Source organism: Sus scrofa, chromosome 13 (assembly GCF_054392235.1).
Source record: "Sus scrofa isolate SSC_HxYL_T2T_F1_AM1 chromosome 13, Sscrofa_HxYL_maternal_Yorkshire_Landrace_v2.0, whole genome shotgun sequence".
Lineage (NCBI taxonomy): Eukaryota > Metazoa > Chordata > Mammalia > Artiodactyla > Suidae > Sus > Sus scrofa.
Genome location: NC_139395.1, coordinates 143,837,769 through 144,991,201, shown reverse-complemented (window position 1 = coordinate 144,991,201; position 1,153,433 = coordinate 143,837,769). Strand labels below are relative to the sequence as shown.

At 39.4% G+C, this 1,153,433-nt stretch overlaps 3 protein-coding genes and 5 long non-coding RNA genes across 26 annotated transcripts; 6 read left to right on the top strand and 2 right to left on the bottom strand.

The window, feature by feature from the left end:
* Nucleotides 1-238,905: 238,905 nt before the first annotated feature.
* On the top strand, nt 238,906-361,824 carry MB21D2 (Mab-21 domain containing 2). 2 transcript variants are annotated; one of them, XR_014824546.1, is made up of 3 exons: nt 238,906-239,473; nt 358,725-361,049; nt 361,272-361,824. XR_014824546.1 is itself a non-coding variant. In XM_001925559.7 (2 exons), exons 1-2 carry the CDS (start codon nt 239,263-239,265, stop codon nt 359,987-359,989), a joined length of 1,476 nt encoding a protein of 491 aa, XP_001925594.3. In that variant the 5' UTR covers nt 238,906-239,262; the 3' UTR covers nt 359,990-361,824. The 2 variants fall into 2 exon arrangements, 1 of the variants encoding a protein (XP_001925594.3); XM_001925559.7 differs by having other exon boundaries at nt 358,725-361,824.
* On the top strand, nt 299,668-308,308 carry LOC146397675 (uncharacterized). The gene is made up of 2 exons (XR_014824547.1): nt 299,668-307,500; nt 308,151-308,308. It is a non-coding gene; the product is annotated as an uncharacterized LOC146397675 (long non-coding RNA).
* Nucleotides 361,825-375,764: 13,940 nt separating the features above from the next.
* LOC146397674 (uncharacterized) lies at nt 375,765-408,968 on the top strand. 3 transcript variants are annotated; one of them, XR_014824538.1, is made up of 6 exons: nt 380,176-380,333; nt 395,795-395,958; nt 396,982-397,116; nt 400,613-400,730; nt 401,598-401,732; nt 405,438-408,571. It is a non-coding gene; the product is annotated as an uncharacterized LOC146397674 (long non-coding RNA). The 3 variants fall into 3 exon arrangements; XR_014824539.1 differs by lacking the exons at nt 380,176-380,333; nt 405,438-408,571 and adding an exon at nt 375,765-375,885; XR_014824540.1 differs by lacking the exon at nt 400,613-400,730 and having other exon boundaries at nt 380,126-380,333; nt 405,438-408,968.
* A 10,655-nt stretch (nt 408,969-419,623) lies between these two features.
* On the top strand, nt 419,624-997,582 carry FGF12 (fibroblast growth factor 12). Of its 3 annotated transcripts, XM_021070057.2 has the most exons (6): nt 419,624-419,681; nt 419,863-420,005; nt 777,741-777,851; nt 810,092-810,195; nt 975,855-976,053; nt 995,951-997,582. In XM_021070057.2, exons 2-6 carry the CDS (start codon nt 419,993-419,995, stop codon nt 996,067-996,069), a joined length of 546 nt encoding a protein of 181 aa, XP_020925716.1. In that variant the 5' UTR covers nt 419,624-419,681; nt 419,863-419,992; the 3' UTR covers nt 996,070-997,582. The 3 variants fall into 3 exon arrangements, with proteins under 3 accessions (XP_020925716.1, XP_020925715.1, XP_020925714.1); XM_021070056.2 differs by lacking the exons at nt 419,624-419,681; nt 419,863-420,005 and adding an exon at nt 611,573-611,685; XM_021070055.2 differs by lacking the exons at nt 419,624-419,681; nt 419,863-420,005 and adding an exon at nt 733,321-735,612.
* Nucleotides 552,409-558,945, top strand: LOC146397673 (uncharacterized). The gene is made up of 2 exons (XR_014824545.1): nt 552,409-552,701; nt 554,658-558,945. It is a non-coding gene; the product is annotated as an uncharacterized LOC146397673 (long non-coding RNA).
* LOC146397672 (uncharacterized) lies at nt 606,439-611,618 on the bottom strand. Of its 13 annotated transcripts, XR_014824528.1 has the most exons (6): nt 611,268-611,616; nt 610,752-610,838; nt 609,518-609,623; nt 609,364-609,435; nt 607,952-608,011; nt 606,439-606,691 (listed from the first exon to the last, which is right to left on the bottom strand). XR_014824528.1 is itself a non-coding variant. In XM_084990720.1 (4 exons), exons 1-3 carry the CDS (start codon nt 611,594-611,596, stop codon nt 607,988-607,990), a joined length of 459 nt encoding a protein of 152 aa, XP_084846846.1. In that variant the 5' UTR covers nt 611,597-611,618; the 3' UTR covers nt 606,553-606,691; nt 607,952-607,987. The 13 variants fall into 13 exon arrangements, 2 of the variants coding, with proteins under 2 accessions (XP_084846846.1, XP_084846847.1); XR_014824527.1 differs by having other exon boundaries at nt 609,364-609,623; XR_014824526.1 differs by lacking the exon at nt 610,752-610,838.
* Nucleotides 922,059-927,913, top strand: LOC146397671 (uncharacterized). The gene is made up of 2 exons (XR_014824544.1): nt 922,059-925,345; nt 927,248-927,913. It is a non-coding gene; the product is annotated as an uncharacterized LOC146397671 (long non-coding RNA).
* Nucleotides 958,311-1,033,677, bottom strand: LOC146397670 (uncharacterized). Of its 2 annotated transcripts, XR_014824542.1 has the most exons (8): nt 1,033,323-1,033,677; nt 1,007,527-1,009,246; nt 1,006,480-1,006,578; nt 1,001,287-1,001,309; nt 999,509-999,692; nt 995,383-995,474; nt 989,805-989,934; nt 958,311-959,827 (listed from the first exon to the last, which is right to left on the bottom strand). It is a non-coding gene; the product is annotated as an uncharacterized LOC146397670 (long non-coding RNA). The 2 variants fall into 2 exon arrangements; XR_014824541.1 differs by lacking the exons at nt 958,311-959,827; nt 995,383-995,474 and adding an exon at nt 979,917-980,202 and having other exon boundaries at nt 1,033,323-1,033,662.
* Nucleotides 1,033,678-1,153,433: the final 119,756 nt, after the last annotated feature.

The following is a 1,153,433-nucleotide window of genomic DNA, read 5'->3' as shown; positions in this document are numbered from 1 at the left end:
CAGGGGGCAAAGCTTAGCACTTCCACACTCTCAAAGTGATAGGGATGGAGTAGGTACAGGTGGTCGTAGAAGTCCCAATAAAGGATCATAGATAAAGAAGGAAATCTAGGGGACTTTGAGAGATCACTCTAAGTTAATAACTGCTCAAGAAAGCCATCAGAAAGAGGCAGCCTTGTTTGACTAGCAGAGGGGCAAGACTTTGGTTGGAGGATGGGGTGAGGCCTGCATTCAGATTGAGACCAAGGGTAGGAGTTGAGAACCACCCTTCGGCTGATTTGAATACACAGCTTACCAGACACTAAGGAGGAGCTACTGCTTGAAGAAGGAGGAAGAGGAGGTCTTCTCTGACTCCCACTCCCCTTGTATGATAAAACTGTAGCCCACCCACCAGATCCTGGGGGCAGAGCCTCCTTGCCTGCCCCCTTGCATCTCTCAAAAGTGTCCTATCTTAATAAATCTATTTCTTGCCTATTACTTTGTCTCTCACTGAATTCCTTCTGTGCGGAGGCATAAAGAACCTGAACCTCAGGAAGTCTAGACATCGGGTGAGTGATTCTAATTTAAAATGTGTGTTCAAGTCCCAACCTGGGTTCTGGCTAGGTTTAGGCCATTAGTGCTGTCAGTTGCAAAAGGAGGTGTTTTTCAAATGAAAATACAACCTGGAAAGAATATGTTTTTAGTAACATTTCTTCTCTATAAAATGGCATTTTGAAAGATATTATCTAAGTTTTTACTTTTCTGATATGTTGGCTTTTTTGTGAAATGTGTATTATTTTGTAATCAGAAAGACTGCAGACATGTAAGAAATAGAAATAGTAAAATGATAGATGTGGAACTAGGTAGTTTCCTTAAAATATTGCATTTAGTTTTTTTTCTTTTTTCTGACATATAATGTTATACTCAGTAAATGTATAAATCTTAAGTGTAGAGCTGGGGAATTTTCCCATATGTTCCATTCCAGCAACCACTGTCCAGATCAAGATAGAGAATATTTCTGTCACCTATGAGAGTTTCCTCCTACCTCTTTCCAGCCAATTCCCCACCAAGGTCACCACCACTTTGATTTGTATCACATAGATTAAGGCCAGGAAGTAGCCTCCAGCTCTGACTTGACCACTAATGTACAGAGTCCCTCTTCCCCTGTGCGTCCCAGGAAATAGACTAAATGACCTTTATGGATCTTTCAGTTCTACTATTCCAGGAAAGAAATGATAAGTAAGGTATTTTCCCCAAGGGCCCTTAGTAAATGAGTACTAAAAAGCATTTCCAAACTCCCAGGCATAACTCCATCTACTAAGCCATGGGGCCTCTGCATAATTTAGCTCCTAAAGCTGAATCAAGTTGAGTTTATTTAAAGGAGAAAGTAATAGTTAATTTTGAAATATTAGCCTAATGCTTCATTCATTTGGTTTTTTTACTCTTTACTATACGCTAAACATCACTTCGGCAGGGAGTCAGCTCAGCTGGGGAGGCAATGACTATCACAGCAGTGCCCACTCCTGGGTCTAGCGGAAGAAGGCAAACACAGACCCAATCTCACATAAATGTGGAATCTAAAAAAAACTAAACTCATGGATATGGAGAATAAATTGGTTGGCAGAAGCTGGGGGTAGGGATGGGCAAAATGGGTGAAGGTGGTCAAAACTTCCACTTACAAAATAAACAAATCCTGGGAATGCACACAGCATGGTGACTGTAATTAATAATACTCTATCACATGTTTGAAAGTTGCTACAAGAGATCTTAAAAGATCCTATCCCAAGAAAAAAATTGTAACTATATGGGTGATGGATGTTAACCAGAATTATTCTGGCAATCATTTCACAATATATACATATAACAAATCATTACATCAGCTACCTTAAATAAATATAGCATTATATGCCAATTATAGCTCAATAAGACTGGAAGAAGAAAAAGAAAAAACATGGGTCCAAGTGATTATAATAGAAAGAAGAAATTCTTGGGGCCTCAACAGAGAAACCAAGTTGTAAGTTCTAAGAGGGGAAAAAACACACTTCCACCCGTGAGATGAGCACAAGCTTCATGAAGGGGGTTGACCAGAAAGCTGGACCTTGAATGAAAAACAACAGCTGAGCACAGAGAAACAGGGTGGGCTTTTTTTTTTTTTTTTGTCTTTTTGCCTTTTCTAGGGCCGCTCCCACAGCATATGGAGGTTACCAGTCTAGGGGTCGAATAGGAGCTGTAGCCACTGGCCTACACCACAGCCACAGCCACAGCCACGCAGAATCCAAGCCGCAACTGTGACCTACACCACAGCTCACGGAAACACTGGATCCTTAATCCACTGAGCAAGGCCAAGGATCAAACCTGCAACCTCATGGTTGCTAGTCGGATTCATTAACCACTGAGCCACAAGGGGAACTCCGGGATGTGCTTTTCTTACATGAGGTTGATAGGCTCCCTTCTCCAGAGTATGCACAGGATACTCTTTTTTTCAGCAAGATTAATGGCTTTGTGCTGAGGTCTCCATAGATTCTACCTGATTTATATCTGCACATGAACAAGTCACCATTAGGGAAACTATGTTTCTGTAACAGATTGACATCAATAGATCTTTCATATGTTGAAGCAAAAAACCAGGATGTAGAGAGAAAATCACGTGTCCACAGAGCCACTGTAAATCAGCGATTCTGCTCACAACCCTCTAGGCTCTGCTGTGTCCACCTGAAGGGCTCTTTCTGGTTGGGCTGGACAGCTTCACCAATGCTACAGGAGTCACTCTTCTCCTAGAGGAAAAGAGTTCATTGTAAATGCTGACTCTTCTGTTGTTGGTGTGAGAGCATCCCTTATGATATGACATTTGTATTATTGACTCTAAAGCATTGAGTGATGTGAGACCTCACTTCTTCAGCAATTTCCGTGTTGAGAACCTTGTCCTGAAATCTTTGGACTTGAGCTCATGTAGGGTGTGCCTCTGTGTAAAAAAAAAAAAAAAAAAAAAAATCCCTTCTGAAGGCAATGGACCAAAAACCACATGGTTGGGTCCTTGAGGGAAGTTTGGGAAAGGACAATACAGCACAGTTTATTTTCTTGTATCTATTTATTCAATTTAAATAATACATTTTAAAATTATTTATGCTAGATTACTCAATTCAAATTGCATTATCTGAAATTCTTTGTTGCTAGTAAAAGGGAATCATTTCCTTTTTAATAAATATGTACTGAGTTCCACTTATGTGCTAGGAGTTGATAATCTATGAAAATGTAAAAGACAGGTCAATTTCTCAGTATCATATATCGGAATTTTTTGAACAGTGATCAAGCATCCTCTACGTCCAAGGTACTTTTCTAGGGGAAAGAGATAGGTGAGCCAGGGATCCTCAGGGGTTATTTCCTACAATTCCCTCATTTTGCAGAGCCCAGAAAAGAATGTTCTCTCCTAGAGTACTAGGTTTTTCCAATACAAAAAAAAAAAAGCTTTCTTCATAGAAATAAGAACAAATCTGACAGTTGTTTTCCTGAAATAGACCTGTGGTTTGACAGACGAAGAACTGTTGACTAAGGAAATTGTATTAGGAAATTTTATTATCTCTTCTCAGTAAAACAGTATAGATGACATTGGATCCACCCAGATTTTGCTCAAATGGAGTCAGTTTGCACAAGTTGGATGGGAGAGTCTTACTCAGCCTGCTCAGTTCATTAGGAAAGAATATATATGGCAGGACATTTTGTTGTGGCATTCAATTTGTAAGAATGTATTTATAACAAGTAAAAATGAAAAGAACCAGAATATGATCTGTTCCTAAAAGGGACGATTGCTACTCATTGTATAATGGCAGTTGCCCTAGGTCAGCTGCATAACTGGGACCAGAAAGAGTTAGAGCCAATTTTTTTTGTTTCTCTTTGCATCCTACTCCAATCTCCATTAGTTGAAATGTGACTGCTGCTCTCAGCCAGGCCCTCTGTTTATCCTCTACTTCCCCCAAGTTTGGGTCTGATTTAAAGAGGAGGCTAGCCCACCTTCCTCATACAGCAGCCTAAATGTACATAGAATCATGTATTACTTTTTAAAAATTTTTTATATATTATTTTTTCCATTTCTACTGTACAGCAAAGTGACCCAGTCATACATATGTACATATATTCTTTTTCTCACATTATGCTCCATCATGTTTGTATTACATTTTGGGGGGTAGAGTCTTTTTAGGGCCACACCCATCGCATATGGAGGTTCCCAGGCTAGGGTCGAATCAGCTGTAGCTGCAGGCCTATGTCACAGCCACAGCCATACTGGATCCGAGCCACGTCTGCAACCTACACCACAGCTCACGGCAATGCAGAATCCTTAACCCACTGAACGAGACCAGGGATGGAACCTGCGTCCTCATCAATCCTATTCAGGTTTGTTAACCACTGAGCCATGCTGGGAATTCTGCAATTCACAATTCTTAAAGGTTATAGTCCACTTATAGTTATTATAAAATATTGGCTACATCCCCCATGTTGTACAATATATCCTTGTAGCTTATTTTATACCTAATAACTTGTACCTGTTACTCCCCTACCCCTATATTACCCCTTCCTTCTCCTGACTGGTAACCACTTATTTTAGAACAATGGTTTTTAAAGTGTGATCTGGAGTTCTCTCGTGGTGCAGCAGGTTAAGGATCTGGTATTGTGACTGCAGTGGCTCAGGCTGCTGCTGTAGCATGGGTTCAGTGTTTGGCCTGGAAACTTCCACATACCATGAGGCCAAAGAAAGAAGGAAAGAAAAGGAAGACAGAAGGAAAGAGAGAAAGAAAGAAAGAAAGAAAGAAAGAAAGAAAGAAAGAAAGAAAGAAAGAAAGAAAGAAAGAAAGAAAGAAAGAAAGAAAGAAAGAAAGAAAAAAGAGAGAGAGAGAGAGAGAGAAAGAAAGGAAGGAAGGAAGGAAGGAAGGAAGGAAGGAAGGAAGGAAGGAAGGAAGAAAGAAAGAAAGAAAGAAGAAAAAAAAGAAAAGAAAGAGTCATCTGTGAACCCAGAGTTCACTGAAAGTCTTTTTTTTTTTGCTATTTCTTTGGGCCGCTTCCTGCGGCATATGGAGGTTCCCAGGCTAGGGGTCTAATCAGAGCTGTAGCCCCCAGCCTATGCCAGAGCCACAGCAACGTAGGATCCGAGCCGCATCTGCAACCTACACCACAGCTAACGGCAATGCCAGATTGTTAACCCACTGAGCAAGGGCAGGGATAGAACCCACAACCTCATGGTTCCTAGTAGGATTCGTTAACCACTGCGCCACGACAGGAACTCCTCACTGAAAGTCTTTTGAGGGGCCCACAGATCAAAATTCTTTTCATACTAATACTAAGCCATTATTTTTTTTATACTAATTCTTTCATGAGTATATGTATTTTCCAAAGGCTATAAAACATGTGATGTAGCAACACACTGAATGCAAAGCAGATGTGAGAATCCCACATTCTATTAAGCCAGACAGTAAAGATATTTGAGGAAATGGAAAGCAGCACTACTCTTCTCACTAAATTATTTTTGTTCTTAAGCAGCTAATTTTTTCATAACATATATCATTTATGTTAACACAAAAGGGTTAGTATATTTTAAGCAAATTAATAAATATTTGTATTGCTCAGCTCTAATTTCTAATAGTAAATATTAATAAAAGCAATGCACAAAAACAAGTTATTTGGACCCTCCACAATTTTTAAGGATGTAAAGGAGCCTGAAACCAGAAGTTTGAGACCTGCTGCTCTAGCATTAACATTAAAGCTCTTTCACAGGGAACCTCCTACACCATTAATGGGAATTGGTGCACTATGGAAAACAGTATGGAGGCGCCTCGAAAAACTGAAAATAGAGCTATCATCTGATCCTGTAATCTCATCCTGGGCAGATATCTGAAAAAGACAAAAACTCTAATGCAAAAAAGCACATACGGAGTTCCCATCGTGGCTCAATGGTTATCAAATCTGACTAGGAACCATGAGGTTGTGGGTTCCATCCCTGGCCTCGCTCAGTGGGTTAAGGATCCAGCGTTGCCATGAGCTGTGGTGTAGGTTGCAGATGCAGCTTGGATCTGGCGTTGCTGTGGCTGTGGCATAGTCCAGCAGCAACAGCTTCGATTAGACCCCTAGCCTGGGAACCTCCGTGTGCCACGGGTGCGACCCTAGAAAAGACAAAAAAAAAAAAAAAGACACATGTGCCCCAATGTTCACAGCAGCACTATTTACAATAGCCAAGACATGGAAGCAACCTAAGTGCCCATCAACACAGCAATGGATAAAAAAGATGTGGTACGTATGTACAATGGAATGTTATTCAGCATAAAAAATAATGAAATATTGCTGTTTGCAACAACACAGGTGACCCTAGAGAATATCACACTAAGAGCAGTAAGTCAGAGAAAGACAAATATTGTATGATATCACATATGTGGAATCTAAAAAAAAAAAGCTACAAATGAACTTATTTACAAAACAGAAACAGACTGATCGTCATAGAAAACAAATTTATAGTAACCGAAGGGGAAAGGGAGGAGGGGAGGGATAAATTAGGAGTATGAGATTAACAGATACACACTACTGTATATACAGGAGGTAAGCAAATAAGAACCTACAGCATAGCACAGGGATCTATATTCAATATCTTGTAATAATATATATTGGAAACTAGTCTGAAAATGTATAAATATAATTGAATCACTTCTCTGTACAGTTAAAACTAACACAATATCGCAAATCAACTATATTTCAATAAAAAAAATTAAAGCTCTCAGTTCACACTTGGTCTTTAGATATAAAGTCCCCTTTTGAAAAAAAAGAAAAAGAAAAAAGAAAGAAAAGAAAAGGAAAAAAAAAATCCCTTTTGCACCCAGAACTTTCCTTAAAACACAAGAGAAAGAGCTGCTAATATTTATTGAGTATTTACTACATTCTAGGCATACTGTAAACATTTTACAATATTTTATTAATCATCTCAAACAAATTTATGAGATGGTGAGATGGGTACTTTTATTATATCCACTTTACAAAGAGGGAACCAAGGGACAAAGCCATGAAAATTTATCCCAGGCCACACAGCTAGTACCTGGTAGAGCTGGAATTAGAACCCAAGAAGTCTCACTCTGCAGACAACATTCTTAACTATCAGTGGTAATTTATATGCATGAGAAATAAACAAAGATTTAGCCTTAATGCTTTGTGAACCTCACTTGCAGGGGATCGCAGTAGCTCCAACTGGCTGCTGGATAGGGGTGGGGGAGGCAGGATGCACTAAGATATCACGTGGCAGGCAGAGCCAGAAGATGGGTGAGAGTCCTGTCTAGGAAGTGCTGAACAGCAAGCCGTGGAAATTCACTTTGGCCAGCAAGTCCCACAGGCGAGCATGAATCAGGATGAGGGTCAAGGTCACAAGGTCCAAAGCTGCTTGGGCACTAGAGACAAAGCAAGGAAAGGGGTACAGTTGGTACTTCTGTCCCATCTCATGTAAGAGATCAGTCATCTCTCAGCATTGTGGCTCCCTGCCTTTCTGGTTCTCAAAAGAGGGGCATAATCTCTCTCTCTCTCCCCTCCACCCACTCAAGGGTGATTGAGTGAGCAAGCGGATTCCAGATACATAATAGGAGAAGGGCTAGAGTGCCCAAGACTCAGCTTCATTTACTGAAGGATGCAAGATTTATAGGTGAACCACCTGGTTTCATGGCATCAGGTTGAGGAAAACACTGACACCAGAGTAAAATTTGCAACAATACACTTTACTCGGTGGATTAAACAATCACATGGGGTCTATAGACTTTCGCTTGAAGAATCATTTAAGTGATACAAAAATTCCTAAATGCACATTACCATCAAGTATAAAGGCCAGAATCAATAAAGAGCAAAAATTAAATTATAGTCTACTGAGCATAAATATCATTTATAATAGGAATTTGAAAAATGGTGTTTAAAGTTTTTCTGCTCAATGGAATGAAGATACAATTTCCATTTTGTGGATAATGTAAGTGCAAGGCGAAAGAGAAATTTTTATTTATGAGAACCCATAGTCTCATCTGCCACAGGACGTATAACCTCTCTCTCTCCCCCTTCCACTAAAGTGAGTTCAGCCTCACAGGGTATATACTATGCAAATGAGTAATGGACGAGACAAGGAAACTCAGAAAAGCTTTCTTAATTTGTATTGGAAAGAGGTAATAGGAAATGGACTCATTCCTTTACAGGTAGCTTTGAAGACCCCTGGACAACATTGCCCCTCCCATTCCATCCTACAAAGACAACCTACAAAACTAAGCTCTATTTTCATAGTCTTGCCATATATTTGTTTATTTTTCACAATCTATTGTTTAACTTTGCATGTTTTGAACATTGGGTAAATGAAATCGGGTTGTACGTGCTATTCCACAGTGTGATTTTTATACCCCCTATCAGTTCCTAAGATTCGCCTGTGTACTTGGGCATTAGCCATATATGTATATTTTTAATCTTTATAGGGCCACACCCTTGGCATACGGAGGTTCCCACGCTAGGGGTCTGATCCAAGCTGTAGCCACTGGCCTAAACCGCAGCCACAGCAACACAGGATCCAAGCTGCGTCTGTGACCTACACCACAGCTCACCGCAACGCTGGATCCTTAACCCACAGATCAAGGCCAGGGATCGAACCCGTGTCCTCATGGATGCTAGTCAGATTCATTTCCGCTGAGCCACAACGGGAACTGTACCCATATTTTAATCTTTCTATTGTGTAGGATTCTACTACGGACTTCCCGCACATTTTCTTTGCTCATTCTCCTTTGGACCGATATTTGGGTGGGTTCCAGTCTTTTGCTTTCTCTCTGATGCTTCTGTGAGCCACCCCGTTCATGCATCTTGGTGCACACATTTACAAATGACTTCCGAGTATGTATCTGGGACGAGCATTGCTGAGTGGCGGGAGGGTGCATATCTTCAGCTACACACCATAATATCATTTGCTTAATCAATTACTGAGGGAAATGAGCTACACTCTCCCATAGTGATGATGCATTTTAAAATTCCTCTTTGCAGTTCTAGCAGTTTTGACTTTAGCTTTAAATTGAGAGATGATTCTCTTCACATTTACTGGGAATTTGTGAATAAAAGCATGCTTGAACTTATTTACATTGCTTGATATTGTCTTCTTTTTGCTTTTTCTGTGGACTTTCCTCCTCTTTTTTTTTTATTTATTGAAATTATGGAGGAATTCTTGTCAAAAATATGATGCAATTATATCTTTCCCTGTAAGCAAATCCCTTTGGCAATAAGACTGTAATTCTTTCTATTAAGAGGTGAAAGAGAAGCTAGTGCCCGTTCCAAGTCAAGGAGGCCTGCGGTCTATTTTTGTAAGTAAAGATTTATTCCAATACTGCCATGCTCATTCACTTACAAAATGGCCATAGATGCTTTCTTGACAAAATGGCAAAGTTGAGTAGTTGCGACTCTTGTGTGGTCTAGTCCACAAAGCCTAAAATATTCACAGTGCGGATCTTTACAGAAAATGTTTGCCAATCTCTGGTCCAGGCTTTTATTTATCCTGTTGGAACTTGTCTAGTTGCCAAGTGAAAAGAGCAGGCTTGTCTGAGAAACCACCTAGGGCAGAGATGAGTTGTAGTAGGTGATACCAGCTCAGACTAGCCAGCTCCCAGGCACCAAGCACCTGATGACATGGTGTAAGAGATTCCATTCAAAAACAGCTAAACTAGCCCAGATTAGCAGAACTGCCCCATTAATTCACAGTCTCATGCGCAGTAACAGATGATGGCTGTTTTAAGTTACTAGTTTTAGGATAGTTTGTTACACAGCCAATACACAAGGTTTTGCTTTGCTTTGTTTTTCCCTCTCATGTTATTTTTCCTTTTAGCAACTGGAAGTTAAACCCCCGGAGTTCCCGTCATGCTGCAGCAGAAACGAATCTGACTAGGAACCATGAGCTTACAGGTGTGATCCCTGGCCTTGCTTAGTGGGTTAAGGATCTGGCATTGCCAAGAACTGTGGTGTAGGTTGAAGATGCGGGCTCGGATCTGATATGGCTGTGGCTGTGATGGAGGCTGGCAGCTGTAGCTTCGATTCGACCCCTAGCCTGGGAACCTCCATATGCCTCAGGTGCGGCCCTAAAAAGGAAAAAAAAAAAAGAAGTTATGTACCCTGTACTACCTTTTTTTTTCTGTTAATGCTCACTAAATTTCAATATGCAAAGTTGAATCATTATCTTTTCCTTCTTCATAAACAATGCAAGAGCCTCAGATGACTTTAACTTTGATCAGCTTCCTCCCAACTGATATGCTGTTATTGTACAGAAATTTGATTCTACTTTATACCCTTAACTCTAGAAATTAGACATCATTACTATTAGTTATTATTGTATACTATTGATTTTTGTTTAGATGTATTCCCGTATTTATCTATGTCTTTGCTCATTATTCCTTCTTGTATCTCAAACCTTCCATACTTTGAATACCTCTTATTGAGGGCTGGTTATTGTCACATTCTCTCAGGTTTTTTATTTATTTATTTTGCTTGTTAGGGCCATACCTGTAGCATATGGATGTTGCCAGGCTAGGGGTTGAATTGGAGCTGCAGCTGCCAGTCTACGCCACAGCCACAGCAGTGCCACATCTGCAACTTACACTGCAGCTCATGGCAACTCTGGATCCTTAACCCACTGAGCAGCGTCAGGGATCAAATCACATCCTCACAGATACTAGCTGGGTTCATTTCTGCTGAGCCATGATGGGAACTCTCAGGGTTTTGTGTTTTTTGTTTTTTGTTTTTTTTCTGAAAACGTTTTCTTTTCCCTCATTATTGGAAGATACTTTTATGAAGTATACAATTCTAGAATGAGAGTATTTTCTCTCAATACCTTGAAGATATTATTCCACTCCTTCCTGGCTTCCATTTTTATTTTTTCTTGAGACACCAACTACCATTTTAATATTCATTTCTTTTGGAAAAATCTGTCTTTTCTCTCCAAATAGGTAGGCAATCTGTCTTCTCTCTCTTTTTGTCTTTGTGTTCCAGGATGCTGGGTCCACTTGTAGATTTTTTTTTTTTCTTATTTATACTTTTCTGAATTTTTCCAGTTTTCTGAAATGAAGGCTGCCTTTTTAATACCTTTGAAGTTCCTCACATTTGAGCTCCTTCTATCACCTCTATGCTCTTGTTTGAAACTTCAGTTAGAAGAATGCCATGCTTCTTCCTTCTTCTCATGCTTTCTTTCCTATCACTTATTCTCACTGTCATACTTTTTGTTGCCTTTCCTCTCTGAGAAGCATTTTGAATATTTTTTTCTATCCATTTCCAGTTTACTGCTTCTTTCATATTTATATTAAAACTTTGACATATATCAAGATTTTAACCTTTTTTTTTTTTTTTTTTTTTTTTTTTAAGGCCACACTCACAGTATATGGAGGTTCCCAGGCTAGGGGTCGAATTGCAGTTGCAGTTGCCAGCCTTCATCTCAGCCACAGCAACACAGGATCAGAGCTGCATCTGAGACCTACACCACAGCTCACGGCAAGGCCAGGGATCAAACCAGCACCTCATGGTTACTAGGCGGATTTGATTCTGCTGTGCCATGATGGGAACTCCAAAATTTTAAGCATTTTCATGGCCTGAAAAAGAGATCCCCTACCCATCAACAGTCACTTCTCTTTCTCCTCTCCCCTAGACCCTTGTAATCATTTTTTTTTTTTTTTTTTTTTTTTTTTTTTGTCTTTTTGCCTTTTGTAGGGCCGCTCCCGCAGCATATGGAGATTCCCAGGCTAGGGGTCTAATCGGAGCTATAGCTGCCGACCTACGCCAGAGCCATAGCAACACGGGATCCAAGCTGCATCTGTGACCTACACCACAGCTCACGTCAATGCTGGATCCTTAACCCACTGAGCAAGGGCAGGGATCGAACCCACAACCTCATGGTTCCTAGTCGGATTCGTTAACCACTGCACCACGACAGGAACTCCGACCCTTGTAATCATTATATACATTCTTTCTCTGCTAATTTGACTGTTCAGGAATCATGTAATGTTGGGCCATTTTTGTCTTTCAGCTAGCATTATGTCTTCAAGATTAATCCATGCTGTAGCAAGGATTAAAATTTCATTCTTTTTATTGCTGAATAATAATCAGTTGTACGGATCAATCACCTTTTGTTCATTTATTCGTTAGTTGATAAGCCCTTATGTTGTTTCTACTTTGTAGCTATTATGAGTAAAAATGGTTTTGATGGCTATGAATATTAATGTACAAGTTTTTGTTTGGACATATTTTTTTTTTCTTTTTAGGGCCACACCCATGGCATATGGAGGTTCCCAGGCTAGGGGTCGAATTGGAGCTACAGCTGCTGGCCTACACCACAGCCACAGCCACATCAGAACCGAGCTGCATCTGCAACCTACACCACAGTTCTCGGCAATGCCAGATCCTTAACCCACTGAGCAAGACCAGGGATCAAACCTGCAACCTCATGGTTCCTAGTCAGATTCCTTTCCCCTGAGCCACGATGGGAACCTCTGGGCATATGTTTCTAATTCTCTTGGTTATATACCTCAGAAGGCAATTGCTGGGTCATACGGTAACTCTAATATATTTAGCTTTTTTAAAAACTACCAGTTTGTTTTCCACAGAGGCTAACCATTATACATTCCCCCAGCAGTACACGGGGGTTCCAATTTCTCCACATCCTTACCAACACTTGTTATTTCCCACTTTTTTAAACTAGCCTTCCTACTGGTCATGAAGTAGTATCTCATTGTGGTTTTGATGTGCATTTCCCTAATAATGAATGATGTTAAACATCTTTTCATGTGCTTATTAGGGTATCTTCCTGGGAAAAATGTCTGTTTCAGTGCTTTGCTGATTTATTTAGCTGGTCTGTTGTCTTTTTGTTGTTATATGATTTCTTTATATATTGTGAACACTTCGCCTTTGTCACGTATATGATTTTCAATTACTTGCCTTCATTCTGTGGGTTTCTCACTTTCTTGACTGTGCCTTTAATGCTCAAAAGTTTTTAATTTTGACAAAATCTAATTATCTATTTTTTCTTTTGTTGCTTGTGCTTTATTGAAACCACTAGAGCATAATATTCCTAAAAACTGTTTCCATCTTGAAATTACACATATTTTTCATGCAAAAAAGATTTATTCAATCATTTGAAAGGACAATTAGTTGATCAAGTAAGGAAGTGTTTAACTTTCAGAACTTGCAAATAAATGAATCAAACATGATAAAAGGTACAAAAGCACTATAAAAAGCACAAAAGCCCTAGAAAAACAAAAGGAATTATTTTCATTATCAAGGGTATTAATATTAAAATTGATAATACTGACTAGCAAAATAAGCACTTGGCATTTGCTTTTATACTTTAGGTCAGTTATAAAAGCTAAGAAAGTAGTATTTTGAAGAACTTTCTGTAATTATTGCAACATTTCTAATTAACATTATTTCCTTTATACCTGGAGAGCTAATACACTACAGCAGCATTCAGAGAAGTAAGAGCCTATTTTGCTTTTAACCCTCACCTATGAGCAAGTTCATATGCCATTGAGGAGACAGGGATGAAGCTACAGCATGTATTCACAACTCTGAACTTGTGCTATGAGAAAAGAAAAGAAAAAAGAAAGAAAAAAAAAGGAAAAAAAAAAAGAAAAAAACTCCCCAAGGCCAAATAATTAAGACATGACTCATATTTGAAAAACTACCTGCAGCTCCCTATTAGTATGTAAGTTGCACTCGCTATTCTTGGATGTGACATGGGGAAAATCCCCACCATCCACATTAGCCTCTACTAAAGTTTTGTTGAAAGCTCTCCCCAAGGAGTCCTTCTGCACTTTGTCTTTGGGCTCATGCTCAAGGGTGGTAAATGGATTAACACAGCAGTCTCTGATAGTATGATGGATGGAGTAGGAAGAGTGATTTTCTAAACACCCTTTCCTTACTTGATGGATGTTTCCATTGCCATCTCTTCCCTTGGGGCTCTTTGTGTGCACAGTCTTTCTCCTGAAAGGAGGTTTTGCACACTATTTGTACCAAGTGAATTTACGATGTCCTTTCTTGCAAATAGTCTGCCATTCTGCAGGTAGAATCTGCTCTGATGGTCTATGTGAAATGATGTCCTGGCACTCTGATCAACAGCTTCCACTGTGTTAACATTTTTATCTATGAGACACAATTTAGCTCCAAAAAACAACACTCATTTTCTCCTAATTAGACCCAAGTGCAGCCAAAACTTATCATCCATCTAGAAAAGCACCTTCTTAGACATTTACCTGAATCATATGTTACTCCTTTGTTATCTCCAGGACCTCCATCGATAATCTTACTTGGTTCCATCATAAACATCAACTGGGGCCAGAGTATAAATTTTTATTAATCAGCATGCATTTCTTTGCCAAAACCCCTCTCATTTGAACCTTAAAGCATGTGGGTCCCTTTGATGATGAGAAAGAAGTTGCCAAGAATAATGAACAAGGATATCAAATGTGGGAGGAAGGGTTTTTTTGGAAAACAGTCAAGGCTTTGAGTTATATTTAAGGTAAAGAATGTGAAAATAGTTACCATCCACCTGAACCATTTTTTTCCCTCTCATTTTTTCTCACCTTCTTTATCAAAGAAGCAGAAAGTTAAGAAGGTGGTTAAGTGTTTAAATTTTGGGAATTGTAAATAGTAGGCAGGTGACACAGAGATAAATATTTTTCTGAAATTCAGAAAATCCCAGAGCCAACTTCCAACTGAGGTTTGTGAGAACAATTTCTTTTCTGGCAATCATCTCCACACCCACACACCCTGGCCTTAGGAAAGAGCAGTTAGGTGACAGAATAATGTAGATAGATAGGACAGGCCTGAGGGCAGCCCCTTCCAATTTTTTTTTTTTTTTTTTTTTTTGGAAACTCGCAAATGCTGAGAAAAAATCTAAAATTTCATGCTCACAAATAGAATAGGGAAATTTACTGTAGGTGAGAACCTTTACCTGTCCAAAAATTCTTTAAAAGAAGTGAGGAAACTTACATTGAAAAGTCACTGGCTGGGAAACGCGGAGCCGAAATCTTTTAAGTACACTCCTAGTGCAGAGTCAAGGTCACCATGCAAGACCCAGAGGACAGACCAAATGTTATGTTGGTAGCAGATGCCATAGAGATGTTTTCAGGGACCACAAGCTCACCACTGCTCCTGCCCTTCCCTGCAGGAGGTGGAGAGGATGTCGTGGAGCTATTAACTGACTACCTCTGTACTTGGATGCTAAATAGAAACCCAGAGACAGAGTTGGAGGAAACAGAAGAAGAAGCTTTAATTGCCAGGCAAAAAGGGAACATAGCAGGCTAATGCCTCAAGGACTGTGCCCCTCTTGGAGGGGTAGTGAGGAGTCTTAACAGTGTTCAAGAAGCAGAGTGTGATCAGCTCATGGACATTTTCCAGACTGGTGGGTGGCGAGGTAATCGGGAGTCAGCATCATCAAGCTTCTGGTTCCAAATGGTCTGGGGTCTACCTGCTTCTGGGCAGAATACAGTTGACTTCCTCTACCCAGTGGGGGCTTTAGCACCTGCAAAACAGCTCCAAGGACATGGCTCAGAATATTATCTGTTGGCCTTGAAGAGGAACTAACTAAAGATCCTTGACTTTGTTGAATAGCTAAACTATTCTCATTCTATCTTAATTGACTGTTTTCCTTTTGCTCTGTATTTTCTCACTTCTCTGATTAAATTGATTCTTTGACTCAAGTTTCTTTATAGGAGTTCCCCACTGGACTCAGGGGAAACGAATCTAACGAGCATCCATGAGGACAAAGGTTCAATCCCTGGCCTCACTCAGTGGGTTAAGGATCCGGCATTGCCCTGAGCTGCGGTGTAGGTCGCAGATGCAGCTCGGATCTGGCATTGCTGTGGCTGTGGCATGGGCCAGCGGCCACAGCTCCGATTCAGTCCCTAGCCTGGGAACCTCCATATGCCACGAGTGCGGCCCTAGAAAAGACAAAAAGGAGTTCCCATCGTGGCGCAGTGGTTAACAAATCCAACTAGGAACCATGAGGTTGCAGGTTAGATATTTGGCCTTGCTCAGTGTGTTGGGGATCCGGCGTTGCTGTGAGCTGTGGTGTAGGTCGCAGACGCGGCTTGGATCCCGAGTTGCTGTGGCTCTGGTGTAAGCCGACGGCTACAGCTCTGATTAGACCCCTAGCCTGGGAACCTCCATGTGCCATGGGAGCGGCCCTAGAAAAGGCAGAAAGACAAAAAAAAAAAGAAAAGAAAAGAAAAGAAAGAAAGAAAAAAGAAAAGCTGCCAAGATAATTATTTTAAAGATTATTTAAATGTTTGCCATTTTAAGAGAAATGGTAGATTTAGAAAAAGGAAAAGTCTGGATGAAAGCCAAAGAGAACATGACCTGGGACTGTTTATCACTGAAAAAGTAATACACTAGAAGATTTTAAGAGCTGAGTCCAGAAAAGCAAAAAAGCTGTCCAGGACAGCTTTAATCCAAATTAAGCCCCAATCTCTGTGGGGGAAAAAAAAAAAGTATTCGCTTTGAAATGCAGAAGAAATAAAGATGAATTAGTAATAAACTGTGGAAGCTTGAACTGCCCAAGTCCACGATTTGCCCAATTTTTACCTTTTGTAACATGATTCTGTCACAACACGGTTTGTGAACTTCAGTTGATTCACAAGCGACTCATAAGGGCAGAAGAATATTCTAAGAGCCCGAGCAAAGGCTATCTGCTGGGTGGAAATTATTATGTAAGAGAAGGAATTCTCAATTGCAATTCTCTGTTTATATATTTCTCAAGGTTATGCTTTATTGAATGTTATCATTTTACCTTCTGCACCCAGGAAATGTTAGTTTCCAAGCTTGTTTTCAATGGACTGTGAAGAATGGAACAATAATTATTTGAAAATAATTTCAGCTCTGGATTTAATAACCAGAAACTCCATTTCTCAACATATTATACTCTAGGAGCAACTGGAATTTAACAGCTTGTCTTTTTTAAGATCCTAATTCCAAAATTGAATGCAGCTGGTTATGTTTTATTGTTGTCTCGAATATTCTTTTATTCATGTATTTCAACAGCTTTTGTTTTCTGAAAACTAAGGAAGGGAGTAAAATAAAATAAAATAAGCCCCCAAAAGGCACCTCGAATGAACTTCTCTTAGACATTTCTAGCACGTTAACTCCATTTGGTACGAAAACGTGCAATTTATAAAATATTGTAGGAAAATTTCAGCCCTATTGCCTCTTTCTTTAGAAGGTAAGAGCTACTTCCGTATGATTATTAGGTGTTATTTTGTATCACAAGTTTATTTTCCTGAGAGATAGATTAAGTCATTGTCTTGGGAACAAAGTGAACACATTTTTTCACCATTGTATGGAAATTATGGCAAAGTACCTAAGAAGTCTTTAACACCTCAGCACTCTGAATAGCACACTCCACGTCAAAATATGCTCAATAGAAGGGAGCAGGGCAGAAAACAATACTACTAAATTATCTTAATCACCAGCGCTTTCAGATATATTTCATGAGTGCTTGAAAAATTAAAATCACAAAGAACTTTTCAAAGAAGAAACATCTTCATCATTTACGTTTGTTGTCAAGGCCTTTACATATGGTGCTAACTCAGGGCTTTATTATTGTAATCAGTAATAACAAACAGAAAATGAAGTCCAAAGAAAACTCCAAACAGAATGAAACATTGGTAAAAGAAAAGGCTTTCAGAGGTACCAGCCATATTGGCAAATGGCTTAGCTGCCTGCGATTCTCACTTCCTCTCCCATCTCCTTCCTTCCACCCAATCTCTTCTTTCACCTTCTATTATAAAACAAAAACAGCTGCCCTGTTAGGAACTTCCTGTAACCAAGAGCTCTTCCTCATAATCAATTTTATAGCTTGTTTTTCCCCCAAACATCTTTCACCATCTTATATTTTTTTTAATGGTTGATTTAGATTTTTTTTTTTTTTAATATTTTAGATTCCTTTATGGAATTGTCTCTAGCTAAACCTCACTTTGTAGATGAATCCTGGCCTTTGCACACTAGCACCAATTAAATCTCAGTTGACGAGTTTTGGGTGAAGCAGAAAGAACAGCTTAGCCAGGCAAAGGAGGCCATGGCAGGCTAATCCCCTCAAAACTGTGTCCTCTCTTGAGAAGGGATAGCAAGGGGTCTTAGAGGTTTAGCTCAAAGAAAATCAGGGCTATTGATAAAGATTAGGATGTCTGCATTCTCCTCCCTCCATAGATCCTTTCAGAGTCATCAAGGCCAGAGTCAGGTGGTCCAGGGACAGTTTCTGGTGGTCTTTGGGGTTATCGCACCTTGACTTTCTCTCTGCAGTGAAGATTGCTCACAAAAGGAAGGGGATGTTAGGCAGGGTTTCAAAGGAAAAGAAAACCCTGGGTCCACGATATAACTCTAGCTAGAAAGCAGCCATTAGTAAAAGAAAGCAATTAAACAAAGAAGAAATCATTTGTGAAAAGCTGGTTAGAGTGAGTTAGCAGGCCAAGCCAGGGCATCACATAATGATGACTATTTTAACCAGTTTTTAGTTGTATCAATATTTCCTAATCATCAATCTTGAGTTGGCCTTTCAAGACGGAGGCGAGGCCTGGGAAGCGAAAGGAAAAGCCTTTTACTTCAAAACACAAAGACACAGGGGCTTGTACAAGATTTCAACTTTAAACTAAGGCCCCGAAAAAGTGAGATTAAAATGATCACAAAAGTCAAACTAGTCCTTTCACAAAGAAGTTACAATGGACCGGTTAAATATTCTACCTGGTGCTAAATTCTTCCACTTATTCAGGTCTCTGCAGGCTCTCACCCACTTACCTCCCCAGCCTCTCCAATAATCTCAACTCCTATCTCTGACATTCTTTCTTTCCTACACTGTAGTCCACATCAAAACTTCTTCAAATACAATAAAAAATAAATCATTGGTAGGAATATTGTTTCATAACATTACAGAATAATTTGATTCAACTTCTTTGTAGTGCAGAATAATCCACCCTTTTTCTAAATTTCAAGTGACAACCAATACCTAAAAATCTTTGTATTTCCCTTATTTTCAATGGAAACAATGTACATATATTATAATATTGTTGCTGAAACTCCACCTCTGTCCACCAGTGCCAAATAGAAATGCGGAGACAGAGTTTTGGGCAAAAGAGGAAAGAATAGTTTTCATGGCTTTGCCAGGCAAAGGAGGCCACAGCAGGCTAATGCCTTAAAGACTGTGCCCTCCCTTGGGAGAGAATAGTTTGGGAGTGGAAAATAGGGCCTCAGATAAGGATCATGGTAGGTGCAAGCTTGCATTCCTCAAAGCTGGATTTTAGCGGCCCCTGGACAGGTTCAGGTAGTCCTCCTTCTCTCTGGAATGAAGAATGCTCCATCAAGTGCTTAACATCTTTCATTTGTTAGGGGGTTTTAGTTCTGCAGAAGAGCTCAAAGATACTGTTCTGTGTATCTCTTGACGGGAAACAGGACCCTGCCCCAAGACTGCACTATTGTTTCTTGACTGCTCCTCCCTTGTCTCAGCATCCACTCCATTCCCTGATTAGCAACAGTCTGAACCTGCCCTTTGGAACTCAGGCAAGTTCATGGAAGCTGAAGCTCATTCTCTAAAAACAAGAAATGGGGGACACAAAGGCTTTTGTGTCCAGGAATTCCACAGGGCCCCGATTGGTTTCAATACTGCAATTAAACCCCTCATACACCCTTTTTAGAGTCCACGCAAGTAATTTCTCACCAAAATTAAGACTATTCATTAGAAATATGTTGCATCTCTTACCCTTTCTGTTCTAAAACAGAGGAACCATGTATTTGGAAATTTCATGAGAATGAATCTGATTAATGTAATAAAGTTTGCTTCAGTTCAGCAATCATTCAGTGTTTACTACATGGAAATGACTACATTGGCCAAATTAGAGAATATGAAGAGGCTAATGTACAGCTTCTGTCCTTTAAGAATATAAACTCCAACAGAGGAAAGAGATACAAACAAATATTAGTTAATACATATACACTGGAGGAGAAGAGAGATGAAAGACAGATTTATTTTGGCTGAACAGAGCACTTAAGGATTCTTGGAGGAAGCAGGATTTAAGTTGGCCTTAAAGGATTTGAAGGATTTTATAAGACAAGGTGATCCTGACAGAGACAAATACAAGTGTATTTCCCAGAATCACATCACATTGCAACTAATCACATCATATTCCAGTAAGAGAAAAAGTTACTAGGGGAGAAAGGTACATAATCTACCTGAATATTAGTTCCTCTAAGATTGGCATCATAGCTTACCTATTTTGCAACACTGCAACAATATTTTATACCTTATTAGTTTTTTAGCAAAGTCCTGATACATTGTTAAGTTCTTCATAAATATTTGCTGAATTAAACAATTGATGGCTAGTAGGCTCCTTGGTACAGGAGGAGCCTACTAGCCATCAAGGAGATCACTTCGTGGCTCAGTGGTTAATGAACCTGACTAGGATCCATGAAGATGTGGGTTCGATCCCTGGCCTTGCTCAGTGGGTTAAGGATCTGGCATTGCTCTGAGCTTGGTGTAAGTCACAGACATGGATCAGATCTTGTGTGGCTGTGGCGTAGGCCAGCAGCTACAGCTCCGATTTGACCCCTAGCCTGGAAACCTCCATACGCCCCAGGTGAGGCCCTAAAAAGGAAAAAAAAAAAAAAAAAAAAGGCTGTACCAAAAATCATGTTCAAAATATTAAATACCAAAAAAGCATCTCTACTAAAGGCTGATTCCCAAATTGTCTCTGTATTTCCACAGGAGTAGAGCTTATATTGACTCCTCATTCAGAGCCTTGTAAGCTGTGCTAGAGTACATGGGTTCAATTTTTTTTAATGTATTTTATTAAATTATAGTTGATTTAAAATGTTGTGTTAGTTTCTCAACTTAGAATAGATTTACAAGGAGATCCTGATGAGTTGCATTGAGAACTATGTCTAGATACTCATATTGCAACAGAACAAAGGGTGGGGGGAAAAATGTATACATGTAAGGATAACTTGATCCCCTTGCTGTACAGTGGGAAAAAAATAAATAAAAACAATAAAAAATAAAATAAAATGTTGTGTTAGTTTCTGATATAACATGGGTTCCACCTTGAGATGAGAACTGGGTGTCTGATTTTTTTACCTTCCCTCTAAATTCTGAGATCAGTGTGTACTTTCAGGGAGCAGATCTGCAAAGCAAACCTTACTGTAACTTAACACTCAGTTGCCAATTTCAAGAGGATAGAGAAGAAGAAAGAAATGTGGTTATGTCTGTATCAAGGATAAAGACCCTATTTTGTTTCAATTTTTAATTATTTTATATTGAAGTATACTTGACTTACAAAGTTGTGTTAGTTTCACATGTTACAGCAAAGTGATTCAGTTATGTATATACTTATATCCATTCTTTTTCAGATTCTTTAACCATATAGGTTATTACAGAATATTGAGAAGAGTTCCCTGTGCTATACAGTTGATTCTTGTTATCTATGTTATATATAAAATGTATATCTAGTTTATAGATAGTAGTATGTATCCCAAACTCCTAATTTATCCCTCCTCCACTTTTCCTTTTTTTTTCCACAAGCTTGCTTTCAAAGTCTGTAAGTCTGTTTCTGTTTCGTAAATAGGTTCACTTGTATTATTATTTTTTTCGACTCCACATATAAATGCCATTCCTTTAAAAATTAAAAATAGAGCTATCATATGATCCAGCAATCCTACTCCTGGGCATCTATCTGGAATAAACCATAATTTGAAAAGATACATGCACCTTACTGTTCATCGCAGCACTATTTACAATAGCCCAGACATAGAAGCAACCTAAACATCCATCGATAGACAGACACTCTTTATATCAGTAAAAGGAAGAGAGGGCAATAATCGGATTCACCATAATCTTTAAGGAATATTGATAAATATAGCCCAATGAATGTTCTGGATTCTGACCAACGGCTTCACTCTTTTTCCCTCAAAGGAGCAAAGTTAACAAGTGTGTGATCATGGTAAGAGGAGACTAAGGTACCTATTCCCTCTACAATATGTATCATGTTCATGTGCTTAAAAGCATTTTCAATTATACTTGTCTCTCCTGATATGCACTTTCATTCACTCATTCAGCCAATATTTATCAAGTGTGTTTATGTGCTAGGCACCCTGGCAGACACTGGGCATGCAGTGGTGAATAAGAGTCAAGTTCCCTGCCTTAATGTAATTTGTAGTCTAATGAGGAATAATAATAATAATAATAAAACTAATAAGAGATTACAATACAATCTAAAAGTGCTGTGACGGAAAAAGTACAGGATGGTATGAGGGAAAAGAACAGGGAGAACTAGTCTAGAATTGATGGTATGGAGATAGCCAGGAAAACTTCATAGTGGAAGAATAGTCAAGCTGACACTTGAAGAACAATTAGGAGATAGTCAAGATCTTTTTTTTTTGTCTGATCAGCCTCCATTCCTGATTTCCCTTTGGGCAACTACCCCTCCCCGACTGCAATTCATGTGGTATGAATAAGGTTGACAGCAACCCCACACCACGGGAATCAGAGAATAGTTCGGATCTAATCCATCAGAGTATATCATCCCTCTGGTCTTCATGATTGATTCAGTTACTTGCATGTTATCTAAGTGAGGCCAATGACTGAGTGATTCTAAGGGCACATGTTGAAAATCATTAGATGAAAGGCCCTCTCTGTGCATTGGAATTGCCAAGCTAGTGGACTGTAAAGCTGGAGCTCTGCAAAGACAGATACGGCATCACACGTATGTCTGAGGCAGAAAACAGAAGGAGTGAGACCTCTGTCTTCTATCAGGAAGGCAAAAGCTCTCTCAGAAGCCACACTGAAGACTTTCTATTGGTCTCATTGGCCAGAACCTGGTCATGTGGTCAACTCTACATGCAAGAAATGCCAGGAAAACAAGGACTAGGATTTTAAGAATTGTCTTAAACCAATCATGGTCCAAGTGCTGGGTAGATTGCTATATCCTCCAAAGAACAAAAACAAACAAACCAAAAAATGAGTTCTACTAGTAAGGAAGGAGCAGAAATTGGATATTGAAAGGAACTACCTATATTGGCTATAGTGTATAAAGACATTTTTAAAATTCATGATCTATGTATTTGTTCTCTAGGGGCACCATAAATACCACAGATTGGGAGGCTTAAGCAACAGAAATCTGTTTTCGCACAATGCTGAAGGCTGGAAATCCAAAATCCAAGTGTCCATAGGTTTGGTTTCTTTTGTGGTCTCCTTGTTTGCAGATGGCTACTGCCTTACTGTGTCCTTACGTGATAACTCCTCTGGATCCATGCCTGGTGTCTGTGTGTCCAAACCTCCTCTTTTATAAGGAAATCAGTCTGATTGGATTAGGGCCCACCCCAGCAGCCTCATTTTGGCTTCATCATCATTGACAACATCATTTGACAACCTGAAATAAATTACCTGCACAGAAGTCCCTTTCCAGCCTTTGCTTTCAGAGGCTAAGACATCAGTAAATTATTTTTTAGTTATATCTTTTTGGTTTTGTTACTTTTATCAATGTGTTCCATGAATGTTTAATGTATCAAGGAAATCAACCTTTTGGGACAATGTCAACAGAGTTGGGAAGGGAAAATATATCCCGTGAAATTTATGTCACACCATGCTATACTGGAAATCAAGAAAAAATATTCTTATATTAATACTTTAAAAATGTAATATCTAACAGTATCCATTTCATTTTGCAATTTCCACTGGCATTTTTCACTTGGAAATCACATTTGTGCCTCTGTACAATTCTGCCTAACGCAAGGTGTTTCACTTGTTAGGGATATTGGTTTTAGTTTTAGAGACTGGGCACCACTTTGAATTGTGTTGAGAACATGAGTGAAATAGTTTCCAAACATATTGTTTCTTCCAATGCATCAGTTTTTGGTGGAAAGCACCCCTCACTCTTCTTCGGGATCCATTTCCTTTGAACTGCAGCTTTAATCGTGCCCAGGTTCTATGCTTTTACTGATTATTCCTCCATAGAGAAGAAGATCTCTGCTTTTCCAGAATTAGCTTATATCCCAATGTGCATTCTGTCAAAATTGTTGGGTTCATGCCCAAACTTTTATGGTCCTTCAGTTTCCAATAATTCTGATTCCTGGAGGCATCATCTGATGTGATAGTTAGATCTGAGGTGGAAGTCCTAAGTCATTTTACACCGAATTCAGAATTCAGCGGGCCAAGAAGAATGAGCCAAGATGAGAAATAACTTATATAGAGAGATACTGAATACAATTCCTGTGGGAAAAGAAAGGGCTTGGTAGCTGGAGGTAGGACTGGATATAGAGGCTTAGTAGTTAAATAGATTTATTACCCCTAGTTACAAAAGTCAAGGGAAGAATCTACATTATTTTACCCTCCCAGATTATCCTTGTTTAAAATTCAGTCAATTTCATTTGAAAATAATTAGCAAACATCTGGTGTTCTATAGCTATTTCCCTCCCCATGATATAGATTCTTCTCACTTGGCTGAACATTAATGGGACTCCCCTGTAGTGACTGCTCCTTTTCCAAGGAGGATTTCTAGAAGCAGAAAAACCACAGTTGAACTGGGTGCTGGTTCTTATAGAAAGAGATGATCTATCTTGCTCACCTATGGCTCCAGTGATAAAGCTGTGAGTTCATTCTGCCATTTCAACTGCCACTGATCATGATAATCACAAGTGTGACTTTGCAAATGTGTCACATTTTGTTTAAGGATGCAGCAAGGAAGTAATCAATCTCCTATTCATTCCGTCATTTCTTTTTCATAATTTTAACTCTCCTCCTTGATAGGCACTTAAAATTGGAGTTTTGAGCTGAGGCAGGAGGTACTGAATCATAGATCCCAGAGTTACATGAAAAAGAGCATTTTTACAATACAATACCAAAAAAATTACAGAAAGTCCAACTAAACAATTGATTTGAAGACTCTAAGATAAGAGAATATTGAAGGAAAAGGTGATAAGAGACACCGTAGCAAGACAATAAGGATACCTGGTAGCAACCAAGACACTGACTGCAGCCCTAGACCCTAGTGGCAGAGTCTCCAAGCCCTTAAACATGAGTGGGGATAGGATTATGAAGAGCTCCAATCCCATTGGGACATTCCCTCTCCTTTCATGGTGGCTTCTTGGCCTCTTTCCAAAAGCAGATTACCACATGAAAAAATAACACGATATAGAGGAGAGAAGAGAGCAGAATTAACAAGCATTACTGTTATCTGATATGAACTAAGAACTATCATTGAGCAAGAAGTTGGTCTTAATTTGTTGGTAGCTAAAACAAAAAGGATAATATAACATTGTAGTTTGGATTTTGGATACAAAAGGGATATAAACTTGTGTGTGGTGACTTTCCCTTTGTGATTATATTTGTGAATATCATAGGTGGATCATTTAGCAACATAGTGGAAAATAATATCATTCTTTGTGAATTGGGAACATTTCCATTCAGATTCTTAAAATTTCTTGAGCCATTATCTCCATGAATTTTGCCTGTTGATGGTGTAAAGCCTGAATAGCCCAGGTTGAGGTTTTGCATCTGTTTCTGCAAGATCCACATGGTCTTATAGGCCTGGAGTAACTTTTAATTGTTTTTGTTGTTGTTGTTTGGTTTGAAAGTGTCCAGACCACAGAAGTAACATACATTTGAACCAGGTAAGTGCCAAGTCCCTTTCTTGTCATTGAATTATGTTAATGTGTCAATTATTCCAGTCCATTCTTGGACTAAAGAAACAATAGCGTTAAACAGTAGACATTTTGGAATCTAGCAGAGAACAGTCATCATTCTGGAGTTCCCTGCATTCTCCGTGGTGAAATGCATCCATACTCATCAGCCGAAATGGGATGAGGAAGCATGGTCCTGTCCTCAGATGCCTGACCTGGGCTGAGCCTCAGAGGCAGCACCCAAGAAAAACAGACCCTAAAAACTCTACTTTGTAATACTCTGGAACTATTTGTTTCAACTCCTCACTCACTCAGCTGACTCATCTGCTTCTGGTGATCTTGGCTTTTGAAGCTTAGAATAATTTCTCTCTTTTTTTTTTTTTTGTTCTTTTTTTTTAATTGAATAATTTCTTATATCTGGTTTTGTCTCAGGACTTATTCCTGAAACCTGTTTCTGCTTATCTTGCTCTGATTTCTGGATTCTTTCCTTGACTGCAATTCGCATTTGCCAATTTAGGTAAATATTACAACTAGTTCAACACCATCCCAAAAATGCTACACACAGGTACAGGACTTCAGGTCTGTCATTCCTGTTAACACACTTGCAGATTCAGGGAAAGAAGCCAGTCCAAGCAGAGCATGGAGGGGGCTCCGGTCTTGAAGGGGAGACTTGAGAGAAAGGCAGGTCTGGAGAGTGAAAACTTGGCATTTGAAAGAAGCCTGAGAATCAATGCTGAGAGATCACAGGGAAGATAAGAAGAGTTGAAATTGGGAAGGACACCCCCGAATTGTTCCTGAGAATGGCAGTCTGCCATAAAAGAGATAGGGCAAAATAGAAATCTCCTAATCCCACCTGGGATCCTACATCCTAGGCTAGAGGAATCTGACAAATCCAAGTCTCATCAAAAGTAAATTTGACCATATGATACATGGATTCCACCCCTGGGTATCTACCCCAAGGAACTGAAAGTAGGAACTCAATAAGCTATCTCTACACTCATGTTCATAGCAGTATTATTCACAATTGCTAAAAGGTGAAAGCAACCTAGTGCCCATCAATAGATGAATGGTAAACGAAAGATGGTATATACACATACAATGGAGTATTTTAGTCTTAAGGAAGGAAGTTCTGACACATGAAACAACATGCCATGGATAGATTTTGAAGATACTATTCTAAGTGAGACAAGCCAGTCACACACACACACAAATACTGTATGATTCCACTTATGTGGGGTACCTAGAGGAGTCAAACTCAGAGAGACAGAAAGTGCAATGATAATTATCAGAGAGAGGAGGAAAATAGGAAGTTCTGGTTTACTGGATACAGAGTTTCAGTTGGAGAAGATGAAGAAGTCCTGAAGATGTTTGGTGGTGATGATTGCACAGCTTTGTGATTATGCTGGGAGTTCCCATAGTAGCTCAGTGGTAATGAACCCAACTACTAACCATGAGGATGCAGGTTCGATCCCTGGCCTCACTCAGTAGGTCAAGGATACGATATTGTCATGAGCTATGGTGTAGGTGCAGATGCCGCTTGGATCCTGAATTGCTGTTGCTACAATGTAGGCTGGCAGCTGTAGTTCTCATTCGACTCCTAGCCTAAGAACATCCATATGCTGAGGCTACAGCCCTAAAAAGAAAAAAAAAAAAATTGTGATTGTACTGCATGCCATTGAATCAAACACTTAAAATTGTTTAAAATGGTAAATCTTGTGTTCTGAAAGTTTAGCACAATAAAAAAGAGAAAAACAGAACATAAGTGAGTCGGGGATGGGTGGGTAACTGAGTTGTTAGCATCTGCCCTGGTCTTTTAAGGAGGTCATCCCTGAGAGTATAGATGGACAAGCATTATTGAACTTAGTCGTGAGGGGTAAAAGAAAACCGTTAGAGGAAATTTAGCAGGGTTCAGTTCTTCATAGCTATTGCCACAAAAGGCCAGTGATAGGTGAATGGGTTCCACAAATAATCTAAAGTTGCTGCATTGATTAGTGAATGCTGTCTGAGATGTTCAAATATTGACCATATGCTGACCACGTGCTGACCACAGACATTACACAAGTCCTGCCCCTGGCAGGACTGTGTAATCCCATAACTTGCTGAATGGGAATCTGTACTTACTCTGTCCTTGGCTCCCTTGGCTTGTCCTTGGGGATGCCCTATTGAAAGGTACCCTAAGGTACCATGTGAGCAAATGAGTGGACCAACCAATGGGAGAGACAGCACTAGAAGTAATCAAGAGCTGCCAGTGATGATGGAAGAGCATTGGATTCCACTCCAGGGCCTCCTTAAGCTTGTGTTCAGGGGTCTCCAGATAGGCATGCAGCAACATAGAACTTCGGCCTCCAAATTCAACCAATATCTGCTCCTCAGTTTTGGCTTCAGCCTCAGCCTTTAAAAGGCCAAATAGCTAAATCCCCAACTATAGCGTCATTCCTAGCATCTCTGAATATATGTGTGATCAATGGTCATTACCCTCATGTCTAGTCAATGTCTCAGAATCAGTAACAGGGGCGCTCCCATGGGTCTAGCAGTTAGGGACTCAGCATTGTCACTGCTGTGGCTCAGGTCACTGCTACGGAATTTCTTCATACCACAGATATGGCCAAAAAAAAAAAAAAAAATCATGTCACACAGAAAAACAGCCTATCACTTAGATATATTGTTATTGTTGGAATTTTCACTTTTAAATGTGGGTATTTTAGATGTAAGTAAGACGACAATTTTCTTGTTATGTTTTAGTTTTTGAGATTCTGTCAGCTGAAGTATAAATATATATTTATGAATTCAGAGTAAAATGTGGGAATAATTAATGTTGATTGTGAACACCACCTTCATTTTATACTGAAAAATAATAGTTAAATAGAGAAATATTCAGTTCTTGAGTTTGCCTCGATGAAATTGCATCATTATCATTGACTAAATTATCAGGCACAGGAGTTGAAAGGCACAAAGGCTTTGCCTCAGTCATCACTATCAGAAAATATAAAGAAAGTTGGATATCTTGGTTGCCGTGCAGTAGAGCAGTGCCTGTACCGGCAGCGTTAGCCCCAAAGACCTTGTTCCTCCACTCATTTCAGTTGAAAGTAAAGATCTAGTCACAGCCCCAAAGTGTAGTTCAGGGACCCCACTCTTGATCCGAAACCCAACAGTATTGACCCCACGCTTAACTTTTAAATCTTGAGAGTTGAAACTCTGAATAATTAAAATGTATACATTTCAGTTTTTCTGACTCTCAGGTATTCATTCTGGGAAGATAAGAAGGATTGACATGTCCTGGGTTGCCTGCAACTGAGGGTGTTCCTGGACATGGCCTTGACCAAATTAGGAACATTGGGGCCCACGGGATGAGTTAGTCACCTAATAATGGTGTTACATTCAAACTCTGCCTTGGATTTGATGTTATGTTTGATGTTATGTTGGCTTTGACATTTAACCAAAAATCTGTATTCAGTGTCCTTCTGCCACTAAAACCTTGCAGAGTTTCATAGACACACACTAAGTAATATGATGCTGACCACTGCTCAGCATAGGAGAAGCTAGGAGACCAGGTCTGGAGGGAGAATGGAGAGCTCTGCAGTGACTCATCAGGCTGCATGTCCTGTACCCACTCCCAGTTCCTCATGGACTGATCTGATCCCGAGTCCTGGGGCCCCAGGAATGAGCCCTGTCTGCTTTCATCAATTTCATCAATTCAGAACTTTCTGTTCTCCTTGTGGTTCTTATGGTTGACTTTCCTACAGGACAAGTAAGCTGCCTGGGTTTTTCCTTCTTAGCCTGCCTGGTACTCCAGTTTGTAATTGCAAGCCATATTCCTTGATTGAGTCCTTTAAATAAATGTTTTTGTTAGTTGAAGACAAGCCAGCAGATTGCCTTGGAATTTTAAACATTGCCTGGATTAATGAGCCAGGACCATATTCTGCTTTCTCAATGTGCTGGAACACACTGCCACAGATCGGTAGGTGTGTTACTGAAATGGTTTCTTAGATAAAAGTTCATTTGGATGAAACGCAGTCTTCAGTTTGTGAAGGAAAAAAAAGCTGGTCAAATGTCCAATAAGATAATAAAGTCCCTTTTGGGGGGATTTTAAAAGATTATTCTTCCTAAAATTAGGAAGATGGTGTTCCCGTGGTGGCGCAGAGGTTAATGAATCTGACTAGGAACCGTGAGGTTGCGGGTTCGATCCCTGGCCTTTCTCAGGGGGTTGGGGATCTGGCGTTGCCATGAGCTGTGGTGTGGGTCAAAGACCTGGTTCGGAACTGGTGTTGCTGTGGCTCTGGCATAGACCGGTGGCTACAGCTCCGATTCATCCCCTAGCCTGGGAACCTCCATATGCCATGTGAGCAGCCCTAGAAAAAGGCAAAAAGACAAGAAAAACAAAAATAAAAATAAATAAAATAAAATTAGGAAGATGATGATGGGATGATGATAAATAACCAATATTATTATGATAATGTCCGGAGTACTTTACCTGTGTTAACCTACTTAATCTTCAGGCAACTTAGATAAGTACTGTTATTAGACTCTAAGATTGTAATTAGTACTGATATTGGTTGGGAAACTGAGACCACAGTCACAAAAACTAGGAACTGGGAGAGTCATGATTCGAATCCAGATACTTACGCTCCATTACACGCTTGCATTATGATGATGGATAGAATATGCACAATTTTATAGCCAGAGTGCAAAAGAATATTTTTTAATTATAACTTTAAAATTAAAATTCATTATAAATGAATTTTATTCACCCAAGACATTCCAAATAAAAATTACACATGATCACGGAATGATCTTCAAGAGTTGTATGAGATTCAGCAAACAGCTACTGATGATTTGAATCAATGCCAGTGTTCTCTTGGTGGTAAAGAAACATATAACCCATCCTGTATGGCAGGAGGTGGGGTGGGGGCAGGAGAACAGACGGGAAGGTAGGTGGAAATCAAAGAACCTGAGGCTGTTTGCTTCGACTATTGTTTCATCTAAGAGAAGGAAAAATCATGATATTTTAAAACAACTCTCCACAAATACTGTAATAAATTCAAGATTCACCATCTGAATTTTAGGCACAGATAGCCTTGTAAGGAGGAAACCTCAAATACATCTGCTCAGCATTCTAGACCCAAAGATACTTAGCATAATACAAAAGACTCAATGATCACTCAGATCTTTTCTGCTCTAGAATTTGATGATTCTAAATCAAACGGCTTCATTACTTGGCTGCATTCTCTACTGCCCAGAACAGCAAAGAGAGGCAAGGATCCAAGGGGCTGTTTTCTAGACTGCTTGGAGTACTATCTAGCCTACAAATACCTAAGTTATAAAATGTTATTATTGGTTATAAATCAAAGATCAAGATGACTTACCACTGTGAAAATTAATAGCAATAGCTTTGGTTGTATTAGAACTTTTTTGAGATATCCATAGCACTCTCGTGGAATCACTCAAGGCCCAAAACACCCTGAGAGTTGGGAGTTATTATCTCCAGCTCATAAGTAAAGAAAGGGAGAAATAGAAATGTCAAGGTTCTCTTTGGAGACACAGTATTTGATTGCAACTTTGCACTGTACATAGACTAATAGTTAGAACTGCACACCTTAGAAAAGAACAGAATCCTTTCTACTTGTGATATTAGAGGGAGGCGTCAAAAGAAATAACCGATACTGTGGCATAAAGCTAATTTCAAAAATAACAAAACAGGATTGAAAATATCCTGTCGTTAATTCCTCTTGCCAACACTTTTTATCCCTCATAAGGATGTGAATACAAATGTCATGGCTTTGGGAATCTATGTCAGATCAGCGGTCAGTTTCTTCGCTTGTTTTGTTTGGTTCTGTTTATTTATTTTTTTTGGCTGCTCCTGCAGCATGCGGAAGTTCCCAGGCCAGGTACTGATCCCACACTATAGCAGTGACCCGAGCCGCAGCAGTGACAATACCAGATTTTTAACTTGCTGAGGAGCCACAGAGGAATTCCTCACAGGTGTATTTTTATTAGATAGATAGATAATTATAATATTATTATTATATTTAACTTTAAGGTGGACAGAACACCTGCATACAGAATTATATTTAAATGAATGGTTTCCATGTTTAACTGTTTTAAACACCGAGGTGTTTTGTGCATGCAGTGTGCTTTGCAGAAATATTCATCATAATGGAAGTGATTCAATGAAAGCCATGCACTGTCATACCTATGTTATTTATTATACTGTTATACCCATATTATTTATTAAAGAAAAAGTTTCATTTGCTAAAAATGTAGAAAACAGCAATCCATTTTACTATATGCCTAGATAACTGTTGCCAGGGATAGCTCATGGTGTTGACTTCCATTCTGCACATAAAATGCATATTAAAATTGAAAATTACAGAACAAATAAATATTCTATTCATTGTCATGTTTACATTTGGGAGGTAAAGGTCTACAATTTGGTGGAGAAAGGAAGATTGATGTGGAAATAACATCCCTAATAGAAATGGAAATTCCCCAGCCTAACTCATTTTTCCCCTTTTATTCTATCACCAGACCTGAGTGACTTGTCAATACTGCCTGAAGTTGGAGCTCTGGCTGCACCAGTTATATTCACCTTGGACCAAAGAGATACTTTAACTCCAATTAAAAATCATTAGAAAGCAAATAAAAAGTAATTAAGATCAGGATTCAGCTTCTTTATATGTATGTACTTGTATTTATATTTTTTCTTTTCTCTTCTTTTCTTTTTTATGGCCACACCCATGGCATTTGGTTGTTCCTGGAACATGGATTGAATCCTAGCCACAGCTGCTACCTACCCTGCTGGTGTGGCCACACAGATATTTTAACCCACTGCACTGGGCAGGGATCGAACCCATGCTGCTGCAGTGGCCTGAACTGCTACATTTGGATTCTTAACCTACTGTGCCACAGCAGGAGCTCCATATTTATATTTTTTCTTTATATATGTTTCCTGTTTTTGTTTGCTTATTTAGTTATTTTAATTATATTTATTTGGATTTCTTTAGTCTCATATATTTGAATAAAATGCTACTCAAAAATACTGTTCTCAGTTCCTAAGAAAAATGTAAAGCTAAGTCCACTTTTACCACCACTTGATCATTTTGTTTACTGTGACCAGAAACCTAAGAGATTTCAAAATATGTGGTGGGATGAAAAACAAACCCATTAGCTATATGTCTGGGGTGTATTTTAATTAGCTGGACATAAAATTGTGAACTTCCCAGTAGTTCCTGTGATTGATGCTAACTGATTAAACTATCAAATCAAGGTTTTCATTTTGCTTGTGTCATAAATGTTGAGGGAAACATTTTTTTCTTGGATTACTTGTAACTATGATAAGGCTAATGGAGAAATTTGGACAACATTTTCAAGGATATAAAAACCCATTACATGAGTCACTAGACCATGATATCTAAATTTTAACCCTGAGTCTGATGCTCATAGTTTTTTCATCTTTTCACAGAGACCTTTTCCTTTTTGGAGGGGGAAAAAAAATCCACGAATCGTGTCCCAGTCATATCCATTGAGAGATTGTAAAAAAAAAAAAAAAAAAATGCAGTGTAACACATAACATTGGATTTTTTAATTTCAGCATTGCTGATTCACCAGACACACACAGATTATTCATCCCAGTACTGCCCACAAAACCTAGTGTAATGCTTTACATATAGTAGGTGCTTTTTAAATGTCTGATTATGTGTTGAATCTATAAGCTAACACTGTCCATCCTGCCAGTGTCCAAACTGCTCTCCTGATAGATTTTGGTAAGGGTAACATCTGCTTGTCAGAGACATTTATTCACACGAAGTTGCTTTTATCCTGTTACCCTTGACAATACAGGGAGTTGGACTTAGCTGTCATGTTTAGAACAATATATAAGATTAGAATAATAATATCAGCAGGCTGTAGCCCAGGAAACATGAATGGCTATGGATCACAAAATAATGATAAATATTGAGGAGTTCCCATCAGTTTGGGTTAAGAATCCACTATAGTGTCCATGAGGATGAGGGTTCTATCCCTGGCCTCACTCAGTGGGTTAAGGGTCCAGTGTTGCCATAAGCTGCAGCATAGGTGGCAGATGTGGCTCAGATCAGTGTTGGTGTGGCCATTGCATAGGCCAGCAGCTGCAGCTTCAATTTGATCCCTACCCTGGGAACGTCCACATGCTACAGGAGCAGCCATAAAAAGGGAGAAAAAAAAAAAGAATGCTAAATATTGATGCTACCTTAATAGAGATAGAATTAGGGTTCTCAGAGAAATGGAATCAACAGGGTGGAGAGAGAGAGAACAGAGAGGGAAATTTATTATAAGGAATTAAATCACATGATTATGGAGGCTGAGAAGCTCCAAGATCTGCAGTCATCATGCTGAAGACCTGGAGAGAGTTGATGGTATAGTCTCAACCTGCATCTGAAGACCTGAGAACTAGGGGAGCCAATCATATACATTCCAGTCCAAAAACTGGTTGGTTTGAGACCCCAGAAAAGAAAAGCTACAAGTAAAAGATCTATGCTCTAGCTCAAGCAGTCAGACAGAAGTTCCTTCTTATTCATGGGAGGGTCAGATTTTTGTTCTATTCATGCCTTCAACTGATTGGGTGGGGCCCACCTACAATGGGGAGAGTAATCTGCTTTACCCAGTCTACCATCTCACATCTTAATCTTATCAAGAAATACCCTCACTGACATACCCAGGATATTTGACCAAATGTCTGGGCACCCTGTGTGCTAGTCAAGTTTTTTATTTTTATTTTTTTCTGTTTAATTCATTTATTTTGAAACAAACTTACAAGAAGAATTACAAGTATGAAAAATAAAACAAACACATGAATATAACAAAGCAGAAAGAGATTCACAGGGAACAATCCAGTGGTTACCAGTAGGGAGAGGGAAGGGGGAGGGGGAGGGAAAATATAGGAGTAGGGGATTAAGAAATACAAACTACTATGTATGAAATAAGCTACAAGGATTCTGTGATAATTTATGTGGGAAAAAAATCTGGACTGTGTGTACATGAATAACTGAATCACTTTATTGTACAGCAGAAATTATCACAACCTTGAAAATCAATCAGACTTTAACAAAAGTTTTGGAGTTCCTGTTGTGGTGCAGTGGAAACAAATCCAATTAGTAACCATGAGGTTGCAGTTCCATCCCTGGCCTTGCTCAGTGGGCCAGAGATCCAGCATTGCCATGACCTGTGGTGTAGGTCAAAGATGTAGCTCGGATCTGGCATTGCTGCGGCTGTGGCGTAGGCTGGCAGCTGCAGCTCCGATTTGACCCCCAGCCTGGGAAACTTCATATGCCACAAGTGAGGTTCTAAAAAGACAAAAAATCAAAATAAAAAAATAAAACTTTTAACAAAATAAACTACAAGGATGACTATAAATCACGTGATTTATAGCTGTTTTATAATAATGTTATAATAGCATTGTTTTATAGTAATGTTAAATGGAGTACAATCTATTGAAATATTGAATCACTATGTTGAAGACCTGAAACTCATCTAATATTGTAAATTAACCATACTCCCATTTTTTTTTAGCACAAAGAACTTTTTTTGTCTCGAACCATTTGAAACTAAGTGTAGAACTGATTGGGCTAGTCAGGTTGACATATGAAATTAACCATCATAGACACAAAGGATTTTATCATTCCTTTCATCTATCATATTTAATTAATAGTATTAATAGATTAATTCTCCCATTCTTTCAAGAAGGAGAGAGAGAGAGAACAGCTATAATTTTCAAGGTGCCATGGTTGAGCTGTGGAGGATAAAAAGTGTCTAATAAAGAATCATTGCCTCCATGGTGACTTTCTTCATCACTGGGGAGACAAAAAAAATGCAGTAGAAAAAAAGAACTAATAAAAAGTAGCCTGTTTTGTGTTAGTATCACAGATCGTGCTTTTGTTTTAGAGAACATTATAGCTCACAAAAAACCTTAAATATGTATTTAATATCATTGTCAGGTTATGAAATGTTATGAAAACCTGAGCCACCTGAGAGATGTTTAAATTTGAGATAGCTTTACCATTCATTCTATTTATAAATATAATCCAAGTACTGTACAAAATATTCAGAAGCCTCTAAAGAAGAGAACAAACAGCCCTGGAGATTTCATCACTCAGAGATAGTAACTATTAACATTTTTTATATAACCTTCTGTATTTTTCTACACAAATATGGATATAGACATAATTGAATTTCAATACATGATATTTTCTGACCTGTATTTACATTGCATTGCACCCAAAGTACATTGAACAATTGCAGCATACTGTGAATATTTTTTCCTGTGCCTAATTTTTTTGCATTCATAGTTTCAAATAGCATTTCAAAGCTTATAATGAAAACTATTGGTTTCTTAACCACCTCCTCACATGAATTCTTATTTTCTAGAGCTGTTTTTTCCATGTTTAGATATTTCTTTTAGCACACAACTCATTTTTTCTAAATCATGAGATTATAGTGTTATTTCTTTTTTCTTTTCTTTTCTTTCTTTTTCTTTCTTTTTTTTTTTTTTTTTTTGTTTTGCCACACCCATGGCATTTGGAATTTCCCAGGCCAGGGATGAAATCCAAGCTGCAGTTGTGACCTATGTTGCAGCTGTAGCAATGCCGATCCTTAACTCACTGTGCTAGGCTGGGGATTGAACAAGCACCTCAGCAACAACCCTAGCCACCACAGAGGTAATGGTGGATCCTTATCCCACTGTGCTACGGTGGGAACTCCAGTATTATTTCTTAATTTTTCTGGTTGGTTTTTTTTTTTTCGGAGTTCCTGTCTTGGCGCAGCAGAAACGAATTCGACTAGGAACCATGAGGTTGCAGGTTTGATCCCTGGCCTCGCTCAGTGGGTTAAGGATCTGGCATTTGCATGAGCTGTGGTATAGGTCTCAGACACTGCTCAGATCTGGCATGGCTGTGGCTGCGATGTAGGCTGGCAGCTACAGCTCCAATCAGACCCCTACTGGGAACCTCCATATGCCTCAGTGCAGCCCTCAAAAGACCAAAAAAAAATTTACTTTTTTTGTTTTAACATGTGATTTCCTACAAGATGAGAATTTTATTCTTTACGTCTTCCTCTATCTGTCTCTGTCTCTCTCTCTCTCCATTATAGCTCTAGGATCTTTCTTTCAGTTCAGACAATCACTTACTCCATGTTCCCCCCTAAAACAGTGCCTAAAGCAAAGTTCTCCATGCTTATGCTTTATTGCAGGTAAGATCTCAAGATGCAAGAGTGAGGAGGTAGGGCTGACAAGGAGGGAAGCAAATATAAGGAGAAGGACACTCCTGAGTCACTGTGGCCGTAAAAAGCCTGGCCCGTAGCTTGGCTGTATATGAAGCCTCCAGCATGAGAGATTAGAACATTCAACCTCAGAACTATCTGTTCTACAGAAAGCAGAGTAAAGAATTTGTCAGCTTCTTCCCATTTCCTGTTTTTCATGAGTCATCAGAATTAACCCTATAGGGCCTTACTTATTCTGCCCTGCCAGGTGTGTTATCAGCCCTTCCATTTGGAGGTGATGTCCAGCTCGCATACTTGGGAGAGGCTGATATTAGGCGATATCCTGGTAGCCAGCACTCTCCACTGAGCAAGTAGCCAAGTCTCGGGGTGAGGGGAGATGAGGAACAAACCTGGGGCCATAAACTGGGTTCTGTGCAATCAACATTCAGCTTTTCTTATTTTTGAGACTCAACAGTATTCATAGTGGAGTCATATATTATTCCAGATTACCTTTTCTAGTATAATTTAAATTTTTCCCTTCTTTTTAAAATTTACTTTCATTTTCTTGTTTTTATTTACCTCTCATTAATTTATTCCCAAGCCCTGGCAGAATTGTAAATTTCAGTCTGTTCAAGCATATCACGTATTCTCTTAGACATTTATCCTTCCATAGATGTGATGCCGGGGAGTCCTTTGACCTTTCTTTTTTTTTTTTTTTTTTTTTTGTCTTTTTAGCTATTTCTTGGGCTGCTCCCGCGGCATATGGAGGTTCCCAGGCTAGGGGTCAAATCGGAGCTGCAGCCACCAGCCTACGCCAGAGCCACAGCAACGCAGGATCCGAGCCGGGTCTGCAACCTACACCACAGCTCATGGCAACGCCGGATCGTTAACCCACTGAGCAAGGGCAGGGACCGAACCCGCAACCTCATGGTTCCTAGTCGGATTCGTTAACCACTGCGCCACGAACGGGAACTCCCCTTTGACCTTTCTTTACTGTCCACATGTTGGTTTCAAGACCTGTTCAAATCTGGCACTCTGGGATGTCCCTTTCCCACCATTTTGAAAAAAAAAAGTTTGAAATTCTTTGATTTCTCTATATGTGGCCCTCTGTTTCTTGAATTTAGGGTCTTCCACTTACATAGTTTATGTTCCGATTTTACTGGCACAAATCTTCCAGGAGCATTGTGGAAAAGGTAATATTTTTGAGGTCTTACATGTCTGAAGACATCTTTATTCTTCTGCTCACACCTGATGGATGGTTTAGCTGTGTACATATTTTAGGTTCCCTTAGAATTTTGAAGGCATTGCTCCATATTCTTTTTCTTCCCAATTTACTGTTGAGATCTTTATAGCTATTGTGAGTCCTAAAGCTTTGAGGAGACTCTTCCTCAACCACATATACATGTAATATTCATTGTTCTGGAAACTTAGCAGATCCCTTCAATTGGCAAACTTGTGCCCTCCATTTCTGGTAAATTCCACGTATCATCTCTTTATTAATTTCCTCTCCTCCTGTTTACATTCTCTTTTCATGAAACTCCTGTGATTCGGACAATGTTACCACTGACTGATTTTCTAGAATTATTTATTTTCCTTCTAGTTGCTTCATATTCATTTTTTTTAAATTGACATTACAGGAGATGCACTGATTTCCTAGATTTCTGATCTTTCCTCTCCCCTTTTCTATTTCTTTTTGTTTTTCTTTCTGACAGACTTCTACAACTTTATCTCCCAATCTTCCATTGAGTTATTTTCCTGCTACCAGTTTTTTGGGGTTTTTTTTGGGGTTTTTTGTTTTTTGTTTTGTCTTTTTGCCTTTTCTAGGGCCGCTCCCACCATATGGAGGTTCCCAGGCTGGGGGTCTAATTGGAGCTGTAGCTGCCAGCCTATGCCAGAGACACAGCAATGCAGGATCCGAGCCATGTCTGCAACCTACACCACAGCTTACAGCAACGCTGGATCCTTAATCCACTGAGCAAGGCCAGGGATCAAACCTGCAACCTCATGTTTCCTAGTCGGATTCTTTAACCACTGTGCCACAACGGGAACTCCTCCAAAGCCCTTTTTGATAGAACTTTTACACTCTGTATATTCTTTTCTTGGAGCCCCTCTTCCTTTCCTGGATGCAGTTCTCCCTCTCCATCTCCTTTCAACCTCTAACCCTTTTAGCTCTTTAAAACATGTAGCTGTTTATTTATTTGTTTAAAATATTTAACTCTCTGCTTTGTTCACATGTTTTAACTAACTATTTAAAACTTTAACAAACTATTTCAAACTTTTCTCTTCTGTAGACAAATTCTCTCCTTATGTGGCCTTATTTACTTCCATAGCTAAGTACCATCTACATGTGGTAACTCCAGCCTTTTCTGACACATTATATGAAATAGCCCTCCTTCCCCACTGCTATGTACCCCATCACTTTTACAACTTTCCCTTCCTGTATTTTCTTCATTGTTCTCATTCCTATATGATTCTAATATATTGTCTAGGCTATAGCGTAATATGTATAAGCCCTTCGAGAGAATGGTCTTTGTCTATTTTGTTAAATGTTAAAACTTTGGTACCCAGAAGGGTATTTGCTACCATGCTACATAAATATCGTTTAATGAATAAATATCTTCGAGAATATGAAGTCAGCTTTTAAAATGTTTTCTTCTGTTCTTTATTTCTGTTTCCTCTGAATTCCCTTTTCCTAATGGATTATTGAGAGGGGAACAGAGCCTTTTATCTCAGGTCTGGATATCCTTGGTGTTTCATGTAATAAAAAGAATCTAAAACACGGATGGAGAATGAGGAGTACGGGAGGAGCTTACTGCATAGTAGGCTCCACGGTGGGGTGACAGGCAAGGTAATTTTGTTGGGGGATCCCAAATGTCTGTATTTATGATCTTTTCTATTAGGTTAATCCATTCAACCACAGAACATTTTCCTTTTTTTAATCTTTTGTGGATATAAGCAGAGATGCTATTTAGAATGTATTAAGAATTTTTTTTGTCTTTTTTCTTTTGAGGGGGCCACACCCCAGGCTAGGGGTCTAATCAGAGCTGTAGCCACCGGCCTATGCCAGAGTCACAGCAATGCCAGATGCCAGATCCAAGCGGTGTCTGCAAACCACACCACAACTCACGGCAACGCTGGATCCCCAATCCACTGAGTGAGGCCAGGGACCGAACCCGCAACCCCATGGTTCCCAGTCAGATTCCTTCTTTATGAATTTTGAAGGGAAGCAGAGCCAGCCTTCTCCATATAAGTCAACAAGAACATATAGTACTTTTCCCAGCCGTCTTTGCAGCTAGAATATGAACACATAACCTAGGCTGGCCAATCGTGTTCACCCACATGGGAATTTGAATCAAGAGCCAGTGATGCAAAGAAGTGGGGCTTGGGGGAGTTCCCATCTTGGCGCAGTGGTTAACGAATCCGACTAGGAACCACAAGGTTGCGGGTTTGATCCCTGGCCTTGCTCAGTGGATTAAGGATCTGGCATTGCCGTGAGCTGTGGTGTAGGTTGCAGATGCGTCTTGGATCCCTCGTTGCTGTGGCTCTGGCATAGGCTGGCGGCTATGGATCTGATTAGACCCCTAGCCTGGGAATCTCCATATGCTGTGGGAAGCGGCCCTAGAAAAGGCAAAAAGACAAAAAAAAAAAAAAAAAAAGTAGGGCTTGGGAAAAGTACAATTCGCTGGCAGCAGTGGCGGGCTGGCCAGGGGCTGCATCCAGTGACCATGGCAAAGATGAATTCTAGTGTCATCTCTCCATGGAGGCCACAGCATCCTCACCAGACCAGCTCTTCCTTTAGTTCTGGCTCTGCTTCCCCAGCCTTCCTGATAACTCCATAATATGTTTTTTGTTTATTTGTTTTTCTTTTCTTCCACACCTGCAGGACATGGAGGTTCCTGGGCTGGGGCTAGGGGCTAGCCTGAGCAACAGCCACAACAACACCTGATTCAAGCCACATCTGTAACTTATGCCACAGCTTGTGGCAACACTGGATCTTTAATCTATTGAGTGAGGTCTGGGATCAAACCCGAATCCTCACAGACACTATGTTGGGTCCTTAACCCAATGAGCCACAATGGGAGCTCCTTTTAATTTTTTTAGTGAATTACTTTTCTGTGGAAATCAGACAGATTCAATTTATCTTGCTTAAAACTAAAAAATGCTAATACTCAAACACTGCCTACACACCACCAACCCTTTAAACTACAAATGTGTTATTATTGGGAAAGACTGGAGTTCATCAAGAACTGGAGTGAGCTATGTGAACTACATTAGAAACTACATTAGAAACTACATTTTTTTTTTCTTAGGGCCACACCTGCAGCACATGGAGTTTCCCAGGCTAGGGGTCAAATCAGAGCCATAGCCACAGGCCTAGGCTACAGCCGCAGCAACGCCAGATCTGAGCCGCGCCTGGACCTACACCGCAGCTCAAGGCAATGCCCGGTCCTTAACCCACTGAGCAAGGCCAGGAATCAAACCTGTATCCTCTTGGATAGTAGTGAGATTTGTTTCCGATAAGCCACGACAGGAACTCCAAACCCTCCATTTTTGATGCTGTTCAGATTCCCTTTCTCTTAGAGTATATTACAGCCTCAATTTAGGGGAAAGTAGCCCAGTATTTGTATGATCCTGAGGTTTGCTAGATATCAGTGAAGCAATCTATCTTTGGCTCCAATATGAAGAAAGCAGGCAGATTCATCTAGGATTTTTTCAGAGCATGATGTCAATAGTCCACAGAATGACTTATAGATCAAAATGAGACTCCCCAAAATAGCCATCTTCAAATTGGCTATCCAGTCCGTCAAAGGCTGCATTTGCAAGCTTACTCTTTCTCCTTGCCTGTGTCCTCAGCTGTGATGAGAGGAGGACTGTTGAGGTGGAGGGAGTGGAATGAATCAGAAAAGCATATAAAAGGTGTCACAGTGTGGACAATGGTCTGTATAAATCTCTGTGAAAGCTTTCTCCTTAGAGCTGTGCTTAAGATGCTAAACTGCCTTGCTCCCATGATGTTCAGTGGGCCCTGTGAGGTCAATATAATTCCCTAAGATTAGACAAGCCAGCTAGACCCTGGTACCCAGGAACTTGTCAGCTGCTAAATGAGGTCCTTAAGGCTCAGGAAGAAAGGAGAGGGGATTCACAAGGGCTGCCAATGGTGCTAAAAACCAGTAGAGTAATATGTAAACACAAGGACAACACTTGGCAAAGTCCAATGTCATTAAATGTGGTTCACTGTAATCGGCTTACTGTCCAACCATGACATGTAATGAGAAGAATGTTAAGTGTTTGGGCCAAGGCTTTGGAGCCAGTTTCCTGGCTCAGTGCTGGCTTGCCTCCTACTAGCTGTCTGGCCTTGAATAAGTGACTGAATCTCTCTGAACCACAGTGTCCTCATCTACAAAAATGTCCTTCAAAATCATAGGTTCATAGTATTTTGAAGATTAATGAAAGGAGATTTATTTATAAGTCACTATACACATGCCTGTCACGTGGTAAGTGTATCCCAAATTACACCAATCACTGTTAGGATGGACAGACTCTAGCTTGGGCCCTATTCTGTAGTAACTTCTCCAGGGCTGGTGTCTGACTGGCTCTCTGTAAGTCGGCTACAGGGATGTGTCATTCCAAAGGTTTTCTGTTTTGGCAGTCACTTCCCTTTACCATTTGGCTCTATCTTCCATCTCCGGTACATACACTCCCTTCCTTCTTAAATGTGTCCAGTCCTGGATGACCAGTTTCCATGCCCACATCAACTAGAATTTCTGTTGTAAGAGCCTGTGCTCTTGGAAACGACGATCTAAAATGTCTTTTCCTATCACTCTACCTTTATGACAACCCTCGACCTGTTTCAATTCTCACAAATGCCACACAGCCCATGGCAGCAAAGCCAGAAAACCAGTAGAAGTCCAGCCTGGATGATTTTTTCTTTTTTTTTTTTTTGTCTTTTTGCTATTTCTTGGGCCTCTCCCGCAGCATATGGAGGTTCCCAGGCTAGGGGTCGAATCGGAGCTGCAGCCACCAGCATACACCAGAGCCACAGCAACACAGGATCCGAGCCGCGTCTGCAACCTACACCACAGCTCACGGCAACGCCGGATCGTTAACCCACTGAGCGAGGGCAGGGACCGAACCCGCAACCTCATGGTTCCTAGTCGGATTCGTTAACCACTGCGCCACGACGGGAACTCCTCTTTTTTTTTTTTTTTTTTTTTTTTTTGCCTCTTTAGGGCTGCACTGGCAGCATATGGACGTTCCCAGGCTAGAGGTCAAATCAGAGTTACAGCTGCCAGCTGCCAGCCTTCGCCAGTCACAGCAATGCAGGATCTGAGCTCTTTCTGCAACCTACACCATGGGTCACAGCCACTGAGCAAAGCCAGGGATTGAACCCCCATCCTCATGGATCCTAGTCGGGATCATTAACCACTGAACCACGAAGGGAACTCCCAGGATGGGTTTGGAGCCCTTTCTCTCCACCAGCATGGAAGGCGACAAATTGCCATCTTTGCCTCTGAGGCTATTAAACCAACTGCTAACTTAGGCATCACAAAGCTTCTAGTTTCCAAGGGACATTGCAAAGATCAGTTGATATGCAAATAAACTGCCTGTTTATTCTCATCTGCTTTTGTTTTTTTTTTTGTTTGTTTTTTTTGTCTTTTGTCTTTTTGTTGTTGTTGTTGTTGCTATTTCTTGGGCCGCTCCCCCGGCATATGGAGGTTCCCAGGCTAGGGGTTGAATCGGAGCTATAGCCACCGGCCTATGCCAGAGCCACAGCAATGCAGGATCCGAGCTGCGTCTGCGACCTACACCACAGCTCACGGCAACGCCGGATCATTAACCCATTGAGCAAGGGCAGGGACCGAACCCGTAACCTCATGGTTCCTAGTCGGATTCGTTAACCACTGCGCCACTACGGGAACTCCTGCTTTTGTTTTGATGTCACCTCCAATCAACCCCAAACTTGGCATCTTTGGTTTCTTTGGATTTGTTCTAATACTTAAATTAATCCTCAGACTTCTCACATTGACTCCACCTTGGCTCAATCTCCTGCCCCAGGTGTTTCTATTGGGTAAAAAACAAAACAAAACAAAACAAAAAAACCTGTTCTATTTTCAAAGAAAACATAATCCCTACCTTCAGTCCCTCTTTAGGTGGGCAGGTGGCAATAAATAGGATCATCCTAGGAATCAGTTTGTATGGATTCAAGTCTTATTTTTTCACCTTCCAGCTATGTGACCTTTGCCAAGGGCTTAACCCATTGAAGTTTCCATATTTCCTCTAAAAGTTGGTGTTGATATTGCTACAACTATAATATGAAGACCAAATAGTTACATAAACTGAAAAAGTGCTTTATAAACTCCCAGGAATTGTTAACTATTCAACACTAAAATTAAAAAAAGGCTTAACAAAAGGATCAGCAGGGAATAGGAAGAACTATAATCTCCCTTGTCCAAATTAAAGATCCATTTTTCTTAAGATATATTTCTTGAATTGGACCCTAATGTTAGACCCTTAAAGCAAATAGAGGTAATAATTTCTAGACTTGGAAAAGAATCTTTGCTGCTTTTGTTCATAACATTATTATGCTTAAACACTATTTAGCTTCTAGGACTTAACATGAAAATTGTAAATTGCCTCTTTGAAAATTAGACTTTGGTTATTTCCACATAGAAAATGCATTTATTATTTTAATTAAGAAAACATGTTTATATATAAGTCTTTCTCTGGTCATATCCCTGATGACACAAAGCAGAGAGCCGTTCCCTTCTTCTGGCTGGGGTAATGGGCAAGGCAAGTTTCCCATGAAATGTGAGAGTGCCTGACCTTGGTAAAAAGCTGTAGAGTGGGTCACCTCATGCCAGGCAAACTCATGCCAAGACTGAATAAAAGAAATAGTTTTCTATTTACAAGTATAGATCAACTTCTGTTCATTCAGGACTGCATCTGACGTCTGAATTGCCAAGTAAGGACCTGTGATCACATTCACAAAAATGCTCAGTTCCTTCCAGAACAAAGAAGAGAGAGATTCGAATATTAACATCTGAGTTCTCTATAAAACACCCTGTTTCTCAAAGCCGAAGGAAAGAATTGATTCAACTGAGAATCAAAATGTTCTCTAATTATCCTATTTGATAGGAAAACATAGAGCAATTAAGGGATTGATCTCATTACACAGTATACACACTCCCACCAGTTACATAGCTAACTTGACATTTGCTGTTCCGTCCCAGAGCCTTTGTTCTCTCCAAAACCCTTTTACATAGCTCTTCAGGCAATTTGATTTCTCATAAACTGTACCATTGCCAACATTTCCCTGAACATTTGCTTTTTCTTCCCCCCCCCCCACTGTGAAATTAACAAATGCGTACTTGAGCCAGTGCTGCTCTCTGCATGTGTGTATGTTGACTGAGAGGTGGTCTGTCACTCTAGGATGTCATCTCTATGTACTTGGGTGGCATTCCATGTATCCTTAATCTGGACAACAGAGAAGAGAGTGTGGGACACTTTGGCCACAGACTTTATAGGCTTCATAAGGATGGCCAATCATCTCTATTTCCCATGCCAAGTGCAGCATTTGATGGTCGCTGCTGGAACATTGTGGGGATTTTGAGATTGGGTCCAAACTCAGTTAGGAAAAAGTGCTATGATATATTAGCAAAACTAGCTGAGGGTACAAGAAGGAAAAAAGCTGTACCTGTATCATGTATATCCCTTCCCAGTGAGCACTCTCGGCCCTGAGTGTTGCAAATCTATCTACCAAGACAGTAGCATCATAATTCCTTGTGTCAGAAGGTTCAGAGACAGAGGAGCACAGGATTTAAACGTGGGACATTTATATAGCCCTATGCCTTTTACAAAGGGTTTTCTCCATAGAGGGTCTTCTTTAATCTCCCCAACAATCCTATGAGGCAGATATCAATTTTATCTCCATTTTGTAGCAGAGGGATTAAAAGCTAAGAGAATGAAAATGGTCACCCCAAGGTCATACTTGGCAGACTCACTATCAAAGCTCACTACCTAAGATGTTCTGATTCGGAGCCCCGGGCTGAAGGGCCATGAATCCATCAAGTCCTAAGTTTCCCCTAGAGTCAAAGGGTGGACCTGAAGGTCTGGATTGGATTTGTGCCATTTCTGAGGAACCTCCAGAGGTCAGCAGAGAAGTGCAGAGTGCAGACTCAGAACAAGGATGGACACACTCATCTTCTTTCCTTTCAGATGGTTTTCTTTGTGAAAGCATTAGGACAGGGGTCATTACACAGAGCCAGGAGAGGCAAGAAGTTGTCGCTAAATAAAATATAATGTGCTTTATGTGAAATGGCTTATCTGCTTCTTCGGTAAATTGATGTTAATTCGACTGCTCAGTCTCATTTCTGTAAGCAACATTGATGCCTTCACCGTTTCTCCTCTGCAGCCAGAAAATGGAGTGGCTGTTTTGGAAAGAATTATCTTCTTCCCGGAGGGCAAAATCCTAAATTCCTTTCCTTAGATTCTTGCCAAAGGTTCTAATTAGGACATGCAAATATACTTATGCAAATGAAGGCATGGATCGCTGAATTTTGATGCTTTGGGGAAGAGTTTGGATAAAATAAACTCCCTCCATGATTAAAGTCTTGCTTTTTTGAAATAAAAAAAAAATAAGAAATTCCTCATTCTCCTACTTTAGTATCATGTGTTGGAGAATGACAAGAACTTACATGAGTGACATCAGTGTGCACAGTGATTTTGTCAATATCAGATGTGAGTCTCAAAACAACCTATGAGGTAAGTACCATTTCCTCCTTTTGTAGATGAGAAAACCAATGCACAAAGAGGCAAAGCAGTGATTTGCCCTACTCCAGATATCTGAAAAGCAGTCAAGGCAAAACGAAAACCTAGCATTCTTTTATTCCTTATCTTCAGCTCTTGTGCCTCTAGTACACTCTCAACAGAAGTAAATGCTACCTCACAGGTACCCAGCACTTCACCGTTTATGAATCCCTTTTATCAAAATATTTCAACCCAAACATTTATTGAATCTACTACCTTAACTCAAATACTTACTTTCATTGTTATGTGCTTGCCAGACCTAATTTCAAGTACAAGCTATATAAGGTCCCTTCTCTATTAGTGTTTCTGTTATTGATTGGAGAGAGACAGCTAATAACAAGTAAGCAACAACAAATCAGTAAAAAAAATTTGAATGGTGATCACTGCTATCAAGAATGTAGAACAGAATAATGTGATAGGCCATGACAGTGTAATGGTAGGAATGGAGTCTATAAGTGTAAAATCTTTGATAACATGGATGGAGAAAGTGTCTTTGGAAAATACCTCCTATGAGCTGAGACCTGATGGAAAGGAACAAGTAGGGAATGTCAGAGAGATTACTTCAGCCCTCATGTGGGAGAGATACTAATACGGAGCAAAAGAAAGAAGGTACACAATGCAGCTTAATGAGCAAAGAGAGAGAAATAGAAAATACTGAAGAGATAGGCAGGGGCTAGATCAAGAAGAGTCTCTTAGGCTACTGGGCCAAGATCTTATTCTAATTGCTAAGGGATTAACTTTGCCAGATTTGAAGATACTGTTTCCTCATCTTTAACTGTGAAAACAATAGCACATCATTGATACTGAAGCTATGAATGCACAGACTGGGAAGATTTGAGTAAGTGAGGTAAGTATTATCCTTGTTTTACAAATCAGAAAATGGAGATATTTGCAGATTTGCCAAAGGATACCCAGCAGGTAAGCAGCAAGGTCCCAATTTTCAGGGTTCTCTTTCTAGGCTTATATCTCTATCTACTGAAGGTACTGGAAAGGAACACACATTGGAGGAAACCAGCACAACGACAGGTGGCTGTTACACTTCCGTGAGTGTAACAGATGAATTCCTAGGACAGACCAGGAGCTCCACTTTTTCCTGGAAGTCCTACAGCTATTTGGGTCCATCTGGAAGGAGATTCTAAATCTTTGGGGGCCTTGGCTCAGGCTTAAGACAAATATGCTATTGAAGCCACTACTGTATATTTGGCATTAATGAATTTCTCCTGAAGTCTAATTTGCTTGACGAATTGCTTTGGGAAAGAGGTGGTGAATACCAAAGACTAGGGGATGAGGAACTGTCACAGTCATCAAGGCATAGCTTTGCTCAACTTCCCTTTCCATCCCAGCCTCCTACCCCACATTGCTGACTGATGGTTGGAAACCCATGAATGTACGAGGATAAGATGGAAATAGTCATTCCAGAATGTCCTAAATCTAGCTCATTCATACATTACTCATAATATAATTATAGTTAAACTCTCTCTTTTCCTCACCCTTGCTAAAGCAAATTTCATGAGATTAATTACTCATCCCTTCATGGAGTGTCTACTGCTCCAACAGACTGAGCCCCCTAGGAGGTATCAGAATGTCAATACCACAGTCTGGGCTCTTAAGGCTCTCACAGTCTAGTGGTCTCATATCTCTTAAGTCTGCCACCCCTTGTAACTCCTTTAGTCTTTTTTTTTTCCCCCTTTGGTCTTTTTAGGGCTGCACCTGCAGTACATGGAAGTTCCCAGGCTTAGGATCAAATCAGAGCTACAGCAATGCCAAATCCTTAACCCACAGAGCAAGGCCAGGGATCAAACCCACGTCCGCATGGATATAGTTGGATTCATTACTGCTGAGCCACGATGAGAATTCCTGTGACTCCTTTAGTCTTATTGTTCCCTTGAACCCAATTCCCTCTGTACAAAAGTATTGCAGGTAAACAGAGAAGTACGATTTGTGCTTTGCCATAGACCCCTGAGAATATTACTAATTGCCATTCAGAGTTTAGGATCTTCAGAGGCATTGGTGAGAGAATAGAGATATGGTCCCTTCATTGTCTAGTTTCTGTAGGTTAAAAAAATAGCATGTACTTATTATCTTGCATTTCTCTGCTGTCTCCACACCTTCACTTTCCAAAATCTTTCCTGTGAAATTGGTTTCCCTCCTCTTTCTCACTTAACCCGCTTTCTAGCACTCCTGTGGCTCTTGTCCAGAAGAGGGTGAGATCACCTTTGTCTCTTAATATTCCTCTCTTTTTTTGCAATTAATTATGATTCATTGGTCTTTTGATTGCTCAGCTTTGCCTCCTGAATTAGAAAGCTGAAGTCCTTGATCCCTCTCCAACAAAATTGATACTATGGGTATTTTGATTGCATTATGTGGTTTAAGAAAGGACTGGTGAGACGCTCTTAAGAATGGCTAATAATGGATTCTAGTTGAATGAGAGAAACTTGTGAACAGCCAGAGAAGAACTGTGACTGTAACCTTTTCCATGCATTTGTCATTATGGTTTGCTAATACTCAGACTCATGGAATGCTTTGCATGAAGGAGCCTTAGAGATTAACTAAAAATATCTTCATTTTATACAGAGGACGTTTGAGATATAAAGCATAAATATCTTAACCACTGGAACTGCTATACCTTTAAACTGTGGAGGGAAATGACTATTCCATACAAATGAAAAATTGTAACTAAGGGGAGGCTATAAGAATATTACTTGGGTTTGTCATGACATCTCAAGTCATTTATTTTCTGTACACGGTCCTTCCTCTTCCTAGAATGGTCCAGTCTGTGACAACAAGAAGGCTCTGTTCCATTTACTCTCCGTTTCCATGAATGGACGGCACCATCTCCAAACCTCAGTCTACTCAGTTGGAGCCCTGAGAATCTACTTAGCCCTTGCCATCCACCAGGGACAAGGACAGGGCAAGGGAAAACCTCTACCCCATGTTCTCAATCAATGTCACTAGCCTGCTTCAAAAAGACCCTACTCCCTGGAGTCATGAATCAATACTTTCCCCTCTGTTCTCATCAGAAGCATAGCTTATCACCCACAGATTGGATGTTATGCTTAACAGAACAAGTCTCAATATAAACATATACACACTACTATATATAAAATAGGTTAATAAGAACCTACTACATAGCACAGGGAAATGTGCTCAATACTGTGTAATAACCTATATGGGAAAAGAATCTGAAAAGGAATGGATATATGTATAGGTATAACTGATTTAGTTTGCTGAAATTAACACCACTTTGTTTTGTTTTTGTTTTTGTTTTTGTCTTTTTGCCTTTTCCAGCATATGGAGCCACTTCCCGCAGCATATGGAGATTCCCAGGCTAGGGATCTAATCGGAGCTATAGCTACCAGCCTATGCCAGAGCCACAGCAACTCGGGATCCGAGCCGCGTCTGCAACCTACACCACAACTCACGGCAACGCCGGATCCTTAACCCACTGAGCAAGGCCAGGGATCGAACCCGAAAACTCATGGTTCCTAGTTGAATTTGTTAACCACTGCGCCACGACAGGAACTCTGAAATTAATACAACTTTGTAAGTCAACCACCTTCCAATAAAATAAGTAAAATAGTTAAACTTATTTAAAAAAATAGAGTAAAAAGATGTTTGCCAGCGACTGGAGGGAGAGGTAAGTTACTCTTCAATAGGTATAGAGTTTCAGTTATGCAAAATGAATACATTCTAGAGATCTGTTGTACAACATTTTGCCTAGAGTTACTGTATTACACTCCTAAAAATTTAAGAGGATATATCTCACATTAAGTGTTCTTACCACAATAAGAAATTTTTAATTTACAATTTTTAAAATGTTTCCCAAAAAGTGAGTTGTATATGTGAATAAGAGCAGTGTGAGTTCAGTGAAAGAATATGTTCAACATGCTTCAGTGAGTGGAATAATAAACATTTTGAAGCAAAAAAACAAAAATATCAATTATACACAAGTTTTTACATTCAGGTTTTTATAGTCAAACTCCTGGTCAGGTCCCCTCTCCCCAAAAGTGCATCCTGAGGGCTATGTTTACCATTTTCCCAATCCCAACTCATTTTCCTCACCCTTGTCCTTGTTACTGAAGGCCAAGCAAGCCATAGGCAGAGGTCATACAAGTTATAATGGTTAAGAAATATATTGTGGCTCAAGGGGTTAAGGACTTGATGTTATCTCTGGTTCGACATTTGGCCTCTTTTAGTGGGTTAAGGATCTGGCATTGCTGTGAGCTCTAATGTAGATCACAGATGCAGCTTGGATATGGCATTGCCATGGCTGTGGTGTAGGCCTGCAGCTGAACCTCTGATTTTACCCCTAGCCTGGGAACTTTAGGTGTGACTCTAAAAAGAAAAAAAAAAAAAAAAAAAAAAAAAGCTTAACTTCTAGGTAGAGACAAGGAACCATTCTTGCCCAAGTTATTCCGGGTGATGCTTTCTGTTCTCTTTTCCTCTGCCTTTGCCACTGCCTTGAGAAGGCATATCAGTCGCTGATAGTTTAGCATCACTGTCAGATGTTCTTTCTTCAAGAGTGATTGATACTGTAAGTCTTGCTCTTATCCTTTAGTGCCATGGCTCACAGTCCTCACTGTGCATTGGAATCAATGAGAAATCTTCTCACTGATGCCCAGGCCTATCATGGCTCATTAAATCTGCATCTCCAGGGCGTGGAGCTAGGTATTAGCTTTGCTTGAAACCTCTCCAGGAGATTCAGAATTTCAGCCAAGGTGGAAAACCACTGTCTGATTTAAAGAAGCCAGGGTTTGGAGCATTGTGAATATTGAGTGGGTGACATTTCTTGGGCAGAGCTCTTCTCCGGATACCCCTAAAACTATACTACATGAACTTCTACATACTCTGCCCATAGTCTAAACAAGTTTTACTGCAAGTCTATATGCAAGTCTAGGGAAACTTTCTGACGTCTTTCTCAGGAGTTTCTGAAAGGAAAATTACTTTGGGTTTTAGAAGGGAGCTTAAAATATTCCACCACTTGGCCCTGGCTGAGGACGAGAAAGAACTGGTAAGATCTTGGAACAAATAGAAGTAGCAGAAGAAATCTCAAAGATGGAAGCAGACATCACGTCCAAAGAGAAGTAGGTCAGAGATCCTGTATGGTTCAAATGTGAAAGCAAGAACCAAAAGAAGTTTCGCCTATGGGAAGACGGTAGGATTATAAAATGGACGTAATAGGAATATAGGGCATAACTGGTCCATTTAAGGACTTCATCTAAGTATGAGGAAGGAAATGAAAGGAACTGTGTTTGGAAGCAAGATAGTCATGGAGGCCCATGGCAGCTGATCTGGGCAGGGGATAGACCTTTATTTTAGGCCACCCAACTTTGAAGAAATGAAAACTCAAGTACACAAGAGACTAGAACAGAAGGAGACATGGAGATTTTTCAACAGTGGAAAGATTTCTACTTCAGAGAGCTACTTGAACTGGCATGTTGAGATTAATTCCAACTCCAGAAATTCCTTGGAGGAAGGTCATTGACACGCTGATCTGTCGTGCCTGAGTTGGCCCCAGGAGAAGAGACAAAGTAGCCAGCACAGAAGCTGAAGTTCATTATTAAGAGCTGAGATGGTATTAGGCTGAGGCAGAGCTTGACTTCCAGGATACCGGTGGCCAAGGGATTTACTGAGCTTGCCACACTATACCAGGTGGGAGCTACAGCTTTCTAATCTGGATATTATATGGAGAACTGACAATGAAGCCTAGAAAACTTGAGAACTCATGGAGACAAATGTCTGGATGACAGAATCTAAATATACTTTGATATTAGGAATGAATAAAAAAATTTTTTAGCATATATGTAGAACAGCCAGAATGTCACTGTGATGGAGAGTGAGTCAGTTCCCTGTCACTGGAGGCGTTTTGGTTAAAGTTGAAAGATGGACCACATGCTCTCCTTTGTGAGGCACCATTAAGCCACTGTAGGATGTTCTACAACCAGACAAGGAAAGAACACCAAGAAAGAAGAAAAAAAGACTTGAGAATCAGGAGAAGAACACAGGGAAGTCCTGGGATGACAGTTGGAACACACTCTGTCCATATTGTAGGGAGAGGATGAAGAGTTTAGAATGATGGTCTTCAGGAGAAAGGAAGTGAGGGAGAGGGACTCAGTAGACTGTAATAGCATCAGATATGGTGGAATGTCTAAAAATGCTTTTTTTGTTGTTGATGTTTTTGCTTTTGGGGGCTATACCCACAGCACATGGAAGTTCCCAAGCTAGGGGTTGAATCAGAGCTGTAGCCAACGGCTTACACCACAGCCACAGCAATGCCAGATCCGAGCTGCATCTGTGACCTACTCCATAGCTCATGGCAACGCTGGATCCATAACCCACTGACCGAGACCAGGGATCAAATATGTGTCCTCATAGATACTAGTCAGATTTGTTTCCGCTGAGCCACAATGGGAACTCCTAAAAATGTTTTAATGTATGGAGTCAAAATTTATACATTCACAATGTTTTGTTTTGTTTTTTTAGCCATAACCCATGATAAAACTGTATTAAGAAGATGGGGTTGGGAGGACGTTGAGTGTTCAAAAGAGCACTCTCACCTACAATTATATAAAGTCAAGGGCTAATGTTTATAGTGAAGAAATCAAGAAATATGTAGTATTAACCTACTTACAAAAATAAAAATGACTATCAGAAGAAACTGCTTAAAGGGATAAGGGGGTTCCTTGGGGAGAATTGAGCTGCGTGGTAGGGACTGTTCCTTTTTATGAACATTTTGTCAGTATTATTTCATTTTTGTTTTCACTGGTGCATGGATTCCTTTGGTAAATACAATTTTTTTTTTTTTTTTTTGCCATTTTCTAGGGCCCCTCTCGCAGCATATGGAGGTTCCCAGGCTAGGGGTCGAATCGGAGCTGTAGCCACCAGCCTACACCAGAGCCACAGCAACGCGGGATCCGAGCCGCGTCTGCGACCTACACCACAGCTCACAGCAACGCTGGATCCTTAACCCACTGAGCAAGGCCAGGGATCGAATTCACAACCTCATGGTTCCTAGTCAGATTCATTAACCACTGAGCCACGATGGGAACTCTGGTAAATACAAATTTTAATAAGAGTAATTTAAGAATTTTTTTTAAGGTTAAACAAAATAAAGGAGTTCCCATCGTGGCTCAGTGGTTAATGAATCCAACTAGGAACCATGAGGTTGCAGGTTCGATCCCTGGCCTTGCTCAGTGGGTTGAGGATCCGGTATTGCCGTGAGCTGTGGTGTAGGTCGCAGACTCGGCTCAGATCCTGCGTTGCAGTGGCTCTGGCATAGGCCGGTGGCAATAGCTCCAATTAGATCCCTAGCCTGGGAACCTCCATATGCTGCAGGTGCAGGCCTAGAAAAGGAAAAAAAAAAAAAATCCAGAAGAGGTGGATCAACTGGTTGGCGATGGAGATATTGAAGAGGAAATTTCAATGGTAGATGCACCAGGAAACAAGGGAGGTTTTTTGGTCCTTGGATGCTTGTGTTTCTAGGTTCTCTCTCCTTTTTCTTAACATGGTGAGTTCAGTTCAGCCCAGCAAGTGGACTGGAGAGGTTGCAAGTGTAGGTGGTCAACTTAAGTTGTGTGGGGAGGGAGTTCCCGCCATAGCTCAGGGGTTAATGAACCCGACTCATAACCATGAGGTTGAAGGTTCGATCCCTGGCCTCGCTTAGTGGGTTAAGGATCCGGCGTTGCTGTGAGCTATGGTGTGAGTTGCAGATGTGGCTCGGATCCTGCGTTTCTGTGGCTATGGTATAGGCTGGCAGCTACAGCTCCGATTACACCCCTAGCCTGGGAACCTCCATATACCACAGTACAGCCCATAAAAGACCAAAAAAATGTTGTGTGGGGAGCACAGAAGCTTGGAGTTGGATGAAATTTTGCCCCAGTTCACCCCAGTGCTCAAGCTGAAACCCAAATCAGGGTGCCAGGCGATATGAAAGCCCAGCCCAGAACTGTGTGTGTGTCTGGGAAGAGCTATGAAAAAGTTCCCACAGGTGATCAAGTCATCTCCCAATGGTCCAGCTCTAGCATTGTAAAGGTAACTTTGATGACACATTGGTAATTTAAGAGATCACCCCTTGTCTTCCAGGTGGCGCCTCTGTGGTGCTGGCAACTGTTATCCACAGAGACATGAGTCTGGTAACCTTAGCTATATATGGGTCAGTGGTCACATGGCATTGTCAATTGTTCGGTATAGTGCTCCAAAAATGTTAGCACTAACCACCAGCTTTCCTACCACCCCAGTCCCTTGTTCCTCCCATGTCTTATCCAGTTAGATGGTCCTGACTAGACAGCTTTCTTGAATGGTGCAGAGCATACTACCTTTATTCAGTACATGCTAATTATTATGGTGACCAGCTAGATGATCTGGCCAATTATCTCCTTTCTGGCAGTGAGACTCTATCATGGAAAGAACAGCAGGAGTTCCTGCTGTGGCATAGAGGGTTAATGATCTAACTTATCTCTATGGAAGCACCAGTTCAATTCCTGACCCAGCTGGCACAGTGGGTTAAGGATCCAGCATTACTACAGCTATGGCATAGGTCAAAACTCCAGCTCCAATTTCAGTCTGGTCTGGGAACTTCCAAATACCATGGGGGCAGCCAAAAAAGAAAACAAAAAAGAAAGAAAGAAAACGAAAGAAAGGGAGGGAGGGAGGAAGGGAGAAAGGAAGGGAGGAGCAAAATCTGTCTACTCTGCAGAAATGTGATGCTGAGCACCACAGCACTTTCAGAACCCATCCCTACACAGAGAGTAGAAATGCTGGTTTCCCTGAACTTGTTAGCCATGAAAACACTTCTGGATTTGATGAGGCTGAAACTTTTGATGCCTGAGAAAGAAAAGCTTGTGTTGACTTTAAGAGCATTGATGTTATGCCCTGTGTGCTTCCCAAGGGATTGGAGAGCAAAGAGGGTCCAGCCACCTTCTGAGTTGCAGAATAATGGAACCATCTCTCGAAGAAAGAAAACTCATTACATTCATACACTGCATGGCCTCACCTCTCCAGGAGGTCATCAACACATACATTCACTCTGTATCCAAACCTCTCAGCCATGGTTTCCCTTGAAACCACAGAGATCCTGACTTCATCTGGCTCCTCACCTTTTCCTGGTTCCTCCTTCCCAGGTGTGTCAAGCTTCCCTGCCCATCACTAAAGGTTTTCCTTATTGCTCTGAGTGTCTGTGCACATGCAATTCTGGAAGGACCCAGCAGGGCAAGTCTTCCTGCTTTCTCCCCTTCCTCTCTACTCAGGCAGCCAACTTTAGGGGAAGCAATGTCACCAAAAATCCTCCTACCTGTCACAGCCCTGCTCAGAAGCAAACCTATTTCCTTTCTAGTCTACCACGCCCTCCGAACATTCTAGCAGCAGATATTATTTGTGTATGACATTCCTCTTGGAGGAGTTTTACATTACTTTATTCCCATTGTAAATCATCTGCCCCTGGATATCTCCAAGTTCTCCAGCTTTCTGGTGTTCCTCTCTCTTTCTTCTTTTACCAAACTAGAAATGCTCAACCCCCATTCCATTTGCTCTGAAAACCCAGGACATCATACTTTTTTTTTTTTTTTCAGGAGGGGTTTATGTTGTTTTTTTTTTTTTCAGGAGGGGTTTATGTTTTACTCAGTGTTCTTGGGCTGCCTTCTCTTCTATGTCCCTTGAGATTCTTTGGCTACATTCTTGGTCCTTAATTTTATCTCACTCCTGCAATTGCCAGCCCCTTTTTATACCACTTTGTCCCATCTAGGTAGCACTCTTCTTTCATTGCCTTAAATCACCACAAATTCAAGCTGTTGTGTATATCAAATTTGTACTAAAACTGTGGAGTAACCTAAGATTCTTACAGCAAACATAAACTAGGTCAACACAGAAAGGTCTTGACTCTAACAAAGTTATTTTTTTACTCCCTCATTAGGGACAAGATATTCTAAAATCGTAGTTCATGGCCAAATGTATTACACAGACATATTCTGTTGACCAGCACTCAATATAAATTTAATTAGTTTTCAACATTTCAAAATGAGGAGTTTTTCTAGATTTCTAGCTCTTCTTGAAAGCCTGGAAGATCTGATGGTGCTGGGCATCAACCCCCTGAACAGAGAGCAGCTGCCCTTGCCCTGGCCTTGCCCTCTGCAGTACTGTCATCCCTTCCCACATCAGCTCCCCCACCTGTATTACTAGCAGGGAGACTGCACAGCTGGTAAGTTTTATTCTACAGTTTCCTTCTCTGTTTTTCCAAGGGCCCAATGTCTTTCTCCGACAAACAACTCTAACATCTCTGTCTTTTATCTTGCAGAGCGTTTTCCATTCTCTTTGCGGCAACCCTGGTCATCTCAACCAGCACCACCACCTCATCATTTCACCACTGGGACAGCCCACAGAGAGCTTCAAAAATGTTTTCCTCAACATAACTTATCCTCTTGTTGAGGGCAACAAGCACCTGTGGTCATTTGATTTATGAATGGCTCCCAAACCATAGGGCTCATAAGTAGCAAAGCCAAGATTCAAACCCAGTCCTCCTGACTCCCCACTCATATGAATCCCCTTTGATGGAGTCCACAAACTGGAGAGCTTTTTCATGGGAGGCTGACTGAGAGAAGAAGTGGAAAAGGAAGGGTCTCTGCCAGCTGGTGTTCATGAGTATTTATCATCCTGTGTATCTTCTCCCTTTAGCAAGGGAGTAGGAGATCTACCACTGTTCATTTCTACAGTCTTTGGCTTTCTCTGGTGACTATTTAAATTGCAGAACAGCCAAGATGCTGAGGAACCTTGGAGACCACCTAGCACAACAACCAATTTTATTTTATTTGTCTTTTTTTCCCATATGCTCCTGCAGCATATGGAAGTTCCCAGGCTCCTGCAGCATATGGAAGTTCCCGGGCTAGGGGTTGAATAAGAGCTGCAGCTGCAGTCCTACACCACAGCCACAGCAATGCCAGATCCTAGCTGTGACTTTGACCTACACCACAGATCATGGCAATGCCAGATCCTTAACCCACTGAACAAGGCCAGGGATCAAGCCCACGTCCTCATGGATACTAGTGAGATTCATTACCGCTGAGCCACCATGGGAAGTCCACAAACCTACTGTTTTCCAGGGAACTCCTAACAACCCAATTTTAAAAATGAGAAAATTGAGACTGCCCATCCTTCTGAGCTGCTCAAAGTTTCTTTTAAAGCAGAATATGCTCATTTTGCCTATAGGCAGATTACTGAACAAAGTGCAGTAGGTAGTTTGCCATAAATCTTTAAGTAGAGAATTTTCAAGATGGATTTGAATAATGGCAGAAAACACAGCAAAACAGCTTAGGTGATAATAACAATAAGGCACACTAGAAACTATTTTATTGTTTAGTGAACTGTGGAGAAAGCAATTTTACTTCTCTTAAAGTGCTGTCAGGCATTAACTTATTAATCCTCAAAGTTGTGAAGAAATTTTATTCAGAAGCACCTACTCTCCTAAGGCCACTGAAGGCCAAGAAAAAGAAACAGTGTCCTTGTGAACATTTAGAAAAATAACTAAGTAGATTAGCAAAAGAGAGCATGGATAGGTTTAACCCACATTGGTGGTATAAGAAATGAATGAAACAAAGGAAAACACCAAAATCTAGTTTCAGCCTGCACTCACCATGAATCAAAGTCATTCTGAGCCCAGAGCTCTTGAGGAGACTGGAGCAGAGCTGCTCATTAGCTGCAGTGGAAGACTGGTTGTCTGATCCCCCCACATAGGGTTTCCAGATTCAGGAAATAAAAGTACAAGACACCCAATTAAATTTGAGTTTAGATAAACCTAAGATAATTTTAGTAGAAATATGTCCCATAAAATTCTTGGGACATAGTTCTATTAAAAATATTATCCATTGTTGTTTGTAATTCAAATTTAACTGGGCTTCCTCCATTTTATGTAGCTATCCCATTCCCAACCCCAGTTCATCATGGAACAATACCTAAAATCACGAAATGACTGCATGTGACCAGCTCACATCCATGTAACTCCTGCTAGGTTGGAAGACGGGTCTGTACCCTCTTTATTGAGATAAGCCAATCAATCATACGCTGGGGTGTTAGGACAATGTCAACTTGCTGTTAAAAGTTGTAAATGCTTGTTCTCAACTTCTATACCTGTACACTGAGGACTAGGAACAAATACTCTGCCTATGGGCGTTGGTCTGTGCAGCACATTTTGAGCAGCTGTGGGCAGGAAAGGTGGAAGCTCCATCTACTTCCAGCCCCAGCTCTTGTTAGGTAAGCAAGTCTGGTTAAAGGGTGCATCTTTCCTAATTCCTGATGGTCTCTAAAATAACAATGGCAGTAATTGTGTTTGTGTTGGATTATCCTATGTGCAGACTAAAGTTCCCCCACGTATTTGAGACAGTAGCAATGGAAGAGTAACTCCACATCCTTCAAAACACCAAAAAGGGAGAGAAATGAAAATTTAAATATTTGATTTTATAGAGAAACATCAATGTAGTAACTGTAAGAAGATTCAGAATTTCTTAGAATTCTTGTATAGAACTTGTATAGGGCTCTTATACCATCATACTATTTATTTTTAAATTTTATTGAAGTATACATGATTTACAATGTCGTGTTAATTTCTGCTGTACAGAAAAGTGATTCAGTTATATGTCTATATATTCTTTTTCATATTCTTTTCCATTATGGTTTAATCACAGGATATCGAATATAGTTTCCTGTGCTTACAGTAGCACTTTTGGCTTATACATCCTATGTATAATAGTTTGCCTCTGGTGATCCCAAACTCCCAATCCTTTCCTCCCCACTCCCCTCCTCCTTGGTAACCACAAGTCTGTTCTCTGTATCTGTGAGTCTGTTTCTGTACTATAGAGAGGTTCACTTGTGCTAAATTTAGATTCCACGTATGAGTGATATCATGTGGTATTTGTCTTTCACCTTCTGACTTACTTTGCTTAGTATGCTGCTGAAAAAGGCATTATTTCACTCTTTTCATGGCTGAGTAATATTTCATTGTGTATATGTATGTGTGTATATATGTATATATATATACACACACCACATTTCCTTTATCCATTGCCTTCTCGATGGACATTTAGAGTGTTGCTATGTCTTGGTTATTGTATCTACTATACCATTCATACATTTTTTCATGTTGGAGGCCATGTGATAATGGGGGAGTGAATGAATACCTCAATCTTTGAGACAGTAGTGATTTTAAAGATCCTAAACTAGCCCCAATTATGGTTTTTTGCTTACTTCATGTAGATGTAAGACTTAAAAATTATGTGAAATGTTAAATGCTAATGTGTTCATTCCTTCCAGGCAAATGTTGGCATAGTTAAAATTTGGCTTTCAAAAGAAAAAGATAAATGCCAGTCTTTACCATCTGATCTGGCACATTTGTTTATACACACACATGCACATGCACACTCATACAGCCTCTGGATTCAGAGGATGGCTTCATTTTGGTTCTGCCAGTTACTATTTGCAGACCTTAGACAACTTTCTTAAACTTTTGAAGTCTCAGTTTCCTCATCCATAAAATAGTGGTATTTCTCTTATGGAATTAGTGTGGAGGATTAATTGTTCAAGTAATCTGTGCAAAGCATTTAGAATATTGCCTAGTCCCTAGGAAGTATCAAAAATGTTATCAATTGTTTCCTTATAACTAATTATGACTACAAAAACTGCTTTATCTCTATAGAAGGTAATATAGGAGCATGTAATTAAAGCACCAAAATATGCATAACAAAATTGGATATAAGAATATTCATCATTGTTTCTACTAGCATCAATTAGGTAGAACCCAAATGGTCAATATTAGGGTTTTTTTTCTGATAAATTATGTATGCATACATATACTCAGATGTATCATCAAAATTTAGGATGAACATGAAAACCAAATCTTCATCTTAACTTTGGTTATTTCTGGATAATATTTTCTTATTTTTCATTTCTAATTTTTCTTTGGTGATCGCATATTACTTGGGTAGCATATTTTCTTTAAAAGATGCTAATATTGTGGCTTCTTTTCTTCTCTGACGGGTTCATCTCTCTCTCTTGTTGGTAGCCCACCACTCCCATCTCAAGGATGATAAGCCATCTCCCCAGATCTCACTTCCTGTCTACCAATAAAAATCTGCTCAATTTTTAGATAGTTAAAAATCTATTAAACATTTTTTTTTTTTTTTGGTCCAGGTGTCTAGATCGTATTAGGTGCATTTGGTGGGAATGTTTGGGGTTTTATCCAAAGGGTGGGAAAACAAGGATTGATCTTAGTTGAGTTTTCAAAGATGGATAACATTAGGGAGATGTCAAAATCATAATACAGGAGGCAACAGAGGAGTCAAATTCAAAGAAAAAGCAAAGGCCTAATGGAAGTAGCAAAGTCAGCCAACACTTAGAAGAAACAACCTGAAGTGAGGGTCAAATCAAGGGGTTCTGAATTTGTGAATGAGCATATATAACAGGGAGCCCCAGTTTTGTGATTCTTTGCACAGAGTGGAAACACAAGCACAACAGCTTCAAGCAGAATTTTCTGCTGGATAATAGGTATAAATGATTGAGACTGTATTAAGATTAACTTTAAGTGAACAAAGTGCTTTTTCCTTTTGCATTTCCTCATACAAAACCTCTCCTTTATTCAACCAGAGGCATCCATGGGCGGGGGGATGATTGATATAATTGTAATCAAAATGCAAAGTGAGCTGGTGTTCAGGTTTTGAGTTCCAAGAAAGGTGCTTGATGCCCACTTCAGAGGCAATAATTATGAAAGCCAAAGCTTGGAGCTTTATATTTTAAAGGGAAAAAGATGTTTTTGTAAATCATAAGGCAAAGCCCTAAAGGAACTAAGTACAAAATATATCCAACACTACAAACAACAACAAAAAATAATGGAAAGAAAATAAAGGTGGCATCGGTTTCCTATCACAGGAGGACTGGGTTATTGAGAATATCTCTCCTGCTAAAAGCATGTAAAAGTGTTAAATAAATTTTAAAACTTTAAAAATATCTAGTTGAATTTGAAAAAAAGGAAGTCTACTTTCCAGCATTCAGAAACAAAGACAGGACTGAAAATCAGACAAGTGTCAAAGACAGAATGTACCAGACAATTAAGGAGAGGATTTTATTCAAGGTATTGTAATAGGGAGACAGTCATTAATTACACCTCAAAAAAGAAAGAAAGAAAGAAAGAAAGAAAGAAAGAAAGAAAGAAAGAAAGAAAGAAAGAAAGAAAGAAAGAAAGAAAGAAAGTAAGTGCCTGAAGATTTATAGAGGTACATAAAAGAGTTATTCCTGAATCGTATGGAGATTATGAGAAGGGTGGAGCCTCTTCTTATCTGAGTCATTGAGGAAAAAAGGAGGTGGGTTTTATCTTGAAATACACCAGCACCTGATGATTTTATGCAGTAAGATGGCTAGGATTAGCTTTTCTCTTCGTGCATGAAAATCTTGGTGGGGGGGATTTCTTAACTGTCACGGCTTTTTTTTAACAGTGTCAGTATTCCCTTTCCAAACAGCTCAGAGGCAAAATCAGAAACCTCCTTATTGGGTGAAGTAGAGTGTAAGAAATTACTTCCAACTATTGGTAGTGGTCCTGTAAATTAGTTGAAATAGCTGCTTAGAGTTGGTGGCAAAGATCAGTCATTTTGGGGTCCTGCTGATCAGGCATCCTAAAAGAGAGATGTCTACAAGGGAGAGGAGAAATATAAACACAAAATATCTGCCAGTATGGTCTCAAAGTTGTCCAAGTGATGTGATACCATCAGAAGCCTGGACTCAGGGGACCTAGCATAGTCTTCTTTCATGGGTCTCTAAGAAAGTCCTTCTATGTTGTAGACAAAGCATTCTGGCCTATAGCTGATTGCAAGAGTTTTTAAGGAAGCATCAGAGCAAAACCAAAAAAAACCTGTCTGTAGATGACAAGAGACTTAAAATGACTGTGGTTAACTTCTTACTGTAATTTCCCAAAGTGAAAAGCCTGATGAGGGTTTCAAGAACAAGGCAACTGACAAGTTTGTTGCTTCTGTGGCGTGCAGAGTAAGAATAAAATCAGTCAGAAATTTGGGCAAAATATATCTAAACATAATGATAACCCTATTTTCACAAGAGTGAATGTTATCTCTATTTTAGAAAAATGGATGAATATCAGCTTTTACAGAGGAAAATGTGTTTAGATATAACATACAATAATCCTGAGACATAATACACAATGGATATACCAAGTCTGGAGTTAGACTATAACGAGAAAATATTAAAAATATCAAAGAGGATTCCCTGGTAGTCTAGTGGTTAGGACTTAATGCTTTCACTGCTGCAGCCCAGGTTTGATCCCTGGTCTAAGAACTAAGATTCCACATCAGTAATACATAAAGCCACTGTGTGCTGTGACAAAAAAAAAAAAAAAGAGAGAGAGAGAGAGATTCTATAAATCTAGTGAGTCCTAAGGGTCTGTATATTAATAAAATCCCATATGTAAGTATGTGAATCTCCAAATGAAAACCACTGGCCTGGATGATGCCAGATTCAAATTAAAGAAATAAAACTGAGATTAAGTTAACATTTTAAAAAACAATTAAAATTATGACTTATAATATTATATTGTTGTCTGATACCAGGGAAAGTGGCATCAGGATTCTTTTTTTGTTGCTTTTTGGGGGGGGCAGGGGGGTTGTTTGGTTAGTTGTTTTTTTATTTTGCTTTTTAGGGCCACACCCACAGCATATGGAGGTTCCCATCCTAGGGGTCCTTTTGCAACTTCTCAATAAGAGCAAGACCAGTACTCCAAGACAAAGGTCACTTCAAGAGAGAGAAAAACAAATTCTAGTAATACATCAATATAATATTTGATATAACTCTTTTTGAAAATCTTATAAATAAACTAATCAAACTTTAGCTTTGACCAGGACAAAGTTCTCTGTCCATGAACCTTCTATTGCTTTCTCTATCCATACACATCTCTTATAGAACAACATCTCGGTGGGGCAAAAGTGAACACTTTCATTAAGAGATTACAATACAGAGCCTCTCTATACCACATAAAAATCAAAAGCAGAAAGTATAAGTTAAGGAGTTCCCGTCGTGGCTCAGTGGTTAACAAATCTGACTAGGAACCATGAGGTTGCAGGTTCGATCCCTGGCCCTGCTCAGTGGGTTAAGGATCCAGTGTTGCCATGAGCTGTGGTGTAGGTTGCAGATGTGGCTCAGATCCAGAGTTGCTGTGGCTCTAGCGTAGACCGGTGGCCACAGATCCAATTTGACCCCTAGCCTGGGAACCTCATATGCCACAGGAGCGGCCCTAGAAAAGGTAAAAAGACCAAAAAAAAAAAAAAAAAAGTTAAAATTACACTTAGAAATTAATATATCTAAGTATTTCATCTTACCGAGAAATGATCTAAGCATCTAGTGGCTATCCATTAATTAAATTGACTTAATATAAATCCAAGATTTTAAATTACCTAAAGATCTTGGAAATGATCTTCAAGCTGCATGCTACAAAACATAATTACCGTTGAAATAAAGTTTGCCAGGGGAGTTCCCACTGTGGCACAGCGGAAACGAATCCAACTAGGAGCCATGCAGTTGCGGGTTCGATCCCTGGCCTTGCTCAGTGGGTTAAGGACCCAGCATTGCCATGAGCTGTAGTGTAGGTCACAGATGTGGCTTGGATCTGGCATTACTGTGGCTGTGGGGTAGGCCGGCAGCTGTAGCTCCAATTAGACCCCTAGCCCGGGAACCTCCATATGCCGTGCGTGCGGCCCTAAAAAGCAAAAAAAGCAAAAAAAGAAACAAACAAACAAACAAAAAAGAAATAAAGTTTGCCAGAGTAATGATTCAATCTGGCTAAACACGAATTTACATTTTGCATAATTTTAAACTCTAAATTGAAATGATGCTGGCTTATTTGACCAGTGAACTTGAATAAGTTTAGGAAGAACATATCCAAGTAGAATAAAATTACATATGTGTTATACTTAACACTGACAAATCAGAGGAGGTATAGTTTTTCATTAGACCAAAAATATTAAAATAGTTTTATTTGCCAAATAGTTCCCCAAATTATATAAGCTTGGTTTCTTAAAACATTTAAGCTAGTCTTTATTAGAATTTTTAGTGCATTTCAAGTCTTGGAAGTCAATTTCTTTCATTTCTGGAAAATTGAAGGCATATTCAATTTATATAAATACTTATTCATTTTTAAGGCAATCAGCATAGAGCTTTTTAAAGAGATTTTTATAATCTCATTTATTAGAAATAAACAGAAAAATATAGCATAATCATGCAAGAGGCAAAGATATTTCTTTTTTATTCTTTTACAGGAATTTTTTTTATTAAAGTATAGTTGATTTACAATGTCATGCCAATGTCTGCTGTACAGCAAAGTGACCCAGTCATACATATATATATATACATTCCCTTTCTTACATTATCTTCCATCATGGTCTATCCCAAAAGGCTGAATACAGTTCCCTGTGCTGTACATCAGGATGTTATTGCCTATCCATTCTAGAATTCCAGACATATAAACCTACAGACAAGCAGAAATGGAGCGCATATAGATCAGTTCTAAAATTTCATCCCTGGATCAAGAATAAAGACAGGTTTACAAAACTCATATCAAAGAGCTATTCTTTTCCCACTGGATATGAATTATCAGTTGATTTGAGCCCAAAATGGACAAACAAAACAGGTTAACAAACCATATTCTCTGCTCTCTTTCACCCAACAGAATCAAGATCTCCATGAATCACATATCCACTTACAGAGATTGCCAAATGGTCAGAACATGAAATCAAGAGAAGCAGCACCAGAAATCAAGTGAATCTTCAAAAATTATCAAAACCAGATCCTTATCGTGCTACTAACAGACAAGAGTCCAGAACACAGGAAGAGGTGTCATACATACATTAGGTCCCCAGATCTCCAGTAAGGAACAGAACACACGGGTCTCTGAGAGGCCACATTACGGGGATAGAGTCAACAGGATCTGTAGGTAAGGTCCAATCCCATCTGAGTCGTAGCACCAAACTCTCAAGACAAAATACACCAGACAATTAAGGAGATGATTTTACACATGCTACAACTACTGGAAGAAAACTCACTGATGGGAATCATGTCAAAGAAAACAAAATGGGTCTATGAAGGTACAGGTTAGCAAAGGATTAATCCATGAGTTTTATGAAAATGATGAAGGATGAAGACAGATCCTACCTTAGAATACTGGTAAGCTGATGTCCTTTTAGAATTAGCCATCACTGATGGATTTCTTTACCAATGTAGTGTTCCAGAAACACAAGGCTCAGGTGAAGTTCAACATTATTAAAAGTAAGCTAGTGAGTTATAACTCCAAGTCAAACTTGATTTAAATTATAATTGCTTGGAACTAGGTTTTTAATGCTTATTATAGTGAAAATAATGTGGCTTGCATATGATGGGGAACTAGAATTGAGACTCAATTGAGTTAGCACCATAGGTGGCTTCTTGCGAAATGAGAACTAAAATATCTCCATGCACCAGTCTAGGGAAGCTATAAATAAATGTGTCTATGTTTGGAGCTGTAAATGGAAAAAGTCTTCTTTGAGTAACCAAAATTCATTAGTTAAGTAACCATATGGAGCCTCAATCCATCCTACATGTATAGTGTGGAAATCTCCCAGTAACAAAAGTAACATGAGCTCTGGACAAGTAAATGAAACCCTGCAGAGTTTGGAGAAGTAATATGGCCTCCCACACAGAAATAATGACAAAACCTCTCTACTGAAGAGCTTACAATTTTTTTTTAAATACAAAAGAAAATTGTTTACCATGAAAGGATCGGCAAACATAATAAGAATTTAATATAATAGAAAAATAGGAAAGAAACTGTCAAATAGTATGTTTTAATTATTAAAGAGCTAAATGAGGGAATGTGAACTTTAATAGATAACAGACTATTACAGAAAAATAGAGAGACTTGGAAGTAGAATAACTTTGAAAAAGAATAAATGATAATAGAACACTTAAAATTCATGGATTGTTGAAATAACAGGTTTAATGCAGATGAAGAGATACACAGGTATCCTGGAAGATGAATCTGGATAAATAGCTAAATTGCACCATGATAAGATTTTTCAAAAGATTGGAGTTCCTGTCATGGTACAACAGAAATGAATCTGACTAGGAACCATGAGGTTGTGGGTTCCATCCCTGGTCTCACTCCGTGGGTTAAGGATCTGGCTTTGCTGTGAGCTGGGGTGTAGGTGACAGATGAGGCTCAAGTCCTGTGTTGCTGTGGCTGTGGTGTAGGCCAGCAGCTGTAGCTCCTATTAGACCCCTAGTATGGAAACTTCCATATGTCACGGGTGCAGCCCTAAAAAGACAAAAAGACTAAAAAAATAAAACAAAAAAATAATAATAATTTTTAAAAATTTCAAAAGATTAAAAATATGATAGACAGTTATTAGATGTAGAAAATAGAATTCTCAAAAATGGAAACCCGAATAGTCAATAAATATAAGAAATGATTGTTGTCTTACTAGCAATCAGGAAGATGCAAATTAAAATAAAAATAAGATGGCATATGACACCCATCAGACTGGAGAGTTAATAAACTTGATAACATGAAATTTTAATGAGAATATAGAGTAACAGGAACTTTGAGCATGGCTGATTGGAGTATAAACTTATACAACAATTTTAGAGACTACTTTGTCAACAACTCATACATTGACACTTACAGATTTATATTACCATTTGGCAGTTTAATATCTAATAAATATTTTAGAGAAATTCTGGCACATGTGTACAAGGATATTTGTTGCAATATGTTTGAGACTGTTTTTTGTAAAAAAGTCAGTAACCTTGTTTTGAATCTATGAGGATAGGCTAAATTAATTGTAGCATATTTTACTCCAGTATTCATTTATACTGTTCAATAATTTCCTGTTTTCCACTTTCTAGGCACATAGTAGGTTTGAACTTCCCTATCTACTTAAAGTTTGGTATGGCTATATGACTTGCTTCTGCTCAGTAAAAGTGATATTTGTCACTCCTAGGTAGGATTTTAAGGTCACTGAAGAATTTCCATTGAAACATGCAACAACATGAAGTTTTCATTAACACAGGTCCTTGAATGACTATGATGAGCAAAGCCAACCTGTTAACATACAGATAGGTGGCATGATTACAATGTAACATTTGGTGGTTATTTTTTTCTCTAGGAATATCTTTATTTCCCAAAGAGGAATCCAAGGAGCTAGGCAGAGAGTCTAAAAGACTCTTAAGGCTATGAGTACAAAAACAGATGTCTAAGGGCTACAAAGGATTGGGGCCCTGGTAACCAACTCCTAGGATTAAGGTTAGAACCCTCACAGACAACATTCTAGGAAAATTTAAAATAGAGCAGTCTTGGAGTTCCCGTCCTGGCTCAGCAGTTAATGAATCTGACTAGCATCCATGAGGATGCAGGTTCCATCCCTGGCCTTGCTCAGTGGGTTAAGGATCCAGATTGCCGTGGGCTGTGGTGTAGGTCACAGATGCGGCTCGCTCGGATCTTGCATTGCTGTGGTTGTTGTGTAGGCCAGCAGCTATAGCTCCGATTCACCCCTAGCTTGGAAAAAAAAAAAAAAGACCAGTCTTCAGAGATGTTGAAATCCAATTTTAAAGTAACTGAATTTCTGCTGCAATTAAAGTGATTATTAGATTTTCCAGCCATCTACAAAGCAAACGTGATGCCCTCCAAAAGAAGAGAGCATAATTCTAGGCTTTAAATTATTTCTCCTAAGTTTAAGTATGGGACATCTGGCATTCAATCAACGATAAGCACACATAAAGGAGATAAGATAGTGTTATTTAAAAGCCCTAACGGGGGAATTCCCGATGTGGCGCAGTGGTTAACGAATCCGACTAGGAACCATGAGGTTGCGGGTTCGGTCCCTGCCCTTGCTCAGTGGGTTAACGATCCGGCATTGCCGTGAGCTGTGGTGTAGGTTGCAGACGCGGCTCGGATCCTGCATTGCTGTGGCTCTGGCGTAGGCTGGCAACTACAGCTCTGATTAGACCCCTAGCCTGGGAATCTCCCATATGCTGCAGGAGCGGCCCAAGAAATGGCAAAAAGACAAATAAATAAATAAATAAATAAAAGCCAAAAGGATCAATGGTCAATAGCAACAGAGCCACAGAGTATCCAGAGACTGGATTTATCAAACACAAACTTTAGAATTATTTGAATATGTTCAAGTGCCGCAGAAAGATGGCAAAATTCAGCAGAGGATTGGAGATCTTAAAAAATTGAATATTCTAAAACTGAAAAATTTAATAGCAAATTAGAAAGAGCTGAAGATTCAATTAATTCTTAATAGATCAGAATAAAATATTCACACAGAAGCTCCAAGGATCAAAAAGATGGAAAATAGAGAAATAAGTGTAAGGCATACATGGGGCATAGTTTCTTTTTTAAAAAATCTAACATAGGCATTTCTAGAATCTCAGAAAAGAACGAGCAAAAATGAGGCAAAAAAAAAAAAACCTATTTGAAGAGACAGTAAATGAGAATTTTGAAAACTGATAAAAACAAACATCAAGCCGTAGGGGTTCCCGTTGTGATGCAGCAGAAAAGAATCTAACCAGAAACTGTGAGATTTCATGTTCAATCCTTGGCCTCACTCAATGGGTTAAGGATTCAGCATTGCTGTGAGCTGTGGTGTAGGTTGCAGACATGGCTCAGATCTGGCATTGCTGTGGCTGTGGCGTAGGCCAGCAGCTGTAGCTCTGATTTGACCCCTAGCCTGAGAACCTCCGTATGTGGCAGGTGCAGCCCTAAAAAGAAAAAAAAAAAAAAAAAAAGAAAAAAAAAATCAAGCCATAGATTAAAAAGCACTAAGAAACCCAATCTGGGTAAAAATAATGTAAATTAAACATATGTAAATTAAAGCTGAAAATTAAAAGTAAATCCTAAAATACTCAGAGGGGAAAGGAGCCACTAGGCAAACACTGTCTTATGCAAGTGATCAAAGTTAACATTGTAACAGGAAGAAAAACTGATTCCATACTGGATCCTTGTCTCTTACTTTAAGCTTTTGTACTCTATTGCTTTTCCTACAGATTAATCGCTGAAGGGATGTTGCCTACAGCTTAAAGTATACATAATGGTCCATCTCCAGGAACCCTGCCTCCCATGCTCAAACTTAAGCTAAAATACCTTTGTACAGCTCACGGGAAACATCCTGACCAGCTCCACCTGTGAATGGCTGCAGGAAAGAAGAAATTAATACATTCCCTCCAAAGTCGGGCCGGAACCAGGAAATATTTGCAATGACATAATAGCCTTTTTAAATTTACCTCCTCAGCTCCCCCTCTTTGCTCTATAAAAGAAACTTGCATTCGAACCTGGGGAAAGATGGTTCTTTGGAATGATAGTCCACCATCTTCTCATTCAGCTAGTTTTCCAAATAAAATCTCTATTCCTTGCCCAAACGACTTGTCTCTCAATTTGTTGGCCTTTTGTGAGGTGAGCAATAAGAGCTTGGACTCAATAACAACACCCCTAGTCTTGATATAATGTACTACATTATTCTGAGGGGAAGAGAGGCACATCACCTCTTTGGTATTCTTCCTAAAAACTCAAAACCCCAGTGATCATGAAAAAAAAAAAATTAAGCAAACCCAAATTCAGGGACATTTTATAAAATATGTAACCAATCAAAACTGCCAAAGTCATGAAAAACAAGGAAAACTGAGAAACTATCACAGACTAAGGGAATACGATAAGCAAATGCAATGTTGTGTCCTAGATCGGATCCTAGAGCAGATGAACTGCATTAGTAAAATCATCATCATCATCATCATCTCAGGTTAAATCTGGAGTTATTTCATAGTAATGTACCAACATTAATTTCTCCATTTTGAATAGTGTGTCATGGTTATAAAGATATCAGGGGAAATGAGCGTGGGGCATAGAGGAACTCTCAATACCATCTTTTATCTTTTCCATAAATTTAAAAATTTCCAGAAGAAAAAGAAAAACATAACCTCTACCTACCAAGGTGAATGATCAAAACTGAAAAGACTGGCATGCCCAACCATGAAGGAGAATATGGAGCAAAAAGAGTCCTCAGATAATGTTAGTTCAAAAGTAAATTTGTACAACTACATTAGAAAACCATTTGGCACTATTCTTTAAAGTCAAAAATAAGCATAAATTTGAAAATATACATACCATTTGACCAAAAATTCTACCTCAAGGTGTACATTGAACATAAAATGTGTACATGGGCCTCAAAAAACATATTTACTAATATTAATATTTTTTAAAAAAACTTTAAAAAATAATTTTTGCTTTTACTTTTGAAGATACTTGCTTTTTTCAGCTTTACTGAGGTATAATTACAAGTAGGAAATGTATATATCTAAGGTGTGCAACGTGATATTTTGATATATGTATACTTTGAGAAATGATTTCCACAATCAAGATAATTAACATATCTATCACCTTACCTAATTATTATTTTCTTTTTTTTCTTTTCAGATCATATAAATCTTTTCTTCTTTAACTTTATACCTATTGAATAACTCAGTCCTACCCACCCACCCATCCTCTTGGTAACCACCCTTGGTAACCACGATTCTACTGTCTACTTTCATACATTTGACTATTTAAATGTCTCATGTAAAGTATCATGCAGCATTTGTCCTTCTGTGACTGATTGATTTCACTAAGCATAATGTCTTCTAGGTTCATCTCCTTGTTGTCATAGTAGCTTTATTTGTAATAGCTGGACACAAAAACTGGAAACAAATCAAAGGTTCATTTACACCAGAGTGAATAAATACACTGTGGTAAATTCACTTCATGAAATGTTATACTCAGTAAAAATAAATGAATTACAACTATATATAACAATAGCATGAATAATTCTCCCCCTTGATTTCTGAGTCAGAGAGGCCAGGCACAGATAAATACACACTATGTGATTCTGTTTATAGAAAGTTTTTTTTCTTTTTGTTTTTTGTAGTTGTACCCGTGGCATATGGAGGTCCCCAGGCTAGGGGTCAAATCGGAGCTCTAGCTGCCGGTCTACTCCTAAGCCACAGCAATGCCAGATCCGAACTGTGTCTGCGACCTACACCACAGCTCACGGCAGTGCTGGATCCTTAACCCACTGAGCGAGGCCAGGGATCGAACCCACAACATCACATTTCCTAGTCGGATATGTGTCCGCTGTGCCACGACTGGAACTCCTATAGAAAGTTTAAAAAGAGATTAGTCTATGGAGTTAAAAGTATGGAAACTGTCTGTGGATTCTGTGAACTTGGGCAAGGAAGTGGTGTGGTGTAGAAACTGGGAATCGGATTGGATTTATAGCATTCTTAGTTATACCTCTTTTTCTCAAATGTCAATGAATCACTGCTTCTTTCTCAAATAAAAGCAAAATCATAGACCTATCTTAAGATGAAAACAAAATTAACAAATAAGATCATGGAAAAAGCATCTAGTTGATGGAGCAATCAGGTTTCGATTATATAGGATTCACCCCAGAATATTCAAAAAGTTAGAACTTCTTCGTACAAGTCCATGTGACACTCATCAAGAATAATAGACATTTGGATTCTAGGAAAACACATGGATATTTCATTGTAATTCTCTGGTAGTTAAGAATTACAAACAAGGCACAGGTGGGTGAGAAACCCTAATTAAGGGTATTGGGGGAAAATTGTAAATTACACATTGTAAGCCTGAGGAGAGAAGGCACATTATTCCAAATCCTTCTCCAGAAGCATCAACACCAGCACACATAACACACACGGTTGGCATATGGAAGTTCCCAGGCCAGGGGTCAAATCAGAGCTACAGTTGCAGCCTACACCACAGCCACAGCAACACCAGATCTGACCCACATCTGCAGTCTAAGCTGCAGCTTGTGACAACACCAGATACTTAACCTACTGAGCAAGGCCAAGGATGGAACATGCATCCTCACAGAGACAATGTTGGGTCTTTAACCTGCTGAGCCACAAAGGGAACTCCAAATTTCTCTCATTTCTTCTAATATTAAATAGGTAGCATTGAGAAAGTATCCCAGGCCTCTTCAGGGTGTCAGCTGCTAGTTCAGACAAAAATTTTGTCTTTTTTTGTATTTTTAGGCCCACACCCAGGGCATATGGAGGTTCCCAGGCTAGGGGGTTGAATTGGAGCTGTAACTGCTGCCCTACACCACAACCACAGCAATTCGGGATCCAAGCTGCATCTGTGACCTACACCACAGCTCATGGCAACGCCAGATCCTTAACCCACTGATTCAGGCCAGGGATCGAACTTGCATCCTCATAGATGCTAGTCAGATTCATTTCCACTGAGCCACAATGGGAACTCCTAGTGCTGATAAATTTATAAAATCAATTCCTACAAATAATGTAGTTGCAGTCACTGAATAAAAGTGCTGTAAATGTTATGGATGTCCTCTTTGACTGTGCCCTGGATATTAGATGCAGAGTCCAGATTGTCCATGTAGAGTTACTGGTCTAGGACAGAACACAAAGCCTGGCCTGGGTCCAAAAATCTAAAAAAAATGATGACCCAGACTTTGTTCAAGGTTTTGTGTCAATTAACTATGAAGTAACACCAAGCAGAGCAATGAATAAAAGTGAAATGTAAACTCAAGTGAGTGGATGTGGCTTCCCATTGCTTCTCCAGCTTTTCTGGAAGTTCACTGGCCAATGTAACCAGTGCAGAATGTGAACCTGCTGGGGGTGGCAGGGGGAGCTCAGAAATCTGGCCTCTCCCTTTGGGTAGACAGGGAATCACCTTAGCACTCAAGCCTCTCCAACAATGCATGAGGATATTTTTCTTCTGCTTAGGCTGGGGAAGGGCAGTTTCAGAACTGAAATATACTTCCTAACACATAAAAGAATCTAGTCCTGCTACAATTACATATTTCCTATTGCATGATCGGAGTTACTTACAACAGGACTAGCCATAGTCTCCCAAATACTGCCAAAGAGGGATTGCTTTGGAAGTCCAGTGAGTCCAAAGGACAGCAGCAAAGACCTATCGACCTATGCGCTTGGTGTTCTTGCTACAATAAATTTCCTTTAGGTAGGAATCACTACTAATTTAAGTGACACTTTGTTGGGATGTTACTTTTACCATTAAATTTCCATTGGGATGGAAATTTAACATTTATGAAAGGAAAAAGATACAAATACCAAGAATAGGACTAAAGTCCTAACTTCCAGGTAGGAATTTTAAGAGGAGACTATCATTTTTATTAGACATTCCCATGAGAACATTAAATAGGTGAACAGGAAGACAGACACTATGAGTCACCATACAATCATTACCATTTTATAAAAATGATGGATTGGTTCCTATCATGACTGAAAGTCAAATGAGAGCAGGATTATTTACGTTTGGAACTGGATTATTTTTTGCTGTGGAGGGCTGCCCTGTGCATGATAGGATGCTTAGCAGTATCGCTGCACTCTACCTGAAGTAAGAGTTTTAACTAGAGAAACAGCCCACAACCAAGCAGAGGAGGCAGCTAGGTGCCTGACAGCAGTTTTGCTTGCCCCATACCACCTTCTTGTAATCTTGTAGCAACTATGTGCCTTATGTCCTTGCTAGCAGTTCTGCTAGCCATGCTCCAAGCATTGCTTATCAGTTTCATTTTTGTAATCTTGTTTACTCTTAGGCAGGAACACTGTCTGCTCAGGGAAGGGGGGTGCTGGGCTGCTTGGGGTGGGGGGACAAGACCCAGAACTCCGTATTGTATAAATGCTGCCCAGAACAAAGACCTGGTGCTCAGTCTCTGGAGGTGACTCCTCTGAGCCCGCACCGGTGTTGAATAAACCTGGCTATTCAGCATCTCCTAGTGCCCCTTGTCTCTTTCCACTGCCAAGGTTTCTGCAACATACCTATATGATGCCAATAGTGACATTCCCTCATCATGACCATCAAAATGGTCTCCAAATATTGCTGAGAATATTCTCAGAGTGGAGAACTCATAGAAGTCACCCACCCTGGGGTAGATGGATGAAGTTGTTAAAATGGATGCAGAGAAGAGGAAGCTAGGAGAGGCTGGAGCAGAAACCCAGACACAAGGAAACCTAGGCAAAATCACTCCCTGTTAGGAACCACTGAAGTAGAGGAAAGATCCAAGAGAATAGGATTAAAAAAAAAAAAAAATCAGAGGAGTTCCTGTCGTGGCCGCAGTGGTTAAGGAATCCAACTAGGAACCATGAGGATGAGGGTTTGATCCCTGGCCTCGCTCAGTGGGTTAAGGATCCGGCGTTGCCCTGAGCTGTGGTGTAGGTCGCAGACTTGGCTTGGATCCTGCATTGCTGTGGCTGTGGCATTGGCCAGTGGCTATATCTGTCACTAGACCCCTAGCCTGGGAACCTCCATATGCCAAGGGAGCAGCCCTAGAAAAGGCAAAAAGACAAAAAAAAAAAAAAAAAAAAAAAAAAAAAAAAATTAACATTTCTGGCAATGAGCTACTTAGCTTCCAAGAAACCACAGCCTCACCCCGAAAAAAGGAAGATAAAAAATTAAAGTCCTGTTTAGCCCTATCTAGGTTAAGGAGTTGTGTTGTCAATGAAAGACTCTGATCTACTAAGATTGGTAGAGCTAACACTCAAGTATTTTCATTAAAAATTAAATTTAAACAATATTATAAGTTAAAAAAAGAGTAAATCAGAAGAAGGCAATAACCTTAGAAATAAAGCCTCATTAAAGCTAATTATGATAAGGGTTTCCTTTTCCGAAGTGAACTTTTCAATGACAGGAGACTTTGGATTAGCTAATTATCATATTTCCTGTGGAATTTTGAAATGGCAAAGAAACTGACTTTATAGATTTTGTGATTTACATACAGTGACAAATAAATCCAGGGTAATCTGCCAAAATCTTGTACAACACTTCTGTGCTATTATCTGTGAATGCTTCTTAGGGAGTTTGTTCATACTAGAACATGTGTCATCCATTCAACTCATTTTAACTGCCTGAAATAAGCCTGCAGGGATAACGACATGCTCAACACAGTTTATTGGCCTCAATGAACTCACTCTCCAGGGATAGACATAGAAATAACTCTGATATAAGTATTAATTTGTCTCAATGAAATTAATTTAATAAGTTATAAACAAGAAATAAGGATGACTTTGGAAATCCAAGGAAGAAAGCATTTAATTTCAGCTGACTGAGGTTGGGGGGGGCCTGTGGGATGGAGGGAGTTAAAGGGTTGGATGCTAATTAATACAGGCTCAGAACTGAGCCTTAAAACTGGTAAGAATTCAACTGTAACTGATGGAGGGTAGGCACTAAATGATATCATAGGTGGAAGGAAGAGAAGTGGCAAAAGCTGAGAAGTCAGAGGCATAGGCTGTACATGTGGAATGATGAGTTAAGCTATTATGACTGTAGCATGAAATGTATAATTACAGAGGTGGTATTGCTATTGTTTTGTTGACTGTAGAGAGCTTTGAATGCCATTGTAAGGCATATGTGATGATTCTGCCTTATTACTGTGGAATTTTAGTTTTAAGTTATAGACTATTCTCACTGCTTCCATCTCTAGATATATTGATTATAAATAAAGAGTACATTGTTACTAAATTAATGTTTTAAACTTTTCAGAAGCATAAATGCATCTGAGATGACTTGACTAGTTAGTAGTAGTTCCAGCATTTATACAATAACAAAACGGCTTTTCAGTCTTAGCCCTGATGTTCAATTTGTATGGCAAACAAGCCATTTTTACTAGAATTATAAATCCATTTGGAGTGGCTTTGAAAAAAGACTGGAGAATATAAAGTGACTAAAGTTTTCTGAAAATCTGTTTTAGATACTACCATTGTACTTGAATAATTAAGAAGCTAGTAAGTTAGAGATTAAAGACCAGTGTTTTTGTTTATGCTCTATATCTAGGGATAAAGCAAAACTCAAGACATTTATTTTTTATATACACAGAGACTAGAAGAATAGGGCTCTTTGAATGTTATGGTCCACCTTCTCAAAAACAGATAAAAAGGCAGAAGAAGCAAATACATCATGTTATCAGATAATTTACTTTAAATAAGTAAACACCCTAGAGTTAGCCTCTAAACCTTTTACCATCCCCAGCAAGTTTTGTCTTGTGGATTTAAGAATCAAGGTTATAACTTAGCGTTGCTAATGTCAAAAAGAAACTCACAGTTTTATCAGGAACTTTCCTACTGAGGGGCTCACCTCTGAAAGCCCTTCTGTCAAAGAGAATTTGACCTACCCCGAAATAGTCTGAATAATCACTCCTCTAAGAAAATAAAAATGCCTTTGTGAAAGGTGTCATAAAAATACAGTTATGTAGATTTCATTATCATTGCCCTTGCTCTATTAATAGCATATTTCTGAGACGCTTCATGTACACAAAATCTAGACAAGAGGTTAAGGTCTACTTGAATTATTGAATGGAAAACAGCATGCCATCCTAAGGTCACAGTTTTTAAGTGTCTTGACCAAGCTACCTAACGATTTTTTATTTAAATACAAAAACATGCCTATATATATATTTTTTAATTTTTTAATTTTTTTTTTTTTTCCTTTTAGGGCCATACTTGAGGCATATGTAGGTTCCCAGGCTAGGGATCTAATCAGAGACACAGCAATGCCAGATCCTAACCACTTCTGTGACCTACACCACAGTTCATGGCAACGCCGGATCCTGAACCCACTGAGCAAGGCCAGGGATAAAACCCGCAACCTCAGGGTTCCTAGTCAGATTTGTTACCTCTGCACATCGACGAAAACTCCTATATTTGTTTATTTTAATCCAAATCTTTCTGTGCCTTGTAATGAAGCTTGATTGAAACAGCATTCCTTATTGAATGATATTGTGAGTCCCATACACACCAGCCTTTTATTCTAATTGTGTATATATATTATAGGCTGTCTTGTATATGAAAGTTTATACAACAATACCTAGCTCAGAGGAGCTAGTAATATTCTATTAAGGTTAACTTTTTGTTTAAATAGGTGGGAATTATATTGAAAATAAGTGAAATTTCAGTCTACCCTCATCCAACTATACAGGAAATTCCTTCTGGATTGGGCCTGCTTATCTGTGCTCAGAAAATGTTTACTCCATAATGAAGATAGTTCTTAGTCATAATTCCTTCTCCTTGGCCTACTCCTATTTACCTCAATGTGTTTATTTGGTTAGTAGTCTGTGAGATACAAAATGTCCACCTCTGAGAAAAATAGTTTATAATAGATATCCAGGAAGTTCCCTCTGTGGCTCAGCGGTAATAAATCCGACTAGGATCCATGAGGGTGTGGGTTCAGTCCCTGGCCTCACTCAGTGGGTTAAGGATCCAGCATTACCATGAGCTGTGGTGTAGGTTGCAGACACAGTTCAGATCCCATGTTGCTGTGGCTGTGGTGTAGGCTGACAGATGTAGCTCCAATTCAACTCCTAGTCTGGGAACTTCCATATGCCACAGGTGCACAGGGAGGAAGGGAGGGAGAAATGCAGTGAGCTTTGTGAGAAAGTGGATTCTGGTTGGAATTCTGCTTCCATTACTTGTTACTGAGTCCAAGCTAGTTCTGCTCATTACGTGACAAGCCAGTAAGTCAGGAGACCAATTGCTGGGGCAAGGAATAACAACTTTTCACTAGAAAGCCAGCAGACCAAGAAGATGGCAGACTAGTGTCTCAAAGAACCATCTCCCCTCAGTCAGAAACCAGGCTCCTCTTATACAAGAAAGAGGAGAGGGCCCAAGGGTGGAGGTGTGTGTGTGGGGGGGGTAAATTGTTGCAAACTTCTTCCTGCAGAAATCCTTTCTTCTTTTAGCTATCCATGTAGGTCAGGGTACCATCAGGTCACTATGTTCCTATAAACCTCCAGCTATACAAGTGTTATTCTCTGTTCTGCAACTTTTTATCTAAAAATGTAACACTTTTAAAGGTCATAGCCTTAAGAATAGGCTATCCTGTATATTTCCAGCTATAGGCAGCATCCTTTTGCAAAAGGTGCAGAGCCAGAATGACTAAGCACAAGTGACAGAGGACAAAGGTTAAAGTAAGGTTAAAGGAAAAGGAACAGATATAATATGGAGTCAGATTTGTTCTTCCCTGTTACACCTCTGTGTCCTAAAGAAAGTTACTTCTTTGAGTTTTTGTTTCCTAGTTTATGCAAACAGTGCCACCTCACAGTGTTGTTGAAAGGTTTCAATGGAATGTTCACCTAGATCCAGTCCATCCTGAAAGTGACAATTGCAGAGGCTGCTGTTGTTAACAGGATGAGGCTGGAACTGGGCTGTAACAAGTCAACAGTGTCTGGATCTGAGTCCAGTAGTGGCGGGGGGAGCTGAGCGCAACAGACAACTCTTGAGTGAGAGCTCTCAGAAGCCACTCCTCCGCAGATAGATGGAGTTATCAAAGTGGAGATGGGGGGGGGGGGGAGGAATAAAGGAGAAGCTGGGGCAGATTCCCTGAGATCCTGTAGGAAAAGGAAGGAGAATCAAATCAATATCAAGAATGGAGCTGGGGGAGTTCCCTTCGTGGCTCAGTGGTTAACAAATCCGACTAGGAGCCATGAAGTTGCGGGTTCAATGCCTGGCCTCGCTCAGTGTGTTAAGGACCCAGTGTTGCCATGAGCTGTGGTGTAGGTCACAGATGCAGCTCAGATCTGGCGTTGCTATGGCTCTGGCGTAGGCCAGCAGCAACAGCTCTGATTCAACCCCTAGCCTGGGAACCTCCATATGCCATGGGTGCGGCCCTGGAAAAGACAAAAAAAAAAAAAAAATTATAAGAAGAATGGCGCTGGGCAATTGAGAGAGACATTCTGAAGAAAAGTTTTCCATAGCAGAATCAGAAACTAGAGGATACAGCAAATCAAGGAATCCAGCAATAATAACACTAACCTCTCACAAGGGAACTTTACATCTAGAAGCTCTGTGTTCTGGCTCCACACACATTGCAGGTAGCAGGTCGTACTTTCTGGCTTTTGTCTCGTACACCTCCACGTGGCATTATAGTCATTCAACACTGGACTGGGGGAATGTAGTCACAGGATCTAGTTCTAGTTCTGCTTTTAATAAACAGTTTGATCTTGGGCACTTTTCTTGCCTCTCTCTGCCTTAAACTTCCCATTTATAAAATGGTTTGGGAGTGGATGGAATCATAAACTTTAATATCCTTTCTGAGGCTAAGATCCTTTACTTCTAAATTGTGTCATGTCTCAATTATTTCGATGTAGCTTGTAAAAACTGAGGGCTACAATCCTCTCAGTACTTCTATCTGCCATAGGCCAAGGCTGAGGCTTTTTGAAGGACACAGGGTGATTAAATCCATCCTTGTTTCCACTACTCTCTTCTGTTGTCTGCAAGGAAGTGTGCTTTATGGCAGCTTTTACCTCCATGGTCCTCCAGGGATAGAAACAGAGGCTGGGTTAGCAAGAAGGATCTCTTCTGTGGCCTGCTTCATTGAGAATGACTGGCTCCCCATTTGTCTTTGTTGAAAGAGCCAATCAGCACACTTGGTTCTTTCACATTCTTTCTTGGCTGATCAGTGATTCATAGAGTCCATTAAAATGCCTGAATGACCAAGAGCTCAATTTTCCCAGACGAAGCCTGCTTGACAGTGAAGAGGCCATTTCTCCCTCTTAGCAACCACTGAAGAGTCAGCATTTGTAGCCTGGGAGGAAGTACATCTCAGGACATTATATTAACCTTTCTGGCACTGCCTGGTGGCCCTGATACAGCCACTGGCCAGTCAGCATTAGGGTTTACGATACCTCAGGCATTGATGAGTGACCATGCTGATGATGCAGCTATGCTTAGGAAGGGGGTTCATTGCTTCTAGGCTCTCTAGGAGAACATGTGATGGCTATTTATGATGAGTCCTTCTCGTATAGATTGGAAGTCTGGGCAATTACATGCTTGCCTTTTCCAATATATGACTAGAAATATAGTGAAGTGATTTCTAAAATGTGAAGGTTACAAATTTATGGATCAGTGGGTTTTTCAGGTTTTCTTCTTTCTAAACAGTGAGGCTATAGGCTACAATATGCACTTAACAATGGAACTCCCTCACCAGGAACTCACAGATATGAATGTGCTATATAATCTTCCTTCTTTCCTTTCTGCCCCCCTGCCCAACCCCATCCTTCCTTTTGTTTTTTCTTTCACAGCTTATAAAATGAATTGGCTTGCATTTCCTCCCTCTCTAGATTCTCAAAGAGTTTGTATAAGGACCCTCTTGTGTCATTCCACTTTCAGAGATCAAATGCCTGAAAACAGTTCTCTTATTATTTTATTCTCCACTTTTATAGTTGTTTGCAGCAGAAGGACAAATCTGGTCACTATTTCCCTGCCATGGCCAAAAGTAGAAGTCCTGCTGTCTGTGTAAAAATCATACTATCCAGCTACCTGGTATTTTCCCATTTTTAGCACAATCATCTAGCAACCTTTATGACATTCCCCCAAAGCCAGGACTTTCAGACTCAGTGTAGTCTTTGATGCCATGATTATATTTGAATATCAGTCCTGCTGTTTCCATCTACTTTAGCCATGCGAAGCCACTTACCTGCTGCCTTAGTTTTCTCTGTGTGGCAGGAGGACAACAAAATTCCAAGGTTTTGTTAGGAATTAAAGGACATAACTCACCTCACACAATAGCAAGCACACGACAGGTATTCAACAAATGGCAGTTGTGTAGAGGTTTAAAAGAATGGCAGAATCCATTGATCATCCAGAAGAATTGATTTTGAAAACTAGTTAGAGTTACAACAAATAATCTATGTCTGGGGTAAGATAGCCTCTCTAAGCCCTGATTTCTCAATTATAAAATAGAAATGGTGATAATAGTCACTACCTCATGAGACTGGGTTGAGAAAAAAATGAGAAAATACACACCAAATACCTCCTGACCTCCCTAGCATGTGGTGGATCCTCAGTAAATAGTGCACGTTGTATTCTTATTCTCTTTCTTACCCTCTTTTCTCCACTCATCCTCTGCATCAACAGAGGCTGAGTTCTCATCACATACATCATTTGTTCCATGAGATCCTCTGGCCTTGGATAGCCCCATTACTCCACTGATTTCTCACTCTGTTCTTCTCCAGCAGCTCACACTCTAGTTCCAACTTGTACCAAAACATTTCCTAAATGTCATTCTTTCCTTTTCTTTCTATCTTTTTTTTTTTTTTTTTTTTTTTTTTGTATTTTTAGGGCTGTACCCACAGCATATGGAAGTTCCCAGTCTAATGGTCAAATCAGAGCTGCAGCTGCCAGCCACAGCCATAGAAATGCCAAATCCAAGCCACATCTCAGACCTACACCGCAGCTTGTGGCAATGTCAGATCCTTAATCCACTGAGCAAGGTCAGGGATTGGACCCACATCCTATGGATACTAGTCAGGTTTTTAACCCCTTGAGCCACAATGGGAACTATAAATGTTATTTTTTTCTAAAAGTTTTAATTTTAAGTTTCACCTCTTTAATTGCAACCTCATTTATTCCCACCTCTCTCACTCCTCAATCCCAATTTCCCTGCTCTCCACATAGTACTGTCAGGTCTAGTTGTAAAAGTAGGATTTAGGACAGCAAGACTGGCATTGAATTAAGATAACAGCACCACATCATCAGGGTTTTTGTTTTTTATTTTTTAAACTATTGTTTCCTTTAAGTTGCTCAGCCTTAAAATAAGACCTACAATCTGGCCAAGCCCATTTGATCACTGATGGTCTAATCAAAACATCAGCATCCCTAAGTGGTTTTGAAATCTCTGTACTCCACACAATTGTCAGGTAGATTGGGGAAGCATCATTCATGTCTACACATTTTACTCTTTGACTCTGTGCACTCTTGGCAGGAGGAAGAACCTGAAATATTGAAAGTAATCAGGTGATTTTGTGTCATGGCATCAGTAGCAGGGATGTTGTTGCTTTCATCCTTGGCAGCACATTAAAACCTGGGGGAGTTTTTTGCCTGTGCCTCTATCCCAAGAACTTCTGATTTAATTGGGTTGGGATGAGATCTGATCATTAGTGTTTTTAAATGTCACTCTGATGATTTTAATATTCAGCGAGAGAATAGAGGGGGGAAAGCAGATTATTAGAACAGTTTCTTCTCTCTAACCCCAATAACTCACTTACAGGAAATTTACTCTTCATAGTGTACTAGGACTGGCTTGTGTGGCTCATAACAACTGACTATAAAATTTCACAAATTTTGCTGGCCGGTTGGTAGATTGAAAGTGGTCATGTAGGAGTTCCCGTCATGGTGCAGTGGTTAACGAATCCAACTAGGAACCATGAGGTTGTGGGTTCGGTCCCTGCCCTTGCTCAGTGAGTTAAGGATCCGGCGTAGCGATCCGGCATTGCCCTGAACTGTGATGTAGGTCACAGACGCGGCTCGGATCCCATGTTGCTATGGCTCTGGCGTAGGCTTAGCAGCTACAGCTCCTATTAGATCCCTAGCTTGGGAACCTCCATATGCCAAGGGTGCAGCCCTAGAAAAGGCAAAAAGACAAAAAAAAAAAAAAGGAAGTGGTCATGTAGGAGCATTTACACATTGGCAGATACTACAAATCACAGTTTTCCCCAGATATGGCTATCTACCCTTAAGTGGAATTATTGGATGGATTAGAGTTTAAATTTTATTGCAATTTTGGAATTTTATTGAGACTCTTTAATTAACTTCCCTTTCACCTTGAATCAGAAAATTACGTGTAACTAAAAGCACACTTCTTATAATATTATTTCAGATGAAAGTTTGTTTCCTATGGTTCACCATGAAATTTTTCTGCTTCTTTTTCTTTAAATAGAAATGACTGCCCAGAGTGAAGTTGATAAATACCTTCAGAAACTGACAGAGGTGAGGAGAAGACCCCACTTACTAGGAAAGTCTATTTACTCTCATTTTCTCATTGGTCTGATAATTTATAGATTTATTGATCTGTCAGATCTATTGATCTCATTTTCATACATCTCCAGACCTGCCAGCAATTCTTCCTACTACAGCACAGAAATTATTATTTTCCATGTATTTTATTGCAAATGTGTGAAAGAAAATAAAACTTAACCTAGGCAGACAGGATAGCACAGAATATCAGAGAAAAAGACGGCCTTAGAAGTCATCTAAGCCATTTTTGTAAGTGGTAAAATGGGCCCAGGCAGTTTAGGTGACTTGCCCTCAGCCATACCTCCAGTTAGTGACAAAGCCAGAATTGTACCTAATTTGTGTGTCTTCATTATAAGCTATTTGACTTTTTTATACATCCTTGAACCTCAAAGTGTGATCAGCCCACCAGCAGCATTGACATAATCTGGGAGCTGCTTAAACTCCACTACAGACCTACTGAAAAAGAATCTGTATCTAAACAAGAGTCTAAGGTTATCTGCATGCAATTAAATTTTGTGGGGTTTTTTGTTTTATTTTGTTTTGTCTTTTCGTCCTTTTTAGGGCCACACCAGCGGAATGTGGAGGTTCCCAGGCTAGGGGTCTAGTCAGAGCTCTAGCTGCCGGCCTATGCCAGAGCCACAGCAACACCAGATCTGAGCCATGTCTGTGACCTACACCACAGCTCACGGCAATGCCGGATCCTCAACCCACTGAGGCTGCCAGGGATCGAACCTGCAGCCTCATGGTTCCTAGTTGGATTTGTTAACCACTGAGCCACGACAGGAACTCCTACATTAATGTTGATGAAGCATTAAGTCATCCAATAATTTCAATTTGGAGTGTACCCTCAAAATAATTGAAAGCAGGGTCTCAAAGTTATATTCGTAGCCGTGTGCATAGCAGTATTATTCACAATAGCCAAAAGGTAGAAACAATGCAATTATCTATTGATGGATGAATGGACAAACAAAATGTGATACACACAATGAATATTATTCGTTCTTAAAAAGGAAAGAAATTCTGACACATGCTATAATATGGGTGAAACTTGAAGTCATTATGCTAAGTAAGATAAGCTAGTCACAAAAAAGACAAATACTGTATGAATTTTACCGAGAGTCAGGTTCATAGAGACAAAAAGTAGAACAGTGGTTGCCAGGGATAGAGGAAGGGGAATGAAGAGCTGTGATTTAAAAGGGGCAGAATTTCTGTTTTGCAAGATAAAAGTCTTCTACAGATTGGTCGCACAACAATGTGAATGTACTTAACACAATTGCACTGTACACTTAAAATGGCTAAGAAGATAAACTTCATGTTATGTGTATTTTATCATAAAAACAGTCTTTACTTAAAAAAAGAAAGAAGCACTCATCCATATCAATTTGATTCTGGTTTTCTGGGAGGTTTGAGTCAATATCGGAAGCAGATATTAAGTAGAGATAAAACCAAGTTGGAAGACTATGGAAATGAGTTGAATAAAAATATTTTTCATTTATTTAAAATTTATTTTGATTAGGCTTTCTGCTGGCTGAGAATCCTCTCAACAACCTTCAGGTAGCAATTTATTCTTTATTTTATTTTTTTGTCTTTTTTTTTTTTTGTCTTTTTAGCGCCACACCCACAGCCCGCAACTTCACTCTTCCTAGTCCAATTCGTTTCCACCGACGACCGGAACTCCCGATTCAAGTAGCTCTTTAATCCTCAGGTTATTACTACGGTGACCAATTCGTTCCCGGTTGCCTGGGAGTCCCACTTTCAGTGCGAAAGTCCCATGTCTCAGGAATCCCCTCTGTTCTGAAGAAACCAGAAGTATTGGCCACTCCATTTATTGATGAATCTTAGAGGCGATGCAGCAGCTAAGCTGAGCCAAGATTCAAACGCAGATCTGGCTGACAGAGGAGCCAAATAAACTCCAATTAAATAAATGAAAAAAAGAAAGGTATGACCATAAAATCTCTCTGCTGATGTCATCATAGCATGGTAATATCACTATAATCTCTCTCTCGAAATTTTAGCTTTAAATGTAAAAGAGGGAGTTCCCGTCGTGGCGCAGTGGTAAACGAATCTGACTAGGAACCATGAGGTTGCGGGTTCGGTCCCTGCCCTTGCTCAGTGGGTTAATGATCCGGCGTTGCCATGAGCTGTGGTGTAGGTTGCAGATGTGGCTCGGATCCCGCGTTGCTGTGGCTCTGGCGTAGGCCGGTGGCTAGGGCTCCATTTTGACCCCTAGCCTGGGAACCTCCATATGCCGTGGGAGGGGCCCAAAGAAATAGCAAAAAGACAAAATAAAATAAAATAAAATAAAAATAAATGTAAAAGAAATTTAATTGGTCATGCCAAACATTCTTAGCTACCTGGCTTCTCTGTCCCTATTAAAGATGTCATTATGACCATTACTATTCTGGAAAATTTGCAGGATGCTGCTCTTGTAAAGCAAAGACAAAGTTCTGATTTTTACCTTGTGTTTAGAATAACTGTAAAATACAGCAAAGAAACAACAGGTAATAGCACCGAGACATGGAGTATCATCAGGGCTGTAGTGGTAATTGTCCAAAGCTTTCTTAATAAAGGACTTTTGATCCCTGTAAAAAAAGAAATCCTGGAGTCCCTTCATGGTGCAGCAGAAATGAATCTGACTAGGAACCACGAGGTTGCAGGTTCAATCCCTGGCTTCACTCAGTGGGTTAAGGATCCAGTGTTGACGTGAGCTGTGGTATAGATTGCAGGCCCATCTTGGATCTAGCATTGCTGTGGCTATGGCATAAGCCGGCAGCTGTAGCTCCAATTGGATCCCTAGCCTGGAACCTCCATATACCGCGGGTTTGGATCTAAAAAGACAAGAAAGGAAGGAAGGAGGGAGGGAAGGAAGGAAGGAAGGAAGGAACGAAAGAAGGAAAAGAAAGAGAGGAAGGAAGGAAGGAAGAGAAAGAGAAAGAAGGAAAGAAGGAAAGAAGGAAGGAAGGAAGGAAGGAAGGAAAGAAAGAAAGAAAGAAAGAAAGAAAGAAAGAAAGAAAGAAAGAAAGAAAGAAAGAAAAGAAAGAAAAGAAAGAAAAGAAAGAAAAGAAAGAAAAGAAAGAAAAGAAAGAGAAAGAAAGAAATCCTTGTAACTGGTAATGTTCAAAATATTGGCGCCAATTGGATGGGCAAAGAAAGATGTTTGGGTTGCAGTCAGAGAATGACCCTATTTGATTTTTCCCTAAGTGTAAAAGAGAGTAAGCAAATATGGGCAAGGGGAAAGGGAAGTCAGAGGAGTGGGGTTCAACCTGAGTCCCAATAATCCATTTGAGCTGAGAAATCTCAACGTTCACAAACTAATGAGGTCTGAGGAAATTCTGTCACCACCCCATATTGCTTTGCTTTGTTTGCTTTCCTTCTGTTTACTCACTGAGGTTAATAATAAAACCCTTGGGACTTCCTGTTGTGGCTCAGTGGTAATGAACCCATAAGGATGTGGGTTCAATCCCTGGCCTCACTCATCTGGTTAAGGATCTAACGTTGCCGTGAGCTGCAGTGTAGCTCAAAGATGCAACTCAGATCCCACCTTTCTGTGGCTGTGGTACAGTCTGGCAACGGCAGCTCCGATTCCACCCCTAGCCTGGGAACTTCCATATGCCACAGGTGCAGCCCTAAAAAGCAAAAAACTAAAATAAAAAATAAAACCCTTCAGTCACAGTTAAAGGGAAGAAAGCTGGTGAGACCATGTACTGCTCCAATACTATCTCTGGATTAAGGTGGGTAGAGGGTTGAGACAGAAATCTCCAGGGAGTATCAGTGAATACAAGATGATAGAATCCTAGCGTCCAGGAGCCTGCAGACGAGAAAATGTGGCTCTTAGAGAGAGCTGGCCTCTAACGAAACAAAGCAGTTCACAGGACTTAACCCAAGGCATTCCCCTTGGAGGTACACTGAAAAATTCTCTTATCCACTCAGAGACAAACACTGCCAAAATAAGGGCAGCCAAGTGAGTGATAGAATGGAACTACTCCCAACCTTTTTCCTCTACAACACACTTGACAAATGATGTTCACGAGCTGGTACACTCCTGTGACTGCCCCGAGGGCTCTTTCATATTGCCAGTGTGATTTCTGGAAATTCACTCGTGCAAAATAGGATGCCAGTGCGTGATGGAGATGTTATGTGGCTATACATTGATTCTCCTCAAATTTACTATACAACAAAAAAGACGGCTTAGCTGCAAACATGAATGTTGTTACATATCAGGTCAAGAATGACTCCTCTCACGCAAAGTCTGTACACGTATATTCAAGGCATCATTGTTCTCTATGGCCAAAAAGTGAAAACAAATGTCCGTCAATGGATGAATGAATAAACAAAATGTGGTGTGTCCATGAATACGATTCAACAATAAAAAGGGATAAAGTACTGTACATGGATGAATCTCAAAACCATTAGGCTAGGTGAAAGAAGCCAGACACAAAAGAACATGAATTCTCTGATTTCATTTATATAAAATGTCAGGCAATGACAAATCAGACATAGAAAGTAGATTAGTGGTTGCCCTGGGGCCGGGGAAATGGGGAGGAATTGTAAATGGGCATGAGGTTTCTTCTTGGGCTGCTGGCAATCTTCTAAAACTAGATTTTGGTGATGGCTGTCCAACTCTGTAAATATACTAAAATTCATTGAAGTGTATACTTAAAAAACAGGAGACTTTTACGCTATGTAAGTTACATCTCAATAAATTGCTTTTAAAGAGAAAAAAAATTATTGAGGAAGAAAACAGGCTTGTGACATTTCTGTCAACTAAAAAAATCCACAGCCTGAAAGTTGAGAGGTAAGTTTTATTTGGAGTGAAATTAGGACTTAAGCCCCAGAGAGAGCATCTCAGGTAGCCCTGAGAAACTTCTCAGAGGTGGTGAGGGAGGAGCTAGAATATATAGGAGTTTGTGCAACAAAGGAACCAAAGAGGCCTGGGCTCGCTGAAATCATTCCTTTGATATGCACATCAGCTACTGGGGCCAGGATCCTGTTTTCCCAGCCTGCAGGACTCATGGGCTCACCCCCTTGGAGGTAACTGCATTTACAGATGACTGTGACATTCTTTATCCTTAACTGTAGACCGGGATGCAATGCCATCCAAGGAGGAAAATGGGGAATATCATAATACGGTAAAGGTGAGGGGGGAGATGCCTGCAGCACACACACATTTTACAAGAGTTTGTTGCTGATCTCCTGAAGGTTACTGCCAGTTACAAGCAGCAGACATCACCATGAAGGATTTTAGTGTTTTTCTAGATGTGAAGAGATGCAAGAATGGGGCACTTAAAATCCTCTGAAAATATCTTTATCTGAAGGCCTGTCCTTCCAGTTTTCCTAGAGCAGAGCAGCTCACTCCTGGTCTTCACCCTGAGCTCCACTCAGGGGGTGCTGTGGGTTTGCAGCTTCAGTGGTTCATGTTTTACTCCATGTAGGAGGCTGATGGCAAGTGCCAAACTTCAGTTCACACGCCTAACCATAGAGACTAGCCTTCCCTATGTCAGCCAAAACCTCCTGCCTCCAAAGTGGCTCTCTGCCATCTCCTGGCACTTGGTTTGAGATTTAAAAAAAAAAATGGCTCTGTGTCTCATTCTTTATTGGTAAAAGTTTGGCTCCATCCCCTGTGGCATATTATCACATTTTTATAAAGCTAATTAACCTCACTACATTTGCAGGATTGCTTGAATCCAAACAATCTATCCTAGAAGCAGAGAAACCAGGAGGTATTTGTGCTGAGCTTTGTCTCAAGGACAAAAGACAGGAAACACAATATAAAATATGCTGTCCTGACTTTTACCTGTTTTGTATCCTTGGGGCATTTTTCCCACTGAGGGAGAAAAAAGGATAATGATAATGCTTTCTGGACATCAGAGACTGTATAAAGAATGTTGTATATGTGTGAAATGACAATATAAAGGTGATATTTTCAATTGACATTTCATATCAATTATACTGTATTGAAAATGACCTGAAAACTCAGTTGGTTTTTTTTGTTTGTTTTTTTTTTAATTGTTATTTCCCCAATACAATTTTTTTTCTACTGCACAGCATGATGACCCAGTTACACATACATGTATATATTCTTTTTCCGCCCATTATCATGTTCCATTATAAGTGACTAGACAGAGTTCCCAGTGCTACACAGCACCATCTCATTGCTAATCCATTCCAAAAGCAATAGTTTGCATCTATTAACCCCAAGCTCCCCATCCATCCCTCCTTCTCCCCCTCCCCCTGGCAACCACAAGTCTATTCACCCAGTCCATGATTTTCTTTTCTATGGAAAAGTTCATTTGTGCCATATATCAGATTCCAGATATAAGTGATATTTCTGATTTACTTCACTCAGGATGAGAGTCTCTAGTTCCATCCATGTTGCTGCAAATGGCATTATTTTGTTCTTTTTTATGGCTGAGTAGTATTCCACTGTGTCTATATACCACATCTGCCTAATCCAATCATCTGCCGATGGACATTTGGGTTGTTTCCACGTCTTGGCTATTGTGAATAGTGCTGCAATGAACATGAGGGTGCATGTGTCTTTTTTAAGGAAAATGTTGTCTGGATATATGCCCAAGAGTGGGATTGCTAGGTCATATAGTAGTTCTATGTGTAGTTTTCTGAGGTACCTCCATACTGTTTTCCATAGTGGTTGTACCAGCTTACATTCCCACCAACAGTGCAGGAGGGTTCCCTTTTCTCTACACCCCCTCCAGCATTTGTTTTTTGTGGACTTATTAATGATGGCCATTCTGACTGGTGTGAGGTGGTATCTCATGGTAGTCTTGATTTGCATTTCTCTGATAATCAGGGATGCTGAGCATTTTTTCATGTGCTTGTTGGCCATCTGTTGTCTCTCTTTTTTTTTTTTTTTTTTTTTTTTTTTTTTTTTTTTTGCTTTATAGGGCCACACCCATGACATGTGGAGGTTCCCAGGCTAGGGGTTGAATCAGAACTACGGCTGCTGGCCTACACCACAGCCTCAGCAACACAGAATCCTTAACCCACTGAGCAAGGCAGGGATCGAACCTGCGTCCTCGTGGATGCTAGTCAGATTCATTAACCACTGAGCCAGGATGGGAACTCCCGAAAACTCTGTTTTAATAAATCTTTATTACTATATAGATCTGAAAACATGTAATAAACAGAGTATAGATTTATAATAAGTTTTGCAGTCATTCAAGGCAATGAAACAAAGCTTAGCATGTCTAAATGTTATTCAGCTCACATCTCTGATTACAAATTTTTTGAAAATCTAAAATGTAGAAGTTGAAGAATTCCCACTGTGGCTCAGCAGGTTAAGGACCCTACATAGTCTCAACGAAGATGCAGGTTCAATCCCTGGCCTCATTCAGTGGGTTAAGGATCCCGCATTGCCACAAGCTGTGGCATAAATCACAAACCAGGCTCAGATCTAGCTTGGCTGTGGCTGTGGTGTAGGCCAGCAGCTTCCACTCAGATTTGACTCCTAGCCTAGGAACTTCCATGTGATGCAGGTGCAGCCGTAAAAAGAAAAAAAAATATAGGAGTTGAAAGGGCACTAAAATATCATCTAGCCAATATCCCTGTCTGAGAGAACAAAGGAATATGATAAATAACTTACTCCAACACTCACAGAAGAGTGAAGGCAATAAAGTATGTAGAGACCAGGTCTTCTGACTCACTGTCATATGTTCTTTCCATTATAACTGTACTTCCTAGAGTGTGCACAAGAAGGTTACAGACTGGATTAGCAAGAATACAGAGGGGCTTCCTCTATGAGGCCACCTCCTATTCCATTAGAAAGAATTAACTAGAAGTGGCAAACTGAACATGAACTAAATCCAGCCCATAGACAAGTTTGCTTGAGCAACATGGATTGTTTAAATTTTTAAATTAATCATCAAATTGTTTATATATAAGATAATTAAGATTTTAATTTCCCCCTTTTTTGGTTTGTTTTTAGAATACGGGAACTTGGGCATCACAGGGCCAGTGATCTTCCATGACAGCACCTGCTGGAGGTGAGTAGCTGTTGCCCCATTTAGAAGGTGCTTTCCCTCTTTGGTGTGGATTTCTTTTCTAACACCTCCTTTCATTTTAATTACTCAGACCCTTGTAGGCATTTTGTGTGTGTGTGTGTGTGTGTGTGTGTGTGTGTGTGTGTGACACTGAGGATCTTGGAATACTGACTCCTGGCATATATATGTCAAGATAGAACTTTTGAGACAGATGCATGGAGCTTGAGGCTGGCTCAGTTCTTAGTCTCTCTAGTTGAATATAATTTATGCAGAGCACAACTGTTGGGAATACATATCAGCACCAGATTCATTAAGGATAGATATCCTGAAACTGACTTAGGAGTGGTGGGTTTGTTTCAGAGCAAGGGCACTGGATACCCTAGGACAGGTTTGCTCTCAACATTGTGGGGTCTGGAGTAAGAATGCAAATACAGGCTCACGTACCCAATGTCTCCATTTTCAGAAATTCCAAACTTAGACTGCTCAACAAAATAAGAATCTGTATTCCATTGACAAATGTGCCTTTATGACACAAAGGCCAATTTTAAATTTAAAATTCTCAGATACCTTGGAGTTCCAGACCAGAGCAAGAGAACATGTGGAGAATGGGCTGCAAAATCCTACCTATCCATCTCTTCCTCCATCCTCTACAGGAGAGCTCCATGCACTTACGTATAGACACCCAGTCTTCATCATAAACTCTGCCTCCTCTCCAGCAGCATTTCCTGGCCACTTCTTGGGCCCAGGAAATCCAGCAAAGGTGATCAGAATGCACCAGTGAGCTATGACTTGTGGACCAAACCCCAGCACACAGCCTGTTTATATATGGCCCAGAAGCTCAGAAGAGATTTTGCATTTTTTAAAGAGTTGTAAAAAAAAATACAAAGAAGAATATGTGACAGAGACTCTAAATAGATTGCAAAGCCCCAAATAGTTAGTATCTTGCCCTCTGCTGAAAAGTTCTTCTACCCCTTTCTGAGGTCCCAGGAAGGATTTCCTCTTACTTTGACCTAAGAGCAGTGCTAGCCTAGGTTAACCCAGATACTCTATGGAGCCAATTCTAAGTCTACCTGCCTTTTCCAGAATCCCTCAGTGACCCTAGAACCAGCCCTCTAATCCTCCCATTCAAAGAGGATTCATGGTTCTAGTCGGATTCGTTTCTGCTGCACCACGACAGGAACTCTGCAAAGAGGATTCAAGTGGGGTTGGGGATAGGGGCTATGGGCAAACTAGTATATGTAACACCTATTAGAGTCAGGCACTTTGCTAAGTTTTTTACAGATATTATATTATTCAACCCTCTCAGGTCAAATCCAGTGAAAAGTAGAAACCTAAGCCATGCAAACAAACCTAGTGACATGAAAAATCTCCTGTTTGCTGAAACTGGCGTTATCGTCCACATCGTTTTAGTTTAGTTTGATGGCAATGATGATGGAGAGAAGACTCAATCCTTTTAAAAATAAGTAGAGTTTGGAGTTCCCTGGTGGCTCAAAGGGTTAAGGATCTGGTGTTGTTATAGTTGTGGCTCAGGCCACTGCTGTGGGGCAGGTTCGATCCCTGGCCCGGGAACTGCCGCATGCCACGGGTGCAGCCAAAAAAAACTACAGTGGAGTTAAGTGCAGAAATGACTCTTTTTCTTTCCTTCCCACAGCAAAGGGATTGGAGCGCTTAGCTGAAGCTCAGAAGTTGGGAGTTGAGTAGCCCAGAGACTGCGGTGATTAAATTCCACCTTTACTTCTCCCCTGTGTCCCTCTAAGGAGAGAGACAGATGGTGTGTCAGGAGAAAGAGGATCATGTGGAGATGAATATCTCTGACACCGGCTCAGAGGCAGCTTTATAGGAGGCCAGTGGCCTAGAATGGAATCAAATACTTCCATTAAAGAGAAGGCATCGCGGAGTTGCCACATCTTGGATCCTGGCACCTTTCTTTACAACCTGCCCCGGGAACTATGATCTGCTATTTCCTCACACACATAAAGCAGCACTTTCCCAAAGGAAAATTGGCTCTTCCTTCACACAGAAAGGCATCATTTCAGATCCCTGAACTGGGTTAAGAACAAAGAAACCTCAGAGAAAGTCAGTGATGACCTTTGAGGCTTATCTGATTTTCTTATTCACAGCAATACAGATGGCTTTTATTTTTTTTTTTTTTTATAAGCAAAGGCAAAAGGCTCACTGAAATTGAATGAATCAAAAGAGCAGGAGGTTGATTTTTATTGGCTTTCTTCAGGAAGAAATAGCTTTATTACTAATACAGAAAACCTTGGGTGTAATCTAGTAGGGAATTGGGAGGAAAATTCCAGAATCAGAAATGTCCAGAGAACAATAAATGCATGTATACTCATCACCCAGAAGGAATAAGATTTTGTCGTAATTGCTTCAGGTCTTTTTAAAACATAAGATAAATTAAAATACTACTTTACCGTAAGCCAGCTGTAATGGAAATAAAATAAAATAAAATACTACTTTTCAAGTTGAACTCCCTGTTTTACCCCCATCTTCCCACCATCCCATTAAACTTGTTATCTGATAAATTACATTAGCAGAGTTTTGATGCTGAATCTTTGTTCCTTAGAATAAATATATTTGCTTAAATATATATTTCTGTAGTACTATGTGTATCAAATTCTGTTATGGTATCATTTATGATTTGTGCATTTATGGTCATTAGTATTTTTGTCTATAACTATAGACTTTAAAAATGAGTTAGGTATCTGACCCCCTTTTTCTAATCTCTGAAATAGTTTTCATATTAAAGGAGTAATTTATTCCAGTTAGGTTTGGAGAAATTCACCTACAAGACTGTTTTGTGTTAGTAAGATTTTTTGCTCTTAATCCATTTTATTAAATTTTTGTTTTAGTTTTTAACCATCTTCTTTGGTCAATTTTTAAATTTACATTTTCCACCACATTCAAATTTTTTGATTTATTGGCAAAGTTGTTCATGATATTTATTTGATGAATCTGAAAACTTCAGCTGGTGGAGTTCCCTGGTGGCTCAGTGAATAAAGGATCTGATGTCGTCACTGCTGTGGCTTGTGTTGCTGCTGAGGTGCAGGTTTGACCCCTGGCCCAGGAAATTTTGCATGCTGTGGAAGCTACCAAAAAAAATTCCACTGTATTTGTAATATTTTCTCTTTCATATTTCTTTTAGTATTTATTTATGTCTTTCATTTTCTCAATTAATTTTGTCAGATATGTTTGTTTTCTTATTCAAATAATCAGTTTTTTACTTTTGATAATTTCTTTCTCATATTCTTTACTTCACTAATTTATGGTTTTAACCTTTTCCTATATTCTTTCTGTTTGCTTTAGTTTTTTTCTTTTCTAGCTCCTTGGCTTGAAACCTTATCCCATTTATTTTCATTATTGTTTTTTAATAAGTGCAACATCACAAAATTTTAACATGTAATTCCTTTGTTTTGTTCAAAACTAAATATTTTACATTTTAAATTATGATTACCCCTTTAACTTATGAGTTATTGTATTGTCTTGCTTTCAAATAAATTTATAGTTTAAAATGTTTCAATTAATTTCTTAATTGGTTTTGGTAATAGAGTGCATGCAATCAATTCTTTGGAATCTGTTAGGACTCCCATTGTGCCATTATAGAAGGTCAATTTGGGAGAATGCTTTTTGTCCATGCCTGAAAATAATTTAGGTTCTTTGTTTGATGCTAAGTTCTGTATAGGTGCCGAATTAACCTAATTAAATGCATTAGTCATATTACTAGAGTGCTACTATTTATTTCTCCATGAGCCATCAACTTCTGAAATTGTTATACTAAAATCTTCCTCTGTGATTATATTAATGTAGTAAATTGCATTGATTGATTTTCTACTGTTAAACTACCCTTGCATTCCTGAAATAAATCCTAGTAGATCATCATTATTTTTCTTTTAATCTGCTAATAATTTGTTTAAGATTTTTGTTTCTGTGTTTATAAGAAAGATTAGCCTGTATAATTCCTTTATTCTAGTATCTTGGCAATAAAATAGGAAATATTCCTTTTTCCTTTCTCTGGAAGGTATTTAGTAGGATTGTTGTTATTTCTTTACCAAATGCTTGGAAATTTATCAATAGAGAAAACTTTAGGGCCAGTAGTTTTCTCTGCAGAAAGTCTTTTAAAAATTGATTCCATTTTCTTGGTATAAGAATCCAGATGTTCTCTTTCTTCCTAGGTTAGTTTTGATAAATCCTATTTTTCAATGAAATTGTTGCATTGGCATAAGGTTTTTCATAATAATTTTACTACCTGTTGAATAGCCATAGAATTAATAGTCATGTTCTCACTTTTATTTCTAATATTAGACCTGAGTTTTCTCTTTTTCTTCCTTAATCTTATTAGGAGTTTATCATTTGCATTAATTTTTTTTAACTTTTGACTTTTTTTGTATTGTATATCTTTCTATTTCATTTATTACTATTATCTCTATTATTTTCTTTCTTTTATACTCTATGAGTATGATTTGCTATTCTTTTTCTAGCTTCTAAAGTTAGACAATTTATTTTCAAACTTCTTTTCTAACATATGCACTTGGAATCACAAATTTCTCTTCAAATTTTGTTTTAACTTAGTGGCACAAGTTTTGATGTATTGTATTTTCAGTATTACTCATTTGAAATATTTTCTAATTTCCATTGAGATTTTTCTCCTTAAAACATGAGTTACTTAAGATTATATGACCTAATTTTCAAGTAATTGGGAAATAATTTTTGTTACTGATGTATAACAGTTCTACTCTTGTCTAAAAACATATTGTGCTTAATTTTAATTCTTTTTTTTTTTTTTTTTTTTTTTTTTTTTTGTCTTTTTGCCTTTTTCTAGGCCCACTCCCAAGGCATATGGAGGTTTCCAGGCTAGGGGTCTAATCAGAGCTGTAGCCGCCGGCCTACGCCACAGCCACAGCAACTTGGGATCCAAGCTGCGTCTGCAACCTACACCACAGCTCACAGCAATGCTGGATCCTTAACCCACTGAGCAAGGCCAGGGATCGAACCTGAAACTTCATGGTTCCTAGTCGTATTCATTAACCACTGAGCCACAATGGGAACTCCGCTTCATTTTAATTCTTAAAAATTTGTTAAGACTTGCTATGGCCCAACGTATGGTCTCTTTCCACTAAAACTTTCACGTGCACCTGGAAGAATACTGTGTATCCTTCTGAGGGATGTAGTTTCTAGAAATGTCACTTTTGTCAAATTAAATAACAATGTTATTCAAATATTTTCTCTTCTGACTACATTATTTTTAAAAATCTGTTTGTTCTATTAGTTACTAGCAAAAGTATTTTAAAAACAGCAACTATAATTATATTTTTCCACTTCTCTCTTTAGTAGTATCAAATGTTTCTTTATAAATTTTCAAGTAATTTTATTAGGTATGTACAATTTTTTACTTTTTTCTTGCATTTCTTTCTGTGAAACTTTCAGTACAATGTTAACCAAAAGTGGTAAAAACAGTATTCCTGTCTTATTCCACATCTCAAAAGGTAAGTTTTTAATATTTCACTATTAAATTTGATGTTTGCTATAGGCATTTTAAAATACTCTCTGTCAACTAAGTTCCCTTCTGTTTTTAGTTTGTTTATTTTTTATCATGAATGGAAGATAATCTTTATCAAATAATTTATGTATCTAATAAGATCATACAATTTATGGTTGTCTTCTATTAGTGTGTTGAATTATATTAATTGATTATTTCATATTACCCTCTACTATGTTACGATGTATACCTTTTTCTAGAGAGCTTAATTTCATTCGCTAATATTATTTTCTGTATTTTTGGACTCAAGAATTTTTTTTTTTTTTTAGGGCCACACCTGAGGTATATGGAGGTTCCCAGGCTAGGGGTCTAATCGGAGCCACAGTTGCTGGCCTACACCACAGCTACAGCAACCCCAGATCCGAGCCATGTCTGTGACCTACACCACAGCTCACTCGCAGCAATGCCAGATCCTTAACCCACTGAGCAAGACCAGGGATCAAACCTGCGACCTCATGGTTCCTAGTCGGATATGCTTCCACCACACCATGATGGAACTCCTGGCCTTAGGATTTTTGTCAATAGATTTTTCTACATTTTTTTTTCTGGTAATATTGTTGTTAAGTTCTTGAATCAATGTTGTGCTAGCCCATAAAGAATTTAGAAGAATGCACCAATTTTTAAATCTCTAAAAGAGCTTTATGTGATTGTTTTTTTCTTCTTTATACATTTGGAAAAAGCCACCAGTGAAGCCATCTGGACCTGGAAATTTTCTTTGGGTTTTTAAAATTGATTCAATTTGTTTAATAGATACAGGAGTATCAGGTATATTATTATTTCTTGGTCAGATTGACAAGTTGCATTGTAAAAAATCTGTCTATTTCATCTAAATTGTCCAATATTGGCATAAAATTGTTTATTAAATTCTTTTATTTTTTAAAATACCTGTAGTATCTAAAATGATGTCCTCTCTTGCATATCTTCTATTGATAATTTTATATATTCTTTCACTTTTTCTTGATCAGTTTTCTTAATGGCTTATTAATGGTATTAATTTCTACAAAGAATCAATTTTGGATCAAATGATTTTCTCTATTATATGTATATTTTCACCTTTATTCTTTTCTGCTCTTATCTTTATTACTTTTTTCCTCCACTTCCTTTGGGTTAAATTTGCTGTTTCATTTCCAAGCATCTTAAAAATGGAAGCTTAGAAAACTGATTCTAAGCTGATATGCTTTCTTTCAAACATATGCATTTACCCTATAAGCATCCCTATTCCTTTCAGCACTGCTTTAGATGTTATTCCATAAAATTTTATATAACGTATCTTTGTTATCTTTCAGTTAAAAACTTGTTCTTATTTCATTTTTATTTCCTCTTTATCCCACAAATCATTTCATAATGTGCTATGTAATTTCCAAGCAATTGGAAATCTCTTGTTGTTTTTGTTTTCATGATTGAATTATAATAATCCAATTATGGTCAGAGAAACTATTTTGAATGATTTAAAACCTTGGAAATTTCTTGAATTTTACCTGATTACCTAGAATATAATCAATTTTAGTGAATGTCAAATGTACTTGAAAAGAATGAGTATGCTGTCTCTGTGTGCAGTGTTCTATATATGTTCATTATGTGAGGTTTCTGATTATTTTCAAATCCTCTATACCCTTACTGAATTTATCTTTGTTTGCCTGTTCCATTATATATTGAAAGAAATATGTTAATCAATCTATGATTGATTATAAATGTATCCAGTTCTTTTTTTTTTTTTTTTTTTCGTCTTTTTGCCTTTTCTTGGGCCACTCCCACAGCATATGGAGTTTCCCAGGCTAGGGGTCGAATCGGAGCTGTAGCCACCGGCCTACACCACAGCCACAGCAACGCGGGATCCCAGCCATGTCTGCAACCTACACCACAGCTCACAGCAACACCAGATACTTAACCCACTGAGCAAGGCCAGGGATCGAACCCACAACCTCATGGTTCCTAGTCAGATTCATTAACCACTGCGCCACAACGGGAACTCCGAGTTCTTATTTTAATTCTATTATTGCTTTATATATTTCAAGGCTATAATACTGGATACTTGAAAATTTGAATTGTTATATCGTATTGGTGAATTAACCTCTTTATCATTATAAAATGTTTGTCATTGTCTCTAGTAATGCTTTTGTCCACAAAACCTTCACCTGACATTAATATTTTCATACCAGCTTTTTGGGTTAATGTATATATGGTATATCTTTTTCCATTTTTTTAACTTTGAACCTATCCATGTTTTTGTATTCAAAGTATGCAACTTGTAAATAGTATATTATTGAGGTTTTTGAAATTCACTCTGACAATATTATCTTTTAATTGGAGTATTCAGTCCATTTATATTTAATATAATTAATGTTTTAGTTGATGTATTTAATGAAATTAGGTTTAATTCTACAACCACTCTCTGTTTTCTATTTGACTTACTTATTTTATCTTCCTTTTTATTTTTCTTGCCATTGTTTTTGACTAATCAAAATACTTTATTATTCTATTACTTTCCCCAATAAGTGGTAGTTATATATTTCTTTATACTTTTAGTAGTTACCCTAGAGATCATGGCATACATCCTTAACTTATTATAATCTAATACAATTTATCACTTTTAACTACTTTTCCAGTATTGCTAGAATCTTGAACTTTTTTTTTTTTTAAGGCCTCACCTGAGGTATTTGGAGGTTCCCAGCCTAGAGGTTGAATCAGAGCTACAGTTGCCGGCCTGCACCACAGCCTCAGCAACGCAGGATCCGAGCCACATCTTTGACCTACAGTACAGCTCACAGCAATGTCAAATCCTGATCCCACTGAGCAAGGCCGAGAATTGAATTCGCAACCTCATGGTTCCTAGTCAGATTCGTTTCTGCTGCGCCATGAGGGGAACTCCCATAATCTAGAACATGTTAACTCATTCTTCCTGCTTTTGCTTTTTGCTTTAGTTTCTCATGAATTTTAATCCTACATATGTATTTTTAACCCCACAGAACATTACTATTTTTGTAGTTACTATTCATTTAAATCTGCCCCACACATTTTCTCTTTTCACTATTCCTTTTTTTGTTGTTCTGTATTTCTACACTCCCATATTATTTGTTTTAGTGTAGAGTGCTGGGGACAAGTTATTTCTTTATTTTTCTCTTGAATATATGTATCTTTCATTTCTGAAGAAAATTTTTGCTGAGTATAGAATTACAGATTGCCAATTACTTTCTTTGGGTAGTTTTTTTGGGGGGAAGGAGGTTGGTTTTTTGTTTTTTTGGGTTTGTTTTTGCTTTTTTTTTTTTTTTTTTTGTCTTTTTAGAGCTGCACTTGCGGTATACAGAGGTTCTCAGGCTAGGGGTCTAATTAGAGCTTTGGCCGCCAGCCTACACCACAACCACAGCAACACCAGATCTGAGCCATGTCTATGATCTACACCATAGCTCTTGGCAGCTCCAGATCCTTAACCCACTGAGTGAGGCCAGGGATCAAACCCACAACCTCATGGTTCCTAGTCAGATTCATTTCCGTTGCTCCACGATGGGAACTCCCTCTCTAGGTACTTTTAAGCCAACATACCATTGTCTTCTAGCTGTTATTATTTCTCCTAAGAGGTCGGTTGCCAATATTTGTGTTGTTCCTTTAAGGTGATATTTCTCATTTCTATGCCACACTATAAAGCTTTTTTAAAAATTCATTTTTCAGTGGTTACATTATGATGTGTGTAGATGGGGGTGGCGGTTATTATTATTTTTTTAAATCCTGTTTAGAGTCTATAGAGTGTCTTCAGTCTGTGGATTGATGTCTTTTATCAACCTGGGAAAATTCTTGGCATTACCTGTTATCTCTTCCAGTGTTGTTCTTCTTTATTTTCTCTCCTTTCTTCCTGGGACAGCAATTCCACATACATCCTATCTTTTGACTGTGTCCCATGTTTTGCTTACACTCTTTTCTCTATTCCATTTTTTTCCTCTATGTTTCAAACAAATAAATTATTTTATCTCCTCATTTACTTTATCTGTTTTCCTATTTTATTCTACATAATAATGAACAATGCGGTCTTTGTCTTTTAACTCCAACATCTAGTTAACCTATAGGTCTGCTGCTTCTCTTCCCACTTCTGACCCTGAAACTTGACTTTAAGTTTTGTGTTTTATGGTCCTATATCCTGGTGTGCTTGCTTTATTCGTTTTCTCTTAGGTGAGTTCTGGATATTATGTATAAAGAAAATACAAAATCCTTGCATCTTCATTTGATGCTACTGTTCTCCAAAGGTTTAATTCTGGTGGTACAAACAGATCACCATGATTCAATGGGTGTTTGAGAAGTTTTGAGGTTGTTTCAGGCTTTTTGATAGTTTTCCTATTCTCATTTTGTATTTACCTAAGACATAACTCTTTTGTCATCCCACCAAAAGCCTTAGGTATATTCCAAGTCCCTTTCTCCTTGGCAGACCCTTAACGCTCAATTTTCTCATTCTGTCTTAGCTCAGGCTGCCATAAAAAGTACAATAGACCAGGTGGCTTAAACAACAGAAATGTATTTTTTCACTGTGTGGAGGCTGGATGTCACGTCTGAGATTAGGATGCCAGCAAGGTTGGGTTGAAATGAGGCCTTTCTTCTTGGCTTGAAGATACCTACTTTCCTGATGTGGCCTTTCCTCAATGCATCAGGCAGAGAGAAAAAAAGGTGTTTTGAGGGGGTGGGTTGTTGCCTTTTTTCTAGGGTGGTACCCACAGCATATGGAGGTTCCCAGGCTAGGGGTCTAATCAGAGCTGTTGCCACCGGCCTATGCCAGAGCCACAGCAATGCCAGATCCAAGCCACATCTGTGACCTACACCACAGCTCACAGCAATGCCGGATTCTTAACCCACTGATTGAGGCCAGGGATCGAACCCACAAGCTCATGGATCCTAGTCAGATTCATTTCTGCTGCACCACCACAGGAACTCCAAAAAAAGGTTTTTTCCCTCTCTCTCTCTCTTTCTTTTCTTATGAGACCAATAATTCCGTTGTGAGGGCCCTGCTCTCCTGATTTAATCTAACCCTAATTACTTACCCAAAGCCCTATTTTCAAACCCCATTACATAGAGAGTTAGGGCTGTGCCATACAAACTTCAGAGGGGACACAAACATTACATCCATCATGCTCCACAATCTAGTAAGATTTTTGCGGGATGTTCTGTTGCATATAATCCTCTGAGCAGCTGCTTTGTGTTTGGTTTCTCTGCCTCTTTCCCTACCTATATGCAGCTAAGAAATCATCAAATGCCTCAATGGAAAATTATGTTCTGGGCTGACTTTTCCAAAGCCTCTTTTTTTGTCACTGTCATGAATCTGCACATCATGCCTGCTTTGGTTGCTCCCTGGTTTCAATATCTATGTTGTATATTTTATTCACTTTCATGGTTGTTTTCAGCAAGAATTTATTCTAATACAAGCTACTCTTTTTTACCTATAAATATTAGCACACTCTTTGTTTTCTGAATTGCATGAGTGAGAAAGAATATACCAGTACAAGAAGGACATTTTTTCCGCTTGTGTTCTCTCGGAATTTAGATGCAGATGGTATCGATTCCTTTCTCATTCGCTCTCTTTATTTACCTCCAATATTTAAATGAATCTCATTTGGGAACTATTTGATCAGTAAAATTTTACTTGCCCTGTTGCTTGATGTGCAGCAAAGCCAAACTACTGACACCGAGTTATGGTTAAGAAAAGTACAGAGTTTATTGCAGGGCACAAAGCTACTGGTTAGTAGTCATGCTCAAAAGCCCCAAACTCTCTGATGGCTTTCAGGAAAGGTTGGTTGGTTGATTGGTTGTTTTTTGCCACCCCACAGCATTGGAGTTCCTAGGCCAGGTATTAGATCCGAGCCACAGTCTCAACCCACACCAAGATGTGGTAACAGCTGATCCTTAACCCACTATGCCAGGCCAGGGATTGAACCTTCATCCCAGGATTCCCAAGATGCCAAAGATCCCATTGTGCCACAGTGGGAACTCCAAGAAAGTGTATTTAAAAGTAACATGGGGTGAGGGTTGCAGGTCCCTGATCAGCTCACACATACTCTTCTGACTGGTTGGTGGTGATGCAACTGGGTGATATTTTGGGTATTAAAATCATCAACCTCCTGGTTCCAACAGGTCTTGGGTCTATGTATTTGTGTGCAGTTAACTTTTTCCACCTGGTAGGGGTTTTGGTATCTGCAAACAGCTCAGAAGTTATGGCCCAGAATGTTATCTATAGCCCTTGAGGAAGAACTAAAGGTCATTGACTTCATCTTATGTCTAAACTCTTATTATTTTGTCCTGCTTGATTGTTTTCCTTTATTTCTGTACTTTCTTACTTCTCTGATTAAATTTTCTCTTTGTAACTCAGGGAAGGCATAGGAGACTAAAGCTTTTTTGCAAACTAGACCTGGTGGTGGGGGTTGGGGGTTGTTCCTGGAAAGGCCCCATAGTGTCCTGCTCAGTTTCAAAACTGTATATTTACTCTTTTTTTTTTTTTTTTTTGTCTTTTTGCCATTTCTCGGGCCGCTCCCGCGGCATATGGAGGTTCCCAGGCTAGGGGTCTAATCAGAGCTGTAGCCACTGGCCTACACCAGAGCCACAGCAACACAGGATCCAAGCCGCATCTGCAACCTACACCACAGCTCACGGCAACGCCAGATCCTTAACCCACTGAGCAAAGGCAGGGACCGAACCCGCAACCTCATGGTTCCTAGTCGGATTCGTTAACCACTGCGCCACGACAGGAACTCCCCTGTATATTTACTCTTTAATTATATTTTATTGAATGTCATGTAGATTACAAAAGAGGGTTAGAAAATAAGTTTAGACTAAAATGGCCAGGGATGTATTTGATACATTCTTCTCATGTAGCTGTTATGAAGCAAGAGAAAAATTTGGAAATAAGTCAGTTATACATAGCAAGATCACAGATTTTGGACTCCAATGTCTTACTGTACATTGGTATTTCCATGTTTCTGCAATACTAGGGCTCTATGCTAAAATAGATGATAGAAAAATAGATAGATACAGAACGTAAAGAGATATGAACTCAGGTGTAAGAAGAATGTTTCAAATTTCTACCCATTATCCCACCAAGAACGGAAATTTACTAAACTTTCAAGATCATGTCTTTATTAGCCAGTTAATTAGGACATTAGATGTCAAACAACTATCATATACTATCAGAGAGTTTCAACATGTATGTCCAATCCAAGTACACAATCTATAAGTAATGGACTATGCTGTTTTATTACCATTACCTGTCAGTTTCATGTATTATTATGTTATTTCTTGATAGTCTTCAACAAATTACTGTCACCTACATGGTATTAAGATAATTTCTTATTGGCAGTAAGTAGCCAAGAGCAAAACTACTTAGCACTTGACTAGCGCTTTACATAGATTCATCTGTGCTTGGAAAGTATTATCTTGTTCTCCTTTAACAATTGGGAAAATGGAGACAAAGAAAGATGGACTCTGTATAGGGGAATTAGCAACAATAGCTTAAAGAAGTAATTTGCCTGGATAGTCATCCCTCTCTGTTAGTTTATTTATTTATTTATTTATATTATTTTTTTTTAAGGACCACACCCATGGCATATGGAAGTTTCCAGGCTAGGGATTCAATTGGAGCTACAGCTGCCAGCCTACGCCACAGCCACAGCAACTCTGGATCTGAGCCGAGTCTGCAACCCACACCACAGCTCATGGCAACACTGGATCCTTAACCCACTGAGAAGGCCAGAGATCAAACACACTTCATGGATACAAGTTGGATTCATTTCCACTGAACCGCAACAGGAACTCCCTGTCATTCCTCTCTTGGATGTACTTGCTATGCCAAAATGAAATCAAACCATCAAACTAAACCAACCAATGAAGTAAATAAACACACAAAATAACTCATTTGAATAAGGCTTTATAGATTTGTTGTTAAACACTTGATAGAGAGAGACTGGAAAAATGCCGTTTATAAGATGAAGATGATTTCCAATTTCTAAGGAATAGAGGCTTGAATTTCTGGGGAGACGGACTCCTTAGTTCTGGGGAGGGTTCTGTGAAGAATCCTCCACTAGACAGGATAAGGATGTGTACGTTACCACTGGGAAGACTTTTCATGTGCAATGTAGTGACCCAAATACTGATAATTCAGATTGAGAAATTAAGGTTCTGGTTCGTATATAAACAGGATCAATTTTTTAGCAGATCTTTGTCATTCCAGATTTTGTTAGTTGGCTTGAAGCTCATATATTATTCATGGATCCTGGTAGATGTGAATGCTATTATTCAAATTGTTGCTCACAGGAGATCAGAATAACATCTCTAGAAGACTGGGAAGGTGGTGTAGGCCTTGTCATCACATCATACTGGATAAATTCTTGTATGGAAAGGTATTATTGCTGAAGTTTATTGAAGGGTGGAAGTCTGATGGATGGTGTCATTCAAAATTGAACAACCTAGACATTGAGGATTATACAGATGCTGAATAAGTATATGTGAGATGTAGATTGATGAAAATTATAATAAATCATATGATCTGATTTCTTTTGAGTCAAAATGGCTAAGATCTTATCACTGTGTATAAAGCTGAAATTCCTTCTCAAGGGAATTGACATTCCTGGTGACAGTCATCTTGGATGAGGTAGGAATGATCGCAGGAGGTGGGACTTTGGGGAGGGGAGGAATAATTTGCTTTCTGGGATGCAAGGAGATAGAGGTAGGATTCTGGAGAAGAGAGTATGATCAGGGGGACTCCCACTGGGGAAAACCAGATCCACTCTATCTTAGCTGCATCCTAAAGATTAAATAGCCTGGCCAACTTTCAAAACAACAAGACCACAGATAGCAAGACAAAAAGTTGCATAGGAGGCTGTCCGTGATAAGGATCCCCGTCTAAGAGCAGTATATCCATGTTTAAGTTATCTTGCTGTAATTTCCTCCAGTGGTTGACGAGTCTTCAGTAAGGTCCTCTAACTGCTCTAGCGTGCTCTCAATGGCAGGGTCTCTGTCCATGGTCTGGCTGAATTGGTGCTGGGGGAACAACTGCCTGAAGGACTGAGCAACGTGTTCAGGATTGCAGGAAGCAAGGCTCTCAAGCAAGAACCAGGCAATGGACAGCAAGCTAGGTGGAGTGGAACACCTAACACTCCCTGGGGGTTTCCAGAATTTCATGGGAAGGGTGGGTTTGTTGAAGTCTGGATTTCCTGCAGATAAGTTATGAGACCCTGGATAGAATGATTTAGGGAACTGCCAGACTGAGGAACTCAGGGATATTTCAACACAGTTAAAACCACAGTGTAGACTGTAAAAATAAACAAAAACTTACTCCAGGCTTTTCATTATTTTTTTGTGATACTTTGGGGAGTTTTTATTACTTCAGCCTTTTTTCTTTTGTAACACAATGATCAATTTTTACTTTTAAATTAAGGATTTTTTTTCAGACTTACATTCTGTCTGATTAGAGTAGTATTTTAAAACAAATAGCTGTTCTTTAATGTGAGAGTCAGAGACGATATTTCTTTTCTTTGGAATTACAAGTATTTCATTTCTTTGACCAAGTATAATGAATAATCAAAGTTATGAGCTGTTGGTCTTTACACATATTTACACTTATCAGACTAATACATCCATACTCATACACACGTGTACTTTTGATTAATAGTAATTTTACTTGTTTATTTCAGCCAGTGTTTTTCAAAATTCCAAGGATTCCCTATTTTTTATTTTTTTGTTTTTTTGTCTTCTCTAGGGCTGCACCCGTGTCATATGGAGGTTCCCAGGCTAGGGGTCCAGTCAGAGCTACAGCTACCAGCATATACCACAGCCATAGCAGTGCAGGATCCGAGCCACGTCTGCGACCTACACCACAGCTCATGGCAATGCCAGATCCTTAATGCACTGAGGGAGGCCAGGAATTGAACTGGATTCATTAACCACTGAGTCAGGACGGGAACTCCCAAAATTCCAAGGATTTAGATTATAGCATAATAACATGCAATGTATATTAACAATACAGATTCCTGGGTCATAGCCCCATAAATTCTACTTCAGAAGGTCTAGTCTGGGGCTCAGAAATCTGCATTTTAACAAGCTCCTTGGCATTTACTTTGTGAATAATGTTTGAGAATCATTGCCAGAGGCTTCTCCATATGTTGAACGGTTATCACTTAAAAAATTCACAGCTTTTTCACTCGTAGATGCTCAGGGCTAAAACAGCCAAGTTTTGGGGGGTTTTTTTGTTTTTTTTAATGTAAACAAAAAATCAAGACCTGAGAAAATGCAAGGAGAATCACATTTCTTACCAGTACACTAAAAGCATCTGAACTGTGAAATTTTGGCCCTACTTCATAGCATTATGATATCACTTGAGATAAAGTCTTAAGAAACCTCTGCCCATCCCCATGAACCTATCCCTGGCTCGTAACTGCACCATCTTTAAAACAGCTCTCAAAGGGGTGGAACTAAGAATTCCTCCACTTTGTGCAAATCCTGAGAACCGATGCCTCTCCCTGTTCTCTGACCCCTCAGGTAGGGTGAATGTGTTTACACCACGGAATGATGGTTTTTCTCTTAGACCGAGAATTTTCAGCCGGTCGATAACATTTGCTAATTACTATTCATCACTTTTATTTCACTGGGTTGTTTGATCAACATCTGCTGTCACATTGGATTCACATTACACTCTGATTTTTTCCTAAATGCTAAGTAGACGTCCTGGTTGGAATCTTTCTTCTGGCATCTTGGCTTAGTTATTTGACTGCATCTCTCTTTCCTTTCTCCCTTCCTCTCTTTTTCTCTTCTGCCTTCCCTCTTTCCTCTCATCCTCATTTCCTCTCTTCCTCATTTCCTTTCTTTTTTCCTCGGAAGATCCCCAGGAGCTATACAAACTGTCTCAGGACTTCCCAGGATTTGCTCCTCAGAGCATGAACTCCTGCATATGCGGGAACGAATCACAGGAAGTGAGAGGCACACATGAGGGCCTGAGGCCAGGCTGTGTCAGCTTGCACCCACATGAAGCTGGTCAAAGCCCTCATGGAACCACTTTAGCAATTGAAATGAAAGACTGGTTAGGTAGGCCAAGAGGTGTTTTTTTTTGTTATTGTTGTTGTTTGGTTTTCTTTTTTTTTTTTTTTTTTTTTTTTGCTTTTTTTAGGCCACACCCATGGCATATGGAGGTTCCCAAGGTAGAGGTGCAATCAGAGCTACACTGGCAGCCTACACCACAGCCACAGCAACGCCAGATCCTTAACCCACTGAGCAAGGCCTCATGTTTCCCAGTCAGATTTGTTTCCCCTGCGCCATGACGACAACTCCAAGGCCAAGGGATTTTAAAGTGATCCACCAGAGATGCTGATACAGGTGGCTTTGAAGAGATGAGTCGAAGTTACCAGGCAGACAAGACGTGGTAGGTTGGGGGACTCTAGGTGGAGAGACTAATGTGTGGAAAGAAAGCAAGGCATGAAATAATAGGTTGTGTTCAGAGACCCATAACCAGTTCTTGTTTGACGGAAATCAGATATAAGGAGGTAATGACAAGAGATGAGGCATTTCCTTGTAGCCCTTTATGGAATTGAAACTACTGTGTTATTGGTTTAATTTTATGTGTGGTAGAGTTTATTATTTGTTTAATCTTATGGGACATTTTATGTCCTTTAAAGGTAAGGCCATGACTGTCTCCTCTGTCATAGCCCAGGGTACAGTAGGCACCTTGAGTGAAGAAGGGTGCAGGTTGTCAAGAACCCTGTATTCCATTCCAGGAAGCTCCCATCCCTCTGAGATGCTTAAGGACAAAGGTCACTTCAGCCTCATTCTCTTCAGTGCCTAGTGCAGAGCTTTCTACTGGTAGACACTCAGAGATTGTTTGTTGAAAGAATGCTGTATTCCTTGATTCCTGAATTATGTTTATTTAATGGGAAGGTATGGAAAGCATAGGTCTGGTTTGAGAGGCTGCTGCATTATGAGAGAGATGTCAGGAAGCAGGATTTGAATAATTTGAAAAATGATTGAAGACCATTTGGACATCTAGCTATTTTCCAAACTCTCTTGATGAGACAACTCATTCATAACCCTCAAAGCAGTAACTCATGCTAGCCCATCCAGCCTCAGAATTTCTTTTCTGGACTCTGGCATATGAACTTCCCAAGATATTGGAGAAACATTTGCTATTTATTTATTTTTTTTTAAGTATAGCTGACATACAATATTGTATTGGTTTCAGGTGTATGACATAGTGATTCTCTAACTTCATAGATTATGCTCCACATAAAATTATAAAACATTGGCTCTATTCCCTGTGTCGTACATTACAGGCAAAGAAGATAAAGAAGAACAAACCATGCTGTACAGTAGAAAAAAATTACATTGGTGAAATGACAATTTTAAAATAAATAAATAAACAAATAAATATAAATAAATAAATAAAATTAGTAGTTATCAAAGTAGTAAGATGTTATGTGACTTTTGAATGTAATTGCATTTAAAGATATTAGTTGATCATTGATATCTGCTTTTAGATACAGTGTTGTCAACATAAGCATCCAAATGAAGATATGAGTCCCCACAAACTAATGATTCTTGCGTCAAAGCCATAGGACTCCTGCAGGTGTGTACCTAGAGCTGCGACACCTCTGACAAAAATCCAAAGAAAATGTGAGAACTAAATAATATAAGGGATAGCTTTTCGTGGGTTTTTTTGTTGTCGTTGTTTTTTCTTTTCATCACAACGACTGGATCTAGCCTAGAAAAGACCCAAAGTGAGAGAAAATCTGTGAGTGACTCTGCAGAGGTGCTTGAGATTTGGCAGGGTTTTTACATGGTTCATGAAGCTCATCAGTTCTTTGGAATTTCTTTTTCCTTCCTCCTGCCTCCTCCCCCTTTCTCTCCTTCTTCTTCATAAAAGCCTAAAATGTTCTGTTTACATAAAGGCTTGATAATTTGAGCAAGAGTAAGATAGTCAACATCTGGAAGAAAATACTGATGAATTCTTGCTACCTAAATTACCTACTAGGCAATAGGATCAAAATCTGGTTTTTCTAAGAATTGATGGCCTATAGAATGAAATCTGACCTACAGATAGGTTTTCTTTGAATTACACTTGTTTTTTACTCCTTCTCCCCTCAAATCTGAAGCCATTTAAAACTAAAGCTATTTTCTTCGAATGTCTAGATTTGACACTTCTCTTCTATGACAATACCGGACCTTATCTCCACGTGGCCACCATAACCTGGAACTGCCATCAGTTGTTCCCTGCAGAGGAGGCTTTACTTCTCCCTATGGGATTCTACCAACCCAAGTAGAAGCATTTAGCTTTCCGGCGTGGCCTGGAGAGGCATTTGAACTTCTGATTTCTATACTAGATTATTTATTTATTTGTTTATTTATTTATTTATTTTAGGGCTGCAGGTGCAACCTATGGAAATTCCCAGGCTAGGGGTCAAATTGGAGCTACAGCTGCTGGCCTGTGCCACAGCCACAGCAATGCAGAATCTGAGCTGCATCTACAACCTACACCACAGATCACGGCAACACCAGATCCTTAACCCACTGAGAGAGGCCAGGGATCAAACCTGAAACCTCACGGTTCCTAGTCAGATTAATTAACCACTGCATACATGGATACTAGTCGGGTTCATAACCTGCTAAGCCACAGCGGGAACTCTCTGATTCCTGTACTAATTTAATGCTAAGGGGTATTTTCGCTCTCATAGCTCACATCCCTGAAGTTGAGTCAGATACATTGTGGTTTTTTATCTAACATGGGTAATTTTTCTTCAGTGTAGTATTGTCTGACAATATAAATATTATAATTTGTTTAACATGTTACAACTTTAAACTAATTAGGGATTTACTCCTATCTAGTGCAATTTGCTTGTAGCAGTTTAATGTTATCTTCTCAGTCCATATGGCAAATACCAAATTCTTTTTCAGTATCTTTTCTTTTCAAGTCAACTTAAATATATGGGCAACAGACCAGGAAAAGACCCATTCAACATATATTCTCAGATTAGTTTTTATTCTGAGTGTTTTTCAAACTATGATACCAACTTGAATTAGGATTAATTTTTGAATGGCAAAGTAGATGACAATAAACGCTCTGCAGTATAATTGGAAATCTAATGCTCGCTCATGATAAATGATCTGACCTACTTTACAGAATATTTGTTTAGCCAATGCTTATCATATTTCACAATCTCTAGGCAAAGGGCAATTAGGGAATATAAAGGTGAATGAGACATGGTCTCTGCCTTCCAAAGAACTTGCATTCTGATCAGGAATACAAATGCATCAATAATTCAAGGCAGAGTTCCCGTAGTGGTTCAGAGGAAACAAATCCGACTAGGAACCATGAGGTTTCGGGTTTGATCCTTTGCCTCGCTCAATGGGTTAAAGATCTAGTGTTGCTGTGGTCTGTGGTGTAGGTCGCGGATGAGGCTCAGATCTGGCATTGCTGTGGCTGTGGCTGTGGCATAGACCGGCGGCTACAACTCTGATTGGACCCCTAACCTGGGAACTTCCATGTGTTGCGAGTGAGGCCCTAAAAAAAAAAAAAAAAAAAAAAAAAAAAAAAAAAAAAAAAAAAAAAAATTTCAAGGCAGCTGGGGTAAAGGTGGGGGAAGGGAAGGACGCCAGGGTGCTGATCCAGTCTTGTAACCCAATGACCTGATGGGTTTTAGAGAGTTTACCCAGGCTTTGGACAAGATTCCAGACCAAACAGACACTGAATGCTGCCCCCAAAGTCCCTGGTTTTAGGCCTTGGTCTTGTCAGTTGAAATTTTATTTTTATCAGCTTAAATCATTCTGTGAAAATGCAACTTGAAAGAGCTAAATATTGGCCTCAAAAAGAAAAACAAAAAAATAGAATACTAAAAAGAGAAATGAACTATAGTCTGCCCTTCAGTTTGGAGATACTTTGACTTTTTTTTTTTTTTTTTTTTCTTCTGTATTTTTAGGCCACATCCAAGGCACATGGAGTTTCCCAGGCTAGGGGTCCAATGAGAACTGTAGCTGCTGGCTTGCACCACAGCCACAGCCATGCAGGATCCAAGATATGTCTACAACCTACACCACAGCTCAGAGCAACGCCGGATGATCCTTAACCCACTGAGCAAGGCCAGGGATCAAATCTGTGCCAATCAGATTCGTTTCTGCTGAGCCACGATGGTAACTACACTTTGACTTGTTTTTCATAAGGGCTAGTGTAGGTAATCCAGGCAGGCAGGTTTGAGATGGTTATAACATTTGCTAAGAGGAAAGATAACAATCCTCTTAAACACTGAAAAAAATTGCTTGTTCCATAATGAGTTTCCTCTGGAGGTAAAATCAGCCAGATTTTACCAGGTATCATAGATTAAAAACAAAAAAATAATCAATCACAGTAACTGTTGAGCTAAAAATTCCCCTCTTTGACTTTTGCAGATTCTGCTATTCGGGTAATCTGATGACATTAAGAAATCTCATTTTAAATGACAGAGACTTATTTTGTATCTCAGGGCATGGAGATAGGAATGAAAAGAAATAAGGAGTGCCATAAATATGGTAGAATGCAAGCTTGGAATTGCAGAGCTACTGTAAAATGTCATTTCTGATTATACATTGTATTTTCCCAGTAGTACCAGCCAGTCAAACACAGACAGGAGAAAAGTGGGTAATATCGTCTCCCACCGATAACTTATAGTTGTCTTATCTTTTGTTGAAACCATTTTTCCCATCTGCTTTTGTGCTTCCGTTGGGCCTAGGTACTTGATTATTTGTCTCTTTGCCCACATTGCTTAGGTCAACTCTTTTTTTTCCTTCCTTTGTTTTTCTTTTTTTGTTATCATAGGGCCTTTCCTGAAACAATCAGTGAACGATCCCTTCCATATTTATTTAGTAAAGTTAAGGCAAAGCACTACACCAGATACACAGGACATAATGACGGTAAGATTCAGTCCCTGCCTATGACATGTTTAGAGCATAGGAGGGAAGAGAGAGAGGAAGAAGGAGGGAAAGTAATTCTTGAAGAAGCTGTAACTTCCCAGCCCTATTATCTTAAGTAAGCCCTCCAGAAGCTGTTAAACTTCTTTGTATATTTAAAAAGGTGTTCACAGAGAGGCCAAGCTAGAAAATAATATAACCCCTCCCGAACAGCCCTTAATCTAGTAGCTTTTGTTTCTCTCTTTCCTATTGCACCGCCTTCTATGATAGTTAATTGTGTTCATCTGTTGCAGGGACCAAGCACTGCATTTCCTTATCTCCAGTTCCTGGCCGAGGTCGCATCTGGCTCATAGTAGGTGCCGGGTGAATATTTATTGAATTAGTTGAATTTCCTTAACTAAAAACAGAGGGGAGCTTATACTTAGTGTTCAAAAGCTCTGATTTAAGTCTGCTCACTACAAGGTTGGAGCACTTCCACAGAAGAGGCAACACACCTTGCCATTAATTACGGAGCAATTTCCCAGGTCATCAGTTTTTCCCCAAGGAAATACAAAAGTGCAAGTTACTTTAGCTTCACTTGATGGATGCTCTCAGTGTAGGAGCGAACCTCACTTTAGGAAAACCTAATGTGGATATGACTGGATGGAAAAAGCTTTTTAAAAATAGAAAATTTCCAAGTTGGATTTCTAGTGCAGTGTGAGATGTCTGCTATTTGTGCTGGTCATATCCATTGTGAAACAATGGACAAGGTGCTTCTGTGACTCTGTGAGTCCACGTGCTCTGTGGCCACTGTCCTGGACACACAGTCTGGCCCCCACGTATCAACACCAGCACTCTGACTTCCTGTGTCATCTAAGTTCAGGGTTTTTTTGTTTTGGGGGCTGCCCCGGTGCTATATGGAGGTTCCCATGTTAGGGGTCGAATCAGAGCTGTAGCTGCCAGCCACAGCCAAGCAACACGGGATCCAATCCATGTCTTCAACCTACACCACAGCTCATGCAACACCGGATCTTTAACCCACTGAGCAAGGGCAGGGATTGAACCTGAGTCCTCACGGATGCTAGTCAGATTTGTTTCCGCTAAGCCATGATTCGAACTCTTAAGTTCTGTTGACTAAGCACATTTTTAGCACCATCAACTTTAGTGAAATTGCCATGGCCTCTCTGAAATCATGTGAAAAATGTATCAGTGCTTACGATTTTTTGGGAATCATCTTGAACTCAGAGTACACAGATCTTACTTCTGCTGTCTTCCAAAAATCTCCAGGCTCCTCTCTACTCCATCTCCTCTCCTGGACCCCTCAGTATCACCCCACTACCCAAAGGGAGAAATAGTGCAGAAATAAAGCTGTTAAGATCAAGGCTATCTATCAGTTCCTGTGCTAACCAGGACATTGTGTGTGTGTGTGTGTGTGTGTGTGTGTGTGTGTGTGTTTTCCCTCTTGGTGGTCTCCGTCTTCCTTCATTTCCAAGGCTGCCAAAGTAAGACAGGTTTAGGATTACCCCAGTTTTAGTAACTACCGAGCCCAGAGTCCTTCCATTAGGTCAATCTAAGTGGCTTACCAAGGGCTGGAGGTGAGATGATCTGCCCCAGGTCCAGATAATAAATGTGTGAATTTTAAAGTAATAATAAGAACAGTGTTAAACCTGTTTAATATCACCACACACCAGCAATTCTAAACAATGTCTGCAATCAAATACTCCTCTTGACCTGGAAGGGGCAGGGTGATGGTTCCCTGTGCCCAGCCCCCTGAAACACATTGGGCCAGCCCTGCTCTGGAACTTCAAGAGCAGTTCCCTTCCTTGGCTTGCTTTTCTCCCTTTTCCTCCTCACAGGGGAATGGTAAGCAGAGTGGACATAAGGCAGCACAAAACACCATCTTTGAACCACTGGTGGTCTCTGGTTCTTTAGATCTAGCGAGCTGGCAGTTTAAAAGGAAAACAGATGAAGCAATATGCTTTTTATATATCTGAAAGGATTTGTTTTCCCAGGAATCATGTTACATCCTTCAAATTCCTTTCCTAACCTCTACCCACTGCCTCTAATGGTGAAATTGGCTGTTCATCTCAATCAACAGTGTATAGTTTGTTTAAAAAAATATTTTCCCATCATTTGCATGTTACTGATTTTGATAAAAATTAATGGTGTTAATTAAATGTTGCTTTACTTGCTTTGAATATGGCTCCAAAGTGGGTCATTAAAGCATTAAAATAGTCATTTAAAAGAATATAAATACAACTGTAGTGACTCTGAAAGGTGCATCCAGAAAAAGAAAAGCCACATAGGAAGTCAAGAGTGAATATTTGAAAATCAGATGTTACTGAACAAGTGATCCATTTGCTCCCTGTAGCCAGTTTTGTTGTCTGTGACATTGCCATTTAGTGGCATGAAGCAATGAGATGTCACATCATTCTAAAACAGGGCAGCAGCCTTTCTAGTATACCAATCACATTTTCTTGGAATGAGCACAAAATAATGGTTTGGAATAGCAAGCCAATTGATTGATTTTGTTATTAAAGTTGGGTATGAGACAATATTACTCATGCATCTAAACTACTCAGGCATCAAAATAAGTAATTTTTATTACATATAGCGAAACTAGGTATTTTCTATTTCCAAGAAGTATATAAAAACAGAGACAGAGTCATTAACAATATTTTATTTGGAGAGAAAGCAGAATGAGGTCTGGGCAAACTTATTGAACGGTACCTTTTAGACATTACATATTGTCAGTGATATATGATGTGACAGAGCAATCAGCCTCCCATGGGCGTACTAGGAGATGCTACAGTGAAATGAAAGCCTTTTTTTTTTTTTTTTTTTTTTTTTTTGATCAGAGTGTAGCTCAGCTTTTGGTAAATGCACTTTAAATAAGGGAAAGTACCCAGTAGTGTCTTATTCTGATTATCCCTAAAAACACACTCTCCAGAAGAAAGACTTCTCATTTAGAGAACACCTGTTTGATGAGCCATGTGGTAGGCAGGAAATGGCACATTGGGGTCCGAATTGAAGAGGTACCTGCTATGTGGTAGCAAAGAAGGATAAGAATTAAAGAAATTGCTCTATAGTGTGCAAGGACGTACAAGTTCATTCACAGAGAGCAGGTGGCTGTCAACAATATAGCTCCTGATGTTGATTTCATGTTGAAAGAATTAGAGAAACCTATGACCATGATTCAGCGGTAGACTTTGAGTATATGTGTCTTTGGCCTGCTGTTTAAAGGAATAGGCAGCAAGCCTCTCTCCAGATACAAGATTGCTGGTTGTTGAGGGGAGATGTGCTTATAAGGAACGGTTGAATAAGGTATGAAATGAAATACTTTTTTCATGGCACTGTTAAAATCAGCAAAGACTGGAGTTCCCTGGTGGCCCAGCAGGTTAAGGATCGGACATTGTCACTGTAGCTGCTGGGGTGGCTGCTGTGGGGTGGGTTCAATCCCTGGCCCAGGAATTTCCACATGCCATGGATCTTATAAATAAATAATATAAATATAAATATGTGAATAAAATAAAATAAACAAAGACTATCTCTGCACTTTTAGGTGATTTGCTCAAAACATTATATACAATAGCCTAATACTTTGAATCTATAAAATATAATTTTTAATGTTTAGGAAAATATATCACATTTATTAAAAAGATTGATTTGCCACTGGGGATTTGAGTCCTTCCAGAATTTGATGATTTTTTTTTTTTATCCTGGCCAAAAAAAAAAAAAATTAGTAATATATAATTGAGCGTTTTTTCAAAAACACATGCAAATGCTATAGTCAAAGACTATATATTAAGAATCACAGCAAGCAATTATTAGCACTGCTGCATGTTCTTTACAATAGTTGTTAACAGAGTAAATCCTGAGTTCTTATTATAAGGAAAACATTTCTATTTTTTTAATGTCATATTTATATGAGATGATGGATGTTCACTAAACTGTGGTAATTTCATGGTGTATATACATCAAGTCATTGTACCGTACACTTTAAATTTACACAGTGCTATATGTCAATTATATTTCAATAAAACTCTAAGGGAAAAAAAAAGTAAAGCAACTGGAGAGTGGATCATTAATTTACCTCCTGGCATGTCCCAAATTAAAGCATCCACAGTCTTCCAATTTTAGACATGATATTCCCAGTTAGGATGTGGTAGAATGTTGAAAGTAACCTTCAACGAAATATCTCTCCATCCTGCTGGGCTCTTCACTGATCCTAATATCCATATTATTTGACATTGTCACCAAACACTTGCTCCATTTCAGATGACATATAATTGCGAAGATTTTGTAAAAAAAAAAAAAAAAAAAAAATTAAGAATGCAACCCAAGTAGATGTGAAACATGACCAGCCATTCAAGGTATGTTTATCCTAGAGCCAGGTGTCCATGTCCTGATACTTTGGTGAAAGATAGAAAACTATATAGTCTGTTATACTGAGAGGAAACCAGAATTATTAACTTTTAATTTTACATTTTAGGTAATATTTAACATATTGAAAAGATGCTCATTTATCATTATGTATGCACTGACAGCATAAAAACTTGCCGATGCTAAGATGAAAAAGACACAGCTTCATTCTACTTCAAGTCTGGATAAACAAAATCAGAAGGAATTACAGTGAAGTTTGGAATAAAACACTCTGAGAGATAAAGCAGGTGGCTTGGACCTTTGCCTGCAGATCTCTGAGGAACCCCTTCAGAGAGCATGGAAAAGATGTGGGAGGAGCCTGTAGGAGATCAGGATTGAAGGATCCTGGGTTTCTGCCCATTTCCCTTCCTTCATCGTAATTTAGTAGGATGATTTTAAACTTTGTTTATACATATCAGTATTTTTTGGGGGGAAAAATGTTACCTAATGGAGGATCTTTATGCTAACAAAATTAAAGGCTTTTTAATCTCATGTTTTAATATCTAAATATTTAAATAATGGCAACGCTTCCTACTGTCATTGTCTACTGAAACTTGGAATTTCATAATCATGCAGTTAAATTCTCACAATTGTTATGCCTCTGTATATTCCTATGCAGAACATTTTTATTGCAAATGTCTTCATTTCAGTAATGCAAGGGTAAGCATTCGTTTCCAATACAATTGCAAGCTGTTCTTCATGTAAACATCAGTATTCCATCAACCTTACAAATCCACAAGCCACAGCACTTCAGTAAGCATCAGCATTCTTATCTCTATTCCTCCAGGGAATACATTTTCACTTTGGTAATTTTGCCTATATTTTTAGGATTAATTGTATGCTTCTCTCACATTGGAGTGAGGAGGGGCACGCTCATTTATCATTAAGCAGGCAGTCTGTCTTCTAACACTTAAAGAGGGAAGGGAAAAAAAAGAAAAAGATTCTGCTGTCCAGCTTCTTACAAGAGGTTTTCTAGCATTTGGGACCCACCAATGAGGGCCCATTTCATCTCTGTCCATGGTAGTATATTCCAGGCTGCACAGATTTTAGGGGACAGTATATAGAGTAGAGAAGAAAGGTATTTGTTTCTCTTGTCAAGGAACCAATCTAGTTCTTGGTCCTACCACTGCTTTAGCATCTGTGGCCACCATTAAAGTGTTAATTTCTAGAGAAGATTAGGAGTTAAAGGGATGGGTTAGGGCAGGTGGTAGAAGGTAAATTAGAATAGGAGCCACTTGCTTCCTTTATTTTTTTCCCTCTCTCTGTTTTCAACATTTGAGCCCAATGCTGTTTGCCAGCAAACCATGTTACTAACGCTACCACTCCCTAATAGTAATGAAGAATAAGTATAATTTAGTAAGTGCATACCATACACAAATAACTGTGCTAATGATACATATAGTACTTCATCTAAACCAGTTATAACCTCTAGGAAGTAGGTATTACTTCCTCTAATTTCAGATAAGGTCATTGAGGATAGAGTTAAGTGGCTTGCCTGAGGTAATTCGGCAAACACATGTGGAGCTGTCATTCTAATATGAGCCTTTGAGGCTCCAGAGCCTTAATGAATGTAATGTGATAGACCAGTTCCCTAAGCCTTTATGTTATTTGTTCTATAAAAAATTTGATGAGTCCTTAGAGAAGAAAAGCTTTATAATTTCCTTCAATCAACATTAACTAAATAACTTATTTTATTAGGCTCTCTAGGGCAGGCACATGTGAGACATGGATTTTTTTTCTTCCAGGAACTTGGGATCTAGAGCTAGAGATGATACAGATGCAGAAGTAATCATAACATAGCCAAAAATAGGAAGTATCACTAAAGAAGAACCGATGAGTTTGGTAGAGAATTAACTTCCAGCTAAGGAGATCAGCGAATCTTCATAATACCACCAGACACAGCCCGACAGAGAATGCAAAAGTGGAGATACGTGTTGACAGGCAAACATGGATACCCAACACAACTGCACATTTAGAAGTTTCCTCCAGCCTCCATCAGACAACAGGACTGGCAGATGCTATGTGTCCTTGAGCAAATTCTGTGCTTTCTTTGACCCTGTGTCACCTATCAATTGAAGGGAATGGCCCATAGGACCAAAAAGGGCCACACCTATGTCTCCTTATTCAGATCCTGATTGGATTGGCTGCCAAAGGGAGAAGCAATCCAGAGGAAAGAGGAGATATCTCTTGCATATTCCTCAACAACTATTTCAGAGGGAAGGCAAGGAGGACTTTGTAAAGCTGAGAGAAGATGGAAGCTCTCCAAGAAGCCCAAATTAAGGCCTGGTTCTGGGAAGAAACGGCGCTTGGCCATGAAAAGATAAACGCTTAATGTTCATCTTGTCCCTCGCCTTTGGGGAATGTATTCCTGCCTTTCCTTTCATTTACATGGTTTACATGGTAAAGGGTTTACAGGGTGGTCTTTGAATTCAAGCTACTTCTTGGAGTTGGTTGGTTGGTTGGCTGCCTGGATACAGATGACCTTCACCCATTAGATTTCTAGGGGGAATGGACATAATGCTAAAATTCAAGAGATACAGATGAAGTGCCAAACACAACACTGGTGCATACTAGGTATCCAGTGAATATCTACTGGAAATCAAGAAAGATGGGCTTGGTACAAACCAAGGGCATATTCCAAATGACCTCTTTTTTTTGTTGTTGTTGATAACAATTCAGGGACCTTGCTAGAGATTTGAGACTTTCTTTCTCATCAGCCACTTTTTCACACATTACTGGCAAAAAGTTACTGTATAATTCCCAAAGGGAACCAGGCCATAAAAAGACATTGAATCAATGGACAATTAAGCATCCATTAATATAAATATGCAGACTCTGTTCTTAGAAAAGTGCAAATGAAATAACAGTAAGTGGAAAAGTCAAATAAAAATTATTATGTACAGTCTATAATTACTATAATGGTTTCACATGGAAAGATTTAAAATAGGCCAAGGAATAATGAAAATAGTTGTTTAAGCAAAAAGAAGAAAGATATAATTCTTCGTGAAACTGACTTAATAATATAGCCCTTTTCTGATGAAAATATCATTGAACAAATTTGTCTCATTGTTGCTAAAAACTCAGACCATGCAGAGAATATGAAAATCCCTGAACAATCTCACCCCCTAAGGAGGTAACCTCTTTTAGCAGATTGCTGGAATACTTTCAGATTTTTAATGCGTGTATAAATATACTTAAACATATTTCTCCATGAATGGAACCATATTCTCCATTCTTTTTTATATTTTTTTCTTTTTAATATCAGTGGGATTTTTATGACAGTAAAACAATATAAGCTTATACAATCTCCAGACATAATCTATATAGATACAAATAATTCTACAAGTTCAAACACAAACAATGAGGTAGAGTCTTCTCCTTAATTGCCATCAAGATTCCTATCAGGTGGACCTAAATGCAACAGCCTAGTGACAAGGCTGTGACTTCCAAGGTCAGGGGAGCAGACAATAGAGGAATTTGGATGGAGTAGGAAAAGGGCAGTGGGACTTTAGCCCCATCCGTCCTTTTGTGTCTGACCTATCAAGACAAGGCTCCATGGACTTCTCCATAATGAGGAAGGGAGGGAAAGTTGCCTCTTTTGTTAATTAAATAGATGGGGAGCCCAGGGAGTTGGTAAGTGAGTCACAAAGAAGCAATGGGCGAGAAAGCTGTCACATATGTGTCAGTGGATCCCACAGGCTTGGCTTTGATTTTCTGAGTTTACTCTACTTTCCAAGGAGACCCACGATCCATATTCTCCAGGTCTCGAGTCTGTGTGCCTTCTCCCCCACGGGATGCTTCTCAGCTGACAGAGGTTATTATTCATCATCCTCATGTCATCCGAGCTAATAGGACTGAGGTTTTCCTGAGGTCACATGGCAATGCTGCACCATCTTTGAACCAGGCAGCCTGGAAAAATGCCTTCTCCTTCTGCTCTGTCACATGAAAGTAATGAAATAACGTGAGGTTAGGCAGCTCAGCATATGGTGCTTCCTTGGAGAGAAGAATCGCAGGAATGGAGGCCTAGGAAGTTAGTCTTTACGTAAAACAGGCTCCCTGAAGCCTCCTAGAGACACTGGAACTGCTATTTTTAACAGAGGCCTCATGGGTTTGGGGAGCCACGTGTGCTCGCTAGTATAAGCATTTGTGGGTTTTTTGAGGTCAGAATCTAATGCATGCATCAGAGCCTCACATTGATAGGGATGGAGTAGGACAGTTACACAAGTAGTTGTAGAAGTCCCAGTAAAGGGCCTTGGATGGAGAGGGAAACCTAGGGAACTTTGGGAGACCACTGTAAGTTAATAATTGCTCCCGAGAGGGCCATCAGAATGAAGCAGACTTGCTAGACTTGTGGAGGCTTGAGATATGCCTCAAGTCATTGGGCAGGGGATGGGGTGAGGCCTGCATTCAGGTTCAGACCTAGAGCAGGAGTTTAGGGACAGCCCTTCTGCTGATTTGAATAATCACCTTGACAGTCCTAGTTTGACTTTATAGGGTCAAATATTCTCTTACCAGATACCAAGGAGGAGCTACTACTTGAAGAAAGAGGAAGAGGCGGTTTTTTTCCCCAAGGCCCCTTGGATGATAAAACTGTAGCCCACCTAATCCTCGGGGCAGAGCCTCCTTGCCTGCTGTCTTGCATCTCTCACAAGCACCTTATCTTAATAAATCTATTCCTTGCCTATTATTTGTCTCTCACTGAATTCCTTCTGTGCTGAGGGACAAGAAACTTGAACCTAGGTATGTCCATTTACCAGGTGAGTGATTCTAGTTTAAAAACCGTGGGTTCAAGTCCCCATCTGGCTTTGGGCTGAATTTGAGTCCCAGCACATGGGTTCAAGTTCCAATCTGGGTTTAGACTGAGTTCACATCATAAGTGCTATCATTTTCAGCATGATTTGTGATGCTCTAAAATATCCAAAACCCCTTGGTTATAAATCCTAGACCTGCCATGCCAGACACCATTGGCACTCTGGCCAGATCCTCTCAGTTTCCTTGTACTGTTTCAGCACACTCTTCCCCCAGTTCCATTGTGCTTTTGCTTCTAAAGTCTCCCAACTGTGACTCTTTTCAGATGTGCTTGCCTTCCTCATTCAGAAAGCTGAACATCTGGACTTGACATCCCCCTGGGATGGCTTTTGGCCAATGACAGAATGGGGAAGAAGCATGAAAACCAGCCCCCTCCTCCAGTGGGGCAATCCAAAGTATGTTACACCCTAGGGTGGCTGTGGATTCAGGCTGGAGTTGGACGTGGCCAGAAATTGTTGGGCTTCTTCCCCTTCCTCATCCAATTTTCCTCAATACCTTGCTAGGTTCTCCTGGGATAACTTTCTTAATATCTCAGTTACACAGTCCTGGTCTCAGGACTTTCTGGGGAACCCACCCAAAGACAACTGCATACAGAATGCCAGCAGGATGGGGTCAACCATCTCTTTTGCCCCTGAGTCTTTCACAACCATGAAGTTGAGATGGGTTGTCATCAGCAATCTGCTGACATAGTAAGAGGCAAAGAAAGACTATGAGCAGATGGATGGGCATAGATGTAGGACAGAGGAAAAGGAGCGGGAAGAGGAAGAAGAATGTTTGGTAAGAAATAGGATGATCACTCGTATTATTCACATGGTATCATGCTACACTAGAAAAGTTTTAAAATAAGAATGAATGGATTTAGGTTCTTGTTCAAACTTCATGAATTATTAGCTGTTTGGCCTCAGACAAGTCACGCAAATTCTCTGAGCTTCAGTTTTCTTACTGCAAATCAGGGATCATAACACCTAATGCATATGATTGTTGAAAGGATCGAATAAAATAGTGGAAATGGAAACACAAAGTTATAAAGTATAATTAAATGCCTTCTTTACTAAATTTTTGAGTCTCGTGATTTAGACTACAACAGCTATAAAAAGCATTTAAGATATACTAGCATACAAGAGGTTTTAATCAAACTAAAGAAATAGCTAAATAACAGATAAGTGTGTTTATAAATAAAAATATGTAGGCAACAAGGGCAAAAAAAAAAGATTTCAGAAGATGGTGAGGATGGAATTGCCCTGAGGGAAGGACTCATGTATTAAGTCAATTCCCCCCACCCCCATCCCGCCCATGAGATGCTTTCATGACACCTGTTATCCTTTTTGGAACATTCCTCCCATCATGTGAAATTAGTTATTTAATGTCAGGCTTTTCCACCATATTGTAAAGTACAGATCATACCTGAGTTATTCACCTAAGAATCCATTGTCTAGCACATAATTAGGGCACAATAAGTGTGTCTTTATGAACAAGTGATATGAGGTGGACATTTTAAGGTATATAGAATTTGAACAATTGAAAACTACGTCGCAATGTGAATGTATGTAGAAACAATGGAGAAACGTATTTAGACTCGAACAGGCTTCATGCTCAGCATCGTAGGAGAAAAATTTAGAACTGCAGGGTAAGAGCCACACTATAAAAAGCTTCTGACTGCCAAAATGATGGTTGGGCCTTAGTCCAGTGGGGAGTCATTGGAGGTTTTGGTGCAGCATCCTGTGATGGAATATGTTCAATAGGAAGATGGTTCTGGCATCAGGTGTGGGATGCGCTGTGGGGATATGTAGGTGGGATGGAGCCCAGTTAGAGGGCTGAGGCATGTTGGGAGGTGAGGAGTTAGACTAAGAACTGCAGCTGTCAGGAGGTGGAAATCATTGCCACGGCTCACTTATCCTTGTCTCAGCTTCTCTTGCACAACTTAACCGGAGACTAAAATTTTTTTTTTTTGTTTGTCTTTTTGCCTTTTCTAGGGCCGCTCCCGTGGCATATGGAGGTTCCCAGGCTAGGGGTCCAATAGGAGCTGCAGGTGCTGGCCTACGCCACAGCCACAGCAATACAGGATCCGAGCCATGTCTGCAACCTACACCACAGCTCACGGCAACGCCAGATCCTTAACCCACTGAGCAAGGCCAGGGATCGAACCTGCAACCTCATGGTTCCTAGTCAGATTCGTTAACCACTGCGCCACGACAGGAACTCTGGGAGATTACAATTTTTAAAAACTAATTTTTACTGAGATGTAGTTATACAATGTTATGGAAGTTTCAGGTGTACAACATAGGGATTCATGTTTAAAGGTTATCCACTATTCATAGTTATTATAAAATATTGTCTGTATTCCCTATGTTGTAGGTTATTTATTTTAAACCTAATAACGTGTACCTCTTTAATGTCCTGCCCCCCTCTTGCTCCTCCTTCTTCCCTCTCCCCACTGGTGGTACCACTTGCTTGTTCTCCGTATCTGTGAGCCCGTTTCTTTTTTGTTATCGTCACTAACTTGCTTTATTTTTTTGATTCCACTTATGAGGAATAGCATATACCATTTGTCTTTCTCTGTATGGCTTGTTTTGCTAAGCATAATACTCCTTATGTCCATCCACGTTGCTGCAAATATCCCAATATATAAAAAATCTCTTGGAGTTCCTGTCATGGCGCAGTGGTTAGCAAATCCGACTAGGAACCATGAGGTTGCGGGTTCGATCCCTGGCCTTGCTCAGTGGTTAAGGATCTGGCATTGCTGTGAGCTGTGGTGTAGGTTGCAGATGCAGCTTGGATCCCGCATTGCTGTGGTTCTGGCATAGGCTGGTGGCTATGGCATCAATTAGACCCCTAGCCTGGGAATTTCCAAATGCTGGGGGGGCGGCCCTAGAAAAGGCAAAAAGACTAAATAAATAAATAATAAATTAAAAAAAAAAAAAAAACAAACATCTTCTCAACCCAGTGGTCTGTTGATGGGCACTTGAGTTGCTTCCATGTCTTGGCTATTATAAACACTGCTACTATGAACAGCGAGGTTTATGTATCTTTTCAAATACAAAAATCTTTTCAGTGTTTTGAGGGTTTTTTCGGGTATCTACACTTGAATGGGATTGCTGGATTCTATTTTAGTTTTTTGAGAAATCTCCACACTGTTTTCTACAGTGGCTGTACTAATTTTCATTTCCACCAACAGTGTATGAGGGTTCCCTTTCTCTGCATCCTCACCAGCATTTGTTATTTGTGTTCTTTTAAATTTTAGCCACTCTGACAGGTGTTGAGGTGATATCTCACTGTGGTTTTGATTTGCCTTTTCCTAATGATTGTTGAGCAGCTTTTCAGGTGCTCATTGGTCATTTACGTGCCCTCTTTGGAAATTGTCTTTTCATTCTCTTATTCATTTTTTAATCAGGTTGCTTGTTTTTGGATATTGAGTCATATGAGATATTTATATACTTTGGATATGGACCCCTTATCACTTATGCCATTTGCAAATATTTTCTCTTATTAAGCAGGTTGTATTTTGGAGATTAAACTTTTGTGTTAAAGAAGATATGGTTTCAATTCTTCATTATTTTCCAACAACTGAGTTGTCAGAGAGTAGATTTACATAATAGTAGAATGTGAAGTCCACCTGCACATCTAACACAATTATTTAAGATTTCTTTCTGCGAAGTATTTGGCCTATGCTTAAAAACCTCCAAGGTCAGGAGTTCCCGTCGTGGCGCAGTGGTTAACGAATCCGACTAGGAACCATGAGGTTGCGGGTTCGGTCCCTGCCCTTGCTCAGTGGGTTAACGATCCGGCGTTGCCGTGAGCTGTGGTGTAGGTTGCAGACACGGCTCGGATCCTGCGTTGCTGTGGCTCTGGCGTAGGCTGGCGGCCACAGCTCCGATTCGACCCCTAGCCTGGGAACCTCCATATGCCGCAGAAGCGGCCCAAGAAATAGCAAAAAAGACAAAAAAAAAAAAAAAAAAAAAAAACAACCTCCAAGGTCAAAGAGCTCACTACATTCTAAGGCAGCCAGTTGCATGTTAACAAATGGAATTACTGAAACAGGACACACTGACATGATTGGCCATTTTTTTCAAGACACTCAAAAAGAATTAGCCTATCCCCTTGATATAGGACTGGCGGTCAGAAAACTCTTAGATTCTCTTTGTAAATGTGTCATTACATTGCTAAGGGGACACAAGTAAATCATTTCTTCTAAATGAGCAAGTTATTTCTTCTAATTTTACTTTAGTTTTCTTCATCTTAAAAATGATAAAGGTGGGGGGGGGTGTTCCCTGGTGATCTGATAGTTAGGACTTGACATTTTTCCTGCTGTAGTCTGGGTTCAGTCTCTGGTCTGGGAACTGAGATCCCACATCAAGCTGCTGCACACTGTAGGCAAAAAAAAAAAAAAAAAGAAAAAAAAAAAGATAAAACTAGACTAAATCATCTATTTTCAAACCTGGATAATCTTTGCAATCACCTAGGGAACTTGTTAAAACCAGACCAAACTTCCTGAATCAGGAACTGGGCCCAGCAATCTTATTATTAACAAACTCTCAAGTGATCTTCTGAAGTCAGCCTTCACCTGGTGCAGGTAGAAGCATTTGGGAATCAATGGATGAGCTGATCTCTGTGGTCTGCTCCCTCTCCCCAAGTTGGGATTAAGAAATTTGTTCTGGGATTCCTATGTTAAGAGCAATACAAATAGTCATATAAATGTAATCTTCTTGGCAGAATGTACCAGCCTAGATTTTAAAATAGGGATAAGGGTCGGGGGAAGGGTGTTCCTAACAATGTGAAGATTACTGCTCTAACTCTACCCATTCCTGCTATTTGCAGATGCTGCAATTTTCCTAGTATGTAGCAGTTCATTGAGGCATTCCTTCATTCCTAGTACACCCCATCTCAGTTGCAGTGTTTTTCTGCTCCTCTCGGTTTCTGGCTCTGATGTGTGCTCCTCTTCTCCCCTGAAATGACATATATGTCATCTCTGAAACCCAAGGACTCTTCCAAAATCCTTTTTTTTTTTTGCCTTTTTGCCTTTTTGCCATTTTCTTGGGCTGCTCCTGCGGCATATGGAGGTTCCCTACGCCAAAGCCACAGCAACTCAGGATCCAAGCCACGTCTGCAACACATACCACAGCTCACGGCAACACTGGATCCTCAACCCACTGAGCAAGGGCAGGGATCGAACCCGAAACCTCCTGGTTCCCAGTCGGATTTGTTAACCACTGAGTCACAATGGGAACTCCCTCCAAAATTCTATCATGGTGCTACTGTACCTACTGTGTCCTGCTGATGGTAATCATACTATGCGGTGCCAGTGGTGCCTCTGTGAGTTAAAGCCACTAAGCCTGCTGAGATGGCTGATGAAAGGGACCAGAAACATCACTAAATCACAAATAGGTCAGATGGGCTTCCTCTCCTCTGCTAATTCAGACCAATTGCTGTTGAGAATTCTGAGGCTGTACCAGGATTGGGGAAAATGCCATGACCTATCAATTACATCTGTTATGGGTAATGAAAAATGATGGTGTGCTGAGGATTGACCATCCCATCCAAACCCCCTCTTTTATCTTTGGCTGTTTGTTTTCTTTTACAGATGAGAACATGGAAGCCCAGAGAAAGACTTACCCAAATTCCAAATTTCTACAAATACAGCAGAGACTCCAATTCCCTCATGCAGAATTTTGGTTGGAGGGGGCTGGCCAATGTCCAGGACTTGAGACTTGTGGTATCTTCCTCTGTGTGTGTGTGTGTGTGTGTGTGTGTGTGTGTGCATGCATTCCTTTAGGAACCTAGATAATAATAATCCACATTGCAAGGCCTCTCATGCACAATCTTTGTGAGCTTTCCGGCTGTTTATCTTTTCCAAGTTAAAAAAAAAAAAATCTTCATACAGATTTATCCAGGCAGCATCATCTCAGAAGATCTACTTATTGCATTTTCTAACAGTTGCTATTTCCCCTTTGTTAAAGGGTCAGCTGTAAAATAACGCTTCCTTTGCAGAAAGCCCATGCTGCCGGCTGGATTAGATAACTCAGGGGATTTGCAGCAAACAGTGAAGCCTTTGACCCCGGGTCACTCTTTCATCTCTCACACCGATTAGTCCTGACAGCTGTTCGGGAGCCTCCTTGGAAGGGAATGGCCAGGGATTGTCTTCAGAAAATCAGCCCCAAGTAATGGATCCTTTTGGAAAGTCTTGAAATACATGTTGTCATTCCTTTTGCTCCCACTGTCTATCAAACCACAAATCAACAGACATCCCCAAAGTCCGGATGAAGTTGAGTTGGCACAGCCCAGGGAGGCACCGACCACTAAAACGGGCACTGGGTCTGGCTCCAAAGCTCTGTCCATGACACAAAAAAATTTTCCCCACATCTAAGCCTAGTTTCATGAGGCTGCTGGAGAAACATCATTTCTTGAGTTGAAGAAAACATTCTCTACATTTCAAGAGAGAATCTTCTTCCCCGCCACCCACTTCCAGAGTGGTCCCTAGTGCAGTTAGTTGCTCTACATCTTGTGGGTTAAAGTTGTTCAATGTCTTGATTGATTTTGACTCACTCAGAACTATAACATAGAATTTGCTGCAGAAAATGCCGGGAATGGAGACTTAAATGGAAAAGAATATATTATAAAAGGGATTTTTTTAAAGTTTCTGACCTAGATCGATTATTCACATCTTTTAAAATTAAAGGACACCCCATATTCAGAAACCCCTCCACCCACAGCTGTGGTCATGCTTTAGTATTCATGGAATAGCAAGATCTTTATATAAGTACAGATCTCTGGAATACGTGTCATAACCCTCAATCCCCCCAATTCTCCTTCTACTTCCTCTAAGTTTCTCGCAGATCAGGAGCCTCTAACCCAGAGGATTTGTGCCTGTGTGCATTCTTGGAGGTAACAGTCTCTGTTGAAATAGCCAGTGGCCTCTCTGTTCCTATAGTTATGCTTTATTTTCATAAATGTACAACAATCCTAAGAATAGAATGTACAAAAAATCAAGTCAGTGATCATTTCAACCCATAACTGTCCATTTATTTTTATTTCCATCCCAGGAGACTAGGACAGTTCAAATGATCCTTGTGAAATACTGGCTCTGATATTGCTGTTGCCACTGATATTATTATTATTCCTTCTAATTTTATAAATATTTTCAATACATATTTGAGGATAATCATCGAGTATTCTTTGACTTTTCTTTATTGAAGGAAGGTGTTATGGGGATTGTGGTATAATGAAGAGAACATTGGACTAATAGTCAGAAGATCCATTCAGATTATTAGGCTGAGTATTTGGCCATGTAGCTTAATCTCTCTAAGCCTCAATTTTGTCATCTATAAATTGAAAAGCATAATTCCTGCTCTTGCCTCACAGTATAGTTAGTTACAGAGCTCAAATACATAATATACATGGAAGAAGCTGCACGCTATAAAGTTTTGTGTGTTACTTAAACATATTTTTGATGATTATAAAAGTACTGATTTCTTATTATGGAAAAATTGCTAAACTGTAATAATGCATGGAGTAAATTAACATAACTCATAATCTCACAATCCAGAAACATCACCTGTTAAAATTTTGTCATATAAACTTTCACATTATTTTTAATCTGCATGCATATCTGTGTGTTTAAAAAAACGAAGTCATATTAACCCTTCTACACTGCAGCTGGGAATGTACGTTGGTAAAATTGCTATGGAAAACAGCATGGCGGTTCCTCAGAAAACTAAAAATAGAACTACCATATGATCCAGCAATCCCACTCCTGAGCATATATCCAGAGAAAACCATAAATTGAAAAGATACATGCACCTTGATGTACACTGCAGCACTGTTTACAATAGCCAAGACATGAAATCAACCTAAATGTCCACCAATGGAGTTATGGATAAGGAAGATGTAGTATGTATGCACAATGGAAGACTACTCAGTCATAAAAAAGAATGAAATAATGCTACTTGCAGCAGCATGGATGGACCTGGAGATTATCATACCAAGTGAAGTAAGTCAAACAGACAAAAAAAATATCATATGATATCACTTAAATGTGGAATCTTAAAAAATGATATAAGTGAATTTATTTACAAAATAGAAACAGACTCACATACTTTGAAAATAAACTTATGGCTACCCAAGGGGAAAGTTTGGGAGAGAAATGGATTGGGAATTTGAGACTGGCCTATGCACACGATTGTATATGGAATGGATGGTCAATGGGGACCTGCCGTATAGCACAGGGAATTCTACTCAATATCCTGTAATAACCTACGTGGGAAAAGAATATGAAAAAGAATGATTATGTGTACAACTGAACCACTTTGCAGTACAACAGAAATTAACACACTGTAAATCAAATATACGTCAACAAATTTTTTTTTTTTTTTTTTTTTTTTTGTCTTTTTGCTATTTCTTGGGCCGCTCCCGCAGCACGTGGAGGTTCCCAGGCTAGGGGTCCAATTGGAGCTGCAGCCGCCAGCCTACGCCAGAGCCACAGCAACGCGGGATCCGAGCTGTGTCTGCAACCTACACCACAGCTCAGGGCAACGCCGGATCGTCAACCCACTGAGCAAGCGCAGGGACCGAACCCACAACCTCATGGTTCCCAGTCGGATTCGTCAACCACTGCGCCACGACGGGAACTCCAAAATTTTTTAAAATGAAAAAAATTGAAGTCATATTATAAACATGATTTTATGATGTACTTTTTTTTTTTCTGTCTTTTTCTCGGGCCGCACCCACGGCATATGGAGGTTCCCAGTCTAGGGGTCAAATCAGAGCTGTAGCCACTATCCTATGCCACAGCCACAGCAATGCGGGATCCCAGCCTTGTCTGCAACCTACACCACAGCTCACGGCAACACCAGATCCTTAACCCACTGGGCGAGGCCAGGGATCAAACCCAAAACCTCATGGTTCCTATTCGGAATCGTTAACCACTGAGCCATGACGGGAACTCCTATGATGTAATTTTTTTTTTTTTTAACTTAAGATCTCTTGTGTGTTACAGGCTAAAATATGCCCCTTCAAAATTTGTATGTTGAAGCCCTAACCCACATTATGACTGTCTTTGGAGAAAGACCGTTCAAAGAGGGAGTTAAAGTTAAATGAAATCAAAAGGTGTGCTAATCTAAGGAGGACTCACATCTTTTATAAGGAGAGGAAGAGACACCAGGGATACCTACATAGAGGAAAGCCCCCATAGGATGGGGGGAAGTTGGCCATCTGTAAGCCAAGGCCAGAACCATAAGAAATTAGTATCTGTTGTTTAAGCCACCCAGTCTGCGGTATTTTGAATGGCAACCCTAGCAAACTGATACATTGAGCATTTCACTTTTAATGTTCTTTCTTTTTTTTTTTTTTTTTTGATGGGTTCCTTATTGATTAAGAACTAATGCAAGTGTGGAAATTTTTATTTTATTTTTATTTTTTTGCTTTTTAGGCCCACGCCCGTGGCATATAGAGGTTCCCAGGCAAGGGGTCTAATCAAAGCTACAGCTTCCAGCCTATGCCAGAGCCACAGCAACGCCAGATCTGAGCCGCGTCTTCGACCTGCACCACAGCTCACAGCAACGATGGATCCTTAACCCACTGAGCAAGGCCAGGGATCAAACTGCAACCTCATAGTTCCTAGTCAGATTCGTTTCTGCCGTGCCATGATGGGAAGTCCACTTTTAATATTATTAAAGAATTTGATTTTGATTGATTCTTAAAGATTCAATTTTTAATTTGATTCTTAATTCTTTAAGAATTTGATTATCATTTTGATATACATAATACATTCTCTATAATATTTAGGTCGCTCTCAATTTTTGTTATAATAAAGAAATCCTCTAATATCCTTGTGTGTTGGCAAATCATTATTATATATTTAGATACAAAATGCCCTCCAAGAAGACTGTAGGATATAAGGTAATGGGAATAAACTATGGGAATTCTTTGTACAGCTTTTCTAAGTTCCAAGTTGTGTTTTAAATAAAGGTTAAGTAAAGAGAGAGGGAGAGAGAAAGAGTTCATAACAAGGCTGGAGTAGCTCTGGAATATTTATGTGGGTATTATTCTGCAGCTAATATTATTCAGTAAAAGAACAGACAAACCTTCTTGGAGATCAATATTCTGATTGCAAATACATGGATCAAACAGGGACTTTTAACAACAATGCTTTCTGTTAACAGGAATGTAACATTTTGGTGCACAAGTAGAGATGGGGGGAAAGAATGCACACCAAGAAGCATCTTTCTAAACAGTATTGCTCCTGCACGGAAGAGAGCAAATACAGGAGTGTAGGGGGTTCCTGTCTTTGGTGATCCCTTCCCTGATTTTATAAGCAATGACATGGACAACTGTCTCCCTATGTCTCTCACATTATGGAAACAGTCTACCCTGGATCTTATAATCAGGGTAGTGCTTTCTGACTTTTCTGGAGTTGTGAAAATTCAAGTCAAATATCTACTAAGCACCTAATGTATTTTGGAAGTTAGAGAAATTAATAAGGATGAGTTCCTACCCTGTAGGTGGACAAACTAGTGAGACAGAATAACAGAAAGGAAAACAATGAAGTATTGTAAAATCTGAAGGAAATAAGTGCACTGGTACTTAAAAAAAAGTACTGAATAAGTATTAAAAAGATCATAGCATCAATTGTTTGACATCATTAATTATTAGAGAAATACAAATCAAAACACCATTCACCCCAGTCAGAATGGCTATCCCTAGAAATGCTACAAAAAACAAATGTTGGAGAGGGTGTGGAGAAAAAGGAATGCTTGTGCACTGTTTGTAGGAATGTAGATTGGTGCAGCCACTATGGAAACCAGTATGGAGATTCCTCAAAACATTGAAAATAGAACTACCATATGATGCAACAATACGACTCCTGGATATATACCCAGAAAACAAATGAAAACACTAATTTGAAAAGATACATTCACCTCAATGTTCATAGCAGCAATATTTACAGTAGTCAAGACATGGAGGCAACCCAAGTACCCATGAACAGACAATTGCATTAAGAATATGTTTTGAGGAGTTCCCGTCGTGGCGCAGTGGTTAATGAATCCGACTAGGAACCATGAGGTTGCGGGTTCAATCCCTCGCCTTGCTCAGTAGGTTAAGGATTCTGCGTTGCCATGAACTGTGGTGTAGCTCGCAGACACGGCTTGGATCCCACATAGCTGTGGCTGTGGTGTAGGCCGGTGGCTACAGCTCTGATTAGACCCCTAGCCTGGGAACCTCCATATGCTGCGGAAGCAGCCCTAGAAAAGACAAAATAAATAAACAAACTTCTAAAAAAAAGAGTATGTTTTGTGTGTGTTTGTCTGTGTATGTTTATATATACAATGCAATATTAGCCATAAAAAGAACAAAATTCTGCCATTTGCAGCAATATGGGTGGACCTAGAGACTATTATGCTTAGTGAAATAAGTAGTACAGAGAAAAACAAATACTGTATATCTCTTACATGTGTAATCTAAAAAATAATATAAATGAATGTATATACAAAACAGAAAAAGACTCACAGATATAGAAAATAAGTCTGTGGTTACCAAAGGGGAGAGGGAAGGGACAGAGGGCCAAATTAGGGTATGGGATTAACAAGTATAAATTGTTATGTGTAAAATGGATAAACAACAATGATATACTGTCTAGCACAGGGAATTATAGCCATCACCTTGTAATAACCTATAATGGAATATAATCTGAAAAAATACTGACTCACTCTGCTATATGCTTGAAACTAATATAATATTATAAATAAATTATACTTCAATTTAAAAAATTTTAAAGATATCAAAGCATCATTAATGGAAGAGGTATCATTGAAGGATAAATAGGCTACTGCTTAGTAATCAGAAGAAGAGTTGCTAAAAATACCTAATACCTGAAAAGGAATTTCCAGGGTCAGGTGAGATAGCCTACAAGGGGTATGTAGTGGAAGATGAACCATGGTATGGAATCCATGACTATTGTAGTGCGGATGTGGGGTTACAAAGAAGCCACCAAAAGGTAGGCATTCAGTTTGTATTTGAAGATTACTGAAAAAACTGTAAGAGATAAAAAGAGTAGAAGAAAATCTATCTTGCCCTGTTCAAGAGTGATAGAAGAAAAAGATTTGTTCCTCGCTCCAGTCCACCAAAACTCAGCTCAGGAAGATGCTGCTGTGAGAGTTATGCATCTATCACATATTATAAGACAGTGAAATGTGGTGATTAGACAAAAGAATCCACATATTTCTGCTGAAGCCTTGGCAGTTACGTTCAACATGAGTCAAAGCATGGAATAATGGGTCACTCCACTTGTATTAGTACATAATGCATCTTCATTTGTAAGGTTTAAGTCCTACATATGCCAAACACTATGGCTTTCTAAAAATTACATACCCTCTCTGAACCTCAATTTCTTTCTCTTTCTACGGTGGGTAATGATACCTACTTCATAAAGATCTTGTAAACATTAAATGAGACCATGCATGTGAAAGTGTTTGTTATCTACCAAGTGTAATACAAATGGTATTGTTGGAGTTCCCATTGTGCCTCAGTAGTTAATGAATCCGACTAGGAACCATGAGGTTGCGGGTTCGATCACTGGCTTTGCTCAGTGGGTTAAGGATCCGGCGTTGCCGTGAGCTGTGGTGTAGGTTGCAGAGGTGGCTCGGATCTGGAGTTGCTGTGACTCTGGCCTAGGCTGGTGGCTACAGCTCCGATTGGACCCCTAGCCTGGGAACCTCCATATGCTGCGGGAGCGGCCCTAGAAAAGGCAAAAAGACAAAAACAAAAACAAAAACAAAAAACCCAAATAGTATTGTCGAAATAATTCTTTCTTTGTTCTCTCAAGGGAAACGACAAAATTAAATATTCTGTACTATTTTACCAGAAGGTGGCAGCATGGTGTTTGCTAGGTATATGCTCTCTCTTTTAACTCTAGGGGGGGTATTTTTTGGACATTTCTTCCAGCAACCATGGAAATTTCATGGGATAGTATATGAGTTTGAAGACCCCAATATCTTCTTTTTTGACTTGTCTTATTTTGTTTTGTTTTAGACTATAGGGGTACTAATACATAGAAAAGTTACTAGAAGCGAATTCTTCCTAGACGCTCAAATAAGGAAAAGACTTTTGTTCTCGGCCCCACCCCTGCAGGGTGTGCAACATTCCAGGCCTCACATTTGTTTGTAGCTTTTTTGAATGCCATCCTTGTTGTCTGGTGTTTGAAACAGGGACTTGTGCTTTGGTTTTGATTCTGAGTAGTGCTCTTATCTGATTGTCTTGTTTCCTGCAGGTAATTCCATGTCCACATATTCACATGCATCTAGTGAACATTTTTTCTGGCTACAGAAGTGATCTGTAAAACATTTCAAAAAATGGTCGTCGGAGTTCCCGTCATGGCGCAGTGGTTAACGAATCCGACTAGGAACCATGAGGTTGTGGGTTCGGTCCCTGCCCTTGCTCAGTGGGTTAACGATCCGGCGTTGCCATGAGCTGTGGTGTAGGTTGCAGACACGGCTCGGATCCTGCATTGCTGTGGCTCTGGCGTAGGCTGGCGGCTACAGCTCCGATTAGACCACTAGCCTGGGAACCTCCATATGCCGCGGGAGCGGCCCAAGAAATGGCAAAAAGACAAAAAAAAAAAAAAAAAGGTTGTATCCTTCAAGATCTTACACTCAGTCTTGTTGGGAAGACCAAGCAATTAGAAGAGCTTGAAAGCAGTTACTTACATAATAGCATATCCACATGAACAAAAGCACTACTGGCTAGATATCTTGGAAGTCCTGCAAAGTACAGGGATGGTCAGAGGGAGAAAGGTGATGAGGCTTATGGCAAAAAACAGTGTACATATTATTTCAAATCAAAATGCCTTTGTAATGGTTCACATCTTTTTCTACCCACACACACCCCCAAAACAAACCTAACTCTGCCCACCACCAATTCCCCAAAATGCTCTGTATATGTATATGTATTTATATTCTTAGAATAATATGGTTTTTTGACATATTTAAAATGTATTATTTGTCATGTCTTATAATGATATAATACAACTATCTGAATATATTGAAAAACCAAGGCTTTCTAGAACAGAATATCTCAACATCTCTGTAGCGTCCAGTAAAACAAAATAGCTTTGTGGCAAGCAATTTTGTTGATAATGTAGTGATTTAATTCTATGTCAAACCCAGAAACAGTTTTAACTGTCTTTTTAAAAACTGCTCTCCAATACTCAACTTGGATGACCAATGTTCCCCAGCCTGGTTTTGCTTTCCGTCTTGACAATGATGATAGTACAACATTGCTGGTGCTGTCAGGAAACACTAGTTGACTATGAAGTATAATCTGATTGATACCTCTTGGGTTTAGAGGGGGATTTTTTTTTGGCCACACTGCTACATGTGGAAGTTCCCCAGCCAGGGGTCAAACCCCAGCCACAACAATGACAATACCAGGACTTTAACCACTAGACCACCAGGAAATGCTGATGCTTATGGCTTTTTAAATCAAGTGTTGGGATGATGAAAGAAGGTTTTTGTTTTTTTTTTTTTTAATTTTAGGAATTATTTCCTAAGTGGCATGAGGCACATAGCCTTGTGCCTTCGAATCCAAAATTGACAGTATATCATATTTGTTTTCCAACAAATGTGGACAATATGAATGCCGCCTCTAATGGTGAATGTCACTAAACTAGGGCATTTATTATCCATGGGTCAGCAAAAAGAACATTTGCACTAGAGGATAGAGCTTCAGTTTGAGACCTAGCTCTGTCCTAATTTGGCTTGGAGTTCTTCAACATGAGCTTCAGTTTACCCACATTTAAAATTTAAGAATATGGAGTTCCTCTTAGCTCAGCAGTAATGAACATGACTAGTATCCATGAGGATTCAGATTCGGATTTGATCCCTGGTCCCGCTCAGTGAGTTGAAGGATCCGGCGCTGCCATGAAATGTGGTATAGGTTGCAGATGCGACTGGGTTGCTGTGCTGTAGGCTGGCAGTGGAAGCTCTGATTCAACCCCTAGCCTGGGAACTTCTGTGTATGTGTCCCTTAAAAAAAATAAAAAATAAAAATAGATAAAATTTAAGAATAACACCTAACTCTACCGGCTCCAGGGTTCCTCAGGTGACATAATAAATGTGAGTTTTTATAAAGGTGATTTCTTATTTTATAAAGATGATGATAAAGTTGATTTTTATAAAATTCAACATTACTTGAGAATCTACAATGTGAAAATGATATGGTTTCCAAGGACTCTTCAGGTTGTTTGAGGGGAACAGGAGTGTGGCAGGCATGCAAAAAAGGTGACATTAAAAAAAGGTTAAAAGTTAAGTCTATACTAGGAGTACAAAACGACATAAGCAGATTCAATATTCATGTAATTCACCTTCACCACATTAACAGAGAACAGAAGTTAAACCATAAGAAAATCTGCACAGGTAAGGACTTAGTACAGAGTAAAAAAAGTTTTGTGAGGCTTTTTCTTTTTCTTTTTTTTTTTTGTCTTTTTAGGGCCGCACCTGCAGCATATGGAGGTTCCCAGCCTAGGGGTCAAATCAGAGCTGTAGTTGTCAGCCTACAACACAGCCACAGCAACACGGGATCCAAGCTGTGTCTGAGGCCTACGCCACAGCTCACAGCAACGCCAGATCCTCAACCCACTGAGCAAGGCCAGGGATCAAACCCATGTCCTCATGGATGCTAGTCAGGTTCATTAAACACTGAGCCACGACTGGAACTCCCGAGAGGAAAAAAGTTTTGATAAAAGTCAACAGTCCTGATTAAAAGCCATCAGAAAATACTAAAAAATAAAATTGAAAACAAAAACCTAAAAACCGCCCAAGCTAGAAAAAGGCCATATTCCAGGAACCAAAAATAAATGTCATAATAACGTTAGAAACATTCCCAGTTAAATACAAAACGAGTTATAGATGCATACCACAATTAGCACCTTTTTAGAGATCTTACCCAATAACATAAGACAAAATGAAGGAACAGGCGAACATATTAACAAACAGGAAAAGAAATGAAAAAAGTCTCCTTATTTGCAGATAATATGATCACCTATCCAGAAAATTCATGAGAATCAATTTTTTTTAATTACGAAGGTTGAATTCAGCAATATGACTATATTTAATATCAATAGCTTTTTTAGACATTAGCAAAACCAATTTGAAAATAAAAACCACAATTACCACTGCAACCAAAAGTATAAATTTGCTAGAAATGCAAGGACCCCATGATTTATTAAAATGCATAAATAAAGACCTGAATGAATGGAAAGAGAAACGGTATTTGTGGAAGGGAAGACACACTGTAACTAAGCAGTTACAGGTGACAGTTGAAAGAATAAGGCAGTTCCGTGTGAGCCGACATGTAAAGATTTTTCGAGACATTTTAAATGAAAATCATTATCATAGAATAATATTACGGGAAAGGATCCTGTATTTTAAAAAAAGACATGTATTTCCATGTACATGAATTCAAGTAAATATTTAGCAAAAATTAATGTGGTTACCTCAGGGAATGAGGCTAGGATTAAACACAGGAAGGGATTCAGCTTTTTCTGTATTCTTAGAATTCCGTTTAGTAATATGTATCTGTGTCTTAATTCCAGTGAGGTATTAATACCAACGAGGAAAATAGGGAAGATTGGGGTAGAGGAATTTCTTAAAGCAGCACTTTGAAAGATGAGGAGGAGGTTTGCAACAGGTGGAGACAGACGAGGGGCAGAGCATTCCAGAATGGAGGAAAAGCCATGAGGAAAGGCGGGGAGCATACACATGAAGATTTGCCAATTCCCAGTTCCCGCTGTGCACATGTACAGTTTACAAAGCACATGTCACACAGCCTCTCGTATGAGTGATGCTCTACTGTAGAAAAACACCAGTTCTGGGGAGTTCCAGTTGTGGCTCAGCGGTAGCAAACATGACTAGAATCCATGAGGATTTGAGTTTGACCCCTGGCCTTGCTCAGTGGGTTAGGAATCCAGCATTGCCGTGAGCTGCAGTTTAGGTCGAAGATGCTGCTTGGATCCCGCGTTGCTGTGGCTGTGGTGTAGGCCAGCAGCTGTAGCACCAATTGGACCCCTAGCCTGGGAACCTCCATATGCCTCGGGTGCAGCCCTAAAAAAGACAAAAAGAAAAAAGTAATAAAACACCAGTTCTGAATTTGGATCCCAGATCTGCACTAGCTGGTTGTGTGACCACAGGCAAGTTACCCAACTTCACTGAGCTTAAGTTATCTCATCTCTAAAGTTATGCCAGGAGTTCCCGTCGTGGCGCAGTGGTTAATGAATCCGACTAGGAACCATGAGGTTGTGGGTTTGATCCCTGGCCTTGCTCAGTGGGTTAAGGATCCGGCATTGCCATGAGCTGTGGTGTAGGTCGCAGACGCGGCTCAGATCCAGTGTTGCTGTGACTCTGATGTAGGCCAGTGGCTACTGCTCCAATTAGACCCCTAGCCTGGGAACCTCCATATGCCACCGGTGCGGCCCTAGAAAAGACAAAAAGAGAGGGGGAAAAAAAAAAGTTGTGCCAATAAAAGTACCTGATTTATAGTAACATCCTAATAAATGTACCTGATTTACAGTAACTTCCTAATTAGAAAACCAAAAAGGAAAGGAAAATTTGAACCAGGGCCAGCTCTTTTAGGACATTATAATCTTTTCTAGTCTACTCTGAAATTTTGGATAATTTCTTTTTCCGTATGAAAACACCGTATTTTCCAATTTTCTATCATGGAAATCATTATTGTTTTTAATAAGAATAATATCTTTATTGACCTAATGAGATAGTAATGATATGCTTTAGCATCTGCACTAGACAAACACACATTGCACTGAGCAGGGTCATTCCTTTAATGCATAGGAGACTGGTCACAGAAGATACTACAAAGTATTTCTTTTCTCTCTCATTCGTTACAGATGGGACCCTTTCTCTCCTCCTTGAAAGAAATGTTGAAAAGGATAAATGAGAATTCATAAGGCAAGTCAGCTTCCAAAGGAAAAAAAAAATCAAACCTAGATATGAAGGCAGACCTCCCCCAGCACGGTTGCAGGTGAGACAGAAGTCAGTCACCATGTTTAATATTTTAACAAGGATGCAGGCGTAAATAACATCATTACAAAATGTGATTCCATAAACCGAAGAGGCTGTGCCTGTGAGTTTTTGCATGATTAGGCTTTTGGAGAAGGAAGAAAGAAGGCAATAGAAATGCAGTCAGAATTTGATTTTTATCATCTCAGAATCATAGCAAAGAAATAGTGAGCCAGTAGAGCATAAGAATTAGTATTCCAATCCCTAAGGGAATTCTTTATGTTTAGAAAAACCCATACAGATTGTATACAATTAAGAAAGTACCTTCCATGAATTATGCATATTGGACTGAATCTTCCCAAATCTAAGTGGGAGATGCATTGATCTGTAAGAACACAGGTTAAATTCTGCGTTAGCATCGGTTTATTTTTCCCACTACTGTTCTTACATATCCTACAACACTCACCCCTAGGTTCAGGAAAATAACTCAGTGTTATCCACAGCTACTTTTTAACTTTAAAATCTCTTCAAAGGCCTATCTAGTCCATTATGTAAATGTCAATTAATTTTCAAAGGTATTATTTGAGAATATCAAATGAGAAACTGAACAAGTTTACTTCTCTGCTCATAATCCCCCAAATACGTGTATCAGGTTATTCTCTTTAATGCTAAACCTTCTTTGTTAAAAATTTCATATCATGCTCTTACAAAAAATAGCATATTAAGTGCTAGAGTAACAAAAGATCTGTGTCTAGTACATTTAGCTTGTCCTTGCACACCTGCTCTGAGACTTCCCTCTTTGTTCCACTGCTCCTGCCTTCACAAGCCCAGGAGGTTCTCCAATAGCCTCAGGCTCCTCAAAGTACCAGATTCCAAGAGAGGCTGGAGAACGCTTTCAGCCTGGGTCTCTCTCATTAGCATCCCTGACTCATGGCTTCATCCTGTCACAAGGTCCTCTGTGAATACCAGGGCCAAAGCATTGAAGTCCCCCAGAGCAATGGCTACATTATACATTATACTTAGTGGCTAATAAATCATGCCACTGGCATCAAAAGCATTTTTGAGCATCTTTTGCCAGAGGCAGTATGTCATACAGACTGCTTGCTATATTGGTCTGTATTTCAGTGGCCGGCTTGGGAAATTTTTCTGGAGCAGTAGGGTCCTTGAAGGCCTTGTAGACTTAATGGATTGTCACAGGTCTTGGCATCACCAAGTTGACTGGTGTGATCAATGCTGAGTCCAGCCATAATGCAGAGTGGCAGATGCCAGACCTGTCTGAATCCAGAACGAATATGATAGGAGTCAGGTTTGATCCTGTCGGAATCAGAAAAGTTTTGCACAGACTCGGCCACACACAGTAACGCTGGGTCCAGCTGGTCATCTACTGATACCTCTTCTTGCTCACGATGGGGATATCTGAGAGCGTATGAGTGACTTCACAGTCTCCCATCATTCCTGGGGACAGAAGTAAACACTCTCATGGCATGTGCTCTACTGATAATGTGAAAGGAATACTGGGCTTGGAGAGTTAAGACTTGAATTTGAGTTTAGGCTGCCTGCTCACCTGCATGTAGCATGGGCGAGACTATTAACCACAATGAATTCAATTGTCTCAACTGTAAGATGAGAATAAGGACAACCACCTACTTCACAAGGTTATTGGAAAGCTCAAGCTTGGTAATCACTGCGAGAATGCTTCTCATAAGATGCAGAAAATTATACACACATATTTGGAATTATTTGTGTTATATTATCATCTTTATTACTGGTGCTGATGGGCATAATTAATGTGTCTAAGATCCACCTGGTAAGCTTGTTAAAATGCAGATTCTAATTCAGCAGGTCTGGGATGGGACCCAAGAGTCGGTAGTTCTAATAAACTCACAGGTGATGCCAATACTGCTGGCCTGGGGACCTCACCTTACATAGCAAGGACGCAGGACAACTTAGGACTGTTAAAAGTGATGCATGTCTAAAACGCTTCCACGTATGACTCTGAGAATAAGGATCTGAATATCTTAGGTTATTTATTCTACTTTGGACATAAAGGCAGTTTTGACTTTGCACTGACTGCATGAGCTGAAGGCATAGGAGTCTGTCTCATAACAGCCGTTGTAGATGGTTGGCTCCTGCTTCCGTAAACCATAAATGCAATCAAGGAATATTGATGAATGTCTCCCATACATTTTTTTCCCCTTTAGAGATTTTGCTCTGCCTAAATACTCAGCTACCCTTTAGAGAAAATTCAATTTGGCAACTCACTCTTGGCAGGCCTGAGAAATGATGTTCAGTAGAGAAGAGGGATAACTGGATGGCTAGAAACGGGCCTTTCCGTTCCACGCATCCACCAGGCCCAGCAGCCTCTCTGCAGCTGTGCTCACTGTGAAATTCATCTTTGTCACAAATAGCAAATCACATGCTATGGAATATCACAATCTCATTATGGGATGTCATCTCGCAGCACAAATACATTATTTTCACCAGATTTACAGACAGTGCAGCCCATGTCACCACCAGCCTGTGATGAATGGGCTCTCTCTGGATGTATCTGGGTGCGTGATTTGTACATGGCAGGGCCCTGACAGACGTGGACGGAAGCCAGCCCCACAAGGGCTCTTGTTTCTCCTTCACAGTCTCTTAAACACAAAATCCAGTGGGCGGAAAATGTTGTGGCACTGATGTTAAAGGAAAGAAATAGAGACCATCACAAAAGTCTTACTGTAACACTTTCCTCGGCTTCCTGTATTAAAAGTTAGACCTCACAGAAAGGGGATGTTGCTGGAATTCACACGAGACCCCACGGTGGGGGGGAGGTGGGAGAAAAGAGTTCCCATTGTGGCACAGCCACAAACCCAACTAGTATCCATGAGGTTGCATGTTCAATCCCTGGCCTCGCTCAGTGGGTTAAGGATCCAGTGTTGCTGTGAGCTCTGCTGTGGCTGTGGTGTAGACCGGCAGTTGTAGCTACAATTTGACCGCTGGCCTGGGAACTTCGTATGCTATGGGTGCAGCCCTAAAAAGAAAAAAAGAAAGAAAGAAAGACCCCGCTGGAAGGACCAACAGAGAAACTTCCAGCATTAAATTCCATTCTATAGGAAAACTTGTCTAACAAGGCAGTGTGTCCTTCACAAGAAGCCTCTGCTACGGCATTTTGGAATTTCTAAGGCAAGCAAGTAATCTTACCAGGAGGGTAAGACATAAAGAATTACATGCACTCTTTTACTTGCGGCCACTTTATCTCTTTGGAAAGAGAGGACCAGATCTCAGGGAGAAATGAACAGTGTAAGTCTCAGGATGGAGAATTTCAGTATTAAAGGGGATCTAACACCCCTCATAGCTTCTACTCAGAGCTTTAATCCCTTCCCCATGTTGTAGTTGGCCCAACTCCACCTGAATCCTTGGGGTATTGAGGAGATCATCATCTCTCCCAGTTTTTCTTTTTATTTCTGAAAGATTTGGGCTGTTGGAAAGTTCTTACACATTGTTTGTCCCTCCGATTCACACCCACTGGTCCTTGTTCCAGGTCTGACTCACAGAATCAATCTATCTCATCATTTTCTCTGCCTTTCACCTCTCCAGACTGCCTTCCACCAACAAAAGCTCTAATAGCTAATATCTCTAATACTGTGTTTATCTCAACGGAAATTTTAATTTTATGAAGGAGCAGCATTTGAAGCTGCAGCCTACAACCAGAGCCATTGCCACAGGATCCCAGATGAGTCTGTGACCTACACCCCAGCTCTTGGCAAGGCCAGATCCTTAACCCACTGCGCGATTCCAGGGATCGAACCCATATCTTCACGGGTACTATGTTGGGTTCTTAATCCATTGAGCCACAATAAGAACTCCCTGAATTTTTAATTTCTTTCAAATTCAATTGCATGTGCATATCAGAAAGAGATAGACACAGAGAGAAAACCAGAACAGCAAGCAAGAGAAAGAGTGGTACCATCCTATGTGAAGCTAGTGACTCTCTCTGCCACTTGCCCCAGTGAGTGCACATCCCAGGATAATTTAAGAATCTGTTTCCTCTGTTGGCTCAGTCCTAGGCATCTCCCACAGCAGAGGCAACTTAACCACTCTGTGTGTGCTTTAATGTTATAACATGTCACTTAAACATGAGCCAACTACTTCATTTGGCAAAGTACTAATATTTGGCAAGCAATTAATCTTAAGCTAAGTGTATTACTTTTCTACTGCTGCTATAACAAATTATCATAAGCATAGTGACTTAAGATGTATTATCTTATAGTTCTGGGGGGTCAGAAGTCTGAATATGGGTCCTATTGTCTAAAATCAATGTGTCAGCAGGACTTTGTTCATGCTGGAGGCTCTCGGGGAGAATCATTCTTTGCTTTTTCAGCTTCTAGAAAAGCTGCACTCCTTGCCTCATGGCCTTCTTCCAACAAGGGCATCATTTCAACCTCTGCCTCCATCGCCACCTCTCCTTCTCTGACCTTCCTCCTTTCAGGACTCTTGTGATCACATTGGGCCCAATTAGAATAATCCAAGCTATTCTCATCTCAAAGCCCTTAACTTGACCACATCTGCAGAGTCCCTTTGGCATGTAAAAATAATACATTGACAGGTTTTGAGGATTAGGATGTAGACCTCTTTGGGGGAGGGGCCAAGGGGCATTATGCCGCCTACACTAAGTTAAAGCAGAGGCAATTCTGTACTTTCTGAGATGTGTGCACCTTCTGACCGAATAAGATGGTGGAGTGAGGAAATCACAGGTGCCCCAGATTCTGATTTTAGCATCTCTCCTCTCACTGCCTGTGTAACTGGTGGTAACTCACCTTCAGAGTTGGCAGTACAGTGAGATGAGGCCCCCAGGGAGCACATCAGAAGGTGGTACCTACACACAGGCACCAACCTGTACACACACAACTCCCAGCATGAGGGCTTCCTTCACGCTCTAGCTACCTCGCTTGCCTCATCATAGGCCCTGCTTCTCTTCATCTACCTGTGGGGGCCCCCATCACTTTATCTATCTATGCCTGGGTTTTCTCATCTGCAAAATTGGCGTATAAAGTTCATCATCATCATCACTCTATTCTACCTTGCTTTGTTTTGCTTTGTTTTATAAGAAACAAATGAGCTGGTGGACATGAAAGCACTTTGTCAACAGTAGAACGCTATGCTCACATTTGTGACAGCTAAGGGTTTTTTTTTTTTTTTTTAAGCATGAGGGTAAAATTAGTGATATTTTTCACTCAATTCATGTAAAAGTCAATTCATGCAAACAAAAAGAATTAACATACATGTTTACAAAGATTAGATACAGTTCCAAAAGCGACTGTATTAATTCACAGCAATGGTTCTTCAACCTTGGCTGCACATTGGAATCACCCAGGGAGCTTCACAAAGTACCAATGTCTGGGTCTCATCCCCAGAGACTGTCATTTAATGGGAATGGGGTGCAGCTCAGGCACTGAGATTTGTAAAACTCCCCAGCTGATTCTAATGTGCAGCCAAGGAAGGCTGAGCAGCGCTGGTTAATGACTTCTTTAGAAGCCTCAGAAATGTGTTCTGAATTGATTTAAATTTTATGGAGAGTAGAGAACATACTTTTCTGTTTGCAGAATAGATTCCATAGAATCAACGTGACAGGAAAAATTCACAACATCACATTCTGACTCCTATACAAATCTCTTCTGTTAATATATAGGAGGCATCTAAACATCAAAATGCAAGAAAATGCTTTTTTTCCCCCCACCCTTTGTTATACGTTTTTTCCCCCCACCCTTTGTTCTGTTGCAATATGAGTATCTAGACAGAGTTCTCAATGCTACTCAGCAGGATCTCCTTGTAAATCTATTCTAAGTTGTACCTGATAACCCCAAGCTCCCGATCCCTCCCACTCCCTCCCTCTCCCATGGGGCAGCCACAAGTCTACTTTCCAAGTCCATGATTTTCTTTTCTGAGAAGATGTTCATTTGTGCTGGATATTAGATTCCAGTTATAAGTGATATCATATGGTATTTGTCTTTGTCTTTCTGGCTCATTTCACTCAGTATGAGAGTCTCTAGTTCCATCCATGTTGCTGCAAATGGCATTATTTTGTTCTTTTTTATGGATGAGTAGTATTCCAGTGTGTATATATACCACATCTTCCGAATCCAATTATCTGTCGATGGACATTTGGGTTGTTTCCATGTCCTGGCTATTGTGAATAGTGTGACAATGAACATGCCAGTGCATGTGTCTCTTTTAAGTAGAGTTTTGTCTGGATATATGCCCACGAGTGGGATTGCGGAGTCATATGGAAGTTCTATGTATAGATTTCTAAGGTATCTCCAAACTGTTCTCCATAGTGGCTGTACCAGTTTACATTCCCACCAGCAGTGCAGGAGGGTTCCTTTTTCTCCACACCCCCTCCAGCACTTGTTATTTGTGGACTTATTAATGATGGCCATTCTGACTGGCGTGAGCTGGTATTTCATGGTAGTTTTGATTTGGAAAATGCTTCGTTTTGACACAGTGTATTGTGGTGAAATAAAAAACAGTCTCACAGTGTTTCCTTTAGAACATTCTTGATCTTGGCCCCAGGCAATGGTTCTAGGTCTTTCTGGCACATTAGAACCAAGTAGGAGGCTTTAAAACTCTAATGCTCTATGTGCACATTGGATCAATTAAGTTAGAGCCACTGAGGGTGAGACCCAAGCATCAGAGTTTTTAAAAAATTTCTCCACATGACATCTATGTACCAATCACAGGGACCTGCTGTATGGCACAGGGAACTCTACTCAATATTCTGTGCTAATCTATATGGGAAAAGAATCTGAAAAAGAATGGGTATGTGTATATGTATAACTGAATCACTTTGCTGTACAGCAGAAATCATCACAACATTGTAAATCAATCATACTTCAAAATTTTTAAAAATAAATAAAAGGCAGAAATTGTCAAAGGGGATCAGGAAAAAAAAAAAAAAACAGAAGACCTCTAACTTAATTCACTTAAAATCAAAACTGGTATGACAAGCACTTATTGAGATCAGGCCATTCATTATCAGGAACTGCAGAGAACTTACTTCCTACCCTCAAGAAGCACCAGTCTAGTGAAGGAGGCAACATAAGCTCATCAAAGGTAAGAACAGATGCCAAGGGGCTCCCATTGTGGCTTAGTGGGTTAAGAACCTGAAATAGTGTCTAAGAGGATGCAGGTTTGATTTCTGGCCTCCCTCAGTGGGCTAAGGATCTGGCATTGCCACAAGCTGTGGTGTAGGTTGATGATGGGGCTCAGACCTGGCATTGCTGTGGCTATGGTTGCATAGGCCAGCAGCTGCAGCTCCAATTCGACCCCTAGCCTGGGAAATTCCATATGCCCTGGGTGTGGCCCTAAAAAGAAAAAAGAAAAAAAAAAAAAAAGAATTGATGCCAAAAGCATTAAGGAAGGCAAGAATGCCATTGCTCCTTCAACAAGACAAGGGAAAGAGGAGTCAGACCACTATGAGGTTTAGCAAGAGATTTTATGGAGGTGAGATTTGAACCAGGCCCTTGAGAAGGCATTCTAGGAAATGATCTGGCCTGTGCAGAGAATCAGACACCCAAAGGAAAGTAGTTGAACATACTGTGTAGGATGACTCATTTTCTCAGAGTTAGCCCAGAACTACCTAAACAATGCCTTCTTGATGAAAGAGCTTTTTAGCACTCATCAGATTAAATACAATTCTTAAAATACGACTCAGCAATAAAAAGGACCCAACTACTGATAAACACACAGGATAGATCTCAAGAGAATCGAGTGGAAAAAGTCTGTCTCAAAACACTCTATACTCTATGATAGCATTTCTATAACATTCTTGAAATGATAGAATTACAGAAATAGAGAACAACAACAACAAAAAAATGAGTTCCCGTTGTGGTGCAGTGGTTAACGGATCCAACTAGGAACCATGAGGTTGAGGGTTCAACCCTTGGCCTTGCTCAGCGGGTTAAGGATCCGGTGTTGCCGTGAGCTGTGGTGTAGGTCACAGATGTGGCTCGGATTCTGTGTTATTGTGGCTCTGGCGTAGGCCGGTGACTAGAGCTCTGATTAGATCCCTAGCCTGGGAAACTCCATATGCCTCGGGAAGAGGCCCTAGAAAAGGCAAAAAGACAAAAATAAATAAATAAATAAGAACTAGAGAACAGATTAGAAGTTTCCAGGGGTTAAGGATGAGCAAGTGGAGAAGAGAAAGCAGTATGGTGATGAAGGAGTAGAAGGACAGAGATCATCAAGGTGCTGGATTAGTTCTGCATCTAGAAGAACTATATCAAGAAGTTATATCAATCGCACTTGATTAGATGGCATAGAACACACTCACACTGTGCCAAGGTCAATGTCCTGAGTTTGGTGGTATACTCTTGTTCAGTAACATGGAACCAGTGGAGGAAACTGATGAAGGTGCACTGGACCTCTTTTTTGCAACTTCTGGTGACTCTGTATTTCAAAATAAAAATATTTTGTAATGAATTAAGAAAATAAAATACATTGTTGGAGTTCCCGTTGTGGCTCAGTGGTTAACGAATCTGACTAACATCCGTGAGGACACAGGTTCGATCCCTGGCCTCACTCAGTGGGTTAAGGATCTGGCGTTGCTGTGAGCTGTAGTGTGGTTGCAGATGTGGCTCAGATCCTGTGGTGTGGGCCAGCAGCTACAGCTCTGATTTGACCCCTAGCCTGGGAACCTCCATATGCTGCAGGTTCGGCCCTAAAAAGCAAAAAATAAAATAAAATAAAATACATTGTTGAAAAAGAAAGCCCACAGTTCTAATACTTCTATGATTCAAACAGCAGTGTAGGGCCTTGAAAAGAGACACAAAATATGTTTTGGTTTTCCTTTTATTCCTTTGTTCTCTCTTTATTCTTCTACCACTCTCCGTTCTGTCTTGCTTTTTTTCCTTCCTTGCATTCTCTCACTTTCTCTTTTCTTTTTCTTCCCATTCTAATCTCTTTCCCAAAATCATGTCTTGAAAAATGCATTTTAAGATTATTCCAAACAGCAGAAAGAAGAAAACAATAAAAGGAGGGGGAGGCTAAATGATACAGAAAAATGAGTGATATTCAATACATGTCAGTTGCTACTAGGCTGCAAGCCCATTCTGAAAATTTATAGCTTACACAGCAGGACACTCATATGCTGCTTTATTAATATGCTAACTTCAGGCTAAAATAAGAACCAAATAACGTCTCAATTACAATCTCTTTAGCTTTTTTAATCTGATGGTGACCTATCAACAACAAAGAACAAACTTTGGGGATGAGAATGAAAAATGCAGCTAAAATTGTTGTGTTTAGAATGTTTATATATTTATGAAGGTGACTACAAGCAACTATTTAAAACTACATTTTGCTTAAAATTTGTTCATATAACAAAAATAAAATGGTCCTTTATGGAGTGAATTCCTGTACTAACCCCACCAATATATCTAATAAAGATAGGCATTTTTTTTTTTTTTTATGGCCACACCTGCAACATATGGAAGTTCCTGGGCCAGGATTGAATTGAGCCACAGCTGCAACTTACACCACAACTGCAGCAACACTGGATACTTTAACCCACTGCATCAGGTGGGAATTGAACCCACAACTCTGCAGTGACCTGAGCCACAGCAGCTGGACTCTTAACCCACTGAGCCAGGGTGGGAACTCCAAGAAAGGCACTTCTGTTGTAGCAATGTGTTCTTGAGAAACTACCTATAAAGCAAATCAGCAAATCACATTTTTCTTTTGATTTCCACATTAACCACAAAAATATGTTTGTTTGACCTAGCAGCTCTAGCCAGTGAAAAGTGGGGTGATCAGAAGTTACCCCCAAGGACTGGTAGCAGACTTAGGCCTTGGTCGGAATCCAGACCCAAGTATAAGGAGCCTCTGCTCTTGACAGTAGACAGATGCTGAAACTCAGAGACTGCAGCACCCTCTCTGTGAGGTACCTGTATGTGGAGGTTCCCAGGCTAGGGGTTGAATCAGAGCTGTAGCTGCCGGCCTACACCAGAGCCACAGCAACTCGGGATCCGAGCCGCATCTGCAACCTACACCACAGGTCACGGCAACACTGGATCCTTAACCCACTGAGCAAGGCCAGGGATCAAACCTGCAACCTCCTGGTTCCTTGTTGGATTCGGTAACCACTGGGCCATGACGGGAATTCCAGTCATTCCTTGATCTTTAAATGCTGTGATACTTATAGCTCTAAGTAAAGAAGAAACATCCACCTAAAATCATTCAAAGGCTTTAAGTGGGCTGTGTTCAAACAACAAAAAGGAAACAGAGCCTTTTCTTTTACAAAGGAAATCACATACTTCAGAACACCTAAAAATATCTTTTAATTGAAACACATATGAATATCCCTTAAGGAAAAAGAAGTAGCTAATTATACTGAGATGTTTAATGAGATTATCATGTAGTTTAATGGTTCTAGAGTCACTGTGGACTTTTTTTTAATTGTTAGGGAAATCTGTACCTTTGCTGACTTAAAGAAAATGGGTAATGGCCCACCGGGTTATTGGAAACCACTTTATTGAGTTCTTCCAGCTCAAAGCAATCAAATGAAGGTAAATCATGACAAATCTCAAAAAATAAGTCGCAAACTTAAAAGAGGACCCGAGCCTTCCTGAAAGTGAAATATGAAGCCAATGTGCCAAGAGTTACTTTCAAAAGATGAACCCCTGGACCAAGTTTCAAATCATTCCTAGGATGAACAGGCAGCAACTTATGCCTGAGTCTCTTGCTGATAGTGGTGTAGTGTGAAGTGATGGGGAGCCAAGCTCAAAAGTGCCTGAGGGTCAACTCTGTCACTGGAGATCTTCTGCTTCTTGGTGGAGACTTTCCTTCTAGACTTTCTCTTGTAATTTCCTGTGCAGCTCTCCTCACTCAATTACCCTGGATCCTCTCTAGTCCAGATCTCACCTGGCGCTCCCCATTCTCTGTACCTTTCCCACAGCATGCATCACCTCTGCTGGTAAGGCTCCCTCACTCCCTCACTCCCTCACTCCCTCACTCCCTCAGCATGCATGTGTTGAGCATCTGCTATCTGCCCAAAGCAGAGAAAAGATAGACGAGATTCTTGCCTTGATAGAGATTAACTGTAAGTGGGGTACGCAGATAATAAACAAGTAAACAAATAAGTAAACAAGATAAATTTGGCTTCTGATAAGAGCTGTGAAAGAAATCAACAGAGCAATGTGATAAAGAGGAGCTGGGGCAGAGAGGCTGGGCTTCAGGGAAGACATCTCTGAAAAGATGACAATAAACGAAGAATTGAAGAATAAAATGGAGCTCACTGCACAAAGAAGAGGAACAGAGCTTCCCAGGCAGATGGAGAGAAAATGGGATGGTTCTGTGGTGGGAGCAGAATTGGTAAATTTAGCCAATTGAGTTGAAACAAGAATGGCTAAAATATCATAAGTGATCCTAAGTGGGGCAAAGAGGTAGGATTGCCTAGGATCACGTAGACTCTATAAAGGCTGTGAGAAGTTTATGTCTTATTTTATTTTTTTATTTTTCTGTCTTTTTTAGGGGCCGCACCTGAGGCATATGGAAGTTCCCAGGCTAAGGTTCAAATCAGAGCTGCAGTTGCCAGCCTACACCACAGGCATAGCAACGTGGGATCTGAGCCGTGTCTGCGACCTACACCACAGCTCAGGGCAATGCCAGATCCTTAACCCACTGAGCAAAGCCAGGGATGGAACTTCCTCATGGATACAGTCAGGATTGTTACCGGCGAGCCACTACGGGAACTCCCATGTTTTATTTTTAGTGAGAGGGAAAGTCATTAAAGAATTTAAAGCATAGACATAACATGATCAAATTTGTATTTTAAAAATATTACTCTAGCTGCACTAGAGAAAAAACATTTGAAATGGAGGGGAAAGAGAGAAACAGGAAGCTCTGTTTGGAAGTTATTGCCATAGACCAGGTAGGAGAAAAGGGTGCTTTAGACGAGGTAGAATGGGGGAAATTGAAGAAAGTGAATGGATCCTAGTTATAGTTTTTTGTTTGTTTGTTTGCCTTTTCTAGAGCCGCACCTATGGCATGTGGAGGTTCCCAGGCTAGGGGTCTAATAGGAGCTGTAGCCACCAGTCTACACCAGAGCCACAGCAACGTGGGATCCGAGCCATGTCTGCAACCTACACCACAGCTCACGGCAACGCCGGATCCTAACCCACTGAACAAGGCCAGGGATCAAACCTGCAACCTCATGGTTCCTAGTCGGATTCATTAACCACTGAGCCACGACGGGAACTCCAATTCTAGCTATAGTTTGAAGGTAGAACCAAGAACACTTACAGAAGCATTGGTCATGGAGGGCAAGAGGATGTTAGCGATACAGGATGACTTTAGGTTTGGGGACTTGAAACCTGAGATGCTGGTGGCACCATCTAATGAATTGGGGAAGATTAAGGGGAAAAAAAAAGGGTTTGGGGAGGAAAATAGGCATCATATTTTGGACTCTGAAATATTTGTGAAACACCCAAATGTAAACATCAAGGAGGAACTTTGATGAGTATGAAGCCTAAAACAGGAGTGGGTTCCAATCACCACTGATAACATCCCATCCATTCTATTTTCTGTCAACATTTAAAGCAAAAATTCTACTTCTGGGTGTCTCTCCTCCAGGAAATACTGACCTATATGTACAAAGAGCTATGCACTAAGATATTTACTGTAGCGTCATTTGTGATAGCAAAAGCTGAGATCAATCTGATTATTCACAAAAAACGAGAGAGTGCTTCATAGGCTATAGCACATCCATACCATGAAATCTCTGACAGTAGTTGATGGAGACATCTAGTATTGTGAAATGAGAAGATGGAAATAATATACTTTCTAGTCACAAGAAGTCAAGCTATAGAATTATATATAATATAATCTCATTGATGAGAAGAGGGGTATTGTACAAAGATAAATTCATATGTAAGCAAATCCATAAAAATGTAACCACATAGAATTATATCCGAGGTGGAGAAGAGGGAGTGTGTGGGGAATCCAACTTGGGCTCCTTATTCTACTCAAATGCTGCTCAAATTTTTACCAAAAGGCGTACAATGCATAATTTTAATATTTTAAATAATACTTAAACACTGCATCCTATCCATCGACTTCAAAAATAATGGAACACTACTCCGTTATCTATCTTTTGGATGTACCTGCAGCATGCAGAATTTCCCAGGCCAGGGATTGAACCCATGCCACAGCAGTGATAATGCCAGACCCTTAACCCACTAGGCCACCAGGAAACTCCATCCTCCTCCTTTATTTTATGGAGAACCGAGGACCGGGGAAGTTGAAGCACCTTATCAAAATTGCACTGGACTACATCTCTGTGCTTTTGAATTTTCTTTTCCTTCTTTGTATTTCATCCAGCCTGCAGCTGGTTCTTTTAAGTTGGGGATAAATCAGGTATTATCCCTGCTACAGAGACTTCAACTTGTTTCTCAGGGGTACTATCCTGGGGCCTGGGAGTGGGAAATGCTCTTCCAGGCTTTCCCTTCCCCAGGGGGAACCTCACTCCCAGAGCAGCCCTCCTTTTTTTTTTTTTTTTTTTTTTTTGGCTTTTTGTCATTTTAGGGCTGCACCCACGGCATACGGCGGTACCCAGGCTAGGGGTCCAATCGGAGCTGTAGCCGCCAGCCTACACCACAGCCACAGCAACACGGGATTCAAGCCATGCCTGCAACATACACCACAGGTCATGGCAACGCCAGATCCTTAACCCACTGAGCAAGGCCAGGGATCAAACCTACAACTTCATGGTTCCTAGTCGGATTCGTTAACCACTGCGCCACGACGGGAACTCCCAGAGCAGCCCTCCTTTCCTTCTGCTTGGGTCTTGCTCCTCCCCATGGAGGAGGGGTGACTTGTCTGCTTGGGTGGAACTTAGAAACGAATCTCCAAAAGGTTCTTCAACTCCTTTACCACTTGGAGATGTGATCTTTCTGCCAGAAGCCTGTATTCTGCTCTACTTCTCCATGCCCTGAGTTATACAAAGGCAGATGTTCTTTACAGGGCAGGGTCTGAGTGCAAAGCCTTTCTAGGACTCAGTATGACTGGCCCACAGACAGAAACTACATTCTTTGTCCTGAGCTTCACTGATAATAAAAATACTATGTTGGCCTCCAATCTTAAATCTTATATGTCCCTTGGTTCAAGACCCAAAGGACAAGAGGGGGCTATTTACTGGGGCTGCTCAAACCTGAACCACTATCCATAGAATAGCAGAGCACAGTCCTCTGGTCAAACAAGACTTAGTGCTGGTGACTTGGGACATTGCAGGAACATACTGCCTGACACCAGTCTGCCAGGAAGTGTTCAAGTCAGAAGGCAATTAGCAATGATTTTAGGGTTTATTGAACATATATCACTGTAGAAATCAACATTGTGTTATTAGATATTTGTATGCATTTAATGTCATTAAAATATTTTTATCGCAATGGAAGAAAAGCTCACTGCCTGGATGGCTTGAAGTTTAAGACATCAGGTCTTCCCTGCAGTCCCCAGGAAGATGTGCTTTCTCCTGCCTCGATTCCTAAAATGCATCCTTTGTATCACTCAAGCCACTTGCCACAAATAGCAGCAGCTGCGAATATGCCTTTGCTCTCATTTCTGGTGTTGTTAGCTCCTGCAACCCAGGAACCTTATCATAATCATGGCTGTGTGCTTTTCAGCATCTATAATAGAGACTTGAAATTTGTAGATAGCAGGGAAATGCAATTTGAAAATGTTTAAAAGGAAGCAGATAGTAAATCAAAAGGCTTGGAGTTGATGGCAAATCATATCATGTACTTATCCTCTCTTCAGAGCCATTTAATTACATATTTAAAAATCAATGGACACCAAGGACAGTCTTAAAAGGAGAAATTCCTAAAGAGCAGCCTTAGGCTATTGAGAAAGGCAGAGGGGCAGTGCCTCTGTGTCCTATGTTATTTCATATTTTTCACTATTCCTTAACTTTAATAACATATTTCTCAGGCTCTTGCACCCCACCAGCATGATACAGGAATCCAGCCCCCTATAAAACTCTCACCTCCCCATCATCATTCCCAAATGGGAGGCTCAGAAACATTCCTCTGAATGTGGTCTCCTGCTCACGGAGCTCCTTGAGTGTCATGTGGTACCTCTCCTTGCCACAGCTGCCTCAGTCCTCAACCAAGGATCCTAAACCCTTTCTCTAAATGTTCCCAAAGATGCAGCCTCAAGCTACCAGATGGGTAGAGAGTTAATGGATCCTCAGAGATACTGAGGAAACTGCCTGAATTTTAAAAATTTATATTGGAATATAGTTGACTTATTACATTGTGTTAGTTTCAGGTGTATAGCACATTCAGTTATACATGTACACATACCCATTCCTTTACAGATTCTTTTCCCATATAGGTTATTATAGAATATTGAATGAGTTCCCTGTGCTATACAGTCAGTCCTTGTTATTTATCCATTTTATATATAGTAATGTGATTATATTAATCCCAACCTCCTAATTTATCCCTCCCCCCTTGGAAAACTGCCTCATTTCTCCATACCACATTACTTGGGTTCAAAGAAACGATGCCTATATTCATTGGTCTCCTGGAGAACTTCAGAAAAACAGTTCCTTCAGTTTCTGCCTGGAGTCCTAAGCTTTCTACACATCCCTCCACCTGCTGCATTCATGTGCAGACTTCTTCTTCATTCTCTTTCAGAAGAAAGAGTGAGCCCTCGTGAGAATTCACACTTGGAGATCATGCTTTTACCTCAGCTCTGCCCAAAAGCTCTTAAACAAGAGCTTCCTTATATCAGCCATTCACCGCTTCAGACACTGCCTTATCCTACCCTGACTGGCGAAAGAACCAGCACAAAGGAGTTCCCATTGTGGCTCAACAGTTAAGAACCCAACATAGTGTCCGTGAGGATGTGGGTTCAGTCCCTAGCCTCACTCAGTGGGTTAAGGATCTAGTGTTGCCACAAGCTATGGTGTAGGTCGCAGATGTGGCTTGGATCCCAAATTGCCATGGCTGTGGCACTGGGCGGCAGCTGCAGCTCTGATTCAACCCCTGGGCCGGAAACTTCCATGTGCTGCAGGAGTGGCCATAAAAAGAAAAAGGGAGAAAAAGGAGGAGGTGGAGGAGAAGAAGCACAGGACCAAAAAATCCCCTGAGAAGTTGGCATCCCCTGTTGTGGCTGAGTGGTAACTAACCCAACTCGTATCCATGAGGATGCGGGTTTGATCCCTGGCCTCTCTTAGTGGGTTTAAGGATCCATCATTGCTGTGAGCTGTGGTGTAGGTCGCAGACGGGGCTCGGATTCTGTGTTGCTGTTGCTGTGGTGTAGGCCGGCAGCCGTAGCTCTGTTTCAACCCCTTAGCCTGGGATCTTCCTATGCCACAGGTGCGGCCCTAGAAAGCAAAAAAAAAAAAAAAAAAAAAAAAAAAAAAAAAAGTCATCTCAAATGAAGCATACACTTCACCCAGCTCTGAGCCTAGGGGCTGAGAAAGTTGCCCTTTCCGGGCCCCTCTCAACACTCGTGTAGGCAAGTCATCCTGTTCCATCCACAGTTCAGGCTCAGCCACAGTAGAACAGGGCTTGATGAAGGAGGGTGAGAGTATGGAAAGAGCCCCTAGTGGCTCTGAACCCCATGGTCCCTCACTCTGGTTCCAGCTGTGCTGGAAAAGCAAATGACTCCCTTTACTTATTTCTCAGTTTTCCCACCTCCATGTGAGGTGGTTGAACCTGATGATCATGTTGACATAGTAAGAAAAAAAATGACAGCTTATCCAATAGAAATACTAAATACTAATTTTTTGGCCCTGGTTTAGCCTCATTTGATCATTTGGACAGGACCCATATAATTTCATGCTCATTCAAGTATTCAAAGCTTGAGCCCACATAAGATGATACAGACCCAAAAATGCTAATGTCAGTAGCCCTATTCAAATCTATTTAAGAAAATAGCTCATTATGTGCTCACCTACTGCTCTAAGACAAAGCCCAGGGCTGAGAACCAATTCAGTAGAAATAACATTTACTGTTGCTGGTGAAACACCAAACTTGCAGTAGAAATTCAGTAGCCAAGGAAGAATTTCTGCTTTAAGCCATGATCTTTTTCTCTGCAGAAGAAATGCACTGAAGCACTGGGATTTATCTGACACTCAGGGAAACTCATGTTGCAAAAGGAATGATAGAGCTGGGGTTTGCTTTGCAAAGTGGCAAAAATCAGTCCCTGTCTTAAGCTGTGGGAGGCCTAGCCAGTGCACAATTCACATGTGTGATAAATTGGACCCCTTTCTTCTCTCGCTGAGAAGCTAGGCTCAGATCCATTGCATTAATTTTGTTGATTTACAATCTGTGCAAGATAATAGTCATGTGATTATCACTAATGGCCAACCCTAGTAATATTCCGTGTTCCTTGACAAGCTTTCTGATAGATTTAAGAGCTATTTTTTCCCTTTAGGCCATATCTCAAAGAGCCACCCTGAGCCTCTTCGTAGGAGTTCAGGAATTCAAGAGATATCACAGGTTGCCCACCTTCATCCTCTTCCCCCAGCACAATTGATCACACTTTCTTAAAACCTCTCTAAGTATCACCCAACTTAGGGGAACACATTTAAGTGGCAGGTAACTCGTGACTTCTTCAATCAACCCCCTTAGCTTTTGAATAGCTTCTTCCATTGTCAGAAAGTTCTAAGAATCATGAGTCCAGGAGTTCCCTGGTGGCATAGTGTGTTAAGGATCCAGTGTTACTGCAATGCCTTGGTGTGGGTTCGATCCCTGACCTGGGAACTTCTGCATGCCAAGGGTACAGCCAAAAAAAAAAAAGAAGAGGAATCATGAGTAAAAAAAAAAAATCTGTCTTCCTATCTAGATTCCTCAAGTTTACATTAACTTATAAACTCTTAGCCTACTTGGTCTCACTTAGAAAATATATGATAAATAGTATGACACAAGTATCATTCTGAAGTAGTTCACTATAGTGCACTAAGATCATGGATATCAGAGTTTCTGTCATGGTGCAGTGGAAACGAACCAGACTAGGAACCATGATGTTGTGGGTTCAATCTCCGGCCTTGCTCAGTGGGTTAAGGATCTGGCGTTGCTGTGAGCTGTGGTGTAGGTCACGGACACAGCTCAGATCTGGTGTTGCTATGGCTGTGGTGTAGGCTGGCAGCAACAGCTCCCATTGGATCCCTAGCCTGGGAACCTCCATATGCTGTGGGTGCGGCCCTAAAATGACAAAAAGAAAAAAAAATCATGGATATCAAGGGCAGGCAGACCTGAGGTGAGGTGTAAGCTGGGGTTGTACCAAACACAAGGCTGTGTGCCTGATGCATAGCTAGACCAAACAACACTGAAACATCAGTGTTTAGAGCAGAGAAAGGTTTATTGCAGGGCCCTGCAAGGAGATGGGAGGCTTGTGCCCAAAAAGTCCTGAACTCCCTGAAGGCTTTCAGCAAAGCCCTTTTAAAAGCGAGGTGAGGGAGGGGCATGGTTGGTTTTTGCAAACTTCTTGGTGCAGAAATCCTTTGTTCTTGTAGCTATAGGTCACCATGTTCCTGTAAATCTTCAACAAAAGGAATGTTATTCTCTGTTCTGCACCTTTTTATCTAAAAATAGGACAGAGGTTAAAGTAAGGTTAAAGTGAAAGAAACTGATCTAATATGGAGTCAGATTTGCTCTTTCCTATTACAAGATAAATGATTCTCTAAACCTCAATTTCCTCATCCATAACATGTGGAAAAGAATAGCTCCTCACTTACAGTGTCGAAGGGATTAAATGAGCTCATGCAAGCCATGCACTTAATACAGTGGCTGACAGTCAGCACTCAGAATATTTAGTTAGTATTCATATTATCATCAATAATGATTGCTGGCGATTCTCTTTTATCAGCACCACCCTCTAACCAACTGAGCTAACCGGCCCTTTGGCAATGCTCTCTTTGGTTGAAAAGCTATCAGGCATATACACTGAAAGGAGATGGATGAAATAATCTGTTGGGAGAGTTAGCAATAGAAAACCTCCAGTTGTTGGCCAGGACTCCTAGTCCAGCTCCTGATCTCTGTATATAACATGGTTCTTTTCTATATCCTTTGGAATATTGGGCTGATTTCACTATTGCTTGTGTAGATGGGCATCACAATCTATCATTTCTACCAGTCAGTGGTCACAGAGTTGGGAAGGTCTTGGAGATTAAGCCTCCCTTCTATCATTACCATATATTGAAGCTAAAACCTAGAGAGAGGGAGTAATATGGCCAAAGTCATCTGGGTTTTTATTAGCACTAGACCCCCAAAATAACTTCTGATTCTCAAGTTAGAATTTCCTAGATACCAAGAAATACATAAATGGCATTTCTGAGCCCTGTTCTGTGAGGGAAACAAGATGAGGAGCCTCCTTTGATTTTTGTGGGGGGCATTTAGAGGGATATTAGCTATCTTTTCCCTCCTGTTTCTCCCAGCCCCCAATTATTCCTATAGATTTTCTCTTAAGTCATATTACTTAAATGAATTGGGCCTCTTTGAATGCAGATGAAAGAATACCAATTCAAAGTAATTAGGGCAAAGGGAAATTATTAGGAAGACTGGTAAAAGGCTTCTAGAACTGAAGTGTTGCCTTTGGAAAGGAAAGAGACTTCTGGGGTTCATAGACCTTCTGCCCGAAGTATGCCATTAATGCAAAGTCATTCCAATGACAGCCAGCCTCTGTCTCTTTTGTTCTTAGCTTTAAATGAGACAGAGAGACAGAGAGACATACAGACAGAGAGGGAATAGATGGATCCAGCTTGGATCCAGGGTCTATCCATGGACCGATTTGCTATTGTGAGATTTGGAAAGTTACCCACATTGCATGGCTCCTCTAGAGACCTCTCTCCCCTGGGCACAGGAGGTTCTCCATAGAGAATATAGAATCATTGTGAGCAGAGCAGCAGCCCCAAGAAGTGTGTGCTGCATTCCCCTATGTGTCCCCAGATTGTGAGTTTCTGTTATTCAGGGATTCTGTCAATTTCACCTTGATTCATTATTTTCAAACACCTCCCTGGTCTTGTGTGTAGGAAGCATCCAATGAACATTTGTGGCATTGAATATATTAGATCTGCAGTTTTTCTTGGTCCAGGCATACAACCCAAGCTGAGAATGCTATGGTATCCAACTAACAAAAAATAGGCCTCTGCGTGGTTTTGCTCACTTGGAAAACATACATTATTGACAAGTACCCAAGTGATACAACCAGGCTCATACATCAGTAATATGCACATCCTGGTTCTAAGAAAAGCTGTCCTTACTGTGCTTCTCTCTCCAGCCTCCTGGAAGGATAAGGCCCCTCTTCCTCATGCAGCCTTCCTCCTGGAAATGTCTCTTCCTGACAGTCTGGCCCTATCCCACAGCTCTGTCTTCTCTGGCTGAAATGGAGCCCTGCTGTGCTCAGGTCATTAGGATTCTTCATCTTCCCTCCTCCTATGACAGACATCAAGAGGACATGTTCTCTTCTCCTGAGAAAAGGCCCCAATTAAATATGCTCATTAAAGCCCTGTGATTTCTCCTGCTTTCTTCAAATGCATAACAAAAATGAATCACTTTCTGCTGACCTGAAGCCTGGCCAGGGAGTGCTTGGCCCAGGCCGAGGTGTGGGCTGACTGCCAGAATCTCGTGGGATGCACTAGGCAGTGCTCACTGTCAGATGCCAGATTTTTCACTGCTGCCCCTCCAGCTGGTTATCGGATGCTGGCAGGCAACTGCCTAAAGAACCTGTACTTAAAATATCACAGTTTACCCCAAATCAAAAGAGTGACAACAAATTAAGGAGAAATTGTGTTCAAATCTGCCTGTTCCAGCCCCTAATTGGCCACATCTATCAGGCCTGGCTTTTAAAGTATAGGCTGAGATACAGCGTGGTAGGTACAAGGCATAAAATCAGAGCCCCTCAGTTGGCCCACAGGCCCTGCCATTAGCTAGTTGTATAATCTTTCTGCCTCAGGTGCCTGGTGTGAAAAAAAAAAGACATTGCTAAGGCTTTGCAGTTCACAGGCTTCCTTTTAAGGTATGATCCCAACAAAATGTACTACCATTGATATAACCACCACTACTAGCTAATATTTATAAAGTATTTACTCCAAGTTTGACACTCTGTGCTTAAGACTACATATAAATTCACTGAATCCTTAAAACAATTCATTGAAGGGATTTAGTAATATTATTCTTCCTATTTTACAGATGAGGACACTGAAATTTAAAGGGTGAAATAACTTGGCCAAGGTTATATCAGCCAGTCAATGACAGAGCTTCAGAAGTCATGTGTTTCATACCTGTGGTACCCCAATAACATTTCAGGGACCAAAACCAATATGATGGTGCTTAGCTTCCTTTTTGGCTTCCTCTGCCTCAAATGCTTGGTTTCTTGTTCTAAGTCCATGATCTGATCTCCTTCAAATTGGTTCACTCTTTCTATACTCACTGACCATTTCTGAGGACTTTATTCCACTTAGAAATCAGCCCATCTTTGCCTTCTAAAAACCACCAAGGTATAGTTAGTCTGTATTTCCTCTTCTCACCATAAATTCACTCATCTGCAATTCTCACTGCAGATATATTGCCTCTTTAAGTCATTACTTTTACTATTCTTACTTATCTCTTGATCACTTTTGCTCTTCATGTCCTATCTCACCAACCAGATTGAATACCTTGAGGATGAGAACATGAGTCATACTTGTTTGCATTGCTCTTAGCCTCTAGCGCAAGGCCTTGGGCCAATCTGGGTTTGGTATAGCTTCTCCTCCAACTTCAGCCTGAACTCTACTCCTCATTTGTCAGTGTCTCTATGGCTGTAGGTATCCTCTTTGGATACTATGGCCTTAGAGTTGTCAGCCAGAATCCTGATGACTTTCATTTCTTGCATTGTACTTTCATTACAAGACTGGGAAAGGGCACACTGACCTATGCCCATGCCAGCAGAGGTGTGTTTCTTGTGCCAGAGTCTCACTATGTGTGTATACCTCCATGTGTCTGATGGGATCAGGACAAGCTATTCTCATGATGCCAGCCAAGAAGAAACAGCTGGCAAATGTAGAAAAGATGGGACCAGGCAACTGGCCCACTAAGATCAGCTTTCTGTGCCAATTACACATTTTGTATCAAGGCCTACACTGAAAGTAGGGAGTGACTATATCTACTCTCCTCTCCAAAAGCTGGTTTATGGGTGCCAGTTTCATAATGGTCATCTGCTGGGCTGTCTGTCCCCAGCACCTGCACTTCAAACAACCAAATCCAGAGGTTGCCAAGATCTTGGCACTCCCGGGATATTATAACAATGCCAAGAGCTGAGTGGGTAATGAATGTCCAAATTATCTTGTCACCTCCTCTTGGAGTTTCCAACACCCTAGTGCTGCAGAAAAGCTGAAGGGTTTTCCAGGTGCGTTGTATTTTATGAACATCATGTATTTTAGCAAACAGAGGAATACAAAATGATGCAGCAAATTATGAAGAGCTCAATAATTATCAAGAGGGATGAAGTCCTTTTATTGCTTCTACGATCCTGAGTTATTAACAAATCTCAAAGTGCTTTGAATAGCCAGCTGCTCCCCAGTTTCATTGACAAGTTAAGCCAACTTTGGCTACAGCAAGAAAAGAACGTTTGAGCCATAATTTTTAAATTGCACTCCTTCTAGGACCTCTTTAAAGAGGTGGTGAGAAGGAAGGCCTCTGAACAGGGGAAATGATAACGCCAGGAGTAAATACAAAAACATTTCTATTATTATTTAAATCTCTGTAAAGATAATTGACATTTTAAAACAAAAACAATAACAATAAACTGTGGGGCCTATAACATAAGTAGAAATTAAATGTATGACAACAATAGCACAAAGGTCAAGAGGGGAGAAATGAAAGAATACTCATAAGTTTAAAATACCTGATGTAAAATAGTGTAATATCATTTTAAGACAGACTGGAAGAAGTTTAAGCTAAATATCATAAACTCTAAAGTCATAAAAATAAAACAATTATAGCTAATTTGGCAACAAAGCATATAACAAAATAGACTCTTAAAAACATACTCATGTAACCACCAGAAAAGAGGGCAGGAAAAGACTAGAAGGGGAACAAAAAATAGATGGGACAAATAGAAGTAAAATGGCAAGTATATTTAAACCCAAGTGTGTCAATAATCACAATAAATGTAAATGGTTTAAACATCTCAATTAAAAGGCAGAAGTTATCATATTGGATTAAAAAGCAAGATCCAATCATTTGCTGTCAAGAAAGAACAAGGGTAAATATAAATGTATTAAATGAAAAATCACGGAAAAAGACAAAATATGCTAATATTAACTGAAGGAAAAAAAGGATGGAATGGCTTAATTAATAGCAGATTAGGAAGATTTCAAAGCAAAAAATATTACCAGGGATAAAGAGGACCACTTCACAATGATAAATGGACCAATATGTTACAGAGCTGAAAAACCAATGGAGTTATAAGAAGAGATAGACAAATCAATAATTATAGTTAACGATTTCAACACTCCTTTCTCAATAATTACTAGGACAAGTAGACCAAAAATTCAGTAAAGATATAAAAATAGTAAAGATATCGCAGAGTTCCCCTCATGGCACAACGGAAACGAATCTGACTAGTATCCATAAGAATGCCAGCGGATCCCTGGCCTCACCCATCGGGTCAGGGATCCATGTTACCGAGAGCTGTGGTGTAGGTCACAGGTGGGCTCAGATCTGATGTTGCTGTGGCTGTGGCATAGGTGGGTAGTCTGGCAGCTGTAGCTCCAATTCAACCCCTGGCGTGGGGAACTTCCATATGCCGCGAGTATGGTCCTAAAAAGAAAAAAAATAAAAAAATAAAAAAAAAAATAAAACCACAATTGATTGGTTTGATTTAATTGACATCTATAGAACACGCCACCCTAAAATAGCGTAATACACGTTCTTCCTAAGAACAAATAGAACTGAAATAGACTATATTCTTGGTCATGAAAAAAGTCTCAATAAACTTAAAAGGATTCACCACACTATAATTAAAATAAAAATCAAAAACATAAAATTCTGAGGAAACCCTAAACAAAACAAAAAGATAACCCACAGAAGGGGAGAAAATATTAGCAAATGAATTGACTGACAAGGGATTAATCTCCAAAATTTATAAACACCTTCTGCAGCTCCATACCAAAAAAATGAACAACCCCATCCAAAAATGGGCAGAAGATCTAAACAGACAATTCACCAAAGAAGACATACAGGTGGCCAAAACACACATGAAAAGATGTTCAACATCACTCATTATTAGAGAAATGCAAATCAAAACCACTCTGAGGTACCACCTTACACCAGCCAGAATGGCCATTATCGAAAAGTCTACAAACAAGAAGTGCTGGAGAGGGTGTGGAGAAAAAGGAACCCTAGTACACTGTTGATGGGAATGTAAATTGGTGCAGCCACTGTGGAAAACAGTAGGGAGGATCCTCAGAAAACTAAAAATGGAATTACCATTTGATCTAGTGATCCCACTCCTGGGCATCTATCCAGAGAAAACCATGACTCGAAAAGATAACATGTACTCCAATGTTCATTGCTGCACTGTATGCAATAGCCAAGACGTGGAAACAACCTAAATGTCCGCTGACAGAAGAGTGGCTAAAGAAGATGTGGTACATATACACAATGGAATATTACTCAGCCATTAAAGGAAAGAAATAATGGCATTTGCAGCAACATGGATGGACTTTGAAATTATCATGTTAAGAGAAGTCAGTCAGTCAATGAGACACCAACATCTAGTGCTATCACTTACATGTGGAATCTAAAAAAAGGACACAATGAACTTTGCAGAACAGATACTGACTCACAGATTTTGAAAACTTATGGATTCCAAATGAGACAGGTTGGGGGGTGGGGGAATGCACTGAGGGTTTGGGATGGAAATTCTCTAAAATTTGGTTGTGATGATTGTTGTACATCTATAAATGTAATAAAATTCATTAAGTAATAAAAAAATTTTTAATTTTTTAAAAAAACATAAAAATTTGGAAAATCTCCAAGTATTTGGAAATGAAATAACATGTTTCCAAATAACCCACAGGTCAAAGAAGAAATCAAACTGGAGGTTAAAAATTGTTTTAAATTAAGAAAATGCAAACACAACTCATAGGAGTTCTCGTCGTGGCGCAGCAGAAACGAATCTGACTAGGAACCATGAGGTTGCAGGTTCAATCCTTGGCCTCACTCAGTGGGTTAAGGATCTGGCCGTGAGCTCTGGTGTAGGTCACAGACATGGCTCAGATCCTGCGTTGCTGTGGCTATGGAGTAGGCCAGCAGTTGTAGCTCTGATTTGATCTCTAGCCTGGGAACCTCCATATGCCGCAGGTATGGCCCTAAAAAGAAAAAAGAAAAAAGAAAAGAAAACACAACTTACAGAAATAGATGAGAGGCAAGTAAAACAATACTTAAAGGGAAATTAATAGTATTGATCGCCTGTAGTAGAAAATAAAGTCTCAAATCAGTGACCTCAGCTCCCATCTTAAGAAATTAGAAAATTAAGAGCAAATAAAACCCAAAGAAAGCAGAATAAAGAAAGTAAACATTAGAACAGAAATCAATAAAATAAGACTAGAAACATAATAAACTCAAGAAAATCACAAGATGATTCTTTAAAATGATTAATAAAATTAATAAACCTCTAGCAAGTCTAATTAGAAAAACTGACAGATACAAATATCAAAGATGAGAGAGGTGACACCAACCACAAATTCTAGAGATAGTTAATGATGATAAGGGAATATTACGATTAACTTTTTTTTTTGTTTGTTTGTTTTTTGTTTTTTGCCTTTTCTAGGGCCGTTCCCACGGCATATGGAGGTTCCCAGGCTAGGGGTCGAATTGGAGCTGTAGCCGCCGGCCTACACCACAGCCACAGCAACTCGGGATCCGAGCTGTATCTGCAACCTACACCACAGCTCATGGCAACGCCGGATCCTTAACCCACTGAGCAAGGCCAGGGACTGAACCCCGCAACCTCATGGTTCCTAGTCGGATTCATTAACCACTGAGCCACAACGGGAACATGGTTAACTTTATGTCAATAAATTCAACTTGGATGACATGAAGGAGAAAAAACAACAAAAACTTAAATAGTCCTATAGCCATTAAAAAAGAAATCGAATTTGTAGTTAAAAATCATAGCCGCAGAAATCTTCAGGCCCAGGTGGCTTCACTGGGGATTTCATTTAGACATTTAAGAAAAATTAATACCAATTTTAAATAAACTTTTGCAGAAAACTGAAGGGGAATGAATAGTGCCCAAGACATTTTATAAGGCCAGTATTTGGTAGTCTGTTATCAAAACCAGATGAAGCCATTTTAACTACAGAAAAATTCAGACTTTGTATTCCTCATTAATGTAGATGCAAAAATTCTAAATACAAGTGTTGAAGATTGAATGCAAGAATATATAAAAATGATAGCACATCATGACCAAGTAGAGTTCATTCCAGGAGTGAAAAGCAATTAACACTTAAAAATCAAGTCAGGGAGTTCCCGTCATGGTGCAGTGGTTGACGAATCCGACTAGGAACCATGAGGTTGCGGGTTCAGTCCCTGCCCTTGCTCAGTGGGTTAACGATCCGGCGTTGCCGTGAGCTGTGGTGTGGGTCGCAGACGTGGCTCAGGTACCGCGTTGCTGTGGCTCTGGCGTAGGCTGGCAGCTACAGCTCTGATTGGACCCCTAGCCTGGGAACCTCCATATGCCACGGGAGCGGCCCAAGAAATAGCACAAAAAATAAATAAATACAAATAAATAAATAAATAAAATATTTTTAAAAAATCAAGTCAATGTAAAAGAACATATTAAGAGCTTTTAAAAAACATAATCATCACAATTGGTATACCCAAACATATTTGATTAAGATCCAACTTCCATTCCTGACAAAAATTCTGAGCAAACATAAAAGGGGTTTTCTTCAAATGACAAAGGACATCTAAAGAAATTCAAAGCTCTACAAAGTTTTAGGTTATAAGATCATAACATGAAAATAAATTGCTTTTCAATATGGTGTATGTAAACAATAGGAAATTGAAAATTTGAAAAACAATACCATGTAGAATACCATCAATATTTACAAAACACTTAAGGATAAAGCTGATCAAAGAGGTCCAAGATTTATAGTCTGGAAAATACGAAAAATTTCTTAAAGAAATGAAAGGAGACATAAATAAGTAGAGCTGCGTATTACATGTTTGCTCAGACTTTTTAATCAGGAATGGATGTTGGATCTTATCAAATATGTTTGGACTTATTTATTGAAATAATCATATGTCATGGATTGGAAGTCTAAATATTATTAAGATGTTAATTCTCTTTGAATTGTTATATGAATTACAAGCAATTTTAATTCATTTTTCATAAGGACTTTAAAAAATTGACTAGCCGACTCATATGAAAATGCCAAAACAACTTTGAAGAAGAACAAAGTTGGAGAACTTATATTATCTGATTTTAAAATTTACCGTAAAGTTATAGCATTCAATATGGTTTAGTATTATCATAAAGATAAACAGAAAAACACAGAAGAATAAGGAGTCCAGACATAGCCCTACACAAGTCTGGTAAATGATTTTTGTTTTGTTTTGTTTTTTGTCTTTTCCAGGGCCGCACCCACGGCATATGGAGATTCCCAGGCTAGGGGTTGATTCGGAGCTGTAGCCACCGGCCTACACCACAGCCACAGCAACGCCAGATCCAAACCGCATCTGCCATCTACACCACAGCTCATGGTAATGCCGGATCCTTAACCCACTGATCAAAGCCAGGGATCAAACCTGCAACCTCATGGTTCCTAGTCGGATTTGTTAACCATTGAGCCACGACGGGAACTCCGGTAAATGATTTTTGAAAGAAGAGAACAGGTAACTCAGAGGAGAAAGGACAGTCTTTTCTACAAATGCTAAATCGGATATTCATAGGCCAAAAAAAAAGAACTCTGAAAGGATCAGAGACATAGACATAAAAGGTAAAACTGAAAAACTTCCAGGAAAAAAAGATCTCTGTGACCTAGAATTAAGCAAATATTTCTTAGATATGACATCTTATGCAGGATCCATTAAAAAAAAAAACCTTGTAAAATCACTTCATCAAAATTAAGATATTATACTCTCTAAAAGATACTAAGGAGTGAAGAGACGAACCACAGACTAGAATAAAAATACCTGCAAATCATATAACTGAGAGCCTATTTGTATCTAGAATATACAAAGAATGCTGCAACCTTAAAAGTAGAAAGACAAACAACCCAATTTTTCACATGGGGAAAGTATTTAAATAGACTTTAACCAAATAAAAGAAATGGCAAATAAACACATTTTTAAAAGTCCAACATCACTTGTCCTTGGGCGAATGCAAATTAAAACCACAATAATGCCACAATGCACCTATTAGAATGGCTCATATTTGAAAAATTGAACAGGTCATTGGTAGAGAGATGGAGCAACTTGAGCTTTTACATACTGCTGAAAGAACATAAATTGTATGGTAACTTTGGAAATAGTGTACACCTTCGGAAACATAACCTTAAATATACCTCTATCTTATGACCTAGCCATTCAAAATATTCACCCCAAATAAGTGAAAAGTTTATATGCAAAAGTTCAGAACAACTTTATTGTATCATAGCAAAGCAGGGTTAGCCATACAATAAATTATTACTCAGCACTAAAAAGGAATGAACTACTGACATGTGGAACAACAGCAATAAATCTCGAAATATGCTCAGCAAAATAAGGCAGATCAAAAAGAGTACATGATTCCATTTATATAAAATTCTAGAAAATGCAACTTAATCTATGGATAGAAAGCACATCAGTAGTTGCCTATGGGTGGTGATGGGGGACATGGGAGGGCAAGAGGGATGGATTACAAAGGGTCATGAGGAAAATTTGGGAGGTGATGTTCACTTTCTTGACGATGATGATATTCACAAGGTGTATACATATGTCCAAACATATCAAATTATCCACATTAGATTTGTGCCATTTTTGGTCCCTTTTTACAGCTGCCCCTGCGGCATATGGAAGTTCCAAGTCTAGGGGTTGAATCAGAGCTGCAGCTGCAGACCTACACCACAGCCACAGCAATATCGGATCCAAGCCACAGCTGTGACATACACGCCCAGACTGCAGCAAGGCCGGATCCTTAACTCACTGAGGGAGGCCAGGGATCAAACCTGCCTCCTTCTGAAGACATCTTCAGGTTCTTAACCCTCTGAACCATAATGGGAATTCCCCTGTGCCATTTATTGTGTATAATTTTTGCCTAAATAAATCTGTTATGAATACACACGCACATCTGTACATGTATGTATAGATATATAAAAACTGGAGAAAGTTGAAAATTCATGGAATAGATCAAGCAAATACCAGAAGTGTCATAAATATGTGCTAGCATGACACATAAATCACAGTTTCAATTTTGCTTTCCCAGCTCAGCAACTTGTTTCTGTGATTCTAAGGTCACTTGTCTGCATCTGTAACATTTAAGTGGATGTTACTAGTTACTAAGAAAATATAATTCCTGGTTTTCCTGGAATGATCCTTCTATTTTAGTGGGGGCAGACTGGAATAATATGAAAATGTTTCTCAGAAATTTTCCCAAATAGGATATGAAATAAATTCTAGTGTTGCTTTCCAGTTTTCTAAATACATATTTCAACATTAACACTCATCTGAAAATAAGCTCAGAAGCTGCTGAGCCAGCCCCACCCAGGACAGCTTACGTAGGCTGCACAAGATTAAGAAGTAGCCTGGGGAGTTCCCATCATGGCTCCGTGGAAACGAATCTGACTAGTATCCATGAGGACACAGGTTCGATCCCTAGCCTCGCTCAGTGGGTTGAAGGATCTGGCGTTGCCGAGAGATGTGGTGTGGGTTGCAGACGTGGCTTGTTTCTGGTGTTGCTGTGGCTGTGGCTTAGGCTGGCAGCTACAGCTTGGATTCAGCCCCTAGCCTGGGAACCTCTATATGCCTGTGGGTGCCGCCCTAAAAAGACAAAACAAAAAAAAAAAGAAAACAAGAAGTAGGCTGATTGATTAGCAGTCCTGGCAAGTAAGTGAATGAGGAATTTATCACTTGGTTTTGAAGACTGAGGATGAAGGAGTCCATAGAAATCATTTAATGTCCCTGAAGTCACCTTAGGTCCAATGATTTCTAAATTCATGCCCCCGGTTAATGAGCCAAATCCCTGGACTATGCATATCAGAGACTATACTTGTCACGACTGTAGGGGAACGAAGAAGTCGTGATGGCCACTTCAAGGAATTCCCCATCTAGCTAAGGGATCAGGCCAAGATTGCCCTGCAAAAAGACCAAGTAGAAAGACCATGTCCTGAGCCATGTGAACCTGGGTAAGTCCTCTGATCTCTTGCCTCCGTTTCCTCAGTGCCTCTCACTCACTGAGTTCCAGCTACACTGGCCTATTGTGTTTTGGGCTTTTGTCTTTTTAGGGCCACACCCATGGCATATGGAGGTTCCCAGGCTAGGGATGGAACCAGAGCTACAGCCGCTGGCTTACACCACAGCCACAGCAACACGGGATCTGAGCGGTGTCTGTGATCTACACCACAGCTCACGGCAAAACCGGATCCCGCACCCACTGAGGGAGGCCAGGGATCAAACCCTCGTCCTCATGGATACTAGTGGGGCTCATTCCCGCTGAGCCACAGCAGAACTCCCTGCACTGGCCTTTTGCTTCTTCAACGCACCAAGTTCTTTTTTGCCTCAGTGCCCTTGAATGTAGAGTTTCCTCTACTGGGGACAATTTACTTTTCACGTAATGGAGCCCTTCTTCCATTTCAGGTCACCTCCTCAGAGAAGCCTTCCTAGAACCTTAGATAAGGTTCCTTCCCCCCTTCATCCTACTGCACCCTGGTGAGTGTCTATTACAGACCTTGACTTTTTCTTTCCTAAAAGTTCATCACAATCTGTAATTATTATGCTTTATTTGCCTATCTGCTTTCTGTCTGTCTTCCTATAGTATATCAACTTTCATAAGAGCATATGAAGGTTAGATCAAGCATTTTAAAAGTTGTGGTAAAATATACACAATGTAAAAGTTACCATTTAGCAGCATAAAAATGTTTTGAGGGCAGAAACCTTACCCATTTTTTTCTGTACCCCAGGGCCAAGAAGAGTACATGGCAGGTCTTAGGTACCCAAAATCTATTTGTTGAATTAATAATGTGTAATAGGGAAGAACCTTTGTATTCTATCAGAAGTTAATCACTAAAGGGATGTTACATATAAGCTCACATTATATAAGATGGCCCATCTCTGGGAACCCTGCCTCCCAGGTAATGAGCTAAAATATCTTTCTTTAGCTCACAGGAAACATCCTGACCAGGCCCACCTGTGAATGGCTGCAGAAGGAAGAAATTCACACATCTCTGGAGTGTGGCCAGAACCAGGACTTATCCCCTCCCTTTTTAGCGTAAAAGAAGCCTGAATTCTTTTTTTTTTTTTTTTTTTTTTTGTCTTTTGCCTATTTAGGGTCACCAGGCTGGGGCCAAATTGGAGCTGTAGCTGCTGGCCACAGCAACATCAGATCAGATCTGAGCCACCTCTATGACTTACACCAGAGCTTATGGCAATGCTGGATCCTTAACCTACTGAACGAGGCCAGGGATCGAACCCGCGTCCTCATGGATACTAGTCAGGTTTGTTAACCACTGAGCCAGAATAGGAACTCCAAAAGAAGCCTGAATCCTATCTCAAGGAAGACAGTTCTTTGGGACACTAGCCCACATCCTCTTGGTCTGCTGGCTTTCCAATAAAAATCGCTATCCCATGACCCAACAACCCATTTCTCAATGTATTGTCCTATCATGAGGCAAACAGTATGAGCTTGGACTCAGTTTAAAAAAAAAAAAGCATATATTAAAAAGAGGATAATTTCTACCCTGCCTACTTCACAGAACTCTTATAAGAGAAAAAATTACTCTGAAACACTATCCGCTCAAAATATAAAGGTATCGATATTTTTATTGTTTTCAGTGTGATGCAGCTGACAGCTCAATACTGATTAGGTGATGGACACAGTTGAAACTGGGCTGGATGGATCAGCACAGCTTTCTTGAGTCTGGGTATAGTCTAAATCGCAGCAAAGGAACCGTATCTTGCCTGCCAGCACGTGTCTGGATCTAACTTTGAGCTCTTTCCCCTTGTGGCATCACAGGTAATAATTTCACTGCTGCCTCTTATTAAGGATGTTCTTTCCTTTTCCCTCGGAAGAGCAGGTGAGGTTGGCATTTCAGAGGGAGCAGGCAGGGAGCATAACTCTAGGCACAGTTAGAGAATTCTGATGACTTTGTGTTTTTCCTTGAAGGGCTCACAGTTTGCAGATTTCCTCTACATTTAAATAATGACAGTATTCAGTATATATATATATATATACCGAATATATATATTCTTTTCCAGATTCTTTTTCCTTATAAGTTAGTACAAAATATGGAGTATAGTTCCCTGTGCTATATAGTAGGTCCTCGTTGGTTATCTGTTTTATTTATAGTGGTGTATAAATGTCAATCCTATACTCCTAATTTATCCCTCCCCCCTTTTCCCCTTTGGTAACCATAAGTTTGATTTCTCTGTGTGTGGGTCTGTTTCTGTACATGTGGAAACTAACACAATATGGTAAATCAACTGTGTTTCAATTTAATTTGTTTTTAGTTTTAAACAAAATTTTAAGTAAAAAAATAATAATGACAAGGAAGTTCCCTTGTGGCACAGCAGGTTAAGGATGCAGCATTGCCACAGCTGTGGCACAGGTTCAATCCCTGGCCCACGAACTTCTACGTGTCATGGGTGTAGCCAAAGAAAGTAATTTATGACAATAGTGAGACAAAACCAGCAATGAACTTGTGGAGAAGGGAGAAGCTCTTGGTGTTGCTGAGAATATGGCACCTGACTCATCACCTCACATCCTTGAGGCTTGCTGGAGGAAACTGGCTTTCTCTTGAAACCTGAAGGCAAAAAAATGCCTTACCTAGGCAAATGCCACTTACAGAGAGAGGAATATTTGGTGGTGGGGTAGGCAGTAAATAAGAACCCTAGATTCATAGGCACAAAAACCAGACTCTGATTGGGGGGAAAAATGTAAACAAAGTAACACACAAATCAACAGGATGCAGTTTGGGTGGTAAGGGAAATCCTGAAAAGAGGGTCAGAGATATATGTGTCCCACCTCTGGACCTCACTGTGTGACTCTAGACAAATTATTTCCCATTATAACTGGGTTTAGCCTACTGAAAAAAAAGGAGAAACCTAGGTCATTATCTCTCAGTTCCTCTCTGGCTCCACTATTCTTGTGAAACTCATCCGTCCTGTGAAACTCATCCGTCCTGTGAAAGTCAGAGTCAAGAGTCCTAGAGAGCCTTTGGCCACATTCCTCTAATTACCTTATCCGTGTCAAGAAGTTAGGATGAAGGATTCTCCTGACCTCATTTAATCTGGTTTTTCAGAGTTCTTATGTGCAGAATGGGAGGGTGGGGGCACCATCTTAGAAAGGAGCTCATTGAAAAGGCAGCTCACGGAATCACAAGAAGGCTGAAGCAGAAGGAGGGGAACTGGGACTTGGGGCCAGCCAGGACCACAGCCCTCATACTACCCATCCAGCGCTCTGAGGACCCCACACTCCGTCCACAAACACTGGATGCCAAGCAGGCATCACCCTACCCTTCAACCTTGACACGGGAGACCACAACGGTCAGCCCCTGAAGCTGCCTCAGCTGCTGCCACCACCTGCCTCTAGAAGGGCCTCAGCTGAACCTGAACCAAGTAAGATGCAAGCTCCCAATTCAGTCTTGGTGGCTGGGATGAATGGCCCTCGCTTCCACCATGTAACCTAGTTCTGGGCCCAGGAGAAAGGGGAAAGTGAATATTTGGGTGTTTTGATGTCTGTAGTGGAAGAGAAGTTCCATTTCCCACCAAGATTTATGAGGTGGGAAATTCCCCTCACAGATGCATGGGTTCAGATATGTGGCCGTCGCAAAAAAAGATAAATATATAGAACTTATCAGTAAAAGAACATGTCTCCTTAGAGTGCTCCGTATCATTTAGGATTCCAATTTCTAAAATCTAGACCTGGGAAATAGACAAGAGGCCACCTAACCCAGCCTCTTTTGTTTTCCAGATGCAAAAGCAGGGCTTTAGAGAGAAATGATAACCAGTCCAAGTTCAGAGCTGGACCAGAACTCAGGTTTCCTGTTTGGGGACCAGTTGTCTTTCCAGTACACCAACCAGCCTCCCAAGACAAAGAAGAGAAAGCCTGCTTTGTCAGATGAGATGTGATGCCAAATGTTCATAAAAAAATTTATTTTTGCATCTTAGCTTGATTTGATGTGTTGTGAAGATTCTAAGATTAAACAGATGTAAACATGATTCCTCCCCCTCAAGATTCAGATTCAGTTTGTATTTATTAGCCACCTCTTCCAATGGCAGACATTGAGCTGGTGTTTTCCTTAATATCACAGGAAGTTTAGGGATCAGTTTGAGCCTGAGGAACACCTGGTGATGGGGACCAGAGCCCTGCAGAGCTTTTCTCACCATCTGTCACCTCTGCTTCTTTCTAATCATCATTTTATTCTTTTCAATGGATACCTCTACATCTGGTCCTCTTGCCTAAAACAAGATCTGAAACAGCTGTGGAAGGTTATGTTACAGTGTCAGTAAATGGCCCTTGGTCCCAGTACCAAATTCCCAAGGAAGAAGCATGTGGCCCAGGATATCCATCCCTAAACCATCGATTGTAGCCAGGGGATCAGAACCACCTTGTACAACATGGCTACTCCGGGAGTAACTACAGGAGTGCAGAGGGCACTCCAGGAAAACCCAGGAAACGCTCAGACAAAATATTGATTCCAGGACATACATGTGAATTAATTTAACAATCTCAGTAGCCCCATACATTCATTTATTCATTACATATGTATTGAAAGCTGCTTTCTAGGTCCTATTTTAGATAATAGGGATAGAGCAGTGAGCAAAATAAGCAAAGAAGGCAGAAGAAAAAAGATAAATAAGGAAATCTACTGTGCATCAGACAGCGGTGAGTTTCGTGGGAAAAATAAAACAGTGTTAGGAGTAAGGATGGGGGTAGGTGTATGTGCACAGACATCTATTTTATGAAGCATGGACAGAGATAGCTTCACTTAGAAGACAATATTTGAGCTGAATTCTGAAGAAAGAGTGGGAGCAAGCCGTGAGGCTATGGGGTAAAAACATTCCTGGCAGAAAAACACGTGCAAAACCATCAAGCTGAAATGTGCCTTCTGTGTTCAAAAAATGGTCAAGAGGAGAGAAAAGTGTCAGGAGGTGACAGCCCTCAGGTGAGAGGCGCCAGATGAGGTAGGGTCTTGGGCGTTGTAAGGACTTTGGCTTTTACTCCGAGTGCAATGGAAAGCCACTCAAAGGTTTGAAGATGAGAAGTAACAAACCCTCCCATATGCCCATTGTGTTGAGAGGGTGGTAGGAAAACCAGGATGGTAGAAAGAAGGCAGTCCAGTTTGGGAACTATTTTGAAGGTGGAACTGACAAGATATGCTAATCGATTGGATATGAGAGATGAGAAAAAGAGGAGACTTAACAATGAGTTTCGGCTCATGCTAAATGAAGGGGCTGGGAGAGGCCACGTTCAGTTGGATCCCGGCAGCAGCTGAAGCGGCTCTTGTCTTTTCTGGCTCTCCTTGCTATTTCCTTTTCGCTTCCAGAAAGGTGGCCTCCGGTGTGGCTGTCTCTGATGGGGTCCTCACAGTGTTTAATGACATGAAGGTGCATAAGTCTTCGACACCAGAAGTTCGAGGCAGTAAAAGAAAGTGTGAAGCATAAGCAAATGGGAGATTAGATGTACTAGGGAAATTTAATAGTATTTCCAGGCTTCACAAGGCCCTTTTGCAATGTGATTATGAATTTGAGTGAGATTTGACAGCATGGTGAATTTTTTTTCCCAGCTTCATTTCATGCTGCATGTGTGTAGTCACAGCGTAGGTGGAGTAATGACTTTAACCAGCTTTGAGGTCTTGCCAGGCAAATTTGACGTAAGGAGAGAGAGAAGGGGAATTGAAGATGTTGAGAAGGGAGTGATTATAATTATGGGCTATGGAAACTAAGCTGGGTAAAGTGGGAGAAGAGGACATGAAGGGGCACAAAAGGAGCAACAGGGTGGAACGTTCAATGACTGTAGATCTCAATGGGGTTGAAAATTGATTAGAGGTGGAATATAAGAAGTGAGCTGCCAGTATGCAAGCTTAAATCAGAGAGTGGAATGCATGTGAGATATTGAAACCAAGAATTATGATTAGGAACATGTGTAGGTTTAGTAATTCACCTTAGATCTGGTGAGTGGAGGAGCCAGTTTCTATTCTAGTCAATCCAATTGCAATGACTTGGCCATCATCAACATTCCCCTGGTGTAACCATCATTGCTAATATCTTCTCTGCCTTCTGGCCTTTATTCTTCCTCCCATTCCCCCTTTTCTCCTAATTTCCTCATCATAGAACACTTCCTACATTCATAACAGGAAGCTGAAGTTCGGAGAGGTTAAGAGACATTGGAGTTCCTGTCATGACTCAGTGGTTAAGGAACCTGACTAGTATCCATGAGGTTGCGAGTTCCGTCCCTGGCCTCGCTCCATGGGTTAAGGATCCAGTGTTGCCGTGAGCTGTAGTGTAGGTCGCAGACAAGGCTTGGATCCCGAATTGCTGTGGCTGTGGCCTAGGCTGGTGGCTGTAGCTCCAATTTGACCCCTAGCCTGGCAACTTGCATATGCTGCAGGTACGGCCCTAAAAAAGACAAGACAAAAGACAAAAAAAAAGAGAGAGAGAGAGAGAGAGAGACATTGTCCAAGACAGAAAAGGAAAGAAAAGAAAGAAACAGCTAGAAAGTGGAATCCTTTGCGACCCAAGAGGTAGCGAGAAACATGCCAGAAAGCTGAATGCCAGAATCAAGAGAAAAATGCCTCCTGTGAAGCAAATAATAGTGGTGAGGATTCATACCAGGCAAGAGCAAGTTTTTATGGCAGCCCCGGTGTTGTCATTTGCCCATTAATGTTGTGTGGTGAGGGATTGGCAAGGGTGGGAACCTTGAAAGATTTAATAATGATTTTGTAAAGGTCATTACCAAATACTTTACAATTGTTCATCTTTATCTTTTAATTCCTGTTTTTGAGAAACAGGAAGAAAAATAAACAGGAAAAAGGTACATGAAAATCCCCGACAGGATTCCATTGAATAAAAATAGTGCTGACAGGAAACAAACATCTTAAAACTTTAAAAGGGGGCAGAGGACACTGCGTATTGAGAAATCCTACAGGACTGATTATTTGGCATTGCTATTAAAGATTAAAGGAATCAATTACTGTTGGATGAAACAGTGACCAACATTTGGGCAAGAGCTTATCACCTCCTTGCACCCTTTTCTGCCATGTTAGATCTTCCCTCCCCCCTCACCGCCAAACTGCTATCTGCCAACACCCGTAAAGGAAAGAGACTCAGACCTGGCAGGGCCTCTGTTCCAGTTATACCATCCTATCTTGGCCTAGGAAGCAGGTGCCTAAAAATAAGAGCTAGCAAGTATTGAGAGTTGCTGTGTGTCAGATCCTGGGCTATGGGTTTTACACGCAAGATTTGAAAGGGCTTAGAAAAATGGCCATACCTGAAACATTCCTCCTTCATTTAAAACATTCCTACTGTATCAGTTTGAATCCTCAATGAGCTTGTAGTGACTCAAATGTAAACTACATCAGCAGATGACTTCAAGTTGACATGAACCCTTCTAGAATGCTACTGTCTACAGGGTGTCCAGGATTGTCCCTGTCAACCCAGAGATAGACAAGACAGAGCCTCCCAGGAGTTAATGAGCTGGTTAAATATTACGGTTAGGATTTGTCAAACCTGTACTGTAGTGCTGCCTATTGCGTTTTTCTTACTCAAAAGGACAATTGACTGGAAATCAGGAGATTATATTCTTACTCCCTCTGCCATCAAATTTATCAACTGTGAAGACCACAGGTGAGTCATTTTCCCCTCTTCAGAACCCAACTGCATCTCTTAAAAGGAATGTTTTGGCCCGTAGTTCCTATATTCTCTTCCAATGCTGACAATTTGTGAGTCTACTGCTGTTTTGGGTTTTTTTTTAATTCATTCAACAGACATGTCTAGCACTATGTGCCAGGTATGTTACAAATATTAACCTTCTTATTCCTCATAGTGATCCTATTATGTAGATACTGTTATCATCCCCAATGATATAATTATATTAACCAGATAGTAAAACTATTAATATCCCCTTTTACAAATGATTGAACTGAGGCACAGAGTCACTTAAAATCCTGAAGATATATTTTACTCTTAAGACAGAGTGTGTTTACTTTTGCTTTGCTGAGTGATTTGTAAGCAGTCTTGGAAACTGCATTACAGGAAGAATGAGGTTACCAGTTTCATAGGATCTTTTTCCTACTTGCAGAACAGCTGCAGTGGTCCCACTGAGAGAGTGGAGGATAAGGGGTCTGTGTTCCAGTCACAAGCAGTGGGAGGCCCCTTCTTATCCTTTCTGTCTCCCCACCTACACTCTTTCCCTTTCTTGAATGAGAGAAAGCAGGTGAAAGTGCCTGACAGAAAGCGGCTCATTTTATAAAAATTAAGGAAAAAAAAATGCCCTTCCCCTTGCCTTCCCTCCCTCAACTTTCCTTCCTCTCTCACACTCAGCCTTTTAATCCTATCACTTTTGTAGTGATGTTCGTTTCTGCCTTTCTCATCATTTTCTACATGAGTGTGATTGCTGATTTTTACCCCCAAAATTGTCTATGTGTCTGGACCACTAAACTCCTCTCGACTCCCCTCCCATCTGCTTTCTGAGTCTATTTATTTACCACTGCTGTGATCACCCCACAACTGGATCCTCCATCATAGCCCTGTAATATAATCCCAAGGACCCCACATTTTCTGTTATCACAAGGTCCCTCTCCCCACCTCCATAGCCCAGCAATTCCAACTCTCTCTGTTTCTTCCATGCTTTGAAATGTCTATATCAAAGGACTCTGAAAGGATTAGGCTTGACCTGATCTAAACCTTCTCAACTTATTTGACAGCACAGAGTAGAGTTTTATCATTGTGAGTTCATTAATATGTTATTGAAGGATTGTAAAAAGATAGCAGTGTTAGACACAGGAGCACATTCAAAGCAACAGTTTTTACAAGTCACTTAATACTTATAATATTTAATGACATTTACAACTTTTCAAAAGTCAAAGAGGCAAGATAATACATATATGAATGTGACTCTTGGATTGCAAGAATCAATATTGTCAAAATTGCCATACTATCCAAGGCCATCTACAGATTCAGTGTAATCCCTATCACATTACCAATGGCATTTTTCACAGAACGAGAATAAAAAATTTTTAAATTTGTATAGAAATACAAAAGACCCTGAATAGCCAAAGAACTCCTGAGAAAGCAAATGGAGCTGGAAAAATCAGGCTCCCTGACTTCAGACTATACTACAAACCACAGTCATCAAAACAGTAGGGTACAAGCCTGAAAATAGACACATAAATCAATAGAACAGGATAGAAAGCCTGGAAATAAACCCACGCATCTATGGCTAGTTAATCTATGACAAAGGAGGCAAGAATATACAATGGAGAAAAAAATCGTCTCTTCAATAACTAGTGCTGGGAAAACTGGACAGCTACATGTAAAAGAATGAAATTAGAACAATCTCTAACACCATACACAAAAATAAACTCAAAATGGATTAAAGACCTAAATGAAGGCCAGATACTAAAGGAAAACATAGCCAGAACACTCTTTGACATAAATCACAGCAATATCTTTTTGGATTCGCTGCCTAAAGTAAAGAAAATAAAAACAAAAATAAACAAATGGGACCTAATTAAACTTAAAAGCTGTTGCACAGCAAAGGAAACCATCAACAAAACAAAAAGACAACTCAGAGAATGGGAGAAAATAATATCAAATGAAGCAACTGACAAGTGATTAAGCTCCAAAATATACAAACAGCTCGTATAGCTCTACATCAAAACAAACAACCCAATCTAATACTGGACAGAAGATCTAAATAGACATTTCTCCAAAGAAGACATTCAGAGGGTTCCTCCCTTTGCCTCTCTACCTGTAACTGACCGACAAACATGGCTCCTAGGCTCCACCCCAAGTGTGTGGGACAGTCCTGAGATGCAGATGGACAGGTCCGGCTGGGTAAATGCAGTGCCTGGGCCGGCATAAACCCAAGGCCCAGTCCTGGGATCCCTGAGTGCCAAAGTTGCCCTTCAGGACAGGCGTCCACTACCTGCCAAGCCTCCTGTGGGTACCCCATCTGTGGCTGCCAAGGCTTCCAGAAACAACAGGTTCCCATGAGTCATGCTGTAAAAGAACACAGGGAGGTCTGGCCTTCAGCATTTCTGTCCTGGCGGTCCATCTGGGTGTCTCCACTTGTCTGTGCACCTGCCCTTTTACCACATCCACTGGGATTGCTGTCACACTGCTGCTCCCTGGCTGGTGGAACTGAGCTTTCCTCTTCCACTCACACCCTCCAACCCCCACCAAACCTGGGATCACCTAATTTGTGTAAATTCTGCTCTTACCCACAGATCCTAGCTCTCTCTCCACATTTTCTTTGCATCCTTTCAGAAGCTTTCACTCATTTCTTCCTGACTACCTTCTTCCTTCCTACTTTCAATAAACTTTTTCTTAAGGATTTTTATTGTAGACTTTTATTTTATTTTATTTTACTTTATTTTATTATTTTTTAGGGCTGCGCCTGCAGCATATGAAAGTTCCCAGGCTAGGGGTTGAATTGCCAGCCTACTTCACAGCCACAGCAACACCAGATCAACAACCTGTCTACAGATCCTTAACCCAGTGAGTGAGGCCAAGGATCAAACCCACATCCTCATGGATACTCGTTGGGTTCTTAACCCACTGAGCCACAGTGGGAACTCCCCAATAAATATTTTTTGAGCACCAACTATAAAGACATCCAGATGGCCAAAAAAGCACATGAAAAGATGCTCAAAAATCACTAATTATTAGAGAAATGCAATCAAAACTACAATGAAGTATCACTTCACACAGGTCGGAATGGCCATCATCAAAAAGTCTACAAATGATAAATGCTGGGGAGGGTGTGGAGAAAAGGGATCTCTCTTACATTGTTGGTGAAAAAGAAAACTGGTACAACCACTGTTGAGAATAGTATGGAGGTTCCTTTATAAACTACAAATAGAGCTACCATATGACCCAGAAATCCCACTTCTGGGCATCTATCCCATGATGTCATTCTTGAGCAGTAGGGGTAGTTGATGCCGTCTTGCTCTCTCTGGCATTGTGCACAACCCTGGCTATGCCCCTGGGAGATCCTCATTCAGGGGAACATCAACCGTCATAGTGGGAAAAAGGTTTCAAACTACTGGGGAAGGAGAAAGAGCATGAACTTCAAGTTAGATTTAGGATTAGACCCAAGCTTTTCATGTACTGACAATTTAACTTTGGGCAACTCACTTCTTCCATTTAAATCTTGGTTTTTTTCATCTGTAAAATGAAGATTGCATTTAATCTAATGTGTTAAAGTTCTAAGATTGTTTTGGAGTTCCTGTTGTGACACAGTGGTTAACGAATCCGACTAGGAACCATGAGGTTGTAGGTTCGATCCCTGGCCTCCCTCAGTGGGTTAAGGATCCAGCGTTGCCGTGAGTTGTGGTGTAGGTTGCAGACGCGGCTCCGATCCCGTGTTGCTGTGGCTCTGGCCTAGGCCGGTGGCTACAGCTGATTGGACCCCTAGCCTGGGAATCTCCATATGCCACGGGAGCGGCCCTAGAAAAGGCAAAAAGACAATAATAGTAATAAAATAAAGTTCTAAGATTGTTTTATTCTAAACGTATTGCCCAAAGTATCCAAATATCCAATTTTGTCTAAATTGCATATAATAGTAGCAATTTCTAAACTCCCTACTAAGGGGCCCTCAATGATGAGTACCACTGTGCTAGGGAGGGTCTGAGGATATGAAGAGAAATACATGGTTTGTGCCTTCCAGGTGTTTCGATCTATGTATGGAGAGAAAAATTGATAAGGATAACTAGCATGAATAAGGGGGAAATAAAATTAATGCTAACTCTATTTCGACCTAATATTCAGAGTCATAACTGGCAACTGGAGTGATCATGACGTTGACTCCCAGCTGAACTTTATGGAGTGGGAAGATTTTGATTAAAGGACAAAAGAAAAGACTTTGGGGTTCAAGAAAAGCCAACAATGAGTATTTGAAAGAATGCATGAAAATGTGTTTGGATAATAAGCATTGGACTATATTATGGACAGTTTAGAGAAAGCCAGGCAGAAAATTCCAGATTTGTTTCCATGCATGATTGGATGCCATTGAGATTTTTTTGAGCAGATAAGTAATAATAAATGTACAAACCAAATAACAAGTGAGAATGACCAAATATGTATCTATCCTGGAAGTCTTAAATGTGGCAGGTTCCAAAGGCAAGGACATGTTAGAAAATTTTAAATATAATGAAAGAAATAAAGGAAAAAGAGAATGAAAACCTCCTGCCTCTCATTTTCTGGTGCTCCGATCTGGAATCTATTAGCTGAAGCATTTGAGAGTTTTAATTGCCTGTTAATTGACACTGCACAGGGAGGGAAGTGATTGCTAAGGTAACCAGGTCCCAAGCCATATGGGGCTTTGCAGTCATTCCAACACCTTGAGCTACCCTTGGAAATGAATAGGCAGTCCTGTTAGGCTGTTCAGTCCATGGCAGGGCCCACACTCCTGGTATTCACTCAGAAGAAGGCAGTACTTCCATATAAGCTAGTCTGCATTCCGGGGTGGTTTTGGGTCTTTTTTTTTTTTTTTTTTTTTGTCTTTTTGCCATTTTTAGGGCTGCTCCCTCAGCATATGGAGGTTTCCAGGCCAAGGGTCTGTTCAGTGCTGTAGCTGCCAGCCTACGCCAGAGCCACAGCAACTCGGGATCCGAGCTGCATCTGCGACCTACACCACAGCTCACGGCAATGCTGGATCCTTAACCCACTCAGCAAGGCCAGGGATCGAACCCGCAACCTCATGGTTCATAGTCGGATTCGTTAACCACTGAGCCACGACAGGAACTCTCCTGGGTGGTCTTAAAAGAGAAGTTTAATGCTGAAATCTCATTAGGAAATGTGAAAAGATCAATTTCTCCCACAGACCCTCAATCTCTTTGCTAAAACAATGTAACTAGGGCATCCTAGAAATTTCTCAGAAGTTAGTAGATACAACTGTTAGACCTAGAATTGCCCTTAGTTGCCAACACCTTGATTTGTCAAATGGGGAAGTCAGACCAGAGTGGAGAAGGACATTTTTCAAGTTCAAATTTCATTTAATGGCCCACCCGGAGTTAAACCTCACATTTTCCAGCTCCCAGGCACAGTCTCTTTCCAGTTCATCAGATGGTCACTCACATTATTGCTTGTTGAATTGTAGAAGGAATTCCAGACAGGCTTTGAGATTAGTATGGTAGTTAGCAATGAGGAAGATTCGGATGGGAGTGGGTCTCTAGTTCTTTGAAATTCCCATGGCTGTAAGGTACTGTTTGTGAAAAAGACTCTTCAATTCCACCAGTTTACTGTTACTACAAAGTTGAGGAAGACCTTATCTTTGCTGATCCTGTAAGCAAAAGTTAGATTATTCCTCAACATATCAACTGATAGACTTCTGGGTATTGTGATAAAATCATCCTATTTAAAATCCAATTTTTGAAATTCCCGTCGTGGCTTAGTGGTTAATGAATCCAACTGGGAACCATGAGGTTGGGTAGGTTCGATCCGTGGCCTTGCTCAGTGGGTTAAGGATCCGGTGTTGCCGTGAGCTGTGATGTGGTCGCACACGTGGCTTGGATCTAGCATTGCTGTGGCTCTGGTGTAGGCCGGCAGCTACAGCTCCGATTAGACCCCTAGCCTAGGAACCTCCATATGCCACAGGTGCAGCCCTAGAAAAGACCAAAAAAAAAAAAAAAATCCAGTTTTAAAATTATCCTCTCTTTCTCCCTCTCCTCCCTTTACACTCCTCTACTTCTTTTCCCTGTAGGACTTGGGACTTTCTGATTCACCACGTGACTTTTTATTAAACTTCTTGGTTATTACCTGAATCCTCACACTAGAATACACATTCCACCAAGAATCTTTGTCTGCTCAGATCACCTGTGTATCCCAAGGACTTGGAGTGCTCAGTAAGTATTTCCGAGTGACTGGATAACAACTGGATCTACCACTTGAACAATTAGCATACATTTAAGTCATGATTTCTCATCTGTAACATGGGCAGAATAATTTCCACCTTCAGGGATGTTATGGGGATTAGTATGAGAAATATTTTGCATAGTACTGAACCCAAGGTTGTACTCAATGACTACTGGTTGTCTTCCATGAGATGTTTGAGATCACAAATACCCATCTCTCAGCCCTCCTCCTCTTTTACCGAGTCAGACCACAGCAGGTACTGTACATCTTCCTGCTAGATGCCTTAACATTCTTCCAGTGGCTTTAGGCACTAAGGAGGAGGCTTGGTGGCATATTGGATAGAGGCAGTATTGATACCTGGGGCTTAGGGAGGAAGCACTGGCTTTAGAAGCAGATCCAGTGTTGAGTCTCACCTCTTCCTAGCTCTATGACCTGGGAAAGTGATCTCACTTTTCTGAGCCCCAGTTTCTTCCTATGAAGAACGGGGATAATACTTCACAGAGTTTATGAGAGTTGCAGAGGACACAATGTCTATAAATTACCTCGGTAGTCATAGATGCGTCAGAAAAAAAAATGAATGCACCTATTATCCCTGAAATATAGATGGAATTATTAAAAAGTTGTCTTTCAGAAAGAAAACTTATAAAACAGCATATCTGAATTCCTCCATGATTGTGTGCTGACAATCAAGGAGGAATTATAGAATCCTCATCAAGGATTGCATATTTAGGAAATAGAGAATTCTATAGCCAGACTCTCTACTTACATATCTCATTTTGCAAATAATGAAAATTGCAGAGAATGCTAGTATAAAAAACTCAATTTACTGAAGAATATTTTTTTTTAAGAGGCTCTCCGGCAGCATATGGATATTCCCAGCCTAGTGGTCAATTGGAGCTGTAGCCCCTAGCCTACATCACAGCCACAGCAATACCGGCTCCTTAACCCACTATGCAAGGCCAGGGATTAAATATATGTCCTAATAGTTACTACTCAGATTCGTTTCTGCTGAGCCACGATGGGAACGCTCTGAAGAATTTTTTTAATTGAAACAGCTCATAGATGTGAAAATCCTCGTAGTTTTCAAGGCACTTTATAGTTTGCAAAACACTTTCATATCCTTTGTCTCATCCAACCATCTTCGCAAACCTGCACAATCCGAGTTAGAATTCTGATTTTATGCCTTCTCCAGCATCCTTCCTATTTTACTCTCTGTATGTCCTCACACGCCAAATATACTGGCCTCCCCCCATCCTCAGATCAGGATTTGTACTTGTCGTCTTTCTTGTTCCAGACCTTTGCTCAAGCTGTTCCCTCTGATTGGAATGCCCTCTTTCTCCTAGATCCCCAAACCTACTCTTTAAAGTCCTATCCATTTATCAAGGCCTAGCTTTAGTCCTTTCTCCTCCAAAATCTTCCCCACTTCCTTTTAGTAAATGTCCAGATAGGACAACTCTAGTTTTTACCTGTCTAGTATCCTTTCTTTCTTCTTATGGTTTCAATAAACCTTTGCCAAGTGGTTTTAGTGGGAAAATAAAATGCAGTGACCAGTTTACCCTGTCTCTGCCCTCCCAAGCCCTACACCATCACCACAGGCAAGCACTCAAGCTGGACAGAAATCCAAGCCAAGCAAAAAGGCTCCCTCCTGAGAATGTGGATGTGAGTCATAGGGCAGGGAGCTATTCATCTGTTAGCCCTTGAGTCTTGAGTTATTCCTATAACAGAATCTTAAAGACATTATCTGCGACTTCAGGCCACTCAGCTCACAAGAGTTGACTTTCTGTTCCTGTCTTTCCAAGACCTTATTGTTATCAACACTTCCTTCCATTCCGAGAATTATCCAGTCCCCCTCAACAAATTTTCCATCTTATTTATTTATTTATTTGCTTTTTAGGGCCATACTCATGGCATATGGAGGTTCCCAGGCTAGGGGTCCAATCAGAGCTACAGCTGCTGGCCTACACCACAGCCAGATCCAAGCCTCGTGTGCAACCTACACCACAGCTCATGGCAACACCGGATCCTTAACCCACTGAGCAAGGCCAGGGATCGAGCCTACAACCTCATGGTTCCCTGTCGGATTCGTTTCCGCTTCGCCACGATGGGAACTCCAATTTTCCATCTTATTGACTTAAGCGTTGGTCGTAAGCAACCAAGGAAATTGAACAGTTACATTTGCTCAAATATTCCAAGACTACTTTCTGGGTCACCCGACACTATTCCTTCCATTTCTGCTTTAGGCAGAAGTCATTGAGATATGCTCCTCACTAGGGTCTGCATCTCCTTCAGTTACTACTACCATCACTTGCATGCCTGGGTCCTCAGAAAGTGTTCATTGACTTCAAGTTGAGAAAATACATATTTTCTTCAGATTGCAAACTGGTTCAAATCCTCCTACACCCTTAGTTCCAAAGGAAAAAATGTCTCAGATGCTTAGGATAATTGAATTTTAGGACCGTAAGTTTGATAGCTGTGATTCTATTTTATTATTATTATTATCATTATTTTATCTTTTTGCCATTTCTTGGGCTGCTCCCGCAGCATATGGAGGTTCCCAGGCTAGGGGTCAAATCGGAGCTGTAGCCGCCGGCCACAGCCACAGCCACAGCAACGCGGGATCCGAGCTGCCTCTGGGACCTACACCCCAGCTCACGTCAACACTGGATCCTTAACCCACTGAGCAAGGTCAGGGATCGAACCCGAAACCTCATGGTTCCTAGTCAGATTCGTTAACCACTGAGCCACGACGGGAACTCCTGGAATTTCTTAATAAAGTTTTGCTTTTCTTATTTTCTTTGAAAAACATTTTATAGTCATAGATAAGCAAGACACGTTTTTGGAAACTTATATAGCACTTTACAGTATACAAAATGCTTTTCACATACATTATTGCATGTAATACTTACATCTAACTTCCATCTTATGGGGATTATTTTACAGATGTGAAAATGGAATATTCATAAATGTTCATATACAAGTTCACACAGCTATTATGTTGTTAGGATCTACTCTATAATTTGGGTCTTACAAGTCCGAAACAAGTGCTTTTTCCAAAAGGATCATGGCTTTTTTCCAACTATCATGCATTGCAAGAATTACCATACTTATTATTTTAATAATTAACTAGATATTTTATAGATGTACGGTCTTCTTGGTTTGTTTTAAAGGTAGCATAACAGGAGTTCCCACCATGGTGCAGTGGAAATGAATCCGACTAGGAACCATGAGGTTGTGGGTTCGATCCCTGGCCTTGCTCAGTGGGTTGAGGATCCAGCATTGCCATGAGCTGTGGTGTAGGTCCCAGAGGCAGCTCGGATCCCACGTTGCTGTGGCTGTGGCATAGGCCGGTGGCTACAACTCCCAATTCAAACACAAGCCTGGGAACCTCCCTATGTGGCCCTAAAAAAAGACAAAAAGACAAAAAGAAAAAAAAAAAAGGTAGCATAACCATCTTCTCCCTACTTAAAAATTATAAGGAAAAAGACCAACGATTACAGCAGTCAGCAAAAAAATTATTCAGGCTAGAATATTCATTAAATTCAACTGATTCTTTTTTTTGATTAGTTTGCTCAGATTTAAGCCTTCAGGAAAGTATGAAGTTAAGTTTTTCCAAGAACTGTAAGGTATATATCATACCTCACCTATTAGAATATTTTGCATATTACATCTTGCCCATAATGTGGCAATATTAAAGAACTTAAGTATCTCTACTTGTGATTGTTTTAAAAAACTAATCATTCAGTATATTATAAACTATGCCCTCAAATTATTTTATAGAAATCTTATTACGAACTACCTTGGCTTTCACTGAGAATGATTTCCTCAACCAGAGTCCTTAAAGGAAAATGAACCAAGTTGACTAAACTAAAAATCTCATATATTGCTGGCGTCTAATGTACATACCTGTGATTTGATTTTCGTGTCCTTATCGCATCATCCATGTGAGAAATGAAGTACAAATCGAAAACACTGGAATCAAAATGGGCAAAGTGGCTGTCATCTCACAGTCACTGGGAGGATTACTCTTTCCCTCTTCCAACAGTCAAGGGCAAGGCCAGAGCCAGGATTGGTGTAGAAGGAAACAGAAGAAACAGGAATCTATAGTCCCTTGAAGAAGCAGAATAGACCAGAGAAAGTTGTAGATTTGGTAAAAGCCATACCAAGATTTTAACTTGCTTGAGGGCTTTCACTCTCACATACATTTAAAGATTTTTTAAAGATACATCTCTGGGGGAGTTCCCATCGTGGTGTAGTGGTTAAGGAATCTGACTAGGAACCATGAGGTTTCGGGTTCGATCCCTGGCCTTGCTCAGTGGGTTAAGGATCTGCATTGCCGTGAGCTGTGGTGTAGGTCACAGACGCGGCTTGGATCCCATGTTGCTGTGGCTGTGGTGTAGGTCGGTGGCTACAGCTCCAATTAGACCCCTAGTCTGGGAACCTCCATATGCCAAGGGAGTGGCCCAAGAAATGGCAAAAAGACAAAAAAAAAAAAGGAAAAAATACATCTCCGCACTGTAGGAGGGAAAATATAGGGCAGGGCTAACAGACTCCGATGGAGCCAAGAGTCTGGAGAAGCAGATTCCCCAGAGAGGTCTCTAACTAGTCCTGCCTTGGCATCAGGGCAGAAAGCTGGATGCATTTAATGTTCTAATGGAATTTCTGTCTTTTCTGTTTTCTTTTCAACTTGATTTCATTTCAAGCTTCAATTATCATCAGATGGCATTTCTTTTTATTTTTCTTGGATGCTCTGTTCTCTTGATTTATAAAACCCCGGATGTAGCCAATATATATTTTTCCAACATTGCATTAAAACTTCATCATAAAATCTGATAAATGATGTCTCTCCATCTAAGAAATAAATCAATATCTTAATTGGACTCTTGAAAATAATAGTCTGTAGATAAAATAGATTAACATATAAATGCATTTAATATGTTAAAAATAAAGGTCATTTTCTTCTTTATTCCCCCACTGAGCCACAACAGGAACTCCCAAGGGTCATTTTCAAATATATAAAATAAGTTTATCCTCAAGCACATTTAACATAGGAAATATAGGAGGACAGAAAAGGAAAAAAAAAAGAGAAGGGAAAAAAGAATATTTATTTGGTGTCTGATATATGTGATACATCATTGTTTTACAAATGAGCTGACTTGCCTGTAAAGGTGGTTGAATGAAGCCAGCTAACAGATGCTCTCTTATTCAATCACTTTTTTGATAGGTTTTTTTTTAATTAGAAAAACGTTCATGATCAGCAATGAAACCAGGAAAGGAAGCTAACTCTAGGTCATTCATTGAGGAAACGACAATCAAGGAAAGAACCTGATTTCTGGCCCAGAAAAGCACAGAATGCTGTAGCTTCTCACTGTGTTCTCATCCCCACAAACCAAAAAATACCAAGGAAGGATGCCAAGCCCCAAATCCCTTCTGATTTGGAAGAAGCAAACTAAGAGGGTGAGGTATTGGCCCTGGGAAAATTCATGGATGCTTTTTTTTTTTTTTTTTTTTTTTTGGCTTTTTAGGGCAGCACCACGGGTACATGGAGGTTCCCAGACCAGGGGTTGAATCAGAGCTGTAGTTGCCGGCCTACACCACAGCCACAGCAACACAGGATCCAAGCCGCGTCTGCAACCTACACCAAAGCTCATGGAAACAATGGATCCTTAACCCACAGATCAAGGCCAGGGATCAAATCTGCGTCCTCATGGATGTTAATCAGATTCATTTCCACCGAGCCATGATGGGAACTCCCATGGAAGCATCTCGAAGAGTACTGGATACTCCTTCCATGGCAGGGCCTCCATCTCTGCAGGAAGGGCTTGCAAAGCTTGCAGCCATTCAGAAGGCTCAACATGTGTTGAGCTCAAGATATGAGGTGCAGGTCCACAGAGTGGGGTACCCCCCTAGCTGGGTAGAAGGGGCCCACACCCCAGTTAGGAAGAAAAGAGGTCAAGGAGAGTCTGTCTTCTCTTTGTCACTGCTTGTGGTTATTCAAAATTATGATTAGAACCTCTAGTTTTATTCCTTAAAAAAGACACACATGCCCAGCATGTTCATTGCAGCACTATTCACAATAGCCAAGACATGGAAACAACCCAAATGTCCATCTACAGACAAATGGATTAGGAAGATGTGGTATATATACACAATGGAATACTACTCAGCCATAAAAAGAACAAAATAATGCCATTTGCAGCAACATGGATGGAACTAGAAACTCTCATCCTGAGTGAAGTAAGTCAGAAAGAGAAAGACAAATACCATATGATATCACTTATCTCTGGAATCTAATATACAGCACAAACGAACCTTTCCACAGAAAAGAAAATCAGTGACTGGGTGAATAGGCTTGTGGTTGCCAAGGGGAGAGGGAGGGAGTGAGGTGGATTGGGAGCTTGGGGTTAATAGATGCAAACTATTGCCTTTGGAATGGATTAGCAATGATATCCTGCTGTGTAGCACTGGGAACTATGTCTAGTCACTTACGATGGAGCATGATACTGTGAGAAAATAGAATGAGTTCATGTATGTGTAACTGGGTCGCCATGCTGTACAGTAGAAAAAAAAATTGTATTGGGGAAATAACAATTTGAAAAATCAAAATTAAAATCAAGAAAAAAGAACCTCTAGTTTTATTAATAAATTCATAGAACTTATGTACTCATTAATAAATTACAATATCATCTGGAATCATTAACAAAGATCTGATTGGGGTTTCTTGTGTGTTTGATCAACAAGAGTCAGTGCCCCTGAATTAAACTGCCCTTGTGTGAATGGACTGAAAAAGAAATTACCCATGGGTGTAGATGAAGTCATATGCAGGCCAGTGGGAGGCTGATCAGGATGCCCTAAATCTGTTTTGGTACAGTGGTCTCCTCTCCACAATCAATGTCCCCAATACTAATATTTCAATTTAGGTCCAAAAACATCAGAATGTCTGCTCTCTTCCACCACCCACTAGCACAAAGTATTATCAACTTTTCTGATCTTTGCCTTTTTCATAGGTGAAATTTTATGTTTCATTGTGTTTTCAAACTGCACATTCTTAAATGACTACTAGTAAAAACCGTGACGAATCTACAAATAAGATAATTGGGGGATGGAAAAGGTCTTTTATTTATTTATTCATTCTGTCTTTTCTAGGGCCGCACCTGTGACATACGGAGGTTCCTAGGCTAGGTGTCTGATCGGAGCTACAGCTGCCTGCCTACACCACAGCCACAGCAATGAGGATCTGAGCCACGTCTTCGACCTACACTACAGCTCACAGCAACACCAGATCCTTAACCCACTGAGCAAGGCCAGGGACTGAACCCGCAAATTCATGGTTCCTAGTCAGATTTGTTAACTGCTGAGCCACAATGGAAACTCTGGACAAGATCTTTTTAAACATGAAATAAAACCCAGGCTTGGAGTTCCCATCATGGCGCAGTGGTTAATGAATCCGACTAGGAACCATGAGGTTGCAGGTTCAATCCCTGGCCTTGCTCAGTGGGTTAACGATCCGGCATTGCTGTGAGCTGTGGTGTAGGTTGCAGACGCAGCTCAGATCCCGAGTTGCTGTGGCTCTGGCTGGCGTAGGCCAGTGGCTACAGCTCCGATTCGACCCCTAGCCTGGGAACCTCCACATGCCGCAGGAGCAGCCCAAAGAAATAGCAAAAAGACAAAAATAAATAAATAAATAAAACCAGCCTCATAAAAGAGTGACAAATTTAAGCACATAAAAATTAAAATTTCTGAGTGTGGAAATACATTAAGAAGGTGAAAAATGTATGACTGGGTCACTTTGCTGAACAGCAGAAATTGGGACAACACTATAAGTCAACCATACTTTAATTAAAAATACAATAAAGTAAAAACAAAGCTAAAAACAAATGATAAATGATTTAGCAAAAGACATAAAATTAAAAAGACTAATTTTATTAAAGAAAGAGCCAGAGTTTCCATAGTGGCTCAGTGGAAACAAATCTGACTTGCATCCATGAGGTTGCAGGTTCAATCTTCTGGCCCTTCTCAGTGGGTTAAGGATCCAGCATTGCCGTGAGCTGTGGTGTAGGTCATAGATTCGGCTCAGATCTGGCGTTTCTGTGGCTGTGGCATAGGCCGGTGGCTGCAGATCTGATTCGACTCCTGGCCTGGGAACCTCCACATGCCGCCAGTGCAGCCCTAAAAAGACCAAAGAAAAGAAAAGAAAATGAAAGAAAAAAGAAGAGTAAACAGAAAAATGGAGAGAAAGGAATAAAAATATTTCTAAGTGCAAACTCAGTTTCTCCTCTTTTAACAGTCAAATAATTTCACACCATTCTTGGAATGAAAGTCAGAATCCTTTTGTGGCTTACCATCCCATGCATGATCTGGCTCCCCTCCACCTCTCTAATTTCATTCCTTATCCTTCTGCCCCACGATTCCCTACTCCAGATATACTGGCCTTCCTCCAGTTTCTTGATTTCTTCATGCATTCTCTCCTCTTGGAACACACCCTCCTCCTTAAGTAAAAATAAGATAAAATCTTTATCATTACAGACATTCAAATCCTACCTTAAATGACACTTCCTTGGAGAATTGAGCATTGCAACCACCAACCTCGAGCTAGATGAAGTTCCCTATTATTTGGTCTCACATTTCCCTACCCTTTCCCTTCGTTGTACCACATAGTCCACTAATATATATCTGTGCTGATTGATGTATCTCTCCTCCACTAAATGGTAAGTTCCCTGAGGAGCCAATCACTCTATGCCCAGGACTTAGCATATTGCCTGACAAAAAAGGCAGTTGAACGAACACTTGTTGGGGAGTTCCCATCATGGCTCAGTGATTAACGAATCTGACTAAGAACCATGAGGTTGCGGGTTTGGTCCCTGCCCTTACTCAGTGGTTTAAGGATCTGGCGTTGCCATGAGCTGTGGCATAGGTCGCAGACACGGATCATATCCCACGTTGCTATGGCTCTGGCGTAGGCCGGCGGCTACAGCTCCGATTCGACCCCTAGCCTGGGAACCTCCATATACCTCAGGAGTGGCCCTAGAAAAGGCAAAAAGACAAAAAACAAAAACAAAAAAACGAGCACTTGTTGGGAGTTCCCGTCTCGGCACAGTGGAAATGAATCTGAGTAGGAACCATAACGTTTCTGGTCCGATCCCTGGCGCTGCTCAGTGGGTTAAGGATCTGGCATTGCCGTGAGCTGTGGTGTAGGTCGCAGACATGGCTTGGATCCCGCATTGCTGTGGCTGTGGTGTAGGCTGGCAGCTATAGCTCCAATTATACCTCTGGCCTGGGAATCTCCGTATGCCGTGGGTGCAGCCCTTAAAAAAAAAAAGTACTTGTTGAATGAATGCTTGTTTTACTGTTCTTGCTTCTCAGATCAGATTGCTAAGTATTCCTCACATGGCTCCTTTATGTATTATTGCATTATCTCAAGCAGGGATTATCAACATATGGTGAATACAGCACCAATATCCCCTGGGAACTTGTTTGAAATGCACATTCTTGGGGCCCCACTGAGATCTACTAAATCAGAAACTCTGGTGATTCTGATGCAGCCCAAGGTTCAAGAACCACTGCTCTAGGATGTCACCAGCTTCAGTAACCAACACACTCAAATATCAAATGGCTTTATCTTTCCAAAAGTTTATTTCTCACTTGGGTAACAGTCCAACATGGGTGCTCCACAAAGTCATTCAGGGACCTAGGTTGACAGATGTCTGTCAGCTTCAACATGTGACTTCCAGTGTTGCCCTGGACACTGTATCCAGTGGAGGAGAAAGAAAGAGATCGTGGAGGTGGTGCACCAGCTTCTTAAGCACCCCGGCCTGGAGGAGGTGCATTCGCATTCCACTGGCCACAAACAATCATGTGGCCCTGTTTCAAAGCAAAGAGGTTGGGAAATGTAGTCCTCTACTGGGCACTGCTTCTCAGCAACAACTCTGTACCATGGAGGAAAAGGCAAATGTTTAAAGCACATTTGCCCATCCCTGCCACAGTTATAGTCTGAAGACATCACTTTTATGTAACTAGAATTTTTTAAGTGACTATTATTAACTCTCTGCCTCAGCAAAATCCTCAGGGGGCAGGTTCGAAGTCTCCCTTTCTGGTTCTCGTGGGGTGATTCACACATGCTAGAAGGAGCTCAAGTCAGCCATTTCACCCATACGCTGGTAATTGCTCCTGCTCACACTTGGTCCTGGCTACAGCTTCAGTTCCTGAAGCACCTTTGTCATCAGGCAACTTAGATTCTCCATAAACCATTCACCCACTGCCTGATAGCCACCATCACAGCCTAAGAGTGGCCTCCTCCAAACCCACATTGGTTCCTTTCCCCCTAGTAGAAGAACAAAATGGCTCATGTTGGTCAAGGTGGGGCAACAAGCCAGACACAGATCTCCTTCCTCTTCTCCCTTCTTATCTCACACTCCAACCATAGACCACCAAAGAGAGGGGCATTTGGGATTTGGGTTTATTGTTTTGAATTTTTGTGTGTTTATTGTTTTGTTTAGTAATTTCCAAATTCTGACATACATGCCAAAGCACTAGGTTGAAAGATAATCTCAATGGCCTATCCTTAGGTTTAGCTGTTTTCCTCCTATCAGAACAGGCTTGCTCCCTCTCAGGCATTCTGTCAGCAGCTGGCAGAGTATGGAGGATGGAACCAGACTTTGGCTCAGACCTACTCCATCTCTATCTCCCCCATAAAGCTCATTAATCCCTCATCTAAGATTCTCCCATAGCATGTGTGTGTGCCCAAAACTGAATCCCAGAGTGAGACATCCACATGCAAAAGACCGAAGTTGGACCCCCTACCTCACACCATCTATGAACATTAACTAAAAATAGATCAACTACCTACACATAAGAACGGAAACATAAAATTCTTAGAAGAAAACACAGCAGTAAATCTTCACACTCTTGGATTTGGAAATAGATTCTTAGAGATGACACCAAAAGCAGCAAAAGAAAAAATAAATAAATTGTAGTTCTTTTGTTTTTCAGGGTCGCATGCGTGGCATATGGAGGTTCCCAGGCTAAGGGTCTAATCGGAGCTGTAGCCACCGGTCTACACCACAGCCACAGTAACACGGGATCCGAGCCTCGGCTGCGACCTACATCACAGCTCACAGCAACACTGGATCCTCAACCCACTGAGCGAGGCAGGGATCATGGTTCCTAGTCGGAATCGTTAACCACTGAGCCACGACAGGAACTCCAAATTATAGTTCTTATATTAAAAACTGCTTACATGAAAGAACATTACCAAGACAATGAAGAAACACAGGACAGGAGAAGACATTTACAAAGAGTATATCTGACAAGTGTCTAGTGTCCAGAGCATGTGAACTCTTACAACTCAACAAAAATAAGGCAAACCTACAAAAATATGGGCAAAGTATTTGAAAAGACGTTTCTCAAAAGAAAATATACCAAGAGCCAACAAACACAAGAAAAAAATTGCAACATCATTAGCCAGATGAATTACAAATTAGAACCACAATGAGATATCATTCCATACCCACTAAGATGAGGATAACTAACCCCCAAATACAGAAAATAGCAAGTGTTGGTAAAGATGTAAAGAAATTGAAACCCTCTTACACTGATGGTAGGAATGCAAAATGGTGCAGCTGCTAAGACAAATAGTTTTACAGTTACTCAGAAAGTAAACATAGAACTGCCTTATGATCCAGCAGTTCCAGTCCTAAGTATATATCTGAAAGAACTGAAACAGATGCTCAAACAAATACATGTACATGCCTATTCATAGCAGCACTATCTACAATAGACAAAAGGTGGAAACAACCCAAATGTCTATCAACCAGATAAATGGGTAAACAAATTGTGGTATAGACACACAAGGGAATACTATTCAGCAACAAATAGAAATGAAGTATACTGGCACATGTTACAATGTAAATGAATCTAAAAAAAACCATTATGCTAAGTGAAAGAAGCAAGACAAAAAGTTTCCATACTGAATGATTCTAGTCATATGAAATATCCAGAGTAGGTAAATTCAGAGAAACAAGAAGCATACTGGTGGTTGCCAGGAGCGGGAGGGGGAGAGGATGGGGAGTAAGTGCTTAATGTGTACATAGTTTTATTTTGAGGAGATGAAAATGTTTTGGGAGTAGATAGAGGTGCTGGTGACAAACAGTGTGAATGTACTAAATGCCAATGAACTGTTCCCTTTAAAATGCTTAATTTTATATTATATCAATTTGATCTCAATTAAGAAAATAACTGGAGCCATCACCCTAAAATCGCAATTAAAAAATAATAACTGGGGCTGTCATTTTAAAATCTTGAGTACATTTTTATGAGTTGATATTTAATCACTGGTTTAAGAAAATAATATGCAAGAGTTCCTGCTGTAGCTCTGTGGGTTAAGAAGCTGACAGCAGTGGGCCATCCCCAACCTGGCACAGTAAGTTATAAAGGATCACAGCAACTGCTTAGGTTGCAGCTGCAGCTCGGATTCAGTCCCTGGCCCAAGAACTTCCATATGCATGGGTGCAGCAATAAAAATAAATAAATAAATAACATTCAAAACAAAAAAGAATGCCTCTTTTTAAACAAAATTGCTTCTTACCTGGTGCTCTGATCTGAGCTGTTGCAAACAAAAATTCTGGCACTAAAAAGCTGTAAGAAATATTTTCAAACAAAAATACATAAAAGCATATTAATAAATTAGGATTTTAAAAATCACAGGTCAAAAAGTTTCCTTCTTCATAAATGTTATAAAAATGTTTTTAAAAAATAAACTTACAGAGTTCCCGTTGTGGTGCAGCAGAAACGAATTCGACTAGGAACATTGAGGCCTCGCTCAGTGGGTTAAGGATCCGGGCTTGCCACGAGCTGTGGTGTAGGTCTCAGAAGCAGCTCGGATCCTGTGTTGCTGTGCTGTGGTGTAGGCCGGCAGCTGTAGCTCCAGTGTGACCCCTAGCCTGAGAACCTCCACATGCCATGGGTACGGCCCTAAAGAGCATAAATAAATAAATAAACTTACAACTTATTATGAGATCCTGAGTTGTGCTGAGACCTTATCTTAATATTTTGACATAAATTGTTACATAACTATGAAAAACCAAGAAAAATCTATGCCAGCAGATGGTGCAGGGCCATGTTTGGGTAGCAGAGGTCTATTATGAGCATAATGAGAGATCTGAATTAACGGAGGCCTCCTGGAGGTCCCAGAAGTGGGTCTGAAGTATATCTAAGTCTGTGCTACCAGGAGCAGCTCTGCAGAGACTGGGCACCTGAGCAGAGTAACTGCCAAATCCGATGCTTGCAGTGAGGTAAGCGACCAATCGTTATCAGCTACTCCTGGACCAGCGATGGATCAGACACAGTGATATCCACTGACTTGAGCTCCAAAGGGTGAAACTTCCTGAAGATTGATATTTTCCCTCTAGTCCTTACTGACTCTATGGGGATGCATGCACCCAGCTTCCTCAGAAGTGGTGATGTATTATAACATTATCAGCAGCATTCTGCAGGACACCCTTGCCTCCTCCATTTATTTCTGAGCTCAGACTGACAGAATCTTTTTCATGATCTTCATCCCTTGCCACTTTCTTCCTCCTCTTTTTTTTCTTCTCCCTCCAGGACAACAGATAGTTTTGATGCCAAGGGTTGAAGGAGGATGTGTTCTAGTTTGTACCCACTGTTCAAAAAAAAAAAAAATCAGACCTGAGTAGGGAGTCAGGGCAGATCTTAAACTATATGGAATCAGTTTGGTTTTTCCCCACCAAATTTAAATTTAAACTAACTTTTGGTTATCTATGAGAATGGATGAAGATAATCTATGATAACCGGTAAAAGAAAACTTAGATGTTACCACTAAAATTTATCTTAGGCCCTCATTTTAGTGTACTCTTTCCCAAATGTTAACATGGGTGAATTTTAGAGTTTTTCCTCTTTGCAACTTCTGAGAACTATAAATGAGGTGTGAAATGAAAAGGGAAAAAGATGAAAGAAAATAAATAAGGTTTGGTCTAACCACAAGTGGAATAATCAACTGCTAAAAGACTCAGCATGAACATTTTTGAGCTCCTGTCTTAAGCCAAGTCATGACCTTGGCCCCTGGGGTGGGTGGGGCAGGGGATGCCAAAGTGAATAAAGATAAAGAAAACATGGTCACTATCCTCTGAGAGACAGAACTTAAGCTGGGACTTAAAGTACATGATTTTGACAATTGGTGGGGTGAAGTGTGGTGCTGCAAAACAGTAGTAAGCTTACAATACCCGGGATAAGAGACTCAAAAATTTGGAGTTCTGGAGTTCCCATTATGGCACAGTGGAAATGAACTCAACTAGTATCCATGAGGATGCAGGTTCTATCCCTGGCCTCTTTCAGTGGGTTAAGGATGTAGCATTGCTGTGAGCTGTGGCATAAATTGCAGATTTGGCTCAGATCCCACATGGCTATGGCTGTGTTGTTGGCCAGCAGCTGCAGCTCTGATTTGACCCCTAGCCTGGGAACTTCCATATGTCTCAGGTGCAGCCCTTAAAAAAAAAAAAAAAAAAAAAGGAAGCAAAAATTTGGAGTTCCCACTGTGGCACAGTGGGTTAAGAATCAACTTCAGCGGCTCAAGTCACTGTGGATGTGCAGGTTCTATCCCCAGCCAGCACAGGAGGTCACAGCTATGGCTTGGATTCAGTCTCTGGCCTGGGAACTTCCATATGCCATGGGTGTGGCCATAAAAAAAGAAAAAAAAATTAAATTTGACTCTTGCTCATTTAGAGGCTGATTACCTAGTCTGTGTGTGGTCTTTAGTCATCTTAGAATTTAAGCTTTTCTCTCACTGCCACAGATTTTCATCATTCCAGGTTTGCATATGTTTTGGAGATTTAGTACAATCTTAAGTTCTCTGCTGATTACAGTTAAACTGATTCTTCCAGGCAGAGCAATTCACTTCTTCCTCTGAGTTCCCACAGTGCTCTGTTCACACCTTTATGAAGCAGAGATTACACTGTATATTAATTATCTATTCGCTTTTCTGTCTCCTTCACAAGAGTAAAGACTGTGATTATATCTTGTTGAAACAGAGAAACGGCAGTTAGGCGTTTGGGCTGTCAGCTCATTCTGCCCAAATTCAAATCTCAGCTCCATTTCCTGTCTTGCTGTATAACCTTGGACAAGTTATTAGTTTACCTCTTTAGGTTTTCACTTCTTCTTGTAAATAATAATGAACCTATCTCATGAGGATGTGTTATGAGCATTAGACTAGATATATCAGGCTCTTTCTGCAGTGCCTGGCACCCAGGGGGTGAGCAATAAATACAGGCTCTTATCCTGTAACACACAGCTTCTGGCAGTCAGTAAGTATTTAATAAAGTTAATAGAAATATTAAATGAATAAATTACTTTATAAGAGCTGCCTAGATCAGAGAATACTTTTAGCCTATTTTTCCTACCCAAATTTCCTTCAGATAAAAAGAGATATCCCTTTTCAGACTCCATGATGCTGGGGTGAATTACTCATTTCCCTTTGGTTTAGTGGGGAAATGACGGTCACTGTTCTTCCTCATCCTGCCCAGAAACTGCTGGACTCAGCTGAGAATAGAAGACAGGGAGCATTGACCAGAGGTACAGCTGAAAAAAACAAAAACAAACTTGGCCTTTCAGTTCTCTGAGGGCTGCTTCTGCTCAAGAATATACTGCGGTTGAGTAAAGAGTTTCAGGATCTCTGCAAGAAAGATGTTACTCACAGGAAAAGTTGGTTTTCTTTGGGTTTGGGGGGTTTGGTTTGGTTTTGGCTCTATCATGGCATGTGAAAGTTCCTGGGCCAGGGATCAAACTTGTGCCATGGCCTTAACCAGAGCCACAGCAGTGACAATGCTGGGTCCTTAACCCATTGAGCCACCAGGGAACTCCAAGAGAATTTGTTTCTATGTATCTTTTTTTTTTTTTTTTTTTTTTTTTTTTTGTCTTTTATCTTTTGAGGGCTGCATCCATGGCTTAGGGAGGTTCCCTGGCTAGGGGTCCAATTGGAGCTGTAGCTGCTGGCCTATGCCACAGCCACAGCAACGAGGGATCCTGAACCCACTGAGTGAGGCCAGGGATCAATCCCGCAACCTCATGGTTCCTAGTCGAATTCGTTAACCACTGCGCCACAACAGGAACTCCATGTTTCTATATATCTCAATTTTGCTAATAAATGTAGGTTACCATCTGCTCCAACATGAGTCAGTGCTCCTCCTCTGTACTCCCATAACTTCTAAATCACAGCACTTGCTAACCTTGGCTGAGCCCTTACTACATGCTTGGTGTTGTTCTGAACACTTTGCATGTATTAACTCATTAAATCCACACACAAATCTATGAGGTTGGTGTTGCCCTGTTTTACAGGTGAGGAGACTATGACCCAGCAAGTTAAGGTAACGAGGTGGGATGTGAACTGAGGCTGCCAGAGTCTGATGCACGTTAGCAATATCTGAAACTGCCTCCCCATCTGTACTCATGTCACTTATTACCCTGTTGTGTAGAAATCCTTTAATCCAGTTTTCATCATCTGCCTTCCTAACCAAATTGTGAGCCTCTTGAGGGCACAGCATGTATCCTCTGATTCTCCAGCTCCTGTCTCAATGCTTGATGCAGAGTAGGTATTCAATACACATTAAGCAAATGAATGAATGCTTAGGCACATTGAGGCTGTGCTTTAGGCAGGAGATATTTTATTGTAAGAGAAGGGATAGGAAGCAGAGGAATCCTGGCTGCCTCAGGCTCCAGTAAATGGTCAAGATCCCTTCAAAAGGAGCCTTAACTCTTCCAGATCCAACAGCTCTGAGATGGTGAAACTGGAGCCCTCCTTTCCATACTCCTCAGAAAACATGTCAAATAAATCAAATATTTAACTTGCCTCTCCCCACATTGGTTTCAGATTTCCATAAGGAACCTTCACTAGAGGCTCTGAGCGGTTGGGTCCCCCGGCCTCTTCAGTGCCTCCTGGTTAGTTCAGTTTCTCCATCAGCCACAATAACTGAGACACCAAACAAGAGCAAAACTCTTTCAAAGGAAGTAGTCCTCAGTGGCTGGAGATGCAGTATGTCCAAGAACTGGGCTTGGGACAGTCTCCAAAGAAGCCCTTCCTGCACAGGTCTTCCTTTTGTAATGCTTTTACCCCCAAGAATTAAGCTCCTTTTCCCGTCTTTGGAGGTTTCTCTCCATAGACATCAAAGGACAGAACTGGGCTCTTCTACTGAGCTACGCTGATGGCTAAAGATTTCATTAAAAAATTGATGAGAATTCAAGATCCCAAGCTATTTTGCTGAAGAATAAAGCTTGGTTTATTGCCAGGAATCCAAGTGTTTGCAGCAAGCTTTTTGCAGACTAAAATAACCTTTTCTCAATAACCTCCCTCATTTCCCTCTGAGAGGTCTTGCCTCCCCTGTTCAGGCTGAGCCTTCATTGCTTTTCAACTTCTTATGACGATATGACTGTTAAACAGCGATCCTTCCTTCAAATAACAACAACAGTATACACCCACAGAGACACACACTCACACCATCATGTATTCAAGAAACAGCTGCCTCCAGGACCTACCCAAGTGATTTTGATACACATGTAAGAAAAGAGAAGAAGCCAGGCCATAGTATGCATCTTCAGGTAGCCATGGAAAGCATTACCATCATCAGCCTTCATAGAATTGAGTTCATTTCATGCAACATTCTCAGAAAGTATCTCAGTGTTATTTAATTTGTGAAGAAAAAAGACAGATGACCAGTTCACTTTAAAAAAATAATTTACTATTTTCCTCCAGGTTTTAGTGACAGCAAAAAATGAAAACAACCCTTTCCTTTCACCTGATATCATCAACTTTTTTTGCCCATCAAATATTTATTGACCCTCAGTGTGCAAAGCACAGAACACTATAGTGGTTCTTATCCATTGCTCTGAATAGCCAACTTAGAGATAAAACTAAAGATGAATTCATATTAATAATGGATTGCAACTAAAATTCAATGGAGAGATGGTACCCTAACAGGAAAATTTAGAAAAACTCATGAGACTATCTCTACGGGTAGTTTTCTAAAATTTTCTTTAGCTTCAAAAATTCCTGACATAAAATTTTAATTGGGAGTCCACTATATCAAGCAGGAGTCACTTCCTAATTGGTATAGCTGAAGCCCAGAGAGGATTCAAAATTGGCCAATACTTCCAAGCCAGTTCCTGGGGTACAGTCAGGTCTAGTCCTCTTACCTGCTGTCATGAAAGGTTGTGCTTTCCTGTTGAATTGCAGGCTCTGTTATTGTAATATGCTGAGTTTTACAAAGCTATGAATAGACTCCGTAGATGTTAAACTCTACATCCTGACTCCTGGATCTTGGTCTCAGTTGCCCACAAAATATCTTTTCGGATGAACACTCTTCTCAGAATTTAGTGAATATATCATTGTTTCAGAAAATCTTTCTGGATTCAGTGGGAAATATTTAGATCCCAAAGCATTTCAGTTGGGACTGGAATGGAATAGAGATAAAAGGATGGATTGCTCATATAGCATTAGAAAAACAGGTATATTCATATTATATGAAGAAATATAAAGCTGTAACTGTATCTTAAACCACATTCAAACCTGGGCTCTAGGTAGATTAAGAACCTAAATGGTAAAGATAAAACTATAAAACTGTCATATAAAGAACATGCAGGATATCTTTGTGAAACATATAGAAAATCTTCCAAGGAAGCGTCTCAAAGCACAAACTATAAAGTTAAAAGTTGATGGATTTGACTCAGGCAAAATTAAGAGTTTTGGCTCAGTAAAAGATGGGAAGAATGTATTTGCAACATCTCTAAGAGTTGAGGGATGAATGCATAGACTATATAAGGAACTCCTACAAATCTACAAAAAGGAAAAAAAAAAACAAATAGAAAAATATTAAAGAAAGAAAAGGAGTTCCATTGTGGCTCAGCTGTAACGAATCTGACCAGTATCCATGAGGACGCATGTTCAATCCCTGGCCTCACTCAGTGGTTTAAGGATCACACGTTGCCACGAATGTGGTGTAGGTCGCAGATGTGGCTCCAATTTGGCATTGCTGTGGCTGTGGTGTAGGCTGGCAGCTGCAGCTCCAATTCCACCCCTAGCCTTGCAACCTCCATATACTGCAGGGATGGCCCTAAAAAGACAAAAAACAAAACAAGAAAAAAAAAAAAAAAAAGAAAAAGAAAGACCTTAAATAGGTCATTTAAGAATTAAAGGAGGAGTTCCTTGGTGACTCAGTGGGTTAAGGATCTGGCCTTATCACTTCTGTGGCTCTGGTTATAGCTGTGGCACAGGTTTTATCCTTGGCTTGGGAACTTCTGCATGCCATGAGAACAGCAAAGAAAGAAAGAAAGGAAGCAAAATAAAGGAAGCGAAAGAAAAAGAAAGAAAGAAAGAAAGAAAGAAAGGAAGAAAGAAAAAAAGAAAGAAAGAAAGAAAGAAAGAAAGAAAGAGAAAGAAAGAAGGAAGGAAGGAAGGAAGGAAGGAAGGAAGGAAGGAAAGAAGAAAGGAAGGAAAGAAGGAAGGAAGGAAGGAAAGAAAGAGAAAAGAAAAAGAAAAAGAAAGAAAAAAGAATTAAAGGAAAAGATCCTAATAATCAGAAGAACGCAAACTATAGCAATGAATTCCACTTTATACCCACCCACCAAAATAGAGAAACAAGGAAGGAAGGTAATACTAAACATTGACAAGGATTTGAGGAGATGGGAACAATTGGGCACTGTTGATTTTTTCTTAAAACATACAGCCTTGTGAAAAGGAATCTGGTAATATTTCATAAAATTAAGAATGATGTGGAGTTTCTGTCATGGTGCAGAGGAAGAAAATCCGACTACGAACCATGAGGTTGTGGGTTCGATCCCTGGCTTTGCTCAGTGGGTTAAGGATCTGGCATTGCTGTGAGCTGTGGTGTAGGTCACAGATGCAGCTACATAGGGACACATACAAGGATGTTAATTGCTGCATTATTTGCAGTATCAAAAATAGAAGTTACCTCGTATCCACAGAGGAGAACAGATAAGTGAAATATAGTACATCAATACTCTGGAATATTAGGCCACAGTCAGAATTATTTAACCAAATAAATATATAGCCACATAGATAGACCCAAGAGCATAAGGTTGAATGAAGATTTATAGCACAATATATTTAAGTAAATTAAAACATATACACAAAAGAGTATTTGCATAGCTAAGAACATATCAAATACAGTAGACTGAGAGTCTAACGGGGAGAAAGGACTAGAAATGACAACAGTGAATAAAGGAGAAAGCACATAATTAAACAAGAGAGAGTCTTTGCCTGGACTAATATGATAGGTAGTATTCTGTGAACCAATGGGCATAACTAAATAAACTCTGCGAACCTAGGGTTAAAGAATAGAAAACAGAGGGAGCTGTTGTTGGAGAGCTGATGTCATATAGAACCCACCAGCCCAAAGTGTAGGCAGAACCCTGGGCTTGCATCCTGACTTGGCCTCTCTCACCTGTAGGTCACACATGCCTAGGATGCCTATCTCTACATTTCCATTTTCCCCTTTGATGGAATAAAGATAGCAGGCTGGAATTTCTAAGATCTTTTCTAGCTTTGTGCTTCTAGTACTCTGTTCTTCCCTTCCCGTGGATATCCTCTATAATGTCATAAGCAACAATAGAATTCTATCACCCAATTTCAGGACATTTTTATTAACACTGAAAAATAATCTAACTTATGAGAAATGTCTTTGGATGAAGGTGTGTTTTTATGCACCTGGATGACAGAAGTAACATCATTTCTTTCTTTTTTTTTTTTTTTTTTTGTCTTTTTGCCATTTCTTGGGCTGCTCCCACGGCATGTGGAGGTTCCCAGGCTAGGGGTCGAATCAGAGCTGTAGCCACCGACCCACAGCCACAGCCACAGCAACCAAGCAGGATCCTTAACACACTGAGCAAGGCCAGAGATGGAACCCGCAACCTCATGGTTCCTAGTCGAATTCGTTAACCACTGAGCCATGACAGGAACTCCAAAAGTGACATCATTTCTTTAAATATGCAGGCTTTATTGTCTTAAAGCAAGTTTCCCTTTTCATGGATCAGAGAACAAAGGAAGAAAGTTTAAAAAAAAAAAGTCTTAAATAATATCTGGGAGTATTGGAAGTCCTACAAAAGCAGAGTCCTTTTTGAATGACCAGATCCTGGTAGATGATGATGATGCTATGACACTGAGGCTGACAGTGACAATGACTATGATAGCAGACTAGAAAAACAATCCACAAGCGTTTCAGCCTGTCTCTGGATACCTAGCCCACAGAGACCGTTAGGCCCCTCTAACTGGTCCTGGGTTCCTGTGGATCCTACTGTAATTTACTTGGAAACACACCCTTGAGATGGAGATGGAGAGCATTATAAAATGAAGGTCACTTTATAGAACTGTGGAATCCATTTGTAAAATAAAATAACAAAATGGAAAAGTACACACTGTCACAGAAAATCTATTCTGCACTGTGCTGGAAAAATCCTTTTGCCCTTTTAAGAACTCATTAGAATGCAACAGTGCTCATTTCAACCAATTAATATTTTGGCTATGAATAGGAAAATATGTGTGAATGGCGAGTCCAGGACAAACTACAACATTTGCATAACATCAGCTCTTTCTTTGGTTGCATAATTAATCATTTGGGATTATCCATTTGTAAGCATAATTTTTCACTGTCAGAGGAAATTATGTTTTACTTATTGAAACACTCTAAATCATAATTACAGCTATCATTTATTGAGCACTGACTAAGTACCAGGTATTACACATATATTAATTGTCATGCTTACTACAATATTATAAAGTGAATATTATTACACCTAGTTTTAGGATGAGGAAATTGAAGTTCGGCGAGGGTGATTAACTTGTCCAAGAGGATATCCACTTCAGATTTAAGTATGACAATGTACAAAGCTCATGTTCTTTTTACCATGCCATGCAGCCTGCTCTAAAGATCTGTTTTCTGAAAATAGGGACCCCAGACTAACAGCAAATGTTTATTGTGTGATCACTGTATGCCACTACACATACAACTTCGTATGCATTGCCTCCTTCATTTCACCAAACACCTGTATGAAACATGGACACTCCTATGTATTTGAGGTAATGAGAACACTGAGGTCTAAAGAAAGTACCTGGTCCAATACAGCACACCTAGAAAGCAATGGAATCTGAATTCAAAGTTTCAGTATCAGCTCATGTTTTTCTTCTTTTCTTTTCTTTTCTTTTCTTTTTTTTTTTTTTTTTTTGGAATTACATATAATGAATTGACCTTCCCAGTGTAGTTTCATGAATTCTAACACGTGTACAGATTCATGTAACCATGACCACAATCAGGATACAGAACAGTTCTGCCGCCCTGCAACCCTCCCTCATGTTAATTCCTTTACGGCCACCCCCTTCTCCCACAGCCACTTCTGCACTCACTGATCTGGTCTGTCACTATGGTCTTGTCTTTTTGAGAATATGACATAAATGGAATCATGCAGCATATAAACTTTCAAATGGGTGTCTCGCTCAGTGTAATGCCTTTGAGTTTCACCCATGTTGTTGATTTCTTGTCTGTTCCTTTTTACTGCTGAGTAATTTTCTGTTGTATGGCTATATAGCATCTTTTATCCATTCATCTGTTGACAGAAATTTGGATTGTTTTCAGTTCAAGGTGGTTATGAATAGAATTTCTATAAATATTTTGTACAGATTTTTGGGTGAACATAAGTTTGCATCTCTTTAGGGTAAACACCTAGGAATGGAGTCGTTGAGTCATATGGTGTTTGCTTAATCACATAAGAAATTGCCAAACTCTTTTCCAGCAGAGCTGTATCATTTTTGCCTTCTGTCCAGCAATGCAAGAGAGTCTCAGTTGTTCCACATCCTCATCAAGACTTGGTAGTACTAGCTGTTGTTGTTGTTTTAAATTTTTTTTAATTTTAGCCATTCTAATAGGTGTGCAGTGATATCTCTAGGTAGTTTAATTTTCATTTTCCTATCGCACTTATTTGTCATTCATATTTCCTCTCTAATAAAGTGTTTGTTCAAGTTCTTTGCAAATTTTTAAAAATTAAGTTGTTTTCTTACACTCGAGTTTTTTATTTGAGTATAGTTGATTTATAGTGTTGTGTCGCTTTCTGCTGTACAGCATAGTGACATGGTAGTACATGTATATACAGCGTTTTTCACATACTGTCTTCTATCATGTTCTACCTCCAAGAGATTGGATATAGTTCCTTGTGCTGTAGAATAGGACCTCACTGCTTATCCATTCTAAATGTAATAGTTTGCATCTACCAACCCCAAACTCCCCAACAATCCCACTTCCTCCCCGCTACCCCACAGCTAACTTTTAAGAGTGGTTTATATAGTCTAAATAAAAGTATTTTGTCAGGAATAAGATTTATAAAAATTTTCATTCAATGGAAGAATTTATAAATATTTTCATTCATTCACTTCTTTCACAATATTTTTTTTTTTTTTTTGTCTTTTTGCCTTTTCTAGCACCGCTCCCATAGCATATGGAGGTTCCCAGGCTAGGGGTCTAATCAGAGCTGTAGCCACCGGCCTACACCAGAGCCACAGCAATGTGGGACCCGAGCCACATCTGCGACCTACACCACAGCTCACGGCAACGCCGGATCCTTAACCCAATGGCAAGGCCAGGGATCGAACCCGCAACCTCATGGTTCCTAGTTGGATTTGTTAACCACTGCGCCACTACGGGAACTCCTCACAATCTTAATAGTGTCTTTCACAAAGCATGAGTTTCAATTTTGATGAAGACTGACTTATCCAATGTATCAATTGTTTACGGATCAGGCCTTTGGTGTCATGTTTAAGATCTCTTTGACTGAAGGCACAGGGTCAGAGAGAAAGAGAGAGAGATGATACAGTGCTGGTTTTGAGGATGGAGGAAGGGGTCATGAGCCAAGGGACCCTATAGAAGCTGGAAAAGGTATGGAAACAGTTCCTCCCATCAATCTTCAAGAAAGATTGCAGCCCCACTAACACCTTGATTTTCAGCCCAGTGAATCCCAAACTCTGATCTCCAGAAATGTAAGATAACATATATGTGTTCTTTTCAACCACAAAAAAAGATTAACTCCAAGTTAAAAAAAAAAGTTATCCTAATACTTCTTCTAAAGGTTTTATAGCTTTATGTTTTACATTAACTCTACAATTCATTTTGAGTTGTGTATAACATATGAGGTTTAGGTCAAAATTCATATTTTTGCTTATGGATGTTCAGTTGTTCCAACATCATTTGTTGAAAAGACCATTCTTTCTCCACTGAACTGGCTTTGGAACTTTGCCAAAATCAATTGGCCATATTTGAATCGGTGCTTCTGAGCCCTCTGTTTTCTGTTCCATTGATCAATGTGTTGATCCCATCACCAATACCACATGGTCTTGATCACTATAGTTTTATAGTAAATCTTTAAATCTGGAGCTGTGCGTGATTCATCAACCACTTCCTCTTCTGAGCGCACAAACTGCATGGTGCAGGCAGATCAGCTTCTGTGCCCTCTTTTCCTTTGCCATCTGGAAGGTGTTAATAATGCATTTGTGTGTGTGCACACGCGCAAAGGGGTAGAAAAGCATGTATCTGTCCTACTTTCCGGCTCAAGAGAAAGAAAAAAGGCTATCATTTTCAGCTTTTCCCCTGTCTGAACAACCTAGAAATTCCTGCTAAACACCCTTACTATGTATTATTTGTTCGTGCCATATACTTATCATGCGCATTGGGTTAGGCACCATTATAGGCTGTGAGGAAGCACAGGAGAACAGGACACATGTGGTTCTTCCTCCTGTGAGGTTTATGCCAAATAGTAAATCAGTAACAGCTCAACACACGAACAGCCCTGGATGGTTCTCCCCTGGAGAATCGCAACTGGGTAACATGTGATAGAGTGACCCAGGGATCTGAGACTGCTTGGCCAGGGAATGCTTCTCTGAGGAAATCTGGATGACGGGAAGAAATCAGATGGGTGAGCATCGAGGGAAAGATTATTCTGGGCCGTTAATCTGAAGAGCCTTAGGTGAAAACAAGTTTGATGTATTTAAGAAACAGACAAACAAACTGGTGTAACTACAAAGGAGTGAGCCAGGGACAGTGGCAGGAAATAAGGACTGAGAGGTAACAGGAGCAAGTTGCAGAAGGGCTCTGTAACCAAGACAAGAAGTTGGGTTTAACTCTAAGTGCCTTGGGAAGTGGTTGGAGAGTTTAAACCAAGGTAGGTCATGTGACCAGACAGAACTGGGCTCCCTAACACATGGGGGAGGAAGTAGACTGAGGCTCCCCAGTTCCCATCCTCACGGAAACCTGTTCCCTGGTCACATTAGGCTGTTCTCTGCCCAAGGGTGATACGCGTGAGATTCTAAAGAAGCCAAGTTCAAGGTTTCAGTTCTCATAATTTGCACGTCACCTCATTCTAGCCTAGACTCCCAGGGGACTGAGAGGAAAGTGGAGACATCCATTCTCACTCCCTCACTGAATTGGTGATGTGCTGAGGACCTGCTTTGAAGGTGGTCCAGCCCTGGGTCAGGGAAAGATACCTACCGCATCACAGCCCCATGAAAAGGAGAACCAGAGACCCTTGTTCTGTGGATAGAGCGAGTCGTTTCATTACAGCTACTGCCTTGTGGTTTCCAAACTTCAGAAACACAAATTAAACAAATTGGCTTAAAAGTGCAATATAAAAAATGACAGTCCCGCAAAGAAGGCTTTTCCAACTATGAGGAGTTATAAGCGTTGAAATGAATTCCTGAGCAGAGGTGTGTGCAGAGTCTCCCAGAAACTATATCCATTCTGTTTATTCAAGCTCCACTTTGGATAAATAACCACCTCTGGGGAAACATAAACATAGCACCTCTTCCCCATTATAGAGTCACAATTCCACCTCTATGTCATTCCTTCTATCGTCAGGGTGTATATATACTTTTTATGATTTTATAATCCATGCAATGCTTGTTTCTGAGGGCTCCATTTTTGCTTAACATTATTTCACATATATTTTTCCATGTAGCAACACCATCGAAATATTTGCCACTTTGCAGAGCTATACAGTGATATAGTAGATAAAAACTGCTCATACTTACCAAATAATAGCTATATGTTAGGCACTGTTCTAAGCACTATGCCTATTTTAACTCATTTAATGTTTCTTTCCTGTAACCCTCTGATGTTGGTACCATCTGTCTTATCTAGCTTCAAAAGAAAGTAGAGCCTAAAGCCAAGGGTTCCATGGACCACTTTATTCAGTGTTTCAGTGTTTAATCCAAAGGAAGCAGGAGCGAGGGAAATGAAACAAGGAAGGGGGGGAGTCCATTTGAAGGTGTGTTATCAAGCTGGTTACCATCAAGTGTGATCATTTGCTCCATCTCATGAGACCATTCTCCCACAAGACCATCCTGCAAAAAAGCTGCATACACTGCATCTCACAGTCAAACATGGGGGAAAGGAAGAACTGTTTATCCACCAGGTTCCATCTTCCCGGGGAGACGTTTTATTTGCACACACTTCCGGGTTGGCATATATTTACACCTGAGTATCAGCAGGGAAGCCTCAGGGTAGGTGACAACGGGCAGGCATGAGGGCTCAAGGCTAGGTACCCTGTAGTTTGCCTGCATAAAGCCACAGAGTCAGTCAGAGCCCACATAAACCTGGTGTGGTAGCAATGATAGAATATACTAGAGATTCTCTTACTGCACTGGTTTGGCTGATGGAATACAGAGGTTAAACACTTGCCCTCAACCCCTCAGCCAGTAACTGGTAGAGCCACGATTTGAACCCCAGAAAGCCAGACTCTTAACAATATGCTAAACTAGCTCTTTGATTTGGGAAGATCTGGGTTGTATTTAGCTTTTCACTGAAGCTCTTTAGAGCATAAGTGAAAGATTCTTGTATAGAAATCTTAGGTGATGACGCTGGCTCAGAACCTTGAAAAAGCAATTCTCTATGGATCTCCATTTGCTCATGTGTTTTTAAAAAACTCAGACTACATGAACTTGGAGATCTCAATTTCTGAATCACGCTCTTCTAAAAATCTTTGAACAATTAACATTCATTTTCTAAAATTCAAAAATCCTTAGGATATAAATCCAGAAATTAGACCATTGTTTAATGACGCATAATTTAAAATAGTAGATTGCCTTTGAAAAGAATCTTACCAATTTAATGCATTTTCTATATCTTCAATGGCTGATTGTACCTCTTTCTTTGCCTGATAATCATTGGGATAAAATAAAATGACACATAAAATATTTAACCTTGGGTGACTTGATCGTAAAGCAGTGTCAGGAGATTGCTTTGTTTTCTATTTCTTTAGTGACTAGATCAGCCAAACATTTCTCCAAGTGTTTTTCATGTGATTTCCTCTTGTGTTAATTTACTTTTAGCAAGTCATTTCCCCTCTCTGGGGGATCAGCTTTATCATCATCTCTCAAATGCAAAGGTCGACTGAGATCTCTAAGGCTGTTTGGGGACTTAATTGAGACAGTATCTACTGAAATTCTACCTCAAAATAAATCAGTGAAGGCTTTTCCATCTTCAGCATTTACACAGGTGTAGAAACCGGAAAGCATGTCCCTTGGCCAGAGACTTTAAGACATGACTTGGTCAACCAGATCTTTCTGGATGGTTCATATTTGAGTCCTTTGAGAGATGAACTTACATGACCAGCCTGGTGGGGTTTTTTTTCCCAGATCCAAACAGGTTGTAATATTATTGTATGATGAGAACACCTATCAATGCCTTTCCCAAGGTAATGGTTATCTCCATTGGCTAGCACATCCAGTTATTCTCAAAGGTTGGGCCTTCTGAAACACTTTATGCATTTGTTCTGAACTTGCAGTGACCTACTTATCCTAAATTTCATTCTTTTAGCAGCTAAGATTAAAATGGTCGAAGCAATGAAGTCATCGTTGTCAGTCTTTGGAGATTTAAAAGAACTAGGACAGCACTCTCAGACAGTAGGGGAGTTAGAGGCCTGGGGATTGGGAATCTGTGGATAGATTATCATGTCTCTGTTTTGGGACAGAGTTTAAAAAAAAAAAAAAATCAGGGGCTGATTCCCAAAGAGCTCTACCCTTCTTTCTCTAAACCTCTTTCTCCATTCCGCAGTGTTCCTCCTCTTCACTTTTCTCTCCTGTGAAAATCTGTCTTCAGAACTAGACGAGGAGGCAGGAGAGACACGTTCAAAGCCAGCTCTGCCACTTTATAGCCCTGTGGATTTTAGTACATCCCTTCTTTCCACTGAGGCTCAGCTTCATTTATTTATTTATTTATTTATTTATTTATTTATTTAGTTGCTCAATGAATTTATTACATTTATAGTTGTACAACAATCATCACAATCCAGTTTCATAGTATTTACATCCCACACCCCCAGTGCATCCCCCCACCCCCCCAACTTCTCTCCTTTGGAAACCATAAGCTTTCAAAGTCTGCGAGTCAGTATCTGTTCTGCAAAGAAGTTCATTGTGTCCTTTTTTTAGACTCCACATGTCAGTGATAGCATTTGATGTTGGTGTCTCATTGTCTGACTGACTTCACTTAGCATGATAATTTCTAGGTCCATCCATGTTGCTAAAAATGCTGGTATTTCATTCCTTTCAATGGCTGAGTAATATTCCATTGTGTATGTGTACCATATCTTCTTGATCCATTTAGGTTGTTTCCATGTCTTGGCTATTGTATATAGCACTGCAATGAACATTGGAGTACATGTGTCTTTGTGAGTTATGGTCTTCTCTGGATAGATGCCCAGGAGTGGGATGGCTGGATCAAACGGTAATTCTATTTTTGGTTTTCTGAGGAATTGCTATACTGTTTTCCACAGTGGTTGCACCAATTTACAATCCCACCAACAGAGTACTAGGGTTCCTTTTTCTCCACACCCTCTCCTGCACTTATTGTTTGTAGACTTTTTGATGATGGCCATTCTGGCTGGAGTAAGGTGGTATCTCAGAGTGGTTTTGATTTGCATTTCTCTAATAATAAATGACGTTGAACATCTTTTCATGCGTTTTTTGGCCGTCTTTGGAGAATTGTCTGTTTAGACCTTCTGCCCATTTTTTGAGGGAGTTGTTTGTTTTTCTGGTATTGAGCAGTAGGAAATGTTTATAAATTTTGGAGATTAATCCCTTGTCAGTCAATTCATTTGCTAATATTTTCTCCCATTCTGTGGGTTGTCTTTTTGTTTGGTTTAGAGACTCAGTTTCTTCATCTCTTCCCATGATGACAGTCCCTTTCATTGATTCTGCATGATCTCCACTAATTGGTTTGTAAGATTCTTGAGTTAGATGCAATACCTTGTTTATCTCTGTGCCCCTGACAAAGGCCCACTGTGGAATTTGTCATAGAAAAGTGCCCTCTCTTTGTTAGTACACTAAAATCTTATAAATCTCTCCTTGACCCTGAGCGTGATCACAATCTTTCTCACTAAGGGTGGTCAGGTGGATTAGTTTCCTAGAGCTGCTGTAACAAGCTCACACACACTTGGTGACTAAAAACAACAGAAACTGGAGTTCCCTGGTGGTTCCGTGGGTTAAGGATCTGGCGTTGTCACTGCTGTGGCTCTGGTTACTGCTGTGGTGTGGGTTCAATCCATGGCCCAGGAACTTCCACATTCCACGGATGAAGACAAAATAAATAAATACATAGTAATAAAAACAAGAGCAACTTTCTTTTAAAAAGCAAACACGAAACAGAAATTTATTCTTTCATGGTACTGGGGGCTAGAAGCCCAAAAGCAAGCTGTCCTCTGAATTATGCTCTCTGAGGTTTCTCAAGAAGGATCATTCCTTGCCTTTTCTTAGCTACTGATGCTGCCAGTCTTTGGTGTTCCTTGGCAGGCAACATCACTTTAACTTCTGCCTCCATCATTACCTGGCCTTCTTCCCTCTGCATATCTATCTTTTCAGGTCTCCAAATCTCTCTTATCCTTATAAGGGCACCAGGCATTGGATTTAGGGCCCAACCTAATCCAGTATGACCTCATCTTAACTTGGTTACATCTGCAAAGACTTTATTCCAAACAAGGTCACAACTGTGGGTTCCAGGTAGATGTGAATTTTGGAGGAACACTATTCAACCCAGCACACCCGGACATCTCTCTATCCTTACCTCCCCCCACCATCCCATGGCTTTGGACCTTGTCTCCTGCCCTCATCATGAAGACCCCCTCCCCAAGAATGACCCCTCTCACTGTCATGATCATATTCATTGTTCTCCTTCGCAATCTGCTCTCCTTCCTTCCATCCCTGTTCCACCAGCATCTGCTGTCAGACTAATCTCATAAAAAGGACAGTTCCGTTATCTTCACTACCCTGCTAAAACCTTTGTGATGGCCTCCTTTACCTATAGCATAGGAGCCACACTTCCTCAGAAATATACCCACAGGCTTTACCATCTGATGCCAACTCTCCTATCCCATCATAACTTTGCAACTCTCCTCCAGGCACAACTCAGATTGTTGTTTGGCTCAACCAGCTGCCCTTTTCCTCTCCCAGCATTACGTCTTTCTCTCCCGATCTCAGAATGTAGTATTCCCACCACTCTTGAAAAACTACCTGTTTTCCAAACTCTACAAAGACCCCCACCTCACACCCAACCAGAATAGTCCCTCCTGCTCCAAACTCCCATAATATTTTATACTTCATGTGACACTTTTCATCCTTATATTATTTGTGATCATGCTATTTCCCTTTTGATTAAAACATGAGCTCCTAGGAGCAAGGTCCCTTTGTCACTTCTTCAGTTTCTGGTTCTTAGGAGAAGATGGTATATTTTGAGGAGAGGAAGGAAAGAGTCTAAAGTAATAATTTTCAGAAGGTGTTTTAGAGGACATGTAACTCTTCTGTATTTCACGAATAGTCAAGCTGATAAAAAATTAAAATGCCATCTTTACCCCTAATTTCAAATTTTCATACTTATAAAAAGAGCTCATTTCTTTATACTAAGCAAATGCTCTGCATTTGAATTTACTAAATAAATATACAGTAATAAAATGTGTTTCTATCTTATAAGTAGGTTCTGGGTAAGATTTTTTGACATTTAAAAAATTACGAAAACCACTGTAGCAGTGGGGTCATATATTGCCCTCGGGAGATGAAGTATTTTGCATTTCCTCTTAGATGCTCTTAATCTCAGGAGCTGTAACGATGGTTGAAATTTTTGAAGCCTATGTGTGAGATTAAAGGACAGGATGCTGTAAGACCAGAGCAGAAAGGTAATGGACTTCCGAGTCACAAAGACTATGACAACTTTGCCATTTATTAACTGTGTGATTTGGGGGAAATGACTTAACATCTCAAAACCACTTTTGATTTCCTATTAACATAGAAATAAGCTCTAACTCAAAGGATTTTTAAAAGGATTAAATGATACACCTAAAAAAATAACATATGAGGCACTTAATAAATGACATCTACCTTCCTTACAAGGCTAAGTTCTGGTTAGAGTTATCATGTTTTTCTCTCACCTGGTAAAATGCAGCAGTAATTCTAAGAGCAGCTGAGAGAGTGGGTGAGGAGAGCTTTAACCTCTAAATTGCCCCAAGGGAGAGTCAGCTAATGAAAAACCACAAGAGTGAATTATCTGCTGACTACACTCTTTTGCTGAGGTACAAAATTACTTTTGTATAGATATCCAGTTTGCTAATTATCTTTTAAAAATCAAATGAGAGCTCTTTTGAAAGTCTTGGCAGTGACCAAGAAAATGTATTAAAGGAAAAGTATCTGGGGAGTTCCTGTCATGGCTCAGTGGTTAACAAATCCGACTAGGAACCATGAGGTTGTGGGTTTGATTCCTGGCCTTGCTTAGTGGGTTAAGGATCTGGTGTTGCCGTGAACTGTGGTGTAGGTCGAAGATGCGGCTTGGATCCCGAGTTGCTGTGGCTCTGGTGTAGGCCTGCGGCTACAGCTCCAATTGGACCCCTAGCCTGGGAACCTCCATATGCTGTGGGTGCAGCCCTAGAAAAAGACAAAAAAATAAATAAATTAATGTAAAAAATAAAGGAAAAGTATCTGATTGTACCCACAAATCAAGAAAAACTATTTGGAAATAAAATAAGGACTCAAATTCATAATGTTTGGTGTGACTTTGGAGTAGATACAATATTTTCTTGGCATGGTTCCCCTCCTTTAAGGTATGGGTGGAAAAAAATTGAGGTGTCGCTGAGAAATAGAAAACCCCACTTCCTGAATTAATTTGGATCTTTAGAAAAAGGAAACCATGACTGAGTTCTTCTCTTACTAGTTGAGTTTCAAATCACCTTTTTGTCCTTTCATGAGGCTGTCCTCCTCTATTCTTTGTGGGCATCTGTGTGCATGTTTGTAGGAGCCGAGAGTCTGGGAAAGCACGCTCTGCTCTTTTCTGTAAAGATCTGACTTATCAGTCCAAGAGGCCTCTCACCAGGTGTCCGGTGACATCCCCGTGCCTGTGGATGTACATTCATTCACTTTTATGACCAGAGCATCTGGGAGAAGTATTCATGCCCTTATAGGGCTTTTCAGGAACCCTCCTCCTGCTATGTGTATCTTTCTAATACTAAGTTCTCAGATCCGGGATCTTTTGTATCTTTATTGCCTTAGACCTCGAAGAATTTACCCCATTGTCCCTCTCTGTCTAAAAGTCACCACCACTTCCCACTCTGTACCTTGGACAGGCTGCCAGAGATCTAAGTGTCGTACTACCAATCAAAAGAGAAAACAGGTATTAGCTAACAGAAACTATGCAGGAAAAATGGAAAGTTTCTGGCATCTTACAAAGTACGAAGAGCGGTGTTGGGTGTTAGTATTTTTTTTTTTTTTGATGTATAGTTGATTTACAATGTTCTGCTAGTTTCAGGTATACAACAAAGTGATATACATATATATATAATGTATATATATATGTATATATATAATCTTTTTCAGATTATTTTCCCTTATAGGTTATTACAAAATATTGAGTATACTTTCCTCTGTTATACAGTAGGTCCTTATTAGTTACCTGTTTTATAGAGATGAGTTAGTATTGATTCCTAATCCTTTGCTTTCTATTCTTTGCTTTCATTATTCCAGTAAAGCATGATCCAGTTTCCACGTGGGGCAATTTCCCTACCACACATGTACTCTCTCTCTCTCTCACACACACACACACACACACACAGAAGCAATCAGAATAAAATAGGGACTTCCTGTTGTGGTTCAATGGGTTAAGAACCCAAAAGTGTCTGTGAGGATGTAGGTTCCATCCTTGGGCTCTCTCAATGGATTAAGGATCCAGCATTGCTGCAAGCTGAAGCATAGATGCAGCTTGGATGCAGTGTTGCTGTGGCTGCGGCATAGGATTCAACACCTAGCCCTGGAAATTCCATGTACCACAGGTATGGCCAAAAAAAAAAAAAAATAGATGTTGAGTATACCTTTTGTCCCTGAAAACTCTAGGTGGGGTTCTCTGAACTTTTCATAGGAATGGTTGACACAGGGCATACTCAGTGCTGTGGAGGTGACAAGACTAAAATAATTAAGGAATCAGGTTATTTGAAGGGAATTTATTCTGCTCCTTCTTACAGCCAGATGTCTTACCATCCTGCAAATCCCACCATCAAGTTCAATTTTGAATTAAGCCAGACCCTCCATGGTGGTCCTTAAACTGTCTAGCTTGGTGTCTTTGAGAATTTTGTTGCTTTTCACACGAACTGCTGAAGGGTACTCAGGTCACTGGATGAACATGACAGAAATTCTACTCTAAGATAAGGAATTTTAAATCCTATCTTTATATTAAATCAACCCATGTATACTGTAAATAGAAAGTAAAGTTGTTATATTGAACCTCATGCAATTGCCAATATTCAACCATTTGGAGCCTATAAACATAGCAACTGCATGTTGTTTAACCTAGTACATTTTTTTTTTTTTTTTGTCTTTTGTCTTTTTGTTGTTGTTGTTGTTGTTGCTATTTCTTGGGCCGCTCCTGCGGCATGTGGAGGTTCCCAGGCTAGGGGTCAAATCAGAGCTGTAGCCACCGGCCTACGCCAGAGCCACAGCAACGCGGGATCCGAGCCGCGTCTGCAACCTACACCACAGCTCACGGCAACGCCGGATCGTTAACCCACTGAGCAAGGGCAGGGACCGAACCCGCAACCTCATGGTTCCTAGTCGGATTCCTTAACCACTGCGCCACGACGGGAACTCCTAACCTAGTACATTTTAAAGGTAACCAATTTTTTTTGTTTTTTTTTTAATTTTTTCTTATTATAATTGATTTACAATGTTCTGTCAATTTCTATTGTACAGCAAAATAATCTGGTCACACATTCATATACATTCTTTTTCCCATGTTATCTTCCATCATGTTCTATCACAAGTGATTGGATATAGTTTCCTGTGCCATACAGCAGGCTCTCATTGCTTATCCATTGTAAATGTAATAGTTTGCATCTACTAACCCCAAAATCCCAGTGCCTCCCCGCAACCTTGGCAACCACAAGTCTCTTCTCCATGTCTGTGAGTCTGTTTCTGTTCTGCAGATAGGTTCTTCTGTGCCATATTTTATTTTAGTTTTTATTTTTATTTTTTCATATTTTTATTTTTTTCCATTATAGCTGGTTTACAGTGTTCTGTCAATTTTCTACTGTACAGCAAGGTTGCCTGGTCACACATACACATGTACGTTCTTTTTCTCACATTATCCTCCATCATGCTCCATCATAAGTGAGTAGATAATGCTTATTCATTCCAAATGCAATCGTTTGCATCTATTAACCCCAAATTCCTAGTCCATCCCACTCCCTCCCCCCACCTTGGCAACCACAAATCTGTTTGCCAAGTCCACCAGTTTCTTTTCTGTGGAAATGTTCATTTGTGCCACATATTAGATTCCAGATATGTGATATCATATGGTATTTGTCTTTCTCTTCTGACTTATTTCACTTAGTATAAGAGTATCTAATTCCATCCATGTTGCTGCAAATGGCATTATTGTATTCTTTTTTATGGCTGAGTAGTATCCCATTATGTATATATATCACATCTTCTTAACCCATTCATCTGTCAATGGACATTGAGGTTGTTTGTGCCATATTTTAGATTACACATATAAGTGATACATAGTATTTACTTTTGTCTTTCTGACTTACTTCAGTATGAGAATCTCTAGCTGCCTCCATATTGCTGCAGATGGCATTATTTTGTTCTTTATTATGGCTGAGTGGTATTCCACTGTGTATATGTACCATATCTTCCTAATCCATTGACCTGTCAATGGACATTTAGGTTGTTTCCATGTCTTGGCTATTGTGAATAGTGCTGCAATGAAGACGGGGGTGCATGTATCTCTTTTTTTTTGTCTTTTTGTCTTTTTTTTAGGGACATACCCATGGTATATGGAGGTTCCCAGGCTAAGGGTCTAATCGGAGCTGTAGCTGCCAGCCTTCGCCAAAGCAACAACAATGCCAGATCCAAGCTGTGTCTGCCACCTACACCACAGCTCACGGCCACCCGGATCCTTAACCCAATGAGCGAGGCCAGGGATGGAACCTGCAACCCCATGGTTCCTAGTCAGATTTGTTTCAGCTGTGCCATGATGGGAACTCTGAGTGTATCTTTTTGAATGAAAGTTTTGTTTGGATATATGCCCAGGAATGGAATTGCTGGATCATATGATAGTTCTATTTTTAGTTTTCTGAGGAGCCTCTCTATACTCTTTTCCATAGTGGTTGTACCAATTTATATTTCCACCAACAGTGTAGGAGGGTTCCCTTTTCTCCACACCACCTCCAGTATTCGTTATCTGTAGACTTACTAATCATGGCCATTCTGACCCATGTGAGGTAGTACCTCGTTGAGGATTTGATTCACAGAGAAATGTTTTTCTTTAAACTTCATCCCTAGGCCCAGGAATAAAACTTCTCTTTCCATTGATATAAGGGAATATGTCAAGTAAGAGTTTGAAAAGCAACATCTTGCAGAGTGTCATTTATTCAAGGATTTCTGGACTATTCAGTGATGAGAAGATTTGGCCCAAACTCAGAAATGGCTATCTGTCAAACTAATTAGCACTGGATTCCAAGAGGCAATTAGAGTCCTTCAATCTCTCACCCCCACATCAACATTTACCCCTTTTCTCTTTCCCAGATCCTGTTTGTATAGATCTGTTCAGCTTCTCTCATCCCCGCCCCCACTACCCACAGCTTAAGAATTGATGAAACATGCATAATTCCACATCACATCCTGTATGTCTCCAGGTGGCTCTCTCTCTACAGTTTCTCCAGTGAATGAGGCAAATCCAGCATTTTCTTAAAGGACTGAGGGGAGAAGCTGAGCTGGAGTAAAGAAATGTCTTTGCGAAGAGTTGGTGAGGCAGATTGGAGGGCAGCTAGAAAAACTTCACATAGTATTCAATTCTACTTCTCATTTGCATTAAAGTTTTAGTCATGTGATCAGATACCCATGCCTCCTCTCTCTCAATCGCTCTCTTTTTTGCCTGTGTAGAATGTAAGCATTTAACTCAATGAGATAACCCTTGAGGTTTGGCATTCTAAGATTTGACAGCTTAAGAGAATTCACACATGTGAATGCCAAACCTAGAAGGGTTATCTCATTCAGTTAAATGCTTATATTTTACACAGGAAAAAAGTTAAGAATACTGTAAAAATACATCAGCTGGGCTCACCATCAACACAGGACATCAGTTATCTTTGGTGGTAAGGTCAACACATTCTTCTTCACATTCTAATGCATATTCGTTTATGTGTCTAGGTTTCATATTTCACAAAGATTAAAAATCCATGATATCCAATAAATGCAAATGCATGGAAGGTATTGAAAGGGCTAATAAGAAGAGGCACATGATAATTATATAAACAAGGTAGGGTATATTTAAAAATTTTAAGTGGCATAATCCACGAACCTGCAGGAAATTTTCTGAAGACAAAGAGCTATTCACAAAGCAGGTGCAAGGATCTGTCTCCACCAGGCAATCATCAAGAATCATTAGGAGCAACAGAAAGTGACTGATGAACCAAAATACCACTTGAGTGTATGACTCTAGCTGTAGAAGCAATGTGTTCATTTAGAGCAGAGACAGCCAGGAGTTTGTTAAGGAATTTAAAGTTGAAGCAGGGTAACTTGCTGATGAGATCTGTCACAAGCTATGAACAGTGTATAGGGTGATGGATCTCAGTGAGGAGGGAGGGAGTATAGGCACAGTAACCGCTAAAGTATTTCTAACACTTAGAGGAGTTGTCAAGGATGGAGGTGCCTGTGCAACAGACTTCCAGCATATGAAATAAATTGGTTATTTTTGGAAAAGATGTGGAGGAAAGGTACATCTGTAAGAGGAAGTGGATACTTGGCTTTAAACTTTGAAGATCACACAAGTGATTTATGTGGTGGAAATGGGAATGTGGACACTAAGATTAAACCCCTCTGTATTGAAGGTAAGACTCTAATTCTTTTTTTTTTTTTTTTTTTTTTTTGTCTTTTTGCTTTTTCTTGAGCCACTCCCACGGCATATGGAGGTTCCCAGGCTAGGGGTCCAATTGGAGCTGTAGCCACTGGCTACGCCAGAGCCACAGCAATGCGGGATCCAAGCCACGTCTGCGAACTACACCACAGCTCACGGCAACGCCGGATCCTTAACCCACTGAGCAAGGGCAGGGATCAAACCCGCAACCTCATGGTTCTTAGTTGGATTCGTTAACCACTGCACCACGACGGGAACTCCAAAACTCTAATTCTTATTGGCTTAACACAATAAAGATATATTTCTCACTTAATTAAGAAATCAGTGTGGGTGATGCTTATGGGATGATATTTCATGTGTAGAGAGCCAGGAACTCTGTATCTCTTGACTTGGCCCCTCCTTCAGGCCCTAGGAGCATCTCCATTCACCTAATAGACAGAGAAAGAGCTCTGGGAAAGGCATTCCCACCTCTTACCAAGGGAAATCTCACCAAAAAGAGAATCACATCACTTCCTCATAATTCCTACTGGCAAGAACTAACCAGATGCCTCCCACTCCAGATGCACAGGAGAAGGAGCAGAAAATATAATCCCAGACTGGGAATCACTGTCTGGTGACAACCCTACACTATAAAGGAGTCTTTGGGGGCCAATTATCCAGCTCCACTACACCTTCTGATGGAGTTATGAGCAAGAGGATTTACAGCTAATTTTCAGAGCCCAACCTATCTGCATATAGAGAAACAGAGAAACTTCTCTAGTGGGTAATCAAAAATTAGAGCCATGACTCACGGTATTGAATGCCTATAAAATGAACAAATAAAAGTAATTTTTAAAGGGACAAACTACACTTTAAAGAAAAGAGAGGTGCTCTCTTTTAGGCTGTAAGTGTGTTAAAGTCGAGCTTAGGTGATACACATGTGTGTGTGTCTGTGTGTGTGTGTCTGCGTGTATGTGACTGTGTGAATTTGTGTGTGTGTGTATGCGTGCCCAATATCTCTTCTTTTGAGAAATATCTCCACCCTTATTCTTTAAATAACTTAATTCCTGCAGTTAAAGGTGGGAGGAGAAGAAGGACTGACTACAGTCACTTCCCCACTTCAGGGCTTGCCTATGACCCAGTCCTGGCCAAGCAACATATTCATCCCTCCATCCGCAGGGAGTGTTCAGAGATGAGCACATGACCTAAACTGGACCAAACAAAGCTCCCTCTGGTGCCTTTTCTCCAGAGGCTCTTTCTCTGGGGACATAATGTCTAAAATCCATATAAGCTTGGAGCTGTTGACAGCCATTTGACTGCCTCATGGAGACAGACTAAGAATGAAGCCAATCAAAAGAGCTGATAGCATTATTTGAATGCTTGGATGAATACTGATGTCCAGTTATCGTCCAGACTTTCACTGAATGACATGACTCACGTTCACTACTTGAACTTCAAAGTTATGTGAGCCAATAAATTTCTGCTTCCATACTTTTTTTTAACTTTGCTTAATTTGATTTATTTCTGGTAATAAAAGCTTCAAAACTTAAAGTGTCCTAACTATGACACTTGGTTTTGAATTTATTATTATTATTATTATTTTAATAGTTATTTTCCCAATACAAATTTTTTTCTACTGTGCAGCATGGTGGTTTTGGATTTTTTATATCTTTTCATCATGTTACTATCCTAAAATCTTTAATGGGCTCATTAATTGCCCACAAGGCCAAATTAAATCTCTTCTGCTTCATTTCCAGAATCTTCCACAAAAGGGTTCACCTTCCTAACCCAAGGACATAAATCTTAGAATGCCCCAGGACTTCTCTATCATATTGACATCTGGTTTTAGCCAGATGTCTTAAACTGTCTCTAAAATTCCATTTGTTAGCACAGCTCCCTCAGAAATTATCACTGCTTTGAGGGCAGAACCAGGTCTCACAGACAATGGTGACCAACGTCACCCTCCAAACCCATCCACCAGCAACAGTTCCATTCTTAGCGTGGTACAGAACCCAGGCTAAGCAAATACGTATTGAATTATTTTCCACAGTGATATTTATTTGGGAAGCAGACTTCAAAATTTTAAAGAGTCTACATTTTTTTTTTTTCTTTCTGAGAGAGAAATAACTAAGCAGACTATCAGGGGAGTAAATTTACAGCTTGAAAAAGGTGCTGAATTGACCAAAGTCTTCTTGGAGGTTAGTATTACAGTGACCTTTTTCTTTATTTCATTTTCAATACAGTTATAGCTCAGATGGTAATACAGAGAAGGTTTCCCAGGAACTGATCTAAGTGGTCCTCTTTTTTAAATGTGAAAAAAAGAAATCAAGTTCTTTACAGATCAGCTGCCCTGAAGTTGTTACATACCTGTTCTTCATTATTCCTGATGCACCATGGTATATAGTATTTGTTCAATAAATAAATGATATCCTCCTTCCACTGAGTTCTTTCCCTCGAACCCAGATATCATTAATTCCTGAAAATATTAGAAAAGTATAAAATTAAGATATAACAGTTCCTCACATCTTTAAGTACTGTTGTAGTTTTTATTCGCATTCTATCTTTTTACCAGCCCTCCATAAAAACTTTGGAGCTAAGGGGGAAGAATAATATCCATTTTTCAGAGGAGGAAACTGAGGCTTAAACGCCAAAAAAAGTCATACAGCTGGCAAACAACAGACCCAAAGTATTGGGCCTTTTGAGGCAGCTGTATCACTTCCCACCCAGTACTCTACCCACTATGTCATCACATGTTTTGGAAGATGACCAGGAAAGCAGTGCAGTGTGATGATCAGGACCACAGGGTTGGGGAGTTCCCGCTGTGGCGCAGCAGAAACGAAACTGACTAGGCACCATGAGGTTGCGGGTTCGATCCCTGGCCTCGCTCAGTGGGTTAAGGATCCGGCATTGCCGTGAGCTGTGGTATAGGTCGCAGATGCGGCTCAGATCCCACGTTGCTGTGGTTGTGGCGTAGGCCGGCAGCTGTAGCTCTGGTTCCACCTCTAGCCTGGGAATCTCCGAGTGTGGCCCTAAAAAGACAAAAGACCAAAAAAAAATCACAGTGTTGGACTGAAGTAGACATAAGCAAAAGTCCAGGTGTGCTGCTACTATGACGTGGCCTTGAACATGATCAATTCAAACCTCAGTTTCCTACTCTGACTGAATATGGGAATAATTCTACAACACTTCATGGGGTTTGTGGGACTTGAATGATATGCTGAGACTTGATAAGAACCTGGAAGTCACTAGCTATAAAGGACAAAGCTGGGGACATGAGAAGTCAGGCAGGTGCAGACAGTGGTGACCACAGCTCTGAAAATGGGAGTTCAGTCTCCATTTAGAGGGAATAAACTAGTTATCCTGTCTATTTAATGCACTGCGAAGGACCAGTACTGTGGTGAATGCTCTCTCTTTGGAGAATATCAAGAAGAAATTGCTAGCATCTGCCTTCCCTTTCCATGAGTTTATCATTGAAATATTACCCCTCAGTGAATATGCAAGGGAACCCACCTAAGCAAACTCAGAGTAAGATCTCCCAGGAAGGCAGGATTAGAATCCAGGGTGGAAGGGCTGTATCTCTGCTAATTCTATGCCACCTGAAACTTTCTATTCACAAAGGAATTTCTTTCTTTTTTTCTTTCACTTTTTTTAGCTATCCCAACATATGGACTCCCCAGCCAGAGATGAGATTGAAGAGGCCGCTGTGACCTATGCTGCAGCTGGGGAAAGGATCCTTTAACACAGTGCTGGGAGGAGGATCAAACCTGCATCATGGCACTGCAGAGATGTTGCCGATCCTGTTGCGCCACAGTGGGAACTCCCACAAAGGAATTTCTCACTAAGGCACTTTCTCCTTTAAGTCAGCAGCTTTTCCCACACAGCTTTGTGGTGTGCTCAAACCCTGGAGGAAGAAGATGCGTTCCCCTGCTCCCACACCCCCACCCACCCCAAAGCTGGGAGCCTGACCCATCTGGAAGGGACTTTAGACTTTTCATACTCTTCCAGTTTCAATCTCAAGGGAGTGAGGCCTCTTCTTTTCTACCTGCTTCAGATCCACCTTTGATACTTTTCTGAGTCCCTGTCTATATCTACCCTGATGATGGTCTTTGAGGATGTCTGCTTTTTTCTTTTCTTTCTTTCTTTTTTTTTTTTTTTTTTTTTTGCTTTTTAGGGCCACACCTGCGGCATATGGAGGTTCCCAGACTAGGGGTCAAATCGGAGCTGCTGCTGCCAGCCTACACTACGGGTGTAGCAATGCCAGATCCAAGCCACATCTGCAACCTACACCACAGCTCACGGCAATGCCAGACCCTTAACCACTGAGCAAGTCCAGGGATGGAACCTGCAACTTCATAGTTCCTAGTCGGATTCATTTCTGCTGCGCTACAGCAGGAACTCCTGTCTGCTCTTTTCAGGGGAGATTCTGCACTCTCTCTGAAGTGATATGACCTTATCCTGAGGTTAGAGTGAAAAATAATAAGCTAAACCTTTTTACATTTGATGAATATCCACTCTCAGAGGAGAAATTCTATTTAACAAAGGCCATTATTTAGTTGGTGTGATTACCATTTATCTTCACCAAGCTGCTCCATGTCTATCTCTCCACATCTGCCTTCTGAAACACACAGAGGCACCCTCCTAGACACACACCTACTCAGCTTAGTCACATGCTGTGGAGGGTGGAACTCTGCCCCCCAAAATGTAATCCAGCAGTCCGTGAATGTATGGTTTGCCTGTGCTACAGGATTGCTGTGGAGATTAGCAATACAATGAGATCGTACACAATAAATCTAAAGTATTACATACATTTAAAATAATATTATGATTGTAAACCTTTAGATACTTTTTCTTCCCTATTTTGGCCATACCTGTGGCACATGGAAGTTCCTGGGCTAGGGGCCACAGCCATATCAACATCAGATCCAAGCCACATCTGCAATGTACGAGGCAGCTTGTGGCAATGCTGGATCCTTAACCGACTGAGTGATCAGACCTACATCCTCAAGGACACTATGTTGGGTTCTTAACCCACTGAGCCACAACAAGAATGCCTAGATACTTTCTCATCCTTGGGAATAATAGAACATCATCACAAGCCAAATGTCACTGAGGAAGTTGAACTTTGTTTCCCCTTGAGTGGTCCATACACATCTGTGAATATCCACTCCTTGGCGATGTCCATTTATCTAGTATCTTTGATCGATAACCTCGTTTCTCTCCAGCCTCCTGTTTACTAGCCTCTTTGATAGATTTATTTTAAGTAATGCACTTTTTGAAGATACACAACCAGACACTTGATGATGTCTCTTCCCGGTTGGGGGCCTCAGCTTCCCCTTCATAAAGTGGAAAGTAGGAAGGGCAGAGGGAAAAAGAGGTGTAATTTGATTCTGTTCAATTTGCAGTGGTATGACGCTGAGTAAAGACTTGCTTGGCAAGTGTCTGGCATCTTCTAATTCCTATAATTATCTTGATTTTTTTAAATGTTACATTAACTTCAAAGCCAGGCACATTGTTTTGGGTGCCATAAAACCATCAGTTTGGGGAACAAACTCATGGACTTTTGGGAACAAACTCATGGCTGGTTAGGTCATTAGCAGAAAACATGAATTCCAATATCAGCAAAAGGATGATTGACTGTAAGGCAGGGATGGGGGAAGTTGAGTGTAGAGTAAAGCACAGGCCATGTCTATTAAATAGTGACTTGCTAGACCAACAGCTGTTCCTTGAAATGAGGGTCTTGGGGCATGGAAACACGATGGCCAAGAGGAACTGTAATAAGTGGAAAATACAAAGCGTATAATTGTGAAATGACAGGAATTCTGGGTGAATTTGCCTTTCTTGTGAACCTGTGGCTCCTACATACACTTTCTTTCTGCATATCATTCCCCTGACCACAGCAATTTAATTATAGCACAAAACCAGGAAATACCCTCAACTGAGTAGTAAAAGCAAGAAGGTTTCAATTTTATGATCTACAAATCCCTGAGCACTTGTTTGGGGCATCAGTACCTATATGTTCATTGAAAGCTTGGACCTAGTAAATGTCTTCCATTTATCAAAGAATAACATGACTTTTTCAAAGACAGTTAAATGGAATGAACAAAAGTAAAGGAGAGTTTTCTTTCTCAAGGATGGTAAAACTCACTTTTTTTTTTTTTTTGTCTTTTTGCCTTTTCTAGGGCCGTTCCCACGGCATATGGAGGTGCCCAGGCTAGGGGTCCAATCAGAGCTGTAGCCGCCGGCCTACACCACAGCCACAGCAACACCAGATCTGAGCCATGTCTGCGACCTACACCACAGCTCACGGCAACGCCGGATCCTTAACCTACTGAGCAAGGCCAGGGATCGAACCCGCAACCTCATGGTTCCTAGTCAGATTCATTAACCACTGTGCCATGACGGGAAATCCTAAAACTCACTTTTGAAGAGTCAACAGTAGCTTCTGAAATAAAATGGCATTGACTTGTATGGCTGAAGTTTTCTGTGTGACTTTGGAGGAATTGCTTGATCTCTCTGTTTCATCTGCAAATGCTTTAATGTCTTTGGAATGAGTACTTGAACAAGCACTGAGTAATCACTAGCTAAATAAAAGAGGTTTTTGATGAATGCTCTATATTTCCAGCCCAACTGAACCACTCAACGTTTCTATATACGTCACACATTTTCCCTGACTCCACACTTTTACTGATGCCATTTCTTCCACTAGGAAGTCACCCTCCTGTTTTCTTTGTTCTAATTTTACCCGTTCTCTAAGGACAAGGTCAACTGTCCCCAGTTTTCACCTTTTCCTGATTTCTTCATGTGGACGTTCTGTTTCTTTATCCAAACCCTCAAAGATAGCATTTGTTCTTCCTCTCTTAGGGATTTATAGAGCTTCACATTTTTATGTGTTTAAGTAAATGACTTATGCCCTTCCTTCAGAGAGCAGGGGCTGTGCATGATTTATCTCCATTCATTTCCACTGAGCCACAATGGGAGCTCTGAGAGGTCTTAAGAACAAAAACCAGGAGTTCCCGTCATGGTGCAGTGGTTAACGAATCCGACTAGTAACCACGAGGTTGCCGGTTTGGTCCCTGGCCTTGCTCAGTGGGTTAAGGATCCGGCGTTGCCGTGAGCTGTGGTGTAGGTCGCAGACGTGGCTCGGATCCCTCTTTGCTGTGGCTGTGGCGTAGGCCGGTGGCTACAGCTCCGATTGGACCCCTAGCCTGGGAACCTCCATATGCCATGGGAAGCGGCCCTAGAAAAGGCAAAAAGACAAAAAAAAAAAAAAAAAGTTTTCCGGAAGAAATTCTGCATCACAGTATCAACTTTTGCTTGGCTTTCCAGCCTGCCAGCCTGCCCTACAGATTTAGGACCTGCCTGCTCTACAGATTTGGGGTCTGTTAGCCCTTAAAAATCACGTAAAACAATTCCTCAAAATAAATCTCTTTATGTATGTATACACTATTGGTTCTGTTTCTCTGGAGAGCCCTGACTCATATAGATGGAGAGGTTAATTATAGCACCACATATCCAGTTTATCATTTAAATTAAGTGACTCACAGAAAATCTCATTTATATCCATAAAGACCATTATTCTCCAATTAAAATTTTCTACTCGACCTTGAAAAAAAATTAAGTGATTTACATGAGCTGTAAGCTCCAAGAGGGGACATGAATTTTTGCTTTGCTCACTACACTGAGCCTAGAACAGTGCCTAGAGCAGTGCCTGACACATAACAGAAATTCAAGAAATATTTGCCGAAAGAATGAAGGAGTGAGAAAGAGAGCTTCTGAGTTCCTGTTGTGGCTCAGTGGGTTAAGAACCTGATGTAGTGTATGTAAGTTATAGATGCACCTTGGATCTGGTGTTGCTGTGGCTGTGGTGTAGGCTGGCGGCTGCAGCTCTTATTTCACCCCTGGCCTAGGAACTTCCATATGCCACAGGGTTGACCCTAAAAAGAAAAAAAAAAAAAAAAACACTTTTGTCTATGTAGTAGATTTGAACCTGCTCTTACATACTTTGGCTCTTGTGTTGACACGTATGGCAGAAAAAAGCCCTGTCCTGCCATTCTGTGTTTTCCTATAGGCAAGTCACATGTACATTCTTTGTACCTCATCTTTTTTATCTGAACAATTAGGATTTTGATCTGGTAGAACTGTGAACTCCCTTCTACCTTCTTTAATACCTCTATTTCACATGCATGGGTACAATATCCTTAATTTTGCATCCATTATTGCCCGCATACACATTTGAATTTTATTTATTGCGTGATGATTGTTATTGCTTTCGTGATTCATCATGCTATCATCAGTAACTTCCTGAGATGTATAAATCCACTTTTCTCTGAAATACTTAAAGAAAACTTCAGCCTAGATTACTGGGGCCAGACTTCTTTCTACCTTGGTTGTAAAGAAAGAAAGACTTCTTAAGGTTTTTTGCCAAAACCGCAATTGTCTTCAGGTGCTTTACAAACCAGCTATAAAAGCCCATAGATACATTCATCCTGCAGCTGGGCTTCAGAACATCAAACCTTTGCTTCTAATTTTAGGGCCAGAAAATTATTTTATAACTGTTTTCAGCCTCTTATAAATACTTCCTGGGGTACTTTCTTTGGGGACCTTTGTTTCCTCTCATTCTGAGGGGAGGATTTCTGGAACTTGAACATACCTGCTGAGTCCTAGCTCATCCTTAAGAGCCCAGAGGCCGTATAGCTATGCCCCGGGGCCAAGGTGCTGAGTGAGTTCCACAGCAGGCTTCGCTCCATCTCTCACCAGCAGAGACTAAGAGGCTATCAGCCAAGATGTGCCAAGAAGGGGGGTCTTAATGCACTTACTGATTCTCCTCTTTTGATATCAGGCTAATTCTTTTAGAACTAAGCTCCTAAAAAAATCCTTAGGACGTCCAACTATGGAGTGTCAAACTGCAGAGAAAGATGGGAAAAATGAACAAATAAACAAAATGTGTTAGAAACTCTATTGGGCACAGGATGGCTTTATTTGCTTTTTGCTGTCAGAGTCACAGTCACAGAATGGCACACCTGGAGGACACCAAATTCTATTCATTTACACTTGAGGAAAAGGAGTTTCAGAGAAGAGGAGAGGATTTTCCTTTGATTGTGGAATTAACTAATGGCAAAATCCAGACTCAAATCAGTCTCTTGACTCCTGGCCTTTTGCTTTTATCTAAATTTATTTATTCATAATGTAAATCTAGATGTCTGTATGGATCCCTCATTGCTGTGGCTCTGGCATAGGCTGGTGGCTACAGCTCCAATTCCACCCCGAGCCTGGGAACCTCCATATGCTGTGGGAGCGGCCCTAGAAATGGCAAAAAGACAGAAAGAAAAAAAAAAAAAATAGACACAAATCATCAGCAATTAAGGAAAAAACTCACAACCCCTTTCGTCTGCTGAATTGAATTCTTTCCTTCCTCCTTTCTTTTCTATATTTTTCCCCTTCTTTAAACAATTTTTTTCTTGTGTTTTTCCACTTGACACTGTAGAAGCACTGGAGAATTATTTTAAGAGATTTGTGGGGGATTTTATTATTATTATTATTTTTATTTTTTCTCCTTAGAAACTATTAATGGGGAAAGCAGAATTAGAAGACATGGTCCAGGAAGTGTATTTATGGTTGTGTGTGATAATGTTGTCAGAGCTGAAGGGGTGTCAGCATTTTCCTCAAATGCCCTCTCTCCAGGTTTTGCAACTTGGAATTTACAATGAGCTCTGGACCACAACGCCACACACCAGGTCTCGGATCAGGGGAAACAACTCTTTCTATTCATGTGCTGCACTGGGCATAGGTGGGGGAAAAAAATGCCACGGTTTTCACATAAACTTGTTACGGTGCAGGGCTTAGAGGATCACTTTTTTAACCAGCTTTAGCAAACAAAACGAACATCGCTCTCATTTCCTACTCAAGTTTATAGGGCCGCTCAGAGAGTCAGCTTCTGTCATTATAACATGAGTGTGTCAATAAATGTGTTCAAGGAAATCCCTCTCTCTTTCCTGAGAGCATCTCTGAATGTGAATTTGTGTGTGGAAATTGTGTGTGTGGTGTGTGTGGCAGGTGTCTATACCACAGAAATTTCTTTCTTTTTTTTTTTTTTTAATACAGTGGAATGAAAGTCTGCTAGATCAGACAGCAGGAAAGCCAGAAACAATGAAACACATAGATATTTTAAGCCTAGAGAAAGACACGATCCTTGATCTTGGGAACATTATGTGAAAATGGATATAAAACACCTGCGTTTAGAGTACAGAACATGGTTCTGTTTTGAGGTGGACCTTGACGGGGAAACAAGTTCTCCGTTATTATGTTAAACTGAAAAAGAATCACAAGAGTTGTAGCTTCTCAGGCTGAAAGGCATTACGGGGGTCAAAGTCCAAGGTCCTTACCAACTCAGGAACCTTCTCTGGTGTAGCCTTGACAGGTGGGTAATGGGGCTCTGATCACCACTGGTAATGTGGAGTTTACCGATTCAGGAGGCAGCATATTCTGTGCAGAGTGGCTCACATTGATAGAAAATGCCTTTGTATCCTGAACTGAAGCTTGCATTTCTCTAATTGCCACTCCTCTCTCCTGGTTCCTCCTCTGCAGCCACCTAGGAAAAAATAGAAATTAATTTTCCTCTGTGACACACTTCATTCAATTGCTCACAACAAACCAAACCAAGCATCTCCATTCTTCACAGATAAGGCATTGTGTGTCCTGCTTAGTACCTGACCCAGCACCCAAGGTACCTAGAAGACAGGATATGGATTAGTGTGGAGGACCCAGAGCCTGGCCTTTTGGCAAGTTCAAGGGCCAGATGGGGATGGTATAGTGTCAAGGGTTTGGTAAGAGAGGACTCACAGTTTCCCTAGAACAGATGATGGGGTTAAGGCATTTGTGAGAAAAAATAAAATTAAAAAAAGAGGATTTCTAGGGCAATTAACTCATTTGCTTTTTCTTTCCTAATGAGTAGAGATCAAGGAGACTGAGTTTCCTCAAAAAAAGGATGTATCGAATATTTAGATTTTAAGTGTTTAATTTTCTGTAAGGTATTTTGTCATAAAGGTTATTCAACAAAGGGCTTGCATTCAGATTCCAACATAGAGAGATGAGAAATAAAAGGTTTTGTCTGCCAGGATGGAACTTGACTTGAGCTTGGGGAACAGATCAGATATGTGAAATGCTAGGTAAAATGTAAAGCTCTCAGAGATTGTTGTTGCGTTTTTCTGAATGTGCAGTGGTTGCTAACAACAGAGTCTGGGAGGTTTGATGGAAAGACCCTGGGTCATAAATCAAAGACATGAGGAGTTCCCGTTGTGGCTCAGTGGTTAACGAATCCGACTAGGAACCATAAGGTTGTGGGTTCGATCCCTGGCCTTGCTCAGTGGGTTAAGGATCCGGCATTGTCATGAGCTGTGGTGTATGTAGGTCGCAGACATGGCTTGGAACCCGCGTTGCTGTGGCTCTGGCCTAGGCTGGTGGCTACAGCTCTGATTAGACCCCTAGCCTGGGAACCTCCATATGCTGCGGGAATGGCCCAAGAAATGGCAATAAATAAATAAATAAATAAATAAATAAATAAATAAAAATAAATCAAAGACTTGTGTTTGGGCCCTGAGCCAGCCACCTGGTTCATTCATTCACTCTTTTATTTGTCAGACTTTTACTGAGCACTTACTATGTGCCAGACACATCAGTGATCAAGAGAGACACAGCCCCTGCCTACCTGGACCATACATTTTTGTGAGGAAGACAGACATGTTATGAGGCACTTCCTTCTTTCTCACAAGGAAGTGCCAGAAAGAGCAGTGGTAGCGTTCGAGGGCAACGAGATTATAAGGAGCCTCCAGGACCTCCTACATGGGTTTGGGGGGGTGGTGGGCAGCAGAAGTTCAGGCAAGCCCTTTGGAGGTGACATCTAAAGAGAGAGCTGATGGATGACAGTTAGTCAGCTGACCTCACAAACTCACCATCTCTCTGAGCCTCACTTTCTCATCTCTAAAATTCAAATAACAATTCCAACCAACCTGGTTGATTTGTAGGAGGTTGTGAGGACCTGATAAACCCGCTAAGTGCTTGGTTGACTGGAAAGCTCTCCACCATTGTAAGGAAAACGGTGGTTAATAATTGCTATGAGATACTGTTATCTCCCATCCTAGAGTCCATTTTCTTCTTTCCACGGGTGCAGATTTGGCTTCCCAAGGCACAGGAGGAGCATAGAATAAATGGACATATCTGGGTGGAGAGATTTATATTGCCTGCAGTTTCTTTGCAGGTAGACCACCCAGGCCCCCAGGGCTATTAGGGCACAGGGATGAAGGAGAGGGCTTCTCGAACCACCTGAGTGTCAGAGCAGGGTGGGCTTCTCTCTGGAGCCGCCTCGTTAGAACCGAATAGACTGAGTCACAACACCTCCCCTGGCTCTGGGTCCCCACTAGCAACTCACTGACCTAATCTCACCAGAGTTATAATTACAGACTTGCCCCAAACAGGGTCAAGGACACCTGAAGGGACTTCATGAGCAGGAAATTCAGCTCTGGTTCTGATAATCTACCTACTGACGGGAAAAAGCTGTAGCCAAGTAATTCACAAAGGTCAGCAATTCCTGATTTCATCAAGATGTAAACTTTCCTTTGCCAAAAGATGCACACGCATATTGGGGAGGGTCCTATGTCCAGTCAGGTATGAGAATTAAAACAAGATAATTAGCTAAAGGTAAACAAAGACCTGGAAGAACTGTTCTATGTTAAGTGATTTAAATCACCTCTTGGGGGTGCCCACACCCGCACCTGCACTCCTCTTTAGGGTGTGTATTACTGCTTTGCCTCTGACGTAAATAAACTACTTCCCTGTGTGCTCTCCCATATGTTGTACTGTGACTCTAACAATAAACTTTATACCTATTTTCACAGAAAGAAAAAAGATGTAAATTACCCCCCCCCCCGCCAAAAAAACAGAAGAAGAAGAAATAAATTTTCTAGATCAATGAGTCTGTTTTGCCCAAGGGCTACTCTCCCCTTTAGGTTTTATTATGATTCTGCTCTGACTTCCTTGCATTTTCTTTCTTTCTTTCTCTCTTTCTTTTTTTTAGGGCCACACCCAAAGGTTCCCAGGCTGGGGGTTGAATCAGAGCTACAGCTGCCGGCCTACGCCAGAGCCTCAGCAATTCAGGATCCGAGCCACCTTTGCAACCTACACCACAGCTCACAGCAATGCTTACCCCACTGAGTGAGGCCAGGGATCGAACCCACAACCTCATGGTTCCTAGTCGGATTCATTTCTGATGCACCACAACAGGAACTCCTGATTTCCTGGCATTTTCCGTACCTCCTCTGGTGGTCAGGAAACAAAAGAAATACTTGCTAAATCTAAAGTGAATATGAGAAAGAGAAACAGTACTGTCTCCACTCTACAGGCAAGCCTCCTTTCCTTTCCAGTTCTCCTATCTGCAAAGTGAAGGTGGTGGATGGAAATTGTCCCCAAGTCCCTTCTGCTCTCAACATTCCACCTGTCTATAGTGATTACCTCTCTTTTTCCTGCTTACATTTTCAAATCATAAGAAGCCAGGCTACCTCCATTTATTAGACTTTTATCCCAACTCCAACTGCCCATTAGGGCCAGATCTTGAAGCCTGGGCTGCTCTTTCATCTCTGCCAGACCTGAGAATCTTTGTTTCAAATTATATTTTGGTAATCTCTCATGTGGAGGTGGAGCTTGCTATTTTTAATACAGGGGCTGCACAGCCCAGTTATTCATGGCTCGGAGTTTGCCACAGAACTTTAGAGCTGTATTTAAAAACAAACAGCTCCAGGAGTTCCTGTCTTGGCACAGCGGACACCAACCCAACTAGGAACCATGAGGATGCAGGTTTGATCCCTGGCCTCGCTCAGTAGGTTAAGGATCTGGCATTGCCTTGAGCCATGGCGTAGGTCACAGATGCAGCTCGGATTTGGCATTGCTGTGGCTGTGGCATAGGCTGGCAGCTGTAGCTTTGATATGACCCCTAGCCTGGGAACCTCCATATGCCAAGGGTGTGGCCCTAAAAAGCAAGAAATAAATAAATAAATAAAAATAAAAACAAACAGCCCCAGAGAAGTACACAGAAGGCTTCTTTCACTAGCTAATACAATTTGAGAGTGGGAAAGTGAAGGGGCAATATCTGCCTGTAAGTGGCACAGCAGGGTGGAAAATCAGTGAGTTTCTTTCGTCTATTGGATGCTGCAGAAGCAGGTAAAGGAATGACCTACCTTAGTGCTTATTTACATGGGAGACTCCATTAACCTTTCCTGAGCCATTTATTAAAACTTTAGAAGCCTGTACTAAAGACTGAGACACTCTTTACTATCTTCTAATAATCATTCTCTTTCTCTTCACCTTCCTCTCCATTTCCCTTCCTTCTCCTAGGCCATATGACATGCTCTGGGGGGAAAAAAGTACAAGAATAGAGGCATTTAATTAAACATAAGCAGAAATATCTCCATTTAGTACAACTCTTAAGTGATTGTTAGGAAACCGTACTTAGCTTACATTGAGATATTTAATTGTAGCAAAGATTACCTACATGCTGACTTCCTGGACTTTAGGAGATGGTATTAATTTGTTCACTCATTCATTCAAATATATTAATTAAGGTCATAAGGGGAGCCAGGAAATGTATTAAATGCAGTGTTTACAAAGGCGAAGAGACCTAGCACTCTTACTGGAGGGGCTCATAGTTGACTAGGACTCAGAAGCTAAAAAGTCTCCCAAGACCAGTTCAGGAAATCATGGTCTCATCCTTTTCTCCTATTTTGCCAATTGGGCAAGGGATATTTATATCATCTCATTAGACTTGTATAAGAGCATATAAAAGTTATTTAGTTTACTATTCAGGGCATTCTCTAAATATACAGGCTCATCGAAAGTCAATGATTCATAGAATTCTGATGTGGCTGATGTTCTACAGAAAATGGAGAAGCACAGAGAGACCATCCATTCCCTCACTCATTCAAACCATCCAAGACCCAGGGCTGAGGCACAATAAGGCACCATTCCTACTAACTACCTGTTTTATCTCTATGAATATGTGTATCACAAGGGAGGAGTACTGCCTTATTCACACTTTTGGAAATTAACACACAAAAAAATACCTGGACTTTTTTGCCTGATTTTTTTCCAACTGCATTAGGTTGGAAGTTGTTGCTTGCATGAATGAACTAGAATCATTCTGATCCATGAAATGACCATGCCTGAGCCAGCTGTCTCACAGATGCCTGCCATTGATCATGAGAGAAGCATTGACAGATGGGAGTGGATCGATTTGTGTTGGAGTTCCGAATGCTTGCATAGCTTATCCCACTGCCCAGTTAATGGTAATACCCTCTCAGATGAAAAGTCAGGGTGGCAAAACAGACCTGCAAAAGCCAGAGGTCTTAGGCAGCTCCCTCATCAGTCCACTAGCATTCATATGTATCCTCCCTCTTTAATATTGAGTGGGTGAGAAAGCTTGTTTCAAAGAGAAGCAAAGCAAAAGCAAAAGCAATTCACTGGTTATGCCAAAGTTCTCCAGACATCACTTGATTCAATAAACATTGAGGGTCTTTGTGTAGGGACAATGTTATGGGAAATCCTATGTAAGATGATGAGTCCTTACCCTAAGGGAAGCCCATAGCTTGAAACTTGCCTTAATGATGATAAAGCATGGTCTAAATTCATCAGAGGCATGTGAAAGTTTCTGAAGGGGTGCAGTAGATGTTCTGAGCAGGGAAATGTTGCTACCAGCTTGGGGGAGGGGCCTTAAGGAAGGGGTTCAGGAAAAGGCATGTATGAATTGGCTTTGGTGTAAAGTTTGAAAGGGGGTAAAGAGGAGGAACTGGATTGGAGGAGGTCAATGATCAGATCTGTGTTTTGTAAAAATCACCATGGCAACAATGTGAATAGATTGGAAAGAAGAAAGAATTAAGTTTATAACAACAATAGTAGCAGCTAACATTTAATTAAGTATTTATTATGTCAGGCATTGCACTAAGTGCTTGACCCATCTTATTTCACATAATCCTCAAATCAATTCATGAGACAGAAATTATCATCTCCATTTTATAGTGAAAGTCATGACAGAGCCTGGACTAACAAAAGAGGCTGTATTCTTGTCCCTGAGAACCCAGGTAAGAAAAAGCTCCTATCTTTTATGAGGGACTGAGGGATAGAGACGAGTTGGATTTTGGAGAATTAGGAAGAAAGATAACTTTTTTTTCTAAGAACCAATAGGCCTCCTAAGTGTTTGAGTCAAAAACCTCATAAACATTAAAAACACCTCTGAGATCCTAGTCTATCTAAAGGACCATGACTTAAAATCTGCCTTGTCAAGTAAGTATGACTCCATCTCACCATCTCCTTTGGCTTATCCCTGTCCACCTAGATTCTGGCATTCTGCCTGGCAAATAGTGGGTGCTCCAATTTGTTGAATGAGAGAATTTTCACCTCGTCATTCAATATTCATTGAAACCTGGGACAAGTCATTGTTTCCCCTCCCCCACACCGACCTGCTCACTTTAGTTTTTCTAGCTTTATATTGGAGCTGGCTGAACCTCGTTAAGTCATTATACATTAAGTTTAATAAATTGTTATCCAGGAAAATTAATTACCTAAGGCAAAGGTAGGGATACTTTAGCGGCGAATGGGAGTGTCTATAGCGGACCGGGTGGGCGCTCTCTCTTTTTTTGGGGGTGGGGGAAATACGCTTAATCCTATCTTGTTTGGCAATCTGTGCAGAAAAGGGCAATAGATTGGTTTTTATATTCCTTAAGGCAGGTTCCTTCAGAATCGAAAGGCATTGGAGTTTCTTGAGATATAAACGCTCCCAGAGGGATGCCCTGCCCAGGACACCGCCCTTAAAATGAGAGGAAGACTCCTTTCTCCTTGAACGCGCTTGGCAAGCCCTGCCCCAAAGAGGGTGGAGGTAGAGAAAGAATACGTCCACACCTCTCGCGTCTGCCGGGGTACAGATAGGCAAGTGGCATAGGCGCGCAGACTTTGTCATTTATTTATTTTTCTTTCCACTGGGTGCGCTGTCCCTTTAAATGGGGGACGCTGGTGCTGGCTCCGTAACACCGGAGCCGGCAGCTTGTTGATTTCAGAGCTGGTGAATTTCACATTGTTTCCACTTCACTTTCCTCGCCCGGGGGAGGCTCGGGTTGGCTCTACCACCGCTACCGCCTTTGCCAGCGAGGGCCAGGGGAGGGCAGGGACCTGCAGCATCTGGGCCGCCTTGGGGCCGCAGGAAAGGGTGTTGGGGCCACACACGCACTCTCGCTGCAGTCCAGCTCCTACTGAAGCCCGGGCGCCCGAAGCGCACCCAGCCGGGACCGCCCGCCTAGACGCCCGCCCGCCAGCCCGCCCACGGGCCGGGGTCACAGCCAGGGAGCCGGCGAGGGGAGGAGGCCCAGGGGGGACTGGGTGGGGGGGGCGGGGGTGGGTGCTGCCGCAGCCGCGGAGCTGCTACTCGGCGCGTTTTGTATGAAGATGGCGGCTCCCACCGCCAGCAAGGCAGCCTCCCTGGGCTGTAACAACAAGCCTGCGTTCCCGGAGCTGGATTTCAGGTCGGGAGCTCGGGTGGAGGAATTGAACAAACTCATCCAAGAATTCACGAAGCACGACCAGCGGGAGTACGACGACCAGAGAGCACTGGAGATTCACACAGCCAAGGATTTCATCTTTTCCATGCTGGGTAAGGAGGAAAAAGAGAGAGAGGTGGTGTGTGTCTGTGTGTTTGTGTGATGGGAAGCGGGTTTGGAACCCATTCCCCCTTCTCGCGGGCCCCTTCCTTCTTGGTTTCCTTCCCGGAGTCGGGTGCCTGAGTATAACCCATCTCTTTCCGCCTCTTCCATTCCTTCTCCGCGGCAACCTGAGCTGCCTTCCCTCGCCTCCTTACTATACTTTGCGCCGGGTCCCTATTTCGCCCCCGTTCGCTGGCTCTTTTGTTAATTTCTCAACAGAGGGGCTGGTAGGCAGGTGAAGTGTTCGCGGTGAACTATCTCACTGTTGGGGATAAGCCCCTGGAAGCCGTGCGGTCCAGGTGAGAACCGGCAGCACCTTTCAATTAAGGGATTTTTCTCCAGAGGCACGGACCAGCACCTTCCCAACGCCGAGTCCTTTCCTGAGCTCGGGGCGCAGGAACTGCTTGGAGCTCTGGCTCAGCGCCCGAGCGACAAGTTGCTCTCTAGTCTTGCGGCGCCGCGCTGTCACGCCGAGCCCCCGTTGGCCAAACTTGTTGGGTGTTCCCTAGTAACCCGCCGAAGTAGGCTGGGCGCCCGGAGTTCCTGCAACTTTGATTTGCAAATAGAGTTCCCATTGAAGCAGGCGGAAGCATTTCCGGTGCTTCGCCAGGGTTCTTGCTGAGCTCGGAATTCCTAATTCCCAGCTCGAAAATGACCATGCTCAGAGCTCTGGCCCCAAGGAGCGCCAGCCTCCTTCTCTTTGTGTATTGTCCCTGCGCTGGCCGAGAGAGGTGTCTTGGGTTTTGAACACCAGCGAAGTCCGGGTGTAGAATAATGTCTCCTCTCCCACTCCCCAGCCCAGCACCTACAGGTCCTCAACAGATTGTTGAACGTTGTAAAAAAGAAAATAATTGAGCCAGGCGCGGGAGAACGAACCCCTCCCTAGGTGTCCTGTCGTTCGGATTATTGCTCCTGAGGCGTTGTGTGAGTGTCCGCTGCTGGGAGCCTCCGAGGTGGCTAGCGGATCCACCGGTGTGACTCTGGCTGCCATGCAGTACGTGGCCTAGCGGGTAACATTGCGCAGAACTGGGACTCCAGTGTAGAGCTGCCCCACCGCGTGTCTGTGCGCTCCACAAATACATTCTTAGGCAGTTTTCCAGGCAGTGGAAAATTGGATTGAAAAAAGGTCCTCGACCCCAGAGGAAGACAGAGCTTTTGCCTTCCTCCTGCCATCGACTTGGATTTCAGCCGGCTGTCTGCTGTTGCAGATTCTATCATAGGCTACCTTAATTTCTGGGTTTTCTTCCTCCCCACAATCCAAGTGTGGCTGCGGAGGGTAGTAATGTTTTGGGAAGTTGGATGGAGAATGTTAAAACTTGGGGCTGAATTTTACCTTTTGCTCCACACTTCTCATGTTTATCTGAGATTGTGTATGGGATTGAAAAACTCTCTGTTGAGATTCTCGACTGTTTAGCTAGTATTGAGATGACTTAAATGATGTGTGTGTGTGTCTGTCTGTGTGTATCTTTAAACACCTGCCTTTTCTGGTGGTGGGATGGGCTTCCAGAGGGAAGCTTACAAGCTTCCAGATCTAAAAACCAGCACAGTGGTTGTCAGGAGGGTGGAGATAGAGACGGCTCAGGGTAGTTATTTAAGTTGCTTAATCATAGCCTTTCTCTTTGACATAAATGGAAATCTGTCATTGTGTTGTTATAGCCCCACATCAATTCTGGGTATCTCCTGCCCTAGGTCGTTCACTAGAAAAGGGTACTGGGTCACCATCAGCTGGGATAGTCATGGAACAGAACATGAGAGGCTGTGGGAGGGGTAGGTTAAAATGCCCAGCTCATTAGGAACTTCTGTGCTGACATCACAGCTGATACACTGATTTCACAAAAGCCTTTACCCAGACGTGATGGGTGAATTATTGCAGGGTGTTTAATTTATTTTGTGTTTAATGTCATGAATGGCATTGTGTTGACAGGTAAATGAAAATTCCTTTTTACTCCTTTTGACTCAGTTGACCTTGCAAGAGATGTCTTTCTGGGCCCGCCCCCCGGGAATTTGATGTTTCCACCTGCAGAAGAGAAAATTCAAGAGAATGTCATTTAAGCCTCCTGCCCCTTTGGACACTGAAAGGCAGATGGCGAAATGAGCTTGCCCGTGTGTGGTGCTGCATTCATTTGTGAGTTCCTTGCTTCCCTTTAATGAGGTGCTGGTTGGTCTAGACAAGTGAAGGTTTGGTGACAGTGAGGGTCCCTGTGTGGATTTACTTTTTCTAAAGCAGATTTTCGCTTGGCTTAAAAAAACAAAATCTCCTTTCTCTGCACTTTGTTTCACTTGCCTCAGCCCCGAGTCTTTCATGAATATTCGAATGAGGTGTCTTAATGACCCTCAGCTTGTTGGGGTGGCACCAGGCCCTTATTTCTGGAGTTGTAGGGAGTGAGTCTTCTTGGCTTTGTTCTGCCTCTTTCTGAATGGTACCTGAGGATTGTCAGCAGCTTAGAAACATCATCCCCTCACACGGAACGAAATGGCAGAGGAATTTAGTACAAACCTCTTTAATGGAGCTGAGGATAACGCTAGCTGGATTTTTAGGCAGTTGGCAGGGGCAGCCACTCTCTGTATGAGAGTGTTAGCCTGGACTAAAGCCCCCCCCCCCCCCCTCCGCCCCTGCCCGCCACTTCCCAGATCCTTTTTGTTTTGTCCAAATCAGAGGCAACTTTATACAAAAGGTCAATGGTTATCATCAACCATGACCTATCAGCACTAGGAAACTCCACTGTCCTCTCGAAGCAGGATTCTGCATAGGCTGTGGTGTTGATCTGAGCCTGCTGGTGGTCACCCAGCTCTCCATGGTCTGCCCTGACATTCTCTGCTTGTCCAGAGATTCAGATTCCTTTGGAAGCAAGTATTTGCAGGAGTCGTCTGGACTCCCTCCTAATTTCTCTACACCTTGGTCTTTCAGGAGAATGATTGCTGTTATTATCTAGTTAATATTTCAGAGCCCAGATTGTGGGAGAGGCTGGCAGTGCATAATAAACACCATTTCTCAAAATTCAGGGAAATTGCCAGAGTTCATTAATGTTTTAATAATATTTGGTATTTGCATAATGTCTCTGCCAGCCCTTTTGTTCTCTCCCACTCCCTGGTGAGGTCGGATGGAGAATGGTTGTGTCCCCATTGAACAGATGCAGAACAAGGGTGATAGAGAAGCTAGAAAAACCAGGAGGAAACAAGCAGTCACTTACACTCCAGTTCCCATGGTTGGTACCATGGTGTGGTCATTAGAGTAGTTATCACTTACTGACTGCCTTCTTGGTGCCTGGAACTGCACACATTTTAGGAATAGGTATTGTTTTCCCATTACCCAGAAGAGTTATTGACATTTACGGGGGTTAAGGATCATCCAGAGTCTCATGGCTAATAATTGGAAGAGATACTGCTAAAATTCACATTGGCCTGATTCTAAGTCTTTTTCTACTTGAGACTATGCATTAAATCCATTCTTTTTTAAAATGCTGTCTCTTTTTAGGATTTTGTCTCTATTTCAGCTCTAAGTATTAGATCCAAGTAGCATCTGAGGTGAGTTCTGGAGCAGTCTGACTTTAAGTATATTATTCCATAATAAGATCATTCAGTAGAATTTTGGGTTGAAAAAATAATGGTCATTATAATAAAAGGCTAAAAGCTGTAGTTCCAGTCCAAGTCTGCCTCTTGCTGGCTAGGTGGCCTCTGTTTTTTTTTTTCATCTATTAAATGCATAGTAGTAGTGCATTGTTTCAGAATTGTTCTGTGTGAATTCGAAGTTACTTTGTAGCCCGAAAAGGACTGTTTGAAGGATTTTGTTATTTATTTAAAGCAGTGGGCATTATTAGAAAATCTAGTGAACTTACACTGGAATTATTTCTGCAGCTTGCTATCAGAAAGACTATAAAGGTGAACTAGAAGAATATAGGCTCTGGCCGTAGAGGGCATGATTCATTCCAACTTACATTGCTGTTTGTTAAGCTCATACTGTGCACTGGCCATTGTGTTAGCTACTTTGTGTAAATCTATTACTTCATGTAATTTTCTTCCAAAACTTTGTGAGGATAAATATCATGCCTATCTTAGAGATGAAGTAGGTGCTATCATCCCCCCACCTTTTTTTTTTTTTTTTTTTGGCCACGCCCATGGCACATGGATATTCCTGGACCAGGGAACGAACCCACACCACAGAGGTCACAATGGCAGACCCTCAACCCACTAGGCCACCAGAGAACTTCAGCATTATCCTCTTCTCAAAATAAAACCATGAGACTCAAAGAGATCAAGTACTTATGCCAAGATCATACCAAGTTTGAGTTTGAACCCAGGTATGTCTGATTCAAAAGCTTGATTTCCGTCCACTGTTGGGCAGTCAGTTTCCATTGCTCTTGGGCCAGACAATGATAAGGGTCCCATTCCCTAGGGAAAGCTATACTCAGTAGTCTGCTTAGCCTGCCAGAGCAGGGATGGTCTCATTTTGCCTGACTATCTGTCTCTGTTTGTCTACCTCTTTTTTATGCATTCAACAAATATTTACTGAATGTTATACTGTTTGCAAAGCAGTATGCAGGGCACTAAGGATAAAATAGTGAGCAAAACTTTAATTCATATGGGCCTTTGGAGACCCCTTCCTCTTCTGTTTTGCCCACCCACTCAAGGCAAATAGTTTGCTGGCCCTTGTCTCCTTTCAGGCCCGTGGTGTGGTGCTTCTGAGTGCTGCCGGACCTGTCATATTTTTGGGCATTTCCTGTACCTTCAGAGTGGGCCATTTTGAAGCTCTGTCTTTCCAGTGTTTGAATGTCACTTTTCCTCAGTGACTTCATCCAACAGTCTTTATTGAGGGAATTTATTGAGAATCGTTTTGTGGGCTTCCAAGTCTTGTGCAGTTCTTAGTGATCAGGTCACTAGTGTGCTATAGGATCTGTATAATGGACAAGGTCGTCTTTGAAGTCTGTTCCAGCTCTGAAAACATGATGCATCTAGGGCAGGGAAGTTCCTCTGAACATTTATTTTTGCTTTGAGTTGGGACTGGTTTCAATTCTCCCTCCATGGTTCTGGGTGGTGGCTGCCCTTGATGACAGAAGAGCCCTGATGAGCCCTGATCTCCCCATGATGCCTTATTGGGAGCCCATTGGATGCACATGGCTTGGGGTTAGGCCGGGGCCCTTTTGTGTATCCACAAAAATGGAAATGGAGTCTCTCATATCCAACTAGGAACTTGTCATTGAAGCTTAGCTCTTTCGACTCTCCTGGAGTTTTGTAACAATTTGGAATCTCTGGTCCCATTTCAGACCTATTGAGTCCGAATCCCTAGGGATCCCCAAACTGGCTGCTCAGCACTCTGACATCCTGTCCCATGTTAGGCCTGATACTGTGCCTTTCCCGTCCAATAGGGCTGCTAGCGTGTACAATGGACTGATCCCAATTGACTTTTGAAACTGGAACTGGGCTGCTGAGTCTAATGAGCAGATATGTCTGCAGGCTCTGGAAGGTAGTGCTGGAGTCCTTCCCCAACCCCAAGACCGAGACAGGGAGGCATAGTGATTGAGACAATGAGGACATTTCCTCTGGGAGTTCCCGTCGTGGTGCAGTGGAAATGAATCCGACAAGGAACCATGAGGTTGCGTGTTCCATCCCTGGCCTCACTCAGTGGGTAAAGTATCCGGTGTTGCTGTGAGCTGTGGCATAGGTGGCAGACACAGCTCGGATCTGGCATTGCTGTGGCTGTGGCATAGGCTGGCAGAACAGCCACATGCCACAGGTGCGGCCCTAAAAAGACAAAAAAGACCAAAAAAAAAAAAGATGTTTTCTCTGTTGGAATAGGGTTCCACATCATGGGACCATTTCATTGACACCATAACCCTTTGAGGAAGTGTGGGGAACTCTTAAGATTGGAAGAATTCATAAATTTGTCCAAGTTGACCATCGATTGAGTAGCATAGCTGGGACTTAACCAAGATCGGGTTGATGTCAACCCTTGCTTTCAGCAGTGATGCTACCTTACCTTCTCTTGAGGGGCAGGAGAGCTGGATTCTAGCCCCAACTCCTCCAGTTCCTTGCTATGTGGCTTTGGGCAAGTCACTTAACAGACTCTGAGTCTCAGTTTCTGAATATGTAAGTTGGGCAAATAACTCTGCCTACTTCCTGTGTTTTGGTGCATTCGGTTCTGAAGCTGCAAGTACGAAAGAAGGACATTTCTGAATTCTAGTACCAGCTCTGCTTTGTACTGTGTGGCAATGTGTATTACCTTGAAGAAGTCACCTCACCTCTTTTGGGCTTTTATTTTTGCCCATTTTCCAATTATAGAAGATACAGAGAAGAAAGTAAAATCACCTCCAAATTCTATTTACTATTAATATTTATCTACTTATTTATTTTTATTATTATTATTTTTGTCTTTTAGGGCTGCACTGGCGGCATGTGGAGGTTCCCAGGCTAGGGGTCCAATCGGAGCTGTAGCCGCCAGCCTACACCACAGCCACAGCAACACCAGATCTGAGCCGCATCTGTGACCTACACCACAGCTCACGGCAACGCTGGATCCTTAACCCACTGAGCGAGGCCAGGGATCGAACCTGCATCCTCATGGATGCTAGTCGGGTTCATTAACCACTGAGCCACATGACAACTCTTACTATTAATATTTAAAGTACATTTTTTTTCCTGGACATCTGTTTATAAAATATGCTTATACACACTCTTGTTTACATATATACCATTTTACATACATAATTCTATTGGATATGTGTCTTTTTAGTAAATTTATCAATATAGTGTCATCTACTACACTTTTGTGTTTTTTTTTTTTTTTTTTTTTTTTTGTCTTTTTGCCATTTCTTGGGCCGCTCCCGCGGCATATGGAGGTTCCCAGGCTAGGGGTCCAATCGGAGCTGTAGCCACCGGCCTACACCAGAGCCACAGCAACGCGGGATCCGAACCGCGTCTGCGACCTACACCACAGCTCACGGCAACGCTGGATCGTTAACCCACTGAGCAAGACCAGGGATCGAACCTGCAACCTCATGGTTCCTAGTCGGATTCGCTAACCACTGCGCCACGACGGGAACTCTTCTACTACACTTTTGAAAAGAAGCTATAACCTGGGGAAAGATATTCTCCCAGTTTCATTCATTCACCTGTTTCTGTTTGCCCTTCGGCATATGGAGTTATGGGGCCAGGGATCAGATCCCACCAGCAGCTGCACAGTGCCCATACCTTAACCCATTGTGCTAGGTCGGGGATGGAACCTACATCCTGGCGCTACAGAGGTTCCATCCATCCCACTGCATCACAGCAGGAACTCTCATTCATTCATCTTTTATTCCCAAAGAAGATATTGTTCTGGAGTTTAGACCACATTCTGTGATTGGGGAAAACTTGAATGGGGAAAAATTACATGTTTATTTTTATTGACCGCCAGCTGAAATACTGTACTTCCTTTCATTACAAAAGTAGGTAGCAAACCATAGTAGATGTTTTCATTTCACGTTATAGATGTTATATGCATATTTCAAAAAACCCTTCATCATAATAGGTGTTAGACTTGCTGCTAGGCTTTATTTAATGCAGTAATAAAGAATCACATATGGTACTCTATCACAAATTTTATTTCTTAAATGTGTTTTGTGTTTTAATACTAATTTTCTTTGAAGCCCTGTGTAATTTTATCATTACTTTAAATATTATACTTTTTTCTTTTTTCTTTTTCTTTTTTTTTTTGCAGGGGTCCATAGGCTTTTCCAGCCTGTCAAGACATCTGTGTCTCAGAGGCAGTTAAGAGTCGCAGCTTCTCAAGTCAGCATTCTGACATGTTATCTCTGTTTTGGTTTCTTCTTCCAGCTCAAATGCCACTTGACTCATGAAGCTTTCTTACATCTCTCTGAGGAGAGAAAAAAATTTCCCTTTCCTCTGTGTTCTCCTAACACCTGGTTCCCTTTTATCCCCCTTAGCACATTCTTCCCCACAGTATAGACTATTCTCTTTGCAAGCACCCTGTGGGGTCATGGCCCCCAGTAGGTGCCAACAGAATGTTAGGTGACTTGATTCATTTAAAAAGAACCTTCTGTGTGAAGCGTCTTCTTTCAGGCTCTATTGGCGGCCTGAGCACTCTCTGACATTGTGTCTTTATGATTGCTCCTGTCGTTAAGCCAAATTATGACATCTTCTCTGGAGTCAAGAACATCTTGATCTGATCTTACGTGGTAGGGGGGTTTCTTTCTAGATTCCAAGAATAACATCCTTAAGACTTATTATAGAGTAGTTAAAGAAATGTCCCAAGGGGAGTTCCCATTGTGGCTCAGTGGGTTAGGAACCAAACATAGTGTCCATAAGGATTCAGGTTTGATCCCTGGCCTCACTCCGTGGTTAAGGATCTGGCATTGCCGCAGGCTATGGCATAGGTCACAGATGCAGCTCACATCCAGTGTTGCTGTTGCTGTAGCTGTGGTGTAGGCCTGCAGCTGCAGTTCTGATTTGACCCCTGGCCTGGGAATCTCCATATGTCACAGGTATGGCCATAAAAAGAAGAAAAGAAAAAGAAATGTCCCAAGGAATTTCTGTAGCTTGTTGACCAAGAGCAGCACAGGGTGACTTGTGGAAAGGTCCTCTTGTAAGACCCTGACTTTTCTTCCCTGGGCACCCAGGGTTCTTGTGAACCTCCTGCAATACCCACTCTTGGAGCTTTACACGATGCACGGAAAGCATAAATCTTTATCTTTCCCATGAAGGTGTTCCATATGTTAACCAGTCAACTTCCAAGTATTTGGATGCCTGCTCTGGAATGCGAATTGAAGCAGTTCTTTATGCTTATATTTTACTGTTATTTACCATCAATCTTAATTTATCTTTGTACAGTGCTTTATAGATTACAGTACATATTAGCATCTGGTATGGTGTGGTATTATACCTTGGATCTGCCTTTGAGAACCGTTGTGCAGGGTCTAGGAACTTCCATTTACAGATGGGATTACTGAAGTTCTGGGGGGTGATCTGACTTAGCTGGAGATCATAGGGTAGGTTAGAAAACAAAGCTCAACCCAGATCTCTGGGGTCTCCTGCTCCAGCTCACAGCCTGCAAAGAGCTTGTGGCTTTTCTCCCCCAACATCTTTCATGGTTGCTGGGGTGAGTCTGTGTTCCCAGACCAGGCAAGGGTGGTGGCTCTCATGCCTCTCTGGGGCTTTTCTCCCCTCCCTGGTACATAGTGGGTGGGGCTTGTGAGGGTACTATGGCTCAGGACATACCTTGGAGGTGTGCATTCTCCATGCCCAGTTGTTACCTCGCCTGTCTGATTCCGAGAGTCTATGACAGTGATCACCGTGGACTTGGGTGACTACTTGCCAGCCGAGTGATCTCCTTAAGGACAATTCATAAGTATGTCATTATGTGAGGCCCTGTCTCCAGCTATCTGTTTTTCATCCACTTAAGTGCCTTTTCGTGAATTCGCTCTGCACGTGATAAAGAGACAGAATACTAGGGACAGTGCAGCTATGAATAAAGCTGGCATGGGGAGCTATTGTTCAATTTATTTTTTATATTTTTTCCTCAACTCAAGAGGACATGATTCCTATTCGTGAGTCAAGTCAGTAGCAGGAGTTGGTGTAAGTCTTGTGTAGGTTTTTGTTTCTTTTTGGGAATATTTGAATATCTACAGCATGTGTAGAATTAAGCATTCATTTATTAATTCGTAAATTCATTCAACATGTTGGAGCACCTACCATGAGCTAGTATAATTACTGTGGTGCAATTACTACATCATAAGAGCACAGAATGGTGAATAAGAGAAGCAAGATGACTACCTCCATAGGACTTATGTTCTTTGGGGGAATTTGGCAAGATTTAAGCATGCAGATAAATAAGGATGTGTGCTTAAAATAAAAAAGCACAGACCATTATGATGGAAGTTAACGGGGTAGGATGGGGTGAAGAGTGATAGAGAAGGAAGCAGAGACATTTGAACTGGGAGGATAAGAAGAACCTGATATGTGAAGACTGATGGGAGAGTATTCAGGTAGATAGAATAGTATGTGCAAAGGCCCTGGGGTAGGTACATTTGAAAACAGCAGCTTTCAAGGCTGCTTAAATGATAGCAGGTCTGATTTGGTCTCTACAAAGAAGAATGGTGTATATTCAGATGAGGCCCAAAGTGGAAGAAACGGTCCGCCTGCTTTGGAATGTAGTGCATTTTCTGCAAGTGGAGGCTTTCCAAGTGGGGCCACCCTTTGGCTAGGCTCTTGTTGATAGCATTCAGTGTCCAGGAGAGAAGGGCAGAGTGTAGAAAGGTTGGGTTACAGGTCTTCAAAAGTCCCTTTGTAGCCATGTCATTCTCTGATTTCACTTCTGATAGCCCTAAGCTAGCAACAGTGAATTCTGTATTAGATGATTTATGGGTCAAGATGCAGTTTTCGTGGGAAGATGAAAAACCTTTTTTTTAATCTGGACCTCCATAGTCTACCAAATATTTTCATAGGCATAATCCAGTTTTGACTTCTCACACAACCATAGGAAGTAGATATTATTAGTGCCTCTCAATACAGGAAGAAACTGAGGGTCAACAGAAGAAACTCACTCAGGGTCATCAAGTGGTGGAGGTGGAATCTTACACAGATTCTAGACTCCTCCCTTTCTCCAGGCCTTCTTCAGGGTATGGAAGAAGGAGGATTTCTGGTCCAGAGAGAGAGGCACCAAGGATGGGAGGAAGAGCCAGGCAGTAGGCTGCAGGTCCGCACGTGCCCGCTGTAGGAATGCAGCTTGTAAGCACTTTTCTAGGCTGCTTCAAGATCTGCCTTTTAACAGCTGCAGCTGTTCCTAATAGCAGCTGCTTGTGTGGTTGGTATTATGATTAATAAAAAAAAAAAAAAAAAAAAAAAAAACTCAACCGTTTGTTCTTTCAACTGTGCCCTCAGTGTGTGCAGCCTGCTTTCATACAGGCCGTGTTTCTTCTGATCTGGAACGATACGATCTCGCTGGCATACGGTGCCCAAGGGGCTCACAGCCCAGTTGCGAGAAGGGGTGGTCCACCCAGATCCCAGCTGGGGAGCCAGGGGCCCACTAGGAACTAGGGACTGGGCAGTGAGGAAAATGAGTGGTGGGCAGCGTGGTAAATGCCAACTGGTTCTCGATGTCAGGATCAGGAAAGCCAGGGAGTGGGGGTGGGTGGGCTGCGCTGGTGAACTGTTGCTGCCAGTTTATCCCCTCTGATTTGGAATCTAAGGCCCAGAGGGGCCAGAGTTCATCCGCTACTGTAATAGCTAGTTTGGAGGCAGAATCACGTTTAGAAACCAGGTTTTCCATCTACCCTGTGTATGTGTGTGTGTGTGTTGGTATTAGTCCTAGCATACTGTTTCCCAAATTTTCCCCTTGAATAGAAAAACTATTTGGGGATCCCATCATGACTCAGTAGAAATGAACCTGACCAGCATCCATGAGAACACAGGTTCCATCCCTGGCCTTGCTCAGTGGGTTAAGGATCCAGCATTGCTGGAGCTGTGGTGTAGGTCATAGACATGGCTCGGGTCTGGCGTTGCTGTGGCTGTGGCGTAGGCCAGCAGCTACAGCTCCCATTTGATCCTTAGCCTGGGAACCTCCACATGCCATGGGTGTGGCCCTAAAAAGATAAAACAAAAACAAAAAACTATCTGACTGAAAATAATAATAACCACACTCACATACTGTTTACCATGTTCCAAGAATAGTTCTCAGTACTCTATGTCTATTAACTAAATTAATCCTAACAACAACTCTACAAGGAAGGTATTATTCTTATTTCCTGATGAGAAATACAAAGCACAGAGAGAGAGCTTAAGCAATTTGCCCAAAGTCACAGAGTTAGTAGTGTGGGATTTTTGAATCCAGAAAATCTAGCTTCAGGCAGAAAACACAGAAGATAGCAAATAACTGTGAACCTTCTTTTTTTTTTTTTTTTCCTTTTCTTAACCTCATTAAGAAAGGAGCCCTCTTGTCCTGAAAAGTGGAAATCATGGATGGGATACTACAATTTTAGTACTGTTGGGAAACTTGGAAATGTAGGTGGCCTGAGTTCCTCCATTTTACAGAAGTGGAAACTGAGGCCCAGAAGGGAGAGGGGACTGATATCATTGTGAACACTGATTTTACTTTTGGGCAGAGCGGAGGTGAGGGCATATGTCCTGCAAGTGACCGTGCTTCCTGGGGAAGGTGTTTGTACCTGAGTGTCCACTCAGGAGTGTCTGTGCCTTGGGGTATGTCTGCCTGGGTTTCAAGTGAGAAGCCTGTGACCCTAGGTAGCGAACATTTCCCTGCTACAGAGCTGCCTTCTAGGTTTGAAGTTTTTTTTTTTTTTTTTTAATTTACTTTTATTTTTTTATTTTTTATTTTTCTAGGGCCAGATATGGAAATTTCCAGGCTAGGGGTCTAATTGAAGCTACAGCTGCTGGCCCGTGCCACAGCCACAGCAACACAAGATCCTTAACCCACTGAGCAAGCCTGGGATCGAACCTGTGTCATCATGGATACTAGTCAGATTCACTTCCATTGACCCACGACGGGAACTCCTAGTTCGAAGTTTTTGAAACTGCTATTAGGTGAAGGATGCGAAAAAAGTAGCCTGGTGGACACAGTGTATTTTTGGCGTGTCATGCTTGCTTTTGATTGTTTCTTGTCTTTATTTTTTTTTTTTTTTGGCCCCCATGATGTGTGTCCTTTTCTCATATTTGTGCTGTCTACACAGCTCTGGGTACCATGAGTATTTTCATCTTTGAATAGTCTGTAACTCCTGTAAGGAAGGGGGTTGGCTGAGTGGACTGTGGGACTCTGGGTCCCGCCCATGGTTGGGAGGAGTTGAAACTCCCTGGGCTGATAAGACTCCTGGGGAACCTTCCCTCTCGGCTGCTGATCTGAGAGCTCAGAGCCTTAGGAGGATTTAGAGAGTTGTAATAGGATTCCAAGAATTACAGAGGAGTTAAGCTGGTGGGGATCTTCCTGAGATGAGTTCATCCACCCCATTGTATTGCTCAGGGGGAAATTTAACCCCACAGTGGACAGGGACTTGCTCAAGGTCAGACCAGTGGTTGCTGTCATAATAATGGAATTGGGAAACTTCCGGCTATTTATCAGGCATTGTTCCAAGTGCTTTCTAATCGTTAATCCATTTAATTCTCACTACAGTCCTGGGATGGGGTGCACTACCATTCCCGCTTAACTGATAGAGGAAACTGTAGCAGTCAAGTCACTTGCTCCAGCTGATGAGAGGCTGGATTCAAACCTAGGCAGTGGGGCTCCCAGACCTGTGTACCTTTCTGTAACCTGAACACCATCACCAGCATTGCCTGGCTTAGTGCTAGTTGCTAGTATAAAACCCGAGGTGGTCCTGAACACCGAGGAGGAGGATGAAAGTGAGGGACCAGTGGGCAGAGTGGAGAAGGGCTTGGTTGGATTGTCCTATGAGCCAGTTGCTAAAATGATTCCTCTGGCTCCTAGTCCAGAGCCTTTTCATTCTATCATTTGGCCTTTCTTGGCAGCCCTCGGGATAAACATTCTTTTGATGCTTGTGGTTTATGTTTATTGAAAGTCCTTTGTGTGAAATACCCTCTTATCCGTGGTCTCTTCAAAGTACCAGGGTGGGCCTCAGCCAATTGATTAATTTAAGGCTGAATAAAGGTCAGCTGGGCCCGTGATGCTGTGTAAATTAGGGCAGTCTTATGAAGGCACTTTCCCCCCTGCCCCCACCCCCTGCCATTTCCTTCCAGATTTAGAACATCTAATTAGGACGTGCTAATATAGTCTATCAGGGGGAGAATGGGGAGCTGATCTTTTTTCTGTGAAAGGCAGATGCCAAATGTACTCTGAAGACAGTTACTTTGAAATCAAAATTTAGACATTGGGTTTTATGAGAACTAAGGGATCTGCTTCTTTAGTGCAGTGAGTGACTACTTTGGAAAGTGAATAATTCACTGAGGCAATAAGCCTGCCCATTTTCCCGGCTTCGGCTTCGTAAGGGCAGGTGTTTGCACGTTGATTTGACTAAAAGCTTTGAAGCACATTGGCATCACGCTGCACAATCAGTGGTTGGGATGAAATCACTTCTTGAAAATCACATGCTCACAAGGTAGAGGATTGGAACGGGAATCCTCAGAGACGCCTCCTCCCCAGTCTGTTCACTCATGGTTTTCCTGTAATAAAATCTCAGGGGGGATGGAGCATCCTGGATTAGTGAGCCCATCTGGACAGGGTAGAAACTCATGGGAGAGAACTTTGTAATCTCTGGTACTTGGGGAAGAGGATGGTGGGGAAATGATCTTTCTGAGTTTTCTATGTGACATCCAAGACCAACCTACACTGTTCCTGCCTCCTGGGTCCCATCCTCTGTGCTTGCCCAGCCCTCTTCCCTGGGGATTATTTCTAACCCCTTCACCTGGTTTCACCTTTATTACTGATTCTTCGCTAAACATTCACGCATGCATTGTCCATGCCTTCCTTCCACAGAGATATTCAAGAACTCCCAGGCATCTGTGGGCAGTAGGAGTACAGTGGGGAAAAACCTTCGTGTTGTTGGTACAGTTCTTCGAAGAGGATGGACAGTGAAAAACATGTGGATTACGATCAGCCAGAACAGAACGTGGTGCCGTGATTTGTCTTTCCTTCTCCAACTTGACCTTGTTGGCCATTCTCTCCTAAATTCTCCTCCCTTAGCTTCTAAGGCAACCTACTCATTCTGGTTTTCTCCTTTTCCTCCAGCTCCCTGTAAGGGGCAGACTTGTGTCTCTTTGTCCAGCCCTTGGTGATGCTTCTTCTCTTCTCCCCTCCCCTCACACTTCTCTGATCATCTGGCATCTGGCCTCTTGCGATGCTATTTTCCATCTCTGTGGCTGCCTCCCCACCTGTGCCCCAGCCTTGACTGCTTGGCTGCCCCTTGGACAGTTCCACTTGGGTGACCCAAAGGTGCCACAAACTGAGTGTCCAGAGTGCATCGATCTGTGTTTCAAACCCACTTGGAGCAGCCATGCTGCCTTTTACCATTGTGCACAACATAGGAATTGGGGGCAGGGGGGTGGGGTGTCATCCTGAGCCCCCTCTTGTCCTCCTGCCCTGAGGCAGAAAGAGAACTGAGGCAGGTCTATTCTGCCTCCTCCTTTAGACTCTGATTTCTTCTCTCTTTCCACTGTCAGAACCTTAGTTCAGATAACTGTCATCTGTTTCCTGGGTTATTGAAGTCATCTCAGTGGGTTTTCTGCTTCCTGTCTTGCATCCCTTAAAGCCATTCTCCATGCTGAGTCATCTTTTAAACATGCCTTAACCCTCAGGGGCAACCCATCAAGGTCAAACCCTTTAGCGTATTTTACTGGGCCTTTGTTTGGAGACCCAGCTTCAGCTTAAGTCTCTGGCTTCACATCCTGCCACCCCTTCAGTTTTACTGTTTCTTTTCTTTTTTTTTTCCTTTTTGGGGCCACATTTGCAGCATATGGAAGGTCCCAGGATAGGGGTTAAATCTGAGCTGCAGCTGCCATAGCCACACAGGATCTGAGCCACATCTGGGACCTACACCACAGCAACACCAGATCCTTAACCCACTGGGCAAGGCCAGGGATTGAACCTGTGTCCTCATGGATACCAGTCGGGTTTGTTAACCGCTGAGCCACAATGGGAACTCCCTTACTGTTTATTTCTTGTCCACCAGCTATGAGATTGGTACTGCTATAGCAGTCTCTCTGAAAATAAAAACCTAAACATTCTGAATATGATTAGGAGGCCTCAAGGCCAAAGCCTTTGCAAGTCCCACCTCCAACTTTTGTTCTCATTGTCTTGGCTCCAGTCACACCGGCCTTTCAGTTCTTTGGAAATACCACATCCCCGCCACTGAGGCCCTTGGCTGGAATGCCCCATCCCTCCTCCCACACACCCATGCAACGCCTTAACTTCTGTTTCCCTAGAACATCTCAGCTCAATCCAGTCAGCATGTTTTTTTTTTTTTGGTTTCTTTTTTTTTTTTTTTAAGGGTTGCACCTGCGGCATAGGGAAGTCCCAGGCGAGGGGTCAAATTAGAGCTGCAGTTGCAGGCCTACACCACAGCCATGGCAAAACCAGCTCTGAGACACACATGTGACCTACGCCGCCGCTCATGGCAACGCCAGATCCTGGGCGAGGCCAGGGATGGAACCTGCATCCTCATGGATACTAGTTGGGTTCATAACCTGCTGAACCACAACAGTCATCGCTTCTTGAAGAGGCCTTTCAGTAGCCCAGGACAGGTCACATTCTCCTAAGCTGGCATTCTAGCTTCATGGGTGTCTTAGTTGCACTGATCAGTTATGACCCTGAAATTATTTGTGATTGGTGTCTGATATTTCCCATTGTCCTGAAGGCTAATAGATGGCCTCTTGTGGACCTATTCTTAGTTGTCTTTTTCTACTTGCCTGAAACACATCTGTTGAGTAACATCACTAAGTGTGGTCGGCTCCTTGAACTTGAGGTGTTAGGTGGTAGGCAGTTTGCAGTAGGCACCAAAATAGCTGTGTGCACGCGCTGAGTTTTAAAGACATGCATTGGTGTGCTAAGGGGACTTGTCAGCCTGGTTTCCCATCTCTCTACAGCCTATGGTCATGGAATTATAAAAGTATACACTTCAGAAATTATTTAGTCTAATTGTTTCCAACTTTTTCTAACCATGAAATCTTTTTTCTTTTTCAGTTAAAAATTATGAGGGTTCAGAGTTCCCGTCGTGGTGCAGTGGTTAACGAATCCAACTAGGAACCATGAGGTTGCGGGTTTGATCCCTGCCCTTGCTCAGTGGGTTAAGGATCTGGCATTGCCGTGAGCCGTGGTGTAGGTTGCAGACGTGGCTTGGAACCCGCGTTGCTGTGGCTCTGGCGTAGGCCGGTGGCTACAGCTCCAATTCGACCCCTAGCCTGGGAACCTCCATATGCCGCGAGAGCGGCCCAAGAAAATGGCAAAAAGACAAAAAAAAAAAAAAAAATTATGAGGGTTCGCATAGTAGTGGTTGTATTTTTACTATCAGTTTATTGGTGAAAAAAGAGCAGTTGGGGAAAGCTGCTGTGAATTTAGCTAACCATGTGAATTTAAATTTTTTCCTATTAGCATCTACATATATTTGAGAAATTGTATGTATGTATGTATGTTTGAGAGATAATGCTGGTAGGCATATGGGTTTATTGAACCAATAACTTCATGCCTTTGTGGGCGCATAGCCAGGAACCCGGCATTTAGCCTGGCCCTTTTTCTTGTACGGATTGACATCAGATTTAGAACTGGTTTCCTGTGTGGGCTTGGTTTCCCCTACATATGTGTTTGATTTGACCAGCATGGTGTTTTTAAATATTTAGAGCAAACGTTTAAAAGTTGGGAGACTTTTCATAAAGCCAGATTTCCAACTTGAGAAATTAGAAGGACTACAGCTTATATCCTGTATGACTGTAGGTACTTACTTGGTACGAAATAACAGCTGCCTCCTTTAGATGTGCCGCACTTTCTCCAGCTTGTCACAGTCCTTACCCTGTCCATATGGTCTGTAGCAAGTTCCTGGTAGGTTGGGAACTAGAAACCCGGGACCTCACCCCTACATGAGTGAGACCATCTCCCTCTCCACAGAGGCTGCTGAGTGGAAAGAACCCTGAGCCCAGGGTCAGGACACCTGCATCCTTGTCGTCTCGCTCTTACTGGCTAGCTTGGAGACCTCCAACAAGCTATGTAACCTCTTTGAACCTCAGTTTTGTCATTTGCCATTTTATAGGAAATACCTCTTAAGCCTCGCAGAGTTGTTGGGTCTCCAGAGGGAAGATTGTCTGATGGAACATGTTTGTTGCTGACTCCCCCATCTTCTCTTTCCTTGTCTTTTCTTTCTCTCAGTGGTAGGGAGGAATCTATCATTTATTCTTCAACTTTGATGCTCCTTTTAGAAATATGAGAAGGGAGCTATTGATTTCTCTCCCTTTTGCCCTTTCTTTCTTTTCTTTTTGTTTTTTTGCTTTTTAGGGCCACACCCATGGCATATGGAGGTTCCCAGGCTAGGGGTCGAATGGGAGCTGCAGCTGCCAGCCTACACCACAGCCACAGCAACGCAGGATCCAAGCCTCCTCTGCAAGCTACACCACAGCTCATGGCAACATGGGATCCCCGACCCACTCAGTGAGGCCGAGGATTGAATTGGCATCCTCATGGATCCTAGTTGGGTTCCTTAACCTCTGAGCCGCAAAGGGAACTCCCCCCCTACCCTTTCTTACCCATGTCATGTCTGGAGACAGCCCTAGTCCTTTCATCCCATGCCCTGTGCTCCTGCTGGGGGGCCCAAGGCCATCAACAAGCCTCTGCATTGACACCCAAGATACCCCATACCAAAGACTTGGAGCTGCCTGATTGCCTGTGGAGATGCTTGATAACTGGCCAACGCTGGTGTTGCCCACATCTATGAAATACTAACGGAAAGATTTTCCTTTTTAGCAGCAGTATCCTTGTAGCCAGGTGTGTGCATCAAACCAGTGTCATTATTTGAGAGGAGCCATACCAGTGATTTTTGTCCTTCTGGAGCTGAAAGGGAGGGTCAGTATCAATTCCACAGAAGAGGAAATAAGTATCAGTCTCTGAGATTACAGGAAGCAGGGTGGGATCCGGACACAAAAATGTGGCCTTTAGAGTCAGGTAGACCTGAGTCTGTCACTGGGTAGCTGTGTGACCTTGTACAGACTATCCTTTCTGAACCTGCTCTTCGTTCATAAAGCAGGGATAAAAGAATGCATGTCATCTTCTAATGTTATACTCTGTTTTGGTTTTTAAAGAGTGTAAAATTGAATGCCAGGGAGTTCCCGTCGTGACGCAGTGGTTAACGAATCCGACTAGGAACCATGAGGTTGCGGGATCAGTCCTTGCCCTTGCTCAGTGGGTTAATGATCCGGCGTTGCCGTGAGCTGCGGTGTAGGTTGCAGACGCGGCTTGGATCCTGCATTGCTGTAGCTCTGGTGTAGGCTGGTGGGTACAGCTCCGATTTGACCCCTAGCCTGGGAACCTCCATATGCCACGGGAGTAGCCCAAGAAATAGCAAAAAAAAAAAAAAAAAAAAAAAAAAAAAATTGAATGCCAGGAGTATCAAATTGAATGCCAACTTCATAGGGTTGTTTTAAGAATTAAATTAGTGCATGTTTAATGTTAAATGAGCAACACAGTACATGAAACTGCCCTTCTCTTCAATTTTTGGCTGAAAATCCTTTTTTACTTCCTCTAAATAGAATTAGTGCGTCAGTCTGAACAGAGAAGCATAACGTAAAGTTGCCTGAATAGATGTCCAGGGGGCTTTTTTGCCCAAACATTTTGGCTCAGCATTTTCTTGAGTAGGTAAGAGTGGAGCTCCTCTGGATTTTTAAGAAAAAATTTTTGTAAATAAAAAGCTGGGAAGTTCCCATTGTGACACCGTGGAAACAAATCCAACTAGTATCCATTAGGATACAGGTTCGGTCCCTGGCTTCACTCAGTGTGTCGGGGATCTGGCATTGCCGTGAGCTGTGGTGTAGGTTACAGATGTGGCTCGGATCCTGAGTTGCTGTGGCTGCGGCCGGGAGCCGGCATTGCCATGAGCTGTTGCTGTAGGCCAGCAGCTGCAACTCTGACTTGACCCCTAGCCTGGCAACTTCCGTATGTCATGGGTGTGGCCCTCAAAAGCAAAAAAAGAATGAACAACAACAACAACAACAAAAAACAAAAAACAAAAAAACCCAACAACAAAAGCCCCTGGATTTTCCAGGAAACTAAAAGAATTTTCTTCTGCCTTTACTAGTTTTTCCATTTCAAAAAGTGTAGGGCTGGCCAAGCAGGATGCTTATTCTAGTCTGTCTGTAATCCCAGTGCAAGGGGCCTTTGGGAGCCCACAGTGGTGGGCTACAGGGATTGAAAACCTCTTGCTAGGCTGCATTGAAGTTATTGAAATAAAGCCGAGATTTTATGATGCTTGTTCTGATAATTTTCACTTAGAGGAGAGGGAGATAGCTTAGGAGAGACCTGACTTGGAGATGGTTGGGGTTTATATCCAGGTGTGGGAAAATATGGAATTCTCACTTAGAAGTTGGCATATAGTGTTTAAGACAACACTAATCCTTTTGAGGATTTAGGGTGGTGCTGGAGATTGGGCACCTGCTGGTGGAATAAAGAAGGTGGGCACTGGACCAGAAGTAAAGGTATTACAAGATTTCTGCTCCTATAGGTCCCCTGAGAAGTGGGGGCCATGGAGAGATTCCCTAGCAGGTCCCCCATACTCCCCTCCCCCAGTTCTCTTCATTTCCTGCTTCTGTAGGAGATCCCTGTGACTGGCTGGCTGGGTGGAAAGGGCTGATGAACTTGGAGTTGAAGATAAATTGGATACCAAGAAAACTATATATTTTTTAAATTGAAGTATGGTTGATTTACAATGTTGTTAGTCTCAGGTGTATAGCAAAATGATGCAACCATATTTATATAAGGCTCTTTTCCACTGTAAGTTTTTACAAAATATTGAATATAGTTCCCCGTGCTATATAGTAGGTCCTCGTTGGTTTTCTATTTTATAAGTAGTAGGGTGCATATATTAATCCCAAACTTCTAATTCCTCCCCTCCCCCTTTCCCCTTCGGTAACCATAAATTTGTTTTCTATGTCTGAGTCTGTTTCTGTTTTGTAAATAAGTTCATGTGTAACTTTTTTTTTAAGATTCCCCATAATAAGTGATATGATATTTGTCTCTGCCTGACTTTGCCTTGTATGATAATCTCTAGGTCCATCCGTGTTGCTGCAGATGGCATTATTTCATTCTTTGTTATGACTCATATTCCGTGTGACTGTGTACCACATTTTCTTTATCCATTCCTCTGTTGATGGACATTTAGGTGGCTTTCTTGTCTTGGCTGTTGTAAATAGTGCTTCTATGAACATTGGTGTGCTTGTATCTTTTCCATTTAGGGTTTTCTCCAGATAGAAGCCCAGGAGTGGGATTGCTGGATCATATAGTAACTCTATTTTTAGTTTTTTAAGGATACTGAGGAGAATCTTGAAGAGACTATATAGGCTTGGGAATGTGCCTTGAGATTCAGAAAAAAAGATTTCTTACCAATCCTTATCCTCCTTATCAGATAGTCTTACCTTCTTGTGTTGTGATTGGGTGAGAAGAAGCCTAAGGGAGTCTTCCTTTTGAGGGACAGCTGTCCCATCAAATGGGTGCATCTCTGGTCAGAATGCTTGTTCCTGTTGCTCAGGTGGGAGATGGAGGGGTGGGGAGACCTTGCTCTGTTACTTATTGCGTGTCTGCATCTCCAGCAAGTCACTTCCTCTCTGCAGCCCTCACTTTCCCCAGCTGTCAAATGAGGAAATTGCACTGCCCCAGTCTGTGATGCGAGGATTCCATAAGTAGACTCATCTTTCTGAACGGATACCAAAACGTGTGTCAGATGGTTCTACATTGGAAATTCCTGGGATAGACATGGAGGTTTGCTGCAGTGGTTGGTTTGGGGGCAGTTATTGATTTTTCAAGGAAGTGTCCGGAGGGCAGTTTCAGTTCTCATTTGAGGGAATCTTGGTGTCACACCCCAGGACACATGGGGAAGCCCAGATCGCCTCCTGCGGCTTTCAGAAGAGTGACTCATTAGATTCCAGAGCAGTCTGGCCTCAGCTAGGGTTTGGTCACCTGGCTCCTGCTGCTCGTAGTGGTACCGAAGCTCAGGGCTGTCTGTTCAGTGGATGGTGCCTTCACCCTGGTAGTCCCTGTAAAGGCTGTTTATACTGAAAGGGACAGCCAAATATTTTCATGCAAATTATGCAAGATGCCAAATGGGAAATTCATCTTAATCTTCTTTAAATACTTCTTGCTCATTTGCCAGGGTTCTAAGTAATACAATTTCAAAGGTTCAGAGGTGCCTAATACAATTTTCCTCCCTCTGTACACAATTCTATGCCCATTGTGTAGTAGCTCTATTAGAAGCATTAGGGTAATTATAGAGTGACTTTCTGCTTGTCATTTGCTATACTATTTGCCCAGAGTCTGCCTGTACTGGCCGTATTAATAAGCAATGACTGAAAATTAAAAAGAATTTGGCATACTGCTAAATTAAGATTTTCTGAGACTTTCTCCCCCACCTTTTATGTGCTACTGCAGACAGGTAGGGTGGTCTGTGGAGATGTCCTTGGATTAGGAGTTCAGAGACTGAGTTTCTAAATCTTCTTCTGGAAAATGGGGACAAATCTGAACTCCCAGTCACTGGTGGATGTGAGGAGCAGCAGAGCCTGTTGGGTGTGAAGGTATTTTGGAAGTTCATGATGGACCATACATGTGGTGGGCAGTGAGTGGGTGTTGCCATTGAGCTCAATTCCTTTTTTTTGTGTGTGTGTCTTTTTAGGGCCACACCTGCTGCATATGGAAGTTCCCAGGCTAGGGGCTGAATTGGAGCTGTAGCCACCAGCCTAAACCACAGCCGCAGCAATGCCAGATCCAAGCTGCATCTGCACTACAGCTCACAGCAACGCTGGGTCCTTAACCCACTGAGTGAGGCCAGGGATTGAACTCGCATGGATGCTAGTCGGGTTTGTTACTGCTGAGCCGTGACGGGAACTCCACGTTGAGCTCAGCATCTAAGGTCTGAGCAACTTTTTCATGTGTTAGTCTTCTGTGTGTATTTTGTGGAATAGAAATTTTATGTTCAATATTTGAGCTAATCATTGTAACATTTGTTTGATAGGTAATAGTATACAAAGTGGCTTTACCTCAAAACCCTGTGAGGTAAGTGGTTTTGTGTTTTCAAAACCCTCCTATCAACCTGACAGTTAAGGTGAAAATGGGTTAAATTATGTGCCTCAAGTCAGATTAAAGCATTGGAAAGTCACTTGCTAAAACTTTTGGCTGGTGTTTGCAGATTTCAGAGCTGTCCCTGTCGCATTTAGCATGTACTTCTGTACTTTGGCTTCCCATCCCAACTGTAACAATAAGAATAGCTGACTGCTGTTGAAACTTGATCAATGCTAGCACATTTTATAGATGAGGAAAGTGAGGCACAGAGAGGTTAAGAAGCTTGCCAAAGGTTACACAGCTCTTACGGAAGACCAATTCAAGCTTTTTCTATACTGCTACTATTGCTACTAAAGACATTAACATTTCTTAGCACCTTCTATCACTGTTCCCTCTCTCACAGTCAATTTGATTTACAAAAATCCCTCTTTTGCTTTTCTCTTACTGATTTGGAAGGGGAAAAGGCAGTCCTCTTAGGACACTTTTCTGGCTCTCTCTTTTGTTGTCTTAATCCAGATGTTATAAGTCAGCTGTCTGCAGCCTAAATTTTGCTTGTAGACCTATCATGTTGGATCCTGATTGTATTAAAAGCAAACACATAGTTGAATGAGATGACAACATCTAAAAATTCAGGTGACTTTTAAAAAATCTAGATTTGTGGTTTCTCATGTAAAACTGTGGCAGTGTGGGACCTGCTTAGACACACACCAGCATCAAACTACTACTCCTTTCAGCCTGGAAAAAAAAAAATCTTTATTTTTTTTTCTTCCTATCCCCTTTCTCCATTCCCCACCTAATTTCTGTACTGAGGTCCCTAGGAGTGTATCCTCTACGTAAGATAGAAAAATAAGTCAATTTTGGCATAGAGATGAAATTCAGTAAGTGTGTGTTGAACTGAATTAAAGTGGGTGGCTTAAGAAATTGGCCTCGTTTGGTAACAGAACATTAGCTATTTGTGAGCTGTCTTGTTTTCAGGGGGCTTTTTTTACACAGGTGGGTATGTGGGGCTCAATCTGTTTTGCAGGGGAGGAAGGGCTCCGCCCCCCTCCTTGAAGGTCTGCAACCATCAAAAGTAAAAAGGCGATATATACTCAGACCTACTCTTGATAAAATTACTTGATTGAACTGCCCAGCATTTGGGGGATAGAGGAAACTATTTTCTTTAAAACAAATCATCGATTTGATGAGTTAAACGAGGTAATGGAAGGGAAAGCACTTTCTTGTTGGGGATGGAGCCAATATGTTATTGGTTAGGTTTTGAGAGCATCACCCTCTTATCACCATTGTAAGCATAAGGCAGACTTTAAAGTCTCTGCTCTCTGCACTGTGTCCCTGGCTTGACAAGCCACTTAACCTCTCTGAGCCATTTCCACACATGTATATAAAGGTGGCAAATGTTATCTCCCCCCTGCCCAGTCCAATGCCTGGCAAAGAGAAGGTACTCAGCATTAACCAGGTGCCGTTTCAGTGAATGAATCAATAAACATGGCAACTTTTGAGACCTTACTGAGCTAATGCACGTAAAGCATCAGCAGAGTGTCAGCACATAATAGCAGCTTACTGTTTTTAGTGTAGACTCAAAAGCCCTTCTCTTGCACACAGGCTCGGAAATGGTCTGAGTTCTTGGATGAAGGGAGCTGAGAGTGGGCAGTTAGCTGGCAGGTAGGTGACAGGAAGCACAGAGCCCCAACTACGTGGAAGATACTGGACGGAGAGAAGCAAACTCTCCCAGTGCCAGAGCCACCCTGACTGCTCTGATGCTCTGGTCCCTGTTCTCTCCTGTCCAGAGCATGCTGCAGGTAGATGACTAGGTATGGACAAGAGGAGTTCAGACATCTGGAATTCTGGACCTAGAGAGCAAAACTCCTGCAAATAAAATGTCAGATCTGGAAGCGCCCTTAGTCACCAGGCTCAACACTTTTTATGAAAGCTGTGTAGGGCTGTGGAAAGGACAAAGACTTTAGAGATGGACAGTCCTTGGTCTAAATCCTTGCTTTCTCTTTTCCTATCTAAATGTTGGCATGAGTCTTAACTTCCTTGACCCTTCATGGCAATTCACTGGATGTTTTTGAGGTTGAATTAAGTCTAAAACATTCTTAGTGCAACAGCTGACATGTGGTTGGTACGTACCTAAGACAAATGGCCACCATCATTATTATGGAAAGGAAATAGAAGCCCAGAGAGATGGGAATTGTTGGTCAAAGGTACCATCCAGGGGGGTGGGGCTGGTACTGATACCTCCTGATACGAGTGTGTGGTGGGAAGGAGGGGCCAGAGGAGATGTGAACTTATGTCCAAGATTGAGTTGCCTCTTTTGGGGAGTGAGCTTAGACAGCAAGTGTAGGAATATCAAGGCATGGCATTAATCTTTTTGAAATAAAATGGCTCAATCAATTAATTTGAACAGGAAACTTCCCGTGGAACTTTCTACAAGTCGGAAGATGATGTGTGTTTTATGTTCTAAGTAAATCTTTGGTCTTGTCTTCTCCTTGAGTGCTGTTCTTTTTCTACGAGATAAGGTGTTGAGAAATGATGAAAATGACCTCTAAAAATATGACAACTTTGAGCATCCCACCATTATTTTCCCCCCACTGAAGACAGTCTTTGAGTTTTATTGTTAATATGCTAAAGTAGCCATTCTTTCTCCATCTCCCCATTGCTCTGCCTGGATCTGGTGTTTCTGAGAGACCTCCTCATCCTATAACATAACCACCTGCCATAGGAGATGTGAGGGCCGCCGTTATGACTTCACACCGTGTTCTCAGATCATATATCTTTTTTTTTTTTTTTTTTTTTTTGCTGAAATTCTTTTGTTTCAAAGATTTTTATAAGACAGCACAATTGCTTGGCTTCATGGCTTTCGGAATTTATGAGTTTGTACCTGTGCAGTCAGAAAGAGGCATGGTTTACCAACTGTTAACTTTATAGGTAAGGTGTTTTCTTTAATCACTGCTTGCAAAACAGATTGCATCAGACTTCAATACCTAGAAAATTATTCTGCAGGAAGCTCAGACTTACCTTTTGACACGATGCCCCATCAGGCATTTAATAAAAGGCTGAAACCCTCTGAAACCCCCAGGCTCTCTCTCTCTCTTTTTTCCTGTCTTTTGCCTTTTTAGGGCTACACTCACGGCATATGGAGGTTCCCAGGCTAAGGGTCCAATTGGGGCTGTAGCCACTGGCCTACACCACAGTCACAGCAACATAGGATCCGAGCCACATCTGAGACCCACACCACAGCAATGCTGGATCCTTAACCCACTGAGTGAGGCCAGGATCAAACCCGCGTCCTCATGGACGCTAGTTGGGTTGGTTAAGCACTGAGCCATGATGGGAACCCCTCCCAGGCTCTCCTTAAAGGACAAGTATAAAACCCCCTTGTTTATCTGGTATCTTGAGTTTTCAGCTTTCACTCAAGTTGGGATTACCCGATGTCTTTAGAACTGAAAACAGTAGGAACAATTTTTGTGGTTCTTCCATATCTGATGGGAATTCCCCTGACAGCTGCAGTCTGTGAAAACTGACTACATAAGGAAGAGACTTTTTGTCTGTTTGTGCATTACTTTACTATTAACAAATGACTTTAATGTATTAGGTCCTTTATACCTGTCTTGTGACTGAGGCACCCTCCAGTTACTTATTCTAAGGAGGTTTTTTTTTTTTTTTTTTTTTTTTTTTCCAGAAACAGCAGATGTCAGGAAAAGGGGCTGCTCTTGTTTCTCTGTATTCTGGGAATAAAGAAAAGAAAAAAGGATTGTTTTCTCAACTAGGCATAATCTTAGAAATAGCATTAGATGTCTCTTATTTCTTGAAATCTATTCTTTACAGAGCAGACATTTCTGCAGTCCAAACTTTGAATTCTTTGAGGTGTCTTAAGCTGCATTTTTATTATTTTGTTTTGTTAAACTGAGTGTTGACGCTCTAGATGTGGGTGTTCAGAAATTGAAGTCTTTCTATCAAAGGTTTTTGGACTGGATGTAATCTTAGGAAGGGTAGAGTTATTTTTTGCTGTGAACGGAAACTTTTTTTTTTTTTTTTTTTTTTGTCTTTTTAGGGCCGATTGTGTGACATATGGAAGTTCCCAGGAGAGGGGTCCAATTGGAGCTGCAGCCGCTGGCCACAGCCACAACAATGCCAGATCCAAGCTATGTCTGCAACCTACACCAGAGCTCACGGCAACACTGGGTCCTTAAACCACTGAGCAGGGTTTGAACCCTAGTCCTCAGGCATACTAGTCAGTTTTGTTACCACTGAGCGAGGACAGGAGCTCCCTGTAAATGGAAACTTTTACTGTTATGTTTTACTGTTGCACATTTTGCAAACAACCCACAAAGCACTTTTCAAGTCTTTGTACTCTGGATGCATGGCTTTTTGCTTCACTGTGACTTATTTGGGGTGACAGTTTGGACGTAGGCTTGGGCCACCCTGGAACAGGTGTCCGAAACCTGAATTGGGACAGGTTTCTTTATCATCCTGTGACACAGTCTAGGGCCAGGACAGGTGGTATGTGACCTGGACAGGTGTCTTGACTTTCCCTCCAGGCTGCAGTCTCAAGGAAATGTTTCTGGAAAGAGGCATGGTGGGACTTCTGCAAAGAATAACACACATTAAGTAAAAATTAAGGATTAAGTGCAAAACTAGAGCTTCAGAGTCAAGGAACGTCTCAGAATAACCAGTTCATTAAATTCTCTTCCCCAGGGACCTCCAGTTGTCTGGGTCTCTGCATGCCAGCCATTCCAAGCTACTCCCTGCTTCTGGGTCTCACATGCCTAGTGCTTTACTTCATATTTTTTCCTCCTTCATGTATTGTAAGTACCTGTATTTCAAGGTCTGGCCTGAAAACCATCTTAATGGAGAGCTCCTTAATCCTTTTTTCAGAAAGATTCCCTCTACCTGCCCTGAACAGAATTATAGGATGTGTGTGTGTGCACGCGCTTTTGTTGGTATGTAATGAATAAATATATTTTCATTTTTCTGCTGGTGACTGTTCAACTGGACAGTATTTCTCTTGTCAATGTATATATTGTTTTAGGTATAAACATGGCTCTCATATAGATAAAATGAGCATGTCAAAAAAGTATTTAACTCAAAGGAAGGAACCAGTAGGAAGATAAACCTGGTTCAGATGGTGGCAGTATAGGCACTGAAGAATATTGGAATAAGATTACTAGGTTATTTACAAAACTGGTTAATGTCCTACAGGGCAATCAAGCAATAACATTTGGGACTCTCATTTTTATCAATCAGAAATCATATGCATCTAAAATGGATAAAAGTCTACAAGTTACCATGTAATTTCACAAAGTCTGAGCCCAAATCAATGTACTTAGTCAATCAGACACAGGTATAATGCTTAGAGAATCAAATAATCCCCCCTCTTTTGTCTTTTTTGGACACTCCATGGCACATGGAGTTCCCAGGCCGGGGATCATATTCCGAGCTGCTGTTGCGACCTACACCACAGACAGTTGAGACAACACTGATCTTCTAACCCCCTGTTGCCAGGCCGGGGATTGAACCTGCATCCTGATGCTGCAGAGACATGGCCAACACCATTGCACCACAATGAGAATCAAATAATCCTGAATTCTTGAGTGTACCTGTTAGGTAATACTCCAGTATAGCATTGAAAGTGTGTACTGGTTTTCTTCCGTTACCCTGCCTCCAGCTGGTCCCTGCCCTGCCTATGTGAACAGTGGAGGGCGAATTGTGTTCTGAGTTGTTCCTCTAGACTATGGACTATGGACTCGGGAGTTCACAGGGCAAGGGGCTGGTGTCGTCTGTGCAGCAACCTTTCCTGCTGAGAGAAGCAAGAATGAACCTTTTAGGAGAAATATTTGCCAAGTGGGGAGGGATTTAGAAGCTTGTAATTAGATTTCAAAAGACAATGAGTGAAGACAAAGCCTTTTAAGTGAAATAATTTCATAGAAACTGCTTAGCGCTTGCCTAGCACTTAGCAAGCTCTCCTGGAACTGTGAGATCCTGTGGTAAATGGCTTAATCAAATGCCATACTGGCTAGAGGAGGGAATCCTCAATTACAATTTATAATCCCTGCCCTCTGGGCATGCCTAGTCTAATAGATAATAGAGCAGTCTCTGAGGACTGGAGACTTTGTCCTCAAGTCTGTCTGATGACCATAAAACATTAGATGGACTAATTGATTTTTGTGGATAGGATTTTTTATAGGCAGAATTTTTTCTTTTTTTTTTTTTTTGGTTCTTCAGAAATTTGATGATTGTTTAGGAATGTGCATACTTGAATGGGTTTTGTTTCTTTTTTCAGATGGAATTTACTAGAATTTCCAAGATAGTTTGCTCTTTTGACCTCCTGGCTTGTTAATGATTCCCAAGTCTTGCCCTGGCCTCTGAGCTTTGGCTTCTAGACATGTTGCTTTGGTTTAGTCATTACTTAATAGATTTAAAAGTAGATGTTCACCAGGAAAGGGATTTTTCCTCGTTATTTAATGGGTTTAGGAGTACAAGACTGGGCCTGAAAAAGTAAACTGATTCTTGAGATTTTGTTTTTGTCCTGTGTCCATTTTGGTGGTTACCACTGAATTGAGTAGTGGTGCCTATTGCTTGGAGTGGTGGGGGGTGCAAATGGGTGGGGAGACCTTTCTATAGGACAGAGCAGCAGAGTTGGTGCCCTTCTGGTCCCCATGTTTTGTTTTGTTTTGTTTTGCTTTTTAGAGCTGCACCCATGGTATATGGAGGTTTCCAGGCTAGGGGTCAAATCAGAGTATAGCTGCCGGCCTACACCACAGCCACAGCAACGTAGGATCTGAGCCACATCTGTGACCTACACCACAGCTCATGGCAATACCAGATCCTTAACCTGCTGAGTGAGGCCAGGGATCGAACTGGCATCCTCGTGGATACTAGCCGGATTCCTTTCCACTGTACTACAATGGGAACTCTGAGAAGCAATCTGAAAACTTTGCTGGCTTCTCCCCTTGCCAACACTTTCTTGCTGTGTGTAAGCTTTGCTACTCAATCTGCGACTCTTGGACCAGGAGCATCACCTGGGAGCTTGATAGGAATGCAGAATTTCAGGCCCTACCCTAGTCTTGCTGAACAAACTGCATTTTCACAAGATCTCAAAGGTGAATCATATGCACATGCATTCAGCGTTGAGCAGCCCTGTCCATTCTAGAACTTCAAGTGATGTGGGTCTCAGAACTGGTAGCATTTAAAAAATAATGTTGCTTTTTATTTCTATTTAAAAGCAAAACAACTGGTTAAGAAATAAAGCTTGGGGATGGGATAGGTAGGCTGAACCCTTATTTAAAACATTTTATTTTTGAGAACTTCAAATATATGAAAGTAGGGAGACAAGTAAAATGAATCCGCATTTACCTGTCACTGAGTTTCAGTAGTTTCAAGGCAACCAATTTTGTTTCATCAATAACCCCCACCCCATCCTGGATTATTTTAAAACAAGTCCCAGACATGTAATTTTCAGTGAAATATTTCTTTTTCCTTTTTCAAAATTGGTGGCAAAATATGCAGAAAATAAAAATTACCAACTTAACCATTCACAGTTCAATGGTGTTAAGTACTACATTCGTACTTCTGTGCAGCCAGTCTCAAGAACTCTGTCCATCTTGCAAAACTCAAACTTTGTAAACATTAAACAACAAGTTTTTCCTTTTTAACATAACCACGGTACCATCATATCTCAAAAACTGTGAACATTAATTCTTTAATCACATCAAACACCCCAGCATCAAATTTCCCAGACTGTAGTGTCAAGAAATCAAAGGCATTCAGTTTTTCATTGTCTCTACGTAAAGTTGATGGCATTGTTTGTTCAGTGAAGAATCTAAGGACAGTGGTGAAAGTGGAGGTTTTCCTCCTTTCCCCACCTGCAGCTGGGGAGGATTTTGCATGAAGACTTTGTAGTTTCCAATCTTATTCTCTTTGCAATATCAAGAATTTTGCAGTAGCAAGAGCATGGGACCTTTGAATAAGAAGAATTGAGTCTGAGTCTAATCATTGCTTCAGAGAGTTGGGCGAAATATTTACCCTCTCATCATTTCAGGCACAAGATTACTCTGAAAAATTGAATTAAATTCAAGTGCCATATAGCATTTAGAATGAATGAACTAGAGTCATAATTCAACAAGGGTCATTCTCAAAAACATGGAGTTTAGAAAAGAAAGTTGCAGAACGGTGGTCCAGCATAACACCATTTAGTTAACCTTAAACAAAAACAATGCATTGCTTATGAAAATATGAACACAGGCTTGAGAATGACACCGTCACATTTCAGGGTAGGAATCAGCACCCTAAGTGGAATGGAGTAATTCTTTATTCAAAACTCTGAAGGAATGTGCCAAAGTGTCAAGATTTGCCTGATGGATAGATGAGTATTCATGGCATTATCTCTATTTGGATATAATGTGAAAGAAAGCCTTTTTTTTTTTTTTTTTTTTTTTTGCTTTTTATGGCCACACTTGTGGCACATGGAACCCAGGCTAGGGGTTGAATTGAAGCTACAGCTGCCAGCCTACGAAATAACCACAGCAATGCCAAATCTGAGCTGAGTCTGTGACCTACGCCGAAGCTCACAGCAACGCCCACAGCAATGCCTGATCCTTAACCCATCGAGCGAGGCCAGGGATCAAACCAGAACCCTCATGGATACTAGGAGGAGTCTTCACCTGGCAAGCCACAATGGGAACTCCCAAGACTTTTTAAAAACTGTTTAGGGAGGAGTTCCCATTGTGGTTCAGCGAGTTAAGAACCCAACACAGTGTCCGTGAGGATGCAGGTTCGATCCCTGGCCTCACTCAGTCATTTAAGGATCTGGCATTGCCACAAGCTGTGGTGTAGGTCACAGATGGGGCTCACCCCCAAGCTGGGGAACTTCCATATCCTGTGCATCGTAAAAAGAAAAACAAGCAAAAATCCAGTTAGGGAGTTCCTGCTGTGGCACAGTGGTTTAAGAGTCTGGCGTTGTCTCTGTAGCAGCTGGGGTTTGATCCTCAGCCCAGCATAATGGGTTAAGGATCTGCTATAGGCTGTGGTGCAGGTCAGAGCTGAGGCTTGAATTTGATCCCAGGCCTGGGAACTTCCATATGCTGCAGGTGCGGCCATAAAAAAGAAAAAATATGGTCAATTTATGTACAGATATTTTGTAAAATGGAGTACTCACAAATGTTCGTGTGGCATTCCTGTTGTGGTTCAGTTGTTAGCGAACGTGATTAGCATCCATGAGGATGACGCAGGCTTGATCCCTGGCCTCACTCAGTGGGTTAAGGATCCGGCATTGCCATGAGCTCTGGTGTAGGTCGAAGATGTGGCTCGGATCCTGCATTGCTGTGGCTGTGGTGTAGGCTGGCAGCTACAGCTCCAATTGGACTCCTAGACTGGGACCCTAAAAAAAAAAAAAAAAAAAAAAAAGTTCATGTGATTTTTTTTTTTTATACCCCCAGCTCATCACAAAAAATTGGATGCTGTGTACAAAAAACTGTGAAAATAATTTAACGTAAAGAGTTCAAGACTTGAATCTAAAATGATAAGGAGCCACTTACGAAGTATGTAGGGTTATCCACCATTTCAGCTGGTCTTCTAGGCCCTGCCCACCTCACCTGTGTAGATTCCGGTGATGTTCCAAAGAGTTATAATGGGGGGCCAGGGTCAGTTTTGGTTTTATTGGCATCTATATCTCTGCTGCTCTCAAGGAAGTTTTGAGGTGGCTCCTCTGTAGCCTCGAAAGCATCTTACACTTACAGAGCCTGTACGTCGCTCTCACTTTCATTTGCTGCAGTCCCATCCCTGGGTAGCCACTGCTCCTGAGTCCTCTGAGACAGATGGTGTTTTTAAGGATCACGGAGAAGGGGGCTTCTTGGAGGACCATTTCATGTTTAATCACCTTTCCCTTCAGAATGGCCTTCCTCACATCCGGGTTTTCCTGCTGTGCCATTGGAGACATCAGTGGTGTCATTATAATAATCCTTGCCTAGAGGGGATGATAAAGGTCACAAATTTGATATTTATTCATGAGCAGAGTGCAGACGTGAAACGGATCACAGTGGCTATCCTTTCTGGCAACGAGAAGGATTGGGGCTTTTAACATACGTGTGCTGGGGGTGGGAGCAGAAATGTTGTTAATTAAGCCACATTGGCAAAAATGACAACTGTGTCTTGCCAAGAGTTTAAAGAATGTGCCATTTCTGCAGGTTGTCTAGCCTCAAGCTCCCTTCACTGGGGATGTTTTATTGTTCGTACTTAGGCTGAGCTGACAACTGTAGTCGCATCAGTACCTGAAGACAGCCTGAAGGTCTGCCTCTGGTCCAGTGTAACCCTTGCCGCTGGGATTTTATTTCTCTCACAGAACCGATTTTTGTCCTCTTAATCATATTTCTTGCTCTTATCGCACCTCTCAAATATCTCTCACCTTCCAGAAACATATATAATTATCTTTAAAGGGGCTCAGTCGTGCCAGGGGTAGCAGAAGCATGGCTTCCCTGGCTCTTACATGTTGCTAAATCGTTCTGTGTCAGGTTTTAACCTCGTTAAAATGGCACTCTGTCCCTCTCCTGTCTCTCAGGGATGCATGGCTCTGTCCTCTCATTTCGGTCTTCATCAGGTATTTAATGAGCTCCTCTTCTTTCGAGGGAGCTCTGGTGGATGTTATGGGCAGACAGTCATGGCAAGAGAGGAAACAGACCCTTCTGTACACATACGTGCTGAGTGAAGGATTCTCAGGGCAACCTCAGAAAGTTTGTTTGACTTTTATTTTTTTTTCCTTTTTAGGGCCACACCCGCAGCATATGGAGACTCCCAGGCCTGGAGTCGAATCAGAGCTGTAGCCTACACCACAGTCACAACAACGCCAGATCCGAGCCACATCTGCGACCTACACCAGAGTTCACAGCAACGCTGGATCCTTAACCCACTTGCCAGGGATGGAACCTGCAACCTCGTGGATACTAGTCAGATTCATTTCCACTGAGCCAGGACGGGAACTCCCTGACTTTGATCCGGACAGAACAATGGCTGGCCTTGAAACAAAGCCAGGTACTTCTCTTTACCTCCACCCCCTGGCACTGCTGTAGTTTACTTTTCAACCAGCAGATAGTCCAAAGGGAGAGAAGGTTCATGCAAAATCACAGAATGATTTACTGTGTTTGAATGGTGTTTGAAGTTAAGGAGTAACTTTTGGTTTAGGCTAGAAACAGTAGCAACTAAGGAGATGCAGGACTGGTCCTTGTTAACATCTTCATGTAGACACTGGACACTAACTTTGAAAGGCAAGGACACGTCTCATCAGATATATCGCGTGTCTCCCCATGCCAAGGGCTTCCGACCTGGTTTTTCATGTGTGCGAACCTGTGTCCTGGTGCATCTAAGTGGTTTTGATTCATGTCCGGCTCCTTTGCTGTAATAAGGGGTCTCAGATGCCCAAAGACAACCATACAAACAGACCAAGCCAGAGATGACTGTGGGATTTCATCCAGATTTGATTATTGCCTTCAGGCAGCAGCACCACCACTATAAGAACTGTTTTTGTTACTGTTGTTTTTGTTTTTAAGCAAACCGCAGACTCTCCTGTCTCTGTCTCTCACAGTGAGATGCCTCTGAAGGGATGAAGGTGGCTGGAACAGAAGTGAATTAACTTTCAAGTCACAGAGCTATTTACTAGTCATGTAACTTTGGAGCTGGAAACTTAGCTTTCAGAGAGAAATGATCTTCCTAGTAATGCCACAGTTTCCCTGGGGTTGAAATTCCAATCTACTGACCCCACTAAACTATAGCAAAGATACAACTACAGTGTACTGTTTCTAGGTACTTTTTTTCTTTTGGTATGTCAGAATTCCCAGCCAGGAGTTTCCGTTGTGGCACAGCGGAAATGAATCCGACTAGTATCCATGAGGTTGCAGGTTCGATCCCTGGCCTCGCTCATTGGGTTAAGGTTCTGGCGTCGAGGTAAGCTGTGGTGTAGGTCACAGACATGGCTTGATACCAAATTGCTGTGGCTGTGGTGTAGGCCCGTAGCTGTCGCTCTGATTTGACCCCTAGCCTGGAAACATCCATATGCCATGGGTGCAGCCCTAAAAAGCAAAAAAAAAAAGAAAAAAAATCCCGGGCCAGGGATTGAACCCACACCACAGCAGTGACAATGCTGGATCCTTAACCTGCTGCACCACAAGAGAACTCAGTTACCTTCTTCTTCTTCTTCTTTTTTAAGGTATTTTATTTATTTTTTGATTTTTAAATTTTTTTGTCTTTTGTCTTTCTGAGGACTGCACCCGCGGCACATGGAGGTTCCCAGGCTAGGGGTCTAATTGGAGCTAAACTCAGTGGTGATTAGCAAATCAAACACACATATAACTCCTAGAGAATCCAATAATTCTTGAGTGAGCCTGTTAGGTAATACTTTAGCATGGTATTGAACACATATGCTGCCCTCCCGCTTTACTTCTAAGCATCGCATACTGTTTTCTGATATTTTTAGTGTTACTGCATTTAGCCAAGGGGCAGATGCATTCATTCATTTGCTCATTTTGTTCAACAATTACTGAATGTCAGTTTTGTGCTGAGCAGTAGGGTAGGCATTAGAGACATGTCACTGAATGAGACGGGGGATCCTTGATCTCCTGGACCTCAGAGGCTACTCCAGTAACACCCAAAAGGAAGGAGCCGGAGTTCTTTTCAAGAATCAGAAGCAGAGGAGATGATCTTTTTTGGCCCACAGTCCCCTTGGGTTTCAGTGCTTATAAAGCTATGATAAAAGGCAAATATCACAGAGAATGACACCTGGAACCCAGTGCTTTTGGGGACAAGAGCAGACAGCACTGATGCTCCTTCTTTTTGTCCACATGGCATTTATACCTAAGTGATGACATTTCATAGGATCAAGATTTTGTCATCAGACTCAGAACTCCCACTGGCCCGTCCTGCAAAGTTTCACCAGAGTCTATCCTGTCTTTACCTCCACAGGTACAGAGGCACTGATTTCTAGTTTACCTGGTTTGTGACAGAAGCTCCAGCAACCTCTGTAGTAAAGACCTGCAGAGCAGCTGCTTTTTCCCAACAGGGTTTTGGTAACTGATAGCTCTCACTTCACGGCTGTCTGCACAATTTTCTTAAAGCAACAGATGCATTTATTTAGGGTATTTGGGGGGTTGTCGGTTACATTTAATTTCTTATTTCAAAAAATAGTAGAGAGAGGGCAGAGCTGCCATTTGCCTTAGAACCATTAAGCACTGAGGGTGAGGACCTTTAGATATCTTCCAGCTTCTCGGTCTCCCAGCTAACAAGTGGGGAAACTGAGGCCCGGAGCAGCTGTAAATCGAGCCTTTGTTTTCGTGGTGAGTCACCATGGGATTTGAGATTTTTATCTAGTCTTGGGTTCTTTTTCCTATTTCGGTGGTTCTCACTTGGATTCATGGGTGGAATGTAGACGTCCAGAAAGGATGCTTTTGTTTTCCGTCTGCGTCTTTGTACCTGTTTACAAAGATAGATGCTTATGGCAGCAAATTCAGTTCATACTGAAAGATGTTAAGAAGAAAGCAAAAATCCTCTTGAAATCCCAGCACTCAGAGATGATTATATTGAGCATTTGGGGGAACATCCTTCCAGGCAGTCCTCTATATAAATACATACGTCTATGTCTATAGTAGTATACAAATATGGATATGTAGAAAACTGCTTTTCAGTAAATGGAAAGAGTAGCATTTTCTTGCAGTAACTTTAAAAATGATTATCAGTTTAGTTTAGACCCAAACAGAGAGATTTTCCTATTGGTTTGTATTTTACACATATTAATATATTCCTAGTAATATCACTTAAGGTTTGACATTTAATCATAAAGACCAGACAGAGGTGGCTCTGCTAGCTGTAGAAATGAGCCACCCAAGTCCCCTCTGTGGGAAGGGCTCGCTTTGAGCTGCTTGAAAGCATGGTCTGCAGACAGCCTTGTGCTGGTAGCTTGGTGAGGGTCCCCCTGGGCTGGGCAGAGAGCTGCTCACCCTAGGACAAGCCCTTCCTGGGGCACCTGCATGGGGAGACATCTGGTGACATCAGGTGATATTGAGAATGAAGGTTCTTGGGACACCAGAGCACCCCCCCCCCCCGCTAAGCTGAGGTTTTGGTTGCTTTCGGCCTCTTCCTCTGCCCAGTCCTGCTTCCTCCTCCTTGCTTAGAGGGAGTTGATCCCCAATAACCATCTCGAACCCCAAACTCCATCTAAGCTTCAGCCTCTGGAGGACAGCTTGCCGCTGGGAAGATTGTCCTTGTAGTAACCTCTGGTGAGAGTGCCTACTGCAGCTCCTGCTGGGAGCCAGGGGAATCCTAGGGCGCTCAGGTCTCCTTTCACCCCTCTTCTCTGAGGGAGCTCACCCTCTCCACCCCTCCTCTAAGTTTTGACATTTGAAGAATTTAGCCTTGTAGGTTTAAGGGGAAGGAAGCCTAAAGGACTTTCTTGCTATGAGGTATTCTCTGGAATAAGGATCTATTTTAATTGTTAATGACATTAATCAATTAAAGATTCATCTGCTCTGGGAGATAATTCTCTAGAATGTTGAAAGCTCCTGCCTAAGAATTGATTTAGAAGAATTTTTTTTTTTGCACCTCCAGACGACACCCTCTTCTTTGGCTCTCCCCCTGCTTCCAGCCTGCTGCATGATGATTGGTTTCCCATCTTGAGGTGTCCTGTTTGCATAGTCTCTCCAGTCATTCTTTAATTTCCAGTAGAAATGAAAATCTCACTAATCAGCTAGAAAGGGAAGTGGAGATGGGAGATGGAGGAAGCAGTGAATGATTTTTCGAGGCCCCGTGGAGCTTTCTTCCAGTCTTTGCCTTTGCTCAGATGCTTTGTCAGCTTGGTTAATGCTGGGAACACCCATGGGCCCTGCCTCTCCATCTTCTCACTGTCCCCTTGGAGACATGCATTTGAAGGCTGCGTGTGCTGCCAGCCCTCATGCTGGCGGGGTGGCATCTGGCTTAAAAATAGCCACATGTGGAGTTCCCCTTGTGGCTCAGTGGAAACGAATCTGACTAGCATCCATGGGGATGCAGGTTGAATACCTGGCCTTGCTCTGTGGTTTAAGGATCTGGCCTTGCTGTGAGCTGTGGCACAGATCGCAGATACGGCTTGGATCTGGCATTGTGGCTGTGGTGTAGGCAGTGGCTACAGCTCCAATTCAACTCCTAGCCTGGGAACCTCCATATGCCTCAGGTGTAGCCCTAAAAAGACAAATATACACACACACACACACACACATACATATGTGTATATATATATATATATGTATAGCCACATGTGGAGCTCTTGTTGTGGCTTAGTGGGTTAAGAACATGACTAGTATCCATGAGGATGTGAGTTTGATCCTTGGCCTCAGCCAGTGGGTTAAGGATCTAGCATTGCCGTCTGTGGCGTCCGTCACTGATGCATCTCAGAGCCTGCATTACTGTGGCTGTGGTGTAGGCTGGCAGCTCCAGTTCCAATTTGACCCCTAGCCTGGGAAACTTCCACATGCTGCAGAAAAGAAAAAAAAAGCCGCATGTGCTCTGGTCCCCTGGGATCTCCTCTTTCTCTTTATATTAAGTACCACTGGGGCAGAGGCAGTCATTCTTAATCTCCCCTCCTAACCCCCAAGATGCCGTTTCTTTGAGTGCTCAGCCTTAGGCAGAAACTGCCGTGTGCATTTTAGAACCCGTGTGAATTTTAGGGCAATAAGGAATGGCTGCAGAAGGTTTGGACACTGCTTCTTTAGTACCTTTTACTCTGTCTCTCTTCTGAGGGGTGGAGGGGGGCATCCTTGAGAATTTTGCTGACACAGCGACTGTGTTCCGCAGCACAAAGTGCCCACCCCGAGATCAGCATGCATGTAGCTTGGTCTGAAGAGTGGAATTAGGATGCTCACAGGAAGGTCTGCAAGACGTAGTTCATATAAATGCAGACATTCAAAAGCCTCACTTACTTAATGGATGTTTTTTAAGGCTGTAAAAAAAAAAAAAAGTTAGTTTTTCACGAAAGGGCACAGTAGACCTGAGGATGCTGCTGAATAAGTATTTATTCTACAGAAGGTAATAGGCAAAGACCTGCTATCAAAGAAGTTGTTCACCTTTTTATTTCTTGTCCAATTTTCTCTGTAGGGGGAGAAAGGTCTATGAAGGCACTCATCTGTGTCCACCTTCTTAATAACTTAGGCCTGCCACTGAATTTGCTTGGAGGAAGAGAACTTAGGGGGTGATAATGCACCCCAGAGTCCAAAGCCTTTAGAAATCTTTTAGTTCCCTTTTGCCATCAGGGGTGTTGGGAGATGGGGAAAAGGGGAGGGGCCCCTTGAAGATAAAAGGTCGGATTAGAGTCATTCTCTACCTAATTCTGTGTTTTTTCTCCACCAGCCTCTGTGTGTTTGTTTGTTTGTTTTCAACAGTAAGTTTGTGTGTTATAATTTACTTGGGAGCCTCGCATTCCCAACAACTAGTATTGTTGGCCTTTCCAAGTTTTGACATCACACATGTCCATCAGAATTTAGACACGGAAACCTCTGGAGAGAAAGATGTGTGAAACCTGTGCATCGGTGTGGAGTACTTGCCTATAAGTAGCCTGTGTTACTCACTTGCTACTCTTGGTAACAAAGATGTAAATAAAGGCTAGGCGGTTGAGCAAACATTTGAATGACTGCAGATAAAGCTTATAAAATGTGTATATACCATATGTAACGACAAATAAACAATGGAATTGAGTAATTGCAGATGAACTGTGTGGACCATGGGGTGATCTGTGCATGAAGCCTTGTGGGAGGACAGCGAGTAACTACCTCAGTTGTCACTGACACGGATGGCCAGGAAGCCTTTGTGGATGAGTTGATATTTGAGATAGGCAGAGCTCAGAGTAGAGAGCTGGGAATGGCAAGGAAGAAAGATTCAGATATGGATAAAGTATATACATGACCTATTAGGTGGAGGTAACTAATGTGAAATGGTTCTAAATACTCAGAATAGTTGTTAGATTTCATTCATTTGAAAGCTTACTTTCCGATTTTTTTTTGTTTTAATTATGACCTAGGGAGTTCCCATCGTGGCTCAGCAGGTATGAACCTGACTCGTATCCATGAGGACGTGGGTTCGATCCTTTCCCCGACTCAATGGGTTAAGGTCTGGTATTGTCAGGAGCTGTGGTGTAGGTCACAGAATCGGCTCGGATCTCACATGATTGTGGCTGTGGCATAGGCTGGCAGCTGCAGCTCGTATTCGACGCCTCATCTGACAACTTCCATAATGCTGCAGGTGCAGCCCCAAACAAGCAAAAATAAAATAAAATAAAATTATGACCTAGATAGTTATGGGTGTTCCTTTGAAGATGAGCTTAGAATCATCTGGAATGATTTGAGGGTAATACAGCTTGAACATAAAATAATAGGTATGGTAATCTCTAAGCATTTATTCCATCTTCTAAGTTAGAAGCCTCAAGAAAATAGAAATGTACAGCCAAGGCCCTTATCCTCCGGGTCCCGGTGAACATGAATCCTGTGTGGTCCAGGGTCTTGGGCTTGCCTAAGAATCAGTTGTTTTTCACGCTCCCCCCCACTTCTTTCTTTCTCCTTCCCTCTCGTTCACGCATTCACCCATAAACATGTATCAGTTACTATGGAGAGATGTAATTCTTGATTCTGGAAAGAAGTGACAAGCAAGCCTCTGCCCTCAAGTTTTATTCAGAAAACAGATGACTGCCATGGTATTACTACTCTTGTGATACAATCGTAGTGATTACAGACTATTGCTGTCACAACAGTAATAAGCATCAGATGCTATAAGACCAACAGAGGAAGAAGAGTTCTGGAGCCTAAGGAAGTCTTTGGAGAAAGGTGGAGCCTGAGGGGCAGGGAGTAGGATGTAGCCAGACCTACAAGTAGAAAAAATGAGAAAAGGAAGAGCTTCTAACCAGAGGGTGTGTTGTGTTCAGAGGCTGTGAGCCCAAGGAAAACATGACCCCTGGAGGAGCTGCAAAGAGCGTGGTATGACTGACAATGAAGGAAAGGCAGGACGAGGCCAGAGGTGAGGCTGAGAATCAACAGGGATAGATCTCAAAATAGAACACATCATCCTGAAGATAGAGGGCAGTCGAAGGGTTTTAAGCACGGCTGTGACCTGCACTTAGGAAGACCACTGTGGCTACAGTGTTGGTATCAAAATGAATAGATGAACTGAAGACTGGTTAGGGATGTGTTGCCCTGGTTCAGGAGAGAGGTGATGGCAGCCTGGAATAGGAGCAGCGATTATGGCAAAGACTGAAGAGGGTCAAGAGACAATTAGAAGGCGAAGCTGATCAGTTGAGGGGGTTTGATATGGGTGGTAAAGGGAAGCCCTAAATCTAAGGTGTTGGCCCGTTGCTCTCTTGGGTGCAAGAATGCATGGTGGAGGTGTTCACGGCAAAGAAGGGTGGAGAGCAGAGGGGAGCAAGGTTCAGGCGGAGATAGAGAGCTTGGCATTGATCCTGCTGAGTTGGCAGTGCCTGGGAAGCGTCCAGGAAATTGTACTGACATGCCACTTTTGCCATCAGGTGTCCTAACACTACAGGTAGTGACTGTAGCTGTCAGAACTATAGGAACTCCCAAGTGTGGTCTGGATCCTCTGATTTTATGAGGAAAGCAGAGTCCAGAGAGGTAGAACAGCTTGCTTAGGGTCACACAGCTACTTACTGATGGTCTGGGCCTAGTCTCTAAGTCTCCAGCATCTGTCTGGAACTGTTTCCCCTCTTGCTAATGCTTTAGTAGCATCTGAAAAATGTGTCGAAATCAATAGATGCATGTAGCCTTGTTGCCCCTTGCTTGGCAAGAACTGCTGGCAGGAAAAATGTGGGCCGTAAATCCTTGTGGGGACTATGCCCCATTTGCATCTCATTTGATTCCATCTGCCTTGTCTTAACATGATGATGGCAACTTTGTTAGGCAAGTGGTTGCTTAACACAGTGGAAAGTCTTAATTACTCTTTAATAGCTGTGTGTGGAAGGAAAGTCAACTTTAATGTTTAATCATTTGGTGTCTCTTGAAAAAGTTTATTTTAGTGTTCCATTTGTGTACCCATAAAATATATAAATGCATATTTTTTCCATTTCCATTTCCATTCCAGATTTCAGTGACACAAAAATATTTTCTTTTTAATGTATTATTGCTATATAAACACTGCGAATTTAATGAAAAATTAAAAATTAAAAATCCACCCACGGTCTTTCCATAACAACAACAATAAGAAATCAAGCTTTTATGTTCTTTTGCTCCTTTTCTCCCTACATCCATGTGGTAATCCTAATTCATATTCAGTTTTCTAACTTTATTCTTCCATCGTCAGATATTTTACCATATTGTTCATTCATTCATTCATGTTCATCCATCCATCCATCCATCCATCCATCCATCCATCCACCTATCCATTTGGCTCACATCTGAATACCTTCTAAATGCCGATCCTCTGCATGGTATCAGGGGATTGGGCAGCATCAGTCCCCACAAAGCTGATATTTGAAGAATAGGGGGATGGTTTCTGGGTAACCTGTGAAGAGGCGAGAAATAAAACCTGATAGAAGAAAACTTGCAGTGGAGCTACTAAACATGGTACAGCATGCTATTTTCACAATGTAGATGTAACCTGACTGCCTTCTTGTTGTTCAGCATGATATCAGTCAGGGTTTCAGGAGGCAACAGGTGACACACCTCAGCTAGGGACAATGGAGGAGGTCTTCTAGAGGGACAGTTTACAAAGGTGTGGTCAGTGTGTAGAAAACCCCCAGGATGGTGCCGTTCTCCAGAGTCCGCAATGAGCAGGCACCCATTTGCCTGAAGGAGCCATAGCAGCAATTAGGTTTTCTAACTTTTTGACTAGAAAGAAAGCAGAATGGAGGTACAGAAGGAGACCATTCTCAGTTTGGAATTGATGTATTTGAACCAAAGCAAGACCTATGATGAGAAGCCATCTCTGGATCTGCCTGTTTCAATGTGGGTTTTATGTTAAGAATGTGATCCTTAACCCACTGAACCACCAGGTCACTACTGGGTTTTATATTTTTCAATACAAGGGTGACATGGTCAAAACACCCAGCTGATCCTGTGCACTCCTGCATGGCCCGCACTATCCAGTAAATGTTCTGGTTTCTTTACCCCTTTACAGATGAGAAGCTGAGAGTCAGAGGATGTCATTTCCCAGGGAGACGCAGCTGGGGACAGAGCTGGGGTTCAGAACCAGGTTTCCTGACTCATGTTGGGGAGGTCCTCTCTGGGCCCTGAGAGTGAGGGGCAGCCCTGATTCTATGCTTTGGGGATCCTTGTGTGCCTGAGCAGTTCAGGGCCAAGATTATCAGTATTCGATTGTATAATCTGTTTCATGATGCTCAGCTTGCTCAAGCAGGCCAGTAACATTCTGACAAACCTCAGGCCCTTGTTCCACTCAAGCATCATCCATCCACATACTATTGCTGTGCCATTTATTTTCCCCTAGGAATTGCTTCGCATGCCTCTCATAGAATGTACGTACGGCAGCCACTCTGTTCCCTGATGTTCAGTCCTCTTTTCCTTGCTCAGTTCAGCAGATTGTAGACAGGGCTGGTGGCTGCCCAGAGAGCAGTGGTCTTTTCCATTATTCATGATGTTGGTGGCAGGTTGGTTGCCTTGGCCCGAACAGGCTGGATTAAACTCACTGATGGCAGCAGGTGCAGCTCCTCTTCCTGCCTGTGGAACTGGCCATACCCCCAGTGCCAGCTGCGGTCAAGGGCTCTTGGGGTGGGGTTTGCCGAGTAAAGTCTCGTCTGAGTAATTGGCAGCCTTCACTCTCCTTTGGCACAGCCAGGAAATCCAACTGTGATTAGAGCCCGGATAGTGGCAGCCACGTCCTATGGGGTTTATTCTGGTGATGTGCAAAACATCAGGATCAGAACGTCAGACCTCAGGCAGCTTGCAGATTTTGGACTGCTTCATTCACTGTGTCCCTCTCTGTCACCACCCAGTCCTGCCATGTTATCCTTCCTCCTCTTAGATTTCGTTACTAAATACAGGACATTTATTTTAACAGCTAGTCTGTGGCCTACTTAATCATTGAGTCTTTTATTTCATGGATACATTTTCCATTAGTTGCATAGTCTCCAAACTTTCTATTTCATTGGCTCTGTTATTTCCCGCTGTGCTTTTTTCTCTGGTAGTTTGCTTAGCTAACCACTAAGACCAAACTGCTGGGTTACCTTCAGTTTTTCATGATTGTAGGTGGTGGTGAATAGCATGGAAATGTTACCCTCACAGAATCCTAGGGGTGTCCTTCCAAGGATTGTTCTTTCCTGGGAAGGAAAGCATTCTTCTTTCCCTCAACATAGCCCAGTCCAGTCCTTTCACTTCAAAGACCAGAAAGTGGGACCCTGATGTGTTTTAAAACATTGCCTGTATGTCTACCTGCTACCTAGTCCATCCCTGAGATGATGTCTTTCTTTGCTGCTGATGCCTGATTGGCTAGGCATGTAAGAAAGCAGGGGCTGGTAGGAATTTCAGCAGCAGCAAAGCATCAGAAAACTCAACATAAGGTTGCTTGAGCAAAATGTGAATGTTTTGACCTGCGTCACTGACAAGTCCAGCGGTAGGTTTGCTTGACCTGCCTTTTCTGTTTCAAGTTCAGGGGAGGAACCTCTACCTCCTCAGCATTCCTGGCAAGAGTGTCTTTGTGTCTCATTGGCTCCAGGCATGTGAGTGATCCGTCCCCGTCTCCCCCACTCCAAGCAACCACAGATCAGAGGGGTGATCAGGCCAAGGGGCATAGACAGGGGGTGGGATTAGCCCTAGAGCCATGGGAGGCGAATCCCTTTCTTTTGTGGGGACAGGGTGGTTCCTCAAATGAAGATCTTGTTCCTGAGCTCTGGGAAGAATGGATGCAGACAACGAAGGTCCAACATAAACATGCACTCAGCCCCTTAACTCCTGGATCTGGCTGCCCCATGAGGATGGGATGAGAAGTGGAGGACCACCAAGATGCATGAAGGTTACAGGATCAGAGCTGTTCCATCTAGAAGGGCTTTTATAAAGGTACTGATTACTGCATTAAAAATCACCCTAAAACCTAGTAGCTTAAATTAAGCACCTACTGTATTTGATGACTTGTGAGTCAGGAATTCAGACAGGGTACCGAGCAGACGGCTTATACTTGCTCTATGGTTTCTGTATCTCGGCTGGGCGCTGGCCAGACACCTCTCTCCCTCACTCTTTCCAATGTCTCCTCCACCTCCAGTCTTTCTCTGTGACTGGCTTGGCCTGTGTCATAGCCTGACAGCCTCCATGAGAATCAGTCTCTTTACGTGGAAGATGAAGGCTCCCAGGGCGCTTCCAGAGACAGGAAGCAGAAGCTGCCAGCTTCCTAAGGCCTGGACCTCAAAACCCGCAGAGCATCCTTCCATGGTATTTTGTTAGACAAGTGATTTCGGAGCCTGCCTAGGTTCCAGGGGAGAAGACCACTTCCATTCACGGGTAAAACACCCAGATCCCCCAAAGAAGCAGTGATTGACCTCATTTCTCAGAGCCCGCTTACCAGAAAGAACAGGAAAACAAGCAACTATGGGAACCAAGTCCACACCCTCTCCAGCCAGCATGCTTGCCCTCACTGCCTCTTGCTGCCTCTCCTTTTGCTCTGTATCCGTGAGCCCTGAGGCCCAGACCAAGGGTAGCTGGGGCATAGAGCTTCCTCTTTGCATATAAGATGCTGACACAATGCTGCTTGTTGATTTGGGGAAGCAGCTTTGCATGGGCCTCAGGCCCCTTGGTTCTGCTGGTTTCTCCTTCCTTAGCCAAGAGCAGGGGCTTGAGCCCATGAGTCCCTTTGAACTGGGCTAGAGAAGATGTCTTGGCTTGTTGCATTTCTCCTCCCTGGAAGGCTTGTGGGGGTCAGGTGGAAGGGACTGAGGGTTCCACAGCTTCTTGTCTCAGCTGCCTTCACCCCAGAGCTCTTCCCACTAATTAGGGAGCCTCTGGCATATTCCTGTTTGTAAGTTAGTCATTTCATAACCTAATATGAAATCAATATTTTCTGGATTTATTGTCTCCTTCCAACCCCTGGCTTTGTGCCATCTGGGGTGCATGCCCTGGGGAGAGGGGGTGAGAAGGAAGGGAAAGGGGTTTCTTAGGTCCCTCTCTGTTCCTCCTTCTCTTCTGGGAGGGGGGACTTTTTACCACCTTTCTGCACACAGGGCATCATGTCTGTTTCTAGGTATGTGAGGCTGGAGGACAGAGATGGTCAGAAAATGTGCTTGTGCTTGGTGTTTCTGCAGTTTCCCAGGAAACCAGTGGACTCTTTTCTTCTGAAGATGAGGAATTTCTTCTCTCCTTCTGAGTTGTCTTATACCTGGTGCGAGGACAGACTGTTTTTCATATCCCTCTGTTTCTTGCGACCACCCGAGTGCCTCCAAAGCAGGTGCCGCCTTCATGGAAATGCAAGACAATTAAGTTGGTTGAGAATTCACTTACAACCTGGGACACCTGGAAAAGAATAAGTTACAGTTCAGAATCACCTGAGCATGTGTGTGCGTGCATGCTGAGATGGACTGTCTTTAATATTACAATCGGGCAAAAATAAATCCCTAAACCACACGTATTGGGCTAGGGGGTAGGATGAGGTGAGAGTAATTAAATGTAAACTTCATTTATTCCCTGCATGAATTCCCTTCTTCATCGGAGAGCCATCGTATAACCAGAAGCTATGATCTAGTTGATGTCCTTTTTGTTTTTGAATCCTCATAGCAAGATGGTACCAGCAGTATGTTCAGTTCTTTCAGGAAGAACGTGATGTGGACCTAACACCTGTATGTTGTAGTTTTAGTCTGTATTTAAGGTTTGCAGTTAGCTTTCTGAACGTGGCCTTTGGGGAGAAGTTCTGGGCCCTAGAGATGAACAATTAGCTTAGCATAGTGATATTTAAGGAAAAGTTCCTGGGCACAGGGGTCTGTGGCTCTGTTTCTCAGTTTCTGTGGAGTCGACTTCCTCATTACCCTTGGTATCAGCAACTTTCAGGCCCTTGCTTTTTATTTTTACTTTTTCATTCTTCAACATTTTATTGAAGTATAGTTGATGTACAAGCTTGTGAGAATTTCTGCTGTACAACAGAGTGAGTCCGTTGTACATATACACACATCCATTCTCTTTCAGATTCTTTTCCCACAGAGATTATCACAGACTATTGGGTTGAGTTCCCCGTGCTACTCAGCAAGTCCCTGTTGGCCAGTCATTCCGTAGACGTCAGTGTGCATATCCCAAAGGGCCAGTGGCTCTGTTCTCAGTTTCTATTGAGTTGATTTCATCATGATTCCAACATCTAGGCCTCTGCTTTTTATTTGTATGTTGCTTTTTAGGGCTGCACCCACAGCATATGGAAGTTCCCAGGCTAGGGGTCGAATCAGAGCTATAGCTTCCAGCCTACACCACAGCCACAGCAACATCAGATCCAAGCCGTGTCTGTGACCTACTCCACAGGTCACAGCAATGCCGGATCCTTAACCCACGGAGCAAGGCCAGGGATCGAACCCGCGTCCTCATGGATACTAGTCAGATTTGTTTCTGCTGAGCCTCAATGGCAACGCGTGGCCTTTGCTTTTTAATGGAGGCAGATGTAGTCATATATTGGACCTAGAGGTCATATATTAAACATAGGAGAATGGTGGGTGGTGGGGAGTGAGAGGGGGAGTGAGAGGGGCCTGCTGACCAGGTCTACTCCCTGAGCTCCATCTCAGCTATGTGCATCCCACATCTTCAGTTTTACCCTCATTTCTTAAGACCCCCGCACTCAGAATGTGAGGATGTGGTTATTTGGAACACATGCATGACGTACCTCATACTTGTAAGATGAAGGAAAGCAGCCTTGCTCTTTGTGCCCTTCCAGTAGATTCTTCATAGAATAGGAGTAGTTTCCATTGACTCCCGCTGAGCCATTTTCCAGTATACCCTCGTAGAAATCCTTTTACATGCTCCCAAAGACAAATACACAGAGCTGTGAAGGCACGAGCACCCTGGGGGTCAGGAGACTGAGGTCTAACCTCGGGGCAGCCTCTAACTTGCAGGCCACCCTAAGCCCCGCGCCGCCTCCTAGTGTCATGGACACAGTTCGGCTCCCAAAGTTGTGAGAATAAAACCCAGGGACACGCGAGAGTGCTCCACGAGGGGGGACGCTCTCCCTGCCAGAGGTTACATAATTAGGTCCCAAGATCGCTCCCTGCTGTCATGTGTGACACACTAACACCCTCTTATGCTCCTTCACTATCGGGAAGCAGCTGTTAGTTTACTGTCATTTCTGCTTCTCCCATCTCCATCTGCCAGAGAGGAGAAGCGAATGGATTGAAAATCTGTTGTCAGATGGTGGGGGAAACCATCTGACGTGTCTTCTGTCTAGCTTTTCATCCATGAGTATTTGAAGTTTTGATATCCCCCTTAGAACTGCAAGGTGGGTGTATAACCAGCACGGGGGGAGGAATCTAGCACTCCAGTTACTCTAAAATGAAACAGTGAGGATGACACAGTGCTCTGGGGGTGAGGGAAAAATTGAATACGACTTTTAAAAATTGGAGTCACAGAGTCCCTGTGGTGGCTCAGCTGTTAACCAATCTGACTAGCATCCATGAGGACACAGGTTCGATCCCTGGCCTTACTCAGTGGGTTAAGGATCCAGCGTTGCCGTGAGCTGTGGTATAGGTTGAGGACGTGGCTCAGATCCCGAATTGCTGTGGCTGTGGTGTAGGTCGGTGGCGGCAGCTCTGATTTGACCTCTACCCTGGGAGCCTCTGTGTGTCGCGAGTGTGGCCCTAAAAAGAAAAAAAAAAAAAAAAAGGTTGGAGTCAGGAGTTACCCCTGGTGCAGCAGGTTAAGTATCCTGTGGTGTCACTGCAGCAGCTCAGGCTGCTAGTTCGAACCCTGGCCACGGAACTTCCACACGCTGAGGATGTGGCCAAAGAAAAAAAAAGTGGAGTCAGGGTTGTCGAAGCACTTATGAGGTTTCCTGGACTATTGCCTCTACAGGTTAAAATGCTTCCTCACAGCTCTTTTTGTCTCTTCTTTTACCCTCATCTATCCATATCTGGAGGCCTTTGATGGGCTGCCATTCCTAGAAAACCTGGTTCCCCAGGAGAACACCTACCTTTTAAAGATGTAGTTGCAGATGTGACCTTTGTAAAGTCTTCCCTGCCACCTGCTGTTACTGAGGACCTGGCTACTCTTTCCCTTATCTCTGTGTTTGTAATGCCTCTGTATGGCACCCATCACATGTGAAGACATCTGTCAAGTTATGGTAGATGGTGGATGGTGAGCTCGTTGAGGGCAGGAGTCATATTTCTTTGTGTCCTCAGGGCTTAGCAGAATTTTTGTCATGTATTAAGCACTCAGTGAATGAATCGAAAAACCAAAACACCAAACTAGTTTCCTGCCATTCCTTCTGATTTGAAAATTATTGTTATTACCCCATCAAAATTTCCCCTTGGAAAACAAGTCTTGATTCCTAAGACATAGATACAGTGTCACCAGGTTCAGGGATGCCGTGTTTATCAGTTCCGTAGGGCTGCAGTAATACGTTATCGCAGATTGGGTGACTTAACTTTATTTCCTCGTAGTTCTGACAACTAGAATTCTGACATTAAGGAGCTGGCAAGGCTGTGTTCCCGTTGCAGGTCCTAAGGAAGAATCTTTTCCTTTCTCTTGAGCTTCTGGTGGCGGCTGGTGATCTTGGCATTCCTTGTCTGGCAGCGGCATGACTTCAGTGTCTGCCCCCATCACAGCACAAATGCCTTCTGTCTGTGTGTGTCTGTGTCCCAGTTTCCCTCTTCTCTAAAAGGCACTGGTCATTGGATTGAGGGCCCACCCTCAGTCAGTAGGACCTTACCTTCACTTGATAACATCTGCAATGACCCTAGTTCCAGTTAAGGTCACATTCACAGGTATGGGAGATGAGACTTGAATGTATTTTGCAGGACACAGTACAACCCACAGTAGCACTTTGACCTCTTATCATGGAATCTTGACTCCTTAACTCCTCAGCCTCTCCTCGCAATGGTTGTCCAGCCCCTGCTTTAGTGCCCCTAGCATGGGGGAGTTACTTCCTCCAGAGACAAATTTTCTATATTTGGGTGGCAGCTTTGGGAGAATTTTTTCTTTAATTGGACCCAACTCTGCCTCCCTGCCATCTCCTTCATTCAGCAATCAAGGTGAACGTGGAATAATGTTTCCTCCTCTAGGGGGAGGAAGGAGGTGCTTTCAGGTTTTGAAGGTGATGCTCGTAGCCTTCAGGGCTTTTCTTGTCTAGATCTTCCCATTTTCTTCAAGTCTTCGTTCAGATATAGTTTCATTACTAACCTTCCTCCTCCTTATGGAACTTGTTGATTGTCAGTATATTGGGTAAAACGAAATGAGAATATTCCAGGTATGGTGTGGGCACAGATCAAAGCAGACACACCTACTTCTGGGGAATCCACTTCTTTTCATGCAGCTTCATGATCTTCGTGGCCCACACACCCTTGAGACATTTGAATGATTTTGTGTGTGTGTGTGTGTGTCTTTTTAGGGCGCACCCGCGGCATATGGAGGTTCCCAGGCTAGGGGTCGAATCGCAGCTGTAGCCTCTGGCCTATGCCAGAGCTCCAGCAACACCAGATCCGAACTGCATCTGCAGACTACACCACAGCTCACGGCAATGCCAGATCCTTAACCCGCTAAGCGAGGCCAGGGAGCGAACCCGCAACCTCATGGTTCCTAGTCGGATTCGTTTCCAATACACCATGACGGGAACTCCCTGAATGATTCTTGATTGCATGTGGTACTGCTCTGATCTTTTCATTTAGCATTTTGACCCTTAGCGGAGGGCCTGGCCTTACTGTGATTAAACTTCTCATGGTTGCACTTGACCTGTGGCCCCAGCCTATGGAAATAGCTGTATCATGGAGTTGTCATCACACATTGGGTGATAATGGACTGTGATGGTGGAGGGTTGTAGGAGAGCCTGTCACTAGAAGTGGGACTTGTTAGAAGTCACTGTGCTGCTTCTCTGTTCCCAGATAGCTGATCAGAATGGAACCCAGATGTGATTTGGGGCTTTCAGGGCTTTCTACGGCTTCTCTGATTTGCTGCTGAGGTGGAGGACACTTCCGTCATACCACTGGGTGGCAGGACTGCTCCCATACTTGGGCGCTAGACTCAGACTCTGATGGCCCCCCGTCTTTCCATTTGAATGAATTTACACAGATGAATAAATGACCACCTTCGATGATCAGAACTGGAAGGGGCTTGGAGATGATAACCTAGGGTTTGGATTAAGAACATGAGGCTGGAAATCCGGCAGATTTGTACTCCTGGCTCAGTTAGCAGACATTTGGTCCTGTCCAAAATGTTCATAAAACATGTGGCCCATGCCAAAAGGTTTTTGATCTTCAACCACATTGGGTCCTGTCAAAATGTCCATGGAGATGGCGATCTTTGACCCACCCCTAAAGGTTCTTGATGTCCGGTCCTGTCTGAAACTGACGCGGAACACATATGCTCATGGATGTTTTGAACAGGTCCGAAGTTCAAGGACCTTTTGGCGTGGACCAAGGGATGTCTTACAGACGTTTTGGACAGGACCACATGTCCTGTGAGACCTGGCTCTACCTCTTGCTTGTGACTTTGGAAAAATTACTTTGTTAAATGGAATTAATAATAGTATCGACTCAGAGGGTTGTTACAATTAAATGAGCTAATAGTATTCATTTAATTCTGGCTAAATTGCCATCAGGAAGGGAAGCTGGGGCTCAGAGAAGTGGGTGAGTTGCCCAAGGTCATTTGGTGTGGGCTACCCCAAAGCAGGAATAAAGTTCAGCCTTTTGGTTTTTAGTTCAAGGCACTTTCCTTTAACCTGCTCCAGCACTTCAGAAATCATCAGCTTATTTATTTACCCATCTGCTTTTGTTTGCAGAATAAAGAGAAATAAAATTAGTATTTCAAACCTTCCTCCACCAGAACATTGATTGTGTCTCTCTGTCGTGTCTATGGATTGATTTCAGATGTATCTGGATTACTTGTGGGACATGACTGTCAGGGACATAAGGAAAGAGGTTGCCCCAGACCTTGGTAATGTCACCTGCTTGTGCTGGGATGGTCCTGGCAGTGCTGGCCCCTGGGCCAGGCAGACAGACAGGGCACAGAGGTTATCTGTGCACACTCAGCAACTGCCTGCATCCTGAGGCCACGTTCTTTCCATTTCATATGCAATGTGAACTATATTTTCTCTCAATTTCCTGTGAATTGGAGAGGTGCCGTGTGCCAGCTTTCCTAAATTGCCACAATCAATATTCTACTGCCTTTATTTTTTATGCATGCTAATGAGTTTGCTCCTTTTCAAATGCACTTGTTTCCCAAATCAGTCTTTGCAACATTAAAAAATAACTAAATAAAATAACTAGAAAAGCAAAGCCCACTACAGCACCATGAGTTTCTGCCCAGAGTTTTATGGCATGAAAACTCTGCAGGAGAGACCCTGGCTGGCCTCTCTGGGCCAGACAAGAAAGAGTGAAGAGAGTTAGCGAGGTTTTGGCTCAGGGAAGTACTTGGCTTCGTGAGCAGCAGCTTGAAGGCCTGTGCTACATTCACTGGCTTCAAGTGTCATTCTCTCCCTCTGCCTCCCCACACTCACCCTGTCCCCAGCTGAATTGCTTTCTAACAGGGCCTATGTGAGTTTGAGGATACCAAAGAGGGCTCCTGACATTGGCTGGTAGACTTCCAGCCCTATTTATGCCGAATTAGGTGTATTTGCTTTCCCAGATATCTTGGATTTCATTGTGCATTATCTCTGCCTAGGTTTTCTTTTCTTTCTTTTTTTTTTTTTTTGGGTGGGGGGTAGACCCACACCTACAGCATACAGAAGTTCCCGTGCTGGGGGTCGAATCAGAGCTGTAGCCGACAGCCTATGCCACAGCCACAGCAACACTGGATCCGAGCCGTGTCTGTGACCTACACCACAGCTCAGGGCAATGCCAGATCCTTAGCCCACTGAGCAAGGTCGGTGATCGAACCTGTGTCCTCATGGATTCTAGTTGGGTTCTTAACCCACTGAGCCACAATGGGAACTCCATGCCTTAGTTTTCTTTATTCATCTTGCATTTAGAACAAAGAACCCTTCACTGGTGTGACTCTTCATCCTCCACCTGTGGTGTCTACTCTGGCCCCTACTCAGCAATTACCTATTTGGGGATTTTATTTTCTGTAATACCTCCCATTACTTAAGGATGAGGTCAAATGATGTCTTTGTCCTGAAGCCTCTGATTTCTGTTTTTATTCATTGTTTTCCATTAACATTTCATTGAGTCCCTGACATGCACTTGGTGCTGTGGATGAAACACTGAGGAAAATGACAATCACCACCCATGGCCTTTAGATCCCACTCTAGGGAGAGAGTGAAAAAAATATATGCACAGGGTGTCAGATGCTGGAGCAGGGATGGGGTTGTCATTTGGTCCCATGATCCAGGGGGAGGCCATCACCTGAGTTGGGATCTGAAGATAAAAGTGCTGTCTTCTAGGACCAACCTCCCTCAGTCACCCTCTCAGCTCCATTGTGGGCAGGAACCATTTGGGGCGGGGCGGGGGGGGAAGGAGGGAGAAAGAAAGAAATGGAGAACGTGTATCTGTGTCTTGCCCTGCCGTCTACCACTGTGTCTCGTGGTGCTTAATTAAGGACTTGGGAGTGATGACTTTGTAGTGGTGACCGGGCTTGTTTTTCCACATGATGTGGAAAAAAATGGAAGGAGAGCGTGCAATGTATGTGGTGCTGGTGACTTGGGGTCTGGAGTCCCACGAGGTCTTTGGTGTCCACAGGGGCAGAAGACCACTGATGCAGACATAAGTCTGCGCTCTCTTGTGGCCTCAGGTCCCATGGGCTCTCCTGGTGCTTGCATTAAAATATGTTGCTCCGACCATTTGGGTGAGTGTAGGGATTTCCAAGGCTGCTTTTAATGTATCTGATTTTTGCCCGTCGACTTTGGAAGGAATGGATTTCCTGATGCGATGCATTCCTGTCTTTTCCCATGTCACAGGGGGAGGAAACTGCCTCAGAGGGAGGGACGTCCCTCCCCTCTCGGCATGAGGGCTGGAGGGAGAACTCATCCCATGTCTTCCTCCCCTGCATCCAGGGCTTTTTCCTCCTCAGCCTCATTTCTGTCATCTCTCAGGGATTGTGGACACGTGGATTAGCCCTGCGTCTGGGAGGAAAGGAGCCCAGGAGCCAGGCAAGATGCACAGGTTGGATGGCTTAATCCTAGAATGGATTTCCTTTGAGTCTTCGGCCAGCTCTGGGCTGCCTCGGGCTCCTCCTGGCCTGGGTTGGAGACACCTGTTTAGAAATCTGTAGCTCCTTCTCCTCTGGCATCTGTATAATGAATTCCAACTCACTTTGAATGCTCTCTGGGCTTGGCTGTAGTTCTTTAAAGCCCATCTTCTACATGGAATTGGCAGGTTCACGGAATTGTTTGGGAGCCGGATAAAAACGCTTTGTTCTTTGTTCCTCCACTGTGCCATCTCAGAATATTCCTTCTCCCGCAGATTGCTGGGACCATTCGGTTTTGGCCTTCAATTCATTCTCTCTGAGCAGATCTGCCCATTTATATTCCAAGGCCTGTTCTTTTGGATTACACATGTAGGATATTAGTTAGGTTTCTTTCTTTATTCCTGTTTCGTTTATGCCTTTCCTTTTTCTTCCTTCATATCTCTTCCCTGGTAAAAAGTGTGCAGTCGTGGTCGCTGTAATGAAATGCAAGTACCACTTTTTCGTCTTTGTCCGCTGTAGCATGAGTTTTTCATTAATGTGCTTAGTTTTTTTCCTTATGGGTGGCGGTGTTGATGATGATGATGATGTCATCATTAAGTTTTTTCTTCTCTAATTACTTCCTACATGAAGATATCACATAGGCAGCAGATGATTGGTGGACAAGAGTAACAGCTAGGAAACCATGCTCCAAGACTTCAGAAAATGGGCCAGATGCAATGCCTGGGGCTGGGGTAGAGCTGGGAAAAAGGTCTTGCCTCGTGGTGCTTACGAGTCTGGATTTCTCTGTGTTTCCTCCCTTCTCCTGTGACATAGGCATTGTGAGCCTCACTGAACCCGGAGAAAACTGAGACACAGAGAGTTCAAGTGATTTGTATGAGCTCACACCGTTAAAAAGGGTGGGAGCTGGATGTTCAAGCCAAGTGCAAAGGCTGCAGAGCTTGTGCTAAAAGAAGGTATCCTATGTCCGACCCCCTGAAACCTGTCCTCTGATAAGACACGGTGGGGGCAGCTCCTCCTGAGTGCAGTCGGAGGCTCTCCCAAGTCCCTTTATTCTGAGTGTAGGTCTCTGGAATCTGTTTTGCCTTATAGCTTCCCCAAAGCTCCATTTTCTACCCTGTAAATGGAAGGGGATGGAGAAGGGGGAAAGGAGGGAGAGAGAGAGAGAGCGGGAGAGGAGGTCACTTTTCAAGAGAACACATCTGGCGTCAACAGACCCAGTACAGAGTCCTGGCACTGCTGCATTTTGACTCTGTGGTCTTAGCAGCGGGGGACCTCAGTTTCCTTATTTGTAAAATGGAAATGATAGTGCTTGCCTGAAAGTTCATTTGAGGATTTTATGTATGTATGTATGTATTTTTCTGATTTACTGTTTATTTATTTATTTATTTGTCTTTTTAGGGCTGCACTTGTGGCATATGGAAGCTCCCAGGCTAGGGGACAAGTCAGAGCTGGAGTTGCTGGCCTGCACCACAGCCACAGCAACACAGGATCCAAGCCAAGTCTGTGACCTACACCACAGCTCAGGGCAATGCCAGATCCTTAACCCACTGAGTAAAGCTAGGCATCACATCTGCGTCTTCATGGGTACTAGTCAGGTTTGTTACTGCTGAGCCACAATGGGAACTCCATATTTTTTTAAAAAAATTTTTATTAAGGTAAGTTGATTTACAGTGTTCCTTCAATTCTGAGGATTTAATTTAAAATAAAAAAACAAAAACAAAAACAGAAATGTGAATTCTCTGGATACCTAGCAGTTAAGGGTCTTGTATTGTCACTGCTGTGATGAGGGTTTGATCCCTGGCCAGGAGAATTCTGCATGCCACTGGTGCAACCAAAATAAATAAAATAAATAAATAAAGAAATATAAATAAAGAAATATATGTGAGACATTTAGTATAATACCTGCCATTTAGCATAGTGCAAAATAAATGTTTGCAGGCATTATTTTTCTCTTGGGGTCATGTATGCATTGACATAGTCAATGCATTTATGGGACGACACTGAGTTGTAAACGTGACACTTTCGTAATCCCTGTTTTGGCCCATCATAAGGTCACAATAAGGAATTGTAGATAAGACATGATTACATTTGTGGTGAACTGAAACTTGGTGAGCGTCAAATGATAAAAGTCACATTCAATGCTACCTTAGTGCGAAAAACCACCTGCAAAGCAGTGCAGGGTCATCATGGCAGAGAATGGCTGTGACATGGCGTGAGGGTGTGAAGTGAAGTGGCCTCAAGTGGGAGAAGAGGCTGGAAGGCTGATGAGGTTGGTGGGTGTGATTGGTCTTAAAGGCCAGGCTAAGGATTTCAGGCTTCAGTCATGTATTCATTTTTTTATTTGCTTATCTGTTCATTCATTTACATATACTGGGGTGTGTAGAAGGATCCAAGAGTTATATACTAAAGATAAACCAGATCAGTGGTGATTAAAATAGTCTCAGAGGAAAAGAGAGGTTGAGGGCTGGATTCAGGATGATAATGGGAGAGAAAAGTAGCTGCAAGAAATCAAAGATGATGAGATGGTTTAAGAGCACTTTTAGCAATCTGGATTGCTGAGTGCTCTTGAAAATAGAAACAGGCAAACCCAGAGTAATTTGGAAATGCAATAAGATTGGTACAGGCAGAGAAGATGGGCATTTGATTAAAGTGGCCTGGAAAGACTGTCCAGAGGGTCATGGTGGGAAGTTAATTCTGCAAAGTCTAAGGCACAGTTTGAGGATTTCCTGGAGGACTGGGCTTCACTCTTTCTTTATCTGTCTTCTAATTATGTCTACTATATTGACACATTTTATCTGTTTTAATTGTTTTAAATTTCCTATATTTATAGCCTTTGGATTCAGGGAAATGCAAGAAAGAACTTTTTTTTTTTCTCTCCCCTATAAAATGAAAACACTGTTCTCCTTTCCTTATTTGAGACTATACTTCATTTCCCCTTCTTCTGTGTTTTCCCTTCCTTAAAGAATTTCTGCAGAGAAAATGACCTCTTGAACATGTCTATGGAACAGGTCGCAAAGACGGTTCAGCTGAGTGCTAGAATATATTTAAGAATTCTTTACTGACTGCCAGTTCCAGGAAAGAAACTGTTGCTTTGAAATATGGGCCTGTTTGTTTCCTGTGGCATTCTCTCTCCTTACAACTCTCCTTTCCAGTTCATTTATTTTTGTAGCCATTACATCGATTAAAGAGAGGCTGTATAAATAGGTCTGCGTGGTGGAAATTGACGCTGGGCATGCTGATGGAGGACTCTGCTTATTATGAACCCAACTGAAAGGATGCGATGGGCTCCCCCTTCTCCCCGCCTCTTCATGCTGAACTGATGTGTCCAAGTTCTGCTGTTTGATCATTTCCTCTGTTGGCAGAACCTGCCTTTGACCCTCAGCCGCAGTGAATGAGTGTATGCTGGCACAATGCCAAATGCCTGGGGGGGCACAAACTTTCTCCAAGTTGGCCAGTCATTCCTTGCAGCGGCTCAGTTGTTCTAGTCTTTGTTGATATTTCCTAGAAACTTTTGGCTCCATGTTTGTCATGGGTTACTTAGGTTCTTTGACATCTAGTTTGTCTTGCTTTTTGTTGGTGATTTAAAGGGATACAGCGATAAGCCTTGGGCATAGTTCTGAAGGCTCACAGAGGAGGGATAATACGCCCCCCCTTTTTTTAAGTGTGCAATTTAATGGCTTTTGAATGCTTACAGTTGTGCAGTGATCACCACTGATTCCAGAACATTTTCATCACCTCAGAAAGAAAGCACATACCCATCAGCAATCATTTCCCTTTGTCCCCTCCACGGCAACCCCTGGCAACCACCAGTCTACCTTCAGAACACAGATTTGCCTACTCTAGACATTCCGTATAAATGGAATCTTATCATGTGTGGCATTTTGTGTCCGGCTTTTTTCATTTAGCAGGTTTTCAAGGTTCATCCATTTTGGAACGTGGATCATTCCTTTTTATAGCTCAGTAATATTCCATTGTGTAGATACACTATGTAAGATATGCTTCGTTTCGTTTATGGGAGTGTCCTCTTGGGTGTTTGCTTTGGGTGTTTTCTATATTCCTTGTCCCATGAGCTTTACCTTCTTAAATTCATTTGTTGTCACATTTAACCTAAGTTATGGTAGGTGCACTTATAGTTGCCTTTTTATACCTAAGGAAGCAGGCGTGGAGAGGTCACACAGCTAATATTTGGCAGAGCAGCCTTGCTTTGACTACAGTCTGTGCTCTTAACCATCACCCCACTTCCAAGTCAGGATATAAGACAGTAAAAAGTGATCATAAACATGGGGAAATGTTACAAAGGTCTTAACTTACTGTGGGGGTCAGTGGCTCAGAATTGGGGGTGGCCAACATAAAGTGTGTTCAGTTAAGAGCTAGAATATATTTAAGATGTGTGTTGTGCTCTGAATTGTTCTTAGGTGCCTTGTGGGTTATAGGATTTGGTGGATTTAGGTCAGCAAAAGTGATCCAGGCCCCAGAGAGACAGGGCGGGGCTCCCAGCCCACTGCCAAGTTTGGTGTTGGCTGACTCAGGCAGCCCACAGGGCTGAGCCTGAGCTTTTCAGGCAGTCCGTGCACCTGGGTGGGGCTGGGGCGGGCTGGGGCAGGCAGGGGCCTGGTGGCAAGCAGCTCTTTCCTGCTGGCATGGAGAGTTGTCTAGGCAAGTCTAAGGCTGGTGCCTGGCTCACCACACATGTGAGAAGTTAGAGCATGAATGAGAGATACCAAGGCTGGGGGCCCGATTGGAGAACCTTGAACCTCACATGGAAGAATCCATGCAGTAGGGTGCCTGGGAAGGTGTTGAATTCTGCAGTGATGAGATACTTGCTTTGAGAGCAGTGTGTGTCTTGCCTAAGTTATACTTCTGTTACTCTGATCTAGCTTTTGTCTGGCTTCTGCCTCAGGTTCTTCCCAAGGGTCTCGTCCAGGTATTTTCATGTTGTATTGTAGAGTGAACGCCCCTGGAGATGGAATCTCCAAGCCCACCTATGCCTTAGCAGAGCCCCAAGGGAGTTGTTCTGTGATATGGTACTTCTGTCTCTGGCAGTTCAGTTATTCATTCAACAAACATTTGAGGCCCTGCTATTGAGATACACATCATTGAACAAAGTGGAGAGAGACTCTTACTCTCTTGGAACTGAAACATTCTACGAGGGGAAAACGGACAGTAAACCATTGACACGATACTAAATTATTATCTTGGTTTTTATTTAATGCAGTAAATGTCATTTTAAAAAAAGGAAAAGTAGAGCAAGGTTAAAAGACAATGGGAAAAGGTTGAAATTTTAAGTAGAGTAAGATGCTGATGTTAAAGCAAAACTTGCAGATGGTGAAAGATGAGCTAAGAGAAGACCCAGGGAAGAGTCTTCCAGCCAGGGCAGCGTTCTAAAGACGTTGAAGGAACATCAAGGAGGCAGGTGAGCCCATGTGAGCATGTGGAGGATAGCGGTTGGGAAGCAAGGCTTGTCACCCCTCCTGTCACTGGGAGGACTCCAGCCTTTCCTCTAAGTGGGGTGGCACTTCTGAACTGAACAGAGGGGTGGCACATCGGCATATGTGCTTTAAAATGATCTCTCTGGCTGCAGCATTGAGACTCTTAGAAGGATATTGAATCAGTACTATATTAAGTACAGTTCTTTGTGTAGACATAGTATCTGCTCAGGAAATAAAACAAAATCATGCCTGCGGTAGACCTAGAACTTGGGGGAATTCTAGAGTTCTCTGTTAGGCTCCCAGAGACCTTCTGAGTACATTTGCTGCATTCCCTGTCTGTGGTCAGTCAGAGTCTCAAGGGGAAATAACACTTTCTGTAGCAGAAGCTTATCAGATGTCACGGGCATAAGGATGGGTTTTCCTGCTGCCAGCTGTACATGACCAGGCTTTGGATTTTATTTTAGGAAGATTTATGTCCTAGGGAGATTTAGCAGTTAGTACTGACTCTTATGCATACCTTAAGTATTCCCCCTATTTAAGGAATGGAAATGTATGAATATATAGTACGTAGTTCCTGGATGCTAGTGTATTAAACTGTTACAGATTAGTTTATTCCATTTCACGAGGTTGTCTTCAGGTTAGAAATATGAACTCAGGAGTTCCTGTTGCGGCTCAGCAGTAATAAACCTGACTGATATCCATGAGGATGCAGGTTCCATCCCTGGCCTCGCTCAGTGGGCTGAGAATCCGGTGTTGTCACTAGCTGTGGTGTAGGTTGCAGATGTGGCTCGGATCCAGTGCAGCTGTGGCTGTGATATAGGTTGGCAGCTGCAGCTCCACTTCCACCCGTAGCCTGGGAACTTTCATATGCCATGGGTATGGCCTTAAAAAGACCCCTCCCCCCCCAAAAAAAAACCCATATGAACTCAGAAGTGTACTTTTAGTCTGCAAAATAGTGAGTCTGTCACACCATCTCAGCTTACTCTGTTGGGAGTAGGAAGTGGGTCAGGCCGTAGCCACGTTGTCTCCTCTATGAATGGACAGCCTCTTGTGGCATAAGTGTATACTAATATCAGAGTACTGATGTCACCTTTTAAATCTGGCTTGATGTTGGGCCTTCTCTGGGCCAGAATTTTTTTTTTTTTTTTATGACCACACCTGAGGCATATGGACGTTCCCAGGCTAGGGGTCAAATTGGAGCTGCAGCTGCCGGCCTGTGCCACAGCCACATCAACACCAGATCCAAGCTGCATCGGTGACCTGTGCCAAAGCTCACAGCAATGCCAGATCCTTAACCCACCGGACGAGGCCAGGGATCAAACCCATATCCTCACAGAGACAGTGTTGATTCCTTAACCCACTGAGCCACAAACGGGAACTCCTGGGCCCGAACTGACATTCATATTACAATTATTGTATTCCCTTCTCCCCTCTCATTAGAGATTGGTGTGATAACTCTTTGGCAAAATGTCAAGGCATGCATTTGTAGAGGTGGGTGAATGAATGAAATAGCAGAGTAGGCATTTAACTGGCAGGTTGAAAGGAAAAATGTCAGTTTCTGTGGGTTAAGCAGGATTTTTGCAGCATATTTGCACTTGACTTTTTCCAAATTTGTCAACATGAAATAACCTCTGTGTTTTCACATAGGAAATATTTGAATAACTTTAAAACATGTGCGTAACGCTGGATATGTGACCAGATGGAAGAGCATTTCTTGGCGGAGACGTGTAAATAAGCTGCCACTAATGTTAATGTCACAGCTGTAGACATAAATATATTTTGGTTGCTTGTATTTTGTTTTTGAGAGGGTACAGTACTTTGAAGCTAAGCCCAAAGTGAGTTTCTATTTGAATCTGGTTGACAGAGTTTTCCTGTGTTTATCAGTTTTACCTGCTCTTATTGGCTAGGTTATTCTACTTTATTATTATTTTAATAATGGAATAATAGATTGTTCTATTTTACTAATGTAAAATGGATACAGTTGTTTCCATTTTTCAGATTATGTCTTCCAAATAATCATCTCCCTCTCTAGATCCTGGAGGAAAGTGCTCTGCAGGCACCTTTAAGATGTTGTAGTCAGTGAAAAGAAAGTTGGGGGCTAGGTCGATGGGGTACTGAGTTTGCAAAGGGTCTGAGCCACTAACTTGCTGCAGTGTTGAAGCGGGAATTGTTTGTCCTGCAAGAACTCTGATTTGGGGTGTTGTGGGGTTCTATTGTCATAACCTGCAGACGAAGGAAGATAAAGTACCTACTGTGTATCGAGAAACATCCTGTCACGTGCCATCTCATTTAATGCCAACTCTTCATGCAAGTTGATATTATTTTTATTTCACAACATGGAAAAGGAGCCTTCGCAAGATGCCATTCCCAAGATGCCTAACTACTCGTTAGTGGCAGAGCCAAGATTGGGACCCCATTCTCATCTCCTCACAAGCCCCTGTTCTTTTCACCATCTTTCATTGACTTTAGGGAGGGAGCAATCCGATATTTGTCAAGCGTGCCCCCAAAACTTGGGTCTGACAGATCTAATGTTTCTTAATCTCTAGGTAATTAAGTGGAGAACCTGTGCTTTTGCCTGATTCTGAATTTATTTTCAACTTGTAATCAGCCAAGTCATATTGGGTCTCTGAGACCCAATCATCTGGATCTTGTTTTGACAAATAATTGTGTGATTGTCTGGGGGACGGTCAGGTTCCTTGCAGCTCTGTGACCCTCAGACCTTGAAGACTCAGGCATGGTTCCTTCTAGAGGATTACCAGAGACTCTGCCTCTATGTGGCTAGTTTTCCCCACATCTGGACTCTATCTAGTTGCTCCCTCCAAGTAAAGGGATTTGAGGAACTCTGAAACCAAATCACCTGGGAGATCTTAAATTAAATGGCATTTAATACAAATATTTGCAAGAATCAAGGTCCCATGTGCACAGCTGCTTGTGCTGACCTCTTGCATCTTGACACAAGGATGATGGAAAATGAAGCAGGTAAGCCGGGGCAGGAATGAGAGATGGTTTCTGGCTTTGTTACTCTAGGAAGCTCCTTCCAGTGGTGTTCTGAGTGCAACTTAGCCCAGCGCTGGCTGTTTCTCTGATTTTAGGTGTACCCACACAGCTTTCTTGTTCAGGGTATTTGGGGTATGTTTCCAGTAGAAGGAGCTTTATCTGGAATCTCAAGTCTCTTTATCTGGGATCTCAAGTCTCCCTATTCCATAAGAGGTGATGCCAAGAGTGGGATGAGTTATGCTAGCAGGGGGCCCAGTGTTGCCAGTGACTCTGTGGTGTGGATTTTTGCACACATGTGAGCACATTGATTCAAGCATGTGGTTTGTGGCACAGAAGGGGGAGAAAGGAGCTGTGGACCAGGAAATTCGATTTAAAAATAAAACAAAAAACAGAGTACTAAAACAGCCTACATCACAGGATTGTTATGAAGATTTATTGAAATAATACAGATGAAATGCTCTAAGCCTAGCATCTAGTACTCAATAAATACTTTTTTTTTATGTTATGACAATTGCTTCTGTGACTGTTTTATGTAAATCAAATGCACATGGGAGAAAGGCTTTTGCATTACTGAGGTCCGTGATATGAGTTTATGACAGTGAAAACTGTTGGAATTAAGGGATGACTGATTAGGGTCTAAACCAAATGGGTCAGAAGGTTGGGTATCCAATCAGAATTATGTGGCTGAAAGCATTCTTTTAGACAATAAAGTGAGTATGGACTCTTCTGTGCCACTTGTCCCAGGTCCCCAGTGGAGGGGAGAGCAAGTGGCTGGCGTGGCATTTGACATGTGGGTGTCTGCACTGTCCTTCCCTTCAAGGGCTTTGGTGGGGATGGGCCAGAGATGATTGGCCTGCTGGGGTAGAAACATGAACAGCCGAGATGTGAATTATGGGCCAAGGAAGCCATGAATCTGCGACCCTTCTGTCTAGTGTCTTGTGTGGGGATTTGTGATTGGAGCATAGATGAGGATGCTCAGCCAGATAGGGATGGAGAGGAAACATCTCTGTTGGCAACTGTGATTATAGAGGTAAAATCGTCTCCACCACAAAGATGGCCATTGACTCTGTACTGGGATATGGGGTTCTTTGGGATGCCAAGGCCATTGCCTGAGTTAGTGATGGTGTGATGGCCTTCCAGTGAATAGTAACTGATGAAGCGGCTGGCGTTGCTTTTTCCCTGGCTCTTAATTATACAGGGGAAAAAAACCCTTACTCAGTAAATTATGTCATTTGAAGAATACGTGCTGGTCACCCTATAATCCTTCTCTTTCAATTCCTTAGGTTTTTCGTCACTTAGCCTGTAACTTCTGAGCTTCCCAAGGAAATGGGACAATGAATACATGTGTTTCTTTTAATTTTGAATCCAATTTATTCAGCAGCCAAATCTCTGGTGAGTAGAGGATCACTTTTGTTTAAGAGGCTGTTAATCACCCATTGTAAAAGTTCCAAGTGGGAACGAAAGGGCCAGAGCTTTAATCTTGTTGGCTTCCCTTTGGAGGAAATGAGGAAAGAGGCTGCCAACCGCCTGGTGGAGGGAGGGGAGGCTTGGAAGTGGATTTGCCCCTGCAGATCCAAGGGGGGGCTCTTGGCTCATCTGGGCTTCTCTTTTTTAGGCAAAACCTGGCCTTGTGGGAGTGTGTGAATGGTGTCTTTGTGGAGGAAGAGGCTGGAATGGGGCTCTAGGGGGTCAGTGTGGGGAAGGGGTCTTGCTTCGGGGCAGGATGCTGGGGCGTTTCATCTCCCTCTGGAGTCACCAGCCTGTGGGGATGGGGGAGCTCTGTTCCAGAGGCACTTGCATCCCCACCCAGTCTCGCTCAGGGGGTTTTGCTGGCTCCGGGTTGCCAGAGGAGAGAAATGACAGAGTTGCTGAGAAACAGCATGGGTGCTGCCATTTTGTGTGCCTCCCTCACCTGGGGGTTTGGATGGCAGTTGACGCTTTGGCACCATGATAGCCATGTGGTTCATCCGCTGCCATACCCATCAGTCTTGGAAAGGGAAGGAAAGGGTAAGATGAGCAGCGCTGTGAGGGGAGAGGTGAGTGGAGAGCGCCAAAGGTTTTAGGGAAAGTCTCCTCCTTAGTGAGGGCCTCCAGCTCCGCCAAGGCAAGGAACCCAAGGAGAGTGCATCACAGCAGCACTTACTAGCCTTCAGGGTTAGCAAAGGTGGTCTAAACTTATTCCCTCCAAAGGTCAAGAAGAAATAAACTTGAACGTTGATGGGGATTGTGTTTCCAGGCGCCATCATTGCAGAGGCAGGGACCTGGTACGTGAGGGGGTCTGGCTGCTTTAAGTGGGCTGGGTGGGGAGGACACCCCCCCCCCATTCAGATGGTGTCAGCACAGGTGGCTGGCCAAGGGAGACAGAACTAGAAGGACCAAAATGGAACAGAAACCAGAACATGGACGACACAGCATATTTTACAGTCAGCAGATGAAGTGAACGCAGTGGCAAGGGAGAGCAGTCTCTCTCGAGCTGGGCGGACAGAGCTCTGGCCCAGATCTGGCTGGTTGGGACTCAGTCTGCAAAGGGAGAGTCGGTTTCAGGAAGCTCCTGGTCGGACTCTGCTTGGAGGGTGGCCCTGGCTGCTTACATCCTGGGCTGGGGACTGTGTGGGTGCCTCTGCCCCCCAGACTGCTGCTTTTTTTTTTTTTTTTTTGGCCACACCCACAGATATGGAAGTTCCCAGGCCCAGGGATTGCACCTGTACCACAGCAGTGACAGCACCAGATTGTCAACCGCTTGGCCACCAGGGAACTCCCACCCCTAGGCTTCTTGACAGGAGGGCAGAGTAGCAGGTATTTCTTTCTGTTTTAATTGATGAGAAAACCAAGGTGAAGGAATGTAAAAAAACCTGCAGGCTAGGCGGCTGGTATGGGGCAGAGCTAGGATGGCAACCCATGTCTTCCCTTTTCATGTCTGGAGCTCCTTCTTCCCTGACTCGGCTCTTGTTGTTGATACGTATGTAGTGTACACATGTCTGTGGCAGATTTCACTGTTTCCCAAACAGATGTTTCTCTTTCTGTGACTTTATCAAGCCCAGTTTTCATGAGCAAAGGACCCTACTTTGGTTGCTTTTGAGCCAAGAAGGATGCTTGGCCTGTCTTTAGTCCCCATACAGCATGCTGTTAGCAGCAGAGCTGGCCCCTTGGTGGCAATGCCAGCGGAGAAGCTCTGGGTACTGCAGTTGGGTTTTTATCACCATCCCTCCCTGGGAGGCATATCAGCATTCCGAGCCAACACAACAAAGACGGGACGGAGCGTGCTTTCAGTGCTCGCCTTTTGTAGTTCCCTTGAAAGGACAGCCTTGCTGACAGACAGGCCTTTAGTGAGCTCCAGTTGGGGCTGATGGAGCCTCTCCCTGTCTGGGGTGGAATCACATCACTCCTTTAATAAGAGCGTCCGTGTCTCATTGTCTGTGAGGTAAAGTTCAAATTTCTCTTGGAATTCAAGCCTCTGCAATTTTGGTTGAGCCCCCCTGTGTTCCTGGCCTCCTAGTAATCTCCCGCTCAGGCTTCACTGGAGCCAGCCTTCCAAGTAGGTGCCCCGGCCATCGCAAGCTCTCTGAATGACCTTTGTCACACATATACCCCCCAACCCCCATCAGGACACCGACCACCCTTTGCACGTTACCTTCTCCAGTAAGCCTGCTCCCCCCTTACCCTTGCTAGTCAGCCTTTGGTTGGTCGGCTCTGATCATCTTCCCTCTCCATGATACTGCCTGAGTCCCTGTTTCTGTTCATAGCTCCCGCACTCATCTCTCCATCCCAGGACCTGGCAGAGTCTGGGTGGGCTTCAAGTTTATGGAACTGAAGGTTCAAGTTTTGTTTCTGGGTGGATGTGACTCTCAGAGCATAGTGCCTTCCCCAGAGGTTCTCTAGAAGAATCTTGCTCCTTCCTCTCTATCATGGGGTGGAGGTCAGAGAAGCCAGGATGAGGTCACAGTGGACTCTTCAGCCTGTTTGTCCTGGGCCAGTAGTTCTAGGTCTCCCTCAGCCTCAGGTTCCCTAGCTGTCAAATGGGTGCAGGCCAGACAACCTCCCACATATGCCAAACCGGGTGGGCACTGGCCTCGTGGGTGTGGGAAGGGAGGGCCGCATTGCTCTTCCCACCCCAGTGGCTTGATGCCCCCTTGCCTCCAGTCCCTGGAGACTCTTATGAGTCAAAGACAGCTGGCCAAAGGGAAGGACCCTTTTGTCGGCTGTCCTGCTCTGGTTTCACTAGAATGGCCCTCACTCCTCCCAACATGAGCAGTGGCTTCGGCAGCCTCTTGTTATGGGACAGTATCCCCTTTCCAGGGACTCCCAAAGATCCCACAGTGTACATGGTATCTGAAACTCCATCGGCATTTTGGAGGTATTTCTCCTGTGCCGTGGATGACTGGACGAGATTAATAACACTAATATTGTTTCTGAGGGCTTTCCTCCTCAGACGTGTCTCTGTGGTGAAGGATTATTTTTGAATTTTCTGGGTGTCACTTCCACAATGTCCTCTTTTATTAGTAGTATTGGATTTTATTAAAGATAACAGCATAATTTGGAGTCGGTTCTTGCGGTTGCGGTGATTTAAGAGGAAACAAAGCTTCCACGATGACTCTAATTTTGTGTCTGTAGCATCTCCAGTATTTACGGCATTCATTTGGTTAGTGCAGTGTGTCCTGGGCCAGAACAGCATGTTATATGCATGGACGGCGGGGCTTTGGCTGACATATGTGTCCCATGGTAGTTGTGTCCTCAGGCGTGGAACCGAGTGTGCACACAGACCAAATGACTAAGTGAGGATTCAGAAACCTCAGGCTCTGGCAGGTGGAGCATATTCATGATGTATCTCTCATTCATCTCTTCTCCCCAGTCTTTCTTCAGCTCTACTCGGTGCTCTTCACTCCTTATTTCCTCCCCTGGGTCATGACAAAAGGTTCCTGCTTGACTTCCTTGCTTCTGTTTTTATAGAGCTGATCCATCTTCCATGTTCCTGCCTAGGCATCTCCTTTCTTAGGGATCCATACTTACCCTCTGTTGCCTGAATTAAAAGGTCAGACACCCTGGCTGGCATCTGTGTCTCTCTCTGCACTGCCCATTGAACCCATCTGATACTTTCCTGCCCCTCTGTCCCATTTATTCATATCCACAGCCCACGACCGTTCCTTTACCTGTTGCACCCATCCTTCCTCCCAAACTTAATTCTTTGACAAACTCCCAGCCTTCATAGATTTTTTTTTTCCTTCTGCTAGACCTTGCAACTCTTCATGTAACCTGATGTATTGGTTATTTATTGTGGTGTAATAGATGCCTCCGCAACTTAAACCAACAAATATTGTCTGTCATCTCCCACAATTTCAGAGGGTCAAGAATCTGGGAGTGGCTTAGGTGAGTGGTTCTGGCTCAGGGTTTCTCTGCAGTCATATGAAGGCTTGACTGAGTTTGGAGGATCCATTTCTTTTCTTTTTTTTTTTTTTTTTTTTTTTTTTTTTTTGGTCTTTTTAGGGCTGCACCCACAGCATAAGGAGGTTCCCAGGCCAGGGGTCTCATCAGAGCTGTTGCCACTGGCCTACGCCACAGCCACAGCAACGCCCAGATCCGAGCCGCGTCTGTGACCTACACCATAGCTTACGGCAATGCCAGATCCTTAACCCACTGAGCAAGGCCAGGGATTGAACCTGCAACCTCATGGTTCCTAGTCAGATTCGTTTCCACTGTGCCACAACGGGAACTCCGGAAGATCCATTTCTAAGCTCACTTAGGAGAGTCTTGGTCAGAGATCTCAGTCCTCTACTTGGTTCTCTCCAAAGGGCTGTGCAATGACATGACAGCTGGCTTTCCAAAGTGAATGATGAGAGAGAGAGAGAGACTTAGATGGAAGCTGAAATGCCTTTTGTTACCTAATCTCAGAAGTGAAAATCCATTGCTGGTACACTGTGGGAGGTGACCACTAAAAGATGTAGCTACCAGAAGGTGAGGTCATCTGAGGCCACCTTGGAGGCTGGTTATGAACCTGCCCTGTCTTTTCCATCTGTATACTCTCTCTTTGCAGCTAGCCTGAGGCCTCTTGATGATCAGAGGCTGATTTTGCTCACCGTTGTGGCTCCATTACTTTATTGAAAGTACTTTTCACGGAGATGCTTTTTTGTCTTCACAATAACCTACTTTTTTTGTTTTGTTTTGTTTTTTGGGGCCACACCTGCAGCATATGGAAGTTTCCAGGCTAGAGGTCAAATCGGAGCTGCAGCTGCCAGCCACAGCCCAGCCACAGCCACAGCCACAGCAATGCCAGATCCGAGCCATGTCTGCAACCTACACTGCAGCTCATGGCAATGACAGATCCTTAACCAACTGAGCGAGGCCAGGGGTCGAACCCTCCTCCTCATGGATACTAGTGGAGTTTATTACTGCTGAACCACAGTGAGAACTTCCACAATAACATGTTGGACTTCAAAAACAAAAACGGATGCAAGAAACTAAGGCCCTGAGGCAGGTGGGGGTGTTAGTTATCGAAATCAATCAGCCCCTCTGTGACAGAGCTTGTGAATTCAGTCTAGGTCTTTCTGATCTAAACCTTTATGTTCTTTCTGTTATATACAAGGTTTGCCGATTTTGATGTCTGTAAAATATTTTGTACAACCTGCTCCCTGTCTATAAGCTCTGGTGAACATTAAAGAGGAACAATTCAGTAGCACACAATGATTGCAGGAAACATTTGTATATAACAATCCCAGTTTGTATCTAAAAGTTTCTAAGAAATTGTCTTCATCAACTGAAACCTCATGTTCCAGGCCTTCATCTGTTCAGCAGTGGCTTCATCAAAGCCTCTGATATCTGGTTGTTCGGATGGAAAAGGCAGCTTAAGAGGCCCATCCCAGTGCCATGTTTCAGGGAGATTTTTTTTATGTGGTCGTCTGGGGAGATGGAGCCTGTTACCATTCCTCCCAAGAAACTTTCTGCCACAAAACCTGGCTCATCTGTTTCATACAGGGAAAACAGATTCTGGGTTTTCTAGGTTTAGTCAAATTGGGATATAATTTAAATGGGAACAACTCTTTAGCAAATTGCCCCAGATACTGTGACTCAGCTTCACAGGGAGGGCTGGGGGTTTGTGGGGAGGGAAAACAAAAAAACCAAAAAAAAAAAAAAAAAGGAAAAGTCTTTGCTGTACCCTCAAGCACAAAGTTATGGTGGTTGACTTAAAAGAGCTTTGATTTCTTTTTCATTTTCAACAAACTCTGCCCCCTTAGATGAATTTCAGAATGTGAAATGGGTATGTTTCTAATTTCAGTCTTTCTCCCTTTATTCTCTACAAAAAGGGGAGCACCACAGGTGGCTCTCTAAAACTTGAACATCTCGCATTTTTGTGTTCTCTCTCCTGATCATCCTTTATGTCTGCAGGGGACCTTTACGCTTATTCTTACAATGCTCCTCGAATTTTTGACTTAATAGCTAAAGATACATTAAAAACATACTTTTGATGGAAGATACGTTCTCCACGCCTCCATGCTTGGAAAAGTTTTGAGTATTGTTTTTCGAGCTCTTTTCTTATCTCTGCATGGGTTTTCTTTTCCTTTTTTTATTTTTTTCCTGTCATGGCCATGGGGTGGTTTAATATTACATGCCCCATCACAATGTGTTTCCCCTACACTGTGGAATTTCTTGGATCTCTTTAAAGAGTCTGAAAACACTGGGGAGGAGAGAGAGGATGAGAAAGGGATTTGAAAAAGAATTGGGAATGAGCTTTCTCAGATGCTTTCTTACTCCTTGGTGGTTATAAGATTATTTTTTGTAGAGATTGACGTTTTCCTTGGCAGCTATACTCTGAATCAAATTCTTCTTCACAGCTTCAAGGAAGTTTCCATTCTGATCACAGTAGAATTCTGTCTCACTCTTTTGGTTTTGTTTTTACATAGATGGGGTCTAGATAAATAATGCTTAAGTATGTATATATAGACATACCTATTTGCACAAACATTTTCCAGAAACGTGTGTATTTATTTGCAGTTCCTCTCTCTCTCAACCTTAAGTAGAATGGGCATTTACAAAATCAGCGATGCAATTTTTACGTCCTTGAGAGGAGTTCCCTGATCCTGTAGCATTAAGCAGTTATTTAGATACACTTTGCGGGGCCTGTCCAGACATCATTCCTAGGAACAGCACAGGGAGGATGTGTCCAGAAAGGAAACACAGCTTAGAGCAAGGAGATGAGTGTCCCCATGGGTGGGATTTCCTTAGGGTGTGCTAAGGGACAGCTTCGCACCTAGAAGGAAGGTATGCAGATCCAGAGAGGCCATATGCAGAAGGCATTAAGGTGACCTGAGCATATGGGGTTCATCACCCTCCGATATGTATCCCCTGGCTTACAATAAACATGCTAGTCATCATAATTGCCAGTGTGTCTAGCCCTTAGCTATTTGTCCAGCACGCTCATGGATTTATAACTTTTCTGGTTTCGTAGAATTCCTGCCCCCACCTCCACTCCCTTAACCGCCAGTGAGTAGTAATTTTCCTTTTGTAAAGAAAGAGGGCAGTAGCTCTGTGGCGAAGTGTTGTACAAAGCTGAAACTGGGAAAGTCATGTCTCAAACCCAAACCTTTCTGACTTTGAATTTAGAACTTTTAAGTGCCTCTGCTTTTACTCTAACTGGCCGTTCACTAGTTTAACTTCGTAATATTGGAATAACATATTGGGTAGAATATATTATTCTATATATTATTATTCTAATATATATTCTATATATTAATAGTATATAGATTAATATATTGGGTACCCTGGTCCTTTCTTCTGCGCCCACATTCCATGAGGGCAGGGTCAAGACCATAAATGCTTTTATATTTCCAGTTTCTACTCCATTCACAGAGTATGATAGATATTGGAAATCAGAGTGGTTTAAAGTACGTCCACACAGTTTTTGTCACTCCCTTTAAAAGGCGAAGCCTATTCTCCTTGAATGTGGCTTGCACTTGGTGACTCATTGCTAATGAATAGAAAAAAGTGAAAGTGATCATATGTAACTTCGGGGACTGGATCGTGAAAGGCCCTGGGGCTTCCTCCTTGCTCTCCCTGTTGGGTCACTTGCTCCATGGGGAAGTACCTGCCTTGTCATGAGGACACTTAGGATGTTCTGTGTAGAGGCCCACATGGGAAGAAACGGAGGCCTCTGGTCACCAGTTTGGAAATGGATTATTCGGCCTCAGTCAAGGCTTCAAATGACTTTAGCCTCAGCCAGTGAGTTCACTGCAACCTCATGAAAAACTTCGAAGCGGAAATACCCAGCCCCACCATGCCTGAAATCAGACAAGTTGTGGGGTGTCCTGTCATCTAACAATGGATAAGCTAATAGAGGAATGAATGAGTGGTACCTCAGCAAGCCTCAAGCTTATGATGTTTCTGATAGTCAGTGATAACAACTCAATGATTTGACTGATTTGTAGGCACTGGCCACTTCTCAGTTGTTTTCTTTCAACTATAAAAAATACACAGCAGCTTTGGAGTTCCACTCGTGGTGCAGTGGTTGGTGAATCTGACTGGGAACTGTGGGGTTGCGGGTTCGATCCCTGGCCTTGCTCACTGGGTTGAGGATCCAGCATTGCCGTGAGCTGTGGTGTAGGTCACAGACTCGGCTCGGATCCTGAGTTGCTGTGGCTCTGGCGTAGGCTGGTGGCTACGGCTCCGATTAGACCCCTAGCCTGGGAATCTCCATATGCTGCGGAAGCGGCCCTAGAAAAGGCAAAAAGACCAAAAAAAAAAAAAAAAAATATATATATATAGCAGCTTAGAGTGTTCCCCAAATTATTTCCTCATCTGGGGCTCATCTAAAAACACACAATCCAAAGCCCCACCCTAGATTCATGAACTAGAACATCCTAAGGATGAGATTTTAAAGTTTATATTAAAAAAACTTTGGGGATAACTGAGATGCAGACAGCCTGAACATGTCCAAGGAAGATCCTTTAGGAACCAGTGAACTAGAACCCTTCTCTTTTCCTTATTACCCCAGTTTTGATGATCAAGGCTTGTTATGGATAATTGCCCTTTGGTTCTCTTTCATGGCCTCACATCCTCTGTGGTAGGGAAGCAAGCAGCTAGACTCCCCCTTGAGCCCCATCTCATGCTTGGCATGGAGCCCATGATCCCGGGGTCACGGGACTGACTGACTGTTGAGGTCTTGGGTGTGACCAGAGGTGGAGAATGGAGGTAGGTTCCAGTGCAAATATTGAGTCCTAAGCCCTGGTATTCATCTCAAAACCAGGCATGCTTACGTTTGAGTTATTCGGCCTCCGTCAAGCCTTCATGTACACAGACTTCAGGAGGCCCCTTTGGGAAAAAACAGAGCACAGAGGAGAGCCAGTAGCTATGGCGAGGAAACTCTCTGGAGGAAAGTTGTTGGCCTCCTAGAGTGGAAGGAGTCCTAATCCCTCCTGGATGCTGGCACAGTACTGGGTACAAACAAACAGGGCATGTTTTAAACATGTGATTTTATTTTATTATTTTATTTTATTTTATTTGCCACACCTGCAGCATACGGACGTTCCCCCTGCCAGGGGCTGAATTGGAGCTGCTGCCAGCCTACACCAGAGCCACAGCAACCCGGATCCGAGCCACACCTGTGACCTACACCGCAGCTTGCGGCAATGCTGGCTCCTTAACCCAATGAGTGAGGCCAAGGAATGAACCCACATCCTCAGGGACACTATGTCAGGCTCTTAACCCACTAAGCCACAATGGGAACACCTAAACGTATATATTTTTTAGTTCAATGAAATATCATAATCTTAATTTAAAATTGGTTGCTCAAGTGCTATGACTGAACACTGGGTGTGGGTTCTTAGATGCACACCGTTTGGATGCTACACCAGGTTTCACACCAGGTTTGTTGTGTGGTTTGAATTTGTTTTTAAAGGAAAAAGTCCAGGTAGTTAAGCATACCTATTCCCCCTGACCCTGTGAATTCTGAGCTAGTGTCTCTTCTGACCTGTATGATCTTGGGAAAGTTACTTTGCTGCTTTAGAACTAAACACTTCATTAGAGAAAGGAGAGAGAGATACACAAGAAGATCCAAGTTCTTTTCTCAATGGGCAAATCAGTTCAGTACTATATTAGCTGACGAGGGCAGCTGTAATGAAATACCGCAGACTGGGTGGTTTAAACAGCAGTCCTTTGTTTTCTCACAGTTCTGGAGGCTGGAAGCCCAAGATCAAGTTGACAGCAGGTTTGGGTTCTCTGGAGACCCCTCTCCTTGGCTTCTCAATGTGTCCTCACATGGCCTTTCCTTTGCATCTCTTTGAGTCTTAGTTTCCAGTTCTTATCAGGACACCAGTCCAGTGGGATTGGGGCCCACCCTGATGGCCTCATTTTAACCTTATCACTCCTTGAAAGGCCCGACACGTGACATTTGGAGATACTGGGGGTTAGCGCTTCAAAATATGAATTTGAGGCGAACACTGTTCAGGCCCTACCTATCAAGCATCCAGTTTACCTTCAGGTATTAGAGGTCCACTGTGAATCAATGGGGGGAGGGTTGCAGGGCATTGGGCATCTAAAATAGGGCAGATCAGACAGTAAACCCCTTAAGGTACCTGGTCCTTTCTCTTTTTCAGAACCAAATTCTCAGCTTTTTCTCTCTGTGTTAGCAGAGTCAAAGTTAGAGTCGCAGGATGCTAATGATAAACGGAACTTTTGAGTAAAGCACCTTATTTAATGTTAGAGGAAGCTAAGGTCCAGGGAAGGATGGTGCTATGTTTATAATTAGGTCTCTTGATTGACGACCCAATTCCATCCACTCAAGGCCAAATGAGAGTGTATAACCGGACTCTCTGACATCACCGTTGCCTTGCTCCGACACCTCTGAGATACCCCAACTTAGGATGGTGGGATGTTTTTTTTTCCAGCTCCAGGAGGGAAAGATATAATGGTGCTTCACAGGGAATGTGCTAAGAACATTCCAGAAATAGTGACATCCTGTCATCAAAAGCTTTTCGTCCAAGGGAGGGCTTTTCTCAACACTTTGTTCTCAGTCTTCCAGAAGAGGGCGGGTTTCTCACCATGACGTCTAGGATCAAGGCTAGTAAACCTTCAGACTGACAGAGTTTTGTTATATTTAAACAGGTGAAGGAGAGAGAGAAACAGAAGTGAGCCATTTATTTCTTTAACTCCAGAGTTAGAACTGGAAATGATCTTTGATATCTAATTAAATAGTTTTAGACCCAACAGATTGTTAACATGTTTTAAGCAATTATATCAAATTGTCGTCATTTCTTTCCAGAATCTGTAAGTGACTTGGAAATCCGAGATGCGACCTGGCCCTTCCTCTGGATTAAGTGGAATTAAATTTACAGATATTGCTGTATACTTTTAAGAAACTTTTTTAAGATCCAGGGACAAATCAAATAAGAATAAGCCCCTCAAATACCCATACCTGTTGTAGAAAGCAGTTGTCTACACAATCCAGGCATTTCAGTCTATCCTGGAAAAGACATCCTGTGAGCATGACCTGGGTGGTGCCAGTTTGTCTTAATTTCATGACAAAATAACTAGCATTTCCTTGTAAACACATTGAAAGAGGAGGTCTGCCCGGATTTTTCCCAGTGTCTGAAACAGGGACATCTGAGTTTAATCCTTGACTGCATGTTAAATATAAAGTGAATTATTGGAATGTGAAAATAGAAATTATCTTCTACAAATAGAATTTATATATAAATGGAAATTATAATTATATTTATATATTATATAAATTATATGTATATTTCTATACATAGAAATTATACAGGAAATGATTTTCTTTTATTGTACCTCTGCTGTTCATGAGACAGAATATTTGTACCACTGACCCACTCCTTATTTTGGGGCAGTTTTTATTTATTTATTTATTTAGTCTTTTTGTCTCTTCTAGGGCCGCACTCGTGGCATAGGGAGGTTCCCAGGCTAGGGGTATAATTGGAGCTATAGCCGCCGGCCTACACCACAGCACACAGCAACTCGGGATCTGAGCCGCATCTGCAACCTACACCACAGCTCACAGCAACGCCAGATCCTTAACCCACTGAGTGAGGCCCGGGATTGAATCTAAAACCTGATCATTCCTAGTGGGATTCGTTAACCACTGAGCCACGACGGGAACTCCGTTGGGCAGTTTTTAAATGGCTTATTCATTCAACAAATAAGTAGTTGAGTGAGGCTTGTACTAGGCTCTAGGAATATAGCAGTGAACACAGACAACCCATGCATGTTTCTCCTCTCAAGGACGTGAGTGAGAAAGCTGGTCCTTCATAAAATAGTTTCACTTTTGAGTTTCCGCTATGGCACAACAGGGTCAGCAGTGACTCTGCAGGTTCCATCCCTGGCCCAGCACAGTGGGTTAAAGGATCCAGCATTGCCATAGCTGCAGTGTAGGTCGCAGCTGAGGCTCAGATCTGATCCCTGGCCGGAATCTCCACATACTGCAGGGCAACCAAAATAAACAGAAAGAAAAGAATAGCTTCACTTTTAAAAGCTTACCTGCAAACTGGGAAAGGATCATGATTTGAGAAGGTATGGGAGCAGATAATGAAGGAGGCTACCCCAGGCAGGAAGGTTTCTCTCAGGAAACATGATTCTGGATTGAGAAATGAGGGGTGAGGCAGAGGCTAACTAGATTGGAAGGTCCAGGAAGTGGTGACAGAAGACAACGGTCTGACAGGGGGAACAGCTTATGCAAGAGGTGGCATAAAGAAGAATCAGTGGGCGGGGAATGAGAGAATTTGGACTTTGGTCTGTCTTGTTCCTTTTTATTGGTGTAACTCTGGGGAAAGCAATCACTGCCTTCTCTGGGCCTAACGTCCTTACTTGCAGAGTGACTGAATTTGAATCAGAGAATCCGAGGGAACCTCAGAGCCCCTAAACTAGATTCCGCCCTTCATACAAATTGACCAGGCACCGCCTGTGTACCAGGGTATCCGATGGGTCCTGCAATTCAAAGGCAAATGAACTGGGATCACTGACCTCAAGCAGCTTGGTCCAGCGGCAGAGACAGATAGACAAGGCAGCCCATTTCTGGGGCCACGTTGTGAGCCTTGTAGGAAGACAGCTGAGAATGGGATCATCCCTGAAGAGAGGCGAGGGGCAGTGGTGAAGACTTCACAGAGTAGAGGATCTTTGACCAAAAAACAGAGTGAAGTCAGCCTGAGCAGCCAGGATGGTATGAAAAAAATTTGTGGATATAGGTTGCAGATGCGGCTCGGATCCTGTGTTGCCGTGGCTGTGGTGTAGGCCGGCGGCTGCAGCTCCAATTGGACCCCTGGCCTGGGAACCTCCATATGCCACGGGAGTGGCCCTAAAAAAAATAAATAAAATTTGTGGGGATTGGAAATACTCACTGGGACATCAGTGAGTCACACTACTCCATACTCTACAGTACTGACAACCTTATCATGTTTTTTTGAGTCTCTGTGTGTACCTCACACTCCAAGGTTGATTATGAAAATGCTTGCTCTGAGTCTCCTTGCTCCAGAAGGCTGGGGACAAGTCGAAACGTTTTCCGTGTTCTGCCTTGGTATCCGATCTGCCAGAAAATGCCCTTTTCACAGCAGGGTTCTAGCAATTTAATTATTGTTCGTGAGATAGTTAGAAGTTCGGGTCAGGGATGAAGTTCTGTTGCACAAGAAGGTCCATGAATAAGATGTTACAAAATGAAGTGGAAGGTTTTTTGTTTGTTTTGTGTTCTTGCAGGGAAGGTTTTTAATGGCCTGACTGCTGCCAGAGTTGGATCTGATCATCAGAAAATTACATTATGCACCAGAGAGAGACAAAAGGAGCCTTTTGAGGAGCTGCTCTAAAATTATTTTCTGTTTGTTCGTATAGATAATTGGCTTGAGTAGGAAATAGATTTTCCTTGCCAAGAGAGGGTTAGCATTCCTGTGATGTGTTAAAAAGCTGGCTGAAGGATTGGCATGAGAGGAGACACGCCACGTAACTTGGAGAAGAATTGATAGAAGTTAGGTTGTGGTCGTTTAGTTGCAATGTGATTAGAAATAGAACAAAACAAACAGTATTGATTTTTAAATCTGTTTCTTGCCTACTTCCAAAAGGACTTGTGGGTCTTAAGAAAAATACATCACTATAACATGAGCATTAAAATACAGGACAAAGCCAAAACTTCACCAGAAGGTTTTGTGCAGCAGCAACTGTGGAGGTGTTTTTTTTTTTAACCAAAAAATTGAAGTATTGTTACTATTATTACTGTTTGAGGGCATACACTTCCGGTGAAAGATTCTCGACAGTCTAAGCAAAGAAGGAAAATCTGGTTGCTTAGCAACTTTCATTAACTGATAAAAAGGAAACAGGTTACAAACTACTATGTATAAAATAAATAAGCTACAAAGATATATTTATTGTACAGCATAGGGAATAGAGATAATATTTTGTAATGACTGCAGATGGAATATAACCTTCAAAATTGTGAATCACAGTTTTGTACACTTGACACTTACATAATGTTGTATATTAACTATACTTTAAAAAAAAAGAGGAAACAGGCTAGCCTATTAGGTATATTCTTTAATATATCCCCTCTAATATTATGGCAGATTTTTATACTGTAAACAATGAATAGGATAATTTTCCATGGCTTCAGTAAGTTTTCTAGCTGATGGCAAACTCTCCTTGTTATGATAGTTTTTTTCACATTGACCGTTAGTAAAATCTCATACTGGGTCGAAAGCATTTTTTTTACGTGGGGACATGGCTAAGGCAATCCAGACATATACTTTCCTATTATGATTTGATGCAAGGAAAAATATTAGTAAGAGGATGGATATTATCTTGTTCTGATCCGTGTTTTAAATCTTGTATGTTCATAAGAACTGCCTGGGGCCCTTGTTAAAATATACATTCCAATGCCCACCCCGGATTTACTGAATCAAAGCCTCTAGCAAAGGGCCTGCGTGTCTGTTTAACGAACGTACCAAGTCATTTCTTATGCCCCAGGAAGTGTAGGGAGCTCGGCCGTGGATGGTTTTCCTTGACTGTTTTCCCCTCTCAGCTGGGCTTTGTAGCAGTCATTCTGAGCATAAATTGTGATATGAGCCTGAGGCAAGAGCATTAAAAGTGAAATGATGAAGCCCAGCGGAGCCAGTTTAATTAGCTGGTCTGGAACCATAGTGTCATTTCCCTTCCTCAAGCAGTGATGCTTCAGAACACTGCCCATTGCTTCCCCCAGGTGCCTTCTGACCTGTTAGGCCATGGATCCTTTTCCTGTCTCCACTGATGTTTACCAAAACATCATCCTGCATTTCATCGATTTTTAAGATGTGCGTCTTCCCACACTTGGACATCTCTAAAACTAGGATGCATTTGAGAACCAATAATGTATGGAGCTGATGACACCTTTTTCCTTCTGTCTTAGTGATATGGAAGGTCTTGGTGCATTTTTATATTCAAAGGGGTTGAAGATAGGCTGAGCTGTGCATGTTCCTTCTGTAGATAAGGCATCGGAGGCACTCAGGTGATGGGTGCGTGGAAAGCAAGGAAAACTACTACTAGTGGGGTGAGCCCAGCCTCAGACCCTGTCCTTGTACTAGTTGTTACTAGATAAGCAGTTATTCCAAAACTCAGCGGCACAAAACCACATTCAGCATGGATTAGCTCACACAGTTTCTTAAGGTCAGACGTTCGAGAGTGGCTTAACTGGCTGGTTCTGGCCTGGGGTCTCTTATGAAGTTGCAGCTAAGGTGTTGGCCCGATCTACATTCTCTTGAAAGCTTGGCTAAGCCTGGAGGTTCCACCTACAAGGTGGCTTGCTCCCGTGGTGCTGGGAGACCCCAGGTTATCCCTGTGTGGGCCTCTGCACAAGTTCTTGAAAGAGCCCCCAACATGGTAATGAGCTTCTCCTAAAGCAAGTGATCCTAAGGATCAAAACAGGACTATGTGACCGTGCCTTTTACTTACTGGCCCCGCCTTGGAAGCCTCACACTTGCTTCTACTACACGTTGCATTTGCCACACAGACTAATCCTGACTGAGTGTTCTTGGGGACCACACACGGGTGTGAATAACAGAAAGTGGGGGTCCTTGGGGCTAGCTGTTTTTTTCACAGCACACTGCCTTTCCAACATAGGTTTGTCGCGATCTGCTTAGCCATCTCCTAGTCTCAGGTCAGGTTCTTAAATAGAATGGTAACTCTCAGGGGTTTATATCCCATTCTCGCACTTCTGAAACCGTGTTGTGCCTGTGCAACCCCTGGGTCCCCTGTTAAAACACAGACTCTGATTTGGTAGGTCTATCCTGCAGCCTGGGCTTCTCATGCTAATGGGCTTCCACACTGGGCCCTGCTCCTGGTCCTGTTCACTCTTAGTAGGAAAGTGAACAGAGCCCGGCGGGCCTCCAGGAGCCCCCTCTACAGCGCGGCCCCGAAACCGAACTCCTCTCTCCTCGAGGGGAACTTGCCCCCTCCCCTTCTTCTGGCTGAGAGACAAATGGTCTGGGGGGAAGGACCTAGAGAAACCAGCCCATTTCACTAAGTTGGCTAAGGGAAAGAGGCATGACACAGATAAGAGCCCGGGCATCATGAGGGGGGCAGCGTGCCGCAGCTGTGAGCCGCTTCACAGCGAAGGTCAGGATTCAGACAGCAACAGCTGGGGGCTCAAAGTGGTGAGGCAATTAGCCGGCAGGGGGTGGGGGTGGGGTGGGATGGAACGCAAACAGTGCTTAAAATGAAACGTGTTGATGCATTATTCAGAGCTCAGATGCCCATCCGTGGATTCCCCATCCTCCTGTCCTGCTTCTGCCCTCTCTCCCCTTAAACACACTCACACACGCGCGCGCACACATGCATCTCTTCCACATATTAGCATTTGGGAAAACTCTAGACCTACAATGTATTTCCCTGAATAAAATGGCAATTAGAGCTGAAGCCATCCTATACATGTTGCCACACTTTAAGCTGCTTGGCTGGGATCTAGAACGCAGAGCCCTGGCACGCTGCTCCGCTTCTTGCCCATCTGGGGCCACACTTCTGTCTTGTGTCTTCCCACGCATCTGCCAGGAGGAACGTGTTAGACTAAAAGCTCAGCAAGAAAGGAAATGTATTTCTTTTGTTCACCTCTTTCCCTCTCTGTTTGTATGTGTGCAATATACAGATGTTTACACACATGTCTATGTTATAAATAAGGAGAGGAATGAATGCCCCAACCTAATGTGTGGAGAGAGGGAACTCGTGAACCTTTTGAATATATCAGGAAAACATAGTGAGGTGTCTGCAGTGGAACACAGGACACTCCCATTTCACATTCCGGTGGCTGCTGGGGACCTTTGGAAAGGGGTCAAGTTTATCACCTCCCATTTCTCTATCAGCCAGGCCAGTCTCTTAACTGTAGAAGTTAAATATTGCTATTTCCTGGACATTTACTGTGTGCTGAGCACATGTGTTACGTCATTTGATGTTCCAACAACCTGAGCAGAAGGTAATGATCACCTCCAGTTTGCAGAAGAGGAAACCAAACCTGTGAGAGTCGAAAGCATTTACCTTATACCGCTAGTCGTTGGTGGTTTTGCAGGCCATCCCCGATTGATTTCAGCCTAAAGCTGGTCTTTATTGTCCTCTGTCACAGAACAAGATGTCCAGAGAAGGAGAAAGAGAATAATAGCTCAATCGGAGCCAGAAGGACTCCCAACCTTGAATCCAGGCACTTGCTTCTTTGCATCTGTCCTTGGTGCTGTGACGGCCCCCGAGATGCATTTCATGGGACCTCTGCTCCAGGGGAGTCTGTGCACTGATAGGAGTCAGAGTCATTGTCCGAGGCTACTCATTAAGTATCAGCCAGTCCATACATGGCTAGTGGGAATGCAAAGTGGCACAGCCATTTAGGAAACAGGGTGACACTTTATTAGAAAGTTAAATACACTGCACACATTTCAAAAATAGTGCAGCTGTCATACGCCTAAGCATTTACCTAAGAGAAACAGAATTTATGCTCACACAAAGGCCTACACCAATTTTTATTCATAGTAGCAAAAAGGTGGACACAACCCAACTGTGCATCAGCTGGTGAGTGGATACACAAAAGTCCTCCCATCCATACTGGGGAATACTGCTCAACAGTAACAAGCCAGCTATTGATTTGATGAATTCACCAACAGGAATGAATATTGAAAGTACCATGCTAAGTGAAAGAAGACAGCCATGAAACGCTACATCTTTTTTCACCTGTGTGCCGTTTAGGAAATGGTAAAACTCTAGGGGTAGAAATTGGATCAGAGATTGCCTGGGGCTTGGAAAAGGAACTGGCCGCAGAAGGGCATGAGGACATTTGGGCGAGTGATAGAAATCTGTGTCTTCATTGTGGCTCTAGGTATATAACTGTGTACTTTTGTCAGACCTATCAAACTATCGTTAAAAGGAGTGAATTTGTTGTGTAAATTATATCTCAGTAGACATGACTCTTAAAAATATATTAACTGGTTCAAACCCACTATTTATTTCCTTTCTTTCTTTTTCTTTCTTTCTTTTTTTTGAGGAGGCTGCACCCGAGGCATATGGAAGTTCCCAAGCTAGGGGTTGAATGGGAGCTACAGCTACCTGCCTACACAAAAGCCACAGCAACATGGGATATGAGCCTCGTGTGCAACCTACACCACTGATCATGGCAATGACGGATCCCTTAACCCACTGAGCCACAACGGGAATTCCTCTCATTCTTTCTTTAAAAAAAAAAAAAAAAGTTACAATAAGGCTTTTTCTCAAATTAAGAAGCAGAATTCCACACCTTTCCAAACTCCTTAGCCAATTATTTTATACATAGGACTTGAGCAGCTCCATAACGTTTCCTGAAGTCTACACACAGCCCAAGGGTTCTGGCCAGGCGGTGCAACAGCTGACAGGGTACTTAGCCCGGGCGTGATCATTTCCACAGTGGGTGTAACGGCTGTGACTGTGTGTCAAGCACAAGGCCAGCGCTGACCCCACTGAAATTGATCCCAGCTGGCCGGGTACTCCACTCCCCAATCTCCTATCTAAACCCCACAGAAACCACAGAGGTAGGAATTAGGATTACTAATTCTGCAGACAGAGACATGGTTACTCAAGGACTAGAGGTTAGGAAGTAAGAGATGTAGGAACTAAGACCAGGTCTGGCTCACTCCACATCCCACCAGCTTTCTGCAACAAGACAGTGGTGTGAACCGTTGGGCTATTCTGTTCTTGCTCAGCTGACTGGGTGACAAAGTCCTGCAAGGCACTCTTCTGAATAAATGCACGGTCCTACACGGAGGCCTTTTCCTCCCTTGCTCTCCCCAAAGTCCATGGAATATGTACCTAGAAAATTCATCCCGGGAGCTTTATGTGCTTTGGTTCTGGCTGCATGCTGATTTACTTTACTTTCTAATTAGGAGTCCTCTAGCCAAATTGCAGGTCAACTGCCTGATGGGTGACACAGTAGAGCATAGGTTTTAAGCAGCCACCATGGAGCTGCAGTCAGAGCTGCGGCTCTGAGCCCACTCCTCCTTGGAATGTGCTATGGACCAAGACAGGGGGCTAGCTTGCCTCTGCCTCGGGACTGGGGCCAGGAAACCTGGATTCCCAACTCACCGCTGCTGGAGCAAGTCCTATCCTCCTTTGGGGCCTGTTTGGTGGGTTTGTGGAGGTACCATTGCGGCTCAGTGGGTTAAGGACCTGACATTGTCTCTGTGAGGATGCAGGTTCAATCCCTGGCCTCACTAAGGATCTGGCATTGCCACAAGCTGCAGCATAGGTCACAGATAAAGCTCACATCTGGTGTTGCAGTGGCTGTGGCGTAGGCTGTAGCTGCAGCTCCTATTCGATCCCTGGACCAGGAACTTCCATATGCTGCAAGTGCAGCCATAAAAAGAAAAAAAAAAAAGAATGGGAAAACATTGAAACCAAAAATTGGAGGCTCTGAATGAGTGCCAAGCTCCCAGTTGAAGGGAAGGTATTTTTCTCAGTCTCAGCCTCCTCAACCCTCTCCCTCTTTGTCCAGAAAAAAAATCCCAACAACCCAAGAGACCCTGAGCTATTTATGGCCCAGGGAGACCCCACCCCCACCTCCCAACCTCTTAGCAGGGTGGCGCTCTGAAAACATTCTCTGTAGTTACAAATCCTTCTGCCTCCTGAGATTAAGAGTCTGATTTAACACTAATGGAAATAGGGTCAGCTAGGCTTCCGGTTGACTTTTATCAAATATGTTTGTTTTCCCTCTTTTACAATTATAGTAATATACCAAGGAAGTTTCTCATCTTCACTTGAAAATATGTCTCATTCCATCACATGGCCAGTAGAAGCCTAGATTTACAAAGCACCAACTAGTTTCGCTAACCCAAGACAACTAGCAAAATACCAACTGGCAAACTTAGCAAATACAATTGCATTGGCTTCTATACTACATAGGTTTCCTCTTATATATGCTTCGTGTGTGGACTCAGTTTTCCTTTCCTAACCATTGTTTTCCAGTAAGAAGTGGTCAGTTACAGTTTCTGCTGTGTTCCATCAACCTCCCATGTATACAGTGGTTAGGTGCCAGAGATTTCTCTGCTGCTCAGGCCAGACCTATCCTCTCAGTAGTTAGAAGCCTGAGGACTAGTGGTCAAAAGTGGGACGAGAGACAGTCTCCCGACACCAGTTCCGAACTGTTTGCACCCGCCCAGACCACGTTCCCTTTGTGTAGGTTATTTAATAAATTAATTTCACAACACGTAGAGCACAGCAGGAAACAATGCAATTACTGAGCCATAGGAACACAGCTGCCAACATCTTGTTGATTCAGAATTGTCCAAACACTTCTATGTGGGGGCGGGACTGATGCAATTTGCTGGTTCAACTGTTGACATTGATAAATTGGAGTTTCATTTCTGCAGCCTTCTGTTGGAGGTGCTAATGAGCATTGAAAGCCTGGAGAAACGGGCGGGAAAGGAAGGGAAAGCGATCTCCATACTAAGTATTTGAGCCTGGATGATGTAGATTGGACATGACCAGGTACGAGGTGGACACTTTTGAAGGCACCAACCAAGGCCAGATAAAATTAGCACTGGGAACATTTCAATTATTGAAGTTCTGCCTGCAGATTGTGTAGGCTGGTATCTTCATTTATTAGAGAGAATGTTTGCTTTCCCTAATATTCTTTCCCATGTTTTCTGAAATATCCTTTTATATTTCGTGGGGCACTGTGCCAAGATCCCTTGGCTTCTGGAAAATGAGGGGGTTGGACCAGATGATCTCTGAGGCCTCTTCTAACAGCTCCATGTTTTTACTTGCTTGGCAAGAGAATTTGTCTGAAAGGAATTGCTCCCCCCCCCCCACCGGCTCCCCCCAACCCGCATTCATCCAGGCTTCCATCCTCCCCATTCATTGTTTCCATTCATTCAGTAAGCACTTGGGTGCTTTTTCAGTGCGGATTATGGTCCTAGAAACTGGAAACAGGCGAACAGGCCAACAAGACACGGCCCCTACTCATTGGAGGTGAAGTTCTAAAGTGAGTAGAGCGTATGAGGATACGCTAGGGGGCGCACACGGCAGGAACTAGACAGAATCAAGGAAAGCTGCTCTGAGGATGGCCTGTATTGAATTGCTCCTTGAAACAAGGTGAAAGTTGGAAGGAAGAAGACTGTTTGGGTGGACCCTCCTTTGTGTACCTCCCAGGACGTTTTGTCACTAGGCTCTCTGTGGGTTGTCTTTCCAGGAGGAGTATTTGTTATGTTTTGGCATAGGAGCTAATTATTACGTCCATGATTTTTATATCTTCTCAACCTTTTAATCTTAATTTTGTTCAAAACCAGGAGCTGACTTGAATGAAATGGATTGGCAGAAATGCTGGACTTTTGTGTGTGTATGTGTGTGTCTTTTTTTTCCATTTCTTGGGCCGCTCCCTCGGCATATGGAGGTTCCCAGACTAGGGGTTGAATCGGAGCTGTAGATGCCAGCCTACACCAGAGCCACAGCAACGTGGAATCCGAGCCTCGTCTGCGACCTATACCACAGCTCACGGCAATGCCGGATCCTTAACCCGCTGAACAAGGCCAGGGATGGAACCTGCAACCTCATGGTTCCTAGTCGTATTCATTAACCACTGAGCCACGATGGGAACTCCGAAAGTACTGGACTTTGAAAAATTAATCTTTTACATAGACCGTCATGTATCTTGAAGTCCAAGCCAGTCATGAGTCATCCTTTCCCTTGTCCCTTCAGCTCTCAGAAGAGTAGCATTATCTTGGGAAAACATTTTGTTAAGCCATGCATACACCCAGTTAGGAATTCTCCAGCTATAAGTCATTCTAGATACGATCAGACATTTATTGACTCCATGTTTTTAAAGCAAATTGGAGTCATTTTTGTATGGCATTAATTAAAATTAAATCCGTTCCAAACAGAATTTCTTCACACGTCATCTGGATTTTTCCAAAAATTTTAAATGTGTTTGGTTAAAGCTATCTATAGAGAACTTAGGATATTCAGTGTGAAAATAATATGTTTAAAAATGCAAATTTAACTGTGAATGAATACTACAGTGGCTTCTAAATGTGTCCCAAATGACTTCTATCATATTACCATATTCTATCATATCTGTGTAGTAGAAGCTAGAGAAATCAAAAGTTAACGGATTATTGGCATCAGTGTGATGGTCAGGCTTTCCCATAAAGAATTCAAGTTTGTGCCTTTATAGCCTGTCTCGGCACCGCTGTGTGGTCGTACTTGGCTCTTATACCAAAGTGTAAGAGTACTGGTTCGAGGATGAGGAGACCTCGATCTGGTCATGGCTCTGACACTCAAGAGTCTTGTGGGTTTTATCTTCTGGCAGCACTGCTTTGGCATTCCTATTTGTAAATGTTCTCATCTGTGCAATGAAGGGGTGGGAACTGCTCTATGGACCCAGGCACTTTGGACATGGATGGATGGGAGTGTTGAATGCTTCCTTCTCATCTGCACACAGAGAGGCAAAGCCGCGAAAGATAAAATGACCCTGTTCCCCTGTTCGTGGCTGCGAAGAACGTCATCAGCTCAGGGAGGACCAGTCAGGCTCTCACAGTTTCCAGTCCTCTACATCTCTTTGGATCCCATGCTCCCTCCTAGTCCCTCTGATAACACTTGCTTGATATTGGACATTATTGTTCGTGAAGCCCAGTTGCCTGCATTTGTTCTTATGTCTGTTGAACGGCTTCTAGGTGGGTATTTACAAGACATGAGGGTCATAAACTTCCTTGCAAGATCCTGTTTGCATAATGAATTCTCTCCCACCATGCCTATTGAAATTGGTGTCTGAAATGAGCTACCTTTTCTACTGCATCTTTTGAGGAGAAACAAATCATTAAAGTGAAACAGGAAGAGTCACTCTCCAGGGTATCATTAGAAACGACTGCTAGTAAGAGTGTGAAGAATTTAAGCAGACTCCCCCACTCCCCATTTTCTTTTGGGTTGCTTCTGTTAAGCTTGTTCGTGCTCCTGTAATTAGCTTCTATAGGACTTACCGTGAATAATGTCTCTGGGTAGCCACCCATTTAGGAATGTGATGGGTATGTATTTATGTGGAATCAGATCACATATTGCCACATTAAAAATACCCCCAAATAATGCCTGGGGCACAGGTGCCATGTTCACTCTGTCCTCAACTGAGTCCTCATGCTTGTCTTCCTAACCTGGGTCGGGGGTAGGAGTCTGTGCAGGACGAGAGAGGAGAAGGGATGGAGCAGTCCTGAAACTGATGCATTATTTCTTTGGCACAGCTTCTGGAGGCCTCCCTGCCTCTGACTTCTGTCCTCAGGGCCTTCCAGCTCAAATCGTAGCTCACTCTGAATCCAGTTACCCATTCCAGCTGGGCTGGTGGTCTCCTCTGTGGTGGGAATGTCGCACTTCGATTGAGCACATTTATACTAAGGAGTAAATGGTAATTAGCACCTTGACTTCCAAGAAGCAGTTTCTACTCTCTCTTTTTGATTGTGAAAATGAACCTAATGGGTAGAATCTCAAGCAAAAGGAGAGGGGAAAGACAGAACATTCAGGTCTCAAAGTCTGTCTGCAGATGCAATTCTCCTGGTCTGCCCCTAGATCTCCCAGCGTCCTTCATTTCTGGACCCCCTAGAGTTTGAAAGCTTTAGCTCCTTTGTCATCTCCCTGGAGCTGTGAGAAGGAGCATAAGAACAGGGGGAAGGCAGATGTGGCCAGTAGTCCCCATGGACCAGAGTGAGATGTTTAAGTCAACTGTCTTCTGGATCAGACACCTGGGTTCAAGGTCAGATCCACAGACCTTGTAACTTTGGGCAGTTATTTAACCTCAGAGTCTCCATTGCTTCATACTATTCAGGGGCATCATAAAGATGAATGATAATACGTTAAAAATCCTTGTAGATGCTCAATAAATGGGCTGTGTTATTAAGAGGCCAGGAGTGCTTGGATGATGGCATTAGCCATATCTGGAAGACAGGAATATCAAGGAGAATTTTCAAATAAGTGATATGGACATTATTGTTTGAAGGGGGCATAATGTCATACTCTTCTGGGTGTGTTTTTTGTTTTTTGTTTTTTGTCTTTTTGCCTTTTCTAGGGCCGCTCCTGCGGCCTGTGGAGGTTCCCAGGCTAGGGGTCTAATTGGAGCTGTTGCTGCTGGCCTATACCACAGCCACAGCAACGAAGGATCCGAGCCACATCTGCAACCTACTCCACAGCTCACGGCAACGCCGGATCCTTAACCCACTGAGCAAGGCCAGGGATTGAACCCAAAACCTCATGGTTCCCAGTCGGATTCATCAACCACTGTGCCATGATGGGAACTCCACAGGTGTTTGTTTTAAATAGATTTCTGGGAATGGAAAAGTGGGGATGAGGCTGTGAAGTGGCTATCCCAGGGGTGGTGCCTGCAGATGTGTGCAGATGAGGCCCCCTGAGCTGCTCCAGCAGGGGAGGGCAGTGGGTCTTTGCAGAGAGACCCGGGGGCAGGACACAGGGAAAGCTTTCCAGCCCAGGCTGAGCAGTCGCCGAGGCACGCATGCTTTCATCAGCAGTCATTTGTCGTCTGTCTGAGGCGAGAATCAATACCAGAAGGAGAAGGTGACAAATCACTCATTGCCCAGAGACTGGCTGTAAATCCGGCACCCGTTATTTTCTTTCTAACCACTTTAAAGAAACTTCCCCACAGGTCTTTTCCCTGAAACACGGAGCCTCACCGCCAGACTTTGAGAGGTCCCTGGAAAGCACTGAAAAGACCTTTCGTGTGGTTAGGCATTGTTATCTCAGGGGAATTAAAGAGCGGTGTAGTCTGTTCATTCTGCTTAAACTGCATCAGCACTCGTGTCTTCACTTCCCCCGCCCCCCATCTGTTCCTTAGTACTCATGAGTTTTAGAGAAACCACCCATCCGATGGGTCTGTCTTTGCCTCCGCCTGTGTCTGTGAGGCATGTGCTTTACACCCATCAGCACCCATTAGCTTTTCAGCCATTACACCCGTTGGCTTGCAACAGACTCTTAAAACGTCTCCCCCTCCTTTCCCTCGGCTCAGAGACTCTCCCTTCAGTCAGGAAGAACTTTAAAGACTCTCTGTTGGAAATTAAGATAACTCTGGCTCGGTCGTCAGTGTCAGAAAGTGAGACACGTGGACAAGGAGAAATCTCGACAAGGCTCTTTACTTCTGCAGAAGGGAGCGGGGGGCTCCAAAAAGTGTGCGCATGGAACAAAGGACCCTCCCCTATTTATCCCTAACACAGGTGATGTACCTGTCCCCTTCCCATGGGTCAGGTCAGGGCTCACATTCTTCCTTGTTGGCTCATTGAAACAAATTGTTGCTGGGAAAAGAGGTAAACAGGAAGGGGACCTCGGGGGCCGTTTCAGCCGAAACCGGAGCAAAATGGAGTGACCAAGATTTCCTTTGATAGAAAAGACATTATGTTACTTTTCACCCCTCTCCTCTCATCCAGCCAGCCCACCTGGTGGCCAGGTAACGGCCTCTCTTAGGGAGCCCCAGGCGGGATTGGACCCTGAGGGTCCTGCTCCGGTTCAGAGTTCCAGAGCTCATTGGATCCCTGCTTCTCCCCAGGGCACTGACTGGGAGGGTCTGCTTTCCAGCTCCGGCATTTTTGCCAGCCCCCCACTTGCCTTGGAATGTCTGGAAAGGGGTAGAGAGAGTCAAAGGAAAGAGTAAAGCTGGCATGAAGTGAAGTCTTTTTAGAGCTTTGGAATGATGAGAGCAGGGAATTGGGGGCTGCCCCCCCCCCCACAGCATTCTGTATAGAGCACATCTTTTGTAAGCAACTGATTTATTTTTCTGCCGAAGGCCAGCCCCAGGCTGAATTGGGAAATAGCCAACTTGATATGATGCAGTGATTTTCAACCCTTTTTCTCCTCCCTTTTAAAACTGTAGGACTCTTCCTTCAAATGGTAGCATCAGAGGGAGCCCAATATGTAAAACAGATGAAAGTGGTTGAGGTGGGGGTGGGAGGCCCAGCCCCCTTGGCGCAGGCTCAATCTCTCCTTACTCCTCACCCGCCCCCACCCTCCACTCACTACAGAACTCCGGGAAGCTGGCCTTTCGTGCTCCGTTTGGAAGCCACCAGTGCCGTGAAAAGACCGTGTGTGGGACTCAGGTAACCCTGTGTTAGTCACCACAGCAAATCCCTTAACCACTGAGCCTTAACGCTTTTCTTGTAAATTGAGGCTAGGACATCAAAATGAAAGATTTTGCATGTAAGTAGTGAGAGAACATGTACTAGGTTCATAGAGATACTATAAACATTGATTCCTTTTGCTCGCTCTATTTATTTATTTATTTAATTTTTGGCTGCGCTGGTAGCATATGGAAGTTACCGGGCCAGCCTTGACCTGAGCACAGCAGTCGCCACACCAGATTCTTAATATGCTGAGCCACCAGGGAAATCCCTCACCGATTTTTTTTTTCCCCTGCTTTTTGCATATGGAAGTTCCCAGGCTAGGGGTCAAATCAGAGCTACAGCTGCTAGCCCATGTATGCCCCAACCATAGCAACGCTGGATCGCTGACACACTGAGTGAGGCCAGGAATCAAACCTGCATCTTCATGGATACTAGTAAGATTCGTATCTACTGCACCACAATGGGAACTCCCTTTCACAGCTATTTTTTATGTTTTCTTTTCTTCCCACTTTCTTTGCCTTTGCTCCTTAGGTATCCTCTTCCTCTTCAAAAGCCCAGGCACCTCTGGCACCAGTGCTCTGCAGACATGCTCAGCTTCCCAGGAAAACTATGAGTCACTTGTACTCTATTCTCGTGTCGGCTCAGGTCAGCTCTGTCACCCCCACATTGCCATCCACATTCCAGATTGCAGCAGGAGACTGTCATCCCCTCCTCTCCGATTTTCAGGTCGTCTGGGCTGGTCTGGACAATGGACTTTCATGGGAATTGTATTGAGGGCCTGGGTAAACTTTCCTTTCTTCTGACCAGCAGACTAAACTTCTACCCCTTGTTGAGTAATGGGCTAGGCACTTATGTAACAGCACAGTGTCCATATTCTGTGAAATCCTCACGTTCCACAAAATTGGATTCTGAAAATAACAGGGCTTGTGGGAAAATTAGGGTTGTGAGCAGATCACTCCAAACCTGTTTGACCTTGTAACCAGGAAATTAACAAAAGCAATAGCAATGCTGAACAAAAAAACAAAAAGCGAGAAAGAAAGAACGATCACTCACTTTTTTCCATTGAAAAAAGGTTGAAAGTGGCTTGATGAAAAGGGTTCTAGAAACAAAAGAAGGGATAAAGTTGTCAAATTTTGGAGACAAAGATAAAATGCACTAAAGTCATAGAAAACAATTTAAAAAAAAAAAGCATTTCCAGAGTTCCCACTGTGGCTCAGTGGTAATGAACCCAACGAGTATCCATGAAGGGATATGGGTTCAATCTCTGGCCTTGCTCGTTGGGTTAAGGGTCCAGCATTGTCGCAAGCTGCAGCATAGGTCACAGATGTGGCTAAGATCGCGTGTTGCTGTGGCTGTGCTGTATGCTGGCAGCTACAGCTCTGATTCAACCCCTAGCCTGGGAATTTCCATGTGCTACAGCCCTAAAAAGGAAAAAGAAAAAAAGAAAAGTAGCATTTCCATGACAGCTCCCATGCCCATTTGTGTTGAGATCTTGAGCGTCATCCTCTCCGTAGGTTGTTGCGTTCTGCTGAGTTTGAGGACTCTTTGTTTGGAGGTTATCCCTTGGTTGTACAAAATGTTGACATTCTTAGAAAACTGCATATGAACTAACACCACTTTTATTATGTTGCTGTAATTTCATTGTTTGCCAGTCCCGTATGAGCTAGTTCGTATTACCGTGACACATTCTGCATCAGGATAGACTGTTTCTAGATCTCAGTAGCCTAAGCCCCAGGACTTAGGGGGACACAAGTGAGACCTCAGAAAGGTCCAGTCTTGTGTGACACAAGGGGATGCACTCAAATAGCTGTAATACAGTCACCCCACAAATCTCTAAAATATCAGATTAATTGAAAGATTGTAAAAAGAAAGAAAGGAAATAATAGGTGTGACTGTAGTGGGTTAGGAGGCAAAAAAAAAAAAAGCTTTTAGGCAGAGTGGAATTGGCAGGATTTCAACAGGCAAGGATGGAGGGCCAAAAGGAGAGAATGAGCCCAGGCTTGGGAGCTGGAAAGCAAGGACATATTTAGGGGACCAGCAGAGTTTGGGGGATCCACTTTGGGGCTAGAGCCACGGAAGAACATAAGGGAGCAGTAGGACATGGGTTGAAATGGAAGTTGTCTTCAGAGGGAGGGAGGCCTTGGCTGCAGAGATGGCATCCACCATCAGAGGATTCTGAGCAAGTCAGTGAAGGCATCAGAGTCGCCCTCAAAAGAGCTCCTTTTGGCAGCTTCTGCTGGGAGATGGTGGAGGGGAGTGAAGTCCAGTTAAGAGGTATTGCAGTTTCCTTGTGACACACAAGAGGGCCTAAGCTCAACTCTGCCAGTGACATACAGTTGCAATGCCATGCATGTGAAGGACATGCCATGACAGACATTCTAGAGACAGACTCTCAAGCACCTGTCACCGGAGTAAATGGTATAGTGCTCTGGTGCTGTCTAAGGATGACATGTGCTGTCTTCAGTAACGATAGCCATTACAGAGCTTGGTTTTGGAATGTTGGAGAGCTCATGCTGAGGGCCGGCTGGGGCGGTGGCACCCCTGGGTTCTGGGACTGGTCTGTATTCAAGTGTGCGCAAAGCTGGTAGCCCTCGGGTTCCTGCCGGGTGACCCATGCAGACAGAATGAAGGAGCTTGCCGTCAGCAATGGGAGGGAGATGATGGTGTTCCCTGCATGCAGACCTGTCCACCTGCCCCAGCCCCAGCCCCTGCTCATGTTCCAATCACAGGACCACAGCATTTTTACTCCTCCTCCTAATTAGAGGAGTTCCCATTGTGGCTCGGCAGGTCAAGAACCTGACAGAGCGTCCGTGAGGATGCAGGTTCCATCCTTAGCCTTGCTCATCCAGTTGAGGATCTAGCATTGCTGCAAGCTGCAACATAGGTCGCAGATGTGGCTAAGATCCGGTGTGGCTGTGGCTGTGGCATAGGCCAGCAGCTGCAGCTCCGGTTTGACTCCTGACCTGGGAACTTCCATATGCCACAGGTGCAGCCTTAAAAAGAAAAAGGAAAGAAAGAAAGAAAGGAAGGAAGGAAGGAAGAAGGGAAGAAAGATAGATCTTAGAGATGATCTTATCTTTAAACTGGATGCTAGATGGAAAACTATGACCCAGAAATGTCGAGTGTGTATCCAGGGTAAGTCAGAGGCAGAACCCAACCCAAACCAGAACCTAGGAAACCTAGGTCTGTCACCTTCCAGTCTTCAGGAAATCTTTTGAGTCACGGCTGTGTATTAAGAGTTCTCCCAAGAACCAGCAGGATATAAAGGAGATCTCTTATGAGGAACTGGCTCATACAGTTATGGAGACTGAGAATTCCCTCAGTCTGCTGACTGCAGGCTGGAGCCAGGAGAGCTGGTGCTGTCATTCCATTTGCATCTGAAAGCCTGAGGACCAGGAGAGCTGATGCTGTAAATCCCCGGCGGAGAGTGGGTGAAGGGGAGTTGAGATGTCCCGGCCCAAGCAGTGAGACAGGAGAAGGGGGCCAATTCTTCCAGCCTCCACCCTTTGGTTCTCTTCCGAAGATTGCATGATGCCCACGCACATCATGGAGGGAGGCCAAGCCCTTTACTGAGTCCACAGATCCAAAGGCTCATCTCATCTGGAAACACCCTGCAGACAGACACCGCCCCCCCCACCCCAAAATCTGGGCATCCCCTGATGCAGTCAAGCTGACATCCCCAGTTCCCTCCCACTGGCTGTTAGAATTGTTGGTCACGATACCCTGTTCTTCCAGAACATTTTCTAATTGTTCAGGCTTAATTTGCCCATTTCTTTCCTTGACCCTCATTTGATCTCAGTGGTAGAGAGACCTGGTTCCTCTTCCCCAAGTAAGCAAACTGGGCGTGACAGGCACTGAGCCTTCCTCATCACATGAACTAATGGAAGATTCAGGACGAGAGCCTAGAGTTCTTATTCTGATACCATTTTCTTGCCCACACTTGGGTTGTAAATTCTGTGGCTGTGCTGAAACAGTTGTAAAAGTGTGGTCCTGGACCAGCAGCATCATTTGGGACCACTTGGGAATTTGTTAGGAATGCACATTCCTGGGCCCTCCACAGGAATCACTGAATCAGAAACTGGTGGCCGAGGCCCAGCAATCTGTGTTTTAATTTCTCCAGATGATTATTCTGTATGCTCATTAGACAATCACAGTGCTAACAAGACAATCTATTCAGTATCAAGGATTTCACTACATTTCAAGGTATCAGATTCACAGAGAACCAAAAAGATGGTATTAAGCTAAAACTGAGCATAAAAATCAGTACATTCTTTTCTCTTCCTCCTATTTCCCTCCCTCCATCACTTCTACCAACAAGGTACTTTGTGGCAACTGTTTGTTAAAAATGTTTTTCTGCCCCTGACAAAGCTGGCAGAGTTGTCATGAGCTTTGATTCATTCAACCCACATTATTTGACAAACTTGGGGAAACTAAAATCAAAAGGGAAAAGAAAAAAAGAAGGGAGGGAGGGAGATAGTTGGATAGACAAATACTGTAACATTTCCTTAAAAAAAAGGTCACACGCTCAAATGGCAAGATAAAAACCAGTATTATTGGAGTTCGCGTTGTGGCTCAGCAGAAATGAATCTGACCAGTATCCATGAGGATGCAGGTTTGATCCCTGGCCTCACTCAGTGGGTTAAGGATCTGGTATTGTCGTGAGCTGTGGTGTAGGTTGCAGATGTGGCTCGGATCTGGTGTTGCTGTGGCTGTGGTGTTGGCCAGCAGCTCCAGCTCCAATTCAGCCCTTAGCTTGGGAACTTCCATGTGCTCTGGGTGCAGACCTAAAATGCAAAAAAAAAAAAAAAAAAAAAAAAAAAAAGTATTATTAATTGACCCAGAGAACTGTGAACAGAATGCTGTTTTATTGATTTTTTTTTTTTTTTTTTGTCTTTTATAGGGCCACACCCGCAGCGTATGGAAGTTCCCAGGCTAGGGGTCTAATCGGCGCTATGGCTGCTGGCCTACACCACAGCCACAGCAATGTGGGTTCCGAGCCGCGTCTGTGACCTACACCAGAGCTCATGGCAACACCAGATCCTTAACCAACTAAGCGAGGCCAGGGATCGAACCCGCAACCTCCTGGTTCCTAGTCGGATTTGTTAACCACTGAGCCACAATGGGGACTCCCACAGAATGCTATTTTAAAAGGAAATTAAAACTTCTCAGCATCTGCAAAGTTCCAGAAACTGTATTAGGAGGTTTAGGTAACTGTTTCAGGCAAATCTCATGATAGCCTTATTAAAAAGTGGCATGATCCTCATTTTTTCTGAATGGGGAAACTAAATTTTCAAAAAGTTCAAGACATTTATCCAGATGTCCCAAAGCTAATCAGTCATGGAGCTCGGGTTCACATTCACGCTTTTCTGTATCCCCAAACTGTAATCTCTCCATCATGTCATCCACATTATCTCTCAGGGCATCTTTCTTTTCCATGTGCCTTTTTCAGCCCAAAGCTATGGAATGTTACTGGTGGACATATGACATCCCACCACTTCAAATGAATTGCTGCAAGCAGCATGTGGGCATTGGGGATTCACTGGTAAGAAACTCTGTATCTGAAACTCAAATCCATTTCAGACTCACTTTAAAAGCACATCTGTAAAGTCAGGTATGCATTTTAAAAATTCATATCCAACCTTCAGGCCTTTCTTCCGTCCTTTGGTTTGGAGCTTGTCCAACAGCTGTAAAGAAAAATTTGGAAGGCATGACCCCTAGTGGAAACACAGAAAGGTCCCATGGTTTTGCTGGAGGGTTTCTCCCCAAGCCTCCCCTTCCCCCACCTTTTAAAACGAAATTATGGAAGGCATCATCAGAAACTTAGCTCTCGTGACAAGACTCCGGTCAGTGCACAACTGTCTTTTTTTTCTTTTTTTTTTTTTTTTTTTAATTTTCAGGAAAGAAAAAAAAAAAAGAAAGACAGCTGCACCATATAGAAGTTCCCAGGCCTGGGGTTGGAGAGGAGCTGCAGCCCCCCACCCCCCCCGACCTCCACCCACCTACACCACAGCCATGGCAATGTGAGATCTGAGCTGCATCTGTGACTTGAGGCAATGCTGGATCCTTTAACCCACTGAGCGAGGCCAGGGATCAAATTCGCATCCTCACAGACACTATGTTGGGTTCTCAACCCACTGAGCCACAGCGGGAGCTCTGACAACACAAATGTCATTTTTGTAACGATCTTAAAATACAATTTCTGCATCTTGCAATCGCACCACACTTGGGTTTGAGTTCTTTAATGACCTCTCTCTCTCTCAAGCTGGCACCACTTTTTTTAAAGCAATGCTTGTCATTTAATCCTTGTCCTGCTTCACTATAAAACCTAATCTCACTGGATTTTGGAAGAGACACAGTGAATACGGGTGTCCATATTAAAGCTATCGTGTCTAAATTCACCTCCTGTGCAATTGAGAGCTTTGGGAATTGTGCACGTTTGTCCAAACGGTGTGATCTTTGATTTCAAGAACTGACCCGTAGCTGTGCCCATCACCACAGGTGTGTTGCTTGGCTGCCAGGTCAGCTCTACATCAGGTAGTCACTGACCCACATGTGTGCTCTGTGTGTCAAGGGCCCTTAAGGATTCCCCGTTGATTACACAATTGCTTTGTCAAGCTTAAGATTGAATAGGGGACAAAAAACTGCCACAATCTGATGGGTAGTGGGAGATAGAGGGTATAAAAAAGTAAACTGGCAGAAGTTCCCATCGTGGCTCAGTGGTTAACGAATCCAACTAGGAACCATGAGGTTGTGGGTTCAATCCCTAGCCTTGCTCAGTGGGTTAAGGATCTGGCATTGCCGTGAGCTATGGTGTAGGTTGCAGACGTGGCTCGGATCCCGCATTGCTGTGGCTCTGGTGTAGGCTGGCAGCTACAGCTCCAATTTGACCCCTAGCCTGGGAACCTCCATATGCTGCGTGTGCAGCTCTAGAAAAGGCAAAAAGACAAAAAAAAAAAAAAAAAAGTTAACTGGCAGGAATCTAGTAAAAAGCTATCCTTTTCATTCAAAGCAAGTTGAATAACTTGGATGTTGGAGAGGTGAATGTGTCCCCAGGTGTGAGGCCTGAGAGGTATCCTGTCTGTCCTGAATCTCTGTCACTGTCCTGTTTGCCAGAGTCCCACTGAAGTTGTACCTTTCCTGATTTGAAGGATAGCCAATTTCAGCTCCTCAAGATTTTAGAGAATTAGAGTTCCCGTTGTGGCTCAGCAGGTTAAGAACTGGACATAGTGTCCATGAGGATGCGGGTTTGATCCCTGGACTCTCTCAGTGGGTCATGGATCTGGTGTGGCTGTGGCTGTGGTGTAGGCCGGCCGCTGTAGTTCGGCTTTGACCCAGAAACTTCCATATGCCTCAGATGCGGCCCTAAAAAGAAAAAGAAAAAAATAGATCACTGGTCCAGTGAACCCCTTCCTCTAACCTGACAGCTCTGCCCTTCTTGATTCCAGGCCATTAAATGTTCTGCTTTGAACTTGAGGGAGGGAGCAGACAGTCTCCATTTAAAAAGCAGGTCAATGTAGCTGGTTTGTTTGTTTATGTATTGATTTTGATTGTCTTTTTAGGGCTGCACACACGACATATGGAGGTTCCCAGGCTAGGGGTCAAATCAGAGCTGCAGCTGCTGACCTACACCACAGCCATAGCAACACCCAGATCTGAGCTGCATCTGCACTGCTGCTCACAGCAATGCTGGCTTCTTAACACACTAAGCAGGGCCAGGGATTGAATCCATATCCTCATGGATCCTAGTTGGTTTCATTACCCCTGAGACACAATGGGAACTCCAGCATGGCTGGTTTAAAGCACCAGGGTCAGGTGCTATGCCATGTCACCTTCACTCTTTGGGTCTCAGCCGCGTGATCTGTCCTGGGAGAGTTGGAATACATGACATTGGAAGTCACTTCTGGCTCCATGAGCTATGATTTAGTCCTATTCTTTGTGCTGGGTGCACATGCACAAGGTCAACTTCATTCCCAGCAGTCGGGTTTCAGAATTGGCAGCTGATTCAAATGACATCCTTCAACAGTATAGAGTAAAAAACAAAACAAAACAACAACAACAAAAAACTCTTTTGTTTCTCTTAGCCACCATTTTAGTTTGTAATCTCTGGTGTGAATATTGAATATCCCTTTTACTCCTCATACCACTGTTTTTGCTCCTGTTTATTTATTTATTTTTTTCTAATTTTTCTTTTTAGGGCCGCACCAGTGGCATATGGAGGTTCTCAGGCTAGGGGTCCAATCCGAGCTGTAGCTGCCAGCCTACACCACAGCCACAGCAATGCTGGATCCAAGCCGTGTTTGCAACCTATACCACAGCTCACGGCAATGCTGGATCCTTAACCCACTGAGGGAGGCGGGATCAAACCTGCAACCTCATGGTTCCTAGTCGAATTCATTTCCGCTGCACCATGACGGGAACTCCTGGCTTTGCTCTATTTTTTGATGGCTGGGAGAAAAATAAGAGAAAAAAGCCATCTTCCAAAGTGTCACTTGCACACATCAGAATGAAGAGACTCACTTTTTGACTTTCTCTTTGACTTTTTTTATTGTGTCTGCCTCAATTTAAAAACACTGCAATAATTTGACCCTCTTTCCAATGATCTACACGTGCTTGTAAATTGAAAATTTCAACCTCGGCACCGGGCTTTTTAGCCAGTTGTTTTTAAATCTGACTTCTTTTGATGTGAACATTTCCAAGCTCAAACAATAGTGTCTTTTTTTAAATGCAGACACCGAAAGCAATTATCAGGTAGACAGACAGCTATGGCTTAAAAGTAGATTTTGCTCCTTATTAGTCTGTCAGGCTGTCAGTACTTTTTTCCCCATGTTTCTTTACCTTGGAAATATTTTTTTGATCCCCTAGTCCTTCTTTAAATTATAGGGATGGGTGTGGTTGTACTAAACTGAACCGTATGGAATAGTCCAGCTTTAAACAATGGAAACACTTTGAAGGCTTGTTAACTGAGATGTTATCTTTTGAAATATCCAATTTTTAGGATATTATTCCTCTGTTGTTTGGAAACTTGGTTGAGGATATGAGTATTTGAAATAACATTTAAAAAATTCATCGAAGAAAAAGACCGTCAAGATGGGCTTCTCATTAGTAGTTAAGTATTACAACAGTGAGCTACATGGAAAATTAATTCGATTCGTAATTCTTAGGTATCTCATTATTTGAAATTTAAAGACAAGTTGTTTTAGGAATGATTTGTTTGTGCAGCAGGTGTGGTTAAGGGAGGAGGGCAGTTTTGTCAATAACCCAGTGAGTCTAGGCACAGGTTCCTCTGGGTTCACTGCCGGCTCACATTGGTGAGCCCTTTCTTTTTCTGCTCCCTCTGCAGCACACAAATTGATAACTTGGTAAAGAAACCAAATGAACGCCCCCTTCCTTCTCTCAAAATCATTGCCTGTAATCAGACTAGTTTTTAATCTTGTTTAAGGTCTGGCTGTTTTGTATGCTTATCTTGGCTGGTCGCTTGACAGCCAAGAGCCTGTGTCCACACCCGTGTAGTGAGAACTGTACTGTCCACAGAATTATTGCGGGGAACACATGAGAAAATGATTGTGGCCATTCTCTGAGAACTGCAAAGCATCCTGCAATGTAAAGCAACATTTATTTGGATTACTGATTGAAGTTGGGTTTAAAAAAAATCAGTTTCATCTTGGCTCTTGAAATCTTTGAGTATGTTTATTTACTTGTAGTCAGAGTGAAACAGTTTTGCAGAAAGAGCAATGCCTTAAACTTCATACCATCAACAACTCTTTCCTCTGCCTTCTCTCTCCCTTATTCCTGATAGAAATAAGGAATATGGCAGGATGTATATATATAATGAGAGAGAGAGAGAGGGTCGGAGGGAGAGAGAAAGAGAATCAAAAGTCGAAGCGTTTGGAGTTCCCGTCGTGACTCAGTAGTTAACGAATCTGACTAGGAACCATGAGGTTGCAGGTTTAATCCCTGGCCTTGCTCAGTGGGTTGGGGATCCGGCGTTGCCGTGAGCTGGGGTGTAGGTCGCAGACGCGGCTTGAATCCTGCGTTGCTGTGGTTCTGGTGTAGGCTGGCGTCTACAGCTCCGATTCTACCCCTAGCTTGGGAATCTCCATATTCGGCCCAAGAAATAGTGAAAAGACAAAAAAAAAAAAAAAAAAAAAAAGTTAAAGAGTTTATGGACTAGTTGGAAAATAAAACAAATGTATAAGGAACAATGCAGGCAACTTGAGCAAATGTAGAAAATTGATTATTTTTGTGTTCTTTCTTTTATCTAATGTTTAAGTATTTACCTTTAAGTTATCCTAGCCCAGGATGCCCGGAGTCTTTTATATGTGTTATAATCTTATGTTTTATAAATACCCCATGTGAAGTTTTATTTACAATTGTTTTTTTTTTCATCTCAGCTACAGCCAATGAGAGCTTGAAACTCTGTGCTCTGCAACAAGGGCTTCAATATACTCAAAGAATCAATTGCCAACCACGTAGCCTGTCCAGACAAAGCATTTTTGTGTCTGGGCTCCACCTAAATGGAACCTGTCAAGCTTCCGAATAATCAGATTTCCTCTGGGAGACCAAACAACAGAATTTTGAGTCGCTGAGGGCAAATTGGCTCCAGAGTGGTGCTTTAATATATCTTATCAAGTCTGAGGCTCTTGCTAACCCTCTGTTTCCCCAGAGCTTTTGTTGGAGGATTTTATGACTTTGGTTCCAAAAACTCTTAGTAAGTGGATGGAGTGCGCGCACCATCTCCTGGCAGTTTTGGGAATTGCTTCATAAGATGGAATCCATTTTTTCCTTTTTCTTGGGCATCAAAGGAAAAACTCACTGTTATAATCTTTTTTTTTTTAACCACGTATTAGACTGTGATCTTAAATCACACTGTTATTATTAGCATGATTATTAGATTTTCTTTTAATCGCTGGCTAAGATTGTTGGCTGAAAATCGGTGCTTTGGAAAAATGTCCTAGAGTTGAATAATTCTCAGAAAATAAGAGGAGATGCCTTTGGGTAGTTACTGTATGCTTTAGTGTCAGCTTATTAACAGGCTCCCAGGTTCTCCCTTCCATCTCTTCTGACGGTGTAATAGGAGTCCCTTGGTTGCAGATAGAGTGGCTCTGGAGTCTCTCATCATGTCAGGACATAACATTGTCAGAATGATAATCAGTCTGTTAGTCCAGGTGTATCACTGTGACAATTTTCAACCCTCAAAGATTCCAGTAAACTCTATCTTTAGTTGATACCATGTGTCATTCAGCTGACACCTGTTGAACCTCTGTTGTGTTAGGTTGGGGGACATACAGGTCATCAGGGGTTGGCATACACAGATGCCAGTTAACAAAAATTGATCATTGGTATAAGCATTATGCTAATGAACAGGGGGTGTTGAATGGAGAGATTAAATATGTCAATTTAGAGGAACAGAAGTAGAATGACCCCAAATAAAGGATGGAAGATAAATATTATCATGGTCTTTGAATTTGGCTTGAGACTTTTTTACAGGAATAAGGTTGGTCCATTTGAATAAAGCTCCCTCTGAAAGTTAGTCCTTTCATAAACTGGGAAGCCAGGCTTATCTTTTTAACTTTTTCTCCTCAAACCTTAGTCCCTATTATTTTGTTGTTGTTGTTGTTGTTGTTGTTGGGTTTTTTGGTTTGTTTGTTTTGTTTTGTTTTTGTAGAAGATGACATTCCTGTCTCTAAGTATATAAGTGAATTTCTACCACTCCAAAGTTCTCCAGAATTGGCAGAGGTTTTAAAATGTCCTTTGGGATTCTCTAGTTCCATCCATGTTGCTGCAAATGGCATTATGTCATCCTTTTTTATGGCTGAGTAGTATTCCATTGTGTATATATACCACCTCTTCCGAATCCAATCATCTGTCGATGGACATTTGGATTGTTTCCATGTCCTGGCTATTGTGAATAGTGCTGCAATGAACATGCGGGTGCATGTGTCTCTTTTAAGTAGAGCTTTGTCCGGATAGATGCCCAAGAGTGGGATTGCAGGGTCATATGGAAGTTCTATGTATAGATTTCTAAGGTATCTCCAAACTGTTCTCCATAGTGGCTGTACCAGTCTACACTCCCACCAGCAGTGCAGGAGGGTTCCCTTTTCTCCACAGCCCCTCCAGCACTTGTTATTTGTGGATTTCTTAATGATGGCCATTCTGACTGGTGTGAGGTGGTATCTCATGGTAGTTTTGATTTGCATTTCTCTTATAATCAGCGATGTTGAGCATTTTTTCATGTGTTTGTTGGCCATCTGTATATCTTCTTTGGAGAAATGTCTATTCAGGTCTTTTGCCCATTTTTCCATTGATTGATTGGTTTTTTTGCTGTTGAGTTGTATAAGTTGCTTATATATTCTAGAGATTAAGCCCTTGTCAGTTGCAAATGGGATGGGGAGGGAGTGGGAGGGATCGGGAGCTTGGGCTTATCAAACACAACTTAGAATAGATTTACAAGGAGATCCTGCTGAATAGCATTGAGAACTATGTCTCATGTTGTAACAGAAGAAAGGGTGGGGGAAAAACTGTAATTGTAATGTATACATGTAAGGATAACCTGACCCCCTTGCTTTACAGTGGGAAAATTAAAAAAAAAAAAAAAGATGTCAAGTAAAATGCACACAATAAAAACTGCATTTTCTTACAAAAAATAAAAATAAAAAAATAAAATGTCCTTTGGGGAGTTCCCGTTGTGGCTCAGTGGTTAACAAATCTGACTATGGAATGATGAGGTTGCGGGTTCAATCCCTGGCCTTGCTCAGTGGGTCAAGGATCTGGCGTTGCCGTGAGCTGTGGTGTAGGTCACAGATGTGGCTCAGATCCCGCGTCGCTGTGGCTGTGGTGTAGGCCGGCGTCTACAGCTCCGATTCAACCCCTAGCCTGGAAACCTCCATATGTCGTGTGAGCGGCCCTAGAAAAGGCAAAAAGACAGAAATAAATAAATAAATAAAATGTCCTTTGGGAAATGAGAAATGATATAATATTAACAAAACGGTACATGATTAGGCAAGGTGCTCCCTGTAAATGCCCTGGAAAAGGGGCTTGCTGGTGGGAAAAGGCCAACGAGCTCTTTTTGAGAAGTGCTTAGTCTCCTTTCTGAAGACGCATGTACTAGATCTACATCTTGATTGTGGGAAAGAGTGAGTCGTTTATCACCATCAGCTTATGCCTCTGATCTCATGGCCAGTCATACATCTGAGGTCATGTGACTTCATCCAGAATTGGGAGCAGAGATGAACCTGTGGTCACGCACACGCTCAGAGAGTTCCAGAAACCAAAGCTACCTTGACATGGTAGTTCACTTGGGGGGTGACTGATAGTAAGAAGCAGAAGGGAGAGAGGAGAGCAACTGAAGCAGAGGGAGAAAAGCCAGCACAGGGACTGCTGGCGGAGTCGTCTTGCGGGACCCTCTGCGAAGTTGTGGGGAGAGGTCATCTTAGAATAGTCGCACTAGAGTCCAGGCGGGGTGGGGTGGGTGGCATTTGTCTGTTGACTCCTGACCGCCCCTGGTCAAAGGTTGCCCCCAGGGCATCAGTTCTCCTGCATTAACTCCCTGCAGTTCCCTGTGGTGCCTGAGCAGAGGTGACCCTCAGGCCAAGGAGCAGGATCATTGGCCTTGTTGAGGGAGGCTGCCATCTTGCAGGAGACGGCCTGCCAGGGCTGCAGGTACAGGGCATCCACAGGCTCTCCTACACACATACACACACACACACACACACACACACACACACTATTATATTCACACGTATTAGAAAAAAGGTAAAATCAAGTGAAGTCAGTGATGGTAATAATAAGTAATTATTTTCTATCCTCTTTAGATAGGAAAACAGTGGTTACAGTTTTAAAAAGGTTTTGTCTGTTAGACAAGTATTTCAGAATGTTTATGGGTGAAATGATATGATAGCTAGGCTTTGCTTTAAAGTATTATAGCCCCCAAAGTGGGGAGTAAATGAAACAAGAATGATGAAACAAGGAGTTCTCTTATGGCACAGCGGATTAAGGATCTGGCGTGGTCACTGCAGCGGCCTGGGTCACTGCTGTGGTGTGGGTGCCATCACTGGCCCTGGGAACTTCCACATGCTGCCAAGTAGAAAAAAACAAAATAAGATAAAGGCACAGCCAAAAAGGGGGAAAAAAAAAAAAGCAGAGGAACATAATTGTTGAAACTGACTGGTGGGTCCATGGTGATTCATTATACTACTACTTAAAATTTTCCAAAGGAAATTAATTTTAAGACAGAATTTTGCAAGCCAATGACAGTTTTAAAATCCTTTACATGGGACTTCTTTATATAGCTTGCCGTCATTTTTGAGCTAATGTAACAACGCTGAGTATGGAGTCCCTTTTTAATCAACAGTGATATATTTTCTCAGGCTGCTGGGTCACAAGGGGGATATTTCTTATTGCAGACTCAAGGATAGCAGTCGGGTTTGGTTTGCTTCGAGGCAGTTTTTTGTTTTTTTGTTTGTTTTTTTAAGTGAAGGCACGTAATTCTTCATGTTTCTTTCTGTACAGCTCAGGGTGCCTGAGCTGACTTTTTTAACACAGAGAAGAGTTTGTTATCGCTGTATCCACAAAGGAAAATTCTGTCGCTTCAGAAGTCAGTGAAAGCTTCTGGTTTTGTGGTTGGTGTTTCCTCTGGTGATGATGTTCTCACCCACCCTCCTTCCGTCTCTGCAATCTAGTACTAAAAACTTAGGATTGGACTTTAAAATTCAGGCTTTGCCGTTGGATTAAAATAAGCAAATTAAACAATGCATCCGTGTATATATAGGAACATTTTCAGAGTTTGCCCTGGGGGCCTGAGAGAATTCCGAGGATGCCCTTGGAATTAAAACACTCATGAAATGCCCTTTCAGAATTGTCTAAGAGTTAAGTATGCAGCACACACACGTGCAAACACACATGGGTGGCTGTCACAGCATGAGATAGGCACATTTTTTTTTAAGTCATTTCTAATCATGTCTTATAATCCTTGACCCATTTTGCTCATAATACTTCATTCCCCAGGGATGGCTAAAATAAGCTTTTAATCTGCTTTAAAAATCATTTTACTCCAAAATAGAACTTGTTTTATTTTGGGATGCAGAAATAAGCTTCCACTGACTATTTCTTACAGTGGCTTATGTGGCAATTTTAAAGGCCCACAGATATTAAATTATATATTCTCTTAGGAGAGCCTACTCTATGCTGGAAAGCATTTCGGGAGAATTGAAAAGAGCATGGAATCAATGTGAATTTCCATCCCACCTCAGTTATATGGCCATGACCAATTTATTTGACTATTACTTATCTCGATTTCCTCATCTGTAAAATGGGGACAAGATGACCTACTTGAAAGTGCCGGGAGGATGGCCCTTGGGGGGGGCTTTTTTTTTTTTTTTTTTTTTAGATAGATATCATGAATTTATTATTTACACGGTGGTTAGGGACACAAGGACAACCTCTGCCTTATGTGTAGCAGAGCCAATCAGTGTTTGCGCCCTTCACAACCCTTGACATGAGATGTACATACTTGAGAAACGTGCCTTGTGAAGTCAATCCTGCTTTTGCCCTGATGTGTTTTATTGCTAGTACTGGGATCGCTCCTTTTAAAATTGCTGGAGTTGGAGTTCCCGTTGTGGTACAGTGGTGAATGAACCCAACTAGCATCCATGAGGACGCAGATTCGATCCCTGGCCTTGTTCAGTGGGTTAAGGATCTGGCATTGCCGTGAGCTGTGCTGTAGGTCACAGACACGGCTTAGATCCCACATTGCTGTGGCTGTGGCGTAGGCTGGCAGCTACAGCTCCAAAATTGGACCCCTAGCCTGGGAATCTCCATATGCTGAGGTACAGCCTTAAAAAGACAAAAAAGTAAATAAATAAATAAATAAAATCGCTGGAGTTGGTAGGAAGATGGAACAGCAGCTGAACTGCAGATTAGAAATACAATATCACTTATATGTGAAATCTAAAATATAGCGCAATGAACCTATCTACAAAACAGACTCACAGACAGAGAACAGATTGGTGGTTGCCAAGGGGAAGAGAGTGGGATGGAGGAGTTTGGGGTTATAGATGGGTAAGTGATAAGGTCCTGCTGTACAGCACAGGGAACTATATCCAGTCACTTGTGATAGAACATGACCTATACCCTAATAAAAAATAAATTAAAGAGAAATGATACAGTGAAACAGACGAGTGAAGGGTGCAGTCCCCCACATTGGAGCATAACGCCTTCTTGGATTCCTCCCGTGACTACTATGGGGTCACCCTGGATAATCACAGGTGGCTCTCAGAGGCCGTGTGACAGTTGTTGTCTTCATCAGGAGGCTTTGGTGGTGGGCAGCCACGTTGGAGAATCCCTGTACTCAGACTCCATCACCTGTTAGTATTTTTAATCTTCATCCCTGTTGAAGATGCTGGTGGGTCATTCTTGGGACAGGAAATGTATTCCCCATATAGGCAGCTTTGTTAGAAAATTCTACCAGCAAGATGAGCCTTTCACTTACAGATTAATTATACCGACTTTTTTTTTTTCTCTCACTACACCTTCTACTTATTGGAATCATAAAGTCCAGGACAGATCATAAGGTCCAATCATAAAATTGTCCTTTACCAGGACAATTCGTCATCACACATATGAAGCCGGATCTCATGGCCTTCTTGAAATTTCCATTCTCCAGGTTAAACAATCTGCACTTCTCCTTGTTCTCTTCTGTGTTTCGCCCAGGACCTTTATTCACTCCCTTTGGTCATTACCTCAGTGTATAATTACATGTCGATTAGTGTGCATTTATTTGATTAGCATGGGAGTTGGCCATGCTGCTTATCCAATATTTCTGGCTCTTGGCCTTTCCAGCATGAGGCAGGACTACACTTTCTTCCCGGGTGTTGAGTAGAATGGTGAGACTAGTTTTGGCCAGTGATGTGTGCATGGAAATGATATCTGTCATTCCCAAGCCAAGGCATGTAGCTGCCAAAAAGAGATCTTACAGGGCTTCCTTTTCCCCCAGTAGAGAGACCCTGAAGTTCTAGATGAGGGTTGCTCTGTCCACCTAGGTCCTGGATGAAGGAAAGAAGAGCCCCAGCCAACAATTCCTGATAATCATGCAGCCTGAATGAAAAAGAAGACTTTGTAGTTTGAGGTCACTGAGGTTGTAGATTTGTTATCTCTCTTGATTGATACAATTGTATCTGGGTTTATGCTAAGAATTATGCAGCGTGGAATCTTTAGTATCTAGCATAGTACTGGCTCAGAGGAGGCACTGATACTTAAGGGTCACCTGTATGAATAAATCAAACCTGAGTTTTGAATCCCACCTCTATCCTTGTACCTTCCCCGACTTGGGTTACTTTATTATTCCTCTTCTAAAATATAGAACCCTCTACCTGCCATTAACCAAACCCAGCCTCCCAGTTTCAAAAGAATTAAGTCGTTTTCATATACATCCCCAAATGAGAAAAGAACACAAGCCAGGCTCCGCTGGTTATAGGCAGAGATGAATGAGGGTACATTTGACTTAACTTTGAACATTTCCATTAGAAGCTTCTTGCTTCTGCTGAAGATCAGGAGAGAGTCTGTCTGGTCATCACTGATAAACTTCTGCTGTATCCTTATGTAGCCACATGATGCCATTTTGGCATCACTCATACTTTTCGCTTGCTGCTGTTTTTAATCTTTCTAGAATGGACCTTCTAAAATGATCACTCTTTTTGTAAATTAACAACCTAGCCTTCATGCCCTCTTGTCCTGAGGGAGGCTGCTAGGTGGTGCTGATGAGACCCTCTCACCAATAAATCCTTATTGGCAGAAACCATGAGATTTTAAACTAACCTAAGAACTAAAAGGAAGAAAAGGTCAAGACTTATTAGATGGGAAAAATAATATTGCAAATGTGGGCACATGCCCAGGCTCTGTTTGTTGACTGATAAGTACCAGACCATACACTAAGTAATTTGGTTGCATAACTTTTATCCCCATGGCCACCCAACCAACTTGAGTTTTTCGTCCCTCATCTCATATAAAGAAACTGAGGCCCAGAGCGGTTACTTACGTTGGTCGGGATGAATCGGACTTGAATCCAGGTCTAACTCGTGTTCATTCTTTCTGTTCAGAATAGCTTAGTAAACTTTGACAAAAGCCCACCAATTTTTAGAACTAAAGTTTTATTTTTTAAAAAGAAAATAATGAGGGGTTCCCATCATGGCTCAGCGGTAATGAACCCAACCAATACCCATGAGGATACGGGTTCGATCCCTGGCCCTGTTCAGTGGGTTAAGGATCCAGCATTGCTGTGGTGTAGGTCGCAGACATGGCTCGGATCCCGCATTGCTCTGGCTGCAAGGTAGGCAGGCAGCTAGCTACAGCTCCGATTCGACACCTAGACTCAGAACTTCCATATGTCAAGGGTGCAGCCCTAAAGAGAAAAAGAAAAAAAAAAAAAAGGAAAGAAAGAAAATAATGAAAGATTAGAGAGACTTTTTTTTTCTCTCAACCTGACTTTTGGATTATTCGTAAATGATTTTATAGAGATATGCCGACAGTATTTCATATTCTGTTATATAGCAGATCCCACCATTCCCAGATTGAGGTATTCACGTGGACTGACCAAATGGTGTACTCAGCACGCAGTTGTCTTCTAGTCCCAAGGTTTGCATCAGCCCCCGCAGGAATAAAACCTTGACTGCAGGAGCTCATGGACCATTGACTGTGATCTCATCTTTCATTTACTGACCATCTTTGCCAGTTACTGCACCAAATGCTTTGTGTTGTTATCTCATTGAGGGCCAGTAAGCCATGAATATTGCCCATTAGAGGTGTAGAAAGGGCTAAGGTAAGAATTCAGATCCAGACCCTTTACAGGAGTGTGCAGGTTGTTCATTTTCCAGGACACTTACTCTGAGGGAACAAGAAAGGGCTGGCATCCAGCCTGTCCTCTACTTGCCTGGCTGTGCGCTATGGCTGCACAATGCAGCCTTCTGAGGAGACGTCCCTGGATGGGCGTCAGGCTGGGTGCAGCTGGGGGAGAGGATGCTCCATTCATTTCCCTTCATCTCACATGTTTTGTATGCCTTACATGTGCTTACAAGCTTTTTAGCTCGATTATCCACTCTGTGGAACAGGTGGTGTTTGGCTAATCCAATGTAATAGGTGGTGGAGAAAGGGAGGACTATATGGGGACAATGAACTAAATATCTGCTATGTGCTTAGACATTCATATCAACCCCGTAAGTGCCGTTTTATGGTTTTATTTGTTCATTTGAATAGACGAGCATTTGGAAGCTCAGAGAAGGTTAAATAGCTTGTCAGCCCTCCTTAAATAGTAAATGACAGACCCAAGATGTAAACCCAAGCCTGTCTCGCTCTGACTCCAGTGTTCTCATAGACATTATTTGTGTCAAAAATGGGAAAAGATCAAGGAAGACTTCTTTGAGGAGGCGTCTTTTGAGTCAGTCCTGTTACTGTATCTCTGGTCAATGAGTCATTACCATACCTGATTTAATCAGTTCTCCAAAAGGTTTAAATACAATTACACGCAGTTGTCTCAGAAATTGTGCCAAATAAAACAGACTCTTTGGCTTGTTAAACACGTTATATAATTGTTAATGTTAATGAGCACTCAGCAGATGATTGACAAGCTGGGAAGCTTCGTTGGTATCTTACTTCTGTATTTCCTGTGTCTTATAGTGTATTTATTTGGGACTATGAGCAGCTTCTTGATAGATCAGGTGCATTTTTCCTTCTGATAAATGTAGATGATGAGGCCTGTTCTGCTGTCTGTCCAAGGTTACACCAAAGCCTTGACCAACAGAAGCTTAAAGCTAGCATTTTGCCTTGAGGCCTCTGCTCCTTCCCTCCCAACCATTCTGCATTCATGTCAAGCCAGGTCATTGTCACAGGGAAAACAGTTTGCATGTGCCACTCTGACCTTCACAACAAGTGTGGGAATAAGACAGTGCAGGAGTTCCCGTCATGGCGCAGTGGTTAACAAATCCGACTAGGAACCATGAGGTTGCGGGTTTGATCCCTGCCCTTGCTCAGTGGGTTAATGATCCGGTGTTGCCGTGAGCTGTGGTGTAGGTTGCAGACGTGGCTGGGATCCCGCGTTGCTGTGGCTCTGGCATAGGCTGGCAGCTACAGCTCCGATTAGACCCCTAGCCTGGGAAACTCCATATGCTGCGGGAGCGGCCCAAGAATGGCAAAAAGACACACACACAAAAAAAAAAAAAAAAAAAAAAAAAGACAGTGCTGTTCATCAGTCACTAGAGCTGTGTGACCTTGAACGAGTTATTTCTCCTCTCTGAGCTTCAGTTTTTCGCCTATAAACTGAGGGACTTCATGTATAGGTGATTTCTGGCTGTGAATGAAGAAAATGCGAAAACTTTCCCCCAATTTTAGTCATTAAAAATCCCACAGATTGGTGACTTTTTTAGAAGGTGGCCATACCTACTTCTCAGAGTGTTGCTCAGCATATCAAGGAAGCTTGACAAAAATATCTGAAGCATAAATTATAATTTTTTATAGAAAGATTTTATATTGTTTATTAACTAGCAATAACGGTCTCCTAGCCAACTCCTAGGGTAGGAGACTGCTACCCTAGGGAATGTATTAAAATCACAGAAGGACTTTGTCAAAATCGTCCCATCCTGTACACTTCCTGCCATTAAGAATCAGTACCATTGGAGTCCCATCGTGGCTCAGCAGAAAACAAATCTGACTAGCATCCGTGAGGATGTAGGTTCAATCCCTGGCCTCAGTCCGTGGGTTAAGGATCTGGCATTGCCATGAGCTGTGGTGTAGGTTGAAGACGTGGCTCAGATCCTGCATTGCTGTGGCTGCGGCTGGCAGCTACAGCTCCAATTTGACCCCTGGCCTGGGAACCTCCATATATCCTCTATATAGGTGTGGCCCTTAAAAAAAATAAATAAATAAGTGCTGTAAAGGCACTGTTATTGGTGTTCCACATGAGTTAAAGTAAAAAAAGAGGAGTTCCCGTCGTGGCTCAGTGGTTAATGAATCCGACTAGGAACCATGAGATTTCGGGTTCCATCCCTGGCCTCGCTGAGTGGGTTAAGGATCCGGCATTGCCGTGAGCTGTGGTGTAGGTCGCAGACACGGCTTGAATCCCACGTTGCTGTGGCTCTGGCGTAGGCTGGCAGCTACAGCTCCGATTGGACCCCTAGCCTGGGAACCACCATATGCCGCGGGAGCGGCCCTAGAAAAGGCAAAAAAACAAACAAAAAAAAGCCAACAACAACAAAAAAAGATAATCCTTTTTAATGGAACAATATTATTGAGATATTCAGGTCTTTTTTATCCATAGTCAAATCATATATATATAGAGAGAGATATATATATATAGAGAGATATATATATAGAGAGAGATATATATATGGAGAGAGATATATATATATATATAGAGAGAGAGAGAGAGAGAGATATTCAAAGATAAAGTGAGATAAAATGTATTCCGTAGCTTTAATTACAAGACATAAAAGTTTTACTTCCTTGATAGATCTTTATCCCTTCAGCATGGTTAAGAATTCTTAAAAAAAAAAAAAAAAAGGAAGAGTCATATTATGTTCTAAAGTTAGATTGTGATGATGGTTGTACAACTCTAAATACAGTAAAATTCATTGTATTATTGAAAAAAACAAAAAAAATTTGGAGTTCCCATCGTGACTTAGCGAAAACGAATCTAACTAGTACCCATGAGAATGCAGGTTCAATCCCTGGCCGCTAAGTGGGTTAAGGATCCACTCTTGACATGAGTGGTGGTGTAGGTTGCAGACATGACTTGGATCTGGCGTGGCTATGGCTGTGGCATAGGCCAGCAGCTACAGCTCAGATTCGACCCCTATCCTGGGAACCTCCATATGCTGAGGGTGTGGCCCTAAAAAGATAAAAAAAAAAAAAATTTAAATAAGAAAGCCAAACCTTGCTCAATTTTCACATGAACTGATATTTAAAATATGTGTGTGTGTGTGTGTGTGTGTGTGTGTGTGTGTGTGTGTATATATATAGCCATTTATATATAAACAGACCATATTTTGGTATGTTCTATGTTTTACTTTTTAATACAAGTTCTTGGATCTGTATTAAGCTTTGGTTCCTCAAGCAACTTTACCAGTCCTGGACAACTTACCCTCAAACTAAAAAAAAATTTTTTTTTTTAAGAGGAATCTATGCAAGTACCGATTTTGCTTATCTCCTTAATATTAAACTACTACTGGAGTTCTCAGTTCCCAGTGAAGATGGCAGAAGACAAAATGATACTTAGTTCTCATATTCTGGTGTCAACCATCTGGCATATTATGTTTGAGTGGCGGCTAGTCATTTGAATTCAGCAGAATGTGATAAAGCTTTATTCATTAGAATATAAGGGAGTCGGGGACCAAGTTCCATTTTTCACTTGATATTCTAAATCAGTGAAGTACTGAGTGGATGAGGCGGAACCCATTCCTTAAACTCAGGACCCCAGTACCTTATCTGCAATAATAATATCAAGTAGAAACTCTGAAATAAACTGAGATCACAGAATCAATTACAGGCAGGGAGGCTGGGAAGGCAGTTCTGCTTTGTATTTCTAAGAGCAAACATATGCCAACACTTCCTTGAGAAGAAGAGACCCACCCAGGGGAATAAGCTATTTCTTCATCCCTCCTTTTCTCTGCTCCTAACACGTTCACTGTTACACGCTCAATCTTTCTTTTGTTCCCACTCACAGTTTAGGATAATTTACTAATAGCTAAACCACCAGAACTATGTGATATCGCAAAAATATCCTGTAATTATACAGAAACCCTTGAAATAGTTCAGAGATGGTACTTGTTGGAACTAATGCCTCCAGCCAAAGTGTACAGTTGAATTTTTCCCCCCTCTCAGCCCCTGGCTGTGTTTTAGTTGCCTGGCAACCCATCTGCGTTGAGGGCTGATGTCAGCTGATTTTGACTTAAACTTAGCCCAGGAAAGTTTCCACAGAGGGCATTTGAGTTTGTATATTGCTGGGGAAGGCTCCAGTCTGTGCTACCAGATAATTTGTAAAACTGCAGACTGATGGGCTCAGGCAGGCTAAATGTAAATGTGGAGGTCTCAAGGGATCGGCTTCTGGAGCAGTGCGGCCTTTGGGACTTTGTTTCTAACTCCTAGGAGCTTAGCAAATGAGCCTCAGCAATATTCCATCTACTTTTCTCTACTGCTCAAGTTCTCCCTGCCCTTTTTTGGGGGGGCTGCACCTGCAGCATATGGAAGTTCTCCGGCTAGGGTAGCTGCCAGCCTACACCACAGCCACAGCAACCCAGGATCTGAGCCACATCTGTGACCTATACCAGAGCTCATGGCAAGGCCAGATCCTTAACCCACTGAGCAAGGCCAGGGATCGGACCTGCATCCTCATAGTAGTCGGGTGTATTTCTGCTGAGCCATAATGGGAACTCCCTCTCTGCCCTTCTTAAAGGAATAAGAAATATCCAACATTATCCTAACTCTTGAATATTAGAATTCAGCCAAATACTTTACATGGCACTTTTGAAAGAAGGGCCAACATTTTAGGAGCATAAGCAGCAATTAGGAGAAAAGTGGACTGTTCTGGTGTATACGCTAACAAATGGAAATATGTTAAAACTTCTTGAATCCAGCAGAGGGCAGAAGGGAATTTTAGCTTTTTTCTTTTCTTCTTTCTCACTCATAATGATCCAAACAAAATTGTGTCAATCCCAGACAAAGTTTAGGGCCCCATTTTTAAACAAATTATCCCCAGCCTATTATGGCACGTTACGCTGGTTGTATAAACATGTGCTGGCTAGCGTGCTCAGAGCCAGTTGAATCCTGTCTAGGACAAAGGAATAGACAGAATTTTGAGTTATTAATGCCTATGAGGGGGACAATGATTTAGTGGCCATATAATAATGCTACTAATCTATTCAGATCCTTTTACAGATTACAACCCAGCATTTCACGGTTTCCCCCCTGTATATTTGTGGCCTTCCAAATGCTAGAATGAAACAACATATGAAATATAGTAAATTATTTCATTATCAAATATTTCTTTTTGAAAGTAACTGTACCTCCATGTGAGTCTATAAAATAGTAAAAATGATATCCACAACCGCCTCTGCATTCTAAGAGTTCATTCTTATCCTTATAGAGCACAGCTAAAACTCGAGGTGGTAGCAGTTGTTACTCTGTAAAGATGTGGTTAATACTGAAACATGATGACAGCTGAGAAATGATTTTTTTTTTTTTTTTTTTTGTCTTGTCTTTTTAGGGCCACACCCATGGCATACAGAAAGAAGTTCCCAGGCTAGGGGTTGAATCAGAGCTGCAGCCACTGGCCTATACCACAGCCACAGCAATGCCAGATCTGAGCCACGTCTGCGACCTACGCTGCAGCTCATGGCAACGTGAAATCCTTAACCCACTGAGCGAGGCCAGGGATCAAGCCCACATCCTCATGGATGCTAGTTAGGTTCATTACTGCTGAGCCACAACAGGAACTCAGAAATGGACTTTTTTTAATTGAAGTATAGTTGATTTAGAGTTTTGTATTTCTGGTGTACAGCAAAGTGATTCAATTTTATTATATATTATATATTTGTTATATATATATATATATAATACATATATTCTTTTTCCTATTCTTTTCCATTATGTTTTTTTTTGCTTTTGTTTTTTAGAAATATTTGTCTTATAATGCTGTGCCAATTTCTGCTGTACAGCAAAGTGACTCAGTCATGCATATACATATATTCTTTTTTTTTTTCTTTTTTTTTTCTTTTTATCGGGCCGCACCTGTGGCATATGGAGGTTCCCAGGCTAGGGGTCCGATCAGAGCTGTAGCTGCTGGTCTACGCTACGGCCACAGCAACGCCAGATCCTTAACCCACTGAGTGAGGCCAGGGATGGAACCCGCAACCTCATGGTTCCTAGTCAGATTCATTTCCACTGCGTCATGTTGGGAACTCCTATACATTCTTTTTAAAATATTCTCTTCCATAATGGTCTATTCCAGGAGATTGGATATAGTTTCCCATTATAGTTTATTACAGGATATATACAGTTCCCTGGGCTATGCAATAGGACCTACTTGGTTATCTGCTCTTTATGTAATAGCTTGCATCTGCTAATCCCAAACTTCCAATCTCTCCCCCGACCCCTCCCCTTGGCAACCACAAGTCTGTTCTCCATGACTGTGAGTCTGTTTCTGTTTTATAGATAAGTTCATTTGTGTCATATTTTAGGTTTCATGTGTAAGGGATATCATATGTGGTTTGTCTTTCTCTTTCTGACTTAACTTCACTTAGTATAGTAATCTCTGAGTCCAGCCATGTAGCTGCAAATGACGTTGTGTCATTCTTTTTATGTCTGAGTAACATTCCATTGTATATATATATATAGAGAGAGAGAGAGAGAGAGTACATCTTTATCCATTCATTTGCTACTGGACATTTAGGTTGCTTCCATATCTTAGTCATTATAAATAGTGCTGCTGTGAACATAGAGGTGCATGTATTTTTTGAATTACAGTTTTAGTTGGATATATGCCCAGGAGTGGGACTGCAAGATTATACAGCAACTCTCTTTTTAGTTTTTGTTTGTTTTGGCCACACTTCCCTGAGGCATGTGAAAGTTCCCAGGCCAAGGATCGAACCCACACCACAGCAGTAACCCTAGCCACTGCAATGACAATGCTAGATCTTTAACCTGCTGCGCCACAAGACAATACCTACTTTTAGTTTTTTGAGAACTGCCAAGACCAGCTCAGCAGGTTGGGGCTGAAGAATGGGTGCTGTGAAACTTAAGGAAAAAGTTAACATAAAACAAGACACAAAGACATTTATCTTAAGTAAAGGTGGGAACCGGGGGACTCAAGGTCTCAGGGACTCAAGGTCTCAGGGACCAAGAGCACCGCCTCAAGAAACCACACTGCTTTTATTGTGCTCTTGAGGATTACGTCAAGTAAGGGGGGTTGTAGGTGCAGGATATGGGGTTTTTTTTTTTTTAATTATTTTAAAAGTCACTTAGCTGGTTGCTGATTAAGCTTTCTTTCTGCCCTTTAGGCATTTAACAGTCATTAGCATGGAGGAAGCTTGGTGTCAGCTATCTATGCATAGCAGTCTAGAGAATTACCATTGTGCTTCTGCGGACAGCCTATCTGCAGCAACCCAGAGTGCCTAGTTTTGCACCTCAATTCTCCTTGCTAATGCATATCCTGCTAAATGACCCCTCATAAACCCCTTGGGGCCATGAGGCTCATCTTCCTCTTATTCTTTAGAGGACATATCATGCTTGTGCAAACAGTGTGCCAATCTGCACAGGTCCAGTGTGCCTAGACCAATGCATTATGTCCTCATTCAGCTGACCCTATGAATAACTTATGCCTGTTGGTCTTTGTTCTTAAGCTTAAGTCATTTACCCGCACTGTGACTGTTTTTCAAGCAGGAATATGGGGTAAAGTAAAGCAGGACAAGATGGAGTTTTCAGCATAGAAAACAGAAGCAAAGAGGCTAAGAAAAGATTGTAGAAACATGTCTCGTGACAGAGAACTTCTGTCTTCTTGAGAAATGACTCTTTGTTTTGGTGTTTATGATAACTTTGAACTCTGGTTGCTAAATCTGGCTTTTAAATGCCACTTTTCAAATGAAAACAAATTGTCCATGCTGATTGGTAGTGAAAGCTGCTTGGGTAATATGTGATGTCTTAGATTGGGTTGCTCAGGAAGCAGTCCCTGAAATGGAGTTAGGATAAGGAACATCTGGAGGGGAGCGGGGAGGAAGCAAGCCCTAAACCTGCAGGTTTCCTTGCAGGTCCAGTGGTCAGCCTTGGTGGACCCCCTGGGGACTCTGGGTTCAAATGACTCTTCAGAGTATCTTGAACTGGGCACTTCCATATTGGTTGGTTATGGGATGTGTACTTCCCACCCTCACCCCAACCACAGAACATGCTCTTGGTGGAGGTGGCTCCTTGCAGTAAGATAGTCCTTAAGGAATCGTGTTGATAGCACTCTCAGACAAGAAGTCCTTTATTAAAGAGAGATTTGGGAGCCACATCAGAGCACAGGGAATGTGAGAAACAGCCAAAAAAATAATAATAATAAAAAAAATTCAGGTACGCAGGATTCTCTTTCTGATGAATTGTGGACTCTTTAATGTTGGAGAAGGTCTTAACTGCTTTCAAAAGAAAGTGATACCTCTCTGTTAATCTTGTTTGGAAAGTAGGATTTTAAAGAATGAAAAAGCATAAATTCATAAATGAGTGTTAAATTGTGAAATATAGAGGTAGCATAGACATTCATGGTTTATTTGCATTGGGATTAACTTAGAAATGAAAAACTATGCTGATTAAAAGTAATTGCAGTGACTAATTGAATCATAGTTTGTGGTAGCTCTTTTTGATCTTTCAGGAAACGTTAAATAAGTTACAGAATTATGCTGGTAGTTTGTATGATGATGAAACACAGGTGAATGTATAATAAAAAAGACTGGAGGCAGGGAAGGTAAATTTGTATGTTGTTCATGGAACAGTCAGTCATTTTCATCCTGCCTTTAAGTACTTCATATTTAAGCCCATTAATTTCATTGATTAGTTCCTTTGACATTGAATCTTAGCTTCAATTGTGTGCCTACTGGGTGCAAATTGTGTGCCTCCTGGGTGTAGAACCCTGTGCCTGCTGAATACATATTTGAGACATGGTTCTCGCTGTCAAAGGGCTTATAATATCATTCAAAAAAAAACCACATCACATTTATTACATTACCACGAATCTCATCAGAAAGTATATAATTTGGAAAGATGTTAAGCTTATGGTGCAGGAGATGAGTTTTACTTGCTTTTCTTGAAACATTTTTTTTCTTGACAGCTCCAATTTTTTCATTGGCAATAAATATTTCAGTTGTTTTCATGAAAACAGGCTCATTTTGTTCATTTTTAAAGAAAATGTCCATCAAATATCCAAGTTGAAATAATATGATTTATCTGTAGTTCTTTAACTTAAAAATAGTGTTCCATTAAGAAAGCGGCTAAAATTTAGCCCCCAACTCAAACACAAGAGCTTTTCTTGAAGACGGTGTTTGTATTTGGTATGAGGTGGAAGTGCTTTATGGTAACTTCCTGTTTCACCACATAGAATGTTAGAAAAGTGGTTTGAAATTTGAGATTCAATAAAATCAATCCAGTTTTCTTTTCCATTAAAGATTTTAAGTGAACTTGGATTATTATAAATTTCTCTTTTTTTGAGAGTTTTTTTTAAATTTAATTTTTATTTTATATTGGAGTATAGTTGATTTACAGTGTTGTGTTAGTTTCAGGTGTACAGCAAAGTGATTCTACATATACATATATCCCTTTTTTTTTAGATTCTTTTCCCATCCAGATTATAATAGAATATTGCCTAGAATTCCCTGTGCTATACAGTAGGTCCTTGTTAATTATTTTATGTAGGGTGGTATATATATGTTAATTCCAAACTCCTAATTTATCACCCCCAGACAGTAACTATAAGTTACCAAACTTAGTAACTGTAAGTTTCTTTTCAAAATTTGTGAGTTTGTTTCTGTTTTGTAATGCTAGAGCATGCCAGGAATATGGAATCCAATGAATACTAGTAGAGTCTGGTGCCACTCTCTTGACTAAGGCACCAGCAATTTTGCCCTCCTTTACTTTTGTACTATTAAGTGTCAGCACAGTGAAAAAGGCAAATAATGTATTAGTAATAGTATCAGTATGAGAAGAGTGATGATCTCACTGTCCCGTGAAGGTGCCCCACTTTCAGTGTCCACAGCTCACACTGAGAAGCACTGGTGTAGGGGAGAGTTTAAGCAGGGAGAGCCTGGGGGAGGGAGACTGCTTGGCAAGAAATGAAAGAACCGGGCTTTATATGAGAGCCGCAGAGATGGAGAATAGGGAAGGAGTGAGAGATGTTGCACAGGTCATAGAGATAAGATCTGGCAGCAGAAAGACAAGTAAGAGTTGAACCTTACTGAAATTTTCAGCCTTGGTGACTGAGTAGATGGCACTGCCATGAACCAAGGTGATGACTGGGGGAAGAAGAGCCCCAGTTTCTGATTGAACATGATGCTACTTTCACTGTACGAGAGGGCTCTGCCCTAATTCTCCCACTTGGAAAAGGGATGGATTCTAGCACCCATGAGAGTGAACCAAGTACTGTTGGCTGGGTCCACACAGCAGCCTAAGATCTGGTTTTGTACTGATAAGAAATAGTGGCTTTTGGAAGCTCAGCACATGTGAGAATAAGACTCTGAGTCTGTGCTTCCTATAATAGTGTTTTCTCTTTCTGTTTCTAGGGATGGTGCAAAAGCTGGACCAAAAACTTCCAGTGGCCAATGAATACCTGTTGCTCTCTGGAGGAGTCCGGGAAGGTGTGGTAGACCTAGACTTAGATGAGCTTAATGTCTATGCCCGAGGAACCGACTATGATATGGACTTCACTCTTCTGGTGCCCGCCCTTAAGCTGCATGACCGTAATCAGCCTGTGACCCTGGATATGCGCCACTCAGCCTTGTGCCACTCTTGGCTGAGCCTTCGGCTCTTCGATGAGGGGACGATCAGTAAGTGGAAAGACTGCTGCACCATTGTAGATCACATCAATGGTGCCACCAACTACTTCTTCTCCCCAACCAAAGTGGCCGACTGGTTCTATGACTCCATCAGCATTGTCCTCTCGGAGATACAGAAGAAACCTCAGCGAGGGATGCCAAAGGTGGAAAAGGTAGAAAAGAATGGGACCATCATCTCCATCATTCTGGGTGTGGGGAGCAGTCGCATGTTGTACGACATTGTCCCGGTGGTGTCTTTCAAAGGTTGGCCTGCAGTGGCCCAGAGCTGGCTCATGGAGAACCACTTTTGGGATGGGAAGATCACGGAAGAAGAGGTCATCAGTGGGTTTTACTTGGTGCCTGCTTGCTCCTACAAGGGAAAGAAGGACAATGAGTGGCGGCTGTCCTTTGCCAGGAGCGAGGTGCAGTTGAAGAAGTGCATCTCCAGCAGCCTCATGCAGGCCTACCAGGCTTGCAAAGCCATCATCATTAAACTCCTGTCCCGGCCCAAGGCCATCAGCCCCTATCACCTGCGGAGCATGATGCTCTGGGCCTGCGACAGACTTCCTGCCAACTACTTAGCCCAAGAAGACTATGCAGCCCACTTTTTGCTGGGCCTCATTGATGACCTGCAGCACTGTCTGGTCAACAAGATGTGCCCCAATTATTTCATCCCACAGTGCAACATGCTGGAGCACCTGTCAGAAGAGACGGTGATGCTCCACGCGCGGAAGCTCTCCTCGGTCCGCTCAGACCCGGCGGAGCACTTGCGCACAGCCATCGAGCACGTCAAGGCAGCCAACCGGCTGACGCTGGAGCTCCAGAGGCGAGGCAGCACCACCAGCATCCCCTCCCCGCAGTCCGACGGAGGGGACCCCAACCAGCCCGATGACCGCTTGGCCAAAAAACTGCAGCAGCTCGTGACTGAGAACCCGGGGAAGTCCATCTCTGTCTTTATTAACCCTGATGATGTGACAAGGCCCCATTTCAGAATTGATGATAAATTTTTCTGAGCGATTTTTGCTGCCCCCCACCCCCTTTTTTTTTTTCCTGGTTCTAAAGCTCTCATAATATGTAGTGTGGTTTGTGATGCTGTCTTTCCGTTTTTTACATATCCAGCCTAGATTGGATCTGTTAAGAACACATTTTTTAAGTTTCCTGGTTCTGCAGGATGGTGCAGGCGCTGAAACAGTATATTACTATTTCATATTCTGCCTCTGATTTTGTTGTTGACTTTTTATAGTTATTGTCACCTTGTTTGTTTTGGTGTTTGGTTTTTTTGTTTTTTTTTTTTTAAGGAGAACTTGAGCCATACATAGATGAAAATGCCCATGAATTCTCTTGCTTTTTTCTGTTTCATGCTTTGTGTGAATTTGTTAATGGGAGTGGGAAATGAAACTCTTTCTGATGCTTCAGGATTCTCTTATTTTCTGTTTTGTTTTTCTGTCTTTATTTTTTTAATGAGCGTTCATCACTACAGGTGTTTGAAAGTCATTTGAACCTGGGAACTACCTGGTACGTTAGCTGGATTTATTTGTGATGACTAGTGGCCAGGGTAGTTCCCCAACTCTTGGCCAAACAATGTAGACTTTGAAAGTGATAATGCTACAAATTGTGTTTGGAGCAACTTCATTGAATGTAATTGTCCTCAAATCAGAACTTTGGATGGTTTGGAGGGTGTCTTTGACAACTTTCCAAATAGAATTAAGGTTTCTAAATGGTAGTTTTAGTGTATGTAATTATTCGAAGCCTTATTTAAATCCTATTAAAGAACATACCATTATAATTGTTATTTGCACTAATGAAATCTTTGCCATTGTCAGAGTTCCCATGCGTATGTTTGAGTATAAATCGACATCTCCTGTTGGAAATGCTATCATTTCTTCATTCTGCCCATTTCTCTTAATCAATAGAATGATTGTTTCCATTTGTTTAGTTCTCCTTTAATTATGGGGTCCTGTTTGACCCTTGTTGATATTCCTGGTTCCTATCCTACTGAGAGAAGTTTTTAAAGTTTTATACCTGCTAAGTGACTTTATCTGAAGCTGGGGAAAATATATGCTTGATAAAGGAGTGTCTTTGTACATGCAGTTGACCCTTGAACAACTCAGGTTTGAATTGTGTGGGTTCACTTACACGTGGATTTTTTTCACTAACTGCATACTACAGCACTATACAATCCATAGCTGGTTGAATATGTGGATTTGGAACTGTGGATAGAGAGCTAATTGTACAGTTTTATATGGATTTTCAACCTCACAGGGGTCGGTACCCCCAACCCGCATATTGTTCAAGGGTCAACTGTATATCTTTTGAAGCTATAGAGGTAAGCTTTTTTTGTTGCAAAGTCTCTTTGCTTCTACTGAGAGTTTTGGAACACTGGAAGGAAAAATTAATAATGATCCCCAAATAGAAGATACCAAGCCTGTTCAAAAGCAGGTTTTGATACAGAGCAGGAACCAAGAAATAATTGTGGGTGGCAGCCTTGGTGTAGAGATGTCTTGTCTTCATGAATGGCATTACCTGCCAGGTTTAGGTGCTACAAGGCATTGGCTCCTGGCTTTGATACAGACTTATGGCAAACTGTAGTATTTGGGAGGAGGGGGCCTGCTGATCTCTCAAAAGATGATCATGATGTCTACTATTGGAAGGGTCAAGCAACATTTTGATTTTGATCTTGAATGTCCAGTCTCATGGGTTGGATTTTGGCCCCCTGAAATCAGGCATATGTGGTTTTGGTTTTTGCATGGGGATTACTGTAATGCTTATTAATGAAAATGAAATCATTCAACCATCTGAAGTCAAACACGAAAATAATAATAATAAAAGAAACATACTGGCCTTGGAATTTTGTTGTTGTTTGTTAGTTTGTAATCTGGAAACTATTTTCTTAGTAGTCTACCAATAGTCACTTTCAATAAAATTCAGTAGCCCTGGTCTGGCTGTTGTCTTTCAGGCCAGATGTCTATGCAGGGAACATTCAGTATTCGTTCTTCCCTTTCTCCCATTTTCCTAATAGTATCTACCTATACTCCACATCATCTGTGTTCTTTTGGGGAAATGATTTCCCATCCCCAGCTCCACACATGCACCCTGATTGGTGAAGGCCAAGCAACATAACCATTTCCCTGGCCACAATCATTAAGCATATGATGCTAATTATATAGCATCAGCTACTCCAATCAGAGACATGCTCAGAATTCTAGCTTGGGATGTTGGTTCAGCAGCATATTCCCTCGATACGGAAGAGGAAGTCCTCAGATTTGCTGTTAGTACCATAAACCCAGGGCTATTAAGTCAGACATTGTTGAAGGTGAGTAGAAATGAGATGTAGTGTGATACCGTTTCTTGTCCGAAACATAAGCCAATCATTGCCTTGCTGAACTTCTGTCCTTCTGAAGCCCAGAAGAATGGTTAAAATCATTTCTGTTTCAAGTCCAATATAAAATATCTTAGGGCGGCAGTCATCATTTTAATATGACTTATATCTGCTTCTTGGGGTTCTGGGAATTTTGGGTTTTTTGGGTTGGGGGAATTTATAAGCAGTAACTCAACAGGACTTCAATTCTCTGATGGGACCTGATTTCACATAGTTCAAGAGGAGGTATTTCTGGACCCTATGGCTTTCTCATCTAAGTTGGAAGATCCAAAGATGCAAAGAAAGGTTGGTTTCAGAGTGGAGGGAGCCAAATAGGATCAGACATTTTAAAAATAAGGGTATCTCTAAAATTACCATTCAAAGTTATTTCAGAGAAAATGAGAGGCAGGCTAATTTTACGTTCAGGTGGAGATGTGAGGAAACGGAGGAGGCTTTGGAGGCTGGTTGAAGAGCCCCAACGACTTCATCGCCAACCCCTTGTAAATACAGACACACACACACACACACACACACACACACACTTGCTTTCACATCATGAATTGAAGGTTTCTTTATGGTGTTTTGTAACACTTCCTGGGAGAAGTAAAGCCCTTCAGTTGATCACAGCTTAGTGTTGGTTATTTTGGATCAGATCATTATGTTTCTGAGAAAAATGTCCTGATTTGGAGTTCAGCCTTGGACAGGACGGCTGGGCAGGAAAAGGAAGGCTGTGCTTAGCAGTGGCTGCTGGGTCAAGGGGCTTCCTGCTGCTCCAGAGCTTGGCGATGTAATTTGGGGAAGATACTGAACTCCATCCATCCTGATAAGCTCTCTCCAGAACCTCTCCCTTGAGTCACTCAAAAGGGTAGCTTGTACTTCACTTCCCATCTGGTCATTGCTTGGGGTCAAGGAAAGATTCCCCATATTCTAACCTGGAGGGTAAACCTTACCATTAAATGGGGCACTAACCACTACTTATACTAAAGGAAGGGGATGGACCTCATTTCCTGTTCCTGTTCCTTTATTACTATCAGGTAGTTTTAAACTGACTGAAATAATACCTTTATTACTACCATGTGGTAATAATGCCTTTATTACTATCATGTAGTTTTAAACTGATTGAAATAATGCCATTCATGCTCCTCTCTAAGGAACCTAGACAATTTTGAAAATGCATCTCTTATGCTAACTTCCTCGAGATTAACCAAAAATGCATGATCTAAATGTTGTTTAGAATACATGTTCACCAATGGAGAATTATTTGCAACATGTCTAAAATTCGATCTTATGTTAGAAGTTAGCTAGAAAAATCTTTTTTCATTTTTTTAAGAAAACATATATGTGGTAGAAAAGAAGCTGTAAAAATTTTAATTGTGATAATTGTGTTTCTTTCTCTCTGTCCATTGTATAATGATACCCTATTAGAAGGACGTTCAAAAGCAGCATGTTTCATAAACTGCACCATTTGCCATGTGGCACTGAACTTTTATACCAGTATAGCGTGACCCAAGTTTGGGTTAGCAGTTTTCAATCCACAGTTGGCTCCTGACATTCATCAAATATCAGTGAGACCAGATGCCTGGGTCTGCATGGTTAAGAGTAATGAAGGCATTTCAGAAAACTCAAGTATCGGTCTCCATATAAATCGTTGTTCAAAGATCTTTAAAGACATGTTTTGTCTTAATTTGCCATGGCAGCTGAGATGAAGATGTTTGCATTTTTAGACCAGGTTCCCTCTCTTTTGAGGATGGGTGGGTTTTTACTGTGAGGGTTGGCACATGGATATTTTCCACATATTTCCCATCCTCCATCTACTCTACCAGTTAATCACCGAAGCTTAAGGGGGCTAAATGTGGGTAGAAGCAAGAATGTGTTTCTTTGCCTCTACATGCTTAGCTATAAGACACAGGATTGAGGCTGTACCCTTCCTTTCTGGCCTTCACAATCTAAGATTGCCTCTACGGTTTCCAAAATAATCTCAATTTTATATTTATAAATCCATCTATTTATGCACAGAGAGCCTTCTGTTTGGCAGAATATTATTTTTAAAAATACTACTAATTGCACTAGCATATATGGGGGGCACAGCAAACATTTGTTGACTACTTGCTAATGCAGATGTTCTTGCTAGATGCCTTTACTCATGAACCTATTTATGTCTCCCAGGAACTCGAAACATTTAAGGAAACCAAGATTCAGAAACTAGGTAACACGTTCAGAGCCCCACACACAATTAAATGTTGGCGCAAAGTCAACATTTGAAACCATTTTTGTTTCCAAAATTAAGAAATTTTTTACTATGCCATCCTGCCCCTGCTATTATCATCTATTCTTGTTTAGGATAAAGTCTATTCTATGCATTTATAGAGGACCTGCATTTAGATAAAAGTTAAACCATAAATAACAGAAGCTGGGGCAAAGTTTTTTTCAGAGGTTTTCATCAGCCGCGTAGATGGATCATTTAGAGAAAGTTAATTTTCTTTTTTTTTTTTTTTTTTTTTTTTTGTCTATTTGCTGTTTCTTTGGGCCGCTCCTGTGGCATATGGAGGTTCCCAGGCTAGGGGTTGAATCGGAGCTGTAGCCACTGGCCTACACCAGAGCCACAGCAACGTGGGATCCGAGCCGCGTCTGCAACCTACACCACAGCTCACGGCAACGCCAGATCGTTAACCCACTGAGTAAGGGCAGGGACCGAACCCACAACCTCATGGTTCCTAGTCAGATTCGTTAACCACTGAGCCACGACGGGAACTCCTAGAGAAAGTTAATTTTCTTTTTTTTTTTTTGACCACACCACTGCATATGGAGTTCCTGGGCCAGGGATTGAATCCAAGGCTGGGCTGGGGGAATCGAACCCACATCCCTGCCACTGCAGAGATGCTGTTGATCCCATTGTGCCACAGTGGGAACTCCTGGAGAAAGTTAATTTTCTGTCACTGACAGATTCTGGGAGAAGAGAAATGACCACTTGTGGGAAAGTTTTTGTTTGGGATAGGGAATTGACTAAACATGAAGTAGTAGTGTCGCCTATGAAGTATTCTTGCCAACAATTTATTCAAGTTTTCTTTGTTTTGTTTTGTTTTGTTTTGTCTTTTGCTTTGTCTTATTTTGTTTTGTCTTTTTTCCTTTTAAGGCTACACCCGCGGCATATGGAGGTTCCCAGGCTAGGGGTCTAATCAGAACTACAGCTTCAGACCTACGCCAGAGCCACAGAAATGCCAGATCCGAGCCACGTCTTACACCCACAGCACAGCTCACAGCAACGCTGGATCCTTAACCCATTGAGCGAGGGAGGCTAGGGATCGAATCCGCAACCTCATGGTTCCTACTCATATTCATTTCCGCTGCACCACAATGAGAACTCTCAAGTTTTCTTTGTATCTTACTTCATAGAGAAATCCAAAGTTAGAGGAACAGCTTAGCAAGCACCACAAGGACATAATCAAACAAATCCAGGAGGAAGATGATCCTATAGACAACTGGTCCAGACTTTTTCACCAATTAATGTCGTGGTACAAAAACAAGCAGGAGGAGATGGTTTCGAGTTATATAATGAGCAAATGCTCCCCATGATCCTACAAAACATATTGAACAAACCAGCTATAAAAATGTTTTGGAACAATTTGGGAATTTTGATTATGCTATTAAGGAATTATTAGTAAGTTTCATCAGGTGTGATAATGGTGTTATGATTATATAAGAAAATAACCTTAAAGAAGCATGCTGAAGTATTAGGGAAATATGCCTGCAACATGTTAAAGTATTTCAACAACAACAAAAAAGCAAACGTGGCAAAATGCTTTAAAAAGTGTATTTCATTTTAATTCCTGAGCCCAGAGGAATGGGCAGTAGGAGAACAGCTATTATTAGCAAAACGCTACTCATTTTTAAGATATAGGGAGAGAGGTATTATCTTTGAAAAGAAAAAAATGTGTATTTGGGAACTTGGTTACAATTAAAAATTAGCTACTAATGACAGGTAACCAATAACTTTGATAGATCTTTCAGAAGGCATTGATATGAAAATGAAATGCATGTAAATAGAACATAAGGTATTTTTAGAACAGTATTTTGGAAGTTTAGGTTTTTTGTAATGTATTTTTAAAAAATTTCTAGGCATTTGTTAAAACTTTGACTAAATTCTATAAGACCTTACCACTTATATTTTATAAACCTTTGAATTTATGATTTACATTTATAATTTCATAGAAATCACACTCTTAAACCAGCTTTCATTGACTATCAGTAAGTTAAAGACCGAAATGATTTTCGTGATGACTTAAGTGATGGACCAGAGGGACACGGTGGCATTTCTTGGTTATGATGGTCAAAGTGATCTTGAAAGAAACAGAGGTTTGTTTCTGACCCTTCCTTCTTCCAGTTCTGTGCTTCAAGGACTGAAGCAAATATCTGTCACCGTGAGCCAAGCTCTTTCTTATTTGTGGGAATAAGTAAACACGAATAAAATCGAGGAGTTCCTGCTGTGGCCCAGCGGGATTGACTGCATCTCTGGCATGCTGGGATGTAGGTTCAATTCCAGCCTGGCACAGTGGGTTAAGAATCTGGCACTGAACTCCATATGCCACAGGGCAACCAAAAAACTTTTTTTTTTTTTTTTTAATAAAAAAATAAAATCGAGGAGTTTCTGCTGTGGCACAGTGGGTTAAGAGTCTGACTGCAGTGGATGGGGTTGCTTCGGAGGTTTGGGTTAGACCCAGGCCTACCGCAGTGGGTTAAATGATCCTGCATTGCTGGGTCTGTAGCTAGGATTCCATCCCTGGCTTGGGAACTTCCTTATGCTGCAGGTGAAGCCATAAAATAAAAATTAAAAAAATTAAAATATAAATCAAACACTTAGTTTGCAACCAGGGGAGTTTCCTGGGTGAAATTTGAAATTGATCTCTATACACAGAGGGCAAAGAGAGACTGAAGAAAGGGCCAGACAACTCCAGGTTTGTAGGTGGTAGGTTTAATAAGCAAGGAGTCGTATATTTGAGATGAGGCTTCTCTCGGCAGCTGTAATCTTTATGTTTACATAGATAACAGTGTTCAGTCAGTATTCTTCTTTCTTTCTTTGGTTTTTGGGGCCGCACATGCAACATATGGAAGTTCCTAGAGTAGGGGTCAAATCGGCTACAGCTGCTGGCCTATACCACAACCACAGCAACGCAGGATCCGAGCCATGTCTGCGACCTACACCACAGCTCAAGGCAACACCAGATCCTTATCCCACTGAGCAAGGCCAGGGATGGAACCCACATCCTCATGGATACTAGCCAGGTTTGTCAGTATTCAATCTACAGGGTCCCAGCCGCACTTTACCTCTCAAGGCTTCCTCCTTGAAATGGCTCCTCCTGTGGGAATGGTGGGCTGAGCATACATTTCAAGGGTGAAAGGAGGGATGAGGAGCCTGCCATTGCCGGGGTCCAGCTCTTGGGTCACCAGAAGGTTACATCCTCTTGATGACAATCTCCAACAAACACCTCAGATCTATGGTGACTGGCAAGTAGTTTGTATAAGGCTTACTGAATTCACCAAGTGACAAGGTCCTCTTCCCTTCCCTGGCTCCTGTTTGCTCTTATAATTTGCAAACTGAGGAGTGAGATTTGTGACCTTTCAGGACCCCTCCATGAAAAGTTGTTGGCTGTCAAAGGGAAAAAAAAAAAAACAAAGATAAAAGCTGGACATGAAGATTAACTGATGAAAATTTCTGACTAGTAAATGGGATTTGTAGACCCAGCAGGGGTCTCCAGTTGAACTGAAGTGGACGGAAACTTGGGACTGTGCTCTGATGGGCTAGATTAATGAGAAGATGCTGCTTTTGCGTGTCCCATTCTCTCCCTCTTCCTCCCTCTCCCCACCCCTTCTCCCTTCCTCTTGTAAAAACTTCTCTCCAGGGTGGCCTCATTGTTCTGAATGCTCCCCAGGGCCACTCTCATGGTTGCAGGTACAGATCTTGCTGTGCCCTCCCCACAGCTGCATTTGTGGCATTTTACAAAGCTATTGCTTGCAAAAGGATTTTACTGGAAAACTTAAAACGTCTAGCTCTCAAGTTACTAAATATACCATTGACCTTGGCTTTTTTTTCGACGAGAATTCTAAGAGGGGAAAAAAACATTGGGAGTTTGTGTGACATGGAGGTAGACTAGATTGGGTAGATAATCCACTTAAATTTGATCCCTGACTACTATGTGTTCACCTCATGGTAGAATTCTTTGTGGCAGTGCCTTCCATCATAATGCTGTGACTCTGACAAGATCATGGCATGCCTCTAGCCAGGGAGATCCTTCCTTGCTGTCCTACTGACCTTCCAGTCATGTGGAGTTTCTCTATGCTGAAAGGATGTGTATAATAAAAGCATAACAGAGAGCCCAAGACTGGTTTCCTCATAGGCACAGCGAAGGTCCTGCCCTACATCTCTGACCTGTGGCCCTGGCTACTTCATTTTCCTTACATTCTATACACCAACTCTGTAGAGCATTGAATGGTCCTGGGTCATTACATGGAATTCCCTGTGTTCTACCTCCCACCTCTAACTATCCTACAACCTTCTGAGACATACAAGGCCTCATGCTTCAGCCTCTCCTGTGAGCTTCTTTAGACAGCCCTGTTCTACTTTCCGACTAGTTGTTAGAGAACCACTGTCTTCCAAATATCCCCACCAGCCAGCCAAAATATTTTGACAAGTTTTCTGAGGTTTGTATTACGAAAATTATAGGTATTTAAAAATAAATTTACAGGCTATGCTTTTTCAGATGACACATTCTCCTGATTCCAAAATACTGTACTGCAACAGCACTCCCCCATTAGCGATCATTTATGTGAAAGGACAAGTGGTTAAAGGACCTTTAATTTTTTTTTTTTTTTCTGTCTAAATTGATGTCACAGAAGTACCTGTCTCACTAGAAAGAAGATTTTATAAAGACACGTCCCTCTTGCTGGTTGATCCACAGATTTCACTCAAGTCTTGCGTTCCCACGGTGGAGAGGGAGGGGCCTCATGGAGTTTTTAGGAGGTGAATGTGGAGGGGAAACATCAGCCCTAGATGCTCAGATATAAACACGCACACATATTAGCATAGTATCACATTAGGTTAGTTCAGCATAATAGAAAATCTTTTTTTCTGCACCTGTCTTTCAGGTGCAGGTAGGTCAGTTAATGACCTCCTGAGATCTAACCTTCTGACTTTATTCTGGTTGCTTTCACTTTCTCCTTCAGTTTTTCTGATCATTTGAGTATAATCTGAATGGGTTGGTTTTTCAATGTTCACCTTAGGGATGAACTGGCAGCTGGGCTCTGGTTCTCTCACCTTTGACTCAATGAAGCATCTTTTTTATCAGCCTAATATGCCAGAAATTTGTCAGAGGAAGTTATTTGAGGAAAACTTGCCACTATCTTGAATAGTAAAAAGCATGTGATGGGATTGTCTCTAAAGGTCGTTCTGGATTGTTGAAGGGTCAGTTCTAGAAAGCAAGTGTTGAACCAATGCATTGGGGAGTGCAGGAAGAATGGGTAATATTTCGATACTAATTACCCTTTCCACACACATTTACTGAGCACCTCAAAGAAAGAGGAGGGCCATTTTCCAGGTCCATGATGTTTTTCATCTAGTGAAATGGGGTGGATAGGAGGCGGAGATCATCAGCCCTAGATTCACAGATGCAAAACACAAGTCAAGGAGTTTCTCCGGTGGCCCAGTGGGTTAAAGGTTGTCACTGCAGTGGCTTGAGTCCCTGCTGTGGCTCAGGGTTAGATCTCTGGCCTGGAAACTTCTATATGCCATGGGTGTGGCCCCCCAAAGAAATCAAATGAAAATGTCATAATTTAGAAGAGGAAAAAAGAAATTGAAAACTATTTTCATATATCTCAGCCCACATTGGCACAGTAAATTACAGTTTCTCAATCTCAGTATTATTGACGTTTTTGAGCCAGATAATTCTTTGATGTGGACGGCTGCCCTGTGCATTGTAGGATGTTTACTAGCATCCTTGGGCTCATAATGCATCTCCTAGTTGCCACAAACACATATGTCTTCAGATATTGCCCCTGGGGAGTAAAACTGCCTCTAGTTGAGAATGATGGCAATAAAAATTCTGACTTACCTTTTATTTTCTGGGGAGACAATTTCAGATTTATTTCTATGACAAGCCAAAAGTAAATAAATTCCTAGGAAATGTTGGTTGAATTAAATTTGTAAGTGGAAAATGCTAATGAGTCTTTTAAAAAATTTTTTATTGGAATAGAGGTGACTTAAAAATCTGTGTTAATTTCAGGTGCACAGCAAAGTAAGTTGGTTATATGTATACATATATCCATTCCTTTTCATATTCTTTTCCCATGCAGGTTACCACATGGTAATGAGTAAATTTCCCTGTGCTATACAGTAGGTCCCCATTACCCATCAATTCTATGTATAGTAGTCTGTATACATCAGTCCCAACCCCCTAATTTATCCCTCCCACCCAACATTTCCCCTTTGGTAAAACATCAGTTGGTTTTGAAACCTATAAGTCTGTTTCTATCTTGTAAGTTCTGTTGTATCCTTTCTAATAGATACCACATATTAGTGATGTCATTAAATTTGTCTTTCTCTGATTTACTTCATTTAGTGTGATGATTTCTAGGCCCATCCACATTACCTCAAAAGGCATTATTTCACATCTTTTTTACAGCTGAGTAATATTCGTATGTATGTATATATATATCTCACATCTTTTTTATCCAGTCTTCTAGATGGACATTTAAGTTGTTTTCATGTCTTGGCTATTGTAAATAGTGCTGTGATTGATGTACATTGAGGAGCAGGAGTTTTTTGAATTATGGTTTTTTCCAGATAGATGCTCAGGAGTGGGGTTGCTGGACCATATGGTAGTTCTATATTTAGTTTTTTAAGGAACCCCCATACCGTTTGCCATAGTGGTTGCACCAGCTTACATTCCCACCAACAGTGTAGGAAGGGTCCCTTTTCTCCTGAGTGAGTCTTTCCATAGTCCTTTACTCATGACTTATGTGTATAACTATCAAGATACTTGCTCAAGCAGTTAATCAACCAACACTTTCCAATGTTTCAAGTATTGTCAACGGGGGCTGTGGATTGTACTCTGGGAGGTACTTTTTCCCTCAAGAAATTTATGGCATATGTGGGGACATATTGCTTGTATAGGTGGATATATAGTAAGCACGAAAATGTGTATATAGAAAGGGTCAAATGAAAGACCAAGTAATGGTTATCACAGGAGTTGAGCTGAGTGACAAATCATTGGCCAGGATGTTTAGAGAAGTATTTGAAGGGTGAGAGGATTTAAAAAATTATGAGAATGGTTAGGAAAGTGTTGTAGAATGAGAAAGAATCTTAAAAAGAGAGGTGTGGAGGTGCCACATGTGGGAATAAAGAATAAGAAACACAGTTCCATTTCCTAATACATTGAGGTCTGGAAATTGCTGCTGGAACTGTAGTTTGAACTTGGGAAATATACCTTCTATAAATTTGTGTGGAAATGGAATCTCAATTTTTTTTTAAGTCTTTGGCCGACCTGGGAAGTGTATAAAGCAGTTTGAAGGTACTTGAGATTCAAACACTAGCTGTCACTGAATTGACTTCGGTATTGAATGTTTCACATATTGGTACTGTTTTGCCTGGTAATTTTTGTTTGAATTCTTTAAGAAGTATTATAGAATTTCTAGTCACAGTTTATTTCCAAAGTCATTCAAAGTTTAACAATAACCATCGTGGGTAGTTCTTATTCAAAAAAATTTCAATCTCAGCCTCGTGCCCCAAAATTCACCAAAAAAAAAAAAAGTTTACCAGTGCCCGTGTATTAACTTATTATGTGGTTGGGCAATTAAAGCTATTCAACTTCTATTTCTGAATAAAAATTCTCAGAATTTCCAGTGATTTAAGACTATAAAAGCATATGAAGTTCACTGTTGACGCTACTGTGTTCAAAACACATGATCAATTCAAATTTAATCCTCAACATCCCTACCGATGAATCATGCAATGAATAATACAGGGTTTAAACATTCCATTTTCACAAGTTTTGCAAATTTGTCAATCTATGCTTTTGTTCTGATTCACACATATTTTTACCACCGTCAGTTGTAACACATGTTGGCAGGGCCCACTTCAGATTATACAGAGTCGATGTTTTCCTTAACTTTGAAAATGTTCCCACCTGTAGTTTTTCCACACAGACTAATAAAAGCTAATAATTGAGTCACATCAAACTCTGCATTGATTCCTCAAATAAACGACAACTGAGCAGTATTGGTAACACGTATGAACTCAAGAGCCAAGGAAATCCACTCAGGATACTTTTTCTTGTTTTTAAGTTAACTGTTGATTTTGCTCCCAATGTTATTTTTTTTCTGTTAGGATTATCCCTCCCATGTTTTTTTCTTTGCTCTACATTGAAATTCCATGTTAGAATAGATTTTGACCACTCAGAACTATTTATCAGTTCCCTGGAGTTTTGCTTCAGCCCATATATTCAAGACTTAAAAAGCTTTTTTAGAAAACTTTATTAATATACATATTTCTTTTGATTTTTTTTCTTCTGAGTTTCTCTTAGTACGCATATTCCATCTCCCTTTTGGCTTTCCATATCTGCCATTGTCCTAAAGTCCTCTGTTTCTAATTTGTTTATTTTATTTAAATTTCAAACCATTTTTCATTTCTTTGCTTTCTATGTGTCTATTCTTATATTTCGATTTACTCTTCCTTTTTTTTATGAAAAAATGTCAAACTTACAAAAATTGAATACAACACAAAACATTTTCCCCTGAAACTTATGAGAGTACACTGTAGATATGATGTTCCATTACCACCAAATACTTACTTGCATTTCCTACTAACAAAGAAATTTTTCTACATCAATACAACTGCCAAAGTTAGAGAACCGTCATTGATTTAACATTACTATCTAATCCTCAGACGCCATTTAAGTCGGACAAGTATCCCTAACAATGTCCCTTTTACAGCAAAAATATCCAGCTCAGCTTCTTAAGTTGCATTTAATTGTCACATTTCTTTGGTCCGCTTAGCTATCTACAATCATTTCTCAGTCTTTCCTTAGCTTTTAGCACCTTGACACTTTTGAAGATTATAAGCTAGTTAATTTATGGAATGCTTTTAAGTTTAGATTTGTCAGCTTTTCCTACATGTTTAGAATTTTTGCCTCATTGACTATGATGATAAAATCTATGCTGAGTTTTTTTTTAATTGACGAATAGTTGTTTTACAATATTATGTTAGTTTCTGGTGTACAGCAAAGTGATTCAGTTATACATACATATTTTAAGATTATTTTCCATTATAGGTTATCATAAGATTTTGAATATCATTCCCTGTGTTATTCAATAAATCCTTATCACTTATCTATTTTATATAGTAGTGTATATCTGTTAATCCCATACTCCTAATTCAGCCCTTCCCCTCTCTCTTTTCTCTTTGGTAACCATAAGTTTGTTTTTAATAGGTTCAATGAGAACCTGTTTCTGATTTTGTAAATACATTCATTTTTATTATTTTTCAGATTCCACATACAAGTGATATCATATAACATTTGTCTTTCTCCATCTGACTTACTTCACTTAGTATGATGTTCTCTAAGTCCATCATTTTGCTGCAAATAGCTATGCACCCCCACCCACACACACACTCACCCCCACACACATCTTTATCCATTCACATGTCAATGGATATTTAGGCTTCCATGTCTTGGCTACTGTAAATAGTGTTGCCATAAATATTGGGATGCATGTATCTTTTTGAATTGTGGCTTTCTCCAGATATATATCCAGGAGCGGGATTGCTGGATCATATCGTAACTCTATTTTTAGCTTTTAAAGGAACCTCCATACTATCTTCCACAGTGGTTGCGCCAGTTTACCTTCTCACATTGTAGGAGGGTTCCCTTTTCTCCACATCCTCTCTAGCATTTATTATATGTAGACTTTTTCATGAAGGCCATTCTGACTGATGTGAGGTGATACTTCATTTTGGATTTGATTTGCATTTCTCTAATAATTAACAATGTTAAGCACCTTTACATGTGCCTGTTGGCCATCTGTATGTCTTCTTTGGAGAAAGGATCTATTTAGATCTTACGCCCATTTTTGGATTAGGTTTTTAAAATACTGAATTCTATGAGCTGTTCATATAGTTTGGTAATTAAGCCAAACTGTTTGCAAATATTTTCTCTTATTCCATAGGTTGTCTTTTTGTTTTGTTTATGGTTTCATTTGCTGTTGGGCTCAATTTTTTTTTAAAACATTTTGGTTATTTTTAGTTAAAGAAAAACAGTCTTTTCCAAAGGCAACAAAGTGAACTCAAAGTCGGAAGGAAACAGGGTGCGGGCTTCTCACAAGCTCTTGTTCTAAAACCTGGATAGGAGGAAAGCAGGCCCTGGTGGAAAATCAAGGGCAACTAGCAAATGGAGGGATGACTTTGGTGAGGTGGATGGAGCTGCAGCCCACCCCTGGTCACTAGATGGGTCTAAGAGGGCTCGAAGATGTCTTCCACATGCCAGTCAGTTGATACGATCAATGCTTTTATTGTTGAGGGCATTAAATTAAGGAATGGTGCAGGGAGCCAAGACAGCAGCTTATTCAGTTGGATTCTGAATCATAATGCAACCATAATTTCATTTTTCTTGGAGCAAATTCAAAGGAAGGTAAAATCATTCTGGGTGTCAATTTTGCACTCAGTGCTCTGGGCCTGCTCAATGAAGCTGTGTGTCAGGTTGGCATACTGTGTGGTGGTGGGATTGTCCACGGCGTTCTTGACGGGAATTCCTTCTATGTTCACCACGATGATTCCCTGCACGCCCTTCTGGCTCTGAAGTCACTTCATTGTCTCCACCTCTGCCACCTCAGGCCCATCCAGTAGCTCTGCATTGACAGCCCTCTAGGCTAAGTTCTTAATGCGTTTCATTCCATGGTATATTGTTTAGATTATCTTATTACTGGTAATGCTAACTTGACCACTTGGGTTTACAGTGCTGTCTGCAAGGTTTCTCTATTGTAAAGTTGATTTTTTTCCTCAAAGTATTTTGTAAAGGGTTACTTTCAAACTATCACATTCTTCAACATGTTGTTACTGAGTTCATGTATTTAGATTGGGATAGACTTGTGGATTTTTAATGTCTTATAATCCATTATCATTTTTATTGTAATGTTCAAATTGTCCCAGTCTGACCAGTGAGAATCCCTTAAAGATGGCTTCTGTATCCTCCTGAATTGACCCTATTACTTTTTTATTTTCACACACAACAAGATGTACGAGGCTTGTCCTATATTTTCCCTGCCCTAGGCCTGGAATTATTCATTTTCCCAAGGAATTCTGGTCCCTTTTAGTAGAAAATGGTGTTTAGAGACCAAGATCTGAGTTCTAGGCGTGCTAATTGCTACTGGTATGTTGCTTCTCCCAGGCCCTCTCAGGGGAGACTTGACATGAAGCAAGAACCAAGAGATCTCTGGAATAATTAAGAAAGAAAAAAATCCCCTCTCTTCAAACAATTTGGTCCAAAACTACCAGATGAAGCCAAAATGGTAGGGATTCACATGAATTATGTGTGTTTGTGTGTGTGTTTGTGTGGGGGGGTTGGGGGGTACCTATTACTTTGAAGAACTTATTTCTGAGATTTTCTATTTCTGATTCATGCTGTTCTTTCAAAGGTACAATAATTTTCTTAAAGTGTTAAATTTCATTTTGTAATCTTAGTTTTCATTTGATTTGTTGGCTCATTCTTCCATGTTCTCAAAGTCAGATATTACCATAGAAAACTTGAAATATAGCCTCTCTTTGTAACCTTGTTGGATCCAGTAACATCAGATTCAAGAGCCAAGTTGGATTCAATAACATTCTCTGCCTCTAGCCCTGTGTGCTCCAGCTTCCACTCTGCTGGTCTTGCTTTGAGGTTGGTACTCTCTGCTTTGGACTATATTTTGCTGTTTGTTTTTTTTTTTTTTTCTCTTCTCACTTCAGTTGTTGGTTTCCATATGATTGCTTTTGAAAGTTAGCAAAAATATCTTTACTTCACCATTTTACAACTCTTTAGCTGTTGTTTATTGTTTTTTCACACACAAAAGTATTGTTTTTCTTTACCTAAAGCCTACCAATCTTTTCACTTATGATAACTAATTTTAAAGTTATACTTAGAACAGCCTTTGATTATCAGAATGGTCACATAGGGGTTCCCTAGTAGCTCACCAGGTTAAGGATCTGGCATTGTCACTGATGTGGCTCTGGTTACTGCTGTTGTGCAGGTTTGATTCCTGGCCCTGGAACTTCCACATGCCACAGGGATGGGAAAAAAAAAATCATGTATATTTTCTTTTTATTTGTACATTTTACAAATTTTAAAAGGTACATGTTTTTTTGGAATGTCTTAAAAAGATTTAATTCCCTAACCCTACTTAAGTTTATTTTTGTGTGAGGTTATCTTAAATTTTTACTTATTTTTATGAATAGTTACTGTTTATCTCCTACCATTACTTTGTATCTGCCCTTTTCCTACTGTTATGTAATGCCACAAAATGTATTAAATTCTTATGTAGACTCTCTGGAGCTCAATGTACTATTTTGTTCCAATCATCTGTCATTCTGTTTCTGTGTCAGATCCACAGTGCCTTAATTATTGTATCCTGAATATATGTTTTATTATATGAAAGAGTAAGTTTAACCCTATTTTTCTAAAATTTGTTCTAATTAGTCCAGCTTCTGGGGGGGGGGGGGCTGGATACTTTTTAAAAAAAATTCTAGCTATTTTTGTAGTATTTTGTTAAACTGATAAATTGATATTTTGCACCCTCAAGGTCCCTTTCAAAAACATGGAACTCATTTTTTTTTTTTTTTTTTTTTGTCTTTTGTCTTTTTAGGGCCACACCCATGGTATATGGAGGTCTCCAGGCTAGGGGTCGAATTTCTGTAGCCGCTGGCCTGCACTACAGCCACAGCGACATGGGATCTGAGCTGCATCTGTGACCTACACCACAACTCACTGGAATGCCACATCCTTAACTCACTGAGCAAGGCCAGGGATCGAAACTGCATCCTCATGGATAATAATCAGGTTTGTTAACCACTGAGCCACAACGGGAACTCCAGCTTTCTGATTTTTCTTCACAGATCCCATTCCTACAAATGTGATTTTCATTCTTATTCCATTATGTAGTTTCTTAATAGTGACTACAGCAATAGAGAAAAATTTAATATCAAGGTAAGACTGGCCTTGTGAAATTCACTGGAAAGATTGCCATTAAAAATCCATTTAAAGTGTTTAAATATTAAGAATTATCTATTCCTTGAATATTTAAAGAAATTCCATTAAAACCAACTAGGACTGATGCCATGTTGTGGGAGGGCTGCATTTGCATTTTTTAAAGTTTTTAATAGATTTGATAGGACATAAGAGAGACAAAACCATCCACTTAATTCAGTCATTTAATAAACATCATATGTCAGGCACTGTTCAGTGTTGGGGATACTAAAGTAAGACAGGTTCTTTGCCTCCTAGTTTCTCAGGAATTTATTTTAACTGGATAAACTGGCAAATATTTGGATATTAAATAATGATTAAACTGGCAAGATGATGTGAGGTTAAGTTCTTTCAATAAGTCCTTCTTCTGATGTTATCTCTACTTAAAGTAATTCTGGAAGTTTGACTGCTGTAATCTTCACATGAGTCATTGATTAGCTTTCTATTTGAGCCCCCACTGTAACTTCTGGAGCAGCATTTGCCAGTCTTATCTCTATTCCAACACAGCACACCCAAGGGATATTATGCAATATTATTAATGCCAGTGATTCATTGGGTTAGTTTGATTTGTTTGAAGAAACACTATGTTGATTCCCTACCACCCACTCTACACATGTGAAGTCAATCACCTTTTTAGCACTTAAAAAACTCATATGTGGTTATCCTTTTTTTACCTACAAGATAAATTCACAATTTTTTTTTCATTTGCTTCTCAGAATATCCTATGAGATAATTAGGGTAAAGACTATTTCCTTCACTTTATAATGAACAAAACTCAGACTTAAACAGAATGATTTTTCCTGGGCTACACACCTAGTGAGAAGTGGCTAAAAGGCATTGTGGGAGAAGGTCATCAAAAGGAAGTGACCACTAGTTGACCAGTGACCTTGACCCAGGCATTGGGAGACTCCTACCCACTGCCCCCCACCTTGGAATGTATGTTCTGCACATCATTCCCGCAATGGCAGTAATTTTCACGGAGGCAGCCTTGATGGAGTCCTGTGTGGTTAAGACCATCTGGACTAAAAGCACATCTGAACCCTGTTAAGGCCTCTCTATAAACTTTTAAGATTCCAGCAGGTGGGTATGGAGATCTCTTCTTGACAAGCCTCGTAAGTAAATGCTTTGCTTATTAAAACTGACGCCCAGGCTGGAGCGGGCTGCCTCTTTCTTCTGTCTCTCCCTGCCTTCTGTGTGTGGGGCCACTCTGTGAGCCAACAGGCATAGATCCAGGTTCTTCACTCCAAATGTCTGTGAAGAAAGTAGTTTTTAACTTACATAGTTTCTACTACAGAGTGATGATCTGATTGTTTGGGCCTAAATTCTCAAGTGAATAAATTTCCTTTTGAATTATCTTATAGCTGGATAGTTAATTCCTCTGTGCCTGGCAATGACTCCCATCCTTTTTTTTAAATGAGGAGCTGGAAAGAGCCGTTGTGTCAGGCTTCCAACTCAGCATGTGGGTCCTGACAAAATTATAGGAGTTGCTTCTTCATGAAGACATCTTGTTTTATCTTGCTAAACTTCCAGCTTTTTCCAATTTTATCCAAATTTGTTATTTGTAATTTTTTTTCTACCTGAGGAAGAGAAAAATAGGCTGTGTAATGAGAATAGTAGGAGGATAAACTTTATATTATTGAGACATAATTTTCTCATATTTTGTATTTTATAATGAAAGAAGAACTTTAAAATTATTTCCTACTTTTGAGATCAGTCTTTAAGTGAATGAGATAGTATTTCCAAGAGTAATTATACAGTTACAGATAATAGAAATAGTTTTTTGCACTTTTCTGTGAAATGTATTACCACTCAGAAAAATACCTAAAATGTAAATATGCAATTTTAACAAATTTTTATAAAACCGAACACCCATTTAACCACCACCTAAACCACAAAATAGAACACTGCAAGCACCCTGAAAACCTAACTATATGGTTCTTCCCAATTACAACCCTCTTTCGACCTAACAAAAGTAGCTTCACTAAATTTTATAATAATGTCCACCTTTTAAAAATAGCATTTCTGTATGCAACTGTACTTTCAGATGATGGAGTTTAGTTTGACTTTTCTATAAATAGAATCATTCTTTTGTGTCTGATTTCTTTCACTCGACTTCATGTTTGTGAGATTCATCTCTATTGTTTTAGGAAGCTGTAGTCTGTTAATTTCCAATACTATCTGATGTTTCCTTTACACGAATACACCACTATTTTTAAACTTTTTATTGTTGGTGGATACAAGAATCGTGTGTAATCATTAGTTAAAATATTACACTTATAACCTGCCTTCAGTAATCAAGTTTGTTTTAATGGGCACTACAAAACAAACTTGGATGTCTTCTGAGTGTCATGGAGTCTAAACAACAGGTTTGAACTAGAGCTATTTGGCAGAGCTGCTTTCCCAGGAGCTTGGAGTCAGCTGTATCTAGTTCAAACCAAGCAAATTAAGGCTGGATAGGACCATCGGCCCTTCAACTGGGCATGCGCGGGAGTGTCCAGGCCTTTTGAGGCCTGCAGCTTAGTTACGCCTGCGCAGAAGGATTCTTAGCCCACCTATTCTCAATCTCTCTTCCCTACGTTCCCGCGCTCCTCTCGTTCTCCAGCTTCCACGCATACATCTTTATTTACAGAAACACCTAACCCTCTTGCGGTCTTAAGGGACTCGAATTCTTGGCTGCCTTGTGAGCAAGGCTCTGTTGCAAACCTTGGTGTCTTCGCGTTTTGACTTGCTGCGTGTCAGGTAAAACGAACCCGTCTCAGGAACAAATATTTGACTTGTTTCTAGTTTTTAGTTACCATATCCGCATTTCTTCTGCCATAAATCCTGGAATAGAGTTGTTGGTTTTAAATATTTCAATTATCTTCTGTTCTGTGACCGGCGTTTCCATCCCTTAATGATATCTTTTGATAATAGAAGTTCTTAATTTTATCGTAATATAAAATGTATCAGACTTTTCATCCTGTTGCGATATTTCTTTGACCTGACGGTTGAAGCCATTCTCCTGTATTATCTTCTAAAGGGTGTATGGTTTTACTTTTCAAATTTATGTTTACCAATAGTAACAACAGTTGTTTCCAATTTTGCCTGTTTGTAGTTTTTAATGGTTAGGAATAAAGCTCCTATGTACATTCTGTATATGTCTTTTTATTGGACCTATGTACTTGTTCCTCTTGGGTGTATCACCTAGGAGTAGAATTTATGATTCAGAAATAGTAGGTAATTTCAAACACTTATCTAAAGAGATAGCCAACTAATACTTCACCAGTCATATATGAGATTTCCATTTTTCTGCATCTTTGTCAGTGCATAATATAGGTAAGCTTTTTTGTTGTTGTTGTTGTCATTTAGGTGATTGTATACTGATAGCTCATTGCCATTTTAATTTGCATTCTAATGTTGAATAATTCTTATTTTGATTGTATATTTGCTTACCTTCTTTGGTAAATTGCCTATTTAAGTTATTTGCCCATTTTGGAAATTGTTTTGTTTTTTTTGGTTTCTCCTTACTAATACATGAATTTTCTATATATTTTAAAACAAGTCTTTTACCATATAAATGTATTTTTCTCAGTATATATCTTGTCTTTTCACTCTCTGAATAATTAACATAAGTTAAATTGCAACTAAGTCCAATTTCTCTAGTTCTTTTATGACTATTGTTACTTGTTTTCTGTTTAAAAAAACTTCACCTACTCCAAATGTCATAAAGCTATTCTCTTTTGTTTCAGAAGTTTTATTGTTTCATTTATTGTTTCATCTTCTGCCATGTAGATTCACAATCTTATCTCAAGTTAAAATTTACATGTTAAGGTAGGGGGTTAAGGTTTATTTTTTTTCCATATGACTATTGAATTGACCAAGAACCCTTTGTTAAAAGATCACCCTATCTCCTGTGAATTGCAAAGACACTTGTTAAAAACCAAATGACTATAGGGAGTTCCTGTTGTGGCGCGGTGAAAATGGATCTGACTAGTATTCATGACGGTGTGGGTTTGATCCCTGGCCTCACTCAGTGGGTTAAGGATCCTGTTTTGCCATGAGCTGTGGTGTAGGTCACAGAAGCAGCTCAGATGCCACGTTACTGTGGCTGTGGTATAGGCTGGCTGTTGTAACTCCAGGTTTGGCTCCTAGCATGGGATCTTCCATGTGTAGACCTAAAAAGAAAAAAAAAAAAGTGACTGTTCCCTCTCTCTTTGTCTATCTCACTTACACACACACACACACACACACACACACACACACTTCTGGATGTTTTATTCTGTTTTATGGTTGATTTCTCTATCCTTGTGCCCAAAGCTATTACCTACTCTTCATTTGGTTCTTTCCCTACTTGGTTACTATTCACATGAATAAGGCAAAATTACTTTTGTAGCAGCAAACAGGAACTTTATCTATTGGCCAAGGATTGGAGAATGGGGACCGCATGTTCTGAAAGCAACTTCTTCCTGGTTACAAGCGGGTACAAAATTTTTATAGCAAAGGGTGGAGGAGGTTATGGGGGCGGGGTCTTTTGTCATCCTGATTGGTGGAAATGGATGGCTATTTCCTCCAGGGCAGTTCATGCCTCTTTTCTGTCTCTGTATGGTCCTTCACTGTCTGGGTCAGAGGTGGGTCCAACCACTATCACGCAGGCAGTGGTGATCTTATTACGATGAGAAGGTAATGAGCTGTAGAGCAACCTTTGAGAGCAATAGTTGAGCCTGCTATTCCAGTTCTTGTCATGTAAACACAACTAGGAGATACTGTTAGCTCTGGTTTTCTGCAAGTTTGCTGGGTGGGAGTTTTTTTTTTTTTTTTTTTTAATTAAAAATGGGGGCACGGGGTTCCCTGCCTCCTTGCCTAAGACAGGTGCTCTTGTACTTTTATAGAGTTTAGGTATCAATTAAGGCCCCTCAGGGTTGCTCCCCTGAATGGCAGTGCCCACTGAATTACTATAGCTTTAAAATTAGTCCTGAAATCTGGAGATGTAAGACTTTTAAATTTGTTCTTTTTCAAAACCTATTCTAGGTTTTACTCATTTCCATTTGAATTTGAGAATCCTCTGTCAATTTTCTCTCACACACACACACACACACACACAACTTGCTGGGATTGATTGGGATGGTGTTGAATCTACATATCAGTTTGCAGAAAAGGACATTTAATAATTTAGAAAGAAGATTCAATTTAAAATAGTGCCTCTTTCAATCTATAAATACAGTTTAGCTGTGTATCTTTTTTTTTTTAGAAGTTAACTCTTTTATTTATTTGTTTATTTTTGTCTTTTTACCTTTTCTAGGGCTGCTCCTGTGGCATATGGAGGTTCCCAGGCTAGGGGTCTAATCGGAGCTGTTGCTGCCGGCCTACGCCAGAGCCACAGCAACGCGGGATCCGAGCCGCATCTGTGAACTACACCACAGCTCATGGCAATGCCTGGTCCTTAACCCACTGAGCCAGGCTAGGGATCGAACCCCGCAACCTCATGGTTCTTAGTCGGATTCATTAACCACTGAGCCACGACAGGAACTCCTAGCTGTGTATCTTTAAGGTCATCTTTAATTTTTCTCAGCCGTATTTGATAGTTTTAATTAGAGATCTTGCACATTTTAGACTTATTCTCAAATATTATAGACGTTTTTGATGCTCTTGTGAAAGGTATTTTTAAATCTAATTGTCCAGTTATGATTTTCTTATTCTGTTTTCTGTTAAATCTAATCCTTTAGGCACCTTTGAGTTACTTTGAGATTTTGTCCCTTCTCCCATCCAAGTACTAACCAGGCCAGACCCTGCTCAGCGTCCGATATCAGACGAGATCAGATGAGATCGGGCGCGTTCAGGGTGGTGTGGCTGTAGACAGATTTTGTCTTTTCTAATGTTTCCTAGCTTCAGTTCATTTTGTTCATAATCTTCTGTTTCTTTGTTTACTTGCTTTATGGGTTTTTAAAATTTCTGAGTCGAAATGCTCTTTCGTATCTGCAAGTTCTTGTTTAATTATTTTGAACTCATATCGGAGCATTCAGATACAGTTTACTTTGTGATTGTTGTTTCATGGACAGTTTTCATTAGGTAATTATTGTCATTCTTTTTTTAAAAATTTATTTTTATTAAAGTATACTTGATTTACAGTGTTGTGCCAATGTTGTCATTCTTAATTCCCGTTTTATTCTTTTTTTTTTTTTGCCATTTCCTGGGCCGCTCCCGTGGCATATGGAGGTTCCCAGGCTGGGGGTCTAATTGGAGCTGTTGCTGCCGGCCTACACCAGAGCCACAACAATGTGGGATCCAAGCCATGTCTGCAATCTACACCACAGCTCACGGTAACGCCGAATCATTAACTCACTGAGCAAGGGCAGGGATTGAACCCGCAACCTCATGGTTCCTAGTCAGATTCGTTAACCACTGCACCACGACGGGAACTCCCCGTTTTATTCTTATAATTACTTCATGTTGATGTGGCCTGCCAAATTTTGTTCATTTTTTAAATGTCTTGAATTTTCCACATTAAGTCATGGCATTGTTTCTATGAAAACGGTGTATGAGGTGTTGAGGTGCTGTGTTTCTTTTTTTCTTTTTCTTTTTTATTTATTTATTTATTTTTTTGCTTTTTAGGGCCTTAATTGCGCCCTGTGGAAGTTCCCAGGCTGGGGGTTGAATTGGCGCTACAGCTGCTGGCCTATGCACAGTCACAGCAACACAGGATCTGAGCTGCATCTGCAACCTACACCACAGCTCATAGCAACGCCGGATCCTTGACCCACTGAGTGGGGCCAGGGATTGAACCCGCATCCTCATGGATCCTAGTCAGGTTCATTAACCGCTGAGCCACAAAGGAAACTCCCTGTGTTTCTTATGTATGTTTCTTTCCAGTATACTCATGTCAGTTCAGTGATGTATAGTTTTATTACTAGAAGATGATCTTTAGGGAGGCAAGAGATGGGTTATTATGACTTATGATTTTGTGATATTCTTATTTTAATAGAAAAAAATCCCATAATCTTGGATTTGACCAATGATCTCAGAATATGTTCTTCTTGTACATACATTTATTTCTCCAGTGACTACTACTTACACTAATTCAAAAGTGGTATAATATCAAATTTAGGAGGGAAAAATTTTCTCAAGTCTGGAACTTATAAACATTGCAAAAACCTATTCAGCTTATTTCTTTGCAGGCTTTACTGTGAGTCTTTTGTGACATGTAGATGTCTCCACTCTCTGTTTGGTTCTTGGTTTCTGTTCTTTCTGTGATGGTTATTGGAATGCATTTACTGAAAGCTGGTATTCTTTATGGTAATAATAGAAAATATCTTGCACTTCTGTACTCTGGTTACTTTTTTATTAGAGACTTTGAGAGCACTCTGTAGGCATTGTATGGAGGATAATTTTATTAGAGTACCCAACAATTAAGATGCCTTTCATGTAACTTTATTGTGCTTTTTTTAGGGGGAGGAGGGCTAATAGGAATAGAAGAAACTGAAGTCTTAAGAAGGCTGAAAGGAGTTCCCGTCGTGGCACAGTGGTTAACGAATCCGACTAGGAATTATGAGGTTGCGGGTTCGGTCCCTGCCCTTGCTCAGTGGGTTAACGATCCGGCGTTGCCGTGAGCTGTGGTGTAGGTTGCAGACGCGGCTCGGATCCTGCGTTGCTGTGGCTCTGGCATAGGCCGGTGGCTACAGCTCCGATTCGACCCCTAGCCTGGGAACCTCCATATGCCGTGGGAGCGGCCCAAGAAATAGCAAAAAAGACCCCCCCCCAAAAAAAAAAAAAAAAGAAGGCTGAAAGACTAATCTTTTGTTTTTTATCATTTATACGTCTTCTGGTGTCAAACGTTTTGGAGGAATTATTTGAAAGTGTTTAGATAGGAAGCCTAACTGACATCAATTAATCTCAGGAGTCTGAGATGCTAAGAGAATAACTCCATATTATGGAAGACAATTTCAACCCTGAGGTTTAGCTTACTGTTCTACTGCTTGCACTTGTACACAGAGATAAACATTTTTCTCATAGATTCAGCAGTAGTTTGGATGCTTCCTTCAAAGTTTACTGTTATCACCAGGACAAAGCCTATCTATGATGGCCAAGGTCCTCTAGGGGGCAGCAGAGTAGCAGTTGCCATCTTCTTGGCACTTACTGGAGGAGAGGGAAGGAGTCCTGGGCCTGTGGGGAAGCCCCAGCTTGAGAGGAAAACCAGATGATAAGGGTAGAAAAGTGTCAGGAGCAAGAAAATATATATGAGTGTGCTCTGGAGGCAGAACTGTAGCTTGGCTAGAAATCCAAGCTGTGTCTATGGCAGTTAAGTAGAGAAGGTAATGTGTACATTTGCACCTTGACCTGGGAGGGCATACTAAGGAATTCTCTGCTCAGTGTCGTATTAAGACACATACACCAATGAGTCCAGTGTGTTAAGTGGCTTGAAGAAATGCACAAAGTGCTGTAGGAATTCAAGAACAGTGACTTTAGGGGTGGTGGTGAGGAGGGCCTCCCATGTGGCCGACATTGATCCCAGGTCTTAGAGAATGAGTAGTAAGAGACAGAACAGGGAGAGGGTAAAGTATATACTGCACATCTGGGCAGTGGTGAGCTGTTCCATTGAGCTGTAACATAATGTCTATGTGAGGAAATGGGCATGACAAAACAGTCAACTTTGCCGTCTGTGCAGCAGCCCTCAAAAGCATATCATCTCTATTAATATACACTGAAGATAAGATCCAGGAACCCCGTTCATCAATATTTTATGGATCTTTGGGGTTCTTAAGAGAATGAAGACCAGCTTGGTTTGTGGAAAATTGGGAGGCTTTATTATTTGGTTGAAGCCTGAAAGCCACAGGGGAAATAGGCTCCGTGAACCCTCCCTTGGCCACAGCGTTGCAAGGCCAGGGCAGGGGGGTGGGGAGGAGGGACTTTACCAGGAAAGATAAAATATATCAACTCATCATACAACCTTTGTTCATTATTCCCCTTGCGGCATCTCTTTGTGAGGTCTAGACATGACAGAATTCTAGGGCTTACATATTAAAAGATCCAAGTTTTTAAGATGTCTTGACACTTGGGTGCTTACTTTCGCTTAGTATTTCTATATAAGACATATCCAGACAAATATAGGTCTTACAGATCAACTAGTGGAGAGATAACACACATGCTGTGAAAAGTGATTGTGAGTCATCACTAATTAGTTTGATATTTGTGCTGTGGGATGGGGTAGTACATTGCTTTAGTCTAGAATTGAGATTCCAGACTCCTTGTGCTTAAGCAAAGGTGCCCAGAACCTCTCCTTAGTTCCATCTGAAACAATGTTTAGACTAATGGTAGTGCCTGGACAGAATAAGCACTTGGTCAGGAGCTATCAAATAAACAGATGGATGAAGTCATCAATCGATTATATGAAAACGAAGACATTTGTGAAAGTTGCTAGTCCTAAATTTCTTGTTCTTTAGCTCTTGCCTAAAAAAATTTGAGAACGTCGAAACCTGTGAAAGAAAGTTATGGAGACATGCAAATTGTCCTCAAAAGCAGAGCTTTCCAACCAGCATACTGGGAGGGGTTTAATGCAGGTAGCCACTAAGGCTCTTAAGCCAGTTTCCCAAGACATAAAGGGCCTCACGTGAGGCTCCTAAAAGGGTACGTGATTGGAGAAGAATTTGAGGGTAAGCCCCATGGCACCCATAAACTTGAGGAATGAAAATTGGCATTCTCTGCTCTGACAAGCAACCCCAAGTGTGCAGGAAATGCTTTTTATCCAGATTTCTATCTCAGCTGCCATCTATAGAGTGTGGCTGACCATTCTGGAAAAGATATGCAATGATGCAGGAGTTCCTGTTCCAGTTGACTAAAAAACATTACTGATGTAGCCCAAGGTGAAGCCGGTAAATGCTGGTGGGGGGCTGACTGTGGGCTGCTGGTGGTACACTTTTCAAACCTGAGCTATCTGGTCACTTTGTAGCAGATGTATCCTATCAGTGGAGTTCAAATGACCTCCAGGGAAACTGTACTAACAATGCAATGTAAATTAAAGCATTAGCATTATAATTATTATTATTATTAATTTTATTTTTTATTTATTTGCTTTTTAGGACTGCACCTGTGGCATACAGAGGTTCCCAGGCTAGGGGTCCAATTGGAGCTACAGCTGCCAGCCTACGCCACAGCCACAGCCACGCCAGATCCAAGCTGCATCTGTAACCTGCACCAAAGCTTACAGCAATGCCAGATCCTTAACCCACTGAGAGAGGCCAGGGATCGAACCCACAACCTCATGGTTCCTAGTCAGATTCATTTCTGCTGTGCCATGATGGGAACTCCAGCATTATTTTTCAACACTTGATGTGAACAAAATTTATTGCACTTACAAGTCACGTGAAAATTCACCACTGTGTCTCTTGATGAAAGTTGAGGAAAAGTTGTTAGATTCTTTAAATGTAATTTCAATAGCTTTAAATATTTAGATGGTTGTAAGATAAAAACACAATGGCTATAAATTTTTTATCATCTACTTTTGCAAATGGTTTCTTATCAACAATGATAATCAAGAATTTGAAGAGCTCATCATCAAGTTGTCAGGAATTAGCCACTTCATGTATAAAACATGAATTAAAAATATTATTGACAAATTTTGTCATTGACAAAATTTCACTTTTCTCTTCAAATTTTTGAAAATATTTATAAATTTTATCAAATTTAATATTTTCTTTAATAGGATTTTATTATACGCTAAAAAGAAAATCTAACCACTTTAACCAAATCTTCTAGAGAATCTCCAAAATAACTCAGTTTTCTTTAATGTGCCATATAAATGTTATCAGTATGAGTTACCAAGGTGTGCACAACCACACACACACACACACACACACACACACGGAAGAAAACACGATCTAAGTCTCTGAGACTAGTTAGGATGCTTATCTTGACCTTTCTTTGGTTTCCTTGAGAACTGTCTTTAGGTCTTATGATTTAACTCTTTAGACCTGGCTTATGCCAAAGATCAGAAAGTTGCTACAATTTTAGTGTTTTAGGTATTGCTTATTACCCAGATTGCATGTGATGGGAATCTTTCTGAGTGTCTTCTTCTCCTAATGGGCTGGTATGATCTTTTATGAATTTTTTTGTTGTTTATTTTCTAGGGCCGCACTAGGGATCTAATCAAAGCTGTAGCTGCTAGCCTCCGCCACAGCCACAGCTATCCTGGATCTGGCGTCTGAGACCTACACCCCAGCTCATAGCAATGCCGTATCCTTACCCCACTGAGCAAGGCCAGGGATCGAACCCGCAACCTCATGGTTCCAAGTCGGATTCATTTCCCCTGTGCCACGACAGGAGCTCTAGGAAAGCATTTTTAAATGATTTTTTATAAATATGGGTCAAATAACATATGAGATGTGCTAAAGGTACGCTGTCATGTCTTTTCTTCCACAGTGTCCCCTATTGTAGGACATCATAATATTTTCTAATACCTGTGATCTAGCTCTGTCTTTTCTAGGTTCTCAGAACTAGTGGTTGCTTGTGTCTTTCCCCTTCTAAACTCTGTCCCGTGTATCTGTCCTTTTTTCTGTATGGTATTTATTAAAAGAATTTTCAAGTTTTAAGAAGGGTTAGAAATAGGCAGGGGTGCTTATGTAAGTATATTTTTGAGGACTGTATTTGTTTTAGATAGGTGTACTAGTGTTTCCATGTGTTAATATAAATCAGTAGGGATAAATTGCATTTTTTTGTTTTATCTTTCATATATATCTACCTGAACTCTTCTTTAGGATTACATTCTCTTTGAGGACAGAGCTTATATCTCTTAAAAATCTAGCAACCAAATGAACCTAGTATATTCTGATGAAAACGATGGTTGCTTATCCCTATCAGCTCTATTTTGCTAATGAAACATGACTTTAAAGAAGTCTGGGCAGGTCAGATGCACTGGTCTGGGAATCAGGAGAGTCCTAAATTCCCAAGTCTTAACTCTGGTGCTAAGTTGCTCTGATTTTTGGCTTACTTGTTCCATTTTTCTTACCTATAAAATTAAGGGATATGAGTAGTATGTTCTCAAAAATTTCTGTCATTTTGTAGTTCTGATGAAATTATAAAGTTCTGTGGAAATAAATGATCATAACTCGGGTGTTCCCTTTGTGGCTCAGTGGTTAACAAACCTGACTAGGATCCATGAGGATGTGGGTTCAATCCTTGGCCTCGCTCAGTGGGTTAAGGATCCAGCACTGCTGTGAGCTGTGGTGTAGGTTGCAGATGAGGCTCAGATCCTGCATTGCTGTGGCTGTGGCATAGGCTGGCAGCTGTAGCTCCGATTTGACCCGTAGCCTGGAAACTTCCATGTGGCGCAGGTATGGTGCTAAAAGCAAAAAAAAAAAAAAAAAAATCATAAATCTTAAAATATAATTTGAGTTAGCCTGGATTAAAAGGAAATTGCTGAGTCTATAAGGTTTCTTTTTTAAATCAGGAAACCTGAGGTCTTGATAAGCTGTTGACACAAGTGCTTCTGAGAAGGGGAGGTGGAGTAATTACTAGCTTTGTTTAAATAGACAAAGGGAAAGGTTGGTAAATGTTGACATATCATCATTTATCACAAAATTAAAGTAAATCTATACTTAACTGAATCTAGTCATTAAAAAAAGAGTCTATTTCTCAATTAGTTTACTAAAAGGGACAGAGAACCTGTCTTACATTGTTAAGTTTTAATAGTTCCAACAGTAGTTGGCTTATACATTTTGTATTTATTATAATTAAATGGATTAAAAATATTTGTAGAAAACTATTTATTTAAAATTGTGAACTGTTTACCATAGGAGGTTGTGCATGCTCAAAAACTATGATAACCTGCTATGACCTCACCAATTTTCCTTAATTAACTAAACCAGTACCAAAACTATATTCTTAGAATAAAGTCACACCTGAGGTGCTAGTCCCAATAAATAGTCATTTTACAATAAAATGTCTCTAGCAGATTAAAACATAATAGGGAATATTAATTCGTTACAGGTGTTGCTAAGATGTCTAATAATCATCTCAACCAATTGTTGAAAATGAAACAAGCTAATACTTTCTTTTTAATAAAAAGTTTGATTACATTTAATGTGGAACATTTTTTCATATGTGTGTTTATCATTTGTATATCTTCTTTGATGCTGTATGATGAGATCTTTGGCCCATTTTTTAATCAGTTTGTTTTCTTATTGTTAAGTTTTAAAATTCTTTGTATATTTTGAATAACAATCCTTTATCAGATATGTCATTTGCAAATATGTTCTCCCAGTTTGTGGCTTGTCTCTTCATTCTTTTGACAGTGTCTTGCACAGAGTAGTAATTTTTCATTTTAATAAATTTAGCCTACCGACTCTTTCTTTCACAGATAATGCCTTTGTGCCATACTAAAAAACTCAAGGCCATTTGGATTTTCTCCTATGTTGTCTTTTGGGATTGTTTCAGTTTTGCATTTAACATTTAGGTCAGTGGTCCCATTTTGAGTTACTGTTCCTGAAGGATATAATGTCTAGACTCATTTTTTGCATGTGAAAGCCCAGTTGTTTCAACACCATTGTTGAAAGACTATCTTTGCTCCACAGTATTGCCTTTACTCCTGTGTCAGAGATCAGTTGACTATATTTTTGTGGGTTTATTTCTGGAGTCTCTATTCTGTGCCACTGTTGTGTTTTTGTTGTTGTTGTTGTTTTTGTTTTGTCTAATGCAAATTAAAACAACAGTGAGCTACCACTACATAATTATTAGAATGACCAAAATCCGTAACACTGAAAAATACTGTCAAAGATAGGGATCAACGGAAATTCTCATTCATTGCTTGTGCGAGTGCAAAATGGTGTACCTGTTTTGGAAGAGGGTTAGATGGTTTCTTGTAAGCTAAATATACTCTTACCATGTGATTGAGCAATCACACCCTTTGATACTTATATACACACACAACCTGGATATGGATATTTACAGTAGTTTTATGTATAATTGCCAAAATTTGGAAGCCACCAAGCTGTCTTTGAGCTGGTGAATAGATTAATGAACTGTGGTACATCCAGATGATGGAATATCATTCAGTGCTAAAAAGAAATGAGCTACCAAGCCATAAACAGACATGGAGGAAACTTAAATGCATGTTGCTAAGTGAAAGAAGACAATCTGAAAAGGATATGTGCTGTATAATTCCAACTATAAGACATTTAAGAAAGACAAAATTATGGAGACAATAAAAACTTTGGAGATAGTGGTTGGCAGGGGTTAACAGGAGAGAGGAATGAATGAGCAGAGCACAGAGGCTTTTAATGGCAGTGTGGATACTATAATGATGGATACATACAATACCAAGAGTGAACACTAAGGTTCAATAACAGTAGCAAATATATCACTATGGTGGGGAAAGTTGATAATTGGGGGAAGGCAGGGAATGTGTGGATATCTGTGTACCTTTTTCTCAATTTTGCTGTGAACCAACAACTACCCTAAAAAATTGGGAGGAAAAAACTCATACCCATAATATCTTTAGTGGATTTATTGCATTTCCAGGAAAGTAAAACAAATTTCATGTTTGGTTTATGATAATTCAAAACAATTGTTAAGTATTCCCATGAATCTCCCTCTTCATAGTCTCAGGAACTTCCGTCTTCATCACTCAGTGCCTAGGAGAACAATATTGATTTGAGTCTAGGCCCAAAGGAAATAGTGTTGGTCTCCTAGTTTGTTTTGTTTTGTTTTGTTTTTGTCAAGCAGTGTGGGATCTGAGCCACCTGCGACCTGCACTATATAGCTCATGGCAACACCAGATCCCTGACCCACTGAGCGAGGTCAGGGATCGAACCTGAATCCTTATGGATACTAGTCGGATTCATTTCCACTGTGGCACAATGGGAACTTCAACAGTGTTTTGTTTAGAGAAGGTTGAATTAATTGCAATCTCCATAGCCTATTGGCAGTTTAAAATATGAGTAAGAATGTTTTTAGAGTTGAACTTCAAACCAGGCCATTTATTTCCTCTCCCCCCCCCGCCATGGCAGTATAATCTCGAGCTCCCTGTTATCTTTCTGATGTGTTACTCCAAACACATCAGAAAATTATTTTCCCTTTATTTGAATTATCAGCCTTGTACTTTTGGAAGCCAGAACTTTATTTTTGGAGCAGAAACCTAGGGATGGTCGTCTAAAGACTCCTTTCTGTAACCTCCATTTTTCTCATCAATTTGCTTAAAGGACTCCTAATCCTAATGCCTGTGATCCTAATCACTGACCCCAGTTGTTTGGCTCAGGGGTGGAAATGCTGAGGCAGATCTGAGTCACTTACCTTTGACATGTTTGACCTTCAGGCTAAGAGTAGGCTCAGGGTCTCTGTGGGCTAAAAGATCAGCATATGGAACATGATTGGTGTTGGCAAATGGTCTTCCGAAGTGTGGGGAAAGTTGATCTATTGCAAGAGAAGAACGAAGCCATTTTCAAGACAAGCAGTGAAGAGAGGTGGAGGACATCCTGAAGAATCTCACATCCTTGCTTATAGTTATTCCTGAAGCCACTTGCGGCTTTGCTGTTCAACTATTTTGTTAAGATACTTATGTATTTTTCCAATATATTCTCATTTTGCTTTAGCCCATTGGGATCTGATCACTTATGCCAAATAAAAATTGACACAACTTCCTTTTATTGCCTTGTATTGGGATTATCAACAGTGTCTGATGGAACGAGACTGAAATTCTATGTTCTCAGAAAATTATGTGATATCCATGGTCTCTTCAGAACAGTCTCTTGAATTTGAAGCTGAAAAGTATGAAAACTGGTTTATCAATAATTCTCTATCAGTACGTTCATAATTTTGAATACTGAATTAACAAGGAGTGGTGGATATGAATACCCAAGTGTAAGAAGAAATACAGATATATGAGTATATGTGAAATATAGTTACATATTGCTTTATGGGTGAGAAAAACTGAGGAAAAATACCTTAGAGGTAGAAGTTCTCTTAGAGATCATCTAATGCATTCTTGTCATCTTTTCCAGGTGGATAAACTGAGGTAAGAATGGGGAATTGCTTTACAGTAATTAGCAATGTGACTTTTTTAACTTCTTGATCAGTGTTCTCTGTGGAATTATCTGTGGATAGATGAATACAAACTTGCCATATAACCTTTTTCTCTTGGTCTCAGTTTGTTTTTTTATAAACTGAGTGGTTTATACCAGATAATCACTAAGTTCACCCTGGTTCTAATATTCTATGATTCAATGATTTTATGATTCATACAATCATTATATAATGTTTATAGACTGTCAGAGGACACAGATTTTGTTTGAAAATCTGGATTGAAATTCTACTTATGAAAGAGAAAAGACTGAGAGAGAGAAGAGCTAGGCCAGAGGACAAAATAGCTAATAGTGACATAAATTAAGATCAAAATTTAATTGATTTATTTTTGGTGGTTTACAAGTTGAATCTTGATAGGCTTTTTAGGAGTCATCCTGCATTTTATATCTGGCTTACAAACAGATTTTGCCATTTACTTTCTTTGCATTTAGTCTTAGCACAATGTTTTTCAATTAAAAATACATCAGAATCAGGTTCAGGGAATAATTCAGTAGAGAACATTTACAGCTTCAGCCTTGAGGATGAAATGTGTTTTATTTTAAAAGCCTTGGCTCTAATGATACTATTGAATTAGTCATGTTTTAAAGTGAGTTATAGGGAGACCCTTAACAATAATGTGTTTCTGGATGATGTAGAAATTTCCATAACATTTTAAGGACACATTTAAGCACACTCATTTTATTGTGAGACTTTAGTTTGAATCTACCACTTATTATTATCTGTGTGTTCCTTGGGCAAGTTACCCACATCTTTCTAAGACTCCGCTTCCTTCTGTGTAAAAGGGAGATACAGCTTGTACCTAAATCAAAGGATTGTCCATATGAAATGAAACAATGTGTGTGAAAAGCTCAGGATGCTGCTGGGCATGGAGTTGGTGTCCAGTGCTGCTCTGGAAGTAGACTCTATCAGAGTATGATATTGAAACTGTAAATAGCTTTGATAAAAGGGAAAACTTCCACCAAAGTGGACTTTTTTTTTTTTTTTTTTTTTTTTTGTCTTTTTTGCCATTTCTTGGGTCGCTCTTGCGGCATATGGAGGTTCCTAGGCTAGGGGTTGAATCAGAGCTGTAGACGCCAGCCTATGCCAGAGCCACAGCAACGCCAGATCGGAGCTGATCTGCAACCTACACCACAGCTCACGGCAATGCTGGATCCTTAACCCACTGAGCAAGGCCAGGGATTGAACCCACAACCTCATGGTTCCTAGTCAGATTTGTTAACCACTTCATCACAACGGGAACTCCCAAAGTAGACTTTGTTTCTGTTTGCATTCCCATCAGTAAGTAAACTTCTTCAGTCAAGAACATGAGTCTGGAGTTCCCCTTGTGGCACAGCAGAAACGAATCTGACTAGGAACCATGAGGTTGCAGGTTCAATCCCTGGCCTCGCTCAGTGAGTTAAGGATCCGGTATTGCCGTGAGCTGTGGGGTTGGTCACAGACGGGGCTCAGATCCTGTGTTGCTATGGCTGTGGTGTAGGCCAGAGCTTTAGCTTTGATTGGCTCCCTAGCCTGAGAATCTCCATATGCTGTGGGTGCAGCCCTAAAAAGCAAACAAAACAAAACAAAACGTGAGTCTTTAATAATTAATGGGAAGGTTTCAATCTAAGCATACTCAAGATCATTGATCGTACTTTTTAGAGTTGTTTGTGGTATACAATACTTGTAAAAGTATGTGTGTATAATTTTCAATTTTTCTGCCCACCAAATAACCATACAGCTGTTTTCACTCTTGAGCTGAAGAAGCTGATTTAGAGTTGTTGTTTACATAGCTAGTCAGTGTCAGTACTGGCACTTGAAATCAGATTTTATTATTACTTCTGGCCCAGTGCTCTAATAAATGAATATTTATGAGGCATTTATTAAGAGCAAAGCACCATGATGAGCACTAAGAGATATATTGGCACGTGAGCCCGTTATTTTGCTTACCCAGCACTTTTTCCTCCAACTGTCCTTTATAGGAATGTTGCCGTTTTCTGAGAATTGTTGCTACCCATCAATCTCTCACCATAGAGTCCCTAAGAGAGCATCCGTGTCAATTTTACTCCAACCAAAGAAACCACCTGATGCAAGAGTGAGAGATAGAGAAATTTGTTAATAGACTCTGTCACAGTTCCCAACAATGAATGCATATTATGTGTTGTGTGTGTTCACTTTAGGGAGAACGGAACCTGATGCCTCCTGGGCCAGTTCAAATGGTCTCCCTGAGAATTTGGACTTCTCAAAGAGAAAGTTATCTGTGTGTATGGACTAAAACACACAGCACTTTGGAAATGATGGCAGTCAGATTCTGCCACTGAGGAGAGGAGGAAGTCCATCTGAGGTGAGGTGGTAAAACCAAGTAGATATTCAGAAGGCACTCAAGATGTGAGACAGAGAGTTCTGACTTGGTTCTCTACCTGACTGTGTTCGTTTTTGATGTTTCATGATCCACTCCATTGTCCTTGCAATAAATCTCCCTTTTCTGGTGAAACTAGCTAGAATTACATTTTTGTTATGTGCAGCAAAGATTTAGAATTAATGCTAACATTAAGATAAAGACACGAGCTCTTTGCTTCTGTATTAAGAAACCAATATTAATTTTTCCCAAAGGACTAATATTAGGCCAGTTGCCTAGGAAGTACTGGGAAGCGTCTTAAAATGCAGATTTTAGGGCACCCTCTTACAAGTTCTGGTTCGGGATATCTGCAGTTTGGCCTGGGAATCTGTGCTTTTAAACAATATTTTCAAGTGATTCTGATTCACAGCCAGAATGTGGCAAAAACACTTTTGTAAATGCTTGTAGGACAAAGTAATATAACTCGAAGATGGTGCAGGTCACGCCAATTACAGTACATCATCCGTACTGCAGCTTGAGCACCAATTCGGGGGTAAAATTAAGCGTTTCCTCTTATGGGGTTATTGGCCCTTTACTGTGTTGGGACAAGGAGAAGAGAGATGACAGTGCAGTAAGACCTGAGGGTAAAGGCTTTGGTGGAGAAGGGGGAAGAACTGAACGTCAGAATGGAAGACCTTACTTAGGGAAAAAATGAAGAAGTGATGGGTGGGCATAGGAAGTGATCCTTTATCTGCCTGCCTCATAGGGGCAATCACAGCATTAGGCATCTCTGGCCAGAAGCAAGGGGAAAAGCAAAGCAGAACAAAACTCTTTTGGTGGAAGAAGTCACTTCCATGTCTTTGGGTCTCCTTCCTTGACCTGGCCTCTGCTGGGAAAGAAGTTCATAGATGTAGAGGGTATTTCTCTGATCGTTGCCTCCTCACCTGATGGGCCTTTGCCAGCTGGGCTTCTTGGGAAGAATTGCTTCTATCCCCAAACTGACCCTGCTGTAATTTACATTTACCTCAGCATCTCTCAGAAGTGCAGGTCATCAGCAATTCGTAGAGCAGCTCTAACCACAATCAAGCTCGCAAGGACACTCATGAGAAGTTTTTCTATTTGAGAAACACAAACAGCTCCATCGATCTTACTAACACCCTAGAGGTAAGTGTGAGAACCATCAAAATGGTCTTGGGGTTGGCGTGAGGAGAGGGATGGCATAATGATTCGTGAGTTGTTTCCGGACTTTGCCAAAAAGCATTGCTGGGAAGTGGAGACTGGGTGTGGTTAAATTTTCAGGATCTTAGAATGTCATTGCAGGCAGGAAACTCCAAGATTATCCAGTGCATAACCCTCTGAGCCTCTGAGAAAGGAAGTGACTCTGTCCAGAGTCACACATGTAGTTGGTGGCAGAGCCAAGTCTAGAATTTAGATCTTCCCAAATAAGCTCAGTGTTCAAGAATACGCTCTACAAATAGTAAGTCCTTGTACTGTAGGCCCCAAACAAAATTACTATGAATAAAACTCATGACCGTGTGTAAGGCATAAGAAGAAGATACTCAGTATGACAAGCAGAACTGTTAACAGTGCTTATATTAGTCCCGATTGCCATAACAAAATTCCACAGTCTGGGTGGCTTGAGCAATAGATATTTATTCCTTAGAGTCATAGAGGCTGGGAAGTCCAAAATCAAAATGCCAGTGAATCTGGTTCCTGGTAAGAACTTTCTTTCTGGCTTGCAGGCAGATAGCCACCTTCTTGCTGTGTCCCGACATTGTTAAGAGATGGAGGGCAGGGTGAAGAGAAAAAGAGCACAAGTGAGAGAGTTCTGGTGTCTGTTCTAACAAGGACTTGAAGGAGTTCCCGTCGTGGCACAGTGGTTAACAAATCCGACTAGGAACCGTGAGGTTGTAGGTTCAATCCCTACCCTTGCTCAGTGGGTTAAGGATCTGGCATTGCTGTGAGCTGTGGTGTAGGTTGCAGACACGGGCTGGGATCCCAAGTTGCTGTGGCTCTGGTGTAGGCCAGTGGCTATGGCTCCGATTAGACCCCTAGCCTGGGAACCTCCATATGCCACAGGAGCAGCCCCAGAAAAAGGCAAAAAGACAAAAAAAAAAAAAAAAAAAAAACCAAAAAAGAAAAGGACGTGAATCCCATTGTCTAGGACGCCACCGCTTATAAGCACAGCTCACCTAATGACCTCCTTAGAGACTGTATCTCCATACAGTTACATTGGGGTTAGGGCTTCAACATAGGAATTTTGGAGGGACATAATCAGTCTATAGCAGAATCATCTTTACACTAGTCCTCAGCCTCCGTCTTTCTGTCACATGGTCACACTAATAATGTAGATGAAGGTAGGTACTTGCTCTCACTGCCAACACCAAAGATACTGTTCATGAAAGAGGAGGCAAAAGTGTCTATCTATCAGGAATGGCACCTTAACATCTATTTTATTTTCTGTGATGTTTCCTAGGAAGGGAGAAAACGTCCACAGGAAAGATCACCCTGCATAAAACCACTAATACTGGTGATGCTCTTAGAGAGACAAACAGAAATGTCAATGTTAGTTGGCTGGAATGAATAGTGTACAGGCTGAAAAATTTATACATATCCCTTATCTGCAGTTCCAAAATCAAGAAAGGTTTAAAATCTAGTTGTTTTTTCTGTAAATGTGCAGCAAACTCAGGTGGTGGCAAAACCTGACCTGTCAAAATGCAAGGCTGTTTTAGAGTCTTTTCCCACTTAATGAGAACATTCAGATGTTTGGTTGAAGAGATGGTAAAGCATTTGATTAGGAGATGCTACCCCCGATCCTGCTGGGGTATTTGCAGTATATTAAGAAAGGTCCCAAACTGTCTCTCTGAAATCAAAATGAGTATGAATTCTTGAAAAACATCTGGCCCCAAAGGTTTTCAATAGGGAAATTAAAGTTTGTACTGAAGTGACTCTTCTGTTCCAAGGACCAAAATTACATGTGATGTCATAGCGGGGAGGGAGGCAAGGTTAAGCCAAGAAGACTGTTTGCACGGAGTTCCCAGGAAATGAGCTTTTGCCAGAGTCATCAGAACAAGTCTGGGTGAGAAGGTGACAGAGTTGTGCAGAATTGGCACTCTTGCATCTGCCTGACTCCAGTTACTGCAAGTGGGGGTCATGGAATTCTTCAAATGATAATTTTTAGGTCAATGTATATGAATATATACTGTGTAGGCTTCTGAGGAGGAGAGCCATGGTGATTGGAAACAGCAGTAGAATGTAGCTGTTTGAGGAATTTGGTGATACTGTCTGATTTGGCAGGTTCATCTCCAGGGAGAGGCTGACTTTCTGCTGTTTCCTTCTTACTCATCTCCTCTTGTTGCCACTTGGCCAAATCATTTGATCTTTGGGCCTCCTTTCTTTCATTTAAGTGTAGATGGTGTGAATAGCTTTCCTTACCATGTTCTGGATCAGTACATAAAATATCATTTAAGGGATTTCCCTTTGTGGCTCAGCAGTAACGAATCTGACTAGCATCCACAAGGATGTAGGTTCGGTCCTTGGCCTTGCCCAGTGAGTTAAGGATCCAAGCATTGCCGTGAGCTGTGTTGTAAGTTGTAGGTGTGGCTCAGATCCTGCATGGCTGTGGCTATGGCTGTAGCTCTGATTTGACCCCTAGCCTGGGAACTTCCATATGCCATAGGTGTGGCCCTAAAAAAAAAAAAAAAAGCAGAAATATAGAAATATCATTTAAAAAAGACTAGATCCCACACGAGCCTTGTTTGGAAGGTTACTTGATACTACAGCCTTTGGTTCTAGTACTATGACCTCTGGGTTTGGAGTCATGACTTTAGTTTCATCCTTGATGTTAATTTCCGTGACCTTAAACATGTCACTTCACCTTTCTCTAGACTTGTTTCCTCCTTTAGAAAACAAAAGACTTAGAACGGGTGATTTTTTTTTTTTTTTTTTTTTTTTTTTTAATTTCTTGGGCCGCTCCTGCTGCATATGGGAGGTTCCCAGGCTAGGGGTCTGATTGGAGCTGTGGCCGCCAGCCTATGCCAGAGCCACAGCAACGCGGGATCTGAGTCGTGTCTGTGACCTACACCACAGCTCATGGCAACACCAGATCATTAACCCACTGAGCAAGGCCAGGGATCGAACCTGCAACCTCATGGTTCCTAGTCGGATTTGTTAACCACTGCGCCACAACGGGAACTCTCAGAATAGGTGATCTTTGAGGTCCCTTTTATGGTTAACACTGAACCTATAAATAATAAGATGAATAATGGTAATTATAACAAGGGCCCAGTTTGTTTAGCAATTTATAGCTTATAGGCAACTTTCACATCTGTTAAGCCATTGAATACAAAAAACCTATTAGCATGTGCTGGGCAACTAGATATTATTCTCTCTAAACAAGTTCAGAAAGAAGAGAAGTTACTTGATCAAGATCACAGAGCAAACCAGTGTCTAATAAAGACAGGGCTAGACCAGGTCTTCCGACGCCCTAGATGCCTAGCCTCTGTTCTTTCCACTCCACCTCACTCCTTCACTGATTTCAAATTGCCTTGCTCAACAGCATCATGAAAAGGCATGCATGCTTGTGTGTTCACAAGAGAAGAGCATTTCTTTTAGCCGGTTGTAGGCAAACAGATTACTTATACCATGTTTTGGCCTGCAGTAATTGTTGGCCCCAGGCTTGGAGCAGGAGCTTGGGTAATCACGGGAGATGCGAAGCAGCGAGTGCGACAGTGCCAACGAAGTGCTTAATCCATGCAGGCTGGGAGAAGCAGAAGGAGGTGAGGAGGCTCAGTGTGGGATGAGGTGCCATGGTCAACTGCAGGTAGCCAGAAGAAGCACCCTTGTAACTGCCTCCCGTCCAAAAATTTTCTAAAACCTCGTGGGTGAGCCTGTGTGGCATAGTATTTTCGGTCTTTTGACAGTGTGGTGTTTAGGGAGACAATAGCCAGGAAGTGTTTCAGTTTTTGTTAGTCAGGACATTGGTTTTCCTTGCTAGCTGAGAAGATATTGGCCGATGCCATTTCAGAAATGTATGAGAGAGGAGAGTCCCACCTCTCTGGGCCTTGGTTTCCTTATCTGTAAATGAACCTGGCATTCAAGGCCCTCTGCTGTCTGGCTCCGACCTTCTGTACCACTATACCCTGTATCCAGATGTCTCTTGGCATATGCAGGGAGTTGGTTCCAGGACCCCCTGAAATTCTGGAATCTGCTTACACTCAAGTCCTTTATATAAAATTTGCAGCATTTGCTTGTAACCTAGGAGCATCCTCACCTCTACTTTAAATCCTCTCTAGGTTATTTCTAACACCCGATACCATGTCAATGCTGTGTAAATAGTTGCCAGTGTGGCAAAGTCAAGTTTTGCTTTCTGGAACGTTCTGGAATTTTTTAATACTTTCGATTGGCAGTTGGTTCACTGTGGAGCCTGTGGGGATGGTGGCCAATTGTACTTCAGAAAACCTGACTTCTCTCTTGCCCACAGGGCAAGCGGACTCTGCTTTTGCTTCTTCAAGGCCCTCTCTCCTTGATTTTTTTTCTCCTCATGGTTGAATTCACCCTGTTTTTAATGCTGTGAAGCTGTCCCTGGACCCCCCACCGGAAGCTGGCAGTCTTCCTAACCTAGCCGTGACTTGTTTGACTTGCAGATGTTGCTCATCCAGTTCCACCTTGTTCGTTTCATGTCCCGTGCTGTTGCCCAGCTGGGATCCTTGAGGACAAACACATCACTGTGTCCTGGCCCCTCCCCAGGGCTGTGCATGCACTGGCCAGTGAAGCAAGAGGTGAGTAAATACCTGACGGCGTGAAGGGATCAATGAGATCTGAGATCACTTGTAACCCAGCTCTCTGTGATTTAAAGGCAACAGGATACCTGTTCTGAAGCAAGGTTAACAAGAATCCATTTTAGAAGTAGGATGCTTTTTACAAAGTTGAGACCTGTGCCAATCTAAACCTAAGCTATTTTGGCTGTATTATTCTTGTTTCTTTAAAAAAGAAATCCATTCAAATGTAGGTGCCATGTAGTAGAAAAAGTGCTGCCTGGGGAGGGTTAATTTTAACATCTGTTTTGTTTCTAATCTCTGGTGTAACTTTAGTCAAGTCCCCTTTTTTGAGTCCAATTTCTTCAACCCGAAGGTAATAAGATCTGTTCCACAGGGTTGTTGGGAGGGGTTAAAATGTGATAATGGATATGAAAGTGCTTTGCAACTGAAAAGAACTCCACCTATAAAAGGGGTTTTTAATATCATTATCATTATTGTTATTTTAGAAGTCATTTCCATGGAATGCAAATGCAGTCTCTGGAGCTCCTTTGAGCCTCTAAGTGTACAGATTGTATTTAGAAGTTTATATCCTGCCCAATATGGGATTGAACAACAGCCAACTAATGCTAATAGCCCTTAGTTACAGAATGCCTGCCCTCTGAGCTCAAGAGCTGTGAAAAGCTGGAGCCATCATTCCTCAGTCAATTTCCATTGTCATTCATTCAACAAATGTTTTCTGTATGTCTGCTGTGTGTCAGGCACTACTTTTGACAGTGGGTGGGTGGCTGATACTGTTGATGTCTTATTACATTGGAGGAGATTGCAGATCCATAGAAGACAAGGGACTTCTACAAGCCATGTGCAAAGATAGGGTGGGGCCCCTGGGGTGCAGCTCAGAGATTAGGGTAGGGTAGTGCCAACATCATGCAAAGAAGAATTGTCTCGGGAACTGAAGCTGGGCACTCCTGGTTTGAGTCACGTCTTCATCTACAGCAAAGTGTGCCTTTGCCGTATTTGCCCATAATGAGAAATGATGTCAGTGGCTAAAGGCACACTGTCCCAGAGCTGCCTCCTGCAGAGCCCTGCTCGGGCTGAGACACATTTCACACAGTTGCAGTTTCACTTTTATCCTCCAGAGAGAACAGGCTCTTTCTTCCAAGTGGAGGGTTTTTAAGTTGCAGGGATAAAAGCTCCCCTTTCATGTGTGAACGAGTCAGCAAGGATGTGGTAATCCAGCCCAAGGTGCTACAGAGGAGCATGAAGCATGTTTCTCCTTTTCAGCCTTGTCCCCTCTCAAAGACATTTCCTACCAAGGGTTCTGAGTGAGCTTCCACAGCTTTAGCCAGAACGGGGAAATTACATCGATCATCGGTACCGTTTTCAGTGGCATGGTTGGTACAGTGAATTCAACGCATTGGCGGAGAGATTATGGACCTAGAGAAAGACAGAGAGATGATGAGACCTTCTCCTTCCAAAAGGTCACTGTGGGGCAATTAAGAACATATAAAATTAATCATGGAGTTCCTGTCGTGGCACAGTGGTTAATGAATCTGACTAGGAACCATGAGGTTGCGGGTTCGATCTCTGGCCTTGCTCAGTGGGTTAACGATCTGGTGTTGCCATGAGCTGTGGTGTGGGTCACAGACGCGGCTCAGATCTGGTGTTGCTGTGGCTCTGGCATAGGCTGACAGCTCAGCTCCGATTAGACCCCTAGCCTGGGAACCTCCATATGCCGTGGGAGCGGCTCAAGGAATGGCCAAAAGACAAAAGACAAAAAAAAAAAAAAAAAAAAAAAAAAAAAGAACATATAAAACTAATCAGAAGGGGCCATTGGTTCAAGAGATAGTTCTTTTTTTTTTTTTTCACCCTTTTTTTTTTTTTTTTTGTCTTTTTGTCTTTTCTGGGGCTGCTCCTGCAGCACATGGAGGTTCCCAGGTTAGGGGTCTAATCAGAGCTGTAGCTGCTGACCTATACCACAGCTCACGGCAACGCCGGATTCCTAACCCACTGAGCAAGGCCGGGGATCGAACCCGAAACCTCATAGTTCCTAGTCAGATTCATTAACCAATGAGCCACAACGGGAACTCCCAAGAGATAGTTCTTGACAGAATTTGTTTATCTGAATTGTAATTCTTCAAAGAGCAAAAAGAATTTGGTGGAACCAAGAAAGATTTTCTGTTTTGTTTCTAGAAAATGGTATTTGGGACAGTTTTGTAGGTAACTGAAAAGGATTTGGGGGAAAAAGATTATTAATTTGTTAGAAAGTTCATTATGAAAGATAAATTCTAAAGATCTACTGTGCAGCGTAGTGCCTATAGCATATACTATAGAGTAACAATATAGTTTGTTCACTTAAACATTTGCTGCCAGGGTAGATATGTTAAGTGTTCTCACCCTCCCACCGCCTCCCCACACACAAGGACAAAACCACCACCACTGACATTAAAAATAAAGAGACACAAAGGAACTTTTGGATGTAATGGATATGTTTATTATCCTGATGGTGGTGATGGTTTCAAGGGTGTATGCCGATGTCCAAACTCAGCAAATAATACATATTAAATACATGACTTTTTTTGTGTATCAATTATACCTCAGTAAAACTTAAAAATTGCATGGGAAGGGTGCATTCCAGAAGTGAACAGTGTCCTAGAGACAGGGAAACAGCAGCTGCTCCTGGGCACCTAGAGTGGTCCTGTTAAGGTACGTTGGATGGTACAGTAGGCAAGTGCTGTGGGGAAAGGTTCTTTGGAGCCACCATGACAGCAAACTTAACTTCTGTCTAACTGGATACATCGTACTTTGAATGTGCTATTTGGGAGCATTTAATGATTGTCTGCATACAGCCTAAATCTTTGGTCAGTAATTACTGATTCACAGTTCATCCAGTCTCCTATATGCCATGATTGCTCTGAGCAATTGGAAAGCTGGCTTCTTCTCAAATAATAAATGATACTGAAATTCCTGATGAGTAAGGGCTTAGAAAGATTTATCTACCTGATGATGATTTTCCTACCACTGCTTTGGTTGGGATTTGGTGGGAATACCACAAATACTTTGCTTGCCTTTAGCAAAATGGCCAGAGAAATTCAATAACCATGAATAGGTCATTAGTTTTATTTTGATAAATAACATTTTGGCTTGGATGAGATGAAAAAAAATTCTATTTTCATTTTGACTGTATTCGCTTGAATTACAGAGTCATCTTTCTCCTTGGTGTAAATAATATATATTATTATAAATATATATACATAAATAATATATAATATAAATGTATGTATATTATACATATATATTATTGGTTTAAATAATATATATTATAAATTTATATATATTATATATTTGCTTGTTAGGGCCGCACCCATGGCATATGGAGGTGTTCAGGGTAGGGGTTGAATTGGAGCTGCAGCTGCTGGCTTACACCACAGCCACAGCAACTGGGGTCTGAGCTGTGTCTGTGACCTACACCGTAGCTCATGGCAGTGCTAGATCCCTGACCCAGGGAGCAAAGCCAGAGATTGAACCCGCATCTTCAAGGATACTAGTTGGGTTCATCACTGCCGAGCCACAATAGGAACTCCTACTAGATATATTTTGAAAGTAGTTTTTTCCTGTTCTTCACTTAATTGTAAAGATCAAAATAGATTGCTCTGTTGTCGGTGATTTAGGAGTTGCTGTGTTTACCTAACTTTTCAGTTTTTGTAAAAGTAATCTTTCCACTTTTAGGTACTGCTGTTTCAAATTTTATCAAGTGATTACATATAAGAGGGTGTATACATAGCGTCACTCTTTTTGAAATACCCAGAACTCCAAACCAGTGATCAAGGAGTGAAACATAGTGGATTGGACTTCTTCCCAGGATGTAGGTGGAATGAATTCCACAGGGACCCTACCCCTCGTCAGCTTTGTGATGTTGGGCAAATGTACCTGCTGTGGGCCTTGATTTCCATTCAGGAAAAACACCTTTCTCGCCTTCAACCAATATTTAGTGGTATCTGTTAGATGTGGGGCACCGTGCTGGATGGTGGATGTATGATTCCGTGGTGCTTTCCTTCACAACGCGTAAACTCTGAAAGGGGAGCCCTAAGGTCACTCAGCAGTGTAAGCCGTCAAAGAGGGATGTCTGGTTTTTTCTGAGAGCCCAGAGTTAGGAGCATCACGTGGCACCGGAGGATGTAAGGAAGCTTCCTGGTGGGACTGATGCATGTGTTGAATTTTGAGTGGGCTCGAAAGCAAGGGCAGGCAGGGAGTGTTCACAGCTGGAAGTGCAGCAGAGATGAAGGCACAGAGGCAGGACACAGTATGACGCACTTGGGAGAACAATGAGAGAGAGAAGTGGTTGGAGAGAAGGGTAAGCATGGGGGGAGGTGGGACGTGGGTTGGAAATGTGAAGTCCCTTTTAGGCTAAGCTGAGAATAAGTAATGGTAGTAATATTATGTAATAATAAAGTAAAAAACTGCCAGTAACCTTTTGTTGACTGAACTGAAAATAGAAGTCGAGCCTATCTGTAGATTTTTTTTTTTCCTTTTATTTTTTTAGGGCCGCACTTGTGGCATATGGAGGTTCCCAGGCTAAGGGTTAAATCAGAGCTACAGCTGCTGTCCACACCACAGTCACAGCAACGAGGGATCTGAGCCACGCCTGCAACCTACCCCACAGCTCACAGCAACGTCACAGCCTTAACCCACTGAGCAAGGCCAGGGATCAAACCTGCAAGCTCATTGTTCCTAATTGGATTCATTTCTGCTGTGCCATGACAGGAACTCCCTATCTGTAGATTTTGAAGATTGGCAAAATTAGTACTGCAGAGTGCCTAGCTTTTTACCAGTCACTTCAAATACACATCACACCATTTCACAAATGTAAACAAGGATTAAAAAGATCTGCTGGCTTACCTGAGACCTATTAATAGTATCAAGAGCCGAGGAGGTATGGAAATGATGTCCTGCCACGATATAAAATTTTACAACTGTTCATTTAAATATTCACCAGAGTGCCTTGATAGACTAGTTCAAATATTAGCGTATTCTGGAGAATAATAAGAGTTCAATTGCCTGGTAGTATTTATCCTACTTTAATACTCCTGAACATAGACATTCAGGGTATTTTTCATTCTTGGCACAATTTTATGAGCATTCAAATTAAAACAATTTTTCACATTTATTGTAGCAGTAACATTAAACACTAAAAAGGTTAAAGTTAGAGATTATAATGGGAGAGAAGTGTTGAAACAGTTCACCAGTGATGACTGATTTCAAGCACAAGCAAGGCTTAACAATGTTAGCTTTATAGATTTATAACCTCGTGAAGCTTAGGAATAATCATTCACAAACTTGAAGAGTTGTAAGCTTTAGAAATGTTTAAATATAAATGGAGTTCCTGTTGTCTCTGTGAGGATGTGGGTTCAATCCCTGGCCTCATTCAGTGCATTAAGGATCAGGTGTTGCTGCAAGCTGCAGCTTAGGTCATAGATGTGGCATAGGCAGGCAGCTGCAGCTCCAATTCAACCCTTAGCCTGGGAAATTCCTTTTGCTGCACGTGCAGCTATAAAAAATAAAAAGGAAATAATATATACAAAGCACATAAGTGGCTAATAATTGCAGCATCACTTTGCAGACTTTATGCCACGTGTTCTCTGTGTCCCTTCTCCAAGGGAAGGGCAGATGGGAGAGGAGGTGAGCCAATGGAGCTTCTGTGGGAGCAGAAGCCCTGGGACGCATTAGGCAGAAGGGCTACTATCCTGAAGCTTGTTCTAGAACTTAAAAGAGTTAAGGAGGAGAGAGAAAAGCATAGCTGAAAGGCCAGAAATTGGTCCTTGCACCATGCTGATTAGGGAGGTGAGGTAAATGCAAGTCAGGTGCAAAGCTGGTGGCCAAGGAGAGAGAATCCAGGATCAGATTTGCTGAGTGGTTGAGGTCGAAGGATGAAGATCTAAATTTGCCTGTGGCCCAGATTTCTTTTGTGCAGTCTCAACAACTTGGAAAGTCAAGGCAGGCCCGTTGAAGGAGTTGTGCCGGAAAGGGTAGGTCTGGAGGAAAATACGGGTGCAAGATTGAATCTGTGCTGTCAAAGAGCAAATTTGGTGGGACAAACAACCATGAAAATAGTCAAGGGAGATAGTGCCAAGGGCTTTAGTGGAGGTAAATAAATTACACTGGGAGGCCCCTCCATGCGGGCACCTCCTCTGCTCCAGCAGTGTAACAGCTCCCTGAAAGGGCCAAAGCTATTGGTGCAGAAATTAAAACAGGCCCCTCAGATTTGGTGATGACTGCATCCAGAAAAGGAAGCCCTGGCAGTGTTAAGGCTCCCACCTCAACTCAGCATGGTTTTCCTCTTCATCCCCTCACCACTCCAGCAACACCAGACTATTTGCTTCACCTCAAATCCACCCTTCACACTCTCTCCACTTAGGGTTTAATGCTGAAACATCTGCTAGAAATGGCATTCAATTCTTCACTGGAAAGGCTTTTTCATCTTTCAGGGTTCCTTGCCCCTTCTCTGATTGGTAAAGAAGTGCACTGGCTCTCTCGGGTGTCTAAGGGCACTAGTTTATCCAAACACTAGTGTTGGAAGATGTCTTATCTACCAAGTATATGTCCTTGAGGCATGTGCAAAGGCCAAAGATTTAAATTCTGGAAGTGACTGGTTAAATTTCTAACTCTACAGCTCACTTGCTGTGTATTTGAGCAAATAACATACTGTCTTGGAGTCTGTTTCTTTATCAGAGTTTTTATGGGGATCTAATAAAATAATGGCTATAAAGCACCCAGCTGATCATAGACAAAAATTAAGATGTTTGTTAAATTCAATGTATGGAATTCACAATATGAATGAATATAAATATAAACTAGTCAAGTATTATCCTGGGTTTTAGTGGCTGCCTTCAGCTTGTTTGATTTCATACATTATCCCACTCATTTTGAAAAATTCGCAGATGCTACACAAGCCATTCTCTTCTTTTAGCAATTTTACTAGTGATGAAACAGAGACATTTTAATCTTATTGGATATTTAACCCACAAAGAAATATGTTTAAGTTAATTTCATAAACTTAGATGTTTTCTCTTGATTTCTCTTCTGAATTCTGATTTTCAGTATATCAGTAAGATGGAATGAATGATTACATTTCTTGTTCTTTTTCCTTTCAGCTTGATTACATTCAGACTCCCATGGTCCTCTAGTCAGGGCCTGGGTAACACTTGTTGCACGATCTCCACTTTTAATTAAAAAAATAAAAACTCAAATAAGGCACCATTCCTTTGGCGATTCTCCAATCTCCATCTGTGCTGCCCCCAAACATCTTTCTGTACTTACAAGACATTAGTCTTTTGGCACTATTATCCAGAGCAAATAACACTGAATGTAATAATAGCAAATGATTTGGCATGTGCATCATTGTGGAGATAATGTTTACAAATGCACAGTAATGTATCTTGCAAGAATATATCATCTTTTTAAACGTGCTTCTCTAACAGACTTACATTCAGTTGAGAAAAATCCCACATCCATTATTAGAAAAGTAAAATGACTCCGTATTTACGCTGGGAGTTTTTTTTTGTTTGGTTTTGTTTTTTGCTTCTTAGGTCCACATCTGTGGCATATGAAAGTTCCTAGGTTAGGGGTCAAATCGGAGCTGTAGCCGCTGGCCTTCACCACAGCCATAGCAATACATGATCCAAGCTGCATCTGCATCTATACCACAGCTCATGGCAATGCCGGATTGTTATCCCACTGAGCAAGGCCTAGGATCGAACCCGCATCCTCATGGATACTCATCGTGTTTGTTACGGCTGAGCCACAATGGGAACTCTCTGGGAGGATTCTTGACACATGGTGCTATATTCAGCCATGGAAGCTAACATCTCACTTAACGGGGGGGAAGAAAACACCTCTATTCAGGGAGAAAACCAAGATCAAGGTACATAAAGTTCCTTGCTTGAAAGAAGAAATAATACTAGACACAGAAGTAAAGGAAAGGAGTAACAGGATCAAACAATAACAGTCAGTTACGTTCAGTACTTGCAACTGGAAAAATCTATGAAATATTTGTCATTCCTGCATTACTTTGTCCAAATCATCCTTCTTCCCTTGACTGAGTCAGGATGCTGGTTCAGCTTGCGGAGGGTTATGGAGGCAAGCCGAAGGATTGTTAGGACTGTGTGGGTGGGTGATATTTGGGGAAAGGTGGCATTTAGGGATATTTGACATTCCAAGACCAGAGGGATAAGAAAGGCTAAAGAAAGCTCAGGTCTAAGAAGAAAAAAGTAGAGACCTTTGTTTTTGGAGAGCCAGAGAGAATAAAAATAAAGCAGGATGATGAGCAACGTTGAGGGACCCAGCAATAGATCTGGTATAGAATAAGCATTGTTATTCAAAGCTCACTTTTACTTGCTCCTGGGGTATGATGAATGAGTATATCAACTGAATTGAAAGTTCTAGGAACAGGAGTTCCCATCGTGGCTCAGTGGTTAATGAACCTGGCTAGCATCCATGAGGACGCGGGTTTGATCCCTGGCCTCGATCAGTGGGTTAAGGATCCGGCATTGCCATGAGCTGTGGTGTAGGTCCTAGACATGGCTCAGATCCCAAGTTGCTGGGGCTGTGGCGTAGCCTGGTGGCTTCAGCTCCAGTTTGACCCCAAGCCTGGGAACTTCCATGTTCTGCGGTTGCAGACCTAAAAAGACAAAACAAAAACAAAAACAAAACACTTCAGAAAGTTCCAGGAAAAGTGTGGACCACCATTCATTTAGTCACTTGCTGGTCGATTCTTTACTGAATTCAAGGTACCATTACTTTAGGCCTGCTATGTGCTGGACACTGTTCTGTGATAGGAAGACCTCACCTTTGATATATAAATAAAAGATACATATGGATGTAAAATACTGGAAATAATATGGAGCATCGTAGTTCCTCAGGGAAAGTTTTAACTGGATTTTGGAGTCTAAGGCAGTTTCCTAGGCTGAGAAAGAGTGAGCACAACATCTGTCCAGTCCCACAGCTCTGTGAAACTGAGTGTGTCCTTTATTACAGCCTTGGATCCTCTGCCAGCATGATGTGGGTGATGAAAAGACAGAGGGGAGACAGGGGCAGTTGGGCGGGTGTAGAGGAGACTGTTTTGACTGGATTTGTAAACTCTTTGTTCGGGGGTTAAATGGTGTTAAGGGGGCCTAGGTGATCATTCTTTCTTCACTTCACCCTACTTTCTTTTGCACTCCAGTACTTTGTACTTCATCCACATAAGGGAGGGTCAAGTGACAGAGAGCCAGGAATTGAGTGTTAAAAGGACTTTGGATTCAAAGAATTCCAAGTTCAGAGCCAAGAGTCTCCCCCTCTGTGGGCCTCAGGCTTCTATAATATAAACTAAAGAGCACAGTGGCCTTTGGGGCTCTGACCTGGATGCCAAAAGCAAGGTGACATCTTGTGCGATAGCCAAGGGCTAGCATAGTCTCTCATGAGAAGTAAGGTCCACATATAGAAAACTCTGGTGTCGGGGCTGGAAGGGGCCTTCCAGACTATTTCGTCCAAGTCCTTTCTTTCACAGAGGGAGAAACCAGAATTAAGCCTCAACCCTTCCCAATATCCTAATCATGACAGCTATTAATTATTAATACCTTGCAGTTCTCCAAAGGGAAGGAAACAATGTTGACTGAATGAGTTTGGAAGGGCTTGGGGAGGCTGAATGAAAGTCCTGCCAGTCATAATATAGAGGCATAAATTGAAAATTGGGTGAAGAGCAATAAATATTTTAAACTGAGACAGACTTTCAGTGGCTGAGAGAGGGCCTGGAGGCACTAGTAGCATCATAGTCTTACAACAGCAAGGCCTTGAGATTACCTGGGAACCCTCTGTGCAGAAGAGATTCCATCTCTAATAAATCTTTGTCTTTGCTTCCTTGACATCTAGTCCAATAGAGTCATCTCAGTGGGATAAAATGATTAAATTGGAAAAAAATGAGAGATTCTGGAAAATGTCCTTTAAAAGATAGCAAATACAAACACCCATGCGTGTTTGTGTGTGTGTGTGTGTGTGGTAGATTGTAGAGGGTCAATATTATCAGCACTTGGTCACGAACCTCCAAGTCCCTGTTAAGAATGCCCTTGGGCTAGTACACCAGTGGAAACTATCACGGTATTGTATTCTTTTGCTGTTATTTAATTTCATTGGCTGGAAGTACTCATTAATCTTTCCCTCCCTTTTTGATAGTGGATTTTTGGTGATAGAAACATGGTTAATGGCTCCATTTCTGCATTTTGCTTTGTCTGGGTAGCCACAGCCACTGAGCGAACTGGTATTTGAATCTAAACATAATCCAGGAAGTGTTTCACTAAGTAAGAGCACTGGTAGTAAAAGAAATCTTTGTTATGCCTCACACAAATGATACACTTGTACCACATCAATCAGGCATTGTGTAGGATGCATTGTGAAGGTTGTCTATTGCTGGTAACACATTGAGTACAGTGACCATTTTCCAGCTCTTCAACAAGAACTTCCAGTTTGTGTTTATCAAGTGAAATGAGGAGGGTTCTGAAATAAAGTTTGCAGTGTTAATACCGATAGGACACTTCCTCCGGCACAAAGAATGCACATCGTTTGGAGAAGGCGGTGATGAAATGGGGCGTCCATAGATTTAAATGGTAATCTTGTTTATAACTTGCCACCGGCCTTGGGAAAAGTTTTTTTCTCCACTCTGAGCCTCAACTCACTTTTTACTTTTGTCCAGTACATGTCTGGACCACAAGATTTATGAAGTTTCTTGTAGCTGTGAAACTACAGTGTAAACACTGTGAGTCCATAGATTACTCCAGTATCTGGAAAAGTACCTGGCATATAGAAAGCTTTCCATAAATATTTTTTCAATTAGTTAATGACAGGCTTTGGTTATATTTATTGACTTTTTAGGACTACTTTTTCATGTGTTATTTTTAAACAGAAAAAAATATCAACCATCCATGTATTTGGAATTTTGGAGAAGAGTATAGGATGAGGAAATGGCTTTATTGAAAATGTCTGTGTTCTTCTAAGGCAGAATTTTTATGGTGCATCTTTTTTTTTTTCTATTAAAATATAGTTGATTTACAGTGTTTTGCCGATTTCTGCTATACAGTAAAATGACCCAGTCATACGTATCTATATCTATATACATACATACCTCTTCTCATATTATCTTCTATCAGGGTCTATCTGAGGAAATTATATATAGTTCCCTGTCCTATACAGTAACCTTATTGTTTATCCATTCTAAATTTAACAGTTTGGATCTACTAAGCCCAAACTCCGAGAGCCTTCACTCCCTCCCCCTTGGCAACCACAAGTCTGTTCTCTATATCTATGAAATCTGTTTCTTTCTGTAGATAGGTGCTTGTAGATTCCACATATAATTGATATCATATGGTATTTGTCTTTCTCTTTCTGACTTCACTCAGGGTGACAATCTCTAGTTGCATTCATGTTGCTACAAATGTCATTCTTTCATTCTTTTTTTATGGCTGGGTAATATTCCATTGTATGTATGTACCACATCTTCTTAATCCACTCATCTGTCGATGGACATTTAGGTTGTTTCCCTGTCTTGCCTACTGTGAATAGTGCTGCAGTGAACATAGGGGTGCATGTATATTTTTGAATTAGAGTTTTGTCCAGATATGTACCCAGGAATGGGATTGCTGGATAATATGGTAGTTCTATATTGAGTTTTCTGAGGGACCTCCATATTGTTTTCCATAGTGGTTGTACCAGTTTACATTTCCACCAACAGTGTAGGAGGGTCCCCTCTTCTCCACACCCTCTCTAGCGTTTGTTATTTGCACATTTATTTTTTTATTTTTATTTTTTATTTTTTGTCTTTTGTCTTTTTTTTTTTTAAGGGCCTCACCTGCAGCATATGGAGGTTCCCAGGCTAGGGGTCTTATTGGAGCTATTGCTGCTGGCCTATGCCAGAGCCACAGCAATGCCAGATCTGAGCCGCATCTGCAAACTACACCACAGCTCATGGCAACACCAGATCCTTAACCTACTGAGCAAGGCCAGGAATCGAACCCGAAACCTCATGGTTCCTAGTCGGATTCGTTTCTTCTGTGCCACAATGGGAACTCCTATACATTTATTAATGATGGCCATTCTGACAGATGTGAAGTGGTACCTCATTGTAGTTTTGATTTTCATTTCTCTAATAATTAGTGATATTGAGCATCTTTGCATGTGTGTTTTTTTTTTGGCCGTCTGTATGTCTTCTTTGGAGAAATGTCTGTTTAGGTCTTCTGCCCATTTTTCAGTTGGATGATTTTTTGTTGTTAGGTTGTTATGGTACATCTTTAAAACTTGATGTACATTTGGTCTCCTTTCATCACCAGAATCCAAGTACTGAATTGGTCTTCATAATGATCCCAACCAGATTCAATAAGTTAACTTTTGCATGTCATTTTGCTTTGTTGTTATTATTTTTGTCCTTTTTTGTCTTTTCTAGGGCTACACTCGCAGCATATGGAAGTTCCCAGGCTAGGGGTTGAATTGGAGCTGTAGCTGCCGGCCTATGCCACAGCCACAGCAACACAGGATCCGAGCTGCATCTGCGACCTACACCATAGCTCACAGCAACACCGGATCCTTATCTGACTGAGCGAGGCTAGGAATCGAACCCAAAATCTCATGGTTCCTACTCGGATCTGTTAACCACTGAGCCATGATGGGAACTCCTTGCTAAATTATCTCCAAAGTGAAAGGGGGCTATCAGTTAAAAATATTATTCCCCAATATTCTGCTTTGACTAATTTCAACCCATGTCTACTTGGGGGGGGGACCTCAACATTAATGAGATTGGCACATCCCAGTTTAAGTGGGCATTATGCCAGTATAACAGATGGGCCTTGAAATTGTCAATTGATAGCTCATGTAGTAAACCTCTAATATTGTCAAGTGGACAAAGTCTTTAACAAGAAATGTCAAAAATGTTTGTCATTTGGCCTCCAGATGCCTTACCCATGCGTCATTATTCTGCCTCAGTATGCTGTAGATCTCTTTAGACCTTTAATTGCCCCTAGAGAAATCACTGTTAAACCATGTGGACAGATGATTCCTTGACAAAATACACCCAGATGACCTGCATCCCCTTCTGCCACTTCCCATCTCTCAGATAGTTCCTTAGTTATCTCCACTGCATACCGGAAACCTGCACCATTTCTTTTGAAACTTTATCACTTGCCATTTTCTTCTTGGGAAGACTAATTTTACCGTCACTGAAGGAACCTCACACATAGTAGGTAATCAAGTTATGTTTCCTCTTTAAGGGACAGACCCAGTCTCTGCAGTATTGCCATCCTTGTATGGCGTTGTCACATTGACTCATCACCTTTTTCTCCTTTGAAATTTTTGTCATTTATTTCATTCATCCTTCCTCTATAACTAATTTCTTCCAGCCTCCTAGACTGTCTCTGAAGGCATGGCCTTACTATGAGCCTGCCTCAGAGATACTTGACTCTAAGCTTGATCACTTATAGTCTTTGTCCAAGAACAAACACCGAACACATTTGTTAACTGCCTTGTGATCCTCTTTCTGCCTCTGGCAGGTCACTTATGATCCTGTTTATGCCATTAGGACTGCTGACTGAGATTGCTGATTGCTTGCTTCCCACTTGCCAAGTGAGCTGGCTTTGTGGCCATGGAGAAAGTTTTATTTCATCAAACTCTCATTTACTCCTCAGGTATTAAATGAAACCTTCTAAGTTCCACACACTGTTTTAGGTGCTGGAGTGAATGCATAGATATGTTTTTTGTCCCTGTGGAGCTTATATTTTGCTGATGGTTTGGAATGATACCCTGAGTAGAGATGGTCAGCTGTTGCATCTTACAGGGAGTACTCCCTTACAATTGTGAGCTGATCTTAGCATCACCATCAAAAAGAGTTCTTAATGGTCAGCTGTTATTTTTTTAAGGTAGATTGTCAGTTATAAAAGATGAATAGTAAGAAAATAATTGGGTGAAAGAAAAGGTCACAGAGTCCTCTCAGTTTATAGTCAGCACTTCTGGAAGAACATAATGAATATGTGGGGAAAAACCTCTGTGGACTGGTAACTTATTTGACATATTAGCAAGACTCCGTAAATTGTTAATTATAATTTAATACACTGATGTTAATTAATTCCAATAATAAACATTGTTTCTTTACATTCTAGTAGGGAATACAAAAGCTAGAGAATCTGAATATGCCCACATAACCAGTCAATTATGTGGGTTAACCAGAATTAGGCTGGAGTGTCAGTGTTGGCGGTCCTACTCTCATTCAGGTTTGTAATATAAGTACTATGGTCATATCGTTTATTCAGACTAGGACAGTTTTTGATGGTGAAAGGGTATACAACAAATGCAAGAGATCTAGTCTCACTAATTCTTGGCATTTTGAAATAGCAGGTTACCAGGCTATAAGTCTGTTTTCCCTTTTCCAAGTTCATCTTCAGTCAAGGTCATCATAACCAGGTCAGATGATTTCTTATTAACACTTTCATGAAGAAATTCTGCCTTTAAATCCTCTCCCATTTTGTTTTATTTTGAAGTTTTATGGCTACACCTGCAGCATATAGAATTTCTTGGGCCAGGGATTGAATCCAAGCCACAGCTTCAGCAACACTGGATCCTTTAATCCACTGTGTCACGCTGGGGATTGAACCCACACCTCCGAAGTGACCTGAGCTGCTGCAGTTGGATTCTTTTTTTTTTTTTTTTTTTTTTTTTTGTCTTTTTGCCTTTTCTAGGGCCACTCCCTCAGCATATGGAGGTTCCCAGGCCAGGGGTCTAATCGGAGCTGTAGCCACCGGCCTACACCACAGCCACAGCAACGCAGGATCTGAGCCACATCTGCGACCTACACCACAGCTCACGGCAACACCAGATCCTTAACCCACTGAGCGAGGCCAGGGTTTGAACCCACAACCTCATGGTTCCTAGTCGGATTTGTTAACCACTGCACCACGACAGGAACTCCTGCAGTTGGATTCTTAACCCACTGCGCCATAGCAGGAACTCCCTCCTTTCCCATTTTAGTTGGGGGTCAGGTAGATGGCTTGAAGTTTCCAGCCTCTAATTCCCAAAACTTACCGACTGGCTAACTGCCCAACTTTTGTGCTCCCACTCTACCTACGATGATCTCTCTCTTAGACCTTACTATGTATTTTAAAATCATTTATGTTTCTGTCATCTTTAATAAGCTTTATGTTTCTCTAGGGGAGAGATATTTTATTCATACTTTAACTTCTCTGTAGCTGATTGCTCATCTTTAAAATACAGATAATAGTACTAAACCCATCGAGTTTTAGTGAGAGAATAAAATGAATGAAAACATTTGGAATTCTTATAATGGTGCTTGGTGCATGGTAAGCTCTTAGTAGTGACAGGTCAATATTATTATCATCACTGTTTGTTGTCACAGCACAAATAGTCAATGTCATATACACAAGACATGTATACTACATATTATTAATTCATCAAATACTCATTAGTGTTTCCTATCTTAAGTCACTGTATACACTGCAAAGATGAATCAGGAGCCTATTTCTTAAGTAAGGATAGAGCACAGGAAAGGGATATGAACCTTAACTACAATACGAAATAAAAGTAACACGGGATGCAAAGATATAGCAACATTGCTTTTTCTATCAGAGAATATTTTCAGACTGAAAGGATCAGAGAAGACTGTAGGAGTGAGACAGAATTTTAGTTGACTCTGGAGGAAAACATAAGATCTGGATATGAAGACATTTATGCTGATGGTGCAAGCAGGTGAAGGTGTTTCAAAAATGACTAAGTAAAGGTACAGAAAAGGAGGATCTTGACGTTTGCTTAGGGTAATGGTCAGTATTATCTCTTTAGGAGTTAAACTTGGAGAAGTCCTGAAAGGTAGTTTGGATCCAGGTAATAGAAAGGTGGTGAATGTCATACCAGAGATTTTGCATTAAATGTGATTAATTTCATATTTAGTAAAGCATCTGGGTTTTAAAAATTAGGAATAAAAATAATGAAAATTCATGAACTTGGAGGTTTTCCCCCATTTCCATTCATTGTAGATAATGGGGAGGTGGTTATAGAAGAAATCACCTTCGTGTAGATGGATCGCCTCTACCTGCCAAACTTGGGTTCTGAGCTTGGTGCTCTTCTACTACATGACTCTTAGCAAGTGTGCTCCTTGCCTCTCCATTTGTAAAATAACCAATATTAAGGGTTATTTTATAGATGGACTCTCGGGCGTCTCCTCTTCTAAAATTTTTGAGAGGGAAAGAACGTGTCATGGGTGTAGTGTTAGGAGAAGAAATTATTTACCCCAGTGATGTAGGTTATTATTCTTATGGGACACTTCTACTCTCACTCTTAACCTACTTCCAAAACCTATCAAATTTTAAAGAAACCCTGAGTTTCATGATTTTTCCCCAAATATTTACTTGGGCATGCAATAGGAGAGCCTAAAGGTAGTAGACCCTTGGTTGTGACCTCTGTAATCCTGTATGCGAGGGTTTTCATTCCTCAGTGCTGGGTGCAGGCAAGCTTCACTGAGCCACAGCAGTTCAAACAGGAGTCCTCCACCAATGTATGTCCATGTCTGGCTGAGCCATCATTATTAATATTTGTAATCCTGGCCCTAAGGCATTGGAAAAAATCCCAGGCTGCCTTCTGAATCCCCAGAGGAAGATGGGGTTATGGTCCGCCTGTTTTTTTGTTGGGAAGTACATTTTATTGTATTTTAGTGTTTGGAAAATTGGGATTAGAAGTCTACTGTGGAGCGATCTTTGTGTAACCTGGGTGTGTGATTACTCTGAATATCCCTTCCCTTAGCCATTCCAGGTATTACTTTCTAGATTTGTTTTTTTATGCCTGAGAATAAACTGTTATTCTCAAGGAGAGACTATTCTCTTAGGAGGATTTTGACTACTGGAAAAAAGGTAGTAAATTCACTCTTTCCCTGCTAAACATATTGGAGATAAACTGAGTATAGTGTGGGCTTTAAAAATGTTCTGATGTGAAAATAGTACTTTAAGGGATTGTTGGTTTTGCGACCTTCCCTAGAACCTTACACAAGAAAAGCACTCTTCCTCTGCATCTTTATGAAAACAATTACATATACAACTATAAAGTACTTTTATCAATAAAGTGCCTCCCCACCTTTGGAGACTCTACTTCTTGGTAGATTGTTGGAAAGAAGCTAAAAGAGCACCGCAAAATGTCCTTGGTGGCTTTGTGGCTTTGTTGTTTTGTTTTCGTTTTTTTTTTTTTTTTACACGTCCTGGAGCCTGTTCATAGAACAGTTTTCAGGTGGAGGCCAAAGAGATCTTGGGGAGGCAAGAAAACTCACTCTGAATAGCAAAGAAGCGGGAGATTATTAATCTTTGGTAGCTCTGGGACTACTCCCACCCCATACCTGAAAAAACAAAGCGAATACAGGAAAGCAAAGAGAAACATTAAGTCCGTGGGGGAAGTGGGTAGAAGAGGAGGAAGCCAATACCTGAAAAGTTGCTGCAGCAACTGGAAGAGAACCCCAAATTGTGACCATTAAATAGGATTTGTAAATATCCTCCTCTTTCCTCCCTTCTGTTTCTGAGTAAAACCATACCCAGCCCGCAGACCCCAGTTTCCTGTAAGGCTTCCTGTAATCCAGCCTGGAAAATTATATTGGATTGATACACAATCCCAATCCAATCCATTTTCTAGTTTGCAAAGGAAAATCCGGTCCGACGTTTATTTTTAGCAGCGCTCCCTGTGACCGAATGCTACAGCTCTTCAGCGGGGATAACTGAGGATCGTATTGGGGAGAGAAGCAAAGAAGGGCGGGGGAGCGGGAGGCGGTGAAAAAGAGAGGGGGACGCCCTGCGCATGCGTGCCAGCGCCCATGCAAATCTGCTGTACATCCAGAGAGCAAAGTGGGATGATCTGTCACTACACCTGCAGCACCACGTTCGGAGGACAGCTCCTGCTCGCAGCTTCTAGACCCAGGTAAACCCCCCCCAAAACCGAAACAATCCCCTCCCCCCACAACAAACTGAGCGGGCATGGTGCATGCATGTCGATACCAGGTCGCAGCCTATCCCCTGTAGAGGCAATCTGCTGCTGCTGCTGCTAAGTGTCCTTTGGTGGCTGATTGCAGCTTCAAGGTTTAAGAAATCCCATCTTTCAGGAAGCCTGAGGGGAAGAAAGGAAGTACGGGCGAAATCATCAGATTGGCTTCCCAGATTGGGGAATCTGAAGCGGGCCCACATCTTCCGGCCAACTTCCATTGAACTTCCCAGTACTCGAAAGGGACGGAAATGGAGAGCAAAGGTATGTGGCTGTCCCCATCGGGGGACTTCCCGCTGCATGTGCGTGTGGCCAGGGCAGTCCTCAGCGAGGGGACTGCAGTGCTTGGGGAGCGAGCATCATACTAGGTCGATAGGAGGAGATGCTATGTCCGTTGCAGCACCAGGGAAGTGTGGCAGGAAGGCGACTTCTTTTTAACTCCCACAGCTTGGAAGACAGTGTTTAATACTCCATCAGTTGCGTAGTGAAGTGTGATGAGTTTTTTTTTTTTTTCTTCCTTCTTTTTAGGTAGGGGGGTGGGAAGAGTCTTTGTATGGTGGGGGAGGAGAGGCGTGTTGATAAAGCAATTTCTTTTCTGTTAGAATGGATGTGTTCAAGTAAATATATTTCATTGGCTTTAGGATTGCTGACAGGCATGTTTGTATCTGATATCCAATAATGCATTGCTATAGAAAAAATGTTTGGATTTCTCCACCCTCACCCCATGAAGATGATATTCCTGGGTGTATATGACCACATCCTACTGCATTTTGAATATATATCAGCAGAGAAATTGGGTCTCTTTGAAACAGTGTGCGTTAGAACTGACCTCTAAGAAGAACAGTGTATCAGAGTACTGCTTGGCTCCAGGCATGATGCATATACTAGTTCTGGATATGTATATATTAATATTCTCCTCGTAAGCAAATCTGCATAATGTACACACACTAACTGGTAAATGAACTATAAAAATCAACTTTTGATAGCATATTTAACCCATATAAGCAAGATGGCCATTAAAATTATAAGATTGGGTAGCCTTTGGGTTTAACTCCCTCTATGCAGGTCTCTCCCTCCTCCTCCTCCTTAAAACGCCCACCAGCTTATAAGAGTCTTGAGTGATGTGGCCAGATATCCAGTAGGAATATTGGATGTATATAATTCTGGTGAAACCAGAAGAAATGATGTCAACTTTTATGAAACTATATTCATTACCCAGAACTCGAGAAGCTATATTTGAAACATGGTTTTATTTTTAAACCAGGAATGTCAGTCATTGTGGTAATGTGCTCAGGATCAGGGAGTGATGGTGGGTTACCTATTTCTGGGCTGATTAATAAAAATGGAGTGTCAAATGATAGCAGGTACGTGTTCAATACAGTATCCAATTAGAAGAGTTAAAGTATCTGAGCCCAGGTAAGCATTTACAGTATGAAAATAACTGAATCAACATGGATTCAGACAAGCTGGGAAGTTTTGAGATCATTCATTCCTATGATTTGCTGATGGCCATTTCCTTGACTAACAAAGATGTACATATATGAGAGACCCTCATGTCTATAAATATACAGGAAGCATATATTTATTAACTCTATTGTAGAATCCATTTTAAAATGCGAAGCCAAGTCTTAACTTGCAGAGATCTGTAATATTCCAGTTGATTAAGTATTTCTGGAGCCTAAGATTAACCGCAGGAAGAGTATCATTTTACTTAGAAGCAATTTTTTTATTTAGAGGACCCCTGCTATTTGCTTATTAAACTTGGTTATTGGGCAAAGGTTCTTGGTAACATTTTTGCCTCCAATTTATAGACTAATTCCTGGCCCGTCATAAAAAGGGAATGTATCTCTTAACAGTATTTTTAAATTTCTCTTGTTTGCACATAAAATATACTACATGTCACGCAAAGTTCCAGGTGGTTTGTACCTCCTGCCAGTGACAGTAGTATTCTAGTTATTCTGCCAGTCTTGGGATTCTGGAAAGGAGAAAGAACTTCAGAAGTATATCTGAGACCAATCCGGCCAGAAGTTCTACAGCAGTCCAGAGATCAATGATACACGCTTGAATCAAAGCACTGACCCAAAGGCAATGAAGAATTTTGCCCCAAACTGATATTGTGGTCATTTTGCAGAGGTGCCATAATTGCTTCAGGCAACAAACATGACGAAGGTCCTTCTGCATGTTAATTTCTAAGACTTCCTTTACGAAACTGAATTAGTCAGCTAGTGATCATATGGAGAATGGGTAATTATTTACACATTAGTAGCCTCACTTTCTAAGTTGATGTAAATGGCACACTGACAGTAGCTACCATGAAATTTTTATTATAGAAGAAAAAATGTTTATTAAGAGGAACGTGGAGTTCCCTGGTGGCGCATTAGGTTGATGACCTAGTATTGTTGCTGCTGTGGCACAGGTTTAATCCCTGGCCTGTGAACTTTTGTATGTTGTGAGTGCAACTAGAAGAAGAAGCATATATTCATATCCCATTGGAATTGGTGGGTCTTAAATACTTTATGCTGCCATGTACAAACTTCTTCCTTTAAAAGATTCAAATTTAATACTAGGAAGGCATTCTCAAATGTAAGCAGATTTACTTAGTTCTTTCTACTGGCGACTCTCTTAATACTCAAAAAGTATTATTACATGATACAGTTGAGAGTTCAGGAGTTCTTCATCCCAGAAAAAAATGTAATGGCCCAGTTAATCTTGAATCTTGTTGCCAGGATTTGACAACTTTCACATTACCTTGGCATTTGAAAACCTTTCGTAGAGCACTTATCCAGTCTCCAGCAAGTTGAGCATCATTCATTTACAAATAAGATTTTTTTTTTTTTTTGCTTCTTATTGCTTTGCGTCACCTCCTGTCTGTCATCTGGGTAAAGAGGAGAGGAAAATAAATCAATTGACCTGGCAATCAATTTATGATATAATTTCAGTGACCTTATGTACAATGTTAATTAATATTGCCTCAAAGATTTGGGTTGGTGCACAGACCGAACAGCCTTGCAGTGATTCACAGACTTGGTTGCATGTTAGGATGATCTGGCATGCTTTGTAACATCCTCATGCCCGGTTAAACCCCATACCAGTTACAGCAGAATGCTAGGATAGGAGAGAGGCATAGGTGTTTTTTAAAGACCCTAGGTATAGCAGTGTTTGGGAACCACTCTTCTAGCCTCTTGATAACTGAAATGTGTTTTGGAGACCATTTTTTTTTTTTAGAATTGTAGAATTCCTATCTTCACTCCAGGCTTATTGAATCAGAATCTGATTTTTAACAAAATCCTCAGGTTATTTGCATGCACTTTAAAGTTTGAGAAGCATTGATTTAGGGAAAGGAAAGAGGTGTTTTTTCCTATCTCTCCCTCTCTCTCTGTCTCCCTCTCTCCCCAGTCATATGTCTTCTCTGTTCTTCCCTCTCCTGCCTATGGCCATACCTTTTCTTGTCTTGCTAGGTTCTCAGGCTGGCATATTGGAAACACCTGTGGAGCTTTTAAAGCATAAGGATGCTTAGGCCACACCTCTAGACATTCGGGTTTAATTGGTGGAAACTGGGCACAGGCATTTTAAAAAAGTGATCCAAATGAATAGTGAAAGTTAAACATTGGTCTAGGACCTTGCTACTCAAGGTTTATCCCATAGACAAGCAGCATTAGTATCACTTGGAAACTTGTTAGAAACGCAGATTCTCTGGTCCTACTCTAGACTTACTGAACCAGATTGGCATTTCAGCAAATCTGCTTGTCATTTGTATGCATATTAAAATTTAAGAAGCACCCGTTTAGACCTTAGAGGACTGGCTTTGTCTACAAATGACACTCCTCTGGGCACCTCAGTATAGAAAATTTGTTATCATCTGATTAATCAGCACAGAAGCTCCTGGATATGTGAGTATATTATAAGTTTTTTAAATTGTTTTTGGAGAGAATGGAAATAAAATGAGAAAAATTTCTTGCTTCATGGTTATAGCAGAAAACAGACTCCCTTTTCAATACCCTCTCTCTTCTTCCTCCAGCCATTTAATTTCAACCTCTTGATGATCTTTAAACACTTATTCTATAGGTTCATTTTAAGCTCCTGAAAATGTCCTGGTATTAACCCATGGTATTGTGATGTTAGACTGCTTAAATTGAGGCATATCTTAGTGTTAATATGGTATTACCCTCATCCCACTGTCATGTACCTTTGTTCAGTTCTTTTGAGATTCATTTGATATGTTTTTTGCCCCTTAAAGTCTTCCCTGACCTTTAATTAATATTTACTGACATAATTTTACATGACCTAAGTCCTTATTTGTCCCTCAATTACTGCATTTCTCACAAATCAGAATTGTAATTTTTGTGTTCTTTATTTAAACAAACTTTTATTGAGCATTTGCTATGTTCCCAATGTGCTTAATTCTGAGAATGCAGAAGAAAACTAAGATACAGTTTCTGCTCTTAAAGATCTCACTCTCAAATCTCCATTAATAGTTTAACTTTCCTGTGGGCATAATATGAACCAGTAACATTCCTGCAGGTACCCAGGTGCCTGCATCAGAACACTTTCATTTATATAGTAGGGACCTAGATTATATATGTTGAATTGTATAGCCTTCATTAGTTTATGATACTATGTTTATTGTAAATTGGGAGAGGTGAGAGAATATTGGCTACCAGAAACATCAGTTAGATTCCAGAGCATAAAAGGTAATAAATAACTGGAACTGCTTTCTTTATAGAGGACTTCACATGTGTTCCCCATGAAAATTCAACTGTGTTCTGAGTTTCACACCAGCATTAGAGTCAGGCCAGGAGCATGAACCAACATATATAAGGGATAGAATAATATTTCTTTGAAGGTAGAATGGTTCATCTTGCAGTCAAGAAAGGAAATATGTACATAGTTTATCAGAGCTAGGAAGTGATATTAAGAAAAAGATACTTCGTAGTTGAAAACCAAACATTTAAACCTTGGAGATCATTGCCAGATAAGTAAAATATAAAGCAATAAGAAACAACGGAATAGGCATTGGGCATAGGAGATCCCTGTTCTTATCCCAGCTCTAATGGTGTAACCTTGGACAAAGCACTTTTCCTGTCTAAATCTTAAAGATTCTTAAATATCAAAGGGAGTTCATTTCATTTAATTCAAAATATTCAAGGAGCTGCCACACGGCTCTAGGCACATTGTTAAATGCAGGGGACGGAAATGTAAACAGCGCATTGTGTTGCCCTCCAGGAGCTTAGAGTCTGGGGCTACCTCAACAGGCTCAAGAGCTATTGACTTCTAACATTATATTTCTTCTCCATTCATCTTTCAGAGTTCTAGTGGGTTACCCAGGAGACTAGAATATAAAGTCTTAGAGTGATTAATGATCTCGACAGAGACACTCAACATTCCACAACACGAATGCCAGTCCTTTGTCCCATTTTTGATGTCCTTATGCAAAGTTGTTGTGTGGGAGAACATATGAACTCTTGCTAAGTATCTACCTTAGAAGCTATTCCAACTGACTAGCTACCTGGCTAGTAACCTAGTGTCTTAGTCAGGTGGTTATTATGAAGCTTGTTAGCATCAGTGATGAGTCTGGAGGTGGCCAGTTGTCTCTGACATTTCCTTATCTCTGACCCTACTAGGTGTCATGTTTTGTGCCTACTGAATGACCAATAATTATGGTATATTGGATTTGTTAATCTTGAGTTTCCTAATATGTCACATATTAACAGTCATAAGTAACACTTACTGGACACTATTTTTTTCTAAAGGGCTTTTAATGTCATCTCTCTTAAAACCTTGTGACTAAACATGTTAACTCGATTTTGTAGCTAACAAAACAGAGGACCAGAAAGACTGACTTACCAGTCCATTTTACCTTTATTTCTCTGTAAAATAAGAATTCTTGTCCTGTCCTAAGGCCCATACATAATATTGTGACGATGAAATTAAACTCATACCAATAAAGCATTTAGAGTTTAGAATTATAGTCTTTCATTATTATTAGCTGTGTTTGTCTTTTCATTAGGAGCTCATCCTAGAGGGGAGAAATGAATCCTTTGCCATTTTTATAGTCTTAGCAGCAAGTGTACTGCATAGACGCTCGACAGACCATCTCCATTGACTTCTGTGAAGGATTTAATTTACCAACAGGGATTTCTTTTTTGTTGACTCTATATTTTTTGTGAGAAGTCCTTAAGTACATGAATTTGTCTCTCTGTTGCTTGGACTTAGTGTCAGGGCAGTTATATAACATTTTGTGGGTTTGGAGATGGAGATATATTGGGTCCAGTATTATACTATGGTTGGGTTTAAAACATAAACTGTGTAAAATCCGGCCACTAACAGAATTTACAGTTAGCACATCTAAATCCCTGGGCACCCCATGGTACATGAGACTTGGGATTTTTAAGGAGCCTTTCAGGTGATTAGGATGTGCACTATCAATTAGGAATCAATAGATAAGGTCCAGGGTGATTAATATGAAACTGTAACATGAACCCATGTCCCATGTCAGAAACACTGCAGGACTCCTGCTGCCTGGACCTTAACTCTTATTATCGCCCTCTTTAGTGTTAAGAGTATACATGTATGAGAGAGAAAATAATTCTGTGCTACAGGCCTGGGTTAGAAAATAGACATGCTAATAGATAGCATGTGTCAGGCTAAGAAGACACATTACTTCCCCCAGTGTCTTCATCCTCATCAGGATTCTTCCATGCAGAGGATGGAGGATTTTGTTCCAGAATCTATGTCTATAGTTCTAGTTTGCTATTCTCTCCAGTTACTTTTTGAAACAGTCTTGGTCTCCTTGTCTTTAGGGATGTGGGACTCCCACCCGGGGAGGCTGTGGTACTTTGCTGCTGTGATGCAGCTGATGGTTAGGTTGGCAGAAGTCCCAAAGGACACCTGTTGCCTCTCCACAGATCTTTCTTTTTTTAAAGCGTGTACTCTGCCTGGCTTTTTACCTAAGACAAATCCCACCACCAGTGATTCACAGGGCACAGATAATTGAAAGTAGGCTTTAGACATTGTAAAAAAATTTTAAAAATTAAAAAAGGAAAAGGAAGTGCTATTCTGTGGTGAGGCTTTTGTTTCTGTAGAGTTTTTGTTTCTATTTGTGGACTGGCCATTAGCCTGAGAAGCAGCCCAAAGAGGCTAAACTGTAGGAAAAAAATCAAGAAGCTTTCAGAGGCCATTCAGAAGATAACTAAGCACATCAAAGATTCCCCAAGCTAGCAAGCAGGAGAAAGCAGCAATGCCAATTTGCCAATCTACCCCAATAATTCCTACAGTTATCATCCATGTGAAATAATTGGGTTTTTCTCAATTCCCAAATACTGATTCCAAACATGTTGAACAAACCTCATCACAAGATAAATTGGAAATTCCTTTTTTAACCTTTGGAAAACCAAAAATCTAGATGTTTCTGACAATTAAGGAAAAACGTTAAGGTGCTTTTGCCCTTAGTCTCATTCTCCTACTAAATTGGGTTTAGATGCTCTACAAATTGGAGAATTTCACCAGATTTATTACACGATCATCCTAATTGTCAAAAATCTAGAAAGTTTGAAATTAGATTATTTAAACATTTTTTTCCCCAAAGGTACGTGTTTCATTTCAAAATATTTTTAACATTTCCAGCTCTACTTAAAATTGAATTTGGTTGACTTTTTTCTTTCTTCTGGGATTTAAAAGAGAAATATTTGCTGTGTGTCAAGAGAAAGGTCATCATGTAGATCATGCTTTATTTGCAAGCCTACACATAATTCAAAATGAGATGATAATGGACTTTGCATCAGCGTTAAAAGCAAACTGGTAGTGCAAATATAGCAAAATCCTCAATAATACTGAGAGGAGGGAGACAACCAAAGCAATTTTAAAACAAGATGATTGTTGATTTATTTTATTTAATAAGCTATAACGTATTGAGTGCTTACAATGTGTTAGATTCTCTAAGGCTGAACTTTTTAAACTGGGCTCTACATACTAGTGGGATAATGAGATTATGTACTAGGGTGATTTGATGAGGCATAGAAAACAAGGTGCATGTTCTGATGAAGTAAAATTAAGATTAGGTGCTGGAAAACCTGGGTTCAGATTCTAGCCCCTCTATTCAGTGGAGAAACTTGGGGAATGTCTTTCTTCTCCTCTCTGGAGCTCAGTGTCCTAAATCTTTTATGTGTACACACATATACTCTATTTGACTATTGATTTCTACTTTCTCATGAAGAAATTGCTTTTTCAGCTTATTTGTATTCTTCCTTTACTTCGTCCTTTTTAGACTTGATGTCTATAGAAAATAAAACAGGGTGGTCATAATTACATTAATTTTTAAAGACCCAGTGTGGATTTGAGCTAGCTTTTTAAAGTTTTATTGAAGTATAGTTGATTTACAAGGTTGTGATCATTCCTGCTGTCCTATTAAGTGATTAAGTTATACATGTACCCACATTCTTCTCTTTCAGATTCTTTTTCCGCATAGATTATCACAAAACATTGGGTGGCGTTTTCTGTGCTATAGAGCAGGTCCCCGTTGGCCAGTCATTCCATGGCTTCTTAAAGCTATGAGTTGTGTGACTGAATTTGTTGGATCTGTAGCTGGGTTGAGCAGTTGAACTGGGTTGATCAATTAATTTGGTTCCCTGTGAGAAAGCACTAAGACTGGGGTGGGGGGAGATACTTGCTGAGAGTTTGTAGATTGCATGATAGTGACCACATATGAACCCAGGTATGTCTGAACCATTGGGTGGTTGCAGTGGCCTTGAGAAAAAAAGCTTGGCTCTTGGGTGTCTAGAGACTTGGATTTCAATCCTGATTCCTACCCCAATTCCTTGTGTGAGTTGAGTTGGTCACTTTGTTTCTCTGCCCTTATTTCTTCATCTGTGAGATAAGGGCTGGGGTCAGAGGGAAGGCTTCTTTTATCTATGGAATTGTGAGAACCAGCATTTGTGAGATGTTTGTGTAAGGACTCCAGTGATTATGTTCTGTTTAAGGATTCGTGGTTGGTGCCTTGGGCTCTCTTATTTCTTTGGTTAACTTGGTGGCATTTTTGCTCATCAGATGATACATTATCTTTTTTGTAATTTTTTTTCACCCACCTCATGTGTCTTTACAAGCAAGATTAGTTTATTTAGACATCAATTATATGCAAAGTTGATTTAGTGGATTTTGTTTCCTCCCTCTCTCCCAACCCTAACCAGCATTCTCCCCCACCCTAAAAAAAAAGGAAGACAGAGGTATTGCCAAGGAGTCCAAGGCCTGAGCGTTTTACTGACATTATAGAAAGGACATTTGATTTTCTTTTAGTTCATAGTCATTAGTAACATATTACTAAAAAAATAATTGCGCTCAGTTCATCATTGTTTTCAAACAGTTAAAAAACCTTTTCTCTCTTCTGATGTTTGATTGGCTACCCATCATTTGTGATACAAGAAGCTGTTTTTACTTCCAGATAAAAGTTATCCAGAGTCTAATGGTTTCATGATTAATAAGCTGAATTTCTTGGTTGTGCAGAGAATACAGTTTAGTGATGGGATAGACTATTTTCCAGCCATTAATATGTCATGAACATGAGTTATAATCAGAAATACTTGTGATATAATCACGATAATTATAAAAAAATAGAGATTTAGTTATCTGCAGTGATTACAATAGTGTAAAATGTGTGTGTCCATGGACAAAGACTAGCTCGTAATATGTGAAAGTGGCAGATTTGGGTAATGATGATTGTATGGGGAGGATTTTTTCCCTTTTCACATCTTTCACTGATAATTTTATTATATTTTTTCCATGAAGCACTAGTATTCTAGGAGTTGGGCTCAGTTATAAACTTTATAAATGAATCTACCTAAACTGAACTAAAGCAAAGATCTTCCTGCTTGATGGTTTCATGCTTTATTCCTGTGAGACACTGAAAAGACATTTGAAGTGATAACTGAGCCTTTTGAAATTATGCTTATATAGCTTGTACTGTGTAGTGGGCACTGTGCTTTACCTGTAGTGACTCGCATAGTCCCAACAGCCCAATGAGGGCGGCATCGCTGCTATCCCCGTTTTAGGGAGTAGAAAATCCTGGCATAGGGATGTTAAGTGACTTGACCAGGTCACATAGCTTATACGTTGCAGACAGGCTTCAGCGTCCACGAGCTTAACCATGGCTGAACCTCTAAGGCACACCTTGCTCTGGTCTGGTAAGTCAATGAACAGAGCTTCCTTTGTTACTGAAAACTAGTCTAGCTGTATACAAAGGCATAAAAATGTACAGTTTATCAGCCTTCAGGATGCTGACCTCTGCAGGCTCTGGCTCTCCCAAGCCGTGGATCAGTAAGAGCCAGACTTGGGGACGCATGAAGAATTGCTGCCTGCTACCAGGTGGCCATGAAAATCACCTGCTGCTCTTGTGCTCCTGAGGTGGTTTCCCAGTCCAGGGGCTCACGTCAGCATGGGGTCTCACCTTCCCTCTCTCTCCTCATCTTGAACAGCTGTCCTGCTTATCTGGGAAGTTCAGTGATATGGTAGAAAGATTATAAGGCTCGAATGAGGGACACAGCTACCAACTTGTTCGTCACCGTCATTTGGGCAAGATTTATCTCTGTGTCTTTGCCTCCTCATTTGTACAATGGCTCTTTCAAGATGACCAGGACAAGTAACATATATCACGAATTATAATATAGCCAATAAATGTACATTAACATTCTATAAAATATATACAACACTGTATCTAGGAGTTCCCGTTGTGGCTCAGTGGTTAACGAATTCGATTAGGAACCATGAGGTTGTGGGTTCGATCCCTGGTCTTGCTCAGTGGGTTAAGGATCTGACACTGCTGTGAGCTGTGGTATAGGTTGCAGATGCAGCTTGGATCCTGCGTTGCTGTGGCTCTGGTGTAGGCCGGCAGCTACAGCTCTGATTTGACCCCTAGCCTGGGAACCTCCATATGCAGTGGGAGTGGCCCTAGAAGAGGCAAAAAGACAAAACAAAACAAAACAGTATATCTAATAAATATGTATATGTATTTTTTATATTTCTATAATGAACCAAGTATAAAATCAGTACTTCATGTTAACAGCTGCTGCTCTTGTGATTATTCTCCAGCCCTCGGGCTTGCTGCTTCCTCTTTTCCTGTGTGGGGCTAGATTCTTGCCTCAAACTCCTCACTATCTCATTAGCCCTTGGCATGGAGCTGGAGGCAGCTTTCGGTGTTCTCCACGCCGCAGCACAGGAACATTCCTGACACAGGACCGGACTCCTGCCTGCTATTGGCCACCACGGCCTTTCTTCCTCTCCCTACCCATTCTTCCTTTCCCCACTGTGGCCCCTCCTCCCTACCTTGACACCAGCTATGCTTGGTCGAGAACTGGTCCCATCCTGCATCCTTTTCTTTAGACTGCTGACCCTTGCTGCTCCATTCGTTTTTCCTTCATTCTGTCGAGTTCTAGTTCACTCATTTTTTGCCCCTGGTTAGAACCACCAGAGTGCCATGCAACTGTGCTATGTGGTTTAAAACAGTAGTTTTTAAGACCTACTGGTTTAAGTCATGCTATAAAGAGTAGTGACAGAAATAAGAGAAATCCACTAATTTTTCTGGTCAGAGTTTTACTTATTTGCTCCCATTCTGTGGCCTAAAATGAAGTTGCATTTCCTCAGAAGAGAGAACTTGCCTGTTGTGATAGCAATGTTGACCTGTCGGTTAGGTCCAGGGAACATCCCATTATTCAGGGCAGATTAGTGAGAACAATTTTCTGCCCAGTTGTACCTAGTCAGGGGTTTTCAGCCATAAGAATTTATTATAGTAACTTGTAGTCTTGTTGAAAGCTTGGATTTCTGGGTCTCCCTCTAATAGTTTCTGATTCAGTGGGTCTGATGCTGCTAGTCAAGGGATCACTTTGCGAACCCCTGGTGTAAACAACCCTAGTCTCAGATTCTCTTGTACTTTGGTGTCATATCTAGAAATAAGTGTGCATTTTATTGATCATTGGGGAATATTATAATAATATTCCTGGGGTAGCATTCACATGAGGGAACTCTTTAGCTTAAAAGAGTAAACAAGATCACAACTAGAAAATCACCTCAGTATCACTCTACTACACACTGGTTAATACCAAGATCCAAGATCATATGAGTAATGTATGCAAATAACACATGTTTAGATTTATCCATTTATCTGTATGCAAATAACACATGTTTAGATTTATCCATTTATCTGTATGCAAATAACACATGTTTAGATTTATCCATTTATCTGAATGCAAATAACACATGTTTAGATTTACCCATTTATCTGTATGCAAATAACACATGTTTAGATTTATCCATTTATCTGTATGCAAATAACACATGTTTAGATTTATCCACTTATCTGTATGCAAATAACACATGTTTAGATTTATCCACTTATCTGTATGCAAATAACACGTTTAGATTTATCCATTTATCTGTATACAAATATCATACAGATTTATCCATTTATCTGTACCATGCACATTGCTGGGCATCAGGAGTAGAAATGAAAAAAAAAAAGAAAGCCACAGTTTCTGACCTCGTGAAGACCTCACAGACTAGTTTTTGAAGATAGATACAAACAGAAGCCTAGGAAGAGCTGACAGATGGCAGTGCATGTGAAAATTTAGATGAAATTTTAAATATACTTTTAATATCATATCTTCTGTGTGGATTGCTCTGGCTAGGTGTTATAGACCAAGAACCAACGAATAAGATAAGATTTATACCTTCTGTTACACTAGATATAGAAATATAATCTGTGGGAATACAGAGAAGGGAATTGGCATTGGAGGTTGGTTTTGCAGAAAGGATGGAACTGAATCGTTGGAAATATATTTCAGGCTGATGAACTAGTATAAGCAAAGGTATAGATGGCGTCATTAATATACCTGTAGCAACTAGGACAAGATTAAGTGATTGGTTAATTCATTCATCTAGCAAATATTCGATAAGCCAGGCACTGCTGCTTCTTTTCTGCTACTTCCTAGTGGAAGATATTGGGCAAGATTCCTATTCTCCCTAACTCTAGAAATTCTCATTTATATGCCAGAGCAAATAACAGCATTTATTCAAGGAGTTGTTTTGAGGATTAAGTGAGATAATGTATGAAAGTATTTATCACACTGTCCAGGATATAGTAAGCACTCAACAAAATGTTAAATAACTCCAGACTGCCTTATAATCTCTGGTACAAAATCAGAGTGCTAGATATAGTAGCAATAAGAAAAATCCCTGCCCCCATGAAGCAGGTCAAGTTGGGGATAGGATACAGTGAATGATGAAATGGAAGATTAGAAGAAAATTGTCGAGGCCTGTTACAAATTATGTGAGTAATGATAACTTACATTTCAAAAATATTAATTAATGTCGATTGTCTTTTTTAAAAAAATTAGATTCCAGGGCTTTTACTGTACAATTCTATTTGCAAAGCTTCAATTATTCTCTAGCTTTTCAAGAAAATACCCAGTGCACAGAGCAAGGTATACTTATAAGCACACTGCCGTGGTCAGAAGAAATGCTGTGATCCAGTATTTCTCTCCATGACTTTTGCCAACCTCTGCTGCTGACATGCTTCCCTTGCTTAATGGAACAGTGAGTTTCATTTCTATACACTTTTGGCTCTCAATCCCTTGAAATTTTTGCATTGAAGCTTATATTGGTATTTTAGGGGAAAGGTCCAAAAAATCTTTTTGAAACATGTCAAGCTCAAAAATTGCGCCCTGATGATCTAGAAATTATTATCAACTCAGAAGTGTAAGGACAGGACAAACACTGTACAAGTACTAATATGCAGGCATTTTGCAACTACGCTATATAAAGGTCTTCAAACTCTCCTTAAGTATGTGAAAACTCAGAAAGCAATATGTTTGTCTTCAACTGTACCATCACTCTTACAGTGGTATGTTTTGATATTTTGGCTTTCTTTAGAGAAGGTAGAAACATTAGAAAGAGCCATTTCTGAACCCAATTCTGGTTTTGATTCTTTTCTGCTACTTCCTAGTGGAAGATATTGGGCAAAGTTCCTGGTCTCCCTAACTCTAGATATTCTCATTTATATGGTGGAGACAATAATAGCATTTATTCAAGGAGTTGTTTTGAGGATTAAGTGAGATAATGTATGAAAGTGTTTATCACACTGCCCGGGATATAGTAAGCACACAACTAAATGTTAATAACTCCGGACTGCCTCATAATCTCTGGTACAAAGTCATAGCCATGGCGTTTGCTGAGTCTGATGGATTCAAGTTTGCTTAAAGGTTTAAATGCACTCCAAGCATAATACTCCCAGTCTGAGCCTTTAGTGGTAACTCAGCATAGAGCTCTAAGATATGGTAGCCTCACAAAGATGCTGCTTTTGGGTCAAAGTCTTACTGTGTTTTAGGAAGACGCTTCCTGCCAAACTGGACAGCCATAATCAATGGTTGAAATCTAGAATATGCCTTGTGTAAAAAAGGTCTCAGCCTAGCTGGTGAAAGATTTATGAACGAGATTTTGAAAATGAAGGTCAGCAGATGATTTTCATCTAACAACTGGAAGGAGTGGTTAGACAGATGGCAAGGACAACCTTGTCTTTTCTCAGAGATCTGTCTTGATCTCTGCTGACCGCTGAATCAGGTCTTTAGTAAAGATGTGAGGGTGCTGGGGAGCACACCACAGCCTCCCGTGCTCCCCGTCCCTTCAGAAATGTTTCTAGAGCAAGAGAGGTGTAATGATGATCCCTCATGAATAAAGTTGGAGGTGATTTCTTCCTTTTCTTTTCACACTTGTCATTTTTGTCACAGTCATGGAAAGTGTCACACCAAAGATAGCATTTTCTTGCCCCCTTCCTCAACTTTTTTCTCTCCAGAGACAGTCTCTCTCTCTCTCTTTTTTTTCTTTTGTTTTTGGCTTATTACCTTTGTGTTCTAAATAGCATTTTCTTCTTACTGCCTCAATTTCTCAGCTCTATTTTTGATGTCTCATTGTAGAAATGAAGTTTTCATCTCTCATCATCACAGTGTCACCACAGCAGGCATTCGTTCCTTTCTACCATCTTCCCAGGGCTGTTACGCTGTTATTTTGGTTAGATCAGTATTTAGTAGTTACGTTATTATGACGATGTAAATGCTTTTCATGACTAGGCTGAGTGAAACTGTTATTACTCTTCCTTTCTTAAGATTTTGTTTTTGCTGTGGTATTGACAGTTGTCCTTTTTGTTTGTTCAGCTTTCTATACACTTTTCACCTGTTTTTGTTTTGTTTTTTGCTCTTTATGGCCACATCTGTGGCATATGGAAGTTCCCAGGCTAGGGGTGGATGAGGGCTTTGGTGCCAGTCTACACCACTGCCACAGCAATGCGGGACCCAAGCTGGTATCTTTGACCTGCCCCACAGCTCACAGCAACGCCAGATCCTTAACCCACTGAGTGAGGCCAGGGATTGAACCCGCATCCTCGTGGATTCTAGTCAGGTGAATTAACTGCTGAGCCATGAAGGGAACTCCTTGCTTTTCACTGTTTAACTCCAAGTCTCTGCCAGTGTTGTGAATCTTGTCTCCAGACACTTAGATGCACAGATATTCTATCAAGTTCATCTTCTTGGGGTAATCTCTCTTGGAACCTTCTGACTTGGTTCTATATGTGAGCTTTTCCTTGTATGCCCCGTGCACTAGTTTGAACCTGGGATTTCCCTTTCCATCACCCTAGAAAATCTCTGCAGGTATCTTTGCTTGTGTCTCTTATTTTCCTGTATCTCTGTATTCGTCTTTCTTACTTTACTTCCTTGTTGGGGGCAGTCAAATTTTTAGTAGCTTCCTGAGAAAAAGGATACATAGCAGTTAAAATTTCTGGGCCTTTGCATATCTGAAAATATATTCATTACTGCCTCATATTTAGATAATAATTTGGCTAGGTATAGAATTCTAGGTTGAAAATAATTTCCCTTCAGGATTTAAGTGACACCACATTGTCCTCTCCCTTTCATTTGTTTTCTGGTCTGATAATGTTCTGATCCCTCATTTTTTGCACATGACTTGTCATTTATTTCCTTTGAAAAACTCTTTTTCCTGGAGTTGTAAAAATTTATAAAGATTTGCCTTCTTGTGGTTTCATTTGCACTCATTATTCTGGATACTTAGCTTCTTTAAAGTAGAAACTTTCTGTTCTTTGCATCTAGAAGATTTTCCTAAATTTTTTTTTCTTGATGATTTCCTTTTCTCTGTTTCTTTGTTATTGTTTAGTTCTAGCTTTTTGGAAATCTTGTTACTTAAATACTGATATCTTGCTTTTTTTAAATGTTTTTATTTTCAATATGTTTGGTGACCTATTTTCATCTCTTTTGCATTTTCCCTCCATTTTCTAGGTGAGAGGCTCTTCTTTATCTTCTTTCTGTTAGGTTTTATTTTTAATTTCTGATAGCAGATTTTTAGTTTCCAAGAGACTTACTTGTTGTTTTTCTTGGAATATTTGAGTTTCTATTAAATCACTGAAGTGATATTTCTAATACCTTTTTTAGGAATATTAATCTAATTTTTAGAAATTTTACCTCCTATAGCTTTTGTTTCTAGTTACCTTTTTTTTAAAAAAAATTACTTGTTTTGATTTCTGCCTTTCATGTTAGAGACTTTGTACAGATGCTTTTATATTTGTTGCCTGATCATATTGAAAAGCAAGCTAAAAAGGTGACAGAAGTTCTGTGCATGTGAGTGGGGCTTATTGACAATGATCTTAGTAACAAGATCATCTTTGTGGGCTTTTCACTGTGGAACTCCTGATATCACTGTCTTTAGGTCTTCCTTCTTACTATTTATATAAGATCCTCAAAGAAGACCCTTTTCTCCTGCCTGGATGGTAAAGTCATAGCTGCCAGGATTCTGTGGGTCTCAGCCATCAGCGTGCAAATGTTCACTTAATCTCTCCGTTTTCAATGCGCTGCTCACTGCTCACTGTATGGAGAGCCTCTCTTCTATCCTCTACAAAGACCAAGTCTCCAGTCTTCTACTGGGATGAGGAGGGTAATTATCTAGATATTCAATGTTTAGGAGAGGGTTTGAGGTTATAATTCCTAAAGAAACTGTCCACCAACTCTGTATCTTATCCTTTTCCCCTTCACCCTACTTGTCCACAAGTTGGCGCCACCACTATCGAAACTTGCGAAGATTCTGCGATCTGAGGTTGCTCATTGTCTTTCTCCTCTGCTGACTTGGAATTCAGTTTTCTCAGGTCTGCTAAATCCTTTCTATCTTCACCAGCTGGCTTCCTGTTTCTAAAATTTGACAGTTGTCTTTTCTCCCTTTTGCTGCAGCTTTATAGATTTATCACTCCCTCAGTCTCTCTCTCTCTCTTTCACTCACACACACACACACACACACACACACACACACACACACACACACCCACCCACCCCTTTATTGTACTTTTAATGGTGTTTCAGGTAGGAATGAAAGTAAAAGCCTATGTTCTACTTTTCCATCTTATAAGTCTTCACTTTCAAAAGATACTAAACAGTCTTGTGGAAAGATAATCTCAGCACAGGGGTCCTGGGAATAGCATTTTGTGGACTTCTCAGCAGTGCCCTGGCTGGCTTCCTTTGTTTATCCAGCTTATTTGGGTTGTTCGACATCAGGGTCCTTAAGGTAGTCTTCCCACGAGAAAACACCATGTAAATACTTGACATGAGTTACAGGGTTAAGAGAACTACCAAGATCATCCCTAAACACTTTTTTAAAATGTCCCTGACATACTGATTTCTTCGTTCTTCCACTACCCAGCACCCACCAGGGACCTACCCTGAGTCATGCATTGGCACTGGCAAAACTTTGAATAAGATACAGTTCTGACCTTGTGAACCTCTCACACTAGTGTGGAAGACAGATAACACTGCTCAAGATGCAATATGGTAAATGCCATAATGGAGATATTAACAAGTGCTAGAGGCTCTATGGAATGGAAGTGATTAGGTCTACCTTCAGATTCATGATGGGAAATGTATTAGCTCTCACAGTTCAAGCAATACTTTCCCAGAAAAATCATCTGGCCAATTCATAATTGGAAAAGTTATGAACTTTCCAGCACTGGGAAGAATCTTTATGGTCAGAAGGGACTTTAGAAGTCATTTTTAGGAGTTCCCTGGGTGGCTTAGTGGCTTAGGGATCTGGCATTGTTGCTGCTGTGGCACGGGTTTGATATCTGCCCAGGAACTTCCACATGGCATGGGCATGACCCCCCCCCCAAAAAAAATTAAAACGTCCCTCCATCCTACAAGCAGTGGTTTGAGAAACAATACAGTATGACAAGTGTGTGAGGCTGAGTTCCGGGATGTCGAGAAAAAAAAGAAGTCACTTTTAGCTTCTTCCTTGTTCCTAGAAAAACTGAGGTTCAGGGAGAAAGTGTCTCAATCCTGGTAAAGAAAGGAATGAAAATCAGTATCTTGAATGCCATATGATTTTTTTTTATCTACTAAATGATATTAAGCCCCCACCCTAAAGCCCAGTTATCTATAAATATGTTTAACATTTTTCATCTGTTGCTCTGAGTCTCAGAGATTGGGAAGTACCAGTTTTGAAGCCCCTTGAGGATTTCTTTAAAAACAGTAATTCGAATGAAAGGATTATTTGGACATGGGTCCAGGATGCCAAGATCTTTCATGTCATGTCGGAGAGAAAGATTTGGAATTCTCGTGACTTATTTCGAAAGCAAGCCCAGTTCCTAAACTGGAAGAATAGGGCTCTTTATTTGTGCAGGTTAATATTGATGGAATTCAAAATCACCCAGCACATTTAGGAGCCAACATCCCAAATGGAGCTTTGGTTCTACTATTTTACAATATATTTTTGAGACTTTCTCATGTTTGCATTGTTTTAAGAGCACACAACAGATGTATAAACATAGAATTTAAACACTTTGGGGAGGCAAAAAATGTTGCCTTCACTGAACATTTAAGAATGTAATGTGTTCTGTTAAATTTATGCTTTCATGACTTAACTATTAGCAAATGGTATATTATGGGGAAGCTAGATAGTACAAAAAAATATTGTTCAATAGTTCTTTATCAGTAGAACTAATACTACTACTCATTAAAAGGGAAACACAGCAACTTGAAAGAAATATTCCCAAAGGACAGTAACATTTTATATCTGCAAATAATTAGATTGTAATTTTCTTAATAAGGTTTTCTTGTTCCTTCTCTGCTGAGAAAACGTTTTCCCTCCTCTGGCCCTCTGAACCCTGCTGCAGTGTTGATTTCTTACTTCACCGTAGTATATAGAATTCCTTGGGTACATGGCAAGCTTGTCTTCTCAGCTCTGAGCATCACGAAGGCAAAGACCATGTCATCTTTGTAATCTCAGTGGCTTGACCATATTAAGGTCATTTCTACTAGCAATAGAAAGTTAATTGAGTGAGTAAAATACAAGGTGCTTGATGTATAATAATATTTCCTTATTTGATTTTCAATAGCACTTTTCATTATATCCTTGGGTACAAGTTGGCTGAAGATGCAGGGTTGACACACATGTAGTACATGACCTCCACTTCCCTTTCCTTCTTTTTTGAACATCACTCAGATCTCACCCTGATCTCAAATATAGCTCTCTGAATAATGGATCGTATTCACTGTGACTTAACTTCTTGTTGCCCATGGCAGAGAACTCCTGATCTTCCTCCCTGTGAAATCTGGTTAGGCATAAAAACTTCCTCCTCCATCTTGTTAGCAGCACTTTCTCTTCTGTTTCTAAAAATGGGAAACAAAGCAGTCTCTTCTTTCTTGTTCTTATCCTCTTCAATTGGGAGTGAGTGGCATGATCCTTCATTATCATCTCTGCATGTGCCCTGTTCTCTGTCTTCTGGCCCTCATCCATCCCATCATAGCCTGGATGCACTGCTCCCATGAAGACTGTTCTGAATGCCCCACATTCTAATTCTTTTTTTTTTTTTTTTGTCTTTTGAGGGCTGCACCCATGGCATATGGAAGTTCCCAGGATAGGGGTCAAAAGAGAGCTCTAGCTGCTGGCCTACGCCAGAGCCACAGCCACAGAGGATTTGAGCCGCATCTGTGACCTACACCACAGCTCACAGCAACATCAGATCCTTAACCCACTGAGCAAGGCCAGGGATCAAACCTGCGTCCTCATGGATGCTCGTCAGATTTGTTAACCACTGAGCCACAATGGGAACTCCACACATTTTAATTCTTGCTTTAGCTCTATCTCTGACCCCAGTGACTCTGGGTAATAGTCGGTACTGCTCAGAACCTTTTGCAAGTGCCAGCAAAAAGACTTCTATCAGTGCAAGGGGGTGCCGTTTCCAGTCATGACAATCATAACTTTAGTTCTTCAAGAAATCCTGGGCGTTCTACATTTTGGGGTTTGGAGATAGAAGTGTTTTAATTTCCTCAGCTCAAAAGGCGGGGGCTGAAATAAGTAAGTAATGAAGGCCTTTCTTGACCTTGGTGTCTAAATCACTTTGCTGGACGTGCGTTTCGGTGACTGTCCTGCTCTTTTTCTCAAATGAGCTGTTACTTTTGCATAGTTTATTCGTCTGGGTAGTGTTGAAGTTCCTTCAAAATCAGGCTATTTCTAAGCCCTTCTCAAAATTACTGGGGCAAGCCCCCTAGAATCTTGGCTTAATAGGATACAAATGAGGGTGATAGTGGAATTATTTTTTTCGTTGGCTCTTTAGAACAGAGATTGCTAGGGATTTATGTACACAGAATTAAATTTGTAATAATTCTGTCTGGGTTCAAATTTGACTCTGTGACCTTGGATATATCACTTTACCTTTCTAGGCCTTAGTTTATTGTAAATGGAAGTAAATGCCCTGCCTCTGGGGTTTGGGGAAGGAGTCAAGGAGACAGAGTATATGGAAAGTGCTTTCTAAACTATATAGTACTGTATAAAAGCCAGTTGTTATTAATAGAGGTCTGACTATTCCCAATTGTTTCTGCTTGGTCAGTTAGTTCTGGATGAATAAATCGGAGAGGACAGGGAGGAAGGAAACAGCACTGGGCTAGGAGGCGGGCGAGCTGGAGTCTATCCTGGTGCTGCTCTGCACTCGTCACTGCCTTGATGTGACCTTGGCAAAGTCACTTTCCCTCATGCGCTTCTCTTGCATCATCAGTAACATGAGGTGGGCTAAAGAAATGATGATGTAAACTCTCTTTGACTCAAAACACAAAATCTATGTATTTTTTTCAGTCTAGCTGATAAGAGATTATTTTTTACTTAAGGGTGTCATTATATTTAGATTACCAAATCGGAAGTCTTACCAATTATGAACCCTAATAATATAGATGTTTTTGATTTTATGTTTTATTTTTTTCTTTATGGAAATTCATGTTCTTCATACAAAACTTTAAAATTATAGGGAAGGAGTTCCCATCATGGTGCAGTGGAAGCGAATCCGACTAGGAACCATGAGGTTGCAGGTTCTATCTCTGGCCTCACTCAGTGGGTTAAGGATCTGGCGTTGCCGTGAGCTGTGGTGTAGGTCACAGATGCGGCTCGGGTCTGGCATTGCTGTGACTCTGGCATAGGCCAGCAGCTGTAGCTCCCATTAGACCCCTAGCCTGGGAACCTCCATATGCCGCGGGTGCCGCCCTGAAAAGATAAAAGACAAAAATAAAATAAAATAAAATGATAGAGAAAATCGTAGCATCTACCTAAAGGCAGTCACTGCTATTATTGGTTCTGAATTTTTTCATGCCCAGGTAGCTTTGCTTTCTTTCTATATGCATCTTTTTCATTACCATCAGCCCAATCATACTTTATGTATTTAAGTTTTATGTTTTTTAATTTTTATGCAATTTTAAAGGTTACTTTTCAGGAACAGTTATTACAAAATATGGGCTGTATTCCCCATCTGTACAATACAAATCCTTGCACCTGTCTTACAGCCAATAGTTTATACCTTCTACTCCCCCATCACTATCGGCCCTCTTTCAAATAATATGTTTTGAATACATGATGTAAAGGAATCATTTTAAAGAAGACACCAAGGCTTAATCCTTCAAGCACTGAAAAGGAACGAATGGAATCTTCTATCTCCTGAAATTTTCTGTTGTTTCTGAGAGAAATGTGTATATTTAAGGAGGAGGCTAAGTACTAACAACAGATGAACTTCTGTATGAGAAATCAATTAAGTCTATGATGCCTAATTTTGTTATATTTTCTCTGGTACCTTGCTTTTTTCCTTCAAAAAAATTACTGAGTATTTGTTAGAAATCTCACACTATGCTAAGCCCTGTAGATGTACAGGTGAGCAGGATAATTCCTATTAGAAGGAGTGGTTGTTCTAGTGTAGAAAAGGGCATAGATTAAAAATTATAAGAGAGATGACGCAGAGTTCCAATAGTCCAGGATAAGGAGAGATTAATTTTGCTGCGGAAATGGAGGGAAAATAAAAAATTATAACATCTTTAAAATGCTTTATAGATTATAAATGTTTTTCCCATATACTCTTCTGTTTAAATACTGCACAGATTCTGACAGGGAACAAGATGCCATCTTTTGGAAATCAGTTTGAAATCCCTGAAACTCCTGAAGCCCAACCAGTGTAGAGAAAATCCCAATAAGACATATGGTTATTTTAAAAAGTGAAGTATGTACCTATAATCATCTTTCACTTTTCTGAAAGTTCTGCCCAAAGTGATGTGGAGCATTTTTTCTATTTGAGCATGAGTATCATCCTATTGTCCTTCTCTTTTTTAAATGAGAAGGCTGTAAGACACGCCCCAGCTTGCATTTAATTCTGTGTACAATTTTTAAGGTGAATTTATCTAATATTTATAGCACATTGATTTGCGAAAACAAAGTGGAATAAACCTCAGTTCACTTACCTATACTGACAGGTAATGAACACAATATACTCCAGAAAAGTTATTTTCACAAAAGAGGTGTCTTGCCAGATACAGTATCAGGATTATAATCATGATCTGACTAGATTTTTGCCACCGCATCACATCTGAGAGTCTGTTTAAAGATTGCAGCAAGTAGACCTTCATTTGACATTGGAGATTCCTAAAGTGGCCTCAGTCTCTCTTTTGCTGCTCCCATAGTATTTTTCCATGAACTCCACTTAAAATAATTAATGCTGTGTCCAGAGTTGCTAGACCTGTGAGATGCTAATATTTCGAAGAAGTGTGACTCTTTTGTGGCACTAAACGCTTTCTGTAATATAGCTACTTAAATATGTTGTGATTTCCACTGATAAAACGAGGAAATATGTTACTGAGAAGGCATTGCTTCGTCGCTGCCTCATTTTCAGTGACAAATCTTTTAAAATATATATCTCTTATGATTCTACAGGGCTTTATTTAGGTTTGTTTTATTGCAAAATAAAATTCTAATTTTATTTTATCTGAGCACATTAAATATAGCAAATCTTAAATTTCAGTAACTGTGGCTACAATTTATTTTAAGACGCTTAACTTTCTGGGTTCGTGAATGTGATCTTTGGTTATAGTCTATCTCATGTGGATGTTTTTAAGGCATTGTGTCCATTTTCGGACCCTGCAGTTTAGAAGCACCTAGTAAAAATAGAGTATGCATGTAAAACGAGCACTTTAATGACAGGTTAAGGAATTAAAGTTGTTTAACCTGAAAAAGAGAGAGCTCAGGAAATGTGCTAATTACCACCCTCAGGCTTCTAAGTGACTTTATGAAGGGCACTGTAGTTTCTTTCCCCTTCTGCCCAGAAGGGAGAGACTTTGGTTCTCTATAAGTGGTGACAGGGCATAGCAGGGATTCAGCAAGGGGCACTCTTGCTGAATCTTAATTCATCTTTAAGACAAGAATTGATGACCATCAGGTTTTTAAGTAATCTCCTCTTACGTCTGAATAAAGGGAACTTGCAAGTTATCTTTAAGTTCTGTTGTTACTTTTGGAGCTGGGAGATTCAAACGGATTTCTTTTGCAATGAAAATGAGGAGGTACAATGAAATGATGGACTCAAAAAAGTCCTGGGAATCATCTCACGGGCCCCTCATCCTCCACCTCTGAGGTACAGGTTGCTTAGAGAAAGAGGTGGAAGGAGAACTTGCAGGAAGAGCTAGTGGTTCTTCTGTCAGGGCTTTTTCCATCCTTCTGCCCTACTCGAGTACTTGACATTGTGTTCTAACATGCAGTGGGTTTGATTGGTCACTCCAGAGAATTTAAGTAATGATTGGGATGGAAGGTCAAGCTCAGGATAAATTGGGAAATTGTACCTCTTTGCAAGTATTGGAGGTGATGGCTTATTCTGTAAGATCAGTGGCTTTCTGCCAGTGTGGCAAGGGATGAATAAATTTGTTGGTTATAGATGATTAGCTGTTAGAAATTATGAAATTTTCATTATGTCCTAGATCACTGTGCTCTTCTCTCATGAGCTAGAAATAAATGCGCGGGAGTGGGTGTCTTGCACCCACCACAATCGAAAGGGTTATTACTTGGAATTTTTCACACCTATCAGTAATGCAAATGTCCCAGCAGGTATTGCTTTTTGAGAGCACTGAGATCAGCACTGACTTACTCCTTTTCTTTAACTTCAAATTGTGTAGGTTAGGAAAGGGTAAAGAGGTCCAAACAGATTTCCTTGTTGTAGAAAACTCTTAAGGACAACAAAATGCAGGAGTTACAAGTGGCATGGGTGCTATTTTGCCCAATCCCTTACCTGACCTGAAGCCAGAAAAAAGAAAAAAAACATGTGGCTGGTATTTGGTGGTAGGTGAGGATTAGGAACCAGAAACGAGAAGAAAGAAAGCATTCGAAAGTTATAAATGTGTTCTGGGTCTTCATCGGGAAATAATGACGGCAGTTTTTTAAGGACTTAAGGCAAAGTTATCATATACGTCTTTAGACAGGCTGAGGGAAGACAGCTCATCACACATAATATTCTTAATAGTATTGACATAAAAGAGTTTTTCTGAAAGGGTCCAAGGAACTGGAATTTTTTTTTAAAAAGAACGTTATGATCACATGGAGAGGCCGAGGGGCTGTTGACAACTCAGGTCTTCTTACCAGTGTTGTGTGGTTTCTCTTTGAAAAATAGAAGTGATCATCACCTTTTGGGAGAAGATTGAAAAAAAGAAGTGATAAGCTCTTTGTTGCTACTTGATCATCTTAGGCCAGTATCCTTAACTATCCATTGCAAATCTACGGAGAACCAATGGTAAATTACAGAGCTGGCAGGAATATTAGAATTCATCAGGCCTGCCCAATGGAGGGATCTAATCTATCGTTTGGATTAATATTTAAATTTCATTAAATTTTTGTCTTTTCTCTCCTTGCTCTTGGTAGTAAGATCTACTAGAGCCAAAGTCTATGTTTAGTCACCTCTGTGGCCTTTTGAGTCTCAGGGATAGTGAACCCCACACAGTTAATATCAGTAAATATTTTTGTTGTTATTGCTGTGTATGAAATACTTAATTTCTGCTATTCTTATTTTGCATATTCTATCACATTGGTGCTTGGAAGAGACTTAAGAATCTGGTGTAATTCCTACATTCTATAGTAGAGACTGAGGCTAGGAGAAAGGCCTATATAAGTTTATAGAGCTACCTAGTTACAGACCCTAAATAGAACTTAGATATACCAGCTTTTTTTTTTTTTAATCTCCCAGTCCAGAACACTAAATTTTTAAGTAAACAATTTTGATAGAAAAATTCATGTATATAATTGTGATGAGCCACCACATTACTTGAAATTCAAGACTTTAGTAACCCCATTCATTATTCATTAATTCGGTGATGGATTAAAAGAGTTCTTTATTTATTCATTAACATTTCTTGGGACCTGTTGGGTGCTAACCACTGGTCTACACAGGAAAGTGAAGAAAACCAACACAGTTTCCTGATTTCATGGAGTTTTTCTTCCATTGTCAGGGAGGAAATTACCAACTAAGTAAAACATTTTCAGTCAGATAGTAAAAAAGTACCATGAAAAAGAATGAGCTGGGAAGGTGAGTAGGGAATTCTAGGAAGCACTGAGGGATTCATTTAGAATTTTAATTAGGTGGGTCATGGAGGCCTCACTGAAGAGGCGACATTTGGGCAAGGACCTGAACTAGGCAAAGTATCAAGCAGTGAGCAAGCAAGGGCTTATTTGCAGGAACAGTGTTCTGGGTGGAGGGAACAGCCAGTGTAGATGCTCAGAGGTGAGAGTGTGCCTGGCAGGTTTGCTGAGCAGCACAGAGGCCTGTGTAGTCACTGGACAACATGGTCAGAAGGGAGGTTTGGTGAGGCTGCTGTACATCTCTGCCCTCATGCCTCATTTTTCCTGCCAGTGGCTTCCATCACAGACAGATCTCAGATGTGCAAGAGGACACCTGTGGGACTAGTCAGCCCACCCCCTCCCTGATCTAGGGTGCTTTCTGCCACAACCATCTGAGTTTGCTGGGTTAACTGTGAGCTCTCTGGAATTCTGGGCTGGGGCTGGAAGTTGACCTGCTTGCAAATGCCCTTGTAGACCAGAAAATTGAAACAGTAGAGATAATTTCCCCTTAGAAGATGGGACCCTCTCTTCTGATGTCACAAGAGCCCCGCTTGCTGGTAGTAAATACAGAAACACAAACGAGTTTGTGAGAGGTGGAGTCTCTCTACCCTGTTTCTGAAAGCAGTGCAAGTCCGGTGGAGACCTCTGAAGAACTGCTGGAGATCCAGACCCTGTTTCATTTTTAAAGGAGCTGTGTGTTTTTCCGCTGGTTTCCTCAGAGCCCCTACCAGTAACCTTTAGGGATTCACGGCATTGCTAAATCACCACATTAGCCTGCTGCCTTCTGGAAAAGCTAATCCCACTGCTTCTGTCAGCAGGAGAAGTCAGCTCTTGGGCTGGAACCAACCCCACTGAGAACAAACTGAGAGGTAGGGGGGAGTGGGGGAGTCCTTAAGACAGGTTCAAGTCTTCAGGGTAGGGTGGGGTGCAAGAACCCCTAGGAAATGCTGTATGGACGTGGACCCAGAGAAAGCACCAGTTTCTATTATTGCTAAATCATAATAGCTTTCACAGAGTACAGTCTATAAAGCGTTTCCCTGTTGCTTATCTCATTGTCTCCTCTGCGATCCTATATGGCCTTTTTATCAAAATAATGTCTGCAAACCAGGACTACATCACCTGGGAGCTTGTTAGAAATCCCCCATTCAGACCTGCTAAGCTAGAATTTGCATTTACTAAGACCCTTAGTCCTTTAAAGTTTAAGAAGCTTTGCAATAATGGCTAATAGGACAGTCCTTTCTCCTTGTAACAGGAAGGAAGTGGAGGAGCGGCGTGGTTGGGTTCCTGAGGCAGGGTCAGCCACTTGAGGATCATGAAGGGGGCCTCATATCCAGGCTCTGTGCCTCCTGGTCCAGCAGTTTCTCGGCTGCTGTCACTTCTTCCCTCGCCATGAGCCCTTTGTGCGAGGAACTAGCTTTAAAAAAAAAGCAACCCTTCTTCTCTGATGCTAGACTCTTACCTTCTCTCCACCAGCTGCCCTGGGCGCTCCTTCATCTGCTTGCTGGTTCTAGAAAGGCAAACATCCTGACAAGCTCTGCAGCACTGCCCACAAGGAGCCAATAACAAGTGAATCTAATGAGAACTGCTGGCATCAGTCACTTGTACTAGGCTGCTCTGCAAAACCTTGCCAGCTGAAAGAGAGGGGTATACATTCAGAATAAGACACCTGAAGGAATGCGGCCAGGACATTCTGATGGGTACGAATGGGTTTTCCCCCTCTTGCTCAGGTATAGGATGGCAGATGACTTCAGGCTCGGTACCACAGAAAGACAGGTGTATGAAGCTCTCATGACTGCAGAGCGCTTCCTGGCCCAGGGTTGGCTTACTGCAACCCTGAAAATATTAGCGTTCCCCTTTTAAGGCTGTAAATATATGCCTAGACATCACTTACATGACACGCAGAAAGTGAGGGCTTCATCCTTTGCTGACTAATTGACCCAACAGGTAGGCGAAACGGAGTCTTTTAGTAAACAACACCTCATCTACAGGATCATGCTTTGGGTGAGCAAAAGTTCAAACAGAATTTTAAAGATGTGACTCACAGATCCTGAGCTATGATTCTTAAAGTAACTAAGTCTCACTAATCGCACAGTGACTCTTCATATTTTATTCAGTGAAATATTATATATTTACTATAAACCTACAGTGGGTATGACGGTCACCGTAGCAGGTGGTGGAAAGGCCTCAGTAATGAATGAGACCTTGAAGAGCCTGTAGATTGATGGCTTGTACGTATGTACATAGGACAAACTATAATAGGTGACAAAAAGGATACTCTACGCTCCCCCCAGAGAATGAAGGCTCAACCTAGGAGGTGACGTTTGAGTTCTTTCATGACATTTTGCTTTGGACATTCAGAGTCTCCAGAGTAGGGAACTTTGTCAGGGTTGGGGCAGTGTGAGCCAGGGCACAGATGAAAGTGCTAGATTTGTATTGGGAGCAGCAAAGAAACAAGGCATTGAACCTGACTTGTGACCTGTCAACTCGGAGGCTAAAGAAAGATGTTTTTGTTTTCCTTCAATTCAGTCAGCCTAAATCTGAGTTTCTTTCCATCTCCCTGGTGGTAAATTTATCATTGGGCCTTATTCCCCCTCCTACCAGGTGGAATCAAGGTCCTGCCTGGGTCTTAGGAGCCTCAGAGCACTTGCAGTTGGTGACCACTGTCCTGGCGTGTGTGCCATGCCTGGAGCATAAGGACCTTAATTTCTGTGGAGATCTGTTTTTTGCCTGGGGTTCAGCTCCTCAGGCAGCCTTGCAGCCATCACTCCCCGGAGCAGCATTGCTACCCCCACCCCCCACAGTGCTCTCGAAATGTTTTAGTCCTGGGGGAATTTTTTCCCCACCATCCAGATGCTCTTAAGAGACCCCTTTCACTGTCTCCTCAAAGACATCATGCTTTTCCAAGAGCTCTGGGCTTCAGATAGCTTCTGTTTTCCTTACTGGAAAAATCCTCAGTGGAGGGAGTAGTACCTCAAGTGACCTACTTCGAGTAGCAAAGGAATAGGAGAAGAGCAAATGGAAGTTCGTATTGTAATAAACAGCTGCGCCACCTTCAGAGTTCCTGGGGGTGAGGTGGGCCAAGGAGGACGGAGGGTGCTCACCCTGGGTGCTTTGTCAGGTGAGGAAGAGGGGGCAGAGGAGGCCTCTTCCACTGACTGATTCCTTGACTTTCCGAAGATCACAAGGGCCTACATTTTGGTCTGAATCTCAGCTTTCCAAACCCTTTCTTCTTCTTTTTTTTTAAATTATAGTTGATTTACAGTATTCTGTCAATTTCCATTGTACAGCAAAATGACCAAGCTACACCCCCCATATATGTGTGTGTGTATATATATATATATATATATATATATATATATGCTCCTTTCTCATATTATCTTCCATCATGTTCTATCACAAGTGATTGGAAATAGTTCCCTGCGCTACACAGAAGGACCCTGTTGTTTATCTATTCTAAATGTAATAGTTTGCATCTACTAACCCCAAACTCCCAGTCCATCCCACTCCTTCCCTCTCCCCCTTGGCAACCACAAGTCTTTTCTCCATGTCTATGAGTCTTTTTCAGTTTCTGCAGATAGATTCATCCGTGCCATATTTTAGATTCTACATATAGGTGATGTCATATGGTATTTGTCTTTCCCTTTCTGACTTACTTCACTTAGGTTGAGAGTCTCTAATTCTACCCATGTTGCTGCAAATGGCATTGTTTTTTTCTTTTTTATGGCTGATCCAAACCCTTTCATCATATGCGTGGACCTGCCTCTGTCTGTGCCTGCTCAGAACAGGAGCTGCTCCTCCCTTCCTTCTAAGCGGGTCAGCCTTTCCCTCGATCCCGTCACCTTCTGTGTCTTGGCAGGGAGGGGGGTGGGGGGAGTGAAGAGCGCTGCTTCAGCACCGCACTCCTGAGTCTCTGGTACTCTCATCCCCTCTCTCTGCTGACAGATCAGCCTGCTCAGGTCGATCCTACTCAAAACCACAAGAGCAGCATATGAAAACGGCCTCTTTACCTACCACCACTTTCTAGTTTCCCTCCTCAATACTCTCCTTTCTTGACAAAATCCCTGATTGGGCCACCGACTTTTGCCTCCGGGACTGAGGAGTGCCCGAGAAACAGTGTGAACAGCTCCAGTCTTGGACAGACAGCGGGGCTCTTCTACTCACTGCAAATTCTTGGAAAATATGCTATAAGCCTTTCTAAGTCTCAGGTTCATAAATTCTAAAATGATAAAAGTGAGGCCAGCCTTGAGGTGCTCTTGTCAGGATTCAATAAAAATGTAGGTAAATTACTCAGCACAGTCCTTTTATATAATGGACACTAAAGACAAGGTACTATTTTTATGATCCACATGCAATTTGCCCCCCTTGGCCTGAAAACCTCCCCTCTCCCTGTACATCCCTCTAGTTTACCTGGCAAATTTCCTCTTATACTTTAACACTCTGTCCTGTGCTAAAAGCTGCTCCCCTCCCCTCCCCACAGTACCTAAGAAGTTGTCGTAGGTTTGTTGCATCTTCTGCCTCCCTCTCAGCATCCCTGGGAGCTCCTTGAGGACAGTGGTTTTGGTACAAATCTCCTGTCTCCACATCCTCATTCAGGACCTGACGTGTTGTGAACACTCAAATGCTTATCGAATTTAACTTGATTTCATAGACCTTTTCATAGTACTTATTATGTCCTGGGCATTTTAGAGAGATTAATTTGTTCATCTTCATACCAAGACTGGGCACTCTGATCTTCATAGATAAGGAAACTGAGATGAGACACGGTGCTTCAAGGTGCCCAAGGCTGCACAGCAATATGTAGAGGAGCTGAGATTTGAGCCCAGGCCAGGTCTGGGTGTAGTGCTGTCTGCCTGGGGGTAGTAGTATATGCCTTGTCTGTTTGAAGATTATTGTGAAGATGCTGAAAGATGTAAGTGAACCTTGTAAATTGCAGTACGTTGACTAAATAAGGTAGGTGAGTTCTTTGATTCGCATTAAAGTGCTACAAAAATTATGTCATGACACTTGATAAAAGAGATCAATCTGATCATAACACTTAACAGACGATGATGCTTGTCAAAATGTCCAAATCCTTCTTCTACCCTGATTTTAAATTACTGAAAGAAGGAACTTCTATTCATATTTCCTTCTTCATCAAAGGAAAGCAAAAAAAAAAAAAAAAAAGGAAAAGAGTTTAACATATGTCACCTCTGGAGTGTGGTCCCAACAGTCTTTTTCCTGCAAGGATCAATTTTACTTATGAGCAGCTGTTCAGAGCAGATGAACTTCCAAAAATGGCCCTGGAGAGAAAAAAGCAAACGGGCAGCTGCTTGACCTTTTTCCAAATGAAAAAACAAACCCTGATCAGTGGGGCTTGATTGGCATGTGCAGAGTCGAGGAGTCTTTGATCAGTTTTTATACCAAATCACCCGTGGTGATTACTCACCGCTCATGAACATCATACCACGGATCTTCTGGTGGGTCTGATGTGTTTCCATTTTAGCTCCATAAACACTGTCAGCTGTGGCCGGCAGGTGCTGGTGCTGGGCCCGTGGTAATCTAAGGGGAGGAGCAAGAGGAAGTGTTTCTCATTTCAGCTCATCTTTGTTGGGCTTACCTAGAAGGGTTGAATGATGCAGGTGTGAATCTTCTGCTTCCCTCTCAGCACCCCTGGGAGCTCCTTGAGGACAGTGGTTTTGGTACAAATCTCCCATCTCCACATCCTCATTCAGGATCTGACATGTTGTGAACATTCAAATGCTTGTTGAATGTAACTTAATTTCATAGACTTTTTCATAATACTTAATATGTCCTGGGCACTTTAGAGAGATTAATTTGTTCATCTTCATAGCAAGACTCTGAGGTGGCCACTCTGATCTTCATAGATAAGGAAACTGAGACAAGACACAGTTTGGGGCCCACTCTGGACCTACCCGTTCAGAATCCCCGGGAGAGGATTCCAGGATGTTGCATGGAGAGCAAATACCCCCGGTGCAACTTTAGAACGACACATTTAGAGTGCCGCCGTCTCAGTCCGCTTGGGCTGCCTTAACAAAATGCCATAGGCTGGGTGACTTCAAAAGCAAAAGTTATTTATTGCTCACAATTCTAGAGGCCAGGGAATCCAAGATAAAGGTGTCAGCAAGACTTGGCTCCCATGAAGTCCTGCTCCCTGACTTGTAGGCAGCCCCCACCTTCTCATTGCATGTCTGCCTGGCCTCTCCTCAGTGTAAGAGCATGAAGGGAGCACAGGGAAGTAAATGAATGGTTTTCCTTGTTGTAAGGATGATAATTACATTGTGAGGGCCCTACCCTCATAACCTCTTCAGAACCCAATTACCTGCCAAAAGCCCTGCCTCCCAGTACCACCACCCTGGAGGTTAAGGCTTCAACAGATGAATTATGGGCAGATACAAGCATTCAGCCCCATTACAACCCCTGAGGCAGGACTGTGGTCTTTTACAGTGTCATGGAGAGTGGAGATCACTCTAGAACTGAATATGACTTTTCCCCAAAGAGTAACAGATTCTCTTTTTTTTTTCCCCCTGCTGGTTGTGATCAATTTGTTGATGTTTAGAACTGCATAGGAGCTTAGAGATTGAGTTTGCATTAGAACAAAAGGATATTCTTAAATCTCTTTTGGCTACGGTGTGTCAGTGATTTCAGTTCTGTTTCCTGTGCCTGTAGGAAGGAAAACAAGGAATGCATTTTCCAGATGACCAACGTTTGAATTGCCTGCAAAGGATAAAAATAAGCCCCACAGAGTAGTGGTTAAAGAGATATATTAGGCAGGGCTATAGTCACCACCTGAATGATGGCACCTGCCCCCTGGAAATTTTTCTTTCCCCCAACCTTGTAACAGCTGCTTCATACGGCAGGGAAGTGTTTCTTCTTTTTTTTAAGCCCTGTTAGGAGGTGCCGGTGCAGGTGAGTGCATCCTCTGTGACATCCCGGAACAGTTTTGCCTGTCATTCATCACACTAGCATAATAACTACGATTTTAAGATGATGGCAGCAGCGGATCTCTTGAAATCACCTAACCCTTAAGCTGCTGCCAGAGCACACCACCAGCTGCAAGCCAGAGAGCGCTTGTAGGTGTTGGGGATCTGATCATCGGTGTAAGGTACATGTGCTAACCGTAACTGTTGTCCAGTAGATGTGTCACGTGCAGTAGTGCAGTTCTGACACACACCACCGCAGGTCAGCCTGTCTCTCTCACGGATGTATCACCTACTCCTTGTCTTCAGCTGATTCCTCTATTCCTCTGACTTGTATGTCTCCAGCCCAGAACGTTCTCCTGAACTTCGGACCCAAAGGATCTCACACTATACTGGTCCAGACTGAGCTCTTTATTTTCTCACCAGTCATCCCTCTTCCCCTGTTTTCCTCAACTTGCCCAAATGGTTACACAGGGTCCCAGGTACTCACAGCACAAACTCAGTGTGACCCTCACCCCCTTTCCTCACCCGGTCTGACTCCATGTCCTCTTTTATCATCTCAAGTTTAAATGCTGACCCTTGAGTTCTACTGCCTCTGTTCAGATACTCATCACCCCTTGTCTCCAGTGATGGATGCCTGGCCGGACTCCTTTCTTCTGGCTGGGCCCCTCTCCCCTCTGCCGTTCATGATAAAACACAAATTCTATGCTCTGTATTATACTGATCCAGGTAGCTTGCAGTCAGCAGCCGGATTGAATGGATGGAATACTTACAAGTCATCCCTGAGCTGACTGTAATACTGAACAGCAGAACAACGTGAGGACCTGGTCAGCTGAATCCAGCGCCAGGGCCTTATTAAATGTCTTTACATAAATAAATTATTTAACCTATTTTAGGACAGGCTTCGAATCGTCCCCTTCTGTAATGCTGGCAGCTCACGAACCGGGACCTTAATCATAGGCTCACTTTTCTTATTATGGGTCTAGCACCAAACTACCTGGCAAACAGTAGGTGCTAATAAGTTTTCTGTGGACTGAATCAATGCAAGAAGGTATATCCTTATATACTGGAGAGCAGAGAGACCCTCAGAACAAATGTAAAAGAATCCATTCTTTATAAGTGTACATGCTGTGGTTAAAGGAGAAGTAGCAAGTCACATTGGGAACCTGAGCTTGTGTGTTCTGATGCCTCTCACGTTCTCTGTTGAGTTTCTTGCTGTGCAATTGCTGGTGTTTTCCATCTGCACCAGAGCTCACCTCACAGCATAACCTCTTTGGCTTTTGCCATGTGATGACCTGAATAAGCCCTGCAGTAACTTCTTCATTTTAATAATTTCTTCAGTTTCTTTTCCTACCACCACCTACTGCTTTGCCGCCTGAGTCTGTTTGGGTGTGTAGCCCCTCAAGCTCCTTTGACCTCATCAACCTGGGCTCTGGGCAGAGCCTCCTGTCCTCTTTGCACCATCCCCTGCAGCCGTCATCAGCCTTCCAGGCCTGTTTTGCCCCTGGTTACAGCATGAGTCTTCTAGTCGCTCCCACTCTGTCTCATTCTATGTCCGTAAGATTTGAAGCAGTGACATTTACTTTCAGATGTTTTTGAGGGTCCACCCAAACCCCTCCCCTGCTTCTGTTTCTATCCTTTAAAAACTGCTGTCTTGGAGTTCCTGTCGTGGTGCAGCAGAAATGAATCCGACTAGGAACCATGTGGTTGCGGGTTTGATCTCTGGCCTCGCTCAGTGGGTTAAGGACCTGGCGTTGCCATGAGCTGTGGTGTAGGTTGCAGACGCAGCTCAGATGCTCAGATCTGGCATCGCTGTGGCTGTGGTGTAGGCCTGTGGCTACAGCTCCAATTCGACCCCTAGCCTGGGAACCTCCATATGCCACCAGTGCCTCCCTAAAAAAAAGACAAAAGACAAGGAAAAAAAAAAACTGCTATCTTAGCATTGAGATGGGACATGTGGGGTAAAGTTATTCTATTGTTGGAAGAAATCCACAGTACAAAAATCTTTTGCCAACCTAGGAGCTAAAGAAAAGGTTCGTTTTTTTTTTTTGTTATTTCCATCTTTTATACTGTGAGGTTTTACTAGCACACATTCATCTGATGGCAGAGGGATTGGGAGAGAGAATTTTATGTTCCTCCAGCTCAAGAAGAATTACTCTCTCCCACTCTGCTGTTCTGAACAGCCTCTCAGGGTCCAGGTCTGAGGCCGTACTGCCTGTTCAGCTGCACCCATCACCCCCCGCTAGTGCTCAGCTCTGCGGAGAAGTCATACACAGCAGCAGTAGTGATTAAGAAGCTTTAGAATGACAAGATATTTGGCCATTAGTTCAGATCCCTGGGATGGGGGGTGGTCGTATTTGGGGTGAGAGCTGGGGCTTCCTCGTATGAGAAGTTGATTCTGAATCTCTATACGAACTGAAGATGGAGCTGAACTGTTTATCTTCGGAGTCAAGGCCAAGTTCCCCTCCTATCTTCCCCTGCCCCACCATGCACAGCTCGCACCCCAGCCTCACCAGCTGCTCACATTACCCGTACAAGTCTGACCTTCCATGCTTCCTTTACTTCCTCCCTGCCCGAACTTTACCAGGATGCTGCTTCTTTATTGACTTCTTTTCTTTTGTATTTAAAATATTTACTGCTCTCCAAAGCTGGGATCTAGATCATACTTCTCAAAAATGTTCCCCAGTCCTGCATCCTCAGACCCCACCCCAGGCCCCCTGAATCCGAGACTCTTGGGTGGGACCCAGCAGTCTGCTTTAGTAAGCCCTCTAGGGGGGTTCAGAAGCATCCTCAGGTTCGAGAACCATGGCTCTAGAGTGATTTCCACATCCTCTCCATTCTCCGGTGGGCACTGGCAAAGGTCTTATTATAGTGGATGTAAGAAAGGCCCAGGCTGGCTTTCAGAAAGACCCCAGAATTCTGTATTAGGCTATGGAACTGACTCTGTTTTCATCTACTTTATAAATGGTTATGGAGAAAATCTTACTAAACTCAAGGGTGTGTGGTAGGCTTTGAGGAAATTTCAGGCATGACCGAGCCATGAATTTTGCACATATATAAACTTTGGGGGGAAGGGGGAGGTTTCACATCTGCTAACAACTAGAGGACAGAAACTGTCAAATGATCTAATAGAAAATGTGAAAGGTGAGTGGAGGAAGAGAAGGTCTCTTGATGAGGGCACAGAGATGCGGATGAGTTTGAATCTTTCAAGAATAATTAAATTTGGGTGATGAGAGGACAAGGCTGAGCGAAGAACAGTCCCTGACCTCAAATAGCTCTCACTGGGGCTGGGAGAGAGCTGCAACACCAATTGGGCTCCCAGTGGAAGAAGCCTTCTAGGTCAAAGTGGTGGTTAAAGTGTGAGCTCTGCAACCAGCCTGGCTTCATGTTCTGCGTCTGCTGTTTACCTGCTGGGTGGACTTGAGCAAATTCCCTCACCGTTCTGTCCCTGCCTCATCTGTAAGTTCCCTCATCTCTAAAGGAGAATAATGAAAGTATTTACCTCACAAGGTTGCAAAGATGAGCACACAATAATAGATGAAAAGCATTTGGAACATTTAGCATGACTCATAGTAAGGGCCTCTGGAGAGGTTATTTTGTCATTAAGTATTGTGACAGTGACTTGTAGAACACACCCAGAAGTGGGTGTCCTGTACTGTAATTGTACTTAGGATGTTTTACTCATGGTGGAGTAGCTCTAGGAAGCATTGAGATAGTAAACCTGGCTGCGCTAAGTGAAACTACTTTGCATTGGTCAAGAATATATTGCCCAAACTTACTTGATCAGGAAATGATTCCAATATTTCCTCTTTTAGCTGATGGATTCTCCATCAGTCTGTTTCAGACTTACAGGCTAGTATTGCCTAATTCAGACCTTCCAACGCCAGGCAGCCTACTCCCAGCACAACCTTTGTGTAAGATGAAAAACATGCTAGAAGCTGTCTTTTGCATCACCCACAGGCCTCTGAGTGGGGCAGCTTACACTGAAAAAATGTAAGGCGAGAGTAAGGTCAGATTTTATCCCCACTGTTGCCAAGACACTCTGCCTAGGCAAAGACCAAATGGCTTTTTTCAATTTCCAGATTTAGAGTTTCCTACTCTTTGGAGTCATTTGTGTCGTCCTGTTAGAAGAAAAAGAAAAATATATATACTGAACTAGCTGGTAAAATGATTAAAAAATATTATTCTTTGAAGCAATTGGAAATACAGCTCAAAGAGAATGGAATTCTCTCCGTGTGTATGTAGAAAGTGCCTGAGGCCAGCATTTTGAGTGATCACTGCATGTCCTAGAGTTTGCCTGCTGCAACCTCTGGTGTCTCTGGCCTAGCCTTCTGCAGAGGTGAGATAAGGAATGGAGGGAAAGAGTGAAGTCACCTCAGTCCTGAAGTTCATAAGGTATCGTAAATGCTGGGGTCAAGTTGGCCTACAGAACTTGGCTCAGCCTGAGTGCAGGAACCGACAGAGTTGTGTGCTGATTGTTGAGGGGGTTATAGTTTGCAAGGTGGAGGGGGAGTGAGGCCATATTTGGAATGTCATGTTTCCTGTGTACATTGGGATAATGGGCTCTTTTCTTACTACACAAAGTTAGGTAATCTCTGTGGCATGTTTGTGTCGAGGTCAGGAAGACAGCCTCTTACTGTGGAAGGACCAAATCCAGACTGTGGACTGGGGCTTATTAGAAACTGGAGAAATACTGTGTGTCTGTGCTAACATTGTATTAGTTTGCTAAGGCTGTGCTAATGAAATACAATAAACTGAGGGGCTTAATCAGCAGAAATTGTTTCACAGTTCTGGAGGCCAGAAGTCCAAGATCAAGGTGTCAGCAGGCTTGGTTCTTTCTTCATGAAAGAATATCTGCTCTGTGGCTGTCCCCTAAACTTCTGGTGCTTTGTTGGCAATCTCTGCTGTCCCTTGGTGGGTAGAAGACTCAGCCTATCCTTGCGTATGTGTTTGTCTCCAATTTCCCCCAATCATCAGATTAGAGCTCATCCTCATGATCTCATTTAGCTGACTACCATTGTAAAGACCCAGGCTACCAATATGATTGTATTTTATGGTACTGGGGGTCAAGACTTCAACCTATGAATTTTGGAGGCAACAATGAAACCCACACACTCACGTAATTTGAGTCCACTTGAATTCAGTCCCATATATTATTACATGGAGAGAGCCATGCACCGTGAAACAGGAAGCCTGAGGGGCAATGCCAGTTCTCCCTCCAATTTGCAGTGTGACTCAGACATGTAAACCCTGAGGCCTCTTCTGCTTCTGTAGAGAGAAGGTTTGGTAGTATTCTCTTAGACTTTTTTTTTTTTTAATCTCTAGTCATCTAGGACTAGTTTGTACATCTCTCCCTGAAGTTCTCTCAACCTGTCTAGGAAGTCTCATGTTGGTTAGCAGCATCATATTTAGCCTTTTGGCTTCTAGTGATATGCTCTGAGCTAGGGACCATGCCAACAGAGAATTCCAGGCACTTATCACAGCAGGGGAGGAAGAACTGATGGATCCTTTTATTTGAACTGTCAAGAATACTTGTGCAATCTTCTGACTTTGTGGCTGTTTGATGGGTTCCCAGAAGTGCCTTCCGTATCCTCTGTATTCTGTGTATGAACATGTCTTGTCAAAAGTGTAACCTCTCCAGTCTGACATTATCTCCGGTCATTCTGAACAAGTCTGACCACCTGAAGTGATGGCTTGGGTTTGGGACCCTCTTGGATTATGGCCACCTCTGGATGTCACCAAGTCTTAATGACCAATGCAAATGAGAAGCCATGCTGTGCACACCTGAGTTATTTCCACTGATCTGCTTAGCCATTCATGAGTGCCTCTGAAGCACACCTGGGGAAGGTTGAATTTCAGGCATTGTAGTAACCTGTTCTATAGGCACGTTTGACCTTTAGATTCTTATTTTTTTAGGGTTTTGTATGTATGTACTTTATCAAAGTATACATTTTCAAATACTGTAAACTTACTGTCTACATGTACTGGGCAAGATGCTTCACTTCTCTGAGCATCAGGTTGCTTATCTATAAAAGAGGCATCAGAGTTCCCTGGTGGCCTAGCAGTTAAGGATCTGGCATTGTCACTGCTGTGGCTTGGGTCACTGCTATGGAACAGTTTTGATCCCTTGCCCAGGGAACTTCCACATGCCATGGGCACAGCCAAAAAAAAACAAAAGGCATAAAAATCTCCATTCTTCCCTTCTTAGGACTGTGAAAATGGATCAGCTGAAATGATAGATAATCACCAAAGATGGAGAGAGACCATCTGTCCCTGTTTATATGTATTGTCTTAGGGTGGTGAATAATAGCATCTCCTTGTACTCTCCTAAGTGTCTGTTTGCATAATGAATTATATGATCATCTTATAATCAACATGAAGATTCTTGGATTTATCATTCATGTCATCTTATAGATGATCTTGAATTCTGGTTCCTAAATAATCTCACTTAGAAAAATTTAAAAAATACTCTTCCCTTTCCTCACTTCACAGGTCAGAATAAACAACTTAATAAGAGCTCTATAGACCCAGACCCATTGATATGATGGATTTTAGGGGCCATGGTGGACCCCAGATGGACCCTGCAGCTGCTTTACCCCAGGACTGTCCCAGGCCCTGCCAGCACTCAGGCTGTCCACAGTCTTCAGACGCTCAATTGATTTTCCCCAACTATTTACTCTACCGCTAGGAGAGAAGATGATACTGGTTTTCCTGGTTCACCCTTTCCTTTCTGCTCCTAAAGACAAGTGTTCAGGCCCTGTCCACTCTGAGGATTTATCCACAGAATACACTGGTAGACAGATGGTGATATAAAGAAGAAAAACATGGGGAGCCTGTAGAGCTTAAGGATACAGTGTTCTTACAAAATCCTTGGTCTGTGTTTCTCTACTCCCTTGCCATGGTAGTAACTGCACACCCAGTGAGCTTCTGGCCTCTGCATTTATGCCCAAGGCTGCAAAACACCTTCATTCCTTAGACTCTGTTTTCCCCTTTGGGAAAAAGCATACCTCCCCCAATGTCTTATCTCTTTCTTTGAAAGAGCATTTGCATCCCAGAAGACTTAGAGTCTGGAGAATACTCGTTTAATAAGGACGTTTATTCATCTAATTGCATATTTCTTATTACTATTATCATTAAGATTTTTAGCCGTGGGAAGCAACTTAGGGATCCCAGAATCGACTACACCTACCTCTCCTTGGTACAGTTGAACAAAACGGAAGCTCAGAGATTATAACTATCCTTTAATCGCAGAGCAGGCCTCATGCTAGGTCTTCAGGCTCAAGATGACATCCTAACATTCGCAGTCATTTCCTCATCATTGTGCTTCTGTAAGATGTATTAGATATAATAAGTGTTTGCCAAGGAGTAATGAAATTCTAGGTGGATTGTAGAGTTTCTAAATGTGTACCGCAAATGCTTAGCCTCTTCCTTCTATGGATTACAGTGGCCAGACTTGGTATCAACACTTTTGACCTTCAGGGGTTTTGATTATTTATAAAGCTATTAACCATGGTCTGTGGCATGTAATAATTTGTCATGAGTACCATAACTACCGCTTGAGTTGTTCTATGGATTAAATGAGATAGGGCATGAAAAATCCTGAGCATGTATGTGAATCACTTGGGCTGCAAAGCAAGATATAGGACTGATTACTTAGTCTTGACATAAGACACCCAGCATTGACATTTGAATGAGTTGGATTCAAGACTTGGGTGATTTGAAAAGGTCTGTGGCTGTAGTCTTGAAGAGTGTAAGAGACCCACTGTAATTCTGTGTATAGAATTGCATTTTTCTTGCTAACACAGTAGGCCTCTTTGTGATTGTCCCCTTTCTGGGGCCTCTCTAGGTCACTTCCTGGTGCCACCATGTAACCCGCAGAGAGTAAATAGGTGATGGGAACACTTCCTCATTCTCATGAAATTCAGGGATGTGAATCCTCCATAGTCACTCATTTCTATGGGTAAAAACTACCCTTCTGACTCTCCATTTCCTACCAAGGCCTGGTTCAAACATCACTTTCTCCTTGCCAGAGCCTTCAGCTTGAAGTGATCATTCCTCTAGCCCTTGGCAGCTGCACCTATCATAGGCATGCATGCTTCTTACTACCTTTTGTCTTATGTTTTATGCCTTACTTCTTCTGTATCTCCCAGTATGCCTTGCACAGTATCTCAGCATATAGTAAGAGCTCCTGAAATGTGCACTGAAATTAAGCTGAGCCGGCAAGATAGGGTGAGGGAATGCTATGGATCAGGGCCAGCCCTTTACTCCCTGTGGACCCCTTCCAACTCTTCCTTTCAGTGCCAAGCATTCTAAACTTCGTCTTTGTACCTGGGCTGCATGTTTCTATGGCCTTGATGGATTCCTTGGCAGCAGCTTGGCAGCAGAGAAGCTCAGAAACGTTTATGGAAATTTAAGCAAACTGATTAATAAAGGAGGCAAAAAGGAGCCCACACAGTCTTCTCCTCTCATGCTCTATTTCTTTTTAAGAAGCCTGTTTGTATTATCACTTCAACAGTTTGGTAAATAACTGTGCCTTCTCGCTGATCTGTCCTCTTGTGCTTGCAGTGGTAACACGGGATGATTAGTCATGGGTAAAAGCCTGGGTAAAAGCTGTATGCGTCTTTCCAAACTGCTTGGCAATCTGTATGCAGAAATTTGAGGTAAATAGAGATGAGTGCATGGGTATCCATTCAGAGTCATGCTTTTAATGTGTGTTCACTGACTTGGAATTTTTGTTTGCTCATATCAAACTTAAAAAAAAAAGCAAAAACCCTTCTGACACTGTAGTGATGATTTAAATTTTTTTTTTTTGGCAGCAGGAGAACTTTATTTTTCAAAACTTTTGTAAAAAATTCAGAATCGCCGTCAAAGGAGTTGGACTAGGATGTGTGTGCCAGAGAGGATACCTCTGTCTATCATCTTCTCCCACCTTGTCCTAGGCCCTTCTCACAATGGTAGGGCTCTGTAGAACACAAAAAACTTCCGCTTTTTCCCCATTATTACCATAGCCGTGCAGTTTATCATAAAAGACTATTGGACTGAGAGTCAGGAAAGGTTGGTTCTAGTTCTGGCTTGGCCATTAACTTGCTCTAAGCCAAACTCTTTTCCTGGGTCTCCATTTCTTCATTGGTGAAATAAAGGAATTTGTCTTCATGAGTTCTTTGGGATGGTAACCTAAGGATTGATAGTTTTATTTTACTCTAGTTTATAATGAAAAGTTATTCCTTTAAAGTTAACTTAAAAATCACATGATTTTAGCACTGGGTATGAGCTTGGTCAGCTTCAGATTTCTTACATGATCTTGGGATTTTATTTCTTTTCGTTGGCCAAGATGCTTTGCTGAATGCCTCCACCTCACAACGGCCTTCAGCTTCTCACTTAACCAGAGGAGTAGTTCTAGTCTGTCAGGACTGTCGCATTCATCACCTCCTGTGCCTTTTTTTTTTTTTTTTTTTTGCTTTTCAGGGCCACACCTGCGGCTTATGTAAGTTCCCAGGCTAGGGGTCGAATTGGAGCTGCAGCTACTGGCCTATGCCACAGCCACAGCAGTGCCAGATCTGAGCTGAGCCTGACCAACACCACAGCTCACGGCAACGCTGGATCCTTAACCCACTGAGCGAGGCCAGGGATCGAGCCTGCATCCTCATGGATACTAGTTGGATTCATTACCACTGATCCATGATGGGAACTCCACCACCTGTGATCTTTATAGGAAGAGTGGGAGATGTCAAGGAGAGTGCTTTATGTCCATTTCACAGTAGGGAGAAGGATTAAGTCATCTACTGGCCTAAAGTCTCACAGCTGGTGAGTGACAATTGTTTCTTCCCACCTACTCATTGAGTGCTTTTCTACCATATATTGGGTATTTTTGGCCTCTTAGGAAACTGATAGTTAGAGAACATAACTAATCCATGGAATTTCCATTGAAAGCCTCATGCGTTTTTTGTCTTTTTTTTTTTTGCTGTTGTTTTTAGCCACATCTACATCATGTGGAAATTCCCCAGCCAGGGATCGAACCTACCACATAGCAGTGACCCAAGCCACTGCAGTGATTACACTGGGTCCTTAACCTGCTGTGCTACAAGAAAACTCCAAATTTTTGTCTTTAAAAATGACTTCTATGGGTCCTGCTTTCCTAATCCAGAAAAAAAAAAAAAATAGCTAGTGGAGCAAATAATGTCCAAAAAGTCTCTTCTACTGTTCACCTTGTCTCCTGACCACCACTCCTGCCTCCTCCAATCTCAAAAGCGAGTTTTTTTTTTTTTTTTTCCCAAACCACAAAAATAATCACATCACTCTCCATAATGTTTTCCTAGTGTTTTTCTGGAAGCTCTGTTGGGTACTTGAAATTCCTGTACTTAATGTATAAACCATTCCAGGTCTGGCCTTTGTTTCTTCAGCAGCCCCACTGCCCCTCCATTTCCATGCCTCCAAATCATTTGCTCAAAACTGACTTTCACACCCATGATATTCCAGTTTTCATGCTACTCAAGAAGGTGAAAGGTGATAAATGAGTTAGATCTAGGGGATGCCCTGTTTGAGATAACTCTCTAAAATCCAGCTCAGTCGAATGGCCTGCATTTGACCATGTCCAGCACAGATTGTCCTCCCATTTCACCCATCCTCCCTCTACCTGACAAACTTCTGCTCATCTTCAGAATTCAACCTCTGTCACCTCTATGATACCTCAAGGAGAACTGAACTAAGCTGTCCTTTTGGCTCCCATTATTCTTGGTAGATCTCCACGACAGCACCCGCAGGAAATGTTCATTGGTGTCCTAGACCGCAGACGCCTTGAAGGTAGGAAATTCAGCAAACATTCATTTAGTGCTTTAACAATTGTGAGTCAAAGTACTGCACAGTCAATAAACCTCAAGACCTTCCAGGACCGTTTACTGTACTTAGACTATTTTTAGCAAGGTTGATCAGCCTGTAGATATATCTCAATGTATTAGCCTTTGTGTTAGATCATGTACATATCACATATCATTTGCCATTTCAGTAAAGTATGCTGAGACTCTTGACAGGTGCTATTGGCTTGAGTTAACCTTCCTGGAACTGTCGAAAGTGGCAGCTGATGGATGAATGAAACAGAGCCTTGTGTTACACTACAGCCTTTTATACTGTACAGAAACCATCGTATAGCAGACATAGGAATGAGGAAATAGATATAGACCATGATTCTTGCCCAAATTAAGTTAATTTAGACCATCTACTATTATGTAATTTAAAAAATAAGTGAACGTTTACATACAATTCCAGTTTCATTAGGAAGGCAATGTTCATTTTTAGACTCTTAATAATTTAATAAAATTTTTAAAAATAGCATACCAAAATACAAGAGGAGAGGGTGAAAATGCCACTATAAAAAACTGAAAATTAAGGAACTATATCCAATCTCTTGGGAAAGACATGATGGAAGATAATATGAGAAAAAGAATGTGTGTGTGTGTATATATATGTGTGTGTGTATATATGTATATATATACATATGTACATATATATCTGGGTCACTTTGCACAGCAGAAATTGGCATAACCTAGTAAATCAACTATATTTAATAAAAAAAATTAATAAAACCTGAAAATTTAATTGACCAGGATTCCTTCTAAAGTATTATTGTCAGTGCAATGAATGAATTACTCAGTAAATATTTACAAACCTACCTACCTTCCATTCTCCAAAGTACAGCAGCAAACTTGATAGCAGGTGAAGGTATGATTGCTCTTCTATGTTGAAAACCATGCTATGGAGTCCTGCATTTCTAATGTGTTTTACTCTGAATTCAATCCCTACATAAACCTTATGCATTCAGTTGAGATAAGTTTCAGACACAGCCCAAGGTCATCTCCTCTAAATATCTTCCTAGTTAACCCTTTCCATCTCTAAGTGCATCTACATCTCCTTAGCACTTGGTGTATTTTTTGGAATTCTGTTCACTTCTGCTAGTTTGCATGTTTGGTGTGTTTGCCTTCTGTCTTATTTTCATGCTTATCCAATCAATTTTTTCGCATTCCATGAGAGTGAGATCTATTATGTATCCATCTATCTGTTGGTCTTTCTTTATTCTCAAACTAAATTATGTCCTCTCCACCCACAGTTATTCTTTAAACTAATCAATATTTATAATCTTGTATTATTTAAGCAGTGTATGTTTTTGATTTATTCTTAACTCCTTGCTAGACTGTGGGTTCATGTGAGGAGGACCATGTCTTTTCTATTCACAACTACTAGCCCAGTGCCAAGATAACATTTGTTAAATAATTTTTATTGGGAGTTTCCATTGTGGCTCTGGGGCTAAGGACCCGATGTTGTTTCTGTGAGGATGTGGGTTTGGTCCCTGGCCTCATTCAGTGGGTTGATGATAAGGATCTGGTGTTGCTGCAAGCTGCAGTGTAGGTCACAGATGTGGCTCGGATCTGGTGGTGCCACGGCTATGGCATAGGCTGGCAGCTGCAGCTCTGGCCATTAAAAAAATATATATTAAATTTATAGAAAATTTGAAACATTCAAATGCACTTAGAGAATAGAGGGAAAAATTACCTAATGACTAGTAACTCAAATAACCAATGTAACATTTTTATCATGTATGTAAATTATGTGTATATATATATCAATGTTTATAAAACTAGGATCTTACATTATATACAATTTAACTTTTTATGTATCATATCATGACTTTTTTATTATGTCACCATATGATATTTACATTATCATTAAAAATATGATTTTTAAAGATAATCCATGTCATCAGTTCTCAAGCTTTTTAGACTCAGGAGATCTATACACTTCAAAATTATTGGATTCCAGTGAGCTTTTGTTTGAGTTATAATCCATCGATATTTACCTTATTAGAAATTAAAACTGAGAAACTTGAAAATAATAATTCATTTAAAAAGTAATAAAAATACATGATTATATGTTAATTTAAGCAACATATTTTTATTTAAATAACTATCTTTTAAAACAAATATATTAATATGTAAAATAGCATTTTGAAATATTTTTGCAAATCTCTTAATGTCTTAATGGATGACAGCTGGTTCTCATATCTGCTTCTGCATTCAATCTGTGGCAAATACTCTTTTGGTCAAAGTGTATTTAGAAAATCCTGCCTTACCCAGACACATAGTTGGAAATGGAGAAGTATTTGAATAATTTTTTCAAATAATTTTAGTTATTCTTTTTTTTTTTTTCTTTTTGGGGCTGCACCTCCAGCATGTGGAAGTTCTTGGACTAGGGATCCAATTGGAGCTGCAGCTGCTGACCTATAGCAGATCGCATGGCAATGCTGGATCCTTAACCCACAGCACGAAGATAGGGCTCTAACCCACATCCTCATGGTTACTAGTTGGGTTTATTGCTGCTGAGCCACAATGGGAACTCCCTGGATATTCTTTTCTAACACTGTATCAGAACTAAACATGTTAATTTTTTAATACTCTTTTACATTGGTCCATCTTCTACTTTGAATATCCATTACCTAAGCATTATGTTTTACATTACGTAATGGCCATATTGATCATTTGGAAAATATTGATTCACTGAGTTATGCAGATCTTTCATATGCTGACATAGTCCATCAAACAATGTCATCACATGTCATGGAGCCTCTAGAAAACACATTATCACAAGAGATTGATAATGAAAAAGGCAAATAATACCTTAATATTGTAGCAGAAATAGTTTTGATTTTGTAGATCCCTGCAAAGAGTCCATGGACCGCTGGGATTCCCTGGACCACACTTTTAAGTGTTGTAGTAATCTGTCGATAAGACTCATGTCAGTACTCAATTCTGAAAAATTGGCAGTGATGTTAACATGGCTTCTCTTCTATTAGTTTTGGAAATAACTACTATATGTACCTAGAGCATATTAATTTGCATTGCATTTTCTATTGTACTAATTCCAACTTCCATTACACCAAAGCTAAATTCTACTCTAACTTGTATACCATTGAGCCCATCTACTGAGATTTTTATTTCAAAGATTTCCTCTTTCTTCTTTTTTGCCTATTTTTCTTTCCTAACTGCCTGTTCTTATGTCATAAATTTCAGTACTTATATCATGATTATTAATCTTTTTTTTTAATCTCTGAGGGTTTTTTCTTTTTTCTTTTTTTTTCTTTTGTCTCTTGTCTTTTTAGGGCTGCACCCAAGGCATATGGAAGTTCCCAGGCTACGAGTTGAATCAGAGCTACAGCTGCCAGCCTGCGCCACAGCTGCAGTAATGCTGGATCCGAGCCACGTCTGGGACCTGCACCGCAGCTCATGGCAATGCCAGATCCTTAACCCATTGAGCGAGGCCAGGGATCGAACCCACAACCTCATGGTTCCTAGTTGTATTTGTTTCCACTGCGCTGTGATAGGAACTCCCTCTGAGGGTTTTAATACTACTATTTAAAACTCTTAATCAGATTTATCTATTTTCTCTATTTTATGGGTATGAAACATTCTGTTTGTTGGGTCGGGTTATTTTATATCGCATTGCTAGGCTTTTTCGTGTGCTTTAAAATTCTTGGTTGAGATATTTTCCTCTTCCTGGGAGTTTCTCTCTAATTCTGCAGCAGAGTTTTGCATTTTCTTGGATTTGTATTCTTTAGAATGCACAGCTCCAAATCAGATCTTAGGATAAAAGCTGAACTTGAGTTTCCCCTTTGGGGATGCATCCTTGTGCCACATAGACCCAGATCCCATTTTCCATTTTTCTATGGGTATTTCTGCTGCTTTCCACAGAATGGCCCTAGGAGAGTGGGAAGACCTTTGCCATCATCTTTCTGCAAGTGGGCAGTACAATCCCAGCTTTTGGATTCTTTTGGGGAGCCCATCCCTGTCTCTTCTACCATGCACTAGTCACATTTGTTCCCCATTGCATGTTCCTGTTAAGAATCCTGACCCAATGTCTATATCTGTTCCCAGACCCCTATGGGCTAATAGATTGTCCTTCTTCATCACTGTGGGTTGCTTCTCTAATTCTGCCATGTGGACTTTATCCATTCTTTTTTGAGAGTATTCTGTCTCAGTTATACATAATTTATGTTGTCATTTCTTTTTTCTCATTTCTTTTCTCAGTTATTTCTGATTTCAGAGTGGCAGAGGGAATTTTTGATATGTACTTAATCTGCCATCTTGACCCATTTCTCAGTTATAGTAATCTACCAGCATTTATTCAACCAGTTCCCCGGTCTTGGACATTTGGGCTGTTTCTAGTTGTTTCTTATTACAAACACCATAATGATGTTTTATAACAGTTTTATAGCTAAATATTTGTATGTGTCCTTATTATATCCTGAGATGGCATGTTCAGAATTAAAACTACTGGTAATTTTTACCTTTTCATTATATTGATCATGTCCTTCTTCCAGATTTTCATTGGCTTATTGCCTTCAGGATAAAGCCCTAACAACATGGGTGTGATGTGAAAATGTGTCAGTATCTAACTCCTACCTACACCTCTTTAGCCTTATTCTATATTCTCCACTATTCGCCACACTTGCAACCCTGCAGATAGACTCTGCTCTCTTATTCACCTGTGTCTTTACCTTTGCCACTCCATCTATTAGGGATGCTTTCTCACCATCTCTTCCCATTGCACAGTGATCTTCTACTCATCCTTTCAAACACTGCTCAGGTGAAGCCTCTACTGTGAATCCCCTGTGACCTTTCCAGAAAGCATTCCTCTTTTCCGTGCTATTATCGTTCCTGTTACAGCATTTACCATCATTGTTTACATTCTTGTCTCCACCACTAGGTTGGGAAATCTTCTAAAATTATTGTTTGAACCCCAGCACTTAGCTCAGTGCATGATACCTACAAGATACTTGCTCAATGTATAATTGATGGATGGCTATTATATAACTTTGTGAGTAATATCCTATTGAATCATGTAATTTTTTTCCTGCCCTAACCATGTAGTAAACTTGTTTGGGGTCAAAACATTGATATGCTCTATCTAGTATATCATAGTCTTTTCATCCCTAATCTACTAATGAAGTGTCAATCATATTCTAAATGTGCTCTAAATATCTATTGTTTGCTTGATGTTAGGCAATATTACAGTATTGAGGTTGAAAAAAATGTACTGTGGATTCTGTTGCAGATCATGACATGCCAGGCCGTCAGGAACTTTGCACTCAGTACCCACCTTGGACAAACCATTTTCCCCTTTCTTGGTGTTCTCAGGTTCAGTAGAGGTTTTGGACTTGAAGACCTCCAAGGTAGCTCCCAGACCTCTTAGTTTATCTTCTCACCCCCTCTTACAATCCTGTGTCCAAAACTTAGACTATGGCCCCTGTTCTGCGAAAAATGAGTGAGCACCAGGTTTTATCAAAGCTCTTGTTTGTGTTATATTTTTAGAGTGCCAGAAGAGGAGTCATAACACTTGTATTTGTGTTTCAGCATGCATGTGGATAAATGACTTATGCAGTTTCTGGGAAGAAAGCGTATAAACGCTTCTTGAACTATTCTGACTACAAAAGAGCCCACATCCATATTTCTAGTGAACTTGGAAATGAGAGAAAAAGTGATAAACTCTTTGCTGCCTTTTAGAGTAAGTTCACAGGGTGAAAATAAAATTTTAAATTAAGCATGTCTGAGTAAAACTGAGTGGAAAACACAGAAAACTCAAGATAGCATTCTTAATTGATTATGGGATAGGAAATTATTAGAAAATGACACAGCATCCTTTTTTCTTTATTTTGTTATTGAATGGAGAGATATTGCTTTGGGTTTATTTATTTCTAAAAATCTTTATATCTTTCATTTCACAGCTGATTTATATTAATTTTGTTCTAATTGCATGGGAATCAAGGATTATTTCTTAGTGGGCTTAAATGATGTATGAATTCAGCCCAAAACTAACAGGCCCTTTGATATTCCATTCACCATTACTGATTGCGTTTTCTCCATGAAAGGCCTTCTTCCATAATTAATTATTAATTGAATACCTGGAGCCAGAAATTGTGTTCCAGGTGCTGGTCCCACTTCTTTGAGGCTTTAAACAAATGACACACATTTATTGATCTCAGATTTATCATCGTGGTGATGGCATAGCAACCTGTTCTCTCTTTTTTGGCTTATCTCTGGTTCAGTGTTCATTTCCTTCCCTCTCCCCATGATTGTTCCATGAACCATGACTTTGGGCGATGCTTTTTTTCATACTTAGTCACTTTCAAAATACTGTAAAAAAGAATTGTATCTAATTCATTTTTTTCACTCTTCCCCACCATCTTAGTTCTAATATACAACATGCATTATGGAATTGCCTGGATTTCAATGAAAGCTCAAGCTTTCCAGTACAGAAATCATAATTAAGATTTTAAATCAACTATGATCCTGAATTTGCTGGCAATTTTTAGGATTAATGCATTAAAAATCTCACTGAATTCCAGGCGGGTTTTCTGGATACTTTATTTTGCCTCTTTGTGCTTTTCACAAAGCATAGTATAGTTCTTCTATACTAGATAGGTATTACTTAGCCGTGCAAAAATTAAATGTTATTAAAAATTTAGAGAGTAGACATCACTTAGATTTGTACTGGGTTCTGTATTCCCTGCAGAAGAAATCATAATGAACAGTCTAGTTGATGTGAGATTGGCTTTTTGGTGATTTTAAGCTTTTTTTTTTGGTATAAATCCAAGTAATGCTGGTGGTAGTGTTAGTGTTACTATCGAACTTAGTGTCTGTGGTCCTAGGACAGTTGTGGGGAGTGGTTTTAACCACTTGGTAAACCCATTGCTCATTTAAAACAGGAAGTGCTCACAGTGCTGCTTAGTTGCTACTACTTGTCTAATTCAAACAGGGCTGATTTTATTGGGGTATAAAATCTCTTCATCTTATTATATTTTTATTTATTTATTTATTGTCTTTTTGCCATTTCTTGGGATGCTCCCGCCTACGCCACAGCCACAGCAATGTGGGATCCAAGCTGCATCTGCGACCTACGGCACAGCTTGTGGCAATGCCGGATCCTTAACCCACTGAGTGAGGCTAGGGATCGAACCTGCATCCTCATGGATGCTAGTCAGATTCATTTCTGCTGAGCCACGACCGGAATGCCACTTCATCTTATTTTAAAGTTGTCTTTTTTTTTTTTTTAACACCTCGGGATGGATTTATTTGGTAGGCACAAAATGAAATGTTATGGTGTGTTACAATGAGGATGAATTGGATTAACTTCAAATTCCAGCCACTTCCTTTTCCACAAATGTTGAGAAAAGCTGAGGCAGATTGTGTTGGAGAGCATGTTAGTCTCCTGGTCAGACCCTGGATCTGCTCTATCACTCGTTAGTGGTAGAAATTGGAGCAGCTTACATGCCTTCTTTGACCCTCAGGAGCTTCCAGTATAACATGGGGGAATTTTACCTGTCAGTCTTTCTAACAGGGTTATATAATGCAAGTGAAAATGCTAGCTTAATTGCAAAGCACAGAACAAATGGACGTTATGATTATCGTAAGATCTATAAGTTTGGGTAAAAGTGAAATCCTTGGAAACAAGCTGGGAGATTTTTTTTTTTTTTCTTTAACATCTCTTCTGCCAAAAATGTTTATTGATTGCAGCTGGAAGGAAACCATTCTGACAGGGAAAATGATGCTGAATAGGAATCAGAACCTGTTTAATATTCTGACAGCTTGAAATGTTTCTTTATGTCTCATAATAATAACTTAGCTTCTAAGTGACTCTTTGACCTGAGAACCCACAAAATCAGGAAAGCTATAAATTGTTGAATGGCTGCCCTCAGGGAAATGACCATTAAGGGGCAAATGGCTGGGACCAGTGTGTTTGGCCGAGGGGACTCAACCACTTAAGGCTTTATAGACCTCAAAGGAGGCCATTTGTGTGGCATGTGCAAAACCAGAGAACTAGCCACCTATTAGCCTTGGACCTCATCCGTTGAGACCCTACTATATGCTGCCCTCTGTGGTAGGTGCTTTGACTGCAGTATTACATTTGACCTTCAGAACCATTGATACATTTAGAAACACTGACCTTCCCTAAACTGCAATTATGCTCAAGTCTTCCAATTCTAAATCCAATAGTCTTTTCATTTTGTAGACCTTACCCTCACTCCTACCACATATGACTCCACCACATATCAATAACTCTGCATTGACAAAGTGTTACCACACAAATTACCTTACTTGGCTGATATTTTCTCTGTCCCCAGCCTTTCCAGGGCATGCCTGGGTGTCATTTCTTTCTGAGTTCTGGTGACACACTGAAAAAAGTACTACATGCAGATCAGAACTCTGGCCTGGTCTCCTTTACCAATTAACTTTGTTATCTCAAGCCCTGAAAGAAAAGGGTTGCCTCTGGTCTAATTAGTTGGTAGAAGAATCTAGAGCAGAAGCCAGGTTTCCTGAATTCCAGGTCTCTTGATCCTCTTTGGAGATAAAACATACTAGAGTTAGGTACACTACTTGTGCATTTGCTGAGGTCATTATTGAATTAAAAGCTGTTGTAATGAGTTCCCATCGTGACTCAGCGGTGACAAACCACAGGTTTGATTCCTGGCCTTGCTCAGTGGGTTAAGGATCTGGTGCTGCAGATCCTACATTGCTGTGGCTGTATTGTAGGCCAGCAGCTGCAGCTCCAGTTCCACCCCTAGCCTGGGAACTTCCATATGCTGTGGGTGTGGCCGTAAAAAGAAAAAAGTTGTCTTTATGATTTAACTATCGGGAGCAGATTAGACATTGACTATAAAGTGGGGTAAGGGAAAACATTGGTAGAGAAAGATCTACTGTGAAGGTTTAATCCTAATCTATATGAAGATGATACTTGGTGACAAAGGGGAAGCAGCCGCTTCAAGTTTGCATTATTTGTCGAAATCCCAGTTTTGGGACTTTGAATCTGTCCAAAGTGGGACAAAGTCTGGGCTCTCTTTACGAACCTGGGCACCCAGAACTTTCCTCTTTGTGGACGGGCCAGGTCAGCCTCCTCTAAGAGGTGATTGCCTATGGAATGACAGCCTGTCTCATAGAAGAGGAATTTGCTGGAGTCTTTCAGGTAAACCTATGGGAAAGATCGTGTTAGAGTGTTCATTAATGTGGTGGCTCATGTAGCTATTAAAGTTATTGCAGGCTGTTAATTTGGATTCTGCAGTGATTCAGATTTATGAAAATGAATTGGTAACGAAAATGAATGGCAGAACTCAGCCAACAAGGGGAATGTATAGATTCTCAGGCAAACCTGCCAGCAAGACAAGGATGTCACCTCTGGAAGATGGCGATCCTGTGTCTTTGGGGATATTTTATTAAAAGTGAGTCACGCTTCTCTCTCTCCCCCTTTTTTTTTTTAAATGATTTTTATTTTTTCCATTATAGTTGGTTTACAGCATTCTGTCAATTTTATACTGTACTGCAAAGTGACCCAGTCCCATACATATATATATGTATGTACATTCTTTTTCTCACATTATCCTCCATCATGTTCCATCACAAGTGCCTAGATAGAGTTCCCAGTGCTATACAGCAGGGTCTCATTGCTTACCCATTCCAAATGCAATGGTTTGCATTTGTTGTGCTTCTCTTTGGCGATTAGTTGCTCTTACTCCGGGGAGGCTGCTCTTCGGCTACTTCCTTCTCTGTCTGGTCTTCCCTTCCCTTCCCTTCCACCCTTCCTTCTGGATGCACCCTGGTGTGCAAAAGCTATGGGATATGGAGTGAGAAATGAGACCAAGCCAGATGCAGTGGGAAGTATGTATTTTTTCAAACTATGGCTTTCTTTGGCTCCTTTGGAGCAGTTTTCCCTCATTCAGATGTAGCATGGGCCCCACTTGCACCGCCTCCTCCCACCCTGTCATTTACTTCTCCTTGACCATGGATCTGAGCACAGAGTTTTCCAAGAGCTAGATTTCTGTGTTCTCCCTTATTCACCAGTAAGTTCCATAGGAATGTGATAAATTCCATCTCCAGGTATTAAGCTGGAGGCTTATTTGGTGTGTAAGGATGTTCACTAGTTTTTAGGAGATCAGTTAGCAAGGTTTTGCTTAAATAAGAAAGCTATCTTCTGCTTCCAATGCCTGTGCATTAGGGTTCTCTAGAGAATTAGAACCAATAGGTTGTTTCGGCTCCCATGACTATGGAGGCCCATGTGCCCCATGGACTGCTGTTTACAAGCTGGAGAACTAGGAAAGCTGGTGGTTTGATGCAGTCTGTGTCCAAAGGCCGGAGAACCAGAAGTGCTGATACCCAACATCTGAAGGCAGAAGAAGATGGATGTCTCAGCTCAAGTGAAAAAGCACGTCTGGGAGTTCCCTTTGTGCTCAGCGGAAAGGAGTCCAACTAGTATCCATGAAGATAGGGGTTCAATCCCTGGCTTTGCTACTGGGTTAAGGATCTGGTGTTGCCCTGACTTGTGGTGTATAGTTGCAGATGTGGCTTGGATCTGGCCTTGCCCCTGGTGTGGCTATTTAAAAAGATAGAAAAGGAAAGGAAAAAATCATGTCTTCTTTTCTTTCACGTTTTTGTTCCATTCAGGCCCTCTTAGTCTACGGATTCAAATGCTAATCTCTTAGAAACTCTCACAGACACATCCAGAACTAATGTTTTACCAGCCCCTAAAGTTGATACTTAAAATTAACTGCTCTAGCCTGGTCCTTTGCTATGAAAAGTTGTTCCCCACCCCCACCCCCCACCCCCCACCCCCGTGATATAAAACACTTTTTTGGTTTTAGTTTTTGAAGAATAGAATGTACAACCGTCAAGGCTCTTCCTATCTTCTCCAGTGCCCACCATCGACTTTCCATTCCTTTCTTACTCAGCTTTTCTCTCCCACTAGCCATTACAGTCTTCAGATTTTCATATCGGAGAACCCACTAATCCTGACGAATGTCAGAGGAGACAGAAAATCATCTTGGATAGCATAGCAAACCATTTCCTTGCTGTAGGCGTGGGGAGGCGGATGTCAGATTTCTGATGTTTGCATCTCTGAGATGGAGGGACATAGTGGGAGGCAGTGAGGGCTTCTGCTGCTTTTCTAGCCCTGTGTGGACACATTTGCTGGGGATGAAGTCACATGCTCATCCCATACAGATGAGTATGGATTTCTCCCAGATGCTGAAAAATTACTGCTAGGTATGTTTCAATTGCTGTTGTGATACCAAGTCATGTATTTTGTGTTTTATGTATTTTAATGGAACATGGAGAGGAAAAAAAAAAAAATGAAGTGCTCTAGGATGCATCAACACTTCATTCCTTAAGATGTCACACTAATGTTATCACCAAAGACTTACTTTCAGTAGCTATTGTAAAAAATTAATCAACAGAAATTTCAATTTAATAGAGTTGGGAGACCGGAACGGGGAGCTTTCATGCAAAGATGCAGAGCCCTCTTCTTTCTGGTAAGGACTCAGCCAATGAAAAGCCATGGACTCTTTGGGTATTGGAGCCCAGCTCCCTTCTCCTTTCTATAAACACCTTTGCCTTCACTTGCCATGAGGGGCTTGCATATGGCATGCCATGGTTGCAGACCCTCCACTGCAGTCCTCTGCTGATCCCGAATAAACCCGTCTTTGCTAGAGAGACGACTGACAGTGTATTTGTTTCAGGTCAACACAATAATTCCTTGGAGTCTTTTTAGAAGATATCTGTTCTTTAGCTCATGTTTTTCTATTAGTGGAAACCTAGCAACAGCAGCTGAAACTAACAATCTTGTAATTTTCAAACCTGATCTGTCCTGTTCTGTGGTCCACTCAAGGCATAAGGGAAAGCTGCTCAGGCATGGCTAGACCACCTGATTCCGAAAGGCGGGGCCAAGTATGACTTATCTTTGCACCCTAAATACTTTGCAAGGGACCTAGCACCTGGGTTTCTAGAATGTACCAAATTATGGTTACTATAGAGCAAGTGCCGAGCCCTGTAAAGATTTCAAGGGAGAATGCAGCCAGCTTTTAAATGACTGGATATCTATTTTGATATGCAGCCAATGAGTTTTGTTTTGCTTTTTTTATCATCTCAACTGCTGTGTGGTAGTTTTATACAGACTCTTTCAACTGGAGAAATAACATTATTTTCATTGAAAAGCTAAGTTACATGAAACCGTGATTTAAGACAAAAGCAGAATTTTTATTTCTTTCCAAGCTAACCCTTTATTTTCCAAATAAACCAAATATCGTGCCTTCTAGGGTAAAGCTAATGCACTCTAAAATTGCATTTACTGCTTAGCATGCTCCAAACTCTGCTTCGCTCTGCTTTCCATGACGATCTTAGAGCAAAGGCTGCAGCTTGCTCAGCTTCACAGTCATATGGCAGAATGTAATAAGACTGCTGGTAGCAGCATTCAGGTACCCAAGGGAACATTCTCACGAAATGGCAGCTGATCCTGAGTTGAAAGAGGCAAGCCACAAGCAGAAGCAATGCAGTGCTCTGACATGCCAGGTTCTGGATATGCGACCACTAGCAGTTTCAATACCAGCTTTCAGCCTGGCAAAGCATAGACACAAAGTATGACCTATTGTTGACATAGAACTATAATGAGAAATCTATTTAAATGTGATTGTTTAAAAAACACAATGGACTGATGGGTTATTTAGCAGATTTGTCATATTTTTTTGCAATCTTTAAGAATCACTGATGTGTCTGATTGTACTTTTGTCCCAGCTAAACCTCACAGCATCTCTGTGAATGCGCCATTTTGCATCTGCAATTGCAAAGTGCTGATAAGGGTCCTTTCTATTCTCCAAAGGAGCAGTGATGGAGTGGAAACAAACAAACAACCCAAAGGGTCTTGTGGGCCTCACTGGAAAAACATACCCTCCAGAGTAAAGCAGTCTTTGAAACTTCATATTGCCACGTTTATTAGTTTTGAGAATTTTATTAGTATTTTTTATCTTAATTTAAAAATGGGAAGCTACATATTTAAAAAACTAACGGCCTTGTTTAGATATGTATAGGAAATGCATCTCTATTGATAAATTTGGGTTTGCGTTAGAAGCTATGCTTAGCATGGGATAAGAGCACAACATCCCATTATAATAAGCCAAATGTAGAGTTTTCTAAATTATGATGATTAAAATGTCCATTATTCTAACACCTCATGAGTCTAAAGCTTACAAATCCAGCAAACTCAGCTAGCTGGAAGGCAGCTGCAAACCAGGAAATAAAGCCAAAAGCAATTTGGAAGAGAGAAGGTTGATACCTTGTTACTTACATTTTCTCAGTCCCTGTGCCCTTCTCCCTTCCTGCCCCCCAACACACTGTGGGAAATCGTTTTCACATCTAATTTTACATGGAGTTCTGGTAGAACTGGTGACCTCTTATTTCATTCCATGGAAAACTAGAAGTATCTGAGGGCAGGCACCGTGGCTCTCTGTTGGAAGAGGCAAAGAGAGAAAAATGGTAAAATTTGGACCAAAACGTTTAAAAGCACCGGGGCCATTTAGTGAAGAGAGAGGAGGCTTTGTACATTCTCATAGATTTAGAGGCTGTCCCATTTCAGGAAAAGGTGGATATTCATCACAACCATCCTGACATGTTAAGATGAAGTTATGTCCAATATGTTGTGCCTAGCAAAGAGCAGAGATGTGTAGTATATTTCAGGAAGCCGCCTGTTGTATTCAATTTAAAGGGGGAAAAATCCTGCTCTCAACTCCGTAGAGAATATAGGTATCCATGATAGCAACCGTTTCATGATTACACATTACACTTCTTGTAGTTGGGATGCTAGATGTGATTCCTTTGTTATTTATAAGTTCTGTGACCTTGGGCATGAAATTTTGTCTCTCAAAGGCTTCGAGTTCTCATCTGTAAAATGATTATAATAACATCTACTCCTCAGGAGGGCTCTATAGATTCAGTAGGGTTTCTTTGTAACGTTTTGTGCCTTGTGCCTGCCAAATAATGTATATTTAATCACAGCGTCTATTACTTATTTCCAGCCTTCTGTGAACAGGGAAATACATTGGAAGCTGAGTAGTACTAAGACTTATATATAGACTGTATATCATGTTTTTATGATCCTACACTGTTAGGGGTTTTCTTGTTGAATGCTCTGAAAGATACTGCATGAACTAAATGACTGTCAACTCCAGGGATATTATGGATAACCTTGCAGTAGCTGGCACTGTTATTGTTTTCTGAGCAGGATAATTTTTATTGGGGCGGGGGCTGTCCTGTGCATTGTAGGATGGTTGGTCAGCAGCATCTCCAGCTTCTACCCATTAGATCCAGTAACGACTCTTATCCACCCCCCACCTCGGCTCCTGCTCACTTACAACCAAAAATGACTCAAGAGACACTGTCAAGTGCCCCTGCAGGGAATAGTCACCTTGGCTGAGAACCATTGTACTAGAGAAACAAATATGTAAATATCCAGTGTAGGATTTTAAACGGAAACAGAAATTAATGCTGAGTTTCCTAAAATTCTCATTCCCGTCATGCTATGAGGCTTTGATGGCAGGTATCTGCTTTATTGCATTTACCTCTCTGTGTCTCTTTTTCTTTTATAATTCAGATGTTCTTCAGTGACAGTTAAAGGAGAGTGAGAAAGGACTGGGGTGAAACGGCATGTCCCATGCAGTCTTTTGAAAATAAAGTTTCCCAGGTGAACTTCAATCACCGATTTTCCAGATGGCTTTAATTTAATCAACATATATTTATTGAAGATAGTACCAATTTTTTAAATCCTATTCCGATATCGCAAGAGAGGGGGAAAATTTTTTTTCTGAACCCCCTGGATAAAGAATTTCTTTTCTAGTCCCATGTCTCTGAGGGCTGGTGATGCTAGTGATCTGGTTCCAAACAGCTTGCTTTTTCCCTTTCACTTCATTCATCTTTCACTCTCCATTCCTCATGCTTTAATTTACCTCTCTACCCTCCACCCTCACCTTTAACGCTGGTGATTATGCAGGGTTCCAGACACCATCACCTTCTTTCTGGCATGACTCAGACTCCTGATAAAGTTCCATTTCTGGCACCTCATTTAGGAAAAATTGTCTGCTTCTTTTAGCCCACATTAGTAAGGAACACTGGTCCATCCCATTAATCAGTTGGTCTTTAATTCTAAAATTCAATCATAATCAGATATTTCTGGCTCTTTAGCCTGTCCACATTTGGAGAGATTCATTGGTTATGATTAAATTGGTCAACTAGTAACAAAGGTCTGAAGTTACAGTGATTTAAACTAAGTAGAATTAAATTTCTCTTAACACAGAAATCAGGAGGTAAACAGCCCAAGGCTGATATGATGGGGTTATGATTTCTTTAGTCTTTCATTTTTCCTCTGTCCTTCTGCTCTATTGTGTAGTTTCCATTCTCAAGGTCATGCCATGGTCAAAAGATGTCCATCTATTACAGTTCCAGTCATCACATCTGAGTTTTAGGCAGGAAGATGGTGAAAGGAGAAGGGAAAAAGGCAGGCCCGATAATGGAATACTTTCTCCCCACCAAGTCCCTCTTAAAATTGTTTTGTTTAAAATTGAAAACCTGTCTACAAGGGTGTGTTTAGAGATAGTGCTAGTAAGGAAGAAATGAGAATAGTTATTAATCAGGCACAGACATCTCTGCCACACAGAGACTTTTGAGAGGAATTGAAATCGTTGATATTATACATACCATGCATGAAGTAGGACTTCAATAAGATCTTTTATATTCTATACAGCAGAGATTCTTATTAAATTCATACTGAGTTATTCCTAACATGGGTTCGTTTGCTTAAGTACAGAGTTAGAAGGACTCTTTATCATTGCCTCAGGGTATGAGGTGGAAAATTGTAACATTCCATTGAAAAGTGAAAGATGTGGTCGATCAATCCAGTTGTCTATTTTTTGTCAGATTTTCAGAAATGGCTGATTAGCTATGGGTTTTTAGACACAGCCAGAGTTTATCATGGCAGCATCAAGAGGGCACTTTTTCTCTTTTGTATGCATGAAAACTGTGAATAGTTTTGACCTTCAAGGTGGGAAGTGGTACCCACCGGTCTGTCAAGCTGTGAGATAGTATGGTGTGGAAGGAATGGCTGTGTTCCAGAACCTTCTATTTTTCTTCAACTTGATCATTTCCTGGCTCTGTCACTTTTGCTCAATCACTCGCAGATTCCATTTTTCATCTGTAAAATGCGACGAATAATCTTTTAAGTTTTATTGAAATATAGTTGATTTACCAGGTGGTGATTGTTTCTGCTGTGCAACAAGGTGATGCAGTTATATATGTTCACACATCCATTCTCTTTCAGATTGTTTTCCCATATAGATGATCACAGAATATTAGGTAGAATTCTCTGTGCTATACAGCAGGTCCCTGTTGGCTAATCATTCCGTATACTTCAGTGTGTACATACCAGTCCCAAACCCCCAGTCCATCCCTCTCCCACCGCCCCTGCCATGATAATCTTTAACCTCTTTATTTGTTTTGTTTTGTTTTTCTCATAGCTATATTGAATGCCTACACGTGCCAAGACACTATCATAGGATGTAGCTATTGGGAGCCTTAAATGAAAATGCCATATTATAAGGGCATGTGAAAATTTGAAATGCTTTGTGGTGCTGGTGTTGATTTTGTTATTTAGGTCTAGATCAACTTTTAGCCATTCTTGGCAACAAAAGGCAACAAATTACTCTATTTCTCCAAAAATATTCTAGCAGCAATCAATTACTCAAAAAGAATTTTCTCTCCTGTGTGATTTTGCAACACTGTATTGCCCATTAATACAGGAAGCACCATCAGATAACCTGGAGCTCACTCCTAGCCTTCTTACTTGCCTCTCAAACTTCCACAAGACGCTAGATTCCTTCATGTCTGCCTCCAAGTCTCAGATTCATGAGTAAGATACTTTATTCCATATCTCTTTATGCAATGGCAAAATCCAGAAATCCATCATATGATTGTTATGCAATGTGCAATATTTGTAAAGTTTGGGTGGCATTATCACATTAACAAAGTCCGAAAGGAAAGAGTTTTATTTTTCTGGTTTTGTTTCTTTTTTTGTTTTGTTTGTTTTTTTGTTTTGTTTTTTGTTTTTTGTCTTTCGTCTTTTGAGGGCTGCAGCTGCGGCATACGGAGGTTCCCAGGCTAGGGGTCAAAAGAGAGCTGTAGCTGCCAGCCTACGCCAGAGCCACAGCAGTGCCAGATCCAAGCCGTGTCTGCGACCTACACCACAGCTCACTGCAACACCGGATCCTTAACCCACTGAGCGAGGCCTGGGGTCGAACCCACAACCTCATGGTTCCTAGTTGGATTCGTTTCCACTGCACCACAACGGGAACTCCTAGAATATTTTTAATAATGCAGATTCACACCACGTCCCCAGAAGGCCACAGAGCTCTGTAAGAGAGAAATGATTCTTTCAGATGCATTGTCTAGGAGGAGATTACATCTGGTGAAGGCACTTGAGCTCAGCTTTGACAGGTTTTGATGGGCAGAGAAAGTGAGTCTGGGTGAGTGTTCCAGGAAGAAACTCCTAAGGTAGGGAGCAAGAGAACTCCTGGGTGGGGGAGGTGAGACCGTTCTTTGAGCTTTCCAAAGAAATAAACTAAATCCTTGAAAACAAGAACTGCGACTTCTACCCCTCACCACATCCTAACTAATCATGGTGATGACATGGAGCTTGGTGATTAGTTATCAAATTGGATTGCAAACAGTTCTAAGCCAAACCAGAAGTGTGCAGAAAAATGGGTGTGCCCCGCCTCTCCTCTGTAATTGTTATACTGGAATGTGGTGTGAGTGTTCTCTAAAGAATATTTCACAGTTCTCACTTGTGAGCTATTTGAAATACGATGTTATAGAATGGCTAAAGAATGGCTAACAGTAAGTCCTGTTTTTCAAAAGAATTTTACCGCAGGGAGAGTAGGGCCATAGATGCTGTCTCCTCAAATCAGCAGCAGATGCCTAAATCTCCCCTTGAATAGCTCTAAAGAGTGGTGAGTCTGCACCTCAGCTTGAATTCCTACTTCATACCCAAAGAGTCCATTTTACCTTCGCTCAGCAGACTTGTACACACACAGAAATAGTCTGCAGACTTGGAGGAAAGTCTGCTGCAGGTAACTGGGGGCTAGAATGGGTGCTTTACAGTGAAAGGAAGACATCCTAACTGGTAGAAGAAATCTTTTAAGGCGGTGGTTCTCAAACTTGAGAAAGCACAGCAAGCACACTAGAACCAGCTGTGAGACTTGTGAAAACAGAGTGCTGGGTGCCCCCACCAGTTTTTGATTTGGTAGGCTTGTGACCAGGGCCTGAGAATGTGCATTTCCCAAAGTTGCCAGGTGATGCCAGTGCTACCAGTGTGGACAATACACATTGAGGAACATTCTTTAAGGATAACCTGAAGCCAAGAGCAAGGAGGCATCCTCTTGAGAAAAGCTTGGAGAATGAAAGCATGGAGAGGATATTTTACTTTGCAGCCTCAGAGCTGGTCTGGCTTTCTCCGAACAAAGCTGGATCCCACTCTTGCCACACTGGCCAAAAGAACTACCTCCTTCTGGGAGCCTCACATTCTTGCCCCTCTGAGCTGTCACTCATGCTGTTCTTTCTGCATTGGTAGGCCTTCCCTTCCTGTGTCCATCTATGGAGATACTTGCTTTTCAAGGTCTACCTAAATGTCAGAAGTGCTCTCTGATCCTCATAAATAGAATGAATTGTCCAAACAATGTGCTCTTATAGCTCCTGCTTTATAGCTTTTAGTGGCACATCTAACTTCTGCCTGTGTCATATGGTTAATTTTATCTATTTCAATGACTCCTTAAGTATAAGGGCAGGAAGTCCTGGAGGACAGGATCTGAGAGGGGTCTGCTTTTCCCTGGCCTCCTGCAAAGTGTCTGGCACAGAGTAGGTGCCTGGAAAATATTTCTTGAATGGATAAATAAATCTTTTTCTCCCCTTTTTTCTTGCTTAGCAGCATCTTCTTCATGAATAGTGTGATTGGAGGGAGGAGAAGCACTGATACAGAATGAAACTGAAGTTGAAACCTAGAGATGGACAATACAACCTTATCTCCACATTTATTCGTTGCCTGACCTCAGTTTCATTATCAGTCAAATGCCAAGAATCCTAACTACCAGAGATTTCTTGAGGATTAAATGAGATACTGTACTTGAATGCTTTGGCAAACCAAATTATTTATTTATTTTCTATATAATGACTTTTTTCTTTATTTATTTTTCCATTATAGCTGGTTTACAGTGTTCTGTCAATTTTCTACTGTACAGCATGGTGACCCAGTTACACATACATGTATACATTCTTTTTTCTCACATTGTTATGCTCCATCATAAGTGACCAGACATAGTGCCCAGTGCTACACAGCAGGATCTCATTGCATCTATTAACCCGAAGCACCCCATCCATCCCACTCCCTCTCCCTCCCCCTTGGCAACCACAAGTCTATTCTCCAAGTCCAAGATTTTCTTTATAAACGTTCAGTATCATGTTAATTGCTTAACGTTTCTATGTATGACAAAAGAATGTACACCTTCCAGAGTGGCCCAAAGTAACAGTGGTTTGAACACATTTTGTGTGATGATACTCTAGACTCAGTGTGTTATTGGTCCATATTAAATCTGTTGCCTGTAAGAAAAGTATCTGGTTTCTGGGGGGTGGGTGGAGGGGTTTGTTTATCTTCAAAGGTGAGGGAAAGGATGGGAGAATTAAATTGAGAAGCAAGTCTGTTATTTGCCATTTACCAGTAACTATCACTCAGTCTCCCTCATTGTTTGTTTAATGTGAAATAGTTCCAGGACTGATAGGATGTGAGAGCTGGAAGGTCGTCAGTGATGTTCTCTAGGCCTCTTGTCTGCAAAGGAGACACTGCAGTTCAGCAAGAAGTAACCTCCACAGGTTCACGCTGCTGGTTGGTACCCACTTCATCCCACCAGAAAATCCCACTTGACGGGTGCAACAAATGTCTATTAGTCTAAGAAGCTCATTGTTCTGATGCTTCTCAGCCATGGGACTGAGTTTTCTACCAATTTATTGACCCAAGGAATTTGGCTGTTTTTTGTGCTGTGGGATTTTATCTGAATTTATCCTTTAGGCTCCTGGTAGATGTCAGTTTCTAAGACTGTAAAGGACAGAGAAATAAAGATTTCAGCTGAAAATTATTTTTTGACATTTAGGTCACCAATATCTTCTTGACAACTTGAGACATTAGGAATGAGGTGAGTTTAGCTTCATATTGTGTGATTGTTTTAGGATTAAGTGTTGACCAGTAAAACATGTTATTTACCTTTAATATCTGTGTTGTTCAGATTTTCATAATAAAAATCATGATATTACCTAACTAGTCTATGGTTTATATAAGACAGAATATTTAAAGCCAGGATTGTCCCATTAGACACATATTAATAGGCCAAATATTATTTTATTTTAGATTTTAAAAAAATCATTACTCTTTAACCTACGACAATTCATTCTTTAGATCGTGACTACTTTCGTGTCATTAAGGACTTTTTTTTTTTTTTTTGTCTTTTTGCTATTTCTTTGGGCCGCTCCCGTGGCATATGGAGGTTGCCAGGCTAGGGGTCGAATCGGAGCTGTAGCCACTGGCCTCCGCCAGAGCCACAGCAACGCAGGGTCCGAGCCGTGTCTGCAACCAACACCACAGCTCACGGCAACGCCGGATCCTTAACCCACTGAGCAAGGGCAGGGACCGAACCCGCAACCTCATGGTTCCTAGTTGGGTTCGTTAACCACTGCGCCACGACGGGAACTCCTAAGGACCTTTTATAGAACATTTTCTGTGTGCCAGAGACTGTGCTAGTTGCTAATGATGCAAAGTTGGATGTATAGGTCTTCTTTGGAAGAAACTTACAGATGGATGAGTACTTTAGTTATTACAATGAAGTATACTAAGTGCAATAATAGAATAAAAAGCAGAGGGTTGTCACAAAGGGGATGAGATAGTTGTTTACACAGTTCCTGGAAGCCCTGCAGCTGGGAACTCTCTTCCAAAGCGGGTAAGACTTTATTAGAAGTGGGAACCAGGAAAGGAATGGCAGTTCCAGGAGCAGAAATAGCAGGTATAAAGGCACGAAATGCAGAGCTGAGTGGCGTGTTCAGATAAGTAGAGTCAGTTGATATCTCTGGAAGGAAGAATTTGTGTACGTATCTGGTTGAAACTGAGGATAAAAAGGGAGGTAGGGGTCAGTTCCAGGAAGGTCTTGTAAAAGCCATTAAAGAGTTTGAACTTTATTTTGCAGACAAACAGCAGTTTTGAGTATGTGTAATTTGGGGGACACATGACATGGTCAGATTTTACTCGAGATACTTTTTTCTCTTTGTTACTTTCTACATGACCCTCTGGCTCCTCTTCCTTGGAGCCTGTAAAAGGAATAAAAATTGGGTCCATGCATAAGGTATGCAAGAGAGAGAGGGAACAGGTTTACATGTTCCCAAGTTATCAAAGATAAAGCATTTCCTTCAAGACCAGCAACTTTCCCCCTAAAACTACTAGTAAGAAAAGTCTAAGAAGTGGCATATACTACAGAATAGCCTTAAACTGCCTTTCAATCAAAGACTTTCATCTTATGTGAAAAGAATTCCTAAGTGAAAACATTAAAATGAGATTTTAGTACAATTTTAATAACACACGAAACTCAGGATGTTTATTACAACCCAAAATTACAGTAAGAGAATGCGATTGTCAAAGTAATCTATGAATTAAGAATTCAATCTCTTATTAATTAATCAATGGAACACTTACGGGGAAGTTAATCAATTGTGAGATCTTGTGCACTTTGGGGGAGCCAGTCCCTCCCTACCTGTCGAGTACACATTCTTTTGGGTCACCCTGTTTATTTCAGTTGCTGCTATTGTGCAGAGTGGCTGAGGTTTGGACTTGGGGATTAATCCTCTGCTGATGGATGAGGGGTAAATAATACCACTTGCTGGGTCACAGTAATGAATCAGATGCTGGCCACTTATAGATGTATTGATCTGAGAGCTGAGATAACTGCTACTGGGTAGAGCGATTCAAAGCCTTTAACTTGGACACCCAGGTTGTGCTGATTTCCAGTATGATGCAGTGAACTCACAAGATTGAAATCCCCCTTCCTCCATGCTCAACATCTATTCTATCCCCCAAAGATAATAACTTGAAATAATTCCAAGAGTGAATTCATTGATCTACTTGAGAATCCAATTTGGAGATTAATCAACCCCACATTTGAGGAAATCCCTAACTGCCTTCTAGCCTCATACTGTAAATTTTGTTCACATTGGATTGTTACTCAATTGAAAGCCTTATCTCGAGGATAAATTATTCTACTCTCTGAAATCATTTTTTCCCTAGTATTTTTCCTTTCTATTGCCACTTTCTGATGCCACTTCTCATTTTTCATATTTTCTCTGAAATTTTGGAGCAGCAAGCAGAATTGCCATAAATGACCTCAATCAAAGCAATTACCATTTATTTAGGAAGTGCTTATCTAATTGGAGAAGAAGAAAAAAACCAATAAAAGCTAGCAATTTGAGAGGTTTTAAAAATAGTTTCTGGCAAAAGGGAAAATATCCATTGATGTGACAATTTGAAATGACAAGAGATTTAAAAAATTCTGATTCTTTGACCCTGTAAGAATGGATGGTTGAGACTTGACCATAGTGGGAGGAGACACTCATGCATATATATAGGTGTCTTCGTGCATTTATTTTCATTATAAAATGAATAAAAGCAATGACAAAATCAACAAAAGCAAATATTTTTCAGGAGTGCCCATTGTGGAGTTGCAGACATCATGTCCGTGGGTTCAACCCCTGGCCTCGTTCAGTGGGTTAAGGATCCAGCGTTGCCACAAGCTGTGGCATAGGTTGCAGCTGCAGCTCGGATCTGGCATTGCTGTGGCTGTGGTGTGGACCTGCAGCTCCAATTCGACCCCTAGCTCAGGAACTTCCGTATACCACAGTTGTGGTCTTAAAAAGAAAAAAAAAATATTTTTCAAAACGCATTATTTGCTAAGCCACCAGTCACTTTTTATACCATTTTCATTATACCATAAACCACTATTCGCTTTCTGATATTTGTGTATGTCTTTTAACCCTGTGATAGTAAAATCATTACTAAACGTAATGATAGAAACCTGTGTCCTAGGAAATGCATTGGACTTGATGTCAAAAGATGTGAGTTGGCATACAGCTGGATATGCCACTTACTAGGAGTGTGACTCTGCACAAAGTGGCCTTCCTCTCTTAAGCCTTATTTTGTCCCTCTGTGAAAAGGGGCTCTTTCTGTGCGCTGCTTATTTCAGAAAGCAGATATGAAGATCCAATCTGTTAATAGATATGAAAATACCTTGAGACCTACAAAATACTGTTTTTATTCATAATTTTTTTTAAGCTGCTGCTTCCTGAGCTGCCCCTTTAGTTTGCTAGCTTGCTTATCTATTACCTGGTTATTCGTTTATTTTCTTCTTACTTTGTAGGGAATTTGATAATCTGATGCGATTTCCACCATATATTTTCATGTATCTATTTTTCTCTAAATGTCCAGACATTTAAAAGTGTCAAGACATGTTCCCCATGTTGATGTGAATTCCAGGCAGCCATTCTTTAATTATTAACTATCCATGGAAAACTGAAAAACTAATAAAACCACTAGTTTCTCAATACCTCCTGAGTATTCGACATTAGGGAGACTCAACATCTTGGTGAATCGCTGAATTTCTTAAATTGGAAATATGTTAAAACTTGAAATCTTACCTTGGCTGTTTTCAAAATACTGGGTGAAGTTAAACCCCTGTCCATTTTCTTGCCCGAAATAAACTAGTAGGTTAGCACTGGAAGGATAAATTGTGTATGAAACACATCTTATGGTTCATTGATAAATATGTCATGAGGGGAAGAATTTCAGTGTATTATAGCTCTGCCTTGTTTTTAATATATCATCCTTATCACTCAGCACAAAGGATGAGCTTCCTTGATAAGTACCTTTATAGGAGAGGAAGTGGCAATGGTTTATCAGACACATGGGCTCTAGCTTTTTCACTTTATTTATGTGATGGATTATTGAAAGTTTTCCAGCATCTTTCTGGGGGAAAAAAAAAAACACCTAATCTTTTGGAACTGAACTTCCAAAGTTGTTATTCAATATAGACATGGCTTATTCAGCCACAGCTCATCAAAGTTAATACCAGCTTTAAAAAATTAATTCTGGTAAAATCCTATATAAGCAAGCTATCTAAATCTATCTATCTTTGTGTCTGTCATCTCTTGAGTCTAATAGAAGGCAGGAAGGTGTCCCATGTGATTTTTTTTTAGTAGCAGTTTTACTTATGCATAATTCACATACCATAAAAATCACGCTGTTAAAGTGTACAATTCAGTGATTTTTAGTATATTCATAGAGTTGTGCATCCATCACTACTATCAGATTCCAGAACATTTTCATCACTGCAGAAGAAAACCCCACATCCATTAAGCAGTCACTCTCTATTTCCCTGGGCAACCATTAATCTGCTTTTGGTCTCTAAGGATTTTTCTATTATGGGCATTTCATATTGATGAAATTGTACAATATGTGGCCTTTTGTGCCTGGTTTATTTCAGTTATCATAATGTCTCTGAGTTCATCTGTGTTGCAAAACATGTGGTTTTTCATTTCTTTTTATGTCTAAATAGTATTCCATTGTATGCCTATACCAGATTTTATTTATGAATTCCATGAGGTTTTTAGTCTTACCAAAGAACCCCATGGATCCATCCTCTGTCCTTGAGGAGAACACTTTTGGCGGGGAAATTAGCTAGGAATAAATGACTCCTTTACGGATGTTAATTGAGAAGGAGGGGCTCATTATTAGATACCATACCATGTTGGAAATGATAAAAATCTGCTTCTTTTATAAACTTTTCATCCCATGCTCCCTCCAATTAAATGGTGATTTCCTGTATCCTAGCTCAGATTTATTTATTGATTGATGTTTTATTAAGTGTCTCAAACTACAGACCTTCCCTAAACAAATGGTCTGCTTGAACTCGTCTCTGCCTACTTCCCTATCCTGGCCTTGTGTGTTACTTCTAACCACATCAACTTTCTTTCAGTATTTTGAGTACAGCTAACCCTACCTCAGGTCTTCACATATAGTTTTCCCACTCGGAGTGCTTTTCACTAACAGAATCCTTTGTCAGGCTGTAGGTCTCCGTTTCAATGCCTCACAGCTCAGAGTCCTTCCCTGACCATCCCCTCCCCCACCCCAATGTAGATTACACGTCCCCTGGTTTTGTTTTGGTTTTTTTTTTTTTTTTAATGGCACTCTATACTTTTCCTCTGTAGCACTTAATACAATTTGTAATTGTGGATGTATTTGTGTGCTCTAAAATATAATTTCCACTAGAATGTTGGCTCCAAGACGGCTGGACTTCTTTTATTAACCTGTTTTGTTATCTACCATATCCCTGGCTTCTAACATAGTTTCTGGCATCAAAATAGGTATTCAATGGATATTTGCAAACAATTTGAGTTTGATTATTACCTGTGCCCTAATGGTTTCCTATTTGGCATCTCTTTCCCAAACCTCTCGAATGCTCTATCCTTGTGTGGCCTGCCATCTTGACATCTCTTATCGGAATGTTCTTTACGTATAGGAAACTCATCATTTCTCAGACTGGGCTCCTGCTTGTTCCTCTCCAGCCATGCCCAGTTTAATGGCTTCTTCTTATTTAAGCCAGAAACCTGAGCATCACCTTAGATGCTTTTCTCCATTCGTATCCATTTGGACTAAGGTGCAGTTGATTCAGTCTCCTAAACATCCCTTTGATATTCTTTCCACCAGCACTGTCTTTGTTCAAGTTCTCATTTTCTCTCAGTTGAGCAGTTGTGATAGCTTCCTAATTTCTCTACCTCTCTCTCTCTTTATTTAACCCACATTCTCCTCCACTGTGATCTTTCTCGATCCAAAATTTGGCCATGGCATACTGTTTCAAAGCCTTCTGGTCATTGTTCATTCTCCGCAGATGAGATCCCAACTTCCCTGCTAAGCCTATAGGGCCCAGCCCGCCTCTTGAGCTTCAGCAGGAACTGTTCTCTCATTTATTCCAGTTATGCCAGACTTCTTCAGTTCCCGAAACATGCTATGTTTCAGAACAGTGAACCTTTTCCAATAGGGCTCCCTCTACCCACAAAGCCCTCTCTCCTCTGCTTTCCAAACATCTAGTCATTTTTTAAGATTCTGCCCAGATGCCCTGTATCCTCGATGATTTGGCTAACTACCCCTCTGAAAAGTTAGAGTTACTTCATTTGTGCTTAAGGACCCCACATACTTGCCTAAATAAAAGCTTGCACCACATTGCTTCAAATAATTGGGCTCTCTCTGATACTGGACACAAGTCCTTTAAGAGCAAAAACTGGTCTATGAAGGCTTGGGCTTCGGAAGATGACAGACTTGGGTTCAAATCCCCATTGCTAATTGAGTCCCAGACCTTGGTAAGCCATGTGTGTAAAGTGCCTCATACAAGACCTGAGATGAGGTAAGCATTTACCATTAATAGTAATTACTGATTATGCGGAGTTCCTGCCGTGGTGCAGTGGTTAACGAATCCGACTAGGAAGCATGAGGTTGCGGGTTCGATCCCTGGCCTTGCTCAGTGGGTTAAGGATCCGGCGTTGCCGTGAGCAGTGGTATAGGTCGCAGACGCAGCTTGGATCCCGTGTTGCTGTGGCTCTGGCATAGGCCAGTGACTGCAGCTCTGATTAGACCCCTAGCCTGGGAACCTCCATATGCTGTGAGAGTGGCCCTAGAAAAGGCAAAAAAAAGTAATTATTGATGATGCTATTTTCAATATTAGTAGAAAATAGACCTGGGGTAGACCAGTGACTGACCTATGATAACAATGTTTATTGGCTCAGTGATTAAATAAAAATGTATTTTTGATGATTCCTGACTACATTGTAATAAAATAAAATATGAGTAAACATAAAGTTATGGGAGAGTCCAGAAAGATAGCTGTACAAATAAGAATGGAAGAAATACAGGATTTTCACCTAAGTGATTAGAGAGAGGGCTAGGTGAATTGAGCTCTGCTGAAGGCCAGATCTGAAATTTTTAGAGAATTCCTACAAGATTCTATGATCTCCATGGTACGTCCTGCTGAAGCTAATGAAGTTGCAGTTTCTTGAGGAGTCTTCTAAAATTGTATGTACATGGACTTAACAGGAGCCAAGTACCCAAACACATATTTCCATTTTGACAGTAGACATCACCAACTGGTAAAGGCTGTGAGGGGAGGCAGTAGGATCAATGGGGGAATTTATGGGCATGAGGTGCCAGAGAAGCTTGGTTTAAGTTCTGATTAAGTCACTTTATCTCCTCAGACCTCTGTATTTCACATGTAAGACTATAAGTTTGGCCTGGCCATTCCCTTAGGTTCTTTTAAACTTAAAAGTCCTGGAGTTCCTGCCATGGCTCAGCAGAAACAAAACTAGCATCTATGAGGATGCAGCTTCAATCCCTGGCCTTGCTCAGTGGGTTAAAGAGCCAGTTATGCTGTGAGCTGTGGTGTAGTTCGCAGATGCAGCTTGGATCCCACGTTTCTGTGGCTATTGCGTAGGCCAGCAGCTATAGCTCCGATTTGATCCCTAGCCTGGGAACCTCCATATGCTGTGGGTGTGACCCTAAAAAGACAAAAAAAAAGTTCTTAGGCTGTTTGAGTTACTTCATAATGTCATGATACCCCTGAACAAGAAAACCCCTGAGTAATCAAGGCCAATGTTTTGAAAACTAATTAATGCTGCTTATTACAGTGTAGGAACTCAACTTTTTTTCATTTTTCCTTTATGTCACCAAAAGTAAGGCACCAAATCCCTTCTGTTGTATAATGGACCCTCCAGTTTTAAAACCATGATCCAGCAACAATAAAATATGTATATTATTCATAACCCTATTGCTCATATAAAGAAGTGCAAACCAGAAATATTAAGTGCCATTGAAAATGGCCACCCAATAAAGAGTTTTAAGAATTCAGAGGAATAGAAGTTTGAAGAGCAGGCAACATATAAATATGAAGAACAAGAGGAAAGAGCATTGATATCACTTAGAAAGAACAAGGAGAGAAAAGCATAGCACAGTTGTTTTGAGAGTAAGATGAAGGATAGTTCATGATGCAGAACTGAGGGATGGTAAGATTAAAAATGTAGATTGAGGCTAGATTGCAGGCAAAGTGAATATATATTTACTTTCAAACTCACATTGGGAAAAGTCATTTTTCTTCACTGATTAAGATTGGACTAGATGATGTGTAATAGTCCATTCAATCATAATGTTCATAATTTTATAACTCCAGCATTCCAGGATCAAAAAATGATATATATTCTACCTTGCTAGAGATTATCTATCTGTCTATCTATCCATCCTTCCATCCATTCATCCATCCATCTATTCTTGAGAATTCCCAACCATTTTCAGAAGATTGAAAGACTAAAAAATTACACTAGTAATTATAACTCTGCTTCTAAATTTAAAAAAGCCATGATTGTTAACCATGTGCAGAAAATTCTTTTGTGCAACAGTTTTTTTTTTTTTTAACACATATTGATTGTGACTGTATTGCAGGGCAGTTGGCTACTGGCGAAACAGTGTGATTGACAGCTGGTCTTACTGTAAGTCATAACATTTAGTGGTTAAAAGGACTAAAAGGAAAGGAAAAAGAGTAGCACTCCAGATGGATTAGTCAAGACATTCCTTCATGCCCCTCATCACTTGGCTGCCAGAGCTGGCGTAGTGAAAGAGAACAGGGATGTCCTCCATCATTTTCTTTAAGCTTACAAGTAAATGGCCCATCAAAATGGGCTTCATAGCAAGTGCTGCACTGACATTAGATTAACATTTAATTGGAAATTCTCTTTTCCTTGGGGATAGATGGAACCATATGAAATCTTTCCCCAAACAGGAAGAGGCCATTCTTTAGGACAGGACATGCTGCCACTTGGTTATCCTATATTGGTTTGGAAATGTAAAATGCTTTGGTTTTGAGTAAGATCCAGTTTCAAACAAAACATTATTAAATATCCCTTAGTTCTCTTTTTAGCCGAAGAGAGACAAAATCCTTCCAAGGCAGCCTTTCAGAGACAGTCATGCATAGGAAAAAAATATAATTGTGTTTTCATCATCTCACATGCTTTGGGCTCTTCCAGTTTCAGCTGTGACTGCGTTTGTTCCCTCAGATGGCATGCTGCTTTCCCGGGAGTGCCTGGCTTCTGGGTCGGAGCAGGAACCTTTGGCTTAGTGCATGATGCTCTTAGGAAAGTCACTTGAATGCACTGAGCCTCAGTTTCACCCTTTGTAAAGCAAAAATAGTAAATCCTTCCCATGGATACCTATTGTGACAGATGAAAAATGGTGGATGTGAAAATGTTTTAAACTGTAAGGAACCACATAAAATTTGTTTTGGGAAGGTGGTGGCGGTGGCTGAGAATTCCAGGAAAATGCCCAGATGTTTGATGTCTTCGATGAAACAGTTTGACAGACTTAGGGATGTGTAAATAAGATGATTTATTTAACCTAAAATTTGATTATCTCTATTGCATAAACCAAAGATAATCCATTTGCAGATACAGAGCTATATAACATAATTCTGAAATATATCCTTTTTTCCCCCAAACAAATCTGAGAATGTTTACTCCCGTAAGTTTTAACACTTTGGTAAGTTTAATGTTTTTACTGTATGTTTCCACATATCTCAGCAAACTGTATCTGCTAAGCCCTGGAGAGTGAATATTTGAAGCTCAGTGAAATATATACTCTCTGTTACTGCTACTCAACTCTATGATTAAAATGTAAAACTGCTGTAGACAGTGACCAGACAGATGAACATAGCTGTGGTTTGATAAAACTATATGAGTGCTGAAATTTGAATGTCATGGGATTTTCACCTATCACAAAATATTATTCTCTTTATTATTTTTCAACTCTTTAAAAATGTAAAAGCCATACAAATATGGGTGGCAGGACAAAGTTGGCCAATTGGCCATGGTTTGCTAACCACTACTTTAGAATAAACTTGTATCAAGAAAAAGGAACTTTCAGGAGTTGCCGTCGTGGTTCTGTGGTTAACGAACCCGACTAACATCCATGAAGACGTGGGTTCAATCCCTGCCCTCACTCAGTGGGTTAAGGATCCAGCGTTGCCATGGCTGTAGCTTAGGCCAGCAGTTAGAGCTCCAATTGGGCCCCTAGCCTGGGAACCTCCATATGCTGTGGATGCGGCCCTAAAAAGACCCCCAAAAAAAAAAGGAAGAAAAAGGAACTTTTGCTAACCAAAATTTTGATTTATTTAAGTGTTTTAACATATTCTATGCAAGACTTGCCTGACTGTGCCACCATTATACTCTGAGCCTCATTCCTCTTCCTGTAAAACAAGGGAGATACATTTGCAATCTCTTAGGAGCTTACCTTCTCTCATTTCTTGTGGTTTAATGATTCTGGATAACCTCCCTCTATTGGGGTCCACCTGTACTTACATGTGATATATAAATATATGTGTGATATATATTATACCTCTGAAAGCCCCTCTCCCAGCAAGCTTTTGGCTTCTAGTATTTTAAACATGGTTATAATTAGAGGTTGCTTTCTGCTGCTTCGTGTGTTCAGTTTTCCTTGGTTCTCAGGCTTCTCTGTATTAAATGAGATATTTTGCATATGCATTAATTCTTCAATGCCTCCTGGGTATCACTTGGGATAGTTCCATGTTATCACTGCATTGTCTGGTGAATCTGAAAACACTTTATTTCAGTGGGATTTTTCCTGCCTAATATGCCCACAAACATGGCCTGTAACTCGTACTAAATGAGCACATCTATGAAACAGAACTAATACCTAACTTGTGGTGGTAGGTGGGCATGTGGTGAAATTTAATTAGTGAATGCTTCTAAAGAACTTTCAAATCCATGAATAAAATGTGTTATTTAATTGCTAAGAGCTATTACTATTTATTTTTTCCTCTAGGTATTTCTCAGTAGGTGCTTTGCTATTAGCATATAGTGGCAGTAATTTTGAAACAAGTTGACATTTGAGTTTGTTTGCGGAGTACATGAAGCTACAGGTCACATTTTAATGCAGTCTTCCCTCCCCCTTCCCCCGCAGAGTTCCCCCCAGGTGTACAGTCACTCTACCTTCTTCTCTTAGCTGTTCATGCAGTTTATTAATATTTAGTGGTAACATTGGCCATCAGTGTTAAAAAGAATCAGTAGAGATTTTTTTTCCCAATTAAAGTGATTTAATAACATATCTATTTATAATTTTCTCAGTGCTAAGGCTGTGTCCGAAGGGAGAAAAACATTATATCCAATAATCTCCTAGTAGCTGGAATTGACCTTTTATGTTGGTCAACCTTGTTGTTTGCATAAGAGCCATTGAAGACAAACCCTATCTCAGTGTTCCATAATATACAAATGATCCGGGAAGAGATCACAATTTTTTAGTGTTGTGCCATTTAATGTCCATTTACAAAAGTGAGAAAGCCAGTCAGCATGTTATTAGAGAACCCTGGGCTAGAGGCAAGCTGCCCCTCCAGAGAGTCAGCTCCTCCATTAGCAAGTTTTTTTCACTTCCTGGGTCTCAGGCTCCTTATCAAAGTGGAATGTACCATTGGCTTTTAAACTGTACCCCTTGGAATTGAAGACTCAGACAAGTTGCTTCAGGGTTTCTCCCAGTAGTTAAGTATTTTCCAACAAACATTGAAGATCTATGAGCCCAAAGACCCCATATGTTGATTTTTCCTCTTGAATATAAAGATTCCTTTTAAATTTGCATCTAAAGGTTTTATGCTTAGGAGAAATTTCAAAGACACTCTGTGATCCAGAAGATCCCTTTCAGCTCTGGCATCCTATGATCCTATATCTTAAGTGAAGCTGAACAATGTGCATACATGCATACACACATTATTGAGAACAGTCTTTGAAAATTTCATTTGTAGGCCCTGGGATTAAAGCCAAATTTCATTCTTGAGGCTTATGCAATATAGAAGCTCTGTTAAATCGAATATTCAATAAATAAATAAATAGCATTTGAAAGGCACACACTCTGTGAAACTGCTCCTGGGATGTTTGGCACATTACCAGCCCTAATTTTTCCTCAAAATCTTATCCCCTTCTAAGTATTTAGTGTAGTCAAATTTTTACTTCCAGGATGTCTGGACTCATTTGAAGTCCTGTAGGGGTAGCTCAGGTGAGAACGAGCTGTAATATGCCTGCTTCAGTGCTGCCTATCCTTGGGAGGGAGGGAAGATAGAGTGGAAAATGGCCTTAATCATCTGTGCTGTCTTAGCAATTTCCAATTCACAAGGTAGAGGCTTTCAAAATGCTAGTTCCAATGGCTATTCCTCTCTCTTTTATGGAAACCTCATAATTCTGACCCACAAATAATTTCATGAGCAACTGTTAAAGCTGAGCTTGCATCTTACAAGTGCAACAGAGAATAAGATCGTGGGCGTATTTACAGTGTGTGTGTATAAATACTGTAAATATGCATTTATACACACATGTATTTATATGCACACAAACATATATATATAGTAAGATAGAAATACTATCTAATTGTCAGTGCAAACATTGTCGTTTAGTACACGAAACACTTTTTTAAGTAAATGCTCAGAAATATATGGTGAATTGTGTTGCTGTGATAGCATTCAATCCTGAGTCCTCTAGCTTGAAAAATGTCTCCATCCTTAGTATTTTATGTGACACTCGAAGTTACCTATCTGAAAGCCAGGCTTCCCAAAGTGTTTTAGTCATTGTCTGTCAGTCATGAAGATGAATTCACTGACACTGTGATGGGGGCATGACCCTGTCTGCTACTATTTGTAGGCCTTAAATTTTGAGCTGTTCGTCCAATAAAGAGAATCCTTCACCTCATCGTCCCCGCCATACACACATACGGTGTGCTCCGTACACCCAAAGGATCTCAGAAAGGCAGAGGATGAAATGGAGAATCTGCCACTGAAATCCTCTGCTCTGCTACTGCCTGGCTCATGAACTTGGGCCAGCAAGGGCTATCCTCTGCATACCTGTTTGCTCAGAGGTAAAATATGGAGACTGTGCAAGGCGATGTTCAAGGTCTTCCTTAGCTCTGAAGTGTCTATTATCAGCATAGGGAAAATTTAGGCAATTGAGTTTGCTCAGTATTTATTGAATCCCCTGCAATGATCAGTATGAGAATTTACCTTGTGTTGGGCACTGTGCTAAGAGCTTAGAAGTTTTACTTTCATTATCTCTTTTAAATTTTCCTATAACTTCCTGAATCTCCCCACTTAACAGAGGAGGAAAAGAGGATTAGAGCAGGGAGGGCTCTCTCTGAAAGAAAGCCACGGTTGGCAAGTTGCAGAGGTGAAATTTAAAGCTCGGCAACCAGACTCCGGAACCCCCCATGAAGTGGCAAGGCCATTTGGGCTCCATTTGAGTGGGGGACTATGAGATATGTCGGGGGCCACAAAGACCCAATGCGACCCAGCTCCTGTGCTCCCGCAGCTTACATTGTATTTAAGCTGAAAGGACATATGAGTGAAAGGGTTAAGAGGCATGCCAGGCAGCCTGTGCATTGTTGGCCAAGAAGAGGTGCAGAACGTGGCTATTATGGGAGTCCTGAGAAAAGGGCAAGAGGAATTTGGCACCACTGAAGTGTCATTACACCACCAGCCAAACGCATTGTCAGCATTCAGTGAGATTTCCATTGCCTTCTCCAAGGAATAGGAGCAGGAGAGAGATGTTATAAAAAGAAGAATAAAGAAAACATCCCTTTATCAGCTGTTCTCTCAGTCATCCATGGTGGGGCTGAACTGACAGCCTTGGATAATCAGGCCAAAGGTAGTTCGCCTGGGAATTCTGCGCAACTCACTTGGTCTTGGATTTCCTCTTCCCTCCCCAGTAACACTCTCTCATTGCTATCACCCTTCCCTTCTCTCTGCCTTTCCAAACACCCTGGCCACCTTGAACCCATCCTAGTGTCCATTTGTGCTTTCAGTTGAGTATTCTACAACTGAAGAATTTTAGAACAGACCTCTCTGATAACATCTTTGTTCATCTCTGGATGCCTGAGTCATTACGGAGCCTTCAGTGCCCTGAAGTCACCTCTGCTGACCAGCATGGCCAAGCCTCGTAGGGACAGAGAAGGGCTCAGCAGGCAGAGCAGCTAGTCGCTGTGACTCCTCACCACTCCCCAAACCAACACTGACACTCTCATGTGCACGCACATGATTTGCAGGAGACCAGCCACTACCATACCCCTGACTCCTGAGGGTGAGATGAAATTTACCTTGGAAGATTCTTAAGAACCCATTTGGTTGACCTGTGTGGATTTCAGTGTCATGAATGATGACATTTCATAGTGGCTGTTGAAAATTGAACAGTGCTGTCCAAGAGAATTTTCCATAATGATGAAAGTGTTCTGTATCTGTGCTGTCCAACACAGGAACCATTTGACCATATGTGGTGATTGAACACTTGAAATGTGGGACCTGGAGTAAGACCAAGGAAATGAGTTTCAAAATTTAAATTCAACTAATTTAAGTGTAAGTAGCCATGAGTGGCTACTACCGTATAGGATAGGGCAAGTATGTCAAAATATCTAAATATTGAGAAGTAACAATCTGGGAGTATATAGTCTACTAGTGCTGATATTAGTATGGTATCTTCCTAGTCATATAACACATTTTATAAAGTGATTTTCTGTACATAATTGTATTTGAGGGGGAAGGTCCCAAGTATATCATAGATTTAGATTTTATAAATATTTATTGAGGTATATATGTGCCAATTATCTTCCACATCCCAGGCTCAATCTCAGAATTTCTGAAATGCATTGCTCCAGGTAGCTACTGTCAGTTGGTAGAATTTGCCCAAGAGAGCCACCTTCTGGGTAGAGTGTACACACTCTGACAAATAGATGTGAGCTCTCCTATCTGAGAGGAGGTAGGTGTGTGTGTGTGTGTGTGTGTGCGCGTGCACATGTGTGCATTTACATGCATATATGTATATGTATTTGTTGTGTGCATGTTTATATATATATGTATGCAAGTGGTATATATGCAAACAGGATGGAAGGAAATTATTATTTAAATTAGATTTGGGTTAATGCCATCTTAAAGCAAAGAGGCAATGTTTGGGAATTGAAGGGATAGAGAAATTTACATCTGGCATGGGTTTTTAGGTGTGAATTTGGAGTTAACAGATTTTGAACATGCCGATATGGACTGAAGGGGAGTACAATTCATTCCAGAAGAGTATATAAGGATATAACCAATGAAAAGGCAGAAGAGGAGAGAATGGGACAGTGAGGTACCACTTCTTGTTTGAACATAAAGGTACATGAATAGATGCTGAGATGTGAGAGAGATTATTGGGAGTGATGGTCAGGTGTGAACTTGGAGTGTCATGAGCATAAAGACCCTGAGCTTTGTGCTGTTGGGTGAAGGAAGCTGTCATAGGATCTGTAGGGGACAGTGCAAGTTTTTAATTCTGTGTTGATTTCTGTAGTTGAGAACAAGTTGAATGAAGCAAGTTCTCTTTGCAAGGTGAAACAGAATGACTCCAGTGCTTTAGCTGCACATCCAGACTTATTTGACCTGGACAGCCTAACCTAATGGAAAAAGCCTGTGATTTGAGTGTGGGCTCTACAGACCTTTGCTGGGGTTTCAGCTCCACAACCTGTTAGCTGTATGATTTGGGGAAATCATTTAAACCTTCTGTTGTGGGTTATACATTGTCTCCCCAACATTCATTGTGTCCAGAAACTCAGAATGTGACCTTACTTGGAAATAGGCTCTTTGTAGAGGTAATAAAGTTAAGATGAGGTCATCCTAGATGAGACTTGACCTTAAATCCAATGATAGGTGTCCTTGTAAGAAGAGGAGAGGACACACAGAGAAACTGCCTTGTGAAGACCAAGGCAGAAACTGGAGGGATGTGTCTGTGAGCCAAGAGATGCCTAGGATTGCTGGCAACCACCAGAAGCCAGGAGAGGAGTACTGAGCAGATTCTCCTTCAGAACCTCTGGAAGAAACCAACCATGGGGATGCCTTGACTTCAGACCTTGGGCCTCCAGAACTAGAAGAGAAAAATATCAGTTGTTTTAAGCCACCCAGTTTGTGGTCCTTTGTCATGGCAGCCCTGCACCCCTGCACCTTAACTTCCTTCATTGCAAAATGGGGATGATGACGCTTATATCCAAGAGTCTAGGCGGGAAGTCAACCAGAATCAAATGAAGAAGAAATTTATCCATTGTAAAGTCCTCTACAAATCTTTGAAAATTTAAATACCAATTTCCCAAGACTGTGAAATATCTCCATTACTGAATATCTACTCTGTGTAAGGGAAAGCTTGAGACACCTCATGCCTGCTACCTCATAGGAGAATTAGCAATATGTAGTTATCTCATCTTGTGTCATTTTTGCCTTCTTGGCATTTGAAACTTAATGGCAACAAAGCTTTACAGATATGTACTTACCCGGGAAAAAATAATGAGTGATTTGGCCAGAATGGAATGGTTAATGCATTTGTCCTCGCTGACAGTGTTTCTCACTTAGAGGAATTTCTTTTTTCCCCACAGATAAGCAAAATTATTATGTTATGGTTTCATAAGTAAAATACGTACATCAGGTAATATAAAAATCTAAGTGGGTGTTTGAATTTCACGCTTGGGTTTTCAATTACTACTTACTGTTTCCTAGTAAAAGTGCACCTTCTCATTCCTTTCTGGTCTGAATTAGACGGTGGTAAAAGAACTCCGTGTGCCATGTAGTAAGTGTAATCTAGGGTTGCAGGAGAAAATGTATGTTTAAAGCTTTTTAGCTCAGTTCATTTTCAGATGATTTGGTAAATATTGGCTAATTTGTTTCCATTGCTCTCCTGAGAGAACTATGAGTTGTGTTCTTTTGTAATACAGAAGCTGAAATAGGGCAGTTCACTGATTTACCAAATGAATGAAAGAAATAGGATTGCTGCTGGAGCTGGACTCCTAGAATATTAGGATTCTTCTTGCTGATGAGCTCCTGCTCCCGACATCCACTGACACGGGAAGACCCCATGCAGCCCCCCTCCTGCAAATGTCCAAAGATGCCTAGGCTTACATTCCATCATTGAAAAATCTTTTGCCCTCTCTTGAGTCTCCTAGTTTCTATTCCATTGCCTTACATCTAGAAATACAGTGATACGTGTAATGGACTCTGCTCCCTGCCTTCATTGCACTATATCTAGGAGGGAATATAAGCAGTTACAGCATAGTGTGGGAAGTGGCATGACATTTGTCAGTGCTGAAGATTAGCTAGACAAGGCCACTTGTAGCAAGATATGCTGAAAGGAGTAGACTGAAACATCCTGGTGCTAGACTTATCAACTGGTGCGGTACAAGGGTTTGGGAAAATTATCCAGCTTGGTGCAAAAGGGGGTTCAATATGGTGGACAAATGATGTTAGCATGATTTTTGGTGACATAGTTATTAGAGAAAAGCAAATCAAAACTACGGTGAGGTACCACCTCACATCGGTCAGAATGGCTATCATTAATAAGTCTACAAATAACACATGCTAGAGAGAGTATGGAGAACCCTCCTACACTGTTGGTGGGAATGTAAATTGGTACAACCACTATGGAAAACAGTATGGAGGTTCCTCAGAAAATTCAATATAGAACTACCATATGACCCAGAAATCCCACCCTTGGGCATATATCCAGATAAAAATTTCATTCTGAAAGATACATGCACCCTTGTGTTCATTGCAGCACTATTCATAATAGCCAAGACATGGAAACAACCTAAATGTCCATTGACAAATGAATGGATTAAAAAGATGTGGTACATATACATAATGGAATACTACTCAGCCATAAAAACCCCCAAATAATGCCATTTGCAGCAACATGGATGCAACTATAGATTCTCATGCTAAGTGAAGTAAGTCAGAAAGACAAAGACAAAATACCATATGATATCACTTATATGTGGAATCTAAAATATGGCACGGATGAACCTATCTATAGAACAGAAATAGCCTCACAGACATGGAGAACATACTGGAGGTTGCCAAGAGGGAGGGGGAGGGAGTGAGAGGCACTGGGAGTTTGGGGTTAATAGATGCAAACTATTACATTTAGAATGAATAAACAGTGAGGTCCTATTGTACAGCACAGGGAACTATATCCAATCACTTGTGATAGAACATGATAGAATATAATATTAGAGGAGTTCCTGTTGTGGTGCAGCAGAAACGAATCCAACTAGGAAGCTTGAGGTTGTGAGTTCGATCTCTGGCCTTGCTCAGTGGCTTAAGGATCCAGCATTGCCGTGAACTGTGGCATAGGGCGAAGAAGCGGCTAAGATCTGGTATGGCTATGGCTGTGGCCAGCAGCTGTAGCTCTCATTGGACCCCTAGCCTGGGAACCTCTGTATGCTGTGGTTGCAGCCCTAAAAAAAAAAGATAATATTAGAAAAAGAGTGTGTATATATATCTCTACAACATATGTGGAGAGAGAGACATATAGAGATATATATGAATGACTGTTTCATTTTGCTGTAGGGCAGAAATTGACAGAACAATGTAAATCAACTGTAAAAAAATTTTTTTAAAGATTTTCATTGACAGTGAAGCAATTGTCATGGGAAGCCAGAAGTGATACACTGGGTGAAGTAGCATTTCACTCCAATAGTTGGTCGAAATGGCGGTTGCTCTAGGGTGGGCCAGTTTTGAACATCTAAATAGTTGCCTTGAGAGTAATTGGACTTAGCCACTGGCCTGAGGTTTAGGAATAAGACTTTTCTTTAGGAAAGGGGAACTGAAAAGCAAATTAGGGCCAGCAAGCAGACAGGGGATGTTGGAGTATGAGGCAGGTTAGCAGAAAATAATCCCCATTATGAGAACAGAGGCAGTAAGAGTGACCATAGCTGGGGAACTTGATGGGGGGTGGTGGTGAAATGAGGAATGGGAGGCTTAAAAAAAGAACTTGATATTTGTGAGCTCCAGAATGGGGTCTGGAGTCAGTTGCATATATTGTGTCAAAATACCATGAGACAAAATTTTGAGGGAAAACAAGGATTGGAAATTAGCCTGCAGGATTGAAACATAGCCCTAGCCTCAGTTATGGATAGATGAAGGATGAAGTTTGGAACCAGGCTGGGCCATACATAATTTCCTGGGAAAAAAAAGGTGGATGTCTTGGTTACAGATCACATTCACAAAGAGCTAAGTGCACATAAAAGGTAACAAGAGACCTAATTCAGCCTTTGTTAGCTGTTGAATGCATGACCTTGAATTATTGGGGAAAAACTCTTTCTAGCCCTGATTTCCCTATCTATAAAATGAAAGTGTTGCTCTATATTAATAGTTCCCAAATGTTAGGCCCTGGGATGACACGGGGTTTTTAGTGAAAATCAGAGAGCTTGTAAAAGGTACATGCTCCTTGATTCTACCCACTGAGTGTGCTTCAGATAATTGGCAATGGATCCCAGCAATCTGTACCTGTAACATGTATCCTGTGTGATCCTAAGAAGGAACATACAGGACACTACATACGATTTCTCCAACATTCTGTTTTTATTATTATACCCCTCCATCGTTTGCCTTTGTTCCCCTTTGGGTTCATGGACTGGGGTGATGCTCAAAGATTCAATAAAATGGTTTATTGGCACATTATTTCCAAGTGACACTTGAAACCTGGGAGCCAAGTGATGCAAGAGAGCTAGTTTTTATCACCATCTGAGCTCCAGCATCAACACAAACCTGTCATGGAGCCTGGTTTCATCTGATTCTGAGCCCATTTTTTGCAGAGACAGTGTTGGGCTTTCTTGAATATAAAAATACACTTATTGAATATATATATCTATACACATTCTTTTTCTCATATTAACATTAAACCAACTGTACTTTAATAAAAAGTTTTCTATTCAATAAGAAAATTATTTTTTTCATTTTTAAAAAAAATTTATTGAAGTATAGTTGATTTACAAGGTTGTGATAATTTCTGCTGTACAACAAAAGAGATTCAGTTACACGTGTACACACATCCATTCTCTTTCACATTCTTTTCCCACATAGATTATCACAGAATATTTTTTTTTTACAGAATAAAATACATATATTTAAACACAATTACATTCACACAGATTATTATATCATGGATCTTAAGAAACAGATTAAGTGTCTCCCTCTGGAGAAGTGGAATGGAAAATATGCTGAGACAAATAGGAAATTTATTCTATGCTTTGTCCCATTTTGTATGGCTTTCATCTTTACTATTTAGTATTATCTATTACATTTCAATTTTTCTTTAAAAATTAGCATTATATTAAAATTGTGTATATTGTACAACTAAAATTTATAAAGAAGAAAGCCTTATATACCATTAAATATTTTATATAGCATAATGAAAAGAATAACTTAACTGGTAAGAATAACAAAAATAATATACCCTCTGAAAATAAGTAAAATATAAAATGCATAAATTGGTTAAAAAACAGTGTAGCTATATAAATATGTCCTCATAATTTGTTACATCTTATTGATTCTTCAATATAGGCATTACACCATTCTAGGTGGTGTGATAAACAAGACATTATAGACCTTACATTGTACCATGGAGAGAAATGGTTATTAATAATACAATTGTAGAAGTGTATTATTTAATTGTACAGTTGCATTATTTAATTATAATGATCATAAATTCTTTGATGGAGAGGAAATCAGAATCAGATCTAAGAAGACTTCAGCATTCCCAGAATGATGTCAAATGACCCCCTTCATGGTTTATGCACTTATTTACTATGAGATATAGTTCTTCTCCAGAGATTCCTTGTTTGTGTATCAATTGTAGATTTTTGGTTTGATATAAGAGTCTATATGTATATGAGATTGTTTTAGGTTGTTGTTCTCTTAATTGCAAATTCATCTCCAGTGTTCTGCATTTGTACCCACCTCTTCTCATGATTTCAGATTTTGGTGGTATAATTGTGCATGGATGATTTTGTATCTTTACTGTATATATACCTTTACTATATATGGTGAGCCTTGTCATTTGTGGCATTTTTGTTTGCTGTTGCTGTCTTTTCTTTTCTGCCTAGAGAAATTCCTTTAGTATTTGTTGTAAGGCTGGTTTATTATTGTTGAATTCTCTCAACTTTTGCTTATCTGTGAAGGTTTTGATTTCTCCTTCAAATCTGAATGAGAGCCTTACTGGGTAAAGTAATCTTGGTTGGAGAATTTTTCCTTTCATCAAAAATTAATTTTTTTATTTAGAAGAGTAATAATTTACAGACTCTTTCTAGGTTCTAAATCTTCATGATCAGCCATAGTAGTCTGTTTTCACAGAAAGTTAAAATTGAAAGAACTACCCAGAATTTTCTAGTTTATGTACAGGAAAACTAGAAAGGAAATAACTTCTTCAGGATCACAGCAAATTAGTGGAAAGACAGACTCAATCTCTGGTTTCTTACCTCTGTGTTCACTGGCCAAAAAAAAAATATCCTCTACACCTACTAGGATGGCCAAAATAAAAAAAATAATGACAATATCAAATGCTGGCAAAGATGTGGAAAAACTAAATCATTCGTATATTTCTGGTGGGAATGCAAAGTTGTACAGTCACTGTGGAAGACAGCTTGGCAGCTTTTAAAATAAGGCTAAACAGTGACCCGTACACTCTGCAACTTTTAAGTTTTATTCCAGAGAAAGGAAGACTGTTCACCAAAAAAATCCATACATGGTTGCTTTTAGCAGCTTTATCTGTAATAGCCAAAAACTGGAAGCAGCTCACATGTCCTTTGACAGGTGAATGACTTAACCAACTGTGGTACATTCATAACCATTAAATATTGCTCAGCACTTAATAAAAAAAAACTTGATGTATGCAACCATCTGGGTGAATCTCCAGGGAATTAGGCTGAGTGAAAAAAATTATTCTGTTTATATAACATTTTAGAAGTGGAGAAGATATTGGTGATTTTCAAGGGTTAAAGATGGAGTGGTGAGATGGGCAGAAGGGAGGTGGGTGTGGTTTTAAAAGGACAACATCAGAGATTCTTGTGGTGATAAAACTACTGAGTGTCTTAATGGTTGTGGAGGACACAGAAACCTACATGTGATAAAATGATGTAGAATTAAATACACACACAAGTACAACTCAGACTTAGGAGATCGGTGGGTTATATAATTACCAGTATTCTGGTTGTGATATAATAGGTTAGAAAAATGTTACCCTTGGGGAAAGTTGAGTATAGTGTACATGAGAAAGTTCTGTATTGCTTCTTACAACTGCATGTGAATTTATAACTGTCTCATAGAAATTTCAATTGAATAAGATACTCCTACTAATAAGCAATTAAAAAAACCTATTAGTACTTTTCTTTCAAAACGGACAAAAGATATTTTCATGTGACTCCACTGTTGGTGAGGATAGAGTTAAGTAGACACTTTTCTATACTATACTCCTGGGAGTATAAATTGCTATTTTTTTGAAAGTATTTCTACATATTAAAATCTTTTGACCCCATAACCTCACACCTATGAAATTGTATTAGGAAAATATTCAGAAATATGAATTATATTTATATATAAGTATTTTCACTATAATGTATAGTGTTATGATAGCAGTGAAACTAAAAATAGCTCATGCAATAAATCTTTTTACATTAAAATTTTATTTCCTGGCGTTCCCGTCATGGCTCAGTAGTTAAAGAATCTGACCAAGAACCATGAGGTTGTGGGTGCGATCCCTGGCCTCGCTCAGTGGGTTAAGGATCCGGCATTGCCGGGAACTATGGTGTAGGTTGCAGATGTGGCTTGGATCCCTGTGTTGCGTGGCTCTGGTGTAGGCTGGAGGCTACAGGCTCTGATTAGACCCCTGGCCTGGGAACCTCCATGTGCTGCCGGTGCGGCCCTGAAAAAGACAAAAAGACACAAACACACAAATTTATTTCCCCAAGATATGTATTAAATGGAAAAAATGCCTGTCGCATAATGTTTAGTAAAAAAATATAGTGTTATTTTTTCTATTACAAACTCCATATCTATATAATATCTTACTTACTAGCTGTGTAGTTTTTGTTCAGTTGCTAATCCTCTGGGTGGACCTCTTATCTGTACAGTGGAGATATAATAGTACCAACTCCTTTTTTTAAAAAAATAATGACTAATGCTCTTCTGAGAGTAGACAGCACATAGATTTTAGTTGGTCTCAAATAGTTATCTGGGTAGTAGTAACACTACCCATCTTTACAATCTTTTGCATTTTAAAACTCTTCCACAATGATCATGTGATACTTTGTACTTTTAAAATGTTAATATTTGCATATGTGTGTGTGTGTGTGTATGTGTAATGTTTACCTTGAACTTACTCTTACTCAAATCACCATTAATTTCTTTTGATGCTTCATTCACATCCAGAATGCCTATAGCTGGTCCCTTTCTGAGAGAGAGGGACTTTGCAGACTTCTGTCCAGCTGAAATTTTCCTTAGACATTCTCTTGGAAGTGAGAGAGCCTTTGAACTGTGTATTTAACTATGTCCAATTTTAGGGGTTATAATTAAGGAATATGACTTGATCTTAAAAAACAGAAAGTCTTGAGAATATTTACTGTTCATTTTGGCAGCAGATAATTAATGAACTTCTTGGGAAATTAATCATTGATGCAGGCATGAAATAAATAACATATGCTGATTACTTGGAAAAGATTGATATGATATATTGGTGATTAGAACTGACAACTCCAGTCATTCACTGGGTCATGTCCTGAAGAATGTAGTATTTTCCTTATTCTCAGAGAACTTTAATTTGCTTTAAATGGCAGCCATTATAGCAGCCACAAAAAGTTTTGTAAACTTGATGCGTTACAACCATGTCAGAGAAAACCAGTAAATCTGGGAAACAGGATTCTATAGAATGCACATAAAATATGGGACTAGTTCATCTATCTAATCTAGCCTATCTAGTCTCATCCACCAAACTATCCATTAGTCTATCTATCTTTACACCTTGAACCTTTTAGACATAAGATCCTGGGGGAAAAAATTCATTTCATGACATTAGATTTCTGAAGCTTAGAAACATATAGTGTTTAATAATTGCACATTATTTACTCTCAATTTTTGTTCCTTCTCTTTTAAAATATTTTAAGTTCATTTTCAATATTTTATAACTGAAATACTTGTTGGGGTAATCTAGACACCTACACGTTAACAAAGTGCTTGCAAAAATACAGCTTTTAAAAAGAAACGTTTTCGAGAAGAGAGATTGTTTTCTTTCTATATTCATTCAGGCTCCAAGAAAAAACATAGACTCTATGAAAATCATTAGTGATTGCTGCTAATGCTTCTTAACAACTTTGAACAAGATATTAAAAGAAACTGAATTTATTAGCTTCCCATTTTTATTTCTAATATAGAAAATTTTTTAATTTCAGTGAAAATTCAAATGGTTTGTAAACATTTGGCATATACTAAACCTCACAGTAAGAAAAAGGCAAGTTGAAAATTAAAAATTAAACACTGATATACCGTTTTTATTTTATTTATTTTATTTTTATTTTTTTGTCTTTTCTATGGCTGCACTCATGGCATATGGAGGTTCCCAGGCTAGGGGTCTAATAGGAGCTGTAGACTCCGGCCTATGCCAGAGCCACAGCAGCTCGGGATCCAACCGCCTCTTCGACCTACACCACAGCTCACGGCAACACCGGATCCTTAACCCAATGAACAAGGCCAGGGATCGAACCTGTAACCTCATGGTTCCTAGTCGGATTTGTTAACCACTGCACCACGATGGGAACTCCCGATATACCGTTTTTAAACTCTCAAATTTGAATTGAAGAAAGTTGTATACCACACTCTATTGACTGAGCTGTAGAGGAAACAGACCTTACATAATGCTGGTATGAGAATAAATTGTTATAACCTTTATTGAGAGCAAATTGGCAATATCAGTTAAAATAGCAAATACACATATCTTGATCCAGAAATTCTATTTCTAGGAATTTATCACAGTTATACTTGGATGTGTGAAAGATGAATATATTAAGTAATTCATCACAGCATCAACTATAAGGGCAAGAGATTAGTTAAAAGATAGTTAAATAAACAATAGTACATCCTTAAAATGGAATCCTCTGTAACTAAGTCATGAGAGAACATTTTCTTTTCTATATGGAATACCTCTAAGCTATCTTGTTAAACAGTCAAAAGTACAACAGGACTGTGAGAGCAGTCTGAAACCTATTTGCTTTTTCTTTATAGATTCATAAAATATCTCTGGAGAAATATATTAGCACATGACAAAATGGTTTTCCCAGGGATGAGGACTCTTGGCTGGAGGATGGGGATGGAGACTTTAACAAGCTCTCTTGTACCTTTTGGATTTTAAACTATATCTCCTAATCGGAGAATAAATTAACTGCTTAAAACTAGCTTTCTCCTGTTACAGGGTTAATGTTTTTCAGTATCTTCTTTAAAAAAAAAAGTGCCCTATAATTATTTTGTGATGGGAAATTATTTTTAAAAGTTTAAGGAGTTCCTGTCATGGCGCAGTGGTTATCGAATCCGACTAGGAAGCATGAGGTTGCGGGTTCGGTCCCTGCCCTTGCTCAGTGGGTTAACGATCCGGCATTGCCGTGAGCTGTGGTGTAGGTTGCAGACTCGGCTTGGATCCTGCGTTGCTGTGGCTCTGGCGTAGGCCTGTGGCTACAGCTCCGATTCGACCCCTAGCCTGGGAACCTCCATATGCCGCGGGAGCGGCCCAAGAAATAGCAAAAAGACAAAATAAATAAATAAATAAAAGTTTAAAGAGAAAAACTGATGTCTACAGTATTGAAGTCAGTTTATTGTTTCTATTCATAAGTGGAAAAATATAAACACATGTAAATAAATGAAGCCCTTCCTCTTCTTCCTGTCTTCTTCCTCCTCCTTTTTCTCCTCCACTGCCTCCTTTTTACAAATTTATTCTATACTTGTTTAGCTTTCCTATGACATTGATGGGATGGGGACAATTTGGGTACATAGATGGCCCAAGTGAATTAATATTTATATGTGAATATTTATGTAGTTATTTACATTAAGTGGTCTCTATGCACCTACTAATAGAGACAGGACTGAAATGTGTATATATATCAGCCTCATTTTAGTAGGGATTTTATTAATTCTTGGTTTAGTTTAATATAAGAACATTTTTAATGGAAATAGAGAGTATTCCACATTTGACAAGGGGATGTATATTCCTATATATATTTCTATAATTGAATTCCACTAATTTTTGGTATCAACTCTAGAGAAGATATGGGGAAAAAGTAGCTTAAACCAGTTAGCCTCATAATGACATTCAATTGGACTCAAAATACAGGGTGTTTTCATATTTAATTAACCTTTTGTCTAACGCTATGATAACCCAATCTTAAAACTGATTATATGCTCTTGAACATGCTTCCCATAGTCCATAAAATAATTACATTTTCAAACAGGCAGTTTTGGCAACTAGTAATGAATTTCCTTAACCTTAGTAAGTGACTGTCAAAGAGGGGCTGATGTGCTCTGAAAAACCTCTCAAGAGTTAATGGAGTGGGGAAGGGTGACAAGGTTATCAGACTTCCCTTCCCTCCTCTGCTTTTCTTGCAGCTTCCCAAGTACTCAGCCTGACTCTGTTCCATACACCTAAGGCAGGCTAGCATCCTGCGCTGGGCAAAATGGGAAAGAACGCAATGGAGGTCTAGCTTCCCACATCCATAAGGAGTCAGACTCTCTCTGAAACACCTATGCATATGGATTATAAAAAAACAAACAGAATACAAAAACCCAGTCCCTTTTGCACAAAACAAAAGGACAACCTCAATTTTAGGGCATAATGCTTAGAGGAACTTTGAAGGCATTAAGTTGACTTTATGACATCATACTCAAGTTTTAAGGGCTAAGTATTAGTACCACCTTACACTGTAGTTGCTACTATGTATCAACATGTAACTCGAGCAACATTTTAATCTCTCCATCAGAAGTTTGATCCAGGAATTCCCCCTTGTGGCTCAGCCCTAACAAACCCAGCTAGTATCCATGAGGATGCAGGTTCGATCCTTGCCTCGCCTAGTGGGTTAAGGGTCTGGTGTTTCCATGAGCTGTGGTATAGATCACAGATGTGTCTCGGATCTGGTGTGGGTGTGGCTGTGGTGTAGGCCAGCAGCTACAGCTCCAGTTTAACCCCTAGTCTGGGAATTTCCATGTGCTGTGGTGGGGCCCTGAAAAGACCAAAAAAAAAAAAAAAAAGTTTGATCCAGAGCTGTTAACCAAAACCATATTTGACTTGTTGAAATTGTTTCTTTATTTTTGTCTGTGCAGAAACAAATGATAATACCTTCCTTGGTCTTCTCGTCCATATAATTCTTAGATCATACGGTATCAGTGCTTGTTCCCACAGCTCCCCTCCCCATGAGAATGTAAACAGGCTGAGGGCAAGAACTATGCTATTTCTCTCTTTATTTCCTATAGCTCTACAGCTGGAGAGGAAAGGTGAGAAGGGGTAAGCTAGGTATGAGACATGAGCTGGTTGTATTTCTAATATATGAAATTTGCGCTGCAAGTGTTGTAATCCAGAAGGATGTTTTTATATCTCTGAGAGGAGATGTTACTGATCTGCTCATCTGTCAGCCTCTTAGGTTGACTAGGCAAGCTGTCCAAAGAAACAACAAGGCCTGACCTCTTTAAGAACATGGGTGGGGGAGCAGGGAGAGAATACATGTCTGGATTGTCACCTGGTAGAGAGGAGAAGAGTGACAGCCTGTTTATTTCTGGGTATGGGGTGTTTCAGAGTTTGCCTATGCTTGCTCATTATCATGTTTGATTTTCCAAACAATATACTTTTTTCAGTTTATACTTAAGTAAACTGAGCTGCAGAGCGATTAAATGGCTTGCCCAAGTTCTCCTAGTTGATAAGGGATAGAACTAAGGAAATTGGTCCCTAGATCTGCTATTCCAAAGAAAGGGGAAGAGTGGCATTTCTGATTTACCTGGAGACCTTCAACCTCCACATTTGTCTTCCCTTAGTGGTGATCCCTGCTCCCTCTCCTCTCCCATCAATGTTTCAATGAGATGACTTCGCATCCCTTGGATGTCTTAGGGTAGAATGTGGATTGAAAAGCTCTGACTCAAAGACTGAACCCCCAGTTCAGTGATTTCAGCTCAGGGCATTTTTTTTTAACCAAATGTCTTATCTGTTGCCTCATCTCCTAGGCAATAATTCTTAAGAATGGCTCCAGGTGAGGGTGAAAGGAGCACTCAGGTAGGTTATTCAATTCCGGTCTGTCCCTTTGCTTCCCTTTGCACTGCTCCACAGCCTTCCCATCTCTTGGTCGCCACATTTTGCTTGGTGCCCTTGAGCTAAAGGAAGACATGCTGTGCGAAATGATTACATCTACATGCCAGTTGGCACAAGGAAGCCATGCCGTGCATATTTATTTGTGCCCATGCCACTTGACAACACTAAGATTCAGAATTTGGCTTGTATTTGTAAAGGAATTAGGAAGGAGGTTCTTTTTTTCAGTTGGCTGCTCACCAACAACTGTACCTATCTGGCTTTTCAATCCGAATCGGCTACAGCTTTCTTCATGTAAGTCTGGCAGTATTTGACTTCTCTACACAAAATAAATATTTGAGATGGAAGACATGGACCCATTTTCCTTATTGCCCTCAAGAGAATTGCAAGCATATTTCTTCTATTGGCAGTGAAGTGTAGTGCCAAGCATCTTGCCAATCTTCCCAGATTTTTTTTTTTTTTTTTTGGCTTTTTAGGGCCGCACCTGTGGTATATGGAAGTTCTGGAAGTTCCCAGGCTAGAGGTTAAATCAGAGCTGCAACTGTTGGCCTACGCCACAGCCACAGCCATGCCAGATCTGAGCTGCCTCTACGACCTACACCACAGCTCATGGCAACACCGGATCCTTGACCCGCTGAGCAAGGCCAGGATCGAACCTTCATCCTCATGGATCCTAGTCAGATTCGTTAACCACTGAGCCACGAAGGGAACTCCCTCTTTCCAGATTTTTTGAGGTCACTTCTGGTTCTGTGATCTATGATTCTTGGGGCTGGAGGCAGGAGGTTTGGGGTGTGTGAGTATGTGTTTCTTTTTCCTTTGTTGTTATTACATTTTTGCCCAAGCTCTTCTCTCCTTATTTAACTTAACCTTACTCCTTCCTTAAGTTGGAGATAGAATTTTCCCACTAATAAGAATATCTATCTACTCTGGGACAAACACTTTGTCTGTGTGTTATTCGAATTATCTCTGATCTTCAGAATAGCCCAGCAGTGGGAAGGCTCTTATTCCCAGAACCCAATGGGTAAGGGGAGGGACTCTGTTCTGTATTGTCTACCACAGTCATAGAACTTGAATTCCAACCCTATTCTTATCAGATTTCAAAGCTTATACTTATCCTATGTAATACTGCATAGCTAAACTAAATAGAAACTTAGTTATAATGAAGGTAACTGTTTCTTTATAGCCTCTCTTACTCAACCTGCTATCCTTTGGGGAAAACACTCATCATTTTGAGGAAGAACTTCTCTGTAAAAATTAACTAGTTAAACATAGGCAGAAATGTGAGGAAAAAGTACACATATCATTTGGGGAGTGGGTGAAAACAAAATCAATGAATTAAAAGTCAGCAATGGAATGAAAGAGAAGGCAGGGTTTAAGAGAGGGTATGTTTGAAATTTTCAAGTCATGTATGATCATATTCCCTCAGTTTACCTGACCAGAAATATAAAATTACTATGTGAGAGTCAGGTGGTACCTGGAGTCCAGCCCCCAGCTTTACAAATGGGGGCTGAGAGAGTGAGACCCCAAGAGCCCCTACTGGTATATGTAGGCCTAGAACCTGAGCTTCCTTCTCTTGAGTCCAGGTCTCAGTTTTGTGGGATGACATGATATGCTTTGGTCACCCACAAAACATAGGGAGGCAGAATCCCATCTTTTCTGGCTTGTCTCAAAGGTGAATCCAGGAGTTCTGTTGTGGCTCAGTGGGTTACAAACCCAACTAGTATGCATGAGGATGCAGGTTCAATCCCTGGCCTCACTCAGTGGGTTAAATAAAGATCCAGCATTATTGTGAGCTGTGGTGTAGGTCCCAGATGCAGCTCGAATCCCATGTTGATGTGGCTGGGGCATAGGCCAGCGGCTGCGTCTCTAATTCAGCCCCTCGCCTGGGAACTTCCATATGCTGCAGGTGTGGCCCTTCCCCAAAAAAAAAAAAGGTGAATCCAGAACTCAGTACATTGATATGGAGTTCAGAGCCAAGCTGCTGGCAATTTAGACATTTTAAACCTAAGAATATAATCTGGGGGAAGTTCTGGGACTTCATAAATAAAATATGAGGCTGGGGCTCATAGACCAAAGTTCCCAGTGAATGATACACCAGGAAAAATAGCCTATAAGATTTAAGTGACAGTGTGGCCGGCCTCTCTTGTGCACAGCTCATCAGGCAAGGGGTTTGGGCAGCAGGTCAGAAGCATGCTGGTCCATCTGGGCAGAGTGACACTGTTTCTACCATATAGTTTTTCTGCAGAGTACACACCAAGCAAATGATTCTCAGCAGGGAAGAAAGCAGATTATTTCTTGTGTATTACATCCACTGGGGTGGGTGAAATATGGATTCTGGAAGCCCTTTTGGCAAACTCTCCAATTATTGCAAGAAGTACTTATAAGGAAGAAGAATGTGGGCTCTTTATCAGTCTGTTGAAACCTTGAAGTGTTTTTCAGTTTTGAGTATGTGTGTGCATGTGTGTGTTTGTGTATGTGTGAATATGGATTTCATCTTGTGCTGAATTGGGATTTTTTTTTTTTCTAAATTAGAAGCCAGAATAGATATTCATGTCTCCTTCAACTAGGGGTATGAGGATGGGATGGTCAGAAATCGGTGGTAACAGGGAACAGATGCCAAAGAGAGTTGATATGTGCATACGATGGTCCGGAGAAGAGCTCCATTAAGCTCTTTTCACCTGGAGTTCCTGTTGTGGCTCAGTGGAAACGAATCTAAGTAGCATCCATGAAGATGCAGGTTCGATCCCTAGCCTTGCTCAGTGGGTTAAGGATCTGGCATTGCAGTGAACTGTGGTGTAGGTCACAGATGTGGCTCAGATCCTGCATTGCTGTGGCTGTGGTGTAGGCCAGCAGCTACCCCTCCGATTCAAGCCCTAGCCTGGGATCCTCCATATGCTGTGCATGTGGCCCTAAAAAGACCAAAAAACAAATTGTTTTTAAATTAAAAAAATAAAACCTCTTTTCACCCATCAACTATAAATAACCACAGAATATCCAGGCCTGAAACAATGATCAGATTTTTCAGTAGATGGCTTTGTCCTCTCTATCCATATTTTACCTACTTTTACCAAGAGTCACAGAGAAGCTCTTGTCTTCTTGGACTGGGGACTGATTGTCCTGGGTTGCTGAACTTTGTTCCTCTGCTCCTGCTGAAAAATCACCCAATTGGAGATGGTTTTCTGACTTAGGACATGGCAAAAGAAAAAAAAAAAAAAGGCATAAAGCTAAGAGATGGTCTCAATTTCTCTTCAAAATGATAAACTTATGGTCAAATAAGTTTGGAGTAGAGCAGTTTATCTCAAACTCCTCACATTATCAGAAAATAAAACAAGCAAATTTAAAAGACTTACCATCAGCAAGCATCAGAATTGGGCTTATTACTTGGATTTTAAAATATCATGCCTAGGTGGGAGGAGGTAGCTGTCCTCAAATTATACCCTGCCCAAGGTTGCCAGTGAAACTTCTGATAAATGATAGCGGCCATGACCTTGATAGCGAGTCCTCAGCAGGAAGGGCTCAGAGGAAGGGCTCAATGACTGGTGAGGATGCCGGGTAAGGCCCACACATGCTTCTCCAGCCTCAGCCAGCACCTCCCTGTGTCCACACTGGTCAAGTCCACCTTGCCCTGGTCCTGTCTGTGCTCTTACTCCTCCCTGCTTTCGTGCATGCTCTGTCCTCTGCCTGAAACATCTGTTCCTAGGAGGCCTGGCTCAATTATCTCCTATTCTGCAAAGTCTCTTCCAGGTTCCCATCCCTGTGGGGAGAGAAGAGGATTAAATTTCTTCCTCATCTGTGAGTCAAGATTATATGTATAGCTCCATTTTCGGTAGTTAACATGTTATGCTATTTTTTTTTATTGGATATTTGTCTATAACCTTGATCAGACTCTAAAGCAGGTCTTTAAATCTAGTTGGGGCTTGGTAACTTCCATTAATTTGATGTCAACTTTTTAAACTGCTGTCAGCCTAAGAGCAGATAATCTTTTTTTTTTTTTTTTTTTTTTTAGTGTTTGTGAGACAGTCAAGCTTTGATCTATGAAGGCAGAAGCAGCATTTGTAATTTGAACTGGCTTATTACTTTTCTCTTTCCCATCTGTGAATCTGATCTAAAAGCCTTAGCAGCTTTGAATGAGATCGAAACTAAGATTTTGAAGGCTTCAATTTCCGGGCCAGAGGGTTAGAGAGAATATTTTTGGGCTCTACTTCTGGGGAGGAGAATATTCAAATTTATCATGAATATGCTGCCCTTCTTATATATTCCCTCACTCTTCCCATCTTATTGTATAATATACTCTTTATTTCTTTAATTTCTCTTTCTCTTCTTTTTTTCTCTCTCTCTCCATACCTCCCTCCTGCCTTTTCTACCTCTCTCCTTTTTTCTTAGCAACGATAATTAATTTTAAAAATCTGTTTATTGGGAGTTCCTGTCGTGGCTCAGTGGTTAACGAACCTGACTGGCATCCATGTGGACACAGGTTTGATCCCTGGCCTCGTTCAGTGGGTTAAGGATCCGGCGTTGCCCTGAGCTGTGGTGTAGGTCGCAGATGAGTCTCGGATCTGATATTGCTGTGGCTCTGGTGTAGGCCAGCAGCAACAGCTCTGATTAGACCCCTAGCCTGGGATCCTCCATATGCCATGCGTGCAGCCCTAAAAAGACAGAAAGAAAAAAAAATCTGTTTATTATCTTCCCCTATGTCTTATGGCATTTATCAGCCAACAATGGATGATCTGTTAACTAAGGTCATGGGACACACAATGAATTTAGAGACATCTGTGGATTGGATCAGAATCCACCAATAGCACTCTCTGCTTAACTTAGCTCATCTTTAGCATTTTTCTTTGAGTTCCTCAACATGCGCTCTCTCCAAACAAACAAACAAAACCAAAAAACCCAAACAAACTATAAGTGCTTTTTACAGGCTTAATGATCCCATTGCAGAATCAAAAAGAGTAGAATAAGAATCTTGGCAGTCATCTCAAGGCGTCTTCTGTAATTCCTGAGATAAGAATTTACATAAATTCAATTTGAACACTTCCTCAGAAAGCAATTTCTTGTCTTCCAAGTTAGCACAGCCTTTGTTGGTCAACTTTGACCCCCTAAACTATTGTGAGTGGTATACAGATGGACTCATATCTATATGGACAACCCAGATTTATTGTTCTTTCCAATAGGTATGTTCCTAAGATGCTCAGACTGACTAGCGTACCCATGGTGTTTCTGGGAGTGTCTGGCTTATTTGTGGAGGACCGCACCAGAGCCCTAATAAACCACCTTGTCAGCCTCAGATCCTATTCTGCCAGTTCTTCATCTCCCACTCTGGCTCCTCCTTGTCAGTTTCTTCTCATCACAAAATCTCTACCAAAGTCCTACCCCGTGGTTGCTGAATCAGTACCATCAGCATCCCTTGAGAGCTTATTTGGAATCTTGGGTGCCACCTCAGACCCGTTGAACTGGATGAGCATTTTCATAAGATGCTCAGGAGAGTTGTATGTACATTTAAGCTTGAGAAGCATTGCTCTGTTTAGGTAGTGCCTTATGAGGACTATGGCCTTGCCTATTCTGCAAACACTAATGTCAGACCTAGAAGAGGTGTTGCTGGCTGATTCCCAAATCAGAATGACTGAATTGAGCTAAGTTCTCCACAGCAAGGAGGAGATGAGCTCTCAGATTTTATGACTCACTTCATTACTGGAGCAGGAGCCTATGCAGCCATGTCCTGAGTCCCTCCTCCTCAGTGGAGCTTTTCACAAAAACTGCTCCTTCAGCCTCCCCCTCTCCCTCTGAGTTCCCTTCTCTGGAGGCAGGCCAGAAAAGTAATCTACACTTTTGGGCAGATGCCATCCTATCCTTTCCAGTGATTTCTTTTCAACCTCTCTCCAGGCTCTTGTTATATTTTTTCTCTTTCTCCTTTTGCCTGAAATCAAAAAGCCTACCTGGAAACCCAACAGACCCTTATGGACTCATCAATTCCCAGTAATACATCAGACACACGCAAGCAAGTCTAAATCTTTTTAGATTTAACTGGACCATCCCATATTCACTTATTTTGAACTGACATAACTCTTTCTAAAAACTTCTTTATTTTCTAATTGTTGCTTTCTGGAACTGTGAAAGATATGCTGTAACCCCCTCTTTATGACTGGCTTTTAGATATTTCAAGAGCATTTTTATGCCCCGGCCCTCCAAACCTTCTCATTTGTAGCCTTGAACATTCGCTTTTCTTTTACCTTTTTTCCCTCATGTTTGATTTTCAGTTAATTACCCTGAATTTTGCTAGCACTCTAAGAATGGATGATCACAAAATAAACTGATCACCAGAAGCAGAAAATAGTGGAAGGCAGACAGTTACAAGATAGGACAGTCTCATAACGGAGCTCCCGCTGTGGCGCAATGGGATTGGCAGCATCCCTGCACGACCAAAGGACATTCTCCTAATAACTAAACCTCCATATCAAGTAGCAGAAGAATCCTATTAGCAATCAAGTTAGCAAACAGTTATGTTACTTTACTGCCTCTCATGAGGCAGGCAGATGAGCTACTAATATTCGCAAAATATCAATGTCCATATTACCTTTTTACCAGTTTATTTATAGTTTAGATTTTAGTTTCTTAGCACTCATTCTAGGAACTCTTCAAGCAATAAAATTCTGGACATCTGTTAGTCAAAGGCTGTGTGCATCCAGGGCTATTCAAGTTACTGAATATTAGAAACAGTAAACTTAGGGATCATAGTAAATCTGATGTGAGAATTGCAACAGCTGAAGCTTGTATAAGTTGATGAGGTACATATCTAAGTAGACACAAAACTCTCTTAAAATCATAGACAAGAATCACTTATAATATTATTTTGCTTCTTAGATGATGGATATAATGCTTTCCAAATAACAAAAACAAAAACAAAGATTAAACCAAATCATCCTTGATTTCAAAACTTCTTGGAGGCTGAGACAATATGGCATACTGTCTTTTCTTTATCAATGATTCCAATAACCAAATATAACCCAGGTTTGTCCTTTTGGTAAAATGTGTTCCATTGGAAGAGATTATATATAACAACTATGCAATATAGTATACATGACAAATATAAAATACAGTAGTTGGAAATAGAGCACATTTAAGGTTATATGTTATATTTTATTGTATTTTTAAAATTTTTTAAAAATATTTTTGGCTTTTTGGCTTTTTAGGGCTGCACCCACGGCGTATGGAGGTTCCCAGGCTAGGGGTCTAATTGGAGCTGTTGCTTCTGGCCTACACCACAGCCACAGCAACACCAGATCTGAGCCTCATCTGTGACCTACACCACAGCTCATGGCAACGGCAATGCCGGATCCTTAACCCACTGAGCAAGGCCAGGGATTGAAACCGAAACCTCATGGTTCCTAGTTGCATTCATTAACCACTGAGCTATGACGGGAACTCCTGTATTATATTTTAAACATAAAGTTTTTTCTAAATAAAATTTTTTATTGACGTAGTTGATTTACAATATTGTGTTTCAGGTATAGAGCATAGATATTCAATTTCTTTGAGGATTATACTCCATTATACATTATTATAAGATAATGTATCTAAATATAAAATTAATAACTACTTATTATAGAACTTTAAAAATTGTAATTTATTGTAGTCACAAAAAAAATGATTCATAGTCCTACCACTGTTAAATCTTTAATATTTTGGTGTACTGTTTTCTAATCTTCTTTAATTAATGAAATATATGAATATATATATAAGTATGACTGTTGATTATATACAATTTTCTATTCTGCTTTTATCACCTATCATATATTACTGTTACTAAATATCCTTTGTTTTTAATTATTGCATAATATTCCAGCACATGAATATATCATCTATTTTTTACCATCTTCTGCTTGTTGGACATTTAGCTTTATTTTCACTCTTTTTCACTGGGTTAAATATCTTTGTATGTAAATTTTGACTTCTTCTATGATTATTTACTCATGATGGATTCTCTGAATTGGGATTGGCTAGTTAAAAATTATGGACGTGTCATGCACATCTTTTATTTTTCTTGTCTTTTCACGTTTTTATTTATTTTTTTAAATGATTTTTATTTTTTCCATTATAGCTGGTGTACAATGTTCTGTCAGTTTTCTACGCTACAGCAAAGTGACCCAGTCATACACACAGATATACATTCTTTTTCTTACATTATCCTCCATCAGAAGTGACTAGATATAGTTCCCAGTGCTATATTTCAAGATCTCATTGCCTATCCATTCCAAATGCAATAGTCTGCATCTATTAACCCCAAGCTCCCAATCCATCCCACTCCCTTCCCCCTCCTTGGCAAACACAAGTGTGTTCTCCAAGTCCATAAGTTTCTTTTCTGTGGAAAGGTTCATTTGTGCCATATATTGGATTTCAGATATAAGTGATATCATATGGCATTTGTCTTTCTCTTTCTGACTTTACTTAGTATGAGAGTCTCTAGTTCCATCCGTGTTGCTGCAAATGGCATTATTTTGTTCTTTTTATGGCTGAGTATTATCCATTGTGTATATATACCACATCTTCCTAATCCAATCATCCATTGATGGACATTTGAGTTGTTTCCATGTCTTGGCTATTGTGAACAGTGCTGCAATGAACATACAGGTACCTGTGTCTTCTTCAAGGAAAGTTTTGTCTGGATATATGCCCAAGAGTGGGACTGCTGGGTCATATGGTAGTTCTATATTTAGTTTTCTAAGGTACCTCCATACTGTTTTCCATAGTGGTTGTACCATTTACATTTCCACCAACAGTGTAGGAGGCTCCCTTTTCTCCACACTCCCTCCAGCATTTGTTATTTGTGGACTTATTAATGATGGCCATTCTGAGGGATGTGAGGTGGTATCTCACCATAGTTTTGATTTGCATTTCTGTAATAATCAGTGATGTTGAGCATTTTTTCATGTGCTTGTTGGCCATCTGTTTTTCTTCCTTGGAGAAATGTCTATTCATGTCTTTTGCCCATTTTTCCATTGGGTTGTTGGTTTTTTTGCTGTTGAGTTGTAGAAGTTGTTTGTATATTTTAGAGATTAAGCTTTTGTCAGTTGCATCATTTGAATCTATTTTCCCCTATTCTGTAGGTTGTCTTTTTTCTTCTTTTAATGGTTTCCTTTGCTGTGCAAAAGCTTGTCAGTTTGATTAGGTCCCATTGATTCATATTTGCTTTTATTTCTGTTACCTTGGGAAGCTGACCTGAGAAAACATTTGTAAGGTTGATGTCAGAGAATGTTTTGCCTATGTTCTTTTTTAGGAATTTGATGGTGTCTTCTCTGATGTTTAAGTCTTTAAGACATTTTGAATTTATTTTTGTGCACAGTGTGAGGGTGTGTTCCAGTTTCATTGACTTACATGCAGCTGTCCAATTTTCCCAGCAAGACTTGATAAAAAAACTGTCTTTTTCCCATTTTATATTCTTGCCTCCTTTGTTGAAGATTAATCGACCGCAGGTGTCTGGGTTTATTTCCAGGTTCTCTGTTCTGTTCCATTGGTCTGTATGTTTGTTTTGGTGCCAGTACCACGCCGTCTTGATGACTATGGCTTTGTAATATTGCCTGAAGTCTGGGAGAGTTATGCCTCCTGCTTGCTTTTTGTTCCTCAGGATTGCTTTGGCAATTCTGGGTCTTTTGTGCTTCCATATAAATTTTTTGATTGTTTGTTCTAGTTCTGTGAAAAATGTCATGGGTAATTTGATAGGGATTGCATTAAATCTGTACAGTGCTTTGGGTAGTATGGCCATTTTTATGATATTAATTTTTCCACCTCAGGAGCATGGAAAATCTCTCCATTTCTTTGAATCATCTTTAATTTCCTTGATTAATATTTTATCTTTTCATCTTTTTAGGTCTGCACCTGCAGCATATGGATGTTTGCAGGCTAGGGGTCAAATCAGAGCTACAGCTGCCGGCCTACACCACAGCCGTAGTAACTTGGGATCCAAGCCGCATCTGTGATCTACACCACAACTCATCGCAATGCCGGATCCTTAACCCACTGAGCAAGGCCAGGGATCAAACCCACATCTTCATGGATACCAGTTGGGTTCATTAACTGCTGAGCCATGATGGGAACTCTCCATGCACACCTTTTAAGTGCATGTGGTGTTTAGTTCATAAGTTCATTAAAATGGCATTTAACACATGCTACCTGGGTGGAATAGGTTATGTTTGCATGTGTGTGTGCCTGAGCATGTGCGTGTGTGTAGGGGGAACATAGAGAATTAGAATTAGAGTTACATATTTCCAAGGAAAGAAAAAAATCATTTGTTAGAAAATTATTCAAGACCCTACTAGTTAACTGGAACACTCTAAAAATGTGATTTTTACAGTGGGAAGTCTTAATTATAGAATAGGAGAACTTTCAAACTTTTGTTTCCTAATAAAAAACAAATGCATGTGGGTGCACACATGCACTCTCTCTCTCTCTTGAACTCACATATTTAAGTGTGTATTTTAGTGGTTTATTTTTGCACAACACTAGAAGTATTTGTAGATTGAATAATCTCTTTTAAAATATTTAAAGATGGTTTATAATAGTTTCCTCATAAAAGCAAAGACACAGAAAACTAGACCAAATTCCAGGAGGGCAGAGATGGCAGCTATTTTATCACATCTGTGTCTCAGCTCACAGTAGAGCTCTTGGCATATGAAAGGTGCACAGAAGATATTTGAGCAGTGTATCTCAGATATACACCAGAATCTCCTTCCAGTGACTATTTGAGTGAAAAAAATAGATCTAGTCAAGATAAGTTTATTTTCATAAAAAATTCTCAAGTGGAGAGCAATATAATGGAAGGGAAGGAAAAGTCTCCAAAAGAGCAACCTGAAGTTGAGGTCTTTTGAAGGCAGGAAGTGCTCCTCTCTCGAGTTTGGTTTAGGAGTTCCTCTTGTGGCTCAATCCCTGGCCTCCCTCAGGGGGTTAAGGACCCACCATTCCCATGAGCTGTGATATAGGTTGCAGATCTGGCTAGGATCCTGCATTGTTGTGGCTGTAGTATAGGCTGGCAGCTGCAGCTCCAATTTGACCCCTAGCCTAGGAGCTTCCATGTGCTGTGGGTGCGGCCCTAAAAAGACCAAAAAAAAAAGAGAGTGTGGTGTAGATGGAATCCAGGAATGGTCAGGAACTCACTGAAGACCTTTATCACTTTCATTTTTCAAAGTCAAGTTACCTGAAACCCTGTTGACAGAATTCTCTCTATTCATCTCTTGCCTTATGACAGCATAGGGAATGGTAACACTCTTAAAAGTATTTTAAGAGAAAGAAAAATACTACATTATATCACTTACATGTGGAATCCAAACTATGACATAAATGAACTTTTATAAAACAGAAACAGACTCACATATATGGAAGACAGACTTGTGGCTAACAAGGGGAGCAGGAGGAGCGAGGGAAAGTTTGGGATTTGCAGATGCCAACTATTATTTGCAGAATGGATAAATAGTGAGGTCCTACAAGGTTCTACTGTATATACCATAGGGAACTATATTCAATATCCTGTGATAAATCATAATGGAAAAGATATTTTTAGAAGAATGTGTGTGTGTATATATGAATCACTTTATCACGTTGCTGTATAGTAGAAATTAACACAACATTGTAAATCAACTATATTTCAATAAAAAGTGTTTTCTTTTAAAATTTAATTTAGCACTACCAGAAAAAATGAATTTAGTCCAAAAATTCTAAACACCTATAGCAACAAGAGGAAAACATATTTTGCTCTGTCAAAGTATTTGAAGTGATGAGCAATTTTAAGGAATAGTACAGAAAAAGACAGACTGTTTAGCTTAAACTAAATAGTGTCTCTCTTTCCTGAACAGCTCAAATCCTTTTGCAGCCACCACTAAAGTTTTTTTATAGGTTAAAAATGCTTGGGGGCTCTGGGCTTTTTTCTTTTTGTCACTAGTTAAAAGCATTCTGAATACTAAGACCTTGTTCTATTGTCTCCGTTTTAGTCTAGGTTTAGAAATGTTAAGGGCAGGTGAACAAAGGACTTATATGGTAGATTCATTTAAAAGGGAGAGTTTAGAGGAAATAATTTTAGCTTTAACCACAGTGAACATTGGCCCTTAGAGGATAAAAAAAATCTTGAAATGCAATTAAAGCAATAAAGATAAGTGTGGGAGAAATGGCAGTTTAGGAATAAAAAGATCTCTAGAAGGGATGGAGAAAGTGCCACACTGAACACCTGTCCCATCTCCCACACTCCTGGGAGCAAGCCTGTAGGTGTGGGAGAGGTGAATGATACTGTCTTTAATACGGAGCATCTGAGGAAGGAGTGGAACGCTAGGATGCCAGGGGACCGCACGTCACTGTGACTTTGATCCAATAAGTAACCCATCCGTCATTCCAAGGTTGATCATTCTTGCCACTAATAAATGAATTAATTTACATTCCTTCATCTAATGACCTTATTACAATTGTAAATTTATACGTGATGTTTTCAGATTTTATGCATAATTCCTGGGAAAAGTTTGCATTTTCAAGCCTGTGCAGACTGTTGGAATTTTACTCATCCAAGATCCCAGTTTTGGATGTCCCCAGTAATAGAAGCAGCAGTGGGAAATTGTCTTTGAGGTTTGTTTATCCACTGTACTTGGGATTATCATCTTCTACTTCCCTTAGTTGGAAGGATCATTGAGGAAATTGTTCCATACCTGATTTTTCCTTTGTGTCATAACTCTTGTGTAAATCTCTGGAAAATTGTATTGAACATCTGTGGGATGAAGAGCATTTGTTCTAGAGAAGGGTCGTTCATTGGACTGTTTATCTTCTGCATGCATTTGAGACCCAAACATGATCATTTGATCAGATCAGGAGAAATGAAGTGGATCCCATATTGTTTGGCTCTTCGTTTTCAGTGTCACATTGTACAACAAATACCTTCTCCTCACACTGTTCTAGAAAAATAAAATAGGGCACTGTGTCTGTGGTGCACCTGTGAGGAGGTTGTCTACATGATTTCCCTACCATAAGAGCCATTAATATAAAAATGCTCATAAACAAAATGAGAAGGAGCTTGGGGGAAATCAATAAGGCACAAATTGCACAATAAAGTCACTAATCACTTTCCTGAGAAATTTTTCAGCGGAAAATTGTGCAAAGAAAGTCTTCAAGGAATAATTGGCTTCAACAAGCTTTCTACTGCTCAGCAAAAACTTTTTTGCTTTGAAGTAGAAAACAAAAACAGAAAGGAAGCAAAACAAAAAAATCAGCAAAAGAGCAATAAATAGAGTAACACATCTTCCCGGCAAGAAAACTAAGCAGGGAGAGGTCACCATCTTGTGTTTTCAGTGTTATTTATCTATCTTGCAGTCTGTGGTTCCAAAGTATTCTATCAGCATTAATTATTTTCCTTAAAAAAATCTGGAGTTCCCGTCGTGGCGCAGTGGTTAACGAATCCGACTAGGAACCATGAGGTTGTGGGTTCGGTCCCTGCCCTTGCTCAGTGGGTTAACGATCCGGCGTTGCCGTGAGCTGTGGTGTAGGTTGCAGACGCGGCTCGGATCCCGCGTTGCTGTGGCTCTGGCGTAGGCCGGTGGCTACAGCTCTGATTCGACCCCTAGCCTGGGAACCTCCATATGCCGTGGGAGCGGCCCAAGAAATAGCAAAAAGCCAAAAAAAAAAAAAAAAAAAAAAAAAAAAAAAAAAAAAAAAAAAAAAAAATCTGAGAACATTCAACTCTGAATAGTTATTCCAATTTAAATCTCAAAGTGAAATTTGGACATCAAGTAACATGTTTGTTGGAGGAGAGTCGTAGAGAAAACTCATTTCTATTTTTTGGTTCCATTAAAAATATCACAAATTATTGGCTTTAGCTTGTCTTACTGTTGTCTGTTTTGAAACCTATATGTTCACCTTAGAAGATTGAAGAAATATATAACAAGTAAAAGGAGAAAATAAAAAGCATTCAAAGTCTTGGTCTGTAGACATAACATATGTCTTGTTTTGTATCATGGTATACATAGTTTTACCTTTGCCATTCAAAATTTTTCTTATAGGTGAATTTTTTTCCGTGCTATTTCTAATTCTGCAAAGTGTTTCATCATATGGACCCATCACCATTTATTTAATCATTTGTTTTAATTAAGAAGCATAAGAATATTTCCTAATTTAATAAAGAAAACTTTGACTCCTCTCTCTTCCAAATGCTATAAAGGGCAGTCAAAGGAAACCTTATACAAACTTAGTAAGTCAACAAATGCAAAACACTGGTTCAGAATTGTGAGGAACATACAAAGAAGACAGGTAGGTAGGTACCCCAAGGGAAAGCTCATGGGAGGCAAACCAGAGGATACTTCTTTCAGTCACTTGAAATATATATATATGTATGTGTATATATATATACACATACATATATATATAATTTCCCCCCCCCCCAGGGCTGCACCTGCGACATATGGAAGTTCCCAGGCTAGGGGTTGAAATGGAGCTGCACCTGCGGGCCTATGCCACAGCCACAGCAACGCCAGATCCGAGCCGTGTCTGTGACCTACACCACAGTTCATGGCAATGCCAGATCCTAAGACACTGAGAAGGGCCAGGGATCAAACCTGTATCCTCATGGATACTAGTTGGGTTCCTTTCCGCCGAGTCACAATGGGAACTCCTTGAAGCATCTTTTTAAAAATGTAGCCATTAGTCTACTTCTCTGGCTGGTTTGTTTTCATGGCAAAGAACTAGCTTTGGTTGCAGCTCTCCTTGGCTGAGATAAATGGGCACATATAGAGCTGTGTGGTGGCCTGAAGCCCAATAAGTTGGAAATGATACTGATGATCATAGGTGATAATCAAAATATTTTACAACTGGCCCAGCGCATACGCTGAGAAAATCAGAACAGATGCCCTCTGAAAAAAAAAACAGGTACAGCCATACATCTGACTGAATATCAGTTCTGCTTATGCCTGAGTGTAAATTAAACTGTACTTTAGCAGACATGGTCTGACAAAGTACATGTCAATTTGAACCAGTTAACTGAGCAAGCGTAAAGAACACACATGTTGTGCCTAGGCTTGTGTCTGACCCTGAGAGGAATATAAAAGAAGATAAAGCTGTGACTTTCTGTTGAGTTTAATCTATTTCAGATGACTTCATCTTGCACTCAGGACAAATCGAGATGCAACATATAAAGCAGCTATTCTGTAGGTTCTCTGGTCTTGGCCTCCTAACACCTTGCCTCCACCTTAGACGCTGTGTCCTTGCTGAGGCTTTAGAATAGTGGAATGAAAGAAGAAACCCAGTTGACTTGTAAGATTTTGCTTGCTGGCTTGGTGGCAGTAGAAATGTGATGTCTTAAGCTTGCGTTCATCACACAAACTTAGTGGTCATAAGACCCTTTCTCTGCGTTCATGATCCCTGCATGTTTAGGTGCTTGCCAGCACTGTAAGCACCAACAGTCATAAGCCAAAGCATATTTGGAATGTGGGAGAAGGAATCCTACAAATGCACCCCCCCCCCATACGTTGCACTCAATTCATGATTAACTTCAAGAAAATCTTTGTTGTGTGAGGTCAGATCAAGTATGTTCAAGGCCTGGATGAGCATCACCCACTGAGCACTTGAAGCAGTTACCTGGATAAAGGTGATGACTACTCTCAAAATCAGCACACCAGGCCTTTACAACAAATATAGAAAATTTGCAGAATGTTAGTTTATTTGACCTATTTATACCCCCATCATTAAAAGAAGCCTAGGGGCAGAAGAGAATGATAAAAGCTCCATCCAGAAGGAACACAGAATTTCTAAAGTAAACTAACTATAGATTCTTCCCTAAGCTGGATGCCCATTATAGCTCAGCCGAATGCTGTTTTTAGTATCTTCGTTAAGCCTGCCTCACTAAGCTGGGTGAGTGCCAGAATATGTAGAACTGACCATGCCATAATGGACTTCTGCATTAAATCTTTTGGAGCTAGAGAATCTAGACGATCTAGAGAGTCATGGTATGTCTGTACTGCTTATCAAATTAGCATAGGGTTAGAGATTTAAAACTGGGAACTGATTTCTCCCAGAGGGCTGAATAATTCAGTCGTTGGCAATTTAAAGGTTCACAGTAAAGCAGAAATAACGGAATTATCTGCTTCTAGATGTAAAAGCATCTTCCCAGAAAGTTAGAAGGAGTTTGGGTGGTTGGCCGTGCCCAGCAGAAACTGTTTACCTGACTGGAAATGTGAGAAGATTCTATCATAGGAGAGCAGGTTGGGTATAAATCTAAAAGACAGGCTTGGCACCTTGGTGATGGTGCTTGTAAGGGGATAAAGCATCCATTTGGTACCTAGTCCTCTTCTTCTCCTGGATGTTCTTCCCCACAGTTAGTGGAGCTATGGCATCATGTTCTGAATCCTGCCTCTGCCACCTACTAGATGTATGATGTAGGCAAACTCCTTATTCCTCAGTGTCCATTTCCTCATCTCTAAAATGGGGATGATAATGTTATCTCCTTAGCAAGGTTGTTGCAAGGTTGAATTCAGTCTCTTTGTGATGGTGATTGGTCCAGCGTAAGAGCCCAGGGTAGATTCCCTATTCTTATTTGCTGCTGTTAAAATGGAAAGGGCTGACAAATTTTCCACCGACAAAATATTTATGCCTTTTTTTTTTAAGTTGTCAAAGTTCTGTTGAAATAGATGGAGAGCTTAAATAAAATTAATGAAGCATGCACCGGGGTAACAAGAATAATAATCAACATATTTTTAAAACAGTGGGTTGAAAATGAAGAAAATCTTTTACTCCGACAAAGAAGTGAGTATATTTGGGGACTATGCAATGTGTCCGGTACCAGCGGTCACATCACGTTTAGCTCCCCCTTCCCCGCCCCCCTCTAATGTTGTCATCCGCATTTTATAAAGAAACAGAAGCCCTAGGGAGCGGGGATGAGAACTCAAGTCTGACATCTCTAAAAACCCTCCTCTTCAGTAACTCCTAATACCACCCCTTCCTCCTTCCTCATCCTCTTGTTCCAAGCCTCCACTTCCCATCTGTGATGTTGAGGGGCCCTCTCTGGCGCTCTCCTCTCAGTGGAACTGCCCTGCTGATGCAGCCCCTAATAGGTCTCCCAGGACACAGGTTGAGTTTCACGGCCAGTTGCTCTGAGATGTGGCAGCTTCGAATGTGCCTCTTTCCCCAGTCTGAGCCAGATAGCAATTCTTCTGTCCCAGAATTGATGGCTGACTCATGATTCACTTTGTGGCCCCACGATGAAAACATTTCAAAAGTTAGGGAAGAGCAATCGGAAATGAAAGATAAAATTGTGGCCAAATTTGCGTGCGCATGCGTGTGTGCTCATGCATGTGTCCTTGACGCTGTGCCTTCGCATTCCAGTAATGAACATTTGTATTCACACGGTTTGCTCAGCCTGCTCCTGCAATGGCTCTGGGATACAACTCACTGTTTTAAAGAGAAAGATTTATGTTCCTGAGTCAAAGGGAAGATGAAAGTTTGCTGAAGGGAGGTTCCTGGTTGGAAACCGTTCGACAGCCTGAACTTGGAGTAGCACAGACCTGGATTCAAATCTTGGCTCTGGTTCTCAGTAACTGTATGACCTTGGACAGTTTACATAAGTTCTTAGGCCTTGTTTCTCTCTGTGTGAAAGGAGAATAGTCATATTTTTGCTACCGGGCTCCCAGTGATGGTCCATGAGCGTCAGATACATGCCACACAGGTTAGATAGGGAATGACAGTTCTTATGTGCACTGATTTCCTTAGAAAAGCCAGATAGTCATTAGCAGCTGTGTTTTGCCAGGGTTGTACACACAGTGGAATCCTAGATCCTGTCCTCAACAAATACCTATTGAAATTTTGCCATTTCAAACCTGAGTTATACACATGCTGTGGCAGCAACTGGGGTGCTCCTTAGAGTGGACATTTATTCTGACCAGCGCTACTTCACACCTCTGAGAATGTGTGCAAACTTCAGTGGGTCCTCAGAAAACATGCGCTTAAAATTGGAGAGAAGAGGTGAGGGATGGGTTTGTACAATAGCGCCTTCTCATCATTTGAGTTTTGCACAAATACCACCTCCTCAGAGGGAACTTCCCTGACCTCGTATCTCAAGTACCCCTCACCCCGACTGTCAAGTACTCTCTGATCCCTTGACTGATTAAATTCCTCCTTTCCTTCCTTTCTTCCTCTCTCCCTTCCTTCTCTCGATCTCTTTTCTTTTTTCTTTTGATTTTTCTTTATTTTCTTTCCTTTCCTTCCTTCCTTCCTTCTTTCTTTCTCTCTCTGTCTCTCTTTCTTTCCTTCCTTCCTTCTTACTCTCTTTCTTTCTCTCCATCTCTCTCCCTCTCTCCTCCTTTCTGTTAGTTTAAATAGACTTTATTTTTTACAGTAGTTTTAAGTTCACAGTAAAATTGGGCAAAAAGTACAGATAGGTTTCCTTATATCCCACACATACACACCCTCCCCTGTTATTATCATTCCACCCAAGAAAAGTACATTTTGTTGTTGTTGTTATTGATGAACCTACATTGACATGTGGTAATCACCCCAAGCCCACAGTTTACATTAGGGTTAACTCTTGGTGTTGTATATTCTGAGTGTTTTGACAGATGTATGATGTGTATCTGCTTTTACAGTATCATTCAAAATAGCTCCACTGCCCTAAAATCCTCTGTGCTCCACGTATTCATTCCTTCTTCTCTTGAACCACCAAGAGCCACTGATCCTTCTCTTTTCTTTTTACTGATCTTGTTTTTTGTGTTTTGTTTTTGGCTGTGCCTGCAGCATGTGGACATTCCCAGGCCAGGGATCAAGCCTGCACCACAGCAGTGACCCAGTGACCCAAGCTGCTGCAGTGACAACACCAGATCCTTAACCCACTGAGCCATGAGGGAACTCCTTTTAGTGCTCTTTTTACTGTCCTTTTACTATGCCCTAGTTTTGATTTTTCCAGGTCATAGTGTTGGATGCTTCATTTTTAACAAGCATTTATCACTATTTATATTTTTTGTATGTTTAAGTATTTATTGTTTTCCCCTCCCACTAGAATGTGAGCCATTTGGAAGCATAATCATTTTATGACGTTTCCTTTTTCTTTTTCCGGCCACACGTGTGGTATGTGGAAGTTCGCAGGCCAGGGGTCAAATCAGAGCTGCAGTTGCGACCTACACTGCAGCTTGTGGCAACTCCAGATCCTTAACCCACTGAGTGAGGCAAGGGCTTGAACCCATGTCCTCACAGAGACAACGTTGGGTCCTTAACCTGCTGAACTACAATGGGAACTCCCATTTTATGACTTCTTAAATGAGGTATCCACAATACTAGATTATGCCTGGCTCAGAAAAGTCTTCAATAAGTATGTATTCATTTAGCAAATGAGTAAATCTTCCCTCCATAAATATTACTTTTCTCCTTCTGTTAAGGTTAGAAACTAGTAATTGGGGTTGCTTGCACAAATGGCAATAATAATATTGGTTGTTGTCATTTTTATTGTCTCCTAGATGCCAGGCACCATGCCATGTATTTTGAGTCTATTTTTTTAAGTTCAATCCTCATAATAACCTTCTGAGGTAGATACCATTTAACAGGCAATATGGTTAGTATATAGGTAGTCTAGCCGTTTGACAGATTAGAAAATGAGATTCAGAGAAGTTAACTTATCCAAGGTCTCAGAGTTAGTAAATGACAAAGTTATGTGCCAAACTCAGGTCCATAGGATTCCAAGCTTGATTTTCTTAAGTTAAAAAGGTGGAGTTCTCTTATGGTACAGTGGGTTAAGGATTCAGCGTTATTACTGCAGTGGTGCTGTCGCTGCTGTGGTTTGGGTTTGATCCCTGGCCTGGGCACTTCCACATGCTGCATGTGTGGCCAAAAGGGAAAAAAAAAAATATGGGGAATTTGGAGCTGGAGGAACTCTAGCTGTCCATGTTGATCCTTGGCTAATCTAAGTGCCTTGAGCTTTATTCTGGTCCATTTAACTTTATACAGCATCTGCTGCTGTGCCAGGTGCTATAGGGCAGCTCCTGGTCATTCTTAGAAATCTCAGATTCTACTCCAGACCTGCTGACATAGAATCTGCATTTGACAAAATCTGTTGGGAGATCTATATGCATGAGATATACATCTTGAGAAACTTTACTCTGTAGGTAATCAGGACAAAAACTCCTGTGCCCCCAACTAATGAATCAACCAGGGTCTCAGATTTCAAAGCAGCTTGTATTTGAGAGGGGGGAAATTTATTCATGTGCAGTGCTTATCCTATTCCCTAGCACATGATAAATACTTGGAATTATTATAAATTACACACGGAACACGATATCTGCCAGGTAGAGGGCTCAGCGTAGCTGAGTGTGAACAAGCCAGGCTCTAGGGTGTAACAGTATATAAATATGTGTATAATATTTTCTTTCAGTAATGCACAGGACATGCAGCCTGTTTTTCTCTCACTGATTCAGTGGTGCTTGTTAGTGTCTGGGGGACAGTGTAATGTCAGGTTTTCCTAAGTGTTGTTGGTTGGATTTCTGTAACACAAGTTAGACTCTAGCACATCTGCAATCATGCAGTAATGAGTGTCTCCAGGGAGGGCTGATGTTTTACTACAAATCACAGAAATGCTACTGCATTTCCACCAGGGAAAGAGTGGGCGGTCAATTTTAGCACAACTGGAGGCTGCTATGTTCTAACAACGGAACAAAGTTGTCGGGTTTCTAGTATTTCTGTTTCAAAGAAATTCAGCCTTCATTACCCATCTTACCATTTATGAGCATATACGCCAGAGAAAATGCATGTTGCTACCCCATGTGTACCATCTATCATAGCATCAAAATACCAGATTGCCATCCAGCTGCATCTCCCTGTTTCCTCGTAAGGTGTACTTGAGCCTGAGGACAAATTCAGCACTTTCATCTGTGCGTTTGTTTTCTGCTTTGTCATACACATAACTGGCAGGTCTAGCCAGGGCTCTGTGTGCAGAGGAAATCTCCCTGTGTCTGGAATGCAGAGCGACCAGTTTCTCAGATTTCTCTTCTCTTTCTTCCTCTCCTCAGCCACCCTTTCCGTTTGCTTCTAGTTCCTTGCAGACTACAATTGTGTAGATTTCCTTTCATTCCGCTTATAATTGTATAACATTTCTGCATCCAGGATGTATGCAGTTCATCCAGTTTTCTCCCCCTTTTTCCTTAGTAACTCAAGCTGCTGCCTTGTTCTTTCTCATTGATTCCCGTATCACAACACCATCAAATAAATACACAAAACATTACACCTGACTTATCCATTTCAATCACCTGCGGTGGTGGTAATAGGTGCTGACAATTTCTTCATGTAGCCGTCAATGGGGAATTTTATCAGCACTGCAATAATATGCCTGTATTTGCTTTTTCTGGAATATGCTGTGGTTTGATGCTTAAACAGTTCAAAAAAATTGTGACGATTCAGTGGCCATGAGCAATAGATTTTCATCCAACATCTTTCTTATTGTTTAAACCCCAGCAGTCTCAGTGCATTCTTCTGCCTTTCCAAGGAATTGGAGTGGAAGTAGGAACTAGCATTTATTGGACACACCCAGTCCTCCAGGCCCTGGACTAGGTGCTTTATATGTCCATTCTTATTTTTGTATGTATTTTTGCTTAATCATTGCAAGAAATATAGGTTTTAATACTTACATGTGATTTATTTTATAGGCAGGGAAATTAACATTCATGGAGGTAGGATCTTTTTTCAAGGTGTAATGGCAGGTCAATGACAGAGTAGAGATTTGTTTGACTCCAAGATCCATCCCTTTACCACATATCGCCTTTCTAGCTTCTGTCTGCCAAGTTTGAAATTCCAGAAGGGTCAGCATGCCCCTTTGCTATCTGAAGCTGATTAATTGGGTGCATGGAGTCTTTTTTTTTTTTTTTTTTTAATCTTATTCTAAGTGGTCACTGCCAAACTGCTGTATGACATAAATTTTTTTAGTCAAATAGATGATGTCTGCTATTTGGAGCAAAATATGTATATTTTTTTAATTTAGGACAAAGCTGTATTTTCAGAACTTTTATTTTACCATAGCCCTTATGGAATTATCAGTCTGGTCATCATTATGTGTCAGTAAATAACCAAGACCAAAAAAATCAAGAACTAGCCCTGGTGTTGCCACATGTGTTTCTGAGGGAAAGCCATAGGACCCCACTGAGACTCAGCTTATTTTTCTGTAACACAGTATAACACATGTGTCCTGTGTGACTCATGGGATTGTTATGAGTATTGACTGAGATAATGACTACAATAGGCTTTGGAAACCATCAGAATACCTGGAACTACACTGTAAATCATTATACATTTGCCAGGCTCATCCTATGAGGTTTTTGTGAGGCACTGCCTGTGGGAGGCTACTAGGACTTTCTTGCCCTCAGAGGACTTCAAATGAAGACAAATAAAAAATGGACTTATTGAGCAGGGCCTCAACTCCATAATGTATAATTATCGGTCTTTTTGTTCCTTCAGTACCATCAACAGTTGATTCTCACACGGAGTAAACATCAGGAGAAAAAGTTTTATTACCTATTATTTTAGGAAACAAAATTTATTACCTAATATTTTATCCTTCACATTTTAAGATGTTTTTAAAATGAAACTTACTTTACTGTGCTCTTGCATTCAACTTGCCAGATGTACACGGTGGGGAAATAGCTTCTCGTCTGTCAAGACCAAGCTTGAGTCCCACCACTTAACAGCAGTGATTTCCCAAGTGAAGTTCCTGTGCCCAGAGCTTCACCTGAGAACTTGTTAGAAAGGCCAATTCTTGAGCCCCACCCCAGGCCTAAGGAGCTGAAGACTTTAGGGGTGGAACTTGGTCCTCTGTGTCTTAACAACGCTTCTGGACATTCTGATGCCAGAATGTAAGTGGTCCAAGTGGAAGGACCACTGCTCCAATAAAAGCTCAAGGTACAAGTCAGAAGTTATGAACAGATAGGCCAGGACACATGAATGAGGGAGGAGGCTGGAAATAAGACTATAAAGAGTGAGAGGAGGAGACTGTGTTAAACCCAAGAGCAGCCCCTGCTTCATGAGAGCAGCTGCTGAGTGTCTCAGCCATTGGCTGCCATTTATGAATGTGAAGCAGTTCAGATATAATTTTCCAAAAGATAAAACTTGACTGTCTTACAAACATGGAATGAACACATGCCAAAGGTGAATCTAACTCACGTCTTCATTAATAAGAAATTAGTAAGATGGTAAAGCTAGTTCAAAGGAGAAAATGAGAGGCTGGCATCTTTATAGAGTCAATGGAAGAAAGAATGCCTAAATAAGATTAATTTAGTTAAAAAGGCAGTCATTACCCTACGGAGTAATAAAACTGTTACCAACAGGATTATTTTTCTTACTGGACAAAAAATATTTGCAGCCAGTCTTCTACAAGGGAACCTCTAATATTAAAGACTGTTGGCCCTAATCAATAGTAAACAGTAAATCAAACAATATTACATCCCTAGAGTCTAGGGCCTAAGTTGCCCAGGGCTGAGACCATTGTATAAATCTTAGGAGTTGTATTAATCTTGTATTAATTTTAGACAATGCTCTGTTTAGACTGAAAGTACGTAGAGGAATCTTTGGGTTATTTCCAATGTTTGGATAGTTTTTTCCTTAACAAGTAAGACTAGCAGACTTTACATTTTTAAAGGGAGACTGGGAATCAGGACATATATCTGAAACTTTACCCGGAATAAACAGAGACTAGATAAAATGGGCTTGAGGACAGGTGACTCTGGATTGCCACCTTACAACCCAGGTATTAACCATTATTGAATTCAGAAACTCTCCAAATAGTCTATTCATCATTTGATACCACTCATCCTATTCATTTTCTCCATTGTGTCCAGTTAAGCTCTCTGTGTTTCATTATTAAAGCCTATTATCCACCTTTTGAAAGCAGAGCTAGCAGGGCAGTCTCTTGTTTAAACGTCCTTACCAGAGACTTCAGGCCTCCGCTCTCCCCTGTGTACTTCAGAAAGTTTCAGCAGCTTTGCTTTCATGCAGCCTGTTTTCTTTTGTAATTTCAACCTGGGATACAAGCTGCTTACCCTCTCAGTATTTAAGGCCTCAAGACAAGATTGGGAATGAAAGACGTGTCTGGGAAAAGTAAGACCCAAACCGTTTAAATCCTTATTATAGCAGTCTTAGGTAGAGGGATACGATTTGAGGATTTTCCTAAAAAGAGGATTTTTCTGCTGGCTTTTCCCCTTGTTGTTCCAGAGTCCTCTACCCATTGAGCTAGTATCTTTCAAGATTTGGAAGAAGTGTAGATATAACCCAGAATGAAGAAATCAATGCTCAGCTTTGAGTTTCAAATTAGACCCTTAAAAGGGGGCCCAACAAGCAGAAAAAGACATGAAACTCAGTGCAGGCTGCTTGTGGGATTGTTTTCTCATTCCAAAACACTGATTTTGCAAATAAAGGACCAAAGTTGGGTGGACTTTGAGCTTAAAGTTCATTCATTCCTTTATTTATTCACTCATCCTACGATTATTTATTAAGCATCTAAAATGTACCAGGCACAGGGTATGCAGTGGTGCACGAAACAAAGTGTTCTAGTGGAGTTGACATTCTGATGGGTAGAGTTGGACAATAAGTATATCACAAATAACTAACAAGTCAGGTGTAATTAGTGCCCTGGAGAGAAAGGGGCAGAGGGAAAGAGACAAGGAGTGTCACCGAGGGTATGATTGCCATTTTATATATGGTGGAAAGGGAAGGAAGGTCTCTCTGATGTGTGATAACTGGTCAGACCTGAAGACAGTGACAGAAAAGCCCTGCAGGGATCTGGGATATGAGCAAAGGGAACAGCCCAAGCAAAAGGAACAGCCTGTGCAAAGGCATGAGTCAGGAGGTGGCTCAAGCATTTCCAGAGAGGAGGAGAGAGGGGCAAATCATATAGGGCTTCAAAGGTCAACAACAGAACATTGGACTTTACTCTGAGTGAAGGGGGAGCCAGTAGAGAATTTTGTTGAGCAGAGGATGCTCATGTAACTTGCATTTTTAAAGAAATCACTGTGGCTGCTTTTCAGAATATAGACTTTAGAGAAGCAAGGAAGGAAACAGAGACCAATAAAGAGGCAGTTACAGTGATACAAGTGAAGGATGCTGGTGTCTCGAACCATCATGGAGGTGGTGGCAGGTTGAGGAATTATCAGGTTCTGGATGTATTTTGAAGAGTAAGTCAGAACCATAAAACACTGAAGGGGCCAAGGCTGTGACTAAAGGACTGGAAGGGACTCCTGGAGGAGCCTGAGTTGAGCTGACATGTACTGTGTCTCCAACAACTGCCCAGAAACCTGTCCCTTTTGCCTCCGGGCAAGACCTGGAGATCAAAGGAAGATGGGATCCTTGGATAAGCTGGAGGGGATTCTGGAGCAGAAGGTTTCATTCTAAAAGGGGCAACTATAAGCCCCCTGGAGAAGTGCTGAGTTCTGCATGATGCTGGGATGGTGGAGGAGCTCCAGTTGGGTGAGGAGCCTGAGAAGATGGACAAGGAGGCTACTTCTCAGATTCTTATGCACACTGATGAGCAACCCCAAATTTCTCATAACCCTAAGAAGGAAACAATGGTGTGGAAAGAAAGTCGACAGATCAAAAAGATATACGGCCAGGACCTGGGGAACACAGTGTGCAAACACTAGTTTACCAGGGTCCATGGCAGGGTTGGAGACGCTGATAACCACAGACCAAGAAGGATTGGATTCCAACATCCCAGACCAGGTAGTTCTAACAATGCCCCAGGAGATGCCAGCAAGGGCAGGTGCATTTCACAAACAGAATCTCCTTCTCTGATGGAGAGAACTCATCCCAGCAGAGCTTTGTAAAAAGTATGCCATCTCCAACAACACTAATACAACACATTAAAAAAAAAAAAAAAAAAAAAACAACTCCAGATGAAATTCCTGTGGACTCTAGTAGGGTTGAGTCAAAGGAGAAGCAGGTAAATTCCAGTCTTGAATCAGAAAAAAGTATTCAAGCATCAGGGTTATTTGCCTGTTAGAGACTCCCTCTTCTGCCTCCCCCACCCCAAATCTATTTTTGTTGTTTACATAGCCTGTGGTAAAATAACTTAATTGTTATTATAAATTTTTTTGGAGTTCCCATCGTGGTGCAGTGGTTAACAAATCCAACTAGGAACCATGAGGTTGCGGGTTCGGTCCCTGCCCTTGCTCAGTGGGTTAACGATCTGGCGTTGCCGTGAGCTGTGGTATAGGTCGCAGACGTGGCTTGGATCCCTCGTTGCTGTGGCTCTGGCGTAGGCTGGAGGCTACAGCTCCGATTCGACCCCTAGCCTGGGAACCTCCATATGCCGTGGGAGCGACCCAAAGAAATAGCAAAAAGACAAAAAATAAATAAATAAAAATAAATAAATAAATAAAATTTTCTGGCTAAACCATGGTGATTAGGGATTGTGGCACAAAGGTGCTAAGTACTTCCATTTTTATCTTATAAGAAACAGCCTTAGTCTCAGCCTTTCTTGTACCCACACCATTCACCTTTCCTCCTTTAAGGTCTTAAGTTCTCCGTCCTTCAAAGGAAGGGCTTGTGCAGAGATTCATTATAATTCCTTGAACTACAAAGTTATTGGACTTTCTGACGACTGCAAACTCAACAGTTTTCAACTATATCTTTTCCTATCACTTGCCCCAGGATCTGGCCCTGTGCTTTGCTCATCTTGGGTTTTAAATGACTTTTTACCTTCTGCATAAATGATGAATGAGGAGGGTGACTGTACACTGAAGCCACTGCAGTGCCTTGCTTGAGGAAAACGGCCTCACAATCGCTCAACTGAACCCATTGGGTAATGAGAATAAGTGAGACTAAGCTTGGGCCATGGCCAGCTTATTTCATAACCTTTTCACCTGCATGCCACCACCTCACTACTTCCTGATTTAGTCCCTTAGAAAATAAGATTAACACATTTGGATTCTCTTATCCCTCTGTTTTCCTTCACTCTTAGCTATTTTAAGGCAATAAAACTAGGAGCTGAACATGTCTTGACACTTAAGAGCCCCTGCTGGTAGCAAATTTAATCTCTCTTTTATTTTTTTTTTCTTTTTTACTGTATGTGAAGAGACTCTAACCCATCCTCCAAAGGACTGGGTAGAAAGTTCCAAAGCCCAGGATCCCTCACATAGGGGGCAGGTGGTATTCTTCTCAGAGAAATGGCTGCATTGATCTGATAATGCTTGGGAAGAAAATGGGTTCTGCCTGGTCTCTAAAGATGCCACTTCCCTCATTTATTTTCTTTCTCCAAATGAAACAAAATACAGGAGCTCCCTGGTGGCTCAGTGGGGTAAGGATCTAGTGTTGTCACTGCAGTGGCTCAGGTCACTGCTATGGTGCGAGTGTGATTCCTGGCCAGGGAATTTCCATAGCCATGGTGGCCAAAAAAAAAAAAAGAAAAAAGAAAAAAAAATTGACATGGGAGTTCCTATTATGGCTCTCCAGTAATGAACCCAACTAGTATCCGTGAGCACTCAGTTTTGACCCCTGGCTTTGCTCAGTGGGTTGGGGATCCAGCGTTGCTACGAGCTATGGTGTAGGTCGCAGATGCAGCTTGGATCCTGCATTGCTATGGCTGTGGTGTAGGCCTGCGATTATAGCTCCAGTTTGACCCCTGGCCCAGGGGAACTTCCATATACCACTGTGATGCAGCCCCAAAAAGAAAAAAAAAAAGACGCAAATGAAATAAAATACTTGGGCTCATGTTGAGTGTTTTCTAATATGAGATAGGAAGGAGTATGAATAGAAAATGCAGAGCAGAAGAGAGCAGACCCTCCTGCCCCCCGGACCAAGGAAAGCAAGGGATCTTGAAGAGTTGTGTAGATGGGGTGGTGTCTTGTTAGAAGGTGCTAAGAAGAGGACAGAGTTTGAGATGGAAAGAGTTGTCATAGCACTGGGAACTATATGTCTGGTCACTTATGATGGAGCATGATAATATGTAAAAAAGAATGTGTACATGTATGTGTAACTGGGTCACCATGCTGTACAGCAGGAAAAAAATTTGATGTATTGGGGAAGTTAAAACAAAAAAAAGAAGAAAAAAGAGCTGTCAAACAAGGAGTGTGGACGGAAAAGAAGGAAGAGTAGGGATGCGTGGGGGACAGCAAAAACTCAAGTCATCCATTTGTCTAGAATCTGTAGTTCCTGTCAAGTCAGAACTGTAAGTTGATGGTGCCATTTTTAGAAAGGTTTAAAGTCTGAGGCTAAGAACTCTATATTTCACGAAGTCAATAATTCAAAGAAATGTTGTAAGCTACATGTGATAATCTACTGGATGTGTGGTGCAGAAACCAGGGGAACATGAGTAATCGTAACCAAACCTCCATTTTTTTTTTTTTTTTATTATTTTCCCACTGTACAGCAAGGGGGTCAGGTCATCCTTAGATGTATACATTGCAGTTACAGTTTTTTCCCCCACCCTTTCTTCTGTTGCGACATGAGTATCTAGACATAGTTCTCAATGCTATTCAGCAGGATCTCCTTATAAATCTATTCTAGGTTGTGTCTGATAAGCCCAAGCTCCCGATCCCTCCCACTCCCTCCCCCTCCCATCAGGCAACCACAAGTCTCTTCTCCAAGTCCATGATTTTCTTTTCTGAGGAGATGTTCATTTGTGCTGGATATTAGATTCCAGTTATAAGTGATATCATATGGTATTTGTCTTTGTCTTTCTGGCTCATTTCACTCAGTATGAGATTCTCTAGTTCCATCCATGTTGCTGCAAATGGCATTATGTCATCCTTTTTTATGGCTGAGTAGTATTCCATTGTGTATATATACCACCTCTTCCGAATCCAATCCTCTGTCGATGGACATTTGGATTGTTTCCATGTCCTGGCTATTGTGAATAGTGCTGCAATGAACATGCGGGTGCATGTGTCTCTTTTAAGTAGAGCTTTGTCCGGATAGATGCCCAAGAGTGGGATTGCACCAAACTTCCATTTTTGAACTTCCAGCAAAAGGGAGTGATTTGCTGTAAAGACGAAAGTGTAAGTGATTTTTGACAAATTTCAAGCAGCACTTGACTTCTGTGGGCTTTCTGGTTTGGAATGAATACATGTCTACATTATCTAGGTTTTTTTTTTTTTTTTTTTTTTTTTGGTACTGCTGGAAAAATATGTTTTGCTGCAGAAAAGAAAAACCTTCCAATTTTTATAAAACTTTCTGAATTTTTGACAGTTCCCATTGACATATTAATACAAATTTTGGTTAAGGATAAATTAATTAGAATTGTAAGGATTTAATTTCCTGAAAGCTGTATGTGTTTTCTGAATGAATTTATTCATTTGTCAAGTACCAACAATGTCAGGCAATTTGGGCTTAAATTGTTTTCATTTTTCCAGGCATTTCTCTTTAATATTCTTTCTCCCTATCTTCCCTCTATATGTTCTGATTCAAGACATCTCCCTGGTTCTATACACATACTAGTTCCAGGACAAATCACTAGGGTATCTATACTTTAACACTTACTCCATGATTTTGCATGAACTTGGTATCTGCAGCTTGGGTTTTAGGTTGAATCCAGTGGTGGCAGGGAAGGACCCACGGATATGGAAGAACCAGAGTCGGAATCCTCACTCTCCCCCTTAATACTCTAGTGGCCTTGGGCAATTTTTAAAACTCTCCCAAGATTACTTTTCTCATTTGTATAGTGATGCAGACAATGCAACCTTCAGCTTGTAGAGAAGTGTACGTTTCTCCTCATGTACCTGGTACGCGGTGGCACTGAACCCTCTCCTCCCTTTTCTCCCTCCCCCGCCTCTTTCCTCCCCCATAACATGCTCCAGCCCCTCCCTCAAATCTTGCATTTTCACTGAAAACCACCACCCCCTGTGGGACCTTGAGGAAGTAATTTCTGTCCTCTGGGTGGCATCAGTCCCTCTGATTAAAGTGAGAAGACTGAAGGTGATGGCTAAGGGACCCTGCTTCCATCACTGCCCATCAGCGAGTTTGGGGATCTCACCTAATTCCTGGCTCAGCTCTTTCTGGCTGTCCATCCCCTTCTCTCCAGCCCAGGAAGCCTATCGCATTCCAGCATAACTTACATAATAGGCATTCTGTATGAGACACTCTGAACCTGCTGATCGGACAGGCTTCAAAATAGGCTAATAGAATGCGCTGAGAGCTACTTATGGGCAGTGTTGCTCCTCTGGTTAGCTAACTGTCTTTTTCATGATTTGCAAGTTTCTGAGAATTTTATATCTTCTGACAAGCTAGCACCATCTGCTTGTATAAATGACTTGTTACCCACTTCTGTAGCAATTATATTATTTTCTAACACTAAACTCCTTGGACCACTCTAGCTGACTTGTATGTTTAAACACAAAAACCATGTGACCAGGCTTTGAAAATAAGCTAATAAAATATGAAATTCTTGACCTTGGCACCAGGTTGACAGAGATGTCCAGGGACCTCAATTCCATCCCTTTTAGTCTCAGATTAAAAGGGTATAAAAGAGTCTCATATAAGATCTCAAGAAGTGATCACAAATACATAAGTTGCTAATAAGGTGAAATGATAATAAATTTTATTCTCTTACTTTCTAGAACATTATGAATTACTTATTGGCTTGCTGCTAAGGAATTCCAGGAAGCTTTAATGTAGGGGAAGGAACCCTGAACCCAAATCAGAAGACCTAGGGATGAATACCATCTCCCACTTTCTAGCTGTGTAGACCTTGAGTGAGTTAACTTTCTGAACTTTTAATATCCTCATGTGTAATCCTTGTATCCTAGGATGTTTCATGGATTAAAAGAGTTGATGTATGTAAAATAACACGTAAAGCCTCAGGCCCCAAAGTTGGCATTATTATAAAGTAACTTTTATTTTGTTCATAATAACACCATTATTATTCATATCATGACATTTTTTTAATGTAGTACCATATGCCAGATTCCTTAATATGTCACTGTTTTCAAAAGTGCTATAAAATCCAAGGAAATAATAAACGCCCAAAGAAAAGTGATAGCAATCACTGATGAAATAACTCAATAAAACAGCCAAAAGGGAGAGTGAAAATCAGTATATTTATTTATCATCTTCTTCAGCCATCTCCTCTGTAGGTGGCACCCAAGATTTTAGGATTGAAAATTCTTTCTCTTTCCTCACATTTGCAAGGGAACCATGAGTGGATTTCAAGCATGACATTGTTTTTTCATCATTATAGCTAAACATAGAGCTGGTATTTAGGCGGCGCCCACCAATACTGCTGTCCTGAATGTTCTAAGATTGAAATACAACCATATCCTGCTGTCCCAAGACTCTCCAATTGCTACCACCTTCGCCTCTGCCAGGGCTGCCCTTCTCTAAGCCTCCACAATCCAGCTAAGTCCTGGAACAGCTGAGGGGCTCCAGGAAGTGACTTGAGTACTAAAGGCATCTGTTCTGACTGAGGCCCCTGCACTACTGATTAGTAGCCATTTTGATACCACTCTTCCCTTGAGTTCCATGCGGAAGTTCGGGTGGCTCCATTACTCTCAGCAGGTGACAGCTTTCCATTGGGCATTTTATTTATTTATTTATTTTTACTTATTTATTTATTTTATTTTATTTTATTTTATTTACTTATTTATTGTCTTTCTAGGGCCGCACCCACAGCATATGGAGGTTCCCAGGCTAGGGGCTGAATCGGAGCTACAGCTGCTGTCCTATGCCACAGCCACAGCAACACCAGATCCGAGCTGCATCTGTGACCTATACCACAGGTCACAGCAATGCCAGATCCTTTACCCACTGAATGAGGCCAGGGATCGAACCTGCATCCTCATGGGTACTAGTCAGATTCGTTTCCACTGAGCCACGGACTCTGCTGGGCGTTAATTTTAAAGATTTAATGTGATTCTGAAATTGATTTGAGACTTAAGAGTTTTTCACTTAGGGTCTTTGGGTCTCCAAAATTTAGACAAGATATTGTGTCTATACGTGTGTGTGTTTGTTCGGGTGTAGTATGTGTATATATATGTATACATATATTCTATATATAGTATATGTAAATATATATATGTATATAAAATATGCACTAATATACACCTTATTTTGAGAAGACCTCCAGAGGTCAGTGACTCCTTTGTGTTATATATGCTCTTTCTGAAATAATAAATTGTTAGATTTATAGAAGGGAGACATAGGGGGAAATGTCTACAAGTTGTAACCATACTAACAAGAAGGACCCTGGTCAACATTTACAATAGAAAGAGCTTTAACAAGACTTGAATGATTTAAAAAGAAGTTGGGTCTAATCTGCAGCTGGACACAGGCACATTTGTACCAGAAACAAACGTTCTCAAAGGAGTGATCCAGGACTGGCAAGGACATTGACTAAAGTTTCTTGGCCAAAGTGAGGGAATGAAATGTACTCTGATACCTTCATCTGAAGAAAACAGAAAAGCTCAACTTGCTGGCTCCTGCACTCTATCCAGTTCAGGTGAAATTACATTGCAGCAGAGGATGTGTTAGAGGCAGTCAAGCTCTTCCTGGTGATACTAAAGTCAACTTTTCAGGCATCATTTCTAAATGAGTTAACAGCAATAATAGTAATGTCAGTAATAGCCAACTGTACACTTACTATTTAGTAAGGATTTTCTGTGTGCTGGGAACTCTGATGAGACTTTATTTTAATTATGTTATTTAATCTCCATAACAACTTCTGAGATGAGTATTATTGTGTCCTACATGTAGATGAGGAAATTGGGGTTCAGAAAAATTAACCTGTTCAAATTTACAAGGTCAGCAAGTAGCAGAGCCAGGAATCCCGAGTAGCTAAGTCTGTCTGAATCAACATTCCAAGTGATCCAGGTTCTGCTCTGAATCATTTTAGGGGATGTTGCATATTATTTTTGTTACCCACACCAGTCTCATGTGACTTATCCAAACCTCCCCCTTTAAAAAAATAATCCCTTGGGCATAATAAGCAATGGTTGCCTACCTCTTCATTTGATTTTTGTATGATGCCTTTACACACATGTGTTCAGCAAAGTTTTATGCACAGTAATCATTATGATAACAATTTTTTTCTTTTATGAGCTAATCCTCACTTTCCAATATTAAGATCTTACCTTTGATAATTGAGGTCCAGTATAATATCATATGTTCACATATTATTACAACTACCACTATGTGCTTTCTTTACTAGCCCTTAGAAATATTGCTACCTTTCACCTATATATATTTTTTCAACTAAATATAAATACTCATGGGGATTCATCAGTGAAGCTGAACTCTTAGCCCCAATATTCCATTTCTGCAAGTACAGCTAATCCCCTTCCCCACCTCCATATAAGAAAGTTGATCATTGTCTAAAGTCTTCCACCTACAGTTATTCTTTTACAGGTTGTGTGTTGGGAATGGGGGGTATGTAGGGAGCAGGGAAGATGGGAAATGGCAGGACCCTGCCTGGGGAAGTGGGAAGTGGGGAAGCTTAAGAACCTCAGAATTCTACAGGCTCCATCTTCTGGGATCAGGCTGGTGAGATCACCACTACTGTCAGGAAGTCCTAACCATTTGTGGGCCTGGAATTAAAGTCATTTAAGAGGAGCAACAAAGTTGCCACCAGGTGGTGCCAAACCACAGCTGAGAGGTGGATTTGACTCTACCCTACCCCTTACCCCTGCCTCCAGCTAGAAAGAGGCAAGTTTTCATTATATGTAGAAAAGGCAGAGATTTTAAGTTGGACAGACCTGGGTTGTATCCCTTTTGCTCCCAGGGTCATTGTGAAGTTGAAATGTCATAGTAAAGCCAGTGTAACAAGCAGGAAGCTCAGTACCCAGGATTTTTAGGCACTTTATAAGCATCATTTTGTCCTGACCTGGAAAGAACCGACTTGGCTTGCAAATTTGTTCTTTAAGTATTGAATTAACTTTTGCTGTTGACACTTTTACTTCACTGAAAGCAGAGTGACCTTTTCTCACTTGGGGTTAAATCCAACAGTCCAAACCTGTTTCCAGAATAAGAAGTATCTCTAAATAATTGAACCCCATTTTGTCTTAAATTGCTCCACTGACTTCAACAAAGCACTCGGTTAGTGCCTGTCATAAACTGTTTGAAAAGTGCATATCGTGTTTCAGAGAGGTCTGGAGCTGGGAAGGCCATTCTCTGTGAAGGAGTAGAGATTCGCTGACAGCTTTACAGGATTCATCAATAGAAGAAAAGCAACATTGAGTAACAGCCCAAGAGAGATGTAGGACCCGAGGAGTTGGCTCAGCCAAGCAGATGGAGCAGAGAAAGGAAAAATCTTAGAAGCTGATAACAAGACAGTCGAGAAGCAGACAGTGTAGCAGAATAGGCTGGCACAGCCTGGATGGGGAGGGCAGGGTATCTGATGTTATCTACAAATGTTCAGTATTAGGTCAGGGATGGAGGATGAAGAAGCCTGGAAAACGTGGCTGAGATGTTGATATGCTACTAGATAAAGCCAAACCCTGATGTAAGAGAAACCAAAGGGCAACTCATTAGATGGAAAGATCCCCAAGCTCTGAACCCCCAGATTGAGGTCCACTTCTGGGCCCAGAGGTACCCGTGATTTGAAATGAGATCTCAGATGGATCTCGGGACCTCTCTGGGTCTGCTTCACAAGGGGATCTCTAAGGTACCTTCCAGATAAAAATTCTTACAACTGTGTCTTCATGGATGGGTGATGGGGAATGAGTGCAAATACTATTCTTTCTATAGTGCTTGGGGCAATTTCATATGAGGTAGAAGAAAATTGGCATGCCGCAAAGAAGGGTACAGCTTTTCCACAAATGCAAGCAGAAAACGACCAGTGATTTGAAGGGCTGACAAAGTTTCAGAGAGGCAGTAATTAGGAAGGAAATGTGTCGAGTGTAGAATGGCTAATCTTCCGGTAATTTTTTCATTTCTTTTACTCCTTCTAAAAAAGAACATAGGAAATGTCAGAGGAGATAGAGGCATGGCATAAAGCTGGTCTCAGATCCCTTAAATGAGATTTTTAGAAACACCTTCATCATCCAACTCCATGATTCCATGGGTATATCAGTTTGATGCGCTCATGTATTTCTAAGGAAGATTATGAGATCAGATTTTTTTTTTTTTAAATCAGCAGAACCATATTCTTCGGAACAGCTCAGCAGGCTTTCTGAAGCTAGTTAGCCTGCATTTTCCCCAGGATTTAAGTTACCAGAGGAAAAGATAAAACAATGATTTTAGAAGCAGATTTTTTTAAGGCCTATCATACAAACCAAACTTGAAATTCAGGGTTAGGAGATAACATCTTTGTAAAAGTTGTCTAGAGAGAAAGGAATCCTTGTATTGATGCCTGCCCTCAACCCCTGTCTGAGGCGGGATGCCCCCAGGGAGAGAGTTCAGGTGGTCTCAGCTGTGACCAGGCTGGTTCTGCATGTGTGAGACGATGTCACTGGGTCCAAAAGTTAAGAGTTTTTTATATTTCCTGATCCATTTTAGAAAGAGCCAGATTTAGCATTTGCAAATTCAGAACCACTTGATCTGGATCAGCTGTTATCTGTGACTTAATGCCCAAGTCTTGAGTTTTAATGTTTTTTGTTTTGTTTTGTGGCTGCACCTGCGGCATAGGGAAGTTCCTAGGCTAGGGGTCAAACTGGAGCTGCGGCTGCTGCCTACGCCACAGTCACAGCAACATGGGGTCTGAGCTGCATCTGCAACCTACACCACAGCTCATGGCAATGCCAGATCCTTAACCCAGTAAGCAAGGCGTGGGACTGAACCCGCTTCCTCATGGATATTAGTCAGCTTCTTAACCCACTGAACCGCAACAGGAACTCCCAAGTCTTGGATTTTAAAATGGCTCTTACCACTTCAGAGGGACTGAAAACTGCCACTGAAAGCAAATCATTCTGATTCCAGTGGAAGTCTCACTCTCATTACCAAAATTATCCTTTTAGACGGACAACACTTTCTCTACAAAGGAAACAGATCATATTGTGAAGATGCTTTGGAAGCATACATTATTTTAAGCAATATCATTCAATAATCAGCTTGTGTCACCTGATATCATGCGTACTATCTACATTTTTCACACTAGACGAGGCCCTGTGGAGAAACCAAAAGGAGATGATGTTCCACAGTATCTCGAAGAGAAAGATGCATGTTATTTGAGGAAGTATATAGTCAGGTGGCAAACTGAGCATCATGTAACAAAAGTATGAAATAAAGATTTAGAAATGGGAGAAGTTAATATGAACCAAAGTCAATCAAATCATGGAGGTGCTGAGATGTGAACTAGTACTTGAAAGAAGTGGAGTGTTTAGAAAGATCTCATTTAGGTCAGGCTCTATGTGATGAGAAGGGCTGGAAGGAGGAACAAAATGAGAAAATTAGAGAGTCAAGGATGAAGCGTAGAGGGAGTTCCCAATGTGGTTCAGTGGGTTGAGGATCTGACATTGTCTCTGTGAGGATGTGGGTTTGATCCCTGGCCTCACTCAGTGGGTTAAGGATCCAGCGTTGCTGCAAGCTGCAGCTTAGGTTGTAGCTGCAGCTCCAATTTGACCCCTAGCCCAGGAACTTCCATATGCTGCAGATGTGGCTATTAAAAAAAAAAAAAAAACATGAAGATTGTAGAGTGTGTGTGTGTGTGTGTGTGTGTGTGTGTGTGTGTGTGTGTGTGTGTGTTGGGGCTAGGGACAGGAAGAAGGAAGGAGACTGAGGGCTTGGCCTTAGGGAGGTACCCTTTGGGAACTCAGGCAGGGTGGCGTCAAGAGAAGCTTAGAGCAGGCAGAGGGCTTTGAACTGACTTCATTTCTTCACCTTGATTCTGATTGACTCCCAAACCTCTCTAATCTGTGCTCACAAGGACAGGACAAGGGTTTTCTTGTTACACCCCCATCTTCTCATCACCAAACATCAGGTCTGAGTGTCCACGTGCTTTAAAGCAATCCTCGCTGTCCTGGCAGCAGACTCTCTTCACGTCTAACAAGGCCTTTGAAGTCTTCTTTTGGTTTCTCTTTGTGCGACATCAGGTCAAACAGGGCTTCGGAGCTGGAAAACTCCATCGTTGTCGGGGCCAGCTGATCCTCTTCTTAGCTTGTTGAGCTGTGAAACAGTCACCCAGGGATAAGAATAAATGACCCTGATATTGATGGAAACGTTAACCTTGAATGGTTAGATCTCATTTTCTCCCCCTCTTTGATAGGCCACTTTCTCTCCTTTGTATTTATGGAATGCACTTTGGGAGGAGATAAAGAACATTTTTGTAGACATTTTATACATGTTTCTGTTTATTTCCATAGTAGCAAAAGTATTGCAGATTTCAAATAAACAACCCAAGCCCCAATAACATATGCCCCAAGATGAATTGGTGTCCTTTAAGGCTCTTTACTGAGAAGCCTTTATTGAAAATCCTCACATATGGGACATAGACAGTTGCCCTCAGCAGACATGAACTGACTTGGAGCCATACTCCAAGGCCTGAGTGTTTGAATGTTATGGCACATTTGCTTAGCAGACATGCTCCATGGCTCAGCCATCTCTAGCTGTATCCTAAAAAAATCCTAGGGTTGGCCTTGAAGGAAAGCTTGAAGCGGTTTTAGTTCCTGATCACATTTTTTTAAAATAAAGATTTCAGTAATATTTCCAAAATGCAGAAATCTTGACTCCATGACCAATTCCAGCAGTTTGCCCTGAGAGCACATGTGGGTGGTCACCTTGGCAGCCAGGGTCATGGCTCACTGTTGAGCACTTGAAATGGTTTACTGCCTCAGATCTTGTGTACGGTACCTTCACACATAAAACATAAGTTAAAGAAGCAAACAGAGAAGTCAGTTACAACATTGCAGGTCTCAGATTTTTTTCAAAGAGAGAGCACTGAATCCACAGTCAGAAGGCCCAGCTCTGGTTCTCCTTCCTCCTCAGAATGTAATTTCCTGGGGCTCTGGGGTCAGGATCTCTGCATCTTTTTATTGCCTATGAGGGTGCCCAACAGATGGCACTCAGTACAATCAGATTGAATGAATGAATGAGTGAAAGGATGAAAGGAGAGAGGGAGGAAAGAAGGGGAGGAAGGAGGCAGGAAAGAAGGAGGGAAGAAGGGAAAAGACATTAAGCCTTGTGCCCTAAGAAGAATAAAATGTGATTTACAGAAATGTGGACATAGTTCTTACATGTCCCAAACCCGCCAACCTAAGAAGGGCTATTTCGGTGGGGATAGAAAAGGTGCACGCCCCCAAAAATGCCTTTACCCTTTTGCTCAGAATATGTAGGTGCAATTTAGGGTTTTTTTTATTTTTTAATTTAATTTATTTATTCGGTCTCTTTAAGGCCACACCCCCAGCATATGGAAGTTCCGAGGCTGGGGATTGAATCAGAGTTACAGCTGCGAGCCTACATCACAGCCATAGCCACCTGGGATCCAAGCCCCATCTGTGACCTACACCGCAGCTCGCTGCAACTCCAGATCCTTAACCCACTGAGCGAGGCCAGGGATCAAACCCACATCCTCATGGATACTAGTCGGGTTCGTTTCTGCTGCGCCACAACAGGAACTTCTAATTTAGTTTTTAATCTCTTAAATATATCTTGAGGGAATGAGCTTTGAATAAATGTAAGAGTTGTCTACACAATTTTGTCTGGTGTGTGTGTGTGTGTATGTTTTAAGGGTTGCTTTTCATGAGTGATATTGCAGTTGAGTTTCGTAACTTGAGAACAAGTAGAACATCGCTAATTTTCCTTCCTGGGAAGAGGCTTAGTATCAGGCTGCAAAGACGGCTTTAACCAAACAGTAAACATTTTCCTCAAAATGAAGACACATCTTAGATGGAAGTAATACTGCAACCCTGCCCTTTTTTGGCCACCGCCTGTCAGAGAAAAACCTTCATTGTGAACATCAGGTACTTGAAAGAGAACTAGTGAAAACCTTTAAAAGAAAAGTGAAAGGAAAAGCAATCATAGACTTACAGGAGTCTTAGAATAAAGATTTGGTGATAGACATTTTACAAACCAAGGCAGCGTGGGAGGCCTTCAATTTATATTTTTAAATGTGAGCAGATGGGCTGAGCATTCTTATAGAAAGTGGATGTGTGTGTCTCTGTGATGAAAATGTAGTTCATGAAGGCTGTTCCTTTGCAGGTGGGGATAATATGAGCTTACTCACTTTGCACTGATCGCGAGCTAAAATGAAGTCGCCCAAAGACTTCACATATGGTGACCCAGTTCTTCTTATTTTCTTAATAATTGTCTGGAGAGTTGTTCTTTCATCCAGCAATTTTGAGTGAAAAGGGTATTATTTTCAAAAGAAACTTGAATGTCAAGCATATTAAGATCAGATATGGCAGAGCAGAATTATCTTGAGGGACTCTGAGTGGCACTGGGTGCCAGAGGAATTAAGAGAGGCAAAAAGTGAAAGCATCCTTCCTGCTCACAGATGTGCTTTGAGAGGCAAAACTGCCACGGCATGAAGGGAGAAGAGCAATTAATGAGTACGTTTCTTGTGTGTGTGCAGATGACACATCGTCGTCGTCGTCATCGTTTTCTCTTAAAAGTGGAGGCTTAAGAATGTAGGCTCTGGAGCCAGACAGCTTGAGTTCAAATCCTGGCTCTGCTACTTTCCAGCTGTGGGGCTTTGGGCAAATCACTCAGTCTTCCTGTGTTTCAGTTCCCTCCCAAGTAAATTGAACAGGAGAATAATAGTACCTGCTGACAGGAATGTTTGGGAGAATTCAATTTATATATATATATATATAATTATATGTAATAAATAGTATACATAAAATATAATTATCTAATAAATGAGTATATATGAAATGTAATTATATAATATATAATTACATAATACATAAATACTAAGTGTATACACACACACACAGAGTGTGTTCAGAGCAGCTCCTGGCACATGGCTAATTGTTATGTAAACATGGTGATTGCCCTTATTATTACTTGTTATTTTTTCTGATGTAACACAGGTAACGAGAGCCTAAATTTTGGTTTTAGACAAATGTACCAAAATGATATTTTTATTGTCATAGGCCGTGATCACCCTTCATGAGATGACTGCACAATGTTACTGTTTTCAAATATATCTCCTTCCCTCCCCCTCAATAACCTTCTTACCAGACCTCACTATCTGCCTGCACATTTCTTTGGAGCCAGATATATTTACCCACATCTACTGTTTGTCATGAAACAAAAAAGAACACCTTTTGAGGAAAATCAAAACATACTTCTAATCATCTATCATGAATGTGACTGATCCCGCTGGATTTTCATCTAGTAACAGTAGTTTTATTTATCTTTACCTAGCAACTTTATACATACTTTACCTAACAACCCCACGTCAGTATTTTAAGATTTTTTTTTTTGGATACAGTCATGTTTATTCTACCTGTAAACTACAGTTCAGGCCCCTTTATTTAAAAAATTAAAATATAGTTTTAGGGCTTTACCTAACAACTCCGTGTTAGTATCTCAAGATTTTTTTTAAACACAGTCATGTTTATTCAACCTATATGCAATGCAGTTCAGGCACCTACTTACTGTACATGTCATCATGAGGTGAGAAAGATGAATAAAACTATTGTTAGGAGATTAAAATCCAGTGGGATCTGACATTCACAGTCAGGATAGATGATTTGATAAACTGAATCACTTCACCCACATCCCCTTAGCCTTTCTCCATCTCCGCTTACAATTTCTAATTTTTAAATGAGTCCCTCTGTGCCATATGGCAACATTTCCTCTTCCTTTGTTCTCTGTCCCAGCTTTTTTTTTTTTTAAGTCTGTTCCAGCTTCATCTCTTTGACATTGCCAAAATGCACACAGTCCTCCAGGTAAATCTGGCAGGATCAGGTTTCCACTTTGTTACAAATACCCTTTGTGAGATTTTTGCTGCTGGAATTGAAATCAACAGGACAGTGGGCCAAATATATAGGAAATTATGCACAATGACTCTTAGAACTTAGGGTTCGTTAAAAAAAAAAAAAAATCCTTTTCTTGCACTGGGGACATCAATACGTAATATCCACAGTTCAGAATTAAGAAATATAGGATTTCCCGTCATGGCGCAGTGGAAACATATCCAACTCGGAACCATGAGGTTGCGGCTTCATTTTCTGGCCTCACTCAGTGGGTTAAGGATTGCGGCGTTGCTGTGAGCTGTGGTGTAGGTCACAGATGTGGCTCTGGCATAGGCCGGAAGCAACAGCTCCAGTTAGACCCCTAGCCTGGGAACCTCCATATGCGGCGGGTGTGGCCCTAAAAAGACAAAAAACAAACAAACAAAAATTAGATTTAAAAAAAAGTAAGAAATACAAACCAGTATAAAGAAACAAAAAACCATTTGTAGTCTCAAGACCAGAAAGAACATAGCATAGCTTCATATTTTGGTATATTTCTCCACCTCTGTCACATAACAGATTTGGGACTAAACTCTTGTTCTTTTCTGCTTTTCAAACTTAATGGTATAACAATGTGCGTACTTTCCCCATTTCCCCCACTTCTCTTAAATGAGCCATCTGATGGTATTTGCTTGTGATTTATTTATATTTTACTTAATCACTCTCCTGTATAAGCAGGGGCCATGGTTTGCCCTCAGTACCTTTTCAAATGGTATTTTTGAGTCACACAGTACTTCCTTATCTCGTGTTCTTTTCCAATCAGTCTTTCTTTATAAACATTTGAATGTTACGGAAAACATGCAAGACTCAGGGTCAGCTCTTCTAACACTAGATTGTGTGGTAATCGGCGAGGCACTTCCTCTGACTTACCTCTGATCTGTGAGATGGGATAGCATTGCCTTCCTTGGTTGCAGTGCCATTGCTGTGCAGATGAAATGAGATGGTGAAGGTGCAATTGTTTCACAAACTATAAAACTCTGCCTACCCTTGACTTTTCTAACCCAAACCCGAAGGCAACATCGATTCTTTTCTATTCCTTTTTAGCAGAGAAAGGCTACATTCAGGTGCTGAGCAAGAGCCTTATTCAACTACCTGACCTCCCAAAGGATTTGTTAATGTTTGACCTCAACTCACCCCTTTCCCACAGTGACCGGATTTGTCTGACTATTTAAAACTAAGGGTACTTGGATAATAGAAGTACAATCTCAAATGTCTATTATGAAGAGCAAACCTGGTAATGAAAGAAAACTTTAGTTATTTCCTTCCAGTGCCCTTCCTTATCCTCATCATAGAATAACCTGACACTAATGCTGACATGGTAATTATAATGTATTAAATACCTACAAATTAACAGCTAGTGATTCATATATCTGTTTAAATCTTAACAGTCCAGCAAGTTACATACTGGGGTGAAAAGTCTATCATTAGGCCAAAATCACTTGGAAAAGAGATCCAGAGAATATCTTAAATGTATCAGTCATAATTAAAAAGAAACTAGACTTAAGAGGAGATACCAAAGGCAAATGTAATGACTAAGGGAACTAACAAGAGAAAATGGAAAAACCAAGACAATTCTCCAGCACGGGCGCCCTCTAGTGGAAGCCTGAGAGCAAGAAACTTCGGATCCCTCCGCTTCTCCCGCTGCGCTGTGGGTATTGGCTAAAGGACATCCTCCATCCCAAACCCGAGCGCACTAGGATAGAGGCAGTATTTGGTCACCTTCTTTTAAATTGATTTTTTAAGCTCTATTAAGGTCTAATTGACAAACAATAAATGGTGCACAAAGTGATTTAGTAAGTTCTGACTTGAAACTGTCCCCACAATAAAATTAATGAATGTAATAATCAAATCCTTTTCCCCCTTTGAACTCTTCCTTCACCTCATGCCTCCTTCCCACCCCTAGGCAATCACTATCTGCTTTCATCATTACTGCTTGGTTCAACTTTTCTAGAATTTCATGCAAATGGAATCATATAGTATGTGCTCTTTTTTTTTCTAGCTCGCTTCACTCAGTGTAATTACTTTGAGATTTTAAGCATGTTTTGTACGTATCAATAACTTTTTTTTTTGTCTCTCATTTTTTGGGCCGCACCCGCGGCACATGGAGGTTCCCAGGCTAGGGGTCTAATCAAAGCTGTTGCTGCTGGCCTAGGCCAGAGCCACAGCAACACCAGATCCTTAACCCACTGAGCAAGGCCAGAGATCAAACCTTCAACCTCATGGTTCCTAGTCAGATTCCTTTCTGCTGCGCCGCGACAGGAACTCTTGTATCAGTAACTTTTATTATTGCTTAGCCATATTCCATTGGATATGGATTACCAGTTTCCTAATCCATCCATCTGTTGATGGATACATAAAAGATTATACCCAATGTCAGTGGTTTAAAACAAGCATTCATTATCACACAGTTTCTCTCGTAGCCAGGAAATGGCTTAGCTGGATCGTTTTACCCCAGGGTTTCTCACACAATTGCTGTCAAGAGATTGGCTGCCATCATCTGAAGGCGTTAACAAGGAGGATCCCCTTTGAAAATGGCTTTTTTTAATCTACTGTCCTAATACTGTGCTTTGCACTACTATGTATTCATTAAGTGTGTGTCGCTGGAGCAGGTTGAGCTCTGATTTAAAATATCCTTAAATTGCAGGCTAAGCAAGTTGAACAGTTGCTTCCCCCTTGCCCCCACATTAAGCTATGGAGAATCAGTGCAGGTGTTTGGACCAGGAACACTATGATAACCTATGTTATAGGAGTCGGGTTCAATGACAGGAGGTGGCACACTTTTTAGTGGAATAATCACTACCGACTTGGGCAACACTAGTCAGAAAGGTTCAGGATTTTGTTTTCTTTGTCTTATCCTTGAAGCAACATTTCTATGGAAAAAGATCAGAATCATAGATTTTTCATGAGATATCCAACCACATTCTTTTTTTTTTTTTAATTCTTGAATCTGAAAGGCATCCTCAGAGAGTGGGCTTCATTATGTATTAGCTTTACTGATCTAGAAATGACACATATAGGCGATATTTTCCTCTCTGAGCTTCGGTTTCACTGTGTCCAAAATAAACCATATTGACTAACTTCTGCCCTCCTTTTGAGTTTTACAATTTTGTATTAGGAGAAGTAGGTACAATTATGAATTGCAGAGAAACCACCAAAGTACAAGAGTCCCATTTATCTGACTTCCACATGTGACCCCTTCCCAGAACAGAATGATGGAGACACTAGCTTTATGGCTCAATGGTAATATTTACTCTGGATGGATAGATATTTCCCTCACTCCTATGATCTTCCATCAGGGTGTGGCTAGGCAGGTGCACCTCAGGCTGGACAGACTCGGAAAGGAAAGACATGGGTCATACCTGTCATTGTACTTTTGCTCCTAACTCAGAGGAGGGCCCCGTGTCATTTACTGAATATGTAAGTGGAAGGACATGATCTAATGGTAATTAAATATTGCTGATGCACCACAATGCTCAGACCCTTTAAAATGTCTTAATGCCCTGTGATTTTTGTGTATCTTCACAAATCACAATTTTGTTGTTTTATTTTCTCTAGTGGGTATGATAAAGTAATAGATATTGTATTAGTTAGGGTTCTCCAGAGAAACGCCACCAATAGATATATAATAAGTGTATTATATAATAAATAGTTATAAATAAATAACCCCCCCACACACACATACTTACAGATGAATGGATTAAGAAGATGTGGTACATATACACAATGGAATACTACTCAGCCATAAAAAAGAGTGAAATAATGCCATTTGGAGCAACATGGATGCAACTAGAGATTCTCATACTAAGTGAAGTAAGTCAGAAAGACAAAGACAAATACCTTATGATATCACTTATATGTGGAATCTGAAACGTGGCACAAATGAAGCTATCTACAGAATAGAAACAGACTCACATACATGGTTGCCAAGGGGGAGGGGGAGGGAGTGGGATGGTCTGTGAGGTTGGGGTTAGTAGATCCAAACTATTATATTTAGAATAGATAAGCAATGAGGTTCTACTGTATAGCACAGGGAACTATATCTAATCTCTCGTGATAGAGCATGATGGAAGATAATAGAAAAAGAATGCAAATGTATGTATGACTGGGTCACTTTGCTGTACAGCAGAAATTGGCACAACAACATTGTAAATCAACTATAAATATTGTAAATCAACAACATTGTAAATCAACTATGTATATCTATATATACATATATTGTTTTTAAGGGCCAAACCTGTGGCATATGGAAATTCCCAGACTAGAGGCAGAATCAGACCTGCAGCTGCCAGACTACACCACAGCAATGTGGGATTTGAGTCATGTCTGTGACCTGCACCATAGATAATGGCAATGCCAGATCCCTAACCCACTGAGTGAGGCCAGGAATCAAACCTGTATCCTCATGGATACTAGTCAGGTTTGGAACTCACTTAGCCACATGGGAACTCCCAATCAACTATATTTTAACCAAAAATTTTTAAAAAAAAGAAGGAATTGGCTCATGCCATTATGGAGGCTAAGTCCAAAATCTGCAGAGTTAATGTCACAGTTCAAGTTCAAAGACTGGAAGCTGCTGTCATACAAGAAAGAGCAGATATTTCAGTTCAAAAACTGTCAGGAGAACTCTCTCTTACTGGGGGTGAGACAATGGGCCTTTTTTTTTTTTTTCTTTTTATGGCCACACCATTGCATATGGAGGTTCCCAGGCTAGGGGCCAAATTGGAGCTGTGGCCACTGGTCTACACCACAGCCACAGCAATGCCAGACCTGAGCCATGTCTATGACCTACACCACAGTTCATGGCAATGCCAGATCCTTAACCCACTAAGTGAGGCCAGGGATTGAACCTATGTCTTCATAGATACCAGTCATCATATTCATTTCTGCTGAGCCATGGTGGGAACTTCCACAACGGGTCTTTTGTTCTAGTCAGGCCTTCAACTGATTGGATGAGGCCCACCCATATTATGGAGGGCAATCTGCTTTCCTCAGTCTATCAATCAAAATGTTAATCTCATCCAAAAATATCCTTACAAAAACACCCAGAATAGTGTTGGACCAAATATCTGGGCATCCTGTGACCCAATCAAGCTGACACATAAAATTAACCATCATAGGTATATGGACTATGTGTTTTTTCCTTTAAATTACACAGGGCACCACTACCATCTCCCTTCCCAAAATTCTGTTCTGGGCCAATCCAAGGGTATGTTCCATAAGAATCTGCAAATAAGAACTCTTTCCTAAAAGAAGAAAAGATCTTCCTCAAATTACTTTCTTCCATGGGATCACTGAATGTAGACTGGAACTCTTTAATTAGGCCTCATTTGATTATTTCAGACCTTGGATGGTCCAAATACCAAAAACTCCTTTGTAAGTCCTGTTTCTTTGTTCCTAGAGCTATACAACATCATCCTTCCCTCCCACTCTCTCTTTATCCTTCTATTATTTTTTAAGTATTTTATATAAAGTATTCCAACTATAAGGATGGCTGTTAAAAGGTCTCTATTCCCCCCCCCGTAGGCTTTTAAAATGTTCTATAAAGTGGCACTATGATGTCAGTGAGTCCCCCTGCATTTTTAATTTTACATAAAAAATTGAAATTGTTGGTCTGAATTGTGATCGGCTATGGTGTGGTTTTATAAATCTTACTAAGGTAGTCTTGTAGAGAATCTCTAAAATAATCTGAGGCCAATTTGTAGCCTTATATTACTATGTATTTAGACCTAAAAAGTAGTGTTCACTGGATTATAATTTAGGAGAGAATCCTTGAGTTTCATACAGGGATTAAAATACCATACATTGATATTAAGTGCCAATTTTGCACTTCTTTGAGTTTTGTTGGTCATTATAAAACTTGATGCCTTACATGATGCATTTTTCTTTACTATGTCCTTTTGATGAGATTAGTGGCCAGTCTCTCTCCTAAATCACCTACAAGCTCATCATCATCATTAAACAAGAAAAGGAACACAATTTGCATCTGTGTATGATCATGGTGGATTTTCCAGTTATCAGAGTTTCTCAGTTGGACCTACAGAAGATCACTTGGGTCCTCAGGGCAGAAAATCTAATTAAGTGTTGGAAGACGAAGAATCATTTAGAAACGATTGTTAGTTTCATGATCTGGGAGGATGGAAGAAGGAAAATAACTCATTTTCTACAATTAAAAAAAAAATCTCTTTCAGCGAGTTCCCACTGTAGGGCAGTGGATTAAGAATCCCACTGCAGCAGGTGGGGTCCCTGCTGAGATGCCAGTTCCATCTAGGCCTGCAGTGAGTTAAAAGTTCCTGCCTTGCTGGGTAGGTGGCAGCTGCAGCTGGGATTCAATCCCTGTCCCAGGGTCTTCCATATGCCATGGATGCAGCCATTAAAAAGAAAAGAAATCTCTTTCAAAAAGAAAGGAAAACCAAGGAAGGAAGAAGGAGAATAGGTGTTGTGTTTATTAATAACCCCCATTCTGGATCTGGATTATTACTTATAAGGGTTCTGAAGAACCCTGGTTTTGTTACCCCTTCACCCTTTTCATTTGTTCAGTAAACTATCCACCATATTCTAGGCACTGTGGACATAATAAGGGCAACTGTGAAAACCAGAGCATTACAACAGAATATAAAGAAAACAGTGCCAAGGACCCCTGGGGCCCTGGAGAGTTCTGAGGAGGGGAGATAACTCGGTTAACACGTGGCTGCAGGCGCTCGAGGCAGGCCTCCGGGAGTTGGGGCTACATTGTACATCCAGATTGCTCTTGGGGTTACCTCTGAAGAGAGTGGTGACCTGGCCGTGGCGTGGGCTAAGAAGTAACTAGGCTGGCTTTGGTGTCGAGGAATAAGCACAGGACCGTGCAGGAGCTGAATTGCTGCCCCTGGGGAGCAGACTCGGGACAGGGAGCAGGTGCAGAGGCAGAATCAGAACGGGACAGATTGCCTTTAACAAGGGCCGGAGAACCCTCCCGAGTTGTCTATGCTCTAACACGGTGGCTACTGAAAACTCTGGATTTCTTGGCTGTGGAGCTGGGAGCTGGCCACAGGGACCTGAGGCAGGCAGGTCCCGGCGCATCTTCACCTGTTGCTGCAGCGCCGCTCGCGTGCTCCAATGCTGCGATGCTCCGCTGCTCGGCTCTGGCACCGATCCCGGAGCTGCATGAGTCAGTTTTGCGCTGAACCTCGGCATAATGGAGGAAGGTGCTATTTTGGGATAACAGGCATATGATCAGCTCTTTTTTTGGGCAGATTTCACAGGCCGCGATGTTTGCAGAAAGAGTGACTTTCCAGAATGCCTCCCTTTCTGCTAGAGCACAGAAAACAATTTCACGAAGTCATTGTTGCCTCCCCGGTGGAAAGGATTTCACATTTGACATTGACAGTCCATTAATTGTGTTAACAACAGTAATAGCTTAAGAGCGGTTTAACGGAAGATGTTTATGTGTGGTTAAGCTACATTCTTTTTTTTTTCCCCCCCCTCCAATGGTAGAAATGAAAGCAGAGCCAATCCTAGAAGTTGTGGAGAGGCTCTGAAGCATCAGAAGGTTAATGGAATCAGGGAACCCTAGATGAATAGGACTTCTCAGCTGTGCCCCTCCCACCCCTTTCCGTGACCGCATCGTTCGCTTTCCTAGCTTTCCTCGGCTGCATGCCAATAAGCTTCCAGCTTAGAACAGTTATTAAGAAGGGGTGTGTTCAGATTACAGCTAGCTTACTTTCTTCTCCTTACACATATTGTTACTTACAGTAAACATATATTCTTTTAGTAATAAGCCAAAACCAGTAAAATATTTCATAAAGTGATAAAAATGCTGTGTGTGTGTGTGAGTGTGTGTGTGTGTGTGTGTGTGTGTGTGTCTTGATTTATAGGACTGTAAAGTTGGGGGCCTACATTCTAGCCGATGTGGACAATATGGGGCAATAAATACAGTGGATCTTGGTCTTATTTCCAGATGATGTACACTCTGGTGTGTTTTCTGTTTCATAAATTTAGCCAACCATACCAAGAAAAATTTTTTGAACTCATTCTTGAATTAAGTGGAGGGATCAAAGGTGACTATTAGTGAAATCTCGACCCTCAGAGATATTTGAAACCTCTGTATTCAGAACATCTTGCTCCATCTTTTATTGTCTGCTCCTTCCTTCCTTCCTTCCTTCCTTCCTTCCTTCCTTCCTTCCTTTCTTTCTTTCTTTCTTTCTTTCTTTCTTTCTTTCTTTCTTTCTTTCTTTCGCCTCTCTCCCCCAGCAATTTCATCAGTTGCATGTCCCCCCCGCAATAGTTACCTATAACCAAAACCTTTTTAGGCTAAATTTAAGACACATATGCCTAAATATCTGCTGGAATTCTCTACTTGAATTTCCATAGGAAATTCAAATTCATCATGTCCACATTTGAACAACTTATGTTCCTCTTCCCATTAAAGACAAAAAAGAGCACAACCGGCCTGATGCCTGTCTTACATTCCTGTGTTGGTAAATGGCACCCATCCTCCTGGGTGCCCAAGCCAGGACTCTTCCCGTCATGCCTGTCCTTCCTTTTTCATATTCTTTATATCCACTTACTTATTGAAACCTCCCTACTCTGACTCTTAGTGGTCATCAGATCTGCTGCCCTCTCACAGTCCTCAGTGGTGGCATTGCTCAGTTTGGGCCCTCTCGTTTCCCTTCTGAAAACTGCCATGGCAGTTCTGCTGGACCCACATCCTCAGTCTTGTCCTTCTATCGTCACTGTTTTCATACACATCTTTCTAAAATGCAAGTATGACTTATACTCTCCCTGTTACGATCTTTCAATAACTTCCCCATTACTAGTGGGATGAAGTCCAGATCATTTGCCTGGCAGGTGCATTTTCCAATAAAGAAAAATGTGGGGTCTGGGGTCAAATCTGAGTTCAAATCCTGGTTCTGCTCTTTGTCAGCTATGAGACCTTGAGGAACGTCTCTGTGTTTCTACCTCCCCATCTATGAAACAAGGATATTGGTTCTGTCCCCCAGTACCTGCTTCTCCTCAATTCTGGACATTATATTTCTTTCTCTTCTGAAGGTGGGTGTGCCCCAGTGCCCTGCAGAGCCTGGGAAGTGGTGTGTGTCACCCCTGTGTGGAGGCATTCAGTTACTGGGACCGGGCCCTTCAGCCCACCTTTTCCTTTGATGAAGGGGAAAACATGTTGATACGAAGGTGCTATGAGAATCGAGTAGACGGAATGCTGAGCCAACACTTGGGAGACAGCTGCCCTGGAGGATGAACCAGATTCCAACAGATGATGTGTGGGTGAGAAATACACACTCATTGGATGAAGCAGCCGAGCTTTGGGAGTTGTTAGTTATCCCAGCGCAGCTAAGCCTAAACCGACACTCTACCTGTAGCTATGAGAACTGTGTCACGTATGAAGACATTTGGCAAGGAGTTCAGCACTGAGCAGGTGTTAAGTGATGGTAGCAGTGATCACGGCTCTTCTTTTCTTCGAGACACTATCCTTTTCCTTCTCCTTCTACTTTTTTTTAAAGATTTTTTTTATAGTTGATTTACAATGTTCTGTCAATTTCTCCTGTACAGCAAAGTGACCCAGTCTCATATATATGCCTTCTTTTTCTCACATTATCCTCCATCATGCTCCATCACAAGTGACTAGATACAGTTCCCTGTGCTATACAGCAGGATCTCACTGCTTATCCACTCCAAATGCAATGGTTTGCATCTGCTAACCCCAAACTCCCCGTCCATCCTCCTCCCTTCCCCGCTCCTTGGCAACCACAGGTCTGTTCTCCGTGTCCATCAGTTTGTTTCTATTCTGTATGTAGGTTCATTTGGGCCATGTATTAGATTCCAGACATAAGTGATATCATATGATATTTGTCTTTTTGGCTTAATTACCCTTTCACATCTTGGCATCATGAGACATGGTGATTACTCTGTGCACAATTTTCTATGATTTTACTTAGCGGATGAAATTTACTCAACACTCAAGAAGCCACTTGCACATCTCCCAAATGGGTACTTTCGTTATCCCTGCATTCACCCACACCCCAGAGTTGGTCACTTGGGTTTCTATGCTCACCTAGACGGAGGATGTCTCCTTAGCACTTTCACCCCAGACCACAGGGACCCCATTGTGTGTCTTCCTCTCCTCCTGGGTTGTGTGGTTCCCGAGAGAAGGATTCCCCCTTGCCCTTCTCTACAGTCTGAGAGTCTAGAGCAGGATCTGGCACAAAGGCGGTATTTAATAAAGTGTAAAAATAAATGACCCCCAAAGCCCATGAGGCAAGTAAGATATTCCGGCATGATGTGACAAGTGATTGACATAAGGTATAAGTGCTCATGTTTTTCTGAGGCCCCCTCTGTTCTCCCCTTCCTTTCAGACTCAGAATGCTTGTGACTTTGCAACCATTGGCTGGTGCAGCTTTCCTATTTTACAGATGAGGAGACTGAGCCCAAGGAGAGGACACATGGCACAGACGCAGGGGCGGAAATCAGATGTTGCTCTGTAGCAGCTAAACACGAGGGAGGGTCAGCGGGTCTATATTATGTAGGCTTGTGAGCTCTCCACGGGCAGGGGAAATAAAGACATGGGAACATTGTAGTGGGTCGAATGGTGACGGCCCCCTCTACCCCCACAAGAGAGATGCCTAAGTTCTAACCCCTGCCCCTGAGAATGGAGCTTTATTTGGAAAAAAAGGATCTGGGCAAATGTAATTAAAAATCTCCAGCTGAGATCAGCCAAGATTATCCAGGTGGGTCCTCAGCCCAATGACAAGTGTCCTTATAGCAACGCAGAGGGGGAGGCACAGGAGAGAAAAGACCTTGGAAAGATGGAGGCAGAGCATTGAGGCCTGGAGCCACCGGAAGCTGAAGAGACAAGAGAAGACTGCCTCTCAGAGCCTTTGGAGGGCGCACAGCACTGCAGACACCTCGACCTTGGATTTGTTTTAGGCCCCCAGGTTCATGGATGTGTGTCATAGCAGCGCTAGGAAACTTACGCCACTATCAGTTAGAAGATGCATATTCCCCCCAGCCTAGGCATATTTCTTTCCAGTTTTGTTTTCTGTGATTGTCCTCGAGAAAAGTTTTAGCGTTGTTATAAAAATAATGAAAGCCCTTTTCTTGTTTCCTTTTCCCTGCTGATTACAGTGAGGAATTCTTACAGACCTCAACCCCTTAACATATTCTCAAGTTCTATCAAAAATCTTAGATTTTTTTTTTCTCTCTCTGAAGTTAAGGATACAGTGTCCCCGTTGACGTTCTCCCCCCCTCTTCCCCCCCCCCTCTTCCCCCCCCCCCCCCGCCTCTGGGACATCTTAGTAGAACTAATCATAAAACACTGAGCTTTGCCTCACCTCCAGGCCTCTGAAGTACCTCTGGTACCTGGGGTAAAACTTATTATTCTCCACAAAAGCCACTTTGTGGCCTTCATGGAGTGGCTGTGAGGATCAGATGACAGTGTGGGAGGGAGTTTTGTAAACTGTGAGGCGCTATGGAGAGTCAATGATTATATAGCTGTTGATTCATATGTACAAAATACATACATATAAACTATGAAATCAAGGGTATTCAATACAAAGCACCCTCTAGGACGCCTGCTCAGGCTGCTTTTATGCTATACTTTGCTGCCACCTTGTGGCTTTTGTGGTAAATGTCCGTATCGTTGGTTTTTATGCTCAATTGTTTTTGTGATGGTTTTCTTAACTCTAAACTTTTTGAGATTTTTTTTTAAAGTGATTTTTCTTTCAAAAGAAAGGTGTAGAATGCAACTCTTAAACTGTCTCATGTCTTTCTATGCTGTTATTTGAAGTTAGGAAATATCATTTGAAAAATTGTGGCAGATAAATCTGGAGATTAAAAAACTCAGGCTGGTCAGAGAGACACCGGAGAGTGTTGGGGACTTTAGAGCGATGAAAACCCTGATCCCATCATGTTTTTTGTATTCCAGCACTTCCCACATATAAAGTCATTATTTGAATATTCCTGGGTTCCCTATGGGCGGGCAGTCACCATGTCTCATTAGCTGCTTTTATCCAGTATCTTGTCATTTACTCCAGAATCTCCAGCATCATGGCTATTGTGTATTTCTGGTCCTCATTACTTCTTGTCTGGACCATTTCTGTACCTGGTCTCCCTATATCCATAATCTCTTCTTTTCCTTCTGTTTTGTCACAGTGCTAGATTACTTTTCATGAAGCACTATAGCAGTGATTAACAGTAAGATGTGGAATCAGGAGTTTCTGTCATGGCTCAGTGGAAATGAATCTGATGCAGGTTCCATCCCTGGCCTTGCTCAGTGGGTTAAGGATCTGGCATTGTCGTGAGCTGTGATGTAGGTCGAAGTGGCGGCTTGGACCCCACGCTGCTGTGGCTGTGGCATAGGTCAGCAGCTACAGCTCTGATTTGACTCCTTTCCTGGGAATCTCCATATGCTGTGGGTTCGGCCCTAAAAAGACAAAAAAAAAAAAAAAAAAAAAAGAGAGATGTAGAATCAGACTGCTAGGATTGGAATCCTGGCTCCATCAGTTTGGCTCATACCAGATACCTGGGGTAAGTTACTTAAATAACACATATTTCAATTTCTTTATCTGTATAATGACAATACTACTGGTACCTACTTCATATATTTGCAGATTAAAGAAGATTAAGATAAAGATTAAATGAACTAATCCACATCAAAGTGCCTAGTATTTAGTTAGTGTCCAATTAATATTTGCTATTATTAGTCTTCCCTACTCGAGCATGAGTTCCTTGAATTAAAGTCTGTCTTTGATTTGTCTTTTCATCTTTAAATTCATATCACTTTTATATTGTAGTAATTTGATAATTCATTTGTTTATACAGGTGAATAAGCACTAAACTTTTGTTGGCACATTTAGGTCACATTTTGGAACTCTCATTACATCATCAGAACATGCCTAAGTCTATGAATTTTTTTTAAAAATTTATTTTTTTATTTTTTATTATTTAAAAAAATTTTTCTCTCCCACGTGTGCTGAAGCAGCTTCATGGCACAGGGAGCCCCGTGGACTGAGGCTTCATGTATAGGGAGGGCCCCGGCCAGGCCTCCTGACTTTTTTGAAAATACAAAATGTTTATAATTTTCTTTTCGAACTTACTATATTTACAACCAATAAACGGTAACATTTACTGAGCATATGTGAAAAGCTCTGTTCAGTACACTTTCTATGGAAAACCTTGTTTAATACTCGCAACAGCTTGAGGTCAGTACTATTATCAGCATTCCCATTTCATATAGAAGAAACAAAGACATAGGAAAATCCCTTGGGAATAAGAAGATGAGACCAGTTTAAAACCAATGCCGTTTGCCTGAGGAGTTCACATTTGCAAGTGACCTCTGCGCTATACATACTTTCTTCTTTAATGCTTGGTTTAAATTTTGAGATGCTGTTTCTGAACATCAAAATCCAGAAAACATTTTAAAAATTCCAAACCCAGTGGAATGCAGGGTGCCAGACTCACGACTGTGTCCCTGTTGCATCAGACCTTGACTTGCAGCAGCCTCCTCTGCAAACAGTGCTCTGTGCGATAACGAACTGTGGTCAGTGGTTTCAGTTGCATTTGGATTGTTGTAAGTGTGGAGGCCGCCAAGGCCAAGTATGTTTCAGTTTGTTACAGTAGATAAAACAACGATTCTGTTCAGGAGCTTATTGTCTGACATACCACAAACCTCCTGCCTCTCCAAATGCTGGCTTGTGTTGGAAAGTCTTCCTGAGAAGCCTGGGACCCTGAAGGACAAAGTGGACTTGGCAATGCATTCCCCAAATCCAGGGCTTCTAGAGGTTCCAGGAAGCCTATACGTGGTCTAGTTTTCAGGCTTGATCCCATTGTCCTGGCTTTTACCAAAACATGTGGGTACATATTTTTATGGTACCTTCATTCCTCTACCTTATAAATAACTATTAAGAATCTTCTAAATTCAAGGAACATTAGGGTGACATAGAGATTGTGTCTTCTCCAAGGGTTCCCCAAGGGGAGTCTCCTTTGCCTGATGCACCTTCCTACACATAATAGTTCTCTCATTTAGTCATTCATGCAAAGTCTACTGACAACTACCTATGTTCCCCTGGCAAACAGAAAATGATGCCACATGTCATCAGGGATACTAAGTATGTTAAAGATTTTTTTTTTCTTTTTTGGTCACACCCTTGGAAGTTCCCAGGCCAGAGATCGAACCCAAGCCACAGCAGTGATGATGCTGGATCCTTAACCTGCTGAGCCACAGAGAATGCCCAAAGATTTTATATATACATATATGAGTGTATATTTTTTCATTTTTCTTTTTATGACAGCGCTTGTGCAATATGGAAGTTCCTGGGTCAGGGGTTGAATCAGAGCTGCAGCTGCAGTCTACACCACAGCCACAGCAATACTGGATCCAGGCCACATCTGCAACCTATACCGCAAAGTGCAGCAATGCCGGATCCTCAACCCACTGATTCAGTCTGGGGATTGTACACAAATCCTCATGGAAACGTTGGGTCCTTAACCGCCTAAGCCGCAATAGGAACTCCTCCCAAAGATATTTTAAAGGTAGATTTAAATATAACCTAGGAATCATCTTAAGCTTTTGAGATGGAATAAAAATGGATGGAATTTTTATCCCTCCTTCCCCATCTTTCTGGTAATCATCTTGGGGAGCTATAATTCTCCCAGACATCTCAAACTCTTAAGTCACTGCTTATATGGAATTAGTTCAATTTGTGTAACGTGCTTTTTCATCCATTATTGTTGGTCATTGGTCACTCCCTCAATCCATCACTTTACCTGAGTATCACATCATGAGCCTGACGTGACCTTGGACTTCCAGCATCCAGAACTCGGAGAAAGAAATTTCTGTCTTTTATGAGCTACCTTATTTTGTTAGAGCAGTCCATTCTGAAACACAGGCACCATTCTTTTTTTTTTTTTTTTTTTTAATCATCTCTTCTCTCCTCTCCTTTTCTTTGGAACCATATCCTCATTGCCATTGGAGACACAGTCTTAATCCAAGAAAGCCGTCTTCTTTAAAAAAACTTCTCTTCCTATTAAACTCACTGAAATTTCTCTCTGCTATGTACAGAAAATTTGAACTTTGAAAAAATGTAGGCACATGAAATGCTAATCATCCATTAATAGCAGTAACAAAAATACCTGTCTCATATGCTGTTCTTAAAGTTGAGATGAATTAATTCTTTTAATCCTTATAACAACTCTGTGATGTAGATACTCTTATAATCCCAGTTTTCTCAGATAAGAAGACTGAGGAATAGAGAGGTTAGGATTCCAAACTAGACTGGCTCCAGAGTTTGTGCTTTAACTATTACGGTGTACTGCCTATCACTATATTTATCTATGGGTAATGGCAGAGTTAACTATTGAACAATTATGTAGTTTCTTTCTTTGTTTCAAGACACCAGTGGTATATTCTTGTTAATAAAGCACCACCCAGACCCTCGATTTGGATGCAATTTTGTTCACACATTTCTACTCTCCAAGTCTAACCAAGGTACAACCTTCAAACATTACCTTTCTTCCCTTTTGGGTTTAGCTTGATTTTTTTTCCCCTTTAAGAAATAATCAGAATTGAAATTAATCTGGCTGTCTTCAGTCTCCAATATCAAACCATGGGTAACCACTGGAAGCAAGCTGAGAGGGTGGGACTGTGTGTGCCAAGTCATAATTGTGTGGGCAAGTACTGAATGTGTGAGTTGTGAGCTTGGAGGGTGGGGAAGAGCCTAATGAGATACCTAATCCTAGTCATACAATCTTGAGGTGGGAAGGACCTTAAATTGTGGGTTGTCTAACCCCTCACTGGACACTTGCATTTTGTCTTCTCTATCATTTTTAATTCATACCACCTCTTCATTTATACCTTTAATCTTGGACAGCCCTAACTTGGTTATTTTGAACTGAAATCTCTTTACCTTTTTTTTTTTTTTTGGCTTTTTGCCTTTTCTAAGGCCGCTCCTGCGGCATATGGAGGTTCCCAGGCTAGAGGTCTAATCGGAACTGTAGCCGCCAGCTACACTAGAGCCACAGCAACACGGGATCCGAGTCATGTCTGCAACCTACACCACAGCTCATGGCAACACCGGATCCTTAACCCACTGAGCAAGGCCAGGGATCAAACCTGCAACCTCACGGTTCCTAGTCGGATTCATTAACCACTAAGCCATGACGGGAACTCCTGAAATCTCTTTACTTTTGACTTTGACCACAGGTCTCAAGTTCTAAATCTCTTGGGATCACATAAATCCAATCTTCTTTTATGCAATGTTTGAAGTATAAAAGCCAGTTATCTGTCCAGTGTAGGTCTTGAATTCTTTGGCTCCTTTGAGGTTTTCTAAGACAGGATTTTGAGTGTCCTCATTACTCTGAGCATGTAGTTTGAACTTCATCCCAGGGAGAACACTGTGTCTAGGACTGGGTCAGCCAAACCATATTCAGTCATTTCAGTGTGGGAGCTCAGAGCGAATGCCTGATGGAGAGTGTTTAAAATGAGAACTGAGTGAACAAGAGAGACAGTTATTTGCAAGAAAGGATAGTGGATAGAACCCAGTAAGCTTCTTAGAGGTAGGATTGATATCACTCAAAATTTATATTTTCCCCTCAATGTTTATACTAGTTGGCATATTGAATAGTACACCTATTTTATGATGACAAATCTATTTTATTGAAAATAATGTGTAATTCAATTATTTATTCCAGGGTGACAAGATAGCCTATATAAACTATGCTTGTTTGTTAATAAGAGCTATGTCTGCAACAATTCTAGTTCATTGTGGGCTTTTATTTTGGTATATTTTTGTAAAATAATAATGCATGCATCTTTTTGTTTATTATAGTTTAATTCAGGTGAAATTTAAATTCAGTAAAATACAGAAATCTTTAATACCTAATTCACATAGAGTACATACTGTTTTGTATATGACTTCTTTCACTCAGCAAAGTATTTTTGAGATTCCTTCATGATGTTGCATTTCAGTAGTTTATTCTTTTTTAAGTTGCTGAGTATTATTCTGTTGTACACAGAATATCCTACAATGTATCCATTTTTTTTGTTAGACATTTGAATTATTCCCAGTTTTTTATTATTTTGAATAAAGCTGATAGAAATGCTCATGTACAAGTATTTTATGCTACGTTTTCACTTCTTTTATATAAAAGCCCAGAAGTAGAAATGTAGGTGTAGTTTTAACTATATAATGAACTGCTGACAGCTTCCCAAGCAATCTGATGCAATGGTAAGTGGTTTTAGACGTGTTCTTGTCTAGTTGCTTGTGACATGGTACCTCCCCAAACAGGAGAGTTCCACTTGGTTCACCATCTCACCAATGACAGTGTTTTTAACCTTTGAAAAATGAAGTTGTATGAGAGTTCCAGCTGTGGGGCGGTCGGCTAAGGATCCGACTGGAGAGAGTTCCCGGCATGGCGCAGTGGAAACGAACCTGACTAGTAACCATGAGGTTTTGGGTTCAATCCCTGGCCTCACCCAGTGGGTTAAAGGTCCAGCGTTGCTGTGAGCTGTGGTGTAGGTCGCAGAAGTGGCTCGGATCCTGCGTTGCGTCAAAATAAATAAATAAATAGCCATGGGGCAGCCATAAATAAATAAATAAATAATAGTAGTATGGCATCATCATGTCTATTTGCATTTCCCTGATGACTAATGATGCTGCAAACTTTTCATGTGCTTTTTGGCCATTTGCATATCTTCTTTTTTGAAATGACTGCAAATATTTTGCTTATTTTAAACTTTGTATTGTTTGATTTCTGCGGTTGATTTGTAGAAAAAAAATATATATATATTAGAGGGGGGATTCATTATAGATAGGATTGATATCACCTAAAATTTGTCTTTTGTCCCCAAATTTGTATAGAGATTGGTCATTGTATACTAGGCCATATCCCATTCTCCTGTCTCTCCCAGCCCTGGCAACCACTAACCTCTCTGTTTCTGTAGATTTGCTGACTAGACATGTCACAGAAATGGAATCATGTATCATATGACTTTTTATAACTGGCTTCTTTCACTTTGCATAATGTTTTCAAGGTTTGTCCATGATGTAGCATGAAATCAATATTTCATTCCTTTTTGTGGCCAAATATTCCGTTGGAAGAATATACCATATTTCATTTATCCGTTCACTTTTAATATAATGGTAAGTATGATTTGCTAGAATTTTATTAATGATTTTTTTAGATACTAATGTCTATGAGGATATTTATTTGTATTTTCTTTTCATTAATAGCTTTCTCAGTTTGGGGTGATGTTTAATTTATAAAAGAGTTTAACATTAGTAGTATTCCTTCTTTATTGTTTGATATGAAGTTCAGCTGTAAAATCAACTAGACTTACTCTGGGAAGGATTTTATTTACAAATTAAATATCTATCAGACATAGGATTATACATGTTTCCTTCCTTCCTTTCTTCCTTTCTTTCTTAATTTCTTTCTTTCTTTCTTTTTGCATTTTAGAGCTACACTCGTGGCATATGGAGGTTCCCAGGCTAGGGGTCTAATCAAAGCTACAGTTGGCCTACACCACAGCCACAGCAATGCCAGATCTGAGTCGTGTCTGCAACCTACACCACAGCTTGTGGCAATGCCAGATCCTTAACCCACTGAGCGAGGGCAGGGATCGAACCTGCAACTTCATGGTTCCAAGTTGGATTCATTTCTGCTGTGCCACGACAGGAACTGCCATGTTTTCTTTATCTGTCAATTTTAAATGTATACTTTTCAAGAAATTCGTGATTTTATCTAATTTGAATATACTGGCATGAGGATGTTCATAATATTTTCTTTTTGCATATGTTATGTGCATGTGGCATTTGTGGTAGTATACCGTATTTTATTTCTGGTGTTGGTAATTAATGTTTTACCTACTTAGCTGTGGTAGGGTTTAGCAGTTTTATCACTCCCCCCCTCCCAAAATATTGGCTTTGTTAATTTTCTATATTGTTTATTTTCTATTTTATTGATTTCTGGCTCTATATTACTTCCTTTCATTTATTTGGGTTTTATTTGCTCTATTTTTTAAATCTTCTTATGAAACCTTAGATGATTGCTTTTAAAATGTTCCTCTTCTCTAACATGAGAATTTAAAGCTTATATTATTTATTTCTAAGACCTGCTTAAGCAGCATCTCACAGATGTGTAGTGCTTTGTTTTCATGAACATATATTTTCAAATATTTTCTATTTTCCCTTGTGATTTCCTCTTTCATTTGGATTATTTACAAGTATACTGTTAAGTGTTTGGAAGATAGTCGGTCAGTTTTTACAAAACTACGCATATCTTACCCTGTGAATCAGCAATCGTACTCCTTGATATGTACTCAAATAAATTGAAAACTTATGTCTACATAAATATCTGCACACAACGTTTATCATTTCTTGTAGTGACTTTCTGCAAGTGACAAATTATCTCAGCTTGCATTTATCAAAAAAATTCTTTATTTTATCCTCATTTTTGAAGTGTTGTTTCTACTGGATACAGAATTATAATTTGAAATTTTTAGAAATTGACACTTTAAGGCTGTTCTTACAAGGTTTTCTAGTCTTTATCCTTTTCTGATGAGAAGTCAAATCTTTCTTATTGATCTCCCGTATGTAGTATTTTTATTATTTTAGGGCTGCTTTTAAGATTTTCTTTTTATCATTATTTTCAGCAGTTTGATTATAGTGTACCTAGTTGAGGCTACATATCTTAGTTAGATATGTAGATGTGGATATGTAGGATGACTTTTAAAACAAATTTGGAATTTTCAGCTTTTTTTTCTCCCCCCTCCCCCACTCTCTCTCCCTCCCTGTCTCTCTGCCCCTACCCCCCACCGACCCACCATCTCTCTGTCTGTCTCTCTCCCTGGAATTTAAATTATCCTACTTTGGATCAACTGAAGTACTAGGGCTCTGTTCTTTTTTATTCTGTCTTCAGAATTGGTTAATTTCTGTTCATACGTCTTCAAGATAATTAACCCTTTATTTTGCAGTGTCCAACCTGCTGTACAGCCTATCAAGCAAATGTATTCAGCTATAGTATTTTTTCAGTTCCAGAATTCCCATTTCATTATCTTTTATAGCTTTTATTTCTCTGCTGAGATTTCCTGCCTCAGCATTGTGTGTGCATTATGTCTATATTTTCACGTAAGTACATGATCATAACCATAAAGTCCTTGTCTTCTGACTCAACATCTCTGTCATCTTGGGATCTATTAATATTTACTTCTTTTACTTTTGATTGTGAGTTACATTTTTTCTGTTTCTTTCCTATCTAGAATATGTATTTGTATGCTGGATTATTATGGGCAGTATATTATAGGGTCCCTAGAGTCTGCTGTTTTTCTTTGAAAAGTTTCATTTTGTTCTAGCAAGTGGTTAAACTTCTGGTGGTTTCTCTTGATTTCGTTGGAATTGGTTTTATGCTTTATTTCAGTTTTGTCCTTGGTCTTTGGCATGACTCTCACTAGAGGGCATGGTCTTTACTCCCAGGCATGATCTTTCTGGCATCTCAGTTCAATGTCTGAGTTGCTCAGCAAGGCTTTTCCACTCTGAATGGGTTAGAATTCAAACATCTCTGAGCATGGATTAATGTCTTGTTACCTCCATTCAGACGAATTCAGGACTCAGCATTATAGTAGCTGCTCTCTTAGGGCTTCATGGAGTCTTCATCTGCATGTTTTGGCCAGGCTAGGGGTCGAATCAGAGCCATAGTCGCTGGGCTACGCCAGAGGCACAGCAACTCTGGATCCAAGCTGCGTCTGCAACCTACACCACAGCTCATGGCAACAATGGATCCTTAACCCACTGAGCAAGGCCGGGGATCGAACCTGCAACCTCATGGTTCCTGGTCAGATTCATTTCCACTGCGCCACGACGGGAACTCCTGAAATATTTTCCCAATGGATTATGTTCAGTTTTATAGTTGTTTGTGTCAGGAAAGTAAGTCTGATACAAGTTACTCAGCCATGGCTAGAAGTTCTAGAACCTTACCTGTTATGTTTTTATTTAATATGACATGCAGAATCTGTTCTTGGCTGCTGTACCTCCTGACCTAGGTGATTCTGTAAATCTCACAGTTATATGCTTTCCAGGGAGAGGAAGCTAAATTCAATGAAGCAAAATTTTGTTTCTTTTTTAAAAAAGAAGAAAAGATATTTATGTTTTTTAAAATATTTGAAATATTTTAATGTTCTTTTAAAATTTCATTGTGTTAACTCTATTACGAAACCTTCATTGACTCCTCTTTTTTCTTGAATTAACTCCGAAGTATCAGAACTCTTCCATCATGTAGTTCCAACCTACCTTTCTGCCCTTCCCTCCTACACCATCTGACCTGATGCTCTAGTTTTGTTGGACTGTTCGTTCTTTCGGAAACCCTCTCCCTTTCTGTATGGCCTAGAAAACATGACATAATGCACCCCTGATGATTCATTTCCTTATCTCTGTTTTAAAAGGTGATTTTACCCTCCCTTTATTTCCCATACATGGCACTTCATGCATTCTGCTGAGAAATGCCATTACTTTATCATGAATGAAAAATGTCTACGGAAGCCTCCTTTTGGATTTTGAGCTTTTTTTTTTTTTTTTTTGTCTTTTTAGGGCCACACCTGAGGCATATGGAGGTTCCCAGGCTAGGGGTCTAATCGGAGCTGTAGCCACCGGCCTACATCAGAGCCACAGCAACGCAGGATCCTTAACCCACTGAGCGAGGTCAGGGATCAAACCCTCAACCTCATGGTTACTAGTCAGATTCGTTAACCACTGAGCCATGACAGGCACTCCCTGAGCTCCTTTTCTACTTAGGATAATGCCAAGAGCTTGTACATCACTACTTCTGCCTCTATTCCACTTCTCACATACAATTAACTACCACGTTCTATCAATTACATGTTCCTAGCTTCCGCATCTGTTCTATTATCTTTATCCCCACCACATTTGCCACAGGCTAGGCCTGGCAACTTCTTGTCTGAACAACTTGGTCTTCTTCATATTCGTAATGGTACCAGAGCAAATCTTTTGAAACATGTATTTGATTACCATAAGCTCTGAATGAAAATATTTCAATTGGAGTTCCCATCATGGCTCAGTGGTTAAAGAATCCAACTAGAAACCATGATGTTGCTGGTTCGATCCCTAGCCTTGCTCAGTGGGTTAAGGATCTGGCGTTGCCATGAGCTGTGGTGTAGGTCCCAGATGTGGCTCAGATCTGGCGTTGCTGTGGCTCTGGCATAGGCTGGTGGCTACAGCTCCGATCAGACCCCTAGCCTGGGAGCCTCCAAATGCCGCAGGAGCAGTCCTAGAAAAGGCAAAAAGACAAATAAAATAAAATAAAATAAAATAAAAGACCTCCTTGAATGCCTATTGAGTAAAGCAGAAATAAGTTCTAGTAGGAAAGTAACAAAGATTCAGGAAATGTTTCTTTATTGAAAACAAGGCAAGTAAACATTTTTTTTCAAAGTTTCAAGAGATACACTGTATTTTAATGAGTTATTGCCACAGGGATGTATTGTAGACCAGTTATGGGAATTAGTGTTCCTTTCTGACTTTTAGGTTACTAGTGCCAGTTTTGTTTTTGTTTTAATAGTGTTTGTTGTTATTGGTGAGTAAAAATATCAGTACATGTGTTTGGAAGACTGTAACACTACAGCTTAGTAAATTCTTGTCTGTCTTTCAATCTGTCTGCTTCTGACACAGAATTGGTGATATTATTAGAGAATAGCATCATCAGAATTAATAATAAGAATCAGAATCTGGCCAATGCATACTTTAAGTAATTAATCAACCCTTATCCTAAGTATGGTAGATGAGCCATAGTAGTGCCAAGAAAGATAAAGGTGACAGCCACAGAGTTTGGTAAATGGGAGGGAATAAAGCAAAATCCTTCGGAAATGGTTTTAGAAATGAAAGGCTTGACGTTGGCTCCAAGTTGGGTTACTAGTTGTTAGTTATCTCGAGTGATTCATTTCCCTTCTCTGAGCCTCGTTTTTTTTCCCATTTATATAATGAAGACATTGAACTGTGTAATATCTAAAATCAATTCTAAAATTCTTACTCGAATTTGGAATTAAAAAAATACATTTCCATTTCATTCTTTGTGTTGTAAACATATATCAATGTTTTGGGAATTATGGCCTTTAAATTGCTTCACATTATCCATTCTCACCAATCTGACTGACAAAATCTATAGGTCCTCTCTCTATGCATTGAGGTTGCCCTCTCCCTTCTCTCCCTCAGCATATTCTAACACAAAACTGGAAATATGTGTGGTTTTGGATATCAGTCAAAATTACTCAGAGGTATGGCTAAGGAAGTCATAATCAAATCCTGTAATACTTTGAAAATTTCTTATTTCAGTTTATTTTTTTAATGATTTTTGTTTTTTCCATTACACTCAGTTTACACTGTTCTGTCAATTTTTTACTGTACAGTAAAGTGACCCAGTCACACATACATATATACATTCTTTTTCTCAAATCATGCTCCATCACAAGTGACTAGATATAGTTCCCAGTGCTATTTACAGCAGGATCTCATTGTTTATCCACTCTAAATGCATTAGTTTGCATCTATTTCAGTTTATTTTTTTATTTCACTTCTGATTCTAGTCATCTATCTGCAACCACAAAGGCCTCCACTAAATTTCCTAGCTAATTCTTGGAAAGTATTTGCAAAGGAGTATAGCATTCTTTCCTGGTATGTGTTAAAGAAAAATTGCCAGAGATTATAGAGAAGAAAGTGATGATTGGACCTGCAATGACCAAGAGATAACCCTGGTCAGTCCTACAGTCAGAATAGGAGTTCAGTGAAAAGACATATGCAGATGTATGTTCATTGCAACACTATCCACAGTAGCTAAGACATGGAAACAACTAAATGTCCATCGACAGATGAATGGATTAAGAAGACGTGGTATATATACACAAGGGAATACTAGTCAGCCATAAAAAAGAACAAAATAATGCCATTTGCAGCAACACGGATGGAACTAGAGACTCTCATACTAAGTGAAGTAAGTCAGAAAGAGAAAGACAAACACCATATGATATCACTTATATCTGGGATCTAATATATGGCACAAATGAACCTTACCACAGAAAAGAAACTCATGGACTTGGAGAACAGACTTGTGGTTGCCAAGGGGGAAGGGAAAAATAAATGGAAAAATAAAAATGGAAAAGTAAAAATCATTTAAAATAAAAAAAGAATAGTAGTTCAATGGATAAGGGCCAGTTTTGTGAACTGTCATCAGATATTTTGAAGAACTATAAATTGGGAAATATTTCCTATTGGCTTCAGATTCAGTTTTGTATTCAGCAAGCTGAAGAGAGTTTAGTTTTGTTTCCATGTAGTCAGTTTCACTGCAGTGTAAGCTTTTGTACGAATACCAAACTCTGTCAGCTGCAACATGCCTTTGCAAATACTTGAGCTTATTATAATGTACAATCATGATCATGATGAATGAGCCACAGTTTTCCACTAAATGAGTTGGCACAGTTAATATGATACAAAAGAGAGACTAGGGGTTTGCTGAAGGAGCCAAGGTATTGTGAAGAACATAATGAACTTCGTTGAGTTGAGAACTCAGTTTATCTTGATTAGGAATTTCTCTACAGTGTGACCAGTCTTAGGAAGACTGATTAATGCTGACTAATGCACAAGAAACAACACTGAGTTAATAAATCAGATGTCAATGCATGCATTTGCACTGGGAGAAAGACCTCTCTTGCTCTACTGCCACTGGAAATTGCCATGGGAAATTCTACAAAGAGCTTCATGTATAGTTCATGGAAAATAAAATAGTAACCACATGCTTTCTTGGCATGTGTGTAATTAATACGGAGATAGTTGGCTGTTTCTAAGGAGTATTTGGCCGAGGCCGAGCTAGAATTTGGGTGATTGCCTTTGCCTTGCCCCAGTGCCTGAAAGTCCTCATGGTTCTCAGGTATGAAGTGGACAATACCATTCATTTATTATTTATGGACAGATATATATATTTGGTCTTTTTTTTTTTTTTTTTTGGTCTTTTCTAGGGCCGCACCTGCGGCATATGGAGGTTCACAGGCTAGGGGTCTAATTGGAGCTGTAGCTGCCGACCTACACCAGAGCCACAGCAACTTGGGATCTGAGCTGCATCTGTAAGCTGCACCACAGCTCACGGCAATGCCAGATCCTTAACCCACTGAGTGAGGCTAAGGATTGAACCTGCAACCTCATGGTTCCTAGTCAGATTCATTAACCACTGAGCCATGATGGGAACTCCTGAGATAGTTATTGTGTGTTGACTATGTGGCAGATATTGTTCTGGTCTCTGGAAATATATTGATGAATAAGATCAACAAAGTCCCTGTCCTCATAAAGCTTATATTCTAGGTGGAAGGAGATAAAAATTGAACCAGATAGCTACTGTTGAATCCTTACTTTCCAATTGTGGTTTTGGTATATTCTTTATCTGTCATGGAGCCCCCCTCCCCTTTTTTTAGGCAACAGCTTCCCATGGCACTGCTGTTGTAAATTCTAAAATCACAACCCATACTAAATTTCTCCTTTATTTGTGAACAGATCTGAAATTGATCTTTCTGCAGATGATCCTAACAGGCTGCAATTGCTGTGGTATGCACTTAACAATATTAATAATGGTAATTTCAATTTGTTTAGTTCCTATTCTAAGCCTGTTGTGCTAGGCACTTTATGTATAGCAGCATCTCATAGGCTCCTTTTAATGCTCTGTAATAAGGCACTCTTATCTATATTTAGATGAAGCAACTGAGACTCAGAGGTGTTATATAAGTTGTCTAAGACTACCCAGTGAAATGACAGAACCAGGACTTTGAATCCAAAGTCAGTTAGGCTCAAAATCAGAGTTTTTTCCCCCACTAGACTACTAAGTTTATCATTTAATTGCAATGGCTACAGCTAGCTCATTTTACCCAACCTTGAGTTAGAAAAATTTTAAGACTTTCCCAAGATTCTTTGGGTAGAATCTGTTCAGGACACAGAGATCTCTATACTTTGAGTCAGTCTGGTTGAACCACTTTTCTTGTCAAGAATCTATGAGACCTAATTTGTCTCAGAGATTGCAACCATGTGGTTCCACCACCTCCTTTGCCCCAAACTTAAACATCCTCTAATGGTAACAGGAAGATCACTAAGAGTGGAAATAAGTAACTTCAGCTGTAGGTGGGTTGGAGGGAAAGAAAGATTTTCTTATATTGCATTGAGAATTGTCTCCTTAAAATACCAGCATGTTGTCTTGGGTTTGATGGGGGACTGCCACACTGAACAATTAAAATATTTTGTCCATAAAAGAGCTCTTTGGATATTTTATGGAAAAATTTATTTTCTTCTGGGTGTTCCTTTCTCTAGATGCTGCAATTCCAGTCTCTTTACCATGTGTCACCTGGTCACTCTCTAGACTGGGGCCAGTTGAAACTAAATATAACAATTAGACAGAACCCACAGCTTAGCTACAAGGTAAATATTTCACAAAAGGTGTGCACATGACTGTGAAGGGTTGTCTATGGGAAAGAAAGAGCAATGGTACTATAGGAAAAATTTTTCTGAGGTTATTGTAACATTATTCCAAAATTGCAGTTGAAAATTGTCCTTTATGACTCTCACTGCCCTTTTCTGTGGATACACATGACAAATGCCTCTTGCAATTCAGTACCAGGGAAAATGTGTTTGTCCTGATGGATTTGTTTACTTATGTCAACAATTAGAGCTTATGCAAAAGCACTTGTGGACACTAGAACACTGTATTAAGTTGGTACCTACGTGAGGGGGAACCTGTGGTACGTTGCTTGCTGAGACAGTGAGAGCTAGACTGGAGTCCTAGGTAATGCTGCACTGCAGGCTGCCTCTTACCACAGATGTTCCTCATTGTTATGGCCCCTCCCCATTGGGCATGGATGGAGGGTGGGATTTCCTTCAGACATGTCTCATTAGATCTACTGCATGTCTTTGTATCTGCTCACTGAGAATTCAAGTTTCCCACAAGCTACCTCATCTGATTTCCCCTCCTGCCCCCAGGAGCAGAATAAGTCAAAGTCCAGACAAGGCAGTTGTGATGATGGTCCCAGAAACAGATGCCTAGCTCTTACCTAGACTTACTGACCCATAGAATGAAATGGATCACAGAGGTATGCTAGTTCAATACCCCCAAGTGCCCCCCCAATATTGTGCCCAAGATCATACAACTATCAAATGTTTGACAGCTTGGCTATGAATCCAAGAAGTCTGGCTCTGGAACTAGTCCTCTTAAACTCTGTACTATAGTGCTTCATTTATAATAACTTTAAAATAATAAGAGAAATGTGAGATCCACAGCATGCATGTTCTGTGAAAGGAAAAAAAACTTATGGAATTCAAAATTATCTGGAGAATATTCCACATATTTTGATATGCCTTCAATGGCTCCTTTGGAGACATTTAATACTGAGATAGTTTAAATTTATTATAAAATTCTCAGAAGAAAAATGTAATTTACATAAAAAAATTTTCTAGATATCAAAGCTTACTCCTTGTAGTACAAATTCTCTTCTAAAAACAAAAAATTAAAAAGGCAAAAATCTTAATTCTCCTCATTTTTTAAAATATCATTTCTTAGATTCTGAACTTATTTTCAACTTTAATTTCTCAGCATACTTATTATTAATAATATTGCACTGTAAAAATATATACTCCCTCTTTAGACTTAAGGAGTCTGATACCATTTATTCCCACATCAAATGACATTTATTATTGTGACTTTGGGGTATTCTGACATTTATTTGGTTTTTTGTTTACTTTTTCTCTTTAAAATTGTTATTTCTCAATTTTAAAAATCTGTCTCTTTCAATTTTCTGTTTTTTCCCTTCTGGACCAGAATCAACAGACTTCTTCTGTAAATACCCAGGCAGTAAATATTTTAGGCTTTGTGGACCATACAGTCTCTGTTACAGTTACTCAACTCTGTAGTTATAGTGCACAACAGCCGTAGACAACACACAAATGAATGGACATGGCTATGTTCCAATAAAACTTTATTTAAAAAAAATAAGCAGTGAGCCAGATTTGGTCTGTTGAGTATGGCGAAATGGCTATCTATGTAGAGTTATGTAAAAAAGTAAGTTAAAATTTTAAAAAAGTAAATAAATGTTATGGCAGGACTTAATGTGCTCTTACAAGTAAAATATACACCATTTTGTACCACAAATTTATGACAGTGTTTTGGGGTACTTAGATGTCTTTCCTTCCCTTCTCTTTTTTGTATCATTTTTCAGGATTATTTCTGTCCATGTTGCAGATGTTTGAGATTACTGGATAAATGAACTCCAGATACACTTGCTTGCTCCATATGCACGTGTGTATTTATGTTTCTCAGGTATAGAGCTAAAGTCACTGTACCAAGTAAGACCTAGATAAGACTGGTTTAATCCCCATTGTATGAATTTTGGAGGGTTCAAAATCTCCCACCCACACCATCAAGTTTATGGTGGCAAAATTTCAGGGTGGGCTTGTATTTTTATGCTTACTTCTGGCTCCAAATTGAATTCTGACAAATTAATTCAATGTAGAGATTGCCATCCCTGTTCAAAAAAATTTCTTGGCCATTTCTATACCTCAGACTTCACCCAGCTACCATGTTTCTCAGCTTTCCACAGTCCCTTCCAGAAGTCCTGGAACTCCAAATTTTCTTACTTTGTTATGCAGATTAATTCCACTTTCTCCATCCTCACTCACAAACTCTTCTCTGACCCCTCAGTATATTTTCTAATCCACCAAGTTGCTCTGCCTAACAAAAAAAGACCCTCTTCTCCTTTAGTTGAACCACTTTCCTAAGTATGGAATTAAAACTTGTGTAGAGGAGTTCTCTTGTGGTGCAGCAGGTTAAAGAATCCAGCATTGTCACTTCAGTAGCCCAGGTCACTGCTGTTTCACGGGTTCTATCTCTGGCCCAGGAACTTTCACTTGCTGCATGTGCAGCATATTAAAAAAAAAATTTTTTCCCCTTACATATGTTTAGATGAGTGATTGGATTGATGGATGGGTGGATGAATGGCTTGATAGATGTCATTGGTTACTATAAGTTTGGACCAGTATTCCATGTGAATGAAACAGAGCAGGACCCTGTGGGGCCCTCCTGTTTACAAATACGTTCTGTGTCCCTGGTTTCTTGTTTGAAGGAAAACAGCTTCATTCAGCCTCCTTGACCTTTCCTAAATTCCAAAGGACAAATTCAAACACTTGTTTATCTGGGAAGGGAGGGGAAGCAGAAGCAAAGGAAGAATAATCAAGAAACAATAGAGTAGCCCTGGGGCAGGGTCCTGGTTCTTCCTCAAGGAATACACATAACAGCATCTTTGAGTTCTGCGGGGAACTAAAGCCGGCACTGAGATGGAGGATGGCAACTTCAGGCTGAGCACAAGATTCCTGGAGCACTGCCCTGTTATCTCCCACCAACCAATCAGAAGAAAGTCACACCCTGCAGCCTTCACCCCCAATTTTCCATATAAAAGCTTCTCCCTGAAAACCATGGGGAGTTCAGGTTTTTCGAGCATGAGCTATCTAATTCTCCTTGTTTGGCCCTAAAATAAGACTTTCTTTGCTACAGACTGCAACATTTGTTTAGCCACACTGTGCATCAGGTGCACAAACTTTATTATGTAACATAAGGAATAGCACCAGATGTGGAAAACCCATATTTGGTTTATTAATCATGTGATCTAGGACTTATTTAGGGTTAGTTTTCAATCCTCATCACCAAAATGTGTCCAAGATGCAATTTCTATTGTTATTCACATTATGGGAAGTATCTTATTCATTTCTTGTTTATTTTCTTTTTAAATCTCCTAATATTTTATTACAAAAGGAGTTAAACTATAATTTCATATGACATTCATCTAAATTATAGAAATAGAATGTAAGAATAAATAGCAAAAGGTAAAAGCAAGGTTGAGACTCAGAGGAACTATGTTGCATCCCCTCAAACTGAGAATCATTGGGTGGTATTTCTATTTGGAGATGTGTTCTTTAATCTCCACTGTTAGAAAAATAGTTCTTCCATTCACCTAAACATTTAATATAAGAATTATTTATCCTTATTCATTATTATCATTCAGTCATATTAATTCACTGAGCAACTCTCAATTATCTGCAAATAGTACTGCAAAGAATACAAATTGAGAAGGTACATTTCTAATCCACTAAAGAGCTTAAAACCTACTTCTGGAACTAATCCAAATAGGGTTAAAATTATTATAGAAAATAAAGAGTACAATTTATGAGAAAGTTAATTCTTTAACATATTTTCTGAGCATTATGCTGATGTAAAATTAGTATCATTGAAGTCTGCTCAGAGTGTTGAACTAGAATGAAAGCTAATAAGTATAATACTTATAATTTTTCTTAGCTTTGCTAAAAAGTATTTGACCATACAAGATCCCAAGTAAAACTAGTTAAAAAACAAGCAAACAGGAGTTCACGTTGTGGTGTAGCAGAAATGAACCTGACTAGGAACCATGAGATTGCAGGTTTGATCCCTGGCCTCGCTCAGCGGGTTAAGGATCTGGTGTTGCCTCGAGCTGTAGTGTAGGTCACAGATGCAGCTTGGATCTAGTATTGCTGTGGCTGTTGGGTAGGCTGGTGGCAACGGCTCCGGTTAGACCACTAGCCTGGGAACCTCCATATGTTGCAGGTGAGGCCCTAAAAAGACAAAAGACAAAAGACAAAAATAAATAAATAAATAAATAAATAAATACAAGCAAACAAAAAATGTTCATTTTGTAAAAATTCAGATTTATAAAGAGGAATGGAGTTATGGCATAATACTTTGGCTTGCTTGTCAATATTTTTGTTTTCTGTAGGTTTGCTTCATTCAACTTATTTATCCTTTGGAGAGAAATACACTGTCAGGAGTTAAAGTCTGCAAAGGCAAAGCAGACACAGGGTTGTTCTTTAAGGAATTTCTAGCCTAAAGGGAGAAATAAACAGGCAGACAACAGGCGAAGGACAGCGCTTCTGATAAAGGCTCCATGGGTTTGACCTAACCCATGATGCAGTTGAGTAAACTAGATGAGATGCAGAGGAACTTCTTGGCTAAGGAAAGAAAATTAACAAAGGCTCCACAGTTCAAAGGTCTGTGTCCAAGTACAGCACATGCAGGCTCACAATCCATTCTCTATAGTTTCTAAGAAGCTCTAAAAATCATTGCTTTTTTTTCTTAAGTTTGCAGTAAGTTTATTTGGTGGCACAACCTGACCTGAACCGACGAGAGACTGTTTATAATCTTTATTTATTCCACTTATGAGAATATTTGTAGATTTTGCTGTAGAAATATCAGTAAGTGCTGCCCCAACATACAGAGATTTTGCTACTATTTTATACATTAACTGTATTACTTTTGAAAAATACCACCTTATGAAACGGAATATATCAGGAAAAAGATATATCAGGAAAAGCAAGTATTTAAAGGATCCTAGGAAATCTTATATGTAATAGAAATTATTTGAATTATTTAAAAAAATACCACCTTATGCCCGCAAAATCTGAATTATAATTCACATCCAGCCACAGGTATTTTAGATATGGAGTTGTGGACATGAACTAATTATGGGTGAAGGGATATTGTAGAAACTGAGGTCAGAGAGCAAGATAAAGATTGTGTCAGTTATGAATGCCAGGTTAAAGATGTTGGAAATTCTACTTTAGGCTATAAAGAAACCAGTATAAGCTTTTGAAGAAGGAAGTATAATACTCAACCATGTTTTATCACAATTAATTTGTATTCCTAAGCATACTGTGTTTTAAATTTCTTTCCCTAAACAATTGCAAAATCAGGGATATTTTCCTGTAAGATGATGTCAGATGAAAGGCTTTTTGAAAATTGATATTTACATTCATCATTGTTTCCTTGAGAAGGTGTGTGGGAGAAACAGGGTTAGAGAAAGCAATTTCAGATTGTGCTTGCAGCTTGCTAAGTGTCATGCCACATAAATATGCCCAGAGTTTGATGTCCTCAAATGACTTTGTTTCGAAAATGCAAAAGTTGCTTCCTGAAAGATAAACACAAAATCCATAAGAAACGGTAATTTATTTATTTTTGGTCTTATTCCCTTCAACATAATTTGGCTCTAATTAGGTTAAGAAAGCTAACTGAAAAATTACATGGAGTTCTCATGGCTCAGTGGGTTAAGAACCTGACATACTATCTGTGAGGATATAGGTTCTATCCCTGGCCTCACTCAGTGGGTTAAGGATCTGGTGTGGCCATAAGCTGTGGTGTAGGTCACAGATGCAGCTTGGATCTGGTGTGGCTGTGGCTGTGGCCTAGGTTAGGCCTGCAGCTGCAGCTCTTATTTGACCCCTAGTCCGGGAACTTGCATATACCCTTGGTGGGGCCCTAAAAAGAAAAAAAGAAAAAAAAGAAAAATTATGGGTGAGAGAGAGAGAGAGACAGATAGAGTGAGAGAAAGAGTGAGAGGGACTGACTCACAGTAAATCTTTAAACTCTGTCCTTGAAAAGAGACAATCCAAAACTGGGAGTTAGAAAATTGACTCTGGGAATTACTCATCTCAGTTTTTCTTCTGATAACATTTGGATAGGTAATTGGTCTCTCACTTTTCCCAAGCTTGTAATGATTGATCCTGGAACCCCAGGAATAAAGCACATTTTATTTTGATTTTTAAAAGTGTCATTTGAGGGGCTGGAAGCTGAGATGGGCATATGTAATAAAACTGTGAGCTGGTATACTTCTCAAAAAGGACATTTTGTAGCTGCCTTAGGGATATTACTAAATCCACTTCCTAAAAGTAGTATTTCAATCCCTAGAAGTCTGGGGGAATCAAGATTCCATCCAGGTCACAGCTTATGCATTCCCAGACAGTTTCTACATTTGACTTCAGAAGAGCTGTGACTAATAAAAGCATATTTACACACATTTTATGGCTCTCACTAGAGTCCAAGGGAGGACATCAGGCTATGAAAAAGTATTTCTTGATGCTATAACCTCAGGAGCATTTGATGTTCTTATAACTTTTTAAAAAATTACTTATAAAAATAAAGATGCTTATTTTTTAAATAATATTTATTTCTGAGTTTAACTCTTCCACGTTAGTTGTAGAAAATTTTAAATTATAAAAATGCAGGAAGGGAAATCAATGAGAATAACTATTGAGTGTTTCACTGTTTCTCAGGCATGATACCTCCAGCTTTACATATATTATCTCAGTTAAACCTCACCCTGTGATGCCTTACTGTTCTCATTTTATAAAAATAGAAACTGATGGCTAGAGAGTTAAGTGGCTTGTACATAGCCATTCCACAGGAAGTGGAAGAGCAGAATTTACACTCTGAGCAGCTGGATTCTTCAGCCTCCCCTCAATCCTCAATCCCCAGTAACGATCAAAATCACTACTGGGAAATAGCCACTGCTACATTTTTGTGTGTTTGCTTTCAGACTTTTGTCCCCACATGTATGTATTTTTAAAAAGTTACTGAAATCCTGGTGCACTCTATTTTTTCGCCTTCAGTGTTGGTGTTTTTGGTAGTTGAACCTGTTGACTAATAAAATTGCTAAGGCATGATCTTGGCGCTCGGTAGCCTGAATGCTGGGTGTCTAGGTAATACCTTGGATTAAAAAGGACTAATAAATAAACAAAACACACTCTGAATAAGCAGGCATCCTGCTAATAGCTCCTCCTAAGTAGAAGCTACTTATATTTCTCAGCCGAGGTGTCAGTGACGGCATTAGGCATGTGGTATAAAATGGAAAGAGGACTGATTTTTCCAACTTTTATCTCCATATTCTTTTCTTTCCAAAGATAAGAGTCTAAAACATGGTTAATAACCTTAAAGTTTTAGAATACATCTTTAAGGAAGATATTTGCATTTACACGTTACACACTTTAAGTACAGGAATGGCTAGTGGGCGATTTTTACCATGTCCTGACTTCATTAACAACACTCTCTTAAGAATGAACAATCTTTATTAATCAGATCAAAGATCTTGGGGGAAAAGGAGACAAGAAACTGTTATTTGTGGGAAGTCTGTGAGTGCTGAACTCTGCATTAAACATTCCCTTTTCCTTTTTTTTCTCCCGTATTTTGTTGCCACAACCACTCTGCAAGGCAAGTCATTAGCCTCACTTTACAAATGAGGAAAACGGAGCTCAAAGAAGTTAGACAATTTGTCCTGGAACAAATACAGCTGATTTTCCTGGGACTTGAACTCAGGAACATAAGCTCTGAAATCTCAAATGTTTCCTATGACACCTTCTTAGAGATTAGCAATTAGAATCTTCAAGACAAGAGTGGAATTCCATCCGAGTAGGACAGGCAAATAAGATGGAAAGAGGAATAGTCTGCATCTATTAACCCCAAGAGATCCTGCTGTGTAGCCCTGGGAACTATGTCTAGTCACTTGTGATGGAGCCTGATAATGGGCGAAAAAAGAATGTATACATGTATGTGTAGCTGGGTCACCATGCTGTACAGTAGAAAAAAAATAATGTATTGGAGAAAAAAAAACACACCACTTTCCTAAAAAAAAAAAAAAAGATGGAAAGAGGAAAAGGAAAACAAACCGCCATTTAATTTTGTAGTTATAGACCACCTCACTGAGGCCCATTTACTTGTCTTATAGAATTTTTGAAAATTGAGATATAATTCAGATATTATAATTCACTTCTTTAAAGTATAGTGTTGAGTGGTTTTTACACATTCATAAGGCTGTGCAACCACCATTTGCTAATTCCAGAATATTTACATCAGCCCCCCCCCAAATTTTGTATCCATTAGCAATCACTTCTTATAGAGTTTTGCTAAAGCAAAAAATCCTCAAAACTTTTCTTCTAAAACTCCAGTTTTCTAAGATTCTTCCCTTAAATGTGTTCTTAGTTAGGTTTATACTTGGATAGAAGTTATAATCTTACATAATTGATGATCGACATTGCTGTTTTTTGAATGTATCTTTAAGTAGGAAAAGGGTTATTAATGGAAGAGTTTCCCCAAAGTTATCAATGTCAGAAAAATCCCCACCACTGTCATTTCTTGAGCACTTAACTCTCTGGCAGGATCTCTGTTGAGATATTCTATTTCATTTAATTCTGACAGCAACCTTTTAAGTAGTTATTAGTACCTATTCCATTGCACAGTGGAGAAAAACTGAATTTGGAGAAGTGACATCATGTATTAAAAGTCTGCGGTGAGAAGTAAATCCAGGGTGATTTGAAAGCACACATCTTATCCACTGAGCTTTCCACCACGTGAGAGGAAACAAATCCCAAGGGAACATAGATGTAAAATGAAAATAATATTTGAGCCTGAATGAAAAGTTTACACAAGCCCAGGTGCTGAAGAAGGTTATCTAGTGCTAGCTCCTGGAAGTATTCTCCCCGTGATTTACACATCCAGGGGACTGGTTACTTGCATAAAGCTACAGAAACCAGATCTTTCTGGTCCTTCCATTTTTCATTATTTGATAATTAATCTGTTAAACCAGGAAGGCGAACATTTGCAGTCAAGAAGTCAGAGATCAGAGTTCCCATTGTGGCACAGTTAGAAACGAATGCGACTAGTATCCATGAGGATGCAGGTGTGGCATCCCTGGTCTCAGTGGGTTGGGGATCCAGTGTTGCTGTGAGCTGTGGTGTAAGTCACAGACTCGATTCAGATCCTGCATTGCTGTGGTTGTGATGTAGGGTGGCAGCTACAGCTCGGATTCCACCCCTAGCCTGGGAACTTCCATGCGCCGCAGGTGCGGCCCTAGATAACATTTAAAAAAAAAAAGTCGGAGACCTTTCGGATTGGTTCCTACTGATTACTATAGAAACCTCATCTCCGAGTACTTGGTCTGTTGTTCTTCCAGGCCCCTTTACTACACTGGTCAATGAAAGGATACCAAACATCATTTTTGTCCTGGCTTGAGTTTCTTTTTACTCCTGTCAAGACCTCCTTTCTTTCTATTCATGCTTAAAACCAGCTGGCAGGTGTGTAATTGATTTTCAGGAAAGGTAGGATGCATGACACATGTTGCTTTTGTATATAATTGCCACATAAGGTTATAATAAATTTGATTAAGGCCTTATCTGCAGATGAACTATATGGTTAACTCAGTCTTGGAAGGAACAAAATTGTATAACTAACTTGCACCTCTGGGTGAAGTTTTCAATTCAGCAGCCATTTATTGATCTCTCCTATGTTTTGAGCAGAGTCTGTGGGGGGAAGAAGGTGATAGTGGTGGTATTTCATGATGAATAAACCTCAGAATTAATATGAAAGTGAATAAATTTGCGTGGGTGTGTGTTTGAGGTGAGATATGTACACAGAATATATGCCCAACTAATTGTGATACAAGGCAGGATGCAATAAGTACCTCAGCTTTTTCTGATTCCTCTAACCCCCTACTTTAGACGTTGTGGCACCATGTCCTCTCTTTGGCACCTCTCACACTTGCAATTGTTTGGTATGATTATTTGGCTGAATTTTCATTAGTACTTTTGTTCCCTTGTAACTATCAGACATAAAGGCTATAAATAATACAAATCATAGATAACTGCGTAAATGTTCTATGCTAAGACCTATGCACAGGAGAGCCCCAAAGTGGAACATCTACCCTTGTTAGGGAAAAGTTTCTGGTGGAGGTAACACAGGACTCAATTTTTGAAGGATGGGTATGTATTCACTGAGAGAAGGAAAAAGGCAGGTTACCCAGGCAAAGGGAAGAGCATGTGCGAAGATATACACACATGAAATAACGTGCCTCAAGGATATGAGTGAAGTTCACGTAGAGATGAAAGAAGATGGGGTAAATCATCAGTGGTCTTGGGACTGAGCTTAAATTGTTGACATTAGGAGTTCCTGCTGTGGCACAGTGGTTTAAGGACCTGGCATTGCCATAGCTGTGGTATAGGTCACAGCTGTGGCTTGAATTTAATTCCTGGCCCGGGAACTTCCATATGCCACAGATGACGCAGAAAAAGAAAAAAAAAATTGTTGGAATTCCCGTCGTGGCGCAGTGGTTAATGAATCTGACTAGGAACCATGAGGTTGCGGGTTCGATCCCTGGCCTTGCTCAGTGGGTTAAGGATCTGGCATTGCCGTGAGCTGTGGTATAGGTCACAGATGTGGCTCAGATCCCGTGTTGCTGTGGCTCTGGCGTAGGCTGGCGGTTACAGCTCTGATTAGACCCCTAGCCTGGGAACCTCCATGTGCTGCAGGTGTGGTCCTAGAAAAGACAAAAAGACCAAAAAAAAAAAAAAAAATTGTTGACATTATCTTGAATGCTACAAAAAGTTTCCGAATACAAATCCTTTGGGGATTTGGGTTTGGGGGTGGTTATATTGTCAGTGTGGTGACTACATTGATAGTTGGACTGTCTTTCATAAGTGTGTCATAGTAAGCAGGCAGGAAGTGATGAGGGTTTGAAAGAGGGCAGGAACAAAGGGGATGGATGTGAGAGATCTTAAGGAAATAGTATCTGTAATAGTCTGACTAATTGGAGGTGAGTTAGCAAGAGGAATCTCTGATGGCTCACAAGTTTTTGAACTTGGAAATGATACATAGATGGTGCAGTCATATGGAGCTCAGTAGGTTCGGGGAGAAAGAGATGTATTCAGTCATAGATTTGTTGTTTTGGAAGGATTTGAAGCACATTGAAGTGGAACTTTCCAGGAAAACTTGGAAATATGTAATTAAACATATGGAGGGGTCTGGTCAGCAGATACAAATCCAGGAGTTGTCAACAGTCTAAGACATTAAATACATAAGGAGATGCCTGAGAAAATAAAGAGAGCCAAAAAGAATAGAGGCTGCCACTCTGGAAAACAGACATAGCTGGGGGGTGAGCAGAAAGAAAATCATGAAGTTAAATAGAGAAGTTAAAAACAAACAAACCCTAAAACAACCTTACTGAAGATAAGGAATCGTTTCATGAAATAGAGAGTGATCAATAATTTTAATACATATAATTATTATATATAATTAAGACAAAATTTGTTCAATGAATCAAGAACAGCCCAGTTTATGCTGATTTTATAAGAAAAACTTCAGTAGAGTAGTGAGGGAAGAAGGCAGCATTCAAGAGGTTGAAGAATAAAAATGATAAATGGAGATTAGTACATGTAGACTCCTTTTATTTTTTATTTAAAAAATTTTTTTATTACTCAAATGAATTTATCACATCTGTAGTTGTATAATGATCATAACAATCTGATTTCACAGGATTTCCATCCCACAACCCAAGCATATCCCCCCACCCCCCAAACTGTCTCCTCCAGAGACCATAAGTTTTTCAATGTCTGAGAGTCAGCATCTGTTCTGCAAAGAAGTTCAGTCTGTCCTTTTTTCAGATTCCACATGTCAGTGAAAGCATTTGATGTGGGTGTCTCATTGTATGGCTGACTTCACTTAGCATGACAATATCTAGGTCCATCCATGTTGCTAAAAATGCCAGGATTTCGTTCTTTTTAATGGCTGAGTAATATTCTATTGTGTATATGTACCACATCTTCTGGATCCATTCCTCTGTCGATGGACATTTAGGTTGTTTCTGTGTTTTGGCTATTGTAAATAGTGCTGCAATGAACATCGGAGTACATGTGTCTTTGCGAGTCATGGTTTTCTCTGGATAGGTGCCCAGGAGTGGGATTGCTGGATCAAATGGTAGTTCTATGTTTAGTTTTCTGAGGAATCTCCATACTGCTTTCCACAGTGGTTGCACCAATTTTCAATCCCACCAACAGTGTACTAGTGTTCCTTTTTCTCCACACCCTCTCCAGCACTTATTTTTTGTAGACCTTATGATGATGGCCATTCTGGCTGGTGTAAGGTGGTACCTCATCATGGTTTTGATTTGCATTTCTCTAATAATGAGTGACGTTGAACATCTTTTCATGTGTTTCTTGGCCATCTGTATGTCTTCTTTTGAGAATTGTCTGTTTAGATCTTCTGCCCATGTTTTGATGGGGTTGTTTGTTTGTTTGGTATGGAGCTGCAGAAGGTGTTTATAAATTTTGGAGATTAATCCCTTGTCAGTCGATTCACTTGCAAAGATTTTCTCCCATTCTGTGGGTTGTGTTTTCGTTTTGTTTAGGGTTCCTTTGCTGTGCAGAAACTTTGAAGTTTGAGTAGGTCCCATTTGTTTATTTTTCTTTTTATTGTCAATATTCTGATAGGTGGGTCTGAGAAGATGTCGCTGTTGTTTATGTCAGAGAGTGTTTGGCCTATGTTTTCCTCTAGGAGTTTGATAGTGTCTGGTCTTATATCTAGCTCTTTAATCCACTTGGAGTTTCTTTTTCTGTATGGTGTTAGGGAATGTTCTAATTTCATTCTTTTCCATGTGGCTGTCCAGTTTTCCCAGTACCACTTATTGAACAAGCTGTCCTTTCTCCACTGTATATTCTTGCCTCCTTTGTCATAGATTAGTTGGCTGTAGGTGCAGTACATGTAGACTCCTTTTAAAGATATTTGTATGTTTATGGGAAGAAAGAAGGGATAGGAAGAAAATGCACAAGCCAAGAGGGGCTTGGAAAATTCTACACGAGGCTCTTGTCTGATATGTGGAAGTGGCATTCTTTGCTTTAAGCTGTGTTCTGCACAGGCACAAAGATAAGCATATGTGTATATTTGTGAATGTTCTGTGTGTATAACAAGCATCTTAAAGGAGGCGAAAATATTCTTTCCAAATTACATCTCTGTCACACCTTCCATATGATTCTAATCAATGGCTTCAGTTAGCATTTTATCACTTCCTTCTCCTGCCCCAACCATAGACTATAACCACTTTTGTATGAGGAAAATTAAAGCCCACCATTATGAGAGTTAGTCCAAGGCATAAGCTAAAACTGTCTCCCATGGCCTATTCTGACCATTGACACTAGTAAAAGCCTCATAACTTACTGTAAAGGCAATACTTCTTTTATTGTCATCCTGTCTTCAATGAACGGCTGCTTTGGAAAAGCAGACAGTTTACAGGGAGAAAATTCAGTTTCCAGAAAAGGGAAAAATGCTCTGAAGTCATTTCTATGCATTGCATAAAATGTTTGATTCTTACCCTATCAAAACCAGAAGCAGTGGCATAGTGTTTTGTAAAGAATACCAACTGCCCTGGGGGGCAGTGTCCTGAGTTAAATCTCAGCTCTGTCCCTGGGAGCCAAGTGACTTTAGGGGAAACTGCTCTTCCTTTTTTTGTCTTCTTTTCTGTTAAAGGATGGGGCTAGGTATTGCCTATCTTGGTTTGACTGATGTTAGAATTTCATGCCCTTAAATCCTGAATGAAATCATTCCACAAATAAATTTTCTTTTTCCATCTGTCTTTCTGAAGAATGCTGTTCTTGAGAGTGTCCCTGTATTAAAGTGTGTTTATCCATCCTTTACCTTCCTCCTGTGCCACTGGACTCTCTCTCTCATCTTTGCTCTCACAGTAGTTGTCAGTCTTATTGGTACAGCTCTCTGTTCTTCATGCCCTCTAGATAGTGAGATCACTGAGGGCACTGGTTATTCTTACCATAAAAAATATATACTCTGTACCCTCAATAAAAGTGTGTTGAACAGAAAGGGATTTTTAAAAATCCCTTTAACAGATACACTTCTTGTATACTATAAATTTAATAAGATTTTTATTTAGTGAGGCTAGTTAATGTAAAAGCTAAAAGGGGTTAGTTGAATTTTTATTGCTGTTGATGGGGATTGTTATTATTGTTTTGGTTTATTTATTTATTTTTTTGTCTTTTTGAGGGCCGCACCCTCGGCATGTGGAGGTTCCCAGGCTAGGGGTCTAATCGAAGCTGTTGCAGCTGGCCTATGCCACAGCCACAGCAACATGGGATCCAAGCCGCATCTGTGACCTACACCACAGTTCATGGCAATGTCGGGTCCTTACCCACTGAGCGAGGCCAGGGATCGAACCTGCAACCTCATGGTTCCTAGTCGGATTTGTTTCTGCTGTGCTATGATGGGAACTCCCATTGTTTTGGTATATTTAATACTTAAGATTGTTGAAATTCCATGAGGACATGGGGCAGTCAAATGCAGCTTATTTCAGTCATGTGATAATAGTAACTATTTTCCCAATAACACCTAAATTTAAGACCTCGTTTTAAAACAATGAGGACATAATTTAAAATTAAGGAGTTACTATTGTGGCGGAGCAGAAATGAATCCACCTAGTATCCGTGAGGATGTTGGTTTGATCTTGGCCTCACTCAGTGGGTCAGGGACCTGGCATTGCCGTGAGCTATGGTGTAGTTGGTGGATGCGGCTTAGATCTCTCATGGCTGTGGCTGTGGCATAGGCCAGCAGCCGTAGCTCCAATTAGACCCCTTGCCTGGGAACTTCCATATGCCGCAGGTGTGGCACTAAAAAGCAAATAAGATATAAAATAAAATAAAACAGTAGTGATATCTCTGATGTAGGGCACTTTGGAATTACCTTTTGTTTAATGTACCATCTTTATCTTAGAAGATCAGGTTCATCAGCACCTAAGCTCTTTTTGCATCAGTGATTGATGGGTAGGGCCAGATTTTCCCAAAATGGCCACCTCCAGAGAAAGGCAGCTGCTGAATATTCCTGAGAGCTTTGCCTTCAATGTCCTTCCCTCACGACAAGCCACATTCACCTCTGTTTTCTCAGGATGGATGACCTCCAAGAACTGCAGTCAGGTTTGACCCAGATTCCTATGGAGACCTCGCTCTGCCCTGGGACCCAGTGGACATGAAAGTCCGTGTGCACCTTTTAAGAATGAGGTCTCTGTTTCCCCCTCCTGTGGAGCTCCTGTGCACAAGTCCCACTAGCCTTCAATGCCAGATGCTCCAGGGGTTCTTTCTCCCAGTGCCAGATCCCTGCATGTGAGCGTTTGATGTGGGGCTCAGAACTCTCACTCCTGTAGGTGAGTTTCTGTGAACCAGTTAGTTTTCAGTCTGTGGAGCTTCCCACCTGGGAGGTATGGGGTTGTTTATATCATGAAATCACCCCTCCTACCTCTTGATGTGGCCTCCACTTTTTCTTCTGGAGTAGGGTATCTTTTTTAAGGTTTCCAGTCCATTTGGGTGGAGATTGCTCAGCTTTTAGTTGTGAATTTTGTTGTTTTTTCCAGACATTTATTTATTTCACTACACATAGAGTTGCTACAGTTTTTAAAATTGCAAAACATACTTTTGTAGAGATGTGCCAAAATTGAACTTGTTCCTAACTGATGGATTAGTTTCCCAGTATTAAATAGCATTATTGACCATGTTGTACTGATACCTTGCGCAGTCTTCACTAGTTATACCCTGTACAACTCTATGTGGAAGTTCATATCTAGCAACGGTACTTGGGAGAAGTGGCTTTTTTATTTTTATTTTTTTGTTGGCTGCACCAGTGGTATGCAGAAGTTCCTGGGCCAGGGATCAAACCCACGCCACTGGCCATGACCCCAGCTGCTACAGTGACAATGCTGGATTCTTAACTCGTTGTGCCACAAGGGAACTGTAAGAGAAATGGCTTTTTAATTTTTTTTTTTTTTTTTTGTCTTTTGTCTTTTTGTTGTTGTTGTTGTTGTTGTTGTTGCTATTTCTTGGGCCGCTCCTGCGGCATATGGAGGTTCCCAGGCTAGGGGTTGAATCGGAGCTGTAGCCACCGGCCTACGCCAGAGCCACAGCAACGTGGGATCCGAGCCGCATCTGCAACCTACACCACAGCTCACCGCAATGCCGGATCGTTAACCCACTGAGCAAGGGCAGGGACCGAACCCGCAACCTCATGGTTCCTAGTCGGATTCGTTAACCACTGCGCCACGACGGGAACTCCAAGAGAAATGGCTTTTTAAATTTTGAAATGTAGAGATACATTGCCATCCATCAAGTCATTCAATGTGTACTTTCACTGAAGACACAAGAGTTCCCATTTGCAAATTGTTTTGAATAGTATGAACATTTTAACAGTATTCTTTCAGTCTATGAACACTGAATATCCTTTGATTTCATTGTATCATCTTGAATTTCCTACATCACTGTTTTATAGTTTGCAGAGTATAGGTCTTTCTCTGCCGTGATTAGATTCAATACCAGATCTGAGCCACATCTGTAACCTACAGTTCAGCTCATGGCAATGTCAAATAGTTAATCCACTGAGTAAGGTGAGGCCAGGGATTGAACCTGCATACTCATGGACACTAGTTGGATATGTTTTCACTGCTCCACAATGGGAACTACAAGTACTTTGTTCTTTTTGATGTTTTTTGTTTGTTTGTTTGTTTGTTTTTTGTTTTTGTTTTTTGTTTTTTTTTGCTTTTTAGGGCCACTTGTGTGGCATATGAATGTTCCCAGGCTAGGGGTCGAATTGGAGCTGCTGTTGCCGGCCACAGCCACAGCAATGCAGGATCCAAGCTGCATCTACAACCTATACCATAGCTCATGGCATTGCTAGATCCTTAACCCACTCAGTGAGGCTAGGGATTGAACCTGCATCCTCATGAATACTAGTTAGGTTCATTACCACTGAGCCACAACGGGACTCCCTTGATGTGCTCTTAAATGGGATTGTTTCTTTGCTTTCTCTTACTGATAGTTACTTGTTAGTGTATAGAAAAGCAACAGATTTCTGTTTATTAATCTTGTATCCTGCATATTTACTGAATTCATTTATTAGTTTTAATAGTTTTCTGATGGAGACTTTAGGGTTTGCTGTATACAGTACCATGCCATCTGCAAATAGTGACAGTTTTATTTCTTCCCTCCAATTTGGATGCCTATTTTTCCCCCTTGTCTGATTGCTGTGGCTAGGACTTCTGATACTGTGTTAAATAGAAGTGGCAAGAGTGAGTATCCTTGTCTTGTTGCTGATTTTAGAGGAAAAACTTTCTTTATAGTATTTGGTAGAATTCACCTATGAGAACAATTCACCTTTTGTTTACTGGGAGTTTTTTATTACTAATTCAATTTCACTTCTAAGTACTGATCTGTTCAGATTGTCTATTTCTTCCTGATTCAGTCTTAAAGATTGTATGTTTCGGGAAATTTACTTCTTCTAGGCTGTCCAATTTACTGGCAGTTTAATATTGATGAACTCTGTAGTTTTTGCTTGTCTGAGAAATTCCTTAACTCTCCTTCAGTTCTTTTTTTTTTTTTTTGGTATTTTGTCTTTTGTCTTTTTAGGGCCGCATCCACGTCATGTGGAGGTCCCCAGGCTAGGGTCTAATCAGAGCTGTTGCCACTGGCCTACGCCAGAGCCACAGCAACACCAGATCTTTAACCCACTGAGCAAGGCCAGGGATCGAACTTGCAACCTCATGGTTCCTAGTTGGATTCCTTTCTGCTGCGCCATGATGGGAACTCCTCTCCTTCAGTTCTAAATGATAACCATGTTAAATAGAGTATTCTAGATTGCAGGCTTTTACCCATCATTAGTTTAAATATATCATGCCACACCCTTCTGTCCTGCAAAGTTTCTAGCAGCTGTAAAGTTTATCCCTTGTATGTGACTCTGTTATCCCTTGCTGTCTTTAGAATTTTCTATCTTTAACTTTTAATTATGATTATCATTTTAATTATGATAGTTCCTGGTATGGGTCTTTTGGGGTTCATCTTGTTTTAGACTCTGTGCTTCCTCTACCTGGAGTATCTATTTTCTTCTTCAGGTTTGGGAAATTTTCAGCCATAACATCCTCAGATGTACTTTTGACATTGTCTTCCTCCCTTCTCTTTTTGGGACCACTATAAGGCAGATGTTACTGTGCTTGATGTTATCTCAGAAGTGTCTTAAACTGCCCTCATTTTTTTTTCTTTTTTTGCTGTTCTGATTGGGTAATTTCCATTACTCCACATTCCAGATCACTTATATATCCTTCTATATCACCTTGTCTGCTGTTGATTCCTTCTAGTGTGTTTTCCATTTATCATCTCTTACTAGTTATATTTTATATTTTCTAGTTTCTTGTTAAAATTATCACTGTGTTGATCTATTCTTAAGTTCAGTGAGCATTCTTACTACTAAGGCTTTACATTCTTTATTTTCTCTGTATCAATAGTTGTTTTTTTTTTCAGTTTTTTCTTTGTTCTTTTGTTTGAAACAAACTCCTCTGTATTCTCTTTTTATTTAACTTTCTCTGTCTCTATGAAATTAGGTGAAATAGTTTCCTCCCTCTGTCTTGATGGGATGTCCTTGTGTGGGAGAATTCCTGTGCAGTCTGTGTGTGTTCAGTGCCTTTGGTAGGAGAGCTGGATCTTAAGTGAGCATGGATCACATCTTTCCTTGGGGTGTGCTGTCGCCATCACCTTGGTGGAGATAGGGCTGGAGATTGAGGGACTAAAGCCAGAGCCAGTTGTGAACAGGGTGTCTCCTATTCTCCATGGATGTGACCATCCTAACAGGGGTGGAGGCAGGTCCCAAGGTGCTGGAGTAGAAGCCGTGAGGGTTGGGTCTGAGCTGATTCCCTTTTCTCTAAGTGTGCACTCTCTCCCTTCCTGGCAATGGCACCTGCATCCCAGAGAGGAGTTTCTCCAGAGCTGGAGGGGCCTGATTGGGTGCCTAGTGTGGGCCAGGGCAGGCACTGGTATGGTCCTGGGATACCAGTCAGAGTTCCAGACAGCTTTCAACCCACTTCCTCTGGGAGTACCAGCAATGGCTGCCCTCACCCTGTTCAGATGAAATGCCAGCGTCCGAGCCGGCTCTGTCTCCCCATGTGTGCACTCTTCTCAGCAATGGCAGCAAGCCATTGCCTTACCTGGGAGCTGGGCCAGATCTAGAGGCATTAGGACACATGCTGAGGCAGTCACGGGCAACTGGCCAGAGCCCCGGGCAGTTTCAATCTGCTTCCTCCATGCTGTACTTGGGAGTAAACAAGCAAGTGCACACTCTTCACAGCGAAGTCTAAGTATCTTACATCCCTCCTGTTAGTCCCACTGGTTTTCAAGCCAGCTAAGGGGACTCATCTTCTTGGTGCCAGGTCCTAGGGCTGGGGTTCCCAATATGTGGTTTGAAGCCATCACTCTCCAGGGATGATCTCTGAGCTGTGAAGTCCTCTCCTCTTCTCTGTCGCCTCTTAGGGGCATGGCTCCCAGCCTGATGGCTTCTCTTCCCTTCCTACTGGACTCTTATTTTATTTCATTTCATCAATATTAAAAAGCATTAATATTTAATATTAAATTTTAATTTAATACTAACTTTATGTAATCAATATTTAATAGTTTATTACATGTTCTAAGTACTAAGATATAAATTAGTAAAGATATAGACAGTTAAATTTCTAAGTATATTCTCTATAATCTCTTGTGAAATATATATATTTGCAGGCAGAGTAAAATAAATTCTATGGTACAGGAATTATAGTGTACTATGGGAGCTCAAAGGAAGTTACAGTTGATTTGGTGAAGAGGGGGGAACACATCAGAGAAAAGTTTCCTGACAGCACTGTGGCATTTGTGGTAGGTCTGAAAGAATATATGTGATTTAGGATCAGAGAAGTGTTCAAGTGATAGGAGCAAAGAAGTATTTGGAAATATGACTCTATCTTTGTAAGGAGTTTTGATTAATAAGCAAATCTTTCTTCCTTCAAATTTGTTAAGTATTAACTATCGTGGATTGATTGACATAGTTTCTTACAATAAACAACTTACAATTTGCTATAAGGTAAAAACACTTTCCTTCTATTTGACTCAGATAACTCATCTTTAAAGTTATCTTATAGATGACAAGGTATGCATTTATTCAAATCAACTTCCTAAAGTCCTACTAGAAGAGAATGGAAAATGTCCAAAGGCAGCAGCAAATCTTGAAGTATTACTTATATGAAGCAGCAAATCCTGAAGTATTACTTATTTGGGGTCTGTAGATTGCTTTGGGTAGTGAGGACATTTTAACAATATCAATTCTTCCAGTCCATGAACAGAGTATAACTTTCCATTTATTGTATCATTTTCAGTTTCTTTCATCATTGTCATAGTTTTTAGGGCACAGATCTTCTTGGTTAAATTTATTCCTAGGTATTTTATTCTTTTTGATGCAATTGTAAATGAGATTTTTTTTTCTTAATTTCTGATAGTTTATTGTTAGTGTATAGAAATGCCACAAATTTTTGCATATAGGTTTTATAGTCTACAACTTTACTGAATTCATTTATTAGTATTAAAATTCTTTTGATGAAATCTTTAGGGTTTTCTCTAGTTAGTATCATGTCACTTGCAAATAAAGATAGTTTTACTTCTTTCCTTCTGATTTGGATACCTTTTATTTCTTTTTCTTGCCCAATTGCTGTAACTAGGACTATCTTGAATAAAAGTGGCAAGAATGGGCATCCTTGCCTTATTCCTGATCTTTGATTGTGATGTTAACTATGGTTTTGTCATATATGACCTTTTTATATTGAGGTACATGCCCTCTATACCCACTTTGTCGAATTTTTGTCATAAATGGATGCTGAATTTTGTCAAATGCTTTTTCTTCATCTATTGACATGATTATATGATTTTTATCCTTCATTTTGTTCATATGGCATATCACATTGGTTGATTTGTGGATATTGAACCATCCTTACATTTCAGGAATAAATATCACTTTATTGTGATATACGATCCTTTTAATGTATTTTTGGATTCTGTTTGGTAATATTTCATTGAGGATTTTTGCTTCTATGTTCAAGAATTGGCCTGTAATTTTCTTTTTTGTGTTATCCTTGTCTGGTTTTGATATCAGGGTAATGCTGGCTTTATAAAATGTATTTGGAAGGCTGCCTTCCTTTTCAATTATTTTGGGAGAGCTTGAGAAGGATAGGTGTTAAAGCTTCTTTGTTTTGTAGAATTCACCAGTGAGGCCCTCTTGTCCTGGGCTTTTGTTTGTTGGAAGAATTTTTATTCCCTTTTAATCTCCGTATTAGTAATTGATCTATTCAGATTTTCTATTTCAGCCTATTAAAGATCCATTGAGGATCCTATGTTTCAAGGAATTTATCCATTTCTTCTAGGTTGTTCATTTTTGTTTGTATATAATTATTAGTAGAAGTCTCTTATAATCCTTTGTATTTCTGTGGTATCAGTTGTAAATTCACTTTGATTTCTGATTTTACTTATTTGAGCCTGGTCTCTTCTTTCTTGATTAGTCTAGCTAAAGCTTGTTGAATTTGTTTATCTTTTCAAAGAAGCTGTTCTTAGCTTCATTAATCTTTCTCCCCTCCCTTCCTTCCTTCCCCTCCCTCCCTCCTATCCTCCCTCCCTCACTTCTTTCCTTCCATTCTTTCTTTCATCTCTATTTGATTTTCCTCTGATTTTTATTATTTCCCTCCATGTCTCTGTGTACTAACCTCGGGCTTTGTTTGTTCCTCTTGTTTAGATTACTTTAGGTGTAAAGTTAGATTGTTTATTTGTGATTGTTCTTGTTTCTTGAGGTAGGCCTGTATTGCTATGAACTGTTCTTTTAGATGTGCTTTTGCTGGATCCCATAGATTTGGGTATGCTGCATTTTTGTTTTCATTTATCTATAGTTATTTTTAAATTTCCCCTTTTGATTATTTGATGACCCTTTAGTTGTTTTGTGGCATGTTGTTTACTCCCCACATATTTGTGTTTTTTTTTTTTTTTCTGTTATTGATTTCTAGTTTTATACCATTGTAGTCTTAGAAGATGCTTGATAAAATTTCAGGCCTCCTGAATTTATTGAAACTAGTTTCATGACCTAAAGTGATCTACCCTGGAGAATATTCCACATGCACTTGAGAATTATGTATATTCTGCCTCTTTGGGGTGGAATGTTCCGTATGTATCTATTAAATCTGTCTGGTGTATTGTGTCATTTAAGTCTCATGTTTCCATATTGATTTTCTATCTTGATGATCTATCCATTGATGAAAGCAGGGTATTAAAAATCCCCTACTATTATTGTATTGTTATCAATTTCATCTTTTAATTTTATTAATGTTTGCCTTCAGTATTTTGGTGCTCCTATAAGGGGTGTATCTACATTTTAAAATGTTACATCTTCTTGCTGTATTGATCCATTTATCATTATGGAATGCCCTTTTTGTCTTTTATTACAGTCTTTGTCCTAAAGTCTATTTTGTCTGATATAACTACTCCAGCTTTCTTTTCACTTCCATTTGCCTGGGATATCTTCCCACCTCTTCACTTTCAGTTTGTGTGTGCCCCTATTTCTATAATGAGTCTCTTACAGGCAGCATGTAGATTGATCTTGTTTATCTTTTCAGCCACTCTTTGCTTTTTGATTTTGAATTAATCCATTTACATTTAAAGTAATTATTAATAGATATGAACTTATTACCACTTTGTTAATTGTTTTCTGGCTGTTCATCTAGTTCCTCTCTGGTCCTTTCTTCTCTTTCCCTCTTCACTTGTGTTTTGGTGGTTTGCTTTAGTGTTATGTTTAGATTTTCTTTCTCATTTTCTTTTGTGTATTTACCATAAGATTTTTCCTTGTTACTGTGAAGTTCACACATAATGTCCTTTATTCACAACAGTCTGTTTTCAGTTGGTAGCAATTTAAATTTAAACACATTTCAAAGTTTTATCTTTTTATTCTACGTTCTCACTCCCATTTTATACTCTTGATGATAATTTTACATCTTTTTATTTTATGCATCCCTGAACTACTTAATACATTTGAATTAATTTTATTACTTTTGTCTTTTAACATTCATGCTTGCTTTATATGTGATTGATCCATTACTTTTATTATATATTTAACCTTTTCCAATGAGATTTTTACTTTCATATGTTTTCTTGTTACTAATTGGTATCATTTCATTTCAGCTCAAGGAAATCCCCTTATCATTTCTTACAGGGTTGATTTAGTGATGATGAACTCCTTCAGCTTTTGTGTATCTGGGGAACCCTTAATCTCCCTTTCAATTCTGAATATTAACCTCTTTGGGTAGAGAATTTTTGGATTGAAGTTTTTTCTGTTCAGCACTTTAAATATGTCACACCACTTCCCCCTGGCCTGTAAATTTACTGCTGAAAAATATGTTGATAGACTTATGGAGATGGCCTTGTATATAACACATTTTTCTCTTGCTGCTCTTAGGATTTTCTTTTTATCCTTAATTTTTACTATTCTAATTATAATGTATTTTGGTGTGTGTCTCTTTGGGTTCATCTTAATGGAATTTTCTGGGCTTCCTAAAACTAGATTTCTGTTCTCTTCCTCAGATTAAGAAAAACTTCAGCCACTATTTCTTCAAATAATTTTTCTGGGCCACACTCTCTCTTCCCCTTCTGGGACCACTGTTATGTGGATGTTATTCTGCTTGATGATGTCTCAAAGGTTCCTTATTTTACTTTTTTTTTTGTCTTTTTGTATTTTCTAGGGCTGCTCCCGTGGCATATGGAGGTTCCCAGGCTAGGGGTCGAATTGGAGTTGTTGCTTCTGGCCTACACCACAGCCACAGCAATGTGGAATCCGAGCCACGTCTGTGACCTACACCACAGCTCATGGCAACGCCGGATCCTTAACCCACTGAGCAAGGCCAGGGATCGAACCTGCAACCTCATGGTTCCTAGTTGGATTTGTTAACCACTCAGCCACTACAGGAACCCCAATTTTAGTTTTTAAATTATGTTTTTATCTTGCTCTCTGTGAGTTCTACTGATTTGTCTTCCAGCATACTAATTTGTTTTACCTCATCCAATCATCTGTTGGACCAAACTAGTGTATTTTCCCATTCAATTATAATTTCTGTTTGGTACTTTCTTATATTTTGTATCTCTTTGCTGAAGTTCTCACTGTATTTACTCTGTTCTTCCCCCAAGTTTGGTGAGTATTTTTATGACCATCACTTTGCATTCTATCTGGTAGATTGCTTATCTCCATTTCATTTAGGTCTTTTTCTGAAGTTTTGTCTTGTTCTTTCAATAATATAAAACATATTCCTCTATCTCTTCATTTTGCCTAATTCTCTGTGCTTTTTCCCATATATTATGCTAATCAGCTAACTCTCTTATTCTTGAAGGTGTGGCTTTACTTAGGAGATGTTCTGTGGGGTTCAGAAGCACAATCCTGCCTGACCACCAGAGTCAGGTTCTCAAGGGGTAGCTCTTCTGTTCTGGCAAGGCTATGGCTGCTGATGCAGTGTGCCAGTTGGAGGGGCCAGCCCCCTCACACAAGCATTTTGAAGGGAAATTTGGTAATAGGTAACAAAGTATAATTTTTTACTCAGTGTTCTCATTACTGCAGTCTACTCTGAAGATACACCTCCAGCAATATAAAAATCCCACACATGCTATGTATTGCAATATTGTTTGTAATTGTAAAATGTTGAAAATAATCTAAATGCCACTACATAGGAGAGTGTGTGCTGTTTTGTGCAAAAGAAATCTTTGGAAGGTAAACCAGTAATTAAAGAAACTAGTTCTCTGTAAGGGGTTGGTGGGAAAGGAGTGGAAAAAGGGGGAATGGGAACAGGACAGGAGGGATGAGAGTATAAAACATATTGGAGTATACTCTTTTGTAGCTTTGACTCTTAGAACAATACTCAAAGAATACCATATTTTACATACTCAAATAATAATGTAATTAAATACAATTAATTTTAATTATATAATTAAAACCAGCCAATATGGAAGATAAGCAGTAATAAATGAACCTGAGTTACAAATAAATAACTAAACCACATGGAAGAGAGTGGAGAGGAAAAGAAAAATCTATCAAAAACTAAATCAAATATATTTTGACTGTATACTGCAAAGTTAAAGCAAAAACAAATGTGTATCTGTACTGTACTCTAGTAATAAATTTGTTTCTCACAGGAGCATTGGATAGGAATTCTGTAGCTACTTAAAGTGTATATGAGGATTGGATGAATAAGTGAAAATCTTGTAAGTAGTAAAATATTTTTCCCTGTTGGAAAAAGATGTGACAAATAAGGAAAGGGCAAGGACTAAAATGAAACTTGTGGTGTTAGATTAGAATCATAGGTATTAGCCGTCTATATATCTTTACTTATCTATCTATAGATAGCTATTATATATCTACACATAGATACATCTACACAGAAATATTTCCACATATAGATATTTTTATCTATAGGGAAAAATATAGAGAGAAATAAATATGATGTATGTGTGGATTTGTATACATACATATATTTCATAGCTCTCTCCACTGAGAGACCCTATAACCCTAGGACCCAATGATACCCCACCCAGATTTTAGCACCCAGATTTTGGTTTCTAAATCCTATTATCCTGGGGAGTTCCTGTTGTGGCACAGTGGAAACGAATCCAATTAGGAACCATGAGGTTGTGGGTTCAATCCCTGGGCTTCCTCAGTTGGTTAAGGATCTAGCATTGCTGTGAGCTGTGGTGTAGGTTGGAGACACAGCTGGGATCTGGCATTGCTGTGACTATGGCGTGTGTGGGCCAGCAGCTACAGCTCTGATTCAACCCCTTGCCTGGGAACCTCTATGTGCGCAGATACAGCCCTAAAAAAAGCAATAAATCAATAAATAATAAAAAACCACTATTGTCCTAAAAACAATTAGACTCATTGGAGAATTAGTTAATTCCAGCTAAGGCTGGAAAATAAAAGACAAACTTGGGCTATCTTGTGATGCCAGAAAATTAAGGAGCTGTTTATAAAAGGACACCAGAGCCAACCAGAAGGATCTCACAATGGCTAAAGCTGAAATAATTTGGGCTGTAAAATAAACAATGATAGTATTGGATTATAACCCATAGGATAAATATTCCTGAGGCCATACTGACATAATAATTGAATAAATAAGTAAGTAGGGGAGAATGGACAGCTCTTGCAGAAGGATTCCCATGACAATAGAAAGAGGAAAATACAAAGTCACTATTAGGAGAATAGCACAATAACAATACTCGCAAGCAAGCCCCACCAAAGGATACTAAAATCAGTGGATTAAAGTTTGAGGAGAGACAGGATATTAGCACAGCCCCCAAATTTTGTCCTCAAGATATTTTCAACTATAAATGAAAAAAATGTAACTGTACAGTACAGAAACCTGATAGGTTAACTGACGTTAATATTATTAATTGACAGCATATAGCCCTTGATAATGATGTACTAAACAGGATACAACATGACTTCCTGAAAATAAATAACATTAGACTAATCGTTAGAAAGTATCAGACAGGAGTTCCCATCATGGTGCAGCGGAAACAAATCTGACTAGGAACCATGAGGTTGTGGGTTCGATCCCTGGCCTCGCTCAGTGGGTTAAGGATCTGGCATTGCCATGAGCTGTGGTGTAGGTCATAGTCGCAGTTCAGATCTGGTGTTGCTGTGGCTCTGGCGTAGGCCGGCAGCAATAGCTCTGCTTGGATCCCTAGCCTGGGAACCTCCATATGCCGTGGGTGTGGCCCTAAAAAGACAAAAGACAAAAAAAAAAAAAAAAAAAAGAAAAAGAAAGCATCAGACAAACCCAAATCGAAAGGTATTCTACAAAATATTTGACCAATATTTATTAGAAGTTTCAAGGTTCTAAAAGGTAAGGATTCTGAGGGATTGTTGTAGATTGAAGGAGACTAAGGAGTCACAACTAAATGTTGGATCCTGGAACAGAAGAAGGGTATTAGGGGAAAAACTGGTGAATGTTCAGTAAAGAGTAGTTTATTTTATAACATAGTATCAGTGTCATTTTTCTGGTATTGATAATTGTGTATTCATTATGTGAGCTGTTAAAACTAAGAGAAGGTGGATGAAGAGTAACATGAACTCTTATTTTGCAATATTTCTGTAGATCTCAATTGATTTCAAAAACAGTTTAGAGGAGAATAACAGAAGAAGAACAATTAAAAAAGAACAAGAGGAAGAAGATAACAACAACAACAACAAAACTCATGCATTTGCTTTTTTGAAAACAGTTAACTTATTTGGACCATATATATGTCATTCATAAATACGTTTGCTGCCACTGACTATTTTTGTCACATTTAAAAAGGCTGATTTTGTTGTTGTCTTTGTCTGTTAGGCTGTTATAACAAAATCACCATTGATGGGGTGGTTGGCTTAAACAATGGACATTTATTTCTCATGGTTCTAGAGGCTGGGGAGTCCAAGATAAAGGTAACAGCAGATCCAGTGTCCAGTGAGGGCTCACCTGCTGGCTCATAGATGGCTATCTTCTCTTAGATGGCTGTCTTCTCTCTATGTCTTCATGTGGTGAAGGAGAGAGGGAGCTCTCTGGGGTCTTTTTTATAAGGATATTAATCCCATTCATGAGGGTGGGGCCTCCCAAGGGTCCAACTTCCCAATACCTTGGGGGTTAGAATTTCAACATATGAATTTTAGGGAGATACTTTCAGTCTCTGATAGTTGCCCATAAAAATTAAATATGAAGGTATTTCTTTTTTTTTTTTTTTTGTCTTTTTGATATTTCTTGGGCCGCTCCCGCGGCATATGGAGGTTCCCAGGCTAGGGGTCCAATCGGAGCTGTAGCCACCAGCCTACGCCAGAGCCACAGCAACGCGGGATCCGAGCCGCGTCTGCAACGTACACCACAGCTCACGGCAACGCCGGATCGTCAACCCACTGAGCAAGGGCAGGGATCGAACCCGCAACCTCATGGTTCTTAGTCGGATTCGTTAACCACTGCGCCACGACGGGAACTCCTGAAGGTATTTCTAAGACATGAATTACAGGCTTGGTTTTTACCCTGGCAGTCAATTTATTAGACATATAACATAGAACAAAGATACCGTATTAGCTATGAGACTGGTTTTGATTTCAGTTTATGTGTTGGTTTGGTTTCTTTGTAAAATAAAGTTACTCTCCCTTAGATAGGCATTTTGCCATTAATTTACTCATTAAAAGTTTCTGAGCCTGACAATATTCTGATTATGCTATTACTGATTCAATCTAGGCTTCCAAACAGATAAATAGCACTTGTTTAATTTCATAATTAATACCAAGCATCAACAGATTCCTATGTCTAATGTGAACAGAAATAGTTTAGATAAATTGCCACTGAAAAATCTCAGAACTCCCTCATACAATTACTACTTTCTACAAACCGTGAGTAAAAACCCTTTATGAAGTGAAAAATTTAGATACTAAGAATTTAAATAAGTTCACCTATCATTATATACCAGATTTCCCATTCCCTCTCAGAAAGTGGTAATTGCTTTTATTTTGAAATCATACCGGTGATTCACTTGCTAGATTTGGTTCAAAGTCAATAAGAAAACAGGAAGAATGTTTAACTTAAAAAGTCCTAATTAGAGACAGATAACATAATTTAAAATTTGGTCATTATATAGTAGTATATCTTAAATTTAAAATTTAAAAATATAAATTCCAGTAAAAATTTGATTTTGGCTTATGGAATGATACACAGAAAGCAGAAAGTTTAAAAGTTTTGCTTAAACTAAAATATGCCCCTTTCCTACCATCCATTATACTCCTGGATACTACTATATGCTTACTTTGTTTCATTTTGCTTTTGGATGTTACAGTACACGAAAACAGGCAATATTCTTAAATTCTGCCCAAGACACTTTAGGAAGACATCTACTTACCTGACTGTGGAACTGGATGTCACCTTGGCAGTTGTTTTAACAAGGATGTACATCAAAGTCCTGATAAATGTAAGAATATTTTTTTTAAAACTAAGTCTAAATAATACAATTCCATGGAGTTCCCGTCGTGGCGCAGTGGTTAACGAATCCGACTAGGAACCATGAGGTTGCGGGCTCGGTCCCTGCCCTTGCTCAGTGGGTTAACGATCCAGCGTTGCTGTGAGCTGTGGTGTAGGCTGCAGACACGGCTTGGATCCCGAGTTGCTGTGGCTCTGGCGTAGGCCGGTGGCTATAGCTCCGATTCGACCCCTAGCCTGGGAACCTCCATGTGCCGCAGGAGCAGCCCAAAGAAATAGCAAAAAGACAAAAAAATAAATAAATAAAATAAAATAAATAATACAATTCCATTGATCAATTCCTTTTATACCTACTTTGATCAAATATCCATAATATATAGTAAGAAAATATTTTGCATTGAAATGTTATGTGCTCTCTTTGGTTTCATCTGAACTCATCTGAGAGTTCAATAACAACAAAAAAGCTATCCATAGGATCACCCATTTTTTTTTCAAGTACCATGATGATCCATTTTCTCTGTGATGAATATACTTGACCATAAGTATCACTGTGACAGCCACTTAAGACATTGGGCCATTTGAATATTAATTCTGATGGAGTTGGCTTTCCTGCTTTGTTTTCTAAGAGTTTATAGTGCTGTTGAGGAGATAGAAGATGCATAAGTAAAGCCTTCCTATAATCATATAAAAGAGCCCCTGCATTAAACTATTAAGGAGCACCTTGAACCCAGGCCAGTTGAAAATAATACCTTATTTTATGAAAATTATTAGAATCATCAAGGCTTATTTACATGTTTCACCTGACTGAATCCTTGCAACAGCCTTTCCAGGTAGACTTTCCAGGTAGAAAGGCTTAATATGAATATGAAAATCGATGCTCCAGAGGTCATGTGTGTTTTAAATTACATGTGGATTTGCTTGCTCTGCTCAAGTTCCTTAAGGGAACTGGGGCCTCATTCTTTTCCTTTGCTACATTTCAAGGAATAGCATTTCTCTCAAAGTAACAAAACAGCTTCAGGCACTGGGTTCCAGAGCAGGAGAGCTCTACCGGAAAGCTCTCTGCCTCTGCTGCAGCAGGAAGAACTATTTTTAGATGTTTTCCTTTTGCTAATTATCTCTCCCTCTGTGGGGAATTTCTATGGGCAAAATCCCCAGATGAGCCAAGTTTCTCACTAATTCCCACAGAGGCTGGAAAGACAAAGGCCATGGCCCAGCTTATCCTGGGGCCCCAAACCTCTCCAGTGATAACAATGGGGTGGCCTTAGCAAGTTTTTCAAGGACCATGGAGCCCACAGAGTTTTGGTGATCACACTGAACACAATGACTAAAGGGTACCTGGAAGGAAGGCTTGGACATAACTTCTTGAGTCTTGGAACCACCCCAAATGACCTTGACTGGAGCTCATTTCTGAAAGGAGTTAAGAGAATGTGGAGCTAGCAGTGCTTAGGGTTCAAGAGGTCCTCTCAAAGTTCTGGCTGTCTTCCATCACCTTTGAGAGGGAAAAGGAAGAGACTTCTGAAAGGATGTTTTTCCAGACATCTTCCACCTTAAGGTTCAATCTCCAGGGAACCCCACAGGAACGGTGAATGATTAGCCTAGAGGAGAGAAAGCAGAAAGATGTCATGAAAGCCATTTTTACTCCCTTGCTGGGAGGAGCCAACCAGCCTGATGGTCAGGGGACAGTGGATGGAAAGAAAGTAAAGTACATTTTTGGCTCAACGTCAGGGTAAAACTTCTAACAGGTTTGGTGCAATGAACCCCTGGGGAGCTTGGTGAGTTCTCTGTCACCTGAACTGTTTTAGTAGAAATGTGGACACTGACATGCATGGGAAAGTGGAAGCGGTAGAAAACCCTAAGGTGCAGGCTAGGTAATAATAATGGCTAACACTATTATAGCACTTATTTTGTATCAAGTGTTTGTTCTTTTTAACACTCAGCAAGGTATATATAAGTTAGATGCTGTCGTTAGTTTTTTTTTTTTTTTTTGTTGTTGTTTTTTTTTTTGAGACAAGGAAACTGAGGCCAAAGAGGTTAAGTGATTATTTCAAGGTTATATACATCTAGTAGGAATTTTCACTTCAGCTGCTTGTCCCCAGCATTTGTATTTTAAACCACTTGCTGTATTGCTGTGTCCTCTAAAGTCCCTCTTGCCCAGAAATTCCAGACAAGGTGAAGTCCCATTCCAATGCCAGTGTTCCTTGTATGCTTCACTCATTAGACTTTCAAAAGGGCACTAATGGCTTCCAAGAAGGAAGGAAGGAAGGGAGGGAAGAAAGGAATAGGAGAGAAGAAAAGGAGAGAAAAGAAAAAAGGAAGGAAGAAGGAAGGAAGGAAGAAAAGAAAGAAAACAAAGAGGAAGGAACCAAGAAAGAAAGAAAAGGACAAAGGAGTTGCTGTTGAAAAGAAAAAAAAAAAAAAAAATCAAGAAGCTTTAGACCCATAGGGAAGCTCACTGGTCATCTTTGGGGCCAGTAGGCAGAGGCAGAGCCAAATAATACCACCTCAAAGTGAAAAGTTGTTTTCAGATTTCCCGCCTCTCCTTCTGTGCCTTTGGCCTTCCCTTACTCCACCACCTGCCTTCCCACCGCACCTGGGCTAAGCTTTTCCAGAAGAATGGGAGGCACCAGGACAAATAAGCAGCTGCCAGTTCTCTAGTTTGCACCCTCTTCCCCGCCTTGATTTACGGAGGGGGAAAGTGATGCCCAGAGTGGTCTGAGACTTACCCAAGGTCACAGAGCCCGCAACAGAAAATCCAGGTGTCCAGACTCTCACCCCGGCGCTCCGCCTATGCCTGGGCACACCTTCGCTCCCTGCGCCGGAACCCAAGAGCTTTCTTTATTCCACATCCCTGTCTCCCCACCCCCACCCCCCTAGCTCCCTGGAGTCGCTTCTGACGCTCGGCAGCCTCCAGGGTCCAGCCCTTCCTGCGGGCGCTTCCCTTCCGCCGCATTCCCACGCCGGAGTCGCCCTCGGCCCGCGCGCACCCCGCGGGAGCGTTGCCTTCCGGGCCCCGGGAGCCCCTCTCTGCGCCCCGCAGCCCCGCACCGCGGGGGCACCGAGGCGGGTGGACGCCCTGGGCTTACTGCCGGACGCAGAGAGTAGGAACTGAGGGGGTGCCCCGAGCTTCCTGGCCAGAAGGCCAGGGCCCGCAGGGACCCCGCCTGCGTCTTTCCGGGCGCCCGCACCTGGACAGGGGCACCAACCCCCGGTGACGTCCTCCGCGTTGCTGGTGCGCTCACCCTTGCGCCCGCAGCCCCGCCGCCTCCTTCGGGAAGTCCCAAAGTGTCACGGTCGAGCCCGCTGGGGTGTGGCCGCGTCTCCCGTTCCCTCGGGGGCTGCAGCCCCCAGCCGAGCGGCTGTTCCTACTCCCCTCCTTATCCCGGCCCCGCGCCCGCCGCGCTCCAGCCCCGGGCCCCGGCTCCAGCCGGGCCGAGGTGCGAACGGCTCTCTGCCCGGGACGCGCGCACCATGGATTCGGGACCCGGCTTCCCAAGACAGGCCGCCTTTTGGTTGGACAATTAGCGGAGGTGGGCGGGGAGTTGACGAACCCCACCACGCGCTTCTCCATGAAGATTCTTGAGCTTTCTTTGAAGAAAGGAGTGCATATGCTGCAGTGTCTCTGTGGAAGGAGCCTGAGGTCCAGCAACAGCTTAAGTGGTGAGAAAATGTTCTTTCCTTAGCCCTAAAGCGGCAGGTGCCCACCCCCCTTCGCTCCTCTGGTCCCCTGTCTGCCTGCCCCCCTCCCCTCCTTTAGTCAGCGCCGTGACTGTTGGAAGGAAGGCATTTCCTTACTGGGGCAAGATAATGGCCCCGCCGGCGGTTCTGTCTTTGGATTCTTTTTTTTTTTTTTTCCCCTCTGAATTCCCTGAAGTCATCCGCGTTTTATAGAACGCTTTTGCTGTCGCCCAGCGCCTGAGCTGGTACCCGCGGGTCTCTTTGCAAGGGGTGCTTACAGTGACCTGCTTTCGCACTTCCTCGCGGCTCTCTCCTTGTGACTTGCGAGGGCGGCGTGCGACTTGGAGTTGTTCAGAGTCTCCACGGCAAGTTGCTGCTGCGTTCGACAGGAGAGGGGACTTTTAAACAGGTGGCCGGCGAGGCAGGTATTTTTAATTTTCCTTGCTTTGTTAGAAAAGTAGACATCTGGCCATCCAACAGAAAGTACGTTTTGCCCTGGAGATCAAGCAATTGCTGAATTGATGCTGAAACGGAAGAGTCCCAATTAGTGCTGGGTTTAACCAACCAGGTCCCTCAGGAAAAACTCCGGGAGGGAAAGAAAGAAAATCAGACCCTTTTAATGACCCTTTTAAAAATCCAACCTGCGGTATTGAGAAAAACGATTAAAATTTTAATGAAAAGGAACTTACAACTAAATAAGTGATTCTTTTCTGCTGAAGCCTTGCGGATGGTGAGCTGTTTCACCACATTTTCCATTGTCCATCTCCGTCTTTTTTGCTGTGTAAGTTCCCTGTAAAGTGATTTTGTCTAGTAATCTTGTACGTGCTAATCCAGTTTTTTGTGTCTCTTGGTTTTCTGATTACAAACTGGCATCTGAGGAGAGAGGGGTGGGGTGTGAGGAGAGAGGAAAGGTGTCCCTGTTATGTCCAAACAAGTGTCCCCTTGTAAAATATTTTTTTGTCCCCTTGTAAATAATTTTTTTGGTTCATAAATTCCAAATAACTTTAATGTTCAAAAATTTAACAATATTGTAATAGGATTCATGTTTAAAACTTCATCTGTTATTCTGGGGGATCTGATTCATTTGGTTAAGTACCTATTTTCAGTCTGTGCTGGAGCTCTGAATATTATATTTGGAAAGATTAGAATATATATAGGTTTCATTCATCCTTTCTAAAACTTTGACTTTCTGCTTACTCACCACTCTAAATGAAAAATAAAACTATTTTAAAAGAACTAATGAGATAACTACATGTGAAATATAAGAACATATGCTTTTGAAATGAAATCAGCAATGAGGTCTCATTTTTATTTTTGTTCAGTTCAGAAGATTATATACATGTTATCTTTTTTGCCACCACATTTATAAGTGCTGAAGGATATTAAACCACTATATTCTAAACTAACATGCTTGATGTGAAAGTGCTATGTTTTGAAAATACATATTTCAGGAAGCCAACAGAGATGTATGTTAATATGTCAATTTTCCTTGTCTACATTAACTAAAACGTGAATAGATTATGACTTGGATATATGTTTCTTAGCTGTGAAAAATTTTAAAGTATGTATGGTGTGTGATAAAGACCTCTTGTAAAAATAGATAACATGTTAATTTACACACACAGTCTTTCAAATAGTGTCAGATCCAAATAGAAGTGATAATATGTGTAATGGAGAAGCATAGGTTGTTGCAGAATCATGGAATTTAAAGTCAGAAGACCTATTTATAAAGCAGTCTCAGTAAAATTACCAAGAATCTTTCAAACCCAGTATTTTCATCTAAGAAAAGTGGAAACAGTGATAGCTCTAACCTGTTTCCTATTTCTTATTGGATCCTAGATTTAACATGTGATCCTCTTGGAACTATTGCACTTTCTATATGCATTTTTATTTAGTGGAGTAGTTGGTTATTTTAGAGGGCTATCACTGCTGTCACTAGGAGAATTCTTGTAAAATGGTACAGTCACAAGTAGTGAAGATGAAGTTTCCTTTACCCCTTTCCCCAGATTGAGGTAATATTCAGGGTTGCTAAGAGATTATTTCTGGGAACTAAATTGCTTTTGTTTGAATTGTGGCTTTTCTTAGTTTATAGTCTTGAATAATTTACATGACCTTACTGTTCCTCAATTTATGCATAAATGTAAATTACTTCGGTAATAGTACTTACCTCATAATTTGTGGTAAAGATTAAGTGAATTAATAACAGTTGAAGATTTAGTGAGCTTTTACCATATGCTGGGCATTGTTCTAAGAACTTTCAGTCTACCATATACATATTTTAGATATGATTATTATTGTATTTCAATTTATTTATTTTTTAAATAAATTTTTTTTGGCTGCACCTGTAGCATGTGGAAGTTCCTGGGCCAGGGATCGAACCTGTGCCACAGTAGCAACCCAAGCAGCTGCAGTGACAATGCAGATCTTAACCCACTGAGCCACCAGGGAACTCCTGCATTCCATTTTAAATATCCTTAATTTCTGGATACATTTTTGTGACTTCTTTCATGTAACTTATACTCTTAGTATGATATCTCAGGAATTCTGCACGAAATGTTGCTATGCCTACTCTGCGAATTCAAATTGAGGTAAAGATGTCAGATACATTCCCATGGAGCAGAGTCATATAAATAGAGCTGGAATGCACAATTTTAATTTTTTAAGCTTTTCTAAAGAGAAGTACAGTATTATGAACTGTGTTAACGCGGAGTAAAAAGCTTTATGCAAACTCCTCTGCCACCTTATTTTGCATTTGAGGGAAGTGAGGACCACAGGAGAGAAGTGACATAATTTGTCATAAGAGGTTAATTCTCCTAATGGATTGCTGAACTTTCGGGATTGAAATAGTTTAGTATTTTATTCAGTTTTTTTTTTTTTTTAATGAACGGTGTTAAGAAAATGTAAAATGATTATCACTAACTCTTGAGTTTCTTAGTGTAATTAAAATATTTTATTATTTTTATTTTTCCTCTGGAATATCAAATATTAACACATTTTCTAATTTATCCATTATGTTATTTTTTTTTTTTTTTGCTTTTTAGGGCCGCACCTGTGGCATATGGAGGTTCCCAGGCTAGGGGTCTCATCAGAGCTACAGATGCTGGCCTGCACCACAGCCACAGCAACACCTGTTCTGAGCTGTGTCTGTGACTTACACCACAGCTCATGGCAACACCGGATCCTTAACCCACTGAGCGAGGCCAGGACTCGAACCTGCGTCCTCATGGTTCCTCCTCATGGTTCCTAGTCAGATTTGTTTCCTCTGTGCCACAATGGGAACTCATTATATTAGTTTATAAGTCCTTTGTACTTCAGTAAAATGGAAATGGCATAAGTTACCAAATAGAAGACAGTGTTAGACAAGATTACATGAATTGTTTAAGGCTTATTTCCAGGTATGTTATGATCCTTTTTTTTTTTTCTTCCATTTCTCAAAATACAATTACACAGAAGTGTTCCATCCAAGACAGGTGTTAAGGTCATAGGTTTCTCATCCCTTCAGCGGAAAAGACCATCCTAATGTTGTAGAAGAGGCTTCTGAGAAAGCTGCGGTGGGCATCTCCCTGGCAGCGACAGCGCTTGGGCAGTCGGGCCCTAGGTAGTAGTGAGGTAAGTGTGTGTGGGGGGGTGTGCACGCACACACACACCTGGAGAGGGGAGACACTGTGCTTGTCTTACCATCCTAAGCTGTTCCAGAAAACCAACCGTTAGCCTCTCCTCCTTCCGTGTGTAGTCATAACTCTTCTGTGACATTCAGTCCATTAGGGCTTACTCAGCCTCATAGCAAGGAGGATTTGCAAATGTCTAGAGATTGAGCTATACAGTTGCATCCAGTGGCCTTGATGTGGGATTGACACACTCTAGGCAAAAATAATTTACCCACCCTAATGAAAACACATAACCAAACCCCAGTCATGCCCTTACTTTCAAGTATAGCACTGACATGTACACTGAACTGCTCACTAACAGTCAGGTTACATCAGCAGGTGTGTATCTAAGGGATGCAGGCTTTACCTACTGTACAGGGCAGTCAAGTGATCCAAGAGAGAATGACTGCAAAGTGGGTATTGCTTGAAACTTATTTCCCAGGAGGGAATCCTCTACAAAGACAATATTATGCAGTTGTTTTCAGCACCACTCGACCTTTACTACTTAGTCTTATACTCTCTCTCTTTTTTTTTTTTCTTCCTCAAAGATAGAGGTAACAGATGCCTTCTAAAATTGGGACAGATCACAACAATGTATTTAGAAGTTGAGGATATTTCAGATTCAGATTCAATCTTTAGAAACCCACTGAATCAGAAAACAAATGACAGAATCCACTTTTTGAAGCCAGCTACTCATTGTTTTAATTTTCACTTTTACAGCTCACATTGTTTTAATTTTGAAAATGGATAATTTCAGTGAGTGACTTCCTTCGGTTAGCCAGTCTTGGGAAACTTTATTAAAAAATAATGGATAATTTGTACATGGCAATTATCTTTGTGGTAGAACCTTTCTCTGAGCTGGTTTTGATGTCATAAGCCTAAAATTCTTCATTATTTGATAGTGCTCCAATGGCTAAAATGAAAATGAATCATATCATATCCAACATGGTCATCACTTTTTATGGCTTTCATTTTCCAATGGGTTTTTGCTGTTTTACATGACATTTTCAGTGCTAATATTAGAAAATTCAACAAGCCAGTGCTTATTATCAATTCATCTGTGTTGTTGGACTTTAAAGAAGCACATTGCAGAATTCCCATCGTGGCTCAGCAGAAATGAATCTGACTAGTCCATGAGAATGCAGGTTCGATCCCTGGCCTCTTTCAGTGGGTTAAGGATCTGGCATTGCTGTGAGCTGTGGTGTTGGTCATAGACACAGCTCGGACCTAGTGCTGTGGTTGTGGCATAGTCCAGCAGCTATAGCTCCTATTCGACCCCTAGGCCGGAACCTCCATGTCCTGTGGGTGTGGCCCTAAAAAAAAAACAAGCATTTTGCTAAGCTAAGTGTCTAATATGTGCAAATGCAGTAGATATTACTACTGTCCATCCAATATTTTGGGTTCTCTCCTCTGGGCCATCTTGTAGGATGGCATTACCCCGTTCTTAGATGTGGCCGTATTTCTTGCTATAACAAATGAAGTGTGAACAGAAGTGACACACCTTACTTCCTCATGGAAGCTTTAATAAGTCAAAGCACAATTTACCTCTGGATCTGACCTTCTGATGATGTTCAAGGTAGTGGTTGCTCTACAGCCTGCGTCCATGAGAGTCTGTAGTAACTGAGTCCCATTCTGTGACCCATGATGGACGTTTACATAAATAAGAAGTTAAAACTTCTTGTAAGTCACTTAGATTTTTAAGGTTATTTGTCATTTGGCCTATTCTGATTGATACAGTAAGGCAGTATGGCTTAAATTAATAAAATGTAATGGAAGATTGTTGGGCTCTATTTAAGGTTCTTTCTAGTCAAGTACTTTAATTTCTTTGTGCTATCATCTGTAGTATATAATGAATCGATGTATTGGTTTCCTTTCATAATCTTTGAGTAATTAGTTTAGCATACCAAAGTTTGAGTTTTTTCATCATCTGTTGAGTTAATAGATACGTTGCTTTTTCAATGATATTTATCTCTCCCCCAAGGATGTAATGAAGCTCCACCATATTTGAGATTGTTCTTTCAACATGGTACTTTAATTGCAAAACCCTTAAGGACTCAGGTACTCCTTTCTACTTACACTTCAATATGGAACTACCTTTTGATGCCTCCAAGTTCCTGGAAAAGAAGAACTAGTTATATTACCGAAAAACAGTGCAAATGCGACAGCTCTTGTCTCTACTGCAGTTTTGCCAGACAAAGGAAAATGCAAATAAAATTGTTTTTCTCCCAGCTTATAAACTAAGAGCTGTGTGCATGGGAAGAAAACCAGGGCAGTACGTTATAGTGAAGGGATTGGGCTGAACACTCCATCTGGGTCATGGACCAGCAGTCTACCTGCCTGGCTCGGGGTTAAGCACGGCAAAGCAGAGGAGGGAAGCCGGACTTTTCCAGAAGCATAGGCTATGTCTGTCATGCCAATTAGCCTTCCACAGCTGGTACGCCACCCTTCTTCCTCTATTTATCCATCTTAGAATAGGAAGTTAGAGGAACATGCCTCTGGTTTCGGGGCTTGCCATTTTTCAATTAAGTGAACACCCTGAGGACTGATAGCTGCGAGGTTCTGTGTTAGGCACAGGAGACCCGACAGGGAGAGATAACGTGTACAAGCAAAAGGTACCATACGAGGCAGAACGTGACACATGCCAAAAGGGGAGTACCTGCGAGCCTTGGTTTCAGTTTAACAACCTCTTACTCGAGTTAATGTTCTATGATAAGAATCATCCCAATGAAGGGATAATTAATTCTGCCTGGAACTCAGTTAATCTCCCTGAGCTTGAAAAGCATTTAGGAGTTGAAAGTAGTGTTGTGTGGGGCAGCTGGGGGCTCTAAGGGAAAGGAATAGTATATTTTACTGGAAGAATGTGTTTGAATAAACATAAGATGCAGATATAAAAAAAGCATTTCTTTTTTTTTTTTTTTTCTTTTAACAAAGAATTACCCTCCAACTAAATTCAAGCCTACCCGGCATTGCTCGTGTTCATCATTGCTCATGCCTGGTTATCTATGTTGTACTTCTCTGCTCCTCCTTCAACCTAAGCCCATTTGTTCCAGATAAGGCACATCAGCTTCCAAGAAAGGTGCAAGTTTTCTTCTCTGGTTTGAGAGTTAGAAAGAGACGTCTAGGGAGTACTTAGAGATCTGTTCCCTCAATTTCTGTGAAGCTTTTCTTTGTGCAATTTAGTGTATGAAATTTCTGTCTTTATGCCGTGTTATTTTCATTTCACACTGTTATGAATACCGTGTCCGAATATTATTTCCAGTGCCATTAAATGTTGCGGGGTATTTGCATTTCCTAGGGTGAATATCAAGAAGACACTGTGAATCTGCCAAGATAGTCTCTCTTGCTGAAATGATCTTGCTTGTTTATACATAAGCTTCTAGTACCATCCTACCCCCTCCACTCATTACTGTTTATAGAAACGATAGCATTGCAGTTGGTGTCACTGATTGCCCACGTTGCTGCTTCAATGAAGCCAGCTGGGATTCGATTGCCTGGTCTTTAAATAAAACTTAGTGGCACAAAATGAATCCCTTTTTTTGAGGGGAGAGGGGTTGTTGCTGGCTAGATCATTCTCTAAGGCACTAATTATTTGCTTAACTTGGAGGAGCTTGAGAGTCAGTGAATTGCTGTTGCCTCAGTGTCTGACCTTGGCCCCGAGGAGCTTGTAGGTAGATGGCAGAGATAAAGTCTTTATGAAGCCATTAGCAAAATGGTAATGATGAGCCATTTACCCCCCAGCCCATTTCAGCACCTGTGGACTGGAGATAGTGGATGTGCCTGTGGGTCCAGCTACCCAGAGGCTGGAACCTGAATTGAAACCAGGAATTCCAGGCAGTGATGTTCTGGAATAGCTTGGTGACAGTCCTGTATTCACAGGCAGCTTGGGAGTGACCTGGTGAGAAACAGAGTGAAAGGTTCGTGTTGCATTTCATCAAATTGCCGTGTCTGGAAAATGACGATTAATAGTTGGTACTTTTAGCCTGTGGCTTCCAGACTTCACTGTGAGTTAGAGCATTCCTCCTCTAGTTATGTAATACAGATTAGGGAATCAAGCCTTATTCAGGTGAGGATTTATGGGTCTATGTAAGTTTACTTTCTCCTGAGAAAATTTACATGTGTGAGTGCATCTATATCTAAAATATCTATGCACTTATGTGTGTGTGTGTCTAAGTATCTGGTTAAATGCATTCAGAATTGTTAATGGCAGTTACCTTTAGAGAGTTCAATGGCAGAAACTTGCTTTTTGCTTTACATATTTCTGTATTATTTGAATTTTAATGAAAATGTGTTCCTTTTATAATTAAAAAATCTTGTGATATATATCTTAGATTATGCAGTTTTCTGCTCATGGCAGGAAACTTTGGAAATGTAAAATCTCTGTAGAATAAGAAAATTACTTATAAAATTGTCACCTCAATATAATCCCTTGCATTCTTGGTGTGTGAATTTTTTTTTTTTTTTTTTTTTTGGTCTTCTTAGTGCTGCACCCCAGCATATGGAAGTTCTCAGACTAGGGGTTGAATTAGAGCTATAGCTGCCAGCCTATGCCACAGCCACAGCAATGTCAGATCTGAGCTGCCTCTGTGACCTATGCCACAGCTCCTGGCAAATGCTAGATCTTTAGCCCACTGAGCAAGGCCAGGAATCAAACCTGTGTTCTCATGAATACTAGTCGGTTCATTACTGCTGAGCCACAATGGGAACTCCCTTGGTGTGTGAATTTTTAAAACAGAAGTTATCACACGAAAGTTATCTGCTTTGTTTGTTGCTTTTTCTAAGAGCTTAGACAGTCATTCTAAATATGGAAAGAGGTACTCATTGAAATATTTGGAAAATACTTTTTTTCTAAGGGGAATTAGGAGAAGCTGTTAATAGTGGCTAGTTGGAGAGATACTTTTGGGTTGGTGGAAAAGGAGCCTTCTTTTTAGCTTTATACATTTCGGAAATATTTCTAATGATTTGTACATATTGACTTTATATACATAAATGAGGATATAGCTGGGTGGGAAGTTGTGAGCCATTTATATTTTCTTTTTTTGTACCCATATATATTAAAAAAGGACTTATATATATGTCATTTTACCAAAAAACTCCTTTAAACATAATTTTAAATTTCTTGGTACAATGACATCACATGTTTATGCCATGATTATCTACTGTTGGATCATATCCATTTTTCTTTAAATTTTGTTTTTAAAAATTTTCAGTGACTATCTTTGGATAGAGATGTTTGCATGTGGCGGGCTTAGGGGATGTAATCGTGCCGACTTTTCCTTCTCCTTCTTCCATTACCTGCCTTAATCTTGAGTTCAAAACGTTGAGAAAAAACAGTTATCAAACAGATATCTATGAAATGTATCTGCTTTCTTACTAGATTGCTGGGATACTGGATTAGAGAACGGTCAAAATTGAATTTAACCAACCTTTCTCCCAAACTAAATCTTGATGTATGCAAATCACTAGAGGGAATTTGGTCCCTAGAGCAGGTCCACCTGCTGAAAAATCCAGCCTTAACCCTGTTGAGCCCCCATAGTAGAGCAGAGAAATTTGCTGTCTACAGACCGGCCTGGGTCCTATTTGTGCCCACCCAACAGCTCAGGATATGTCCAGCCTGAGAGCAGGCAGAGCCACAGAGACAGAGAGAACCCACAACACACTAAGTTTTTACCAGCCCCATTTTTTTTTTTTCTCCCTATCTTACCAATCAGATAAGTTTTCCCTCTTCCTTGGAGAGGAATAAGAAGGGTGGAAGGAAGGGCACAGACTCTCTTACCATTTGCTGGTAAAGGCAAAAGAGCCTCTTTTGTGGACCAAAAGTAAATGTGGAGGTGGGAGCAAAAATTTCCTCTTACAGCAGGTAACTTTCAAAGGCGTAATGATTTTTCTATATATCCTTCCAATAACTTACATTTTTAACAATCATGTAATATTTTCCTGGCTCAGTGTAACTGTGGGCTAGGTCCTTGGTCTCCTTCGGTCTCATATGCAGAATGGGGCTTAATGATAGTTCTGAGTTTATATAAGGTGTTCTGAAGATTAATTGCATTGATGTCTGTAAGGTTCTTAGCCTGTGAAATCCTGTGCACTTAGAATTTTGCCTTTCCTGCTCTTTTTCTCGCCTTTTATCCCTCCTGGTGTTTTAAAATATCAAATGCATACCGTTAGTGTGTGATTTAGCCCATCTTAGTCTTTCTCCTAATTTAAGTTTAAAAAAAAGTGTACCATACTAAATCTTAGGATATATCTAAAATTTTGACCTGTGTGTTTAACTTTTCTTTGTTGTTTAAGAGGGGCCTTTATTCTGATAAAAAGCAATAGGCATCTGTACCTACCCGATTTCATTTGTGAAGATTCCTCTTTGCTTTCTTAAAACTAGTAATTACCATAATATGCACAGCAGTAAGAAAAATTCTGGATTTTATATCATTGATAGAAATAAATTTAAAATGGTATTGGGGAGTAATTTGGCTCTAACAGGTGATTGTGGTGTTTTTTTTTTTTTTTTTGGTCTTCTGTCTTTTTAGGTCCACACCTGCAGCATATGGAAGTTCCCAGGCTAGGGATTGAATCAGAGCTACAGCTGCTGGCCTATACCACAGCCACAGCAACTTGCGATCTGAGCTGCGTCTAGGACCTACACCACAGCTCAAGGCAATGCCAGATCCTTAACCCACTGAGTGAGGCCAGGGATCGAACTCTTATCCTCATGGATACTAGTCAGGTTTGTGAACTGCTGAGCCATGACAGGAACTCCTCTTTTAAGTGACTTTTGATAACTGAATTTTTGTAATTAAACATAAAATACTAACTTTGTTCTTACTAGTTCATGGTTCTCAAGTTTTAACTCTGGAGTGTTGGTAGATTATTTAGAAGAGCAAGATGGGAAGCAACCAAAAGGCCTGTTAGATTTTAATACTGTAGAATCAGTGTACTTGAAAAAAATTCCTGACCTCCTCGGGTCAAAAAGTAAGTTCACTTTATTTTCAAGGCCTGGCAATGAGGTGCATTCAGTAGATTGCTGATTTTCCATATCTTTGTTGTGTTTCTCTCACTAGGTAATTTCTATGAAATATGGGCAAATAGTTCCACATTCTACAAACATGTTCTGCTGTTGACCTCTCAGCCAGTGTTCTTTACCCGGAATCACTGAGATGCAGGCGCTTTGTTTCTCTTCTGTTTTAATCTTAAAGAAAACCAGACTGAGGGTCTTCAGAGTAATTTACTGAATACTTGAGGAAAGCAGAGATGTCTAGCAGTGCAGAGAATGGAAGTCTAAAGACATTGGCTATCACGGTTCCTCAAGTCCATAGGCCGTGTCCTTCTCTAAGAGAGCCTCCTGATCATCTCTCTTTAGTCCCTAGCCTGTCTCTGTATAGTAGGTATTCTTCGTTTCCCCCAGCAGTTAGGAACCACTTCTCCAAGTTCCAGAGAGACTGTGAGGCTGTTCTCATTCCCATTGCAAGGCTCAGTGACTTGACTTTTTCTTTTCTTTTCTTCTTTTTTGTCTTTTTTTAGGCCTGCACCTGTAGCACATGGAGGTTTCCAGGCTAGGGGTCGAATCAGAGCTGTAGCCCATGGCCTACACCACAGCCACAGCAATGCAGCATCTGAGCCACATCTGCGACCTACACCACAGCTCACAGCAACGCCAGATCCTTAACCCACTGAACGAGGCCAGGGATTGAACCTGCATCCTCATAGATGCTAGTCAGATTCCTTTACACTGAGCTACAGCGGAAACTCCTCAGTGATTTTCTTATTGTGGAATGGCTGAGGGTGGAGCATCCATGTCCTTTAGAAGAAGCTCTCACTCACAGCATAGGACATGGTCTGGCCACTCCTGGTTCAGAAGAAGTCATCATCTTATTAGCACAGTTCTGAATGTTTGGGTTATCCACTTAAAATGAGACCAGACGAGGAATACCAGATGTCAGCCCAGGTAGTGTTACACCTTTCCACCACTGTTCTTTCAGAGTAGATTGCTAAGAGGATTAGTCCTGTGTGCCCTTCTTGGCCTGATCCAGTTTCACAAACTCTTGGATAAACAAGACAGGTCTTCTAAGAGTGAACAGTGAATTTCAAAAAGGGCAGCCTAAATGTAGGGGAAAATTCTTGAACTTGGTTCTGTTCAAAATATATCCAAGTAAAATTACTGAAAAAAATAAATAATGTCAGATAGAAGCAGTTGCATCAATGGTGAGAGTGCTTTTTACAGCAACAGAAGACTAGGAAATTGACAGATATTTGTGTGACAGTAGTTCCCTTTGTGGCAGAGCAGAAACAAATCCAACTGGGAACCATGAGATTGTGGGTTTGATCTGTGGCCTCACTCAGTGGGTTAAAGATCCGGTGTTGTGAGCGCTGTGGTGTAGGTTGCAAACACGGCTCGGATCTGGTGCTGCTGGGACTCTGGTGTAGGCCGGCAGCAACAGCTCCTATTAGACTCCTAGCCTGGGAACCTCCTGTGCCTCGAGTGTGGCCCTAAAACAACAACAACAACAAAGCCTTGACAGAATGGTCCCTCTGAAAACAGAGAGATGTAATGAAAAGGGGAAATTCTAATTTTTATCCTAGGAAACGAAAATTACTACCTGCCCCTTCAAAAAGGCTATTATCTATCCAGTTCTAAGAATTTTAAGGTTCAGCCTCACTGGCTGTCTTATTGCTTGGAGAGTTCATTATTTTGGGGTTTTCAGGGCAAAGATATTAAAGAGCATCACTTCATTTATATGTTTATTCATCTGGCATTTGCTGAGACTCATACCGCTTGCCCAGCAATGGAGCCTGCATGAACCTAAAATCACTCATACTAAGTGAGCACAGCTTATCCTAATTAAGGCATCAGTGTCTCTTGGACGTCTCATCATGACTCAGTGGTTAACGAATTCGACTAGGAACCATGAGGTTGTGGGTTCAATCCCTGGCTTTGCTCAGTGGGTTAAGGATCCGGCGTTGCTGTGAGCTGTGGTGTAGTTTGCAGATGAGGCTCAGATCCTGTGTTGCTGTGTCTCCGGTGTAGGTCGGTGTCTACAGCTCCTATTAGACCCCTAGCCTGGGAACCTCCATATGCCATGGGAGCGGCCCTAGAAAAAGGCAAAAAGACAAAAAGACAAAAAAAAAAAAAAAAAAAAAAGGCATTGGTGTCTCTTAGTATCACTGTCATTCTCAGTTAGCATTATCCTTATTCTAGAAGGGAACTGCTATGTTTTTAGTAAACTCTCCCCCAACCAGTATTTTTGAGTTAAGATTATCTTCTCTGATAATTACTGTTTGCTGATGTGATTGTTTAATTTGTTTGCATCAAGATAGAAATACTCTAGCTGTAGTTTATGTTAGGCAAAAGAGCCCTGGATGGATCGCCATTAGGATTTTATTTTCCAAGATGGAATACCTTGTATTCTATTCTTTCAACTGAAATTGGAATTGTGGGGGCACAAGAAGAAATAGGAGATAAAACATTTGTAGTTTGTTTTCAAGGTTAAAATACAGAAATGGCCAGAGATTAATATAACAAACACTAATATACCTGAGACTCAAAATGAGCAAACTGTTAACATTATGCCGTATGAATTTCAGATTTTCTTAAAATAGAGAAGTCAAGCATGATTGATAAAATTAAGATCACTTAGAACTGTCTCCAGTTCCATTTCAGAATCCCTTTCTCCTCAGGGCTAACACCTGTAATGACTTTGGTATGTACCCCTCTGACACCAAAGTGTGGTGTGTGTTTATATTATTAATATATCATACTTCATATTGTTTTGAGTGTTTCTAAAATTTTTAGAAATGGTCTTGAACTGTACTTATCTCTCTGCATCTTATTTTTCACTCAATTATATGTTTTTGAAATTCATCCCCATTAATACAGATATACCAGGTTCAGAAACATGGAGCCAGGTGTGAGGGAATCTATATTTATGGCTGAAAGCCTGGACCGTGGAGCCAAGTTGCCTGGGTTTGATGTGACTCTGAGACTTAGCAGTTATGTGACCTTGGACAAGTTTCTTAACCCCTGTGGGCCTCAATTTTCTCACTTGTAAAATGGTAATAACCTACCTTATAGGGATGTGGTGCAGAGCAAAATGAGTTAATATACGTGAATCTCCTGGAATACTTTCTGACACTTACTAAATGCAACATAAGTATTCATTATGTGTACATTCATTTGCGAATTATATTGACTCAAAGTGGAGGAACAGCTCTGCTTGGCTATTATTCCCTGATTTTTTTTTTTTTTTTTTTTTTTTTTTTACATCCAGCACCATGCTAACTAGAAAAAAACTTTTGTGTCCAGGCTTGGATTCCTGTCAGAGGCAATTGCGCATTAACAATGGGAGACCACCTAAGCTGGAGGGGTTAGTGAGTCACTAAGACACATTGTCTTTTGCCTGAGGCTGTTGCACAGTGTTCAAGAAATTTGCAGTATCTACCTTACTCTTTGGGGGTTTGGTTTTATTGTATCAGTGGGGCTGTAAGAACACCCGAGAATGGTCTGATGCCCACCTCTATTTCCCTTTGATTGTATGCTACTTCATCCCCTCTCCTCTCTTGGGAATTGTGGCTAGGAGCACTTTGTCATCTTATTTTGAATTGAGAGGGAGTGGTTCTTGGTTGAGCTGGAACTACAGTAAGTGCTTGAGACTGAAGCACATCCCTCCAGAGGATTAAGAGGAAAAATAGTGGGATGGATGGGGCGTTTGGGGCTAGTAGATGCAAACTATCACATTTAGAATGGACAAGCAATGAGGTCCCGCTGTATAGCACAGGGAACTATATCCAGTCTCTTGGGAAAAACCAAGGTGGAAGATAATATAAGAAAGGGAATGTATATATATATATATGGATGGCTCACTTTGTTGTACAGCAGAAATTGGCACAACATTGTAAACCAACTATACTTTAATACAGAAGAAAAATAAATGAAAGAACAGGTGGAGCTGAGACTGTCCACCTGACAACACGGACTGACTGATATCAGATCTGTGTTGGCACTACTTTCCAAGCCACTTGGGCATTCTTTGCAGGTTCCAGAAAGCTGAAAATAGCCAGCTTTCGCAAAAGATAGAAGTACATTTCTAAGGTAAGAATTAAGACTGAGCGAGGGCTTTGTTCTGCTATATCTCTTCACCTCCGGAAGCTTTTTGGCAGGACCAGGTTCTAGTCATTCCAATGAAATGTGTTGTCATCACTACAACACAGACACTGGGAAGCAAATATAATGCCTGAGTTGGCGTCTTCTCACAAGGAGGGACCAGTTATCATATTATGACAAGTGATTCAAATGTAAAATTGTAATATTTAGGTCCTAGCAATAATTTTAGGAAGTGAATACACACTTTCACAGACAAAGAAACAGTCCTGGCAAACTTGAGACAGTTATTCAAAGCCCTATATCTGGGTAAAGTGGCTGGATCTTTGAATCCAAGCCTTTTTCACTCTTGGTATGTGAACTTTGGAAACTAATTTGGAATCTATTGCTTTTATTGACTCATTTCATGAACAAGTTTCTTAACTTCTGTGAAAGTTAAAAAAGTCCTCATCTATAAGGTGCATAAGATCATCCTTACCTCTGTCAAAGCATTGTTTGAAATCTAACCCAGCTAATGTGCATGCTAAGTGGTAAAATCCAAGAAGCAAAATACAGGGAGTTCCTGTTGTGGCGCAGCAGAAATGAATCTGACTAGTATCCATGAGGATTCAGGTTCCATCCTTGGCCTCACTCAGTGGGTCGGGGATCCTGTGTTGCTGTGAGCTGTGGTGTAGGTTGCAGATGTGGCACACATCTGGCATTGCTTGGCTGTAGTGTAGGCCAGCAGCTGTAGCTCTGATTCGACCCCTAGTCTGAGAACTTCTATATGCTGCAGGTGTGCCTCCCCCACAAAAAAAAAAAAGAAGAAAAGTATAGATGTAACATTTATTATTATTAGTTTATTGTATTTGATGAATTTATGATACAAGGCTACATTGGAGATAAAATAAAAAGCTCCATTTTATATTGTCATGGAGAGGGAGTTTCATGGCAGAAGGCTGTTTTATCAACATGAAATTGATAACTTCTGTGGAATAAGAATTGTATTTTCCAGTAGCTATCACGTCTCGTTGCCCATGAATTTTTCTGGTCTATTTTAGTTCCATGCTGCTTATGAAGAATGCTGTTGCCATCAACAGTATTGAACTTGTCTGATCTGTGTTCTAAAGTGGAACAATATGATAGAGGTTAGGACATTATGTTGATTTAACCTTACTTTAAACTTTCTTACTGATGACCAATAACTAGGGCCTTACAAAGCATGTGGCAATATATTCCAGTGTCCAGACTAACTTTAATTGTTGCGGGCTTATGTCATTTAGTTCTCAGTCAATGGTGAGCAGATATAGACCATATTAGAGTTTCCTGGGATCTACAGGCACGTTTGTCTGTGGAGCAGAGAAAGAACAAATGAGCTACTTTTAAACATAGTAATCACATTAATTAATGGCAACTTCTAATAAAAATCATGTAGCACAGAGAGGAAGAAATAGTAAAAGCTCATGTGAACACTCAGACATATTCTAGACATAATTGGGTGCCTAGTATGCTTGGTGTTGGAAATATAGCGATAAATCAATTCCTACTCCAGGGGATTTGTAGTATGGCAAGGGAGCGAAGATACAAGTAAAAAGTACATCCTCAGGGGTAGGTGCTAGACTAAATGTAGGAACAGTTTATCTTGGAAACAGAGTGAGATGAGAGCAGTTCCTTCTGCTTGGTGTGTGTATGTGTGTGTGTGCGTGTGTGTGTAGTCAGGCTTTTATGCGAAGACTTCAGGGAAATATGCTACCAGAAATGCATTTTAAAGAATAAATAGGCATCTACCTTGCATAGAAAATGATCAGGAAGGGCATTTTGTTTTACTGATTTTTTTTTTTTGTCTTTTTGCTATTTCTTTGGGCCGCTCCCATGGCATATGGAGGTTCCCAGGCTAGGGGTCGAATCGGAGCTGTAGCCACTGGCCTACGCCAGAGCCACAGCAACGCGGGATCCGAGCTGCATCTGCAACCTACACCACAGCTCACAACAACGCCGGATCGTTAACCCACTGAGCAAGGGCAGGGACCGAACCCGCAACCTCATGGTTCCTAGTCGGATTCGTTAACCACTGCACCATGACGGGAACTCCTGATTTTATTTTATTTTTTTTTTCCTCCACTCCTGTGGCATGTGAAGGTTCCCAGACCAGGGATCAAACCCACATCACAGCAGGGACCTGAACCACTGCAGTGACAATGCTGTATCCTTAACCCGTTACGCCACAAAAGAACTCTGAGGAAGGGCATTTTGGGTAAAGGGGAAAGCATGCACTAAGGCAGAAGGCCAAGAAAGAGCATGTGTTTCAGGCTAAATTTGCTCCTTCTTTCTTTCATTCCTTCACTCACTTATCAACGGCCTACTCTGCACCAGGTACTATTCTAATTGCTAGATATTCAGTGGTGAGCAAAGCAATGTCTATTTTAAGAGCTGACTTTCTGGTGCAGAAGTAAGACAATAAATAAATAAACAACTAACACGCATATAATATAGGGTCAGGTGGTGGTAAGTGCTATAAAGAGAAATAAACACATTAAGGAGCTAGAGAAGATCTCTTTAGATATAGCAGTCTTCTCTGAGGGGATGGCTTTTAGGTAGAGACCAACAGAAGTGAGGGGTCAAGCCTGCAATTACTCAGGGAAAACTTGCTCTAGCTAGAAGGAGCAGCAGGTGCCACGATCCTGAAGCAGGACTAGGCGTGATGTATTCGAAGATGGGCAGCATGGCAAGAGCAAAAGGAAGAAAACTGGTTGGAAAGCGTATTGTCTATAGTATTGTAGATTGTGGCAAATATTTTGGAGCTTATTTTGAGGGATACGGAAGAATCATGAAAGAGTTTTGAACTGGAGTGTGAAAAGCCATTTGTATTTTAAATGGATCATTCTGGCTGCAGTATGCTAATAGACTGTATCAGGGAGACTGTGTAGGAGGCTATTACAGTATTTCTGGTGAGAGGCTTGGAAGAGAGTCAAAATGTGCTAGGTGGTGGTGAGACATAGTCTGATGGGGGATATATTTTGCGGCAGAGCTGATCGCATTTGCTAATTGAGAGAAAGAGAAAGAGCAAAGGTGACTTAAGTGATGATGCCTGAGCAACGAGGTGAAGAGGCCTGACTTTCATTGAGTTGGGAAATGAAGGGTAGAGTCGCTTTGGGGAAATAAACTCAAGGGTTCTGTTTTCAATATGTTTAGTTTGACGTAGAAAAAAGGATGGGCCTCGAATAGAAAGTTTGGGATTTAGGGGAGTCTAGGACTATATATATGTATATATATAAATAATCAACATCTAGTTGGTTTTTAGAATCCCAGAACCGTATGCAGTTATGAAAAGAATTATTGTTGATATAGGAAAGAAGAGATTCGAGGACTGCTGCACTTAGCCATTAGGAGTTAAATGCTACCAAAGAGACTCAGAAGGACTAGCTTGAGAAGTGGAAGAAATTCAGAAGAGTGTGATAACAGGAGTTCAGTGAAAAAAGTGGCAGAAAAGAATTAGCTCTGGGTCTCATGCTGATGAGAGGTCAGTATCCTGCAGACTGAAGACTGAGAATGGATCTTTTTTTTTCTTTCTTTCTTTTTAGGGTCACACCTGTAGCATTTGGAAGTTCCCAGGCTAGGGGTCCAGTTGGAGCTGCAGCTGCCAGCCTACACCACAGCCACAGCCATGCCAGATCTGAGCTGCATTTGCAACCTATGCTGCAGCTGGCTACAATGCCGGATCCTTAACCCACTGAGTGAAGCCAGAGATTGAACCTACGAGCTCACAGACACTGTATTGGGTTCTTAACCAACTGAGCCACAGCAGGAACTCTGAGAATGGATCTTTAGACAGGGAAATGTGGGGGTCCTCCTAAACCTTGGTGAGCAGTTTCAGTGGCGATGTGGATCTGAACATCTGCTTGGAATAGGCTCAAGAGAATAGAAGGTGAGATTGTGGAGAGAATGAATGGAGAAAAATCTAGGAGTTTTATAATTATGTGGAGAAACAAGGGAATGTGGGATCAAGGGGAGCATTGCTTTTATAAAAATATTATGGTATATTTATATGCTGATGAGAATGATTGACTAGGAAGAGGAAAGCTGTCATTGAAGGAGAGAGATTGGAAACATTGCAAGACTACTTGGCTTCCCATGGTTAATACATTTTAGGCTTAGACCAGCTACGTCATAATCACATCAGACTCTTGTTAAAAAAGTTTCCCTTGTCCCACATCAAACCTCCCATTTGCTTCTATTTTTGAAAAGCTCCCCCAGGGAGTATAGTGTAGAGCTGGATTTGGGAACATTTGCTTTAGGCAGCACAGTGTATTGCACTGGTGGCAAGGCTCCATTGTCTTGGGGTGGTAGAAGATGGAGCTGTAAATTTTGTCTTTTTATAAATCTTTAATCTCTTAGCTTTTCTTATTTTTGCATTTCTCCTCCTAAGAATGCTCTTAGCATTGAGCACTAGAGGCTACTAATGGTTTTTGGAGCCCATGTGGTTTCACTATGGGGATATTAATGGAAGTCTCTGGCTCTCACAGTTTATGATTAGAAACACTTTGATTAAGATTTTAAACAAACAGCTATCCATTGAAACTTGAGACTGTCATATGCTTTCCTCTCTTATGGGAGTACACAGAAATATCTGTGAGACTGCCAAATCTAGCACAAACATGTTCAAGAAATTGGGTCAAAGGGGACTATTAAGATTTACACCTGATATATGGAGTCTTAGAACCAAACTTGGTGATCAGAAACTCGATTATTTGGGGAGAATAATACCATGAAGTGAGATTGGATTTGGAACCCAAAAGCCTGGGTTATATTTTTGGCCCTGTAACTTATAAACTATATCAATTTGGTGAAGTTCTTTGTCGTTGTGAAAATAATAGCTTTTATAAACACGGTTTTATACTGCATGACACAAATATCTTAGACAAGTGATCGTTCACATCCCACTATCATTTGTGCTGCAAAGTAAGGCTGAATAAAATGTATTTATTTACATATGTGTACACACACATATGTAAATGCATATGTAGATTTTTAGCTTTGTTTAATAGTATTTTCGTCAGTTTTCTTTGGGAAATAGGATGAGCTTTGAATTTATGTGTGTGTGTATGTGTGTATATATATATGCAGGCTGCACCCACGGCACATAGATGTTCTCAGGCTAGGGGTCCAAATAGAGCTGCAGCTGCTGGCCTATGCCACAGCCGTCGCAATGCAGGATCTGAGCTGCATCTGCAACCTACACCACAGCTCATGCTGGATCCCTAACTCACTGAGCGAAGCCAGGAATCAAACCCACATCCTCATGGATACCAGTCGGATTTGTTTCTGCTGCGCCACAACAGGAATGCCCTGAATTATATTTTTAAATTATACTTGAATTATAACTAGATAAGCTATGTTAGCTGAAACCCCCAGATTCTTCCCTTAGCAGTTTCAGATATGGAGATAAGCCCTAGAGCTTCACTGATGCCTCTTTCTGCACTACAACTGTATTTCAATCTATGTCCTATAAATTTGGGAAATAAATCACAAATGAGAGAATAGAATGGTACAGCAGGTTGTACCATTGTATGCCATGCTGATTGCAAGACACTTGGAGGTGGGAATGAGATTATATTTGGTCTTGGGTAGCAGGTTTCCCAAGGCATATTTTTACACTAGAGTACACATAGGAGATTATGACTAGAGTTTTAATAGGGTTTGAAATTGTGACTTAAAAGGAACAGATAAAGACCATAAAGATATTTAACTAGGGAAGAGAAGATCGAAGTAGACTCTGACGTTCTGGTGACTTCAGGCAAGTAGATGCAGGTTTGATGGATTGAGTTTGAAAGGAATAACAATGAGAACACACAATGAATGCTTTGGTGGTCTATGACTTTCCCATCACTGATAAGGTACCAGCAGATGCTGTAGGATTCTTGAGATATTGCAGAGGGATTTGCACATCTACTATGAAGCAGAAATACATGACCTATGAAGTAGGTTTGGTCCTCTATGTCAAATGGAAGACTTTATGTGAGGAAGAGCTAGTACATTTTTGGAGCTCTCATGGAGGTTGGGGGAAGGTTGCAGAGATGTGAATGATTGGTTATGTGAAGCAGTAGAAAAGATTTTGAATTTAATTCAGAAATACTTAGGATTATAAAACTTGCTCTTTTGATTCTCAGGTCTTTAGGTAAATTCCTATGTGTTGTTCTGTCACTCTCTTCTGATCCAGGAGATGAGAACTGTGTCATCAATGTGTAGCTTGGTCTCTACTAAGTGACGGGAAAAAATGTCAGCTTCTGAGGACTCTTTGTATCTTCCTTCATGGGTGAAATTCACTGTAAAATAATAAAGCTCTTTATCACATAACTCTGAATAAGTGGATCAGTTGAGTGGAAGAAGCAACAATTTAATTTATGGGCCACTTAGTTAACAATAAGTCCATTTGTCATACTTAACAGCTAACTGTGCTCCTAATGCAGAGTTAATGTTTTATACTTGGATTCCTAGATTGATGTCGTTGGAAGGAACCTTAGAGATAATTTAGTCCTTCTACAGATGAGCAAGCTGAGGTTCTAGGAGGGAATGTGCTAAAAGGTACCACGTCTCACAGCGGAGACTGGGGCCCTGGACTCCTGCCACCCAGTCTGGGGCATGCTTTAACGCTCCACACTGCCATTTGTCGCCTGGATCTGTAATTCCCATCATCACATGCTGAGATGATAATTTTTCTGTTATACTGGAAGTAGTTTTATCTTACGGCATCACTTTTATATCTCCACCATCCTAGATATGAATTAGGGTCATCTTTTGGAACTAATCCAGAGGACAGCAGCCTTAAAGTAATTTTTCCCACATCTAGTGGTTTGCTGGGAGCAAACCTAAACTACCCCAGTAGCTCCAAACTCTAGATCTTCATGCACGTTCTGTGTACTTTCTATATGATCCCTGTCATTGTTTTTCTTTAACTCAACACATTTACCAAAAAAAAAAAAAAAAAAAAAAAATCAGTTTAGGCTCGTCCTGGGAATTATATCTGTAAAATCACAAGTTTAAGGTGCTGATTTTTTTTAAACATAAAAATAGATATTTATGACCATCTTGTTTTAAAGGTTTCCTTTGGATGTTACCTAAAATTATTTTGCATACCATGCTTTGGGGAATACTGAACCAGTGAGACTCTTTCAACAAACTCTGCTAATGTAATGATAGACGACAGTCATCACTTCCTTTCCATCCTCCCCATCCACTGCTGACATCTCCATAATTTCAGAGAAAGAACATATTATATGAATATTACAGCATATTCATATTATATACTTTTTCCTTTCCCATGGAGAAGTAGTGAAGGCAGTATGGAGGAAAGAAAGAAAGAGTTTGTTGGAAAATGAATGCATCAGGTTACATTCATATTGTAACTAATAATAAAGACCTCCTGACTAGAAAAGGTGATTGAGAAAGTGTATAGGAACTCCTGTTGTGGCTCAGAAGGTTAAGAACCCAACATAGTGTCTGTGAGGATGTGAATTTGATCCCTGGCCTCGCTCAACAGGTTAAGGATCTGGCATTGCTGCAAGGTGCCACAGAAATCACAGATGCAGCTAAGATCTGGCGTTGCTGTCTGTGGCTGTGGCATAGGATGGCAGCTAAAGCTCCCATTCAACCCCTAGCCTGGGAACTTCCATATGCTGTGGGTGTGGCCCTAAAAAGAAAAAAAAAAGTATAAAAAATGAGCATTTCCTTCCTGCTGAAATTTTGATCAGTTTTTTTTTTTTTCTTAACAAACTCTCATTAGAGATGGAAGCTGTAAATAAAGGCTGCTTCAAGAGTTTTTCTTCCTGTCATGCCGCTGAAGGGTCCACGTAAATAAACACAGCATTGTAAATTCAGTTTTGGGCATTTGAGTTTGTGGTATGACTGCTTTTATATGATGGACGATAATTTTACTTGGTTTCAAATGGTGCTTGGGACAATCTGTCTTACAGACTTACTTTTTGTAATTCAGCTAAGTTTACCAATGGAGAGACACCCATATTACCTGGAAGAGAGATAAAAAGTCCTGATACCACTGGAGCCAGAATTTTTAATTCTAATGAATTATGCTGTTGAATTAATGGTTTTCTAGAATACAGCTTTCTAACTAGTGTGCATAGTTTCTGTCCTCCAACCCTCAGGAGCCTTGTCTTTTTATTCTAATCTGATACAGTAATTGTGCTTTTCTAGGTGTGCCATGTTCATGACCTGAAAAAGGCTAGGAAACAGTAGACAATGAAGAACAATACCTCTAGTCTGTGTAGTACTTTGGAGTTTAGAGGACAGGTTTGTATATCAACTCTCCTGGGACACATAGCGTTTCTGTGAAGCAAACATTATTTCCTCCATATTTTAGGTGCAGAAACTGCAGATTTAAGAGGTGAAGTTACTTGCATAAATTTCCATAGCCTAAGTGAGTGGCAAGTGAAGATTTACAAGTGAAGCAGTTACATTTTTATCTACTGGATCTTCCCCTGTACTGCAGCTGCTTTCAGGATTTCAAATTTTCATATTGCTGGATGACATAAACTCAAAAACACAAACAAATGATCTTTGGAACATATATTTCATAAGGAGGTGTTTTGAATTAACATACCCTTTGAAGATGTTTCCTGACCTAATTTGTGTGTTGGAAGATAAGGTGACACAGGTGTGATCCTTGTCTTCAGGGAGATCACCATTTTCTGGGGCTGGAAGGAGTTATATATACAAACACCTTAATACAGAGCAGCTTGGGATAGAGACAGAAAAGCAGATAGAGACAAAATTCCTTGGAGGAATAAGAGAGAAAGAAGTTAACTTTAAATAGAGAAGACACCAGAAAAAAAGGGTTGTGGGAGAAATGCAACTACGTTAATAATTATTTTTGCCGTGGGTAAACTGGTTTGTTTGTTTTTGATTACTTCTTATTTAATATTTAAAAGAGACGTGCATAGATTACAAATGTAGAGCTTGGTGTAATTTCACAAAGTGATGAATACGCCCATGTAACCATCATGTGGGATAGAAACAATATAACCAGCATCCCTGTAACTCTTCTTGTTCCTCCTTCCAGGCACTCCTTCCCCAAGGGCAGCAATTGTCTTGCTCTGACACAATAGACTAGTTTGCCTGTTTTAAAACTTTAAATGGTAATAAGTATTTTTTTTTTAATTTATGTATTTTTTAAAAATTTTCCCACTGTACAGCAAGGGGGTCAGGTTATCCTTACATGTATACATTACAATTACATTTTTTCCCCCACCCTTTGTTCTGTTGCAACATGAGTATCTAGACAAAGTTGTCAATGCTATTCAGCAGGATCTCCTTGTAAATCTATTCTAAGTTGTGTCTGATAAGCCCAAGCTCCTGATCCCTCCCACTCCCTCCCCCTCCCATCAGGCAGCCACAAGTCTCTTCTCCAAGTCCATGATTTTCTTTTCTGAGGAGGTGTTCATTTGTGCTGGATATTAGATTCCAGTTGTAAGTGATATCATATGGTATTTGTCTTTGTCTTTCTGACTCATTTCACTCAGTATGAGATTCTCTAGTTCCATCCATGTTGCTGCAAATGGCATTATGTCATCCTTTTTTGTGGCTGAGTAGTATTCCATTGTGTATATATACCACCTCTTCCGAATCCAATCGATAGACATTTGGGTTGTTTCCATGTCCTGGCTATTGTGAATAGTGCTGCAATGAATATGCGGGTGCATGTGTCTCTTTTAAGTAGAGTTTTGTCCGGATAGATGCCCAAGAGTGGGATTGCGGGGTCGTATGGAAGTTCTATGTATAGATTTCTAAGGTATCTCCAAACTGTTCTCCATAGTGGCTGTACCAGTTTACATTCCCACCAGCAGTGCAGGAGGGTTCCCTTTTCTCCACAGCCCCTCGGTAATAAGTAATTTTTTATGTTTGTATGCTTTGTTCAATGTTATGTTTGTGAGACCTGTCCAAATTGTGGCTTGTAGGTGTCTTTCTAGTTTGTGCTTTTTTTTTTTTTTTTTTCTGTAAATACATCAGACATTTGTTATCTATCCTACTGCTGGTGGTCATTTGGGTTGTTTCCAGTTTGTGGTCATTATGAACAGTACTTCTGTGAGCAATCTTGTATTTCTGTCTTTTTGTGAACATGTATATATGCATTTCTATGGGGAGTAGTCCTAGGAATGGATTTTGTGAGTCATGGAATATGCTTGTGCTAATACAGCTTTTGGTGAGGAAAAGTAAGGATGACAGAGGACTTCACTGATAGAAGAGGTACCATTCACAAAGATTCATGATGGGCCGCAGACAAAATTCAGAGAGTGATGAGCAATTTAGGGGCCAGGAATGAACTGAGAGCCAGAGTGGAATGTCAGTTTGGAGACCGAGACAAGGAGAAAGGGAATGTTTTTGAGAACCTCTGAGCTATTTTATGGAAAGATAATGGTATTAGCACTCCACTGCAAGTCACCAATGACTTCAGTTAAGTGTTAATCATATGGACTGATTTCTTTCAAATATTAGGAGGTCTGGAAGTAAGCATTTTGCTGGGCTTTCACTCAAAACTCAACTAAGCCATTTAGGATCTAGGAGCTGTCCTTGCACTGTGACGTCTTTAGCATGTTTCCACTTATATTCATGCTTGCTGCTTTATGGTCTTAAGATAGCTGCTATAGCTCCAGACATTGAGTGTAAATTCAAAGCCAAGGCAGAGTGATGCCAGTCACATCAGTTCTCTTTCATCAAGGCAATAAAAGTTTCCCAAACATCCCAGTGAAGACTCAAAAATGGGTGACCCCTACCTGAAAGTGGGACTGTAAAATTGGAGCATAGTATTAAGATTGTCATATATTGATCACCATCTATTGCCTGAGATTCAGCATATTGTTGCCCGGAGAACACTGGAACTCTCTTAACAAAGATGAAATGGATATTAAATAGGCAATCAAGATGGGTCTTCAATAACAGTAATAGTCCCAGAAGGAAGGATGGGTTAGGGGATAAGGTTGCATGAAATATACAATTCTGTATTCACATAGGAAATTGGAAATTTTTATGGAGATGATAAGACATCTTTCCATTTGATCATTTGAAATTCACCAAGGCTTTTTATTATTACTATTGTTATTGTTTTTACTATTACTGAGATGATGAGGTAAAAAATAATCAAGTAATATCTCTTAAAGTGGGCTTGACTTTGCAACTTTTCAGTTACATAAAGTGAATTTTTACCAGCTTTTCTAGAATAAAGTGAAACTAAAGAGCAGGCCAGCGTTGCAAGCTGCTGCAATTACAGGCAGGGTGGTGTAAAGAGATTTCTATGATGCATAAATTAAAGCATCCCATCATAAGGCTAACAGGTCAAAAATAGCCCCAATTTGGTCTTTCATGTGACTTTATTTCTACTTCTAACCTGCAGTTGTTGATTTCTGACAAATTAATTTGTCATGAAATCAGTTGAGTTAGTGCACAGAAGGACAAAACATTGATTTGGATGTTATTTCAAAAACTCATATGTATTACCCTAAAATGAAAAAAAAAAGTTCATATGAGGCTCTTTTTGTTTTAATCAAGTCTTAGAAATCAGGTCAGTTTATAAAATTGGTTTCTTGACAATTTATTTCCTACCAGCAACAAAATAAGGTGCTTATTAAATTAAAGTTCATAAAACATCCTTCTCTATTGTTTTGTTTAGTGAAATGGTGGCATTATTAATTTAGCAAGGGCTAAAGTTTTCTGTATTGGATGGAACCAGAGAGAAAGAATGGAATTATAATTGTGTCATCTCCATTGTGTTATTGATACAAGTAGAACTAATGGACTGGGAGGCTTTTTTTTAAATTTCATACTGAGTGTGATGAATGTGTGCTCTGTCCAAGAAGTTTTGCTCAGGGAGAGGAAGAAGAGGGAAGAAATTTGAGTGTGGTTGGAAGGCATGATCCAAACCTGGGTTCAGCAATATTTGGGGTAATTCTATTTTCGTATGTAATTATTAACGATGAATGAAATTTCCGTATTCGGAAATATTCCCGAGATTATTTCATAATTATAGTGCCCATTGGTCTCTTTCAACATTATGTGTAGAACCAACAGAAATACTGCTTTTAGCAACAGTAATTAATGGAAAAAGTTATTGTTCTTAGGATTGTTACAGATCCAGAATATAAATAGGCTTAGGAAAAAGCTATAGCTCACAGTTAGGAAATTGGGGGTATTTGGCGAAGTAAGTGTTACAGACCACACTTCTGTTATTTTAGAGATTTTATCACAGAGTAAGTACAACAATGTTTTTCCATTTTGTAGCCTCATCAGTCTGAAGAACAGTACTGGGCTGAGTGTCCAATATTCTGACATTTATTTACTCATTTAACAGAATGTTTACTGAGAAGCTTACCATGTGCCACTGTTATGGGCACTGGAAGTAGAGCAATGAAAAAATTAAAATGTCTGACCTAATGCTTCTACATTTTTATAGAAACATATTTTATTCATGGAATTTTTCATGGCAACCAAAGCAGATGAAATAAAAGGGGGTAAAACTAGAAACACGCTTCAGTTAATTTCCAAAAGGATTGTACTTTCTTTTTCTTTTTCATTTTTCTTTTTTTTTTTTTTTTTAGGGCTGCATCCGTGGCATACAGAAGTTCCCAGGCTCGGGGTCAAATCGGAGCTTTAGCTGCCGGCCTACACCACAGCCACAGCAATGCCAGATCCGAGCTGCTTCTGGGACCTACGCCACAGCTCACAGCAACACAGGATCCTTAAGCCACTGAGGGAGGCCAGAGATCAAACCTGAGTCCTCATGGATGCTAGTCAGGTTCATTACTGCTGAGCCTTGACAGGAACGCCTATACTTTCATGCTTTTAAATTTACAGTTAAATTCTAAATAAAGCATTAAGTAGTCCAGCTTACTTAATTGTACCTATACTACAACACCCTTCCAAAGGCCCAGCAATGACTTGAATGGCAGATGCAGTGTAGAGTCCAAGTGTGAATGTCTTGAGAGAAAAGCATGGTCAAACAGGTGAGGTAGAGCCCCAGGATAATGGCTTGCAGAGCTGAAGCCAAGGACTAGGCTATGGATGAGCACAGTGACAGGATAAGTTGGTATTTTATGTTTAGGTGTGGTTTTAGAAGGACAAATGGACAAAGAATCAAGAGTTGGTACATGAACAAAGGTCAGATCTTGGAAAAAGATCAGGTTACGTATGATCCATATTAAAGTTTCGAGTCAGCACTAGGGACAGCTCCCAAGGACTGTGATGCTAGTTGCTCTAGTATTTAAGAGGAGGTGAAAAAAAATGTATTTAGATACATCTAACAGGTGGGAAAAGTGAATGAAGTAGGCTAGTAGTTAAGTAGTAGGGGAGAACTGTGATAAGCAGGAAATTGCAGAACTTTCCAAGTGGAGAAATGGAGCAGCTGCTAATCTGCTCCAGCCAATTGGTTCTAGGCAGGAACACAAGCTCCATTATTACTGCATTTTCCAGAAAGTAAAAATAAATTCTACGGTTGCAGAAAATTCAGGTATTTTAGGTGACATCTCATTAATCAATTAATTAATTAATTTAGTCTTTTTTAGGACCGTACCTGTGGCATATGGAAGTTCTCAGGCTAGGGGTCAAATCGGAGTTGCAGCTGCCAGCCTACACCCACAGCCACAGCAATGCAAGGTCCTAGCCACGTCTTTGACCTACACCACTGCCTCATGGATACTAGTTGGGCCATTAGCACTGAGCCACAATGGGAACTCCCTCATAATGTTAATAATTTTGACTACTGAGGTTAATAGGGCAAGCAAACTATTGCATTTGGAGTGGATAAGCAATAAGATCCTGCTGTGTAGCACAGGGAACTATATCTAGTAACTTATGATGGAACATGATGGAGGATAATGTGAGGAAAAGAATGTATATATATGTGCAACTGAGTCACTTTGCTGTACAGTAGAAATTGACAGAACACTGTAAACCAACTATAATGGAAAAAATAAAAATCATTAAAAAATAATAAACAACTCAAAATCAAAAACACAGTTGTAAACACTACCATGGATCCCATTATTTTTAAGGCAGTTTTGGTCCTAAGTGAAGGAGGCTACATCCTGTCTAACTGTGAGTTTTTGGTGTTTTGTCAGTGGCACATCTAGCTATTTTACCCACTTCGGCCTGATATTTTAAAACTATAAATTCGATTATGTTTTCTGCTGCTTGTATTCCTTAGGGACTTCCTGTTACATTCAGAATTAAATGAGAACATTGATAGGACTTTCAGGACTCCCCGAATGATGCTCTTTGCCTATCTCTGCACCCTCATCTTATCCCATTCTTTCCCAGCTCAATATTTCCCAGCCATATTCTTCTTCTTTTACTTCTTAGGACATGCCGAACTTTTCATACAGTAGAGTTTATAAATTTTTATTTCTTTTTCTGAAATAATTCTCCTTGCTGCCAAAATTCACTGTTTCGATGGCTCATTCTTTCATCTAGAGATACTCTTAAACGCTATGTTTTCTAAGAGGCTCCCACTGATCATATAATCTCAGCTGGTCCTCCAAGTTACCTTATTTATCATAGGACCATCTCCATCCTTATTCATACCATACACTGAATGCAGTTTGAATTTTTAAAAGTTACTTGGTCCCATTTATTTATCTGTTTCACTCATTTGATTTTAAACTCCCTAAGGATAGGAAATATGTCTGTCTTGATCACTGATAAAACTTCCACATCTAACACAAAGTAGGCATTCAATAAATATTAATGAATAGATCATTGCATAAGAAGACTTAAAATGTTTGTGTCTTTCATATGCTGATTTGGTGCTTTGAATTCTGGATCATCTAGAGCAGTGTTTCTCAAATTTAGGTGAGGTGCTTGCCTCACCTAAAATCTATATTATGGCCATTCAGTGCAATTTAAGTTATTTTTATTACATTAAATGTATGCATAATATAGAAAAATAAATATACATTTATAATATATAATATAGTATATTGTAAAATGAATATATATGGGCATAAAATTTTATTTATATTTCATAAAATTATGAAATCAGTTTACAAATTAAGTTATAAACAAATCTATACAAAAGCAGTTCAATTCAAATTAATAATATTCATTTAATGTTGCAGGTGATATTTTGATGACATAAAATTCTTCAATTCAGATGTCGCTCTATATTTAATGTTTCTGTGCATTTATTTCAGTAACGCTTATGTAGTTAGTACCTGTTCACATAAGTATATGGAACAGAATTAATAATTTATTGGTTTCATTTGCTAATTGAAGATATTTGCCCTCATACTTAACCAAATCTATGCCTGTTTGAAATTTAAAATGTTAAATTTAATGACATGTTCACTCTAAAAAACTTTTTTTCACTTGAAGATAAAGGCAATATTACTGAAAACTACATTATGTTATGTGAACTAGTTGCGGGAATTGGGAAGAGAGATTTCTCATTGCACATTTGTTCTTTATTCTTACTGCAAATGAGTTGTTGCAATAATCGTATGCTCAGAGCTGGGATTTCTGTAATATATCTGCCAGCAAAATAAAATGTCTTCTTATTGCTGAGACACAAGTAGTAGATATTTACTCCATCTTTCTGTATTGGAACTAGCACAAACAACTTTTATTTGCTGCATGGGTGATTCATCTGATCTTTACTTTGAGTGAAGCGGATCATAATCAAAACCAGAGACATGTGTTCCAAAGTTTTATGTCAATAATTAGTTATAAAGTCATCATCCAGATGCCCCAGAACATGTTTGCCTACAGATATATGGATACGTATACATATATTTACAAACACATATATTTTCATATAGGATATGTACAGATGTATAATGTCTATGTGTGTACATATAAATTTTTTTTTTTTTTGGTGTTTTAGGGCCCCACCCACGGCATATGGAGGTTCCCAAGCTAAGGGTTGAATCAGAGCTGTAGCTGCTGGCCTATGCCACAGCCATAGCAACTTGGGATCTGAACTGCATCTGTGACCTACACCACAGCTCACGGCAACGCTGGATCCTTAACCCACTGAGCAAGACCAGGGATCAAACCACATCCTCATGGATACTAGTCAGGTGTGTTAACCACTGAGCCACGATGGAAACTCCCAAGGTGTATACATATAAATTTTAAACTTAAATTCCCATGGACACCCCTTACCCTCTTCCTTACCTAATTTAAAGAATAGTGTATTAGAAGATCCAATTATGTTTCAACTCCCAGATGCCTGAGCATTGGCTATATGGTAGGTGGGGTTCTAGACAAATCTTGAAACATGTAGGCTTAAAATAAAAATACAAACAAGATGAAACGCTCTAGTAAATGCATTGTAATCCTTCCACTGAGCTTTGGTCTGGGGAAGGGTCAGCTGTTCTGAGGACACCATACATCTCGTTTTCTGGGTTGTGCTCCAGGAGATGCCATTCACATAAATACGGTATGAGTAGCATTCCCTAGAGCTGTTTAAAGGAGGCCTTTCATCCATCAGTGAGAGAATGCTTACCCATGTATCCATCTTTGTGGCAAATGTACTCTCCTAACCCGAGGAAACCTGCATTTTCTTCTTCTAGCTCTCCCAGCCAACCAATTGCTTTGGTGTTAACTTAGAAGAGAATCCTCCCTCCCAGAGCTATCCACATACTTCTGTATATAATGTGTAGTACACATTAGAGAGTAGCGAAGGCAGCGCAACAGGCTGCCTTTTGCTTTTTGCAGGAAGATATTGCAAGTGGTCAACATCCCTTGTACTTCTATCACCTGTGAACCTGGATTGAAGGATCTGGGTGGTGTTTCAGGTTCTGTTCTTATAGCAGGTTTTAAGGCAAGTTCTAGATCAAGAAAAACAGATTTCTCTCTTTCTCTTTTAGTTTTAGGGCAATGGGATGATTTCCTTTGGATTAAAAGAGATCTGGTGGTTGGGTGTTCTTTCGAATGGAAATCAAAATCTTCGCACCTCAGTGGTGATGATAGAGCTCTCCAGGGACACACTGGTTCTCACAGGATCAATTTTCCCCTCGAAGTCCTTCCTCTTTGATTCAACGAGATCCAAATAGACATTGCCATCCCACCTGTTTAACCGGGACACCTGTGGGGTTTTTTTCATTCATATTAGGGATATAATCAGTTCTTCAATCTTCTAGTCTCAAATTCTTGGATTTACCTTTAATACTTCCTTTTTTCTTTGCAAATGATAAAATATATATCATTGAAATGTTTTTTCCTTACAGTATATATTATACTACATGTGACTTCTCAAGAAGGTAGTGGCTCCCTCATATCTAGAGTAGAATGGGAATTCCCGTCATGGCTCAGTGGTTAATGAACCTGACTAGTAACCATGAGGTTGTGGGTTTGCTCCCTGGCCTCGCTCAGTGGGTTAAGGATCCGCTGTTGTCGTGAGCTATGGTGTAGGTCACAGACGTGGCTCGGATCCTGTGTTGCTGTGGCTGTGATGTAGGCCGGCAGCAACAGCTCCAATTAGACCCCTAGCCTGGGAACCTCCATATGCCGCTGATGTGGCCCTAAAAAAAAAAAAAAAAAGACAGAAAAATAAACAAACAAACAAACAAAGTAAAATGGCCAAAAGTTTCTTCATAGTATGGCCTGACAAGAGTTCTTATTCCCCACTGCTTTTTAGCATAACCCATGTGATTGTTATGTGGGTTGCGTTTCTGCCTTTGCCACATACGAAACTCATTTCTCCCTTAGGCTACCTTTCCCCCCCCGCTACTTGAAATGTCTTTCACCTTCCTCTCAATTAACCCAAATACTTTCCCACTATTTGTTGGCAGTTGACATTGCAATGATCAGTTCGTGGTATGAATTACTTCCATCATTTACATACATATAACACTAATTCATTCCCTCTGTTTTGAGTCATTTATCCTTCTATTATGTGTATGTTAAGTGAACTGATATTTACTAAATACTTATTCGTGAATTGTTCCATTTTAGCATCTTGAGGAGATAGAACCACATGAGACATAATTCTGCCTTTAGGGGGTTCATAGTTTACTGTGAAAAATAAGATGTTTTCACATGCAACCATTTTGTACAGTTTTTGTTTTGGGTTTGTTTTGCTTTGAGGGCAAGCAAGTTATATATAAAAGGCAGTAAAAGTTTAGAGAATGAGAGATTACAATTAGTGATGGTATGTGAGTCCCCATGAAGGAGGTGGCTCTGGGTTCTGAGACATGGGCAGATATTACATAGGCAGAAAGGGAGGATTGTAAGAGGAGGAATAATAAGAGCAAAAGCATATAAGTGGCTATTATGGGGAAGGCAGAGAATGGTGGGTTGCTTAGGAATGAAGGAATGCGGGTTCACTGGCAAATAGACCTTATAAAGATGAGTAGTGGGAGATGAGGCTGGAGACATAAAAGGCAGCCAGGTTGTAGGCTGTACAAGAGTATAAATTCTAAAGTATTCATACTGTATTTTTTAGGCAATGGAAAGATGAAAGCTCTGAACGTGGAAATGAGTCAATCGGTGTTTTACCAGGCACATTTTGTCTTTTCAGTCGGGTTAGATGCTACTCATTTCGAGAAAATCATGTCACATAAATAATAAAGAATTCATTGAGCTCTTCCATATGATCTCACATTATCCTGTTGATAGCTTTTGAAAATTATATCATTATACTTTTCTTTTACTTCTGAGGGGAATAGTCTCAGAAAGTTTTAGTAATCTGCAGAGTCACAAGGCTACAAAGAACAGAGGCAAGAATTGAACCATATCTGAATTCATATTCCATGCTTTTCTTCTTTGACACGATACCTGTTCTCTTCTCAATTGAATTTTTAGCCTTCCAAAGACCCTTATTTAATAAAAAAATTATATGGAATGCAGATTTGTTTATGTTATTTTTCTCACATACATTTTGCTTAGTTCCTTTCAGGTACAAAGACCCTAAGGATGCAATCTCTTCTATGATTGAGGTTTAAGACCCAAATTTGGAAACTCATAATGATACTTATAGTGAGGTGCAGCACCCTCACCATTCTCAGCAGCGTTGAGGTTGGTACATGATAATAAGCCCAGGAGACGCCATTAGTTGCAACTTCTAAAATCAACCTACCTTCTTCTGATGGTCTCTTTACAACTTCATATTTAAACAAATAAAAATATGCTCAGCAAACTTTAAGATTCATCTTCTTGGTCCCTGTGATTAAGTGTAGACTCTGAGATTGAATTGAGCAACACACATGGTGTAGCAGTTGGATACTTTTCACTAGAATTTGTAGAAACTGTGACTCAATATGACTTAAATACCAAGATTATACAGCTCATTTTACTGTAAAACCCAGAAGTAGACTGGACTTCAGAGTTGGTTTGTCAAGTGATATAACTCTCTTATCAAGAACTCTTAACAGAGTTCCCATTGTGGCTCAGTGGTAACAAACTCAACTAGTAGCCATGAGGACATGAGTTTGATCTCTGGCTTTGCTTAGTGGGGTAAGGATCTGGTGTTACCATGAGCTGTGGTGTAGATCACAGATGAGGCTTGGATCCCATGTTTCTGTGGCTGTGGTGTAGGCTGGCAGCTGTAGCTCTGATTTGACCCCTAGACTGGGAGCTTCCATATGTTGTGGGTGTGGCCCTAAAAAAAAAAAGAACTTGGTTTCTCTTCATCTTTTGCTCAGCCATCTAACGTGTTGTTGGCTTCATTCTTAGTCTTATTCCATTTGTGGTCATAGACAGAATGCTGCCTGGAGCAAACTGGAAGTATACCCAGTGGGATGGTTTGTGTATGACTGAACAAGAATTCAAAAAAAAAAAAAAGCTTGGGAGTTCCCATCGTGGCTCAGTGGTTAATGAATCTGACTAGGAACCATGAGGTTGCAGGTTCGATCCCTGGCCTTGCTCAGTGGGTTAAGGATCCGGCGTTGCTGTGAGCTGTGGTGTAGGTTGCAGACACGGCTCGGGTCCCGCGTTGCTGTGGCTGTGGTGTGGGCCAGCAGCTACAGCTCCGATTCGACCCCTAGCCTGGGAACCCCCATATGCCGTGGGAAAGCGGCCCAAGAAATGGCAAAAAGACAAAAAAAAAAAAGGCTCTATGAGCAGAGATTTGTTTTTTATTAATTGAGCTGGACTTAACAAGATGGGTAGGATTACATTGACTGATATAGATTATTAGGATTTGCTCCTAAAGCTGGGGGATAATGGTAAATCCTATCAAAACAAAATTGCTGCTGTCCAGTGGTACTGAGAAGAGAAACCAGGGACTTCTGTACATAAAGATAACTGATATTTTGTAAACCATTCAAGCTATTTCTGTTTCTCCAACTTCAAATTTTTTTTTTTTAAATTTATGTCAACATACCTTCATATGAAATTTGTTTTAGAGACTGCTGATGAAGTCATTACTCAGCAAACCCTACAGGCCTTTGAGGTAAAATTTCTGTTATATACGGTATTCTGAGTAAGACATGTAGTGAATGAAAAATTTCATCTGTCAGCATTACATTTACTTCATTGTGGGGGGAGGTTAAATTCAGCCTGTTATTTTAGAAAAATAAATTAAGAATTTGAAGCATTAAACAGTGCTGCTCTTCCCTGCTTCCCTGATTAGATCTAACCAATTATAATGCCATCTCCTATGATTTAATTTTAAGTGGATATTGGAGTAATTAATCTGTGTTAGCTCAACATGCAGACGAAGAAAATACTTTGATCAATAGCAATCAGCAAATGTCAAAAGATAATGCAGTTAAGCTGATTTGGGTTCCCTTCTGTTTCAAAATGTACTGAGCTGCTGCTGCTGTTTTTTTTTAACATAGAGTACATCACATATGGCATGACTCTGCATGACTTTTGCTCTGTCCCATACTGCTAGTTGTGGCTTTGAGGAGAAACTTTTTCAGTTGGTTCCGTTTAGGGAGAGATGGAAGAGATCCCGTAATGTTTCCCTATTGTCAGGTACCTTCCTTCAAAAAATCCTCCCTGCTTTTATTCTTTCTTTCTTTTTTTGCTTTTTCTTTTTCTTTCTTTTTTCTTTTCTTTTCTTTTCTTTTTTTTTTTTTTGCTTTTTAGGGTCCCACCCATGCATGTGGAGGTTCTCAGACTCAGGGTCGAATTGGAGCTATAGCTGCTGGCCTACATCACAGCCGCAGCCACACCAGATCTGAACCACGTCTGGGGACCAAAACCACAACTCATGGCAACACCAGATCCCTGACCCACTGAGTGAGGGCCAGGGATCAAACCTGCATCCTCATGGGTACTAGTCGGATTCATTTCCGCTGCCTCACAAGGGGAATTCTCTTTTGTTTCTGTTATGTGGTGGCACCATTTGCCTAAGGATCCTCTTGGAAGAGAGGATCGTCTTCTCTATTAACCAGCTTATCCTTTTCCCCAATGATGAGAATGGAAATCAGACATCTTTTCTACCCTGAATTCCTAGAATTAGTTATGGACTCTCAAAACTGACATTCAGTATTTTAATTGTATCTGGAGGAAAAGAAAGGTGTTTGATGTTGAGATTTAAAGTGTGGTCATACCAAGTGGAATGTTAGGATCCCACAATACTGGTTTAGGTGGAAGAAAGAATGGATGTTACAGCCATGGGTGAGAAGACTCTCATTATTACTTATTTCTTCTATTTTGTTTCTCTCATAATCAAGATGTAGCACTGAGATTATATTTTTTGTTTATATTTATTTTGTCTTTTTAGGGCTACATCCACAGTATATAGAGGTTCCCAGGCTTGGGGTCCAATTGTAGCTGTAGCTGCAGGCCTATACCACAGCCACAGCAATGCCAGATCCGAGCCACATCTGTGACCTACACCACATCTCATGGCAACGCCGGATGCTTAACCCACTGAACGAGGCCAGGGATCGAACCTGCAACCTCATGGTTACTAGTCTGCTGAGCCATGATGGGAACTCCCAAATTCTGTCTTTTAAACCCAGGCTGCTTGTACCTGTGTTGTAAACCCTTCTTCAATATGCTAGCCTATGAAAAAGATCCCTAAATTTATGTGCTATGGTCTTTGGTATCCTCATCACTCATAATTTTTGTTCTTTAGCCTCGTCCATCTTGCTTTTTTTATAAACATTATATACACCTTAATATTCTGTGGAACGGGGAGTGCAATTTAGATTTTGCAGTCCCCTGAGCTGAATATACAGGGGGCACTCAAAATGGACTGAATGAACCAGGCAGCATTATTTATGAGAATATAAAATAAACTTTTGTTGAACCAGACTAGGTTAATAGATTTTTTCTGTTTTTCTCCCCATCTTACACACACTCACCATTCCACAGCAAGGAAAATGTCTTTATTTGTTTTGGTTTATTAGTGGAAAACAGGAGCATTTGTAGGCTTTTTTCTCCTTCCATTTGTCCTTTTGTTTTGATGAACTAGAAGTTAGGTAATGCTTAAAATCTCTGAGGTTTTTTCCCAGTTGGACCACTGAAATAAAGAAGTGGACTAAATTGGTGTGCTAAGACTCCATGTGGCTTTACTGGTTTCATAGTGTAATAACATCTGACTCAGATAGGAACTGGGATTTGGACAGGTTGGGCATCTGCTTGGAGCCTCAGCCTTCCGCTCCTTCTCTTGATTTAGCTGCTGCTGAAAGCATAATGCTATGGGACTCTGAACCTATACTGAACTATGTAGTCTCCTGTGGCCTTGAAAGAGACTTGGAAGTAGAATAATTCCTTTTATTATGAGAAGAAGAAGGTAGGTCCAGACATATTGCCTGTACAGAAGGGAATTCACTCCCTGTATCCAGCAAGACAGGAACTGGAAGGGAAGCAGACTTGAGCTGTGGATGAGAACACATGCCTGCATGATGTTTGATAGTGCTTCTCAAACAGCATGCCTCCTTTGGGCTTCCATGATTTTGTTGTAGTTTTTGCTTTTTAGGGCTGCACTTATGGCATATGGAGGTTCCCAGGCTAGGGGTCAAATGAGAGCTGTAGCTGCCGGCCTATGCCACCCCCACAGCAATGCCAGATCCAAGCTGCATCTGCGACCTACACCACAGCTCACTGCAACACCGGATCCTTAATACACTGAGGCCAGGGATCGAATCCTCATCCTCATGGATACTAGTTGGATGTGTTTCTGCTGCGCCACAATGGGAATTCCTGGGCTTACATGTTTTGATCAATGAGTGCAACTAGGTATTATTCTATTTTATGATATCTATTCTGTAGAAAAGTGGACTGAGCAGAGAAAACTTGTAGTAAGAATCCAGGAACCGAAATGTTGCATGCTTACTGGAGTAGGAGAAAAAATGTTTCTCTGGAGTTTATGTAAGTCAACAGTTATACTGAAACAGTGTCTTAAGTCTGCACAGCAACGAAATAAATAAATGCTATGCTATTAGTGGAAAGGATGTAATTTTTAGTTTTCTAAATTTCATTTTTTCTTTCAACTAGTGCTCACCATTTAACTGCTTCAGTATGCTGTCACACTGTCTTGTATTTGAAAATTTGAAAATATCTCAATCACAAGAAGATGTTAAATATTTATATATATTTAATATATAATATATAATTAAATATATTATATATTAATTATATTTATATATATAAATATTTATGCAAAGAGTGAATAGAAAAATCTCTTTGAAAAGTTATGCTTAAGGAGTAGGGATGGATATTGGAATTTATTAGATAAAAATCTATGTATTTTATAATGCTTTACTTTTACACAGTGCTTTTATATATATTCTTTCATTTGAGCCACAAAAGATTATTATAGGGTAAGGACATAGTATTATGGTGTATAGTTTGGAGTCAGGCTAGGGTCTGGGTTTAAATTCTGACTTTGTAACTTACTAGCTGCAAGATTATGGGTAAATTACATAACCTAAGTTAACAAGAGTCAGTCTTCTCATCAGTAAAATGGAGATAACAGAAATACCTTCTTCTTGGGTTGCTGAGATATGTAAGGAAGATAAAACTGGTACTCGGAAAATAGTAAGTATTTAATATATACTTTCTACGGAGGTTGGATAGGGCAAATATATTAGCATGAAAAGGTCAAGAGACACCCAAGATCAAAGAGTTGAAATGGAATGAGGTCTCAGGTCTACTGTCTACCAAGGGTATTTTAATTTTTTCAATTCTTGGAAGAGCTAAATATAGAACGTTGGTCTACATATTTCACAAGCCATTGTGCTTACCAGCAGCATAAAAGTATAACCAATGGATATCCATGTACAAAATCAATATCTCAGGAATCGACTCAAATATCTATTAAATGATGTAAAATAAAGTTCTATCACTTAGCTCCCGATTAGGAAGCACTAAAATTTCTGCTTATAGGAGCTTTCCTTTCTGTTATGAACTTGAAAGATATAATAGCTTAAGCAGCATATTAAACTATTAATATCAATATGTGGCTTCAAGTAAAGTTAATTCTTCACTATCCATGTTCAGTTGTCTACTATGAATAATCCTTAGCTCATTTTTCACACTAGGTCACATTATATAGTGTGTACTTTTGAGCCTGTTTGGATTCTTCCCTCTTCCCTACCCTTACCTCCCATCTGAACAGCTGGTGTACTTACTTACAGAGACTTGAAATACAATATGAATGAGTCTAAAAAAAAGTAAATATAGGAGTTCCCATCATGGCTTAGTGGAAACAAATCTGACTAGCATCCATGAGGATGCAGGTTTGATCCCTGGCCTTGATCAGTGGGTTAAGGATCTGGTGTTGCCATGAGCTGTGGTGTAGGTCATAGACATGGCTCAGATTTGGCATTGCAGTGGCTGTGGTGTAGGCTAACCGCTACAGCTCCAGTTTGACCCCTAGCCTGGGAACCTCCATATGCCGTGGGAATGGCCCTAAAAAGACAATAAATGAAAAAATAAGTATAATGAGGGAGTTCCTGTCATGGCTTAGGGGAAACCCATCTGACTAGTATCCATGAGGACACAGGTTTGATCCCTGGGCTTACTCAATGGGTTAAGGATCCGGCATTGCTGTGAGCCGTGGTGTAGGCCAGCAACTACAGCTTCGATTCCACCTCTAGCCTGGGAACCTCCATATGCTGCAAGTGTGCCCCTAAAAAGTAAAAAGTAATATATAATGAGACTACACAGTCACCGGGAATAAAGCATCTTGTATGCTGGTAATAATTTCTGCTGTTCTATCATTGTTTCTGCTCAAACTTCATTGTCTATTAATGCAGATAATTAAACTCGTCTGTATACCATACTGCAACAGAATGCTCTTCATTCTTTGAAAGACTTTGAGCCAAATACCTTCTGTTTGTTCTTGCAGATCCCTCTCCACTCTAATCTCTCCTTCCCACCTGGGAGGCTGCCCTGTGTGAATTCCCCAAGGGGTTCCTAGGTACCCTGCTGTCTGTGGGGTTGGTCCAGTGAGGAGTCTTGGCAGGAGATGGAAGGGAGGGGGCGTGAGATCAGAGTGCTGTTCTTGCGAAACCACCTGTCACAACTCATTTCCAGTAGCATTGATTGTACAGCCAGCCTTCTCTCTCTCTGGATTTGAGTAATTCCTCCCTCTTGTCCTTCAAGCTAATAGAGCTCTGCTGGTAACAGCCCTGAGTTTCTACACTCTCCTTGTAATTTCCCTACACCTTGCTCTCCTTTCTGTAATCAGCCCTTTGGTAAGTGAACCCTCCTCAAATTATCCTAATTTAAGAGTGTCTGTGTTTCTTTTGGGGATCTGGTCTGACACCAGCCTCAACCATTTAAGCGTTTATTGGACGTTTGCTCCTCTGTGGCTCCAGCTGTGCCACTCCTTCACTCTAGACCTATTTGGTATCTCGCTATTGTTTTTAGAATAAAGATTAACCAAGGTCCTTAATATCTGGCAGGTAATCAGTCTTTCCTTCTTTACCCTCACTGTCTTCCTCTAGATCCCCTCTATTCTAACTAACTTAGCCCCGCATCTCTATAATCTTCAGGGTGTCACTTTGGGAAAGTCACCTCACTCCTTTGTTCTCAGATCCTCAACTTTAGGCTGTTTTCCCACCGTCTTTACACGATGGTGGTACTTGTGGTAATTCCACAAAAAGGGACCACGGGAATTGATGTCATCCAGATAGGGAGCATGTTGCAGGTTTGGAGGACTTTAGACTTCATGCTATTGATTCATTGGATATTTGCTAAGTCCTTCCTGCCTGCTGTTATAAAATGAGGAGTAATTCATTAGAGGTCATGGAGGGTGGTGGTGGGGGTCAGACTTTGGAGTCAAACGATAGAGTTCAAATATGGATTCTACCACTTCATAGCAAGGGACCTCCATGTTTTTATCTTTAAACAAAGAGAAGCCTTTCCTTATAGGTTGCTGTGAGGAGTAAATGAGATAGGCACTATGTCCAGCCTTTTAGATAAATGGCTATGGAAAGAAGTATCGAAATTATAGCTATGATTGTTATTTTTATATTTTCCTAAACTTTAAAGTATAGAACCTCTCATGCGAGCCCTGAAGCCAGTATTTAGGTGATGCAAAGACAATCTTTGTGCAGATGAGTGACCTTGGGTCTGTCTCAACTTCCAATGTTAGATGTCACCTCACCTTGAGCTTTAGGCCCTCATGGGGATCAAGTAATTTTATTTCTCTGCTCTTTGGTGATAATTTGGGGAGTTTATAGATTGTAACATTATTTTCTGGATTTCCTAGGCTAATTTTCAGCAGGATTTCATCTATAGCTATCTGTTTATTTTACCTTAATAGTTTTTACCCTTGCAAGTAGTGAACGTCTGGAAAGATGTTTTAGGGCTCTTCAATAAGGATCATCTCTTAGATACATAGGAGATGTTGCTCCAAACTTCTCTGTCACAAGAACAGTTTCTGCAATGATTTTTAATCCTTCTATTTCTTCGTTACTAAAAAAATAAATAAAATTTAAAAAAATCTTGAAATGAGAATATTGGGTCTGGAAGAACTGGGTCTGTCCTAATGATGGATTCTGGCTTTTTCTATTATTTTAGCTTTACAACCTCCCATCAATGAGCGAAAACACCTTTCCATTTGTGCTTTACTCATATTTTCTGTGTTTATTTCAATGTTTCTGGAAACAAAATCTGGGCACAATCTAATATTCCATTCCAGGTCCTCTGAGGTTTGCAATCATGTTCTTTTTTTTTTTTAAGGGCTGCACTGCTGGAATATGGAAATTCCCAGGCTAGGGGTCGAATTGGAGCCGCAGCTGCTGGCCTATACTGTAGCCATGGAAATGCCATATCCTTAACCCACTGAACGAGGCTGGGGATTGAACCCATGTCCTCATAAATACTCAGTGATCCATTACCACTGAGCCACAATAGGAACTCCTGCAATCATGTTCTTTGTATTCCTTTATAAACTTTACTGACATCTACACAAGTTGCCTGTTTCTCAGTGCATCATTTAACTGATCAGCCTTGACAGATAAAGGGGGAAGGGCCTTGTTGAGGTGTGGATGGAAGCTCTGGGAATGCCCTGGAACAACCCATCCTCAATCCTCACTAACTCTGAGCTAGAACAGAGCATTATTTAGGCTTCTCTGATGTGCTCACAAGAGCCCCATATTTTACAACCAAAGTTCTTGGATTGGATCAGTCTAGTGTTTGGCTCTGTTTTTGTTTATAAAACCAATAGTTTAAAGCTACTTTAATTCAAGCTGTATTTAGTAGCATTCCTTTAGTTACAGGTGCAGAACCTCAATTTGAATTTATTTAAGAGGGAATTTTTAGAAGGATACTGGGATTGCTCACAGAAAGAAAGCTGCATGAATGAGGCAAGATACTGGATTTCAGGGACTGGGCAAAGGACTTAAGAGCCCTCAGAACATTGTATCAGTCCTACTGTCTGTCTGTCTCTGTTGGTTCTTTCTCTCTCTCCATGCCATTTCAGCATGGCTTGCAGACCACTGCAGCTGGGAACCTAGAACATAAAAGATAGCATTTTCTCCAACTACCTCAGTATATGAAAATCAAGAAGGGCTATTATCACCAGTCACTGTGACAGAAAAAAAGAGGTGCTGTAATTGGCTAACTCTGGGTCTTATGCCTACTGCCATGGCCTGGGAAGTGGTGTTGTGTTGTTGGAAACTTTATAAGGATCACTTTCCCCTTAAAGAGGGATGGATGTTGCTACTTGAAGTAGGGGAAGAGACTCTGAACTGACAAAAACAGCAGATGTCCAAGGCACAAAGGGAAACTAATTTTTAAAGTTGTAATTTCTACATCATTAAACACAACCTGTTTTACCTTATTGCAGAGTTGTATTCATTCAAAAATATTTATTTAGTACTTTTTTGTGCCAGACCCTAAAAAGACACGTTTTATATTCCCTGCTCTTAAATTAAAAATAAATATGTATTAGCCAGGTTTTCTTCTATGTGCTGTGTAACAAACAACCACAGGCTTCAGTGGCTTAAAGTAGTAAACGTTTAATTCATACTTGCATTCCAGGATAGCTCTGTTCCATGTATCTTTTCATTCTTGAACCCATACTGAAAATGTAACTGCCTTTTGAGATATAATATTCTCATGGTGGAGGGCAAGACCAAGAAAGCTGGAGCCAAACCATACTTCCTGTTGAAAACTTCTGCTTAATCTTAGCAAATATCTGCTCACACAAGTCTTTTGGCTAACACACGTCACCTGGCCAAACCCAGAATCGATGAGGTGGGAATGTGGTCTTTTCCAGTAGAATGTATGACATGTCACAAGACAATGAGTAGAGAGGGAACAAATTATTGGGGATGGAGTTCCCTTTGTCGCTCAGAGGTTAACGAACCCAACTAGGATCCATGAGGATGTGGGTTCAATCCCTGGCCTCACTCAGTGGATTAAGGATCCAGCGTTGCCGTGAGCTGTGGTGTAGGTTGCAGACATGGCTCAGATCCTGTGTTGCTGTGGCTGTGTTGTAGGCCAGCATCTGTAGCTCCGATTTGACCTGTAGCCTGGGAACCTCCATATGCCACAGGGAATGGCCTGAAAAAGTGAAAAAAAAAAAAAAAAAAAAAAAAAAGAAAGAAAGGAAAAGCAAAAAAACCAAAAACCAAAAATCTTATTGGGGACAATGCTAGTAAACTTTACAAAGCAATATTGGGTTTTCATTCGTATTCATTTGGTACATGTCTGAAAGAAAATATCGGTAAATAATTAAGAATTAGCATTAATTCTCTTTTGAGTAGATGGGGGTTAGGGTACAGTCAGCCTATATGTCATCTGTCTGGGACACTGAATTCTCCACGCATGTATGCAGGCTCTGATCGTCACTATGTCTTTGGTTATCCTATTATGATCATCTACTCATGGTAAAGAATTTCAAGTCATGTCAGCTGGTCTAAAAAAATTGCTGAAAGTAGGTGTAGAAATAAATCAGTAAAAGCATACACATAACTCGGTCTCAGCCATTCCTAAGGTTAAGTCAAACTGCAGTGGTTTGAAGCCTGAGGTGTGGGCTGAGGATTTCTCTGTAATGCTAAGTTTCAGCTGGTCCCCAAGCATACCCTGTGTCCCGAGTGTCCTCTGTTCAAACGGTTATTCACTTGTTGAATACATTGTAAGAGGTAGGATTACGAAGATGAGTAAAAGCATAGGTTCTGCACTCAAATCATAGTAAGAAGTGTGAAAATGATTTAAACTACAGAAACATTTTCAAGTACAGAAATAGAATGAAAGAGAAAACACCTAAATTGCTCTTGACCTTGGCATGAGATGGCAGGCATGGAAATAGGGAGGGACCTTCCAGAACATATGATCCTTGAACAGAATTGTGAACAATGAGTAGGAAATATTTAGGTAGAAATTGAATTGCTTCGGAAGGACCAAATAGTGGAATAGCAAGTAGGAACTTGAAATCACAGAGAAATATAGACCTTTGGGAGGAATCTGGACCTCTAGTAAAAGGAGGGGAAGAGATGTAAAAGGAGGGGAGGAGATGGGGCAGAAGAGAGCAAGAGAGCTGGAGAAAATGAGGTCAGGCCCCTTCCTGGAGCAGAGTGGGAATCACTTCCCCCCTCCCCTTCACCTCTTTCTTATTTGGAGCAGCTGGGCAGCCTTTAGATGTTTAGATCATTGGCCTTTGGGGAGATATAAATCTCCCAGATTGGCCTGGGAGATTATAAATCTTCAAGCTCGTAGTTTGGAGGCCCTTGAGCTCTGGGTCTTGGGGGATCTTTAGACTCTAAGAGATGGAAGAAATTAGAGGGAGAAAAAAGCTGGGAAGCAACATGGAGTAGCATCTAGGTTCCTTATGAATGGGAACATGAAGTTTCTTCCTAATTATTGGAGCCTACACAATAATACCTCAAGAGGGAGTGGTGGGGAGGCCCATCCCAATACAGTCAACAGGGGGTGTCTTCCATAGCTATAGAAGATTTAAAAACAGTGACAAATCCAAATAAAAATCCAGATGCATTTTATCATCAGTGGGTGCAGGCAGTTCTAAATAGCATTAGAGATAGCACACACTCCTCCCCTAAAAATTCTGCTGCAGTTGCTTGCTATTGAGTTTTAAGAATAGGGAGATCCTGTTGTGCTGTGGAAACAAATCCGACTAGGAACCATGGAGTTGCGGATTTGATCCCTGGCCTTGCTCAGCAGGTTAAGGATCTGGTGTTGCTGTGAGCTGTGGGTGTAGGTCGCAGACGTGGCTTGGATCTGGCATTGCTGTGGCTGTGGTGTAGGCCAGCAGCTGTAGCGCTAATTTGACTCCTAGCCTGGGACTCTCCATATGTTGTGAATGCAGCCCCAAAAAGCAAAAAAAAAAAAAAAAAAAAAAATATATATATATATATATATGTGTATATATATATATATACACACACACACACACACACATATGGTTTGAATTAGCACATGTAGCATTATTTATCCTTTAAAACACAGTATTCTACCTGGATATTAATTTGGAAACTGTGATACATGTAAACTCAGCTTCATGCATTCATTTTGAGAGTAACTTAGTAATGGTTCAGAGGATTCCAGCTTGCTTTGGGTGCTGTATATTTGTTTATTCCTGGCTCTAAAGAGTAGATTTGAAATACGTAGTGGATTTGAAATAACATGGGATTTGATGAATGCAAACTGAAGTTAATTCAATTATGTGACCTCTTAGATTTTGTGGCTACAGTTTAAAACAGTGAAATAGAATACAAACTCTGGCATATATTTTCCCTTTTTTATTTTTATTTTTTTAATTTTAAAAATTAATTAATTAATTATTTTTGGCCATACCCTGGCATAAGGAAGTTCTTGGCCAGAGATAGAATCCGAGCTGCAGCTGCAATTTGTGCCACAGATGTGGCAATGCTGGACCCTCAACCCACCATGCCACAGTGGGATCTCCCGTTTCCCCTTTTTAAAAAATACATTAATTAAATTATTTTTTTTGTGTTATTTTTATTGTTACTGGCTTATTCATAGAGGTCAATAAAATGCATTTTTTGCCATTTGCAACTTTTTCTTTTATTAGTACTGAAAATAGTTTTGTGGCATATCAGAAGGAAATTAAAAAAAAATAATCTTCCTTCAGTGTCACATGTACTAGTCACATGGCTGCTGGCTCCTGAAGCTACAAGTAGGGACAGGGACTCCAGGAAGCTCTGTCTCAGGGATGGAAACTGTACATCAGAGTGAAGCCTTCCCTGTGGTGTTTATCTCTGCCACTCGAGCAAAGCATCTATGAAACACCCAGTCCTTGCCAGACACTGTTCCTAAAACTGACAGTCCAGCAGTGAGAGAGCATCAAGGGCCATACATTGTAGCAGGGAGAGAGTGAAAATCTGTCGTGCAAAACAACGTACTTTAGATGAGAGGACAAACAGAGTAAAACAACTTGGGGATAGTAAGTGATAGGGGAGCCGGAACTTAGACGGGGGTCAGGGAAGGTTTTGAGAGAGGGGCCATTTGATGAGAAGCCAGTGACATGAGCGCTTGGAGGGAGTGGTCCAGAGGGAGGGAGGCTGCAGCAGAGGTACAAACATAATAGGTTCATTTGTCCGAAAGACGGAGGAAATGCCACAGAGGCTGGAGTAACGGGGGGGGGGGGGGGAGTTTCATTTTCTCTTGTGGAAGGAAACTGACCTTTCAGAACCTCGAGGGATATTAAATGCACCCTGGGATCGTGATGAAGGCTCATGATGGTTATCACACTTCATTGTGCTCATGGTATATTTAATAGATCCAATGATGTTAATCTATTGTGAAGCATTTGTGCATTTCTCACGGGTCATTTTGAGTTAGACTGTCTTCAGTGCTGAATTAAAAAAAAAAAAAAATCATTCCAGAAATTCCCTGGTGGTGCAGTGGGTTAAGGATCCAGCATTGTCACTGCTGTGCATAGGTTCGATCCTGGCCTAGGAACTTCCTTATGCCATGGGCACTGCCGAAATTAAATAAGAAATAAATAAAAAGTAATTCCAAATCATTTCTATTCTTTAGCTTTTTTTTTTTTTTTTTTGGCTGCACCCATTGCACACAGAAGTTCCCAGGCCAGGGAGCAAACTCATGCCCCAGCAGTGACAACACTAGATCCTTAACCTGCTGAGCTTCCTGGGAACTCCAGCCCTTTAGCTTCTTGAGGCTTTGACAGATAATAAATTTAAAATGATCAATAAACTTTTGCAAGTCAAATAATTAATTTTATTATTGGCCTTTTTTTTCGCTACTTCTTATACATTGTCTATTTTTATTTTTTATTTATTTGTATTTTGCCTATTTTCATTTTTACCTCAAATGAGGAAAGTGGAATTAATTACACCCTTTAGTTCATTGCACATTATCATCTTGGTTCAATGAGAGTGTACCTCTCATTTCCTTTTATCCTAGAATACTTTTTCCCTTTATGTCCAGTTCCACTCTCATTCCCCTTACCACCATGATATGCAAGATCCTTTACATGCCAAATGTATATCTGTATTTTTGAACATACAGAATGTTTTATGTAGGTATCATTAAATTACATAAATGGTATTGTTATTTATTTCCTTCTGATTTTTCATTCAGCGCTGTGGTTGGGGTCTATCCATGTTTTTGTGTGCCTGCCTCGTTTCTTACACAGTGGCCCTCTTTTTGTGTCTGTAACATTTTCCTTTTCCATCCCAGGGATGAACAGCTAGGTTATCTTCAGTTCTGGCAACGATAGGCAACACTGCAGTGACCGTTGTTACATCCATTCTTTCATATAGAGCGGGGTATGTAGCACAGGACAGATTCTCATAAAGTATATATTAACCTAAGATGACTTAGCCTCATTTCCATCTTACACAGTCCTACACAGTGTGTAAGCACACAACCCTTGTCTGGCTGAGCAGGTGACCAGTGGAGGCCAAGCTCTGTAGTTAAATGGCCTCTGACAGCCAGGTCTCCTACCATTGGAGAAGAAAGTTACGAATAAAGAAGGCAGGCTAACCTGCACCTATACCATTCAGTTGGATTTGACAGAACAGAAACTCATGGTATTTCCTATACACATCACAGATAAAGAAATATGGCTGTGTAAATATGCAAGTGCTAGATCTGTTTATTAAGTGGTTCCAGAAAGAAAGGCACCCCAGCTGCAGTGAGCACACTTAGTGCTCAGATCGTAGTTTCGAAACGTATTTTCCAATGCAAGAAGCCAAGACACCTTGGAGAAGACATTGGTTCCAGGGCTGGGGGAGGTATGTTATCAGATGAGCCCGGGATGTTTTGTGGTACCAAAAAGTGTTCAAAAAGGGATGAAGCCTTGTGAAAAGAACACAGGGGCCAGCCTGCAGGGGCTCTTATGGTCGACACTGGGACAATTTGAGCAAGAAAATAAAGAATGATAGTATTAGATTTTAATCTATAGTATAAAATATCCATGAGTGCCTACAGATATGAAGAAAGGAAGAAAGATTTATAATGATAGTATTTGATTTTAATCCATAGGATAAAATAAATATTCCTGAGTCTCTACAGATATAAATAAATAAATAAATAAATGAAGTGTAAGGGATTGCTCTTTCCAATAGAAGAATCCTAATTAATACGTGTAGAGGGGAAGGAAGACATGGAAAGATCACTATTCGGTAAACCCCACAGTACCAGTGACCACAGGTAAGGTACAGGATGGATACCAAAATCAGTGGGTGAATGTTCTAGGACAAACAGGGTATTTGTAGCGTTTCAAAGTATCTTCCCCAAGACATTTATTAACTTTAGGTGGAAAGATTATAACTTTATGGTAGAGAAACCCCAATATCACTATAACCAAGAGATCAAAGTTAATATCACCGGGTTATAAGATATAGTGACATCATTAACTTGATATGATGAGAGAGTCACACCATTCTCTCAGTAGTTTTCTTTCCAAAAAAATGAATAAACTCAGTCCAGTCATGTGAAAACAGCAGATAAATTGTGGGACAGTTGACAGAATTACTGATCAGTGTTCTTCAATAGTGTCAAGATCATGAAAGATAAGGAATGACTGAGGAACTATTACAGAATGGAGGAGACAAAGGAGAAATTGTAACTAAATGAAGTTTGGTAATAAACGCTGGAAACAGTGTTAAAAGAAGGAACCCGTCTACACTGTTGATGGGAATGTAAATTGGTACAGATACTATAGAAAACAGTATGGAGAGTCCTCCAAAAAAAAAGAAAAGTACAACCCCAAAACCAAGCAATTTCATTCCTGAGTATATATCCACAAAAAAAGAAAACGCTAATTCTAAAAGATACGTATACCCCAGTGTTCACAGTAGCACTATTTATAATAGCCAAAATGTGGAAACAACCCCATTGTCCATCAGCAGATGAATAGATAAAGAAGCTGTGGTATACACAATGGAATATGAGCCATAAAAAACAATGAAATATTGCCATTTGTGGCAACATGGATGGACCTAGAAATTGAGTGAAATAAGTCAGACAGAGAAAGACAAATATTATATAACTTGTATGTGGAATCTAAAAAATAATACATATGAACTTATTTACAGAAACAGACTCACACATAGAAAACAAACTTATGGTTACCAAAGAGGAAAGGTTAAGGGTGGCAGGGGGAGAGGAATAAATTAGGAGAATGGGACTAACAGGTACATACATACATATTATACATAAAATAGATAAGGATTTACTACTGTTTAAAAAGCACAGGAACTATGTGGAAGTAACATAACATGGGAAGGATCTGAAAAAAATGTGTAACTGAATCACTCTGCTGGACACCTAAAACCAATGCAGTATTGTAAATCAAGTATACTTCAATAATTTGGGGCCCTAAGTAGGATTCTGGAATAGACAAAGGGTATTAGTGGGTAAAATTTGAATAAAGTCTGTAGTTTAGTGAATAATATTGTACCAGTGTTAATTTGTTGGTTTTGGCAGTTGTTCCATGGGTACCATGGGTGTATAAGTTGTTAACATTAGGAGAAGATGGATGAAGTGCATATAGGAACTCTATACTAATTTTCCACCTTTTTTTATAAATCCAAAATTAGCCCAGGGAGTTCCCATTGTGGTGTGGTGGAAACGAACCCAGCTAGTATCCATGAGGATGTGGGTTTGATCCCTGGCCCCGCTTAGTGGGTCAGAAATCTGGCGTTGCCCTAACCTGTGGCATAGGTCACAGACGTGGCTTGATCTGGTGTTGCTCTGGCTGTGGCTGGCAGCTGTAGCTCCAGTTTGACCCCTAGCCTGGGAACTTACACATCCGTGAGTGTGGCCCTGAAAAGCTGCCCCCCCCAAAAAAAATTAGCCCAAATAAAAAGTTTTACATATATATATGTATATAGTTTTACATATATACGTGTGTGTATGTATATATATATTTCTTGAAACACAGGAAAACCTGACCTCTGTCATCACAGACTCCATGTCTCCTGTTTACTTGTGTAAAAGCAGCTATTTGAATCTATGTGAGGATTTGTTCACTCTCCAGAATGGGCTACTTGTCCTTGGTGTCCCCAGTGAACTCCGGATCCACTAGGCTGAAGGCACAGAACTTCTCTGTGATTCTCATCCAATTTTCAGTTCAAATTCATTTTCTGAGAAAATTTTGCTATATGTTAAGTCCAGGACATTGGCCTGGAAGTCAGAAGAGCTATCATCTAGTTCTAGTTCTGCTGTTACCTATCAATGAGGCATCCGGCATGTGCATGTATATTATGCCTATCTTTTAGAAAAATACGTAATCATTAAAGGCCCTATTAGCTGCTATTTCTATGAATTTACAATCGTCTTTCTACTTCTGTTAATTTATTGTTATTTAGTCCTCTTTTAAATTAGAAAAAGAGACTTTCTTCTCTGTGGATGCATTGTGTTTCCAGACACAGGATGTGGGAGGAAGTTCACAGGTGAATGCTTCCCACTTAGTGAAGGTACATAATTGCAATATAACTTTATATGTTTTTTTCCTCAGTACAGCGTCACCCACCTTGCTTGCAATGTGGCTAAAGTAATACTCTGCAGCCACCCTGTGGCCACTTCTAGGTACTGCCAGGAAACAAACTTTGAAAGAGGAAACAGATTCAGGAATGAGACTTTTAGCGGTGGAAGGTCCCCCAGAAATCACCTATGTGAATCCCTTTATTAATCAGGAAATCGATGCCCAGAGAGGGTCAGTGGCTTACTTTCTGATACTCAGTGATCAGCTGTAGAACTAGGGGTAGAACTCAGGCCAGTGCAGCTGAATTTAATTTGTCAGACATAGGTGACAGGGGGAAAAGCTTCCAAGACTTTGAAATCTGAATAGCTGAAAAAAATTCTAAAATCTTTTTGGATCAGATCTATATAGAACTGCCTTTTTATTTTGATTTGTGAAGACATTACACAGGCAACAAACTTAAAAACGTGATTAGAAATATCCACGGTGTTCTTGGTACAGGTGTCTAACAGAATAGAAAGAACATGACTAACTCAGAATATATGACAGTTCTTTTATGTAACGTCTTCTTTTTTCTCATGTTTCACCTGAGGCTAGGGCAGTTTCTCTGTTGTATAAATACCCACGTACAGCCTGCCTGGCAGAGAAGGCAGTGACCAGGGATTTGAAGAGCTAGCCGGGGTTTAATGCCCTCAGCTTCTTTAAATGTGAAGTAATGTAATTCTGATACACTGATTTCCTTCCTTCCCCTGGTCCTCTGTTTTCTCATCTCTGATTGTGTATACCTTCCTCCCAGGAGTTTTGTGGGGATTAACTAAGGAAATTGAGATGAAGTTGCTTGTAGATGGTAAAGCACAGTGAATATGTTTATTACTTGATGATCATCATGGACTGAATTGAGATGAAGCAAAAATTCATTCAGGACCTGGGAGCCCTGGGGCTGCTGTGCCTTTCCTGCTGAGGAAGAAGGAAGCCTTGGTAACACGAAGTCCATTTGGTCTCACCCTGAATAGACATCCATGGCGTGTTGCTGGGCCAATGTGCCTGAGTGAATTCATTAACGCTCCCTTTTGTCTCTCAATGTGCATATGTGTGTTCAGGCGCCTGTTGCAGGGATCCTCAAGACTGAACGCATGTTGTGTGATTTTCTAGAAGGACACAGGGTTCAGCACACAGTGGTACTCACCACCAGGTTATTGCAGGAGAAAGACACAGGGTGGGATAGAAGCGGAAAAGATAGGGTATCTGTAGGAATCTGTGCACACGCTCTGACGCATTTTCCTCTGAGGGGACACAAGTGTGCTGCTTTCTCCAGCAGAGACAGATGCAGAACTAATGTTGCCATGTTTCCACCCAGAGAAGTCCTTTCCAAACTCAGTACCCAGGGATTTTACTGTGGGACTGGTGACATAGGTCTCCTCTGCTGAGCGACTACTGAAATTGTAGATTCCTGGAAAGAAGTAGGAATTCAACAGGGATCACATTGTTTGTGTAAATCGTCTGTGCACAGTGACCCAACTAACAGAACCCACTGACTCAGGGACTAGAGAGAACACTCCAAAAGCCAGGGTCCTGGATGCCCGCTGAGGGCCAACCTGGCAAGCCAGCCTTTCTACAGATCGCAGCCTCGGGCATGTTTTATTAAATTTTTTTTTTTTTTTTTTTTTTTTTTTTTTGTCTTTTTAGGGCCACACCCGCGGCATATGGAAGTCCCCAGGCTAGGAGTCGAATCGGAGCTACAGCCTATACCACAGCCTATACCACAGCCACAGCCATGCAGGATCTGAGCGGTGTCTTCAGCCTACACCCCAGCTCACAGCAACACGGGATCCCCCACCTACTGAGCAGGGCTAGGGATCGAACCCGCATCCTCATGGATACTAGTCTGATTCGTTTCTGCTGGGCCACAATGGGAACTCCCTTATTAAATGTTTTCTAGCCAGTATTGCTGTGACAGATTCTGAATGCTGAGGAAGTTTGTGGTTCATTTTATGTGTGTTGTCATTGAACCTCCTGTATTCATATGATCTCAAGATGTTAAATCTCAGCCTCTACCTGTATTGTTTGTATGTTTGCAGGTATGTTTTAAAATGTGGAATTTTTAGGAGATACTTAAGTGTTTCACTGTTGCCATGCTGAATACTTCTTTGAGAAGTTACATTTTTCCATGGACTCGTTTGTCAGAGAACTTCTGAGTTGCCTTCTTAACCAGTTAATTTGCACTTACCTTCGCAGAAAGTTCTGCATTGTAAAAATTCTTCCATAGCCCTTAGTGGATAATTGGGACATTTCCCCCTGGCTTTATTGAGCTCTAATTGACATATCTAAGCATGTATTTTAAGGTGTACAATGTGTTGATTTGATACACTTTATATTGCAAAATAATTAGCACCATGGAGTTAGCTAACACCTCCTTTGCATCGCACACTTACCATTTCTTTTTTGTTGTTGTGGTGAGAACATTTAGAATCTTCTTTCTTAGCAACTTCCACGTATATAATACAGTATTATTAACCTAATCACTGTGCTAAACATTAGATTGCTAAAACTTTTTCATCTTATCCCTGGAAGTTTGTACTCTGTAACTGGGACTTAATCTGTTCAGACTTAGAAGCTCAAAGGAAATTTGCATTAATACACGCCCACAGAAATGTGATTATATGGGGTAGAGGTGGTGATATCCTGTATTAATTATAACTATGTGATCTCCAATAAGGAAACCCATGATTAAAAATCACTGGAGGAGTTCCCGTCGTGGCGCAGTGGTTAACGAATCCGACTAGGAACCATGAGGTTGCGGGTTCGGTCCCTGCCCCTGCTCAGTGGGTTAACGATCCGGCGTTGCCGTGAGCTGTGGTGTAGGTTGCAGACTCGGCTCGGATCCCGCGTTGCTGTGGCTCTGGCGTAGGATGGTGGCTACAGCTCCGATTCGACCCCTAGCCTGGGAATCTCCATATGCCGCGGGAGTGGCCCAAGAAATAGCAACAACAAACAACAACAACAACAAAAAGACAAAAAGACCAAAAAAAAAAAAAATCACTGGAGACTTGGCCTTTACTCATGAACCTGAGAACTATAAAAATGAACTGGAAACTTTTTTTTTTTCTTTTCCTTTTGCACTTAAGCTTTTCAGCCATAGGGCGTTTCTCTTCTTCACATCCAGACCTCTGAGAGGTGTTTTCAGCACCCCGCTGTCTCCACTTCCACACCTCTCTCTCTTTCTTTAACACGTTCAAACAGATTTGCACCACCCTGTCCCCAAGCCACTGGAAAGGGCTGTGATCCAGATGTGGAAAGCAGGAAAACGAAGAACGAGACAGATGCGTAGTAGCTACTGTGATTGAAATGAGGTAAGGACCTAAAGCTCTGCCCTGAGGCTCTTCTCCTCCTTTCATCACCCCTTCCAGTGGTTCCTTATCATGCCTACAGCTTCCAGCTGCAGGGTCCACAAGCCCCCATCCTAGTTAGAGTCATCCACTCTGTTGGCCCTAGAAGATGCCTCATGTTGGTTGGAAATCAGATGTACAACTGGTGATGTTAACTTTCCTGAGTGACTAGGTCAACTTGATTGAGTTCATTCCTCCAAAGGGTAAAATAATAGCCAGCCTTCTCAGTTAATTGGAAACAGGGTTACTTTGCCACTATGGAGAATATCGGTAATTCCAAAAGGAAGACAAGAGCAGCAACGACAACATCTGCCATCATAAGGTAGTGGATTGGAACACTTTGGTCTATTCCTTTCTAGCCTTTCTGATGTCATTCCCCTCCCCCCCTCATACTTTTGGGACTTGATTAGGTACAGTTTTGCAGCTGGCCCCTTTTTATGTAACACCATAGCATGGGCATGAGTTCATGTGTTCACTAGCCCCCCCTCCATACGCCTGATTTTTCATGCCCTTGCAAGCTTTTCAAAAGCCATTATGACTGTGGGTTTTATAAAGTTCTTATATGGTTGGCCATTTAAATGGTGTACATTAAAAATCAATGAAATGGATAAGTAATACATATCATTATCATGTGCAAAGTTACACATAAAGTTCTTTAAAACATTTTCCCCCCTTTACGTAAGGGTGTTTCTCCTGTGAACTTCTAGAGTGGAAAGTTGGAAGTTTGAACTTCATGCCCTCCCAGGGAATGTTCCCATTAGAGAACCTTGGTTGTGCCTTGTTGATGAGGCACATCCCTGTCACGCCCTCTGCCGAGCAATTTATATTCCCATTCTTTTATTCATATTAGGAATTCTTATTAATTATAATATCTGTTAGTTATATCCTTTTTCGTGTATATTCTTTTGGTTACTAGTGAGTTTTAAAAATAGGTCTTTTGGAGTTCCCGTCGTGGCGAAGTGGTTAACGAATCCGACTAGGAACCATGAGGTTGCGGGTTTGTTCCCTGCCCTTGCTCAGTGGGTTAACGATCTGGCGTTGCCATGAGCTGTGGTGTAGGTTGCAGACGCGGCTCAGATCCCACATTGCTGTGGCTCTGGTGTAGGCTGACAGCTACAGCTCCGATTAGACCTCCAGCCTGGGAACCTCCATATGCCGAGGGAGCGGCCCAAGGAAAGGTAAAAAGACAAAAAATAAATAAATAAATAAATAAAAATAGGTCTTTTCTATTTTAAAATGAAACAAAATCATTTTTTAAAAAAATTTCAGCCATTCCCTTATTATTCAATAATCTTTAAAATTATTTATTTTAAACCTTTCACACACATGCTTCTCTTTAGAGTCAGATAGTTGGAGAGTGAATTCAGTTATAATCTCTGTTTTATACATAGTAGGGATGAAAACATAATGTTTCTTTAAATGAAGAGATGAGAAACCACATGGTATAAAAATATTGGCTAGGATTTGGTAGTCACCAGCTGGTAATTCCCTTTAGGAATGAAGTATAATTTAATCATGATTAGTCCTTCACAGGAATTGTTTTGTTTTGTTTTTAATGCCTTTGGTCCCATTCTATAGTACTGATCATTTTTGATAACACACTGCCTATGTTTTCAGTAGTTACTGTAAATTTGGTGAATGTGTTCCAGGAAAATTCTGGTTTTTTTGTTTTTTGTTTTTTCACGACGTCAGGCCTGTGTGTTTTGAACTGGAAAGATGCATGTGGGTCAAGCTTTTGGCACTTCTTCAACTCACGAAAGGTGTTCCTGCCAGTGTAGCTCAAACTGCATTTGTTATTTAAAAATACAACATGTTTTACAGTGTTCATTCAAGGAAATATCCTGTTGTTTCTATGATTGCATTTTCCAGATAAGCTTCAACATGTAGAAGAAAATGTGTCCTTGGTGGGGTATATTTTAATTATACTGATGTCATTAAGCTCCTTGAAGCACAGATCATGGCTTATTGATTTTTAACTGCTCTACCCCCCACTCCCCGGCCTATGTCACTTAGAACAAACTCTGAAACATACCAAGTGTTTAATAAACACATGTACTTTGGTTTAAAAGGAAAGGTTAGTAGCAGCACTGTATGGTTGGAGGTACATAGGAATTTAAATCCTTGGCTTCTTATCCAGTTCGGTTCAGGTGACTCTGGGAAATTCATCTCATCTCTCTGAGCCTCATAAGCCTTGATGACCAAGTGCTCTTCTAAGAAGAAGTTAAATATTCTATCAGAAAGAAATTGCCAACTGTAAAACTTTTTTTTGTTGTTGTTGCAATGTGCAGCAGCTTGATGTGGGATTTCAGTTCCCAGACCCCGGATGGAACCCGGGCAGCAGCAGTGAAAGCACACAACCCTAACCACTAGACCACCAGGGAACTCTCTGTAAAACATTTTCTAAATGCATGGTGGATGTTTTTTAGGTTAAGAAAATTAGTACTTCTCAAATGTTCAGGAGAAACAGAAAGCAATTCCTCCCCAGTTCCCCCTGCCTTTTATATTAGATTCAAAAAACATTTTTTGAGCCTTGTGCTGGTCACTGACGGTGGGAGAAAGATCTCACAGGCCTTGAAAAGCACAGTCCCTGAATTCCGAGAGCCCAGAATCCAGTAGGAGAGGATGAGATATGCAGTGGGGTTAGTGCTATTGCTATAAACTTAGGGTCAGGGAGCACTGCAAAGTGACTTGCGTGGAGATTCAGAGGGGAGACAGGGGGTTGGGGAGGGTCCTGTGTTTGCTGGATGCACAGCATGCCCGCCACTTTGGGGTCTGAGAAGAGTAGGTTTATGTGACGTCTGTTTGAGGTAGATCCCCAAGGGCCAAATACAAGTCTTTTATTCCTCTATTTTTTTTCACACTGAGTTTTCAGGGGGTCATATTGGCCATACTGCATATTTGTGTCATTTGTTATTATAAATATATAACATCAAATATATGTGTAACATGCAAGTTACATAAAAGTTATAGCACATATAAAGTGTGGTGGGACAGTTTTTTTTCTTTCTTTTTTTTTTTTTTTGGCTTTTTGTCTTTTGTAGGGCCACTCCTGTGGCACATGGAGATTCCCAAGCTAGGGGTCCAATTGGAGCTGTGACCGCTGGCCTACACCAGAGCCACAGCAACGTGGGATCCAAGCCGTGTCTGCAACCTACACCACAGCTCACGGCAATGCTGGATCCTTAAACAGCTGAGCAAGGCCAGGGATGGAACCCACAACCTCATGGTTCCTAGTCGGATTCGTTAACCACTGAGCCATGACGGGAACTCCAGGACAGTTTTAATCCAGAAAACTTCAGCTTCTTCCAGTTGACAATCAAATCATCTGCTTACAAACACTTCTCCCCCCAAAGCAGTTTTTACAGATGCTATTTTGATAGCTTGGAGTTCTTCTATCATTGGCTATTACTTATGGATTAAAAATCCCTCTTAACTACTTTTGCTGCTTGCTCCAAAGCAAAACTGTCAAAAAATGTATACTCTAAGGATCTGTCATAAACTCATTGGCGGAATCTGCAATTTCCCGCTGCCATCCCAATCAGCTTTGCTGAAAACCCATCCCCCAGTGGGAGAGAGAAAATGCTTATAAACAGGCTACAGGGGTTGAGAGGAGAGAACATGTTGTTTCCCGGGAGTGGTTTCATTGGGTGGGGGCTTTCCTGGTAACGGTGCAGAGCTGGCCTCTTGGGAAAGGAAATCCTGACAGTGATGCAAGCACAGCAGGAGGCAGGGATCTTGATGAACCTGGGGAAAGGTGAGCAGAGTTTATGACAATCAAGCTTCCACTGCCTACACATTTTTATTCTTAAACTGATTTTCCTCCCAGCATTCTGCATGTTCAGAACCACCACCCCTGGGTTGTGCTTTCTCAGGAAACAGAATGCATTCCTTGTTAGCCTAAGTACTAGAAGGTAGATGTAAGCCTTGGGTAAAGCACATGTCTGGTTTGGGGTAACTGTGCTGTTGTCCCTCCAGTTACATGAGTACTTGAAAGTTGCCAAGAGCAACGGTTCAGGTCTCCTAGGAACTTGAAGAAACACTACTCCTTCAAAGGGTTTCTGTCAATGGGTCAAGCATGGATCTGACCAGTATATTGTGATACAAGGAAATATTACCTAGAAGACCTCAACTCAAGTAGGACTCAAGTCAATTCTTGCATTCTCCAGGTCTCCTTTTGACACACAGTTTATGTTTGCTTATGTTACTATGTCAGGAGGTAGAATCCTCTGCTATGGAGAAGGCACTGGAGTTTGTTGCCAGCCAGGTGGCCCAGCAGACGTGGGTGTGTTCCGGTGGACAGTCTGAGCTTTACTGGCTTTGGGTGAAGCTTGGACGGAGTCCAGGCAGGTTTCTGAATTAGAAAGAATGTTCTCTTCTTGTCCAATTTGAGGATGAATAGGAGTAAACTTGTATGATCTAGCTGGCTAGTGCATCTAGTTCTTTTGGGAAAAGAAGGAATTCAAACAAAGACAAAAAATTGGAACATGCATTTTTTTTTTTTTTCCTTTGCCTCTTTGACCGAAGATCTAGTGTTTTTCTTTCTCATTGTCTCTAATCGTCATTGAAGCACTTCCAGGTCTCTGATGCTCAAGGTAGAGTTGATTTTTACCTTCCCTCTCATCTACCCAACTGTTCCTTGTATCTCCATTCTTTCTTTTTCTTTTTTTTTTTTTTTCTGCTTTTTAGGGCCACACCTGCGGCATATGGAGTTCCCAGGCTAGGGGTCCAATCGGAGCTGTGGCCTCTGGCCTACACCACAGCCACAGCAATGCAGCATCTGAGCCGTGTCTGCAGCCTACACCACAGCTCACGACAAAACCATATCCTCAACCCACTGAGCAAGGCCAGGGATCGAACCCGCAACCTCATAGTTCCTAGTCGGACTCATTTCCACTGTGCCATGATGGGAACTCTCCATTCTTTCTTTATCATAAATTCATTTGTGTCTCCTTATTCTATAGGACTTGAAGGTGGGATTTGCTCTAGTTCATCTTTGCAGCTTAACTGTCTAACAAATTCTTCCTTACAAAGGAAGTGCTAAATAAAAGTATTTTGAATATTAACACACATGCGCACGTGCATGTGGGGATTATCTTCAGGATTATTAAGAATTTTAAAAAATATATAGTGCAAATGTAAGCATTGTCAGTATTTTAACCAGTCAAGTTAAAACATACATTTTTCGAAATTAATTTATTTTTCCTTTTGGAAACCATGCAACCATTCTAAAATTGGCTCTATTATTAATCTATTTTTAACATTTGAGTCACTGAATATGGTGTGCCTAAGTGTGAGCCTCACACAGAATGGTACCTTTTTTTAAAAAAAAAAACAAACAGGTTAAAAATATGTCTGGTTTCCATGGGAACGAAGCCACAGACATGGAAGAGATGAAATAAGATTCATAGTTTTGTGAATGTTGCTACAGCATGATATTTTCCACATCCTTTCATTTTGAATGTGGCATTCACAATCAACAGGCATGAAGCAACTTTATTTGACCAACTTTTATCGCTTAAATGTTGGGAAATTCCTTTGAAATGGAAGAGAATTAGAAACAGAAAATGTCAATTTTTTTTTTTTTCTGGAGGCAAACATTTATTTCTCAGTTGATCGTTTTACTTGCTGAGATTTCACATAATGCTCAACAGCAGAAAGTATCCCATAATTTTGTAAATGAGTCTTTTTTTTAATTTTATTATGGTTGTTTTACAGTGTTGTGCCAGTTTTTGCTCTACAACAAAGTGACTCAGTCATGCCTACATATACATTCTTTTTTATATTATCAGGATCTATCCCAAGAGATTGGATGTAGTTTCCTGTGCTGTACATTAGGAACTTGTTACTTATCCAATCTATATATAATAGTTAGCATCTACCAACGCCAAATTCCTGGTCCATCCTTCTCCCTCCTTTCTCCTCATTCTCTGTATCTGAGTCTGTTTCTGTTTTGTAGATGGTTCATTTATGCCTTATTCTAGATGCCGCATGATATCATATGGTATTTGTCTTTCTTTTTATGATTTACTTCACTGTATGATAATATCTAGTTGCATACATGTTGCTGTGAATGGCATTATTTCATTCTTTTTCACGGCCGAGTAGTATTCCATTTTATATATGTACCACATCTTCTTAATCCATTCATCTGTCAATGGACATTTAGGTTGTTACCATGTCTTGGCTATTACGAATAGTGCTGCTCTGAATATAGGGGTGCATGTATCTTTTTGAATTATAGTTTTTCTGGAGACATTCCCAGGAGTGGGGTTGCTGGATCATGTGGTGATAAAAGTATAAGATACCTCCATATTATTTTTCATAGTGTTTGTACCAACTTATATTCCCATCAGTAGTGTAGGAGGGATCCTTTTTCTCTACACCCTCTCCAGCATTTGTCATTTGTAGACTTTTTAATGATGGCCATTCTTACCAGTGTGAGGTGGTACCTCATTATAGTTTTGATTTGCAGAAAAAGCCAAATTTTGTGGCCTTGCCATTTAGCATTTGCAGCAAGAAGTGCAGCTTGATTTTTAGATCTAATGGGAAGTTAATTAACTTAACTGAGTTCATAAAACCCAGCAGCCACTGTATTTGAGAATTTAATTCTAAATGCCTACAGAATGCAAGGAATTATGCTATAAAAATAAATATGATGGAAATGCTGCATGCATGGATTTTATTTCTCCTCTATATTCTAGAGGAGAGTGACTAGAGTTCCCATGACTGGGACAACACCTTCCCATAGTGCTATTTTACCAGTGGAGAATGGTTTAAAGTCCCTGGGATACTTACAAAGCATCTCTAGTGGCCTGGACTTAGTGCTGAACAGTGCAGGACATGGGACTTGCCTTCAGTATTTGCCAGTGAAGAGTTAAGAGGCTGCTATAAGAGACAGGAACATAAACTGACTTCTAATACAAACTAGACTCAGTAAGTGCCATCATGGTTTTAGGAAGAGCACATGGTGGGGCTACAAAGAAGGAAAGATTCTCTCTGACTGGGATAATCTGAATGGTGCCTGGCATGGGGTGAATGCTTAAGAAATACTTGTTCTATATATGAATTGTTTAAGAATACTTTTTGATGTTTTATTAATCATGAAATATAAAAATAAAAGAGATCACTTCTTGTATATATAACTAGCCTATATATATTTTTAAAAGAAAATGGTTAGTGCTGGTGAAAATACCTACTGCTGAAAGAGATAGAGATAGAGAATATAGAGAGATAGAGATGGGAGTGGAGGGAGGAGAGAAAAGGGGAGAGAAAGATGGTAGAGAGAGAGAGAGAGAGAGAGATTAAGGAATGTCAAGTGGGTAAACTATAATGATATTCATAAAATGTTAAGTGTTAACACCAGCTATCTCTGGATGATAGGGTTTAAGTGATTCCATTTATTCTTTAAACATATCCACTAAATTTTTTTAGATTAAGCATATATCACATTTATAATAAGAAAGACTTATCCTCTGAAAACATTTTAATGCATTATTCAGAACTGTCTAATTGTAGTGAGACTCTATCCACTAGCTCTGCTTGGAACCTGGCTTCTGGTTAAGATATTCCTAAATCTCAGCCAGCCTTCTGCCTCCTCATTCCAAGTGTGCTCTGCCCTGTAACACATGTGGTTTTCCAGATTATTTTATACAAAGCCCTGGAAAGCAGAGATGAATTTCTGATAACTGGATTGATCTCTGACATGATTATATTGCATCTCTAATTTTAGAGCACAATGAAATGTCAAATATCCTATCTTACTAGAGGTAGAATTTAATGTCATTGTGAACCTATCATGTCTCTTTTATTGATTTCACCATTGATTTTCTGGTTATGTGCTTGACATCTTCTGAGTATCGTCTGCCCCTTCCCCTATGATGACATCTTCTCCTCCTCAGAGCTTCAGGAATCAGTTACAGGCACCATTTCTTAACTTTGGGGGAAGTTGTAGCTAATTTGAGATCCTTCATTGCTTTCTAGAACCTTCCCTCACCGTAGGAAAAGTGATTGAACCATGTAGTCTGATGAATGTGCCTTTCCTGCTTTGCTGTGTTTCTGTCTTTACTGCCTCTCAAGGAATATTTCCCACTTTTTCTTGCTAAATTCCTGAAGTGCAGTCTCCCTTTGTATCCTCCCATTACTGTTGAGCCTCATTTCTTTTTAGGCCTCCAATATAGACCTTTTATTTCTGAACCTTTTCTTTTTCTCCTACCAGACATTCAGTTATTTTTCCTTCTTTCATGCATATCTATATTTTGAGTGTATAACATTCCTAGATTACATTTGTACGAGGCACTCTCCATGTTCATTTTATTCTGCTAATGAAACAGAAAAAAAATCTCTATATTTTTGTGTGAGGACTGTAGAATTAGGACATGCAAGCCTTTCTTTTTCAGAGAAATGTGGGTATATACATTTTAATTTTTTTGGCAAATGTGGATTAGAAAGGATATCATAGACCAAAAATATTGTACACAGAGAACAAAACATCCTTGGTCCTAAAGATGTATTACTTACACAGATGTCATACTATTCTTTTAGAAAAATACTTTGAACTGATAAAGAAATATAATTTAAACCTAGATTAGTTAAATTCGGTCTAAACAAATGGACTTGGTTAACTGACTAATAAAAGCAAAGGTAAATGAGTGTGGCATTGGGAGACTAATACTGGGGCCATTGTGGTGACAGAACCGAAGCCAAGATTCTTGCTTTAAAAGAGAACCTTCTTGACTCCCAGGCAGAAGTGGTCACAGATAAGTAGCATCCTCTGAGTCTTGACTGAAATAAAATTGCAAATATTCTCTGGGGAAAAGCAGCCACAATTTCCCTTTTAAAATAATACCTTAAACAATTTGATCACTCCTACTTCCTTTATTTATTTTTTCATTATTTTAAAGTTTTATTGGAATATAGTTGATTTACAAGGTTGTGACAATTTCTGTTGTACAACAAAGTGATTCATTTATGCATTTCCATAACCCATTCTTTTTCAGATTCTTTTCCAACATAGATTATCACGGAATATTGAGTAGAGTTCTCTGTTCTATACAGCAGATCTCCAATGGCTAATCATTCCATATGCCACAGTGCGCATATGCCAATTCCAAATCCCCAGTCCATCCCTCCCTGACCTGTCCCCTTTGGTAACTTTTTCAAAGTCTGTGAGTCTGTTTCTGTTCAGCAAGTAAGTTCATTTGTATCCTTTTTTAAGAGTCCACATATAAGTAATATCATTTGATGTTTGTCCTCCTGGTCTGACTAACTTCACTTAGTATGATAATTTCTGTGTCCATCCATGTTGCTTCAAATGGCATTATTTCATTCTTTTTTAATGACTGAGTAGTATTCCATTGTGTATATGTACCATATCTCCTTAATCCATTTCTCTGTCAATGGATATTTAGGATGTTTCCATGTCTTGGCTATTGCAAATAGTGTTGCAATGAACATTGGGCTGCATGTACTATAATTCAAAAATATACATGCATCCTAATGTTCATTTACTTCCATTATTAAGTTTAACTCCTATAGAGTTCCTATAAAGAGATTTAATTCAGTCAAATTTGAGCTTTCTACTAAATATTATCTAAGTCTAAAAAAACTCTGTTCTTTTATTTTCTTGTTTTACTATTTTAATTTTTTCTGCTGTACAGCATGGGGACCAAGTTACTCTTACATGTATATATATTTTTTCCTCATCCTTTGTTCTGTTGTAATATAAGTATCTAGACATAGTTCTTGATGGTACTCAGCAGGATCTCCTTGTAAATCCATTCCAGGTTGTATGCAATAACCCCAAGCTCCCGATCCCTCCCATTTCCTCTCTCTCCCTCCGGGCAGCAACAAGTCTATTCTCCAAGTCCATGATTTTCTTCTCTGTGGAAAGGTTCATTTGTGCTGTATATTAGATTTCAGTTATAAGTGATGTCATATGGTATTTGTCTTTATCTTTCTGACTCATTTCACTCAGTATGAAAATTTTTATTTCCATCTATGTTGCTGCAAATGGCATTATGTTGTTCTTTTTTATGGCCGAGTAGTATTCCATTGTGTATATATACCACATCTTCCTAATCCCAGTCATCTGTCGATGGACATTTGGGTTGTTTCCATGTCTCGGCTATTGTGAATAGTGCTGCAATGAATATGCGGGTGCATGTGTCTCTTTTAAGTAGAGTTTTGTCCGGATAGATGCCCAAGAGTGGGATTGCGGGGTCGTATGGAAGTTCTATGTATAGATTTCTAAGGTATCCCCAAACTGTTCTCCATAGTGGCTGTACCAGTCTACACTCCCACCAGCAGTGCAGGAGGGTTCCCTTTTCCCCACACCCTCTCCAGCACTTGTTATTTGTGAACTTATTAATGATGGCCATTCTGACTGGTGTGAGGTGGTATCTCATGGTAGTTTTGATTTGCATTTCTCTTATAATCAGTGATGTTGAGCATTTTTTCATGTGTTTGTTGGCCATCTGTATATCTTACTTGGAGAACAGTCTATTCAGGTCTTTTGCCCATTTTTCCTTTGGATGATTGGCTTTTTTGCTGTTGAGTTGTATAAGTTGCTTATATATTCTAGAGATTAGGCCCTTGTCCGTTGCATCGTTTGAAACTATTTTCTCCCATTCTGTAAGTTGTCTTTTTGTTTTCTTTTTGGTTTCCTTTGCTGTGCAAAAGCTTTTCAGTTTGATTAGGTCCCATTGGTTTATTTTTGCTCTAATTTCTATTGCTTTGGGAGACTGACCTGAGAAAATATTCATGATGTTGATAGAGTGTTTTGCCTATGTTCTCTTCTAGGAGTTTGATGGTGTCTTGTCTTATATTTAAGTCTTTCAGCCATTTTGAAAAACTCCATTCTTCATGAGAGTTACCAGGTACAACAAATAATAGATTTAGACCCTTAAGAGCCAAGAATTTCATATACTAGAGTTATTAAAAATTATACAAACTCTGTAATTATCTATTCTACTTTGAGGCAGACACTGTAGAGAGTACTCTTGCACATGACCAAGAGACACATATAAAGATGTTTAGACAGCATTGCATAGCAAAAGTCTGTAAACAATCCTCATTTTTATCAACACTGTAATGGATAAATAAGTTTTGGTAGGTTAACACAATGAAATGTTATAGAGCCATGAAATAAATTAAAAAAGCAGATCACAGAAGATTGAGTGCAATGTACAAAATACCTGTGGTGCCACACCAGATCATGACACATTCTTTATGTGTGGGTGTTTTGTTAATCTCTGAACTTCAGTGATCTCCTAAGTTCCCAGTGTGACTGATCTCCAGTCCATTAGATACCTAAGGACCTAATAATCATCAGAAACTTAGCTTTTTATAGACAGTCCCTTACACAAAAGTCATAATTATATGAACTAAGTTCTAAGTACAGTAGACTGGTTTCAATTATTATGGTTTGGCCCTATCAGCCTTTAAAATTTTTTGTGTTGCCAAGCATAATATGTAGTGTGCCATCAAACTGGCAATCCTCATAGTCCTTCCATTCTTTCAGCTCGTCTACCAAAAGCCTGATGTTATTGCCTTTAAATCTTTTTTCATGACACTTTCAATGGCATAAAACAGAGGGTTGCTAGAAAGTCAAGAGATTTGGATTCTATTCCTTGTCATTCTCTCCACCTACTGTGTGACCATGAGAAATGATCTCAATATTTACCAACTTACTAGTGAACACTATCAGTGTAGAGACCACTGTGTTTGCAGTTTTGGCAATAAAACATAGCAATAAAGATTTCCTATTCCTGGGCAGTGTACAGCTCCCAGAAAGACAAAGGGAGCTACATAATACATGGTGACCATGCACTGTAGAGCACAGTACACATTGTAAGCAAATCACAGACCATTCTGTTGGGCTTCCAGTGGTGGGTGATCACATTTCTTATATTTAGTGGAGACAAGGAAACGCTGCATGATTGAGGTGGTGTTTGAAGTGGAAGTAGGAGAGTAGGAAATGTATTCCAGGTAGAGGGAAGATCATTCATAAAGGTACAAAGGTGTGTTGAACATACGTGACAAGCTGTAACCAAGAGTGAATGCTTTGCATAAGGGTTTTGGAGACTGAAGGAAGTACAGGATCAACATAGACTTTGTTATTTTGCTCTATGTAAAATTAAGACCATTGGCTATAGATGCTAAATGATATTATCAGGAATTGAGATGGGACCATGGCCAGCTTTGTAACTCTGGATGCTTGATCCCCTGAACTGTATTACATTGACTTTTCTTTAGGTTCTAATCTTAGAAGTCAATTTTTCTTTATATGCTAAATAAATGAACCTTGACTACTCTGAAGAATTGAGCATCTTTTTAATTCAATTTCATTTGAGTTTGGTTTATTTGGGTGAGCCATAAAATGAGTACCCGATTACTTGTACAATTCTGCAGTAATTTCATCAGAAGTTAAGATGCTAATCTACTTAGTGTCTTGAGTTTTACTTGTGGTTTGTGTTGGGTTTTACTTGGTGTCCCGTGTTCTGTTTTATTTGTGTTGAGTGTTAAGTGTGCCTTCCAGAATGCCCTTTATGATTAAAATTAGATATAGTGTCAGTCTTCACTATTTCCTCCATAGTAGGGTCCCGCAAGCTTATCTCTGTCTAGCGGGTAGTCCCACTATGGCATGCACTGTGGTGTGTTGCTTTTGTCTTTGAGTGTCTAAGAGAATGAGTTGGAAGGGGAATGCCGTAAAGTGACGCTGATGTTAATCGTTTTATAGAATTTCTTCCTTTTTTCCTTGATATGCTTTTATTTATAGAAAGGCTATTTTGGTGTAGTGGAAAAATCAAGAGATTTTGGAATTAGAAGCTGTGGGTTTTGGTCTTGGTTTTGGGCTGCAGATGAATTTCTTTATCTTGTAAGATGGTTTATCAGTTAGGAGCCAATCAAGAGAAAGAAACCACACAGTAATTTGTCCTTTTTTTTTTTTTTTTTGTCTTTTCTAGGGCCGGACCCGCGGCATATTGAGGTTCCCAGGCTAGGGGTTTAATCGGAGCTGTAGCCGCCGGCCTTCGCCACAGCCACAGCAAGGCGGGAGTTTAATGATTTAAAGTGTGGTCATACCAAGTGGAATGTTAGGATCCCACAGTACTGGTTTATGTGGAAGAAAGAATGGATGTTACAGCCATGGGTGAGAAAACTGTCATTATTACTTATTTCTTCTGTTTTGTTTCTCTCATTATCAAGATGTAGCACTGAGATTATATTTATTTATTTATTTGGTCTTTTTGTCTTTTTAGGGCCACACCCTCGGTATATGGAGGTTCCCAGGCTTGGGGTCCTCTTGTAGCGGTAGCTGCCAGCCTACGCCACAGCAACAGCAATGCCAGATCTGAGCCACATCTTCGACTTACACCACAGCTCACGGCAATGGTGGATCCTTAACCCACTGAGCAAGGCCAGGGATCAAACCCGCAACCTCATGGTTCCTAGTCGGATTCATTAACCACTGAGCCAGGATGGGAACTCCCCACACAGTAATTTGAAAAGGGAAAGTTTAACATAAGAACTATTAATTGTAAGGTGAATGGTAGTAATAGGAAATTGGCTAGTAAGAATTAAGCAAAGTTCTATAGAAGTAGAACTACCAGGAGTTCCCGTCATGGCTCAACAGAAACAAAACCGACTAGTATCCATGAGGACTCAGGTTTGATTCCTGGCCTCACTCAGTGAGTTAAGGATCTGGTGTTGCCGTGAGCTGTGGTGTAGTTTGCAGACCCGGCTTGGATCTGGAGTTGCTGTGGTTGTGGTGTAGGCCAGCGGCTACAGCTCCAGTTCGACCCCTAGCCTGGGAACCTCCCTATGCCATAGGTGCAGCCCTAAAAAAAAGACCCCACCCCCCAAATAAAAAGAATTAGGAATACCATATATTAGGAGCATCTGCTATTTATAGGGCTAAGGAAGGATGCCATGGAAGAGCCTTCCATGCCCATCCTTTTGGAGAAGGTATGGCCATAGCTCACAGGACGATGCAGAAGTCACTGTAGCATCTCACCCTTAAGACTTGTTAGAATCCTGCCTCCTAGGATACTGTGAGAGCAATCCATAAGGAAATGTTGAACCTCAAGACTTTCTGCAAAGATACTGGAGTCAGTACTGGAGGAAGCTGCTTGCTTCTGGGCACTGCCAGTTGCCAGATGCTGCAGGAACTAAGAGATAGAGGAGCCCTCTTCTGTAGGAATGGGGCATTGGAGTAACTGCTCTTCACAGAAGTCCATTGCTGAAGAAAGCATAGGTTCTGCAGGAGCTGAGCACTAGCAAGTCCACAGAGAGAGTGCATTGTCAGGAGCTTGTTCATCTGCTGGGAGATGTAAGGCCTAGGGTGTATAGTATCCCTATTGGCAGATCCATGCCTGGGTGGTCACTGGGCTGAGGCCGGTGCCACAGGTTCACTTAAGGGACTGCATGTTATAGGCACTAGCTGCTGGCTGCTGTGCACTAAGATTATCAGTCCAGTAATGTGTTGGAAAACAGAAGGAAAATGTCTTTCTCCAGGGCCTTCTACTGACAAAGCTGGTGCTTGCTGTAAAAGAGAGCAACTTAAAGGGTTCAAGTCCATTATAAAGCAGATAATGAAGATTGGATTTGAGCTGATTTACAATAAATTGATAACTTGCGCAGATGAGGACATATCCCCAAAGGTGTCAAGATGATTGGATTAGTTCTGAATTTAAAAGCACTCTGTGAGCTCTCTAACAGGATAGAAAAATTCACTTCCACTATGATTAAGATTTGCTGTAATTGAGCCTGATGCTGACATAAGTTTGCAGCACCAGAGTGGGATTGGGTAGATTGCGCTTGCAGCAAATCTGCAGCATTCTTTTTTTAGTGCATTTATTTCAAGATTCTACTTAAGCAATATTGCACCTGAAATTAAAATTTGGGGGACTTTCCAAGCTAAAAGGCATCGCATATTGGTGGCCATGAGTCAATATAAAAAAAGTATGCATTGAAGTCTAATTATATAGCAAGCATTACAAATGAATTTAGTCTTGCATATTAGTATTATTAGCCCCATTTAAAAAATGAAATGAGATAAAGTAATTTACCAAGACCATACAGATAGAAGGAGTTGAGCCAGAAATCAAATCTAGGTTTTTCTTTTTCCAGAACCTGTGCATCTAACTTTGAACAAAAGCACGCTCTCTCCCCAGGCCAGGGTAGTTATCAGAGTGCTGTAACTTGAGTAAAACATATTTCATTTGGACTTTTAATGTCTGTGTGCTTCTTCCCATTCTGGGATGGTGCTTCATCCTCTCTTTTTAGGTGAGTGTTTCCTTTTGTATTTGGTTGCTCCTCAGTAACTCATGAATTTGGCACTAGAGGTAAAGATCGGGTGAGCAGGAATTGATTTAGAGTTGGTGGTCTAGCTCTAACAGCAGACAGTGGTTTATTTACCCAGTGTACAGTAACTGAATGAGGCATGTTCAGGAAAAATCTGCCTCTGTCAACATTGATAGAGTTGTGCAGCCATTTCATCACGGTGTGTTTTAGGCTAAAAATAGAACTAGATTCAAATATCATTAATCCTAGGAATCTATTTGTAATAGTTTCCACCTGGGGAAAAAAAAAAACACATGTGTCCATCAACAGTGGAATGGATACACAAGTATGGTCTATTTATATATGAAATACTTTAAGGAATTGACAATGAATAAGGTACTGCTACACACAAGATCATGGATGAATTTCTCAGATATAATACTGAGCAAGGAATTCAGGCACAAAAGACTGTAGAGTTCACAAATAGGCCAAACTATTGAATGGTGCTGGTAAGTCAGAATAATACTTTAGGAGGGTATTGCCTGGGAAAGAACATGTGGGAGGCTTTAGGATACTGTTGATATTTAAGTGCTTGATCTGAGTAGTTGTTATGTGGGAGTAGGTATTTATAAATTTCATAGTACGTCAGTTAAGATGTATACACTTGACCATGTAATATTTCAGTAAAATACAAAGATGGTTGAAAACCTAAGATTTTAAAAACAAAAAAAGTAAAAGTAATATAGCAATGTGATTGAATGTCAGATAGCTGATGAATGAAGCTTACTAAAAGTTTTTAAGTGATAAGAAAAATGTGCTTAGTTTACAATGCTGAATGGAAAAATAAGGGTCCAAGTTTGGCTATATTATCCCCACTGTGCAAAAAAAAATGTCTAGAAAATGAGTAGGAGAAAAACCCATCAAATAGTAGTACTGTAGGAGTTCCCTGGTGGTTCAGTGGGTTAAGGATCCAGCATTGTCACTGCTGTGGCTCAGATCTCTGCTGTGGTGTGGGTTCGATCCTTGGCCTGGGAACTTCTGCACATCATGGGCACAGCCAAAAATAAAACAGTGGTACTATAGAAATGGGTGATTTTTCTACTCTGTACCTCACTACATTTTTCAGATTTCCTGCAATAAATCTGAAAATTTTATAATTAGCTGTAATAGTTGTGGAGAAAAATGAATATTGGGGGAGCCTCTTCCTTGGTAAAGACCCCACTGGTTTCTCATGAGTAGACAGTGAACACAGCTCAAGTTATCTGAATGCTCGAGAACTCTGGAACATGGCTCAAACCTGACCTTTTAGCCTGAAATTTCCCGGCGACCCCAAGCTTCTCAAGGCCTTGCCACATTGGACTTTATAGTTTTATTGATTGATTCAGCAGATGATTTTTAAGAATCAGTGCTTTGCCAGGCACTCTAGGTATATAGCAACAGCTAAGCATGACAGTGATTTCTGTTCTCTTGGCTTTCATTTCTTTTACCAGAGGAGACCAAACATGACTAATCATCCTAAAGATGGACCAAGTTGAAGATGGGAGAAATCCAGGATGTTACAAAAGTGTATATAACAAGAAAACCACGCCTTGTCTAAAGGGACAAGATCATGGAGTTCCCATTGTGACTCAGTGGTTAACGAATCCAACTAGGAACCATGAGGTTGTGGGTTCAATTCCTGACCTTGCTCAGTGGGTTAAGGATCTGGCGTTGCTGTGAGCTGTGGTGTAGGTTGCAGATGCGGCTCAGATCCCGCGTTGCTGTGGCTCTGGTGTAGGCCAGTGGCTACAGCTCCGATTCGACCCCTAGCCTGGGAACCTCCATATGCCGCAGGAATGGCCCCAGAAAAGGCAAAAAGACAAAAAGACAAGATCATTGCTGGAAAAGCAGTTTTGTTTAAGCAAGACCTCAAAGATGAGTAGAAGTTTGCCTGTTGTGAAAGGATAGGGCATGCAGTGTTGGATAGTGGTGAGAATAATGGATGACGCATTTCATAGGAGTGAGGAATTATTGAGGAGTGACGGAGGGAAGGACAGGAGGCCATGAGTCAGTGTTAGATTTCGAGGTGAAGATTCCAGAGGTGGTACAAGTCCCCGTGTGATGTGGAATGGGGTTGCTGGGTACTCTGAGAGGAGGAAAAGATCATTCAAGGTGAGGATGCTGTCATCTGAGAGCTGGTGTTGAATGGGCTGTGCGTGTGGATGCTGACCTGAGAAAGTCAGGAGGGGAAGGTTAGGCAGGAAGGAACACCTCTGCTTGTTGGCTGCTGTTGGTGCTATTTCCTTTGCCTTCACTCCCTAGACTGTGCATCCTTTAAGGCACACCTAAGACATGACTTAGTCTATCAGACATCTCTGAGTTACCCAGTTTGATATGTGCCCCCCTTCCTCTGATTCCATGGGCTCTAGTGCTCATTTCGTGACTTGATGCTCAATTAACATTTGCTAAATAATCATATTCAGGAAAATAGTAAGAGAAAAAGAAGGAAGATAGGAAGTAAGTACTTTTATCAGGAAGATAGTAAGAGAAAAAGAATGTGTATATGAATGTGTTATATATATGTGTATGTACGCACATATATATGACTGGGTCACTGCACAGAAATTGGCACAACATTGTAAATCAACTATACTTGAGTAAAAAAAATTGCTGAATTCAGTGCTTCCATGAAGCATAACTATTAGAAATGAAGATGTTGAGCTCAATGAACTCTGTGTTTCACCTGGAACTCCTGTTATGTTCTAACCGTTCAGGCAAATTGATTTACTGGTTCTGAAAGCAGTTTTGTCTAGAGAATAACAATTTGTGTTTTTCGTTTTGCTTACAGGAGCATAGACCGGACTTTGGCTTTTTAAGGAGTCACTTAATGTTTGCGCTTCTGTTCAGTGTCTGGCTATGGTCTCGCTTTTCTCTTGATAAACCAGCAACATCAAATGAGATGCATGGATTCCAGACAGATGCTTCCAATGTCTGGAATCAAGACAAATCATATCACTTGCCTGTCACAAGAATGCCTCTTCTGACATTATGGAGCAATCTGTTTAATGACACAATTGCTAGGCTGTGGAGCAGATGACAATCTCCTTTGTCACTCAGAATTCCTTGGGCACTGCAAAGAGCAAAATAGTTGCTACATAATCAGTGTGTCTGCAGTCTTGGTGTCTGAAAAAGGACAAGGGCAAGGGCTCTGTTTCATTGGGGACAGTTGTTTTGCTGCTTTTTGGGTGAGTAGGAGGCTGTTTTCTGGTGTCTGTGGTGCATGTCTTCCTGCTGGTAATTCTTTAAAGCCAGAAGATTCCAAGAGCAATTTCAGATTTCTTTTTTTAATTTTTAAATTAAAGTATAGTTGATATATAATGTGTCAATTTCTGCTGTATAGCAAAGTGACCCAGTCATATATATACATTTTTTTCTCATATTATCTTCCATCATGTTCTGTCACAAGAGATTGGATATACTTCCCTGTGCTGTAGAGTAGGACCTCATTGGAAGAAGGGATGAAAAAAGAGCAACAAAAACAAATCCAAAGCAATTAAATAAAATGGCAATAAAAATATACATATCAATAATTACCTTAAATGTTAACGGACTAAACTCCCCAACCAAAAGACATCGACTGGCTGAATGGATACAAAAACAAGATCCATATATATGCTGTCTTCAAGAGACCCACTTCAGAATTGTTATCAAAATTTGTAATATTTGGAGTTCCCATTGTGGCGCAGTGGAAACGAATCCGACTAGGAACCATGAGGTTTCCGGTTTGATCCCTGGCCTTACTCAGTGGGTTAAGGACCTGGCATTGCAGTGAGCTGTGGCGTAGGTCACAGATGTGGCTTGAATCTGGCGCTGCTGTGGCTATGGCATAGGCCAGTGGCTACAGCTCCGATTAGACTCCTAGCCTGGGAACCTCCATATGCCACAGGTGTGGCCCAAAAAAAAGACAAAAAAAAATTGTAACATTTATGTGTATGATCATTTCCTTAGCATTGTGTCTTCCCCATTACAATACATTCTTCTGAAAAAAACAAAAAGGGTAGGACCTCATTGCTTATCCATTCTGAATGTAATAGTTTTCGTCTACTAACCCCAAACTCCCAGTCCATCCCACTCCCTCCTCCTTCCCCTCCCCCTTGGCAACCACAAGTCTGGTCTCTATTGAGTCTGTTTCTGTTCTGTAGATAGGTTCATCTGTACCACGTTTTAGATTCCACCTATAAGTGATATCATGTGGTATTTGTCTTTCTCTTTCTGACTTACTTCACTTAGTATGTGAATCTCTAGTTGCATCCATGTTGCTGCAAGTGGAGTTTTAAACCTTGCCAGTGTGAAGTATGAATGTTGAGTTGGGGGTTCCCACAAAAAGAAGAGTGAGAGCCTCCACTTTCCAGCAAAGAGACAGATCTCTGATGAGCTCGAGCAGAAAGATGGAATAAAATGACTACTTATAATGTGTATAAGGATGTGACTAGGCTGAAGAACTCAGAGAAGAGGCATCTATTTAAAATCTCAACTAAACTGGGAAAGCTTCCTGGACAAGGTGTTCCAAGAAGCTGGGCAGTGAAAAACTAGTAATAGTCCAATATGCAGGAACCAGGGCAGTTCCCTTCCCAAGTTGCTTAGTTTCTGGATCCAAAGCAGAGAGCACTGGAGTCTCTATCTGGGGTGCACAGAATGGGGTGCTAACTTCAAATCCCTATTCCTAAGTGACAGCCCCAGAAATTCCTATTTAATAGATGTAGGATAGGGCCAAAGGAATTGCATTTTGAGAAACCATTGTATTGACTTCAATGTTAATGGTCCATAAACCATTTGACAATCACTGGTGTTAGATGTGAAGAAGTAGCTGGTTTTAGTAAAATGGGTGGTGATTCCAAGGAAAGAAGAAAGACCCTCAGGGAAGATGTGGCAGAAGAGTGGGACCCAGTGCTTTGCTTTAAAGCAGGGGTAGAATTTCCTGCTCAGATCCTATGTAAAATTTAATTCGAATATAATCTACATAATGAGAGCTCCTTTTTCTTTGCATTTCTGACTGCCTCAAATCCTTTATTTAAAGAGGGGAAGCTAGGTTTTCCTTCAACTTAAATTTTACCTGAGGACAGATTCATTGTATTCAGATATTTCTGCTGCAACTCAGAGGATACCTAGGATAGAGAATTCATAAATTCTAGCTTTGCTTCAGTGACTAGGAAGTGTTCAAGGCCTTTTAAAAGCCAGTTTTTTTAAACATGTTTTGAGAGCTGAACCAAAACTCTGTCCAATTCTCAGCGGGAAGCCTACTCCACTGAGCCCACGAGGTGGCGCTCTCCCACCGTTGCTGGCCTTCCTGCCGAGAAAGCTGGCCTGTTGCGGGTGTGTCTAAAAGCAGAGAGAACCGGGGAGATCCTGCCTTTATCAAGGAACAGGCTTGCTTGAATTATTCTTAGAGCATTAGGAATGACTGTATACTCCGCTCTTTGTCCCAGTCTTGTCTAGATGCTGAAGGTCGCATTACCCTGTTCCAGGAACAGTGTTAGTTAGGATCCATTGGCTAAATAGAAAACATGAGAGCAACCTTACACAAAGACAAGGGGTAAAAAGACAAAAGAAAAAAAATGAGACTAAAAAATGAAATGAGGTCTGAGAGAGAAAAGTATGTACTTTTTCTAATAAACACTCTGAATGGAAAATATTGGGAGGTAAAGGAGAGAAAAGTGTGGCACATGGTGAATCCAGGTTCCAAGAAAGTGAACTCAAATCTTAAATTGCCCCTTTCCCAAGGTCAGCTCTCAAGGTCATCTTGGACAGCACTGGGAGTGACCTTGGGCTGTGACATGCTGGTCCCAGATGTAGGACTTGGCTAAAGAGCCTGGGGGCAGCCAGGTTAATAGTCATTTTTCTATTTCTTCCTCACAGTCAGCTCCTTTAAGTTCATGCAGACATCTCTGATCCAGTAAAACCTTATTACTTTATAAAACACTGGAGGAACGTCTGGACCCCCAGGAATCCATGGTTCCTGAATTTGAGGGTAGATGTCTGAGTTCCTGGATGAGCCTGGTGCCTGGCATTGCATTAGGACTGCACCCTTAGTACCCATGCTTCTCAGCTGTTCTGTTTGAACACTCTCCCTGCCACCTGCTCCTTGGGCTGCTCTCTGAATTCCCGTAAGCTACAGAGCCTTGCACGTACATCATGGAGCTGAACTTGACCATGAGAGGGAGTTCCCATCCAGACTTGTGTGAAGCAAAGAAATGCCTTAAATGTGAGAACATAGGATAAAGCAAAGTCCACACTGAAATGTAGATTTGGCTCTCCTGGAAATAATCTTTGAAACAATTTTGGTTTCCTAAGCTTATGAAGAATGTGGAATACATTTTGACCTCAGGTCCTAAACAAATGTGATTTGAAATATTAAAGCAAAATAAAATTATTAGCTGCACGTCCCAAAGCAGAAGGCTAATTATGTCACACTTGCTTTTCAGAATCTTCAACAGCCTGAAAGATTAGGTTAAATACTAAGTATTCAAAGTTCTCTATCTGCCTTTCCAGCCTTTTCTCTTGCTCCCCTCCTCTGATATTTCAAGTTATTTATGCTTTATAAAATATCTACTTTATACAGGGTTATCTGTATTTTTGAAGATTATATAAGAGAAACAAAGAATATTCCATTCTTACTGTCACATTCTAGTGTTAACTCAAATCTGGGTTTAGGGGCTGTTGTGAGAACTGCACAGAGCAATAAAAACCTCACTTAAGGTTATTCCTAAGTAACTATAATATTTTTATACAACTTACCAAGAGGATGGATAGCATGGCAGATGTCTGTATTTCTCCAAGTCTTAACTAAAATCCAGTTTTCCCAAAGAAAATGTTTTTTCAGCTATTAAGCTATCGTTAGATAGGCCCCATTAGTAATGGGAAGCATGTGGCTTGTGTGTTTCTATTTGATAATAATGATGGATTCCTTCATTAGGGCTCATCTCAGTTGCCTTGCAGCATTACTTTGGTACCATTATTTTGGTATCATTCAATGATCCTCTGATATATGTGACATAGAGTAAGTCAAAATGAATGTGCTTCTTTTTGTTTGTTTGTTTGTTTTTGTTTGTTTGTTTTAGGGCTGTACCCATGGCATATGGAGGTTCCCAGGCTAGGGGTTTAATCAGAGCTGGAGCTGCTGGCCTACACCACAGTCACAGCAATGCCAGATCCGAGCCATGTCTACAACCTACGCTACAGCTCATGGCAACCCTGAATCCTTAACCCACTGAGCGAAGCCAGGGATAGAACCTGTGTCCTCATGGAGACTAGTCAGCTTCATTTCCACTGAGCCATGATAGGGACTCTGAAGCTGCTTCTTTTTAAATTTTTATTAGAGTATAGTTGACTTACAATGTTATGCCAATATCTGCTATACAGCCAAGTGACCTGGTCACGTGTGTGTGTTTGTGTGTGTGTATGTGTGTTTCTTTTCTTATTTTGTCTTCCATCATAGTCTATCCCAAGAGACTGAGTGTAGTTCCCTGCGCTGTAATATATGTACAATTGATGGATTGAGGTGAATCAGAACTTTTTATTGTCTTCCTCAAGGAAAAGTAAGGTGTATTGAGTTAATCGGACCTAGAGAATATGATTCTGGTACAGCTATGGACCTTTGAACTATAAACAGGAGTGCTGTAGTGGTTGAAGTTGTTGACCTGGAAGCCCAGATCAGCCTTTGTGAGATAATTGGTATCCCTCTGTCCCTGCCACAAGATTGTGCCTTTAGAATCGCTGAGGACTCACAGGGTAAAGAGTCATGTCTCCCACATGAGAATTTCTCTTGCTGTCTCTTGCACAAGGAGGAGAAGAAAATACAAAACTGGATCTAAGGGATGACTCTAAGTGCTGTCATTTCCCGTTTGAAGAGGGATGTTTAGGCTGGAAATGAACAATATTCTGATTATAGTCCCTCTCTCCATTCTCAAAAGGATACCATTGAGTAAAGAGCTTCTCTCTGTGGCTTCCTGACCCTGGGGCTGTGACCGTAGAGTGTCAGAAAAACTGTAGCATCACCAGGAGTGGTTTCATGTGGGAGGAAACCAAGGCACAGAGGAGAAGAGGCCAACTTAGAATCAGAGAGTGAGCTAGTGGCTGAACTGGGATTAGGATCCTGGTTTCCTGATTAATTACTCTTTCTATTCACTACATGAGCCGAGTCATTCATCCAGATATACACTCATTCAGACTTTTATAGATTCAATATTTAATCAAAAAAGATAAGAAATGGTGTTATGCCTTCTGTGATAAATGCTTATGCTTAAAGATACAGGATCCCCTTGAACTAACTTGTCAGATATTAATAATTAAGGCAACAAAAGCCCAGGGAAGTGAAATAATTTGCCCACTTTTGCATAGCTAGTTAGGGGACAGTACTGGCATTAGAATTCCAGTCCCCAGATAAAATCCTCTTTTTATTATGCCATATACCATTTTACCCTTAACTGATGCTCAGACAGCATCAGGGATTGGGAATTGTATAGTATTTATTGTATCTAGATTGTAGTACTTTGTCCTAGATCATTTCCTACAATGCCTTAGAAATGTGAAATGTGGCGCCTTCCATCAGGGTGTTTGCACTTAATTTGAGAGCAGTGTTAAAATTTAAGTAACTTAAAATTTAAGTAAAACTATAAGCCAAATGTCATTATCAAATTAGTATGTAATATTTGATGGGCTGGAGAAATGTTAACCTCGTGATGGATGCTTGTAGTGACTGATGAGTTAGAGTGTGTGGCTGGTGAGTAAGGCATTTGTTTCAGTTTCAATTTGTTGAGTGATTAACATGTATTAGAAGAGTAAATAGAGTTGGGTTTTCAAATGTGGCAGATGTTTCGAATCCTCTCACCATCTGTAAAACAGAAGATTTAAAAAGATACTGCCCTATATCTTTGTGCCCTCTTTTTAATTTATAGAGATTCCCTATTTCTTTTTAATTTATATATATATATATATATTTTTTTTTAATATTTATTTTTTGGGCCATGCCTATGGCATGTGAAAGTTCCCAGGCCAGGAATCTGACCAGTGCTGTAGCAGTGACACACACCATAGCAATGACATTGTGAGATATTTAACCTGCTGCACCACCCAAAAACTCTTATAGAGATCCTTTAATTTAAAAGATGCTTAAGAACTAGGATAAAGAGGAGGGTTAGTGAAGAAATTTTTTTTTTTTTTGCTTTTTAGGACCGCACCCTTGGCATATGGAAGTTCCTTGGCGAGGGGTCGAATCAGAGTTGCAACTGCTGGCCTATGCCACAGCAACACAGGATCCCAGCCAAATGCATGACCTACACCACAGCTCACAGCAACACCAGATCTTTAACCCAGTGAGTGGAGCCAGGGATTGAACCCACACCCTCAAGGATACTAGTCCGGCTCATTACCACTGAGCCACAGTGGGAACTTGAGTGAAGGAAAACCTTGAATGCAACACTTCAGAATTTAAACTTATGATCTTATACATCATAGTGTGTCTTTTGGCAGTGTTGTCATGTTTTTTTTTGTTTGTTTGTTTTGTTTTTTTTTGTCTTTTGTTGTTGTTGTTGTTGTTGTTTTTGCTATTTCTTGGGCCGCTCCCGCGGCATATGGAGGTTCCCAGGCTAGGGGTTGAATTGGAGCTGTAGCCACCGGCCTACACCAGAGCCACAGCAATGAGGGATCCGAGCCGCGTCTGCAACCTACACCACAGCTCACGGCAACGCCGGATCATTAACCCACTGAGCAAAGGCAGGGACCGAACCCGCAACCTCATGGTTCCCAGTCGGATTCGTTAACCACTGCGCCACGACTGGAACTCCGGCAGTGTTGTCATGTTGATAGAATGGTACTCATATTATTACTGTTATTCCAGAAAGCTAGAGATCACTCTTGACTCATTCTATTGTTCCTACCCTGTACTCCATCTGACTAATCATGAATTGACACCCCGTTAATCTTATTTCTGTCACATAGACTATTGCACAATACTCCTAACCAGTGCACTGTGGAACTAAATGTCCCCTCCAGTTGATATTTTCCCAGATTACAGTCAGAATGACTTTTCAAAATGCATTTTTTTCATATCCTCTCACCAACAACCCTTAAAAATCTTTCAATAGATTTTGTATTGCTCTTGTTAACAAATATACTTTTTCCCAAAGGTCTGCAAAGACAACATTTACTAGTCTTTAAAAAAAAAAAAAAAAAAAAACCTTATTCTTTATACTCTCACACTCAGGAACTTTCTGCATACTCTTTCTCTTACCTAAAAAATATTCATTTAGGTTTCTCCATTCTGAGCCCTTGAACTTCAGCTCAACATTTTGTTCTCCAGTAAAGGCTTCCCTGACTGCTCTTTGCTTGTATTATACTCTTCACACAAACACTCATCTCTCCTTCTTTGCAGATGCAGTTTTACCTTTAACTTGTGTTATTTGATTCCCATATGTCTGTTACATCACGAGATTCTGAGCTTAGTCAAGGCAAGAGTCAGATCTGGTTTTGCCCACCATTGTATTCATGCACAACACAATGCCCAGCACATAGAAGGAAATTACTAAATGTTTGTTGAATGAATGGTCTAAGAAAAATAGAAATATTCTGATTCCAGGAAGGAAAGATGAAAGTGTGTCTTAAAAGGGATCTTCATTGGAAGCTGCTTTCTACTGAGAAAAGTTTTTTAAGTTTTTTCAGCTCTACTGAGAATGAGTTCTACATTGTGTGGGACCTAAAGAAACATTGGGCTGATTGACCAGTGGAGGCTTTAAAATCTGTAGAAAGACTACTGATAGTGGCAGAATGTGTGTTAACACAAAAGCATTAAAACTGTATCAGTGGACCCCTTTAGGGCATATTGTAATAAACAAAGTTATTATTTCAATAAAAACCTTCAGGCAGTTGTACGTTCCTGCTTGTGTTCTAGACCTATAGTCTGAATTCGAATCTGTTTGCTGATTATAAATATCCATACAAATGTGATAAAGGCAGACTTCCCATGTTAGTTATACTGTGTTGTGGATGATGCTCAAAGACCCACCATAAAGAACAATCACACTTGTGACTAGACCCACATGCTTAGTGTTACATTCAGGACAAAGTGGCCGGAGAGGGTTGCCCACACTTGTGACTCTCTTGTTTTAGATTCATCCCATGGAGGTGCGTCTCTCAGGCCAACCTCCATTTTTCCAGTACCAGAAGGCTTTATAAAGCCAGAGAGGTCTTCTGGCCCAAGGATCTCTGAAATGTTACAGCACCTGCAGACTGACTTCCTTAGTGACACTGCACATGTCACTGTGATGGGGCACTGGTCATGCATAAGCTTCTTTTGCTGGAATTCTGATCAATTGTCTGTCATTGACATGAATGCTTCCCACTTTAGTGATATCTGCCTGACTAGAGCAGCAAATCTCTCCCTTCTCTGCTCCTTTACTCTGGTGTTTTCACCTTTCTGAAACTGAAACAGAGAACTGCTTCTTAACTAGCGATCTGTTGTATTGGCATCAGGAAATAAAAAGCCTGGGAATCCCTGGTTCTGCCTCTTGACTGATAAAAAGAGCCAAATCTATTTTTCTATTTTCCTGAGGATGGCTTTCTTCTAGATTGGCTCTTAGTTTTCAGGAAGGCTTAAAAGAAACCCTTCGTAGCAGGTTTCGCCTTCCCAAATCAGCTTAACAAATGATAAACACAAGCCTCGGGTTGCAGGTACACAGACGAACGAGGCCTATTTGTTGTCCTCAGTGATTTCAACACCTGGGAAAGAGGTAAAATTGAAGGTCATGATAATGTTAGAGGAAGAGGAATGAAGAAAGGACGAAGTTGAGAATCATATGCAGTTAGAATCCGAGATACTTTTGTAGTACGTTTGAGGAGTTTTTTGTTTGTTTGGTTGGGTTTTTTTGTTTGTTTGTTTTTTTGTTTTTTTAAGAAGGAATAAATTAGTATTTTCCAGTTTGAGATGCCTAAGGTATAATTTGCAGGATATGCCCAGAAGGCCACTGGAAATGAGAAACTTAAACTCAGGATAGTAGATGAGAAAAAGGCTGGATTTATCCCAACAGAAAAGTTTTTTTAAGTCAGTTAAGGTGACATGACTGCTAGAGAAGAATAGCATGCAGAAAATACATTTAAAAATTTTTATTATTATTATTATTTTTTTGCTTTTTAGGGCTGCACCTGTGGTACATGGAAGTTCTCAGGCTAGGGGTTGAATTGGAGCTGCAGCTGCCAGCCTAGCCACAGCCACAGCAACTCAGGGTCCTTAACCCACTGAGCAAGGCCAGGGATTGAATCTGCATCTTGATGGATAGTAGTTGGGTTCATTACTCTCCGCCACAATGGGAACACCTAGAAAATGCATTTATTCAAGGACAAAAAAAAAAGAAGGGACAGGCAATGGAGGTGAACAAGGGTGTGGCAAAGATTCAGAGGCAGTGCCTAAAGCTCAGAGAAGCTGGAGCTTTTAAGTAGATTGCTTATTCAGTGCTGTTTCCAGATTATGGGAGGCTGAGTAAATAAAGTTTGAATGGGAGTTACTAGCAAATATTCTCCTGTTATAATTCCACAGGCTTTTCCTTAAAACTTCTGGCCAAAGGGCAGTGCTGCTACACAACTAAGTTCTTTTTTTAAAAAATTTAATTCTTTGTTTTTATTATATAAGCAACAAATTAATAATAAAATGAGCAGAGGAAATAGTTGGTGTATTAATTTATGTGAATCATTTCTTAGCCCTAATTATCTCTAATATCTTACAGCAATTTTCTTCATAAATCCAATTTCCAATATGATCATGTTTTTTTTTTTATAAAAGCACCAGCAGTCATCTTCAAATTCATTTTTTTTAATTTTGTTGGAGTGTAGTAGACTACAACATTGTTCAGTATTTTGTAATAACCCATATGGGAAAAAAATTTGAGAAAGAATGGATATATGTATATGTATAACTGATTAACTTTGCTGTACACCTGAAATCAACTAGTTCTTTATGTAAGTAGCAGATTTTTCTTTCTATAAAAATAGAATTTCTGTTTTCCTAATGTTCTTGAAACTGGGATTGTCAGTGTATTACTGAAATCTTTGTAGCTCTCTATGCCTCTTTCTTGAGTCCCTAACCTCCTGGGGTTCCTGTGGTGGCTCAGAAGGTTAAGAACCCAACCAGTATCCATGAAGATTCAGGTTTGTTCCCTGGCCTTGCTCCGTGTGTTAAGGGTCCAGTGTTGCTGCAAGCTATGGCATAGGTCACAGATGTGGCTTGGATCTGGTGTTGCTGTGGCTGTGGCTGCAGCTCTGATTCAACCCCTAGCCTGGGAACTTCCATATGATGCAGGTGTAGCCATAAAAAGAAGGAAAAAAATGGTGCACTGACTTCCTAAAACTTGCAAGTAGAAGAGACCACTGAGCCTGGGGATTATTACAGTAAGAAGCCTTTGGAGTGGGGAGTCTGAAGGCCAGGGTTCTTTCAAAGAGTTTTTCTAAGATTTCCTATCTCTTGTAAGTGGCTTTTAATTTCAGAATAGAAATTGTCATTGTTTTTCTTTTAAGAAGAATTAGAAATTGACTCATTTAGCATTCTAAGGGATTAAGTTATTTCTTTTAGATGAGTATTGTTCTAACTGAGAAAAAGACCTGAGATAAATCCAAGATATCCTTGCTACTTCATAGTCTTGAATGTTTTCTCTTCTGAAGTGTTCAATTTGTAGTTTAAAGATAAAAACATACATCATAGAAGACTGGAGCAGCTGTAGAATCTCTTGTCCCATGGAGGAAACTAAGACCAAGAGAGAGGTAGGAGCTATCCAAGGTACCAGAGATGGAGTAATTGAGAAAATGAGGCAGAACCTCTCGTTCTTTCTTCAGTGCTCATTGAATCCTTGAGTGGCTAAGACATCACCACTGAGCCTTGCTCATAGATGGAAAAGCAGGTGGATGAAAAAGTACTGTTTCCTCTAGTAATTGGAGAGAGAAGCCATCATGAGTTAGTTTCTTCTTTTACTTTTGAAATCCTAATGATGGAGGGCTTAACTAGCATGCTGTTAAAAAAAAAAAGCCTTGACGTGGACTTTGCAGTCACTGATGAGTCAAACTAGTTTTGGGGTAGCAGTGACTGCTTTATTGGTGCCTAACCTCAGCTCCAAAACCCATTCACTACTCCTGTAGGCTATCACTGTAATAAGCAAGTAGAACAAACAATAACTCAAAAAAAAAGTTAACTCACATTAATACTGAATCACAGAATACTTGCTTTCTTTCCCCTCTGCCAAAAATAAGTGTGTATATGTGTACATGTACACACCTAGGCATGCATACGCATGTATAGTCCCAATGTTGCTCTTATGGAAGGATGAGTAGCATACTGGTAAAGACTGAAAGCTGGGTTCAGACTGCTTGGGTTCAAGTCCACCTCCACCCTTTGCTCATTGCGAGACCTTAGGAAGTTATTTGATCTTTTCATCCCTTATTTTCCCCATTCCATAAAAGAACTTGATTTGTCTTACAGTTTTCAAGGTAAAACCGAAGTCTTTTACCTCCACTCATCATGGGCTATGCAAGCTTTAGCTTCATGGGTTCCTTACTTGTATAGACCCTTCTAAGATTCCGGGAGGGGCCCATCGTAATATGTTCACATGTTGAGTTACTTTTTTGGTAAATTTGCAGAAGTAGGATTTTAGACCACAGCTGTTTAAGATTGCTAGCTTTTTCCTCCTAGCCATCTCTTTTTTCATTCTTTCCCTGCTAAAGATCAGTGGATTTGTCATTGCCATTTTTGGGGATCTTGCTAAGAGGAAGTTAAGTTGGGGATACATTTGAGTTCGGTAGGATTATATAATTATTATAATCAGTCACTTCCGAGGAAATCATTGTCAGCCATTCTGATGTTGAAATGGCCAGGAAGACTCCAGTGGCCCATTATGCTGACTTGGGGGGTGGGGGGATGGCACAAAGGTCCAGGGCCAGAGAGCCTGTGTGCTGTGAACTTGCCTCACACACAGGAGAAACGTACAGAAATTAGTCTGTTGAAAATTCCTCTACATTTTGCAGCTCATATGTAATAGAAATTGAGTCTAAGATGAAATTTGACAATAATCCTGAGTGTTTACACGATATTTATGACAATGAGTGGTAGTTGAATTAAATATTACTTAACTTCTAATAATTAAAAACAAACCAAGTTAGAGGCAAGATTGGATCATTTATTTTCTTTATAGCAAATATAGAAACATTGCAACATAAAAACCATGAAAGCACATGGGGCAAAAAATCAGAATGAGTAAGTATTAAAGCTGTGTCTGAATTTTGTGATGTCTGTTATTTGGAATTTTTTAAAAGATGTGGAATTTGGTCTGATTTTTTATTTAAAGTAAACATGCTGTACAGTAGAAAAATATATGTATAAATAAATGATTAAAAAAACGCATTGACTTGATGAGTAGTATTGTATTTGTAATTTTGTATTTTCTTTAAAGACGGTCCCCAGTTCCGTAAGCTTCAGGACACATAGACCTTGGCTGTGTCCCTGTAATCGACTACTTGTGAGAAGGTGAGGAAGATACTGGTTGGGCCTCATTGTTTCCAACTGTACAATGAAGATAGGACAAGATTATTCTAAAGTATCTCTAAGTATCCCCCTAGCTCTGAAGTTCTGTGATTCTGTCATCTCCACACAGTGACTGGTGTGTTAGGCTCCCCAGCTTGCCCTGGGAAATAACCAGTCTAAGAGTGATGAATCAATACCCTTTCTAGGAATTCCTTGAATAGAACACATGGAGGGACTGAGTGTTTGGTGATCTGGAAGTTACAATACCAGGGAATTGCACAGGTGATCAAACCATTACTAAAATGATTGGACATCCTCTGGAAGCTCACGAATCCTACAGACTACCCTGGCTCATTTCATTTAGGGAAGGTATATATTAGTTTTCTCAGGTTGTGCAATTCTTAAGTTTAGTAGTTTAAAACAACATAGGATTGGAATTCCCGTCGTGACTCAGTGGTTAACAAATCCAACTAGGAACCATGAGGTTGTGGGTTTGATCCCTGGTGTTGCTCAGTGGGTTAAGGATCTGGCGTTGCTGTGAGAGCTAGGGTGTAGGTCTCAGACGCGGCTTGGATCCCGCATTGCTGTGGCTCTGGCGTGGGCCAGTGGCTACAGCTCTGATGCGACCCCTAGCCTGGGAACCTCCATATGCTGCGGGAGCGGCCCTCAAAAGGCAAAAAGAAAAAAAAAAACACACAAAAAACAAAAAACACCATACGATTACTTTGTTTCTGTTTGTTTCTGCATCCCTGGGTCCTCTGCTCAGGGTTTCCTAGGGCTGCAGTCAAGGTGTCTGTGCTTCTCAGGTGTAGCTCTGGGCTCTCTTCCAGGTTTATTGAGGTTGTGGGCAGAATTCAGTTCTTTGTGGTTGTAGGACTGAGGGTCCCATTTTCTTGTGGGCTGTCAGCCATGACAATTCTCAGTTCCTACAGGTTGCTCTCAGGACCTTACCATGTGGCCATCTCATAGGCAATTCATAGTATGGCCATTTGTTTCTTTGAGACCAATGGGAGAATGTCTTTTTTCCTGCGAAAGAGGAGTCTTATATAACATAGCTGAATCTCAAGAGTGACTATCCTATCATATTCACAGTCCCACTCATGCTCAAGGGGAATGGATTGTACATCAGGGAGTGGAAATCTTTGGGCTATGTTTGACTTCTGCATACCACACAAGGGAAGGGCAATGTTTTTTGAGCACCAACCATACACTACTTTAAGTTCTTTTATTCATTTCTCAGAATGATTCTGTGAGGAAAATATGGTTATTCCATTTTTCATGATCAAGATATTAAGACTTTAGATATCCAATAATTTTCCTAGAATCAAAGAAGCAGAGTCTGGATTTGAATCCAGGTTCATCTGACTTGATAGCCTGAAGTCTCTGCAATATACCACATGGCTTCAGGAATTGATTTCCTGTCTTCACAGAAGGGCATTTAGCCTCTTTTCTGATCACATTCACCAAATGGACTATACAGTCATCTTGTGATGTTCCCTGCATCTCCTAAGGTCCAGGGCTCTGTAAATATAAGTCATGTCTGTTAATAAATGCAGTAATATGGCACACTTTAAATGATAAATACAGCACTTCTTCCACAAAGTTTCAAGTTTTCCAATTTTCAATTTTCAGTTTAATTTAGCAAATACCTCTTGAGCTTTCCACGTGAGTAGCAGTGAGAGAAGTAAAAATTAATTTGGACTATGTGGTAAACAATAGGTTTTAGAAAAATCATTGTGGTAGAGTGGACAGAGCACTGATGCAATCTGAAAATCTGGGCTCAAGTGCTTCTATTTACCAATTACTTCACCTTTCTGACCCTCAATTTCTCCCATCTGTAAAACTTGTCTTGTGAGGACATTTGTGAGGATCAAATGAAATGATTCCTTTTTCTTTTTTTTTTTCTTTTTAGGCCCGCACCCATGGCATATGGAGGTTCCCAGGCTAGAGGTCGAATTGGGGTTATAGCTGCCACGGCAACACAAGATCTGAGCCGTGTCTGTGACCTACACCACAGCTCATGGCAACGCCGGATCCTCAACCCACTGAGCGAGGCCAGGGATCAAAGCCTTGTCCTCATGGATTCTTGTTGGGTTCATTAACTGCGGAGCCACAAAGGGAACTCCAAATGAAATGATATCTGAGGCAAGGGATTAGAAACTGTAAATTATCACAACTCAGGTGTTTTTTTTTTTTTTTTTTGAATGCCAAAAGTTCTTCATCAGATATATATGTATTGCAAATGTCTTGTGTTCAGTGGCTTGCCTTTTTTATTCACTTAATAGTGTCTTCTGGTGAACATAAATGATGATGTGATAAACATAATTTTGATAAACATTTTATTACTAAATCATAAAATTTAATAAAGTGCAATTTGCAATTTATTTTGTATGCTCAGTGCTTTTCGTGTCCTGTTTAAGAAACCTTTACCTAGCACAAGGTCATAGGGATATCCACCTAAAAGTTACTGTGTACTAGAGCTTTACTGTTTTGCCATTCAGATTAAAATTTAAAATTCCCCTGGGCTTGATTTTTTGCATATAATGTAAGGTAGGGATTAAGACACATTTGTTTTCAACATGGATATCCAAGTGACCTAGTTCCATTTATTAAAAAGACCATTCCTTCCTCCTCTGCATTTCAGTGTCACCTGTCATAAATCAGGCGGCTTTGTAATGTTTGAGGATGTTTCGGGACTCAGTTCTGTTCAACTTGTGTATTTGTCTATCCTTCCAGGAGTCCTTCACTGTTTTAATCACTGTGTCTTTATAATAGATGTTTTTATTTTGTAGCGTAAAGTCTCCCAACTTTTCCTTCTTTAAGATTTTCCTCTGTATTCTTTTTTTTTTTTTTTTTGTCTTTTTGCCTTTTCTTTTTTTTTTTTTTTTTTCTTTTTAGTCTTTTTGCTATTGCTTGGGCTGCTCCCGTGGCATATGGAGGTTCCCAGGCTAGGGGTCGAATCGGAGCTGTAGCCACCAGCCTACGCCAGAGCCACAGCAACTCGGGATCGGAGCCACATCTGCGACCTACACCACAGCTCACAGCAACACCGGATCCTTAATCCACTGAGTGAGGCCAGGGATTGAACCCACAACCTCATGATTCCTAGTTGGATTTGTTAACCACTGTGCCATGACAGGAACTCCTTCCTCCCTATTCTTGGTCCTTTTTACTTAAATGTCCACTTAGTAAGTTACTGTTGTCACACATTCCTTCTAGTGTTTTGATTGTGATTTTTTTTTTTTGTCTATAGATAACATATTTCCATATTGAGATTTCCAAATTATGAACATGCTATGTCCCTCTATTTATTTAGATCTGTAGTTACTCTCAGTAATGCTTTGTAGTTTTCTGTGTAGAGGTCTTTTTATTTAAAGTTTTTTTTTTTTTTTTTAATATGTGATGGGTTTTGATGCTGCTGTAAATGGCACTGTTAAAATTTTATTTTCATTTGTTGCTAGCATATTAAAATAGAGTTGCATTGTGTTTTAATCACCTTGTAATTAGCAACCTTGCTAAATTAACTTTTTAATTAATTTGTTTATTGATTCATTTTTCTTTTTGGGACCACACCTGAGGCATATGGAGATTCCCAGGCTAGGGGTCAAATCGGAGCTGCAGCTGATGGCCTACGCTATAGCCACAGCAACACAGGATCCAAGCCACGTCTATGACCTACACTGGAACTCACAGAAATGCTGGATCCTTAACCCACTGAGCAAGACCAGGGATTGAACCGTCATCCTCATGGATACTAGTCAGGTTCATTATTGCTGAGCCACAATGGGGAATCCTAAATTAACTTTTGAATTTTAGTGTTTTATTGATAGATTTAAAAAAGTTTTCTATGTATACAATCATGTTGCTTCAACTCAGGTTTTATAGCCTATCAAATATTGGCTATTCAAAGCACAAGGACAGTTAAGGTTATCCTTGTCTAGGGGATATAGGAGGTTTCTTGGATGAGGCTGACTTTAAGCTGGGCCTTCTTTTTAGGTCTCAGACCCTTTAAAGAAAGTGAGGGTTATGTAGGATAGTGGGAAATGCTTACCATTTAATTTGACAGTATTGATGGAAATATCTCTGGATATCGAGTCATTTCCTCTGTACTGCAAACTTGTGTTTCATTTGCAGCCCTGATCCATTTAATTACTTGAGGTTCATTGGATTCCTTATAATAATTACAGCAATGATCAGTTAAGCAACTTTCAATTTGGGGGCCCCTCCCTCATGACATTTCCAAGCACGGTTTTTTAAATATCCAAACTCAAATGACTTTTCAAAGAAGTAAAGTTTAAAATCACTTCTTTCATTCTCAATATCTTTCCTAGTCAAATGAACAAACAAAACTCCTTTCCCTTGGAATAACACAAATGATGGTAGAACTGATGTCTATGCAAATTAGAGAATGCATTAACATATGACAAAATAAAAGAAACAAGCTAACAAGCAAAACCCCAGAATTGGCTTTGTTTTATTTGGATTTGTTTTGCAGGGGATAGTATCATGGCACACCACTGGAGACTTTATATATATTTTTCCTCCTTGGAGGTGGTAGGAAAGGCTTCATGGAGGAAATGGGTTTTGGAAGAAGTGATCTGAATGGGCAGAAAGAAAGGAAAAGCCATACAGGTGGAGGGCACTGACTAACTAACTAAGTGAGCTGTGTATTGGAAGGAGGATGCTGTCTGCCAGGGAGAAAAGGATAATGGTGCTTATGTGAACAGAGTATTGTGGGCAGAAGATAACTGAATGCTTTACAGATTAAATCCTTTCACCCACTATCTCATATCAGTCCGAGGAGGAGAGCAGGGAATGTGCTCTTTTTCCCCTTTTCCAGGTGAGGCAACGGAGGCTCAGGGATGGTAGCTTGTCACAGGAAAAAGAGTTGGATGCTCTGTAGACTTTCTGGCTCTTTGCCTTTTCCCATCTCTTTGTTCACATGCAGAAGGCTGGATATTATCCAGGAGGAAATGACGGTTCTCTGGACCTAAGAGTGTTATGACAGAAACAGCTTTAGGAATATTGGCTGATGGAGAAGGAAGGCCTGTAAAAGAATGTAAATGCCATGAAGGCAGGGCTGCTCTGCCTTGTTCACAGTTACATCCTCAGTACCTAGTGCAGTGCTTGTCCCCACATGGTCTTACAATGTGTGTTGAATGAATAAGTGAATACAGTGTAAAACATGGAGTTAAGGAGGTCAGTGAGGAACCCCCATAATAATAAAAATGTGTTTTCTGGTGGTGACATAGACCTTTGTGGAATCCCATTGCGGACTCCTAAGGATTAAATTTTTCCTGTGGCATTTTTTTTTTTTTTTAAACCTCTAAGGACCTTGCCTCCACTCCATGATCTCCACAGGGATCTGAGCTGACCCTCTTCTCCTTAACACTCTAGTTTGTCATCTTTTGATTAGAATGGACAGTCTAAAAACTCCGTGAAAAAACGAAAAAACTGTGAAAGAATTGCCAGTGTTCTAATTGAAATGGAAACAATTGATGTTGAGTAATTTACTCAGTGGTTTCACTGCTATGGACCAGGTGGCTCCTGCTGACATATCATGTACTTTACTTTTTTTGTGTGTGTTTCGTTTTTTTTTTTTTGTTTTGTTTTTAGGGCCGCACCCGCAGCATATGGAGGTTCCCAGGTTAGGGGTCGAATCAGAGCTGTAGCTGCTGGCCTACACCACAGCCACAGCAACACCAGATCTGAGCCGCATCTGCGACCTATACCACAGCTCATGGCAATGCCGGATCCTTAACCCACCGAGCGAGGTCAGGGCTTGATCCCGCAACCTCGTGGTTCCTAGTCGGATCCGTTTTCCGCTGCACCACTATGGGAACTCCTCATGCTTCTTTGACCATAAGGTTCTCTTTGCATAGAATCCTCTTCTCTATGCCCACAGTCTTATCTGTTCATCCAAGTATTATTTCTTCTTTAAAAATAACATATATTGGGGAAAGGAGTCTCTTGTTATAATTTTAAATCTTGTTCATTATAGAAAATGTAAAAAGTAGAAAAAATTGAAATAAAATTTGAATCTTTTATAAATTTTCCAAATAGAGATAAGTACTATATTTTCTAGTCTTTATATACTTATGTAAGATTATATTTCTTCTATAATGAACATAATAGAGACACATATTTCCTATATGTAAACTCACATATAAATGCCCATGCATAGATATATACGTGCAAAATGAAATTTTATGAACCTGAGATCATATTGTAAAATTTTGCATTCCACATATTCTTTTAATACTATACTATGTTTCCTTATTTGATTTGACAATATGCTTTTAAAAGATTGTCCCGTGTTTCTTTGTGTATTTAACAGACTTTTTAGCTCTTTTGCTTTTGACTTTTTTCAGATCTATAAGCTGTGACCTTTTCGTGTAACATCTCTCACGTATTCTAAATTGTCTTCTAAAATGGTTGAGCCCCTCGTGCCTCTTCCCTACCATGCATGCCTCACTACTCCTAGCCAGTTCTGGTCTTGTCTTTTAAAGCATGATCAGAGAAGAACTCATCCTAAGTTGTATTTTTTAGACCGTGTCTTCTTCTTTAAGGCCTAGCTTTAGCAACATGCTTCCCTCTATCTGAATCAAGATTCCCATAGAACTTGGAACAGATTGTATTTCTTTATACTGCCCCATAGTAAAATTATTATTAAGTTCTGTTACTGCATTAAACCCTCAACTAGTTAAAGGCAGAGATTTTCATTAATTTTTATATTTATTGGAACTTAGGGAGGGCCTGGAGCGTAAGTCCTATCAGTAAACATTGAACACTGATTGTTGAAATAAGTCTCTTGTAGATTGGGAACTAAAAGTGAGAGACCGTCAACACTCAGAAGGGCAGACCTGGTCTGTAGGACTGTCCAGGTGAGTGTTGGTCAAAGCCTGGCTGAGGAGGTAGCCATGGGAATAGAAAGAAGGCAACAAGGAGACATTATGGGGATAATATCAAGCAGAATGTGCTTGCGTGCAGATGTGTGTGTGCTGTACTCCCAGTGTGTGAAGGAAAGGTAATTGTGAAAGAGAATCCACAGCATTCCCATTTCATGTCCAGGTGGAGGTTAATGCCTTTACTTGATAGGTGATGAGACAAGTTGACATAATGAGTTTAATGTTTAACCAACATTTCTAGATAATAAAAAAGATTAAGTACATTTTATAATGATACTATATTGAAATACACACAAGTGATTTATAGCCTTTATGAAGCTAAAATATTTTTTCTCTGCATAGGTTTTATTTTTTCCTATATTTAGAGAGGTATTTTTAAGCATTTTTTATTATAGTTGATTTACAGTATTCTGTCAATTTCTGCTGTACAGCAAAGTGACCCAATTTTATGTGCGTGTGTGTGTGTGTGTGTATATATATACTCAGATTCTTTTTTTTAAATCTTTTGTTTTTTTAGGACCACACCCGTGGCATATGGAGGTTCCAAGGCTAGGGTTCAAATAGGAACTATAGCTGCCAGCCTGCACCATAGCCACAGCAACACGGGATCTGAGCCATGTCTGCGACCTACAACACAGCTCATGGCAATGCTGGATCCTTAACCCACTGAGCAAGGCTAGGAATTGAACCTGCATTCTCATGGATGCTAGTCAGATTCATTTCTGCTGAGCCACGACAGGAACTCCAATACACACACACACACACACACACACGCACGCACGCACGCACGCACATATTCTTTTTCTTATATTATCTTCTATCACAAGTGATTGGATATAGTTCTCTGTGCTATACAGCAGAAACTCATTGCTTATTCATTCTAAATATATTAGTTTGCATCTACTAACCCCAAACTGCCAGACCATCCCCCTCCCGCCTCTCCCCCTTGGCAACCACAAGTCTGCTGTGTCTGTGAGTCTGTTTCTGTTCTGTAGATAGGTTCATCTGAAGTTAAAAATTACTTTAAATTCATTGTTTAATGAGTAGAATTGAAACTGACCCAAACTCAGGCCTAAAGTATTTAGAGGTGACAGAGACGTTAAAATTAAGAAACATATTGAAAACCAGGTGCAGTCAACTGGGTGAAGACGTATTGATTCTTTAGGAATGGCTGAAGAAACTAAAGGTGTTTTGTTAACTGAGAAAGGAAGAAGAAGAAAGGAAAACACTGCTCTCTGAAAAGTCTGAAAGTCTGCCCTGCAGAAGGGGTGCTGGACTAATTTTCAGTGTACCCATTTGGTGGAACCAGGGCCAGGGGAGGTGCCTTTGCTTTTAATATTAGAAGGACATTTTTATAGTCATAGCTGTCAAAAGATGAAGGAGCGGTCTCAGGAGGCTGTGTCAGTCCACCAGTGGAGATTTTCAAAAAAGCCTTGTCACTAGATGAGGAGTTGGCCGACTTGCCCTTGCAATCCAAGGATGCTGTGATTTTATCAGAATTGTTTTCATTTCAGTAGGTTTTGTATTTTGAACTGATGTGTCACTTTTTCCTATCATTTTTGATTATAGTGGTGTAAAAAACCAGCCTCTTGGTTTTATTAGTTTTCTAGACACATTCTCTATGGAAATACAGGGATAAAGTGGTATGTGCTTTAAAAATTCTCCTTCACACTTCTTCCTTTTAATACAGCTTTACCATCAGGGAAGCAAGCTATTTTGTTTCTCTCCTTTAGTTACGATCTAATCAGCTCCTTTCTATTTTGACTTCCAAGAAAAATCAACCTGATACAGACTTTAAATGGAAAAGTTTCACCTGTTCCTTACTGCTTGCAGGTGCCACCAAAGTTTCTGTATTCAGAGTCCAGCTCCTACGTAGGTAGAAAGCTTATCTCTGAAGTTCATTGTGGTTGGTAAAAGCAGTGTTTGCCTTTGTTAGAGGGATCCAAGTAATTTCTCCATTTGAATCCCTTTTGTGTTGGAGTTCTCAAGATAACTTATGTTATCACTGTTCCGTCATTCCTTTGGCTTAGAAGATGTCTTTACAAAATGAAATGTTTGGTGTTGGAGAAAGTAGTTTGACTCCATTGTAGCTTGGAGCTGATGGGTAACCTTATATATCTCTTGAAATAAAGTGTTCAGTGGAATTCAAAAACTGTTGATATTGAGTATAGACACAACTGTTCAAAAAACTCAAGCTTTCAAAAATTCAGATATTCAGAAGAAAAATATGGCCCAGTGTACTGGTTATAGTATTGAAGCAATCTTCTTAATTTTGTATCAGTATGAATCTTGTTTTTCCTTACTTGTCCTGGCTAAGACTTATCCTGGAGCACCTTCCTGATAATGTTTTCTGTTACAAAATAATAGAGAAATGCTTTCCAAATTGAAAATTTTCTGACTAACTTTTATATTACTTTGAGAAATATTTGTATGTTGTATAGTAACTAAAGAGTAGTAATCAAAAATTAGGAGGTCCTATCGTGGCTCAGTGGTTAGTGAATCTGACTAGGAACCATGAGGTTGCGGGTTCTATCCCTGGCCTTGCTCAGTGGGTTAAGAATCCGGCGTTGGCGTGAGCTGTGGTGTAGGTCGCAGACAAAGCTTGGATCCCACGTTGCTGTGGCTCTGGCGTAGGCCGGTGGCTACAGCTCTGATTCGACCCCTAGCCCGGGAACCTGCATATGCTGTGGGTGCGGCCCTAAAAAGACAAAAAAAAAAAAAAAATTAATTCTGGGGGTGGGAGAGTCAAAATTGATTCAGGCATTTTTTTCAAAGAAAATCCTATTATTACATTTTAAAACCTTTTTCAATTATAATAAAAAACACAGAATGTAGCATTTACCTTCTTTACCATTTTTAATTGTTCCATTCAATAGTGGGAAGTACTTTCACATCATGGTGCAATGGAAGTCCTGAACTTCCTCAGCTTGCAGAACTGTAACTCTTTACCCACTTAACAACAACTCCACAACCCCCCTTTCTCACCAGCCCCTGCAAACCACCCTTCTACTTTCTCTGATACAAAAAGAAGATACTTCCTAGATACTTTCTAGGTGCCTCCTATGAAAGGAATCATACAGTTTTTGTCTTTTTTATGACTAGCTTATTTCACTTGATACAATGTCCTCGACATTCATCCACGTTGTGACATGTGTCAGGATCTCCTTCCTTTTTAAAGCTGAATTATGTTCCACTGTGTATATACCACATGTTGTCTGTCCATTCATCCATGGACATTTGGGTTGCTTCCCCCTTTTGGTTATAGTGAATAGTGCTGCTCTGAACACGAGTGGGCAAAGGGAGGCCTGAACCTTGAAGTAAGTATACTACCTCCTCAAAAGAACTTATCTTAAAATTGCTCAGGCTACATAACAGAAATGTTGTGGTGGCACCTGAGGTCATAATTTTATCACCATTGTGTGTGGCTCTAAAGGAAGTTTGTTTTTCATGTCTGCGCCTAATTGTTTTTCTTGATAGTATTACAGGCACAACGCATTAGCACTAATTTCTTCAGAATGGCATGAACAGATATCCTCTCAAATAAGTCATTTGTTAAGAGCAACAAATACCAAAGCATAGAGCAATCCACATCAAAAACAATAGAGATGGTGTTTTAAACCAGCAAGCATCAGGAGTTCCCATTATGGCGCAGCAGAAACGAATCCGACCAGGAACCATGAGGTTGTGGGTTCAATCCCTGGCCTCGCTCAGTGGGTTAAGGATCTGGTGTTGCTGTGAGCTGTGGTGTAGGCCAGAGGACCCCTAGCCTGGGAACCTCCATATGCCGCGGGAGTGCCCTAAAAAGGAAACAAACAAACAAAAAACCAGCAAGCATCAGCATGTGACCAATTTTTTTTTTTTCCTATTTTTGACAATATCCCTCTTTGAAGTATACCTGGCCTTTGAGGTAAAGTGCAGACCCATAGTTCTGGAGAAGGAGTAATGGATGTAGAAGTTGCGGAGATTCTGTAACTCTTTAAGACACAGCTATCAATACCTCATCTTCATCCAAAAGAGATGTAAAAGGGTCACACGAAAGAAGAGGAGAGAGGGGAGGAGAGGGAAGAGAAGAAAGCATTGTTTCCTTCAGTCCATTTCTCTTTCCAAGATATGGTCCGATAGGAAACCAGCTCTTTCCATTACCCTGAAAATAAATCTACTCTCTTATTTTAATTTTTTTGGTTGCATCCGGGACGTATGGAAGTTCCTGGGCCTGGGATCAAGTCTGTGCTGCAGTTGTGACTTGTGCTGAAGCTATGGCAATGCTGGATCTTTAACCTACTGAGCAACTGTAGAAACTCCAGTTTTATTTTTTAAATTTATTTTGGGGGCGCCATGGTGTGCAGTGGCTTGATATGGGATCTCAGTTCTCAGACGAGGGATTGCAGCAAGGCTGAAGTGGTGAAAGCTCTGAATTCTAAATGCTAGATGACCAAGGGACTCCCCAGGCTATTCTTTCCCTCCACCTCTAACCCCCCAGGAATATTTGCATTTTATTTTATTTTATTTTTTCTAGGTGCTACTGCTCTTTTAGTTATCTCTTAGAAACCTGTCTTTAAGAAGGTGTCACTGTGTTTTATGATTTAAAATGGTTAGCCTGGGAGGGTTTTATTGGTAAGAGTCAGGGGTCATAGGCTCCAGGAAGTGGTATGAGCCTCTTTCTCCATCTCTGTGAACTTGGATATTTCAATTCAATATCACTTGGTCAAATACTTTTTTTTTTTTGTAGTGGCATATGGAAGTTCCCAGGCTAGGGTTCGAGTTGGAGCTGTAGCTGCCAGTCTACACCACAAACAGCAAATCGGGATCCAAGCCAGGTCTGAGACCTACACCACAGCTCATGGCAACGCTGTATCCTTAACCCACTGAGCGAGGCCAGGGATCAAACCTGTGACCTCATGGATGCTAGTCAGATTCATTTCTGCTGAGCCACGATGGGGAACTCATTTTTTTTTTTTTTTTTTTTTTAAGGCATTGTGCTAGGAGTTTGGGAGTGGGCAAGATCAACATTGTTGCTGCCTGAAAGGCACTCGTGGTCTAGTTGGGAAAGCCAGCATCTATCAGGGTATATATGAAAGTGATACAGGAGGCTTGAAGGAGTATTAATAAACAGAGAAGATCAGGGAAAGTGTCGAGGAGGTGACATCTAAGTTGGGACAAACACAGAAGAGGTAATTCCAGTTAGAAGGATTACCACCTGCAAAGTCATGGAGGTGTCCAGGCATATGAAATACTTGGGAAATAATCTCAGTTTCTCCATCTAAAGTTAAGGTGCTAGAGCAATTTATTCCTGTAATCCTTTCTTATTCTTCCTGTGAGTCTGTCAAATATATAGATAATAGTTTTTTCTCTCTCTCTCTCATGTTTTACTGTTTCTAAACTCTGACATCATCAGCTGGTTGGGGGAGTGTGGGCTTAAGCCCAGGTATAGAGTTCCTTCTGCTGTCTCGTGAGGCACTGCTAAATTACGGAAACAAGAGAGAAGATTTCACAGTCAAATTTTAGATCCTTTGTATGTTAGCTATCCCAGGTAGGGTTTGCTCTTTTTCTTTTTTTCTTTCTGATAGTCTGAATATGTTACACTTTTAAAAGGGAGTTCTCTCTGAATTATTTGTTTGTCAATGCAAAAGTGTAAAAATCAGCATCATTATCAGAGTGGTTATTTTTAGTCATAGTAATTTGTTCCTCTTATTTTCATTCATGTGAACATTTTTTCCCCCCTCATCCCTCCTTCCTCCACTTCTTCCTTCCTTCCAACACATATTTAATTAGAACGCCAGCTTCTAAGTGCGGAAGTTAGATTCCTTGCTTTCTAAGAAACATAGTCTAGCAGAGGAGCTAAGACATGACTAAAACACATATCCGTAAAATGCAAGGCAGGAAGCTGCCTTTGCTCTAAGAAAGCCAGAAAGCACCCTCGTATTCATAACATGGGAGAGGGAGAGATTCTGTTAGGAGTTTCTAAGAGAAGCTGCAGCTGTGAGGGATCTCGAGGGGCTTGAATAAAGAAAGCGTTTTCCACTGGACCCAACTTTTTACAACATTAACGCCTTTTTATTCTCTGCTGGAAAAGCACAATTGAGGTTCTAAGACACGCTTGGTGGCTTGGCTACCTGAGTGCCTTAGCTCTGCATTCTGGTCCAAACAAAGAGGAATTAGCAGGGATATTTGTTCAGGTGACATTAGGCATAAAAAGAAGCCACATTTCCCATGCCTGCTACTCTGCAGGAGGCTGTACAAGGGGGCTGTCTCTCTGTGTCTTGGAAATAACATGGAAGTGCTGCTCCCTGCTGCTAAGTCTTAGTTACAATCATGCCCTGTTAAGACTGTACCAGCGAGAAGACTTTAAGTGCTGCTCAGTATCTCCTCTCGAAAAACACTGCCTTCTCAATGTGGTGCTCACATTTTCTCTCACACACGCTATCGGGATACTAAACTAAATGATGTGGGAACCATTACACTCTTATGTGTGAATTTTTTTCCCCCCAAAGGAAGGAAATGTTCACTGTATTGATTAGAATTAACTTCATTATCCTACATTTTGTTTCTCTTTCCATCCAGATAACACAAATTATAGATTGAAAATCCCATGCTGTTTAAATTATTATTTGTTCTTTATGTTTATTGAGTACGTAGAGTACATTAGATCCTATGACATACATCATGCTAAAACATTACCCTTAATCTCAGCTACTCTCACAGTCTCTGCAAATGTTATTGATAATTCCCAGGGAGTTCCTGCTGTGGCACAGTGGGTTAAGGATCCAGCTTTGCCGCAGCTGTGGTGTATGTTGCAGCTGCAGCTCAGATTCGATCCCTGGCCTGGAAACTTCCATATGCCATGGGTGTGGCCAAAAAAAAAAAAAAGTTCTGGGTCATTGCATCATCATTAATTGCTATTTTTATAATAGCTACTATTTATTTATTCACACCTACTATGTGGCATGACATTCTGAATCATTGCTTTAATTATTTTCTCACTTATTCCTCAAAATAATTATATTATGAGCATTTTTATTCCCATTTCCAAGGTGACTATCAAGCGAAAGGACAATAAATCAGTAATTAACCTATAACGTTCTATTGCTATTTCATCACAGAATTAAAATTTAAAATCAGGATTCTAAAAATCAAACACTTTTCTCTCAAGACCATTTGGTTCTTTTGAATTCTGAAACTTCTTACATAAGTGTCTCTTTCAACATAGCTAAAGAGAAGAGCAAGTGTGTGCACTGCCTCTCCATCTCTTAATATAGTTACTGGGGTGTTACCATCTTTCTTTTGTGTTATACTTTTTATTTCCTACAATTCTGAAAAAAATTTGGGAAGTTAAAAAGGAATATTACTATATATATACTGGATTGCCATCCTCTGAAATCGGGTTGTCTCTAGGGTATAATGAAACATCTGTTTGAATAACTACACAGATTTCTAAATTTGAAGCCTAATATATTTTCAATTCTCTTAGTCTGTTTGGGTTGCTAGAACAAAATTACTATAGCTTATAACTGGGTAGCTTGTAGACAACAGAAATTGATTTCTCACTGTTCTGGAAGCTGGAAAGTCCAAGTTCAAGATTCTAGCACCTTCTTTATCTGGAGCCGGTTTTCTAGTTGGTGCCATGGATTGTGCTTTCTGACTATAACCTCACACGACAAAAGGAAGGGGCTAGGAATCTCTGGGGTGTCTATTATAATCGCCTCCCAAAGGCCCCACCTCCAAATACCATCACATTGAGCATTAGGTTTCAACATATGAATGCTGGAGGTTTGCAAACGTTCAGGCCATAGCATCTGTGGCCTCATCTTTTATGTTATACCTTTATTTGTTTACATTTAGTTGAGCAAAAAAAGATGAGCATTTTTTTTTTGCTAAAAAAGATACTCCAGTGTTCATCACTAGCAGAATACACCTGGGCCTCCTGCTGTGCTAAGTGTGGAAACTGGTGGAGGCAATGTCTGGATAGGGCGCCTATTGCAGCTACCTTGTTGGAACACAAACCATCAGCACCAAAGCAGACCATGGCGGGTACCACTTTGCCCCTTCTGTTTATAGAGGAGGGGGTTAGGGTCCAGAAAGGGGAAGAAAAGCCCAGGTCTTAGGGCAATTTAATGGTAGAAATTAGTTAATGGTAGAAGCAGAACTAAATCTAGGTCTTTTACTACTAGTCTTGTGCTCTTTTCAATGTATCACTTTGGGAAAGCGTGTGGATATCTACACCTGTTTTTCTGCTTCTGAAAATGGGTAAATGTTGCCACCTTGGATTTTTCGATAATATATGTAGAGAATGGTTGAGTTGGTGTAAGGGCAACACCTTGGAACTTCGTTTCTTGAAGCTTTGTCTTATGTAGTATTTTTTTTTTTTTTCTTTTTCCTTTTGGTCTTTTTAGGGCCGCACCTGCAGCATATGGAGGTTCCCAGGCTAGGGGTTGAATCGGAGCTGTAGCCTTTGGCCTACACCAGAGCCACAGAGCCACGGCAATGCCAGATCCGAGCCATGTCTGCGGCAATGCTGGATCCTTAACCCACTGAGAGAGACCAGGGATCAAACCTGCAACCTCATGGTTCCTTGTCGGACTCGTTAACCGGTACGCCATGACGGGAACTCCTGTCCTATGTAGTATTTATACCCATTTAAGAAAATTGTAGTAAAACATTTCCATCCTCATATAATTTTTTTTTCTTTGTGTTAATATTTCTTTAAGTGATTTTTATTTTTTCCATCGTATCTGGTTTGCAGTGCTCTATCAATTTTCTACTGTACAGCAGGGTGACCCAGTCGCATGTACATATACACATTCTTTTTCTCACATTATCACGCTCCATCATAAGTGACTGGATATAGTTCCCAGCCCATCCTCATATAATTTTAGTATACTGAATTTTAGTTTAATGTAACTACATTTTAATGTAATTAATTGAATCTGATTACAACTAACTCTGTTATAACCACACATATGCCGTTCATTTTCATTAAAAGATGCAATAGTACAAAACTTTGTTGATTGAATTGTATCATAGTCTTTTAAAAAAAACCTTCAATAGCTTGTCCTTGTTTTCAAAATGAGGCACACATTCCATAGTAGTAATACAATGACTGGAATAACTGTTCTATTCCCTAGCGATGTGTCACCAAGCAGTTTTTTGGAAATTGATTTTTACAGTGTGTCTCCATACCTCGTGTTTTCTGAACCCATTGAACCTTCAACACCCTTCAGTGCCGTTCATTTGTTTATTTTTGGTTTGATTGGTTTAATTTTATTAATTATGCACATGAGATATAATCATGCACAAAATGTGGGGGGTCCCTGTCCTGGAGGACTTCTTGGCCTGAGAGAACCAAGCCGTTTGACATCGCTGTGCCTCGCCCTTTCTCTCCATTTAGCAGGCCTTTCCAGCTCCTTTTCTGGGAGCCCACATCCTGCTTATGGTGGGGTAGGTGGTTCTCCGGGTCACTCCTTGATGCAATCTCGCAAGGTCTCTGCCAATTGAGAAGAGCAGTGTTCTCTCCTGTACGTCTCAGCACAGAGCCTACTTCTCACTAGCAAGTGTTTTATTCTCATGGTTGTCACAGAAAATGTGAGGTTCATTCACTATAGAGTAAGATTTTTTTTTTTCGTCTTTTTTTTAGGGCCGCACCTGTAACACATGGAGGTTCCCAGGCTAGGAGTTAAATTGGAGCTGTAGCTGCCAGCCTACACCACAGTCACAGCAATGCAGGATCTGAGCCACATCTGCAGTCTACACCGCAGCTCATGGCAATGCCAGACCCTTAACCCACTGAGCAAGGCCAGGGATAGAACCTGCATCCTCATGGATACTAGTCAGATTTGTTTCCCCTGAATCATGGCGGGAACTCCAAGAGTAAGTATTTTGAGGGAATAAAACAGTGTTTTATTTATTTATTTATTTGGATTTTTTTTGCCATTTATAATGATTTTTACTTTTTCCATTGTAGCTGGTTTGGAGTGTTCTGTCAATTTTCTACGGTACAGCAAAGTGACCCAGTTACACATACCTGTATACATTCTTTTTTCTCACATTATCATGCTCCATCATAAGTGACTAGATATAGTTCCCAATGCAACACAACAGGATCTCATTGCTTATCCATTCCAAAGGCAACAGTTTGCATCTATTAACCCCAAATTCCCAGTCCATCCCACTCCCTCCCCCTCCTCCTTGGCAACCACAAGTCTTTATGTCCCCTGTTTGCTAAGCAGTTTGGCATGTAGTGAGTGCCCAGTGACTGAGGGATGGATAAAATCTGTGGATGGAGAAAAATGGAGATACAGATAGATATAGAAGGAAAGGAAGATCAGTGCTTTGGAGAAGACTGAGCAGTAGCTTACATTTCATCCCTCACCAGTCTTCTTACCTTAGCAATTAAAATTTTTTAATACACATGCACACACTGAAGGTGAGTTGTTACAGAGAACAAACGTGGCCGGAATCCTCCCCTGGCATGTGATTCACATCGTATGTTCAAGACCTAGGCAAATACATTTCTTCAACAAATTTCCCCTAAGCGATAGTTATTTTTAAAGATGACTTGCTGGCTAATGACTACTCCAGCATTGAGTTGCGAGTTTTGTGTTTAATTTAAATTTGGAAACCCAAGAAACACCAGGGGCACAAGGAGTGATCTAATTAAAGAAATTACTTACGTGACTCTCATTTAATACATCTATAAAAGGCAGTGCCTGCCATGAATTTACCTGGTGGAGAAGATCCTGAGGCAAGGTTAGTGTCCCACCTTTCAGCTCATGTGTGTTCTTGGTATGCCACGCCAGATGTTTTGCAAGCAGAACTACCTGGTGAAAAAAATTCTCATTAGGATCAGAAAGAATTCTGTATATTGATGATACTTCTGTGGTCACAAGGAGAATTGTCAGTCGTTTTTATCCTATGCAGTAAACTGGTAGGAGAAATTCCTATGGTTCTAAAGAATCCTGTTTTATTGGAAAATAGATGTTGGATGAAGAGGATGAGGAGAAAGTGGGCAGAATGTCGGGATAGAAGAAAATGCCTGATATATATGCTAACTTGGAGGTGTTTGAAGGGGAAAGCATTAATATCCTTTTTTGAAAATTTATTTTATTAAGTGCAGTGGTTTACAACATTGTGTTAGTTTTTGGTGTACTACAAATTGACTTAATTATATACATATATATAGATACATACATACATATATACTTTTTTGTATTCTTTTCCATTACGGTTTATTATAGGATATTGAATATCATTCCCTGTGTTACACAGGAAGACCTTGTAGTTTATCCCTTCTATATGAGTTTGCATCTGCTGATCCCAAACTCCCAATCCATGCTTCTCCCACCCTTCCTACTTCTTAAAGCATTAATGCTCTTTAGTGAAGATTGTATAATTCATTTGATCTTACCTGCAGCAGGTAAGCTTGAAAGTTCAAGGGTAAGGAAAAGGTCCAAAGAAGGTAATGAAGAATTTCAAATTTAGAAGATCATAGCTAGAGTGCTAATGCCATCATTTACCAGGAATGTTACCTTAACCCACTCCCTCAGTGATCTGAGCTTCTGTTCATACATATGCAAACCAGGGATATAATACTATTAATAATAATAGGTAACTTGCGGTTGTGAGGATTAAGTGAGAATTGTGGTGTTCATTGTCATTTTTATTCTCTTAAAACAAAGCCTGAGCTAGGATCTTTATCGAAAAGCTAAATCCTATCCCAGAGAGATTACTGATCTTAGAATCAGGAAGAATCTAAGATCAGTAATAATAAACATATAGCTAAGCTATATGTTTGCTTCTGTCACCAATAACTGTGTGATTTAAGGTACATCTTTCTCATCTTCAATTTCATAATCTTTAAAATGAGGGCAGTGGCCCAGATGATGCTGAGGGTTCCTTCCATTCCAGTTCTTATGTTCAGTGATTCTATATTTAATTTTTTTCTTGAATTTAAATATAATGTATAACATCACAGTATATTTGATATAAGTAAAAAAACTTCTAGATAGATTTTTTTTTGTATAATAATCATAACAATGTAATTTCACAGGATTTCCATCCCACAGCCCAAGCACATCCCCCCACCCCCCCAAACTGTCTGCTCTGGAGACCGTAAGTTTTTCAATGTCTGAGAGTCAGCATCTGTTCTGCAAAGAAGTTCAGTCTGTCCTTTTTTCAGATTCCACATGTCAGTGAAAGCATTTGATGTGGGTGTCTCATTGTATGGCTGACTTCACTTAGCATGACAATATCTAGGTCCATCCATGTTGCTAAAAATGCCAGGATTTCGTTCTTTTAAATGGCTGAGTAATATTCTATTGTGTATATGTACCACATCTTCTTGATCCATTCCTCTGTCGATGGACATTTAGGTTGTTTCTGTGTTTTGGCTATTGTAAATAGTGCTGCAATGAACATCGGAGTACATGTGTCTTTGCGAGTCGTGGTTTTCTCTGGATAGGTGCCCAGGAGTGGGATTGCTGGATCCAATGGTAGTTCTATGTTTAATTTTCTGAGGCATCTCCATACTGCTTTCCACAGTGGTTGCACCAATTTACAATCCCACCAACAGTGTACTAAGGTTCCTTTTTCTGCACACCCTCTCCAGCACTTACTGTTTGTAGACTTTTGGATGATGGCCATTCTGGCTGGTGTAAGGTGGTACCTCATCATGGTTTTGATTTGCATTTCTCTAATAATGAGTGATGTTGAACACCTTTTCATGTGTTTTTTTTGGCCATCTGTATGTCTTCTATGGAGAACTGTCTGTTTAGTTCTTCTGCCCATGTTTTGATGGGGTTGTTTGTTTTTTTGGTATGGAGCTGCAAAGTTATTTATAAATTTTGGAGATTAATCCCTTTATGTCTAAATTTTATAATAAAAGTCTACCGCTTTCATTTTTCCAAATGATCCTAAGGAACAGAGTTAAGCTGTTTGCCCAGGCTCCCTCAATACCCTGACAGCAGTTATGCATTAAAATGCAAAACCCCAGAACTTAGTGACAATGCTGTGTTAAGTTGCTCTTCTAGATGCATACTTATTACAGTGGCTCCCTTAGATTGAATACTCTGAAAAGAAAATTAGGGGTTGGCATTTTATGGAGACCGCCAGTGTCATTCTTTGAAAATTTTACACCATTTTCCTGGCTCTAGGAGAATTGGTTAGCAAAGCCATGCACACTTTAATTACACAGATTATGCAACAGGGGGCTCTCTGACAAAGAGGAAAATTAGGGAGATACACATTTAGGCCTGATTTTGCTTCTGAAGCAGAAGTCTTGCAATTTTCAAGGAAGTATAAGTGAGATGCCGTGTTATTACAGGGCTCGGTTAGGATTCTGAACTCATGAGGATGTCAGTATCGAGGATTATTTTTTGATGATTGCAGGCTGACAGTGTGTTCCTGGATGGGTAGTGTTCTGTCGGACAAAGGCAGCCATACCACAAATCCCAGTAAGGCATTCTGGGCAAGCTCAGAGCAGCTGGTGTCCTCATCTTGGTGAATTGCTCCTGGGTGGAGCAATAAGGAAAGATAGAGAGAGGATTAGTTCACTGGGTCACAGGAAATGTCAGACCTAGAAACGGGCATTAGAAACAATGTGACAGAGTCGAGAGGACATCCCTTTGGAAGTCAACAGATTTAAGTCCTGTTTCATCACTTTTTAGCTATTATCCTAATTGAATTTACTCCTCTGTCAATGTTTTGTTCTGTAATAGTATAATAATAATCTCTAGCAAGCTTGTCCTACAGGGTTTTTGTAAGGCTTAAAGGCTTGAAAACACTTAAATCATAAGGTGTGATACGACTTTTTCTCAAACCAGTCTCCCAGTTCAGGCATGTCTGCTGCTCTTTAGAAGGAAAAAACATGGATCTGTCTGGTCATCTGGTCTTAGGTGAGAGCACCCTTCATAGCATGTTTTCCCACTCTGCCCAGCTATATCTTTCCTTTCCATACAGGACAAAAAGGATCACCAGCATAGCATGGTTCATTCTTTCTCCACTACCACCAGCACCACATCTTGGGCAGGTGACTGATCTATTAGGAAGAGGCTGGATCCAGACTTTCTCTGTTCAAGTCCTGATCATTCCCTTTACTAGTTTATAACTTCAGCCAAGTTACTTAACTTTTTTGTTCCTCTCTTTCCTTGCTGATAAGAATACTACCTACTTCATAGGGTGGTTGTGAGAATTAAACCATTTGATACATAGAAAGTGCTTTGACCAATTCCTGGTAAATAATTAGCACTCAAAACTATTTGCTTTAATTCTTTTCTTTCTTTCTTTCTTTCTTTCTTTCTTTCTTTCTTTCTTTCTTTCTTTCTTTCTTTCTTTCTTTCTTTCTTTCTTTGCCTTTTAAATGAGAGTTGCAACATTTCAGTTTCTCTCTCTCTCTCTTTTTTCTTCTCTGCTACACCCACAGCATGTGGAAGTTCCTGGGCCAGGGATCAAACCTGCACCACAGTAGTGATCTGAGCCACAGTGGTGAAGATGCAGGAGCTTTAACCCACTAGGTCACCAAAGAACTCCCAGTTGCTTTAATTCTCATTGTCTTTTATCCAGAGTTATAGAGAAATGCTGTATGGTAAAAGATAACCAGTAAGGTTCTGAGGACTTGGGCATCTGGCTGTGAGCCAGAGGGTGAAAGGTAACTGATCACTCTTTTTGCTTTAGTTAACTATCCTGAAGTTAGAGGAAGATAAAAGGGAATATCCTAGTTTGTTTCCCATAAGTGATATGATGTGAGTGAGCATATACTTAGAGTCATGGAATTTTAGAGAGGGAGGAGACTTTGGCATTCATCTGGTCACCCTCATTTTAAGTGTGAGACCTAGAGAGGAGCAGTGATTTGTCCAAGGTTCCATATTGAGTAAATAGCATGAAAATGTGATTTCAACTTAGGCTAAAAATGAGCCTATTGGAACAGATAGGTTTTTGTTTTGTTCTGTTTTGTTTTGTTTTTTTGTCTTTAGGGCCACACCCACAGCATATAGAGGTTCCCAGGCTAGGGGTCTAATTGGAGCTACAGCTGCCAGTCTACACCACAGCCACAGCAATGCTGGATCTGAGCCACGTCTGCGACGTACAGCACAGCTCATGGCAACACCAGATCCCCGACCCACTAAGCGAGGCCAGGGATCAAACCTGTGTCTTCATGGATGCTAGTCAGATTTGTTTCCACTGAGCCATAAGGGGAACTCCTGGAACAGACTGTTTCTCTTGACTCTCCTTACTAGAGAATATCTCTTTCTTTCTTATTTTTTTTTTCTTTTTGTGTCCTCACCTGCAGCACATGGAAGTTCCTGGGCCAGGGGTTGAATTGGAGCTGCAGCTTTGACCTATGCCGCAGCCACAGCAACTCAGGATCTGAGCCACACCTGCAACCTACACCACAGCTTGTGGCAATGCCAGATCCTTAACCTACTGAGTGAGGCCAGGAATTGAACCTGCATCCTCACAGAGAAAATGTCAAGTCCTTAACCCACTGAGCCACAATGGGAACTCTAAAATATCTCTTTCTTTTATCTGCATTTTTACAGAACTGCTTCTTGTCCTCTAAGATATGCATGCAGGAAAACAACAGCAATAGCAATAACCTCTGCAGTCCACCTATCCTGGGAACAGCTTTATTTTCTTTTGTGCTGTCTTTGCAATGAACAGACCACTTCCTTGTTTCTTATTATCCCTCGACCACCACAACTCACTCAGAAATAGAGGAACCCATTTTGAATCAAAGCTGGGAGAATTGAGCAGCTTCAGAGAGTATCATTGGGATCTGAGTCATTTATTCTCATGACAGTCTTGCTACAGCTACTAATGTCCTTTCTTTTTCAAGTAAGTGGGCACAAAGAAAATATTTAGGTACCTTATGGAGTTCCCATTGTGGTTCAGCAGGTTAAGAACTGAACATAATGTCCGTGAGGGTGCCTGTTTGATCTGGCTTCTCTTAGTGGGTTAAAGATCCAGCGTTGCTGCAAGCTGTTGTGTAGGTCGTAGATGTGGCTTGGATCTGGTGTTGCCATGGCTGTGCAGCTGCAGCTCCAATTTGACCCCTAGCCCAGGAACTTATATGTGTAGCCCTAAAAAGAAAGAAAAAATATATATTTAGGTACTCTGTATTTTATGCTCTTTTTCTTGTTGTTTAGGGTACCTAAATGTCCCTCCAGGCTCTAGGACCCTTCTAAAAGTAACCGTCTCTTAGAGAACTTAAAGCATATATGTCATCAGTTATTCTTTTCAAGCTTTCTAATTTTACAGATGAGTAAATGGATTCACCGCAGTTAAATGACCTTTCTGTGGTCATGCAACTTTCTTTTCAAAAATGCTTCCTAGTGGGACTCATGTTTACCCTCTGATTTTAAAGATAATACTTTGTATACAGTAAATTAAAATTGTCAAGCAAGAAGTGGGATGGTTGCCTTTTAATATTCCTAACTTCTTGAAGGTGACAACTGTCAACCCACTATCTAATATCTCTCCATCTTCCTCACTGCTTTGGGACATTTGGTACCAAATCATTTTCTAAGAATTTTTTTCAGTTTACAATACGTTTTTTTGAACTGGTTTTGAATTTTCTGGAGTTGTGATTCTCCTTTTTTCATGCTAAAAGATACTCTATTAAACACTGCGAATGTGTGTGTATATTTAGATAGTTCCTTCTTTCTACCATAAATTGAATCTCCAGATTTCTCTATGATTACTCATAGTAGAAATTGTCAGTCTTGTAGCAGTCAGCTACATCTGCTGGACAAATAAGTATTTTCACACTCTCCTCACTTACATTTTCTTAGATTCGTATGTTTTCTTTTCCTTGGTCTAGAACGCTACAACTCAGGGAAATAGTATCAGCTATGCAGACTTTTTGATGCATGAGCATGCTCTATGAAGGAAGTTTTAGCTCTGTGCTTTCTTCATAGGGTTGTCCTGAAATGCTTTCCTTGACTGTCTCTTTGAATCTCAAATCCTGCTCCATTTTACCAACACTTTTTCCCACTAGCAAGGTTTCACTATTCATTCATTCTTACCTTTTTACTTTCTTAAAAAAAAAAAAGGTTTTGTCAGAGTCCCCGCTGTGGGGCAGTGGGTTAAGAATCAGACTGCAGCAGCTGAGGTTGCTGCAGAGGTGCGGGTTCCATCCTTGGCCTGGGGCAATGGGTTAAGGATCTGGCTTTACCACTTGGGTCACAGATGTGGCTCAGATTCAGTTCCTGCCCTGGGAACTTCCATATGCTGTGGGTGCAGCCATAAAATGAAAAAAACAAAACATTTTGCCAAGTATTGCCTTGGATGCACCCTATAGTGATTTTGATTCATTCCCTACCCCAGCAATGCTGACTATAACCATTTACAGAATACTTATTTCAGCTCTTGGAACCCTCCGCCTGTGGTTTTGCTCCTGATCTTTGACTTGAATGTCTCTGGTGATGGGAAACTCACTTTCCCATTTTGAGAAGCAGTCTATGGATGATGGGTCTGCACTTCCTTGTATGTAACTGCTTAATGGGACCCAAGTTTGTCTCTGGACACACGAGATACCTTTCTTTTTTTTAAGAACTTTTTAGGCATTTGAAAATAGACATCACCTTTCCTCAATTTCTCTTTCCCTGGCTCTAGTTATTAAACTAGTACTTCAAATCAGGTCATGATTGCCAGAGGACAAAGAACTTGGATGCCTCCAACTTAGAATCTGAGTGACCCTAACTTATGGGTTATCTTAATTTTGTTTTTTTTTCCTTTTAGGGCTGTACCCACAGCATATAGAAGTTCCCAGGCTAGGGGTCAAATCAGAGCTAGAGCTGCTGGCCTACGCCACAGACACAGTAATGCAGGATCTGAGCTGTGTCAACCTACACTGCAGCTTATGGCAATGCCAGATCCTTGACCCAATGAGCAGGACCAGGGATTGAACCCGTGTCTTCATGGATACTAACTGGGTTCATTACTGCTGAGCCACAATGGGAACTCCTTAATATTTTTTTTAACAGTTTAAGAGTAGAAATGCTTCTCTTATTAATTTGTATTGTGGATTTATTTATATATTGATATTAGTTAATATTTATTTTCCTGTTTTTGCCTTTAGTTTTCTTTTCTTTTTTTTAAATTTTTTAAAAAATTGTTATTTCCCCAATACAATTTTTTTTTCTCTTGTACAGCATGGCGACCCAGTTACACATACATGTACACATTCTATTTTCTCACAGTATCATGCTTCATCATAAGTGACTAGACATATTTCCCAGTGCCACACAGCAGGATCTCATTGCTAATCCATCACCTAAAAGGTCACCCAGAGAGCTTTGGATTTGGTACCAGCTAAACTAAATTTGAATTCTTTAGGGGGACCCATACTTCAGACAGTTGATTAACCTTTTTAACATTCAGTTTTTTCATTGTACATGTGGGTAACAATGCTGGCCTTATGGGGTGATTATGAAGATTGAGTAAAAGAACCTGTAGAGAGCACAGTGCTGTGCCTGGTACATCACAGGTGCCTAGTAAGTTTTGTTTTCCCTTCTCTTTCCTACCTTATCCTTCCTTTCCCTCAAATACTGATTTTTAAATTGAAGTATAATTGATTTACAGTATTATATTAATCTTAGGTGTACAGCATAGTGATTCAGTATGTTTACAGTTTATACGCCCTTAAATGTTACTACCAGATAATGGTTGTAATTCTCTGTTGCCATACAGAATGTCCTTATTGCTTATTTATTGTATATGTGATAGTTTGTATCTCTTAATCCCATAACCCTCACGTGCCCCTCTTCAATTCCCTTTTTGCACTGATAACCACTAGTTTTTTTCTGTATCTGTGCGTTTATTTCTGTTTTGGTGTATATATATTCCTTTGTATTTATGTTTTGGTGTATATATATATATATTCCTTTGTACTATATATTACATATGTATTTGTATTGTATTTGTATTATTTACTTCATCAAGCATAATATTTTCTAGGTCTTTCCATGTTGCTGCAAATAAGGATTTCATTTTTTGTGGCTGAATAATATTCCATCATATACATATGTAATATAATACACACACACACACACACACACACACACACACACATATGTATATATACCTCATATCTTCTTTATCCATTCGTTTGTTGATGGGCACTTGGGTTGTTTCCCTATCTTGGTTGGCTATTATAAGTAGCTCTGTTCTGAACATTGGGATATATGTATCTTTTTGAATTAGTGTTTTCATTTTTTTTTTTTGTAGATATATACCCAGCTGTGGAATTGCTGGTTTGTGTGGTAGTTCTATTTTTAGTTTTTTTTTTTTTTTTTAGGAACCTCAGTACTGTTTTCCATGGTGGTTGTGCCACTTTACATTCCCATTAACGGTGTAAAGAATTCCCTTTTTTCCAATATCACTGCCAACATTTGTTATTTGTAGACTTTATGATAGCCATTCTGACAGGTATGAGGTGATATTTCATTGTTTTGATTTGCATCTTTCTAACAATTAGTGATATTGAGCATCTTTTTAATGTGTCTGTCAGCTGTCTGTATGTCTTTGGATAAATGTCTACTAGCCATTTTTGGATATTTTTAGTTGAATGAGCTTTTTATATATTTTGGATATTAACCCCTTGTCAGTCATATCATTTCCAAATATTTTTTTACAATCTGTAAATTATCTTTTCATTTTGTTGATAATTTCTTTTGCTGTGAAAAAGCTTTTAAGTCTAATTAGACCCCATGTGTTTATTTTTGCTTTTTTTCTTTAGCTTTTAGGAGGTAGATCCAAAAATTACATAAATATTGCTGAAATTTATGTCGGAGTGTTCTGCCTATGTTCTCCTCTAGGAGTTTTATGGTTCCTGGTCTTAGATGTAGGTCTTTAATCCATTTGGAGTTTATTTTTGTATATAGTATCAGAAAATATTCTGATCTCATTGTTTTACTGTAGCTATCCAGTTTTCCCAGCATCACTTATTGAAGAGATTGTCTTTTCTCTATTGTATATTCTTGCCTTCTTTGTCATAGGTTAATTGACTGTGGGTGTGTGGGTTTTTTTCTGTGCTCTCTAGTTTGTTCCATTGATCTACATGTTCTTATGCCAGTACTACACTGTTCTAATTACTGCAGCTTTGCAGTGTAGTCTGAAGTCTAGGAGGGTGTTACTTCTAGCTTTGTTCTTTTTTTCTCAAAGTTGCTCTGGCAATTTGGGGCCTAAAGTTCTGTATAAATTTTAGGATTATTTGTTCTAGTTCTGTGAAAATTGTTGTGGGTATTTCAATAGAAATTGCATTAAATCTGTAGACTGCTTTGTGTGGTAGAGCCATTTGAGCAATATTGGTTCTTCTGATCCAAGAACATGGGGTATCAACCATTTCTTTGTATCACCTTCAATTTCCTCATCAGTTTTTCATAGTTTTCAGAATATAGAACTTTCATTTCCTTGGTTAAGTTTATTTCTAGGTATTTTATTCTTTTTGATGTGATTTTAAATAGGATTGCTTTTTCACTTTTTCTTTCTGATACGTCGTTATTAGTGTATAGAAAAGCAACAAATTTCTGTGTATTAATCTTGTATCCTCTAAATCTTCTGAATTTATTTAATGTTTCTAATAGTTTGGAGGTGAATACTTTAGGGTTTTCTATATAAAGTATCATGTCATCTGCAAATAGTGACCATTTTCATTCTTCCCTTCCAATTTGTATGTCTTTCCTTTCTTTTTCTTGTTTGATTTCTGTGGCTAGGACTCCAATACTATTAAACAGAAGTGGGGGCATCCTTGTCTTATTCCTGAATTTAGCAGGAAGGCATTCAGCTTTTCACTGTTGAATATGTTGTCACCTGTGGATTTTTCATAACTAGCCCTTTTATGTTGGGATATGTTCCCTCTAAACCCACTTTGATGAAATTTTTTATCAAATACTTTTAAGCTATACTTTGAATGCAGAATTTTCACTTGATGTGTTTGTATGATTCAAACTGAAAGGCTTGAAATTATATAAAGACTACAAAGAAAACCCAATGATTCCTTGACTGAAATGAAAATTTGGGTTAACAGTGTGTAGCAAGGGAAATTACAACACACAGATAATTTGCAACTAACACCTAGATAAGTTGATATGGTTCATTTTCTGGAGTCCACAGCTCCAGGCTAGTATTTTAGGAGTCTCTATGAGTTTGTTTTCTTATATAGTTTCTGGCCTGATTCTTTTTACTGGAGAATCTTTTCCCTCGACAGTCAGAAAAGCTTTAAGTGTGGACAGATTACTCAAATTCAGATAGAAAAAAGAAAGGCATACTATCTTTCTTGAGTTAAATTCACCTTCCAAAGCCCATGTTTCTTTTTAATCTGATGCCTGAAACTATGACTTTCCATTCACTTTAGGAAATAATGCTTCCCATTCTGAGAATGTTGTGGGTTTATACTAGGATTTTATCAGTGTAGCATCAGAAGAAAAAAGTAGTCCAACATTTGTACAAAGGGGATAAGAGAAAACACATTTCAAGATTAAGACCATGTGTTTTCCTCTATATTTATCAGATACTTGTTTCTTCCTTCCTTTTTTTTTTTTCATAACCACTACTTAACTGATGGTATCAGAGACTAAAGGTGATACCACTATTAATAAAAGTACGCCTAAGGTTTTGCTTAAGGTAAATCTTGAGCATGCTCTTACTTGTCCTGAACATTTATTACCTTCACATCCAAATTAAATCAACACACATTTACAGAATATCTGCTGTGTCAAAGTAATGTACTATGTCTTCACAGGAACAAAAATGTAAGTCATAATTCTCATTCCCAAATTCTATTTCTACTCTTATATGTAGATCATATTTAGAATATTTTTGTAATGAAATCATTTATTTTTAACATAAAGTTCTTTCCCTGGCTGTTGTCCCCAGAAAATAATAATTTCTTCAGTTGCTTTATCTTTTAAAAGTCAGGTAAGGCTAGTTCCTTGTCTTTTTCCTTATTAGGGATGAGAGGAAGAACTGTCAAGATGAAAAGGAATGGGCCTCTTCTCTGTTGCTGTATTCTTACTGTATTCAATCAACCAGAGATAATTTTCTAGCTTACTTTTAAAGAAGGTTCTTTTCTGTGGTCTCTTGTAATTGCAGTGTTGAGTAGAATGGGCCGATGACCTCATAAGGTCCCTAGCTAATACTACAGGCTTAAAAACTAATATCCTGCTGCAAACGTTACAAAAATATTGTTGCTCCTTCTTGCTCTGGATACTGTTTAAATGAACATGCTTATGCAATTGTCTTATTCCTTTCTGGATATGTGAGCCCTGGAATGCATGTTTATAACTATCTGTCTATCTGTCTTGGCTTTGACTGCATAAACGTGCAGCCTTCTATACCGCTGTCCTCTTGATTTCATGTTGCATATGCTGTATTAATGGGCATAATTACACACAAGGGAATATAACTTTTTGTGAAAATGATTGTTAAGTGAATAACTTAAAATTTTACTAAGTGCTTGCATTTATTGCTCTGGAATTCTTCAACATTTTCTTGTTTGTCTCCCCAGCATTCCAAAAGGAAGCTTGCCAAATATTTTTATTTTTGTTTTGAGCTATTTTTTTTAGCCTAAAATGTGAATTTAGAGATTTGTAGATGAATGATGCTACTTTTCATCCATATATACACCTATTTATCTATCCATCTACTCATCCATTTATTCATTCATTTATTCATTCACTCATTCATACTGTTCCTTGTTTCAAAAAACAGTACTATCTTTTCAATCTATTATTTTAATTACTCTAGATTATTTACAGGCAAATAAACTTAGGCTCAGACAGAGTAACTTTACGCAAGGAAAATTATTTATTCCAAATCACATATTCTTTCTACCTTATATTTTATTTTTAGAGAATTCTAAGAAGTTTGGACTAGAAATGACCTTAATGGTCACCTTGTCCAAACTCCTCTTTGATGGATACCCTGACAGTTTTCTCTAATGAGATTGTGTATTTTGGTTTTTTAAATCTCAGCTAAAAATCTTATTAAATCTCAAATAGAATCAATGGGGTCTTTCACTAATTGTTATTTTCATAGCAACCAGTGCTGTGTGCACACAGAGAACAAAAATATGAATTTATGACAATTTTAATAATATAATTTGAGTGTCAGTCATGTACTGGGTGCTGTAAAAGACTGCTATTTCAACAAGAACCATTCCCTGAAAATTTGGAATCTAAAATTAGAAATGAGAGCAACTAGGAATGGTCCATGGAGAAAGCCGCTCAGTACAGATGGGTGACAGCATGAATTTTAGGATTATCAAATCATTTTAAGGTCATTTCATCGTATTCTGAGACTTTAAAAATTTACTACTCATTTTATCTGATGCCTCTAGTCCCTTTTTTCATTATTGTTACATTTCTTTTCTTCTGTGAATGTGAGTGTGACTGTGTGTGTGTGTGTGTGTGTGTGTGTGTGTGTGTGTGTGTATGAGAGAGAGAGAGAAAGAGACTGAGAGAAAAGAGACAAAGATCAGAATTAAAACTGTACACCTAAATACTGGGGGTGGAGGTTGGTCAGAGCAGAAATCTAGATACCATGTATCCTCTCAGGCTATCTGACTTTAATAGATAGATTGAATTTAGGCAGTTTTTAGAGGGTATTGATGAAATAAAATGATCAAGTTGGAAATGTGGAGGCTGCCCTTTAATTAGCTGTTTGTTTCTTGATATAAGAATAAATGTTTTATTTTTGACTTAAAAAGACAGGTGGATGGATAAATTCATTCAGTCAGTCAGTATTTATTGTGTGCTATATAGTAAATGATACTTTAGGCACTGGAGGTAGGAAAGTAAATAAAGCAGACAATCTTCCTATCTTTATGAGTTTTACATTCTCATGAGGATCTTCAAGCTACCTTTCTTATCTAGAAGGAAGAAGTATCACTGGACCAGTGACACTGGAAATTAGAAAAGGGCTAAGATGATGGAGAATCACTTGGGGCAGTTTTTTAACATCCTCAATTCAGCTGGGAAGGAAAATAACCAAGTGTCAAAGAAGTGATTCATGCCAAACCAGTGTACAGTTTTTGGAATGGGAATGGAAAAAACGTAACTTTGTCCTTTTACAAATTTCTCTAATTTCTATTTTGATTTCATTTCCATGTAGTTTTCTCGTGGAACTCAACTTAAATGACTGAACTTAGGAAGAGAGTGGGAGCCCCAGTGTCAGAACCAAAGGACACCCTCTCAAGGCCAAGAGTGGGAAAATGACCACCTTAGCTCCCTGGCCCAGAGAGAGGTAAAAGCTGCAGAGGGAGATTTGGGACACTTGAGTCCCCCCTCCTTTCCAACAGTGACTGATCTCTTCAAGGTCATTTACAAGATGGGAAACCCTGGTAGAGGAGCACTAGAGGTCATTGAATGAAAGGACCGATAACATTGCTATTTTTTCTTTACGTGATCTTAATTGGGGCATGAGAGATCGTTGAGATCAGAAGGCCTGGAATAAACTCATATATCTTCACTCATCTGTTGTGTGTCCTTGGGAGATTGATTATATCACTTACTGGAGTCTCAATTTGTCTGTAAAACTGAGTTATTATCTCCATAATTTTCCTCACAAGGTTGTTGAGAGCCTCAATGAGACAATACATGAGAAGACGATTTCTAAACAGCCAAAGACTGTATCAGTACAAATGATAATTACATTCTTATTTTATTAATTGTATTCCATGATTATAGTTATTCATGGTATCCTGTTTGTATTGACATACAGTGTAACACAGAGGATAAAAGAGAAGCTTTGGAAAGAAATTAAATTAAATTAAATTACATTTGAACTCTACCAGTTCTTGACTAGGTGACTGACTAAGCAACTTAACCTCTCTGTGCCCTAGTTTCTTCATTTATAAAAGGAGGATAATGACAGAACATACCTCATAGAGTTTCTGTAAGGATTCAGTGTGTCAATAATTGTAATGCACTTAGAACTTTACAGGGAGTTTAGCCTGTACAGTTTAGTTACAACTTTTATTTCTTATTAAAACAAACATTGTCCAAAACACTGATGATTTCTCTACTTGGGCAATAGGATACTACCCTTAATCTGTGTCATAAAGGAGAATTAAAGGTACTACCTTATTGTATTTTGAGAGATGACCCAAACCAGACAAACATATAACTCATAGTGATTCAGTTATTGAACTATTGAATAAAGCACTATAAAGGCATTCACAAATATTAGGAAGTAACTGTTTATGTTGTTTTTGCCACCCTATCTTAACTGACAATCTGGCAGAGTAAAGGAAATGGAAGTACAGCCATTGTAAGGGATAACATTCATGGAGAAAAGGTCGTCTTCTGCCTATCATTCCTGTGTTGGAGGCTGGTGAGCTCATATTCACCAAGCTTTGAGTAGGGACCTGATCTTAGAGTAGGATGATGTATGAGCAGAGCTAGGCTCCTTTGTGTTTCCAGTAGACAAGGACCTTGACAATACTTCACTAATGAAAATTTTGTTTGCCATTACAATGTCAAGGTTAATCATTCATTTCAAGTAGATTTCCAGCCTTCATTAAATACATTATGCCCAGAAGTGAGTGATGATGTGTATGAATCACAAGGTATGTTTTCCTGTTTCGGGAAGTCTGGATTTTATAGCAGGGCCTTGATTTAAATGGATATTTTAATGACAGCATGTTCATTCTAATACTTCACATCTTTTCTGAGCTTTGCCGCAGCCTGGTTAGATAGGTACTGCTAGTGTCATTATCATTGATATATTTTACAGATGTGGTTTAGAGATTGAATAACTTGTCCAGTGCATACAGCTAGTGCATGATTAAGACAAGAGCCAGATAAGAACATGATGGCATGAACTGTAAGCTTGTTAAGGGAAGGGAGAAGTTAGAGGTGTATAGAGTTCCCCTTGGCAACTGAAACAGGGCCTTGGATGCAGTCTGTGCCCAATTCAAGTTTTCAAATAAATGACTGCAGTGGTCCTGATAGTCTGATTTAAGAATTGAAAGACTTGGAGTTCCCGTCGTGGCGCAGTGGTTAACGAATCCGACTAGGAACCATGAGGTTGCGGGTTCGGTCCCTGCCCTTGCTCAGTGGGTTAACGATCCGGCCTTGCCGTGAGCTGTGGTGTAGGTTGCAGACGCGGCTCGGATCCCGTGTTGCTGTGGCTCTGGCGTAGGCCGGTGGCTACAGCTCCGATTCAACCCCTGGCCTGGGAACCTCCATATGCCGCGGGAGCGGCCCAAGAAATAGCAACAACAACAAAAAAAAGACAAAAAAAAAAAAAGAATTGAAAGACTTGACCTATGAATAAGCAAAAGACTATTAAACATTCTATGTTTTTTTCCTTTTAAAATATGGAGATGATTTAAAAATATAGGGATGATTAAGACTGCCCATGGTCTGAAATATAAATATATCTTTATAATTATCCTTTCAATGTGTATCTGGCAACTTTCTCCAAGTTATTCAAACTGCTTCCACCTATTGATGTCTTCAGAATTGTAAATGGAAATTCTCAAGCTGTTCAAAAAGAAACAAAACAAAACAAAAACAAGGTATTGTTATTCCTGAGATATCACCCTTCAGAGTGACCTGATTGTTTTAATTAAATCATCATTGGGCTGATTTAATCTCATTCCTGACTCCCAGATGCAAAGATGCTGGAAATATCCTAGTTGCCATGAAGGAAAACTTATGAGACTTAGTGGCTTGGGTTAGAGAGACATGTAATCTCTGGTTATCAAAAAATGACCTTGAGTATTGCTTCTGATCTCAATAGCCATGTACATAAATTCTACATAACTTCTCAAATTTCCCTATATTTACCTCTTCTTCTCATTGGAGAAATGAAGTAAAGGATTCTGATGATGACTTAAAAGGGCAAAACAGCTTAAAAAAAAAAAAAGGCACCCTGACAATAGCTGCAGGAGTGTAAGAGAAGAGGTAGAGTATTTGTTGTCTGATTGAATGGAAAGCACTGCATTCTTTCAGCAGAGATCTAAAGACATGGACTAATGTCACTTTCTGAAAGCTAGCATTTATTGTTTTCATTTTGTTCCTTAAATGCCTGACTTGATGCTGCCATGTCAAGACAGAGAAAACTCAAACAGCAACTGTATTTGCTTTTTTTTTGTCTTTTTTTTTTTTTTTTTTTTTGCTATTTCTTTGGGCCACTCCCAAGTGCATATGGAGGTTCCCAGGTTAGGGGTCTAATCGGAGCTGTATCCGAGCCGCGTCTTCAACCTACACCACAGCTCACGGCAAGGCCGGATCGTTAACCCACTGAGCAAGTGCAGGGACTGAACCGGCAACCTCATGGTTCCTAGTCGGATTCCTTAACCACTGCGCCACGACGGGAACTCCTGTATTTGCTTTTTCATCTCTTCCCTCATCATCCTCTTCTATTCTGTGCTGCTAGCCTGGTTACCTTCTGCATCAGAACATCTTCATGTCTCAAAAACCTACAGAAAAAGAAGGCAATACCCTCAAAGATTTGAGAACATCCTCTTTCCAGGCCATTTTTGAGGGGGAGGGGAGGGAAAGACAGAAGGGCACAGGACTGCAATTCTAGAAAAATATGTTAGATTTTGAGAGTCTGAATTTATTTCTCCTTTCTGGGATTATGTATTATCTAATACACATATTAGATACATATATATATATATGTATATGTATGCCTATCTATGTATCTCTCAAACTTTGACACCTGAAGAACTTGTTAAAAATTCAAATCCCTGGGCTCTACCCTTGGAGATTTCTGCTTCGTGTTCTAAGAAACTGTCAGGAATCTGCATTTAAAAAAAGCATCTCAGAAGAATATCATGCATTTCTTAAAAAAAAAAATAAACACTGTCATCATCTCTTTTACTCATTTGGCATTTTCCACTTTTCAAAATGCTTGCACATACATATTCAGTTCTGTGAGGTAGATGAGAATGATTATTTCCATTTTGAGGATAAGGACTCAGAGTTTAGCAGTGATTTCCTCAAGGCCTCTCTAGACACTCCTCTCTTGCCCATTTCTCCCCTGAGCTTCCCTTTTTCTTTTTGGGTGTGGAACTGCAGAAGGCAAGGAGCCCCCTAAGCCAGCCAGTACTGTTTGTGCCTGCCTTCCTCAGGAATGAGACAAGTCTTCTGGCAGCCACAGAAAGAAAACACGTAATTTTATCTGTGAAAAGTGAACACTTCCCTAATTGACATTGTTACCAATTGATTTTAAGTAATTTCCTTTACCATTTCCAGATGCACTTTTGAAAATGTATTTGGCTGGCTTCACTTTCGAAGAAGAGGTGTGTGTGTGTGTGTGTGTGTGTGTGTGTGTGTGTGTGTGTGTGTGTGTGCGCATCTTTTTCAGCTGTCTTGTTCTGTATTGTTAGAATCCCAAGTTTGTTTTCCTTATTCAGCCCCCTGCGCTGCTGCAGGGGATGTGTGCTCCCCATCCACCATTGGGATTCCCCCCTTTCAGGGTGCCCTGCTTATTTAATCCTCCTCCCAGCTGTCTTCCCCATAAACCCATCTGTCTGAATTATGCCCAGAGGCAGCAGGAAAGGTCCAGGCCCCTAGATACACTGGGCTTGTTTAACACAGTGCTTGCCCTGAACAACCTCACAGGCCTCAGTTCTTCCCATCTGCTAGGCCCACAGGTTTGTGCCCACAACTAGAGAATTCCTGGGTCCTCTCCAGGTCCCACATCCATTCTCAGTAGCTTCCAGGGCCTTCATGGTCCTTGCTGACTATTAGGATATTTCCAACATACACTTGTTTCTGCTTGGAAATCATCCATTGAAATTTCTTCCACTACCCTTAATGCTTAGCAGAGTGTCTGTGAAGGGGAAAGATTTAGGGATATTTGAAGACGGGTTGAAGAGAGATACTAAGTATAACTAACAGCCCCTTCCAGGCCTCAGCATGAATGGAAGGTGACTACTCGTTGATGTTTCCAAAATTTTTCCTGTTGCAATTTAACTTTGGTGACATTATCTCCTCCGCCGAGTTTTCTGTAGCATCCATTGTCATCACAAGCACTCCTGGGGACCTGATTGTGCTCCAAAGCTGGTTGTTGACTGCCCATGCCCACAGTCCCCACCCCTCACTCCACTGCCATCCTCCTCTCCGGCAGGGTGCTCAGGTACCTGGTCTCTCATTTTAGGGATTGAGGCTGTTTGGCAGCTTTCTTGACAAAACCCAGAAATCTGGGTTCCTGGAATGTCGAAGCACTTTTTCCTGTTCCAAAATGAACTGAAGGGGGGTCCTACACGAGGATCCAAGAGGCCATCGTTACTTTCTCCAGTGTTCACCGCCTTCCTTTCTAAACAGAATTCTTTGTGCTCCAGCTCATTGGAGAGAGCAGACTGCTTCCAACCCCTAACTCCTCTTTGTGCACCCAGGGTCCTTTAAACGGGCCAGTGGTTGTGTTTTCTCTTGGGGGAGGGACGGGACAGAGCCGACCCGAGCTGCAGTTCCTTCGCTCTGCCTCTGAGAATTTCTCATCCAAACCTCAATCACGTAGGATTGCGTAGAGAGGAGAAAAGGGGAGAGACAGAAGACAGAGAAGGGGGAGAGGGGTGACGGCAGGGAGAGAGAAGAGAATAGGAGCAGGGGCGCAAGGGAGGGGAGGCGGACCCGAGTGCGCTGCGCTTCCTAGCGCTCGGGGAGCCTGGCCCCCAGCGCGGCCCCACCTGGGCTCTACCGAGCTCTCGGTAGGTGGCCGAGCAGTGCCAGAGGTACCCCGGCAGCCGCCCGCCCTTCGTCCCACCCTCCATGTCGGTGGCGGTCGTCCCCGCCTGGAGTTGCCTGCGGAGCTAGCGCTCCAGCCGAGCGAGCCGGCTAGGCAGCGGCGGCGGCGCCCAGGAGCCGGCGCGGCTCGGCGCGCCAGGAGCCTCAGCCCCGAATGGGACTCCGCCCTGAGCGCCCCCTCTGGGGCCCGGGGAGGCGGCGGCGGGGGGTACCCCGCTAACCCTCGGCGCTGAGAAGCCACCCGCGCAGCTAGTTGGGCGAGTTGGCGGCAGCCCGCACCTGCTTGCTGGCCCCGGCCCCAGAGTCTGCGTCCGGCTCCGAGGGCCCCGGTGGCGCGCTTGGCCGCCTCCCGCCCCAGACCCGGCGGCCTAGGGGCCCCGCCTGCGCCCCGGGCGCCAGACCATGGTGGGCAGCTCCGAAGCGGAGCCGCAGCCGCCTCGAGCCGACGTCGCCCGCAGCCAGCCCCCGCCCCACCCGAGGCGACGCGCGGGTGTTCGCAGCGCGCCGGTCACTTCCTTCCTCGGCCGGGATGGGCTGCGCGGGACTGAGTGATCGGCCTTGCGTCCGGCGGGTAATCCCCATCTGACCTGCTGCCTGTGAGCCGCCGACTGCCGGGCCGCGCGAGCCTGAGGGGCCGGGGCAGCGCGGCGATGACCTGATCCTGAGCCCGCCAGGGCACCCACTCCTTCCCTCGCTCCCTCTGAGCCTGTGCGGAGAGCAGCCCGGTGCGGCGGCCCCGGGCGGACCATGGCGGGGAGCTCCAGTTAAAGGCGTGTGGGCGCCGAGCTGGAGAGGACACCTTCGGCATCGCTGCCTTTTGAGGGGGCTTATTTAAACTACTGAGTCATTCCAGATTTAGGATTCCCTAAATAATCACCAACTGTGCCCGTCTTGTGCCAGAAAGAAAGCGAAAAGAGAAAGAGCGCCCGCTTTTGGGACCCCGCGTATCGGCGGCGCTCGCCTCTCGCGGGTTTCTCCCGGAGGGGTGCTCGGCCCTTGAGGATCTCCCTCCCTCTCTCCCTCCCTCCTTCCCCGTCCCTCCTGCCCTCTTCCCCCTCCCCCCTCCCCCCCTCGCCTCCCGCTCTCTTTGCAGCGTTGCTGGCGGGGAGTCGCGCTCGCCGCAGCTGGAAACAGCTGCCCCCACCTCGCGCCCCTACCCCGACTCCGGCTAACCGCTCCCACTTCGCGCCTCTCGGAATTCCAGAACTCGGGCGGCGGGCCCTGGGAGAACAGCAGCCGGTGCGATGCATTCCGTAGACCTCACCCAGCCGGGACGGACCTCCTAATCTCCAGAATTGCGGGCCGCAGGGAGTTAAATTGCTGCCTTCCTCTCCTCTGTTGGCGGTTGGTGGCTTGTTTTCTAAAGGAACGTTTTATTCACTTTTTAGTATTTTCTACCGGGGGCACGCTACCCGCCTCGGTCCAGACTCTGCTTTGTAAACGGGTTTTATATGTATGTGTGTGTAGATATACTTTGGACACCTTACAACGCTTGCGCCTCTCCAACAGGGGCACGGCTTGTTGTTTTGGACATCCTTCTTCCCCTTCCACTTGGTACTCCGAAGCAGTGTGACCAAACTCCCCACTGCCCCTTGGACACGGATCGCCTTGGGGTGCAAGTTTGGGGTGCAAGAGTCTAGTTAACAGGAAGGCCTGGGACCGCCCCGCCCCCGCCGCCAGCGGTTGGGGAAGTTTACATCTGGATTTTCACACATTTTGTCGCCACTGCCCAGACTCTGACTAACCTTGTGGGCGCCGGGTTTTCGGTACTGCAGCCATCTCAAATATTAGCACTGCCTCCCCGCGCCTGCCCTGTCCCTCCAGGCCGCCGAGGTCCTGCCCTCGCCCCTGCGGAGCGTGATTCCGGGGGGCGCAGTGGAGCCGGGGGCCTGGGGCCCGCGCTGAGCAGCTATGGCTGCAGCGATAGCCAGCTCCTTGATCCGGCAGAAGCGACAGGCGAGGGAGTCCAACAGCGACCGGGTGTCGGCCTCCAAGCGCCGTTCCAGTCCCAGCAAAGACGGGCGCTCCCTGTGCGAGAGGCACGTCCTCGGGGTATTCAGCAAAGTGCGCTTCTGCAGCGGCCGCAAGAGGCCAGTGAGGCGGAGACCAGGTCAGTAGAAGCCCGGACAGTGGGCTCCCTAGAGGCTAACACCCCCCTCCCTTTCTGCAAAGCACCTGGGGGCATCCATGGAAGAGAACCAGGATTCCTCTCGTCCATCCTGGCCCCCAGCTCTTCCAAATTCCAGTCATCTTTCAGTCACCCTCTGTTGGTTAATAGCTTCTTATCCCATATTCAGGAAAACACCTATACCTTGATGAAACCACCATTTGACTAGGATAAGTAAGAGTTACATACCTAGCTGCTCCTGGTCTCATACATAGCCTCATTGAGGGTAGTGATCACCTCATTCTCCCTCTCTTTCTCTTTCTCACCCATCCATCCATCCATCCATCCATCCATCCATCCATCCATCCAGCATTTAATCTGCCTACAGAGGACCTAAATGTAAATAAACCTTCCTCCCTCCCTATATTTCTCATAACACTTAGTACAATTCTTAACATGTAATAGACACTTAGTAGACACCAGATGTACTTAAATTTATTCTTTTTCTAACTCTCTAGCAACACATTATATCGCATCTTTCTAACATTCTGATCAATTTCTCACCTTCCCATTATCATCCCTGCCCTTTCACTTCCCTTTACACAGACCTTTTCCTATTCTCTTCTTTTGGCTCCTTGCATTGTTTCCAGTGGCTCTGCTCATTAACTTTTCTGTCCTATTATTCCCATCCTTCGCACACTCACACTTACTTTTGGGACCTTAAGGGAACACTGTTATATCTGCAGTTTGACCTCAGGGAGTGTAAAGAAAACTTTAGACTTATTAGAGATCTTCTAGGCCTGGCCTTTCTGAAGCTGATTTTTTTCTTTGGCCCTAAACTCAAATAGTTGGTCTTTGATGTGTCTCTTGTTTACAGAGGGAAATTGTTTGTCCTGTAATTTCAGAGCGATTACTCCCAAGTTAAGCGAAGCTACCTTGAGAGAATGAAAGCAGAATTTTCAAGGTCTGTGTTTCCACCAGACTTTACTGATCCTCTGCAGGGTCACTTGGAATCTGTAGATGGTCCTCCCTTACTGTGGACAACTGAAAGGAAATACTGTCTAGAAGGACAGCTTGCTCTGTGATCAGTTGATTGGATCTTTGCAACTCTGACTGTGATGCTCTCTTGGGTTCCAGGAATGAAGTGTGTGGGCTGGAGTCATTGGGGTGAAGAAAACACTTGGAAAGTCTGGACAAGTGGGGCTCAGGATTAGTGTAGAAATTTGAGGTTAAGCCTTGTGGAGAACCCATCTCATCTCTTTTTTTCCATTGAGTTTTCATGTTGTTATTCACTCCATGGGCTCATTTTCTTGTTCTGTGATGTGGATGAAATCGTAAATTTCAGGATTAAACAAAAATGATTATGATCCCAAGGGACAGGAGCTACTAGAGTCTGTTATTTTTACATCCAGTGAATATGGCTTGTTCATTTTATAAACAGAAGATGTATGCAAAAACAAACAAACAAAACAAAACTGATAGAGTTATCCCTGCACGGTAAATAATTTGTATTAGGGGGAAATAGAATAAAATCTGTCATATTATTGTGCAAGTATCATTTGGGGTCCGTCTTCTCTCAGGGCTTCTGTGTTCTACAAGGAACTTCAAGGCTCTGAATTCCGTGTGACTCTTCTATCTCAGTCTCTCAAGTATGTTCTTGCACTCTATTTGGGATAATAATGTTTGTGAATAGATCCTCAGCTTCCTCGGTTACAAACAAGTTAACCAAAATGTTAGGTCGAATATATTTGTGAATGGATAAGACAGACTCACCTCATTGTTGTTGAAGTTTATTTGGAGATGAGTGATTTGCATGGCCTAATTTTGCATAAGGAAATTACTTCCTGTGGTCCTTTCCTTAGCATCTCATTAGAAAATAGAGAATTTGGGGGAATTGGCTGAGTTTATTGTTTTTTTTTAATGTTCATTTAATCTCTTCCTCTTTTTCATCCACTTGGTGTACATTTTGGCAAGGAGGATCATGACTGCTGAATTCCTTTAGCTTAAGTGTCACAGTAATAATCCGGCAGAGAGATGAGAGAACCTGTTAAGACATGCCCAGGGTAAGGGCAACATGCCTGTATCTGTCCACCATTGAACTTCAGTTTGTTTTGAAGATTACTTAGAAGAATGGGAGTGTAGGGTGCAGAAGAGGTTTGGGGGATGATAGTATGCTATTATCATTACTAATAAAGCCAAATAATCTGTTGATTTGCTGTCAGCAACTATGATTCAACACAGCAAGGGATGAGCCTATTTTTAGAGAGATAGCACCTTCCACATCTCAATTCCAGAGAGAGTTCTTTAGCCGGATTGGGAGGAAATTGTTACACACCAAGAAGAAAAACTCTTCGAGAGAATCTGTTTTATAAGCATGTTGATGCTATGTTCATTTAATATTTGAGTTATCCTTGAACTCACCAGCCCTGATCCTGTGAACTACAAATTGAGCCATAAATGGTAAAGTGGTGAAATGGAATAACTTGTCCTGATAAAGAATGTCCACTCTGAATTTCTGTCATTGAGACACAAGTTCCATGGACCAGACTTGCTGAGAGAGCCTGAGACAGTGAAGCTAAGCCAAGTATTGAATGGGAAAGGCTACAGTTGTATTTCTGAGTTCAGGGCTGGCACATGGAGTGTCTCTCAGTCTCTTAGCTCACCAAGTTCTGATCGATATCATGTTGAAACCTCATAAACTGAGGGAATGCTGCAAATACATGGCAAAGGTCTCCAATTTTAAAACCACAGTATTGCGTTATGAAAATGTCAGAGCTGGCAGGGCAAGACCTTCCATCATGCAGTTCCAGGACCACAGGGCAGGTCAGATGCTTTGTGAATGCCATCTCTGGAGCACAGCAATGGCTTATCCTGAGGTTATACAGCAAAATCCTTCCTTAGATAAGAAATCCTTGAGTCAGAGCAAGTTTGTGGTTTATACAAGATTGCAAAGCTAGATGGTGGTAGGAGTGGGACTAGAACTAGTTCCAGTTGATTCTTCTTGCCTGTGCACTTTACAACACAACATAGAAAAAAAACCAGTGTGATGAACCTGGCGAAAGATGGAAATAATTTTGTGGGTAATTTATTTTTGTCAAAGGATTGTGATGATGATGATGATAATGATGTAATTAGAACAGGAACACGTACGGTATCATCGAGGAGTACGTAGAAGGAGACATAGGCTAAATCAGGCAATTGGGGTTCTAAGATGACCACCCTATAGCAACATGGATTATAGAAGTAAATCCAGCAGTGAAGACATGCAGTCAGTGCAAGAATAGTTAGCCCCTTAGGCACTGTGTGGGCTGTAGCTCTTTGGAAATGAAATGTTGGAGAACTTGAACTGACAAGTTGGCTGAGGTCACTGAACCATAAAAAAGCCTTTAGAATATTTCTGTTGGTGCCCTTTCTAATAACGAAAGGAACATTTTTAGGGTCATTACTTGAGTAATTATTTATGTGTGAAATACCTGTAGGAGCCAGGCCTGCTAGGAAATTTGCTTAAATGTTAATACCACTTCATTTGCCGTATCTAGGCTGTTAGTACATGGCTTCGTCATTTACAACATTTGTTTTACTTTTGAATTGAGACATCTGTACCTATGAATCATTTTCAACTGATTAAATCATTTTCAATCATTTTCAACTCAGGAGTTACTGCAGGTAATAGATGGCATTCACAATCAAGAAGGGAAAGGTGTTTATAGAATCTTTGAAGGTTGGGGCAGCCAGGAACCTTGGAGGTCATTCAGTATCACTCTTTGAATTTTCAAATGAGACCCTCTCTGGAGAGTACAGAGTAGCTAGATAAGCCTAAATCTATGTATTTTAAGTGGTTTTGTGTTTTTATTATTTTTTTTCTCTATAATTTAATTCCTTCCCTCAAACCAGAGCATTAAAAAAACAAACCATCAGCAATTAGGAAAATTCCTCACCGAAAAAAATCAGATATTTTTAAGTTTTTGATTTTATATTACCTCCCTGTTAGACTGATATGGTGTATTTATACCAAGACTGATATGGTATATTTATACCAAGTGGATAAAATAAAGACATGATTATAATTTTACTAAATTTTATTGATTTTCACTTGTCTTAGTTTCTGAGTCATTGTTTTTGCTTATTTCCAAGTCCTTGTTTCTGTTATAAAAAATGTGATTACTCAAAATATTTTAGAATTTTTACAAATGATTTTGGTAGGTATATCATATTTAATAGCATACTCATTCAGTATTTTACTATCAAGTATATTCCTTGACATTGACAATGGAGACATCACAGAAAATAGAGACTTCAAGGAGAAAACTGACAAAAAAGGGGAAATGCTTAATCATGTGACTTATAGAATATAAATTATATTTTTATAAGTTGAAATGATTTTGGTCAATATATAGATCAAGAATATGTTCACATGACAGGTGATACTTTACATTTATAGCAAGTATTTATTGTTTTTTCTCTTTGAAAAGTATGACTCATGTCTGAACTACAAAATCAGTCTAATTAAATGACATTTGGCTTGATGTCTGTTTAGAAAACCATGCTTTTCCCTTTAGAAACCCACCCTAGAATTTAAACTGATATTTTGTGTGTGTGTGTGTGTGTGTGTGTGTTTTTTAATCCTATTTTCTCTACAGCAGTGCATTCTCATCAACACATTATGTTTCCAGTAAGAACATTTTAAAATAGCAGGTACTGTGATCTTTTGATTTCTTTCATCCCACAGAGATCTCATCAAGCTATAACTCAGGATTAAGTCTTTAAAGTTTTAATGAAGTTGATATTCTTGAACAAAATTAGAAAAACAATTTGCAGGAAATGAAGCAGTCTGTATTTGAGGAAGCAATAGGAATATTTTGGAAGGTCTTTAGAAACTAAAGCTTTGTCTCATACAATTATATTTTAAGGAGAGTACTGGGCTTACTGGTAAACAACTGCATTGTTTTTAATTCCTTTTTTTTTTTGTCTTTTGTCTTTTTGTCTTTTGTTGTTGTTGTTGTTGCTATTTCTTGGGCCGCTCCCGCGACATATGGAGGTTCCCAGGCTAGGGGTCGAATCGGAGCTGTAGCCACCGGCCTACGCCAGAGCCACAGCAACGCAGGATCCGAGCCGCGTCTGCAGCCTACACCACAGCTCACGGCAACGCCGGATCCTTAACCCACCGAGCAAGGGCAGGGACCGAACCCGCAACCTCATGGTTCCTAGTCGGATTCGTTAACCACTGCGCCACGATGGGAACTCCTGTTTTTAATTCTTGATGAAAGCATATTTATGCATACATATTACAGTGTTGATTTTGTTTGGGAACTCTGTTAGTAGTGGTTAGTTTTTTTGAGTACTTTGGCATAATGTGTATTTGACATGACTTTCCCTTCTAAAAATATTATACTTTTTATGAGGACCCTCATAAACAGCCTCGTGAGACGTAGGAGATGGAGTTAATATACTACATTTTGGATTCTATTAGATGGCCCACCCATCAAAATACAGAGCTTTACTTGCTGTCCAAAGAAAGATGTACCACATCTAAGGAGCTCTGATTCTGAGGCTACTTCCTAAGCATCTGTGGGAGCCTTAGATACAGAATGTCTATAAAGTAATTATATATAATAATAATTTTTAATAATAACAACTTACTTGACTATATGACTTTAGGATTTACAGAGTTTCTTCACAACTTTTGCCCCTTTTATTCTTCAGAGAAATCCACTGACATAGTTAGCCCCACCTTTGAAATAAGAAAACTAAGCTTCCAAGTGGCAGAGAGACTTGTTCAGGTTCATGGAGTCAGAACGTGGCCACACTGTTCCAGGACCACCAGTTCCCACCCTGCAGATCATCTGTCTTTATATCCCACCACCTTGCACTAAGGAGGCCGAATCTGAGTAACTCAGTGTGATTGGAAGCTGGGACGCTCCAGCTGGGGGCAATCCGGTGAAGAGTTCAAAGAGATGTGGGGTGTCAGGGCACATTGGCTTTGCTCTGTGTGCCATCTAGAGCATCCCCTTGGGGAGGGGTGTCTAGAGTGAAGAGGAGGAGTGAAGTGGGGGAGGAGGTCTGCAGACCAGTGCTGACAAGCAGGCCTGTGTTAATGTTGTATGCTGTCCCGAGGCTCCTGGCTGGGATGGCCCTCTCTGCATTCAGGAGCCTTGGAGCTATCAAGGGTGCCACCTGGGACACCCTAAGGACCTGCTGGGAGACTTGAGTCCAAAGGGACAGATGTTCTTGACTGTAAACACCAACAATTGCTTCAGATGTTTTCAAATGTAAACAGGTTAATAACAAGGTTCAGGTGAGCCCTGTAAGATTTAGCCTTAAAATTTTTTTTTTATTTCTTTATTTTATTTTTTTTTACAGTTACTGTTTAAGTAACAGTGTAGCAGAATGACTAAGTATATGGATGTTGGTATGGGATCTGAATTCAGATTCTGGATATATTGTTTGTAAGAACCTTAGGCAAGTTTCTTAATATCTTTTGAGCCTTAGTTTGCCAACTTGTAAAATGAAACTACCGTCTCTAGTACTTGGTCAGGAAATAATCTTTCTGAGGAAGAAGCATGCAAGCTGAGTTCTGGAGGGTGAGACAGGCAGAGAGGGATGGAAACATGTTTGGGGCAAAAGAGAACAGCTCTCATGAGGTTCGAGGTGAGAGGGAGTTTGGTGCCATTGAAGAAGTGAAGTGTAGCTGGAGTGATGGGAGCAAGGGATGCAGGTAAGGTTGGAAAGCTTGGCAGGGCTGGGCTGTGCAGGGCCTTGGAAACCCTCGGGGACATTTCATATTTTAATCTAGGCTCCAAAGAGATTCAGAAGTAGGGGGTGATCGAATGTGACTTGCAGATTTAAATGGACAGTCTGGCCTTGGAGAGGAGAGCAGACTGCAGGGGAGCCAGAGCAGAAGAAAGCTAAAGAATCATTAGGAGGCTAGGGCATCAGTCTGGGTCAGCAATTCTCAGAGCACAGTGCTCTGGCAGCTTTTTGAAGACCTTTCAGTGGGTCCATAAGATTCAAACTATTTTCATAATGATGTTTCTTTCCTAATAATACTAATTATTCACCATTTTCCACTCGTTCTGTCAATAGTGTCCAGTGGAGTTTTCCAGAAATCATATGATAGATCCACAATCATCTGAAGAGGGTATTAAAATTTTCCTCCCTTTTAAACCACATGTCAGGTTATCTTTATACACTTAAGTCACAACATCTCACAAGAGACTAAATGCAGAAAACAGATTTTGAGAATCCAGCTGATTTTGATTAAGGCAGACATTAAAGAGATTCACAGACATATGAACTACTTTTTCACTCATCTTTTTTTGTTCTGGAAAATATAGTTATATTTCATTAAAACACCTGTTTATGTTATATTTGATGGGCTTACTGTTAATTTAAATAAATATTTGGACATTCTGTCATAACTTCTAAACATGATAGATATTGAAAGATATGGATCACATGAGCAAAAGCTCTTTGGGCTACTCAGTGATTTTCAGGACTCTGAAATGGGCTTGAGACCAAAAAGTTTGAGAACCACTGGTCTAGGTTGTAGATAATGTTGACAGGAAACATGATGGCAGGGGTCATGGATATGAAAACTAGGTAGAAGTAATGAGCTGAGCCTGATAATATGTAGGTATGATGATTCCTGGCTGAACAATACAATAGTGAGTGATGCATTTGCTGAGATGGAGGAAAACTAAGGGAGAAGCAGGGTTTCTATGTGTCCGATAATACTTGTCATTCCCCAGCTATAAAGCTCTGCAGAATGCTTGTGTAAAAAATTAGCTAGTAGTATTATTTATTGCTTAGTAGTTTTACAACCTGATAAAGGTCCTGAATACCTGTCTGTGTAAGGCTGTCTACTTTATTCTTAAACTCTTTGAGGAATTTCTCTTCCTCCATTGATCTACAGATACTACCTTGCAAGGGTAATCATATAGGCACATATGTTTCAGGCAGTGAAAAATATTAAAGAAAATAGAAAACTTTCATTTTTCTAGTCCTTTAAAATAAAAACAAAATATTTGGTGTCCAGCAAACTTTCAAAGACACTTGACCTAGTTCAGTTGTAATATATCCTGGACAAGGCTTTTATATGTGTGGTGCCTGGATGGATTTCACACATGAGTTTGGGTCAAGTTCAGTGGTCTTTTCATAACTGAGTGACGTTTGACAATGAAAACTTTGTAAGGGCCTCCTTATTTGTCCACCTGTTGTTAGTCATTTGATTAGTTTATGGTATTTATATATCCCCAGGCTCCCTGCTTCTAATCATACTTTCATTAATGCCTTTTAATAGGAGTTTAAGTGTCTACAGCCTTTTCTTAATGACTTTTCAGGGGTCATTAATGAGGACCCTAAGGTCTAAAACCAAACCTAGTTTCCTGGAGCAGAGTGACAAGGGACAAATAGCATCTGCAGTCGAATCACAGAATGTTAGAGCTTAGAGATTATACAGGCCAGAGGTTCTCAGCCTAGCTGCAAAAAGCAAATCACCTGTGAGTTTTTATAATGTGCCAATGCCACACAACCAGAAAAACGGATTTCTTGTATCTCCTCTTGAGCCCAGACATCAATCATCATTTTTGCTTGTTTGTTTTGAACCTCCTAGAAGATTTTAATGTATGGCTGAGGCTGAGAACCACTAATCTGTTCAAGTCCCATCATTTCATACCTTGTGGCCCTGAAACCAAAAAAAAAAAAAAACAAACCCAATTATTTTATTCATTAATGCCTTTAGAACACATTTATGATGCCTAGAAACTGTGCACAGTTAATTTAATTATGACAATGATCCCTTCCTTTTGCTTACTGTTGAATCTTTCTAGTGTTGAAAGGCGTCCAGTACCCGAGCTGAGTTTCGTGATATGTTTGTGTGTCTTCCCTTCCCGACCAGCACGTGAGTTCCTAGGGACAGGACCCGAGCCCTGTTCACCACTAGATTCTCAGCACCAGCATCTTGCCTGTGTCACTGTGGTTCTTTAATCACTGTGAAATAGAGGAGTAAATGACACACCGACTTGTTGAATCTTACCTTTCTGTCAAGCCTCAGAGGAAGAGGGATTCTTAAGTTAATACCTGCTGTTCTCACATATGGATGTGGAGGTATAGCAAGCCTGGGGTTTTTCAAGTTCACAAGACTAGTTAGAAGTAGATTCTGGGCTTGAACTCAGGTGTGTTTGTCCTAGTGGACTTTTCCTTCCACTCTGCCAGCACTGGAAATGGGCCTCTGTGTCTTTCTTTGGAAAAAATCATGATGCTATATTAAAGGATGTCTAAAGGCCTTTTTAGTTTCAAAAGTCATTAAATAGCTCTCCTCCTCCCAGAAACACTCATGGCTGGGGACATGAAATACTCATCTGCTCTCAGTTTCCTATTTACATGGGAAGTGTAAAAACTATTTTCCTAGCGGGCTGGTTAGGGTGTTCCCAATTATATCCCATGGTGAATTACCTGAAATGCGCTATTAAACATCTCTTTGCCTAAAATGTCAGCCTTTATTTCTTTTTTACTCCAATTTAGGCCTTAAAAAAAAAAAAAAAAAAAAAAAAAAAACAACTAGGAGTTAAATTCTGTGTGCTGCAGCGTTTTAGACATTTTTTAAACCTGAGGTTAAAAAGGGGGATTCATATGACGTGTGAATGATATTCAGGAGCAAAACCTGTGAGCTTATGTGAATTATTATATAAAGAAAAAATAAATACAAATTTCTAGAAGATGTGTTTTTTATTGTTACTGATAAATGTTTTGCTTGTAATTTTGGGAATTCAAAGGATGACCCAGATCACCTCCACAGTGCCCTAGAATCAGATAATGCTCCTCAAATAATTAACCAGGGCAGACTTTAAATAAGTACCAAAAGTAGGGATCCATATTCAAATTGCCTGAGTAGGATAAGTGTCAGGTTGTTTTTAGATAAATAGTTCTGAATTGTCCATATATTATCCATAGCCTATGCAATATTATGTTGGAAAGGAGATTTTAAGATAGGATAACCATTCAAAATCACTTGAAGAGGCTGAACAAAAAAGGTTGGTCAGTGTCTGTAATTAATAAAAAAAATATGAAAAATAAGATTTTCAAATTCCAAGGAAACCTAGGTTTCTCATGTTGGAGAGATAAAGCTGTGTTATTGTCATGCTTTGTTACTAAAGGGAAGACGGCCATGGATGTTTGCAGCCATAATGTAGCCATGAGGTACATGTGGCATAAGTGGGAAATGAGGTGATGGTTGAGAAAGTCAGCATTCTAGAATGGACATCATGAGGATAGAAACCCAGGCTTCCTTTGCAGTCCTCTTCTTGTGGGATAGTTCTCTGAGATACTGGAATTTGGGGAAATTCACTTTCCCTTCAGAACAGTGGAGAAGGTTCCTGTTTGCCTCTCTGCTGAATCAGTCTTCTCCTGATAGGCCCCAGGGCCCGGTATCCTCTGGAGCTCAGGAAAGTAATCAGCAGCATTGTGAAGCTCTGGTATCCTGAGCGGTCTGCTTGCTCTTCCCTCACCACATACAGGTCATGAGAAAAAGTAGCACTAAGAAGGAAACACACGTTGAAGTCATGATTTTCCTGGTGTTTCCACAAAATTCCCTTCTTTGAGGTTTTCCTTGGCTGCATTTCTGGGATGCTCCGTGCCTTCTTGAGTTGGAGTTCCATTCGTTATGGTTTTCTGCTAATGGGACCACCGTCGTGGTTGGAAACCTGAAGATGAAGGATCCTTGGCCTCCTGTTACTTTCACCTGAAGCACAGTTCTGCCTGTTCTCTTTCTCATGCTAAACAACCACATTCACCCTGAAGCTTTTGTCTTAGGCTTTTATACATCTGCACTTGAGATTGAGTAACTTGGGATGTCTACCTAGCTGGGTAGAAACTTAAAGTATTAGTGGATGTGAATGAGAAAACATCAGCATTCATTATAGTCACCTACCTTATAGGGGAGGAAACTGAGCTTCTGAAAGGGTAAATTAGGTCCTATAACTACAACAGGCAGAGCCAGCACTGAAACTTGGCAAACGCCTATGCCTTAATGCTACACCTTAGCTGTCTCTTGTAGGACACTGCCCAATGCTGATAGCAAAATCCATCCACCTTTTTTTGTTTGTTTGTTTTGTTTTGAGTAATTTAAATGTGCATAGTTGCTTTTAAATATCTGTAGTCAAGTTATTGCCAGACACCTATTGAATAGCTATTTTGTCATGTCCTTGGGGATGGGATATGGAAATAATGAGGAAGGACCTGTTCTTTTTCTGTAGGATAATCTGTAATTAAGATTTGATAACTCTGGCCGGATTTGGATAACTGTGTTCCAAGTTGCAGTTTTGCTGTGTTCTTTTGGACAGTTTCTTCTTTAAGGTCCACATTTCAAGAAAAATAACAATAATTCCCTAATTAAAAAAAAAATTAGCTATAATCTGTCTTTTAAAAATGCACGTGGGTTCAAGGCCTGGCTGAGAGCATGGTGTTTGATTATATATATTATCAAAATGAATATGCTGCATAATCAAGATTCTTTCTCTATCCCTCCTCCCACAGTGCTGTAGCCAACCCGGGTCTTGTTGATATACAGAGAACATTTACAGCATCTGTCCATTTTGGTTGCAGAATTTATAGTTGCTGTTTTTCCCACAAGGGATGCTGTTAACTTTCACCCCATCTTGTCCTTACCCAGACATAGCCCCTCGTTTTCCCACTTTGCTGCAGTCCTGCGTATTATTTAAAGCGCAGCCTAATTCCCATCTCTTCTGCTGGATCTTCTCAGATCCTTCCAGGTAGAATGAATCATTACCTGCCCCAGGCTTTCACTTGGCTTTGTACCTGTATTGTCGTCTGCAGTTCAGTGTGTCTGTCTTGTAGATACTGTGTTGTACCTGAGTCTGGCTTTGGAGTGTGAGTGGAGTGTGGCTTTGGTTTCTTAACATTGGGTTAATGAGAAATAACCTTTGCCATTGATTTCAAATTCAGTCCTTCCTGGTCCTTACATTTACGGTTGAGACCAACGAGGCATGTTAGTGTTAAATACTCTTGAAGGAACATATTCACTCTGGTTTCATTTTCCTTGGTGAAGCTCTAAGTGATGGGAGAGTACAGTATTGATTGGGTCTAATGAAAAAGCTTCTTTCTGTCAACTCTTTATTACTTCATTGGCTTTTCTTCTTTCCTCTTCTCTTACTCTTAAAACTATTGATAGCAGTATTAAGTCTTCTGTGTATGCTATAGTCCCCTGTATTTGTTCTTTCCCTTGGTTTGAAACCTAGCCTTTTTCTTAAGAAGATAAGAATAAAAGAGTCCTTTGATTTAGCCTAAGATACTGTAATATCATAGAAATAACACTGAACTTTTTGGCCTTGGGGACTTTTTTTTCTTCTCTTCAGCCTAGTTTCTTCCTTTTACAAGGGCTGTATCAAATGGTTTCTGAGATCCCGTTTAGCTTTATCATTCTTGACATGTATTTCTGGTGTTAATACTTACAGAAGGTATAGGTGGTTGGAATCCAAGATATCTGTGTAAGATATAAGAAAATAAATTAATGATATGTTAGATACAAAGTCGTAGAAGATTTGACATGTTTAAAGGAATAGCAAAAAAGTTAACACATATTTTTAACTGTTCTTTTCCATATTCTTTATACTTAGATCTATTAATTTAATTGAACAAAAATTGACTATTTCTAAATTTTTCTTGTAGTATATTAGCTTTTAGTGTTTCATTGGGCATTCAAGATAGACTATCATATGTTTGCACTTCAGCACTGAAGGGGTTTAATAAAATGGTGGAACCAGATTTTGTTCTAATGTAAAGGACATGTATTTGTTTACTAGCACAGTAAAGAGAAGATAACAATGAAAAATAGACAGTAAAAGGAACTATGTGATACGGGGTGAAAGGCGGAGACTTTAAGATAGTAAGCTGATATGAAGCATCATATTTCATGACACTTTTAAATTGAGCAATGGAAATGTGCCATTGGAATTGGAATGGTAGTAGAGAGAAAAGTCATGTCTTAATTATCAAGTTTTTAGATTTCCCAGACTTTGAGATATACTGTTTTGATATGTTTCTATCAAGACTTCCTCAGTTAAAGAAAAAAAAAAAACATTTACTGAGTATCCGACTTGACATACTCTTAGCAATCATCCCATTTATATTATGGACAGTTGGTTAAATTTAATTGTGCTCATTAGTGGTAAAAATATAAGGTTTAGAAAAGAAGGGTGTAATTAAAATATGGCGTAAAATGAGATTTTAGCATTTCTGTGAGTTTCATTTATGTATGTCGACTTGCTCATCTGTTCTCATAGGTATTATTGGTATTTGACTTTTTTCTTTAGTTTTCTCCAGTTCTTTATCTATGCAGTATGGTTATAATATACATAGGGGAAATTCAGTTTTATCTTTTGAATCATTGATCATGTTATTTTACCAAAAATAAACTTGGCCTATTCCTTGAATTTGAAGTCTAACACAAGGTAACTTTTAGGATTTATAGCACCTAAAATTGTGTGGCGTATGGTAGATATTGATCTTGATTGCCTGCTTCTGGATAAGTTCCAATTTATCAATATCATTGTGGAGGGTGTTGCTTAGAATCAAACATAATAATCCAGGTTTGGTCTGATAAGCCCAGAGTAAATACCCTCAGTGTAGATGAGAATTTCTGTGAAGGCTTTAGGAGGTCACTTTATCCCTCTGCTCAGTAATATTTGGTTAACTGTTCTGCAGCTGCTCTTTATAATGTGCTTTGAGCAAAGAACTTTATAATTTCACAGTCAGGATTTTATTATTTTTTTTATGTTAACCAAACTCTTGGGATTTTCATAAGAGGTTTTTTTGCCTACATTCAAATTAGGTCTCCAGTTGGTCTAGACCTCATCTGAATGGATTCAAGGACTTGCATGGGTAGAACTCCCAGCATGTAAGCTATATGCTCAAGAGCCTTGTTGTGTTTAATTTTAAAAGTTCTGAGCATCTCTTGTTCACAATTTCAATGTTACAGTTTGTGCACTAGCATAATGAAGAGATATATATTTTACAAGTCTCAAGACAATAATTCTTTTTGTGTCTCCTTGTGCTCATGCAAGCCCCATTCATCATTCAGACCTATTTCCCAGGTAGAATTCTCCACCTTCTCCTTTATGCACCAATGTGCTCTGTAGATACAGTCATCATAATACTCGTAACACTTTTCTGAAATTGTCTTTTATAGTTTTTGTTCTTCTGCTGGACTCTGAATCCATTGACAGTGGGGTGCATGAGACCAGGGTTATCTTGGTGAATATTAGTGTTTGCTGAATGATGTCCTTAATGGAGTTATTCTTGGGCTTTTTGGCGTTGGGTGTTTTTTTTTTTTGTGGGTTTTTTTTTTTTTTTTTTGGTTGTTATTTGTTTATTCATTTTTTTTCTCCTTTCTCTGCTCTGGTTTCTCCTTGGCCGAGCTCACTTTTATTGACTTCACCTGTCTCCTCAATGTTTCTGACTCATAGGTTGACATCCGAGCTTCTCATCCTTTCTCAATGGCATGCTAGATACTTCCATGTGGTTCCACTGATAATTCAAATGTAACTTCTTCATGTTGAATTTAATTATTATCACCCTCCAGCCCTCAGTTTACTTTGTATCTTAAGTTTCCCATCTCAGTGAATGGCACTTTTTGTGATATCTTGTATGCACTTAGCAAATTTTCTTGTCTGCCAAGCTGGAATCCTCTCTTAGCTTTAACTCCTCTCTCTTTATTCTCATATCCAGTCACATACCTCATTGATTTGATCTCTGCAAAGTTTTATGTTTGTTTTACTTTATTTATTCATTAGGCACTGAGGACTTTCTGAGAACTATTAAGAGATAGTAAGATGTAGTTACTAACATCAAGTAAACTGATAATGTTTGTACCACGTTTTTTTCTATGTACCACATTTTTTTCTATCTCTCTTGTCAATGCCAAGATTTAGAGGCTCGTTATTACCTAAAATGTTGTGAAGTCTCAGTCTCCCTTTTCTTGAATATTTAACCAGTCTTTTTACAGAAATAAAAACAAACAAACCATACTTAATGTCATGTTACTTCCCCATAAAAACCTTTGTAAAGTTTCCCAATTGCTTACAAAAGTACCTTTCAGTAGCTAAACATTACTGTGATTTCCCGAGATCTTTTTTATCAATATCTTTATCTTCTTATTAGTGCATTTATCCTCAGCCCGTATCCTCTGAGTGTGGCATTTGAATCAGGCCAAGGAAGATGAGAAAGATTTCAATAGGAGTAAATGTGGGTGAATTAGCACAGTAACAAAGGAAGAGAGATAGAAACTGCATGTCCCAGTAGTTATTGATATTCAAAAGTACGTGGCCCAAAAGGCTTTCCCCATCCTTCTCTTTTTGTATTTCCCATGCAGTTTGCAATCTGACTGGTCAGTTTGAATGTGTTCTGTGGAAGGAAAACTTGGATATTTGAGTTTTTTATAAACTAAAGGAACCAGTCAGTGATCATGAGTCAGTCTACAAGAGCTCTTTCTTTAGATATCTGGGTTACCCTAGCACCTGTCTTGGTTTTGGGATTAAATATTCTAAAATTGAAATGAGACACTTAGAATATGATAGATAAGTATAGGCAGTTGTTTTTACTGACCAGATGTTATGGATGGTGATTTTCATCAGACATATTATATTTATTTCGTCGTTTGTTCCCTGGGCCGAATTTTCTGCCATCATGTAGTTAATTGAGGCTTGTACCTGACACCCTTGGCTTTTAACTTGTCATAGAATTAAAGCATTTTGAAACGTGGCTCCTCTACTTAATGCACTTTTAAGAAAGTACCTATTTATTAACTTTTTGTACCAAGTAAAGTTTAACATTGATGTTATTTAGAATCAAAGTAAAGTAGAATTGATTTGCTTTGTTTTTTGCTTCTTTCACTTTATGAAATCAATTAAACACTATGCACTAGGACTGCTCAATTGTGTTTTTAAAATCCAGTATTAAAAGAAAGGAAGGGCTTGGGCTGAAGGGGTGGCATTAAAATATATGTAAGCCATTCCTAACTTTCCCCTTGAGGAATGCCCAGTCCAGATGGTCCCAGACCTCAGGGGAAACCTGTGGACTAGATAAATTAAGTCTTTTTTATATTTGTTAGCCATTCAATCTTGTTTCGTTATAAGATTACCTTCTTTTATTTTTTCTTGATTACTTTTGTTGCTTTCTTCAGTTTCTTTAATTGATGTAGAAAGTTATCTTTTGACCTTTTTTTTCAAGAATTTGGTATCAACAGACATCAGTATCAGGAAATCAATGAAAAAAATTTTGACCATGTTTTCTATTTCCCAAGATATGATTAAAGGTTTTTATTCAATCTTTCTTTTTTCATGTTTATTTTAAAAAATTAAATTTAAAAAAAATGTATTTTCCAAACTTGACTACTTATTTATAATATTTCAGTCTGACAACATATAGCAAGTTGCTTTCAAAAAGGTAAAATATATAAAAAACATTAAGTTATGATGCCCTTAATTAAAAAACAAATGGTATTAATTTAAAATGTTTTGTTTTTCCTTCTATACTCCCTTTGTCTCCAAATCTTATTCCATTTATCATTGTATCAAAATTATGTGTTTCTAAGTCATATATATCCCTTAATAGATTAAACTCTTTTTAGTGTATGATTTCTAATTGTAGCCCCACAAAATCTAGCACAATATCTGGCATATAATTATATTTCACTAGACAAAACCAAACAAAACATCTAATATGTTAGTTTATGTAACTTCCCATATTTTATGTAATATGCAATATAAATTCTGAGTTGAGATTCCATGACACTGATTTGGATTGTCTTTATTTATTTTCATAAACACTTTTATATTTTATGTACTTTTTTTTTTTTTACCTTTTTTTTGTCTTTTTGCCTTTTCTAGGGCTGTTCCCTCCGCATATGGAGGTTCCCAGGCTAGGGGTCTAATCGGAGCTATAGGCACCAGCCTACACCATAGCCACAGCAACGCCAGATCCGAGCTGCATCTGTGACCTACATCACAGCTCTATGGCAACGCTGGATCCTTAACCCACTGATCGAGGCCAGGGATGGAACCTGCAACCTTGTGGTTCCTAGTCAGATCGTTAACCACTGAGCCATGACGGGAACTCCTTTGATCTCTCTCTTTTTTTTTTTTGGTTGTTATTTTATGTACTTTTCATTATTCAGAGTAATTAAGAGTAGCTACAATAGAACTTTAAAGTCATTCTGTTTCGTTAGTTACTTATTGAAAATAAGGATCCTGATTTATTCAAAGAATGAAGTAAGAGATAAAATAAAATCTGTTTTTAAAAATGCATCAAAGATTATACAAGCAAAATTAGGCTTTTTGAATTAGTTTCATTAATAACTCATTTTCCCACTCTAGATCTTAAAAAAAATAATAATTGAAGGTATAATCATCTAACGAAATGGTGCGATATATTTACAGTGCCTTGAAATTCTAAGCTTCTGAGTATCTCTTAACTGGTCTTACACTTGTCACATCTCTTCTGTTAAATCACAAAAGGGCCAACCAAGAGGTGTCATTTGAGTTCGTCCTCTGAGATATCATCATAAAATATTCACCAGCTTCCCTGTAGGGCTTTCCCACAGGCAGGCATGCCAGGACATGTTCTGATTCACTGACAATAATGGGATCTGATTTCGATCCTTGAATTTGCAGTGCAGTCACCTGCCTCTGAGACAGGAACACTCTGGATATCCCCCTGCATTCTCAAACATGGTGTAGACGCTGCTAGCATTTGCCCTTTTTTCTTATTCATGTCATTATTATCCCTGTTATAGTTACAGAATTCCGTGATGCCTTGTAAATAGCTGCTATAGCCATCTATGAAGTTTAGAGATAAGGGAATACCAGATGGGTGAGTGTCAACCTTTTGGAAGACAGTAAGGTTTAGAAAGCTACTGACCCTTCTCCTGGAACATGATCCTAAGTGTTCAGTAGCATTTAGTTTCTTTTTTTCCTCAGCTTTTGACTTTAATTCCAGTGTTCTTTCTATTACACAAAATTGTCTCTCCCAGTGGTCTCTTTTTTGGGTAGATCAGCTATAGTTTTATTTCTGCACTTACCCAGTCGGTCATTTTCAATTCGTGCTTCTTACATGCTTCTTTGTTTCTGTTCATGCATTGCCGTGGATGTAGAAGGAAAAACAGAAAAGATAAAAATTACCAGAAGTTCCCATCGTGGTGCAGCAGAAATGTATCCAACTAGTAGCCATGAGGATGTGGCTTTAATCCCTGGCCTTGCTCAGTAGGCTAAGGATCTGGAGTTGCCTTGAGCTGTGGTGTAGGTTGAAGACATGGCTAGGATCTGGCGTTGCTGTGGCTGTTGGACTGTAGCGTAGGCCGGTGGCTGTAGCTCTGTGATTCGACCCCTAGCCTGGGAACCTCCATATGCCGTGGGTGAGGCCCTAAAAAGCAAAAAATAAAATAAAAAAACCCCTGCATAAATCACTCAAATAATGATTATATAAGAACTTTCCTTTAAGTTTCATATTCACTTTTCTTCTTCTGCATTTCATGGGATGATAGGACTTTATTTCTACAGTAAATTTAAGAAAAGGAGAAAAGTAATTTTTGATAAGATTTAAATGTCATTTTGGAGAGGGAGATGTATAAGCATTGCATCCCTGAGTCATAAATCAGTCAGAACTTATGACAGATGAAATTTGTGTAGGGAAAAATATGAAATAATGAAATTGGAGTCAACCAGTAATTGCCACAAACCACACTTAAGATTTGTTCCCAAGGAACACTATGGCTAGTGTAGTGTGTATGTGTGTATGTTGTGCATGCATGCACATATGCATATGTATACTTAGACACTAACAAATATAATTGTGTGAGTACATAAACTATCAAAAGGAATATCCAGAGCCATGAAAAACCTGCATACTAATGTTTATTTAAATCAGCTTTGGAACTGAGAAATCAGCTCTGGAAAGAGAGAAGTTGTGTTTGTGTTCAGACAATGCCACTAACTAGGTGTACGTCATTTATTCTTCGTTTATTCAGACCATATTGAAAGCTTACCATGTACTCATAATTGGACTAAGTAACAGTTACTTCTGAGCTCCCATCACCTTTATGTTAAAATAATCTACTAAGAATATTAAAGGGTCTTCTAATTCTTAGACAGAGGGCTTTTGTCCAGGACTCTGCTCTGGCCTTCTCCCGGAGCAAGGAATCCAAAGGGCTGGGGGTGTATGTCCCCTGGGAGCCCATGCTTCCTCATTCTATACCACATTCTGGGGATCTGGACCTCCTAGAATTCTCTACCCAACAGAACTTAGCCAGAGGCTATGTGGGCTTTTCCTGGGGTTTGCACTTTCCAGGGCAGATGGCATTGCAGGGGGTCTGTCCCTAGACCTGAAGTGTCCACAGGGCTGTTTGCACAAGCTGTGGCTGATGCTTGGACATGTAGGCTTTTGTGTTCACATGGACCCGTATAAGGCCCCTGGCAGTGTTGTTTGGCTGGAGCTAGGAGGGTGGGAAGGGAAGAGGTCTGAGCTCTGAACTGGGGGGCAACTTCTCCCAGTTCTGCCCTGCTCGGCAGAAGATTCTGAAGAATCCCAGGAATTTGTTTGACTTCTGGGCTTCTGGGTCATAATTTTAAAAAAGCAAAACCAAACATGTTTTATTACACAGTTAGTTACCTTGGTTTACAAATTTAAATATTACACATATGGTATGTGGGTTTCTATGTGTTTTCTTGCCGTGGGCCCTACAGATATTAGGGATGGGTTTGAATAATACCTAACTTTAAATGTGTATTTCATGGAACAGATAAAAATATATATATGTGTGTGTGTGTGTGTGTGTGTGTGTGTGTATGAAAAAAATCTACACAAATATAGAATGTTATTTCTGTGTCATAATATAAAAATAAATAGTAATGAAGGAGCCCAGTAGTAATGAGATAATTGACACTTTACACGTGACCCCAGTACATAGTGCTCAGGACATTATAGGAATTCACTGCCGCAGCCACAGTAAAATTCATTAAGCATGACAAACCTTTTCATATCTGTGGCTTTGCATATGCTTCTTGATTTCTTCTTCCTTCTATCTATCTATCTATCTATCTATCTATCTATCTATCTATCTATCTATCTATCATCTATCTATCTATCTCTCTCTCTCTCCATCCGTCTATCCATCCATCCATCTTCTATTATCTATTGCTACTCTATACAGATGAGGACATTATAAAGCAGAGAAAATAAGTGACTTAACCCAAAATAGAGGTGACAGAGTTAGGAATAAAGTCAAGTTCTCTTGACATTTAGGGCAGTCCCTTTTCACTTCCCTTTTCGCCTGTCTTAAGAATACACAGGTAACTGGTCTTCCAGTCTGTCTGTGCAGATGGTGTTCTGAATGGCACCCCTGGAACCTGACACTGGGAAACTTACTGTGACTTAGTGATAGAGGCATTACATAGTAGATACTCAATATAGTTTAAGAGAGAACACACACACACACACACGCGCACACACACACACACACACGCACATCCCCAGATTTCTCCATGTATGTACTGGAAATCTTGAGTGAGACTTACCTGCTATAAAGAGGAACCTCCATATTTGGGAGCTTTTGCATCTGAATAAGAAAACTGACATCTGTTCTCTTCTTTCCTTCTGTTTGTTCTAAATTTCATCCCCTTCCACCTTCATAGGAAGGATACTTTATCTTCACTTCCTCTCTCTTAGAGTCTTGTTTGTAATTCATTTAGTCTTTCTTAAACAATCAAGCAACCTTACCACAAACCCCAATCCTTTGTTAGGGGCTTACTTTCTTCTTGTTCATCTTCAAATTTAAAATCCTCCATTTATTGTCAACTTTTCCTTTTTCTACCCTCATACCTTATATCTCTCTAATTGGGCTTCTGCCTTCAACACTAAGAAATCTCCTCTCGCTGTGGTTATTGATAACCTCCAATGTACTAAATCTAGTGAATATTTCCAGTCTTCATTTACACGACCTCTTGGTAGCACCCAACACTGCTGTTCAATCTCTCCTTTTGAAATATTATTTACTCCCATCATTCTCGTTTCTCCTTAATCTCCTTAATTAGTTTATCCTCATTTATTCCATCTTTGAAGATTTTCGAGGCTTCAGTCTTGGGTTCTAAACACTTATAACATACTCTCAGTGCTTTACTTTTCAAAAGTCAACTACTATCACATTTATATCCTCAGTAAAGACCTTTCTCCTAAGCTTTAAGTCTGTATATCCAGCTTTGATTTGAGGTCTCAAACTGAAGATATCCCAAACTGAATTTGAAGATTTACTCCCAAATCTATTCCTATTTTAGTGTTCTTCTTCTCAAAAAAAGAAAAAAAGAAAAAAAAATGGCACCCGTATCCATCTTAAATCAGAAACCTTGGCTTCATCCTTGACATGCTAATCTAGGTCTGACCACCAAGATTTATTTGGGTTCAGAGATTGGGAAGAGTTACCATTTTATTGTTTGGTTTACTTTCATAGCAGCTTATGAACAGTGCAGACCTACCCACAAGAGCCAGGATATAAGTTACCATGCACAGCTTTCCATTGCCTCCCTGAGGCGCTCCAAGCTCAATTGTCAGTGTGGCTCCCAAGGAGAGCAGGATCTTCATGAAGTCAAAGAAGTATAAACTCTGGGTCTTGTCTTTCATGTCATACTGGGAAATGTATGCTATTTTGAGGTGTGGGGGATATGTCAGTTAAGGACCTACTCTATTTCTTATAAGCAAATTCTGGTGGTGCTGTGGTTCCACACTTCTACTTTCTGTTTTTACTCCCTTTCCACACATCTCCTTCCCTGCCCATGTTCAATTAATAACTAAGGCAAGGCAGTTCCACATTCTAAACTATCTTCTGTCTCCAGAACACTCTAATCTAAATCTGTCACCTCTTGATTGGTTTCTGTTGTTCCTGTTGTTACTTTCTAATTTATCTCCATGCCTAGCCTTCTATCTGTTCTTTCTCTTGCAGTCTCTACTGAGCCTGAGTTAGATTATATATTCTCTATGCTTAAAAGTTTTCAATGTCTTTCCGTTACTCCTTAAAAAGTTAAAAGTTTAAAATATAGGCTTCTACAGGATAATTTTTATAATCCACATTTTATAATTATAGATATTGGAAGATTGCTTTTGGGAATAATCTAAATAAATTACATGGTTATGAATTATAAATGTTACATAATTATATTTTATTTGGGTTGGTTGCTTGCTCTAGGTTAGTGATAGCAAAGGAGGAAAAAATAATTCTATTGATTTGGTTTCTTTAAGTGACTTTATGCTTTGTTTTTTTTAATAGTGCATTTCATTATTGCTACAGGCAGTAGACAAGAAGACCATACTGATAATTGGTGAGAAAAGGAAGGTTATTATTCTTGGACAAAAGGTACATAAAATCAAAGGCTAGATTTGTATAGCAATGTTTAAGTTTTTATAGCTATCTTTTTGAAGTTCTATACTGTTGGCATAGATGGCTAGTTTGGGTGTAGATGGACCTCTGTATCAGTGGTTAATTGATAGACAAGTGCAATGAGAAGTTTACCCTATATTGCTTTTTCTATGTATCTCACATATCCTCTGCTTTTTTTCAATCCAGAATTCTCCAGATGACTCTTTTTCCAACTGCTTTTTCTCACTGCTTTTTCCAACATGATCTTCCAACATTCTGAATGATCTGGACTCGTCTTGGCCATGTTCCATTTTCTTCATCTCTAAACTCCAGCCAGAGTTTCAGTTGTTTAAACCCACCAAAGACTTTTCTGTCTTTGAAATTATTATCTTATACTGTTGTCCTTGTGTAGAATGTCATTAATTTCCACTTCCCACATTTTTTTCTCACTCAACTGCTCCATCAAGCTGATTCCTCCTTGTTTTTGAGGACTCATTCATCATCAATTCTATGTCCTGCTAGAAGCTATTTTTGACCCCTGTCTTTGTTCAGGATTCTATAACAGAATCTACCATACAATGGTTGGCTTATAAACAACAGAGATTTACTTCTCACAGTTCTGGACGCTAGGAAGTCCAAGATCATGAGATCCATAGATTCAGGGTATGGTGGGGAGGGCCTCCTTCCTCCCTGATGGCCATCTTCTCCCTGGAACTTCACATAGTTGAAGGGGCAAGAGATCTCTCCAGGGCTTCTTTTATAAGGATACCAATCCCATTCATGAGGGCTCTGGCCTCATGACCTGTTCATCTCCCAAAGGTCTTGCTTCCTAATACAATTACTTGGAGGTGAAGATATAAATATATAAATTTTGAGAGGACACAGACATTCAGTCCACAGCAATTCCCTTGAGATTAGGTAAGGTCCATCCTTCATACTAGCCAGGACTCCTTCAGAACACTTCTCAGATTTGTATTCTTTAATTATAGAAATATTTAGTTAAGTTCTCTCATTCCGGTTACAGAGTCAACTTCATGAGGGCTGTGACCATAACTGTATTGTTGACACTTGTATTTCTTGATGTGGTATCAAGGACAAAGTGTTGGTGGAAGGAAGGACCAGTGTAATGGTGGAGGGAATGAAGGCACGCAGGCAGCAGGCTTAGGATATAATTTTTGTCTTTATCTTCCATCGATATGTATTTTTCAGTACATATGTAGTCTTAGGTTACCTCTACCTTGTTATTCTGAGCATTCGCGTTATAGGTCACTGAGATAATTATTGCTTTATGTAGCAGGCACTTTGTTGCTATTTGGAGAAATATGTCTATTAAGATCAGCAGCTGTCGATGTGTGCTATCCAATATGGTAGTCAATAGCTCATGTGGCTTTTGCGTACTTAAGTGTGGCTACTTTGTGTGGAGCTGTGTTGGAATTGCACAACACACAGTGGATTTTGAAAACTTTGCATGAAGGAAAAGAATGTAAAATATCTCATTTATATATTTTTTGATGGCATGTTTTTTAGCAGATTAAATGAAAAATATTATTAAACTAATTTCAGCCATTTTTTTCCCTTTCTTAAATATGACTGCTAGAAATGTTAAAGTTAGCTATGTGGCTTGCATTCTAGCATGTTAGGATAACATTGACTTATAGAACACAGCCTTCTTTCTCTTGTGCTAGATCTTAAGGGAGGAGGGGAGCCATTCTGGAGAACTGAGATAACTAACTGTCTTTAGCAGTGTTGTGCTGAGAAGTCTAAGGAGTTCTACTTAATCCTGACGGGACAATTAGGGGCTGATTTCCCCAGGTTATTTTTGCTGCTTTACTGCCAGAAATAGAATTTCTAGACAAGGCACCCTTTTTGAAATAGAATCATTGTTACTTTCCTCATAGTGTTTATAGTTAATTTTGTCTTGTGGTGAATTTCTACTCTGATAGCCACCATCTCTGTATCCTCTGCTAGATTCTAAAATATGGTTTGGAATGTTTTCACTCAAGCAAATGAAAGTTAATAAAGTTTCAGACTTTGAAATAGTCTGAGAGTTTTCCCAATGTGAGAGAGGATGTTGAAGTCAGCCATAAATAATCTCACAGCCAATATTAAGTTCCAGAACTCTGAATTCCAAGAAGATGCCAGTCCATTAAGCAAACAGATGAAATATGCTTTGCTTAAAGGTTTATCTGTAGCACAGTCAATTGTAATTCTTAATAATGAGACAAGAAAGGGAAGCTTGGGCACCTGGAACTGAAACTACACATCACCCACTTAATTATTAGTGGATATTAATTATTATTGCTTCGAATTGGAACTGATTTAGTTTTCTTACAGATTTCTGGCACAGCCTTTAATTTAAATCTTGTTATTAATTTCTGGCTATTTTTTTCTTCAAGCACTGTGCTGTAAAAGGCCTCTGTTATATACCACTGTGTCTGTATATACCACTGTGTTATATACCACTGAACCTGTTCAAATCTGGATACTTCATGGTACCCAATGACTAAGATATAACAGGATCATAAGCCAAAATCTTTAGAATTATCACCGTTATTGTTTTGAGACCATAGAACAAAATATCTAAAAACGATCTTAACAATACAACTCTCTTAATCTTACCTGAGAAAACTGAAGAATGAAGTGAATTGCCTAAGTGGCAGAACAAGGACTAGAACTTGAACCTTCTCTCTCCTAGCCCAGTGTTCTTTCTGATAACTTATGCTGAATGTATATTGGTGCCAAAGTGTAGTAACTAATATTGGTAAATTGTGTAAATAGGACAGTATCCTTAGGTATGTGGAATTTAAGAAAAATTCACAATTATTTATTTCTCTGTGTGCACATGTGTGTGTCTGTGTGATGTGTGTAAAATGTGCCATTCTAGGAAGCAGATACTTTGTAAATGTCATTGCCTTGTTGGATATTTCCAAAAGAGTTAAAGCTTTTTAGTGTCCCTCATGTTCTTACTGGAGATATCAGAGTACGAAGGGACATTTTTGACTTTTCCCTAGGTTATCCCCAGGATGTATGTTATAATTTGCATTTATTAACATATTAATGAGATAGTCATACACACATGTATTTTTTACATAGTTTTATGAGGAAGATGGGTATGAATTATTGAAGCTAGATAAGAAATGTTTCTTACTCTGTGGAGTTGGGGGAAAAATTAAAAATGCAAGAAACATCAAATAAATATTATTTTCTTAAATTAGAATGTACACTTAGGCCAGTCAGAGAACATTCTTAGGGAGCTGTTTTGCTAAAATGTAAAAAAAGAATGCCATCTTTGTTGCTTTTGGAAATCTTGAATGTAAGCTCACTAAAATTCTGTTTATCAATGATCTGGGATTTACCTCTTCAGTTTCCAATTGCAGAGGAGTCATGTCCATATCTTTGCACTTTTAGAAAAGCTGTTTTAATATTTAGGAGAAAGGGTTCTGGTCAGATTTTGATGAATGTATGAAATAAGACGTCATTCTTGTACTAGGGCTCTGCCACCTCACTTGTAAAATAAGAAGAGGAATACGAATTATTTTCCCAGCTGGGGGTTTGCAGTCCCCCAGGGAAAATGTTATCTGCTGATATGTATTATTTTCCTTAGAGCAATTAAATATATTATTAAAAGTTATTTTTCTTTAAAATTTAAAGCTTGGGAACATGTAACTACTGGGCTCCCTACTGTACTCCTATCTCCTTGCTTAGTCTGTGGCTCTGGTAGGCTCTCAATTACTATATGAATGGCTTCTTAACACGTGGAAAGGATCAGGTAGGTGTGCATGTGACTCAGTCCTTACCGATGTTTCTTGGTTTTCTCCTATTTGATTTCACAGTTCTAGCTACAGTGATGGTTTTGAAGATTACGTAGTTTATCCCTGTAACGTATCATTTGTTAAAGATAGGAGGCATAGGAAACACTGGTGTTGAAATGATAAGACTTTGAGTATTATAATCTGAGCTGTTACACAAGGACTATGCCTCCCATTTAAAAATAGATGGATCTGCTAGAGAGAGTATAACAACAACAGCAAAAATTAAAATGCATAGCTGATCTGAAAACCAAAGAGGGGAACTCCTCAGCTTCCAGAAATGAAGAGAGTATTTATATTCATGCAGATGAGCAGGAACTGATTTCATGTGCTTCAGAGGGAATTATCAGAACCAGAATGAGGATTGATCATTGGCTCTAGGTTTAGCTCTCATGCAGGCACTGGAGATGGGACCTCAGGCCTGCATTAGGCAGGTAGGGACCTGTAACAGAGACACTGCTCTTTCTGAGAAATGGTGAGTTAAGGAAGTTCCCCTTGTGGCTCAGCAGAAATGAATCCAAATGGTATCCACAAGGATGTGGGTTTGATCCCTGGACTAGCTCAGTGGGTTGATTATCTGGCATTGCCATGAGCTGTGGTGTAGGTCGCAGACATGTCTTGGATCCAGTGTTGCTGTGGCCGTGGTGTAGGCCAGCAGCTGTAGCTCTGATTCAACTCCTAGCCCAGGAACTTCCATATGCCGTGAGTGTGGCCCTAAAAAGCAAAACAAACAAACAGAAAAACCCAAAAAACAAAACAAAATAAAATAAAATAAATGGTGAGTTAGAAAAACTTTTCCCCTGCCAAGGAAAACTGAAAGGAGCTTGATGCTCACCTAATGTAACAGGTGGAATGCACTGCCTTTAAGGAATTTAGAAACCATGACCTGGACCACTTCCTGGTTGAGGTCCAAAATCAAATTCTGAAATATTAACAGTATCTCCTTGTTAAGCAGGAATTCTAGTCTGAGAAGTTAATGTGAAACCTTCTCTCCACTTGGAGAAATCCACAAAGTATCATGAGAGGCCAGTGTTAAGCCTTCCTGATGGTTTTCACAGTCCAAGGCAGCCCCAAACAACAGCCTTTGAAGAAAATCTTACTATTAAATAATGGTAATATTACACACAAGTAATAGTAATAGTCAAGAACATAACAAATTGAAGAATTCATATCCCTCAATTCTAGATACTAGGTCAATCTGAACTAAATTTTAAATTAAGAGTGTTTTAAGTGATCAATGATTAAACAAAGCAGAAATTGTAAGCAGGAATAGAGCAGTATGGGAAAAAAAGTAGACTAAAAAATATGAGCATAGAGAGTTTCCTATGCATGGCAGCTTAAGGATCTGGCATTGTCACTGTAGTGGTTCAGGCTACTCCTATGGCATGGGTTTGCCCCTGGCCCAGGAACTTCCACATGCCATGGGTACAGCCAAAAATATATAAAAATAATTATACAGTAATTGCAGTGGTAGGGAAAAAAATCAAAAACATGCTATACACTATAGAAAAGAACACGTTTGAATTGGATATGAAATCAGAGAACTTAGAGAGGTGTAAAACACTGAGTGAGAATTTAAGTTATATGGGGTATAGAAGGAGAAGTTCCAACATGCATGGCATAAGAATTCTGGAAAATAAGAAAGACAATGTCAGTTGATCTAAAATTAAAAATATGAAAACAAGAATTTGCAGAACTGAAAAATTCATGTGGCCTTATCCCATCAAGTTATTAAAAAAATTCTCACCTGGAATTGTTATAAAATCATATTACAAGGAAGATAAAATATCTTAAAAGTGGCCAGAGAGAAAAGACAGATTAACTACAAATGAAAGATAGTCAGACTTACTGTGGACTTATTAGCAGTTATGGCTGATAGAAGACTATGGGATTATATTTGGAGAATGCTGAAGGAAAATAAACATCATTTGATGCAGTACATCCATTTAAGTACAGTTCAAAAGAGAGTGAGAAAAAAACAGATGTAGTGGCAAAGACTGAGAAATTTTGCCATTCATAGACCCTTCTTATTGGTTCACAAAGAGGAGATTGAATCCGGAGGGAAGAAAGCTTGAAAATGCAATGGTGAGCAAAAAATATGGAAAACATGTAGGGATGCTAGTACATAATCATTGAAAAACATCCTGTGTCAAACCTTTTAGAACTCTATGTACATCCATAGGAGTTGGAGGATTTCAGAGTATGAATGTGCTTGCATTATTTGGTAGGAGTTTATTGATAATAATTGTATTTGGACTTTGTTAAATTAAAATTTATGTTAAATATTTAAGAGTAACCACTAAATTAATAGAAATGGACTGATTTCAAATCAAGATATGGGGGAAAATTGGGGGGTGAGGATAAAGAAAACTGAATCAACCCAATTGAAAGAATATAAGGGTAAGTAAAGAAGCGAAGAAATGCAATGTAAATAGAAAACACAAACTAAGATGATAGAAATGAAAACAACTAAATCAGAAATTCAGTGAATGCAAAGTGATGATAGCCAACTATTAAGGAACTTTCAGATTGGATGAAAATTCAAAATCCAAACATATGATATTTATGTAATATTGATTGAGATAATCATATTGCTGAATGGTATTTACTGCATGATACTTTTTATGTAAAAATATGCAATACACAAAATAGCACTGAGTATTGGGGGCATACATAAAGGGGGGCATACATAAAGAAGGGCATAGAGGAACAGCATATGAACAAGTAAGCTACACATACAAAATTTGGAAATGTGATTGGGTCTGGTTAGGAAAGTAATGAAATGTCATTAAAGAGATGGCTGTAATGTTTAAATTATGTAAAAATCTTTGAGGCGATTATGGAAAATGTTAGTATTTGTTAAAAATGGATGGTGAGTTCATGGATACCCGAGAGGCAGTGGAGAATCGTGGCTTGAGCTGTGGGTTCTGGAGCCATACTTCTGAGCTCAAATCCTAAAGTCCTTTTACTTAATAAAAAGTGGGACCTTGGGCAATTATTTCACTTTGTATCTAAATCTCATCATTGTAAAATGAGGAAAAACAAAAAAATAAAATACCCTTTTTTTGTAGGGTACTTGAAACGTTGAACGAGTCAATGCTTTGCATAGAAATTTCATAGTCCCTGGTTCAGGATAACTCACTTATTGAGGGCTGTTGTTATCTCTCTGTTTTTTTCACATTTGAAATATTTATTTCATGTTAAAAAGAGAATTAAAAGAAATGAAAGAGTGAATGAGTATGTAAAATTATCATAAATTTGCAAGTTGTAATCAAGATAACCTTCACCAAAACTTAAAATCGCTGATCGCAATTCTTACTTGACTCCTCAGAAGTCTATAGATCCTCAGTATCAAAGTTAAAAAATAAAAATTTCATGAATGTTCTATCTAATTTGGTTTCCCATTTATGACAATAAAGATGATCCACATGCAACATGGATTTTAGCGGAGATTACTTGCAAAGAGCTTCACATTTATTCTCCTAACTTGTCATTTAGAAACAAAACACAGAGATTCTAAAATTAAGTCAGTTTTTTTAATAGAACAGAGTGCAAGATTTTAAAGCATCAGATAAAAAATGAATTTTTTTTTCCGGTGAAAGGAAATGAATTTTTTGTTCTGTTAACACAGATAAAATTTAATGTGTATTTGAATGTTTAGTTGTTTTTCAAAACATATGACAATTTAAAATTTTATGTGTTGACAAATCATGCCTTTTGTTACCAGAATATTGTCAGATACAAATGGGAATCCACAGACAATTGTTTAAACAGTTGATAGATATTAAAGTCAAGATGACCTCTTTTGCAAAGTTTGTGGAGTCATTAGTTATGGATAGATCAGTCCCTGTGGCACTCAGTCCTGAAGTATGCTTCTTGGCATTGGCTGGAAGAGAGACAGGCTTTTTTTTTTTTGTACATGAGTATCTGGAATTAGAGTGACCACCTTTGGGAATATTGTCTTGACACTTTTGTCTGAAGCCACAAGTTCATATCTTTGTCCATGGAAGTTTTCATCTATGCATCTGTAATGGCCCCTCATTAGCAGTCACAGTGACAATTCCTTGGACTTCTGTTCCAGTTGCTTTTACATTGTCCCTGAGAGCCCCCAAAGTGAATTTGAGATACAGGATACAATACATATTTACATGACAAGTGTACCATCCACAACTAATAACCATTTCTCCTTCTCTTTGGTGTACTATTATATCAGGTAATAAGTTAATCGCATTATTATAGTTTGTGTGATTTTATTTTAAATGGAATTTTAACAATCTTTATATGGTGGTGAGAGATGTCATCTCTCTAAAATCTATTAAAATACTTTCTCCATTTTCAGTTTTAGTTCATTGCAAACAGCTCGTGAGTATCTGTTTCTACTTATGAGTCCCTTAGGTTTCTGGGATCCCAAATTTCCAGCCACTGAATTATTCCCAAACTGTCATTTTATAGATAAAATCTGAAGACTAGAGAGAGTAAACCAGTACACTGAGCAAATAGGTGTTTGCTTCTTATGTTACACGTTAAGGGCACTATGCTAGGTATTGGCTATATTGTGATGGATAAAACTAACATGGCCTCATCCTCATGGGTGCTATAATCTAGAGGAGGCAATATGTATTAAACCAGTCAAGAAAAGTAGATATCTCATTACAAATTGGGATCTGTGATATGAAGGGGGAAAATAGTGTGTTGACAGAGAATATGGATATGGGGGCAGATTTAGATTGGGGACCTAGGCAAGACCTCTGTGGAGTGACATTTAAGCTGAAACTTGAATTTATCTTGGAAAGAAATCAGTCCAGGCAAAGGAAAATGCATGTGGAAGGACCCTTAGATCTGAAGGGAAAAAAGGCTCATGTGCCTAGAGCTTAGTGAGCCAGGGAGAGAGTGAATTGAGATGGTGATGGAATTGTAGACAAGAGCCAGATGGTGCAAAGCTCTCCAGGCCATGCTAAGGGTTTGACATTTTATTGCAAATGAAATGGGAAGCTATTAAAGGGTTTAAACAGGAAAATGACATGATCCAATTTATCCTGTAAAATATTACTCCACTGTAATATTGGAGGGAAATAGGGTAAGAATGTTAGTGAGGAGGCTGGTGGAAGAATCTAGACAGCAGCTGTGATGGCCCGGACAGAGGTAAAGACAGTGAGGTAGGAGAGGAACAGATAGTTAGGAACAGACCCCAGATGTCTGGATCCCCTGGCCCAGAATGGTACTTCCCATTGCACCATACCGCCTGGCCTGAACTTGCTGCTAACTTGAAGTTGATGGATATGCTGTGGGAGCTCTAAACTGCTCCTTTGCAGAAAGTATTATTGCCTCTTCAACTCACTCTGGTTGACTCTGCAGATTTTTCTTGGTGGAGGCTATAAAAAAAGATGACAGACAAAGATCACATTTTATAACAATGGCATTTTACCTGCAGGTAATTTAGATTTGTGGGGTATGAGGGAATTCCCCAGCCTTGCCAATTGGGATGAAAAGATTTCCTCTGAGATACAGGACAGTTTTAGGACAAGTCCAACATCATGCAGCTCCTCTGATGTCAGGGAACTGTCATGCCTGTGCTGTCCTGTTCATTTATTTTTGGTGCCAAAAAATGTGTCTATGAAAAAGAGGTCTTAAGACTAACTGAGAAGATTTTTCAATGCCAAGTGAGGATGCTCTTATTACAGAATACTCTTTGGATGCATGGAGTGTCTACACTTTCACCTCTTTTTTTGGTACCAGGTGGCCAAAAGCTCTGTCTTAAAACTCCAGCTTAAGTGTTTGCTGTTTATTCTTCATGGGTTGCTGCCATCTTTGTGGGCTGATCATTGTAAAGGAAGAAGAGAAAAGTATCAGCATGTTAGACATCTTCAAGGCACAGGTGATGGTTAGTAATGAGAATGTGAAAAGACCAGAGGGTTCTGGCTTCAACACCTGGTTCTGGCATTTATTACCTGGGATTCAGAGCAAGTAACTTAACCTCTGTAAGCCTCAGTTTCCTAATCTATAAAAAAGACCCAATGTGTGCCTTAAGTTATTTAGTTCAAAGAGCAAATCCACATAAAGTACTTGGTATGTGGTAAATGCTTGGCAGTCGTTACCTGTGAATGAAACCCAGGAAAATTTGCCCATTGCTGCTGCTCCTAATGGTAGGTCTTCCAATCCGTGTTAATTCTACCTGAAAGTTAAATCTACCACACAAGCAAGGCCACTTACTGGTCACAGAACACACTACAATTGTATTCTTTTTTATTTTTAAGAAAAATTATTTTTAAAATTAATATAATTTTAAAGGCTACTTTCCATTTACAGTTATTGCAAAAAATTGGCTATATTCCCCGTTGTTTTACAATACATCCTTGTGCCTATCCCACACCCAGTAGTTTATGTTTTCCACTTCCCCATCTCCCCAACCCCCACCCCTGGACAATGTGTCTTCTTAATTCCTTAGAACAGCCTTCAGAAGCAGGTCCTAGCCATTCAAACAATTTCATAAGAAGCAAAGTACACCTGTGTACGAAGAAATGAAATAGCTTTCCGGACACCACACAGCTAGTTTGGAACAAGGCCAGGACACCCATGAGAGGTATGAAAAATAGTTTTCATTTAAAGGTGCACAGGACAGAAGGATCATGGTTATTATGGAGTCCCAATTCCAGGAATTGGAAGGTATGCTGTCATGGGCTTGTTCCTCTCTCCAGTGTTCTGCTTCTTCCTCTGTAGAATTAGATCATCCTCAAGGGCTTTTGTGGTTCTGAAATCTTCAGATTCTAGGATTCTCATCATGTTTGAAATATCTGGTGGTTTGCATGCTCCAGAGCTCATTCTTGAGTTGCCTGGAGGACTGTTCATTCCATGTCTACTTTCCTGGATGATCTGAGAAAAACCAAGGGCCTTATTTCCATTCACGCCATCCACACCCAAGTGCTTGCCCAGTCCCTGGGCATGCTCAGCTGGTGTCTCCAACTGGGCTGTCCTTCTGCTGATGCTGCTCAAAGCAAAACCGTCTTGCCCATTCAAGGCCAAGCCTAAAATGTTGCTTCGTCTTCGAAGCCTTTCTTAACTGTTTCTCGTCCCAGAGCCCACCATCTCAGGTAAAATTATCACCCTTCCTCTGTGATTCCCTGGCATTTTGTTTGTTCCTCTAGGACAGCACTTTCCTTTTGCATGTGATTAGTGTGTGTGTCTAGTGATGAGGCCGTGGGTGCCTTCGAAGCAGGAATTGCATGTTACTCATCTTTGTCCCCAGCATGTAGCGCGTCCTGGAAGTCAGTAAACATGTTTGAGTTATTTTAAATTTTCACGAGCATCTTAGAGAGAGGCATCCAGGGGTGGTGGGGGGTGGGAGCTAATGGTATGAGGAATCAAATTGGTTCAGAAACACCCTCCTGATGGGCATTTCACATCCCAGCTCCATTTCCCTGCCCTGCTTCTCCTGTTTTCCCCAGTTCAGATGCTTTAATGAAGAGGTTACTCTGGAAAAGGCGTGTCCTTTCTTTCCATTTAGCTTTGAGGCAGCATGAAGGTTAAGGATTGCCCTCTCAAGGTCACTTGATTCCCGTTGAAGTGGGAAGTGACACAGGGCTTTGGAGACTGTCGCAGTTTATGGAGGACGCTGCTGGGCTTGTCAGACTGTGTTCATGGTGGCGGAGGGGCTGCGATGAGACTGCAAATGGAAAGAAAAGCACTGAAGGCTGGCAGCCTGATATTCAAAGGCTGTAACAGCTTTCTTACAAATGAGGAGCTCCTTTAAAAGTCACAGGTCGCAGTGGAAAATCCCAGATAGGACTTATCACCTTTCTGTCTGCATACAAACACCCCTCACCTATTCTGTGCCTGGCACTGTGCTAGGTGCTGGGCCAGAGTTCTAAATAATTCAAGGTCCTTGCCCTTGTGGATCTGTGCAGAGTTCGGCAGCAGAGACAGGAGCGTAAGCAAACAGCTGTAGCGGTGTGGGGAGTCCTCGCCTGGCCTGTGCCCCAGGGAGCTGTGCAGAGGGAGTGATTAATCTAGCCTTAGGGTGTCAGGGAAGGCCCTGTGCAAGACAGTTGAGTCTGGAGGACTGAGGAGCAGTTCCGGGGCCCGAGAAGGAGACTGCTGATATGTGTTTTAGGCAGAGGGAACTCTATCGGCAAGGGTCTGGAGCAAGGGTGGGCCAGCTTTCTCTGGAAGGGGCCTGTTAGTAAATGTTTTCGGTGTTTCAGGGGGCAGGGTCTCTGTTGCAACTACTCATCTCTGCCGTAACACGAAAGTAGCCAGGGGCAAATGTGTGAATGAAGGAGCGTGGCTGTGTTCCAATAAAACTTTATTTACAGAATTGGCAGTGGCGGGGCTGGAGTTTGCCAACTCCTGGTCTAGAAGAGGATCTTCTGAGAGCCTGTTGTCTGCTGGTTCCCAATGTTTTCAAGCATTAGGATTATTTTGCCTTTGTTCCTCCCTGAGCCTGGAGGTGCTTTACCTATTCCCACCCCCTCCCCATCCCCCGCAGCTCTTCCCTCAGGTCGTGGTGATGTCCACTCTCCCCACGACATCCATCCCCTGGACACTCCCATCGCTTTTCACTGCTGCCATTTTCGTCACAGCACCTAGACACAAACTCTGTTATATATCAACTGTTTGTTTCCTTCTTGTCTTTCCTGCTGAAATGTAAGCTCTGTGGCGGCTTGTCCTCTGTCGTAGTTAATGATGAGCTGGAGCTGGGGAAGCTCATCTCTTCCACTCCAGCTCTGCGTCTGGTGAGGTCAAATGATGGTTTTATTTTTTTTTATAGATATTTTTATTTTTTTGTCTTTTTTAGGGCCACATCCACAGCATATGGAAGTTCCCAGGCTAGGGGTCGAATCAGAGCTGCAGCTGCCGGCTTACACCATAGCCACAGCAATGCAGGATCCAAGCCATGTCTGCAACCTACACCCCAGCTCACTGTAAAGCTGGATCATTATCCCACTGAGCAAGGCTGGGAATCGAACCCGTGTCCTCAGTTGGGTTTGTTCCTGCTGAGCCGCAATGGGAACCCCCAGATCAAATGATAGTTTTAAAATAGCCACAGTGGGAAGCTTTGCCACGTGGAAACCAATCCCATGTTTATCAGGTTTGGGACGCTTTTGAAAAAAGAGATAGTTTATGAGCAGATCACTGGTTATCCCCAGTACCTAGAATAACCACCACGAAGTCTGGCGCTCAATGAATACTTGTTTTTTGAATAAAAAGGGCTATTAGTATATGTTGATTAAGAAAATAGATATGCATGTATAGATACAGAGTCCTTTTGCAGTTATTAGTGCTCCTTGGGGATTTCCATGGTCCTCAGGTGGGTAACTGCTGATGGCCTCCATCACCTTCATTTGACCTGTGGGAAGACAGAGGAGGACCCAGGACAGGACCTGGTGGTCTTTACTTCACAGAGCAGACTCTGCTAGGCCATGCTGTCACATCTCCACCTTTCTCACTGCAGTCTCCTGAGTTAGTGTGGGGCCTTGGGCCTGACTCTCTTTTACTGAACAAGTATTTTTAATGAATTATCCCAGCTGTGTGATTGTAATTTGTGCAGTGTGTTCAGAAGTCCAGATAAGTTCTCTCCTCTTTCAGATGTCTTTTGTATCCTTTTTTTGTTTTTTTGGCTTTTTAAGGCCTTACCCTTATGGCATATGGAGGTTCCCAGGCTAGGAGTCGAATCAGAGCTACAGCCGCCGGCCTACACTACAGCCATAGCAACGCAGGATCTGAGCCACATCTGCAATGACCTACACCACAGTTCAGGGTAAGCGAGGCCAGGGATTGAACCTGCGACTTCATGGTTACTATTCAGATTCGTTTCCACTGTGCCACGATGGGAACTCCTGTATCCATTTCTGATTTGTCTGGGGCTTTGATTGATGTTGTGTAAATGTGCCCTAGTCTGTACCCTTTAACTGTGCTTGTCAGAAATATCTGCTTATGAACAATTTCCAGCCCTGATAATCTAATTTTGAAATCTGCAGCCGTGTGAGGCCCAGAAGCACTTGACCAGGATCACAATTTAACAGCGTCTTCAGTCTTAGTTCCTTTAAGTGGGCAATGTTAAACCTTCATACCGAGGGTCTGTTTGTAAATCCAGAGACTGATTAAAAAAAAAAAAAAAAAACAAACCATCAAATTACTACTAGGGCATGTTTCACATGGTACAAAGAACTTTCCATTTGCAGGATGCCTGCTAAACAGTCTTCACAATCCCCTGTCCTAAGTGCCCACTAAGAACCAGAAAAGTGAACCTGTATTTAACAGCTGTCTGGATTATGGCAACGCTTTCTAGGACTTCAGGACTGAAGAGGATCTTGCATTGCCACGCAGAATGCCTGAGTTTTCAGAAATGTCTGTGTCCTTCACAGCTGTTCTGACCTCCCTGTTTGCTTCTGTCCAGTGATAGAAAACGCACTCCTTGGGCAGCCTGTTCTCTCTTTGAATGCAGTTTACAGAAAGATCTTTTTTTTACCTGCCTCCCTGAAACGTTCATCCACTGGCCCTGGTTCTTCTATCCCTGTGGAGCCACTCAGAACAAATTGGCCTCTTCTTACTTCTTTCTCTTCCTCTGTCTTACTTCTGCTTTCAAGAAAGTGGAGACAGCTCTCACGTCCCCAGAGTCTGCCCTTCTCCAGGCTGCATAGCGACTGTTCATTCAGCCATTCTTCCGATGACAGTCCTTTGTACCCTCTTTATCTGGCTCGCTTTCCTCTGGGCATGTTCCAGTTTTGCCAGTGTCTTTGTTAAAGTGACTGAACAGTGCTGGAGAACGGCTAGGGCCATAGACTGTTCTGCTAGAGCTTCCTATTCATTTACTAGTTCTGTGACCTTGGGTAAGTGATATAATTTCTCTGACTCTTAATAGTCTCACCTGACAAATGAGAAAAGGTGCCTTCCACATTCAGTTGTTGTGAGTCCTAAATACAACTGTGGTAAAATCATTAGGTGAATGCCTGGTACAAAGTAGTTGGGTTCATGATAAGCCATTGTTATTATAATAAGTACTATTAATTCTCTGGATATGGCTTTCATAAAAAAGTTTGGATCACTCTTATGTGTTTCATTTTATTTTATTTTTGCCTTTTTGTCTTTGTTTTTAGGGCCACACCCATGGCATATGGAGCTTCCCAGGCTAGGTGTTGAATCAGAGCTGTAGCCGCCAGCTTATGCCACAGCCACAGTAACATGGGATCTGAGCTATGTCTACGACCTACACCACAGTTCATGGCAATGCCGGATCTTTAACCCACTGAGCAAGGCCAGGGATCGAACCTGCATCCTCATGGTTCCTAGTCGGATTCGTTAACCACTGAGCCACGATGGGAACTCCTTGCCTAATGTTCTTTTTAAGTTCCAGGATCCCATCCAGGATAGCACATTTTATTTAGGTGTCATATATCCTTAGACGCCTCTTGGCTGTGAAGTCCTCTCAGTCTTTATTTTTGATAACATTGACCGTTTTGAGTGGTACTGATCCACTGTTTTGTAGAAAGTCCTTCAGTTGAAATTTGTTGGATGTTTTTCTGATGATTGGACCAGGATTATGGACTTGGGGAAGGAAGATCACAAAGATAAAGTGAACGCATCACATCATATTCACGACTTGACTTCATCATATTCACATTGATGTTGACCTTGATGATCTGGCTCAGATAACATTTTGTTTGTCAGGTTCCTGCCCTGTGAAGTTACTCTCCACCTCTCCACCCACTTTTCAAAAATATTCTTTTCAGAAGGAAGTCAGCATGCCCAGCCACTGGAAGCTACTTCTTATCCACCTACCAGTCCAAGGGCAGAATTTCTAATAGCTGTTGTTTTTCCCCCACAAGTTATTCAGGGGCCAGAATTCTCCCATTTTGTTGACATCTCCTGGGGCTTTGTCGTCTAAATCCAGCCAGCGTTAAGAAGAAGAGAATGTGGAGGAGAATGTTTGCTTTTAAAAGCCTTGGCCTGAAAATGGCACACATCACTTCCACTTAACATTCCATATGACACTCATTCATCTGCCAAACCCAACTGCAAGGGAGGCTAGGACATATGGTCGAGCTGGGTGCCCAGGAAAAAGAGGAAATGGATTTTGGAGAAAATCTAGCAGTATTTGCTGTACTGCTTTAGAGTACAAAAAGGAACAAACCAAACCCATGTCCTCTCACTGTCTAATAATATAGCCATCACTTCATTAAGAAATAATGGAAGAAAAACATAATCTTAGAATCAAGGAGAGTCATGTAAATTGAACAAAATTAGCTTACTAAAAAACTTACTCCAGAATTCCCTGGTGGCACAGTGGATTAAGGATCTGATGTCACTGCTGTGGCTTTGGTCTCTGCTGTGGCGTGGTTTGACTCCTGGCCAGGGAACTCCAGTGTGCCGCAGGTGCAGCCAAAAAAAAAAAAAACAAAAACCCAAAAACCCACCAAAACCCCCCAAAAACCCCTATTCCATTGTTCCATTGACCATATTTTTCTTATTTCATTGTTGACCTAGGTGCTTTTGTTGAGAATAGGCACTCTCTGCATTTGAGAACCTCTGCCATGTATCATGCCTATATATCAGATTCTGCATAGTTTCAAAGCTTGCCATGCTGTGTTTTCCTCCATCCAGTGTTTTTCTGGCATGTAATTCCTGTGGTTTCTTTTCCTATGAAAATGCTACCCACTCCTCAAGTGACAGAGGAGGTGACTTCATCTACCCTTGAGTCAGAATTAGTCCCTTGCTCCTTGCGATATCATGTCACTCTGTTTCCACCCAGCATTTAACAGCTGTCCCTACACTAGTATGATATACACATTAAGGCATCAGACTTGATGCTCCCTGAGGACAGCACAGGTTTTATTATCTCTTATATCCCTAAGCCTAGTCTGAAAAATAAAAAGCATGCTTACTGAATGTACCCAGGATGCTAGATGTCCCCCCAAATGATCTCTTTGTAAAAACTCTTTTCTTTAAACACAAGAAGACATTTTCTTTTTTCCCCTGATCATTAAAGTGATCTTCACTTATGATAGCCAAGCCTTCCTGGTGGAGGAGATCTTGAACTGAGCCTAGAGCAGGATATAGTAGAAATAAAAGTCTAGGCCTGCCAGGCAGGCTATTCTGCTTTCTGTGACGCATCCTAGATTCAGGGCACTTGTTTAATAGATGGTTAGGTCTCCTTTGAAATAGCTGCAGCGTAAGATATTGGCTTTCATAGATCATCATATAATTAACACTCAGACTCTGAGCTTGTTCTGGCATCCTCTTGGGTGATGGGGGTTGGCTTAGGAGCCTGATGCTCATTATCTTGAACAGGAGTTACCAACCTGAATTCCCAGGGTCCCAATAGGGGGATAGCTTCGCCAGAGCAAAAGAAGTGTTTAATTACAGCTACAGAAAGAGGAGCAGGAAAAAAACAATCATTTTCAGGCATTAATGATTCAGCTGCTACGCATCTCTTTACCAACCCAAACATAACTTCTTAAGGTGACCTTATCAAAATTATTGGAAATAAAATATGAATTATAAGGCAGTTGTCCCTTTCCTTCCTTCTCTCCCTTTCTGTCCTCTTCTCTTAGTCTTTTGTTTACTTTAGTGACTTTACCAGCTTGATTGATATTTTACTAAAACATAAATCAGGAGACAGTTTTTTCACAAAATGCACCCCCCTAGTCCCTTGGTGGTCCAGTAATTAGGACTCTACACTTAATCTGCTGCAACCCGGGTTCAATCCCTGGTCCGGGAGCTGAGATCCCACATCAGTCTGACATATGCCATGGCTAAAGACACAAAAACCAAAATGCTCTCTGTATCTCAGGTACACTGTCTCCTTGACATTCAGGGTTGATAAATTGGATATTAACTAGGATTTATATTTTTATAGCATTTCTCAATTCACACTATTACATATATATATCCATCTGAAATTTGAAATGATTTTGGTTAGCGTGGGAATGAAGTTTTTCCGTTATTACAGATAAGAATATAGTCTCAGATACTCAGTGACCTGCTCAGGACCCCATAGCAACTGTGGTTCAAAGCTGGGTCTCCTCACTGCACCTCTAGAGCTGAAGGTGCAACATTAGCACCTGCTTGTCATCTAGTTAGCCTTATGGCAGAGGCTCACATGTTTTTTATTTTCCCTGATTAAAAAAGTGATCCTCACTTATGATAACCAAGTCTTCCTGGAGGAGGTGATCTTGAACTGAGCCTGGAAAGGTTGGTAGGGTTTGATAGATGGTAGGGGTAAAGGATTTTTTTTTTTTTGTGTGGTGAGGTTAGCTAGCTACATGCTTCTCTGACATGTCTCTCATATGTCCTGTCGAGGGGCCTGTGGAAACAGGACATTGAGAATGAATCCACTCCTTGATTTCTGCCACCGCTTGGAGCAGAAGATTCTCAAGTCAAAGAGACTTTAAGTCACAGGTGCTCAAAGTCAATAGAGAATCACAAAAGGGACCTAAAGATCACTTACTTTAATATCCAGATTTTATTGATAAGGAAATTAAGGCCTACAAATTAAGTACATTGAATTTATTTGACCCACAGTGATAGTACATCGTTATTAATTAGAATGCCTAATTCCCAGCTTAGTTCTTTTTTCTGATACCTTGTTTCCTCATTACCAGTTTTCTTGGCATCTTTTCTCATTCTTAGGTCTGCTTTGAAGAAGACATGTTTATATAGACATGCCTCATATTTCCAAGGATGTATGATCTAGTCATAGGTGCAGAAAACTAACCACAGAGTTTATTGCATTGAAGGCATAACTAATACTCCTATTTAGACTCAGACCTCAGTAACTGCATTTACTTTAACACATAGTACTTAGCATATTGCCTGAACAAAAACAACAAAAATCTGAGTAAACATTGGTTTCATAAATGGATGAAGGAATGACATGGACTGTCAGCTGAAATTCATTGATTTTCCTTTTGAAGATAACACATTACTTCTTCACCAATCATATGAATTCCATGTTTGCCTCAATTTTTATCACCAGAAGCAGCATTTTTCTTTTTCTACTAATTTTTATGAAATAATTAAAGCTATAAATGTGTTTAAAATAGTCTCATTTTTTTTTTTGCCCAACAGCAAAGTGGAGCAAAGGTGGTGGGGATGCCGTAGAAAATGGATCATTGCTGACAGCCAGTACCTCAATGAGAAAGCTTTAAATGTTTATGTTGGCTGCTATACAAAAATCTAAATGGGGTACACAAAGATCAGTTTGATGGTGTAATTGATGGTATAAGCTAAGGACTGCTTCTAGTTTGAAACACTTGCAGAAATATGCATGGTGTGATTTTTTTTTTTTTTTTGGTACTGCAAAAATGATATTTGTAGTCCTGGAGCTCACTCTGGTGAAGTATTTACTGAAGGTAAAATCTGATTCCACAAAATTTCCGGTGACATCTCATGGCCATGGGGGTTTGACTTTTTCCCATGGTTCTCAACCAAGCCTGAATTTGATCTGAATTTCAAACCCCAAGAGTTTCTGATAGGTAGTTGCCATTCAGTGGAAGCAGAAGTCTTCCAGGACTTGCTTTTTGTCTGCTGAAAGCTTAGGAATTACAGTGGCAGTTTGGTCTGAACAATGATTCTGGAATGGGACCTCAAACTTGGTGGCATCTTGCTGCCAGACACTAGATGTTCGAGGGAGAGAAATAATTCATTTTTAAAGTGTATCTCTGCATTCTAATCCTAATTAGCTTTTATTCATTGATATATGGTTTAATGTTGCCGAGTATTATGGATCTGCGTCTAGAAAGAAAAAAAAAAGTAAATATGTGTTACCAAAATGCCCCTTTTCAAATAGTTATTTCAATATTTAAGCCATGGGCATTTATGCATTTGCTTAGAGAAGATTTTTGACAATTTGCAAGTGTGCATTTTTATAAACAAGATAAAAATTTGAATAATCATTTCATGTTGTTTTGCAGAACCCCAGCTGAAAGGAATTGTGACAAGGTTATTCAGCCAGCAGGGATATTTCCTGCAGATGCACCCAGATGGTACCATTGACGGGACCAAGGACGAAAACAGCGACTACAGTAAGGAACATTAGCTTCTTGCAATCCAATTATAATCCAATGTACAGCCCAGTGTATCTTAGACTTAAGGCATGGCCACTTTAAGAACTATTTAACTACTAGTAAGCTGGTGTCTTTTCCTTTATCCTTTTTGCTGTGATTCCCTGTAGCTTAGAGACAATAAGGGAGAGAAGTTATGTACTCAATAAGAAGGTAGGAGGCTTGAACAAACTTTGACTGCTCAGGACTAGAATTTCCTCTCATCCCATTACTTGCAGTCAGGATGATGGTAAGCATTTGTAGGAATAAGGCAGACCTTCCAGCACAAAGTATTTTAATCCTGGAACCAAATAGTAAGCATATTATAGTAATTCTTAGAACATCATTTCTGGAAGACCAAAACTACTTCTCAAGCTAAACACTAAATACATACATACACAGGTATATTGCATGTTATTTTATTTTGTTTGAGGATAAAATTATTGATTTAAAAAGAAAAACATTATGATATTTTATAGTATATATGATAATACAAGATAATAAAACCCAGCAGACCTACACTTTGTTTATGAATTTTTGAAGTAAAATTCAGATTTTAAAATATTATCGGTAATATCCTTGGAAATATTGTTTACCTAATTGAACTATAGCGTTGACTCATTTGATAACTAAACAAATCATTAAGGTCTGACAAGATATGTCTGCATTTCAGAAGCGTTTTAAATACGAATGTCAGAGCTGGGAATGATCACTTGCATCATATCTTTCAGTTTCTGCATAATCATATCCAGATGCCTGGGGGGATATTTGTATTATTCTAAAATTATGCGGGGCGTCCTATTGTAGACACCCTGTTAGATCTTTAGTGCTGGTCACATAGTAAATGCTTATTTAGTCTGTTTCAATTGAGTTGTCTTCAGATGAATGTGATTTTGTTGTCAGACTGCCATTCTGCCCAACTGCCTAAGATAATCTGAGAAGCCTGATAATTTATGGTGAAATATCTTCTACATTAGAAATAAAGATCTGAGGAAACATCAACAGTCCCTAGAGTAGTGCTCCTGTCCACCCCTTCTAAATTTGTTTTTGTTTACTTAATGTTACACATTGCATGAATTACAATAAAGAAAAGGTCTTATTATAAAGAATTTCATCCCAGTTTTTTGTAAAGTAGTTGATTAGCTTATTGTTGTTTGCATTGTTTTGTGTTTGTGGGAATGCATTCTTTGAATGATGTAAGTTTTTTTTTCATATACAATGATTTTTATTTTTTGCATTATAGCTGGTTTACAATGTTCTGTCAATTTTTTACTGTACAGCAAGGTGACCCAGTTATACATACATGTATACATTATTTTATCTCATATGATCATGGTCCATCGTAAGTGACTAGATATAGTTCCCAGTGCTATACAGCAGGATCTCATTGCTTATCCATTCCAAAGGCAATAGCTTGAATGACGTAAAGTTTTAAATGAGTGCAGAAAAGTGAGGATGTGTTCCTCTCCATGTAGAATTTTCATTTGTTGCATCTGTACTTGAATGTAGATTTAGTGAAGCTACAGTATAGATGGAAAGAATCAAGGATATTGCTTAGCTGTGTCACCCGTGCTATCTCTGAGGCATCCCTTGATCTGGTTTCTTTTTGTATAAAATGAGGTGGCTAGAGATGATAATATCCTCTGTCAGAACCGTCCACCCAACTTAAAAAAAAGGTTGAAAAATTATACATTGGTGAAGATAGATTCAAATATTCAGGTAAACCAAAGAGCCATACTTAGTTCCACAAGATGCAACTGTAACTCAGATAGCTGTCCTGCAGATGCATGACATTGATCATGGGGCAGAGGCAGAAAGGTGAGAGTGAAAGTGAGGGGTTAACTAATAAATCCTTTCTTCACCGCTTTTAGAAAAATAATTGAAAGGGCTTTGTCTGCCGATGCTGGGTCAATGTCTAGTGTAGATCCATACCCACGTATAAATACGCACATTCACACACCTCTATGTGTATAATTAAATATAGATATATATATGGGCGTAGTTGCATTATGCACAACACATACACACAGCGAAGGTGGGACATTTTGTCAGATACTTTTAGAAACTGTCCAAATTCATAAATTTAATGTATCTTAGTAAGATAAACTACTGCACACACTTTTTGATATGTTTGTATTAAAACTAGAATAGTTAAACTCATAAATACATTTCAAACTCCTGTGTATTCTTTGTGGTGGAGTCCTGCTTTTTACTCCAACACCAGACATAACAACTATTCTGAATTTGGTATTTTTTTATTTCTGTGAAGTTATAAAATACATTTTTCACATATATGAATGTATATATTTATAATATATAAGTATATATGCATATACACACACATATGTGTATATATTTATAATATGTCTATATGTATATATGTTGGTTTATATATATATATGAAAATTTATTAGAAAATAAATTTTTCATATGTAAGTATGGGTATATATATATATATATGCTTACATTATTCATAACATTGTTTTATAAGTTTTTTAAACTTTCTATAAGAGGAACATGACTGTATATAATTTTATGTATTTTTCCTCCCCAATATTATTGTTGTGGGATGTAATATGGTGATATATTTGCTTTATATCGTTAACTTTCTCTTTTTTAAAAAGTATCCCTCCCGTTGCATGCTTAAATGTAGTTAATCCATTCTTTTTTTGGTGGATAGTTATCTTTTCTATTTTAAGGTGATTTCAAATAGTGCTGCTAAAATAGTTCCTATAGATATTGAAGAGGCCTTCCCTAACCATCCTTTATAAAATTACACATTTTCACCTTGGCCCTTTCTATTCTGATACCCCAGTTTTTTTTTGTTTTTTTTTTTTTCCCTATTCATAGCTCCTATGATGAACTTATATATATATATGAACAGCAACTATATATATGTTAGTTTTCATTTTTGATCTTCCTCCCAGGAGATTCTAAGTTCCATGAGACAAAATATTTTGTTTTGATCTTTGTTGTATCTTTAGAACCTAGAATGACCACTGGTTCATAGTTAAGCACTCAATAAAAATGGAATGAATGAATGAACGTGTCCTTATGCATATGTATAAAAGTTTCTCTAGGTCATTGGCTAAATATTCTACCCACATAAATATTTTTAAACGCTTTCTTTTGAAATACTTTTAGATAGCAGAACATTGCAAAATAATACAGGAAATTCCTGTGTACTCTTCACACAGCTTCCCCTCATGGGTACCACTTTATGTAACAAGGGTACAATTACCAAAACCAGGAAATTAACATTGGGACAATAATATTAACTGAGCTATAGACTTCATTCAGATTTTGCCAGTTTTTCAGCTAATGTGCCATCTTCTTATTCCCCCTTTCTGTCCACATGTTTTAATTAAAATACTTCCAATGAAAACAAATAATTTTTATTTGTATATTTTCTGAGTGTGGAGTGGGGTAAAAATATCAGAGAAGGATTTAAATTCTACTCATGTTTTTTAATAGAAAATTGTAAACCTCTAACTTGTGAAAATGCCTTTTCTTTCTCTACTTTGTGTGGGCAGGAGTAAAAGCATTTGATTGTTTGAGAAAAAAAATCTTGTTACTATGAGCATCTGTCAGAAGTGTGTTGTTTGGTTCCGTAGACATCATTAGGTCCAACCAACCTTTACCGTAGTATCCTGGATTGAATTGATAAGACACCTGTTCCTTTGTTCCTGAAGAAAAGACTAATTACATGTAATTGAGTACAAAACCAAATGGGTTTGTCCGCAGCAACAGATAAAAATCTCTGCGAATATAATGATAACAAAAGATGCAAAACCATGTTGGAACACTGGCACACACAAAAGACAATTGCAGCACAGAGAGTATTAATAGGAATACTTTACATAAAATTAGAAAGGTAATTATTCTGCTCCACTAGTTAACATAGGAGAAGATACATTTGAAGAGGTCAAACATGCAGGGGTGAAAACAATTAAGATATTATAACCAAATGCTTTGTTCTCTTTTTCTCAGAACATAAAGTAATAAGAGCCATTTGCCTATGGCATGAACTGCCTGATAAATGAGTACATTGGTGAAAATGGGAATGTTCCAGCAGACACTGTGCCGGCACTTGCAGAGGGTTTACAAGAAAACCCCTTTCTTGTGGGAAGGGAAGAACGTGGTTGGTGGTCTCTGGGAGAGTCTCAGAACTCGGTGACTTCTTTGGTCTTCTTCAGTCCTGAGATTCTTTTTTTTTCTAATTTTTATATAGTGATTTTTTTTCATTATAGCTGGTTTACAGTGTTCTGTCAATTTTCCACTGTACAGCATGGGGATCCAGTTACACATACATGTATAGATTCTTTTTTCTCACATTATCATGCTCCATAAGTGACCAGTGCTATACAGCAGGACCTCATTGCTTATCCATTCCAAAGGCAATAGTCTGCATCTATTAATCCCAAGCTCCCAATCCATCCCACTCCCTCCCCCTTGGCAACCACAAGTCTGTTCTCCAGGTCCATGATTTTCTTTTCTATGGAAAGGTTCATTTGTGCCATATATTAGATTCCAGATATAAGTGATATCATATGGTATTTGTCTTTCTCTTTCTGACTTCCTTCAGTCAGTATGAGAGTCTTTAGTTCCATCCATGTTGCTGCAAATGGCATTATTTTGTTCTTTTTTATGGTTGGGTAGTATTCCATTGTGTATATATATACCACATCTTCTTAATCCTATCACCCATTGATGGACGTTTAGGTTGTTTCCATGTCTTGGCTATTGTGAATAGTGCTGCAGTAAAGATGCGGGTGCATGTGTCTTTTTCTAGAAAATTTTGTCCAGATGTATGCCCAAGAGTTGGATTATTGAGTTATACGGTAGTTCTATGTATAGTTTTCTAAGGTACCTCCATTCTGTTTTCTATAGCAGTTGTACCAACTTACATTCCCACCAACAGTGCAGGAGGGTACCCTCTTCTCCACACTCCCTCCAGCATTTGTTATTTGTGGACTTATTAATGATGGACATTCTGACTGGTGTGAGGTGGTATCTTGTGGTAGTTTTGATTTGTACTTCTCTAATAATCAGTGATGTTGAGCATTTTTTCATGTGCTTGTTGGCCATCTGTATATCTTCCTTGGAGAATGTCTATTCATGTCTTTTGCCCATTTTTCCATTGGGTTGTTGGCTTTTTTGCTGTTGAGTTGTAGAAGTTGTTTGTATATTTTAGAGATTAAGCCCTTGTCAGTTGCATTATTTGAACTGCATCATTTAAGTTGTCTTTTTTTTTTTTTTCTGTTTGTTGTCCTTTGCAGTTTGATTAGGTCTCATTGGTTTATTTTTGCTTTTATTTCTGTTGCTTTGGAAGACTGACCTGAGAAAACATTTGTAAGGTTGATGTCAGAGAATGTTTTGCCTATCTTCTCTTCCAGGAGTTCTATGGTGTCTTGTCTTACATTTAAGTCTTTCAGCCATTTTGAGTTTATTTTGGTGCATGGTGTGAGGGTGTGTTCTAGTTTCATTGATTTGCGTGCAGGTGTCCAGTTCTCCCAGCATGACTTGCTGAAAAGACTCTCTTTTTCCCATTTTATGTTCTTGCCTCCTTTGTCAAAATTATTAACCATAGGTGTCTGGGTTTCTTTTTGGGTTCTCTATTCTGTTCCATTGGTCTGTATGTCTGTTTTGGTACCAGTACCACACGTTTTGATGACAGTGGCTTTGGAATATTGCCTGAAGTCTGGGAGAGTTATGCCTCCTGCTTGCTTTTTGTTCCTCAGGATTGATTAGGCAATTCTGGGTCTTTCGTGGTTCCATATAAATTTTTGGATTGTTCTAGTTCTGTGAAAAATGTCATGGGTAATTTGATAGGGATTGCATTGAATCTGTAGATTACTTTGGGTAGTATGGCCACTTTTACAATATTAATTTTTCCAACCCAGGAGCATGGAATATCTTTCCATTTCTTTACATCTTCTTTAATTCCCTCGATTAATGTTTTATAGTTCTCAGATACGGAAACACTACAGGCCAGAAGGGAGTGGTAAGATATATTAAAAGTGCTGAAAGGAAAAAATTTGTAACCTATAATGCTCTCTCTAGCAAGAACATCATTTAAAATAGAAGGGGAAATAAATAATTTCTCCAACAAACAAAAGGTAAAAGAGTACAGCAATACTAAACCCATTTTAAAAGAAATACTGAAAGGGGTTCTTCAAATAAAAAAAGAAAAAGTAAGAAGAAATAGGATGGAGGAAACCACAGATGGAAAGCAATCACTTAAATAAGCCAGCATGCAGATCTAAACATGAAGATGTTAAAAAAAAAAAAAAAAAAAAAAAGACTTCAGAATCATAGAATGTGGGGAAGGAAAGTAAGAAAATATAGATTTTTTAAAAAATTTTAATGATGTCTTTGAGCCTATATGACTATCAGGCTAAAGAAAGCAGATACAGGAAGGGGTTAACATACTTAAAAAACAGGGCAACCACAAATCAAAACCAAACATTACATTCACAAAAACTGAAAAGTACTCAAGCATAAAATAAATGGAAATCATCCAACCAAAAAAAGAAAGGAAGAAAAGAGAAATATAGAATCAACTGGAAAACAATGTTTAAAATGGCAATAAATATATATCTATCAATAATCACCTTAAAGATCAATGGACTGAGATTCTTTTAAAAATTATTTTGAATAGGTAAGATAAGTATATAGTACAAAACTGTCAAGGCACAAAATGCACCCAGTTGAAAAAGAGCAAAACAGTTCTTGACAGCCAAGAGTTGGCTTGGCACTTACCAGCAGGCCATGGTGTGCTTCTGTTGAATATAAACAGTTTCATAGAGCGCCACATCAGACAAGGCCACTGTGACCAAGATTGCTCAGGACAGAAGCAAGACCACTCAAGTAATCACATCTGAATGCAGACAAAAACAAGAAAGTTGTCCAAACTATAAAACAATCAAATATTTCCCTATCCTGGCTCATATGGCCGACTGCTCCATTATCACCAAAACATAGAACCTTGCTTTGTTCTTCTTGCCTTATAGGTAAGAATTATTGGGATATCCAGTTATAGAATTACACCTGAATACTTAAAGCATCCAACCTGGAGTAATCTGCTTTCATTGAGCCTCCTTAAGAATCACTTAACACAAGACTAAACACTGAAAGTCCTTTCTTATACCTCACTAAGGCACCCCGGTTCTGCCAAAATGTGTATTTTTTTCTCCTTCTGAGAGTCATTAAACCCAACATTATTTAACTGTAGATGTGTGGATATGTTTCTTCGGCTGGAAAGCATTAACATAGTGAAAAGTAATTTTCTGTTCCTCCCCTGTCTGCCACCCAGGCACTTTTCTTGGTATTCTTTCAGATGCAGTCTGTGTATTAATGACAGATATGTACATTACATTATCTGTATCTATATCATATCTCTCTGTCTATGTATCTATGTTATGTATGTATGTATGGATCTATCATCTTGTTCAGTACTTTTTAAACTTAAAATGTTGTATCTACAAGACTTAAATTAGTACACATTTAAATGGGATAATTTATTTAACCTTCCTATTGAAGGACATTTAGCTCTTTCTAATATTTTGCTAATGCAAACTATGCTATAAACAATATCCTTGTATGGAAGTGATTCTGTTTGTGTGCAAGTGTATTTATGGATGCTTAGAAGAGGAATTGCTAGGTCAATATTTTGTGCTTTTATAGTTTTGAAGGATATATATTTGCTCTCCATTATACACATTTATGTGAACAGTAGCTGTTTCCTTATCTTTTAGTCAACACAGTGTATTATCAAACTTTTTTTAAAAACCTAAACTTTAATTTTTCTTATTATGAGTTACGTTGAACACTTTTTCATGTACTTTAAGAGCCATTTTCATTTTTTTCTAAAATGTCAGTTTATATTTGTTTTTTATTAAATGTCTGTTTTATCATTGGCAGGAAATCTGTTTATATTTTAAAAATCAGCTCATTGTTTTGTGAATTGCACAGATCTTTACTTATTCTGATGTTGGCCTCAGAAATTTTTTGCCACATTTTATTTTATTTTACTTTATTTTAAACCTGCTCTTCTGCCTTCAGCTTTTCTCTCCTATTTAGAAAGATTTTACTTACTTTAAGGTTATAAAAGAACCTCTCTCATGTTTTAGTAAAGAATTGTTTCATTTTTACATGTCACTTTGAAGTCATCTAGAATTTATTTTTTATAGTTTGTGTAGCTAACTACCAGTTACAAACCCAAATACAGTTTCTTCAGATTTTATGACTATATTAAATTCTCCATAAGTTTAGCATAAAGAAACATATTTCAAAGGCATCTTTATCTGAGTTTCAGAAATCCAATTGGAAATTTAAAAATTTAGTCATCCCACTATGTTTTCTATACAATACCAAACATATGATGTTTTGATACCATCACTCAAAGTATGTAGACACAGCCAAAGCCAACAGAAGGTCTGTATTGCTAAATGATGAACAAATACATGCTTTAAATGGTTAGTTGGAAAAAATCATCAGGGGCATCAGGGAGGCCACAAAGAATATTTAGAAAGGTGTTCTCTCTTCCTAACAAGGGGTGTTTCTGGGCATGGAGCTCATCTCTTTCACCTACTCAGACATACACATTATAGCAGTTGTGGGAGAGCAAGGGCTATGCCATAGCCAATTACAGGGATATTATTTTCTTCCAGTGTCATCTGTACTTTAAGAATATATGATCAATTTGTATGTGTGAAATCACACCTACAAGTTGGATGAAAAGAAAAAGACATGCATGTGTTATTCTGCTCATTTTCTTTAAGCAAGGTTATTTATATAATCTTGAGCAACACTTTGGAACATGTAGTGTTGTTACTCTCATAGTGGCTTGCCATTTCAAGAGCAAAATTAATATTCAGCCTTAGCTTATGAATGCAGTTACTTTACTTGCTTTGTTAAAAAAATAAAGGGAAAATATTGCCTTTTGACTTTCATAGCTATAGGAAAAGTAATGGACGTTTGTCTGAAATTTGTTTTTGTTGATTATGTTTCAATTTTAAAGACCATTCCTTCAAGTAATATTTGTGGAAGGCTTGAACAAGAACCAATTCTTTCCTTGAATAGTTAACCCATTCACATAGGTTCATATGAGGAGGAAATAACTTGTTTTGGCCTTGGTCTTGTACCTTTTTATGTCTTCTATTTCTTTTTGATCCTACGACTTCCACCCTCATGTTTCTCTCTGGTCAGTAAAATAAAACATGAGCCTTTTGAAATTATCCTTCTTCCTAGTTGCTCTGTGACTATGCATGGGCACATTTATAGGCAGATTACATAGAGGTTAAGAATCTCTTGGGTACTGGGAGTTCCTGCTGTAGCCCAGTGGGTTAATGATCTGGCTCATCTCTATGGCACTGCCAATTTGATGCCTGGCCTGGTGCAGTGGGTTAAGGATCTGTCATTGCCACAGCTGTGGCATACGTCACAGATGTGGTTTGGATTAAATACCTGGCCACCTGAGAACTTTCATACCTTCAATATGCTGTAGATTTGGCCAAAAAAAAAAAGGAAAACAAGAATGTTATAGGAGCTACACACCACCAAGTGTATTCCCAGAATTGCTGAGGACTCAGATTACCTTTAGTCTATTCTTGGCTCTCTGAGGTGACCAGTGCTTTGGTCTTGGACAAATCATGTAAATTTTCTCAGATTTATGCCATATCTGAGTTTCCAAATGAAAGGAATGGAGAATCTCTAAGATTTTTATAGACTTCTTTTAATTCTCATATAGAAGTGAATGTATGCTTGGAAAAACTGATCGGCAGATTCCATTTCCATAAATACCATTTGTTCTGAAAGGTATGTTACCGGCAGAAAATCTTCAGTTTGCAAATCCCTCTGTGATATTCTCAAGGTGTATATAAAGATCTGGAGAGTCAGACGCAAAAGTGATAGAGCCAGAATTGAATCCAGGCTATCTGCCTTGAGATTCTGTGCTTTGGTTGTATAATCCCTTCATATCTTAATTCCCTCATATGTTAGGTAGGGATGATAATAGTAGTTAGATCATAGTGTTGTTGTGTTGGTTAAATGGGTGATTCATAAAAAGTGCTTAAAACAATGCCTAAAACATGGTGAAACGTCAGTTTTTATTATTATTCTCAAGTCCTTATTTTCAAGGGTCTTATAGACAGTGACCATTTTAAAAGGACTAGAATTCTTAGTGGTGGCAACTGTTCTTATATGAAAGAATTTAAGAGCATTTTAAAATTAATGTACGGTTGATTTACAATGTTGTGCCAATTTCTCCTGTAGTGCAAATATGTGTGTATATATGTGTGTGTGTGTGTATACATATCTTTGTTTAAATATTATTTTTCATCATGGCCTATCCCAGGAGATTGGATATAGTTCCTTCTGCTATATTGGAGAACTTAATTTCTTATCAATTCTAAATATAATAGTTTGCATCTACTAACCCCAGATTCCCTGTCCATCCCACTCCCTCTACCTTTCCCCTCCCCCTTGGCAACCACAAGTCTGTTCTCTATGTCTATGTTTCTGTTTTGGAGATAGGTTCATTTGCGCCAATATTTCCACGTATTAAGTACATCATATGGTATTTGTCCTTCACTTTCTGACTTACTTCACTTAGTATGGTAATCTCTAGTTGCATCCATGTTGTTGCGAATGACATTATTTCATACTTTTTCATGGATGGATAGTATTCCTTTGTGTATATGTACCATATCTTCTTAATCCATTCAACTTTCAATGGACATTAGGTTGCTTCCATGTTTTGGCTATTGTGAATAGTGCTCTATGAGATACATAGGGGTCTATGTATCTTTTTGAATTACAGTTTTGTCCAGGTGTGGGTTTGCTGGATCATATGGCAGTTCTATATTTAGTTTTCCATACTGTTCTCCATAGTGGTCGTACCAATTTACATTCTCACCAAGAGTGTAGGAAGGTTCCCTTTCTCCATACCTGCTCCAGAATGTGTTATTTGTAGACTGATTTATGATGGTCCTTCTGATCAGTGTGAAGTGGTACCTCATTGTAGTTTTGATTTGCATTTCTCTAATAATTAGCAATGTTGAGCAGGTTTTCATGTGTTTACTGGCCAGCTATGTATCTTCCTTGGAGAAACGTTCATTTAGGTCGTCAGCCTAGTTTCAGTTGGGTTGTTTGTTTTTTTGTTATTGAGTTGTATGAATTGTTTATATATTTTGGAGACTAAGCTCTTGTCATTTACATCATTTGCAAATATTTTCTCCCATTTCGTAGGCTGTCTTTTTGTTTTGTTTATAGTTTCCTATGTGCAAAAGCTTGTAAATTTGATTATGGCCCATTTGTTTTTGTTTCTGTTGCCTTGGGAGACTGACCTAAGAGAACATTTGTATAGTTGATGTCAGAGAATGTTTTGCCTATGTTCTCTTCAAGGAGTTTTATGGTGTCATGTCTTGTGTTTAAGTTTTTAATCCATTTTGAGATTATGTTTGTGCATGGTATGAGAGTGTGTTTTAATTTCATTTATTTACATGCAACTGTCCAGTTATCCCAGCAACACTTACTGAAGAGGCTGTCCGAAAAGGACATTTTGTGTTTTTTCCACCTTTGTTGGAGATTAACTAACCATAGATATCTGGGTTTATTTCTGGACTGTCAACTCTGTTCCATTGATCCTTATGTCTGTTTTTTTGTTTGTTTGTTTGTTTTGTACCAATACCACACTGTTTTGATTATTGTAGCTTTGTAATATTATCTGAAGTCTGAGAGAATTATGCCTACTGACCCCCCTGCTCCCCCACAGGATTGCTTTGGCAATTCTGGGTCTTTTATAGTTCCATATAAATTTTAGGATCATTTGTTCTAGTTCTGTGAAAAATGTCATGGTAGGGAAACACATTAAATTTGTATATTGCTTTGGGTAGTATGCCTTTTTTAACAGTATTAATTCCTTCATTTCAAGTGCATGGTATAGCTTTCCATTTCTTTGAATCTTCTTTAATTTCCTTAATTAATGATTTATTATTCACAGCATGTAAATTTCTCATATCTTAAACATATGTGGAATCCATCTCACCTTGATACATTTCCTGGAGAGAGTTAGAGCTCAATTTTAGACATATTATGTGATCAAACATAGGTTTGAGGAATTACAAAAAACATATATAATGATAGAAGTCAGCCCATACTGCATAGTTTTCTGTCTTTGGGCTTTTACGCATGCTAATTCCTTTTGCTTGAAATGACTTCACCAGTTTTATCCACCTAGTAAATCACTCTTACCCTTCAGAACCCTTCAAATCTCTTATCTCTTTTGTCAGTGTGAAGCCTTCTCCAGCCATCCTCCTCACCTGCTACCCTCATACAGAACCCCGAATTCCTCACTTCACTTCACTCTACTGGGTTTGAACCTTGTATGAACATTTCACTTGCAGAAGTCACATTATATTATAATTCCTTATTTGCATTTGTGTTTCCCCTATCAGAGTTTAATGTCCTGTCCTTATTTGCTCTTTTGCCTAGGACAGCAATGGTTATTTTTCTTAGATCCTGTACTGGAGTGCTATGCAAATATATTTCATTTAGCTGGCACTCTTCAGGGAAGAAAAAAACTTGAGCATATTCAAGCAACGGATGCACCTATTTTCCCCTATATTTTCCTCTTGCCTGTCTAGGCCCTAAAGACTGCTGATTTGGGATACCCGTGGTTCTCACTCAGTACTTGTGAAATCAAAGCAAACAAAAACAAACCAACAAACTTCAAAGGAAGAGAATAAACCACTTAAATATCACCAATTGTAAGACAAAGTAACTGTGACTGTGAGTTAGATAACCAGGTTTCCAGTCAAGGTCTTGTCCCTGATTAGCTGTATTATCTTTGTGTATACTCTCTGGTTCTTGGATTTCTCTTCTATAAAGTGAGATTTTTGGAAAAGATCATCTCCAGTATTGCCCATCAATTGGCAATGATTTTTGTTTTTGCCTTTGAAAATTTTGAAACTTTCCCTTTTAGACACAAAAAAGGGCAGCTTTATGAGAACAGATCACATAATAACTTTTGTATTGATTTTGATAACAGTAGTAAATCACTCTACCTTCAGAATTTATGTGCAATGTGACCACTTCTCAGTACCCCTATTGCTAATATGTAGTCCAAGGCACTCTCATCTTTGACCTATTGCAATAGCTTCCTAGCTAATCTTACTTAAGGCTTTCTCAACTTCAGTCTAGTATCCACACAACAACCAGAGTGACCCAGGTAAAGATTTCTCTGCTAAGTCTCTTTCATTACACACCATTAAGGGAAAACCCAAATTCTTCCTATGACTGATGACGTTTTACATAATCCTGCTTGTTACTTCCTGATTGTTTTCTCTTCCATTTCTTTTGACGAGTCTTCTAGCTGTTCCTTTAACACACCAACCATGTTTCTTCCTCAAGGCATTGGTACACACATCCTCATCTTCTAAAACATTCTTCCTCCAAATGTCTAAATAGCCCACTCCCTCAGCTTTATCCCCTTACTCAAAAGTGAAGCCATTTCTTATGGAGGCCTTTTCTCGTTAATCTATATACATTTCAATCCCTGTCTTCAATGCTTTACTCTTTCTTGGCAACATGATTTATTTATTTTATTCCATCCAAACCATTTATCATTATGCAATATATCTATTTATTTCATTATGTCCCTCCTCTGTGAAAATGTTCCCCATATGTACCACACATTTTCCTCATTCATACATGCTTATAATATTTTTTTCCACTAATTACATCATCCTCTAAATGTGAGATCGATTGCCTTTTGTCTTTGGTAACTATTTCTTACGTTTTAACTGGAGGTCCTGTTTTTTCTCTGTATACACTGTACATCTCAAGATATTTATGCAGTTTCCTCAGTATTGATGTATTTACTTTAAGTTATAAGTTCCTCGAAGGCATTAATTATGTCTGACTTATCTCTGTGTTGGCATGTAACAAGGCCTTTAATGAATGTGGATAGGTTAATTCATAGTTAGAATAGTGTAATCAGACTTCCATTTAAATTTAAAGGTTTAGGGAATTCCCATCATGGTGTAGTGGAAAGGAATCCAACTAGGAACCATGAGATGGTGGGTTCTATCCCTGGCCTATCTTTGTGGGTTAAGGATCTAGGTTGCTGTGAGCTGTGGTGTAGGTCACAGATGTGGCATAGAGGCATAGACCTGATTTGCTGTGGCTGTGGCGTAGGTGGCAGCTGTAGCTCTGACTGGACCCTAGCCTGGGAACCTCCATATACGACAAGCGTGGCCCCGAAAAGTGCAAAAATCAATCAATCAATCAATTTAAAGGTTTAATTAGAATAGAAGCTCTGTAGGGTAGGGAGCTTTGTCAGCATTTTGCAGTTGTATCACTAGCACCTAGAATAGTGCCTGGAACATACTAGGTTTTCAACATTTGTTGAATAAATGAATATAAGCGAGTTCTCAGAACAGCTTCCTCAAAAATGAATACAATTTTGTCAAACAACACCTAGCTTAAAGGATTAATGCAAATGAAGTCACACTTGCTTTTTTTTTGAGAATGACAGACAATTTAAGAGACTTCAAAGGCTGTATGAGGACGTCATTTTCCATTATGAAAATAGGAAGAAAATTGACTATGCTCAAGTCTGGGAAAGTGAACTCTGTAACAATAATAGTAAAAGAAGACACTCTTGCACAGTTTTAAATATACCTTCAAAGAGTTATGTGAATATATATTCATGGTGATAATTACTGAGGCATCATTTTCTGAAAGTATGTAAATGGTACATTTATCCAGAAAAGAGGGAGCCATTGCTTTTATTATATAAGTAGGACCAGCAGCTAAATTTAAGCTTATGTTGCAGGAAAAAGAGAATATATACTCAAATGCTTTAAGGGTAAGAATAAAGAGGAGCCAGCAGGTTCTTAAAGTAGTGGAAAAGGGTATTAGAGTTGTGGTGAATTAGAGATTATTAAAATCTCCTTGAAATTACCTGATTCTGAGGCTCTGAGAAGTGAGTTGTTTTGCTCAAAATAAAGAAAATTCAGTTCTATTATATATATCCATATATATATATATATATATATATATATATATTTATCTCCTGTGTTCTATTCTCTATATAAGTTATTGCTTGAGAGATTACACAGATTTGCCTATATTCTCAAACTTAATAGATTTTAATTAATGGAGTCGGAATTTGTTATATGTGGCTGATTCGATTAGTCATTCAGTCTGTAGTGACCAACTAAGTAAGGGTTAAGTCATAACTTTATTCTCATGTGGACCAGTCTTTTCTAGAGCATACTATCCTGAAGTATAAGAGAAGAACTGTATATTTTCGATGAGGGATTTGAAAGATAAAATGGTCACCTATATGGCAAGTATTATTTCTTAATGTATAAGTTTGGGCCCCATTAGATAATAATAGCTAATGTTTACTGAGTAAGTGTCTAGTATGGATATGAAATTTTTATAAATTTTACTCATATAAGTATTATAACAATCCTATACAACCTATATTATAATCAATCCTACTTTGAAGATGAGTAAACTGAGGCATAGGAAGCTTGAATAATTAATCCATGGTCACACAGATATTAAAGGGTAGAATCAGTTTTTGAACTCACTGAGTTTAGTTCCAGAATTAATGCCTTTTCCATTCTACACTGAATACCTAGTTTCTCTTTTCTCATTAATATTTCCTTAGTGCATAAAAAGCATTCTCTTAACTCTTATCACTGCATTCTTCTCACAGCACTTTAAAAAAGTGCTATGAAGGGGATATGATTTACTTATATTATGATGAGTACAATATTGACAGAACACTGTAAACCAGCTATAATGGGAAAAATAAAAATCATTATAAAAACAGGAAAAATATTATGATGGTTTGCAGGATAAACTTTGAACTTCAGAGGATTTTTCTTTAATGTATTTGATGTATTTAAACTATAATTTAGGAGTTCCCTGGTGGCTCAGTGGATTAAAGATCTATTGTTGTCACTCCTGTGGCACAGGTTCAAACTCTGGCCCCAGAAATTCCACATGCCTGTGGGTGCAGCCAAAAACAAAAACATTAAACTATAAATTACAATGTTTTTTGGACAGAGTAAACCATTATACAATAATTTTAAATATCTTAAATAATCTGGTTGCCTTTTTCATATATCTGACTTGGGAAGTTTGAGGTGTGTAGGCTGAGTGTGTTTGTGTGTGTATATATATTCCCATGTATTATTCAGTAGCCTAGATAGAGTTGTACTGAGTAGGCATCCAGCCAGGATCTAGTGAGGTTGCACTTGGTACATCTGCTTTCCCTGACACTGAGACAGAATGTGGAGCACACACCCATGTCAAAATATGTCTATACAGCATTACTGAGCCCACTCCGTAGTATTATAATTGAATTTTTTTTTAATGTTCTAAAGAAATCTTCTCTTTTCTTCCTCTTACTTAGGTATTGGCAGAGACATCATTTTTATTGTTGCTTTAGTTTGCACCAGGGATCAGTCCTGATACTTGGGAAAGCAGTGTGGTGGTGTGAACAGTCCATAGGATTTGAGAGACAGTTATGGATATTAATATGCATTTTCCACTTAGCTGCATAAACTTGGGCAATTTGCTTAGCACTTTGAAGTCATATTTTCTCATCTGCTAAATAAGTATTATTTGTAAGGACTTCAAGGATATAATATCAAGTTTACCCTCTTGCAAGGAAGGGCTTTGGAAAGTCTAAAGAGGAATAATTTATGCTGCCTGAAGTATGATCAAGAGTAATTTCAGGGAAAATGTAGGACTTGAGCAGAGCTTTGAGGAAATGTGTAACAGCCTTTTGGGAACTTCATCTATGGTTTCAGTTCATTTAGGTCCTAGATCCAGCCTTCCCATTTTAGGGGAATTTGATCAGTCTAATTTAGATAGGATTAAACCTCACTACACTTGAATTTCCTTGGGGGTGGGGGTTGGAATGAATACAGTTATATGGTCTGTTCTCAGTCCTTGGATTCTTCTCATAATGTGAGCTAAGTCCTACTAAGATACAAAGGAAGACAGCCCACCTCTATCTATAGCCAAGTCCTCTAAAACAATGACTAGAACATTTTTATCCTTTAGAATCACCTGGATACCTTTCAAAGATTTGGGGCCCAGATCAGTAAAATCCGGATCTCTGAGGATTGAACTCAGGCATCAGTATATTCCTTTAAAATCACGCAGATGATTCCAAAGTGCAGTCAAGTGTAAGAACAGTGATTTCTTCTCGAAAATGGCTGCTCATAATCTGAATCAGGATCACCTGGTGGGTCTGTTAAACTACTGATGTGGGGCTTTAACCCCAGAGTTTGGATTCAGTAGGTTTGGGATTCCTCTATGGAAGAAGGGCCCATGGGGTTTGTACATCTAACAAGTTCACAAGACCACATTTTGAGAACCTTTCTATAGACTAGTACTTTTCAAACCTTAAGTGCATAGTGATCATCTGGGGATCTTGCTAAACTGCAAATTGTGATTCAGTACATCTTAGATGAGGCCTGAGAATCTGCCTTTCTGGTAAGCTGCAAAAGATGCCAAGACTGCCCACACCTACCCTGGGTCTCCTGGATGGTGAGATTTGGTAGGCCATAGCATCACCTGGGAACCTGTTAGAGCCACTTCAGACCTATTGGATATGACATTGCCTTTTAACAATGCTGCACATTGGAATCATCTGCAGAGTTAAAAAAAATTTTGGTGCCTAGATTCAATACTGAAGACTTTTATTCAGTTGGTAAGGGTGTGGCCAGAGCATCAGAATTCAAAAAAAAAAAAAAAAGAAAAAAGAAACCTCCTCAGAAGTTTGTAATATGTAGCAAAAATCTTTGAAATACAGTTATAAAATAAGATATTTGTTTTCAGTCTTTTTATGGCCACAGCTACAGCATATGGAAATTCTCAGGCTAGAAGTCAAATTGGAACTGCAGCTGAGGCCTACACTGTAGCCAGGGCAACACCAGATCCGAGCTGCATATGTGACCTACACTGCAGCTTGTGGCAACACTGGATCCTGAACCCACTGAGTGAAGCCAGGAATCAAACTTGCATCCGTATAGAGATAAGACTGGGTCTTTAATCCTTTGAGCCACAGTGGGAACCCTTGATATTATTTGTTTTAAAGTACAGTGCAAATCATTGCTGTCCTTTTATGGATTATAAATATTTTAACATAAAGGGAGACCCTCAAAATGGAGATGACAAATAAATGGCCCTTCCTGTGTCTATGACAGATATCAATAAATTCTCACAACATTTATCATGGCCAAACCTCAAATGCATTTTTTTTTTTTTTTCGACCATGCCTGAAGCACATGGAAGTTCCTGGGCCAGGGACTGAATTTCAGCCACAGCTGCAACTTACATCATACTGGGGCAATGCAAGATCCTTTTAACCCACTGTGCTAGGTCCTAGCTGCACTTCTACAACGACACCTCCACAGCAACCTGAACCGCAGCAATTAGATTCTTAACCCTGCACAATAGTAGGAACTCCTCAAATGTCTTCTTAAGGCAGCTTCTTGAGGCAGCTACAACAAAATGACTGGAGTTTCATGTACGTTGTCCTGTATACGCTTCATCCTAACTCCAGCATATTGAGGGACAACTGGCTTCTAGTTACTGGGTTACAAAGATGATTCCAGTACAATTCCTGCTTTTTCGTTCCTCCCAGGATGGTAGAGGAGGTTGAACGTTTACTTAAAACTTACTAATGTGAGTTAGCAGTGGCACTGCCAAGTGACTAGAAAAAAAATCACCAGATTTCACAGATAGGAGAGATTCCCAAAAAGCCACAGTGTTCAGAGAATGTGGATTTTAAACTGAATCTTGAAGAATAAGAACAAAATACGTAAGCTAAGATTAGGAGAATTCCATTTCAGATAAGCAGGCACAGAATTGCCTAGTGGAGAAAAGTTCCTGCCATGTTGGGGAAACATGAGCTCTCTAACTTGGATGAAGCAAAGAGATTATGTGAAAGTGTCAAATGGGACCTTATGCGTTAACTGATACATAGAGGAGTTAATAAAGTTTAGGTTTTAGGATATGGGGGACCAATGAAAGTTACTGAGCATTGCAATAGAGTAATAGGTGAAATTGTGGTAGGATTATAGGAGTGATGGGCTGAAACAGATTTTAAGGTAATGACAAGATCATTATTTTATTTTTCAAGTTTTTTTCCTCCATGTCTAAAAAGATTCTACCACATTTATTTCCATAGATCCACTAAGGTTATTTGAATGAAGCATACATATATAGATTACATACATTTAAAAATTATGTAGATATACATGCATACATGCATATGTATACATTATATACATTTTAAAAATTGATACCAATAAAAATATCATTTGATTGTCAGTGCCAGCATAAGTTGAATGGAATCATGCTTCCTTAGTGGCTTTTTCACTGACTTTCCACTCTTTGTGGAAAATTGCTCATTAGTATTATGTACATAAATTTTCAGAAGTGCTTTCTTGTTTGATAATTAATGATAATGAGGTCCAAAGATTTGGTTCAGTATATCTAAACCATCTCAAGCAAGTTAACTTGTGTTATCTGTGTATAGTTTTAACTAAGAACTAAAGGTTTTGTATTTTCTGGATGGGACATTTCTGCTTGGCTAAGAACATTCTTTTAAGGCTTCCAAATTTATTTACTAGAGTTCCATTTTTTTTTCTCACATTTTTTACAACTATTTAGATTGTGGTTACTAGAAGTTCACTTTTATTTCTTAAGTGCAACAATAGTTTACAGCCTCACAGCCACCTGCACATAAGTGTATACCCAGCTCTCCCTTAGCTGACTTCATGACCCTGGCAAAACCACATTTTTTGAGCTGAATTCGGCGCCCTCATATGTAAAGATGGAGGCAGAGTACACATATGGAGGTTCTTTTATTTTCCTTTCTGTTTTAGACTTTTGTCATTGTGATGGCAGGTTCTTTGCCCATTTTTTACGTCACTGCAATGTCTGGAATACAGGTGATGAATTCATGAACAAACCTAATAGGCCATAGTGTCCATTTTGACAACATAGTGTTTGATGGAAGATTTGAGGAAAATACAGATCTGAAACTTTCAAAACACGCAGAGATTTCTTGGATGATGTTTATGCCATTGAGCTTATAGACTGAACTTGTGCTGTTCATTGTCTCGCATGTCTCACATGTTCATTGTCTCACGTGTACTGTGAGACAAGTCTTCTGTATAAAACAAATAGCCTGCAGCAGATGAGTGATGACAGGCATTTGCTTTCATTAATCAATAGTGATAGGCTTCATTTTTCATCATACGAGAAAAAAGAATCACATTGAATTGACTTGATAATTATGCAAGGTTTTGAACATCTTTGAAGTAACACAGGAGAGGTTATAGGATAATAACAGGATTAAAAGGCAATGGCAGCACTTCCACTGGAAGTAAGGCAAACATTTCTACTAGCTCTTGTAAAAGAAAGGGATCATTGTGTTGCTCATTTTCACTATGTTGAAAATCCACAATGTTTGCTATCAGGCAGTGGTTGGAAGAAAAATTTTAAGTCTCTAAGTCCCAAGCCACTAATCAGTTCCATAAGTCATTACTTCAGCAGGGAGAGTAAATCAGACCAATTGTTTATAAAATAAGGTATTGGACTGAATACACTGAATCGACATAGGCTAAAGTATGTTGATTTTTACATTATGTTGATTTTAAATATGTAGTTATTTTTGCTTACTGGATCTTAAATATATAAAATGAAATACATTATTTTTTTTCTCCCATGACATTTTAAGAAGTTTAAAACATGAGGTGTAGTGGTGAACCGGGCATGACCCATTCCTGCCCGCATTGTGAAAGCTCTAGATTTGGAGGTTTAAAACACCACCACCACAAAGTAATACTTTGTGTTTTACTTTTATAGTTTAACAAGGTTTTAAACAATTAGCTTAACTTATCTGCACAGCAGCTCAGTGAAACATTCAGACTAGACATGAAGGCGCAGGAAGGTCACTTTACTTCTAATGACCAAGGTCACAAAGCTGTCAAATATTAGAACTAGGTCTGGTGACCTAGAGTTGTGTCCTCTGGACTAAAGTTTACTCTTCATATCAGTCTTGTTTCCTTGATTTAAAGCTAAAGAAGTAGGGTCAACTACATCTTTCCTTTAATTTCTTTTATTTTCTTTTTCTTTCTTTTTTTTTTTTTTTTTTTTTTTTTTTGTCTTTTGTCTTTTTAGGGCTGTGCCTGTGGCACATGGAGGTTCCCAGGCTAGGGGTCCAATTGGAGCTGTAGCTGCCAGCCTATGCCAGAGTCACAGCAACATGGGATCCAAGCCGCATCTGTAGTCTACACTACAGCTCCTGGCAATGCCAGATCCTTAACCCACTGAGCAAGACCAGGGATTGATCCTGTGCCCTCATGGATGCTAGTCAGATTAATTTCCATTGAGCCACAATGGGAGTTCCTCCCTAATGTCTGTAAGAAATGCTGTTTTAGAGAGTAAATTCAATGACCACCATTGTTTTAGCTTCTACTGTACAATGTACTCTGGATAAAAAAAAAAGACTGTATTTCACATTCTTGAAAAATTTCTAGTTCACAGGGAGACTCAGGCAAACACATAAATATGAAAAAAAGCAGTGTGATAAGTGTGGTGTATGGAACGCTGTGGAATAGGATGAGGGAACAATTAATTTGTCTGAGTGAATCTCCATTTTACCCTAATTTATGTAACTACTTTTGTGTTGGAGGGCTTAAGAGCTCAGACTATCTTCTGGTTTGCTGACTAATCAATAAGAGCATTTTCCTATTGCAAGTAAGGAGAGGGAAGAATTCGTCTCATTAAATGATAAACAACAGCTAGACATAGTATTAATTTCATAACTAATGAAAATAACTACAAAAGTTACCATAAATATTAGCAATCACAAATGTTATTGCAAGAGACTATAGGATTATAGAGGAAAATACATAGTCCCAACTTGATTTTAGGTTAAGGTTTTGTAGGCTGTGGTATTATTCACATTCTAACAAAGCATCTTTATTGAGAACATTTTGAAGAATGGGAAATGGTATTGAGTTTTCAGGACACTGTGTTATGGAGAGTGCACAGATTATAAACCCAAATATCTCTATCTCAGTATTTTCTACTATAAATTTACTTGTTTTTTTAGTAGGCCATAAAATGCATCGTTTTCATTGCCCATTTAGCATATTCAACCTAGCATTTCAAAATACAAATGTACTCTTTTATATCTCTTCATTATTACAAGCAATAAGAGTCTGTCCTTAGAAGTTATCTAGGAGGATCCTGGATTTGCCTGTTGTAAAAAAGAATTTGGAATGAACTTTTCTCTCCTCTCCCTCCTGATTTTTCTCCCTCTTCTCTTTCTTCTTTGCATCTTCATATTTTCACTGGTTGTCACACCTAGTGCTTTCCAGTGTATTTTGGATTGTCACCCTTTTTTTCACTGGGATAACTTTTGTGGGTAATAGGTCAAAAATACATTGAATAAGGAAACAGCACTTTTATTTCACTTAACAAAGACAAATACTGTGTATCACTTATATGTGGGATCTAAAAGATAAAACCAGCTACTGAATGTAACAAAAAAAGAAACAGGGCGTTCACGTCGTGGCTCAGTGGTTAACGAATCCGACTAGGAACCATGAGGTTGCCGGTTCGGTCCCTGCCCTTGCTCAGTGGGTTAAAGATCCGGCGTTGCCGTGAGCTGTGGTGTAGGTTGCAGACGCGGCTTGGATCCCGTGTTGCTGTGGCTGTGCCATAGGCCGGCAGCTATAGCTCCAATTTGCCCCCTAGCCTGGGAACCTCCATATGCCGAGGGAGGGGCCCATGAAATGGCAAAAAGACCAAAAGAAAAAAGAAAAAAAAAGAAAAAAAAAAGAAACAGACTCACAGATATAGAAGACATAGTAGTGGTTGCAAGTTGGGAAGTAGAAGGAAGGAGGGGCATAATGTAGGAGATTAAGAAGTACAAACTATAGATATGTAATAAGTAAGCTACATATATAATATATATTTAATATATGTATATTTATTTAATATATATATAATAAATACATTACAAGAAGTATTGTATACACAAGGAGCATAGCCAGTATTTTGTAGTAAGTATAAATGGAATAAAACCTTTAAAAATTGTGAATCACCATGTTGCACAACTGTAACTTATGTAATATTGTACATCAACTGTATTTCAATTTAAAACATGAAAGAAAAAAAAGTTCTTAGCTCACACAGTTATTCCAAAAATTAAAAATCAAAAGAACATAGTACCTTGTTTTTACATAGTACCTTGTTTCCAGTCCGGTATAATTTTATACGATGTCTGACATCTCTTTGTGATAGATTGCCCCAAATCTTCCCTTTTTCTTCATTTTCTCCAAAACCTATGTCACTCAACACTCACACCAGCCTCATGCATCCTGTGCCTCTTCCCTCTCAAACTTTGTATCACATAGATTTTCTGGCTTTCCTTTTAGATTCCATACTTGAATATATTCTATATGTGGTAAATATTACCTTTGAGTTTTTTCTTACATGCATAATTATGGAAATGTAACCTAGAAAAGTTGTAATTAAGCAAGCTTGAAGAGAAACCACTGCTGATTCATTTATTTATTTGGCAAATATTGAAGAGTGGCTTCTAAGACCAAGATGCTATTCTAGGCAACAGGGATAATAATAAAAGTTTCCTGTGCCTTCAACTTGCCCACAGTGTAGCGGGGGCCTCAGAGGGATGTACAGATGCAGGTGTATTCCTCAGGGACAACATCTGTTGGCTATGTCACTGTTTTCCTAGCCTAAGCCTGCCATGTGGCCTATACTCTGTGCTCAACAAATATTAGTGGAAAGATAAATAACTTTTGAACAGAGATATTTATAAGGAGCTTGTGTGAGAGTTCTGCTATGGCCATGGAATCTTCCCCTGGAGTTTTGGATGGCACTTTTCATTCCCTTCATTTATTTACTTTGTACCCACCCCCTTCAAATTAGGACATTTTATATTCTGAAATAAAGCCAAGTAGTCATTTAGTTTATTTTTAAATTGACATTTTGCATTTTGCATTAAAATGACAAATGCATGGTATGGTGATGCCTATACAGAAAGTAGACATTTAAGAAGTACAAGACCTTAAGCCTTTCCTTTCTCATTAGTTACTTTCATTCTCACGTTCTACTTACATTTCAATCTGAAACGTACTTATATTTTGTAGGTCCTAAAACTTATATAATTTTGGGCACCCCCTTTGAAAAAAATGTAGTGAAATGAAATTTAGGTACAAAAATGAATAGAATGAGAAAATAAATCACAAAAGATTAAATGTTAAAAATCTGAAACCCATCACAAAGATTATAAAATCCAGGGAAATAAAATGTTTTAATTAATTGATTGATGTATACAAGTCTACAAGTCTATACTTTTCTTTTCCATCATTTTGATTGTATATCTTTGAATATCTTTTTGTATAAAACTTTTATAATACATCTGTAGAAAAGCAATTCAGTCCTACTGTAGCATGAGTAATCTGCACTGGTCCTTTATTATTATTATTATGATAAAAGGTTACTTATAAAACTTATAAAAGTTTACTTAGCTTTATAGTTCATAGCTGATCATTTCATGTACCTGTTCGGGATTGTTATCAAATTTGAGAATTTTTTTTTATTATAAAATTTAAGGACATTTCAAATCTACTGCCCAGGTCACCAGTAAATAAGTCTTGCTACTCCTTTATTACTACAATAATGCTATGTACCCAACAAGTCACGTTGTCTCATTTGCATGTAACAGCAAGTGTTTATGTCTCATGCGTCTGAGGTGGTTTGCTAAGCAGCTCTACTGATCTTGTCTGGCTTATGTATCTAGGGGACTTCAATCTATCAATTAATCTAGAATGGACTTGGATAGATTACTGAGGCCACTCTGCTATGCTTTAGGTGTCTTACGTCCTTTTCCTGGGACCAGTGGGTTAGTCTGTGCATGTTCTTAATGCAATGGCAGAAGAGAAATGCACAAACAAGCCATCTTGAGCTCTTTTTCAAGACTCTGCTTGGATTCGCTAACATCCTGTTGGCCAAAACAAGTCACATGACTCACCCCAGTATTAAAGGGTAAGGTAACATATCCTTTCAGAACGTTGCAAATGCATATGATGAAACACATAGATAGATACAGAGAGAAGTGGAGAACTGGGTGCATCAATGCAATTCATATACCATTTCCTTCATTACTTTAAAAACAGCTTTATTGAAGTATAACTGGTATACCAAAAACCCCTGAATATTGAATGTAGGCAATTTGATGAGTTTGGACATATGCATACGCTCATGAAACCATCACCACAGTCAGGGTTATAAATGTATTCACTGATTCCTAAACTTTCCTCATGTCCCTTTGCAATTTTTTTCTTTTGTAAGAACACGTAAAATGAGATCTAGTCTCTTAAATTTTTTAAATGCATAACATAGTATTGGTAACTGTAGGTACTATGTTGTACAGTAGATCTCTAGAATTTATTCTTCTTGGATAACTGAAACCCTATACCTACTGAACAACAATTATCCATTTCTTGCTCCCTCTAGCTCCTGGCAACCACCATTCTACTCTCTGCTTTCATGAGTTTGATTATTTTATTATTTTAGATGACTCATATTATTGGAGTAATGCAGTACTTATTTTTCCAGGATTGCTTTTTTTCTCACTTAGCATAGTGTCCAAGTTCTTCCATCTTGTTTCTCATGGCAAGATTTCCTTCTTTTGAAATGCTAATATTCCATGATATGTATTTTCTTTATCCACTCATCCATCCATGGACGTTTGAGTTATTTCCATATTTTGGGAAATGCTACAGTGAACATAAGAGGGCAGATATTTTCATGAGATCCCTATTTCAGGTTTTTTTGGATATATGACAGGAGCGGGATTGCTAGATCATATGGTGGTTTTATATATGGTTTTTTGAGGAGCTTCTATACTGTTTTCCATAATAGTGGAACCATTTTACATTCCTACCAACAGTGCACAGTTTGAAATTTTTCCACATCCTTATTAATGATTAACATTTGTTATGGTATTTTTAGTAGTTTTTCTGACAGGTCTGAGGTGATATCTTATTGTGGGTTTGATTTTCCCTGATGATTACTGATATTGGGCATTTTTCATGTACCTGTTCATCATTTGTATGTCATCTTTGGAGAATTGTCTACTCATGTATTTTGGCCCTTTTTAAATTGAGTTATTTGGGTTTCCTGCTGTTGAATTGTACTTATGTATTTAGGACATTAACTCCTTACCAGATGCATGGTTTGCAGATATTTTCTCCCATTTTTTAGGTTGCCTTTTTATTCTGTTGATTATTTCCTTTACTGTGCAAAAGCTTTAAGTTTGATGCAGTCCCACTTGTCTGTTTTTGCTTTTGTTGTCCATGCTGCTGGTATCATATCCAATAAATCACTGCTAAGATCAATATCAAAAGCTTTCCCTCTGTGTTTTTTCTATGAGTTTTACAGTTTTAAACAGTTTTATATTTAAATCTACAAACCAACTTTGTGTTGTTTTTGTGTATGATATAAAATAAGGGTTCAATTTCATTCTTTTGGATGTGGATATCCAGTTTTGCTAATAGGATTTGTTGAATAAACCATCATTTCCCACCTTTTTTCCTAACTTTTTTCATGTGGTTCAGGGATTGAGTTTGTTATGGATCTTAAGAGCACCAACTCCATTATTTCATTTTTCAAAATATAAGAGTCAGATTTACATGAGGTTTAGAATGAGACATTCTTTTGGAAAGAACAAGATTGAGAAGATGCTCAAATGCCAGATTAGATGCTAGGACTCTTATTTGGCTATAATATTAGTCTTTACTCAGCAAGTGTTAAGTAGAATCCTGAATATAAGCAGAATATGTACAACCCTGTTTATTCTTTCTTTCCGTCTGTCGCTCACTTTCTCTCTGTTTCTGTTTCTGTCTCTTTCTTTCTTCCTCCCAACTCTCTCCTTTTCTTCACATTATACAAGTGTAGCTTAGATGTGATCCTTGTCTTGGAGCACTTGCAAACTAGTTGTGGGAATGAAAAAAAAATATTTTTAAGGGAAATTTAAAATTGTGATTAAATATAGTCTAGATCTAGGACTTAGGAAGTGCAGAAATGAGAGAAAGCATTTGATTTGTGTATCATTTCAAGCATGGCAATATGAAGATATGAGGAGAGTGACATTGCAAGCGGAGACAGTAAAGTAAGAAAGTACATGAAGTTAAAAGGTAGGAAGAAGATCAAATTACTAGAAAATGGTAAATAAACATATTGGAGTAGTGAGTAGTGCAATGCAGCAGAAATGTATGTTGTGACTATATAAATATAAACTCACACACACACACATAACCTTGAATATTGGGCTGAGATGTTTTACATTTTTAATATCTTTTTTTGTCTTAAAAAACCACTTTTATTCCAATAGGAAAACTTAAGTTCCTAGAAGTAATGTGTCTTTTCATGACCCTTATATTTCAATAATTGAATATAAGATGTGGACAGGAGTTCCCGTCATGGCTCAATGGTTAACGAATCCAACTAGGAACCCTGAGGTTGCAGGTTCAATCCCTGGCCTTGCTCAGTGGATTAAGGATCTGGCGTTGCCATGAGCTGTGGTGTTGGTCACAGACTCGGCTTGGATCCTGCGTTGCTGTGGCTCTGGTGTAGGCCAGTGGCAACAGCTCCAATTCGACCCCTAGCCTGGGAACCTCCAAATGCTGCAGGTGCAGGCCTAGAAAAGACAAAAAAAAAAAAAAAAAAAAAAAAAAAAAAGATATGTACACAGAACTGAGGTAGACATTGCAGAGACTTACCCTCAAGAGTCCTGAGGGATAGAGACTGATATGTAAACAAATAACTCTAATACCATGTTCCAGATGCCATTACAGAGATATGCCTATGAAATAAATACTTACAGAAAAGAAAACAGCTATTTCTGAAGGGTCTGGGTAAGACTTATGATCCAGTTAAATAGGGAGGTCAGGTTTTCCAAAAAGAGGGAATAAAAGAACAATAAATCCAGTCTAGTTAAAGATCAAAGGGGAACTTGGAACATGGCAAAAAACTCTTGTCAAGTTGCTAATGATGAATGGAATGAGTGACAGCTGAGAAACTGGAAGTGTGATTTAGAGCCAGGTTGCAAAGTGTGTTGAGGGTCAGAGTAAAGACTTTAGATCTTGCTTGTAGACAGTGATTATTCACTAGAGGAATTAAGCAGCAAACTGTAAGTAGGGAAATGGCATGAGTATATGCAAAGGACTTGAAAGAATGGTGTGGTCCAGTTACTCTGAATTAGTACAATGGCTTTGAGGATGGAGAGGAAGTTTCAGGAGGGATTCTCACTGAGTTAGCAAAGGACTGGAGCCAGTAAACTCCACTGAAGATCAGTAATAGATAAGGGTAAGTCTTTTGCCATTTCTCAAAATTTTAGGAGGCAGGTGCAGACAATCCCAAAGAGAATAGCTTTTAGCTTCTACCACTGAAAACTCTCCTTCCAAATTGTTCACTGATTTTTTTTTTAATGGACTTGCTAAATCTCCCAAAGCATACCAGCTAAAAGCCATTATCACCTTATGGTTCATATAAAACTTTCACACAGGTTTCTTGTTTTTGTCTCTGCCTAGCTTTAGTAGTTTTCCCACCTCTGTCAGATACGAAAAGCTTTATGGTGTCTTTTTTTTTTTTTTTTTTTTTTTTTTTTAACTCCTGTTTTAGCTAAATGAACCAATGTTCTTAGCATTTGTTCTGGGAAATCTTTGGAAAGACATTATGCCCAATTTTGGATTTCATTAGTCTTTTTCATAAGTATCATCATTGAATTTGATATTTTCCAGGGTTACATTTATTTACAATATGTAAGTGCCTTACATGTAGTTCACGCCATTAACTCTGCTTTCATGGGCAGTCTCTATCAGCATTAAGGTTGGTTCAGCATTGCACAGACTGAAAAAACAAGGACTTATTTTTCTGACATAAAAACCAGTCTTAGGTAATTGAAAGCTGGACTGCTGCCAGTGTTCCACCAAGGCCTTGGGGACCCAACTCCTTCTGGCTCTCCTGCCACCACTCCCTCGGGGGTAGCTCTTGTTTTTGTGGCCTGAGATCATCCAGCCACCCAACCCTATCTCTATCCAAACAGCAGTAAGGCAAAGGGTAGAGGAGAAGGCAAAGGACAACTATAACGCCAACTTTAAGGATGGCGTTTCAAAGTGCAAAGAACTTTCTAGCTACAGCTCATTGGCCAGCACTGAGTCTATAGCCACTGTAGGGAAGTGTAACCAAATTGTCTATTACTTTTCAAGAATAGATACCAGGGGAAATTAAACTTAAAGGGGGAGGAGGAGAAAATAGGGTATTTGGAGCAGATAACCACATTAAAGAGCCAGAAAACCTTTGCTCAGTTGCATTTTCACCTCAGTTACCTCTCTGAACCTCTTGGCCATTCTGAAAATTAAGATAATTATTCTGTCCTAAATTCTTCATAGTGTTTGTGGGTGAGCATCAAATACGAAGATGACTGTGTTGATATTTTGAAAATCGTGTTGCACAAAAATAAATTATTAAGCAATCTTTTGAATATAAGCTCAATAGATATTAGTAGGGTGATATGTTAGTTTCCATAAGTCTCTGAAACCTTATTTGAAAATCTTAAGAATCATATGTTAATGACAAATTCCTCTTGCATAGAGAGGAAACATCTCTGTTTATGAAACACTTTCAAGGAACATGATAATGTATTTGATTCTTCTGTCAGCTCTGGACAGTTAAGGATTATTATGTCCATTCTACAGATAGGGAACTAAAGCAGAGAGGTTAAATAAATGCCTCAAAGCCATATAGCTTCTGAGTGGTGAGTTTATAAATTGCATTGTCTTCAACCCTCTTCTATTTTTCAATAATCTGTGTTACTGCTTGAATCTTTATTTGCCATGTGTCTTGTTGCCCATTTGGTAAAGCCTCGATATCTGAGATTAGAGTGACAGACTCTTAGCTATTAATCCCTACTTTTTCTACATGGTGTTCTTTCTCATTTCTCCCCAGTATGCATCAAATCCTCCAATCTGCCAGTCCCTTCCTATACACATACATTACTCTGCAGAACCACTTACGGTCCCACTAAAATGTTTCTGATCTTCAGCTTACCCAACATCTGTCCTTAAAGTGTCAACTTGGGTCTCATCTTCTGTGTGAGACATTTCTTGAATACTTCAGGCCATGCAGATCTTCCATTTTCCTGAACTTCTTTAACATAGAGAATATATATAGAATGCATATATTACATTTAATTATAGAAATATACACTGTATCAGATTATTCCATATGTTTTAGCTTTCTCTCCCCAACTAGCATTTAAGGTCGTGTACTACTTCTTCAGTTATTTCAGTAGCACAAGGGCAGTGGTAAGAATAGAGGAAGAGTGAAAATTAGTATGGATTCAAATTAGGCCAGGTATTTATTCTTAAACATCTGCTAAGACCTAGTCTCACCTTTCACGACAATTGAGGAAAAAGGTTCAAAGAGGTAAAGAGACTGTCAAATATCTAGGAATTGGATCCTGCTATCCTAAAGTTATGGACTAAGCCTTGATCCTTTACAACTATCAGCTGAGCATTTGACTGAAAGCCAAACACTGAGGGGGGGGTGTGTGTGTGTGTGTGTATAACTTAACTATCTCAGGTTGAAAGAAGCCCAGAAAAATAGAAGTATCTGTAACTAATGGTAGTCCTTGCGTTAATTTATATATCTCTTATATTGAAAATGAGGAAATTACCAGAAGTGATGGGAATTTTATCAGTAGAAACGATAGCTAAGAACTTCTAACTAAGAGTTAGAGATAGTCTCTTATGAGTGAAGTCATAAAATATTTACTTCATATCAGTGTTGCCATCTATATAGCCTAAACTTGTGATTGTTTTCCCCCCTTATGTAATATAAATTCTTTCAAGATAGGGACAATGCTCTGTACTTATGCTAATTTTGTAATACTAACATTAACTAAAATAGTGCCACAGAGGGATATGTAGTTTATGCAAATTTACTGTTGAAAGAAAAATAGTTTATCTTCTTATTTATCTTCTTTTTGGCATATGAATACTTCTCCAAGTAGACAAATAAACTACTGAATATTTTCAATGATGGACAACCCAAATATTTAAAGACTGTATGTATGTTCCCATTTTATTTTAAAGTACTGAATTAAGTTTATAACGTTAATTTTTAATGGTTTTGTGCATAAATATGCATATACATGTATCTATTTCCCAGGATATAAAATATGTCCATTAGAGTTTCTTATCTAGCAATCATTGATCCATCTATTTATCTATATACATTTACATATGAAAATTGAAATATAAAGAGAAATGTTTTCCTGCCACTAGCATAGTTAAGAATAACCCAGTTGCTAAGGGGGAGGGGGAGGGAGTGGGATGGACTGGGAATTTGGGGTTAGTAGATGTAAACTATTGCCTTTAGAATGGATAAGCAACGAGGTCCTGCTGTGTAGCCCTGGGAACTATGTCTAGTCACTTATGATGGAGCATGATAATGTGAGAAAATAGAATGTGTACATGTATGTGTAACTGGGTTACCTTGCTGTATAGTACAAAATGGACAGAACACTGTAAACCAGCTATCATGGAAAAAAATAGGTCATTTTTTAAAAAAAGAATAATCCAGTTGTTTCTATGTTCATCTTGTGTGTTCAAGAGAGTGTTCAAGACCACGAGGAAAAGACAGAAAACAAAAAGCTCTGGCATATGTTATAAAGATCATATTTTATTATTACTTATGACTATAAATATATTTTCTACTGTTGAGAATTTTTTGGTTCAAATTATTTGTTGGTTAGAAAAAAATCATTGTATACTGTTTGAATAGATCTTCATTTTGTAGAGCAGACATCGTGGACTCTCAGACCCAAGTGGGGTCATCAGAGACCATCTAATCTAATGCCTTTTTTTGAAAATGAGTTTATGTGATTTACCTGAAGTCACATAGTAATTAGTCATGGTGCTAGTTCTCTTCACTTTTAGAATGCTCCTCTCTCTTTCTCTCTCTACTAATTTCAATTCATGGTTTTTAATCCTCAAGAGTCATCATTTTAAGAAGCAAGATGATCTATTCAAAAGGTCACTGATCCTTTCCTCTCTGTCTTCCTTTTTCCCCTCTAGCCCTCTTCAATCTAATTCCAGTGGGCCTGCGTGTGGTGGCCATCCAGGGGGTGAAGGCCAGCCTCTATGTGGCCATGAATGGTGAAGGCTATCTCTATAGCTCAGTAAGTACCTTGTTGTGTGTGGGGGGGTGCGTGCATGCGTGCATGCATGCGCGCACATTTTGTCTTTAATGAGCCACTATATCAGGATTGTTATGAGAATTTTATAACTTACAATATTAAAGATCATGCTCACTCACATGTTTTTTCTTTAACGAGCCACTATGTTGGGATTATTAGGAGAATTTTATTATTTACAATATTAAAGATCGTGTTTTGTTGAAAAAGAGCTTGTGACTCTGCATTCAGTATGAATTCTCTTTGTCTAGCTTCCACGTCTAAGGTCTTGAATTTTACCTTTCTGTTTAAATCAGGGGAAAAGACATTTTTCCTTTTTCCTGTTACCTCTCCTTTGAGCCCAGAAGATGGTTTAGGAAGCTAAAAATTTTGAATTCGAGAATTTTCTCTGGCTGTTTGTGGAGGAAAAAAAATTGGAAGAGATTGTGGTTTTGTTTGTATTTAATGTAGCTGTGTAGTGCCTAATATGAGAGATTCCTGGGATAACTGGTCACTTCAAAGGCAATGTGAATTTATAAAATGAGCTTTTGATTGGGGCTGGAATATTTGAGTTTCATTTGCGTTTCAGCTACAATATCCCTTTGCAAAAGTCACCTCCTCTCTTCAACTTAATTTTCAGACCTTTATTCTTTTATGTTTTTTAGCTGCACACATAGCACATGAAAGTTCCTGGTTCATGGGTCGAATCCAAGCCACAGCTGAGACCTGAGCTGCTACAGTCAGGTCCTTAACCCACTGTACCACAGTGGGAACTCCAAACTTCTGGACCTTTAAAATGAAGCTGTTGGGCCCCATGTTGTCTAACATCTCTTTTAAATCTAAAACTGACAAAATTAGGCAGCATCAGTGGCTACATTATGAGCACTGACATATTTTAAAGTAGTTAAGGGTCTCATTCTCAAGATAACAATTTATGCATTGAGAGAACACTATGCACTGAATCTTGTGTATGTATACAATTCCTGTTCTGTCCTAAGGCAGTTGCCTATTTGCAGTTCGTGAAGAAATCGTCTTGAAAATTATGGTTACAGGTTTCCACTGTTGCTTTCTGTGATCTCAGTTAATAAGACAAGGTTATTCAGGAAATTTATTTATGCCTGCTAGATTCTCAATTAATTGTTGAGATGTTTTATTAAGCTTTTTCAACATTCAATTAGATGAATCTCTGGTACACTCTGCTTCCTTATTAGTAATGATGTATTCATTCATATTATAATTCTTAAAGTTGCTATTTGACTCCTGAGCAGATTCACATCTGAATATGCATTTATATGCTAGATGTGTCCATATATATTATTTCAATGGTGCTATTGGGAAGAATACTTGAAGACAGATGCATTTTTTGGTCAAAATAATGGGCTTAAAATTTTTTTTTTGGCCCCGCCCATGGAATGTGGAGGTTCTGGAACCAGGGATTTAACTGCACCACAGCTATAACCGGAGTCACAGCAGTGACAATGCAGGATCTTTAATCTGCTGAGCTATCAGGGAACTCTTGGACTTTTATTCTTAATGTGTCATAATTCTACCATTTCTTAATGTCCAGTAATTGTGAGTCTATATTTGAAATGTAAGATTAAAATAAGAAAAAGAAAGTTAACAGGTGTTGTTTTGAATAATTCCAATTAGCAATATTTTTTTTTTTTTAAGTTTTGAATGTAATACAAACTAAAACACTTAGTTGATCCTAGGATACTACTGAATTAAGAATTTAATCAGTTATCAGGTAAACAGCTAAAGGTAGACAATATTTATATTCAGAAGGTCATTATTCATTTAAAAAAATTTTAAAGGTATTAATTCATGCTGTAGTTCCATAAAAATTGTAGAGTTCTGGTTTTTCCAAAGATCTGAGAGGAAAAAAAAACATAGTCTGAAAACAGTGTTATAGCAGGAGGCAGTTATGTAGGAGCCCTAGAGAGAGTGTGTGTGTGAAGTGGGTGGGCTCAGGAAGGGGTCACCATTGGTCAGTGCAACCCCAAAGTTCCTGGGGGAGGAGCCTGGGTATTCAGCATGACATAACTGCACTTAATACATGGCAGCATTTTTAGAAATGCATTCTTTCTATCTCTCTTGCTCAGAGCAAGGCTTAAGAGACAGGGAACCCATAAGAGAGGTTTTCAGAAATTCTTGACTGGAGAATTTTATTGTAGGTGCTTTTTTGTAAAGGGTCTAACATCTCAGGAAAGCCAATAAATTACCTGTTGTGTTACCTGTTTGGGGTACCTACAGTTTCAGTTTTTCTGTTCACTTTAAGTTGCCTCATACCAAGAATTGCAGCACTTTTCCCTGTATGGTACCGTGAGGTTATGGGACAGTTTTTCTTAATTATAAATATGGCATCACTGCCATAGAGCATCAGGGTCCCTACTTTCAAAAGCACTCTCTTTTTGGATAGGACTATGAAATGCTGGTTTGTAAATTTAAATGGTGGGCACAAGCCTGCAGAGTTTGTTATAGGACTAAAGGGGACCAGTATTGGGAGGGAATTGGGTATCAGGGCTTCATCACACTTTTGCTGAATTTCTGTGTGGCATGTCTTAGCAACAGAGTGCTAGGGTAGCCAGGAGCCTCGCCTTAAGTTAAAAACAGCTTTTAGGCTTTCTTGTGGTGCTTTTTGGTATGTATGAGGCTTGAAGCTGTTTGAAAAAGTTTCCTTGGAGTTCCCGTCGTGGCACAGTGATTAACAAATCCGACTAGGAACCATGAGGTTGCGGGTTCGGTTCCTGCCCTTGCTCATTGGGTTAACGATCCGGCGTTGCTGTGAGCTGTGGTGTAGGTTGCAGACGCGGCTCGGATCTCGCGTTGCTGTGGCTCTGGCATAGGCCAGTGGCTACAGTTCCTATTAGACCCCTATGTGGGAACCTCCATATGCCGCGGGAGCGGCCCAAGAAATGGCAAAAAGACAAAAAAAAAAAAGTTTCCTTCATCATGTTGAACGGTATAGCTGAGTATACCAGTATGGGCCCTACCTGAAATTCATGGCAGGGATAGGGGGTGGGTGGTGCGTGTATGGGGGCCAACTCTAGAGATATAAAGAAACTAATTTAGAATCCAAGAGAAATTCTCAAATGGTATCATTTATCTGGTGTTATCTGCCTCATCTGTGCAATCCCAAAGTTACTGGGGGAGGAGCCTGGGTATTCAGCATGACATAACTGCACTTAATACATGGCAGCATTTTTAGAAATGCATTCTTTCTATCTCTCTTGCTCAGAGCAAGGTTTAAGAGACAGGGAACCCATAGGAGAGGTATTAATTCATGTTTAAGATAGAAATTAATTTCCTTGTTACTTCTGATTCTTCTGCCACCACCCATCACTAGGAGACCCAAGGAGAGAGTGAGGAAGGACAGAGTGAGTGCCTGTTAGGTAGCATAGAGCTAGAGTTTTGGATCCATTTTGAAAATCTTTGTTGTAATAGGTTAGTTTAATCCATAAGCATTTAGTGAGATTGCCGCTGCATCTGGATTTGTTTTTACCATTGTAGTTTGCATTTTGGCTTCTATTTTCTTTATTTTCTTGCATTATTGAAACATTTTCCTATTCTAGCTTTAGTCTTCTTCTAGTTTGTAAATGCAGATAATAATTCTAGTCTTTTGGTTATTTATACTTTTTAAAACATACATAAATAAGTATATAGTTTGCTAAATAATGAAATATATTGTTTGTTTCTGTTCTTCTTCCAAACAGCTGATAGGCCTTAGTGTGTTTTCTTACCTAGTAAACACCACCACCCTTCTCACCAAATGGAGTATTTACATGTTAAAATAAAATATGCACATTTAGTTATTTTTTATACTAAAAGTTAAATTTATCAATCTTTAACATAGTGTCTATGCAAATAGATTTTGTTTTTGTATGTATCAAATTGGCCCGAGTTTCCTTTTCTTCTAAACACGATATTCCATTTAAAAAAATTTATTGAAGTATAGTTGATTTACAATGTTCTGTTAATTTCTGCTGTACAGCAAAGTGACCCAGTCATGCATATATTTATTCTTTTTTTCGTATTATCTTCCGTCATGTTCTATCTCAAGTGATTGGATATAGTTCCCTGTGCTGTACAGGAGGACCTCATTGCTTAAGCACTCTAAATGTAATAGTTTGCATCTACCGACCCCAAGTCCCAGTCCATCTCTCTTCCTCCCCCTCCCGCTTGGCAACCACAAGTCAGTTCTCCATGTCTGTGAGTCTGCTTCTGTTCTGTAGAGAGGTTCATTTTTTCTTCTGTATGGGCCTGCAGATGGTGAATTCTTTTCATACTGGTGTCCATGAAAATGCCTTTCTTTCAACTTTCACTCTTGAATGTCAGTTCAAATAGTTGTCCAAGTCTTGTAGACCTTTCTCTTCCTCAGCATTGTGAAAATTACATTCCTTTGGCTTATGTTACCTGTTGTTGGCTATGAGAAGTTTGCTATCAGTTTAATATCCTTTCCTTTGAGGGTAACCCATATGGAAAATTTAAAGGATTTTTTTCTCTTTATATATACTTTATGTTCTGCAAATTCACTCTAATGTCTAGTTGTAAATCTGTGTTAAGTTATCTGGTTAGAAATCCAGAATGCAGTTTCAATCCAAGGAATCCTGCTTCTTTAATTCTGAAAAATTTTAATTCTTCCTGTATATATTTTATGTCTCTATTATACTTTCTGGTCTCTTGTGCTGATAATATCTAAATGGCTTTCACTAGAAATTTGCAAATTTATCTATGCTAGAAATAATGACATCTATTTCATGATTTCAACCACTATGTTTAAAATTTTTGGATGTCTGTGGTTTCCATTCAGTATCTACCTGATCTTGATTGATTTCTTCCTGTTTTTACTCTCTGGCTCTTTTTAGAGAAAGTCATTAACACATTTATCTCTCTGAGCATTCTTGAAATACTTGGCAGACTTTTCCATAAAGTTAATTTCTTTTATAATGAATTCATGTTTCAATTGTTGACTTTATTGGCTGCCATTTTCAGAATTAGATTAAGATTATATTAGAATTTAGATTTAGTTCTTCGCATGTTTGAAATTTTGGTCTGCAGGCACATTTCTCTCTCTCTTTCCTTCTCCATCATCTTTCTTTGAAGTCTCCCCTCAATTTCTAGCAAATTTTTGGTTACGTCTATCCAGCCTGCAGTGGCCCTAGTTTAGAATAAGATTTTAAGGGTCAATTCTAGGCTGCTGTGCTAGGGTAACATTGGGGTTAGACTAGAGTGTCTGGGCAGGCATATGGCTTGGTCTTGCTCCTCTCATTGTGAGGCTATGTCTATCATTGCATCTTGCTTAAAAGATTAGCAGCATTTTAAAAAATACAATTGATATACAATATTATATTAGTTTCAAGTGATCTACCCAGGGATTCAAAATTCTCGTACATTAGAAATTATCACCAGGATAGGTATATTAACCATCTCTCTTTAGGTAGTTGTTACAGTATTGTTGATCATATTCCTTATGCTACATATTGTGTCCTCGTGTCTTATTTTAAAATTAAAAGCTTATACCTCTTAATTCCGTTCACCTATTTGGCCCAATCCTTTACTCACCTCCTCTCTGGCAACCACTGGTTTGTTCTCTGTATTTAGGAGTTTTGTTTTGTTTTGATTATTTGTTTTGTTTTTTAGATTCCACGTATGTGAGATCATATAGTATTTGTCTTTCTCTGTCTGACTTGTTTCACTTAGTGTAATACTCTCTAGACCCATCCGCATTGTTGTAAATGGAAAGATTTTTTTTTAATGTTTGATTGTATAAATATATATTTTTATATAGTCATCTATTGATGAATACTTTAAGTCGTTTCCATATGTTGGCTATTGTAAATAATGCTGCAGTGAATATTAGGGTGCATGTATCCTTTTGAATTAGTATTTTTGTTTCCTTTGGGTAAATATCCAGAGGTGAAATTGCTAGTTAATATGACAGTTCTATTTTCATGTCTTGAGGAACCTCTATACCGTTTTGCATAGTGGCTGCACCAAGTTACATTCCCACCAACTGTGGACCAGTGTTCCCTTTTCTCCACATCTTTGTCAACATTTGTTATTTGTGGTCATTTTGATAACAGCCATTCCCACAGGTATGAGATGGTATCTCGTGTTGTGGTGTTGATTTGCATTCCTCTAACGATGAGCGATGATGAACAAGTAGCAGCGTTTTTTATTTCAGCCTTTTAAGAATTGGAGCAGGAAAACGATTCCAGCCCCTGGTGTGAGCAGGTAGCCTGGCTCTGTTTCCTTATTCTGTATGGAGGGCTTTGATTCCCATTGACCTGACCAGGGTGGAACTCTTGGTCACACCACCTCCTTCAGGACATGAAGCCCAGTAGCCTAGCAACCTGCTCAGTGCTTTTTGTTTCCATCCTATAGGGATGATTAGCTTGGTTATGTCATTTACACCTTTCATTGCCAAATTCAGTGTCATGAAACTTTTCCTCTATGTTTTCTTCTGGGTTTTTATATTTTTAGGTCCTACATTTCAGTTATTAATCCATTTTGCATTAAATTTTGTGTGTGATATAAGCATAACCAGTATAGATGAAGTAGGTCAAGAAAAATACATTCTAGCTCAATGTTCATTTAAAAAATTATTTTTGAAATATAGTTGATTTACAATGTTTACAATGTTGTGTTAGTTTCAGGTATATAGCAGAGTGATATATATACACACATATACAAATATATCACACATATATCTTTTTCAGATTCTTTTTCATTGTAGATTATTACATGATATGAATGTAGTTCCCTGTGCTATACATGGGATTCTTCTTGTTTATCCATGTCAATGTTCATTTTAAAAATCAACATTGCTTATCCTATTTGCTGTTGCAGTTAAGGATGTGTCACTCCATACTGCTATGACATAATGTCAAAAGTGTAATTCTTTGGCAATGCTCTAGAATTCCATGCCTAAGTCTGGTGTTTCAGTGAGAGCAATGTTGTGACTGCTGTAAGATACTGACTTTATTTTGAAAAACTGAGTCAAGAGTTATTGAGAAACACAGAAAGGGTCTCTGAGGAAGAAGAAAAGAGAAGGCCAATATTGAAAGCTATAAGAAGACTGTTTTATTGAAAGCTATAAGAAGACTGTTTTATTCCCCAAAAAAGGGCAATAGAAGATATTTTTTTACTCTGATTTATTTTCTTCCTCACCATCATAGATGTCCATATTTTCCCATCGCTGAGGATGCAGTAGAAATTTTCTCATTTTCTGCAGCCAAAAATAGCTGCCACATTTTGCACTTGGATAAGACATTTATCTGTATATTTCCTTTATTTCTTTTTTGGAAGTATTTGTTTTCTTGCTCTGTCTAATGTATTAGAAGCAGGTTCCTTGAAGCTAATGAGTCTATCTAATATAGATTAATATATACCATAACACTGAAAACTGCAATTCCTATGTAAAGATAAAGAAATAAATAAATATCAAAATAATTATATAAATAAATAAATATTAAAATAATTATATAATAAAATAAATATTAAATCTTGTTGACTCTGCTGATGGATGTGTTCCATGCAGTTTAATTGTGAGAATAATTCATTGGCCATCTGGTCTTAATGGTTTTTGTGATAATTTCCCTGACTGTAAGTCTATACACTTTCTAGTTCCATTAACTGGCTCAACTTTAAATAAGCTACGGCTATTCTATTGAAACATGGAAGGTTTGCCAGAGGAATCTTATTGTTCATGCTTCTCTGTGTTGAGACTAATGTTCTGTTGTATTTATTTTTCATTTTTAAAAGTTTTATTGAAGTATAGTTAACTTACAATATTGTGATAATTTCTGCTGTACCACAAAGTGATTCAGTAATGCATGTACATAGGTCCTTTCTGTGGTGAGTTTAAGAGCTGATGTTGTCATGTTTTCCTTTCTGAACTAAACATTGCTTATAAAAGGGAGTAAGATTGGCCAGGAAGTCTTCCAGGAAAGCCACTTGGTCGTTATAATTCATCTCTCAGTGAAAAGTTTCCACTCCATAATGGAAAGAGATGGCAGCTTTTTAAAGCACATGTATCTGGAATAGAGGTACAAATCAGTTATGCACTCAGGAATTCGAGTTTCTCCATCAACTGACTCTTCCTCAAGGAACATTCCAAAATCTGAGGCATATGTAGAACTGTTTCTTGGGTAAAGGTATTTCTGAAGAGTCCCTAATATTGAAGGAGGGAGGAAGGGAAGGGGGGAGAGAGAGAGAGAACACCTTAGCTATTAATGTCAAATGAATCATAGGGTTTTAAAGTTAATGGCGCCTGAATAGAGAGAAGCCATAAGCTAAATCACAAAGGCTTGTTCAGCAATTAGATTATTAAATATTCATTTTAGGTCATTTGCATAATTTTTTCTTCCATGTATTTGTGGTTTTCATGAATTTTAGAACGTTTTTTAAATCTTAGGTTGATTTTTGGCTGTATCAACTGAAAAAGAATACCTATTTTGCCTATTTTTCTACCCTCATGTATATATTATTTAACCGAATTGGGTGGTTCTTATCTACTGACATACACACACAGACACACACACACATGCATATATAATCTTGCCAATCCAAAAATCTGGCTGTGTTGCTTGCAAAACGTGACATGAATTGTTATTCTTGTTGGAATTACATTGCTCTTCTTTAGAAAGAATCAACAGGTTATTAGTTATACTTTTATTAATCTTCAAGGATTGAATCCATTTTTACCTTATGATGTTTTCAGTAGTAAGTGGTGTTGGTTTTATTCCAAGAGTTTATAACTTATGAAAAATGTTAATTCTTAGCTCCTGGGCTAGCCTTAATTGTAAAAATTAGCATATGTGTTTCCAATAGCATTTTTCATTGAAACATAAAAATAGGATTAAGCTTCTAAGAGCAGCACTAATGAGGACGTTTGGTTGAATCATTTGAAAATGATATTACATTTTATATATATTTTTTCTTTCTACTTGGCCATTAGGCACATTAGGCCAACATGTAGTCATATATCCAAAATTTCTAGATTATGTTCTTTTAGTCATTAGTGAATCAGGCAGTCCTAAGCAGTGTTTAAGAATGAAAGCTTTAGAAATAAAACTAGGTTTGAATCACAGCTCTGTAACTTACTTATTTTGTGTCACTGGGGAAGTGTCTTAAGCTTCTAGACTCAGGTTCCTTGGATGTAAAATGGAGATAATAATGAAAATGACAGCTTTATAGGATTTTAGCAAGGATTAAATGAGACAATGCATGTAAAACCCTAGCACTGTGCCTGGTACACAGTCAATGCTCAGGGTCAACCATAAATAGTAGCAGTGATAGTAGTAATAATAGTAGTATCAAGGTGGTGGGTGTAGTAGTAGCTGCCTTTGCAGCAGCAGTAATAGTAAGAGTAGTATGATGGTGGTGGTAGTAGCAACAGCAGCAGCAGTAGGAGTATAATGGTGGTAATAATAATAGTAGCAGCAGCAGTAATAGCAATAGTAGTAGTAGTAATAGTAGTATAATAGTGGTGGTGGTGGTGGTAGTAGTAATATTAAATAAGATGCTCATTATTTAATATTAATAATGAAGTAGTAATATTAAATAAAAATGTCTAAATCCATTCCTTACCATCAGTTCATGAAGTTCACCTAAGGCAAATCTATCCTTACTTTCTGTGATGACTCCTGGTTTGCCTAATCCAAATCTTTAGCTACCCTGACCAGGGGAGATTGGTTGCAGGGAATCTCTCATTTAATTAGAGCCAGTTAACTTCAGGGCCAGGACTTGACTTTATCTGTTGAAAGAGAATTACCTTTAAAACAAAACAAAACAAAATAAAGCAAAACAAACAAACAAAAAATCCTAAATTTAGAGCTGAGAGGGAAATAAAGGACTACAGCCAGCTTAGAGACATGGGAGAAACCGTGTCTTAGAATGATTCCAACATTCAGAGGACAGAAAGTCTCTAGGTGAAGAGATGGAGGAACCAGGTCTTATTCACGTCCTTGACACTGTGCATGATGACATACCTGAAGCCAGTTCTACTTCTGAAGTTTATAGTTTTATGAGCCAGTAATTGCTCTTCTGTGTGAACCAGTTTGGGCTGTGTTTTGTTTGTTTATTTGTTTGTTTGTTCTAACCTGATAGACTGATAAAGAAGTGAACCAATCTTGAGAGTGTTCAGACTTTCCAGAAAAGCTAAAGCTCTCTGTTTCATGTTCGCCTTGTCACTCCTGCTGAAGGATTACCTAGTGGCCTCCTTCTAAAAAATTATGACTTTACAATGGCTTTCTGAGTCAGCCTGATTCCCCAAAGAGATCCCCTGTTCTTATTAGTTCTGCCTTCCCTTGCCTGTTTCCCTCCAAACCAATGTAAGCATTAGTTATTTTCATATGTAAATGTTCCCTGAGTTTGTAACCAAAAAATGATAAAAGATAGGAATCAACTTATTTCCCCTGTTACTCTTCAGCATGAACCAAGTTTTCAACTTTTGGGGAATTCTTCAAAATATTTCTTTATCTAACTCACTTGGGGAGAAATATATTACATAAAATGAGCCTATAAGTCATGACTTTCCTAGACTTCAGGAAGGGAAAAAGAGAGGGACTTATTAGTGCTAAATACAAAGGGAAAATCGGTAGATTTTCCGTTGAGATTTGAATGGAATAGAGATGCAGTGAAGCAGAGAAACAGAAGCAAGTCATTCTTATGACCACGTCAGCAGATAAGTTGGCTCATTGAAGAGATAGCACTGAGAAAAAGAATATGAAAAAAAAGAAAAAGAAAAAACAAACAAACAAAACAACAAAACACTGTAATAGGTAGCCAAATTAGAGCAATTGGCAGGCAAGAACATACCATAAAGTGCTACATTTTGAAGAGATTTAAAGCCTACAGCTTACTGAATTTATGACACATTTAAAGTGAACCACAAAATTTAAAAATCTAGTAGTTAAATTGGGGAAATGGTTTAGCCACATAGAATTGTATTGTCAAAAGTGACATATTTCAGTCCTCTCCAAATGGAAAGAGAAATTTATTTTGAGATGACTGAAAACATCAGCCTCCCATGGGGTATCTATATGTCATGGTTCATCCAGGAGAGTCCCAGCTTATGCCTGGTGTCTAAGTGTAATTATTGACAGTGCTTGTTTGATCTTCAGAAAAGTCCTGGATTAGGGTTTGGGCAAGAATTACACAGTCCCATTACACATGATCTGATGTAGTGACTCAGTGGGTGATCTGAAGTGTCAGCAGATGTGCAGAATTTCACTGAATAAAATTCCTCTTCTGATTTTACTTCTCCAAACCAACTCTTAATGACAGATTTCTTAAGTTCACTTTGCTGTATTGCCAAGGAATTGAGTTGGCTGTGAGTAAAAAACAATGGTTTAAAGGGGTCAAAGTTTTAAGTCTTCTCACAAAACCTGAAGTCTGGAGGTTGACAGTTACTGATGTTGATTCATTGATGGGCTAAAGAACTCTTGGCTAAAGGGCCAAGGTCTTTACATTTATTTGGCCTTTTCCTCATGGTCCAAGATAACTCCCCCCTCCCCAGCTAATGTGTGTACTTTTCTGGGCAGTAAAAATGGGCACAGAGAATGGTAAGGTGGCTTTATTAGGAAAGTGCACTTTTCTAAAAGTGCCAGCATCATTGACAGCAATGTCCAGTGATGATCATAGAACTGTGTCACAAGGTCACCCCTAGGTAGAAAGAGTATAGGGCAATATCTGGACTTCTAAAAAATTACCACATTGCCATATCCACCAAAATCAAGATTCTGTTAATATGAAAGGGAACTTGGATATTGAGTAGGCACCTGACAACTACCACACATCTCCAGACTGAAAATATAAATGTAGATAATATATAAATGTAGATAACGTAAGACTTTAGGACAAGAAAGAGAGAGCATCAGAGAGACATAGAACAAGTGTACAGACTGAAGAATAGATATGTGTGTGTAGTTTCTTCATTAGGCTATGTAAAAGCTTTTACACTATAAAATATTGGTTGAAAATTTTATGGATCTCTAAAAGGAATCTAAATATTGAACTCTAGAGACTAAAGGGAGGAGAGCTTACTTATAATTTTATTCAGGTCCAAACAGAGTAAAACTCACCTGGGATTTGGAAACAGGAGCTTTCTGCTTGTTGAGTTTTCAGGCTAGATCTCTGGATCTTTCCTCTGAAATGTCTCTCTATAGCTGGGGCAAAAAAGAATAAGCCTTACTAGTGCAAGTTCCATTCTTCTGTTTCACCAGATAGGTGAAAATTCTCTCTGTAGAGAACTGTGAGAAGTCATGAGGGAACTGAAAGCCACTGTGGAAAGGTCCCAGCATATTGACTTCATAAGGGTGTTTTTGCCTGTGGTTTCAATATAGCTCTTCCTGGAACTCCAGGGATCAGTAACTTTTCCATGCTTGTATTTAACCAATAATTTATTACCTATTTATTTAGAGTTGGTAACATGTACACATTGTCTTAGGCACTGAAAATGAAGTGCAAAACACTTCCACTGCAGAGAGAGAGCAAGACAACACATAATCAAATAAATACGAAATTGTGCTATTTAGGGTTGATTTTATGAAAGAGGAGTCTATTTCAGTAATAGAGAAAACTAACTTAGACAAGATTGCCGTGAACATTTCTTTAAGGAGATGATATTCAAGCTAAGACCAAAAGGGTGAAAAGAAAGAGAATTATGCACTAAAGTAGAGCAAGAGTGATCCTGGCAGAGGGAGAAATAAGTGCAAAACATTCGTAGGAATAAAATGTTTGTAAACCTGACTGTTTCTCACCCCTTCTATCATAATTCTTACACATGAGGTGCTAATTCTAATATCTATTCATTTTCATTTGCTTATCTATTTGATTTAAAATATTTTTTACTTATCTTGAGTACTATTTTGAGTAATCCAAAACATGAGAGAGGAAAAGGACAAACACTTTACTTTCATACATTATTAAAAGAATGAAATTAAGGATTATAAGAGAAGGAAGCAACAAGATAGAAACAATACACTTTATGTCTTGCATATTTTTTTTTTTTTTTGTCTTTTTGTCTTTTTTTGTTGTTGTTGTTGCTATCTCTTGGGCCGCTTCCGCGGCATATGGAGGTTCCCAGGCTAGGGGTTGAATCAGAGCTGTAGCCACCGGCCTACGCCAGAGCCACAGCAACGCGGGATCCGAGCCGCCTCTGCAACCTACACCACAGCCCACGGCAACGCCGGATCCTTAACCCACTGAGCAAGGCCAGGGATCGAACCCGCAACCCCATGGTTCCTAGTCGGGTTCATTAACCACTGAGCCACGACGGGAACTCCCATCATGAATTTCTTCTGTTATTTTTATTATCTTTGTATTTTGACTCTTTTTACATCAGATCCATTGTTAAGTTGTATTTTTTTTAAAAAAAAACTTGTACACTATTTAATGAATGATTTCTTTATTGTTAATATTCCCAAAGGATTTCTAAGAACTTTCTCAGGTATTTCAATGAAAAGATTTCGTTGGCATTAGCTTAATACTTTGAATTTGATTAGTAGCATATTGCCAACATATATATGTTTTAAAATCTCCACACCACATGTAAAAGAGTAACTTTTTTTTCTTTTTTAATGGCTGTACCAGTGGCACATGGAAGTTCCTGGGCCAGGGATTGAATCAGAACCACAGCTACCACCTATGCCACAGCTGTGGCAATGCCATATCCTTTAACCCACTGCTCTGGGTTGGGGATCAAACCTTATTTTTTTCACTTTTTTGTCTTTTTGCCGTTTCTAGGGCTACACCCCGTGGCATGTGGAGATTCCCAGGCTAGGGGTCCAATTGGAGCTGTAGCTGCCGGCCTCTGCCAGAGCCACAGCAATGCCAGATCTGAGCCATGTCTATGACCTACACCACGGCTCACAGCAACACCAGATCATTAACCCACTGAGTGAGGCCAAGGATCGAACCTGCAACCTCATGGTTCCTAGTTGGATTTGTTTCCGCTGCGCCACGATGGGAACTCCTGACCCAGCAATTTCACTACAGGGCGTATACGTATACCCAAGAGAAACGGAAATGTATGTCCACACAAAAACTTCTGTGTATTGATACTCAGAGCAGCCTTATTCAATAGCCAAAACTGGAAATAACCTAATTGTCCATTAACTAATGAATGGATAAAGTGTGGCATACTTATTCAATATAATATTATCTAACAATAAAAAGGGGTGTTGATACATGTTACAACATGGATGAGCATGAAAACATTATGTTAAATGAAAGAAACCAGTCACAAAAGACAACATGTTGTTTTGTTCTATTTATATGAAGTGTCCAGTATAGACAACTCTGTAGAGACCGGGAGCTGGTTAATGATTGTGTTGAATGGGGATGGGTCACTGCTAAAAGGGGTGAGGTTGCTTTTTAGGGTGATGAAAATGTCCTAAAGTTGATTGTGGTGATGCTTGTACAACTGTGTGAATATACTAAAAACCGTTGACTTATGTGCTTTGAATGGGCAAACTGTATGGTCTATGAATAATATCTCGATAGTGCTGTTATTAAAAAGCTAATCCTATTTTAAATATTCACCTAATCATGAGTTAATAGAGTTTAAAAAGGAAATATCATTTCCCCCTAATGGATTCAATACACATTACTTCAATTGTACATTTTGTTTGTTTGAAGTAACACAAAGTGTGAATTTCCTCACAATTGCAGGGGTGTGACACCTATGTGTCACACTCTGGTATTGGAGCAAAAAGTGGAAAAAGAAGTGAGAGCAGAGTAAAATTTGTTTTCATTGTGAAGATGTGTCTACAACTGTAAACACCATTGGTTTTGACCACAAAAGACTAGGTATGAAAGGAGACTTTTATAGTAAGAGTAATAATTTTGGGGACTGATGGCATTTGAATTTACTTAATGAGCTTGGACTTTTACAATTATTATGGTCAGGGCTTTAAAATTTTATACGCAGCTGTTAATGAGGTAGTACTTTTGGACAGATGTGTGTTTAAATCAGAGAATATATTTTTTCTTTCTTTTTTCTCCAAGTTGAAAGTGTTTTGTGAAGAATCCTTGAATATTTTGTACCTTAAAATTGCATCTTGGGACTATTTAAAGGAAAAAGGTATAGAAATAGATGTATCTGTTTAGCAATGCACATTTTAGTGCCTTGCAGCAGAACCTATTACTTCCTTATACACATATGGAAATTTCAAATTATGGTCCAGTTTTAAGTATGAATATTTATAGAGGCTTTAACTGAAGTTTGACTCCCATGGGGCTATTTAGAGAAATATGTATAAAGATATACTTTTATAACCAAATATTTATTTTTGATTTGTGTGTTTTTATGGTGGGATCACTTGAAGATCATCTTTAAGAATCCAGAATAGCATACAGTTTGAGGGGCAGCACATGTCTTTAATTCTCAGTTTAGCTTGTTTCACCTTCTCCATCATTAGACATAATAAGCACATTTCAAGTCATAATAGAAGCCTATTTGTGAAGCATGGCTATTAATCCAGCTTTTATCTCATGGCATTGTCACAATTATTTTACCATCACTCTTTGGTGTTCATTACAGCTTTCATTATGTCTGTTTTCAAGGCCAGTGGCTAGGTCAATCAATATTACTTTTGCTCAGTGAATTTGGATGAAGTTTCTTTTTCAAAACATTTACCATTTTAAATATCTTATATCTAGTTAGTCTTGTATAGGTTAATTCAGGCTGAAAGAATGAAAAAACAGAAATGCTCTAACACATAGACTTTGAAAAATTTATGGTTCCCAAAGGAGACAGGTTGGGGGGTGAGGGGGTGTGCCGGGAGTTTGGGATGGAACTGTTCTAAAAAAATTGGGTTGCGATGATCATCATACAGCTATAAATGTAATAACATTCATTGAGTAATTAAAAAATAATTTTAAAAAGAAATGCTCTAACTCAGATACGGAGATGCACAGAGTTTTAAAAGAGTTGAAAACCTTCAACATAATTTTGTCTAAAAAGACATTTGGTGGTTGTCCCTGGATAGCCATTCAGTCTCTGATTGAACATCTCATGTTCTGTGGAGACTCACCACCTCGAAAGACTTGTCATGCTTCAGTCCAACAGCCCAACCCAATGTGAACGGTTTGGATTCAGTCATACTTGGGTTGTAATTTCCTTCTGGCTGCTCGCTGAGTTTAAACGATTTACTGCATGTCTCTGAATTCCTCTTTATTATTTTTTAAACCCAGTGCCCTATATTTGCTTGGTGGGTTTGTTAGAGGAATTTAAAAGGTAAAATAATAGGTAATACACTCAGATCAAAAATGAACACCCACTAGACTGTGGTATTTTCTTTTCTATTCCCTGTCAGTGTCAAAACACTTGGCAATATACAGGATATATCTCAGAGTAGTATGCTCATTTTACATCTGAAAAAGTTATTGTTTATCTATTTGGGTTATAGTGGGAAAATAGTGTTGCTTTTACTTACATTTGTTCCTCCTCCTAACTTCCTTTAATACCTCTCTCCTTTCCAAATCTCCACCCTTGCAAACTCTGAAAGGATTCCTTATGTTGCTCCCTCTATTGTATTTCATCACCTTATAAAGGTAAACTACTCACTTGCTGCCTCTAAAACCTTCAGTGGATTATAGTAACCCATGCTATAAAATCCAAAATTCTTTGGCTGACCATCAAAGCCGTTAGCACTTTGACTCCAACATCACTCTCTGGTTTCATCTACTTTTTCATTTCCCTTTATGACAGGTTTTCCTTTATTGTTTTTTCTTTTGAGTCATTTCACATATCTTACTTTCCATGCACTCAATCCTAGTGCCTTTTTCTGTAGTCTTTGCTTATCAATATCTCATTCCTTCTTTAAGATCCAGTAAACTTCCACCATGAAATCTTCTCTGTTAAAAGAAAAGAAATCAAATCTACGTTTCATTATCCTTCCGGAACATTTTTCTTATCCCTCCCTCATAGCTAGTTCTTTGTTCTGCCTCAGGTTCAGTTTGTAATTCTGTCTTTAGAAGGAAACAATCAGCATCATCTCGAAGGCAAAGCCTGCATCTGATTTATATTTGAAGTTCCATCTACCAGTTTCCTACCCCATTATCCACTGGCAAATGAGTGGTGATGGAGTTTTCTGTTACCGTAGTTGCTTTAGCTTCCAGTGCTCTTCAAACACGTGGAAAACCTTTGTGGCCTGACCCTGGGCACTCTTGAAACCTCATCAGATTGAATATTTGGGAATTAATCTTAATGAGAGTGACATAAGCTATGGTCTGTTTGGTTTTGCCCTTTGTGGTCTAAGTCAAAGAGCTAGGCTTTCTTTCCATTAGCGACTATATTGTGGTCTTTCTTTTCTTTCTTTGACTTTCGCATATTATTTTTATTATTTTTTAGTCTTTTAAGTCCACAGATGAGGCATATGGAAGTTCCCAGGACAGGGGTCAAATTGGAGTTGTAGCTGCCAGCCTACACCACAGCCACAACAATGCAGGATCCAAGCCACATCTGCAGTCTACACTGCAGATCACCGCAAGGCCCATCCTTAACCAAATGAATGATGCCAGGATTGAACCCATGTCCTCATGGATACTAGTCAGCTTCATTACCACTGATCCACAGTGGGAACTCCTACATATTATTCTTATAATCTATTTTATATTTTTATAAATTACACTTTTGCTTTCAAAATGATGTGATATTCAGAAATAGAGTTCATTTTATTCTTCAAAATAGTGATTCTTCAACTTAGAAAAAAAAAGCAATATTTCTGTAAATGAAATATAATATTTACATTGAATTTTATGGATTACAAAGTATGTTTACATCCATTATTTCATTTGATATCTATCCCTGTGAAGTAAGCACAGGCAAAGAATATTGTGTTTATTTTATGGATTAGGACGTGGTTACGGTGAGGCTTTTAGGGATTTACCTGTTGTTACAAACTGACCTTGAATTGATTTTCCCATGCTTGTGCTAAGACTTTCCATTACGTAATGCTGAGATATTTAAAATTCACATAATTTGATTTGATTTGCAGTTTACCTACGACTCCATCAAGTAAAATGGATTGCTGCAGGTTTAGTGTTTTATATTTACTTTAAAAATATATTTTATTGAAGTATAGTTGATTTACAGTGTTAGTTTCTGCTGAACAGCAAAGTGATTTGGTTATATATTTACATATATTCTTCATATTCTTTTCCATTTTAGTTTATCACAGGAAAGTTTATTATTTTATTTTATTTTTTGGCTGCTTTCATAGCATGTGGAAGTTCCCAGGTCAGGGATTGAACCCGCACCACAGCGGTGATCTGAGCCGCTGCAGTGACAGTCCTTAAGTTGCTTTACCACAAGGCAACTCTGGTTTAGTATTTTAAAAAGTCATATTTAGTTTGAACTTTCCTTTGATATTTTAAGTTGTCTGTTGCCATTATATCTGCCAGTGTCACTTACCCTCCAGCTTGGTTTAACATCACATTAGTTTTGAGTGCTCAGGTGGTAGGTGAGGTAACATGTGATTGAAATAGTTGCAAATTGTCTCTGGGTTGTTTGTTTGTTTTTTTAACTCAGAGTTTATTTATATGTCTTTCTTTCTTTTTTTTTTTTTTTGTTTTTTTTTTTGTTTTTTTGCCTTTTCTAGGGCCACTTCTGCGGCATATGGAGGTTCCCAGGCTAGGGGTCTAATCGGAGCCGTAGCCACCGGCCTACACCAGGGACACAGCAATTCAGGATCCCAGCCGCGTCTGCAACCTTCACCACAGTTCACGGCAACACCAGATCCTTAACCCACTGAGCAAGGCCAGGGATCGAACCCACAACCTCATGGTTCCTAGTTGGATTCGTTAACCACTGAGCCACAACGGGAACTCCTATATGTCTTTCTTTCTAATGCCCAATTTTTAAAGTGGATATTGTTGTGGTGTGGTTTTTAATTCTTGAAAAATTTTAATATATCTGCTAATTCTTTATCCTAGTAGAAATCTGGCATTAACATAATGTGAAATACAGATCTGGAGTATAGAGTAATAGATTATTATAATAAGGAAGGACTTTTCTTTTAACGGTATCTCTTGGTTCTCACTCTCAAGTCTGTATTTAAACAGGCTATGTTTTTGGTGTCTTATTATTTAAAAAATGAAGAGACACAGGCAGAGTCCGGGCTAAGATGAATTATATGAGAATGGAAAATGGAGCTGTACAGGCTTTAAGTCTCAAGCAAAAAATGTAGAGGGAAGTAATTGACTACATTCCAAACTCTTTTGAGAGATGATCCAGTAGTCTAAAACGGAAAATGAAGTTTCCAAAAAAACATTCCCCAAAGAGGCATGATTCATCTTGTGTGGCAGTAAATATAACTCTCTGAATACTGTTATTTATTTGGCTAGTTCACTGGAGTCCAAGTGTACCCAACGCTGCAAATCAACTTCTCAAAAACTCTAAAGCCCATCCCAAATGCTTTTCCTGACAACCAGCTGTTGGTTGTTGTTATTTTAGTTATCTTTGTAGTATTGAACAGTCTTCCAAATCTACCAGTTCTCTCTCTGCTGTCTATCACTGTGCCCACTCTCTGTTAATAAGAGTGATCATAGAGGTCAGCTAAACTAAATCAGTGTCTCCTTTCCCAATATTCACAAAAATTAGAACCTGAGTACTGCTGAAACATCTCTAAGAGGGAGGGCTTTAGTACCTGGATTGTACACTGGGGATAACTGTTAGGATCATCTTCTCTTTATTGTGCAATTTTTGGTCTTAGTTCTGCAGTCTGGAGTCACAGAGTATGTTAATTGCTTATAAAGGATGTTAATTACTTAGCAGTGCATGGCACATGATGAATATTCTAAAGCTGTTGACTGCTGTGAAGATCAAATGAGTTTTTCTACCTCTATGTCCATTTTATCTCCATCTCAAACATTATCCATGTGTGTATGTGTGCATGTATGTATGTTTGTATGTATCTATCTATCTCTCTGTCTGTCTGTCTGTCTATCTATCTGTCTTTCTATATTCCATTATTTAGAGTGGTGACTGACACCCAGTAAGTGTTTGCAGAAATTATTTCTTTCTGACATGACATGTTTTCAACTATTTGTTGAACACTGTTAAATACTATTAGGAATGATTATGGTTTTCATGAGACCATTAACCAGTTCCAGTTCTTTCACCAGAAAGTTAATTCATATTATTTAATTAATAAATTAACAAGCAATAGGAACATTAAATTTTGTAAGTTGAAGGAAACCTATAAATCATTTGGTTCAGTTCCTCCTTTTTTTTTTTTTTTTCAGATTAGAAAATAGAAATGTAGACCTTGACTTTTTTCATCCCTTTATTGTTCAGAGCTCACTCTTTTGTTTATACATATCTCTTCTAAAGTGTAATATTCTCATCTGTGCAAGTGATGTTTTATTAGTTTCTGCCCTGCTTCAGTCCTTGCTGAATACTAGTTGACCTTGGGGCCAGCAGGTAACCGTTCCTGGTCAGTACGTATTGGTCAGCAATACAGGGCTGAGGGAATGAGCATTCTTTCACTTGCCTCTTAGAAATATATGCTGAAGAAATTTTCTGACAGTTGCTTTGGTTTAATGCACTGATTACTTTTCCCTCTGAAGTTAACAGTTTTATAATCATTCTGGTTTCCACTGGCTTACCTGATTTTCTGATATATATAAAAAACCTACAGAAATGTATTTTTTTCCACGGACTTTATACTTGCCCAGGAACAGCCTTGGTCTTTATTATGTTTCAGTGGGTGGCTTGAATTAGATCCATAATAAGCTGAATCCATGCTAAGGACAGCTGTAATGCAGGGGAGCCAAGATGGTATTCCTGGCAGCATTCTCATTATATGTGCTTTTACTTCTATTTGGTAGTCATTTCTGTAAGCCACCAGGACGTTTCCTGCTAGAAAAGGTTTTCCCTTATCAACACTGGCTTCTTAGGCCCTTATTAGTTGTGAATTTTGCCTTTGATAATTCTTTTCCTCCATGCCGGCCCCAACCTTTTTTTCCATAGAGGTTGCTTTGCTTTCCATGACTTTACATTCCAAACACATGCCTACTTTGTATTCGCACCCGCTTCACTTATCACTGAAGCCTTCTGATAGCCCAGTCGAAATCTGATTCCTCCTCTGTTTATTCACCAAGGGCCCTATTCTAAACCACATCATTTTCTGCTACACAGAGGATATTTTCATGGCCACATTTTTGGTGATCAACATGTTGCCTCTCAGAAGAATATGCCCTTTCTACACTCATGATTGAAGAATCAGAACCTCCAACTCTCAGTTGGGGGTTGAGGTATATTTGTTTATAAACCTGATCAAGGTTATGGAAATCAGTAGGCTAATAAGGCTTCTAATGGATCAACTTGCACAGGAGTTTCCAACTTATTTTTCTTCTTCCATCTGATAGAGATAGTATAAACAATTATCATCCAGAAAATGTTTCTGTCTGTGCATTTTTGCGTGCCTTGTTTTTATTTGTATTCAAGCAATTTCATGTTTTGTGGTATGATTTCCTCAGACTAGTGTCATTATCACTATATTAGAAATATGGGAAATTACCTAAAGGTGGTAAGGGTCATTAATACCAGCATCCAATCTAAGTGGTTTGATTTTTTTTCTTTTTTTTGCCTTTTGCTTTTTAGGGGCACACCCGCAGCATATGGAGGTTCCCACGCTAGGTATCGAATCAGAGCTACAGCTGCAGGCCACACCCTCAGCTACAGCAATCTCAGCCGCATCTGCCACCTAAACCACAGCTCATAGCAACGTTGGATCCTTCACCCATTAAGTGAGGCCAGGGATCGAATCTGTGTCCTCATGGATGCTAGTCAGATTTGTTTCCACTGAGCCATGACAGGAACTCCAAGATTAAGTTTCTATATAAGATTTTTTACTTATTTTTATTCTCCATTTGAGACCAGAATAATGGTTGTGGTGTGTGTCTGGAAGGGTGAAGACTGCTTTGGAGATGTCAATTCTAGGAATAGAGATTTTGGCTAGGAGGTGACGTGGGAGTCAGACAAAGGGTAACTCAACTTGTAATTCTGCGGAGGAAAGGAAAAAGCCAATAAAAGAATCATATCTCTGCTTAAAATGTCTTTTATACTTACCTTTTCAAGTTTCTATGAGAATTAAGTCTGTTAAATTTTCTTTCTCTTTTTTTTTTTTCTCCCCCCTGGTACTTTGCAGTGGTGCCTCCCATCCTAAGCATCAAGAGATGGTATACATGAGGGGCAATAGGATTCAGTGTTATACTTTATACCCTGTGTGCAAAGTGATCCAAAGATTTTATTTAAAATAGTTGAACATCTCTGCCTATGTGTTTATGCTCTTGTTTTCCTTCTTTTCCATCCTCCTGTCCTCCCCCCCCCAATTCTGCCATCCTTTTCTCTCTGTTTCTCTTGTTCGACCCTTCCATATTTGTTTTTTTCTTTTCATATAAACTTTATTTAATAAAAATTAATTAAAGTGTGTTATATATGGGATTTCCCATTGTGGCTCAGTGGTAACAAACCCAATTAGTATCCATAAGGATGCAGGTTCGATCCCTGGTCCCACTCAGTGGGTAAGGATCTGGTGTTGCCGTGAGCTGTGGTGTTGCTTGCAGATGAGGTTCTGATCCGACGTGTGGCTGTGGCATAGGCTGGCAGCTCCAGCTCTGATTAGATCCCTAGCCTGGGAACTTCCATATGCTTCAGGTATGGCCCTGGGGAAAAAAAAAAAAAGACAAAAAAGAAAAAACGAAACTGTTATATACAAAGTGAGCTAGAAGCTTTGGATCCCTGTAATACAAAGGATATTAAACTTAATGCTTGCAAAGGAGCTTATAGCCTTGCAGAGTGGGTAGGGAGTACAAAAATCAAGAATCTGCCAAAGTTTTTTCTTTTTTTTTCATGGCTGCACCTGCAGCATTTGGAAGTTCCCAGATCAGAGACCGAATCTGAGCTGCAGCTGCAGCTGCAGCCGCAGCTAAGGCAATGCTCGATCCTATAACCCACTGTGCTTGACTGGGGGTTGAACCCATGTCTCAGCAGCAGCCCAAGCCACTGCAGTCAGATTCTTAACCCACTGTGCCATAGCAGGAGTTGCCTGAAATTCTAAGTATAGAAAAAGCAATATATCAGGTATTCAAACTACTGGGGTTTGGAATGGAGAGGATATTTTTAAATCTTGGCCTGGAAATGTAGTTTATATCCGTATGTCCTAGTGATTTCCATCCATACTGGTAATTGTGACCTGTTCTAGACTGTGTTAAAAATTCCATTGGCATATCACATAAAGTATGGTCTGTGTGATAATACGTATAATATTTTTTTAAAATGGAGGTATAGTTGATTTACAATGTTGTGTTAGTTTCTGGTATACAGTAAAGTGGTTCAACATTCTTTTTCTTATTCTTTTCCATTATGGTTTATTACAGGATATTGAATATAGTTCCCTGTACTATACTGTAGGCTTGATTATTTATCTATTTTATATATAGTAGTTTGTATCTGCTAATCTAAAATTCCTGATGTTTTTCTGCCCCACCTCCTTTTCTCTTGGTAACCATAAGTTTGTTTTCTTTGTCTGTGAGTCTATTTCTGTTTTATAAATTTATTTGTGTCTTTTTTTTTAGATTTCACGTATTAGCAATATCATGATATTTGTCTTTCTCTGGGTTGCTTCACTTAGTATAATAAGGTCCATCCATGTTGCTGCAAATGGCATTATTTCATTCTTTTTTTATAGCTAAGTGGTAGTGTGTGCATGTGTGTGTGTCTGTGTGTGTGTATACCTTATCTTCTTTATCCATTCTTCTGTCGATGGGCGTTTATGTTGCTTCCATGTCTTGGCTACTATAAATAGTGCTGCTGTGAACATTGGGGTGCATGTATCTTTCCACATTCTGTTTTTCTACAAATATATACCCAGGGATTGCTAGTATATGACATCTTTGTAATATTAAAAATGACCGTGTGCAAATGGAGTTGTGTGTGAAATGAGAAACTGTCTATTCTAGGTCCCTTAATTAAAATCTCCTGTCCCCTCCCTCCTGTGCAGGTGAGCAAATTGGTAGTAAGCTAAATAACAGATACTCCATTTAGTAAGAGCTATAAGAAATGGGGTGCCTGCCAGGAGCTGCTTACTCAGACATACAAAGACTTCTCCATATTTCTATTTATATATGGAGAGGGAAAGTAGTAATTTCAGGGAACAATGGAGAGGTTACTTGGGAGGGGACAAGTGAAAGCAAAGTCAGTGCTTAATGCCCTAGAGGAAATGTGAAAAGCTTAGGGATAAACCTCTTGCATGCACAAATGTGTCAAAAAGCTGAGGAGGGTTATGCTATGCAAGATCCCTCGGATAGGTGTGTTTTGGCTCTACAGCTCATTGCTTTGGGGCCTTTGAGTAGAAATAATAGCTCTATTCAATTTAAAAAGCCCTCAGGTTCTCACAGTATTAAATGATGGAATGAACATGGTGATAATCATTATGTTAGTTAACATTTTTGAATGCTTGCTGCATGTTGGAACTCTATAAATGTATTCATTCAGTCTTCACAGTGACTCCCCTAAATTATGTCCAACATTATCTTCCTAGGACAGGTGAGGAAATAAAGATGAAGTGATTTATCCACGATTACCCATATGAAAGATGAAGCTATTAACTATATTAAATACTGTGTCTCTAATAAGAAGAAAATGTCACAATGTTTATTTATCTGTGTGCTTGGGAGTTTCAAAGGGCTTTGCTATCTACTATTATTCATATAACCCATGAAGTATATTAGGTCAGATTATTTATCTCTTTCGAAGAGATAAGGCATTAAGGCTCAGGGCAACTATCACGCCTAAGAACACATGGGTAGTAAGTAATTAAACTGACTTGTAACTTCAGGTCTGTTTATTCCAACACCTAAGCAGAGTTCCCTGCACTCTTATGTATGTTCATAGTTTAAACCCACATAGATGTGTCTAATTGTAGGTGAATTTCCAATCAGATTGGCTAAAATCTAATAGTTTCTTATGCGTGGGAATGTATATTTTAGTCTCTTAGTAATTATCGTATGCATTATACAATCTTCACTGGAGTTGCCAGATAAATGAGATGTCACTGCACTTAACAGCAAGGATCACTGCTGCTGGCTTTTGATTGGTTTCATCTGTTGCTAGGAGGAGTTGCCATCTCTCAGCAGCTGCCAGCCAGGCAGGCATTTCTGATGGAGCGGAGCCCAGGTTGACAGTAGCTAGAAAAGGAGCATGTCCTAGCCTGGCAAGGACATCCTTCAAGTCAGTGTTTTTGTCAGCCAGGCTGACAGAATCCCCGATTTTGATGTCTTTCACTGCTTTTCATGAAGTCCATTTTTGTCCTTTTTTTCTTTCCTTTCTTTGCTTTAAATTTGTTTAGTTGCTGACAGACCATATTCATGCACTTTACAAAAGAATAAGTAAATTCCAATTAACATCTGAAATGCAGAAGCACTTGGTTCCAGCTCTAGTGGGAGAGTGATATATTGTTTGATTAAAAGAAATAAGAACCATTTATTCTAAATAAGGGTACACATCATTTTCCTGGCAATCACGAAAGAGAATTTAAAATGTTCCCTTTAGGATTTTGATGAAAGAATGAGAATTGTTCGATTTGGATGGCTTCCCCTGTTTAAAATCCTGTTTATCTGCAAGGTGACTGAAATAGATGCTGGGAAAGGAAAAGCATTATGTTCATTCTTCCTTTTGCCTTTACACATCATGAGCTGTCTGCCTGGAATGTTCTCCACCCTGCTTAGTTAACTCTTCTTGACCCCTAAGATCAGGCTCAAATGCAAGACTTAGGGTGAAACTTTCCACTCACACCTCCATCACCACCACTTATATCCCCTCTACTTTGTGTCCTCAAATGCTTCATTCGTATTCCTGTTTGGGAACCTCCAATGCAAAGTGTCTTTATAGTCACTGTTTTCTAGTTGGCTCTTTCCATTACTTAGCCGTTGTATGCCTAAAGGCTCAAGGACACATTTTATGCACTTTTGAATCCTTAATACCTAGTACTGTGCCTGAACATAGTAGACACCCTTCCATAACCCCCCCACCAACACCAGCCCCAAGGTGTTTATTAAATTAGCTGGTGCATGCTGTGATACACCATTATGCTCAGTCTTTGAACAGCTCAATTCAGGAGTCTCAAAAGCCAGATGTATGAAGACTAAAACCATGTTTGTGTCTTTGACGCCTGAACTATGGTAACTGCCTCCAATCATGCTCACAGAGCATGGAGGGATTTGATCCTTCTCTAATTACAGGGTTGGGAAATGGAGCACAGTCTGTCTAAACTGGAAGGGGCATAAGAGAGTTAGTTGGCCCACATGCTCTTTGACAGATATGCAAAAGAAAGCCTGCAGAGGAGACACTGTCTGCCCAAGGCAACCACCCAGAAGGCTGGTGGCTGAGCTGTGCTTCAAACCCTTGTGAGCATTCTATTAGGCTCTTTCTCTCTCTTATGCCATTGTTCTGCAAAGCAAATGTGGTCCTTTCCTTACCTTTGTATTTTCCATAGTACATTTGGGGTTGTGCATTTTGGATTCTCCGTGAACACTGAAATGAAATAAGGTTTCTCATATTCGCTTCATCGCCTTCTCACATTTTCTATAATACAAAGGCCATTCAAGAGAAAAGAGATGACTCTGCTTTGGAGACTAAATGAAATAAGAGTTTGCCTAACCTCCAGTAAGAGATTAGGAAGTCCAGTTTGGCCTCTTCATCCTTGTTTCTTTCCCTGCTCCATTGCTTAGCTCTCTTGTAATTCTTTACATTCTTTTCCTCTTCTCAAGATGGAGAATCTACCCAATATTTTCCATTAGGTTGCAAAGTAAAATAATTTCAAATAGTAAGTAACACTAACATCCTTGTCTTTTTACCTGGAACACTCCTTCCTCCATTCTGCCTGGCCAATCCTTGCTCATCTTATAGGTGATCTTTTTTTTTTTTTTTCCAAATTTTCTCACTCCCAGGTTATATGATGCCTTCTTTGCCAACAATACTCTTTTCTGCCGTAACACATCATAATTTTTAATGTGTCATTTTTTGTGTGCTTATTTACTTAATGACTAGACTAGTTTACTTCTGACTAGACTGCAAGTTCCACAAAGTCAAGGTTGATGCAGGGTATTTTACACCACTGGTTACCTGTCACTGAACATATGGTGCCTGATACAGAATAGGTGCTCAAAAACCTTGTATTGAATGAATAAATGAGTGAGTTGTTCTTAGTTCTTGTCTATCTTTGCCTAGTGAGTTTTTAGTGGGCCACTGTTTCTTTAAGATCCTACCTGCATGATAAGGCGAGCACTTCCATCCCTGAGACTTATCCTAGGACTCCACTTCTACCCAGTGATTACTTTATCTCTGCCTAGTCCTAGTCCACCCCCTTCCTGATATCACAGCTTCCTTCCTATTGCCCTTAGTAAGCAGAATAAATAAATTTTAGGTCTCTATTTCTTTGGATTTTAATATCTCACTTTATTTTCCATAGGGATACTTGATTTATCTTCACTTTTTGGCCTAATGAATTTGGCATGTTCTCTCATAACTGAGGTCTAGACTACCTTTAAGGACTCAGTCGTTTTATGCTATCAGTCATCTTGGCAGTCTTGTGAAGCCTGTGGTTTCCTTTTTCAGAATAATAATTTTTAATGGATAAACTGGAAAACAGAAGATAAAAAGAAAACTGGGAGTTTCTGTTGTGGCTCAGCAGTAAGGAACCCAACTAGCATCCATGAGGACGTGGGTTCAGTTCTTGGCCTCACTCAGTGGTTTAAAGATCCAGCATTGCTGTAAGCTGCGGTGTAGGTTGCAGAGGCAGCTTGGATCTGGTGTTGCTGAGGCTGTGGTGTAGGCAGGAGGCTGCAGCTTGACAACTCCTAGCCTGGGAACTACCACATGCCACAGGTGAGGCCCTAAAAAGACAAAAAGAAAGAAAGCTGATTATGAATATGCTGAAATATAATTATCTACAACTCTCACTTCTCATGACTGTCCTGACCAAAATTGACTGCCCTTATCCAACTTTCAGAATCTGGCCCAGACACAGGGTTCTGTTTAAAACTTTATGGGACATTCTAATCATTCTCATTCTTGTCATTCTCATTGTCTAGAATCACCTCTACTCTCCTCAGATTGTAAACTCACCAGAGAATGTTTAATTTCATAAGGGTTTATTGAGCATTTACAGTGTGTCAGCATGGTTAAGACCTCATTATAAGACTACGTCATATCTTGCATAATACCTAAAGCAAAATTAAGCATACAATGTGTTATTTAAGGAATTCTCATACACTTACTGCATGTTTCCATCTAAGTAATAATAGTGCCAGACAGCTATTCTTTCAGCCTGTAATCAAAAGAGGAGTGAATGTTCTCACTTTTGTATACAATATACATTAGAAGGGGCAACAGTCTTAGGGATATTTAAAATATAAGAAAGAGTAAGTTCTATCCTTAAGAACTATAGAAGCACACATTTACATCCAGCCAATTTGTATGGTAATCACAAGCCATTTGCATCCAGAATTTCTCAGAGACATGAATCTATTTTGAATTTACAGGGTGTAGTCCAAAGTGATACTGTTTTAGCTACAAATTTCCCCATATTGGTGGGAGCAGGAAAGCTGCTCCTGCATTTTGGCCTTCCCTTCATCTGCCATAATCTTCAGCTTCTTCTCTCTGTCCCAACTCAAGTAAAAACTACCTCATTTGTGAAGCATTGTTTTGAATCCTTCCCGATATAAATATTTGTTCCTTCTTTTGTGCTCCCATCCCTCTCTTGTGGTGCTTAATCATCTTTATTTTTCATTCATCTGTCTGCTTAATTATAAACTCTATGAGGTCAAGTGACAGACTTTTTCCCCTCATTTTGCTAAATCATCGAATTCAGTACTTTGCAGACGGCCATGCTGAATAATTGAGAAATGAATGAATGAATAAACGAGTAAATCACGTTGAAGGAATATTAGTTCTTCAATAAAGAATTGAAGTAAAGATTCCATAAAGATTTCTGGAAGGGCTGCTAAGCTTTCTTGTGCCGAGCACTGTGTACTGTCTTGGATATACATACCGTGGTGAACTTCTTTCTGCTCCCTGGCACGGAGGGACTCAGTTGTAATAACAAATATAAATATCCTTTCAGCAGTAAAGAATATGTATCTGGAAAGCAGGGATGTTACCATTTTGAGAATGTATCGAAAAATCTGAGGCTCTTAAAACTTTAACACCCTTTGAAGTATAGAAGTGAACTTTGAGAAATATAGTAGACATAAAGAAAACAATGTGACTCTGCTAGCAGAGCCTACAAAATATTAGACTCATGAATTCTGTCAAAACAGAACTGCTGATTTGGGGGATGCTAGAGATTCTATTTCGATCTCAAAACGGCTCCATAATGGGCTTATCCAATCCATTTCTTGCTTGAAATCCTCTGTTTTATCATTTGTTTTCCCCCTCCCCAAATAAATGAGTATTCTGAGGACTAATTGTTGTAAAGCACTTTGCAAATGAGAGGCCCATATAAATTCTAACTGGTGGTGTTATTACTGTGGGTGACATGCCAATGAAATATTGACAAAAGCCCCCATTTGCTAAAGCCTGCACTGATGTATTAAACTCCTGCTGTAGAACCATACCTCTAGGGAGCCTTATACATTCTTTTCTTTGGATACATGAATTGGCAATTAAAAATAATTATATTGCAGGAGGGCTTGTGATGCCAGTCATGAAATCTGCATTGAATAACGTGGGATGTGGTCTTTGAGTTTCAATTACCAAAGAGTACACTTTTCTCTTCCCTCTTCAAACAAAGCATTGCATCTCAATCAGTGTAGCAGTTCAAAATACTATTTTTTCCTCTACAAAATTTTTGCTTTTAGCATATTTTCAGAAAACTGAATGAAACATTCCCATTTGTGGACTAGGACTCCACTTGCAGGAGAATTCTAACCAATAGGTTTCTTTTTATTTATTTATTTATTTATGGAAGCATGCACATTGAGTTTAGTACTTTACTTGTGCTTGATAAATGTGTGCTAGTAGAAGGGATAGTAAAAGATTTAGCAAATTCTTCTTGTGCCAAAAGAAGCCTAGATAATTAAACTTGCACAGAGTGTTTTGAAAAGAAGTTAGACTATCTCATTTGGGGGCATTCTGCTGACTCCGTGGATTTTATTCTATTTGTAAACCTGTATGTAAGCCTGTGTTCTCTGGGTTTGAGCTAAAAGGTGTTCAGGAATAATAATATCAGTGTAAATGAGGTAAGAGGATTAGTCTGTACCACTCCAATACTCCACATCATGTTTTCTTCCGAAATATAAAGTCAAGACGTTAAAGATCTGTTCTTTTGATTTCAAATTTGCAAGTAACAAATTTTCATTAAAATTTCTTCAAGGATTGTAAAGTTTCATGCAAAAATATAGATTATTTTGTGCTTGATTTGTGAAGATCAATTATGCCATTCATAATGAAGGCATCATAATCTACATCGATATACTAAATCTATGCAACTAAAAAAGGTAAATATTGATCTGTTTTGAGATTTTGTTTCCATTTTAAATCATGACAATTTTTGAAGATTTGGTTTAAAAGTAGAATGAAATATTTGGATTGCAGTGTTTTTATAAACCAGACTTGTATTAACATGGCTGTCAAATATGGGAGTATTTGTGACAAAAATAGTTTCTGTATAAACTCTTGACTCTGACAACTATTTCAGGGATGAAATGATTTGATAGGAGAATGACTGTTATTTAAAGAGCAAATCTAGATTTACCTTTAAAAATATTCCATCACAGCAGCCATTCAGGGCTGTTCTATTTTGCTGTAGTTTTCTGTTAAACACTTTATTAGTACCTAGTCAATAGTGTCCCTGCTGTGATGATATTCTGCTCTTCTAGTTGAACAGAAAATCAGGGGAGAAACATAGACCTTAATCTGATCCATCCATATTTGGATATTCTGTCTTTGAATTCTTCTTAAGTTTAATATACTTTCTTTTTTTGGGTCCTTGTATCTGTTCTCTGAGAGAGAGGACATCTCCAATCTGTAAGGTCGTAAGGCAATATTATTGTTGGATGAGGCCAGGAGATGTCTGGTGTATAGTTGATGCCAAAGTGTTTTCCAGGGTCATGATGATGTAGAAGTATAAGTGTTGATCAAAATTTTACCTTGTTTTGCAGAGGATAGATCAAGGAATGAGGAAATCCAGTTTCTAGTTCCAGACCTGCCACTGATCCAAGCCAAAGTGCCATGCATTGCCAGAAGGCTCCAGGCAGGGTTCTCTTGGATAGGTTGGACTTTGAAGCCAGAGAGAGTAAGTGAAAGCTGGAAAGATAGCAAGGGGGCATGGCAGGGTTTATGCCACCTTTCTCTCGATAACGCTGAACTGCAAAGCCCTGTCATTTTGTATCACTCTAGTGATACAAATATACTTACTTACATCCATATAGATCCCTCGTCTTTGTTGGAGCTGGCTAGATTCCACTGGTATTATTGGAAGACAGAGTCCTATGGCTAACACTTTAAGGGTCTTTGTCCCAAGAAACCAAAACCTCTTTTTGATTTGTGTATTCTATATGTTGAAAGGGGCTCTTTTATGGTTAAAAAAGTATTTAAGGAGATATCTTGTATTTTATCTAGCAGTAGTTACCCAGTCTGATTAAGGTTCTTTCGATGTTATTCATTTGGAATATTACTGTAGCTTTTCTTATTCATTTATTTAATATTTGTAAATGTTTACCTATATAGCTAATACTCTTTCCAAACTAAAATATGTTGAGGAGTTCCCGTCATGGCGCAGTGGTTAACGAATCCGACTAGGAACCATGAGGTTGCAGGTTTGATCCCTGGCCTCGCTCAGTGGGTTAAGGATCTGTTGCCCGTAAGCTGTGGTGTGGGTTGCAGACGCGGCTGGGATCCCGTGTTGCTGTGGTTCTGGCGTAGGCTGGTGGCTACAGCTCTGATTAGACCCCCAGCCTGGGAACCTCCATATGCTGCTGGAGCGGCCCTAGAAATGGCAAAAAAGAAAAAAAAAGTTGAAAAACCAGGAAAAGAGAAAAAAAGAAAGAAAAGGAAAACCCAACAATACCTAAAAACACTAAACATTCAAAAGAGAAATTACTATGTCTTCCTGTATCATTCAACTAGATCATTTTGTTTCTTTGTCTAAGGAGATAGGAAGCTACACAGAAAGAGGAGAAAGAGAAAAGAGTGACAGCAATAACTGAGCGAGAGCTAGAAAAAGCAACCTTGAATGGAAAGAGAAGGCAGGAGAATGTTAAATACAGACTAGAAAAACCTCCACAGAAGAAGGAGAATTTGAAAGGTACAAAAAGAAAAGAATCCCCAAATCCCTAATTAATAGTAAATAGCAATCCAGCATTTGACACTCTGAGAATTCCAGTTACATGAGGTTTTACTCAGCTGGATTTGGCACTTCTCTTTGGCAAAGGAGATCTCAAACTAGTAGTAAATCAGAGTAGTAGAAAAACCCCTACCTTAATTGGCATTGAGGATGTGGGAATGCAGTGATGGAAAGATTAGGTTTTATTTTAGAAAACCCTTTTAAATTGGGTTAGAATTTAGTAGTGGAGAGAGGACTGGAAATCCTCAGACACTGACACTTCATTTTCTCTTCTGTTCAAAAATTGTAACGAGTAATGTTTCATATAATTTTCTTTTGTTTCCCAAGAGGAAAGGTTTTTCCTCTTCCATACACTGCCTTTATTTTTCCTTCAGGAAACATCACAAGGACACAGAATTAGATTAACCAGAGAAAACTTGGAGTGACTTAAGTGAAATCTTTCCCCGCTTTTTTACTCTCCTTTTCTGTTTAGGGCTGTACCAGTGGCATGTGGAGGTTCCCAGTCTATGGGTCTGGTCTGAGCTACAGCTGCCAGCCTCTGCCACAGCCACAGCAATGTGGGATGTGAGCCACATCTGGGACCTTTATCTCTCCTTTTCATCTGTTGATGGAAGAAATCTAAATGAGGATTCCCTGTAATGGCTCAGTGGTTAATGAACCCAACTGGTATCCATGAGGTTGTGGGTTTGATCCCTGGCCTTGCTTAGTGGGTTAAGGATCTGATGTTACCATGAGCTGTGGTATAGGTCATAGATGCAGCTTGGATTCTGCATTGCTGTGGCTTTGGCGTAGACCATCAACTACAGCTCCAATTCAACCCCTAGCCTGGGAACCTCCATATGACGTGGATGCAGCCCTAAAAAGACAAAAGACCAAAAAAAAAAAAAAAAAAAGAAAAGAAAGAAAGAAAGAAAAAGAAAAGAAATCTAAATGAAATTTTGAGAGACTTCTAATCAAATGACCTCCTAGGAAGTCACTTGTCTAACTAGCATGTTATTTGGGTATGTCTGCATACAGTATGTATGTACATACACACACGTACACACATGTTTTTAGATAGATGGAGAGAGACAGTCAAAGAGAAAGAGATCTTTAAAATATTTTTCCATATTTATTTCAGTATCTTAGGTATTTAAGGCAATTGTATAACTACTTGAGTAAATGAATATTCTTCCTTTAATATTCCTGTTATTAATTTCCTTTGCAAAAATTGGAAAAGAAGGATACTGACTTGGTAGAGCATATTGTTTTATGTCTGTGACTGTATAATGCCAGACGGGCCTGTGAACACTGAAAAAAAGTCTGCTTGCTTTCTTGATGTTGTGCCCAACACAGAGCTACTACACATTTGCAAAGAAAACACATGGCTTGGCAGTAGCTACTTGGGTCAATATGTGCGCAAAGTAAGCCCTTAGAAAATCATTTCTATCATGCTGAACAAATTTCTGATTCTTAGCAATGATAGTGAGTGGTTTTAAACTTAGTGTGGGTAACTGAAATTTGGCGTGAATTTTAGTCATTTCGTATTTTGATTGAGTGCCACTGCATATATTTTGAGCTTTGACTGTGAAATCGTTTTCCATTGCCTTCCTATTTCCACTTAAATGGTATTTTGAATTGGGTTAAGACACATGGTTCCAATGCTAATTTGATACAAATATTGTCAACTATAGCACACTTTGCTTTTATGAGGACTTTGGGAAAATACTTTCTTTTTTCCTTTAATTAAGATTCACAATCTGTTCCTCCAGGAGTTTGTTAGAGGTTATATAATTTTAGTATTTTATCTTAAAACTTGCAAAGAATGTATTTGTATGGCTAATTTACTTCCATATATTTATTTTCTCTTACTTATTTCCACAGATTTCCTCACAGTTCTACCTATTAACATACATTTTTTGATCTATATTAGTAAGCCAATACTTCTCAAAATATTTATTTGAAGAAAAAGTCAGATTTGTGGGGATATAAGCCTGGAACCCTCATTTGACTACAGTGCTAACTTAAAAAAAATAGTAATGCCCACAAAAATTCCAAACTTTTATGTCCATAATGATTAATAAATTGAGTATAGTATATATTCAGATATTTTTAATGTCCCCAAGTTCTACTAATAAATGGGTATTAAGTCACCAGATGACCACAGAAGAAGTCATTAATTCATATACAAATAATGTACACCCCATGAACTGGAGAGTGATAAATCAGTGCTATTTAATAAGCTATTTAATTAAATAAATATATTGTAGGATATATGTAGATTAGATAGGTAGATACACACATCTATACATATATGTATAGATATGATAGTTGTATGTATGTTTATATGTGTGTGCATATATATATATATATATATATATATGTAAATCACAACTTTATAGCTTACAATAGCACAACTGATTCTAAGCCCATCAGATTATTAACGAGGGTACAATCTGTACATAACTACATGATGGCATTTTTATTTTTGAACAAAGAGTCCTGTGTAGCAAGTTGAATTTTCCAGTTGTCACATAAAGAAATAAGTATCATGGAGTTCCCCTCATGGCGCAGTGGTTAATGAATCCGACTAGGAACCATGAGGTTATGGGTTCGATCCCTGGCCTTGCTCAGTGGGTTGAGGATCCGGCGTTGCATGAGCTGTGGTGTGGGTTGCAGACGTGGCTCGGGAGGCTCGGATCCCAAGTTGCTGTAGCTCTGGCGTGGGCTCGCGGCTGCAGCTCCGATTAGACCCCTAGCCTGGGAATCTCCATATGCTATGGGAGCGGCCCTAGAAAAGGCAAAAAGACAAAAAAGAAAGGAAGGAGGGAAGGAAGGGAGGGAAGGAGGGAGAGAGAGGGAGGGGGGGGGGAGAGAGAGAGAGAGAAAGATCATGATGTAGGGGAGATTTGAGATGTCAAGTCCTGACCCTGCTACCTAGGAGCATTGCAACTTGGGCAAATCAGTTCTCTTCTGTCTCTGCTTTCCTTTCTATAAATTAGGAATTCTGATCTTCACTGTGTTGCCTCATTGGGTTGTTGTGAGGCTCAAATGAGGTGATGTCTACAGTGGCTGTGAGGACTTTGGGAGCCCTAAAATGCTATCCGTAGGTGATGGTGATATGATAAGTCATTGCTCCAGTGCCCAATAAGTTATAGAGTATGTTACAAAATAAAAAATCTCTATAAGTTTTGCAGGCTACTCAGGGTTGAGGTCAGAACCCTCAGTCACAAAATGTGTATTCTGCCCCAAAGTCTCGCACAGTGTCAAGAAGTACCCTTTTGTAAGATTTGTAACTCTTCTAAGGGACTCCAAGGTAGTGGGGTTTATACAGTGTAGTGTAAACCTCACTGTATCACATTAACCTTGTGTTGCCAGTTGTTGGGCAGAAGCAGTGATAAATGTACAGGTTGGTCTTCTATATAGTTCTATATAGTTGAAGTTGTGGCCTTCAACTCCTTCTTTGTGTTATGTCGACTAGAAATCTTGATGCAGAAATGTTTTTAAAAAGTCAGGGCACTTTATTTATTTATTTATTTTTACTTTTTTTTGACTTAAAAATTTTTTTTTCCATTATAGTTGGTTTGCAATATTCTGTCAATTTCTACTTTACAGCAAAGTGACAAAGTCACACATATGTATACGTTCTTTTTCTCACATTATCCTCCATCATGTTCCATCATAAGTGACTAGATGTAGTTGTGCTATACAGCAGGATTTCATTGCTTATCCACTCCAAATGTAATAATTTGCATCTATTAATCTCAGACTGCCAGTCCATCCCACTGTCTCCTCCTCCCCCTAGGCAACCACAAGTCTGTTCTCCAAGTCCATGAGTTTCTTTTCTGTGGAAGCTTCATTTGTGCCATATATTAAATTCCAGAGATAAGTGATATCATATGGTATTTATCTTTTTCTTTCTGACTTACTTAGTATGAGAGGCCTTCCCACGTGGCTCACAGCATCACTACAGAGCACTTCATTTAGCTTGCATATGTGTTTTTTTTTTTTTTCATGGGGGTAGTATTACTGTGCAAAAATGAGAAATCAGGAGTTCCTGTTGTGTCTCATTGGGTTAAGAACCCGACTCTGAGGATGCAGGCCGATCCCTGGCCTTGTTCAGTGGGTTAAGGATCTGGTGTAGCCACAAGCTGCGGTGTAGTTCACAGATGGCTCGGATCCTGGGTTGCTGTGGCTGTGGCATAGGTGGAAGCTATAGCTTCGATTCGATCCCTAGCCTGGGAAATTCCACATGCCAGAGGTGCAGCTGTAAAAAGAAAAGACATGAAAAATAATTTAAGAAATGTAGTGATATTCTGAAATGACATTCATTTTTAAATTGCCAGTTATAGAGTGGTGAAATTTTTGGCAAATAAGAAGTGCTATTCTAATAACTATAGCTGCTAATTATTGAATACTTGATATATGCCATATATTGTGTTATTTTTACATGCACGATCTTTTTGAATCATTAGCACATTTTAGTGCTGTAAATATTGTTATTAACTCCATCTGAGTATTAATAGATGAGAACGTGAATTTCTGAAAAGAAAAGAAATTTATCTAGGTTGCATGTATCTATCGCAATTTCCCTTTCATTCACTATTTTATGAAAAGCTTTTACCCCTTTTCCTAATTTTTGATGTGTTAATCAGACATAAAGATGTGATTAGTAGGAAGTGCAGTGCAGACAAAGATCTTGGAATGAGATATTTGAAGACCTGGGTCCAGGTCTGAGCTCCCATATATGCAGAGTCATCTTGCAAATGTCACTTGATCTCTTTGAGTTTCAGTTTTCTCATTCATGATGGGAAGATGAGAAAACTTATTCTGAGGGAATTATTGGAAGATTGAATGAGGCACGGTCAGCTGTGTTATAAAATGTTATTATAATTGGACCTGATATCTCTTTTTAATCCCTACTGAGTAAATCTACTTACTTTCCTGGTGAAGAGAGTACTGACATTTATCGAACATCTATTATGTGCCAAGTGGTTTATTTATGCTAATTAACTACAAATTTACAAATTAGGTGTGAGTGTCCAAATATTAGAATAAGTAAACAGAGGTTTTAAAGCAGCTAACTTTCTCACATTGTCCAAAACACAAGGGATAGAGTCCACAGTTTCAGTCTAGACTTAGCTCTTTCTCTCTGCCAGCTGGAGCCAGTTCTCTGAAGTAGTCAAAAGATACCAGTTTGTTCCTCACATGTGTTGACGTTAACATTTTTTTTTTTTTTCTGTTTGGATTCTATTCTTGTTTTGTTGTTTTTCTCCTCCATATCTTTTTTTTTTTTTTTTTTAGGGCTGCACACATGCCATGTGGAAGTTCCCACACCAGGGGTCGAATCAGAGCTGTAGCTGCCAGTCTACACTACAGCCACAGCAACGCAGAATCTGAGCCGCGTTTGAGACCTATACCACGGCTCATGGCAACACCGGATCCTTAACCCACTGAGCGGAGGCCAAGAAGCAAATCTGCATCCTCATGGATACTAGTTGGGTTCCTCACCACTGAGCCACAGCAGGAACTCCTTCTCCTCCGTATCTTGCAATGACCATTCCTTCCTGTTCTTCTCCTTACCTTTCTTTTTGGCACAAAAGCTGAGAGGTGCTATTTTGCTTCTCCTAATCATCAGTCACAGTGCCTATTATTTTTCTATCACTCATCACTGTCAGAAATAATTTACATGTATATCTAGGAACAGATTGACTCTTCTAGTAGGATATAAACTCTAAGAGACCAGAACCTTGTCTGTCGTGTTTGCTCCTGCATCCCAGCACTTAGAGTGGGCCTGGCACTATACATGCACCAGCTATAACTGTTGAATAAATGAATAATATTCAGCTGTCTCTTAAAAACTATTTTCAATGTAGACTGAGGCTGATCAAATCATATAAAATGTAACCTTCAGTTTACTGAAGGATTATCAGTATTTTTCATGAATGTCACCTAATTTCCTGAAAGACTTTATTGGCTTGAGTATTGGTGACTAATTTGAATCTTAGCTGAGAGAGGCAAGAGCGCTCAGACAGAAGGTCTCCTTTGGCATCGCAATTGGTGGTTCTTGACTGTGATATAAAGCTCAGCATATAAGATGTGGTACGTGTGAAAGCTCATGAGGAATTTTTGAAGACATTTAAAATGCAAATAGAGTGCTTATATCTTGAGTATATACAGTTTGCAGTCTAATCTTTAAAGTGCAATTTCAAAGAGAAAAGTGAATTTTTAAAAATGGACCATGTGCCTTCATAACCAGCACAAGCTAGTTTTGGGATAGACTCATTAACTGAAGATTTTGTCTACTTTGTTATTGAAAACTCATTACTAAAAAGGGTTGGTTTGAGCTCTCCTTGCTGAAGTGTGTCTGCTATAATCAGAATCCTAATTATGAAAACTTCATTGCTGATGGATCAAGAAATAGGATGGCCATGGATAGGATTTCAGGCTTTTTGTTGAAAATGCAGAATCATTAGTTAAAATAAATATCAGTTGGCTTTTTTTTTTTTTTGTCTTTTTGCCTTTTCTAGGGCTGCTTCCCGTGGCATATGGAGGTTCCCAGGCTAGAGGTCCAGTTGGAACTGCGGCCGCCAGCCTTTGCCAGAGCCACAGCAACGCAGGATCCAAGCCGCGTCTGTGACCTACACCACAGGTCATGGCAACGCTGGATCCTTAATCCACTGAGCAAGGCCAGGGATCGAACCTGCAACCTCATGGTTCCTAGTCGAATTTGTTAACCACTGAGCCACGACGGGAACTCCTCAGTTGGCTTTTTAACAAATTTAATCTGAATATCATCTATAACAAAAAATTTTACTAAAGTTTAGCAAAGATTTAAAAAAAATAAATCTAATTCTTAAAGGAAGATTCATGAATGCTTTGTGAGAATAATTTCTCTGTTTTGTGTTACTCCTAAATGACACCCAGATGATTTATGTAATTGTGCTTTGGCTTTGATAATATTTCTTGATAACTAGGCATAATCTGCATTAATTGCTATAAATTGCTCTGGTCCCTTGCTGTGAATATTTTTCTTCTGTTAGGTAATTGTTTGCATTCTGTGAATGATGGTTCATTGTCACACTAAATAGTATTTCAGTTCACAGACTTATTTTTCAAGACCTATATTTTGCTTGAAAACTTGTCCTTTCTAAAAAGTTATTTCCATAATAAACAATCCTGAAGGAGTTTTTGTAAAAATCTTCATCCTAAAGCTCTTTAACTTGTTTTGGGGATTATAATACTTTATTAACAGTAACTGATAATAACTACTTTTTCCTTGGTAATGGAGTCATCAAGGAAAGTTACTCCCCCAGGAAACCCTTGTCTGAGTTAAGGAAGCATCTTTGATCTGCGCTCCTTTAAGATACTTACGTCTTCGTAGCACTCACCACTTTGTTTTGAAAAGAATAGCATGTCTTTTTCCACGAATAGTGATTTTCTCAAAGGCAGGTGATCCAAACATGATATCAGCCTGTGTAAACTCAGGTTCCAGCATAGTTATTGGCACATAGTAAGTATTAAATACATAGCTATTGAACTTGAAATCTAGCTGAACACTTTGCTCTTTTCAGTTACATTCTCAGGGCATTTCTGGTCTTGCATTTATTTGCTCTTCAACTCAATGACACTAGTCTATTTGAGGTTAGTGGTTTTACTGCCTCCGCCAGCTTTTCCCATGTAATCTTTCCTCAGTTTTGCTAGTTTTCAGAACCTTTCTCATGGTTGCTGCTTCTAATCTTCTTTGATGCAACAGACCAGATAACTAAGGACATTAAAACAATAAGCTAAATTTTACAGACTGTTAACTTCTCAACAGCTTCTGAACAAAGCTCTATGCTTAGTGTCATGTTAAGCATCAAGATGGTACCAAAACAAAACAAGACAACAACCAAGCAAACGAATGAAAAAACAAGTCCCAGTTACCTCCCAATTTATTTGGCAAGGCAACATGTAAAAAGAACAACTGGAGAATAAGATAACACATATTGAGTATTGAATTGAGTAGTGAAGATGAGGGTAAAGGAAATAAGACAAAGGAAATTAGGGAATCAAGGAAGGTTTAAATTATGGTGGAAGGTCATATAATAGATTTAAACCTTAGAAGTTAAGAGAAACAGATGGGTCGATTGACGGTATTGAAGTAATTTGGAGTAAAAAGTTTAACATAACCAAATAATAGATTTTTCTTATTTTTAGACACAGGAGTCCCTAATTTCTTCTGGGGAATTCCATTTATGATTGACCATAAATTTTCTATTTTAGTGTCATTTTTATATGAGATTCTTGCCTCATCATTTAGAATTGGCCAGAATGTAAATTCTAAAGAAAATATTTTGAAAGTTTAGCATAGGCGATAATGTTTTGTGCAACAGTATTGACTCACACATCATAAGGTTTATGTCTTTGCAATAAGCGGTGACACTTTTATACTTTACAGGTGTCTGCATTATGGCTCAGCTGCAGATGTATAATGCCTTAAAGTTCCTTCTTAGTAGCCAAAACCCTCCTCTGCTCTTGTGGAACAATTATATTGTTTGATCATTGACTGATAAAAAGAAGACTATTTGACAAAAAAAAAAATCAATATGAGGCACACACTCAAAAAATTAACATAAATTTTAAAAATACAAATTATTGCAATTAATAAAATAAGTTCTAAACATAAACAGACACACAAACTTCAAAAACAGACTTATGGTTCCTGAAGGGGAAAGCTAGAGGAGAGGGATGGATTGGGAGTTGGGGATTGGCATATGCATACTATTGTATATCGAGTAGAGGTCAATGGGGACCTGCTATATAGCCCAGGGAACTCTACTCAATATTCTGTAATAAACTATATGGGAAAAGAATCTGAAAAAGAATGGAATGTGTATATGTATAACTGAATCACTTTACGGTACACCTGACACTAACACAACATTGTAAATCAACTATACTCCGATAGAATTTTTTTTAATGAGAATAAAAAGAGGAAAAAAACAAACAAAAACAAGTTCTTTCTTCACTTGGCATTATGGATATGTCCATCCCATCCTCTCATTTGTGCCTTTTTGAGGGCTCTTTAGAAATGCTTCGATGGAAACCTCTGAATGTATTAGTATGCCTAACTGAAACAACCAAAACTCTGGTCATGATTCCAGAAATCGGTCAATTTAGCCAGACTGTAGATCACTCTGAGTAGCTGAAAAAAGAAGAACAGATTTCTGGGTGTCTTAAATTCTCTGTAACTCAGTAACACCAGAGTGCTTAGCACTAGTAACTGTGAATGGAAACTCTTCCAAACTCTTCCAGTGTACCACTGATGCATATTTGACTTGGAGGATTTTATGATTTGGCAAGAACCTTAAGGAGGCTAACATATTGGAGGAAAAAAAAAAAAGAATTCTAATAATTCCATCACAAAATTCACTTCTCTCTGATGGGTGCCAGCAACACATGTGATGGAAGATACAACCAGACATCTGATGACATACCATTTGGAGCCCTGGGAGTAATCCTTTTTCTCCTCAGCTTCTTTAAGTTTGTACTGTAACAAAAGCATCTCTTACTTCAAGTCTTGGTTAAATTATTGCCTCCTTTTGGAAGTCTTCACTTGTGTTAGCAGAATTAATTGCTTCCCAAACCCTCCTACACTGTTGGTGGGAATGTAAACTGGTGAAGCCACTATCAAGACTAGTATGGAGGTTCCTTAAAAAAAAAAAAAAAAAAAAGTAGAGCTACTGTATGATCCTGTAATCCCACTCCTTGGCACATATCCAGAGAAAAACGTAATTCGAAAAGATATACGCACCCCAGTGTTCATAGCAGCACTGTTTACAGTAGCCGAGGCATGGAAGCAACCTAAATGTCCATCAATAGATGAATAAAAGAAGATGTGGTGTGTGTGTATATATATGTGTGTGTATATATATATATAAAGAAATATTACTCAGCCATAAAAAACAATGAAATAATGCCATTTGCAGCAATAGGAATGGACCTAGAGATCATACCAAGTGAAGTAAGCCAGACAAAAAAGACAAGTATCATATGTGGAATCTAAAAAAATAGATATAAACTTATTTACGAAACAAAAACAGACTCACAGCCATAGAGGACAAAAACTCATGGTTAACAAAGGCGAAGGGGAGGAGAGGAGTAAATTAGTTGGGGACCAAAAAAATACACATTACTATATGTAAAATAGATAACCAGTAAGGACCTTACTATATAGCACAAACTATATTCAGTACCTTGTAATAACCTATAACAGAAGAGAATATAAAAAAGAATATATGTATATGTATATGTATGACTGAATTACTTTATTGTATACCTAAAGCTAACACAACATTATAAATCAACTATATTTCAATAAATTAAAAAAAAGCAGTTAATGACTTCCCCCTTTCTAAGTCAGCCACACTATGCTTATATCAGGAAATGGGATATAGTTTGATTTAATTGACTATATATTCACCTCTCCTAGGCTGATCTCTTCAGGGATAGGCACGAGGTTGTGCTCATTTTTATATCTCTGGCACACACTAGATACTCAAACGTTTGTTGTCAGAGTGAATGAGCACGCTTAGTTTTTAGTTGGCTTGATTTTCTCTGGTTATTTCCACTGGAAACAATATAACCTTGAAATAGTTTAGAATCTTACTTAATACTCTCTCAACAGGATATATTTGCAAAGAGGTAATATTTCATTTGCTTCATGCAAGGAATTTTAATTACTAAGGGTATCCATAAAAATAATTATGCTGGTCTGACCTAAAAGGTGGTTCACAGCATGAACATCAAAAATAAAAGTGTAATTAGATTCTAGTACATTTTGCTTATATTAGAAGGGGGTAAGGACATGAAGCAAGAGCTTCAGAATTTAAAAGAATTTCAATTTGTAATAAGAAAGCAATAGTAACAAAACTCTCCTTATGTGATGGATTCTTAGAGAAATGTTTGTTTATTTACATAAACCATTAAAAAAAACAAGAGGAAATTATATATAATGACATTTTCTCAGATTGCCTATTGTCTATAATAAGTTGATGCAGACTTCATAACTCATTGATCTAGAGTGGCTGTTGCCATTAAGAGATTTGCTTGGGATTGTAGTGAAAAGAACACTTGATTTGGAGCTAGGAAGTTTGAATTTCAATAATGGTTTTTCCCATTATGAATTTTAAGGTTATGGCCAATCCCTCTGTTTTTCTGAGGCTCAGATACCTCATCTGTAAAGCAGAGATAATTCCAGTCTCATAGGAATTAATTGCTTACCTATTGCATGGACAAAAAGAGGTGACGTATATTATTTCCCATGTCATAGTGGACCAGTGTATAATGCAAGGCTTAAACAACTCCTTCATTTGCCAGGTCGTGTTAAATCTAAATAGTAAGTAGTGTACTGAAACAGATTGTTATTGTTTCTGTTGTCACCTATCTTTGCATATTGCTTATATCCCCACTCACACATTGGTGGGGCCTAACTGGGGTAGCTTCCAGGCAGTCTATCAAGCTTGGTGAGTTTTAATTCCAGTAACATGTGTAATCTGGTGGAAGCTCAGAGGTCTCTGCATAACCAAGACCAATGAGTTAAAAGTCTAGCTTCCCCGGTAGTTTTCTACGTGGTTTCAGGAGCGCAATTTAAGACTTCCAGCCTGATGATTCTATAACTCTGTGAAAACTGATATATTACAATAGAATCTGTCCAGAGGTGAATGTTTTCTGAGTTATTGGGAACTTGAGATTTGGAGTTTGGTTCTTTTTTGCTCCCTAACTGTACTGATTGGCCATGAAAGTCATGACAAACATTCTCTCCCTGTGGAATGGTAGACAAAAGGCAGTTCTGCAGTGTGACCCAATTTTCAGAAATCCAAATAGATCGATACATTTTTTTCTTCCTTTTTTTTAAACCTCTTTCCGCCCATCATATCATTGGGAAGCCAATTTGCAAAGCTAGTGATATATATATTTTTTAACGATTGTTTTGGAAATTTCCGGCATAAAGATTATTTGAAGGACAGGGTAGGGGACAATTCTAACTGAAGAACATTTCAGCAAAGATCTCAATGCGTTTGAATAACCAGATGTCATGTAACATTTCATTGATCATCCATGATGGGCAAGGTGCCATGAGGTCATCGAGATACCATCGAAGGTAAAAGGCAAGTATTTCATACTTCTTGCTGTCAAGAACTTTCCAGTTTAGAAAGGGTGTTGAAATTCGGGGTCTTGATGCCTCTTTCCCAGGTTCCGACCAGTAGAGAACTTAGGACCACAGTGCAAAGGGAACCAAATTATCAGTTTTAGTATTAGTGGCGGCTTGCGCCTCATGGTTGGAAAAACTGCAAAGCAGAATTCAGCTTTGGCTTGAGACAAAAGTGTGGAGTTATTTCTGGGTCTCTGAATAGGAGCAGAGCTGTGTCAGTAATGTGGTCCTATCTAACCTACTCAGCCTCATGGAAGTTCTCTGGCAGAGCAGGGATGAAAGAAAAAATTAGCAGTCCCATTATCTGTGCCTCAGGTGGAGAACCTGGACGCTTTTTTGGAGGTGTTGACCCTATGGGAATAGAGGGGAAGGAGGAGCCTTAGTCTCCATGAAGCGGGACGTGAAATAGAATTGTGAATTTTCCTCCTTTGAATTTAAATAGCCCTTATAGCATGGGCAGAAGTTAAGCTCTATATGTTTCTGTACTTTCCCTGCTCTTCCCTTAGTACCTTACATAAGGCACATCATCAAGAGTCATCAAATTTTGATTAACATCTTCTGTGGGTTAGAAATTAGGAGGATTTTATCCTTACAACTTGAATTTTTATTTTTTTAAATATGTTATTAACTCATACAGTTAGTCTAAGTATATGAAAGGTAAATATACATCATTCTCATACCCAGCAAGATAACTTATTTCTGAAAATAACATCTCAGAACTTCTATACTGGATATTGTGCAATTTATGATAAACTTTTCTACACAACTGAATCCTAAATTGAGAAGCGCTAGTTCCTACATTGGCACTTTTTTCTCTAGTATCTCTATCTTCCATATGTAGATTCTAGAGAAAGTACTAGAAGATACTGTGTATCTTCCATTCTCCATATGCAGAATAATCAGAAAGAGAGAATGTTCTGGGTAAAAGCATCATGCAGTTGAAAGGTCACCTGTTTAGTCATCAGGAACCTTGCTGTATTACCAATTTAGCTTCCAATTTATTCTGGTACTTTGGGAAGTCCTTTAATTCTTATTCAACTAATACTTATGGAATACTCATTTTATTTCAGTTACTGTTCTAGACTCTGCGGTGAGAAAAGCATGAGATATTTCTGCTTTTATGGGGCATAAGTTCTAATTTCCCCCTTTGGGCTTTGGTGTATTTCCCTATTAAAAAAGAAACCCCCCTACTTAATAAAATGAGAGGATAGAAGCTGAAAATCTCTTAGGATCCTTCCATGTTTACATGCCAAAATATTATTCTGATATATAATTCTCATGACAGTTAAGGACCAGAAATTATGGTTGCAAAGTAGGGAATATGCTTTTCCAAGATAACAGCTTAGTTGCATGTATACCTTGGTAATTATATGGGCAGGTATCTTCTTATCACTACCAGCAGGGAAGCCAGTCCCCAGATAGAGACTGTTGTTATTTGTCCTATCTAGGCAAGCTTTGGTTCAGAGCTTTCAATCTGGTTTCTTACTGATTTGCTAAACTAGAAAATGATTCTAACCTTCTAAGGGAGGAACCACTAAAAATGGCAAGATGAGTGATATTAACCTACATTAATGTTGCAGCAAAGTTTGGGATCATCTGCAAACTCTGTTTAATATCATTAGGGAATTTAATGAATGCTGGGTAGCAGTAATCAATCTTCAGAGTCTCATGAGTATATGTTACTAATTTGCATTGTTCTCTGGAACCATCTTACTAACTTTTGGTGGCCTTTACATCAGAAATAAGACTGAACCATAGAGTTCTATTGTAAGCTCAAAAAATAGTATCTCAAGTGACACTGTGACCTAGTTCATGCTGAAAGGAAGTACTGGGTAAATCAAAGCCAGACCTGAGAGAGAACAACCCTAGAATCAATAGATAAACAAATTATTTATTCATGTTTAATTCTAATTATTACTATACTTATAGTCGCTGTTCACAATATGTAACTATATCATAGATATTGTTGTAAATAATATATGTGTAAATAACAATATAATGTCATACATGACATAATCATCATATATAACTAGTGGCGTGAGAATACATAATTTAGTTGTGAATAAATCTCTTTAGTGAAGATGTCAGAGTAGAAATAATGCATGAACTGATTAATGAGAAATGTTGAGGCTCTTATTATCCTGTGTAAATGAGGAAGGACATTCCAGGCTGAGAGAACAGCACTTATAAATGAAAAATACAAATGTGGTATGGGATGACCATTGAAAAGTCAACTGCTAACTTCTGATACCTGGTTCTACATACAGAGAGCTTAGACGTCATTGCTCCTATGCTTGCAACAAGAAAAATCGTTGAACAAATTGAAAATCAACAACTTTTCTTAGATCTATCAGAGTATGGTGGTCACAGGACAAACCACCAACTGAGAACAGTGAAGACGGGAAAATACAGAGTCAGATCATACTGGAGCAGAAGCTACAGCTGGATCCTGGTGGGAATACTTGAAGGGTAATTGACTAATGGCTAGAGACTGAGCACGGACTAGCTTGAGAGAAAAAAATTCCTGGGGACCCTGCTTTGGGGAGGAGAACAAATGTCATGAGTTTTAGTCAGGGGCTCTACCAGATTCTCAGGATGAAGATTAGAGAAAACAGCCCTCTTGCATGTAGCAGGGGAGGGGAAAGTAATCCTACTGAAACACACCCAGAGCATTTGTTCTTGTTGACAAAGGACTGACTTCAAGGCAATATTTTACCAGAGCCTAACCAACATGTTTCACCAGAGCCTAACCAAGAGGGAAGGGAAATGTCCAACTCCAGTTCCCTCTAGCCTTTCCGAGTTATATAAGGCTATAGCAGAGGGAGGCTGAGAAGTACTTGTGTTGGTTACAGTCCAAGGGCACAGAGCCACAAAAGGACTGAGAGATGACCATAGAAATAAATGTTTTCCTGCCCTACCTCCCACTACATCTTAACCACTTACCACTGTATCTACAGAGCTTCTGTGGTATTACAGCTGTAAAGAACTAAAAGTTTATACTCTATTTAAGAAGGAGCCTCTGGGGAAAACCAAAGACAACAGAGGAGACAAAAACAAGAGTAGAGGCAGTTTTAGCCTCTGACATTTACATCTATAGCAAAGACTAAACACAGTCTAACTCCTAGCCAAATAAATATAAATTTTCACACTAAAGGTGTGCTCCTTTTACCTGTTACATTATGTCTGCCGTTTGACAAAAATTTCTAGGCATGCTAAAAGGCAAAAAGCATAAAGGAGATGAATCAAGCATCAAAAACAGATTCAGGTATGGCAGAAATTTTGGAATTATTAGGATCGAATTTTAACAAAAATATGCTTAATATGAGGAGGACTTTGGTGTAAAAATGGAGCGAATGTAACAACAGATGGATCATGAGCAGAAAAATCTAAGGAAAAAAATCAATAGGAAGTGCTAGATATCAAAAACACTAACAGAAATGAAGACTGCCTTTGATGAGCTCAGTAGTAGACTGGACTTAGCTAAGGAAGAATCACGAAGCTTGAATATACGAAGGTAGAAATTCCTCAAAGCAAACATATGTAGAAAAAAAAAAGGATAGGATATTCAAGAATGCTGAGACAGTTATAAAAGTATAGCATAAGTGTAATTGGAAAGCCAGAATGAGAAGATAGAAAGAATGAAACATTAGAAATATGTGAAGCAGTAATCTCTGAGAATTTCCTAAAATTAATGATAGGCACCAAACCACAGATCCTTAAGTTCAGAAAACACCAATCATGGAGATGCTAAAAAGTCTACACTGAGACATATCATATTCAAATTGTAGAAAATTGAAGAAAAAGAGACTATCTTGAAAGAATCTAGAGATAGGAGGGGTGGTTGTGGTGGAGGAACACCTTATCTACAGAGTAATAAGGAAAATGATTAATTGTAATTATCTTCAGAAAACATATAAGCAAGACGATAGTAGAGTAAGAGATGTAAAGTTTTTTTTTTCTTTTTTTTTAAAGCTACCAACTTGGAATTCTGTATCCAGCAAAATTATCTTTCAAAATTGAAGGAGAAATAGAGATTTTCTCAGACAAATGAAAACTGAGGACATTTGTCGCCAGTAAACTTGCCTTGCAAGAAATGTTAAAAAAATTTTTTTCAGGGAGGAGGAAAATAATAAAGGTCAGAAACTTGGATCTGTATTAATAAAGAGTGTTAGAGAAGGAATAAATGAAGGTAAAACAAGATACTTTATTTTTCTTATTCTTAATTTATCTGTTTTTTCAAATTAATAGTAGCAACAGTATGTTTCGTGATTAGAACTTAAAGAGAAATGAGTGACATCAGTGTTATAAGGGGTGGAAGGGAGGAATTGACAACACCTTGTTATAAGGTAGTCGCACTACCTATAAAGCAGTGTAGTATTGTTTGAGAGTGGACTTGGATAGTTTTATATTGCAAACTCCAGGGAAACTTCTAATTTTTTTTTTCTTTAAAAAGAAATGTAATTGATATTCTAAGAGAGGAGAGAAAAATGCATTGCTCTGGAGCTTCTATATTTGACACAATAAATGGACCCAGAGCTACTTGAAAATTGCAATAAAAACAGGGATATAGTCATTTACTCACTGATTGTTTAGTTTGGCAGCACAGCAAATGTAGCTTTTCTTAAAGGAAATTTTATTTCTCTCTTTTTTTTTTTTTTTGCTTTTTAGGGCCCTACCCTTGGCATGTGGAAAGTTCCCAGGCTAGAGGTTGAGTCTGAGCTATAGCCACCAGCCTACACCAGAGCCACAGCAATGTGGGATCCGAGCTGCATCTGCAACCTACACCACAGCTCACGGCAACGCCGGATCGTTAACTCACTGAGCGAGGCCAGGGATCAAACCTGCAACCTCATAGTTCCTAGTTGGATTCGTTTCTACTGCACCAAGATGGGAACTCCCTTAAAGGAAATTTTCAAATAGCATCTTCTAAGGGGAGTGTTAAAAGATGACACACCGCAAGAAAGAATCCACAACAAAAAATAACTATTATTATGAATTATTTTTTGCCCTTTACAACAATAAATGGGACTATATATTTAAGAGTTTGGTAATTTGTACTTTTTCTTTGTTTAGATTTAGTTTATTCATTCATTCATTTGTAAAAAAATAATGTATTGAACACCTATTCCAAATATCTATCTAGATACTAGAGATAAATCTTAGAACAAATGGAGCTTATACTCTTATGAATTAATTGGATAATTATTCATAAATATTTAGCAGTGACAGGTCCAAGCATAAGTGTTGAAAACATAATTCCATAATAATTTAAAATACATATTTTATTCATTAACCCTTTATTAAAAGTGTCATATACCCACTTATTAATGTTCTTAAAGCAGGTAAAGAAGAGACTTATAGTAAATGAATAAGTAAAAGTTTCTTGGGTCTGCCATGCCATTCAGCTGAGTTCAGGTTTTTTGTTTTTTTAATGTTTGCTGTTATTGGAGATTTATGGAAACAGCTCTGTGTGAAACCTCTGAGTAGACAGTCATTCTCTTACCAACCAGCATCTGCAGTGTCGTCAGAAAGCCGTGACAGAATGTGTGGGGACTGGAAACCCTAAGCCTTTTCACCTAAGGATTGCATAAGGAGTCTAGGGAATAGATTTGGAAGGGCTGAAGTCACATCTCTGTGGTGTTTTTCACCCAGAGGACTACCCCTAATCCCTCTACTGCAGTCTTGTGAGATCTCTGAAACCTGGTTTCCCCCGTGTTGCTAATTGCCCGGGTTGAGATCACGTGCTTCCTGTAGCAGGCATGGGGATCTCTGTGAAGTCATTACACGGATGCTCTGTTTGATCAAGGAAATCTCAGAGGTGTTAGGAAATGACAGTTTATTGCCAGGCCACAGTATCTCCATACCATGTGCAGTGAGTTGAATAGTGTTCTTGAAATTCATGTGCACCTTGAACCTGAGAATGTGGCCTTATTTGGAAATAGGCTCTTGGCAGAGCTAATTAGTTAAGACTCTTAAGATGCTACCATACTTGATTTAGAGTGGGCCCTGCATCCAGTATCTCATGCCTTTGAAGAAAAGGAGAGGATGCAGAGACACGTAAGGCATTAGACCACAAGAAGACAGGCAAAATGGAGTGGTGAGGCTCTGAGCCAAGGACCACCAAGGATTGTTGGGAACCTCCCCCCTGCCAGATGAGCAAACGGCAAGAATTCTTCCTTAAAACTTTCAGAAGGAACATGGCCCTCTAGATATATTGATTTCAGATTTCTAGCCTCCAGCACTGTGAAAGGATGAATGTCTGTTGTGTTAAGTCACTCAGTTTGTGGTGATTTGTTTCTGCAGCCCCGGGAGACTAATACACCCACACACACAGAATGTGAGAAACTGTAGAAAATATAAGGAAAACCTGCAACCAAATTCTGAGACCTCATAGTTCAGTGCGGTCAATACTAAATTGGAAAAAGAAAAAGAAAAAAACCTTTTCTTAAAAGCAGAATCTTCCCAAATTCTTTTTGGAATGAAAAGAATTCAAAAATAAATAAACCTTAAAAGGCACATACATCTTTATACTTTTCATAGAAAACTTGAATGAAATCTACCTGTTGTATCACTTCTAAGCAGAAAACATTTTGACTAAACATTAGACTATTTCAGCATATATGATCATCTGCACCCTTTTGCTGTTGGTTTTATTCTCTACCCATCAGTGGTCTGGGTCAGAGCCTAGTGCATCACATCACTAATTGATTGACTTTGAGTGAATTACACCTTCTGCTCCAGCTTTCTCATTTGTCAGATGGGTTGATAATAGTTGCTGGTTATAGGATTATGAGGATTAAATGAATCAATAAACGAAGAGCATTCAGAGCAGTATGTGGCACATAGAAAGTTCCTAAAACATGCTGGATATTACAAGTTTCTGCTCAGCTAAAGCTTTGTTTTGGAGAGGCTTTAGTAGTATAACTACTGACTTGAAAATAAAGTCAGAATTTAGAACATGGCAGGTAATGAAATTCTGAGCAGTAGTATTCTCTAATCACGAATACTATCATTAAAATATATGGGGAGAAATTAAAATATTGAACTATTTTCTAATCTTTTAACTAGCAAGTAAAAAAGCTAAATACCATGTTTCAAAATTTAAACTCTGAATTCTTGTTGCATTTCTTATTTAATGCTAAGCTATGACAAGGAAATAAATGTGTTATCTGCTCCATTAACTAAAATTTGTTAGAAAAAAAAGTCATTACATTTGCAAAGTAGAATTCACAAAACAAGCTGCCAAAACAGCTGTGCTGTTCTAAAAATAATAATAATGAATCTAAGTATAACCCCCTCACATTCTCTTAAAAAATTGCATTTAGGCTTCTTCGATCTTTGAAATTATTTTACATTTTCATCTGGTTGTCATATTTTTAAAGATATTTTTTGATTGCATATTCTGTTAAGATATAATTTTTCAAAAGAAGTTCTCTTAGGTAAATGTAAATTTTGCAAGTGTCTCATCAGCCACATCAGTCAGACACTGAGCTAAATTGTTTGCATAATTTAATATTCATGTACTTGCCCACCGCATACATATTCTTTCAGAGCAGGAAATCAAATCCAAAACTGTAAGCGACCCTTGGAGACTCTCCAGTCCACTCCCCTAATTTAGTAGATGTGGAAACTCAAACCCAGAGAAGGGAAATTATTTAGTGCACACCACACAGCAAGGTAGTGACAGACCTGCTGTGCCCTCTTCTTTCTTTTTTTACCTTTTGCTTTATTCTTTATGATACAGTTGAATCCTTACTAATTGACGAAGGGGAAGCCCATTCAGAGTCGCTGTTTCAGATTAGACTTTCTGCTGTTTCTCTAGGTCACACACCCAGTGCTTAGGACTGTGGGCTCTGGAGCCGGGCTGATTGAGTTTATCAGCGTCCTACTTGCTGGCTATGCACTTTAATGATTCTGGACTTCAGTTTTTCTCATCCATAAGATGAGGACTGTAATAATGACTATCTCATGATATGAGGATTAAATGAGATTATATAAAATACTTGGAAGAGTGTCCACATGTAGTCATTCGATTAAAGTGAGCTGTTATTTGTCTTGCAGGATCTCCTTCAGGCTTGGTTTTCTCAACTATGAAATGAGAGGCACATTTACTTCACAGAGTTACTGCCAGGATTAAATTAAATTCTCTATGGAAATGTATGATGCATAATAGAAATACATGTGAACTCATACATTAAACAAGCATGATTTATAAGAGAAAATCAAAATAGAATTTGATTTTTTTTCACTGTCCTTTAAAATGTATATGCAGGGGAGATTTTTTTCCCCATATGCCTGGATCACACCCATCACTTTTCTTTAAGTTGTATAACTCTTACTCATTTAATAAATTAATATTGTCCAGTCCAATAAAATATAAGCACTTCCTTATTCAGAGGTTATCCGTTCCCCACTCCTCCCCTGAGTCAGGCCCTATCTGGGCTATGAGTACAGGAGGCTACCTAATTTTGCACTCACCTCCACAGCCCAGGCTCCAGCCACTATGACTGATCCCTTCAGGGCTCCTTAGAGAAGAGAGAGGGAGGGGCAGGAAGGGAGGCAGAGAATTCTTAATCGGTGCTGCCATAAGAAGGTATTTATTTGGGGGTGACTCCCCTTCTACTGTGTTTTTTTTTTTCATGGATTTTTTAAGAAACCTACCCTACTGGGCTCTGCAACTGCAGTTCCCTCGGGTCAGTGATGGTTTCAAATCTTCAGACCACTCCACTCCCATCAGCTGCTCATTTTCCAGTTTCTACTCTATATAGACTTTTTATGTTGGAGACCCATTACCTGCCCATCTTATCCTCTTAGTTGGAATTAAAATGACTCTAGGTTTGCTCTTTTTACCATGTGGCCCACACCTGGTCTGTAAGGTACACTCAGTGTCCTTTGCCTTGACCAACTTTGGGAATGCAGGTCAGTCCAAATATAACCAGTCAGCTCTTCTCCCTTGCTCTCTAACTTTTCCAGGGATGTGGGGGTAGGGAGGAGGGGGATGTATTTGACATTGGCCTCCTGTGGTCCCCAATATGGTGAGAAGATCAAGGTCTCTTAATGGTTCTACTGAAGACCCTTCTCTAGATTTGAGATGAAGAAGTTATCAAGCCTTATCCCATCCTTAAATTTTCTCTACCTTCCGTATGGAATTTAGAGTAGTATGAGCAGTTTTCACATTACCTATTTTAAAATTTCCATATTGTTACCATCCTACTTTAGAATTCCCATCTATTGTATCCTGAGGCCTTAATTAAAATTTGCAGTTTTTAGGAGTTCCCATCGTGGTGCAGCGGAAACGAATCCGACTAGGAACCCTGAGGTTGTGGGTTCGATCCCTGGCCTCGCTCAGTGGGTTGAGGATTCGGCGTTGCCATGAGCCATGGTATAGGTCACAGACGTGGCTCAGCTCCCACGTTGCTGTGGCTGTGGTGTAGGCTGGTGTCTACAGCTCCGATTGGACCCTTAGCCTGGGAACCTCCATATGCCAAGGGTGTGGCCCAAAAGAAAGACAAAAAAAAAAAAATTGCAGTTTTTAAAAATCCTGTTAACTAATAATGACTATTCAATCAATATTGGTTAACAAATGGATAGTTTTCAGTTTTCTAAGAACTGACCGAGGTAAATATGCAGTTCATAGATAAGCTGAAGTGTTTATCACAGATCAGACCACGAAGGTGGAAATGTGTGTGTATGGAGTGGGTTGGGGGAGAATAGTCAGATCCCATTAAAAGGCCGGGCAGCAGGCAGGCTCTACTGCTCTGAACACATGTGAGGAGGGAAGGAGTTTAAAAACTCAAGGAAACAGTAGTAAGTACTCAAGCACAGTCAGAGCTTCTACAAGCAACACTCTTGGTTACTCACAATCAGTAAAATGTTTTCCTCTCTTAAATAAAAAGAATGTAGATTTTAGGAGTTCTTAGCACAAACACACACAAATGGTAACTGTTTGAAGAGGTAATATTTTAATAACCAAGCCAGTTAAATGATCTGTAACTTTTAGTGATTTCCCAGAGAACAAGAAATTGCCTGATATTCATATCTCTCCACATTGTGTCCCCAAATTACCTTTCCAGTTGTTCTTCTGACACTTAAGCTTTACTTAAATTTTACTTAAGGGTAGTCAACCATTGAGGAAATTCTCCATTCTTTTTCTATTGTATTTTTCTGTATCCCTCCTATCACCCTTTCAAGATCCCATTCAGAAAACACTGCCATTAGAAGTCTTTTCCAGGAGATCCCGTTGTGGCGCAGTGGTTAATGAATCTGACTAGGAACCATGAGGTTGCGGGTTCGATCCCTGCCCTTGCTCAGTGGGTTAAGGATCCGGTGTTGCCGTGACTGTGCTGTAGGTTGCAGACACAGCTCGGATCCCATGTTGCTGTGGCTCTGGCGTAGGCCAGCAGCTACAGCTCTGATTCGACCCCTAGCCTGGGAACCTCCATATGCTGCGGGAGCGGCTCTAGAAAAAGCAAAAAGCCAAAAAAAAAAAAAAAAAGTCTTTTCCAGTTCCTCCAGGCAGATATATTCCAACTTTCTCTTTCACATGTCTGTACAATAATGCCTGCACCCTATGAAAGCTCTGGTGTCAGGTTCCGAATCAAAGAAATCAGATACTAATCATCTTTAAAACAGTGATATTCAGCTTCATTGCCATGTTAATCAACGGATCAATTTTCACTTTTTAAGGTGTATTTTCCTATTAAAAAAAAAAAAATCAAAGGACAATGCCCTAGGCCATTCAGGCATCTTTAAAAAAATATCTTGGAGTTCCCGTCGTGGCGCAGTGGAAACGAGGCCAACTAGAACCATGAGGTTGCAGGTTTGATCCCTGGCCTCACTCACTGATTAGACCCCTAGTCTGGAAATCTGCATATTTCTTGGGAGCAGCCCTAAGAAAGAGAAGGAAGGAAGGAAGGAAGGAAGGAAGGAAGGAAGGAAGGAAAGAAAAGAAAAGAAAAAAGTCTCAACTGTAGACTTAGTACTGATAGCCCCATTGGAAAAAAGAACGTGAAGCCTTCCATAGCGACTGATATGAAGGGAACAGAGTTTTTCCAGAAATGGTCTATGTTTCAAGCAATTTTATTTCTTTAGGGTCAAACTGTGTCCCTGGTACATCCCTGATTGGAAGTCAGTCATGCCAATTTGAGCAAATGCTTCAAGTATTTACATGTTATTGTCCTTGACTTGAGAAAAGCCACTTAGACAATTAGATTACCAGCTGTAAGTGGAAGCCAGCTCTTTGTTATTCTTTCTCTCTTTCTCTTCCCTCCTCCCTCCCTTCCTCCCACCCTCCCTCCTTTCCTCCCTTCCTTCTTTCCTTTCTTCCTTTCTCCCGTCCTTCCTTCCTCTCTCTCTCTCTTTTGTTTCTGTCTTTTTAAGACCACACCTGCAGCATGTGGAGGTTCCCAGGCTAGGGGTCGCATCGGAGCTGTAGTCTACGCCACAGCCACAGCAAGGCAGGATCCAAGACACGTTTGTAACCTACACCACAGCTCATGGCAACGCCAGATCCTAAACCCACTGAGCGAGGCCAGGGATGGAACCCGAGTCCTCATGGATACTAATTGGGTTCGTTAGCCACTGAGCCACAACAGGAACTCTCTCTCTCTCTCTTTTTCTCTCTCTCTCTCTCTCTGCTCAGAGCAAGTACTTAAACCTTGACTATCTTAACTACCACAAGTTGTTTTTCATTTTTTTTTTAATGGTTTGCCACTAGGGTAAGCACCTCCCAGTTTTTAATTACTAAGCAGCTTGTCTGAAGTGAATTAAGAGTTACACTTTGGAGTTCCCATCGTGGCACAGTGGTTAACGAACCCGACTAGGAACCATGAGGTTGCGGGTTCCATCCCTGGCCTTGCTCAGTGGGTTAAGGATCCGGCGTTGCCATGAGCTGTGGTATAGGTGGCAGACGCGGCTCGGATCCCGCATTGCTGTGGCTCTGGCGTAGGCTGGCATCTACAGCTCCGATGAGACCCCTAGCCTGGGAACCTCCATATGCCGCAAGAAATGGCAAAAAGACCAAAAAAAAAAAGTGTTACACTTTGGAAGATCGTGACGTATATATAAACAGTTGGCAAATGTGAAGTATTTTGAGTTTTACCAAGTCATTTGTGTTTGATATGGTTTACTGTACACATTTTATTGACATATGTACTTGTCACTGAATTCCTCACTAAAGTATTTTGGTTAAGTGTGCTTACTGGAATAGTATGTTATTTTACAGAGGTTGTTGTATTGGGGAATTTTTACTCTGTTCTGTCTAGATAGGTAAAAATGTATGGGGGAGTTCCCGTCATGGCGCAGTGGTTAACGAATCCGACTAGGAACCATGAGGTTGCGGGTTCGGTCCCTGCCCTTGCTCAGTGGGTTAACGATCCGGCGTTGCCGTGAGTTGTGGTGTAGGTTGCAGACGCAGCTCGGATCCTACGTTGCTGTGGCTCTGGCGTAGGCTGGTTGCTACAGCTCCGATTGGACCCCTAGCCTGGGAATCTCCATATGCCTCGGGAGCGGCCCAAGAAATAGCAAAAAGACAAAAAAAAAAAAAAAAAATGTATGGGGAAGCTTTACCTGATAATTTCATCATCTTTCTGGAGATAGAAAATTATCCTTATGAACTTCATTTTCTGCTATTTTCTCAGGTTTAACTTCCAAAAATAAAGTATAGAAGTGTTTATATGATGTCACAAAAGGTACTTAGGATATATTAACCTTGAGGCATCTATTTGGGGTTTCATGTTTGTAATTGTCTTCCTCAGCCTGTGTAATTATCTGGCTAATGGTGATCAATCATTATGATGCTGATGACAGGCATTTTTCATTGTTTCCAGTTTTACTTTTTTTTAATCACTTACTTGACATTCCTGAAGACTCCAATCCTTGGATCAGGCCACCGAGCAGGAAGGGCATAGGCAGCAAGTGGACAAACCAATCTCTGAGCTTGCTGGGTCTCAAGGCTGTACTCAGAGATTGAATCCTGTCATCTATTATTTTTGCTAGCTTTTTTAAAGAAAAAGTTTTATGGTCATGGAGGTAGATTTTTCAAAGTCCGACACCTTTACTGTCAGAAATACATTCATTCATTTAACATTTCCTGAGGGCTGACCATTGTGCAAAGTCTTGTAAAAGAATACTTCACAGGTATTTTTGACTTGAGAATGCTTGCTGTCCAGCCACAGACATGGACCACAAACAACCAATCATGTTTATTCCAGGAGCTTAAATCTGAGTGCAGCATGTGCTACTGATGAGGTTCAACTCTAAGTACAGCCAGCATGCCTGACTCTCTGAGAGCCTCCAAAGTCACCTATGTTGAGAACCCACCATCAGCCCAAGTGAAGCCTGTTTCTTTTTTTCTTTCTTTCTTTTTTTTTTTTTAATCAGGTATTTTGTGACGTTTTCCTGTTTCTCCTTATCTTTGTGTGTTTTACATATTTGCCCTGTTCCTTTGGAGCTTTTGAATGTCAGGAACAGCGGTGTCTTTCAACCGTCCGTATCTATAAACAGAGTGCTTGGGGCAAATGTTTGCATGAATTTTCCCATTAATTCATGTATATAACAGTGCGAGTGGTTCAATAGCTTTGTTAGAAGAGGAGATTGATATTCTTAGGAAAAAAGAAAATCCCTTCCTAGAGAATTCTTCCTTGCACTGCACAAAAGTGATAAAGCTAACTTACTCCTTAGTTTGTGCAATGCATGGCCCTGTTCACTTTACCCACTCTTTTCCTGCCCTGAGTTCAATCGAGAGAAACTGGTTTTTAAATTGTATTCCTCACTGCTCACCCAAGAGTGCTTTGTAAAAGAGATGGTAATTGAGATAGATGTTATTGTCCCCTTAAAATAAAGTGCACAGGAGTTTGTCTGTAAAACAGAGTATGAAAGTGATGCTGTGTCAAGTTTATCAAGTCACAAGTCAGAGGGACCTTCCTGTCTTATCCATGAATATGTTTGCAATGGTTGTCATCAATTGAGCTCTTCTTGGGCCCTCCCTGTGATGGAGAACTCTCTCTCTCTTTTAGTGTGCAGATTCTCTGGCACACAGAAAAAAAATCAAGCAACTTGGAGCTCTGTGACAAGTATACCATAAATATCTAGCCTCATTTACATATAATTTCTTCTTTATCATACTCAAAGAGCAAAAGACCACTTAAGCCAGTAGCAAGCATCTTGTAAATACACACAGTCCCATTTTTTCCACCATTGAGGGTTTATATCTAGTTAGTGGAGTGGTTTGTCACTTTATGATAATTAAGTTCAATTTTCTATGTCTACAATCATGCAGCAATATTTCTTAGATTACATTGTGACATAGCAATTGTGGAGACTCTGACTGTGGATACACAGAACCTCCCTGCAGCCCTTTCCATGTATGAAAGGGTACAAAGGTAGACTTGGCTGCTGCAAAAGAAATGGACCCTCTGGGAAGCTTTGGCTGCTGCAAAAGAAATGGACCCTCTGGGAAGCTTTGGCTGCTGCAAAAGAGGCAGTGACAGTTACTGAAAATTCCTGGAGTAAATTGTGTTTGTGTGATTTTTTTTTTTTTCCATTTTATGTTTGTCCGTGTGTGATTATCTCATTTTCAGATGGCTCCAAGGAACTTGGGCCAGGAACTTTTTTAAGCACACTCTGAATTTTCTAGGACTTGTTCTCATGTTTATTAGTGATTTCTAATAACATCACTGAAAGGAAAGTCAGTATTTTTCTCTCTCAAACCATCTAGAAAACTCTTGACTAGGAGAAGAGAAACGAGTTGGGCCAGGTCAGATTCCAGACCAGGGATCATTCTCAGATGAGCAATTTTTTAAAGCCAATTTAAGGGATTTGCCTAAACTGAGTAGTGGTTGTTAGCCTGAAAAAACTAACTCCTTGGATAGTTCTCTTCACAATCTCTCAAAACAGATGTCCTTGGCCACTGTTTCTTTTCCTTGGAACATAGTGAAAGTCTTTCTGGTTCCTGCATTAAATTACTCTCATGTTTGTTTCTAGAGCATCCAACACCTGATCCATGAATGTGGATTGATCTGACCTAGGGATAGGGGTTGGGAAAGACTTCTTCAGCATGGCAGTCTTGGAGTGGATACCTGAAGGAAAGTTAGGAGTAAAGAAGGTAGCTGTTGGAAGGGACCATTAGCAGAGAGAGGGAAGACAGAGGATGGTGAAAGGGAAAGCGAGGTCACAAAGATGGTTGAGGTTGGTCAATTCAGTATTATAGGTTGAATTTCAAAGATGGGTGGGATACTCAGATGGAAATTTTAATTCAGCACGTTGGGGCTCAAACAGGCTTTTCCAGCCCTGCTATTGTAACTTCAATTGGTTTGAGAATCAGTCACAATGTATCTGGTTGATAAAGAGAGTGTAGCATTGAACAAACAGCTATTGATGTAGGGTTGGGAAATATTTAATGAGTGAATGATACAGAATGAAGTGTGAAATAATTGGAAGAGAATTCGAACGCCTAAATTCTTATAAAGCCAGCACATCTTTTCGATGTCAGCAAATACATTGAAATGAAGAAGGCCCTGTAGTTTCAAAACATGAGGCTTACTCTTCCTTGGTATTCCAGAAAGATTCCTAGATCTCTTACTCATAAAGTGGCCATGATGTTTTGTGCCCAAAGTTAATGACTTCTAAATGACACTTGGGGAGAGATGTGTGGCAATGTCTAATTGATTGATCATGGTCCAATTTTCTAAAGAACCATCCCCATGGTGTGGAATGAAGCAGCCTGCCACCAGTCCAGGTGAGAAACTAAGAATGGCAAGGAAAACCTATTCATCAATTTAAATTGAATTTGAGATATTTTTGGTGGAATTCTACCACTTATCAATACCAATTGTATCTCCCTGTTATTCTTTCCATTGAGTTAGTGGACATTTTTCTTGTTTTTAAATTTTCACCCTAGCATTGTCTATCTATAATCTGTAAGAATATGCAGGTTAGATAAGTATGGAAACATATTTGTCATTTTAGTTTCTCTTTGCTGAAAATATGAAAGATATTTAAAGTGTAAGATATATTAATTCTCATGAGCTTTTTGGATTTGAGTCATCCAGAATTAGCTCATCAGCTCCTATATTGAACACATTTTATTTCTCTCCCAGTACCTTTTGTGAGTCCTGCTATGGTTCATAATAATTTAGATTTAGGTGGGTTGTTTTTTTCCTTTTTCATTCTTAGCTCACTTTGTCAAATGATAGAAAGGAAAAATGGGAATTTTATTAACTATAGACATAATTAGAAAACATTAGCTGAGAATTTCATGAAAAGTCCAGTTTTTTGCTCATGAATTTATTTACCAGTTGCCGACTTAGATGTAGGAAATTAAGTGCCGTAGTACATGCAGCCTGAGGCTCCTTGGAGGGAAGAAAAATACTTTCACTTTTCAATGAGCTGTAGGAAATTGTTCCAAGACCATCAGGAAAAGCTTTATTTCTATAAGAAAGAGCTCTGTGGTCATCAGAGCAGAAGGGCCTTGAATTTTACATAGCGAGGGCTTTCTACTGAACACTGGTCTTGAGTCCATTGACCTTTCAAGATGGGAAGATAAAGTGCATAGAATTGGAATTGTGACCCCATGAAAGTTATTCTCTTTTAGTAATACCATGGTGTTACCAATATTTCATGTTCCATCTAAATGACTGAAACCCCTAGCCACTTACCTGAATGAATGCTGTTTCTCTTTGTAACATTGGACTCAGTAACAATGTTCAAATTCTTTGATCCATCTATTCAACTCATAGAAATTTATCTTAATAAAATCATTTCAAACAATAAAAATAAAGCTATCTACCTGAAGGTATTCTTTGCAGTATTTGCTATAACGGTGAAAGATGGAAACAATTTAACTATCCAGTGGTATAGAAATTATTAAATAAATCGAGATGTACATAGGTAAAGAACTGTTCTGTAGCCATTAAATGTTATTAGATAGACTATGTAACTCTAGAAAATCCTTTCCTGCCTAGTGTTATATAGGGAAATGAATAACTAGTCATAGCAAGTATAGCTAACATTTATCAGGCCTTTTCCATGTGCCAAGCACTATTTAAGCATCTTACATGTATTCATCTTCACAGTGATTCTATAAGAGTGGTACTATTATTATCCCTAGATTACATATGAAGAAACTGAGCAAGGTTGTAAAGCTAGTAACTGCTGGGTCTGGAACTCAAAGCCAGATAATCTGTCTCTAGAGGTCACACTTAATCATTGTGTGATTACTCTATATAAGATCAACAAACAAGTGGGTATATTCACATTGATTACACCTAGTAACATTCTGAGTGCACGTAAAAAGCTGGAAGAGAATATACAGAAATAAGATTGGTTAACACTATTGAAAGTTGGAAGAGACACATTTTTACAATTTCCTCCAATGTTCTAACATATGGTTTTTTTACTATTTAAAAATAACTTAGTTTATGTTAGTAGTGTGTAACATTTGAGTACAAAAATCAAGTTTTATTAAAATAGGTCTTTCCCATATTACAAAAGAGAGACAATCTCCATCCCATATAGCCACGTATTGCATTTGGAAACCCACTCCCCAAAGTCTGATATTAGGTTTAGTGTAGGTAATAGCCAGAGGAGAACCTCAGAGAGTGGGAGAGTAAATGCTTGAAGAATGAGGCTCTCATGGAGAACTTAAAGTAGCAGGATTTGCTAATACGTAGGTCAGAGAATTGTGGACTTGGTAATCTATTCATAATGTCAAAGTGGAAAGATAATAGGAAAACTTCAGAAAGTTTTCTTAAACATTAAGAAATAGTGGAATTTATAACGGTGTTTTTGTTTTGTTTCATTTCCAGCTTTAATGAGGTATTATTGACAAAATTATAATGTAAAACATAAAATCGTAATGTATTTAAAGTGTACAGGAGTTCCCATCATGGTGCAGCGAAAACAAATCTGACTGGGAACCTTAAGGTTGCTGGTTTGATCCCTGGCCCCGCTCAATGGATTAAGGATCTGGCGTTGCTGGGAGCTATGGGGTAGGTTGCAGACCTGGCTTGGATCTGGCGTTGCTGTGGCTTTGGCATAGGCTGGCAGCAACAGCTTGAATTGGACCCCTAGCCTGGGAACCTCCATATGCCACAAGTGTGACCCTAAAAAGACAAATAAAATAAAATAAATTAAAAAAATAAAGTGTACAATGTGATTATTTGATATGTGCATAAATTGTACAATGGCTACCACAACAAATTAAAACTTCTATCATCTCAAAAAAAAAGAATATTTAATGTTTCTTAAATATTAAGAACTTCTGAGCTTTAGTAGTATTGTGTTGGGATGTGTATTCATGTTTTAAAATAAAAGCTTTTATCTGAAAATCAAACCATCCCTTTGAGGGGCAGAAATGCTCATAGAAAGAAGAAAAAAATATTTACAGATGAAGCCAGGGGTTTAATCACCTTGTGGACCATAGAATATATGACTGAGAAGAAGAAAGGTGATTTATATTAAACTTATGAAAGATACATTGGTAGAAATTTGTGATTTGGGGTGCAGAGTTGTCTGTAATCATATTAGAATTATCTCACTATCTAATGAGCTTGAATAGCATAAACATTATATTCTACAATTAAAAAATAGCTTTGTAAAGCTTTTTTAACTGAAATCCATGAGTGGGTTTAGATTGATACATGATTCCCTGAAATTTTATAGCAAAAAATTTAAATATGTGCAAATGATCATTTTCAGGGGAGAATATCTGTGATTTCTATCACATATTCTTAAATGTCTGCAAGCTAAATCTACTGTTATTGCATATACACTGATATGTTACAGGGAAAGAGATGGCTGAACAGTAATCTTAGATAGATAGATAGATAGATAGATAGATAGATAGATAGATAGATAGATAGATAGATAGTCAGTCTCTTGCATATAGTTCCTGAGCCTTGTTGACACCTCCTATGAATCTTATAAATACATTGTTGGAAACTCTCAGTTGAAATGAAAATATGTAACATAAACATTTAAAAGCCTCTAATTTATGGTCATTGCGGAGCATAATGCATAGGAATTTTACCCTGGGGCTTCAGCTCTACCTTTTACCTTGTGTTTGACATCAAACTGGCTCAGATCTTTGGGATGAAGTTTGGGAGTTCTTCTTGTGGCTACCATGCAGCAAGCTAGCTAGACTTAGCTATCTGAGGTGTGTTAATCAGCAGAGTAACCTGTGATGCCTTCTCAAAGTCACTTCTTCAAGAACCATCATTCAATTAAATGTCCTTTGCATTTTGGTGACATCTGTTCTTTGCATTGTTGGGAAACCTTTTGTCATCATTTAGAAAGCTATCTTTCAGGAGTTCCTATCATGGCTCAGCGGAAACACATCTGACTAGTATCCATGAGGACTCAGGTTCAATCCCTGGCCTTGCTCAGTGGGTTAAGGATCCAGCGTTGCATGAGCTCTGGTGTAGGTCACAGATGCGGCTTGGATCCTGCGTTGCTGTGGCTGTGCCTATGGTATAGGCCGGCAGCTACAGCTATGATCCAACCCCTAGCTTGGGAACCTCCATGTGCTTCGACCCTAAAGAAAAAAAAAAAGAAAAAGAAAGAAATCTATCTTTCAGGTTTCACATAATCAAAATCTACAGGTAGCAAAAATTTAAATAAGCATGACACAAAGGTCTTATTCCTTAAGACATTTGTCTCTTGAAGCAAATAACCAATAAGAGATTTAATCTTTTAAAATCAGGTTTTATTGCTTTTATCTTTAATAACAGCTTTACTGAGGTATAATTCACATTTATCGCTTTCCCCCTGTGTATCTTTTCCCTTTTATTAGTTATAAAAATGTGTGCGTGTGTGTGTATGCATGTGTGTGCAATTATGTGTGTTTAGGTGTGGTATTTTAAAATAGAGCATGTTGACTTTTCATTTGTTTGTTTTTGTTTTTGTTTTGTCTTTTTTAGGGCTGCACCCGTGGCATATGGAAGTTCCCAGCCTAGGGGTCTAATTGGAGCTATAGCCTCCAGCCTACGCGCCACAGCCACAGCAACTCAGGATCCGAGCTGCATCTGTGACCCGTACCACAGCTCATGGCAAAGCAGGATCCTTAACCCACTGAGTGAGGCCAGGGATCAAACCCGCAACCCTGTGGTTCCTAGTCCCACGACAGGGAACTCCGAGCATGTTGACTTTTGAAAGAAACAGTTAGTAAAATGAGTTTGTAGTATAGGATGGAGTTAGATTGTATGCAGCAGAAAAAAAAACTGGAATTTTCAAAGTTTCTAATTGATATGTTAATTTTGCTGGTTACCTCCCACCCCTCTTAATGCCTGCACCAACTCTGACAATTGTTATTGCCCTGACATTCTAGAGTTTAGACAATAAGGCTTAGAGTGGAATTTATGATTTTGTAAGGAACATATAACAAGATTATGTACTTGACAGAGTCTAATATCTCATGTTGGTTGCAACAGCCTTTCCTTGAGTTCCTGTGAGACTCCCAGCTTGTTCTGTTGTCTGCTCTTGGGGAGGACAGTAAACCTACTTAGACACCTCTACCTGGTTGTCCACTTGTGCATTCATTCAGTTTTTTGTTCAGCAAGTATTAATTGACTGTCTTTTCTATGTAGTGACTTATCTATGCTTGATGTTATGGGGGTTACAGAATTAATAGGAAGTGACCCCTGCTTTTAAGGAGGGACTGGTAAATAACCAAAGTTGGGGAAGACAGTGAATAATAGTGTAACAGATTGGCAAAAAAAAAAAAAAAAAAAAAAAAAATGCTATGGGAACACAGAGGGAGCAATTTAAATTGAGAGGTCCGGAGTTCCCGTTGTGGCACAGCGGAAACAAATCCGACTAGAAACCATGAGGTTTCAGGTTCGATCCCTGGCCTTGCCCAGTGGGTTGGGGATCTGGCGTTGCCATGAGCTGTGGTGTAGGTTGCAGGCGTGGCTCGGATCCCGCGTTGCTGTAGCTGTGGCGTAGGCCCGCAGCAACATCTCCGATTAGACCCCTATCCTGGAAATCTTTTTGTGCCGCGGGTGCAGCCCTAAAAAGACAAAAGACGAAATAAATAAATAAATTGAGAGGTCCTAGAAGGTTGCATGCAAAGAAAGCATATTTTCATGACTCTGAAGGATAGATAGGATTTGGGTAGGCAGAGAAGTGGAAAAAAATGTTAGGACTTCCAACTTGACAAAACTGTTGATTTACTGGGTGCTTTCTAGGTGCATGACACTGGGATGAATGAATTTTTCCCTGTGATCCAACTTCTTTTCCTGTCCCCGCAACAGAAGAAAAGAAATGGAAGTCTGTAGAGGTTCATTTTGTTTTCAGGCCAAAAGAGAGTGCAGGGAGCAAAACCACTGCCATATTTGGTAAACTAAAAGATCATGTTTTCCTTCTTCATCATCATGTCTAGCACATTGGTTGGCAAACTTTTTCTTAAGGGGCCAGATAAGAAATATCTTAGACTTCTCACATTTACACAGTCTCTGTTACAATTACTCACCTCTGCCATTGTAACTCAAAAGCAACCATGGACCATTCATAAATGAATGGGCACACTGTGTTCCAAAAGATTATTTATGGACACTGAAAATGGAATTTTATGTAATTTTCACATTTCATGAAATTTGATTCTTCTTTTGATTTTGCTCAACCATTTAAAAATGTTAAAACCATTCTTTTCTCATGGCTGTGCAGAACTAGGTGGTGGGTTGAATCTGTCCTGCAGGACATAGTTTGTTGACCCCTGATGGCACATAACAAGTGCTTAATAAAAATTTATCAAGAAAAATAATTCATGGAAGAAGAAAAACCCTACTCCTAAACCCTACACAAGGGTATGGCTCACACAACTCCTGGGTCCTCCCTTTGACTCCTGGTATCTATAAATGGCACTCCTGGCAATTCTGGACTCTGCAGCTTGAGTGGCCATTGCCCTTGTACTCAACACTGAGGCCTGTAATTTTAGATACTGCTACACTGTATATAGATACATCTATTGAAAAATAACAGGTCAAGAAATCAGCTGAGATAAGGCTTTGATTCTGATATCGAACCAAGAAATATGTCCAGGCCTGCTCTTGAAGTGAGCAAAGATATGTTACACCTTAAGTCATTGTGTTTGTCCGTCATTAAAGAGCAAGAGCTTTTTTGTGTTACCTCCTTTACGAACAATTGGGTTATCTTCAGTGGTCAAAAAATAAGAAGGAAAGCCCTGAAGCTGAGCTTATTTAGAAAGTGCACATGATGTAAATCTGATGATATTCCTAGAGCATATTGATGAAATCCAACATACTTAAATATACTTAGCAAGATATAGGACACCTGAATATCTTTGAAGTAGACCTATACTCAAGAGACAAAGACAAAGCTGTTGGCAGCTGAAAGTGGATCTCAGGGGCATTTTAAGTTTCATCAGACATTTTGCAGTAAGTTCCTTGAGTTGGACTTACTTCTGGGATGCCATCCTTTTTGATCTAGAAGTAGAGTCTTGATAGCCACTAGGATGTTAGAGTTTTCATACACATCTGTCTGATTTCAGAGGTGCTAAGAGTCTATTCATTATGAAGATTCCACTTAATATAGTGTAAAGGGTGGCCTTGGCAACTTTTCTAGTCTCCCTTTTGGTAAGAGTCTTCCTCTGGGAAATGGAATCATCATAGCCACTTCTTTGGGTTGACACAATGATTAGATGAGATAATGAATCTTTTAAATTATTTTAATCACCCACTTATTAAAATTTTGTTTTTATTTTTAATTTATAACAGAATTAAAAATAGAATTCAAGTATTCCAGTTCCCTGCTATGTTTGTTATGAACTCAAGTTTCCCCTTTTTGTCCCTTTTGGGTCTTACTCTGAATATGAACAAATCATTTCCTATCTTTGTTCTGCCCACACTTATCAAAAAATAAGGTGTACCCAGCCAACTGTATTCTTTGGTTTTTAAGAAAAGGCATCCTTCAAAGACATTTTATTGACAGAGTGAATTAACACAAAATATCAGATCAATTTAGTTACTGTGTGCTAGAAGAACATTTATTCATTCTTCAGATTTCCGACTATGCTATGGACTTACAGTGATTTGTGAAAACAAACCTGAATATCTTATGCCAAATTCTTAGCAAAAGCCTAACTCAAAATGAGATATTAGTTTACATGATGGAACAATTGATTCCTTTGATTTTCCCCCAAGGAAAAAAGAGTGTTACAGTCTTTAAAGATGAAATATAACATAAGTGTTAGCTCCTCTTTAGCACCAGTAAGGAGTTTGCTGTAATTCTACAGAGCTATGCTCTAAAGCTCATTTCCACTGTTCATACTGATGCTTATCACTTAAGATGATTTTGTATCAAAGAAGAATAGGAATAGTAATGCTTCGTTAGACAGCATCAGACTATTGAAGGACATCTTCAGACTCACATGATTTTCCATTTGACCCATCAATAGACTATTGAGTAAGGTCTTACTTGAATTTAAAAGTTTATTTCCTGTGGTTTGAATTTTAAAACTCAATTTATTTTCTTCCTTCAATTCAGAGAATTCCATGGAAGAGCCAATATAGTGTTTTGTTTAAATCAGCGCTTCCTAACTTGGCACTACCTGCAAATTACATGGTGAGATAAAAGTAAAAACGAAAATCATCCCTGGACTCATATGCATATTTAATTGATTTGGAGTATGGCCCAGATATAGATTTTCTCCCCCCTGCCCTTTCTTATATTTTAAAATAATATCAGCTAACTTTAACCTGTAGTTTTTTGGTTAAAAACAAGTAGTATAAATTAGCACTTCTGAAATTTTAATGTGCATCAAAGCTACTTGGGAATTTTGTAAAAATGCAGACTCTGATCCTTTTGTAGATCTGGGGTGGGGATGTTGCTGGGGCCAGCATTTACTTATTCACATTTTCAGTAAGGAAGATATAAAATAAGGCTTGGAGTTCCCGTCGTGGCGCAGTGGTTAACGAATCCGACTAGGAACCATGAGGTTGCGGGTTCGGTCCCTGCCCTTGCTCAGTGGGTTAAGGATCCGGCGTTGCCGTGAGCAGTGGTATAGGTCGCAGACGCGGCTCGGATCCCTCGTTGCTGTGGCTCTGGCGTAGGCCAGTGGCTATGGCTCCGATTCGACCCCTAGCCTGGGAACCACCACATGCCGCAGGGGCGGCCCAAGAAATAGCAAAAAGACAAAAAATAAAATAAAATAAGGCTTGATTTTGTTAGGAAACTTTTAATCTATGAATGCCTTGACCACACTACTCTTTATGAAATAATTAACTTTGGCTTAATTAGATACTCAACATGATCTTATACTTTACCCTTAAAAAAATGACCATTCTTACTGTTACCTTGTTTAATTCCATCTTACATTTATTGAAGACCTATTACCTGCTCACTCTCTTGCCAGGCTTGCAGGGAATGTACAAAGAAGAAAAATACGAATCCTATGCTTTCGTAGCTCAAAGAGGAGTAAAGGGGTGATGCTAGTGACCGTAATTCAAAGTGCAGAGCCTTAGAAGAGAAATGAAATGTTTGATTTTTGCTTAATTTTGAGATGTTATGCCCTTTTGTTTGAGACACTTTCCAGGTTTTGGTATTTCGTGAAATGGAAAGTCTTTTTTTTTTTTTTTTTTCTTTTTTTCTTTTTTTCTGTGAAGGATGTATGTGTGTGTGGGGGTGGGGAGGTCTTAGGAATTTTTATCTGTTTTGTTGATGGATGTGTCTAGAGTACCTAGAAGAGTATTTGAGTAAAAAAAAAACCTTGAAAAAAGTAGGTGTATGAAGTGTTGGTAACAGATGTCTACCACCTGGTATTTAGGAGCAGAGACTTTGGAAGCACGCACTGTGATGGATGCCCATTGTAAAGGTAAAGAGCCCGGACATATCATGTCACACCTGGGAAAATGTCATTATGGGAAAGTAGAGAAGGAATGAAAGGATGTGGGCAGGGCACTCTTATAGATAAGGCATTTCAGACCCATATGGAAGAATAGATATCACTCTCACCCATTTTCACTCTTCCCTGAAGCTCAGTGGGATCTATGGTTAAGAGGATAGTTTGTTGAAGCAGTTCCAGGATGGGTGTTTGGAATACTTAATCTTCTGTTGGTAAGTTTGAACCTGAAAGTGAATAGAAGATCATGGGATTTTTGTGGAGCAAGTGTAAATTTCACTTGGTCATTGCTGAGAAACTTCTCTAAATATAAGATCTTTTCTTCCAATATATTGACTTATTCTAACATAACCAGCTATTTCTCTTTCCGTTTTTTAAATTGTTAAAGCAAGTGGTACTAATAAACTTTTAGGATTTAATAAGGTTAATAAATGGCAATAAATAAGATTTTGATTATTTCTAGGAAACTTAACATTCATTTTATGTTATTTTATAATATATTCTAATCATGTAAAATTATCTAAGTATCTCCAGCCAAATCTAAATACTGTTGTGAAAACTTTTTGTAATTGTATAACTTAGTGCTAAGACATGTTTGGTTGAAGTCATTATGTTAATCACCTTCTTTTTCCTCAAAAAAAAAAAAAGATTTTGAATATCTTTCAAGAAATTAACAAAGTGATCAGCAGCTCACTTGCCAGGGGAATTAAGAGCAAAGTTTATGCCTCCCACTGCCAGCTTTCTTGCACAAAACAAATGTCAGAGACAGCACATGGGGAACTTGTAATGGTTTAATTTACATGTATGGAGTCAGCACAGAATTAATAGCAGTCTGTCACCAAGGTTTCTTAGCTAATTTTTGGGTTCTAATGTTAAGCAGATGAGTGTGAATTTTAACAGCACTGTTTAAGAGCCTCTTTGGGATCTTGCTTTTTCTTTTCTTTTCTTTTTAATAATGATTTTTATTTTTAATAAAAATAAAAAAATAAAAATAAGGATCTTGCTTTTTCTATTCCTCTCTGCATGTTGGGTTTCAAGCTATCTTCTGAATATGTTCTCTAGTTCTTCAGGTATTAAGGTGGCAACCTCTGATGTCTTTGGCAGTCGACCGACCCCCTCCCTTAATGAAATCAGCTAGTCACCTTCTCAGAAAAACAGACCATAAGGCAGAATTTCCAGGGCCACTGCTACAGTTTTCTGCTTTACACAGCCCTTTCCCTATAGAGGACAGACAATTCAGATTTTCCCACAGGAGAAATGACTAACTGAATTTTCTATAATCTGACTCTACCTGAAATTACTGTTGGTAGGGAAAGTTCATTTTACTAATTTAAAGCCTTATCTATTTGTAAGGAGTGTGTTTAAAACATGTCTTATAATGTAAAAACATGCCTTGCGATGTCTTTTTTTTTTCTCTCACTGCCTAATTGAATAAATAAAATTCTTAATTGAGTAAAGTGTAAAGGGGACTGTGGTGTATTCCTAATTGGATAAAGTATAGGGTTACATTATGCCTAGATGTAACTTCCCGCAGGCCCATGGCCTCTCTACAGTCCTACAGACACATTAAGTCACAAAGTGTCAGGTCAGTAATTGGAATATAGTCCAAGGAGTTAACCCAGACTTTGAACTTGATTTATCAAGAACCAAACCCTCCCTTCTTAGAGTCTCTTATTACCCCTTACTATCTAGCACTATATTAGTTCCACCAGGGTCGAGGTGTTTGGTGGAGGGGAAGGAACTTGTAAATACAGTACAGGTTTCCTTTGTTCCAGCTCCATAAACCCTGGGCTTTGGCAGATGTTTGCTGAGGTCTTTGGTTAAACCTGTCTAATGTAAAAGCCTTCTTTCATGACTCCACCCCTTTTCTCCCTTCCTCTCCTCCTCGCCCCCTTCCTTTCTCTTCTCTCTCTGTCACTCTTTTTGGCACAGCTTAGATCTTAGCCAAATTTAACTTAGATGTGAGTCAGGTCCCAGTCCTCTGTGTTTTCCTTCTGCTGATAGGCAGCACTCCTCAACTCTTCCTCCTTGCTGGTGGGGAAGAGAGGACTTACAGCCCTGCAACAGCTTTCTCTGGACAAACCTGATAACCAGTTTTCTCCAAAATCCTATTTCTGGCCCTCGAACCTCTATTTATATCTTATTATTGCTAAAGCAGTCCAAGAGTAATAGAATATGTTTCCTTTCATCACCTACGTGAATTTTGCCTATGGAGATTTGTGTAATAAACAGAATGTATTCTCATAGCCACTGCATGGGTGTCTCAATGAAGCTGGAGGCAGAAAGAATCCCAGTTAAATATGTTACATATTTAAACAAGTTCAGGATGAAGAGAATTCTATTCATTGTGATTTCTGAACCATTGATTTGGCACTAATAATTAGACATGATCAGATTTTTGTGGGAGATCGAAGATGTATAAAATGTAGCAGTTGTCTTCATGGGCACACAACCTAATTGGGAAATCAAGATATGTTCAGTATAGATGAACTTGCTTCTGATACTGTTGATCAAACTATACTGATGTGGCATCTTGTCATTTGGTTATCCATTTAGTCTGCTGTTTGCCAAAGGGAAAGGCTTATTCAGTAGGCATGGGGGTATTTTGGCATGATGATTTGGATTTGGCAGTTGGTGGAGTTGTTGATCATTAGCATGGAGATGCTTCAAGAAAGGAAGATTGGGGCAGGGAAGAGGAAAAAATTCAAAGAGCAAATTAACCTGGAATTGGTTACTGCTTGTGTATTAAACAGGCTAACTCTACATGTTTTACTGTCGTATCTGTCTGGAAAAAAATCACAATAAAGGCAGGTAAGCATTAGAGACAAATATAAGGGAGTATCACATACAGTCTCTCCTACGAGATGGGCTAATGATTAAAAATTCTGGTATTAGACCCAAAGTCCCTAGGTTTGAATCCCTGATGTGATCATGAAATCCAACACCTGGCTTATTTTCATTGGTTTATCACATGCTTAAACAAACCTTTTCTTTACCCATTACCTGAAGTCATACTGTTTTTATTACTTTGTGCCAAAAAAAGATTCATATGTTTCTTATGTCTTATATGGGAAAAAAGAATATTTGATTGTTTTTTTTTTTTTTCCTTTGAGGAAATATTTTAAACTCCTCTCAATTTACAGGTTTCCTTAGAAAGTATACCCCCCACACACTCCATTTGTAAACATTTCCTTGATATCTTTTTTTAATCTCTCGTCCATAGAATGTGCATATTCATATGTGGCATGTTGGGGAAAACTTACTGCATTTTACCCAGATGCTTAAAATATCCTTGTTCCAATCCAGTATGTTTGGGGTTTTATAATAATATGATTATGTTCAATTCATTTTTTTCCTCTCTATTTTATAGATATACTGGCAACTACATTTTACATATAAAAAGTTTACTTCAAAGCCATTCAGCCATAGCCTCAATATCTATTTTCACTGTAGTTCTTATTCATCACCCAAAAATAATTTTTTAAAAAATGCAATGTAGTTGCTTGCTTGTTATGCAATATTTTCATTTTTAAAGATTTCCCACATTAAAAGTTTCTTAGCAAAACCTTCTCTGATGATATTAGACCAATATTTTCTCTTCTGATTCTATTTGGCAGTCATATTAATCAAGCTCTAGTCCCTGACCTTGAAAAGGAGACTGAATAGAGGGATTGCCCTTGGGTATAATGAATTGACACAAGAAAAGCCAGTCTGGTTGGATCTTAAATGCGACAAAGTAATTTGCTTGGAATCTTGAGAGAAGGCTTTTGTATCCTTTATTAGAATATAATCAGCTGAGTAACTGCAGTTATATAACTGATACTGATGGCGGTGCTGATGAGGGGGATACAAATACATGGAAACACATACACACAATATACATAAAACATATGATAAATTCTTATTAAATGACAAGGACATTTCTTGAATATCCTAAGTGTTGATGATAGCATACAACCTTCAATTAATTTAGAAATATGGGACTTTCTTAGGTTTTCTTGTTCACTGCTTTCTTTCTCCTTACTTGGAACAAGAATTTATTTCATATATCACTGATAGAATCACTTCCAGCCAGCAATCTGCCGGTTTTTGCTTGTCTATTCTTGAGCTATACAAATGTTTTTATACTTTCTTTAAAAGTATAAAAAAATACTTCAAAATAATTTGAATCTTCATTTAGATTATAGCAAAATAATTAGAGCAAAAGAATAAGAATTAGACCAAAAGACTAAGGTGGTCAATATTTATGTTTTCCAGGCATCAAAAAAAAAAAAAAAAAAAAAGCAATAAACTCCAAACTAGTTATGGTTTAAATACATTTCCACAATAAACAAACATTAATTATTATTAAATCAGTGATGCTACCTGCCATTTTTACTTTTTTCATTGTATTTTTACTCATGTAAAATTCCCTGGTTCCAAAAAATACCTTTCCGCACAGTTAAACTGTAATGTCTGTTCATTTTGCTATCATTTCACCACTGTTTTACAAATATGGAAGCTCCATTGGAGATATGTTCTCTAAATCTCAGGATAACTTAAAGATTAGAATTCAGGAGTTCATTTTTTAAACATATATAACAGAGTCAAGCCCTCTCAGAAATTAAGCTAGAGTTTAAAAATAGAACGTTTACCACAGGTTACAATGAGCTCACCCTGTTTTGTGTAGAGTGTAACTTTGTAGTTCTTACAAAATGTGGAAAAGTTAGGGTTTTCCATGACTGCTGACATATTGTTCTAAGGAAGAATGCTAGCGAGGTACTATATTCTTGCTTAATTGTGAGAAAATTCCCTAGTCAAGACTAGAACATTTGGTGAGCACAACCAACCAGCAAAGTCAGCACTGAAAAGTTTGTCATGATATAGATGAGCTACATGTAATCAATAAGGAAGGGTGGAAGCCAAATGGCACTGATGCAGAGGTATCGAGGAAACTTTAGAAATCAAAACCCTAGGAGAACATGGGATACAAATTTAAACAAAATTCCTCAAGATTCAGGGTTGCGCATCGTAATAGGACATGTGTGTGCAACTGAAACTGGAATTAGAGCATTATCTGAGCCTTGGGTATTGATGTGGAGATCACTTAGGAATGGATAGGCAATATTTTAATTGCTGTCGAATAGAAAGTTGAGTTGAAATAACGGAGTTTCAAAGTCAAAGCATGGATTGAAAGTCTTGGTTCTATAGCCAAATACAAATGCTGGGACTCTGACAAGGCATTTAATACCACTAAGATTCTCCCAAAAGGAGATGGGGTTGTACTTAATCAAATAAAATTTTTGAAAATTGGAAAAGGCGTATACCAATAATGATACAGATTTTATATTTTAAAAAATAACTAAATTGTTATATTTCCTTTGCATAGTGGCTTATAATTTAACAAGGACCAACCACTAGTAGCATCTTATATTTTAGTCTTTCAGAGCATAAGTACAGTTGATGAGTTCATGGAAAGCAGCTATTGAAGTGTGAGATTTTCTGAGAGTCAATAATGTTTCAAATCCACACCTTACAAAACTAGAGTTGGGAGTTCCTGCCGTGGCTCAGTGGTTAGCGAATCCGTCTAGGAACCATGAGGTTTCGGGTTCAACCCCTGGCCTTGCTCAGTGGGTTAACGATCCGGCATTGCCGTGGTATAGGTCATAGATGCGGCTCAGATCTGGCGTTGCTGTGGCTCTGGCGTAGGCCGGCGGCTACGGGTCTGATTAGACCCCTAGCCTGGGAACCTCTATATGCCACAGATGTGGCACTAAAAAAAGACAAAAAAAAAAAAAAAAAGACTAAAAAAAAATTTAAAAAAGAAAGAAAACTAGAGTTGGTAAAAACTAACATTAACTTCCATGTAGTCACAAACCAGATCAAAGTTAATAAAATGAAAAGTCCAAAAGCTCAAGGTATCTCAATTCTAATCACCTAAGTTCAGGAATGCTCATTGTTCTTATACGCTACCGTCTATTCATTTGTGCATCTATCCAAGGTAAGTATATCTAATAAAGCCATAAAGGACGTTATTCTCAGAGAGATGTTACATAGGAATCTGTTTTATTTTGGTCCAATTAAAATGATTCAGAGATAGAGCATATTGAGGGGAAAAAAAGTAAACTTAAGTTTTAAAAATGTTTTTACTTTAAATGCATTAAATATATAGCCTATGCCAGATTAAATGGCATGCAAATTGGTATGCATCATTTTTAAAGAAACATGGATATATATGCATATCCTAGTATCTTTACTTTATAAAATACGTAAATAAATTAAATACTTGTAAATAAATTTATATTTATAAATACATATCAATGTAGAACTCTCTACATATTAAATATCCGTCAGCTATAGATTTGTGTATGTGGGTGTGTGCAAATGCAACACAAAATTTGAATAGAGTACAAATCAATGAGGATAAATTATTGCAAAAGTATCAAAGGATTTCTCCTTTTTACATACAGTCTCTTTAAAGGCAAAAAAAATATGTATATATATATATATATATATATATATATATTTGGTTAGTTGTTGAAAGTTTCAATTATTTAACTATTATAAGATCACCTAAATTTATAAATCAAAAGCTGGAAACTTAAAGGAAAGACTCAATCACATGGGAAATAAGACTCTGCCTCACTGTAGCTAGTTGGATACAATTATGACAGAGACAGCACAAGGACCAGATAGCTGGGTTTACTATTCCTTGGCCTGAACATGAATATGACTATGAATTCATCATCTGGAATAGCACAACCAGACAAGCCATAACAGTGACGTGCAATTTCTGTCCTCACCTCATCAGAAAGCTCTATAAATCTCACTAAATGGGCTGTTTTACCTCCTTGTAGAATACCAGAGTCTTCCAGGTGGGAGCACTCATTAGATGCTGCTGTATAACCCTTGGAAAGACATTAATGGCCACTGGAGAGGTTCTGTAGGTTTAATACACACCTCTCCAGGAAAAAATTGTATGTGTTTAGATTAAATGTTAACAGATTTCTCTCTTAATTTAAAAACTGTCTGGGAGTCAGAAATGAGAAATATTTACATATAGTCCTTGGAAAATATAAGTTTTAATGATTTTAATGCTTTTAAACAACTAAATTGATAATTTATCAGAGGTTGCAATAAAAAAAACCTGAAATAATGGTGGGAAATCAAGTTGTACCTATATTTGATATGTAAGACAGATCCAGTTGTTTTTTTTATCACATTAAATATGAATTTAATTCATTGTAAAAATTTATGCTATTATATATACTTCAACCTTATGACTTTTGTGCATTGATAACTCATACTTTCCTGGGCACCATAACCAGTTTGCCCTCTATAAATCAAACTACTCAGAAAACACCTAATATAGTAAAACTCTGAAATGTTTTTTCTCCTCTGATCCTAATTTTCATAGGTGTATCTCACTCCTGCACTTATTTATTGGCTTTTTCTGGAAAAAGTGTACATGGGACAGGTACACAGTGTTCATGATATTAATAATTTTTAACTTTTCATTTACTTTAACAATAACAGCAACATTTTACTGAAGTCTTAAATACAGTGCACCCACCAGGTTGATAAATGCTCTGCTCGTAGTATTTCTTTTAAGCTTTACTGTGGCCTTTTATAGATGTTTATTAACTTCCATATCACAGATGAGGAAACTGAGATATCTACAGATAAAGTATTTTCCCCCAAGGTCTTACAGTTGGTAAGTGGTGGAATCACACTTCATATTCTGCTCAGTGTGGTTCCTGAATTCAAGTTCTTTTTACCCTTCATATTAATGCCTCTCATTTATCCTCAGCTGTGGACTGATATAATTTCCATAGAACCTTAGCAAAAATTGTGCAGTGTTCCCTAATATTCCAAATAATTTCGAGGTGTTGTATATGTGTTTGAAACCAAATCATGAGAAAGTATTCACTTGTTTACTTGTTATAACTTCTTTTGACTGAATTATTAGACTTTTCATTGTGTAAACTCTTAGAGAAGTTGAACTCCACAATTAAATGTAAACATTAATATGTTCCAACTTGATCTTTTAAGGTTTACATATTAGCTCAAGAAGCTTGATGTTTGCCTACTTGTGGTAGCAGATATTTTGAGTTCAAAGGTAAATTACAGATTATTGCTAGTCCAGTATTACATATTATTGCAGTTATTCTCTGTACATGTTTCCGAAATAGCTTCTATGCTTATCTTAAATGATAAATTTATCAAATATCCTATACTGCCTGACCCTGTGCTGAGAATAGGAGTAACACATGCACATAATTGAATAAATATATATTATTTCTTTTACAAAAATGCATCGTAATACTTAGGCGATATTATATATAGCTGTTTTAAACAGTTATAAATGAATAACAAATGTTATGCTAACAGTAATACATGATCCATTCCCTTTATAAAATGAACAGTTTTCATAGCTGAAGTCATTCCTTTTTTTTTTTTTTTTTTTTTTTTTTTTTTTTTTTGTCTTTTTGCCTTTTCGAGGGCTGCTTCCTGTGGCATATGGAGGTTCCCAGGCTAGGGATCGAATCAGAGCTGTAGCTGCTGGCCTACACCAGAGCCACAGCAACGCGGGATCCGAGCCGAGTCTGCAACCTACACCACAGCTCACGGCAACGCCGGATCCTTAACCTGCTGAGCAAGACCAGGGACCGAACCCACAACCTCATGTTTCCTAGTCGGATTCGTTAACCACTGTGCCATGACGGGAACTCCCATGAAGTCATTCTTTGAGAAAAATTTCTTGCATGTTTTATGTAGAAATCTCAAGAAAACTTTATTTTTTTTATTTCTTTATATGTGTATTTTTTCTACTGCACAGCATGGTGACCCAGTTTTTTATTATTTTTATTTTATTTTGGCGGGGGGATGCACCCATGGCATATAGGAGTTCCCTGGCTAGAGGTCGAATTGGAGTGGCAGCCTGCTGGCCACAGCCACAGCAATTCGGGGTTCGAGCTGCATCTGCAACCTACACCACAGTTCACAGCAGTGCCAGATCCTTAACCCACTGAGAGAGGCCAGGGATTGAACCTGTGTCCTGATGGATACTAGTCAGCTTTGCTTCTGGTGAGCCCCAATGGGAACGCCAGGAAAACCTTAAACTTTGGATTAACTTGAGATGGCAGGGCTCAATATGTAATTCAAATAACACCATCTTCTCTTCCATACTCAGGCTTTAGCCATACCCCATTTTTTTTTTCAATTTTTTTTTATTAATTCCTGTATTGACTATAGTTTGTGTTTCTAGACACGTCTTACAGAAAATCAATAGAAAATCCTAATTTCCTCAGTCTTGGTTTCTTACTGTTGGCTGAAGCTAAATTAAGTAATTCCTTTTCTCCCTCCATCTTTCCATCCTTTCTTCCTTTTTTTCCTCCCCCATTGTAACATTTTTATTAAACTTATATAATATGTATTACTCTTGCCAGGATTCATGATTTGTCAAATTGTCTTATTTTCTTTTTCCCTTTTCTTTAATAGGATTAGTTCCATGTCTGCGACAAAGGTCTAAGATCAATAACATAGCCTATCTGCTCTCAATATATTAATTACTGTTTGGGAGGCTAAGATTAGGTGATGGAGCACTTTTGTAAAGTATACATTTGAGAGGAATGTTGTAGGTTCCATGAGCTCTTAGAAATTAGACCATATCTCTTTATCCAGAATCAGGTTATATTTTTCTTTTAGTACAAAAGTAAGGAGATCAGATGATTTTTTTTTTATGTATTTTACATGCCATTGGTCAGAAATTATTTCTGAGTTTATCGATCAATTCATAAATCCATTTTAAAGGGAATAGATTTTATACTGCTAAAATATTTATTAAACAACTAACTTGTCAATAGGATTTAGTTCCTTTTTGTTGCTTTCCTTGGCATTAAGACAAATCAGTTCCTTGAGGACATAATGAGAGCAATGTTAGAAAGGCAGTAACATGAAAATCACACTTGATATAATACTTTTTATTATCATTAATCTTTCTTGTGTTCTTTTTCTTTTCAATTTCATTGAGATATGTCTCATGTGTATTAAGTAGTAGTTTTCAGAATATTTTTCCTGATTATCCACTCAATTTTTTACCATGGCTGACATTGATCAAATTAGAATGATCACTGTACTAAAGACAGATGATTATTTTTGAAATAGTCATCAGTAAAAAGCACCTTGACAGAGCCACTGATTCTACTTAAAGGTGGCCAACCTAGGTACACACATTTTTATTCCCTCTGTCACTCTATGGTTGAAAAAAATTCCATATCCTTTTTTTTTTTTTTTTTTTTTTTTTTTTTTTTTTTTTTGACCACATCCCTGGCATGTGGAAGTTCCCTGGTCAGGGATCAAACCCACAGCAGTGACAGAGCCACAGCAGTGACAATGCCAGATCCTTAACCTGCTAGGCCACTAGGGAACCACCCCCCATATCCTTTCTTAAGAGCCTGGCCTGTTTCATCATCCTGTTGAAGAATTTCTTCTGTTGCTCCATTTAAAATATCTCTGATTTGCTTATTTTTGGATACAGGGAACATGTGCTCATAATTCCCATTATAAAATAATTTCATGATTTTTGAACTGTTTTCTCTGTAGATTAAACTTGATTTCTCTTGGAAGTTCCTGTCGTGGCGCAGCGGAAACAAATCTGACTTGGAACCATGAGGTTGTGGGTTTGATCCCTGGCCTCACTCAATGGGTAAAGGATCCTGTGTTACTGTGGCTGTGGCTGTGGCCCGAAGCTGTAGCTCCAATTAGATCCCTACCCTGGGAACCTCCATATGCCCCAAGGGTGGCTCTAAAAAGCCAAGAGGAAAAAAAAAAAAACACAAAAAACTTGATTTCTCTTAAGCCTTACTTCTTAGGGCAATGTTTTGTTGTTAAATCCTCTTTATTTTTTCCATTTGGAAGATAACACAAACGTGACAGGTTGGTATCTGTAATGGTGAACAAAATCAAGTATTTTAGAAAATCTTCCAAGGATAGCTAAGTCTAAGAGGTACTTACTGACTACAGTGGTAAATCACTCTTCTTCTCTTTGTTTTTAACTCATGAAAGGATTAATCCAAAACATTTAGTGATGACCTAATGTATGACTGTTGTCCTGCCAGTTATAAAGAATATAAAAATGAACTATGGTGGTTTCTGACTTTACAAAGCTCCCAGTCTATATTAAAAGGAATCAAGAAAAATTCTTAAATGTGTTGTTGTTATCTTGTGTTTTGACTTCATGGTTGGAGATCGCCATTTCATGTCCACTTTACTCATCAACTTCCAATAAATTAACTTGGGAAAATACAGTGTCAATAACTGTCAAAGTCAAAATATTAGGTACTTTGGGAGAATTCACATCCAAGTCTCTAGATTCCTCAGTCTAGAATTTTATATTGAAATCTTATCTCACTAGAAAATTCCATGTTATGTAATACCTTCAGGACATAAACATAGTTTCAAAACATCTACCAGAAATTACAGCTTTAGTTTTAAGACGGTTCTTCAAAAAGCATGCTCCAACCCAAGGTAATCTCCAGAATTAAAAATATGAACATCACCATTTATCTTAATAGAGTAATAACTACCAGCTTAAGTTTACAAAACGATTTGTTGGCCATGCTTGTGGCATGTGGAAGTTCCCCAAAATTAACTATCATTCTGATTTTTAGCACACAAATACTCCTTTTTGTTCCTGAATTTCATATAAATAGGATCATCCTATATGAGCTCATTTGTAGCTTTTTTTTAAAATCCACTTAACGTTTCTGAGAATCATGTTGTTTGTTTTTGTTTTAGTTTTTAAGACTGTTTTTTATTTTTTTATTTATTTTTATTTTTTTGCCTTTTCTAGGGCTGCTCCCACGACATATGGAGGTTCCCAGGCTAGGGGTCCAATCGGAGCTGTAGCAGCCGACCTACTCCAGAGCCACAGCAACTTGGGGATCCAAGCTGCGTCTGTGACCTACACCACAGCTCACAGCAATGCCAAATCCTTAACCCACTGAGCAAGGCCAGGGATGGAACCTGCAACCTCATGGTTCCTAGTCAGATTTGTTAACCACTGCGCCACAATGGGAACTCCATAAGACTGTTTTTTAGAGTAGCTTTAGGTTCACCATAAAATTGAAAGGAAGGTATGGAGATTTCCCATATGTATCAGTTTGTTTATCTCTAGTTATCTCATTTTTATTGCTATGTACTATTCTTTTACTTTGTATAAATATATCACGAGTTGTTTATTGATTCTCCTAGTGATGGATAGTTTAATAATTTCCAGTTTGGGGATGTTGTGAATAAAGCTGTTAAGCACATTCTAGTCATGGCTTCTTGGTGGACATGTGTAGTCATTTGTCTTTGGAATTTGCGTTGGAGTAAAATTTCTGGCTCATTGACTGCCATGTGTTTAGCTTTAGTAGATAGAGTCAACTATATTTCCAAAGCTGTTGAGTAAATTCATACTCCTCTGTTACAGTCAAATTTCAGGGTATAGTAGTAAAGTAGACTTAAAGGCAACATACAGCCTGATTCTGGCTAAAAACACAACTTATTCTCCAGCAGAACCAGGATAGACAGCACCAGACGGTACAACCAATGACATTTGCATGGAACACTTACTGCTCTAAGAGAGAGGGAGAAAAAAAGATGAGAGAGTAGATTTCAAGAGCTCTCATCACACAAAAAAACAATAGGAGGAATGTGTTCATTATATGTATTTATATCAAATCATCATGTTGTATACTTTAAATATATACAGGTTTTTTGGTTTTTTTTTTTAAGCATGAGTAGCTCTATCTAGGAGAATGTTGTGCTAAGTTGCATGAGTTATATTTTCTTGGTGTATTTATTTGGTCAGCAGCCAATGTATGCTGTGGTGAGACCAAAGAGTTTCTTGAGAGAGGGACAGAATAAGTCAATTTTTGTTCAAATAGCTTTACGTTATTGACTCATATTCAGCTTAGAACTTGGAATTTTCTTTATCGAGAGCTCACTATCATAAACAATGACGTATTTTTTACCTAGAAGAAGTAACACCTCCTGTTTTTGTTTTTTCCGAATACTAGTATCTAGACACCAGTAATGAAGTATGATCCACTTAAGTTCTGCATCTAAGAGAACTCTTTCTCTCCAGAAGTCCCTATGTTTTTTGATGCATGTGGATTTTATTTTCTATGAATTTACGTAAAAGAGCATCCAAATTGTATTATTCCTTTTGTAGCCCACCATAAGTTTAAAAACCTTCAAAGTATATTTATTTGTCCTATAATTTATTCAATTGTTTACTGCATAAAGAAAACATCTATCTTGCATTATGTTAAGTTGTCTAGAAAAACAAGGTTGCAGATATAATACCCTATCATTTTTATACATTTTCTAAACAGCAGTTTTCTAAATATAATTACCATTGAATTAATATTAGCAAGATATGAAAATTATTCTCATTAAATAAGTATATAAGGTATGATCAGAATTTTAAGGTAGAATATAGACTTTATGTATAATTTATTTATATAATGTTTTGATATCACTTATTTATCAAAAATCACTTACTAGTTATTTTCCCTCAAGGATATTCTCTTGTGGCCAAGTATGAAGATGCTCTGGGTTTTTTATTTTAGTTATAACATATCAAACTCATCAAAATCATGATTCTTATTCTTCTTTCTGTATGTGTCTATATAACAAGCTAATGTTTAATGCTCTAATACAGCCTACATTTAAAAGCATGTTTCTAGGCATTTTCCCCTTTGGCCAAACGTGGCATATTTAGGGCCACAGAACTGAATTTAAAAGGTTATCAGAATAAAAATTAGAAAGGCACATTTTGGCATCCCCTAAAAGTTAGGTTATGTGTCCTATTTAATATAAGCCCAGATTTAATATAAATGTTATTTGAATTCTTGTTTCAGATTATCCACATAAGTGTACACTTCAGGTACTAAAAAATGGAGAATTGAGTGTATCTATGAAACAGTGATAATGTTGTTTTAAAGATATTTTTTAAAATAGAGGGCCATGATATCCATGTCTGAGACCTTTTCCTGTTCTGGCTAGACCTCACCCTCTTACTGGTTGGATGCTTTTTTATGAAAGCAAATGTAATGATGCCATTAATGTCTTTTGATGCAAACTGCTTGAAAGGCGCCCCAGATTACCTTTGGTCAGGGTCATGTGCAAGTGGATAGAATGTAAGCTTTCTTTTTCAGATAGCACTGAGAAGGTCACCTCATATACCTGTCCCATTTTGGTAGTCCTAGTACCATCAGAAAAAGAAAGAAGTTTTGTTTTTTCCCCATTGAAGATACTTTGTCCGGGAACAGTCTCACTCATGAAAAGAATCAGAGCAAACAGTGTCTTTTCAAGCACTACACAAAATAATCTGTGTGCCCTAGCCAGGAGAGCTGGAGTTTTCAGGAAGTCATTCATGAGAATCAGATTCTGTATTGAAAAAAAAAACCCTACAAATTTCTTCTATTCCTAAGGTCTCTGTATTTCATATCTAAAGACAATATTCCAGACCCTACCTGCTGTTCGTGAAGTGTAGAGAAATCTTTTTAATACCTTACTATGTTTTAAATATTCTAGAAGGGCAGAGTCAGGAAGTTGTACCAAAAATTTGACTCAACGCCTACTATTTGATCAAACTTAATCTTTTCTCACATATATTTGAGTAGCTGCTGCATACAACATCATATGTAACTTTAATTACAGATATATTTTAAAAACAGAATCCTTGATTCACACCAGAGTTTCAATATTAGTATTTTATCCTTTCAGTAATGAACATCTACTTCTCGAAGACTCTGCTAAGGGCCATGGAGCTTATTTCACATACCCTCTCTCAAAGAGCTCATGAGAATAATTACAATAAGACAGTGTTCTGCATTTATATAGACTTTACAATTTTAAAAATGCCACCACATTCACTATTTAATGACTAGAACAGTTCCATTTCAGTCATGGTGGACTGATTTATCGAGATTCGTGCATTTGATCACCAAGACTCCTGTGGAATACAAAAGGGCTGCTAAAATTAAGGTATTGACAACTCTTGGTTACTTGAATAATCACCAATTGCAACGGTGGGTAAAAAGAAGTAGTAAATATGTTTCACCAACTAGGTAGGACTTGATGATAGCCCAGTTTATTTAACTAGACAGTAAAAAAAATTACTGATCTGAAGTTTTTATAGTTACTTTAGTCCAGAAGACTGTTAAACAATATTAAAGGGAAACTATTGGATAATTGAAAAAGCTTGATTATCTAAAATACTCAGAATAGCTTAAAGCCACATTGCAGAGAATGTGATAAGTATATTCAGTGTTAACACATGTTGCACAGTGTTAACTTGTACGACATGAACAGTGATACTTCCTATATTCAGTTAACTTGACGATGTCAGGATAGGTGAAAACAGTTGCATGGAGAACATGAAAAGTTCCATATTGGGTCATGTCTATATATCTTAAAATAGCTTCAAAGAACATGGGGTTTTTTCAATTTGTTTTTTGTTTTTTTGTAATTTAATTTTGTTTTATTGACGTATAGTTCATTTAAAATGTTGCAATAATTTCTGCTGTACAACAAAGTGATTCAGTTATACGTAAACACACATCCATTCTTTTAAATATTCTTTTCCCATATAAATAATCATAGAATACTGGGTAGAGTTCCCTGTGCTATACAGCAGTTCCTCGTCGGCCAATCATTCCATATACCATTGTCAAAATTATTCTCTATGACAGCCTTTCAAGTCCAGTGTATATTGTGGACACATCTAGGTTTTTAGTGACTGTTTATTAATTTCCCTTTTGTTATTTTTACTTCAACCCCTTTTGAGCCTGTATATCACATCTAATAGTTGGGTGAAATTTCTCCTCCTGGAAATGGATGTTGATAACTTGGCTTCATTGACACCAGAGAGTATTACAAAACAGAAAAAAAAAAAAAAATTCTGAGCCATTTGTCCTTCCCCGAGAGTTCTCATGACTGCTCATAGAATATAAAAGGAGAGAATCTTAAAGGGTCAGATAGTTAAATTCATTGATCAGTATATAGTCCTAATAAAGGATATCTTTAAGTCTTAATATATCATCTGCTTTGCCCGTATGGCTTGAATTCTACTTTCAGAAGCTAAACATTTCCCATTTGTCAACATTCCCTCATTATTTATCTTATTTACAACCAAACCCACCTCACCTATTTGGTCTTAATTTCTCCACTAGGTGACATAGAGGCTGTTGACTATCTCTTCCTTTAGTCCTTTCCATATTTTACCATCTTCAGTTTTTCATACATTTGTCATTAAATATGGTAGAATCCATAAACAGAGAGTGGAAGCATTCATTAAATTCTTGACCCTGAATTATTTTGTTCCTGCTACTGATTTCTAGGTGTGGATTTCAGAAAGCTGTCAGCAAAATATGGGCCATGGTACAGACCCACCTCACTGGTATTCTCTCCTTATGCTGTTTTGACAGAGTGAAAGTTGGCTGACCTTTAAATAGTATTGTATGCATGCTTGTGAGGTGAGCAGAGTCGATTGAGCCAAATCTGATTGCACGCATGGATAACTACAAAATAACAATAACCCTTAAGCTAATAGGCTCTGAATGAATGTTTTTGTAGCCAGATAGAAAGACAAAATTACTTACCAATTTAATATTTTCCAATGAAGAAGCAATTATTCAGGGTTGAAGTCTTTTGGCCATGTCAAATTAGTAAATCTGCTTGCTGAGTATTTGGGATTAGACTGGAAACGTGCCTGCAGGATTGGGCAGGCAGCTTTTGTCAGCGTGTGTTAGCACCCTCTCACCTCTCCAAGCTTTTATCTTCAACATTCTGTTTCGTTTCTTGAAAGTCGCTTTAGATTTTCTTCTCATGTTAACATTTACATCTACTAGAACCAGGACTTACATGAAAAAGCCTGTCATAATATCTGAGAAATGAGTTCTCAAAATCTTTAGTCAAGGAGAGTATGTTTCCATGCACAAAATATTACGACTTTCAGAATTCCATGGGCAGCACAACAGGATTTAGTATAAATTGTATTTACAGTGGGTATGCTTGGGGGTGACTCCCTGAAGATCCACTCTAGAAAAGAATTTGCCTCATTTATATATTTGCCCCATATTATGTAGTTGTATTTGCTCCATATGTGTGAAAGATGAATTATTTCCCTTGTACTGTTTTTAGTGGTTATTGATATCACCTATAGTTCAGTGATTCTTTTGTTGTTGTTGTTGTTGTTTTTAAATATTTTTGTAAACTCTGTGTTCCCATGAGGCACAGTGAGTTGAGGATCCAGCATTGTCACTGCTGCACCTGGGGTAGCTGCTGTGGCATGGGTTTGATACCTGGCCTGACAACTTCCACATGCCACAAGCATGGCCAACAAATAATTTTGTGAAGTTATGCTAGTCGTTATTATTCTATGAAGCTAAATGATGATGTTCATATTTTTTAATTCTGGGGATTTACCTTGGGCTGGAGCATGCTTTTTGAAGAACCATCTTAAAACTAAAGCTGTAATTTCTGGTCGATGTTTATGTTCTGAATGTATTACATAACATGGAATTTTCTAGTGAGATAAGATTTCAATATAAAATTCTAGACTGGGGAATCTAGAGACTTGGATGTGAATTCTCTCAGAGTACCTAATGTTTTGGCTTTGATAGTTATTGACACCATATTTTCCTAAGTTAATTTATTGGAAGTTGATGAGTAAAGTGGACATGAAATGCTGATCTCCAACCATGAAGTCAAAACACTGATCACACTAATCACGTGTGTAAACCATTATATCTATGAAGTCTTTTAGTGATTAAGGACCTCAAAGCAAGGGCTTGGCTGTCACTCTGATTTGAAGAGGTCTGGCAGAGGTTGAATGTCTTCCAGTTTGTATAGCCCTTTCTACATCTTTCAGAATTGTTACTGACTCCCTCTTTTCATCGCCCACTGCACGTACTGTTCATGAACACTTTTCTAACACAGATCAAATTGTACTAAATTCTACCATTTCCTACTCTCCGTGTATGATTTCTGTGTGAATTCCTTCAGAACAGGGAACATATCTTTGCATGTTTCTGTTTGAGTGCCTTGCATCCTACCTGGCATGTAATGGTACTTGATAAATGCTTGCTGAATACATATTAAGTTTTACTTGATCAAATGCCTAATTACTCTCTGCTTAAATATTTGAGGGAATTCACACCTAGTGGAAAGGGGCATCATATAGGAGTCTTGGAATTAGAATCTTCTGAAAGGGAAAATGTTCATGGAGATAATGTCCTGTTATGAGGATAAAATAACCATTTGGTTCAGAGAAAACTAAGACTTTGTGGCATTCTGGATCCAAAGGGTAAAACCATGCTGATAGCTCTATCAGTTGGATTTGTCTAGCAACATGAATTTTAAATTTTTAAAAATTATGGATCATCTAGGCTTAGATTCTGAATTTTAAAATTAGCGTTGGGAGTTCCCGTCGTGGCTCAGCAGAAATGAATCTGACTGGCATCCATGAGGACCTGAGTTTGATCCCTGGCCTCGCTCAGTGGGTTGAGGATCTGGCATTGCTATGAGTGGTGATGGAGGTCGCAGACTCGATTCAGATCCTGCATTGCTATGGCTAAGGTGTCGGCCAGTGGCTACAGCTCTGATTAAACTCCTAGCCTGGGAACTTCCATATGCCACAGGTGCAGCCCTAAAAAAAGGCAAAAGATAAAAAAACTTTCACTTTTGGAGTTTCCGTCGTGGCACAGTGGAAACGAATCTTGACTTGGAACCCTGGGGTTGTGGGTTCGATCCCTGGACTCGCTCAGTGGGTTTAGGATACTGCATTGCCATGAGCTGTGGTGTAGGTCACAGAGGCAGCTTGGATCTGGCATTGTTGTGGCTGTGGTGTAGGCCCGCAGCTGTAGCTCCGATTAGACCCCTAGCCTGGGAACCTCCTTATGCCACAGGTGTGACCCTAAAAAGCAAAAATAAAAATAAAAATAAAATCAGCATTGGTTTTTGACTTCATTAGGTCTTATTGCACGTCTTCTTTCACATTTATCAAACCAACTTTTATCAAGATAATCATTTTTAAAAAATGATTTATTCCCTTTTGAAGAAGTAATAGGTTCATTTAACTGAAAATAATGATGTAAAACAGTATTCACTGAAAATCTTCATTCCACCTGTCTGCAGCCACTCTTTGCTATGGGCTACTAATGTTGTAATTTTCTAACATGTAGGTTAGAGGGTTTTGGGTTTGTTTTTTTTTTTTGTGGGTTTTTTTTTTTTTTTTCATATATAAGCAGATGTGTCTGTTTACTCCACTTTGTTACCAAAGATAGACACTCTTCACACTGTATCTCTACTTTCCTCTTTCCTCTTAACTATGCTTCTTGGAGATTATTCTGTGTCAGTGCCCAGGAAATTTCTGTATTTTTAAGTCATGTGATATTGCATCATCAACTTTGCCATATATAATTTTATCAGTCTCATATTGGGGAAGGTTTGCTTGATTTTTTTTTTTTTTTTGCTGTCATAAACAACAGTGGAATCATAAACATAAGTATTTATGAATATTTTAAAGTATATCTGTAAATTCCTAGAAGTAAGATGGAAAGCAGAACATTTGTGTTTGCTAGATATGGCCAAATTGACCTCCATAGGTATAGTAGAGATTTACACTCCCTAAAGCAATATATGATATTGTCAATTTTTCCACAGCTTTGCTAACAGAATGAGCAATGTAACTTTTACAATTTAATGGGTGAAAAAATTTTCTTTATTGTAGTGTTAATTTTTACTTCACTTAGGATATGTGACTCTTGCTATATTGTATGAGAATGGCAAAGAGGTGCTTAATTTTAATGTTTTGTGGTTTTTTGATCATCTCTCTTTGCTCTTGTCATTTAGATCTTGGCTTTATACTTAATGGTTTAAATAAACTCTTTATATGTTAGGAAAAATAGCCCTTGAAAACGCTTTTTACTTATCTTTTTTAATTTTTGACTTAGTTTATGGTATTTTCAGTAATTACAGAAATGTTTGCATTTTCACGAATACTAAGTATTTGACATACTTGATGGCATAAACATGTTAACATTTTAATAATCTTCCTTTTATAGCTTCTGATATTTATAAAAATCGTACTGAGAAAACCTTTCTTACTCCAGTGTCATTTAAGTTCATTAAAAATGTCTAATGGAAATTTATGGTTTAAAATTTTATATTTAAATCTGGTGTGTTTGGAATTTATCCTGAGAAAAATTTTTTTCCATAGAGTTGCCCGAATGTTCCAACATGGTTTCTTAAATAATTTATTTTTTCTCCATTGATATTAAGTGCCACCTTAAGAACACACTGCCTTTACTTATTTGGATTTCTGTACTTCTGGGATGTCTCATTGTCCTATCTATTTGAGTCCCAGTACCACACTGATTTAACTATTGTAGCTTTTCATTATTTTTTAATATCAGAAGTTCACCTTTCCCTTCTCCTTTCCTAAATTTACTCTTCTTTTTTGTGACTATCCTAGCTCTTCCTTCTGACTTGTTTTTCTATAAGAATTATCAGATCAGGTTTTTTCTTTTTTCAATTTTCTCAAATTTTCTATTGTTTTATTCTTATTATTTTATGAAAACTTACTGTTGGTATTATTCCCAGATATTTTCTGTCTTTTCCTCATTATCTTTCATAATGGAGGTTACTGGTATGCATAAAGGATAATGACTTCTCTATGTTTATTTTTATACTGAGCCAATTTATAAATTCTCTCTTTTTTTTTAGGTTGAACAATTATATCACTCACCAAATATCATCTAAGTAAAAATACTAATTTTATTTCCTTGGTATTTTTTCTAAGATTTTTTTTTTTTTTTGATCTCATTCAATTTTATGGGCAATGTATGTAGAAGAAGGGAACAGTGTTTAAATAAGAGGGGTCAAATAATTTTTTAGATGGTTAGATTTTGACAACTTTTCTGTTTTCTTTGGTAATCCATGTATTAGATTTTCTGCTTTTGTTAATTTGATTTCTCTGTAGTATATTTACTTTTATCCCTGATTTATATTAATTTGCAGAGTTTAATAAAAGGGTCTTTTTAAAATTTTTTTAATTTTCTCTCACCAATCATTCCTTCCTTATCATTTGTTATATTAGGCATTTGTACTTTTTCCCTTTCTTTTTGATTGGGCTGGTCCTGTGATCTCAGCTGGGACAATGTGGACCACCTCCATCCAAAGGGAACAACTGGCAAAGTGCATAGACATTTTTGGTTGTTGAAAGGGAGCGGGAGAGTGGCTGCTGCCATCTAGTAGGTAGAGGTCAGAGATGCTGGTCAACAATGCACAACACAGCACTTCAAACAAAGAATTCTTTTCCCTGAGTGTGAAGGTTAAGAAATCCTAACAGCTAGAAATGTATTCATGTATTTATGTTATTTTATTTTTCAAAGATTCTGTTTTTGTATGTATTTAATTAATCAAACCGTTTCCTTTCTAATTCATCATTTTCTGTTTAATTATTTTAATAGTCTTCCTCCTGTCTTCCTCAGGCCTCATTAATCTTTTAGCCAATTTCTAAATATGGGTGCTTAATTAATGTATCTTCCTTTCTTGTTTCCTTATGTAAATGTTTAATGCAATGACATTTCTTTGAGCAATGTTTCAACTATATCCCATAAGCACTCAGTGTATTTTTACTATCAGCTTTGAGATACTGTATAATTTGGGCATTGATCTCTCTTTTTTTTTTGTCTTTTTGCCATTGCTTGGGCTGCTCCCTCGGCATATGGAGGTTCCCAGGCTAGGGGTCCAATCGGAGCTGTAGCTGCCAGCCTACGCCAGAGCCACAGCAACGCGGGATCCCAGCCGCGTCTGCGACCTACACCACAGCTCACAGCAACCTAACCCACTGAGCAAGGGCAGGGATGGAACCCACAACCTCATGGTTTCTAGTCGGATTCATTAACCACTGCACCACGACGGGAACTTGTGATCTCTTTTTTTGACTGAAGCTATAAGAATATTTGAAAATATCAGATGTTATTTTTCAGTTTCTTTTTTTTTTTTTTTTTTTTTTTGCTTTTTAGGGGCACAGGTGTGGCATATGGAAGTTCTCAGGCTAGGGGGTGAATCAGAGCAGCAGCTACTGGTCACAGACACATTATTGCGGGATCCTAGGCACGTCTGCGACCTCTAGCATGGCTCATGGCAATGCTGGATCCCACACTGATTGAGGCCAGGGATCGAACCCAAAACCTCATGGATACTAATCGGGTTCATTTCCTCTGAGTCACAACAGAGACTCCCTCAGTTTCATTATTAATTTCTAGTTATATCAATATGTGATTAGAGAATGTTGTCTTTGCTCTCTCCTATTTTGATATTATCTGTGTTTTCTTTGTAGCTGTAAACAAATCAATTTTTATGAATGTTCTATAGCCACTAGTAAAAAAGGTCTGTTTTGGGCCTTTAGTTTAATCTGCATTATTTATTATGTGTTTAAAGTTACGAATGCTGCTACTCTGTTATTTGATGCCTCTTTAATCCACATAGTTTGGTTAAATATATAATCACTTTTAATGACAATTTTTTGCGTTTTTTAAGAACTTTTTTTGCCTCGAATTCAACTCTCTTGTTGTTATTTTGTTCTCCTTTTGTTTGCATTTTCTTGATATATGTCTTGCTGTTCTTTTAGCTCAAATTTTCTGAAGCACTTTGTTTTAGGTGCTTTTTTTCCAGGTAGGACAGAGTGGATTTTGCTGCTTTCTGCAACTTGAAAGTATTTTTCTTTAATATGTGAGTTTAGCCTATATGCATTTTATTATTTAAAGAATACTTTTCATGCCAATCAAGTGCCAGACACTGTTCCATGTGCTGGGGACTCAGTAGTGAGCAAAACAAATCATTCTGCCCTCTTGGTACTATTATTAGGGACCACTATTTAGTATTAATTGTATATTAGTTCATGCTATGCTTTTCTGTCTTTAAAGCTTTACATACTCTATTTTTGCTTACTGTGGGGGTGTGTGGGTGTGTGTGTATGTGTTACTTCTGATAATTGGAAAAGTTGGTATTCTTGACATAGCATGACTTTTATGTCCTAAATATTCTCAATCTACTCTACTATTTTTTTAAAATAATTTTGATTCCCCACTATAACCAATGATGGAATTAGTATTTTCCTCTTTAACTCCCCAGCTTCTGCTCCTTCACCTGATTTCAGTTAATTATATAATCTCTTAGTGTTTTACTTTGAGCTATTAAATATACTTATATCCCATTATTTTGAAGAATTTATAATATCTTCTAAACCTGGTATTGAGGGGAAAAATTGTCATACTAGTTTACTCTCCCACCCATGGTCAGGGTATGTAACATTTACATTCTCTCCTGTCGTCTTAGTCCTAATGATGCTTTTGTTTGTTTGTTTGTTTAGGGCCATATCCACAGCATATGGAAGTTCCCAGGCTAGGGATCAAATCAGAGCTGTAGCTGCCAACCTACACTACAGCCACAGCAAAGAGGGATCCAAGCCGCCTCTGTGACCTACACTACAGCTCATGGCAACACTGCATCCTTTAACCCACTGAGTAAGGCCAGTGATCCAACCTGCGTCCTAGTTGGGTTTGTTACCTCTGAGCCATCATGGAACTCCCCCTTGCATATGTTAAAATTTTTGTTCCATGAATAAGTAGATTCAACTTTCTGTACCTTATCTTTTTACGTAGTCTTTCCAAAAATATCTCTCTGCTGGATGAAATTCTTCCTCAAGAAGTACTCCTGGGAACAAGATCCCCCGAATTTTTGAATGTTAAACACTGTTTTTTGTTAGTGTTTGTACTTGAATAATTCTGTGGCTGGATATCAAATACTTGGGTTATTCTTTTTTTCCTGTGAAGAGTTTTGTGGGCATTGCTCCACTGCCTTTTAGAATTGAATGCTGCTCTAGAGATATGTAAGGGCAACTTTATTTTTCCCTCCTTGTAATTGACTTGTTCCTATTTCCTAACAGCTCCAAAAGATCTTTTCTTTATCCTTGCGGGTAGTTACTATAAAGGGCCATACCTTAAAAAATAAAAGCTATGTCCTTTTTGTGACCAAGAGCATAATGATAATATCATAAAATGAGAAGTTATAAGTAATATTTAAAAATAGAGATAAGGAGCTCTGAGAAATTGGAGATAGAAATTTTTTTCCAACAAAATACCAGGCTAAGTTTTTCACAGGATTTAAGCTGAGCCCTGAAGGATTAGGACATGGGAAACCGAGGGGGAATAGGATTCAGGTGGATGGAAATGAAAGATTGTGTGATATAATCGTTGTGCACTAGGTCATCTATTTTACTAGATTCCAAGAACCTTGAAGTCAGCAAATACTTCTGATATGTCTTTTTATCCTTTGCAACTCTTAGCAAAATCCTTTGCATGTCATAGGAGCTCAGTTTATATTTATTGTTGTTTATGGTCATCCTTATTTGTAGCAGGTAAACACATTTAAGTTGGTTTTCAGATTAAGAAACAATTTTATCGTCAGAAAATCATCTTAATTCAATGAAAAGTCAGAGTACCCAAGTAGGTGTCAAATACTTGGGAAAATCAGGCAAGTCACTGTAGCCTGATGGTAACATTAATTTCACTTATCTCTTTTGAATGACAATTATTTTTCCCTGCTGGGCTAGAAAAATCCAAAAAGCTCTCCAATGTATGGTAATTAGATATAGGATTCATCACTCATTGTGCTTCTATTGAATAACAAACACAGAAAAATCAAGCATGAATGCACCTGTTTTTCCCTGTTTCCTCAGAGCTTTCAGCTTTCTAATGGATTTCCATAGGGTAGGGACTTAACTTGTACAAAGACTATGAAAAATTTATAAGACAAGTTTCCTTGTTGAGTTCTGTTCAATGAGCAAGGCCAAATCTTGAACTTCCACGAAAATACTTTATTATTTCTGAGATCTCTAGCCCTACATACTTACTGTCAAATATAATTCCCTTGCCTTTTGCCTTTTATTTTGCCCACTTTCACTAAGCACTCAGATAGTCATTGGGGCTTTCCAGCCTTAAATTCTCTTGTGATTTGAGTTATTTGGTCAGCAGGATTAACAGTCTGTCACACACTTGGAGAGCTTTTGCTGGAATAAGCCTCCCATAATTAATAGTTTTGATACAGTTTGGTAAAAGAGCAGGCTGAGTTGCAGTAACTTCTCCCATTATCAGTCTCTTCACTAAAATTCAATGTTGAGTTCAGGCATTTGTCCTTTTATAGTTAGAAGAACAAATCTATTGAAATCTATAGTTCTGAAATAGTCAATGCAAGCCATAAACCCATTCAAGTGTTTTTTTTTTGTCCTTACCATTAATCTTGAATTGTGTTATATGAATGCATGAGTGCTATCATTTGCATATGAGCCAAATAGAGAATGGAAAGGAGCTGGCATTTTATTGATCCCACGGATATTTATTGGGCTCAATGGATTATTTTGCATCATGCACACTTCTGGGTGCTATACATGGACATATATATTTTGCAAGTGATAAAAAGACTGGGAAAAGTTCTGCACTGAGCAAGCTCTTTGGGATTGGAACTTTGGGCAGGGGTTGAATCTGAGCTGCAGCTGACATCTACCCACAGCCACAGAAACACTGGATTTGAGTCACATCTGTGACCTACCCCACAGCTTGCGGCAATGCCAGATCCTAAACCCACTGAGCAAGACCAAGGATGGAACCCACATCCTCACAGAGACAATGCTGGGTTCTTGACCCGCTGAGACACAGTGGGAACTCTGGGATTGGAACTTTGATCTGTGTGACTCTGAAACCTCTGTTCTTTCCAGGATGCTGGGGTATGTTTCCAATTGAGTATTGTTTGTAGGCAGTTTACCTCCCATCAGATTTGGGAGAATTAGATTAGCATAGGCTTGACACATAGGCTATGAGTCACAGTACAACACAGTCCAAAGGTTGCTACTGGTAGTGTTTTTCAGGATTACCTGTGGGGAGACCAGGGGAATTCACTGAGTTAGAGTAAACTTTGGAATAGATAGACCTTGGATTCATCCACAGCACTACTCCCTTCGGCTACTCCCTTCAGGGAGGTAACTCACTTTGTTCCCCTAGCCGCCATTTGCAGTGTGGTCTAGTGGCAGCCTTTTTTTATGCACAATAAATAAGATAATTGAAATATTTCCATTTAATGAAAAAAATTTTAAGTCCTGCCATCTTATTCTCCAGATAACAAAACTGAGGTCTAGAGGAAAAACATCAACTCACCCCCAGTAATACAGATCATTAGAGAAACAACTAGGGCTAATAGATTAGTAGATAAGCTCATTCCCTACCCATTTACCTTCATTATTAGTGTACAGGAGCAGCAATGCATCTTCAAGTCTGGATTTCAAAGATGTGCCCTGTGAATGGAAAATCACAAGAAAAAAAAATAAAATGTATTTGATTTACTGCTGAATTCTAGAAATATTATATGAGTATTTCTTGAGAATCAATTATGTTTGAGGCATTGAGCAATGCAGTGAATCTAGAAGTCCATCAGAGGAACTAACTCTGCATATCATGAAAAGCAGTAGGCAGTACTGAGTTTGGTGTCTGTTTTCTACTCATCAGTTATTTTTATTGTATGAGCTGATTATTCTTGTCTTGCTGACATTTTTTTTTTAAGTTTTACACACACCTCCTTTCATTGTACCAGTCCTAGTTTATTTATTTTTTTTATTTATTTTCCCACTGTACAGCAAGGGGGTCAGGTTATCCTTAGATGTATACACTGCAGTTACAGTTTTTTCCCCCACCCTTTCTTCTGTTGCGACATGAGTATCTAGACATAGTTCTCAATGCTATTCAGCAGGATCTCCTTGTAAATCTATTCTAGGTTGTGTCTGATAAGCCCAAGCTCCCGATCCCTCCCACTCCCTCCCCCTCCCATCAGGCAACCACAAGTCTCTTCTCCAAGTCCATGATTTTCTTTTCTGAGGAGATGTTCATTTGTGCTGGATATTAGATTCCAGTTATAAGTGATATCATATGGTATTTGTCTTTGTCTTTCTGGCTCATTTCACTCAGTATGAGATTCTCTAGTTCCATCCATGTTGCTGCAAATGGCATGATGTCATCCTTTTTTATGGCTGAGTAGTATTCCATCGTGTATATATACCACCTCTTCCGAATCCAATCATCTGTCGATGGACATTTGGGTTGTTTCCATGTCCTGGCTATTGTGAATAGTGCTGCAATGAACATGCGGGTGCATGTGTCTCTTTTAAGTAGAGCTTTGTCTGGATAGATGCCCAAGAGTGGGATTGCAGGGTCATATGGAAGTTCTATGTATAGATTTCTAAGGTATCTCCAAACTGTTCTCCATAGTGGCTGTACCAGTTTACATTCCCACCAGCAGTGCAGGAGGGTTCCCTTTTCTCCACAGCCCCTCCAGCACTTGTTATTTGTGGATTTATTAATGATGGCCATTCTGACCAAAGCAATAGAAATTAGAGCAAAAATAAACCTATGGGACCTCATCAAACTGAAAAGCTTTTGCACAGCAAAGGAAACCCAAAAGAAAACAAAAAGACAACTGTCAGAATGGGAGAAAACAGTTTCAAATGATGCAACTGACAAGGGCTTAATCTCTAGAATATATAAGCAACTTATACAACTCAACAGCAAAAAAACCAATCAATCAATGGAAAAATGGGCAAAAGACCTGAATAGACATTTCTCCAAAGAAGATATACAGATGGCCAACAAACACATGAAAAAATGCTCAACATCGCTGATTATAAGAGAAATGCAAATCAAAACTACCATGAGATACCACCTCACACCAGTCCTAGTTTAAATACGTGGAAATACAAATTCAAAGTGCTTATTTGGAGCACTACACAGCACCTCATAACTTGTAACTTATCTTCTCTCAATGCTGTTGATGCACTGTGACTCTTGATTTTAAATATTAGTTTAGTAAAAAGGGGACCTGTCACCTGTCCAAACAATCATTTTTAGATTTTCTGTGCATTTCAAGGTTTGTTCAGTATGACTGAAAGCTGCATCAATAATACATCAACAGCATTTAAAATAAAGAGAATTTGGAATTTCATCAGAGGTAATTGCCAAGGCCTGAGAGAAAAGTGTAGGTTTTTCCTTCACAGAGAAAATTAAGCAAGGATATTATTCCAGGTGAAGTTTCATTTTTTCACATTTAATCAAATTTAGCCAAGTCTAGAGACTATAAATCTAAACTATTTAATTCAGGTGCTTAAAGATTAGAAAGGTAAATGATTTTCTTAAGTAGGTCATCCTTATTTTAAATGGTTTAGTTCTGTTAATGCTTTCATGTCTCATTTTGGAAATTTTGAGACCATATCTACTATCTTTATTTTCATCCACGACTTGAGAGGTCATCTTTTTTGATATGCTGAATTAATCTTATTTGTCATTCCTTGCATTGCAGGGCTTCCTTGTCCTTTTAAAAATTATACTTTGAGGTTCTTGCTCTTATGAATATAAAAAATAAACAGATAAAGAAGAATCCTTTTTATCCCACCTGAAATTTCAGGTTAATCTGACATAGGATCTCATCAAAATAAACTATGCAGCTCAAGAATATTAAATAATAACCTTTTTTTTCTATCCTGAGAACCTCCAGGTGCAGTGGAATTATTGTTACTTAGAGCTTCTTACCACTAGCACTGCGTTAAAGGTGGTTTTTTTTCTTTTTTTCTCTAATTCTTTTCAGATTACATTAAAATCATTATTTCCTAAGGTATATTTCACATATTTGTTTGTTAGGCAATGAACTAAGCACTTGAAGTCAATCCCTGCCTTCCAATGATATGAAATCTAAAATATGCCACCATGATGCCAAAAACCATAAATTAAAAAAACCCCATAGATTGGCATAGTCTTGCTTTGTTGATGAATGCCATCATAGAATATGAAGGAGTGGAAGTTCCCATTTTGGTGCAGCAGGTTAAGAACCCAACTAGTATCCATGAGGATGCAGGTTTGATGCCTGGCCTTGCTCAGTTGTTAAGGATCCAGCATTGCCGCAAGCTGAGGCATAGATGATAGACAGGGCTCAGATCCCGCATCTGCAGCTCTAAAAAATTTTTTAAAAAGTGTAGAGACAAATATGTGTCTATGTAAAGGAGTGTCCATGGATTCACCTAAATGTCACATCACATTCCTAAAATTGAACAATGAGCTTAAATGTATATTCTGATTAAGTCTGGAATGGGGCCTGGGGTTGTTCAGTTCAGTTCATTTCCTAATGATGTAGATACCACTGCATGACTTATAGCAAGGTCTTAGATAATAAGCTCCAGCATGTGCACAGCACTTTAAAGTTTACAACAGTCTTTCTCACAAAATGTATCATACAATTTTTGCACCAACTTCATAGAGCATGTAAAAAGAGATGTATTTATTTTACAAAGGAGAAAACTAAAGTGAGTGTGACTTTTTCTAGCTTTTCAAGTATATGAACTACTAGTCAATAAATACAGTACAAGAACTTTATTCCTCAGACATCCTGAAGATCTCTTTCATTTATGTAATGTTCCAAAGCCATATGAGAATAATATGCCTTAGTCTATGTCCCTTAATTATTCAAATTGTTTATGACAGCCATTTTCATATTTTTCATAGGAATTTATATTAACCTCATTTTATGCTACTAAAAATTTATTTTCTCAGTCTGCAGAATGTGTTATTAGTTTTCAAAGTGTTGCATTGTATAATTTAGTAGCAAGAGATATTTGGCCTCTAATCTGGGAACAATATTCTAAAAGCAATTTTTAGAGTGTCTAAGAAATCAAAATCCGTAATTATCAGGACATACAGGATCATCCAATAAACAGTTAAAATATGGTAGAAAAACAATGGAGCCTAAATATCTGCATACAGATTTTGGCTCTTCTATGTCCTATATGAATGAGGACAGTCAGTTAAAAAAAAGAAGGGTGAAGAATGCCCACCCCACAATTGAAAGAAAATATCAGTTTTCTTTTTCTCATCAAGTCTTTTTCTATACATTACATAAACACTGTACATACTAATATGGCTTGGTAAGGTAGGAAGACATTTTAGGGTTCAAATCTCAATCATCCAACAGTTGATTCTGTATGCATAATCCTCCAATGCTTGGGTTTGGGTAATTTCATTAATTTAGATTTATAAAATTGATTGTGCTTGGACCCTGTGCCCCGTGCTAGACTGCCTATGCTTGGTATAGGAATGTCCTTACTCTCATAGTTGTAGGGTGGAGAGTCTCACAATATCATGATCTCTATAAAGCCTGAAATTTCTTGATCCACAATAAAACAAAGAGTATGCTAAGTAACTCACAAAGTTATTGTGAGAATTGAATAGGTTCAGTAAGCAACGTGACTGAGCTCTGTTATTGGGAACTTATAGGCTCTTCTGATGCCTGGTCTTGTCCCTCCTTTCTCTGAAACACAGAACTAGACTGTTGCACTAGATAATTACTTAAAGAATGTAACCAATGCTAGAATGCAGATCAGTGGAGCAAGCGATCTTTAATATCAATTGTGATGGTTCTAGTGCCCTAAGCAAATATGGATTGTTGACTCCCTTAGAGGATGACTTTCAATTCTTAGTATAATTTATTCCCTAAAATAGTGACACTGATTCTTTTCTGTCTTTAATACTACAAGAACATATCCTTTCTTGTTCTGAAGAAAACAAAATATCTGAGGGCATCATGATTGTGGTAAAGTTCCCATTATTTTTAAGAGTCTTGCCTATGTTTGCTGTGCCAAGGTGATGAGCCTTAACAGGTCGAGGTGGCAGCTTGCTGAATAGATGGAATACCATTGTGGTGAAAACAGAGTTAGTTACATAGAACCTATTTTAATTTCTGCTTATTGTTAACGTCTATAATGCAGTTGTCACGATTAAGTGCGTATATGCTTAGCAGAATGACTATGTCAGGACTTAGATAAGATTTTTACCTTCGTGGTGAGTGATATATGCTTGATGTCATCTCTAATCATTTTTTAAATTTCTTATACATGGAAAGAAATTTGAAAGTAACATGATATTTTTAAAACAGAAACAAACTCACAGATTTCAAAATCAAACTTGTGGTTACCATAGGGTAAACCATGGTAGGGAGGAATAAATTGGGAGAATGGGAATAATATATATACACTACTGTATATAAAATAGATAATTAACAAGGACCTACTGTCTAGCACAGGGAAATGTGCTCAATAGTCTATAATAACCTATATGGGAAAAAAGAACAGATATATGTATATGTATAACTGATTCACTTTGCTGTACACCTGAAATGATACAACATTAAGTCAACTATACTCCAATAAAATTTTAAAAAGTTGTATGTGCTCTCGTAGAAAATATAGAAAAGTAGAAAATAGAAACTAAAAATGTATTCATTGAAAAAAAGTTCCCTTGCTCCAGTTATTTATAGTTCTCTTTCAAGGCTTCTCAAGTTTAATTTTTGTTGGAGTTGAATCCATTCTAACTGAATGCCAATTAAAAATAATGACTATGTATCATGAACCTCAAGAAGTAGTTGTCCTGTGTTTGTCAGTGATGGGTAGATGGGAGTGAATCTCCATTCCTAGACTTTGATTTTCAGTCATTTCTTCCTTCAATTTCATATGCCTATTAGTTACCTCCTGTTCACTGTGGCGTGGTGGATTTTTAACAAAAACTCAATGGGATTTTAGCTTTACCAGGTGGAAGAAAACATTTTCTCTCTGGTTAAGTGTATCTTTCAATATTCCAATAATCAGATAAAGGGGAATAGAGGAAGCAATCAATAAACATTTTAGGTATTGACACTGCTTACTAGTCTGCTTCAGGAGACAGAGAATATTGAACTGGCATCCTCAAAAGAACAGAGGAAAGGATATTGCATAAGCTAAGGACAGAGGCACAGGATATGGGATTAAGTTTCTAAATGTGAATAAGTAAAACAGTTATGCTTCCTGGGTTTTACTTCTCTTTCCAAAATTGCTGTGAAAATAGTTCTTTTACTGATTGCAGCATGAGAAGACAGGGTAGTTGTAAGACTGCATAAGATTTGCTTATTCATTCCTTTATTGTATATGTGTGTGTCTTTGCATGTAGTTTTTTGGTGTAGTATACATAAATGTGTATTTATTTATCTATGGCTACAGTAATAGCATTTTATGATATTTTTGCAAAAGACAGAATTCTGCTTTATCCCTATTTTAAGGATTCCCACCTGCTTGTGTTTCAAATGAAGATTGCTGCATATAAAAATTAGGGCATACTGTGTTTTTGAAAAAATAATTTGCTCTTTTACTCAGCATTCAAGTATGGAGTGCTGACATTGTGTGACACATTATGGTAATTGCACATGAAACAAAGATATATGAAATGTGTTTTTTTTTTTCTTTTTGTCTTTTTTCCTTTTCTAGGGCCGCTCCCGTGGCATATGGAGGTTCCCAGGATAGGGGTCTAATCAGAGCTGTAGCTGCTGGCCAACAGCACGGCTACAGCAACATGGGATCCGAGCCACATCTGCAACCTACACCATAGCTCAGAACAACGCCGGATCCTTAACCCGCAGTCTCATGCCGATCCCTGAGAAAGGGTAGGGATCGAACCCACAACCTCATGATTCCCAGTCAGATTCGTTAACCATTTTGCCACAACTCCTGAAATATGTTTTAAAGCAGGGGAAAACATGTGCTAGTACTTGAGAAGAACAATGGTTCACTTAGGCTGGGAATAGAACACATGAAGAGAAGTTATAGAGGGATGAATCTCATATGCCAAGTTGGGAAGTTAGAGTTTTCACTGAGACAGTCAGGAGCCATTGAAACCTTTTTATTCTGAGATAAATTCATATAACAAATATTAAAGTTTTAAAGTATACAATGCAATGAATTTTAGCATATTCATGTGTTGTGCAACTATCACTACTATCTAATTCCAGAACATTTTTTATCTCTTCCCACAAAAAAACCATGCCATCAATAATCACTGCACTGTCCACCTTCTCCCAGCCCCTGGCAGCTACGAATTTACTCTCTGTTTCTATGAATTTGCCTATGCTGTATATTTCATATAAATGAATCATACAACATTAGGCCTTTTTCGTCTGGCTTTTTTCACTTAGCATAATCTTTTCAAGGTTCATCCATGTTGTACCATGTGTTAGTACTTCATTCTTTTTCATGGCTGAATAATATTCTATTCTATACTTAACATCACATTTTATTATCCATTAATCAGTTGATCGATATTTCTTCTATTTCCACTTTTTGGCTATTATTAATTATGATATTTTGAACCTCTGTGCACAAGATTTTGTATAAACATATGTTTTCAGTTCTCTCAGGTATACACATAGGTGTGGAATTGCTACTCATATATTTATTTATTGCATTTTTAACTATGAAAATTGCCAAAGTAGTTTCCAAAGCAGCTATACCATTTTGTTTCCACCAGCAGTATACAAGGGTTTCAGTTGTTTTCATATCCCTGCTGAAGGATGAGAACCTTGAGGTTTTGAGGTAGAAGTGTTATCTACAAAAATTTCCAGGTTTAAGATAAATTCAGTTTGGGACACACTGACTTGCTGGAAGGCTATCCAGAGAGAGACACTAAGTAGTTCACTATGGGTTTTTTGTTGTTTGTTTATTAAAATATAGGTGATTTGCAGTGTTGTCTTAGTTTTAGGTGTACAGCAGAGTGATCCACTTATACATATGTGTGTGTCTTGTGTGTGTGTATTTGTTTTCAGATTCCTTTCCCTTGTTATTACAAAATATTGCATATAGATGTCTGTACTATACAGTAAGTCCTTGTTACTGATGTATTTTATATGTAGTGGTGTGTATATGTTAATCCCATACTCAGAATTTATCCCTCCCCTCTTTCCCCTTTAATAACCATAAGTTTGTTTTCTACGTCTGTGAGTCTGTTTCTTTTTTGTATATAAGTTCATTTGTATCATATTTTCGATTCCACCTAAAAGCAGTATCATATGATATTTGTCTTTGTCTGGCTTGCTTCACTTAGTCTGATAATCTCCAGGTCCATCTATGTTGCTGCAAATGGCATTATTTCATTCTTTTTTTTTTTATGGCTGTCACTATATTTTTTTAATGTGAAATTTCAGCCTTGAGATTGTGGCTAGGCTTCATTTATGCATTTTCTCTAACTTATATTTGTGCAAGTGTGATCTGTGGTAATGGATGGGCAGCTGCTAATAAGAAATGAAAAATCCTGGGGCATCTTCCAGATATAGAAAATCAGAATTCTGCCTGTGGGATTAGGAATTTGTATTTTAAAAACTGCTTCAGCTGATTCATTTGCAAACTAGTTTAAAAACTTCTGTTCTAACCTACCAGCCTTAGAAGAGGTCATTGCAGGAACCTCACTGTCAGAATTAACCCTGACTCCTCTGGTGATTATATGCAATGATAACTGACATTCAGGTTCAGATTTTACTAACACCATGCCAGACACTCAACACTTTTCCTCTTATTTCATTCTAACCACTTTTTATTATAAAATGAGAAACTTAGCCTTGGAGGGTCAAGGGTACAGAACTAAAAGATGGCAAAGTTGAGATTTGAACCCTAAAACGTCTTTGCATTTTACCAAGCCATATTGGTATAATTTTTATTTACTGTACATAGCAAGGGCTGCTGAGAAAAGGAAAGAAAAATATCTCATTTCAGTTGTTGTGAGGTGGGACGGTCTTCATGTTTGTTTTTCATTGACTAGGGTAGACATGTAAATTTGGAAGAAATAGAATTCTACATCATTTACCATCATGAAAACCACTGTCATCATCCGGAAGCATTTTTCAAGCTCCTTTTTGTGGAGCTCTCTTGTGCCCTGCGCCTTGCAAATATAGAAATGCTATATCAGTTTGCCCGGTCATAATAATGGACTTGGTAAATTGGATTTCGGAAAACACTGCAACAACTCTCAGGGTATCTTATAAAATCCCAGCCTCGAGGCAGTCTCTCAGTGGTAGATTTAGGATTGGGCAGGAGCCAAGGTGACCTTGATTTGTTGCTAACCAAGCTGCTGTGGGTTTGCAGAATCATAACAAGCGACTCTGTTATGTATTTTATCTTTTTTTTCTGATTTGTTTTATAGGCTATGGGGAAGTGTCTTCTTGATGCAATTTATTACTGTAGACAAGACTTGGGAAAAATTTTTTTTTGTCACTCCATAATAATGAATAATGTAAGAGCATTATATTATTTTAGTAGTAAATGTAAATGATGTAGTATGTTACTCCTTTATATTTTTTTTCAATTAGATTATACAGTTTTAGCTCCTCGAGGACACTGATTGTCCTGGTTCAGTATTATGTTCCTCAATACATTTTGTATGTAATAGATAATTAAGGCAAGCATGTAATTTATCATTCAAACTTGGATAATTTTCAAGTAAAAGGGCACCATTAAGAATTTTGCCAGGATTTCAAACAGAAACCAGGATTGTACTAAGTACACTCCTATGGTCACCCTAAATTAATGAATGCTTAAAAGACATACAAATTATCTACCACATCATCTGAGGAACCTCAGGATCAGACCTCATGTACTCCATCATAGCCGATATTAGAAATGCTCACGATCCATTAGCATATTCTTTAGTTATATATTGTAATAGCAATTCAGTGGCAGAAATAGAAGGCAACTAAGGAATGACGTGAAAAAGAAAACCGAGATAGAACAGAATCTATGTGCTAATATTTACTTGTTAACTATTTCTTTTACCACTCCCAAAATAGAATTTTTAAAAATGGCTTTCTGCTTCAGCAAGAGAGCTTTGTGTTGTTTTTAAGTGTAGTCACTGTAAGTTTCCTAGGTAACCTGTAATATTCAGTGTGCAGGCGCCTTTGATAAGTCAAATGTGTTGAAGATACAAAGCTATAAGAAGAAACTGGTTTTATCTTAGATGATTCCGAGATTCCTTTAATGTGATTTTATTTGATCTGAAAATATTAATGATCTTGATTTACTCCACTAAGCCATTCACCTCTAGTCAAGGGGAAAGTGTGGCCAGAGGTGTAAAGTGGGGTCTATAGGGAGGAAATAAAGATAGCCAATCCAACTGAAAAGGAGGGAAATAGAGGAGTTCCCATCGTCACGGCTCAGCAGTTATCGAACCCGACTAGCATCCATGAGGATGCAGGTTCCATCCCTGGCCTGGCTCAGTGGGTTAAGGATCCAGTGTTGCCATGAGCTGTGGTGTAGGTTTCAGATACGGCTCAGATCCTGCATTGCTGGGCCCTGGTGTAGGTCAGTGGCTACAGCTCCGATTGGACCTCTAGCCTGGGAACCTCCATATGCTGTGGGTACGGCCCTAAAAAGACAAAAAGACAAAAAGGAAAGAAAGAAAGGAAGAAAGGAAGGAAGAAAGGAAGAAAGGAAGGAAGGAAGGAAGAAAGAAAGAAAGAAAGAGAGAGAGAGAGAAATAAGATGTCTGGCGGAGATTCTCAACTGCATCATGAGGCAGATACAGAATTTTCATTTAAGATTTCTTTTTCTGAACTCTAATGTCTAGTTCTTTCTGCATGGAAGATAAATGAAGGTGTTGAGTTTCAGTCTTTGTTTAAAAAGAGCCAGAATGAGCAGTCCTCTTGATGACAATCGTAGCCAAACTGGTTGACCGATGACATTTTCCATTTTCCAACGTGTTGTATCAGGATGAATTGAAAGGTACCAGCCAATGTAATCATAAAAATACATTTGAATTTTTCCCTGTATCATATACCATAAAAATCTCATGTATTGATATAGATAGTCTTTTATCTTTTAGCACAGGGTAAAGGAAATACCCACTTTCAAATTTGATTGGTATCTGCCAATTCTACCCCCACCCCCAACCCCAGGAAACACCACACTAGCGCAATATAAAAGCTAATGTGTGAGAACAAATACCAGTTATTACTCTTTCCCATTCAGTTCCCAGAAGCTGACCTTTTAGTACTGAAAAAAAAAAAGAAAAAAAAAAAGAAATCTGGACTCCAAGAATAATCATGTCTAAGGAGTTCATAAAATTCTTCATAGTAGATATAAGGGTATCTGATAGGGAAGCTAGTTCGCCATTGGACATTCTCATAAGCTGTTCCAGCCAAAGAACCTAATCTGAGTCTCTCCAGTACAGTTGGTTATCATAAATATTGTGTCTCAGGAAGATTTTTTGATCATAAGAGAACAAGAAACCTGCCTTTCATTAGTTTTCCTTCACATATCCAGTTAGTACTAAGTTATTCTCACATTCAAGTCCTGTTCAATATGGCCCCATCACGTTTTCCAGTCCCATCTCCTACTTCATTTCTCAATTAACTTATTTCTCCCCCAGTTTATGGATAGTGCCCAAATTGTCATTATACTTAGCATTTCTCCTTCTTTTTGTTCCTATAGTTTCCTCTTCTTACCACTCCTTCACTGATCAAAATTGAGTTTGAATTATAAGGCATCTCCTATGCCTATCTTTTTCTTTTACCAAGAGGTTTTCTCTTGTTTTGTTTGTATGCGTGGGTTTTTTGTTTGTTTTATTTCTCCACATCCTTACACCATTTAGCTTTATGGTGTAGTTTTAATTATTTTATTTTTTTCTTTTTAAGTCTGTACCTGTGGCATATGGAAGTTTCCAGGCTAGGGGTTGAATCAGAGCTGGAGCTGCAGGCCTTTACCACAGCCATGGTGGTGTTCTTTTAGTGTAATAGTTCTTTTATAATTGTTCATCTCATCTTCAGACTGCTGGTCATCACTAGAAACAAGGTTTGCATCTCAAATGTCTTGGTAATATTGTTATGGATCAGTAAATGTTTGTTGACCTGAATTATATTTACTTTTATATTTCTAAGATACGAACTATCTTTCTATATATTATCCATGAACATTATTCTCCTGTCTTGCTCCATCCTTAAATTGTCCTGAATCACTTCATCTAAAATTTAGTTATTTCAAGGACTATTTATGATGTTCTGAAGACCCAGGCACATGGTTCCTGGGCTCTTAGTATCTCGTTCACCCTCTCATACTACTGCTGTTTGAGATGTGTCATAGTCTAAAGGTACCAAATGCCTCCCTGGGCTGTCATGATATCCACAGATATATTAGAATCTCTCATTTGAGTAAAGCCTATATATAGCTCATGAAACAAGCTCTGTTAAACTTTAATTACTGTTAGGAAAGCATAATATTTAAACCAAGTTACCATTTTTCCATTGGCTGATCTCTGGAACAGAATATATTTAAAAGAAAAAGAAGCACTAATCATGTAAGAATAGGAGAGTTAGTGTAGGGAGTAGAGCTTTAGCAAAGAGAAAACATCACCCTACTCAAATAGAGGGAATCTATTGAATTGCATGCATATGATGGATTCCAAGTAGCACCAAAGGTAGACAAACTGCCAGGTTTGACTAAGACTCAGTCTTGTCCCATTACCAATACTTGTCCTTTAAAATTATCTTCTCATAGAATCACCTAAGTGCATTAATTTGCTCCTTTGTCTCTCACATGCATGGGGCAATATCTTTTAAGGTGCTTGAAGTTGACACATCTTCAGAGGACTTTAGTGTGTCTCACTTCACCTGATAAAGAGAGTGATGATGGGAGAAGTACCTAGAAATTGGAAAGGAGAAGTTTCCCAAATTTTCCCTTCAGTAAACTGTTGGAATATTGAATATCATGTTTCCAATTATCTTTTAACCCTTTAAAGATTTGTCCATAGATTTTTAGGATAGTGTTTATTCAATGAGCCAATATGCTTACCACTCATCTAGAGCTTAGCATACAGAAGGCAGTTATTAATTTTTTGTTAACCAAGTAGATGAGTGCTCATTCCTATTGACTGTGAATATAGTGTGTGTGTGTGTATTTGTGTGTGTGTGTGTGTGCTCCAATAGATCAACTAATGTATGAGGATGGGATAAAAACTTAAGGTAGAATAGAACAGATAAAAATCTTAGATGTGAATCAGGAAAGACTTAAGGCAGAATTCATGTTTGAGGCAGTTATAGTGTGAAAAGATGAGATTTGGACAATCCAAGTGGAAAGAAAGTGTAAGGTAAACCATAAAGTTAAGAGTCAGTACAGACCAGGAAGGTTTAGGGCATAGTAACTCATTTAGAGTTTAAGGTTGAAAGAGAAATGGAATGGTGAGAGAAAGGTGTAGGAAGATAGGCAGGTGGGAACTGGGTCATGGAGGGTCTTTGATGCTGGACAGAGTGGATGCAGCTTATTCAGCGGCGAGTCACTGAAGATTTCTGAGCGAGGGAGTTTATGACCTGGCTTGCACTTTGGGAAGATTAAGCTGTCAGCAGTATATGTGATGGATTGGAGTGAGGAGGTATAGAGGCAGGGAAGCTAGTTAGGAAACAATTTCAATAGCGAAGATAAGAAGTAATGGGAGCCAGAACTGGAAAGCAGCAGTGGGATTGTAAAGAAAATGATTTTAAGTAACTCAGAAGGTACATCTGCACCAGAAAGGAAAATGATGCCCAAATCTTGGTTGGGGTTCTTTAGTCATAATCAGAAACAGGAAATTTATATTTATCTGCCATAAATAGAAACAGAAATATTAGAAAAATAGCAGTGAGCTCAGTAAAGGGTCTTTAAATGCAAACCAGTGTACTAGATAACATTTAATTGCGTGGAAGCAGGCTACAATAACCAAGAGAGATATGTGGAGTCTGTGTTACAGTGCAGTGGTTCTGGAACTTGAGGGTGCACCAGAATCACCTGGAAGGCTTGTTAAAACAGAGATCAAAGCTGGAGAGAGGTGGAATGTTAAGAGAAATGGGTAGGAAGCTGTATAGAAATTAGGTCATGAAGGGTCTTTGATGCTGCAGGATAGTGTCTTCCCACTCTCAGAGTTCCTTGTGAAAAGAAGACTGTATAGGTCTGTGTGAGGCCTGAAATTTGCATTTCTAACACATTCCAAGGAAATGTTGATGTTGCTAGTCAACCACTTTGAAAACCTCTATTACTCTATGCCCCAGCTAAGTGTACCTTACAGTGCCTGAGAACCTTCTGAGGACCCTTAAAAGCATCCCAACACCTGGGCTTATGTCACACTAATAAATAATTCAAGGTGGCTTCTTTTTCTTAAGTTCATTCCTTCTGTGATCCCAGTGGGTAGCCAGAATGAATACCACCAGTCATATCTTTGGATCTTTAAGAAGTTAAAAGTTTGGATTTTAGGTAAACTTTTCTAATTTTTATAACATTGAATTGTCCAAATAAAGCAAATATGTGCACCTCCGACTTTGATAAACCAGCTGCATGACTAGGTGTAATATGTGGATTAAGCAGATGATAGCAGGAATATAGGGCCAGGACCCGAAAGATAAATTGGGATTACCATAGATTTGTGTATGTTAAGTGTGATTTTGTAAATGTGAATCACACCCAATAGTCAAATCAGAAACAGAAAATTTAATATTGTCCATAAAATGATTATTTAAAAAATATTTTCTACCTTTACTTATGTTTAGTCAATGTAGCTTCTTGTATAAACAGCCAATAATTACATCATCCAGATTAACTGGCCCAAAAGATGCCATTATCTCCTTTTCATGTATTCTCCACACATCACATATACCCTCCCACAAGACAGATTCACACTTAGTGATTTACACTTAGCTACATAAATTGTATTTTTTAGGTCTCTTACTATAATATGGTTTCCCAACATAGAATATTGGCCAGAACTCATTAATATTAACAAGTCGTTTATTACTACAAGAAGTAATCAGACCTCAATCTTTTTAAAATAAGATTGGATGTCACTTATGATGGAGCATGATAATGTGAGAAAAAAGAAAAATAAATATATATCAATACATTAAATGTGAAAATACAATAAAATAAGATTGGAGAAAGAACTAGACACACTGGGGAGTTCCCATCATGGCTCAGCAGTAACAAACCCGAGTAGTATCCATGAGGATGCAGGTTCAATCCCTGGCCTCACTTAGTGTAATAAGGATTCTCTGTTGCCACGAGCTGCGGTGAAGGTCACAGATGCAGCTTGGATCTGGCGTTGCTGTGGCAGTGGTGTAGGCCAGCAGCTGTAGCTCTGATTTGATCCCTAGCCTCGGAACCTCCATATGCCACAGGTTCCACCCTTAAAGAAAAAAAAAAAAAAAAGGAAGAACTAGACACATTATATATATTTACAAAATTTTATAGCAAAGCCAGTTAGAAAAATGTCTTCAAATTCGACTTTACATCTTTTCATTAAAAAAAGTCTTAATTGGAGTTCCCATCATGGCGCAGTGGTTAACGAATCCAACTAGGAACCATGAGGTTGCGGGTTTGATCCCTGCCCTTGCTCAGTGGGTTAAGGATCTGGTGTTGTCGTGAGCTGTGGTGTAGGTTGCAGGCATGGCTCGGATCCCGCGTTGCTGTGGCTGTGGTGTAGGCTGGCAGCTACAGCTCCAATTAGACCCCTAGCCTGGGAACCTCCATATGCCGTGGGATCAGCCCAAGAAATGGCAAAAGGACAAAAAAAAAAAAAGTCTTAACTATGTTATTCATAAAAGCATTTTTAAAGGATAGTAAAAAGATTTGATGGTCATTGAGACATGTCCATAGATATTGCATAGCTCCATGTGCTTTCTTTGATTTCTCTCTTTCGTCATATGTAGAGACCATTTGCCCACAGTAACAAATTCCTATGCTCACTTCTACCCCTTGATTAGGCTCCTTTGTTTTGCTTTGATATTGATGACTGGCTGGCATTTAAATGAACATGCGTTGAGTATTGCAAAAGCTCATTCTTGAATCCAGGAATAAGGATAAAAATAAAAATAAAAACTTTGGCAGACACCCATGTAGTGCTTACTGTGTCAAGCACTGTTTTGTGTGCATTACACACATTAAGTCATTTTATTCTCAGAATAAGCCTATAAGGGATGAGGAAACTGAGGGCGGGAGTTGTGATTTGTTCAGTGTTAGGAAGCTGGTAAGTACCTGGGTGGGGATTTGAACCCAGGTCTACCTGATTTAAAGCAAATTTTTCTTAACGATTGTCCTACTATATTCTTTATGTATATAGCAAGTACCACTCAGTAAACATCTTTTCCTTTACACATAGATTGTAAGACAAACCAATTAGAAACATCAAATTATCTGCTTCAATGGGTTAATCTCGTCATACCCATAATATTCAATGACTAAAACATTTATCACCCAATGCAAAGAAAACATTATTGCGGGAATGAAGTGATGGGTTGGAGACCGGGTTTTACATCTACATCTGCTCTGCATTTTCTGTAGTAGGTTTAACAAGTACTGCATTTCTCTGGGCTTCTTTTCTCATCACAAAATGATGCTCTTGAAGAGTCTTTAAAGCTCCCAAATCTTATGAATTAAATTCCATTTCTAAGGTAAAAATTTAGAAAGATAATGCTTAAATAAAGCATTATTATCCAGGAATTATTTTTTATTTCCTAGAAAAAGTTGTTAATGATTTCCTCTAATATGAAGTTTTCACAGAAGTTTCTAATTATCTGGGATTTTAAAGGTATTGTTGATTATGGATAGGGTTTGGAGGTATTTGTATTTTAAGGAAGAAGACTTTTTTTTTTTTTTTTTTTTTTTTTAAGGCTGCACCCATGGCATATGGAGGTTGCCAGGCTAGGGGACAAAATTGGAGCTGCAGCTGCTGGCCTACACCACAGTCACAGCAATGCCAGATCTAAGCCACGTCTGTGACGTATGCTCACAGCAACGCTGAATCCTTAACCCACTGAGTGAGGCCAGAGATCAAACCCACATCCTCATGGATAACTGCTGAGCCATGACGGGAACTCCCCACAGTTTTTAATATGTGTAAATCAGAGTACATATTGCATTTTATGGAACAGTATGTGAATTAATCTACTTCTCATGCAGGAGGGATCTTGCTTTGCATTATCAGACTAAGAGCTAGGAAGACAGTATTTCTCTTCTTGTTAAAAACAATGAGCAGTAAAAGAGGGCAGGCCGGAGTTGACAGGGAATAACCTCTATTACCTAGGTGTGGAGAGAACAAATAGCTTGATTTGACACTGTCCAATTTATAAGATATTCAGGTTAACAGTGATTCGGGAGTAGTTCTTTGTGCCTGGAAAGAAAAGAAATAATCACTTGGGGGAATGTCAGTGGGAGGAGATCAATGACAGATTTCATGCAGGAAAAAATTAGGGTTATCCTGTCACAGAATATAAAAATACACTGCACTGTAACCATGGCCTGAAAATTGGTTTCAGGGAAGGAAGTACATTTCCATAAACTTACTGTGGACTCCGAGCTCCTTGCAGACTCTGTTCGTAGGGTCTAGCATGGTGCCTTGTGCAGAGCAGAAAGGCAAAAGCCTGGGCTTCAAATGAATCATGACCGTATTTAGCATTTCAGTACCGATAGTAAGAAAGTGGGATGCATACAGAGGAGGCCAGCAGGATGGGAAGGAGGAGTCACGTTAAGTGAGGGAAACATTTAAAAATCTGAGAATGTTCAATGAAGTTTTCTTTGTGTAGTCAAAGAATTAGATCAAAGAGTGGGACTTGTTTTCTATGACTTTAAGGAATAAAACAAGAAAACATTAGCAAAATCTCCTCTGTAGGAGATAACGATTTTGAAGGAAATAAGGGAGGGCCATCTACACCATCCAAAGGTGGTCCTGGGCCATGTGGGGGAAGGGAAGGGGGTCAGGGTGAGACCCTTGTATTTGGAGACCAGCTAAGAGAACAGAACAACAAGGGTGTTGTGAAGTGGGTCCCAGCATTAATTAGCCTTCAACTTATTAGAAGTCTTTGGCCTTTAAGGTCCATGTGATTATGGGTCAGGCACTTAAGTTCAGGGCCTAATGTTACAGACAAGGAATAGTGAGTAAAGTCTTCATTGAGGAAACACCTATTCTGACGAAATATTGCCATGTGAAGTCCATCAATTAATGCTAAGGACTAGCACCCTGAAGTAGTGGGGGGAGAGGGAGTCAGGCTTCTTAATTTACTGGAGGGTGAGTATTAAGTGTTCCCCTCCTTTGTCTTCATGACTGGCTCTGGAAAACAGACTCTGAAATGAAGATTAGTGAACCGTGACCTTGGCTAAAGCAACTGTCTTCGGTGGATTTGGGGGAAACTGAGAAAATGAGCTATTTCTGCCAGCAGTGTTCTCAGATACTGAAGAATAAATTCTTCATTTCTAACAAAAGTTTGGGTTGCTGGTGAAAGTATCCAAAGAAATTGGCTGGAGTTCCTGCTGTGGCACAGCAGGTTAAGGATCCAGCAGTGTCTCTGCAGCAGTGCTGGTTAGATCTTCAGCACAGGGCAGTGGGTTAAGGATCCAGCATTGCTGCAGCAGTGAAGTAGATCACAGCTGCAGCTTGGATTGGACAGCTGGCCCAAGAACCTGCATATGCCACAGTTGTGGCCAAAAAAGAAAAAAAAATCTAATTGGCAAATAGTATTCTTCACAGAATGAAAGATCCTAAAATCTGTCCTTTCCAGCCATTCTTACCTGATCACAAATACCTGTGCTATTTAGCTATACCCTAACATTGATCTTTTAAGACAGCGATTTGGCCATTTGACCCAACTTCAAGCTGGATAATCTAACAATGCTTATGATTTGACATTTTAAATAAGTTTTAACAAGTCAATTACCACCTCCTTTCCTCTATGTTGGTTTTCACTCTCATGTAAGTTGCTTAATCAGAACAACCATTAGAACACAGGAAAATGTGAATGAGCTGGAAGCCAGTCTGTGGTTAGAGATCCTTTTCCTCCTTTCATTACAAGTATGTGCACTGCATGGCAATTCTGGTTCTGTACAGTCACTTCCCCTCCTGCCAGATTTTTCTTTAGCAACAATATTTGACAGCACCATCACCTTTCACAAAAAGATCATTTGCAAATAAAAGAAGTCTAACGCACTTAGATTGTGGAAGAAAGTTATTGTGCTTGCTCAAAGATTCACTGCTACCCTTCATTACAAATTTTACCTTTGATTCTGGGTTCTCTCACTTATTAAGTATGAAATACTGGGGACATGGTTTGCCTTTTGTGATCCTTAATTTCCTCATCAGTAAAATGAATATAATATCGATCCCACATGGTTATTGTTAAGAATAAACAAAAGAGAATTAGTAAATGCTTGTGAAGCATGATGTGCATTCGTGTAGGTCCTTGCCCCTGTCTCCGCTAAAGCAAGTGCATCCTGTGGATTGAGAAATGGCCCAATTAAGAGTTTGACAGTCTTGTAACATGTATTCTAATATCTGTGAATTATATTGACACATAGGAAGGAAGGTAACTGTTTAAGGAAATATGTTACTGTCCTTCCTTGACATGGGTTTGTTCTGCCCTGGCTCCCCAGGAAGTTCTCTAGTCCTGGGTTCAGTCCTTAGAGACCAGGCTGAGCTCACTTATAGCTGCAGAGCCACAGATGCCAAAATAATCAGTGGAATGAATGGATTGTGAACATTCAGTTCATTGAGAGGCACCCTAGTCACTTTCTTTTTTTTTTTTCTTTTACTCAATGAATTTATTACTGTTATAATTGAACAATGATCATCACATTCCAATTTTATAGGATTTCCATCCCACAAACCCAGCACATCCCCCCACCCCCAAACTGTCTCCTTTGGAAACCATAAGTTTTTCAAACTCTGTGAGTCAGTATCTGTTCTGCAAAGAAGTTCATTCTGTCCTTTTTTCAGATTCCACATGTCAGTGAAAGCATTGGATGTGGGTGTCTCATTGTATACTGACGTCACTTAGCATGATAATTTCTAGGTCCATCCATGTTGCTAAAAATGCTGGTATTTTGTTCCTTTAATGGCTGAGTAATATTCCACTGTGCATATGTACCACATCTTCTTGATCCACTCCTCTGTCAATGGACATTTAGGTTGTTTCCATGTCTTGGGCTATTGCAAATAGTACTTCAATGAACATCGGAAAACATGCGTCTTTTCGAGTCATGGTTTTCTCTGGATAGATGCCCAAGAGTGGGATTGCTGGATCAAATGGTAGTTCTATTTTTAGTTTTCTGAGAAATCTCCACACTGTTTTCCACAGTGGTTGCACCCAATTACAATCCCACCAACAGTGTACTAGGGTTCCTTTTGCTCTACACCTTCTCCAGCACTTACTGTTTGTAGACCTTTTGATGATGGCCATTCTGGCTGGTGTAAGGTGGTACCTCATAGCGGTCTTGATTGGCATTTCCCTAATGATGAGTGATGTTGACCATCTTTTCATGTGTTTTTTGGCCATCTGTATGTCTTCTTTGGAGAATTGTCCATTTAGATCTGCCTATTTTTGGATGGGGTTGGTTGTTTGTTTGGTATTGAGCTGCAGGAGGTGTTTATAAATTTCGGAGATGAACCCCTTGTCAGTCGATTCATTTGCAAAGATTTTCTCCCATTCTGTGGGTTGTGTTTTTGTTTTGTTTAGGGTTTCCTTTGCTGTGCAGAAACTTTGAGGTTTGATTAGGTCCCATTTGTTTATTTTTGTTTTTCTTGTCAGTACTCTAAGAGGTGGATCTGAGAAGATGTTGCTGTCATTGATGTCAGAGAGGGTTTGGCCTATGTTTTCCTCTAAGAGTTTGATAGTGTCTGGTCTTCTATCTAGGTCTTTAATCCATTTGGAGTTTCTTTTTGTGTATGGTGTTAGGGAGTGTTCTAATTTCATTCTTTTCCATGCGGCTGTCCAGTTTTCCCAGCACCACTTATTGAACAAGCTGTCCTTTCTCCATTGCATATTCTTGCCTCCTTTGTCATAGATGAGTTGGCTGTAGGTGCATGGGTTGAATTCTGGGCTTTCTATCCTGTTCCACTGATCTATATTTCTGTCTTTGTGCCAGTAGTATACAGTTTTGATGATTGTTGCTTTGTAGTATTGTCTGAAGTCTGGGAGCCTGATTCCTCCAGCTCCATTTTTCTTTTTCAGGATGTCTTTGGCTCTTCTGGGTCTTTTGTGCTTCCAAACAAACTTTAAACTATTTTATTCAAATTCTGTGAAAAATGTCCTTGGTAATTTGATAGGGATTGCATTGAATCTGTGTATTGCCTTGGGCAGTATAGTCACTTTCAAAAGGGGGCAGTTTAATTGCATCACATGGTCTCTGGGTAGATTTGAGCTGTATTCTATCTGTTGGACCATGGAGAGACATGATTCTTGTCATATATGATAAATCAATTATTTGGACATAAACTCCATAATACATAATATAAGTTCCTTAGATGAAGAGGTTAAAATATAGTAAAATCAGAGCTAGACTGAGCTTAAGACCTGGTCTTGCCCCTTCCAAACTGGGGGATCTTGGGTAAACTACAACTTAGTGAAAACTGTTTCTTCAATACTAGAGTGGCATGATACTATTTATCCTTAAAATGCTTTGCAAATGAAAGGAAACCATAAACAACATGAAAAGATAACCTATAGAATGGACGAAAACATTTGCAATTGATACAACTGATAAGGGCTTAATTTCCGATATATACAAGCAGCTCATACAACTCAATAATGAAAGAACAAACAACACAATCATAAATTCCGCAGAAAATCTAAATAGACATTTCTCCAAAGAAGACACACAGATCACCAATAAGCACATGAAAAGACACTGATTGTAGCTAATTATTAAATAAATGCAAATTAAAACAACAATGAAATACCACCTCCATCTGTCAGAATGGCCATCATTAAAGTCTACAAACAACAAATGCTGGAGAGGGTGTGGAGAAAAGGGAACCCTCCTAAACTGCTTGTTGGAATGTAAATTGGTTCAACTATTATGGAAAACAGTATAGAATTTCTTCAGAAATCTAAAAAGGGAGTTGCCATATGATCTACAATCCTTCTTCTGAGCATTTAGCCAGACAGAACTGTAATTCAAGAAGATACATGCACCCCTATGATCATAGCAGTACTATTCACAATAGCCAAGACAAGGAAGCAAACTAAATGTTCATTGACAGATGTATGGATGAAGAAGATGTGCTATATATACATAATGAAATAATACTCAGCCATAAAAAGAATGAAATAATACCATTTGCAGCAACATGTATGGACCTAGAGATTATTATACAAAGTGGAGTACATCAGAAAGAGAAAGACATGTGATATCACTTATATGACACCAATGAACATATCCATGAAACAGAAACAGACTCACAGACATAGAGAACAGACTTTTCTTTTTGGTGCCAAGGAACAGATTTGGAGGGAAGGGAAGGATTGGGAGTTTGGAGTTAGCAGATATATACAATTATATATAAAGTGATAAACAACAGGGTCCCACTGTCTAGCACAGGGAACTATATTCAATACCTTGTGATAAATCATAATGGAAAATAACATCAAAAAGAATATATACATACACACACACGCACATTTATATAAACTGAATCACTTTGCCGTACAGCAGAAATTAACACAATATTGTAAATCAACTATACTTCAGTAAACTTTTAAAAAACACTTGCAGCTGAAATAAGATGGATGTTTATACATGAAGAAGTAAAATGAAATACACATTTGCAAAATACAAGAGCTTAATAGTTCTTGCCAGAGGATATTCTTATTGGATTGTAGAGTTCCAAAAACATGGAAGGTGTTCCCTTTTCAAAGGGCGATTCCTCTCCTGATTTATGCAGAGCTTTTCACTGACTACAAATTCAGCTTCCAAAAAGAGTGGGAGGCACACTTACTGCTCTGGCTCACTGGGAAATTTGTGCTTTGAAGGCAAAAGGGAGAATGACAGCCTTTGGCATTTCCTTGCTAGGAGGGTAAGGATGTTCTGTGTGGAACCCTCTCCTATAGAACTTTTGACACTGATTAAGGATTGGCAGAGCATATCCTGGCAAGTTATGCTAGAGGAGGAACATGGGATAAAGACTGCTGGTATCAAAGCGCTTCCAGAATTTGCTCAGAGCGCACAGCTCTGACAAGATCAGTTGCTGCAGCAGACAGGTCATTGGTCTTTTTATTTCTCCTTATATTATACATCCCATTGATGCTGATCATCTTATTCCCACTAAAGCTCAAGGACCAGCTTTTGAAATCATTAGTAGAAATTGCTCTTATTAGAGTTCCTGTCATGGCTCAGTGGTTAATGAACCTGACTAGTATCCATGAAGACACGGGTTCAATCCCTGGCTTCAGTGAGTTAAGGATTTGGCATTGCCATGAGCTGTGGTGTAGGTCACAGATGTGGCTTGGATCTGGCATTGCTGTGGCTGTGGTGTAGGCCAGCAACTACAGCTCCGATTTGACCCCTAGCCTGGGAACTTCCATATGCTGCAGGTGTGGCCATAAAAAGACAAAAGACCAAAAAAAAAAAAAAAAAGAGAAGAAAAGAAATTGCTCTTATCTTTTTTCTTTTACTTTTCTTCCTTTTTTCCCCTTAAACTTAGCTTTTCTGTGAATTTCTGTTGAAGAAAATATGAAAAGAGACATGAACAGATGCCACAAAGGAGGCACCTTATTTATGACTTTTTAAATGACAAATCCTGAAACTGATTTGAGTCCAGGCAGGATAAAAGGTTGGTATTAAATGTGACCTTTGATTTTAATGGTCTTGAACAAAAACCTTCATTTGAGCTGTGCAAATTGCCCTGTAAATTATTGGCCCATTTCACTGCATTTTCAGGCAGTGAGGGAAAGGGGGTGAGCAGACAGCAGCAAAAATGATTTCTTATCACCTACAGTCTTCAAAATAACAAGTTGTTTGAACTTAACCATTCTCCTCCCCACATCCTTTTTACATAACACAGTTAAAAACATTTTTTTTTTTTTTTTTTTTTTGCCCTGAAAGCAACTGGCTGAGCTAAATCAGACCTTGACATTTATGGTGAATTTCTTCCCTGCTCCAGACCTCAGTTTCCACATCTGTATAAGTAGCTTTCCCGTTCTCATTAGCTATGCAAGAATAACTGTTAATCATGACAGTAACCAGCTTGCAACTGAATATGTGATGCAAAGAGCAGCCACTTGCCTGAGATCTCAGTGTTTAAAGGTAGGCCCTGCTGTGCAAGTCTACAAAAATGACAGTGTTGCAACGGGAAGAGGGTGCATTTACCAAATAAGTTAGGCACAACAGAAGTTCAATGGCAAATACATGTAGCTCGAGTTGCACAGGTGGGCTATTTGGGGGAACACCGTAGGCTGTTTAATGTTCTTGTGCATAAGGTGGGAGATTTCACTTTGCAGCAAAAGACTAAACTTTTGTGTTTTCCTGTTTCTTGTGAAATATGCAATTATATCGGGTTTATTATGTTCTTTGAGAGAAAACAAGATTTTGTGTTGTGATTTTTTTTTTTTAAGCGCTTAGAAATTACCATGTAGCAGAGCTAATGCTTCTTTTAGAATTTCTTTTTGAAAGGGGTTTTGTGGCTGTCACTGATTCTCCATGTCCAGAATTGATCATTTGTCCCAGAGTCACTCAATCCATGGTCTTCTCCTTTTCAGGTAATCATTACTCTATACCTATGGTTGGTTAAAAAGCCAACCAACCAACCACAGTTCAAGTCCTGAAACCATCCTTAACTCTTCTCTTCTTTCATTCCCTATATAATCTGTTAGGAAACTCTCGGAGCTTTATTTTTTCATATTACCTTCCATCGTGTTCTATCCCAAGAGAGTGGATATGGTCCCCTGTGCTAAACAGCAGAACTTCATTGCTTATCCATCCTAAATGTAATAGTTTGCATTAACTTATTCTACTCTGCCCTGGAGTTATAGCCATTTGTTTCCCTGATTCCAGTTTTTGTTCCCTCAGCTCACTAAGTGTGTGGGCTGTCCAGGTTCTTCTTTTTTGTGCTTCTGCCTAGAAACTTCCTTTAGCGATGGTAGTGGATGCCGTTCTTTCAAGAATGACAGCTGTTCACTGCATGTTTTCCAAGGTCTGAAAACTGACATTTGGTTATTTAAGGAGGGAAGGTAATCTAGTCACTGTTACTCCAACATGACCAAAACTGAAGCTCAGTGGAAAACTCCTAAAGCCAAATCTTTTTTGTTTCCTCTAAGTAGAAGAGCATATACGTGATCAGGTAATTATGGCATATAACAATATGATCAATTTTCATGTTTCATGTAGAACCTGCAGCTTATCAACAGAAAGGCAATAAATTATAAGTCAAAGGGTTTGATTTGTAACTCCCTCAATTGCAATTGTTTGACCTTGGGCAGGTCACTCTGAGTTTTAATTCCATCATCTGTTTACATGGGGAAAGGAAATCCTGCTGCTTTATCAAAAATTACATCAAGGATTAAATGTGGTCATGGATAGAAAAATTCCTATCTCTAAAATCCTGTCCTCATATGAGGGGATATTCTTATTCTCATCATCATTATCTGTCAAACTAGAAAACCCAGAATGATAGAGCATTTCTCCATAATTCATTTTATGCTTTCTTATCCTGATAACATATGTAGACCAAAATATGATCTATTTTGATATTATGTGTGTCAGTTAGGATTAATTTTGTCTGTAATATAACAACAGAAATTCATAAGGCTAGTGGTTTAAACAAGATAGAAATTTATTACATAAAAATAGTCTGAAGGTATACAGTCATAACTGGTGTAGGCTTTTCAGAGGACACTAGGCACCCAGGTTTCTATTTTCCTACTTTTCCATACTCAGTGACAACTTTCATTGCCTCTTGATTCAAGATGGCTGCTGAAATTCAAGCCATTGCACCTGCATTCCATTGGCAGAAGGAAGAAGCAGAGAATAACACAATGTTTTCCTCAAAGTGAAATCAGCTAATTTTAATCAGCTTTTCTGAGAGTCCCATAACAAACTCTTGTTTATATCCTATTAGCTCTAATTTAGGGAGATGGCCACATGTAGCTATAAGGAAGTCTTATCAAGAATATTATATATATATGTATAGTTACCAGAGGGGAAAATAAGAATGAATGAATGTTGAGAGGCAACTTTCAGTTTGCCACATGATTTTTCTTTAGCAAAAAGGGGTTCTCTGAATTCGTTCAAGGTTAGGTACTACCTAAGGCATACTGTATACTCAAACGTTTTGTGCGTACAGTGAGACATTCATGGACAAATTGCTAAGTTACAATGGTTCAAAGAATATTCTGACGACATTCCTGAAAGAGGTTTCTCAACAATATTTTGAGCTGTCATGGTTGTAATTTGTGGGTATATTCTATGGAATATCATGACATGACCTCATCTTGGGAAAGAGCGGCCTCTCTAAATTACGTATGAACATTTTTGTAAATCAAATTCCTTTTCCCACTGGCAAATAACTTCAAAGGTCTTTTCATTTCATGAGGATTTTTTAATAAGAACTCTGGAAACTTTATCTTTAAGATTTTCTTGTCTTTCTCCACCTTTATCAGTAGTTAATGAGCTGTAAAGGGATGCCTAAATGCAGTAAAAAGTTTCTATTTAAAGGAACTCTGGATCATGAAATAAATCCTTTTGTAAAGCACGGCATGTTTTGCAGTAATTACCCTGCAATTTATCTGGCTTCAAGTGGGATTTTCCTATGTTTAGCTCTATGAGTGTGGTTTGCACTGGGCATCCTACAAGCACCTCAACTTCAGCGTGTCTGAAATGATGGCAGGGAGCCCAGTTAGGAGACTGTCGCTGTAAGTCTTAACACGAGTTTCCCTCCACTCTACTTCATCAGCTACTCTGATGCCAGAAAAATAATTCCTAAAATACAAATCCACTCATTTCACTGCCTTGCTAAAAACCTCTGCTGGATCCCCATTGCCTGCTGGACAAATGCCAAGCCCTTTAGCAGAGCATTGATGGTCCTTGACATTTTGGCCCCAGCTGCTTTTCAAGCAACATCTCCTGCCATTCCCTCTACTTACCATATGCTCCAGCCACACTTCACTTCCCCCACTCTCCAAATATATTGAACATTTCTGCATTGGCTTTTGGCAATGTTTGTATTACTCTGTGTTCAACACCTTTTCTACCTGAAGAATTTCTCCCTGTGCAAGCCCCAGCTCAGATATCTCCATTCCAGTTCCATGAAGAAAGTCAATCATCTGACTCTTTATTTTCACAGCAATCTACTTTCACCTGAGAGCATGAGTTACATTTTATTGTAATTATCATTTTATCCTTGTCTCCATAACTAGACTTTAAGTATAGAAGCCATGGCACAATAAAGTTTTCTATGTCAAGTGTGGGTAACTTTTGGATGTGTGCTCCATCCCATATGCTATATCCTTTACAAATGAAAATTAAAAAATCATAATAAAATAAAAAATAATACATCATTAAATCCTCTCAACACAATTTTAAAGGGTTATTTCCATTTTACTGATTAATAAATGGATGTTCACACATGTTAAAGACTTTTCTTCTGACCAGACCTCCAACAAAGTCTCTAGCCTGGATTTAAAACTGTGTCTGTTGCCAAGGCCTAGGTATTTTTTAATAACCATTCTCCATCTTCAGAACTTAGCACCATGATTGACAGGTAACACATGAAATGTATGAAATTGAGTATAAGTTGTTTCCAAAAACTATATTCATACTCAGAGATTTCCCACTGCTGAGGTTAGTTTGAAGGAAACATCAGAGGCAGTTTCCAAAGGGACCTTCCAGGGATGTTTAGAGCCAGGGCAGTGATTTAGAGTTAGAAGTGACTACTCCTTCAATTAAATGTTAAACTGTTATTTCATTTTCCCCACCAAGTGTTTGTCTCAACAGCAGCCAGGCAGGTTTTTGAAAATGAGGAAAGAAAATTTGCAAATTTGTTCCCCATTATTCACCCTACCTTATGAAAAGTTTTTTTTTGAGGAGGTAAAATATACAGTAAAAGTTAGCGATATGTTATATGCAATAAATTTTTGTGATATAGTTTGGACGCATTTATTATTAATGCAGAGTAAGACTGAGTGCTGTTAAAAGAAAATGGACCAAAGAACACAAACAAAGTGCATCCATATTTCTTATGGATCTCATAAGAGTATTCTCAGCCTGATGGGTATACACATGAAAGGTACTTACATTTTGTTTTCCTTTGTTCTTCCTGTCATTGCTTTTAACTTTACTTTGCCAGATCGCCCTTTCCTGCGTCTTAATGATAAGCTGGATGGAGTCCATGATTCTCTAACCACTTGATCAGTATTAGCATAAAACGCTAATCTCATGTCTGATTTCAGCCTACCATTCTTCTATTTGTGAAACTAAAACAGAGCTTTGTGAAATGGAGAAAAAGTGGGCTCTCTGTGGCAACTTCTCCTATTACTTATTCTGAGCCTAAAGCCTTTGGTTTTTCGGGTAAGGGAAAAAGGATAGGCAAGGCAGAGATCTTATGAGCCGACACATGAAAAAACCCTCTCGTAATACATGGGAAGAAAAGGTGAGATGGTAGTTGGTGGTCATTCTTCCCTCTCTCAGTATGTGCTATAGAAAATATATATGGCGCTAATTCTAGAATGCTTATTTAGAATGTGTGGTGCTTAGTGCTGTATAGCTTAATCTTGGATTTAGGTCCCAATTCTGGGACCACACAAACATATACTCAACAACCTGTTACATGTAGGTTTTCTAAATTAGATTAAATTAATTATTCCTCTGATGAATGTCACAATAGGTCCTCCTAGAAAATGTTGTAGGACACTGCTGCCACTATCCACTCTTAGGCTGAAGCTGTATTAGGAGACAGGTACAGCCCAAGCTTAGGAGAGTAGAAGGATACAGTAGTCATCGCTCACCAAGAAAAATGCCTGGGGCTATTGAAGAAAAAGTTGTAAACACTTCCTCTGAGGAATGATAGGCAGTCCCAATGTAAATCTGAAGAAAGATGAACCTCAGATATTAGGGTATCTGGGAAATGATTTTAAAGGTTATTGAAAGGTAGAATGTTTATGGCTGGAGAATGGCACTTCATAATTCTAGTTCCAGGAAACTGTGATTAATTTCTAATACTTTAAAGCTGAGGTGCCCAATACAGTAGACACTAGATACATATGGCTATTTAAATTTGAATATTAAATAATATTAAATAAAACTAAAAGTTTACCTCCTCAGTCATCATAACCTTATTTCAAGTACTCAGTAGTCACAGTGGCGTGTGGATTCATTATTCGACAGTGTAGAAACTGATCATTTTCATCATGACAGAAAGTTCTGTTGGAGAACATTGCCTGCTGAGAGTCCTACTTATTCTCTGATAAAGAAAATGAAGCTTTCCTCTGTCTATGTGCTCATGGATGCTAGTGCGAGGCTGAAAGAAGAACAAGGGTTGACATGGACTTGATACCTTTTCAAGACTTTTTCTAACTCAATTTTTGGCCTTTGTTCGGTGTCTCAACTAATGGAAATATGCAAATTCCCATCTATCAGCAGTTGCTAATTTGGATCAAGCAATTATCAATAATAAATTTGTCAGATTTCCTTTATTTAATCTTTTGATGAATCATTCAAATCAGTTGACTGACATGACTAATTCTTTTTTGGCCACATAAAGTCCTGGCCTTTATTTACTAGAAGTACAATCAGTTATTCAAGGAGAGCTCAGAAACTCCCCAGACTGAAACCAGAGTTAAGAACATAAGCTAACCCATTTATTAGAAATGCTTAAGCTATTTCAAATGCACCCTGTATCCATGATCTTAGGCATATAGACTTTTGATATTTATAGAAGAATTCAACTTGGTCTTTGAAGTCTTAATTTTGTTGACACTTTTTAATAAAGCTGTGTGCAAATGAATGAAAATGAAGTTGTACCTCATCAGTCAATTTCACATAATTCTAATTACTTTTCACTAGAAAAGATCTTACTAAGCTAGGTCAAGGTGAAAACGGATTATAGGACAAATGCATATAATGTAACAACTTATTAGAAGAGAAAATTCCCAATTAGCCCTATTAGTCATCTAGACTAGAGAAAAACATTATTTTTATCTAATGTGCATGTACACACACACACACATATACGCATAGGAAAACTTTTTTTTTTCCTTTGTTTTTTGTTTGTCTTTTGTCTTTCTAGGGCCACATCCATGGCATATGGAGGTTCCCAGGCTAGGGGTCTAATTGGAGCTGTAGCCACTGGCCTATGCCCAAGCCACAGCAATGCCAGATCTGAGCTGCGTCTGTGACCTACACCACAGCTCACAGCAATGCCGGATCCTTAACCCACTGAGCAAGGCCAGGGATCGAACCCGCAACCCCATGGTTCCTAGTCGGATTTGTTTCCGCTGTGCCATGACAGAAACTCCTTCATAGGAAAACTTTTTAAAAGCATTAAAAAAAAAAAAAAAAAAAAAGATCTAGCTTTTTTTTTTTTTTTTTTTTTTTTTTTTTTTTTTTTTTTTTGGTCTCTTTGTCTGTTTGTCTTTTCTAGGGCCATACCTGCGGCATATGGAGGTTCCCAGGAAAGGGATCCAGTTGGAACTACAGCTGCTAGCCTACACCAGAGCCACAGCAACTCGGGATCTGACCCACATCTGCGACCTACACCACAGCTCACAGCAACGCCGGATCCTTAACCCACTGAGCGAGGCCAGGGTTCGAACCCGAAACCTCATGGTTCCTAGTTGGATTCACTAACCACTGAGCCCTGATGGGAATTCCAAAAAAAAAAAAAAAAAAAAAGATCTAAACAACTGTCCTGGCTAGTCTTTTTTCCCCAAAATACCAATTTTAAAAAATAAGCAAACTTAAAATGTCTGAATCAATGAAATATTTTAGAATTGTGTTGTCACCATCAATCACCATTTAGCAAATTGTCATTCTCACTTTTCCTCATTGATGGAGGAAACACTAGAAATATAAAAGGTGAAGATAAAATAATCGTAAAATTTTAAGTCTTTTTCATCTTTGTATATCAGCTCCCCACAGGTACCTGCTCCCCATTCTGTAGCATAGTGATGCTACAGAAACTCAGCATAGTTTCTGAGTTATGCTACTAAACTCAGCATAGTAATGCAGTTCCCATTACTCATTCCAGCAATGTAGTCTTTCTTCTGCTCTCTAGATATGACAAAATTAAATGTTCTCTTGATTTTTTTCCTTCCAATTGAAGAAACAAGTTGTCAGCAAAAAAAATAAAATTTTGTCCCCCATTTCAATATTTTTCTCAAAGTTGTATGAACATAGCAAGATAATAAGTGCTTTCGTGAAGATAGCATCTTTGCCCACATTAATTACTGAGAGAAGACATGTAACAAATCTGTGCCTAAGACCAAAGAGAGACATTTATTCCAACTTTAAAGACTATTTTTTATAACAGTTTTAGATTCACAGAAAAATAAGAAGGAAGGTAAGGAGATTTCCCGTATGAACCCTGCCCACCACACACGGATAACTTCCCCCATAGTCAATAGCTTCCCGACAGAGTGGAATATTTCTTTCAGCTGATGAACCTGCACTGATGCATCATGATTACACAAAGTGCATAGTTTATATTACATTCCACTCTTGCTATTGTACACTCTATTGGTTTGGACAAATGTATAATGGCGTGTATTTTCCATAATTATAGAATTATACAGAGTATTTTCATTGCCCTAAAAATCCTCTGTGCTCTGCCTGTTCATTCCTTCCCATTCCCAATCTTTGACAACCACTGATCTTTTTACCGACTCCATGGTTTTGCCTTTTACAGAGTGTTGTATATTTGGAAGTATTGCAGCATGTACCCTTTTAAGATTGGCTTCTTTCACTTCATAATGTGTATTGAAGGCTCCTTCATGTCTTCTTATAGTTCGATAGCTCATTTCTTTTCAGTATTGAGTAATATTTCATTGTCACTTTATTTATCTATTCACCTACTGAAGGATATCTTGGTTGCTTCCAAGTTTTGGTAATTATGAATAAAGCTGCTGTAAACATCTATGTGCAGGTTTCTGTATGGGCATAACTTTTTATCTCCTTTGAGTAGATACCAAGGAGCATGATTGCTGGGCTTTCTGATAAGAGTGTTTCGTTTTTAAAGAAACAACTACACTGTCTTACAAAGTACCTATAACATTCTGCATTCCCATCAGAAATGTATGAGAATTCCCATTGCTACATATCCTTCTCTGAATTTGGTATTGTCAGTGTTCCAATTCTAGTATGTATGTAATGGTATTTGATTATTGTTTTATTATTTATTTATTTATTTATTGCTTTTTAGGCCATACCCATAGCACATGGATGTTCCCAGGCTAGGGGTCCAATTGGAGTTATGGTTGCTGGCCTACGCCACAGCTGCAGCAATGCCAGATCCGAGCCAAATCTGCAGCGTACAGTACAGCTCATGGCAATGCCAGATCCTTAACCCTCTGAGTGAGGCCGGGGATCGAATCTGCAACCTCATGGTTCCTAGTCGGATTCGTTTCTGCTGCACCAAGACGGAAACTCCTGATTATTGTTTTATTTTACATTTTCCTGATGATGATGTGGAACATCTTTTATATGTTTATTTGCCATCTGTATAGCTTCTTTGGTGAGGTGTCTATTCAGGTCTTTGGCCCATTTTTAAAATCATTTGTTGAGCTTTAAGTTTCTTTGTATATTTTGAATAACAGTTCTTTATCAGATGTATCTTTTGTAAATATTTTTCCCCAATCTGTGGCTTGTCTTTTCATTCTCTTAATATTGTCTTTTGAAATTTTTTATTTTAATGAAACCCAGCTTATTCATTATTTCTTTCAAGGATTATGCCTTTAAAGTAATTGCCATAACCAAAGTTATGTAGATTTTCCCTATGTTTACAATTTTGTGTTTTTTATATTCAAATATGGGATCCATTTTGAGGTAATATTGGTGGAGGATGTGATGTCTGTGTCTTGTATATAAGTTTTTTGCATGTGGATGTCTACTTGTTCTGGCACCATTTGTTGAAAAGACTATCTTTATCTCTGCTCCGTTTTCAGAGATCAGTTGACTGTATTTATGTGGGTCTATTTATGGACTTTATTCTGTTCCATTGACCTAGTTGTCTATTCTTTCACCAGTATCACAGTGTTTTGATTACTGCTGCTTCGTAGTCAGACTTGATTTGGGGTAGTATCGGTTCTCCAACTTTGTTTTTCTCCTTCAATGCTGTGTTGGCTATTCTGGGTCTTTTGCTTCCTAGTATAAACTTTATAATCAATTTGTCAGTATTCACAAAATACCTTTCTAAGATTTTGATTGGAATAGCATTGAATCTATAGATCAATTTGGGAAGAACCTATATCTTAACAATATTGAGTCTTCCTCTCCAAAACATGGAATATTTTTCCATGTATTTAGTTCATCTTCAGTTTTATTCATCAGGGTTTGGTAGTTTTCCTCATATAGATCTTGTCTGTATTTTATTAGATTCATCCTGAAATATTTCATCTTTTTGGTTGCTAGTGTAAATAACATTGTGTTTTCAATTTATTGCTGGTATATAGGGAAACAGTTGATTTTTGTATATTAACCCTGTAACCTTGTTATTAATAAAATTAGTTCCAAGAGATTTTTTTGTCATTTCTTTTGCATTTTCTGCATAGAAGATGATCATGTCCTCTGAGAACAAAGATATTTTTCTTTCTTTTTTTCCAGCCTATATACCTTTTCTTGTCTTGTCTTGTCTTATATCATCAACTAGTATTTCCAGTAGGAAGAGGCATGGTGAGAGGGATATACTTGCATGTTCCTGATTTTAGTGGGTAAGCTTTGGGTTTCTCATTTTAAGTAAGATGTCAGCTGTAGAGTTTTGTTTGTGATATTCTATATTCAAACACAGGAATGTTAAGATTTAAAAATTTGGACAATTCTATGTAGCTTCAAACATTTGGATATTTGCTATCATGTAAACAGAGCACCATTACCTTTCAAAGCCTGACATCAAAACTCTCTACCTTTCCTCTAGTACGTTTATTATAGCCACCATGCCAGTTTCTGTTCTTGGGAACTATCCCATCTTCTCAATCTCTGTGTATTTTCTTTTGTTTTTTCCTCTATTTTCTAAATGATCTGAACATCTCTAAATATGATCTGCTCTTTTTGTTTTGTATCTTACTTTTCTTTCGAGAGCCCTGCTCAAATACCTCTTCCACTTGAGATATTCTATACGTCTACAAATTGCAATGAATTAATCTTTCTTAAGTTGCTACATGTTTATCATTTTATTGGTATCTATAGTTTATTAAACATTAGTTCATTCATTGTAGGGATGCAGAGCTAATTAAAACATGGCTTATGATTTTACTGACTTTGGTACTTCTAAAAAATGAATTATATATGCTTAAGGTCATTTTTTTTAGAGCTTATATTGTTGGGTTGTAAAATAAAGGAGAGTTGAATGTTCAATCCAATTTTCATATCATCTGTTGAGTAAAGATTTAAAGAGAATGATATTATATGACTTTAAGATGTAGACATTTCAGAATTCAAAAATTCATCTGAGTTAATTATAAAACCCCTAATAGGAATAGATTTGTGAGATTATATGTATACTTAAATTTCCTCTAATTGTACTACTATGTATTAAAAACAAGTGCCAATTACAGCAAGAACTTCAGCAACAGAGCTCTTTGTGCATAGGAAGTAACTTTGATATATCTACTTTTATCATCTGAGTGAAATAAATGAAAAATTTGGCAGCATAAAGAATTCAAAACCAACTAGGTTATTGACATTAAAGGAATGTCCATATGTAAGATATTATTAGGAATAGAATTTATAAAAAATATATTTTAATAGCTATTTATTCTTGGTAAATGGAAGAGAAGAATGTTGTTCTCTAGAGGTTCTAAGTGTGTATTCCGTATCTGAAAAACCAACGTGTATGAACATGAGGCTGTTCCTAACAAAGTCATTAATTATAGTCCTGCTTGCTCTTCTGTTGTGAAGGATATTCACTCATTTACTCTCTCTGACTGACAGGCAGTAATGACTCCAATAAGCTAATGAGACATCAAGTTAAATAAATATGATTTTAAGTTAGTAAAAGTGTAAACATGATTTTAATGAGTTTCTATGCTAATAGTTTCCCTACTTATGGATCAATGTTGGTGGTATACATAGAGTGATGAATAGAAGCCTGAGTTCCATGTCCAGCTATATGGCTTATCAGATTTGTGGCCCAGAGTTGAGCTTTCACAGCCTTAGTCTTTGAGCTTACTCCATGGAGTTATGCAGAGATTCAAGTGAAATAACAGACATTGACTTTATTTAAGGCAAGTGTTATTTAAATGTATGAAAATAAAATTTATAAATCTGTAAAGTAGGTATAGTTTGATGATTCACATTTTTAAAGCTTTGTTTTTACCCCTTCATCATATCTCTGTTTCAGTTTTTTCCATTTCCATTGAGCCATTCATACAAGATATTTATGATCCATCTATAATTTGCCAAACTTCATGATAAACTCTACTTAGCTTCTTGAATCTTATGCCCCTTCATTTAATTCTCTAAGGACCCACCTGTTAACTACCTAAATTGGTAAACAAATATCTATAAATGGCCTTCTCTAAACGACCTTTCACAAATAACAGAATATGTGGACTTTCTAGGGATGTGGCACTTTTTATGAAAACTTTTTATGCTTTTATTACCTTTTTCACCTCACTTTCAAAAATGAGATATTTTCACCATCCGTTAAAATACGCAGGGAGCTTAGCCATTTATTTTATCTATGCAAAAGCTAGTAGGAGTCTATTATTGAGCTTCTGATCAGTAATATAAAACACAGAGCCTCTTTTTGACATCAAGAAACTTAAGGAGCACAGACTTATCAAGATATAACTAAACTGGAGTTCCCATTGTGGCATGGCAGGTTAAGGATCTGGCATGGCCACAGGTGCAGTGTAGGTTGCAGCTGAGGCTCAGATTCAATCCCTGGCCTGGGAACTTCCATATGCTGCGGTGCAGCCAAAAAAAAAAAAAAAAAATTATAACTAAATTCATGGTGTTGTAGAGAGCCTCGATATAATATGTTGCCCCATTCTCTATCTCATTTTAATGACCCAGAGAGAGAGTATGTCTTTTTTTTTTTTTTCCCACTGTACAGCAAGGGGGTCAGGTTATCCTTACATGTATACATTGCAATTACAGTTTTTCCCCCACCCTTTCTTCTGTTGCAACATGAGTATCTAGACATAGTTCTCAATGCTATTCAGCAGTATCTCCTTGTAAATCTATTCTAAGTTGTGTCTGATAAACCCAAGCTCCCGATCCCTCCCACTCTCTCCCCCTCCCATCAGGCAACCACAAGTCTCTTCTCCAGGTCCATGATTTTCTTTTCTGAGGAGATGTTCATTTGTGCTGGATATTAGATTCCAGTTATAAGTGATATCATATGGTATTTGTCTTTGTCTTTCTGGCTCATTTCACTCAGTATGAGATTCTCTAGTTCCATCCATGTTGCTGCAAATGGCATGATGTCATCCTTTTTTATGGCTGAGTAGTATTCCATTGTGTATATATACCACCTCTTCCGAATCCAATCATCTGTCGATGGACATTTGGATTGTTTCCATGTCCTGGCTATTGTGAATAGTGCTGCAATGAACATGCGGGTGCAAGTGTCTCTTTTAAGTAGAGCTTTGTCCGGATAGATGCCCAAGAGTGGGATTGCAGGGTCATATGGAAGTTCTATGTATAGATTTCTAAGGTATCTCCAAACTGTTCTCCATAGTGGCTGTACCAGTTTACATTCCCACCAGCAGTGCAGGAGGGTTCCCTTTTCTCCACAGCCCCTCCAGCACTTGTTATTTGTGGATTTATTAATGATGGCCATTCTGACTGGTGTGAGGTGGTATCTCATGGTAGTTTTGATTTGCATTTCTCTTATAATCAGCGATGTTGAGCATTTTTTCATGTCTTTGTTGGCCATCTGTATATCTTCTTTGGAGAAATGTCTATTCAGGTCTTTTGCCCATTTTTCCATTGATTGATTGGTTTTTTTGCTGTTGAGTTGTATAAGTTGCTTATATATTCTAGAGATTAAGCCCTTGTCAGTTGCATCATTTGAAACTGTTTTCTCCCATTCTGTAAGTTGTCTTTTTGTTTTCTTTTGGGTTTCCTTTGCTGTGCAAAAGCTTTTCAGTTTGATGAGGTCCCATGGGTTTATTTTTGCTCTAGTTTCTATTGCTTTGGGAGACTGACCTGAGAAAATATTCATGATGTTGATGTCAGAGAGTGTTTTGCATATGTTTTCTTCTAGGAGTTTGATGGTGTCCTGTCGTATATTTAAGTCTTTCAGCCATTTGGAGTTTATTTTTGTGCATGGTGTGAGGGTGTGTTCTAGTTTCATTGCTTTGCATGCAGCTGTCCAGGTTTCCCAGCAATGCTTGTTGAATAGACTTTCCTTTTCCCATTTGATGTTCCTGCCTCCCTTGTCAAAGATTAATTGACCATAGGTGTCAGGGTTTATTTCCGGATTCTCTATTCTGTTCCATTGGTCTGTCTGTCTGTTTTGATACCAGTACCACACTGTTTTGATGACTGTGGCTTTGTAGTATTTCTTGAAGTCTGGGAGAGTTATGCCTCCTGCTTGGTTTTTGTTTCTCAGGATTGCTTTGGCGATTCTGGGTCTTTTGTGGTTCCATATAAATGTTTGGATTGTTTGTTCTAGTTCTGTGAACAATGTCCTGGGTAATTTGATAGTGATTGCATTGAATCTGTAGATTGCTTTGGGTAGTATGGCCATTTTCACAATATTGATTTTTCCAATCCAGAAATATGGAATATCTTTCCATTTCTTTACATCTTCTTTGATTTCTTTGATTAAAGTTTTATAGTTCTCGGCATATAGGTCCTTTACCTCTTTGGTCAGGTGTATTCCGAGGTATTTGATTTTGTGAGGTACAATTTTAAAAGGTATCGTATTTTTGTATTCCTTTTCTAATGTTTCATTGCTGGTATACAGAAATGCAACTGATTTCTGAATGTTAATCTTATATCCTGCCACTTTGCTGAATTTATTAATCAGTTCAAGGAGTTTTGGGGTTGAGTCCTTAGGGTTTTCTAGGTATAGTATCATGTCATCTGCATACAGTGACAGTTTGATCTCTTCTCCTCCTATATGGATGCCTTTGATTTCTTTTGTTTGTCGAATTGCTGTGGCTAAGACTTCCAAAACGATGTTGAAGAGCAGTGGTGAGAGTGGGCATCCCTGTCTTGTTCCAGATTTGAGTGAGAAGGCTTTCAGTTTTTCCCCATTGAGGATTATATTTGCTGTGGGTTTATCATAAATGGCTTTGATTTTATTCAGGAATGTTCCCTCTATACCCACTTTGGCGAGGGTCTTGATCATGAATGGATGTTGAACTTTGTCAAATGCTTTTTCTGCGTCTATTGAGATGATCATATGATTTTTGACCTTTTTTTTGTTAATGTGGTGTATGATGCTGATTGATTTGCGTATGTTGAACCATCCTTGTGAACCTGGGATGAACCCAACCTGGTCATGGTGTATAATTTTTTTGATATGTTGTTGGATTCGGTTGGCTAAGATTTTGTTGAGAATTTTTGCATCTATATTCATCAATGATATTGGGCGATAGTTTTCTTTTTTGGTGGTATCTCTGTCTGGTTTTGGAATGAGGGTGATGGTGGCCTCATAGAATGTCTTTGGGAGTATTCCTTCTTCTTCAACCTTTTGAAAGAGTTTAAGGAGGATGGGCACCAATTCCTCTTTATATGTTTGATAAAATTCACCTGTGAAGCCATCTGGTCCTGGACTTCTATTTGTAGGGAGTGATTTTATGACCTCTTCAATTTCATTTCTAGTGATCGGTCTGTTCAGTTGGTCTGTTTCTGCTTGATTCAGTTTTGGCAGGCTGTAAGATTCTAGAAAATTGTCCATTTCTTTCAGATTGTCAAACTTGTTGCCATACAGTTGTTCATAGTATTCTCTTATGGTTTTTTGTATTTCTGCTGTATCCGTTGTGATTTCTCCTTTTTCATTTATAATTTTGGTGATTTGGGTTCTTTCTCTCCTCTTTTTAGTGAGTCTGGCCAGGGGTTTGTCAATTTTGTTCACCTTTTCAAAGAACCAGCTCTTGGTTTTATTAATTTTCTCTATTGTTTTTTGAGTCTCTATTTTATTGATTTCTTCTTTGATCTTTATAATTTCCTTCCTTCTGCTGACTTTAGGACTTTTTTGTTCTTCTTTTTCTAATTCGTTTAGGTGGAGGGTTAAGTTGTCAATTTGGGATCTTTCTTCTTTTTTGAGAAAGGCCTGTATTGCTATAAATTTCCCTCTGAGCACTGCTTTCACAGCATCCCATAGATTTTGAGAGGTTGTGTCTTCATTATCATTTGTTTCAAGGTAGTTTTTCATTTCCTTCTTGATTTCCTCATTGACCCATTGGTTTTTTAGTAGCATGTTGTTTAGTCTCCATGGAGTAGGTTTTTTCTCTTTGCTTTTCCCATGGTTGATTTCTAATTTCATGGCATTGTGGTCAGAGAAGATACTTGAGATAATTTCTACGCTCCTAAATTTATTGAGATTCGCTTTGTGTCCCAATATGTGGTCGATTCTTGAGAATGTTCCATGAGCATTTGAGAAGAATGCGTATTCTGCTTTTTTTGGATGTAGTGTCCTGAAGATATCAATGAAGTCTAACTTTTCTATTGTTTCCTTTAGGATCTCTGTTGCTTTTTTGGTTTTCTGTCTAGAGGATCTGTCCATTGATGTGAGCGGGGTATTTAGGTCTCCTACTATGATTGTATTCTCATCAATATCTCCCTTTATGTCTGTTAATATTTGTTGTGTGTATCTGGGTGCTCCTATATTTGGGGCATATATGTTGATGATAGTAACATCCTCTCCTTGGATGGATCCCTTAATCATTAAATAGTGTCCTTCTTTGTCTTTCTTTATGTCTTTTGTTTTAAAGTCTATTTTGTCTGATACGAGCGTTGTGACTCCTGCTTTTCTGTCATGTCTATTGGCGTGAAATATTTTTCCCCACCCTTTCACTTTCAATCTATGTATATATCTTTTGTCCTAAGGTGAGTTTCTTGTAGGCAGCATATTGAAGGTTTTTGCCTTTTTATCTACTCAGCCACTCTGTGTCTTTTGATTGGGGCATTCAGTCCATTGACATTTAAGGTGATAATTGATAGATGATTATTTATTGCCATAGATGATTATTTATTGCCATTTGAACCTCGTGTTCCAGTTGATTCTATGGTTCTCCATTCTTCCTTTCTTTTTTTTTTTTTTTTTTTTTTTTTGGTTGGATGGTCTCCTGTTATTATCTGCTTGAATGTATTTTTTTTTTCATTTTTTGCAAATGCAATATTTGGGTTTGGCTTGTGGTTGCCCTGTTTTTTAAGTATGCTAACCCCTTCCCATAATTGTGTGTTTTAGCCTGATGGTCCTGTAAGTTCAAACACTTCATTACTATATTAAAATTAAGAAGAGAGACATACATACAAACAAAAGGGGTTATTTACCTCCTAACATCCCTTGCCCACATTTTATGGTTTTGATGACTCTTTTTTATTTTTTCTTTTTAATTTTATATTAAATATGTATGCTGGCTTATTTGAGTGACTGCTCTCTGATTGCGGTTTCCTCAGTCCTAGTTCTTCTTCTTCACGAACTTCTTGCCATTATTGGAGTTTAGGTTCCTCTGCCAGCGATTGGTTGCTGTTCTGTGTGAGTCATTTATTCTGTAGATGTGCTTTTTTTGTTGTGTTTGTGGGAGAGGGCGAGCGTGTCCCCCTACTCCTCCACCATCTTGTCCTCTCTCCCCCGGGAGTATGTCTTGATGACATACTTAAGATCACTTAGCATATTGCTGGTAGAATTAGCTTTACCTCACCAAACACTTACTGACACTGCAGTCTACATTTGTATCCTGGCATGTAAATGTGCTACAAGAGTTAGTGTACACATAAGGGGAAAATAATTTGAGAGTTTATTTGGCCTACTATGTTGAAGTTTTGTTTTTAATGTCTAACATATATATCTTGTGGGTCTACTCTCTTTGCTAGATTAAACTGGAGAAGAAAAAAAATACTACTACATAGCAAGTGTTTTCATTCCTCCTTGATTAGTATTCTCATTTTCATTATGACTTAAATATCTTTGTGTTCTAAAACATGAGTAATTTCCAGTTTTTTCTTGATTGGTCTCTTTAGCACTGCTATTTTCTAGAGTCAGGAAACAAACCTTTCATCTCTAGGAAAGTGACTTGATAAATCCTCAGTCAGTACATATAGTTGGCTTTTTACATATGAATCATTCTGGTCATCAACCAAGAAAATACCCTTCATTCCATCAGGATCTTGATGGTTTTATTCCTAAGCTTTCTTGGCCTAAGAGTACATGATACAATTACTTCATTTTCACTGTTCGAGAGAGAGAAGAAAAGGGAACAGTTAGATCTCACAAACAGCTCGACTGTCTTTTTTCCTCACCTTTCCAGATTGACAAGGAATGTTATTTGTGTCTTTTAATAGCCACTTACAAGATTTAGCTTTTCTCCTTCTTTCCTGAACTTTATGCACTAACAGCCAAAGCAATCACTACTCAGGTGGGCTTTCTCTATTCTGTGGCATGCTTCTGAAGAACTGCAGTGTGTGCACCCAACCTCCATCTACTTGCTGCTTTCAGAAAGCTACTTGGTATTTTTAGACAGTACTATTTTTTCTTACCCTGACCCCTATGCTTCCCAAAACCGTGCAAAAAAAAAAAAAAAAAAAAAAAAAAAAAAAAAAAAAAAAAAGGTAAGAAATGTCAAATATGGAAGATATCTGATCTGATCTATGTCTGGTATGAAATGCTAGCCTTGGGTAAAATGTTAAGGTGGATGACTAGAACAAGGCTGACTGCACTCACTACTCAGTTTTTCTTTCCAGCCTAGTTAGCATTTTATTTTAGGTTCATAGGTTCCTACACCTAGAGCAGAGCTTGAAGATTCCCTTGTTCCTTTTCTTCTCCTTCCCCATGTTACAGATGAAGTGAGTGAGGCCAAGAGAGGTGCAACAGCATCTCAATTTTAATTAGAATCATTGCTGACTTCAGCTATTTCCTATTTGTTCATGTATCTTGCACATATTTTTCCTTGACACCATGTCAGGACAATCTTAATTAGTTTACTACTTAAGTTGACTCTAATTTATCTAAAAAGCATGCACGTAAAATTTTCCAGAAGGGAGAGAGCTTACATAAGTTGGAAATAGTCTGGTAATGAACTGTTGCCTGGTAATGAAGGAATTACCTTAAAAGGTAATGAGATTTGTGCCTTGTGCCACTAAAAATGTCCAAAGAGTGGTTGAGTAAAACAATTTGGCATTTCTCTTTGAATGGGCATTAGTATGTGAATCATATTTACCTCCTTATTATAAATAATTAGGATTTCCCCAAAACATTTCTCAGTTATTTACATATGTCTGGGCAGTTGAGTGAAAATATTGATTATGCTAGGCTTCAGGAATTTGGGGAAATTTAGATTTAAAGGGGTGATTTTTTTTGAACTTTTGTTATATCACTAATATCTATTTCAGCTCAGTTTTCTTTTTCAGTATCCTTAGCATTGCATTTTGAATTCATAGGCTTTTATACCTAGAACAGCTGTTAGAGATCTTGTCTCCTTCCTTCTCTCACCCCATTTTACAGATGATGTCAGGAAATTTACAAGAAGTAATGAAACATCTGAACATTTACAAATTTAGTGAACATTATTACTGATTTTAGTTTTTTCCCACCCATTTTCTCAGTGGTTTCCACCTTCAATCTAATGTGCAGTTTCATTTTTACTCAGGTTATATAGGTTGGGGAATAAATATCAAGTAAATAAAGTAACAAAAAACTACTTTGTATGTTTTAAAGGCTATTAATTCCCTAATGGCCATCCATGAACATTTCACTTCTAATTAGGTGCTTGAAAACATTGTGGCCTTAAAGAAAGAAAGCTAAGCATTCTCTCCTTATCTTATTTATGTGATTAATTTGCTTAGCATATCTTTTTATCATAATGCAAAATGCTCAGCTCTTTGTCTTTTGACTGGATGCATGTTTCTGAGTTATCTCTGGCTTCTTTCTATTCAAACTTTATAAAAAACCATTGAATTAAGAAATCAGTTGACAGCAAATATGAGAGCTAAAATATAGTATGATGAGAGCTAAAATTAAAAAGAAAAAAAGTAGCTTTGTAGTTGGCATTCAGATGCCCCTGAAGGAGTTTGTAAGGAAGATAATCTCCCTTCACCATGCTATCCTTATTGGACAGTCGTAGCTTCCCATCCGCTGTTTTCCAGCACTAGGGACTATGATCTCTGTCGCTCTAACCTGAGAATATGCTGTAAAAACTCAGCAAGAAAGAGAATAGAACAAAGAGATATTGCTCTGAAATAGTGTTACATCCAAAATTAAATTTCATGACATTTAGACTGAGTTTCATTCCCATATGAAAAATTCCAGCATATTAAACACTTTTAAGATTAATAAAGGAAGACTCATGATAAATATTTTAAATTAATTGCCTGATCCTAAGGTTAATAGTAACTGTTAAAAGTGTTTTATGTAGCTTCTGGGAAGGATACAGAATTAAAAAACACAGAGGTCACTAAAATACATTTTTCTTTTATAACTAGGACTTTCCAGGAAGATTTATAGAAAATTGCACATGGACTTTTAAAGTAGAGGCTGTGCTTGGCCAATGCCCAGCAACGAATAGGAATAGTTCACTATTATCGTTTTTTGATAATTAGTTCCAAGGGAAACATTTTTAGAAACTTACCTTTCCTTAGATTTCGAGTAATTGTACATCTTATCAAACAAAAACAGAACCCCTAAGAACCCATATCTGATCTCTAGTCTTAAGGCAGAGTCCATTCAGTAGATACCAATTTTTTTTTCCCTAAAGCTCAGCCCAATGTGATATTGTTAGTATTTTCTACAGCTAGTTCTTTTTTTTTTTTCTTTTTTTTTTTTTTGGTGTTAAAAACTGGCTTTATTCTCTTTATTATTATCATTTTATTACTCAATGAATTTATTACATTTATAGGTGTACAATGATCATCACAATCCAATTTTATAGGATTTCCATTCCACAAACCCAGCACATCCCCCCACCCCCAAACTGTCTCCTTTGGAAGCCATAAGTTTTTCAAACTCTGTCAGTATCTGTTCTGCAAAGAAGTTCATTCTGTCCTTTTTTCAGATTCCACATGTCAGTGAAAGCATTGGATGTGGGTGTCTCATTGTATACTGACGTCACTTAGCATGATAATTTCTAGGTCCATCCATGTTGCTAAAAATGCTGGTATTTTGTTCCTTTAATGGCTGAGTAATATCCCATTGTGTATATGTACCACATCTTCTTGATCCACTCCTCTGTCAATGGACATTTAGGTTGTTTCCATGTCTTGGCTATTGCAAATAGTACTTCAATGAACATCGGAAAACATGTGTCTTTTCGAGTCATGGTTTTCTCTGGATAGATGCCCAAGAGTGGGATTGCTGGATCAAATGGTAGTTCTATTTTTAGTTTTCTGAGAAATCTCCACACTGTTTTCCACAGTGGTTGCACCCAATTACAATCCCACCAACAGTGTACTAGGGTTCCTTTTGCTCTACACCTTCTCCAGCACTTACTGTTTGTAGACCTTTTGATGATGGCCATTCTGGCTGGTGTAAGGTGGTACCTCATAGCGGTCTTGATTGGCATTTCCCTAATGATGAGTGATGTTGACCATCTTTTCATGTGTTTTTTGGCCATCTGTATGTCTTCTTTGGAGAATTGTCCATTTAGATCTGCCTATTTTTGGATGGGGTTGGTTGTTTGTTTGGTATTGAGCTGCAGGAGGTGTTTATAAATTTCGGAGATGAACCCCTTGTCAGTCGATTCATTTGCAAAGATTTTCTCCCATTCTGTGGGTTGTGTTTTTGTTTTGTTTAGGGTTTCCTTTGCTGTGCAGAAACTTTGAGGTTTGATTAGGTCCCATTTGTTTATTTTTGTTTTTCTTGTCAGTACTCTAAGAGGTGGATCTGAGAAGATGTTGCTGTCATTGATGTCAGAGAGGGTTTGGCCTATGTTTTCCTCTAAGAGTTTGATAGTGTCTGGTCTTCTATCTAGGTCTTTAATCCATTTGGAGTTTCTTTTTGTGTATGGTGTTAGGGAGTGTTCTAATTTCATTCTTTTCCATGCGGCTGTCCAGTTTTCCCAGCACCACTTATTGAACAAGCTGTCCTTTCTCCATTGCATATTCTTGCCTCCTTTGTCATAGATGAGTTGGCTGTAGGTGCATGGGTTGAATTCTGGGCTTTCTATCCTGTTCCACTGATCTATATTTCTGTCTTTGTGCCAGTAGTATACAGTTTTGATGATTGTTGCTTTGTAGTATTGTCTGAAGTCTGGGAGCCTGATTCCTCCAGCTCCATTTTTCTTTTTCAGGATGTCTTTGGCTCTTCTGGGTCTTTTGTGCTTCCAAACAAACTTTAAACTATTTTATTCAAATTCTGTGAAAAATGTCCTTGGTAATTTGATAGGGATTGCATTGAATCTGTGTATTGCCTTTGGTAGTATAGTCATTTTGATAATATTAGCTCTTCCAATCCACAGGCATGATATATCTTTCCATCTATTTGTGTCCTCTTTGATTTCTTTCATCAGTGTCTTATAGTTTTCAGAGTACAGGTCTTTTGTCTCTTTAGGTAGGTTTACTCCTAGGTATTTTATTCTTTTGGATGTGATGGTAAATGGGATTGCTTCCCTAATTTCTCTTTGTGATCTTTCATTGTTAATATATAGAAGTGCTGTTGATTTACTTATTGAAAAAAACAGACACTTGTCTTTTCAAATATGGTCTCTGAAAAATTAGTTTATAGTTTTATTCTGTAACCTAGTTTGTGTTAAAGAAGGAATGCTAAAACTGTCATTTTGTCACAGAAAACTAAATGGACTCCAAAAGGGGAAAAAATGCTATAAAATGCCGTCAAGTCTACTTTGATGGTTCACATTTAGAGTGTTACTCTTGAAAGAAAGTAAGAAATGTGCAGCCTAGAATATTTTCGTTATTAATTCCATCTGAATTTGACATTCTTAACAGGGAAACTTGCTGCTAACCACCTTCATGTATGGATGGGATTTTTTTTTTCCTCCTGGCCAATTTAAAAATTCTTCTTTACCATTGAGTATGCTTACCTAATAAGCTCTAAATATTGGCTATAAAAGAAGGATGACATTTCATCTCTCAGTGGCTTATAAAGATCTCTCACTTTCTGGGTTCTATATCTTGTTCTGTTCTAACACTTCCATTGAAAATCTGTGCCTAAGGCATTATAAAACGTGGTATTCATCCAGGCCTTTAAACAAATAGGAATCTCAAATGTTTTTAGGTACAATCTTTGAAACAGTGTTTTGCTGTCTTTTAAAATTATTTGACTCTGATTTTTCACTTTGATCATTCAGGTGGTACCTACTTTAGTTGAAATGAAGTCTTTATGAAAAGTTAAACTTACACAAATCGTAAATTAAATGTAAAAGGAGATTCTGTTTTGTTTTTGCTTCAAAATGAGCATTCAAAATGCCTTTTTGGAATAGATAAGCAATTGGTGGGCCCTGCGGGCCACATGTGGAAAAGCCAGTATCCATCCTAGCCAGGCTCCAAAGTAACCACAATAGTAGAGTAGTTACTTCTACTACACCTCATAAGGATACTCCTCCTATTTACACGCGTAGCTACAGGAGGACAGAGTCAATCATTATTACTTGTTTACCCCAATGTTTGGCAAAGTATCTGACCCAAAGCTGAAGTCCTGTAAATCCTTAATATGTGAATTAATTGAGTAACTTTGAAAACTAATATTGGTTGCACCAGCCATATTGTAATCTCTTATTGGTGAGAAATCTAAAAAATATATGATACAAAAATAATCAAGCCCTTACTAAAAGGCATACATATTGTTTTCTAGAATACTTCAGATTTGAGTTTAATGTGAAGTGAATGGGGACTTGATCACGTTTCAAGAATAGTACTGACTTTTAGACTGTTAAGGAAGGTGCATTTCCATGACTATCTTCTCAAGGAAAAAAAATGATGCAACTTCAGATATTTCTATGTCATATTCATGCATAGAAGGAGAAAAATTGTGCCAGTTATTTAGTATTTATTTTCAGTGGGCCAGATATCTAAGTGTATGAAAATAAGCCCCTTTGGAAATCTCCTGGTGTTTACAGCTGTGAAGGAAAATTTTATCCAGAGTAAGATGAATGGACAACTCCGGGATATTATCAGTAACAACTAAACTCTAGACCATGCTTTCATTTTACAAGAGGAGAAATAAATATCTTCAGGGTTCCATAGCTCCCACTTAGCCTTCCTCACTAATTTAGGTTACCACCTGGTCCCTCTGGATAAATGAATTTTCTGTCCTTATACTAGATGAGAATGTATCAATCTCTGGGCCAGTGAGCTGAAAAGCCTCAGCCTACTCTTAAGCAAGTGCGTTGGCAATTTGGGCAGACCTTGAGATAAGCCTAATGAGCTAAATCTCTTGTTATCCATTTTACAAATTTATGACCTATCTGAATGGATTCCCACTTATACAGATCAGCTTCATGAGTATAAAACTATACCTTTTATTAAAACATGCATCATTTAAAAATTTTCAACTTTATTTTCAGTGGTTATGTCAGGAGAAGCTCAAATCCGGCGCTCTTTGCGTTGAGAGGAGCAGAGATGTTGTTATAGTTAAAAAGATGCTGCTTTTCTTTTTTCCACATACTACACCACACCTCCTGGCTCAACGTGTACCATTTGGTAGAAAAGGAACTTGAGAAAGACGAAGCCCTTTCGCTCACAGTCAAACTCAAGGACATGAATGTGAGCCAACAACAATGACTTTGCATGTCAGGCTAATAGTACTCCTGGGAGTCCCAGTGATGGTACATATACAAATTATAATATTTGGAATTAAAATAACTTTTAAAAAGTAGGAGGACAAAGACCATTTCCCAACATTTAAAAGTATTTCTATAAGAATTGGTGGAGTCATACTATTAGACCCAGTTGTGTTGAAAATGACGGATAACACAGGACAAGATCATGAGATTTAGCTTTGAAATATTATCAAGTCTTAACCAAGGTAACTCTTAACTTTTGGTTAAGACTCTTATCTCTAGTTTTTAAGAGAAGAGATGTGTGGAGTTCCTGTAGTGGCTCAATGGTTAACAAACCTGACTAGTATCCATGAGGATGTGGGTCCAGTCCCTGGCCTGGCTCAGTGGGTTGGAGATCCAGCATTGCCTTGAGCTGTGGTGTAGGTCACAGATGCGGCTCAGATCTGGTGTTGCTGTGGCTGTGGTGCAGGCTGGCAGCTATAGCTCCAGTTCGACCCCTAGCCCGGGAACTTCCATATGCCGCAGGTGCGGCCCTAAAAGAAGACAAAAAAAAAAAAAGAGAGAAGAGATGTGTTTGGTAAGAGAGAGTCAAATAGAAGAATTATAGCACTAGGACTGTTGAGGAAGGAAACTGATTATGGGAACCTACTTAAAAGAAAAAGAAACTTGAATCAGTGTTACGGAATGGGTCCTTTGTTGTCTCAGAAAGAAAATGAGCGCTCTTACCATGCAGCCCATGGTCTGTGTCCAAGGGACTGCTGGAGGAACAGTGTCAGTAGAGGATCAAGGGATAAAAATGGAAGTCATTGCTCTCTCACCTCAGATTAGATTATATCTAAAATAGACATTCACTTCTAGGAACCAAATTTTGATAGATGCATTGGCAATCCTGACAATGCCTAGTACAAGGCAAGCAAGACCCAGGGGTAAGTCAAACCATATCATGCAGAATAGTCTAAACACTGAGAATATTTAAGAATTCATGTGGCACATATATCTTTTCTGGTCTCTGAAAAATGTGAGCCTTGGGAACTCAGATCATCAAGACCAAATTTCTGACTTATCTGGAGCAAGTCATGTCCTTTTCTGTATACTCCTTACATCCTAATGAGACAGTTATACCAACCAAATCTAACTCCTCCCAGTGTGTAGGTGCTAAACCTATTCTTGACATCACTGTTTAAACAATTATTGTGTTATCATTAATTGTCATTTTCATTGACAGTCCCATGGTGCAAAATGCTTCCTACTTAGAATGCAGTATTTACACAATGATATATTATATATGCATGGTTGTATTTTGCAGATAAAAAATAGCTGCAGGTGTTCATAAAGACCTATTGAACCCTCACTTAGTAACACAATACAAAATTAAAGATGCCGCTTTCATTTTCAAAATGAACGTCCAGGAAATAATTTCCCCATTCAGGGCCGTATTTTTTTTTTTTTTTTTTTTTTTGGTAAAATCAGATGGTCTCCCCTTTAATTTTTAAAACACTCTGGGTCCATGAAAAAAATGCATAATGTAAATGTGGAGGGAAAAAAATTGCTAGTAACAGTAAAAATAACTTTTGGGTGGGAATAACTTTCTTGTAGCTTGCTTTATTTATTTATCTATTTTTTGTCTTTTTCTTTTTTGGGCCAAACCTGCAGCATATGGAGGTTCCCAGGCTAGGGGTCGAATCAGAGCTGTAGCCCCCGGCCTACACCACAGCCACAGCAATGCCAGATCCGAGCTGCGTCTGCAACCTACACCACAGGTCATGGCAACGCCGGATCGTTAACCCACTGAGCGAGGCCAGAAATCAAACCTGCAGCCTCATGGTTCCTAGCTGGATTCATTTCTGCTGTGCCAAGACAGGAACTCCTGCTTTATTTTTTTAATATATATTTAATTTTGTTCTGGAAAAAGTGTGTGTGTAAGTGTAAGAAACAGAATAAGAGAGTGAGAAAGACGAGAATTTCTCTTTCTATTGGAAAGCCCATAAACAATAGTTCTCTTAAGGTCATTTTATAAGAAAAATCACAAAACCAGTGATCATCTGATTGTCTTTTCACTAAATGTAAGTTTGAGGACCAAGATTCACATGCTAACGAGGTTAGTTCTTCATTTAGCCTTAAGGCTATGTATTAAATGAGATTGAAGCATGATTTCTCCAGAGTTTGTCCTGAAAATTTATGAGATTATAGCAGAGGTTACCACTACTGTCTACTCAGTGTGCTTAAAGGCACACAGTGTTATGTCCATGTGATAAACACAGAATATGAAGAGTCTGGAAAAGTTTTCAACATAGCTTTCTTATTTTCTCCAGAATCTTATGTGTACGTTTCTCTGTATTCCTATTAGTTGCTTAGTGCTTCATTATTTTACATGTGCAAATACTAGTATACCTCTCCCTATTATGTCAGGAGAGTCACCAATACTGGAAGGTGCTGAAGAAGGAAAGATAGACCTTGAGAAAAAATTACAGGCATACATGATAATCCCCTGCACATATAAGGTGCATTTTAATTTACAAAATCTTTTCATTAATATCATCACATTTGTATTCTGATGCTTTTCATGGGTGGGGTATGGGCAGTACTGACCTGTGGACATTTTGAAAGAGTGAGTTGGCATTTGAATTTGTAAGAATCTAATCAGCAGTATAAAGTTGGTTCATGTGAAAAGCTTATTGCAGCTCTGTTAAAGGATTAGTTGAGAGTTCTTGCTGTGAAACAGGGAATTAAGAAATCCAACTGCAGCAGCTCAGGTTCCTGTGGAGATGCAGGTTCTATCCTCAGCCTGGCAGGCCAGCAGGTTACAGCCATGGGTTGGATTCAGTCTCTGGCCAGGGAACCTCCATATGCCACAGGTGTGGCCATAAAAATTAAAAAAAAAAAATTAAAAGAATTAAATTTTTCTCTAAAATATGATTGCTTCAAAAATATTTTCAATAAATAAATCTCTTGTACTTTAATATAGTTATATAGAGAGGTATATCTGTGTCTATTGCTGTGTGTGTGTGTATGTGTGTGTGTCAGTTTTTGAAACATAGAACTTCATGCCACATGCAGCTTGTAAATGGCACTTTTGTTTGCTTGTTACTGACAGACATATTATTTGTAGAATAATTAGAAGATCTTAACCCCTGTGTTTGAGGCTGGAGAAATGATACTGATGAAAGAGCAAAGTCTATGCAACATAAACTCAAAATAACAAAATTTTAATCTTAAGATTTCCTTAAAACTTTTTTTCCTTAATTCTCATAAACTACATACCCCACCCTAGATGCTCCTATGCTTTTCTTCGACCTGATCTCACCCACAAAAAAAGGAAAACTCCTCTTTGACCTTTGTGCTTCCCATAGTCCTCCTTTCCTGCTGCATCCTTGCTCTTAACTTTCAAACATGAAAGCCTTTAAAAATTTAAAACATGCTGCCCCAAAGAAAGACAAATGACAGAGACTGCGTAGCCAAATCATAATCTTCTTTGGAAGCTGTGCTAGTTTGTTAGGGCCATAAAAAAACACCACAACCTGAGTGTTTTAAACAATGGAAACTTATTTTCTCAGTTTTGGATGCTGAGAATCCAAGATCAAGAGACCAGCTGGGTTGGTTTCTTCCAAGACCTCTTTGCTCAGTTTGCAGGTCATTACCCTCTTGCTGCCTCTTCATATGGTTGTCCCTCTGTACATGTGCACTGCTGGGATCTCTCTGTGTATATTCATCTCTTTTATAAGAACATAAATCAGGAGTTCCCGTCGTGGCGCAGTGGTTAACGAATCCGACTAGGAACCATGAGGTTGCGGGTTCGGTCCCTGCCCTTGCTCAGCGGGTTAACGATCCGGCGTTGCCATGAGCTGTGGTGTAGGTCGCAGACGCGGCTCGGATCCCGCGTTGCTGTGGCTCTGGCATAGGCCGGTGGCTACAGCTCCGATTGGACCCCTAGCCTGGGAATCTCCATATGCCGCGGGAGCGGCCCAAGAAATAGCAAAAAGACAAAAATAAATTAAATAAATAAATAAATCCAGTTCCTAGCTAGACAAGTGAATGAATCTAATGAACAGCTCAGTCCTGGTTGGACATGTCAAGTTTGTCTCAGTTGGGAACTGAAAATAGGCCTTTTCACAAGACTATCTAGTTAACATTGCCTCTCTCTCGGATTCCTCCAGGTGTGGGAAGTAAAGTAGGAAAGAACAGAGGAATCAATGGGAATTGAAAAGATCCTTTTATTTTTATTTTTTGACTTTTTAGGGCGGCACCCATGGCATATGGAGGTTCCCAGGGTAGGGGTCGAATCAGAGCTGTAGCTGCCGGCCTACACCACAGCCACAGCAACGCCATATCCGAGCTATGTCTGCAACCTACACCACAGCTCATGGCAACTCCGGATCCTTAACCCACTGATTAAGGCCAGGGCTTGAACCCGTTCACTAACCACTGAGCCACGATGGGAACTTCTGAAGAGCTCCTTTTAGAAAGTTGCAATAGGACAGGAGATTTTGTGAAACCAAAATGAAAGCTTAGAAAGGCTACATGCTGTTGACTCATGAAAATGCTGTTTTGTGTGTGTTTAGCATTAATACACTGAAGTCCTAGGCAAATCTACGCTAAATCCATGATGGCAAACCCAAGCCCTGACGGCCTATAGTAGAGAGAGGGGTGTCTAGGTAATTTAACTCCAATAATTCCCAGATCGGTCAGTGAAGATCTAATGTAGCCTGAACTTCAGCCTTTTCATGAGAAGTTAAAAATCATATGTCTATGTAAAATTATATGAATTTTATGAATTTTGAGGAAAAAAAATTGAAATTAAGTCAGACATAGCCATGGGTCATAACTGTGTAAGTGATTACCTACATTCTTTCTAAAGCCACACTGACCCATATGGCTTTACTTGTCTTCTAACAAACATGAAAATAAATATGATCACTCAAGTTTTACATATGAGAAAGCTGAGGCTTTTAGAATTTAAGGAACTCGTTAGAAATTGGCACAACATTGTAAATCAACTGTACTTTATTTAAAAAAAAAAAAAGTTTAAAAAAAGGAGCTTGTTGACTTTTACCCAAGTAATAAACACCAGAGTCATCAAGGAAACCTTGTGTATGATACCAAAGCCCTGAGTTTTCCTTTGTTCATTCTACCTCTCAAAAAATGTGTTTTAATCCAAATAGCATATCACGTGGTTATTTCTCAAAGCTTATTTTTGAAGTGTATTTCTTAACTGTCTGATACAATTTTTGAAAGAAAAATAAAGAGCAATAGAAATAGGAATCCTGGGACCCATAACCCTATCTCAGTCCACCCACCCAAGCCTGTTCCAACCAAGTTGCCACCACTCCACCTAGTGGTGGCATTCTCTAATTGGAGGTTAAGTGCCATCTCTGGAAAACAACTCTTAAATTAAAATTTAAAGAAAAATATTAGTGTAGTTTCAGTCTGTAGTCCCACATTAGCCTTTGGAAAGGCCAAACAAGTGTTCTCCTAAATATGTTAGGTTGTACAAAGCATGGAAGTTCTGTGCTTAGATTTCTTAGAATTCATGCTATTTGACAACCTTTAGGGCAAGCTGTCTCACTGGTGACTCCTTGGATTCTAAATTTCATTTATAGGATCATTGGATTATTGGATTATAGGATTATTGGAATAATTGAATATTATAAATTGACTATTGGGGATATAAAATATTTTCTTCCCTACCCTTTTCCCTTCATTGTCTATCTATTAAGTTCTGATGCATTCTTCCAGGATCAAATATAGTGTCTTCCAAGAAGCTCTTCTTGAACCAGATCCCTACTCAAGAGGAGATTTTATCATTCCATCTTATGCCTCACAATATTGTAAACTCTGACTCTAAGGGTTTTCAATCTCTATATCATTAACTGATTAGAACATGGACAGAATTTAAATGTTAGCTGAAAGAGTACATGAATTATATAATTATTTCAATGACTACCCAGTCATTAAATACCAAATGTACTATTTTGTCAACCTCACCTTAGCCTTCCTTTTCTCTTCTTATCTTGGCTGATTTACCTATAAAATAGTGAACTTGAGACTACAGGTAAACACATGCTTGCAGTTTTATTGACCTGTTCATGAGAAATTATAAAAAAAGATACACTATATAAATTATTGCTCATAATGTTGGAAATTAAAACTTGTCGAGTCTAGGGTAATATCTCCTTCACATATTGTTCTGTTCTCCCACACAGTAGTTTTAAATACAGCTTTTCAAAAGATGAATGCTAGAAATTTGCATGCTGATTCTATTAGAGAAAATGGTCAGATTCTATTCAGACTGAATACAAGCAAAATTGGTGAGATGCTGTGACACTTTGCCACTTGGCTTCAAGTTAAGAACTGCATCAGTGTTGAGGGTGGCTTTCAATATTGGGTCTTTCCCTTTTATAAAAGGATACAGAAAAATTCCAAGTGTCCTTGCAGCTCCATCTCTGATGATCCACACTTCTATTCAGAAGAAAAAAATGTTGAAAATGCCAAGCTGCGAAATATCTGAAAAGAGCAAAGACCCTGAGCATTAGGCACACTTCAGGGGAAACCACCATCAAATACTAACTGCTCATCAACAATTAAACCCCAAACTTTGAAATTAAAGTTGTAGGCAGGTAAAAAGAATATGGGATTAACAGAAAAGGAGACATGACTCGAATTAGTGCATTTTCAATTGTTTTTGAATCTGTTAACCCAATCTTTCTTGGATAGGGGCATGCAAATTAAAACTTTATACCTTTCAGATAAAATAGCATTCCACAAAATAAAATTGAAGAGAAATTGAATTGAGAGATTTTATAGTCAGTGACCTGAAAATTAAATTCTTTACTCATTTAATCACAACTCGTACTAGGTAAGGTCATATTTGCAGATATACATAATATGAAAAAAATAGTGTACATTATGTTGAGAGCCACAGATAAATTGTTCTGATGGGGATCAGAAGAGGAAGAGATGATTTTTCAGATGACAAGATGATTTTGTGAAGGGAGTTGAATTTGAATTAGGTCTTTAAGAATAATTGAGACTTGGATTTGCAATTATAGTGGGAGGATTTGCCACAGGTGAAAGCTCAGCAGAAACAAAAATGAAATATTGTGATGGAATCTGTGGGAGATGGAAAGGTATATAACAAATGACCTATTAAGACGGATGCATATGTATGAGGTGATTAAGCAGTCTGCTAGTAAAGATATAGAATATGCGTTATCCACATATGTCTGAAGCTTTTCTTTTTATGGATTTGTAACCAAACACTATACAGAGAGGAAGTTAGGTAAATAAATGTTCATGTTGGCAGAACCATTTCATTGGTCTGCCATTTTTTCTGGATCTAAGAAAATAAGTGACTTGCCACTTTATAGTATACAAAAGAAAATTACTCTAGGATTAAGTCATGAGTCCTGAATTACAAATGAATCAAATTCAAAATGTGCATTAATAGGAGCCATTAGGCGCTAGGCTGGCCGCTAAGTTTCAGAATTAGGTGGGCCTGCCCCTGTTCTTTCATATAAAGTGTGCTCTTTATACAAAGATGCCAATTCCATTTGAAAGAATATAATCTCTTTTCCATTCACAATCCCCATTCAATCCATCAGTTAGGCTTACTCTTGTTTATATAAAAAAGTCACCTTTCTTTGCCTTCTACCTCCTGCTTTGCCAGGCCTGTTTTATCAAATCATAGGAGCAAAATACCCAGTACCTACAACCAAAATGGCTAAAAACAAAGTATGCTCACTGCAATAGGGTAAATAAAGTGATAAGAACTATTGTAGTAAGTGAAGCACATTGGTCAGAGTCATTTGTTTAACGGAAAATATGCCCAATTATAAGTAAAAACCTGTTTCACTTGGTCATTCTTAGCTGTGAAAGGGCAGAAATCGTAACCTGAGCGCTATGGCGTAATGAGGGAAGATCCCTGGTCTGGACACTGTGTTCCAACCTTGACTCTGCTGTTTCCTAACAGCATGATCTTGATTGTGTGGTTTCCTTCCCACTGGAGACCTTGACTTCTTTGTCTGTAAAATGGAGAGTCAGACTGCATACTTGCAGTTTGGAATTTTAAGGATTCTGTGAACCATAAGAACAGAACTAATGAACTCCCTCTGTTTTATGAAACCAAACAAGTATGCCTGTCCTCTCTTTGAATGCTAATATATTTGAAACGTGGTAGAGATAAATTATGTTCAATAACCTAGGAAAAGCAAGAAAGTGAACCAGGCCCTCTCTCTGCATTCCTATTTAGTGGTGAATATGTTTACTTTGAATTATCCTTCTGAGGATTCATTATCACAGCAAGAAGCATCGCAGCAAAGGCATTTTTTTAACAAACCACAACTTGAGCTTTTTAGTTCTATCAGAACTGTTTGTCTGGCAGATTACCCTTTAGGCTGTTGAAATGAAAGTGACTGGTGTGATGGTGCGTGCAGGCTTGATTGAGACTGAGCAGTACACACCTGTGAGATGTGAGATGTGGTTTTCTAGTACTGCTAGGGGTATAATCTCAAGTCTTGATCTGCTCACATCTGCTGGGTACCTGCATGATACCAGGATTCCTTTGCTTTGCCTCTTTTTTTCTTTAAAAAAAAAAAAAAGCTTATCTTTTTTTCCAGATTAATAAATGCGTGGTGTCTGGTCTGCCTCACAGCATCATCATAGCAATTCTACATCACAGGTGCTCTGTGGTCATGGAGCATGCCAGCCTGTATTTCTCATTCATTGACCATTACAGTAGTTTCTTACTGAGAAATGGTTCAGTCACTGAGCCTTGTAATCACTGCCAAGAAGATGTTTAAATGAACATGTAATTTAAACCCAATGAGCAAGCCACACAAGCAAATTCTGGGGTTGCTTCTCCTTAGTGACAGTGTCATCCCTGCAGTGACACATCACCCTCAATAAAGGCCCCCGTACTGCATATTTAGAGGGAAAGTGTCATCATCCTCTGGAAAGCCCATGATGTTCATGTCCGATTTGATTAGAAATGGAGGTAATGTTGGAGGAGAAATTTGGGGTCCTCTGGATGTTGGAACTGATCCAAATCATGGAAAGGCTGAAAAAAATTTTAAAACAAGTAGCTCCCAAATAAGGATGAGTTTAAAAATATATGTATATGTATTATATATATTAAAAATATATGTTCATATTCCTTGTACAGAGACCCAACCCAAGGTTATTTTGGTGGTCTAATCACCAGAACATGAAAGATTTCTTCTCATTCCCTCCTGTACTCAACTAGCCCATTCGGGGCTGTGTATTTAATGGGGGCTTTGTTGATCTTCTTTTGGTAGTTTTTCATAGGAAGTACCATTCTCTTATACGATATCAGACAAACTTAGAGTATATCCTTATAGCCATGAGGCTTTTGCTTGTTATGTGGTCAAATGCTTCCCATTCCAGAGTCCAAGCTTTTTCAGATTTTAAATAGAACTATTTTAGCAACCGTATTCTTTTTTAAATTTAATTGTTAATTTTTATAGAATTTTTAAAAATTATTTTTCATTTACACTTACCACAAAATATTAGTTATATTCCCCATGTTGTGCAGTATATCCTTAAGCCTATCTTATACCAAAATAGTTTGTATCTCCCATGCCCCACTCTGTATGTCCCTTTCCCACCCCTCACTGGTAACCAATAGTTTGCTCTCTATATCTGTGAATCTACTTCTTTTGTTGTTGTTGTTTTATTTACTAGTTTATGGTAATTTTTATAATCCACATGTAAATGATATCATATAGTATTTGTCATTCTCTGACTTATTTTACTCATCCTAATGTCCTCCAAGCCCCTTCATGTTGCTACAAATGGTAAAATTTCCTTTCTTTTATGGCCAAGTAATATTCCATTTGTATATATTTACATTGTGTCTTCTTTTTTTAATTTAATTTAATTTTTTAAAGTTTTATTGAAGCATAGTTGATTTACAATGTTGTGATAATTTCTTCTGTACAAGAAAGTAATTCAGTTATACATATACCTGCATCCATTCTTTTCCATATTCTTTCCCATATAAATTACCACAGAATATTGGGTAAAGTTCCCTGTGCTATATACAGCAGGTCCCCAATAGCCAACCTTTCCATATACCAGTGTGCGTATGTCATCCTATACCCCCAGCAACACGTCTTCTTTATCCATTCATCTGTTGATGGGCACTTACATTGCTTTTATATCTTGGTTATTGTAAATAATGCTGCTATGAACCTAGCGGTGCATATATTTTTTTAGAATTAGTGTTTTTGTTTTCTTCAGATAGATACCCAAGGGTAGAACTCCTGGATTATATGGTAGTTCTATTTTTAATTCTTTAATTAATCTCCATACTGTTTTCCATAGTGGCTATGCCAGTTAACATTCCCACCAACAATGCATAAAAGTTTGCTTTTCTCTATATCCTTGCCAACATTTCTTTGTGTTCTTTTTGCTGATAGCCATTCTGACAGCTATGAGGTGATATCTCATTGTGATTATGATTTGCATTTCCCTGAGAATTGGCTGTTGAGCACCTTTTCATCTTCCTATTGGCCATCTGCCTTCTTTGGAAAAATGTCTATTCCATTCTTATGCCCATTTACTAAATGGGTTGTTTTGTTTAATTTTTTTTTGTTTGTTTTTTATGTTGAATTGTATGAGCTGTTTAGGAATGTTGGATATTAGTTCCTTACCAGTCATATTATTGCAAATATTTTCTCTGATTTAGTAGGTTGTCTTTTCATTTTATCAATGGTTTCCTTTGCTGTGCAAACCTCTTGTTTATTTTTGCTTTTATTTCTTTATTTTAAGAGACAGATTCAAAAAAATATTGCTGTGATTTATGTCAAAGAGTGTTCTGCCTATGTTTTCCTCTAGGAGTTTTATAGTATCTGATCTTACATTTAGGTCTTTATACAAATATGAGTTTATTTTTGTTATGTGGTGTTTGAGAATGTACTTCAGAAACTATAAGACACTGATGAAAGAAATTGAAGATGACACAAACAGATGGTAAGATATACTATGTTCTTGGATTGGAAGACTCAATATTGTTAAAATGATTATACTAAGGCAATCTACAGATTGAATGCAATCCCTATCAAAGTACCAGTGGCACTTTTCACAGAAGAAGAACAAAAAATTTTTAAATTTGTATGGAAACACACAAGATCCTGAATAGCCAAAATAATCTTGAGAAAGAAGAGCACAACTGGAGAAATCAAGCTCCCTGGCATTAGACTATATTACAAAGCTACAGTAACCAAAACAGTATGGTACAGGCACAGAAACAGACTCAAAGATCAAGGGAACAGGATAGAGAGCCAAGAAATAAACCCATGAACTTATGGTCAGTTAACCTATGATGAGGCAAGAATATGCAATAGAAAAAAGACAGGCTCTTTAATAAATTGTCCAGGGAAAACTGGACAGTGATATATAAAAGAATGAAAGCAGCTGTACTTTTTAGAGGGCTAGAACCCTCATTTAGCACTTAAATTTGACATGACCAACAGTTTTTCCCCCTTAACTTATTGTTTGAAGCAGTAACACATGCATAGGGAAAATTAAGTCTGTTTCTTAGATATCTATTCTGCAACCACCCAAATCCCTTCCCAGGAGGCAAACAGTATTACCAACTTTGTGTGAATCCTTCAAGAGACTTTCTAAATGTAATACAAGCAAATAACTATTTGTGCATATGTTCATTTTGAACACACATGGTAGCATGTAAATAAATATGTGTTTGCAGTATGAATATGTGTGTATTTAAAACAAGCATGGTATATACAAATATACACATTTACAGATTGCTTCTTTTATTGAACAGTGCATCTTGGAAACCTTTCTAAGGCAATACATATTAAGTGCTTTATTGTCTTCAGCAGCTGTGTTACAAACATCTTTACCATGAATATAATCTTGAACATAATCAGTTTTATACATGTGCTGCTACATATGTAGGTTATATCCTCAGAAGAGGGTCAAAAGTTAGGTATATGCATTTTAATATGAGAGTTTATTCCCATTTCCTAAGAGTATACCTTTGGATGCATCCCACACATTTTGATATTTTATTATTATTCAATTAGGACTATTTTTGATATCCTTTGTGATTTCATTCTTAGCCCATGAGTTCTGTTAAGTCCAAATAGTCAAGGATTTTTAAGTTGTTTAATTTTATTAATTTCTAATTTAATTTTGTGGTTGTCAGTGAACATCCTCTGTAAGGTATCAGTCTTTTGACTTTTTATAAGAGCTAACATTTATCTTAGTGAATGTTCTATATACACTCAGAAATATTCATCCTGCTATTTGGAATCATGTTCTCTAGTGTTGATCAGGCCAAGTAGTTTAATAGTGCTCAGTTCTTCTGTATCTTTATTGAGTTTTGCTGTGTTATAACGATTGTTGGGAGATGAGTATTAAAGTCTTTAATTATGATTGTAGATTTATTTTACTCCCTTTTTTTTTCTTTGCTTTTCGATTCATATATTTTGAGATACTGTTCTTAGGCACACACATAAGTAAGATTATTATGTCTGGACCTTGATGCCCTGCCCTTTGATCATCATGAAATGTTCCTTTTTACCTCTGATAACATTCCTTATCTTGAAGCATCCTGTGTCTGATCTTAATTTCTGAGGCTTTTTAGAGTATTCAAAATGACATTCCAAATAGTATAACAAGACGTACATTGAAGCATGAAATTTGAAAACATTTCCAATTTCATCCTTGTCCCCAGAAAGGAAGACAGAGGCTGAGGCACCAGAGGCACACATCCTCTTACATGAGTGTGTTGAAGATATTCAACATACCTGCCTGATTTTCAAACTCAAATATAGAGGGGCATTTGGTTACTACTGTGTGCAGGCTCACTTCATAAAAAACCATTATGTTTTTAATGGAGAATTGTATGCTTCCCCCAATAGCTGCTCTCTGCCTCTGGAACATTCAGACTTTAGGAAGTAATTTTGGTGATAATGTGAACTGTAATATGACCTATTCCTTCATCCACTGGCCTTCTAATCCCTCCTTCGCATCCCACTTCTATACTTGCAGGCTTCTGGCTAAAGGATAAGTCAAATGTCTATGTGGTATTATGCCTCATTAGAAAGAATTAAGAACCTAAAAATCACATCACTTATCTCAGATTGATGTCAAAAACATCGTTAGATTTGCTCCATAAATAAATGGCCCACTTATGCCTTGATTAACCTGTTCCAGGGAAGAGAAACTCAGGACACAGTATTTGGATTCTACAGGGAAAGTGACTTTTCTCAATTTGCTGCTCAGGCAAACCCATTCTCATTTGTGATATTAGATATCACCTGAAAATTGTAATAGGAAAGTAAGGAAAGTGAGTAATATGCCAGATTCTATATTAGCAACCTATACTGTTTAATGATTCCAATCTTATAAAGAAGGTATGATTAACTTACAGATGATGAAACTGGCTTTAGAGAAATTAAGTAACTTGTCCAAAATCAAAAATCAGGGAATTGAATCTTGTTTCTATCTGCTGCCAAAATTATGTTTCCAGTACATTATAATTTTCATTATTTTATGATGATATAAATTTACCTTGTAGGATTTTGCAAAGAAAGTGTTAACAAAGAATCTCTAGTTTTAGAGAAATTAGCTCAGTAGTTTTCCAGTAAAACAAGCTCAAGAGTATTTAGATAAAGATTCTCATATCTGCAGATTTTTTTTTAAGTTATAAAATTAGACTTGTTCTAGTCAAAGCAACCCAGTTTTGTTTTTTTTTTTTTTTTAAATGCTTCCTTTGAGATAATGTACTTCAGCATTTTCCTTGCCTCTTGTCAGGATGGAAAACAGTAGTTCTCTTGCTTGATTTAATGTCATTATGTCTGACAACACAGTTGACAAAGCAACTGCTAATATTCTGAAGGTTTTCAAGTTCTGTGCATCTAAAAGCCACTAATGAAGTTAGTGAACCAGAAGTTTCACAGCCTGTTATTCAAAGGTTAAAACCAAAAGAACTGTATATCTCTGGAGTTTGGGGCTGTAAATTGGCTTGCAAGAATTATCAAGTTTTTAATTCTTTTCTTCCTTATACACAACCCAATAAACACGATTGTACAGCAAACAGGGGAGATGCTTTTGAACATTAAAAAGAGTTTAGATTTTGGTTTCTAATTGGAAAGGAAAAAAAATCAAAACAAGAGTGTTCGTATGTAGCATATGTTTCAAAAATCAGTAGTTTCTGCCTTGCATGGGGAGAATCATTAGTCATAATTACTAATCTAATAGCAAAGTTGATTTTCTCTGATTACCTTTTCTTTTACGTTTCATATTTTGTTTTCTTAATAATAATATATCACTACCATTTCTCTTTGGTAGGTAAACACTATTTTTTAAATAACAATACTTTATATTTTATACTTTAATTTCAAGAAATTATTTAACTGTGTAATATGAGTCTGGAGTTCCCTGGTTGCCTACCAATTAAGGAGTCAGCACTGTCACTGCTGTGGCTTGCATCGCTGCTGTGGCTCAGGTTCAGTCCCAGGCCCGGGAACTTCTGCACGCTGCGGATGCGACCAAAAAAAGAAAAATACTATGAATGATAAAACTCTTTTAAATTTTAAGTCTAAGGGGCATTTGAAACTGCCTAGTTCAACAAACAACTTTTTTTTTTTTACATTTAGGGGAACAGGAAGCCTAAGAAGGAAAGTTACCGTCCCAATATGGACCAAAATTAGAGATATAGAGGAATAAAAATGCAGATCTCATGTTTTTTTCGCCAAATTATTTTGTTGGAGTAGTTTTTTTTTTTTTAATTCCAAGAACTTTTGAGACTTCAACAGGATATAACAATTGTAGTAGTTATCTTCATAAAGCTTAAGGAGGTACTGTTAGATTATGAAGGAGAAAGCAAGGTAAAGAATTAGAAAGTGACTGGAGGAGGTGCTGTATTATGTAAGGTAATCAGGGGACGTCTCTGAGATAGTCACACTTGAGCAGTGACCTAAATGAAATGAGGGATCAAGGCACGTTAATATACTATTGAAGAGGTTTTCAATAACAAAGGACATCAATTGTGTAGGACTTGCAATGGTTTATGCTTGTTATTTTTGAGAAACGGCAAGGAGGCCAATGGCTGCAGTGTGATTGAGAGTTCATTCATTCACTGCACATTCATTCCATGGACTATTACAGCTGGAGCAATAAGAAGGCATTGGGGACTGGATGAAGATAAATCATAATTATGGTACCATTTAATTATATAGGATTATACAAGTTGTGTACTGCTACTGGAATTGGAAAGCGTACATTTTACAAGTAAAGCTAGAAGGAGCAAAAATGGTTGTGATTGAATCATATAAACATTATTTACTTCTTAAAAATTATGTTCCAAGCAGCTGTCACTCTCAAATGTAGAAGCTTTTCAAGTTATGACATCAAAATCTTCCATGCAAAAAAAAAAAAAAATAACTTCAAATAATTGTATAGTCTTTATAGGTACTGGAAAGCTTGTACATATGAAAGTTGGTCTTTATAGCCCCATGAGTCTGTAGTAAATGTGTCCAGTTTTACAACAGAGGAAGTTGAGGTTCAAAGAGGTTAGTTGATTTGCCAAAGATCATTTTAACAATTTGGAAAATTGTCAGTGGGTGATAAACCAGAAATTTAGGGAATCCATATGGTTTTCCAAAGTATATTTATTATCTATTTCTTCATGTGTTGTAGGCAATTTTTTTTCTATTCTGTTCATTTTATGTTTTGATATTATTATTATAGGAAATTACAAATGGTTAGTTTTAAGTCAGGCAGTTTTACAAGCACTGTTTATAAATAAAATATGTAAACATGTGCATTATATAATGGACTACCATAAAAAATGAGAACTAGAATGATCAAGCTCGATAGGGAATCGGAATGGAAAATATTTTTGTGAATAAATTATGTGATCCATAAGAGTTATATTTTCATCATGAACAAAATTTGTCTACAACCTATGAATGAATGACAGTTTTTGGTATAAAATTTTCATGTCTCACATGTTAGCTAATTATGTGGGAAAAACGATTTGAAAAAATTACAATTTTAAGATGTAATATATGTCATTTAAACTTTACCACATTCTTTGACTCTTCTACTATGGATTTTTTATTGACAAACACATGAAAAGTGTGCAAACTGGAGTTCCCAGTATGGCACAATGGGTTGAGGATCCGGGGCATTGTTCCTGCAGTAGCATGGGTTTGATCCCTGGCATGGCACAGTGGGCAACATATCCATAGCTACCGTTTTCTTTCTTCCTTCCTCCCTCCCTCCTTCCCTCCCTCCTTTCTCATTTGCTTCTTTCCTTTCCTTTACTTTCTCTTTCTTTCTTTTTTTCCTTCCTTCCTTCTGTGATGACACTATCTTACGATCCAGCAATCCCACTTGGAGATATATCCAAGGGAAATGAAACCAGAATCTTGAGGAAATATCTACACTCCCATATTTATTTCAGTATTATTCACAGTAGCTAAAATACGGAGACAACTTAAGTGCCTGTCAGCAGATGATAAAGAAAATGTGATATTTTACATATATATGTGTATATATGTGTGTGTATGTATATATACATACATATGTGTGTGTGTATATATGTGTGTGTGCGTATTTATATTTCAGTCTTAAAAATGAGGAAGTCCTGCTATTTGCTACAACATGGCAGATACTAGGCTAAGTGAAATAAACCAGATGCAGAAAGACAAATACATGGACTTTTAGATATTTGGAATCCAAAACAGTCAAACTCAGAAGCAGAGAGTAGAATGGTGATTACCTGGGGGAGGGTGAATTGTGAGATGTTGGTTAAGGGGTACCAAGTTTTAATTGTCCAAGATGAATTCATCTAGAGAGCTCATAATGTACAACAATGTGATTATAGTTAACAATATTAAATTACATACTTTAAATTTGCTAAAAGGGCAGAGATAGTCAACCATGAAAAAAATAACATTTATCTATATAATCATCAAATTCCCTAAATTTCTGTCTCCTTGTTCCTCATGGTACTTATATCTAAAGGAGAATTCCATTCAGATGTGGCTGGGATGGGCCAAGACTGGCACAGTTAAAGCCTGGCCAAGAAGGAAAGGTTTCATCCTGTGCATGGTGACGCCTAAGACTGAGGGGAGAAGTCAGAATCTGCATAGGATGTCTGTGGTCCAAGAGCAGAGAAGAACAGGAAGAGATACTGGAGAGGGATGAAGATAGAGCATGCAGGATAGAGGGATCAAGATGAAGCTGAGCATCAGAGAAAAGAATTCTAGAGAGAGTATATTAGAGTCAGATGGATAGGAAGAGACTGAAAGGGTTCCTGAGCAGTGGTCCTGGGCTGAAGTGTTGTTCCAGCATTCATTCATCATCTGGATTGAAATAGATTGGTGCTCTTAACTTTCCAAGACAAGGCTAGCGTGAACAGGTATTTGAAATGTGAAAAAGAGTTGGTCATATAAGGAATTGTAAATGCTAGAACAAGTTGTAGTTGTACAAATGCTGCTAAAAAAAAAAGTGAGTGCTCAAAAATATTTCAAAAATATTCTCAAAGGAAATCAACTATAGTTTAAAAATGCTATCAAAAGTCATATTCACAGTCTACTGAAATCAAGGTCAGTTCAAGTTGAATAAATTAAAATTTTAGGGCATTCCCATTGTGGTTCAGCAATAATGAACCTGGCTAGTATCCATGAGGATGGGTTCAAGCCCTGGCCCTGCTCAATGGGTTAAGGATTTGGCATTGCCATGAGCTGCAGTGTAGGTTGCTGACTCGGTTCTGATCTGGCATTGCTGTGGCTGTGGCGTAGGCTGGCAGCTGTAGCTCTGATTCAAACCTTAGCCCGGGAACTTCCATATGCCACAGGTGCGGCCCTAAAAAGAAAAAAAAAAGAAAAAATTGGAAAGATTTTAGATAAATAAATATGAAAAATAAATCTAGCATTTCACATACTTAACATGATGTGAGTATGGGGATGTTTCTATTTCATCAACAAATGTTTCCATAAGCCTCGCTATATACCTACATTGAACTGAGCACTCAGAACTATAGATACAAACAAGTGCTATTCATAAGATGCAATATGACCACTCACTAGTTTTACAAAAGGAAAAACAGAAAACAAAAACTTCTCTTATACTAGTTATTTACGCTGCTTTCATTATATGCCTTGGATTGAGATGGTCTAGGATTTTATCACTCAAATCCTGTCTCTCTCCATTTCATGTTAGATTTACTGTCATTCTGAACGTACATTTTATAACCTCAGAACCTCTTCTGAATATATATGTTTTCCCAACTCTTTACCAAAAGCTCAAGATGACTTTTAAAAATATGTGTATATGTTATTTGTTTTAGCTCTAGTTGGAACAACCTATGTAGTATAAAGCTTAACTTATGGCATAGGACCCCAGACACCAGGGCAGATGTAATTATCTATGACAAAAACACAGAATTAACTGTCTAGTTACATGATTGATTGTGTTTTTGTTGTCATAAGAAAAAACTTAATAATAACATATTGGGGCTTTGTAAAAATTCTATGTTTACAGTGTGCTTCCATACCCATCATCCTATTCTCCTTAACTAATTTACACTTGAAAATATGAAATTCAAAGAAGTTTAACCACTTATCTAAAGTCCCACAGCTAATATATATGGATCCTGAAAGCAAAACCCTGACTTTCCTACCCAAAGTATAGGCCTCTTAATTTCTCATTACACAAATAGAGTGATAACAGCATTCTATTGTAAATGCTTCGATGACCAACTTTATAGTGAAATTAAAATTGTGACCATATTGTAAAGGTTGCACTTAGAATGATTGACCAAGCCGGCTCAGTGATCTTAAGATTTGCTTCTCCATTTCCAGGAGGTTGCCTATCTCCCACAGGAGTGCCTACACTAAGCTCTTGCCATTTTTTCTTCCCAAAATGTTATTCCCTGGCTAAGTATTATCAGTTGCCTTATTTCTGAATTCATAACCCCTTTAAAATATCAAATTAGATGCATCACTGAACCTTGTCTATCTGATTATTACCTAGATACTGTATCTGGGATCCCCATTTGCCAACTCAGAAGTTCAAGGCTCAGTTCATATCTAATGCTGTTCCTGGCTCATGGCCCCTAGACTTTAGACCCTGTTCAATATCCTGGACCTTTGCTGTTCTAGGAGCAGACTTTAAACAATGGTGAAACTAAATGGAAACCTAGGAGTTCATTGTTCACTAAATAAAAGTATTATTTTTTCACATATAAAAGATAACATAGTAATTATACCCAGTAGACATGGCTTTTATGATGGTTTGGCTCCAGTCAGCAGCTGATCATCAAAAGCAAAATTAGCTAAGCAGTAAGAACGCATCATGTGGCACTGGAAAAAGTACTGAATGAGCAGCTGGGAGCCAGGATTCTAGCCTGGGATCTGAATCTGCCTCTAACATCCTATGACTCACAAAACAATTACTTCACTGTCATGGACTTCAGTTACTTTGTTAAAGACAGCAAATTCAACTATCAGTAAATCAGCTTTAACTGTCTCCAAATTTTCATGTTTGTGAAGTATACTTATAAGAAAGAAGGTTTTACATGTATGATATAACTAGTTAAATCTGTACTGAATTTTAGCATTTTCTAGATCTTTTTAACATCATCCTAGAAGGAAACCAGAACTTTAAAATTATCTTACACATTGGGTCTGAATCACTTTGATTCCTATACTTGGCAACAGATAAACTCTGTCCTAATAATAATGAGAGAAGAATGTAGGAGATCCCATTGTCCAGCACACAGGACCATAATTTAGTTCTGTGTTGCCAGACAAAGAATGTACACGAGTTTCATTTACTCTGCCTCACTTTCTCCAGTCACTTCATTTCTCTGGTTCTTTCTTTTTTATTGAGATAAAATTCACATATCATAAAATTCATGTTTTTATACTATATACTTCAGTAGCTTTTTCACAAAGTTGTGCAGACATCACTACTACCTAATCCTGGGAATTTTCATTTCTCCAAAAATGCACTCACTTTCCATTTATCCAGCTCCTCACCCCTTGGCCACGACTAACCTAATTTTGTCTCTGGATTTGCCTATTCTGGATATTTCATATAAACTGAATCATACAACATGTGATCTGCTGTGTCTGGCTTCTTTCACTAAGCAGAATGTTTTTGAGGTTCATCTGTGTTGTCACACAAATCTCCATCCACCCTTTTTTTTGCTTTTTAGGGCCACACCCATGGCATATGGAAGTTCTCAGGCTAGGGGTCGAATTGGAGCTAGAGCAGCCAGCTTATGCCACAGCCACAGCAACGCGGGATCTGAGCTGCGTCTGCGACCTACACTGCTGCGTATTCTTTGATATCATATTTTTATTATTTATCTAGTAATTATTGAAATATTATTATTATTATTATTATTATTATTATTATTATTTTAATGTCTACAACCGCTTTTCCATTTCCCTTCTTAATTTTTTTCTGGCCATACCCCAACATGCAGAAGTTCCTGGGCCAGGAATCAAACCCATGACAGCAGTGACACTGCTGAATCCTTAACTGCTAGGCCACCAGGGAACTCCCCCTTCCCAGATTTTTTTGGTCTCATTTTTTTGTCCTATAATTTTTGAACCATTTAAAATCACAAATTTCTTTCCACAATGTCTTTTAGCCCTGAAGATCTTCATAGGTCCCCACAGGTGCATCACTAGCTCTCTGCAGATAAAGCCAAGGGATTAGTCTGGACAAATCACCTCCAAGGACACAGTTTCAACAGCTTTAGTCCCACATAGTCCTCAGTAACTTAACCCAGATGTAACTGCATCAACTCACTGGGGCCTTTCACTGAAAGAGTTACAGGGAAGAATTTCTTCCAGGACATAGTGAAGATGACAGAGACTGTTGTGGATACGGCTGACATGTAGGACTCCCATTTACTTGTAGCTGATGAAGATGCGGTCACTTTTGTTTTTCTTCTGCTTCTGTCTGAGGGGGAGGAATTTCTCCTTTCCATGAAATGCGTTTTTTTTTTTTTTTTCATTTGACCTGTTAGGATTTGATTTTATTGTATTGATTATGAAATCTCATTGTAAGTCACTAAAACAAAAACTCAGGCAGAAAAGGTGAACTTAGGAGGCAGTGATTGTGAAGCAGTAAATGTGAGTTCTGGCGCTGATGTCATTTTGTTGTTGTTTAACTTTGAATTAATCATATAACCTTTGGTTGTCTCACTTATCAAATGACGGAGATGAGGTAGAAGAATTTGCAAGTTCTTTCTTTCTTTTCTTTTCCTTTTTTTAGGGCCACGCCTGCAGCATATGGAAGTTCCCAGGCTAGGGTTCGAATTTGAGCTGCGGCTGCTGGCATACACTACAGCCACAGCAGCTCAAGATCCAAGCTGCGTCTGTGACCTACATGACAGCTCACAGCAGTGCCAGATCCTTAATCTGCCGAGTGAGGCCATGGATTGAACCTGAATCCTCCTGGATACTAGTTGGGTTCATTACCGCTGAGCCACAACAGGAACTCCTAAGATTTCTTTTTGAACTACAACTCTTATTCTTTGTTTCATTGGAGCTCATACAATGTGATTGTAATATTTTTCTAATTCTTTTTTCCTGGGTATTTTTACCTTAAATTTTGATTACTGAGTTAAAAAAATTTTTTCAAAGAAAAAAACAGTAAAGTTACTGACATTAAGCAAAGACATAATACACTAGTGAGTTTATGGAACAAAGCTTTGGCTGTTTAATAGATTTGTGAACATACAAGGTAGTTCTTTCAAAAACATCTGCTGAGCCCATGCGTGCTGTGGTTGTATTATATTTTGATTCCCAGGGTTACATTTCACATGCCAAGGGCCACAAAAAAAAGGCACAATGGCCATTCTTTTAAATTTACAGAACATTATGCTAACATCAGAGTTTAGACCTGGGCACAGTCTTGAATGATAGTAGCCCAAGGAATGATTCAAGCCTGAGCAGTTGGTTGTGTTCTGAGGAGTAAGGTTTTTTTTTAAAAAAGAAAATCTTATTTCTTCATTTTGTTATGACAAACTTTTTCTCTTTTTCTTTCTTTCTTCTTTCTTTTCTCTTCCTTCCTTCCCTCCCTCCCTCTCTCCTTTCCTCCTTTCCCTCTTTCTTTCCTTCCTTCCTTCCTTCCTTCTTCCTCTTCTTTCTGTTTTTTAGGGCTGCACCTGCAGCAAAGGGAAGTTCCCAGGCTAGGGTGGAATGGGAGCTGCAGCGGTCTACTCCACAGCCACAGCAATGCCAGATCTGAGTCCTCTATGACCTATGCTGCAGAGGTCAGGGATCAAACCCACATCCTCAAAGAGACGTCAGGTCCTTAACCCTCTAAGCCACAACAGGAACTCCCTGTATGACAAATCTTTATACCCAAATGCTAATAGGAATTACTTGTAATTGTATCTTATTCTTTCTTAATAGAAGACCTACATTTCAGGCTTATTGGATTTAAACATTTGTTGATTCATCATTAAATCTTTTCTCTCTTTCGTATCTTCTTTTTTTGTTTTCTGCAGGATGTTTTCACTCCAGAATGCAAATTTAAGGAATCTGTGTTTGAAAATTACTATGTGATCTATTCTTCCACACTGTACCGTCAGCAAGAATCAGGCCGAGCATGGTTTCTGGGACTCAATAAAGAAGGTCAAATTATGAAGGGCAACAGAGTGAAGAAAACCAAGCCCTCATCACATTTTGTACCAAAACCTATTGAAGGTACCAGAAGCTTCTTTTCTTTAGGTCCCAATCTATGTGTCAATGCCAGTTCAGCTTCTTGTCCTTTCACTCAGTAGCGATTGCTTCTAATGCAACAGATCAGAGAAAAGATTCAGAAAACACAATAGTACCTCTTCCTATCAAAAAAATATTATACTTAGCACTTAGGAAAAAACTCCTTGAATATCAAGCCAAGATACTTCTTAATAGTATAAATATAATGGTAGTGACCATTTGGAATGTAATTTCTTTCTTTACTGTACACAATAATTTAATTTCTCAGGCTACACTCTTGAAAAACCAATAATACTATTACAATGCTTTAAAGTTTTCACAAGGCATTTAGAAACATGTTTATATCCTAACATCTTTTTGAACAAATCTAGCACTATAAGGTATTAGTTTTTCTATTCTTAAGGAAAGAAAATAATATTCTCTTTGCTGTGATCAATACATGTTGCAATATTAAATTTTATCTTTCTCAACTGAGACTATAACTTCCCTTCCCTCGATCATTTAATATAGTATTCACTTATTTCAGATTGATCAGCGGAATAATTTTATGCTGAGGAAACACATTTTTGGCAACTTGTTCCCTAAGTAGGATGAGAATATACCTTTGGGATGACTGCATTTACTGAATTCAGTAAAGCTTTTAATACAGACTAAGAAAGCAGCAGTTGGTCTGGATATTTACCAACATCACTTTCTTCTCTGAAAGTCATATTATAATCACTTAAAACATTAGTTCAGCTTCCTTAAGCAATGAGAAAACTGAGGCAGCACATGGCCATTCTGTGACTTAATCAGGCTTGCTGCCCCCAAAATAGCTATAAGGTATGGTTAGGTCCACCATGCCTCCTGCATGTGACTGTAACAGTCAGCAAACATTTGTTAAGTCAAGACCATGTTCAAAGCACTGGCAGGAAATGTGACATTCAAAGCTCCTAGTCCCTTGCAAGCCTCCCTTCACACCCTGTGCTTTTAACCACACAAAACAGAACTTTCGTTCTACATTTTCACTCTTTGTAATAGAGCTTTACTATTTGAGGTGGTCTATAGTTTTTTTGCCCTCATCTCCCCACAATTTCTATCCATTCATGGCCCTGGAAAATCCTTATCAGTCCTTATAAAGAACTAATTCAAGAGTCAGTCATTCTTTGAGGGCTTCTCTGACTTTCTTCGGGTAGAATTAAACATTCTATCACCTTATTATTGTGTACAGTTCTCTCCCCTAGAAATTATCACTTTGTGTTAAATCCACCTATTTACCACTCTTATCCATGATTAGGTCTCTTTTTGAATGAACAGAATGCTTTATTTTTTTTTCTCATATCTCCTTGTACCTTGTATAGTATTTAGCCTATCATAGATATAAAATAATCATTGTCATTTGAATAAGTGAACATGTGAATGAAAAAAATGAATGCATAGGTAAGTATAAAAACAAAGAGCTATATGCTCAAGAAAACTTTATAATATTCTTGGAGATATGGAATTTGATTACTAATGGCAATGGTATATGTAAAAAGTGATATATTACATGTTGCGAGAAATGATATTGGGAATAGGGAAAGAGCTAACACTTCTACCAGAAGGAAGATATTGGTAAATTGATATTTAAACATACCTTCAGGGCAGGTCAGGTTCAGAGCATGTGAAATGAGAGGTGGGGATTAAGTGGATAAAAACAAACCAGGTACAATGTAAGTAAACTATTTGTGCATTTAAGTTGATGTTTTTGTTGTAATAAGTAGTATATGCTCATCAATAATATTTGGAAAATTCAGAAAAGTATGAAGGAAAAGTAAAAAACCATGGGTTTTAGTTACTCCTTTTATAAATAATTCATTTCCTACTAAATCCTTCCCCACCAAAAGCAAACAAACAAACAAAAAAACCTGCAACCTACCTTCCTAATCATGACCTCAGTCTGCACTTTGGCTAGTCAGACTTCCTCCTGGGTCTGTATGGTCATCTATACATTTCTTTTTTTGTTTGTTTTGGGGTTTTTTTGTTTGTTTTGTTTTTGTTTTTGTTTTTGTTTTTAGGGTTGCACCCACAGCATATGGAAGTTTCCAGGCTAGGGGCTGAATCAGAGCTACAGCTACCAGCCTATGCCACAGCCACAGCAATGCCAGATCTGAGCCATGTCTGCAACCTACATCACAGCTCACGACAACGCCAGATCCTTAACCCACTGAAGGAGGCCAGAGATGGAACCGTGTCCTCATGGATACTAGTCTAGTTCATTACTACTGAGCCATGACGGGAACTCCCATCTATACACTTCTAAGAGAAATGTAGGCAATTACCATGTTCCTAGTTTGAGAGATGCCTTAATTCTTCATGTTTGCTGCATTTCAGTACAAATGTGGGAAAAGACAACCTGACATTCCTACTTGTACACGTTGGAATTAGGTTTGGTTGTGTATAACACAAAACTCACATTAAGAACAGCTTAATCATACATGGTGTTATGCCTCACAAACCAAATCTAGAAACCTGCTCTCCAGGGCTCTTCTATGGCTCCCTAGTTGTTATGGACCTCGGTCACATCCGGCTTTGAGTGCCACTCTCCCTGGTATGTTGTACAGACCTGCCCTCATCCCCAGGATCCAGCCAGCATCCTCATTCCAGTCAGAGGGTAGAGGAAGGGCTGAGAAAGATAGAGGCAAAAGCCTTGTACCAGTCTCTTTAAGATAATCCCCATTAGTGATATGATATTTATATCCCATGGATCACAGCTTGGTCAGGTGTCACACACAGATACAGGGAAGACTTAGAATGCAGGGTTTCTTCCAGATGTCTACACACCAAACAAATGTTGAGTTACTCTGTGCGAATGGCAGAATGGGATGGGGACAACTGAGAGCCTTGGCTACAGCCTGCCATCATCTTAACTTCAGAATAGCTCTAATCTCCTAATTTTCTTATTGGCAGCTCTTGGTTGATTGTTTTGTTTTCATTTTTACTGATGCTTTAGAATGAATTTCCTTTTATTTCAGGGAAAAAAAATAACCCATTCTAAATCAGATTCACTAATACCTGGATTTATTTCCAAGGCTCTTTGTCTCTTTAGACTGTGGGGATGAAAACTTAGATGTGATGTATACAAAATAGGATGTGAATCACTTCTGAAGATGAAAACAAGGACTTAATTCATTTCAAACACATTGTAAATCAACTATACTTCAACAAAATAAAAATTTTAAAAAGAATTTAATTCATCAGACCAAAAACCTTTTAATTCCCTAGAAATACCTTTGACTTTTGTCTTAGAGAACAGATTTTGCTTTTTCAAGCAATATTAGCTAATAAAATAACATTGTTGGTCAGTTTTACACCTCATCTGTACTTGTTATAATATTATTACAATATAATAATACAAAAATATGAGCATGTACCCAGTGATTGTCCATGCAGTTATATCACATGGTTAACCAAAGAGATTGTCGATTATTTTTCGTTTTTAAAGGAATTTTTGTAAATCTCTAAGCCAGTCACTGTTACTGTTACCCAGATTCCAGTGCTGCAAACAACAAACGCCCCCCTCCCTGTGAAACCAGCCCCTATGAAACAAAAGTCAGAGAAGGTTTGTTTTGGTTTTGCTTTTCTAATAGCTCTGCCTTTTCCCCAGTCCTAATGGTGACATCATTTTGAATGTCAGGATTCCCCAAATTAAACTCTGTCAGTGTGAGGTTCTTTAAAATCTTGCACAGGTTCCATGATAATAATAATCCACCAGTCCCTCTCCCCTCCAGCTTCACCCTGTGTTTAGAGAATAGGCGGTGTTAATAAGGGGTTGTGAGGGCATCTCTTCAGACAGATGGATGGACTTGATATTTAAACCCATTACCACGTATATTGCACATAACCTTTATTTACCCTCCCCTGGAATTTAAGACAATGGCACAGGCTTTGGGATTCTTGAGTTTGCCCTTTCAGAGCATTGTTCATACCACAGATAAGTAACTCCCTCAGATTTCAGTTGTCTTGATGGTGACCTCACCCTTTAGCTTCAGACACAGCAGCTAAATACTCTGACAAAGAAGGAAAAACAATCTCCTCTTCTCCGCCCTTCTCCTTCAAGGAGCTCATTGCTCAGCTCCTGTAGGTAGTTGGATATTCAGACTCTGGTTCCTTCCCCTGAAAAGAATGTGTGCATTTTACAAAACATAAGCTTCAAAAACTTGATCCTAGAGTGAGAAATATATTTCTAAAGTAAAATTAGTAAATGTCAGTTGAAAGCCATTGCTACAGAAATATTAAATGCAGACTAAAGGAACATTTGCCAGTTTTGACCAGTTTATTTTCTAATGGGGAGATAAGACCAACACACACATGGAAATACACCTACACACTTGGAGGACAGTTAGAAATTATCTATTCTGTCTGTTACAACAGTTCCTGCAAACTATGACATTTAGAATGAATAAGCAATGTGCTACTGTACAGCACAGGGATCTCTATATCCAGTCTCTTGTGGTAGAACATGATGGAAAATGATATAAGAAAAAGAATGTATATATATGTATGAATGGGTCACTTTACTATACAGCAGAAATTGATACAACATTGTAAATCAAATTTAGTTTAATTTTTAAAAATTAAAAAAAAAAAGGAATGATTGCTTTAAGCCAATAGACTCTTATTAAAGTCCAAGCAGTATAATGTAAATCACTGTTTCCCAAATGTTAGTATCAGGACCATCTGGAGTGTCCTTGAGAGCTACCAGATCAAATCTCCAAAGTATTCTAATTTTATTGTACAAGTGATTTTGATGGCAACCAGGTTTGAGATTCAGTATTCTAAACTCAATTTGATGTTTCTAGACTCATTTTGATCACATCTGGCCATAGACAATTATTTAAATTTATTCAAATATTTAAATTTATTCTATATATCTTGGACTAAGCCTTATCTAATGTAGAATAAATTGTGCTGCTTGCACCATGGAATTAAATATATAAAACATTATATTTTTACCTTTCCTACTGCTATTAGGATGGTTGTACTTAGTGCCAGGTTAAATTACTATATGGAGTTAGTAGAGGCAAAACTATCTATTGTACTAAACTGATCACTAAGGAAGAGTGACCTGATAGAAATCAATCAGCCAAGGACAAAGAAATGTCTAATTCTTCTAATAAAAATTTTACCTATAATTTGTTAAGGAATTTTGCGAAAGTATTTCTTCAACCTAAATAACCTCTGGAAATGCAGATGGTTATAAATTCCATCTGTCTCATAGGAATAACATGAAGATGAGATGCTATTAAGTTTGGATTTCTCAAATCTGTCAGATCACTGCAAAGTGCCTTTTTCATTTTCCCTTAGAAATTGGACATTGTGTTATTGTGTCATGTTCTGGAGAAAGGCTGTGAGGTGTGGTATTGAGTAAAGTATTAGAGACAATTAAAATTGAATTTGGTAGGAAAATAATAATCTCTTCAAACACTATATAGGAAGACACCAAAGAAATGAACAAATCTGGAGTCTTGATTTTGTAAAGCTCCTATCATGAAGATACAAATTATTGGCAATAATGGCAAATTATTTGGATTTTTTTATTTCACTTAACGAAGAGAACTAGATGGTTTGTTTTCTACAACCCTCTTTTGGAGCCAAGCATACTAAAAGACAAAACATAAAGATGGAGCAAAAAAGTACCTTTGATACTCCTGATTGCTTTTATTACAGAAAAGATAATAGCAGCAGCTCTCTCTCGCTCTCTTTTGAGTTTGGGATCTCTGCCTGCCTGTGACACCTTCTTCCCCCAAACCGGTAAAACTCATTTAAAGCAGCTTTATCCTGGCTTTGAATTTAGTCTTTAATGAAACCCTCCTACCTCTCCCTGACACTTCCTCTTCCATGTCTCTCTCTCTCTAACACACACACACACACACACACATACACACAAATACTGCTTCTGACGTCTTTCTAAATGAAGATATAGATCTTCTGGTTCACTATGTCCCTTAACTCTTTATACTATTTACAGCATATTAGGTGCATTTCTTTGGCAATGCATTGCTTCTGAGCCAACACTTAAAGTTCTCCTATGGTTCCAAAGGGATTCCATGTGACATTAATTAAGGTGTGACATTGCCTCCTGTTAATTGCCCATACCCATCCATGATCTGCTATTAAGACAATTAAATTTCTTTAATGGTACATTAACTAACAGAGCAATCTAACCTTTCCACTTCTTGGAAATTACAGATGGTCAAGGAAAATTTGATTAAATTGGTAGTAATAGAAATATTAGTCAGGACTTGCCATTGTGGCTCAGCAGAAATGAACCTGACTAGTATCCATGAGGATGAGGGTTAGGGTTAAGGATCGCTCAGGGTTAAGGATCTGGCATTGCCATGAGCTGTGGTGTAAGTCGCAGAAGGTGGCTCGAATGTGGTGTTGCGGTGGCTATGGTGTAGGCTCTTGGCTGGGTGCCTATTTGACCCCTAGCCTGGGAACTTCCATGTGCTGCAGGTGCAACCCTAAAAATGAAAAAAAAAATCTCATTCTACTTTGATGGAAACTGATATACATAGAGGTTCTTTATAAAATGTCATTTCTGAGTTTTATTAGGAACTGCAGTTATCTTGCCTCCATTTGGAAAACAGAATCTGTCAGCAACAATTCTAATTGCCCTTCACTCAAGTTTTCCAACTCTCCATTCCAAAGTAAAGTTGACTCTCAAAAATTTACACTCAGTTCTTCTATAACTATTAGAATTTTCAAGTTTTTAGTGACTTACAAGAATCCAGGAATAATATAAAAGTAATAATTAGTAACAGTTTATTCCTTTATGGTTTTTTTTGTTGTTATTTTCAACATTCCTCCAAACAGGAGTATCATTTGATAGTCCCTGACACTTTGGGAGGCTACAGATTAAGATTATCATCCCAAATTTAAACATGAGGAAATGAATTTGAGAGATTATGGAATTCACCCATGTCCATACAGCTGGAATGAGGCAAAACTAAGACCAGACCTACTTTCTTTATCAGACAATGCTGGAACATCCAGGAAGCTGCTGAATGAGGATTGACCATTGGAGCTGTAATATACATTCAGTAGTGACTTGACAGGAGTGATTTCACTTGGAGAATGGGGAATAAGTCCAATTGTAGTGGATTCTAGTTATAACAGGAGGTAGAGAAAAGAAATAACATTCAATGACACTTCTGAGGAATCCTGTTATAAAAGGGAAGTAGAAAAATGGAGTGCAAGCTGGAGAGAAACATGACGGTTGCATGATGGGGTTTGTTCGTTGAAAGCTATTATAGCATATTTATAGACTAATGGGGGAGAAGTGAAAATTGACATTATAGGAGAAAGGGTCAGTTAGTAACACTGTGACCTAAGGGAATGGGATCAAGTAAATTTAGTGGAGGACTAAATTTACATACAAACAAGAAGAGTTCAAGCACTGTAACAAGTAGGGAGCCAGAATATATGTGAACAGTTGTGTGCAGGTTGGTAACTTTTGTGGAAATGCAAAGACTTTCTCCTCTGCATCTCTTTTCTAGGTGAAATGCAAAACATGGCAGTTTATTGACAAGAAGGAAGGAAGGGAGGAAGGAAGGAGGCAATGATGAAGGGAGAGGGAGAAAAAGAGCAGACGAGACAATAAGGCAAGCCTGTTGCCCAAGTCTGAGGAGGGTCTGAGGTAGTTTTTAAGGTCTGAGGAGGAAAGAGAGATATGGAATAGCCACTTGGGAGGAGTGGGAGAGGGAACTGGCTAGAGAAATGTAGTAGGATTCCAGGAAGTGCTGAGCACGCCCATGAAGCTTGGGGTCAAGATTTTGACTAAGTCTGAGCAATGAAGTTTTGTTTTTTTTTCCAACACATGAAACTGTTTCACTGTAAGCTATCCTGGAATCCTGGAGCTAATCACACATGATTTTTTTTTTTAATTTTGTGGAGATTCCCAGGCTAGGGATCAAATCCAAGCCTCAGCTGTGACCCACATCTCTGCAGCAACCGAAGACTCTGCAGTCAGCAGATTTTTTTTTTTTTTTTTTTTAAGGGCTGCACTCTTGGCATATAGAAGTTCCCAGGCTAGGGGTCAAATTGCAGCTGCAGCTGCCAGCCTACACCACAGCCACAGCAACACCAGATCCAAGCCACATCTGTGGCCTACACCACAGCTGATGGCAACACCAGATCCTCAACCCACTGAGCAAGGCCAGGGATCAAACCCACATCCTCATGGATACTAGTCAGATTCATTTCTGCTACACCACAATGGGAACTCCAACAGTCAGATTCTTAACCCACAGTGGGAACTCGTAATCACACATGAATTTGCATGCTGATTCTGCCCTGTGTCAGTGCACTAGTTTGAACAAATTACCCTTTTTGTTCTCTTTCCTTAACTGCAAAAGGGATCAATTAATAAAGTATCTACCTTTTAGGGTCATTTAAAATAATTTTACCGTATATAAAGTGCAGATATATAGTAAGTGCTGAGTTAATGTTAGCGATGATTAAGAGGACAGTGGTTCCTTAGAAGGAGAATACCCCTGGGATGGTACCTGGAACCTAGTTGATTATAGTCGTTTGATTTATAGCTAACAGCACCGCCTGAGATTTCCCTTTTACATACTTTTAAGAAACGTGTTATTTTAGTTTAAGTTTTCCAAGATAAATTTATGATAACTAAAATAAAAGTGATTGTTGAACATTAAAAGTTGCAAACAGGGAATGTGAGCTATTATAATGGCAGGGAATGTCTGTCTATTCTGATAACTGCACTTGCAGCAAATGTACCAGTGAAAGAATATGATAGAAAAATATTAAGTGAAAGCATGCCCTGGAAAGACCCATATTTAATCTTAGAAAGAGAGGATGGATTTATTTTTAATAAGACTTCAAATCCCAGTGATATGTATTTGGTCCTTTTATTTTCTAATGGCACATTCTTGCATTTTAAAAAGCAAAAAAAGGAGTTCCCTTCGTGGCTCAGCAGTTAAGGAACCCAGCTAGGATCCATAAGGATGTGAGTGTGATCTCTGGCCTCGCTCAGTGGGTTAGGGATCTGGCGTTGCCATGAGCTGTGGTGTAGGTTGCAGATGAGGGTCCTATGTTGCTGTGGTGTAGGCTGGCAGCTGTAGCTCCAATTTGACCCCTAGCTTGGGAATTTCCACATGCTGCTGGTGCGGCCCTAAAAAGCAAAAAAAAAAAAAAAAAAAAAAAAAAGAAAAAGAAAAAGAAAACAAAAAGGAATTCCCTGGTGGCCTAGTGGTTAAGGATCCAGCATTGTCACTGCAGGGGCTTGGGTCACTTCTGTGGCATGGATTCAGTCCTTGGCCCAGAAACTTGCACATGCCATGAGCACGGCCAATAAATAAATAAATAGAACAAATATTATGTATTATTACACATTATTGGTAGTTTATGGGCTTATTATAAGTAAGTATAGCATTTTATTTGATAACAGGACTGCAAGGCTTTCTACAGAAATATGGGCCACTGCATCTTAGGCCACTGTGAAGATGACAGCCTTCATTGTGCCAAGTCACTGACTAGTGTCCACCATATGGGTGTGTTCTGTTCACATTAAAGGGTAGAACTGGAGATGCTGTGTTTTAAAGCAATATATAACGTGGGCTATGTTATTAGAAAACCATGCTTGTCCTTGTGTCCGTGAATGAGGAAGAATATTCTCTCATCAAACATCTATCTCATTTTTACTCCAAAAGCTAGGATAAATCCTTCTGCTTCAATGTACTATAAATCAAGAAAAGTCAAAACACAAATGAAAGGAAACATCAAGAAGAAGAGGAGGAGGAGGAAAAGATGGAGGATAGGGAGGGGGAGTGGAAGAAGAGGCAGAAATTGAAACAGACCAGAGGAAAAAATAGAAAAATGATCTAAAGAAAGCATTCTTTTTTTTTTTTAATTTTATTTTATTTGTCTTTTTTTTTTGCTATTTCTTTGGGCCGCTCCCGCGGCATATGGAGGTTCCCAGGCTAGGGGTCTAATCGGAGCTGTAGCCACCGGCCTACGCCAGAGCCACAGCAACGTGGGATCCGAGCCATGTCTGCAACCTACACCACAGCTCACGGCAATGCCGGATCGTTAACCCACTGAGCAAGGGCAGGGACCGAACCCGCAACCTCATGGTTCCTAGTCGGATTCGTTAACCACTGCGCCACGACGGGAACTCCTAAAGAAAGCATTCTAAAGAGCCATACAGAAATGTTTCCTTTTCAGAGCATTATCTCCTTTTACCATTTGTCCAAAACTATTATGATATCACAGGTGTCAGAGGAACAGTAATACATATCTCAGAGATATCTGGTGGGGTGAAAAAAGGGCAAGTTTGTGTTTTCATACTTTAAAGAGGAAAGTGTCAAGAAATATGATCAGGACAACCCATAAAAGCCAGATGAAGGGGAAGAAACATTGTGAATCCTGCAGGCATTGCATTTTCAGGACACTAAACATTCTTGAAATTGGGATATTGAGACTCTGTTGGAAAAGTAGTGTAAAGTTACATCAGAAAGAAACATAACAATCAGTTCCATACAAACAGCTGGCCTTCAAATCATGCCCACTGAAAATAAAGTCTGTGTCCTAAGTGAAGCTCACAGAGTCTTGAATGAGACTTTTTTTTTTTTTTTTTTTTTTGTCTTTTTGCCGTTTCTAGGGCCGCTCTCGCAGCATATGGAGGCTCCCAGGCTAGGGGTCTAATCAGAGCTGTAGCCGCCGGCCTATACAACAGCCACAGCAATGTGGGATCCGAGCCGCATCTGCAACCCACACCACAGCTCACTGCAACACCGGGTCCTTAACCTACTGAGCAAGGCGAGGGACCGAACCCGCAACCTCATGGTTCCTAGTCGGATTCGTTAACCACTGCTCCACGATGGGAACTCCCTTGAATGAGACATATTTAATAGTAACATCCCAAAATGCCCTCAGAGGATGTGTTTCCAATTGTTAAATCTATAGTGACCCCGGATCTGAGTTTCTGTGATATATTTAAGAAGCAAGAAGGACAAGAAAGATAGGGAGTTGGATGTTTTGTTTGTTTCCACTTCACTTTATTCTCAATCTGGAAATTAATCCTCATCAAAATAACTGGAATATCAGCCTTTGCTTTCATAATTGTATTGTGCCAGAGTGCATAAAACAGAGCAGTTGGGAAGAAAATATTCAAAAACAAAGAGATTTATTTTTTTAATTGTGACGCCAAGAATAATAAAACTTTTTTTTTTTCTTTTTATGGCCACACCTGTGGCATATGGAAGTTCCTAGCTGAGGAGTCAGATTGAAGCTGTAGCTGCCCGCCTATGCCACAGCCATAGCAACACTGGATCCAAGCCACATCTGTGACCTATGCTGTAACTTGTGGCAATACAAGATCCTTAACCCACTGAGCAAGGCCAGGGATCAAACCCGTATCCTCACGTATACTATGTCAGGTTCTTAACCCGCTGAGCTACAATAGGAATTCCAAAGTCTATTTTCTAATGAAATAATAGCTTACGGTAACAGAAAGTGATGGAAAATGCCCTTCTTAAATATCACTTTAGTAATTAGAACCACTGCAAATCAAGAGACTAGGCTTCTTTGCAGTTACTAAAAAGGAACTGATTATTGAGAAGAAAAAAAGCATAATCTTGCATGGACAGGAATAATTAGAGAAACACAATTTAGGAGCTGTAGAATTTATTCAACAAAGATCAGAACCTAGACAGTTCCCTAGAAATGTTTCTTAAAGGTTTCTCACAATTTCTTAGTAGTATATGATTGAAAACTAATGTCAGAACTCTAAATTCTAGTATTAGTAGTTGTAAAAAACTGCAATTAATTTTTACTGTATGGTAAAGTATATTGGATTCTCATATGTGGGATTAGTAATTCTGGATTTATCATTTTAAAAATTTTATTTATTTTAAATTTTATTGGAATATAGTTGGCTCACAAAGCTGTGTTAATCTCAGGCATACATCAAACTAAATCAGTTTATACATATGCATAGATCCATTCCTTTTCAGATTTTCTTCCCAAACAAGCTACCACACAGTACTGAGTAAATTTCCCTGCGCTATACAGTAGATCCCCATTACCCATGTATTCCATATATAATAGTGTGTTTAGTTGTCTTAAGCTTCCCACAAAATGAGAAGATAACCCTTCTCAACATGTTAATTAGTTTAACCAAGAGAGCCCCACTTTTTTTTTTTTTGTCTGTCTTTTTGCTTTTTCTAGGGCCTCTCCCGCGGCATATGGAGGTTGCCAGGCTAGGGGTCTAATAGGAGCTGTAGCCACTGGCCTATGCCAGAGCCACAGCAACACCAGATCCAAGCCGTGTCTGCGACCTACATCACAGCTCACAGCAACACCAGATCCCCCACCCACTGAGCGAGGCCAGGGATCGAACCCACAACCTCATGGTTCCTAGTCGGATTCGTTAACCACTGCGCCATGACGGGAACTCCAAAGAGCCCCACCTTTCAGTTGCAGTCAAAATCATGATATTTGAAATATGTTAAATGTTGAGTACAGTTTCCCTCAGTACTTGTAGGAATTTGTTTCAGGAAAATTTGTTCCCAAATTTGCAGATGCTCAAGTCCCTTATATAAAATGGCATAGTATTTGCATATAACCTACACAAATCCTCCTGTATACTTTAAATCATCTCTAGCTTATTTGTAATACCTAATATAACATAAAGACAGTATAAATAGTTGCCAGAGCAAGGCAGATTCAAGTTTTGCTTTGTTGGAATTTTGTGTCATTTTTTATTGACTATTTTCCACTCACAGTTGGTGGAATCTGAGGATGTGGAACCCATAAATACAGAGAGCTGATTGTATGTTAGATAAGCAGCAGGTCTCATACCTAATGGTGCCTCTGCTAGGTTTGTTCCTGAGAAATTAAGACGGTGTTTACAAGGCATCAGAATAACTCATAAAAGCTTGAAACACTGCTAACCACTTCTTATATAATCTATACATCAAGATTCACTTTGATTCTTCTTGATTACCCTGACTGGCTGTATTCATGTCATGTAAACATAGTTAGGCATTTTTCTAGATAAAGAGATTCAATAAATAGGTTTTTTTCCCTATACACTTATATACTTGATGGACATATTAACTACTCAGTCACTATCAAATTTAGGCCGATATGTATCATGACCGTGGTTTAAATCCTCTGTCCTGGATTTCAGAGGTCTGACTCAATTTGGTCCCGTCAAGTCTCATCTCTCACCACCTCTCAATTTTACCCCATCCTTCAACCAGCTACTGTTTCTCTTACATAACCTATGTATGCTTCATCTCTTCATTCTAATTTATTAGCCCATCCATTTCTCTAAACCTTCTGCATCCTTCAAGGCTAAATCAACATCACAGAGCTCTTTCATATACTCATTTCTATTTATCTCCCTATCCTGTGATTTGTGTGCATGCCTGTGCTCTTTCTTAGCCTTGAGCTTCTGGAGGGCAGGAGCCAAGAGGTTATTTCTTGTACTGGCCACAGAAGCTAGCAGAGCACCTGGCACAAAGTCTGTATGTACTGTTCATAGGATAAATGAATAAATTAATGCTGGAATAAATTCATCTTTGGATATTTGTCAGCAAAAGAGTAATTGGTGTTTGAGGAGAGAAAAAAAATGAAAAGTCAGTAATAGAATCAAAATGATACAATATTAGTTAAGCCAGATTAAAAGGGTCAATAAATGTTTTGTGAACCAATTCATTCCCTCAAAGAAATCCAAGATAGTCTACCTGTGAAGGTCAAGTCCAATCAGGTCAGAAAGTTTTCTCAGCTCTCCTCCTCATCACATAGTAATTGATAGCTGTAACTCTAATCAAGACACTTCTCTTCCAGACAAGAGCAAACTCTTCTAAGACAGCACTGTGTAACAGAAACATAATATGAGCTACCTATGTAATTTAAAATTTTCTGATTATCATACTTTAAAAACTAAAAGAAACATACAAAATAAATGTTAATATATTTAATCCAGTGTATTCAATATGTTATCATTTCAATATGTAATCAGTATAAAGCATCATTACCGGGATGTTTAATTTTTGTGTGGTCTTTAAAACTAAGTTTTTATTTTATATTTACAGCATATCTGAATTAGGACCAGCCACATTTTAAGTGCTCAATGATCCCATATGGCAAAATGAGTACTGTGTTAGGTGGCGCAGTTCTAGGATATTCTCATCAGGTTTTACTGTCCTCTCACCAACCCTATACCCTCACAGTGTATCTCAAATCTTTCTTAGTACAGTCTGAAGAATAATACTATTGACTCTTGGGGAATCAACATCACAGAGCTCTTTCATATACTCATTTCTATTTATCTCCATGCAAATAGGACATCCCTGATTTTAATAGTCACCTCTTTGTTTATAGCTTACCCTCAGGGTATTTGTTTCTCTGCGTGTGATTTTTTTAATTATATGTAATTATTGTACATTGTAACCAATTTAAGAACTCATTTCAGTATCATTAAATTTGTTCACTTTGTTGTGCAGCCATCACTATCATCCATCCTCAGACTTTTTCATCTTCCCCAGCTGAAATACTATACCCACCAAGTATTTATTCCTCTTCCTCCTTCTCCCTTTCCTCAGCCTCCAGCAACCAGCATTCTACTTTGAGTCTCTGTGAATCTGACTACTCTATAATACTCATGAATGGAATCTTAAAGTATTCATCCTTTTATGCCTAGCTTATTTCACTTTGCCTTAGGCCCTCAAGTTTCATTGGTGCTTGTGTCAGGATTTCCTTCCCTTTTAAGGTTAACTACATGTCATTGTATGTATATGTCACAATTTGTGTATCTGTTCATTGGTTGATAGGTATTTTGGTTGCTTCCCTCGTTGGCTATTATAAGTAATGCTGCTATGAACATGGGTATGCAAATAACTGTCCACATCACTGCTTTCACTTTTCTTGGATGTAAGATGCAGAATTTCTGGATCATATGATCATTCTATGCTTGCTTTTTTGAGGAACTCGCTGTATCATTTTTCACAGTAGCTGTCCATTTCAAATTCCCACCAGCAATGTATAGTAGTTGCAGTTTCTCTACATGCTTGCCAACACGTCATTGAATTATTTATTTTTATAAAATGCATCCTGAATTTGTTTTTATTACCATTTTGGGATGCATTAAGAATATTTGGTAGTGGTAAGGCCAACTTGGATCTAGATTCATATGCAGATATAACTTAAACATTATCTAAGACAATCATTTGCAACATGTATTTGATGGACTGTTTTTTTATTTTTATTAAGAACTTTTGAGTAGGACCTTGAAATCTTGCATTCTTTTCTGCCTATGCCATTGCTCACTTACCATCTGACTTTGGGGAAGTTGCTTTAAAAAAAAAGGGGGGGGATACAAATTTCTTATCTACTTTATTCACCAGGTTATTATAATTACCAAGTGAGTGAGTCAATTTAAAATGGCTCTGAACTTCCAGTTGGGCAGGGTTGGCACTCCCCAGCAGGATCCAGGAAAATCTCCACAGTCAAATGCCAGCCTGGGTAGCATGCTAGAATCTAGTCCTTCTGTGATCATTCAGTGCCGGAGAAGTCCAAGTCCCAGTTAGGGTTAAATGTAAAATACTATCTCTTGGTATAGTTCATTAAAAGACACTTTGCCTATAAAAAATTTAGAAAAAGTAAAATGGCTTTGAAAGCTCTGAACTAACAGATTTATTGAAGGGATTAAAGGTTTATTTAAGAGATTATCATTGTGGTTATGTACACCACAGTGATTTGGGTTTACATTTTGGACTTATAATGAACTTTATAGAACATTTATGCCTTCTGTTTTCTTTTATATTGTGTCCTCGTTTTATTATGTATCATTGAGAATAGCACAGTTATGGAGTGTTAATACAATTATCAAAGGAAGTTATATTACTGAAGAGAAGTATTATGTCCTTTCTTTGCTTTCTAATTAGATCATGCTCTCTTAATTGCATTTTAATTCTAAAATTTGATATTCATACCCCTTGATTCTTCAGCTTCTTAAGTTAGACAATACAAGTGACATCCCAGAGCCTGTAAATAACAGTGAAAATTAAAGCCCAAGAAATTAAATTGAATCTATTGGCTTTATTACTCTTCATTTTCTTTTTTAAATTTTATTTTTTTATTTTAGTGTTTTTATTTTTTTTCAATTATAGTTGGTTTACAGTGTTCTGTCAATTTTCTACTGTACAGCAAAGTGACCCGGTCTCACACACACACACTTACAGATATATATATATATATATATTCTTTTTCTCACATTGTCCTCCATCATGTTCCATGACAAGTGACTAGATATAGTTCCCTGTGCTAGGCAGCAGGATCTCATTGCTTTTCCACTCCAAATGCAATAGTCTGCATCGATTAACCCCAGGCTCCCAGTCCATTCCACTCTCTCCCCTTCCCCCTTGGCAACCACAAGTTTGTTCTCCAAGTCCATGAGTTTCTTTTCTGTGGTAAGATTTTTGTGCCATATATTAGATTCCAGATATAGGTGATATGATATGGTATTTGTCTTTTTCTTTCTGACTTACTTCACTTAGTATAAGAATATCTAGTTCCCTTCCCCCTTGGCAACCACAAGTTTGTTCTCCAAGTCCATGAGTTTCTTTTCTGTGGTAAGATTTTTGTGCCATATATTAGATTCCAGATATAGGTGATATGATATGGTATTTGTCTTTTTCTTTCTGACTTACTTCACTTAGTATAAGAATATCTAGTTCCATCCATGGCATTACTTTGTTCTTTTTTGTGGCTATATTACTCTTTAATTTTCAAGCTAAGGCATATGAACTAGTTTTTTTTGTGTGTGTGTGTTTTTTTTCCAAACCTGGAATTTTATTATTCCATGTAATGGAAAAAATTGGAAAATTAGTGATTGAGTTGTCCTGGAAGAAGACCAAGTCTCACACTTTGCTCTGACACTAGTGAGTTTCCTTCTTTTTGGAACATTGAAAATTTTTAGATGCCATTTAAAAAAATTCTCTGTGGACTTGATTCTAGGATGGCCAGCAGGGTTAAGTTAGTTATTAGAAAAGTTATCTGCAGTGATAACTATAATGGCAACATTTTTTATGTTGTCACAACTTAAATATTGTATGTGTAAGTGAGAAATGGCAAAAAAAAAAAAAAGCAGATAAAAGTTAAAAACAAATGTCTTGGGTAGAATCTACAACATAAGGAAAGTTAAAAAAAGAAGTTTCAACACAACGAAATTTAGATACCAAAATTATAAAATATATTCTTTGATGGAAATTAAAAGGTTATATCCTTCAAGTACCTCTACGTTGAAGTTTAAAAATTTTTCCATGTCAAAATATATTGTTTTTATTTTTAGAGTTTTTTTTTTCATTCTTTGAGACTAATTAACAGTCTGTAGTCAGGTTTGGGGATGTATATGTTTTCACAGATGATTAAGTGAGAGAGTAGGGAAAACGTCTTTATGGTATTATGTGAATAGCTTTCCAACTGAATTGCTTCATTACTTCTGAGCTCCCCTGTGCACTACGCAGTTATAAATAAATGGCTATATTTTGCACATATAAACATATTATTTAATTTGGGCAATTTTGAAACTTTTCCCATAACAGATATATAGGTAAGAGGCATTAGACTTGAGGAACTTCAAGATTTCAATAGGATCTTACATATAGGTCTTCCGTCTTTTGTCAAAGAAAGGCAGAAACTTCAGTTACCTATTGGCACCATCTGAAAATTATAGGATCAGTTCATTCTAAACTAGTTTATTCTGTACACTTCACTAGTTAAGCTAAAGGCAGTTAGTCCTTTGGTAATATTGAAGGGCCCATTCAGTGCAATAAATGAAATATTTTAAAAATCTCATTTAAAAAAATACATTTATAATAACTGTACATGATATTTGTAATAAATAAGCTTTGTATATATATTTTATACTAGCCACAGTGTGGTTTGATTTTGCCAGCATCATCATCACCTGGGCACTTATTAAAACTGCAGAATCTCTGGAGTTCCTTCCTGGTTCCATGGGTTAAGGATGCCATGTTGTCACTGCTGTGGTTCTGGTTACAGCTGTGACATGGCTTTGATCTCTGGTCAGGGGACTTCCACATACTGCAGGCATGGCCCCGCAAAAAATGCAGAATCTCAAGTCCACTGTAGACCTTCTGAGTCAGAATGTGCATTTTAACAATATCATAGGTAATTCAACTGCATGCTAACATTTAAGAAGCTCTACTACTGAGATGTTGGAAGAGATCTGTCTCCTCATCACTGAACTTGACTGAGGAGCCTACTTATATACCTTAACTTTCTTAATCTAGTTTTGGATTTAGAATATAACTTCAGCCAAAGCAATGTGTCATTATGTTCTCTGAAATCTTTTATTTAAATTCTTTTCTTTTTTTGGTCTTTTTAGGGCCTCACCTGCAGCATATGGAGATTCCCAGGCGAGGGGTCAAATCGGAGCTGCAGCTTCTGGCCTACATCATAGCCACAGCAATGCCAGATCCGAGCTGCATCTGCAGCCTAGACCATAGCTCATGGCAACCCTGGATCCTTAACCCACTGAGCGAGGCCAGGGATCAAACCTGCTTCCTAGAGGACGCTAATCAGATTTGCTTCCTCTGAGCCACGATGGTATTTAAAATTCTTATGAAGAAATCAGCCCCTTCATTTTTCTTATACATCTTGGTATGTTTACTGAATGCCAAGCGCTGACTCCTCATAAAAATGCTGTTTTACAATTATGAAGGTGTATCCAGTTGGACAGTTAGGAAGTGGCTGAATAAGGATGTGGACCCAGGCAGTGTGGCTCCCAGATTTGTGCTCTTAACCAGCATACAACATCTATTCAGTCAAGGCCATGCTGGGGTCTCCAGTACCAGAGCAAAGTCCAAGGAAGAAAGCAATTTGATCGGAAATAGCATTCAGATTACCAACGCATTGTAGTGATGGTTCAATAGGTAGAGATTTATAACTGTTTGTTCCTAAGTCAAGGATGAAAGCACCTCCTCATATTTAAGTAAATATTTCATATACATATACAGTCACATTTGTCCTACAACAATAAAATGAATCAGCCTTAATGTATTTAGTATGCTGATAGATTCTATCTTACAAGAATAACTATGAATTGAAAAACACTCTTCTTCCCATGCAGTAATCTAGCAAGAGCCATGATAATTCACATATGACTGAGCTTTTGAGCCAGACAAAACAATAGAGGATAAAAGGAACTGTTTATATAGATGTGAACTGAAATCTCACAGTTGCATAATCACATTTCTTATTATGAATAACTAAGAAGTCATGGATTGTGTTCATTACCTTAGGTAAAGGAAATCTGTAGAAACTGGGGAAATTACATCTTTTTTCCTTCTCTGCCCTCTCTCCTGTTATCATTTCCTTTGTAGGATACCCTGAAAGTTGGCAATAAATATTTCAGTTTGATACAATGTCATATTCCTTGTAGTAGGGTAAAGATTAGGATCATGTAAATGATCATTTTTTTTCCTACCCAAACTAGATTAAAGACTAAAAAATGAAATATCTCTTTCTAGCATTTAAATGTTATACATCCAATGTCTTTTCTAACTCTAGATGAAAATCCTGTTATATAGGTTAGTAGACAGTAAAGACTTAAGCCTTATCTATAAGGGAACAGAAACCACATATATGGCTGCAATTCAGGAAGACTTAAATGGTTTTGACTGATAGAACTGGAAGAGAATTATGTGCATCCACTAAATATCGTAAGTAAAATTCACTTTTATAGTAGGAAGAAGAGCTAGTGGTGAGAGTGAACACTATTGTAAATCCAAATTTGACATGTTTATTGAGGCCAAATTGATGTCTCCTATTGTAAGGAGTAATTGATGTGCTTTTTGCCTTCCAGTGTGTATGTACAGAGAGCCATCACTACATGAAATTGGAGAAAAACAAGGGCGCTCGAGGAAAAGTTCTGGAACACCAACCATGAATGGAGGCAAAGTTGTGAATCAAGATTCAACATAGCTGAGAACTCTTCCCTGCATCCCTCTCTCATCCTTTCCCTTTCTCCCCCTGCCCTTTACCCATTTCCTTCCAATAAATCCACCCAAGGAGAGGAAAATAAAATGGCAACCCAGGACCTAGTGGCTAAGATTCTGCACTCAAAATTTTCCTTTGTGTAGGACAAGCAAATTGAACCAAAGCTTGCCTGTTGCAAAGTGGTAGAAAATGCACATGCATAAAGATTAGCATACATAAAAGCAGAGGGAAAAAATAAATCAAGACTCCATAAGCATTAACATAAACTCTGTTGTTATTAATAGAGGGCTAATTGTAATGAAGATATAACTATAATAAAGATGAAATAAAGTTACCTTAAAGAAAAGGGTTTTGGAGTATCGACCTTACAAATCAATGTAATACCCTAAATAGCTTAAACTCTGGATAAATCTGTGATGTGTGCTTTGTTTTGAATTTGTATTTTGGGGCATCTGAAAGTGACACATAATTACATTCTGTTTCCAGGATTTTTTTTTACCATGATACTGAACGCGTATGAATTATAGATTCTTTTAATGCCTGTAAGGTATATATATAGCCAGGAATTATTTAACATCAAGAAAAGCTTAAAATTTTAATTCCTGAAATTGATATTTAAGACTGTTTTATGCAAAAGATAGCCTCAAGTTGAATTTAATTCTATTAGCTGATTTCCTTCCTTCCTAAAAAGAGTTTCAGATTCTCCTAGGAAAATATCACATTTTTTTCAAAAGTATTAATTCAGGATCTCATTTTTTTTTTCTTTAGCCATTTATGGAAAAAAAAAATTCTTGTTCTATGGCTAAAGTAACTTTTAGGAATTCTTCATCATTGCCATGCCTGGGCAGTGATAAATAAGTTATGTGCTCTTACTATTTCATCTGATTTTTTTACTTTGTGGACACCTTTGAGAGAATAGGTGCATATCTAGGTGTCTTAGAGAGTTTTATACCATCTCTTGCAGCAGGAAAGAAGGAAGAAGTGTTTTACATAAGGAAATAAGTCCTAAGAAATTGGTGAAAGGAAACCGTATCTGCCTCTGTAACTTACCAGAGTTTTCTGTATTTAGCATTTTCTAAACTTCCCCAGGAAATTGGGAGGCATGGCTGTGAAATTCCTAACTATCTTAGGAAGCCAGTGGATTGCTTAATGTTTGTTACCATATATGATTATTTATAAATCTAGTTGGAAAGAAGACTGTCCCATAGAACACAGAAGGGAACTTGTAAGACACTGAGTTTTCAAAGGTCATAGAGAAACATGGAATTAACTGAGGCTCCAACAGAGTTGTGTGAATGGCTTAAAAGTAGTCCAAAACAAACAAACAAACAAACAACTCAGTGTAAGGCTAGGGAAATGCATATGTAGGAATACTAAAGTATTAGGAAAATGTTAGGGAAAAAATGAACATTATACACTTGCCTTGGACAAAAATGAATCTACTTAGTCCTACAAATCAGGAATGGTATAGAGACATCCAAATCAAAACAAAACAAAACAGAATGCTAAAAATGTCTGCAGATTTATGGATATTATCAATGAGAAGACTTAGCATGCTACTTCTCCTATAGCTTTACCATCCAGCATGTATGGTTCCAAATACTCCGTAAAATATATACACTTTGCAGAAGCTCTAGGCCCTCAGTTCAATAACCTTGCCATCAGTTGCTGTATTCTCTCAAAGTCAATGTAGTTTCCCTCACTCTACTCAATCATTATTCTTCAATAGTGGTCTGTGTCCTTCACCAAGTATTCTATTTATGTTATCAGGAGGTTAGCAGGAAATAAAATGGAGAGATTTGTCTAATCGGTTGCAAAGAATAAAAGATATGCATCTAGGCAAGGATTTTGAACACACATTTGCAAGAGATATTTGCTTCACCAAACCCTTTGCAAAGTAACAAATAAAGACTTTTAAATTAAAGCAAAAAAAAAAAAAAAAGAAATAAAGAAATGTTACTATTCTAGGAGAAGAATACCTTTGTAAAAAGAAATCTAGACATACCAATCAGGTTGTATTTCCCCTTGTCACTCTTGAATGAACTTGATTATAAACACATCTGTCACTTTCGGACCAAACAAACCCCAAGCACAAAGCCTTATTTTCTTTGAAAAAATAAAGAAGAGGCTTCTACAAAATGGGTCACAGGCTCATTTAGCATAAAATGACTTGAGCTTTTTGGTAATACACACATACACACACCACAAACTCATGAGTAACACAATTGACAGTTTCACAAAGTGTTATAAATTACACTAATGATTTCTGGACAGACTGTATCTAACCTACTTGAAAATTATGAAAAATATGATAGAGATATGAATCTCCAACAAAATTCTTCTCTTTATTTTCAATGGCTAGCCATCCTTCAGCATCTAGACTTATATTTGTCTCCTTTCTGATAGCAATTAAGAAACGGTTCTAACTACCCAGTTTGTATTGTTTTTCTCCATATCATTTAAGCAAATGTTCACTACAGTAAAATGTTTTGGAAATTAGCTTTGTCTGAGTTAAATTGAGGGAATAAATTGGAAACTTCATATTCTTTTACACATTAACCTGACAAAAATTATGGTTTAGAGCACAAGGTGAACATTTTCCTAACTGCTGCTTACTTTTTAAGTACATTAAAACCTTTCATAGAAAAGTATTCACTGCCTAGGTTTTAAAATATTACCAAATATATACATATAACTATCCTATTTCCTCCAAAAATATTAGCCAGTTTAAACAGTTTTGTCTTTCAGGTTTACTCCAAATAAAATAATTCTTTACTTTGATTTTCATCATTCCAATTTCTGGGTCTCAATTCTTCCATCACTTATTCTCCTATAAGTAAGATAAGCTTTTTTTTTCTTAAATGCATTGGGATAGCCTCAGAAAAATTATGACATTTAGCACAGCGTTGTAATTGGCTATGTACATACACAGTAAAACATGTTTAAGAGTACTTATTGTAACATGTTTCAAAAATCAATGGTCTTGGAATGAAAGCAAAACTCTTGAGAAGCTCACAAAAGAGTTGTCTGGTCAATGTATCTTACTTGACATTTAAGCTTGAAGTTTGAAGCATAGAAACAAAACTGTGCTGAAGTTCCATTTGCTAATTCAGAGACTTTTGTGCTCAGGAAACTGGAGGACAGAGAGCCAACCTATTCTTGATCACAGTAATAGTTTGGGGTTTGAATTTTACATATGAATTTCATAGCACATTTTTAGCCATTATAGATTAGCACAATAAAAAGACATCAATTTGATGCAAATGATGACGCTTTATGGGCCTCATTCAGATAGATTTTAGAAAAAGCCTTCTATTTAAGAAAATGACAGTGCTGTCCATAGGTATTATATAGATTGGTGGTCCTGTGGTGCCACTAAAAATGAGAGTATTAAGACGAAAGTGAAAGATGAAGAATGACTTACGTGTTGAAAAGTCTGACGGTCCTAATTTGGGACCCCGAGTTCCCGGGTGAAGAAGCATGATTGCATCAACAATAATTTTTTTAAACGTGGACCCAGAAACAGCAAATCCACAATTCCACCTTCGTGGCTTTGTCTAAAAGGCCGTGCTCTGAGAAGGTTTTCCATGATGTTGCTTAATTTTCATCTGCACAAGGTGAAACATTCAAACACAAAAATCCCCTGCTCGTCTTAATATCATAAGAAGCTGAGATTATTTCTCTGTCATAAAATTGTAAATAGCTTTTTTTAAATCAGAATCACATTTAAAACAGTGGATTGTTCTACAAATATATATGTGTATATATACATATGCTTCTGAAATAAGGATATATAGACTTTTTATTTGATTTGTGGTCTTTAGTCCTAGGTAATCAAAGATAAAGAGATTTGAACGCAAAACTTTATATTTAAATGTATATTTCTAATGACAGTATAAATTGCCACTTTATAATAAAAAAAGAAACAGGTGGGAAAAATAAAGCACATGTCCTTTAGAATGTCAGTGATTCTGAACCCCCCCTTTTGATGCAGAGGTAACTATTTTTTATTTCTAAAAGTTATCTTTTAAAAAGCTGTACTTCCTGATAGAGATTCCATGATCAGTCATGTCAGATTGAAAATTTAGAGTTGAGGGCAAGAAAAAAATGCTAAATACAGATATTTATTTTTCAGGATTGTTCCTGGAGCCCAAGTAAAAATCCAATATTTAAAATTTAAGTGAAAATGGCTAATGTTCAGAGATGACATACTGAGCTTCAGTAACAAACAGAAGCAAAAATATATTAACACTATGATAATAACATTGAAATAATGTCATAGTAGAAATTGCATCATTAGATGTTTTATTAGTTGGAAAAAATAAGTTGATGTTTCTTTGTCTCTGCTCCAAGCACAACCTAAAGACAGTGGCATTAATTTTAGAGTTGTTCAAAAGTCCAAAATACCTCCCATGAATAGAACTGGTTTTAGCTCATTACAAGGTTAAATGTTACAATCTTAAGCAATTATTGAGACCAAAATGTTTAATAAATGTGTTGTATGAGAAACTGAACAAATTAATGTTTTGTTTTTACATTAAAGTACAGATTATTCAAAGCATTGGGGGTTTTTTTGAGATCAGATTTGTAAAATGTTTACACATCACAACCTTCCTTAAGTTAAAAAGCAATTAAAATCTTGAGATGGTTATGCATGCAAACAAAATATTTGCATCTTTTTAACATTAAATTCCTTTGGGAAGTGTCTTTCCTTTTTAAAAATATATTTATCCTATAATTTGTCATTTAAAAACTGTCTCATAAAAAAGATCAAAATTGGATTTATGGATGGGAAATAAGGTAAATTTTTATTAAACACTGGTCAAAAGTAAAAATTACTTTTTAAGTATGAATCTACTTGTGGTAAACCCAGTATCTTGTTTTTTGAGGATTGAGAACTAGAGCATATTGATTTATTCTTAATTTACTAACTAGAGACTTGGTTAGGGATCATAAATCAAATTATGGTCTCAAAAAATCCAAGAAAGTCAGACACATAAATAAATAAGGTAATACCAAAATGTAAGTGCTACAATAAGTGTGATACTAAGATTTTATATAGAACTGATAATGCAACAATGAAGCCTATACAAAAGACAGGGATTGAAAGGAGACTAGATACTAAGTAATGGAACAACAATGGGCCCCTCTTGTAAAATATAATAATTTGAAGAAAAGTTAGAAATGAAAAATACTACTTACCTAGGAAATACGTGTGAATGAAACTAGGAATGCGTGTTCAGAGGAGGAAATGGAAAAAAAAAAAAACCTGAGTTAAGATGAATGAAGTAAAATTATTTAAAGTTTTGTCACTGCCCTCTTTGGATGTATTTGAGCCTCTATCTGTTAGGACACTTCATGCTCATAACAGAATCCTCTAAACCAAACTGGCCCATCTAGGGTCCACAGCATCATCACCACTGAGGCTTAATTTGTCTACTGTTCTCTCAGTTCTGCCCACTCCATGTTTAGTAACTTCCCTCTTGGAGTTCAAAATTCTTTGACAAGTTGCAAGATACTGCATATTTTTTATGTAGGTACACGTATCTATTCTTTCTTAAAATTCCCCCAGATGGCAAATCTCATTGGCCCAGTTCGGTTCATGTGTCCATACTATGAACCACGACGGCCAGGAATTTGAGGTGTGTTGACCAGTTTAAATCAACCAGGACCTTTTCCTACACATTTAGGTTGGATGTGCTTCCCCAAAGATACAGATGAAGGTGAATATCAATGAAATTCAGAACCTATTTAGCAGGAAGAAATGGAAATAGATGCTGAGTAGCCAAAAATGGCAAATTTCCTACCTGTTCATGAATATATTTCCTATCACAGCTCATTGGATATTCTAAAAACTGGCAGAGAAATGCAAATACTAATGAATTAAAGCTACTACCATAAAGCATGCGGGAACAAACAAAGGCAGTCTTCAATTCCTGAAGCATTATTAAATGCCTGCTATGCAAAAGGCAGTGTGTGGATCACTGAGGAAGTTAAAGGAGCTGCATTTTTTTTTTTAAGTGGTACATTTGACAATAACAGTATATCTTGTAGGTCCAATGCTTTTAGCTCACTCTCAAAGGAGTTACCATCGTGGCTCAGTGGGTTACAAATCTGACAAGTTCAATCCCTGTCCTCACTCAGTGGGTTAAGGATACAGTGTTGCCATAACTGTGGTGTAGTTCAAAGTCATAGCTCCAATCATTGCTGCGATTTGACCCCTAGTGTGGAAACTTCCATATGCCACAGGTACAGCCCTAAAAAGCAAATAAGTAAATGCATAAATAAATCCTTGTCAGGGGACTAGAAGATGCAGCTTGGCTATTCTAAACTAAAGGTCTAATTCCTGTCTACTTTTTCATAACTAACTGTACAGCTAGCCAGGATTAGGCCATTACAAAATTCACCTTAAAATACCTTTCATTCCAGGTCTTAAATTCAGGGCTGTTTGGTACTTCAGAATCATCTTGGATAGCCATATATAGCATTCTTGAATTCTCTCTACAGATTATAGCATATGCTTGACTACTTTAATGATGATAGATATATTAATCTCTCAAGCAGCCGCTCTCATTTGGGGAAAGTACTGGTTTTGTAATGGTCTTCCTTATGTGAAATAATTCATTCTGCAGCATCTGCCATGGCATTAAATTTCACTCCCTGGGGGCTATTCAATGTCATTTTAATCCTCCACTTACAAGAAAGTCAGGATTTCTTGTGAAAAATTTTCAGAGATTTAAAATATTTTGTTTCTTTACCCTTCTATTTATTTTACCCAGAACAGATTTTATTCACTTGGAGTGCATAATCCAATATGATATTCCTGACATAATCTAACTGGTCAAGAGATATTCTCTTATTTTTGCTATTGTAACAATTGTATATTAATACTGCATTTGGGTTTTGACCTCAAAATTTGTTTTAACTTTCAGTTTATTTCCATCAAAACATCTAAATATTTTTTCACCTTTTCATCTCTATGATTTAAATTGAGATGGAAGTTTGTTAATAAACTAAGAATAATTCTAATCTGATCAAGTCTTCGAGAATCATAAATTCCCAAGACACATGCTCAGAATTTTCCAGATGTACTAAAAATTCCCATTCAGTGATTAATTACAAATCCTCTACTTTGTATGTGTGTACCTAACTTTGTGTGATCAGATCAGTCTGCTTTCAAGAATCAACCACAATGCACTGTGTCCTCTCACCTCAATGGGGCGAGGTTTTAGAGCTGATTATTCTTTATGGGGGATAGGGGAGAGGTCACACTCACAGCATACAGAAGTTCCCAGGCTAGGGATCGAATCTGAGCTGTAGTTGCTGGCCTATACCATGGCCACAGCAACGCCAGATCCGAGCCAAGTCTGTAACCTACACCATAGCTCAGGGCAACACCAGATCCTGAGCAGGGTCAGGGAGGGAACCCACATCCTCCTGGATACTAGTCGGGTTTGTTACCACTGAGCCATGACGGGAACTCCCAGAGCTGATTATTCTGAAGGAAGGCCTTTATCTTGGGAAATATGTGCTATTATAGAAGATACATGGTTTTGCTATATTTCACATTTTCTCTCCTTTTTTTAGTATTCAATCCCCCAATAATTACATTAATTAGACTTATCAGAAGCATTGCTTTCTTACTGATTTTATTATTTTTTTCTGTAATTTTAAATCATTATTTGTTTCAATAATAATTTCCACATCTCTTCAAATTTCTATTCAAAATTTTCTTCTCTGAGTCAACTTGAAGCGTTCTGGTGCACACTCTAAAGTTTTTTTTTCAGGGCCACAGCCACAGCATATGGAGGTTCCCAGCCTAGGTGTTGAATCGGAGCTATAGCCGCTGGCCTACACCACAGCCATATCAACACCAGATCTGAGCAGAGTCTTCGACCTATACCACAGCTTATGGCAATGCCAGATCCTTAATCCACTAAGCAAGGCCAGGGATTGAACCTGTGTACTTATGGATACGAGTCAGATTCGTTTCTGCTGAGCATGGCAGGAACTCCCTCAAAAGTTCTATGGCTTTATGAACAGTTCTGTGGCTTTATGAACCTGAGAATGTTTTTGGTTTGCCTTTTTCCTAGAAGTAACAATTGGATATGCATCAAATTTGAGGGTTATCTTCTTTCATAAAATTTTCCTGATTTTCCACTTCTTCATTTTTTTGCAGAGGAGATAATATACTTTTATTTGAAAGTGACATAAATTCTCTGAACATGAGATTTCACAATTGTTTTTCTTGGTGATTTAAAATATTATTGGTATTATTATTTTTATAACATTTTGTGATAAATTAATCTAGAAGAAAATATACCTTAATCACTGTGCTATCTCTCATAATTATATTCATGTATTAGGCTTACTATTCCACTGCAATTTGTTGTCTTCAAAAATATGTCCCTGACCCAGAAAAGCACTTGAGACATATACAAGAACAGAGTAAGAGGAAGTCTTTAATATATAAAGTACATGTTAGCCAAACTAAGCTTTGGCTTGTCTCTGTCAACCATATTTTTATGCTTTGCCTCATCATTTTCCTCCTTCTGTCCATTTCCAGATTTTCTTACCACGTAGATGACTGCCTTAGCTCTGAACTAGTTTATATTTTTTTCACTAAGTTTTTGAATAACTATTTTCCTCAATTAGGTGCCCCTGGAATGTACCAGCACTGATTCTGCTGACTCAGCATATCTGGTTAAATAGGAGAACAGCCATCATAATACCTCTGTTTAATGGTCTTACTGAGGTACAGCCCCATTCACAATATTATCAGATAGCCTGATGTTGGCACATTTCAGTAAACATGAAAACTGAACATGAAATTATAGACTAGGGTGACATTGACCTTCTTGCCTCTCCAATGCCACCTGCTCAGCTCACCTGCTCTCCAACTTAAAGGCTAGAACTATTTCTGACCTGGCTGAAAACAAATGACTGTTGTCTATTAGAATACAGACAATGTAACTGTCCATGGAATTGCCAGTGGCTATCCAGTCTCTGATGCACAGTATGTGGTTATCTGGAACTTAGTTCTAAAAGCAGGAACTGGGGTGTTTAGCTCTTCTTTCCTCCTGCCTTCTTCATCCACTGTCTCTACAACTAGACCCAAGTTCTGGTTACATGTAAGTATCCAACTTCCAGGTGAAGGATTCCAACAATTAAATCATCAATCAGAACACATTAAAGTGATTTAAATTTCAGGCCAGTTTCTATTTATTTAAAGAAATGAAGGGATCTATTCAATTTCTACTGTAGGATCTTTTCAGTGGTTCTTTAATCCTGATAGTGTATTAGAATTGCCTGGGCTCAGAACCCCTCAAAATCCTGGTGTAATTGGTTATCAGTGAAGACAGGTAGGGGTTGAGAACCACTCTGGTATATAAACTTCTAAAAAGCATAGCTGATAGTTATTAAGTGCCTGTTCAATTGATAAATCTGGATTTTTAGACAACTTGTAAATTGCAAATATCCAGGCGTGTTATGAGCAGAAAATTCCCTTTCTGGTGGGGCTTAGACAATTTGAAATGCAGGTGCTATTAGATACCAAGCCATTGCTCTGTCCCTGCCACATTCTGGCACTGCCTAATTTTCCAGATGGTATCATGTTACATTTACAGACTTCTTGATAAGGAACTTGGCCTTGTATTAAATGATTGTCTATATACCTGGAGTTGATCAAGGACAATTCATTCTGAGTCCAGAGAGATGCTTATTTAAACAGCCCCATTTATTATTTTTTTTAAATGGGTGCTTACCTTTTACTCAAGATACTTGGATCTCCATGAGGTCAATACTTGTGGCTGCTATCTTGAAATAGCAGCCCCCAATGGCATCTAGGACATCCATGAATGATCTGGACCTTTACAGAAAACTGCTTTACTTCTTGCCTCTCCAATGCCATTTTGTTCAGGATGAGCATCCTAAGACAGGCTTTGCTGTTACTTGCAAATGAGTTCCCTTTTCTCTGACAGTGCAGCCCTGGCTATGACACAACTTTTACTTCTGTCCTCTGTCTTCTCTGGATCAGACCATCCATTCCCAGGACAGAATTAAGTTGCAATGGCCTTCTTGCTTTCACCCAGAGCACTCTGTGTCCACTGCTCCCCCCCCACACACAAAAAAAAATTGTCACCCCTTATATTTTCTTCTCTGCCCAGCACTCTACTATAGAAACCAAATAAGAGGTAACATAGACTTTTTCTCTACTACTTGCGCACTGATTGACCCTGACACAAGCAAGAAAAGAGTTCTCTGTTTCTGTCTCAGAAAGCTAAGTAATTTAGTGCTGTTTAGTGCTTAGTAATTTAGTTTTCTGTGTGTTACTATGTAGCCCATCCACCCTGTATTTCTCCTGTCTTGCCCTTATTTTCTCTGTCAGAAACTCACCTTGTTGAGGTTCTTAAGCCCCCTTGACTTTGCCCCAGTGATCAGAAAGAGAGAGTTAGGAATCCACTTCAGGTTGTCCTGAGTTCCAGTACTTAGACCCTGTTGAATTGCAAGGAATGCACATCAAAGGAATATACCTGGGCATCGGCTCACTTTCTCTATTCTGTCAGAGCACCAGCCAACTCTTTTCAGGAAAAGTCTGGGGAAAATGGTCCTTTATTTTCCAACAGAAGGAGACTGGAAATTGGGTCAGACCTAGCATGATCACTATAAAGCTTAATGCCAGTTCATCCATCTTGGACCCTCTCCTAGCATGGTTATTGATTTTTTTTTTTAAATTGATCTCTCCGTAACAACCTCCCTTGGCTCAGGCTCAGAACCTCCACTCCAGTGAGCTCTGCATTTAGTCCTGACACAGGGTACAGCCTAGCTTAGTTGGCTCCATTCCCTGCACCCCACCTCCAGAACCCTAGAGGGCTGGAACACAGTACTTGGTAAAGTAGTAGATGATGATCCTAGAAAGTTAGAAAAACTCTCATTGAAATCTGATTGCTGTAGAATCTCGAACAAGTTAATTCTCCTCTAAACCTGTTTCCTCACTGTAAAAATGGAGATAGGTTACTTGTCTAATATTCCTTATCTATTCTGAAAAATCTATGTCTTTTGCAAGTATGTTTTGACCATTTGAATTTACTGTAATTATTGATATATTTGGATTTGTGTTTACTATTTTATTATTTGCTCTCTGTTCCTTCTTTTCACTCTGTTTTGCATTTCTCTGCTTTCCCTTTTCTGAATTATTTTGGATTATTTGGTAGTTTCTCTAGGGATTCCATTATACATATTTTAACTTTTTATAGTCTATTTGGAGTTAATATTTTATTATTTTGGATGGGATGTAGAAATCTTCTTACCCATTAGCCTCTCCCTTTATATTATGGTTATTTACACATATTAAAATCTCTATCAGACAAAATTATAACTTCTGCTTGCAACTCGCAAACACATTTTAAAGAACACAAGAACAGAATAATCAAGTATACTTACCCAAATGTTTACCGTTTTGTTGTTCTGCCTTCATTCTAAGTTTCCTTCGATACTATTTCCCTTCGGTCTAAAGAGCTTTCTTGAACAATGTATTTAGAGCAGATCTGCTGGCAATGAATTTCCGAGTTTTCCTTAATCTGAAGGTGTTTTTATATTATATCTGCATTCCTGAATTATATTGCATATAGCATTCTGGATTGATAGTTCTTTTCTTTCAACCCCTTAAAGCTATAATCCACTTCTTTCTAGCCGCTATGGTTGTTCTACTGGTATTGCCTTGTTTTTCTCCTTGGTCCTTTCAGGATTTTTTTCTTTCTCTTTAATTTTTAATAGTTTTATTAGTATATGTCTGGAAGTGGACTTGTTTGTGTTTATCCTGTTTGGAATTCACTGAGCTTCTTGTATCTGTATGTATAGTTCTTGTCAAATTTGGGATATTTTCAGCCATTATTTCTTTGAATACATTTCCTGCATTACACTTTTTCTCTTTTCCTTCTGATATAAATGCTGGATTTTTGTTGCTGTTGTTGTTATCCCACAGATCTCTAAGGCTCTTTTCTCTATTCCAATCTTTTGTTTTTTCTCCTCTGATGTTCGTGTTGCATCACTATCATTCATTTATCCTCAAGCTTACTGATTATTTCCTCCATCAACACTATTCTTCTACTGAGCTGGTCAATGGCGGTTTTGTTTTCGTTTTTGGTTATTGTGTTTATAAGTCTAAATTTTCCATTTGGTTCTTGTTTATATCTTATATTTATTTGGCACCATTTCTATTTTTCTTGTTGATTCAAGAGTCAGATAATTTCAACATCTGTGTCATCTCACCATTTGTGTTTTGATTGTCTTTTTCTGTGCAAGTTGAGATTTTCCTGGTAGTTTACACGTCAGGTGATTTTTTAATTTTATCTTGGACATTTTGAACATTATATTATATATGAGACTCTGTGTCTACCTTCAAACTTATAGAGAATATTGAAATTTTTATTTTTGTAGGCAGTCGAACTGGTTTGATTTAGACCTTAAGTTCCAAACAGCCTCCTGTGTTCCTGTATTCAGCCTCCTGTTCTATTACCAGTAAACCTTTTAAGGCATTCACAGGCTATTTGGATATGCCCAGTGTATATGCCACCTAGTGGCCAGTCTCGGACATGAACAGTGGTGTATCTGCTCAATTCTCAAAGTCTTTTGTTTGCTAACTTGCATCAAATCCAGGAGCTCACAGTTTGAGAATGGTCTGATGGGGCTGATTTCCTGAGTTCCTTCCTCTCCTTTACCTCCCCATACTTCCTAGTTCTTTGGAGCTCTTCTATTTGATCTTTCACGTAGAGAGCTGGGATTTTAGTTATCCTGCTCTGCAGTACACTTCTGACGTGTGCCCATCTCTCCAGTTAAACAATGGAAGGACCCATAAGACAAAAGCAGTGGTTGGTACCACACTCTTGGAACTACAACTCCTCTGCTGAAGGCAGAGGAAGACTCTGCTGCTCAGAGCTTTGGCTCTTGTGGGCTCCCATCATACCACATGATTATTTAGGAGCAGGACTTCAGGAGAACAGAAAACAGAACAGAAAACAAAGAGAGGACTGCAACAGGGTATTTCCAAACTCTCTGAATAGTGTGAGTTCCGTTTCCCACTTCTTGAGCCAGCATTAAAGGGCTTCTCCTGAACTCTCTCCATCTACTCCTTTGTGCCCACTGCAGTGTTGGTTGAGAGATACTGGAAGAAAAAAATGGTAAATTCACCACCAATTCATCAGTAAATCAGAGACCTCTTCTCCCATTTGCCTGATATTTTTCAGAGTCCTCAAAGAGCTGTTCTATCCATCCTGCCCAAGTTTTATTCAATGCAAAACATGAAGGGACTGTTACTTACTTCCATCTTATCCAGACTAGACCCCTTATATTCTTAAAAAGTCCAAAAAGTTAGTGATGCTTATCTATGTTAATTATCTTATCTCATTAATTGACTGAAAGTCTTCCCTTTTCCTCTCAAAATCCACACACCAAATAAAAAAGTAAAACCCAGGAGAAATGAAAATCAAACATTAAATCTTCCAATACTCTACCAATCCTATACGATCTGAAGAAAAGTGAAGTCCCCATCCAACCCAGCTGCCACTTGAATGTAAAATGTGATGCTGTATGAGTTTCAAAATCTGATTTTGAAAGAATATTTGTAAAAGTAAGAAGATATCTAATTTCAGCCATTCTGTTTCGTCCACTGATTTGGGTTTTGAAATTTGGGGGGAGGGAGTGGTCCTTATTTCCACATTTTTAAAGCTCATCATGGGGGCATCCTACAAGCCATAGGTATAGCTGAGTGCTTCTACAGTGCTTAGAGTCAAAACATCTGTCTTCTTTTTCCCCGGCAAAATCAACAGTGTGGTTTGGAGTGAGTGGGCACTGAAGGATGCATCTGCAGTGACTGCCACTCAGAGTGCATGTCTAATGTAAATCAGTAACATTCTTTATGCTTGATCATGTCAGAGCCACAGTGACATGAGAAGTCTGAAAATTCTTTTACAACAGACTCATAAAGCTTGGAAAAAATATTACTTCTCTGAAACCTATGTAATAAATATACAATGTAAAATACCAGTATAAACATGTATGCACTATATCATTCTTGATAGATCCTTCAAAGAAAATATTAATTTATTAAGACTCAGTTCCCATATTTAGTTCATGTGAGACAGTTTTTAAAAGTAACTCAATGTTTTCTGCACTATATGGAGTCACCTTTTTTTTTTTCCTCTTGTTTTTTTAGGGCTGCACCCGTGGCACATGGAGGTTCCCAGGCTAAGGGTCAAATGGAAGTTGTAGCCGTCGGCCTACACCATAGCCACAGCAACACGGGATCCTAGCGGAGTCTGTGACCTACACCACAGCTCACGGTAATGCCAGATCCTTAACCCACTGATGGAGGCCAAGAATAGAACCTGCATCCTCATGGATGCTAGTTGGGTTTATTAACCGCTGAGACATGAAGGGAACTCCAGGGGTCATCTGGTTTTTAAGAAAAAAATATAGACAGTGTAGGTAAATTATGTGATTCCTCCCAGAGGGAATCATGTTAGTTTTGTACCTTTAGGTATAAATTGATTATTCAACTTTTTACATTATTTTGTCTCTTTTTGCACTAATCTCTTCTATTGGATTATGTGATCCTTAAAGGCCAGAATGCAGTTTGTTCAGCTATTTGGCACAAAGCAGAGTTTAATAAATGTTTTTCAAATTGTTTCAGAGAGCAAAAGATCAATCACAAAATTTCAATAAGAAGTACTCTTTTTTTTTTTTTTTTTTAACCTGGCCACATCAAAGACAAAAAATACCGGCAAGACATTTTTTAAAAGAACATTCATGAAAAATTCATTTTCTGCAAAACAATTCTTGCCATTTAACTACAGTGCGTGGCAGTCACTGTACTATTGCTAGCTTTTTTCTCTTTTATTCAAAGCTACTTTGTTGGTGGAAAAATTTAAACCAGGACACTTAAGTGGTGTGCGGGCGTCTTCTCTGAGCACATATCTTGTTGATATATAATAGGATATGTGCATTTATTTTAACTCCCACATAATCTTCTAAACTGCTCTCCTGAAGTCTGTACAGCATATCCTCTAGTTTCTGCCTGGGACTCTGGATGAAATCATCTCAGGGCTAAATGTAACCCTCTGTAGTATTCAGATTTAATATAAGGAAAGTCTCCTCTTTTGATCAGCAAGATTTTCACTCTAGATGAATCTTCAGCATCTATAGTTACCGAGAAAGCAAATGAATTAGAGCAGCATTGTTGGATAAGTAAATAATGAGACCTGTGAATGTAATTAAAAATTTTCTAGTAGCTACATTAAAAAGGTAAAAAGAAACAAATGAAACTAATTTTATAACACAATATATGTAACTCAATATATCTAAAACATTATAATCTCAATATAGAATTAATATAAGAAGTATTAATAAGATATTTACATTTTTACACTAAGGCTTCCCAATCTGGCATGTAGTTTATGCTTTTAGAGCATCTCAATTCAGACTAGCTACAAGTGCTTAGTAGCCACATGGACTAGTGGTTATCTTATTAGAAGCATGGATTTAGAAGAAGAATAATGAACTGGCTAGAACGGATCATTGAAATTCCCACCCTGCCTGTTATCTTATTTCCATACTATTTATAGAGATTTTTCTCCATAGAAATTTTTCTCCAATTCAAAATGCTTTTCAAGTCCTACAGGTTTCTGCTTGGTCAGGAACTATCCTGCATCTCTGGGCCTCCTGCTAATGCCATTGTCTCCTTCTCTGTTGCATAGCATCTCTTTCTATTACTGGATCCCAGCTTGGGGGAGATGGGATGCTTCCTGGTGTGTGTTGGGCTCATTGATTCCTCTATGCAAAGTATGTTTTACTTTACCTTTCTCAACCCAATAAAATATCCCTTATCCCAACCTGCTGTCCCTACTTTTTTGACTAATCAATTTCTTTCAGGTGTCAAATGAATTTTATCTTTCCTGGGGAAGATTCTCTGTATCTCCAAGAGCTCTCTGAAGGCAAAGATGGGCCAACACATTGTCTGAAGTCTTCACAGCAATTCACTGTGGTGGTTCTGCTTCAGTGAAGAAACACGCATTAGATGAGACAGTCAAAAACTAGTGTGCAGTTGGTGTTCAATCAGTATTGCTTGAATGAATGCATAACTGATTAAATGAACAAGAAGTGGAAAGATCAGAAAAAGAAAGGGACTTGCTAAAGGTCTCATTGTCAAAAAAAGGTAGACCCTGATTCAACTGATCACACCATTTGTATATTTAAAAAGATACCAGCAAAAATGAGATGTAGTCACTGAAGTATGGACAATACAGTTACAAATACTCATTTATTCTCAAATTTTGGGTCATGGTAAGTGTATCATTTCTAAAGATAGCACGAATGATGGGAATGTAGACCGATGTAGGTATTCGGGAAAACAGTGTGTCTGTACCTAAAGCATACTTAAAATCTAGAGAAGCCACCTTCAATTATATCTCTCAAATTCTAATACAGATGTATAAGGAGAGAGGATGTTTTTCACAGTATTGTTTGTGTTGGCAAAGAAGTGTGGACATTGTAGGTATCCCTCTCTGAGATCCACGGTGGTGAGTAAAATTTAATGGACACTCACCAGAGTATCCTACACAGAGGTGAGAAGCAATAGACTAGATGTACCCACAGCAGCGAAGTAATGAAAAAGCAGAGAATAAAGATGTTTATGTAAGACATCATTCATATAATTTAATAATACACATCTATACGCAAAACAAAGAAACACATCTTAAAAGAAAATATAAATATAAGGATACACAGTAAACATATCAAAATTGTTATCTATAGAGGGAGGGTATAATGGTAGTGGGAAATAGGGACAAAAGAAAATAAAACAAATATCTTATGCAGGTCACTGATAATGTGTCATGAATTGAGAAATGTGATTAATTCAACTCCCAGAAGATGGGATAAAAAACTGAAGCAAAATTAAAAATGAAATATTAGGAGTTCCCCATCGTGGCTCAGTGGTTAATGAATCCGACTAGGAACCATGAGGTTGCAGGTTCGATCCCTGGCCTTGCTCAGTGGGTTAAGGATCTGGTGTTGCCGTGAGCTGTGGTGTAGGTTGCAGACTTGGCTCGAATCCCGAGTTGCTGTGGCTGTGGTGTAGGCCAGTGGCTACAGGCTCCGATTAGACCCCAGCCTGGAAATCTCCACATGCCACGGAAGTGGTCCTAGTAATGGCAAAAAAGCCAAAAAAAAAAAAAAAAAGAAAAATATTAAATAATACACATTTATTTAAATATCTTGTCTAAATCACTTATACTCATTTTGAGTATGAGTACTTCATTTAAAATATTTCTCTATTCTCTCTTTTCTGTACTCTTCCCCTCCTCTCCTTTTTTCTCCTTCTCCCCCCCCCCTTTTGCTTTTTATGGCCACAGCTGGGGCATATGGAAGTTCCCAGGCTAGGGATCGAAATCGGAGCTGCAGCTGCCAGTCTACACCACGGCCACAGCCACACCAGATCTAAGCTACGTCTGTGATCTACACTGCAGCTCCCCCTTAACCACTGACCTGGATTGAACCCTCATCCTCATGGATACTAGTCAGTTTCCTTACCACTGAGCCACAATGGGAACTACCTTCCCTTCCCCTTTGTCTATGCTCCTTCCTCTGTCCTCTCTCCTGTGCTCCCCTCATATTTTATCTGTCTGCCTATTTCTCTTTCCTTTTTTGTTTCATCTTTAGCTAAATTGAAATGGTCATTTTAGACATAAACAGCTGTTTGAGATGTTTAAGAGGGCTCTCTATCATTCTGCCAATCATCTGGTTAATAAAACAGCTTGGTAAGTGGACACAGCAATCATGTTTTCTACATAAATAACTTGGTCCAACTGTCTCCAATAAAAATTGCCTATGCCATCCCTAGCCGTTCCTCCTCCTTAATTCCCAGACTGGGTTATCAATTGTTTTCCAGTGTTTTTTTAATCCTACTTTAACGATTCTGGGCATAAGCTTTTTCGACGAACAAACAAAAATAGTCACTGTCCTAGGTGATAGACACATAATGATCAATAGGATACAGTTTCCAAATTCTAGACGATCACATTTTAGTGCAGAGTACGTATAACAAGTGATTTCATCATAAACTAAGGTTTTTTCGTTTGTTTGTTTTTAGGACCCCACCTGTGACATATGGAAGTTCCCAGGCTCAGGGAATAATGGGAGCTGCAGCTGCTGGCCTACACCGCAGCCACAGAAATGCAGGATCCGAGCCACATCTTCGACCTACACCACAGCTCACAGCAATGCTAGATCCTTAACCTGCTGAGCGAGGCCAGGGACGGAACCCGTATCCTCATGGGTACCTGACCACGGAGTCATGATGGGAAATCCCATAAACTAAGATTTATAGGCTTGGTTAAATGATATTCTGATACATTTATTTTGACATAAGTCTTTTAGACTATAAAGTTAAGTTTCATATACTGAAGTTCAATTAATAGCTAGGGATCAAAAAAACAGTAAAATAGCAAGGAATTAAGAACAGATGGCCGACACCACAGACTGTTGTGGCTTTTTTTGGCTTCTCCTCAATTTTTTATTTATTTTTTATTAAAGTATAGTTGATTTAGTGTGTTACCAATTTCTACTGTACAGCAAAGTAATCAGTCATACATATATATACATTCTTTTATTAAAAAACTATTTTCCATCATGGTCTATCCTAGGAGATTGGATATAATTCCTTGTGCTATACAGTAGGACCTTTTTGTCTATCCATGCTAAATGTAATAGTTGGCATCTATTCACCCCAAACTCCCAGTCCACCCCACCTCCTTTCCCCTCCCCCTTGGCAATCACAAGTCTGTCCTCCATGTCTGTGAGTCTGTTTCTGGTTTGAAGAGCACAGACTTTTAAAAAGAGTTCCATTTGTCTATCACGCTGTCAAAGTGGAAGAGAAAAACCTTAAGACACTATCCTACCGTAATTGAGAAAAATATTTAGTAAAAGTTAAGAACATATCTAAAAATAATGATAATATGAGACAAAGATTAAAAAAAAAGTACCTTGTCTGTGCCACCAATAATCAGATGTGTTGATGCAAAGTAGATGGGCATTTTATTTCAATTAGGCGGGTTTAGGAGCTCTTCAGGGAGAAGTGGCACATTTGAATCAGAAAAGCAGAGGTGCCAAGACAACACCAGGGACAACATGCAGAATAGCCTAGAGGCCAGAAGGTATATGGCATCCATGAAAAATCATAGAGCAAGACTTTGTTGTGACTAAGAGAAGATGTGCAAAGGCAGCAGTGAGCCTGGCGAGATAAGCTAGAGACAGATCTTGCAAGGACATTAATGACAGAATGGATAATAGAGATCCATGATAGATTTACAGATGAAGATAGGTTTAATAACAGTAACAAGGATACAGAAATGTTGCTTAATTTATTACTGATTGACACATCTCATCACAGCTTTGGTAAAAGGGATGCTGGCAATTTGGACCATGTAGAGCGTATTTAATCATTGGGTTAAACAGCACTTTGATACTGACTGAAGCTCCTCTAGGGAATATCATGTAGAGGAGGTTTGTTGGCACACCTCTATTTCCTTTTCATGGGAAAAAAGAATGATTCCTGTTCTTCTTTTGTGTCAACATAGCTGCTTGAATTTCCCCTTTTGTAACATCCTTCCTAGGTTCACTCTTTTAGTGATTTTCTTGCTCATTTTCTTCAATCAAACTGTCCATTTATTGTTTTTCTATTCGGGGGCCCCGAGGACTGGCTTAAAGAGCATTTTAACTAATCTAAGTTAAGATAGGAGAGAATAAAAATGGCTCAGTATGTGGTACTAATCCAGATGAATTGATATGGCCATTCACTGCTCTTGGATAAGTTTCATTTTGCAATTCTGGCTATTTTAGGGGGCCATTTGTTTCCAGTTTCCATGGTGAAAATTCTGAAATGTTCTCTCTGGAGAAAATTTTTCCTTGGTAATGGACAAATTGAACTATAAGATAGGATTAGTCCAAATGTGACAAATATATTAAATGTGACATATTATATGTGATATATGTTTCAAACAATTGTTATAACCATCATCAGTTACTTAACTTGAGTTCTTGCTATACCCAAATAAATGTGAGATCTTGGAATCAATCTTCCTCTCTGATTACTAAATATCATCAAACATATTCAACATTGTTAAAATTTATCCTCATTTTAGAAAGTAGATTCCATCCAAAATATTTTAGCGTCAGAATCTCTCTAGAACATGCATTCTATTCACTTGCTAGTTTTTCTAACACTAATGCTTCAAAGAAATTTGAACTCAGAAAGCCAGTAATTTTTTTTTTTTTTCTGAGTCATCTTGGCAAAGGTAGAACTATAGGGTCTAGGACTCATTTCCTATATGCTTCCAAGTCAGAGCTGACTAAAACCAAAGTTTCACAAGATATGGAAGGCAGAAGTGAAGCAGAAATCACTTGGTACTGAAGGTCACTGTGGTTAGATAGACCTGGAGGTGCTTGAGTGTTGGTGTGTGCTCACTAACCCATGCCTTATGTTCAGTTCTTTCTTTCTTCCTTCCTCCCTTCCTTCCTTCCTTTTGGCTGTGCCTGCAGCATGTGTTCCCAGGCCAGTGATCAAACCTGCACCACAGCAGCAACTCAAGCTGCTGCAGTGACCATGCCAGATCCTTAACCTAACTAGCCACAAGGGAACTCTCCTATGTCTGGTTCTTTCTGACTGCTGACACTGATGACCAGCTAGCTGCAACCCTAGACTCATCATGAAATAAGAGATAAAATCATTTCATAGCCTTTCCCATCAGGTGCTGGTTGGGGTCACACACCAACATATGGGTCTGATTGACTTCCCAGATCTCCCCAGAAAGCCCTAACATTTCCGTCATTGCCAGTGCTTCATGAGGGCTGCCTGCTAACTTTATTCTGACCCACCAGCTTCTTCATTCTAAACCTAATTTCTAGCTTATCCCACAGTTGGGTAACATCTAACTGCTCTAATAAACCGTTATTCCATAGTACTCCTGGTGTTTCTAATTTCTGGATTGAACTCTGACTGATACATTACTTAAGAGTAATTTCATCCTACCTTTTAGTAAAGAAAGGTAATAGTTTTTTTCTAAGAACTTTCTTTTTATTTAATTTTTTTTTTGTCTTTTCTTTTGTCTCTTTTTTTAGGGAAGCACCCACAGCATATGAAAGTTCCCAGGCTAGGGGTTGAATCAGAACTACCTCTGCCACAACAATGTCAGATCTGAGCCAAGTCTGTGACCTACACCACAGCTCAAGGCATGATGGATCCCCCATCTACTAAGCGAGGCCAGGGATGGAACCCAAATACTCATGCATACTAGTCGGATTTGTTTCCACTGTGCCACAACCGGAACTCCCCTGAGAACTTTCTTTTTAAATGAATAGTCTCTCTTTGACTCATGATCTCTTGACAGATTTTTTTTGTTTTCCCTTCCCCTTTTCTTCAGCTGCCCCATGGCATATGGAGTTCCTAGGCCAGGAATCAGATCCAGGCCACAGTTGCAACCTGTGGAAACACTGGATCCTTAACGCACTGTGCTGGGCAGGGGATTGAATCTGTGTCCCAGTGCTCCAGAGACACCACCGATCCCTTTGCACCACAGCAGGAACTCTGATCTTCTTGACAGTTTTGGCATAGGAGAAATTTATTCAGTTCCATGAAAACTTACTTCATCCTGGCAGTGTAGGAAAAATCAAAGAATATTGCACACATATACTGTGAAATGTCCTGGAAATTTTCTTCACTAAATTTTTTTTGGAAAAAAAAAGTAGACATCATATATATCAAACACTTAGAATTAATCTTTGGTCCCAAAAGCAATTTTCCAGTTCATATCCAAATCTCTTTATTAAAGGGGACATGCATATATAATGTGTGTAATTTAAATGCATATCTAGAAAGGATAATTTTAAAACTAACTTTAATTTTAAAAGTTAATTACCTAGTGGATTACATGTTTAGCCAAATGCAAGGGCTGATGGGACATCCTTCATGAGTAGAGTATATTACTCATATGTAAGACTGGTTTTCATCTTATTATAAAATTTAACCTGAACTAGTTACAATTTGTGAGTTAAGAGAATAACATAAAAAATGAAAATCTACAACATAAAAAAGACAGGAAGGCAAGAATGCAGGTTGGTACTTTATTTCACTTTATTTTCACTTCCGTTTGTGTCATTTCAGTGGAATATGAGAATTGTAATAATACCAATTCCACTGCTAATAATAATAATATCTATCAAGGGATAAAATGATCCAGAGGTGAAGAAAGTGTAAGGAAATGGTCAAATTCTATACAAATGACCATAGTGATTATGATGATTTTCTCTTTCCTTTTTTCTCTCTCCCCCCGCCCATATTCATAGGGGTTTCTTGCTCATATGAGCTAACCTGATAAGATAATCCATAAAACTGCCAGTGGGACTTGCTCTGTTCCCAGGCAACGGATGTTTATTTTAAGTATGGTCTTTTAGAAGCCATGATTCATCACTGCTGTCTAAGTCTGAAGTGACATTTAACAATGGAAACCTGAGGGAGCTGGATCTTTCAGTGGCCTAATCAAGTCAATTCAGCAAATAGTAACTAAACACCTACATTGTATTTTCACATTCATTCACTCATCAGGGACCCATGAGCCAGGGCCTCTGCTCAGAACAGACAACCAGTGATACATCCCATTTACATAACTCCTCTTATGGAGTTCCCAGCACTTCAGGGAAAACAGCTTCGCCAAAAATTATTTCAATACACAATAGAGAGTGTATAAAATGTTATAATAAAAATGTAAACTAGGTGTTTAAAAAAGTGGTGATAATTGCTCAGAAGAAAACAGCATTCCAGACAGAAGGAATGGCTTGAGGAAAGACACAAGGCTATGAAAATGCAAGAAACAGTCAAGGTTTCCTGAGGTCCTATCAAGTGTTCTTTGCTGGTGAATATCTTAGCACTGTCTATTATAATGGCATTTTCTGAACTTCAGTGATCTATTGACATTCACATTTTTGCTCTACCCAAACATTTTGCCAAATAAACCAACATAAAATTATTTGCTTTTTATTTAACTCTGCATTGATTTTTAATTTTCAGTTAAAATTGTAAGCATTTGAGTTTATACTAGTGATATTTTTCCCTAATGGACCTTAAATATCTTCAAAACAATTAACATTAGAAATGTCTATCGATCTAAAATACTGTTGAACATCAATGGTGGTGTATTGCTGAACACTGAGAAACTCCATGGTAGATGATGAGACAGGAACAGGAGGTTGACATTATATCAGTGGCTTTGGATTCCATAGTATGGACTGGATGTCTTGCTTAGGTGCTAAAGAGCAGAAATGTTTGCAATGATCAGAACTGTATTTTGGAACTTAATTCTAGGAGTACTGGTGTTAAGAGGTGAAAAAGAGATTGGATAAAGCAAAGATTGAACCTCATCCCAGCTTTGTTCTTTAAGGGCCAACTCAGATACCTTTTTATGAAGATTTCCCTGACTCCTCCAGGAGCTTAGTGAATTGCAAGTGAGACAATTAAGCCTTCCATGTATAGTTACTGGCATCTATTTCTTTATACATATCTTCTGCTGCTCTGTGAATATCCTAAAGATGTCTTCTTCATATCCATCTCCAGAACCCCAGAGTGTGCGAAATCTACAAACTGAGAGAAATAGAGAAACTAGACAAAAGCTGTCTAATAATTCAAAAATTAACCAACAAGAGTCTAAAAGAGGGGGGAATAAATTCCAGAGGTTCTTATGATTACATGATTGGAGATATGACAGAGTTAAAGATGGTTCTGAAATTTCAATCAGGACAGGAGGAAACATACTTCAAGTACAAATCCATTTGCTGAGAAATGGTGGTCTCTGAGCCAATAACACTGTATAGCTTCACTCCTCCACGATAAAACTAAACATTTCTATATGTTTCTGAGCTCAATTGCGGGTACAGAGCTTATGCACATTGTGGCTTATTGGATGAATGTATGCATCGCTGCCTACTGAAATGAAGCTGTGTTGCAGTGGAAGAACAAATAAACTAACTGTTCTCTGGTTTTGGTGCTGTCACTAGTCAGCATGTACCTATAAACTGAATACACTATCTCAGCAAATTTCAATAACAGAATGAGTCCAATAATACCTCTTTACCTTCTTTGCATGTTTCAATGAGCTAATGGTTGTAGAAATGGCTTTGGAATTGCTTTCACTCTTATATCCACAATAGTCCATTATGTATAAAACAATCAAGTGTGAGCTTTAGAAAACATAAACCAAATTGTATTACTTTCCTGTTGAAAAGTTTCATTAATTTCGTATCTCAGGGTAAAATCTGAATAGCATTTTAGGACTATTGTTGGAGACCCTGCACATAGTGTGGCCCCTACTTGTTTGCCAGTAATGAGTATGTGAATGCACAATAGAATAAATAAGTAAATGAATGAGTTGACTGAATTCCTAGCTAATCTGGGGTGCAGAGCTGGAAGATAGATATCCTGATCCCAACACCCTTTACTTCCATTGTCACCAAATTGTTCTCATCCATGAAATTCTCTTCCTTGACCACTCATGGGACCTATGGAAAAGGCATTAGTTTTTGAGGATTTTTGAGATGTTTGCCTGAAGTTAAATGTGTGGTCTCTGGCTAAGTTTCAAATTACAAGGATCAAATTTCACCATGCTTGCAATCACAGTTTTTTGGCCTTCTTATTCATATATTTTGTGAGATACCTCCATTTTGAATTTATTTTGACAGTGTGGTACCATTCCAGCATTTTATAAACGATAAAGTGCAAAATAGAAGAGGCATTGGATTCATCATATAAAGGTTAAATAATTCTGATTTTGGGCAATGAAAATCAACTGCTCTTTTAAGATGTGTTTGAAGAGTTCTTGTCGTTGAGGAAAACATTTATCAAGGGTCTCTTGAAATCCCTTCAAGTGCAAAGAGAAGGGTGATGAAGCTGTGGTAAACAGATGACTATTTTGCCTATTAAGTTGTTTTGAAATGTACTGTTCTTGCCATAAGAATAATGGATATCCCTGAGAAATACTATAATCAGCTATTCTTGAAAAATTATAGCATAGCTTTGAGTTAGCCTATAATATGTAGAAAAAGGATTGTTGAAAAAGAAAAAAAAATTTTAATCCCTTTTACCACTGAATTTCTTCCATGCCCACTCTCAAACTCAGAAATGTCCGTATAGTAATTAAAAGCCAAAGAAGAAAATTCATAAAAGTGTTGACCTCATTGCAAACTCATGCTATTATATAATAGCTATTTTCCCAGTGTCTTTTTTTCTCCAGTTGATTCTCTAGTCATGGAAAAGTTTTTTCCACTTTCATAAGTCTTACCGTTGTCCCTACATTTTTGTACAAATGATCATCTTGGTCTATTAGGGAAAGTACAAGGCAGCTGGAACTTATTTTAGTTACCTTTTCTTTTCATTATGTATATATTTTCATATATCTATTAAGTTTTCCCTTCTATCTTTAGAAGAAAAACATGCCTCTACTTTGGGAATTTTTTCTCCATTATTTTTTAAAAAATGTTTCCTTGTTATCTGTGTCCTCTCCTGATCCCTTAGCCTACTGAAAAGTTTATGTCTTTAATACGCATGCACAACAAGGCCTCATCCCTTAAAGATGCTCACACAATCACTGCATCTCTTTATTTTCACTACTAAGCCACCTGGAAGGACATTGAAGACTTCCCGTCTCCAAGACCTCAGCTCACACTCAAGCCTTCTCCTCTTGCATCTTGCCCTCATCCCTTCTTTCTATAGATACCCAGAATGGATTGTGGAAGTCAGGTAATATGATTTCAGTCTGTCTGTATTCCTCCAATACACAGGTGATTGATTACATTCTTTCAATCTTCATTTTTAAAATTCCTTGTAATGGTTTTCAGTTGACTGATCTACAACTTTTAGTTAAATATTCCATTTTCTTTGGTTTTCATAACCCCTCCTTGTGTTGTTTCTTACACATTCAACAATTTATTTTTCTCCACTTACTCCTCTTACCCCTTCTGCATATAGAAATATAGATATTTACCAAGAATATGCCTATGGTCTCCTTCTTTTATTTCTTTTCATTTTCCTAATGATCTCACCTACTTCTATGTTATTATTCACCACCGTATACATGAATCACTCCTTCTAATGATCACGACTTTCCATCCAACTTCTTAGATAGCTGCACATGAAGTTTCTGAAAATGCTCTGTCCAAACGGTAGCCATTGGCCACATGTGGATGTTGAGAATTTGAAAGGAGCCTAATCTAAACTGCAATGTGCAGGAGTTCCCGTCATGTCGCAGTGGTTAAAGAATCCGACTAGGAACCATGAGGTTTTGGGTTCAATCCCTGGCCTTGCTCAGTGGGTTAAGGATCTGGTGTTGCCATGAGCTGTGGTGTGGGTCGCAGATGTGCCTCGGATCCCACGTTGCTGTGGCTCTGGTGTAGGCCGGCGGCCACAGATCTGATTCAACCCCTAGCCTGGGAACCTCCATATGTCGAGGGAGTGGCTCAAGAAAAGGCAAAAAGACAAAATAAATAAATGAATAAATAAATTGCAATGTGCAAAAACTGTAAGATACACATCACTGTTAAAGACATAGTGCAAAGTCCAGGATAAAATATCTAACTTTTCTATTGATTACATATTAAAATAGTAATATTTTGGATACATTGAGATTTACAAAATATGTTGTAAAGAGGAATGTTACCTGTTTCTTTTTACTTTTTAAAGTGTGGATGCTAGAATATTTAAAATTAATATGGGATCATATTATATTTTGATTGAACAATGCTATTTGAAATAATGTAAAATATTTTCTACATTCCCTCTCAAATCAGTGCCTTCACTCAGGGTTTGATTTTGGATAGCACAGCAGCTCTTTTCCAGGCTCCTGGGATTTAATCCTGGGTCTTCTTTAACATTTCTGACTCACAACTTTTCTCTCCCACCTACTTACACTACAATCTTCTTTCTCTCTATTTAATCAATCATTAAGCCTTAGACTTTTGTTTCCTTTAAAGTGACTTTGACTCTGATGTTTGTTTCTATTCTCACTCATCTCTTTAGACAATTTCAATAACTAAAATCTCTCTGAAATCTTCCCTGTGAAAGGAAAATCGTAATGGAGTGAGTGTTGCTAAGAGAGTACTCTCAAATGGAACTGGGAGACCTTTAAGGAAATGTGACTTGTGCATGTCTCAGCCTAGATGGAACTGACCTTTTGACCATTTCTTGTCCTAGTGAACTCATCCAGAACATCTGCCAGAAACTCAAGATAATTTTTGGACCCTGACCCTAAAATAACTGATGATTCCTAATATTTTGATTCAAGTCAGAGTCAATCACAGTACTCACCAGGCAACTTTTTAATAACCTCTTGGCTTTGGTCTTTGTAGGCCCTTGACTCTCTTTTCCCCAGAACGCTTTTTTGGTTTTATCTGAAGCTGTGTCTCTCCAATAGCAATTCTTAAGACCTCAAATAAACTCTTTTCTTATTTACAGTCCTCTGCAGTTGTTTTTTGCTTGACACTCCTTGCTCCTTCAAATTACCCTATATGTCATTCCAAAGAAACCTCACCAAATATAACCTTCCTCTACTCAAAAAAAATTTAATGGTCTCTAATTATTTAGTGAGTAATGTTCAAACCCTTTAACTGATGTTCAAAACTAGCAATCCTTCCAGTTTTATCTTTGCTCCAGATACTTGCTTTTCCTTCCAGGTATCTTTAGTTGTTGTAGGTTTCCAAGTAATGCCACATCTATCTTTTCATCTTCATTAAAACCAATCTACTAATCAAATTCCATTTTACATGTTATTTTTCTCATAAATTTCCCACGAACAGTCTGAATTTTGACAGCATTTTATCTTTTATGGCATTTCTCATTTTTAAACTTGTTTTGAGTTTTCCCATTTATTATTCACTTTCTACTTAAGAGGTTCTTTAAGAGCATGAATCATAGCTTAATTATGTTTATACCTATCCCCAAGTGGCTATCATGGTGCCTACCGTGACAAGTGCTCAAAATTATTTATTGTGTAAATAAATGTGTAAATGAATTAATGAGTAATGATACAATCATGCTTTCTAAAATTAAGGATTTCTTTTGGAAAATATCCTTCCCATAGCAGTAATGACCCAAGTTTTAAGTTATTGCCTTATGTGGTTTTTCTCCCAACTTAATATGCAAATCATTGACTTTAGCAAAACAAGTATTTCATTTGCTGGTGAAGATGCTTAAGATGACAAAAAAGGGGCATATTAAAAAATCCATGGAAGCTGCTACATCTGTATCTTTTTAACGCCATCTGTCTCCCAAGTTGTTAGATGAATCCAAAACCCATCCAAGTTTTGCTGGTATGCAAGAGTAAATGCTTCAATGGCAATTTCAGACAGATTGAGCATATTTCAATTAGACAATTTAGTTGTAAAAGCATTGTCTTGGCAGATAACCCTCCGGGGATTATAATGAATATAGCTTAATTGGTTTATTAAGTAAAATTCACAAAAGCCAGGAGACTTAGTTTGAAAAACTTTTAGGCATCAGTGAGGTATAGTTTTGCATACAACAAATGCGATGAACATTTTTATTGTAGAAGAGTCAGTATGAGATTGTACCAGTTAGATGACTATTCTAGCTGAGAAGTAGCAGCTATAACCGCAAATGCATTTTTAAATAGTTGAGAAACAATAAATATGCACCTAACACTGAAGCTGCAAATTAAGCCTCAGTGGGATACCCTGTCAGGAGATCTTAGCCTAAGAATCAGAATTCCCAGATTCTAGCCCTAAAATTATAAAATATTATTAAATTTCTTATTTATTTGGCAAGTCCATAATCATAAATATCATTATCATTACACAATCCTGAAAAATAAGCTTTCATATTTGCATATATTAGGAAGTATACAAAATAAGATCTGGAATTCAATCTACATAATTATGCTTGTATTCATATAGTTTAAGATTTAAGAATCTCTGCAATTAGTTGTAGATAGATATGTCCTTAGTGTGTGTTTGTTTAAGATCACATATGTAATGCTATGTGATAGCACGGCTGTGCCATAAAAAGCATAAATCACTTTCAGTTGGAAAGAAATTTTTATATCATATATTCATGTATTTTTTCATTTAACAAATAGGGAAAGAGAGGATCAAAAAAGGCAAGAAAATCCACCATGGAGATAGTTCTCTGTAGAGAAATTCAGACATCTGGATAGGTGCCAACCCTGGTTTCAAAACTCATGTAATTGTCTTCCCAGTTGGCTACTTTGGTGACTTTTACAAGTAACTAGCAGACTCATGTTTTCAAAGCTGTGACACAGTGAAGAAAAATCAATAGAGCCTCTAAAGGTGAAATAATGATTTAGGAAACTAAAGAAAAATGCAGAGAGTACAGTTTAGAATTTCCTGACTTCAAAAATTTATGCTCAATTTAACAGGAAATTAACCATGATTTCCAGAAAAATCCTTTTCATCCTACTGGGTAACAACAGTCATCACTAGGACTGGACAGCCCTTTTAACTGAGAACTTTATTCTGTGGTGTCATCAAGGAAATATAATGTCGAAAAATAATGTGGAAATATAATGTATTATGTCACTATGGGGATAAAGTGCAGTAAATTCAAACCAATATATGTTCTAATATCCTACTATACTTAAAGTATTATTCTAAGTAGTTTTGGGAAAACATATATGAAAATAATATCTAATATATGCATTAATATTATACTTTATAAAATTCCTTGTTATGGGTTGAATTCTGTCCCCTCAAAGAAAGTGCTGAAGTCTTTACCCTCAGTACTTGTGAATGTATCCTTATTTGGAAACAAGGTCTTTGCAGATGTAATCAAGTTAAAATTAAGTCTTTAGGGTGGGTCCTAATTCAAAACCTTGGGTGTCCTTATAAGAGGAAGAAAATGCCACGTGAAGACATATACACACAGGGAGAATGCCAGGTGACTGCATGTAGAGACTGGAATGATGAAGCTGCAAGCCAAGAAATGCCAAGGACCTATGGTCACCACTAGATGCTGGGACAAAGCAAGGTGCCTGCTGGCACCTTGATTTTAGACATCTAAACCCCAGAACTCTGAAAGAATAAAGTTCTATTGTTTTAAGCCTTAAGAATTTGGTATTTTGTTATGGCAGTCCTAGAATACTAACACTTTCTTTTTCAAATTTTTCATTTGTACTGGTTACAATTAGACAATCGATTGTCAAATTTTAAATCATTAAGGACCTACCCTAATTTGAATTTAGCTTTTCAAAGATGGCAGTAGGGCATTCCAGAAAAAGGAACTGGCAGGAGGAGCCTTGCAGGGACAAGGATGAAAGGCTCTTGTGGACAGAGTTTGGAGTCTGGTTGGTTCTGGCACTGTTCCCGGTGGGGATCAGGAATAGCGAACTGGGTACTGTCAAAGTTAAGTACAGCTCTTTCAAAACATGAACAATGGAGCTGAAAACAAGTGGGCTGTGGGTTTCCAAGTATTTTACTCATCTCCACAGTCCTACAAAGAGAGGTAGGATGTGCCCAAGTATTATTACTGCTATTTCTAAAGAGGAAGATAAAAATCATACAATTCAGGTCACTTACAGCAAGGAAAATCTTTTTTTTCCCCAACTCATTAGATCTTAAGAACACTGGAGAGGAGGTGAGAGAAGCAGGGAAACCAATAATTATATTGGCAATGTACAGCTCTACAATCACATGAATCTTTGGCTTTATAAAGAATTGTAGGCATTTCCTGACAGTAGCAAATACAGGTCATAAAGCTCCATGTACCTGAAGCTTTCCTCCTACTCTTTCTCCTTGGTAATTCAATGGAAGGTAATTGGAGAATAATGATTGTGTTTTCTAAGGAGAAAATCAGACAGTCATGATAAAGCCAGAGGTTTGTGTATTACCAAAGCTTTAATGATAAGATTCTACCTTTAAAATGGTTTTGTGGAAGTATTTGTAACGTTATTTTCTTGATCATTTTTAAATAATAAGAACTCACATTCATATGTGTTTGCCATATGCTAGGAACTAAAAGATTTACACGAATTAAATTTTAACAGCCTCTGAAGCTTTGCAGATGATGAAGCAAATTAAGGATGGCAAAGTAACATGACCATACTCACACACCCTAGAAGAGGCCAAACTCTATTAAATTCTATTAAATCACATGTACTGATCCTAGTGGAGAATAGTTTCTCTTCTGCCTCTGAGAGCTGGATATGGTATGTGCTCAATATCAAAGTCTAATGCAGTTACACTGCCTGACATCTATTTTTTTCCAGCCAAATAGCCGTTTCACATATAGACTGTGTCATCTGTAAGAAGCACAGGGTAATGAGGCTGTGATCCGTTTCCTCGTAACTTTTATCTTTTTCTTCGTAAACTGTATATGCTATCTCCCTGCCTATTATGAGTCTTCCTCCATATTTGATTCATAACATGGACACAGGAGTTTACTGTCTTAATGGGACACATCATCCTTCACCACAATGTAAACTTTCCCACCATGTCTCACAGGATGTCAGGTTCACTGCCAATGCTCCCAGAGTGCCAGGTAGAATGATTTATTTTTGGTATGTATTCTCTTAAATTTTGTTGTATAAACTAAAGATGCAAAATAAGAATTGATCATTAGTACATGAAGCTTTTCTTGGATTACTACGTATAGAATATTTCTTTCTTTCTTTCTTTTTTTTTTTTTGCTTTTTAGGGCTGCACCCATGGCATATGGAGGTTCCCAGGCTAGGGGTCAAATTGGAGCTACAGCTGCCAGCCTACACCACAGCCACAGCAACGCCGGATCTGAGCTGCGTCTGTGACCTACACCACAACTCACAGCAACGCCGGATCCTTAACCCACTGACCAAGGCCAGGGATAAAACCCACAACCTCATCGTTCCTAGTCAGATTCGTTTCCGCTAAGCCATGTTGGGAACTCCCATGTGTAGAATATTTCTGATTGAAAAAGAATATCTGTCTCCATCTTCATGCCTTATAAAATCCATCATCAGTAAAAAGGACCTTATATTATCCGTCCTGACGATGTCCCACAGATGTCTGTAGGTCAAACTCTAAATTGATTTATACATAAATGTAAGATGGTATCACCAATGTTTTGTCACTCTCTTCTGCTGTTTACTTAGTATTTGCATATATTGTACTGTATTTTCCAACTCCATTCTTTCTTCTAAGCCAAATGTTGAACAGATTCCACACAGGAATAGTTTCCCCTGCTTTATTTACTTTCCTACTATGATTCAAATGTGAATACGTGAATACATGACATTTTCTAGGTAATAGATTTTATTACCCCAAAGAAATGATCATTTGAAAGTTTATGCATATCTCTAGCTCTTTTTTCTCATCCTTAGAATTAGAACATACATTCTCTTGTACTGCAGGAGGTGGTGGCATGGGGAGGATAAATTGTCCCAGCAAAAGAAAAGGTGGTTTTAGCACAGCTGGTCTGCCAGAGTGTCGGTAATCTCCCAGGGCATTTTTGAGCTAAGTTTTCTCTAACCATTTCTTCAAAACAGTACCTTAAAGCTTCAGGCTGAGAATATCTGCATTGTTGGTTCATTCACTGATTAAAATAAAGTTATCTCTATCTCCTTAAAAATGCAATCCCCCCAAATTTTTAATATCATGTTCCTGAAGGAGAGAAATTTATAAATAAACAAAAGAAGCAATATTTTTTTTTCCCAGTCCTCCTAACCCAGTCTAGAAGTTGATTCCATCAAGTTAGTGCTCTAGGCAAAATAGAAATGCCAGGAGGTTCACTAATAATGATTCCCAAGGAATCCCTGACTCAAAGGCCATGTGCTGTGCTTATGAAAAGTGTCTGAGCAAAGGAGGTTTGTCCTAAAGGTCGTGTAAATAATGGTCAGGCTTTCTCTTTCTGGTTATGTGTACATATTGTGTTCTCCTGGTGAGAGAAAAATCACGTTTTCTCCCTACTCTGAAGGAATTTACTGAGGAATTTAGGTCCTTTTAACTCCTAGAAACCTCCACCTTAGAAGGGTACCTGAAGGTCCTCAGGTTCTTGGCTCCTGAAGACGTTGAGGTAGAGCAGCAAGAAGTTCTTGTAAGAGATGCGCAGAGGAGATTCCTTTCATCAGGGAGAGTGACTTGAAGCACAGCAGGGGGGTGGAATCAGCTCTCACCATGTTAGTCTCCCTGTAATGCTGCTCAGAGGTTCTGCTTTACTTATGTCATTTGAGGGGTTGAAGAAAAGCACTGAATACCTTTTGTAACTACTGTAGGTAAAGTTCTAAATCTGCAAAACATAGGGCATACCATAGAGGCCCTGCTGCTGTGGCGATTTCAGAATATTGGAAGGAATCTGTTGAAGGTATTTGAAGGGATTCAACAAAGTGGACAATCCTTGTCCTGTGAAAGCAACATGGGCTTTTTCTTGAACAACTAAATGCCTGTTAATACTAGACTTAACTCAACATTGCAACAACTTATATCTAGTTGAAAAACTCCTGTCTTTAAAGGCCTGGCACTGTCAACTCAACATTTATTGGCCATTTACTTTGTGCGAGGCCTCATGCTAAGCAATTCTGGGAAACAAAGAGATAAATAGGACAAGAGTCATGCCCTCAAGGAGCTATTATCTGTTTGGATTGGCAGCCTCTTTGGCAAAGTACCCCCTCTTCTGAAACCTTCCATGCTGTGACTCCATAAGTTTAAGTGTAATTTGTTTTTATTTTTGTTTAGACTTTCACAATGATCTTTGAAATAATTGGACTTACTAGTTATTATAGCTTGGTGACAAAAGTATGAGTTTAATATGTATAAAAATTTTTATATATAAATATATTTTATATTAATTTTGTGCATTTATACAACAATCACCTATGCTTTGGATGTTGACCCTCTGGCACTGAGAAATCTCATAGTAGCTTCCAATGGAAAAGACTAAGGAAAGTTAGTAAGTAGTAAAATTATTTCTATTTGAAAAACAGGCAACCTAGATCTGGCACATACAGTTACTTTCAAGTAACTGGAATACCTTATTAGACTAAATGTTCAATTTTTAAGATATGCTTGAGGACAGCTTAATGTTTTTGTGTACTGATATTTGTGTATATTTTTGCATTTTCCTGAAGAGTCCATTTTTGGTAATTTCCTCAGCATGGATACTATTCAAATTACTGAAACGTAAGTTTTGATTTTACTTTCTATTTTTCTGGTGTCTAAAATTCGGCATTTAATTCGGAGAGAAGAGATGTGACAGTTCCTTCACTTAATTACAGATGCAGATCATGCAGCCTTTTTTTTTTTTCTGTCTATCTCCTAGTCCTCTTCATAAACTGGCAGATAATCTCATAATTATTCAAACAATACTGGCACTGCACATAGAGCCCAATAAAGACTAGCATACCACGCTCGAGCAGCTCCACAGTAATTTATTATCAAGATTAGAGATTCCCAGGAAAATCATGTTTTAACTAATTTTACTGTGAGTCTTCAGTAGGGAAGGGAGGAAGCAATCGAACAAAGCAAATGACATTTTAAAAAAACTCTTGTACTCTCCATTACTTAAGTAGTAATGAGGAGGGTACTGCATGAGGAAGGAATGCAGTGTTCAAACATTTTTAGTGAAAACATATATAATTAAGCCTGAAGTCTACTTATAGTTGAAGAAAAGGCAGATAACTCTTTACAGCTAAGGACTCCATGAGGCTACAAAATGGTGTGGACAATGTAATATAATGGGACACAGGTGCTAATATTAATATAACAAAATAAGTATGAACCCATTAATAGTCATGAGTGTTGTAGGGTTTTTTGGGGGGGGGGCATGTATCTGCAGCATATGCAAGTTCCCAGGCTGGATGTTGAATAGAAGCCACAGCCACCGGACATAGCAATGCCAGCTGGTGGCAATGCTGGATCCTTAACCCACTGAGCATGGCCAGGGATTGGACCCACATCCTCATTGATACTAGTGGGTTCATAACCCCCTGAGCCACAATGGCAAATCTCCACATTGTCTTCTACTTGTCTATTCAGCCATGATATTAGATCATGAAATGAGTTAGCTCTCAGGAGACTTCAAAATTAACCCCCAACCCTGCCCCTGCCAGGGAGGATTGAGAATTAGGTAAATACAGTGAAATATCTGAATATATTTGCAGAACAAAAACATTGCATAGAGCAAATGCTTCTTATAGCAAAACTGTTAGTGAGATGCAGGTGGAAGAGCCCTAGACCTGGACATAAATGCCCTGGGCTCCAGTTTTGGATCCCTTAGTTAATAATTTGAACATTACCCAAGAATTAATTTCTATGAATATTAGGCTCATTTTCTTGAACATATTAATTTGGTCTTACATTGCTATAATAATATACTAGATCAAAATCACTTTACTAACTGAAATTCATTGCATGGTTGCACATTATTATAGCACATAAATAGTTTGTCTGTGTATGTTGATAAAGAAAAACTGCAAAATAAATGCAAATGAATCGACTGACAAGGGATTCATCTCCAAAATTTATAAATACTTCCTACTGTTCAATACCAAAAAAAACCAAACAACCCCATCAAAAAATGGGCAGAAGATCTAAAAGACAATTCTCGAAAGAAGACATACAGATGGCCAAAAAACACATGAAAAGATGTTCAACATCACTCATTATTAGAGAAATGCAAATCAAAACCATGATGAGGTACCCACCTTACCTTTGAAAGGCTATCATCAAAAGGTCTACAAACAATAAGGGTTGGAGAGGGTGTGGAGAAAAAGGAACCCCATTACACTGTTGGTGGGAATGTAAATTGGTGTAACCATTGTAAAAAACAGTATGGAGATTCCCTAGAAAACTAAAAATGGAATTACCATTTGATCCAGCAATCCCACTCCTGGGCATCTATCCAGAGAAAACCATGACTTGAAAAGACACGTTTTCTGATGTTCACTGAAGCACTATTTGCAATAGCCAAGACATGGAAACAACCTAAATGTCCACTGGCAGAGGAGTGGACAAAGAAGATGTACATATACACAATGGAATATTACTCAGCCTTAAAAGGACAGAAATAATGGCATTTTTAGCAACATGGATGGACCTAGAAATTATCATGCTATGTGAAGTCAGTCAGACAATCAGACACCAACATCAAATGCTATCACTTACATGTGGAATCTTATAAAAAGGACACAATGAATTTCTCTGCAGAACCAGATACTGACTCACAGACTTTGAAAAATTTATGGTTTCCAAATGAGACAGGTTGGGATGTGGGGCTATGCACTGATGGTTTGGGATGGAAATGTTGCAAAATTTGGTTGTGATGATTGTTGTATACCTACAAATGTAATAAAATTCATTAAGTAAAAAAAAAAAAAAAAAAAAAAAAAAAAAGGAATAGCAGAGTGTGTGCTGGATTAGTAGTAAACATAGACCTTTCTGTGAGAATAACTCTTGTACTTGATGAAGTAAGAACGAAAATGCAAATCTGGCCTCTCTATTATCGCTTTACCATTTAGCACTTAACTGTGCCTGAGAATCCTTAACATAATTACTCTCCACTCCTTGAATGTGGATAGGTCCTATAAAACTGCGCCCCAAAATATCAGTATCCCTTAGCCCAGGTTATCATATTACTATTTGTTGGAGTCTTATCTATTTTGGGTTAATCCTAATTTCTTTTTTCTAATCTTTATTTTAACTTACTATTTCATTTTTTTTACCTTTTTTTTTTTGGCTTAGCCCATAGCATTAGGAAGTTCCCAGGCCAGGGATCCAACCCAAGCCACAGCAGCGGCAGGAGCTGCAGCAGTGACAATGCCAGATCCTTAACCTGCTGCACCACAAGGGAACACTTTAATGTTTATTTTTATGAGAACTATACATGCACACAAATTAAGTGATCAAAATTTCTTTAATATTATTACTGAAATAAAATTAAACTAAACAATTGTCATCTGCTCAACCCTTTGCCCATTTCCTGCTCCTGGGAGGCAACATTTGTTTGGTTGTTTCTTTCAGTATTTACTTCATCTATAATTAACATGATTATTGGACCATTTTTTTAATTAAGGAGGTTTTGGTGTTAATGATTATTATTCTATAAAGATGAGGATTTAGCTTTCTTTCACCACTATCTCTCCTGTGTTTTTACCTCATTTTTCTGAAAGGACTCTAACATGATTAAATGAGCATTCGGTACTTACCTTAGATGACAATGTAAATATTATTCCCAGTTGAGTCTTGTAGTATACCAAAATTAATACTTTTCCTGAATTGGTTTTGTCTTCCTGGAATTAAAAATTGTGTTGTACTCTGGAAAAAACAAAAAACAAAAAACAAACAAAACTTTTGCAATGGGTTGATTTTTGCTGAGATTTACTGATGTTTGTATCCAGATGAACTCAAGTGGTGATAAATAGATGCAGGCTCTATCCTTTGATTCAGGTAAATAAAGTAAAAGAAGTACATTGTATTCACAAATTCTTCCAGATGGTGCTGCCAGGAATGGACTATCCATGTAGAGTCACATGCCTCTGAAGAGTCAAATTTTTCCTGGTTGCCTGTTCTTTGGTTCTGAGGGAAGAAATATTTGACCTTCCTTATCCTTTTCTCAGTGGCCTTGCAATTTGATCACAGGGCAGAGTTGCCAAATAGCACTTGTTAAATATGCCCTGGTCTGTTTGTTCTCTGAATATGTTAAAATGTTGAGTCTTGATAGTATTTTCTGAGATAGCCAACTTGTGAATTTCTGGAAAAAAAAAATCCTACTGAGCATTTGATTGGATTGACATTTAATTTATATATAATTTAAGGAGAATTGCCATCTTAATATTAAGTGTTCAGATCTGCATATATATTCTTTATATATTTAGGTCTTTAATCTCTCTGAGTAATGTGTATAGCTTTAGCATACATGCTTTACACTTATTTTGTTAAATTTATTTTTGAGCATTTTATGGTTTTGATGCTATGGTACTGTTTTCCAAATTGAAATTTATAAGCACAATATAGAAATATAGTTGAATTTTGTTTATTGGCCTTGTATACTCTGACTTTACTAAGCCCACTAAGGTGTTCTAACAGATTTTTTTGAGGCTCCTTATGATAGTCAACAAGGAAAAGCAAGACATTTTTGGACAAAGATGTTATTTTCAATATGTTTGCCTCCTGGTTCCCTTTTTTGACTTATTGCTAGTACTTGAATAGAAGCGGTGAGAGTCTTGATCTTAGGAAGGAGACATTAGTTTTTTACACCATCATGGTAATAGTCATATTTCTTAGAAACTCTTTGTCAAGTGAGATAGTTCCCTTTTATTTCTTCTTTGTTGGGAGTTTTTATGAAGAGTGTTGATTTTTGCCAATGTTCTTTCTGAATTTATTGATATAATCATTTGGCTTTCTGTTTCAGCATGTTACTAATTTATTCTCTAATTGTTATTAAGCTTCTCTGAAAGAGGAGTGTTGAAACCTCCAAAATTAATTTTAATTTATCCATTTCTTTTTTCTTTTTCTTTTCTTTTTTTTAAGGGATGTACCCTCAAGATATGTAAGTTTCTGGGCCAAGAATTGAATCCAAGCCACAGCTGTGACCTATGCCATAGTTGCCTTGGGATCAGATTCTTTAACCCACTGGACTGGGCCAGGAATAGAACTGGCACCTCTGCAGCCAGATTCTTAACCCACTGTGCCACAGCGGGAACTCATATCCACTTGTTCTTTAAATGCAATTTTTTTTATGAATTTTGAAGCTCTTTTTTACATCTTCTTCATGAATTGATTTCTTTTCTTATGAAATGATCTCCTTATCATTTCTTTTTCTAAAGTATACACCATCTCCTAGACTTGGAGAAAATTATCAAACATTTAAATTCACTTTTGTTGTCTAGATGCCCATGGCAAAGTGAAGGAATAAAACCATCTTGATTTTACCCTCATGAAATCAGGGTGATATAAACCTATAAACCTAGAAAATGTAAATAATTGAAATTATTTCATTCGGGTATTCTTCAGCTGCTTTTGAGTCACTTTCAGTATCATTTATTGCAAATTCACTGTTCTAGGAATTGTAGTTTTCAGTAATTAACTAGGTAAGTTTTCATTGGGTATAATAGAGATACAACTGTATTATTCTAGTGAAATGAAAACCAGAAAAAAAATCAATGAACAAAATGAAAAACATAAGAAAAATAGATTTGTTTTCTTGTGTTTCAAAATAAACTTATTCTCTTTCCATGCATTTAGTTTTCATTATGCAGAGATTTTATTTAATTATAAACTCACTATTTCTATGATATTCTATAGCCTCATTTACTCTCTAATAGCATTTTTTTATACTGATATGGTACTCTGAATCTTTTTTTTTTTTTTTTTTTTTTTTTAGCAGAAGAGTACTAAGTTCTGTAGAAAATAACTTGGTCAAGGTCATACAGACTCAGAGATCACGTCAGAAGAAAAATCAGGTCAGATATGTATTTGTAGTCTGCTCTCCTTTGTATTATTCTGATTCATACTGGAGATTATTAAGAACATGTTTTAAAGGAGTAGTTCTGAGTGAACGCATGTGTTAGGGACTACATAACTCCCTAAATTTATATGTTGAAACCCTAACACCCAATGGGATTGTATGAGGAGGTGGGGCCTTTGGGAGGTAACTGGATTTAGAAAAAGTCATGAAGGTGGAGCCACTACAATTAGATTAGTGTCCTTACAAGGAAGAAAAAGAGACTAGTGGGAGTTCCTGCCATGTTGCAGTGCATTAAGAAGCCAGGTGCAGCAGCTCCAGTTGCTGCAGTGGTGAAGCATGGGTTTAGTCTCTGACTGGGTGTGGTGAAGGACCCAGCCATTGCTGCAACTGTGGCTTGGATTCAATCCCTGGCTCAGGAACTTTCATATGCTGTGGGTGCAACCTTACAAAAAAAAAAAAAAAAAAAAAAAGAGAGAGAGAGAGAAAGACTAGAGCTCCCTCTCTCTGCCATGTGAGGATATAACTAGAACATAGAAACAGGGCCATGGCTAACAACCAGACCATGCAACATCCTGATCCTGGGCTTCTAGCCTCCAGAACTGAAACAAAAATCCATGTTGTGTAAGCCTCCCAGTTCTATCCTATTTCTGTTACAGCAGCCTCAACTAAGGCCCTATCTCACAATGATTAAGGAGATACGGTGGTATAAAGATATGGAATGAAATAGTGGAGGTTAGTCATTTGAAAAAAACCGATTTTAAAATTAAAAAAAATGGAACTTAAATTGATAGCTACAGTGATGTGTGTGTGTGCGCGCACACGAGCGCACGTGCACGTGCATATTTGGTGCACCTACACCCTCCTCTATATCCCTTCAAGAGAAGTGGATTCTTTATAGGTTTTATGGTAGAGGGTAATGGGTCAGTGAAGGAGAAGAAGTGTGATAGTTGCTTGAGAAACTACATTAAGGGTAAGGCTCTGAAAGGAGGAGGTTGACATAAAGTAGTAGGTACATCTAGAAGCACAAGCTTATTTATCTGAAGCTGGAGGACAACTGGCATGTCTAAGAGGCCATTAATTTCAACTCTACTTAAGAGCATCACTTACATTTACTGATCAGGGCAACAGAACATTTGTCACAGTCTCACATTGGTGGGTCCTTTTCCAAAACATTGGAAATTGAGGAATTAAGCAAAGGTCTCACTGCTGTGGCTTATTCCATAGAAATTCACCAACTTATTGGTCAAGACTAACCATATCAACCAGCACACATAGTTAAAACAGATTCAGGAGTTCCCGTTGTGGCGCAGTGGTTAACGAATCCGACTAGGAACCATGAGGTTGAGGGTTCGGTCCCTGCCCTCGCTCAGTGGGTTAACGATCCGGCATTGCCCTGAGCTGTGGTGTAGGTTGCAGATGCGGCTCGGATCCTGTGTTGCTGTGGCTCTGGTGTAGGCCGGTGGCTATGGCTCTGATTCGACCCCTAGCCTGGGAACCTCCATATGCCGCAGGGGCGGCCCAAGAAATAGCAAAAAGACAAAAAAAAAAAAAAAAAAAAAAAAAAAAAACAGATTCAGTAGAGTGACCTAGAGTGACCTAATCCTTTAAAATGTTGACAAGGTGGAAAGAATTTTTCTTCTAGTAAAAGATTCATTTAGATATACCAGAGGGATCTAGAATTTAATATATTAAAAATTGAAGTTATTGACTTTCGGTTTCAATTCAAACTATAATTTAGAAGTCATCATTACTATCATTACAATAAAAAACACCAAAAAAACTGAAAATCCACAATCTTCTAGGACCCTTTAGAAAACTGAGACTTGTAGAGCAAATTTTCAGCCTTAAATCTGAAGAAGACAAGACAACCCAGCGAGTAAGAGCCAAAATTTACTTACACGGAGTAGAACCATTAACTGGGATCACTTAAATACTAATTTTTGGTGGGGAGCCCACATCCAGAAGGATCCAGGATGGAATCTGCACCACAGCTGCAACTAGAGCCACAGCAGTGACAATGCTGGATCCTTAACCCATGCACCACCAGGGAACTCCTAAATACTAATTTTGGCAAATTGCTGGAGGATAAGTGTGGGCTAACATGAAAGCAACAACTTCCTAGAGACAGTTTTAGTGATGGACATACATTCGGGGGCTTTATATCCAAGAATCCCACAAGATCCTTAAGATGAATTTCTCTGGCAAGAAAAAGATAAGGATAATTGATGTGGGAGTTTCCTTTGTGGTTCAGCCATAACAAACCCAACTAGTATCCATGAGGATGGGGGTTCAATCCCTGGCCTTTCTCAGTGGGTTAAGGATCTGGCATTGCTGTGAGCTGTGGTGTAGGTGTAGACTCAGCTCAGATCCTGTGTTGCTGAGGCTATAGCTCCAATATGACCCCTAGATTGGGAACTTCCATAAGCCACAGGTGTGGCCCTAAAAAAAGAAAGAAAAAAAATCCTTGTGGAATGAGTCCAGAGCCTTCAGGAGTAGATTTTATCAGAACCTTCACCCACCTAGGTAATGATATTCCTTCTACTTCAGCCCCCTCTGATCTTGTTTCATCTAAGGGGTGAAAAACTATACTACTATAGGACTGGATTGATACTTGCAGTTGTTGTAACCCCGAGGACAGGCCCACTGAAATTTAATCCTAAAATTACACAACAATTCCCCTATTTCACATCTTACCACCACCAAAGAGGGTTCTAGTAAGTATAACAACATTGAATTACAGCTGAAAGAGCTTCAAGAAGCAGATGCCTTCAGAGGAGTACATAGGGAAGCCCAAAGTCAAGAGGGAGACAAAAACAAGGATAATAGACGATTTTGAAATCTCTGACACTTAACGACTTCAGCAAACATTGAACATAGCCCAACTCCTAGACAGATGAACACAAATGCTAACACTAAAGCCTTTATATCTATTACCCAACAATTCCCAGGTATCTTCTTGCAAAATTATTGCAAGTCATGCCAAAAGGCAGGAAAAACAATCTAAAGAGACAAAGCAATCATTAAAACCAGATTCATATACAAGAGAGAGGCTGGAATTATCACACAAGGAATATAAGATCACTGTGATTAATATGTTAAGGGCTCTAATGAAACTAGTAGACAACATATAGAAACAGATGGGTAATGTAAAAACAGATTTGAGAACCTTAACAAAGAACCACAAAGAAATTCTAGGAATCAAAAACGCTAACAGAAAGGATCACTTCCTTTGTTGTGCTCATCAGTAGACTTGAAATAGCTGAGGAAAGAATTAAGGAGCCTGAGGATGTGTCAGTACAAACTTTCCAAACTGAAACACAAAGAGATAAAAGTAGTGGAAAAGAACCCCCCCCCACCCCCCCAAAAAACAACCCAGAGCATTCAAGAATCATGGGTCCTTTTCAAAAGGTAAAAAAAAAAAAATGTATAATTTGAGTAATAGAAAATAATTAAAAGAGAGAATGGAGTAGAAAAATTATTTGAAATAATAATGGCTGATAATTTTCCAAAATAAATGACAGACACCAAACGACCGTTCCAGGAAATTCAGAGAACAGTAAGCAAACTAAATGTGAAAAAAACAAAACAAAACATTGACACCTAGGAATATCCTATTCAAATTGAAGAAAACAAAATAAAAGAGAGAAAAAGAGAGAATCTTTTTTTTTTTTTTTTGGAACAGCCCAGATTTATTTAATGGGTCCTCATGTTCTGCATTGTACTTGAGATGGTTTACATGGGGGCAAGACTTAGCTGGTTGCTCTACTGAAGGATTTTTTTCTTTCTCTTGCAAATAATGCAAATATCCATATGTTTGTTCTACAGAATATGAGGATGGAGGGAATCATCTTTGGTCTTTCAGTTTGGCCTTTTAAACCAAAGGCAGTCAGAACCAAGTGGAACTTGTTCAGATGCCGATTGGCAGGGTGTGTGATGGTGTGTCTGACGAAATCTTAGAAGAAGCCAGGATTGTGGGGAAACACCTCACATGTTTAGAGAAACAAGGAAAAGAATTGCACTGGACTTCTCCTAAGCTGTAAAAAGGAATGAGTCAACAAGCCAAGAAAAGACACAGGAGAATTGCTGTGCATATAACTAAATGTAAGAAGTCAGTCTAAAAAGACTACAAAATAAAAAGACTACGAACTATATAATTAAAAGTATACTTTATTTGGAAAAAGGAAAACTATGGAGATGCTAAAAAGGTCAGTGATTGCCAGAGGTTTAGGGAGAAGTGAGGAAGATTGAAAAGGTGGAGCACAGAGTATTTCTTGGGGTAGTGAATCTATTCTGAATGATTCTGAAATGGTTGATGCATTTGTCCAAAACCATAGAAATTTAAACACAGAGTCCCTTAAAATATGAAAATATAAACGACTATTTAGGAGGTTAGAGGAATCCAGGATGCAATGCAGAATGCGACAAAACAATCTACCTGTATTAAAAATGTATGACTCAACCTCATTAAGTGGTATGAGGAGTGGAGTGAAGTGTTGACCTCGATAACTCTGGAAATAAGTGGAATCTGTAAGACTAAAGGCAAAAAAAAGTCTGAACATAAGCTGCACTCTAGGAGTTCTCTTGCAGCACAGCGGCTTAAGAATCCAGGCTTGGAAAATTCCAGCTGTGGCCCAGTGGTAATGAGCTCAACTAGTATCCACGAGGACTCGAGTTAGATCCCTGGCCTCGCTCGGTGGGTTAAGGATCCGGCATTGCCATGAGCTGTGGTATAGGTCGAAGCCAGGGCTTGGATCTCTCATTGCTGTGGCTGTGGTGTAGCCTGGCAGCTGTAGTCTGATTTGACCCCTAGCCTTGGAACTTCCATAAGCCACACATGCAGCCCTAAATAAGCAAAAAAAGAAAAAAAAAAAGAAAAGAAAAAAGAAAAAATCTGGGTTGTCTTTGCAGAAGTTCTGATCACTGCTGTGGTGTGGAATCAATCCCTGGCCTTGGAACTTCCACATGCCTTGGGTGCAGCCAAAATAAGGTGCATGCTAGTTGATAAAATTGTTTCTGATGAGAATATGAGTTATCTGGAAATGGCTATACTGGAACAAGTAAGTGAATGGATAGTAGAGAGTGAGACCCAGATTTTTCACTACGGGAGTGGACGGTACAGATAAGCAATGAGAAGAAACTAGAATGATCCACATGGTAATCAGTCCGAGTCAGAAATTTCACGATAAACTCATGTTTAACTTATTGTAGGCACAGATGTTTAAACACAGAAATATTTGCAGATATGCATATATACAAGGTTAGAGTACACATATACAGCTCCTTGCTGTGTCAGCTGACCTAAAAGAAATTATCCCCTCCAGTAGGAATCAACTCAGTTAGTACCCTGACTCTAATTTTTTTTCTTTTCTTTTTTTTTTTTGTCTTTTTGCCATTTCTTGGGCCGCTCCTGCGGCATACAGAGGTTCCTAGGCTAGGGGTCGAATCAGAGCTGTAGCCACCGGCCTACGCCAGCGCCACAGCAATGCAGGATCCCAGCCGTGTCTGCAACCTACACCACAGCTCACGGCAACGCCGGATCGTTAACCCACTGAGCAAGGGCAGGGACTGAACCCGCAACCTCATGGTTCCTAGTCGGATTCGTTAACCACTGCTCCACAACGGGAACTCCCTGACTCTAATTTCTAATACCATTATCCAGTGAAAGGGCTCCTTAGAGCAATGACTGATTCGAGGTTGGGGCAGGAAAAATACAAGAGGGAAAGAGGAAAAAGAACGTCTATAGAACATCTTGTAGTGCCATATAGTAAGGAAGTGCCCCCAAACAAAACAAAACAAAACAAAACAACGATAGTGATAGGTGGAAAGGACTCAGGAACCAAATGTAAGCATTTCCAATGGCCAGATCTGGAAGAGTTTGAGCAACAAAATAAAGTTGTATTAGAATATAAACCAAAGTATAAGATTAATATCTGTCAGTTTAATCTGATGAGTAAGTGACCGAATAAAAATAAAAAGATGGCAGAGAAAAGACAAATCTACCATTCAGAAATAATCTGTGTAGAAACTATGCCTTTAAGGGGATGGAGCTTAAATCCCTACACCATAAATCTTGTATGCACATAGTGACTTCCTCCTAAAGAGTACAGTGTGTGGTGAGGGGAAAGGAACATTAAAATGGACAAACATCACCTCCTCCAGGAAAAGTGGGTTCTTACTATGATAGACAAGCTGGAAAGATGGACTTCTGGTAATATGATGTAACTGGTGCTTTTTTTCAGTGGTCTTCCTTTCAAAACCCCATAAACCTTGTCTAATTCTGAGAAAAACATCCCACAAATCCCAATTGAGAGATATTCTACAAAACCCCTGATCACAGTACAGGCATCCTCTGCTTTTTGAAAGTTCGTTTTACGCCCCTTTGCTTTTAAGAAAGACTTCCACTAGTACCTGTTTGTGTTAACAGAAGGAAACCCAAAGAGGATTTTCACTTTTACAACGAAAGGCAAAAAAGCAAAAACAGCATGCAGTGTATGTTTTGCAGCCAGCAGAAAGAGTGGCACCACTAAGATTCTTTCCTGGGAACTACGTGTCTCAGAATCAAGATCAAGCAGAGGGTAGCTTTGAACTGTGTCTGTGAGCTTCTGTGTTTTATCTTGATTTGTTTTGTGCATCTGTTAGTAAGATGTAAGAGAATTGCCCTAAGGTAACTGCTTCTTCACTTTATATCATTTCAGCTTACAAAAGGCTTCCTTTTCTTTTTTCTTTCTTTTTTTTTTTTTTTTTTTTTTTTTTTTTTTTTTTTTTTTAACTTTTTTAGCACTGCACCCTTGGCATGTGGAAGTTCCCAGGCTAGGGATCGAAAGAGAGCTTACATCTGCCGACCTACACCACAGCTCACTGCAACACCGGCTCCTTAACCCACTGAGCAAGGCCAGGGATGGACCTTGCACCCTCATGAATCCTAGTTGGGTTAGTTATTCCACAAAAGGTTTCATAGAAATGTCTACGTTCAGAAAGCAGGGGAAGTCTGTACACTTCCAAGCTGTCAGATCATCAAAAAAGGAGAAAAAAAACAATCAAGAGAAGCCTTAGGAGACTTGACAACTGGTTATAACCTGTATTTCACATGGAATTCTAGAAGAGGAAACGGACATCAGGATAAAACTAAGTAAATCTGAATTAAGTATGAATTTTAGCTACTCATTAACTATCAGTATTTGTTCAATAATTCCAACTAATATGCCATACTAATGTAAGATACTAATAATAAGGGAAACAAGGTGTGGGTACATAGGAATTTGTACTATCTTTACAATTTTTCTGTAAGTCTAAAACTGTTCTAGGATAAAAAGTTCATTTAAGCTTATCAACTGTGGCAAAATATCATCCATCCAGGCATTCAACTAGAAATTAAGGAGTCACTCAGTTTCTATCTTCCTCAATGACACATGCATCAAGTCCTAATTCTATTTCAATTTCTTTCTTTTTTTTTTTTCTCTTTCTTTATCTGTGATGCTTGCTCCAATTCTCTTCATCTTATCAGGTCTTCCTGGGCTGTTTAATTTAAAAATCCTCCTAACTAGGACCATTTTCACCTATCTCAAAAAATTAAGAAATGAATGAATTAATGGATTAGAAAAGAGTGGAACGTGAAAGATAGTAACAACTCTTTTAAAGGTAGTGCTGTTGATTTAATAAGTTTGGCAGTCCTGAGATCATTTGGGGAAAAAAAAAAAAGGTGTGATGATTAAGAAGAAAAGATTAATTAAATTGTTTGCTTCCTGCAATTTAACTGGTTTGTTGCTACACTTAAGTTGCTTTTCTTCCTCATGTTTTCCTAAAAATATTATTTCTTAAAATTCTTTACCAAAATGTAATTTATGTAATTCATCTTACAATGTCTTTTGAGAACCTGCTTTACAGTTATGGCTTTCGGAGTTTCTCTTGCGGCACAGTGGAAACGAATCTGATAAGGAACCATGAGGTTTCGGGTTCTGTGGGTTAAGAACCGGCATTGCCGTGAGCTGTGGTGTAGTTCGAAGACACGGCTTGGATCTGGTGTTGCTGTGGCTGTGGTGTAGGCTGACAGCTGTGGCTCCAATTAGAACCCTGGCCTGGGAATCTCCATATGCTACATGGGTGCAGCCCTAAAAAGCAAATAAATAAATAAATAACTAAAAATCAAAAAAATTAAAAAAATATAGTTAGGGCCTTCAGATGATTGGCTTTCCCTATTTATGGCTTTGGTATTTTAAGCTTTGACAAAAAAGTAATGTAGAATATTTATATTATGTGTTTGACAGTCTGTTGAACTCTGAAGAGTTATTATTTAAGTTATTTAAGTTGTCCTTGTTTCCCAGAGCTAGAATGAATTCTTGATGAATTAGCAAGCCACAGAATGATGTATTTTCCTTGTATCTTTTAACGAATGCCCAGAGATAATCTAGATTGCCTGTGATTGCTTTTTTGTGGGCTTTGACATGAGAGAAATAAATATACATGATTGCAAATTATCCAAGGCAGCCGTCTTTAATTGCATGCCATAGTATTTAAATTTGGCCTCTAATCTTCTTTCACCTTTGTATTAGCTTTCCACAGTAACAGTATAGTCCTATGACAAAATATGATTCACCCCATAAATATTCATTTTCATTAATCTTTTAGGGGAGCACAGTTAATGGATAAAGTCAAGCCAAGCTACGATGGCTATGTTAGCTACACAAAACCACACCTTTTCTCCAGGTTACATGTTCATTGATCCTTCTATGGTTAAAAGATTTTGTTTCATGATGTGAAGCTTGGTATTTTCAGTCAGTCAGAAGGTTTGACAAGGGAGCCTGCGGGAATAGCGAGGAAATATTTGATTTTGAGGCTCAGACTTTTTTATCTGGAAGGGAGTTAAAATGGCATCTACCAGGAATTACACCAGCAGACTTCAAAACTATATGGTTGCAAAAGCAGCCTTTGATTTCTCTTATCTCCCTGTAAGGCATGCTTATCAGAAAAGATTAGGAGCAGAGGTAATGCTTCCAGTAGGACTTCTGTCCCAGAAGCTTTCATTAACCAGCTTCTACAGTTTATTCTTTCACTGTTGCGAAAACAAGTGGTAACCTGTTTTGTACTTCTCAATCTACCTGGCATTTGTGAGACAAACTTTGGAGACAAAATCAAAACCTCAAGCCTTAAAAAGCAAGCATATGCTTAAAGAAAAACAAAAATTCTTTAAATAAATTCCTAGGAAAAAGAGGTGAAGAACTAAGATAGCCGTAAATCATATTTTGAAATGGGGAGGATAGGGTGGAGGAAGGTTATCTTCCTGGAAGGAAATAATAAATTACTTTGGCAAACAAAAAGAAAAAAAAAAAGGAATGAAAAATAGCCCAGGGGTTCCCACTAACAAACCCGACTATTATTTGGGTTCGATCCCTGGCCTTGCTCACTGGGTTAAGGATCTGGCGCTGCCATGAGCTGTGGTGTAGCGGTATAGGTTGTAGATGCAGCTTGAATCCCAAGTTGTTGTGGCTGTGGTGTAGGCTGGCAGCTATAGCTCCTAGTGGACCCCTAGCCTGGGATCTTCCATATGCTGCAGGTGTGGTCCTAAAAAAGCAAAAAAAATAAAAAAAATAAAAATAAAAAAAAGTTCTGAGAAACATTGGTGTGAAGGAAAAAAGAAAACAAACCATATGCATGAGTGGCAATGAAAAGTAGAAAGAAAAAACCAGTTATGTAGTAGTTGTTGGCACTCTCACAAGGAAGGGAACCCAAAGGCAATAACACTCATAGTGTGGAAACCCAGGAGAACAGGCTGTGCTTTTCCTTACCTCCCCATCACCCAATCCTGCTGCCAGCACAGAACTCTTAAAGCCTTCCTGCCACCCCCAAGGGGCAGCCTTTCTAGCATGGGGTGTCGATGACCAATTATGTTTCAACAACTTTCTAGGCCCCTATTGGAGCCACTCCTGCCCAGGGTGCCATGTCAACAAACCAAAACTTTGATAATTTTCCTGTCCCTGAAAAAGGTCCACTTGACCAGGACTATGGCATATCCCATCAGCCAAAACCCAAATGCTAAGCCAGCTCTGGGCTTTTCACTCCAAACAAGGTTGGCCATGTGACCCCAACCAAGCAGATATTTTCTTTTTGTCTCTCCTTCGTTCTTTACTCTTTACCCTAGAAAACCTTAACTTCTGCCCCATTTTGCCATTCTCTGAAGGGAGACTATCTGCTTCAGGAAAGATTAACATTTGTCTGTATGACCTAAATTATCATCTTTAATCCTTTTTTGGAACAGTTAGTTCAGTCAGTCCTACTCTACACTTGCCTTGACATCCATGCCACCCATGTGTTCCTATGATTGGTTTTCAAAAAGTAGTCATTTTTGGAGTTCCTGTTGTGGCCTAGGGGGTTAAGAACCTGATATAGTGTCCTTTAGGATTGCAGGTTCGATCCCTGGCCTCACTCAGTGGGTTAAGGATCCTCAAGCTTCAGTCTAGGTCTCAGACGCAGCTTGGATCCAATGTTGCTGTGGCTGTGGCTGGCAGCTGCAACCCAATTCAACCCCTGGTCCAGGAACTTCCATATGCTTCAGGTGTGGCTGGGAAAAAAAAAAAAAAAAAATAGTAGTCATTTTTAAGCCTGGGGGAAGCAACTTGGTGGAACAGGGACAAGGGATGGGACAGGAGGGAAGAAGAGAGGTCAGGTCACCACTGGGCAACCTCCACTCAGGGATGCCGATCAGGGCAAGGGCAGCGTCATGTTACTGGGCAATCAAGCCTAGCTTTCCTTTTCTTTCTTCCCTTAGGTTCAGATGGCAAGCGCCAGGTTTTTGTATCATTAATGCAATTAACAGCAGCCAGGCAAATGTTCCTTCCCTTTCTCCTTCACTTCTCCAGGGTAGCACAGTTCAGTTTGTTTCCAAATTCCAGGGTCAGATTAACACGCCTGAAGAAATTCACTAACCCCCTCCTCCACTTGCAGTCTGCTCCCATCTACTAAACACAGGAAAACAGACCAAAAGAGCATCGGACACGTGGGCGGGAAAGTAGGTCAGAGGTCAGAATGGCTTTTCCTTTTCTCTCACTTGGCTCATGTGGAAGGGAAGGTACAGCTATGGTGCCGTGATTCAGCGGGGGCTGTCATTAGCAGCAGACTGAACAGCCAGGCGCCACAGTTTGCCACCAGCTTCCAGCCTTCTGTTGCAGCTGCCAGGAAGTGGAGGGGGTGGTAGAGAGGGCTCACTCACTGGAGCGAAGCCAGGGGGAGTGAGAGGCTGACAGGCACCTCTCTGCTGGGAAGCGCCAGGCTACAGCTGGGCCCATCAAACAGCTCCTCCGAAGGCCTGCAGCATAACAAGAGGATAAGGGGAAGGACTGGCCAGAGCAGGTTTTTTAGAAACTTAGATGCAGTTTTCAAGGTGGCGGAAACTGTGGGGCCTCTGAAAGAGGCACATCAAGGGTTCTGATCACTTAATTTTATTATTGGATTTTGAAAAAGGAACCACCAAGCATGTGAGCTGAAAATTAAAATAATAAGAATCAGAGAGGTTGAAATAATAGTTGTTAGTCATGCCCAGCACACTGCAGACTGATGTAAACAGTGCCTTGCTAGACTGCAGAGCTTTTGGCATTAAAACAAACAAACAAACAAACAAACAAACAAAACTATAAGATAAATTTTCCTTTTCACACACTTTCCAGATTAAACAATACTATTTTTATATCTCTCCACAGCCCCGGGAGGTTGGCAGGGACGGATTAATACTATTTTCTCTGTCTTCCATGCTCACTCAAGGCCTCAGTTTTGACCTCCCTCATTTTCCAGTGTGATTATTGAATTTCTATATGATCTGAGGCTTTAGAATTCTTCTCCAGAAAATGAAAACTTGAGGATGTTTTTCTTCTTGGTGCTCCCTTCTCTTTATGGTTCTGAGAGGCACATCAGCAGCCTCCTTGGTAGGAGCCACCTCGGAAGGGACGTGCCTGGTAGTGCTTTAGACCTCACTAGACAGCAGTGGTGCAGTGCTGGGAGCCGAGTTTCAAGATTGGAATCCACCTGATGACAAAGTCCAGGGGATTCAGAAGACGGGAGTCCTCCCGATGACAAAGTCCAGGGGAAGAAAGGAATCTGCCTGATGACAAAGTCCAGTAGATTCTGAAGAAGGCTCTCCAAAACAGCATATCCACCAGGCCTCGAAACCCTCACCAGGCATTAGAGACCAGTGCCTAGAGATACATACTTCTGGCTTCTGTTTTGTTTTTTGTTTTTTAGTAATTGATCCATGCCTTGCTTACTGTGCCTTAACTCTGTGTTCTTTTTGCCTTAAGAAAGGAATTTATTATTCTCTAATTAAGCTTCAACCTATTTTTGTTTGTTAGCCTTTAGTTTATCTTTGGCGCTATGGCTCTGTGCTGTCTACTTCCAAAATAATAGCTTCTGGGGAGGTTTCTGTTTTTTCATATGATGATCTTAGATAATATTGGCATGCTTTATTTAGGCAGCACAATTATTTAGTTTTTACAATATAGTATGTAGGCATTAGGAATTGATGATGATGATTATTGTATAAGTATAAAAATCTATCATAATATTAGAAGTTAAAGTAAGATTGTTGCTAGGTAGTAAATAGACATTTGTGTTAAAGGACAATAAGATGTACGTGACATTTACAAGGTTTGTGATCTGTATGTGCCTCTAGCTTTCTGCTTGTTTACTCTATAATGGGTTTATGGTGTACTTTCCTCGATCCAGGTGCCTTTTTCTATCTTTACACTTAATCTGTAACCCTGGAACCGTTATGAGATATTGATCTTTTTTGCTGATGTAAGTTTTAAGCTTTTTCCCTATATAAGCTGCTGCTGTTCACCAATAAATTTGAGACTGCGAGAGTGTGTGTGTCTCCGTTATTCTTCCTGCACCTGCCGCCCCTCCTCTTCCGGAAATCTCCTGACTGCCGGGGGCAGGACCCCGGCAGCGCGGCCCTACAGTTATCTGTTTAATATGCAGGTCTTCTGGGTAACATTTTGTTTGGGGTGCTCCCATTCCAAAAATAAAAGTTTTGGAAATGACTGGACTAGATGCTTTCTAAATTCTTTCTGGCTTTTGCCATCCTATGTATGATTAAATCGCCCCTAAGGAACAGTGTTGCTAGCTCTTTCAGAATGCAAGAGTCCTGTTTGATACGCTGATAAAATGCAATACTTTAGAGAGCAAAACACCCCAATTCTTGAAACAGAGAGCCATCCCAGCATGTGGCAGCTGAAGGACATTAAATTTCATTCCCCATTTTCCTCCCTTAACCCCACTGGCCAAGTTTGTGGCTGATGACTTAGAGAATGAGGAGTTGCCATCTTTAGATCTGCTGCCATGGGCATATACTCTCTCTCTCTCTCTCTAAGATTCATCTATAAAATGGAGCTAATAATACCTATGTGTAATAGCATTACAAATAGCAAATGGAATTAAATTGTTCATATACCTAATACAATCCCTAGCACATTTTGCAGCTTAAAGATTTTTAGCTCTCTCTTCAATCATTCCTCTGACTTAACCCATTTTAAGATCTTTACCAGCGTGTTAATTACCCTAGTCTTTTTGGTGTGCCCATTTTCATGAGCAAGGAATATTCACTCCTGAAGATGTGATCAAGTGTTACATACTCACAGGAACTATAACAACTGTGCAAGTAATGTAAATTAATAAAATGTCCCTAATACAAGGTAATTGGGAAGGATTTTGACTATGACTAAATGCTTGTTGTATCTGGCTGAGTTTTGCCCTTACAACCAGTGGGTTCAGAGAGGCTAAATTTCTGCATTCTCACTAGAAATAACCCATTTAAAAGTATTGGTTCATTTTCTTTAGACCAAAGCACCTCTACGAGGTGACCTTGGCAAGCCCATAAAGTGTTTATTATACTGATTTGGGACTTGGGGAGGTAGGTGGAAAGATTCTGGATTTATTTTTATAAGTTTCTAATTTACACTTCTATACAGTTGCACTTGAGGTCCTTGGGTGACTGAATCAATATAAAATCCAAGTACTGACCCTGAACTTTTCTTCTCATTCACTTTTATCCTCCATTCTCCAAGTGACAGCTAATTTAAATGGAGATGTTTCAGTGTCTGGATTCAAGGGTCAAGTAGATAGGAATAGAATGGAGTATTCTCCATTGTATTTTTATTTTATTTTTTTAGGTTTTTTTCTAATTTTTTTTTTAAGTATAGTTGACTTACAGTGTTGTGCTAACTGCTGCTGTTCATGTTTAAGTTAGGTAACTTAAATTATTTTTTTCTTAATTTTTAATTTTTTAAATTATTGTTATTTCCCCAATACAATTTTTTCCCCTACTGTACAGCATAGTGACCCAGTTAAATATACATGCATACATTCTTTTTTCTCCCATTATCATGCTCCGTCATAAGTGACTAGACATAGTTCTCAGTGCTTAACAGCAGGATCTCATTGCTAATACACTCCAAAAGCAATAGTTTGCATCCATTAACCCCAAGATCCCAATCCATCCCACTCCCTCTCTTTCCCCTAGGCAGAGACAAGTCTATTCTCCAAATCCATAATTTTCTTTTCTGTTGAAAGGTTCATTTGTGCTATATTTTAGATTCTAGATATCAATGATATGCTTTTTGTCATTCGCTTTCAGACTTACTTCATTCACTCAGTACAAGAGTCTCTGGTTTCATCCCTGTTGCTGCAAATGGCATTATTTTGTTCTTTTTGATGGCTGAGTAGTATAAACTCAAAATGGCTGAAAGACTTAAATATAAGACAAGACACCATCAAACTCCTGCAAGAGAACATAGGCCAAACATTCTCCAACATCAACCTTACAAACATTTTCTCAGGTCAGTCTCCCAAAGCAACAGAAATAAAAGCAAAAATAAACCAATGGGACCTAATCAAACTGACAAGCTTTTGTACAGCAAAGGAAACCAAAAAGAAACCAAAAAAACAACTTATAGAATGGGCGAAAATAGTTTCAAATGATGCAGCTGACAAGCGCCTAATCTCTAGAATATGCAAACAACTTATAAAACTCAACAGCAAAAAAGCCAACAACCCAATGGAAAAATGGGCAAAAGACATGAATAGACACTTCTTCAAGGAGGATATACAAATGGCCAACAAGCACATGAAAAAATGCTCAACATCACTGATTATTGGAGAAATGCAAATCAAAACTACCATGAGATACCACCTCACACCAGTCAGAATGGAAATCATTAATAAATCCACAAATACCAAATGCTGGAGGGGGTGTGGAGAAAAGGGAACCCTCCTGCTCTGTTGGTGGGAATGTAAGCTGGTACAACCACTATGGAGAACAGTCTGGAGGTACCTTAGAAAACTATGCATAGAACTACCATATGAACCAGCAATCCCACTCTTAGGCATATATCTGGACAAAAGTTTCCTTAAAAAAGACACATGCACCCGCATGTTCATTGCAGCACTATTCACAATAGGCAAGACATGGAAACAACCCAGATATTCATCGACAGATGATGGCATTAGGAATATATGGTATTGACTTAGAATTAGCAGTTTTCTAATAGCTCAGGCACTCCAAAAGCAAGTGAGTTGTTCAGAAATGTCCACCTCCGAGAAGGGTTGAAAGAGTTGCTGGTTGTGCATATGCTAAATTTAGGGTTATAATTCCAAAATCAAACAGAAGTTAGGATTACTTCACTTTTTTTTTTTGTTTGTTTGTTTTTGCTTTTTAGGGCCACACCCTCAGCATATGAAGTCCCCAGGCTAGGGGTTGTATTGGAGACCATAGCTCATGGCCACACTGCATCCCCAGCCCTCTGAGCAAGCCCAGGGATCGAACCTGCATCTTCATGGTTACCTGACAGGTTCGTTTCCTCTGAGCTGCAATGGGAACTCTGGGATTATTTTGCTTCTTTGATTCAAGACTCCAGGTGCTGTTAGTAATGTACCCCTGCCATCTGGGTGACCTGTAAAGGAACTGCTCCAAGGCAGAAGTCCTTACACTTAAAGTAAAAAAGAATAACTTAGGAGGTACATTTTTCTTTGTGTCTTTTTAAATTTATTTCTCTTGAATATGAAATTAGCAATTATTAAGTCCTCTTTTCAGAGAAGCAAAAATATAAAGGAACAGAGAAATACTTTGTCTTTCCATAATTACCCAGACATAGCTATTATTTTGTCACATTGTCTTTCAGTAGTACCATCAATAATCATGTGAAAACCAACACAAATGGGTTTGTATAATTTTATATATTTGAAATTTCTGGCAAATATAAGTAAATTATTATTTATTCTGCTTATTAATTTTTGAACCTTTATATTTTCATTTTCACTTGCTCTTTTTTCTTTTAGCTTTTTAGAGGAGTGTTGCTAATGCTGGCTGACATCAGAATCAACAAAAGGTGGAGTTCTCTTTTAGCCCAGCAGGTCAAGGATCTGGCATTGTCACTACAGCAGCTTGGGTCACTGATGTGATGCAGGTTTGATCCCTCATCCAGGAACTTCCATATGCCATGGCGATGGCCAAAAAAAATCAACAGAGTAGTTTTACTGAAAATATTGATGCCCAGACTAAGACCCAGGTCAGATACAAAATGATCTGAAAAAAAAGTGATGAGCACTAAAAAGAAAAGTTGTCTTATTTTGAAATAATTTTATTAGTCATAAAAGATTTACAAAAATAGCACAAGCAGTTCCTATTACTCTTTATTTACCCAACTTTGCCTAATGTTAACTTCTCATATAACCATGGTAACTTTATCAAAAATAAGAAATGAAGAATGTCTCAATACTACTTAAGTTCGAGACTATATTTGGACTTAACCAGTTTTTTTCCACTAATGTATCTTTTTCTGTTCCAAAATCTAATCCAGGATCCCACATGGCATTTAGTAATGTCTTTCATTAGTCTTCTCCAGTCTGTGACACTTCCTCCATCTTTCCTTACCTTTCATGACTTTGACTAATTTGAAGAGTTCTGATCAGGTACTATGGCTAATGTTCCTCCATTTTGGCTTATCTGATGTTTTCTCAAAATTAGATGACACAAGAAAAAATACCACAAAGGTAATGTATTCTTTACAGTGTAACAATATATTTTATTATTGGTTATATGATCACTAATAACTTGGTTGAGGTGGTGTCTGTCAGATTTTTTGCACTGTAAGTTGTTATTTATTCTCTATTGTTCATAAATATTAAGGGCAAAATACATTGAGGCTATAGAAAGAATATTATATTTCTCCTTCAACTTTAATTTTAGTATTCCGTGGATTTTGCCTGCAACAATGGTTACTGTGATATTCTAATGGTGACTCTCCAGTTCTCTCTTTTATTCTGTTTTTATTGATAGGAATTCTTTTGTAAAGAAGAGATTCAATACTCGTTCTCCCTCTTGAATTTATTTAATCATTTGTTTATATCAGCATGAAATCAAGAATACTTATTTTATTCTCTGTTATAATCTAATACAAGAGTTATTTATGGTGATGCTCAAATTGCTCCATATTTGATGAGTGTTAACTCTTTCAGGTTGGCTCCGGCACACTTTTTGACATGGCTCCATTCATTTATTCTTTCATTTATTCATGTATTATTTATTTATTCTTCCATCACATGATGCTTCAAACTTATACCCCAACCTGGAATGAAGCACTTCCCCAAGGAACTCTCCTTCCTTTTACTGGAGAATGATATTAAGAAAACAAGGTAGGTGTGCTAGTTGTTACTAGTAATGGATGTCACTGCTTCTAGCCCCCCTTAGAGGACAGAGATAGAAAAATATATAGATACTTATCATATATGTCTGGGTATAATTATATCTGTATATAATTATACATGTGTATACCTGGGTATAATTATTTCTGTATGCATCAATATGCATATATATTTAAAGAACCCAAAAGCAAAACATGAGTTCATACAGATATCTCAAATTCCAACCAGCACCATAGGGTTCATTCTAGCACTCTCCTTCTATTCCTCTCCTTCTCCTCTTATTTTCCCTTCTTTTTCAGCGGGTGAGAAAACTGGCTATCATCTGTCATATATCTATTAATCTGTTCAACCTTGGAATAAATAAAAAGTAGTTTCAGAATTGATAATTGGTACTCCTGTTGGAAGTGTTTCTTAACTACACTAACATTTTATGTGCAGTTCTTTTTACTCAAAACTTTTGCCCATTTTTCTTTAGGACGTTTGTCTTAGAGTTCTTTAGGTATTCTGGATAAAGATTTCTTATCAGATATGTGCTTTGTAAAATTTTTTTTAGTCTGTGCTATCTTTTCATTCTCTTAACAGCCTTTTGTTGTATAATTATTTTTTAATTTCAATTATATTATTATTGTCATCATTTTTATGATTTATGGATTATGTTTTGGCATTTTATCTAAAAAGAAAAAAAAATGTGCCAAACTAAGGTCATGCAGATTTTTCTTCTATGTTTTATTGTAAAAGTTAGATTTATAGTCTTATATTTTATATTTATGATCCATTTTAAGTGAATTTTTTTTTTTGGTCTTTTTTTTTTTTTGCTATTTCTTTGGGCCGCTTCTTCGGCATATGGAGGTTCCCAGGCTGGGGGTCTAATCAGAGCTGTAGCCGCCGGCCTATGCCAGAGCCACAGCAACGCGGGATCCGAGCCGAGTCTGCAACCTACACCACAGCTCACGGCAACGCCGGATCCTTAACCCACTGAGCAAGGGCAGAGACCGAACCCTCAACCTCATGGTTCCTAGTCGGATTCGTTGACCACTGCGCCCGACGGCAACTCCCTTTAAGTGAATTTTTATAAAAGGTGTGAAGGACATGTCAATGTTGATTTTTAAAAATGTTTGCATGTGGAAATCTGCTTTTGAATTCTATCAGTTTTTACTTCATGCATTTGGGACTTCTGTTGTTAGATACTTTCAGTATGATTATATTTCCTCAGAGAATTGACCCTTTATTATCAAATTATGTCCCTGTTTGTCCTTGACAATGTGCTTTATTCAAAAGTCTAATTTTTTTTTCTTTTCTTTTCTTTTTCTTTCTTTTTTTTAGGGCCACACCTGAAGCATATGGAAGTTCCCAGGCTAGGGGTGCAATCAGAGCTGTAGCTGCCTGCCTACACCACAGCAACGGAGGATCTGAGCCAAGTCTGCGACTTAACACCACAGCTCAAGGCAATGCCAGATGCTTAACCCACTAAGCAAGGCCTCAGGGATTGAACCTGCATCCTCATGGATGCTAGGCAGATTCGTTAACCACTGAGCCATGACAGGAACTCCTGATATTTTTTCTTATTAATGTAGGCACCGTAGCTTTCTTTTGATTGATGTTAGCATGGGAGATCTTTCTCCATCCCTGCATGTTGAATATATGTCTTTATATTGACTTGATTTCCTTTATAGAGAGTACATAGTTTGGTGTTGCTTTTTAAATTCAATCTGATATTGTCTTTTAACTGAAGTGTTTAGAAGATTCCTACTTAACGTGATTGTTAACATGACTGATTTAAAATCTACTCTCTTGGGAGTTCCCGTCGTGGCGCAGTGGTTAACGAATCCGACTAGGAACCATGAGGTTGCGGGTTCGGTCCCTGCCCTTGCTCAGTGGGTTAACGATCCGGCGTTGCCGTGAGCTGTGGTGTAGGTTGCAGACGCGGCTCGGATCCGGCGTTGCTGTGGCTCTGGCATAGGCTGGTGGCTACAGCTCCGATTCGACCCCTAGCCTGGGAACCTCCATATGCCGCAGGAGCGGCCCAAGAAATAGCAACAACAACAAAAGACAAAAAAAAAAAAAAAAATAAAATAAAATAAAATCTACTCTCTTGAAAGTTCCTATATGGCACAGTGGGTTAAAAATCCAATTGTAGTGGCTCAGGTTGCTAGGGAGGTGTGGGATCAATCTCCAGACCAGTGCAGTGTGTTACAGCGGTGTAGGTCACAGCTGTGGCTTGGATTCAACCCCTGGCCCAGGAACTTCCATATGCCATGGGTGCAGCCATAAAAATACAAAAAAGTTAAAAGTACTCTCTTGCTAGGTAATTTGTTTCACATGTTCTTTATTTCTCTTCTCCTCTTTTAACATCTTCTTTTGGATTAGCTTTTTTTTAAAAATAGTTTTTATTACATTTTATCTTCTCCATTGGCTTATTATTTTATTAGTGGCTGTCCTTAATGGTTACTCTATATATTTCATTAATCAGAGTATATCTTCAAATAATATTATACTGCTTCACATCTTTTATAAGTATATATTCTCATTATCTATCTCCCATTCTTTGTGCTATTGTCTTTGTGCCTTTTATTTTTACATATGCTGGAAACACAAAATAGATTGCTACAAATTTTTCTTTCAATACCTATTTATATTTTAAAATAATTTTAAAAAAGAAAAAGTAGGGAGGTTCCATTGTGGCTCAGTGGAAACCAATCGAACTAGTATTAATGAGAATGCAGGTTTTATGGGTTTTATCCCTAGCCTCGCTTAGTGGGTTGAGAATTTGGCTTTGCCATGAGCTGTGGTATAGGTAGCAGATGTAACTCAGATCCTGTGTTACTGTGGCTGTGGTATAGGCCAGCACCTGCAGCTCTGATTCGACCGCTAGCTTGGGAACTTCCATTATGTTGCAGGTGTGTCCCTAAAAAGCAAAAAAAAAAAAAAAAATGTTGTTACTTTAATTTGTTTAATTTTTAGTTCTCTTTACCTCTGTATAGATCCAAATTTCTGTTTTTGTTTTTTTTCTTTCTATCTTTTGTCTTTCTAGGGCCACTCCTGTGGCATATGGAGGTTCCCAGGCTAGGGGTCTCACCGGAGCTACAGCTGCCAGCCTACGCCAGAGCCACAGCAATGCCAAATCTGAGCTGCGTCTGTGATCTACACTACAGCTCATGGTAATGCCAGATCCTTGACTGACGAGCGAGGCCAGGGATTGAACCAGCAACCTTATGGTTTCTAGTCGGATTCGTTTCTGCTGCACCAGGATGGGAACGCCATCGTATCTTATAAATTGTCTTTTAGTCATACATTCCCAGAGTGTTTGTTTTTTCTAAAGAAAGTATTTCTTCTTTATTCTTATAAAATAATTTTGTTTAGTGTAAAAAATTTTTTTTCCTTCAGCATTTAAAGACATCACTCTTTTTTTTTTTTTTTTTTTTTTTTTTTTTGCATGAACTTTTTTCAAAAAGATGTCTGCTATCATTCCAATCTTGGTTACTCTTTGTGTGATTGTATCTTTTCTTTCCTGGCTACCTTTCTGATTTCTCTGGTTTTTTTTTTGTCTTTAGTCTTTTACACACACTATCTTAGGGGGGTGAGTGTGTGTGTTTGGTGTTCTTCCATGTTCGCTATTCCTAACAGAGGATTCATCTCTAGCGAGTTATCTGTTACTTGGTATGTGCAAGCCTGGAGGGCAATGGAGAGCATTCTCTGTCATGATCACGTCTCATCCTTAGCCAGGCACCGTGTCCCTGGGACTTGATGTGTGACCTTCTCAGCATTCTTGCCCCTTTCCCTGTGTAGTTGTGAGCCCAGAATGCATTATAATCCTCATTACAGCCTTTCATGTTAATTAGAATAGTTGTGAATAATTTCTTCCTGGCAGAAATCCCCATTCTATATAGAACTGATGAGATACAGGGCTCTGTAATTATATCTGTAAGTGCCAGACACATAGTAGGTATTCAGCAAATGATGATACTTTTCCTCTTGTCTCAATTAAAGGTGTTGGGAGCTGAGGGAATATTTTCAAGAGGGGATGTGTATGTGGACAAGCAACAGATTTTCTTCTATGCTGCTACTGTTTTTAGCGTAGGCAGACTGTTCTTTGCTTTGTAATCCAATAATTACTTATTTACAGACTCAGCAAATGGCAAGGTCATTCTGACCTTCCTTGAGACAAACTATCCTGTTAGAAAGCCTACTGAGCTCTAGCTATTTAGCTAATGTGGTTTCTGGGGTTTGTGGGAATCCTGCCACAATAATTGTAAGATCATCCACGTTCCCTTTGCATTCAGGTACATAGCTAGATAATTCACAGACATATTCCATAAACATTTACCCCAAAGAATGAGACAAGGTTTGCTTTTCCAAATAAGCAGCTTTTTCTCCCCCACTTCTTTCCTTCCTTCCTTCCCTCTGTGAAGTGAGTTTTTTCTGGCAGATTTTTTTTTTTTAAATTAACGTTTCAAATAATGACATCTTTAATGTCCATTTCTATATTCTATAGGATTCTCTTGATGTAGAGAACATGTGTAAAGTGGTTTTAATATATATTTGAAAAATTTCTCCTCTGTTGTTTGCCTATTGATCAAGTTGATTTCCCCCAGTCTGATAAACATGGAGGCCTAATAGAAATGAATGTAATTACCTAGCTAGAAAACAAAGGATTCCCATGTAGTCAGTTAATTCTTATCTGACTTTTTCAGCATAATTTTATCCTATTATCTGAAGAGTGGATACTGTTGATAATGACCTAGACTTAGAATTGAAGGACATTAAAAAACCAGAGATATAGACGGAAGATGAATCATACACATTCTTGCATTAATTTTTGAGGGTACAATGCATGAGAAACTCTTCTTCTGAAATGGTATGTCTGCTTCAAAATATCAAAGCACAGCATGTGGTGATGTGGGTCCAGTGATTAGAGCATCAGACATAAGGTGTATGCCTCCATCACCCATCACATGTTCCTTTACTCTTTGGCATGGCTGCTTCAGGGTCTTCCTAGAGCAAGAAGATCCATTCTTCATATGTCAGATTTCTCTTTGACTTCCCTACTTTTCTTTTAGTTTGTTCTTAGGAGATTTTTTGGTCTCCTACCTTTATAGAAATAAGTTGTGTATGTGTGTGTGTGCTTTGATTTCCTTGAGTACATCAATCATTACTGGCCCCTTCTGTACAGTCCTTCTCTTCATCTGTATTGGTTGCCCTCCACAGTCTACCAATGTCCACACATCTCTGTATTTCACACACTGTACTTCATATGCCCTTCCTTCCTAGCCACACCTCCCACATTGGTATATTGCCTTTTCCTATAGGTATATTTTTCCCTATTTACAGCAAATTAAGTGTAAATGACTACATCTACTTCCTCATGACTTATTCACTTTTTTAAAGTTAAGCATGCATTCAAAGTGTCAGTAATTCTACCAGCCTTGTAGAGAATAGCAGCAATCCCCATGCAATTATATTCCACATTTCCCTTTTTCCAGAGACAATTACTTTCAGTTAACTTTTTAAATGCACTTTTACTCTCTGAATACCTTAATACCTCCAAGTATCATGGATGTATCACTACTTGATAAGTTTTCTTTCAAATTTGAGCACTACCTATTGACTCCCACTGTGATAGGTGAGAACTTAGCTTTCTCCCCATTCCACATCTCGAAACATATGTGCATATCTCCATCCTGTCATTCTTCCGGTAGAGACTCATTGTAATTTTGGTTAGATCAATATTTAGCCTTGGAAATTTCTGGAACGATTTCAATGTCATTTTGCTCTACTGTCTCCATTATGTGAACTGCCTTTTTGAGATATCTTCAATCTTATAAAGATTCTCTTGAGTTTCATATTTTCTTCAAATATTTACTTTTTATAGGATGTCTTTCTGATTTCTATATAGTTTTTTTCATAGTATCCTAGAGTTTGATGAATGCAATATTATATCTTTTCTTTGAAAACATCAGTGACAATTAAAAATTTTTTCTTCTCTGCATTGCTTCAGCTTTTTCCAAATTGTTTTTTTCAGTCAATTGCTTTAGACTCCTTTTTTCTGTGTTGAAGTTTTTTAATAGACATCAGCCCTCCTGCTTGTCTCTTCATATTCAAGAGTGTTGTAAATTAAGACCTCCAACTATCAATTTTAAGCATATGGATGGGTCTTCATTAATTGATGGCTTCACTGTAACATGACTGGGCTAAGTCATTTGTTAGACAATACCTGATGTCCAAATATTTAAGCTTTTCTTTTTGGGAAGTCAAACTCCATGAGACAACCCTTCCCATCTTCCTGATGGTTTATCATGCTAACCACAATAGGCTCAGACACACTTCCAGAACCTCTGATGGTTCACAGGGGCTATAGCTACCTCGAAGCAATATGTTGTCAGAGAACTTTCCTCTTTGCTGTCCCACTCCATTCTTGGATATGCATGGCTTATTGTATTGAATGTGTGGTGAGTTCTCAGATTTCCTCTTTCCTCCTACATTTGTATAAAGTCTAATTACTATAGCACACACCTAAATCACATAATACTCATAGTCATTCTGCTTCCCTGTCTGAATCTTGACTGACAGACCCTCAGCTTTATCTTCTTCAGAGAAGAGACCTTATATCTCCTGCTCAGAGGCATACTAAAATAGAAGGGAAAGCTGTAAGCTTTTCAGAAACTTTAGATTCCTAGGTGGACCTCACGTGACCTAAGTGGGGATTACCACCATCGCCCCCAAACACACTCATCATACTTTACTTCATTACAGCTCCTAGGATTATCTGGTGCTATTGATTCCTCCAGATGATTCCTGGATATTCCCACTGCAGCCTTAGGATTTGGCTTTCTCATTGTTGCTAAGTCGGTTGTCTTCATTCCATCTGCTTTCTGGCATCCACTGTTTTGTTACTGATGTCTCTGTTCCTATTCTCCCCATCTGTGTAGACTTATGTCTTAAACATTACTTGATATTTGGTGCAACCATTGTGAAAAAGAGTATGGAGATTTCCCAAAAAAAACCTAAAAATAGAACTGTCATGTGACCCAGCAACCCCACTCCTAATTCGAAAAGATGCATGAACCCCACCCCAATGTTCACAGCAACATTATTTACTATTGCCAAGGTATGGAAGCAACCTAAGTGTCTATACCGACAGATGAATGGAATAATAAGATGTGAATACACACACACACACACACACACACACACACACACACACTGGAATACTACTCAGCCATAAAAAAGAATGAAATTTTGCAATTTGCAACAACATGGATGGACTAAATGAAGTAAGTAAGACAAAGACAAATACTATATGATATCACTTCCATGTTAAATCTAAAAAGTACAACACACTAGTGAATATAACAAAAAAGGAGCAGACTCACAGATATAGAGAACAAACTAGTTTTATCACAGGGGAGAGGGGAGTGGGGAGGGGCGATGTTAGGGATAAGGGAGTAAGAGGTACAAATTATTATGTATGAAATGAGCTATAAGGATATACTGTACAACACTGGGGATGTAGCCAATGTTTTGTAATAACTATAAATGAAGTGAGTGTAAATGAAGTGAGTGTGACTCAGTATATTGTACATATGTAACATATATATTATACATAAACTAACAATAAAAATTAATAAATTAAAAAGTTGATTGATATTGCAATGGGAGTTTGATTTTAGTGGGGTGTCAGAAGAGCGTGAATTAGATAACATCACCACTAAATTTGATCAATCCACCATGTTTACTGAAACACCCCCATTCATTTTTTTAAACTTTGTAACATGGTTACTGGCTCTCAAATCTACTATTACTCCTTCCTGATGACTAACTAGATGTCTAATCGAAAGTTCTCTTTTCCAGTTCTTGTTGCCCTTATTTTTGTCAACAATATTTGACACTACTGACCCTCCTGCTCATGTATTTTTTTCTTTTCTTCCCTCCTTCTCTTCCTCGACCCTCTTGCTGCCCCTTCCTTCTTTTGCTACTGTGTCTTTGCTACCACCCCCATTTATGAAGCATCAATTTTATGACAGATTTTTAGTTAGGCATTACTGTTTCCCCTCAGGGGACGCAGGAAACCAAAACCAAAATTTGGAAGGTAGAAGAATACTTTAAATTATGCTGTGTCTTCATTGATAACATGCAAAGCATTCCTCCTGCTCAGGGAGGAAATGACAGGTTGTAAATTACCTCATGCTACTTGGGTCTAAAGCAGACAGCAAATCAGTCTGCATGAATGCTTCCTTCTAAGGGGGACTGGCTGTCCGTTATTTCAGGGTTTCTAATTCTCTGCAGAGCATCTGGTTAATAGCATGTGGGCTTTGGTTCTGCTAGGCTAAACACAGAACAGGAAAATCCAGTGAGGACATGGAGAAAGGTTCTTTTCCATTACACTGAAGACAAGTGTTCAGTCTGAGGGAGGAGATGGCCTTCTGTTTTTGTCACAAACCCTGAACTGAAGGACAAAAAGAACAACAGTCTTGGAATGAGTAACCACCACTGTTGTCACTGGGTGGCACTCATTAGGAGGGAGAATATTTTTTTCAAACAAAAATCTTAGTGTTTTTTAAAACATCATGTTACCTTTTTATAGGGGAAATAAAGAGAGAATTTCTTTAGGTTCACTTTAAGGAAAGAAAAAAAAAAAAAACCTTAGCTATAGAAGCAAAAGCTATTTCTCAAAGGTGGTTAGAGCCAATAAAAGAACTGTTGGTGCCTTAAAAGAAAAAGAAGACTTTTTATATGAGAAAATTTAAATAGCAGCAGCATCAGCCATTTTAATGACAAATATCAGTGCAGCAGGTGATTCAGCATCCTGTGTGTGGTGGCCTATCTGGTTCACCTTCACAAATTTTTATTCCTTTCTCAAACCTCCCTGCCCTGATTTGGATAACCGCCACATAAAACACTTGACTTTTCCAGAAAACAAATAGGTAAAAAAACGTATTTTATAGTTTGGGAAAACATTCCTCGCTAAGAGAATACAAGTCTCCATATCTGCCTCAAATACTCCGAAACTAGAATTGAATACAGTCAGTCCTCATTACTAACCACTTCTGTCTTTGCAAAATCGCCTACTCACTACAATTTATTGGCAACCCCCAATCTGTCGTAATGGCTCTTACATCACCCTGCTCTGCAGCAAAAAATTTAAGTCCCCCAAGGTTCATGTTCCTGGCAGAGGATGAACAAAGCTATGCTCTTCCTTCTTGATTTACCCATCGTGTAGTAAACAAGGGTCCTTTAGTGCCACATCTTTCCCATTTTGTGCCTTTTGTTGGTGATTTCACTGTTTAAAATAGCTCCCCAAGTGTAGTGCTGAAGTGCTATGAAATGTTCCTAAGTTCAAAAAGGCTGCCGTGGGCCTTAAAGGGAGCATAAGTGTGTGAGATAAGCTTCGTTGAAGATAAGCTTCATTTAGGCAGAAGCTACAGTTACAGTGAGCTCAACATTCCAAAGCAACAATTTTTATTAAATGAAGTATTTCTCTTTTAAAAAATATATATATATAAAACAAGGTTATATATTGATTGGTTGACAAAAAATGTGACTGGGCCTTGTCAGAACCGAACTGTATAGTTCCCTCCAAAGCAGTGGTTTAGTATTTGCTAATTCAGTGGTTGGTCCAACTTTGTAGAGCATAACTACCTTGAATCATGAGAACTGACATAAAGAGAGAGAGGCCCAGAAAGTATTTTGAAGCCCATATCTGTACTAAACGGAGTACTTTTTCCTATAATGTATGTGTTTACATTTTATTCTAAAATTTTTGAACACCCTCCATGGGTTAACTCAACCTTCATTTCTCACATCTTGCAATGAATGAGTGACTCTACCTCAAACTGGGACTTTTTTTCTGTGTTTTTTTTTTTCTTTATTGTTCTCCAAATTTTAGAGTATTACTCCTTATTGCCTTATTGGACTATGAAACACTTTAGCTATTTTTTTTTTTTTTTTCAGGCAGCTAGAGTATTATGGAAGACATTTTAAAACTCTGTGTGGCTCAGGAAAAAAATCAGAGAATGCTCTTTAAAGAGGTGATTGTTTAAGAATGATTAGGTGGTAGTTTAAGTAAAAAATTAAAGGAGGGAGAGTCCTAGCAAAGAGAGCCATATTGCAGTAGGAGAGATGCATTTGGGGGGAAGGTAGCTGGAATAACAGGTGCAGGAGAGGATGCAGCAGCAGATAGTGTGGGGAGAGAGGCAAAGTTCCCCATATTAAATGGCTTGACATTTGGGGAAGGAATTTTGTCTTTGTAGAAATCTTATACAGCAGAAAAAAGAGGTACCTTCTTATTTATGTCTTTGCTCTTTGTGTATTTATTTTAGAATCATCTTTCTAGTTAGGTTGTACAATATTAATTCCATAAACGATTAGGAGGTAAATCAGAAAGAGAAAGAAAAATATGATATGATATCACTTATATCTGGGATCTAATATATGCACAAATGAAACTGTCCACAGAAAAGAAAATCATGGACCTGGAGAACAGACTTGTGGTTGCCAAGGGGGAGGGAGTGGGATGGATTGGGAGCTTCGGATTAATAGATGCAGACTATTGTCTTTGGAATGGATAAGCGATGAGATCCTGCCGTATAGCACTGGGAATTATGTCTAGTCACTTATGATGGAGCACGATAATGTGAGAAAAAAGAACATATACATGTATGTGTGACTGGGTCACCTTGCTGTACAGTAGAAAATTGACAGAACACTGTAAACCAGTTATAATGGAAAAAACAAAAATAATTATAAATAAAAAAAGAATATTTTTATTGTAAAATGATGAGGGCCTTTAAGCAGCAACAATGTAAAGGAAGAGGAGGATATGAATCATAAGGACATAGAGGCCTTAGAATTTAAAATGTTAACAACTGGAGTTCCCGTTGTGGCGCAGTGGAAACAAATACAACTGGGAACCACGAGGTTGCAGATTTGATCTCCGGCCTTGCTCAGTGGGTTAAGGATCGGGCATTGCCCTGAGCTGTGGTGTAGGTCGCAGACACGCTCGGATCTGGCATCGCTGTGGCTCTGGCATAGGCTGGCGGCTACAGCTCCAATTAGACCTCTAGCCCGGGAACCTCCATATGCCCCGGGTGTGGCCCTAAAATGACAAAAGACAAAAAAAAAAAAAAAAAAAAAGTTAACAACTAACCAGATATTGAAATTAACTTTAAAGGAGGAATCTAGGACGACTCCTGATTTTTGTTTGTTCTACCCTTTATCTCCCCAGCTTCTCTAGATTCACTAAACAAATATCTTCTAAGCAACCATTATATTCGAAGTACTGAATAGAAACTGAGAATGTGACATGATTTACACATGACCCTGCTCTCTCAGAAAAGAGGAGAGAGAGAATCATCTAAGCAAGTAAGTGCTGTATCACACAAATGAGCTAAAATCCTTCATTTGCCAAGTATGAAATGTAAATGATTGTCATGCTTTGTCCAAGTTTGGAACTCTGCAAATCCTTGCAAACTGCTAAGAACTAATGCAGTTATTGCTAAACTCTAATTTGTGGGTGAGCTAAGACCTTGAAAATATTCTAAGCCATAGAACAGTATGAGATATTTAGTGGAAAGGATTACTGCATTGCCACCTGTAAAGCTCACTCATTTTCAGGACTTCATTATGTATGAGAGACATTCTATTTCCAAAATGAGGTAGTCAGCCAGAAAAACAAAACAAAACAAAACAAAACAAAAAAACCAAATGGGAGTAAGAGAAGCAGAATTAGCTGGTCAAAAGAAGAAGGTAAGCTGTAATGTAATTAAAATGGAGATGCCAGCCCACTCCTGGGATGGAGTGGTGTTCTCTGGAATTCTTGTGTCTTTTAAGTATCATCCCAAATTTAGGCAAAGAGTCTGGCTTTTGTACTCTGGCTTTCATACTCAGCCCACTAGCTGTTTAAACTGGGCTTCCCATAGGAAGGACTTATAAATTTAATTTCAGCAGAGTGAGGACAGTTTGGACAAGGACACAGCTGTGAGTCACCAACACTGAACACTACTCACACCAGGTGTGCCTGGACTCTGAAAGGGAGATCTGGCCTGAAAAATACAAATCTAGTGAGGCCAAAATAAAGAAATTTCCAATAGTACCCCCACTTCAAATCACCCTTCTTTGGAAGTATACTAATTCCATGGCCATTACACCTTTGTACAGCCATGGTAATTTCCTCCTTAAATTCACCTCCTTTTCCTAGGTATTAAGATATTTTTTCCCACCTGTCATTTTATCCTCAAGCAAATGCCTCTTCTTTTCTAACCTCTCATTGTTATTTTCTAGCAATCTTTTGTTTCTCGCCATTTTTTTTTTTTGCCCAAGAATGACTTTTTCCTTTATTCTCAGAAATGTCTTTTATCCATCTCTTGGTCTCAAAGTTAGCCATGATTTTTACATGTGAGCTAATATTTCATACAATTTTGAATAGAACTAGAAGTGACTACCCTGAGATCCAATCACCTGTAGTACTAGGGATTATATCTTGCTCAATTTTTATCTATTACACTTTTAGTGTCCAGTAGAGTAAGTGGCACAGGGGTGACAGTGATAAAGATCAATAATTGTTACCTCTGTCTTTTAATGATGGGACAGTAAAGTTTGAGGTGAGTGTGAGTACCCTAATACTGATGTGTTGTTGTTATTTAATTTAGGTGTGCCCATGTCACTGAATTTGTACCAGTGCTGTACAAGTGGAATTAATGTATATACTTTCTGGATTTCTCCATTACGATGCTTATCCTGAACTCTGTGGTAGCTGAATAATGACTTAGAGCATATTTAGAAACTTCCCTTCCAGTCTTGGATTGCTCACTTCTAAATCTTTATATTAGAGACAAAATATTTTTCTTATAAAAAGCCAGTGTATTTGGGAATATCTTTCTAGAGCTCTAATTGTTCAGAAACCTAAAAATAAATAAATAAAAAAGAGCCTTGAAAGTGGGATGCTATTATGAACACTGTAATTGTATGTGACTTGTACAAAGTGGCAGATGTAAAACTGACAAATATTGTGAGTTAGAAACTGGAGAATGTCATTATGCTGTGGCAAAATGTTCGGTAAAACTGTTGTTGCCATAACTTGGAAGGGAAACCGTGTGCTTCTGAGACTATAGCTCTGGGGAAATTAATTGGCAAAATTCATAATGATTCTGTGTGTTGGCTGTTACTTATGCCTTGTTGTTATTAAACTCAGAACAAGCCTTGTCTATAATGCTACATAACCTTCAGAATTATCATTTTAATGTCTTATATTCCACAGAGTAGCTGTACTTTACTTAACTACCTCTCTCCTGAATGATTTTCAAATACTTGTAAATAATGTTGCAATAAGCATCTTTTTAGCATTTCTCCATTTTTCAGTTTAAGTAACATTTTCAGTAGTATAATTACTATATCAAAGACCAGAACGTTTTTACAGTCCTTAAATCATATTTCCATATTCCGTTCCCAAACAATACCAGGTTGCACTGTCATCAGTGATGCATATTATAATTTTCATATTAGTCTAGACTAGCAATGAGTACTATAACAAAATAATATTTTGCTAATTTAATTGGTATAACATGATATGTTGATGTTGGGTTAATTTGTATTTCTTTTTTTTCTTTCAGTTTTACTGAGATATAATTGGCATACAGACCTTTATACGTGTACAGCATAATGATGTGACTTACATATATCATGAAGTGATGATCACAATAAGATTAGTGAACATCCATCATCTTATGCAGATACAAAATTAAACAGAAAAAAATTGTTTTAATAAGGTTAGTGAATATCCATCATCTTATGTAGATACAAAATTAAACAGAAAAAAATTGTAGATACAAAATTAAATAAAAAATAGAAAAAAAGTGATAAGCACTCTTACCAACTCTCATATATAACATAGAGCAGTGTTAATTATATTCACCATGCTGTACATTACAGCCTTAATACTTCTTTATCTTATAAGCAGAAGTTTGTATCTTTCGACTGCCTTTAACTGATCCCCCTCCCCCCACTCCCCACCTCAGTGACTACAAATCTGTTTTTTTTTTTTTTTTTTTTTTTTTGTCTTGTTGTTGTTGTTGCTATTTCTTGGGCCGCTCCCAAGGCATATGGAGGTTCCCAGGCTAGGGGTTGAATCGGAGCTGTAGCCACCGGCCTACACCAGAGCCACAGCAACTCGGGATCCGAGCCGCGTCTGCAACCTACACCACAGCTCATGGCAACGCCGGATCATTAACCCACTGAGCAAGGGCAGGGACCGAACCCGCAACCTCATGGTTCCTAGTCGGATTCGTTAACCACTGCGCCACGACGGGAACTCCTACAAATCTGTTTTCTTCTGAGTTTGTATGCTTGTTCCTTTGTATATTTGACCTATAACACAGTGATTCAGTATGTTTATACATTTCAAAATGATCATTACTGTAAGTCTAGTTATGACCTGTCACCATAGTAAGATATCACACAGGTATTGACTATATCTCCTAGACTGTAGATTTCCTACCCGTGACTCATTTATTTTTCAACAGGAAGTTTGTAACTCTTTATCTCCCTCATGTATTTCTTTCCTCTCCCCTCCCACTGCCCTCTGGCAACCACATGCTTGTTCTATGTATCTATAACTCTGTTTATATGTTGTGTTGGTTCATTAGTTGTTTAGATTCAACATATAAGTGAAATCATACAGTATTTGTCTTTCTCTGACTTACTTCACTTAACAAACTACCCTCTAGACCCACCAATGAGGCAAAATGGCAAGCTTTAATTCTTTTTTTTTTTTGGCAGTAATATATCCATATATCTATGTGGCAGTAATATATCCATATGTCTGTGTATATACACTATATCTTCTTTATCTATTCACCTAAAGATGGACATTAGGTTGCTTACATGTGCGAGAGGCTTGTGGTTTCACTGGTAATACAATTTCCTCGGGTGGTTAGAAGACTTTTCATCTGTTTGCTTCCAGTCAGTACATGTGAAAGGTATCACACCCAAATATCTCTCAGCAAGTCATTATTACAGGATTCCGCCTCCTTTATTTATTGGCTTCTAAATGTTAGGTCTACCTCTTTTAGGCCCCAAATTTTCTTTTCTTTTCTTTTTATTTTTGCCCAGGCCTACAGCATGTGAAAGTTCCTGGGCCAGGGACAGAACTCAAGCCATAGTAGCAACCCCAGCCACGACAGTGAAAACATGCTGTGCCACAAGGGAACTCCTAGACCAAAAAATTTAAATGGCCCTGTGAAGACAACTGAAATAACAGAAACAATATACGCCTTCGATCTGATCTTTACCTCTGGATAATTCTAGGCATCATCTTATCTCTTGCTGTTTGAGGCACAAGTATAGCTAAATTTTTTAACTTTGAAAGACCCCAAATTTCTGGACTTCCAGTCATTCCAACTTTTTAACCATAAAGAGATTCTCCTTTAGCGTGCTTCTCTGAGGTCCATCACCACAGGAACCCAGGCCAATTCTGGTTTGTGTTCATTATCTCCTTGTAGTTGCCTCCAAAAAGTGTAAGTACCAAGGGAGCGGCCAAGATGGCAGAGCAGGAAGATGCTGAGCTCACCTTCTCCTGTGGGCCACCAAAACCACAAGTATTTACAGAGCAACTATCAATGAGAAAGACCAGAAGACTAGCAGAAAAGATCTCCTACAACTAAGACTATAAAGAAGGAACCACACACATGCATAAAGAAGAAATCACAAAGGCAAAGGTAGGAAGAGCAGAGACAAGGTAAAATCAAGACTCATAACCCTGGATGTGTGACCACAAATGGGAGGGTAATCACAATGGCAGAGGTTCTCCCCAAGGAGCAAGGGGTCTGAGCCCACATCAGGATCCCAGCCCAAGGGTCCTTCACTGGAAGGATGAGCCCCCAGAACATCTGGCTTTGAAGACCAACAGGACTTATATTTGGGAACGTCAGTGGGCTATGAGAAATAGAAACTCCACTTTTAAAGGGTGTATACACAATCTCACACATTCCAGGACTCAGGGCAGAAGCAATAATTCGGAAGGAGCTGGGGTTAGACCCACCTGCTGACCTTGGAGAGCCTCAAGAGGCACCTGGAGCTTACCCTGGGGAAATAGACATAGCAGCAGCCACCTGGGCAGCTCCTTCTACCATTAGGACACTGGTACTGGCAAGAGAAATTTTGGAATCCTCCTTCTAGCTTATTAAAGTAAGGACCCAGCACTGCTCACCAGCCTAAGGGTACCAGTACTGGACCACCTCAGGCCAAGCAGCTAGCTGGGTGGGGATAGAGCCCCACCCTCCAGCAGGCTGACTTAAGACCCACTTAACTCACAGCTACCCTTGGACCCAGCCCTGCCCAGCAGAGGGCTCATGACCCAACCCTATACACCAGTGCACTGGCACTAGCCCTAGAATCCCCTGGGCACATCCCTGCCCACTTGCAGGAGAAAACCTAGCCTCAGGACCACAGCAGCCCCTCAGCCTGATGTGACAGGGCCCATATGATACAGCAGTTTTCGTCCTGGATATTTATACAAAAGAAAACAAAAATATTAATTAGAAAAAATATACATATCCCAATGTTCACTACAGCATTATTTACAATAACTAGGGTATATAAACAACCTAAGTGTTCATCGTTAGGTGAATAAAAAAGATGTAGTATACACACAGCTATATAAATATATTACTCAGCCATGAAAAATTAAAGCTTGCCATTTGCCTCATGGATGGATCTAGAAGGTAGTTTGTTAAGTGAAATAAGTCAGAGAAAGACAAATACTATATGATTTCACTTATATGTCAAATCTAAACAACTAATGAACCAACACAACATATAAACAGAGTTATAGATACAGAGAACAATCATGTGGTTGCCAGAGGGCAGTGGGAGGGGAGAGGAAAGAAATATGTGAGGGAGATAAAGAGGTACAAACTTCCTGTTGAAAAATAAATGAGTCACGGGTAGGAAATCTACAGTCTAGGGGATATAGTCAATACCTGTGTGATATCTTACTATGGTGACAGGTCATAACTAGACTTACAGTAATGATCATTTTGAAATGTATAAACATATTGAATCATTGTAAGTCAGTTATACTTCACAAACATACAAAGGAACAAACATACAAACAAACTCACAGAAAAAGAGAACAGATTTGTAGTTACTGAGGTGCGGAGTGAGGAGGATCAGTTAGAGGCAGTCGAAAGGTACAAACTTCTGCTTATAAGATAAAGAAGTATTAAGGCTGTAATGTACAGCATGGTGAATATAATTAACACTGCTCTATGTTATATATGAGAGTTGGTAAGAGTTCTCATCACAAGGAAAACTTTTTTTTCTGTTTCTTTAATTTCGTATCTACATAAGATGATGGATGTGATGTTCACTAACCTTATTGTGATAATCATGGTGTATGTAAGTCAGCCCTTGACCCCCCATACTTTCACTGGCAGAAAGTGGACTCTGAGGCACATAGTCCCAAAAAGGAAACAGGGTCCAACTCATTCTATTTCAGAGTTAGGACATAAATGACGAGGATATTCCAAAAGCAGAGACTAAGATGAAGGGTGCAGAAAGGAACCAGGGGGAGCCAGATAGATGAACAAAGTCACCTACTCCAGAGCCTGGGGGGAGAGAATGTGAGATTTCTGTTCATCAGCCTGTGATAACTGCTATGTAACACAGACTATTTCCCATTCTTGTTTCCCATTCTTCCCTTTTTCCAGATGCTCATCTTTTTATGGTTAATACTGTTTCTGTGCTATTTGTATTGGGTAAGGGAGAGGGAAGCAGCTGGATTGTCAGTTAATAGATTGCTTGATCTTGAAGGGCTGAATCTAGATACAAAGAAGAGGAAGGTGCATTACAAAATCCAGAATTTTGGTTTGGATGCAGTAAATTCATGGATAGGTATGTCACAGATGTGGCTCAGATCCTATGTTGCTGTGGCTGTGGTGTAGGCCAGTAGCTATAGCTCTGATTCGACCCCTTAGCCTGGGAACTTCCAAATGCCACGAGTGTGGCCCTAAAAGGCAAAAAAAAAAAAAAAAAAAAAAAAAAAAGAGGAGCTTCTGTGTGTGCGTGTGTGTGTGTGCATGTGTGTGTTTGTATGTAGAAGGAGGGCTGAATTTTTGCATTGTGTGAATATTCTTTCTACAACTTCTTTTCCCTAATGGTTGTAGCAGTTGATGATTTTTGCCTGGAGTTTACTGTGGATTGAAGAATTGTAATTTTCAAATTGTAGCATCATATATAATATATATTCACTAGCATTCTTCTATAAAGAGCTTTGTGTCATCAAATGAGAGAACTTATTCTTCATATGTAGGTAAGGCAAATAATTTTTTTTTAAACTACCTGTTTTTCAGACAAAATTCTTGGTGAAATAGTCTACTTTAGTTCCTTTTTCCCTTCTCTTCTTTGAGTATCTCTATTCATTCTTGTATTTTTGGTTACTCAATATTTTACAATTAATTAGAGTTAGTAATTTTTTTAATATTCAACTTTCCTTAAGTTTGCTCCAAGGAATCCCTTCAAACTGGCTTCTGCATCCCATTGATATATCCCAGTTAATCTACCCCCTTTCTGTCTGGTAAAATAAGATGTCCTAGCATCAACAGAACACCTGAGAAGGCATCATTTCTTCAAGAACCCCTTGTTCCTTTACATAGAGAATGATATTTAGAGGCCAAGATCTACCTCTAAGTATGCTTACTGCTATTGATGTCTTTGTTTCTAGATTTTATTTTCAGTGGGTAAGACTAAAAATATATTTTTTAAAATAATGAGTTTTAAATTAATATTTCCAATCCTAACTCAATATTTCAGGGCTTCTCTAACTCTTGTTGGGCTTCATAAAGCTACTTACAACTTGCAATGTTCTTACAAAATAGAGGCTTCCATAGAGAAGGCTGAGGGAGGGTAGAGAGAATAGAAGAGTCTGAAACAGATTTGACTATTTTGAGACATGGCTAGCTCAATGGCATTTTTTTTTTTCAGTGTGAATTTCTTCAAGGAAGATGAGATAGAAGCAGAGAATGAAATAGGGGCAATAATTCTTTATTCTTTGGATGCTGTAATTTTGGAGATTAGCACAATAAACATACAAATAAACATGCATTATGCCAATAGGTAAACATCCTTCTGAAACTTTTCAAGATTCTGTATTTATTAATCATTATCTTATTTCCTTTCTTTTCACGTCTTACAAAAATTGCTTTCAGTAAGGGCACTAGAGACCTTCAAAATTATATCCAATAAACCCTCTATGTCTAATCCTGATCTTACTTGATCACTTTGTCCAGGCATTTGACCAAGCCCATCTTTGTAAGAAGTTATACTATAATGCTTCTCTGTCATCTGTGACACAGCTCTCCTTCTCTGGGCTTTTTTCTATTCTTTTGCCTGATTTTTCTTAATTTCCTGTATGTTCCCCTCTTTTGCTGCCATCACTTTAAAACCATGATGCTCCCAAATTTAGCTGTTGGCTCTTATTTTAAGCATACAAATCCCCCACATTTTATCAATACACTGTAATTTATTGTAATTCATTAGACCTGCTATAAAACAATTACAATTTATTACGTGCTTACCTAATAAAAACAAAGAAAGAAAGAACAAAAAACTGTCTGAGCATTTAAATTTTTTTCTTTTGTCCCATGGATCAATTTTGCCCTATAGCAGATTACTGGTGGTTATAACAGAGGCCAGCCAGAATACCTGAAGCGTTTAATAAAGATGAAAGTGAATTTTCTTGTCATTCAACAAGATAAAGCTTTACAGTAATTTTAATTAAGACTTAGACACTTTAAATGTGATGCAATCATTTTTGCTGGACTTATTTTGTGAACAAAGAATTTGGATTCTAATTTGATTTTCCAAGTAAAAATAGAACTTAACAAACTGATTTTTAAGGTATCCTTTAAGAACAATTGCCCTTTAAATGCATTTGGAATAAATACAGAGGAGGCAGACATGGCACTTAGAATGAATCCTCATATATTGCATGAATAATGATAATTGTGGCGCCAGACTTTCACAGATGAGATAAATTTAATCGACAAATGGGCTGCCAGGGAAATGACTTTCAAACCCACCTCTCATTTATTCAAGGTTATAACTATGATTTGTTTGCAATCATAATTTGTTTCACCTTTAGTATCATTTCATTTCTTATTTATGATTCATACTAAAAAAATAACACAGTTACCCAACATTATCACCAAAATATGGTGGTTTTTTTTTTGGGGGGGGTGGCATTTATACCCTACCTAATTAAGTAAAAAACACAATTTACTTAGCAGAAAAAAAACTTAGGCTGATTTTAATAAGCTTTTAAGTAATTATGAAATTAAAAAAAATCCAAGTGGTGGAGGTTTCAAAGCTTGGAATTCTAAGGGACTTGTTAAAATGTATACCTATTAATATTTTTACTATTCAGTTAACAGATTTATTTCACTGATGTGTGTTAGTGTCCAATTTATTTCCTTGCCATATGTGCAACTGAGAGCATTATTAAAATCAATGCAAAGTGTTGGCCAAAATGAACAAGACCATTCTTTATCCTTTAATGTACATTATTTTCATCCAATGGAGATTTGTTTAGCTTGGGAAAGGGGAAAATAATGCCATATCCAGAGAAGCAAAATAAAAGATGAAATTGAAAAGCCATGCTTAACAAAATTTCAAAGCACACTACACTTCAAAATTGATACTTATAAGAATGTCTGAGAAAACACAGTTTACTCTGGTGGCATGAATACATGTAAAACTGTTCATGTTCACCCTGAACCAGCACATATTTATATATTACACATGATCTCATTTGTTTAACAGCATTTGTTAAGTATATGAAAGATCTAATTTTGACTTTGGCCCTGAGTTTGTGGAAATTCTAGGTATATGCAGAGGTCTAACTTGGGGAGCTATTGTGGAAATAGCTCTACCCAATAAAAAAGTAAATATAATCACAGAGGTATTTTAAATGTCCTAGAAGCCACATTAAAAAAGTAAAAAGAAACTGATGAAACCCATTTTATCAATATAGTTTATTTAACTCGATCTATTCAAAATATTACCATTTCAACATATAATCAATATAAACTTATTGAGATGTTTTACCTCACATTTTCAAAGTAAGTTTTTAAAATCCACTGTATATTTTACACTCTTAGGCCATCTCAGTCAGGGCTAGTCATGTTTCAAATGTTCACTAGCCACATGCAACTAGTGACTACTCTATAAGACAGCACAGCTCTATGCTGTGGAATCGTGTCAGTTGTGGAGTTGCATGTCTTTGTTAATATTATTCAGGTAAAAATCTGGAGTTCCTATTGTGGCTCAGTGGGTTAAGAACCTGACATAGTGTTCTTGAGGATTTGGGTTTGATCCCTGGCCTCACTCAGTGAGTGAAGTATTTGGTGTTGCTGCAAGCTGCAGTGTAGGTTACAGGTGTGGCTCGGATCCAGCATTGCTGTGCCTGTGGCATAGGTTGCGGCTGTAGCTCTGATCTGACCCTTACTGCAGGAACTTCCATATCTGCAGTTCTGGCTGTAAAAAAAAAAAAAAAAAATCTTTGGGAGTTTCCATTTGTGGCTCAGTAGTGACGAACCTGATGAGTATCCATGAAGACGCAGGTTTGATCCCTGGCCCTGCTAAGTGGGTTAAGGATCCGGCATTGCTGTGAGCTGTGGTGTAGGTTGAAGATGTGGCTTAGATCCCACATTGCTGCAGCTGTGACATAGGCTGGCACCTATAGCTATGATTCAACCCCTATCTTGGGAACTTCCATATGCTGTAGGTGTGGCCCTAAAAGGACAAAAAAACGAAAAACAAACAAACAAAAAACTTTACAATTACTTTATCCTTATTCCTTTACTAAGATTGTGTAGATACCTATGTTATTTTCCAATGGCTATTGGAACAAATGTCTACAAATTTAATGTCATAAAATAACACAAGATGATTATTTTACCATTCCTGAGGTCAGAAATCTCCAGGCTGTGTTTTCTGGAGCCTCTAGTGGAAAATCAGTTCCCTGACTTTTTCAGCTTCTAGAGTCTGTCTGCTTTCTTTGCTTTGTGATAGCATCCAATCTCTACTTCCTGGGTCATATCTCCTTCCCTAACATTGACCCTCATGCCTCCTTTTTATGAAGATCTGTGTGGTTACATTGGATCCACCTGAATTATCTAGGATAATCTCCCCATCTCAAGATACTTAACATCTACAAAATCTTGTTTGTTCTATAAAGTGACATTCACAAGTCTGAGGGATTAAGAAATAGACATATTTAATGGAGGTAGTCTACCTCCCATAGCACCCAGTCTATTCAAGACATGATTAAGTCTGAAGATTCTCAGGTAAATATAGAGAGTATTAGTCCCAGCTCAAAGATCTTGTGTTTGAGTTCAAATAATGACACTGACATGAATGTAGTCTTTTGCCATAGATGTGTATAAAAATAAGAGTGGGGCAGTTTTTCGCTTTGTGAAATGCAGTAACCTATTAATTTTTAGTAATTAACAATGGACTGATGTGTCAATTCTCATTTTTCTCAATCTGTGCAACTCTACTTATTTGTCGCTGTCTGTATACATGGTCTCATGTTTTTGTCTATCTCTAGTTTCCCCAATTCTAGTATCTCTCTTGCTTCCTCACCTCCCTCTCTACTGGACCTCATCTGACTCTTCTAAGATGTCTGCTTCTTCCTACCACAGAGGAGCCTTTGCATATGATTTCTCTCTGCCCTCAAGATGCTCTCTACCTGCTTCTCCAACTAATACCAGTTTTAAGATGTAAAAAAAAAATTCAGATCCTACTAAACATCCCACCTCCTTGTCTTTCCCTTTCTTCCTGCTTTTGTCACAGTTATCAGCCTGAGTTTATCATTTGTGTATGTGTGCGTGTTGTATGTGTGCATGTGTATTTATGCAATAAGTGTGAGGCACAGGCCTCAGGTTACAAAATCTTAAGAGATATTTTCCTCACTCCAAGCCCAGGCAAGCTCTAGGCAATTTTTCCCAAATTATTATTTTCCAAATGGTCAGACAGGTATGAATCCAGATATTATGCAGGGATCTCATTTCCAATTCTTCATTTTGTGTGGGGCCCAAGGCCCCCTCTGCTCCCCACATGTGGCCATCAGGGCACAATTGTTATTAGACCACAGCCGCCCTTGGGCGCTGCAGCTTCAGCTCATTAGTTCACTGCTATAGTGTTAGATGTCCCTGCCTTTCCCATAGTGTGGGATATTTTTTTCTTGCAAATTCAGCTATGCATAAAAAAAGATGTTGGCTATATTTTATAGCACCGTTCTAGACTGTTAGTGGAACATTTCTGACTTTTTCCTTCATGTTCTTGGAACCAGATGTCCTCTGTACTCATGTGTCTTCATTTATATTATGAGGCTTAATTCTGAAAACCACATTGTCCTCTACATTCTGGAGAATAAAAATGAGCCTATGAATTAAAAACAACAACAAAAAATAGGGGCAAACAATGGCCATGAGAAGGTTTTATGTTTTTCTCATAAGTATATCTGAGACAGACTCTATGTCACTGACAGTTACTATGCATTTTGTGCTTTAATTGTGCGTCATTCAACAGACGGCTACTGATCTTAAGCTGGTTGCCTCCCAGGGCCAGAAAGTGAGAATTAGAAAAAAGATGCTTTTTTAACTGAGGTGGGCTGAAAAGAGAATTCACGTCAGTTTCTAAGATTTAGGATATAGAGAGGAACCCAAGGACATACTACGATTCTGGCATATTTGGCTCACCTGTATCCCCATTGGAAAATAGTTTGTGGGTGTGTTGTATGTGTGTTGCACCATCAGGTTGCCTGGGAATTTTCACTACTGGTTATTTACAGTACATTTAATGTTATATAGTTCTGAGCTCCATACATACTCTTGCAGCAACTGTACACGCTTTTTATTCTGGGTGTTTGCTGGAGTGCTGGGAGAGTAATACAATATTCAGAAAGTGCTTTTAAAATGCAGAGTATGACACATCAGTTAAACAAATTCAATCTCAGAAGGACATCAGGAAAAGAAATATAATTTAAACTGTATATCTGCATATTTATTTAAATTTTAAAATTAGGTTATATGTCTTGGCTTTCATTGCTTTTATTACCCCTTTCCTCTCCACTTCCTCTCTCTCTCTCTCTCCCTCATCTCTCACTCTATCTTATCTTATCCTCTTTGTCACCCTTTTCCTCATCCTAGCGTTTGGCGATGGTGGCAGATGGCCTGAAATGGTAACTGGAGAGGATATGAGGTTTGGAGAAAGTGGAACACCGAAGACAACCTCAAGTGTTTGGCCTAAGAAAAATAGACAGAGGATGGCTCATCTGAGAATGGGGAGCACTTCTGGAGATGCAGATAAGGGAGGTGAGGAAGAAATCATAAGCTTATTTAGGACATATTTAGACACCAATTAACTGCGTGAAGAGGTAGAATATAGCCTTGAAACATGGAATTCTAGAGTGAGGTCCAGGCTCAGAGGTAAACTGAAGCATTTTCACCAGGAAGATGGTGCTGAAAGCCTTGACACTGGATGATACCACCAAAGAAGTGAGGGTAGGTAAAGGGAAAAGAAGTCTGATCCCTGAGCCCAGGGTTTAAAGTGTCCTTCAGCCTCCCTCTCTCTCTCTCCTTTCCCCTCCACTCTTTCCCTTCTTCCCTTTCCCTTCTCAGCTCTACATCTCACAGTATCTTAATCTCTTAGGAGGTAAGATAGTTATGTGTACCAGTGGTAAAATTCCAGAAGAGATGAGGCATAACTGATTCAGATATTAGGTGCTATTTAACAATCTTTGCCAATATCTAATGTAATTTAGACACTAAAGAGAATTTAAAATTCTCTTTAGTATACATTTTAATAATTTTATCTATTTTTGTTATAAATATTTTATTTTTATTTATTTATTTTTTGCTTTTTAGGGCCACACCTGTGGCATATGGAGGTTCCCAGGTAAGGAGCTGAATTGGTGCTGCACCTGCCGACCTACACCACAGTTCCCAGCAATGCCAGATCCTTAACCCACTGAGTGAGGACAGGGATGGAACCTGCAACCTCATGGTTGCTAGTCGGATTCATTTCTGCTTTGCCACAATGGGAACTCCTGTAATAAATATTTTAAATAATTAAAAAATATTCCCTTAAATTCTCCAGTAGCTATTCCTTTATGAGTCTTTCCTCATTTCAAAATTTATGCTCCGTGTATAGCTTGATCAACAGATTGTGAAGATTAGCATTTAAAGCAGCACATGCTACATGATTGTAAACTGTGCAGCAGCACACTAACTCTGTGATGACTTGTTAGTGTTGGACAGCCACCCCCACTTGACAGGGCACAGCTTTAACTGTGTCCAGGGATCTGGACTCACTTAATTCATCTCTGACTTAGCAAAGTCAATGTTGTAGTTGCCCACCACTGAAAAAAAATTCATGACCCCACCCCCATGCTCTCCTACCCTGAAAGGGGGCCTTCCTCCTTTGATCCCTGGCAACCTTGTGTCCACAATAGTGTGTGTATTTAGTGAGCTCATCTGTTGCTAGGTGAACAAATTGGCTTTCAAATGACCAGTAATAGAAGACAAGGGGTCAAGACAAGCATATCTAGAAAAAGAGAGGTTCTGAAGAGAAATTTAATGTTGAAGCAGATTCTGGGTACAAATGACAACTGCCCCAATCATTTTATAAACTGAGAAAACCAACAACACAAGCAAACGACAAATATATATGTATATTTTTGTGAGGCAAAAGTCAGGCATCAGATTTCTCTTTCCTGTATGAAATATCTTTAAAAAACATAATTCAAATCACACTACTGTTCTCACATGTGTCTTGCTTTCCTTCCGCATTTGAATTGGAAGCAAAGCTATCTGAGCTTGCATTTTAGCTCTGCAATTAAACAGCTGCATGATCTTGCCCTCATCACTTCGTCCTCAGAGATCTCAGTCTCCTGCTCAATAAAAAAGAAGAGCTGGATAAGATGGTTTCAAAGACCCTCTCCAGCACTAAAATCATCTTATGTGTGGCATGATATCTTGTTCATTCATCTAGGGTCCTAGCAAAATAAAACCTTAATTTTCATGTAGTTTTTGACACCAGTTTAAATTATGATCTAAATCCCTGCTTTTAAAAACAGTAATGACCATTTGAATTTTCTGGGGATTTTATTAAGATGAAGATTCTGATTCCTTCCTGGGGTAGGGCCTGAGATTCTGCATTTCTAACAAGTTCCCAGGGGCTGCTGAGGCTGCAAGTCCAAGCATCACCTTTAATCAGCAAAGATCTCAATAACCATAGGGGTTCCACTTTCCAGACACACCCACACATGCAGTCTCTCTCAAACATACAGACAAGTATAATAACTTAATGTTTTATTTTAAAGATTAAGTTTAAATGTTTTTCCTTTAAGCTAACATCAAATCAAATCAATTTAGAAACCAAATCAAGCCAAATAAATTGAGAATAATTTCTATCAATTATCTGAATATTTTATTTGCATTCAGGATTAAATAGATTTAATTATAATTCCTTTTTATATAATTTAGTGATTTTTTAAAAAACTGATTGAGTGTTTGGTCTCCTGTCAATAGAATAAAAATATGATGCCCTGTTTCAACTTGCTTCTTCTCTCTCCGGCAAAAGAACCCCAAGCTGCCACGTTCACTCTCTAGAAAGTCATCATAATGATGCCTTCGGGAATAGTCACTGTAAGGAAAAGCCCAGTACAGTTGCAATGGAGTTTGTTTTCAGTTTCCATTAAACTTTCTCTGTCCTCCCCATCTAATTTATGTCAGGTTCTGGACCTATGAAACACATATAAATTTGGACAGCTGGCCCCTGCCTTGAAACTAAAGAGCTGAACGATGTTTTATTAAGCACTGCTCACTCCCTCAGAAATAATCAGCAAAAATGCAAAAGCAAAATTATTGTCAAGTCAATTAACATATTGCTTCTGCGATGAGTATTTACATTTTTAACTTGATGGCTATCTTCTACTCTCAAAGATAAAATCTTTTCTGAACACTAACAACTAACATCATCCAAACTTTCTTGTATTAATCCAGTGATTCCAACTATAGAGGTACTTCCTAGCCTCAGACACTTGTTAGTAGGGATCTGCTAAGTCATTGAGTGAGTTTACAATTCTATTTCTAGTGAAGACTGAGGCTTTATGTTAGTTCAGGTTCTAGAGTTATTGTTGTTGTTGTTGTCCGTATGGTGGGGCAGGTCCTAGAGATTCTTATGGAGCTAGAGGGGAAAACTGGACACTTATACTAGACAGAGGGTATGAAGCCAAAGAATCAGCTAGGGAACTTATTTGAGGCACAGTTCAGTTATTTTCTTCCACTTCAAGCCCTTCACCTCTGGCCTTCTGATTTATTAGGTCTGAGTAGGATCTCCAAAACTGAAATTTCAATAAGCATCTTATGTGATTCTGGTGCAAATGTGCATGAGATCATACTGTGATACAGGATTTCATTACTCCAAAATATCTTTGCTCTTCAATCTTTTAACATAAAAGATGACATCTGAAAATGTGTCTGTTTAGAGTAGCAGAGACTCTTAGTTACATAGACTGCTGCTCTTCACATTACACCCTCTGCTGAAGAGGGCCCCTTCTGTTCTGAACATGAAAGGTATTTCAAATCATACATTTTGATCACTCAAGCTTGTTAAGGGATTCCTTCACAATTTCTAGAACTGCGGTAACTTTCATCTTAGCATTTTCCACCCTTAAATTCCTCTGGAGGCTTTGCTATTACTTTTGAATTGAATAGGGGCAAAAACCAAATATATTTCAAAGGGACCATGTATATTATATCTATTTAGTATTCCTGGGATGAGTAAAATGGCTTCTGAATACACTGTATATATCACATATTATGTTCACAGTGTACGTAAAACCAACATGTTATATTAATACAAGTTCAAACATCTTTGATGAAATATAATAATGCAGAAAGAAAAACAGCCAATAATCAAACTGAATTCCTAAAACTAATTATAAAAATGTGTGTAACTAAAGATGTCTTCATATAGTTCTTTATAGCACAATTTAAAAATAAGTAAAATGTTATTAAAAATTATCCTCCTCTAGAGATTCCAATGTGAGTGAAACGTTTGAATAGAGGAAGCACTAGGGAAACATAAAATAAATTTTAGAACTTAATAGGACCTTTGAGAGCAGAAATGAGCAGACCTGGGTTCCAGCACCAGCTAAGACTATGACTCAGAAGGACAAGTTCTATCTCCTTTCTAGATCTATTTTCTTCTCCAATTTGACTGGAATTAAGATTGTAATTATGAGTGGAATTACTCAATTCTATGGTTCCCACTTTGGAAACCACTGTCTGAAACTAGAGGTAGCTTCAATATTTGAAAAATACTTATCAAAAAATAAGACAAAATGCTACACACACACCACAGACAGAGAGAGAGAGAGAATATGTACTCAGAATAAGAATGAACAGGAATATTTAATGACATTATTTTCCATCTAGATTAGAATTAAAGTTACTTAGTGGATAATATTGAATACCTTACAGAGATCCGAAAATTTGCTGATGACTTCATGAGAATTTATGGGTTAAGAAGGCAGACCAGTTACTTTTACTACTGTCACAAGTCACAGAAGTCAAATTGAAAGGCAAACAATAACAAAAGATTTCATTCTGGTGAAAACCTGGGAACCTCTAATTTAGTTACAAATCCTGTATTATCCTTTCTTTCTTTTTTCCTCCCATCATTCCTTCCTTCCTTTCCTTCTTTCTCTCTTTCTTCTTAAAAATAAATATAGTTTAAAGACTCCACATAAAAACTACCAGAACTGATAAACAAATTTAGCAAGGTAGCAGGATATAAGATTAACAAACAGAAATCTGCTGCATTTCTTTACACTAATGATGAAATGTTAGAAAGGGAAAGTAAAAAGTAATCCCTTTTATAATTACATAAAAATACTTAGGAATAAACTTGACCAAGGAGATGAAAGACTTAAATGCTGAGAACCATAAAACATTTATAAAGGAAACTGAAGATGATTCAAATAAATGGAAAGATATCTCATGCTCTTGGATTGAAAAAATTAAGATTGTTAAAGTGACCATACTGCCCAAACAGATTTAATGCAATTTCTCTTAAATTACCCATGATATTTTCCACAGAGCTAGAATAAATAATCATAAAATTTATAGGGAACCATATAAGACCCAGAAGTTCGAAAGCAATCCGGAGGTAAAAGAACAGAGCTGGAGGCATAACCCTCTGAAATTTTAGGCAATACCACAAAGCTACAGTAATCAAAACAGTGTAGTATTGGCACAAAAGCAGACTTATTGGTCAATGGAATAGGGTAGAGTGTCCAGAAACCAACCCATACACCTATGGTCAATTATTCTTTGACAAAGTAAGCAAGAATACACAATGGAGAAAAAAACAGTCTTTTCAGCAAGTGGTTTGGGAAAGCTGGACAGCCACATGTAAATAAATAATTTAGAACACTCTCTCACACCATACACAAAAATAAAATCAAACTGGCCTAATGGTATGAATATAAGGCGTGACACCATAAAACTCCTAGAAGAGAACATAAGCAAAACATTCTCTGACATAAACCGTAGCAAAGTTTTCTTAGCTCAGTTTCCCAAGGCAATGGAAATAAAAGCAAAAATAAACAAACGGGTCCTAATCAAACATAAGCTTTTGAACAGCAAAGGAAAACATAAACAAAATGAAAAGACAATCTATGCAATGGGAAAAAGTATTTTCAAACAATGTGACTGATAAGGGCTTAACTTCCAAAATATACAAACAGCTCATACAACACAATAACAAAAAACCCAAACACTACGATCAAAAAATGGGCAGAAGACCTAAATAGATATTTATCCAAAGAAGACATACAAAGGGTCATAGGCCCATGAAAAGATGCTCAACATCACTAATTACTACAGAAATTCAAATTAAAACAAAAATGAGGATCATCTCACACCAGTCAGAATGGCCATCATTAATAATTCTACAAATAATAAATGCTGGAGAGTGTGTGGAGAAAATAAAACTCCTACACTGTGGTGGGAATACAAATTGACGCAGCCACTATAAAAAACAGTATGGGAGGCTTCTTAACAAACTAAAAATAGCTACCATATCATCCAGCAATTCCACACTTGGGCATATATCCGGAGAAAACTCTAGTTCAAAAAGATGAATGCACCCCAGTGTTCATAGCAGCACTATTTGCTATAGCTAAGACACAGAAGCAACCTAAATGTCCACTGCAGATGAATGGATAAAGAAGATGTAATATACATATACAATGGAATATTAGCCATAATAAAGAATGAAACAATCCCATTTACAGCAACATGGGTAGACACAAAGATTATCATACTAAGTGACGTAAGACAAATATCTATGATATCATTATATGTGGAATCTAAAATATGAAACAAACTTATTTATAAAACAAACTGACTCACAGACACAGAAAACAAACTTAGGGTTACCAAAGGGGAAAGGGGTTGGGAGTGATGAATTGGGATTCGTAGATACAAACCACTCTACATAAAATAGATTAAACAACAAGTTCTTACTGTGTAACACAGGGAACTATATTCAATATCTTGTAATAAACCTTAACAGGAAAGAAAATGAAAAGGAATACATATATATGGATAACATATATAATATACATTTATTGTATATCATTATATTTGTACACATATTATATATACATATATGTACATATAACTGAATTGCTTTGCTGTACACCAGAAACTAACAAACACTGTTAATAAAATATACTTCAATAAAAATTTAAAGAAAAAGTAAAAATAAACATAGTTTAATATCTCAGTTACATAAAAGTATTCTCATAAACATGTGCAAATTTTTACACTGGCCATGAAGCAGATGATAACAAAAGTATAGACTTTAGAAAAAGTCATAAGCAATTCCTAAATAGATTTTTTTTTTTTTGTCTTTTTGCCATTTCTAGGACTGCTCTCGCGGCATATGGAGGTTCCCAGGCTAGGGGTCTAATCAGAGCTGTAGCCAACAGCCTACACCACAGCCACAGCAACTCAGGAGCTGAGCCGAGTCTGCAACCTACACCACAGCTCACGGCAACACCAGATCCTTAACCCACTGAGCAAGGCCAGGGATCGAACCCACAACCTCATGGTTCCTAGTCGGATTCATTAACCACTGAGCCACGATGGGAACTCTGAAATTCCTAAATAGATTTTTTAAAAGACATGGTTTTCTGGAGTTCCAATGTGGCTCGGCCTTAAGGGTTAAGGATTCAGCACTGGCTTAGGTCACTCCTAAGGCCTGGGAACTTCCACATGCCACAGGTGAGGCCAAACAACAACAAAAAAGACAAAGTTTTCTGTGACTCTAAAATTGAGTGCATGCTGATCTGTGCAATTCATGGGGCCAGACTTATTGCAATTACTCTTTCTCATACCTGCTCTCCCAATATCTATTAATGTAATATCACAAAAGAAAGGCAATTGAATATTATATGAAAGATGTTATGTTTTTCCAGTGACAAAAAATAAATGTAACAACATTTTCCTGTAAAATTTTCTCTTATATTTTAATAGGAAATTTATAATTATTGGAGATTACACCAAAGGGATATGATTTTCATCAGAAAATCTAAATTAACTTTACCTTTCAAAAGAGTTATTTGCTCCAAAATATTAGGAGACAGGTTATCTTTCTCCTTAAAGGAGAGATAGATAAGAGAAAAACAACAATTTCAAGCACAATGGCGAGATTATAACTAATATATTAAATGGAAGTATTGTTACTAAATATTGAAAAAAGAATCTAAAATAGGACAATGAATGCAGTTAGTATAATAAATCCAAGTGATGACAAAATACACATTAATTATTCTAGTCTTTGGTTTTTTCTTTTTCTTTTTTTGCTTTTTAGGGCCATACCTGCAGCATACTGAAGTTCCTGGGGTAGGGGTCGAATCAAAGCTACAACTGCCTGCCTACACCACAGCCACAGCAACACGGGATCCGAGCTGTGTCTGTGACTTACACCACAGCTCATGGCAATGTCGGATTCCCTGACCCACTGAGTGAGGCCAGGGATCAAATGTGTATTCTCATGGATACTAGTCAGATTCATTTCCTCTGCGCCACAGTGGGAACTCCTTACTCTTTCCATTCTTATTTTAGAGAAAAAAAATTATGTAGACCACAAAAAGACTCTGACAGCAGATTGTTTTACTTTACTGGGGAAACCAAATGTTGTACTGAATCAAGGGAGGTTACCTATCTTCTTGGGCAACGGTTCTAATACTACCAGTTAAAATGTGTGCCAAAATCCTTTTTCTGGCTGTTTTAAGAATTTTAAATAAATCTTCTTCATTGAAAATGATTCCTTCAATTATTCTAAATGCATTAGAAACGGTATAAAGTGTTTCCCTAGTTATAGATTTCCAAGTCTTAAATGAATTTAGGAGTTATTAAGTACAATACTTATTCCAATTCTCTAGTAGCCATCAATCTCCTGCTTGAATCCATCTGGGGATGAGAAACCCACTAAGTTCAGAGGCAGCTTATTTTATTATTGGGCAGTAATGTTGTCTCAGATAATGAGTCATAATACTCCTTTCCTTGTTATTTGCTCCTGGAGCTGTAATTTTGAATTTTAAGAGCGTATGAAAACAATCAAATCCCCCTTTTCCTGAAGACTATCCTTTTGTAAGATACACAAAATATTAATAGCTCTTCTGATATTCATATTAGGTTTAGTTTTGGCTGAAATCATCTGCTTTCCTATTGAAGATGCTAAAGAATCTATGCTTATAAAGCATTATTTATAAAAATGAGAAACTTCTGCGCAGACATATGAACTTTAAAAGCGTTTTGCCTTACTTTGAGACAAACACTAAAAAGGTAAGTCAATAAACCAACACAGGAACATCAATGTCAACAACTGAAGGATGTTTCCAAGCTACAATTTTGTTAAACCTTCTATTTGAGTAGTTTTTAGAATGTAAAAAAGTATCACAAGGAGTTCCCACTGTGGTGTAGGGGGTTAAGAGTCCGACTGCAGTGGCTCAGGTTGCTGGGGAGGTCTGGGTTCCATCCCCAGCCTGGTGGAGTGGATTAAAGGATCCAGTGTTGTCGCAGCTGTGGCGTGGGTCACAGCTGTGGCTTGGATTTGATCCCTGGTCCAGACACTTCCATATGCCATGTGTTCAGTCATAAAAAAAAAAAAAATACAAAAAGTTTTTTTAAACTTTATATTTTGAGATAATTTTAGTTGCACATGTACTTGTAAGAAATAATTCAGATAATTCGGCTACGTACCCTTTACCCCATTCTTCCCAATGGTAATATCTTGTATTATTCTGCTACAATATCATAATCAGACATTTAGCATCATTACAATCCTTTAATCTTTTTCAGATATCACCCCAGTTTTACATGCACTTATTTGTATTTATGCATATTACCACAGCCAAAATAGAAAACTGTTCCATCACAGGGATTTTCATGCTACTCTTTTATAGCCATAACCAACTCCCTTCTTTCTCCATCCCTAAATGTGGCCACTGCTAATATGTTTCCTTTTCTTATTACATGAATGCTATACGAATGGAACCATACAGTGTATAATCTTTTGATATTGACTTTTTTTCATTCAGCATAAAGATCCACCCAAGTTGTTGTGTGTAACAACAGTTTGTTCCTTTTTTATTGCTGAGTCGTATTCCACATTATGGATACATCAGTTTGTTTAAACATTAATCCACTGAAAGATATGTGGGTTGTTTATTCTTTTTGCTATTATGAATAATTACAGATGAAGCTGTTATGTATATTTTTGAACATGTTTTTGTGTGAACATGAATTTTAATTACCTGAGGATAAACGACCAAGAGTTCAATTGTTGGGTTCTATGATAAAAGCAAATTTAATTTTTTAAAGAAACCATTAAATTGTTTTCCAGGTTTCTTATCAGCAACGTATATGTGATCCTGGGTGCAAAACTGTTTCCATCTCCAAGGAAACCAATACAAGGGCATTTAACTGTTAACTTTTATAATTATTGGCTTGATGTTCTAATAATATCACAGCTGGCATTAGACTAACTTTTAGGATTTTTATCCCATTACCTCGCTGTAGTAAATCACCTGTTCTGCTTCACAGATCCCCCTCTTTGGGATCAAGGTTTTCATTTCCCCAGCTGCTTAAAGCATTGCCTGCTAACAGGTTACAAGTGTAAGCCTTTCCAAGAATTATTCCAGACAGAAGAGAGCCGACTCACCCCAAAATTATACCTCAACCCTCAAGGGAGACCATGTCCAAAACTGGTTGATGTGGTGGAACAAAAATCTCTCCCACCAGTCTCAATCAAGTCTCTTCTGAAGGGTCCATCCAGCTTCCCTCCAGAATTCCTTATGGGATCAGCTGAGGCCCCTGCTGTTGCTGCATCACAGTTTACCTCCTCCCTCCGCCCAATCCTGTGTTCTTAATTCTGGGAGTTGATCTTTAGTGCACACCCCTAAAAAGATCTCCTTGTGAAAAATGGTCTCTTTTTCTAAGGAATAAAACCCAAGGTGGCTGGTAGCAGGTGTAGTATAAGGAAGCAGATACTAAAGTGGGATTTGGGAGGAGCATCACCTACCTAGTGGTAGGTGGAGGAGTGATAGCCTTGGCGTGCTGCAGTGGTGCAACTGTTGGAAATTTCACTGACGGAGAACTGGGACGGTATACCAGTGGGTGAGAATACTGTTCTGGTGCAACACATAAAACCAACTACTATGTATAAAATAGATAAGCAAGGGCCTACTGTATAACACAGGGATGTATATTCAATATCTTGTAATAAACCATAATGGAAAAGAATCTGAAAAAGAAAATATATATGTGTGTGTGTGTATCTGAATATATATATACACACACACATATATATATGTAAATGAATCACTTTGCTGTACACCAGAAACTAACACATTGTAAATCAACTATTCTTCAATAAAAACTTTTTTTTAAAAAGAAATGAATCTGCTCTTTGTCTAATATACATTGCCAATAAATTACATTTTTGTTTAATACATTTAAACAAATACACTCAGATGATTTTTTACACACACTAAATATTGAAATACTCAGCTTAAGGTTTAAAAGTCTTCTGGATTATGGAAAGAAACTCCATCAGGAGTCATGGCTAACTAACTGTATATTTGACAAATGTAGTAAGTACATTTTCCCTTTCCTGATTAATAGAAGTACTACACCTCGTTTTAGATGGGTTTACAGAAGAAAAACCTTAAGGCTTTGATAACAAGTAAAATCAAATTTCTGAGAAAATTGTTTTTCACATCTGGAGAGTGTTAAATGCTCTGGGATGAGAAGCAAGGCTGGGCAGCCAAGTGACTTAATGGGTTATCCATACTAGTCTCAAGCCAGGAATTGAAAGACACAGGATCCGTGTCTAAAGGGGACAGATCGCTGCTCCTGTTCCTGCCAGAAGAGTGGGAGGAACTTTGCTGCTATTGAGGTGGAATCTGTACCATGGAGAAGTCATAGGGTCAGGGGAAGTGAAGAGGAAGGAGGGAAAGATGGAGATGAACAATGTAAAAAGAACATGACCAGCCCTTACTAAGCTGTGCCTGCGGGTTGCAGATGACAATTGAATTCATACCTAGAGTTTGTATAACACACAGGCTCTGACCCTTGCCCTGGGGTTCCTGAGTGGAACATAATGAGACAGTGAACATCTGTTGAGAGCTTATCTTGTACTAGGCCCTAAGCTATTTTACTTCTCACAAGAATCCTTGTTTAGTGATCTTATTATTCTTATTTAAGAAAGGAGAAAATTGAGGTTTAAAAACTACAGAAACTTAAGATTCCAAGTTTGTATTATTCCCACAAACATAACTATCAGGCTTTCTGTGCTGGTTAAGGAAATATATAATAAAAGGAGCGGTTTTCTCCTTTCCAGGCCAGTGGAGGGGTTTGGTTTATTCAACCCGTCGCTTTGCTTCTAACAAGAAGTAAATTATAGGTCAAAAATCTACGACAAGATATCCCAGATTTCCTTTCATAGCCCAGATTTTTAAACACTATCCCCCATGTTCTAAAGATAGTTGACTGTGTCTTGAACAGTGGATATTGGACTAAAAATTTTACTGCCTAGATTTTCTCTTGCTGTTGGAAAACTGGCACAAACTGAGGAACTTGCTCATGTACCTTCAGGGGGAACACATTTCATGAAGGTGCTGAAAACTTTATGGGAGTGACTGATTAGTCCTGAGTCCAAGAGGTCACTAGTTATTGGGCCACAAAGTTTCCATACATTTGAGAAGAAATGATTTTTTACTTACAAAAGAAAGTAAAACCTGATTCTGAATTAGAAGGAGAGTAGACCTAATATAAAAGAAATACATATGGGGGAGTTTCCATTGTGGTGCAGTGGAAACTAGTATCCATGAGGACCAGTATCCATGAGGACACTGGTTTGATCCCCGGCCTTGCTCGAGGGGTTAAGGATCTGGCATTGCAGTGAGCTGTGTGGTGTAGGTCACAGATGTGGCTCGAAGCTAGTGTTACTGTGGCTGTAGCAAAGGCCAGCAGCTACAGCTCCAATTTGATCCCTAGCCTGGGAACTTCCATATGTCGCAAGTGTGGGACTAAGAAGCAAAAAAAAAAAAAAAAAAAGGTAAAAAAGAACTATGTCTGAAATGAATGAATTAATCATACATTTGTGTTGTTTTATTCCCAAAGTATTGAAAAGGGACTGTATATTTGGAGATGATTTGGGACAAAGAGGATTGAAACGAGGTCAGGGAAGCTTCACAGGGAGAAAGTGTATCTTAAGGAAAAATACTGGTTTTCCAGATTGAGAAATAAAAGGTAACTTGTGGTACCGTCAGTATAACTGGTATTGGCTGGCTTGAAATTTAAGAACGGAAAGAAAAGGAGAATGGTTGCAAGCAAGCCTGGAAAGATAGGGAGCAAATAATAAAGAGCTTTATGTGCCATACGGATAAAATCCTATCACACCAAAGCATCATCAAATGTATAAAATAAGGGTTGAGGGAAAAAAATCATGGATCTAGTTTGATATATTTCTTTGGATTAGTTTTTTTTAAACCAATGCTGATTTATTCAAAATAATATGTAATTCAAAGTGTATTATTTTTTTTTTTTTTTTTAAATGGGATTTATTTTTTCTTCTAACCCCAGTGGACTGTTGCCTTTTTAAATTTTTAAGAAGTTCATTTTTTAACAAAAGTATAAGTTAGCAATAAGAAAAAAAATTTCTATGCTTTGAGATGTTTGCGAACAAAGGAACTAAAAAAGAGGTTGTGAACTGTCTTTCTCTTGGGAAATATGAGACTAAGAGAATCCTCTCTATCAGAAAAGCTTTAAGGAAAGCTGACTAGAGATAGGTTAATGAACACTGTTAGTGAATGACCTTACTGGGTCCTCCAACCAAATATTTCAGCGATTCTGTGAATTTTAGAGAGTTGCAAACAAGCTTTGCAAGTTCATGATAAAATTTGCAAAGCAGCTTATGGTTGGCAAGGATTAGTGGGGCTCTGTGAGCCCACGGATTAGCCTTTATGTTTTAATGTGCCTGCCCTCACAGACAGAAATGACACTGCTCCTTCAGCTGCAATAGGCTATACACTGTCAATTATTTTTCCAGTCTGGAAATACTGAACTCTCTATTACTCTCCCAGGCCCGTTGTGGTCAAGGTCATGCATAGTATTGTGAGCCGGCAAATACAGAAAAAGGTGAAGTTAACTGACCTTGTAAGAGATGATTATAGGAGTAGGGTCATAAAGACACCAAATCCCTGAATGGGAAATTGCCTTAAGGTCACTTAATTAAATCTCCAGTTGGATTCAGGAATCTTCTCTGGGTCTCATCTGATATGATCTTTAGGAATATGAAATGAGATACCATAGCGAGTCTTCATAGGGAATTCCTTAGGACAATCTTTGTGCTAGCTCAAATACACAGCAATGCTATATCAGGTCACGTTAGAAACAAGAGCTTAGATACTCCTTAAGAAGAAAATAACAGACAAAAGGAAGAAAGAGAGCTATTTTTTTTTTTTTAAAGACGATGCATATTCAATGACTAACCCTCAAGGACACTAATATCAAAGAGTGACCTATATTTAGCAGAGATATGGGTATTTGAGAGATTAAAATTGATTCCAGAATCACTCAGATTTGTCCACGGATGCCCTTGTGGAAGTTTACTATAGGAAGAGCATTGATCCCTAGTTTGGATCTTCCACGCTTTTCAAAGATATGAGAGGAACGAGGAGCCCTGCCAACCACACTTTTAAAAGGTTAACATGTCTGTAAAGCAAAAGTTTTAATTCATGTGTGCCCTGGAACCACACACTCCTTCTTCCCATCTTACTACTAAAATGTAGCATAAGACTGTGGGTCAGAAGAGCAGCCACATGTACTTTTGAGTTAGTGTGAGAGGCTGTTAATTCCCAGGGAAGGGTTGTTTGGTAATTAACCATAATAGGAATGAACTTGGTGACAACAGTCTCTCCCCATTCTTGTTAAAAATGGCTCATGAACTTCCCACAAGACTCTGTAATGATGTATGTAACTTGTTGATAGTGATTCCTTATAGATTCAGTTCTTTCCTTTTCACTTTATTTTTCCATCTGAAGAAGTTATGGGGGCCTAGGTCCAAGAAGCTTCTAATTGTACTTCATTTGATGTAAACCAAAGTAAAATTCTATAAATTCTGATTGGATGCCATTGTGATATACAATTTTATTTCCTACTACTGAATGATTAAAAACCATATTACTAGATTTATAGAGCACTAAAATTTAAACACATTATAAAGAGTCTTAAAGGCTTACAACACCCTCCATCCTCCATCCTTTCTCATCTAGACTGGATCTCATACGAAGCCCATTCATAAACAGCAGATATTTCACATTCTGAATTTTGGAAGGATCTTGCTGTTTTTTTACGGATCTAAGAAATGGTTGATAATATAAATATAAAATGTCTTCAGGCTTGCGGCAATCCAAATTTTTTGAATTGTTTGTTTAAGATCAGGACAATTTTCATCTATGATACTTCCACCTTGCTTTTACTTGTGTTGTTTGGGTGGTTGATAGGCCTGTATTCTGACACTAACTAACTAGAATTTTATCACTGAATTATCATAGAAAAAATTTAAGTAATGTGCCAATTGCAGAACAAACATTCATGGCATAATAGAGGTATTTGTGAGCCTTTCTGTGCTATTTGCAGGATTCTTCTAGCATGGATAAGGTGAGTTGTAGTTTCCCTATGATGCCCATAATTAATAAATGGCAATCTAGGCAAAAAGAGAAAAAATGGGCTAATCTGACAGAATGTACATAGATCCTTGACAAGAAAGATTAGAAACAAGGATGGACTTCCATGGTGTCTTTAGATTTCTTACTTTCTTCCCAGCTGACTTATCTTAGATAGAAAGTTTGTGAGCACTAGAAGAATTTCCAAATCTTATGTTCCTAGGGCTTGAAATCAAGGAATTCTTAAAAAAAATGAGAAAAATGAGAATCGGGAAACTATGGACTTTAACTTTGAATATATTTGATATGCTTATAAATGTTTTACTCAAACAATTCATTTCTACCTTTGAAGTGAAAAATTTGCAACAATAGCTTGCTTTTATGGTGAGATTTTCCTGGTAAGTTTACTTAAAAAAATCCTTTTCTATGAATTTGGATATAAATTATTTTGACCTCTACAGAGTAGTGTTTGGGGGATCTGTGTGGAAGGATGTGTCAAGGTAATTGTAGAGGGAGGCACTGCCATTGCCAAAAACTGATTCATTAATTTCCAGACAGATTCATGGCTTGTGAGTCAACAGCTGAAAATTCAGGACCTCTTGGCTAGGAATAGGAGTGATTGCAATAGATGCAGTGACAGGCATCTGTTATGTCTGTCAGGGAGCAGTACGGTTCAGTGTTCGGTGTTCTCATCCTTCATGTATTCCTACACTTGAAGGAAGATGTTATTTAAATTGAGTTGAGCTAGAGGAATTTTTAACAGTAATCATCACCTTATCATTTTCTATCTATATTGCTGATACAAAAATGTCATTGCACTAGACTGGTATTAATATTCTCATAGTTAATTTGTGTTGTACCCATATAACTACTTTCTTAAATAAATCAGTTGTATATTTGTTATACTTGGTAGCATATCAGCTGGAGTGTCTGATGATACGAAAAGAAATGGGAAGTTCCCATTGTGGCACTGTGGGTTAAGAATATGACTGCAGCGGTCCAGGTTCAATCCAGTGCGTTGAGTAAAAGGACCATGCTTTGAGGCAATTGCAGCATGTCACTGCTGTGGGTCAGATTCAATCCCTGGCCTGGGAAATTCCACATGCCATGGGCTCATCCATAAAAAATTAATTAATTAATAAATAAAACATGGACTGTACTCTTATGAAGCTGAAATTCCATGCAGAGAAAACACAGTATCACGTGTGCTGTAGACTATGATTCGTGCCATTATGCAGATGGGTATCAAGTTATCCTGTGGCACTTTGAGGGCAGTAACCACCTTGACTCATCTAACTGGTCCCCCTTCACAGTTCTGTATTAAAGGAGGCTCAGTATTTGAATGAAGGAAATAGATCCGTCCATCCAAGACTTTCTTGACATATATGGGCACCCCATCCCCAGAAGTAGTTAAGAAATACTCAAGACATGGTTCAGTCTGAGATGCAGTTGAAGACATTTGATATTGGGAAGAAATTTGAAGTAAATAGCCACTAAGAGCTCTCATAGCTTTAAGTTTTGTGAGCCTATGTCTAAAACAGGAAAACGATGATGCATTCTTCACTTTCTTACCATCTCACCCTTAACAAATAGAGTTCTTTATGGGGAGCTCAGATAATCAATTCACAAGAGATCTCCATAATATTAAAATCATGGTGTCAATCATTCAATCATTTGAATGCCAAGTAGGTAATATAAAAATAATTGAATATTGACAAAATCCAATTATCATGTCTTATTATTATTACTGAAAACATTTTTTCCAAATGATGTAATGCCTGTGTGAAAACAGGATTGGCAACAAAAGCAGCCAAGTATTCCCCTAACATTGATTATGTTTGTGAAAGCTGCTCTGTGAAATATTTCTTCTTAAAATTCAGAATCCCAAACAGGGGAAGGTTAGAATAATGAGGCCATTAAAATGACTTATGCTGACGGTGATCAATTAAGATACATTATAGCAATACAGACCTTCCGGGAACCTGCTTCATTGGGAAGTCTGCTTGTAGGACACAACTCTTCATCTTAAAGAAATGTTTTGTCTGTGTTTATGTATGTCATCTTGTTCGTTTAAATGATATACCAAAATTCTACAGCAAGGAAAAGAGAGAGAAAGAGAGGAGGGGGAGACAGGGGAGAGGGAGAGGGAATCCCCCAAAAGCACTGCTCCTTAAAGGGAAACTGCATTTATTTGTCATTTATTTATAATCAAGATGTAGTATTATGATGGATGTTTACAAAAAGGCAGCATTTGAACCAAAATTTAGAAGCTTGGGAAGTGATACTGGTTTTAAGAGTTTTGAGTAAAGTAGTCCTAGAAGGAAAATAATTTGAAGAAGAAACACTCTATTTTATGTGACTATTCTGGTTTATACAGCATCTTAACAACAAATTTAATCTCTCTCATTAATCTTGAAACAATCCTGTGAGGTCTCAAAAAAGATATCTTTATAGAGGAGGAAAATAAACCTTGGAAGAGCGAAGTAATCTTCCGAAAAGTATGTTGTGGGAGAATGTCAAACTCAGAACTAAAGTCTTCTGGCCCTGGTTTTTGTGTTATCATTACCTTATGTTTATGAGGAAATCACTTGGAAAATTATACATAACTTTGGCAAATTTATGGTTAGGAAAATGACCCCACATGGCAATGTTCGTCTGCTAACACTACAGCAGTCGGAGGACCACATAAAATTCTTTGAATACACTGAGTGTTGTAGACAAAAATTTCATTTTCTGAAGGCCATATGAGCTTATAGGAGAAAGTGGAAAAATGATAATGGCCTGAGGGGAAAATCATAAGAGAAACACATGCACTACCCTCAATTTTCTTTTTAAATTAATAAATGTTTGTTCCTTTTTCTGATTCTAGAAATACCTGGTAGCCAGAAAGAAATAATGTTTAATCCAAATATCTAGAAGCAATTACTACTGACATTTTGGCTTTTTTTTCCTGTTCTTATAGCATGCAGTTTTTACATAGTTTAGGTCATCTTATAGTTACACATTATATCTTTATTTGCTTACATATATTGTCATAATTATTTTTCCATGTCACTAGATATCTTTGTTAATAATATTTTAATTACATGCATATTCTACTTAGTGGATAAACAATTTCACTTCAACACACATTTCTAATGTTAGATATGTTGGTTGTTTTCAATTTGTTACTCTTTTAGGTAACACTATAATAAAAGTTTTGCTCTACTTTTGCAAATAGAATACCATTGCCTATATTGTACTGTTATATCTTATAAATATATTATGATCTATATAACATACATTATGTGTATTATATATATTTATACACTATATATTGTTTGTATGACTTCTATAAACAGAAATCATTAGAGTAAGAATTATGTAGTTAACCTGGAGATGTTCTGATCAAGTGGCAAGTCAAGATAAACAGACGGAGATAAAGAAAAAAGGAAAGGAAGGAAGAAAGATTGATAGATAATGATGATTTAAATAAGGAAGCATAAAAAGGATATTCTAAAACAATATATACTAGCCAGAGGGAATGTGTTTTCTTGTAGGCTGAGGGGCATACTTTTTGTAAAGCATGAGTCAGAACTGATAGAGATGGATAAAACTTTTGACACATAATATTTAGAGGCATTAGCAAGAGGCAACTGAAGTCCTGTTTATTTGATTAGTAGGGGAGTCTTAGGAAACCTCATGGATTAAGGATATAAATAGGAGATAGAAACCACACCGGTAATTTGATAGACAGGTATAAAACTGCCCACTATTAAAAGAGTAGGAAGAATTCAAAGGTGTAAGAGAGGTGGCAACTGCTGGAAGCTGCTGCCTTGCCATCCTACAGTTGAGGGAACAGAGGAACAAGGGAGGGGATCCTGTAAATCTGAAAATGAGACTTCCAAGGAGAGGACTCTGCTCCTCCGCTTCTCGTATACCTGAGCTCAGAGTAGATGCCCTAGACTTCTAAGAAGGGGATCCTGCTGCTATGGGAACAACTTCTGCCATCAAGGGGACAAAGCTTTGTGGAGGTGCTACTCACAGGAACCACAGCGGACAGAGATCACACAAGAAAAGACCAAAAACCACGCCAAGTCCTGCCTTCCTCTTTGAACCTTGTAGCCTCCCCTCTAGCACCCTCTATCGACAGAGCTGTCAGGGAGAAGACGCCAAAGCCCAAATCAGCAGTTTCAGGTGCAGCATCTCAGGACATGGAAGGGTGGGACTGGAGTTGAAAATTTTATGCATAACTGGCATAGTCCATATGTTCTGACATGGATTAGATAAATGGATAATTTCAACTATTATTTCTATTTAAGATGAAGCACGTAGAGCCAAGATCCTGTCCTTCCTTCTTGGATTGTGAAAATGGAAAATCTCAATTCTGACAAAATACAATTAAAACTTCCTAAGCTTTAAAAGAAAGTGAATTACACTGGAAACCAGTATGCACAGTTCAGAGATCCTATTCTGCCTCTAGAGTATCTGTGATAACCCTGAGCAAATTACCTACATCGCTTAGGCTCAGTTTACTCTCTAACGTGAAACTACATCTTTTTTTTTTTTTTATCATAAAGCTTTTGTCAGGAGCAAAATATAATAACAGCATGAAAGTGCTTTGTATATAAGCATTGGTTCCTTTCTCAAATACAGAGAATTTCTAAGTAGAAGAGGGTGAATTTCTACATCTCTTAAATCTATTTTGTTTATTCTTGTGATAACCACCTAGTTTTATGTACATATTAAATAAACTTTTCCAGTGGACTTTAATCCCTGACTTTAATTTCGTTTCTCTTCAAGTGTGTTGCAAACAATGATGGATTGTAGGATTAATCGTGTACAGTATTGCCTGAAATGTATCACTTTCTTGCCTGCCCACTGCTCAGTGACATCAGTCTATGCTCCCACATTGTGATCACATGTTACTTAAGCAACACTTCATAACATCTTCATTCCCCACCTAAATTTCTAAGTCTTTCTTCATAACATATTTTTATATGATTAAAAATAGGTATAGCCTCCTTTCAGCTTCTACAACAGGATAGCTTAATAAATTATAATGCATGTTTGTTAGAGAATCTTTATTCTGTAGCATATTAGTCTTTGTTTACAATATTCTTTTTATGAGATTGTAAGCCTTTCTATATTAGAGGTCATTTTTGTATCAGTGCCTCTTACAGAGCCTTGCAGGTCATAAGCACATAATAAATACTTGTTGCGTAATATATTTGCAGAAGAAGATTTGGCAGAACTTTATGTTCAATTTGATATAAGGTGTGAAGGAGACAAAGCAACCAAGATGACTCATGTTTGTGAGTCTGGGAATGCTGGGGACATTTATGTAATACAGAAATTTGGAATGAATGATGGTTTAGAGGAACAATATGAACTCCATTTGTCAACATTCTCAGGTTTGGCTGTTCAGAGATTGCATAGTCAGAAGGGTTTTATTCAATTAAGAGACTGTTTTGAGAAATTTGACGAAAAAAAGGATAGCAATATTATATATTTTATTTTATTTTGTCTTTTTAGGGCCATACCTGGTGGCATATGGAGGTTCCCAGTATAGCGGTTGAATTGGAGCTGTAGCCACTGGCCCACGCCACAGCCACAGTAACACCAGTTCCGAGCTGCGTCTGTGACTTACACCACAGCTCACGGCAATGCCAGATCCTTAACCCACTGAGCGAGGCCAGGGATCAAACCTGTGTCCTCATGGATGCTAGTCAGATTCATTTCTGCAGAGCCACGATGGGAACTCCAAGAACAAACAATATTATAAAGTTATACCTTAGAGGTTGAAATGGAAATGAGTAGCTTTATTTCCTGAGGGAGGAAGAATGGAAAGGGCTAGGAGTGTCATTTACCTAATAGAACTTATTGAACACGTACCATGTGCAAGGATCCATTGGTGAATTCAATAGATAAGGTCCTCAACTATTGTGAAACTTACAGACTTAATGCTAGAAATTGGTGGAGGCAAAATATGAAACATGAACAGTCAAATGGTTAAAAAATTTTAACCCTACAAGTTGGTGTCTTTTCATATGTATTCATTCAACAAATGTTTATTGAGTACCATTCATAAACTAGTTGTTGGGCCGTATTCTTTGGGATATAGCAAAACAGACACATCCGAGAGCCTCTGAGACACTGCACTTTGGATCTAAAACCCCGGAGAATCAGCAGATAAGGGTGTGAAATTGCTAGTGGTTAGGCAATTTCAGCTAGAGGTTTTCTTCAGTTGTGTCTGAGCCTGGGAAGTTTCTTCTATTTGTCTTGGCCTTCCTATGAAGAGTAATCCAGGTTCCTTAGCTTCAGATATATCTGACCTAATTAATGCTCAATGCTTGAGACACAATATGGACACCATCCAGAAGAGTAATGCCAGCCTAACAAGGATGTGCCCGAGATCCAGGAGATCTCTATCTTGATGAAGCCCAAAGGTCTTAAATTCTCTTCTCAGTAGATCTTTTGCATACCTCAGAGGATCAAGCCATCTGGACTACTCTTGAGCAGGTGCTCAGTTATGGTTTGGCCATGTTTTTTTTCCCATTACTGTACCCTATGCTTCTAGAGCTTAGTTAAAAAGAAAGACATTTGGATAAATCAAATTTCTATTCAAAAGCCATTTCCTCAGAAATACTTTTGTATCAAGAGAGCAGCTGACATTACCTATTCCTTAATCCTGTTTTATTTTTCTTTATAGCTCATATTATTACCTGACATTATTTTTACCTCTAATCTTTATATTTATGGTTTGTCTGCCCATTTGAATGTATGCTTTATGAAAAAAAAGGCTTAACCTGTTTTGTTATTACCGTATTTCCAGTGCCTAAAACAATGCCTGACATATAATAGGTATTTAACAAGCACTTGTTAAATTGCTATGTTGAATGAAAGATCAGACATTTGTTTAAGTTCTCAACCAAAATATTACTTTCATTACTTCCTTATAAAAACTTGATGCTAAGGATTTTCCTCCACAGGTTATCTAGGCCTTCTATATAGGCAACAGTCCCAGTCTTTGGCATGCCTTTACATGGGGACATGGGGACCAAACACTTAAGGTGGTATTTGGGAAAAGAGCCAGTTAATTTTAGTAACTCAGACACAGGGGAATGAATTCAGAATCTATTTATCTAGGTTGGCGATCTTTTTTTTTTTTGGTCTTTTTTGTCTTTTTAGGGCTGCACCACAGTGTATGGAGGTTCCCAGGCTAAGGTCGAATCAGAGCTGCAACCACCAGCCTACACCACAGCCACAGCAATGCGGGATCTGAGCCGTGTCTGTGACCTACACCGCAGCTCACGACAACGCCAGATCCTTAATCCACTGAGTGAAGCCAGTGATCAAACCCGCATCCTCATGGATCCTAGTTGGGTTTGTTAACCACTTTGTTAATTCCCTAAGTTGGCATTCTTGAACTGAGAAGGGGTTCGTTTACTAGAGTTGGGACAATTGAATTAGCAGTCATATTGGCTTGAATGTATCTCTTTAGTACTGATCTAAGGCTTTTTACAGTGCTTTCCACTAAAGTCTGGATTGTTCACCAAGTTTGGAGAGAAGTAATCCTGGAAGGTGAAGTGGCACCACATGGGGAAAAAGGCCAATGAACTATGAAGAAACCAAGAAGGATGCTTTGAGTTTCTATGCAGCTGTAGTTACAGAAAATCCAAATAACCAGTCAGTTCACCATGACATTCAAATTAATGGTTACCTGAGGCATTTCAAAGACTTATTTGCTTAACCAAAGTGACCATAAACCTCAGTAACAATTGATAAAAGCTTTTGAAGCATTATACAATGAATGGTCATATTATGACTAAGGACTATGAAAAGATTTTTTTTATGGCCACCCCTGTGGCATATAGAAGTTCCCAGGCTAGGAGTCAAATGGGAGCTGCAGCTGCCAGCCTATGCCACAGCCATAGCAACACCAGATCCAAGCTGCATTTGAGACCTATGCCACAGCTTGTGGCAACACCAGATTCTTAACCCACTGTGTGAGGCCAGGGATTGAAACCACATTCTCACCAGGACTCTGTTGGGTTCTTAACTGGTCGAGCCACAAGGGGAACTCCAAAAGATTTGTTTTTAGAAGTTCTGATGATCATTTCTTTCTGATGTTTTGCATTTACCATCCAATGAGTAACAAGTACTTTTAAAGCAGCAGCATAGTTGGAATCTAAAGCCCATTTGATCTCAGTTTGTTGAGAACATGACGTTTCTCTAATTAAACTCTCACTCTACTTCTCAGTAAATACTTAACAGAGAAATGATGAAGTGAAACTCCAAGTTACTAACATTTGAATATAAAAACTAGATATGCTTTGGCATGTATCCAAAGTTTCATTCAGTATCATCACTAAAACTGAATTAGTCTTGCACATGAATGGGGTGTATACTCTCCCTGGTGATGGTGGGTTTATATGTCCTTGACTGCCTTCTTTTCCTCTAAGCAATGAGATCATGCTGTATAGCATGGGGGACTACATCTAATCAATTGTGACAGAACATGATGGAGGACAGCGTGGAAAAAAAGAATGTATATATTTGCATAACTGGGTCACCTTGCTGTATAGCAGCAATTGACAGAACATTGCAAATCAACTACAATAAATTTTTTATTTGTTTTTTTTTTTTTTTTTGTCTTTTTGCTATTTCTTTGGGCCGCTCCCACGGCATATGGAGGTTCCCAGGCTCCGAATCGGAGCCGTAGCCACCAGCCTACGCCAGAGCCACAGCAACGCGGGATCCGAGCCGTGTCTGCAACCTACACCACAGCTCACGGCAACGCAGGATCCTTAACCCACTGAGCAAGGGCAGGGACCGAACCCTCAACCTCATGGTTCCTAGTCGGATTTGTTAACCACTGCGCCACGACGGGAACTCCACAATAATTTTTTTAAAAAGAATAGGTTTTTATTTTGTTTTGTTTAAATCTAGACAAGATTAACTAACTCTAAGATGCCTTTCAGTCTCAAGTTTCTTGTGCTTTCAAACTGTGCTCTTGGGCATCCTCTTTGCTCCTCTGATCACCATCAAGCTCCAGCGCGGGAATTGTGGGAGGGTTCTGGGTAGGCAAGCTTTTCAACCAGAGCAACTCTACTTTCACCTGTTTTACATACTGAGGTTTGTGTATATTTCCGTTTGAAGACAATGTGTTGTGTGTAAAAGAAAAGCATTTGTGGGGACAAAGAGGATACAAATGAGACTGGGTACATGCCAATGAATCTCCAGGAAAATGATTGGTTTTTGTTATTAATTACCAATCTATCTTCCAACCTTTTTTTTGTGATTCCAATAGTCTTTAATCACATTAAAATGTGGTTAGTTCTATTACCTCTATTAGTTGGTTCATATTTAAATATGATTTGTTGTATCTTCAACTATGAATGCATGAGACCAGGGCAGGAATTCATGTTTTGAGGAAAAATAAAGTATTAAATACTTTCCACAAAAACAGCAATTTTCTAAGGAAAAGAATATTGATGTATCTAGGCATGCTACTTAAGTGGAATAATTAATATAACTCTGGAATTAGTTATGCATGATAGACCCTGAGGTTTGTCAGCAAAATATAACCAAAGTCACTCCCAGGAATACATTAACTATGTTTAAAAAACATATTATGGAGACTAATTAATTTAGTAAGAAAGCTTGCTTCTTCATACTGACACCATACACTTAATTATTACAATGAGAATTCAAAGAAAATGGTATTTAAAGAGGGGAGTTAATGAGGTGAGGGAAATTGAGAATCCAGAATAATCACAGCCTGAGCCCAAATAAAGTAAAGTTTTTGAGTAAGTTATATTTAGCAGCTATTTCATATAACATATATTTAACACAAAAGTATTTAACTTGGCATTAATTACTAATCTTAGGTTCTATGCCTTTGGGAGAATATGGATTATAATGTGAGATACATACTTGGGGAATACATACATACATTACTTTGTAGAGCAATGCCAATAGTGGTAGGAAAATTGCAAATTCATTGACTTAGATATCAAGAGATTGTTTTTTTTTTTTCCTTTTTTACTTTTTCAGCTGCATCCATGGCATATGGAAGTTCCCATCTGAGCCACAGCTGCAACTTAATGCCACAGCTTTGGCAAAGCCAGATCCTCAACCCACCAAGCCACAGCGGGAACTCCAAGATTGGTGTTTTGAGCTAAACTTTACTAAACACTTCTGACCGTGGTCAATTAACATTCTCTCTCTAGTGTTTCCATAGTTTGAGGAACTTGAATTAGTGATGTCTAAAGCTCTTTCCACTTAGGTAATTATATGAGTTAAAACAAAATAGAAAGCTCAGATTCATAACAGATGTGTTAGTCCAAAGAATGTATTTGTGATAAAATCTAGTTAAGATAAAAATAAATTTGATTTTATAGCAATTTGTGCAGAGAAAAAACCAATTTGAAAGCCATATGATAAATAGAGGGAGTGACTGTCAAAGATAGTAATAAAAGACTCTGAAAAGATCTGTCATTCATTAGGAAAATGGACACTGCTTCTCAAATTATTTTTGCTTGAGAAGATAGTGGCTTTGGTCCCTCATCCCTCTTTTTATTGACTCTAATAAATTGGAATTTAAGTGCTACCAAATTTGAACTTGATTTTTTAAAATTATAAGAAAATTCTAGTACTCATAAATACCCCCCTTCCCTAAAGCACCACTATGTATGGTAGTTCACAATTTGAGACTTGAGTCATTCATATACCTGATAGCTAGCAACAAAATTCATTCTACTTATTTTAGCAGGAAGAGATTTATTTGAAGCCCATTGGGTAGCACAATAAAACTTGTGTAGGTCAAGGACCAAGGTGAAATGGTAAACATCTAGCAGTAATATGCCCAGGAAGCATATCCAAGGGGAATGCCAAGGGAATGTTGTAATAATAACCACGTCTACCACTGACCATGCTCAGAACCCCAGGAAAGCCATCTAAGAAGAAACAAATCTTCTGCCTACACAATTTTCAGCATATTTGTTGTGCTCACATGTGATTATCTGTGGAGGCTGACTTATTTAAGTGTGAGGTGTACAATCTTCCAATTTCACATACTTTTTACTCATCTGCCAGATAGATGAGGACAATGAAAACTTTGAAACCACTAATTGGTAGAGCCTGAAGAAGCAACTAGGATTTTGAGTCTCTGGTTAAAGAAAAGCCACCAGGAGTTCCCACCATGACTCAGTGGTTAATGAACCCGACCAGTAACCATGAAGACGCAGATTCAATTGCTGGCCTCGCTCAGTGGGGGTTAAGGATCCGGTGTTGCCAGGAGCTGTGGTGTATGTCACACCAAGTAAGAGAGCTCCCTGACGACATAGGTATCTGACGAGACAAGCGAAGAACAGAATTTTGTGTTAATTCATTGAGTTAATTTGTAATTACTTATGGATTATTCTGTTTAAAATGACACTACTATAATAATACATGGAGAGAAAATGACATATTCATGAATATATATGTAACAGGAAAATAGTTTGATTAGTTTCTAGTCATCTTTTTTGTCACTGGTCCCAGTACAATCCCAGTATTTGTGGGTATCTTCATTCTTACACTACTATTCCTTGTCCCTTTGCTCTCAGTGAAAACTTATCTTTACCCAGAAGGGTATTTTACCTAGGGAGACTTCTTAAACTTTTATTTTGAGGTTTGAACCTTTGGTCCCTGCTTCTTTAGAGTTGCTCTCATCTTTGTCCCTGAATATAGAAGAAATAAGGAGATCCTCCAAAGGCTCCTTTGTGTTTCAAATTCCTTGCTGCTTGCATTGGAACACTTCCCCCTTTTGATGATCAGGATAGATTGCGTTAGCAGCAGTTTTTCTTTTCTGTTTTTCTTTTTTCCTTTTTTTTTTTGTTTGTGCATTTATTAATGAGTCGACCCTAAAATAATTATTGTCTCATTGTCCACATTCACTTGGAATTAACTGAAATTATTGTAGACCCAAATGGAAAAAAAAAAAATCTCTTTCTTATGTATTAAGATCTCTAAGCTAGCCTATACTCAGGGAGGGCTATACTCAAGTGAGGGCTATACTCACTTCCATTTCACCATTTCAGTTTCTGTACCCATATCTTCTGACCATGGCGGACACACCCAGAATAAATAGTGGTCACTAATTCAATGATTGAAGCATATTCTGAAAGAAAGCATCTTAGACTTGCATGATGATGTCTTCCAACCAGTGCTCTAATTGTGTCTCCAACAGCCAATTCTACATTCTGAAATGCCAGATGCTTCTGTACGCTTGGATACATGGGAAGATCGCCACTGTCATGAACATAAACCTACTGTATCACCTCTGATAAAAGTGTGTTCAGAAGCAATGTTATGGGTTATTTTCATAAAAGTGAGTTCAGTAAGTGCATGGCGCTGCCATCAGAAACATGAAGGGCAGGGAGGGGAAAAGCAAATATTAGTGTCTACTCCAATGAGAACAAATCACTGCTATGCTATCATGATGAAAGTAGTCTAACATATTCAACTTCACACCAGTAGCTTGCTAGTCCCCCTAGCTATTGTCCCCTATTGTGGGTTTTACATTTTTCTCTGATTCTGGCAGCTTGGACAATGGTACTCATTGCAAGGTGAAGTCCATGTTGTTGATCTTCTGTTTAACTTCTTTCTTTGACTCCATATCCACTTTGTCAGGAGCTCTTTGAACGAACACTAGTGTGAAGAGTGAAAGAGATTGAGTGTAATCATGATACTACTGTCACATTTTTAGAACCCTATTCACTTTGGACACAAATATTTTGATCTTTGGCTCATATATCTTTTCCAATCTTTCTAATAATTTTCCAATTTTATTTACTCCATGTTTCTGGCCATTGGTTCAAACCAATAGCCATATCAATGACTCAGGAGATGTAAACATTTGGCAGTATAATTGAATTTAACATAATTTAACCATTCATTCATTGAAGGACATCTGTGTTGTTTCCCATGTTTTGGCTATTTTGGATAAAGCTGCTATGAACCTATGTGTATAAGTTTTTGTGTGAACCTGTTTTTACTTTTCTGGGATAAACATCTAAGAATTCTATTGTTGGGGTTGTTTTGATAATGCATATGTATATATATTTTTAAAGAAACTGCCAAACTGTTTCCTAGAGTGGCTGTAACATTTTATATTTCCACTAGCAATGTATGAATGATGCAGTTTTCTACATTCTCACTAGCATTTGGCGTTGCCACTATTTTTTTTTTTTTTGGCTATTCTGATAAGTGTATAGGGATATGTTGAACATTTTCAGAAGCTTATTTGACATCCTTCCATTTGCTTATATAGCTTCCTTTGTGCTGGCTTTTCATATGCTTGCTAAGTTTCTAATGGGATTTATCATTAGTAGTAGTAGTGTTATAAAAATGTTGACACGAGAATACTTTATATTTTCTATGTACTAATCCTTGTCAGGTAAGTATTTGGCAAGTATTTTTCTCAGTCCATAGGATGTATTTTTATCCTTTTCACATTGTCTTTCACAGAGCAAGGGTTTTTTTTGTTGTTGTTGTTGTGTTTTTTTTAATTTTAATAAGGTCTGATTTATTAATTTTTTTCTCTTGTGGATTGTGGTTTTGGTATTAAGTCTAAGAACACACTTTCTAGCCCTACACCCTGAATTGTTTCTCTTATTTCTTGCTTTTTGATGAATTGGCTAAATTCAGTTTTTTTCCATCAAATTTCCAGAAGAATCTATAGTTCATACTCATTTGGTTGATGGAAGAAGGGCATGAGAGAAGTGGAAAAGCATGGATGGTTTAGTGTAGCAGGAAGATCACCACCTTTAGTGTCAGACTCAAATTAAATCACAGTTTTTCTGTTTGTTTGGCTTTAGTTTTGTCTTTTTAGGGCCACGTCTGTGGTATATGAAAGTTCCCAGGCTAGGGGTTGAATTGGAGCTGTAGCCGCTGGCCTACGCCAGAGCGCCAGCAACACCAGATTCAAGCCGTGTCTGTGACCTACACCACAGCTCACGGTAATGCTGGATCCTTAACCCAATGAGCAAGGCCAGGGATTGGACCCGTGTTCTCATGGATGCTGAGCCACAATGGGAACTCCCTAAATCACAGTTTTCGTAAAATACATGCAGAATTGTTTTGTTAAAATATTTGCAATATTTTCTTTTTAATATTAATCTAGAACTCACAAAGAAATATTTAATTTTAAGAACACTGTAGAAACACATCATGTATTTGTTCCTATAATATAAAAACAGAATCTGTTACCTCAAAGAAATTATTATCTTATCTAATCCTATTTTTATACAGCCAAGAATAGGTGATATTTTTTCTTTCAATGATGCTAACTACTCTGTAATAAAAGGACAACCATTTTGGTACTATAATTTAATGTGAAAGAAACATATCAAGAATTTTTCTATTGCCTTCATCTACCAAATAATTGTTTCTGTCTGAAAAGCTAATCATTTGTCTTTATAATTTAAAAAGTTCCATAAGTTTTTGCTTATTGGTGTTAACCCTGCTGTGTGAATTATATGTACTTGTCAAATATGCTAATCTAGAATAATATAGTTCTGTTCTAAAGTATTTGCAAGGAATATTTTCTTTTTCAAAGATACTAATATTTCTCAAATATTAACATTGATTTAACTTTTAGATGTAACATCTTACTTCTAGAAAGCAATCCTAATTTAGTGTGCAAAAACAATGTTCATACTACCTTTTAATAATTTAGAAGTTATTTAGATAGCTAAGTTTTAATAGTTTTAATTGACTTATAATGTATACTATTTCCAGTGAGATCAGATACATGATTCCTGGGACTGCTGCAAAGAAGGAGGATAATCTCAAGTCTTAGAAAGTGACCTTGGGACTTGATGATATACAAGCATGGGCTTGGCTAAGAGTACCTTAATATAGATCATACATTCTTTTTTTCATACTATCTTCCACCATGGTCTACCCCAAGATATAGGATATAGTTCCCTGTGCTATACAGCAGGACCTCATTGCTTATCCAATCAAAATGTAATAGTTCACATCTACCACCCCCAAACTCCCAGTCCACCCCACTCCCTCCCTCTCCCTTGGCAACCACAAATCTGTTCTCTATGTCTCTGAGTCTGCTTCTGTTTTCTACATAGTTCTTTTGTGCCATATTTTAGATTCCACACAACATCTTTCATTTTACAGAATAATGTAACAAGAATTGGAACATCTCTGGAACACTTAGTTGTCATTGACTCTTTCTTGCTTTCACTTAACTGTTTTTGTTGTTTGTTTGTTTTTCCAAAAGGTTTCCTTTAAAGCTAAGATAGCCCAAGGCTGTCATTAGTCAACTGAGAGTTCAAAAAGGTATTCCTGGCTGACTAAATACCAAGTTTCCACTTTATGCTATTGAGAACTGTGGCTTCTTGATTAAATTTGTCACATGGCAACCAGGAAAAAGAAAACAGGTCTCCATAAAGTTCCAACATGATTGCCAAAGGCTGGTTTTTGAAATGGAAATTTGATGTTTCCATATTACAGAACAACATTTTACTTATTCAGAAATATTAAAACCAGCTACAATTCCAAAGGGGTCAGGAATTATAATGTAGAGAACTGACTCGTCAAAAGTGCTAAGCTCCAGATCTAGAGGTTCCTGAGAAACTTTGATTTTCCCAAAGTGATACAGGAGCCTTTGGCAGGAACAGCTTTGCTCTACTCAGTCATATGATCTCCCTCTGGAGCATACAGTCTTGGTGGTATTTTCACCAAAGGAATGCCTTTGAGAAATGCCAAACCAGCACAAATCATAAAGCTTAAGACTGCCTGTCTCTCCACTACTACTACTGTGTGTCTTGCTAAAGTTTCCATACATTTATGTCCTGCAAAGAGGTTGAAATGAATCAACTGGGGGTAAAAACCATAGCTAGGGGTGAGAGAAAATAGGAAGAAAGATTATATTTTGTCAATCCTTTTATTCTTTATTTCTAGTTTCTAGGTTTTGGACAAGTAGAGTGAGATGAAAGAAAGTCCCCGCTGTCTTACTGAAAGACAGAGTAAGGGCTCCTGGTGCTCAGGTACAAGCCTTGGGTTGAATACATCATAGTTAAATATTAGGAGTGTCTTAGTTCTTAGAGAAAAATGTCACTGTACATTTCTAGGGTATGCAAGTGGAACGAAAGAAAAAAAAATGAGTTGAGAATTATTGTGGCCACAGAGAGCTTTGAAAGGGCGACTGAAAGTCTTAAGATATGTTCTTGATTATTTCCGCTCTTGTTGCCATAAGTATTTTAAGGCTGTTGAGCTATTCTTCACTGCATTGTTGAGAGAGGAATGTGAACCAGGATTTATAGAACTGGGTTTTAAACCTAAAAATATCTTCATAGATATTACCAGTCATGTATTTGTGCCAATATACCTTTAAAGGAAGCCTATCGGAAAAATAGAAGTTAAGCAAATGCAAGAAAGAGTCAATGACAACTAAGTGTTCCAGAGATGTTCCAATTCTTGTTACATTATTCTGTAAAATGAAAGATGTTGTGTGGAATCTAAAATATGGCACAAAAGAACTATGTAGAAAACAGAAACAGACTCAGAGACAGAGAACAGATTTGTGGTTGCCAAGGGAGAGGGAGGGAGTGGGGTGGACTGGGAGTTTGGGGGTGGTAGATGTGAACTATTACATTTTGATTGGATAAGCAATGAGGTCCTGCTGTATAGCACAGGGAACTATATCCTATATCTTGGGGTAGACCATGGTGGAAGATAGTATGAAAAAAAGAATGTATGATCTATATTAAGGTACTCTTAGCCAAGCCCATGCTTGTATATCATCAAGTCCCAAGGTCACTTTCTAAGACTTGAGATTATCCTCCTTCTTTGCAATAGGCCCTGGAAACATAGCTCATTCTATTCCATTCTAGGCTGACTATATTTGTGTTTCCTACCCATTTCTGCAACAAAGAAAATGCTATGGTGTTTGTGCCAAATTAAGACTTTTTTGGACATTGAAGGATTAAAAAATACATGTAAAAATAATATGAGGAAATAGAGGCAAAATTTAAATAAAAATTAAAAAAGTAAGACTATCTTAGAAATAGTCCTCAATGTTTATTTTAAATGCTAAGTACACACACACACACTCACACACACACCACACTCACGAGCTTAGCATCTGCCATTAAATATGGTTAAGACGACACTTTTACCTTGTCTTTAAATCAAGGAAAATACTTGGATTCTCTTGGAGTAGATTAAAGAGTTATTATGGAAATGACTCAACATAGATGATTTTTAATCTTTATATATTTATTGGTTAATATAACTCCTTGATTTCCATGCCCACTTCTGATGCCAGTCAGTGTTGCAAATGGCAACAGCCAATCCTTGTTATTAGAAAACCAGGACATGGAAACAACCCAAATGTCCATCGACAGATGATTGGATTCGGAAGAGGTGGTATATATACACAATGGAATACTACTCAGCCATAAAAAAGGATGACATAATGCCATTTGCAGCAACATGGATGGAACTAGAGAATCTCATACTGAGTGAAATGAGCCAGAAAGACAAAGGTAAATACCATATGATATCACTTATAACTGGAATCTAATATCCAGCACAAATGAACATCTCAGAAAAGAAAATCATGGACTTGGAGAAGAGACTTGTGGTTGCCTGATGGGAGGGGGAGAGAGTGGGAGGGATCGGGAGCTTGGGCTTATCAGACACAACTTAGAATAGATTTACAAGGAGATCCTGCTGAATAGCATTGAGAACTATGTCTAGATACTCATGTTGCAACAGAAGAAAGGGTGGGGGGAAAACTGTAATTGTAATGTATACATGTAAGGATAACCTGACCCTCTTGCTGTACAGTGGGAAAATAAAAAAAAAAATTGTATAAAAAAAAAAAAAGAAAACCAGAATATAACAAATGTCACCACTTCTCTCAATTGCTTATTAAAAATTGAGGAAAAAAGCAGAAAAATTGGGCTGATGAATAAATGGCTTGGGTTATTCTGAGTGACAACCTTCCAATTCCAAAGAAACTATTAATTTAGAGGAAAAAAGTTAAAATTATTATACTGAAGAAAAAATATGTCATCTTACTGCTAGAGTACCAGCTTCTACAGTCCTTTTCTTGGCTATACTTTTTAATCTAAATGCAGTATATAAAATGGAGGGGATGTGTTATTAGTCTGAAGCCACTACACCAGAGATCTGACTCTGAAAACATGTACATTAATCTTATTTGAATAATTATTCTTCGGTAGGACCAATGCATGTTCTCTATCTTAAATGATGGATGCCAGGTCTCCTGCTTTAGCTTTGGCCAAACTCCAAAGAGGAAAAAATGTAGTCCACAAAATCTGGAGAGAAGGTAATATTTATTTTGAACTTCAGCCTCTGGGTAATGAACTATGATATGAATGCAAATCCTTCATTTAAGAAATATTTATTTAGCGCTATTTTACAGGCACTTTTCTAGTCTTGTTGATATAAGCAGTGATCAAAACAGATGACACTGTTGGTCTTAATGGAGCTTAAATTCTGGTAGTAGAACATAGAAAAAGCAAAGTATACTATATATTAGAAGGTGAAAAATGTTAATAAAGATGAACAAATAAGATAGAATGCTGGAGACTTGGATTCCATTTTAATGAGGGTGGTCAGGGAGAGTCACTGAGGAAGTGACAGGAATAATAAGAAGTCCAGTGTGGCTCCAGCAGAATGAGTGTGGGGATATGTAGTAGGAGATGAGTGCACAGAGCTGAAGGCAGGTGGGGGATCCTACAGGACTTTATAGTTCTGTGCTTTCAAAATGGTCTCCACTAGTCATAGACAGCTATTGAGCACTTGAACTTGTCTCAATTGAGATGTGTTGTTTAAGTGTAAAATACACACTGGCTCCTGAAGGCTTACTATTGAAAAATATGAACAATCTCAATAATTATATATTGATTGCATGTTGATATATTACATGATAAATTATCAGAAATATTTAAATTTTAATTGACCCTTTTTAAGCAACTGACCAGAAAAAAAATTACTGAAAAATTGCAGCTAACTTTATATTACTATTAGAAAGATTGTCATAGGCCATTCTAAGAATTTTAACTTTTCTCACAGGGAATTGGGGGAGCCACTGAGAGACTCTGTGTTGAGGAGTAACACGATTTAACTTAGCTTTTAATAGGATCACTCTGGCCACTGCCCTGAGAATAGACTGTAGAGGGATGAAGAGGAAGGGGACCACGTGGGAGACAACTTCAGGGCACAGTCCTCTAGGATGCCCCCAAGGCCTAGTTGTTCAAGAGTCAACTGTACACTCACACTCGCAAGGTATGTATGAGGGTTCTAGCTGCTCTACATCCCCCCCAACACTTAGCATAGTTAGGGTTGTTTTTTTTTTAATTGGTCATTCCATTGGGCATGTATTGATATCTCATTGTGATTTAAAGTTGCATTTCCCTAATAAATAGTAATGTTAAGCCTTAACTTGAACAAGCTCTATATATTATTGGAATAGATACTTTTCAGATATTCACATTGCAAATATTTTTTTTCCCAGTGTGTTATATTTTTGCTCTTCTCATTATGTTTTTGAAAAAAAATGTTTTTTAGGTTTTAATACTTGGTGTTTGTGTATATAAAAATGTGTGGAATGTATTTAATTCTTGGTGGTTGTATATATAAAAATGTGTGTGCACGTACAAATTTAATTTCCCCTTATCTATTTCCATCTTTATGTTCTTTAGAGAAACTAACCCAATGCCTTTCTTGTTTGGAATAATACTCTTTAAACACTTTATACCTTGATATTCATTAATGATGAAACAATTTAATTTATATTTTAATGTTTGATAAGTTTTAATGTTATATTTTGTGGAAGCTAAAGTTCTTAGAGAGGAAATGGCTCTTCAGTGTATCATACCAGTTGTTAGTGGAACAGATTTCAAATCAGAATCCTTTGATTCTTCTGATATTTCTACATGCTTCCCGTTAACAACAACCTGTGAATAATACATTAAGCAACCCACTAAAAGTTTTTTAAATCACACTTTCTGCAATTTACTTCCTCAAGATGCATGTTATTTAATTTTTCTGATAGTTCTAGTTATTTTTTCCATAAGTGAGCTAATAGTTCCAAAAGCTTCTGCAAATCTGAAGCACTTTTTCCTGATCTGATAGAATTTGAACAGATTCCTTAGGGTAGCTTTGCTTTTATGAGAATTGACAATTCATGTCTCCCAGAAAGCACCCTCATTTTTCCTTTGATCTCAAGTCTAAATGCTTTAATCTACCCAGTTGCTAAGGAAAAGAAGATAAAATCAAGGTAAGGCATCACAAAACAAAGCACTGTATTGAAGAGAAAAAAAGAATCTTGTACTTTTGGTATTCAATAAACACTTGATTTTAGAAAAAAATAACTTAGAAACATGGTATTTCAAAAAAAAACCTTATATATGCTATTTTAAGTGATGCTATAAAGACTTTTACACCTCATATTAGCATTTATAAGCTAAATATAAGCAATAATGATGGGTATAAATAATCTGAAAATAAATTTGCACAGCCCAAACTGCACTATTTTGTTTAAGTAGGGTACCACAGAGCTTTCTAGCCACAATGAATGTATGCACTCTGAATGTCTTTTACATTTTACACCCTAAGTTAATAATCACTAGAGGCTTATGGGTTCAAACAAAGTTGTGTTGCAATGAATGCATATAAATGACTTGGAAATAATTAACATGGTCATACGACGAGGATGCCACTCTTAGAAATCATATCTTCCCTATCAGTCACAGGTTTAATGGGGATGGCTACCAACTGCAAGAGAGTTACCATTTTCAGTCACCCATTCTTGAAATATTGATGTAACCTTTGACTTCATCATTTCCCTAGAGTCTGATATCTAATGAGTTGCCAAAACTTGATGATTTGGTAGTGGTCATGGAAGTGGAGAGAAAGGGTGATTTATTACTTGTTCTCCTTCTCTTCAGCTATTACTTTAAAGAAGTACTATTATTGCTTCTTTGAGCAACTGCAAGAGCTCCATCCAGTTTCTTATTTCTCCCAGCTCTTTTTAATCTAATCCATTTATTCCACCTGGTTAATTTTTTCAACAATACTAACAGGATGCTGCTTTGACTTTGTTCAAAATCTCCTAGTGGTTTCTATTTTATTTTGATAATATAATTCCAAGGCTTTGGCCTGATACTCAAGTTTCCACATGACCTGACTCTAAACACTTTTGTTTTTCCAAAATTTCCCCAGCCCCCATCATTCCTCTAATATATTTTATATTCAACTCTCCTAAGTCTTTAAGATTTTCACACAGTATGAGCCATTGCTTATTGAAGTCTTCTATCACAAGGCTCTTATCCTACCCACCTTAAAAACAACCTTCAAAAAATGCTTAAATACTAGACCTCCTCTAAAACTGATTTTAACATTTTATAACACAGATACACACACACACAATCTACTGACTCTCAAGCACTGATTACTTCAGCTCTGCCAAGTATCCATTGATGTTAGAATAAAACCAACTCCATCCTGATGTGTTAATTTCTCTCTGGTGGGATGAACCAATTTATGAATTCTTTCTAAAATAAGTCTTCTATAAGCTATAGTATTTCCTCTGCATAGGAGTAATGGTCATGATTCAATTAAATATATCAGATCAATTCAATTAAATATATAAGATCTGATATGTTCAATTAAAAATATCAGATCAAAGTGAAAAAGCACACATTAACTAAAGTGAGAAATAGGAAGACTGGTTTCATTTTTTCCTGTTTTCATCTACCTTTCACTCACCTAGACCTTTATATCTGTCAAATGAATTCACTTTTTTTGTGGTAGAAGGAAACAAATAATTTACCTCTAATAAGAAAAGACAATATCAATGAATATATATTTCACATATGATTCTGATTTTAATAAGACTGAAACTGTCTTCCCATGAGGAGTTTTAAAAGGTGACTCATTACCAGGCACTAGATTTAACGAGACCTCATTTATTTGAAAGCTTTTAGAACACAGTGTTCTATATAACTGAATTTTTCAGAAAGTTTAAATTATATTCTAAAAATTTTTTAAAAGCTATTTTCAAAATATTGCATAACTTCCTAAGTTGTTTTCTAGAAGGCATTGGTCCATTTTGTTGATATTGGGGGTTTATCTTTATGAATATCCATTATATTATTATAGAGCAATATAGTATATACAGTGGCTTTAATAGCTTATCTAATTTGGGTTGGCCAACTTATATTTCTTTCATAACAAACTTGCTTTCAATTAAGAATACTTCTCTTGTTCTTATTTCCATCTTGTTTTCTGCCTTTATTTTTGTAAACTGAAGAACAGATGGCCAAGTAAATTAAGAATTGTATACTATCTAAAAGGGAAAATACTTTTATATAACTGTTCACAATTAAACACCTGAATATACATTGTTTTGTGTAATCATCAAAATAAATATTAATGGTAGACGTCACCTACACTTTACAAATAAGTAAATGGGAGCTCAGATAAGTAGATCATATCTCATCAGTCCATACAGCCAGTAAGTTTACCTGTAGAACTTGAACCTAAACCTGTTGACTCCATCTATTTTGTCTTGCAGTACAGTTTCCAGTAATTTGGTAAGGTTCTGAGTAAGAGCTCATGAAGTAGTAGTCAAGTCTATGTGAAAGCAATTTCTTGTCCTCAATGGACTAATTTTCTAAACTTTGGCTCAAAGCTGTCTTGAAGAGGGATAAAATCACCAGAAGTAAGATCACTAACTGGGTAATTCGTGTGCTGCTTTTAACTGAACAAAAGTTACAATTTAGCTCTATCAACTAAAAAATGTAATTCAGCTCATCTTGACTATGCGATGTAGTGAGTTCCTGGAAGATGTGGAAGATGGATGCATAATAGACTTAAGAGTCCACCTGTTTCATGTTCATGGGGACTCAATGACATTCTTTTACTCAATGACATTCTTTTTTGATAAAGAATTATTGAAAACAACAAAAACTTCTAGTACCAGAGGCTCCTAGCTGAGCCCAAAATGAGTTGACATGCAACAGGGCTTTTGGTTTTGAGAACTAAAAACACAGAAGAGAGTAGTTTTCTTCCTTTCCTGCCTTCTTCTGTCCTTGTTGTAAAACAAAACTAGAGAGAGATGAGGATAATGTGAGAATTTATATATTTCTGCCTCACTCAAAATGGATTTAATGCTGAATATAGAAAAAGATTAGTTTTGAAACTGAAGAATATATTTTTATAAAATACTTCATAAGTCTACTAGCATAAGGAGTATTATTTCTTAGTTTAGATGACAAAATGTGGTTTATTGTTTGAAAGAGGGTGTTCTTTATGTGAGGTCAAATATACCATTGTCCTAGAAGATTTATTTTCATGGTAGTGTCTCAGAGAGCAGAAACTGATGCGAAAATGGGTTGTATGATACAAGAGAATACAAACATGGGATCCACCTTATGATGTTACAGCTGACTTTCACTGTGAGACATTCTAGTTGGGACTCCTTAAAAGACAAAAGAAGGAGCTTTATTTGAGACTAAAGGTTACACATGAACACACTATGTGTGAAAGGTGAGGGAAGGAGTCAAGACAGGAAAGAGGAGGTGTGTATGTTAAAAGAACTCGAATTTTGGTTTATTGATTATTATGTGACATCATTAATTGCTATAGTCTGATGATACCTGAAAGTACGGGTCAGCACTTAAAATAAAGATTTCTATTGGGCGCAGATGAGTTAGTGGAATTTGTTGATCTTTTCTGCCATATTAGAATGAAGAAAATGTTTGAGCTGTTAGAAGGTAATAAAATGCACTAAGAATTGTAGATCTATTTAAAGAATATTCCAAACAAAATGAGAAGAGACCACTTTATTCATTTACTAAATATCTATTTGCTTATTTATCTGGGTAGATCTTTAGGCTTCACCAAATAGATCACACAACTAAAAGAAGAATTTTGCCCAAGATATGTAAAACAATAGTACCCAGCTGTTAAAAAAATAAATTTAGGTTACTAGTCATATAAAATTAAGGGGGAGGGAGTGGGATGGACTGGGAATCTGGGGTTAATAGATGCAAACTATTGCATTTGGAAAGGATAGGCAATGATATCCTGCTGTATAGCACTGGGAACTATATCCAGTCACTTGTGATGGAGCATGATGGAGGATAGTGTGAGGAAAAGAATGTGTATATGTATGTGTGACCGGTCACTTTGCTGTACACTAGGAAATTGACAGAATACTGTAAATCAACTATAATGGAAAAAAGAAAAATCATTAAAAATAAGATTATCAAATAATTTATCAAGGATATAGAGAGAATCAAGTGGATGTTTGAAAACCAGGTTTATCTGGAGTAGTTTATGGCTAAATGCACCAAAGAAGAGCCATCTTCTAGAAATCATAGAGAACTCAAGTAGAGAAGGACCCTGAATATCAGGTCTGAGCTCATTTTAGATATGGGGAAACTAAACCAAAGAGAGAGAAGTTAATTTGGCACATGTGCCTCCTAAACAGAAGTATCAAGCTCTTTTCATTCTGCCTAATTCCTTTCTTTCTACTTTGTTATGTTCTCATTCTTAGGAAATAATCTCAAAGATGCTATTGAAAGATAAAATACACAAATTCTTAAAATGAAAGTTAATCATATTGATGCTACAGTTGGGAAACTGATCATTATGTGGAAAATTTAATTTGATAGATCAACAAATTACCATTGCATTGATGTTTCTAATTTTGACCAGAACAGCAAATAGTCTATATGTCTCAAAAAATGAATCACCTACCTGATTGCTAAACCAAACAGTATTGATAATACATCATCACATTACACAAAGAAGATGGGAAGCAGAAAGATCAGATTTATTTGTGCACTTTGTAATACAAAATAAGAAATAGTAAATTAGGGTTGTAGATTTGTTGAAGTTAACTTCTACGAAGGGACAAAACAGAGAGAAATCAGTTTGCTAGAGAAGAACTATTAATTGGTTAAAAGGCATTTGACACTAGGAGCAAAAAGAATGTAGTTAGTATAGGCTTTTCCTTTATTCAAGTGATACATTTCCTTGCTGCTTTAATAATAATGTTGAAGTAATTGTATTTCCCAAGGAATGTTTTATGCAAAAGATGTTGCTCAGTATGAATGCCTGTTAATAGGCTATAGCTCATAAAGCAATAATTTATCTCAGTACATCAACAAAGGGAGTATAAAATTGTGTAGTAAAACCTTTTGGTTGGACTGGCTATCAAAGAACATAGTTTATGGCTTTGAAAATGGAAAATGAATTTATAGTTTGAAGTGCCAAAAAGAGATAAGCTTGTACCTGAATATTCTGTCCTCAATTAACTGACAGGGTGTTTTCTGTTTTGGATGAAGGTCTAGAACAGGGCTTAACATATATTATAAAAGACCATCTTACATATACATAAAAGTAAAATTACTAGAGAGTCCTGAATTGTGCTTTGACAAATTTATTAAAAATATTCTTCAGTTTAAATCTTATTGACCAAATGCATACACTATGTACCTAATGTGCTCATAGTGACTATTAAGAATCACCTATGGCAACTAGTTCTGCAGGGTTTATCATCTAAGGGAAAACATATGCTGACTGTGACATAAGATTCACAATGATCTGTTGAAATAGATGTGCAATTGGTACTAATGAAGAACAAAGAAGGATTAACCTCAACTTGGGTATTTTAGAAAAGATTTAAAGAGTGCTATGGTTTGAAAAGTCATCTCTGAAACAGAAAGTGAACAGAGCATCCCAGAGAGGAAAACAAATTGTGTCCAGAAACATGAAAGTTAAGAATAAACTTGGAGACAGAGCAATTAATTGTATGAGGCTGCAAAAAGAGAGGAAAAGAGAGATAGAGAAGGGAAGGGGGGCTTCTGGGTGGTGCTTCATATGCTGTTATTGTCAACCCAGTGAATCATCACATGGCAGCTGTAGGGAATGGCACATGTGAAAGCTCCAGAAACAGCTTAGGATAGAGTTTGAGCCTGCAGACCAGAGGTGGAAGAATTAGGCAGTCCTGCACTGGAGTTTTGTAGCTGATCATCAGCAGAGACTTACCTGTATTACTGGTGCCCTCATTTCCATTGCTCCATCTTCCCGTAGGCAGCACTTAACTCAGTCTATCCTAGTTCCTGGTAATGTCCAATTTACTTCCACTCCCTAAATACACACACACACACACACACACACACACACACACACGCACACATTTTTTGTCTTTTTTAGGGGCACACCCACAGTATATGGAGGTTCCCAGGCTAGGGGTCTAATCGGAACTGTAGCCGCCGGCCTACGCCAGAGCCACAGCAATGCCAGATCCGAGCCGTGTCTGCAACCTACACCACAGCTCATGGCAACAGTGGATCCCCAACCCACTGAGCAAGGCCAGGGATTGAACCCATAACCTCATGGTTCCTAGTTAGATTAGTTAACCCCTGAGCCACGACTGGAACTCCACCCCTCCCTATATTTATCTGATAATCCGGTCCATGACGTCTTACGTTCATGCTGCTCCCCAGACATCTCATAAAACATCCTTTATCCTTTTATCCCTCATTTCATCCTTTAGGCATCAACTACTACCCATGCTTCAAGACTGATTTAAAAGGACACTCTTTTTGTGAAGGATTTTCTTCTTCCCTCCCTCTCTCTCTCCCTCTCTTTCTTTTGCTTTTTAGGGCCACACCTGCAGCACATGGAAGTTTCCGGGCTAGGGGTTGAATCGGAGCTGCAGGTGCTGGCCTACACCACAGCCACAGCAATGCAGAGTCTGAGCCACATCTGCAAGCTACACCACAGTTCATGGCAATGCCGGATCACTGACCCACTAAGCAAGGCCAGGGATAGAACCTGCATCCTCATGGATACTTGTTGGATTTGTTTCTGCTGCTCCACAATGGGAACTCCTGTGATGGATTTTCTGACAGCAGGTGGGTAGAATATGTTTCTCAGCCCACCGCACGCTTTTAGACATTCTGCATCCCATACCTGTATCAAGTGTACTTGTGCCAATCCAAAGAAGGAAGTACCTGCAAGTGGGATCCTTAAGGTCAAAGGCCTCAGAAAACATGTTAACATCATAAAATTGCTTTAAATAAATCATGGAACAAGTCCACTTTGTCAACACGTTGAGTCCAAGAAGAGCAAGGCCTTACAAATATCTCTGTTGCTAGGACATAGCCTGGTTTAGCCAGGCTACATATGAGCTAAATAAATAATTAAAAAGAGCATGCACTCTTATTTGGTTTCATGTTATATCTTAGGAATATTTTCTCCTCACATAGCATCTATTAAACTACAAACTGGCGTTTAAAAAGTTTCTGAGTATATATTAGCTAAAACTCATTCCATCACTAGAGAAAGCACAGATGCAGACTATCACCTTTTGAATGGATAGGCAATGAGATCCTGCCATATAACACTGGGAACTATGTCTAGTCACTTACGATGGAGCATGATAAATGTGAGAAAAAAGAATGTATACATGTATGTGTAACTGGGTCACCTTTCTGCACAGTAGAAAATTGACAGAACATTGTAAACCAGCTATAATGGAAAAAATAAAAATCATTATAAACAAAAGGGAAAAAAAATGAAAACTTCATAGGCTTCCCTATGCATTTCTCCCTTTGACTGGTTCTGATCTGTATCCTTTTTGCTATAATACAACTGTAATCTTTTTTTGTTGTTGTCTTTTTAGGGCTGCACCCGCGGCATATGGACGTACCAGGCTAGGAGCTGTAGCTGCCTGCCTACACCACAGGCACAGCAACGAGGGATGCAAGCTATGTCTGTGACCTACACCATAGCTCACAGCGACACCAGATCCTTAACGCACTGAGCAAGGCCAGGGATAGACCCCACATCCTCATGGTTACTAGTTGGGTTGGTTAACCACTGAGACACAAAGGGAACTCCATACAACTGTAATCATAAGTGCAATGTTTTCCAGAGTTCTGTGAGTGATTCCAGCGTATTATTGAAACTGAGAAGATAGAGGGAGACCTTAAATTTGTACCTAGCTGGTTAGAAGGAGGGTGGCCCAAACTTGTGGCTGATGTTTGAAATGAGGGTAGTCTTATGGGGGACTTAAACTGCTAAGCTTGGCCCAATAGCAGGTAGTTGGTGTCAGAAGTCATTGCATGCACCTTATTTTTTTCCTTAAGGGTAAATCTGAACTCAGGCAGGGTTAGTACTATTCTCAAGGTCATACTAGGTTAGCACAAAACCTGGATTGAGAGTCAGGTTTCATTTTCCTCACCTCAGTGTTCTTTGTTATACCATGCTAGTTGTCAACTTAAGATTCCATCTTCATCTTCACAACAGATAGAAAAGAAACCAAAGCAAGCAAAGAAATGGGATGCCAATGTGGGAAAATCCAACATTATGATACCATCTGATAGCAGCAGGCACTTACTATTTACAGAAGACTGAGAAGGTGCTGGGCACTTGGCTAAGCACTTTCCAGCCATGATCTTATGTAATCCTCATAACACTTTAAATATCTCCATTCAACAGATGATGAAACGGGCTTACAGAATCTAATAACTTTCCTCAGGAAGCAAAGCTAGAAAGCCACTGAGGTGTTCCCATTGTGGCTCAGCGGTAACAAACCTAATTAGTATCCATGAGGACTAGGGTTCAGTTCTATCCTGGCCCCCCCACTCAGTGGATCTGGCATTGCTATAGCTGTGGATAGGCCAGCAGCTGCAGCTCTGATTCGACCCCTAGACTGGAAACTGTCATATGCCACGGATGTGGCCCTAAAAAGACAAAAAGAGAAAAGAAAAAAGAAAAAAAAGAAAGCCACTGAGCTAGAGCATTGGGGAGGCAGCCAACCTTGATTCCTTATATTGATTTGATCTGAATAGTGAGATGTTTTAGGATTTATTTTTAACCCATTTTACAGAAAAACATCAGATTTGAAGTAAAAAGCATTTCTTTAAAACAAACGAGGACCTGAATGCAGTGCAAGCTCTCCCTCCCCTACATTTTCCCAATTAATTTTTAAAATACTTGTATTAAAAAATAAAGTTTAAGTAACAATTTCTATGAGACTTTATCTTGTCAATTGTGGAAACAATTTCTATGAGACTTTATCTTATCAATTGCGGAAATTTTTTTTCAATAATCAAAGAAATAATACCCCATTTAAAATAAAAATTAGACAGACTTATGTAGTCTTGAGCAAGTATCTTAACCATTTGATGACTCAGCTTTTTCTTCAGTTAAATGGAGATCATATTAGCATGTATCTCACAAACCATTAGATGCATGTTGACTGTTTCTATGCATTGGTGACATGTCACAAAATTGCTGTGAAATATGAGCTCCTTAGCTCAGTGCCTGCCTGGCACATAGCAGGCACTGACGATAGTTATTTTTTGAGTTTGCATTGCCAGTGATCATCATTATTAATAGCACTCAAGTGGCTCCACTATTATTGCTGAGTAAAATACTTCTGTTTTGTATCCTTGTTTGGTAGCAGAAAGTATACTAAGAAATGAATGAAATGATAGAAGACTTAGCATGATACTAAACTAGCTGACCAGAGACTAGCTATGTGTTTGAACAAAGGCAATTCCCTGAGTCAGTGTGTCAGTTCCAACAAGGAGTGTACAGTACAGCTGTATCTCCATGAAATCCTTAAATTCAAGTGCCTCATGGAACACGTTAATGCCATCAAATTCATTTCAATAAACTGGAGACGTAGAAACCTTCCCATTAACGTCACCAGCCTATGTAATAAATTTGTGAGGTTTGGCAAATAAAAATAATATTAGATTGTAGCAGAAGGCGAATTATTAAAGTGAGGCTGTGAACACATGTGAAGGAAATATTAAGGTAACAAAAGGAGTGCAGGCAATGGAAGTTACAAGGGAAAACAAAGGAGCCTGGATTCTTCTTCACTAAGGCCAGATCCTCACTGCTCTGCTGCTTTACTCAATTCTTTCTGGCATCGACACTGTCATGATTAAGTAGGATAAATGTTTCACACTGAGCTTTGGAGTGTGCAGTAGAAAAAACAAGGCTGAATTACCAGGGATAGCAAAGAGCCACTCTAAATTACTTTGTGTCTCAAGGACACAAGTCTGTGTGCAGAGGTGAAAAGCAGATAAAAGAAAAACAGACTATTCACAGGGTAAAACACAAGTTGTGAAATTTAACTTTTCTCAGTTGATAGAAAGAGCTAAAAAGGAGACCTCTTCAGGCTTTTAAACAACCTGATAGCTTTCTTATTTTAAGGATATGTGTGAGTGCTAGGTCCTCATTTATTTATAAAAGCCACAAAGCTATTAGCAACATAATGTGGGAAACAAATATTTTTTTAATTAGAAGGCATCCCATTAATTAGAAGATTTATTAGACAGCCAGGTGGTTCAGTGAATCAGCTTATGGTTAATTCAAGAAAGATAATACTGTCACCTAAAATATGGATACATTTGAGGGTAAACTTAAAAAAAAAACCACCAAATGATCTGGATAATGGGATTCATTAATCACTGGAACTGTGTATTTATCTGTAGGTGTGGATGGAGAGAGAATTAAAGTCATCAGCCTGGGGAACACATTATTAATATTGAAATTATAGTGTGTCAGAACATGTATCATAATGAAATATACCTATAAAGAGTAGCATGGCTACTCCTGGTATAAGATGCCAGCACTAAATATTCTCTTACAACTTTTCACCATAATAACCATTAAGTCTATAAAAGTTATGAGAGTTAAAATTGATATAAACCTGATAGCTTTATACATAGCTTAGGTATTGCATCATAATTATGAGGCAGATGTAAATAAATAATAATAAACTATCCAAATTTTAGCATAGATCCTTCTTTTCTTCTTAAATTGTTCCCCCAAATATTAATTGATTCATATTTATTTACCTGGGTAGAAGTTAAATAGACCAGAATTCAACTAGGCAGTTAGTGTGAAAATAAATGAAGACCACATAAATGAGAGCAGAGACTATTTATTCAGAGCTTAACTACAGCAAGGGAATCAGCCATCATCATTTTTTGTGTTTGGAAGTTTTAAAGGCAGGCAGAGAAATGGGAAAGCTTCACATTAGACAAACAGGAAGGCTTAAGATATGCCTTGATTGGTATGCAATTGCCATAGGGAAATTGGAGATGGGCTAACTGGAAGCAGGGTGCCCCCTGTGACTGGTTGGATTACGTATTTGGCTTTTTCTGGTTGATCCTAAATTAGAAGTGGGAGCAATTATTAAGGAAGCTAATAGTTATTAATCAAAACTTGGCCATTTTTGGCTGATTGCTACAGGGGTTTTGTTTACCTTCCTGGATTGGTTGCTACAGTAAGTAATTGACCTCCTTGGTTGATTACTGCAGATATTGGGTTGGTTTCTTGGGATGGTTGCACTAGGTTGTAGGTTGAGTTCTATGTTTACATATAGACTGGCCATGATGGATTTGTATATTCAGTCTCTTATAAGTATTGGATTTCAGCAGTGGCTTGTGGCAGCTGGGAGGGATGAGCTGGCTGCAGAAGATATGCATATTTTCCCCAAACAAACATACATATCCTCTCAAAATTGTTTATATTGTTGATTAAAGAAAAATAAGATTAAAAAAACTGTTCTAGCTTCATATTTCTCTCTCTCTCTCCTTCCCTCCCCCAATAAACACTTCTAACTTGATATTTCTTACTACAACAAAATAGTCATTAAGAAAGACTTCTCTGTATCTCTAAGCAACAGATATTTTCAGCTGTAGTTTGCTTTATCTGTTGGCTATATTTGACACTGTTGATCAACCCTTCTCAAAACTCTGTTTCCTTGGATTCTACGGTGTCACACGTTTCTGCTTTTCACACATGCTGTCATCTTTTTTCTGAGCCTTATTTTATTTGAGGGGAGGGAGTGGTGTTTTTTCATAGCTTAGGTATTGCATCTGCAACCCTTTTCCATTTCCAATCTTCATCTCTCACTGTGGGAACTTATTTGGCCTTCACCAGGTATATGCTGATGACTCTCAAAGTTGCCAAGTCTCTACTCTGAGCTCCAGATTCTGTTATCTTTCTAGATGTCAATATTCATCTCACACAAAATGGACTTCTAGGTTATTGTCCTATTTGCCCACCAACAGCCTGCATCTCCTTCAGGTTTTCCTGACCCAGGAAATGGCCTTCCACCACTAAGAACCATTGTTCAGGCCAAACATCTTAGAAGCATCATTGTCAACTAGATTTCTCTGACACCAACTTCTTAACTATTACAAAATTCTCTTCTCACCCAATTACAACCACATCTCTCCTCCTCTACTGATACCACCTCATGCTGAGCCACCTGGGTCACTGTATTACTCTCTTAACTGTTCTACCCATTTCTGACTGTCTACCACTCAGCATCCAGAGGGATCATTTTAAAAGATAAAACTAGAGCATGTCCCATCTGGACCTGAAATTTTCAATGGCTTTTCATCATACTTAAATAAAACACCAAATCCATGACCTTTTCCCTAAATACCTCTAAACCCATTTTCTAGGTGTTTCCAATTCGCCACTCCATCCTAATCATCCTTACCTTGCTGACTCACAAATATTTTCACCAGGAGGTCCTCATGTTGTTCCTCTACCTAGATGCTCATTTATCAGCTGTTTGCAAAGGTCAATCCCAATGCAGCTAGGTCTTTGTACAAGTGTTATTTTAAGAAACTATATTTTTCCCCCCAGTATATAAGCTCTATGAAGTCACCAATGCTGTGTTTTATTCACTGATATATTGGCTAGAACTTAGTGTACGTTAAATAAAACCTTTTTTTTTTTTTTTTTTTTTTTTTTTTTGTTGGATAGCTGTATGACTGGGTTCCAAACTCAACATTTCCAATATTGGGCCACAATTACCTTTTGTCCAAATTGTCCAGATTTGAAAACTCTCATCTGTATAGCCCATCACACCCTAATGTGTAGGTCATTTACTAAATCTTATCATCCTCTACTAAGCCTACCAGAATTTATGTATTTTTTACATCATCTTCTCAGGAATCTTCTTCCTTCCTTCATTGGTTGATTTATTCAGTGTATTTATTCTGTAGCCAGCACCCAGAAACTCTTATTAAAATGCAAATATTCTAGGTTAGTAAAAAAGTAGGCCATGGTGAGTCCCTCTTTTCTAGGAATGGTTATAGTAAGAGTTATGTTCAGCTGGGACCTCAGGAAAGTAGGAGCTAGGTATCAGGTCCTGAAGACAACACCTAAGGAAAGTAGTTCTCAATTTTTAGTCCATCAGAATCACCCTAGAGGTTTTTTTTACAACACAGATTTCTGTTCTGGGATCTCTAGCTCCTCTGATCCTATAAATCTGGGGTAGGTCCAGTGATTTGCATTTCTAACAAGTTTCTAGTGATACCAATGATGCTGGTTCAGGGACCACATTTTGAGAATAACTGCCTAGGAAGGCAATACTGGGGGCGGGGGGGGACCCTTGTAGTTATGGGAAGGAAAAGAATGTAGAAGGAAAGTAAGCCAAAAGTCCCCTAGACACAGCCACTCACTTTTGTCTGTATCTGAAGAGAGAGAGAAGCGGGTGTGGTAGAGAGAGAAGCAGAACCCATTAGAAGACAGGGATTTGAAGCTTCACTCTAAACTGGTTGTGTGACCTTCAATAAGGTTTTGAGCCTCAATGGTGTTTTGAGCCTCAGACTGTTGATGTGTAAAGGGAAATAAAATTTTATTTCACTCACATGAGTGGTTATAAGAATTAAATAATGTTTCTCTGTGAAAAACTCTGGCACAAATTAAACTCTCAAAAAATATGTGACCCATTTTCATTTTATAAACTCCCCAGAGCCTGCACTTTCCTGCATACACACTCTTTATTATTGTTTATACCCTGATCTTATACCTTTAGCCAGAACATAAAAAAGGAGTGTTCCAGTGTGTTTATGTCCAAGTATCTATACCATTTTGTCCCTTCCAAACTTGCCATTATTGTGATAATTTTCTTTCCCTTTATTTATAACTTCTCTGACATGTTGATCATCTTCCAAGATTTCACTAAACAAAATTAAAAAGTGATATTACAATACATTTACAAGATGTTCTGACCTGGGGACCTATATTTTTTGGCTGAAGAACAGACTCTGCCAAATAGGGGGCTGCACGAACTTGTGCAGAAATGAATCTCTCCTTCGTCTGTTTTACCATCTGAAAATCTGGGTAATGCCTAGTGTTCTAGCATCTCAGAATGTTTGTGGGGAGATATATAGGTTAAGAACACTTTCAGCTGTGAGTAATAAACCCTGTTGGCCTGGCATGAATAAATAGGGACTGTTTCTCTTGTTCGTCTTTTTATTTTTGGTCTTTTTAGGGCTGCACCTGCTTCATATGGAAGTTTCCAGACTAGGGGTCGAATTGGAGCTGTTGCCGCTGGCCTATGCCACAGCCACAGAAACGCCAGATCCAAGCCGTGTCTGCGACCTACACCACAGCTCATGGCAATGCAGGATCCTTAACCCACTGAGCAAGGTCAGGGATCGAACCCTCAACCTCATGGTTCCTAGTTGGATTCGTTTCCACTGTGCCACAACAGGAACTCCAATGCTTCTCATTTAAAAAAAATAACTGAGGAGTTCCCGTTGTAACTCAATGGTTAACAAATCTGACTAGGAACACTGAGGTTGAGGGTTCGATCCCTGGCCTTGCTCAGTGGGTTAAGGATCCTGTGTTGCCATGAGCTGTGGTATAGGTTGCAGACTCGGCTCGGATCCCTTGTTGCTGTGGCTCTGGCATAGGCCGGTGGCTGCAGCTCCAATTAGACCCCTAGCCTGGTAACCTCCATTTGCTGTAGGAGCAGCCATAGAAAAGGCAAAAAACCAAAAAATAAAAATAAAATAAAAATTAAAAAAATAACTGAAAAAAGGCAATACATAGTAGTACAGATGATTAAAAATGTCATCAAAGATCTAAGTTCCTTTATCTTCATTTTCTGGAATCCTTAGTATAGGGAGGGGTTGAAGACATTTTTCCCTAAAGGACCAGATAATAAATATTTTTGGCTTTGAGGGCCATCTCTGTTGCCACTACTTAGCTTTGCCTCATAATGTGAAAATAGGCATAAACAATATGTAAATGGATGAATGTGACTGTGTTCCATTAAAGCTTTATTTATAAAATCAGGGAATGGGCCAAATTAGGCTGATAGGCTCTAGTTTACTGACCCATCTGACCTCAATATGGCTGCTGCAGCTCCAGAACTCACATCTATATTCCAATTAAAAAGAAAATGTAACTTGAAGAGGGTAAAATGCAGAAGGGATATGTCTACCTAGTCTATTTCGCTCCTGGAAGACCCCACCCATTGGGGTCCCATTTTCATTTCTCTCCCAGACCCACTGTCTTTCTATCATTTGATATTAGTCAGAAATGCATTTTTGGTGGCCTTATAGCTGCTGTTCACTAGTATTCAGGTTCATTTCCTTCCAAGCACCTTCCCTTCAACCTCCCCCTACTTAGAAATTAAGCATAGTAAGTCACTTGTATTAGTCAGTGAAATTTAAGCAAAAATTATACATGTTATTTCTGAGCTGTACGTTTAAGATGCAAGTGTACAAATTGTTTTACATCCCCCCCCATCACTATCTATAGGAATATTCCAGATAAAAACTGTATATATCTGAGTTCCAGAGTAAGGACTCATGGAAAGAGGTTCACAATGACTTTACTCATGTGTGAAACTTGAGAGGCATATCTTTGTTAATTAAGTCACTTGTATTTGGTAGTTTTTTGGTAATTGCAGCATAATCCATTATTCTTGAAAGAGTGCTACATAGACACTAAAAGATGGTAAATATGACTTTTCAGCCTCTCTTGTAAAGCAGTAGTTCCCAATTTGTGGTCCTGAACCAGCATCATCATCACTTAAGATCTCATTGGAAATATAAATTTTCATTTCTCTCCCAGACCCACTGAATCAGAAACCTGTGACATAACAAGTTTTCTAGGTGATTCTAATTTATATCTTTCTCTCTCTGGTATAAAGGAAGGAAAGAAGGAAAGGGGTTATAAATGACTTGCTTCAATATATAGTGTAAGAATAGTGAATAAAGAAAAAAGAAACCAAAAATGCTATTATACTGTATTACTTTACCAAAGGGAAAGAATATAGATGCAACTAGTGTCTAGATATGCTATCTAATCTTCTTCAAATACTGTCATTGTAAACTTTTCTCCAATGAATGTTTCATCTGCAATTATGGGTATATATTTAGAAAAAATACATTATTCTGCTTCCATGAATTCACAACATGTCCAAGACATCAGATGTACACTTCCGAAATAATTAAACTGTATTTTAATAGTCGACAAGCAAAATGCTAGTTCTGCAATGCCAGTGTTCATGTCGCTGAATAACTTAGGAAGCCTCCAGTTGAATGTGATCTTCAGTTCAAAGAAAGTATGTGTTGAAGTCTCTCAAGACTTGAGCCCAAAATAAACTGATATGGAAGATTGAATCCACTTTCATTGTTTTGCTTTTTAAATTCTATAAAAAAAGCATGCTTTGGAAAGTTAAACATACATGATACTATCTTTAAAAGTTATCTCAATGGAAGTTGGAAGAAATGGGGAATATCTATGAATTGAGAATATCATTGCTTGAATATTCTTTCCCTTCCTGACAAATTATTTTGGTGAGGTGGAAAGAAAAATGGGGCAGGAAGAGACAGCAAGAAGACTGTCCCCTCGCCATGTCAACCTCACTTTCTGCATCTGAAAAATGGAGCAGTTCTGCATATCACACAAGGTACTGAATCTAAAAGGTCATAGCAAGAATGTGTTTTCATATGAGATTGTCTCATGCATATATTCATTTATCTAATGTATATAATAAGTGATTACTGTGTGCAAATCCTTTGAGAAGCCCCATACATTCACATGGCATAAAGTAGGAATAAACACATTCAAAGAGCTTATGTTCTCATGGAGAAGACAGACAAGAAAACAAATGACTTCAGGATAACTGTTGTAAAAGAGATACGAATAAGGTGATTTTGAGGGTCTCAATATCTTCTCTTAGCTCTTTCAGATCTCCTGTCCATATCTCAAGTCTGATCCTAACCACTTCTTAAACGAATCAGCATAGTTGTCCCCATATTTTTCTTTTAGGTTCTAGTATATCTCACCTCCAAGATATCCTCCACTTGACTGAGAGACAATTGCAGTGAAAAGCAAACATGAATTTTTGTTCCCTTGTCTATATATTCTTTCATAGCTTCCCAATGTGAGCAAATAAATGGCAAGCTCCTTATCTCAGCATACTCTCACCTGATCTGGACTCTGGCTGGCTGGCTAGTAGTATCATCTCTCTTCATTCTAGAGATTTGCTTAGCTCCAGCTATTAGTTAAGGTTTTTAAAACCAGCAGACATTTGCCACACCTGGTCATTCACCCTCTTTCCTTCTGTGAGGTTAACACATCCTTGTGCATCATTTCAGCTTAAACTACCTCTTCAGAAAGGCCTTCTTGACAGCTCTACTTGCTCCCACTTACACCCTAGTTCCTTTTTATCACATTGCCCCTGTCATTGCCTTCTTGCTTGTATGCTAGTTTCTCCCAGTATACTATCGCTAGGGGGCAAGGAAATTGTTTATCTTGGTCCCTCCTTTATCCTCAGAATTTAGTGCAGTTTCTATTACATAATATCTATTCCATAAATACAATTTGAAGGAATGAATGAAGTGTTCCCATGTAGCAAAGAGATTCAAGGGATCATTCTAGTTTTGCATGACTTACCTGGTTTATGGAGAGGAAAAACTGGAAGCATTTGACCTTGATCTTAAGCCCAGTTTTTCCAAAACAATCACGTCCTTGCAAGATGTGATGATAGTTTAAACTGAAACAAGGAATCACTCCAAATCCCAAAGCACCCTCCCTCATTTTATGCTATTTGGCCTATACTTACTAATACATTGGCTATATTTCTTGGAGTAAGGCTCTTAATTTCACGAATCTTTATTCCCTTCAGGTTAATCTTTAAAATTCTATTCCTGCCTGTTTTTTGTTTTTTGTTTTGTTTTTTTCTATCACAAACTCTCCTATATCTTCAAACTACATGTGACTTCACAGTGATAAACATAAGGACATTTTTAAAAATCTGCCTTAATACTTAATAATTTATATTGGCACTGTTTGTTTGGCATGTGATTCATATACTTATTTAATCATTCAATATTTATTCACTTGAAAGGTGCTTTGTTCAAAGCACTAGGGGGCACTTGGAGGAAATGCAGGCTCTTTCTTCTCTGAAAATGCTCAGCATAAAGTAGAGAATTTGATTAAGCACAACTATAATTGATAACAGCATCATATCATGGAAAGAACCCCAGTTGAAACTGGAGGAAAGACACCAGAGTTCTCCTTTCTGGATTGGGCATTAAATGACTTTATGAGATTTGGCAAGTAATTCCATTTTTATGGGCGTTACTTGCTTATTTGTAATAAGGGATTCAAATTATATAAACATTAACTTAGCTTTCCAATATATACAAGTCACTGAATTTAGGAAATTAAAATGTAAGCAATAAAATGTCTTTCTCTCAATTTTGAAAATATTAAATAAATACTAATTCTCAATTGGCAATTTTTTTGAAATGCACATTCTTGCTGCTAGCAGATATGTGGATTGATATAATCTATTTATGAGATTTAAAATGTGCTCTGAACATGCAATTCTAATTTACAAGAATTTTTATTACAACAGAATTTTTTAACTATTTTTTTAGGGCTGTACTCACAGCATTAGGAAGTTTCCAGGCTAGGGGTCCAATCAGAGCTGCAGCTGCTGGATCAACCCAGAACTGAGCCACGTCTTTGACCTATACTACAGCTCATGGCAATGAAGAATCCTTAAGCCACTGAGCAGAGCCAGGGATCAAACCTGTATCCTCATGGATACTAGTTGGGTGGGTTACTGCTGAGCCACAATGGGAGCTCCACAACAGACTTTTTATTTATTTTTTTATTTGTTTGTCTTTTTAGGGCCACACCCATGGCATATGGAGGTTCCCAGGCTAGGGTTCCAATCGGAGGTACAGCTGCCAGCCTACACCAGAGCCACAGCAACACCAGATCCAAGCCACATCTGCGACCTATGCCACAGCTCATGGCAATGCCAGATCCTTAACCCACTGAGCAAGTCCAGGGATGGAACCTGCAACCTCATGGTTCCTAGTCGGATTCGTTAACCACTGAGCCATGATGGGAACTCCTTTTGTTTCTTTTCACAACGGACTTTTAAAATCAGTTTAAAACTGCATAATTATAAAAAAAAAAAGAGTAGATCAGTATTTCATAGTTCATTCCAACCATTAATTCTATTTTTGAAAAAGGTTAAAATCACCAAGTGATGTACATTTATAACCTCATTTAATTCTTACCACAAATTTATGAGGAGACATCGTAGTATAACCACATTGCAGATAAGATTATAACTCTAATTACTATCTTAACGTCTAACTAAAGCAGAGTAAAGTCAGGATTTGAATGGAGACACTTTACACTGTGGTATGGTGTGGAGAAAAATATAGAGTATGAATCTCAGGTAAAATCTAGTTGGAAATTTCAGAAATAATAGAAGAAAATTAATGAGTGTGATTAATGGAGAAATCAAATGAGCAGAAATGGAGAAAAAGGACAAGGAGTCTGAGATACACGTGACAAGCATTGTGGAGAATCAATGAATTGAATGTGGAGAGAAATAGAATAAATTAAGGGGGTTAATTAATAATATCAATAGTTGTAATAATGATGCAACTACTATTTATTAGGAGCCTACTATGTTTCAAACATTCTGCTAGTCATTTAACTTTCCATTTTATAAATGAACAAGATTTGATTAGCAGAGATAATTATATTGAATTCAATTTTAAAGTCATGGGATCTGAAGTGCTCAAGGGACTTGGTAACTGTTGAGGTGTCTGTAGGGAATACAGATGGTCGTGAATGACGCAGAATGAATCAGAGAGGAACCTAGGGGCAGATTCCTCCTCTTCAGGAGAAGCAAGAATCTCAGAAAGCAGAGGATTTCAATGGTCTCTCTCTCTCTCTCTTCTGTTTCTCTCTCTCTCTCTCCTTCCAGTTTTATAAAAATTAATTTTGAAGGGTTACACCTGTAGCATGTTGAAATTCCCAGACTGAGGATCAAACCTGTTCCATAGCAGTGACCTGAGCTGTGCAGTGACAACATGAGATCCTTAACCCACTGCACCACAAGAAAACTGCAAAAATCAATTTTTAAGTTATAGAAGAACTCACTCTACACTCAAAAGAAGTCACCTCTTTATTTTTGGTATAACTAATTGGTCTTTTTCTCATGAGCCTTCACTCACTAGATGGTGACAAAACAAATACACACAAAACCCCAAACTCAAACAGGCAAACAATTTTAAAACATTCCTATTATTTGGAGTTCTTGCTGTGGCACAGTGGGTTAGGGAGCCAGCATTGCCACAGCTACATTGCAGCTGTGGCTCAGATTCAATTCCTGGCCCAGGAACTTCCATATGTCCCCAGTTTGGCCAAAACAACAACAACTACCATCATTACTATTGTTGAACAGTCTCTGTATGATTTTCAGTCTTATGTTGTAAAATTTTCCAAAATCAGGGAACGAAATAACAGAAAGTAAGATAAACTCCATTGACCAATCACATATGTTTAATAATTATTAGCATTTTACCAAGTTGTTTTTTTTTCTTGCTATAGTATTTTAAAGTTAATCACAAATGTCATTGCATTTCACCTCTAAATATTTTGTGTGCATCGATAAAAATCAGGACTTTCAAAAAATCTCTTCTACAAGCTATTATTCCTTAAAATTAGTAACATCTAATACAATCTAATGTTCAGTCTATTTTAAAATTCTCTAATTTTTCCCAATTTGTATTTACCTCTGGTCAAAGCATGATTGAATCAAAGATCATCAATTGCATTTTGTTTTGCCCCTAAGGTCTTTTTAAATCTAGAAGACCCTCGCCTTCTCTTAACACTGACTTGAGGATACTAGGTCAACTGTCCTGAACAGTGACATGACATTTAGTTTGAGCTCTTTCAAGAAGAATACTTTGTAGATGATTCTGTGTCTCATATTGCATTATGTCAGAAGGTTCATGACTTCTTATTGTCTCACTCTTAGTGATACTAAGATTGACTGATATTTTAAAGAGTTTGTAAAGTTACACTTTTTCCTTGTAACAGATATTTTATTGGTTGATAACTTTAGATCCATGCAAATATCCAGTTCTCTGTCAACATTTCACTATTGGGAAAGCCAAAAAGAAACCCTCTCTGGCTGGTGGTGCCATGCTTCTGGGAATACCTGGCAGGGGTTGCTCCAGGGTGGTCCAAGACTGACACATATAGTGGTCTCCTCAGTATCTCCAACTCATCTCTCTCCTCCGGTACTTTGAAGTGGAGGTGGAATGTGGGAAGACCTGTCTTCCCACATTCCACCTCCAACAGAGAACCTGGCAGAATAAAATCCCTTACTCTCCTGCAAACTCTTAGGCAGAAGATACACATTTTCCTTTTTATTTTGTATAAGATTTTGTATAAGATTTTTCCTAGACCACTGATGAGACAGTCCAGGTGTTTTCTTCTTGTGGGTCACATCTTTTCTGACTCCAGCCTAATGGCCAAGCCTTGGTAGAGATGAGGGTACAAGAGATAAAAGTAGCCTTCAGTGATAAGGGAATCTGGGTGGCAAGATGTTTCAAAGTCATTTTATCTCAAATAACCACTCTTCCTCATAGGAACTAGAATCACTTACATGCTTTAAAATATAATGTTAAATGTATTGTGGGTTTGAAAATCAGATTGTATTCAAGTAGAAAAAGCTCCTGAAAAGGCAGTACTAGAAAATTCTTTTCTTTCTATTTTCATTACGTGAGTTGTCTTGATGGCTTGGATGGGATTTGAAAGCATCTCGAGAATATTCTGATACTGGTACTTGTAAAATCTGCGAACATTTTTACTTCTCAGTCAGGCTTATATCAGCATATTGTCTGACATCCATTTATATGGTAGATGCTATGTGGCCAATAAAATTTGCTAATACTCTTTAAACCATATGGCATCTATCTCTGTTAAATTACCTCAAGTGCTCTGACTATGGGAGTATAGGTACCTGAGGAAAAGGTCATGAGAAGTGGAATAATTTATTCTATATAGATGGTAGAAATGGGAAACAAAATCAAGTTTTCTGAGTTTCTTTTCATCATTATTTTTTGCAATAACAAACTTACTTATTATATTCCTATTAGATTGAAAGTTTCTGGAAGATAGTATATACCCTGGAAGAGAAAGCTCGTGGAATGAAAGATAGTTCTTTTTCATCTCTCTCTGTAAGGAATGTGGTAGATGATGAGGGCTAGAAGTAAGGTTGTGAAATAAAAGGGGAGGGTGCCCCCAAAATTTGGTAACCAAGATAAATATTTTAATGCAGTATTAAAAAAATCAAAATCAATGCAAAAATGCATGATGTTCTAACTATTACATGATGTACTAACATTTAAAATAATGACAGGATAAGAATTATGAATTTTTCCTTCTGCCTCAGGTTCTAACAAGGCTCTGGGTGGCACAATACAGAGAACCCTTCAAGAAAGGATTTGCTACCCAGTTGTAGGGAGTCAGCTGTCAAGTCCTGAAGTATCTGCCTCAGCTGTGGATCCCACCTTATGGAGGTTTCACTTTTCCTGGGTCACCCACATGCATAACTGAGAAAGGCATGGGTAGAAATGTCCAGGAATTCTGACCCTATCAGAGAACATTCTAAGGCGCCACTCTCTTCAGAACTCCCTGCTGCACTGGCCAGGCTTTATCTCCTGCATCTCATGGTTTGACTTCTCTCTCTATATGGTTCTGTTTCCTCCACCTTCCTTCAAGGGCGTTCATCCTTAAAACATCTTGCACTCAATCTCTGATTTTAATATCTGCTTCCAGAACTCCACCTGTGACTGGGATACAGTCCCAAAGCCTGCCTCATGTATGTGCTATGGTTTTAAAATATTCATAAGTAAAATAAATAAGTCCTGGTCATATATTGTACAGGATATTAATTCCAGTAAGCAATACTATATTGTACATTTGAAAGACACTGAAAAAGTAGATTTTAAAAGTTCTCATCACAAGAAAGAAAAGTTTGTTACTATGTGGTGATTGATGTCAACTCACTGTATTGTAATCATTTTGCCATCATATATATATATGATGATATATGATATATAATATATGCCATGTACGCATATACCAAATCATACTATACACATAAAATGAATACAGGATTGTATGTCAATTATATCTCATTTACAAGAATGAAAATAAAATAAATTTTTAAAATGTTGAGTTTGCTTGTTCCAGTTTCTATTCTTAAAAATCTGGAGATTGTTATGTATAAAACTGTCAGGAAAATAGGATTGGGCTATGGGTAAGTTTTAAGCAAATGACTGTAAACACATGTAATTATAACAGATCAAATTATAAATAATACTTATCCAGAACTAGGGTGGTTTATTACTGATGATCAGTCCAACTTCAGGGTATAATTAAAGCCCTGTGCTTAGATTTGTTAGAGTACTGATTTCTCACAATTACGGTTCGTTGTCTTCTTTTTTGTTTATATTTCTTCTTTGCTATTTATCACAAGAGCCTATATCAGACTATTTACATTCTTATATGATTCACTAGCTGTAGAGAATTCCCAAGGCTTTGGTCAAATGTTACTTAAAAATTTTTAGCAAAAAAAAAAATGTCCTTATGTTATGAAAACCAGATTCCATCAACTTCATTTTTATTAATCCAATACTTCCCTTCCTTCCTTCCTCCCTCCTCTCCCTCCCTCCCTCCCTCTCTCTCTCTCTCTTTCTTGCTAGGGTTGCACTCGTTCTGCGGCAGGCATATAGAAGTTCCCAGGCTAGGGATCGAATCTGACCTGTAGCTGCCGGCCTATGCCACGACAACATGGGATCTGAGCCAGGTCTGCGACCTACACCACAGCTCACAGCAACGCTGGGTCCTTAACCCACTGAGCAAGGGCAGAGATTGAACCTGTGTCCTCACGGATACTAGTTGGGTTCATTACCGCTGAGCCATCATGAGAACTCCCAATCATTTCTTTGTCTTAGTAACTATTGCACAGATCTTTACAAATGCTGCAAATTCAAGAGATAATTTCCCATCAAATGTAAATATGCCAAGGAACTTCAGTGTCACTCTTTTCTATGAATTACATACAAATGGGTTCAATAGGCTTCTGAAGAAATGAAAATTTTTTTCCTGGGTTGAGGCAGGGAAAAATATGGTTTGGGCTGAGTTTTACCAGAAAGATAGTTTTTCATTAGTTAAAATACTTTTCATATGTGATATTTTTTCCTTCCCTCCTTTTCTGCTCCTTTCCTCTTCCTTTCTTTCTTCCTTTGCAACTGCAGAATCCCAAGTTACCCAGGATTCTGACCTTCCCAAGTTGCCCACATTTAAGAAATGCTTCATTCTACCTTACACCTTCCAGCCTCAATGGAGTTATACTACTACTTATTTTGTGCTCACTACATACAAGTCATATTTGTATCTAGGTAAAAATATATATATATTTTTTCTATTAGAAAACAAAAAAAAATTACTGGCCTGGGACAGTATCTTAGAATACTTTGGTTCTGGTATTAGCTTTACTGCAAACTTGATACTCGACACTTTCCTGGATTTCAGCTCTTCCCTCTGGTTTATGGAGACATTCACTGAAATATTGTTTAAATTTTCATTATAGATGTTACAATGCTAAATGGGTATCTTCGAGGGACAGTTTTGGAGAATTCCATGTGCACCTTTACAGATTTATCAGCACTATGGATGTGTATGAGAAATATGGAATAAGCCATGATCACGAATTGTCAGGTTACTATTTGGAACCTGGAAGCCCTCAAACATTTTGCTCAATCTTAGTTCATTCATCTGTGATTGGAGGTAATGGAGATAATAACTAATTTGCATGGGTATTGAGAAATTGTGAGGGCCCTTTCCCCTCAAAAGGAATTCATGACTTCTAGCAATTATTTATAACTGCTAGCTATCATTATCACTGAAAAATCTGCAATATTTTTGTCAGACCCATTTTCTTCTTTAACATTTTTGCTTGATTGTATTTAGTTCTGAGTCTATACATGGGTGTTAATTTGCATACTTTTGTAATATGTAAAGTGCTTTGGGCTCTCAGAGAAAGAGTATTATGCAAATAGAGGATATTATTATTCACTGTACTGATGTGTGAATGCTCAAGGTTCCAGACACATTCATCTTAAAGGAAGTATTAACTTCCAAATCTACATGAACCCCATAAATGCACTCTTAATAAACACTGACAATTTATAATGTTTCACTTTTCTGTTAAAAGTGAAAACAAAGACAAATGTTAATGTAACACAAAATTTATAACATGATTATAAAATGCTAGCATTCAATCTTTAGCTTAGTATTAACTTTTTGCAAATTAAATGTAGTCAATTATAATAAGAAATCTTGCCAATCCTTGCCAATTTCAAAACCCTGTCTATACATATTTGAGCTATCTATATATCTTTATTATTATATACTCATTTTAGAGTTGCATTAACTTGACACAGCATTCACGTATATTTTTTAATTCTCATAGTTATCCTGTGAGAAAGCCAGAAATAATTAGTTCTTTATTATAAATGAGAAAACAGAGGCAGAGAGGGCTTAGGTCACTGGTCTGTGGTCACATTAGAGTCTAAGTTCATACTAGATTCATTCTACTGGTGGACATAAATAGAGCATGTTTCATGAAGGGAAAATGTCAGGGGAATCATGACTATTTTAATTTGATTGGGATGTAGATTTGAGGTGAAGTTTGTAACAGGTCAAAGTATCTTTGAAATTAATGCTAAGACATTTGAGTGTTTTTATGGATAGAATTAGAGAAAAAAGGAGTTCCCTTTATGACACAGTGGAAACAAATCTGACTAGTATCCATGAGGACATGGGTTTGATCCTTGGCCTCTCTCAGTGGGTTAAGGATCCAGTGTTGCAGTGAGCTGTGGGGTAAGTCACAGATGTGGCTCAGATCCCATGTTGCTGTGGCTATGTTGTAGGCCGGCAGGTACAGCTCTGATCCAACTCCTAGCCTGGGAACTTCCATATGCCTTGGGTATGGCCCTAAAAAGCAAAAAATAAAAATAAAGAGGAAAAAAAAAATGAAGGCTCCTAAAAGACTCTCCTCAGAACTGTGCTGTGAGAAGAAATAACATGGCGGGGCATGAAGACAGAGTAGAAAAGAATAGGAGTAGAACCAGAGATTAACGTGGTGATTGGTGTGGTTCAGAAAATAAAACAATGATGAGCAAAACCATTAAGGAGGTAATGTGAATACAAAGAAGGGTAAATTGTTGAAAGACCTGAGAAGATAGGGGATGTGAAAAGTAGAGGATACATGGATTAAACTCTTCTCCTTTACTTGAATTCTGAACCAATTATGAAGGAGGATAGGAGTCTAAAAGAAGTAGAGTAACAAATCTGCTTAATGGCTGAGGTTTGGGATTTAGCTAGACCATAGGCAATCAGCTCGCGTTATTTGAATTAAACAATCTTTCACACTGAGTCACGGATATGAATGGATAACTTTAAGCCTCCTTGGTGTGGGCTACCTTGGTAACCAGGCAAGGAGAAGCAGGAAATGCCAGGAATATATACATCTGTGGGCAATCTGTTTCTGAAAAAAGGAGGGATGATAGGGCTGAAATAAGCATGTTCAGTTCCTTCTTGCAAACATGCTAATCAGAAAACCACCTCTCTTCCTGTGAGGAGTGGAGAAAAAAGAGTAAGGAAAGAGAACAAGGTTTGACAAAAAGAGGATTCTAGGAAAGTTCCTCCATAGGGAGACAGAAGGATTCGACCATAAAAATGATCCTAAAATGGCTTCCGTTAACTTTAGTCTGCAGAAAATAATCAGTAAGAAAATCAGCCTCAAGCAGGGTTTCTCAGCCTTAGCACTCACTAACAGTGCACTTGAACAGAGAGCTCTTTGTTGTAGGAAATTCTATTGCACATGGAGGAAGTTCACTAACATTCTTGGGCTTCTACAAATATCACAACCCCGGTATTGACACACACAGATATCTCCACACACTGCCAAATTTCTTCTGAGGGGCAAAATCTCCCCCTCTCTTCCATTGAGAATCATTGTCCTAAATAGAGAGGACTATGAACTATGGCTTTTTGGTTATCGCAATAACCTGAGTTTTAATCATTCTAAATTAATTGTGCATGAGTCTCAGCATGTGTATTAACTTACTTTTTTATTTTTGCAGGTTAAAAAGACATGTCTATCATTATGAGGGAAATAAAGTTTACACTAGACCTTATTTTATTTTATTTTACTGTATTTTATTATTTTTGTGGCTGCACCTGTGCCATGCTGAAGTTCCTGGGCCAGGGACTGAATCTGAGCTGAACAATGTCAGATCCTTTAACCCACTGTGCCAGACCAGGGATTGAACCTGCACATCCGCAGCCAAGGCCAGCCACCACAGTTGGATTCTTAACACACTGCACCACAGCAGGAACCCCAGACCTCATATTTTAGAAAAGACGTTGATAACTAAATAGCTAGGAAGAGTCCTAGTGGGAATTCATCAATGTAATCTTTCCACTAGTTTAGAAGGCTATTCTTTGGTTTGTAAAATGTTTTTAAAATTCCCTTTGTCAGAGATAGAAGACTCTATTTATCATACAAGGAAGTAGGTAGGAAGAAAAGCATCTGGGTGACACTATGATTAATAATGCCCTTATCATCATTGCCATTCTTTCACAGGCATCTACTTATGTGGTCTCTGGGGATCTTATTTCAGCATTGGGCTATACGTACATCCATCTGGAACAGGGAATTCCATTGCAGGAGATAAGAAATAAAAAATAAAATCCATAACGTACTCTACAATCTTGCACAATGTTGTTAATGCAAACATCATTAAGATTAAAAAGCAAGACTTGGGTTCAAGAACCATGTTTGCTCCTGACTTGGTCCTTTTTGGGGGCGGGGGGGACAGGGGGCAAGGCATACAGGAGTTCTCTGGCTAGGGATCAAACCTGCCAGAGCAGCAACCCAAGCCGCTGCAGTGACCATGCCAGATTCTTAACCTGCTGCACCACAGAACTCCTGACTTGCCTCTTTACCTTGAAAAAGTCGTATCATTTTTCTAGGACTAATGTGTAAACTTCTGCAATTCTCTGTAGTTGGGTTTAGATGGGTTGGGGTTTTTTTTTTCTACTTCATATTTGTCCTGAACACATAATTTTGTCACTTAGGGGACTGCCTATCAAATTCCCCAATTTTGATAGATCTTGAGCTTTGACTTCTGTCCTTCATGCTGCAAAAGCCAGGTTCTTGTAAAGTTAAGTAAATGGCTTCAGAGTAAAAGCAGTTTTCAGCCTCAACCTACCATGTTAGTGTTTCCCTTTCTCAGATTCCAGCTTGGTCATTTTTTCCCCTGTATTTTCAGCTCTTCATAACTCAGAGCTTTTTATTGTTTTCAATGGCAGGCTAGTTGGCATTATTAGAAACTGGAAATCAATACTAATTATTGGGAAAATAAACTGAGTCAGGATAATAAGCAGCACTATAATGTAACTATCAAGAGCAATTCCATGAAAGCATTTCTTTCTGTTTTAATAGGGCATTAAAATATTCATATATTTATCATAATATATCCTTTTTTTTTTTTTTTTTTTTTCTTTTTCTAGGGCCGCACCCGCGGCATATGGAGGTTCCCAGGCTGGGGGTAGAATCAGAGCTGTGGCCACCAGCCTACGCCAGAGCCACAGCAACACCAGATCCGAGCCGCGTCTGTGACCTACACCACAGCTCATGGCAACGCCAGATCCTTAACACACTGAGCAAGGCCAGGGATTGAACCCTCAATCTCATGGTTCCTAGTTGGATTTGTTAACCACTGTGCCACGATGGGAACTCCAATAGATCCCTTTATATTGTATTTTGTCTTTATGCTGTTATATAAAACATTTAATAAATACAAATGAATAACATACGTGAAAGGTATAAATAATAGGAGTGAGATGAAGAACTTGTACCGTTATTCAACTCAAATCATACATTATATATTCCTTCTTTAGTCCAAACTGTCAGTTATTCTGAGTTGTTTTTGCTTGCTTGCATTATTTTTATTTCTCATTTTGTCATATTTATCACAAACACTTTTTGTAATGTTGAAAATTTTTATTGAAACAAATTGATAATTGGATAGTATTTCATAAGTTGCATCATAATTTCTTCTAATAGTAGACATTTACTTTATTTTACTGTTTAATAAACAATGTTATGTAATCTGTCTCTATGCCTAGATCTTTGTTCATATTTTTGAATATTGGGTAATAAATTCAGAAATTAAGAGATCAAGGAATATCTATTTTTGTTTGTTTTTATATTTGTCATGAATGCTTCAGGTCTGCTCAATGTCACAGATTCATTTTCTCAGTATAATTGACTTGCTTTGCTGTATATATGCTTTGCACTGTCCCAGTATCTTGGCTTTTTGGTGGTTTGTTTGGGTTTTCTTTTTTTTTGGCTTCTCACCAATTTTTTATTTATTTTTCAATTAAAGTACAATGTTATAATGTTATTCCAATTTCTGCTGAACAAGTAAGTGTACAGTCAAATATATATATTCTTTTTTTAATCTTACCTTTTTATTTTTGTAGGTTCAAAAGACCATGGCTATTACATTGTTTTTATATCATTTTCCATCATGGTCTATCCTAGGAGATTGGATATAGTTCCTGTGATATACAATAGAATCTTTGGTCTATCCATTCTAAATGTAATAGTTTACATCTACTAATCCCAAACTCCTAGTCTGCCTGACTCCTTTCCCCAATCCTTTTGGCAACCGTAAGTCTGTTCTCTACGTCCGTGAGTCTGTCTCTGTTTTGTAGATAGGCTTATTTGTGTCATATTTTAGATTCAGCATATAAATGGTATCATATGGTATTTGCCTTTCTTTTTCTGACTTAATGCACTTAGTATGATAATCTAGTTCCATCCAAGTTGCTGCAAATGCCATTGTTTCACTTTTTATGGCTGAATAGTATTCCATTGTATGTACGTACCACATCTCCTTAATCCATTCATCTGTTGATGGATATTTAGGTTGTTCTTGTGTCTTGGATATTTTGAATAATGCTCTATAAACATGGGGGTGCAGGTGTCTTTTGAATTACAGTTTTGTCTGGATACATGCCCAGGAGTAGGATTGCTGGATCATATGGTAATTCAATTTTTAGTTGTCTGAGGAACCTATGTACTGTTTTCCATCGTGGTTGTACCAATTTACTTTCCCACTAACAGTATAGGTCATTTTTTCCACATCCTCACCAGCATTTGTTATTTGTAGGCTTATTAATGATGGCCATTCTGACCAGCATGAGGTGGTACCTCATTGTAGTTTTGATATGTATTTCTCTAATAACTAGTGATGTTGAGCATCTTTTCATGCGCCTGCTGGCCATTGGTAGGTCTTTGGAAAAATGTATATTTAGGTCTTCTGCCCATTATTGGGTTGTTTGGTTTTCTGTTATAGAGTTATATGAGTTGTTTGCACAGTTTGGAGCTTAAGCCTTTGTCATTTGCATCATTTGAAACTATTTTCTCCCTTTCTTAAGGTTGTTTTTAAATTTTGTTTATGGTTTCTTTTGCAGTGCAAAACTTTGTAAGTTTGATTTAGTCCCATTGATTTATTTTTGTTTTTATTTCTATTACTGACCTAAGAAAACATTTGTATGGTTGATGTCAGAGAATGTTCTGCCTACGTTCTCTTCTAGGAGTTTTATGGTGTCATATCTTATGTTTGAGCCATTTTGAGTTTATTTATGCACATGGTATAAGAGTGTGTTCTAATTTCATTGGTTTAACATGAAGCTGTTCAGTTTTCCCAGCAATACTTGCTGAAGAGATTTTTTTCCACATATTATATTCTTGCCTCCTTTGTTGAAGACTAATTGACCATAGGTATCTGGGTTTATTTCTAGGTTCTCTATTCTGTTCCATTGATCCATATGTATGTTTTTGTACCAATACCACACTGTTTTGATTACAGTGGTTTTGTAGTATTGTCTGAAGTCTGAGAGTTAGGCCTCCTGCCTTATTTTTTTCCTCAAGATTGCTTTGGCAATTCTGGGTCTTTAATGGTTCCAAATAAATTTTTGGATTATTTGTTCTAGTTCTGTGAAAAATATCATGGATAATTTGATAGGGATAGCAATAAATCTGTAGACTGCTTTGGGTAGTATGGCCATTTTAACGATATTAATTCAAGAGCATGGGATATCTTTCTATTTCTTTGAATCCTGCTTAATTTCCTTTGTTAATGTTTTATAGTTCTGAGCATATAAGCCTTTCTCCTCCTTGGTCAGGTTTATTCTTAGGTATTTATTTTTTTGGTACAATTTTAAAAGATACTATTTTTTTACATTCTTTTTCTGATATTTCAGTGTTAGTAGACAAAAATGTAACCAATTTCTGAATGTTAATCTTGTATCCTGCTGTTTCACTGAATTAGTTGATAAGATCAAATAGTTTTTGCATGGAGTCCTTAGGATTTTCTATATAGTATCATGTCATCTGCACATAGTGGCATTTTTACCTCTTCCCTTCCAATTTGGATACATTTTGTTTCTTTCTCTTGTCTGATTACTATGGCCAAGACTTCCAATACCATGTTGAATAATAATAGTGAGAGTAGGCATCCTTGTCTTGTTCTATATTTGAGTGGAAGGGCTTCTAGCTTTTTTTCTGTAGAGATTATACTGGCTGTGGGTTTGTCATTGCTGGCTTTCATTATGTTGAGATATGTTCCCTTTATACCCACTTTGGTAAGAGTTTTTAGTCATGAATGGATGTTGAATTTTGTAATATGCTTTCTCTGTGTCTATTGAGATGATAATGTGATTTTTGACTTTTGTTAATGTGGTGTATTACATTGATGCATATGTTGAATCATCCTTATAAATTTGGGATGAATACCACTTGGTCATGGTGTGTGAACTATTTCATGTGTTGTATCCAGTTTGCTAAAATTCTGCCGAGGATTTTTTGCAACTGTATTCATCAGAGACATCAGTTTAAAATTTTATTTTATTTTTTGGTGGTATCTTTGACTGGTTTTGGTATTAGGGTGACTATGGCTTCATAGATGTCTTTCAGAATTTTCCCTCCACTTCAGTCTTTTGGAAGATTTTAAGAAAGACTGGTATATGTTCTTCTTTGTATGTTTGGTAGAAATTTGCCTGTGAAACCATCTGGTCCTGGATTTTTGTTTGTAGGGAGACTATCTATTTTTTAAGACCTTTGGTACAATTTGCTTAAGTCAAAAAGTTTGCGCTGATTATCAGTGTAGTGTGATTAACTATGTGGAATCTTTAATCAGGCCATATGAATTAAAGCCCCAATTTATCTCTAGCTAACTGTGTGCTTGGACAAGTTCTTAATCACTCTCTGCCTCTATATTTATTTACGTATTTTGTATGAAATGATGCTAATAAGTATCTACTTCCTAAGGTTGCTGTGAATATTTAAGAGCAATATAATTTATATAAATATACTGTATGCAAAATATTGAATACAGTAAACCACTTGATAAATATCAATAACAATATACAAGTATGCTATGCTTATGGCATACACTTGTGAATATTAATTTTTAGGTTTTATAAAATTGAATATATTCTTATTTGATTTTTCCTTACTTTGATTATTATTTATTTACTTATTTATTTATTTTTTGTCTTTTTGCCATTTCTTCGGCCACTCCCAAGGTACATGGAGGTTCCCAGGCTAGGGGTTGAATCGGAGCTGTAGCTGCCAGCCTATGCCAGAGCCACAGCAACACGGGATCAGAGCTATGTCTGCACCCTACACCACAGTTCATGGCAACGCTGGATCCTTAACCCACTGAGCAAGGCCAGGGATTGAACCTGCAACCTCATGGTTCCTAGTCGGATTTGTTAACCACTGTGCCACAATGGGAACTCCTATTATTTATTTTGATAAAAGTATATATTAACTACTTTTTTAAACCAAAAATCCATGCCTTTCCCATTGATACAAAGGGATATTTTTATTCTTATGAATTTGTATTAACTCCCTAATGACCAAGAAATTTAGCCCTTTTATACAACATACTTTTCAGTTGTTTCATTTTATAATTTGTCATGTTCTTGTTTTTTTAGGATATACATTTTAAAATGTTTTAATGTATAAAATGTTTCATTCTATTCTTGTTGACTTCTCCCATTGACTTTATATTTAGAATGTGTCTCACCATTTTGGGAAAAATTAGTTTACATTTTCTTCAGTTAAACAGTTTTATTTTCAACATTCAATACATTAGGAACTTATTTTGGTCTAAATTAGCATATTATTTATATACTTCATTAATTCCAAGAGCTTCTCAGAAGAAATTCTAGGACTTTAAAGTAAAAAAAAAAAATTATTGGAAAATGATAATAGTCTCTCTCCAAGAGCTAGAGCTCTTATTTTGTCTTAGTGTTGTTTATTCTGCACTTAAGGTTGTGCCACTAGTATTTCTCTCTTAAGTGTAATATTGGCACTAGATTTCAGAATGACAGACATTCCATACATGAATAAAATATCTTACTATTTCCAATTCACTCATCATTTTAATGAGAAATAGTTAAATTATATAATATTTCTTTATTGTATTGTTAGCCATATCTTCTCAGAGGCAATAAATGAAACTATGCACTATTATGACAGGTTCCTGAGGAAGATGTGCAAAACAATCAGTCCAGGTAATTGAACATTTTTAGTATTAACTAGGGCTTTGAAGCTAATGTCCTAAGTTTTAGGTTTCATCATGTTCTTTCTCTTACCAGGCTAAACTTCTGCTATTATTTTTTCTATACAATATACAAAGGGAATGATAACGATGGGAATTAAGATGGAATAATAAAGGGAATGATGATGATGACAATGACCATGACTATAATTAACAATTACTGAAAGTTTACTATCCTTTGCTAAACTTTTCATATGCTTTATTTCATTTAATATTTTTATTAAATGAAGAAAGTCGCATAGAGAACACAAAGAAATAAAAATGTAGCTTGTAAATGGAATGGGGGTATAAGAGCAGACACTTAGAACTTGGATTCAAGACCCTCAACTTTTTCTCGGTGTGCCTTGTTTCTATAATTCCTTCTGTCGATGACACAGTTTGCAAGATTCTGTTTTTTCAAGTTCTGTGTTCTGAGACCCAACATACCACCTTCCATATAGTTCTCCGTTCGGCATTTTTTGAGAGTTGCAATCTCTACTGGGATTTTGAAAGAGAAGGATGATGGATGCAAAGCAAGTAGATAGGAAATAAGCTCATTAGAGAGCTCCTATGCTCATTAGAGAGTTCCTATGCAATTAGACAGCTGCAGTTTATTTCTCAGGTTAGTTAAGCCTTCTCATCCCAGAATTATGGGAACAATAGAATGTCTTTTTCTAACTTCTTTGATGCTGTTCATATAATTTTCTATCAGAAGCTGAAGCATATGGTTAGTAGTTTATGATAGTGTTTTTAAACTTTTCCTCATAATTAATGTAATTGGGGTAAAGTCCCTCTGGATTTTGGCATATGTTTTCATCCATATTTAGTTTATTGTTCTGTTGCTCTCTTCTTTGTTTCCCTTAATATGCATTTTGATAGGATGAAGGGCAGAGCTTTACCAAATTCCTTCAAAACATAACCTAGAAATCTCTATAAATCTAGTTTACTATATATCTATACACTAATACTAGGTGTGTTAAATTTTACATCTTGGATTTTTGGAAAGATAGGATAGTTTTGTGGAATATATTAAAAATCAATAGTCCATTAATCTTTGATAAAGGAGGCAAGAATATAAAATGGGAAAAATAAAGTCTTTTCAGCAAGTATTGCTGGGAAAACCGGACAGCTGCATGCAAATCAATGAAACTAGAACACCCCCTCACACCATGCATGAAAATAAACTCAAAATGGCTGAAAGACTTAAATATGACAAGACACCACCAAACTCCTGAAAGAGAACACAGGCAAAACATTCTCTACATCAACCTTACAAATCCTTTCTCAGGTCAATCTCCCACAGCAAGAGAAATAAAAGCAAAAATAAACCAATGGGACCTCATCAAACTGACAAGATTTTGCACAGCAAAGGAAACCAAAAAGAAAACAAAAAGACAACTCACAGAATGAGAGAAAATAGTTTCAAATGATGCAGTCGACAAGGGCTTAATCTCTAAAATATACAAGCAACTTATACAACTCAACAGCAAAAAAAGCCAACAACCCAATGGAAAAATGGGCAAAAGACATGAATAGACATTTCTCCAAGGAAGATATACAAATGGCCAACAAGCACATGAAAAAATGCTCAACATCCCTGATTATTAGAGAAATGCAAACCAAAACTACCACGAGATACACCTCACACCAGTCAGAATGGCCATCATTAATAAGTCCACAAATACCAAATGCTGTAGGGAGTGTGGAGAAAAGGGAACCCTCCTGCACTGTTGGTGGGAATGTAAGCTGGTACAACCACTATGGAGAACAGTCTGGAGATACCTTAGAAAACTATGCATAGAACTACCATACGACTCAGCAACCCAACTCTTGGCAGATATCCGGACAAAACTTTCCTTAAAAAAGACACATGCACCTGCATGTTCATTTCAGCACTATTCACAATAGCCAAGACACTTAAACAACCTAAATTTCCATGGACAGATGATTGGAATAGGAAGATGTGGTATATAGACACAATGGAATACTACTCAGTCATAAAAAGAATTAAATAATGCCATTTGCAGCAACATGGATGGAATTAAAGACTCTCACACTGGGTGAATTGTCAGAAAGAGAAAGGTAAATATCATATGATATCATGTATATCTGAAATCTAATATATGGCACAAATGAACCTTTCCACAGAAAAGAAAATCAAGGACTTGGAGAACAGACTTGTGGTTGCCAAGGGGGATGGGGAGGGAGTGGGATGGATTGGGATCTTGGGGTTTAACAGATGTGAACTATTGCCTTTGGAATGGATTAGCAATGAGACCCTGCTGTGTAGCACTGGGAACTATGTCTAGTCACTTATGATGGAACATGATAATGTGAGAAAAAAGAATTTATACCTGTATGTGTAACTGGGTCACCACACTGTATAGTAGAAAAAATTGTATTGGGGAAATAACAATAAAAAAAATCAATTAAGGCAAATAACTTTCCAATATACTGTCCAAGAATAAGGGATGATTAAGGATTAACTTTTCCCTCTAGAATAACTTTAATGCTGCTGGTATTAGATGAATACATAAGATATCTCAATAGCATTATAATTTTTAATTTCAAATTGAAATAAAAGATTAATTGATTTATGGTCATGGAAATATTAGTGATTGAACTTAGGTTGACCTGAAAACGGCATTCTTTTGAAATATCTACGGGTATGAAAAATGGACATAGTCTCTGCTCTAAGTTTTAAAAAGAGCTATAAATTAAAAAGTCAGCAATTTCAAAACTGAGCCAAGGCATCTCCTACTTTCGGCCAAGATGAAGTGTCAGGAAGCTGACTTACCTTCCCACTGGAAATAACGCTAAAAACAGACAAATACAGAAAAACAATTTTTCAGACACTGGACACTAATTCCTGAGAGAACCTAGGATAGCTCCCAGCTGCCACATTGAGGAATTTTCCAGAATTTGGTACAGGGTAGGGGAACCAAGGTGGTATATCTGAGTTGAGGAAACAGCTGAGAGTATGGAACATGAGAAGGTTCAGTGCAGAGTAATGGAGAAGAGCATGTGTATAGAGACAAAACTTTGAGATCTGTAGAGCGTTTCCCTTAAGAGTTAAGTAGAATAATGATTACTGCATGTGGATGAGAAAAATATTAGGGGCAGGGGAAAGATATGACCAAAGGAATTAATGGCAATAGAAACCTAGGTCAGACAGGCCTAGGACTAGTGACTGTTTTCACCAACCAGATTAGAAAAACTCATAATGGAGGGGAACACTGGGTAAAGTATTCAGAAAAGTCTTGGCTCAGTAGCCAGAATAATTGGCCAAGACTGAATACTACTCGGGGTCCAATTAACAAATCATAAAAGCAAGATCCTAAAGGCTTAAAATGTTCCTGAATATCTTAACTGTCCCTCAGAACAAAGCCCAAGAACATTTATAGGAATACGAAAATACCTACCTAGCAAAGTAAAGTTCACCATGACTGGCATCCATTATAAATTATCAGGCATGCAAAGAATCAGGAAGACATAATCCATAATAAGGAGAAAGATCAATCAATAAAAACTGACTCAGAGCTGCCACAGATACTAGAATTAGCAGTAAAGGAGATTAACTGACTCTCTACCAAAGAATACATACATATGATAAATAAGCACAGGAAAAGACATTCAGCATCATCAGTCATTAGGGAAATATAAACAAAAACCATGACAAAGCACTACTATGCATCAATTAGAATGACTAAAATTAAAATTACTGACCATATCAGTTGTTATGTTGGTGTACAAGAACTGGCATAATCATATACTGCTGGAGGGAATGTAGAATTGTATAATTACACTAAAAAACAATTTGGTTGTTTCTTAAATCCTACCATATGATTTAGCCATTCTACTTCTTACTGGTAAACAAGAATCCTGAATAGAGCTTAATATCAATAAAGTTACTATGACCATTTGTACATAAGTCTCTGTATGGACACTTGCCTTTTGGTATAATTATATAAACTACACAATGGTCAGGGGCTTGTCTATCTTGGTCACTGTTCCAACTCAGTGCCTAGTCCTTGTCTGGCCATAGTAACAGTTCAAATACGAGTTGACTAAAGTAATATGATTTACAATGAAGTTTGTCTTATCAAAAAATAAATGAATAAACAAACTGTGGTGTATTAATACCACAGAATATAACTTCATGCTAAAAAAGGAATGAACTATTGATCCGTGCAACAACATGGATAAATCTCAACATAATTATGCTGAACAAAAGAAGCAAGACAGTAACAAATTCATACGATATGATTCTGTTTATGTAAAACTCTAGAAAATGCCATCTAATCTATAATGACATAAAGCACATTAGTAATTATCTGTTCTGAGGAGTCAGAGGGTCAGGAGAGGTGAGAGGGAGAAGTTAGAGGGGGGAATGAGGAAACCTGTGCAATGATAAACAGTTTACTGTCCTGATGGTGGTGATGGTCTCACAGTTTGTACATATATCAAAACATATCAAATGATACAATTTAAATATATGTGTATATGTATGACTGGGTCACTTTGTTGTACAGCAAAATTATTATAGCCTTATAAATTAACTACACTTCAATAATACTTAAAACAACATGTGCCATTTAGTGTATATCAATTATGCCTCAATAAAACTGTTTCTAACCACCTCCTCCTCATCCAGAACGAAGCAATATCTGTCAGATCTTATGATCTTATTCTAGGAATAAGAATGTATTAGAGAGAGTTCCCGTCATGGCTCAGCAGTTAACAAACCCGACCAGTATCCATGAGGATACTGTGAGTTAAGGATCCAGCGTTGTCATGAGCTGTGGTGTAGGTTGCAGACGTGGCTCATATCCTGCATTGCTGTGGCTATGGTGTAGGGCAGGGGTACAGCTCTGATTCGACCCCTAGCCTGGGCACCTCCATATGCTGGGGATGTGGCCCTCAAAGACAAAAAAAAAAAAAAAAAAGGAATGTATTAGAGATATACCACTATCTATTTTCATGCCTTCCTATTATTTTGCTGCTTCATCTTCTGCCTTTCCTTTAAATAATGGTTCCTCCAAGGGTTCTTTTCTTCTTGGTCCTCTTATCTCTTTTCTCCATATGCTCTCCCTGCATAATTTTTTTAGATCTTCATGTCTTAAATCTATCAAATTTTTTTCTAATTCACATAAATTTCAATAGTTCACGATCTAAATATCTATCTATATATTAGCCACATTCATCTAAATGCCCACAAGCACCTTAAACTTAATATACCTAAAGATAAATATCAAAAACATTAACTATAGGAAGTTCCCAGATGGCCTAGCAGTTAAGGATCTGGCATTGTCACTGCTGTGGCAAGGGTTCAATCCCTGGCTCAGGAACTCAGCCAAGGGGAAAAAACAAAACTTTAAACACAACAAAACAAGTTCTTCTCAAGAGGGTTCTCAGGTGACACCATATGAATTACCACTCATTATGTGCTCTCTCTCACATTGAATATACTTGAATATACTTGAAATATACTTGAAACTTCTTAAATAACTTTTATTTCATTGGAAATAGAGAAATAAGCTAAGAGAAAAGCAATCAAATATTCTATAGACAAACGGCTCCCTTTATTCCAAGAAGTTCATATCATTAAAAGGGAAACGTTTGAAAGTAGGTTTTAGATTTTAAAAGACTGGTAAGATGCAACAGCCAATCTCAAAATGTGACTACTGGATCCTGGTTTGAACAAACCAACTATAAAGAATCTTTGTGAATAACTAGGAAATTTTCATTCTGGCTATTAGAGGGTATTTAGAAATTTTGATAATCTTTTTGATGTGAATATGGCATTGGCACTATGAAATAAATATTTGTTTTGTGTTTTTAAAGAAATATATTTATTTAAAGAATATATTTTCAGGATTTCCTATTTTCTCTTCTCTAGCTTTGCCCAGGTGTGCCATTTACTATTCTGGGAACTGTTTTCCCCAGAAGAGACTTCAGTCAATTACTCTTTGCCATGATTATGAGAGAATCAAGCAGATTGAAAGAAAAAAAAATTCTTGCATCCTCTATCTTAGCAAGCAAATATTAAATTTATAAAACTGACAGTCTGATTCTAGTGTTTCTTTCTAATGAACTGAAGTGAAATCTTCTTCTGGGAAAAGATATATCCTTGGGTTTTGAAGTGGAATCAACTAGGAGCCATCACGTGCCATTACAGGGATTTATTTGTGTGATGAGGAATTCAGTTTAAATTATGATTGTCATCAGAAACAGGTTTTCTTTTTCTTGCTTCTTGTGGATACTATAGCTCTGAGAATTGGGCATAATAACATATACTTACTTAATGTATCATTTATTTTAACAATACACTTTCTTGCCTATTATTACACTTAACTCTTCTGGCAACCCTGCTATCTGTAGGTGCTAATATATATATAGTTTTTTATTTGCTCATATTTTAGAGAACTTAGATTTAATAATCTCGGCATCTACCAACATCTAGAGTCATGGTTAAATTCTAAATATGCAATTCTGAATTCATTTTATTTCCAAAATTCTTATAAATAATTGTTATATTTTTCAATTTCATATTGAAGGATTTTACATTAATTCTGTTTCCATGCTGTAGTAAAAATACATATTTTGCATGTTTCTTAAGTGACTTCAATTCATATTAAATGTCATTTTGCATTCTGAAAGCTTTTGCAATGGTTGGTTATAATCTAAAAATAAAATGGTGTTATTTCTGCAATTATGAAGGCAATTTACATGCTATCAGAAGAAAAAGGCTGTAAAAGACATACTTTTCTCTTGAAAAAAATTGTGTGGATTTGTATAGCTAAATAAACTATTATTTCTATTGTTTTCAAAATGAGATGGAGTCCATCTTCATATTGCCCAGATACTTAAGGCTGTGTGAGAATGTTTAAATGAATGAATGCAAGGTCACACGTCTACAGGGCATAGATGATATAAATAAGTGAAATGACAGTAGGTGTACTCA

Coding starts and splice junctions, on each gene's coding strand:
- LOC146397672 (XM_084990720.1), bottom strand. CDS start 611,596: ATGGAGAAGCGCGTGGTGGGGTTCGTCAACTCCCCGCCCACCTCCGCT. Junction 609,624..611,267: donor GCGGGGCTGCGGGCGCAAGG/GTGAGCGCACCA, acceptor TCTCTCCTCTAG/GCTAATCATTCACCGTTCCT. Junction 608,012..609,517: donor CTTCCTTTTCCCTCTCAAAG/GTGATGGAAGAC, acceptor TACATTTATCAG/GACTTTGATGTACATCCTTG.
- FGF12 (XM_021070055.2), top strand. CDS start 735,414: ATGGCTGCAGCGATAGCCAGCTCCTTGATCCGGCAGAAGCGACAGGCG. Junction 777,852..810,091: donor GGACGAAAACAGCGACTACA/GTAAGGAACATT, acceptor TTTCCCCTCTAG/CCCTCTTCAATCTAATTCCA. Junction 810,196..975,854: donor AAGGCTATCTCTATAGCTCA/GTAAGTACCTTG, acceptor TGTTTTCTGCAG/GATGTTTTCACTCCAGAATG.
- MB21D2 (XM_001925559.7), top strand. CDS start 239,263: ATGAAGATGGCGGCTCCCACCGCCAGCAAGGCAGCCTCCCTGGGCTGT. Junction 239,474..358,724: donor TTTCATCTTTTCCATGCTGG/GTAAGGAGGAAA, acceptor TTCTGTTTCTAG/GGATGGTGCAAAAGCTGGAC.